At 43.0% G+C, this 1,153,433-nt stretch overlaps 3 protein-coding genes and 1 long non-coding RNA gene across 8 annotated transcripts; 2 read left to right on the forward strand and 2 right to left on the reverse strand.

Moving 5' to 3' along the window:
* Positions 1-62,823: 62,823 nt before the first annotated feature.
* On the reverse strand, positions 62,824-103,797 carry ANAPC16 (anaphase promoting complex subunit 16). Of its 4 annotated transcripts, none has more exons than XM_077454417.1 (4): positions 103,659-103,797; positions 95,902-96,053; positions 72,095-72,169; positions 62,824-63,468 (listed from the first exon to the last, which is right to left on the reverse strand). In XM_077454417.1, the coding sequence occupies exons 2-4, from the start codon at positions 96,041-96,043 to the stop codon at positions 63,332-63,334; spliced, it is 354 nt and encodes a 117-aa protein (XP_077310543.1). In that variant the 5' UTR covers positions 96,044-96,053; positions 103,659-103,797; the 3' UTR covers positions 62,824-63,331. The 4 variants fall into 4 exon arrangements, with proteins under 4 accessions (XP_077310543.1, XP_077310545.1, XP_077310544.1 ...); XM_077454419.1 differs by lacking the exon at positions 103,659-103,797 and adding an exon at positions 103,597-103,625; XM_077454418.1 differs by lacking the exon at positions 103,659-103,797 and adding an exon at positions 103,487-103,510.
* A 91-nt stretch (positions 103,798-103,888) lies between these two features.
* ASCC1 (activating signal cointegrator 1 complex subunit 1) lies at positions 103,889-565,991 on the forward strand. 2 transcript variants are annotated; one of them, XM_077454415.1, is made up of 10 exons: positions 103,889-104,116; positions 109,415-109,538; positions 109,648-109,747; positions 122,491-122,588; positions 155,348-155,526; positions 216,453-216,589; positions 232,324-232,443; positions 314,357-314,481; positions 318,366-318,445; positions 565,973-565,991. In XM_077454415.1, the coding sequence occupies exons 2-10, from the start codon at positions 109,427-109,429 to the stop codon at positions 565,973-565,975; spliced, it is 954 nt and encodes a 317-aa protein (XP_077310541.1). In that variant the 5' UTR covers positions 103,889-104,116; positions 109,415-109,426; the 3' UTR covers positions 565,976-565,991. The 2 variants fall into 2 exon arrangements, with proteins under 2 accessions (XP_077310541.1, XP_077310540.1); XM_077454414.1 differs by lacking the exon at positions 565,973-565,991 and adding an exon at positions 504,043-504,314.
* Positions 565,992-750,468: 184,477 nt separating this feature from the next.
* On the forward strand, positions 750,469-1,003,987 carry SPOCK2 (SPARC (osteonectin), cwcv and kazal like domains proteoglycan 2). Its single transcript, XM_077454420.1, has 10 exons — positions 750,469-750,793; positions 938,442-938,487; positions 948,307-948,421; positions 949,558-949,672; positions 953,531-953,663; positions 959,346-959,468; positions 962,759-962,977; positions 965,044-965,106; positions 969,013-969,150; positions 997,525-1,003,987. The coding sequence occupies exons 1-10, from the start codon at positions 750,617-750,619 to the stop codon at positions 997,668-997,670; spliced, it is 1,275 nt and encodes a 424-aa protein (XP_077310546.1). The 5' UTR covers positions 750,469-750,616; the 3' UTR covers positions 997,671-1,003,987.
* A 129,153-nt stretch (positions 1,003,988-1,133,140) lies between these two features.
* Positions 1,133,141-1,139,135, reverse strand: LOC143930265 (uncharacterized). The gene is made up of 3 exons (XR_013262743.1): positions 1,137,968-1,139,135; positions 1,135,937-1,136,138; positions 1,133,141-1,135,411 (listed from the first exon to the last, which is right to left on the reverse strand). It is a non-coding gene; the product is annotated as an uncharacterized LOC143930265 (long non-coding RNA).
* Positions 1,139,136-1,153,433: the final 14,298 nt, after the last annotated feature.

Genomic DNA, 1,153,433 nt, shown 5'->3' on the forward strand with positions numbered 1-1,153,433 from the left:
GTAGTTCCTGCACTACTTTTGGCAACTTTGGAGGTGATTTCAATAGATATCTGTGCATGAACCTGCACAGATGTCTGCCAAATCGCCCCCGAACTCGCACTGAAATGCGGGTTTGAAATTGTGCAAGTTCAGCTGAACTCACACGATTTCAAACCCACCCTCAGTGAGAACGCGGGCTTAGTTAGAGAGCTGGAGGAAAGGTAAATGGACTACAAGTTCGTTGAGCACCACACTTGTGTTCCATTAAGAACTACAAATATGCCTGTACGAATACCCGAACAGCTGCACTGATTTCAAATCGGGTGGCTTCTGCAGGAGAGAAAAACCCTAAATATGGGTGTAACATGTAGCAAGGTCCCAGGCCTCCTTTAGTCTAATGAGAACCTCCAGGGCCAAGAACTGCCGACATCCTTCTGTGTAGAGTGGGTTGCAAGGCACAGTGGCTGTAATGCAAGATAGATTCATGGGCGCCAGACACTTCTTGAATGCAAAGAGATTTTATTTCTTTTGAACAGAACTGTGGGAGAGAGGGTTTAGGCCAGGACACCCTTAGGTAGTTGCAATGTTAATTAGCAGACTCTGAGACTTCTATAGGCATATCATTCTATAGCCATACAGGGAAAGACATCCAGCAAGACACCACATCTGCATTTGTAGGAGTGCTTTCTCCTATGGCAACAGTCTTATAACAGTTCCTAACACAAGTTGTAACGTACGTCTTTACTTTCCTACAATCACCTTTTGTAGGTTCTCACTCCACTGGGATCCCAGTCTCTCTCACTAGACTTGCCGATTCACTGCCAATGAATCCTATGAGCTCTTCCAATCTTCGGTGTAGTATCTTCCTCAAGTGTCAACCTGCTTCTCTGCTGGGTCCCTAGCTTGGCACTCCAGATACAGTGGTGTGAAAAAGTGTTTGCCCCCTTCCTCATTTCCTGTTCCTTTGCATGTTTGTCACACTTATGTGTTTAGGAACATCAAACCAATTTAAACAATAAAGTGAAAAATCAACCAGCGCTAAGAAACACAACAAATACAGTGAAAAGAAATATAAAATTGCAGCTAGAATACTGTAGGTCAAATTACCAAATCCCACATTTCAAAATTCAAAAAATATATCAGTACAGCGCAAATACAAAATAATACAGTAAATATCATAAAGTGAAAAAAATATATAAGTAAAAAGTCCATATAGTGAAAGAGATATTCAGAAAGAGTCCACTTGTGTAATGTATCCTCAATCAATAAATCAAGTGACGATGTGATCCCTTCACCATTGAGCAAATTGAACTCTCACCTCAACAAGTGGACCTCTGATAAATCAGATAGGTCAAAAACGCATGTTCCCATCAAGGGTAGATCATAAGATTACAGCAGACCAAGCAGAAGCATTTCCAGGTAAGGTTCTCCTCCGTGTCATCAGATCAATGTGATATCATATAAAAAAGAACAGGCAAATCTAGTGCTCTCCGTTGATGTAAATTTATTAAACAAATAAGTAAAAACAAATACCACTCACATTTAAAGGCACTGATCTCCAGTGCTGAGTGCTCAGATAAAAAGTACCATGCATGGATCAGTGTGTCAGCTGGCGGATGACGTCACGACGCAGGTCACGTGGTCCGTACGCGTTGCGTCCCAGAAAGTAGGCGGGACTTCATCAGCAGTTATCATGGAACATCAGCCAAGAACGGATGGTGTTTCTTGATCTTGAGATCGTTAAAGCGAATGATGGGCTAGTATTAAAAAATCATTTTAAGCCAACCGATCGGAATTCGTACATTCCCCTGGGGAGCTGCCACCATAAGTCTTGGTTATGCAATATCCCCAGGGGACAGTATGTAAGATTAAGGCGGAACTGCTCCAGCATGGATGATTTCGTGCACCAAGCCCATACCCTATCCTTTAAATTCCAGGAAAAGGGATATGATCGTTCTGTTCTTGAACATGAAATCTCTTTGGTCCAACAGATGGATAGATCCCTTTTGGTTAGAGATAAGATAAAAGAATCAGGAGTGGAAGGGGTTAACTTTAGAATGGTTCTTGATTATAACGTACAGTATAAGAAATTTGAAAAGGTTGTTGCCAAAAATTGGTTTATATTGAAACAGGATCGAGTGTTGGGCCCTCTGTTGCCTGCACGGCCCTCTTTCATATATAAGAAGGCTCCATCAATACGTGACCAAATAGCACCAAGTGTTATCGATCCCCCTGTACAAACTGAAAGCAGACTTTGCCTGTTCTTTTTTATATGATATCACATTGATCTGATGACACGGAGGAGAACCTTACCTGGAAATGCTTCTGCTTGGTCTGCTGTAATCCTATGATCTACCCTTGATGGGAACATGCGTTTTTGACCTATCTGATTTATCAGAGGTCCACTTGTTGAGGTGAGAGTTCAATTTGCTCAATGGTGAAGGGATCACATCGTCACTTGATTTATTGATTGAAGATACATTACACAAGTGGACTCTTTCTGAATATCTCTTTCACTATATGGACTTTTTACTTATATATTTTTTTCACTTTATGATATTTACTGTATTATTTTGTATTTGCGCTGTACTGATATATTTTTCAATTTAAACAATAGTCAAGGACAACACAAGTAAACACAAAATGCAATTTGTAAATTAAGGTGTTTATTATTAAAGGTGAAAAAAAATCCAAACCATCATGGCCCTGTGTGAAAAAGTGATTGCCCCCTAAAACTAATAACTGGTTGGGCCACCCTTAGCAGCAACAACTGCAACCAAGCGTTTGCGATAACGTGCAATGAGGCTTTTACAGCGTCCTGGAGGAATTTTGGCCCACTCATCTTTGCAGAATTGTCCTAATTCAGTTACATTAGAGGGTTTTCGAGCATGAACGGCCTTTTTAAGGTCATACCACAACATCTCAATAGGATTCAGGTCAGGACTTTGGCTAGGCCACTCCAAAGTCTTCATTTTGTTTTTCTTCAGCCATTCGGTGGTGGACTTGCTGGTGTGTTTAGGATCATTGTCCTGCTGCAGAACCCAAGTTCGTTTCAGCTTGAGTACACGAACAGATGGTCGGACATTCTCCTTCAGGATCTCTTGGTAGACAGCAGAATTCATAGTTCCTTTTATCACGGCAAGTCTTCCAGGTCCTGAAGCAGCAAAACAGCCCCAGACCATCACACTACCACCACCATATTTTACTGTTGGTATAATGTTCTTTTTATGAAATGCAGTGTTCCTTCTACACCAGATATACTTGGACACACACCTTCCAAAGAGTTCCACTTTTGTCTCATCGGTCCACAGAATGTTGTCCCAAAAGTCTTGGGGATCATCAAGATGTGTTGTGGAGAAATTGAGACGAGCTTTGATGTTCTTTTTGCTCAGCAGTGGTTTTCTCCTTGGAACTCTGCCATGCAGGCCATTTTTGCCCAGTCTTTTCCTGATGGTGGAGGCATGAACGCTGACCTTAACTGAGGCAAGTGAGGCCTGCAGTTCCTTGGACGTTGTTGTGGGGTCTTTTGTGACCTCTTGGATGAGTCGTCGCTGCGCTCTTGGGGTAATTTTGGGCGGCCGGCCACTCCTGGGAAGGTTCACCACTGTTCCATGTCTTCGCCATTTGTGTATAATGGCTCTCACTGTGGTTCGCTGGATTCCCAAAGCTTTGGAAATGGCTTTATAACCCTTTCCAGACTGATAGATCTCAATTACTTTCTTTCTCAATTGTTCCTGAATTTCTTTGGGTCTCGGCATGATGTGTAGCTTTTAAGGATCTTCTGGTGGACCTTACTGTGTCAAGCAGCTCCTATTTAAGTGATGCCTTGATTGTGAACAGGTGTGGCAATAATCAGGCCTGGGTGTGGCTAGAGAAATTGAACTCAGGTGTGGACAACCACAGTTAAAGTATGTTTTTAACAAGGGGGGCAATCACTATTTCACACAGGGCTATGATGGTTTGGATTTTTTTTCACCTTTAATAATAAACACCTTCATTTACAAATTGCATTTTGTGTTTACTTGTGTTGTCCTTGACTATTGTTTAAATTGGTTTGATGTTCCGAAACACTTAAGTGTGACAAACATGCAAAGGAACAGGAAATGAGGAAGGGGGCAAACACTTTTTCACACCACTGTACTTCTCAAGCTTCACCCCACTTGCCTACTCGGTCCCTGGCTTGACACACAAGGCTGCTTTGCAAGCGTCACCTCTGCTGGCTGGGTCCTGGGCTTGACACCTGCTGAAGATTCCCAATTCTTCACCATCCCCAGTTAGTGAGAATACTACTCTGGTACTTGCTTCAGCTACTCACTGTGGTCCCTGGTAATAAGGTCGTTGGTCCCTTAGTGAAGACAGCTTCCCCTTATCCTCCGACCACGACAGGTTCTCCACCCGGCAGAACCGTCACTTCTGGTTGGACTGCAAGCCGCAATCCCAACCCTACCCTTCTCTCTTGCTTCTGGATAGACCCACAGACAGCCTAGCAGCCAGATATGCCCGGGATAAGCCCAATCCCCAGCTTAGCAGCCCGGACAGCGCAACACACGTCCACCCAGACCAGGTGGCACAGAACAGTGATCACCCGACTTCACTCAAATATATAGGTTCTCCTAGCAGTCCAAGAAAACCCCTGCCCATTGGCTGAGATACCCCATATACTCCTAATATAGGTTCTCCCAGCAGGCCAAGGGGGTCCAAGAAAACCCCTGCCCATTGGCTGAGATACCCCATATACTAATCTGTACTTGCTTTGCCTGTGTCTTATCCAACGTCACCAAGTACCTGGCCACCTAGCGGCAAAAGAGAAAAGTGCAGCAATTTCAGACTTAAGGTGAAAACAATTGATCCCTAACAATGAGCCATGGTAACTACACCGGGCAGATACATTTAGGAGCACCCCTGCCTAAACACCAGGGTGCAACACATGTTACAGTCTTAAAGGCAGAGTTAGCCTTTAAAGCAAATGGAGATGGTTGGGGAAGATTTAAAAAAGATCTAAGCCATCAGTGGTAGTTGAACCAGGGGATATTGAATTGCTTCCTGGGGATCAGGAAGGATTTTTTCACCAGTTGGAACAAATTAGATCTGGTAATTAAGACATTTTAATTGTTTTTTGGAATCCATTTATTGATAAAGTAAGCTCCGGTAAGGGTGGTTTGTGTTCCATTGTGAGATTCCTGCTGGTTAACACTAGTGCTACAGCCGCATCCGGCTTTTGGAATGCAGACTTGTTTCCGGTTTCCTTAACATATAATAGCGTGCTGCCGTCCTACAGCTACGCCAATTGTGAAAAAACACATAAGATGGGACCGATGATGTCAGCACGCTTGATGTGCCGTGGCCATCTTTTTGATTGGAAACAAGAGCTTGTACTGTTATTTACATGCGAGTGTATTATGTATCAATAAATTACCTGTTTTTAAACGATATTACGTTATGGAGGCTTCTATATTCTTATAAGGAATTATATATAAGGTTATATCTACTTCATGTGTGTTGGTGCCAGCTATGCAGTGATTGTTTATATCCCTGGTATCTTGGATAAATTGTGTCATTCGCTTGTTACATCCATGAGGGTGTTTGACCACTCTATAATCTGAGGGTCCTAGCTTTCTAATAAGCAGTTTGGCTTATTACACTTGGGTGTCAAGTGGTGATACATCATCGCCTCTGAAGCTGGTGTCTGTTTCTTTTTTATCTGGCATTTGGATTCACACATTGGAAATGTATCCCGGCATGCTGTATATGGACCTTTTTGTTTTCTTTTTTAGCGCTGCATAACTACTTTTGTCTATATTTTTAGATCAAATAAACTGGATCATGCTTTATAGTTTTTTTTTTTTGCCTTCCTGTGGATCAACTGCGGGTATAGGATTGTGTATATCATATGGAGGTTTTCTATTTTTTTCCCTCCTATTGGTTAAACTATTATAATAATAATTATTATTATTATTATACAGGATATATATATAGTGCCAACAGTTTGCTCAGTGCTTTACAATGTAGAGAGGGGATAGTAGAATTACACTAGATGGACTTGTGTATTTTTTCCACCTAGCTACATAACTATATACAATAAAAACCTTTTGTAAAAACAATATTTTTCTGGCATCATAAAATGTACATGCATATATCTTTAGGATTAGGCTTAAGTCGGCCATACATGGATTGAAATTCAGCCTGTCTCTGCTGATCCAGCCCAATGTCAATCTCTGTATGGGTAGTAAGGTTGTACAGAAGTTGGTCTACCGATCGACTTCTGCACAGATTTTACAGAAGTCGATCCACTGATTGACTTACGTACAACCACCCTGTTGGATTTTTCTTATTAGATCAGTGCTGCAGGCTATAGCCAGCAACATTGATCAACGTATTCTGGGGAGTCTCCCCTCATCTCCATCGTGCGTGCGGAATGCTGAATCAAGTCATATTTATTTACATTCAACTCAATGGCTGAATGAAAAACCTGACTCATCTATGGATTGCCTTAGTACATATTGGCAGTTGGGGGGTGGTAAAAACATACACCCCCCCCCAAGTTGCAAAGAGACAGCCATACAAGGGTATACACACGCTGCAGAGTTTGGTGGGCAGTACTGCCTGTTGAAGGTGCCCATTCAAGTGAATGGGGTTGCACTGTAACCATGTGTAATGGACACAGTTGCAGCAGGGTGGTACAGGCTTTTAGGGGTTAAAGCATGTGGTGAGGAGGCAAAATATCACCCTCTGAAAAGCAGTCCTCAGCAAATTACCCTTTAGAAGACAATGCAAATTACTCTTTAGAAGACAATGTGCAAACAGACCCTGTGTACAGTGATTTCTTCTATGCATAGGTAGGTGTTATGAAACACATACCTAGCCATCAGATATATAAAAAAACGAATAAATAAGGTATAAGAGAGAGAAAGCCAGCAGTTTCCTTCTACATGTGTTTACAGAGGAGTGTAGTAAGGGGGAGGGCCTGACCTGTGGGAAGTCTGAGCGCTGCTGAATACAGTTCTTTAATTGTGAACAAATGGGGACAGAGTGTTCTAGAGGACTGAAGAACAAAACAGGCAGAAAAAGAATCAGACAGGACTTTCTAGTAATTTCAAGAGCCCTGGCATCTGCCTATACACAGATGACTTGTAGACGTCGGAGATGCACCCCTCCCCGGTCATGGGCCAGTTAACTGTTGTTACAAATACTTGTTTACACTAGCTACATCGGAACAGGTTTTATGTCTTTGCTCGGGTTAATGTTTTATCACACAGAAAGAAGGAAAATATAGATCACTGTGAAATCAAATCTAAAATCAAGTAGCTGGGTGTTTTTTAGGAGATTTTGAAGGGTGTTTTTTTTTTTACACGGTTTTTAGGACACATAGTTGTGTGTTTTGCAAACATTTTGGCACATGTATGTAAGCTCCGGTGTTTTCGTTTGGTGGAATGGAAAGCAGTATACCATGTGACGTCATATGTAGTTGTTTTCCTGTATCTTCTTCCTTTGCTGTAGTGTTGCCTTCTGCTCTCTGAGCTCTTGAGCCATGGATGCTTTTCCATCTGGGGAATTCAATAAAGCAGTGGTCTCCAAACTGCGGCCCTTTGCTTGCTTTTATTTCCTCTCACTGACACCGGTGATGGAACACGGTTCCCTTCACTGACACCAATGAAGGGGCACTATTCCTTTCACTGACACCAATGAAGGGGCACTATTCCTTTCACTGAGACCAATGAAGGGGCACTATTCCTTTCACTGACACCAATGAAGGGGCACTATTCCTTTCACTGAGACCAATGAAGGGGCACTATTCCTTTCACTGACACCAATGAAGGGGCACTATTCCTTTCACTGAGACCAATGAAGGGGCACTATTCCTTTCACTGACACCGGTGATGGAACACGGTTCCCTTCACTGACACCAATGAAGGGGCACTATTCCTTCCACTGACACCAAGGATGGAGCATTAGTCTTCCCACCAATGCCAATGATGGGGCATTGTTTACTCCCATTGATGCCAGTGCATTTTCTACTTACATTGGCCACAGTCCGGCCCCCTCAAAGTAAACTTGACCTTTGTTTAGAAAGTTTGGAGACCCCTGCAATAAAGCATTAAAGCTGTTCTAAAGGCAGAAAGGTTTTAGAAGTATGGGTTTGGTGTTTTACCCCACCATACATGCCTAGATGGATGCAGCATTGGTTGGATGTTGCATCTGTCCCCAGCACCTGTACACTGAGCGGTCAAACATCACCGATGGCTTGGTTCTCTCACTTTCCCGAGCAGAGAGCTGCTGGCTGTCAATCAGCATCTCTCTGCTCTGCTACTCCATGCTCGCTGGAGCGCTGAGCTGTGGAGGGGCAGGGAGAGGCTGTCTCAGGCTCTCAGTGACTCGCTGAGAGGCCGAGACGGGTGTCAGTCCACCTGGTGGATCACGACTTCTATTGTCGCAATGACGTGGTGCCTGGACTGATTCCTGTGATGTCAGCAGAGAGCGGACTTCAGACGGCTCTCTGCTGAAAACGGGTAACAGGAGTGTGAATTGCACTCCTGTGAGCCACTTCTCCTTTAATGCATTCTATGCATTAGGGTTAAAAAAAAACTTTGGCAAGCAACTCCCCCTAGGCCTCCACCCCTAAATATTTACCTGAGCCCGATCTCAATCCAGCGATGGGCATGAGAGCAGAGGCCATTGGCTCCTGCTGCTGTCCATCACAACTAATGAGGAGGGTGCAGGGCTTGGGATCGAGCATGCCCAATTACTTCCATAGCAATTGGCCTGCTATGGGTGCACACGGCAAGGGGGAGGTTTCAGGAGCGTCGGCAAGGTACCCGAGAAGAGGAGGCTCTGAGCTGCTCTGTGCAAAACCATTACACAGAACAGGTAAGTATGACATGTTTGTTATTTAAAAAAAATCTAAAAATCTTTGCCTTTACAATGGCTTTAACATTACTTTGTGGCTTTCTGGCTGTAGTTTCCTTTAGAACTACCTGCACCTAATTCAGGCAAGCATTTTCCCCAGTTTTGGTAACATTACCGACATATGCTTAAAATTCAGTTAGTCCTAACTAAGAACGTTAAGAATCATCTTAAAGGGGATTGTCTTAACAAAAAAAAAATCTACTGATTCAGCGCTGTCCTCATACGGGCCGGTTCTTTCCCTGTGCTGGCATGTTTACCAAGGGAAGCCAGCTGTGACTCCTTGTGGCTTCTCACTATATGCACTTTGTTAATGTCCCCGCAGCTCCCTGGGACCTGTAATGTGTCAAAGAAAATTGCAGGTGGGGGGGACCGAGGGAGGCAGAAGGGCCAGAACTTGTGCTCCAAAAGCCTAGGCCCTAGGCGGTCAGAGTAGAAGTGTGAGTGGGCACCTTCTGAAACTAGGTACCCCCCCCAAAAAATAGGGTAAAAAATAAAAAATTATCCAAAAAAAAGAAGCACATATACCATTTTAAGCTTCAAGCGACTGAGAATAGACATGTGAACAGCCAAATTGGAAAAGAATGGGATTTTGATGTTGAGCTTTTTGGGGTGTAGTGAAAAAATATGCAAAAGGTGTGAATGGGAGCTTAATATTCTTTCTACAAGTATTTGTATAACAGATGTGTACAATTTTTTTTTCACGTAACCTCCAAAAACAAAGACAAAAATACTTTCTTTGAAAGTGGAAGCTCCACTTATCTGCCTGCTCATTTGGCACCTTTGGGGGGGCGGGGGGGAGCGGGTACCTGGTGGGTAACCTCTCATACTTCCGGCTGAGTTCACAAATTTAGCCGGATGTTCGGCCCCCTTCTCCTTCCCCCGCAGCTGGCAAACAGCTGGATTCCTGGACAGGTAAGTGTCCTATGATATATTTATTTTTTCTGCAGGAGCCGAGAGCGCCTCCTTTAACTTAAAGCAGACCTTGCAGTAAAATGACAGCCCCACTATTAGATGCAAGCAGCTACTGTCCTTTAAATAATTGCTGCCTGCTGGGAATGCCCAATAGGCCTTGTTTTGTAACCTATTCCATAAATCTATGTCTCAAAAAAAAAAAAAGTAAAAAAAAAAAAAAATTACTGGCTGTCACATTTATCCATGGTACATTGAGACCCGCTATTGTTGTGCCTTCATATTTATCTAAAAAAATAAGTGAAATAATCATTAAAAAATAAAATTTCCAAGACCGTTCATATTCAAACACATCATATATTATGGCCAAACCCTCCCAGCAAATGATATGTGACAGTGTAAGAATGTCTTTATGAGTTGCAGATGTGTTGTAGTCTGTGTAAGGTAAAAGTAAGATTGATCACATAGAATATTTATAGCGTTGTATGTATAACTCGGTCCATCTGCGTCTTACTGTCTTCGAACAACAGAATGCAAACTGACCTTGTCACTGCAATTATAAGTGCTACACTGTTTACAATACAGACTCAGTTTCAGATGTATAAAATCTGTTTTCTTGACATCCTAATAACTGTAATAGACAGCCTATGAAAAAAAAATTGCTCAAATATGCATTCTGCCATTTTTGAGCTCAAAATAATAATGAAACATACAACAAGCAGGCTGAACAAAAAAAAGGCTAAAGCTTTGTTTACACATGCAACCAGGGGGGGAGTAGTGTATGCGGGGGTAGTAAAAGCAGGTTGTTCAGCCATGGTTTTATTGCCCCCTGACCCCCTGCCTGAACACTAACATGCAGCTGCTCATGGTTTTACACGACTCAACTGTGGCAAACAGTAAACAGCATGTCACTTTCGGCGGGTGTTGCCCCCACCAAGTGCAGTTAATACAGGTTCCTGAGGCAGCACCACAACCACTGCAGTAGTGTGGCATTTATAGGGTTAAATCTGTGGTGGATGACATCCCATCCCCGGGGGAGGAAGAATGGGAGGACTGTGTCTGATTTCCGCCAGAGATCGTTTTGTTCAGTTAAAGTTTTTACATAGGGCATATTACACCGCGCAGAGACTAGCTGGTATCTATTCCACTCTCAGCTCGCTGTGTACAAGATGCACACTTGAACCAGGGACACTTTTTCATATGGTCTGGTCCTGTCCCAAACTCCCTCCATACTGGCGGCGGTGGCGGACACTTTAACGGAGATATGTGGAATTGACATACCGACGGATCCTTTGATCCTACTAATGAGCTATCTGGAGGACATAGAGTGGGAACAATGTACCAAACTATGCATCACTTTCGCCCTATTCTATTATACTACAAGTTTCGCTTCCAGGCATCAGGGGGTAATTCAGCCTTAGGGTAGCCTCGCTGCTTATAATCCTACTTTAACTCTTCTTTTTCATGTTTTGTACCCTTTATTCAATGCTCTATCATTTGTACAAAATAATGTATTTGATGCGATCATTTCATTCTCGTGCTATTACCGTGACATGTACTGTCATGCAAAGCTTCCATATAATGTATTGTTTATGTTTTGTATTGTTTTTTACATGTCCAATAAACTCTACTGTTAAAAAAAAAATCTGTGGTGGATCGCTTTTCACAGGGCGGTTGACAGGCAGCTGGGAGGCGATAAGCCTGTTTTAACTCTGAAAAGTCTGAACAACCATGCTGCAACAACATGCATACTGTTGCAGGATGGTTGTAGTGCAACCCCATTCACCTACAGGGGGTGTCATTTTTGTAAGGAAACAAAGCATCATGCCCATGGCATGTGTACTGCCCTACATGGCTATATATCCTTGTTTGGGTGGGCAGTCAAGGGCAGTAAAACAGTCTCAACCACCTGCTTTGCCACCCCCCTGGCCACCTATGTTATTGAGCCCTTAGAAATGTGTTACTGGCTGGATTACCAGGTAAAGATAAAAGGAAAAAAAGTAGAAGAAAGAAATCTACTGCAACTTCCACATGTAAGGACTGGTAAGCTGATATAAATGTAGTGGTGCCCTCAGAGGAGGTGCTGAGTGTAGTGGTCCACCTGTCACCTTGCCCATCCCAGCATTCACTTCCCAGTCATCTTAAGACAATGAACAGTCCATGTGCTTGTTTTTGTTTATATTATTGAGGGAATTTAACTTGGATAGGGTAAGGAAAATATGGGATGCCTGGTGAATTGTGTATCAATCAATTGGTAAATTGTATATTAATCAATTGGCGGATTGTATATCAGTCAATTGGGACAACTATATACACTTCTCTGTACAAGTTACCATGTCAGTCTCCTCCAGCACTTTCCTTGCTTGCAGACTATTTCTCTTCCTTCCTCCTGTACAACTCTTAACTCCCAAGAGCAGCTTGCACATTTAAAGTTAGGCCTGACACTGGCTTAGCCAGGCCATAGCAATTACCTCTTGCAGGCAGGGACCGAGGGCCCCTATGGTGTAGAAAGAAATGAAAAAAGTCTTTAGTGCTAGCTGTCATACTGGTGGACTACTGCTACCAGTCAACCCTCTTCAGGCCCTGCCAACTCTCTTAGCTGCAGCTGCCCGACTCCAATGCCCATGACATTACTGTCCTGCCCCCTGCCAATCCAGGTTGGGGATTAGTGAGTCACCAGCTGCTAAATTCTGAGCCACTCCCAGCCCACACAAAACAAAACAAACAGGTCTGACTGCCAGCCAGGCCTGCCTAAATCTTCCTACTCTCACAAAAAGAATCCTAATCTAGCACCTACCTATGTAGAGGGTGCTACATACACTGAATATAAAATGACTACACACAAAAATGAGACAAAGATAAAGTAACAAAAATAAATAAAAATAATGTGGTTGCATAAGTGTGCACACCCTCTTATAACTGGGGATGTAGCTGTGTTCAGAATTAAGCAATCACATTCAAACACATGTTAAATAGGAGTCAGTACACACCTGTCATCATTTAAAAAGCACAAGATACAAAAACAGAACATTCCATAGCTCAACTCACCAACCAGTCTGCTGACCAACTAGATTGAACTGTCCAACAGTCTGCATTAATAATAGGGGTTTAGTTAGAACGCATTTGCAAAAGCATGCGTAAGCTGCAAGGCCTCTTCCCGGCACCCTGTCTATGCTTGCAGTCCTAAACATTACTGAATTTATGAGCGTCTCCACAATGGGAGCACATGCATTCATGTGCTCCAATTCGGACACACTGGGCACCTTCGCTGCCACTGTGCTATTGCTGGGTGTCCAGTGTGCTCTTGTTCCTTTAAGGGGGATTGGGTTGTCTCCAGGCCTACCTGCCCCTCATCTATCCATTGAATGCATGTGCTCCCATTGAGGTGCTCCTTGCTGTGAAGGCCATATATAGATGGGGGCAGGGGCCATTCATTTTTTTATAATTTAAAGTGCCTCTGATTACCGTATATACTCGAGTATAAGCCGAGATTTTCAGCCCCTTTTTTTAGGCTGAAAGTGCCCCCCTCGGCTTATACTCGGGTCACCGCTGTCCGCCTACCTGATCAGCGTGTTGTGCAGACAGACGGCGGCCATTCCACTGTTCAAAAGCCACGCCTCCCTGTCTGTGATAGGCGGAACACTCAATTTCCCAGCAGTCAGTGTTCCGCCTATCACGGACATCCGCTCATCCTCATACTACGGACGAGGATGAGAGGATGTCCGTGATAGGCGGAACACTGACTGCTGGGAAATTGAGTGTTCCGCCTATCACAGACAGGGAGGCGCGGCTTTTGAACAGTGGAATGGCCGCCGTCTGTCACAGATGAGGAGGAGAATTGCGGCTTTTGAATCCTGGCATGTTTTTATGACATGCTGATCGGTGCAAAATGGCACACAATGGCACACGGAGCTGCAGAAGGACACAGAGCTGCAGAAGGACACAGAGGCTGCAGAAGGACACAGAGGCTGCAGAAGGACACAGAGGCTGCAGAAGGACACAGAGGCTGCAGATTGGCACACGGAGGCATGCACAGGACACAGGTAGGCTGCAATGGACACAGGGAGGTACACAGGGAGGTATGCAGCTGCAGATGGGCATTGTTGACCCTCTTTTCCACTCTTTTAAGCTGTAACAGTAGCTGCTGCATGTCTCATCTTCGGCTTATACACGAGTCAATATGTTTTCCCAGTTTTTTTGTGGTAAATTAGGGGCCTCGGCTTATATTCGGATCGACCTATACTCGAGGATATATGGTAACCCCAAATTAAGTTCAGCTGTTCTAGTATGTCTTTCCTGACATTTTGCTAGTCACATCCTACAGCAAAAGCCATGGTCTGTAGAGAGCTTCCAAAGCATCAGAGGGAACTTATTGTTAAACGTTATCAATCAGGAGAAGGGTACAAAAGAATTTCCACGGCATTAGATATACCATGGAACACAGTGAAGACAGTCATCATCCATTGGAGAAATAATGGCACAACGGTGACATTACCAAAAACTGGACATCCCTCCAAAATTCATGAAAAGACAAGAAGAAAACTGGTCAGAGAGGCTGCCAAGAGGCCTACAGCAACATTAAAGGAGCTGCAGGAATATCTGGCAAATACTGGCTGTGTGGTACATGTGACAACAATCTCCCATTATCTTCATATGTCCGGGCTATGGGGTAGAGTTTCTTACGAAGAAAAACATCCAAGCCCAGGTAAATTTTGCAAAAACACATCTGAAGTCTCCCAAAAGCATGTGGGAAAATATGTTCTGGTCTGATGAAACCAAGGTTGAAGTTTTTGACCATAATTTCAAAAGATATGTTTGGTGCACAAACACTGCACATCACCAAAAGAACACCATACCCACAGTGAAGCATGGTACCCAAAACATACATCCAAATCAACAAAGGAATGGCTTCACCAGAAGAAGATTAAAGTTTTGGAATGGCCCAGCCAAAGCCCAGACCTGCATCTGACTGAAAATCTGCAGGGTGATCTGAAGAGGGCTGTGCCCAGGAGATGCCCTCACAATCTGACAGATTTGGAGTGTTTTTGCAAAGAAGAGTGGGCTAATATTGCCAAGTCAAGATGTGCAATGCTGATAGACTCATAAAGACTGTGCTGTAATAAAATCAAAAGGTGCTTCAACAAACTATTAGTTTAAGGGTGTGCACACTTATGCAACCATATTATTATTATTATTATTTTTTTTTTTTACTTCCCTCCATCTAAAAGATTTCCGTTTGTTGTTCACTTGAGTTGTACAGTTTATACGTCCTGTTAAAGGTGGAAAAAGTTCTGAAATGATTTATCTTTGTCTCATTTTTTTACATCCCAGAAACCTGACATTTTAACAGGGAGACTATTTATATACACTGTAAACATTTTTTTTTTTTAGATTTGGAAACGCATTAATAAAAGGGCAATAGTCAGCGGTCACATAATAATTATTATTATTGTTATTATTATACAGGATTTATATAGCACCAACAGTTTGCCCAGCGCTTTGCAACATGAGGGCAGACAGTACAGTTACAATACAATTCAATACAGGAGGAATTAGAGGGCCCTGCTCGTTAGAGCTCACAATCTAGGAGGGAGGGTCAAGTGACACAAAAAAGTAATAACAGTGGGGGATGAGCTGATGGAGAAAATTAAAATACAGTTGTTAGGTGAATGCAGGATAGGCTTCTCTGGAGAGGAGGGTTTTCAGGGATCGTCTAAAACAGGGGTCTCAAACTGACGGCCCTCCAGCTGTTGCGAAACTACAAGTCCCATGAGGCATTGCAAGGCTGACAGTTACATGCATGACTCACACAGGCAGAGGCATGATGGGACTTATAGTTTCGCAACAGTTGTAGGGCCACCAGTTTGAGACCCCTGTTCTAAAAGCAAACAGAGAAGGATATAATCAGACAGATTGGGGTAGAGAGTTCCATAGGGTGGAAGAGGCCCGGAAAAAGTCTTGGAGGCGAGCATGAGAGGAGGTGACGAGGGAGCTAGAGAGCAGGAGGTCTTGGGGGGAAGGAAGAGAACAATTTGGTTAGTATTTTGAGACTGGTTAGTGGTGTAGCTGGGGGCCGAGTTGTGGATGGCTTTGTATGTTGCTGTTCGTATATAATTTGTTGGGTGTGTGGAAGTCAGTGGAGGGATTGGCAGAGAGGAGTAGCAGACACTGAACTGTTGGTAAGATGGATGAGTCTGGCAGCAGCAGTTGTTGCGGAGGTTGAGGCGGCAAGATTTGGACAGTGATTGGATGTGGGGACAAAAGGATAGTTCAGAGTCCAGGATTACACCTAAAACCTTGGCATGCAGGGGACAGGTTGATGGTTGTGCCATTAATCTTGACAGAGAAATCAGGGGAAGAGGCACGTGGGGGACGATGAGCTTGAGTTTGGATAGATTGAGTTTTAGGAAGAGGTGTGACATCGAGGCTATATGCCTGTTAGTGAATTAAAGATACATGAGGAGACTGAAGGAGTGAGCTGAGGGGTAGAGAAATACATTTGGGTATCGTCAGCATAGAGATGGTATTGGAAACCATTGAGAATAAGACAGGTCCAAGTACAGAACCTTGGGGGACCCTGACAGAGAAAGGAGGATGTAGAATTTTAAGTAGTCATGGACGTGGAGACTTTTGAGAAGGAGGGGGTGGTCAACCGTGTCAAACCTAATACAAAATAACAACCAACCAAAAATTAAAATTTTAAACATACTCTCTAAGCAACCAAAATCTCAATGCTGCCTGTTTGCCAGAGGTTACTAACCAAAACCAAACCTTGAGGTCCTGTTAAGATTGTTGAAACAAGCAGAGACCTCCACATCGAGACAGCACAAAGGAACAAAGCTGAGGCTGTCAATGAGCTAGAGCTCCATTCCCTGTCACCATTTTCTCTTGGTGTCAGAAAAACTTGTCAGAAGTGATTCATGCTGATAGTAGAGGAATGAAGCAGCAGCCATAAATGACACTTAGTGCTCTTAACTGAGACACTATAGAGGGATATGCTGTGTTCAGATTTAATGTCTGAGGTTTACAACCACTCTAAATCATAAAAAAAAAAAAATATATAAAACTTGATTGAGACTCAACTAACCACTATAATACACCATCAGTAAACATGAAAACTGCTTGTAGCACTGTCTATATGCAAATTATGGTACATACAAGGGTATATACATGAAATTCCCCGGCCATGTTTTTATGTATATACTTATGTATAGTATGTGCAGTTTTCCTGTTAATTTTTGGTGTATTTCTGACACTTGATACTATATAGTGGTTAGTTAAGTCTCAACCAGGTTTTATCTTTTGTATTTTTACTTGTTCATTAGTTAAACTGAAAAACAAAACTTTTCATACCATTAAACTGATCATTTTAGTTGATAAACTAAAAAAATAAAAAATAAAACAGGAAGAAGTCTTAGTCCCCACTTCAGACGTAACTGCAGCTAATTGTTTTCTTACAGGTTTTCCATTTTTAAGAGGGTTTATATTGGATTGAACAGGAAGAGAAGAAAAAAAAGAAAGCATTAGGTTTTGAAAAGAATGAAGCCTGTAACAAGAGGATGTGTTTTCATTTGTATATTGAACAAAAGCCTTCATGTCTCTAACAGGAAACGCGGCTCCTGGTCCCATTCAGCAGGTGGAACTGATACTGTAGTGGCTGCCCCCCCCACCACTGTCCAGCGGGTTCACAGCGATTAGTATACAAGGGCAACATTGGTGCATTAAAGGTTATTGACTTATCTGCCAAATGGCTTGGCTTTCCATGAACGGTCACACTTTAGAATGGATTGTTCTTAGGAATTTTTCAAATGGAATAATTGCAATTCTTTGGATGACCTTTATTGCATACAATATCTTTAACCTGTGCTTGTAGGTAGGCATTGAAAATATGGCAGAGTTTTCATTATCATTATATACGTTGTTGCAGCTAATGAAAATGCACAATGAATCCTCACATTTATGGATAAGTTGAAAAAATTAACATGTCAGTGTGTATGCCTGTGAAATGCTATGCCCGAGATAGACACTTGTCCTGATTAGAGATGAGCTCAGGCATCCTCAGAACTCATCTCTAACCTGAACTCCAAACTCCTGAGTTTTGGTACTCCAGTGAGCTACAGGCTGGGTCCTTTGCCAAGTTGCAGCTAATGTAAGCTGTCTGGTGTGGCCAACTGTGGCAATTCTTCAGGCTCAACAGCCCCTTTACAATGACAGTCCTTGACTCTGGCTTAGACTTGGCATACCTCAATAGTAATGGTCTGGATGAGGAATCGGCACCATCTTGCCTCTCATCCTGGTCTCTCCCATCTGGGGGATTGATTTCCACTCGGTCAATTCGTATCGACCACCCCAGATTCCAATTCTACTTGATGGAGAGGAAGGTATTCCATAGTGGTGATCTGGACGAGTTCCGGTGTGGCTTGGGGACATATAGGAAGTCCCAGACAGCTTCATCACACCAGGCATCCCTCTTGCTCTCAATCTTCTCCATGATCTTTCTCGGGGCATATGGATAGTCAGATCCATACTCCATGGCCACCTTCCTCTGTATAAGCCATTGGAATCAGGAGAACCTGGGGAGTTTCTGCCTATCAACTCTCCCAGGTGGGGCATACGGGGTCTCCACTTTGGTGATCAGTCTCTCATAGGTGTCACTCTATGCTCGGGCCCAAGCATAGGTGTGGGGTTGGGATAGGTCTGGGACCCTTGTGGCGTAGGCCTCACAGAACCCCATATTCCTTGCACACCCAATACGAATGACTGCTGCCTCTGTCTCTTCACTAAGTGAACCGGGACTTGGGGAGTTTCTTCTTCCCTCAGTCCCCCAATCCCACCCAGTCTCTGCCTCTGATCCCCAATCACAGATTCCCTCTTCCAGGGACCCAAATCGGTGCTCGAACCAGGGCGACCCCACATCAATGATCCCTGCCTCCTCTTCACTGGATGAACTGGAGGACATCCACTTCTGGATCCATTGAAGCCCCTCTACCTCTTTAAGAGCTGGGCTTTTGGTTGCTGCGACTGTCACTGATGCACCCTGTGGCCATGACTCGGCCTTCATGACTTGCAGACATTGCACCTCTTATACATCTCCCTGGTCTGGGAGCTGGTGGTGTGGGTGTGCAGCACTGGTCCTGGCCCCAGCGGTGTTCTTAGCACTCCCTGTTCTCTCCCAAATGGAATAGCCACTATGGGTGTCAGTATCTCTGAAGTAGTTCCTACTTTCCAGTTCACATACAGCCTTCTGGACTGGCAATCACTCCGCTCTAGTCGTAGCAACCTGTCCCCGCAGTGCCTATATTGACTCCATGCCTGCAGCCTCACAGGTACATTCAGGCAATTGCTACATACCAACCCAAGATACTCTGTCTCCGGCTCACTCTGGTACCCGCCCTCTTGCTACTCCTCGCACGTGTCTTCTCTACAGCTACACATGCATTTTCTGTTCTTGCAATCTACTATTTAGAACTCCTGAACACTGGGTACTAAATATGTCGCTTTTAAGGGCATTTTTTTCTGCCTCTAAGGGCCCCTCTATGTGCCTATTAGCCTATGTGTCCATGCACACATATGTGTTAATAGGCATTTAGAGGGCAGTAAAAAAAGGAGGAGCTATTGAGCAAACAAAACTAAAAAAACACACCTGAACACTAGGCATGGTTAGTGCTTGAATGTTCATTATTTCAATGGTTGCATTGAATGCCAAAATGCTTGACGCGCCTAAACGCATTTGCAATGCATGGCTTTAGGCAGTTTTTTATGCTACTTTTCTCCTACCAGGAGAATGGGTATTTACCCAGCTCTTCTAAATACCTAAGTGCACAAGGCCTTACAAGTTAGCTTGACACACTGCAGCTCATGTATGAAAAGTGTAAAAGGATGAGAATCTGGTGAAATTAAAATGGTTATATAGGCAATTTTTTTTTTCTAAAATGAAAAGAGGCTTATGCATTGCACAGAGTGGTCACAGACTATCTCTTCTGGGGTACCCTGCCAGTGCCATCTGCTCTTCCGCTTATGGGAGTGCCCTATAGCAAGCTGGCTGCTATGGGGGCACTCATGCTCCCGAGTTGGGCTGTGTGCATTTATAGACAGACGCTAAAGTGGCTTGGTTCCGCCCCCCACTCCCTCCTCACAGGATTTGATTGGCAGCAGCAGGAGCCAATGTGCTGCCTCTGAGTCCTGTGAGAACAGGGAGATCGCCACTGCAGATGGGCACAGCACTGGATCGCGAAAAAGAACGGTGAAGGACAATACAGGTACTGGGACATTTTTTACCTTAAAGGGGTAGTAAACCCTCATGTTTTGTGTTACTCCTATGCATTAAGGTGAAAAAACTTCTGGCAGTCACCGGCTTCCCAGCCCTCCGTTTTACTTACCTGAGCCCCGTAATTCCCACGTCCTCTCTGCATGCGATTCTGGCTCTTGATTGGATAGATTGAGAGCAGCGCAGCCATTGGCTCCCGCTGCTGTCAATCAAATCCAATGACGTGAGGGCCGGGGGCCGAGTACGGCATTCCTGTCTATGGACGCAAATGCTGGACTTGGGAGTGTGCCCACAAGGTAACCCTCAGGACAGCACTTCACCTAGAGGGTTATCTGAAGTGAGGAGGAGCCGCAAGAGACCCCAGAAGTCGAGGATCGGGGCCACTCTGTGCAAAACGAGCTGCATAGTGGAGGTATGACATGTTTCTTATTTAAAAACAAAAACAAAAAAACAAGTGCATGAAGGTAAAACATTTCTTGCCTTTACACCCACTTTAGGCCAGACATAGGGGGGCTGCAAGTGTTACCTAGAAAACGAAATTTCAGGAACCAGCTGTCAAACGGTGTTTGGCCAACTTTAAATGATATCAATAAGACGTCTGTTAAAAAAAATAAAAAAAGGATTTGATGGTTGGATTGCGCCACAGAATGAACTGACATCCTATGCCCACAACTGCATAGCGTACAACAATTATTGTACAGATTAAAGCAGAGTTTTCAAAACTGGTTGTCTGCAATAAAAGAAACCTACCTGCCTCTTCACAGTATGCTTTGGAATGTACACTAAGCTGGGAAAGCACAGCTCAGTTCACATTTTAGCACAGGGCCTATGTGCCAGGATGACGTATGCAAAGGATTGACGTCAGCCCGCTTTGCCCAATAAAGGTGGCTTCAGCCCAGCACTCAGTAGAGGATGCCGTCATCAGTGAGGGACGTCAGACTGTTGAAGGAGAGTTAAACCTAGTACACACAGGCCAAATTTTGGGGCGACATCAGAGTCGGTCCAACAGAAGCTTCTGTTGAAGGGGCATGACCAAAAAAGGTCTGCCGATTAGCGTCCCCCTGTCAGAACACAATAGCACAGCAGGGGAGATCGCTGTACTAACATCAGATAGTTAGTACATCAGCTCCTACTGAGCTGTCAGTTTTCTTTTTCGTTCTGGTTTGAACGAAAGAAAAAAAAAAGCTGATGGTGTGTACGAGGCTTTATTGTGGAGTTAACCCTGCTTTAAAAAATGTACAGTTGTGGCCAAAAATTGAGAATGACACAAATATTAATTTTCACAAAGTCTGCTGCCTCAGTTTTTATAATGGCAATTTGCATATACTCCAGAATGTTATGAAGAGTGAACAGATGAATTGCAATTAATTGCAAAGTCCCGTTTGGCCATTAAAATGAACTTAATCCCATAAAAAAAAAAAGTTCCACTGCATTTGTGAAAAAGGCTTCAGGACACCCAAGAAAGTTCAGCAAGCAGCAGGACCGCTTCCTACACTTGATTCAGCTGTGGAAATCGGGCACCACCAGTGCATAGCTTTCTTAGGAATGGCAGCAGGCAGGTGTGAGTACATCGGCACGCACAGTGAGGCAAAGAATTTTGGAGGATGGCCTGGTGTCAAAAAGGACAGCACAGAAGCCACTTCTCTCCAGGAAAAACATCAGGGACAGACTGATAGTCTGCAAAAGGTACAGGGATTGGACTGCTGAGGACTGATGAATCCCCTCTCCGATTGTTTGGGGCATCCGCAAAAAAACCTTGCTCAGAGAAGAAAAGACAAGCTCTACCATCAGTCCTGTATCATGCTAACAAAAAAAACATCCTGAGACCATTCATGTGTGGGGTTGCTTCTCAGCCAAGGTAGTGGGCTCACTCACAATTTTGCCTATGAACACAGCCATGAATAAAGAATGGTACAAAAACATCCTCCAAAAGCAACTTCTCCCAACCATCCAAGAAGTTTGGTGAATGCTTTTTCCAGCATGATGGAGCACCTTGCCAGGCAAAAGTGATAACTAAGTGGCTTAGCGAACAAATCATCGAAAGTTTGTGTCCATGGCCAGGAAACTCCTTAGACCTTAATCCCATTGAGAACTTGTGTTCTCCTCAAGAAGTAGGTAAACAAATAAAAACCCCACAGATTCTGACAAACTCCAAGCATTGATTATGGAAGAATGGACTGCCATCAGACAGGATGTGGCCCAGAACTTGATTGACAGCATGCCAGGGCGAATTGCTGAGTCCTGATGAAGCTACACATGCACGTAGTGAAACACGTTCACATTACAGCACACGTCACAGATCCGTGAGATGTCTTGCCCCACTTCCAGTTGATTGGGAAGAAGAAACTCCATTCTACACTTTTGGCACAAGAGGGCGCACAGGGTGTATGGGCTGCACGCAGTAGGAAGTCCCTTCCTTTACTGACATGAGACAGCAATCATAGAGTCGGCTGGTCAGCAACGCCAATGGCCACTGTATGCATCCCACCAGCAGTCGTTACGGACCAACATGCCCCCACAACCTCCCTGGATAGTACATCTGTCAATCCCAAACAGTGCAGATCGAAGACAGCCATCTGAAAGGCATGAACCTGCTCACATTGGTGAGGTGACTGTCACATTATTAGATCTGCATCTATCGGCCAGTAAAGGACGGATTTACATTAGGTGAGATGTGACTGCTGTTTATTATCTGCAATTCTAGGTGCCCTTCACCGGACATCTCTACTCGTTTGCATAAGGAGGTATACACACGGGTGTATTTGATGCACACTGCAGTCCCCCTTATAGTGTGGAATTGAGACCCGACTAATGATCACTGGCAGCAAGTAGGACTATACCATATAACCTTGTCTTCCTGCTGTGTATATGCAACTGTGCCATTCACAGGCTCGTTTGAGCCACTACGTAGAGGCCAGTAGCCAATAGCTTTCGTCTCCAAATTTTTTCTGAGCATGCGATTGGATTTTGTTGTCGGAAAATTTTTGATCCAGCTCTCAAACTTTTTCCGTCGGAATTTCTGACGGAAAAAGTCTGATAGAGCCCACACACGACTGGATTTTCCAACAACATAATCCGATCAGACTTTTTCCGTCGGAATTTCCGACCATGTGTATGGGGCATAAGAAGCATCGTGCCTCTTTTATTATTAAAATCTTTTTTAATAAAACACAAGATTTTTTACTACCCATCTAGCCTTGTCTGCTTAAATAACTGCTTGGATGCTTGTTGTTGGGAGTTCTTTCCCACACTGCACCCCTTTCCGCTTCTTTTTGCCAATTGCAGAGGTCTTAAAAAAGAAGGGACAACACTGCAAATATTGACTCTTTGCATAAACTTAATGTAATTGTCAATAAAAGCCTATCAGGAGTACTGACTTTGCTATGACTTTACTTAACGCATGCTGATACTGGGAAAGTATTGAAGCTGGAGACAATCAAGTATACAGCATTTTCAGGCGATAATCAACAGTAGCTTTTCTATATATATTTGCATGAGATGTGGAAAAATAAAAACTGCCACTGGGTACAGCATAGGCCCCCCAATGTACATTTCTAGAGTTTTTAGAGAATGAGACCAGGTTCCCGATGCATTTGAGTGTCATATAATTCTTAGTAAGCAGCTTGGGAATCTGGGATAACGCAGTACGTCACTTGATCCCCATCCAGAGCTGTAGTGTAATCTGCAACATCTGTTCTCACACAAATAGGGACACACAATTACACTGGCAGTGGAGGAGGCAGAGAATGAAATCATCCGCTGAATATCTAAAGCACCCATGCCAATATCAACACATCTATTAACACATATCTGTCAGAGCCCAGCACATGACACTCAGCAGCGTGCAGGCCAACCATATCAGAAACAGCAGCGACCCGCTGATTGCCTTGTGTAAGATTTAAAAGATGTGAGCGTTAGGTAATGGAGATCTTGTGAGCAGTTGTATAAAATGTTCTCGATATTTTAGTGATAACAAAAAGTTGTTCTGTGGAGGTCAGCCGAGATACCACAGGAAGAGATAATCAGGTCACCCAGTCATATCTACAAACCCTACTGCTGTGCAACAAGTTGGAGTTAAAGTTGAATGCAGAGTAAAAAAACATTAAGGCCTCGTTTACACTCCAGATGCAGGAGCAGTCGAGACGGATGGAATAGGGGAGGGCGGGAGGTGCCATTTACTAGGCTATATGCCTAATCGCTACCTGTGAAAACACAAAGAACTCAGAGGGGGCTGCCGACTGAGACCTCCGCCACCTTAGGCCCTGCACAGGGGTGTCACCGAGGTCCCACACAGGGGACGTCAGCCAAGGCTCCTCACAGGGGGCACTGGCCAAGACCTCACACAGGGCACTGGCTGAGTGCCAGTACAGGGGGCGCCTACGGATACCCTGCACAGGGGGCACTGGCTGAGACCCCGCCCAGGGGGCACCTACGAAGACCCCACTCACGGGGCACTACTGGACCCCTCAAAGGGGACACTAGCTGTTACCCCGCACAGGGGCGCCTACGGATGAACCGCACAGGGGGCACCACTGGACCCTTCACAAGCGGTACTGGTTGAGGCCCCGCACAGGGGGAGCCTGTGGAGGGCCCACTTAAAGAACCCCTAAAGGGGGCCACCCTCAGAGCCCCCAAAGCACCATCCAGCATGGCCATGCGGACTAGCAGGCCTCGGCTTAGTAGTTTGCAAAATCCACGGCCTCCCCCCACGAATGCACAGTTCCGTGGGGGGACTGGACCAAGCAGAGCTGAGGAATGGAGGGCGGACGCCCCGAATGGAAAGTCCCACATGTCGCCTGTGAAAACACAAAGAACTCAGAGGGGGCCACCGACTGAGACCTCCACCACCTTAGGCCTCGCACAGCGGACATCAGCCGAGGCTCCTCACAGGGGGCACCGGCCGAGACCCCACACAGGGCACTGGCTGAGCGCCAGTACAGGGGGCGCCTACGGATACCCTGCACAGGGGGCACTGGCTGAGACCCTGCCGAGGGGGCACCTACGGAGACCCCACACAGGGGGCACTACTGACCCCTCAAAGGGGACACTAGCTGTTACCCCACACAGGGGCGCCTACGGATGAACCGCACAGGGGGCACCACTGGACCCTTCACAAGCAGTACTGGTTGAGGCCCCGCACAGGGGGAGCCTGTGGAGGGCCCACTTAAAGAACCCCTAAAGGGGGCCACCCTCAGAGCCCCCAAAGCACCATCCAGCATGGCCGTGCGGACTAGCAGGCCTCGACTTAGTAGTTTGCAAAATCCATGGCCTCCCCCCACAAATGCACAGTTCTGTGGGGGGACCGGACCAAGCAGAGCTGAGGAATGGAGGGCGGACGCACCCAATGGAAAGTCCCACACGTCGCCTGTGAAAACACAAAGAACTCAGAGGGGGCTGCCGACTGAGACCACCTTAGGCCTTGCACAGCGGACATCAGCTGAGGCTCCTCACAGGGGGCACCGGCCGAGACCCCGCACTAGGCGCACCATTGGATCCCTAACAGGGGCACTGGCTGAGCCCAGTACAGGGGGCACCTACGGATACCCCGCACATGGGGTACCACTGGACCCCTCACAGGGGGCACTGGCTGAGACCCTGCAAAGGGGGCAATGGCTAAGACCCTGCACAGAGGGCGTCTACAGATACCCCGCATGGGGGGGGGTGTCTGCCCCCCATCAGCATAGACACTACCCCAGTGCAGACCCCCCTCCATCAGCATAGATCCCCCTCAGTGCAGACCCCTCCACCAGCATAGACCGCCCTCAGTGCAGACCCCTCCATCACCATAGACCCTCTCAGTGCAGACCTCCATCATCATAGATACCCCCCAGTGCAGACGCCCCCTCCATCAGTATTGACCCCCTCATCAGCATAGACCCCCCCTCAGTGCAGACCCCGCCTGCCATCAGCATAGATCCCCCTCAGTGCAGACCCCTCTATCAGCATAGACCCCCTCAGTGCAGACCCCCATCATCATAGACACCACCCAAGTACAGATGCCCCCTCCATCAGCATAGACCCCCCTCAGTGCAGACCCCTCCCTCCATCAGCATAGACCCCCCTCAGTGCAGACCCCCCATCATCATAGTCACCCCCCCAGTGCAGACCCCCCATCAGCCAAGACACCTGCCAGTGCATACCCCCGTCATCAGCATAGACCCCCCTGAGTGTAGACCGCCCATCAGCATAGACCCCCTCAGTACAGACGCCCTCATCAGCATAGACACCCCCCAGTGCAGACCCCCCTCTGTCAGCACAGACTCCTCTCAATGCAGACCCCCCCATCAACATAGACCTCCTCATCAGCATATACCCCCTCAGTGCAGGCCCCCCTCCATCAGCATAGACCCCTCCATCAGCATAGACACCCCAGTGCAGACCCCTCCATCAGCATAGACACCCCAGTGCAGATCCCTCCATCAGCATAGACACCCCCCCAGTGCAGACCCCTCCATCAGCATAGACACCCCCCAGTGCAGACTCCCCCCCTTCATCAGCATAGATCCCCCTCAGTACAGACCCCTCTATCAGCATAGACCCCCTCAGTGCAGACCCCCATCATCATAGACACCCCCCAAGTACAGATGCCCCCTCCATCAGCATAGACCCCTTCATCAGCATAGACCCCCTCAGTGCAGACCCCTCCCTCCATCAGCATAGACCCCCCTCAGTGCAGAACCCCATCATCATAGACACCCCCCCAGTGCAGACCCCCCATCAGCATAGACCCCCCCCTCAGTGTAGACCGCCCATCAACATAGACACCCCCCAGTGCATACCCCCGTCATCAGCATAGACCCCCCCTCAGTGTAGACCGCCCATCAGCATAGACCCCCCTCAGTACAGACGCCCTCATCAGCATAGACACCCCCCAGTGCAGACCCCCCATCAGCATAGATCCCCCCTCAGTGTAGACCGCCCATCAACATAGACACCCCCCAGTGCATACCCCCGTCATCAGCATAGACCCCCCCTCAGTGTAGACCGCCCATCAGCATAGACCCCCCTCAGTACAGACGCCCTCATCAGCATAGACACCCCCCAGTGCAGACCCCCCTCCGTCAGTACAGACTCCTCTCAGTGCAGACCCCCCCCATCAACATAGACCTCCTCATCAGCATAGACCCCCTCAATGCAGGCCCCCCTCCATCAGCATAGACCCCTCCATCAGCAAAGACACCCCAGTGCAGACCCCTCCCTCCATCAGCATAGACCCCCCTCAGTGCAGAACCCCATCATCATAGACACCCCCCCAGTGCAGACCCCCCATCAGCATAGACCCCCCCTCAGTGTAGACCGCCCATCAACATAGACACCCCCCAGTGCATACCCCCGTCATCAGCATAGACCCCCCCTCAGTGTAGACCGCCCATCAGCATAGACCCCCCTCAGTACAGACGCCCTCATCAGCATAGACACCCCCCAGTGCAGACCCCCCTCCGTCAGCACAGACTCCTCTCAGTGCAGACCCCCCCATCAACATAGACCTCCTCATCAGCATAGACCCCCTCAATGCAGGCCCCCCTCCATCAGCATAGACCCCTCCATCAGCAAAGACACCCCAGTGCAGACCCCTCCATCAGCATAGACACCCCCCAGTGCAGACCCCTCCATCAGCATAGACACCCCCCAGTGCAGACCCCTCCATCAGCATAGACACCCCCCAGTGCAGACTCCCCCCCTTCATCAGCATAGAATCCCCTTAGTGCAGACCCCCCATCAGCATAGACTCCTCTTAGTGCAGACCCCCATCATAGATCCCCATCAGCATAGACACTCTCTGTGCAGACCCCCCTCCATCAGCATAGACACCCCCAATTGCAGACCCCCCATCAGCATTGACACCCCTCAGTGCAGACCCCTCTCCATCAGCATAGGCCCCCCAGTGCAGAACCCACCATCAGTATAGACCACCCTCGGTGCAGACCCCTCCCCATCAGTATAGACCCCCTCAGCGCAGACCCCTCCCCATCAGTATAGACCCCCTCAGTGCAGACCCCTCCCCATCAGCATAGACCCCCCATCAACATACACCCCCCCTCCATCAGCATAGACACCCCCCCAGTGCAGACCCCTCCATCAGCATAGACACCCCCCAGTGCAGACTCCCCCCCTTCATCAGCATAGAATCCCCTTAGTGCAGACCCCCCATCAGCATAGACTCCTCTTAGTGCAGACCCCCATCATAGATCCCCATCAGCATAGACACTCTCTGTGCAGACCCCCCTCCATCAGCATAGACACCCCCAATTGCAGACCCCCCATCAGCATTGACACCCATCAGTGCAGACCCCCCTCCATCAGCATAGGCCCCCCAGTGCAGAACCCACCATCAGTATAGACCCCCTCAGCGCAGACCCCTCCCCATCAGTATAGACCCCCTCAGTGCAGACCCCTCCCCATCAGCATAGACCCCCCATCAACATACACCCCCCCTCCATCAGCATAGACCCCACCTCAGTGCAGACCCCCCATCAGCATAGACACTGCCCCAGTGCAGAGCCCCCTCCATCAACATAAATCCCCCTTAAGTGCAGACCCCTCCATCAGCGTAGACCACCCTTAGTGCAGACCCCTCCATCAGCATAGACCCCCCTCAGTGCAGACCCCCATCATCATAGACACCCCCCCAGTGCAGATGCCCCCTCCATCAGCATAGGCCCCCCTCAGTGCAGACCCCCCATCATCATAGTCACCCCCCCGGTGCAGACCCCCCATCAGCAGACACCCCCAGTGCATACCCCCGTCATCAGCATAGACCCCCCTCAGTGTAGACCCCCCATCAGCATAGACCCCCCTCAGTGCAGACGCCCTCATTAGCATAGACACCCCCCAGTGCAGACCCCCCATCAGCATAGACTCCTCTTAGTGCAGACCCCCATCATAGATCCCCATCAGCATAGACACCCTCTGTGCAGACCCCCCTCCATCAGCATAGACACCCCCAATTGCAGACCCCCCATCAGCATAGACACCCCTCAGTGCAGACCCCCCTCCATCAGCATAGGCCCCCTCAGTACAGAACCCACCATCAGTATAGACCACCCTCGGTGCAGACCCCTCCCCATCAGTATAGACCCCCTCAGCGCAGACCCCTCCCCATCAGTATAGACCCCCCAACAACATAGACTCCGGCTCCATTAGCATAGACCCCCCTCATTGCAGACCCCCCATCAGCATAGACACCCCCCAGTGCAGACCCCCCTCCATCAGCATAGACCCCACCTCAGTGCAGACCCCCCATCAGCATAGACACTCCCCCAGTGCAGACCCCCCTCCATCAACATAGATCCCCCTCAGTGCAGACCCCTCCAACAGCATAGACCACCCTCAGTGCAGACCCCTCCCCCTCCATCAGCATAGACCCTCTCAGTGCAGATCCCCCATCATCATAGACACCCCCAGTGCAGATGCCCCCTCCATCAGCATAGACCCCCCTCAGTGCAGACCCCCCATCATCATAGTCACCCCCCGGTGCAGACCCCCCCATCAGCAAACACCCAACAGTGCATACCCCCCGTCATCAGCATAGACTCCCCTCAGTGTAGAACCCCCATCAGCATAGACCCCCCTCAGTGCAGATGTCCTCATCAGCATAGACACCCCCCAGTGCAGACCCCCCTTCGTCAGCACAGACTCCTTTCAGTGCAGACCCCCCATCAGCATAGACTCGCCTCAGTGCAGACCCCCCCATCAACATAGACCCCCTCAGTGCAGACCCCCCATCAGTGAAGGCCCCCTCCATCAGCACAGACCCCCCCCCCAGTGCAGACTCCCCATCAGCATAGACACCCCCCATTGAAGACCCCCCTCCATCACCATACCCTCCCCTTAGTGCAGACCCCCCATCAGCATAGACTCCCCATGCAGACCCCCCCTCCATCAGCATAGACTCCCCTTAGTGCAGGCCCCCCATCATAGACCCCCCTCAGTGCAGACCCCCATCAGCATAGACACCCTCCATGCAGAACCCCCTCTATCAGCATAGACACCCCCCAGTGCAGACCCCCATCAACATAGACCCCTCCCCATCAGCATAGACTCCCCCTCCATTAGCATAGACCCCCCTCATTGCAGACCCCCCCATCAGCATAGACACCCCCCAGTGCAGACCCCACCTCCATCAGCATAGACCCCACCTCAGTGCAGACCCCCATCAGCATAGACACTCCCCCAGTGCAGACCCCCCTCCATCAACATAGATCCCCCTCAGTGCAGACCCCTCCATCAGCATAGACCACCCTCAGTGCAGACCCCTCCATCAGCATAGACCACCTCAGTGCAGACCCCCCATCATCATAGACACCCCCAGTGCAGATGCCCTCCCAATCAGCATAGACCCCCCTCAGTGCAGACCCCTCCCTCCATCAGCATAGACCCCCCTCAGTGCAGACCCCTCATCATCATAGTCACCCCCCCCAGTGCAGACCCACCAGGGCATACCCCCGTCATCAGCATAGACCCCCCTCAGTGTAGACCCCCCTCAGTGCAGACGCCCTCATCAGCATAGACACCCCCAGTGCAGACCCCCCTTCGTCAGCACAGACTCCTCTCAGTGCAGACCCCCCCATCAGCATAGACCCGCCTCAGTGCAGACCCCCCATCAACATAGACCCCCTCATCAGCATAGACCCCATCAGTGCAGGCCCCCCTACATCAGCATAGACCCCCCAGTGCAGACTCCCCATCAGCATAGACACCCCCCAGTGCAGACCCCTCTCAGTGCAGACCCCCCATCATCATAGCCACCCCCCCCAGTGCAGACCCCCCATCAGCAAAGACACCCCCAGTGCATACCCCCGTCATCAGCATAGACAACCCTCAGTGTAGACCCCCCCATCAGCATAGACACCCCCAGTGCAGACCCCCCTCCATCAGCACAGACTCCTCTCAGTGCAGACCACCCCTCCATCAGCATAGACACCCCCTCAGTGCATAACCCCCATCAGCTTAAACCTCCCTCAGTGCAGACCCCCCTATTAGCATAGACCCCCTCAGTGCAGACCCCTCATCAGCATAGACCCCCCATCAGAATCGACCCCCTTAAGTGCAGACCCCCATCAACATAGACACCCCTCAGTGCAGACCCCCCTCTCTACTTGTGCTCTCTCCCTTCCCATAGCGCCCCCAGCACCTGCCCATCTACAGATACAGTACATTATTCAGACCTCAGAACAGCACGGGATATGCGCAGCGGTGACTCCCTCCTGTGTAAATGTAAAGAAAGGAGGAGGGAGGAGATGGCTTCGGTCTGCTCCACTGAAAGAGACACAGATCAGTGGGGTGTGCGGACCATGCAATCACCCGGGTGCAGCCCACACCCCCCCCCCCCCCCGAGACGCCACTGCATCCTACAGTAGAATGCTACAGGATTCTGGAAGATGTGAGATGGTGTCCCTATGCAGACCTCATATGAATTAGGGTGGGAGAACCCTTACATGGTTTTTATGTTAGGAGAGACTGGCCAAATTTGATCAGTGTGTGGCTGTCCCTGCTTGACAGAAGTCAATTGTTTTACCTTTGTTGGAGGGACAAGCTGAAAAACTTTTCTTGATCAGTGACTGTAGACGCTGATCAGTGTATTGTCACAGCGGCAGATCCTGCTGCAAGAATACAATGTTCCAGTGGGGGATTTCTCCATTCACCTAGTTTGTGTGATTCAGGGTATCTGTTCTTGTCCCGCTGACTCAGTGGTCTCCAAATTGCGGCCCATGGGCTGGATGTGGCCCTTTGTTTGCCTTTTATCTGGCCCTTGGGGAACCATGCCATCCACTGAACCCAATGATGGGGAACCATTCCTCCCACAGACACCAATAATGGGGCATCATTCCTACCCTGAATACCAACAGTGGAGTGCCATTCCATCCACTGATACCAACAACAGGACACTATTCCTTCCACTAAAACCAATGATGGGGCACGGTTTGCCCTCACCAACACCATGGCATTTTTCTAATCCTGGGCCCTTTTTTCGAAAGTTTGGCTATCCCTGCGGCTGGCTGAACAACAAAAAAAATAACCATCTACGGCGAGCTTCATCACAGGTAAAAAAAGAAATATAAAAGTAACAGTAAACAGAAAAAAAGTTACTTTGTACATGAATGCTTTTATGAACTGGGGTTGAGGCTGGGTTCATATATGTGCGAATTGGATGCGAGTTTCATTGCATCCAATTTGCATGACATGGGTGTGTGTCCCTCTCGCAATGAAGCCGGTTCACACAGGTCCAGGGCGGCCGCGGTCCGCATTCCAAAAGGGTTCTGTGCGTCTTTGGGTCCGGTTCAGGTGCGAATTCAGGCAAAAATTTGGACCTGAACTGATGAACGGGACGCACCGGACCCCATGCTGTGAACCTCGACCGCACATATGTGAACCTGGCCTCAGTGTAAGATTTCATTCCACCAAGTAGAGACAAGTGTGTCTTTATAACTAGGTCTTAAATATAAGATGCACATTGAAGGGCTTTGCACTAAGTGAACCACAATACTACAATTTCCCAGCAGGCAAAAAATAAATATATACCGTCTAGCAACTAAAACAGCCTAAAACCTGCACAAGGTTTTCAAATATACTATATGTGATACCTATGCCCCTTTAGTATTTAGTGGTCATTTTTCACACTCTTTTCCCCATTTCCTTTCATGATGTTTTTTTTTAACCCACATCCTTACTGAGGCTATAGGCCCATTCATTATATCACACTCATATCCTTTATACCAGGGGTGTCCAAACTACGGCCCTCCAGCTGTTGCAGAACTACACATCCCATGAGGCATTGTAAAACTCTGACATTCAAAGACATGACTAGGCATGATGGGGATTGTAGTTCCTGAACAACTGGAGGGCCGTAGTTTGGACACCCCTGCTTTATACTGAGGTAGTCTGGGACCATGTACAATTGTATACTATATATACAGGGCAAGGCCTGTCCTGGTTTGTTTGCCTCTTAATGTAGGCTTCTTTGATACATCCTGTTCAGTCAATGCATGACAATCCTCGGTCAGAGATGGAGCCTATTCAGTCTGCTGTGATCTGGATCTGTGCATCTGTGTTTTGTTGTCATTACCTGGGAGTTGCGATGCCAGTGAGAGTGCCCCCCCTCCTTTTCCCCCTCATCCGCATATGCTGTTGCAGGGGACTGGACAGGCTGGTCTCTCCTGGCATTGGCGCCACACCTTCACACCATGCGCATAATGTCATTTGGCATCCTGGCACTGGTGTTTGTGCGTCAACACACGGCGGGAGTATGACTAGCTGGATGGGCGGCAGTCGCCCCTATGGCAGGTATGATCCCTTTTCTAATTGTTGCACCTGTGTAAAGCTGGGAGGAGCCCGCTGATCACTCTGTGCACATATAGTGTTCCCATTCACTGCCCTTTTCACCAGTCACCAGCATTTCCTGTCTCTCACTGCACTTCCATGGACTACATACAAAAATATTTCTTACCACTACATCGGGTAATTATCTGCAAACCTTTTTGATACCTATGCCCCTTTAGTATGTAGTTGTAATTTTTTCACACTCATATTTTTTCCCCATTTCCTTCATGATGGTTTTTAACCCACATCCTTACTGAGGCTATAGTCCCTCTAGCCCATTCATTATTTCCCACTCATATCCTTTATATGGATTTGTGGGTTTCTATTATATTATATTTCATTAGTGGTACACTATAACACATATTTACAATGCACCTATTGTAATTAATTTCTAGAATTTGAACCTATACCTACCACCAATTGGTTATGTGTTTTTCATCTTTGTTGGGATCATGGTATGCGCCCAGTCTTTTCAATACCGGGTTCTGACCTCAGCTCCCGGGAATGATACTGGCAGCCCTCCCTGTCTGGACTCAAACTCTACAGGCTTGTAAGTATCTATAGGGATGAGTTTACATCTCTCTCCCTATATGTATATACTTCTCCCACATATGGTTTCAACCATAGTACATATTTCTTTAGTCATGTTTTAAGGTAGACCCAAGTGCACCTGCCCCTGAAGAGGCTAACTGTATATACACAAAACGTCAGCCCTACTGGATGCACCTATTCTGTGGATGATCTATTGATTTCAATATATTGTATGTGCTAGATTTCTGTGATCTTATTTTGTTTACACATTTACCATACTATGGGTCTGCCATGCTGCATTACTGTTTTCACCATACATGGTTTTTAACATGTGATTGCATATTTATCAAATAAAAAAAAAAGACCCGTTTTGCATTGTTAGTTCTTGTATGCAGCTTTGCTACAAAAATCATATAGAACCTGATTTTTGTAAGACTTATTGCCTAACTCAGGCAGTAAATAATTACTATAAAAAATGAAAGTTTAAGTCTGATCCATTGTTTTTTTTTTTTTTTTTTTTTAAAGACATTTTATTGAAGATGCAATTCACAATACAGAAAGTATGAACAGTGCAAAATCAACAGGAATCAATAAAGAACAAAAAAAAGAAGAAAAAACAATTGAATCAATGGCATTTGTTACAATTTGTAAGCGAACTCAAGCGCCTTAAATGAAAGACAGGATATAATAGTAGACAACAAAACGTTCTGTGTGATTGTAAAGGGGTGTATTAGCAAATAAAAATATACCATGTGACATATATAAGGTAACTAGCTTGCTTCCTGTAGATCATAGGTGTTTAATCGAGTCTCTGAGGATGTTAAGTGTGATTTGAGCATCCCTGCCAAGGCAGATTAATCGTTAAGAATATAGACAGAGGAATAAAGTGATTCATGCGAATAACTATTGGAAAGTGTGTGTATAATATATCAACATGAATATTTAGCAAAATACATAAGGGGTTTTGTAGACTTCTGAATCCTGGGAGTCTAAGAGGTTATATGCTGTATTACAATAAGTAATTTCATTTCCAGGGGTTAAATTCCTATGAGAGAGGTCCTGGCCTCATTCCTAGCTCTCAAGTCTGCATAAGACTTTTGTATTTGTCAGAGGTCTGAAAGTGAATCCAACAGGCCCATGTAGTTGTGAACTTTGCAGGGGTATCATTGGCCTGGTGTATTAAGTCCTCCATAGTCATTACATTGTTAATACATTGAAGCCAATCCTTGAGTAGGGGGGTGTCAGGGGAGCGCCATTTCCGTGGAATGCAAGCCCTGGCAGCATTGACCATGTGCATGGCTAGAGATTTAAGGTAGGAACTATTTGAGTGGTCTGAGTGATGCAGCAAAAATTGTGCCGGAGTGTATTCTAAATGGTAAGTCGTGACTTCCTCTATTGTTTTATGTATTTCCGACCAATAAGTCTGTATGGCCGGGCATGACCACCAAATATGCAAAAAGGTTCCAGTATCCGTGTTGCATCTCCAACATTTCTGGGAGATGGAGGGGTCAATTATGTGAAGTTTGTGTGGCGTAAGGTACCACCTGGAAGCTATTTTAAAGGCAGTCTCTTGCGTGTTGGCATTAACCGAACCCTTATGGACACATCTATATATACGATCCCAATCATTTTCAGAAATTTCTATTTGAAGGTCAGTGGACCATTTTTGCTGTATATGGAGGTTGTGCTTCGAGCTGTCTTGAAACAGCAGTGAATATGTGTGCGAGATTAAGTGGCGTTGGGGTTCTTCCTGATTGCATAATTCTTCAAAGGCAGTCAAAGCTCTGGACCATTGTGGTCTGATTGTATGATTAAGTAGAAAATGGTGGATCTGTAGATATGCCCATAATGGAAAGGTTTCTTGCTCTACGAGAGATGCCAAATCCTCCCTGGAGAGGATAACATTATCGTGGAAGAAATGTGTCGCTCTGACCGTCTTATATGGCCACCTTAGTGTAGGGAAGGATGGGAGGTTACCTGGTGGGAAATCTGGATTGCCGCGAAGAGGGGTCATTGGACCTTTTGTAGAAGAGATGTGGTGGTGGGTGTTCGCCCAGTGGAAAGAGTGTAGTGTTGGAGCTATCAAAGGGTGGGACTTAAATGTTCGCTTTTGATAGGTATGATCTAGCCATGGGAGAGAGGTTAATGGGTTAGGGGACATAGCCTGTTCGAGACGAACCCAATCCTTGAACGGGGCATGTATATGCCAATCGATAATCCTGGTAAGGTGGCAGGCCACCTGGTATTTGTGAATATCTGGGAGGCCTGTACCCCCCTTCAATTTAGGTAAAGTAAGTTTGGGGAAATTTAGGCGTGAACGATGTTTGTTCCAGACAAATTGTGTACATAACTTGCGATATGTGGAGAAGAATGTAGAAGGAAGTTTTATAGGGATAGTCTGCAATAAGTATAAAATTCGTGGGAGAATGTTCATTTTGATTATTGCTATTCTACCGAACCAAGAAAATTTTTCCGGGGACCACTTCTGAAGATCTGCCCCGATCTTCTGTATCAACGGGGTATAATTTAAGGAGTATAGGTTTGATAGAGAGGCTGGGAGTTGGATTCCCAAGTAAGTAATTGCAGTTTCTTTCCATTTGAACGAAAAGTTAGTACGGCATATCGAACACAGCGAGGCAGGCAATGATATATTCAAGGCGCTAGATTTGTCAAAGTTGATCTGTAAGTTAGAAAGCGTTTTAAAGTCCGAGAAGTCTTGTAACAAGTTGGGGATGGACGTCAGTGGGGCGGAGAGGAAGAGGAGAATATCGTCCGCAAACGCTGCGACCTTGTATGTGTGATTTTTAATGTCGATTCCTCTAATGTCTGTGTTAGCTCTGAGCCGTCGTAATAGGGGTTCTAGTGTTAAGACAAACATCAAGGGGGATAGAGGGCATCCCTGACGTGTACCATTCGATATGGAGAAGGCGTCCGACAGATGGCCATTTACTTTCACCTTTGCTGTGGGGACAGAGTAAAGAGCTAGAATTGAATTCAATAAGCGAGGCGGGATATGTATAGCCTTCAGTACCTCAGACATATAGTCCCAGGCCACTCTGTCGAACGCCTTCTCCGCATCCAGCGATAGCATGAACCCAGGTGTCTTAGAAATTGATAGCCAGTGACCTACATTCAGGGCTTTAAGGGTGTTATCCCTAGCTTCTCTTCCCGGAATAAATCCGACTTGATCTGGACTAATGAGTTGGGGTAGAAGTGGTAAAAGTCTATTAGCTAGGGCTTTGGCGTACCATTTAAGGTCTACATTCAGTAGAGAGATTGGTCTATAGTTCGTTACTGTCAGGGGGTCCTTTCCCGGTTTCGGTATAACCGCTATATGTGCTTGTAAAAATTCAACAGGGGGAGGGATAGGCTCAGCAAGTGAGCGGAAAGCCTTTAGAAAATGTGGTAACAGGATGTCAGTAAACGTTTTATAATAGGCTACTGTTAACCCGTCAGGGCCTGGGCTCTTCCCTGGTTTGAGCTGTTTGAGAGCTATAATGATTTCTTCTGACGTTAAAGGAGAGTCTAAATCTCTAGCTGTGTCATCTGAGACGGGGTCGGGACTGTAGCGAAGTAAAAAGTCTTTGATTTTTCCTTGTCGTAAAGTCGATTGATCTTCCGTCTGTGTCGGGGGGGTTAGATTGTAAAGCTTTGTATAATACTTAACGAACTGATTAGCTATTTCTTCAGATTTGTGCATCTTTCTGCCATTGACATCGGACAGAGAATGAATGGTATTGGCGGCTCTTCTAATTTGAAGTGCTCTGGCCAATAGCTTGCTAGTTTTGTTGCCATATTCGTAAAAAGATTTTTTGTAAAGAACATATTTGCGTTTGGTTTGTGTGTCTAACAGTTCTAGGAGTTTTGCTCTAGCTTCCGTAAGTTCCGTAAGTGTAGCTACTGCTTGGGAATGTTTGTGGGCCGCTTCTAGTCTCTTAATTTGAGTGGTGAGGTCTAAATATATCTTCTTTTTTTCGCGGTTGCGTTTGGCTTTAAGAGCAATCATTATTCCCCTAATTACACTCTTATGTGCCGCCCAATTATTTAAAGGGGAAGTATCTTCAGCTTTGTTTTCGGTAAAGAAGTGTTTCAAGTGGGTATTGAGTTCTGCCTGAATGGATGCGTCGGTGAGTAGGGATGAGTCAAGTCTCCAACTTGGGGTCAGCGATTTGGCTATCGGGAATTGTAGGGTGATCGAAATTGGGTGGTGATCCGATATGACCATTGGGTCTATGGAAGCTTTTCGTAGTAGCGGTAAGTCTTTTTGTGTTAAGAATAGAAAGTCAATACGTGAATATCTGTCATGGGGGGCTGAATAATAGGTATAGTCTCTACAGTCAGGGTTCAAAGTACGCCAAGTATCATGGAGTAACAGTGTAGTCAGGGATGAGTTGATAGCCTTCAAGGCTCTATATGGAAGAGAGGACGTGCCGGTGGATGTGTCAAGGATGGGTACAAGGGGAGCGTTAAAGTCTCCTCCCAGGATCACAAGTCCTTCCTGGAAGGAGATTAGTAAGGTCGTTATCTTCTTGAAAAAAGCCACCTGTTGAGTGTTTGGGGCATATAAGTTGACTAAGGTAATTGTTGTGCCAGCATATTGACCTTTGAGGAAGATAAACCTGCCGTGTTCATCTATTAATTGATCAGTGAGTTGAAAGGGGCTATTTTTGTGAAACAATATTGAGACTCCTTTCGACTTTGTGAGAGGGGAAGTAGCGTGGAAGGCTGTAGGGTATTTATCATCCCGAAGTTTTGGGGTTGCGTTTGTCTTAAAATGTGTTTCTTGCAGAAAAATGATGTCTGCTTTATCCCTGTGCATAGTGAGGAGGAGTTTGGATCTTTTCTCCGGGATATTCAGACCCTTAACATTAAGTGAAATTATTTTAGCTGTGAGGGGGACTGATGGATTCAGGGTAGAAGACATGTTGGGATATTCCTCTGTCTATGTGGAGAGAGGGGATGCAGTGAGAGCCGAGTCGACTCTAGGTGAGGGAAGAGGTTGAGTAACCGGAGTTTACCCAACCAAGGTTTAACTGGCGTGGTAAAGTCCTTGGAAATCCTCAAAGGGACACCCGGACTATGTATATATAGTCGCCAGATAGGGTCAGCGGTGTTGTAGGGTAAGTGTTATTGTATATCTGAAAGGTACCGCTGTAGTGGGGTTGACTCAACCCAGGACGAAGATGGAGCGCCTATAGAGTTGAAATTCTATCAAAATTGGTATTGTGACAAAAGGTCAACTTTTTCCGTTGGTTTGTACCAAAGAACTGAAAATTATACCTAAATCGGTACGGTATCCAAATCAATTGTGATCCGTCTAGCCTGCGGCCGGATCAGCAATTGATAAAAAAAGATTACCATCAGCTAGTGTAGGGGATGTCATGTAAACCTCTGCTAGCCCAGCTAATTATGCCTAAGGTCGTTATAGGATAGAATCCTCGACTTGAAACAGTAATGGGCTATCAGTGGAATAGATTACCTCCGCTCAGTTAGTTTAATTCTTGAGTATGTCGCTATGAGCGATGTTAGTGACATAGATTATCTAGGCCATAGATCACATCAATGTGTGAAAGACCTGGCCCGTAGACTTGTTATCAGCTACTTAGTGAAGCAATAGCTTGAAAAATAAGGTGTAAAACATAAACCAGAACCAATGTCTAACTAAAATATGAACAAACAATATCAAAATCCCAAAAGGACTGTTGCACTCTCATGCGTTAACATCATCGTATAATCCCCCTTGTCTTTGAGATAATAACTCGGTTAAAAGAACGAAAGAAAAAAATATGAAAACACTGAAGGTCAGACGTCAAATATCACAGTGAAGAGGGCAGCTCTATCATTATGAGAAATATTGTCACCTCCGGGAAGGCCCCCACAGAGCGTCATGGAGGAGCCCGGAAATGTCAGTGGGTGGCGATGAGCCTGTCACCCTTGTTGCTCCTGTGCGACTACCAAGCCCAGGCTTACATGAGGTCTGTTGCGTCCAACCCCTTGGGAAGGAATAAAATTATCACTACCTCGTACCTCTCTAGCGTGGCTAATAGAGGATGGACACAGCAGAGCCCGCCGGTAAAAACCACATATGCTGTCTAGATCACTAGTCTCAATAAAGCAGGATGAAGCTCCATTTACAAAGCGTTACCGTAATTCTGGAAATGAGCCCTTCAGTGCGAGGACATGAGCACAGTCCTATCCCTTTCGGCATATCTTCGAGTTTAGATGCAGTCCACGTTGCTGAATAAGGATCCTGCTGTTTCCATGTATAATGAAGTCGGTCGTGCTGGAAGGGTGTGAACGCCCATGTAAGGTATGGAGAGCAAAAGTTCGGATTAACGTTCAAGTCGTAACGACCTCCTTCGGTCGGAGGTGTAGAGTTCCGTGCATACATCCGTACGTGAGTACGTTCGCAGGTGAAGGTTCTAAAGTGTAGCCTTCCGATCAAGTCAGTGGAAAGCTGTCCGAAAGCAGCACCGACGGTGTATGATGGTCGTAGCGTCCGATCGAGTTTCTTAGTGAAAAGGGACGTGTTCGATCTTGATCCGAGGGAACCCAGTTGAGAAAAGAGGTTCAAGGAGACGTGCTTGCGTCTTTCAGTGGGAGTAGCTTGGCAAAGTGAGCTGGTTAGTAACATTAAGATCGGATCAAAGACAACCATGTACATAGATAGTAGCGTACAACGGAGGGTATATACGAGAGTTTTAAAGCGGAACCATAGTGGTGTAACGACAGTCTATAACTGGGGAAACAACAGTGTTAGACATGGGTTGCTCCAAAGGATGATATGTAGACCAGCTTACCGATCCCTTCGTGCCCTTCTCGGTAGCGGTGCCGCAGAGGGGCTCGGTGGCGGGTGCCTGACGCTGGAACCTCCTCCTGCCCTGCTCAAAGAAGGGGATCTGCGTCTCCGTGGATTCGATGTTTGAAAGTCCATGCGTTCATGGTCTGGGTAGCCACGCACCGGGATTTGAAAATCCGCATACCAATTCGGGAGGTCTATGTACGGGATGTCCAGCACACGGCAAAACGAATCCAGCTCCTCCGGGACCCTTAGGGTGGCGGTGCGGCCAAGGTGTGTGGCTTGTAAAGCGAACGGGAACCGCCAACGATAACGTATGTCCCTGTTCCTCAAGACATCCAATAACGGGCGTAAATCTCGTCGGTGCCTCAATGTTATCGCCGATAAGTCTTGAAAGATATTAATAGGGTTGTCCTCATATGTTAATCCTGGTCGGTCTCGGGCCTGTTTGAGAATCTCTTCCTTAATTGCAAACTCATCGATGTGACAGATTACATCCCTTGGTGGGTCCGCTTCTTTGCCCTTGGGCCTCAGTGCCCTGTGTATACGCTCCATAGCGATAGCAGTCTGTTGAGGCCTATCCAGGAGTTGATTAAATACAGAAGTCACAGCCGGGATCAATTGTTCTTGGTCGATGGATTCAGGCAGGCCGCGCACCCTGAGATTATGCCTGCGGCCTCTATTATCAATATCCTCGACGTGGCGTTGAAGATCACGGAGCTGCATGGTGTGGGTATCAACACGACGGTCGGTTCTGTGTATGGCCTGTTGGTGCTGTGAGGCCTGAGTTTCCACCGCGTGTACGCGACCTGCGATGTCATGGAGTTCTCGGCGGAGGTCGGAGATCGCAGCTGTAAGTGTGTCTTTTATGTCCGCCGCTACCGCCCTCAGGTCTTGTAGGCTGGGGTGTTGGTGGAGCGGAGGGTGAGCGGGTCCTGGCGCCAGCGGTGTGTCCGTTGGGGTAAGTGTGATGCCGACATGGCCACGGGCGGGAGAGTTCAGCGCCATGTTTGCTCCTTGGGTCCGGAAAAGTTCCGGGATAGTAGGGGCTGAGCGAGTGCTAAGGTCTCTTGGAGAGCGGGAGCGGGATGTCGAACGACTCCGGGAAGAGGTGCCCATTGTTTGAGCGGAGTGTGCTGGTGGAATTCCCCGGTAATCAGGTTATAGGCCACAGGCTAGACGGAGCTAAGGAGTCAAGCAGCCATCTTCATCCCAAGGCAAGCCACGCCCCCCTGATCCATTGTTAAAACTGCTTGGCATATGGTTGGATGGAACTCTACTTACAGTTTAGCTTTTTTTTTTTAAAGAACTGTTATATCAACTGAATCCTTATTCCCTTTAGCAACAATACTGAACAGATGGCTGCCAGCAGCACAATAGGAACAGGTAACAATCACAAATGGCTTAAAAAAACATGTATGGCTTTTCCAACATTTCGTGACCTCAGCCGCATAGGAGGGTGGGAGAACACTGTAAAAATAGAGGAACTTCCTCACTTTCATCACTTTGAACGCACGTAGTTATTCAAACATCATTAGCGCAGTTCATTCTGTACTGAGGCATTAATTCATGTCACGTCCTATGCCTAGAGAAGATTTGAATGATATTGTTAGTGTATTGTACTTGCCATCTTCGTGCCACATGCTCACAATTCTCTGACAGAACTCATTACAGGAAAACTGATAACAGCTGTAGTAAAGGAAGGTGAGAAAATTCAGAAAATAAAATACTGATTAATAATCTGACACTCTTGGTTTTATTATGTGTTAGTGCAAATGTCAGAGATGTTCAGGAACCAACAGTAACCAATTCAAAAAAGCTTCTATTTGTTTGACTTTTCAAGACTGATGGTATTTGCTGCAGCCAAAGTCAAGGGATTCTATTTTCTGTTAGATTTCTTTATTTTATTATTATCCACTTGAAGACCAAGCCTTTTCTTGCACTTTTTGTTTACAAGTTAAAATATTTTTTTTGCTAGAAAATTACTTAGAACCTCCAAACATTATATATATATATATATATATATATATATATATATATATATATATATAGGGGATGCACCAAAATTTCGTCTGCCGAAACATATTGGCCGAAAATTGTGTTTTTGGCACTTTAAAGAAAGAGAAAACACACCAATAATAGAGCCCCGCCCCTGGTGCCAACCAGTACAGGGGTGTCGTTCTGGAGCACCCCTGTCCAGTCCTCTACTCTCTCTTCTCCTCCCTCCCTCCTTGATGAGGCGGCTGAAAGCATAACAGTGCTCTATGAAGGAAATTGGTCAGCACACCATAAGGAGTGGCTTGTCAGTATGATCAGCGGAAGGAGCATTATCAGTGTGCGGCACTGCGGGGGTTAACAGGGCAGGCCTTGTTGTTTGACATGCTGTTAGAAACAGTGAGCCCGCTCGGTGAAGCTTACGTTGCCGTAAGCTTCACAGAGTGTGCTCACTGTCTCTAACAGCATATTAAACAACAAGTCCTGCACTCTTAACCCTCCACAGCGCTGCACACCGATAATGCTCCTCCCACTGATCATACCGACAGGCCGTTACTTAACACGGTGTGCTGACAGCTTTCCTCCATAGATAGAGCACTGTTCTTGGCTTTGCCTTGATAACACTGCCCTGTCCTGATCCTGACTGACATACTAAGGCAGGCTGCATGATGGGCACTTGTAGACTGCTGGGCACTGGTGAAGCACAGGCAGGCTGCAAATGATGGGCACTGGTAGGCTGTTGGGCACTGGCAGGCTGCATTTGATGGAAACTGGTGAGGCTGCATTGATCTCCTGTACCACGTCTGCAGTCTCTGACCATCTCCTGTACCACATCTGCAGTCTCTGACCATCTCCTGTACCACAGCTGCAGTCTCTGACTGTCTCATGTAGCCTGTCTGCAGTCTCTGATCATCTCCTGTATTATGTCTGCAGTCTCTGATCATCTCCTGTACTATGTCTGCAGTCTCTGACCATCTCCTGTTGTATGTCTGCAGTCTCTGATCATCTCCTGTACTATGTCTGCAGTCTCTGACCATCTCCTGTATCATATCTGCTAGAGGGGCACCTCATGGAAATTTTGCTAATACTATTAGCAATGTGTTATATAAAAGTGTATATGTTTTATTTAACCACTTAACAACCGCCCATTGCCGATTAACGGCTTCAGGGCGGTTGTTTAAAGCGGGATTCCACTCTTTTTTTATTTTTTTCTTACCTGTCTCACTGGTGGGCGAGTGCTACCTTCGATTGGCATCCACGTCCGGCGTTTATTTGACCCCCGGCGCGACGAATCTTTTCCTCAGGATGACTTATAAAAACCTGCTCTGGCGTTTTCCATTTTAACTGTGGGCGTCTGAAGCCCACAGGCATTTACTTCCTGGTATATGATGACGTCTGGCTCCCAGCATGCTCCGCTCCATCTTGCACATGCTCAGTGAGAGCAGTGACAAGGAAGGAAAAACTTTCATTGTCCCCCATGGATTCTTGGGAAATTTCCCAGGGACCATTGCGAGGACGATAGCCACGCCTACTCCCACGGGAGGACAACCCGGAAGTCAGCTGAAACATCAGAAATAAAAGGTAAGTAAATAATATTTTTTTTTTTCAGGGTTCGTTTAGGTAAGTATGCTATCTGTTGATTTTAATAACATGAACTTTCATTTTTAGGTACCAAACCACTTTAACTCTGAGAGGCCGTTAATTAACGGCCTCCCAGAATTCTGCTCTCGTGCGCCCCCTGTGGCGCGCACACGAGAGCATCTGTGACCGCTGGGTCCAGTGGACCCGGCGCATCACGAATCATGGTAAACGGGCGCTCATCGCGGCCGTTTACCACGTGATCGCTCCGTCAAATGACGGAGTGATCACTTGTAAACAAGCCGGCGTCATAACATGGTTCCTCCCTCCCCCTCTCTGTACCGATCGGTACAGCGGAGGGGGAAGAGATCGGTGTCAGCAGCGATGTGGGCTGCATCTGCAGTGCCCACATCGCTGCTCACCGAAAATTAACCCCTCGATTCCCTGCATTACTCTGCAATACCCTGCCATTACTCTGCATTACTCTGCAATGCCCTGCATTACTCTGCAATGCCCTGCAACACTCTGCAATGCCCTGCAACACTCTGCAATGCCCTGCAACACTCTGCAATGCCCTGCAACACTCTGCAATGCCCTGCAACACTCTGCAATGCCCTGCAACACTCTGCAATGCCCTGCAACACTCTGCAATGCCCTGCAACACTCCGCAATGCCCTGCAACACTCCGCAATGCCCTGCAACACTCCGCAATGCCCTGCAACACTCCGCAATGCCCTGCAACACTCCGCAATGCCCTGTAACACTCCGCAATGCCCTGCAACACTCCGCAATGCCCTGCAACACTCCGCAACGCCCTGAAACACCCCGCAACACCTTGCAACACCTTGCAACACTCTGCAACACTCTGCAACACTCTGCAACACTCTGCAACACTCTGCAACACTCTGCAACACTCCGCAACGCCCTGCAACACCCCGCAACACCTTGCAACACTCTGCAACACTCTGCAACACTCTGCAACACTCCGCAACACTCTGCAACACCCGCCAATACCCTGCAACACTCTGCAATGCTCTGCAACACCCGCCAATACCCTGCAACACTCTGCAACACCCGCCAATACCCTGCAACGCCATACTCGGAGATACCCAGCCATACTCTGAGATACCCAGCCATAGTCGGTGATACCCTGCAATACCCAGCCATAGACATCCCCCCCCCCTCCCGCCGCCCTCCGGTGCTTCTACCGAATCGCTAATACGATCAAAGCCAGAATCTTTTTTTTTTTTCAGGCTTCCCAGCTTAGAGGTGAGATGCGGGGTCTTATTGACCCCACATCTCACTGTAAAGAGGACCTGTCATGCCATATTCCTATTACAAGGGATGTTTACATTCCTTGTAATAGGAATAAAAGTGATCAAAAAAATTATTTTTGGGGAAAAAAATGTCAAACTAAAATAAATAAAGTAAAATGAACAATAAAAAAAAATGTTTTTTTTTAAAGCGCCCCTGTCCCCATGTGCTCGCATGCAGAAGCGAACGCATACGTAAGTCCCGCCCACATATGAAAACGGTGTTCAAACCACACATGTGAGGTATCGCTGCGAACGTTAGAGCGAGAGCAATAATTCTAGCCCTAGACCTCCTCTGTAACTCAAAACATATAACCAGTAAAAAAAAATTAAATCGTCGCCTATGGGGATTTTTAAGTAGCGACGTTTGGCGCCATTCCACGAGCGTGTGCAATTTTGAAGAGTGACATATTAGGTATCTATTTACTCAGCGTAACTTCATCTTTCACATTATGCAAAAATTGGGCTAACTTTACTGTGTTTTTTTTTTTTTTTTTAAGCACAAATCTGTTTTTTTTTCCAAAAAAAAGCATTCGAAAAATTACTGCGCAAATACCGTGCGAGATAAAAAGTTGCAAAGACCACCATTGTATTCCCCAGGGTGTTTGCTAAAAAAACATATATAATGTTTTGGAGTTCTATGTAATTTTCTAGCAAATAAATGATGATTTTTACATGTAGGAGAGAAATGTCAGAATTGTCCTGGGTGCTCCAGAACACATGATGGCGCTCCCTGCATGTTTGGCCTCTGTATGTGGCCACACTGTGTAAAAGTCTCACACATGTGGTATCGCCATACTCGGGAGTAATAGCAGAATGTGTTTTGGGGTGTAATTTGTGGTATGCATATGCTGTGTGTGAGAAATAACCTGATAATATGACAATTTTGTGAAAAAAAAAAAAAAGTAAAAAGAATCTTGATTTTGCAAAGAATTGTGGGAAAAAATGACAACTTCAAAAAACTCATCATGCCTCTTACTAAATACCTTGGAATGTCTTCTTTCCAAAAAGGGGTCATTTGGGGGTATTTGTACTTTTCTGGCATGTTAGGGTCTCAAGAATTGAAATAGGCCGTCAGTACTTCAGGTGTGATCAATTTTCAGATATTGGCACCATAGCTTGTGGACTCTAACTTTCACAAAGACCAAATAATATCCACCAATTTGTACTTATTTTTACCAAAGATATGTAGTGGTATAAATTTTGGCCAAAATTTATGAAGAAAAAATTACTAATCTGCTAAATTTTCTAACAGAAACAAAGAAAAATTCATTTTTTTACAGAATTTTCGGTATTTTTTCTTTTATAGCACAAAAAATAAAAAACCCAGTGGTGATTAAATACCACCAAAAGAAAGCTCTATTTGTGTGAAAAAAAGGACAAAAATTTCATATAGGTCCAGTGTTGCATGACTGAGTAATTGTCATTCAAAATGCGAGAGCACCGAAAGCTGAAAATTGGTCTGGTTATTAAGGGTGTTTAAGTGCCCAGTGGTCAAGTGGTTAAAATCTAAAAATACATTTGTATATAAAAATATGTTTTAAAAACACTCATTTTTTTCAGTTTCTGTCATTTTCGGTATCGGTTTTCAGTCTAGTGTATTTTTCATTTTCGGTAGTGGTTTTAGCACCAAAAAACCCATTCGGGGCACCCCTAATATATATATATATATATATATATATATATAATGGAGATTTTTTTATGTCACATGGTATTATCCCAATTTAGCTGTAAAAGTGTAAATACACTACTTGCCACCCACCCATAGGACATCACATGACGTCCTAGAGTTTCGGTGGGTCTCAAAATTTTCAGCTGGTGTAGTTTTTCCTTCAAACAATTCTTGCTCTTGGGGGAGCTGACGGACTCTATGTCAGAGGCGGTGGTGGTGTTGGTGCTGAAACTGGACAGAAACCCTGTGGACTGCTCCTCATATAGGCCAAAAACGTCTTAACGTAGATGCAAAAATCTTGGCAAAGGTATTGGCAAACTGGTTAGCTGGAGTCCTGGAAGATAAAATTCATGTTGATCAAACTGGCTTCATACTGGGCAAAGGCACCGACATCAACTTCCGCCGCCTCTTTCTGAACCTCTCCATCCCTCATACTAACAATGGGAGTAGAGTCATAGCCTCTCTCGATGCCGAGAAGGCTTTCGACTCGATAGAGTGGAGATACCTATGGCAGGTGTTGGACAGGTTTGGCTTCGCCCCTCATTTCCTCCACTGGCTTAAGATGTTGTACAGCTCCTCCAGAGCTAGAATCTGCACCAACGATAAGTTGTCCGAGTCCTTTCCACTGCAGAGGGGTACCAGACAGGGATGTCCGCTATCTCCCTCCCTGTTCTCCCTGGCTCTGGAGCCATTGGCGGTACTTATCTGACTTGGTTAAGGGACTGAAGGTGGGGCCGCTGGAGAAGCTCTCCTTATACGATGATGATGTGCTGCTCTATCTGCAAGATGGAGATGGTTCTCTGACGGCGGCCCTGAACCTATTTAATGAATTTGGTCACTACTCGGGGTGCGTATTAACTTGGATAAGGCCATTATTTTCCCCCTTGACCCTAAAGCATGCGATAGATACCCAGTTGGTGTGTTTGGAGCAGTTTAAATACTTGGGTATCCAGGTCAGGAGGGAAACGACTAGCTACTCCGAACTCAACATACTCCCGATACTAACCCAACTTAAGGAGAGGCGTACAGCGTGGTCCTCGCTACCTCTGAATCTTATGGGAAGAATTAACCTCCTGAAAATGATCTTCCTCCCTAAGTTTCTCTATGTCTTCCGCAACTGCCCGACCTGGATGCCCAACCTGTTCTTCAAAGAGGTGGAGAAATGTATGAGTAGCTTCATATGGGTGGGGCCTTCCTAGAATGGCTAGCTCTACCCTGACCCTCCCAGTGCATTGTGGAGGGCTATACTTCTGGGCTGCCGTGCTAGTTACTGTCCACTAGTGGTTTCTAAGCTCGCGGGCAAATGCTGCGGTTTGTCTTGAGGCAGCTAGTTTGGGATCTCTCCAGGAACTAGGGAATTTGATCTATCGGGGACCCTGAGCCTATACTGCTTTACCTTATCCAACTAGGACTACGCTCAGGGTTTGGACTATCGCTAGGACAGGATTTACCTGCCCCAATAGGTGGTTTCCCTTCACCCCATTGTAATCCCAATCTTTCACATCTTCGCTCCATCCCTGACCCCCAGCTCTGGGCCAGATATGGGATTAAGATCCTGGGAGATGTTCTGACAGCTGGCAGACTGCTCTCGCTGACAGAACTGAGAACCCAATTCCGTTTATACAGGTGGATGATATTCAGATACTTCTCGCTGCACCACGATATGCAAGCTCAGTTCTCCAATATCCCAAAACTAGCTATGGACCCTATAGAAGAAAAGGCTGGCCCAAGAATGTTTATCCAAACCTTTATCTGCCCTGTACTTTGACTTACTGCCAGTTAACTCTCCCAAAATGTAACGTCTTTGAAGGCTGACATACCAGACCTGGACAGGGAAGACTGGGATGACTGCCTTGGGGAAAGTGCCCAGGTGCTGATTTCCTCTAGGGCTAGACTGATTCAGGTCAAATTTTTTACATAGGGTATACTTTACACCCCAGAGGTTGCATAATATCTACCCTAAGAGATCTGATCTGTGGGAGTAATGTTGGCATATACACACACATATTCTGGAGCTGCCCAGAGTGGCTCGTTTCTGTACAGAGGTGGTTGAGCTCATAAACTTCTGCCTCCAACTGACCATCCCAACTATCTCCTTTTTATTAGACTATCCTAGAAGAGAGATCATACTAAGGTGGAATTCCTGATCCCCTCCCTCCATAGGTTCTTGGGAAAAATCTATTAACTCAGCTCTTCCTATGTACAAACTGACATATGTAAGCAGAAACTGCCCTAAGAAATATGAGAGAGTTTGGCAACCCTGGACCGTATAGATGGGGTATTTCCCCCGAAACATCTCTTCTTGACAGGCTGGGAGCCAAGATCTCACGTGTTAATCCCAATTTTTCTCTCCCATGGGGTACCCTGTTTTGTGTGCTATGACTGCACTCTACTGATCTGTTGAATATGACTCAACTGCTGTAAGACAACTGTCATGTACCTTTAGCTAATTCCATGTTGTACTTCATAAACTGTACTATGCCTATATCTCAATAAAAGGAACATTCATGTTAAAAGTGTATTTTTCCCCCCAAAAAAAAAAAAATATATTCTCTAGGGTCTCTGCTAAAAACAATATATATATATATATATATATATATATATATATATATATATATATATATATATATATATATATATATGTTTGGGGTTCCAAGTAATTTTCTAAGAAAAAAAATTTTTTTTTACACATATGAGAGAATTGTCCGAATTAGCCCGGGGGTAAAGTGGTTAAACTGGTCATCCAAATTATAGGTTAACAGAATACAGCAGGATCTGGAGTTCGCAGTGCGAAGGATCGTCCGGGTCACACCACTGAGCATTGCAACTGCTCTCGCAGCAGGACCAGTTATTTTCTCTGCAAGCTTTCAGGCCAGGTTGTCTGATCCCCAATAAGGGAGCTCAGCAATATCACTGATCTGAGTACTGTATATTGTTGTATTTTACCTTCTCTTCATACATTGTATTGAGCTATTTGTAAATTACTGCACTATTAGGCTCTGTTCACACTGCCCTAAATTGTGCGACCTCAATTTGCATGACATGTGAAATCCCATGTTAGTCAATGAGAGCTGTCTAAATTAGCACTACTGAAGTCACTCCGACTTTAGAAAAGGTTCCTGTATTACTTCAGGGCAACTGCGATCCGACTTGTGCCCATAGGACTTTAATGGAAGTCACCTCAAAGTCGGATCCTCATCTATATTGATGTGATTTGGATCCGACATTACAGGAAGATTACCCAGGCATTCCCTGTGGTGTAGCCCCTCTCTCACTTCAAAGTTGCATTAAGTTGTATCAAAGTAGTACTCAAGTTGCCAGAAAATCACCAGGAAGCTGCCTGTCGACTTTCAGGTCACAGTATTATGAACTGAGCCTAAGGGTCTGTCCTGCGGCCACGGTCTTTGTTCTTTTTCTCTTCTCTCCATATTCTGGGAGATGTACCGTATGTCAAAGGAACTGAATTTCTGAAGTCTGCATACATTAGCAGACCAATATTTTTGGGGCCCGTTGCCTTTATCAGTGCCTATTGTGCCAGGTCATTTTCCTAATGGCCCTAATCTAAAGACAATGGGCTACCATGGAATACCTCTGATGCTATTAATGTATTGACTGAGAATTCTCAACTCTTTTAGTAAATCAACCTCAGTGTGATTTGTGTCAAGATTTGATAAAGCTATGCCTATAATCTGCTATGCACATACATAATACACACGCATACACATGAATAAAATGGTCTTCTGTCATGGATCAGCACTTAAAATAGCGAACAGCCATGGATTTTTATTAGAATGCAACCACTTTGAGTATTTTCTGTATATATTACCTGCTATGATAGTTTCAATCACATACAGTATAGCAAACAATTATTGCCTGGTGGTATCAAAGATGTTGAACTCTGGGGTGGTTATTGAAGAGTAACAATTACAAAAGTGTATTTCACTGAAATGGGTCTCTGAAACTTATTGGTTAAGAGCATCAAATACAGCCAATGCGTTTCAGCGAAAGCCCCCCCCCCCCCCCCAACCTTCAAAGCTTCAACAGTGGATGTTATTAGAATCCAGATGAGATGCAACAGAAGACCTATGTAAGAGCTTGATAAAGGCCATCATCTCTCAATAGCACTAGGAGTTTATCAATTGCTGAGCACTCAGAGAGGTAGCAGTTTAGGACCGTAAAAAGGTCTACATACATTACACCATGTGTCAAACACAAGGCCCGCAGGCCGAATCCAGCTCGCCAGGACATTTCATATGGCCTTCGCCCCTCTCCTGCAGGCTACGGCTCCTCCCTCCTCTCTGTCTCCACCTTGTCTCTGCAGTCGGTAGCAGAGAGGAGGAGAGAACTCCTCTGCCAGATGCTTATCTTCGCTGTGGAGAAACTCGTCTCTGCCCCCCTCCATCTCAGCAGTTGGCAGAAGAGAAGTGAACTCCTCCTACAGATCCTGCACTTTCTGTGCAGCCGCAGCATCCCCTCGTCTCCTCCTCCCCTGGTCTCAGACTCTGTCAGCTGACTGCAGCCCCTCTCTGGTCCTCCTCGCTCTTCCCAACAGCAGTACAAAATAAAAGGGGTGCACTGTGAAGTATGGGGGGGGGGGCTTTTGACATCTGATGTAAGGAGGGGTGGGGTGCTCTGGACATCTACTTTTACAGTTACAACCGGCCTTTTGATTGCAACCATAATGCTGATGTGGCCCATGATGAAATCGAGTTTGAGGCTCATGCATTATATCATCATCACAGATCCTTTGACGGAAGAAACACACCACTGTATAGCCATCAAAACCAAGTCTCACTTCTATTGGTCCAGCGCTAGAACACACAACAAAGAAATTGAACGGGGGAAAAAAAAACATCTATGCAACAAAGTGAAAGAAAATATAATGCAGAAACTAGTACAAATGTTCCTTATAAATAAACATGACACATACAAAAAAATTCTAATTCATGGAAACATGACTAGTACGTAAGCAAGCTTCTGAACACAAGATGTTTAACATATTAGTAAATATGTGTTAGCATTGGCACGCATGGATAGGTTTCATTTTTAGTAATAAACAACTACGGTAAATATGGACAATTTAATTCACATCCCCCTCATGTGCTGATCCAGAGCTACCACCACCTCCCACAGACAGATGCCTCTGTAACCTCTCTCTTCTGTCTCTGTATTATTTTCCAAAATAAGCCTGTATGGGAAAGTGTCTATTTCAGATCAGCTCTTTAATGAACTAAAAATATGGCTGATTTTGTGGCCAAGAAAAAAAAAAAAATATGTGCTATATTTAATGAAATATCCCACAAAATAATGATTAAGCAAGAAGCAGAAGGGATAACTTGGACTTATGTCATGCATCCAATCTGCTGCTGGTGTGACTGTATGAAGTCCTTGCTATTCTCCAAAACAGTAATACATAACACTTTCCAGAGCGAGGAATCCAGAACACATTCCATATCACCCAGCATATGGCAACACTAAAATATAGTTTATACAAAAAAAAACTTCTTCACGTTATGTGCATTGCCTGACTAACATGAAGCCTGCATTCACATGTAGTAAGCATTTATACAGGCATTTTTAGCGGTTTTGCATAAGTACATGCATTTTGTTTGTGCCAGCATTTGTGCATGTGTATGCAAACGCCTGGGTGGGAGGAGAGGAGGAAGAGAGCATAGAACAGTTGTTTAGGTGCAAAAACAAGTTCCATTGATGTCTGTGGGGCCAAAAACATGTGCTTTAAAATACAACTCATGTAGCTTTTCAAGCTTTGCACAACTGAGCGTAGAGATGTGACCAGCCTGTATTGAAAAGAATGGGATTCCTATTGCTGAGCAATGTTGAAGCAGTTATATATCGCTGGACGTTTTTTTTCCCCCCTGCATGGTAAAGTCATAATGTGCTAGTATGCATCGCCCACATGGCTCCTGAATAATTTGACCCTAATTCGTATGTGTGCATGTGAGTTAGGCCGGCCTTACACAGTGCAAATTTCTTTCCTGCAACCATGGGTTGCAGGAAAGAAATTTGCACGATTCCCCCATCAACACAGACAGTGCTGATAGGGGAGTTTGCAATTGTCCTCTCCTGGCAGGGGAGCAGGGGCAGGAGGGGGAAGCCGTCCCTGCCAGGAGAAGACAGTGATTATCGCTAGCGGCTAATCGCAAGAGAATTCGGCAGGCTGGTTGTACCCAGGTTGATCGATCAATCAACTTGGTACATTTATGTTGCCCATTAACAATTCCATCTGTATTGCCAGCCTTAGGGACCTGAGATTGTAAGCTCCTTGAGGGCAGAGACTGACGTGAATGCACAATATGTAAAGTGCTACGTAAATTGTGGGCACTATATCAAAACATAAATAATAATCCAGTTTATTTTAACAGGTTTAAAAAAAAAAACCTTCCTGATCCCCCATCATATTCTCCCTCGATCAACAACGTACAGAGTTATTTAATATGAATACCAGTTATGAAAATACAACCAAGGGAAGTTTGAGATTTTGCATGTACCTTCTTGGGTTCAATAACATAATTTTTCACATATCTTTATTTAAAGTACTATACAGTCTCTTAAAAAGGGGCTTTGTTCTTTTTAAAAACAAGTGGCATGTGTGGTACCACTGGCAAGACTACCAGGGGTACTGGGAAACATACCACACTTGACACATGCCATGTCATTTGAAAATACAGAAATTCTAGTGAAGCTGCCAAATGTACATAATAACAAGGACCTTCTACATTTTGTCCTTAACCATCATTGAGACAAGTGTACATTTAATCTAGACTCCACAGATTGATGGCATCATCCATTCTCGGGTGTGAATTATTTCTTTAGAGGGTTTGAAGATATTCCCCCTGGGCTCACCAGGCTACCTGTTGGCAGCTTTGATGAAAAAGCACAGTATACAACAGGATTTGTGGCCCAGACGAAGCCCCCAAAATGCGTTGACCCAAAATCAGCTCTCAAGCCCAGGATAACAGCCCAATAGTCCCCTGGACAAACCAGTTTGTTAACTTGTTTTTAAAAGAACAAACCACATTTTTAAACATACTGTATAGTACTTTAAATAAAGATATGTGAAAAATTATTTTAATACGGTTTGTCAAGTGGTTATTGAACCCAAGGAGGTGCATACAAAGTCCCAAACTCCCCTTTGTTGTATTTTCATAACTGTTTTTCTAGGGATGGTACCTACTTAAAGCAGAACTCTAGGATCAGCAACAAAAATTCTCCATTAGTACACCCCCCCACAAAACATTACATTGTTATTACATTTGTGAAATTCCTTACCATTGAAGAGAAAAGTCTAATTGAATTTCCAGGAAGTCAGCTCTATAATTCAAAAAATGCAGCATGTATTCTGCCAAGAAAGTGCTGTTAGAACAGCGATTACATCATATCCTCTCCCCTCTCTTCACTATCAAACTACATTTCCCATCATGCTTTGCATATTGCACTGAATGTGGGAGGTACACTAGGCCTCTACATGTAAATGTGAACAAGCACACTTCAACATAAATCACACCCCTCAATCTGCACCACACTACTCAGTAACACACAGCGGGATAGATAGGTTACAGTCTTATAAATGCAAAGCATGTTTGTACTCTCCGCCTCCAGACACAACACGAGATAAACATATTGCCCTTACTTGCTTTATGTAATCATTACTGAACTGTAGACACATCTCATAATTATATATTATACACAGTGTACTTTGCGGTAATTCAGTATTAGAAATATTCCTCCTCCTGCTGTAGCTTTGATATTTTTCTAACAGCAATTAACATAACAAGCAATCTAACATACAAGCGATTGCTTGTATGGTGTATGAGAACATCCCTAGCTGCAATACAGAAAGAAAGAGCCAGGCCATGCTGTTTTACAGCAGCATGTGACACAAGTAAATGTTGGCATGAGAAAAAAAAAAAAAAAGTGCTGCGCTAACTTACTAATCAATAACACAATAATGGTGAAAGCCTCTAATGTATAGCAATCTCAATAAACTTCACCATTACCACAATAACAGTCTCTGTGATGTGTATTATATGTGACATTACATATCAAACTGAAAATAAGACAAAAATGACTGCAAACTTTGCAGCGATTGTGGAAATCCCTCCTACAGATATTTGGCAACGGACAGTGTCATTAAAGCAGTAGACAGCGTCCACTGCTTATCAGTGCCCATTAGTGTGGTCTCATCAGTTCCCACCAGTGCAGCTCATCAGTGCCCATAAGGCCCCTTTCACACTGGGGCGGTGCGGCCATCGGCGGTAAAGCGCCGCTATTTCTAGCGGTGCTCTGCCATCATATTAGCGACAGTCTGCGGGCGCTAGCGGGGTGATTTTAACCCCCGCAGGAGGCCGAAAAAGGGTTAAAACCACCCACAAAGCGCCGCTGCAGCGGCGCTTTGCCGACGGTATAGCCGCACTGTCCCATTGATTTCAATGGGTAGAAGTGGTTTAGAAGCAGTGAATACACCGCTCCTTCACCTCTCCAAAGATGCGGCTAGCAGGACTTTTTTTACCGTCCTGCTAGCGCACCGCTCCAGAGTGAAAGCCCTCGGGCTTTTACACTTGAGTGAAAGGGGCCGTTTTTTTTCAGGCGCTACACAGGCGCTATTGCGCCTGAAAACCGCCCCAGTGTGAAAGGGGTCTAAGCGTGGTCTCATCAGTTCCCACCAGTGCAGTCTCATCAGTGTTGCTTATTAGTGCGCTTCCATCAGTTCCCACCAGTGCAGCTCATCAGTGCGGTCTCATCCATGCCCTTTAGTGCAAAGTGGGGATAAATTACAGAAATCCTCCACATGACAGAGCGGAGATCTCAGGCTGTGACAAGTGTTGTATCTAAAAACACTGATCTTTGTAACTTCCTGCCTCCCGTACCGGCATTGTGACAGAAGGCACAGAGCGCACTGTTCCAATGCCAGTACGGGAGGCGGGAAGTGCCCGAGATCTCCGCTCTCATATAGAGATGATTTCTGTCATCAAGAGATGGCGGGCGGGCGGGACGGGGGGGCAGTGCTGGCAGGGAGGAGGACACCACCTACATGGAATAGAGAGACGGGGGGGGGGGGGGGTGCAAGACCCCCTCAGTCCACTACAGTGAGCAGGGAGGAAATAAAAGTCGCTGCTCGCTTTACAGAGCTACTTGTGGGAAGTGACAAGACCACTGGCTGAGGATACAGGAGGAATATCAGCCAGCGGTCTTACAGACAGGATATCACAGGGCAGTAACAGGTTTTCAGCAAGATCAGCAGGCTATTGCAGAGGAACTACAGAGCTCAGAAGAAGGATGGCATAGTTGGTGAAGGTAGGGGATCAGCAACAAGGACATGGAAAAAAAAATTTTCCCCAGAGTTCTGCTTTAAGGGTTTTTTTATTAACCGGTTCCCGACCGGAACACGTCGATGTACGTCGGTAGAATGGCACAGCTGGGCAAATGGGCGTACCTGTAGGTCCCTTTAAGATTACCGCTGTGCCATCGAATGCGTGCCGGTCGGGACCTCCATGAGTAGGGTCGCGGGTCCCACTGACTCGATCGCCGTGGGGATACCCGCGATCGTCTCACGGGGAGATGCTAATGTAATCTCCCCATTCTGCCTAGTGACAGTGTCACTTATCTCTGCTCCCTGTGATTGGGAGCAAAGATCAGTGACGTGTCACACATAGCTACGCCCCCCCCACAGATAGAAACACACACCAGGACACACATAACCCTTACGCTGCCCCCTAGTGGTTAACCCCTTCACTGTCAGTGTCATTTACACAGGAATCAGTGCATTTGTATAGCACAGATTGCTGTATAAATAACAAAGGTCCCAAAAATGTGTCAAAAATTTCCAATGTGTCCGCCATAATGTCGCAGTCATGATAAAAAAAAAAAATCGCTGATCGCCGCCATTACTAGTAAAAAAAAAAAAAAGAAAAAAAAAAATGAATAAAAATGCCATAAAACTATCCCCTAATTTGTAAACGCTATAACTTTTGCGCAAACCAATCAAATGCTTACTGCGAATTTTTTTTAACCAATAATATGTAGAAAAATACATATCGGCCTAAACTGATGAAAATTTTTTTATATATATATATATATATATATATATATATATATATATATTTTTTTTTTTTTTGGGGGGGCTATTTATTATAGCAAAATGTAAAAAATAATGAATTTTTTTCAAAATTGTTGCCCTTTTTTTGTTTATAGCGCAAAAAATAAAAAACGCTGTGATCAAATACCACCATTTGTGGGACGTCAATTTTGTTTGGGAGCCACGTCGCAGGACCGCGCAATTGTCAGTTAAAGCGACGCAGTGCTGAATTGCAAAAAGTGCTCTGGTCAGGAAGGGGCTAAAATCTTCTGGGGCTGAAGCAGTTAATTCACACTCTGCCCCCCCCCCCCCCCCACACACACACAAAAATGTTCATATAAATATCAATAGCTAGTTATATTTTCTGCAAATAGTTATAGTATCTCACGAAGGTGAATACACCCCTCACATTTTTGTAAATATTTTCATGTGACAACACTGAAGAAATGACACTTTGCTACAATGTAAAGTAGTGAGTGTACAGCTTGTATAACAGTGTAAATTTGCTGTCCCCTCAAAATAACTCAACACACGGTCGGACTTGTACAAACTTTTCCGTGGACTTTTGTACAAAGGGCGTGGTCCACAAGTTTGTATTGCATACACACGGTCGGACTTTTTGACAACAAACACGAACGTAATGACGTCACAACGTACTGACGCCGCTTCAAAAGAGGACGTTCAATGACTCCAGCGCCACCTTTGGTCAACTTCTGTATTGTAGTCTGATCTTTTGCATTGGTTCTGAGCATGCGTGTTTGTACCTTGTACAAAAGTCCGATGCTTTTGCATACACACGGTTGGACTTTGCTCCATCGGACTTTTGTTGCCAGAAAGTTTGTCCGTTCGCACAGCCAACAAAAGTCTGATGAAAACAGAAAAAGTTTGTCCGATGGAGCGAACACACAGTCGCATGTTGCTCCAAAACAGCTAATTTGCATATTTGTTGTCAAAAAGTCCGACTGTGTGTACGGGCCTTTAAGCAAGGCAGTGGACATCTTGGAGGTGTGCTGGGGTTGTTATGTTGGAATACTGCCCTGCGGCCCAGTCTCTGAAAGGAGGGGATCATGCTCTGTTTCAGTATGTCACAGTACATGTTGGCATTCATGGTTCCCTCAATGAACTGTAGCTCTCCAGTGCTGGCAGCACTCATGCAGCCCCAGAGCATGACCCCCCTACCACCATGCTTGACAGAAGGTTAGACCCACTTGTTTTTGTACTCCTCACCTGATTGATGCCATCTGAATCAAATAAATGTATCTTGGTCTCATCAGACCACAGAACATGGCTCCAGTAATCCATGTCCTTAGTCTGCCTGTCTTCAGCAAACTGTGGGCTTTCTTGTGCATCATCTTTAGAAGAGGCTTCCTTTTGGGATGACAGCCATGCAAACCAAGTTGATGCCGTGTGTGGTGTATGATCTGAGCACTAACAGGCTGATCCCCCCCACCCCTTCAACCTCTGCAGCAATGCTGGCAGTACTCATACCTCGATTTCCCAAAGACAACCTCTGGATAGGACGCTGAGCATGTGCACTCAACTTCTTTGGTCGACCATGCCGAAGGCCTGTTCTGAGTGGAATCTGTCCTGTTAAACCACTGTATGGTCTTTGCAACCGTGCTGCAGCTCAATTTCAGGGTTTTGGGAATCTTCTTGTAGTCTAGTCCATCTTTATGTAGAGCAACAATTATTTTTTTTTCAGATCCTCAGAGAGTTCTTTGCCATGAAGTGCTATGTTGAACTTCCAGTGACCAGGATGACAGAGTGAGAGGGGTAACACCAAACTGAACACATCTGCTCCCCATTCACACCTGAGACCTTGTAACACTAACAAGTCACATGACACAGGGGAGGGAAAATGGCTAATTGGGCTCAATTCGGACATTTTCATTTAGGGGTGTACTCACTTTTGTTGCCAGCAGTTTGCTGTGTGTTGAGTTATTTTGAGGGGACAGAAAATTTGCAAAGCTATACAAGCTGTACACTCACTTTACATTGTAGCAAAGTGTAATATCTTCAGTATTGTCACATGAAAAGATATAATAAAATATTTACAAAAATGTGAGGGGTGTACTCACTATTGTGAGATACTGTACATGTACAGCCTTTCTAATGGAGAAAGGCTCAGTTCAAACTGCCGCGATGGCAACGTCATATGACTTTGCCTACAACTTCCTTCCAACTTAATCCAACTTGGATGCCATTTAGGAGCCTCACAAGAGCTGAAATCACACCCAAGTCTTGCTAAAAATGAAGAAACCTTTTTTTGAAGTTGGAACAATTTGTGCAGCATCAGTTAAGACAGCTCTCAAAGGGAAACATTGAATTTGACTCACAAGTTGGATCCCATGTTGCAGCAGTGTGAACTGAGCCTAGAAATGCGGTATGCAATGTCTTGTAAACTATAAGAACAGTTGCAGCAAGAGAGACAAAATTTGACAAGCAGTGAAAATACAGTATCTCACAAAAGTGAGTAAAGCCCTTACATTTTTGTAAATATTTTATATCTTTTCATGTGACAACACTGAAGAAATGACACTTTGCTACAATGTAAAGTAGAGTGTACAGCTTGTATAACAGTGTAAATTTGCTGTCCCCTCAAAATAACTCAACACACAGTCATTTATGTCTAAACCGCTGGCACCAAAAGTGAGTATGCACCTAAATGAAAATGTCCAAATTAGGCCAAATTAGCCATTTCCCCTCCCCAGTATCATGTGACTTATCGTTACAAGGTCTTAGATGTGAATGTGGGGCAGGTGTGTTCAATTTTGGTGTCACTCTCTCATACTGGTCACTGGAAGTTCAACATAGCACTTCATGGCAAAGAACTCTCTGAGGATCTGAAAAAAATAATGGTTGCTCTACATAAAGATGGCCTAGGTTATAAGAAGATTGCCAAGACTCTGAAACTGAGCTGCAGCACATTGGCCAAGACCATACAGTGGTTTAACATCACAGGTTTCACTCAGAACAGGCCTTGCCATGGTCCAAAGAAGTTGAGTGCACGTGCTCAGTGTCATATCCAGGAGGTTGTCTTTGGGAAATATATGTAGGAGTGCTGTCACCAGCGTTGCTGCAGAGGTTGAAAGGGGGGGGGGGGGGTGTCAGCCTGTTAGTGCTCAGACCATACGATGCACACTGCATCAAATTAGTCTGCATGCTTGTCGTTCCAGAAGGAAGCCTCTTCTAAAGATGATACACAAGAAAGCCCACAAACAGTTCGCAGAAGACAAGCAGACCAAGAAGTACTGGAACCATGTTCTGTGGTCTGATGAGACCAAGATAAAACTTATTTGGTTCAGATGGCGTCAAGCGTGTGGCGGCAACCATGTGAGGAGTACAAAGACAAGTGTGTCTTGCCTACAATCAAGCATGGTGGTGGGAGCATCATGATCTGGGGCTGCATGAGTGCTGCCAGCACTGGGGAGACACAGTTCACTGAGGGAACCATGAATGTCAACATGTACTGTGACATACTGAAGCAGAGCATGATCCCCCTTCCTCCAGAGACTGGGCCACAGGGCAGTATTCCAACATGACAACAACCCCAAACACACCTCCAAGATGACCACTGCCTTGCTAAAGAAGCGGAGGGTAAAGGTGATGGACTGGCCAAGCATGTCTCCAGACCTAAACCCTATTGAGCATCCGTGGGGCATCCTCAAATGGGAGGTGGAGGATCGCAAGGTCTCCAACATCCACCAGCTCCGCAATGTCGTTATGGAGGAGTGGAGGAGGACTCCAGTGGCAACCTGTGAAGCTATGGTGAACTGCATGCCCAAGAGGGTTAAGGCTGGAAAATAATGGTGGCCACACAAAATATTGACACTTTGGGCCCAATTTGGACATTTTCACTTAGGGGTGTACTCACTTTTGTTGCCAGCAATTTAGACATTAATGGCTGTGTGTTGAGTTATTTTGAGGATACAGCAAATTTACAATGTTATACAAGCTGTACACTCACTACTTTACATTGTAGCAAAGTGTTATTTCTTCGGTGTTGTCAATTGAAAATATATAATAATATATTTACAGAAATGTGGGGGGGGGGTACTCACATTTGTGAGATACTGTATGTGCAGCAGCACATATGTAATTATTAGAAGTTATGGCGAGGACGGCCAGGTGGCGCAGCATGACATCCTCCCAGAACGACTGCTCTTGCACGCCCCTGGTGGCGATCAGTGGTGCGGTTTGTCAGACACCGCTACACAGATCTCGGTATAGAGCCTATGATGGAGGCTCTTTACCACGTGATCAGCCACGTCCAATCACGGCTGACCACAATGTAAAAAGGAAGAGCCGTTGATCGGCTTTTCCTCACTCGCGTCTGACAGACTGTGCTGGTTGTTTATCAGCACAGCCCCCCCCTCAGGTGCTCACCCAGAACCACCAGGTATGCCACCCTAGACCACCAGGGAAATGCCTATCAGTGCCCATCCCAAATGCCTGCCAGTGCAATCAGTAATGCCTATTAGTGCCACCCATAAGTACCCATCAGCGCTGCATATCAGTGCCCCCTCATCAGTGCCCATCAGTTAAGGAGAAAACAATTATTTACAACATTTTATAACCGAAACAAGGAGAAAACATACCTTATTTACAAAATGTTATAACCGAAACAAGGAGAAAACATACCTTATTTACAAAATTTTATAACAGAAAATTTTAGGCCTTTTTTTTTTATTTGTTTAGCAAAAAATAAAAACCTCAGGAGGTGATAAAATACAAAATACAACCAAAAGAAAGCTCTGTTTGGATATAGCGTAGCCTGACTGCGCAATTGTCATTTAAACATCGTCAGCACTGAAAGCTTGGGCTGGAAGGGGGTGTAAGTGCACTACTGTATTGAGGTGGTTAAAGCACAACTTTAGGCAAAACTTGTTTTTCTTTACATGTTGGATAGAATGGACAGGGATCAATATACCGGTCAGCTTTTATTGCGGTCTGCGCTCCCGTTAGAGAGATGCACCCTCTCTATTTGTCATGTTTCATTGTTATTCTAACCAAAAGTGAAAGTAAAAAAAAAAAAAAAAAAAATTTTGGGTTGTCCCCAGAACAGCAATAGAGGAGAAATCTTCCAATGGAGATACTTGTTCTGGTAACTACTAAGGCTTCCCTAACTTTGGAGAGATTTTTTCTGACTTTCTGTTTTGGCTAGGTGTGCAGAATACCAGCTCTGAACGCACAATGCATCGAACCTTGAAGCACCTTGTTGAATCTATGCCACGAATAATTAAGGCAGTTCTGAAGGCAAACGTGGGTCCAACCCGGTACCAGAAAGGTGTACCTCATAAAGTGGTGTGTATATATATATATATATATATATATATATATATATATATATATATATATATATATATATATATATATAAGTTACTGTGTGAAGGTAGTCTTTAGAAGGGATTCTCCTGAGCAAATACTTAAAATGAGTGTCTATAGAAAAACACATTCCAGTTCTCATAGCATTAAACTTTATTTGATAAAAACAAAATGCAACAAAACAGAAAAGGACAAAATCTAAACAAGGCTAAACAATATATAAAAAGTTAAAGTACCCACATGGCACTATGCCACTGTAAAGAACTTTGCCAAATTAGATGGCACCCAAATCTGAAGTCTGATAAAATCTCCATCATGGATGTCAAATATGGAATTATAGAAGACATATATTCTGTCCTGGATGTTCTTAGTGAAGACAAACAAGTGAGAGTTGTGTATGTGCTCATTCTCTTACAGAACCTAATAGTTAGTTCTACAACGGCATTAGATGGGACTGGCCAAATACAACCCAACAGTTTTAAAGATTTCAAAAGGATTGTAAAGACACTTTGCTTACAGGAAAAATGCCGTCATCTGCATCCTTTGTCAAAGCAGCACAGAATAAACGTTTTCTTACAACCCTTTCCAAAAGAAGTCTTAATTGTCACCCTTTGGTGTTTCAGTAGTTCCATCATATGGTCAGTCACTTTCCTCCTGAAGATGGGGTGAAGCCCAGGAGCTGCTCTATAGGTGTGTATCTCCATTCATCTGCCTCCAGTTCTTCTACTAACCCAGCCAGCTTCTCCATTCGACTCACTTGCTGATCTGAAAAGATTAGACCTAAACAAATGTTACTGCAATTAGAACAGGATTTACCCTGTCTTTCAAGGTCCCTCTATGATCATAGCTCCTTTCTGCAGTGGTTCATAATGAACCATGGCTTTCAGATTTCCCATAACTTATTCATGTGTGGCCACTCCAGCTCAACGGAAATCAATCTAAAAATCGACTTGTCAGAAAAAAAATTGGGATCAGCGGGTGCTGATCAGTTTTTTCTGACAGTAGAAAGTCCCCGCTGTCAGAATATGTCTCAGTAGGGAGGATTATAATATCATCTTGCACTCTAGGGATGGAGGGGGGGAAAAAACCCCAAGAAAACGATCCATCTATGTTCTTCACAATTTCTATGAATAAAGGTCCAATTTAGTCTAAGAAATCTAAACATCCCACAAAATGTGTAGGTGGAAACTGGTACACAATACCCAATACTTGTCACTCTAGTATCTGCATTATATACACAGCTTGTTCTGGTATTTGCCTTATTAGATGTTCTCTAATTCTAATAACTATACTTAGTGGATGAATGTATAATAGACAAATCTAGAAAAATACTGATCATGCATTTCAGGTGCTTGAAAAAAGGTGATGCTAATTCTTTTCCTTTGATATCCTTTGCAATCTTCATAAGAATACCCTTAGTGCACAACAAATTGTGCCTTATCCTGTAGGGTGGCATTCTAAAGTCTCAAAAGACTTATGAATCATGAACGACTAGTAGAGTGAAGTACATACAGTAAAGCATACATAATGGAATGGTCTGTACAAAAATGAAATGGTTTGAAGTGTACAATATGCAGTACAGTAGGACATACCGAGTGTGGATGTTCAGAAAATGTAATGTGCAGTGCCTCTAATATCACACATGTGCACCCAGCGCTCTACCCAGGGAATCATTGTAATGGCAAAAAAAGGATTCCCCTGGCTAGAGAATCGAGTGCACAGGCACTATCAATCTCTCACATTCGCACCTAGCACTCTCAAAGTTGCCTGTAGACTTCTGGGATATGGAATGTTCACATTCCAAGCCTCTACAGGCAGTGGGAGAGTACCAGTGGTATAATTCTCACTTCAAAGTAGAGAGAGGGAAGCTTAGAAAAGGTATTGAGTAAAAGGAATTGAACATTCTCAAAAGAAAGGTGTGTAAAATAAAATTAGAGAATTGAAGGTGAAAGTCTGCTTTATGTATCGTTTGTACCACTCCCATCTAATCAAGGAGAGGAAGGGTCTGTGTGGGCATATGTGTGCCAACATTAAGACCTTCTCTCCCTGGTCTGCAAGAGGTAATTATATGATAGTTTGCATATGGATTGCAAATGAAAAAATATATACAGTTTCTCACAAAAGTGAGTACACTCCTCACATTTTTGTAAATATTTTATTATCTCTTTTCATGTGACAACACTGAAGAAATGACACTTTGCTACAATGTAAAGTTGTAAAGTAGTGAAAGTGCACAGCTTGTATAACAGTGTAAATCATGTAATAATGTCTAAACCGCTGGCAGCAAATGTGAGTACACCCCCAAGTGCAAATGTCCAAATTAGGCCCAATTAGCCATTTTCTCTCCCCGGTTTCATGTAACTCATTAGTGTTACAAGGTCTCAGGTGTGAATGGGGAGCAGGTGTGTTAAATTTGGTGTTATCACTCTCAATCTCTCACTGGAAGTTCAACATGACACCTCATGGCAAAGAGCTCTGAGGATCTGAAAAAAAAAAGTGGTTGCTCCACATAAAGATGGCCTAGGCTATAATAAGTTTGCCAAGACCCTGAAACTGAGCTGCAGCATGGTGGCCAAGACCAAACAGCGGTTTAACAGGACAGATTCCACTCAGAACAGGCCTCGCCATGGTCGACCAAAGAGGTTGAGTGCACATGCTCAGTGCCATATCCAGGAGGTTATCTTTGGGAAATAGACGTACGAGTGCTACTAGTGTTATTGCAGACGTTGAAAGGGTGGGGGGTTCAGCCTGTCAGTGCTAAGACCATACGCCACACACTGCTGACACCTCATGGAAAAGAACTCTGAGGATCTTAAAAAAAAAAAAAAAGTTGCTCTACATAAAGATGGCTGATCTTGGCACCCCAGATGTGTTGGAACTACATTTCCCATGATGCTCAATTACACTACAGAGTGCATAAGCATCATGGGAATTGAATTTTCATAACATCTGGGGTGCCAAGATTTTCGCCATCACTCGCCTAGGCTATAAGAAGATTACCAAGATTGTGAAACTGAGCTGCAGCATGGTGGCCAAGACCATACAGCGGTTTAACAGGACAGATTCCACTCAGAACAGGCTTCGCCATGGTCGACCAGTTTAGTGCACATGCTCAGCGTCATATCCAGAGGTTGTGTTTGGGAAATAGATGTATGAGTGCTGCCAGCATTGCTGCAGAGGTTGAAGGGGTGGGGGGTCAGCATGTCAGTGCTTAGAACATACGCCACACCCGGCATCAAATTGGTCAGCATAGCTGCCGTCCCAGAAGGAAGCCCCTTCTAAAGATGATGCACAAGAAAGCCTGCAAACAGTTTGCTGAAGACAAGCAGACTAAGGACATGGATTACTGGAACCATGTCCTGTGGTCTGATGAGACCAAGATAAACGTATTTGGTTCAGATGGTGTGTGGCAGAAACCAGGCAAAGAGTGCAAAAGACAAGTGTGTCTTGCCTACAATCAAGCATGGTAGTGGGATTGTCATGGTCTGAGGCTGAGTGCTGCTGGCACTGGGGAGCTACAGTTCATTGAGGGAACCATGAATGCCAACATGTGCTGTGACATACTGAAGCAGAGCATGACCCCCTTCCTTCGACCACACAAAATAGACACTTTGGGTCCAATTGGACATTTTCACTTAGGGGTGTACTCACTTTTGTTGCCAGAGGTTCAGACAATAATGGCTGTGTGTCAAGTTATTTTGAGAGGACAGCAAATTTACACTGTTATACAAGCTGTACACTCACTACTTTACATTGTAGCAAAGTGTCATTTCTTCAGTTTTCTCACATAAAAAGATAAAATATTTAGAAAGATGTGAGGGGTGTACTCATTTTTGTGAGATAGTGTGTGTGAGAGAGATTATATATATATATATTTGAACCTTGGACACCAAAAAAACAGAAGGAAACAGTGTAAAGTTTGACAAAAGCTGGCATAAAAGGAAAGGAGCGCTAGCTAGAACCTTTTCTGATGTGTAAATGTCTGGTCGTTACATAAGATTTCAGCAGTGGACAAGGAAGTCAGAAACATCATTTGAAGGTCCTTTTGTGTTATTATTGCTTATGTACTACATTCAGGAGCAAAGAAAGGCATAAAATAATCACAATGCTTTGATTTACAATGAAGGTAACAGGGCCAATAAAATGTATATGAGATTTTCTGTTATATGCCCACTCATTATACAGAATGGAGCTTTTCTCCATAAGCCTCTGCACATACAGCGAAGAAAACCACAACACACAATAAGCCTGTCTAACATTTTTATCTAGCATTTCATTTAACAAGTAATTATTACAAGTGTGGGGGTAACGGATACTGCCTTTTTGAATATGTTCACCAATGTAAAAGTGCAGAGGTAAGCTTTTATGTATCTTTTATTTGCAAATCTTTGTTATAAAAGAATAAAAAGTCTTTATTCAGCACAGATTACATCGAAACATGCGAAAAATAAACCATTTCAGAAAAAAGATCAATCTTTCTATAAACCTATAAAAACTGTTCCTGGTGTAGCTAGAGCCATGTTTGTCAGTGTGGGGGCCACCAATGCGGACCCTGACGTCACTGAGGGGGTGTATACAATATCCAGAAGGCTACAGAACACTGTAAAATGTATTATAAGAAATAGTCAAAAAAACTGCAATTGTTAGGGACTGAAGGAACAACAAGACAGTAAGACCCCTTTCACAAGCAGATCTCTCCACTGATCCCCACTGAGCAGGCAGGTGACAGGTTAGTGTCCGCTCTGATATGCAGAGTGGACACGGACACAGCCCACTGTTCTCTATGGGGCGGTCGGATGGAAGTGGCCTGCCTGTCCGTTTCCATCTGACTGTCATTCAATCCGATCTACCAAATAGATGGGGAACGTGTCCCCATTCGCACAACGAGTTTCGGAAAATCTCCAAAGATGAACGGCGCCTGCGCCGTGAGTCGAGGTGCAAGCCCCACCATCCAAGTGGACATAGGGCTGCACTTATTAGAGGGCCCCTCGCGGGCTCGCTTCGCTCACCACTCTTCGGGCACAGCTTCGCTTGGCTCTTTTTATTCTAACTCTATGTCCACTTGGTGGGGCTTGAACCTGGACTCACGCGCAGGCGCTGTTCATCTTCGGATATTTTCGGAATCTGCTTGTCCTGTGTACTGCACATGCGCAGTACACAGTGGACACTATTTGACATGACACTGGCAGGTGTCAGCAGACACACATCCATTGCCCTATAGAGAAGAATGGAGGTTCTGATCGGGTCCGCTTGAAAAAAAAACTGACCTGATGGAATGTCCGGATGAAAGGGGCCTAAGGAAACTGGGAAAATGTTACAAAGGGTTCCTAGAGACCACTACCATTACAACCCCACTTACAAATGAATGCTTACACTCTCACTGCTGCCTGTTGGGGCCTAAAATTTCTGTGTAGCTACCTCTCAGCACATCACAGCCAAACAAATCTGAAGAAGGGAAACATTGTGAAAGGGATCTTCCTTGCAGTAAATCAGCAGGAGCTGAACAGTCCGTCAGCATGACAGAGCAAAGGGATGAAGCACTATAAAAGCGGTATTGTTAACTGGTGTAGTTGGGGATTTCATCATCTTGGTATTTAAAAAAAATTTTTTAATCACAAATCAAATGTTATACCGCTTCTTCTAAATAAAGAGTTAAAAAAAAAAAATCTAAAATCAACATTTTTAAATTCGTTTTTTTATTTTTTTTTATTTAGAGGGACAGTGCACCCAGAAGACCTCTCATCACCACTGCACCAACATACAGAACTCTGTATCATTGCGACGCATAAGACCTCACTTACAAGTATAAAATATGGGGCTGCACTTACCCTATATGTGATAAAACTGATTCAGTTCTAAATGCTGATGAGTTCTCTAAAAGTGCTAAAAATCAGCAATTGAATCAGTTTTATCACATTTAGGATAAGCACGGCACCATTTTTTTCTGCTTTTAACTTTCAGTGTGTGTGTGTGTGTGTGTGTGTGTGTGTGTGTGTGTGTGTGTGTGTGTGTGTGTGTGTGTGTGTGTGTGTGTGTGTGTGTGTGTGTGTGTGTGTGTGTGTGTGTGTGTGTGTGTATTTGAAGGCAGCTGCTACCTGCAGAATTTACTTTGGCTTTTTGCTAACCTTGTACAGTATACTGATTGTATTTTGACAGTTTGCATGTGTGTTTATAAGGTTCTCAATTACACTTCACATTCACACGTGAGCAGAGCATGTTCCAGATGATTTTGAAGTGGCGTATTACAGGTGTTTTTGCACATGTATCAGCTTCAGGAGCTTGTTTCCTGGGCTGGGCAAAAGGAGGAGATCAGTTCTACAGGAGAGGAATTCTTCAGGCGTGAAAAACACAAGCAAAAAAGCCTGTAACACGCATAAACAGATGTCCCTATTGAAGACTATGGGACTTAAAAAAAGAATATGCTAAAAAAAAAAAAAAAAGACTGAGCAAAAAAGTGTTAACAGCAACAATTAGAAAGAATGGGAATGTGTAGTCAGGCATAGGGAAACTAGAAGATAAAACCCTTAAGGTCACTTTCACAATGAAGACTGCCCCACGCTCGTGGTAAAGTGCAGCTCGATTTAGTGGTACTTTACCAGCGCTGTACGGGCAGTAGCAGGGTGCTTTTAACCCCAAAGAAGGGGTTAAAAGTGCCCAAAAAGCACTGCTGCTGAAGCACTTTGCAGGCGATTCAGCAGCACTGCCTATTTATGTCAATGGGCAAGGCGTTTTGGGAGTGGTGTATATACCACTCCCACACCACCTCAAAGATGCTGCTTGCAGTATTTTTTTTCCCGTCCTGCAAGCGCACCACTCCAGTGTGAAAGCACTCGGGCTTTCACACTGGGTTGGCTTTCTGAGGCGCTTTACAGGTGCTATTTTTAGGGCTAAAACGCCTGAAAAGCGCCTCATTGTGAAAGGGGGCTTAGACACAGACTCCCACTTCTGTACTCGATGCCACTGCACCAACGCGCACCTATTGGAGACTACTGCACCCATGTGCACTTGCATTCAATTGCCATCACTACCCGATGTGGACTGAATTTATGTTCAATTCAACAACAGACATACTAGTCCCACTTTAAAGTAAAATAAACATTAAAAGATTATAGTTTCTTATGTCTTAAGGACAAGCTTCAAGCCTATTTTTGTGTTTTTTTTTCCTTTATTTAAAATATTTGGGAAACACGCCAAACTAGTTTCTAAAAACACAAAACAAGCCAATTACACTCATCTCTTTTATAGGGAACAAAATACCTCTGGTTAACACATGGGCAAAGTTTTTTTTTTTTAAATTTATCTACAAGATCTGGTGGGGGGTAATGCAAGGAAAGTGCACTCAGACTACAGGAACAAAATACAGTAAAACGGGAGCAGAAATATAGGGCACCAAGTTTTGTTTTTAATTTATGGTGCAAATAGAAAATCTAGCGACTAAAAGGAAAAAGGTTACATTTAAAACAAAGCAAATTGTGACAAGATTTGTGGCTTGTGTTCTTCAGATCTTTTTGCCTCAGGTATTAAAGAAGAAAGCTTTACAAGCCTCTGCTAAAAGACAAGATCTAGGCTCTGCCCATTTAATTAAACCTCTCAGGGGTGGGAGTGTGAAATTATGCCGCCCTTAAGGAAAAAAAAAAAGAAATCAGAGCAGCAGGGATGCAGTCATTTCCTGAGCGGCCTTTTACATTAAAAGAAAAATGAAGAGATAAAGTGCACTATAGACATGAATAAAGTCTGGTACACACAATGAGTTAATCGGATGAATTATCGTCTTTTTTTTGCATGCTAGTCTCCATATCGAAAATGAAGAGGTTACTAAAGTTACGAAAATTCTCGTACAATTTGGAATTCGCAAGTGATTTAATGTATTTTGGGATGATAACTGTGCTGATTAAATGAAAGTTATACATCTGGTATCGTACAAGATGAATATTTGTGTTTGTCCCTTCGGATAATTTCGGACGAAAGCTGTGTAATAATGATCAGATTATCATACGATCACTTTGAAAGCTGTATTTTTTCATGTGATTTTTTGATCGTGTGTACGGGCCTTCAGCATAAGCCAATCTGATCCTGGAGTGCAAGGAAGAATACAGCAGTTACCAACTGTCAGTAAATTCAGGGATGGTTTATAAAATCCGTGATTTTTACATCTGTCTGTGAATGTCTGTTGCATTTTTCTTGAGCTTTTCTTGCGCTAAAGGTGCCAATAAATTCATGATATTAATTGAAAAGTCAAATATAAAAAAATTATATATAAAAATACATATATTTTTTAAAAACTGTCACTTTCGGCCAAGTGTATCCTGCATTTTTGGCACCAAAATTTCCATTCGGCGCACCTCTAGCGCTTATGATAATTTGATTACATAGCTTTTGAGAGCCGATCACCACATTTCATCTGATATTATCGGATGGGACAAGCATGAAAAGGCTTCTTGTGTGATGCCAGATTGTACGATTTTTGTTTATTCAGTACAGTTGTCATTCGAAAATACAATACAAATACACTACAACACATTACATCACTTCCAATTTTTTTTCTGTCGTATGAGAGTTTATCACTTTAGTAAACTCTTCCTTTTCTAAATAACATTAGCATGTAAAAAAACAAAACCAAAAAACGGACGATCATACACTCTAATACACTCATCATTTGTACCAGGCATTACTTATAAAGCTGGGTACACATTATACGTTTTTTGTTTGTTCAACCTAGCAGGCTGATGAAAAAAAGAAAAAAAAAAAAAAAAAAAAAAAAAGAAGAAGAAGAAGAGCAGCAGCTTGAGAGGAGCTGGCTGTACAGACTATCCGATGTTAGTACAGCGATCTTCCCGTTGAGCTGAACACACAGGTCAGCATTCGCAGCCACTCGCTGGGAGCACTGACTGGATGCCAACTGGCAGATTTTTTTGGTCATGCCCCCTCCACAGGTTGCTGTACACATGAGCTGATTTGTGCTTGGTTTCTGTGGAACCTGCCAATACTCGGCCCATGTATACAAGGCTTTAGCCTCTTGGTGGACACCTTCCCCCCCTTAGTTGAATAAACATATATGCCTTAGGTCATTGGTTGATATACCAATTGTGTTTTTTTTTTTGTATGTATTTAGCTGTCTATTGTCTTTTTCTTTTTTAAGCCTGGGTATGCCCAATAGGGTTTGTTTTGTATAACTATTAAAAAAAAATAATAATAAAAAAAAAAAAAAGGCCGGGGGGGGCGGGGGGTATGGGGTGTTGTTGGGGTTGGGTGCCTTTAATACTGTTTTATCGAGGCCTAATATGGCGTGTCCATGCATTAATCCTGCTTTAAAGCCTGGCACATTGATTTTGTTACCCTGTCCATCAATGAAACCTATTTAAAGGCATGCTCTATAGCAGAAAGCGGTTTCTAGTTATCTACTTACCATGCTTCACCTGCTTTAAAGTTGATGCAACTTGATAGCTGAATACTGACTCGCATAGGAATCTTTCCGAGCCATCTGCGAAGAAAAACGGTGCACAGCCATAAAAATTAGGAGCAATAATATCCCTTCCCAACAAGATGTTCCAGTGTGTTTTAGTTCAGAAAACTGTTTTCTGTACAGAAGGTCCAGCTTCTTCTGCTAGGCATGCAATTTAGTGACAGCAGTTTGCAGTCATCCATAGTACACAAATCCACATTTGTACAGGCATAAAACATTAACATAAGTGCAAGTAAAAAGATGAATGCAAGCAAAATGTCCCAGTGGGCGCAAAGAACATGCCAACAGCCTACACAGGAAAAACCTAAACTACAAGAGACGTTTTACGATGCCACTTACAAAAATATGGGTAGAGGTGGGACTACACAGAGATTAAACAAGTTGCCTGGTTTAGGATGTGACCAGATTCAAGAGGTGGAAATATAAACTTCTCCACCAAAAAAACTTCACTATAAAATACAAGGTTCTACAAGAAAACTTTTTTGTTTGAAGCTGAGAAAACTTGTGGCTTTCTGGAAACCAATGTTGGAAGCTCAAACCTGCCAGATGTGCAAAAGATCTTCTTGGGAATGATATGTTCCAAAGTCCAAGCATACCAGCCCCCCTCCCCGGGAACAATACCATCTCAGCACACCGGGCACATAGGATAATATATCCAGGAAGCAAGAAGGATGTAATATGAACACTTCAGCAAGGGGGATATAAAATAATGGTGCTCAGGAGGGGAAACAGGGAGGCGTGTTTATTAGCAATTTACCTTTCCTGTTGAGGACAGTTAAAGGTTTATTCTAAATTCAGATACAATTATTTTTGTACTGGAACTAAACCTTTTAAAAAATTGCCACAATATACAAAATGTATTTAGGCAAATGTTTATGCACAATGGGTATGGAAAGTAAACCTGCGTATCCGCACACCATAATACCCCTCCACCAAACTTTACACTTGGCACAATACTAGGCAAGTATCGTTCTCCTGGCAATTGCCAAACCCAGACATGGCCATCGGATTACCAGAGAGGCGCGATACGTCACTCCAGAAAACAAGTCTCCACTGCTCTAGAGTCCAGCAGTGGCCTGCTTTACACCACTGCATCCGACATTTTGCATTGTACTTGGTGATGTAAGGCTTGGATGTAGCTGCTCAGCCATGGAAACCCCTTCCATAAAGCTCTCTGTGTACCGTTGTGGCAATCTGAAGGTCACACAGTTTGGAGGTTTGTAGCTATTGACTCTGCAAACATTTGCCAATTTCTGCGCATTGTGTGCTTCAGCATGCGCTGACCCCCCCTATCATTTTACATAGCCTACCACTTCATGGCTGAGCTGCTGTTCCCAGTTGCTTCCACTTTGTTACAATACCACTAACATTTGACCATGGAATATTTAGTAGCAAGGAAATTTCACAGATGGACTGAGTCTGATACCTAGCCCCACCTCAGGATCAATACCCTGATCAGGATCATCATCTTAGGCCCATAGTACCATCAACAGCATCCACAAACAATGTGCTACTTCAAATACTCAGCTGAAGTTCTGCACAGACTAAGGAACTTCAACACCACATTGCCATCTTCCATACAAAAAATACTTCAAAAGAGAACAACTATTAAAAACCGGACGACAACCAGCTCCCAACCACAGGAAGACATCTACTCGACCACTACAATTAGATTGCGCCTTGATTAACGCCAGGTCTGCAGTCAAACATAGACTGGAAGTACACGACTTCATCATCGAGAACAATGTAGACTGCCTCTTCATCACCGAAAGCTGGTTAACCTCTGACTGCAACACCATCCTCACCGAATTGGTGCCGGAAAACTACAGGATCATAACCGAACACCGGATAGGGAAAAAAGGAGGAGGCCTAGCAGTGATCTTTAAAGGTCACCTTGATCTCACTAAACCATCAGCTCAGAACCCAGTGTCTTTTATGGAAACCCTGACGCTACATTTTCAACCAACACCCCATGACACCACTCATATTCTACTGTGCTACAGACCACTGGGACCAAAGTCCAATCTTCTTTCACCCCTCACGGAATCCTTTGCAATGCACACCCTAAAATTCAAAAATTTCCTGGCACTCGGAGATTTCAACCTTTGGGCAAACGAGCCTAAAGACCCCATCGCGACTGCCTGCATCAATCAACTAGAAGAACTGGGTCTACAGCAACTGATAAAGACTCCCACGCATGGGTCAGGACACACCCTGGACCTCATTTTCAAACAGAACATCGACGTCAACATACTCGACAACATAACTCTGCCATGGACGGATCACCACGCTATCAAATTCAAAATCGCTACCAACATCACCAACGCAAAACGGAAACCTGTAACAACGCACTGGACCAGATCGCATAAAAAACTGTACTCCGAAGCCTTCAAAACCACTCTGTCCAAAAAAATATCTACAATAACCTTAAACCACTCTACGGAGGAAACATTCAACTCCCTGAACAAGGCATTACTGCAATCAGCAGACTCGGTAGCACCAAAACGCAGGGCTCTCATCAGGAAGAAAAATGCTGGATGGTTTAATAGCTCCCTCTCCGTACTAAAGCAAGAACGCAGAAGAGCGGAAAGAACATGGAGAAGAAATCCCACCGAGGAAAACCTATTTAACTACAAAGGTCTGACAGAGAATTATCGGAAAGCAATCTTCAAAGCCAAAAAGGACCACTTCTCATATACAATCTCAACGGCCGCAAACCAACCACGGGAACTGTTTAAACTGGTTAATCAATCAATGAATCCGGTGTGCCTAGAACCCCCAGAAAGCGAATCCCAGGATTACTGTGACAAACTGTCGGATTTTTTCATCGATAAAGTCAAAACCATCAGGGAAACAATTTGTCAGAAGAAAACATCCAACCTCAGCCAGCAAATACATAAAGAGGATGTCCGCACCAACATACCGCAACCGCCAAAATTTTCACTATCCCCAATTACCGTAGACACTGCAAAAAACATCATTAATAAACTGCGTGACAGTACCTCACCTATTGACATCATCCCCACAAAACTACTGAAAGAATGCTCCGACATCGTGGCTCCAACCATAACCCACCTCATAAACCGATCATTCCACGAAGGGATTGTTCCCAGCATCCTCAAACAAGGCATTGTCAAACCTCTACTCAAGAAACCAAACCTGGACCCTCAGGATCCAAACAACCGTAGGCCGATTACAAGCCTCAACACCATTTCTAAGATCATGGAGAAAGCTGTAGTACATCAGCTACAACTTCACCTGGATACTCACAAACTCCTGGACCCGCTGCAATCAGGCTTCCGCCCGGGTCATGGAACAGAAACAGCTCTCCTCAAGATTTGGGATGACGCCCTCGAAGCAGCAGATGACGGAGAGCTGTGTCTCCTCGTACTGCTAGACCTAAGTGCAGCGTTTGATACAGTAGATCACAATACTCTACTCGTCCGCCTCACAGAAGTAGCCGGAGTCCAAGACATAGATCTCCATTGGTTCGCGTCCTTCCTAGGAAATCGGTCACAGACAGTGAAACTAGGAAAATTCCTCTCCGAAACTCGGGCAGTCACCTGCGGAGTCCCTCAAGGCTCTCCATTGTCACCCGTTCTCTTCAACATTTACATTCGCCCACTCCTTCAAATCATCAGATCTCTGCTTCCACTCTTACGCTGACGACACGCAACTTTATTTCCGGATCAATGGAAAAAAAGATCACCAACAACAACTTGAAAACTGCCTCAAATCAATAGAGGACTGGATGACCACCAACTCCCTCCAGCTGAACCAATCAAAGACAGAGCTTCTTATCTTACACCCAAATCATAAGCCCGCAACCAAAACCTCCTGGTCTCCACCAACCGTCTTTGGGCAGACTATCTCCCCAAAGACCAAAGCGAAGAGTCTCGGGGTTATTTTAGACGCACAAATGTCAATGGATGCGCAAATAGGATCTGTAGTCAGTCGATCTCACCATCTACTGCGCATGCTTCGCAGACTCATCCCTTTTATCCCAAAGAATGACAAAGCAGTGGTAGTTGGAACAATCATTAATTCAGGACTGGACTACGCAAACTCGCTTTACATAGGATTACCACAATATCAACTTGCGCGATTACAACTGATCCAAAACACGGCGGCAAGGCTGATAACAGGAAAAAAACCCTGGGAATCCATTTCTCCTTCACTGAGGAGCTTACATTGGCTAACCGTAAAAAATCGGATCACGTTCAAGACCCTTTGCCTCACCCACAAATGCGTGCATAGAGAAGCTCCGCAATACCTAATGGAGAAAATAAATCATTACACACCAAACCGCAGTCTTCGATCAGCCAACAAAAACCTCCTCCTCGTGCCCAAAGCCCGGTATAAATCCAAGGGTGATCGGAGATTCGCTGTCCAAGGGCCTCTGCTATGGAATGCTCTACCAATCAACATCCGCCTGGAAGAAAATCACCTGGCTTTTAGGAAAAAACTCAAGACCTTCCTCTTTTAGCAGATGATCAAAGCTCGCCACAGCGCCTAGAGGCGATTCAGTTCGCATTGTGCGCTATATAAGTATTTCATTCATTCATGGACTATTGCACAGGTGGCAGCCTATCACACTTTACATTCACAAATTCATATAAAATAATTTTATATATATTATATATATTTTTTTTTTTTATTGTACATTCACATCAGTCCCTGCCCTCAAGGAGCATACAATCCTGGGCCCCTAACTCACATTCATATATACAGTACACATACAGTGGATATAACAAGTATACACACCCCTGTTAAAATGTCAGGTTGCTGTGATGTGTATAAAAAATAAAAAAAATAAAGGAGAAAAAGATAAGTCATTTCTTTCCACCTTTTTTCCCCCGCATGTCAGTCAGACTTCGGGGGGGGGGGGGGGGTTTCAGAGACATCTGTGCGGGATCATGTACACTACTTTCATATGTCAAATCGCATCAATGTGACCTATAAACTGTACAACAAACAAATCTTTTAGGCGGAGGGAAGTTAAAAAAAAAAAAAAAAAAAACGAAAATAAATGTGGTTGCATAAGTGTGCACACCCTTAAAACGAATACTTTGTGGAAGCACTTTTTGATTTTATTAAAGCACTCAGTCTTTTTTTTGGGTATGAGAAAAAAAATGTGAACATATTTTATATAAATTTAATGTGTAGCACTCACTGATTAATTATCGTGGGGTGTAATCAATAACAGTACATTCAAAGCAAAAAATAAAAAAAATGATAATATACACACACCCTAAAAGAGTAAAACTACATAATTTTATTAGCTATAATAGCAAATTACAAAATAGTGATCTAAAATCCCCTAATCCCTTACAAAATAAAACAAGGGAAGTTGCAAAGATAATAAATGACTTCCACTAGTTTTATATCCTCCCCCAAAAAACATTTAAACCAAACCATCTATATAATCCATCCTATCCACAATGGAGATGGAGATATGCATTCAGTGAATTCCTCCCTCCCCAAAACACCCATTGTTAACCCTAGTTACCTAAAGCAAGGACTGAACTGTGAATTTTCCTGTAAAGAGCAATGTAATACTGTTATACAGAGTTATTTACACTGCTAAATACGGAATGATACAATTAAAGCAGTCTATAACCTGTGCACAGATAAATAACCAGAATGTCAGAGGTCAGTCACAAAGTATCAAAAGAACCGTCATAAAAAAAAAAAAAAAGATGAAAAAAAAGAAACATCCAAAGTACTGTAAACATTCAGTAAATTTTTTATGAAAAGAGGGAGATACTTTTCTCTCAATGTAACATAGGATGGATTATATAGATGGTCTGGTTTAAATGTTTTTTTGGGGGAGGATATAAAACTAGTGGAAGTCATTTATTATCTTTGCAACTTCTCTCGTTTTATTTTGTAAGGGATTAGGGGATTTTAGATAACCATTTTGTAACTTGCTATATATAGCTAATAAAATTAATGTAGTTTTACTCTTTAGTGTGTGTATATATTATCATATTTTTTTTTTTTTTTGCTTTGAATGTGTTTTTTGGGTACGAGTCTATCAGCATGGCACATCTTGACTTGGCAATATTTGCCCGCTCTTCTTTGCAAAAAAACACCAAATCTGTCAGATTGCGAGGGCATGTCCTGTGCACAGCCCTCTTCAGATTTCCCCACAGATTTTCAATTGGATTCAGGTCTGGGCTCTGGCTGGGCCATTCCAAAACTTTAATCTTCTTCTGGTGAAGCCATTCTTTTGTTGATTTGGATGTAAGCTTTGGGTCGTTGCCATGCTGAACGATGACATTCCTCTTCATTTTCAACTCTCTAGCAGAAGCCTGAAGGCTTTGCTTCACCATACCCACAGTGAAGCATGGTGGCGGCAGAATCCTGCTTTGGGGCTGTTTTTCTTAAGCTGGAACTTTTCATAATTTCCTCTACTTTGACTAAGGACATCTAATTCGCATAGGTGTAAACGGGAGCTAAAATTTTGTGCTTCCTGTGATAAGACAGGGCCATCTTAACTGTTGTCTTCCGTGTCCTTAGTATAATATACTTCTGCCCTTTCAGCTGAAAACTTGCACATGGACACGGGGTATATGAGAGTATGAATGAGACTGTAGTCTTGCAATATCTCGATACACTGCCACGGGGAGCCGATATGACAGATATGGTGTTTTAACACTTATAAATGGGAGAAGAGTGCCGTGAATTGTGGGGAGAGATGCACATGCATGGCCAACGTCACTACAAAGAGCAATACAGATTACATGCCAATGGAGCAAGTAAGGTGACATTTACATACAGTGTCAAGGAGTGCTTTTAATGATGTGCAAAAGTTATGGGAGAGGGTTTACAACCACTTTAAATATGTCAAAAAGACCCCAGATCTCATATTTACACTAAAATGCAATAATAAAAAAAAAAAAATTGTCCTTTGAAAAAAAAAAAAAAAAAAAATGTATTTTAGAGGTATGGGCGGAAGTGACATTTTGATGTCACTTCTGCCCTGCAATGGTATGGAGATGGGTGGGGGGTCACCTTCCCCTCACACACCTCCATACCACAGACATGACAGGACCTGATTGCCCCTAAGCGTGCTGGGAGGGGGCCCTCTCCCCTCACTGATAAAAGTGATCTGGCAGCAAATCCACCGCAGGGACCACTTTTATCTGAAAGCGGACCGTTCGCTGAAGAGGATACCGAGGTTATGACAGCTAACTGCTGCTATAACAACGATATCCCTTTTCAAAGTACCAACGTATAACGACAGCAGGTGGTTAACATGAGATAAAACAATAATATATTGTATACAATTGCGATACAAATCATACTGTAATTGAATGTTTTCAATCTGCAGCCGCTGTAATTTTCTGTCAATGCCGTGCAATATGGCTACCTGGAGTTGCTCTGTACACAGAATGTGTACTGACCACTCCACTGCTCTTTAATTCGGAATACAGCTACATCCCCAGTTATAAGAGTTTTTCTTCTCCTCAGCTTGTTTTTCAATTGAGTTGTACAGATAATAGGTCACATTAAAAAGGCGGGAAAAATTCTGAAATTATTTATCTTTGTCTCTTTTTTTTTTTTACATCACAGAAACCTGACATTTTAACATGATGTGTAGACTTTTTATATCCACTGAACACATACTAGGGCCAATTTAGTCAGGAGCCAATTAACCTACCAGCTTGTCATTGGAGTACCTAAAATGAAAAAAGATGCAGATGTTGCACAGAGTGTCCCTTTACCTCCTCTTCTGGGGTTCCCTGCAGAACATGCCCGCAAGCTGTGTACTATGGGGGGACCCGCGTAGGCATGCTCCTGAGCCAGATTGTGTGTATCCAGTGGCCGCAAGGAAGCCCACTGACTTCAATCACTTAAAGTTGAAGTATGGGCAAAAAACGTTTTATTTTTTATTTTTTTATATTTGCACACTAAAAATAAGTTACCTCCAATGAAGTGTGCCCCATCTCTGGCAGCTGCATCATTTGCTAAGACTTTTTTCAGCCCGCATGCCTGTGTTGGCATTGAACAGTTGCCACTGAGACTTGTAGTTCCAATAATACAGATATCTGAGGAGACCTCTTCTATTCATAGAAATCCTTGCACTTTTTTCACTGAATGCAAGGCGTGGTGTGAATAGAGGAGGTGCAGATGGAGGTTTGCGATCTCCTCTCCTCCAATCACAGAACACTTTACATTCAGTAAAAGTAATTGCCAACCTTTTCATATCCGCAGCTTTAATTAAAGCCCCCCACCTTAAGATTCCTGTAACACTGGCAACAACTGAGTAGGAAAAAAAAAAAAGAAGAGAAAAAAAGCGTGTGCAGAATTGGTTACAAAAGATTTGTATCAAATTTAAACATTTGTAGAAAATAATTTCCTTACCTGCGCAAAGGTTATTAGATTTGTTGTTATATTATTTATAGGGGCTGCCCGTTGTAAAAAGGTAATACTTTCTGTGTGTGTGTAATTTGCGATAAACCGCGCACCCTATGTACAACCAACTTGTAGAGCAAAATTCAATACAATATCGTGAACGACCACTAGATGTCTCCAGTGGATAAACATAACATTGTTTTTACCATATTAAAACGTGCAAATACATACTTTGTAGTGCAAGCAGATGAATAATTGTGACTGCCCCCAAAACAGCATTCAAATTAAAGTGCAGTATCCAAAGAAAAAAAAAAATCATATAGATTATTGTCCATAGACTTCCATCAAATGGCTTCCAGAAATGCATGAAGTTGCCTTAACCCAGCAAAAAAGTGACTATGGATATTCCTCCACCAACACCTGTCACTAGCCTACTCACCAAAACTATATGACTCCCATTACAGGCATCACATACAGCAAATTCTCTCCCAATGGTCGCTGCAGCAAAGCATTGTAAGGAACTTCCATACAACGCTTTGTTGATGATCGGACATCTGAAGGCCTGAGTCTATTGGCCTTTGGGAACTTCCTACGCCAAATCACTGCAGTGACCATTGGGAGAGAATTTGCTGTATGCGACTCCTGTAATGGGAGTCAAAGAGATACGGTGCGTTGGACCTAGGGGTCCATCACGATATTGTACTGAATTTTGCACTATAAGTTGGTTCTACACAGGGTGCGCGATTTATCACAAATTACACAAACAATTAAAACCTGTAAATGTTCGTTTACACTTGGTGCAGACCTTGCTGCTCTTCTGAAATCAATGCACTGCAGTTGACGAGCGCCTGGGATGCGTTATGTCGTCTCCTCACAGTCTGCTTAAACCTGGAAAAGCCTGCACCACTTCGGTTTTCACTACATGCAAATGCAGCACAGTCCCATTCACTTACATGGGTCGCATTTAGCAGCAGTACTGCTCACCGAATGTACAGCTGCAAAGCAAAGCGGTCATGGCATGTGTACAGCCCTGAGCGGCTGCATGTTCTCCTCTCCTTTAAGCTTGTGGATAGGGGGCAGTAAAACTGTGTGAACAAAGGTCCAATGTTTTTTTTTTTTTTTATACAGGTATTCATCAGTGATATATAAAAAACAAAAACAAAAAAAACATTACTTTTGGAAAACTGCCAAAAAGAAATTCAGTATAAATAGTGCACCGTTTTGAGACCTAAAGTGAGCTTTGCAAGAATAGAAATACTGCAGACACCATTCCCAACTTGTTTTTAAGGGTTCAGGCTTCAGAGCTGCCATCCTAATCCTTGGTTCCCCGGGAAGTCACTGATGTGAAAAAACACGCAGGGCAAAAAGGCTTTTTTTGGCCTTTACTGGCTACACGCTTGTAGAGATAGATCATGATGATCAGTTCTATTAAAAAAGGAATTAGCAAAGACAGATCCTTGTTATTCTCCGAGGTCTGTGTATTTTTCGAATTAATGCTTTGTATGGGATTTCTAAAAGGAGAGTGGCGCCCTCTGCTGTTACCTTAGGTGTCCAACCAAATTTGCTCACTGAGATGTTCTTACCATTAGCTGGTTAAATGCCTTCTAAATTGACCATTCATATTAATTATGGGGGGCATACTGAGCTTACTGTTCACAAGTCAACACAACAAAAATCACATCTAACAAATGCTTAACCAGTCCAGCCAAAAAGCACTACAGTATTTGATCCCCTGCTGATTTTGTACATTTGCTCACTGACAAAGGAATTATCAGTCTATCATGTTAATGGTAGGTTTATTTTAGCAGTGAGAGACCAGAGAACAAAAAAAAGTTATACAGTAAAACTTTTGATTGCGAGCAGAATTTGTTCCCGGAAACAGCACTTGTATATTAAAAAGTGAATTTCCTCATAAGAAATAACGGAAACTCAGATGATTCGTTCCACAACCATTTATTCATAGGCCTTCCAGTTTATAGTCCATATAAAAAGATTATAGCAATGTGATTGTTGTTTGGTTGTGTAACCATAAAATTCCATTCACAAATGAAAGCCCCCACTAGGAGTTTAGAAGCAAAATCCAGCAGGAGCTAGAGAGTATAAATGAGAAGAGAGGCGCCTCCAAGTGTAGCAACTCACATGGTTGATGATTAAAAGAAGCACATCTAAGTATGCAAGAATCAGGGGTGGCCAAGATTCCCATGTGTAGTTCTGGGCCGATTCCTCACCGTTCTCATGATCATTGAAACTCCACGAGGTGAGATCTTGCATGGAGCCCCAGACCGAAGGGGATTGACAGTTATTTTGTGTTTCTTTCATTTGCAAATAATCTCACCAACTGTTGTCACCCTCTTATCAAGCCGCTTGGTGATGGTCTTGTAGCCCATTCCAGCCTTGTGTAAGTCTACAATCTTGTCCCTGACATCCTTGGACAGCTCTCTTTGGTCTTGGCCAGGGTGGAGACTCTGGAATCTGATTGATTGGTTCTGTGGACAGGTGTCTTGAATACAGGCAACAAGCTCTTTAACCACTTCCCACCCGGCCAATGTACATATACGGCCGGGTGGGAGCCCTCTACTTCTGATAGGACGTTCAGGAACGTCCTTCAGAAGGAGGGGGATCGTGCCCGTGCAGCGGCGCGATCCCGATATGCTCGTGTCACCCAGACATGGCGCATCTCGGATCGGCAGGAGGGCTCTGTGATTGGCCCTCCTGATCACATGACGGCCGTGTCCAATCACGGCCGTCATGTGATGTAAACAAACAGCCGGTTGCTAGGCAATCGGCTCCTCCTCTCCTCACACAGAAGTCATCGCTGCAGCCGGCTGGTGATCAGTGAGTATGAGCTGTTTTTACAGCTTTTTACTAACTGATCACCAGTCTAGTGTAATACACAGTGTAAACACACATGTCACCACACATGTCCCCAAAACACACATGTCCCCAAATAATAAAAAGACATGTCCCCAAATAAAAAAAAAACACATGTCCCCCTAAAATCACATGTTCCAATGATTATCTGCACACATATGTATGTGATCACCTGCACACATCTGTACATGATCATTTGCGTACATATGTCCGTGATCACACGAACCAATTATTATACAGTGGTGTGAAAAAGTGTTTGCCCCCTTCCTCATTTCCTGTTCCTTTGCATGTTTGTCACACTTAAGTGTTTCGGAACATCAAACCAATTTAAACAATAGTCAAGGACAACACAAGTAAACACAAAATGCAATTTGTAAATGAAGGTGTTTATTATTAAAGGTGAAAAAAAATCCAAACCATCATGGCCCTGTGCGAAAAAGTGATTGCCCCCCTTGTTAAAACATACTATAACTGTGGTTGTCCACACCTGAGTTCAATTTCTCTAGCCACACCCAGGCCTGATTATTGCCACACCTGTTCACAATCAAGGCATCACTTAAATAGGAGCTGCTTGACACAGTAAGGTCCACCAGAAGATCCTTAAAAGCTACACATCATGCCGAGACCCAAAGAAATTCAGGAACAATTAAGAAAGTAATTGAGATCTATCAGTCTGGAAAGGGTTATAAAGCCATTTCCAAAGCTTTGGGAATCCAGCGAACCACAGTGAGAGCCATTATCCACAAATGGCGAAGACATGGAACAGTGGTGAACCTTCCCAGGAGTGGCCGGCCGCCCAAAATTACCCCAAGAGCGCAGCGACGACTCATCCAAGAGGTCACAAAAGACCCCACAACAACGTCCAAGGAACTGCAGGCCTCACTTGCCTCAGTTAAGGTCAGCGTTCATGCCTCCACCATCAGGAAAAGACTGGGCAAAAATGGCCTGCATGGCAGAGTTCCAAGGAGAAAACCACTGCTGAGCAAAAAGAACATCGAAGCTCGTCTCAATTTCTCCACAACACATCTTGATGATCCCCAAGACTTTTGGGACAACATTCTGTGGACCGATGAGACAAAAGTGGAACTCTTTGGAAGGTGTGTGTCCAAGTATATCTGGCGTAGAAGGAACACTGCATTTCATAAAAAGAACATTATACCAACAGTAAAATATGGTGGTGGTAGTGTGATGGTCTGGGGCTGTTTTGCTGCTTCAGGACCTGGAAGACTTGCCGTGATAAAAGGAACTATGAATTCTGCTGTCTACCAAGAGATCCTGAAGGAGAATGTCCGACCATCTGTTCGTGTACTCAAGCTGAAACGAACTTGGGTTCTGCAGCAGGACAATGATCCTAAACACACCAGCAAGTCCACCACCGAATGGCTGAAGAAAAACAAAATGAAGACTTTGGAGTGGCCTAGCCAAAGTCCTGACCTGAATCCTATTGAGATGTTGTGGTATGACCTTAAAAAGGCCGTTCATGCTCGAAAACCCTCTAATGTAACTGAATTAGGACAATTCTGCAAAGATGAGTGGGCCAAAATTCCTCCAGGATGCTGTAAAAGCCTCATTGCACGTTATCGCAAACGCTTGGTTGCAGTTGTTGCTACTAAGGGTGGCCCAACCAGTTATTAGGTTTAGGGGGCAATCACTTTTTCACACAGGGTCATGATGGTTTGGATTTTTTTTCACCTTTAATAATAAACACCTTCATTTACAAATTGCATTTTGTGTTTACTTGTGTTGTCCTTGACTATTGTTTAAATTGGTTTGATGTTCCGAAACACTTAAGTGTGACAAACATGCAAAGGAACAGGAAATGAGGAAGGGGCAAACACTTTTTCACACCACTGTACACTTAACGTAATTTTTTTTACCAAAAACATGTAGCAGAATACATTTTGGCTTAAATTTATGCCAAAATTTGATTTTATTGGATTTCTTTTAAAATAGAAAAAAGAAAATATTGTTTTTTTTCCAAATTTCCGCTTTTTTTGGCGCTTATATCGCAAAAAATAAAAAAACGGAGTCGTGAATAAATACCACCAAAATAAAGCTCTATTTGTGCGAACAAAACGATAAAAATTTCATTTGGGTACAGTGTAGCATGACTGCGCAAATGTCATTGAAAGTGCGAGAGTGATGAAAGCTGAAAATTGGGCTGGGAAGGAAGGGGGCAAAAGTGCCCTGTATTGTAGTGGTTAAGAGAGTGCTCCTAATCTCAGCTTGTGACCTGTATAGAAGACACCTGGGAGCCAGAAATCTGATTGATAGGGCATCAAATTCTTATTCCACTCATTAAAATGCAAATCAATTTATAACGTTTTAGAAATGTGCTTTTCTGGATATTTTTGTTATTCTGTCTCTCACTGTTAAAATAAACCTACCATTAAAATTATAGACTGACCATTTTTTTGTCGGTGGGCAAACATACAAAATCAACAGGGGATCGAATACTTTTTTCCCCCCTCACTGTATTACCAACATTAAATATTAAGAAAAAAAAAAAAAAAGAAGAAATGTCTTTTTTTTAATGTCTTTCTTATTTTTTTTTCCTTTTAGCAGCCAAGTAGATGCCCCCTACTTATGTTTATGTGGTAGAACAGTGTTCATTTTGGACGTCAAATTAAGATTTTGTTTTAGTAGTCTTTTGACAAAAATGCCATTTTTGTTGTATTTAAGTCATCTGAATTGTTTTATTAGACTAAAATGATGTTAATTTAGTTGACGAAATTAACACATCTTCTGTTAACCTGAAAATCAGGTGCAGAGAGAGACAAATGAATGATGGAACAGGGTTCCATGGAGGTGAACATACCTTCCAGAAAATACCACAAATTCAATTAAAAACAAAAACACTTTATTACAAAGTTTAAAAGCATCATAAAAAGATAAAGAGAGCGTATTCATGCCAGTTTCTCACCAAAAAAAGTAACACATCACATTACAGCTTGAAGGTGTTACAGCTTCGTCAGAATTCAATGAACATCCGGACACGTCATTTCCCATCTGTGAATAGTAAGATCTTCATGCTTGTCGAACCCTATGCAATTGTTTGTTTATTTTGGATTGAAGACTGGTGCCCTCTTTGTGCTTTGCATAGAAGTTTCTGTCTTTTGCATGGGGTGGTCTTGATAGAAATAATTGTCAATGTAGTAACAATAAGGCCTGAAATATATCTATGGTTGAGAGGCAATACATGAAGGTGTGAAGATCACTTTTTTTTTTTTTTGGCATTGTACAGTCACATTAAAGTGGTAGTAAAACGCATCAAAAAAAAAAAATTTGCATACTAGCACATTATGACAGACTTACCCGATAACAAAGCTCTCTAGCAGCGGGCTGTCACCGCTGAAGGAGCTTCCATCTTCACCCGGTATTTTTTCCAGGTTCGCAGGCTTCAGCTCTGTGATTGGCTGAGCCGGCGAGGACATCACTCCCGCGCATGCGTGTGAGAGTCGCTGTTTGTGGCACGGCTCTGAAAGAAGAGTGAGCACAATTATGCCGTTTCTTCAGAGCGCATGTGCCAGTGATGTCACCAGCTGCATCTAAAAATAAAAAATCTAGGTAAGCCTTATTATACGCAAAAATCATGCACGGGCGTTTACTCCCACTTTGGAGGTTATTGGATCCTGATGAAGCTATATCTTTGATGAAATGCTTAGATTCATGATTATAAGATATGAAGCTATAACACCTTCCAGCTGTAATGTGATAGGTGTTGCTTTTTTCCTTATGAGAAACTGGCATGAATACATTCTCTATCTTTTATGCTTTTAAACTTGTGATAAGTAGACATGTGCAGAGTGAAATATTTTATTTTGGAATTTTGTCCGAAAAATACATTTATTTAGTTACTCCCAAAATTCGTTTTTATTTATTTCGTTTTCATTCAAAAATTGCATTCGTCCGAAAATCCACATGAATTACGGTCAAATCTGTCTTTGAAGGCTTATGTTGTCTGTCGAATGTATGAAGAAGATTCGACGGAGCTGCTAAACTCTATATAGCCTATAGGCGGAGCATTTGACTCAGGAAATGTACAATTGCAGCGTCATACAGTTTCGATGCTCCGTCGAATATTATTATAAACGTGTGTGTTTTTCGTTGCTTTGTCGAATCTCCGTCGTTCATGTTGAATGAATGGTCTAAGTCTCACAGTGTCAGGTATTGAGTGACTGATGATAACGAATATGGCGGCAGCCCATTGTGAGAGCGACATGGAGGCATTAGAGGACGTTTCCTGGGCTATCTACAAGTGTTTTTGTGTATATATTATATACTTGTTCAAACAGAAACTGGTGGACTGGTGATAGCGATCACTGATCAGACAGGTAACAAGATTCAATAATAATAAATCCCCCCCACAACACAGGCAGCCTCTGAGGCTATCACAACAACACTAGTATCACTATAAGGTTCTCACACTAACACAATAGCAGCAGATTATTAGGAAAAAGCTAAGCTGAACTATAGCTTGCTTCACTATTGTTCTGCTGCTGTGCTTATGCTTAATAATAATTTTCGGTTCTCTGACAAGTGACAATTCAAATGGAGCACCTAAGATTGACTGTCTTCTGAAATGATTCAGTGTCTGTGTCTCTCTCTGCTATCAATCGTAAGTGAAAGTAAGTTGGCTGTACGTGTGTACTTAGTTCTAGTTATTTTACTGCTCCTCCTCTTTGGTTACAATCAGCCAATAACATTCATCATCATTATTTTTATTTTACTTCCCCCACCCAATTCCAGAATCTTTTCTCTATGTCGAATATTTTCTCTATATAATCTTGGACTAATAGAGGTAAGGTTAGGCACATTCGACCACAGGTTCAATAGACACAGATTGTTATTGTCAGAGTCATGTCGAATCTCCTATTTTAAATCGAACTGTTGTAACAACGAAAATGATAATAAAGCACTTATTTATGTCGGATCTTTCATTTTTCGGATTCTGGGCTTTCTTTATTGTTTGTCAAAACTAAAACGAAAATACCTGAAATTCGGTCGAAAACGAACGCACATGTCTAGTAATAAGGGGTTTTTGTTTTAAATTTAAAAAAGTTTAAAGTCCCATCATTTATGTCTCTCTCTGCACCTGGTGTTCAGGTTGACAGAAGATAGACAGTTGTATAAATTGCTTAGAAAAGTCACCTTAAAAATGTGGTTTAAACATTTGTTCTAAAAGAAGAAAAATAACTAGTTATACACCTGCTTAAATACAGTTAACTGGAGTTGGCCTTAAAGTTCATTTAAAAACTATGCTGTATGTAACGTGACAACTGCAGAAAGTCAGTTGTCAAAAGAAATGGAAACTAACAGGATCAAAAGGTTATAAATAGTATGTTACAGTGGGAACAACCTACCGAGTGCTGTGTTACTGCTACTGACAGGCTACACAATAGGTCTTTTTTTCCCCCCTACAGGTCTGTTTTAGACCCCTTTCACACTGGCACTGCACCGCGTTAGTGGTAAAGCTTTTAACCCCTGCTAGCAGCTGAAGAAAAGGTTAAATGCACCCGAAAAGCGTTGCTGCTTTGCAGGCGATTCGGCAGTGGTACCCATTCATTTCAATGGGCAGGTGCGGTGGAGGAACGTGTATTTAGCGCTCCTAAACCACTCCAAAGACGCTGCTTGCGGGACTTTTTCTAACGTCCTGCAAGCGCACCGCTCCAGTGTGAAAGCCCTCAGCTCTCACACTGGGGCTGCAGGGGGAAGCGTTTTTCAGGCACTTTAACCACTTAAGGACTAGCCTCGTTTTGAGATTTTGGTGTTTACATGTTTAAAACAGGTTTTTTTTGCTAGAAAATTACTTAGAACCCCCAAACATTATATTATTATTTTTTTTTCTAACACACACGTGTGGTCTTACAAGCGCACTCTTTTTTGTAAAAAATTTACTTTTTTGAATAAAAAAATAAAATAAGACAAGAGTAAAGTTAGTCCAATTTTTATATTGTGAAAGATAATGTTATGCCAAGTAAATTGACACCCAACATGTCACGCTTCAAAATTGCGCCCGTTTGTGGAATAGCTTCAAATGTTTACCTCAAAAATCTCCATAGGCGTAGTTTAAAAAATTCTACAGGTTGCATGTTTTACTGCTCTCGCTCTACCGATCGTGGTGACCTCACGTGTGGTTTGACCGCCATTTTCGTATGCGGGTGTTACTCACGTATGCGTTTGCTTCTACACGCTCGTTGGGGCGGAGAGCTTTAAAACAAATTTTTTTTCCTTATTTTACTTGATTTTATTTATTTTTTCACCGTTTTTTTTTTTTTTTTTAATTGGGTTATTATTCCTATTACAAGGAATGTAAACACCCCTTGTAATAGAAAAAAAAGCATGACAGGACCTCTTAAATATGAGATCTGGGGTCAAAAAGTCCTCAGATCTCATATTTGGACTTAAATTCAAAAAAATAAAATAAAATTTGTCATTTGAAAAAAAACGACAACAGAAAAAAGTGCCTCGTTAAGTAGTATGGGCGGAAATGAAGTTTTGATGTCGCTTCCGCCCTACTATGGTATAGAGATGGGTGAGGGCCATCTTAGCCTCACTCGTCTCCATACCCAGCAACATGAAGGACCCGATCGCCTCCGCCGATACCGATGGCTCCAGTAAGCGGCAGAGGGCGTGGGAGGGCAGTAGAGCTGCAACTAACGATTAATTTGTCTGTCGACTAATCTATCGATTATTTTTTCGATTAGTCAACGACTATCCGATTATTTTTTTTATTTTTTAATGAATATAGTGTTTTTTTTTTCGATTAGCTAATTAATCCTTTGGATAACCTTGAGAGTATTGTATTGTAGAGTATTGTAGAGTAGTGTATTGTAGAGTATTGGCGGGCAGTGTATTGTAGAGTATTGGCGGGCAGTGTATTGTACTGCATTGGCTGGCAGAGTATTGGCTGGCAGACTATTGCATTGGCAGGCAGAGTATTGTATTGCAGAGTATTGCATTGGCTGGCAGAGTATTGGCGGGCAGAGTATTGTATGGCAGAGTATTATATTGGCGGGCAGAGTATTGCATTGGCTGGCAGAGTATTGGCGGGCAGAGTATTGCATTGGCTGGCAGAGTATTGCATTGGTTGGCAGAGTATTGGTGGGCAGAGTATCGGGCTGGGTATGGAGGGATGGCTGCTTCCATCCGACCTCTCCCCTCCACTGCACAGATCAGTACAGAGAGGGGAGAGAGAAACCAGCGTCATGTGATGACGCCGGTTTGTTTACAAGTGATCGCTCCATCGGAGCGATCACATTGTAAACGCCTGGGTGTAGAAAGATGGCTGCCGCTTCGGAGCTAGGCCGAAGCCGTGGCCTCTCCTAAGGCCAAGACCGCGGAGCGCGGCATGTGCGCTCAGATCACGGATCGGTGACGATCCGTTGCACCCCTAGGGACGGCGGCACGGAAGGGGAGAAGAGAGGGGGACGGCGGCACGGAGGGGGAGAAGAGAGGGGGACGGCGGCATGGAGGGCAGTGGTAAATACTAAGCACTGCCCCCACTGACGCATCGACGACCTGCACGCACGTCGACGTAGTCGATTACGTCGACGCGTCGTGGCAGCTCTAGAGGGCAGCCACCGAACCCGCCGCAGAGACCACCATTACCGTAAACGGAACCGCCGGCTCTAAAGATGGATACCTTGGCTGTGGCAGCAGCTGCTGCCATTACCGAGATATCCATCTTTAAACTGCCGCCGTATATCTACATGAGCCTGACGGTAAGTGGTTAAATGCGCTATTTTTAGCCCTTTAGCGCCTGAAAAACATCTCCAGTGTTAAAAGGGTCTTAATGTTTTTTTAATGGGGTCTGACTTTTTAGGATCCAATAGGCTCCATACTGACACAGGGATATATTTGGCAGCATGTCAGGCACCAGATGACAAAATGTCTTAATAGACGTTATTTTCATCCATTCAAGATTAGTCTGGCTTCACACCAGGGTGGATTTGATTTAAATCAAGTCAAATTAAATCACGATTTAAATCACTAGTAAAAAGGCTCGATTTAAATCATGATTTTTAAAGAGCAACTGTCATCTCTGTACCGCAGCAGCTCCTCCTCTGACCCACTGTTAACTCACCAACAGTCCCACTCAGTTTAATGAGACGGCTGGTGATATGGCAGTGACACAACAAGGTGAGGGATGTGGTGGCAGCAGGAGAGTGCTTGCCCGCTAACAGGCACTGCAATAATATATCGGAAATGACAGGCGCTCTTTAAACGTAAGGACTTGTTCTTGATGGTAGTTAGAATCCTTAAAGTTTGTAAACAAAGAGAAATTTCCTATTTAGAATAAGCTGTTAGGCTATTAAAACAGCGATATCAGAACCGATTCAATCATACACAGTTTGTAGTGTACATAGATTTGCAAAACCTGATGACATATTAATTAGGAAAGGTATGTTGAGGCGCTTCCAGTCACATCACTTCCGGATCCCAGCTTCTGGTTTTCTCCCATGCACGAGTGGAACGCACGCCAGCTTTAGACGACGAGAGCTCAGCGGCAAGTGGCTTCCAAAATAATTTTTGCAGGCTATCCTCAGTGCCAAGCTAAGGCACTCACAGATGTAATCAGACATCCCTCTTGTTTATTTATGCTTTTAAATAAAATACAGTATTGTGTTATGTAGTGTCCCTTTGTTTTTCCATATGGGATAACTGGTGGAGAGGAGAGCAAACTACAGAAGATCCATTTGTTAACCTTGGGTATCCAATCCAGGATTTCCCAATAGCGCTTTGGTCTTCTTTTTAAAGTAGAGGTCACATCCATCTTGGTGAGCAGTTTTCAATTCTAAGCACATTGGGTGGATTTAATTATATATGGTGAAGGGATTCCCTTTTGTTTTTATGTGTGGGTCTACTAATCAAGACACAACGTTGGATATTATGGACTTATTTTTTACTAATGAACTTTTTGATCACTTTTTTCATATCACATATAATTCATTTATATATTTATATACTTCTGCAGGGGAGGACTGGCACTTACCGGGCTGTGGAAAGGGTTGTCCTGTTCCACTCACCCTCACAGTGCGGGCAGCAGTGGCAGCGGAGGTGTCCGCTCCTCATGCTTCCTCCACTTGTCAAAGTGCCGCTAGGCCTCCAATAGGATCGCCTGCCGCTTTGGCCAATCAGGAAACAGGTCTAACTGACCTGCCTCTTTGGCGGGGAGGCACTATAGTGTGAAAATAGCGAAAGGTAATTCGCTATGGTTACACAATTGGGGGGAGCCCACCCTTTTTTGAAGCCTCTGGCTCTAATCAGGTGCTTTAAAAACAAAACAAAAACCCTGCCATAGGAATCCATGCACCTGGCGTCCCGAAAGGGGCCAGGTGCATGGATGGGGCGGCAGCTACAGGGATGGGGGGCCGGCGCCTGTGCACCCTTAGTGCACAGCTGCCACTGGCCGTTACCATGTTTTACCGACGACGTTGTGTGCTTTGGATGATGAGCTGTTCCAAGCCTTTTCCAAACTTTTTCTTTCCGTCATTCTGGTACAGATCAATCTTATGCCGCGTACACACGATCGGACATTCCGACAACAAAATCCATGGGATTTTTTCCAACGGATATTGGCTCAAACTTGTCTTGCGTACACATGGTCACACAATGTTGTTAGAAATTCGGAACGTCAAGAACAAGGTGACATACGACAAGGCAAGAAAATTGAAGTTCAATAGCCAGTGCGGCTCTTCTGCTCGATTCCGAGCATGCGTAGAACTTTGTGCGTCGGAATTGTGTACACAGAATCGGAATTTCCGACAACGGATTTTGTTGTTGGAAAATTTGAGATCCAGATCTCAAATTTTGTAGGTCGGAAATTCAGATGGAAAATGTCCGATGGAGCTTACACACGGTCAGAATTTCCGACAAATAGCTCCCATCGAACATTTTCCAGCGGAAAATCCAACCTTGTGTACGCGGCATTAGTTTCATCCATCCAAAGAATGCTTTTCCAGAACTTGTCTAGCTTTTTTAGATTTTTTTTTTTGGCAAAATCTGATCTGGCCTTTCTATTCTTCAATTGGTACTAAACGGGATAAAAAGAAAACTGCTTGACAATGGCATAATGTGCTAGTATGCATTGCATACTAGCACATTATGAAATACCTTAGAATGAAGCTCCTGCAGCCCATCCGGTCAGGGGGCTGACATGTTGCTGCTGTGAGTGGCCGGAGCCGCAATGAAGTCACTCCCGCACATGGGCGTGGGAGTCCTCCGTTCCGGCACAATATGCCAGACCTTCACTGTGCATGCACCACTGACGTCAGCGACTGCATGCAGGGTGAATATCTCCTAAACCGTGTAGGTTTAGGAGATATTAATTTTACCTACAGGTAAGCTATATTATAAGCTTACCTCTAGGTAGAAATGTCAAAGAGTATGAGTATACAGGCGCTTCCAGGCTTATGAATGGTTAAATCCTCTGTATTTGCTCTTGTGGAGTCTTCTCTTGATTGTAGACTTTGACTATGATACGCCCACCTCCTGGAGAGTGGCCTTCACTTGTCTGGATGGTGTGAATGGGTTTTTCTTTACCATAAAGAGGACCCTGTGATCATCCACCACTGTTGTCTTCCATTGACGTCCAGGCCTTTTTATGTTGCTGAGCTCACCAGTGCATTCTTCTTTCCTCCGAATGTTACCAAACTGTTGATTTGGCCACTCCTAATGTTGTTGCTATCTCTATGATGGATTTGTTTCGGGTTTGAAGCCTTGAAATGGCCTGTTTCACTTGCATGGACAGCTCCCTTGAACACATGATGTAGGTTCACAGCAATAGATTCCAAATACAAATACCAAACTTATGCTGGCCATATATTATACAATTTTCTTCTATAGATTTCCTTTAGATTTACTAAAACCATATAATATGAGGTCAAATCTAAACACTTTCAATTTGTGTGCAATCAGACAGGCCCTTGTACAACACAGTTGAAGGTAAATCTAAAGGAAATTGAATAAGAAAATTGTATGGTGTATGGCCAGCTTTAGAATTAACTCCAGACCTTTCACCTGCTTAATTGATGAAGAAATAACGAAGGAGTAGCCCACACCTGGCCACAAAACAGCTTTGAAGATTGAATTGTCCTAATAATTTTGGTCTCTTGAAAAAAAAAAAGAAAAAAAAAAAAAAAAAAAAAGGGAGGTAATTTTGGATGTACATACCCTCAAATTAAACCTGAGAGTGTGCACTTTCAGCCCATGTCCATTATACAACTCTAGCTTGAATATGTTTTGGTACATTAAAGTGAAGTGGTGAATCTCTAGCACTTACCTAGTGTTAATGACTAAAGTGAAGCTAAAGTAAATAATATAAATAAAGGCTGAGATCGCAGCTCAAATCTAAAGTGTACAAGTGCACCCGAAAATGAATGGGTAAATCGTTATGAGCGCAACCTCAAAATGATGTGATAATCACTGACAATAATACCAGTAAATGATGATAAATACAAGTGATGAATAAATCACGTGATAATGGATGATCCAAATAAATAAATGTGAAAAAAGCTCAAAGTATTGAAATTAAACGTGATCAATCAAAAAAAAAAAAAAGGAAAAAATATTGTGTATAGTTCAAACAAAAGAATCCTACATGTACAAAAAAAGCTTCTTATAAAGTGCCTCTTGTAAAGTGCTTCTTGCAAAATGCTTTTCATTAAATTCTCCAGCATCGGCAGCTGAAAAAAGCATAAAACAAACTCCTGGGCGTTCAGACATCCAGATACGACCGTCCGGTCAGCCCTCCATCCGATCTGTGGCTCGAGTGATGGTCTGCGGGGTAAGCAGCAATGGCAATGATAATCAGTCAAAATATAGGTGGCACTGCGTCTGTAGTCTGACCAGTCCTTGGTTATGTAGTAAATGTCCTTCCAAACGCAAACACTTTGTATCCAAAGTTAGAGAAAACAAGCAGCCATGCTCCTAGTTGCCTCCTCACATGAAGACACACACTCACTCGTATCTGGATATCTGACCGCCCGGGAGTTCGTTTTATGCTTTTTTGAGCTGCTGATGAGGTAAGCGCTCTGTGAGCTCATTATTTAAGGAGGATTTCATGAGAAGCATTTTACAAGAGGCACTTTATAAGAAGCTTTTTATGTGAACTGCAAGTTTTAGTGTACATGTAGGATTCTTTTGTTTGAACTATACACAATATTTTTTCCTTTTTTTTTGATTGATCACGTTTAATTTTAATACTTTGAGCTTCTTTCACATTTCTTTATTTGGATCATCCATTATCATTTATTCATCACTTGTATTCATCATCATTTACTGGTATTATTGTCAGTGATTATCACATCATTTTGAGGTTGCGCTCATCACTATTTACCCATTCATGTTTTGGTACATACCGGAAAAAATAAAAAATAAAATAAAAAATACAATTGTGCCCGTGTCCAAATATATATGGACCTAACTGTATGCTTTAATAAATGTGCGTGTAGAAATAAATATATATTATATAATATATATATATATACCCCTACTAAAATGAAATAATGAATTACCTTCTAGCATGTCTCCAGCTGCTTTGGGGCAAGTGAAAAGTGCTTTCCGTGGGGGTGCCAAGTCTGAAACACTAAATCCGGACCCAGTTACTGAACTTCCACTCACTCCGCCAGCTGATGAAGAAGACGATGAGGCAGCCATTACCAACAGCCTTTAAAAAGGAATAGAATACATAAGCAAAATACAATTATAAAACATGACTTAGTTTAAAAGGAAAAAATTAAGCAATATATATTACTGGACATAATGAGTTTATTGTTACATAGTGAATTTTTACAGCTCCAACTGGAGAACTTTTTGAAAGTGACCCTTTCAGATCCACTATAAAACTACCAGAGGTAACAGGAATCACCCAAGACACGTGGTATTATCTCAGTTAGCCAGAAAACCCTACTCTGTATACAGGGCATCTGGAAAGTATTTACAGTGCTTCGCTTTTTTCACATTTTGTCATGTTACAGCCTTATTTCAAAATGGAATAAATTCATAATTTTCCTCAAAACTCTACAAATAAATACCCCACAATAAGTATTCAAAGCCTTTGTTCAAAACTTTGTTGAAACACCTTTGGCATCAATTGAAGCCTTAAAAAGGAGAAGTCCAGCTTGGGCTCATTTGGTTGAGCTTCTCCTAAGGGTCACAGGAGTGCAATTCGTTTTGCACAACTGTAACCTGTTTTCAGCAGAGAGTGGTCTGAAGGCCGCTCTCTGCTGATGTCACCAAGTTCAGTCCAGGCACCGAGTCATCCCGACTTTGGAGGTCTGGATCCGCCAGGTACCTGGACTGATGGCAGTCTCAGTGAGCCGCCGAGACAGCCGCCCTCTGCCCCTCCACAGCCCAGCTCAGTCCAGTGAGTGTGGAGGAGCAGAGAGCTGCCCATTGACAGTCAACAGTTCTCCTCTCGGGGAGCCAAGAGAACCGAGCCATCGGCGATGTTCAATTGCTCGGTTGTCAGTGAAAAGATACCGGGGGACCGATGCCTGCATCCACCTAGGCAATAGGATTAGGGAAAAAAAACCAAATCCATACTTCTCCTTTAAAGTGAGAGTGTAAAGGCAGGTTTTTTTTTTTTTTATCTTAATGCATTCTATGCTTTAAAGTCCAACCTATGTGTGTGATTATATGTCAGTATTACATTGTATATCCCTGTATGTTGCAGTCGTTCTGGTGCTTATCTAACCATTTTTTGAAACTATCGATGCTCCCCGCTGAGACCACCGCCTGTGGAAGGGAATTCCATATCCTTGCCGCTCTTACAGTAAAGAACCCTCTACGTCGTTTTTAAACCTCTTTTCGTCTAATTTTAATGAGTGACCACGAGTCTTGTTAACCCTTTCCCGCCGAGCGTACGCACATCTGCGTACTCGGCTTCCGGGGGTTATACCGGGATGATGCCCGTACCTGCAGGCATCATCCCGGTACCGTTTTTTACAGCAGGCGATTGGCTATCCAGGCATAACAACCGATGCGGCTAAAAGCCGCTCGGCTGTTATGCCGGAGGAGCGGGAGGGGACGACCCCCCCTCCCGCCGCCTCTCGCCGCTGTTACCGGTGCTCCCGTTCGATCGGGAGCACCGATTAGAGATCCGTCGGCTCTGGCTGCTGGGGAGGAACTGGAACGAAGCCGTAATCGGCTTCGTTCCAGTCTCCTCATCGTAAACACGGAAGCGACGTCATGACGTCACTTCCCGTTTACTCGGCTGCCAATGGCGCCGGTTTTAAAAAAATATCCGGTATTCAGAATCGCCGTTTTCGGCGATCTGAATACATTGAAGTGTAAAGGAGGGGTGGGGGGTCTTTTAGACCCCCGATCCCTCCATAAAGAGTACCTGTCACTACCTATTACTGTCACAAGGGATGTTTACATTCCTTGTGACAGCAATAAAAGTGATCAAATTTTTTATTTTTTTAAACAATTTAGTCATTTAAAAATAAATAAAATAAATTAAAAAAAAAAAAAAAAATTTTTCAAAGCGCCCGCCGTCCCCGCGAGCTCGCGAAGCAAAGAAAACGCATACGGAAGTCGCGCCCGCGTATGTAAACGGTGTTCAAATCACACATGTGAGGTATCGCCGCGATCGTCAGAGCGAGAGCAATAATTCTAGCAGTAGACCTCCTCTGTAACGCTAACCTGGTAACCGTAAAAAAAATTTAAAGCGTCGCCTATTGAGATTTTTAGGTACCGTACTTTGTCGTCAATCTACAAGTGCGCGCAATTATAAAGTGTGACATGTTTGGTATCTATTTACTCGGCGTAACATTATCTTTCACATTTCGCAAAAAAATTGGGCTAATTTTACTGTTTTGTTTTTTTTTTATTCATGAAAGTGTCCCTTTTCCCAAAAAGTTGCGTTTAAAACACCACTGCGCAAATACCGTGTGACATAAAATATTGCAACAATCGCCGTTTTATTCTCTAGAGCCTCTGCTAAAAAAATATATATAATGTTTGGGGGTTCCAAGTAATTTTCTAGCAAAAAATATGGATTTTAACTTGTAAACACCAAATTCCAAAAATAGGCTTAGTCATGAAAGGGTTAAACTCCCTTTTGAGAAAAAGTTGTATCGCTATTGTGGGGTCACCAGTATCGTATTTATAAATTGAAATCATATCCCCTCTCAAGCGTCTCTTCTCCAGAGAGCCTAGAATAAGGCTTACCTATAGGTAGCGGAAATATCTCCTAAACGTGCGCCGTTTAGGCGATATTTCGCTTGTAGTGTGCCAATGATGTCATGCATGTGAGGAAACGGACCTCTGTGCTGTTTCTTCCCCAGTGTGTGCCATGACTGACGGCTCCCATGCGCATGCGTAGGAGTGATGTCACGAGGCTCCAGCCAGTCACAGATCCGGAGTCTGCGGCCCTGGAAAGAAGAGGGCCGAAGATAGACGCGGCCTGCACAGGGGACAGCGCGAGATTCGTTTGCAGGCAAGTGTCACATAATGGGCTAGTATGCGATGCATACTAGCCCATTACGCTTTCAATTTGCAGGGAACAAAAGAGGAAGTAAAACCCATCAGGGTTTACTTCATCTTTAAGATAAAAAACCTTTTGTGTGCAACAGCCCCCCTATTACTTACCTGAGCCCCATCTCGATACAGTGATGTTATAGGAGTGTCTCGGCTGCCTGGAACTGCCCTCTTCATTGGCTGAGACAGCAAAACAGCGCCATTGACTCCTGCTGTCAAAGTCGGTCAGCCAATGAGAGGAAGGGGCGGGGCCAGGCCATGGCTCCATGTCTGAATAGACACAGGGAGCTGTGGCTCGGCTTGGATGCTCCCATACCAAACTGCTTGGTGTGGGGTCACTCAATAGGAGGGAGGGGTCAGGAGCACCAAAGAGGGACCCGAGAAGAGGATCTAGGCTTTAGTATCACCAAGTCTTTTTGAGTATAATGCTACAAGCTTGGCCCACCTACATATGGGCAGTTTCTTCCATTCTTCTGTGCAAAACCTCTCAGGCCCAATCAGATAGGATGGGGAGCTGCGGTGCACTGCCATTTTCAGATCTCCCCAGAGATGTTCAAACGGGTTCAAGTCTGGGCTCTCGCTAGGCCACTCAAGGACATTCACAGAGTTGTCCCGTAGCCACTACTTTGTTATGCTGGCCGTGTACTTAGAGTCGTTGTCCTGTTGGAAATAGAACCTTTGCCGCAGAGCACTCTGGAGCAGGTTTTCATCAAGCTGTACATTGCTGCATTTATCTTTCCCAGAGTCTCCCAGTTCCTGCTGCTGAAAAACTTCCACACAGCATAATGCTCTCACCACCATGCTTCACTGCAGGGATGGTATTGGCCAGGTGATGAGCGGTGCCTGGTTTCCTTCAGATATGACACTTGCCATTCAGGCCAAAAAGTTCAATCTTTTTTTCATCAGACCAGGGAATTTTGTTTCTTATGGTTTGAGAGCCCTTCAGATGCCTTTTGACAAACTCCAGGCGGGCCGTCATGTGCCTTTTTACTGAGGAGTGGCTTTGGTCTGACCACTCTACATGCAGGCCTGTTTGGTGGAGTGCTGCAGAGATGGTTGCTCTTCTGGAAGGTTCTCCTCTCTCCACAGAGAAACGCTGGAGCTCTGTCAGAGTGAGCACTGGGTTCTTGGTCACCTCCCTGACTAAGGCCACTCTCCTCTGATCGCTCAGTTTGGCCAGATGGCCCGCTCTAGGAAGAGTATAAACTTAGAAAATTTGGACAAAGATGTCACCAAGAAGGGTAAAAAAAATAGAAGGGTCAACCACAGTATAATTGAGCAAAATTCATCCTGACGAAGTGCGCGGTTAAGTGCACGAAACACTTTGACATAGCTGACACTAGCTCACCCCCGCACTCCGCTATGGCTCCCAATCCAGGGATGTAAGGTGTACTCTTTTTGACATATAGGGACTCAGCGGTGATCTACTTCTGCAATCCTCACTGAGCCATTCCGGCCACCGTAGTTCTAGTTGTTGATCCGGAAGTCTTGTGGAAACCTCTCCGCAATCACCTGTAAGCCATCCAGGCCACTACAGTGTGCTATTCCGGACGCCGAAAAGTGAAGCCTTGAGGTAATACCCGATTAAACAAACAGTCATTTGCAATAGCACACAAAAGGATGGACTTAAGCAAACGGCACCAAAGACACCTCCCATGATTTCACGGCCAGAGGTCATCTCCAGTGAAATATTATCGCGGCCAGGATAACATGGCAAAAAGAAGGGCAAGCACCCGTTCAGGGTGAACACTTTCTGCATATTTCTTCCTATAAATTAAATATTACAGCAATAATTCACGCACATATTGAAAAAACTGTGTTGATTGCCTTACTTCTCACGCTACCGATACAGGTTTCTGTCAGTTCCCTACACCAATGAACACAGTTGTGTAGGTGAATACTGCTTTTTAGTTCAAAGACTTTGCATTTATTTCCTACCGTATACAGTAAAAATTGGTAGCTATTTGACTGTTTGTTTGAATGGTAGAACCAGTCTATCAGTGGAAGCAAGAAATGATAACATGACTGTCCACCCTTCCCTCTTACAATATGAGCCATTGTTGATATATATAGAAACTGTCCTTACGGACATTAGATATCATCAGTTTATTGGGAGCAATATAAGAGGAGACTGTGGTTACATGCAGGACAATTTCAAATAATAACACCACTTTTTTTTTTATCCCTCCCTGGAGACAGGATTCCAGGAATGGAGTCTGTGGGGGGTTCTCTGAGTTTAGTGTCTTTTAATGACAATATTGTCAATTTTCTACAGTGACTTTTTATCTATTAACTGGTACATAGGAGGAATGTGGTTCATCCGAAGTGGTTATTGTGCCACTCTCATTGAACTTTTTGTTGATATTATGCGTTTCATTAATAAAGTCTTATTTATTTTTGCTCAATTATACCGTGGTTGACCCTCCTCTTATTTTACCCTTCTTGGAGACATCTTGTTCCAATTTTCTAAGATTTTACAGTTAAAGTGGTTGTAAAGCCTCCCCCACAACTTTGTCCCATGTAAATCAGCATAAAAATCTCATGAACACTGCTTGTAGATATCTCCTTACTTGCTTAGTATTGTTGTAATCCTTATTGTTCTTTAGAATGATGTCACTGAGCATGCCCAGATCTCCCCTGATTTACTGCACACTCTCTATGTGCTTATCTGTTATCAGAACTTCCTACGGCACAACACTGAACTCCCAGGAGGCTGCAGAATCACTCAGAGCTTCCTCCTACACACCATGTGACCTCAAAATGTAGTGTAAAGCAGGGCATGGGACAGCATTACTGCAGCCTTATCAGCTGAAGCTGATAGGACTCACACAGGCAAACAATAGGTAATCAGCACAAGTAAATACTATGAAATAAAACAAGTCAGCTATGAACAGGGAAGCAGGGTTGCCATAGATACGTTGGATAGAGGCAGCTTGGTTAACAGTACAGGAAGTGCTCAATGTAAGGGTGGAAAGACACTCCACTGTGGACTCAGAAAACAATACTTAAGATGGCGCTGCCTAACCCCTGGAAACAAGTTATTTAAAAGTTTCTTTAGACAGTAAGTAATATGCGATTTGGGCTCGATTACAGTGGCTATAGTTTGATAATTACTTATTATAATGGACTAAATGAAAAGAAGCATCAGAGTGGGAGAGTTTACTTCCCAGTTTTAACTGTTGGTATCCCATCTGTATGACGAATCGGTCATTGCTTAAATATAATCTTTTTTGAGAGGTATGGATTCATTGATTTTTTTTAATACTGTCAATTTATACCGCTCTAGGAAGAGTCCTGGTGGTTCCAAACTAATTCCATTTACAGATGATGGAGGCTTGAGATAGGTGAGCTGCCATATATAATATAAAAAAAACATTGTGTTTTTACCATTTTTACCTCTTTCTGATCACTTATAGTAGTATTAAGCCGAAAAGCAAACATTTCTTATATGGCAGCTTACCAATTCCTAGATTTGGTGGTTGCATTTGTTTTTTTTTCTTCCATTTTCATCTGGTGATCTGGCCAGTAAGTCTGCTATTTTTCAAAAGGACATGATCTCTTCCAGTTAAAGAGATGAGACAAACAATTTAGCACTGACAGGGGTGCTCAAAATGATCAGCTTTTATTTATCCATGTAAAACCATTATCTCAAAACAGAAAAAAAAAAAAGATTATAAAGTTTGAACAGGAGTTTGGCTTCAATTTGTTAGTGTATTTAAATCTGCTTGTACATCTAACGCTACCCTTCCCAGACTGACAATGCTGCTCTCTGCTGTGCCTCTTGTGGTCTTTCAGCCAGAGTTGTGTCTCACTAATACAGGAGATGCGTTACTGACCAAATCATTAGGTAAAAACAGGGGGGGGGGTTGAAAAGCCTGAAAAAAAAAAAAAGAAAACATTGAATGATTGGTTAGCTGCATTATATTAAATTTTTTGTTTTGGGTTTAATACATACAAGTGATTGGCAGAAAGGTGGGCTTTAACACCCAGCTGGCACACATGTCCACAGCAGCCCGTCGTGTGCTGTGAGGAAACTGCCACAGACAACTCTTGGTTAAGGTGTCACGCTGCATTCGGCTACCCATCACATTTTGCTACCCACTGGAGGGCGCATGCACGACGCGGCCAAATGCGTTCCAACACTGTTGTAAGACCACGTTGCCACAGGGCCCCTCACGGCATAATTATAATCTAACTATATGTCCACTTAGATGGTGGAGCTTGAACCTGGACTCAGTGGCGTGGCCACAAAATTCTGCACGACCGCAGATCACTGCAGTGTTGGAAAGCATATGGCGGCGACACGCATGTGCAGTCCACTGGGTAGCCAAATGTGATGGGTAGCCGAATGTGACGTAACAAAGGACTCCAATCAGGAGCTAGTGGTGGGAATCCTGATCATGTGATCACCGATCACATGATACAGAAGCTGCACTCTTAAAGAGAACCTGTCCTGACAATAACACTGAGACATCCTTACCAACTTCCTTCTAAAAACAAACAAAATCAAATCCTGACCGTCTCTGGGTTAAATTCTGAGCTCCCGATCTGTATACATGTTCCAGGTCAGAGCAACGAAGCCAGACAGCATGACAGGCAGGAAACTGGTATATTTACCAGTGCAGGCCCACAATGACAGCCTTGTCACTTGTTCGGTGCAGGCTTCTCTGCTGCCTATAGCTGCAGTGACACACGAAGCTCAGAGTGAATAATACAAAATGTGCGACCTGTATATTCAATTCTATGCCCTCCTTTCATCAGTATAAGAAGAGCACACAATTTACATTACCTTTTCTATAACAGCCTTCTCATTACACACTTCCGGCCGCTCCCCCTCTACACACTTCTCACACATCCGGGTCCGGCAGCGTGACGCCTTTCTTCCAATCAGTATCCTCGCTCTGTGCCCAGTCTGCGCTCTCTTGGGCTTCGTCTGTTTAAATTCTATATACTATTTTACAGCTATAAACGAGACAGTAGAAGAAGCAGCTGTCCCATCCCCACACTGCAATTATACAAACGTTCGCACCTTTTTACTGCCACAGTCTTAGTGTCGCGCCTCCATTTTGTTGTAGACCATGTTCAATATATAATTATATACTCTAGAAGAGAAACTCACACGCCGCACTTTTGACGATATTAAGGTGTGCTGCAATAACCCTTCCCCCAGGAACTCTGACCGGGAACTTGTGTTCTGTTAATCCATCATTGCAGATATTGGTTTCCTGTATTGGCTCTGTCATCCAGGTAGGGCAATTACTCAGGACTCTTCTTATTTGTTCTCAATCGTTTCTGTGTCTGACATTCTGCTTTGCACTCTGTACCCATTTCTGTGCTGTCTTCTCTACAACACTGAGCACTTCAGAGTATGTCATGTACATTACAGTGTATAGAGTGCAGAGTTTAGGAGTATGTAATGCACAGTACAGTGTACAGAGTGCAGAGCTCAGGAGTATGTAATGTACAGTACAGTGTATAGAGCGCAGAGCTCAGGAGCATGTAATGTACAGTACAGTGTGCAGAGCTCAGGAGTATGTACTGTACAGTACAATGTATAGAGTGCAGATCTCAGGAGTATGTAATGTACAGTACAATGTATAAAGCGCAGAGCTCTGGAGTATGTAATGTTCAGTGCATAGAGCTCAGAAGTATGTAATGTACAGTACAATGTATAGAGCGCAGAGCTCAGGAGTATGTAATGTACAGTGTGTAGAGCGCAGAGCTCAGGAGTATGTAATGTATAGTACAGTGTATAGAGCTCAGGACCTACAGTAACCCAAAATCCATTCTCAGATGTGTTGCTTAAATATTGGGGGACTGTCCTTATTCAAAATCTCCTGGATCAATCCATTCTACTTCCACTGTCTGGTGTCTACCACACGCCTCGCTGACCTCCTCAGACTGGGGTAGTCCAAACACACTATGACGGCTTTCACACTGCCGCGGCCATAGCGCCGGCGGTAAAATGCCGCAATTTTTAGCAGCGTTTTACCGTCGGATTTGCTGCGCATTTCGGCTGCTAGCAGGCGCTTTTACCCCCACTTGCAGCCGAGAAAGGGTTAAAACCACCCGCAATACGCTGCAAGAGCGGCGTTTTGCCGGCGGTATAGCCTCGCTGCCCCATTTATTTCAATGGGGAGCAGCGGTGGAGGAGCAGTAAATACACCGCTCCTTCACCGCTCCAAATAAGCTGCTGGCAGGACTTTTCCTGACGTCCTGCCAGCGCACCGCTCCAATGTGAAAGTCCTCGGGCTTCCACACTGGAGACAATGGTGCAGCAGTTTGAGGGCAGATTGCAGGCGCTATTTATAACGCTATAGCACCTGCAAAACGCCCTGGTGTGAAAGGGGTCTAAATGTAAAAAACAGAGAACTTAGTGCATTACTTTTAAAGGAAAAGTCCAGCCTGGGCTCGTTTGGCTGTACTTCTCCTATGGATCACAGGAGTGCAGTTCATTTTGCACTCCTGTAACCCAAGCGGGCTGAAGTCTGCTCTCTGCTGATGTCACAGAAATCAGTCCAGGTACCACGTCATCCCGACAATAAAGTCTGGATCCGCGAGTTGCTGAGAGCCTGAGCTAGCTGCCCCCTTCACAGCTCAGCGCTCCAATGAGCAATGAAGGGGAAGAGCAGAGAGCTGTGACTGACAATCAGCAGCTCTCTGCTCACGAAGCTCTGAAAACTGAGCGATTGGCGATGTTTGCTCTGTTCTCAGGGAAGAGGTGCCCGGGGACAGATGCAGCATCGGTCCACCTAGGGACGTATGAATCTGGAAAAAAAAAACCTTCACTTCTCTTTTAAACACTGTTTATAAAGAGGAAAATAGGTTATCATACTCACAAACTAATGGAAAGGATATGCTCATATGCTCAAGGGTATGGCTCATGACCATACAAAGAACCACCAGATCTGCTATGCATGCTTTTTGTATGCTGGGAAGATGCCACACAAGGCTGTAAGTACTGACGCGTTTCGAGGGGGTTCTCTCTTCATCAGAGCTGCAGCTGGCTTATTGGTTAGCTTTAAATTTCATCAGCTTTATGCTTTTTACAAAGTATTTTCAAGTTTTTTGTCTCTTCGGGTTATTAACCTGATAAACAAACATCTTGTGTACTCATCTGCATCAGTAAGATTGCTAGAAAAAAAGTAGCTGTTTTATTGTCCTTTGACTGAGTCCAAGACATTGTCTTCATAGTTTACAGACAAAGCTTACAGTCTTCATGACAATTAAAAGAAGGGGGTTTGTTAATACTTAATCCAGGCATGTCCAAAATCTGGCCCGCAGGCCAATTGTGGCCAATGTTCTGGTTTCATACAACCGCACTGGTAATTTGGATATATATATATATATATATATATATATATATATATATCTATATCTATCTATATATATATATATCTTTTGTGGGACCCCAACAAATCTTTGAGCGCCATGATAGATATATACCACATTTATCGTTCCTCGGAGGGGACAGGGAGGGGGGCAGGACGAGTGCCGTCAGATTACATACAGGAGAATCTCCTGTTTACTCAGCAGACTCTGTAATAGGAAGTCTTGTCTCCCCCGGCTGGCATTGGACAACTGTTCTGTATATGATAGTAGGCGGGACTTTGTATTAAAGAGGCTGCTGAGTAGACAGGGCATCGATCAGGCTGCACTGATGACACTTGTGAGGCTGCATTCGTGGCAATGGGGAGACTGCATTCAGAGGCCGAATTCATGTCAGTGGTGAGGCTGCATTCAGAGGCCGAATTCATGTCAGTGGTGAGGCTGCATTTAGAGGCTGCATTCATGGTAATGGTGAGGCTGCAGATGGGCACTGATTAGGCTGCATTGATGGGCACTGACCCTTATTTTTCTTCACAGTTCTTTATTTAAAATTAAAAAAATTTCCTGAAACTTCCCTCTTATGCCCCATACACACGGTCGGACAATCCAACCACAAAAGCCGACGGATTTTGGCCAAAACTTGTGTTGCATACACATGTTGTCGGAAAATCCGATCGTTCAGAATGAGGTGACGTACAAAACGTACGATGGGACTACGTAGAGGCCAGTAGCCAATAGTTTTCCTCTCCAGATTTTTTCTGCGCATGAATGGCATTTTGTGCGTCGGAATTCTCTACACACGATCGGAAAAATTCCAATCGCATTTTGTTGTTGGAAAATTTTAGATCCAGCTCTCAAACCGATAGTGCCCACACATGATCAGATTTTCTGACTTATTCCATCGGAATTTCAGACCGTGTGTATGGGGCATTAAAGTGAAGATGCGTGTTTATATGCCGATAAATACGGTATATCCAAATAACACAACCGAGCTCATCCTTAGACTCTTCTCCACACAAAGCCACAAAGGCAAGAGAATTCTTGTTGGGCAGTGTATTAGTTAATTTGCATTTCATTTTAATGGTTCAAAGAATGTCAGGCAAAATTGTTGGCCCTCACGCATGTTCGCTTCATCATATCTAGCCCTCTTTGAAAAAAGTTTGGACACCCCTGACTTAATCCATTTAATCTCAGCTCCTAAACCTTTTGTCCCATCAGTATTTATTGTTTTCAGCAGCAGCTGTTCTGTCCACAAATAGCTGCCCTGTCAGGAGTCATGATAAAAACAATATATGTGGCATCCTGTGGTCACACGTGTGTCTAGGTTGCTAGGGCTGAAACGATTAATCGATAATGAATACGATCTGCGGAGCAGCCCGTAGCCGCGGCCTTAGAAAAGGCTTCGACCTAGCTCCGGAGCGGGCGGCCATCTTGGTACACCCGGCGGCAGCGAGCTGCACGCTGACATCACCCCCAGCCTGTGTCAGCCCAAGTGAAAGAATTCTGGCAAAAGGTGGTTCTACAAAGTATTGACTCAGGGGGGCTGAAAAAAAATGCACACCACACTTTTCACATGTATATTTGTAAAAAAATGCAAAAAACATTTATCATTTTCCTACTTTGTGTTGGTCTGTCACATAAAATCCCAATAAAATACATTTATACTTTTGGATGTAACCTGACAAAATGTGGAAAATTTCAAGGGGTATGAATACTTTTTAAGGCACTGTAGATGTTCATTGGCATGGCTGTACATGTGCCTTCTTTAGGAAAGGGACTCGCCCTGTCTGGAGGAAGAAAAATGATTTCTTTGTAAGTGGGCAAACTTACAAAATCTGCAGGGGATCAAATAATTATTTTCCCCACTCTATGTATTCTTAACTAAAAATACCTTCTGTTGCTTTCATCCTCTTCCATGTATCCAATTTGCTTTTTTACCTGCTGTGATCCGACTTCCTGTTAGAGCATGACTATGTTCATTCTTCACCGTCCTGCTGTATGTAAGAATGTAGCCCCTCTCTTACATTGTACAAATACTATAGCAGGGACGTAGAAATGAAATTATGAATATGAAGGCTATTATCTATCTAGCTTATAGCTCTAGGTCTGGGTGATGTTAGTTGTATGTTTACACACAAGCTTGTATTCTTGTACACATAAAGAATGGTACCAGTTGTAAGATTAATAAACTTTTCTCTTCCATTCATTGAAGGACACAGCCAGGCAAGTAATCTTGACCTTAGGGTAGGGCTTGACAAACCCCAGGTGCCAGGTCACCATGGTGACTGGAAATTGCATCCTAGCGCCTGGCCTACACTGCAGCAGCGGCCGGGATTTGGTCTCCACATGTGGCCCCCCGTGGGTGCATGGACTAAGCGGTCAGGCTGGCCCGTGATTATGGCCACAGCTTTGTGGTCTGCTAGAGCGGGATACAGCCTTCATTGTTGGAACCAGTGTTTTGTCCTCACGTTTGCAAGCTACAGTTTGAAGTCTTTTTGTTTTGTGGTTGTACCTACTGGTGTTTTCCCACCCCTCAATGGTCACTGCTTTGAGACGCCCCTATTATCCTACTCCTGAAAGAGAGAGTACTCACCGGAGTACACACTTGTTCATTAATAAAAATAAAAAGGTAAATAGAAAAAGCATAGCCACAGTCCAGTAACCAGATTGGGTAGTCAGCCAGGCCAGAAGTCAGGGATCCAAGTAGAGCAACAGCAAGCAGGATAAGGAGCCAGAATGGATGTCAGCAAGCCAGTCTTTAAACAAACCACAGGAGATGGTTTCTAGTGATATGACCAAGGCAAAGGCAGAGGTGAAGTGAGCTGGAAGGCTTTAAGTAGGCAGGTCAGACGAGCTTCATCAGGAACAGCTGGTAACTGTGGAGAGAGAAGAGAGCTGGCAATTAGCCGACAGCTGAGCAGCCTGCCCAGAGAAGGAAGGGCTAAGCCAGCCCTGACACAGTGTCCTTCAATGAACTCAGAGAAAAGGATTTTATGGTGAGTACAAAAGATCAAATTTTCCTAATGTTAATGACATATTTCAAAACTGAAACCTTTTTCCAAGAGTCTTTTGATAAAGACCAAGTACTCCTTAGGGTTATCAAACAGACGATTCTGCTACTGATGGCCCAGCGCCAGCAGCAGAATCAATTATTCATTTCCCTCCCCATGGGTTTATATGCTAAAAATGTTCATGTCTTTATCTCTTGTATCTTAGTCTCCTTGAGCCATGGAAGTGTTGCGTCCCACCTTGATCACTGTTGGCGGACGTATATACAGAAAGAACGATGTGCGAGAGACAACTTACCAGCATGAGGAGGAGGAGGAGGATTTTTACATAGGTAGTCATTTTTTTTTTTTTTTTTTGGAGTTATTGACTTGTAGAATGAAAAAGTCTTTGTTCTAGTAGACCCATTCAAAATTCACAATGATTGTATTTTTTCTTTACAGAATCTGAGCAATGTATAGATGAGCCCTGTGATGATTACTCCATTGAGGAAACTGAGAAGGGATACCAGTGTTCCATTGATCTACCTAGCCAACTATTTAAGTATGTTTAACATTTTATTAGATCACATCCCTCTGTTTAGGTTTGCGAGTGATTGTTTTTTTTTTTTTTTTTTATAGTTGCTAATATCAACATGTTGTAAAATCTCTCAGACCAGTCGTAATATTCCCTCAGTCCAGAGAAATCAGAACGATGACAAAAAAGATACAAGTTTTTTCCTCTGAACAAAGTTCAGTTGACCTTAACGTGGACCTTCCTTCACCTTTCTCATCCAATTAACATCATTTTATTTTTCCCCCAATACTTTTTTTTTTCTGCGGGGGGGGGCACCTCACCTATCACAGTAAAAAAAAATGCCTCCCTCACATGGAGCCTCCTGGGATACCCCTCCCATGAGGCGTCATGTTACTCTACTGCACATGCGTTGATGTGCATCATCAGGAAGCCATCTGGAACTTCCTGGTTTTTGCAGCTGGTTGACCGATGACCACTGTGCATTTGCATCATCAGCAAGAACCTGGAAAAGGCCCCAGCCTACTGATGACATAGCGAAGGAAGATAGCAACGTGGGACCCAGCTTGTGGCAGACGATTGGCAGATTGCAACAGGACAATGCTGGATCTGCTGAACCTGTGAGTATGCACTCTGGGGATAACCCACCAAAGGTGATAAAAGAAAAAAATGCACTGCAGGGGTGAACTTCCTCCTTAACCACTTCCGGACCAGCCACTGCAGTTTTACTGTGGCAGGCTGTATCTCCTGCGCGAAATCACGTTACTGTACGTGATCTCGCGAGGTCTGGATAGCAGGCGCGAGCCGGCTGCACAGCGGGGGTGCCGATGCTCGTGGCCGGCGGTCATCGCGATCGTGACCAGGAGACACAGAACAGGGACGAGTGTGTATAAACACACACTTCCCTGTTCTGTTCTGACAGTAATGACAGATCATGTGTTACTAGTAGCTAGGAATCACGATCTGTCACTTCCTGTAGTTAGTCCCTCCCCCTTCAGTTAGAAACATCTCCCAGGGAACACAGTTAACCCCTTCACCGCCCCCTAGTGTTAACCCCTTCACTGCCAGTGAAATTTTTACAGTAATCAATGCACTTTTAATAGCACTGATCGCTGTATTAATGCCAATGGTTCCAAAAATGTGTCAAAATTGTCTGATGTGTCCGCCATAATGTCGCAGTCATGATAAAAATCTCAGATCGCCGCCATTACAAGTATAAAAAAAAAAAAATACTATAAATCTATCCCCTGTTTTGTAGACACTATAACGTTTTGCGCAAACCAGTCTATAAACGCTTATTGCAAGTTTTTTTTTTTTTTTTTTTTACCAAAAATATGTAGAAGAATACATATCGGCCTAAACGGAGGAAAAAAATATTTTTTTAAATAATTTTGGGGTATATTTATTATAGCAAAAAGTAAAAAAGAATGCGTTTTTTTTCAAAATTGTCACTTTTTTTTGTTTATAGTGCAAAATAAAAACCACAGAGGCGATCAAATATCACCAAAAGAAAGCTCTATATGTGGGAAAAAAAGGACGTCAATATTGTTTGGGTACAACATCACACGACCGCACAATTGCCAGTTAAAGCGAAGCAGTGCCGAATCTCAAAAAGTGCTCTGGTCGGGAAGGGGGTAAAATCTTCCGGGGCTGAAGCGGTTATAGAGCGTGCAAGCTTTAAAGGAGAAGTAGAACCAAAGCTTGTTTGGCTGTATTTCTCCTGTGAGTCACAGGAGTGCAGTTCGTTCTGCAATCTTGTGACCTGTTTTCAGCAAACAGCGGGCTGAAGCCTGCTGTCGGCTGGCATCACAGAGCCCGTCCAGGCTGGGGAAAGATTTAGACCAAATGGTCGGGATGCATCCAGGAGCCTGGGCTAGCACCTGGCTCAGCCTCTCGGCGAGCTGCTCAAGTGCCCTTGACAGCCCAGCGTTTCAGTGAGCACAGGGAGGGGCAGCTCACCGCTCACTGAGAACTGAGCGATCAGCTGTGTTTAATCGCTCAGTTCTCTATTTTAGAGCCAGTGGGGGAGAGATGCGACATTCACCTAGGTAAGTATGATTTTAACCACTTCCGGACCACCGCATGCCTATATACATTTTAACTTTGAAGAGGGATATCTTTGTTATGGCAGCAGCTAGCTGTGAAAACCCTGGTATCCTCTTCTTCGGTAGGTTGTCCGATTTCCGATAATAGTGGTCTCTGTGGCGGATTTGTCGCAAAATCACTTTTATCGGTGGCGGGAGAGAGGCATTTTGCATTTTAGTGTAAATATGAGATGGGTATTTTTGACCGCAGGTCCTGTCATGCTTTTTTTTCTATTACAAATGATGTTTACATTTTTTTTTTAAAGTGTAAAAATAAAAGGTAAAATCAATAAGAAAAAAACTTTTTTTTTAATGCGTCCTGTCCCACCAAACTCGCGTGCAGAAGCAAACGCATATGTGAGTAGTGCCCGCATATGAAAACGGTGTTCAAACCACACGTGGGGTATCACCATGATTGGTAGAGCGAGAGCAATAATTCTAGCTGTAGACCTTTTCTCTGTAACTCAAAAAATGCAACCTGTAGAATTTTTTTAAACATCGCCTATGGAGATTTTTAAGGGTAAAAGTTTGTCGCCATTCCATTTCGCAATTTTGAAGCGTGACATGTTGGGTATCAATTTACTCGGCACAACATTACCTTTCACAATATAGTGTATTTTTTCCCCCCAAAAAGGGTGCATGTAAGACCTCTGCACAAATACAGTGTGACAGAAAGTATTGCAACGACCGCCATTTTATTCTCTAGGGTGTTAGAAATTTTTTTTTATAATGTTTTGGGGTTATAAAAAAAATGTTTTTTATCTTGTAAACAACAACATCTCAGAAAGAGGTTTGATCCTTAAGTGGTTAAAAAAACAACTCATGCTTCTCTTTTAACAATATACTGTACAATTGAAAGCATTTTATTACATCTATTCAAAAATTCAAAAAATACTTGTTAATACTGCTAGAAATAACTTTCTTTTTCCTATAAACAGAACTCCATTACCTCTATTATGAAAAAGATGAGAGGGGTTGCTGTTTGTAGTCCTGTACTATGGTGGCAATGGTACTTCTCTGTAGATTCAGTATGGTGAGTAAGTACTGTCAACCTAGAACAGGAAGTGCTGGGCAGGATCACCAGGACAAAATAAAGGGAAAAAAACAATGCAGGCATCAAATCTAGACTTGTAAGCTGCAATCTATTACATTTTATTGTTGGATTTACATAAACTTAAAAAGGTAAAAGGATCCAGCTGTACAGTATTATGTGTTCATACAGTGACTACAATTACAAACTCATTTTTTTTTTACAGTATGACTGTGTTTAATTGACTGCCTAGCTCTTTATTATTTAATGGTTGTTGGTCCGTTATTGATTACCTGAAGAATACTACCTTAGTCATTCAGTTGTTCTTTTCACCATATTTCTTTTAAATTAGGTATTTTTTATTGAGCTTTTCAAAAGTTTTTCTTTTTAACAAAATACAAACCATTCAAACATGCAAACCAAAAAGCCCATTAATAGTGAGATATGGCCCAATAACAAACATCTACAGAATACAAAAAGAGTAGATATCAACTGAAATTTGCATATACAGTATATCACAAATGAGCACACCCCTCACGTTTTATGTAAGTATTTTATTATATCTTTTCATGTGACAACAATGAAGAAATGACACTTTGCTACAATGTAAAGTAGTGAGTGTACAGCTTGCATAACAGTGTACAATTTGCTGTCCCCTCAAAATAACTCAATACACAGCCATTAATGACTTAACCGCTGGCAACAAAAGTTAGCATACCCCTAAGTGAAAATGTCCAAATTGGGCCCAATTAGCCATTTTCCCTTCCCAGTGTCGTGTGAGTTGTTATGCCACGTACACACGATCGGACTATCCGCCCGTGTGTGGGCTCCGGCGGTCTTTTTCTTTCCAAAAGTCCTTAGAGGTTTTGACTCAAAATTGGCCGGTGGACAATCCGCACGTCTGTGTGTTAGTCCGCCGGACTTTTGAAATGAACGGACTTGCCTACACAGAGAAAAGTCTGTTCAATTTGAACGTGGCTCCAGGTAGACAGGACTAGCGAAGGAAGTCAATGACACCGCCTCCATCAGCGAGATTGACACCTTGCTAGCCCCGTCAGCTGGTATGGATTTAAGGTTGAACATATATTTTATTATCACAAAATCAGTGCAAATAAGGAGTACAAAATGGTAGTACATTTCCGGAAATACACAAATAGTAAGGTACAGGTGTAAAAGCAAAAAACTGCGAGAATAACAGAGCTGATTAATACCAGTTGAAACAAAGAAAGGAATCAGTAGGTGGGGGAGAGGGGAGGGGGGGTGTAAGAGAGGGGGGGAGGGGACAGGGGACGGCAAGGGAGAGGGAGAGAGGGAGACAGGAACCCCGAAACCGAAATCACTATGAGTAATTCTACAGCCTCCAGGGGAGACCAGGGATGAGGACCTAATGCCCGACATGGGTCGTCACATGGGGGGAGAGGGAAGACAAACGGGGACCCGCAGGGAGAGGGCGCACATAGGGAAACGAGAACACAGGCTTGTGAGCCGTGCGACCCCCAGGGAGGTGCCCTAGGTAAACATTTAAAATACAGGACAGGTCAATGTCCTATCGGAGTCCACTAAGGAAGCCCGGTGAGGCAGAGTGATGGCGCCAGATAGACCACAGGGCAGTGAACTTGTCGTATCTGTCGTCCACCTTCGCCTGCAACTCCTCCATGACCATCATCTCATTAAGAATTTCAACCCATCCAACCGCCGATGGGACCCGGTCTGTCTTCCAATAAAGGGTGATGTTATGGCGGGCAGCAGACAGGAGGAATCTAAGGAGGCAAGCTTTGTGCCTTTTAATGGAGCCCGGTATAATGGACAATAAAGCAACCAAGGGTGAGGGGGACATGGTATCCTGATACATAGCATTATACGTTTCAAAGACCTTATCCCAGAAAGGGTGAACCTTAGAACAATCCCACCAGACATGAAGCAATGTACCTGTCGCTCCGTGGCACCGCCAGCACACATCCGTTGAGCCGGGGAACATCCTGCGTACCGAGACTGGAACTCTGTACCATCGTGACAGTAATTTGTAATTCTTTTCTTGAGTAAATCCTGACCTAGAGGATTGGTGGGTAAGGATAAAGGAGGTATGCCAATGCGATGGGGTAATTTCGGTCTCAACGTCAGCGGACCACTTGTCCGTATATGTAGGAAGTGAGGTGTAAGTAAGAGATTGGAGTTCCTTGTAGAGAAGAGATAGCGTGTGTTTCGGGGTGCGGGGAAGAGTGCAAAGTTCCTCAAATAGGGTGAGCGGTCTATGAGTATTACCGGATAGGAAGAGCGAATTGCAAAATTGGTTGATGAATCGCTCAGAGAGCCAATCCAAACCCGGTAAAAGTGACGATGTCGCCAGGTCTCTTAAGCGACCAGTGGAAGGGTGGACAAATTGAGTAGCCGTGGGCCAGTCTTCCCTGCGGTATGCCCCAACATGGTTAGCCGAGAGGAGAGTGGGAAGGAGTGGGTTGTCAAAAAGGGAGAAGAGAGGGCTAGGATCCGTGGACAGGCCTGTTGTACTGGATATGGTATACCATTTGGTCAGAACTGCGACCGTCAGAGGGGAGACCCCACGAAGCGAGCGGAACGTAGCGTGATGTCCCCATAGAAGGGCCCTAAGGTCCCTAGGGGTCATATCTTGTTCGATAGTCACTGAGAGTTTAGTTAGGGGTCTCGGGAACCATTCCAACAGTCTGGATAATAGAGATGCTGTGTGATACAGTTGAAAGTCAGGCAGGCCAGTCCCCCCGCGGAGCTTAGGGGCACAGAGGACCTTATGTTTCAGTCGAGGAGGGTGGCGTAGCCATACAAATTTGATGATCTCAGAGCGGAGGGAGAGGAAGAACGCCCGAGGGAGGAGTATGGGGAGGGTTTGGAACAGATACAGGATCTTGGGCAGTATGTCCATTTTAATGACGTTCATCCTCCCCCACCAAGTAAGTTTCAAATTATACCAGGAGTCAAGGGAGCGTTTAATGTTAGTCAACAAGGGGCTATAGTTCAAGGAGTAAATGTCCTGCAGATCTCTCGGGATTGCAGTCCCTAGATATTTAATAGAGCGTGGTTGCCACCAGAACGGGTAGTTCCTTTGCAGGGCCGCCAGGTCCCGCTCGGGCAGAGAAATGTTCAGGGCTTCAGTTTTTGCTATGTTAAGTTTAAAATTACTATAGGTACCGAAGCGGTCCAATTCCGCGAGAATATGCGGTAGTCTAGTGCGGGGGTTTGTGACATACAAAAGTAAGTCATCAGCGTAGAGTGACAGCTTGCGGGGAGCCGAGGGGGTGGGAATACCGTGAATAGAGGCATTGTTGCGTATAGCTTGTGCCAGGTGCTCCACTGTGATTGCGAACAGCAAGGGCAAAAGAGGGCAGCCCTGCCTGGTACCATTACTAATTCGGAATGGCGTGGATGATTCCCCATTAGCTGAGACCCGAGCTGTAGGGCGAGAGTAGAGGGCCATAATCTTTGAAAGTAAGTTGGGACCTAAGCCTATTTGTTGCAGGGATGCCCGAAGGAACTGCCAGCTCACCCTGTCGAATGCCTTCTCGGCATCGCAGGCCAAGAGGCAGGTGGGGATGTTGTGTGCCTTGGCGTAGGAGATCAGATGTAGTGTTTTCGTGGTGTTGTCTCTGGCCTCACGGCCAGGGACAAACCCCACTTGGTCCCTGAATCAGAGAGGGAAGGAGGGGGGCTAGGCGCGTGGCAAGAATTTTGGCATAAAGTTTCAGGTCAACATTCAGTAAGGAGATTGGGCGGTAATTACCGCAGAGTGTAGGACAGTGATGGCGAACCTTGGCACCCCAGATGTTTTGGAACTACATTTCCCATGATGCTCGACTACACTGCAGAGTGCATGAGCATCATGGGAAATGTAGTTCCAAAACATCTGGGGTGCCAAGGTTCGCCATCACTGGTGTAGGATCTCTCCCAGGTTTGGGGATCACCCCTATTTGAGCTTGCAGGAGTTCGGCAGAGAGCGGATGGTCGTCGCCAACCTCCTCAAATGCCCGCGCCATCAATGGGGCCAATTGTTGGGCATATTGCTTGAAAAATAGAGGCGTATAGCCATCGGGGCCTGGACTCTTGCCCTGCTTAAGCCCCTTAATGGCAGTCAAAAAGTCTGAAGTGGTCAACGGGCGTTCCAGGTCTGACACAGCGTCCAGGGGTAGTTGAGGTAAAGAGGTGTCCCGTACATATTGTAAGAGGTCGAGGTGCGAAGAGGGGGCGGGTGCCTGAGCTACCGGAAGGTTATACAAGGAAGAGTAAAAGTCTCGGAAATCAGAAACAATCTCCGAGTTTTTAGTGCGTTTGACGTGAGTAGAGGACATGAGGTGGGAGATATTTTGTCTACGTTGTTGGGGGTGAATTGTGTGAGCAAGGTGTCTCCCACATTTGTTCGCGTGGGCGTAGTGAGTATGTCTGCCCCTAGCACAGGCAATCACAGAGCGTTCGGTAAAAATCTGTTGGAGATCCCGACGAGCGTTAGACAGTTCTACCAGTATCCCAGGATCGGGAGAACGCTTGTGGGAATCCTCAAGGGTAGAGATCAGTGCAAATAGCCGGGAAATTTCAGCAGTACGGGCCTTTTTCAACCTGGAGCCATGCTGAATTAAAATGCCTCGGAGGACACATTTAAGTGCCTCCCATTTGGTCAGGCTAGAGGTGTTGTCGTCAACATGGACCAGGTTAAACTCTGTGATTGCCGCAGTTATCGCTGCATTGCAGACGGTGTCACGCAGGAGGTTATCGTTAAGTCGCCAGGATTTGTGGGCGCAGATGTGTGGGGGTCTCCCCAGCGACAAATGCACCGGAGCGTGATCAGACCAGATTCGCAGTCCGATTTCGCATGTAGGATCACAGTCCAGCAATGCTTGGGAGACCAGTATGTAGTCGAGTCGGCTGTAGGAGTTATGTGCAGGGGAGTAATAGGTATAGTCCCGCGCAGAGGGGTAAAGTACCCGCCAGGGGTCTACTAAGGAGAGGTCTTTCAAAACGGAGCGTATACTGGTCAGTGAGGAAGGAGGTACGGTTGACTTACCAGTGGATGAGTCCAGTCTCGGCACTAATGGTACGTTCAGGTCACCACCCAGGATCAAGTTATGAGTACCGAAAACACGGAGGCGGGATGCCACGGAGGAGAGGAATCGGTGCTGGTTCTGGTTAGGGAAATAAACATTAACAATGGTTAAAACCGTTTGTTGAACCTGCAGCTTCAAAAATACATATCTGCCATTAGGGTCTATCTCCTGGTCGAGAATGGTCGGGGTAAAAGAGGCATGAAAGGCCACAGAGGCCCCCCGTGTCTTGGCGTCCGGGTTGGTGCTATGAAACCAACATGGGTATCGCTTGTCGGAGATAGTAGGGAGCTTGTCAGTCCTGAAATGGGTTTCCTGCAATAGTAAAATGTGCGTTTTGGCTTTGTGAAAGTGATGCAGGAGCTGTCTACGTTTCTCCGGGGTATTAAACCCTCTACAGTTAAGAGAAGAGATTTTAATGCCTAGGGAGGGCACACCCAGCGGGGGGGACGTGGGGGGTGCGTCAGGGTTCCTGTCATGGGTGCCAGAGGAGGTAGTCTCCAGCTGGGGGAACAAGAGGTCAGCAAATGGATCGTAGGGTTAGGGAGAGAGAGAGGGCGTCAAACTAAACAACCAGTCAATCCCCGGAGCAGAGGGGATAGGTAGTGGCGGACAGAAAATACTCAAGGGGCGATGGGAGCTCCGGGAGGGCTCAAAGAACCCGAGTGGGTGGGTCAAGGTAAGGTGCCCTCAGGTAGGACGGGTAGGGAGCAGTCAAGCTCCACCCACTAGTGTTCAGGGGGGAAAAGGGAGGTGAACACTACACAGGTTTCCTAAAAAATAACAGAAAACAGAGGCAGTAAAGACTCTGCACACCCTAACGTGGGGAACGTGGAAGGGGCGAAACTCAGGGGCTCCGCCCCAACATGACAAAACAGACAGTAATAAAGAAAAAGTGCTTATCTAAAGCGCACAGCACAGCACGTGCGGAGCAATAAAACAGTAATAAAACAGTGTAAAGTCAGTAGCATAGTAGCAAAAATACAATCCAGGCCACTGTCCGGGGTCTGCGATCAACCATGATATGAGTGGTGCACAAAAGGGCCCAGGTAAGGATCAAATCAAAAACAGAGTGACAAAAATAAGAAGTATCAGCGGACAGTCTTGTAGAAAAGGGAGAGCATCACAGGCTGGTACTCGTCATCAGAGCCGGATGACCAAGTCAAAAACCACCTAGAGGGGGATAAAGGAACAATGCATAACAGAGAGTCAAGCCTGTAAGCCAGCAGGTGGCAAGGAAAAAATACAAAAGTATAAAAATAAAAGAAAAATCAGCCAGGTGGGGATTTAGATGTGCGGGATCTAGATCTCTTCTTCCTGGATTGCTTCTCCCATCGAGGTGTTTTAGGGAACCCGGGAGTAGCCGCCTCCAATGGCCAGTCCGGAATCCGAATCTGCGGCAGTTCAAACACTCCGAGGAAATTAGGGAGATCACCCAGGGTGCGAAACGTGGCCGATTTACCCTCATGGGATGCAAACAGGTGGAAAGGGAAGCCCCAGCGGTATTTGATTTGCTTGGAGTGAAGTGTGTCCGTGAGCGGTTTCAGAGCTTTCCGCATGAGAAGGGTCTGCCTGGAGAGGTCCGTCAGAAGCATGACGGGGGATCTGTTAAAAAGGATGGAGTCCTGATTCCGGGCGGCCTGCATAATATCAGACTTGGTATGGAAGAAATGAATGCGGCAGATAATGTCCCTAGGGTAAGCAGGATTGGGATTGCGGGGGCCCAGGGATCTGTGAATCCTGTCAATTTCCAGGTGCTCTTCCTTAGGCTTGTTCAATAACTGATTAAACATCAAGATGGCAGCTTTGGCAAGATCTTTGTTTTCAACTGATTCAGGCACCCCGCGGATGCGAATATTATTGCGACGACTTCTGTTCTCCTGGTCATCGAGACCGTAAAACAGTTGTTGGATCTGATTAGTGTGTTCCTGAAGGATGTGATCATGTTCAATAATTCTGGTCACAGATTCCTCCACCGTCGCTTCAATATCATCAAAGCGCTGTCCAATATCATGGCGTAGGTCTGTGATCTCACGTTTATAGGAGCGCTCAAGCCTGCTGATATAGGCCTCAATATCCCCTTTAGTGGGGAGGGCCTTGAGGTAGCTTTCCATGTCCCAAGCCACTGGCTGAGAGTGTGGCTGGGGCGGAGGGCTTCCGGGACATGCAGGGTAGCGGGGGCTCCGGGTGCCCGAACCGGGGGATTGCGGTGAGGGAGGCGAGGGCTCCGGGAGCGGTGAAGGTACCTGAGAGGCGGTGAGGGGCGCCAGTGCTGCCGCCGAGCGGGTCGCCACCATCTTGGAAGCCGGCGTGGTCCGGCCTGCGGATCCCTTCGCGGGGTAATAGCTGCCGATTTCCTTAGATTTGAGATCCCCCGAGGGTCGGGGGGTGTCTCCGGTCCCTCTCCTACTCATGAGGGAAGAAAGCGAGGATGCAGTCGGCCGTGCTGTGCGCCGTTCGATGTGGTGGAGCGGGAGCCGAGGTCTCAGGCAGCCGTCTCCTCCATGCGCCAAGCCACGCCCCCAGCTGGTATGGATTTAAAGGGGAAGCCCTAAGCCGAAAAAACGCTGTGGGGGTCCCCCCAAAGTCCATAGCAGACCCTTATCCGAGCACCCAGCCCGGCCGGTCAGGAAAGGGGGTGGGGACGAGTGAGAACCCCCCCTCCTGAGCCATACCAGGCCGTGTGCCCTCAACATGGGGGGGTGCTTTGAGGAAGGGGGGCCTTGCGGCCCCGCTACCCCAAAGCACCTTGTCCCCATGTTGATGAGGACAAGGGCCTCTTCCCGACAACCCTGGCCATTGGTTGTCGGGGTCTGCGGGCGAGGGGCTTATCGGAATCCGGGAGCCCCCTTTAATAAGCCGGCCCCCCACCCTATGTGAATGAGTATGGGGTATGATGTACCCCTACCCATTCACTCACCTGGTGAAAAAAGTGTAAAAAAAAAAAACACATCACAAGTTTTTAAAATAATTTATTAGACAGCTCCGGTGGTCTTCTCTTCTTCCGTCTTGGGGGTCTTCTCGCCGGACTCCTCCGCTATCTTCTGCTTTTTTACTAGCAGAGGAGCCTGGCTTCCTTCTTCAACCCCGCTGTCTGGAGGTCTTCTTCCGACTTCTGGGTCTTGTCCCTCTCTTCGGTTCTTCTTGCCGGGCCTCCGCTATCTTCTTATAACCCGTTTACTAGCGTTGGCCCGGGCCTTCTGTCGCCAACGCCTTCTTCTCTTCTTCTTCCTTGCGATGTTGACACAATGCTCTCTCTGGCCGCACCCCCTTTCCTGACCGGCCAGGCGCCATGCTCGGATAAGGGTCTGCTATGAACTTTGGGGGGACCCCATGCCGTTTTTTTCAGCGTAGGGCTTCCCCTTTAAATCCATACCACGTGACGTGGCTAGCGAGGTGTCAATCTCGCCGATGGAGGCCGCGACATTGACTTCCTTCGCTAGTCCTACCTGGAGCCACATTGAAAATGTAAGGACTTTACTCTATGTGTGGGCAAGTCCGTTTCAAAAGTCCAGTGGACTCCCGCCATGGTCCGGCAGATTGTCCGCCGGACCTAGTCCGCCGGAAAAGTCCGGTCGTGTGTGGGCAGGTCCGCTCGTTCGTAAAGTCTGGCAGACCTCCACTGCAAAGTCCGGTGGGTTGTCTGCTGGACTAATGCCGCATACACACGACCGGACTTTTCGAAGGACTAGGTCCGATGATCTTTCCGACGGACTTGCGGCTGAGTTCTGACGGACTTTCCAAATGAATGGACTTGGCCACACACAATCACACCAAAGTCCGACGGATTCGAACATGATGACGTACGACCGGACTAGAATAAGGAAGTTCATAGCCAGTAGCCAATAGCTGCCCTAGCGTCAGTTTTTGTCCGTCGGACTAGCATACACACAAATGGATTTCTCGGTCCCACGGAGTTCTGGTGGAAAAATTTAAAACATGTTCTATTTCTAAAGTCTGCCGGATTTTTGGCAAGCAAAGGTCCGATGGAGCCCACACACGATCGAATTGTCCAACGGACTCGTTCCGTCGGACCTTTGCTGTCAAAAAGTCCGGTCGCCTGTACGTGGCATAAGTCCGCCGGATAGTCCGATCGTGTGTACACGGCATAAGTGTTACAAGGTCTCAGGTGTGAATGGGGAGCAGGTGTGTAAAATTTATAATACACAACAAAAAGAAAGGCTTGCATAAAGTCCCATTTCGAATGTATATCATGTAATAGGTCAACATACTTATTAGCTTTTTTAGCCTTGGCCATTTGAATGATTCATCATTTATTAAAATCCATTTAGGCATGAGATGTTAATCTAATGTCTTTGTGCCTGCTGACATTAATTGATTTGATAATAATAGTCAGAAAACCTTGTTCAATCACTATCATTCTTCCACTAGCCACACTTGTACCTTTTTCCTTGGAATAAGCACAATCTTAATGCATGTCACATCACACATTACATTGAATAAAATCTGTGTTGCTAATGATGTTAGGTATGGTGCTTTCACTGTATATGCATACACATTAATTTGCAATTCATGAATGTAATCGCTTGTCCAGAGGCTTTATTCTTATGTTGTTCTTCTGCTGTTGTGCTTTAGGTACATTATAGGTAAGAAAGGAGAGACTAAGAGAAACCTTGAATCAGACACACGCACATCTATTAGCATTCCAAGGCAAGGAATGGAAGGAGAAATTGGTAAGATTAAATTTAAAATTCAATTCTGAACGCCATTTGTTGTTTTTGAACTTTAATCTGCTTCTATTTTTTTTTTTTTTTTTTGCATTTTCTACTTCCATCCCCCCTTCCCCCCAATCCCCGTTGACATTCAAATTAAATTGTTAATATAAAACCTTTTTTGTTTTTATGGCTTGCTTTCATTTCGTGGTTAATTGGAGGGGCTGATGAGGTGCTGAACATTATTTTCTGAAAACATCGTAGCACCCTGCCTCTGTACTCATCCCAGGAGTCTATAGTCCTGATGCAAACAGCATGCTGACTTTGGGAGGAGTTATTCCAATAGAAAAATGCCTTGATGGGTGTCAGTCTGGACGACTGCCCTGGGTAATTGCCCATTGCATTCTGGGCATTCATCTCTGGCTGCATACTGTCCTAAATGTACATACGACTAGGTACACTGTCCAGCCACCTCCAGCCTTAGCAGCTGTCAGGGACTCATAAAGTTTGACAGGGGTTGGGCTATGCAATGGTAATGGACAGCGAACCTGTGTCCTCCACCCAAAGCTAAATGCCAGAGCCCCATGCATCGGGGCTAAACGCTTAGGATGCATAGGGCCTAATTGAGAAATGTGACTTGGCAACATTTCTGTTATATTCCTATTTATTCTGTTGTGGTTTTGAAATAAATGCGTTTTAATCTAACAAATAGTTTGTGGGATTGTACAATGTACCATGGGCAAAACAGAAAGTGAGAGACATTGAAGGAAGACGTGACACTAGAACTACAATAGTGTCCCCATTGGAAGATTTCCCCTCTATTCTTGTTCCAATGTCAACCTAAAATTTGGGATTTTATTTTACTTTCACTTTTGATAATAATGGTGAACAGCACAAATGGAGAGGGTGAAGCTCCCCTAATAGGGGCACAGACAACAATAAAAACTTGACAGGTATTCTAATCCCTCTCCACTCTATCCAAATCTAAAAAAAAAAAAAATCCTTTCTAACTTCTTTGTCTCCTTCTCCCATTAGCTATTTTTTTTTTTTCATTTCATTGCTTGTCTTTAAATTGTCATAAAATTGTGCAAAATTTAACAAAATGCCTTTATTTTGTTAATAACTTTGCCGTTCTTTGTACCAGAATCCTAAATTTTAAAGTGATTGTATAGGTATTTAAAAAATAAAAATAAACAAGTCATACTCGCCTGCTCTGTGCAGTGGTTTTGCACATAGCAGCCCCGTTCCTCTTCTTCTGGGGTCCCCCGCTAGAGCTCCTGGCTCCTACATCTATTGGGGAACTTGTATGGGCTCGATCCCAAGCTGGGCTCTGTGTGTCCATTAACATAGACGGCGTGAATCGGAACAGCCCCCTGTTCTCTATTTGTTGGCTGTGATTTGCTGTTTGCTCCCGCTGTTGCCTCCATGTCCATTAAGAGAGGGAGAGGAGAGAGGCTCTCCTCGGGCACAGCTCTGTATCAAAATTGGGCTTCAATAAATATTTTGTTGAGAAAAAACATTCTGGGTGATCTATGTACATTGCAAGAATTTTAACAAACTTTCTTGCAGATTCCTACCCTTTGTTATTCTGAAGAAATCCCTGTGTTTGCGTCCATGTAGAAAGTTTATCTAATGGGAGTGGTTTCATAATTATCAATTAGCTTCGGCACCTGCAGAGCTCTAATGAGGAAAATCACAGGGTCTGCATCCCCTTAGATATGATTTATATCTATTGGGAGTATCTCACTAAAAATGACTTTTTTTTTGCGGGGGATGCCTGAAATTTCACTTGTATCTTAGTGCAGACTTCTGGGTAAATCATTAAACCAATCACACAAGCATAAAATTACATTTCTGGGGGGCGTTCTGTACACATTCTGTGTACAGAACACCTTTAGGTAGCCATATTGCATTGTATGTTACAGAAAATTACAGAGCTGCAGATTGAAAAGGAAAGGTAATTTTTAATAACATTCAATTACAATAAGACTTGAGTCGCAATTGTATACGCTATATTATTATTTTTTTTATTTGCTATTTTTTCCCCCAACAAAAGAGGAAGTTACCCCTTTTAAGTGGTAGTAAAGGCAAAACCTAACTAACTCTAAGCCACATTCTAAGCCTAATCTGTCTAGCCCTGTAAAGAAAAGCTACTTACTATGGAGCTTCCATTGTCGGCTGACTCTCCTACATACTAAAGCCACTGCTGACAGCTAGTCCTGGAACCGGAAAGGAGTGGCTGCAAACCAGGTAAGTATAATGATTTTCTTCTTTACAGGGCTAGATAGATTAGGCTTAGAATGTACCTGAGAGTAGTGTGACGGGAGGGCCCATAGAACCTGGAATTCTTTGGAGAGGTTGGGAAACCCTTGTTTCAGCTCCCAATGCACCCCCTATGTCTAAGTGACCCTGTGTCCATTAGGGGCACAGGGTGACTGAGAAAATGTGGCTTGGATTACTTAAAATGGGACACTAATATTTATCCACAACATTGCTCAGAATATATATAAAGACTATTCTTGGTTTGTTTGATTCTGGACTCGACATGTTAATTGAAAGATCTGGTCACATTGGCCTCTGTACAATGTAGGAGGTGGTCCGTCTGCTACTGAAAGCTTCTGCTATTGGGAGAAGGTATAAGGTATCCTGTGTTTATAGTTATGATAATGTATAATCTACTGTGTGAAGCTCGGTGACAGCAAGTCTGACCTTTAGTAAAATCCTGATTAATCACAGCACTGGCCAGGTGGTTACAGTTTGTATTGCTAGAGAGATGTCCTGCTGGTGTATATATGGGGGTGAGTTTGTTCAAGTAAACATTCCATATTCAAGCTGTGTACCTGAGCTAGTCTCGCCTAGTTCTTAAAGTATCTGATATCTGAAGTTCTAGACCGGAGGAAGCAGTGTGCTGATGGAAGCACTCAAGCGGAGTGCGGGACCTTCCATTACAAGTAGTTTTTAGAGTTAGCTAGGTTTTGCCTTTATTTTCACTTTAATGTAGAGAATGCATTAAGGTAAATAACTTTCTGCCTTTACAACCACTCTAATGGATTAAAACAGGACAAATGATAAAATAAATTGTATGCCTTTTTGCCACAGTAACAATAAGCGTGTATTCATAAAACATTTGCAGAGCTCTTTATCCTGTGACAAAAAAGACATTAAAAAAAACCTTTTTTTCCATTCAACCAGCGTTCATTTAAAAAAAAAAATTAGGGGTGTATTTATAAAATAATTTGCAAAGGTTTTCATCTTTTGAAACTGCATGTACATTCATTCTGTGTGAATGCGGGCAAAATTAAATATTATGTGTGTAGCGCCAGCTCCTGAAGAGCACGCGCTATGTGTTTTGTCATTTAACTATTCCTGGAAACACAGTTTTCAATAAATTTTGTCATCCGTACTAGTATGGCTGGATTGCATGGTGTTCTGCCTGACCATAGGTGGTGCTGTCATCTCTGGCAGGGTTTAGAACACAGTCTAGTTGGGTGCATTGGGTGTTTATTCTCTCTGGGAACCAGCCCAGTAGGAGTGTTCTCTTGTTGTGCATGGTGGGAGAGGGTACTTGAGGTGCGTCACGTCACGTGCTTCAGGGTTCCGGTCCAGAAGATCTTTCTGTCTGTTTGGTCCTGGTCCTCCTGACCAGCCCCCAGGGCTCTTATGGCCTGAGGTGCGGATCCACCCGACTCCAAGTCTCGGGGCTGGCTAGCCCGAGGCAAAGTAACTGAAGGGATGATTTGAAGGTGGTCTGGTTAGTTGAGAGGCCCAGCAACTGTAGAAGCATCCAGGGGAGGACTCTTCGCTGGAAGGCCACAAAAGGGTTGGCTTGTCGGAAGGAGCCTGGAGGCTAAGTTGAAAGACCCCAAGCGAATCTGATCTCATGCGGTATCGCCGGACCGGATGCAAGATACTGGTGCTGTACAAGGGTTCTCTAAGCTGCTATATCCTTTCAGTTATTCAAATGTTCTACATCAAGTCTGTGGTAGAGACTTTGCATTGTTGCTATAAGCACCCTATTGGCTGCTAGGCCTGGTGAGAGAAGGACTATCCGATAAGTGTGAGGATCCAGCTGTGAATGGCTATACTCTGGATTTTCTAATGTGGGAGATTTTTTTCCTACTTTGACTTAGTACTAAGAGTACCTGGACTTTCCTACTTAAACTCTCTAACCCTACGTCGAGAGACTGTGTTTTTGTTTATCCTTTTGCAAATAAAAATCCCTTAAGTGGATCTGGCATCAGTCTCTTCAGTTCTTGGGCCATCTACCTCGGAAAACCCCTAGACGCGCACAAGGTAAAGAAGGTAACGGTAAGCCCAATTAAATCAGCCACTCCTTTGGGGGTCAGTGCTACATGTGGCTGTTTTATCTCAAGTCTAATTTAAATTCTTTCCTAAGTCTCATTTACACCTGCACATTCCATGAAACCTCTGCAGAAACTTCTTTACTTCTTAATGGCATTACAAATACGTCTAGCAGACACGTGGTAATAAAAAAAAAAAAACACACACAAAGCTTACGGCTTAAAAAAGTTGATGGAGCTCCTTTGCGTGTAGGTATATGCATATTACGCAAAAGAGAGAGAGTTCCCGCTACGCCTAGTGTAAATAGGGCCTAAAGAACATTCCACATGGAGGGAAAATGGCTTAATAACATTCAATTTTGCCCTATTTGCACACAATACATATACATTCAGTTTCAAAGGATAAATAGCCCTGCAAGTTCTTTTAAAAATACACCCCTAATTGTTTTAAAACACTGGTTCATTGAGGAAAAGACACGTTGTTAAAATCTCTTTATGCCTTGTAGATTACATAATTAATACAATTATTTTTGCAAGACAGATGGGTTGATTTACTAAAGCTGGAGAGTGCAAAATCGTGCTCACTTCTGCATAGAAACCAATCAGCTTCCAGGTTTTAGTGGCAAAGCTTATTTGAACAAGCTGAGGTTAGAAGCTGATTGGTTACCATGCACGGCTGCACCAGATTCCGAGTGCACCAGTTTTAGTAAATCTACCCCAATATCATCAAAAGAAAGTTGTTGTAGAATTAAAAGGCCTGTAGCAGAAATGTATAAAATGCTCTGGTCCATAAGGGGTATACAGATGCAGCTGAACTGGTTAAATTAGTGCAGACTGTTTCGGTTTCCTAAAACAGAACTCGTGTTAGGAAAGCAGCAGAAGAAAATGCTATAATGAACTATGAACAGAATACTTGCAGCTTATGGCAAACTTGAGTTTACCTTCCTCCAGCACTGATAGTACTCCTTTGCAAATCTGCACCACCCACGTTAGCCATTGGGCATCCAATGCAGCTCCCCCACATGCATGCTGGAGTTGCTTTATCCCAATTAATTTGTAAAATCACTGTTCTCCTCTCAGTTGTTATCTAATCAGAATCCTACCACTTACAATTTCTATTTGTATCTGCTCCTTCTCTAAGCAGCTAGAGAAAGTCTTGACTCATTCCATTTTACCCATCCCCTTACCAACTCCCAAGCTGATTTGAGAGGTATGCTGCTCTACTACACCTCCTATTTGCCATTAGCTTTTCTGTCAATATAAGCAACCTACCAGCAACAGGACTACTAAATGGTGCATTACTTGCTGTTCTGTGGTGCAGTGACAAAGCGACATCTCTGTGGTTTAGTCGGTGAGAGTGCAGTGCCAATGGAACACCAAGCTGGTTCAGCAAGTGAAGGCGGGGTACTGTGGGTATCGCAGTTTTCTCTGCTTTTTTTTAAGTCATCCTGATGATGGTGAGTTGCTGCAGGTCACTAGATCACTAGTGTGGCTTCTCTTTAAAACTTGTAACCCAATTTATACACTCTTATCCCCGACTTCTGTTCCTCTGATCAGTGCCCTTTGATATGTTTTCTTAGTATACAGTAAGTATACACACAATTTTTCTAAAGCCCAATGAAACATGGTTGACTTCCTGTGATATATTGAGCAGAGATCTATAATCTATAATGAGCCATACACACAGCCCTGGTAACAAGCAAGTTAATAGATTTGACATCCTCCCAGCTTAAAGCGGGATTCCACCCTAAAGTGGAACCTCCGCTGATCGGATCCCTCCCCCCCTCCGGTGTCACAATTGACACCTTTCAGGGGGGAGGGGGGTGGAGATACCTGTCAAAGACAGGTATTTTCACCCACTTCCGGGCATAGACTCCCGTGGGAGTCTACGCCATTTCCTGCCCTGCCGCGCTGTCTGCTGGGACACACACGGTTCCCAGTGACAGCGCGGAGATTTCCTATTGCGTGGCGCGGCTCGCGCATGCGCAGTAGGGAACCGGGAAGTGAAGCCGATTCGCTTCACTTCCTGATTCCCTCACCTAGAATGGTGACTACAGCAGCCGAGAGCCGAGCGATCAATCGGCCTCGGCTGCCGGCATTGCTGGAACCCGGGACAGGTGAGTGTCCATTTATTAAAAGTCAGCAGCTGTAGTATTTATAGCTGCTGGCTTTTAATATTTTTTTTTTGGTGGAATCCCTCTTTAAGGTTGTTCTTTTTATCCAGTCATTCCCTCCCTTCCTTAAGCTCCACTTTTTGTCTCACTTTTATTGTTAGATTTGCAGTAATCTGTTGTCCTTCTGAACCCAAACCAGCTATCCATATAAATTCTCCATTTCCTTTGTACTGTATCCTTGCTAATATGGCTGATTTCAGTATCACCATTGAAACAAACCATGCTTCTACGACACCACTCTACGCAGAGACACACCATCTTCAAACTTCTAACATATACTATAACTGGTTTGTGTGTGATAGCACTGGACAAGAAGAAGTGAAAATTGGTTCTAAAATATATAAATTGTGCCGTTTTTTTGATGAAAGTATAGTTTATGTGAATCTTCTTCTGGTCCTAGGTCACTACATCTCTGATCGTGACAAAAGGATCTCTCAGTAGACTATAAACTTTTGGTTGGGTCCTGAGAAGTGACTAGTACCAAAGTTAAAATCACTTAGGCTACTTTCACGCTAGGGCGGTGATGGCAATACCGGTAAAGCGCTTCTCATTTAAGTGGCGCTGCAACGCTTTGTCGCTGCTTTTTGGGTGGTGGGGGCACTTTTAACCCCCATGTGCTAGCATGCCATGTGCTCTTAATGGGTTTAATTACCCTGCAAACCATGTGTGAGAGACGAGAAAGATTTTGTTACAGTCTTAAGATGGGTCAATCCCAATTCCTTCAGAGTAAAGGTGATAAGCAAACCCTGACAGAGTGCAAATAACCCATGCCAGACTTCCAGTAAAGGCCTCAACTAGATGTTTACAGCTCTGGCAAATACCTGTTAATTATTGCTGAGTAATGGTCAACAGACTAATTACTTTGAACTGTCCAGACCCTTAACAAAATGACTAAGGCTGGCCATACATTATACAATTTTCTTGTAAAACTTTACTTTATATTTACCAAAACCATAAACTATGAGGTCAAACCTAAACACTTGCATTGTGTATGCAATCAGGCAAGCCCCTGCATGACACGTTGAAGGTAAATCTAAATGAAAATTAAACAAGAAAATTGTATAATGTATGGCCAACTTTTAGGGACACACTATTTTGAGATTATAGCTAGTTATGAAAGGGGAGTCAAAGCTGCTATGTATCTCCCATTGTTACAAAATGTCATACTATAGCTGGCTTCAGTGTTACTAAACCCAAAACAGTAAAATCAGTCTGTATATGCAGTAAAAAGCATACTTGTTATACTCGCTGTGGAACCTAAGGTGTTAATCATCTACATTGTGTAAAAAGGCTGTCTGATCCTGTCTTTTCTGATCCTCCCTTCTTCCACAGTCCCCAATCCATCTGCTAATAGTACAGAGCCTTGGGAGCACTCTACACATGCTCAGTTTGGTGTGTATTGTTAGAGAATTATTATTCTTTTTTTTGGGAGGGTGCATGTGATCAGCCCAGGGCAAATTGGCACTGTCCAGACAGAGGGTCAGGGGTCATGCAGCCTCATAGAACAGTCAGAGGAGAATGAAAACTTCTCCTGCAAGCTTTAACCAGTGTTTGGCTAGACACTGATAGAAGATGCCCACAGGTAAGTAAGTCCCACTGAACTCCAGTGATGGAGATAATGTAAAATTCCCACTCATGGGGCATTAATGATGGAGCACCATTCAGACCACTGGGTCATTTTTTTTTTTTTTTACTCACTGATGTCGGGGCATTTTATTTATTGTTTTTTTTGCTCCCAACAGATGAAGGGGCATTTATTACTCCGACTAAGGCTGGGTTCACATATAAGCCACATGCGCCTCACAGCAGGAGTCTGGTGCCTCTCCATTCAAATTTTGGGCTGAATTCGGACCTGAAACGGACCAAAGATGCACAGTGCTCCTGTGCAGATCACACTGGCGCCGCTGCGGAGATGTGTGAATCAGCTCCATAGAGAGCTGGTCACAATCTCCTGCTATGCTAAGCATCCAATTCGCATAGGTGGGAACCCAGCCTAATACCGGGGCTTTTTTAATTTTTTTTTACCTCTGACGCTGTAGCATTTTCAATTTTTTTTTTTTAACTCATACTTGCCACAGTTTGACCTGTAAACAGTCTAATAGAGAGTGAAAAGACCCTTTGTTTAAAAGTTTTGGTTGACCCATGCTGTAGAATATAAACTTTTACGGGCAGGGTCCTCTTGCCTATTGTTTCTTGCTACATTTTGCTAAATGACTGTATGTACTAACCTTTGCCACATTTGTGTTGTATTATCTGTACTATCCTTCTAGTTATATCTGTTATAGTGTGAAGTGTCAACGACAAAGGATGGTGCTACATAGTATTTATAATACTTATAATATCTATTAGATTGTAAGCTCATAGGAGCAGATCCCTCCTAACCCTCTTGTATTGAATTGTATTGTTGCTGTATTGTCTCCCTTCATATTGTAGAGCGCTGCCCAACTGTTTACACTATATTACTCCTGTATTATAATAATAATAATAATAATATATGTGTAATGTGAATTGATTTGATTTTTGAGCAGAAAAAATGTATTATTTTGTTTTACCAGCAGATGGCGTACTGCAATCAAACGTTGCTCTGTCTGCTGTTAACTCCTTTTTTCTGCTATTAAATCTTGGTTCTGCCTTGGTATTTCTGCAATTTATTAACACCCTTTTTTAAATTATGTTTATAAACTAATTTCTGGGGTGTGTAGAACTGCAGAAAATGAAAATGAACTGCAGGATATATTGCAAATGCCTAAAATCCTACATTTTTATGACGGAGGAAAATGTAAATATAAGGGGGGTGGGGATTTTTAAACTACATGCTAATAATGAAACTATGCAGATTGTCTAAAAGGAAAGACAAGATTGCCCTTTTAACATTGTGTTAGTTAAGAAAGCATTATTATATTTTTCTTTCACACCTCACTGGTTGTAGAGCTTATATTGTTGCCAAGAGACTCTGCGTTTGGTTAGGCTTTGATAACGTACCATACTGTTTCTCACACAGGCGGGAATTAAATAAAGAATGAGTTTAATAAAAGAAGAAGAAGAATCAGAGCTAAAAGAGCTCCTAGCTTTGTCCCAGCTATGTTTACAATAGTAGGCAATTCTCCAGTGCTTGCAGTATCTATAGCAACATATATTGCAGCATGGGTGTTAATCACTTAAAAGAGATAGTCAACCTGTCAACATTCACTCAAAACTGACCTATCAGCTTCTAACAGCACCAAAGCTTTGTTCATGCGGGCTTCAGCTGGTGTAAGAGAAGGGAGTACAGTAAGCTTTGTAAAATCATTAGCAGAGCTTTTGGCAAACTTTCTTGAAGCTTTTAAAGCGCAATTCAGCTCCAGTTTGGGAATAGGGGTGAGCCGAACCCCCCCCCCCCCCCCCAGTTCGGTTGGCAGCAGAACATGCAAACAGGCAAAAAATTAGTTCGAACACGTGAACATCGTTAAAGTCTATGGGACACGAACATGAAAAATCAAGTGCTAATTTTAAAGGCTTATATGCAAGTTATTGTCATAAAAAGTGTATGAATGCAAAAAAAAGTTTTAAGACGTTTTTTAAGTAGCAGAGATTTTAATAATGCTTAAAGTGAAACAATAAAAGTGAAATATTCATTTAAATTTCATACCTGGGGGGTGTCTATAGTATGCCTGTAAAGTGGCACATGTTTCCCGTGTTTAGAACAGTCCGAGAGAAAAATTAAATTTCTAAAGGAAAAAAAGTAATTTAAAAGTACTTGCGGCTATAATGAGTTGTCGGTCCCGGCAATACACATAAAAGTCATTGAAAAAAAACTGCATGGGATTCCCCCACAGTCAATTACCAGACCCTTCAGGTCTGGTATGAACATTAAGGGGAACCCTGAACCAAAATGTAAAAAGAAATTGTGTGGGGGTCCCCCAAATTCCATACCAGGCCCTTCAGGTCTGGTATGAATGTTAAGGGGAATGTTAAGGGGAACAATCTGCCAAAATTTTAAATTAAAATGGCGGGGGGGGGGATCCCCCCCAAAATCCATACTAGACCCTTATCCGAGCACGCAACTTGGCAGGCCGCAGGCTTATCGGAATCTGGAACAAGGGGACCCCCAGATCCTGGCCTCCCCCCATGTGAAATGGTAACGGGGTACAAATGTAGCCCTACCATTTCACAAAAGAAGTGTAAAAATGACAATACACTTGGGGACAAGTCCTTTATTAAAATATAAAACTGTCCCACAAAGTCGTCTTCTTCATCTTCTCCGCCGTCGGACCGAAAACAAAAAAAACGCGACCAACCTTCCTCCATGGGAGGCACCCGCTGTAATGACCGTCCTCTCAGATGACAGCTCTTTTATAACAGAGGGTGGGGCCACGCGGTGACATCGCTGGGTGACCCCACCCCCTTCTGACACATGGGAACATCCCTATACAAATATACAAATGTACCCCTGCCATTTCACAAAAAAGTTCGCCAGATAGCCCCAATCCCATGAGTAAGTCAGACTGATGATGAAACATGTCAGGGCTTGGCTATCTGGCGAACGTATTGTATTACTAATCTAGAGCATTGGGCTGTATGTGGTTACTGGTGGACGAAGGGAGTGAAGGGAAGTACACAGGGCGCTCCAACCGCTACTGGACTGTTGAAACAGAGTGAGTGCGGCAAATAAGGAGGGGTGAGAAGCAATTCGATCACTTGTGTAACCCGGGGTCCGCCGTGACCATCAATGCCCCAGCATAGAAGTTTAAAAAGAAGTTCAAGTGTGATGTGGAGTTTTATGTGATTTGGCTAATTTTTCATGAGGTTCATGTGAGTGCACTGGAATTGGTTTTATTTGATTAAAGAGTTTGCTGAAACTGTATTACGCTATTGGAGGCTTCTTTTCTTTTACAAGGTTATATACACACTGTTTACCATCAAGGAGGGGCTAATGTGTGCGGGTTTCGCAAGTTTGATGATCCTGCAGTTATAACTCTGTTTAGAGGGTTAAAAGCCTTATTAGCCAGGCACGAAAGTGTTTGGCTTAAGGCTGGGTTCACACTGCTGCGGGGGGAGATCCGGATGTGATTCGCACAGCAAATCACATCCGATCTCCGTAGCACTGCGAGTTCAGCCATACAGATAGTATGGCTGAACTCGCAGCTGTCCCGCAGCAAACTCGCACAGGACCCTTTTTTGGGTCCGCAACGGAATCGGATCGCATGGGGGTTCACACCATGCGATCCGATTCCTGTGCGAGTCGGCAGATCGCACTGCGATATGCCGACGGATCTGGGGGTGTCATTAACATAACATTGACACCCCCAGCCGTCCGCATAGGGCAGTGTGAACTGCCGGCGGGAGGTATGCGATGCGGGAAAACGCCGCGGATTCGCGGCGTTCCCGCATCGCAATAGTGTGAACCTAGCCTTATAGCTGGTGAGTGCATTCACATTGGGGGATTCACGGTCACTGAAGGTGTGGTGAAGGATTAAATGTTTATTTGGACACTAATCATCATTTTATACGTGGATTACCACTGTTGGACTTTTATAGTCATTATTTAATATTTTCATTTTTTTAATTCTTTCACTTTATATTTTCACTCAAATTAATGTTATTTTACCTGATTAAGTTTGAGTATATGCGCATGTGTTTTACTATATATTGTTTTGCACATTTAGCACTTTATAGGTGTATGTAAGTGTATTCATGTATGCTCAGTTCGGTATATGTTTCATGTGAGATAAGTTATAATTAGGTTTGTGCTGTGAGTTAATTGCACATATGAGCGCTACATGCTTTTTTGAATCTATCATTTGAGGAAAGGATTATTGCACCAATATTAAAATATAAATTATATGTGCTCAAATAATAATAAATTACCTTGCAGCAATATTATAAGTAAAAAAAACACAAATAACACAATGTGCAAATATTAGTGACAATGTTCCCAATAAAGACAGTGCTATATAACATTGAATATAAAGAGGCAGGTGCAGTGCTGCAGGTAACACTTCAAAGCACTGGGGGTTGCGTCATGAAAACTGGAAAGTGTAAAAATGTAAAATCTGGTACAGTTCTGAATAGAAACCAATCTGCATCCAGGGTTGTTTTTTTTTTTTTTTGTCAAAGCTTACTTGACCTCCAGAAGATTTACCTCCCTTCATGACCAGGCCTTTTTTTTTTCTATACAGAACTGTGTTACTTTATCTGAAAATTATGCTGTCATGCAACGCTGTCCATAAATGAAATTTATGTAATTTTTTTCCCCCACAAACAGAACTTTCTTTTGGTGGTATTTGATGACTATTGCGTTTTTTTATATTTTGTGCTATAAACAAAAAAATACCAACAAATTTGAAAATAAACAAATATTTTTTTACTTTCTGCTTCAAAACATATTCAATTAATTTTTTTTTTTTAAATCTAATTTCTTCATAAATTTAGACCAATATATATTCTGCTACATATTTTTGGTAAAGAAAATACCAATATGCTTATATTGATTGGTTTGCACAAAAGTTATAGCGTCTACAAACTATGGGATTATTACTGGAATTTATTTTTTACTAGTAATGGCGGCGATCAGCAACTTATAGTGGCACTGCGATATTGGGGCAGACATTCTGACACTCACTGACACTTTTCACTTATTTTGGGAACCAGTGACACTAATGCTGTGTACACACAACCGGACTTTCCGGCAGACTAGGTCTGAAGGGATTAGTCCATCAGACAATCCGATCGTGTGTGGGCTAGTCCGATCGTTTCTCAAAAAAAAATAAAAAATCAGACGGACCTAGAAATAGAACATGTTTCAAATCTATCCTATGGACTAAAATCGGGAAAACCGTTCGTCTGTCTGCTGGTCCGACGGACCAAACAAGACGCAAGGGAAGCTATTGGCTACTGGCTATTGAACTTCCTTGTTTAGTCCCTCTTATGTCATCACGTTCAAGTGTAAAGGGTGGTGTGTGTGTGTGTGTGTGTGTGTGTGTGTGTGTGTGTGTGTGTGTGTGTGTATATATAGTTAAGCCAAAAGGAGTGGCAAAGAAATGTTTTAAGAGTCCAGAAGTATCTTATTGGTTCCGCAAGTGATAACAGGAAAAACAAGATGGCAATTTGGGGGGCCAAACAGTGCTCTTTAATAGGGCTTTAACAGTTTTTAAAGTGTTTTTTGAACTCAGAGCAAAGCTTGCGGGTATATCAATCAGAGCCAAGAGAGTAGACAGTGATTAAATGCCTGTGTCAGCGACAGAGCAGCACGCACACACAGACGCAGTGCAAAAGTCATAGTATGTCAGTAATGGGGAAAAGATTAGCTGCAGGGAGACCGCAGGCAATACTGGTCACTAGTTCTTTGCTTTTTATGATTTCCTTTTTTGAGCACGACTTTCAGATGTTTCACATTTGGAAAATACGTTAGGCAAGCACAAAAGGGTAAGCGATGATGCAAAGAACTTTCTGTGTTTAGAAGAGTGGGGCCACCTATAGCCATTCACTTGGCAGGCTGTACGTGGCACATGTGGCAACCGGGTGCAGAAAAGCGCTGGGAAATCATGTAAGCAGTGTGTGCATGAACCCTTAAAGTGATTTGAAAAGGTTTGTTTGTTTGTTTTTTCTTGTTTTTTTTTAAAATAACAGACATGTTATACTTACCTGCTCTGTGCAAGGGTTTTGCACAGGGCGGCCCGATCCTTCTTTTCTGTGGTCTCGCGTTGGCGCTCCTGGCTCCTCTTCTTCATCAAGTGCCCCCATGGAGAGCTGCTTTCCATAATGGGCACTTGTGTGGGCAAGCTCCCTAGTCCTGCTGCTGCATCCATTGACGCAGACAGCAGGACACGGCTCTGCCTCCCAGCTCCCTTGTCACTGGATTTGATTCACAGCAGCGGGAGTCAATGGCTCCTGCTGCTATTAATCTATCCAATGAGAACCCTAGACAGAGGCTGGAGCTGCTCTGCTCGTACCTGTCTCTGAACGATCGTGCTCGGGTAAGAAAAAAGGGGGCTCTGGAGGCAGCTGCAGCGTAGAAAGTTATTCACCTTAATGAATAGAATACTTTAAGGGGAAAAACCATGAGGGTTTTTCACCTTAAAGGGTACTAAATACACACGGTTTAATTTACATTGTCCCTTCTATTTATGTGGATGACAGCACTGTAATTATTTTAATAAAAAAAAAAAAAAAAAAAAAAGCATCCAAATTCCTTTTACCTAATCTATATACAGCTGTCACATGACCCAGCTCTTTCCCAGCCTCTCTCCAGGGAAACATGCAAGAGGAGCTTCTTTCTAGTCCTCTGCTAATGGTCACATGTTCAACATAAAAAAATACAACCTTTGGAATACAGAGTAAAAACAAATAAACAATATCAATAAACTCTAAGAAAAAGTGGGGTGAATGGCACTACCCTAAAATCGAGAGGGCTATACCACTCTCTAAACCTTGACAGATAGTGTAATCCAAAAAACGAATAAATGGGCTCTAAATGTGATAAATTCATATAAACCACTTAGTAGAAAAAGTGCAATACCGCATACACCATAAACTCTACTTAAGACGTCAATTACAAAATGAATCCACAGTATCCAGTGGTATAGCCCTCTCGATTTTAGGGTAGCGCAATTCACCCCACTTTTTCTTAATGTTTATCCTTAGCCCCCTTGGGGAGTCTATAGGGTAGGCTGCACACCCATGTTTGGTCTTAAGCGTGGAGCCTCTTTTATTTATTTTTTTGAATATCAATAAGCTGTTTTAAATTGGCATACAACATATATTTGAAATAAAATCTTTATTATTTTGTGGTAATAACATGATGTGGCTGGATTTCTGCCAGTCACAAGCTGTGTCGCACCTCTCCAGCCTGTGTCTTGGAGCAAGAGAGAGGTGAAGCCTCCATTAATCTGTAATATTCCGCCCCCATTGTCTTTAGCTGGCTAGTGGACATGGAGGAAGAGGAAGGGAGTGGGCTGTCATTTAACACCATGTATACGCCCACGTGTGTGACTATAGTCACATGGGTTGCTCAGATGTGATAGGGAGAAAATGCTCAGCATAGAATCTCACTGAAAACTGAGCATGTGCAGATAAGAAGCAGCAGCATCAACCCATTTTTTTGGGCAAAATACAGAAAACTAATCTCATCGTGACTGAGTATAAACAGCATGTAATACACCATGTCTTAATTGTTTTATGTGCATTTAGTGACACTTTAAAGTTATAATTAAGTACAAGAATAAATGATTTGATAAATATTTTGCGGACAGGGTCTACTAAAATCAGTGACGACCTTAATGTTGGCAAAAGTAAATTGCAGAGAAAACCATTAAAATGAAAAGTTGTAAATGAATGTCCGTGACCGACTATTTTTTAAATTGGTTTAAAATAGTAGTTTAAATTCTGATTAAGCTGTTGAAGTATAAAACACAAGCGGAAAGGTTCCACGTTTAATCATGGGGAAAAAAAATGATTCAATTAAGAGGCAATCTCCCATCCACTATTATTTTTAATAAATGAATTCATTGGGTTCTTTTGTTCCAGCATTTGCTGTGCAGTAAAAGGCAACACACCAGAGAAAATATTTTCCACTGGCTCTTTTTTTAAATCCATTTCTGTAACGCAACATTGGCTGGTCAAAGCATAATCACAATTTCTTTGTTTTGAAGAAACTATTTTTCTGCAGTCAGCACTAAAAGTATAATTATCTTTGCTCTCCCACTGTCATAACTTCACTGCTAATTAGACATTAATTACATTTCATTGTGCAGTTTGCATACCTATTTGAATGAGCACAGCAAGAAGAACCATTTGGGATGCCTTTTGCTTTTTTAACTCCTTTTGGTTACCATTAGTACAGGTCCTAAAAATGGCCATAAATCGATGTCTGGTACATCTATGTATTGTGAATTCATTTTATGTCTAGCTGGTCTCAATGGAATATCCCTACTAAATAGTAGATGTGCTCATTGAATGAGTGTTGGCTGGTTACATGTTATTCAAACCATGTCACATGGCCCCACAGTGTTGTCCTGGATGGGACCAATGAACATTGAGTTTGGTGGTCTTGAACTTTTTTATAGTTTGCCCCCTGTCACAATGAAAATGCTGAATGGAAACAGTCTGCCACACCTAAGACCAAATTGTATTTGCTGTCATGGTAACAAAGAAATAATATGGCAATTTGTATATAACGACTGAAACGTGGTACTTCCAAGACTAAAACCATGTTCCCTGCAGAAACTAAAACAGAGCCTACGCTCCCGTATCTTACTTCTTTACAGATTTATGTTAAATAATAAGCTAGAGCTTTTTATTAAATTGGCTCATAAAAAAAAATCTAGAAATTGGGTCCTAAGAGCTTTATACCATAATGTATTAGTATGCACTGTATATCATGGCAGACTTGCCCTTATCAGCGATCACTTCCAGCACTATGGTATCAGTTCTATTGGCTGTCACATGCTTCCTTCCGGTTTCAGACTTTTCAGCTGCTTAATTGGCTGGGCCATGATCATGTCATGATTATGTGCACAGGAGTCATATCATCGTGCAAGAGAAGTGCTATAAATTTACTGTGAGCTGCACATGCGTGCGATGAAGCAGTTATACCAAAAGAGATTATTAGCCTCTCTTGTATCAAAAAATCCAACCTGTCAATTAGGTATGGAGCGAACGGTTCGGCCCGAGCATAAGTTCAGGGCAAATTCAAAAGCCGCCGGAACACCGTTAAAGTCTATGGGACATTAACATGAAAAATCAAAAGTGTTCATTTTAAAGGATAATATGCTAGTTATTGTCATAAAAAGTGTTTGGTGACCCGGGTCCTGCCCCAGGTGACATGTATCAATGCAAAAAAGTTTTAAAAACTTCAGTTTTTTCAGAAGCAATGATTTTAGTAATGCTTAAAGTGAAACAATAAAAGTGAAATATTCCTTTAAATTTCGTACCTGTGGGGTGTCTATAGTATGCATGTAAAGTGACACATTTTCCCCATGTTTAGAACAGTCCCCGCACAAAATGAAATTTCTAAAGGAAAAAAGGTCATTTAAAAGTACTCGCGGCTATAATGAGGTTAGTCAGTTAAGAAAGAACTGTCACCGGCAAGGATGTGTCATACCGCAAGTGCCTCCCATGGAGGCGGGTTGGTCATGGCTTTGTTTTTTTGTTTTTGTCGGTCTGTCGGCGAAGTGAGAAGATGAATGGACTTTGTGGGACATTTTTATTTACATTTTTTTTTAATAAAAGACTTGTCCAAAGTTGTGTCTTGTTTCTTGTACCATTTTGACACTTTTTTCGGAAATGGTAGGGGTACATTTGTACCCCATTATGATTTCACACAGGGGGAGACTGGGATCTGGGGGTCCCCTTGTTAAGGGGGGCTTCCAGATTCCGATAAGCTCACCGCCCACAGACCCCCACAACCACCGGGCAAGGGTTGTGGGGATGAGGCCCTTGTCCCCATCAACAAAGTGCACCCTCCCCATGTTGAGGGCATGTGGCCTAGTACGGTTCAGGAGGGGGGGTGCTCTCTCCTCCCCCCTCTTTTCCTGCGGCCTGCCAGGTTGAGTGCTTGAAAAATGGTCTGGTATGGATTTTGGGGGGACCCCCACGCCATTATTTATTTTTTTGGCGCAGGGTTCCCCTTAAAATCAGGTCTGGTGTGGATTTTGAGGGAGACCCCACGCAATTTTTTTTTTTTACATTTTGGTTTGGGGTAGTGATGCACCGAAATTTCGGCCGCCGAAACATATCGGCCCGAAAATGCCCTTTTTCGGCAATTTGCTGAAAGAGAAAAATGGCCGATAATGGAGCCGAAAATGGGGCGTGGCTCCACCCCCACCCCTGGTGACGGTCATCATGGGGGGTGTATAGCGCAGGAGAGCCGCCTCCGCCGCCTGTTTGATCACAGCGCCGGGAACATCACAGCTTTCATTTCAATAGCTGTGTGTTCCCGGCCGCGCGCCGTCACACACAGCCCCTCCCCCTTGTCCGGGCACTTAGATAGGCAGATCATCCGCAGGATTGGACGGATGATCTGTCTATCAAAGTGCCCGGACAAGGGGGAGGGGCTGTGTGTGACGGCGTGCGGCCGGGAACACATAGCTATTGAAATGAAAGCTGTGATGTTCCCAGCGCTGTGATCAAACAGACGGCGGAGGCGACTCTCTTCCCTGCACAGGCTGGCTGCAAAATGACACACAGGCTGCAATGGGACACGCTGGCTGCAATGGGACACACTGGCTGCAATGGGACACACTGGCTGCAATGAGGCACACTGGCTGCAATGAGGCACACTGGCTGCAATGGGGCACACTGGCTGCAATGGGGCACAGGCACACTGGCTGCAATGGGGGACACTGGCCTGCAATGGGGGATGCCTCCTGTACCACGTCCTCTGTCTCTGACCATCTCCTGTACCACGTCCTCTGTCTCTGACCATCTCCTGTACCATGTCCCCAGTCTGACCATCTTCTGTACCATGTCCCCAGTCCCTAGTCCCTGACCATCTCCTGTACCACGTCCTCTGTCTCTGACCATCTCCTATACCGTGTCCCCAGTCTGACCATCTCCTGTACCGTGTCCCCAGTCTCTGACCACCTCCTGTACCATGCATGCAGTCTCTGACCACCTCCTGTACCATGTCGCCAGTCTCTGACCACCTCCTGTACCATGTCGCCAGTCTCTGACCACCTCCTGTACCATGTCGCCAGTCTCTGACCACCTCCTGTACCATGTCCCCAGTTTCTGACCACCTCCTGTACCATGTCCCCAGTCTCTGACCACCTCCTGTACCATGTCCCCAGTCTCTGACCACCTCCTGTACCATGTCCCCAGTCTCTGTCCACCTCCTGTACCATGTCCCCAGTCTCTGTCCACCTCCTGTACCATGTCCCCAGTCTCTGACCACCTCCTGTACCATGTCCCCAGTCTCTGACCACCTCCTGTACCATGTCCCCAGTCTCTGACCACCTCCTGTACCATGTCCCCAGTCTCTGACCACCTCCTGTACCATGTCCCCAGTCTCTGACCACCTCCTGTATAAAAATATTTTTTAAAAACAGTCATTTTCGGTATCGGTGCTGTTTCGGTATCGGTTTTAGTTTTCGGCCTAGTGTATTTTTCATTTTCGGTATCGGTTTCGGCATCAAAAAACCCATTCGGTGCATCCCTAGTTTGGGGTTCCCCTTAATATTCATACCAGACCCAAAGGGGCTGGTAATGGTCACGGGAAATGCCATGCCGTTTTTTCCAATGAGTTTTATCTGTATTGCCAGGACCGACAATTCATTATAGCCGCGAGTATTTATTATTAAAATCACTGCTCCCGAAAAAACTGCCATTTTTAAAACTTTTTTTTTGCATTGATACATGTCCCCTGGGGCAGGACCCAGGTCCCTCAACACTTTTTATGACAATAACTTGCATATAAGCCTTTAAAATGAGCTCTTTTGATTATTCATGTTCATGTCCCATAGACTTTAACAGTGTTTTTGTGTTCTGCCAAATTTTTTACCTGTTCGGTATGTTCTGGTGCCGGGGGCGTTTGGCCCATCCCTACTGTCAACATTTTTTTTTTGTGTAATTCCACTTTAAGAGCTCTTTCACACTATCTTTGATGACCTGCATTTTTCTGCACAGGATAAAAGCAGGTCACCACTAGGGCACATAGATTACCATTGTTTTCTATGTGTTCTTTTCAAACCACAATGCTGTTATGTGTGGTGTATTTACACAAAATGCAGTATGTCTACATTTTTAGGCACGTACTGGATGGCTTTGCATGTCATCACACTGTTGTGCAGTGACATGAATGAAGTGTCACTATGGACACTTCAAATAAAGTTAAAGACTAACTCCACTTTTGTTGCTCAAAAACATTCCCCTCTAGGTGATCTATGTACATTACAATGATTTTAACAAACTTTGTTGCAGATTCCTACCTTTTTGTTATTCTGAATAAATCACTGTGTTCTGTGTCCATGTGCATCTGTATTGGTTTCCTAATTATCAATCAGCCGGTGCACTGGCAGGACTCTGAGGAAAATTGCAGGGTCTGCATCCCTTTAGACGTTATTTCCTAGTGGGAGTAGCTCACCAAAAATGACATTTTTGTTGCAGGGGATGCCTGAAATCTTACTTGTTTCTTAGTACAGACTTCTGGGAAAATCAGTGAACCAATCACTCAAGCAAAAAATTATGTTTCTGGGGGGATGTTCTACTTCAGGTCGCTATATTGCATTGCATATAACAGAAAATTACAGAGCTGCCGATTGAAAAGGAAAGGTCATTTTTAATAACATTAAATTATAATATTACTTTTTTTTTTTTTTTGTCATTTTTGACAAATAAATACACTCCACGAAAGTGGAGTTACCCTTTAATGAAAAAAACTGTGGTAGCACTGATCTTCCTCCAGAGGTATGACACACCCCTTGCTGAGTCGGCTCTATAGCTCTGCAATCAGCAAAATTCATGCTTCTTACCGAGAGCTCTGGCTATAAATTAGCAAAGGGAGAGTTAGACATATGTAAAGTGGATATCACTTCCCAACAGAGAGCAAGGGTCTCACTCTACAGTATGTTGGCAGGGGACAGGCTTTTCTTCTCAGACTGTGGCTGATTTTTAGGCTACTTTCACACTGAGGCACTTTACACTGTATACACCACGCCTAAAGCGTCTCTGTCCATTGAAATCAATGGGCAGTGATGCCGAAGTGCTGGAAAAACACTGCTGCAGCAGTGCTTTGCGGGTGCTTTTAACCATTTTTCGGCGGGGGTTAAAAGTGCCCCGTTAGTGGTTAAAAAGCACCACTAAAATTACGGTAAAGCGCTGCTTTACCACCGACGCTGCAGCACCTCATTGTGAAAGTACCCTTAAAGACAACAATCTGTAGGACTTTTCACACTTTTAGTTTAGATGCACCTGGAATGTAGCTGATTAACCTCTAGCTGCCCTCCCACAGTACATTTACTGTGGGCGACACGGGCAGGCTGAACATGTTCATCATCCAGCCCGTTCTGGTTTAGGGGGACCCACACAGCACAATGTCAATAAAGCTGTTATGAATGAATTTCATAGATAACAGCCATGTTTCCTATATGTTCGATATTTGATGGTGTGATTGGCCCACAGCCATAACATTATACCTGGGCCAATCACAGCACCCTGTACCATTGGAGTAGCTGTGGCCAATCACAGATCTCTAGAAATCACAGCTGTTATGAAGGTAACCCATTCATGACAGTTGAAAACATTGCTTTTGCGGTGATCTCCATTGTAACAGCAATCAAAGTAGTAAAAAAAATACACCCCTCCAAATAGTATAAAAAATAAAAAATAAAAAAAAAGTAAAATTAAAAAAAAAAATGGTAAAGAATGTTAAAATTGTTTGTCTTAACATGCTGTTACCAGTCAGTATCCCTAATCACCACCACGCCAGTTATATGATGTTGCAGTACTGCACTGGTGACAGTATGTAAGAAAAAAAAATTACATTATATTTACCTTCCAAAAAGGGGTAATTTAAAGTGGTTTTAAAGCCACTTTGTTTACTTAAAGGAAGTTTAGCCTGAGCTTGTTTTGCTGGACTTCTAAGGGTCACAGGAGTGCAATTCGTTTTACACTCCTGTGACCTGTTTTCAGCAGAGATCGGTCTGAAGTCTGCTCTCTGCTGATGTCACACAGATCAGTCTAGGCACCATGTCATCCCGACTCTGGGAGTCTGGATCCACCAGGTGCCTGGACTGATAGCTGTCTCAGACGCTGAGGCGGCCCCTCCCCTCCCCACCACTCCACAGCTCAGCTCTCCAGTGAGCATGGAGGAGCAGAGCAGGAGAGCTGCTGATTTGACAGGCAGCAGCTCTCTGCTCGGGAAGCTGAGAGAACCAAGCCATCGGCTGTGTTCGATGGCTCAGTTCTCAGTGCAGAGACACCGGGGGGAAAAAAAAAATTCCCATACTTTTCTTTTAATAGAATCTCTCATCTTCTGTTGTGCCCAGTGTATGTCCTATATATAAAAAAAATGTTGCTGCATACCTTATTTCTGAGCCTCGCTTAGCACTCACGTGACTGCTCACGGCTCTCCTGCCCCGTTCTGATACCTACAGTGGGAGGTGCTGAGAATCCCCCACTGATGTCAGCCTGGAGACGAGGAGGAGAGTGGCGGGTGGTTATGTGAGCTCTCAAATAAGGTATACAGCAGCATATTTTTTCTATAGAACATACACTGGAGCACATAACTTAATGGATCATAGGGGATTCTATTAATAAAACACAGTCATTTTAGCAGTAGGAGGGGAGGGGCGAGGGAGGGAGGGGAAGAGAGGACAGAGGAGACACAGTGGGATGATGGAGAAGCCATGATAAATGTGGTCAGTTTACAGAGGGGGAAGGGCAGCACCTGACAGGATCAGCCAGGTATTGTAGATTATAGAAAGGGACAAATTACACAGCACAAGCACTGTTCTGTTATTCATGCTTTAAAGGAACAGGATCCTTTATTTTTTTAATTTTTTTAAGGGTTACACCAGGGCAATTTTTACTGTCCTGGCATATTAAGGGCCCCAAGAAATTAGATTGGCCATCGGTACATCAGGATTGATCAATCTTTTAAGCATACTGTATATACTATAGTTTGTAGACGCGTTAACTTCAACATAAACCAATTAATATACACTTGTTGGGATTTTTTTTACCAAAGACATGTAGCAGAATACATTTTGGCCTAAATTTATGAAGAAATTTGATTTAATTGGAAATTTTTTTTAATGACAAATGCAAAATGTATTATTATTTTATTTAATTTTTTTTTCAAATTTTCTTTTTTTTATTTATATACCAAAAAAATTAAGTTAAAGTAGCATAGTGCTGACTAGGAAAACATGACCTGGTCATGAAGGGGATAATACCTTCCGGTCAAGTGTTTAAGATCCTCTTCACACCAGCAAGCTGTGCTGATTGCTGTTTACATTTTTTATACAGAACTTTATTGAAATGTCTTCTATTCACTGCATTGTTATGTGATGGTTTACCTTGCAACCTGATTTGCATTACAGCAACACAATGCAGTGCATCTTTTGTAGAATTGATCAATCGGTGAAGATTGGTGAACACGGGGCACTGTGTTTTTAATATTTGATGGTCAGGGTAGATATAAAGGACAGCCCATGGTTAGAGATAGGTGGAAAAGTGATGCCACAAATGAATATATGAATTAAAATATACAAAGAAGCTGCAAACGTATGTAAATCTTTATGGAGTAAAATTAGAATTCCCTACCTTGCTTATTTAAATTTCGCTTAAGAGGCCGTAGCAGAAAATTGTATGTAAATGAATAAAAGGATGGAAATTAGTTCAGAAATCATTTTGCTGTGTACTGTTGAAAACTAATTTACATTTTATCTGTCTGTTGCCGTTTTACATTTGTTCTAAAATGCTTCAATATCAGTTCATTAACCTGTGTAGCTACCATGCTAAGACTAGGAGCATGTGAAAATGTTAGATTCTCTTGCAGCTAGGAGATTTAACCACTTGCTGGCAGTCCCTTTGCTTCTGAAATGCATGTGCTGCTAATTGAACAGTTGCTAACAAGTGGTTAAATCCCTCATTAGCATGAGATTTAAAACATCCTGTGTAGCCCTAGCCTGAGGGTCCATTCACACAGGGGCAACTCAGATCCGACTTCAAGTCGCCCAACATGTAGAAATCAATGTAAGTGAATGAGAGCCGTCTTAATGCACACTACTGAAGTCGCTCCGACTTCAGAAAAGGTTCCTGTACTACTTCAATCCGACTTGCAGGCGACTGGTACCCATTGATTTCAATGGAGGTCGCCTCCAAGTCAGATCTCCGTCTATAAGGAGGCGACTTGCACAGAATTATCAGCTCTCAAAAGGGAACTCCACGCCAAATTTATTAAAAAAAATTGGTGTGGGTTCCCCCTCCGAGAGCATACCAGGCCCTTAGGTCTGGTATGGATTCTATGGGTAACCCCCTACGCCAAAAAACGGTGTGGGGGGCCCCCCCCAGATCCATACCAGACCCTTATCCGAGCACGCTACCCGGCCGGCCAGGAAAGGGGGTGGGGACGAGCGAGCGCCCCCCCTCCTGAGCCGTACCAGGCCGCTTGCCCTCAACATGGGGGGGTGCCTTGGGGAAGGGGGGGCCGCGCGGCCCCCCACCCCAAAGCATCTTGTCCCCATGTTGATGAGGACAAGGGCCTCTTCCCGACAACCCTGGCCGTTGGTTGTCGGGGTCTGCTTATCGGAATCCTTGAGCCCCCTTGAATAAGGGGGCCCCTGGATCCCGGCCCCCCACCCTATATGAATGAGTATGGGGTACAATGTACCCCTACCCATTCACCTGTGAAAAAAATGTGCAAAAAAAACCACACAACACACAAGGGTTAAAATAGTTTATTGCACAGCTCCGGGGGTCTTCCGTCTTCGTGGGTCTTCTCGCCGGACTCCTCCCCTATCTTCTGCTAGCTCTTTTACTAGCGGAGGAGCCCGACATTCTTCTTCGCTTGTAAAAGATCTAGAAGAAGGCGCGGTGGCCCGGCAAGAAGAACCGAAGAGGGGGACAAGACCCCCGAAGTTAGAAGAAGAAGGTGGCGACGGCGAAGAAGAATGCCGGGAAGACCCCCGGAGCTGTGCAATAAACTATTTAACCCTTGTGTGTTGTGTCTTTATTTTTTTTGCAAATTTTTTTCACAGGTGAATGGGTAGGGGTACATACTCATTCACATAGGGTGGGGGGCCCCCTTATTAAAGGGGGCTCACGGATTCCGATAAGCCCCCCGCAGACCCTGACAACCAATGGCCAGGGTTGTCGGGAAGAGGCCCTTGTCCTCATCAGCATGGGGACAAGGTGTTTTGGGGTGGGGGGCCCCCCATGTTGAGGGCACGCGGCCTGGTACGGCTCAGGAGGGGGGGCGCTCGCTCGTCCCCACTTCCTTTCCTGGCCGGCCGGGTAACGTGCTTGGATAAGGGTCTGGCATGGATTTTTCGTTTTTTTGGCGTAGGGGGTTCCCCTTAGAATCCATACCAGACCTAAGGGCCTGGTATGCTCTCGGAGGGGGAACCCACGCCAAATTTTTTAAATAAATTTGGTGTGGAGTTCCCCCTTGAGAGCTCATTCTCTGATTGGCCACGGCAAAAGTCGCCTGGCCTGGGTCGACTTAAAGTCATGTTGTAAGTCGCCCCAAGTCGTGTGCAAGTCGCGTTGAAGTCGTGTCCAAGTTGCCTCCAAAAGTGGTGTTGAAAGTCGTGTTGCCCCTGTGTGAAACGACCCTTAAAGACCACTGGGTTTGTATATTCATACTTAAAGTAGTATTAAACCCAAAAAGCAATTTTTTTCTTTTATTTTATTACAGCTTAACAATGTTTCGGTGTCATGGCTGCATTCATTTTCTTTTTTTACACTTTGTTTTTTCTATTTTCACCTGGCGATCCAGCCTGTAGCTCTGTTGTTTTTCAAAAGAACAAGAAATGTGAAAAACCATTTAACACTAGCAGGGATGCTTATAATGATCAACTATTTTATTTTAAAAAAACTGTTGCTGTAACTGCTTATAAAGTTTTATATACACCATGAAACTGAAACTAAACTCCAGCTAACACTTCCCTCCCTCCAGACTGACAATACTGCTGCCTCCTGTGCTCATTCATCCAGAGTGGGGGCACTCTAATAGAGGATGTGTTTTTACTGGCCAGATCACCAGGTGAAAACAGAGGGGAAAAAAGAAATGCAGTCTTCACATCTAATTAGCTGCAATATATTACATTTTAGTTTTTTTGGTTTAATACCACTTTAAAGTTAATTATAGGTGAAATATAAAAAAAATACAATGTCTCTTCTGCAAAAAAAAAAAAAAAAAAGGCACTTACCTATCTGTTTGCAGTCCTCTGCAGAATGTACACTGAGCTGCGAATGTGTAAAAAATACCCCTTTTGGCCATTAGATGGAGCAAAGTATCATGAATTGTTTATAATGCTTACCTCGCCTGCAAGCTCCTCCTGATATCCCAAGAATGATTGGTGCGGTGGGGAAGAACTGTGACCACAGATCTCCCTGTATAGATTTTTAGCTAACAGCCGCTTCTCCTTCTCTCCCTCCCATGGCTGTCAGCTAAAAATCTATACAGGGAGAGCTGTGTTCACAGCTGTTTCCCACTGCATTAACCATTCCCCGCTGTTCCCTGTGTGCTGCTCCTCTGGTCCCCTGTTCTCTGGCCCCTCCTGTGTTCTTCTCCGCCCCCCGTGTTCTCCTCTGCCCCCCTCCGTGTTCTCCTCCGGGCCCCATCCGCGTTCTCCTCTGGGCTCCGATCCGCATCCTCCTCTGGGCTCCCATCCGCGTCCTCCTCTGGCCTCCTTCCGCTTTCTCCTCTGGGCTCCCATCTGCGTCCTCCTCTGGGCTCCTTCCGTGTTCTCCTCTGGGCTCCTTCCGTGTTCTCCTCCGGGCCCCATCCGCGTTCTCCTCTGGGCTCCGATCCGCATCCTCCTCTGGGCTCCCATCCGCGTCCTCCTCTGGCCTCCTTCCGCTTTCTCCTCTGGGCTCCCATCTGCGTCCTCCTCTGGGCTCCTTCCGTGTTCTCCTCTGGGCTCCTTCCGTGTTCTCCTCTGGGCTCCCATCCGCGTTCTCCTCTGGGCTCCCATCCGCGTTCTCCTCTGGGCTCCCATCCGCGTTCTCCTCTGGGCTCCCATCCGTGTTCTCCTCTGGGCTCCCATCCGCGTTCTCCTCTGGGCTCCCATCCGCGTTCTCCTCTGGGCTCCCATCCGCGTTCTCCTCTGGGCTCCCATCCGCGTTCTCCTCTGGGCTCCCATCCGCGTTCTCCTCTGGGCTCCCATCCGCGTTCTCCTCTGGGCTCCCATCCGCGTTCTCCTCTGGGCTCCCATCCGCGTTCTCCTCTGGGCTCCCATCCGCGTTCTCCTCTGGGCTCCCATCCGCGTTCTCCTCTGGGCTCCCATCCGCGTTCTCCTCTGGGCTCCCTCCGCGTTCTCCTCTGGGCTCCCTCCGCGTTCTCCTCTGGGCTCCCTCCGCGTTCTCCTCTGGGCTCCCTCCGCGTTCTCCTCTGGGCTCCCTCCGCGTTCTCCTCTGGGCTCCCTCCGCGTTCTCCTCCGGGCCCCCTCCGTGTTCTCCGCCGGGCCCCCTCCGTGTTCTCCGCCAAACTCCAAATTCTCCTCCGCCCCCTCATCTCCTGCAGCCAGCTTCCCTCCTCTCCTTTCCCACCAGCTGAGGGGGATAGAGAGTAGAGGAAAGCAAGCATATATGTGAGTCACACCCACATATGTAAATCGAGTTCAGTCCACACATGTGGAGTATGGCTGCGTATGTTGGAGTGAGCGCAACAATTCTATTTCAAGAACTCCTCTGTAACTCTAAACATGTACCCTGTAAAAAAAACATGTAATCGTTGCCTATGGAGATTAAGTACCAAAGTTTGGTGCCATTCCAAGAGTGTGCGTAACTTTAAAGCATGACATGTTATGTATCTATTTACTTGATGTAACATCATCTTTCACATAATGCAAAAAAACTGGAGTAACATTAGTGTTTTTTTTTTTTTTTAAATTCATGAAACTGTTAAAAAAAAAATGCTTGAACAATTGCTGCGCAAATACCGTGTGACATAAAAAGTTGCAATGACCACCATTTTATTCCCTAGGCTAAAAAAAACATATATAATGTTTTTGGGGTTCTGAGCAATTTTCTAGCAAAAAATTTATGATCTTTGGATGTAGGAGCAAAATGCCAGAATTGGACTGGATGGCAAGTGGTTAAAATCAAAGATTTACATTTGAACCACATATGATATAGCTCAGCCTTTTTCAACCAGGATGCCTTCAGGTTTCTTCAGGGGTGCCTTGAAAAAATGCCTAAAAATAGCCTAAAATGTGTATACAGGCAGTTGGATTAAGTCTGCTTTTTAGTTACATTATTACAACCTTCCAGAAACAAACAATTATGTCACTGATTAATAAGGAGGAAGACGGGTGCCTGTGTCACGTCCCATTTGGCTACCCATCACATTTTGCCGCCAGCTGGAGTGCGCATGTGCGTCACCGCCATATGCTTTCCAACACTGTTGTAAGACGACTTTGCCACAGGGCCCCTCGTGGGCTCACTTGGCTCACCACGCTTCGGGCACAACCTCAATTCGCTTGGCATAATTAGAATTGAACTCTACAGTGGTGTGAAAAAGTGTTTGCCCCCTTCCTCATTTCCTGTTCCTTTGCATGTTTGTCACACTTAAGTGTTTCGGAACATCAAACCAATTTAAACAATAGTCAAGGACAACACAAGTAAACACAAAATGCAATTTGTAAATTAAGGTGTTTATTATTAAAGGTGAAAAAAAATCCAAACCATCATGGCCCTGTGTGAAAAAGTGATTGCCCCCCTTGTTAAAACATACTATAACTGTGGTTGTCCACACCTGAGTTCAATTTCTCTAGCCACACCCAGGCCTGATTATTGCCACACCTGTTCACAATCAAGGCATCACTTAAATAGGAGCTGCTTGGTCCACCAGAAGATCCTTAAAAGCTACACATCATGCCGAGACCCAAAGAAATTCAGGAACAATTGAGAAAGAAAGTAATTGAGATCTATCAGTCTGGAAAGGGTTATAAAGCCATTTCCAAAGCTTTGGGAATCCAGCGAACCACAGTGAGAGCCATTATCCACAAATGGCGAAGACATGGAACAGTGGTGAACCTTCCCAGGAGTGGCCGGCCGCCCAAAATTACCCCAAAAGCGCAGCGACGACTCATCCAAGAGGTCCCAAAAGACCCCACAACAACGTCCAAGGAACTGCAGGCCTCACTTGCCTCAGTTAAGGTCAGCGTTCATGCCTCCACCATCAGGAAAAGACTGGGCAAAAATGGCCTGCATGGCAGAGTTCCAAGGAGAAAACCACTGCTGAGCAAAAAGAACATCAAAGCTCATCTCAATTTCTCCACAACACATCTTGATGATCCCCAAGACTTTTGGGACAACATTCTGTGGACCGATGAGACAAAAGTGGAACTCTTTGGAAGGTGTGTGTCCAAGTATATCTGGCGTAGAAGGAACACTGCATTTCATAAAAAGAACATAATACCAACAGTAAAATATGGTGGTGGTAGTGTGATGGTCTGGGGCTGTTTTGCTGCTTCAGGACCTGGAAGACTTGCCGTGATAAAAGGAACTATGAATTCTGCTGTCTACCAAGAGATCCTGAAGGAGAATGTCCGACCATCTGTTCGTGTACTCAAGCTGAAACGAACTTGGGTTCTGCAGCAGGACAATGATCCTAAACACACCAGCAAGTCCACCACCGAATGGCTGAAGAAAAACAAAATGAAGACTTTGGAGTGGCCTAGCCAAAGTCCTGACCTGAATCCTATTGAGATGTTGTGGTATGACCTTAAAAAGGCCGTTCATGCTCGAAAACCCTCTAATGTAACTGAATTAGGACAAGTCTGCAAAGATGAGTGGGCCAAAATTCCTCCAGGACGCTGTAAAAGCCTCATTGCACGTTATCGCAAACGCTTGGTTGCAGTTGTTGCTGCTAAGGGTGGCCCAACCAGTTATTAGGTTTAGGGGGCAATCACTTTTTGACACAGGGCCATGATGGTTTGGATTTTTTTTCACCTTTAATAATAAACACCTTCATTTACAAATTGCATTTTGTGTTTACTTGTGTTGTCCTTGACTATTGTTTAAATTGGTTTGATGTTCCGAAACACTTAAGTGTGACAAACATGCAAAGGAACAGGAAATGAGGAAGGGGGCAAACACTTTTTCACACCACTGTATGTCCACTTGGATGGTGGGGCTTGAACCTGGACTCAGGGGTGTGGCCACAAAATTCTGCGCAAGCGCAGATCGCCATGCGCAGACCAGTGGGTAGCCAAATGTGATGGGTAGCCGAATGTGACATGACACCTGCACAGCATCCTTGTTTGCCCCTCTATTTCCTCTCTTAGTACTGGGGTCACCTTAGCTGAGTGAAACTGAGGGAGAAGAGGAAGATTGGAATACTAGTCAGTTCCAGTGTGCAAAGGGGTATTTGCTTTGGAAGAAAAAAATCAACTATAATGTTGGGTTTCCTACCTGTGTGGATGTCTCTGCATTATGTAAAACTATTAGTTTACTTTTTTACATTTTAGAATGGGATGCCACGAGAATGTCAATAATTTTAAAGGGTGCCTTGACTGAAATAAGGTTTAAAAGACACTGATATAGCCTATTTACAGTCGTTTTTTTTAACCTATTCACAGATTAATCCTACATGCACTTTCATTGGGTGAATGGCTATGCAAATTCTTTATAATTCCCTTTGTCTGCACTCGCTTCTCCATGGTATCTGTAATATTAAACCTTATTTGCCATTTAATTGCCCACCCCATTAATTTGTTTAGGTCTTCTTCTAAGGTTTCCACATCCTGTGTAGAAGGTATTGCCCTGCTTAACCACTACAATACCGGACACTTTCGCCCCCTTCCTTCCCAGCCCAATTTTCAGCTTTCATCGCTCTAGAGCTTTCAGTGACAATTGCGCAGTCATGCTACACTGTACCCAAATGAAATTTTTATCATTTTGTTCGCACAAATAGAGCTTTATTTTGGTGTTATTTATTCACGACTTAATTTTTGCGATATAAGCGCAAAAAAGCGGAAATTTGGAAACAAAAACAATATTTTCTTTTTTTCTATTTTAAAAGAAATCCAATAAAATCAAATTTTGTCATAAATTTAAGCCAAAATGTATTCTGCTACATGTTTTTTGTAAACAAAATTCCGTTAAGTGTATAATAATTGGTTTGTGTGATCACGGACATATGTACGCAAATGATCATGTACATATGTGTGCAGGTGATCACGTACATATGTGTGCAGATAATCATTGGGACATGTGATTTTAGTGGGACATATGTGGGGGACATGTTTTTATTATTAGGGACATGTGTTTTTATTATTTGGGGACATGTATGTTTTGGGGACATTGTGTTTTATACTGTGTGGTGTGTTGTGTGTTCACACTAGACTGATGATCAGTGAGTAAAAAGCTGTAAAAAGCAGCTCATACTCACTGATCATCAGCCAGCTGCAGCGATCTGCTCTCCTCTCCTCAGCGATGACTTCTGTGTGAGGAGAGGAGGAGCCGATTGCCTAGCAACCGGCTGTTTGTTTACATCACATGATGGCCGTGATTGGACACGGCCGTCATGTGATCAGGAGGGCCAATCACAGAGCCCTCCTGCCGATCTAAGATGCGCCATGTCCGGGTGACACGAGCACATCGGGATCACGCCGCTGCGCGGGCACGCGATCCCGCTCCTTCTGAAGGACGTTCCTGAACGTCCTATCAGAAGTAGACGGCTCCCACCCGGCCGTATATGTGCATTGGCTGGGTGGGAAGTGGTTAACTTTGTATCCTCTGCAAATACTGAGATTAAGCTGTTTATCCCATCCTGCAGATCATTTATGGATAAATTAAATAGGATTGGTCCCAGGACAGAACCCTGGGGGACCCCACTTTCCACACCAGACCATTTTGAGTACTCCTCATTTATCAACACCCTTTGAATGGGGAAACGTTACTTTCTAGATGTGCAAAGCTGGTAGAGACATGCCCAAAAAGACTTGCAGCTGTAATTGCAGTGAAAGGGGGGTTCTACAAAGTATTGACTCTGGGGGGCTGAATACAAATGCGTGCCACACTTTTCACATATGTATTTGTAAAATACAAATTTTACACTGTTGTACATGCTTAATATTGATAATAGAGGGACAGTGTCTGAGGCTTGGCAGTTGATATGCATTAGCTGTCAGACTTCAGATGAACTCAATTCCCTGGAGCTTAAAGCTGAATTAAACTCTCCTATTCTTCACAACCAACAAGGCTGCCATCTTGGCCTATGTTTGATCTGCAGGTGCCATGGTACTGCTCATGTGATTAGTTAAGACACCAGCCTTTTGGTGGCTTCACAGTTTGGTTGAGAGCACAAGCAACTGTGACAGTTCTCGTTCTTGCCATGCTTAGGATGTAATTGTTTTTAGGAATGGTTAAATCAGTGGGTTTAGTTCTGCTTTAAGTTGGGTTGAAGTTTTGTTTGGAGGTACTGGGTTCTGACAAACTTTGCGCAGCTAATAAGACACAAGTTTAAAGTTTTTATAAGTAAGATGTTTCTGATTGTGGCCAATAGAGTAGTAAACGTAAGTAAGATGTATCTGGCTGTGGCCAACTGGGTAAAAGGCATATCAGAAGAAGGTAGATGAACAAAGATGATACAGCACAAATTGCATTACGTAAATTCTATTTTGTGATCTTACAATTTCTAATCATTTTATTTCAGTAATTACTGGGCAACATCGCAATGGTGTGAATTCTGCACGGACGCGCATTGAATTGTTAGCAGAGACATTCCGGAGGAAGCAGCCTTTCACCCACTTTCTGTCATTTGCACTTAATCAGCCAGAGATTCAGGAGAGGTTCCTTCAGTTCAAAGAAGAGGTCCTGGCTAAGTGCTCAAAGGTAAAACATTAATGTGTAAGTTCATTAATGTGCAAGTTCTAATACTTCTAAATACTAGTATCACTGGTATAAAACCAAATGCATAACAACCGATACATCTACCTGTCATGTGTACTGTCATCTGTTAAATTACTCTTTCCCCCATACTTGGGAATAAAAGCCATTGCTTATTTGTACTTGCTGTATGGAATGGAAAACCCAACATACTGCACTGCATGTAGTCTATATGTGTATATCTAGAGGCTGCAGTGTTTGCTGGTAGTTTATAATGATTCTGTGGGGTTGATTTACTAAAACTGAACACTCAGAATCTGGTGCAACTGTGCATAGTAGCCAATCAGCTTTTAATTTCAGCTTGTTCAATTGGGCTTTGACAATAAAACCTGGAAGCTGATTGGTTTCTATGCAGAGCTGCACCAGATTTTGCACTCTCCAGTTTTAGTAGTTACCCCATATATCTTATTTTTTTTTTATATTATATGATGACTAAATATTATAGTTTGCAAGTTAATATATTTGTATCTCTTTTTTTTATCTTCCTGATTTTTTCTTATAATGAAATTATATAGGGTAGGTGATTGGCATTGAATGTTCCAGGAGTCGGACACATTGACATGTTCTCTTTGTTTCACTAATCTCCAGTAAAGTAACCATGGAGTTGGACCTTGTCTGCTAACCAAATTGTTTAAAAAAGCACGCTGCCCAGACCTCAGACAGCACTCTGCAATCTGACCTGATTTAAAAATGGAGAGGTTTGGAAGCTACAGTGTTTATAAAGAGTTTTCACTCCCTTGTATGTTTTTTGAAGCAACGTGGATTCACTTTTTACACCTGAATTACAGAAATATATATGCTTAAAAGTAGAGTAAAGAGGAATTAGAACCCCTGTCAGGTTTTTATTGCTGTCTGTGGCCCTGTTAGGGAGAGTCACCCTCTCTTTGTTCTGTTTACCATTCTAATAGAGAATAAAAGTTAAAGTGTTACTAAACCCAGGACGCTGAATTATAAACATATATCCGGTCTCCCTTAGTACACAGAAAATAGAAATGCAATTATTTTAGTAACTACAGTATAAACTGCTAAATACCTTTTCTCATCAGCAGTATATAGCAGTCTTCTGACTTCTATTAGTGTCTGGTTAAAACGTGTAGGAGGAGTTTTCATTCTGCTCTGACTGTCCTATAAGGCTGCAGGACCCCTGACCCTCTGTCTGGACAGTGCTGACTGGCTCTGTGCTGATCACATGCACCCTCTGCCCCCCCCCCCCCCAATACAGCAATACACACCAAACTGAGCATGTGCAGAGTGGCTCCAAAGGGTCTGTCTTATCAGGAGATAGATTGGGGGCAGTGGAAGAAGGGGAGGATCAGAGAAGACAGGATCAAATAGCCTTTTTACACAGAGAATTAACCCCTTGGGTTCCACAGTGAGTATAACCAGGATGCTTTACTGTATATACAGACTGAATTTACTGTTGTGGGTTTAGTAACACTTTAAATAAAATCCCGCATTTTGGGTTGTCCCCAGAAGAGGGGAAATCTTTCAACGGCGACACTTGTTCTAGGGACCCAGGTGACAACCAGGGATTCCCTCATATTGGAGGAATTTTCTCTCACTTCCTGTTTTGGCCAGGAACGAAAGGTAAAGCTCGTCAATGGGATATGGATGGCAAAAAAAAAAAAAACTGACTAGATTTAATCTTGAACTCTGTAAACATGAGGCTTTTGGCTGCAGGTAGTAAAGAGACAAAGGAAAACAAACAAAAAAAAGGATCATAGAGCTCCACCTGTTGGCTGGCTGGAAAACAACATCATTTTAAAATTCTATATTTTATATTTACTCGATTGAAAAACATGTTTGAAATGTTTTCTTTAGTCCTGGCTATAATAAAGAAAATAATAGTACAAACAAAACCACTATACATTCCTTTTAACTGAGAATTGGTCATCATTGAACTTAGACGCTGTCACTATTATGGAGTAAAACAACAATTGCATTTTCTGTTCTCAGGGCTGGAATGTAATGAGTTGTACTTGATGGGCAAAATAATGCAATGGGAGCAAACAGATTTAAATGATATTTAAGGAATAATATTGCAGGAAGACATATGTCGCATATCGTGTTTTGTGAGGGGAAATGGCAGATGGATACATGGCAGAGAGAGCAAGAAAGAGTCATTTTGTCTATAGCTTGCTGCAAAACAGTTTAGCCACATCAATTATCATCACCAGCATATGTCCTTAGCTTGTTTATCTTCTAGATATGGCAAAAGATCAGGATTATGTTTCCTCTGATTTAGTATATTTTTTGGATTTTCAGTAAAAAGCTAGCTGCAAAATGTTTTGTTAAATACTTCTTGGTAAAGGATAGAGTTTTTTTTTAGTTAATCATTTTTTTCTCCAATCACTTTAATTTGAGATGAGGGCAAATTTCTAGTTTTGTAATCATCTTTACGGAATTTTACTAAGACAGTAATTCGTAACTTGCACCAAACACTGCTCACCTAGCCACTTTCACGTGTGATTAGAAAAACATATAAAACTTGAATGAGGAATTTAAGAACAATCAGAACAAGCTGAACATGTAACAGGTGGATTGGAGATGGATTGTGCTTGTTGTGGTATTTGCTGCTATTAACCACTTCCCGACCGGCGCACGACAATGTACGTCGGGAGAATGGCACAGGCAGGCAAATTGGCATACAGGTACATCCATTTGTAATTGCTGCCCTGCCACCGCGTGCATGCCGCCGGTGACGCACGTGTGTGCCGGTCGGGACCCCCGTAAATCCGGTCGCGGGTGCCGTGGGGATACCCGCGAAAATCTCACGGGGAGGCTGAATGGGGAGCTGCCGATGTAAACAGCATTTCCCTGTTCTGCCTAGCAACAAGTGACACTGATCTCTACTCCCTGTGATTGGAGCAGAGATCAGTGTTCACTAACACACAGCCCAGCCCCCCACAGTTAATAACACGCCCCTAGGACACACTTAACCCCTACACTGCCACCCCCTGGTTAACCCCTTTACTGCCAGTGCCATTTACACAGGAATCAGTGCATTTGTATAGCACTGATTGCTGTATAAATGACAATGGTCCCAAAAATGTGTCAAAAATGTCCAATGTGTCCGCCATAATGTTGCAGTCACAATAAAAATTGCTGATCACCGCTCGTACTCGTAAAAAATAAAAATTATTAATAAAAATGCCATAAAACGATCCCCTATTTTGTAAACGCTATAAATTTTGCGCAAACCAATCAATAATCACTTATTGTGATTTTTTTTTTTACCAAAAATATGTAGAAGAATACGTATCGGCCTAAACTGACGAAAAATTATTTTTTTTAAATATATTTTTGGGGGATATTTATTATAGCAAAAAGTAAAAAATAATGCGTTTTTTTTCAAAATTGTCGCTCTTTTTATTTATAGCGCAAAAAATAAAAACTGCAGGGGTGATCAAATACCACCAAAAGAAAGCTCTATTTGTGGGAAAAAAAGGACGTAAATTTTGTTAGGGAGCCACGTCGCACGACCGTGCAATTGTCAGTTAAAGCGACATCGGTACATCGGAAGCTTTCTCTTGACCTAACCCGTTTTGTGCCTGCAAACTGTAGCTTAACGTTCCCTTGCATGATGCAGCATGCAGATGGAACCCCAGTCTATGTTCCAATTTTGAAAAAGCCCATTCTGTGCTTGTACTGATACTGACAGCAACACAGGCAGACTAGCGATCAGGAATCAATTGGCTTCATTTTTAGTGATGTGATCTCCATATCAGCTTTGACATAGTGATCACATGGCTTTGTTTGTAAACAGCTGATTGTGAAAGCTGACGGTATATTTCTCTCTGTATGCACTCACTGTGCACATAGAAATACTTTTCTTAAAACGTTTAGCGTAAAGAGCACACCGTGGTCAGTTGACTAGCTATGCTGGGAACTCAGCCTGCTCTCCTCTAATGATTAGACTTATCCCGACACGCCCCTCTCTACACAGCTATTCACTGTGAAGATCAGTGTCCTGCTGCTTCTCCTCCCCCAGCTCTTATGCAGCTGAGAACAGAGGAAACGTGATCACTTATAAAAAAAATTTAATCTGTACACAAATGTTTTGCCTCATTTCTATTTCAAACTGAGTGGGTTGTTTTACAAGGTGATCATTTACAACCACTTCAATACCTGGCCACTTCTGACACTTCTCACATACATGCAAAAATCTCCTTTTTTTGCTAGAAAATTACTTAGAACCCCCAAACCATCGCCAGAGGAATGGCGCCAAAATACAGTACTTAAAATTCTCCATAGGCGACGCTTTAAACAGGTTATCAGTTTAGAGATACACAGGTGGTCTGGTGCTAGTATTATTGCTCTCACCCTGACATCTGTGACAATACCTCACAAGTGTGGTGCGATCACCCTTGACATATGCATGCGAAACTTGCGTTTGCGTTTGTATTTGCACATAAGCATGGGCGGACATGGATGCTTTCAAAAAAATATGTATTTTTATTATTTATTTTTTCAAACCTTTATTTCACATTGTCTCTTTTTTTGTAATAACTTTATTGCTATCACAAGGAATGAACAGCATCACTTGTTACAGCATGGGCCGTGACAAGGCTTCTTTATGGAGAGATCTTAGACCCCAGATCTCTCCTCTGGCCTCAAATGCAGTCGATTAGACACAGATCAAGCTGATCGGCTGCTTTCCTGGCCACTAACGGCACCACTGAAATCGGAAGTGATGAAATTCTCGTTGCTTCCGGTTTCTGGGAACACATAGAGGGAGGAGCAGCATCAGTTCCTGTCTCTCTGTTTAGTGCCTCTTGATTGGACGACAGAGCCCAGGAAAGGCGGTGGTGGGAGGGGCCTTAGAGGGAATCACCAGCTGCAAATTTTGATACTGGGAGGATGCCTGCAGCTGCAGACATCAGCCTGGTAAAACCACTTCAACCTAAAGACATCTATGGACATCCTAACATCTTGAAGTGGTTAAAGAAGATAATACAGTATTTATGTCCTAAAAAAATGAATTAAAAATTAAATAGGTATTGTGGAGTTATATGACACATACTGATGCTGCTAAACTGAACTGCACATCTAGGAATCAATGACCTCTGGTCATGAAAGGGTTAAAGGCACATCTTTATACAACCCAAAAATTTCAGTTTTGGACAGATGCCAGCAAGTATCCATGAGCATCATTTTTCACTGGAGGACTCTGATGTTGAGATTGGCGGCTTTTATCTTTCCAGATCTTTCTTCCTGCCTCTGCCAGTACTAGGAGGTCTACAAGTAGGATATTCATGTATTTTCCATTAAAGAAAATTCAGTAGGAGAATTGAAACGGCATGGAGTAGACTGGATCACAGGCTCACACAGCTGATTTAGGGTGGTGAGGCGTCAATCCAGTGCATGAATCAGGCCACTAGAGCCTATCTTAAAAGGAATATCTGTTTTGGGTAGATTGACTCTTTACCAGTGTTTAAGATCATAAGAAACCTCTAGATGACCCTTAGAAGTTATGAAGTTGGCAGCCTGCAATCTCAGATTTTACCTGATGTGTAACCTGCAGGTCAAATCTAGATCACATCTATTCACATAATGGACCTTTATAACGGCTATAATTTCTCATGATTTCTATTACATAATTTCCCTTAAGTGTTTATGGCCATAAATACGGTATGCTCTTTTACAAATAGGGGTATGTGATATGACACTGTGGTTATAATGCACACCACTGGTACATTTCATTGCCTGTAATTATATGGCTTTGTCCTTTTTATGCTTTCCATATCACCTTTTTAATGGTATTCAAGACATTAGTATTTTACATGCTGATTGTGACTTGCTTGGTCTATACTTTGAGCTTGTGGCATTGTCAAAGCTGTTTAAATTAGCTATATGCTTAAAGGTGAATTTGTACGCTTAAAGGGGAGATTAAGTTATATACTTACAGATGAAAAGTGCATCTAACCATATGTAAACCCATTTACACTTCCTCAGCTAATGTGTAAGCAATAAGATTCCCATCATTGTGTATATGACTGTACAATCAAACCTATCTGGTTTGCTCGCATTAACTAAGCCCCCAGGTTTGAGGTACTTGAGATTGTGAATATGTTTTAGATTTTACCCAAATTTTCACAACCTAAAACAGTATCAACCTCAAAAGCAAACATTTATTATCTTGCAGAGTACCAATTCTTAAGCCCCATACACACTATCAGATTTTCTACTGATTTCTTTTCCTTCATATTTACCAAAACCATATAATATGAAGTCAAACCTTAGGAGTTTCAATGTGTATGCAACCACATGGTTTTGGTAAATCTGAAGGAAAAAATCAGCAGAAAATCTGATAGTGTGTATGGGGCTTTAGATGTGATGGCTGCATTTGTTTTCTTTTTTAGGCTTTTCTTTTCTTAAATTTATTTTTATATATATATATATATATATATATATATATATAGTTGTGCTCATAAGTTTACATACCCTGGCAGAATTTATGATTTCCTGGCCATTCTTCTCAGAATATGAACGATAAAACAAACTTTTCTTTCACTCATGGTTAAAGCCATTTGTTATCAATTAACTGTGTTTACTCTTTTTAAATCATAATCACAACAGAAACTACCCAAATGACCCTGATCAAAAGTTTACATACCCTGGTGATTTTGTCCTGATAACATGCACACAAGTTGACACAAAGGGATTTGAATGGTTTTTAAAGGTAACCATCCTCACCTGTGAGCGGTTTGCTTGTAATTAGTGTGTAATGAGTTTCTGGACTCCTGACAGACCCTTGCATATTTTATCCAGTGCTACACTGAGGTTTCTGGATTCTGAGTCATGGGGAAAGCAAAAGGATTGTCAAAGGATCTGCGGGAAAAGGTAGTTGAACTGTATAAAACAGGAAAGGGATATAAAAAGATCTCTAAGAAATTGGGAATGCCAATCTGCAGTGTTCAAACTCTAATCAAGAAGTGGAAAATGAGGGGGTTCTGTTGAAACCAAACCACGGCCAGGTAGACCAAATAAAACTTCAGCCACAACTGCCAGGAAAATTATTTGTGATGTAAAGAAATGAAATGCTTCATTTGGAGAGGAGTCAACGAGGCCTATGATGAAAGGTACATCATTCCTACTGTGAAACACTGAAGTGGATCACTGATGTTACTGGAAAAAAAAAAACAATACTGGAGGAACATTTGCATTCATCAGCCAGGAAGCTGCGCATGGGACGTACTTGGACATTCCAATGATCTAAAACACAAGGCCAAGTCGACCTGTCATTGGCTACAGCAGAATAAAGTGAAGGTTCGGGAGTGGCCACATCAGTCTCCTGACCTGAATATCATTGAGACACGCTGGGGAGATCTCAAACGTGCAGTTCATGCAAGACAGCCCAAGAATTTACAGGCTTTTTGCCAAGAGGAATGGGCAGCTTTACCATCTGAGAAGATAGAGCCTCATCCACAAATAGAGACTTCACAAAAGTCTTCAAGCTGTCATTGATGTTAAAGGGGGAAATACACTGTATTAACCCCCCCTAGCGGTAATCCTGAGTCTGGCTCGGGTTAGGAATTTACTGATAGGAGCGGTAACCCCGAGCCAGACTCGGGATCACATCGCTGGATGCAGGGGAGGACACAGTGAGACTTACTTGCCTTGTCCCCTGGATCCAGCGATGTCTTCCGCGCTGTATGAGCGCGCTGTCCTCCGCTCGATTCACAGTGCCGAATGACGCCGAGCTCCGTTCCCTGCGGCGTTACGGCGCACGGGAGCGGAGAACGGCGGCAAATTCAAAAAAGTAAAAGTACACAAAACACACACAGTATTACAAAATTACACACCCCCTTTGTCGCTAGTGGTCTGTGCAATGCCCTGCATGCACTTTTATATTATAAATACTGTTTTTTTCTGCCTGGAATTTTGAGATTGTCCATAGCAACCAAAAACTGTCCCTTTTTCAGTGTTTTAGGATTTGATTACATTATTGAATATTTTTTATTATTCTTTATTATATTATAAACTTATCATACCCAGGATGTCTGCTAGACTCTGGTTTGAACATATTTAACCACTTTCAGACCGGACCATTTTGCTGGTAAATGACCAGAGGTCTTTTTACACTTTGGCACTGCGCTGCTTTAACTGGTAATTGCGCGGTCATGCAATGTTGTACCCAAACAAAATTTGCGTCCTTTTCTTCCCACAAATAGAGCTTTCTTTTGATGGTATTTGATTGCCTCTGCGATTTTTATTTTTTGCGATATAAACGTAAAAAGACCGCAAATTTTGAAAAAAAATGATATTTTCTACTTTTTGTTATTAGAAAAATCCAATAAACTCAATTTTAGTCATACATTTAGGCCAAAATGTATTCAGCCACATGTCTTTGGTAAAAAAAAAGTCAATAATTGTATATTTATTGGTTTGCGCAAAAGTTGTCACATCTACAAACTAAGGTACGTTTTCTGGAATTTACGCAGCTTTTAGTTTACGACTGCCTATCTCATTTCTTGAGGTGCTAAAATGGCAGGGCAGTACAAAACCCCCCCAAATGACCCCATTTTGGAAAGTAGACCCCCTAAGGAAATTGATAAGAGGCATGTTGAGCCCATTGAATATTTTATTTTTTTGCCTCAAGCGATTGAATAATGACAAAAAAAAAATTTTTTTTTTTTTTTTACACAAAGTTGTCACTAAATGATATATTGCTCACACATGCTATGGGCGTATGTGAAATGACACCCCAAAATAAATTCTGCTGCTTCTCCTGAGTACGGGGATACCACATATGTGGGACTTTTTGGGAGCCTAGCCGCGTACGGGGCCCCGAAAACCAAGCACCGCCTTCAGGCTTTCTAAGGGCGTAAATTTTTGAGTTCACTTCTCACTACCTATTACAGTTTTGAAGGCCATAAAATGCCAAGATGGCACAAAACCCCCACAAATGACCCCATTTTAGAAAGTAGACACCCCAAGCTATTTGCTGAGAGGCATGTTGAGTTCATGGAATATTTTATATTTTGCCACAAGTTGCGGGAAAATTACAAACTTTTTTTTTTTTTTTTTTTTTTCACAAAGTTGTCACTAAATGATATATTGCTCACACATGCCATGGGCATATGTGAAATGACACCCCAAAATAAATTCTGCTGCTTCTCCTGAGTACGGGGATACCACATATGTGGGACTTTTTGGGAGCCTAGCCGCGTACGGGGCCCCGAAAACCAAGCACCGCCTTCAGGCTTTCTAAGGGCGTAAATATTTGACTTCACTCCTCACTACCTATTACAGTTTTGAAGGCCATAAAATGCCAAGATGGCACAAAACCCCCACAAATGACCCCATTTTAGAAAGTAGACACCCCAAGCTATTTGCTGAGAGGCATGTTGAGTCCATGGAATATTTTATATTTTGCCACAAGTTGCGGGAAAATTACAAACTTTTTTTTTTTTTTTCACAAAGTTGTCACTAAATGATATATTGCTCACGCATGCCATGGGCATATGTGAAATGACACCCCAAAATAAATTCTGCTGCTTCTCCTGAGTACGGGGATACCACATATGTGGGACTTTTTGGGAGCCTAGCCGCGTACGGGGCCCCGAAAACCAAGCACCGCCTTCAGGCTTTCTAAGGGCGTTACAGTTTTGAAGGCCATAAAATGCCAAGATGGCACAACCCCCCCCCAAATGACCCCATTTTGGAAAGTAGACACCCCTAAATTTACGGGTACACTAGTGAGACTAGGTAATAAATGGCGGGTGCCCTGAAACTATAAAAAAATAACTAACCAACCAGCGTCACCTGTAACAGTTATATGGTGATCACTGGTGAAAGGGTTAACTAGGGGGCAATCAGGGGGCTTTATGCGGTAGTATATGGGGGTCCCTGGCGCTATAAAAAGCTGCGGCGAACCTAAATACCTACCTGCCTAACTAGCGTCACCTGTGACACTAATACAGCGATCAGAAAAACGATCGCTTATTAGGCTGGGTTCACACTGGAGCGATGCGGGAACGCCACGAATGCGCGGCGGGTTCCCGCATCGCATGCCTCCCGGCGGCAGTTCACACTGCCCTATGCGAACTGCTGGGAGTGTCAGTGAAATGTTACTGACACCCCCAGATCAGTTCGCATATCGCAGTGCGATCTGCAAACTCGGATCGCATGGTGTGAACACCCATGCGATCCGATTCTGCTGCGGGCCAAAAAAAGGGTCCCGTGCGAATTTGCGGCGGGTGCGGCGGGTGTGGCGGGTGCGGCGAATGGCTGAACTCGAATCGCACAGAGATCGGATGTGATTTGCACTGCAGTGCGGTGCGAATCACATCCGTTCTCAAACCGCTGCAATCTGAACCCAGCCTTAGTGACACTGGCGACGGGGGGTGATCACGGGGTTAAACCTTTATTGGGGGGGTTAGGGGGGTACCTTAGAACTAAAGGGGGCTAACCCTAACTGCCCTAACAGTTATTAGTCACAAATGACACCCGCCGGGTGATCAGGGGGTTAAACCTTTATTAGGTAATAAATGGCGGGTGCCCTGAAACTATAAAAAATAACTAACCAACCAGCGTCACCTGTAACAGTTATATGGTGATCACTGGTGAAAGGGTTAACTAGGGGGCAATCAGGGGGCTTTATGCGGTAGTATATGGGGGTCCCTGGCGCTATAAAAAGCTGCGGCGAACCTAAATACCTACCTGCCTAACTAGCGTCACCTGTGACACTAATACGGCGATCAGAAAAATGATCGCTTATTAGGCTGGGTTCACACTGGAGCGATGCGGAAACGCCGCGAATCCGCGGCGGGTTCCCGCATCGCATGCCTCCCGGCGGCAGTTCACACTGCCCTATGCGAACTGCTGGGAGTGTCAGTGAAATGTTACTGACACCCCCAGATCAGTTCGCATATTGCAGTGCGATCTGCAAACTCGGATCGCATGGTGTGAACACCCATGCGATCCGATTCTGCTGCGGGCCAAAAAAAGGGTCCCGTGCGAATTTGCGGCGGGTGCGGCGGGTGTGGCGGGTGCGGCGGGTGCGGCGAATGGCTGAACTCGAATCGCACAGAGATCGGATGTGATTTGCACTGCAGTGCGGTGCGAATCACATTCGTTCTCATAAACCGCTGCAATGTGAACCCAGCCTTAGTGACACTGGCGACGGGGGGTGATCACGGGGTTAAACCTTTATTGGGGGGGTTAGGGGGGTACATTAGAACTAAAGGGGGCTAACTCTAACTGCCCTAACAGTTATTACAGTCACAAATGACACCAATGCAAAAAAAAAAAAAAAAAAAAAAAAAAATGACATTGGTGTCACTGTGACTGGGGGGCAGGGGTAATTGGGGGGGTGATCGGGGGGTAAAGGGGGGGTGTGAGTGTGCCTGGCATGTTCTACTGTGTGTGTAGAGTGTTGGTGCAACTCACCGATCCGCTCTCCTCCGTGTCGGAACGGAAAATACCGACACGGAGGAGAGAATACATCACTTCCTCTCCTGTGTTTACATTACAGGAGAGGAAGTGATGTCACGGGGGATTTCCATTCGTCGAGAGCGATCGCGAGGGGGTGGCCATGAATGAATGGCCGCCCCCTCATCCCGGATCGCTCTCGAAGAAATGCCGACCGCCGCAGGCACCGGGGGGGGGCCCGATCGGGCCCCCCACCCGCGGGCAGGCAGGGACTTATATATACGCCCATATGCCTGCCCGTGCCATTCTGCCGACGTATATCGTCGTGCGGCGGTCGGCAAGTGGTTAAGAGAGTTATTCCCAAGAATTACAGGACTACAATATAAGATGCCAAATTTCAATGCAAAATAATAGTACCGCTTTCAGCACCTAAATCCAGGCTGAATCATACCGCCAGGGAGGTTAAAGCGGGAGTCCGCCGTTTTTTTTTTAAAAAGCCAGCAGCTACAAATACTGCAGCTGCTGACTTTTAAAATAGGGACACTTACCCGCCCAGTGCACCCGCGATGTCGGCACCCGAAGCCGATCTCTCGATCGTCTCTCGGGTGCTGCCGCCGCCATCTTGGGTATGGGAATCAAGAAGTGGAGCCTTTCGGCTTCATTTCCCGGTTCCCTACTGCGCATGCGCGAGTCGCGCTGTGCAATAAGGATGGTCCTCGCTGTCTCTGGGATCCGTGTGTTTCCCAGCAGGCAGCGGGGGGACCTTTGGAAAGGGGCGTAGATTCTGCGGAAAGGGGCGTACCTTCTGCACAATCTACGCCGGAAGTGGGTGCAGATACCTGTACTGTACAGGTACCTGCACCCCCTCCCCCCTGAAAGGTGCCAATTGTGGCGCCGGAGGGGGGGAGGGTTCCAATGAGCGGAAGGTCCACTTTAGGGTGGACCTCCGCTTTAAGAACTGGGGTATGTAAACTTTTGATCAGGGTCATTTGGGTAGTTTCTGTTTTGATTATGATTTAAAAGAGTAAGCATAGTCGATTGATAATAAATGACTTCAGCCAAACACTAACCACGAGTGAAAAAAGTTTTTTTGTGTTATCGTTCATATTCTCTGAAAAATGGCCAGGAAATCATAAATTCTGGCAGGGTATGTAAACTTATGAGCACAACTATATAAAATAGATATAAATATTCTACTTTCTGTTGTAAAGCAAATCCAATCAAATTGAATTTCTTCATAAATGTATGCCAAACTATATTGCTATGTCATTGGTTAAAAAAAAATCCCAATAAGTGCATACTAATTGGTTTGTGTGAAAGTTATAGTGTCTACAAACTGTGGTTTATATATTTGAAAATTGATCAATCCTGATGTACTGACAGCCTATCTCATTTCTTGAGGCCCTTAAAATGCCAGGACAGTACAAATACTCCCCAAATCACCAATTTTTGCAATGTAGACGGTCTGAGGTATTTAGTAAGAGGCATAGCGAGTTGTCTTTTTTTTGTCAATTTTTTTAACTGCACACAATCAACCTATGGATACAGAACTACTTATCTCTGCTATTCAAGAGGGCCTTAGTGCTATTCCTAGTGACCCCTTCCTATCTGATCATACCCTTCTGGTAATAGAGAGATGTAAAAAAAATCTAAAAATGTTTATCCTGTTCACAATTGAACTAAAGGAACAATCAATGAAGATTGGTGCAATCCAGGAAAGATTTCTCTCCTTCAAAAATTATAGTTTTAGTTTATTGTTCATCAATCACACACAATTTTGATAAATATGTTGAACAATGCTATACCTGAATCAAGCTGGGCTGCTCCACATCTTCTTCCTGGGTGGAAGGTCCAGGTTGGACGTTGAAAGCCTCAGCTGGGGTGGAAGGAAGAGTTCAGAATGATGGTCTGATTTCAGTCTGGTCTGACGAGAAATCGCAGTCTGTCGTAGTACCACAGCCTGGGAACATAAACGTCATCTGCTGCTGCTCCTGATCTCATGGAATCCTGGACCTTCTTGCATTTCCTATTATAAGTGCTCCTCAGGCCACCAATTTTGCACTTCAAATAGTTAAGGCCTGCCATGGGGTTCTGCGGCTTCACAAATTTCAGCAATTTATCTAGTGCTGCCTTCCTCTTTAGTCGATTTGTATAAAAGGGGTGTTTTGTCTGGCACAGACAGGGCAGCTCTCTGTGCAAATCAGTGAATTGGGGGAGGAAATCATGATTGTTGAATTGATCCATTTTATCTGCAAGACACATCACAAGACAAACCCTAATGTCAGGCTAAACTCGCATAATCTTGTCCCAATATAGGCCTCAATCTATAAGCAGTATAGGCCACTGATGCCCCAAGTTAAAATTGTGCCTTCATTAAAATGATCGGCGCTTCCGCTACTCCTTCCTCCACTCACAGATCGTATGTACGACGCACACGTGTTCCGCTTTATATACACTGTGCATGCGTTAAACTTCGCCCGCCCTTGACCTTCTTTGTAGTATATTCCCCGCCCCTTCTCTTTTGGCGCATTGGGAGAGCACATGGAGGAGAAAGAACAAGTGCATGAAGACAGCAGCTACAACGACGAAAGCCCGGAGCCAAAAACGTCCCGATCCCGGAGGAGATTTAAGGCCTCAAATATGTCCTTTGCAGAGATGGTGGAAATCTTGAAGAGGGCCGACTATGATGGGAAGCATGGACCTTACCTAAACCCAAATGTGAGAGAGGCCAAGATCATGGCTAAATTTGTGAAAAGTCTGCACAGGAATTTTGGGGTACGGCGATCCAAGGATCAACTGAGGAAATGATGGTCAGGCCTCAAATTGAGGGAGCAGGATCAGTACAGGAGAATCAAGAGTGCTGCAAAAAAGTAAGTATTTTGTCGTGTGTTCCTATTATTTCCATTTGCTTTTCTTTACTGTTGTACAGTTTAAAATGGCAAGTTTCAAGGTCGCGGGCACAGTAATCGTTCGTAGTAAACATTGTGCGTTCGCCCACTAATACGATGTTTTTGGCAGATGCAGGTTAATTACATTTGTTCAGGCCTATTTGTATTCAAAGAAGTTTAGTACATTGTTGTCTAGATGGGTTTGTAACTAGAATGAAATGCAAACTTAATTCAGTGTAAGGAGAGGACACTCAGCAGCTGTTTACACATCTGGACGCAGGAGCACTAGTGTGGGACACCAGAACAAACTTTTTAGGGTGTCCCACACAGGTGCTCCAGTGGATACAAGGGGCGTCTCCATCTGTGAAACGTTACCAAAACAGATAAGTATTCCAGCTTTTGTAAGGGAAAAAAATCATGTCTTCAGCTTGGAACTCTGCCAAAACAAACAATTGTACGTCACTTCCAAGCAATGTTTCATATTCCTATTTCTGCCCTCAAATATCTGTGTGCTAAGTACCGTATATACTCGAGTATAAGCCGAGATTTTCAGCCTCTTTTTTGAGGCTGAAAGTGCCCCCCTCGGCTTATACTCGAGTCATCGCCGTCTGACTGCTCGATCAGCGTATCGAGCAGACAGACGGCGGACATACTACAATTCGAAAGCCGCGCCTCCGCCTCCGCCTGTGATAGGCGGAACACTCAATTTCCCAGCAGTCAGTGTTCCGCCTATCACGGACATCCGCTCATCCTCGTACTACGGACGAGGATGAGACGATGTCCGTGATAGGCGGAACACAGGCTGCTGGGAAATTGAGTGTTCCGCCTATCACAGGCGAAGGCGGAGGCGCGGCTTTTGAATTTTAGAATGGCCGCCGAGGCGCCGACGAAGAGCGGCGATCCTGGCAAGGCACGGGACGGAGGCAAGGCAAGGCAAGGCACGGCACGGGACGGGACGGGACGGAGGCAAGGCACGACACGGGACGGAGGCAAGGCACGGCACGGGACGGAGGCAAGGAGGCAAGGCACGGCACGGGACGGAGGCAAGGAGGCAAGGCACGGGACGGGGGCTCGGGACACAGGTAGGCTGGACACACACACACACACACACACGGACACACACACACATGGATGGATGGATGGAGACACACACACACAGGGATGGATGGATACACACACACACAGGGATGGATGGATGGAGACACACACACACAGGGATGGATGGATGGATGGAGACACACACACACAGGGATGGATGGATGGATGGACACACACACACACAGGGATGGATGGATGGATGGATGGACACACACACACACACAGGAATAGATGGATGGATGGACACACACACACACAGGGATGGATGGACGGACACACAGGGATGGACGGACACACAGGGATGGACGGACACACAGGGATGGACGGACACACACACAGGGATGGACAGGCATGTCTCACCCTCGGCTTATACACGAGTCAATAAGTTTGCCAGTTTTTTTGGGGGTAAATTGGGGGCCTCGGCTTATATTCGGGTCGGCCTATACTCGAGTATATACGGTATACCTTTTTTTTTATTCACGTAGGGGAGAAAAGACTTGTGACGTCAGAGGACATCAGGGACCCATAACCTCCTAAAGAAGGGAAAATCCCAAAGCCACAACCTCAAGATGTGGAGAAAGGAGAGGTTTATGATTTGGGCAAAATGGTGACCATAACAGTGTCTGATACCACAGCTTCAGGTAATTGATGTTTCCTGCATATTTATAATACATTGTGTGTTTTTTTTTAATTTTAGGTGATGTGGATGTTGGGGTAGAAGAAACACATTTCACAAGTGCACACGTCCTCATCAGGGAGATCATAGTGTGCAATCGTGATTTACAGAAGATCAAGGAAGACATTAATGATGTGAAAAAAAGACTCAAAAGCATCATTTATGTTTTAGGCAGAATCTAAAACACACCAAAATTTTTGTAATTGTTTTTATTTTTCTAACTTTTCTAAAAAAAAATGTTGAAAAACAAATTTTGAAGATGCACACAGTGTGTCAACATGTGCCATCTGCCATCACGAAATGTCAATCTACACGGTTTGTGGGTGCAACCCCTTCCTCGCAACTAAAGTAGCTGAGAGGAAGGGGTTGCACCCCCGAAACACGTCCATTGATTCCCATGATGGGAGCTAGCACTTGTTAACCTTAGGCATGGGATCAGGAGGGAAATCACTATTTTGACTCACAATTTGTGTGCATCTTCAAAATTTGGCTTTCACAGGGCTGACATCACCTCATCTGATGAAGGCAATATCAACACAGTTTTGACATAATAATGTCTGATATTGCCTTCAATTTATTCAAGTTGAACTGTGTAAGTTCCTGAGTTGTGTATTGTTTTATGGTTTTAAAAACATGCCTGTTTACCACAAAAAAGGATATTTCTACTGTTCAAAAAAAAAATTTTTGTATTTCAAAAATGTGTTGGTTTGTTTAAAAACCCTTTTCTAAACGCACATGTGAATGTGCACAGAAGAGTAAAAAATGTTCTACTCAACAATGTGTGGCTTCTTCTTTCAATGCTCAATAGCAGTTTTTTGCTTAAGTTGGTGTTTACAGTGACAATGGGGGTTATTTACTAAAGGCAAATCCACTTTGCAATACAAGTGCACTTTCAGTGCACTTGTAGTGCAAAGTGGATTTTTCTTTAGTAAATAACACCTACAGTGCTTTATAATTTTGCATCAATAAGGTCATTTTTGTCACTCCAAAAAAATAAATTAGTGGTGCTGAAAATTATGAATATTTTTTATCATTAATGCATTTACATACATTAACAACAAAAACAAGGTGTGTGTGTGTGTAGCAGACCCACAACATAGTTAGCTGAAGAAGAGATTGTCACCTCATGTATCAAAGAAATTATGTTTGCACCGTTGAAGAAAATGGCCAAAAAAAAAGGCCATTGGATAACCTAGGAGACATCTAAAAGAAACACAAGCAGTAAATCAAAGGAAATATTTTTCAGTTTAAAATACAAATTTTATTTAAAAAATACAATTATATAAATACATATAATGTGATGTTAAAGGAGAAATCTTACCTTAATATAGTTCTTCTGCAGGACCTGAATGATGGCAGAACAGGTCTCTGGAATAATGATTCCCAGAGCCTGGGGGGAGATGCCTGTAGAGAACTTGATGTCCTGCTGACTTTTCCCCGTCGCCAGGTACCGCAAGGTGGCGACGAGCCTCTGCTTAGGAGTGATGGCTTGCCGCATGCAGGTGTCCATCATCCAGAGATAATTCTGGAAATCATCAGGATTATTCTCACAGATTTCCCGCAACAAAGGCATGTGTGAGAATTGGTCACACTGGAGCAACAAATTCTTCGTCCGTGAACTCCTCCTCCCCCTGTTCATGGACTGTGCTTGGGTCAAAGTAAGAACCCCAACACCAAGCCCCTGCACAGCACAAACTCTACGATGAGTACGTACCCGCAACATGGCTTCAAAACAGTTGGCTGGTCGGAATGAACTAACAGAATGCACTGAAAATCAGAAAGGCCTGAGAAGAGCAAGCTGAAATTCAGAAACGAGCGGACAAGAACGCACTGAGAATCAAATATGTAATATAAAAATACGCACTGAAAAACAGATACGAACGGACTACACGCACTGAAAACCAGATACAAACCCACAAGCACAAACTGAAGAGCAGTAATGATCTGAAAAGCGCAAATCATCTCTCACCAAACTTCTACTAACACAAGATAAACACGAGATTAGCAGAAGGAGCCCAAAGGGAGGTGCACTGGCTATTGAACCTCCTCTTAATAGTGCCGTTGTTCATCAGCGTGTTCTTGACGATCGGAATTTCCGACAACATGTGTGCGACCATGTGTATGCAAGTTTGAGCCAACATCCGTCGGAAATAAATCCCAGGATTTCGTTGTCTGATCGTGTGTATGAGGCATTTTTACACTTTATCTCTCTGTGGACCTTGTTATGACAATAAAAAACATTCATACACATTGGACTAGTTCCTATACCTGGAGTAACCTCTTTAGACAGTATCGTCACTCTTTTTAAAAACTCATACAAGTTTTTTGATGCAGGTAGAATTTTAAAAAAAGGCTACTTGGACAGATAAAGCTTGTGTAGGTACCTCCCAAGGTCTCATTGTTACCCACCCTGTCTGTAAATACTTGGGCTTAATCCTTGGGTTTATCCTTACTCATACCTCAAAAAGTCAGATTTTTTTTAGTGAGATTCTGCTTTTTCTTTACCAAGGAATATTTATATCTTCCTTACCCACTTCCCGCCCAAGGTACGTTATATGACAACATGGACTTAGAGTGGTGATATCTAAAAGATAACAAAAAGAAGTAAAACCGCGCTGAGACCCAAAAAAAGAAAAACATTTTTTTTTCCTTATTCACTAAAATAAGAAAAATGCTTTTTTAGATGAAAATATAAAATCAATCTAAAAAACTAAATACAGAAAAATATTTTGAAAAAAAATAACAAATAAATGTTCAAATAATGTAAGGCTGCTGCTCCACTGTGGGATACACACACATAAACATAGACATAAAATAAGAAAAAAGAGCTGCGCCAAACAAACTTGCAAGAAACAAATCACAAAGTCCATAAAAAGTTTGTGTTATTGAGGAAAAGGAGCCGATCGCACCACAGTGATTCCACACTTCCTTATCACTACTGTGCCCAGCCACCGAAAAATAAATGCACTTACCAGATGGTAAAGCATAAGGAGCGTTTATGATCTCAAGCTATTGATAGCTCCCCGCCTCCACCGAATGCTTTGCCAATCAGGGACAAAAGATCCATATATTGTGGATTCTTATGACACTCCGAAATTTTCATTGGTACCCGGTATACATGTTCAAAATGTAGAAATAAAGAAGCTTCCCATAGTGTAAAAAACTTTAGTACTCGTTTAATTGCAAATAGAAATACACTTACATAAAACCTGAATGATCGCACATGAAAAACAAGCCAGCCGGCAAAACGAGAGCCCGTCCTCCTCTCGCAACACGTGGTGATATCACAGCGTGCCCTCCCATACGCGTTTCGTCATACGTGACGTTTTCAATGGGGGGCATTGAAAACGTCACGTATGACGAAACCCGGGCCAGTGGAAGTAAACAAAACCGAGACGTGGCTGGAAAGGCTGAGCGAGTTTTTTTCTATCTCGGCCTTTCCAGCCTGGAGGGGAGATGTGGGGTCTTATTGATCGCACATCTCTCCATAAAGAGGACCTGTTACGCACTATTCCTATTACAAGGGATGTTTACATCCCTTTTAATAGGAATAAAAGTAATAAAAAAAAGTGTAAAGAGAAAGTGTAAAAATAAAAGTAAAATAAAATAAAGAATACAAATTTTTTTTAAGCACCCCTGTCCCCACGTGCTCACGCACAGAAGTGAACGCATACGTAAGTCGTGCCCACATATGTAAATGGCGTTCAAATCACACCTGTGCGGTATCGCCGTGTGCATTAGAGCAAAAGCAACAATTCTAGCCAAGACCTAAACATGTACTCGGTAAAAAAAATTAAAGCGTCGTCTATGGAGATTTTCAAGTACCGAAGTTTGGTGCCATTGCACGAGTGTGCACACTTTTAAAGCGTGACATGCTGGGTATCTATTTACTCGGCGTAACATCATCTTTCACATTATACAAAAAAATTGGGCTAACTTTACTTTAAAAAAAAAATAAAATAAATAAAGTTTTCAAAAACCACTGTGCAAATACTGTGTGTTTCAGGCGCTTCACAGGTGCTATTATTGGCACTAAAACCCCTGAAAAGCACCCCAGTGTGAAAGGGGTCTAAAGCATTTGTTTTGTGTAGAGTGAAATATACCTGGTGGATCCAACCTTCCGTTTGTCCCTCTAATCTTCTCTGTGTTCTCAATGCAGGCTGAGATTGCGTAGTCCAGGGGTCGGCAACCCGTAGAATGTGGGCTACCTGTCTATCGCCAGCAGGGGACAGGTAGACCATGTCCCTGCCTTGCCAACCCCCGGTCTGCACTGCTCCTGTCTCCTGTGAAATTCTTCACCCTCTGACATTGCGCCGGCGCCCGACCTCCTCTCTGTCTTCTCAGGAACCAGTGCATGCGCAGAGGGTGAAGAATTTCACAGCAGGCGGAAGAGCAGCAGAAGTATTGCGCACAAAGTTAAGGTAACTATGCTGGGCAAGATTAGAGGCACAGGGGTACACAATGTGATGGGTGGGATTGTGAACTGCATCCAGTGTAAGAGCCGAGCAGAGACAAAGACATGTCATTACTTAAGCCAGAGGCAATCTCTCGGATATACACAGAAGAACACACGATTCCAAGGGCAGGCTGTATGAGGAGGGGTATGCTGAGTTGAGTGACCGCACACATATTTAACCCCGCAGATGCTAGGCAGAGAGCCAAGTGGGTGGCTCACAATTAACCCCTGTCTTGCCAGCACCTCGGTCCTACTGACACCGTCCACTGCCCTACTGACACCATCTTCTGCCCCACTGACACTGTCTTCTGCTTTACTGACCTCTGTAATCTGCTCTTCAAACTGCTGACACCTGTACACTACCTCACATACTACTGACCCCTGTAATTGTTAGCCCTTGCAATGCCTCGTGGCACTTGTAGTTTCGCAACAGCTTTGACACCTGTGCTTTAAGGGTTAAGTGGAAGTGAACCTAGTGCACAAATGCTCACCTTCGCTCCAGCTGTTTGATGTCCACAATCTCCCTTGCCAGCACCAACCTCGTCGCCAGGTATTCTTCTGGGTTCAGGATCTTCAGCTGTCTTAATTGGCTGAGCCAGGATGATGTAACTCCCATGCATGTGCACAAAAGTTAGTTCTCCTTGTCATCCGGTAGATGCTGGCATTGTAAAGTGAGCTGAACATGTGCACTTTAGTGTACAATGTAAAGAATCTTGAAAACAGGAAGGTAAGAATCCTTTGTTGCAGAAGAGATAATATTTTCTTCTGCAGTAGCAAACACAAATTCCTGCGATCTTTGCTCACACTACTCTAACCATTTCATTACATAGTGAAAATCGTTTAAATGTGGAGGATGAGGCTGGTCACATAACAGCTTTTGAATGCAAAGTGCAGTTATAATTTTAAGAAATTCAGTTTATATGATTTTGGTTTTAAACAAAACAAGAAGTGACAAAATGACCACTTTGTAATGTATGTGGTGAATGAACGACACTTCCACTGTATTGTATATACTTATTGTAATACCCATTAGGCTAATTTGTAAAAAGTGTCCCTGACTGCTGCCATCCAAACCATCTCCTTTGTCTGATTGCACAGGTTATTTGGCTACTTCAAACCTCTCCAGTATTGATTAATGGGTGTTTGGTAAGAGATGACTTCAAATATGTGATACCTTTCTGCTGTCTAAAGTGGTTGTAAATTATTATTTTTATTATTCTACATGATTTATATACTTGAGGGTAGACAGTACAACTGCAATACACTTTAATACAATAGGAATCAGAGAGCCCTGCTCATTAGAGCTTGCAATCTAAGAGGGAGGATCAAGAGATACATAACTGTGGGGGGATGTGCTGATGGAGAAAATAAATGTATAGTTGTTAGGTTGGGGCCAGATAGGCTTCTCTGAAGAGATGTGTTTTCAGGGATCATCTGAAAGTGGACAAAGTAGGAGATAGTTGGAGAGATTGGGGTAGGGCATTCCAGAAGTCCTGGAGGTGAGCATGAGATGAGGTGACAAGGGAGCTAGAGAGCAGGAGGTCTTGGGACGAGTGAAGAGAATGATTTGCTTTGAGATCAGGTTAGTGATGTAGCTGGGGTCCAAGTAATGCATTACTTTGTAGGTTATGGTTAGTATCTTGAATTTAATTGGTTGAGTGGCAGCCAGTGAAGGGATTGGCAAAGAGGGGTAGCAGACGCCAAGCGGTTTGTAAGGTGGGTGAGCCTGGCAGCAGCATTCATGATGGACTGAAGGGGGATAGCCTATTTAACCACTTCAATACCAGGCACTTAGACACCCTCCTGCTCAAGCTATTTTTCAGCTTTCAGCCCTGTCTCAATTTGAATGACAATTGTGCGGTCAGGCTACTCTGTACCCAAACATACATTTTTATAATTTTTTTACCGCCATATTGTCATAGGCCATACAACATAGTATGGCGGCCATATTCTTGAGGATCCACCACCGATCAGCTCTCTTCTACTCGCGTCTGTCAGACGTGCATGAGGAAAAGCCGATCACCGGCTCTTCTTGTTTACATTGTGATGAGCCGTGATTGGACACGGCTGATCACGTGGTAAAGAGCATGCGTCAGAGGCTCTTTACCGAGATCGGTGTATCGGTGGGTCAGACTGACACACCGCACCACCGATTGCCACGATGCGTGCCCCCACAGGCGCGCGGCAGCTATTATCCTGAAGGACATCATATGATGCCCAGTCAGGATAACGTAGCCACTGCCCAGCCATCATTCTGCTATAGGCTTCAGTGTGCAGCTCCCCCCTCAGCCTCCCCTAATACTTATCTAAGCCCAATCTCTAACCAGTGATGTACACGAGACCCGAGGCTCTTCCGGGATTCTCCCTCCTGATTGGCTGAGATCCAGCAGCAGGAACCATTGGCTCCTGCTGCTGTCAATCACAGCCAGTGGGGCTGTGCCAAGCTCTGTGTCTTATGGATGCAGAGAGCCGACTCGGGAGTGGGCATGCAAGAGGGAGGGACCCAGAACACTGGCGGGGGGACCCGAGAAGAGGAGGATCGGGGCTGCTCTGTGAAAAACCACTGCACCGATCGGGTATGACATGCTTTTTTTTTTTTTTTTTTAATACAATTGTTTCCTTTACAATCACTTTAAGTCTAGTAAATGCAGTGAGATCATCAGAAGAATGATTGTCTGTTTATTTATTTATTTATTTTTTTACATTCTAGTCTCCATATAGAAAACGTAGAGATGACTAAAGTACACAAATTCTCATATGATAGAATAAAAATTTGGAAGTAATATAATGTATTTGTATTGTATTTTTGGACAAAGACTGTACCGATTAAACGAAAATTGTACAATCTGGCGTCGAACGAAAAAAGTTTCCGTGTTTGTCCCTTCGGATAATTTCAGACAAAAGCTGTGTAATAACAATCAGATTATCATACGATCACTTCGAAAACTGTATTTTTTGTACAATTTTCTGATTGTGTGTATGCAGTTTAGGAGATATTCACTCTGCATGCAGCCACTGATGTCTGCGGCGCATGCGCAGTGAAGGTCCGACGAAGGTGCGGCGTATCTCGCTGGAACGGATGACTCTCGCGTGCATGTGCGGGAGTGACATCATTGCAGTTTCCGCCACTCACAGCGCTGGAGCCAGCGACCCCGAAAGAAACGGCAAGGCAACATTCTAAGGTAAGTATTCCGTAATTTGCTAGTATGCGATGCATACTAGCACATTATGCCATTGTCTTGCAGGTTTTTTTTTTCCTCAGCGGTTTACTATCATTTTAATTAAAGAAAAAGGAGTGTCCTTCCAATTACCAACAGGTGCCCCATGGCCTGTATACGCATCAGTGAGTATTCACCTCTTACTTTGGGTATATGCCGGCTTTGCTGTTCAGCCTGTTTAAGGGACGCAAGTGATGCATATATTGGTCTTTAAGGATCATGCGATATGCCAAATTGAAGAGGAAACAAACTCATTGCGCAGCGTTAGTTTAAAAGCACAAAAGTTTAATAACAGAATCTTACAGCAGTGAGTTATTGCACAGCAAAAAGCATTTGTCAAACACCCTCCACGAGTGCCCCAACGTCACCACCATTCCTTGCCTTGCCTAACGTACGTTTTGTCAAATAGAACATCTTCTGTGAGGCAGTAGGGGAAAGCGGTGCTCACATCACTTCCATAAATAGAGTAATGGTAATTGCCACTGGAGGGCAGTGCGACTCTCATGATGTTGCTCAAACCATCCTGACACGCACCGCCATATTGTCATAGACCATACAACATAGTATGGTGGCCATATTCTTGAGGATCTGCTATGCTCCAGTGAATGGCAAAGCATTATGATTTTCATAATGCTGGAACCACTGTACATATATTCTACAGATTATAAATAAATATATTTATACCATAAAGATTATACATAAAATAAACATCTTAATACCAATCTATAACTCATAGCATCCCTGAATGAATTAAGAAACCAATCCCATTAGACTCACTTATGAACATGGGCACAGACAAACACACAGGGTATTCTTATTCTTAAACAAACGTGTTTCACTGTCACATATGTGATAAAATGCTTCCTCAATATATTGATAACGGAAGGGAGGAAGAGGAACTGCAGCCTGCTCGCATCATTTGTAAAAAAAAAACCTCTTTGCCATTCTGAAGCTTCCCTCCAACCACGTTGCATATTATTTTATATATACTGTGATTCTGTACTTGCCAAATATGCTGTATAAATCTCCCTCCACTGCCTTTGGCTGCATCCATTTTAACTGTGGGCAGCAGAAGCTTCTATCTGTGCATTTCCTGGATTTACACAGACACACACCTCCAGCTCTGTAGCTCTCATTAGCCCTCTTATGACTCCCCCCCCCCCCCCCTGTCAATAGGTGCGTGAACATTTCTTTTAATAAAGCTGTACAAAGAGCACAGTGCTGTAACTTATCAGAAATCTTGTTTTAGCTTGACTTGTTACAGTAAGCTGTCTGTATGTGTTTTTTCTTTCTGCACTTTGCATGTCAACATTGCTCTGTGTGTTACCTGATTGAAAAACTCTAATGCCGGGTACACACGACCGGACTTGGGTCCGACAGACTTTCGACAGAGTTCTGACGGAGTTCTGACAGAGTTCTGACGGACTTTATGAATGAACGGGCTTGGCCACACACAATCACACCAAAGTCCGACGGATTCAAACGTGATGACGTACGACTGGACTAGAAGAAGGAAGTTCATAGCCAGTAGCCAATAGCTGCCATCGCTTCGGTTTTTGTCCGTCGTACTAGCACACACACAAGCGGATTTCTCAGTAGGAACTGGGTCCGGTGGAGTTCTGTGGGAAAAATTTGAAACATGTTCCATTTCTAAAGTCTGTCAGACTTTTGCAAATCAAAAGTCCGCTGCAGCCCACACACGATCAAATGGTCTGCCGGAATCATTCCGTTGGACTTTTGATGTTGAAAGGTCTGGTCGTGTGTACGCGGCATAAGTCAAAACCCTTATTTGTTTCTGACACATTGCTGTCAATCAGGATACATGAGCAATTCCACATCTGAATATAAAGCATGCTGAGCGCTGGTGAGCAGCATAAACCGAGATCTCGTTACTGTCAGCGAGTTGTATGGACCTCTGCAAATGATCATACATGACTGGTATATGTATGGGATGGCTCATTGTACATGTTTGTTGTTCAGTACACATATTTAGATTTGGATGAACAGTTGTGCATTTTCTTTGGAATTTAGACCTATGATTGGTTTTGGGAATAAGGCAATGGGATGTGTTTTATGTGGTGAGAGCACCTAGGAATCCTAGAGCTTTGATACAAGAAAGCAATGATTACGTCTCCTTGTGCACATACAAGTCTTACTGTCCCTGTATGCTGCACTCGGGCAAATTTCAATTCTACAGATGTAGTGTGTGTACTGAGCCCTCTCTAAATCTAATCACTGTTGTGTGTCCAATTACATTTTGAGTTGCCTGAAAAGATTAGACTTCATCTGCATCTTGACACGGTAAAAGCCAATGTGTTATTTAGGCCCCAGAACTCTGACCAGCCATAACATCTATTTAATTCCTCCATTACAATACCTAGCAATTAAAACAGTGTGCTGGGAGGCTCTCACTTTGTTTGTTCTGTACGGTAGTCCCTTGGCAGCTGTTGTAGGTTTAATATTCTGCAGAGTAATCATTCTCAGTGTTAGGAATGGCTTCTTGGGACTGAGCTGGAAGGTAAGTGTGAAGCTGCCGTTGTAAAGCAGAGGTAATCAGTGATCAGCATCTCCCTGAGAGGTTAGCAAGCATTCTTGCAGCAGTAATATATTGTTTTATTTTAATCATATACATGTGTGGAATGCACACCAAAATCACCTTACAACTTATAGAATATCACACATATCTCTCATCTTTGTATACCAGTGATGTGAGGATCACAATGACACACAAAGGACAACTAGAAATTGCTTCTCTTCAGACTTTTTTGACAGTCTTCTGTTCTTGTCTCCAACTCATCACCATCACACTAGGAAATAATTTGATTTTCTGACACATGCATATTGAAAAGAAAACGTGGACTGACCCCTACAAGCTTTTCTGCGTATTATTGAAGACTGGCCACACTTGAATGGTTTGGTAGCCTAAAACTATTGTATTGGGTGCTGACATTTTGAATTGCTTTATGTGTGTGGGGAAGTGAAACTGGCGAATGCAAAAAATCTGGCTGCCCCAATTATTCAGGCAGTAGATCTGTCATTCTGGAGAGTTTAGACATTATGGGGTTGATTTACTAAAGGCAAATAGGCTGTTCACTTTGCAAGGGAATTTTCCCCAGAGCGTAGGAAATGTGGTGAAATTTACAGTTTCTGTAACTTTGCAAAGAATGCCGATTATATCCAAGGAGAATAGAAAAGTAGCAAAAAGAAAAGTCTATTTTCCTACAGTAAATCAATCCTTGTATGTAGAGGTCGACCGATATGGGTTTTTCTCTGGCCGATGCCGATACCGATATTTAGAAATTGCCACGGCCGATGGCCGATATATGATGCCGATTTTTTTTTTGGGCCAATATGTTAGGCCGATTATTTATTTTTTCCCCTTCATCTCATAAAATCTAACAGTTAGACACCTTTCCCACTTGGGCATTTTTCAGGCGCTTTAAAATAGTGCCTGTAAAGTGCCTGCAAAACGGCTCCCCTGCAGTCTGTGTGGAAGCCCCGAGTGTGAAGGAGCGGTGTGTTTACCGCTCCTCCACCGCTGCTCCCGCTGAAATCAATGGGGCAGCGCTGTAATACCGCTGGCAAAATGCCGGCGGGTTTAACCCTTTCGCGGCCGCTAGCGGGGGGGAAAAGGGCCCCGCTAGTGCCCGAAATGCCCCGCAAATCCGGCGGTAAAACGCCGCTAAAAATAGCGGCGTTTTACCGCCCACGCTATCGGCGGTGTGGTGTGAAAGGGGTCTTAGTGATACAGAAAATTTCTTACATTTATTAAACAAAACAAACATCCAAACAGTTCACGTGTATGTATAATTTAGAATGAAATATATATATATATATATATATATATATATATATATATATATATATATATATATATATATATATATTTTTTTTTTTTTTTTTTTATATATATATATATTACACAAAAACAGGTAATCAAAACTTTTGGATGAAAAAAAAAATGGGCTAACTTACTTTACTGTTTTTATTTTATTTTTTTAAATCTGTGTATTTTTTCCAAAAAAAAAGTGAGTTTGAAAGACGGCTGCGCAAATACCGTGTGACATAAAATATTGCAACAACCGCTATTTTATTCCCTACGATCTCTGCTAAAAAAAATATATATAAGTTTTGGGGGTTCTAAGTGAATTTCTAGCAGAAAATACAGGATTTTTATTTGTAAGCATCAAGTGTCAAAAAAGATTTAGTCTTTAAATGGTTAAACTGAGAACTCTACACACCGAGTTGAGTTCATTCATTCAAGTGTAAACATTGTATCTTTTTGATCTTTTCTTGGCAGACTGCCCAGAGAGGAGACAAGTCGCTTCACTCAAGTCTCCAGGCAACTTACACTGACTTCTTTTACTGAAGTCATTTGCAAGTCGCACTGAATATATCATCGGCCTTTTTTAACAGCACAATCGGCCGATGCCGATTAATTAAAAAACGACAAATATCAGCCGATATATCGGCCGGCCGATATATCGGTCGACCTCTACTTGTATGTGGTTGAGCAGTTGGCAGTGCATACTCCAGGCGTACAAAGTTCCCGCATGAAGCATTATTTTAGGCAGTTGAAGTGGACTTTAACTCAAAGAATAAATATTTGCTATGTTATGAAATATCTAACACCTGCAAAACAAAATTTCAGGTCACCTCGAGTCGAGGTGACAGATGCACACCGTAGGGATCAGGAGTGCACCGCAAGGTTGTGGACCCTACGGCTGACTGCAGCAGACGGAAGACAGGTCCCACCGGGGTTAGAGCGTAAGATTCCCTGGGGCGCGGAGTCTAAGAGCCAGCAGGTGTTCACCAGAGCCTCGAGTGGTGAGGATGGACTTGGCTGCAACTGGCTCCAGGTCGCGACCCCCAGGGTCCCCCAGCTCACACCCACAGTAGGCAACAGGAGGATAGGGATGGTGAGGGACAAAGCCAAGGTCGGGGCCACAAGCAGACAGGAATAGTCAGGGACACGCCAAAAGGTCAGGATCACAGGCAAACAGGGATAGTCAAAGACATGTCAAAGTCGGTAACGGAACAACAGAAGAGCACACGGCAGGTAACAGGAAGCTAAACACACAAAGGAATACACAATGGTTGATCAGCACTGTTGGTTTGCAGTGCACAGGTTAATATAAGGTTCCCTGATAGGGCCTGGGGTGGAGCCATGCTTAGAGGAGAGGTTATGAAAAACCACCAGGTGGAAGTGGCTGGCCTCTTAGTCTGAACACATGAGGGGAGGTAAGCAAACAGGAAGATCACTGCATAACCATGACACAAAAGCATAATCAGCTAGTATGCATGTGCGTGTTGTTGCTTCAGTTTGTGTCAGTGTGCATGTGCCGATGATGTCGGCACATGCAAATACAGGGGATATCTCCTAAACCGTGCGGGTTGAGGAGATATCCTGGGTAGCTACAGGTAAGCCTTATTATAGGCTTACCTGTAGCTCAAAGTGGTCTGTAAGGGTTAACAACCACTTTAAACCTGTGTTTCTAAATGCATGTAATGATTTTTTTCAGTGTTGCCATTCGCACTGTGTGTTTATCTGCTTTGATATTTGGGGTGATTTGCTCAGTGGTAGCAATTTTAGTGAGTCCATGCCAGTCCCAACTGGTGGCTTACGACTTGGTTGCCCACTTTTATTAGAGGAAAGCAAAATTCAACAAACATATTTGCATTCCATCGTACAACACAGTTTTCTCCTAAAAAAGAACTTAAACACCCTGAGAGTATATTCCGGATCTTATCCAGACTACTATTAGATAATCAACTTAGGATCGTTTCTTATTATGTTTTAACAAAAACCCATTGTAATTTCTTTCCCATTTGTTTTGAGCTGTTGAATCACATAAACAAGGTACCCTCATAATTGGTGGTGACTCAAACCAAATATTATATCCATTCCTTGACTAATCCCCTACCCCAACTGCCACCCCTAAACTTTCCTACTAACGACTCCTACACCAATACTCTCTTCTTGACACACACTATTCCCATTCCCACAAACAATTTCCCCGCATAGACCATCTTTTTGTTACTGTTAGCACCTCAGCACTTATTCTACACTCACATATTATACCATGCACCTGATCGGACCATAACATCGTTGTAACAACTATTTCCTCCTTGGTTCCAAGATCCAATCATTGTACTTGGTACATTAGTGATAGTCTGTTGGCAAATCCTACATTTCAACAAGAATTAGAAAAGGCCATAAAAGATTATCTTATACTCAACAATGCCACTGATACGGACCCCCTCACCCGTTGGGAAGCTCTCAAACCTTATGTCAGAGGGGTTTGTATCAGCCAAGCATCTTGCCACCATAAGAAAAAACAACAACTTCATAAACACCTGGAAGCTTCAGAAATTTTTCAGATCACACCCTCTACGTCAAAGTTATTCATGATAAAACACGCCTAGAAATTGACCTATTTTTGATGGAGTTTGCTGAAAACACTCTTCGTAAATCTAAACATACTTTTTACATGAAAGCTAATAAACCAGACACTTTCCTGGCCTTAGCATCAAGAAAGACCAATTATACCCCAAAACCCATCCGCTTAAAACTTGCCAAAGATACCTATGCTAAAAACCCACTAAAAAGCCAAAAAGCCTTAACGAGTTTCATAGAAAACTAACTGAATTATACAAAGATGCTAATATATTCGACCAATCTCGTCTGTCCACACTTTTATCTACAATTCTCCTCTCCTCTCTCTCCCAATCCCACCAAGAAATTCTCGATCAACCTATCAATGATTTACAAACCGCTATAAAGTCACTTACTTAAACGCCTGGGCATAGATGGCCTTTCAGCCACTTTCTACAAACATTTTACATCACTATTATCACAACTCATGGTTGATGTCTTTAGCTCTTTCCTTAATGGTCACTATTTTCGTGCAGAATCACTCACTGCCTCCATTTCCATGATTCCTAAACCCAACACAGACATATCTTGGTCTAACTAGAGACCGATAGCCATCCTTAACATTGATATTAAGAAATTGGCCAAAATTCTCTCCTCCAGACTTGACCCCATTATAGGCTTCCTAATCCATAAAGACCAAACTGGATGTATCCCCTCAAGACAAGCAGGTGACAATATACGCCAAGCTACACTCCTATTCCATGTAGCTCATTCTCCCCGTATCCCTACATGTTTCCTCTCGTTTAAACATACGTAAGGTATTTGACTCATTATCGTGGCCTTAGCTACACTCTATCCTTAATCATTGGGGATTCCGACCACATTTCTTGAGATGACCTTACACCCAAAAGCATATATTTCCTATTCAGGATTTAAATCCGTTTCCCCTCTCCTTTTTACTCTGGCAATTGAACCCCTGGCCCAACTCATTCGATCCAATCCGAATATCAGAGGACTAGAACTTGGTGGTTATCGCCATAAATTCTGTATATTTGCAGACGATGTCCTAATGTTCCTTACTTCATCCATAAAAATCTGAATTGTGCGAGGTATAAATTAAGATCCGCTTAATAGTAGCCAACATCCCAACATGAAATACTATAGAAGTTTTCCCCTTAAAGAAGGCGCGACTTTTTAGGCATAGACTGTGACACCAATTGATTTGGTAAAAATATATATAAAATTTTTTTTTTATTTCAACATAGAAAGAAAAAACAAAGAATAATATATTAACATACATTTCCGAACAGGAGAAAGGGACACATTACTTCCTCCATGTGCATATATTTATAGAACCAGAAAACATTTGCTTCCTACATCTTATTCCAAAGGAACAGACTTCTATGACATTGTATATAGGCGTATTCAAAGCATTCTACAAACAAGGTCAAATTGCGTTAATATTGTGCATCCAATGTAACCTACGCGTTACGGAGTTATCTTACTCCTTCTTCAGGGATGATCCATTTTAGCACACTTAAATTTACAAAATAGTAGAATCTATAAAAACATAAGAAATTATATATATATATATATATATATATATATATATATATATATATATATATATATACATACATACAATTTAAAAAAAAAAAAAAAAAAAAAAAAAAACACAACGCACCACTAAAACGCATCACCTATATATACGATCTTCACTCCAAGATGCAGGTCTAGGCTCATAATAAGGGGGGGATGTTTGACCACCTTTTTGGATGGGAACCGGGACCGCAGTGATAGGCGGACTGTAAGGGAGGAGGTGTACAAGTAAAGTAAATGCATGTCAAATTTTCACATGCCTAGATTTTAAATAAGTTTTGCATGTATTTTACTACAGCGCCAATAATGGCAGATAAAGGTTCTATATGTTAACCCTCTTGTATGACTTCCGTCATTACATTTGTACTAAGAGGGAAACACCCCTAAAGAAAGGGGGGAACTTTATCTAAAAAAGGCTATCTCATAGTGATCATTCTAAAAGATAATAATATTGCAAAATCTTTTAAAAAAATCTTACCCAAAAGCGTTTCATAGAGTAGTTTGCTGTGTCCCGAAGGGAAAACACCTGAGATTCCTATGTTAGAATTGTTAAAATGAGATGCCCAAATGTTGCAACTCTTTTAAATGTTTAAGGCAATCTATTTGGCTTAAAGTCGCCGCAATCTCTTTGTAGTCCAAGGATTTTGGTGCTATGGGAGAAAAAGATTCCCCCCAGAGATAGACGTGTCAGGTCCAGCCTAAAATGGGAAGGGGAAGGACAGTTATATCCGTTAATTCCCCTTCATTTTTCAATAAGGCTGCATACAGACCGACATAAAAAAGTATATATATTTCCTTACCTTGAATTGTATCTCTCAGCAAGTCACCTCCTCCATGGCCATTGCAGACTGATAACAGACTGCTCCTGGCCCATTAAAGTATCTCTCCGCCCCACCTCCTTCCCTCCCCTTCCAGGTGAAGTAAATATTACTCACCTGTGAGTCCTATCACCTAAGCGCGGTCCCCCGGGTGTGCGGCGCACGACGTCGCCCCATTGAAATTGTACGTATATATATATATATATATATATATATATATATATATATATATATATATATATATATATATATATATATATATATATAAAATTATTTCTTATGTTTTTATAGATTCTACTATTTTGTAAATTTAAGTGTGCTAAAATGGATCATCCCTGAAGAAGGAGTAAGATAACTCCGTAACGCGTAGGTTACATTGGATGCACAATATTAACGCAATTTGACATTGTTTGTAGAATGCTTTGAATACGCCTATATACAATGTGATAGAAGTCTGTTCCTTTGGAATAAGATGTAGGAAGCAAATGTTTTCTGGTTCTATAAATATATGCACATGGAGGAAGTAATGTGTCCCTTTCTCCTGTTCGGAAATGTATGTTAATATATTATTCTTTGTTTTTTCTTTCTATTTTGAAATAAAATTATTTTTTTTATATATTTTTACCAAATCAATTGGTGTCACAGTCTATGCCTAAAAAGTCCCGCCTTCTATAACGGGAAAACTTCTATAGTATTACTTCATCCATAGTATCAGCACCTATTCTTCTAGATATCCTCTCCAAATGCAAACAAATATCGGGCCTCTCAATAAATCCTCACAAATCTAAATATATATTTCATTGCCACCTGTTCTCCAAACCCAACTACTTAATTCCCTACCATTTTCCCGGTCAATATTTATCTCCTACTTAGGTATTCACTTTACAGCTAACCTTTATGGCGCTTTATGAAAACAATTACCCACCGATGCTATCACAACTTAATACATTTCTCACAAATTGGTCAACCCTACCATTGTCAAGGATGGGTAGAATTACAGTGATAAAAATGTCTATCCTCCCAAAAATCCTGTATCTTTTTAGAGTGCTTCCTATCACAATCCCATCACATTTCTTATGCATCTTACAACGTAAGACCTTGCTATTTATCTGGGGCAAAACGAAACTCCCAGAATTTGAGGAGGTCTCGGCGTGCCAGATTTTACCAAATATTATGCAGCCCAATTGTCACAGTTACTCAAATCGCTTGCTAAGACTGAAACCGCACTATGGGTAGCATTGGAGTCGATTGACTGTGACCCTCTTTCCACTGCAAATCTTTTATGGCTAACTCCTACACAACGTCGGACAATTAGAAACGCTGTTACCAAACATGGCCTATCCATTTGGGACAGATTAAAAAACAGATTTTGGTCTACAATCTTGACACAATCCTCTTCTTTCCTTTCTCCATAACCCTTCATTTTACCCATCCTGGTCCTCCCAAATCTCCTTCTTACCTTGGTCGAAAGCACGATTAACATGTGCACATCATTTCTACAAATCTACAACCATCACACCATTTCCAACCCTACGTGAAACTTATGATCTTCCACCCTCAGAAACCTTCATATGCTGTCAAATGAAAAAAAAGTTTGATCAATAATGCACCCTCATTGAACACCCCAAGTTTCACTATATTTGAACAAGACTGTAAATCTGACCCTCACAAATGTGGACACATTTCCGACTTATAGGCCCAACTACTTTCACACATCTCTTCTTCTCCCCCAACCTATACCAACAAATGGGAAATTGACCTTCAAATATAATCAGACATAAATTGGACCCAAACCTGGCAAATTACCAAATCCGCCGCACCGAATATAGTGGCTCTTGAAACCAACTACAAGGTACTCACCAGATGGTACTTGGTCCCTGCCAGAATATCTAAATTCTCTCCACAATACCCCTCCCACTGCTTCTGAGGCTGCTCTGCTCTGGGAACACTGGTCTGGGTAGATATATGGTGGGAATGCAATATAGTCAGATCCTTTTGGAAATACCCTCAAATTAAAGCTGAAAGTCTGCAGTTAAAGCATATCTTGTTTGTTTCATTTCAAATCCATTGTGGTGGTGTATAGACCTAAAAAGATTAGAATTGTGTTGATGTCCCAATATTTATGGACCTAACTTTTAGACCCTTCAACCGGCTAGAATTTCTGCCAATGGGGTTAAAAAGAAAATACCTTTGAATGCTTTATTTCCTCATGTATTTTTGAACATCAATAAATGTCTCAAATTTACAAAAAAAAAAAAATGCACAGGGGAAAATTTGAATCCTTTACTGAGTGTAACCATCTCAGATCCAGCCAATTATATCCTACTAAGATTATAAATACCTGTACAACCTAGTACTTTTGCCACTGCTACCTCCTAATTCCTCTGTACCATCTCTTCTTCCTTTTCCTCTGCTCTGATTTTTGTATGAAAAATTAGTATTTTCCTCCAAAGGGAACTCTTTTAGGTAACATCCTCTCTTCATAAAGATTAGTGGAGGTGGGAGCATACCCATGATCAAATAGTCACTCATCATAATCATCACTCTCCTCATACACGGGTGCAGAACATTTACTCAAAGGAACAGATTCACTCCCTCTAGGGTTTGGAGGTCTACTGAAACCTTTTGTTTGGTCCACTGAATTACTTCTCACAGGGGATTAATAATGATTCTCGCTACCTCACTGACCCCTCGGTCACATAGGACTTGATCTTAAATTCTGTTTTCTCAGGGAAAATCCAACCCCTATGCTTCAGCTTTCAGAAATAGATGCATTTTTTTCCCACCGGCGAGGCAGTAATTCTTATGCCGCATACACAAGATCGGACATTCTGACAACAAAATCCATGGGATTTTTTCTGATGGGTGTTGGCTCAAACTTGTCTTGCATACACATGGTCACACAATGTTGTCAGAAATTCTGAATGTCAAGAACGCAGTGACGTACAACGAGCTGGGAAATTTGAAGTTCAATAGCCAGTGTGGCTCTTCTGCTTGATACTGAGCATGCGTAGCAGCAGAATTGTGTACACTTGATCGGAATTTCCAACAACGGATTTTGTTGTCGGAAAATTTGAGATCCAGATCTCAAATTTTGTGTGTTGGAAATTCCGATGGAAAATGTCCGATGGAGCCTACACACAGTCAGAATTTCCATCAAAAAGCTCCCATCGAACATTTTCCATCGGAAAATCTGACCATGTGTATGCAGCATTAGCGAGATTTTTTTCTATGTGAAACCTAGAAGTCAATGTTTAATCCCTGGGAATTAAACATCGACTGGGTCATCAAATGCTTTGTTAGTAACAGTTAATTTTTTTTGGTTTATTCTATTTTTATTGTAAACAGTTGGGATAAGGAATCTCAGGCTCTGTTACTTTGTTGAATAATGTTTATGGTGGTGTTAATAATAGTGTGTATATGGGTGAGATCTCTTTTATTTTCACTAGGAGGTGTACAGTAAGCTGTACCCCAGTGTTATTTTAATGTTATACAATCTATTTTATATTTTAATTTTAAATATTGGTTTCATACACCTACACCTGATGTTTAGACGGTCTCTGGTTGCATTTGCACTTTATTGCAGAGTGCTTAGATCCTTCTTTCGCAATTGATATATCAACTATGCTTTAGACGTCGCTGGCCAACCTCCTTCCCTGATGAAGTCTGTGCAGAAGAAACGTGTTCAGTGGAGCTTGGTTTGTGATGTCAGACTTTTACAAATACATTTTAAAGAGGAAGTAAACCCTGATGAGTTTACTTCCTCTTTTTTTCCCTGCAAAGGTAAAGCATAATGGACTACTATGCATTGCATAGTAGCCCATTATGTGTCACTTACCTGACACAGGAGCCAGCGAAGTCGCGCTGTCCCCTGTAGTCCGCCGCATCCATCTTGCTGGTGGCGTCTCGCAGCTCCGCCGCTATCATTCGGCGAAGCCGCGATGACGTCACTCCCGCGCATGCTCACGGGAATCGACAAATGCGGCAGCTCCATTTTTGGAACTGCCGCGTTCAGTGAGCCTGCGCGCCGCTGTCTACGGCGCATGCGCCGTAGACAGCGGTGCCCGTTTTCGGGCAAATATCTCCTAAACCATATAGGTTTAGGAGATATTGTTTGGACCTACAGGTAAGCCTTAATCTAGGCTTACCTGTAGGTCAAAGTGGTTTGTAAGGGTTTACAACCACTTTAATTTATTTTTTGATATTACATTATGACATTTGCCCTTTGCTCCATTGCTTTGCTAAAACTGTGTAACAGCCAGGCCCACCTGATCTTGGTTTTCTGAGATCAAAATATCTGGTACGAAGCTTTGCAGCACTGGTGGCACACTTGTGGAGCACAATTTAGTTTGCAGTGGTTCACCGCTGACAATGTATTCTTTTCACTTGTATATAAGGTTTGTCTTTTTGCACTGCTTTTTTCATTTTGAGATTCATGTCGAATTGTTTGATTAAATATGATAGAGCACTGATTTTTATTTATCATGGTTTGTTACCTGGCTGGAATATGGATGTGTACAGTATGCACCCTAACATCCTTAGATTCCTGTCCTCTTCACAGAGGGTTTTCCTGTGGAATGTAATGACTTGGGGGGGCAGTGTGCGTGTTGGGTGGTGCTTCAAAAGAAAACATGCTCTGTGTTCTTATTCTTTATACATGAGGTCTACACAGACATGGAATGTGTTCTGTGATCATTGGTTGAGTTTTTTGAAATAAATAAAGATTTTTGTGGTCTGGAATCTCATACTGCTTTGGGATCCTTGACAGTCTCGTGTGCCTATGTATTATTACAAATGCCTTATGCATGTTGTCACAATTGTCAGTTTGTTGCCCCCAACTAGTTTAGTTATCATTACTTGTTTGTTTCCTTCATGTAGTCACAATTGCCTTGTTACCTGGGTATAGTCCTGTTTTTATATTGTTACCTACATATTACGTACAATGGTTGATTGATTGCTGCTTGTGTATTATATACATTTGCTCATATGGGGGCCCATGCAATAACAGGATATCCATTTTGTTCTTATGAGTTTTAAGCTACAGCTGTTTAGAGGATCATATTACTATAATTTAGTCCCTTGTAGGTCTGTCCCTATCAATGCATGCTGCTTTTATCCCCATGTTTCTCCATGGTGCACCAGGTGCACTTCTATTAAAGCCTCAATTTTATTTCATTTAGCACGCCATTATTATTCCTATGTTTCACTGCGGTGCACTACATGCATCGCTGTTAAAACCTTGTATTATACTTTATTCTGCATGCAGATAATTTCACCTTTTTTCACAGTGGTATGCCACTATTAAACCTTCAATTGTATTATGTTTTTTTACCAACATGACTATGTATGAAAACTTAAGATAAAGAAAATCTTTACTGTCTCTAGTTTTGATCTGCCCATTATTAGTATCCATTTAATTTTATAAATACTATTAAAAATTAATTGCAATGTATAAAGGAGCATGGGGGGAGGGGGTGATTAAAAATTTTTTTCCCTCTTGGTGTCAAATATGCAATGATTTAGGCATTGGAACAGGTGTGAATGGCTCTACAATATGTACTCTTTAGGCTGCATTCACACCTGAGCGTAGCTTTTCAAGCGTTTTTTGCAGCAGTTTTTACCGCGATTTGCAGCGTTTTTACCGCGATTCGCTGCAGTTTTTAGCGCGTTTTTTACCGCGATTTGCCGCAAATTTGTGAAGGGCAAAAGGTCACCAATGTTAAAAGAAGAAAAACGCCCAAATCAGCCTCAATTGTTTGAGCTTCAGACGTAGGGCTTCAGGCGACTTGGAGTGGAGATGTGAACCATCTCCATTGAGAATAATGGATTTTTTCCACTCCAGCGTTTTGTAGCTTCAGGCGTCAAGCTACAAAACGCTCAGGTGTGAATGGGGTCTTAGAGTGCTGTAGAAAAGCATTGGTAATATATAAATGAGAAAAATGAAATCTGTATACAAGAGAGAAGTATTAATGGAATGTGGAAATACATGTACAGTAGTATCCATCAGTAGTATCCATCAGTAGGCATACAAGGCTATTTTATTTCCTTTTAGAGAAACATGCTAAGAAAAGGATAGGATGTTTTATCATTAAGGATAATGCAGTGTGGAATAGAGTACTGCGTTATACCGAGTTTATATATCCCTTGGATATGTATTCTCATATTTTTGTTTTTGTAGCTTATCAATGGCCTAATTGAAGTGTTTGAATACACTGTATCACATGTTTAGACATTTATATTGGGTTTTTGAAGTCTTATAATAGTCTGGAACAGCAAAGCGGTTCTTGCAGTGAGCCAAACTTAAAGCCCTGCCCAGGAGCAGACATCATAATATGCCTTTTATGACCTCCATTGGCTTGGGAAAACTATTTTGTGCAACTGATTTAGTTTGAATTTGATGCTAGAAGTGTGTCTTCTGACATCAGGGGTACATCCAGCTTGAATGCAATGTCCTTATCTGGTGAGGACATTATACTGGCATTTTACAGTAGTTTTATTAAGCAGGGGGCAGAGGGTTGGGTGGAGCTTAGAACAGTAGTCAGGGAAGTCAAGCCTTTGATAACAAACTCAAACTAAATTAGAAACAAAATTTAGTGTACTTAAAACCAAAGACTGAAATTTAGTATATTGCAGCTTTCCAATCTCTGGGTATGGTGGCTGCATTAATTTTCGTTTCGTAGGGTTTTTCCTTTTTTTTTCACCTAGTGATGTGGCCAGTAACACACTTCTTGTCTTGGGGTGGCTACACTTACTGTCTTTATAGATGAGAAACGTAGCCACTTTTCAACAGCAGCACTGTCATCCAGTGTAGAGGATACTGCTAGATGGACTAATGGAATTTTGCAGTAAATGGACTTTGCAGAAGTGACTTATGCCGTGTACACACGGCCGGACTTTTCGTCAGCAAAGGTCCAACGGAACAAATCCGTGGGACAATTCGACCATGTGTGGGCTTCATCGGACCTTTGCTATCGAAAAATCAGACAGACTTTAGATTTAGAACATGTTTCAAATCTTTCTGATGGGCTCGAGTCCGGTCGAAAAATCTGTTCGTCTGTATGCTAGTCCGGCGGACAAACACCGACGCTAGGGCAGCTATTAGCTACTGGCTATGAAATTCCTTATTCTAGTCCGGTCGTACGTCATCACATTCTAATCCATCGGACTTTGGTGTGATTGTGTGTGACCAAGTCCGCTCGTTTGGAAAGTCTGTGGGAAATCTGCTGAAAGTCCGTCGGGAAGACCGACGGACCTAGTCTATCGAAAAGTCCAGTCGTGTGTACACGGCATAACAAATTTAAAGCCTAGCTTCAGCTAATGTTTTTGTGGATAAGGGGAACATATGAATAAAAGCTGACCATTATGATAACCCCTGTCAGGCTAAAATGGTTTGTCCGCAACTTTTACTGGGAAGTTGGTCTAGTTTAAGTTGAAAAATAGAAGACTTACAGTATTAATAGGTAATAAAACTATGTTGAAAGGGAGTAAAAATACAAAGACTGCTGTGTTAATGCTATCCACAGACTGCATCACATTTGTCATTTTTGATTTTGCTGGTATGCTTACTGACTTTCCTGGCTTCAGGGGTAAACCCTACCCAAATGCCATCTTCTTGTCTGGAAATATTAAATATTAACTACATACAGTACATGTATATGCCAGTGGGTATGTAAAGCAGTTATTGACACCATGTCCAAATTAAAATTAAATTATCTAATTTATTGAGCCAAATTTTGCTTATCCATGTCTTTATGGACCTTGCTTTGTGCACTGGTGTAAATCATTTGGTGGAGGGGAGATTACGGTGTGGAGTTGTTTTTCAAGGGTTGGCCTTGGTCTCTTGGTTCCAGTGAAAGAAACTCTTAAGATGTCAGAATACCAAGACATTTTGGACAATGTCATGCTTCCAACTTTGTGGGAACAGTTTACGGATGGCCCCTTCCTGTTACAACATGACTGCGCACTAGTGCACAAAGCAAGGTCCATAAAGACATTGATGAGGGAATTTGGAGTGGAGGAACTTAACTGGCCTGCACAGAGTCCTGACCTCGACACGATAGAACACCTTTGGGGTGAATTAGAGTGGAGACTGAGAGCCAGGCCTTCTCGTCCAACATCAGTGCCTGACCTCACAAATGTGCTTCTGAAAGAATGGTCAAAGATTTCCATAGACACGCTCATAAACCTTGTGGACATCCTTCCCAGAGGAGTTGAAGCTGTTATAGCTGCAAAGGATGGGCCAACTCAATATTGAACCCTATACTTTTGGCAATCTAGTTTGTGTGTGTGTGTGTATATATGTGTTCCATCCAAGTAGAATTAGAAAGGGCCATCTTGGACATGCATAAGTCAAATGAGTATGCATGGTAAAGAGAAGCAATCATGACTGGTCTTTGGCAAAAATCTGAAGCATGCCATGTTTAAATTAAAATTATATATATATATATATATATAAAATATATTAGGGCTGTTACTGATAAAAATTTTCATGTTCATGTTTTTTTTTTAATCGATCAACTAATTTCGATTAATTATAATGCACATACAGATCCAACTACTTTTAGCTGATCTCCTTGCATTGCAACTCTGACTTAACTTCACAGTTCACAGAAATATGCTTTAAATTCAAACTGTAGCACTAACATAAGTCTTTTTTTTTTTCCACAGTAGCGTGACAATCCCTCCACCTCCGGTCTAACTAATCACTCTCACCTCATGGCATGGACCCCTGTGCAAATAGGTGGTCATGCAAACGGGGATCAAAAGGGTTAACACGGACCATAAACTTCTCTCACGTCTCCTTAGATCTCAGCAAGGACGCCAGGTCATGGGTAGAAAGAAAAGATCGAAGTGCTTAAGTATAAGATTTAATTTTTGTGTTCAAAAATCCCCCGTACGCACTACTCACATAAAGATGATAAAAACACAGCATGTAAAGCCGACAATCGTGTTAGCTCAGTAGGGCAGCAACGGGTGACGTCATGCATAGCTCCTCCCCCGTACACATTACGTTCAATCAGAACTTCAGCATCACTGGACTCCTTCCCCTTTCCCTTCGTTAGCAGACGGAGGCACTTGGGAAAGGGGGGAGGAGTCCAGTAACGTCGATGTCTGTGACGCCACCGGATCTCTGATGGAACTCCTTGAAGACCCGGAAGCCGGCGGAGAGGTGAGTACATATATATACTGTGTGTGTGTGTGTGTATATATATATATATATATATATATATATATATATATAATATCTCTGACATTTGCTGCCTTTCATCACACGCTGGATTCTCAGAAGCAGTGAAATAGTGGGAAGGGTCAGGAAGTTGATAGGCAGCAATTGAAAGATGTAAGGTGATCTTGGAAGTGTTAGTCACAGAGCATACCTAAAAAAAAAAAGGGAGCCCGTAAAAATGTTTCAGATGTAAGCCTGCACAAATGCAATTAATTAAAATATAAAGTTCTGATTCTTGCAAAAGGCTACTTAGTACAGGTTCACTTAAAAAACATCTTTTATTATTTCCAAATGTGTTAAGTTTGCCACTTGGGACCCTTTAGCTTACATATTTGTATGGACAAGAAATGCTAGTAGATTGGGTCTAGGTGATCATATGGGTTTGCCGAATAGGTGAATCTGATGCATGTTTTTGACCAAGTTGTCAATTTTAAATAAGGTGAAGGTGTGTAAATTCTAATTTTTGTGTGATATATTGTAAATTTATAAAATGATTCCTCAATAAGTACATTTAATATGTTTTATGGTTACGCTGCATGATTCGTTATAGTAACCTCTATTTTCAGTAGGTTTCCTTTAACCTCTGTCATTTCCTTTTGATATAGTATTTTTGGTTACAAGACCTGCACAATTATTGCTTGGTGAGCTACTGAACCCTAATAATTTTCCAATCGGAGTTTGCAATTTGAGTGTCTCCAGTGTTCACAGAAATGAAAATCTTTGTATGTTTTGGGATTTTGCTAGCCCACTGACAGATGAAACATTTAGCCTCCTTGCCCAGCATAAAGTGTCACCACATTTATCTATTTACATTGTAGTGTATGGGGTATCTTCGATGCTGCAAAGTGTCTCACTGCACCCATTAAGCAGCTATGATACATTACAGACTTATCGTATGTGCCAACCAATAGAGGAGAATAAATCATCTAGCCAGTTTTCATCCAGGCTAGTCATAGGTGAACAGCAGATTCAGCGGATATGGATAAGATTAAATTCTCATCAGCAAGTGTTCTCTGAGAAATACAGTAGGCCAGAATACCCGTCTGTTTTGCTTTTCTTTTAAATTGGCTTCAGTATCTGTCCCAGATTAGATAGACTTAAGAAATCAACAGACAGGCAGTCACTTTCTTTTGAAGAGAACTGGCCCTTCTGTTTGCTTCTTTTTGGAAACTCATTTCTCTATCATTTATTGTCATGGAATTGGTAGATTTCTCCAATTTCCATATTAATAGAAGATAAAAGATATCCAAGACCACAGTGCAGCTTTCATCTGCTTTGAATATTGTTGATGGGAAAGCCAATCAAAGTGGAAACAAAAGGAGAAAGCTGCAATACAACAATTTAATATACTTTGAAGGCCGATCGCCTTAAAAATAGAGCCTTGCCGTGCTCAGTGGCGGCTTCACAGATACATTATCTATTGTAATTGGGGTCAAACATCTGAGGCTCTTCATTGGAAAATCTGCTGTACACAGCCCCATCAAGTCCAAAGACATAAAATGATTTGGATGTGCAGTGTTTATGCTGGGAACATTTCCTGTAAAGTTGTTGTATTGGAATTGTGGGGTCTATGGCTTTCAAAGTTTAAACTTCCGTCCTCCTTGTAACAGGAATCTAATAATAATTGCTGAGAAATATGTGTTACCTGGCTTATGATCCCACTGCCTATAGCAGCTCCTTGTATTATTTACTGAAATAATTAGATTGGACATATTCTATACTGTAATCTTATTGTCGTGTTTTTTTGTGTTCATTACTATGCCATGAGCATCTTCCTCTCTATATGCATCGAAAACTCTCTAATTCAAATGTACTGAAACAGAAACGTGCCTATAAAATCTAGTATTACTTTTTAGGGAAAATAACTTTGACCAGACATGATTGTCTAATAACTCTGGGCAATCCTCAAAATCATTGGCACTGAGTAATCACATGGTACTGTTGTATTGTACAGTAGTGCAGTTTATACAGTATCTTTCATAATTCAGTTCACCAAATTAAGCTCTCAAATTTGTTCAACTAAAACCTTTAAAGTGATATTGACCCCTTCATGCCGACCTTATGCAAATATGCAGTCCCTCTGCACTGGGCTTTTTTCCATGGGGCTGGATGTTTGAGTATCTCTCTTTGTACTGGGAGCATGCCATACAGCGCGCTCCCAGCACAGAGACTGGGGTCTCGCCAAGAGCCCCGGGCCCTGTTCTAATGATTGCACCCGAACTGGCCAATTCTGTGTCAACTGATCGCTGTGATAGCCTCTGATTGGCTATCACAGTGATCGCTACTCTGAAGCCTGCCACTGTGTTTCCTGTTTCTGTGAATGGACAAGAAAGATGCATTGCAGAGATGGGGGGGGGGGGGGGGGGGAGAGAAGTGTGTGACGAAAAAAATAATTAAATTAAATTAAAAAAAAAAACAACCTAGATCAAGGTTTGATTTATGTCAGTGCCAGGGTTAGTGTTTGGGTCTAGGTCAGGGTCAAAGGTCAGGATTTTTTTTGGACAGTATTTTATTTATTAAAGGAGTTTTAAAGGCAGACTTTTGTGTGTAGCAGCTATCCTAGCACCCCCTACTACCTCTGTCCAGCAATGTCCATGAGTCTTTCGGCTGTCCGGGACTCTCCCTCCTGATTACCTGAGCCCCTTCTCCATCCAGTGATGTGCATGAGCGCCTCAGCTCTCTGGGGAATCTCCCTCATTGGCTGAGACAGCATTGGGAGCCATTTGCTCCTGTTGCTGTCAGTCAAAGCCAATGAGGAGAAAGAGAGGGGGGGACCAAGTCGTGGCTGTGTGTGTAAATGGACACAGAGCAGAAGCTCAGAGTGAGTCTGCTTGGTTGCTCTCATTGCAAGCTGCCTGCTCTGGGGCACTCATTTTGAAAGAGGGGCCAGGAGCGCTCACGGGGGACCTGAGAAGAGGAGGATAGGGGCTGCTCTGTGCAAAACCACTGCACAGACCAGGTAAGTATGACATGTTTGTTATTTTTAAAAGAAAAAAAATTGCCTTTAATATCACTTTAAAGCTGAGTTCCAGCTAAAACTTTTTAAGCAGTTATAGCAACAGTTTTTTTTTCCTTTTTGGGATAAAATTTTTACATGACTAATTGTAAACACCCCTGTCAGTGGTAAATGGTTTGTCTCAACCCTCTAACTTCCACTTCTGCTGGACAACTTGGTTTGTTAAAGTAAGTTGAAAACTGATGGACTTACTGGATAGATCAGTAAGGAAATAAAGGAAAATACCTAAAAAATAGAACCAATGCAGCCACCACATCTAAGAATGTAATTCTTTTTAATTACATGTATTTATATAGCACCATCAATTTACACAGCGCTTCACATACTGTTTATATTATTCATTCACATCAGTCCACTAGGGCCAGTTAACCTACCAGCATGTCTTTGGAGTGTGGGAGGAAGCTGGCGTACCCGGAGAAAACCCACACAGCACAGGGAGAACATGCAACGTGCAAACTCCAGGCAGGTAGTGCTGTGGCTGGGATTTGCATCAGCTACCCTGATTTTTTCTAGGGGGAAGAGCTAACCACTTAGCTACTGAACTAAGTGACTCAGTGAGCTGCAATATATTACATTTTTGCTTTTGGTTTAGTACAGCTTCAAACTTAAATCAGTAGTATCCAGCTTTGAAACTCTATTCTCCATTATTGGACTGTCTGTTGTTTTTTCTTTTATTGCTTGTACTTTTTTCTTCACTTTTTCCAATGATTTGGGAGCTAAAAGGTTGTGAAACTGATAATAGGTAAGCAAGTCTTTCTCTGCATTAATAGAACCACTGGGAGCTGTAACAGACTGTTTTTTTTTTGGTCTGGATTTATTATACTCCGTACATTAATAAATAAGCTCTTAAGCTTTTATGTTGCTACTTATGTTGTATCACTGAATGTTAACAGACTTCCATCAATCAAACCTCTGCTGCGAGTGATACATCTGTCTGTATTCCTGGACCATCTGATTGTCTAAGGCAGTTGCTGTAGATGGTATGAGATATAGCTAATACCAATTCTCTGCTACTTTCATTAGTAGAAAAATGGGTATGCTTTGCTTAAAGCGGAACTGTAGGCAGATTTCTAAAAACACAGCTATGTTCTGATCTCACTTTTTTCACTTTTTTCTACTTCAGTTTCAGCAATGCAGCTTTTAGTTGGATTATGAGAAAAGAGCAACATACAGATGAGGGCATCTAAGTGCTTTTCCCTTCTCATTTCCAGCCCCCTGTTCAATGTAATATTCAGCTTAAAGTTCTTCTCTTCCTCAGAAAACTGCTGGAGGCTAATAAAAAGACAGATGGCTGTACTAAATAAAATACATTTAAGGATATTTTTATTGATTCTATAACTGGCTTAGAGTAGAAGTATTATTTGCATCTAAACTGACCACATGAATAACCCAAATGCAGCTTAAAGTAAGTGTCCCTTCAGAGTAGAAGTACCACAGATGTAATCCTAAGTGGTGTGGCAGATACCAAAGGGTGCCACATCCTACCTTAACAATGCCCACTCACCTCTCTGAAACACCACTGATGCTCATAATCCTCCTATGCAAAGTTAAAGTGATATTAAAGGCAACATTTTTTTTTTTAAATAAAAAACAAATCTTACCTGCTCTGTGCAGTGGTTTTGCACCGAGCAGCCCCAATCCTCCTCTTCACGGGTGCCCGGCCAGCACTCCTGGCCTCCCCCTCCTGCCAAGTGCCCCCAGAGCAAGCAGCTTGCAAAGGGTGTTATTTATAAAAGGCAAATCCACTTTGCACTACAAGTGCACTGCAAGTGCACCTGGAAGTGCAGTCGCTATAAATCTAAGGGGTAGATCTGAAATGAGTGGAAGCTCTGCTGATTTTATCATCCAATCATGTACAAGCAAAAAATCCTGTTTTTTATTTTCCTTCCATGTCCCTCTCAGAACTACAGCAACTGCACTTCCAAACGCACTTGCAGTGCAAAGTGGATTTGCCTTTAGTAAATAACCCCCAATGGGGGCATCAAAGCAGGTGCGCTTCCGAGCCGCTGCTCTGCATGTCCTTTCAGACATGGAGCTATGGCTCAGCCCCACCCCTCTTTCTCCTCATTGGCTGTCTGGCCGTGATTGACGACAGCAGGAGTCAATGTCTCACCCAATGCAGAGGGAGAGTCCCTGAGAGCCAATGCTCTTGTGCGTATCGCTGCACGCAGAAGGTTTTTACCTTCATGCATATAACCTAAAAACCTTTGGAAAACAGCGCTGTCCAAAAAGTAACTTAATTCATCAAAACAAGGCCTAAGCCAGTGAAGCAAACTCTAAATGTGATAATATAAATAATAACAGTATAAATTCTTGCTGCAGCCCAATGTGAGATACCCACACTAAACCCAAACCAAAAAATATAAAGCTGCGCTAAAACTTATACATTACAATAATAACATTGTGACATGTTAAATTCAAGTATTAAATACTAGACAGTGTGTACTATCAAAAATTGTGTAGAAAATCCTCAAACTTAAAACACATAAAAAGTCCAAAAGGAGGGAAGCCCAAAGATATGATTTTAGTCCATTGAAGTGACTCTTTACAAACACCCTTCAGATGTATAGCAGGTGCGCCCAAAGAGAAAGTTCTATCCACCACCTATTTCAATGAGGCTTACCAGCTGCCAAGATCTCTTTTTAGGGAGATCATACAAGCATGAAGAAAAACGATCGTTCCTGGTCTCTCCAATGGGTTCTGCTGGCGTCTCCACCTCTTAAGGCTCTCAGGGACACGTTACTCCCTCAGTTCCTATGAAACAATACCACTTCATAGCTGTGTCAGGGCTGGGCTCAGCTGTCAGTTAATTGCCAGTACTCTTCATTCAACAGTGAATCACCTGGTCTTTTTTTCCCACAAATAGAGCTTTTTGCTGGTATTTGATCGCCTCTGCCACGGAACGTGCGTAGAGCTATCATATGCCGTGCTTCTTTTGAATACATTCAGATTCTGACGTTACTATACATTACCCTAATTGGTGCACAAAGACCTTGGTCCTGCAGGCATTATGCTACATATGCTTTTATTCAATCCTGCTGTGGTGAACTTTGGAGTGAACTTTGGAGTTTTATTATGATACTTTGTGATATTCATGTTATTATCATGTTGTACTATTATTATCATTATTACCATTATTATGTATTGTTTATTACTTTGTTTATCATTGTATTTATCTCTTGTAAATCCAACTGCAACGATTAATAAAATTCCTATTAGTTCACCTTGTACTCTCTTGCTACCACATACTTCATGTAAAGTCCCAATATCCCCCTTGTACCCCTTGTTCCCCCCCCTTTTTTTGAATACAATAAGGATGGAAACGCATGACCTTACCAGGCCATGGTTTCATTTAAAGTCCCGTGGGATGGAAACACATGACCTTACCAGGCCATAGCTTCGTTAAAAGTCCCAATTAATGTCCATTATGCATCACATGAATTCAGGGATGGAAGTATGTGGTAATGCTCTATCAGCTTAAGTATCAGTATTTGTCTGCTACTATTGACCTTGGCCAGCCCCTTTCATTTATATTTAATTATTTTATTTACCCTTTGTATCAATTTTCTTTTTGTTTATTACCATATTTATAGTTTCAAATCATGTGCAATATATATTCCATTTTGGACCTGCCAGTCCTGTCTGCCGCTCTGCTGGTGCCTTGTGTAGATGTGCTGCTATGCCGTCCGGCGTCCATCTCCACTTCCGGGAGCCGTGACGCACACTACTAGTCTCCTCCCATCCTTTGCGTCATTGGAAGCCTGATGGGTGGATGCGTTCTCACTGTGCGTCGACATCACGCAATTCACGCAGGATGTGCAGCGTCCTTTTATTGCTGCTACGTCCTTGCAGTTGAGTTTTACACACTGCTGGCATCATGGGTGTAGTTCGGAGCCGCCAGACCGGAGATGCATACTATCCGGCTGACGGAAGCCCTTCTCCCCTCACCCTGCCATGCGGCGTGATGGTGGTGGGACGACTTGTGGTGATACTCATGGGGGTGGCTCTACGGGGGGTGTGGTCATTTGAGGCTTTTTATACACCAGATCACATGCAGTCTTTTCATTCAATCTCTCACTCCTTCACTGCATTCCTATTGCTAATAGGCACCACCACACTTCCATTTACCGGCTTCATTGTTTTTTTTACTTTCACCTAGTGTATGTTTACGGTGGTTCACTTATTATTCTACCCCTATATTCACAGCTATGTTTGGTCCCCTCACTTTTTTGCTCGGTGAGCCCTCACTTTTATATCTTTCTTTTCTTCTTAACATTCAGCTCCCTTAATTATTTTTCTTAATCCTTCACTCTCTTCACATCTTGCAAATCTCCTAATGGTTCTAATTTTTCACTCTCTCTATAGAAGTGCCTCGTGGTGACTCCATGCCCGCTTGTGTTGCGGCCTTTGTGGCTATCTCCATTGAGTTACCCACCACGGCTCCCGTTTGGGGGTGTATATTGGACGGCTTGCGGCACCCACCTACTAGACCACTAGTGCAATCACCTAAATGAGTAAGCATGTATTAGGTGTGGGTGGCTTGTTTATCTCACCCTTTTTCATGCGTTTTTATTATTATTTTTATTTTTCATTTACCTTATTTCTGAATATCATATTACTCTTTATTATAGATTGAACACGTGCTCTGCTCCCGATGAGTGGTAAAAAGGCCGCGAAACGTGCGTAGAGCTATCATATGCCATGCTTCTTTTGAATACATTCAGATTCTGACGTTACTATACATAACCCTAATTGGTGCACAAAGACCTTGGTCCTGCGGGCATTATGCTACATATGCTTTTATTCAATCCTGCTGTGGTGAACTTTGGAGTTTTATTATGATACTTTGTGATATTCATGTTATTATCATGTTGTACTATTATTATCATTATTACCATTATTATGTATTGTTTATTACTTTGTTTATCATTGTAGTTATCTCTTGTAAATCCAACTGCAACGATTAATAAAAATTTGTATTAGTTCACCTTGTACTCTCTTGCTACCACATACTTCATGTAAAGTCCCGATGTCCCCCTTGTTCCCCTTGTTCCCCCCCTTTTTTGAATACAATAGGGATGGAAACGCATGACCTTACCAGGCCATGGTTTCATTTAAAGTCCCGTGGGATGGAAACACATGACCTTTCTCGTCCCAATATCCTGCTTCCTGTCAGCACATGTGCTGATTGGTTCCTTGTGCTGTTACTTCCTCTCAGTTATGCTATACTGTACAGGGACTGCAAGAGGCTATTACCAGGTCCTTTCACTTCTTGCGTTTAGAAAATAAATTTGGATACAGAGCTGCATTCAGTTGTGTCTATTATATCTGCCCTTCTAACATAGTTGTATTTGGAGGTGCACCAAATGGAAATTTTGGTGCCGAAACCAAAAATGCAGGATGCAACTGAAACGGAAAATGACAGGTTTTTAACAAAAAAAAAAAAAAAAAAAAAAAAAATATATATATATATATATATATATATATATATATATATATATAATTGTATTATATAGAGGTCGACCGATATGGGTTTTTCTCTGGCCGATGCCGATACCGATATTTAGAAATCGCCACGGCCGATGGCTGATATATGATGCCGATTTTTTTTGGGCCGATATGTTAGGCCGATTATTTATTTTTTCCCCTTCATCTCATAAAATCTAACAGACACCTTTCCCACTGGGGCGTTTTTCAGGTACTTTAAAATAGCGCCTGTAAAGTGTCTGCAAAACGGCCCCCCTGCAGTCTGTGTGGAAGCCCCGAGTGCTTTCACACTGAGGAGATGCGCTGGCAGGACGTTAAGAAAAAAGTCCTGCAAGCAGCATCTTTCGAGTGGTGTATACCGCTCCTCCACCACTTCTGCCCATTGAAATGAATGGGCACCGCTGCCGAAGCACCTGCAATGTGATTTGGCAGCGGCCCTTCACGGGCACATTTAACCCCTTCCTGGGCCGCTAGCTGGATTATAAGTGCCCCGCTAAAATGACGGTAAAGCGCCGCTAAAACTGGCAGCGTTTTACCGTCAACGCCTGCTCGCTCCAGTGTGAAAGCAGCCTTAAGTGATACAGAAAATTTCTTACATTTATTAAACAAAACAAACATCCAAACAGTTCACTTGTATGTATAATTTAGAATGAAATATATATATATATATATATATATATATATATATATATATATATATATATATATATATATATATATAAATATATATATATAATTTTTTCTTTTTTATATATATATTACACAAAAACAGGTAATCAAAACTCTTGGATGAAAAAAAAAATGGGCTACTGTTTTTTTTTTTTTTTAAATCTGTGTATTTTTTCCCAAAAAAATTGAGTTTGAAAGACAGCTGCGCAAATACCGTGTGACATAAAATATTGCAACAACCGCTATTTTATTCCCTAGGATCTCTGCTAAAAAAATATATATACGTTTTGGGGGTTCTAAGTGAATTTCTAGCAGAAAATACAGGATTTTTATTTGTAAGCATCAAGTGTCAAAAAAGATTTAGTCTTTAAATGGTTAAACTAAGAACTCTACACACCAAGTTGAGTTCATTCATTCAAGTGTAAACATTGTATCTTTTTGATCTTTTCTTGGCAGACTGCCCAGAGAGGAGACAAGTGGCTTCTCTCAAGTCTCCAGGCAACTTGCACTGACTTCTATTACTGAAGTCATTTGCAAGTCCCGCTGAATATATCATCGGCCTTTTTTAACAGCACAATCGGCCGATGCCGATTAATTAAAAAACGCCAAATATCGGCCGATATATCGGTCGACCTCTAGTATTATATTCAACTTTTTAATTAATATCATAAATTTAATTGAACATGAATTTATTGTCGGCTACTTTTAGCGCAAGAACAGCTCAAGAAAAATGTAGCCCTTTAAATTCTGTGTATGTCTTCACACTGGTCCATTGCGCTTCTATTGTGGTGTGAAAAATCCTGCTTGCTGCATTATTAGTCAGTTAAAAAAAAACGCACCTCTCTGTTGAAATGCATTAAAAACGAAGCAAGAACGCATTAAAAAAGGCACCTGTGTTATGTTTTCGATGTGTTTTTTTGAGTCACCATTAGCACAGTATAATTGTGGCAAAACGACAGTGAAAATGTGGCAAAATTGCATGTGTTTTCTGTGTCATTATGGCACCTTTTTCTCTTATTGGCAAAATGCCGATAACACAATTTTCGCCCGATATGTTTCGGCAGCTAAAATTTCGGTGCATTTCTAGTTGTTTCTAGTTTAGTCATAGTTATAGCTTATAACCTATAGTTTCAAAAATAAACTGCTGCTGTAATTGCTTACAAGTGTTAGCTGAGGTTAAAGCGATTGTAAAAGCAGAAGGTTTTTTTATCTTAATGTATTCTATGTATTAAGATAAAAAGCCTTTTGTGTGCAGCAGCCCCCCTAATACTTACCTGAGCCCATCAAGATACAGCGATGTTGTAGGATCATCTCGGCTGCCCGGGACTCCCCTCCTCATTGGCTGAGACAGCAGCGGGGCACCATTGGCTCCTACTGATGTCAATCAAAGTCAGTCAGCCAATGAGGAGAGAGAAGGGGTGGGGCCGGGCCACAGATCCATGTCTGAATGGACACAGGAAGCTTCGGACTCAGCTCGGATGCCCCCACAGCGAGCTGCTTGCTGTGGGGGCACTTGTCAGCTAGGAGAACCGAAGAGAGACCAGAGAAGAGTAAGGTGGCTCCGCTGCTCCACCATAGATACAGTGGAGGAGTGAGTGTAACCATCCTAAGACAGGAGGTATGTTACTGGACAGATCACTAGGTGAAAATAAAGGACAGCCAACAAATCTAAGAACCGATTAACTGCAATATATAAAATTTTTATTCTGGGGTTTAGGTAGCCTTTGGGTCTTGTTTTTAGTGAGCTTAGTGTTACTACGTTTTCATGTATATTTTCAAAGTTTAAAAAGATTCTTTTTAAAAGTATAGTCAATATTGTCTGCTGTCTCAATATAGTGTGCTTTGTTGACCTTGATATTTTTTCTTGGCCTGTTTGATCGTTGTTTACTTGGGAACCTCAGATTAGAGTGATAGGACACTGTGATAATCAATGGAAACGCATCACCTCATTCAGAGCAATAGTTCTCCCTGAATGTTTAGCTCTGCAGTTTCTCTGTGCACAGGCGTGTAGAATTGATTTTTCATATATTTCCAGGTATTTTGATGAAGGATGCAGCATTCTGAAAGATCAACACAATTTTGAAACCATAATACTGTAGCATAATAATTGAGGCAATTTAAGCAGCTGTAGGCTAGTGAAATGTCAGAAAATTGATGTGGAGCACCACATGCGAACGGGCACTGAAAATTATTTTGGGTGAGATCTTCGTAGTCTGAGATGTAAGTGGTGCTTCATGCTGCACCATGGAAAGCTCCAGATCCAGATTGCACCACATATTACGAGATTTAACAACATTTTGTAGTGTTAAATGTACAGGAAAGACACACACAGCCTTTTGGAACTTTTCCCAGTTTGGTGCTAAACTGAGTGTGCACAACAAAAAGTACAGCGCACACATAGCAAATGTGAAATTACTTCTCATTATCAGTATTTTCACTGCGGGTCAAGGCTGCTGTAAGACCTACTTTAAGGAGTTGCTATAAAAATGGGCTCCCAATTGTTTAAAGAGGCATACTGTGTGGAAGAGTATTTTGTTGTATTTTCTCAGCAGAACCTAGTGCTTGTAGAAATATTTTTGCTGCATGAAACAAACAATCCTGGTGGACCAGTGACCAGGTATTGCCATTTTCTATGTGTCCTCAGTCTACAATTAAACAGCATAGTAATTCAGGTGCTGCAGAATAATGCTCTTAATATTGAACATCTTCATGCCAGCTCTCAAAATCCATAGGCTACGCTATCAGCTAAATTCTTTGTTTTCATTTTTGAAGATGGATAACTGTTGCAATGTGGTGGATTATTCATGGCATTTTTAACATGAAGGCAGGGCTCGACAAACCCCGGGCGCCAGATCGCATTGGCGACTAGAATTTGTGATCTGGCGCCTGGGGCAGCACAGCGGGGGTATCCTGTCTCCTTCCACCCCCCCCCTGGCGTGATCGTGTCGGGCCGCGCCGCCGCCGGCCGGTAATTGAGGCCGCGGCTTTGAGGCCTTCTGTGGTCCTATGTTTAGTTCTGTAATCTGGCGCCATCTAGTGGTGGCTGTTGGTATGACAGCCAGCGATGCTAATGAAGCTTTCACTGCCCACCCATCTCACCTTTACTTAGAATAAAAAAAAAAAAAAATGTGTGTGTGTATATATGTATGTGTATATATATATATATATATATATATATATATATATATATATATATATATATATATATATATATATATATATATATATGTATATATGTGTGTGTGTGTTTAGGAGTTCTAACAACCTAGAGAATAAAATGGTGGTCGTTGCAATACTGTCTGTCACACCGTATTTGTGCAGCGGACTTACAAGCGCATTTTCGGGGAAAAAGTCTTATTTTTTTAATTAAATATAACAGTAAAGTTGGCCCAATTTTTTTATATTGTGAAAAATAATGTTACACCGAATAAATTGATACCCAACATGTCATGCTTCAAAATTGCATCCGCTCATGGAATGGCGACAAACTTTTAGCCTTTAAAATCTCCATAGGCGACGTTTAAAAAATTCTACAGGTTGCACGTTTTGGGTTACAGAGGAGGTCTAGGGCTAGAATTATTGCTCTCGCTCTACCGAACGCAGCGATACCTCATGTGTGGTTTGAACACCGCTTTCCTATGCGGGCGCTACTCACGTATGCGTTCGCTTCTGCACGCAAGCTTGGCAGGACAGGGCGCATTTAAAACATTTTTTTTTTTCTTATTTTAACTTTTTTTATTTTTTCACGGTGCTTTTAAAAAAAAAAAATTGTCACTTTTATTCCTATTACAAGGAATGTAAAAATCCCTTGTAATTGAAAAAAACAGGACAGGTCCTCTTAAATATATGAGATCTGGGGTCAGAGAGACCTCAGATCTCAAATTTACACTAAAATGCAATAAAAAAAAAAAAAAAAAAAAAAATGTCCCTCTAAGAGCTATGGGCAATGACATGGAGACAGGTGGGGGGGCCGCGCTATCCTCCCCTCACTCGTCTCCATGTCAGGCCAGGGACAGGTCTGGATTGCCGTTACCGACCTGGCTCCTAACTTTTTTAGCTGGCTCCTAGATTCCAAGCAAATTTGTCAAGCCCTGCATGAAGGTAAGTAAAAGGAAGTAATTTGAGGCTGGGTTTACACTTATGCAAATTAGATTCGGTTTCCCCGCATCCAATTCGCATAAGAGGAGAGTGTGACCGCCTCTCAATAAAAAAGGTTTACACATCTCTGGGGCGGCCGTGGAGTGCACACAGCAAAAGTGTCCTGTGCATCTGGCTCCGTTTCAGGTCCCAATTCAGGCAAAAATTCGGACCTAATTTGGACCTGGAATGGTGAATGAGAATGCATTGGACCCCCTGCTTTGCCCCACACCACACATAGTGTGAATCCAACCTAAAGCAATACTGCTTTCCAAGTGTGATGTGCAGATACAGTATTTTAACCACTTCCCACCCGGCCAATGCATATATACGGCCGGGTGGGAGCCGTCTACTCCTGATAGGACGTTCAGGAACGTCCTTCAGGAGTAGCGGGATCGCGCGCGCGTGCGCCCGCGCAGCGGCGCGATCCCGATGTGCTCGTGTCACCCGGACACGGCACATCTCAGATCGGCAGGAGGCCTCTGTGATTGGCCCTCCTGATCACATGACGGCCGTGTCCAATCACGGCCGTCATGTGATGTAAACAAACAGCCGGTTGCTAGGCAATCGGCTCTCCTCTCCTCACACGGAAGTCACCGCTGAGGAGAGGAGAGCAGAACGCTGCAGCCGACTGATGATCAGTGAGTATGGGCTGCTTTTTACAGCTTTTTACTCACTGATCATCAGTGTAGTGTAAACACACAACACACCACACAGTACAAACACAGTCCCCACATATGTCCCCAAAAACATGTAGCAGAATACATTTTGGCTTAAATTTATGACAAAATGTGATTTTATTGGATTTCTTTTCAAATAGAAAAAAGAAAATATTGTTTTTTCTCCAAACTTCCGCTATTTTTGCGCTTATATCGCAAAAAAAAAAACGGAGTCGTGAATAAATAACACCAAAATAAAGCTCTATTTGTGCGAACAAAATGATAACAATTTCATTTGGGTACAATGTAGCATGACCGCGCAATTGTCACTGAAAGCGCTAGAGCGCTGAAAGCTGAAAATTGGGCTGGGAAGGAAGGGGATGAAAGTGCCCTGTATTGTAGTGGTTAAAGGACATTCATTAAAGGGCAATTTTAGTTTCCCCTTTTGATTCCTTTTCTTAGCACATGTGCATTGTGCCTCTATTTGTTCCTGTGTGTGAGCCATGGTCTCGCCATAGATGGTTGGAATAAGGCCCACCACAAAGGGATGAATGGGGTCATGGTCCATGTGTGCATTAGGGGGAGTTGGTTGGGATGATTTTGGATAGTATAGATTGCTGAATTGAGGAGGAAGGTCAAAGCAATTTCTTCCTTTGGTCTGTGAAATTCTGCCACAAGACCAAGTTATTTTCCCATTTGGTGCTGCTGTTTTGCCTCTTGCACAGCATGAAGTAGGTGAAACCTGGCTGTCAGAGCCTGTATGTCATGGACACCTCTGCTCCTCAGGAAGAGTAATGAGAGATGTTGAAGAGTGCTTGATTTTGACTAATGACTAAAGTCTAAATCTGTATATTGGTAAAAGACATGTTTAGGCTGCTCAGGCTTTGTGTTTGGGGAAAGGTAGAAAGTGTCTGGAACTATTTTATACAGCAGATTCTGAAGATGCTGTACTACTAAGTTTACATGCTTGCGGAATAAGATGGCTCCGTTCAGTGGATTTCTGTTGATGATGCAGAGAGATTATAACACATAGTGGGTAGACAAGAATTCCAGGTCTCATGTTATAGATGGACATAATGCTAATCCCATAAAGAGAATTATTTCCATGTTTGTCTTATCAGTAATTAAAGATTTCAGCAAGATGGACCTTTAAATAGTATATCAGTGAATATAGGACAGGCCAAGGGGTTGATTTACTAAAACTGGAGAGTGCAAAATCCGGTGCAGCTGTGCATGGTAGCCAATCAGCTTCTAACTTCAGCTTTTTCAATTAAAGTCTTTCTAAACCCGGGATCTTGCATTCACTAAATACCTTTTTATCATCAGCAGTATATAGCAGTCTTGTGACTTCTATCAGTGTCCAGGCTGAGCACTGTTTAAAGCTTGTAGGAGGAGTTTTTATGCTCACCTGGCTGTCCTATGAGGCTGCATGACCCCTAACTTTCTGTCTGGAGATTGCTGATTGGCCCTGTGCCCAGCACATGCACCCTCCCCAAAAAAAAAAAAAAACTCTGTAGCAATATACACCAAACTGAGCATGTGCAAAATGGCTCTGTTCTATCAGCAGATGGATTGGGGACAGTAAAAGAAGTGGAGGATCAGACAAGACAGGCTCAAACAGCCTTTTTACACAATGCAGAGGATTAACCCCTTAGGTTTCACAGTAAATATCACAAGCATGCTTTATTGCATATACAGACTGATTTTACTGTTGTGGGTTTAGTAACACTTTAAGCTTTGACAGAAAAACCTGGAGCCTGATTGATTTCTATGCAGAACTGCACCAGATTTTGCACTTTTTGGGTTTAGTAAATCAACCCCCAAGTATATTAAAGAGCAGATTCTATTTTTCCATTAACCTCTTCAGCCCCGGACCATTTTGCTGGTAAAAGACCAGACCACTTTTTGCGATTCGGCACTGTGTCGCTTTAACTGACAATTGCGTGGTCGCGCGACGTGGCTCCCAAAAAAAATTGATGTCCTTTTTTTCCCACAAATAGAGCTTTCTTTTGGTGGCATTTGATCACACCTGTGGTTTTTATTTTTTGCGCTATGAACAAAAGTAGAGCGACAATTTTGAAAAAAACGCATTATTTTTTACTTTTTGTTATAAATATCCCCCAAAAATATATATAAAAATTTTTTTTCGCTCAGTTTAAGGCGATACGTATTCTTCTACATATTTTTGATAAAAAGAATTGCAATAAGCGATTGATTGGTTTGCGCAAAAGTTATAGCGTTTACAAAATAGGGGATTTTTTTTGGTATTTATATTAATATTTTTTTTTTTACTGGTAATGGCCGGTGGCACGCTCGCCATGGCAGGGCGGCAAATTTAAAGGGACGTAAAGGTACGCCCATTTGCCTGCCCGTGCATACATCGGCGTGCGCTGGTCGGGAACCGGATAATTAGGCTTGATTTATCTTGAATGTTACAAATTTTAGTTGTAGTGTTTCTGCATTCAATGAATCATGATTCTTGTGACGTATTATACTGTATATATATCTCGCTGTGATTGGAAACAAAATTGAGTTTTATGACTTGTGAAAGGACATGTTAACATTTGTTTTTATTATAGCTAATTTTTTGTATTTTGGAATCCAGAAATATAACCAAATACATGAACAAAATATTTTTATTTTTATTGCCTCTCCATTATAAAGTCTTGCAGCCAGTTGTGTCCAGCCCAGCAAAGCAGTAATGTTCACGCTTGCCACAATACAATAAGCATGACATTACAGAAGGCTGATATTAGGGAAGATTCAGGTTGTTATACTAGTTGTACAAATTAATTTTAAAATAATATGTAACTGGATTAAATGACAGACTTTATCTTATAGGGAGAATGCTGGTCAGTAAGTAAGGTAGCAGCTTTGTTTCCTCTACAACTTTTGAAAAGGATTGCAATGGGCACAGAGAATACACCCCATTTGCATTTTCTGTTTTGATGTTTCCTTATCGGACGCCAACTGCATTCCACTGCATCATTCCTTTTAAAGTGAAAGGCGGGTGTACAGCTTTGAACAATAATGTTATGGTCCACGTTTACTTCAAAATTCTAAAGATTGTAGTCTAGCCCCCTGGGCATCCACCATAACCTAGGTATATGCTTGGTTTGAGTTCAGTTTGGAGTTCAGTTTTAATTAAATTTTCAGGGAAATCCTTGTTTATGATGGTTGTGTGTTTTGTAATGGAGCCTCTGTAACCACTCTTGCATGCCTCCTCCTGGGAGATATGATGGACAGTAAATATACCAGGAGCGCGCAGGACCAGGTACACATACGTCTGGCCTTGGACAGAATGAAGATGTTGGAGATGGGCAAAAAAATCAAAATTATTATAATCTGAAAAAAAACCCACACAATTCTGCCTGGGGGGTGTTTAATTTAAAGCATTAGTGCAGCCGAAAATCAAACACAGAAAAATCAGCACAAGGGACACGTCCCTTGTGATGATTTCTCTGCTATTAATAGTGATTCTCCTCTGTCCTGTTCCTTGCCACCCTCACCATCATGATCTTCCAGTGCAGTGGGGTTTAATACAAACAAAAGGGCTGTCACAGGCTTTCATCAAGTGAGCATAACTATGCTTGCCCTTCCCATCCTGCTCCACCATTTATAGAAGCTGTATTATGGAATTTATTATTGAAACATGATCTGTGAATGGAGGACGAAGAGCTATCAATCTCTCACCCGTCCTACATTTCTAGATCCTATTACAGCCCCTTAGTGGTATTAAACTGTCAGGTCACCTTGAGGCGAGGTGACAGATGCACACCATAGGGATCAGGAGTGCACCGCAAGGTTGTGGACCCTACAGCTGACTGCTGCAGACGGGAGACAGATCCCACTGGGGTTAGAGCGTAAGATTCCCTGGGGCGCGGAGTCTAAGAGCCAACAGGTGTTCACCAGAGCCTCTAGTGGTGAGGATGGACTTGGCTGCAACTGGCTCCAGGTCGCGACCCCCAGGGTCCCCCAGCTCACACCCACAGTAGCTAACAGGAGGATAGGGATAGTGAGGGATGAAGCCAAGGTCGGGGCCACAAGCAGACAGGAATAGTCAGGGACACGCCAAAAGGTCAGGATCACAGGCAAACAGGGATAGTCAAGGACACGCCAAAGTCGGTAACGAAATAACAGAAGAGCACACGGCAGGTAACAGGAAGCTAACACACAAAGGTTGATCAGCAGGGTTGGCCTGCAGTGCACAGGTTAATATAGAGCTCCCTGATAGGAGCTAGGGTGGAGCCATGCCAGAGGATGGATTACAAAAGCAGACAGGTGAGGGTTGGCTGGTCTCTAGTGATGAACACATGGAAACAGGTAAGCAGACAAACCATTGCATAACCATGACATAAACCCCGGCAATCTGGAATATTGTGGTCGTGGGGCAGGATGGAGGAGAATTAAGAAACTGCAGAAAAATCAACACAAGGGAGACATCCTACTGACTGTAAATTATGTCACTTCTGCTGATTTTTCTGTTTTTGATTTTGGCTGCACTTAGGCTTTATTAAATGGATCTTACTCCCTTTTGGGAGTTAATTTATGCTTTAAGGCTCCCAAAATTTGCAATTCCCTCTGAAAGCTGGATGCTCTCTCATCTCTCAAATTTATGGTTTTCCAAAATGAACAACTTCCAATATATGGAAGATTTGATGGTCTCTCTGAAGCACCAAAAGGTGACATTTCAAAATAAATAGTTCTACTTGATAGACTATACTTATTCACGAGGAATACAAAAATCCTTTCTTCCCGATACCTAACTAATCTTTGGAGGATCACCAGGATTGAGGCCTGAGGCTCCTCCTTCACCTAGAGATATGGAGTGTGATGGCGGACACAAATACAGAGTACCTCTCCCCCTCATTCTTTTTATTTTTCCTTTTTATATCCTTTTTTTCATCTTTCACGTTCCTCCTTATCCTTCCCCTGCTATAAAAATAAATAAAAAGGAAACACTGTTGCAAACCTCAAGATTGTAATCGTAAAGGAGACTGTTATTCAGCACATGATTTTGTATGTTAAGATTCTTTGGAATGTGCACTTGTTTTGCAATTTGTGTCATTTTGCTTGAAGTTTATAAAAACTCTCTCAACTGTATTTCAACCCTGTTGAAGAAAATAATTTACAAAAAGTGTGTTTTGATTTCTGTTATTTTTCTTTTTCACAGGATCGTGGGGTGGAAAGCACCATTTTCCAGAACCCATCAAAACTCCACCTGACAATAGGAACACTGGTTTTGCTGAATGAAAATGAAGTGGATCAGGCATGCCAGCTGTTACAGAAGTGCAAAGGGGAATTTCTGGAGTGAGTGTATTATCTTTTATTATACCCATGACATAAAATTGCAAAGGACTTTCTGAGGTGATTTTGTGATTCTGTCAACTTGTTCTCTGTAATGCCATTTCTGCAGTGTTTGTAAGGAATACTAACGTTTCTTATAGCCAGCATATAGCAGAGATACAAAAAGTCACCTTGAAGTTTTGTCTCTAACGAGTACAAGCTCTCTGCTTATGACCTTTAGACTTTCTATGGTAATAGAATATTACTGTAAGTTTTCATATAATTGGACATTACACTTTTTAAAGTCTCTTTGAGTCATATATATGACAAAATTATCCCCAGTACACAACTTCTTTGAAAAAATGCTGTCATGGCATTTTATGTACCGTGTCCACCTTTTGTAGGTGAGACCACATTGGCTCTATATTTTCAAACAAAATTATGAGAGAAAGACTAAGGGACTTTTAAGATATTTAAAAAGTCATAACGTACATACAGTATCAAAAAAGTTGATAATATTTATTTGAACAGTGTTAAAATTGAACCTAATACAACAAGATGCACACGTAACAAAGCATCCAAAAGCTACACCACCATGTTCATTTTCATCATGTTGCCTGTCTATTTTCCTGAATAATGAGATCACCATTTTCTAAAAGTACATTTATAGCAACAATATTGGAGAAACAAGCAAAGGTATTTGGAGTTCATCCTTATTCTGCATTTAAGGGCACAAGACATAAACAGTCTCGGCTACCTAGACTATCTATTGCTAATAGACTAGTCGGTGTTCAGAGAAAGGTGTATGCAATAAAACCAGTTACCCTTTAAAAGTCTGCGTTGCATTCTCAGCCTAGTGAAGTCTTCCTTAAAACCGCTAAAAATGCTGGAGTATTTGGGTCTGATCATAGATACAGCCCAGAAAAAGGGTGTTCTTGCCAAAAAAAAAAACACTCCATAAGAGAGTTGGTGCGGATGGTCAGGTCAGAAGGAGATCCCTCCATTCGACTTTGTATGAGGTTATTAGAAAGGATGGTGGTTCGTTCGCAGCAGTTCTCCTGCCCAGTTCCATTTGAGACTGTTGCAAAACAGTATTCTATCTAACAAGACGATCCAAGCTTTGGACTTGCCAATGCGGCTGTCCCCAAGGGCGTCCCAAAGCCTCAAATGGTGGTTACTAGCCAGAAGCTGCTGAAAGGAAGATCCTTCAGATCTCTTATCTGGAAAGTGGTAAAGACAGATGCCAGCCTTTCAGGCTGGGGAGCAATACTAAAGAAGGCAACTGTCCAAGGATAGTGGTCAAGAACCGAAAGAGCCTTGACCATCAACAACCTAGAGATTCGGGCAGTGCTTCTGGCTCTGACAATGCCATGGCTGTGGCCTATATCAATCACCAAGGGGGCACCAAGAGTCTCTCAGCACAGCGAGAGTTGAACCATATTCTAACTTGGGCAGAAAGAAATTTTCCATGCGTATCAGCAGTCCTCATTCCGGGAATATAGAATTGGCAGGTGAACTACTTAAATCGCCAAAACAAAAGGAAAAGGGGGATAGGGACACACAATGGCGTATCCAATATAGTTCAGATTGCAGTGGTTTGATTACCTGGCATAGATAAACACCTTCCCAACTACTTAGACAATCTGTTATTACCGTCACCCGAAGGTTTTAAAACAAATTAAGTTCAAACCGTTTGAGATGGTAGTCCTCTGAGTACAACAGCATACAAAAAAAAATAGGGAAAGATTCCCAAAGGTACTCTTCTGAAAGGAAAGACCGGTATACTTAACTAAATATCTTTATTGATTAACCACATATAAATATAAAAAGTTTTTATAAATACACCCAGTTTGACACAGATAATAAAAATTAAGACAAATAAGTCTTAATTGAACAAAAGTGGCCACCACACCCTATCGTACAACACTCTTATACACCATAGACACATAGATCTCACGAACGACCAATTTCAATATATATTCAGCGCTCAGAAAAATTTCCGTTCCAAAAAATTCATTTTTAAAGATTATGTATAAAAAAAAAAGTTCAAAATTGATTTAAAAAATCATATGAATAGAGACTAATTTTGCATTATCAATTAATTCATATTATTTTTTCAATCAATTTTGAACTTTTTTAGATAGCGTGTTTAGCGGGGCAGTCACTTAATCGGTATAAGATGTTACAAATGGGCTATTATCAGTAGAGGTCGACCGATATGGGTTTTTCTCTGGCCGATGCCGATGCCGATATTTAGAAATCATGGCGGCCAATAGCCGATATATGATGCCGATTTTTTTGGGCCGATATGTTAGGCCGATTTTATTTATTTTTAATCCCCCTTGATCTAACACACCTTTCCCACTGGGGCGTTTTAAGGCGCTTTTGGGCTAAAAATAGCGCCTGTAAAGTGCCTGCGAAAACGGCTCCCCTGCAGTCTGTGTGAAAGACAGAGTGCTTTCACACTGAGGCGATGCGCTGGCAGGATCTTAAAAAGAAGTCCTGCAAGCAGCACGTTTGGAGTGGTGTACACCGCTCCTCCACCACTCCTGCCCATTGATATGAATGGGCATCACTGCCGGAGTGCATGCAATGCGATTTGGCAGCGGTGCTTCATGGGCTCATTTAACCTCTTCCTTGGCCGCTAGCTGGGTTATATGTGCCCCACTAGCAGCCAAATAGCACCGCTAAAATGATGGTAAAGAGCCGCTAAAACTTGCGTTTTACCATCAACGCCTGGCCGCTCCAGTGTGAAAGCAACTTCATACGTGATACAGAAAATTTCTTACACTTAAACATTTATTAAACAAAACAAACCTCCAATCAGTTTACTTGTATGTATGATTTAGATAAAAAAAAAATATATATATATATATATATATATATATATATATATATATATATATTAAATAAAAACAGGTAGTCAAAACTTTTGGACAAAAAAAAAATGGGCTAACTTTACTGTTTTTATTTTATTTTTATTTTTTAAATGGTGTATTTTTTTCCCAAAAAAATGCATTTGAAAGACCTCTGTGCAAATGCCGTGTGACATAAAATATTGCAACAACCGCTATTTTATTCCCTAGGATCTCTGCTAAAAAAATATATATCATTTTTGCGGGGTCTAAGTGATTTTCTGGCAGAAAACACAGGATTTTTACTTGTAAGCAACAAGTGTCAGAAAAGATTTTGTCTTTAAATGGTTAAACTGAGAACTTCTACACACAGAGATGACCTAATTCATTCAAGTGTAAACATTGTATCATTTAGTTCTTTTCTTGGCAGCCTGCCCAGAGTGGAGGAAAGGGTTGCTATGACGACTCAGTCAACTTTGAAATGACTTCTGTATAGAAGACAGTCTAAGTCCCGCTGTAGTTCTAAATCGGCTTTTTATCAGCACAAATCGGCCGATGCCGATTATTTAAAAAACGGCAAATATCGGCCGATATATCGGCCGGCCGATATATCGGTCGACCTCTAATTATCAGCGGGTCACTTTGTTTTCCTCAAATGATCTCATTAGCTTTTAAAGTTCAGACATCCCAAAGAATGTATCATTTCATAAGCTATTTTTGACATAAATTGTATTGGATCTGAAGAAGTATCAAGTTCAAATACTGCTGGTAAAATAATATTTTTCAACCAGGGAGAGGAATCTACAAACAAATTGAATTATCACATATCTTTCACCGGCGTCTCATGTATCTGAAATTAAATCCTCAGTCCCATATAATGTGACAATCTGTAGCTCTTAAAGACCACCTTGTATTTGACTCATCTCACATGCAGCAGTTCAGTTTGTAAAAATATTATACTACATTACCACTTCCTGATGGGGCGTTGATCACTTGATGGCAATTCAGCAAATTAGAAGCCGTGGATAGATAATACTCACTGTTTGTTCAAACTTCTAGAGGACAGGATAAATATCCAACACTGGACTTCTTAATCCATCTGTTGATCAACATACCAGAGTGTGCTGATAGATTTTGCTTGGCCGATGTCAACATACAGTGATGGTGTGATGATACGCCGATCGCTCTTCTTAGCACCTTACTACATCCCCATTCAGTTGGCAATGTCCTCCGCTGTAACAAAGCTCATCAACATCACACAATTCAGCGGGGTATTGACTCACTGCAAGTTGTTTTTCATAGAGTCCATTAGAGTTCCATGATGCTGCCATAAACACCCACTCTCCACGCTAATGGTAACACTACAGGTGCCGTCTGTATTACGTTAACGCGTTTCGCAACGGCATCTTGCGTAGCTTCAACTGGACGCGCTAAACACGCTATCTAAAATTATTTTTTTATCAAGTTACTATGGGTAACTACTTGCACACTGAATTTGTAGTTATGATACAAACTATTTTGATTTTCGATTAAATGGAAAATTTATTCCAGTAAGGAATTCAGTGTGTGAGTGCTTGTCAGTGTTGTCTGTTAAATATGTGTGTCTATTTTTTGTCTAAGCCCTTGTACACACGGTCGGAGATTCCGACGGAATGTGTCCGATCGGACCGTTTTGTCGGATATTCCGACTGTGTGTGGTCTACATCGGACTGTTCCCGTCGGAGTATCCGACCAAGTTTTCCAACTTGTTGGTAACATTTTCTGACAAAATGCTCCGATCGGACATACTCCGATCATGTGTAGAGAATTCCGATCGGACAAAGTGCCACGCATGCTCAGATCAAATTCCTACATCAAAGCTATTGGCTACTAGCGTGAACGTAGTCCCGTTGTAACGAAATAACATCATCATGTCGGATTTTCCGACAACTTTGTCCGACCGTGTGTATGCAACAGTTTCGGACAAAATCCGTCGGACAAAATCCAACAGATTTGGTTGTCGGAATCTCCGACCGTGTGCACAAGGGCTAAGTGTATGTTGTTTCCTGGTTGTAGAACACACTAGGAGTGCATTCATAGTTCTCCTTTGTGTGAAGCTAGCTGAAGTCCAGCAGGGTCGGATGTAATCTGGTCATAGGACAATGTAATTTTATACAGTTGTAGGATTTTGGTAAAAATAAGTAGTAGTTGTATGTGCCTTTAGGGTATAGCGAATCTTTAGCTGTACGTGCAAGGTATTTTCTTTTTGTGTATGTTTAATTTTCCAGCAGCTGCATTAGGACATGGGGTGTCTATAATGCAGAGTATAATTATATTAGAGATATAATTTTTTGAGGTGCTTTCCTATATTGTATACATTGCTCTAAAGTGATGCGTTGTTTGACCAGATGAATGCTTACACCTGTTCAACTCAGAAACAGATTGCTTACCCTAGATAAGATCCGTCCAGTGGCAAACACTTGGTTCACTTATATCGCTTATATAGAATTAGTAATGTTTTTGATTTTATGATTTGTTTCCCATTTTAACTTGGTAATGTACATAATAAGGGATACCGTGCTGAAGACATTAATTTAGAAAGATTTAGTTTATTTTGAAAAATTTGTGAAACATGGCAACCTCCCTTGCCATTCATGTGTTTGGCCTCTCCTTCTGTACAGATATTAGAAAGTCTTCCCTCCCTTGTAGATAAAGTGCACAGTTTCTGGAGACTTGTCATCCCATAACTTGACAAGTTAGATTGGGAGGAAGCCACAGATCATTTATTTCCTTCTGTAGTAAGTGATAGAGACAGGCTAATAGAATGAGGTCTGGCTGAATGGACAGCAGAACATAAGGACTGAAGGTCTGTTAGGCTGCCATTAATAAAGAAATGGATATTCTCAGCCTAGATTGAATCTGTCCTCATATTGCAAGTCATTTCTGTAACAATAAACAAAGAAGTCCATTTCTTTCTTGAAATTGGGCTTTCATTTTGTGGCTCAATGCTGTGTTTACTTGTGAGACCGAACTACTACTACTACATGCATTCAAACACCTCTGATGTGGGCTATGGGTGAACTAGAACTACAGTATGTAACTACCTTGCATTCTGCTAGTTCTTATTCATGTATAGGTCTGACCATCTCTGCCACATCCAGTTATGTGTTTGAATAACTAGTTACAAGTACTAAACTAGGAGGAGACTCTTCTATGGTCTTGTATTTATGCCAGCTAGTGCTTCTGCATTTATGAGCTTATACTGAGAAAATTACAGAGTTGTATTAATGTTTAGAGGAAATGAATCAATGAATATACTGGATTTTGCTTACTGCATTGCTGTTTTTCTTGACTTTGGAAATCCCACGTCTAACAGAGGACTACAAGATTTGAAACGTGGCATCATTTTGTTGTAGTGAGGCCCCTATGAATGTCAAACAGTATGTACCGGTAGATAGATTAACAAACTCTGTTGTCATACCCCTAATTTACACATTTGAAAGAACAACATTTGATTTCTTCCCTGCTTTCCATACCCTAGTATGCCCTTGCTCCTATCCCTCCCCTCTCCTATACTGCTACTCTTTTCTCTAGTACTCCTTTTCTCTGCTTGTACCTAGTCTTGTTATTGCCAATATATACAGTACTTGAGTACAGTTCATTAAGGTTGGCTTTGTGACGCATTTGCTTTTCACCTCACTCACCTTATAGTCTTTACCAGGGATGCAGCTTGTACTTACTAGTTTGTGTGTTATGTATGTACAGCTGAAGATTGCCCTTTATTGTCCCTAACCTTTTACCATGTTACTTATGTATGTGAGAACCCAATACAAATACTTTTGAAAATAAAAAATAAAAATAAAGATTTTTAACTACACAAACGCGGACGCATTTAAAACATCAAACTAGTCTGCAGAGGCACCTGATTTGTCTCCAGTCAGTTTCATTTAGTAGTTTGTGAATATATATGCAGCTTGAAAGGCTGAATAATTAACTGTCCATTTGATACAGACTTCAATAACATAAAATTAATGTTTTGATCCAAATGAAGGCATCATCTCTTAATTACTTGTATTAAATTTGCTTATTCTGGTCCAAATGAAAGCATCATCTCTTACTTACTCTTACTTATTAAATCTGCTTATTTCAAATCAATTTGAATTGTAGTAATTTGTCCTAGGTACTATGGGGTCAATTCACTAAGAAATAAGTAACGGCAATAAAATGCAGTAAAATAACGCATGCGTTAATCAGTTGTGAAAGTGCAATTCGCTAAGAATTTTGCGTTTAAATACCAAATGCAGTATTTGTTTGATTTAGCGGTAATTACCGCATTATTTAATGCAGTAATTTATGACATTTTTTTTTTTTTTTTTTTAATTATTAATCTTTATTAAATTTTCACATTTATACAGACCACATTTTAAAATAACATTGCCAGGATTCAAATACATCTTTCTTCCATTCCGAAGTCTGAGTTTTAGAGTTCTAGGAAGGGAAGGGGGACATGAAGATACATCCATACATCACATATAATTAACAAGCAAAAGAAAACAATATCTAAACAATACCATATCCCCCCTTATCCTTCCACAACTATTTTTGCAATTCCTACATTTTCCCTACTGATATAACCCCTCCCCTCCCTCCCACCCTTTCTATCAACCCCACCCCCCCTCCCCTCCCCTCCTATATATATATTGGTGCTTTTATCCTACAGTATAGCATAAATGTGTTATGATTCCCGTACCTTTAATGTACACTACCCTACTCCTTCCCATTACCCATCCCCCCTCCCCCTCCCCTCTTCCCTTTCCTATCATGGTTTAAACTGGGGTATGCATCACTTCTATCCACTCTCGCCAGTTCCTATTAAACTCTTTTAGGTTATTTCGTTTTGCGTATACTGCCCTCTCCTTACATAGATATTCATTTACCGCCCTTATCCAATCCTCTACTGTGGGGGCTAGCTTGGATTGCCATCTCCTAGCTATCATCCTTCTAGCTTGAAATAAACATTTTAGGATTACCGTTGTTATTCCCTTCCTCTCTACTTCCTCCTTTCTATAACCTAAAATACACACTATGGGATTTAATTCTATTACCGTCCCCAAGGCCCTACTTATTATCTTTACCACTCCTTCCCAGTATGTTGCCCCACACCTGGGGCAACAGTCATCTGTTCTCTTACCAAATTTAAATAATTTCTGGGGAGTATAGTATGCTCTATTAATTACCATCAAGTGGGAAATCCTCTGAGGAGGAGAGACCGAGACCTTTGGGCATGCCGCTAGGATATTTTTCCACTGTACTCGTGTTATATTACCTAGGTCTTGCTCCCATTTCTCCTTCTCAACCCTCCCTTTCCTCTCACTATTAATCTGTTCACCGAACTGGGCATAGAATTTAGATATTAATCCTTTAGTGGGTCCTGCTTGTGCTACTGGGTATAGCAAGGGCAGTTCCTCCCATGTTAGTAACAGGTTTCCAAACTGGGTCCTTAACGCGTGCCTCACTTGTATATAGGCATAAAATGAGTTTTGTGATATCTTAAATTCTCTTTGCAGCTGGTCGAAAGATTTAATACCCCTGCCGCCATATAGATGGCTAAGCCTTACAATGCCACATTTTTCCCAATCTACAATTTTTCCAACCCGCCATATTTCCTGTAGCTTCTTATTGTTCCATAGAGGCGTATACTTTGTTATTTCACTATATCCCATTTTTTTTTTAACTGTACCCCATAACTTTAACATCATTTTTACTGTAGGGCATCTACACTGGAATGAGTCCGCTTCCAGGGTCTCAATCAGGGTGCTATGTGGGGAGCCTGTTAATACTAATCTCCCATTTGGGGTTCCTCCGTTCTTCTCATCGATCCCCCCTAGCTGTTGTAATTGGGACGCCCAAAAATAGCACTCCGGATAAGGGACCGCGAATCCTCCTTCCTCTCCCGGTAGCTGAAGCATCCGCAATCTCAATCTGGCCTGTCCTCCCCTCCATATTAACTCCCTAAACAACATCTCGATTTTATTAAACCAGCTTCTGTTAATCCATATTGGGGCATTATGTAATATGTATAAAAGTTGGGGCATCCATATCATTTTTATCAGATTGCATCTGCCAGCGACCGAGAGAGGCATTCGTTTCCATATAGCAATTTTTTGTTTAAACTTAGCCAATAATGGGACTAAGTTATGACTTATATATTGCTTAGGATCCCTTGACAAGGTTACTCCCAGATATTTCAACTTATCCACTATTGGCATTTGGGGGGTTCCCAGGGCCGTTTGCTGACCAATTGGGTCCAACGGAAGACATTCCGATTTTTCCCAATTTATCTCCAGCCCTGTGAAGCCTCCAAACCCTTGCACCAGTCCCATTGCCCTTGGTAGTGAGTATCTCATATCCCCTAAAAACAATAGGATATCGTCTGCATAAAGTGAGATTTTTTCCTCTCCAGTTTTTCTTACAAAACCGACAATATCCCGGTTTGCTCTAATTGCACATGCCAAGGGCTCTATAGCCAATGCAAAGAGCAGGGGTGATAATGGGCACCCCTGCCTCGTCCCTCTCCCCAACTCTATTTTCCCGGATAACTCATTATTAATTTTTAGTCTCGCACTAGGTTTGTCATATAGCATCCTAATCCATCCTATGAAGGAAGGACCCAGGCCAAATTTCTCCAAAACTTTCCATATATATCCCCATTCTACGCTATCAAATGCTTTCCTTACATCCAATGCCACCACTGCACCCGGAGTATCGTTATCCATTGGGACCTGCAAATTCAAAAAGGCTCTTCTAATATTTATACTCGTTGACCTGTTGGCTATAAACCCTGTTTGGTCCATATGGACCAATCTTGCTATGACTCGATTAAGCCTAATCGCTAATACCTTGGCCAGTATCTTTGTATCGGTACACAGGAGAGAGATTGGCCTATACGCTGCAACATCTAAGGCGTCCTTCCCTTCTTTGTACAACAGGGTTATAACCGCCTCCATCATTGATGGAGGCAATTTACCCTCCCCATGTGCTCCTCTTAACATCTCCAGGAGTTCAGGAAGCAGTATCTCGCCAAAATTTTTATAGACTTCAATCGGTAGTCCATCCGGCCCAGGCGATTTCTGATTTGGCATACTCGCAACTGCTTCCTGAAGTTCTTTCAAAGTTATTGGGGCTTCCAGTTCCTCTCTTTCTTCTTGTTTCAAACATGGTACCTCTAATTGACCTAAGAATGTTTCCATTTGCTCATCCATCCCCACTTTCTGTGCAGTATATAGGTTTTTATAATATCCTTCAAATGCTTGGCAAATACTCCCAGTTTCTGTTATAACCTTTCCCTCAGACATCCTAATCGCCGAAATTGAGGAAGGACCCGAGTTATTCTTCACCAGTTGTGCCAACATTTTTCCCACGCTTTCCCCTTCCGCGAAGGAGGCTTGGCGTTGGAACATATGCTGAATCTCTGCTTTCTTTAGAGTTAATAGCCTAAGTTCTTCTTGTTTATCTAACCAGATTTTTTCTTTGCCCTGCGTGGGGTCGCTAATAAAATCTCTTTCAGCCTCTAACACTTCTCTCCCTATTTGTACCTCCTGTTCCCTAGACTTTCTGTTTATTTTTGCTATTGATTGGATCATAAGGCCCCTTAAAAAAGCTTTCAGAGTATCCCACAGGATCCCTGATGTTACTGTACCCCGGTTATTTTTTAGAAATTCTTTTAATTCCCACTGAATTCTCTCAGGGCGTTCTTCTGTCTCTTTTTTTATCAGTTCTAACCAGAGCGGGTTCACTTTCCACAACCTCTGTACCTTACGTTCTCTCATTTTTAATACTGCTGTCACCGGGGAATGATCTGAAATCCCACTGGGCTGATATTCAACCTTTTCCACCATTTGTAAGGCCAGGTCATTCCCCAGTATCATATCAATCCTGGATAACGTAGTATGCGTGGACGAGTAACAACTATACTGCCGAGCTCCCGGGTTCCCAGTTCTCCATAAATCCCGTAATCCTACTTCTTCCAGGTACTGTCCCAACCTCCCCTGCCAAGCTGGTTCCGCCAGCGTTTTTTCTGGGAATCTATCAATTTTAATATCCAATACCGTGTTGAAATCCCCTACTATTATTATAGGAACACCATCTATCCCCACTAAAAATTCCTGTAATTTAAAAAGCACTTCCATTTTAAATGGTGGAGGGATGTAGATGTTTGCCAGCATACATTCTCTATTTTCGATTAGGCACTGTAAGAAAATGTATCTGCCTTTTTCATCCAGGCTAACCCGTTTACATACAAAATTCACCCCCGTTTTTACCAAGACACTCACCCCTCTGCTATATGTCGAATAAACAGAATGATATTGAAATTGATATTTTCTGCTCTGCAACCGGTATATTGTATCTCTATTTAAATGGGTCTCCTGTATGCAGAGCAGCTCTACTCCACATCCCTCCAACAAGGATAGCACAGCTTTTTGTTTCAGCTGCGTCCCCAGACCCCTCACATTCCAGGAGCCTATCTTAATTTTACCGTCCTGCATAGCCATAAACAAATAAAGAGGAGAAAGAAAAAAAAAGAAAAACCTAAGGTAGGAAAGAGAGAGAGCGAAATAACCAGTCTACTGAGGACACTATTGAGAACCATTTGTCTCCCAGTACCCACCGACTCCCCTCTAAGTTCTTTTATTACCTTATACCGCACTCCCCAAGTATTACTCCCTTGTATAATAACAAATTTATTAGGCGTCACCATTAACTCGTATATTATGTGTCTTTGGATATAAATTATACTATATAATTGTTTATTACCATTTTCCCCCTTGTGACCAATATATTTTCCTTGTTTTTTACCACCCCAAGTTTTACCACCCCCCAGTTTGTGTCCTTTTTTGATTTGAGTTATTTCCTGTACTCCATTTATTAGTGCATACATATATATTTTTTTTTTCCCCTTCAACCTCCCCCCTATTTTCCCTACTACACCCACCCCCTCTCCCCCCTTTCTACCTCCCTCCCGCCCCTCCCCCACCTTCCTAGGTGTTACCCTAGGGGCTATTAGTGACCTTATACCACTCTCTTCACAACCTATTTACCACCCTCACCTAGTGCGCTCGCCGTGTATTACCTCCCTCCCAACCCCCCTCCCATACAGACACAGACAGCACACACAAAAAAAAAAAAAAAAAAAAACCAAGAACACACATACTTCATCCCCCCTTCTCTTTCTATCTTCCCATCCCACTCAGTACTAGAAACCCCAACAACTATAACTTTTCTTTATTTTCTTCTATCCATTTTTCCACTTCCATTGGGGAACAAAAAACCTGAGTGTGCCCTAGTGCATTAATCCGTAGCTTTGCAGGATAAAGAAGAGCATACGGCACCCTGAGCTTCTGTAACCTGCGTTTCACCTGGAGGAACTCTACCCTTTTTCTCTGAAGTTCTGGGGAAAAATCAGAATATAATGAAATTCTAACACCCTTATACAATACATTCCCCATTTCCCTTGCCTTCCGTAATAATACCACTTTATCTTTATAATTCAGTAATTTCATTAATAATGGCCTAGGACGGCCCCCCTCCAATGGTGCTCTAAAGGGGTACCCTATGCGCCCTCTCTATTGAGAACGCTGTTGAAAAAACATCCCTCCCAAACAGTTCAACCAGAAGATGCTCCATAAATTCAGCAGGGTTTACACCCTCACTTTTTTCCGGAAGCCCCACTACTCGCACATTGTCCCTCCTGAGCCTATTTTCCATTTCGTCCATTCTTGTTCTATATCCGCCGAACTGCTCCTTCAAGCTTTCTATTTCTTTAATTAGGAATGTTGTATCGTCTTCTAATCTGCTAGTCCTTAACTCAAGTTCTGTCGTCCTTTCCACCACTTTCTGTAGGTCTTGCCTTACCACCATTAGATCTTCCTTCACTCCCTTCATTTGATTACAGAGTTCTTTCAGTGAGATGTTACATGCGTTTACGGCCAATAACACGTCCTTAATTGTTGGCTCTTTTTCTAACGGAGGAGAGTCACCCGTTGTGATCTCCATATTCTGTTCCCCTGCACCCGCTTTTTTATTAACTGAACATTTGGCCACTGCTCCAGCCTTTCAGACATTTCTCCATGCTGCCCCTTTGTCTGCCCTTTTTTTGGAGGGGTCTGCGATGACTGTGCAGGGTTATGAGCAAATTGTTCTAATTTAGCTGCTGTGGTAGACTGTTGCGAACTTTTTTCCCCTCTTTCCTTTGCAGAACGCAGGTGCTGCATCTTACTTTCCTTTTCTCGCCCCTTTCCACAGAACAGTCCTGGATATATATCGTATTTTAATATATTTTTAACTTTTTAACCCAGCCGCCCATCGCTCAGTTGATCGCTTAGTGCAATATTAGCCGTATCTTATAACCAGTTCTCCAGTATTCACTTCATGTATCACCAAAACTTCCTGTTTTAATGCTTCACAGCAGACATTTATTTGCACGCACTTAGTTCAAATACCGTTCAACCAGTTGATTTTTAGAGCAGCCACCATCCCTCAGTTACCGTATATACTCGAGTATAGGCCGACCCGAATATAAGCCGAGGCCCCCAATTTACCCCCAAAAAAACTGGCAAACTTATTGACTCGTGTATAAGCCGAGGGTAAGACATGCCTGTCCATCCCTGTGTGTGTGTCCGTCCATCCCTGTGTGTCCGTCCATCCCTGTGTGTCCGTCCATCCCTGTGTGTCCGTCCATCCCTGTGTGTGTGTGTCTCCATCCATCCATCCATCCCTGTGTGTGTGTGTGTATCCGTGTGTGTGTGTGTGTGTGTGTGTGTGTGTGTGTGTGTGTGTGTGTGTGTGTGTGTCCAGCCTACCTGTGTCCTGAGCCTTTGTCCCGAGCCTCCGTCCCGTGCCGAGCCTCCTTGCCTCCGTGCCTCGCCGCCGTGCCTCGCCGCCGTGCCTCGCCGCCGTGCCTTGCCTCCGGTCCCGTCCCGTCCCGTCCCGTGCCGTGCCGTCCTGTGCCTTGCCTCCGTCCCGTGCCCTCTTCGTTCGTCGGCGGCCATTGTAAAATTCAAAAGCTGCGCCGCCGCCTTCGCCTGTGATAGGCGGAACACTGAATTTCCCAGCAGCCTGTGTTCCGCCTATCACAGACGTCGTATCATCCTCGTCCGTAGTACGAGGATGATACGAAGTCCGTGATAGGCGGAACACAGGCTGCTGGGAAATTCAGTGTTCCGCCTATCACAGGCGAAGGGGGAGCCGGAGGCGCGGCTTTTGAATCAGAATGGCCGCTGTCTGTCTGCTCGACACGCTGATCGAGCGGGCAGACAGCGATGACTCGAGTATAAGCCGAGGGGGGCACTTTCAGCCTCAAAAAAGAGGCTGAAAATCTCGGCTTATACTCGAGTATATACGGTAATCAATTAATGCGATACTGATCTTGTCTTATAGCCAGTCAGTCCACAAGCACTCAATTCAAATATCACAGACTTCCTGGTTCGCTGCTTACAGACGTTCGTTTTTACAGCAGGTACTTTGCATATACTACCTGGGTTATCATTCATTCGTCTTAGAGCACAAAACGAAGCAATGAGTTCCAAAGAACAAGAGCTATAAGTCCTTCTCACCCCCGGCCAGCGCCCTCTTGTTTACTTATTACCAGTTCTCAGGCATCGCTATGTCCACAACTTGCTCTGCCAGACCTCCGCCTGCTATGCCCCTCACACCTCCGACTTCTTCCCCCCCCCCGCAATCCTGCCGCTTACCTCCTTCCTCCTATCGCGGCTTACTGGAGAGCGGGAGGGCCTCTTGGTGTCCACTGTGTGCGGCGTCTCTCGGCAGGGTTCAAAAGCGTTCGGCTTGGTCGGGGGTACTCGTGCTTCTTCGGCCGTGTTCGCTGGGGTTCGGGACCCGGAAGTAAGCGTGAATCTCCGAGGGCTCGGCACGATAGTACAGTGATGCGCTGTCACTCCTCCTCCCGTCCAGCTTCAATGAACAGCTCCAGCCCACCTCACGCTGCGTCCGGCCGTAGCACTAAGCGCTCCACGCTCTCGTCATGGGGGTCTGGGAGAAAGTCACACACGGCGTCTCACATCTCTCACTCACTCCATCTTGCACATCCGGTCACGCCCCTTTCCTTTTCAATTTGCAGCCCCGTAATTTATGACATTGAGCTTGTTTCTTAAGGAGCAGGCTGGGAAGCCAGTCCCTGCACCCTTAACAATGGATGATTCACCAGCTGAATGTAAATAAAAAATGCAGACAATTTAAAATGATTTAAAAAAACAGCGCGGGGACCCTCTCCCCCCCAAAATCCATACCAGTCTCAGTATGCAGCCTGGCAGGTTAGGAAAAGGGGGGATGACGAGCGAGCGCCCCCCTCCCCCCAAACCATACCAGGCCACATGCCCTCAACATGTGGGGGTGGGTGCTTTGGGTGGGTGCTTTGGGGCAGAGGGCATGCGGCTTGGTATGGCCTTGCTTGCCCCCCCTCTTTCCTGACCTGCCAGGCTGCATACTTGGATAAGGGTCTGTTGTGGATTTTGGGGGGCACCCCACGTCATGTGTTTTTTTTTTTTTTTTTCTTTAATTGTGGCGTTTTCCTTAAAATCCATACCACACATGAAGGGCTTGGTATGCATTGGGGGTGGATCGGAGGCCCCACGTTTTTTCATTTTTAATTGTCGGCATTTTTTTTTTTTTTTTCCATTCAGCTGTCATCGGGGAACCCCAACCCCATGCTGTTTTACCGCATGCAATAATTTATGCAAATGAGTCACGTGACCATGTTATCACATGCGGTAAACGTTAATGAATTGATCCCTATATGTTTTTTTTAAAGAATGTTTATAATCAATAAACTGTGAATATGTGTTGCTAATTCAGCTTCTATCAGTGTTGTACCAGGTTCTATCAGTTTTATATTCTCTTATATTTTAGTAAAATTGCAGCTGGCAAACCAATGCAAGTGAAAATGTCTGGAATTGAATACATGAATGATGACCCAGCAATGGTGGATGTCCTTTATGCAAAAGTCGAAATGAAGGATCGATCAGAAAGGTTAGTATTGCAAAGTTTAATTTGAATCTCATGTTACTTTTACTGTTGCATGCCTGAAAATAAAAGTTAATTTTACAAATATTTGTCAACAGTTATGATATCAACATAGAAAAGTTGCTTTAGCCTGTGAGCCAGGTATAGCCTAGAATGCCTCCAATATTCTTCCCCATTGTGTTGATTGTCTGCATCAGTGTTTTTCTTAGACCATTTTGCTGGATTCTCCAACTGGGTGATTCTGATGTGACACCCAACAGCCCCTGTATTCATAGCACATGTAGTTCTTTGGAGCTTCTAGGGATATTTTGGTGGACATCTGTGAGGTGAGCGCCAAGCTACACCTTCCTTTCACCTGCTTCCTGTTTTCACAACCACAGCTTACTTTTACAGGTACAGGATGAAGGTTAGGCTCTGAAACAGATGTTCCCCAATATGGCGGTTAAGATGTAAACTGGTTGAGTGGTGAAGTGGTGAATATGCAAGGACTAGTGTATGTGTATGCATGTGGCAGGTAAAGAACTGTTTTGTTTTTTTAGATTGTTTGCTCTCAGATCTCTGAATTTATATCCAACCCTTTCTTTGTTTAGACAGAAAACATATACAGTGTCTTGAAAAAAAATTCATACCCCCTGAAATTTTCCACATTTCCCCAGTTATGTTACAGCCAAAAATGTAAATTGATTTTATGTGGTAGACCAGCACAAAGTGGCACATAATTGTGAAGAGGAAGGAAAATGATAAATGGTTTTCAACATTTTTTACAAATAAATATCTGAAAAGTGTGGCATGCATTTCTATTCAGACACCTTTACTCTGATACCCCTACCTAAAAACGAGTGGAGCCAATTGCCTTCAGAAGTCACCTAATTAGTAAATAGAAGCCACCTGTGTGTAATTTTAGTCTCAGTATAAATACAGCTGTTCTGTGAAGCCCTCGGAGGTTTGTTAGAGAACCTTAGTGAACAAAAATCATAATGAAGGCCAAGGAACACACCAGACAGGTCAGGGATTAAGTTGTGGAGAAGTTTAAAGTAGGTTTAGCTTATATAAAAAAATATCCCAAGCTTTGAACATTTCACAGAGCACTGTTCAATCCATCATCTGAAAATGGAAAGAGTATGGCACAACTGAAAACCTACCAACGCATAGCTGTCCACCTAAACTGACAGGTTGGGCAAGGAGAGCATTAATCAGAGAAGCGGCCAAGAGGACCATGGTAACTCTGGAGGAGCTGCAGAGATCCACAGCTCAGGTTGGAGAATCTGTCCACAGAACTATTAGTTGTGCACTCCACAAATCTGGCCTTTATGGAAGAGTGACAAGAAGAAAGCATTGATGAAAGAAAACCATAAGAAGTTCCGTTTGCGAGAAGCCATGTGGGGAACACAGTAAACACGTGGAAGAAGGTGCTCTGGTCAGATAAGACCAAAATTTAACTTTTTGGCCTAAAAGCAAAACGCTATGTGTGGTGAAAAACTAACACTGCACACACCATCCCCACCGTGAAACCTGGTGGTGGCATCATCATGTTGTGTGAATGCTTTTCTTTAGCAGGGACAGGGAAGCAGGTAAGAGTTGATGGGAAGATGGATGGATCCAAATACAAGGCAATCTTATGAGAAAACCTGTTAGTCTGCAAAGGACTTGAGACTGTGGCGGAGGTTCACTTTCCAGCAGGACAATGACCCTAAACATACAACCAGAACTACAATAGAATGTTTTAGATCAGTGGTTCTCAACCTGGGGGTCAAATTACGATTTTCCAGGGGTCACTGAATCCTGGGCTATTCCTGAAGCCCACACCACTCTCCCAGCCTTTTTGCTGCTGCCCAGCAGGGCTGCCCCTGGAGCCTGTGGCCACCCACTCAGCCTCTTTTCAGCCGTCCATTCAGTTCACGGCATGGTTGGGGGGGGGGGGGGGGCTAGATACTAGAGGTCAGCTGACTGCTGAGGAATGTGAAGTGAGAGGGGCTGGAGGAGACCCTATCTCCTGATTTCAGCATAGGTGTCAAGAGCTGGAGTCACAATGAATCTGGAAACATAGTGAGTAACACGACCTGTGATCAGAGTTGCTATTAAAAGTCCCCACTACAGTTCTTAGTTCAGCAGATGACCTTGATAAAGAACACCTAAGTTGGCTGATCAGAACTCCCCCAGCACTGCCACTCATCCCAACTACCCGCCAGCACTGCCACTCATCCCAACTACCCGCCAGCACTGCCACTCATCCCATCCCCCCCCACCCACCAAGGAGTAAAAGAACAAAAGAAAAAAATAAAATACATATAAGGGAGAGGGAAAGAGGGGGAGGAACAAAGAAAAAGGCAGAGAAAGAATAAGATAAAGAAAAAGAAAGGTGGCTAGAGAGAGGGATGGGGGAAAAAAAACAAGAAATTGGGAAACTCATGCTATGAAAATTTTACTGTTGGGGGTCCCCACAACTTGGGAAATTTTATCAAGGGATCACGGCAGTAGAAAGGTTGAGAACCACTGGTTTAGATCAAAGCATATTCATGTGCTAGTTTAAGTCCAGACCTAAATCCAATTGTGAATCTGTGGCAAGACTTGAAAATTGCTGTTCAGACGCTCTCCATCCATTCTGACAGAGCTTGAGCTATTTTGCAAAGTAGAATGGGCAAAAATGTCCTTCTCTAGATGTGCAAAGCTGGTAGAGACATTCCCAAAAAGAGTTGCAGTTGTAATTGCAGCAAAAGGTGGTTCTACAACGTATTGAATCAAGGTGGGCTGATTACAAATGCACGCCACACTTTTTAGATATTTATTTGTAAACAATTTTGAATACCATTTTCATTTTCCTTCCACTTCACAATTATGTGCCACTTTGTGTTGGTCTTACACATACAATCACAATAAAATACATTTACGTTTTTGGTTGTAACATGCCAAAATGTGGAAAATCTGAAGGGGTATGAATACTTTTTCAAGGCACTGTAGGCACAATGTTTTTTATAAAATTACAGACGTGTCATGGTTATGCAATAGAGTTCGTCTGCTTACCTGTCTCCATGTGTTTATTCTAGAGACCAGCCGAGCCTCACCTGTCTGCTTTTATAATCCATCCTCTGGCATGGCTCCACCCTAGCTCCTATCAGACTACTCTATATTAACCTGTGCACTGCTAGCCAATCCTGCTGATCAACCTTTGTGTGTTAGCTTCCTGTTTCCTGCCGTGTGCTCTGCTACTGTTTTCCGTTACCAACTTTGGCGTGTCTTGACTATCCCTGTTTGCCTGTGATCCTGACCTTTTGGCGTGTACCCGACTATTCTTGTCTGCTTGTGGCCCCGACCTTGGCTTTGTCCCTCACCATCCCTATCCTCCTGTTGCCTACTTTGGGTGTGAGCTGGAGGACCCTGGGGGTCGCGACCTGGAGCCAGTTGCAGCCAAGTCCATCCTCAGCACCAGAGGCGCTGGTGAACACAACAAGGGTCCACAACCTTGCGGTGCACTCCTAAGCCCTACGGTGTGCATCTGTCACCTGGGCTCTAGGTGACCTGACAGTATGATCAGCCATGGACCCGGCTGACGTGCCGCTCCCTGCAGTCGATCCATTGCAGGGCATAGTGCGGAGACTCGAGACCCAGGAATCTAATCAGACTCAGGTGATGCGATTCCTTCAGGATCTGGCTTCCCGCTTTGAGCAGCTACAGGCTTCCTTGGGAACCCCAAACCTGCAGCCTCAAGTATAGTCTGCGACTGCACCTGTCGCACCAGTCACATCCACGCATTCATTATTACTGCCAGCTCCGTCCCGTTTCTCTGGGGACTCCAAGGCCTGCAGGGGCTTCCTCAGCCAATGCACCATTCATTTTGAGCTCCAGTTTTTAAAACTTTCTGTCTGATCGGGCAAAGGTAGCCTATATAATTCCCCTCTCCAGTGAAGCTTTAGCCTGGGCTGCTCCCCTGTGGGAGAAAGATGATCCAGTAGTTTCCAGCCTGTCCCACTTCTTGAAGCTCTTTCGTAACATCTTCGAGGAGCCAGCTCGGGTTTCTTCTGCGGCTAGTGCCCTTTTACGCCTTCGCCAAGAATCTTGTTCAGTGGGCCAATATGCACTTCAGTTCCGTATCCTTACAGCGGAATTGAGCTGGAACAATGAGGCCCTGGTCACAACCTTTTTACATGGCCTCTCTGACCGAGTGAAGGACGAATTAGCAGGAAGAGCTATCCCCGCCGGTCTGGACGATGTAATTTCCTTATGTAATCAGATTGACATTCGTTTCCAGGAGAGGTCCTAGTCAGCCTGAGCTTTTTCCCCGTCTCCCTGTGGAGCATCCTCTGTCTGCTGAGGAACCCATGCAGCTGGGCTGGACCAGACTAACCCCCGAAGAACGTGCTAGACGCAGAACTCTGGGCTTGTGTCTTTATTGTGGGGGTAAGGGTCAATTTCGTGACTCCTGCTTGCTCCGTCTGGGTCTAATACATTTGGAAGGTGGAGTATTGGACCCAGAGACATCACCTTCTCGTCTCCTTCTTCCGGTGTTCCTCCATGTAGGCACTTCTCCCCAATCGGTCCTAGCATATCTGGACTCCGGGGCTGCCGGCAATTTTATGGACTGGAGAACTGATTCTTCTATGAAGCTTACCCTTTCTCCCCTCGCTACTCCACTGGTAGTCTCGGCTATTGATGGCACTGTGCTCCCAGGGGGCCCTATCCGTTTCCAGACGCTACCTATTAGGATGTCGGTAGGGATACTCCACCAGGAGTGGATCTCCTTCCTCATCCTACCCAAGGCCTCTACCCCCATTGTATTGGGCCTTCCTTGGCTACAGCTCCACTCGCCACATGTGGACTGGGTCTCTGGGCAGATCCTGGCCTGGGGTCCTTCGTGTTTCTCGTCCTGTCTTCCCAAGGTGACCCCCAAGAGGAAACTTCCCATTGCTACCACATCTGTATTGTCGGATCTTCCCGCGGCATACAGCGATTTCCGGGATGTGTTCTGAAAGAAGTCTGCTGAGGTGCTTCCTCCCCACAGATCTTTTGACTGTGCTATTGACCTTGTCCCTGGAGAAACCCTGCCCAGGGGTCGTACCTACCCTTTGTCCATTCCAGAGACCCAGGCCATGTCTGAGTATGTCGCCGAGAATCTGGAGAGAGGTTTCATCCGGAAATCCTCATCGCCTGCAGGAGCAGGGTTCTTTTTCGTTGCCAAAAAGGATGGTACCCTCAGACCCTGCATCAACTGTAGAGGTTTAAACGCAGTGACTATTAAAAACCGATACCCCTTACCTCTTATTTACCGAGCTATTTGACAGGTTGAAGGGGGCTTCCATTTTCACTAAGTTGGATCTCAGAGGTGCATACAATCTCATTTGAATACGGAAAGGTGACGAATGGAAGACCGCGTTCAACACTAGGGACGGGCATTACGAATACCTGGTTATGCCTTTTGGTTTGTGTAATGCTCCAGCTGTGTTCCAGAACTTTGTCAATGAAATATTCAGGGATCTACTGTACCAGTTTGTTGTCATCTATCTGGATGATATTCTCATCTTTTCCGAAAATCTGCCTGCTCACAGAAACCATGTACGCACCGTACTTCAGCGCCTTAGAGAGAACAATCTCTATGCCAAGATGGAGAAATGTTCCTTTGAATGTTCCGAGGTCCTGTTTCTGGGATCTTTTGTTTCTAGTGCGGGTATTTGCATGGATCCCGGAAAGGTCTCAGCCATTTCCAACTGGCCCCTTCCCGCTAGCCTCAAGGCCACACAGCGCTTTCTTGGCTTCACAAATTATTATAGGCAGTTCATAAGGAATTACTCTTCCATTGCTGCTCCTATTATCGCTTTGACCAAGAAGGGTGCGAATGCCAAAGACTGGCCTTCCGAGGCTGTCTCTGCGTTTCACGATCTGAAACAGGCCTTTGTCTCTGGACCCCTCTTGAGGAGACCAAATCCTGAGGACCCATTTTTTATTGAAGTAGATGCTTCTTCGATGGGGGTGGGAGCTGTGCTTCTTCAGGACTTTGAGAAGAAACGTCAACCATGTGCGTTCTTCTCCAAAAAAAATTCTCAGGCACAGAGAAATTATGCCTTTGGTGATCGGGAACTTCTCGCAATTAAATTCGCTTTTTATGAGTGGCGTCATCTCTTGGAAGGTTCCCCTCACTCCATAACGATCTTTACTGATCATAAGAATCTACAGTACCTACAGAATGCTAAACGTCTGAACCCCAGACAGGCCAGGTGGAGTCTCTTCTTTTCTCGTTTTAAATTCATGATTACGTACAAACCTGCAACGGTCAAGCTGATGCGCTCTCTAGGTCATTTGACACTTTGGACGAGGAGTCCAACCCTGATCCTGAGCCGATCATTCCTACCTCATGCATTGTTGCCCATTCTACCACCCTGGAATCAAAAATTCCTCCTGGTAAGACCTTTGTTCCCACGGAGCTAAGAACTAAGATCCTTCATTGGGGACATGATTGCAAGGTGGCAGGTCATGCTGGGTTCCTCTGATCCTTCCTGCTCATCAGTCGTCACTACTGGTGGCCTAATCTCCGCTTGGATGTTAAAGACTATGTTAAGGCTTGTCACGTCTGTGCTCAGTCTAAATCTTCCACTCAAGCCCCTGCTGGTCTTCTCATGCCCTTGCCCATTCCTAAGGAGCCCTGGTCTCATATCACCATGGATTTTATCACTGATCTTCCACTGTCGGAGAATAATACGGCCATTTGGGTAGTAATCGATCGGTTCTCCAAGATGGCTCATTTTGTTCCTCTTCCTGGTCTCCCTTCTGCCCCTGCCTTGGTCCCCATTTTTGTACGAGAGATTTTCCGCCTTCATGGTGTTCATTCTCATGTCGTTTCGGACAGGGGTGTGCAGTTTACTTCTCGTTTTTGGAGAGCCTTTTGCAAATCCCTCGACATTACCTTGGATTTTACCTCTTCTTATCCCCAATTCAATGGCCAGACTGAGAGAGTTAATCAGGAGTTGGAGGTCTTTCTCCGTACCTTGGTCTCTGCCCATCATGATGATTGGGCATCACTATTACCGTGGGCTGAGTTCTCCCACAATAATCATGTTAACGTTAGTTCTCAGAAAACACCCTTTGTCGCTGTTTATGGAAGACATCCTCAGCTTCCTCTTCCTATGACTTGTTCTTCTGACATTCCAGCTTTGGCTTTGTTCAGGAATCATTCAATTCCATGTGGGCTGACGTTCATGATTCCCTCCAGAAAGCTGCCAACAAATTCAAGAGTTTTGCTGACCGTCGCAGGCGTAAGCCACCTTCTCTTCAGCCAGGGGACAAAGTCTGGCTCTCCACCAGGAACATCAAACTCTGGGTTCCTTCCCTCAAATTTGCCCCAAGATTCATTGGTCCATACACCATAATTTGTAAACTGAATCCGGTTTGTTTCAAGCTCCAGATTCCCAAAAGCCTCAAAATCTCGAACTCCTTCCATGTTGCCCTTCTGAAGCCTTTAGTCCTCAATAAGTTTTCTCGTCCTCTCTCTACCGTAGCACCGGTTTCTGAGGATGATCAGGAGTACGAGGTTAGCCAAATTTTGGATTCCCAACTCTGTAGAGGCATTCTCCAGTACCTCGTGCACTGGAAAAGTTTTGGTCCTGAGGAGAGGTCGTGGATTTCGGCTTCCGAGGTCTTTGCACCTCGTCTGTTGAGGAAGTTTCATTTGAAGTTCCCCTCTAAACCTGGTCCCAGGCGGGGAAGGGGGAAGCCTCGTAAGAGGGGGGGTACTGTCATGGTTATGCAATAGAGTTCGTCTGCTTACCTGTCTCCATGTGTTCATTCTAGAGACCAGCCGAGCCTCACCTGTCTGCTTTTATAATCCATCCTCTGGCATGGCTCCACCCTAGCTCCTATCAGACTACTCTATATTAACATGTGCACTGCTAGCCAATCCTGCTGATCAACCTTTGTGTGTTAGCTTCCTGTTTCCTGCCGTGTGCTCTGCTACTGTTTTCCATTACCGACTTTGGCGTGTCTTGACTATCCCTGTATCTTCCACACTTGAACAGGAAACAGAAAAACAAAGAAAAGGCGCCTCTAAGTGTAGAATTAAAAGCTGTTTAATTTCCCAAAAAGGGTTAAAAACACTTAAAAGATATGTAGACTGGCAGAGCATATAATTAATATCCATGTAGGTGGTCCGTCATGAATGCAGTGGTCACTGGCATATACAAGTTCTTTAGGCTGTGTGTGTCCAGTAGCAGGGAGGTCCAGGGGATGCCAACAGGAAAAACAGCAGGGAGCTCCAAGAGAACTGACAGGCCAGCCCGCAATCACAGTCTCATAACACAAGGATCCCGGAAGTGACGTCAGCGGCAGGAGACAATAACCAGCAACCAGTGTGGACCACGAACAGGAAGCAAAACAGGAAGCAGTCATCAAAGAGGATGAGACCACTGCATTCATGCCGGACCACCTACATGGATATTAATGATATGCTCTGCCAGTCTACATATCTTGTAAGTGTTTTTAACACTTTTTGGGAAATTAAACAGCTTTTAATTCTACACTTAGAGGCGCCTTTTCCTTGTGTGAAGTTTGGGGATACTAGCTCCGTGGGATTAAGTGCATAAAACGTTGTCAGGTGAAACCAAAATATATTTATTTATAATTAAATCAAAAATAAAGCTTTTCTTCAGCATATAAAAACCGTAAATTAAAGTCCACTTATCTTCAGCACAAAATAATACAAAAAGAAAAGCACCTACAGTTCTGTAGACTGGTCTTCACCAAAAAGAGTCCTTGCGGAGATCTTTTTGCAGCCTCCAAAACAGCAAACAGCAAATACAACAACACAGCCGGACAGCTCCTCAGACAGGTGTTCATCTCCTTCTCCTCCTCACCACCACCTCTCTACTACTTCCTGTCTGTCTTCCTGGAGGCCGTTAACCCCCTGTGGTCAGGGAGGGAGGCTCTTTCCCACCTAAATGTCACTTTAGAGCCTCACAAATTCCGGGTCCCAACTATCTCTCTTAAAATATAGAGAGGACCGTGAATCAGTCTTCTCCCGAAAACTATACCCGGAATCTGTCACCCATTTTTGGGTGACCCCCTGAGGCCTACCATGATTCCCTTAAAGGGACCACATCCAGAATATAGGCGCCACATAGTACCCATCCAGGACCCAACCTTGGCGTCCTGTACATTTGTTTTTCTATCTAAAATACCTGGTGAATATTGTATTGTATCACAGTTATCTGTACAGAGTAGACGTCCACAGGATACTAACTTTTGGGAATACTCAAAACCTATATGGCTTTTTAGAGAAATTAACATGACGGTTAATGAGATCTGTTTCAGCTAACCTGGGACTTTAAGCAAGAGAAATGTAATCCCAGAACCTCAGATTAGACTGTTGTACTTCTAAAAAGCTGGCATCTGTCTTGGCCAGACAATCATGGCTATAGGTCTTATTTTAACTTAAGATCATGTTCGTGGAAAGAATAAAGTCCTTTCAGGGAAGACCATCGATTGCAATTTTTTTTAGATGTTTTGAGTAAAGGCTTTTCTTGTTTGTATATATACTCTTTGAACTTGCATTAAACTACTTAAGACATTCAGCACATTATATGTTCGATATTTAAAAGCGCTAATGATATTGATTTTATTTTATTTTATAATGCTTATAAAATTTTTCACCCCTTGGACATTTTCGTGTTTATTGTCATAGATCATTGAATTACAGTGGATCTGTTATAAATGAATTAAAGTTTACACAGAACAACAGAAATAGAATCTTTCCTGTTAGTAGAGTGCAAAAAAGTAGGAACCCTTATAAAGTACCTGTATTTATTGGTGTATAACATGCACAGGCATGTAACACGCACCTTCATTTTAAGAGGGAAGTTTTAGGGAAAAAACTTTTTTTAAATAAACCACTTTGAATTAAAATAAGGGTCAGTGGCCATCTGCAGCCTCCCCATCGCCCATCTGCAGCCTCAATGCTGCCTGATCAATGCCAATCTGCAGTATTAATGCAGCCTGATCAATTCCCATCTGCAGCCTCAATGCAGTCTGATCAATGCCCATCTGCAGCCCATCTTCCATCAATGCAGCCTGATTAATGCCCATTTTTAGCCTCAATGCTCATGTGCAGCCTCACTTTCTCTCATAAATGCAGCCTGAACAGTACAGGAAAATCACAGAGCCTTCATCTCCTGTTTGCTCGGCTCTCAGTGGTTAGTCACACACACAGCCCCGCCTCTGCCTTTGACATTGGACCAGCTCCTGTGATAGGCATTGGACCATTGCTGTTGGCGGAGGTGTGACTGTGTGTGTGGGATGAGAGCTGAGTGAGAGTAAACAGGAGATGATGGCTCAGTGAATTCTGGCAGCACTCGTCCCCCTCCTTCCCCTCCGAGGTACACTATCAGCATATAACACACACCCACGATTTGCCCCCTTTTTTCAGGGGGAAAAGGTGCGTGTTATACGCGGATAAATATGGTACTCATTTCCCAACTGGGAACATGGCAGTAAAAGTGTTTAAGCTTTTTCGATGGGGCTTGGCTAACCGCCAAACGAGATGGACATCTGATCTCTCAGCTCCAGCACCGACCAGACGAATCACACAGCATCACTACCATCCAGGCAGCTCCCTGCGACAGACAAACATACTGGAGGACAGGCACACACATCCAGCATGTCCGGCCAGACCTGCAAATGGAAAGAATACCATCAGCTGAAGAAACTGACGGATTTCTTCACACAGCTGCTGGACACAAAGCTCCAAGATGGCACCTGCGGCCATACACACCGATCCACATCAGCCTATACAGACCTTCCAGACGAGGAAGGACAAGAAATACCTCCACAAAATCATTCCCTGGATGCCTTTCCCATCTCCATATCGTCATCGGCCAGCAATAGCCCAGTAAAATCACGAATGTAATTGGATTCTGATCTGAACGGTGAGCCCTGCATTTATGCTTATTACAACACAGTCATCCCCTATAGTGGCCTTCCCTACCACTAACCAGCCTGTTTTAGACACGACCACGAAAGAGATGCTCATCTCTCACAGAGCACTGTTCAGTCATCCAATAATGGAAAGAGTATGGCACAACTGAAAACCTACCAACACATGTCTGTCCACCTAAACTGACCATTTTGGGCAAGGAGAGCATTAATCAGAGAAGTGGCCAAGAGGCCCATGGTAACTCTGGAGGAGCTGCAGAGATCCACAGCTCAGGTGGGAGAATCTGTCCACAGAACTATTAGTTGTGCACTGCACAAATCTGGCCTTTATGGAAGAGTGACAAGAAGAAAGCCATTGTTGAAAGAAAGCCATATGAAGTCCTGTTTGCGAGAAGGCATGTGGGGGACACAGTAAACACGTGGAAGAAGGTGCTCTGGTCAGATAAGACCAAATTTGAACTGAGGAGGCAACTGGACACCATTACCAAGCCACTAAATAATCACAAAATCCCATATCAATGGGGTTTTCCTGCCAAAATCATAGTCACCAAAAATGGTGTCAAACATAATATCTCCACAGTGGAAGAAGGCCTCAAACTCCTAAACTTGTGGGGCATTATCCCTGACCAGCCTGGGGTGGCTCAACCCCACCTCAGAGAGATCGCCCATCCTCCCAAACCGAATCTCCATACTGGCAAACACTGACTTATGTCTGAATGGTGACCTACCAGCAAAAGCCACTTGAACATTAATTCCGGTCGGATGCCTTGCTTGTTGCAATTAGCTCCACAAACTTTCACCCCATAGTTTCACAGCAGCCTAGTTACGATCAGCTGTTGCCAGTTATCGATCAGTTACTACTTACTTAATACTACTGAACTGTATTTCTCATCTTCAACTTTTTGTTTTTTTCTTTTACCTTCATTTTGTATTTCCCATCCCTGAGAGCTACAGAAAAATAAGGAACAAAGAACTTCAATCTTCGGACCGTATTGAGTAGCGAATGACCTACACATATTCGTGAGTAAATTCCTACTTTACTTAATTCTGCACAACACGAGCCAAGATGTCTAAATTCCTATTGCTCAACGCCAAAGGGCTAAACCATCCAGCAAAGAAAACCTCCCTATGGCGCACAGCCCAGGAATCTAAGTGTGACGTACTATGTGTACAAGAGACACACTTTAAAAATTCAATGGAACTTCACTGCACTAACAAACATTTTTCTCACATCTTTCAAGCACCCGGCCCCAACAAGAAAAATTACATTTTGATCGCAATCAAAAACACAATTGCCTTCACACTCCACAACAGCATGATTGATGTAGAAGGCCGATATATAGCCCTAGACTGTACCCTGGACAAAACCAGATACACCATTGTGAACATGTACACACCCAACACTAGGCAAATAAAGTTCCCCTCTAAATTGATGAAGCAAATTACCACATTTCACCAAGGTCACCTTATTGTCTGCAGAGGCTTTAACATAGTACTGGATAACTCCATTGGCGCGTCATCCCGCAATACCAGACTCGCTTCACCCATGGGGTCATTCAGAAGGAAGAACAACCTCTACGACGTCTGGAGATGTCACCACACCACCAAACGTGACTATTCTTTTTGCATAGACAACTCATACACCAGGATTTATTTATTTTTGGTGGAAAACAAAGAAGATACCAAATAGATATCAACAGGTCTTACTTTTAAGGCATGGAAGCAAATAGGAAAGCAGAAAATATTTATTTTATTGAAAAATACAATATCATAACAGTGTTCAAAACAATATAAAAATCATATGAAATGATATAATTTGTACATTGAGCCCTTGTCTATGCGTTTCGCAGTAAAGGCTTCCTCAGAACACAGAAAAGGTTCAAAACAAAGCATAGATACATAAACTTTGCGTTGTATGTCACATTTATAAAGCATGTGCTCAACTATCCAGAAAGCAGGGAGGCAAGCATAATCAAAAACGATGGAGAAAAAAAAAGACATTTCAAGTGTGCATGTGCACCAAAACCACCAAGGGAACAACGGGCTAAGCCATCAGACGCGCACGCATCGGCGCGTCATAATATCCAAGCTACATTGTGGGGGTTTTGGGGATTGTGGATCTAACTTATGCGTACGCACAGACATAAGATGCCTATAACAGACAAGGTGCAATCTGCACATAGCAGCACAATACAACGCCGACACATCCCGGCACCATATAAAGCTCAAAGGGGCCACGATTGCTGCGAATATCACAGTAGCCAGATGATTAGTTGGCGCATGCCCGCACATATATAGGTAAACAAAGAAAGAAGAAACAAACAGTCTCACATCAAGACTGAAAAGCATACACACCCTACAATCCTTGTGAATAGAGAGCACATGCTAGCCAAATAAAAATACACATGAACACTTAGAAAAATAGATACATAAACATGAAGAGAATTTTTTTTTTTTTTACACATTTATAATTAAAGCTTCCATTAGTGAGAGATCCAATATTGATTGCTAGATCCTGATTGATTGCTAGATATATTATGCCACATACTCACACAGCAGTCCCCTTAACAAAGTAGAAGTGTTGTCCTGCATCACTGGTACGAGCAAACAGGAAGGGAGGGGAGGGGGAGGAGACCAGTGGAGACACAGGAGACAGCCATACTGCAGATGATGGAATCACATAAACTGACCACATGGTCAGTGCTCAGTGGCCATGATATTCCATGGTCACTTTGCAGAGGGCATAGCCAGGCAGGATCAGACAGGTTTTTTAGGTGTTACAGGTGTGCCAATTGACACAACACAAGCACTGTGCTGTATAACATGCTTTAAGGGAACAGGATCTGTTTTTTGTTTTCTTTGGGGGGGGGGGGGGGGGTTAACAAACCCTTTAACTCAGTAGAGCAAACTAGCTCATTCGGATTGCTAATCACAAAACATACCAGCTGTCTTCTCACCCATGCTGACCAGTGCATGTACAGACATTCCTAGTAATGTTAATAGCAAGCAAACTTCAGCTCAGCCAAGTACAAGTTCTTTTTCACGTTGTAACCACGGGCTTTCCTTCTCTTTGCTGCCTTAGGCATGTCATTATTTCCTCTATGCGATCCTCCTTCACTCCTCTGTTCTCTGCCACTGCTTATCAGTGTATCTCTCCACTTGGCCAGCTCTGCTGTCATGCATGAACACCTCCGATCACTGCTTCGCTTTCCCTTCAGCTACAGCTGCACTATGTGCCAGGGAGAGATTGTTAGAATGTCGGACCCCACAACAATGACAGGGCCCAGGGCAGCTGCCCCGTTTGCCCCGCCTTAAAGAGGGCCCTGATTGTAAGTGAATATTTTCATGTTCAACTGCTAATTTTCTATTGGATTACCATCTAGACTATGATTTGGCCATTCCAGGACATTAACATTATTGTTGATACAGCCAGATGTTAGGCTCCAAACTCCTTCAGGGTTGCCACAGATGTCTTGGCCTTCCTAACTAGTGTCTCTGCATGTTTACTCAGTTTTGGTGCACAGCTAGGTCTTGCCAATGTACAGCTATGCTATACTCTTTAAAAAATAAAAAAACAGCGCAACAAAGAGACTTGTGATATGGTGTAAGAAAACACATAAAAAACATTTATTAAATATGAAGAAAACAATGGCAAAGACATCTGATCCTCCTGGGATCTTAAAAGCATAAAAATCATCAGTCATCAATCATAAAAAGATATATAAACTGACAGATGTTTTGTGACGAATCACCCCTGGAGTCTTTTGTTTGTGACTTTAAGATGATAGAAAACCTGCACTGCCACCAATCAGCTGGAATATGGGGACTTGGTAATTGTGAACAATCCTCCAGAAAGGGGAGAGGAAAAAGTTAATGAAGTGCAGGTAAATGGAACTATGTTCCTGGAGTCACTCACTGTTAGTGGATGGACTGCGGCGCCGCCGCTCTGAGCCTTTGTAGTGGAGGGGAGATGTACAATCCTGCTCCGTGTGTTGATGCAGACTCTGGGACGGAGGTGCGGTGCACGCTGAGTGGTGTAAACTAAAGTTGGGCGCGAGGTGGCGTCCGCCTGGCGTGACAGAAGACCTGGAGCGCAATGCACAGGTCTGACGTGTCGTGCCGTCTGTCCGAACGGCTGGGTGTCACGTGGAGAGCTCCGTAGTGAGGAAGGTTGCCATGCCGACTGCCTGCTTACATATTTCGCGCACATGCACTTTTTCAAAGCTAGCTAGCTTTGAAAAAGCGCATGCGCGCGAAACATATAAGCAAGCAGTCGGCATGGCAACCTTCCTCACTACGGAGCTCTCCACGTGACACCCAGCCGTTCGGATAGACGGCACGACACGTCAGACCTGTGCATTGCGCTCCAGGTCTTCTGTCACGCCAGGCGGACGCCACCTCGGGCCCAACTTTAGTTTACACCACTCAGCGTATCTTAATACATGGATAACTGTTCTGAATAAAGGAAATATTTGTTTGTGCGCCAATGACTCTTTTTTGTTGTTTATGTTATGCTATACTCTTTCCATTTCTTAGTTCTTGATTTTACTGAACCCCAAAGGAATATTTGGTGTCTTGGAAATTGGAATGCATCCATGCCCTGACTTGCACTTTTCTATCTCCTTTTCATGGTGTTGCTTGAGGTGTTCTTTTGTCCTTATGGTACCGGTTATGCTATGATACTGGATCATAAGAATTTAGACCTTCCAGAAACATATGTGTTTTTTTTTACAATGACTACAAACCCCTTGACCACACATAACGCAACACCCTACTATGTGCTAAACAATGGCCGTACAAGTGTGAAGGTGCCCTTAAATGTTTCTGGTTATTCTTCTTTTTTAATTTATAGGACTCAGAATACAGGGGTTAACTCTTATATGCTAACAAAAAGAATGAACCCTATGGAAGGAAGATCAAGATACCTGCAAAGTTATTTATGTGAGCAAGTCTACTCGGTTTACTTCTAATCTTAAGTTTAAGTAAATAATTGCAGCGAGGTTCCTCCAGGTTTATGCTTAAGGTGGGACACCAGACCAGTTAGAATGTCAAGATTCTGAAAACAGTATTTCAGAGTTAGGCGGTAACAGCAAGCAACATAAGACTATCGGGGGAACAGCCATTTAGCACAGAGGATTTGTCTTCCTCTTACTAACAGTGTTGTCGGACAGCTGTAGAGGGAGAAGTAGTGCCCTGTCTGACCTCGCAGCTAACCTTAAACAGGACCTAGGAAGATGGAACAAAGTACTACATGTACAGAAAAATCTTGGTTTGAGAGTAACTTGGTTTGAGAGCGTTTTAATAAATTTTGACTTGATATACAAGCGATGTCTTGATATACAAGTAGCGTCGTGTCACAACTGAGTATACAAGAGAAGAGAGGCGCCTCTAAGTGTAGCAATACAGTTACATTTAATAAAGGTACAACATTTAGAAACTCACATGGTTGATGATTAAAACAGGCACATCTAAGTATGCAGGTATCTGGGGTAAAGCTGTCCACCATCCTCCTCACTGCCATTGACATTGTCCCTTCCACGCTGCGCTCCATGAGCTCCATGATCGGTTCAAGAGTCGCTTTCAGATCGCTCTACTGCAGGGTAGTCTTCCCGGTCACAATTGCAGACTGACAGTGGTGAGAGGCGGTGCGGGGGATGGTCTGCGTGGACTGCTTTACCCCGGATGCTTGCATACTTAGATGTGCCTCTTTTAATCATCAACTATGTGAGTTGCTAAATGTTGTACCTTCATTAACCAGTTGCCGACCGCCGCACGCCGATGTACGTCGGTAGAATGGCACGGGCAGGCATAAGGACATACATGTACGTCCCTTGCCTCCCGCGGGTCGGGGGCCCGATCGGGCCCCCGCCTGGTGCCTGCGGCGGTCGGTTTTCGTCCGGGAGCGATCCGGGACGAGGGGGCGGCCATTCATTCATGGCCACCCCCTCGCGATCGCTCCCGACGAATAGAAATCCCCGGTGACATCACTTCCTCTCCTGTAATGTAAACACAGGAGAGGAAGTGATGTATTCTCTCCTCCGTGTCGGTATTTTTCGTTCCGACACGGAGGAGAGCGGATCGGTGAGTTGCACCAACACTCTACACACACAGTAGAACATGCCAGGCACACTCACACCCCCCCTTTACCCCCCGATCACCCCCCCAATTACCCCTGCCCCCCAGTCACAGTGACACCAATGTCATTTTTTTTTTTTTTTTTTTGCATTGGTGTCATTTGTGACTGTAATAACTGTTAGGGCAGTTAGGGTTAGCCCCCTTTAGTTCTAATGTACCCCCTAACCCCCCCAATAAAGGTTTAACCCCGTGATCACCCCCCGTCGCCAGTGTCACTAAGGCTGGGTTCACATTGCAGCGGTTTATGAGAACGAATGTGATTCGCACCGCACTGCAGTGCAAATCACATCCGATCTCTGTGCGATTCGAGTTCAGCCATTCGCCGCACCCGCCGCACCCGCCACACCCGCCGCACCCGCCGCAAATTCGCACGGGACCCTTTTTTTGGCCCGCAGCAGAATCGGATCGCATGGGTGTTCACACCATGCGATCCGAGTTTGCAGATCGCACTGCGATATGCGAACTGATCTGGGGGTGTCAGTAACATTTCACTGACACTCCCAGCAGTTCGCATAGGGCAGTGTGAACTGCCGCCGGGAGGCATGCGATGCGGGAACCCGCCGCGGATTCGCGGCGTTTCCGCATCGCTCCAGTGTGAACCCAGCCTAATAAGCGATCATTTTTCTGATCGCCGTATTAGTGTCACAGGTGACGCTAGTTAGGCAGGTAGGTATTTAGGTTCGCCGCAGCTTTTTATAGCGCCAGGGACCCCCATATACTACCGCATAAAGCCCCCTGATTGCCCCCTAGTTAACCCTTTCACCAGTGATCACCATATAACTGTTACAGGTGACGCTGGTTGGTTAGTTATTTTTTTATAGTTTCAGGGCACCCGCCATTTATTACCTAATAAAGGTTTAACCCCCTGATCACCCGGCGGGTGTCATTTGTGACTAATAACTGTTAGGGCAGTTAGGGTTAGCCCCCTTTAGTTCTAAGGTACCCCCCTAACCCCCCCAATAAAGGTTTAACCCCGTGATCACCCCCCGTCGCCAGTGTCACTAAGGCTGGGTTCACATTGCAGCGGTTTATGAGACTGGATGTGATTCGCACCGCACTGCAGTGCAAATCACATCCGATCTCTGTGCGATTCGAGTTCAGCCATTCGCCGCACCCGCCGCAAATTCGCACGGGACCCTTTTTTTGGCCCGCAGCAGAATCGGATCGCATGGGTGTTCACACCATGCGATCCGAGTTTGCAGATCGCACTGCGATATGCAAACTGATCTGGGGGTGTCAGTAACATTTCACTGACACTCCCAGCAGTTCGCATAGGGCAGTGTGAACTGCCGCCGGGAGGCATGCGATGCGGGAACCCGCCGCGCATTCGTGGCGTTCCCGCATCGCTCCAGTGTGAACCCAGCCTAATAAGCGATCGTTTTTCTGATCGCTGTATTAGTGTCACAGGTGACGCTAGTTAGGCAGGTAGGTATTTAGGTTCGCTGCAGCTTTTTATAGCGCCAGGGACCCCCATATACTACCGCATAAAGCCCCCTGATTGCCCCCTAGTTAACCCTTTCACCAGTGATCACCATATAACTGTTACAGGTGACGCTGGTTGGTTAGTTATTTTTTTATAGTTTCAGGGCACCCGCCATTTATTACCTAGTCTCACTAGTGTACCCCTAAATTTAGGGGTGTCTACTTTCCAAAATGGGGTCATTTGGGGGGGGTTTGTGCCATCTTGGCATTTTATGGCCTTCAAAACTGTAACGCCCTTAGAAAGCCTGAAGGCGGTGCTTGGTTTTCGGGGCCCCGTACGCGGCTAGGCTCCCAAAAAGTCCGACATATGTGGTATCCCCGTACTCAGGAGAAGCAGCAGAATTTATTTTGGGGTGTCATTTCACATATGCCCATGGCATGCGTGAGCAATATATCATTTAGTGACAACTTTGTGGAAAAAAAAAAAAAAGTTTGTAATTTTCCCGCAACTTGTGGCAAAATATAAAATATTCCATGGACTCAACATGCCTCTCAGCAAATAGCTTGGGGTGTCTACTTTCTAAAATGGGGTCATTTGTGGGGGTTTTGTGCCATCTTGGCATTTTATGGCCTTCAAAACTGTAATAGGTAGTGAGAAGTGAACTCAAAAATGTACGCCCTTAGAAAGCCTGAAGGCGGTGCTTGATTTTCGGGGCCCCGTACGCGGCTAGGCTCCCAAAAAGTCCCACATATGTGGTATCCCCGTACTCAGGAGAAGCAGCAGAATTTATTTTGGGGTGTCATTTCACATATGCCCATGGCATGCATGAGCAATATATCATTTAGTGACAACTTTGTTAACAAAAAAAAAAAAAAAAAAAAGTTTGTAATTTTCCCGCAACTTGTGGCGAAATATAAAATATTCCATGAACTCAACATGCCTCTCAGCAAATAGCTTGGGGTGTCTACTTTCTAAAATGGGGTCATTTGTGGGGGTTTTGTGCCATCTTGGCATTTTATGGCCTTCAAAACTGTAATAGGTAGTGAGAAGTGAACTCAAAAATTTACGCCCTTAGAAAGCCTGAAGGCGGTGCTTGGTTTTCGGGGCCCCGTACGCGGCTAGGCTCCCAAAAAGTCCCACATATGTGGTATCCCCGTACTCAGGAGAAGCAGCAGAATTTATTTTGGGGTGTCATTTCACATATGCCCATAGCATGTGTGAGCAATATATCATTTAGTGACAACTTTGTGTAAAAAAAAAAAAAATTTTTTTTTTTGTCATTATTCAATCGCTTGAGGCAAAAAAATAAAATATTCAATGGGCTCAACATGCCTCTTATCAATTTCCTTAGGGGGTCTACTTTCCAAAATGGGGTCATTTGGGGGGGTTTTGTACTGCCCTGCCATTTTAGCACCTCAAGAAATGAGATAGGCAGTCGTAAACTAAAAGCTGCGTAAATTCCAGAAAACGTACCTTAGTTTGTAGATGTGACAACTTTTGCGCAAACCAATAAATATACAATTATTGACTTTTTTTTTACCAAAGACATGTGGCTGAATACATTTTGGCCTAAATGTATGACTAAAATTGAGTTTATTGGATTTTTCTAATAACAAAAAGTAGAAAATATCATTTTTTTTTCAAAATTTGCGGTCTTTTTACGTTTATATCGCAAAAAATAAAAATCGCAGAGGCAATCAAATACCATCAAAAGAAAGCTCTATTTGTGGGAAGAAAAGGACGCAAATTTTGTTTGGGTACAACATTGCATGACCGCGCAATTACCAGTTAAAGCAGCGCAGTGCCAAAGTGTAAAAAGACCTCTGGTCATTTACCAGCAAAATGGTCCGGTCTGAAAGTGGTTAAATTTAACCATATTACTACACTTAGAGGTGCTTCTCTTCTCTTTTATATTCTGTAGCTCCTGCTGGATTTTGCTTCTAATCTTGTGGAGGCTTCTATTTGTGAATGGACATTTTATGATTACACAACCTATCACATTGCTATAATCTTTTTTTATATGGACTATAAACTGAAGGACTTATAAATAAATGGTTGTAGAACGGATCATTTAAGTTTCCATTATTCCTTATAGGGAAATTCACTTTGATATACAAGTGCTTTGGATTACAATCATGCTTCTGGATCTAAATGTGCTCACAATCCAGGGTTTCACTTTATTTTTTCCCTGAGGAACCTAATACAAAATTAATAAAACTGAAGTGAGATTTCTTCTTTAACCACTTCCCGACCAGCGCACGACGATGTACGTCGACAGAATGGCACGGGCAGGCATATTGGCGTACATGTACGTCCAAAATTCGTTGCCGCGCTGGTCGGGACCCCCGTGAGTCCGGTCGCGGGACCCGCGGACTCGATCGCCGCGGGCATCCCCGCGATCGTCTCACGGAGCGGCCGAATGGAGGAAATGCTGTATAAACAACATTTTTCCATTCTGCCTAGCAACTAGTGACGCTGATCTCTGCTCCATGTGATTGGAGCAGAGATCAGTGTACACTAAATGAAAGCCCAACCCCCCCACAGTTAGTAACACACCCCTAGGAACACTTAACCCCTACACTGCCACCCACTGGTTAACCCTTTCACTGCCAGTGTCATTTACACAGGAATCACTGCATTTATATAGCAGTGATTACTGTATAAATGACAATGGTCCCAAAAATGTGTCAAAAATGTCCGATGGGTCCCCCACAATGTCGCAGTCACAATAAAAATCGCAGATCGCCGCCATTACTAGTAAAAAAATAAATAATAAAAAATTATTAATAAAAATGCTATAAAACTATCCCTATTTTGTAAACGCTATAACTTTTGCGCAAACCAATCAATAATCGCTTATTGCGATTTTTTTTACCAAAAATATGTAGAAGAATACGTATCGGCCTAAACTGAGGGCAAAATTTTTTTTTTTAGATATTTTTGGGGGATATTTATTATTACAAAAAGTAAAAAATAATGCGTTTTTTTCAAAATTATCGCTCTATTTTTGTTTATAGCGCAAAAAATAAAAACCGCAGGGGTGATCAAATACCACCAAAAGAAAGCTCTATTTGTGGGAAAAAAAGGACGTTAATTTTGTTTGGGAGCCACGTCGCACGACCGCGCAATTGTCAGTTAAAGCGACGCAGTGCCGAATCGCAAAAAGTGGTCTGGTCTTTGACCAGCAAATTGGTCCGGTCTGAAAGTGGTTAAAGGGAATATATCGGTTTATTTTTATTAAGCAGTGCACTAAAAATAACTTTTTTTTTTTCAGAACCATACACCTGATATACTGCAGAAAAAAGTAAATGGATTGATGGGTGCACGTTTAATATTCTAAGACTGGGGGTGCTTTTATAAAACTATTTAGAAAGGCAAAAATACAGGTACTGATAGGTGAATAAGGCACCAAATCCCTATAGAACATAGAACCACTTTATGGTGCTGGATATCTCAGAAATAAGACAATGGTGAAAGTTTAAAAAAAGTTATTTTATTGGATTACAAGGTAAAAAGGCATTTTGATAAAGCCCTGAAAAGTTAAAAACAATAGGTATATCTTTTGTCAGGCACAAATCTGTCTTTAACCCACTTGACATAACGTATCGAGAATAATGCATGACTGATGGTTTACAGATCCATAATAAGACAAGTGAGTCAAGGTAAATTTAAATTTACTTGCGTTTTACTGGTGCAGCTTCACTAGGAGAATTTTATGTGTCCAAACATATACCACTAGAGGGAGCCTCCATAACCACCGAAGAAAAGGGGGGACTCCAACTGATCCAAACAGATGGCACCAATTGCAGGTCACATATTCACATACTGTACATAAAGAGGGTAGAACTTCTCCCAGGACAAGAATCAGTCTCGCATAGTCTCGAGGTACAGCAGGGATGTAAAAAAATGTAATACACCGATCCCCAACTTGCCTGAGACTGCTGAATCCCAAATCACATAGCCAGACTGTCTCCCTGTCAACAGTATCACTACTTCTGGAATGTGTGGTGTTATAATTTAGCAGTTTTCTGAACCATACACCTGATATACTGCAGAGTAAATAGGTTGATGGATGTAATGTTAACATTTTAGGACTGAGGGTGGTTTTAGAAAACTATTCGAAAACAATAAAAACAAACAAAAAAAAAAAAACTGTCAAACTTTTAAGGCACCAGAACACAATTACTGTATATATCTATGATATGAAATGTATTCTATAATATTAACATTTAAAAAAAAAACACTTTTATCAAATTAATAGCATTAAGTTTATCAATTTCTACATATTTGTGGCGACGTCCGGACCAAGTCCCATAAGTCTATTTATGGAAAAATACTGTTCCCTGTTCTACGAGTAGTCAATAGTTTTGTATGAGGTGATGGCTAAAGATAAAAGAAGATACTCGGGTTGGCCTCTTTCACTTCACTAGAACAAGGAAATAATACATGTGGATTTTTCTTCTTCTTTTTAAGGCATCTACAACATTTTTTTTCTAAACATAAGTATCCTCTGGCATCCTTGTCATAGGCTTTTAAGGCAGGGTGAATGGTCTTTTTCCTCTAGAATGACTGCACATCCCTTATATAATGCATGACATGTTATCCTTTCAAGACAGACTACCCTGTGGCTGCAGATTCCTGTTTTGTCCTGTCTACAGCTTTCAAATTCCAGTGGAATGAACCAAATTGGGTGGGCAGGCAGCAATTGATGCAGGCTATACTCATTTTTGCATTGGGAAAACTGTTACTTTCATAATTCTTTTATCACACACAAGTGATAAAATCAGCCCTGTCTGAGTGCTGTGATGCATTTTCACAACGTTCACCTATTTCTGCCACATCTACTGCTAAGGCTTCATGCACACGAGACGCAGATGCAAACTCTGCTGGACACATGTTTTTAAAAGCTGAAACCGGCGTTTAGAAACGCGCGTTTTGCAGCGATTTAGCTGTGTTTTACCGCGTTTGCGTCTAGAAGCGTTTAGTTAAGCTAACATCATAGACCCCCCCCAGCTCAAAAAACAGTATTATTAACTATTTCAGCAATTTTTGTGAGACCAGAGTGAGTAGCAGCAGCTGTGAGAGCTGCAGTGTACTTGTATTTAACGTGTCACTTGCCACGGCACCTGCCACAAGTTGTGGATTGTCCACTTGCCACGTGACTTTCCATGTCACTTGCCACGTCATCTCCCACAAGTTGTGGATTGTCCAACTGCCACGTCACCTGCCACAAGTTGTGGATTGTCCACTTGCCACGTGACTTGCCACATCACCTGCCACTTCACTTGCCACGTCACCTGCCACAAGTTTTGGATTGTCCACTTGCCACGTCACTTGCCATGTCACTTGCCACAAGTTGGGGATTGTCCACTTGCCACATCACCTGCCACGTCACCTGCCACAAGTTGTGGATTGTCCACTTGCCACGTCACTTGCCACATCACCTGCCACGTCACTTGCCACAAGATGTGGATTGTCCACTTTCCACGTCACCTGCCATGCCACCTGCCACAAGTTGTGGATTGTCCACTTGCCACATCACCAGCCACATCACCTGCCACAAGTTGTGGATTGTCCACTTGACACACCACTTTCCACGTCGCCTGCCACATCACCTGCCACAAGTTGTGGATTGTCCACTTGCCACGTCACCTGCCACGTCACCTGCCACAAGTTGTGGATGGTCCACTTGCCACGTCACTTGCCACATCCCCTGCCACGTCACCTGCCACAAGTGGATTGTCCACTTGCCACATCACTTGCCACATCACCTGCCACAAGTTGTGGATTGTCCACTTGCCACATCACTTGCCACGTCACCTGACACAAGTTGTGGATTGTCCACTTGCCACGTCACTTGCCACGTCACCTGCCACAAGTTGTGGATTGTCCACTTGCCACGTCACTTGCCACATCACCTGCCACGTCACTTGCCACAAGATGTGGATTGTCCACTTTCCATGTCACCTGCCATGCCACCTGCCACAAGTTGTGGATTGTCCACTTGCTACGTCACTTGCCACGTCACCTGACACAAGTTGTGGATTGTCCACTTGCCACGTCACTTGCCACGTCACCTGCCACAAGTTGTGGATTGTCCACTTGCCACGTCACTTGCCACATCACCTGCCACGTCACTTGCCACAAGATGTGGATTGTCCACTTTCCATGTCACCTGCCATGCCACCTGCCACAAGTTGTGGATTGTCCACTTGCTACGTCACCAGCCACATCACCTGCCACAAGTTGTGGATTTCCACTTGCCACGTGACTTGCCACATCACCTGCCACGTCACTTGCCACAAGATGTGGATTGTCCACTTGTCACATCACCTGCCACGTCACTTGCCACATCACCTGCCACGTCACCTGCCACAAATTGTGGATTGTCCACTTGCCACGTCACTTGCCACATCACCTACCACGTCACTTGCCACAAGATGTGGATTGTCCACTTTCCACGTCACCTGCCATGCCACCTGCCACAAGTTGTGGATTGTCCACTTGCCACGTCACCAGCCACATCACCTGCCACAAGTTGTGGATTGTCCACTTGCCACACCACTTTCCACGTCACCTGCCACATCACCTGCCACAAGTTGTGGATTGTCCACTTGCCACGTCACTAGCCACATCACCTGCCACAAGTTGGGGATTGTCCACTTGCCACATCACTTTCCACATCACCTGCCACGTCACCTGCCACAAGTTGTGGATTGTCCACTTGCCACGTCACTTGCCACTTCCCCTGCCACGTCACCTGCCACAAGTGGATTGTCCACTTGCCACATCACTTGCCACATCACCTGCCACAAGTTGTGGATTGTCCACTTGCCACGTCACTTGCCACGCCACCTGACACAAGTTGTGGATTGTCCACTTGCCACGTCACTTGCCACGTCCCCTGCCACAAGTGGATTGTCCACTTGCCACGTCACTTGCCACGTCCCCTGCCACAAGTGGATTGTCCACTTGCCACATCACTTGCCACGTCACCTGCCACAAGTTATGGATTGTCCACTTGCCACGTCACATGCCAGTCACCTGCCACAAGTTGTGGATTTTCCACTTGCCACGTCACCTGCCAGGTCACTTGCCGTGTCACCTGCCAGGTCACTTGCCACGTCACCTGCCACAAGTTGTGGATTGTCCACTTTCCACGTCACTTGCCACTTCACCTGCCACGTCACTTGCCACAAGTTGTGGATTGTCCACTTGCCACATCACTTGCCACCTGCCATGTCACTTGCCACAAGTTGTGGATTGTCCGCTTGCCACGTCACTTGCCACTTCCCCTGCCACGTCACCTGCCACAAGTGGATTGCCCACTTGCTACATCACTTGCCACATCACCTGCCACAAGTTGTGGATTGTCCACTTGCCACGTCACTTGCCACGCCACCTGACACAAATTGTGGATTGTCCACTTGCCACGTCACTTGCCACGTCCCCTGCCACAAGTGGATTGTCCACTTGCCACGTCACTTGCCACGTCCCCTGCCACAAGTGGATTGTCCACTTGCCACATCACTTGCCACATCACCTGCCACAAGTTATGGATTGTCCACTTGCCACGTCACATGCCAGTCACCTGCCACAAGTTGTGGATTTTCCACTTGCCACGTCACCTGCCAGGTCACTTGCCGTGTCACCTGCCAGGTCACTTGCCACGTCACCTGCCACAAGTTGTGGATTGTCCACTTGCCACGTCACTTGCCACTTCACCTGCCACGGCACTTGCCACAAGTAGTGGATTGTCCACTTGCCACATCACTTGCCACCTGCCATGTCACTTGCCACAAGTTGTGGATTGTCCACTTGCCACGTCACTTGCCACCTGCCATGTCACTTGCCACAAGTTGTGTATTGTCCACTTGCAATTGCAATTGTTTAAAATATTTTTCTAATGGTTTTTCATCATTTGCAATCATTTTTGAGATTTTTAATGTAAAAAAAAAAGGTCACCTTTAAAAACGCTTATAAACGAAAACGCGGCAAAACGCGGTAGCGGCGTTTTGCCGCGTTTTACCACATTTTGCGTCTGAAACGTGGAAACTTTTGTGTCTGAACCCATTTTTTTGCTTCTGGAAAAACGAGGTTAAACGCAACTGCATAAAAACGGCAAAAAACGAGACTGTGTGCATGGATACATAGGATAACATTGAATGAGTTCAGGAGCAGTTGAAAAAAGTGTCCAACTGCCTCTGAACACGCGTTTAACTGCGTCTCGTGTGCATGAGGCCTAATGGTAAAAAATCTGATTTAAAGACATTCCACCATTTATGAGGGTATTGTTGTTCCTCAGACATAACTGATCATGAAGTAATCAGCATGGCGTTAGAGCCTGTAAATATTTTGTACTATGTGGAGCAGAACATTTATATTTGTGCCTTTTTTACAGGCGTTGTCTATTCTAATTTGCCTGGCATCTACAGTATTGACTGGTCATGTTTACTACAATGTGTAGTTTCAATCAGTGCATTAATGGTAAAGTTTGCTACTTGATTGCAGTCTTTTGTCTTTAGGTAAGCAACAGTTTCCAACAATGATGCCGAAATAGTACAGTTGTCACTGTTTGGATCACATGGACTTTGTAAATGATTTATTTTTACATAAATGAAGACCTAGAAGTGTAGGCATAATCTGCCATGCTCTATATGAGTGTTTTTCAGAGCAGGTGGTAATACATAAATTGGAAGTAAAGGCTAAAAAACTGGCCAGAGGATACATTAACCAAAAGGCCTCTGAGGTTGTATACACTAAGCAAGATTTTCAGTGTTCTGAGATAATTGGATGTGAACAGACCTGCACACAAACATCTATAAACTGCTGGTTTCCTTGTGACTCTTTTGGCAGTCTTCTGAGCCTTATACCCTGTGAGATTGTTGAATGATTGTACCAGTAGTTTTGATAGCCTCATCCATGCCAAATTCCTTCAGTGGCAAAATGTTTCTGTGTTTCCTTGAATGAGATGCCTGTTTCTAAGTTCCACAGCAAAATTTCAATGGAAATCAAATTGAGACTTTGACTAGGGCAGTCCATAACGCTATAATTGAACCTTCTGAGCTATTCCTCATTGGATTTGCTAGTGCACTTTGAATAATTATTGCTTTAAAAGACAAATTTTCAGTTGACTTTTAGACAGATGGCCCCACATCTTCCTCAAGCAGACTTTGATATGATGTAAAATGTGCAGTGTGGTTGACTCTATGACTGCAAGCTGTTCAGGCCCTGAAGCAGCAAAGCAACCCCAAATCATAATATTTTCAACACCATGCTCACTGCCAACTATGATCTTGTTGTTTTTTCTTATCCTTAACACACGCCTGCCATGCAAGCTGAACTGGTGCAATGTCTTTCTGATTGTAAATGCATGCTTTTTGACCCTAGCTGTGTCAAGAGTTACCTAAACACCCTTGGGTTGAATTATTTGGGCCCGCCAGTCCTGGTCAAATTGGCAGTGGTTTCAATTGTACTCCATTTGTAGATTATTTTCGTTATGGTGGAATGATTGATTTCAAATTGTTTGGGTGTCTTTTTAAATCCCTTGCCAGACTTATTTATAGGCCTCTAAAACTTTCTTTCTGAATACCTTAGAGCAGTGATGGCGAACCTTTGCACCCCAGATGTTTTGGAACTACATTTCCCATGAGGCTTATGCACTCTGCAGTGTAGTTGAGCATCATGGGAAATGTAGTTCCAAAACATCTGGGGTACCAAGGTTTGCCAGACCCTAAGTGTCTGATATTTTCCCACTTCAGCTCTGGAAGATTTTACCCCTTTCATGACCGGGTGTTTTTTACTATACCGCGTTGCGCTACTTTAACTGGTTATTGTGCGGTCGCTGCGCATGCGTCGCTGTACCCAATTACATTTGTATAATTTTTTTTCACACAAATAGAGCTTTCTTTTGATAGTATTTGATCACCACTGGGTTTTTAATTTTTTCCGCTATAAATGAAAAATAACGAAATAAAAAAAAAACTCTATTTTTTTACTTTATGCTATAAAACATATACAATAAATAAAAAAAATACATTTCTTCATAGATTAAAAAAAAAGTGTATTGATTGGTTTGAGTGAAAGGTATGGCGCCTACAAACTATAATATACAGTGCATCCAGAAAGTATTCACAGCACTTCACCTTTTCCAAATTTTCCAAAAGTGAAAGACGCTTGTTTGAAATCTTTGCAAATTTATTAAAAATAAAAAGCGAAAAAAAAATCACATGTGCATAAGTATTATGAGTTATAAGTATAAGGGTTGAATCCAAAGAGTACAAATGGGAAACATAAATAATAAAAAAACTTGTTTTTTTGCACTGTAGGCCAATCAAGCAAGGACTACAAGGAGGCTTAAACTTAATGGGCGTGTATGACACGAAAAATTAAAAATATTAAAAAAGCAAACAGTACCACTAGTGACTTCTGGGTGGAGAAGGGGGTTAACATGATCAGTCTTGCTGGTCAAACATGGAGAGGGAGTACCATAGGCCATGTTGGGACTGGTGGAAGTCTGATGGAGGAAACTGCAACCCTCTGCCAGAAGAGTGAAGATAAGGTTGGTCCTGTATCCAGGCATGGTGGAGTCACGTAATGCAGGAAGAACACAGCTGACCTCTGTGAATTTCCTGGTTGGTTACAGGAGAAAGACAAACTGTGCTGCGAGTGGCAAGGAAGATAATAGCCATCATGAGGGTGGTGTGATCACAAACTGCAGAAGACACTAACTGTTGCAGGAAGTGACTAGGCTGATGGCAGAAAAAAGCAGGGCTGTGCTGCAGGTGGCGAGGGATGGCGAGAGGAGTGTAACAGCCATGAAACCAGAAGAGTTGAGCAGAGCCAGAGGGATCAGGCATGCTGAGTGACTTTACCGCCCATGCCGGAAGCAAGGGAAACAGTAAATCTGTAGTTCACTGTGGATTTTGTTGTTATTATTTTTGATTATTATATTATTATTATACAGTTTGCGCAGTGCTTTACAACATGAGGGCAGACATTACAGCTACATTACAATTTTGTACAAGAGCAATCAGAGGGCTGTAACTGTTAGTATTCACAGACTTTGCTCAATACTTTGGGTTGAAGCGCCTTTGGCACCAATTACAGCCTCAAGTCTTTTTGAGTATTATGCTACAAGCTTGGCATACCCATTTTATACTTTCTCAAGCTCCATCGGGTTGGATGGGGAGCGTCAGTGCACAGCCATTTTCAGATCTCTCCAGAGACATTCAATCTGGTTCAAGTCTGGGCTCTGGCTGGACCACTCACAGAGACATTCACAGAGTTGTCCCGTAGCCACTCCTTTGTTATATTGGCTGTGTGCTTAGGGGCGTTGTCCTGTTGGAAGATAAACCTTTGCCCCAGTTTGAGGTCCAGAGCGCTCTGGAGCAGGTTTTCTTCAAGGATGTCTTTGTATATTGCTGCATTCATCTTTCCCTCAATCCTGACCAATCTCCCAGTTCCTGCCACTGAAAAACATCTCCACAGAATGATGCTGCCACCACCATACTTTACTGTGGGGATGGTATTGGTCAAGTGATGAGCGGTGCCTGGTTTCCTCCAGATATGACATTATGACATTTGCCATTCAGGCCAAAGAGTTAAATGTTTGTTTCATCCGAAAATTTAGTTTCTCATGGACTGAGAGTCCTTCAGGTGCCCTTTGGAAAACTCCAGATAGGCTGTCTTGTGCCATTTACTGAGGAGTGGCTTCCGTCTTGCCACGCTACCATACAGGTCTGATTGATGGAGTGCTGCAGAGATGGTTTTTCTTCTGGAAGGTTCTCCTCTCTCCACATAGAAACGCTGGAGCTCTGTCAGAGTAATCATCAGGTTCTTGGTCACTTCCCTGACCCCTCCCCCAATCACTCATTTTGGCCAGGCGGTCCGCTCTAGGAAGAGTTCCAGTGGTTCCAAACTTCTTCTATTTACGGATTATTTAGGCCACTGTGCTCATTGAGACCTTCAATGCTGCAGAAATTTCTTCTGTGCCCTTTCCCAGATCTGTGCCTCGATAAAATCCTGTCTCAGAGGTCTACAGTTGATTCCTTGGACTTCATGGCTTGGTTTGTGCTCTGACGTGCTTTGTTAACTGTGGGACCTTATATAGACAGGTGTGTGCCTTTCCAATTCATGTCCAATCAACTGAATTTACCAAAGGCTGGACTCCAATCAAGTTGTAGAATCTCAAGGGTGATCAGTGGAACCAGGATGCACCTGAGCTAAATTTTGCATGTCATGGCAAAGGCTGCGAATACTTATGTACATGTGTTTTATTTTTAACAGATTTGCAAAGATTTCAAACTTTTTCACGTTGTCGTTATAGGGAATTGTTTGTAGAATTTTGAGGAAAATAATGAATTTAATCAATTTTGGAAAAGGGCTGTAACATAACAAAATGTGGGAAAAATTAAGCACTTGTGAATACTTTCTGGATGTACTGAACGAGTATATACTGGAATTTGTATTTATTTTTTATACTTTTTTTTATTTTATACTACTAATGGTGATGATCACCGACATATTACGGGACTACGATAGTGCGGCAGGTAATCTGACGCTGACTGACACTGAGAGGGAACTGACTAACTGCCAAATAAAAATCCTTCTGTGTGTAGCAGGCCCCTCTGCACCCCCTAATACTTACCTGATTTCCTTCTGTGTCCAGCGATGTCCACGAGTCCCTCGACCATCCGGGACTCTCCCCCTGATTGCTAAGACACAGCAGCAGTGCCATTGGCTCCGGCGGCTGTCAATCAAAGTCATCAGGGGAGTATTGACGGGGAGGCGCGAGAGTTGGCGACCACTACGGTCCCCATTGCCTGGGTGCAGGAATTTAAATACTTGGGGGTGAGAGTTTCACCAAGAGTGGGCGACTTTATGTCTCTGAATCTCCTCCCCTTGCTGGCCAGGGTTAAGGTGCAGCTGGAAGCTTGGAAGCATCTGCCGCTGTCCCTCATTGGTAGGGTTAACCTGCTCAAAATGAAGGTTCTGCCTGTATTCCTTTTACCTTTTACGTAATTGAAGTAACTGATCAATTCAATCTAGTACTACTATTATCAGTTATGTATTCCTTTGTCTAGTCCCTATAGTTTAGCTAGTCTATTACGCCAAGCACATGTTATTGTTAATACCACAATGCTACCACCCTTGGCTATGAAATCAATACACGGTCTAATGTCAATTAAATCTCATTTATTTCCCAAGGAAATAAGAAAAATGTGCATCAAGTATCAATAGAAGTTACAATAATACATAGCATACAATCAAAGTACAATATAAGCCATACTTATCCGACCTTCGCAGCTACGCCTCATGATGGAATAAAGAGGGACAGAGGGAGACCTCATGGTTGCAAACCTTTTTGTTAAACATACCTCAGCCATACCACACCCTACTGCCCGTCCCATTTGGTTTGGACCTATCAGTGTTCACATGACAGCCCTCCTAATATTACTGACTGCCCTGCCATACTTGGCTTTTGTGGCCAGTATGCATCTGATGTGCCCTGGGCCGTCTTCGTCATCAATCTCTTTGAAGCTTTGCGTACACCAGGTGGGCTTGAAGATAACTCCTTTGCTATGCAGATTCTGTCACATTCCTTGCTTTTAAACATGTGAAACTGCCTGGCATCAATAGTGCTGAGTTCGGCTGTACAAACAGCTGTGTAGATGTATAATAATAATTCCTGTCTGATTCCAACATATCCCGCTTTGCGCCTAAAAGGCGCATACCACCCTTCTTCAGACACGGCTCCTTTTGAACAGTCCATAACTGTCTTAACGTGTGTGGTTCCCCAACATGTGCTTCCGAACCAGTACCTGTGGCACAGTCCTTAGCTTGTGTAACGCGTGGTTGTTTCCAACGAGCGCTCCAGAGACATCTCTTATGGAACAGTACACAAGTGTCTTACCACGCTGTGTTTTCAACGTGTGCAGAAACAGGTCCTATGGAGCAGTCCATAGTTGTTTTACCATGTGATGTTTCCCAACACGTGCCGCTTTGCCACTGAGTGACACATCTCCACCACTCTTAAGCGACAGCTTCCATGTCACCATTCTGCATCTTGGGTATCTTCAGGACGGCAGTACAGGCAAGGGGTGCCCATTCATTCACCATTCACCAGTACCCATTCAGAGCAACATATCACCCAGCTTTCAGACCCAGATTCTTGAGGAGGGCCTTTACTAGCCTACAATACCCATAGGTCACATTCTACCGCAAACATAAATCAACTTATTACCATAATATGTATACATATATATATGTATTACGCACCCCGCTCCCAACCTCCTATAACCTTTTACTGTAACTACGGGTCGGGATTAGGCAGGCTTGCTCGCAGCGGCGTTGCAGGGCTCTGACTTGGCAGCAACGTCTCCAATTTGTACACAGAGAGCTCACCGTCAAATCGTCCCTCAACTTGCATAGACAACTGGGAGACCCTTCTAGATAAATATCGCTTAACTACACATATACGTTTACAACAATTACCAAACCCACACAATTCCACCCCTGTGCCTGGATTTCAGAGATCATGCCCATTGTATACCATGCACCTCTACCTACGGTTAGGTTCAAGGAACCCTCTAGTCCCTTGACTAACACTACACCGGTATTCTTTAGGACAAAGAAACAAAACTCGCCTATGTCCTAAATAATACCTGGGTGCCTTCTTCCCAGCAATGACCTCTCCATCCAGAATACAGAGAGAAATAACTTCCCAACATTATTCGTTCCTCCCCATGTATTGACCTGGCCTACAAAGGACATCATGGTCATGCTTCCGACAAAGGGAAATATCAACCTGCCTCCAGCATTCATCTTCTCTGATCACATGTGTGATATAGCCTCAAATGCAACAAGCTAGAGTCCCCAGTCAGTAAGCCCATTGATGCCACCAAATATACAGACCAAGTCTGCACTTCTGTATATGAGAACATACAGCATAACACCTTTCACAATCCAACTTAGTACCACCCATACAGGCATTCGACCACTATTTTGGATTAGTGTAAGCAACGTGTTTTGGCAAAATCTTACTGAGCGGTGACGCTAACTCATCAGGCTACTGCCCCTCATACAGAGACAGTACAATCAGCTTGATGTTGGCTGATATTTCCACCTGCCACAGAGTGCGCGCCAGAGCCAATGACAGGTTTCTGTCCTCCCTACCAACCTCTCAACATGGTTGACAAAATCCGGAGCCACTCTGACCTGAGTGTTTCTGTGACTTCATTGAATGTTATCAAGGATGCCACCAATCTCCCAGGGTAACAAAGTCACGCTCCTTCTCTGAAGCTATGGCTGTGAGTTTGTTCCTCAGGAGGCCGATGTCCCCTCCATTAATAACACCCATCCCAGCTATTGTTCCCCCCCAATATACAGTGGTGTGAAAAAGTGTTTGCCCCCTTCCTCATTTCCTGTTCCTTTGCATGTTTGTCACACTTAAGTGTTTCGGAACATCAAACCAATTTAAACAATAGTCAAGGACAACACAAGTAAACACAAAATGCAATTTGTAAATGAAGGTGTTTATTATTAAAGGTGAAAAAAAATCCAAACCATCATGGCCCTGTGTGAAAAAGTGATTGCCCCCTAAACCTAATAACTGGTTGGGCCACCCTTAGCAGCAACAACTGTAACCAAGCGTTTGCGATAACGTGCAATGAGGCTTTTACAGCGTCCTGGAGGAATTTTGGCCCACTCATCTTTGCAGAATTGTCCTAATTCAGTTACATTAGAGGGTTTTCGAGCATGAACGGCCTTTTTAAGGTCATACCACAACATCTCAATAGGATTCAGGTCAGGACTTTGGCTAGGCCACTCCAAAGTCTTCATTTTGTTTTTCTTCAGCCATTCGGTGGTGGACTTGCTGGTGTGTTTAGGATCATTGTCCTGCTGCAGAACCCAAGTTCGTTTCAGCTTGAGTACACGAACAGATGGTCGGACATTCTCCTTCAGGATCTCTTGGTAGACAGCAGAATTCATAGTTCCTTTTATCACGGCAAGTCTTCCAGGTCCTGAAGCAGCAAAACAGCCCCAGACCATCACACTACCACCACCATATTTTACTGTTGGTATAATGTTCTTTTATGAAATGCAGTGTTCCTTCTACGCCAGATATACTTGGACACACACCTTCCAAAGAGTTCCACTTTTGTCTCATCGGTCCACAGAATGTTGTCCCAAAAGTCTTGGGGATCATCAAGATGTGTTGTGGAGAAATTGAGACGAGCTTTGATGTTCTTTTTGCTCAGCAGTGGTTTTCTCCTTGGAACTCTGCCATGCAGGCCATTTTTGCCCAGTCTTTTCCTGATGGTGGAGGCATGAACGCTGACCTTAACTGAGGCAAGTGAGGCCTGCAGTTCCTTGGACGTTGTTGTGGGGTCTTTTGTGACCTCTTGGATGAGTCGTCGCTGCGCTCTTGGGGTAATTTTGGGCGGCCGGCCACTCCTGGGAAGGTTCACCACTGTTCCATGTCTTCGCCATTTGTGGATAATGGCTCTCACTGTGGTTCGCTGGATTCCCAAAGCTTTGGAAATGGCTTTATAACCCTTTCCAGACTGATAGATCTCAATTACTTTCTTTCTCAATTGTTCCTGAATTTCTTTGGGTCTCGGCATGATGTGTAGCTTTTAAGGATCTTCTGGTGGACCTTACTGTGTCAAGCAGCTCCTATTTAAGTGATGCCTTGATTGTGAACAGGTGTGGCAATAATCAGGCCTGGGTGTGGCTATAGAAATTGAACTCAGGTGTGGACAACCACAGTTATAGTATGTTTTAACAAGGGGGCAATCACTTTTTCACACAGGGCCATGATGGTTTTGATTTTTTTTCACCTTTAATAATAAACACCTTCATTTACAAATTGCATTTTGTGTTTACTTGTGTTGTCCTTGACTATTGTTTAAATTGGTTTGATGTTCCAAAACACTTAAGTGTGACAAACATGCAAAGGAACAGGAAATGAGGAAGGGGGCAAACACTTTTTCACACCACTGTAGTGCTGAATACATCCCTCCTCTTTCGGGTTACTCCTCAGAAATAAGCATCCTGCATGGACTTCATTCTCATCTCTGGGAGTAAGTCACTGGTACAATAACCGCACCTGATTCAGTGTATACTCAGCACATATAGGGTGATAGGTTTTTGTCAACCACCATGAGATGTTGCAGCACCATGTGGTGAAGTCCTACTGTACCCTGGTAGCCAGCGTTTGTTCCCTTTATTTTAACGGAGCATGCTCCTGTGTGTATTTACTGGCATTATCTGTGCAGGGTTTCAACCTCTCAGGTGAGACACCAACCGGGCGTATCTTCCTCATGTCTAGTTCTGGTGTCCCGCATGTCCTGTAACCGAAAGCTTCTCTCTAGGACCGCTAGGATTGAGACACCACCCCTACGAGGAAGTTTTCCCCCATTGATGTGTCACCTGGCACCCTTTAGTCTGATCCACAGCTACCTTATTATGCATAAGCGCCAGTATGCCTCCTGGGTACCTGCACCATATTAACTCCGTTACACCAATACATGTAATACATTAAAACCTTTCTTCTTTCAATTCCTCCTTCCAACAAAAAACCACATATTTTACATTTTCATGTTTTGACGGATTGGATGTGTCATAACTCTTCCCCAACCTCCAACCCATTGCACATGTATAAATGTATAAATAACATGTTTGCATTCATCAGGAGAGACTTCAGCAAAAATATTTCACAAGTTCTCTTGCTAGGCACAGTCTTTCAGATTCAGCATTAGCACCAAATTGTCCATACCAAAAAAAAACAAGTATAATCTGAATCTTTCAAGTTTTTCCTTTTTTCCTCTCCTGATGTTTATCAGAACAAATTTGTGGTATGGTGTGGCACAGACAAACTGCCAACCAGATGATCATCTGTCATCCATCTTCCAGAAGCCTCTCCAATTCTCGCTCCACTTGGATTCTGGAAGTGAAAAACAAGAGCAGTATCAACTTCTTATCCACAATATCTGCTCGCTTACCATGTTTACTTATAGTTCCCTCCTTGGAGCCCAGGACCTCAGTATTCCTGGCTTCTGCAACTCTGACCAAACTATCCAAAGAACCATGACCTCTTTAGGCTACACCCACTGTAAAATGGATCCCCATGGTATGATCAAAAAACGTTTAAAACTGAACGTCAGTGTTGCTTCTCAAAAACTTCAAATTTTACAAACTAAAAAAAAACAATGCATCTATCTGTATCTTTACGATGTATGCACTACCCCTTTTCAGGTGACTGGTTCTAACTGAGGGCATTGTCAATTCCCCCCCTTTCAGGTGGATTAGACCTACTACTTTTCCACCTGAATAAAAATATAACTAACATAGAGGACTAAACCAATATCAAAAAAAAAATTTTTTTTAGAAGAAAAAATAAAATAAAAAAAATAAATAAAACAAAATAAAATAAAATAAAAAAAAAAATGTAAAAAAAACTTAAAAATCTGGCCATGATCACACAAATAACATGACAAGACAACCATCATACAACAATGACAAACACTCAACTTTTAGTTGACAACATCCATGGACTTTTCTCCTGCAAAGAGTGCTTATTCCAATCTGAAATACAATTAGTTAATGGGGAAAACGAAAAACAAAACAAAGCATATGTATCATCACAACATTTTAGCTTCATTTGTAACTCTTTTTAGTACTATTTATTTTTCATTGTTTGCAAACAATTACTAACTAATGAGCTCATGGTACCATGTGATAATCGATTATGCATTTACAATAACCTAACCCATGTTCATATATTTTACCACTGTTGTTCTCACTTTGACAGACCTGCAAACAAATGCAAATGTCCGTATACGAACCAGATTAACTTCTTCCTGGTCTCTGGAAAAAGGAACACACAAGTGATTACACACAATTCTTATGTTAATCAGCAGTATTGGATATTACTCAGGAAAAGTTTACAAAGACTGACAATAAGAGAAGAGTAAAGAAACACAAGATTAAAAAAAACTCATAACAGAAACATCTTTTAACCACACAAAAGAAAAACCACAATACCAATTCAGGGGTTTATCCCTAAAAGTACAAAACAAAAAAAATGTATATCTATATCCAGGTCCTCTATCATATTCTGAACTTGAAACTTACATCAAACCTTTTTCATAGCCGGGAAACATTGACCAGAATATTCTTACCATGCTTGCAGCTCACTAAGTTCTGCTAACATTGTTTCCCCCAGTGCTATATTTGAGTAACCATGCGTCTATCTCCATTTTGACTCTAAGCAACTGTCCTACATATTGCTTTTTAGTTTCTAGACCCCGCATTTGCGTTTTACACGGGAAATGGGTTTGATTACTATTGGTTCCGTGCTGTGGATGGCTACCCCACCTGGCTGAATAACACACATGATGCCTTGGGGTCGTTTTCGGGTATAATTTCCTTTCGATATCATTATTCGCCGCCCGACAATATTTTGAAATGTGACCCCCCCTTTTACACAAACAACATTTTAGTTCTGGTTTCCCTGCATAGGCCATTTTTTTAGCATATGGCGCTGGAAACCCACATTGCTGGATAATATTACTGCGATTGGAATGCACAGACTTTACACTTTTGTTGTCTGAGGAGTCATCCGAAGTGTCAACTCCTGAGTCAATTTCAAGTGCAGTTATCCCACCTTTATTTGCTTCTTCCACATCGATTCCCATCACAGTACTATCATTTGCAGTGATAATAGCATACGGGTTTTCTTCATATTTCACTTCTAGCTTTTCTATACACTGAGCATGTGTGGAGGGTACCTCCACTATTGCACACTTGGAGGATAACTCCATTATGGCTGCTTGTGCCTTAAGCCTTGTGATAACCTGCAAATTCTCAGCCTCCCTTTGATTCAAAGAGGCAATGCAACTTTCTTTTAATTTACACGTTTGTTCTAATTCATCTAATCTCTGTTGCAATACACATTTCTCAGCCACTAATTGTTTAATCCGACTACAAGCATCCGCATCAGCCTTTTCAATCCTCATTGATATATCACTTACCTGTTCCATCACTTTTTCTCTATCAGCAAACCATTCTAATTCTTTTTGTTCCGCAATTTCTTTCATTCTCATTAACATGCATAAGGCATTGGCCATTCTCTGTTTCCTGCCTTTTTTTGATTTATTAAATATGCGACTGTTATGTGTATTACATTGTTTTAAAAGTTCCTTAAACTGATATGTTAATTTACTTTCGTGAGTAACTTGAAATCTAATCCCACCATGCTTGCTAATGAAACCTTCAATGGCTTCCATTGATATGCTAATTAGCCTATCCACACCAGGTTGTTCCACCAGTTGCTTATACAATAGACAAACAACTATATAACCCCCACAAAGACAGATTCCTACCAACAAACGAACAAAAAAAAAAAAAAATTGATACGAACCGTTTAAATTTCCAGTGACTTGTGGTTCTACAGCATACAAGACACAAGGCACACTCTTAATCAATGCCTTGGTTTTATTGGACCAGAGCTATTTCACTCTCACGTGTGTAGAAATAAAAACCTATATTTCCCCCACTTTTTCCTCAAAGATGTATGGTAATTCCTGCCACTCTCTAACCAACACTGTGCATTAGCAATACACTAAACAATCAGATACCAAACACACAAAGACACAGAGGAAGCTGTTTAGAAGCTAGCTTTGACCTGTAGTCCCACTGCAAATACAGAAAACAAAAAAAAACAAAAAAACAAATACAAATCCGTTTACCCACGAATTTCTTTAGGAGAACACACTCTTATTCAATGCCTTCCTATACGATAGCAGGTCATAGGGAATTTCTATTGGGACAGAGTTTTTTTCACAATCACGTGGATATTTCCACTTTTCCCTCAAAATTGTATGATTTATCCTGTCAATCTGCGGTTATATCACATAACCAGGGATGATCAGTCCCTTATCTCGCCAGTGCGCCAATTTGCCCTCTGGTTACAAGTTTGCAAACACAACAATACGTACATATATATATATATCAGTCACAGTTCTCACCAGGTTTTACGCGTGCGTTTATACCAGTGAAATATCTCACAGAATTTTCCTGCTCATCCAAGCGTGGTTTCAGAATTCGCGAGCCAGCGCTAATCTTGTCCACACTAGGGATGACTTTCAGTTCTGGGTGTCTTTGAGGATCGTCGCGACTTACAGGGACTCAGAAACAAAAATACATTAGATTTTCGTGGATTCTGTGTAAAAATACGTATTACACGCCTTCTGGGGTGCCAAATGAAGTAACTGATCAATTCAATCTAGTACTACTATTATCAGTTATGTATTCCTTTGTCTAGTCCCTATAGTTTAGCTAGTCTATTACGCCAAGCACATGTTATTGTTAATACCACAATGCTACCACCCTTGGCTATGAAATCAATACACGGTCTAATGTCAATTAAATCTCATTTATTTCCCAAGGAAATAAGAAAAATGTGCATCAAGTATCAATAGAAGTTACAATAATACATAGCATACAATCAAAGTACAATATAAGCCATACTTATCCGACCTTCGCAGCTACGCCTCATGATGGAATAAAGAGGGACAGAGGGAGACCTCATGGTTGCAAACCTTTTTGTTAAACATACCTCAGCCATACCACACCCTACTGCCCGTCCCATTTGGTTTGGACCAATCAGTGTTCACATGACAGCCCTCCTAATATTACTGACTGCCCTGCCATACTTGGCTTTTGTGGCCAGTATGCATCTGATGTGCCCTGGGCCGTCTTCGTCATCAATCTCTTTGAAGCTTTGCGTACACCAGGTGGGCTTGAAGATAACTCCTTTGCTATGCAGATTCTGTCACATTCCTTGCTTTTAAACATGTGAAACTGCCTGGCATCAATAGTGCTGAGTTCGGCTGTACAAACAGCTGTGTAGATGTATAATAATAATTCCTGTCTGATTCCAACAGTAATTCTCCTATTTGGATTCCCTGCTCATTTTTTCGGAGGGTTAATAGTCTCTTTGGATCCTTTTTATGGGCCGCCACGCACCCCCGCATAAGTCTCAGGGTTTTGCAGGAGCCATGGGGTCAAGGTGGCTTGGCATTGCCGGATCTTTTTAAATATTATCTAGCTGGGCAAATGGTGGTCGCCGGACGGTGGCTAACACGGGAGGACGGGGATTCAGCAAATGTACTGGAGGCGGCCCTTTTGGGCTCATATGAGAGCCTGTCCTATTTGGTGTATAGAGGTTCAGGGGCTTTACCAGCTCTGACGGCCTCTATGTGGGCAACGATACGGGCCTGGGAAAAAGCGCAGACCTTGATGAAACAGCCAGAGGGGAGTTGGTCTCCTGATACTCCTCTATGGTTCAATCCTAAATTGCCACATTTTGGGGGCATACCAGATCCGGTGATATGGGCCAGGGTAGGCATTAAACAACTGAAGCATGTGGTGGGAGGGGGGAAGCTCTTGACGTTTGATCAGCTTAAGGTAAATCATGATCTTCCAAATTGGTATTTTTTTCGATACCTACAGTTGCGGCACGCTTTTCTCTCTCAGTTCGGTCCTGGGGCTCTGCAGTTGGGAGCTTCGCCTCTGGAAAATGTGCTGCGGACAGAGGACCTGAAAAAGCATCTCTCCGTTGTGTACAGAATGTTGTTCCCGGAGAGGCCGAAGCCAGTCCAAAAATGTAGAGATGTTTGGAGTGCTTTAGTACCAGACTTTGGAGGGGAGGATTGGGACGACATGTGGGGACACCCGTTTCAGGCCCTAGTATCGGCTAGAGACAGACTTATCCAGTTTAAAATCCTGCATAGAGTATACTACACCCCAGCCAGACTGGCTAGAATTTAAGGTACGGGTGCGGGGGGATGCTGGCGCTGCACAGCTGACCGAGCTGAACTTGACCATGTGTTTTGGCAGTGCCCGCGGATTGAGGAGTTCTGGAAGGGAGTGACACAAGTTATACAATCTGTCCTTTCGGTGCCGATTTCAGTCACAGTTGCGGTATGTTTGCTCGGACTGGTGGAGGAGTTGGTACCTCGAAAGGCGCAGAGGACTCTGATCTCTCTGGCGCTGTTTTATGCACGCAAAGCTATCCTGCTGTGTTGGAAGAAACCCGAACCTCCTACGGTTTCTTATTGGAAAGGTTTAATTAATAAAGCTTTACCGTTATACAAAGCCACCTATCTTAGCAGAGGTGTCCTAACAAATTTGAGAGGGTGTGGCAGTGTTGGCTTGATGCCGCAGATACTGTGAATTAATCACTAGGCGGGTGGTGTACTCCTTGAGTGTCGGGTGAGGGGTGGGGCAGGGAGGTGCTATCCCTTGGGTTGGCTTACATCCCCATTTCAGGTAGTTAAATACTCAGCTACGGTACAAGCTATGTGTTTCTTATATGTGTGGTACTGTCGGTGTTCATAGACTGAGCTCAAGAGGAAGAATGGAGGGCTGCACAGGAGGGAGTTTTGTTGGGTGGGGGGAGGGAGAGGGTGGGAAGGGCGGGGGGGGGTCTGGGGGTTTTTGAGACCATTTTGTATGTTTGTATGTTATTAATGTGTTGAAAACTTTCAATAAAAATACATTTCTAAAAAGTCATCAGGGAAGAGAGGGGGCAGGTCTGAATGGCAGCTCCGTGTCTGATGGGACACACAGGTCTGCAGCTCTACTCGGGTGCCCCCATAGCAAGCTGCTGGCTCTGGGGGCACTCAAAGGGAGGGAGGGGCCAGGAGCAGTGAAAAGGCATGTGAGAAGAGGAGGATCCAGGCTGGCCGTTCAAAACCACTGCAACAGGTCAGTTTTTTTTTTAAACGAGACTTTGAAATCTCTTTAATACAGTAATTAAAATACTATACACTGTACTAGGGACACTGGCTGGGAAAGTGTTAACACCAAGGGCGATGAAGGGGTTAAATGTATGCCTATGTGTAATGTTACTATTAGATCTCCAAGTTTCTCATCCCTGCAAAACATAGAGATAGTTCCCTATGTACAGAGCTGTGTTGAATGCCAACACAAAGCTCTGGGATGTGTCTGTACACAGCTGATCAGCAGGTCCCAGCTTTGAATCAGTGGCTGGGACTTGCTGACAGGCTCCCTCTGTGTACAATCACCAGCTGGGGGCGAACATGTGCGTGACTGATACCCGAAAGTAGGCAGCAATGTACAGGTACGTCACTTTGACTACAGCGGCCATCTATTTGCATTACATTGTGAGAGGACAGTTGTTACGTGGTTAACTAACAATTTTCCCGTATAACAAATATGCATTTTTGCCAATTTAGATTCTGAAAATGAAAATATATGCTTAAATATATCACCTTTTAATAGGCACTATTTGAATCCTGAACACGATCTCTGCCTGTTAGGTCAAATAGGTTAAAAAGACAACATTTTCCATGGGGTTTACATACTTTTTCAGATGGCTGTATATGTACTCTAGGTGGCTAAGTTTGTTAATTTATACACATTAGGTTTATATGGATGGGGAGTATAGCTACTCTGTCATGAGAATCCAGCCATCTGGCCCAGATCTTGTGGATTTTTTTTTTAGACACCCCCTGGATTTGTATGTAACCTTATAGTAAGGTAGGGCCTTATTTATCAGTGCTTGCCATTCAGAAAGTTTAGGTGTTTTCCACTGTATTGCTATTAGCTTCCCTACATAGTAGAGGAGAAGCTGGAGGACAGTTTGGAGTACACTGTCCTGTTTAAACATTAAGGGACAGTAGATTTTCTTGGTGCCAAACTCAGACAAACTCAGAACGTTGTTAAAAAGCCCTAATTATTACAAAATCATATGATTAAAACTTCACTCAAACTGTTGTGCCCCAATTCCAAAAAAGTTTGCACACAGTGTAAAATCTACATAAAAACATAATGCAATGATTTACAAATCTCAGAAACCCATATTTTAGTCACAATAGAAAACAGAAAACATATAAAATGTTTAAAAATTGAGAAAATGTATTATTTTAAGAAAAAAATAAGGTCATTTTGAAATTGGCAACAACACATCTCAAAAAGGTTGGAACAGGGCAACAAAAAGCCGTCAAAGTAAGCGATAGTAACAAGGAAGAGCTGGAAGAACATTTTGCAACTAATTCGATTAATTGGCAACAGGTCAGTAACATGACTGGGTATAAAAAGAGCATCTTCGAGAGTCAGTGTCTCAGAAGTAAAAATGGCCAGGGGTTCACCAATCTGTGAAAAAGCGTCTAAAAGTTGTTGAACAATTTCAGAATAATGTTCATGAACATAAAATTGCAAAGACTTTAATCATATAATCATCTGCAGTATATAATATAACATAAAGATTCTGAGAATCTGGAGCGATCTTTGTGGCCAAGGGATAAGGCCAAAACGCAATATTGGATACCTGTGATCTTTTGGCCCTCAAACGGCACTGCAATAATAACAGGCATGATTGTGTGATGGATATCACTGCATGGGCTCAGGAATACTTTCAAAAACCACTATCTGTGAGCACAGCTTGCGGTGCCATCCAAAAGTGGAAGTTAAAGCTGTATCATGCAAAGAAGAAGCTTTATCTAAACATGATCCAGAAACGCCACTATCTTCTCTAGCCAAAGTTCATTTAAAATGGTGTGTTGCTAAATGCTCTGTGGTCAGATGAATTGAAATTTGACATTATTTTTGGCAACCATGGGTGCTGCATCCTCCAGACTAAAGAGGAGAGGAACCTTCCAGCTTGTTATCAGTGCTCAGTTCAAAAGCCTGCATCTCTGATGTTATGGGGGTGCATTGATGCTTATGGAATGGGCAGCTTGCACATCTGGAAAGGCACCTTAAATTCTGAATGTTATTTTCAGGTTTTAGAGCAGCATTTGCTCCCATCCAGACAAAGAAGACCCAGGATTGTTGATCTGTTATAATCCTATACCAGGCAAGAATGGGACAACATTCTTCTCCCAAAACTCAAACAACTGGTCTTCTCAGTTCCCAGATGTTTACAGAGTGTTGTTAAAAGAAGAGGGGATATCACACCATGGTAAACATGGCCCTGTCCCAACTTTTTTGAGATGTGTTGCTGCCATCGATTACAAAATTACCTGATTTAAACTCTTAGATTCTTAAAATGGTACATTTTCTCAGTTAAAACATTTGATGTGTTTTCTATTTAATTTTGTGAATAAAATATGGGTTTATGAGATTTGCAAATCATTGCATTCTGTTTTTATGTAGATTTTACACAGCGTCCCAACTTATATTTACTGTCATTTTAGGACAGTGAAGGTCACAGTAAAGAATAGAAGCGTTTATTAATTATAACTGAGGTTTTAATTACAGATTCATTATTAATAATTTGGGTAGATACGATCATTAGCATCTAGGTTTAGGAAAGTAAAATGTATGCAATAGCCTTTGATGTATAAATAATTAGGCACTTCCAATTTAGTGCATATAGGGTTCTTTAATCATATTTTGTAGTCCTGCAGCATGGGCAAACAAAACATCTCTATACTGCAGTTAATATTTCTTATTGTCTAAATTAGAGTTTATAACTTTATAAAATGTCATTCTCACTTAATACATCAGGTCTAATGCGGTACGACAATAATTTAATTACATTTCTCTCATTCATCTCCCCTTCTTTCTTCTTTGGTAATTTTAAAAACCACTGATGTAAAACAAGAAGGATTATGGAAAACATACGCTAATGTCTGTAGCAAAAAACTTGAATTGTATGAGTGTGCGTGCTGAGCAAGCTCTTTGCCATCTCAAACAATTGGGTATTGAAAGTAATTAAGCACTAAATCATCATTGTGAAAGTCTTTCTATATTTTTAAAACAATGCATCAACTACCGACCTTTGGCTTTTCCTGTAGAGTAGACACTCTCTGAAAATAGTCTGTGATTCATGGATTGTCCTGGTTGAAAAACTGTTCAACTTCCTAAGCACAAAGACTTTAGTGCTTGCAGTGATGTGACTGCAAGGGATTGAGAGACCGCATTGCACTCAAATGCATAAACTATGCATGTGAGTGCAATGTGGTCCCTCAATGCCTTGGCCAGTTTGGTTGTCACTTATAAACATGTGTCCTGTTAACCATAATGCTTACACACCCTTAGGCCAGGTTTACACTGTTGCGACAAATGCTCCGACATTGGGAGCTCATGTCGCATTACGTGTGAAAATCAATGTTTCCCTATGGAAGCCGGCTTAACTGGCACGAAACAAGTCGGTCCAACTTTGAAAATGCTCCCTGTACTTCTTTGGTCCAATTTTGATCAGCCCATTGAATATCATTGAAGTCGGATGAAAGTCGGATCACCGTCTTTCCTGATCCGACTTTGGCATGCAACTTGTGCTCTGATGATCTTGAGGGGGAACTCCATGCCAAATTTTAAATAAATATGGGTTCCCCCTCCAAGAGCATACCAGGCCCTTATATGAGCACGCAGCCTGGCCGGTCAGGAAAGGGGGTGGGGACGAGCGAGTGCTCCCTCCTGAACCATACCAGGCCACATGCCTTCATGGGGATGGGTGCTTTGGGGCCAGGGGGCGCACTGCAGCCCCCCCACCCCAAAGCACCTTGTCCCCATGTTGATGAGGACAAGGTCCTCTTCCCCACAACCCTGGCCGTTGGTTGTCGGGTTTGCGGGCAGGGGCTTAATGGAATCCGGGAGCCGCCTTTAATAAGGGGTCCCCCAGATCCCAGCCCCCCACCCTATGTGAATGAGTATGGGGTACATCGTACCCCTACCTATTCACCTGGGAAAAAAAGTGTCAATAAAAAAAAAACAGTATACAGGTTTTTAAAGTAATTTATTAGGCAGCTCTGGGGGTCTCTTTGGATTTCTCTGCTCTCTCTGGCCTCTTCTCCGGCCTCTTCTCTGCGCTCTCAGGCCTCTTCTCCTGCTCTCTGGCCTCTTTTTCCACTCTCCGGTGTCCTCTGCCGGGCTCCTCCTCTATCTTATGCCCTTTTGCTAGCATTGGCCAGGTCTTCTCCATCGTCTTCTTCCCTCTTCTCTTCTTCCGATGTTGGCACGGCACTCCCGCTGCAATGCCATGTGTGTGGTGCGCAATGACTTATATAGCCATGGGGCGTGGTCGCTAGGTGATATATCTGGTGACCCCGTCCCTTATGTCACTGCCCATGGCATGATGGGGTGGTGACGTAATAAGGGGCAGGGTCACCGGATGACATCACCTGGTGACCAAGCCCCATGCCTATATAAGTCATTGCGCATCGCTCACACGGCATTGCTGCGGGAGAGAGCCCCGCGTCAACATTGGAAGAAGAGAAGAGGGAAGAAGATGACGGAGAAGACCGGGCCAACGCTAGCAAAAGAGCAGAAAATAGCGGAGGAGCCCGCCAGAAGACACCAGAGAGTGGGAGATGAGGCTGGAGAGAGCGGAGAAGTCGGAAGAGAGCCCCCCGGAGCTGCCTTATAAATTACTTTAACCACTTGAGATCCGCGCTATAGTAAAAAGACGTGTATAGCGCGGATCTCAATTTCCGGGACTACGTCTATTGACGTAGTCCCCTTTAAGAGTTCCCCGCGCGCTCCCGGGAGCGCGCATCGGGGAAAATCTGTGTTGGCCGTGTCCGCTGGACACAGCCAATCACAGATCGCTGTAAACGGCCAATCACAGCGGCCGTTTACAGCGCGATCGCCTCCTCCAATGGGTGATGATCTCAAATGTAAACAAATGAGATCATCACCCATTGCCGAACGTGTCTCCTCACACAGCGATAGCGTGTGAGGAGACCGAAGGTGTCTGTGAGTTGAAAAGTTACAGTAAACTGATAAAAAACCCACCTGTGCCCAGATCTACCCTGCCAGTGCCCAGATCTACCCTGCCAGTGCCCTGCCAGTGCCCAGATCTACCCTGCCAGTGCCCACCTGTGCCCACCTGTGCCCACCTGTGCCCACCTGTGCCCACCTGTGCACCGCCAGTGCCCACCTGTGCACCGCCAGTACTCCATCTGTGCACCACCAGTGCCCGCCAGTGCCCCGCCAGTGCCCGCCAGTGCCCGCCAGTGCCCGCCAGTGCCAGCCAGTGCCCGCCAGTGCCAGCCAGTGCCAATCGGTGCCCATCTGTACCAATCGGTGCCCATCTGTGCCTCAGCAGTGCCCATCTGTGCCGCCTAAGCAGTGCCCATCTGTGCCGCCTCAGCAGTGCCCATCTGTGCCGCCTAAGCAGTGCCCATCTGTGCCGCCTAAGCAGTGCCCATCTGTGCCCATCTGCTGCCTTATCAGTGCACATCCGTGCAATAAATCAGTGCATATCTGTGCCGACCTATCAGTGCCCATCTGCCGACTCAGCAGTGCCCATCTGTGCCAATTCAGCAGTGCCCATCTCTGCCGCCTCAGGAGTGCCCATCTGCCGCCTCAGCAGTGCCCATCTGCCGCCTCAGCAGTGCCCATCTGCCACCTCAGCAGTGCACATCCGTGCAATAAATCAGTGCACATCCGTGCAATAAATCAGTGCACATCTGTGCCGACCCATCAGTGCCCATCTGCCGCCTCAGCAGTGCCCATCTGTGCCGCCTCAGCAGTGCCCATCTGTGCCGCCTCAGCAGTGCCCATCTGTGCCGCCTCAGCAGTGCCCATCTGCCGCCTCAGCAGTGCCCATCTGCCGCCTCATCAGTGCACATCCGTGCAACAAATCTGCACATCTGTGCAATAAATCAGTGCACATCTGTGCCGACCCATCAGTGTCCATTTGTGCCACCTCAAAAGCGCCCATCTGTGCCACCTCAAAAACGCCCATCTTAGCCACCTCATCAGTGCCCATCAGTGCTACAATGGCTAAACGCGTCTTTTCCGCTGAGGAGGCGTACCAAATTATTTCCGCGGCCGACGAGAGCAACGGGGAGCTCTCCTCTTCCGATTCCTTTTCGGATTCGGATTCTGAAGACGCAACTTATGAGCCAGTCCTCAGCAGTGAAACACTGACTGATGAATCCGAGGAGGAAGATATCCGGCCCATCAAGCGAAGGCGTTCTAGTGAGGCAGTGCCGTCCACCAGCACCGCAGTGCCGTCCACCAGCACCGCAATGCCGTCCACCAGCACCGCAGTGCCCCAGCAAGAAAGGCCAAGTACCAGTGGGGTGTCATCTCAGCCCCAAAGGGTTAGGAGCCATGCTGGCCTTCCCTATGCCCTTCAGAACCCCTTGTGGCTTCCTCCTAATTCAGGAGAGGCCAATGTTCCCCCTTTCACCGCCCAGCCAGGAGTCCAGGTGGACACGGAGAATTTTAGCCCCATCGATTTTTTTAATTTAATTTTTACGGAGGACATGTTGGCGTCAATTGTGGCCCAGTGCAACCTGTATGCACAACAATTTATTTTTCAAAATCCGACCTCCTATTATGCCCGTCCCTACGAATGGAGAGACCTAACGGTGGAGGAGTTCAAGCTTTTTTTAGGCCTCACATTTAATATGGGACTCAACAAAAAAAACCAATTACGTACCTACTGGTCAACCCACCCCCTCCACCACTCACCGCTCTTCTCCGCGGTAATGCCCAGAACCAGGTATCAGATGATCCTGAGGTTCTTACATTTCAGTGACAATTCCCAATGCCTTCCACGAAATGATCCAAATTATGACCGCCTTTACAAAATTCGACCAATACTAAATTATTTTTCTGAAATATTCCCCAAATTGTTTACCCCGGACCAACACATATGTGTGGATGAGTCCCTTATTAAATTTAGTGGCAGGCTTAGGATGAAGCAATTTATGCCCAGCAAAAGGGCCCGCTATGGGGTGAAGGTCTACAAATTATGTGACCGAGCCACAGGGTACACATATTCCTTCAAGGTGTACGAAGGGAAGGACACCCAGCTACAGCCCCCTAATTGTCCGGATTATTTGGGATCCAGCGGAAAAATTGTTTGGGACCTCATATACCCCCTACTGGATAAAGGCTACCACCTCTATGTAGACAACTTCTACACATCTCTGCCCCTGTTCCACAACCTTCACCGGAAGAAGACGCCAGCATGTGGCACTGTAAAAAAGAACCGGAAGGGCTTTCCTCAAAGTCTGGTGAACAAGAAGCTGCGGAAAGGAGAAACCGCAAGTCTAAGAAACAAGGAGGTTCTGGCAGTGAAGTGGAGGGACAGAAGAGATGTGTACATGTTATCTTCTATCCACAACGATACCTTCGTAGAAATCCCCAGAAGGAATGGCCCCGTAAAGAAACCCAAATGTATTTCAGAGTATAATTTGTTCATGGGAGGAGTCGACTTCAACGACCAAATGATGGAACCATATCTGGTCTCAAGACGGACATATCATTGGTACAAAAAAGTAGTAATTTATTTTTTTCAATTGGCCATTTACAATTCATATGTAATTTACAGCAACGCCACCCAAAACCCCAAACGTTTCTTTGGCTACCAGGAGGAAGTTTTCACAGCCCTTTTATTCCCAAACGGCCCACCAGAAAATATCCGATCAGACGTTGTAAGTCGACTCTCCGAGCGCCACTTTCCGGATAAAATTCCCCCCACACCAGCAGGCAAAAGACGCCAAAAAAGATGTAAGGCGTGTACCAAAGCAGGAGTCAGAAAAGACACATCTTATTATTGTGCACAATGTCCTTCCCAACCAGGCCTCTGTATAGGCGACTGTTTTCGGCGTTACCATACTTCAATAAATTTTTAGTGAAGTATGGTAAACATAATCCTCAGTTCCTGCCTTCATACACCTTCACACCCCTTATGCCACTGCCTGCTCTGTAACGGACCCTGGCTTGTTATTTGACCACTCTTATGCCTGCCGATTCTGTACATACCGCTGCCTGATCTGGAACTGACCCTGGACTGTTATTCGACCACGCTTCTGCCTAACGATTCTGTACATACCTCTGCCTCATCTGGAACTGACCCTGGACTGTTATTCGACCATGCTTCTGTCTAACGATTCTGTATATATCTCTGCCTGATCTGGAACTGACCTTGGACTGTTTGACCACGATATTTGCCTGCCTCTTGGACTGATCTTGTATTCTGCAACTGGACTAGTGGGATTCAACACGGGGTCTCACATATGTGAGGGGCTCCAGTATAGTTTTTCTGGAAGAAGAAAACAATTTTCTTTGTTTTCTTATTCCTAGATTAGGGTCTGGAGACTCGGAGGCTTCAAAGAGATTTGGGAGGGAGAAGCCTCTACCCCTATCCCCATTCTGTCCTGAACGAGGCTCTACTTTTGTCTGCTGCCTGTAGGACTTACTGCCATCATGCCGCACTGACCACACCACAAGGACCTGCCTACTACCAGGACCAATATTTTTGGCACTGCTGACATCTCTGCACTAACCCTGGACTGTAATATGGACAGTATCCCTGCCTGCTGCCTGAAAAACTGTGTTCGCTGTTGCTGACCAAGTCCCTGCCTGCTGCCTGGACCAGTGATATCCTCCTGTGGACAACTGCGCTTCTAAAACCACAGGTAATCTTTTCTTTACCCTTTGCTCAGCATAATGTATTTGGGGGTGTAATTCTTGGTATGTGCAGGCTATGTGTCCCTGGAACGCCGACGGTGTTTCTTGCATGTTGCGCCTCTGTATTTGGTCAGGCTGTGTAAAAGTCTCACACATGTGGTATCGTTATACTCAGGAGGAGTAGTAGAACGTATTTTGGGGTGTTATTTTTGCTATGTAAATGCTATGCGTTGGAAATATCTTATAAACGGACAACTTTGTGTAAAAAAAAATGCGTTTTCATTTTTTTCCACATTTTCCGAAAACTTCTGGAAAAAAATGAACCATTGAAAAGACTCATTATGCCTCATAGATTATACGTTGGGGTGTTAGCTTTCCAAAATGGGGTCATTTTCTGGACGTTTCCATTGCCCTGGTGTTCCAGGGCCTTCAAAACTGTAATAGGTGGTTGAGAAATGAAATGTGTAATTTATGCTCCTAGAATGCCTGAAGGTGCTACTTCAAAATTAGGCCTCTGTATGTGGTCAGGCTGTGTAAAAGTCTCACACATTTGGTATCGTTATACTCAGGAGGAGTAGTAGAACGTATTTTGGGGTGTTATTTTTGCTATGTAAATGCTATGCGTTGGAAATATCTTATAAACGGACAACTTTGTGTAAAAAAAAATGCGTTTTCATTTTTTTCCACATTTTCCGAAAACTTCTGGAAAAAAATGAACCATTGAAAAGACTCATTATGCCTCATAGATTATACGTTGGGGTGTTAGCTTTCCAAAATGGGGTCATTTTCTGGACGTTTCCATTGCCCTGGTGTTCCAGGGCCTTCAAAACTGTAATAGGTGGTTGAGAAATGAAATGTGTAATTTATGCTCCTAGAATGCCTGAAGGTGCTACTTCAAAATTAGGCCTCTGTATGTGGTCAGGCTGTGTAAAAGTCTCACACATGTGGTATCGTTATACTCAGGAGGAGTAGTAGAACGTATTTTGGGGTGTTATTTTTGCTATGTAAATGCTATGCGTTGGAAATATCTTATAAACGGACAACTTTGTGTAAAAAAAAATGCGTTTTCATTTTTTTCCACATTTTCCGTAAACTTCTGGAAAAAAATGAACCATTGAAAAGACTCATTATGCCTCATAGATTATACGTTGGGGTGTTAGCTTTCCAAAATGGGGTCATTTTCTGGACGTTTCCATTGCCCTGGTGTTCCAGGGCCTTCAAAACTGTAATAGGTGATTGAGAAATGAAATGTGTAATTTATGCTCTTAGAATGCCTGAAGGTGCTACTTCAAAATTAGGCCTCTGTATGTGGTCAGGCTGTGTAAAAGTCTCACACATTTGGTATCGTTATACTCAGGAGGAGTAGTAGAACGTATTTTGGGGTGTTATTTTTGCTATGTAAATGCTATGCGTTGGAAATATCTTATAAACTGACAACTTTGTGTAAAAAAAAATGCGTTTTCATTTTTTTCCACATTTTCCGAAAACTTCTGGAAAAAAATGAACCATTGAAAAGACTCATTATGCCTCATAGATTATACGTTGGGGTGTTAGCTTTCCAAAATGGGGTCATTTTCTGGACGTTTCCATTGCCCTGGTGTTCCAGGGCCTTCAAAACTGTAATAGGTGGTTGAGAAATGAAATGTGTAATTTATGCTCCTAGAATGCCTGAAGGTGCTACTTCAAAATTAGGCCTCTGTATGTGGTCAGGCTGTGTAAAAGTCTCACACATTTGGTATCGTTATACTCAGGAGGAGTAGTAGAACGTATTTTGGGGTGTTATTTGTGGTATGCACATTCCGTGTGGGAGAAATAAGCTATTACAATGAAAATTTTGTGAAAAAAAAAAAAAAAAAAAAAAAAATCGTAATTTTGCAAAGAATTATGGGAAAAAATGACAACTTAAAATAACTAACCATGCCTCTTACTAAATACATTGGAATGTCTACTTTCCAAAAAGGGGTCATTTGGGGGGCATTTGTACTTTCCTGGCTTGTTAGGGTCTCAAGAATGGAGATAGGCCTTAGTACATCAGATGTGATCTTTTTTTGCAAATCTTTATGATTTGCACCATAGCTTGTAGACTCTATAAATTTCACACAGATCATATAATATGCAAAAATTTGGGTTATTTTTACCAAAGATGTGTAGTAGTATAAATTGTGGCCAAAATTTATGAAGAAAAATTGCTAATTTGCTAAATTTTGTCACAGAAACGAAGAAAAATTCATTTTTTTTCAAAATTTTCGGTCTTTTTTCATTTATAGCGCAGAAAATAAAAAACCGAGAGGTGATCAAATACCACCAAAAGAAAGCTCTATTGGTATGAAGAAAAGGACGAAAAAATCATTTGGTTACAGTGTTGCATGACTGAGTAATTGTCATTCAAAATGTGAGAGCACTGAAAGCTGAAAATTGGTCTGGGACTGAGGGGGGTTTAAGTGCCCAGTAAGCAAGTGGTTAAAAACCTGTCTAGTATGTTTTTTTTTATTGACACTTTTTTTCCCCCAGGTGGTGCAGGTTCCATGGGCCTATTTTATAAACTCTGATCTTTAGTTCTTCCCATAGATTTTCTATTGGATTTAATCAGTGATTGGCTGGGCCATTCATAGCTTTATTTTCTTTCTTTGAAACCAATTGACAGTTTCCTTGGCTTTGTGTTTGGGATCAATTGTCTTGCTGAAATGTCCAACCTCGTTTCATCTTCATCATCCTGGTAGATTGCATCAGATTTTTATCAGGAATGTCTTGGTACATTTTTCCATTCATCCTTCCTTCAGTGATATGAAGTTTGCCAGTACCGTATGCTGAAAAACAGCCCCACACCTGGGGAAATTACCACCTCTAAACTTTACTGTTGGTACGCAGCTGTTTTTGGGGTCATGTGCAGTTCCATTTGACCTCCAAACATGGTTAGTATTATGGCATCCAAAGAGTTCTATTTTGGTCTCATCTAACTAGATTCCAGGTCTTTCTAAAGCTCTCCACAAGTGGTGCTTGGCTCTTGGACAACTCTTCTGATAATTATTTTCACTCCTCTGTCAGAAATCTTGAGAGGAGCACCTGATTGTGGCCGGTTTATAGTGAAATTATGTTCTTTCCACTTCTGGATCATGGCCCCAACTGTGCACACTGAACATTCAGAAGTTTGGAGATCCTTCTGTAACCAATGCCATAAGTATGTTTTGCAACAATAAGGTTGCAAAGGTCTTGAGAGAGCTTTTTGCTTTTACCCATAATGAGAAGTTTCTTGTGTGACACCTTGGTAATGAGACACCTTTTTATAGGCCATCAGTTGAGACTGAACCAGCTGATAACAATTTGCACTGACAAGGGGCGGGATTGCTTTTTAATTACTGATAGATTTCAGCTGGTGTCTTGGCTTTCCATGCCTTTTGGCACCTGCCTTTCTTCATGTGTTCAATACTTTTTCCCTTTGTCATTCACATTTATTACACTTAACTTAATTTCTGAATTTATTTGTTTTGATTTCTTTGTATGTATGGATTGCGTGGATTGCTACCGACATGGGGTGAAAATTTTATTTCATTATTACCTTTAGAAATACACTGCTCAAAAAAATTAAACACACATTAGATCTCAATGGGGAAAAAATCATGGTGGATATCTATACTGATATAGACTGAGTAATGTGTTAAGAACTAAAGGATGCCACGTTGTTTGATGGAAATGAAAATTATGAACCTACAGAGGGCTGAATTCAAAGACACCCAAAAAAAATCAAAGTGAAAAAATGATGCAGCAGGCCAGTCTATTCTGCTGAAATTGAATTGCAGCAACTCAAAATGGGACTCAGTAGGTTGTATGACCCCTATGTGCTTGTATGCATGCCTGACAACGTCAGGGTATGCGCCTAATTAGAGGTCGACCGATATGGGTTTTTCTCTGGCCGATGCCGATATTTAGAAATCATGGAGGCCGATAGCCGATATATGATGCCGATTTTTTTGGGCCGATATGTTAGGCCGATTTTATTTTATTTATTTATTTTTTTCCTTTTTTATTATAATATTATTTTTTTTAATCCCCCTTGATCTAACACACCTTTCCCACTGGGGCGTTTTTCAGGCGCTTTTGGGCTAAAAATAGCGCCTGTAAAGTGCCTGCAAAATGGCTCCCCTGCAGTCTGTGTGAAAGAGAGAGTGCTTTCACACTGAGGCGATGCGCTGGCAGGATCTTAAAAAAAAAAGTCCTGCAAGCAGCACATTTGGAGTGGTGTATACCGCTCCTACACCACTCCTGCCCATTGATATGAATGGGCACCACTGCCGAAGCGCATGCAATGCGATTTGGCAGCAGTGCTTCATGGACGCATTTAACCTCTTCCTTGGCCGCTAGCTGGGTTAGATGTGCCCCACTAGCAGCCAAATAGCACCGCTAAAATGATGGTAAAGAGCCGCTAAAACTTGCGTTTTACCATCAATGCCTGCCCGCTCCAGTGTGAAAGCAGCCTTCATAAGTGATACAGAAAATTTCTTACATTTAAACATTAAACAAAACAAAACCTCCAATCAGTTTACTTGTATGTATGATTTAGATTTAAAAAAAAAAAAAACCTATATATTAAATAAAAACAGGTAGTCAAAACTTTTGGACAAAAAAAAAAAAAAGTGGGCTAACTTTACTGTTTTTATTTTATTTTTATTTTTTAAATAGTGTATTTTTTTCCCAAAAAAATGCATTTGAAAGACCTCTGTGCAAATGCCGTGTGGCATAAAATATTGCAACAACCGCTATTTTATTCCCTAGGATCTCTGCTAAAAAAATATATATAATTTTTGGGGGGTCTAAGTGATTTTCTGGCAGAAAATACAGGATTTTTACTTGTAAGCAACAAGTGTCAGAAAAGATTTAGTCTTTAAATGGTTAAACTGAGAACTTCTACACACAGAGATAACTTCATTCATTCAAGTGTAAACATTGTATCTTTCTGTTCTTTTCTTGGCAGCCTGCCCAGAGAGGAGGAAAGTGTTTCTATGACGACTCAGGCAACTTACACTGACTTCTATACAGAAGTCATTTCAAAGTCCCGCTGCAGTTCTAAATCGGCTTTTTATCAGCACAATCGGCCGATGCCGATTATTTAAAAAACGGCAAATATCGGCCGATATATCGGCCAGCCGATATATCGGTCGACCTCTACTCCTAATGAGACGACATATGGTGTTTTGGGGTATTTCCTCCCAGATCTTGACCAGGGCATCACTGAGTTCCTGAACAGACTGAGGTGCAAGCTGGCAGCGTCAGATGGACCGAAACATAATATCCCAGAGGTGTTCTATTTGATTTAGGTCAGGCGAGCAAGGGGGCCATTCAACTAGGGCATCACTGAGCTCCTGAACAGACTGAGGTACAGGCTGGCAGCGTCAGATGGACCAAAACATAATATCCCAGAGGTGTTCTATTTGATTTAGGTCAGGCAAGCAAGGGGGCCATTCAATAGTATAAATTCCTTCATCCTCCAGGAACTGGCTGCATACTCTTGCCACATGAGACCGGGCATTGTTGTGCACCAGGAGGAACCCAGGACCCACTGCACCAGCTTAAGGTCTGACAATGGGTCCAAGGATTTCATCCTGACACCTAATGCCAGTCAGGGTGCCATTGTCTAGCCTGTAGAGGTCCCTCCATGGATATGCCTTCCCAGACCATCACTGACCCACCACCAAACCAGTCATGCTGAACACACGTTACAGGCAGCATAACGTTCTCTCTGGCTTCTCCAGACCCTTTCACCTCTGTCACATGTGCTCAGGGTGAACCTGCTCTCATCTGTGAAAAGCACAGGACACCAGTGGCAGACATGACAATTTTGACGTTTGATGGCAAATACCAATAAAGCTCCACGGTGCCGGACAGTGAGAACAGGGCCCACTAGAGAATGGCGGGCCCTCAAGCCACCCTCATGAAGTCTGTCTCTGATTGGTCAGAGATATTCATACCAATAGCCTGCTGGAGGTCATTTTATAGAGCTCTGGCAGTGCTCTTTGCACAAAGCAGCAGATACCGGTCCTGCTGATGGGTTAAGGACCTTTTGCGGCCCTGTCCAGCTCTTTTTTTTTTCTTCCCATTCTCACAGCATAAAGAAAAGGTGCAAGTACGATCTTAGTCACAAATTTGGTGTGAGAAATCAACAATCCCTATGTAAAAGTGATTTTTCCATATGTTACCAAGGTTGAATCTATGTCTATACATCCTGTAAAATGAAAGATCTACAGCAGTTGATGTTCTTGTGATCTGTTGTGAGTTGTACAGATACTGTAAGGTGTTTTTATGTATTTATATAGATTGGAATCTATTTATGAATGTTTCACCCAAAATTTACATTTTTTTTTTCTAATTGGATATGATTGAAAAAATTGTGTGAATCCAAGGTCTATTTATGAAATTGTAAATAGACCTACATGCAAATATGTATGTAACTACACCCAAATAAAAAAGTTAGGGTAATTGGATTCCTAGTAAAAAATTTTAGCCTGTGTGAAAATAGTAGAGACATTAGATTGTTGGTTATGTTAAAAGCCAACACTAATGTGGTATAATGTACCCTGTAAATTACTGCTTTTTATGTCAGCGTTACAAACACAGGAAATTATTTCTCTATGAAACTGCACTTATTCTGTAGACTTGTGCATGTGCATCATGCTCACCAATTCCCCTAGCATATGCTAATAGCAGGGAGTATATATAAGTCATGTACAATATTCATGTTCATTTAATTAATATTTGATATTTCTTCTATAGTATAACAGCCCTTTGCAAAAATGTTATACCACGTTTCTTCTAAAACACATAAATACCCATCCTGGTAAGATGACTCCATGTCTTGACTGACCTGCACTGTAATCTTCATTTGACAGCAGCGGAGAAAGTCTTATTGAATTCTAGGCTATTGAAAAAGCATTACTGTGGGACTGACTCACTATTTCACTATTTCATGTCTTGCAAAGAGCAGATAAATTGAAATGATTCTTTAGAGAAAGAAGAGGATTTATAATGGTCGGTTTGAGCAGCCAGCCCTCATCCGCTTGTAGCACTGTTATTGTGCAATTGAACATTGAATTGTTAGTTGATATAAGTCTTACAACCTGGTTGATATAGTTAATATTGTCAAGAGCTTGTATTTCTAACAACCCTCATCTTTCAAATAAGAAGGTTATCACTGAAATGAAACATCGAGTTTTGTATAAGCTCCAGGGAGACTGAAATAACTTTGCTTTTGGAAACACTAAACTCCTTGAACTTCACATACACCTTCTGCAGAAAACTAAACTTAATATAGTTAGAATACCCTTACCAACTGCCTACACTGCCTGGCCTGCCTAGGGTCAGCACATATTTATTTTGTCCTTCAGTACTCCTAGCATGCTTTGAAATCCAGCATATGGTATGCATCACAAAATGACAAATGGCTATCTCCAGAGCATGTGATGAACTAAACATTGAAAATGTACACTGTTTTGTTTATCTCCCAGCACATCAAAACTTATTGGGAGCGCTAATGGACTAGAACCTTGTTGCAAGGCCTTTGCATGGTGAGAAAGAAAAATTTGGGAATGGATGCCCTGGGGTACAATTGGAAAATGTAATTGATTGGCAATGACTAATTAGAGGCAAATATCCAATTTACATACATTGGTTTTGTAATGTTTTGCCTGGGATTGAACTCAGGAATTGCTGGTTTTGTTCCATTTACCCATTGACCAGTCTGAGGGGTTTACAGCCAAGTCACTGTTTCTCTTGCTCAGTGTTTACTCTTATGCCCTGTACACGCGATCGGACATTCTGACGACAAAATCCATCTAATTTTTTCAGACGGATTTTGGCCAAAACTTGTCTTGCATCCACACGGTTGCACAAAGTTGTCGGAAAATCCGATCGTTCAGAACAAGGTGATGTAAACCACATACAACGTGACTATAAAGAGGGCAGTAGCCAATAGCTTTCGTCTCATAATTTATTCTGAGCATGCGTGGCACTTTGTCTGTCGGAATTGTCTACACACGATTGGAAATTAAAAGGATCGGATTTTGTTGTTGGAAAATTTCAGATTCAGCTCTCAAACAAAGAATAAGCTTTTGCTTATTCGTTTTACCAGCGGCTTCTGTCAGTTTATTTCACACCCCATTTTTCTGTTTAGTTAAACCTACTTAGGGTACTGTTGGCTCTAAATCGTTTGCCCCTCCAGTGTCCGTTTGTATTTTGTTGCATAGCCTGGATCCTACTTCTCCTTCTCCGCTTCCTTTATACTTGTCCCCTTCTGCTGCTTTCTGTGTTTCAGTCCCCTGCCCTTTGTGACATAAGCCTGCCTCTCCCACTCAGCCAATCAGAAGAAGCTTTGTATTCATTCACAGAATACAAAACTGCCTATGAATGGCTAAATGCTGCTTTTTGTTCTGGGTGTCTCACAGCTGGGACCCAGCACTGTGTACTGTGTGTAGCTGAAGCTACATGCAGTATATACAGTGCTTAGAGATACAGCAGAACTTAGTATAGAAAATAGTTTGTTTGGACCAGCTTGGTCCAAACAAACTATTTAAAAGGACATGAAACATGGACATCGGATTTAAATGAATTTGTAATTACTACCTTATACCACAGCTTAAAGTGTTTGTTACCCCAACGCTTCATATTCCTGATATGTGCCTGCTGTACCATATACTTGTATGAGAATGTATCCTATTCTCTTTGTATTACTTCCTTCATGTGAAATCCTTGGAGATCCTGCTAGTCCCCTTGCTTTCCTATTAAAAACTGACCGCACTAAGCTTGAGAGCACACCATGCTTAGGTCTACCTATGCTTGGAACTCTGTGTACTCTCCTCCAATGTTTAGACTTTTTCTGACACACTCCTGCTGAATAGCCACTCTTAGCCCTTGTACACACGGTCAGAAATTCTGACAGAAAATGTCCGATCGGACCATGTTGTCGGATAATCCGACCGTGTGTGGGCTTCATCTGACTTTTTCCGTCGGAGTGTCCGACTAACAAAGTTTGAGAGCTGGATATACAAAAAATGTAAAATGTAAAAATGTGCCGGCAACATGATCCGATCGGACTTTGTCCGATTGTTTGTAGAGAATTCTGATCGGACAAAGTGCCACGCATGCTCAGATCAAATTCCTAGACCAAAGCTATTGGCTACTAGCCTGAATGTAGTCCCGTCGTAACTAAATAACGTCATCCCGTTACGAACCATTGGATTTTCCGACAACTTTGTCCGACCGTGTGTATGCAACACCAGTTTTGGACAAAATCCGACAGATTTTGTTGTCGGAATGTCCGACCGTGTGTACAAGGGCTTAGGCTTCATGTACAGTGCTGCTGGTAAACGGATGTTCAGGAGCAGTTGGGCGTTTTTTCAGCTGCCCCTGAACTCTCCTCTATTTTAGCTTATCACAGGGTCGTTTATAGTAATTTCTAGGCAGTTGAGTTTAGAAGCATTTTTTGGAAAGCAGAAAAATGCGTTCAGGATGGATGTTCAGAGGCATTTGAAATTCCAAATGCCTGTAACAGCTTGTAAAACGCTGTAACTCACGTTTAGCCACATTTCGTTTACAGTCGTTTTTATGGAGCTACATTTTTCACTATAAAAAAAAAAAGCTTCTAAATGCAAACGTGGCTAAACGCAGCATGTAAACGCGTCAAAACTGACAATTTTAAACATCTGTTACTATCTGTCAAGTTAAATCATTCAGAAGAAGGTTTTAAAATGTCCCGTGTACATTACTCCTTATGCAGCCGAGAACAGAGGGAGTGTGATCACTTATATAAAAAAAAAAGGGGGAAAAAGGGTATTTATAGTTTATTTTTATTTTTTTATATCTATATACAAATGTGTTGCCTTTGATTTTTATTTTAAACTGAATGGGTTCTTTTACAAGTTGACGGTTTACAATCACTTTAATTTTGAACTCCAGGCAAAACGGTAAATACACAGCATAACCACTTCAGCCCTGGAAGGATTTACCCCTTTCCTGACGAGAGCACTTTTTGTGATTAGGCACTGCATCGCTTTAACTGACAATTGCGCGGTCATGCGACCTTACACCAAAACAAAATTGACATCCTTTTTTCCCCCCACAAATAGAGCTTTCTTTTGGTGGTATTTGATCACCTCTGTGGTTTTTATTTTGTGCGCTATAAACAAAAAAAGAGCAACAATATTGAAAAAAAATTGAAAATTTATATCAAATACTTACCGTAATTTTCCTTTCCTGATGGGCTCCATGGCAGCATACGTGTGGGTTAGCCCCGCCTCCATAATTACCCAATAGGACCTCTACTCCCATAAATCTTTGCTCCAAGCTGCTATCCATGTTCCGTAACTAGCCTACTCCAACATTTGGGAGGGAACTCCTGCTGCCATGGAGCCCATCAGGAAAGGAAAATTACGGTAAGTATTTGATATAAATTTTCCATTTTCCTGACAGGCTCCATGGCAGCATACATGTGGGAAATAACTCGCCAAACACACCCGGGTGGGCTAAAAATGTTGAGCAAAGAAACTAGAATTTTATTTTTCATTGTCCACTGACAATACTTGTAAACCAAAATTAACAGAAGAAAGCGCAGCTGGCTCTACACAATAATGGGAAACAAAGGTATTAATTGAAGACCAGGAAGCTGCTCTACAGATAACTTCTGGTGCGACATGTCGAACTGCTGCCCAAGAGGTCGAGATGCCCCGAGTTGAATGAGCCATCACTGCCTCAGGAGGAACCATGCCCTTTGCCTTGTATGCCCTTTGAATCGTTTGGACCACCCAAGATGAGATTGATCTTACTGATGCTCGCATCCCTTTATTTTTGCCATGAAGAAGGACAAAAAGAAAGTCTGTTCGTCTGAACGAGGCTGTAGCGTCCAGATATTGTTTCAAGGTGCGACCAACATCCAGGGGATGAATCTCTTGGTTGTCTGACATTCTAAACGTAGGTAGCACGATCTCCTGATTTTCGTGAAATACTGATGTGACTTTTGGATTTGACCCAAGCATAGGGATCAGGACCACTCTGTCCGGAAAGAAAGTTAGAAATGGTTCAACAGACCCAAGATTCCTAATTTCCGACACTCTTTTGGCTGAAGTTATTGCCACCAGAAACACTGTCTTGATAGTGAGATCTCCTAAAGACAGGGGAGCATCCAAACCTTTCCCAAGATCAGAAAGAAAGTCCAATACTAACGGAAGGTCCCATTTGGGAAACCTGGGCCTCTTTTGAGGCCTAAGCCTGATGGCTCCTTTAAAGAATTGTTGAATTAAGGTATGATTCGCCCACGAAACTCCTGTAAAGGCTGAAATGGCTGAAACTTGTACTCTAAGAGAACTAACTGCCAGAGACAAGTCTAACCCTGACTGAAGGAAAGACAAGATATCTTGAACTGCCGGAGAATTATATGAATTTGACCTAGAAGACATGTGGCCCATAAACCTGGCCCATATACGTTCGTACACTTTATTGGTACTCTTCCGTCTGGCACTAAGAAGGGTTGGAATCGCTTCTTCTGGGCAACCTAGAGCTTCTAGCCTTCCCCTCTCAAGAACCATGCCCTGAGGTGTAGACAGGATGGGCACGGGTGTAACAGTGTGCCTTGAGACAGTAGATCTGGCCTGAGAGGCAGGGGAACTGGGTCCTGATAGCTGAGGAGCAACAGCAGAGGAAACCAAGGCCTGTTGGGCCAGAATGGTATTATCGCAATGATTTCCACCTTCTCCCCTCTGAGCCTCCGAAGGAACTGTAGGATTACAGGAACTGGAGGGAAGGCGTAGGCTCTCTGGAACTTCCAACAATCCGTGAGAGCATCTATCCCGAACGCCTGAGGATCCCTGAACCTCGAGTAGTATCTGTGCATCTTGCGATTGTACGGCGAAGCGAACAGATCGACCTCTGGAGATACTCCCAGAGTCAGAAGCCACTCGAAGACATCCCTGTGAAGTGACCACTCGTTGTTGTCTATTTTGACCCTTGACAGAAAATCTGCTTGAACATTCTGGACCCCTGGGATGTATACAGCAGAAATGTTGACCACATTCTTCTGAGCCCAGTTCATTATCGGTTCTACTTCTCGTAATAGAGACCAACTGCCAGTCCCTCCTTGTTTCTTTATATAGGCCACCGCAGTTGTGTTGTCCAGTCTTAACATTACTGACGACCCTGCCACCAGATGGCAAAATGCTATGAGTGCTTGAAAGGCTGCTCTCAACTCCAGGATGTTGGAGACCACACACAGCGACGGGAACGACCACCTTCCTTGAGCTACTTCCGTAAGGCAATGAGCGCCCCAACATTTGTTGCTGGCATCTGAGGTTACTATTACCCAGGAAATGGGGACTATCGAATGATGGTTGCGTAGATTCTTCCCTTGAAGCCACCAGAGGAGAGACATCCTCATCGCTGGTGTAAGGAGTATGCGCTGTGTTTGATTGGACGAGTTCCACTGTTGCAGAAACCCTTTCTGGAAGGGACGAGTGTGCCACTGGACCCACTTCACCATAGGGATGGTGGCCGTCATTGTGCCGATCACTTTCAAGCATTGTAGAGCCGAAAGATGAGATGATTCCCAAGCCTTGTGAATCCTGTCCCGGATCACACTGATTTTTTCCTCCGGCAGAGAGATAGTGCCTTTTAATGTGTCGAACTGAGCCCCTAGAAACACGATCACTTGAGTTGGAACCAGATGGCTCTTCTCTAGGTTCAGGAGCCAACCAAACGTCTGTAGAGTGGAGATGACTAAACTCTTGTGTTCCAGAATTTGATCTCTGTCCTGAGATAATAGGAGCAAATCGTCTAGATAATGATGGAGACGAACTCCTTTGACTCGTAAAAGAGCTACTATCGCTAGGAGTACCTTGGAGAAGACCCGAGGAGATGTTGTCAACCCGAATGGGAGACAGGTAAACTGGAGGTGTTGATCGCCAACTGCGAAACGGAGAAATTGCTGGAAATCCCTTGCTACTGGCACGTGAAAGTATGCGTCCTTCAAATCGATTGAGATTAACCAATCCCCTAGCTGCACCGACTGTTGGATTGTAAGAAGAGACTCCATTTTGAACTTTTCCTTGCGAATGAAGGAATTGAGGATGGACAAATCTATCACCGGCCTCCATGCGCCATTTCTTTTCTGAACCATAAACAGAGGAGAATACATGCCTTCGCCACGTTCGTCTTCTGGCACGGGCACGGCTGCGCCTTGATCCAGCAAACAACTTACGTAGGTCAATAGGACCTGTTTCTTTTCCTCTGAGCCTGGAATTGTTGTGGGAATGAACCTTAATCTCGGAGTGTTGATGAAAGTCCACTTGTGACCCGAGGAAACCGTCTTGACGGTCCAATAATCTTGAATTGAGGCCGCCCAAACATGTCGGTAGTGAAGAAGGCGAGCCCCCACCTGACATGTTTGAGCGGGCCCAATTTCAAAAAGATTTGGTAGAATCTTGATTACCTGCGGAAGCCCCCTTTGAGGTTTTCTTAAGGGAGGATTGTCTGGACCTCCAAGATCTAGAGAACTCCCTGCCGGGTCTATAACTGCGCGCTTCTCTAGCGCGATCCGAGGTCTGCCTTCTTGGAAAAATACGTTTTTGGTTTTGAAGACGTCTGTCTTGAGGGAGGAACCCAGACCTCCCACCTGTGGCCCGGGATATGGCGCTATCTAGTTTATTACCAAACAAGGAGGTTCCCTCAAATGGTATACGACACCATGCCTGCTTAGATGTTGGATCCGCCAACCAGGGACGGAGCCACAAAGCACGGCGTGCCGAGACTGCTGCCAACATAGCCCGAGACAGAAGGCGGGTAATGTCAATAGATGCCTCCCCCAAAAAGGCTGATGCCATTCTGATCTCCTGAATAGGAGAGTCTTTAGCCGTATTCACTGAGATACCTCTCAAGAACTCTTCAACATTGTCGGCCCATGTTTCAATAGCCTTTGAGACTGCGGCTAAAGCCAAAGTTGGTTTACAAGCCATCCCTGAAGTTAGATAAATTCTTTTCAGATCTGAGTCAATTCTTCTCTCTAACGGATCTTTGAAAGATACTGTGTCTTCCAAAGGGAGAGTCAGGTATTTGACTAAACGCATAAGTGCTGCGTCTACCAGAGGAGCTGATTCAAGGTGCTTCACATCATCCTCCTTAAAGGGGTACAATTTAGACACCTTTGATTGCATGGAGCTGTTCCTATCAATCTTGCTCCACTCTTCAGTAATGATTTCTCCCAATTCAGATAGGAAAGGAAAATGTTGCCGTTCCTTTTTAAGTTGTTTGAAAAACTTTCTTTGTTTGGGGAGGGGAGAAGTAGTGGGTTCTTCCCATTTTAAAGCTTCTTTCACTGCCTTGACAAGAGCAGGTACTAAAGCATAATCAAATCCTACTCCTGGATCCTCTGGATCCGATTCGCTGTCAGACAAGAGCACAGAGTGGTGGCTTGGTTGAGAAGATTCCCCAGTCTCTTGTAAGAGCCCTTCACCTCCTGAAGGACATAATGGGTCTGAGGGGGATTCCATAGCGTGATGAGCTTCCCTCTGCTGCAGGGATTCCTTTACCACTCTTCTCACCATAGATTCCAAGCGTTGATCCGCACCATCTCTTTCATCTGCGACTTTAGAGAAGCAATGATCACAGAGCGATTTGTCTGATGGGATGGGCATCTTACAGCCCCAACATGAATTATCTGGTCCTCTGCTTGAGTGCGAGTAACCACGGCGTTGTTCAGATCTGGAAGACCTACGGTAACCAGACTTTGACGATGATTTGCGGTGGTGCGATTTTGACGATCCACTGCGACTATGCGCACTGTAATGCGGTTCAGACCTAGAAGGGCTATAAGGAAATATACAAGAAAGAGAGAGAGATACAGACCAGGCTGGTATCAAATGCTAAGGAATACTCCACATATACACAGCAATCCAGCCATGCACATACCTGTTACAAGCGGGCAGGTCACTAGTAGGCAGTGAGGCATCCATGACTAAGAACGCTGACTGTAACAACAATAGACCCTCATAAGCAGCCATACAAAACACAGGAGCAACAATACATCAGAGCAGATCATAACCTACCTTACACCAACCAGAGAATGGCCCCGGGAAGTCGCTGAATTTCCTGCAATCATTCCCAAATTCTGACATCTCTCACTGTGTTTTAAATATGGCGCCCATGACGTCATCAGCGGCGTCAGACGCGAGATGCCCGCGCGCATGCGCGGGAACCAAGCCTCGCTTTGGATTTGGGTCCGCGCATGCGCAGAACGCAGCGCTGGACCCGGAAACAGGGGGAGAAAGGCTGCTGGAACGCGGAAGCGTCAGCGCCTATACACAAGAACCAGCTGGCATATGAAAAAGACACAGGTAGAAAAAAGAAAACACATAAACACTGCTGCCATGAAAAACTGAATTTTTACAGCTCACCACTCCACCAACGATCATCTGGCCGAACAGGTTCAAGCACACACCACCGATCCACCGGGCAGATAATGGCCACCTTACATAGCAGGTAATAAGCCGTGCGCACTTATCTTCGGACAAACCAAGCCTTCAGCGCTACTCTGCCATACACTCCATACCCATGCTTAACAGACAGGGCCTATCGGAGGAACAAAAGCTTGATAGTCGGCCGACTTGATCGTAGTGAAGATCTCTTCAGATAGGAAACACCTGTCCTATGGAGGAGGACAAAAAAGGAACACGGATAGCAGCTTGGAGCAAAGATTTATGGGAGTAGAGGTCCTATTGGGTAATTATGGAGGCGGGGCTAACCCACACGTATGCTGCCATGGAGCCTGTCAGGAAAGCAATATTTTTTACTTTTTGCTCAAATAACCCCAAAAAAATATAAAAAAAATGTTTTTCTCGGTTTTTTAGGCCATTATGTATTCTATATATTTTTGGTAAAAAAAAAATTGCAATAATCGTATATTGATTGGTTTGCGCAAAACTTATAGCGTCTACAAAATAGAGGATAGATTTATGGCATTTTTATTGTTTTTTACTAGTAATGGTGGCGATCTGCGATTTTTATCATAACTGCGACATTGTGGCGGACACATCGGACACTTTTGACACTATTTTGGGACCATTGTCATTTATACAGCAATCAGTATTATAAAAATGCACTGATTACTGTGTAAATGACACTGGCAGGGAAGGGGTTAAACACTAGGAGGAGCTCAAGGGGTTAAATGTGTCCTAGGGAGTGATTCTAATTGTAGGGGGGTGGTCTCACTACAACATGACAGAGATCACTGCTCCCGATGACAGGGAACAGTAGATCTGTCACAGGGAAATGCCTTGTTTACATAGGCATCTCCCGGTCTACGGCTCCGTGACACGATCACGGGACATTGAGTCCACCGGACCCGTGTGCACGGTGACACAGTGGGCACGCGTGCACCCACTAGCCCTCAAATTAAAGGGGACGTACGCCCATTTGCCCACCGCTGCCATTGTGCCGACGTATATCGTGTGAGGCAGATCTAGGAATCGTTTTACCTGTGTTTCTGCCCATGCTGGCAATGCCCCTTTCACACTTTGCCACAATTCTGAGGCCGCGATTTTGATGTGATTTTTGCAGCGATTTCAGGGAATGCTTGTGTAACTCACATCCAAAGTAGCGCAGGGACTACTTTGAAGTCGGCACAACCTTGAAGTTGTACTAATATGAATGGTAATCATTGGAAATCGTGGGAAACGACTCGTCATACGACTTTGCAGTCCCAAGTCGTAGGAAAAGTCATAGAAGTGTGAAAGGGACCTTACAGGCCTTGTCATCGCCCCCCCCCCCCCCCCCCAGCCTGTGACCGGACAGTGAAAAAAAGAAGCAGCAGCATACTATGACTGTACTCTGCACTGCAGTACAACTGACTCTGACTGTGCTTCTCCCATCTCCTGGTCTGAGCACTTCTAAACAGGGGCTGCAAGAGACTAATACCAAGTCAAATTCAGGTACTAGTCTGTTTATATATATATATATATATATATATATATATATATATATATATATATATATATATAAAAAGTTCCAATAATCAATTAAGAGATCCATTAATCAGTGTCTTTTATAGCTGCCTGAGGTTCAAATTTAAAGTTTTTCTAAAGCCTTGTTTGTTTTTTCTTTAAAATAATAAATATATCATACTTTCCAGCAGCCCTGATCCCCGTCTTTTTGGGTCTCCCACCAGTGCTTCTGGCCCCTCTACCTTTCCGAGTGCCCCCCCCCAGAACAAACTGCTTGCTCTGGGAGCACTCTTGCTTGCACGCTACTGATCCTAAACCTCCTCTGTGTGTCTATGGGACACACAGAGCATGGCTCAGTCCCACCACTGCTCCCTCCTCACTGGCTGTGTCTTAACCAATCAGGAGTGAGTGTCCCAGGAGAGCCACGGATCTCGTGCACATTGCTGGATCAGGATTGGGCTTAGGTAAGTATTGGTGGGGAGCTTCTCCCTGAAAGTGTTTTGTTTTCATGCATTGAAAAAACTTTAGAAACACTTTAACAACAGCCACTGCTAAAACAGTTAAACACACACAGTTGAATTCAAGGGTGTAACTATAGCCAAATTAGACCATGCAATGTATATGAGGCCAAGAGCTGTCTGGCTACATACAATAGATAGTAGTAACATATGGTTCAATACGAAGTCTATATTGTTGGAACCACCTATAAGTTTGCCAGGAATGCAATTAGTATTCTGTATCACAAGAAGAATTGCCTTTGCTAGAGAGATTAAAGAGCTGCGAAGGAGGAGGTTTAACGATGTTGGTGTGGGGTCCAATCATACATAGTTACAGCCCTGGTTTAAAACTTCCTGTGAGTGTATATTGTTTCACATGGCAACATATTTGTAATTCAGTTTGGCTATTAATGTGATGTATACATAACTAAAATGACCGCTGTTCATATATGCACAGAGTTGTGCTTTAAATTTAACTTGTATCTATGGTAAACATCTAAAATCATACAGTACTGTGCAAAAGTTTTAGGCAGGCATGGAGAAAAGCTCTAAAGTAAGAATGCTTTCAAAACTATATTTTTAATTGTTTATTTTTTATCAAGTCACAAAACGCAAAGTGAGCAGAAATAAAATCTAAATCAAATCAACATTTGGTGTGACTACCCTTTGGCTTCAAATCAGCATCAATTCTTTCACTTGCACACTTACACACTTGCACAAAGTCAGATATTTTGTAGGAGTAGATTGATAGCAGCATGAGCCATTGGCTCCCACTGCTGTCAATCAAATCCAATGATGTGGGAGCCGGGGGACAGGACCGAGTCTGTGCTGTCTGTGTCAATAGACGCAGCAGCAGGACTCAGGAGGACTCATAAATCTAAACTAATAACACTTCTATTTCTGAAAGCATTATTAATTTACAAAAAAAAAAATGTCACACCTGCCTAAAACTTTTGCACAGTAGTGTATATTAATTTCTATATTGCATTTCATTAATGCTAGCCTACTCCTATCATTCTGAGTGATTTTGATGTTTGTAAACTCATTTGAAGATCCCCGCATATTTACATCTTTGAATTCTGTGACTTGCATTTACAATGCCCTGTTGATAGGCACTGCTTTGTCACACATTTCACAGAGCCTGCCTCATTAGTATGGAATTTGCACCAAAAAAATTTGTGCATGCTTGTAAATGAAAGCATACAATACATAATTTCTGAAGTTGTATTCTGTCTAGTAAAATTTTTTGTAACTTTAGTAACCTATTTGTTTTTCTATAAGACTAGCATAGAAAAACAAAATGTCTAATATTCTCATTGTATGTGTGGGCCTTTATTTCGAAGAGCAGAGGATTAAGGTAAAAAACACTTAAACTGGCATACATGCATAGTTTTTTTCATTCAGCCGGTGGGCTGAATTAAAAAAAAGCACTAAGGCTGGGTTCACACCAGTGCGAATTTGATGTGGGTTTCCCCACATCCAATTCACATATCAGGAGATTGTGGCCGACTCTCTATGGAGCCGGTTCACATATCTCTGGGACGGCTGCGGAGCAAATTGCACAGGAGTCCTGTGTGTCTTCTGGTCCATTTCAGGTCCAAATTCATTCAAAAATGTGGACCAAAATTGGACTTGAAACGGAGAACCTGACCCCCTGCTGTGAGTCGCTCCTCAAAGTAGTGTGAACCCAGCATAACATATTCATTCATCCACACGAGAGATGAATGCATGGTGCCATGTTGAACTTCCATTGACCAGTATGCAAGAGTGAGAGCGATAAAGCCAAATTTAACACACCTGATCCCCATTCACACCCGAGACCTTGAAACACTAACGAGTCACATGACACCGGGGAGGGAAAATTACTAATTGTACCCAATTTGGACATTTTCACTTAGGAGTGTACTCACTTTTGCTGCCAGTGGTTTCGACATGATGGCTGGCTGTCGAGTTATTTGGAGGGGACAGCAAATTTACATTTTTATACAAGCTGTACACACGCTACTTTACATTGTAGCAAAGTGTCATTTCTTCAGTGTTGTCACATGAAAAGATAGAATAAAATATTTACAAAAATGTGAGGGGTGTACTCACTTTTGTCAGATACTGTAATATGAGATCAAACATAAACATATTCAATTAGTATGCAATCAGGCAGACCCTTGCAATACCAAGTTGAAGGCAAATCTCAAGGAAATTGAACAAGAAAATTGTATAATTCATGGTATAATTACTATGAAACTATGAGACTGCCCCTTTATCAGAGCTAGAGCTCTATAATCAGCAGGCAGATGCACCTGATGATGGCGGGCAGATGCGCCTGATGATGGCGGGCAGATAAGCCTGATGATGGCGGGCAGATGCGCCTGATGATGGTGGGCAGATGCGCCTGATGATGGCAGGTGGCTGATGTGTCAGATGGCAGAAGGCTGATGTGCTCGCTGTTAATAAAAAGGGGGCTGCACAGTGGTGTAGTGGTTAGCACTCTCACCTCGCTGGTTCCAATACCAACCACGACACTACCTGCCTGGAGTTTGCCTGTTCTCCCTGTGCCTGCGTGGGTTTCCTCCTGGTACTCCGGTTTCCTTCCACAATCCAAAGACATGCAGGTAGGTTAATTGACCTCTGTCCAAAACTGTCCCATGTATATGAATGGGGACCTTGGATTGTGGGCTCCTTGACGGTAGGGACCGATGTGAGTGTGCAATGTACAGGGATAGGGACAATTGTAGACACTCACTCAGGTTGGACTGGTGTCTTTATTCAACCTTACTAACTATGAAACTATGGCTAGCTTTAATACATAAAGAATGCTCTAAGAATTGTAGTGAGAGTCCAACAAGTTGGATATATCACTGTGGGTTATAATGAGTGTGTGTGTCTGTGTCTATTGGAAATTCTTGTTATTGTTCCCTTGAGTAATCATTGAAACCTGTGTTGTATGAAGAATTGCATCGGAGTAGGAGTCGGGCTATTTGTTTCTTCAACAACTATCGTTAAAATGTACACTTTGAAATGTGATCTAAATATATATTTTTAGATTGTAAGCTCTAATGAGCAGGGCCCTCTGATTCCTCTTGTACCAAATTGTAATGTGGCTGTAATGTCTGCCCTCATGTTGTAAAGCGCTGAGCAAACTGTTGGCGCTATATAAAACCTGAATAATAATAATAATTATATATATTCCTAAACAATATATATACTGTATCTTAGAAATAAGGCCTACAATATCTAGAATGGCAACAGAGGGGAAAGAGACAATCGGGGTCAGCCCCTGGGTCTTTAAAACATGTCTTAATTGCATATATTGGTAAAACCACCTCTGGTCCAGGCTATAACCAGAGTAAAGTTGTTGATAATGTTTTCAGAACCTCTCCAGAAAATTTATTTTTTTCAGGGTGGTGATCCTTGTGCGTTCATACCTAGTACATCCCTCCAATCTCAGGATTTCAAGAAATGCCCTGTTGGTCCAAAGAGGAGTATATCTGGTATTCCCTGAAATGCCCAATAGTCTTAGTGGACTGCCAAGACCGTATATATCACATAAAATGTGGGATAGGTGAATTGACTAAAGAGTGGAATGGTACACTCTAGGGCTAACAAAGACTATGATTATGCTATAGAAAAATAAATATATCTTAAGAAGATATTTGTGGGCCTCTAATTTCCCAACTTGTAAGATGTTGAACTTGGGCTGCCAGAAAATATACCTAGGGATTCTTTTGGATAATTCATATTTTTCATATATCTGGTGGGCTTATTACACCATATCAAATTCAAACAAAATTGGGAATTAAAACATTTTTTTTTGAGAATTCCAGGAGGGCAAGTTGTGTAAAATAGAATCCATATAATTTTTAAAATGTTGGTGTGACCAGCCACAGAAAGAGGCAGTTTACACCACACATTAATCTGGGATCTAAATCTCAAGAGTAAAGGTAGCAAATTATGAGAAATATATTACCGAGGTTTAGCGGAGACCAGTACCACAAGATATTTAAGTTGTACATCCACCTTAACCTGTGACAATACAGAGGACCCTGAGGAGGATCCAATGGAAGTAATATGGACTTATCCCAGTTTTTGGTAAAACCAGAAAAAACACCAACAATCTTAACCACTTCAATACAGGGCACTTTCACCCCCTTCCTTCCCAGCCCAATTTTCAGCTTTCAGCGCTCTAGCGCTTTCAGTGACAATTGCGCGGTCATGCTACACTGTACCCAAATGAAATTGTTATCATTTTGTTCGCACAAATAGAGCTTTATTTTGGTGTTATTTATTCACGACTCCGTTTTTTTTTTTTTCCGATATAAGCGCAAAAAAAGCGGAAATTTGGGAAAAAAACAATATTTTCTTTTTTCTATTTGAAAAGAAATCCAATAAAATCAAATTTTGTCATAAATTTAAGCCAAAATGTATTCTGCTACATGTTTTTGGTAAAAAAAATTCCGTTAAGTGTATAATAATTGGTTTGTGTGATCACGGACATATGTACGCAAATGATCATGTACATATGTGTGCAGGTGATCACGTACATATGTGTGCAGATAATCATTGGGACATGTGATTTTAGTGGGACATATGTGGGGGACATGTTTTTATTATTAGGGACATGTGTTTTTATTATTTGGGGGCATGTATGTTTTGGGGACATGTGTGTTTTGGGGACATATGTGGGGACTGTGTTTTCACTGTGTGGTGTGTTGTGTGTTTACACTACACTGATGATCAGTGAGTAAAAAGCTGTGAAAAGCAGCCCATACTCACTGATCATCAGCCGGCTGCAGCGTTCTGCTCTCCTCTTCTCAGCGGTGACTTCCGTGTGAGGAGAGGAGAGCCGATTGCCTAGCAACCGGCTGTTTGTTTACATCACATGACGGCCGTGATTGGACACGGCCGTCATGTGATCAGGAGGGCCAATCACAGAGCCCTCCTGCCGATCTGAGATGTGCCGTGTCCGGGTGACACGAGCACATCGGGATCGCGCCGCTGCGCGGGCGCGCGCGCGCGCGATCCCGCTGCTCCTGAATGACGTTCCTGAACGTCCTATCAGGAGCAGGCGGCTCCCACCCGGCCGTATATATACATTGGCCGGGTGGGAAGTGGTTAAACCACTTGCTGACCAGGTCTTTTCTGGAATTTAAAATTTAGTATTTTTTGATGGAAAATTACTTAGAACTAGAGAATAAAATGGAGATCATTGCAATATTTTATGTCACGCTATATTTGCGCAGTGGTCTTTCAAACACACTTTTTTTTGGAAAGAAAACACTTTTTTGATTTAAAAAAACAAAACAAAACACTAAAGTTAGCCCAATTTTTTGTATAATTTGAAAGATGATGTTACGCCGAGTAAATATATACATAACGTGATGCTTTAAAATTGCACACGGTCATGGAATGACGACAAACTACAGTACCTAAAAATCTCCATAGGCGACAGTATAGCAATTTTTACAGGTTACTTGTTTAGAGTTACAAGGGAGGTCTAGTTCTAGAATTATTGCTCTCGCTCTAACGATCGTGGCAATAGTTCACATGTGTGGTTTGTACATCCTTTACATACGAGGGCACTACTTATGTGTTTGCTTCTGCATGCGAACACAGAGGGATGTGGTGCTTTAAAAAAAAAAATCGTATTTATTTTACTTTTTATTTTTACATTTGTCCCTTTTATTAATCTACCTGTAAAAGTGATCCTGAGATGAATCTGCTGCTGGGACCACTTTTATCCTGTAGAGATTCTCCCACAGTAAGTAACGATACTGAAAGTAAAAAAAAAAAATTGTGAAAATAATGATTGGATAAGTGTGCATACCCTTAACCGCTTCCCGCCGGCCTATAGCAAAATGACGGCCGGGTGGTGGTTCAGTTATCCTGACTGGGCGTCATATGATGTCCTTCAGTATAACAGCCGCTTTGTGCCCCTGGGGGTGCGCATGGCGGCGATTGGTGGTGCGATGTGTCAGTATGATCAGCCGTCCAATCACGGCCGATCACAATGTAAATAGGAAGAGCCGGTGATCGGCTTTTCCTCACTCGCGTCTGAAAGACGTGAGTAGAGGAGAGCCGATTGGCAACTCTCCTCACAGGGGGGTCTGCGCTGATTGTTTATCAGCACAACCCCCCCTCAGATCACCACACTGGACCACCAGGGATACCACTAGGACCACCAGGGAAGGGGGTAACATATGGATGGACAGGTATATACCCCATTGCCATCCACATGTTCAAATGAATGCCCAATCAGTGCCCACAAATGGGCACTGATTGGCACCAGTATGTAATAAAAGAGAACAGTGATGCCCAGCAATGCCACCTATCAGTGCCCATCCATGCCCATCAGTGCCCACCTAACAGTGCCCATCCATGTCACCTATCAGTGCCACCCATAAGTACCCATCAGTGCAGCCTACGAGTGCCCATCAGTACTGCATACGAGTGCTGCCTATCAGTGCCCATCAGTGCCACCTCATCTGTGACCATTAGTGCCCGTCAGTGCAGCCATATCGGTGCCCATCATTGAAGGAGAAAACGTATTTACAAAAAAAAATTACAGAAACAAAGAAACTTGTGTTTTTTTTTTCTGTCTTTTTTTATTTGTTGCGCAAAAAAAATTAAAATCGCAGAGGTGATCAAATACCACCAAAAGAAAGCTCTATTTGTGGGAACAAAATGATAAAAAATTTGTTTGGGTACAATGTCAGATGACCACACAATTGTCCTTCAAATTGCGACAGCGCTGAAAGCTGAAAATTGGCTTGCCTGGTATTGAAGTAGTTAAACGAATACATTGTTGAGGCGCCTTTTTAATTTTATTTGCCCACTCTTTGCAAAAACACTCCACATCTGTCAGATTGCAAGGGCATCTCCTGTGCACAGTACTCTTCAGATCATCCCAAAGATTTTCAATCGGATTCAGGTCTAGGCTCTGGCTCTTTGGGTCATTGTCATGCTGAAAGATGAAGTTCTTCTTCATGTTCATCGACTGATATGTGAAACTGTTCATAATTCCCTCTACCTTGACTAAGGTCCCCTGTTCTAGCTGAAGAAAAATAGCCTCAAAGCATGATGCTGCCACCACCATGCTTCACTGTGGGTATGGTGTCCTTTTGGTGATGTGCATGAGTTGTTTTTGCGCCAAACATTTCTTTTGGAATCATGGCAAAAAAATTCAATCTTTGTTTCATCAGACCATAACCCATTTTCCCACATGCTTTTGGGAGACCTGAGATGTGTTTTTGCAAAATTTTGCCAGGCTTGGATGTTATTCTTGGTAAGAAAAGGCTTCCGTCTTGCCACTCTTCCCCATAGCCCAGACATATGAAGAATACGGGAGATTGTTGTCACATGTAGCACACAGCCAATACTTGCTAGTTATTTCTTTTGCTCCTTAACTACTTGCTGACCAGCCGTTATACAGCGGCAGGATGGCTCCCCTGTGCGAATTGCTGTAGCTGTACAGCGGCCACTTTAAGGGCTATAGGGAGTGTGCACAGCCCTGGAGCCAATGCGTGTGGCTTCCAGCCACCCGCAATTTCTCCTCATAGAGCCAGAACGGAGATCTGTCAATGTAAACAGACAGATCCCCATTCTAATAGGGGAGCAGAGAGAGATCTGCTGTTCCTAGTGATCAGGAACATCAATCTCTCTCCTCTTCTAGTCAGTACGCTGCCCCCACAGTTAGAAATGCCTCCTAGGGCACTCATTTAACCCATTGATTGCCCCTAGTGTTAACCAAAAAAGTGTCAAAAGTGCCCGTTCTATCCCCCGCAATGTCGCAGTCCTGTTAAAAATTGCTGATCACCACCACCAACACAAATCATAAAAATTTTGTAGATGTTCTAACTTTTGCGCAAACCAATTAATGTACACTTATTGCAATTTTTTTTACCAAAAATATGTAGAAGAATACATATTGGCCTAAGCTGATGAAAAAAAATATTATTTTGTTTATATTTATTATAGCAAAATATGGGCACAAGGAAACACACATGGATTAATATAGCAGTGAGACCAAAGGATTAGGGAGTAATAAATGGTAAACGTAGCCTGTTTATGTAATGAGAAAACTTACCACCCTTTGCACAGTAATTAGGGAAGTTTCATTAAATAGATTTTTATCTTAAAGTGGTAAACCTCAGACATGAAATTTGAACAAAGCATATCCCTCAATAGTGTGTTCTTGTCTCAATCTAGAGTACTAAATGTAATTTCTGTCTGCTTCCTCATTCCTCTGCTATATGTATGAGCCACTCCTGATGAGTTTCCCTCACACCAAGAGAAAAATGGTGACAGGGTGTGTGATTAACAGCCTCAGCTCTGTTCCTGTGTGTAGTGTGAAGGGCAGGTGTGTCTCTCCCCCCCCCCCCTCCCCAATCAGATCACAGCATAGGTCTCAATACAGTATACAGGTACAATTGATGTAGGAGGATTTGTTTCATCTCTGTGTATCACCTGAGGCCAGTCACTTCACTGGGTATATGTAAGGCCTGATTCACACCTATGCATTTTTAGTGCTTTTTGCATTTTGCAGATTTGCACTACATTCCATTTAACATGGTTTCCTATGGAACACATTCTGTAGTACAAATCTGCAAAATGCAAAAAGTACAAAAAATGCATAGGTGTGAACCACGCCTAAGGGTTTACAACCACTTAAACTGTAAAGCAACTGTAACTGTAAAACAAAAAAAACGTGACCGATCATCGTACCTCCACAAGCAATGTTGGAACAGTGATCTCCCCCGCTGTGCTATTTTATTTTTGTATTTTGACAGGGGAACAGGGTTCGTTAGACCGGCTTCTGTCAGACAATCTGCTGTACATAGATGTAGACAATCATCTAATTTAATTACTGTGCGATTCCTGTGGGAATCACATTCAGTGTGGCTTTACACCAATGTAAACCTAGGCTCACTATTCAAACACAGGCTGGGTGCGATTACATGACATTCTGGGCTCAGAGTAACAGGGTTGCTAAATGTCCAAGCCATCTTGTGGAGGAAAAAAAGTACTGCAGGTGCCAGCTCTGTATTTTGGGTAAGTATTGCAGTTAAAGCTGTTTTTTTTATTTAATCTTTTATTAAGATAATACTGTTTTTTATTTTTATTTTCTTACCTCTACTGAATATTTGCTTTAGGATTGAGATGAAGGAAGAGAGTAGGAGGACAGGTAGGAGGGAGAAAAAGATATGACTTTTTCAGTTTTATTCATTTGTTTTTGTTAATATTTATTATGATGCTAATGTCTACAGCTATGTAATAAACTTGTAAAATCATTCATTTAAATTCATAACGTATAAAACATTCACAGTCTTATGATGCAATATTACCAGCTGCCAGCTGGAAGGAGGCTGGGTACAGGGTGTAATTTTGTAATGGTTCAGTCCCCAATGTAGAGGTACTAAGTCTTTTGAATTAAATAGCTGTATTGCTTTTAGCAAGGTAAACACCTCTATAGAAAAATAGCTAATTTCTCTGTAGTGGTTTTTATAAACTGCTTTCTGAATTCTGTTTATGTATCTTACTTCTGTGCAGTTACAGCATGCTATTAAATTATCAATATGTAAATGGGATGTTTTGTATGATAACTGTCTCTTGAAGTTCTGTGATGTGTGAGCTGATGATGCCTTACATTATTTTTGTGCTACTCTATCCATGCCCCCTTGCAGCTCTGTTATGAGTGTGAGAATTGTCATCGTCCTATGACAGGCCAAATTAGAAGTGAAAAAAAGTAGACTTACCGTATATACTCGAGTATAAGCCGAGATTTTCAGCCTCTTTTTTGAGGCTGAAAGTGCCCCCCTCGGCTTATACTCGAGTCATCGCTGTCTGCCCGCTCGATCAGCGTGTCGAGCAGACAGACAGCGGCCATTCTATAATTCAAAAGCCGCGCCTCCGGCTCCGCCTTCGCCTGTGATAGGCGGAACACTGAATTTCCCAGCAGCCTGTGTTCCGCCTATCACGGACATCGTATCATCCTCGTACTACGGACGAGGATGATACGATGTCCGTGATAGGCGGAACACAGGCTGCTGGGAAATTCAGTGTTCCGCCTATCACAGGCGAAGGCGGAGGCGCGGCTTTTGAATTTTACAATGGCCGCCGAGGCGCCGACGAAGAGGGCACGGGACGGAGGCAAGGCAAGGCACGGCACGGGACGGGACGGAGGCAAGGCACGGCACGACACGGGACGGAGGCAAGGCACGGCACGGGACGGAGGCAAGGAGGCAAGGCACGGGACGGAGGCTCGGGACAAAGGCTCGGGACACAGGTAGGCTGGACACACACACACACACACACACACACACACACACACACACACACACACACACACACACACACACACACACGGATGGATGGAGACACACACACACACAGGGATGGATGGATACACACACACACAGGGATGGATGGATGGATGGAGACACACACACACAGGGATGGATGGATGGAGACACACACACACACACAGGGATGGATGGATGGATGGATGGAGACACACACACACAGGGATGGATGGATGGATGGACACACACACGCACAGGGATGGATGGACGGACACACAGGGATGGACGGACACACAGGGATGGACGGACACACAGGGATGGACGGACACACACACAGGGATGGACAGGCATGTCTCACCCTCGGCTTATACACGAGTCAATAAGTTTGCCAGTTTTTTTGGGGGTAAATTGGGGGCCTCGGCTTATATTCGGGTCGGCCTATACTCGAGTATATACGGTATGTAAAAGCAGCTAGACATCTCTTTCTTAATCTGTCTAGAAATAAAACCTATATATTTCCTGACTAACTCCATGGCAGCATACATATGGGTTAACCCCGCCTCTACTCCTCCCCTGTAGGACCCCAATCTCATAAATATTTGCTCTGAGCCCGAGGCCGCATTCCTTTTTTGTCCTCCTCCTAAAGGCCGATTTGGTTATTCGACTACCTGAAGTTTTTCCTGTTTGCGATCAAGAGCTGCCAACGGCGACCACTGGGAAAACAGGTCACGATACTCCGATAAGCCTTAGCTATTAGTATGGTATGGGGTGGGCAAACTGAAGAGGCGCTGGAAGAGCTAAAGCCTGGCCATTAGCAAGCAAGTGGTGCAATGGCCAGATAGCCCAGCTATTAACTATCTGCCCCAAGTACGAGATCAGCCTACCTAGCCCGGTTTGATCGTGGAAGCAGGATTAAATTGCAGATTTGTGTTCATGCCATGTGCAGTGATTTATACTTTTATATTACATATTCCATGGCAGCAGTTTGTGTGTTTTTCTGTGTCTGTTTTCTTCCCTGGCTATATTGTCTTTCAGTCTATGGCAGCTGGAGCGCATTGATGTTCCAAGCCACTGCTTTCTCCTGCCCAGAGGTTCAGCTCATGTGCACTGTGGACGACGATGGTATAACTTCAGTGGAGAAATTCAATTAGCAGTCAGTACTGTTGATATTGTGATTTCTCTGTGGGCAACTTGCAGCCATTTCCCTAAATGCTTTGTGCAATCATCACAGGTATATGCTCTGCATTAACACCCTCTGTGTGATTCTGCTATGATTTGATCACCTGTGCAGGGGTTTGTCTTATTTGTTTTTTTTTTTTTATATTTGCTTTCTACCCTACTTTTGCTTTTTTTTTTTTTGTCCTTCTAGGTCAGTTTGACAGGAGATGATAAAGACCACATTAGGTCACAACATTCTTCTTCCAGATGTATTTGCCATAGGCCACCATCAAGGTCCAGCCTTCATAGCAGAAGCTCTAAATCCTCCTTTACGCACCCACTGCTATGTCAGCCACTCTGAGGAAGGATCCTGCTGGGGATGCAGGACTTTGGTCCCAGAGGGCAAGTCTAAGTGTGAGCTATGCTAAGCCCAGGCAGTTGGGAAAGGAAGTGGTTATTTCCAGCAAATGGAATCACTGGTGAGGCACGTGGTGCAAGAATCCCTTAAAGAGGGAGATACAAGTCACACGCAAAGTTCAACCGCCATTGCGGCGTGTTCTACCACTAAGATGACCAGGAAGAACTGGAACTGTCCCAACCAAGCTATCCATCTATGAAGACCTCAGACAGTGAGGCAAAGGGAAATGGGTCTCTTTACCCTTGTAATGCCTTTTGGTCAAGGCAATGATGGGTGCATTTATATGAACAAAACCTGTAGAGTCTCCTTTAAAGCAAGAGAAAGTTCTGTAAGCATCTTGTGCTCTGTTTAACTCTACTGTGACTTGTCATGCGACTTTGGACACATAGGATCACACGACGAGTCACAGCCCATCAATTTCAATGTCACCCATTCCAATTAATGCGACTTATAATAATGATAATAAAAAGGTAAACAGAGTAAACTTAGCCAAAACATAGCCAGAGTTCAGGAACCGGAACGGATAGTCAGACAATTTTTGCTGTGTACATGGTATGTGTTAGAAAAATCTTATAAATGGACAACCTGTGGAAAAAAATGTTTAGAAGACTCATTATGCCTCGTAGAGTATACGTTGGGGTGTTTACTTTCAAAACGGGGCTTTTTGGGCATTTCCATTGTCCGGGTGCTCCAGGACTTTCAAAAGTGTAAGAGGTAGTCTAGCAATTATATATGTAATTTATGCTCCTAGAAAGCCTGAGGGTGCTACTTCAATATTGGGCCTCGGTATGTGGCCACCCTGTGTAAAAGTCTCACACATGTGGTATCGCCATACTCAAAAGGAGTAGCAGAATGTGTTTTGTGGTGTAATTTGTGGTATGCATATGCTGTGTGAGAGAAATAACCTTTTAATATGACAATTTTGTGAAAGAAAAATCTTCATTTTGCAAAGAATTTTGTGAAAAAATTACAGCTTCAAAAAATTTACCATGCCTCTTACTAAATATCTTGGAATGGGTCATAGGGGGGGGGGGGGGTATTTGTACTTTCCTGGCTTGTTAGTGTCTCAAGAAATTAGAAATGAGGCCGGCTGTACGCCAGGTGCGATCAATGACCACATATATCACACTGCAGGAGTGGTTTGCTGCAGGACTAGGCAGGCATGAAAATATATGGGAGTTCTGTTGGGTAGATAATGCTAGAAGAAAGTATTATGATAACAGATGGATAACATAATCAAGACATTAGATGATCCCCATCAGGATCAGAAAATAATTATTTGGCTGTGGGCAGTCTGCCACCCCTGCATTCACTCCCTAATCAACCAACCTTGGAAGAAGAATCGATTTTGAAAGACGGTTGTCCCAGCCTGTTTATTTTGCCAGGAAAAAAATATTTTCTTTTGCACCATGTATAAATGACAAAGTAATTTCACATTAAGATCATGTTAGTTTGTAGGATATTTCTAATAATGTACAGAAATGACATCTCCGCAGTCTTGCTAAATGTAGTAAAACGAAGTTGCCAAATGCCCTGGCAGGCACTCACGTTGTATCTCAGGGGACTCCACTTGTCTTGTTCTGATGGCTTGTACTTTACTCTGTTGCTGTAATTAGGATGCTCGCACCTTTTTTTCAGTCAAGCTACACTTTGTAAATGGTAGACTGAGCTGACATAAAATAATATGTATTCTATCTCTCCCTGCACAGGTTGCAGCTCATAGCGGATCGTCTTATGCAGAGATTTCTGGGCTCGGGGCTGATGTTAAAAGAATGGGACAGGGTAAAACTTCATGCAACAGTTATGAATACACTGTTCCGGAGAGACCCCCTAGGCAAGTGCATATGTCTTACAAGTATTGATATCAAGAAGAGAATCTGTGTATTGTTCATATGATCAACAATCCCTGTCTGCCTGGTTTGGTTATTGTGTGCTGTAATACAGTTTATACTAGAGTGTATTGAGGAGGAACAGTTCTAGCAAGAAATATTTTTATTATTTTTACATTTAAATAAAGACTCTGTAAAATAATGAATGTGACACATAAGGGAATCATAACTGCGGCTTAAATATTTGTTTACTTAACAAGTATACAAAGTCCAGAAAGAATGTAACCGCTTAAACTGTGGATAAAGATTTCCTCATGAGTACTGGCCCCGGCTCACCACTGTCAATAGTACCTAAAGAAAGGGAAAATTGGTTGCACACCATGGTAGGAGGAAATACTATAGAATAGTTATTTTATTGCCAAAGGACATAGACAGGGCGTTACAGGAACATGGGTAGACCGGTTTCACACGGATAACTCGTGCTTGTTTTTGGGCCTCTTGGTAGCCTTTGCTCAGTTCTATCCAAGACTCTTGCAATTCAACATTCCCATGATGTGGGACAAGCAGATCTTTTTTCTGGATCACCCACTACTGCTATCCAGCCAGGAAAATGTCTCTCTTGTACGGAGGTAATGATGGACACAGTTCTGACGGGCTGGGGTGGGCTCTATAAATCCTTAACTGTGTCGCACAAACCAACCATACACAGTGACAATCAGAAGTGACATTATACAGTCCAAGGTCTATACACATAAAAGCTCAATACTGTGACTGTGATTAACCGTGTATCAAATATCCATCTTCATGTGTAATCCAGCAAGTGCCACTCCACCTCCACTTCCACATAAATGCTTTCCAGAGTAAGTGTGACCCCAAAAATATAATAATTCAAACCAGCACTCAATGTAAACACCCCGCTCCGCAGTTGGTGCAGGGTAACATTTCATCTCTCCTTCAGCCCAATTGTGCTTAGCAATAATTCATATTAAGAGGAAAAAAGAGCACCAGGTTCAATAGTATGAAATCCATGATAAAAAATTTACTAAGTTGGTTAAAAATGCTTACATAGACGAGCATTCCCAAACAAAACTAAATTTCCCCAAATTCCACCAGTAATTGCACGCATGTTGACATCATGACTTTTGGCTTTTTAATACGCGTTTCATCAGAACTGCCATCATCGGTTCTCAGAAGTGCTGCAAGTCCCCAGATTTAAATAGTCCATGATTGTTAAGGGTGGGGAGGAACTCAGCACAAAGATAAGAAATAATGTCCAATAGGCATTAATGGACATAATGTCATCTAGTGATGGAAACACAACATTATGCTAAAACTATTTCTCCAAATAGATAGCCATATACACCTACAAAGTACAAATTATATATCACAAAAATTCTACCTAACCTAACCTAGTGGTGAGAGATGCAAAAGGCCTATGCCGTGTACACACGAGCGGAATGTCCGACAGAAAAAGTCAGACGGGAGCTTTTCTTCGTATATTCCGATCATATGTATGCCCCATCAGACTTTTTACGTCAAAAATTCTGACGGACCTAGAAATGGAACATATTCTAAATATTTCCGATGGAGCCAATTCCTATCGGGAAAACCACTCGTCTGTATGCTGTTCCGACGTACCAAAAACGACGCATGCTCTGAAGCAAGTATGAGATGGAAGCACTCGGTGTGGTAAAACGAGCGTTCATAATGGATATAGCACATTCCTCACACAGCAAATTCTGTGATCTTTTAATGCAACACATTCTTTTCTTCTTTAATGTTAGAATAATGAAGTTGTTTTGCTGCTTGTATTCAAACAGAGTTCTCACAAACTTATTTCTTGATTATTTATTTCTCCTGATCTCATGAATAATCTGTTCATTTTTAAAAGCCCGATCTCCATAATAATGTTTAGAATACATTTTTATAGTCTTTTTTTATTTTTTATTTCATCAAGATCTGCTTTTTTGGATTATTGAAAAATTATTTTCTAGTTATCTCCATATATAATTAAATTTTTTGTGTGTCAAGTTACCACAATAACATTATTATGTTGTATTTTTTATTAACCTCAAGGAGGTTGGTGTCCCTTGTTAATTTGACATTGTCTTTTTAAAAAAGGAACCTGCCTACTCACAAACTATCCTTTTTGTAGAAATACATATAGGCAAGTCTTTTCTGAAAATAAAATCTCCATTTATTCTGGCTGAAGGAAGGCACTGCTGGAGACATTTTTGGAATTTGTAAAGCCCTTTGGCCCCCAGGGCACACATCAAGTCTGTGGAAAATAAAATTGGTAGATTGAGGAGTCCATATAATATGGAGCACAATCTTGTCCAGGAATCCTAGAGATTAGGACCAACAGAAGATGACATATCTGTCCCCAGGCTGTGGTACTACACCATCCTGCGTCTTCTGTCTGACCAGACGGAAGCCAGGTCATCACTTTCTTCACTGCAGCCTTCACTCCATGCTTCCCTGCAGCCTTCCTTGGAGACTGTGCCTCTGGTGGTGGACTTGTGGCAGGAGGAGGAGGCACCAATAATTCCCTCACAGAGGAGACAATGGCCCTCCTCCAATTTCAGAAATCTTGTGGCTAGATAGCAGCCATAGGCCTCTTCAGCGTTGGGGGGACTTCTGAGGACATCACTTGGTTTCCTAATGAGGCCCAGTGCTGCCTCCTCCGTCACTGTCCCTTTCCTAGGTCTTTTTGTTGTAAGGCGGAGGGGAGGCACCTGGGATTAGGTAAGGCTCCTACTGAGCCTGCCCACCTCCTGGTTGACACTGGGCCTGGCCTCCTCCTGGCTGACACTGGGCCTGGCCTCCTCCTGGCTGACACTGGGCCTGGCCTCCTCCTGGCTGACACTGGGCCTGGCCTCCTGGCTGACACTGGGCCTGGCCTCCTCCTTGCTAACACTGGGCCTGGCTGACACTGGGCCTGGCCTCCTCCTGGCTGACACTGGGCCCGGCCTCCTGGCTGACACTGGGCATGGCCTCCTCCTGGCTGACACTGGGCCTGGCTGACACTGGACCTGGCCTCCTCCTGGCTGACATTGGGCCCGGCCTCCTGGCTGACACTGGGCATGGCCTCCTCCTGGCTGAGCTCATCCTGTGTATAAAAAAGGGACATAGTTTTACGTTTTGCTTCATCAATAACACACAATTTTCTACAGCTCCTATTCCCACTTCATGAGAAATGGATTTTATTCCCCCCTTCCCTCTAATCACAGTTTAGTTACTGAAAGTTGCACATATCCCATTGTTTATGTGCCAAATTTTATTATCCAGAGGGTTTCATTTTACATTGTATGTTGTGTAGGTATTTTCCTCAGTTTTTTTTTTTTTTTTTTTCTGTTGGCGCCGGTTCATTTACTCTCTTTTCTATATTTTGTGCTAGCAGCTTTCCTATTATATATTTTTATTATTTATTTGACCAAATAGCGCAGTCACAATTTTTATTTAAATTAAGCTCAAGCTTAAGTCCCTGGGTCAGGAGTGCATAGCACATGAGCAGTGTGTAACCACGAACAAGGCAGGGTTCGCCTCTAACCCATGGTAGACCCAAACTTAAACCTCACCCTACTGAAGACATTCTCTGTGCATGCAACTCTGTACTCTAAATAGCCTGAATTATTTTTTTAATGTAAAGTTATCTGGAAATGCAGTAATATGAGTGTAATATGTTCGTGAAGGTATGATTGATATACCTTCAAGAATAAAACACTCAGCAGAGCATTTGGTGGGAGTGTTTTATTAACTTTATATATAAACTGCTTTAGCATTTCTACCCTCCTTTTATGGACTTTTTTTTAACAGAGGGCACTCTAGTTTTATTTATTCTATCTCACAAAGGCAAATTAAATAACTGGTAATGTTTTCCCCATTATAGCTGAAGAAAGAAGTACTGTATCTCCTGGAAGGCCTGGCCAAAGAGAAAGAGAATCATTTGATGCTAGAAATGTACTGAAGGTTAGTGAGAAATACTTTAGATACATATGCTGCTTTATGATTGTTCTAATTATATTTATACATAAACCAATAAAACATCCGTTAAGCTTGTCAATATTTATAAAAACTAGAGCATGACTACTCTCCTACAGGTGACATATCCTTTAGGTCTGTGATCCAGGCACAGCTTATTGATCTGGCAGCAAAACACCATTTGTCTGAGTTTCTGGTGGCTGTCTGGCTTAATAAAATAGTAGATGTCACTGGAATTTACAGTCATGTAAAAAGAACTAAACGAAGAACTAAAAGAACTAAAGAAGTAAACACCATCAAAACTGTTGACTTTTTCAACATATTTGAACTGGCAAACATTGGATAATGAAAGACACCCACACTCTGATGAAATCACAAAGCTTACCAGTTTATTCCACAGAGAATCACAACAAATACTGTCTGCCCAGAGACCGCCTTCTCTAATGTGTTTCGCCCAATAGAGCTTAGTTCTACAGAAAGGAGGTAATCAGGAAGAACATTCTTTTATATACACTAGACCAGTGATGGCGAATCTTGGCCCCCCAGATATTTTGGAACTACATTTCCCATGATGCTCATGCATTCTGCATTGTGGTTGAGCTTTATGGGAAATGTAGTTCCAAAACATCTGGGGTGCCAAGGTTCGCCATCACTGCACTAGACTAAAGCTGGGTATACTTTTGTAAAATTTAGTTTGACATTTTTTGTTTTAAGAACATTAATTTGATTTTCTAATTGTTAATAAGGTCACATCGACATTCATTTTCGACCATAGTAATGAGAAAATTCAAAGGAGCAGGATGGAAAAAATTTTCTCATACGAATTTCTAAGTGTATGCAGTTTTAATTCCGAAAAGTCCATTCACTACAAAATCAAATGTAAAAAACAAATTAAATAGTAAAACTGCTTGTACAAATGATTGTAAAAATATTTGTACACATTTTTGTTAAAATATCTAATGGTGTATAGCCAGCTTAATACTGGACGTCTCTTACAGGAGAATCTATATAATAGACTGTAAGCCCACGTACACACGGTCGGAGAATCCGTCGGAATGCGTCTTATCGGACCGTGTTGTCAGATAATCCGACTGTGTGTGGTATGCATCGGACTGATTCCGTCCGAATCTCCGTCGGACCCAATTTTCCAACATGTTGGAAATATTTCCTGACCAACTGGGCCGGTCGGACGTAATCCGATCATGTGTAGAGAATTTTGATCGGACCAAGTGCCACGCATGCTCAGATCAAATTCCTACATCAAAGCTATTGGCTACTAGCCTGAATGTAGTCCCATCGTAACGAAATTACGTCATCACGTTCTGAAAGATCGGATTTTTCGCCAACTTGGCCCGACCTTGTGTATGCAACAGTTTCGGACACAATCCGTCGGACTAAATCCGACGGACAAAATCTGACGGATTTGGTTGGCAAAATCTCCGACCGTGTGTACGTGGGCTTAGACATATGTACATATAATTAAACACATTACAAATTCTAGGCGGGGTGGAATGTTGGGTGTAGAGAGGAAGAAGGAAGAAAAAAAAACAAGGGCAAGAAGAAACACACACACAAACAGGAGGTACTTTTACATGGAAGAGAGAGGTTACTTTTCTTAAATTTTAAATTCTTTCTCCCCCACTAATGGGTTTATCTACCCTCTCTATAAATTCTATCTTAAATGAGGTTAAATCTCCTTGATGACAATCTACAAAATGTCTCATTATGTTTGTATCCCTATGCATTCTGAAATTGGAGTATGACCTGATAAAATGAGAATCTCCCAAATAGGCACAACTTGAGTAATAATAGTGTCCACATCTGTACATGCCTGGGGCACTCACCTATGTGCCTGAGCTATTTTTAGAGAGAGATAGTAGAAGTAGTAGAAGTTATGCTTTCTATGGTAGGTGCTTTTCTAGCTACGAATAGGACTCCTGAGGATAAAACCTCTCTTGAACCCTTGCTACCATGTAATATGGGTAAATATCTATGAATAATATGTGTTATCTCATTAAATTGTAACCTATAACCAGAGGCGGCTCTAGACTTTCTGAGACCTTAGGCAAAACTTAGACATGAGGCCCCACTCACGCCCATAATGGGAAAAATATTATAAAAATGATAAAAATTAACTGTATGAATGCATATATTAACTTAATTCCTATGAACTATGAATTCACCGTTTCTATAAATTTCTCTAGCCAATTATTCTTTAATCAAATATCATTAAACATAGGGTGGGTGGGTATATATGTTACACGCACACAGATATAGATCAAATTGTGCAGCTGCCTACTCATTATCCTTTGTGCTGTCTCATAAATGTGAAATTAATTTGTCAACAAAGTATAAAACAAAAAAAAAAGTAATTTTACAACATATTCTAAAACATAACCTGTTTAATGCAACAAGTCCAATCCAGCTAAGGAGCAGTCCCAGCTGAGGGATATAGTCATAGTCCAACCCAGCTGATAGACATAGTCCGACCCATCCAATCCAGCTAAGGGACAGTCCCAGATAAGAGACAGCCCAGCTAAGAGACAGTCCAATCCAGCTAAAGGACAGTCACCGACCTCACATCCATGATACAAGAGATGGTCAGAGACTGTGTACGGGCAATAATACAGGAGATGGTCAGAGACTGTGTGTGGACAATGATACAGGAGATGGTCAGAGACTGTGTGTGGACAATGATACAGGAGATGGTCAGAGTCTATGCAGACAATTATACAGGAGACGGTCAGAGACTGTGCAGACAATGATACAGGCAAGGGTCAGAGACTGTGGACAATGATACAGGAGATGGTTTTATTATGGTAATGACAAGCAAACTCTTACCTGGCTAACATGGTATCAAACGTTGGAGCCACTGACAGGGTGCTGACAGACAATCATGCAGGAGATGGTCATAGACTGCGGAAAATTATACAGGAGATGGTCAGAGACTGTGTGTGGACAATGAATCAGGAGATGGTCAGAGACTGTGTGTGGACAATGAATCAGGAGATGGTCAGAGACTGTGTGTGGACAATGAATAAGGAGATGGCCAGAGACTGTGTGTGGACAATGATACAGGAGACGGTCAGAGACTGTGTGTGGACAATGATACAGGAGACGGTCAGAGACTGTGTGTGGACAAGGATACAGGAGACGGTCAGAGACTGTGTGTGGACAAGGATACAGGAGACGGTCAGAGACTTGCAGAGACAATGATACAGGAGACGGTTTTATTATGGTAATAACAAGCAAACTCTTACCTGGCTAACACGGTATGAAAAGTTGGAGCCACTGACAGGGTGCTGACAGACAATCATGCCACAAAGATGCAGGAGATGGTCAGATACTGTGCGCAGATAATGATACAGGAAATGGTCAGAGACTGTGGGCGGACAATGATACAGGAGCCACTGTGCCATCAAAAGCAGCCACCGTGCCAGTAATCGCAGCCACTGTGTCATCAAACACAGCCACTGTGTCATCAAACGCAGCCACTGTGCCCTCAAACGCAGCCACTGTGCCAAAACGCAGCCACTGTGCCCATCAATTGCAGCCACTGTGCCCATCAAACTCAGCCACTGTGCCCATCAAACTCAGCCACTGTGCCCATCAAATGCAGCCACTGCGCCATCAAACGCAGCCACTGTGCCATCAAACGCAACCACTGTGCCATCAAACGCAGCCACTGTGCCCTCAAACGCAGCCACTGTGCCCTCAAACGCAGCGACTGTGCCCTCAAACGCAGCCACTGTGCTCATCAATTGCAGCCACTGTGCCCATCAAATGCAGCCACTGCGCCATCAAACACAGCCACTGTGCCATCAAACGCATCCACTGTGCCATCAAACGCAGCCACTGTGCCCATCAAACGCAGCCACTGCGACATCAAACGCAGCCACCGTGCCAACAAAAGCAGCCACCGTGCCATCAAACACAGCCACTGTGCCCATCAATTGCAGCCACTGTGCCATCAAACTCAGCCACTGTGCCCATCAAATGCAGCCACTGCACCATCAATTGCAACCACCATGCCATCAAACTCAGCCACTGTGCCCATCAAATGCAGCCACTGCGCCATCAAATGCAGCCACTGTGCCATCAAATGCAGCCACTGTGCCCTCAAACGCAGCCACTGTGCCCTCAAACGCAGCCACTGTGCCCTCAAACGCAGCCACTGTGCCCATCAATTGCAGCCACTGCGCCATCAAACACAGCCACTGTGCCATCAAACGCAGCCACTGTGCCCATCAAACGCAGCCACTGTGCCCATCAAACGCAGCCACTGCGACATCAAACGCAGCCACCGTGCCAACAAAAGCAGCCACCGTGCCATCAAACACAGCCACTGTGCCCATCAATTGCAGCCACTGTGCCATCAAACTCAGCCACTGTGCCCATCAAATGCAGCCACCGTGCCCATCAAATGCAGCCACTGCGCCATCAATTGCAGCCACCGTGCCATCAAACTCAGCCACTGTGCCCATCAAATGCAGTCACTGCGCCATCAAACGTAGCCACTGTGCCCATCAAACGCAGCCACTGTGCCATCAAATGCAGCCACTGTGCCATCAAACGCAGCCACTGTGCCATCAAACACAGCCACCGTGCCCATCAAATGCAGCCACTGTGCCCATCAATTGCAGCCACCGTGCCCATCAATTGCAGCCACCGTGCCATCAAACTCAGCCACTGTGCCCATCAATTGCAGCCACCGTGCCATCAAACTCAGCCACTGTGCCCATCAATTGCAGCCACCGTGCCATCAAACTCAGCCACTGTACCCATCAAATGCAGTCATTGCGCCATCAAACGCAGCCACTGTGCCATCAAACGCCGCCACTGTGCCATCAAACGCAGCCACTGTGCCCATCAATTGCAGCCACTGTGCCATCAAACACAGCCACCGTGCCCATCAAATGCAGCCACCGTGTCATCAAACTCAGCCACTGTGCCCATCAAATGCAGCCACTGTGCCATCAATTGCAGCCACCGTGCCATCAAACTCAGCCACTGTGCCCATCAAATGCAGTCACTGCGCCATCAAATGCAGCCACTGTGCCAGCAAACGCAGCCACTGTGCCCATCAAACGCAGCCACTGTGCCATCAAACGCAGCCACTGTGCCCATCAAACTCAGCCACTGTGCCATCAAACGCAGCCACTGTGCCATCAAACACAGCCACCGTGCCCATCAAATGCAGCCACTGTGCCATCAAACGCAGCCACTGTGCTCAATAATTGCAGCCACTGTGCCATTAAACCCAGCCACTGTGCCATCAATTGCAGCCACCATGCCATCAAACACAGCCACTGTAAAGCATCCTCAGTAAAGCAGATGAAAAGTTATTTTTAGAATGTGTGAAAATAAAACTGTCTTGTCAATGCAGAGTTAATATGGCCTTTGGACTCTTAGATTTGGTGGGGGTGCATTGTTGTTAGGTTTTTCATATATATATATATATATATATATATATATATATATATATATATATATATATATATGAAAAACCTATATATAAACTGTACCTGATGATCCTGCTCCTCGCCTTGGTGACAAATTGGTAAAGGCAGCAGGACTCAGTTGGAGAAGCAACACATGATGTTCTAGCTCTGCCCTGCAGTGCAATCTGGGAGTTGTAGTCTCTGCAGAGCACAGGCACCAGACGGCCATGTTAAAGTCTATGTGCCTGTGCTCTGTGGGAGAACTACAATTCCCGGCATGCAATGGGGCCGCCGTTAGGGGAAGGAAGGGCTAGGACTCGGAGGACAGCGCTGCTGCTATTGGACACACAGGCAGCCTAAGCCATGCATATTAGACAGTCGGACATACTCTTATCACCCCCCTCATCCACCGCCGCGGAGCTCACTCTGTCTGCAGCTGTGTGCAGCGCGCCCGCCGCTCGCTCACCCCGCCGTTTGAGAGACACTCCACACAGCAGCAGACAGTGCAGCACAACACCTCAGAGACAAATTAGGCAATCGCTCGATGGCGAGGCCCTTCCTGTGGGCGAGGCCTAAGGCAATCGCCTAATTTGCCTAATTAAAGAGCCGCCTCTGCCTATAACGAATGGAGAATATAATCATTGGTAACTCTTTTTATCCTTTTCTTTCTTTCCATCTTGTTTTACATTCTCTTTTAAATGTGTTTCTCATTGGGTATGTCTGGCATTGGCATATGGTTTTCTTTTAGTTGGTAGGAACTAGCCACACTCCAGGATTCTCTCCTGCACTACAGAGGCCTACTTATAAATCCATCCAAAGTGGAGCAATTCCTTTGGGCTTTGATAAACTGGCACCCTAAAGTGGCTGTAAATGCTTAAGGTACAACTAAAGGCAAAATTGTTTAATTTTGGATAAAAAGGGGAGGGATCTAACCCCTGTAAGGTTTTTTTGCCATCGGTGTCCCCCTTGGGGAGATTTCCCCTCACTTTCTGCCCCATAGCCAGGGCAGGAAGTAAGATAAAATGTCTGCAAATTAAGGAAATCTCCTAGGGACTCCCCGATTACCAGAACTAGTGTCCCCATTGGAATATTTCCCCTCTATTACTTTTCTGCAGACAACCCAAAATTTGCGATTTTCTTTTCTTTTACTCTCACTTTCAATGGTAACAGTAAACAGGCCAGAAACTGATTGGTTACTATGCGCAACTGCACTCAATTCTGTGTGCACCAGTTTTAGTAAATCACCCCCTTACTGTCCAAAAATAGGCACTACTAAAGTGTATTTGATGGACCCAATTGGGACTAATGTCCTCTAAGCCCTTGTTCACACGGTCGGACATTCCGATGGACAATGTCCGATAGGACCGTGTTGTCAGATAATCCGACAGTGTGTGGGCTTCATCGGACTGTTTCCGTCGGAGTATCCGACGGACCAAGTTTTTCAGCTGGGCTATAAATTTTTCCGACAACATGATCCGATCGGACTTTGTGTGATCATGTGTAGAGAATTCTGATCGGACAAAGTGCCACGCATGCTCAGATCAAATTCCTAGACCAAAGCTATTGGCTACTAGCCTGAACGTAGTCCTGTCCTAACGAAATAACGTCATTACGTTAAGTACGATCTGATTTTCTGACAACTTTGTCCGACTGTGTGTATGCAACAGTTTCGGACAAAATCCGTCAGACAAAATCCGACGGATTTGGTTATCAAAATGTCCGACCGCGTGTACAAAGGCTAAGAAATCTCTGTGGACTTAAATAGATTTGCGCTTATCCTTCCCACAAAAGAACCAAAGTGGGGCTTTAAATCGCATCTATTTCAAAAAGAAGTTTTACAGGAGAATACTTGCATTTTCCCTTGCTGGTTTCAGTGCTCATCCAAACTATATTTATAACAGGAAATGCTGCTACTGTGTGTCAGTTACAACCAGAAAGTATGCAGATTGCTACACTTTTAGGCCCATTTACATCTCACAATTTGGGGTTGAGAGCTGGGCAGAATCACTTCGCTTCTGCCTGTGATCCCAAATCGCATGAAAGGATTGTGTGGCAATCGCAGCAAACCGCGCCTTCACAAATCTTGTTAAGCTTCTTTTCTGATCGCTTCTCTGCCTTTTTGCTAAGATCAAGTGAAGCTTCTTTTCTGGTGACAAACATGCATTGCAGCCCATTCAAGTGAATGAACTGGCCTATGTGACACACTGAATTGCATGAAAATCACATGTCAAAATTGCATAGCGGAAATGCTCGCTCCCTCTATGTGATAATGAGAATTAAGCCTTAGTCCAGTGATGTGCAGGGCTGGCACGACTTTCATTATCATCGTGTTTGCATTCCAAGGTGGTCTAGTTATAAAGACCTGGGGCATAGCCAAAATTGTTGGTGAAAACTACTTCGATTGAAGTAGCAATGTGTTCAATCACAATAAGAGCAATATATAAACTATTAACAATTTAGTTTTTTGGAGAAGTTTGTATAATTTTAATTGCCTATTCTTGAATGGATAATAAAAATTAAAGGTGGAGATCTGCAATATATATTATGATAATATGATTATATTATACAGCAGAAGAAATGTATACGTGTCAGCCCTTTGTTAGGTTTCACTTTGATATATGTTAAAGTAAACCTTTCAGGTAGCTTGTTTGTCCAAACTAACAGTGCTATCTTAGAGCAAACAGTTTTGTACTTTTAATAATCCTAATTTCTGTGCTGCTAGGGGTATTTTTCTTCATAGGCTCACATAGCACAGAGGTTTTTTTCAACATAACGCTAATTCCCACTGTGCAGCAGCCCAGTGCTAGGCCCTCAGTGGATAGTAGAGATCCCAAAAGTAGACTTTTAAATAGAGTGGCTGAGACTTACCTCTTACATTTCCCCGATTCTTCACCTTAAAATGGGTGCTTTACCTATCTTTAGCCCAGATCCAGCAATCTTTGCTGAACCATACAACATTTTTTATCAAAAATTCCCTCTTTGTATAGCGCATGCTCAGCCCCATTCATTGTTATGGGAAAGTCATACTCCAAGCAACTGCTTAAGGCCTCTGTGAGTTTCTCATAGAAACAAATAGTGATGCAGTGCGCATTTGCGGTGCAAAGTGGTCAATTTATGAGGAATGGCTGTATGGCTCAGAGTGGAGCTGTACAGCGAAGATTGCTAAATCAGGGCTGAAAGTATTAGAGGGGAGTTTGGGCATGTGCTGAGGAGCAGCGAATGACCTACCCTGAAGCTGGTTGGATTAAAAAAAAGATAGAAGTTCGGATAGAGATGAGTTCAGAGGACACTCAAGCTCATCTCTAGTACATATAAAACCATGATAGTGGGGGGCAGCTCTCATTTGGGGTAGGGACATCTAAGTGAAAAAAAATTAAAGATGTATTTTAGGTAAGTCAGAAGACCATTCTGTCTGCATATTTTACACATTGGATCATCCAAGGTTCACTGGGACACAGAAATTGAATAGAGAATTAACAAAGGTACTAGTATCCACCATAAGGTGCCTGCACTTTAGCAGTTTTGTTTGTTTAAAGTCACCAATGTGCTTTTTAAGTTTGTTTTTACATACTGTAAGAAGTCCATACTTAGTCTAGCTTTACATTGCTGCAACTCCTTTAGATTTAGCCATACAAACAAGTATCACCCTTTGACTATATGACCACATTTAACTAAGAGGAATTATTATGACGGCCATGGTCAGTTTTGCTTTACTGGTCAATCCAGGTCACATTTGAAAAGGTAATAGGTGAAACACTTTTTAAGTGCTACACTGCAGTTTTGGAAGCCTTACACCTTGAATGGCAGCAGTTACAGTATGTGTATAGATGGCATTTAATTATACTTATATTTTAAAAGGGACCCTCCTTAAAGGAATTCGTAAAAGTAAAATTTTGTAAATCATTGCAATGCAAAGAAACAGTGGGGTTGATTTACTAAATTGGATGCAGCTCTGCATGGAAATCAGCTTTCAGGTTTTTTTTTTGTCAAAGCTTAATTGAATAAGCTGATCGGCTACCATGCACAGCTGTACCAGATTTTGCACTCTCCAGTTTAAGTAAATCAACCCCACTGTCTAATTTCTGTTGAGAATTTTCCCATTTTTTTTTTATGATGGAGAACATGTCCCATATTTTACACAGCGTGCAGTACACATCATTTTGCATGTTCTGCTCATTTCTTATTTTGTTGAATTCACTCCCATTGTGAACCCAATCAGTATCATCACATTATATTTATCTGCTTGCTAGCTCTGTGGTGCATTCAAATCTGGTTTCGTCCCAGCAGGTAGTAAAACATACACCTGTTAATCAGATCAAGGTTTCGTAATGTAAATAATACATTTCATTTTGTCTACTCCTTTATCATTGTTGGGGAAAAATGGCAATGTGTTACAGTGTAAAAAAAAACGAAATTTTGTTTTGCGTATCTAGCCAATATCACTGTGCAGTTCTGAATATTTTAATTCACAGCAGCCCAGCAGATTTCCAATACAAGTTCAGTTTTCATTTTCTAAATGACTGAGGCTTCTGGGCAAACAGTGCTGGTGTCATTTGAACTTTCTCGCATATGATTTATATATCGTGCTTGGAAATAAATTAATGGTGAGTCGAGATTGCCCAGCACATCTTTGACTGTAGTTTGACAATTGAAAGTGATTGCGGAGAATGAATAGTTGAAGTGTGTGAACTAATGGAAGTTAAAATTTACAGGGTCTTTTTTTTTACATGTATTGCTTGTCAAATGCATGCCACTATTTTGAGTAATTACTAGCTACATAGATTATAAATATGAATAACCATGATCTTTTTTATACTGTGTAGCCCTGCTGACTAAACAAAGCACAGAGTCCCAATCTTGGCTAAATTTACTATAGCATGCATACTGTATATAAAAGAATAGTAGCTTGTGTTCATGCATCATCCTGAAGCTGCCTATATGCTCTTACATTATTGATAGTTTAATAAGGAATCTACAAAGGACGTGCTGTTCTGACACCTTGTCTTGGCTTTCATATAGCAGAACAAGAACATTGAAAATGAATTTGCTTAAACTGCTTAAATTATATGTAGCGCACCCCATAAGGAGCCGCAAGTAGAAAGGGATTCCCCTCCCTGCACAGCCAGGCACACCACATCTTCACAGCACACTTTAAGTCAGAAGAACAGTCCAGTGCTTTGTTTTTATTATTTTTTTATTATTATAGATAAAACTCATGGATATGTTGTATAATAATCTGATTAGTAAATTGTAGAAAAATGTTTTCCCTTTTATTGATGGTAAGTGGAAAATGCTCTTATACAATGAGGAAAAAAAGTATTTGATCCCCTGCTGATTTTGTACATTTGCCCACTGACAAAGAAATGATCAGTCTCTAATTTTAATGGTAAGTTTATTTTAACAGTGAGAGAAAGAATAACAAAAAAAATCCAGAAAAATGCATTTCAAAAAAGTTATAAATTAATTTGCATTTTAACATCTTGACGTCTGCACTATAGCCAAATGACAGCCACAGTGCAGACCTGAACTTTTGCGAGGTCATCATATGATGGCCTCCCCTATGCACGCCCTGCAGGGCGTGCAGGGAGCTCGCTGTGATCACTGAGTCACTGAGACTCAGGTGATCACCAATCCAAGTATGATATTATTATTGGTAAGGTCTAATTACACCAGAATACAGTACTACTGTGCATCTTAAAGTGGAGTTTTTACTCACCTCTAAATGCCTGTTGCTAGGGGGTCCCTTGTAGTCTGCCTCCTTCGGCGCCTGGGGTCCTGATGTCACTTCCCTCTAGGCAGGAAGGGAGATTTTCTCTCCCCCTCCCTCTTCTCAATCATCTGGGACACGTGACCAGTCCCAGATGATTGCGCCGCCAGTGAGAGCGTGCCTGCGCGGCTCGTGCATGCACAGTGGGTGCCCGGCTGTGAAGCCACAGCCGGGCACCCACAGTTAAAATGCCGGCGCTGCCAAGCGGAGGGTGGAACGAGCGGGGCTTCGATCCCCCGCATCTCTGGACCCTGGGACAGGTAAGTGTCTGATTATTTATAGTCAGCAGCTGCAATATTTGTAGCTGCTGACTTTTAATATATTTTTTTTAAGTGGGAACCCTGCTTTAATAAGATACCAAGTGTAGTTTTTCTTCCTGTCTTGCCTATGAAATTACAGCACAAGTAAAGTTAAAGGATCATTCCCTTTTTTGGTGTGAAAAGTAAGTACAAACACTTTCACATGATAATAAATGATTGTGTGGCCAATTTATTATAATTGAACCTGTTGCACTGATTTCAAATTTCAAGCAATATATAGCCACCCTTCAAGAACAAGATTGACAAGTAACATACGTGTAAACATTATAGTATATAGTTTTGCTCAGGAATGTCAGTATATATATATATATATATATATATATATATATATATATATAGTAGAGGAAAACATTTCCCTCATACTCTGTGTATTATTTTTACTAGTTTATCCAAAGCTATGGTCTCACTAGAGAACTCTACTGTTATTCACAGTCTAGAGGTACTTTTCTCCAGAGCATTGATTCAAATATCACCATTTTTACTACTTTTTGATGTATTTGTGTTCTGCAGGTAGCTACCATTTTTTGACACTTACAGTTAGATCATTTCCTTTGGAAATGTGTCTTCAGGGATTGTGTGCAGTAATTTATTGCCATACTCAGAAATCTTTTAGTTGTAGACGGTAATCTTGGTGTGCATGATAAAAACTGGATTTTGTGCTTATCTGTAAAATCTATTTCTCGGAGAACATCACAGGACCCAGAACAGGCTTAAAGTGATTGTAAAGTCGTGTTTTAAAAAGTAAAATAAAAATAACAAACATGTTATACTTAGTTGGTTTTGCACAGAAAAGCCTGGCTCCTCCTTTTCTAATGTCCCTCTTCACTGCTCCTGGCTGCTCCCTCCTGTCAAGTGCCCCCACAGCAAACAACTTGCTATGGGGGCACCCGAGCCAAGTCACAGCCCCTGTGTCCATTAAGACACGGATAAAAAAACACACTGTGCAGCGCTAATAATGTAAATATAAATCCAATAAACTATATATAGAAAAGATATCTAGAACATAACACCATGCATTAAAGGAATATATAAAACAAAAGTGCCCGTGCTACTTGATATTGCACTGTGTCCTCAATGAGGATAATATAAAACTAAACGACAAAAGTCCATATAAAAAATAAAGTGCTCGTGCTCCGTAAATATCAATCCTCGATGAAATATTTAAAGCAAGTAGCAAAAGTCCATAGTAACATCAATCATGTGATATTGGTGTCTTCATGCGTGGTGCACACACAACCCCCACCGGGTGTTCCCTCACCTTAGGGGCTTAAATAATAAGCTTGTAATAGATAACTGTAGCCTGCAGAGATCCTCCTTTGCTTCCTTTATCCTATGCAGGTTTGTGGAACACTAATATGGAACATAAGACACCTGCTCCTTCTGATATTAACCCAGCTCAGAGGTCTCCATTTTCTCCTAGCATGTTCAGAAAATCTTCTCATACATCACATGCAGGAAATGACAGAGGCATGTAATAGCGTGATACCATTTAAAAAGTTTTTTTTAATTGCACATAAAACTCCACATATATAGAACTCACATTTCAAATAAATAAAAATGCCTTTGTGCTATAGTGCTGAGGGGTGATAGTCACCTGTGGTCCGGCTCTGCAGCCCCAGTTTTCATGGCGTCACTCCTGTCCTATGTCGGCTCTCCTGCACTTTCTGGTACATCTCTCGTCAGCCGATCAAGCTCCTCCTACCAGTGTCGTCACTCTCGTGACTTCCAGAGGAATTTAGATTTACATTATTAACGCTGCACAGTGTATTATTTATATATATATATATATATATATATATATATATATATATATATATATATATATATATATATATATATATATATATACTGTGTATATATATATATATATGTATTGGGGAAGTTTGGGGAAGTGTGGGTAGTGCAGGCAGCTGATTATATTATAATTATTTATAATAATTTTATAAATATAAAATATTATATTATTATATTATAATATTATAAATATAATAATTTATAAATATTATATTATTTTTTGTGTTTATTCAGGATACTTAGGTTTAGGGTGGCAGCTCACAAGGTTTCACCTATTACATTCAGACATGTAGCCCCGGCCTGGCCCCGCCCCTTTCTCCCCTGATTTGCTAACTGACTTTGATTGGAGCCAATGGCTTCTGTGTCTCAGCCAATCAGGAGGGAGAGTCCTGGATTGCTAAGGCACTCGTGGACATTGCTGGAGAGAAACAGGGCTGAGGTACCGTATATACTCGAGTATAAGCCGAGATTTTCAGCCTCTTTTTTGAGGCTGAAAGTGCCCCCCTCGGCTTATACTCGAGTCATCGCTGTCTGCCTGCTCGATCAGCGTGTCGAGCAGACAGACAGCGGACATTCTACCATTCAAACGCCGCGCCTCCGCCTCCGCCTTCGCCTGTGATAGGCGGAACACTGAATTTCCCAGCAGCCTGTGTTCCGCCTATCACGGACATCGTCTCATCCTCGTACTACGGACGAGGATGAGACGATGTCCGTGATAGGCGGAACACAGGCTGCTGGGAAATTCAGTGTTCCGCCTATCACAGGCGAAGGCGGAGGCGCGGCGTTTGAATGGTAGAATGTCCGCCGAGGCGCCGACGAAGAGCGGCGATCCTGGCACGGGACGGAGGCAAGGCACGGCACGGGACGGGACGGAGGCAAGGCACGACACGGGACGGAGGCAAGGCACGGCACGGGACAGAGGCAAGGAGGCAAGGCACGGGACGGAGGCAAGGAGGCAAGGCACGGGACACAGGCTCGGGACACAGGTAGGCTGGACACACACACACACACACACACACACACACACACACACACACACACACATGGACACACACACACAGGGATGGATGGATACACACACACACAGGGATGGATGGATGGATGGAGACACACACACACAGGGATGGATGGATGGAGACACACACACACAGGGATGGATGGATGGATGGAGACACACACACACAGGGATGGATGGATGGATGGACACACACACACACAGGGATGGATGGATGGATGGACACACACACACACAGGGATGGATGGACGGACACACAGGGATGGACGGACACACAGGGATGGACGGACACACACACAGGGATGGACGGACACACAGGGATGGACGGACACACAGGGATGGACGGACACACAGGGATGGACGGACACACACACAGGGATGGACAGGCATGTCTCACCCTCGGCTTATACACGAGTCAATAAGTTTGCCAGTTTTTTTGGGGGTAAATTGGGGGCCTCGGCTTATATTCGGGTCGGCCTATACTCGAGTATATACGGTAAGTAATTAGGGGCCCCTTTTAGGGGGTGCCGATGCGCTTGGCCGGCGGTTGTGGGCATGAGAGCCAGACCAGGAATGTAAACACATAAATCCCTGTTCTGTGAGGAGAGGAGAAATCTATCATGTGTTCCTACTAGCTAGGAACAAAGATCTGTCGTCTCCTCTAGTCAGTCCCATCTCGTACAGTTAGAACACACACAAGGGAACACAGTTAACCTCTTTATCACCCCCTAGTATACACTGCTCCTTTACTTCCCCAAAGACGCTGCTTACAGGACTCTTTTTTTTCGGGCCTGCAAACGCACGGCCCCTGTGTGAAAGCACCTGGGCTTTCACACTGGGGAGGCTTGAGGGACCTTTTTCAGGTGCTTTACAGGTGCTGTTTTTAGACCTAAAACACCTCAGTGTGAAAGGCGTCTTACCATCTAAGGTCCCTAACTCACATTCATACATGAAAAGACAAAACTACTTTTGGTAAAAAAAAGATGGAAGAGAATGCAGCACTACCTTGTCTTTATGGAGTATCAGAAATGGCTCCCTACAAAAAATAGCTGCCAATTCTGATACCCTCCTTGCCGAAGTAATACTGATCAGAAAGACAACTTTCTGATGTATACCAGGGCCAATTTTAGACAGGAGCTAATTAACTTACCAGCATGTCTTTAGAGTGTGGGAGGAACCGGAGTACCCAGAGGAAATGCAAGCAGGCACAGGGATTGTTGGATATAGTTATTCTTTAAGAAAATTGTATACATTGAGACATGGAAATTCTGGATTTTTTTACACTTTGAAGACTAATACAGGTACTGTGGTTCCTGAACTGTATCACTGAGATTACTTAAAAATGTTTTAGGCCAGGAAAACTTCTTTATTACAAAAAAAAATTTAAAAATACTTTTTTAAGTAAACAACTAAAACAGTGTGAATACTGAAAATATGGAACCATGTTCTTTTAGAGCATAGTTACAATTAGATTTTCTCAGATTCTGTATATAACTCCCCCAGGGTTATAGTATCATGAAGCATTTGCTCAGAATTCATCTATGCTTAGACATACAAGGATGATGACATTTACTGAATATTGCAGCCATGTCATTATTCACTTCCCGTTAGGAACTCCAGCAAGTCAAATGTTCAATTTACATATATACAAAGTGCTGAATATTGTTTTTAAAGCCTATTAAGTAAGAAATATGGCTTTGCAATCAATCATCTGTCTTGTATTAAATATCATTGCAATAAAACTGTGTGATGTTTCTATATTAAGAGATAGATCAGCATGTCAGGATCAACACATTTTAATTTTGGGGTAGAGGAGTAAGCTTATTGCCAAGGGGCAGGGTAATAATTCACTGTCAGTAGCTGCTGGTTATCATTGCAAACACGGTGGCACAATCTCTTGTGATCCATAGCTACAAGCATTAAAATAGTCTTTTGCTGTATGACAATGGTAATATCACTCCCTAAAGAAACCTTTTCCCTACAAAATGAACTAATTGGTAGCATTCCTCACCTTTTTCTACCAGTGTTCTCAAGATAGTGATGCTCAAAGAATTTTAGCATTCTAAACATGTATTTTTAATGCATATTATTTTGTTCTAGCCAATTAGCTTGTTTAATTACAAAGAACAGAAACAATAAGCTACAATTTACAAGACAGAAGAATAGCAGAAAACGTAAACTGATCCACAATATTTCAATCAAGGTGAAATTAGGTAATGAAAATAAACAGATAATGATGATCCCAAAACACTTGGCAGAATTCTCATTCATGAGAACCAGGATAGCAACCATGCAATTAAAAACAGCTTGAGGAGTTATTAACCAATGAAGCTTAAAGTTTAAAAAATAAATGTGCCGATGCTATTGGAATTTTATATTCATTTAGAGTATTGTCTTATTGTGTATCCTGTTTTAAAGAAGTTTTTTTTCTCTGCTGTGATTAGCATTAATGAACTATGGATAATAACTATAAGTGCCAGTTCACACAGGGGCAACCCGACTTACTGCATGACTTTAGCAAGGCGATTTGGAGGCGACTTCAGCGCAACTTTGAGCAACTTACAACGTGACTTAAAGTCGCCTCCAGGATAGGATAATCAGCTCCGTGGGAGGGAGGGGGTTGCCTGGGTAAACGTGGGGAGTACCTGGGTAAACTCTTTTCTTTTTCCTGTAAAGTCGCTTCAATGTAGATGGAGATCCGACTTGGAGGCAACTTCCATTGAACTCTATGGGTACAAGTTGCCTAGAATTCGCCTTGAAGTAGTACAGGAACCTTTTCTGAAGTCGGAGCGACTTCAGTAGTGTGCATTAACCACTTTAAGACCTGGCCTCTTTTTTAGATGTGGTGTTTACAAGTTAAAAACAGGTTGTTTTTTTTGGCTAGAAAATTACTTAGAACCCCCAAACATTATACGTATTTCTTCCTAACATCCTAGAGAATAAAATGCCGGTCGTTGCAATACTTTTTGTCACACTATATTTGGGCAGCGGTCTTAGAAGCGCACTTTTTTTTTTTTTAATACACTTTTTTAAATTAAAAAATAAATCAACAGTAAAGTTCGCCCAATTGTTTTTATATTGTGAAGGATAATATTACGCCAAGTGAATTGATACCCAACATGTCACGCTTCAAAAGGCAGCTGGATGGGAATGTACCCATGCCAAGGCTGGGATGCTTTGCTTTGTGGGCATGTCAAAAATGATACCCTATGTTGAATTCGGCTGGCAGTACCGCTGCCGAATCTGATCCATTCAAGTGATGATGCAGTTCACGTGGTTTTGGTACAGGCTTTGCAGGTCACTGAGGAGGTGACATATTGCCTCCACAGTGCCTGTCAAATGCCTCTGAAAAGTGATCCACTGTGGATTGAATGAATGAATGAAATACTTGTATAGCGCACAATGCGAACTGAATCGTCTCTAGGCGCTGTGGCGAGCTTTGATCGTCTGCTTTTCAGATGGGAGGCGAGGTCTGTCGCTTGTGTAAACTTGGCCGTAAATACACTTACACTTCCCTATATTAGTCTTCACACAGATCAGAAAAGTTGACATATTCGTAGCATCTATGGGGGCCACATTTTAGTCACACTTAATTTACAGGAGATGGGTGTCTCCTGTGCATCTGCATGGTCGCTTTGTGTGACTTTCTGACAGGTGGGCTTGAAAATATTTAACCACTTAAGGACCGCCGCATGCCAATGTATGTCATCAGAATGGCATGTACAGGCACAAGCACGTACATGTACGTGCTTGCCTTCCAGCAGGTGGGGGGTCCGATTGGACCCCCTCCCGCTGGATGTGGCGGTCCGTTTCACTTCAGGAGCGATTCGGGATGAGGGGATGGCTGTTTGTTTCTGGCCATCCCCTCTCGATCGCTCCTGGCGAATGAGAAGCTTCCCCCGTTGTGTATAGTAAACACAGGCAGGGAGGAAGTGATGTCATTCTCCTCGGGGGTAGTCTTTTTGACCGGACTACGAGGAGAAGAGTGAAAGTAAGTATGCACCAACACTACACTGACATGTAGGCACACATAGGCACACAACCCCCCCCCCCCCCGATTTGCCAGTGTCACTAAGCGATCATTTTTCTGATCGCTGCATTAGTGTCACTAGTGCCGCTAGGTAGCTAGTTATTTTTTTAGGTTCACCGCCAGGTTGTTATAGCGCTAAGTACCCCCATATACTACCCAATAATGGTTTTAACTCCCTGATTGCCCCTAGTTAACCCTTTCATCAGCGATCACCGTATAAGTGCCACTGGTGACGCTGGTTAGCCAGTTAGTTATTTATGTTCCCTGTCAGGTTTTTATATAGCGCCAGGGACCCCCATTCACTACCTAATAAAGATTTTAACCCCCTGATTGCCCCTAGTTAACCCTTTCACCAGCTATCACCGTATAAGTGTTACAGGTGACTCTGGTTAGTTTGCTTTTTATAGCATCAGGGCACCCACCATTTATTACCCAATAAAGGTTTAACCCCCTGATCACCCGGCGGGTGATATCAATTAGGTTTTAGGGTCAGGGTCTGCGTCGCCCCAGGCAGCGCTAGGTTAATGCCAGTACCGCTAACACCCACGCGCAAAGCATAAACCTCCCGTAGTGGTATAGAATCTGAACAGATCAATATCTGATCTGATCAGATCTATACTAGCGTCCCCAGCAGTTTAGGGTTCCAAAAAAACGCATTGTTAGCGGGATCAGCCCAGATACCTGCTGGCAACTGCGTTTTGCCCCTCCGCCCAGCCCACCTAAGTGCAGTATCGATCAATCACTGTCACTTACAAAACACTAAACACATAACTGCAGCGATTGCAGAGTCAGGCCTGATCCCTGCGATCGCTAACAGTTTTTTTATAGCATTTTATATTTAAATCCTAAAGGCGGTGCTTGGTTTTCGGGGTCCCGTACGTGGCTAGACTCCCAAAAAGTGGTATCCCCGTACTCGGGAGAAGCATCAGAATTTATTTTGGGGTGTAATTTCACTTATGCCCTTAGCATGTGTGAGCAATATATCATTTAGTGACAACTTTGTGCAAAATTTTTTTTAATATTCCTGCAACTTGTGTCAAAATATAAAATATTTCATGGGCTCAACATGCCTCTCAGTAAATAACTTGGGGTGTCTTTCCAAAATGGGGTCATTTGGGGGGGTTTTGTGCTATTTTGGCATTTTATGGCCTTCGAAACTGTGATAGGTAGTGAAATCAAAAATTTGCACCCTTAGAAATCCTGAAGGCAGTGATTGGTTTTTGGGGTGCCGTACGCGGTTAGACTCCCAAAAAGTCCCACATATGTGGTATCCCCGTACACAGGAGAAGCAGCAGAATATATTTTGGGGTGCAATTCCACATATAACTATGGCATGTGTGAGCAATATATCATTTAGTGACAACTTTTTGTAAACTTTTTTTTTTTTGTGTCATTATTCAATCACTTGGGACAAAAAAAATATTCAATGGGCTCAACATGCCCCTCAGCAATTTCCTTGGGGTATCTACTTTCCAAAATGGGGTCATTTGGGGGGGGGGGTTTGTACTGCCCTGCCATTTTAGCACCTCAAGAAATGAGATGGGCAGTCATAAATTAAAAGCTGTGTAAATTCCAGAAAATGTACTCTAGTTTGTAGACGCTATAACTTTTGCGCAAACCAATAAATATACGCTTATTGACATTTTTTTTTACTAAAGACATGTGGCTGAATACATTTTGCCTTAAATGTATGACTAAAATCGAGTTTATTCGATTTTTCTTATAACAAAAAGTAGAAAATACCTTTTTTTTTTTCTCAAATTTACGGTCTTTTTCCATTTATATCGCAAAAAGTTAAAATCGCAGAGGCAATCAAATACCATCAAAAGAAAGCTCTATTTGTGGGAAGAAAAGGACGCAAATTTCGTTTGGATACAACATTGCATGACCGTGCAATTACCAGTTAAAGCAGTGCAGTGCGAAATTGTAAAAAGACCTCTGGTCCTTAGGCTGTCAATTGGTCCGGGGCTAAAGTGGTTAAACACAGTGATTATTTTTATTTAAGCTGGCTACATTCACATATACTGTATATCTTAGCAAAAAGAAAGTCATCAGAGAGCAGGTATTGTAAGTGATGATTTATAACTTATTATGGCTTTGTATCGACCAGCCCTAAAGTTCCGGTTTATTTTATTTATTTATTTGTTTGTGTCTAAGAGCGGCTTTTTGTTCTCAGCCACAAGTCATTTTGTTATATCTGCCTAATTTGCAGTCAAAGAGCAGTGTGTAGCTTGAGATGTAGACAGTGCATCACTGTGTTAAAGTTGCTTTAGAGTTTTGTTTCTTTGCCTGTAATGCTTCTGCTGAAAAATAAAACAGGCAGCGTATTATGTTTGAGGCCTCATGTTTATGTATTTTTTTTGTGACAGTTGTATTTGCATCTGGAGGATAAAACTGGAAAAGGAGATAACGAAGTAAAAAAATGAATGGTTGGCTAGTGCCAGTGGCTTAAACATTCTACTGGTTATTCTTAATCATCTGTGTATGTCTCTTTTAATGAGCTTGTGTAGTTTCTATATGATTCATGTTCACAGTAACTTGAGATTATATTACATCCAAGTTTTGGGCATATAGATTAGTGGGGACCCTGGGTTCTTCTTCCCTCCCCCTCCCTATGTGCTACTGCTTTATGGAGGGGTAGTGTGTATAATATTTATTTTATGAAGGGAAGATACATTGTTATAGCATAGATGTCAATAGCCCCTTCCATTTGGGATGTTCATTACAGACAGGGACATGGAATTTTATGTGTAATTTGATGTTTATTACCTACAGTTGGGTAGCCATGTAAAGGGATCCTGGCTTTCAGGTCCTGTAGGATATAAAGTGCCATCTAGGGTATTGGATGGAGAGATAACGTTTCTAGTTGATTCCCTCTTTCTTTTCCCCCCTGTCACGGTCAGGGGTCAGGCTCAAAGACTAGTTGCTATAGAATTAGTGGGACTACCACCGACCAGCAGGATAGGTACACAGGCAGTCACCCTGGCGGATGGTGCAGGCTCACCTGAGGTGTGGAGTCTAAGTACCAACCAGTGTTCACCAGAGCTGGTGGTGGAGATGGAATTTGCTGCATGTTGGTACCAGGTCACAGTCCTCAGGATCGCCCCACCAGGAGGTGAGTAAGCTGGAGTCCAGTAGCAGCTAATCTGGTAGGAATTAAACAGAAGCTTAGTCAGTAAACAAGCCAAAGGTCAGTAGTGAGTGTTTGCTCCTGTAACGGCAGCCAGCTTTTCTGGTGAGTGTCCCATTTCACAGGGGTGTGGTGGATGATTCTAGAGCACTGTACTGAATCACCTCTTTACTTTTCAAGTCACCACCCATTTTTTGTGCACATCTTTGCACTGAACTATTGTGTTTTTACCAATACCTTTATATTGCTGAATCTATCATGGGACTGTGCATTTAAATGTATATTTTTCACTACATTGGTTTTTTTATTGTTGATTTCCATCCGCAAGATTTTGTTTGTATATATATTTTTTTACTTTAGCATTTCTTCACTTTAGCATTTCTTCACTTTAACACTTTTTTGGCCTTTATTTCAATGCGCTGTTCATTTATAACACAGTATTCTTATCTCATCGCTGTTCATTTACTATTGGCGCTACACACTTTTTCATAAGTGAGTAGTTGCAGGTTAGGATCAGGCAGAAGCATAATCAAGGAACAAGCCAATGGTTGATAACAAGTTGTAGCAAAATAGGATGGCAGCAGGGAAGACTAGAGTGAGATACTGCCTGAAGAGAGCTCTCTAATCTGGCAAAAAGGAAGTGCAGAGACATGGCTTATTTTAGGAAGTTCATGGGAGGAGCAAAGAGTTCAAGATTCAGCAGAAGTCAAGGCACAAGGCAGGTTTGTCCAATTGCCCCCACCCCCATTGAGCTGTAACCAGGCACTTGCCTGGTGGGCCGCGGCCACCGGGGCCACCAGGCTGCAAGTCCTTAGCTTGCGCCGTTCATCCAGCCTCTCCTCAGCCGCCCGGCTGCTTAGCCGGGCGGCCGGGGGGAGCAGCTAGATGAGACTCCTTCGGCCTCTGCACGGCCGCCTGTATAGGTCAGCTGTCGGTGCGGGAGGAGGAGCCAGAGCAGACACCTTGGAGCCGGTGTAGTAAAATTTTCTGCGACGTGCCGGAAAAGAAAATGTGAGTTCAGCCCCCCCCTGTAAAGTGCATAGGAGGAGCAGTGGGGGCGGCTGCATATAGAAGAATAATTCTCTCCATCTTCCTCCTGCAGTAGCGGAATGCCTGTGAGACGTAGAGGAGAAGCAGGCATTCAGAGACTGCAGGAGGAGGATGGGAGAATTCTTCTATATGCAGCCGCCCCCCACCCCTCCTCCTATCCTGCTTCTCTCTGCTGCTCCCCCTGGGCTCTCCACGGCACCCATACTCTCTGCCATCCCCCCATGCTCTCTGCCACCCCCCATGCTCTCTGCCACCCCCCATACTCTCCACCTCCCCCCATGCTCTCCGCCTCCCCCCATGCTCTCCGCCACCCCCCCATGCTCTCCGCCTCCCCCCATGCTCTCTGCCTCCCCCCATGCTCTCCGCCTCCACCCATGCTCTCCGCCACCCCCCCATGCTCTCCGCCACCGCCCCATGCACTCTGCCATCTCCCCATACTCTCCACATCCCCCCATGCTCTCCACCTCCCCCCGGGCTCTCCGCCACCCCCCCGTGCTCTCCGCCACCACCCCGTACTCTTCGCCACCCCCCGTGCTCTCCGCCACCCTCCCTTTGCTCTCCACCTCCCCACATGCTCTCCAATGCCCCCCTGTGCTCTCCACCTCCCCCTATGCTCTCCTCTTCCTCCCTGTGTTCTCTGCCTCTCCCCTGTGCTCTCGCCCCACCCCATGTTCTCGAGGTTTGTTCCCTGTGCCCTCCAGCCCCCCATGCTCTTTCCTGGTCCCACCTCACCCCCTCCCCCTCTCAGGGGATCTGTCAGGGAGGAGAGTGGGGAAGGGGCCAGTTAACATATCATGGGCTGCTCAATGCAAAATGCCGGGCCTATTTTTTGTCCCAGTCCGGGCCTGGCTGTAACTATATAGTTTGTAATCAGTAGTGAATTTATAGGATTATGTGCCTGTATAGTAACAGGACTGTTAAGTCTCACTTGGCATTTTGTTATATTGAGGTTTCTAGGTTAGTGCACATTGTGGATCTGGTGACCCCTATGTCCGCCTGAGAGTCTCTTTTTTTTTTTTTTGTATGGTCACTACATTGCCCCAACATGTGAGCATGTCAGCACTCTTTGTCATGTTGATATGCAAAAAGTTTTGAAAGTAAATTTGATTATAACAGTTGGTTTTATATTAATGTCTAGCATACCTTCTTACCACTGCCTTTGTCCTGCAGAAATGGTATTCTCCATGAAACGTATTGCCGTAGTAAATGGCTGTCTATATATTCATTTAGCAGGGATCCAATCCCATTTCTGGATGGTGTCTACATATTATCAATTTTTTTTTCATGTTTTTTTATATGGTTTTGTATATTTGCTTTAAAGAATATATTATTAAAACTTTATTGTTTTTATAATGATATGTTCGCCCCAATAATGTACCTGTAAAGTCAGACTTTTTGTGGAGCAGCAGTTAAATGTGGTCTCTGCTGCTTTTTGTGAATATATATGTGTATGATGTGGTACAGTGGAAGTTTGTAAAATGTGTATCCTTGTAGGAGATTTGTCACCTGTTGTAGATTTTTGTCTATTTTTTTTTTTTTACAGCTCCTGCTAACTGCACAGTAGATCATCATAAATATGTTTAGTTTACTAAAGGTACACATGGGGCATTAAGATAACCTCTGTCTAGTTCTAAAAATGTTGTTGTAATTGGTAGTGATGGGTTTACCCTAGATGTTAGTCATCTACAGATGACAAAAGTAAAATAGGGGGTTGATTGTGTTGGATCTCAGAAGGTAGACTGTTATCTGCCATGAAAAAACTGCCACTGGGGTCTCTTTCTGTGGATCTTCATGGGATACAATTGTACCCATTTTTGTGTTAGTCCATCTACTGTGTATAATAAGATTTACTCAAGGCTTTATAATCGGTCATATTTATGAATTTACAGTTTGATTATTTACATGAGGAACATGTGCCTACAGTTTCTATTAAAGTGGTTCTGCACCTAAAAAAAAAATATTTAAAGCCAGCAGCTACTAATATTGCAGCTGCTGACTTCTAATAAAATCACACTTACCTGTCCCAGGGTCCAGCGATGTCGGCGGCAGATGACGAGCGATCGCTCGTCTCGCTGCTGCCCCCGCTGCCATCCTCTGTCAGGGAATCGGGAAGTGAAGCATCGCGGCTTCACTGCCCGGTTCCCTACTGCGCATGCGCGATTTGCGCTGCGCGTCTCTTCTGGTCCCCCGCTGTGTCCTGGGAACTGTGTGTTTCCCAGAACACAACGGGGGGCGGGGCGTCTGCAGCGGTCTGCCCAGAAGTGGGTGCAGATACCTGGATTATCCAGGTAACTGCACCCCCCTCCCCCCTGAAAGATGCCCATTGTGGCACCGGAGGGGGGGAGGGATCAGATTAGCGGAACTTCCCCTTTAGGGTGAAGAACCGCTTTAAGTTTGTGATGTTATTACATGTTTTGATTAACAAGCTCATTATATAATTTAAAGCTGAGGTTTAGTTAAAACATTCTTTTTTGAGGGACAACTTTGGTCACATAATTTACTTGTAATGTATTGTATCCCATGTCCTGCTGGCTTTCTTCCCATTGTAGAAATCTCCTTTTCAGTAAAGCCAGGTTCTCTTCACAAGGCTGTACTGCCGCCACAGCATGGGTTAACTGCCACAGGTCGAAAGTTGGCCATAGATAAATTAATTTTTTTTCCTGCAACCACTGACTGTGTTGATGGGTGAATCCCCCTCCTGTGGAGCCATTGTGTTCACCTGACAGGGGTGGAAGATGGTGCAAAGCTGTCTCCACCGGGAGAACACAGTGATTATTTCTAGCAGTTATAACAGCCACTAGCAATAATCGCATTTAAAATCCAACAGGTTGGTTGTGCCTACGTTGATCGATCAATAAACTTGGGTACATTCAGCTTGAATTGAATCTCAGCTGGATCCTGCTGAACCTGTTTAGATTCAAATTGTCAATGGCCGACTTTACATTGTAAAATGTCCTGACAGCTGTCCAATGTCCAATCGTTTAATCCCTAAACACATAGCACCATAAAGATGAGTACCACTTGAGCTGCAGCCTGCTATAGACTTTGACAGGTGGCAGGTAGCAGGGCTAAAAGTCACACCTGTCCCTCCTGGGTGCACTAAAATGCTGGGAGAGACGCACAGCAGCTATACATGCTATCTACAAGGGGCCTAACTATTAACTATCAAAAGTGTACATGCTGGGCAGATTAAAGTGGCACTAAACCCACATCATAAAAAACTATCAATAAATGGTGTATTACATGCTGTTCATACTCAGTCAATATGAAATCAGTTTACTGTATTCTGCAAAATACCTGGTTAATCTTGTTTCTCTCTGTCTCCACCTTCTATTCATATACCCAATTCAGCTAGGGCTTTTGCAACAGTTTAAACAGTTTATTGATAGGCAGTGCTGTCAATCCAGAAAGCAGTGGGCAGGACTAGGTGTGACCAGGTGCTGATTGACAAGCTAAAGGTTTGAGAATCAGTAGTGACAATGCTGGTAGCATGTTTCTTGAAACTGTTTTTTTTTTCACTACTTGAAGGTGGCAACTGGATTAACCACTTTGGCTCAGAATGTTTGCACTCATGTAAAATTCAGCATTTTTTGCCCTTTAATGACCCATTATATATTTTCTGAAAGCAGAGGCCTTGTAGACCAAAAGATAGTAGTTGCAATTTTTTTATGTTGCACAATATTTATGCACCGGTTTATCAAATATTTCAGGAAAAAATTGAATAAAATTAATTTTAGTGCATGCAAACACAATATAATAAATGGAATTATTCTCTGTGCACAACTGCTAGTAAAGACTTGACCTCTGTTAAGTTGTTCCTACTTGCCCTATAATGTGTTCCCACATCAATATGAATAAAATAAAAAAAGTGCTGCATGACACCTATGTGTCTTAAAGTTATTACCCCTACTTGGCTATTGTGAGTATTCAAAAAATAAATTAAATAAAAAGTAAATAACACTACTATAAATCGACAAAATCGACAAAAATGCTCAAAGCATCCAATCTCACTGTTGCATTCATCAAATCATCACCATTATCCTTACAGTGACAAAAATAATACAGATCACATAAACACGTCCTTCACATAAGGTCCCTTCAATTGTGCCTTCTCCAAAGTGATGAAAAATATTTATTTTTTAATCCTTCACATGCATCAACAGCAGAAGTATGTCCCAACATCATTCATCATGTGCGCTTAAACTTTTGGACCTATTAGTGTAAACAATAGGTCACATGCACGTTGCCCTTTATGGGGTCTATTCCCTGGGTTTCACCACGCTCTCCCTCCTAAGGATCTCTCCACTGGCTCATGTGTAAAGGACTACCAATATGCAGCCTCCAAAAATAAAGAATAACCTAGCGCTTTACTGTTATTACACAAAATCCCTTTATCAAAAATCTTAAAATATGTGCAATCACAAGATAGGTGCACTCAGACAACAGTGCACCAGTTTAAACGCACAATATCTTGGTACAATGTCCCCTTAAGGCTAAGCCTCAGCATCACCTATTTCCAGCAATCCTGCTGCACTTGGTAGACGCAATGACGTCATAGGCCCTGCCCTGACATGTTTCACCACCCCCCTGTGACTTTTAACCTTTGATAAAGTCACAAGAGTGTGACGAAACTTGTCAGGAGTAGATGAAATTATGTCATAGGCCCCCCCCTGACAAGTTTTTCGATTAGAGAGATCTGCTTGGTTACACGACGGCTCTGAAACCAGAAGTGATGCAGAAACGAGGCACAAGCTATATACAAATGTACAGTCAGAGTATACAAAGAATAGTAAACTGGTGAGTATGCTACCACTTAACACAGTCTGTCCAGAGAACTACAAATCAATACAATATCAATCTTCAAGGGATTCTCTGAAGTTAGAGTCATTAATATGCTGCTTTTTTTTTCTTTTTCTTTTTTTGTTAATTTTATTCACAACTACTAGTTTCCTGTATCATATGTCTTCCGAGTGTAACCTTCTGAAAAGTGACACTTCTGGACATGCTGCCGTGTTTATAAAATCTTTGACTGTCAGATGTTCTGAGTGAGCTGGAGGCTTTGTTGCTTCTAGACAGCATGGTCACCCAACTGTCAGTCTCAAAAGAGTGTTGTTTAATTCCCAACAACACGCTGCTCTTAAACTGCAGATTATGCAGGTATAATAAATTTCAATGTGGCGGAGGTCTAAATGCTGTTTTTTAGAGACAGAAATAAGTAGGTTACGGTAGTATTGAACCCAAAAGTAAACAATTATTATATTCCAGTTTACCAGTTCTTAGGCCGCGTACACACGCGGGGACTGTTCGCTCAACTTTGTCCGCTGAACAGTGTTTCGGCGGACAGTCCGCTCGTGTGTGGGCTTCAGCGGACAGTCTGACGAACAAAGTTTTTCGGAAATTCAGAAAAACTGTCCGCTGAAACTTGGTTTGAGCGGACAGTCCGCCCGTGTGTAGGCTTGTTCGTCAAACTAAGTCTCGCGCATGCTCAGAAAGAATTTACACGCCGAAGGTTGCATTGCAGTGTATAGGACGTCGTTTTCTAGTCCCGTCGTACGTGCCGTTCACGTCATCGCGCACGGTTTCAGCGGACTGTTCGTTCGTCGTGTGTGGGCAAGTCCGTCCATGCTAATTTTGAGCGGACTGTCCGCTGAAACTGTTTGACGAACAAAGTTGAGCGAACAGTCCCCGCGTGTGTACGCGGCCTTAGATGTGGTAACTACATTCATTTTCTTTCTTTCTTTTATTTTCGGACGTACATGTATCAAAATTCAGCTGGTTCAGCAGTGACCGGCTGAATTTTGATCCATGTATGGGCAGGGAGGTTGTACAGAAGTCAATCTACCAAAGTCTACCGATTTGGATTCTGCACAACCGCCCTGTAGAATTTTTCCCTCTCACCTCATCGGTGTATTCTGATGGTGAGGAAGTCTCCTGCTTGTGAGAATATAATAACTAAGTTGAGAGAATTCCCCCTTCCACATCAAGTGTGTAGATGGGAAAATCGAGTCGGCCTACTAGTTGAACAAAAAAAAACAGACTCATCTATGATCTGCCTTAGGCCGCGTACACACGGGCGGATTGTCTGCCCAACTAAGTTCGTCAGACAATCCGACAGACAGTCCGTTCAACTTTTGAATGAACGGACTTGACCACACACGATGAGCAGACAGTCCGCCGAAAGCTTGGGCGATGACGTGTACGGCACGTACGACGGGACTAGAAATTCGACGTCCAATACACTGCAATGCAACCTTCTGCGTGTAAATCCTTTCTGAGCATGCGCCATACTTAGTCCGTCCAACTTGCCTACACACGAGCGGACTGTCCGCTGAAACCAAGTTTGGACGGACAAAATTACGGAAATTCCGAAAGACTAAGTCCGTCAGACTGTCCGCTGAAAAAGTCCGCTGAAGCCCACACACGAGCGGATTGTCCGCTGAAACACGTTTCAGCGGACTAAGTTGGGCAGACAATCCGCCCGTGTGTACGCGGCCTGAGTCTGTTTTTCAAAAGAACAAGCTCACTTGCAGATGTAGCCGTTAGAGGGACGAGACAAACTATTCACCACTGACAGGGGTGCTTACAATGATGAGATTTCATATATTAATGTGAAACCTTTATTCCAAAAGGAAAAACACACACACACACATAAACAATGCTGCTGTCCAAACGTGATCCTGTGCTTCTTCATCTAGAACAGGAGCACTCTAATACAGGAGGAGTGTTGCTGGCCAGTTCACCAGGTGAAAATCGAGGGAAGAAAAGCAAAAAAAAAATTAAAATAATACAGGCACCACATCTAATGATTGGTAAGTTGCAATTTGTTGCAGTTTTGGTTTTAATACCACTTTAAATCAAACCCTGGAATCCTAAATCAGTCCAAAAGGCAGAATATACCTAGGGATTTTTTGCACACTTATGCCGTGTACACACGACTGGACTTTCCGGCAGACTAGGTCCGACTGTCTTCCCGAAGGACTTTTGGCAGAGTTATGACAGACTTAACGAACGGACTTGGCCACACAAAAACGGACTAAGCCCTTGTACACACGATCGGAGATTCCGACGGAATGTGTCCGATCGGAGCGTTTTGTCGGATATTCCAACTTTGTGTGGTATACATCGGACTGTTTCCATCAGAATATCCATCGGACCAAATTTTCCAACTTGCCGGAAATATTTTCTGACAAAATGCTCCGATCGGACATACTCCGATTATGTGTCGAGAATTCCGATCGGACAAAGTGCCACGCATGCTCAGATCAAATTCCTACATCAAAGCTATTGGCTACTAGCCTGAACGTAGTCCCGTCGTAACGAAATAATGTCATCACGTTGGATTTTCAGACAACTTCATCCGACCGTGTGTATACAACAGTTTCGGCCAAAATCCGACGGACAAAATCCGACGGATTTGGTTGTCGGAATCTCCGACCGTGTGTACAAGGGCTAAGTCAGTTCGAAAGTCTGTTTGTTTTATGTTTATATATATATATATACTGTGTATATAGACACAGTATCTCTCAAAAGTGAGTACACCCCTCACATTTATGTAAATATTTTATTATATCTTTTCTTGTGAGTCCTCTTCCACTCCTCCGTGACGACATCACAGAGCTGGTGGATGTTAGAGTCCTTGTGCTCCTCCACCTTCCCTAGGCAGTGGTCGTCTTGGAGGTGTGTTGGGGTCGTTATCATGTTGGAATACTGCCCTGCAGCCCAGTTTCTGAAGGGAGGGAATCATGCTCTGCTTCAGTATGTCACAGTACATGTTGACATTCATGGTTCCCTCAATGAACTGTAGCTCCCCAATGTTGGCAGCACTCATGCAGCCCCAGACCATGACACTCCCATCACCATGCATGACTGTAGGCAAGACACATTTTTTCTTTTTGTACTCCTCACCTGGTTGCCACCACACACACTTGACACCATCTGAACCAAATAAGCTTATCTTGGTCTCATCAGACCACAGGACATGGTTCCAGTAATCCTGCCTACGTGACTGTGAGCGGAGCCGAGACTAGCCGAGTGTACTCGGCTTTGTGTATGTCACCAGTGCTCGCTCTGTTCCGCACAGTGACTGTGAACGGAGCGGAGCGAGCTCCGCCGACATACACAAAGCCGAGTACACTCAGCTAGTCTCGGTTCCACTCACAGTCATGTGGGCGGGACTGCGAGAGGAGCCGAGACTAGCCGAGTGTACTCGGCTTTGTGTATGTCAGCGGCACTTGCTCCGCTCACAATCTGTGGGGATCGGCTTTCCCCTGATTTTAAGGGGAAAAAAGTGTGTGCTATACGCTGATAAATACGGTGTGTGTGTGTGTATATATATATATATATATATATATAATCTCAAGGACATCCACAATGAAGGGATTGGCGTTCCACAGAGTCCACTAACCCTGAACCCAGTGTTGGTTCTACTGCATATTTTGACCAAACATAGGTGTGCGGTCAAAATCTTTGCAGGGGAGCACAGACGCACAGGGGAGGAGCATGTTTGTGGAATCACTGAAAGTCACTAAAAATTTCCAACTGTGAAGTACAGTCAGGCTGCGTACACACAGGCGGACTGTTCGCCCAACTTTGTCCGCTGAACAGTGTTTGGGCGGACAGTCCGCTCGTGTGTGGGCTTTCAGCGGACAGTTTCAGCGGACAGTTTGACGAACAAGGTTTTTCGGAATTTCCGAAAAACTGTCCGCTGAAACCTTGTTTCAGCGAACAGTCCGCTCGTGTGTAGGCTTGTTCGTCAAACAAAGTTGCGCGCATGCTCAGAAAGGATTTTCACGCCGAAAGTTATAATGCAGTGTATAGGACGTCGTATTTTTCGTCCCGTCGTACGTGCCGTTCACGTCATCGCGCACGGTTTCAGCAAACTGTTCGTCCGTCGTGTGTGGCCATGTCCGTCCATGCTAATTTTGAGCGGACTGTTTGCCGAAACTGTTTGACGGACAAAGTTGGGCGAACAGTCCCCGCGTGTGTACGCGGCCTCAGAAGTCACTGTGGATTTCGTTTTGGAGCACTGGATAATATCAGCACTAGTTATAGTCAATTTATTTAATTATGGTTGATGTATCACTATATAGGTATCTTCAATTAGCATCTATATTGTAGATTTTGTTTTGTATTGTAGTGCACAGAATATTGTATCAGATCGTTTGATGTGTACCAATACTTGAAATATTTGTAATATATTCAATCATTTATATATATAGATGCAGAGGCACCTGTTTGGTTTAGCATTTGCACTTTTGATAACATATTGTATGTTATAGAGAGATCTCTATATAGTGACAACACAGAATGTACATTTATTGACACTTTACTTTGATTTGTATCATCACTGGCATTTGCACTTTATGTATTGGCACATTGGATAATAGTACTTATACAGAGGTACACATAGAGCAGCACAAGTTTATTTTATTTACACATTACATAGTATTAGACATACAGTTAACCCCCTGATTGCCCCTCGATGTTAACCCCTTCCCAGCCAGTGTCATTAGTACAGTGACCGTGTATAGTATTAGCACTGATTCCTGTATTGGTGTCACTGGTGATTTCAGTGTAAGATTGTCTGCCACCCTATCACAGTCCAGTACTCTAAGTCGCAGATTACTGATATTACTAGTATAAAAAAAAAAAATCCATTACCATTGTTTTATAGACGCTATTACTTTCACACAAACCAGTCAATATACACTTGTTGTTTTTTATTTACCAAAGACATGTAGCAGAATACATTTTGGCCTAAATTTATGAAGAAATTAGATTTTTTTAATAATTTTTTATTGTATTGGATATGTTTTATAGCAGAAAGTTTTCTTTTTCTATGTTTCTTTTTTTTATTTCTTTCAAATAAAAAACAGTGGTGATCATATACCACCCAAAGAAAGCTCTATTTGAAAAAATTGACATTAATTTAATTTGTGTTCAGTGTTGTATGACCGCACAATTACCATTTAAAATAGCGCAAAGCTGAATATCAAAAAATGCACTAATCATGAAGGGGTGAAACCTTTCGGAGCTCAAGTGGTTAAACCAGGTAAAACAAGATGAGAGGGCTGCATGTGGCCCAGGGACAGCAGTTTTGACATGCCTGTCCCGAATTCTTTGCCTTGCTACCAATTACCACAACAATTTAAATCCAGCCTTTAAAGCCAGAAGATTGAATGCAAGAGGAATCTGTACCTAGATGTCAAAGCTCTTTTAATATATTTTCTCAGGCAGAGGTATTGTACGAGTCTGGTAAAGGTTAGTCCTGGAATTATATCTGTGATTGAAGAAATACAGTTTTCCATAGTTTTTAACTTTGAAGAAAACCTTTCTCAAGGTTATAGCTGCAGCAACAGAAAATGTATACTTCAGTAATGCCAATGGCAGTCAGAGCAAACAAAATCATTAACATACCATTTGCCATTGTATCTATATTGTTTTGTAAGGTGAAATGTGCATCAGGGGTATCTGAACAGCTCCATTGTTTGCTCTTTATTATATATACAGATGCTTACATGTTTTTTCATTTGAGAAATCTGTGAGCACAAAATGCTTCCAGCCAGTCCATGAATAAAACAAAACCAGTCGATGACAGAATCTTTATGCTTTATTTTGCTCTTATCCTGCCATGCTTACTGCTTCCTTTTATAACATGATAATAAAAGAACACTACCTATTGCTTTACTATTTAATACCAATGAATGGCATTGTATAATCCTATACACATTTCTCCCTCTGTTGTCCTGCTGTAGACCTTGGTATTTACTTTTATTTTTACTAACTGGGTAAGTAAAGTAAATTATTTCATGGTTCGGTACTTACCTGCTCATGAAAGCATTGTAATTTTAATGTCTGAAGTCATTGCATTCAATACATGCTTTGTTATATCCTGTGTGATAGAACAGAGCACATGAATGGATTTGAAATTGCACATACAAATCTATTGAAAGGTCAGTCTACCTTTTAGTTTTGGTTATGTCTGGATCCTAGAGTAGTGGTCCTCATCCTCAGTCCTCAAGTACCCGCAACGGGCCATGTTTTGGGAACTTCCCTTATATAAAATAGCTCTTATCAATACCATGTCATTGATATTGATTTAAAGCAGCTGTGCAAAGTAAAGGAAAACCTGAAAACATGGCCAGTTGAAGGTACTTGAGGACTTGGGTTGAGAACCACCATCCCAAAGGAGGGCCTAATCATCCATTGCTTTTCTATACATTTTGGCAATGCCAGCAGTCTGAACGCTCTGCCAGAGGTCCAGCTCTGCCTGTTTTCCCGTTACAACAGAGAAAGCTGACTACTCAGAAATGTAGAATTACCCAACACAGTACGTAAAGCTCCTGTCCAATGATTCAGCCAGCAGGTATCTCTATGAAGTTGCAAATATTAGGTTTTAGTAGACTGACTCTTTTGGAGAAAAAATGTTGGTAAGATGCTAAATTGGTTTTCTTGGTTTTGCTTTTAGTCCTGTACAATAGGTGATATGGTAATTATTTTATGGCCAAATATTTCAGAAAAAAGTCAGAATTCCTATCTTTATTATCACTTTTGACACAAATGGCTCAACCTACACATTATTGGCGATGATGGTGAAAAGAAGGGCTTCCTTAGGGAGCAATTTATTATTATTATTATTATTTTTGAGCCTGTAAAGCATTGCACCAGCGATCAGCAGATCGCTGGTGCAATGCAGGTCTTCTACAGATCTGTCAGTGTATCTTTTGTCCCCGTACATGCCGTATGGGCAAGCAGGTACACTGACAGGAATAATCAATGAACTACCACTGTGCTCCACAGAGCCATGGTAGTTCATTGAGAACTACAAGCCAACAGCCACAAATGATGTTGGGGCTTGTAATTAATTTACACACAGCTGTGTGAATGAATGATGTAGCTGTGTGGGTGGAAAAAAGTGACGGCTAGTACGGGGAACTTCTCCCCATACTGGTGTCACAAGGAGAGTGAGGGGGTTGGGGGATCAGTTATTGGGTGAAGCATTGGGAACATGTTACATGTTCCACCCTAAAATCCCAAAGATGAACTGATCTTTTAAAGTGTTCATAAGGCTGAAGTGTAACTAAAAAGCTAGCTCTATAGCATTGGTGACCTAACTTGTGCGGGCAGCTGGATTTTGGAGAAGTCTTCACTGCAGGGATGCTAGTCCTCTTCCTAGCTCTGAACCTCTGACATTGCAGTGGTAAATAGCTTCAGGTTTCCAAGCTGAATTCAATAGAAATAGCTCTTTCATTGCTTTCACTGCATGTAACACAATCACTGAAAATATGATCACTGAATAGAGGAGAGAACTCTGTCATTCATCTGACTCTCCCCCAATCTCTGATTGTACTATATGCATAGTGTAAGCAATGAAAGAACTTTTGTCAATGGGGGGGGGGGGGGATTGTTCTCTTATTGGGAGTATACAGTGGTGTGAAAAAGTGTTTGCCCCCTTCCTCATTTCCTGTTCCTTTGCATGTTTGTCACACTTAAGTGTTTCGGAACATCAAACCAATTTAAACAATAGTCAAGGACAACACAAGTAAACACAAAATGCAATTTGTAAATGAAGGTGTTTATTATTAAAGGTGAAAAAAAAATCCAAACCATCATGGCCCTGTGTGAAAAAGTGATTGCCCCCCTTGTTAAAACATACTATAACTGTGGTTGTCCACACCTGAGTTCAATTTCTCTAGCCACACCCAGGCCTGATTATTGCCACACCTGTTCACAATCAAGGCATCACTTAAATAGGAGCTGCTTGACACAGTAAGGTCCACCAGAAGATCCTTAAAAGCTACACATCATGCCGAGACCCAAAGAAATTCAGGAACAATTGAGAAAGAAAGTAATTGAGATCTATCAGTCTGGAAAGGGTTATAAAGCCATTTGCAAAGCTTTGGGAATCCAGCGAACCACAGTGAGAGCCATTATCCACAAATGGCGAAGACATGGAACAGTGGTGAACCTTCCCAGGAGTGGCCGGCCGCCCAAAATTACCCCAAGAGCGCAGCGACGACTCATCCAAGAGGTCACAAAAGACCCCACAACAACGTCCAAGGAACTGCAGGCCTCACTTGCCTCAGTTAAGGTCAGCGTTCATGCCTCCACCATCAGGAAAAGACTGGGCAAAAATGGCCTGCATGGCAGAGTTCCAAGGAGAAAACCACTGCTGAGCAAAAAGAACATCAAAGCTCGTCTCAATTTCTCCACAACACATCTTGATGATCCCCAAGACTTTTGGGACAACATTCTGTGGACCGATGAGACAAAAGTGGAACTCTTTTGAAGGTGTGTGTCCAAGTATTGGCGTAGAAGGAACACTGCATTTCATAAAAAGAACATTATACCAACAGTAAAATATGGTGGTGGTAGTGTGATGGTCTGGGGCTGTTTTGCTGCTTCAGGACCAGGAAGACTTGCTGTGATAAAAGGAACTATGAATTCTGCTGTCTACCAAGAGATCCTGAAGGAGAATGTCCGACCATCTGTTCGTGTACTCAAGCTGAAACGAACTTGGGTTCTGCAGCAGGACAATGATCCTAAACACACCAGCAAGTCCATCACCGAATGGCTGAAGAAAAACAAAATTAAGACTTTGGAGTGGCCTAGCCAAAGTCCTGACCTGAATCCTATTGAGATGTTGTGGTATGACCTTAAAAAGGCCGTTCATGCTCGAAAACCCTCTAATGTAACTGAATTAGGACAATTCTGCAAAGATGAGTGGGCCAAAATTCCTCCAGGACGCTGTAAAAGCCTCATTGCGCGTTATCGCAAACGCTTGGTTGCAGTTGTTGCTGCTAAGGGTGGCCCAACCAGTTATTAGGTTTAGGGGGCAATCACTTTTTCACACAGGGCCATGATGGTTTGGATTTTTTTTCACCTTTAATAATAAACACCTTAATTTACAAATTGCATTTTGTGTTTACTTGTGTTGTCCTTGACTATTGTTTAAATTGGTTTGATGTTCCGAAACACTTAAGTGTGACAAACATGCAAAGGAACAGGAAATGAGGAAGGGGGCAAACACTTTTTCACACCACTGTATGCTATTTAAATTAGCCTGAAGCTATTAACCATTGCAGTGCATGACAAGGCTCCAATTGGCTTCAAACAAGAGTGGGCTCTGCGCCCCGAACCCACCCATTTGTGTGACAATAGCGGATTTATATTTGCTATTTTCTTCCTGATTCTGCTTCTGGCCACTGAGGAAGCAGTTCTGAGGCCCCTCATCCAATTGGCTGAGGAGGAGGGAGGAGATGCAGGGGAAGCCACCATGAAGTCCAGGAGAAGGAGATGCAGGGTGAAGCCGCTGCCCGGAGGAAGCGCTGCCCACGACCTAGATGAGCTAAGTGCAGGGTTGTGACCAACTGACCGACCTGGGGGGGGGGGGGGGGGGTGGCGGCAGGTGGATTTTTTGCCCCCCCCCCAAAAAAAAACACCGGCCACCACTGTTTTCCAGATTGCTTTTTATATGGATACAGGGGAATGAAGTGCATTTACCCATCAGGTAAGATGAGAGAGCTCCAAATATGTGATGCCCTGACAGTGGAAACACTTTCCGAATCATCTACAGCAACTGTGAAGATAGCTTTCTTGAATCCTGGCTTCATTGTAATCATGTTTACATTTGCAGCTCAAGTCTGGCCCATGTCTCTTGCTGTGTTTTTAGGGTATTTGTATCTGAAATTATTGTATTTATTCAAAAGATGTGCAAACCAAATTTGCTGTAATATGCTTTTAAAAACTGAGTGTAAGACATGATTTTACAGTAAGTTTATTGAAATGTAAGTGCTGTATCCCTTGAGCTGTTAAACAAGACATTCAGACAGTACAAAACTTCATAAAGCTGTATCTGCCTTCTGTTGAGAGAACTTCTAAACATAAAGATGTGTTTAGCATTGTACATGTACTGCAAGCCAGTGGCATGCCTCATGTATTTGACACCCAGGACAGATTCTTTTTTGTTTTACTCCCCACCACAAACCCATTTACTTCTGTATGTTAAAATTATTTTCAGAAATAAACATGCAATAAATAATGGTTAGAAAAACCATGAAGAATTATCTAAATGTATATAATTATGGTGGGTAGCAAAAAAAATTACATTCAAGAATTCACTACTGTTGTAAAAAATACTTGGGTATAATAGTGGCAAGCTAAATACAAAATCCAAGCGTTTAATAACCTGGGTATAAAAAAGTCTGGCAGACAGCGAAGCTTTTGCTGGGGTATAAGGGGGTATCAGAATATGTTCCTTTATGGAACAATAATAAACTGCCAGAACTAAGTAATATAGAGAAATCAGCAGAATGGGAATGGCAGGGCATTAGACGCTTACGACAGCTATATGACGGCAGTACCTTGAAAGCTTTTTCAGATTTAAAACAAGAATTCAACATATCAAATAGTACCTTTTATAAGTACTTACAACTTAGGCACGCGATCCAAACCCAGTTCAGGTCACAAATAATCGAATGGACTCAGCTTTCGATTTTGACCAGTATAATTAATTCAGATGTATCTAAAGGCCTAATCTCTAAAATATATACTAGTTTGGAAGCTAGAACAATAAGCAGAATAGGACTTTCTAAGAGTAGAGCTAAATGGGAAAGAGACATAGGGGCAATAACAACAGAGGATTGGGGAGAAATCCTGCAAAGAGGAAGGTTGGTCTCAATCTCTCCCTCACAGAAGGTGTCGCACCTATTTCTGCTCCATAGGGTATACTATACTCCAGCAAAAATGTTTAGTTTTGGATGGAAACAAGATGATCATTGCCCTAGATGCGGAGCATCAGGGGATTTTATCCACATGCTTTGGAGATGCCCAAAGCTATTTAAGTATTGGATTGAAGTAGTAGACAGTATAAATAAAATCTTTAACGCTACCCTGGAGCCAACAGCTAAGATCTGCTTACTGGGAAGTGTGGAGAGGGGCAGAGCCCCGATAGAAACTCTGGAGCCAGTTTTGAGATGCCTTTTCCAGGCAAGAAAAATTATTACACAGAAATGGCAGGCACATACCCCCCCGCTGCTGCAGAGTTGGGTTGATACAGTCAATTTAGTAGTGGGAAATGAGAGAGTGATGTATACTCGACAGGGTAATTATGGGAAATTTATTAGAATGTGGAAGTCCTGGCTAGATGAGAGGGGGTATCCCCCTTAAGGGGGGATTGGGACATATTTATATTTTTCCCTGTCTTTCTTTTTTCTTTTTTTTTTCTTTTCTTCTTTATTTATTTATTTTTTTCTCTTTTTCTCCCTTCTTTTGTACATTTTTTTTCTTTTTTCGTATAATTAGTGGATATAAGTACACTTATATGGTGCAGGGATGAGGGGAAGCTAGGAAGAGGGTGGGAGGGTTTGGGTAGCTGAGGAAATAGTATTGTTATCTGATATAATTTAGAATATTGTAACATTTATGTTGTGAAGAAAGTATTTTTCATAATTGCTATTTTTTTATACTGTAATTTCTGTTATTGCTATGTTCTTGGTGTTAAATTATTATATAAATTAATAAAAAAAATTATTAAGTTAAAAAAAAAAATACAAAATCCAAGCGTTTAATAACCTGGGTATAGTAGTACTGTGCTTTGATAGACAGAACTACAGGGGACTAAATTTGTTAATACAGCGACTTGACAATATGTAGACAAAAATACCAATCCTTACACTATATGGGCCACAAATGGGCAAATCGCATTAAACTGCCAAATGTGACAAAGTGCGAGAAACAAAGAATCAAATGTGACAGCATGCAGTGAAAATGGTCAAGCTTGACAACATAGAGGCAATTGTTACAATATGCAGACAACAAAAGGGGAATTGTGACAACAGGTGGACAACAAAAAAACAATTGTGGCAATATGCTAGCATCAAATGGGCAGTCATTAAAGTACCTGGGCAACAGATGGGCAACTTTGACTACATGTGGGTGTCAAATGGTTAAACGGTACAAAATGTGAAAGACAAATTGGCAATTGTGACTGTAAAGCTGGATACACACTATACAACTTTTGCTTGATTTCTTTTAGATTTACCTTCAACTATGTAGTGCAAGGGCCTGCCTGATTGCATACAAATTGGAAGTGTTTAGGTTGTCCTCTTATTATATGTTTTTGGTAAATCTAAAGGAAAAAATCTAAAGAAAATTGTATAGTATGTATCCAGCTACAATGGGCAAAAAAATTCCCCCTCTCTTAAGCCCGATTTTGCAGCAGTCGTACAATAATCTGCTCATTAGTACAGAGCTTTCGAGAGGCGATCAGGACAGTTCATTCAATATTATTTGATTGGACATGCACAAAAGATTTTTTCAGATGATACCAGATCGGTTAGACAGACCATTCATTTCACCAGTTCAGTCACCTCCAAACGGATGAAGTATTCAACAGTTTTTAATTTGTGCTCATCAGTTTTTTAGAAAAAAAGTGGCTGAACTGGACTTCGATCACTGTATACAGCTGGTTGCTAAGAAGGCGGCCAGAAAGCTGGCCAACGTGTCCTGAACAACCCATGAATCATCAGCTGTATGTAAAAAAAAAAAAAAAAAAAAATTGCCGGCAAAAAAAAAATCGCAAAAAAAATGCCATGCGCCCCCCCCCAAATACATACCAGACCCTTATCTGAGCATGCAGCCCGATAGGTCAGAAAAGGGAGGGGACTAGCAAGTGCCCCCCCCTCCTGAACCATACCAGGCCACATGCCCTCAACATGGGGTGGATTGGTGCTGTCTTCTCCCGCTGCTGTCTTCTTGTGCTGTCTTCTTCCTTGCCGTCTGTTACCAAAAAGGCCGCTGTTGTCCTGTCCTCAGATGGCAAGGAAAAAGACTGCCATGGGAGAAGACGGCACCAGGAGAAGCAGAGCTTCCGATAAGCCCCCCTCTCTACAGACCCTGACAACCACCAGCCAGGGTTGTTGGGAAGAGGCCCTTGTCCCATTAAAGCGGGAGTCCACCGGGACTCCGCGTTTTTTTTTTTTTTTTTAAAAGCCAGCAGCTACAAATACTGCAGCTGCTGACTTTTAAAATAGTGACACTTACCTGTCCAGCGCGCCCGCGATGTCGGCACCCCGAAGCCGATCTGTAGATCGTTTCTCGGGTCCTGCCGCCGCCATCTTGGGTATGGCTATCAGGAAATGGAGCCTTTCGGCTTCATTTCCCGGTTCCCTACTGCGCATGCGCGAGCCGCGCTGCGCAATAAGGACGGTCCCCGCTGCCTCTGGGATCTGTGTGTTTTCCCAGCAGGCAGCGGGGCACTTGCGGAAAGGGGCAGGACTTGCGGAAAGGGGCGTAATATACGCCCCTTTCCGCAGAGAGCTATCCCGGAAGTGGGTGCAGATACCTGTACTGTACAGGTATCTGCACCCCCCTCCCCCCTGAAAGGTGCCAATTGTGGCGCCGGAGGGGGGGAGGGTTCCGATGAGCGGAAGGTCCACTTTAGGGTGGATCTCCGCTTTAACATCGAGGCAAGGTGCTTTGGGGGGGCACCCATGTTGAGGACATGCAGCCTGGTATGGTTCGAGGGGGGCTCTCTCATTCGCTCCCTTTCCTGACCTTCCGGGCTGCTTGCTCGGATAAGGGTCTGATATGGATTTTGAAGGACCCCATGCCATTTTTTTTCCATACCATTTTTTACATTCAGCGGGTCAGCGGGGAACCCCACTGACAGCTGATGACTCATCAGTTGTTAAGGTCATGGCGGCCGGCTTCCTGGCCCCCTTCTTAGCAACCAGCTATATACAGTGTGTTTAAAGAGAGGGAAAAAGGGTTTAAAAACAGATGTCAGCGGATCGTATTTAACCACTTGCTTACTGGGCACTTAAACACCCTTCTGCCCAGACCAATTTTCAGCTTTCGGTGCTCTCACACTTTGAATGACAATTACTCAGTCATGCAACACTGTACCCAAATGAATTTTTTGTCCTTTTTTTCCCACAAATAGAGCTTTCTTTTGGTGGTATTTTATCACCTCTGGGGTTTTTATTTTTTGCGCTATAAATGAAAAAAGACCGAAAATTTTGAAAAAAAACGCATATTTCTTTGTTTCTGTGACAGAATTATGCAAATTATTAATTTTTCTTCATAAATTTTGGCCACAATTTATACTGCTACATATCTTTGGTAAAAATAACCCAAATTAGTGGATATTATTTGGTCTTTGTGAAAGTTAGAGAGTCTACAAGCTGTGGTGCGAATCGCACAAAATTGATCACATCTGATGTACTGGTGGACTATCTCGCTTCTTGTGACCCAAACAAGTCAGGAAAGTACAAATACCCCCCAAATGACCCCTTTTTGGAAAGTAGACATTCCAAGGTATTTAGTAAGAGGCATGGTGAGCTTTTTGATGTTGTCATTTTTTTCCCACAGTTCTTTGCAAAATTAAGATTTTTCATTTATTTATTTTTTTCTCCACAAATTTGTTATTGTAATAGGTTATTTCTCTCACATGGCACGTGTATACCACAAATTACACCCCCAAAAAATTCTGCTACTCCTCCTGAGTATTACAATACCACATGTGTGGGACTTTTTCACAGCCTGGCCACATAGAGAGGCCCAACATGCAGGTAGCGCCATCATGTGTTCTAGGAACATAAATTACACATCTAACTTGTTGACTATTTATTACACTTTTGAAGCACCAGGACAATGACACGTGACACTGATGACAGATGGCACTGATACGTGGCAATGATGACACGTGGCACTGATGACAGATGGCACTAATATGTGGCACTGATGACAGATGGCACTAATATGTGGCACTGATGACACGTGGCACTTATACGTGGCACTGATGACACGTGGCACTAATACGTGGCACTGAAGACACGTGGCACTAATACGTGGCACCGATGACAGATGGCACTAATACGTGGCACTAATACGTGCCACCGATGACAGATGGCACTAATACATGGCACCGATGACGCGTGACACTGATGACAGATGGCACTGATAAGTGGCATTGATGACACGTGACACTGACAACAGATGGCACGTGACACTGACAGGTGGCACTGATGACAAATGGCACTGATACGTGGCACTGATGACAGATGGCACTAATACGTGGCACTGATGACAGATGGCACTATGTGGCACTGATGACACGTGGCACTGATGACGGATGGCACTTATACGTGGCACTGATGACAGATGGCACTGGTGACAAATGGCACTGACAACGGGTGGCACTGGGGGCAGGTAGCACTGGGGTGGATGGCACTGGGGGCAGGTAGCACTGGGATGGATGGCACTTATACGTGGCACTGATGACAGATGGCACTGGTGACAAATGGCACTGACAACGGGTGGCACTGGGGGCAGGTAGCACTGGGGTGGATGGCACTGGGGGCAGGTAGCACTGGGATGGATGGCACTGGGGGCAGGTAGCACTGGGGTGGATGGCACTGGGGGTGGATGGCACTGGGGCTGCAGCCGTTCATCTCTCCCCTCTCACTCTCTGTGTGAGAAGGGAGAGCGGCGCTGAGAGATGATCTCATATGTTTACATATGAGATCATCTCCCATTGGACACGCCGATCACGCTGTAAACGGCCGCTGTGATTGGCCGTTTACAGCGATCTGTGTTTGCCTGTCCCCGGGGGACACGGCGAACACAGAACTTCCGCGATGCGCGCCCGCGGCGGCGCGCATTGTGGAAGTAAACAATAGGACGTTCAGGGACGGCCACCCGGACGAACGCGCCTGCTCTACGGCCGTCATTCGGCTATAGGGCGGGCGCGAGGGGGTTAAGCGGATGTCATCCACTAACATCCGATTTTCATCCATTCTGTTTTTTGGTTGGATGAAAAATAGGGCTTTCATTTGTTCAAAAAAACAGATGTTGACGGAAGTGGATGAAAATGGATGCAAATGAATTATCATCTGTTGTCATCCGTTTCTCCATAGAAATGCATTGATGTCTGTTTTTTATCCATCAACGGATCGATGAAAAATGGAGGAATGTTCCGTATGTGTAAAAGGGGTCTGATAGCTCTCCCCTCATACCCCTCCTTTGTCCTGCAGCCAAAATCCCCAGATTCTCCCCCAGCAAAAGTTCCCCATTCATCTATTCATCAGACTGCAAATACAGCAATGCCCAGCAGAGTAAGAAGAGGTCCTCCCGGGTTTAACTTTGTCATATTAGACATATTAACTTTGTCACACATTAGAGCCAAGAGCCAACCATGCGGTTGCTTTTACATAGCTCCAGGTGGGACTATTCACGGCTTTGAAGGGACCCTGCATACAAGGTGATACCCTTGACACCCCCCCCCCCCCAAATACACCACAGCTGTAAGATTCTTTGTGTTAAATAATATGGTTGCCAACATTATAACATTTTATAATACTTTTCACAGACATTTTTACTGTTTACTGACTAGATGCATCTAAGTTATACTCAATATCATCTCATGAATACAGGACATGTTATCAGGTTTGAATACCGCGTCTAGACTCTAGGTACTGCGTTTAGGCAGCCCTTTGAAGTACACAAGTTGCACAGATGCTTTTCCTAATGTGAGCAGTCCGAAATACACACTATCTACACGTGGGGACTATTTAAGTTTAGATTCAATCTAGCAGGACTCGCTAGATTTATAACATTACATACTAGATACCCTAATTACTCTCCATCCCCAATAAAATTGGGTAGCTTTCTTATTTTGACAACGTTGCATTGTTATCTCAAAACGTGTCAAGCCAACACGCTCATATGTCACTTCCGGCTTGAGATTGGAATGCACACTGAAACACACACAGAACATACAGCATCCATCTCTTACACTAGGTAAGATGTTAGAGATGACGCTAGTCCTGTCAGATTGACAGTTTTTTTTTATCTTTGTAAGTTTTAAATAAAGCAAGGGATTTTATTCTATGAGAAGCCTTTCTCTCAGTATTTGCCCGCTGCACACAATCTGCATTTGAGAACCAGAGGACATCATTGGAGGTAATCCACCATAGAGATTCCACCTGGAGTAGGCTGTTGAGATTGCACTGTGATAGAGAATTAACCTGGAAGAGATTGCATTGGGATAGGTCCCCCATAGTGACCTACAAGCACGATTGACTCCATTAGCCATAAGGCAAGGGAGTCCAACCTATCTGGTGAGTGCAAACCTGTTACCATTGCACTCTAGAGGTGGAAGCACGGACACCATTGGGACACGGAGCACTATAGCAATTTGGGCACTTAAATAGACATTCAATTGCACCATTGTCAATTTATAGCACTAACCATTTGTCACTTTATAGTACCTTCTACTATGTATTGTTTGCACATTGACATATATGCATTTAATATTGTTTATAAGTCACAATATTTTTATATCTAAATCAAGATACACATGCACATAGGACTACATCAGTAATTTGGTGGAGCTAGGGCAGTCCATTTTTTACTCAGTTCCTTTGCCACCGTAGGAGATAATACTAGACAGCAGCAGCTCTAATTCTAGCCATATAATACCAAGGTGTGAGTGTTCCACATAATCAGCTTTCTTATTTAAGCTAGATGTGTTTGTGGTATGGACAGGTCTGAATGACTAGTATTTTTGTACTAGTACTGTCTAGAACATTGTAAAACAAACATTATGTTTTCTATGTGCCCTAACATTGAGCATGCATTGATCTGTGCCGATCAACGAAGCTGAACACAGATGATGTGAACAAAACCATGAAGCCATGATGGATCAATTTTAAGCAAATAATTATTTTTATTGGCAGCCAATAACATCATGTTATATAGTCATACAACAATAGCATCTTTCATCCAAAATATAGGCTAAAAGATCATGTCACAATAGTTTTTTTTGTAATGTTGACTGATTAGACAACTTAGTATGTGACATTGTCAGTCAATTTGAAGTAAACCTGTGGGATCATCTTACATTTGTACAATGGCCCCAGCATTCTCATATTATCTTCAAAGCATCAAAATCCTCAAAACCTGAGGTGCAATATAGCACAAATGATAACCACAAAGTCAGCTGTGAAGTTTAGATCCACCTCAAGCCAGTGCTTGACCATGAGAGCTGAGGTCAGTGTATGTCTAACCAAGCCGTTCTCAGGTTCACAGGGTGCTTTGAAGATGATCAGAATATATATATATATATATATATATATATATATATATATATATATATATATATATATATATATATATATATATATTATATATATATATATATTTATTTTCTAGTACTGTCGTCATCAAAATGGATTTTCTTCCTGTGGCGTTTAACGACCAGTAACTGACATGGAAATGTTGATCAGCTTTTATTTTCTGCCCAGACACTCTGAGAATTAGGCAACCTAAATGACCTAACAAGTTTTGTAATTTACAAACACTTTAGATTGTGGCAAAGCTAATGACTTAGCAGAAGTCTACTCATTAAGAGCCTTTTTAAGAACACTAAAATGCAGGATTTCAGCCCAAATATAGTTTTTACTTCCACTGTGACATATGCTTCATGTTTTTATGTGCATCCTTCTGTTTCCATAAGCATTTTCCTGACTTAGGGTCATTAACACTCTCCCATTTTTCTGCAGTAGAACCAATACTTTTTACTCAAAGTAAATCCTAACTGAAAAACCTTTAGTTTGCTAAAGTACTTTCAAAGCATTTATATCACTTTTCTGGCAGTAGTTCCCTTTAAAAACTATCTGCACCTAATTCAGATAAGCATTTGTGCCAGTTTGAGTAACATTACCAACATGTGCAACAAATTCACTTTGTTGTTATTACCGACACTTTTAGAACCTGTCCTTCTTAAAGATTCTCAAATAGTTTGCAGATTAGGAAACTGGTGGTAATTAAATGCCAGTGCTCAGAGTGGGGTCATGTCTGTTAGGATGCGGTCATGAATGTCACCACTTTCCACACAGGGCTGTATCTTTGTAGATTCCTTGGCCAATGGCTAAATGTAAACATAGGGGCCAGAGATACCCAGATAGGCAATGGCCATGTTTGAGAAATGACAAGCTCACAGGAGAGGCAGACCTGATAATGAACTTATTGCCTCTTGGGTGGACAGGGCCTTATTGGCAACTAACAGACTAGTTCTGAGTAGGTCAGCTTTTGATTGACAGCAGATGGCAGTGGATGGATTGAGACTGAATAGTGGCTATTGATCTTCCCACTGTTGTGCACCGTTAGTCAAAAGCAAGGCAGACCTGATGGGGAACTAGTCTCTCGTTTCCCCATCAGGTTCCGCCCATTCCACTACAAAACAACTGTGTGATGCAGTGTTAATTTTGTCAACAAAAATGTTTTCGTCAGCTAAATTAACACAATTTTAGTCGACTAAAATATGACTAAAACAGTTCAGACTACTTAAATACAACTAAAGCTAAAATGACATTTAAGTCAAAAGACTATAACTAAAACTAAATTGAAATTTAATGTAAAAAATAATACTGGTGTGATGGCTGCAGTTGCCAGGGAGTAAGTAGTGTCCAGTATGGGCATTCCAACTTTAGTGCCAGCCTCATACAGATTTGTGCACCTGTTTCTGACAAGTGCATGAATCTGGTGCAAACACTGACAATTTTGATGCAGCGGCTCAACAGAATTCATTCTGCGACACCCTTTATGAATTCCTGCCTGTGTATCATAAATATTTGCAATTTTTACAAAATATTAGTTTTCCCTTCTTTTCTTCCTTTGTTGCATTTTTGTGCTACTGCCGCATACATTTCTGGTGTGACCATGATGGTTATTGCATTGCGCAACTGGTGGATTCGATGTTTGTTTCTAATTGTGTGTCAGAACCTGAAAAAATAACCCTGAGGTCTACTTGCAAGGAAAGATTTTAGCAGTGTCAAAATATGCTTTGCCATGCCATGGTCATGTATGAACATACAGTACATTTAAATATTTTATGTTGATAGCATTTTAGTTGTAGATTTGAAAACAAATTTCTACAGTTTTCTCTGTGTACACCAGTTGCAGGAAGCTTGATGAGGAGATGCAATTGCTGCCTTTGGGTAGCCATTTAGTATATAAGAGTTTTGTCTTCAACAGCCAGTGAAAACATTGCTGGTTGGGTCAAGGAGCAGATTGTGAATGTCTAGACTCTCTGTCCCTGGTCCTAATCACCAAGAATTGCTGTGATCTTTTCAAGATTCTGCTGATGTTTAAATACAGTGAAATTTTTTTTTTACATTTTTTATTTTATATAAATAGCAGCATCATACAGATATCTTTCATTTTAGTTGGAAAGTGCATCATTCTTCTCTAACCCCTACATGACCTTATGGTCACCTGGTCATCCTACACGATGCCTGCATAGGAGATATAACTTCTACTATGTGCTAGGTGACATAAGTTCGCCTTTTGGAGCATATTTAGGTATTGAGGGTGTAATCTGTAACATGCTCCAGCACCTGTTATAGTTACATAGCTGGTAAGGTTGAAAAAAGACACAAGTCCATTTTTGAAATTATCGATGCTCCCTGCTGAAGTTTTATCCCTATTCTCGGGTCACCAGTACGGTATTTGTAAGTTGAAATCATATCCCCTCTCACGCGTCTCTTCTCCAGAGAGAATAAGTTCAGTGCTTGAAATCTTTCCTCATAACTAATATCTTCCAGTCCCTTTACTAGCTTTGTTGCCCTTCTCTGAACTCTCTCCATTTCCTGCACATCCTTCCTGAGGACTGGTGCCCAGAACTGGATGGCATACTCCAGGTGTGGCTGGACCGGAGTCTTGTAGAGTGGAAGAGTTTTTGTTTTATCTCTGGAGTTAATTCTCTTTTTAATGCCTGCTAATATTCTATTGGCTTTGCTTGCAGCAGCTTGGCATTGCTTGCTGTTGCTTCTGCTAGAAGAATGGTCAAACATTCCCATAAGCAGCGCCACACCCACTCTATAATCCCTACCCTAAGGGTGTGTCCATGACAGCCTGGTCTTATGGGAAATTGGTGGAATGATGCTGGCTATCACTCCACTCGGATAAGGAGTGATGTGGGATCTTGGACAGGAGCTACATTTATTTAATGCACTACATGTTAAAAACACAACTGGAGCTCCATTTTAAGTATAAACAAATACATCAGTGTTCACCATGCTTTGGAAGGTATCTATCTATGAGCAGACCAAACTGATCATTTCATTACACTGCACTCATTGGCAAGTTCTAGAGCAGTTGGAGTTTTTCAAGGAGGACATGAGTTATTTTTTTTCAAATCTGCTGATTATGCAGAGTTTCTCATTTGAAAAGGCTTTTTTTTTTTCTTTTTAGTTTGTCTTTTATAAACTATAAACTTATGAGTCTGTGTCTATAGAATGGGCCATTTCAATATTTTATAATCCTCCCATTATCATGTAAAGCTTTTATGAGAATTCATGAATGTATAATAGAATTAAGTAATAATAATATAGCCTATTCCTGTAATCTACATTTAGCCCATGCATTTGGAATCGGCACATTGATTTGAAAATAAATATCCAGTGAAGGATAAATCTTTCTCTGGCCATTTTAGGCGGCAGTGTAGGTGGCACTGAATGGGTGAGCATGCACTTCATTTAACTTGATTGCATTTCCTATTTACTTTATTCAGCAACTTAGTACCTTGAAGGAGTTCACCATCTGGCAGGATGAGTGTTATAAAAATGAAATGCATCTTAAATGTAATAAATGTCAGAAGCAAAGACACAGTTGGGCTAAATAAAGATTTGGTATTGAATTGCAGTTGAGAAATGTTGAACTAGCTCTTACCAACTTGTATTATAAGTACAAAATCATTAGGTATGCAGACGGATATCAAGGAAAGGTTGAATTTTAAAGCCTTCTTTTTTTCTTTTACCGTTTAGCTGAACGTGGATCTCAGGTGTATAATTTTTCAATGGGATTGTCTGCTAATATTTAGTCTTATAAACAGTGACTAGTAAATTGAGAAAGCTCACTGCATTCATCATGTGTATTATGGTTAAGGTAACAGTAGGCCTATAAATTTTTTGAAAAGGTCATCTGAGGTATCTGCTTGATGTAGCTTGAAAAGCCCAGTGTATACGAAAAATGGAAAGCCAACTTAGTGAACATATTTGTTTTTATATTTAAATATTAACTGCAAATTAATAATTTATTTTTAGTTATTGCAGGTACTTATATAGCGCTGCCAATTTACCAGCGCTTGATAATAATCCAAATAAGCACTGCAATTTTAAAGGTGTTAAAATGTCTTGTGACATAACTCCTACATTTTCACTTTCTTGACTCTGGTAATGCTGATTATATTCACCTCAATGTTTTCCGAAACAGGCCCCTTCACCCTTTGTGTGTAATGAAAAGGATAAAATCTAAAAATTACAATTACAATACTTTCCCTGTCACCTGCGTTTTTCAGTTTTTTTTTTATTCTTTTACAAATCCAGTTATACACACTTTTTTTTACGTTTACATAGCTTCTTGTGTTTAATTTTTTTAATTATTATTATTATTCATTTTTTCTTTTTTTTGACATTAACTTTGCTTGGTTTTCCATCAGTAACACATTTGAGCATTTCTGTGATTTTTGCACATGTGACTACAATTTAGATTGTTTTGCTTCCCTGATCACTTTGTATCAGAGGTGTTATTCCATCCCTAGTTTTCCTTCCACCCATAACGCTGTCAGTCTGTCTTGTTGCCCCCACCCCATGCTTTGGAGTTTGTGGGGGTCTATTTAAATGAGAGTGGGTATCCCATGGGGGTTAGCTGAAGAAGAGGAGAGTCCTTGAAACGCGCCCTACTTTTACAGGGGACTATCATCTACTGAGAGCCGTCCTTGGGATTGAGCAAGCCGAGCAGGAGCAACAGAGATTTCTGACATCTGGCCCAGCTCTTCACCTGTGAGCTGGCCACACAGTGATCCAGACACTGTGGCTGCTCATCCATCCTTTCCTTGTGTTGTGTGTTAAGTGGGCTCTTTCTTGTGGATTATATGCGCTCTTTCGCATTTTATTTTGTGAGTACATAATATGTTGTTTTTAATAAAGCCCTTTCATCCTTTTAGTACACCAGAGGTCTGCACTGTTTTCTCCCTTCCCTTGCTTTAGTCTTCACAGGTGGAGTTCCCTCTTCCTGATTACAGCAGCAGCAGTAGTTGCATATCTGGGTGTTGGTCTACCTGTGCAGTAGTTCACATTATTTTTTGATTGCTGTATTTATATTTACATTTATAATTTGAGGTCATATTTATGTCATACATAGCTTCTTTTTTTTTTTTTTTTCATGTTCAATTCAGGGAGAGTGTAGCGCTGTAAGCCGACAACCCTCCCGGTGTAATGTTTTTTTTACGGTTTTTGGCATTGATACTGAAATGCAAAAGTCTTGATAGCTAGCAGGTTGGAAAATCTCTCCATGGCAAATGAAATGCACCTGAAATGTCCAATATCATTCTTTCTAACAGTTCAGTAATTGATTAGCAATTGACAGCCTTAAAGTGATTGTAAAGTTTTTTTTTTTAAATTAAAATAATAAACGTGTTATACTTATCTGCTGTGTGAAATGGTATTGCAGAGAGCGGCTCTGAACTTCCTCTTCTGGGGTCCTCTGCCTGCATTGTCTGCTCCTCCTCTTCTAGTGCCACCATAGCAAACCACTTGCTATTCGGGCACTTGTGCAGGTGCGCTCCCGAGCTGGGTTATGTGTGTCCATAGAAACACACAGTGCGCCTTGGCCCTGCCCCCTGCTTACTCCTTACAGGATTCGACTGACAGTAGCCATTGGCCCCCACTGCTCTCAGTAAAGCCTGTGAATGCAGGAAGAGAACAGAGCAGGTATTCTGGCAGGGACCATGCTGGATCGAGAATGGTGTCGGCTAAGTGTTTGGGAGGGGACAGCAGGAAAGTGAAAAACTTCTACCTTTAGAACCGCTTTAATTCATCTCCCTACCCTTGATGGTGTGCTGGGTTTCCTGTTTGATATAGGGTCTTGTGTTCCTGAGACTCCCAAAAATGTTATTTCTTTTCAGACACCTGAGGAGATTCTGGAAATATTCTCAAGACATCGGTAGTAGGTATTGAGTCTACTCCAGGCATTTCTTTTTTTGTGCATTTTTTTATGATTAAATACATTAGTGACCTGCATTCATCAGTATGCTATAAGATTTGTGTGTCCAAAACCTTTGTAAATGCTAACCAGGTACAACATAGAGACCACCAGAAAATAATTTCCACATTTTAGAGTTACATTACCTTTTTTTATGTACCTTTTTTTCAAATTTATGTTTTCCCTCGGTTTTGGACTATGCTTCTCTGCTTTCCGTCTTATGCCTTTTAATTTAATGAATCTTGGGGCAATCCTCTATTGGATCTGTTGTATGCATTGTGCGTATCTTAGAGTATATAGCCAGCATATGTTAATTGCATCTTGGTTATTTAGATTCCATTAAGCTGGGAAGAACTCTTCAAAATATAACTTGGTGAATTGGATAGGAATTAAATTCATGCAGGTCTGTAAAGAAGAGCACAACTATTCAAAGCAATACCTAGATGAAGGCAGGTAATTTGTAAATGCGGACCAAATGAATAGTTATGTATTTAATGCTTCCATAATGACTATGTGGAATACAAATTGAAAGCCTTGCTGCTTGTCCCTTCCAATTAAGATCATAACTCATAAATATTAGTGTATAATAAGCCAAGCAGAGCTTCACTTGGGCACAGCTGTGTAACTCTGTACAGCCAAAAAACACATCATCCTTTCACTGCATTAAAAAAAGTGTTACTTTTAACAAGAGGAAAGGTTCAATTGAAAGATAACCTGTTCATTAGAGGGAGCTATTTTACTATATATTAAATCTGCCCTGCATGAAATACCTGCATGGCCATGGAGCATTTCCTTCAGAGGTTGTTTCTCTACTTGGTTACCGAAGCAGGACAAATGGACAAGAGTTCTTATCTCACTGTTTGCATACCTGATCCCAGGTGGCTAGGTTTCTACATACAATGTGACCATGGAGAGCAGTAGTAGCCACCCGCTAACAGGAAGTCAGAACACAGCAGTAAAAAAAATGGAAGATTTTAAGCAGGTTGAGAGCAACAAAAAGTATGTTTTTTAGTTTAGAAAACAGGAATAGAATTTTGTTTTTAAACACTTGAACTTATGTCAAGCTCATATGAAACTAGTGGGAGGATTTGGGGGGGCGTATAGGAGGGGAGTAATTTGAAATTCAGCCTGCATTTTTTTTTTTTGTGAATAATGTTTCTAAGAGAACTGGATGGAAGCATAAAAGCAAAGATGAGCCTTTAATATAAATAGAAAGTTATAAATTGGGGCAGCATGAAGTAAATGTGTGTAAGGCAAGCTTTTTTTTTTCCTCTAATATTTTGTTTTATGTGGCATTTTTTATATGGACTAGGTTACAACAGAATTAGATCCTTTTGGTTTGAGCTGGCCTTAGCTATTATAAAAAAATGGAGAAATGGAAAGGCAACAGCAGTGCAATCAATGTTACAAAACTAATGTGTTACAGACAACAGGTAACTGTCCTATTTTCATTTGTCAGTCAGCCAAAACAGATATCCATAATCCAAAATATTGCATAGAGGATGTTAGAAGTGGCCATATAGGAACCTCATACTTGGTAAAGGTGGTCTTTGTGTGACAGTTAAAAACAAAAAAACAGCGCACTAAGGGAACCTTTTGCATAATGAAAAAAGTAATTTATTAAATGTTAAAAAAACACATTGACAAGAAGAAAGTCCAGCTTAAGAACTTAATCACAGATGTCTATATGAAAACTAAAATCCATATTGTGGTTATCAAACCTTGTGTAAATTACAACACTTGAACATAGATTGGATACGATACCACCAGGAAGCCAGATCACGTGAGCGCCTAAAGACTTGTTTTATGTATTACCGTTTGTGTGGCAGTTACCATCCTTGTAATTGGACCTCAGTAGTTGTTGATCTGCTATTGACTGACTACACCTAAGGTTTTCTTATCATATGTTAGGTCTAAAATATCCTTGCCTACCTTGTTTACTGACTTGTGTGGACATCTTCACTACCTTGTGTTTGATTTTGGAGTAAAATTTGTATGCTTGACTTGTTACATTTAACATTGAGATAGAGATAACATCTGTCATTTTGGTGGTACTTAATGAAAAAAGCTATGCATGAAAAGTCATTTTCTACTGACGTGACATTTCTGAGTTGCCTGTGACCTTTTAAAACATCCAGGAGACATGAGTAATTGCTACATCTCACTAAGTACAGAATGATAAAGCTGATGATTTCCACCTGCCCTGGCAGCTCTTTCACAGTTTTCATGTACTAATTTGTACCCAATCAGTAAAAATTTTCAACAAGTCTAAAATATTTTATTGGTTGAACTATAATGGCAATAGACTTCTTTACAGAACTACAGTGAATTGTCAGGTAGTACACATTTAAGTTATTTGGGTAACATATTCCTGAAAGCAATTTCTCTGTTTCAGACATTTTTATTGATAAAAGTTTTGCACCAAAACATTCAGAGAAAATGTCTTAAACTTAAAAAGAGAAAAGAAAACATTGCAAGACTAGATACATGATTGCAGTAAAATCTTTGTATGATGTCTACTGCCAGAACAAAACTGAGTTGGGCTGGGTGCTTCTCAGCCATTCAGAGGAAGCCTTGTACTTTTAATAAGGAATGCAAGGCTTCCTCTGATTGACTGATGTGAAGATCATGACGTCATCCACCTACGTCACCAACTTAGCCAATCAGAGGAAGCATTGTATTTATTGATAAAAATACAAGGCTTCCTGTGGGTGGCTGAGCAATGCTCAGATTGACTCAATTTTATTTCAGCATCAGATGGGAAGTCCTTGTACCCTGTATGCTTAACCACTTCAGCCCCGGAAGGATTTACCCCCTTCCTCACCAGAGCGTTTTTTTGCGATTTAGCACTGCGTCGATTTAACTGACAATTGCGTGGTCGTGCGACGTGACTCCATAACAAAATTGCCTTCCTTTTTTTCCCACAAATAGAGCTTTTTTTTGGTGGTATTTGATCACCTCTGCAGTTTTTTATTTTTTGCGCTATAAACAAAAAAAGAGCAACAATTTTAAAAAGCATTATTTTTTACATTTTGCTATAATAAATATCCCACAAAAATATATATATATAAAAAAAAAAATTCCCTCAGTTTAGGCCGATACGTATTCTTCTGCATATTTTTCATAAAAAAATCGCAATAAGCGTTTATTGATTGGTTTGCGCAAAAGTTATAGTGTCTACGAAATAGGGGATAGTTTTATGGCATTTTTATGATTTTTTTTTTACTAGTAATGACGGCGATCAGCGATTTTTTTATCGGGACTGCAACATTTTGGTAGACACATCAGACATTTTGACACATTTTTGGGACCATTGGCATTAATGCAGTGATCTATGCTATAAAATTTGCCTTGATTATTGTAAAAATGTCACTGGCAGTGAAGGGGTTAACCACTAGGTGGCAGTGTAGAGTTTAAGTGTTCCTAGGGGCGTGTTTCTAACTGTATGGGGGTGTGGCTGTGTGTGACACCACACTGATCGCTGCTCATGATGACATGGAGCAGACGATCAGTGTGCTGTCACTAGGCAGAATGGGGAGATGCTTGTTTACATTCCCGCAGCGATCGAGTCTGCGGGACCTGTGACCGTGGTCACGGAGCTCTCGGCAGGCGCGCTCACGCCGCCGGCGGGTGATTCAAAGTAACGTACGGTATGTTACTTTGCCCAGCCGTGCCATTCTGATGACATATATGTGCAGCAGCCAGTCGGTAATCGGTTAAAGCGGAGGTCCACCCGCCCCTTTAAAAATTAAAAGTCAGCAGCTACACATACTTGGGAAAAAACAAAGAGAAGCACATCTCTCCAGGCAAAATCAGGTGTAGGATGGATCACAGGTGCAGACTTCAGCTCATCACCGTGGAAGACGAACAAAACAAGGAATTGGTCGCACACTGGAACTCCACTGTGGTGAAACGTCTACCATTGCCTGTATTTGTCTGACCCTTTTGACAACAAAGATGACATTGAGATAATTTGGAGTTCCAGTGTGTGAACAATTCCTTGTTTTGAGCTACACATACTTACCTGTCCTGGAGTCCAGCGATGTCGGCACCACAGCTGATGTTTCCATCAGCTGTCAGGTGCTGCTGCTGCCATTGCCGGTAAGGGAACTCGGCAGTGTAGCCTTTGGGCTTCATGACTGTGTCCCTACTGTGCATGCACGACGCAAGCTGCGCTCTCTCACTGGCCCGGGAGAAGAGGAGGGAGGAGGAGTGGGACTGAGCTGTGACATACTTCGCCACAGCCCAGTCTCCCAGAAGTGAGGACAGAATACCTGCCAAAGATAGGTATCCTCTCCTTCCTCCCCCTAAGCATAAGTTCTTTTGGGTGGAACTCCACTTTAATAGAGTTAATAGAGCACTGATAGCAGGTCCATTAGTTAGTAAAGTAATAGATAAAATTAAAAATAAACAGCACTATTGTTACAAATGATCCAAAAAAATAGCTGCAAACACACTATGAGATAATTATCATAGCTACACTAATACATAAAAATAATTTATGAGAAAAATAGTAATATAAAGCCCACTAGTCCACTCGTGTAAAAAGTCCGCTTTGGTGAACAAGTTAGATAAATAGATCAACATGTCCCAAAGAATAAAATCTCTGAGCTCAGCATGCTCAAAATTCAAATAGTAGACCAACACCGAAAATAATTTCCACCACCACAGGGCATAAATGCAGGCTTCCAGAAATCTATGACTCTCTAATACAGAGAAGTCATAGAAAGCATGTGGCAACAATGGTCATACATTAGCTGAATCTTTAACACACTCTCCTAGGTATGCGGATTGGCCCAAGATATCAATGTCACTGTATATTCTCCGCCAGTCTCTAACCTTCCTAGCACACTCAAAGGAATAAACACTCCACATGTGAGCAAGTGTGAAATCCAATGTACATTTTTAAATAAAACGTTAAAATGCACGTACATCCATAAATTACAGTATTGTGCAATAAAAAGGAATCCTAGCTGTCAAAATAAAGGATTTATTTTTTTAATTTAACTGTATATTTCTTGCTATTACTATACCCCAGCACCAAAAAACAACCTAAAATAAATTCTCTTACTTCTTGCGTTCCTCCTGACTCCTGATCATTAGTGCAAGACCCGAGCATTTCGTGACAGCTTTGTCCTGGCATTGGGAGCGCACTATGCCGTGTGCTTCCTGCATAAGCACAGGTACACACATATTTGGCCCTACGAAAAAAGGCCCACTTCTGTGAGGCTGGGTTCACACTTATGAAAATTGGATGTGGATTTGTGATAGTTCCAGTGCCTCTAATCTACTTAATTTTATAACTAATAAATATTAGTTATTTATATTGGTAGTGATGCTAGGCATACATTTATCTATGAACACATACTTCATTCATGTGCCATGATCATATAGATTTTTAGCTGCTGGTATAGGAAGGACTAGATATACGTATGTATGAACATGTGCTGCAATACAAACTGAACCTTATCTGTAGTTTCCACAACAACTGGATTTCATTAGTGACCCACTTTTCTCCACATAATTGAAAGTAAATCTGATTGACTGTCCAGATCTTCTCCTGCTTGTCTGTGTTCTTTTATAAGTCTCTGATGTGCAATTAAGACTGCTGCATGTCTTCTCTTCGAAAAAGAAAATTGTCTTTAAGCTATTTAAATAAGACTAGCATTTATTAATAAACATCAGCTTTCCACCAACAGCAAAAAGACAAGAAAATTGTACCTGATGCATATTTTGTGGTGCATTTGGTTTATTTATTCATACAGTTAAATACCAGCAACATATTTGTCATGTAAATGTTGTGGTGACTGATTGGCAAATAATGCATATTGTCTTGAGAATTCTCGCTAATTATAATCAGTCACTTGAAATCTTTTCATTGCACATTGCTGTACCTACATCAGGTATTGTTTCTGGGTGGTACCTACCTCAAATAAAGTGTGCCTTTATTATTGTAGTTAACCAAATGTCTTCCTTCAGTATCCCATACACAGAAAATAGTGAAAATAGCGAAGACCCACTAAAAAACAATTTAATTATTTTCTCTGAGATATTGGTAATAGATTTTATTCCTTCTGGAATATACTGTAACTAATAAAAATAATTGGAAAGAAAATTTAATTAACAATAATATAGTTTTCTGAGAATTCCTCTTGCAAAGCCATATGAATGTCCAGGTTAATTATGCTCAATCCCAGCGAGAGTACAACTGTATAACAGTGTAAATTTGCTGTCCCCTCAAAATAACTCAACACACAGCCATTAATGTCTAAAATGCTGCCAACAAAAGTGAGTACACCCCTAAGTGAAAATGTCCAAATTGGGCCCAATTAACTATTTTCCTTCCCCGGTGTCATGTGACTCACTAGTGTTACAAGATCTTAGGTGTGAATGGCGAGCAGATGTGTTAAATTTGGTGATATCGCTTTCACTCTCTCATACTGGTCACTGGAAGTTCAACATGGCACCTCATGGCAAAGAACTCTCTGAGGATCTGAAAAAAAGAATTGTTGCTCACATAAAGATGGCCTAGGCTATAAGAAGATTGCCAAAGCTCTGAAACTGAGCTGCAGCACAGTGGCCAAGACCATACATCGGTTTAACAGGACTGGTTCCACATGGAACAGGCCTCGTCATGGTCAACCAAAGGGGTTGAGTGCACATGCTCAGTGTCCTATCCAGAAAGTTGTCTTTGGGAAATAGACGTATGAGTGCTGCCAGCATTGCTGCAAAGGTTGAAGGGGTGGGGGGGTCAGCCTCTCAGTGCTCAGACCATACGCCACACACTGCATTAAATTGGTCTGCATGGCTGTCATCCCTTAAGGAAGCCTCTTCTAAAGATAATGCACAAGAAAGGCCGCAAACCATTTGCTGAAGAAAAGCAGACTGAGGACATGGATTACTGGAACCATGTCCTGTGGTCTGATGAAACCAAGATAAACTTATTTGGTTCATATGATGTCAAGTGTGTGTGGCATCAACCTGGTGAGGAGTACAAAAACAAGTGCATCTTGCCTACAGTAAAGCATGGTGGGGGGAGTGTAATGGTGTGGGGCTGCATGAGTGCTGCCGGCATTGGGGAGCTACAGTTCATTGAGGGAACAACGAATGCCGACATGTACTGTGACCTACTAAAGAAGAGCATGATCCCCTCCCTTCGGATGACTGGGCCGCAGGACAGTATTCCAACATGTTAATGATCCCAAACACACCTCCAAGACGACCACTGCCTTGCTAAAGAAGCTGAGGGTAAAGGTGATGGACTGGCCAAGCATTTCTCCAGACCTAAACCCAATTGAGCATCTGTGGAGCATCCTCAAACGGAAGGTGGAGGAGCGCAAGGTCTCTAACATCCACCAGCTCTGTGATGTTGTCATGGAGAAGTGGAAGAGGACTCCAGTGACAACCTGTGAAGCTCTGGTGAACTGCATGCCCAAGGGGGTTAAGGCAGTGCTGGAAAATAGTGGTGGCCACACAAAATATTGACACTTTGGGCCCAATTTAAACATTTTCTCTTAGGGGTGTACCCACTTTTGCTGCCAGTGGTTTAGACATTAATGGCTGTGTGTTGAGGTATTTTAAAGGGACAGCAAATTTACACTGTTATACAAGCTGTACACTCACTACTTTACATTGTATCAAAGTGTCATTTATTCAGTGTTGTCACATGAAAAGGTATAATAAAATATTTACAACAATGTGAGGGGTGGACTCACTTTTGTGAGATACTGTATGCTCCTTGCTGTTTCTCACAGGGAGATATGCGAGGTTGCCTGGTGCAGAATCCCATGAGTAGAAGCCACAGGCCAGTTAGAAGCACAACTAGAATTTTCATGGAATCTGACTATTTCATAGCCTGCAAGTGAGATAAAGGTAAAAGCAGAATATCTGATTTCTGCAGTTGCACTGCTGTTATTAGCAGATCAATGGTTAAATTTAATTTATTGTCTGGAATTTGTCTTTAATTCTCTGCAAAATAATTGCTTGGCTATAAATTTCAAAAAGGAAAATTCCCTCCAGCAATTTGGGGCCTATTATATGCACTTCAGATTTCCTTGAAGAAGATTGTAAACCTATATTTTTGAAATGCGTTGGGTATTTCTTCTTCAGTTTGTCGGATGTCTAAGGTCTTGGCAGCCTTATGTGTGAGCTGCCAATTTACACTTGTATACAAGCCAAACTCTCTTTTTAAACAATGTTTTTTATACTGATATACAATAACATTTATACTGTTTTAAAATTTTTGTTTCTAGAGCTTTCCTTGTCTGAAGTGCCTATAATAGTCCCCAAATTGCTGAAGGATATTTCCTTTTTGTTTAGTTTGATGGCACTCTCACAGTTCCTCACCATACATGCTTGGTGGCTATACAGTAAATTTAATTTGCTATGTTGGAGCTGGTAATCTCATTGGTATGAATTATGCCTTTGTGTTGAATTGGAAAGCAAAACATAATGTATGAGCAGTCTGTTTGTTCATGAGTTTACTAAAATCAGCTGAACTATGTTCTGGTCTCATGTCTATAGTGCAGCCATGGCCAAAAGTTTTGAGAATGACAAATAATTATTTTCACAAAGTCTGCTGCTTCAGTGTGTTCCAATCTTCATGTCAGATGTTACTATGGTATACTGAAGTATAATTACAAGCATTCCATAAGTGTCAAAGGCTTTTATTGACAATTACATTAAGTTCATGCATAGTCAATATTTGCAGCGTTGACCCTTATTTTTCAAGACCTCCACAGTTAGCCCTGGCATGCTGTCAATCAACTTCTGGGCCATATCCTGACTGATGGCAGCCCACTCTTGCATAATCAATGCTTGGAGTTTGTCAGAAATTGGAGGGGTGGGGGGGGGGGGGTGGGGGGGTTGACCACAAGTTCTCAATGGGATTAAGGTCTGGGGAGTTTCCTGGCCATGGACCCAAAAATTTGATGTTTTTGTTCCTCGGGCTACTTAAGCTGCGTACACACGGGCGGATTGTATGGCCTACTTAGTCCGTCATACAATCCGACGGACAGTCCGTCATACTTTCGAATGAACGGACTTGACCACACACGGATGCACAAACAGTCTGTCGAAAGCTTGCGCGATGACGTGTACAGCACGTACGACGGGACTAGAAATAGGAAGTCCAATACACAGCAATGCAACCTTTTGCCGTGTAAATCCTTTCTGAGCATGCGCCATTCTTAGTCCGTCGAACTAGCCTACTGACGAGCGGATTGTCCGCTGAAACCAAAGTATGACGGACAGTATTACGGAAATTCCGAAATACTTAGCTGTTTTCTTTGCAAAATTGTGAATGAGCCCAGTCCCTTGGCTGAGAAGCAACCTCACACATGAGTGGTCTTGGGATGCTTTATTGTTGGTATGACACAGGACTGATGGTAGCACTCACCTTTTCTTCTCCAAACAAGGTTTTATCTTGATGCCCCAAACAATCAGAAAATCTGAGAAAAGGACTTTACCCTAGTCCTCAGCAGTCTAATACCTGTACCTTTTGAAGAATATCAGTCTGCCTCTGATGTTTTTCCTGGAGAGAGAAGTGGCTTCTTTGCCGCCCTTCTTGACACCTGACCATCCTCCAAAAGTCTTCTCACTGTGCATGCAGATGCACTCACACCTGCCTGCTGCTATTCTCGAGCAAGTGCTGCACAGATGGTGCCCCGATCCCGCAGCTAAATCAAGTGTAGGAGACGGTTCTGGTGCTTGCTGGTATTTCTTGGGTGACCTGAAGCCTTCTTTACAAATGCAGTGGAAATGTTTTTTTTATGGAATTAGGTTCATTTTCATGGCAAAGAGGGAATTAATTGCAATTCATTTGATCACTCTTCATAAAATTCTGGAGCTTATGCAAATTGACATCATAAAGACTGGGACAGCAGACTTTGTGAAAATTAATATTTGTGTACTTCTCAAATTTTTTGCCCACGGCTGCACAAGGAATCACATGTGGGCAACCATTATCTATGAGATCAGTTGATTGGACATTTTTGAAATCTTTGTCTAGTCATTGTTGCTCCCCTACAGATAAATTAGTGCCATCGGCCTTCTTCTTTTTTCCATGGACAAAATGTCTGAGTGATCTTAGTGTATATGTACAGTAGTTGCCCACATCCGGTCAGTACCATTTCTTCCAAAGGAAAAACTTTTGCTGTACATCCGTCTCTTATCTGAGGGCTATAGCTTGACTAAGGGTTTTGCCCCCGAAGATTTACCAACGCAAAATCTATTCATTCTGAATATTTGTTGACAGAGTCTATGATTTTTAAACCATGAGAAATGTTAAAAAGAGATACATTCACTATTTTTTAATACTTATGCAGAAAGCATTAGAGCATAGCTGAACAAATCCCAGGAGGCAGACAGCTGTACCCCTGCTGGTAATAAATGTATTTATGTGTTTTGATAGAAGCAGAAGCATTCCATATCTGCATAAAAACCCATCTGGCTCCCTGTAGTCAATGAATGGCTTGTGAATTGTGCGTGATTTGCCTACCCCTGCCTAAAGTGATTGTAAACTCTCACTATACTCAGTGAAGTGACTGGCCTCAGATGATACACAGAGATGAAACAAATCCTCCTACATAAGTTTTACCTGTTTATCAGCAGTCTTCTGTTCCCTACACCCCTTCCAAAGGGCAGAATTGGGTTAAAATCCCGCTCTATCTGTGAGAATCACAGAGGGTGGGACAGAGAGCTGCAGTTAGTGTGTGAAAGATGATTGGAGGAAAGCTGCTCCCCCCCCCTTTGCCCCAGCACACAGGAGTGAAGGAAGGATACAGAGCTGTGTTGCTGTGTTTTGAATAGACAAAATGTGTACCAAGCTCCCTCCCCCATTACAAATGTATCTCATGTGTCGGGAAAGCTTCTCAGGGGTGACTCATGCTGATAGCAGAAGAACAAAGCACCATAGAGAATGACACTTAGAGCTTTGGAGAGAGATAAGTAAACACTACAGATATACAATTTGTGCTTTGTTCAGATTTAATGACTGAGGTTTACAACCAATTTAAATCAAATCTGTGGTCTCTGTTCACCTGATAAAATTGCCTTAAGTGGTATGACAGGCACCTTCTGGGGATATTCCCAGTCCCAGCTTTGCTAGAGGAATGAGAGAGAGTGGAAACTTTCAATTTTGTCCAATTGAGGGTGATGTATTTAGGGTCATTTAGTTTGTATAATTTAGTGGTCTATTTATAAATATTTTCACAAGATTCACGCAAATTTTAGCCATGTTTCACCCAAGTTCTAATTGTATCAATTCAAAGATGTTTTTTTGTTCATGTGATAGTTTTGCCCTGTGCTGCCTAGTTGTACATACCCTTGAGAATAAAGAAGCAGAATTATGTCTGCTTGTAAAAGCAAAGGCCAGTCTTTTTCAACTGGGGTTCTGAGAAACACTAGGGCTTCTTTAGAGGATGGTGAGGGCTTAATGATCAGTGAACAAATCCTGCCGTCAATTACCTTTTTTATTTCCAAAATGGGAGAAGACTTTCCACTACTCAACAATTTAACAGGGTCCTTCTACAACAGATCACTAATATTAGTGGATCCGTCTCCAACTGACCACCAAAGTAAGGGACCACTACAAAGATCATCAGTTTAATTGGTCACTTTTTCCCACTGACCACCAACATAAGGGGAAATTTCCACATTGCATACCAATGTGAGGGGGTGCTACAGTTTTTGCTGGCCAGGTTTCTTTTCTAGCCATTATTTATTGTAATGATTATTCTTGAAAATAATTTTGACTTCTAGAACAGAAAAAAGTGTTAAAAAAATTATCTCCTCTGGGTGTAAAATAAGTTAGGTATGACATGTTTTCTGCATTTTGTATTTGTTATATCTAGAACTCACTGATGCACTGTGATCGTAGTAACTAAGCAGAGGTTCCCTAAGTGTAGGTTCACACCTATGCGGCTGCGTTTGATGCGTTTTTCAGTGCATTTTGAGTTTTTAAACCAGCATTTTTGTATGCGTTTTTGCATGCAGTTCTCATGCATTTTGCGATTTTTTTTTCTCTTTAAACCCACTGTAAAACCCACTGTATAAAGCTAGTTGCTTAGGAGGGGGCCCGGGAAGCTGGCAGCCGCATCCTTGGCAACCAATGAGTCATCAGCAGTCGGCGGGGTTCCCGCTGAAAGCTGAATGAAAAAAGTGTGAAAAAAATGGCGTGAGGTCCCCCCAGGTCCATACAGGGTCCTTCGTGTCCAATATGGATTCTAGTGGCCATCCAATGAGGTCGCCCAGGCGCAGAGCCCCCCCTGCCCTAAAGCACCCATACCCCCATGTTGAGGGCATGCAGTCTCGTATGGTTCAGGAGGGGGGGGCACCTGCCCGTCCCCCTCCCTTTCCTGACCTGCTGGGCGGCATGTTCGGATAAGGGTCTGGTATAGATTTTGGGGGGGAACACCACGCCGTTTTTTTTTTTGGTGTATTTGTTTGCTGCCAATTTTCTTTTACATTCAGCTTTCAGCGGGGAACCCCGCTGACTGCTGATGACTCATCGGTTGCCAAGGATGCGATGGCTGGCTTCCTGGCCCCCTGCTTAGCAACCAGCTATATACAGTGGTAAAATAAGAAACGCAAAACACATCAAAAATGCACCACTTGCGTTTCTGGTGCAGCTCCGTTGGAATTTGTTAGCCGCAAATCGTGGGAAAAAAAGTCCTCGACTCTTTCCAAAAATGCCCCAGCCACAAAACGCGTAGATGTGAATTAGTACCATAGGAAACCATGTTAAATGGACTGTAGGGTGTTTCTGCAAACTGCAAAACGCAGCAAAAAAGCATAGGTGTGAATATAGCGTGAGACAATTATTATTTCAAGCGTTGTTCTGTGTCAGAATCATTAAGAAATGCTGGGATAGACTGTTGTTGATGTAACTTTCTTTCTGTAGTTCTGCTGCTTAGCTGCTCAACATTCCAACATATAGTGGGACATTTAGCCTCTTTCTTTTTTTTTTTTCTTCTTTATATTAAGTATTTATTTATTGTGGTGTCATTTTAAAGTTGCCATGTCTCTACTACTTAAAACACATGATTAACCTATCCTGGTTCTATATTAAATCTGTGAATTGTATTCTTTTTCATACCACTGAAACAATATGATTGCTGCCACTGGTAAAAAAAAAAGTAAATGTGCAGGAAACTTGAATATTTCTTCCTAGCATTTTACTGAGTATTTTTGTGGTTTTAGCGCACTTGGCAACATGAACTTTGTGGGGGGGTTTCTGAGTTTGTGCTTGTGCAGGAAAATGCCCATGCTTTAATATTAAATTGCCTGGTTCATTAATTTCCTCTCTCCATATGCTTGTACTCTGAACAGACTGGCAGTTAGACAGAAGCGATCTGGGAAAGCGTTTTAGAAAGTGTTGGTAATTGTGCTGTTTCTGCAGGGTTGATAGGCCACAGGCTAATGACATGATAATTTATCTGTCCTGCTTCAATGTGCTAGTCACTAGGGTCTGTTTTGTACTTGTTAATCTCTGAGGTCTGTTCCCCATGGCTGTTTTTTTTTTATTTATTTTTTTTCTTATTTCTGATGTCAAAAAGACTGCTGAGTCAGATCGCTTTTAAGGTAACGCTTTCAAATATGAGTTATGTTAGGAAGGGAAGGGAAAGCAAAATAATTGAGATACCTATGCTCCTCTCTGCATACATTTTTGTTCTCTTATAGATTTCATTGACAGCTTGAGGTGTTGTCTTTTTAGTGTCTCCTTTGACTTTTAAACAGGTAGGTTATCCCCCTCGGACCGAATGTTCATTATAACTACAACACTGTGGGACGCTATACTTTTGACTAGTAACAAGGGCAGAGCCTCAAGGCATAAACTGTTTTTGAAAATGTAATATACATTTGCAAATTGGAGATGTTCCAGGAAATGTGAAATCAGTAGGTGAACTTTTCCTGAGAATGTTACACCTGTGCTTGAAGTGACTCTGGCTATTCCTTTTTCTATCTCTTTTTTTTTTTTTTATCCCTTCTAGCAGTACCTGTGCATAGAGGCTGTTGTAAGCCCCTTTTTGTTTATTCTTTGTTCTTACAACTCTTTAGCACCCCCTGGATAGCAGTTATGAAACTCCGTATACCGTGTTTCCCAGAAATGAAGACCTACTCTGAAAATAAGACATACTGTGATTTTTCCAGGATGACTGCAGTATAACCCCAACCCTGAAAATAAGCCCTAGTGGTTGTAAAATCCTATAATCTACCGTATTTATCGGCGTATAACACGCACTTTTTCCCCTTAAAAGCAGGGGAAAATCATGGGTGCATGTTATACGCCGATCCCCCGACATTCTGAGCCTCTGGGCGGCTTTCAGCCGCCTTCAGCTCTTCAAGGCGACTTTCGGCCGTTCTCGGAAGCTTTCGGCCGCCTTTGGCCGTTCTCGGAAGCTTTCGGCCGCCTTCGGCTCTTCTCGGCGGCCGAAAGCTTCCGAGAACGGCCGAAGGCAGCCGAAAGCTTCCGAGAAGAGCCGAAAGGCCAGCCGAGAACTACCGCACGCCGCCGAGATACACATCCGGCTCTGTATCTCGGCGGCTGCATTTAAAAAAAATTTAATAGACACGGCTGCAATGGGGGACAAGAGTGCATAAGGCTGCAATGGGGGACACGACTGCACTGGTGGACTAGGCTGCATAAGGCTGCAATGGTGGACAAGGCTGCATAAGGCTGCAATGGTGGACAAGGCTGCAATGGTGGACAAGGCTGCATAAGACTGCAATGGTGGACAAGGCTGCAATGGTGGACAAGGCTGCAGATGACACTGATGGGCATATAAATGTAAGTTTTTTTTTTTCCCTTAAACTTCCCTCCTAAAAGTTTTTTTCCTTAAAATTCCCTCCTAAACTTGGGGTGCGTGTTATACGCCGATAAATACGGTACTCTATTATAGTATTATATAATGTACAATGTGTGTTTATGTAATAATAATGTGACAAATACCTTTGTTACAGCACCCCTCGGCGCTTACCTGACCTCCTGCTGCTCTCCTCCTATTTTCCCCGTCCCTCTGCAGTTCTCGGAGCGCGGAAGAGAGCTCCGGTGGCTCATATACAGTAAGCACCCAGTGACGCTATAACAAAGGTGTTTGAAACAATAATATTACAGAAACACACACATTGTACATTATATAATACTGTAATAGAGTGGATTTTAGGAGTTTACAACCACTTTAACTCTGTTCACACTGGTGCTTCCTAAATTCATAATGCTAAATACCAATGACTCCTGAGCTGACAGGGAGGGAGAAAGGGAGAGAAGTCAGGGGGCACAGGAACTGGCAAATACACATTACATGATAAGATCTACCCTAAAAATAAGCCCTACTGTGTCTTTCGTTGGCAAAATTAATATAAGCCCCGGTCTAATTTTCTGAAACCATGGTAATAATCATTTTACTCTTGTTATGTTCACAGCAGCAGTGTGTGCCTGTGTAGTATGTTTGTCCAAATACAGTGACTTATTCCTCCTTTCCAACATAACTGTAATTTTTTTTTTTTTTTTTATTAGCTTACAGTTTTTTAGTTTACAGCTCATTTTATAGCACAGTGAGCTGTCATAAAATATTGCAGCCAGCCTGGAAAGCAAGGATAATATCATTGCATCTAGGCAGGCTTGTGAAAGTAAAGTTAATTTTTATACGGGCTTTCACAGCTGCTGTCTAGGGATTGCTAGCAAAGAGTGACCTGAGATAGGAAGGAAAAAAGAGCTTAAAACAGCCTTTATGGACAGGTCCTATTACAGAGGACTATATTAGGAAAAGAAAGCATCACTTTAAAGTGAACATTTGTTCAGACTACTACTACTAATAAGTATGTACATACAATGCCATGAAAAAGTATTCGCCCCCTTGTATTTTTTACCTATTTTGTTACATTACAGCCTTTAGTTCAATGTTTTTTTTTTATCTAAATTATGTGACTGATCAGAACACAATAGTCTTAAGTTGGTGAAGTAAAATTAGAAAAACATATACATAAAACTATTTTTCAGAAAAAAAAATGATAATTGGCATGTGCGCATGTATTCACCCCTGTGTTAGGAAGCCCATAAAAAAGCTATGGTGCAACCAATTACCTTCAGAGTCACATAATTTGTGAAATGATGTCCACCTGTGTGCAATCTAAGTGTCACATGATCTGTCACTACATACACACCTTTTTGAAAAGCCCCAGTGGCTGCAACACCTAAGCAGAGGCACCACTAACCAAACACTGCCATGAAGACCAAGGAACTCTCCAAACAAGTAAAGGACAATGTTGTTGAGAAGTACAAGTCAGGGTTTGGTTATAAAAAAATATCCAAATCCTTGATGAGCCCTAGGAGCACCATCAAATCTATCATAACCAAATGGAAAGAACATAGCACAACAGCAAACCTGCCAAGAGATGGCCGCACACCAAAACTCAGGTACTGGGTAAGGAGGACATTAATCAGAGAAGCAGCACAGAGACCTAAGGCAACCCTGGAGGAGCTGCAGAGTTTGACAGCAGAGATAAGTAACTGTGCATAGGACGACAATAAGCCGTACGCTCCATAGAGTTGGGCTTTATGGCAGAGTGGCCAGAAGAAAGCCATTACTTTCAGCAAAAAACAAAATGGCACGTTTTGAGTTTGTGAAAAGGCATGTGGGAGACTCCCAAAATGTATGGAGGAAGGTGCTCTGGTCTGATGAGACTAAAATGTAACTTTTTGGCCATCAAAGAAAACACTATGTCTGGCGCAAATCCAACACATCACATCACCCAAAGAACACCATCCAGTGAAACATGGTGGTGGCAGCATCATGCTGTGGGGATGTTTTTCAGCAGTAGAAACTGGTCAGAGTTGACGGAAAGATGGATGGTGCTAATTACAGGGATATTCTTCAGCAAAACCTGTACCACTCTGTGTGTGATTTGAGACTAGGATGGAGGTTCACCTTGCAACAGGACAATGACCCCAAACACACTGCTAGTCAAAGCCCAGACCTCAATCCAATAGAAAATTTGTGGTCAGACTTAAAGATTGCTGTTCACAAGCGCAAACCATCCAACTTGAAGGAGCTGGAGCAGTTTTGCAAGGAGGAACAAAAATCCCAGGGGTAAGATGTGGAAAGCTCATAGAGACTTATCCAAAGGGACTTGGAGCTGTGATAGCCGCAAAAGGTGGCTCTACAAAGTATTGACTTTAGGGGAGTGAATAGTTATGCACATTGACTTTTTCTGTTATTTTGTCCTATTTTTTGTTTGCTTCACAATAAAAAAAAGAAACATCTTCAAAGTTGTGGGCATGTTCTGTAAATTAAATGATGCAAATCCTCAAACAATCCATGTTAATTCCAGGTTGTGAGGCAACAAAACATGAAAAATGCCAAGGGGGGTGAATACTTTTATAAGGCACTGTATCCTGGGCAAGCAATAAAAGAACTTTAAATATTATGTGATTCCACAGCCCTGCTGGTTCGCTTCCTGCATCCTGCTAGCACTGTTACAATAGGGTATAGAAAATAATCACAGTTTGTTGCTTTGCAGCCTTAAATGAAGACAGACAGTTTTTGTTTTATCCAGCTGTATTTACTCAGTGCAGCTTATAACATCCAAGTGAAAGCTATAACACCAGTATCTCTCTACGATCTGTAAATTCCTCTGTAATCTTACATATTCCTTTTTCAAACGCCATTTGAGGACAGTGAAGTTTGGTCTTCCTGCATGAGATGCCAGAGGAGCTAAGGGTGGACCTGCTTGAGAAAGTTGGAGATTTCTTCTCCTCTCCTCTCCATCATAGGGGGAATGCGAGATGCTTTTGCCTCAGTGAATCAATGGTGTATAAGAATGGTACAATGTTTCATCCCTGAAGAAGATTATATTGTCTGAAATATCGAAACGCGTTGAATGATCTGCTTATTCCATTTACACTAGCTTCTGGAGTTCCAACAATTAAACACCGTTTAATTGTTTTTAGATACTATGTGGAATATGCAGTGCTTGTTCTATTATTCTATTTTTCTTCCTCTTTGTTATGTACATTTTTGACTATGTGAATACATTTATATGTTTTATAATTTTTTCTTCTTTTATATTGTTGCCTTTATAATCCCACTCAATAGAGGTTTTTTCGAATTTGTGTAAAACTTAGTGCCATTAAAAGGTCCACTGATATTTAAATACAATGTGACGCATGCTTCTCTTTCCCTCATATATTTTCTGGTCTTAAAAACCACTCCAACTCTTCCTTCACCTGGTGTCACACACCACCCAAGGTGTGCTCCCACCCCAACTCCACTGACTTTATATTAAAAAAACAGCCTCGTCGCCTCTGGGGTATATAGCACTCTTTCCAACTTTCCACTTAATGGTCTTCTTATATCCAGGTAATCTAACTCAAGGCAAAAAACATGCAATATCCTAATAGTGTTTTCTATTAATTTTGCATTTATTAAACTAGGCTAAAATAATAAAATTCACATTTCAGCCATCACCATCACTCATGTGCTAAGGGAACAGGCAAGTACAGGATAACGTTAAGGTCACAGACTGCTCAATTCCAAGTAATGATGTATACAAGATTAATAATTATTGGTAGCTGTGTGTATAAGGTAAGAAGGATGTGTAGTGGTACACTTAAAGCAGAGGTTCACACATAAATTTAACCTCCGCTTTTCGGAACCCTCCCCCCATCCGGTGTCACATTTGACACCATTCAGGGGGGAGGGGGTGCAGATACCTGTCTAAGACAGGTATTTGCACCCACTTCCGGGCATAGACCCATTGTTGGGACACACACGGGTCCCAGAGACAGCGCGGACCATTCTCATTACGCTGCGTGACTCTCGCATGCGCATTTGGGAACCAGGAGGCAAAGCCGCAACGCTTCACTTCCTGATTCCCTCACTGAGAATGGCGCTGGCAGCAGCCGCTTAGGCTACTGACATCACTGGACTCCAGGAAAGGTAAGTGTCCATTTATTAAAAGTCAGCAGCTGCAGTATTTGTAGCTGCTAGCTTTCAATATTTAAAAGATACATGAAATATAGATAAGCCCTCACTCACCTTTGTAGCTATAGGCATTTTGGAAAAATGTATCTTCAAAGTTCGCAAAAGCGGTACCGAGATCTTATTTTTCCTATTACTTTCTGTTACACCAGAATATTGGCAGCCTCTCATCTCTCTAATGTGAAAAAAAAAAACGTACATGTTTCAAAGCTACTTGAAAATGGACCAAACCCGACTTATCTGTGGTCAAAATTTAAATTCATTTATTTGTTTCCAATTTGTATTTCCATTATCTCTATTCTACTCCTATTAATCTGAACAATCTTACTTATGAAGATCCGCACACATTTACTTCCTTGAATTCTGTGGCATGTAGTCACTATGCTCAGTGACTAGGCATTGCTGTGTCACAGAAATCACAGAACCTGCCTTCTTACCTAAAGAGGCACTGAGAGGAGGAGTTTCAGGAGGCAGAGTCAGTGCTGGACTCGCTACTTGCAGGCAGCAAGGTACCAATGGGATTTATAGTCCTTAGAAGTTGAAAGTAAATCAAAGAAATATGTATAACCGAAGCTGCAAAGCATGTAGAAAATTCAGAAATTTGTGAAAAGAGTCAGCTAGCAGCACTCACAACATGAAAAGATATTTTTAAAGCTTATATTGTATTGTCAAATATAACTGTTGTTTGTTTTGCAATTACATTGCTGATGTTGTAAAATTAAATAGAATTCTGTGACCATGAGGGCCGGTTCACACAGCGGGCGATGCAAGGCGACACGACTCGCCTCGCCTCGCTCCCGCAAGTCGCCCCCGTTCTGTACAATGGAACCGTTCTGAGAGGAGCGACTCGAGTCGCTCCGACTCAGAAAAAAGGTTCCTGTACTACTTTTGGGCGACCTCGGGGCGACTTGCATTGACTTCTATACAGAAGTCATCTGCAAGTCGCCGCTGAGGTCGCGGCGAGGCAAGTCGGAGACGCCTCGCCTCGCCTGCTGTGTGAACCGGCCCTAAAAATCCTTTAAACCGTAGTTCCGCCAATTTTTTTTTTTTTTTAAAGTTAGCAGCTACAAATACTGCAGCTGCTGACTTTTAAAATATGGACACTTACCTGTCCAGTGTGCCCGCGATGCCGGCACCCGAAGCCGATCTGTCCCCCAGCTCTTGGGTGGAGGCACCGCCATCTTCAGTAAGGGAATCGAAGATGGTGGCGTCACAGTCTGGTTCTCTACTGTGCATGCGCGAGTTGGGCTGCACGGTCCCACAGGTCCCTGTTGTCTTCTGGGACCTGTGTGTCTCCCAGAAGATAGCGGTGGGGGGATAAACGAGGCGCCGGACATGGCGTAGATATCCACGGATACTGCGGCTATCTAACCCCAGAAGTGGATGCAAATACCTGGATTAGACAGGTATCTGCTCCAACCTGAAAGGTGCCAAATGTGACACCGGATTCCAAAAAACAGAAGTTCCATTTTTGGGTGGAACTCCGTTTTAAGGATCTCTTAGAATACTTTTCTGCACAGTACCAGCTATAAGGGTCAGGGGTGGCTTGTTTTAAAGCTCTTATGCTGCTTGTTAAGGAAATGAAAGAAAAAAAAATCAATGCCTGTAGTCTAAGCACAGTTTCCCCGGTTGTCAGACAGGTTACTTAGCGGGTTATTTATGAAAGGCAAATCCACTTTGCACTGAAAGTGCACTTGGAAGTGCAGCCGCTGTAAATCTGAGGTGTAGATATGAAATGAGGGGAAGCTCTGCTGATTTTATTATCCAATCATGTGCAAGCTAAAATGCTGCTTTTTTATTTTCCTTGCATGTCCCCCTCAGATAGACAGCAAATGCACTTCCACTTATAGTTTGCACTTGTAGTGCAAATTGGATTTGCCTTTAGTAAATAACCCCCCCTAGTATCACTTTAAATGTCATGTAAGCCAGTGGAAATAGACTCCACAGAACACTGTATGGGCCTATGTGGATGGGTAAATGTAGCTTGCATTTGGGACCAGTCTGTCACATTTCTGGGATTGATCCATGAGTTCTTCACAGGTGCGTTTATACAGCATTTTATCTTATAAGTTGCATAAAGCTTCTTTTGCATTCCCTTTGACTTGTACAGTATGTGGATAAAAGGAGTTCTTACACAAGCAAAAATGTGTGCATAGGCTTTGCTTGATATATCAATCTGATTCAAACTTCTCAACAGGTTTTTTTTTTGTTACCGGTAGCTGTAAGAAGCTTGTTCTTAAAATAAAAAAGAAGTATCTTAGTGCTGACTCATTAATACCCCTGGATTTCTATATCTGAGTAATAGCATGAGAGTCTGCAGTAGGTGTTTTTGCGATTACTCTCTTGAATCACAAATACATAAGCTTAGGAGTTCTCAAAATAACCAGATTGCCAGTACAAAGATATGGAATGCTCAGTGGCAGTTTGTGGATGAAAATCTGAATTATGATTGGAGTACACATTCGGAATATTGGGATAAAACCATAAAGAATGATTGGGATTGGTATATATGTGGTACCAAACATCCATGTTAAATCTGGTTTGAAGAGGATGTCATCACAGATACGTGCAGATGACTGTACACTAGACACAATGATCCTTTATAAATACATTCCAGGTAAATTTGGCTGTGCCTGTGTTTAGAACCCCCCCCCCGACCCCCCCCCCCCCGACCCTTTCCCATAAAACATACTTGCTGAGCAAATTTTCATCCTGACAGTTCTCTTCAATGCCCGTTAACCTTGATGCTCTCTCATCTACTGCATCCCTTGAATCTGAGCCTGTGAAAATGCAGGCCAGAGTTATTTGATTCCAGCAATGCCCTCATTTTTTTTTTTAGTCCATTACAATTTTGCCCAGTTATTCTTGAGCTTAGGAGCAGAGTTGCAATTCACAGACCCGTTTAAGAACTCTGCAGGGCAAAATAACAGGTCCTCTTCATAACTCACTTTCTTTGCTATTATTAATTACCTCCACCGCGATTTGCTACTGTCCATTTGGTCAGGTGCATCGATCAACTTGGGTATCAGGTAGCATGTGACCTTCTCCCCTTCCTCTCGTACAGCGCACAGAGCTAGAACAACCAATTCCAGGCCTCAATAGTTTACATGGGGGCAGAAACAACATCCTTTTTCCCATGTAAGCTCTGATAAAGTATGTGCAGCAAAGTTATTGATAGCAGTCCACAAACTTTCACCTTTTAAAGTACAGCTATAAGCAAAATATAAAAAAGTGTCATATCACACTAAATAAATCTTTTGGCTGTGTGTATATAAATACATATTCGAACCTGCCAATTGCAATGGTGAATTCCATGCAGTAGGTTTACTGCATTGCTGTAGATCAGGGGTGTCCAACCTTTTGACTTTTCTGGACTACATTGGAAGAAGAGGAATTGTCTTAGCCCTTGTACACACGGTCGGAGATTCCGACAACCAAATCCGTCGGATTTTGTCTGACGGATCTTGTCCGAAACTGTTGCATACACACGGTCGGACAAAGTTGTCGGAAAATCCGATCGTTCAGAACATGATGACGTAATTTCGTTACGATGGGACTACGTTCAGGCTAGTAGCCAATAGCTTTGATGTAGGAATTTGATCTGAGCATGCGTGGCATGTGGGGTCCGATCGGAATTCTCTACACATGATCGGGGTATGTCCGATCGGACCAGTTTGTCGGGAAATATTTCCAGCAAGTTGGAAAATTTGGTCCGACGGATATTCCGATGGAAACAGTCCGATGCATACCACACACAGTAGGATTATCCGACAAAATGGTCCGATAGGACACATTCCGACGGATTCTCCGACCGTGTGTACAAGGGCTTAGGCTGCACATAAAGTACACTAACAATAAGGATAGCCGATGAGCAAAAACAGTTGGGCAGATCACAGGTTACAAACACTGACATAGATAATGTACCTGAGTAATAAAACTTCATTTTTATTTTATTTATTTTTTTATTATAAAAGTAAAAGAGGGCAACACAAAACCAGTGCAAAAGTTGACATTGTTTTTGATAAACTAACTCATCAATATCTGGTTGGATGGATGTAGTGGCAATTCTCAATGAATTCTCAAGGTGCTCATCGGATATTTTGGTTCCAATTATGCCCGTCGTGTGCTTCATCCTAATCGCTCACAAATATAGGTGCTCCCGAAAACTGATGACCTGAATAATGCGTGATTGTGAAGAGTGGGATATTTTTCTTTGATAGAAGATAAAACGTATAAAAGTCTAGTAAGAGACGCTGTCAAATATTTCTCTCTTTTGTTCGCGAAGTGTAAATGCATTTTTACTAAAAATTCCCCCCAAATTTTTTTTTAAAGTAAGTTTACGATTTTTTATATGGCCATATTCACAACCATCTGGGGTTGCATGCGGCCCGAGGGCCACAGGTTGGACACCCCTGCTGTAGATGCAGGGGTTTATTAGTATTGTCACTGTTGAAAACCCTACTCCCTACTACCACTCATGCTCACAGCACTGCTGGCCTCAGTGTTTGAGGGACGTGTAGTCTACAGTATCCTACATCTGACAGGTGATATGCAAGACATTTTCACTTAATCCCTCCTACTGGTGATAACCGAAAATTATGCTAAACTAAGAGAAAATTCCCTTGCAAAGTGAACACCCTATTTGTGTTTAGTAAATCAACCCCAAAGAGGGTAAATCTTCTGAAAACTAAAGGGAAAAAGCTAAAGGTTGAAATTTGCTAAATGGCAACTTGCAGAAATGCATAGAGAAAATCAGTAGCGTGGAATACAATGCTGCAGACTTTTTTTTTTTTTTGCTGTATCTGTGTAGTTTGATTTCTTAGTTAACCAAAGAAGTAGAAATGTGCTTGTAAAAGCAAGGCAAGTCTCTTTTGTAACATCCAGGGCAGCATTTCACTGATAAATGGACACAAGGAAAGGAATAAAGGAAGCTCTTAATACATTAATCCAATTCTCTTCCATTCTCTGTGACAATTGCTTCCATAGGTCTATGTTAATGCAAGCCATTCCATCACAACTACTCACAATATGTGGTCCATTTGCTAAAAGCTTTCAGTGTTAACCTATCCGGTTTTATTGTAAATAATGCGATTTTAGGACCAGAGAGCCTACTTTCCTGGGAATCCTCGGTATGGAACAGAGTTCTGGCAAGCATGCAATAATTTTGATAGAATGAGTCAGTGATTAATTAATGAGCACAGGGAGAGGAAAATTGCTGCCTTCCAGTTCTTGCACCTTAATTGTCAATATATAGGAGACTGTCAGCATACTGATACTCTCTAATCAGGTTTTATTTTGGGAATGATTGGAGTGAATTACACATGTTGTAAATTGCTGAAACGCCACTGCATGTAGCATGCAATCTTTCAGAGCCTAATTTTATATGATCAGCTTTCATGTGTAAAATTGAATGTAATACAGTTAAGCACCTCTAGGTAAAAATACTGTGGAAGCCTAACTGTAGCAATACCTTTGCCACCCACTTCACCCAAGGTGTTTACCTATATTGGGTGAATTGTTCTTCATGTTTGCGGAGAGTTAGGTTGTTTTCTTTTTATTTAAAGAGCAGGCAAAATACAGTATGATGCTGCTAGCTAGAATCAATAGAATCCTTGATACCTGCTTATGAATGATTTTCCTGTTTTATCAGGAACTTATAAATGAGTTATGGAAACTGGGAATATGAGACTGATAAGTGGATTACTGCCATGTAGAAGCTCAGGGGCAAATGCAGTGCCTACCAGCAAAGTGAAATTACAGTAACCACAAATCACATATATGATGAGAAGATTAAATAAACAAATACGCAATTTGAAACACATCTCAAACTAATAATAATAAAAAAAAAACAGTCTCATAAATTTAATAAGTCCATAATCGGTTCATAATGTAAATCCATCCAGATGGAGCAAATATTCCACCAAAGAAAGTAAAACAAAACACCATGATATCTAAAACCTTGCAAGGGCCAGATGTGGAACTCAACACCAAGTGGTTTTTAACTGCATCCAATTCACATAACATGTGAATGTGACTGGCTTTCAATGCAGCCGGTTCACACATGTGCTGGGCGCCCACAGTGCCATTTCAAAAAGGGTCCAGTGCGTTTTTGGGTCCAGTTTGTGTGCGAATTCGGGGAAAAATGTGCACCTGAACCGGTGAACAGAAACGCCCCAGATTTTAGACTGCAAACCATAGCCGCATATATGTAAACCCAGCCTCAGTGTTTAAGCTTACCAAAATGTTACCCTCAAGAGAAGAGGTGAACCGTGCATGGAATATCCCCAGGCTGAATGGATTTTTCCTTGCTCTGTTTACACTCCAGCTGAAGCCAAGACAGCTCTCTCCCAGCAATCCTTGGACACCCCTGGATGGATCTCGCCCTGCTCCAAATACACCACAGCAGAATCCTAGGCAGCTCTCACACTGCGATCCCTTGGTTGCCTCCTCGTCTCACTGGTAATATGCCACTCAATAGCACAGCAGACATGCAGGATAATGAGAGGCTCTCATAGTGTAGTATTAAAACATTTATTATAAAAACATATACATAAAAAATAAAATACACATACCAGCTGGAAAACTTAGAGATTCTGCTGTCTGACCTGGACAGCAGTGTGTGACATCAGCATGCACAAACTCCGCCACGGAGCTTTATAAACTGATTATGAATGTATTTTATTTATGACATGTTTCATGTTTTTTTGGGGGGGGGGGGGGGGTTTTATTTTATTTTCCTATTAGTTTGACATTTGTTACATATTGCTTGTTTATTTAAAGTGACTGTAAAGCTGTTTTCACCCCAAGGCGTTGGCAGTAAAGCGCCATTTTTGCAAAGGCTTTCAGTCGCTAGCGGGGCACTTTTAACCCCTGCTAGCGGCCCGAAAAAGGGTTAAAGCGACCTGAAAAGCACCACTGCAGCGCCAGTTCAGCTGTGCTGCCCATTCATTTCAATGGGCGGGAGGAGGGGAGGGGGGCGCTTTATATACACCACTCCTTCAATGCTCCAAGGAGGAGTTTTTTTTTAAGGTCCTGCCAGCGCATCGCTTCAGTGTGAAAGCATTCGGGCTTTCACACTGAGACTGCAGGGGAGCCTCAGTGTGAAAGGGGTCTAAATGTAAAATTATTAAAAAAATAAATAACAAACAAGTTTATATTTACCTGCTCTGTGCAATGGAATTGCACAGAGCAGCCTCGAACCTCCCCTTCTTGGGTACCCCCACAGGTGCTCCTGGCTCTTCCTCTTCTTTTCGTGCCCCTATAGAAAGTCGCTTTCTATGGGGGCACTCTTTCAAGCCTCACTGTCTGCATCTGTAGACCGAGAAAACAGGGGTCAGCGCCCCCCCCCCCTACTCTGCTCCCTTGTCCAATGGCTCCGGTTGCCTCAGCAAAGCCAGTGAGACCAGGAAGTGAGGGGCGAGAAGAGCTGCAGATGTGCACAGTGCTGGATCGAACAAGGGCTCAGTTAAGTAATAGGGGGGTGAGAGGGGATACTGATGGCTAAAAACTGTTTACCTTAGTAAAAGGAATGCATTATGATAAAACGTGTTTAGGTTTTAGAACCACTTTAATCTTCTCATCATATATATGTGATTTGTGTTCACTCTAATTTCACTTTATTGGTAGGCACTGCCAAGGCCCCTGATCTGTTAGGAATTTACATATATTGATTCCTTGCTGGCTGCCTGATTGCCTATTAGCACAGACTGTGTTTTATTTGTTTCATGTAGAAGCTATTTTAGGCTTTATTGAGTTTTCTTATAAGACATCCTTTTTTTCTAGTTAGTCTGTGTCCCAGTTACATCTGGCTTAAGCTGTACCTTAACCCTTTCATGACTAAGCCTATTTCTGACATTTTGTATTTACAAGTAAAAATCTGTATTTTGTTGCTAGAAAATTACAATGAACCCACAAACATTATGTATATTTTTTTTAGCAGAGAATCTAGAGAATAAAATTGTGATTGTTAGAATATTTTATGTCACACGGTGCAGTGGTCTTTTAAACTGAACTTTTTGGGGAACAATACACTTTCGTTAATTAAAAAAAAACTAAACAGTAAAGTTAGCCCAATTTTATATATAATGTGAAAGATGATGTTACACTGAGTAAATAGATACCAAACATGTCATGCTTTGAAATTGCACACACTCGTGGAATGGCGACAAACTACGGTACCTAAAAATCTCCATAGGCTACATTTTAAAAAGAGTTACAGAGGAGGTCTAGTGATAGAATTTGACGATCGCGGCAATACCTCACATGTGTGATTTGAACACCATTTACATATGTGGGCGTGGTTTCCGTATGCGATTTCTTTCCTGCGCAAGCTCGCGGGGTGCTTTAAAAAAGGTTTTATTTTTATTTCATTTTTTTTTTTTACAATGTGTTTAAAAAAATAAAACAAAAATGTTGATGACTTTTATTGCCATCACAAGGAATGTAAACATCCCTTGTGACAGTAATAGGTGGTGACAGGTACTCTTTATGGAGGGATCAGGGGTCAAGACCCCAAATCCCTCCTTTGCACTTCAGAGTATTCAGATCGCCGAAAGCGGCGATTCTGAATACTGTATATTTTTTAAAAACCGGGGCCATTGGCAGCCAAGTAAACCCAAGTGATGTTGTGACATCACTCCCGTGTATACAGAGAGAAGACTGGAACAAAGCCATTTTCAGCTTCATGCCAGTCTGTCTCTACCTGCCGGAAGTGGCAGGTTGAGGATCGGGTATCGGTGGGATGGGAGGTCTGGTAAGAGCGGTGGAAGGCGGCGGGAAGGGGGGATGTCCCCTCCTGCTCCTCCGGGATAAAAACCGAGTGGCTTTTAGCCCCATTGGTTGCTATCTATGGAAAGCCAACTGCCCGCTCTAAAAAAGGGTACCAGGATGATGCCTGCAGCTGCAGGCATCATCCTGGTATAACACCCTAAAGCCGAGGCCGCATATATGCGTACGCTCGGCGGGAAGGGGTTCAAGTCTAGGTTCAGATTGCAGCGATTTGAATTACCAAAATCTGCAGCTATTGCCGGCAGTGGCACTGTCTGAATCTGTGCAACGCTGACTTTGCAGCACTGCACCGATTCCCGAAAATAGTTTCAGTACTACTTTTGGCAACTTTGGGGTGCAATTTGTATAGATATCTGTGCAGCAAGCTGCACAGTTCAGCTAAACTCGCACACTTTCAATCCCGCTGTCAGTGTGAACCTGGGAAAAAACGTACACTTTTGTCTTAAATTCCACCTGAAAATTTGTAGTGTACTTCACAATAAGTGATTGAGCCTACACACATGTGAATTGAGCCTCAAATCTGTACATCTGCAGTATGAGATCATCCAAGCACTGTGCCTCTTACTGCTAGTTTCATTTGATTTGGACTTCTGTACTGCTCGCTGTTCTCCTTACTGAAGAGGAAGCTGTACCCAAGGACCTCCATTCTTTTGCTTTTTGTGCAAAAATTCATCACAGAATTCCTGCTGTTTCTTGCATCATCCCCCCATCAGTCATCAGATCACCAATCATCAGGGGGCAGTTCTGATATGAGAGAAAAAACCCTGATTCTTTACCACGATAACAGTCTCAATAATCAGTGCAAAGAAAAGCCCCGTACACACAGGGTGAAAATCATTTCTATTGAACCGGCTGACATTTGGCCCGTGTGTATAACAGCCAGGCTGACAGAAGCCAGCCAAACGTCTGGCTTCTGTTGAAGGGGTATGACAGAAAATGGTCTGCCAATCAGCATGGCTGAGAGTGCTGATGGTGTGTTCTGGCGGAGGAGGGGGCGTGTCCCCTTGTCAGAACGCATTAGCTTGGGGAAGATCGATGTACTTACATTGGATAGTTAGTATAGTTGCTCCTCTTGAGCGTTTCAATTTTTTTTCATTCAGGCCACACAGTGTGATTTCCTATGCACCTGGGAGCTGACAAGGGATACAGGTACTACTAGCTGGACAGCGCAGAACCAGTCAGGGTGGTGAGTCCTGTGGGAAAGAACCCCTCAGCCAGCAGTAGTTAGGAGGGTGGGACCATCACTGGCCTAAGTCCCCAACAAGTGACGGACAGGGTAGGGTCAGCATGGCTTCAGAAACTGGTGTTTCTTCCCCACGAAATCCAGGCAATTGCAACCGGTTTGCCTGCAGATTGTGCAGTGCCTCTGGACGCTTTGTCGGCGGTCCTCAATTTGTTCGGTGCCAAGATGAAGGCGGTATGTGGGCGCAAAGGTGCTAAAAAGCGGCCCCTGACCCCCCGTCCTCTGGGGAGAGCTCTGACGCAGGCTCGGGCCCTGCTGAGGCTGGTGACCTCTGCTCTGTCGTTTCAGATGACGCTGACCAGAACCATTCGGACAGTGAGGATGAGTCCCCATCCAGGTTCGTGCACAACAAATCGCTTGTTGGAGCACTTATCACAGCTGTATATGATACCCTGAATATTCAGGAGCCAGCGGATCCCTCTGCTGATGTAGCGGTCCCTTTTGGGTCTCGTAAGATAGCCCGTTCACCTAAGGTGTTCCCATATCTGACTTATTTTGATAAGTTAATTTACAAGGAATGGGGTCGACCGCAACTGACCTTTTTGTTCCCCAAATATATGGTGGTGTGCTATCCCTTTGAGGAGAGCCTTCTCAAAAAATGGTCGGCTCCTCCGGTTGTGGACCCCCCAGTATCCAGGTTAAACAAAGTAGCCACGATCCCGGTAGAGGGGACTCCTGGACAGGAAGGCCGAGGCAGTGGCTCGTTCCTTGTTTATGGTTGTGGGGTCAACCAGTACTGGCATCCGCACTTGTGTTGCAGACACTAACTGAGTGGGCAAAACTGTTGCACCGCGAATTGGGAGAACAGGCTTTTCCTGTCTGCATGGAACTAGCAGACCAACTAGTGCAAGGCCTAAAGTATATTTGTGACGCGGCCCTGGATAATCTCCCTCTGTTATCTAGGGCTTCAGTGTCAGCAGTCGTGCTGAGGCGCCTGATTTGGTTAAAATGCTGGTCTGCCAACCAGGCATCCAAAAAAGCCCTGACAGATCTTCCCTCCCTTGACGACCGGCTCTTTGGATTACATTATTAAAAATGCCACAGGTGGTAAGAGTACTCTACCCCCATAGGCCAGGAAGGCTAAGGAGCCACGCTTTAGGCAAAGGCCCTCATTTTCCACTCACAAACGGCTTTTTCGTCTGCCTAGAGCTTCGACCAAGCGTCCCCAGCCCGACAGGACGACCGTTGAAGGACCAAAGCGTCCCTGGAACCACAAGCCTAACATGCCTGCGAGCAAAAGTGAACCGCGTGAAGGTTTGCACCCACCCCAACTTGGGTGGGGGGTCGCCTTCGGAAGTTTGCAGCCCGGTGGACCTCTCAGTTGTCCGACCAATGGGTCTGCGATCTGATTTCCTTAGGCTACAAGATAGAGTTCCTCTCTTGGCCACAAAACAGATTCTTACCCTCCAGCATACCCGTACTCCCGGCTCGCCGGGAGGCCCTTTTGGGGGCGGTAAGGGACCTGCTGAGTCGTGGGGTTTTAGTACCTGTTTCGGAATCGGAACATTTCCATGGGTTCTACTCAAACCTGTTTGTAGTCCCCAAGAAGGAAAGGGTATGTCCAATCTTGGATCTAAAAGCCCTCAATTACTTTGTGAAAGTACAGAGGTTCAGAATGGAATCAGTCCTCCCAGTAGTTGCTTCACTCCATCAAGGGGACTCCCCGGCGTCCTTAGTCATCCAGGATCCGTACCTGCACATACCTATATGCCTCCGTCATCAGAAGTTTCTGCGATTTGCAGTTGAGGAAGCCCACTACCAGTTTGTGGCTCTCCCTTTTGGTTTGGCATCCTGCCCCCCGAGTCTTTACCAAGGTATTGGCTCCTGTTTTGGCATTGCTACGGGAACGCGATCGTGGGATACCTAGACAATCTCCTCCTGAGAGCATCTTCCGCCTCAGAGTTAGAGGAGGATGTGGCAATCACCATGTAGACCCTGCAGGAATTTGGGTGGCTGTTGAACCTAAAGAAGTCGGTGATCATACCGACTCAGCGTTTGGAGTACCTAGGCTTACTGCTGGACTCCATGGAAGCGAGAGTGTTTCTCCCTTCAGACAAGCTGCAGACTCTCAGAGCCACAGTGAAACTGCTGATGAACCGCAAGTGGTCGTTGCTACGCTTCTGCTTGCATGTCCTGGGACTCATGGTGGCCTCTTTCGAGGCATTACCATATGCCCAGTTCCACACCAGAGTCCTGCAGAAGGAGATTTTGACAAAATGGGACAAATCTCCCTGGATCGGCAGATTCAGGTGAGCCAGTTAGTCAGGGATTCCCTGCTCTGGTGGGTGAGGTCCCCGGCACTTCAGTCCAGGAAGTCGTTCCTACTTCTGAAATGGACAGTGATCGCAACAGACGCCAGCCTATCAGGCTGGGGTGGAGTAATGGGAGTTCAGTCAACCCAGGGCCTCTGGTCGGCGGGGGAATCCAAGTTGCCGATCAATCTGCTCGAACTGAGACCGATCAGGCTATCCCTCCTACATGGTCAATAAGACTGTGAGGGCGTCCAATCAGGATCCAGTCAGACAACACCATGGCTGTGGCATACATCAATCACCAAGGAGGAACAAGAAGCTCGGCCGCCGCATGGGAGGTCGCTCACATACTTCGGTGGGCAGAGCGACATGTACCGGCCCTGTCGGCCATTTACATCCCGGGAGTGGAGAACTAGCAGGCGGACTATCTAAGGCTGTTCAGGCTACTGTGCCTGTGGTGGGGCACACCAGACGTGGATCTTCTGGCCTCCCGTCTCAATCAGAAAAGGTGCAGAGATTTGTGTCCAGGACAAGAGATCCGTGGGCAGACGCGTCAGTCGCGCTTGTGGCTCCGTGGGATCAGTACCAACTGATCTATGCCTTTCCTCCACTTCGCAGAGTAGTGGCCGAGGGGATCCCAGTAATACTGATTGCCCCAGATTGGCCTCAGCGTCCCTGTTACGCAGACCTAGTGCGCCTGGTGGCAGATGCTCCTTGGTGACTGCCGTTATGAGAAGACCTTCTGTCTCAAGGTCCGATTCTCCATCCTGCTTTACCATCGCTGGTTTTAGCAGCATGGCTATTGAGAGCCAGGTGTGGAGGAACCAGGGTCTTTCAGACTTGGTGATCCCAACTATGCTGAGGGCACGGAAATCTTCTTCTCAGAAGATATATCATCGTACCTGGAAGGCCTACATCTCCATGTGTGAGGAGAAAGGATGGCATCCGCACTCCTTTTCTATATCCAGGGTCCTGCTGTTTCTTCAGCAAGGAGTAGACCAGAAGTTGGCTTTGAGCACCATCAAAGGACAAATATCAGCTTTGGCTGTCTTTTTTCAGCGACCCCTGGCATCTCTCTCTCTAGTGAGCACTTTTGTTCAAGGGATGTGACATGCGTCCACCATTACACCCATGGGATCTGAATCTGGTGTTATCAAACCGCCATTTGAAAATATCAGAGAGATCCCTCTGTTGACTCTTTCCCAGAAAGTGGTCTTTCTAGTGGCCATTACATCGGCCAGGAGGGTTTCAGAACTGCCGGCCTTGTCCTGCAAGTTGCCCTACCGGGTTACCCACAAGGATAAGGTGGTATTGAGTCCGCAACCTTCTTTCCTGCCAAAGGTGGTTTCGGCGTTTCACATCAATAAAGACATTGTGTTACCATCTCTGTGTCTTAAGCCGACACATCCTAAGGAGGTGGCCCTACATTCCCTGGACGTGGTTCGGGCTCTGAGGGTGTATTTGTCTGCCATGGCTCCCTTCCGTAAGTCAGACTCCTTGTTTGTTTCAGTGGCTGGTCCAAAGAAAGGCATGGCGGTCTCGTCGGCCACCATTTCCAGGTGGATCAGACAGATTGTAGTACAGGCCTACGCCTTGAAGGGGCAGGTGTCACCCTTTCCGGTCACGGCCCACTCCACAAGGGCAATCGGAACGTCTTGGGCCTTCCGTCATCAAGCATCTATTGCTCAAGTGTGTAAAGTGGCGACCTAGCCGTCTGTTCGTACCTTTACAAAATTCTACAAGGTAGATGTCAGTGCATCGGCTGATGTCTGTTTTGGCCACAAAGTTTTGCAGGCAGCTGTATAATTGAAATTGCACATAAAATTTTTTCCTGTTTTTTTAGTTAAAAACGCAGTATCTTTTAAGTTAATGCACCGTTGCATTTGTTACCGCAGTTTTTGTGCAGTTTGAGAGTAGTATCTCTCTGTTGAGGAGCACCCTGTTTTTTGTGGTGGTTATTCCACATATTGTCATTTTTATGGGTAAAGTTTATACTACTTCCCACATGCCATGGTGGATGAAGTTTTTATGCTGTTTTCCCACCCCTCGTTTTGGCACTGCTTGGGGACGTCCCAATGGCTAAGAGAGGCGCTGCATCAGTCGGAAAATCCTTTTCTCTGTAATTCACCGTCTGACACAGCACCCGCGCCTCCTATTTTTTTTAACGTTATACTGCTTGTTGACGTACTGAGGCTGCATGGCAGGCTGGGGGGCTGTTACCTAAGGGACCGCCCCTTGGGCGAAACTAAAAGTTCTGTGTTTTTCATAACATGTTATGCCTAGTCCTCTCCTAAAGGTGGCATAACAATTCAATGGCTAAGAGAGGAGCTGTGCCAGTCGGTGAATTACAGAGAAAAGCATTTTACGGTGAGTACAAAAAATCCTATTTTTCCTTGAAAGGAGTCAGTTTGGAAATTCAATTAAGAGGTATCAGGTAAGTTGGTTTTAAAATCCCATACAGATACCCCCAGGAGGCTTCATTTGGAGAAGATTTCATACTAAGGCTGACCCAAGCATTCAAAAAAAATTATACTGCATTTCCCAGCTGCTCTGAGATGTACTGTGGATCCCCTAGGATCATTTTGAGTCCTTGTTAGACAAAGGGGAATTGGAGCATATCTGTCTGGCTTGCTGCTGTTTTTTTCCTAATAAGCCCTGTAGGAAATGCAAAGAAAAAATAAAAGCCAACATTGGATAAAATTCTGTTAATTCATTAATCTGAAATATTTTTTGATTGCATGTAATGGCCTATACAATTACATATAAACTCACCCTCTCACCAGAAACCTATTTTAAGTCCAAAAAAAAAAGTGTTGTCTGTGGCCCATATGGTAATACATCCTTGGAGTGTCTTTAAATTTAGACATAGGAATATGATATAAAAACTTCATCAGACACTTTTTTCTGTTTTGGTGTTATTTACTGGCACAATGAATAGAGAAGAGTGATGCTAAAATAAACCTGAGAACATTACACATTGATTAAAACTTAGATATTCTTGTTTCTGACCTTTAACTGTTTTCAGTGTTATGTCAAATGCTGAAACTCTCTACAGTGAAGAGAGAGAAATGTTTTTCTATCTTTGAGGAAACATAAAAGGAAGAGGACTGGCAATCAATCTCATAAAGAATCAGAATGTGGATCATTTACCAGGGCAATGAAAAGGTCAATGAAATCTTGTTCTCTCTCTATATATACATTTTTTTTACACAGAGCAGAAAAAAGTAAACAATTAACTGGTGTTCAGAATTGGATGAAAAGACCTAAGATACATTTCATGAGTTTGACTGTAAAAAAATAAAGCATTAAGAAACACCAAAGAAAAAATGTATTACAGTGCAGCTTACAAATCCTTAAATGTAATGGCTGCATTAGTTTTTTTTTTTAGTTTTTCCCTTTTATTTCCACCTGGTATTGTGACCAGTAACACAAACACAATTCCTGTCTTAGCCCTTGTACACACGGTTGGACGTTCCGATCACCAAATCCGTTGGATAATTTCCGACGGATTTAGTCCGGAACTGGTGTTGCATACACATGGTCGGACAAAGTTGTCTGCATTTCCGGTTGACAAGAACGCGGTGACGTAAACCGCGTACGACAGACTAGAAGAGGGAAGTTCAGCACCACGTACGGCACCCTTTGGGCTCCTTCTGCTGATCTCGTGTTTATCCCGTGTTAGTAGAAGTTTGGTTAGAGACGATTTGCGCTTTTCAGATTTGTGCTTCAGATTGTTACTGCTCTACAATTTGTGCTTGTGGGTGCGTATCTGCTTATCAGTGCGTGTAGTCAGTTCGCATTTGTTGGTCATTGCGGACTATATCTTGGTATAGTACGCTTTGATTTTCAGTGCTTATTGTCCTCTCGTTTCTTGTTTTCAGTTTGTTCTTTCAGGCCTTGCTGTTTATCAGTGCTTTCTGTTGTCCGTTCTGACCAGCCGACCGTTTTGAAGCCATGTTTCTTGTACGTACTCGTCGTAGAGTTCGTGCTGTGCAGGGGCTTGGTGTTGGGCTTTTAGCTTTGACACAAGCCCAGTCCACGAACAGGGTGAGGAGGAGTTCATGGAGCAAGAATTTTTTGATCCAGCGTGACCAGTTCTCGCACATGCCTTTGCTTCGTGAGATCTGGGAGAATAATCATTATGATTTCAGGAATTAACTCTGGATCTGCCAGTAGAGAGGAGACAAATTTCCTGTTCATACTGATTATGAACAGCGATTGGTCTCTTCCTCCAGTCAGTCTCATCCTCCCACAGTTAGAACACACACTGAGGGAACACATTTAACCCCTTGATCGCCCCCTAGTGTTAACCCCTTCCCTTGCCAGTGACATTTATACAGTAATCAGTGGCTATTTTTAGCTCTGATGGTTGTATAAATGTCAATGGTCCCAAAAAAGTGTCCGATCTGTCTGCCGCAATGTTGCAGTCCTGCTATAAATCGCAGATCGCCACCATTACTAGTAAAAAAAATTATAAAAATGTACTAAATCTATCCCCTGTTTGGTAGAAGCTATAACTTTTGCGCAAACCAATCAATATATACTTGTTGATTATTTTTATTTTTTTATAAAAGTAATGACAGTGACAATTCTGCAACTGAGCAAATTTCTGTGTTTTTGATTTGATTACATTATTGAATAATTTTTTTTGTATTATTATATTATTATTTGGTATTATTATTTATAATTATTTATTTTATTATAATTTATGATTTAATTTTTCAAACTTTATCATACCCGGGATGTCTACTAGACTCTTGTTTGGACAGATTTAAGTGAGTTATTCCTAAGAATTACAGGACTACAATATAAAACACCAAATTTCCATGCAAAATAATGGTACCGCTTTCAGCCCCTAAAATCTGAAATAATCATACCGCCAGGGAGGTTATGTTGTAATTTTTTCCCACAATTCTTTGCAAAATGAAAAAAATTTTTTTAGTTTTTTTACAAAATTGTCACATTATCAGGTTATTTCTCTCACACAGCATATGCCTACAACAAATTACACCCCAAAATACATTCTGCTACTCTTTCCGAGTATGGCGATACCACATGTGTGAGACTTTTACACAGCCTGGCCACATACAAAGGCCCAACATTGAAGTAGCACCTTCATATTTTCTACGAGCATAAATGACACATCTCATTTCTCAACCACTTATTACACTTTTGAAGGCCCTGGAATACCAGCACAATGGAATTACCCACAAAATGACCCCATTTTGGATAGAAAACACCTCAACGTATATTCTATGAGGCATGGGCTGCGGATAGGTACTCTGGTACTCTGATGGCCTGCAGATAGGTACTCCGGTACTCTGCTGGGCTGGTGACAGGTACTCGGGTACTCTGATGGGCTGGTGACAGGTACTTGGGTACTCTGATGAGCTACAGATAGGTACTCGGGTACTCTGATGGGCTGGCGACTGGTATTTGGGTACTCTGAAGGGTGGTGACAGGTAATAGGTACTCAGAACCTGGTAACATCATGTTACTGCTCTGTGTTTACATTTAGTGATCGGTAGACATGTGCAGACTAGAATATTTCGTTTCGTTTTTTCGTTTTCGTCCGTAAATTTTATTTATTTAGTTACTCCCGAAATTCGTTTTTATTTATTTCGTTTTTCGTGCAAAAATTGCATTCGTCCGAAAATCCACATGAATTACGGTCGAATCTGTCTTGGAAGGCTTATGGTATCTGTCGAATGGATAAAGAAGATTCGATGGAGCTGCTAAACTATATAGCCTATAGGCGGAGCATTCGATTGCCGAAATGTACGATTGCAGTGTCGTATAGTTGCGACGATCCCGTCGAATATTATTATAAACGTGCAACGATCCCGTCGAATATTATTATAAACGTGCAACGATCCCGTCGAATATTATTATAAACGTGCAACGATCCCGTCGAATATTATCATTTTTTTTTTATTTACTTCCCCCACCCAATTCCAGTATCGTTTCTCTCTGTCGATTCTGTTCTCTCTATGTCGAATATTTACTCTCTGTCGAAGCTTTTCTATATAATAGGACTAATAGAGGTAAACGAAACTTAGGCACATTCGACCACAGGTTCAATAGACATATGGAGTCACGTCGAATCTCCTATTCTATATCGAACGGTCACTTCGAATCTCCTATTCTATATCGAACTGTTGTAACAACGAAAACGAAAAAAAGCATTTATTTATGTCGGATCTTTCGTTTTTCGGAATCTGCACTTTCGTTATCGTTTGTCAAAACGAAAACGAAAATACCTGAAATTCGGACGAAAATGCATTCGGACGAAAACGAATGCACATGTCTAGTGATCGGCTGTAAAAGGATCACAGCCGATCACGTGGTAAACAGCCACCAGCCAATGGCTGTTTACCAGCGTCGTGATGAGCAGTTTTCTTGGGAACATGCCACGTGCAAAGTGGGGCGGTACCATCTGTGATCGCCCGTGACTTCATTATGGCTGATCACATGGTAAACAGCCATGCCCAATGGCTGTTCACCCACCTCGGTGGCAAGTGGTGTCTCTGCCACACGCCACCACTGAAGTTACAGGGCTGCACGCACACGATCGCGTGCATGCCCTGTTTAAATGGACGGACGTCATATGACGCCCGCCCAGAATAAGAGCCATGCTGCCTGGCCGACATATGAAGGCCGGCGGGCGACAAGTGATTAAGGGGAACTCAACGCCACAATTTGAGGGAAAAATGGCGTGAGGTCCCCCCAAAATCCATACTAGACCCTTATCTGAGCAGGCCAGGAAAGGGGGGGACGAGCAAGTGCCCCCCCTCCTGAACCATACCAGGCCGCTTGTCCTCAACATAGGGGTGATTGTCGGGCTCTGCTCCCCCCAGATCTCGGCCCCTTCCTATGGGAATGGGTATTGGTTACATCGTACCCCTACCCATTCACCAAAAAAGTGTCAAAAAGTAAAAACCACAAGAGACAGTTTTTGACAAATCCTTTATTAAAAAAGAGGAAAAAAAATGAGTGTCCCGCGATGTCAATCCACCATCAGTCACGACGCCCAACAGACCCTAAAAATAGCAAAAAATGAAACCGCCCCGCCTCCCTGGGAGGCCCCCCACCGACTGCTCTCTCCTTGCTTTGACAGCCCAGGGTCGTAACCAGGTGACCCGTCCCCTTCTGGAATCATGTGATGTCTTGTATGGATTCTGGGGGGTCCCACGCCATTTTTTTTAAATGTTGGTGTGTTTTTTTTTTTAATTTTTTCCATCTATATTGCCGGGAGACAGCATTACATTACAGCCGCAAGCAATTTTAAATTACATTTTTCCTGCGGCGTGTTCTATACATCTCACAGTTATGCCACTTTACAGGCAGACCAAGGGGATCCCCAGGCACGATATTTAAAGGAATATTTCATTTTTTGTTTCACTTTAACCACTTTCAGACCGGACCAATTTGCTGGTCAAAGACCAGACTACTTTTTGCGATTCGGCACTGCGTCGCTTTAATTGACAATTGCGCGGTCGTGCGACGTGGCTCCCAAACAAAATTGACGTCCTTTTTTCCCACAAATAGAGCTTTCTTTTGGTGGTATTTGATCACCCCTGCGGTTTTTATTTTTTGCGCTATAAACAAAAATAGAGCGACAATTTTGAAAAAAACGCATTATTTTTTACTTTTTGTTATAATAAATATCCCCCAAAAATATATAAAAAAAAATTTTCCCTCAGTTTAGGCCGATACATATTTTTGGTAAAAAAAATCGCAATAAGCGATTATTGATTGGTTTGCGCAAAAGTTATAGCGTTTACAAAATAGGGATAGTTTTATAGCATTTTTATTAATAATTTTTTATTATTTTTTTTTTTACTAGTAATGGCGGCGATCTGCGATTTTTATTGTGACTGCGACATTGTCGGGGACCCATCGGACATTTTTGACACATTTTTGGGACCATTGTCATTTATACAGTAATCACTGGGCTTTCATTTAGTGTACACTGATCTCTGCTCCAATCACATGGAGCAGAGATCAGCGTCACTAGTTGCTAGGCAGAATGGAAAAATGTTGTTTACACAGCATTTCCTCCATTCGGCCGCTCCGTGAGACGATCGCGGGGATGCCCGCGGCGATCGAGTCCGCGGGTCCCGCGACCGGACTCACGGGGGTCCCGACCAGCGCGGGAGCGCGCCGCCGGCGGCCCGCACCCGATGGCAGGGCGGCATCGAATATTGGACATACCTGTATGCCAATATGCCTGCCCGTGCCATTCTGTCGATGTACATCGTCGTGCGCTGGTCGGGAAGTGGTTAAGCATCATTAAAATCACTGCTCCTTTAAAAACAGTAGTTTAAACACTTTTTTTGCATTGATACGTCTCCTACGGTGGTACCCGGTTTCCCATACACTTTTTATGGCAATAACTTGTATATATGCCTTTAAAATTAGGACTTTGGATTTTTCATGTTCGTGTCCCATAGACTTTATTAGAGTTTGCATGTTTGCTAGAACTTTTGCCTGTTCAAGATGTTCTGGTGCCAACCGAATCGGAGAGTGTTCGGCTCATCTCTATTGTTGATTAAGGAACTGGGAATAAGGACTATCCTATTAAGGACTTGCGTATGGATTTTGCAGTTGCACATGAGCACGGGCAGGTGGAGGCACTTTTACATTTACATGTATTTTATTTAAAACTTTTTTTTTTCAAATGTTTTGGGAAAGCAAGGCAGTTTCCACGTTATACATGTGACCATACACACAAAGATGGAAAAAAGAAAAAAAACTGAGCCATAATTAAAACTCTTTTTACATTGTTCCTTTATTATTTCTATCAACTTTATTGCTATCACAAGGAACAAACAGCTGCTTGCTGTAGGAGCACTCAACAGGAGGGATGGGCCAGAAGCACCAAAGAGGGAAACGAGAGAAGGAGGATCAGGCTGCTCTGTGCAAAACCACTTCACAGAGCAGGTAAGTAGTAACATGTTTGTTATTTTTCTGCTTACGTTAATCGTTTTTATTATTAGTATTTTGAAAAGGGGAAACGGTAAGTGACTACTTTACAGAGCAGCAAACATTCCTTGTATGCTCTGAATCACACTAGAAGAAACGGTACATAAGTGGGGGGAGACAATAAAACACCACAAGAAGATCTTGGTAAACGGGTTAGGTTTGCCATAAGGCCACGAGTGAACACATGGACATCAGAAGTAAACAAAGAAAATAAGAATGGAGCTATGATCATAGTACTGTATAATACAGGAACATTGTTAACACTGGGAAATAGATGTCCAGATGACTGCCCTTTAAGTCAGAATAAGAACCAATGAGTCATACAGATCTGGAGGTCGAGACCTCACTAAAGTGTAATCACTGTGAATAAGCCTTCAAAATGGAAAAGGCTTAGTCCAGTGATTATAGCTTCCTAAGTATTTCCCATTACCAGGCAATAGATGGTCCCCCATAGGGGTTCCAATCCCCCAACTATAAACATAAGTTGTTTGAGTAGGAAAAGAAAAAAAAAAAGGTGGGGGGTGAACAGTTAGAGCATGGTGTCAAACCTGTCTACAATCAGGGGAACATTAGAAGGGGTAAAGAGAGAGGGAGGAAATGGAAGTGAATCCGTCTGGGGTTCCTTCAGTCATTATCGGCCCCGCTCTCCTGGGACCTGCAGATAAGCCAGACAAGGGGACCATATTTTGTCAAAGGTGGATTGTTTATCTTGTAGGATACTCGCGATTTTTTCATTCAACATGATCCACGTAAGTTTCTGTTTCACTCAGGCAATATCTATAACAGGGCTTTTCCATGCTGTTGCTATAGCGATTTTAGCCGCTAAGATCATAATGTGGATCAAGGTCTGGGTATATCGTGGGATATTTTTAACAGGCTTATTTAGTAGGGCTATACTCGCATCTTTAGTGATATTAACCATCATAACTAAGAAAATAAATGAGTGAACCCTTATCCAAAAGCAAAGAACCTTAGGGCATGTCCACCATATGTACAGTGGTGTACCTATCTGGCCACAACCCTTAAAACCCTTTAACCCTGAGGTGCCTGGATACATTTTTGACAAACACTACGGTACCAAGTACCATCTGGCGTGGATATTATAGAAAAGCAAATAATTGAGAAAGTGGAATATTTGTTGCCAGTGGAAGCTCTCAGTGGGGGGCATCTCCAAAATTTCCATTAAATATGAAGAGGGATGTATGCCTCTGTAGTTGAAATAGTTGCCTATACGGTACAGTCCCTTATTGAGCCACCAGCCATACCTGCCAGGTTGTACACCTGGTGGGAATAGGGGGTTGCCAAAATAGGGGAGCGACTGGGGTATGTGTCGAAAGCAGAGGATATCTTCTGCAACTTGTGTCCCATACCTGAAGTGAGTGAGAGAGCTTGGGCTCAGCATAGCCCTACGATGCTTCATTGTAATCCAAAGGATGAGATTCATTGTGAGTGGAAAACACGCCTGGGCCTCTATGGAAACCCAATCTGGTTGGTAGTTCTTACTATGAAGTTGTCATAGTTGGGCAAACTGTGCTGCCACGTACTATTTCCTAAAGTCGGGCACACCTAGTCCACCTATATACTTAGGAGCATACATCATGACCCGTGCTATTCTGGGGCCTTTGGTACCCCAGATTAAAAGGAAAACGTTGGATTGAAACCATCGGTTGGCATTAACAGGGACCTGGATCAGCAAAGTGTGAACAAAAATATAGTAGCCTAGGCAGGACTGTCACTTTCACAGAGGCAATCCTACCCATTCATGACAAACTCCTGTCTGACTATGGCTGTACGTCTTCTAATAACAGCCAGATTCCTAAATAGGAGAGGGATGTCTGCTGCCACTGAAATAATTATTGAGACTAGATACTCTGTAGAGTCAAGGTTGGCAAATTAACATTCAACGCCTCTTGACTATGAGCCCCGAAGTGACAGTAAGTTTCACAGAGTAGTTTGGGGAGAGATGATGAACATCATCAGATCATCTGCGAATAAAGCACACCAATGGCTCTTCCCCCCACTCTCCATCCCCAAAATGTCTGGGTTCTGACGTATTGCTATTGCAAGAGATTTGATGACTATGACAAACAGTATGGGAGATAACGGACAACCTTGCTAAGTGCCCAACAAGATGGGTATCGGGTCCGATCTGTGGCCCCGTAGAATTATCTGAGCTGTGGGTGAGCTATGTACGGTAATAATTGCAGTGAGGCCAAGAACTTGGGACCGAAGTTCCATCTCAACAACACCTGGAAAAGAAAGGGCCACGAGAGGGAATCAAAAGCTTTATGGATGTCAAGGGACAGCAGAATCCCAGTCCTATTCATTCTTCCAACGTGTATGTTATTTTTAACTACAAAAAGATTAGTCTTTAATATAATTTTAAATTACTCTTAATTTGCCTTTATAGTGCAATAAATTCCCACCTTTCTCCATCACATCAGCTGAAATTACAGATCAGGCTCACAGTTGCAGCTTCTGCACTGTCTACTAATATAAGAAGAAATAGAGCAAGGGTGGCGAACACAAAATCCTATCTACATATTTTTTTTATGCATTGGATGGGGGATATTTAAGCCAGCACTAAGTTGAGGGTGAAGTAACTGCAGAAAAATAAGAGTGTCAACTGACTTCATAGCATGGTGAATACTAATTGAATTGAGTGCTGGAAGCACAGAAGGAGAAGCTAGTACAATAGACAGTTACCTTTTTTTTATGCCTAGGTTCTTTAATATCATTCATTTATTTATTTATTTTAACTAATCTGTATATCATTTATCCAGTTCCCTATTTTTGATATTCTGTTTTAGATTGAGGGAATTCCTTCTCAGTCTCCTAGGCTAATAAATAAGCTTTTGTGACAGGGTAAACATGCTCTATTTATGACAGCAAAGAACTTGCTTGTCAGTATACTACTCAAACTGTGCAATCCTGTCAGTGAGGACGTAAGGCTGCTGCTTTATGAAGCTTGTGTTTATTGCTTGTTGTGTGATAACATTGATGAGGTTGGTTGCCTCTGATGAAACGTCTGGTTTCTCTCATCAACTGGTGCTGAAAATGGCTTCCTGTTTCATGCTGAGGATCACGTATGTTTACAGTGGGTATAGAAAAGAATCACTCCCCTTTAAAATAATCAAATTTTGTTGCTTTGCAGCCTTAAATGAAGATGGACACAATTTTGGCTTATCCAGCTGTATTTACTCCAAGTGAAAGATATAACACCAACATGTCAGAAAAAAAATAAAACAGATTCATAAACAGAATCACTGAGTTGGAAAAAGCATCACCCCCTTGTGTCAGTATTTTGTTGCGCAAACTTTTTGTTTTAATTAAAGCCTTTCGTTTATTTGGATTTGTCTCTACTAACTTTACACATCTAGACTTTGCAATATTTGCCCACCCTTCTTTGCAGAACTGCTGAAGTTCAGTTAAATTTGATGGTGATCGTTTATGAGCTGCGGTCTTCAAGTCATTCCACAGATTTGCAATGTGATTTAAGTCTGAGCTCTGGCTAAGCTTTGCAAGTACATTCATCTTTTTCTCCTTCAACCACTGTGTGGTAATTTTTGCTGTGTGCTTTGGGTCATTGTCATGTTGAAAGGTAAACCTTCTTCCCATTGACAACTTTCTGGCAGAGGGCAGCAGATTTTCCTCAATAATTTGATGGTATTTTGCCCCATTCATTCTTCCTTCTATCTTGACAAGTGCTTTAGTCCCTGCTTCAGAGAAATGCCCATATAACAGGATAATACCACCTCCATGCTTTACTGTAGGAATGGTGTTATGTGGGTGCGGAGCTTTATTGGATTTCCTCCCGACATATTGTTTGGGGTTGAGGCCAAATAATTAAATTTTAGTCTCATTGACCATAACCTTTTTCCATCTGGTCTCAGAATCCTCAAGGTACGTTTTTGCAAAGGCCGTGACTGCATGTGGCCTTTCTTGAGGAGTGGATTTTTTATTGCAACTCTCCCATACAAGCCACATTTGTGGAGAATTTGTGATATTGTTGTCACATGCAAACCATGTCTACTCTTTGTCATAAATTCCGGAAACTGCTTCAGAGTTTCTGTAGGCCTCTTGGTAGCCTCTCTGACTAGTATCCTCCTGGCTCTTTCATCCAGTTTGGAGAGACCACCTGATCTAGGGAGGGTGTGTGTTGTATCATATACCTCCCCATTTCTAATATCAGACTTCACTGTGCTTCTAGGCATTGATAAAGCCTTTGATTTTTTTTTTTGTATCCATCTCCTGATTTGTGCCTGTCCACAACTTTATCCCACAGATCTTTTGACAGTGCCTTGCCACCTATAGTTGATTGTTTGCTTCAGTTGCACTACCAGGGACTGAAATGCTCCAGGAAAGCTCTTTTCATGCTGAGCTAAACAAAATGACCACAGGTGATCACAGTTGAAAGTCAAATAGCTTTATGTGCCATTGAGAAGGTGATTAACTATACCTGGTTGAGTTTATAAGTCGTTTTTTTGAGGGTGGTATCCTTTTTCCAACTCAGTGATTGTTTTTTTAATTTTTTTTTCTTTCTGACATTTTGGTTTTATATGCTTCACTTGAATGTTATAAGTCGCACTGAGTAAATATAGATGAATAAAACACAAATGGTGTCTGTCTTCATTTCATTATTTTAAAGGGGATGATTCTTTTATATACCCACTGTACATTATTTCAATGTACAGTGGTGTGAAAAAGTGTTTGCCCCCTTCCTCATTTCCTGTTCCTTTGCATGTTTGTCACACTTAAGTGTTTCGGAACATCAAACCAATTTAAACAATAGTCAAGGACAACACAAGTAAACACAAAATGCAATTTGTAAATGAAGGTGTTTATTATTAAAGGTGAAAAAAAATCCAAACCATCATGGCCCTGTGTGAAAAAAGTGATTGCCCCCCTTGTTAAAACATACTATAACTGTGGTTGTCCACACCTGAGTTCAATTTCTCTAGCCACACCCAGGCCTGATTATTGCCACACCTGTTCACAATCAAGGCATCACTTAAATAGGAGCTGCTTGACACAGTAAGGTCCACCAGAAGATCCTTAAAAGCTACACATCATGCCGAGACCCAAAGAAATTCAGGAACAATTGAGAAAGAAAGTAATTGAGATCTATCAGTCTGGAAAGGGTTATAAAGCCATTTCCAAAGCTTTGGGAATCCAGCGAACCACAGTGAGAGCCATTATCCACAAATGGCGAAGACATGGAACAGTGGTGAACCTTCCCAGGAGTGGCCGGCCGCCCAAAATTACCCCAAGAGTGCAGCGATGACTCATCCAAGAGGTCACAAAAGACCCCACAACAACGTCCAAGGAACTGCAGGCCTCACTTGCCTCAGTTAAGGTCAGCGTTCATGCCTCCACCATCAGGAAAAGACTGGGCAAAAATGGCCTGCATGGCAGAGTTCCAAGGAGAAAATCACTGCTGAGCAAAAAGAACATCAAAGCTCGTCTCAATTTCTCCACAACACATCTTGATGATCCCCAAGACTTTTGGGACAACATTCTGTGGACCGATGAGACAAAAGTGGAACTCTTTGGAAGGTGTGTGTCCAAGTATATCTGGCGTAGAAGGAACACTGCATTTCATAAAAAGAACATTATACCAACAGTAAAATATGGTGGTGGTAGTGTGATGGTCTGGGGCTGTTTTGCTGCTTCAGGACCTGGAAGACTTGCCGTGATAAAAGGAACTATGAATTTTGCTGTCTACCAAGAGATCCTGAAGGAGAATGTCCGACCATCTGTTCATGTACTCAAGCTGAAACGAACTTGGGTTCTGCAGCAGGACAATGATCCTAAACACACCAGCAAGTCCACCACCGAATGGCTGAAGAAAAACAAAATGAAGACTTTGGAGTGGCCTAGCCAAAGTCCTGACCTGAATCCTATTGAGATGTTGTGGTATGACCTTAAAAAGGCCGTTCATGCTCGAAAACCCTCTAATGTAACTGAATTAGGACAATTCTGCAAAGATGAGTGGGCCAAAATTCCTCCAGGACGCTGTAAAAGCCTCATTGCACGTTATCGCAAAGGCTTGGTTGCAGTTGTTGCTGCTAAGGGTGGCCCAACCAGTTATTAGGTTTAGGGGGCAATCACTTTTTCAAACAGGGCCATGATGGTTTGGATTTTTTTTCACCTTTAATAATAAACACCTTCATTTACAAATTGCATTTTGTGTTTACTTGTGTTGTCCTTGACTATTGTTTAAATTGGTTTGATGTTCCGAAACACTTAAGTGTGACAAACATGCAAAGGAACAGGAAATGAGGAAGGGGGCAAACACTTTTTCACACCACTGTAGATATACCTGTGGTATTAATGCATTTTACCTTAAAATAGTGTTTTCACACAAAGCATGTTTTTTAAAGCAAGTAATTATGACTGTAATAAAATGTGTAGTGTGATGAATGTGCTATCTCCATTACGAACGCTAATTTTACCAGATCGAGTGCTTCCGTCTTGTACTTGATTCAGAGCATGCATGGAATTTTGTGTGTCGGAATTTTGTACACACGCTTGGAATTTTGGACAACAGATTTTGTTGTCGGAAAATTTGAGATCCAGCTCTCAAATTTTTGTTGTTGGAAATTCCTACAAAAATGTCTGATGGAGCCTACACATGGTCAGAATTTCCAACAACAAGCTCCCATCGAACATTTGTTGACGGAAAATCCGATTGTGTGTATGCAACATATGTATGAAGGATATTAAAGCAGGAAAATGTGTCCAAACAAGAAGTATTTATTATATCTAACGTTTCATTGATGTACAGTCCATCTGTGTCACTGCGCTCCATCGAAACGTTGGATATAATAAACACTTCTTATTTGGACTTGAAATGCTGTGTGTCTATTGGCACTTACAGTGTGGCTTGACCCTGCCCCCTGCTCACAGGATTTAAATGACAGCAGCAGGTACCAATGGCTCCAGACTTTGCAAGGTATTTAGTAAGAGGCATGGGGAGTTTTTTCACATTTTAATTTTTTACCCACAATTCTTTGAAAAATTAAGATTTTATTTATTTTTTTTCCCCCAAAATTGTCATATTAACAGGTTATTTCTCTCACACAGTTTTTGGAGAATGTGGAAAGAAAATTAAATTGCATTTTTCTATACATTTTTATGGCACCGACGGATGCTGATGAGGATCAGATGATAGGGTGGCACTGAGGAGCACTTTCTGGTGGGCACTGATGGAGCACATATGTGCACTGATTCTCCGGATGGAGGAACTGACCGCCACCCTTCACAAAAAGGAAAAGTTCTGTGAGAAGTGGAGACCCTGGAGGTACTTCACTGGCACTCACACATACCTGCACGAGGTTGCAACTGCGACCGACCTGGCACCCGCCTGATGCCTATGTTGGCGCGTTAATCTGGGAAGCTGGAAGCGGGCCCTTGGCCATCTCCCATGGATGGATCTGGAGTCCCCCTGTGTGGTCCCTTTTGTTGCCTACACCTACCCCTCTCCCTCCCCCCCCTTTTTTTTTTTTCTTCTCCTCTTCTCCTCTCTCTTTCTCTTTCCCTTTTCTCCTCTGCTACTCTGTATCTATCTCTTCTTTCTTGGCCCGCCAGGCCACGGCCATGTGGGCCCGCGGTGCTGGTACGGACCTGCATGGACCGACTAGCTATGGAACAGCCGATCTATAATGTTACTCTCTAGGGGGGCGTCACTAGGATGCTGGAGACCCCCTGGTAGCTAGCTCTTTTGCCACAGATAGCACGGTACGTCCATGCAGATCAGCAGATGTGTACATTGTATAGGCGACTAAACATTTTCCACATACGATTTCATATCTTTTACTGCTTGTACGTTGCACTGAAGTGTATGGCAGAGCCAAAAGTGTTTTTCGGAATGTATTGTTTACTCTGTACAACTGGCTCTAAAACTCAATAAACGAATTAAAAAAAAAAGATGTGCACTGATGGGGCACTGATGTGGCACTGTAGAGCACTGATGGCGGATAGATGTGGCACCACTACTGGGGCACTGTAAAGCACTGCCAGCCACAGTTGTGGTACTGATGGGGCACAGATGTGCACTGCTGGGTACTTGCAATACATTAAAAAAATATCAAGCGGCCACCAAGTCCCTTTGTCACTACCAGAAACAGTAGTGTCATAGTGACTGGTGGATGGAACCACGGCACATAGCAGTGGAACGCGGGCATCCTACAGTCCCCAAATTGTTGAATGTGAAGATCCTTCAGGCAGTTATTACTTTTGAACAGTACAAAGATTGGAAGTACGGGTATTAGGACAGGGAAATATTAAAGGTTCTTTTTTGCAATTTTTTTTTTTTTCATAAAAAGAATTAGGGTATTTTAATAGCATGTTGATAATAGCATATACACACATGCCTCTAACCACATTGAAAACTTGCAAGCCTCAAAGCCTTTTGTAGTTGACAGACACATACAGTGGGGCAAAAAAGTATTTAGCCAGCCACCAATTGTGCAAGTTCTCCCACTTAAAAAGTTGAGAGAGGCCTGTAATTGTCATCATAGGTATAACTCAACTATGAGAGACAAAATGGGAAAACAAATCCAGACAATCACATTGTCTGATTTGGAAAGAATTTATTTTAAAGTTATGGTGAAAAATAAGTATTTTGTCAATATCAAAAGTTAATCTCAATACTTTGTTTATATATTCTTTGTTGGCAATGACAGAGGTCAAACGTTTTCTGTAAGTCTTCACAAGGTTGTCACACACTGTTGCTGGTATGTTGGTCCATTCCTCCATGCAAATCTCCTCTAGAGCAGTGATGTTTTGGGACTGCCGCTGGGCAACACAGACTTTCAACTCCCTCCAAAGGTTTTCTATGGGGTTGGGAGCTGGAGACTGGCTAGGCCACTCTAGGACCTTGAAATGCTTCTTACAAAGCCACTCCTTCATTGCCCGGGCGGTGTGTTTGGGATCATTGTCATGCTGAAAGACCCAGCCACGTTTTCATCTTCAATGCCCTTGCTGATGGGAGGAGCTTTGCACTCAAAATCTCACGATACATGGCCCCAATCATTCTTTCATGTACACGGATCAGTCGTCCTGTTCCCTTTGCAGAGAAACGGCCCCAAAGCATGATGTTGCCACCCCCATGCTTCACAGTAGGTATGGTATTCTTTGTTTGCGACTCTGAATTCTCTCTCCTCCAAACACGACGTGTTGTGTTTCTACCAAACAGTTCTACTTTGGTTTCATCTGACAATATGACATTCTCTCAATCCTCTTCTGGATCATCCAAATGCTCTCTAGCAAACCGTTTGGCAGCTAGTTATATCTTTACTACCGATGTCGGTACACCACTGCTCTTCAAAATGGATAAAAATCATAAACAGAAATGTCAGTCTTCCTAGTTGGGTTTATACAACTACAGAAAGATACAGTAGCCATGGACTTTTGTGTACAGCTTTAGTTCCTTCAGTTCTAATTGTGGCAATACAACCACAACGTGTTTGTTATACAAAACACCATTTATTTCTGGATAACAGTGCAATGACAGACTACACTAGTCAATTAGACCGGACTGTTTTGGTAGGGAAATGGTTAAACAGCATTCCTCAGTCCATTCAGATCTAGATTAGTATTTACCTACTTTAGCCTTGGTGAAAATATTTAGAAATTCAGTTAAAGTTATTCTAAGACAGCCTAAGAATACATTTAACTCCTTTACGCCGGACGTAACACAAATACCTAACGCCTTTGTTCAACGTACATTACCCCTTTGGCTCAAGGGGTTGTACTTGCAGCTTCAGGCATCACCCTGGTACATCCGTTGGCTGGCCGGAGACCCGAACAATGCCAGAATCGCCTTTGATCAGGTCTTGGATCTAGCAATCCAGAAGCAATGTCATAACATCACTCCTGGTTAACTGAAGCCTGAAAGGCTGCAGATTTTAAAAAAATGGCTCTATTCAAAACACCCAAACTCGGTGTTCTGAATATTTTGCAAAGGATGTATTTGCAAAGGATGTATTTGTGGTCTTATATACCCCAGATCCCTCCATAAAGAGTACCTGTCACTGCCTATTACTGTCACAGGGGATGTTTACATTCCTTGTGATAGCAATAAAAGTGATCAAAAAAAGGATAATTTAAGGGACAGTGTAAAATTAATAATAATTTTTAAAAAAATTAACGCACCCCGCCCCGCCCCACCCCGCCCCGCCCTGCCGAGCTTGCACGCAGTAGCGTATGCATATGTAAGTATGTAAACAGTGTTTAAACCACACATGTGAGATATTTCCGTGATCGTTAGAGCGAGAGCAATAATTCTAGCACTAGAATTTCTCTGTAACTCTAAACTGGTAATCGTTAACAATTTTTACAGCGCAGCATATGGAGATTTTTAACTAACATAATTTGTTGCCATTCCACGAGCATGTGCAGTTTTAACGCATGACATGTTAGGTATCTATTTACTCGGTGTAACATCATCTTTCACATTATAGAAAAAAATTGAAGAAATTTTCTTTTCTTTTAATTCATTAAGTGTATTACTTTGAGAAAAATTGCATTTGAAAGACAGCTGCGCAAATACAGTGTAACATAAAATATTGCAATGATCGCCATTTTATTCTAGGGTCTCTGCTAAGTAATAAGTCATTTTCTAGCAAAAAATACTGATTTTCACTTGTAAGCAGCATGAAGGGGTATCTAAGCACTTCTGGACTTAAGCAAAATTCCTAGGGCATATACAGTTTCCAGCATCCTCCTTATCCCACCATAATGTCCTGCCAGCTATTGCCAATAAATGTATCACAGGAGCTGATGTAGCTGTTTCTGTGCAAAATGTAGCTGTAGTAAGATTTTATTCAATATAACAACACTATAGGGTCTGAGTATCAATGTTTTGTTGATGTCTTAAGCATTCCCACAGACTCCACAAATGATCACTGTATTGTTTGTAATACGGTTATCTCCTATGATTGTCAGCTTCATCCAGTGGCCATAATGCAGCATTCTGTTTTGATTGAGGTATTTTAGGAAAATACTGCATTATGGCCAGTAGATGAGGAGAATGATTATTGGAGAAAATCATTTTACAAACAATACTTGAATACGTGAATGTTTAACCACTTCCCACCCGGCCAATGCACATATACGGCCGGGTGGGAGTCGTCTACTTCTGATAGGACGTTCAGGAACGTCCATCAGAAGGAGCGGGATCGCGCGCGCACGTGCCCGCGCAGCGGCGCGATCCCGATGTGCCCGTGTCACCCAGACACGGCGCATCTCAGATCGGCAGGAGGGCTCTGTGATTGGCCCTCCTGATCACATGACGGCCGTGTCCAATCACGGCAGTCATGTGATGTAAACAAACAGCCGGTTGCTAGGCAATCGGCTCCTCCTCTCCTCACACAGAAGTCATCGCTGAGGAGAGCAGATCGCTGCAGCCGGCTGATGATCAGTGAGTATGAGCTGTTTTTACAGCTTTTTACTCACTGATAACCAATCTAGTGTAAACACAAATCACCACACAGTGTAAACACACCACACAGTATAAACACAATGTCCCCACACATGTCCCCAAAACATACATGTCCCCAAATAATAAATACACATGTCCCTAATAATAAAAACATGTCCCCCACATATGTCCCACTAAAATCACATGTCCCAATAGTTATCTGCACACATATGTACGTGATCACCTGCACACATATGTACATGATCATTTGCGTACATATGTCCGTGATCACACAAACCAATTATTATACACTTAACGGAATTTTTTTTACCAAAAACATGTAGCAGAATAAATTTTGGCTTAAATTTATGACAAAATTTGATTTTATTGGATTTCTTTTAAAATAGAAAAAAGAAAATATAGTTTTTTTTCCAAATTTCCGCTTTTTTTGCGCTTCTATCGCAAAAAATAAAAAATGGAGTCGTGAATAAATACCACCAAAATAAAGCTCTATTTGTGCGAACAAAATGATAAAAATTTCATTTGGGTACAGTGTAGCATGACCGCGCAATTGTCACTGAAATCGCTAGAGCGATGAAAGCTGAAAATTGGTCTGGGAAGGAAGGGGGCGAAAGTGCCCTGTATTGAAGTGGTTAAGACATCTGCATGGCAATTTGTTTTTTATACATAGACCCCTAAATGTTTCATTCATATGTACAGTATATCTAAAGGATGACCTTTAATCTGCATATGACATCAGTTAAAGCAACCTTTTATAAAATTATGTACGATGGCTTTACATCAGCAATCATACCAAAAACCCAATGAGAAATGCTAGGAAAACACAAAAAGCATTACAAATTACTGTTTCATATCGCAAAAGCAGTTGTTCAGGAAACCGTTGCCTAACTCACAACAAACTCTTCTTGAAGGATCGTGATTAAGATGTCCATCTCTAGATGCACATTTTGAAAGTCGTAGGTAAAGAAAATAGCATTTTCATAAGAGCACAGATTCCTTTCAGCGGCTGCCCTGTATTGCAGTCTGGGAGTATCACTGCCATCAATCAATAGAATTGTCTGGAAGTCCTCATTGTTTCTTAATGACCTCAATATTCCACCTCGTCATGGGCAGCAGTGTAATGTCGTATAGTATGATAGTGGAACTGATGCGTTTTGAATGGCCTGAATGAACTGCGTGTTTGTTTTTTTTCTTTTTCAAACCCATGAGTATTTTGGTCTCAAGAGACTTGGTTCTTTCCATGTGAAAAGAGAAATTAGCTATACTTGCAGTGGAAAAAAGCTTTATTACGTTTAAAGTGCATCAGCTACATTACCGCAAGATCAATAGTGCTCAGCATAATTCTCAGTAACATAAATAAATAAGGGTTTATTTGTAGGATGTGTTTTGCAATCACTTTTGCAGTGAGCAAAGTCTTTGCTCATTATTTTCACTGAATACGATGGATTGTCAAACATGAATGCATTTAGAAGACAGACAAAGAATAATGATTATGAAATGTATTCAGGCACTGTCTTTTCCTACTGATAACATACATGAACTGCTTTAAAAGTGCCTTTATGTATAAAAAAATTATACTACCGCAGGCGCGGTTGTTGGTGGCAATTATGTGTTCCTTTAAAAGAAAGGGAAAAAAATCACTGCTGTTAAATATATCCTATGTAAATAATTTACTTCTATTGGTTTTCTATTTTTAATGCACTGAAAAAGAAAAAAAAAATTATGTTTTTTCCAATTCTATTTTTATTTTCAATTATTATAAAGCATTACATACAATTAAACAATATTCAAACATATGTATTAATTACATGCATAATAATCACATTTATTATTTTATTTCCTCTACCCTCCCTCCCCCTCCCTCCCCAGGAGAAAAAAAAAAAAAAAAAAAAAAAAAAAAAGAACACCAACAAAGATGAGGAAAGGGGGATATTGTATATCTAACCTCTCCCCCTCCCCCACTTCTCTCTCCTCCACGGACCCCTCCTTCCCCCCTCCCAGTTCCTTAATCTTTTACCAATTTCCTATGTTGTCTCCATGGAGTCCAAACCAAGAGGCACCTTTCATATGTATCTAATTCTTGTGCTAAGAGTATCTCCATTCTCTCTATATTATCCATTTCTAGAGCCCATTCATTTATCGTAGGCGACTGGATTGATCGCCAGTGCCGCGGTATCACAGTTCTTGCCGCCGTCAACCAGTATCCTAGTAGATTCTTTTTAACATTTTTATATGTTCTTGGTAACATAGAGAGGAGGGTGATTTGTGGTGTATTCGGGATTGCCTCCCCAGTGACTGTTGTAAATAATTGCATAAGCTTTTCCCAAAATCTAAAAATTAGGGGGCATTCCCACCATATGTGGAGCAATGTGCCCTTTTCTCTATGGCACCGCCAACATATATCCGATTTTTCTCGGTATATACGGTGAAGTGTCACTGGGCTCCAGTACCATCTTGAGAGCAGTTTGTAATTCGTCTCTTGTGCTTTAATCGACGGTGATAGACAGTGAGAAAAATTAAATGCCTTCTCCCATTCCCCAACCTCAATTTGAGCGTTGATCTCATTAACCCATTTACTTATGTATTCTGGGGGCTCCGGGTGATTTTTAATAATAAACATCTTATACAGTACTGATATAACATGATTTGGTTTTTGATCTTGTGTCAGGATAGTTTCAAGTTGTGTTAAATCTCTACCCAGAGATTTACTTGATCGTATTGTACACCAAAATGACCGCAACTGCCAAAACTCCAACATTTGCATAGGTGTTGGTCGCTGAGTAGGGAATAAATTTAATAAAGACGGAATAGTCCCCTGACATAAAATATTACTCAGTCTATAATGGGATTCCCTATTCCATATAAGAAAACTTGTCCTATTTAATGCCGGTGGAAATAAAGGGTTGCCAAATAGAGATGTCATAGGTCCTACATAAGAAGAAAGTTCCAATTTTATAGCTGTTTTGCCCCATACATTCAACACATGAGATGTGAGAGAAGGCATAGATTCTAACAGCTCACGATTTAAATTGCTATCAGACAAGTCTAACCATGGCAATGCCTTTAGATCCAATTGATTCAACCCTTGTTCTATTTTTACCCATTGTTTGGTTTCCAAACAATAAAACCAGTCCACCAGTCTAGTCAGAACAGCCGAAGCATAGTAGTAGTATAGATCAGGTGCACCCGCACCTCCTTTCGTTTTTGGTAATGATAATAATTTCTTTTGTAATCTTGGTTTTTTATGTCCCCAAATAAATTTTGTAAAAGCCGATTGTAAAGTGGAAAAAAAAGATCTGGGGACACCAATTGGGATAGTTTGAAAAAAATACAAAAACCGCGGTATTATATCCATTTTTAATATATTAATTCTCCCAAACCATGAATATTGCTTAACATCATATTTTTTTAGATCTTGTAGGGTACGTTGCAGGAGAGGAACATAGTTCATTGAGTATAAATGGTTTGAGTCTGGGGTGATTTTAACACCTAAATATTTTACAGCTGTAGAGCAAATCCTAAACTTAAAATTAGCTCTCAACATTTTAACCTGTTCGGGTACGAGCGACACATTAAGGATTTCTGATTTTGATATATTTACTTTGAAATTACTCAGTTTCCCAAACCGCTGGAATTCAGACAAAACAGAAGGAATTGCAATGTGTGGATTAGTGATATAAAGTAATAGATCATCAGCAAACAAAGCCATTTTTATTTCCCTCTGTTCTATCTGAACTCCAGAAATGGAAGAGTTCTGTCTAATAGCCGTCGCTAAATATTCCATTACTATAACATAGAGTAAAGGGGATAACGGGCATCCCTGACGAGTACCATTTTGTATATTAAAACTTGTTGTTAATGAACCATTAATTTTTATTCTAGCTACCGGTTTAGTATATAATGCCATGATCTTATGGAATATATTTGACCCCAGTCCTATTTGCATTAAAGAATGTTTTAGGAAGGGCCATCCCACCCGATCAAATGCCTTTTCTGCATCAACTGAGAGAAGGCATACTGGAATTTTAGCCCTTTGTGCATAGTTCATCAACAAAAAAGTTTTAATCGTGTTATCACGTGCTTCTCTACTTTGAATAAATCCTACCTGATCTGTATGTATTAAGCTTGGAAGCAATGGTTGAAGACGGAGTGCAATCAGTTTAGCATATATCTTTAAATCTATCCCCATCAATGATATGGGTCGGAAACTAGAACAAAGTGTCAAATCCTTTTCTGGTTTGGGAATCAGAGTTATATGAGATTCCAGAGTCTGTGTTGAAAATTGGTTCGTAAAGGAAATAGAGTTAAACACTTGAAGCATAAACGGAGCTATATGTTCTTTAAACGTCTTATAGAATTTTGATGTAAACCCGTCAGGGCCTGGACTCTTATTTGTTGGAGTATTGGCAATTACTTCTAGTAGCTCTTCAAGTGTAAATGGAGAGTCCAAAGATTCCCCAGTAGCACTATCTATTGTCGGAATAGCATTCTCCCTTACATATTCCCCCATAATATTGTCTCCAACTCCCTCATCCTCCCCTAGTGATGATGGGGTCAAATTATAGAGGGCTGAGAAGTATTCCCTAAAAGTTTGTTGAAGCTCACATGGGTCAGATGTCAATTCCCCTGATGATTTTTTTATACTTGGTATAAAGGTCTGTGGTTGACGTGGGTGTAACATATCAGCCAACATTTTCCCACACTTATTCTCAGATCTATATCTTCCCACTGCACGTCTTTGTTGGTATGAGCTCTGAGATGATTTGAATAACTGTAGTAAAGATATCCTCGTAGAGAAAATATTGGCTGATATATCTGGAGAACAGTGGGTTTTATGTCGAGTTTCCAAAGAATGGAGCTTCAATAACGTATTTTCGATAATTTTTGATTTTTCTTTTTTAAGACGAGAACCATGTTGAATAAACACCCCTCGTATTACTGCCTTTAAAGCCTCCCATTTCAAGGGTAAGGCAGTTTCATCCTGTTCATGGTCGGAGATAAAATTATCAATCGCCTCTGTAATTGCTTTATGACAGATTTGATCTTGCATAAGTGTATCATTCAAACGCCACGACCAATTAGTACCCTGAGTCTGAGGGGGTACTATTGTTAAGAATACAGGTGAATGGTCGGACCAAATAAATGACCCGATTTCTACAGAGGGGTTCCATTCCAATAACTTAGGACCAGTTAAAAAAAAGTCTATTCTACTATATGTTTTATGCGCTGAAGAAAAATATGTATAGTTACGATCTTTAGGATTTAAGGTTCGCCAGAGATCCATCAACCTATGTTCAAAAAGTTTGTTTTTAAGTGCCCGCAAACGAGAATATGAAATATTTGATCGTTGAGCTGACGTATCTAGTGAAGGGTCCAGTACTAAGTTAAAATCTCCTCCCACGATAACCGTACCTTCTGCAAAATCTGCTAGAAGGCCTAGATAACTCACAATTGCCTTAGTTTGATCACAATTTGGAATATAAAAATTTGCAATCGTGAAAATTTTATCCCACAGTCGGATTTTAAGAAACAGATATCTTCCATTTAAATCAGCTCTATGTTCCAAATTCTGAACTGGTAAGCGCTTGTGAAAAGCAATAGAGACCCCTCTTGATTTTGAACTCGACATAGTGCTATGGAACCATTGCGAGTAGTGTTTACGAGAACACACAGGAATATTGTCACTTCGAAAGTGGGTCTCTTGAAAGAGTATAATATCTACCTTAGCTTTATGCAAACTATATAAAATCTGACCTCTTTTTGATTTATTAAGACCTTTAATATTGTAGGTACATAATTTTAGTGATACTGGCGAGGAAAAAATCGCTGCCATATCAAATTCTGAGTGGACTAAAGAAAGAAGGAAGAAGGATGGAAAAAGAAACAGGAGGGAAGAGAGAGAGATAAAAAAAGAGAAAAAGACCCCCACACCCCCGGCGCAAGAGTTACAGAGTTGTGCTCTCTAAAATTGGAGAAGCTCCTTCTCCCCGATCCCTAAGTTACCCAGGGGAACGTTAACTAAATTACCAAAAAAAAAAAAAAAAAAAAAACCCCCACCCAATATGGGATCTATCCCAAAAAAAACACCAAACCCTACCTGAGGGACGGTGATTCCTATAAGGGGAAAGAGCTATGGAGCACTTAGGGAGGCTCTGTACAGTAACAATGGGCATCCATAAACAAATATAATAATAATCCAAGAAAAGACAATTCTCAATTCATTGTTAGATTAAATAGCTATTACTCAAATAACACTTGAATTCGCCAGCTGTTTTACTCTGCCTAATTAGATTTTGGGTTTTCTGATTGATTGTTTCTATTGTCCTCCCGGGGTTCCGGTCTTCTAAACTGTGTATAAGTCTTGGGCCAAGTTATTAATGGAAGATCATGTAAACCCAAGGCAGTTTGTATAGCGGGAATATCAGAGGGATCACGTAAATTTAGCCACCTGCCATCTTTCTTAATTTGTAGCTGAAAAGGGAAATTCCACCTATATACAATGTTACGATCTTGCAGCATTATTAATAGAGGCCTTAACGCCTTCCTCTTCTCCAAAGTAAATTGACATAGATCTTGTAACAATTGTATATTTGCTCCATTAACATTAATTCGTCCCCTCTCTCTTGCCCTTCTCATAATCTCCTCCTTATCCTTATAGAAATGTACTCGACATATTATGTCCCTTGGTTTATCTGGATCTAGTTTACGTGGTCCCACTGTCCGATGTACTCTATCAAGTTCCAAATTTGATTCCTCTGGTTTCCCCAGCAGTGAGGTAAAAATGTGGTTAACTGTTATAGCAAGCTCTTCATTTCTAACTGATTCTGGCAGTCCCCTAATCCTAATATTATTTCTTCTATTACGATTGTCTTGGTCCTCCCATAATTGAAATAGTGTATGAATATGAGACTCCTGGGTATCTATACGCTGTTCATGAGATTGTACATGCTCCCCTAATTTGTCTACAGAACGTTCAACTTCTGTTATTTTCTCCCCAGTTGCCTGTAGCTCTTTATGTACAGATTGAATCTCCTTGTGGAAACCATGTTCTAGACGCTGGATAAAGGCTTCCATTTCATGGCGAGTGGGCAGTGCTCTTAAGTAGGTCCGAACATCCCCCACTTCTGATCCCAACTCATCACCCATTATGTCACCTTTTGGGTTCCCATCTATATTCTCATTATTCACTATATTTACTGGAGTATATCCCCCTAACAACGGGGGGGATGGGGTTGAGTATTGAAGGCCATCCTCGAGTCCTCCCACATTCATATGCATATCTAATGCGCCTATACCTGAGGTGTTAGGCACTTTGTTTATAACTACCGATTCTACAAACTCAATCGGTTCTTGTGACTCCAAAGCCGATTCCCACATGTTTTTTATGGCATCCGCACTATCCTTTTTTGATATCTGTAGATTTTTTCCTGCCCCAGTACTTAAAGAGCCCAATGGCCCTACAGATGACACTGATGGTTTCATTATTGATACCACTGGTGTTAATATAGTATTTTCTGCTTGTAATAATTGTATATGTGTATCCTGCATAACAACAGAAGCTGACATTCCCCTGTTGCTATCTATTGTTGTCTTCGATGTACGTGATCGTGTCCGGCCCCCTACCGGAAAAAACTCTGCTATCCCTTGTTGAGCGTTAGAGGAACCTATTAATGAATGGTTAGATGTATTCCCTAGTGTACCCTTATTGCATAACACCGGACTTGCCGGTTTACATACTGTATTATACTCTCCTCTCCTCTTCCTTATGTTTTTTAATGTTATGCCAAAGGTTTGGCCATCAGGAAGCCAATGCCATCAATGACGCTGCGTTTTCTGTGTGAATTGTGACCTAAAGTAGACATTAAACACCGCAGTGGACATTTAGAAGATATGCGAGGGCAGTTTTTACACCTTTGTTAAAACTATACAATGTCGCTGAATATTTTCACACAGAAAGGAAAAACCTATAAATGGCTTGTTAAAAATAATATGAACATGCAAAAAAACTAATTAACGTTGTGAAATTATAAACAGTGCTTTCAAATTTTCTGAAGTAAGATTGTGAAAGGTTTAATAATTTCACTGTGTTCTTTGTGCAAAAAAGGCTAATCTGATCCTAAGGGCCTAGGTACAGGTCTCCGCTGTGGTGCATTGCGGGAACACTTGTGCTACCACCACACACATGGGAAGCCAATCATTTTCATTATAGAATGCATTGATTGGACATCTCAACCCTGGCAAATATTATTTTATTATTTTAAAGATGTGTTCAAATGTCAGGTGAATAGATGAGGAAAGTTAAATCAGAAAAAAAAGTAACAGTGAGAACCTTTTGCTATGCAAGAACAAATGTTAGCAAACTTCACACTGAGGTGCTTTACAGGTGCTTTACAAGCGCTATAGAGAGGACTTTCACACTGACGCTTTGAGCTTGGGGACGTTAAAAAAAGTCCTGCAAGCAGCATCTTTGAGGTGATTTAGGAGCAGTGTATATACCGCTAAAGCGCCCCTTGGGCAGCGGCGCTTTGTGGGTGCTTTTAACCCGATGCTAAAACTACGGTAAAGCGTCGCTATAAATAGCAGCGCTTTTCCGCCAATGCCCCCAACACCCCAGTGTGAAAGTGCTCTTAATGTTTTTCTCACCAGGAAGATTTTAAGTGAATTTACATGGAAAAGTGCTTTATAAATAGAGTGATGTTTGTTAGGTGAGTGTACAGCAGATGTCCTGTGAAATCCTTTATAAGTGTACCGTATGGTGTTGGAAGGGTGAGAACTGCCTACAACATGGCCAAATACTGCTAGGAAGGAGTGCTGTGTGAAAAAACCCTAACTTTAACCTCAGTGTGCTTCTGCTGCCATACAAATATGACATTGTGGTGGGACATTTTATCTGCACCTCTGCAGGACTTTTCTAATGTGGACAAGGAATTGCTGCAGCACTATTGAACTAGGCAACACTTCAGCTATGTACCAGTGTTGCGCAAAGCTATCCCCCTATTACCCCTTTTTCTTTATTTAGGCATTCTGCTACAAATATCCAAGTCTACCCTGTGACAGCATCAGAATGTGCAAGTGCAGAAACTGGCACTTATACCAGTAGTAGGTACACATTCCGGTTCATAAATGTGTTCCATTATAATCCAATCTGAAGTTTACTATGGGCATATGATTTGGTAAATTGATGTAAATCTTATCAACTAAAATACTGTGACATTTTTACAATTGTATGTAATTGTAGCCTATACACTAACATACAGGCACCAGAGCTATTGACTATGAGAACACAGATCTTTTGTATGCAGTTTTTCTGCAACACAATGCACAAGTGTGACTGGGGCTTTGCAGGAAACCTGTCACCTATGGACATTTGTAAAAATCTCCACCCTTGAATTGTTATATTACTGCAACATTATCTTTCCACAAATACTCGATTTTTAACTATTTGCTTCTCCTGCCAGAGTTATGATGAGTGTCAGACTGTAGGGCTGTTATATCTCCTGCCTAAACTCAGTGCTGTTAACAGACTCTCAAAATCAAATATTATCTATCAGGAGTAACTGAAAGATAGCTTAAAGTTTTACTAAACCCACAACAGTAAAGTCAGTCTGTATATGCAGTAAAGCATGCTTCTTATACTCACTGTGGAACCTAAGGAGTTAATTCTCTGCATTGTGTAAAAAGGCTGTTTGATTCTGTCTTCTCTCTTCCTCGCCTTCTTCCACTGTCCCCAATCTATCTGCTGATAGAACAGAGGCTAGGGGACAAGCTCCACATGCTCAGTTTGGTGTGTATTGCTAGAGAGTTTTTTTTTTTTCTTAGGATGGTGTATGTGATCAGCACTGTCCAGACAGAGTGTCAGGGGTCCTGCAACCTTATAGGACAGTCACAGCAGAATGAAAACGCCTCCTACAAGTTTTAACTAGACACAGATAGAAGTCACAAGGCTGCTCTAACTACTTATGAGAAAAGCTTTTAGCAGTTTATATTAACTAAAACTATTGCCTTTCCTTGTTCTGTGTACTGTGGGAGGCCAGATGCAGGGTCCAGGGTTTAGTAATACTTTAAGGCTTTGTTAATGGACAGTTTTTACCCTGTTCTAGCAGTTTAGAGAGTGTCAGCCCCTGTAGCTGATTCACAACCTAATGCTGTTCTTACAGGGATTGAACACTTTAAAATAACAGAAACAGATGATTACACTGTTAAACCAACTTAATTTAGATTCTTACAAATACCTGTTCTTGCCTTGTTCTGTTTAAAGCGCCATGTTTTTGGTTACCAGATTTTGCCCTGATTATCTTTCTTCAAAAGCCTTAGTGCATCCAGATGCAGTTACAAGTGTGCATTTTAGTTTTTTCCATGCCGCTGTTATTATTTATTTATAACTGTCTTCAATAGCCTTTCAGGGTTTTATAGCTTCCATTACGCTGTCATTTCCTTTTTATGAAAGTGTGTCAAATATCCACAATAACTATATTTGGGCTGGCCCTTGATGTGTTGGCTGTGGTTGTAATGGTTAAAGGGGCACTGTAGCCTTTACAAATACAGTTAGGTCGATATATATTTGGACACAAAGCACACAATTTTCATGCACACTAATTTTTGGCTCTGTATGCCACCAGAATAAAATTAAAACGAAACAATCAAAATGAATTTGAAGTGCTGACTTTCAGCTTTAATTCAAGGGGTTGAACATAAATGTCAAGTACAAATTTACCATTTATACACATTTTCAGGGGCTCAAATGTAATTTGATAAATTAATATAATCATAAATAAAATGTTAATTTTTTATATTTTGTAGAGAATACTTTACTGGCAATGACTGCCTGAACTCTGGAACCCATGGACATTACCAAAGTCTGGGTTTCCTCCTTTCTGATGCTTTGCCAGGCTCTAACTGCTGTTCTTTGTGGGTCTTTCTGCCTTTAGTTTTGCCTTCAGCAAATTAAATGCATGCTTAATTAGATTGAGATTAGGTGATTGACTCGGCCATTGCAGAATATTCCACTTCTTTTCCTTCAAAAGCTCCTGGGTTGCTTTTGCAGTGTGTTTTGGATCATTGTCCATCTGTACTGTAAAGCGCTGTCCAATCAACTTTGCTGCATTTTGCTGAATCTGGGCTGACAGTATATCTCTAAACACTGTAGAATTTATCCAGCTGCATCTGTCTTCTGTCGCATCACGAATAAACACCAATGACCCAGTGCCACTGGAAGCCATGCATGCCCATGTCATCACACTGCCTCCACCATGTTTTACAGATGACGTTGTATGCTTTGGATACTCAGCTGTTCCAAGCCCTCTCAATGCTTTTTTCTTCCCGTCATTCTGGTACAGATTAATCTTAGTTTCAGCCATCCAAAGAATGCTTTTCCAGAACCCGTTTGGCTTTTTTCAGTTTTTCCGTTTTTTTTGTTGCAAAGTCTAATCTGGCTTTTCTATTATTCAGGCTTATGAGTTGTTTGCACCTTGTGGTGAATCCTCTGTATTTGCTCTCCTGAAGTATATTCTTGATTGTAGACTTTGACAATGATACGCCCACCTCTTGGTGTCCTTCACTTGTCTGGATGTTGTGAATAGGGTTTTCTTTACCATAGAGAGAATACTGTGATCATCCACCACTGTTGTCTTTCATGGACGTCCAGGACGTTTTATGTTGCTCAGCTCACCAGTGTGTTCTTTTTTTCATCAGAATGTACCAAACTGTTGATTTGGCCACTCCTAATGTTTCTGCTATCTCTCTAATGGATTTGTTTCATTTTTGAAGCCTTACAATGGCCTGTTTCAATTGCATGAACAGCTCCTTTAAATGCATAATGTAGGTTCACAGCAGTAGATTCCAAATGCAAATACCACACTTACAATCAACTCCAGACGTTGTACCTGCTTAATTGATGAATAAATTATGAAGGAGCAGTCCATACCTGGCCATGAAACAGCTTTTGATTCAATTGTCCAATTACTTTTGGTCCATTCAAAAAGAGGATGGCTGTAATTCCTAGACCCTTCCTCCGATTTGGATGTACATACCCTCAAATTAAACCTGAGAGTGTGCACTTTCAGTCAATGCCCACTATATAACTATAGCTTTGTGCCTGTGTCCAAATATACTGTATATGGAACTTACTGTAACTGTGCGGTGTTTATGCAGTTTGTTTATTGTAGACATGCATATAAATATCAGGCCTCATACACACTGAGCATTAAAAATGCTGCTTATAGGGATGTCTGGCCTATTATTATTTTTTTATGCCGCTAAATGCTCCTCCATGTTAGCCTATGTCTCCATGCACACATATGCATTTAGAGGCAGGTACTTTTAGAGGCAGATGAAAAAACACACTGCAAGTCCATCTGAGAGCACCAGAGTTTTGGCAGAAAAAACGCTTGACATGTCTAAACTCATCTAAACATGCATTAGCCCTAGGAGCATCAAGTGTTTGAGCATTAATTAATTTCAATGGCCAGAATCAATTATTATTCTGATCAATAAAATTAATGAATGCCCAAGCGAGTGACACGCCTAAACACAGCTAGACAGCACCTAAACACATTTACACTCATCCCAAAAGCTATCCTTAAGCTTCAGTGGCAAACAGGATTGTACACATGCCATGGGCGCAATACTTCATGGCTACAGCAAATTTTATACCAAATGTCACATTTGACTGACAGCATTGCCACCAAACACTTAATTCAAGTGAATTGGGTCAAATTGCTCCTGGCCTACAACGTAGCTCAGTGGTGTGGGCTTTTCAGGGTTAAAACAAGTGGCAATAAGGCAACATATCTCTCTCATCTGATTGTTAACCTTCACAAATCGCTTTTCAAGAGGGCAGCAAGGGCTTCTGCAAATGTGAACAACCCCTTTCACTAAATGGGCTATTTCAATAGTTAGATGCTAATCACATTTCATGATATACATATGATCACCAGATGGAGCATTATAAATAGATATTTAATTCATCACCTGCAGTCTATATAATGTTCCTTGGCGCTATGCTATGTGTTGGGGATACATGAATAAATGTCTTCCTACCTTTGAGAGCTGTAGCAAGGTGACCCCATGTTACTCGGTAAAATGGTGGTTTTCGCCAGATTATTAGAGAAGCTGGCACACTGATGGCTCAGATGTGTGCTGGCTTCATAATAGAATCAGAGTTAGAGCTCAGAGCCCCACCATCCTGAGGAAGTTCAGTGTGTCTGAGGGGAGCCACGTGAGATGCTGCTCTACATCAAGGTGTTCAGGTTGGGACAGAGGACAGCCCAAGCCTGAGACGAAGTCCATGTGGGACGGTAGCAGCCAGAAGGCTGTAGAGAGAGTCCAGGAGGGACAAGCGCAGCTAGAGAGCTGCAAGGAAAAACTCAGCGCTAATGTTAAGTCTCTGTGCACACTGCAGGTATATGTTTGATGGTCGGGAAGTCCAAAAGGTGTTTTATAGTCAGGAAGACCCTGTAGAGGTACTCAGAGCAGTAAAGCTGCCACAAGAAAGTCAGGAAGCTGAACGGTATGTTTTCACAGTATTTATGAGAACCACCTGCGTGAGAAGACTTGTCTGTATAAACTTTGACATGCTTTTAAATAAAACTGGGCTGCCATGCCTTAAAATACTGTTTGGACTGGCTCATTGTAAATGCACCTACCACTTGAGTTTACTCACCCCAATCTCACAGAGCCCACTATGGAACAAAAACTACTACTACAAATGTAGTTACGATAATGTGAGAAATGTGTCTGCTGTGACATATTAGTGCAGTAATCACATTCAGGCACGAGGCTTCATTGACAAACTAAGCCTTCAGACTGCATTCTTAAAGTGGCAGTGTACATATTTTTTAGTACTGTAATTGTCATGCACAATGAAAGTATTAAAAATAAAAATAACATTACTGCTGTCACTGCTTGAGTGTGCTGTGGGAACAGAAGCAGCAGAATCAGCTGAATGGCAGAGTGGGAGATTGAGCTGTCACAAGGAAATCACTGGACTGCTGTGTAGCAGCCTTTTGAATGAGTGGAGAGTGGCTGAATCACTGGCGTGCTGTGATTGAAAAGTGGCTGAAACAGTGTACGGGAATCCACAGAGCTGCTGGGTTAAGAAGTGGCCGGTGTGTGCAGTTAAGATTCCGGAGGCTGCGTTCACTTCAACAGTGCAAGGAACTGTAAGAGCAGATGCTGGAACATCCTGAGCTGTGTAGGCTGCTGTGGGAGTGCTGTGTGGGAAATTGCTGTAAGAAACTGCTGGACATTGTGAGTACTGAGGGGCACTGTGAATACCAAGGACTACTGAGGGCACTGTGAGTACTGTGGAGTACTGTGACTGTTGAGGGTGCTGTGAGTAATGAGGGATCTCTGAGAGTATTGAAGAGCATTGTGAGTACTGAGGAGTAACTATGAGTACGGAGACTACTGAAAAGCACTGGGAGTACCAAGCAGTACTGATTGGTCACTGTGCGTACTGAGCACTAAAGAGCACTGGTAGTACCATGGAGTCACTGTGAATACTGGGTACTGAAGAGTACTGGGAAGTACCAAGGAGTACTAATGGGTGACTGTGAGTATTGAGTACTGAAGAGCACTGTGAGTACCAAGGAGTACTGAGGGGGTCATCGTGTGTAAATCAAGTGGCACCGTGTGTAACCATTTTGGCACATGGGAGTACTGAGGGGTTCTTGTTACATTCTCAAATAGTGCTCAGAATAAAATGTTAAAAGAAATATAAAAAATTAATCAAATAAAATAAAATAAAGTTTTTTTTTTTAGTATCCCCATTACGCCAGTGAGTAACATTTCCTACAGGAGTAGTGATGCGACCCAGTGCACATCTTGCTCCATGTATACATTCCTTGAACAACTGTTCAAGGGAAAATTCAGCAATGCGAGTGTAAGCAAGTTGTTTGGAAGCCCAGATCCTGGTGACACTGCAGAGCAACAGCAACCTGTCAGAAAGATCTGAACAGTAAGTTGTTTTCTGGGAGCGCTTGGGTTTGATACATTGCAGACCAGATGGACATAATGTTGAGTGGACTTGGCAGATGGAGCATTCATTTCAGGGACTTAGGTGCTATATTAAAGATAAGTACCTGTATCACACCAGTAAGACAAGAGCTGAGGAACTAGTGTAGGAAGGAGGGTTTTGGTTTCATATTGAGTTTGGTGGACTTTGCAGTCAGTTAATGGTCCTATAGCAGAGACATGCTGCACCTAAATGGGGAGGGTGCAGCTCTGTTGGGGAGAGAAGATGACCAGAGGGTTTGAGGAACTTTTAAACTAGGATGTGGGGAAAGGGATCAGTGAGGGGTATAAAGTGCAGTGAGCAATGGTCCAAGTTTACGGATGAGGGGGAAGTTGCTGGCTGGTTTGACAGCTTACATGACTAGCTTGCAACTCTCCAGGGGTACTTCCTATATTGGAGGGACAGGATAGGTAGGATAGGGGGGAAGGGTGTACCTATTTGTAAAGAGCGATTTGATGGTGAATAAGAGGGATGACATTGCTAATGGGGCTTGTGAAGTTTTCGCGGCTAGAGCTATAAAAAGATGAAAAAAAGTTTAAAGTTTAATGAAGCAGTGTTTTTGAATAGCTATGAAGAGTGAAGTAAACCCGTGTAGAATTAATGGAAAGCTGTTTTAATTTTCCAAATAAGTACATTAATGCTATATTGGTACATAGGGGAGCTGTAATTTAGCAAAAATAAAAGTGAACAAATGCGAATTTGCTCAGGCGGCAAAGTGTTCAGATGAAATCAAATGTTAAAATAATGCCACATGCATATAATTATTTGTGACCCAAAGACATTAGATTTTAGTACAGAGGGTTTATTTATTTTATTTATTTGACATTGTAGTGTATTGTATGATTTTGTGGAAAATTCAAAGTAGAACTCCTGCTGAAAATAAAATAAAAATCAATATTTTATTAAAAGATCAAATATGCACTTTTAATCCAGCATTTTACCTCCACAGTACATTTTGCTCTTAAGTCTGGTGGCCAGCATTAAAAAATGGAAAGTGCAGCGCTAAAATTTTCAGTGAACAAGGATGATTGAATAAATCTCACCAATAATAAATACAAGCGATGTGAAGCGATGTAATGGGATAAATGTTAGTGATTCTATATAAAAAAAAATCAACCAGAAAACAAATAAACAATGAGTCCATAGATGGAGTGAAAAACGTGATGAATCTGGATAGCCCTTACAAGGACATGCGCCAAGTGTTCATAGGGACAGGCTCCACTGCCGCCATACACATTTCTTAAGCGCTGTATACTCTTCTCAAAAATGTGAGTTTTTTAACTTTATTAAATTTCTAATTTTCATACAGAATTGCGCTATGTGGCCCTTTTTTGTTCTCCTTTCCTCTATATTTATATGAACGCATAGGAGAAACCAACCATTTTTCTTATGAAATACCCTCTATGGAGACTACCAACCCACTGACCGTGTGAAGATCTGGCTTCTGGTTTCGAGATCGGATGTCTCCAATTTTGGCATTTGCTAATACAAGCCTTTTTGACTCATAGGACGTATATCTTTTTGAGTTCAAGCCATCTAGTAAGCCTTCATCCTAGCGGTGGTGAACTAGCTTCACATATTGTTTTATCATTCATTCACCATTTTCGGATGTCTTAAAGATGTTATGAACACTTGGATGTGGTTCCTGTAAGGGCCAACCAGATTTTTTAATATTAAATCACTGAGCATTTATCGCATTAGAGCTTCACATCGCTTGTATTTATTATTTGTGAGATTTATTCAATCATCCTTGTTTACTCAAGATTTTCTTGAGTACATTTTAACATTTGAATCCTGAGTAACATGCGTCTCCTGAAGAAATACAATTTCAGCCTTACTCCTTTCTAATTCCCATAGGACTATATGTCTCTTGCCTGGTGAGTTTAGTCCACGGATGTTATAGGTCAAAATTTTTATACTACTTGTATCCTCCATTTCCATTCCATTCCCGGTGTGTTCCCTCGGTCGACCTCCCCCCATCCCCCAATGAGGGGTATGAGTTGGGATCGTCGGAGGCGACACACAGGGTCTTCATACATTTGATCGAAACAATGAGATCTATATGTTTCCCTAAAACACACCTTTTCCCCCCTTGTGCCCACCTCTACCCCCTCCTCTCACCTCCCCTCTCCCCCCTCCCGCACCCCAACTTTTCCCTCCATACCCCTTTCCCTTCCCCCCACCCCTCTTTTGTTGTTGTTGTGACCTCATGGTCTTTAGAGCAGATTAATACTTTATTTTCAGGGGCACCTCCTTGTCCCACCTGCTCTTCCTTTCCAGAGGTGGAAATCTATTGGTGCACCAGACCCGCCCGGTCTATTCCCAGATGGATGGGCCTTGTGCACACCATGCATCCTCATCTCCCCTCCCTGCCCACACTAAATTTCCTACCCTTCCCCACATCTCATCCCCCATCCCTGCCCCTCCACCACCACCGCCCCGCCCTTAACTTTTGAGAACCAAAATTTTCTCTCTTTTTTTTTTTTTTTTTTTCCTTTTTTAAACCTGTAGATCTAATTTCTTGAGACCAATTGCCATTGTGCTTCGTCTTGTGTCCTCATTGATTCCTGTTTAGAGGATAAGTCTCTGAGGTTTTCTGGTATTGTGATTTCAAATTTTTTGCAAAAATCAGGTATTTCTTCCATGAATCTCAGTCTCGCAGCTTTTTCCTGGCTATCAAACTTGCAGGGAAACCCCAGTTATATTGGATTTCCCGTTCTTGTAAAATTTTCAATAGAGGTTTCAACATCCTTCTTCTTCTCAAGGTTTCTTGCCATAAATCCTGGAAGAGTTGTATCGGTTTTTCCCCATATTTAATTTGTGGCTTTTTCTTCATATTTCTCCAGATTTGTTTTTTTTCTTCCCAGTCTTTAAATCTGACAACTATATCCCTCAGAATTTCCGTTGAAAGCCCTTGTGGTCTTCTTACTCTATGCACTCTTTCAATTTTTATTAGGTTTCCTCCTTTTCCAGGATGGGGTTAAACATCTTCGTTATTATTTCTGGTAGATTTTCTTCCTGAGTAGATTCCGATAAACCCCGGTTCCTCAAGTTTTTCCTTCGGGCCCTATTTTCTTGGTCTTCCATTCTATATGCTTGTTCTTGTTGTTCCCTTTTTAATGAATTTATTTCTCCCCACGGCTCTTTTATTATTTTTGCATGGGACTCTACTTTTGCCTCTGCTTCTTCAACCCTTACAAGCATATGGCCCAAATCTTTATGGATTGTTGCCATTTCTGTCTTTAAAGAAGTTTTCAGCGCTGCACACATTTTTTTCATGTCAGATTTTGTTGGTAGTTGGACAGCTTGTTGTTCCTCCAGCCTTCTAGCTCCTCCATATGCTGCTTCTTCTAGATCTTGCCCTATTCTGGATTCTGATAATGTACTGGTTTCCACTGTTGTTTTCTTCTGACCTTTTTTTTCCTTTTTCTCCTTCTTTTTTTCCTTGGTTTCAGTTTGTCGCACCTTTACACTCAGTTGTCTTTCTCCCTCTACATCTCCTTGTGTTAAATACTTGTTCATGGGGCCAGGGCTCAAACTAGGTCGCTGTGATTTAACAACGGTCCCACCACTTCTTACCATTTTACCGCGCGTTGAGAAGGGAACAAGAGAAAAAAATCACACAGGAACTCTGTAGCTGGCTGTTCAATTTTGATCTGTCCCTGGGAAAGGGCTACGGCTTAATAGATTTTATCAAGGGAATATATTGGTCAAATATGCAAATATTTCACCACTATCTGCAAACAACGTTTTTTTTTTCGTTTTTTTCCTTGTATCACAGTTTTTCCTCTCTTCTCCTTTCTTTTCCCCTTCTTCCCCTTTCCCTTCTCTTCCCTCAGTTCCCAGAGTATACAACCCGTTTTAATCTAATGCACTTTTCTATTGATCCGATCGGTCATATCAGAGCCACCACCATTTTCTCCTTTTTTTTCCCTCTTTGCTTCCTCTCACTTCTTTACCACATTTTGTTCCAGTATATTCACATCTATCACCTTTAATTTGCCACTTAGAAAATCCTGTAATTTTATTTATTAATCCTCTTATTTTCCTTTTCCTCACTTTCCACACAAACTTATTCCTCTGATAAGTGACACCGTCCTGTTTATCTTTCACTCAGCACTATACAGTCTCTTTACATTCTTTCACTCTTCCACCTCCACTAATGTTTATATGTTTAGTATTTCAAGAGTCAATAACAGGTTTACTTATCTCAAAGCTCAGGCGGGGGGTAGGAAGCGTCCCCTCTCCTCGGTCCCGCTGGTCCTGTTGAGCAAGCAAATCGGGTCTGATCAATACTGCTCAAGCCTCTTCATCCCATCCTGAGGGCTCAGTCCTCTCTCCACCAGCCCCTCTCTGCTTCCACCTAGTGGCTGCGTATAGCGACTATTCAGCTGTTTCGTCTAGAAGCCGCTCGTCGGTAAGCCGCACTGAGCCGAGGAGGAAGGCTCCCTCAGCCTCCGTCCGACCTCCACCTATTCACACGCTCCCAGCGTGGAGCGTCCACTCATTCACCCTTACTCCCCTGAAGGAAGGGGGGATCGACAGCCGGAGGGTAATGGCAAAGGTACGGGGATGGAGAGTTAACAGAACCCGAGGGGAAGGGCGGTCAGCATCAGCATCTGCGAGCTTCTCCGTCCATCCTACAGGTGGGGAGAGAGACCAGGGACTCCTCACGGCGTGCAACCTGACGGTGCCATGATTAGACTCCTCCCTCCCAATAGGTAATACCGGTTCAAACACTATAAGCCTTCCATTCACATTTCTCTTGCAAACCTTCTCCTCGGATATATATTACAGTCACTTTTATCCTTTATTGACTTCACTTCTTATTCATTTCTCAGCTCAGCACAGTCACTTTTAGTCTTACTTTATTGAGCGATTTAGTGAAAGTTTTACTTATCTGCGAGGCCGGGGGGGGGGGGGGGGCAGGGAGGAGCATCTCCCAGCTTCTCTTTAAACAAGCACCTTCGTTGGTCTACTCGGCTCAGTTCGGGACCGCTCGTTCCCATTCGTCTCATCCCACAATCTCTATCTGCTTTCCAACATCCGCCCTCCGCTTCCTCCTAGCGGCCGCACACTGAGCGCAGCTCGAGCAGCAGGCAGCCCTCCAATCCACCAAGCTGAGACAGGGGAAGAGACTCCGCTCACCCCCTCTCATTATCCACGGACATACAGATCAACAGAGGGGGGACCATCGGCAAGAGAGTGGAGGTGAGGTGATACAGAGAGCGGAGGGGGCCATATCGGCATTAGTAGCTTTGCATTTCCTTAAGGCAGGGGGAGAGATCGGGGACTCCTCGCGGCGTGCAACCTGGCAGCGTCATTGTTAGACCCCTCCCTCTCGGCAGCCTTCACTCAAGATTTAAGCGCTGCACTTTCCATTTTTTATTAGTATTGCAATTGTCTGTTTGCTGTGTCAGCTGTTTTTCCAGCGTGCAGCGTGGTACAATACTTGCACTTTTCATTTTGGTGGCCAGCATTATTCAACCCTGAACCCAGGTCACCTGGACCTAGCCCAGCCTGTAACTGGACAGCGAAAGGGGAAGCAGCAGAGTGAGTTGACCTCTCTGTCACTCTGATCTCTCTTTCTATTTACATGCTCCTTGTAAGCACACAAACAGATTCTCTGCTTGTACTGCCTCTTTTCCTCACGCTTGATGTAAAGGGGTTGCAAGAGGTTAATACCAGGTCAAATTCAGGTACTTAAGGAAAATTACCCTTAAAAAAAAAAAAAAAAAAAAAAAGAATTAATTAGGTATTGATAATTAAAGCTACAATAATGTTGTGTCTTTTAAACCTACCTAATTTTCAGCTCTAAATGCAAATTTTTCTAATGGTAGGTCTCCATTAAGAGCTCAAACACATCTGTGTTGAATATGTAATTTTTGCATTGTAAGGAATAATACAAAGCAACAGAGTGTATATAAATATAAGCCTGCTCATCAAAGCTTACAAATTCAAACTGCAGTGTAAACATTTAAACTTATTCATGTGTTCCATTCCATGAAATTAGGGGGAAAAGTTCTACTTGATATGTCACTAACATAATATGGAAAAGTAAAAGGGTCAAAAACAAAAGCAGAACATTAATTAGAGATTGTGTCTAATGTCCTAATAAAATAGAAAACTGCAGAATCTGCAGTTAGTAGTAATTAGGAATAGTGGCCAAACCATCATTAAAAGTAGCAAGACTTTGCTTGATTTTTAGGCATTGCAAGTAGTATATTTTTAATCTATTAGTAAACCAATATTGCCTAGAAATTATTTCATAGGTAATTTTCCCATACATAACAACGGCCATATTAAAAAAAAAAAAAAAATGGAGAGGGTAGAAGAATGTAAGAGCTATACATGCACATTAAGCAAACAATATTAGACTTGGCTACAGCTCTAGCTATCAGAACAGAGAAACTGCTGTTTATTGAGACCTATGTTTCAGTAGGGCATAGTCCAACTTTTTCAAGGCTATAGACAACACACCAATATATGATAGATTTATATACTGAAAGAAAACCACTACCCACTTAATAAACCTGCTCACCCTAGCCTGTGATAGAACATAGGTGCTTACCCACTGTGATAAAACAATTGAGCAGCAGGCGTTCCAGTTGTAGAGATTTTATTCTTGCTGATCCGCCCCGTGGATATCCGCTTGCGGTGATTCCCGCTGAGCAGGAAGATGACAGGTCCGTCTCTGCACACTGCGCAGGGATGGACCTGTCACAGCGCCGCTCTCCCCTATGGGAGATCGTGTGACGATGGACCGCAGTGTCCGTCGTCGCCCGATCCGATGACGGATGGAAAAATAGCTTTTTCCTCCGTCACACTTTTTTTTTTTTTGTCACCGCTGACATCCGACGCTACATAGACCTCTATGGAGCATCCGTTCAGGTCCATCTGAAAAACTGACAGGCGGACCTGAGCGGATCGTCCGTGTAAAAGGGGCCTTATTTTACTGCAAGCCTGTTGATAGAGTCCTGTCAGTAGACTTTAAAACTGCCCTTCCTTATTTTTCAATATGGATGCTGTATGCTCTTTTACATACATTTACATGTATTGATACTCTAGAGAGAAAAATTATTTTGAAGAAGCGTGTATTAAAAAAAACATGTAGACAGCCATTGCTGAGCTCCTTCTGTTTCAAATTTCTTTTTATTTATATTCTACAAAGCAAAAAATACTTACAAAACCCATTATACAACATCCATTATCACAAACATTTGTCTCAACATAAATACATCAATAAAAGAGTCTAAATGGTTATCTAATGTAACACTTATTAATTCTCCTCTTCCCATCCTCTACTTTCTTCACCCACCATTCACACAAAAATAAATAAATACATTTTGATTAACCCAAAATTTTCTCTCCCATTTCCCCCCTCTATTCCTCCCCTATCCCCTCTATCTCTCTCAGGGACTAGTTGTTCCCATCTGTTTATAAATATTCTATTATTCTTGATGAGGACCAAAATTCTACCCACTTTTGCCATATTAATGGCATTTGATTTTTTATATAACCCTCTTCTCTTATCTGCTTTTCCATATGATATATTTCGTTCATTTCACGTATCCATTCTGATATTGTTGGGCTACTTGTTTTCTCCATTTTCTTGCTATCACGGTTCTAGCAGCCGATGTCATATGGTGTAGAATACCTACTTTTATGACCTTTATTGAATCTAATGTAAATTAAAATAATGTGATTTTTATACTTGGGTAAATTTCTGCTCCGGCCACACTCTGATAGATCTCAAATATCTTATTTCAAAAATTTCTCACCTTATAACATCCATACTATATGTGGTCCATTGTCCCCCTTTCTTCTTTACATCTCCAACATTTCTCTGTATTCTCCTTATTTATTGTATTCAAAGCTACTGGACTCCAGTAGAATCTCATTACTATTTTATAATTTCTCTCTTGGTATTTAGTCGCTGTGGATGAACTGAGCTCCTTCTGAAAATGCTCATTGCCTGACTGTGTCTAGGCGTAACAAACCTGCAGCATGTATGGAGCCTGTTAAGTCAGAGCTCCAGATCTGCACACTTGTTTCTGGAAATATTGGACCCAGAGAGAGCCAGACCGGCACTTTTAGGATAACATCCCAGAACTGTCAGGTGGCATAAAGGTAAAATTCACAATTCAGAATGACTGATTGAAATTAATTGATCATTTCTTTTACAAATAACAGTGAACTTAAACAACAAGGTGCTTAATCACAAGTAGCGCTGTGAAACTATTTATCCACATAATTTAAATAAACAAAATCATTGAATTAATAGGTAAATAGATGAATGCACAAGTGTCCTTAAATGCTCCAAGTGTTTTATAAGGTGAATAACTCCCAGTGTCTTTAAAGATAGGTAAGTATGTGTAACCAGTACAGAAAACTGTTTAAAAATTAAGTGACAATTACACTCATGTATCCTCGTCCACTGAACTACAATACCGCTGTGGATCCAGTAATCACCACTCCTTCACCCCAATCTAGTGTAACTCATCAGATTGAATTGTCATCAGATTGAATTGTCATATTTAAAATAAAATGCAGTAATGTCATTAGAACAGAATAGTGCAGTAAAACTCAAGATAGATTTTATTCCATAAGAAAAAGCTCACCAAACAATATCTTGTAATGTAGCATATCATACAGAACATATAGACCATGGCTACTAATGTAAGGCCTGACACCACACTCATAAAACCGCCTGGAAAACGGCCTGGTTCTCACCACCACGCCCAGCCAAAAGTTTGACATCACTTCCGGTCACAATATTTCAGAAGAATATATAATATATATAGTAGCTTCTAGGTTTCTCCTGGTAAGTCCAGAAAAATCATAACTAGCCAGACAAGATGTGATACATTTTGATTTATTATTGCAACCTACTTGTCAGACAAGACTTTATTTTGCAAGTAGCTGGCTTTGTCTCAATATTTTCAAAGTTTTAGCATCCATTCTTTTCTTAGCTTAGACCCTGACATATGACAGAGAATCTTGGAAATATAACTGAATTGTCAAGGGAAGTAGAGGAGATTGTTAGAAAAGCAAACGTAAAAGAAAGAGCACAACATAAAAAAAGAATAACTAGACTCTTTTATTTTTTTCCAGAGAATTGTACATATTACAATGTAAAACACAGTCCCAAATGTGTCCATGGACTAACACAAATGTTTTTATCTCAATACTGAATCATGTTCTACATGAAGCTTAGTTACTCCTAGTGGAGAAAGACATAGTGGTGCACAGAAAACTGAAGCTGCCTGTACTGTTCTGTCTGTAATGACCAGTTCTCATTCAGTTTAGGAAACTCAAAGAAAACATTTGCTCAAATTCATCTCAATTCTTTATTCTATCTCAAATTTGTACAGAAATATTAGCAGTCTCCTTGAAACCTGGTCCATTAAAGGGACAACCATTAAATGCTTTTGCCCTGTCCATTGTAAATAGGTATAGAAAATTTACAGTAATGTTCTCCACGTTTAATTATATAAATTAGGCTATTAAAAGTCCTTTTTGTGAAGCATTTCCTCCTCCAGGTTGTAGAATTTATTGCTGTCTTGCCATGATTTACAGTGCCTTGAAACAGTATTCATACCCCTTGAAATTTTCCACATTTTATTGATTTTATGTGATAGACTAATACAATGTGGCACATAATAGTGAAGTGGAAGAAAAATGATAAATCGTATTCAAAATTTTGTACAAATATCTGAAAAGTGTGGCGTGCATTCGTATTCAGCCCCCCTGATTCAATACTTTGTAGAACCGCCTTTCACTGCAATTGCCACTGCAAGTCTTTTTGGATATGTCTCTACCACCTTTGCACATCTAGAGAGTGAAATTGTTGCCCATTCTTTTTTGCAAATTCGCTCAAGCTCTGTCAGATAGGATGGAGAGCCTCTGTGAATAGCTATTTTCAAGTCTTGCCACAGATTCTCAATTGGATTTAAGTCTGGACTTGGACTGGGCCAATCTAACACATGCATATGCTTTGATCTAAACCATTCCATTGTAGCTCTGGCTGTATGGTAAGTGTTGTTGTCCTGCTGGAAGGTGAACCTCCACCCCAGTCTCAAGTCTTTTGCAGACTCTAACAGGTTTCCTTCTAAGATTGTGCAAAAAATAGAAACCATCAACTCACTATTATATGTGCGCTGCACCATCAAATTGATGTGCATAATGGGTACAGAGTCCCTTGAAATGCAAGCTCACCAGTTAAGTTGTGGTCTCTGGGACTTAAAATTCTAACAGATGTAATAGTACAGGGGGAAAGAGGGCCCCCCCCCCCCCGAAAAAGGAAGTCACAGGCTGACCAAGCTGCTTATAAATGGAATTTCTATTGCACAATTAACCTCCCTGGCGGTATGATTATTTCAGATTTTAGGTGCTGAAAGCGGTACAATTATTTTGCATGAAAATTTGGCATTTTATATTGTAGTCCTGTAATTCTTAGGAATAACGCACTTAAAGCTGTCCAAACAAGAGTCTAGCAGACATCCCGGGTATGATAAAGTTTGAAAAATGAAATCATAAATTATAATATAATAAATAACTATAAATAATTATACCAAATAATAATAATAATAAAAATTATTCAATAATGTAATCAAATCAAAAACACTGAAATTTGCTCAGTTGCAGAATTGTCACTGTCATTACTTTTCAGTGTTTGATGACGGATTTCCCCACAAATCACTATCACTCAATTCTGCGAGTGATTCTAATTTATTATCGCTGTTTTCTAGCTGTCTAAAATCACTTTTGATGTAAAGGGACAGTTTTGGTTGCTATGGACAATCTCCAGTTTCCAGGCAGAAAGAACAGTTTTTATAATATAAAACTGCATGCAGGGCACTGGAGAAATCACTAGGGACAAAGGGGATGTAAAATAATAACATACAGCAATGTAATCTGTAATATTACATAATACTGTCTGTAATATGTGCGTTTTAGTTTTTGAATTTGTAGCCGTTCCCCATCGTCGTGGGTCGGAATTCCTCACAGGGAACGGAGCCCTAGCGATGTGATGAATCAGGCGGAGGACGAGCAGCTCACAGTGCGGGGAGACATCGCTGGATCCAGGGGACAAGGTAAGTAAACTCATCCTGGATCCAGCGATGCGATCCTGAGTCTGGCTCGGGGTTTCCGCTAATGGTACTGAATTTTCACCCCGAGCCAGAAATCGGGAATACCGCCAGGGGGGTTATTAAGGACAAAATCACAAAAACTAGGTACCCACCACCAACACCTAGACTAATGTTAAAATAAGACAATGTTGTCTATATAAAAGCAGCTTTGTCATGTATACATCAAACACACACCATGTACACCCAAATGAATGTAAGGTACAGAGAGTGTCATTTAAATAGTCAAATAAATCCTGATGACTAACACCATTACTAGACATGCATATCCCATCACTGTTGACCATCAGCCCCCCATCTGGGGATACAGTGGTATTATATTGGAAGTCCACACATTTGAAAAATAAACCCTCTAAAAAGCAATCCCACTGGGTTAACTGAATTGACTCAACTGGTGATATACACTATATAGAGGGTGGCATATAGCCACTGGCAGTCAATAATGCATTTAGATCTTCAGCTTTAGGCCAAGCCATATTAGCAGGTGTAACCCAGTGTGGGGTTTATTTAGCTAGGACAGTGGATTAAGCTCATCTGCAGGTCAGGACAGAGGTAGTTGTGCAAGAGTATAGATAGTCAAAGGACCAATGGTCTGCTCACCCGACCGTTAAGGACAAGAGTCTCTGATATCTGACAGTTGTCCCAGGTATCTCCGTAAGGTTCTGTCCTGTGTGCGCGATTGCCACACGGAAATTCCGGGGAGATTCACAGTATAGATCCGCTCATAGCACTATCAAGGAAAACCCACGTGACTGGGTGGAACATGTCAGCAAAGACACCATGGCAGTGACGCTTTATATGTCACGGATAATGCACTGCACACTATACACCATGAGGATAGTGGGAGCCATCTCCAGCTGAGATATCAGGACGGTGTACCTAGATGGCCTCACAATGCTATAGCGCTGTCAGCGGATCTATACTGTGAAGCTCCCCAAATTTCCGTGTGGCAATCAAGCACATAGGATGGAACCTTATGGAGATACCTGGTACAACTGTCAAATATCAGAGAATCTTGTCCATAATGGTCGGGTGAGCGGACCATTGGTCCTTTGACTGTCTATACTCTTGCACAACTACCTCTGTCCTGACCTGCAGATAAGCTTTACCCACTGTCCTAGCTAAATAAACCCCACACTGGGTTACCCCTGCTAATACAGCTTGGCCTGAAGCTGACAATATGAACCTTGACCGCCAGTGGCTATATGCCACCCTCTATATAGTGTATATCACCAGTTGAATAAGAGTCAATTCAGTTACCTTCAATTCAGTATTGATTTTTACAGGGTTTATTTCCCTAATCGTCTTTCAGGACAGCCATTATGAGAGATAGACTCCTCCTCTTCCTCTGGAAACACTGCGCCAGCCCATAAATTCTTACTTCCCCTGCCGGACCTCAGTTATTAGTGTTTCCTCCGGCGGGGAGACACTGTGCTAGGAACCAGGCCGATCAGTCGGGGAGGCTGTGGCCGTTTTGTCATTAAAGAACCCGGTTGAAAGAAGCAGGGGCTTCGTTTGGAGAAAGCTGGGTTCAAACCGTTCGAAACCAACGTCCACGTGTCGGACGGGTCGAACGGTTTACTTACCTCACCAGGTACTGCCACCCCTTCCGAGTCGAGCGCGGCTTCAGGTCGTGGGGGACTCCTATTGCGTCTACAGGGACGCAGCTGGCAAGCCGTTCGGAAGATTTCCCTGTACAAGGGTACAGTCCGCCCCCTTTTTTTCTTTAAACCGAGCGGGCCGAACGACGGGCGACGTCGTATCCGGCGGAAACGAAGGCTTGACCTCGAATACGATCGACTTCCGGTTCCGGGTCGTGGAGCTGATAGGAGGGCCGGGCACAAGCTGGAGATGAGTTCAGAACGCGCACAGCAGCGTGGAACTCTGTAGTAAGCAGCCACCTGCAGTCATGTCGGAAGCTGAGGCTCAAACGACAGACTCTATCTCCAGCATTCCTAAGGTAAGAGCACCCTGGGGAGGGGTACTCTCTATCTAGGATCCCCCCACCCCAGTGTATGGTTCTATCATGGGGGGGGGGGGCAGACCCCCTGGGTGGCCAGGGGGGAGGGGAGGCTCAGATCCCTTCGTTTAAAGAAGGGTCTAGTGCACTCCCAGGGTTGTATCCCGAGCTTTTGATTGACTTTGTCTTTTTCTGTTTTTTCTTTTTTCCTTTTTTTTTAGAAAGCTACGGAAAAAACTAGGTCTACGCATAGCTCTAAAAAGAAGTGTGCCTCCTGTAGGGACATTTTAGGGGAATCTTGGACCAAAGTGTTGTGCAAAGGCTGTATTGACTCCCTCGTTAGGGAAAGGGAATCTGAACAGGAGTCAGGACTAGCAGCTTCAGTCAAAGAGCTCTCGTCCACCTTCTCTTCTTTTAGGTCCCTTTTTGAAAAATTTCAGCTTCCCACGGGTCCATCTCACCAGGATACAACCCCACCTCTAGCACAGAGTTCTGCTCCGGTCCAACCTGCTAGTACAGGGGGGACAGAGGTTGCAGGCCCTTCAGGGACAGGTAGGGAACTTCCAGACAGTTCCTCTTCCGATTCCCAGGAGGGTTCCGAGGGGGAGGACCAGGACGGGTCCAGGAAAGCCTCCAGATATAAATTATCCCTTGATGAGGTAGAGGACCTCTTAAAGGCAATTTATGCAACCCTCGGTATCCAGACGGACAAAAAGCCCCTAACCCTGCATGACCAAATGTATTCAGGTTTGGGGGAGCCAAAAAGAAGGGTGTTTCCAGTGCACAAAGTTTTAATGGAAACAGTTAAAAAGGAGTGGCAGGATCCGGAGAGAAAACCCTTTTTATCTAGATCCCTCAAAAGAAGGTTCCCATTTTCAGAGGACCCGGTATGCCTTTGGAATAAAAATCCCAAATTGGATGCCGCTTTCTCCCAGGTCTCCAGACACACAGATTTGGCGTTTGAAGACATGGGGGCCTTGGCAGATGTCATGGACAAAAGGATTGACTCTCTGCTTAAAAAGACGTGGGACTCGGCTATCGGCAATCTAAAGCCTGAAATGGCAGTTACAGTTGTGGCTCGCAATTTAGAGCACTGGCTCTCACAGATCCAACAACATATTGAGGCAGGCACAGATAAGGAAACCATTCTGTCATCCTTCCCTACTATGCTGCGAGGGATCACTTACATAGCAGATGCCTCTGCTGAGTCCGTCCGCATGTCGGGCGGAATGGCGGCTCTAGCCAATTCGGCCAGAAGGGCCCTCTGGTTAAAAACATGGCCAGGGGATAATGCCTCCAAGATAAAGCTATGTGGGATACCCCTGACGGGGGACCTTCTTTTTGGCCCAGGGCTAGAGACTGTTCTAGACCGGACAGCGGACAGGAAAAAATCCTTTCCTCTTAAACGAAAAACCCCCGTACCAACAAAAAAGGGGTTTCGTCCACAGGGGCGTAGGGAAACCTCTAAACCAGAGGGGAAAAAGAAAACCTGGCCCCAAAAAGGCAGGGGCAGAGGAGGGGCGATTTTTCGCCCTCCTGTCCAGCCCCGTAAAACCCAGTGACATTCCAGCTACAGTGGGAGGAAGACTGGGGGCCTTTCTACCACAGTGGGAGACAATATCCCCCAATCAATTTATTTTAGGGGTAATAAGAAGGGGGTACCTCTTGGAATTCTTAAGACCACCCCCTCAAAGGCTCCTTGTCACGCATCTACCCAGGTGCATGGTAAAGGCCGAGGCCTTGCTAGAAGCTCTGAGGGAATTGGAGAATCAGGATGTTATTCTCAGGGTCCCAAAAGCAGAAGAGGGAAGGGGGTTTTATTCTCACATCTTCGTAGTGAAAAAACCCTCAGGGAAGTTCAGGTTGATTCTGAACTTAAAGCCCCTGAATGCTTCAGTGACATACAAAAGATTCCGCATGGAATCGATCTTTTCAGTAAAGGCGCTTCTGCCCCGCAACTGTTTCATGGTATCTCTGGACCTAAGGGACGCGTATTTACACATCCCTATAGCGGAAGCCTCGCAGAGTTTTCTATGCCTTGCCATAGATTTAGGGGGAGAAACAGTACACTTTCAGTTTCAGGCCCTGCCATTCGGGCTATCCTCTGCACCCCGCATTTTTACCAAGGTCCTGGCAGAAGCCATGGCCTTTCTTTGGCTCCAGGGGATATGTATAATAGCCTACCTGGACGACCTGCTTTTATTTGCAGCATCCCCAACACAGTTGGTCAAGGATCTCGATCTAACCAAAGGGGTCCTTACAGACCTGGGGTGGCTTCTGAACTTTGAAAAGTCCAGCCTGATCCCCTCACAACAGATCTCCTATCTAGGTTTCCTGTTGGACTCAACACTGTTGAGAGTTTTTCTACCAAGAAAAAAGGTACAAAAACTGGACAGAGCGGTGGCCTCTCTTCAGAGCAACCAGCTGGTTTCCATAAGGGTTCTGATGTCAGTACTGGGTCTCCTTACATCTACCCTCCCAGCAGTGCAGTGGGCAGGGCTACATTTTCGTCCCCTACAGACCTTCATCCTAGGGGTGTGGGACCACAGTCAGGAGGCTCTAGACACCCTAGTACATATTCCACACCAGGTAAAGAGATCCCTCTGGTGGTGGAAAATGACAAATCTGTCGCAAGGGCATCTGTGGCTCATCCCGGTTTCTCGGGTAGTACCCACAGATGCAAGTGGAAAAGGTTGGGGGCACATTTGGGTTCCCTTCTAGCCCAGGGCACTTGGGAGGACGGCGAGTTAACTCGATCGTCCAACTGGAAAGAATTAAGGGCAGTGGGACTAGCCCTCAGATTCTTCAAAAAAGAGCTCCGGGGTCACCACATTCAGGTGCGGCCGGACAACTCTTCCGTAGTGGCCTATTTAAACAAACAGGGTGGCACGAGAAGCGGAGCCCTGTTGTCTTTGGCGACAGAGATCCTGTCCTGGCCGAAGCCTACACCCTTTCGCTTTCAGCAGTTTTCCTGAGGGGAGAGAAAAACATGGTAGCAGACTTTCTCAGCCGAAAGAGGCTGAGGGAGGGCGATTGGGTTCTCAACCAGGAGGTCTTCAATCTCATAATAAAGAGATGGGGGTCTCCAGAGGTGGACCTGTTCGCGTCCAAAAACAATGCAAAAGCCCCCTGTCTTTTCTCCCTAAAAAGGGGAGAGGGAGCCTTAGGAGTGGACGCTTTGAGCCAGAATTGGCACTTCAGAACTTGCTATGCCTTCCCACCTCCAGCGTTGTTGCCAGCAGTTCTGAGAAAGTTTCAGATGGAAAGCACATCTCTGATTCTGGTGGCTCCACATTGGCCCAAGAGAGCATGGTTCTCAATGCTAAAGCAGTTGGCGGTAGAACCTCCCCTACTCTTGCCCCCTCGGGACGATCTCCTCTCTCAGGGGCCAGTCCTCTGCCCACAGGTACGCCAGTGGAAGTTAGCGGCCTGGCTACTGAGGAGGCTTTATTAAAATCTAAAGGATTTTCAGAAAGACTAGTTTCTACCCTCCTGGACAGTAGGAAGAAGGAAACTCGCCAGATCTATGAAAAGGTCTGGTTGCGTTTCAACAAGTGGTGCGCAGAGAGCTCTTTCCCAGTACGGAGCTCCTCCGCAGTGTTGGAATTTTTACAATGTGGGGCAGATAAGGGCTTATCCATTAGTACCCTTAGGGGTCAAGTATCAGCCCTCAGTGTTTATTTAGAAGATCATTTGGCTGCCAACCCATGGGTAGTCAGGTTCTTTAGGGCCCTGTCCAGACAGAGACCGGTCCAGGGTCTGTCCTTTCCCAGATGGGATTTATCTTTAGTTTTGCAGAGCTTAACTGGACCCCCCTTTGAGCCTTTAAAGGAGTGTTTTCTGAGAGAGCTTACTCTGAAGACAGTGTTTCTGGTAGCAGTAACAACTGCCAGGAGGGTCAGTGAGATGGAGGCCTTATCAGTCAGGGCTCCCTTTTGCGTTATTTTTCCGGATCGGATAGTTTTAAAGACCGATCCAGCCTTTTTGCCGAAAGTGGCATCCAGCTTTCATAGAAGCCAGGAAATAGTTTTGCCCTCTTTTTGTCCCAATCCCTCCGGTGAGAAGGAACTAAAATTTCATTATTTGGATGTTAGGAGATGTATCCTACACTATCTGGAACTGACCAAGACATTCAGAAGGTCAGATTCCTTATTTGTTTTGTTTTCCGGGGCCAGAAAAGGTTGTAAGCGTCCCGGCGCACTATTGCTAGGTGGCTCAGAGTAGCCATCGAGCAGGCTTATTTAGTTGCAGGGAAAGAAATCCCAGTGGGTATTAAAGCACACTCCACTAGAGCTATGGCAGCCTCCCAGGCAGAAAGAGCGGGAGCAACGCCAGAGCAGATTTGCAGAGCAGCAACATGGTCCAGCTATTCCACTTTCGTAAAACAGTACAGAGTGGATCTGGTTTCTGCAGGTGAGCAGACCTTTGGGTGAAAGGTTTTGCAAGCTGTAGTCCCACCCTAACTGGTAAGTGCTCGCTTATCCTCTCATAGTGGCTGTCCTGAAAGACGATTAGGGAAAATTAGAGTTACGCTTACCGGTAACGTCTTATCCAGTAGTCTTTCAGGACAGCCCTAGTTCCCACCCGAAAATTGGGGGGAGTGTTACAAAAGACCAGAGCGCAACAAGATAATGGTATTTGATAAATATGTTATTAATGTGTTCTTGTGTCTCCCCAGCTGGCCGGAGGTATTCTCGATATAAACTGAGGTCCGGCAGGGGAAGTAAGAATTTATGGGCTGGCGCAGTGTTTCCAGAGGAAGAGGAGGAGTCTATCTCTCATAGTGGCTGTCCTGAAAGACTACTGGATAAGACGTTACCGGTAAGCGTAACTCTAATTTTTTCAAATGTGTGGACTCCCAATATAATACCCCTGCATCCCCCAGATGGGGGCCTGATGGTCAATAGTGACAGGATATCCACATCTAGTAATGGTGTTGGTCACCAGGATTTACGTGCCTATTTAACCGTCACTCTCTGTACCTTACATTTATTTGGGTGTACATGGTGTGTGCTTGATGTATATGTGACACAACTGCTTTTATATAGACAACATTGTCTTATTTTAACATTATTCTAGGTGTTGGTGGTGGGTACCTTGTTTTTGCTATTTTGTCCTTATTAATTGTGCAATACAAATTCCCTTTTATAAGTAGCTTGGTCTGCCTGTGACTTCCTTTTCCAGGGGGGCCCTCTTTCCCCCTGTATTATTATTTCTTCTAAGATTGCCCTGCATTTGGCTCCATCTGTATTGCCATCAACTCTGACCAGCTTCCTTGCCCCTGCTGAAGAAAAGCATCCCCACAACATAATGCTGCCACCACCATGTTTTACTGTGTGGGTGGTGTATTCAGGGTGATGTGCAACATTAGTTTTCTGACACTGATAACATTTTGCTTTTAGGCCAAAAAGTTAAATTTTGGTCCCATCTGACCAGAGCACCTTCTTCCACATGTTTGCTGTGTCCCCTACATGGCTTCTCGCAAACTGCACTTGGGACTTCTTATGACTTTCTTTCAACAATGACTTTCTTCTTGCCACTCTTCCATAAAGGCCAAATTTGTGGGGTGCACGACTAATAGTTGTCCTGTGGACAGATTCTTCCACCTGAGCTGTGGATCTCTAAATCTCCTCCAGAGTTACCATGGGCCTCTTGGCTGCCTCTCTTATTAATTCTTTCCTTGCTTGACCTGTCAGTTTAGGTGGACGGCCATGTCTTGGTAGGTTTGCAGTTGTGCCATACCCTTTCCATTTTCGGATGATAAATTGAACAGTGCTCCATGGGATGTTCAAAGCTTGGCATATTTTTTTTTTATAACCTATCCCTGCTTTAAACTTCTCCACAAATGTATCCCTAATTTGTCTGGTGTGTTCCTTGGCCTTCATGATGCTGATTGTTCACTAAGGTTCTCTAACAAACCTTTGAGGGCTTCACAGAACAGCTGTATTTATACTGAGATTAAATTACACACAAGTGGCCTCTTTTTACTAATTAGGTAACTTCTGAAGGCAATTGGTTCCATTGGATTTTAGTTGGGGGTATCACAGTAAAGTGGGCTGAATAAAAATGCATGCCACACTTTTCAGATATTTATTTGTAAAAAAAATTTGAAGACCAGTTATTTTCTCTACACTCCTCAATTATGTTCCATTTTGTGTTGGTCTATCATATAAAATCCCAATAGAATACATTTACGTGTTTGGTTGTAACATGACAAAATGTTGAAAATTTCAAGGTGTCATTTCAAGCCACTGCAAGGACAGCTGTAATATGCACAGATACTGATTGTGTAGTAGGTGATATATTCATGACATATAAGGTCCAATAAAATACAAATCTTGACTTCCACTACTGCTTAAAAGGCCTGACATTATAGTGCTGTAACACATGCTCTTTCCCAAATAATAGGGACAAGGAATGAGACATAAGTGTCTGTAAAGAGGTGTTTGTCATTGGGTGCTGACTATTATGGGTGATGCTTATAGAACAGGTTTCTAAAAGGCTTAAGTAGCTCTTCTGTAGGTACTCCAGGCCAGTTGCTAGGGAAATAATAGATGTATTGGTCGGAAGAGATGAGCAGCAGACGTTTTGTATTGTTTATTTTAGTTTGTGAGACGTACTAGCAGGGCACAGTCCGGTCTGATAAGATACATTTCACAATATAACATTTATTTTCATGATACCCAGAATCTTTTGTTATCAGGCACCTAGCAGTTTAACTGGCTGAGCAGTGAGCTATGAATAATGCATCTTGCACTATTTTATTGCTGGGAATCACAATTCCTCACTTGAGTGAACTGTCAGCTACACAACAAAAAAAAAAAGGAACCATGCAGCAGAGCTAACAGTGTTCAGAACAGACCAAGTGCTTCAGGCTAAGGATAATCAAGGTTTAATCCCAAGTGAGCAGATAATCTATCCTCTAAAGAGCTTGTAATCATTTTTAAAAAAGGGATAGAATACAGATAAATTCATATTGTTACCAATTAATGTGTCCTTTTGCAGTGTTATACAGTAAAATCCAGTACATTCAATTTTATCACCGTATGCCAAAAAATTCTTCTCTGTTTAAAAGAATAAATGATGGCAAGATTAGTGTGGAATGGTTTTTGTTGAAAATTTTGGTGTAAAGTATGATTTATTTATTATTTTTACCTCTCTTAGCCCTTGTACACACGGTCGGACATTCCGACAACAAAATCCGTCAGATTTTGTCCGAAACTTGTGTTGCATACACACGGTCGGACAAAGTTGTCGGAAAATCCGATCGTACGTAACGTGACGATGTTATTTCGTTACGACGGGACTATGTTCAGGCTAGTAGCCACTAGCTTTGGTCTAGGAATTTGATCTGAGCATGCGTGGCACTTTGTTCAATCGGAATTCTCTACACACAATCGGACAAAGTCCGATCGGATCATGTTGTCGGAAAGTTTTATAGTCCAGCTCTAAAACTTTGTCCGTCTGATATTCCGACGGAAACAGTCCGATGGAGCCCACACACAGTCAGATTATCCGACAACACTGTCCAATCGGACATTTTCCGTCAGAATGTCCGACCGTGTGTATAAGGGTTTACAATTTGACGAAAATTTGTTGTTAAAGTAGATCATTACAATCTCATACAATCCTTATCATGTTTAACATGTTGATGTAAAAGGAGCACAGCATGTTCAGTGCAGTGAGACAAAGTGAATGTACACTTTGCAAAGAATACCCAATCATGGGCAAGTAAAATAAAAATAAAAATCTTTCACGTGATTGGAATATTGATGTCCACACAAACTCACTTTATTCACTAAGCTAATTGCATTTTCTGTTTGCAAAGTTAATGTGTACTTGGCTTAGGCAGGCTGTAAACGGTGCAGATTTCTTTCCTGCAACCATGGGTTGCAGTAAACAAATTTGCATGATTCCCCTATTAACACAGATAAGGGAATCCCACCTGTTGAGACACTGTATTCTCCCTGCAGGGGGGGGGGGGGGGGAGCCATCCCCACCAGGAGAAGACAGTGATTATTGCTAGCAGCTATAGCCGCTGCTAATGATAATTGGAATTAAAATCTGACAGGCTGGTTGAGTTCCTGATCACATGACAAATGGGACTGGTTGTCTCAATGGTCACATGATCAGGAGCCCATGCCGCTGACTCCCGATCATAACTAGAGACCAGGACCTGTCAATTCAGTCACTGTATTTGAAGCATGCAGCAAGGGCACTTTCAGCCCAGAAAACACAGCTGATATGAACGCATATGTACAAATCCATTTCAATCAGTGAATTTCTTCTATTATTTTCCTCTAAAATAAATAGAGGTCAATATGTTCTATATGTTCCATACAACAAAGTCAGCATGAAACACATTCAAACATGTGCTGCAACCAATCCACATTTCCTGAAATGAATGGAAGGGAGGTAAAACTGCTTATCACAGTTCAGTCACTCTCTGCCAGCTTCTGCTATGCATCACCAGGCACCCACCATCCGTTCCATAATCCTTTAATGACACTCTCATTTTTCCAAGTAAACCCTTGACATTGTATTATTGAACACACATTATTGTTTTAGGCCAGTTTATTTTTTGCATACTTTTTTTTTGATGATTAGAAGACATTGTTATTTGTTGCATTTGGTCTTCTCAATGTTTATCACATTAATTTTGTAAATAAACTTCCTACTTTTAAATGACATAATCCCAATTTTTTAACAACATGTTGTCGTGAGGCATATTACCTACAGCAGCCAGTCATATCTTTTTGTAGTTTGGTATGGCTGCAGCAATGCAAGATTATTTTTCATTGGATGTGCTGGGTTACAGCATTATGCACTTTGCTCTTTCTCATTGAAGTGATCGTAATTCTTGCATTACAGTCTATGCATTAAGATAAAAAGCCTGTTGTGCCCCCCTCAGCCCCCTAATACTTACCTGAGCCCCATCTAGATTCAGCGATGTTGTAGGAATGTCTTGGCTGCCTGGGCCTCCCCTCCTCATTTGCTGAGACAGCAGTGCGTTGTCATTGGCCCACCCACTGCAGTCAGTCAGCCAATGAGAAGAGAAAGGGGACGGGCCAGGGCTCCATGTCTGAGTGGACACAGGGAACTGTGACTTGGCTCAGGTGCCCCCCATAGCAAGTTGCTTGCTGTGGGGGCACTCAACAGGAGGGAGGTGCTAGCAGCAGCGAAAAGGGACCCGAAAAGTGGAGGATCCAGGCTGCTCTGTTCAAATATACAGCACAGGGCAGGGAAGTGTAAAAAAAAAAAAAAAAAGAAGAGACTTTACAATCACTTTAAACAAAGACTGACATGATAAGTGGTGGACATCGTAGCAACTGTGGTGTTCATACCTAGCTACAAAAGGGCCAACAGACCTGCAACAGCTAAAAAAGCAAATTAGATAAAAGACTGTAAATATTTTATTAACCAGTAGTTTTAGGATCTAGATGGACCTAGATCTAGATGGCCCATTATTAATCACCCCTTTATATCCCTACTAAGATTGGCATGTGCTTCTGCTTAAGCAGTAGTAGAAGACACTTGGAACTAATTTACTAAAGCTATCACGACTGCACCAAAACTACGTCATGTCACTAATGCGCAAATTATCATAAAAAATATATATACATATTTTTGATCTCCTATGACAAAAGGGATCAACAAGCACTCAATTTGTATGTGCCTGTAAGAGCCAGCTGTGTGTGCCACTGCGATTCTCCATCCAGAAACTAAAGGGTTAATAGCATGGCATATGCAATGCATTTATCCTCCAAAAGGAACCAATGGAACCAGCATAGTGTTACAATACAACACAGGTTCTTTTATTTCACAAATCCACAATATAGAGGTGCTTACACAATCAAGGAGAAAGAGTATACATACTGAGAATGCCACACCCTCTGAACATGGCAGATGTAATAACATCACCGGCTAGTCCCCACCCAACATGTTTCACTAACAATTTTATTTTACATTTATTGATTGGTTGGTTTATGGCCCATATATGCACTAGCACTTTCAGAATTTGCACAATTCAATTATTAGTATTTATTTATGTATTTATTTATTTTATATATATATATATATATATATATATATATATATATTGAGTTGTTTGATATAGTCTTCACATGTATTTTCAGTTTAAATAAAAAATCAAATAGTGCAGCTCAAGGTTATAATATAAATATCCTTTTAAAAGTCCAAAGCCCAAATGCCAGGAATAGTAGAAAAGTCCATTAGGCAATACAATTTCTGTGCAAGGATAAAAAAGTTCACAATGACCCAGGGTGACAACTCCCACTACTGACAGATAGGCTGCTACCCTCAGGAAATTGACCCCTGAACTAACAGGATTTTCATAAACGCTTGTCCCACCACGGGGTGGGCATATAAAGAAGTGTCAGATCCCGGTATGGATGATGAAATCCAGGTTACATATGAAAGAGTAAGGGAGACTAATGCTGTTTACACGCGACCGGACTTTCCGGCAGACTAGGTCCGACTAAATCAGTCCGTCGGACATTCCGATCGTGTGCAGGCTAATCCGATCGTTTTTCATAAAAAAAAAAATCAGACGGACCTAGAAATAGAGCATGTTTCAAATCTGTCTGACGGACTCAATTCCTATCGGGGAAAACCGTTCGTCTGTATGTTGGTCCGACGGACCAAATACGACTCAAGAGAAGCTATTAGCTACTGGCTATTGAACTTCCTTTTTTTTTTTGTCCTGTCTTACGTCATCATGTTCAAAACAAATGGACTTTCGAACAGTCCATTCGTGTGTGGGCAAGTCCTTTCATTCGGAAGTTCATCGGAACTCTGCCGAAAGTCTGTCGGGAAGACCGTCAAACCTTTTCTGCCGGAAAGTCGGGTCGTGTGTACGTGGCATAATAGTGCTCTCTGCTTAACCACTTAAGGACCAAGCCTATTTTTCAAACTTGTTGTTTACAAGTTAAAATAAATTTTTTTTTGCTCATTATATATTTAATTTTCTAGCACCCCAGAGAATAACATGGCGGTCGTTGCATAACTTTTGGTCACACCATATTTGCACAGTGGTCTTACAAGTGCACTTTTTTGGGGGAAAAATCACTTTTTTGAATTAAAAAATAAGACAACAGTAAAGTTAGCCCAATTTTTTTTATACTGTGAAAGATGATGTTACGCAGAGTAAATTGATACCCAACATGTCATGCTTCAAAGCTGTGCCCACTCGTGGAATGGCGACAAACTTTTACCCTTAAAAATCTCCATAATCAGTGATTAAAAAATTCTACAGATTGCATGTTTTGCATTAAAGAGGAGGTCTAGGGCTAGCATTGTTGCTCTCGCTCTAACAATAGTGGTGATACCTCAAATGTGTAATTTGAACACGGTTTTCACTGCTATGTGGGGCTACTCACATATGTGTTCCCTTCTGCACGCGAGGTCAGCGGGACGGGGCGCATTTAATTATTATTTTTTTTTTCTTATTCATTTTACCTTTTATTTTTACACTGTTCTTTAAAAAAAATTGCTACTTTTATTCCTATTACAAAGATCCTTTGTAATAGAAAAAAAGCATGACAGGACCTCTTAAATTAGATCTGGGGTCAAAAAGATATTTACACTAAAATGCAATAAAAAAATTTAAATAAATTAAATGTCATTTGAAAAATAAATAAAATAAAAATTTTGCCTAAAGAAGAGGATACTGAAGAGGATAACAACAATATCCCTCTTCAAACAGCTGACGTATAGCAACGGTGGGCCGTCCGGAAGTGCTTGAAATGGTATTTTAATAATAACATATGTAAAACCACTCAAAATTTTTATGCTTGGCTGTAAGCAAAATAATAATATAACAGTCTCGCTCTTGCCCGAGCCAGGATAGCAGCAGTTGATGCCACAATTTGTACCTCCACCTCCCGGAGAAGGAACTACACTTTGTGACATCATCTGGGTGATTGTGAACTTTTTTATCCTTGCGCAGAAATTTTATGGCTTAATGGACTTTTCTACTATTCTTGGCTTTTGGGCTTTGGACTTTAAAAAGGATATTTTAGATCATAAGGTTGCGCTGCAGTGTTTTGATTTTTTTATCCTGATTGAAGGTACTGTGAAATATTCTTCTAGAGTTCAGCTTGCAACACTGTTCATTTATTTATATAGGTTTTAAGTTTGCGCTGATTGAATTCATTTTGATATTTGCGCTTTATTTGCTAGTGTTTGGCAAATCTTAAGTAGTAGGAAGCGCACCTTTATTTGCTAGTGTTTGGCAAATCTTTGCTTTCTGGTATTTATCATACTTTACATGACTGTCCATAATCCAATAGAATCAGTGGGAACAGTAATACCTGATTTGAAATAGTGATTCGGAGTGTGCCTATGGCATTTGAGGATCCATCAGCTATGTAGTGACGAAGCACATTTTAAAATTAATTTAGGTATGCAGGCCCATGCTTAAAAGATGTGTAAGTTTCAATTGGCCCAACTTGGAAAAGCATAAATGAAATCATCAGTGAAGAAAATACGAAAACCTACCTGGATCTAAAGGCGTGTTTGCCAAATGGAATAAGGATATCGGCTACATACAGGCCCAGTAGCTGACTTAAAAATATTCTATCATATTTTGCCTTACCAGAGCAACGCAAGTTTACACCCATACCCCACCCACAACATATCTGCATTTTACCAAAGTGCATTGAATGCCACTGCACTGGATGTCTCTACACTGCAGGACATGAGTGAAAAAAAAAAGTAGTAGGCAGTGTGATGCGCAGAAATGTGTGTTGCATTGCTTTCTGCTGGAACGCATGCTGACCGCTGCCCTGTTTTACCATATGAGTCGGAGTGAACTGGACATAAAATTAGAGGTTACTCTTAAAAACACCCTCTTATTTTGTATGTGTGTAGCGCCGGTACTCCTGAAGAGTAGGGCTGCAATTAACGATTATTTTCATGATCGATTAGTTAGTCGATTATCGTTTCGATTAATCGGTTAATAACCTAAAAAAAAAAAAGTGGGTCAAATTGACGTTCATTTTCAACCACAGTGACGGGAAAATTTGGAAATAATAGAAAACTGCTTGGTCAAAGGAATTTTCAGACAGTACTAAGTTGTTTTCATTCATAAATTACATTAATTTTAAAAACAGAACGTTAAAAACAAGTGAACATTTCAAACAAAATTCTTTCATTCAGCGAATGTACAAAGTATTTTCGTCTGAATATTCTCATCTTAAAATTGATCTGTGTGGCCAGCATAAGGCTCGGTACACAATTATGCAGTTTGCTTTTTATCTGTTTCTGCAGTGCTTTTTGCTGTGCGTTTTTGATTTCTGCACACGTGATTTTACTGCAATTTTCGGTTTTGCTTTTTTTTTGGGCAGATTAAAAAACAAAAATTGATTCAAAAACGCATTACATGCATTTCTGCAGCTGCACCGTTTTGACCCTTTCCAAATACGCAGCGGCTTAAAAAAAGTACAGATATGAACGTGTCCAATAGGAAATCATGTAAATGAACTGTAGTGCGTTTCTGCAAAAAGCACCAATAAACATATAGATGTGAACAAGGCCTAAAACATTTAGTAACATAATGGGGTTAAAAAGACTAAAATTAGCCCTTTATAGTAAAAAAAGCAGATAATCACTACTTTAACCACTTGAGGACCGCCGTATTGCCAATGTACGTCAGCACAATGGCACAGGCAGGCACAATCACGTACATCTACGTGATTGCCTTCCAGCGGGTGGGGGGTCCGATCGGACCCCCTCCCGCTGGTTACGGCGGTCCGATTCGGTCCAGGAGCGCTCCGTGATGAGGGGATGGCCGTTGGTTTTCGGCCACCCCCTCTGGATCGCTCCTGAGAAGCTTCCTCCCCTGTGTATTGTTTACACAGGAAGGAGGAAGTGATGTCATTCTCCTCGGGGCGGTCTTTTTGACCGGACTACGAGGAGAAGAGTAAAAGTAAGTGTGCACCAACACTACACTGACATGTAGGTACACACAGGCACACAAACCCCCCCCCGATCCCCCCCGCCCCCCCCCCCCCCCCCCAGTCACAGTGTCACTGATTGCATTGATCATTTCTTTACTGATCAATGCATTCAGTGTCGGTTGTGACAGTAAAAACTGTCAGGACAGTTAGTGTTAGGTCCAGGGTAGCCCCCTATCACCCCCCAATAAAGATTTAACCCCCTGATTGCCCCTAGAGTTAACCCTTTCACCCCCTTTTGCCAGTGTCACTAAGCGATCATTTTTCTGATCGCTGCATGTGTCGCTAGGTAGCTAGTTATTTTTTTAGGTTCACCGCCAGGTTTTTATATCGCTAGGTACCCCGATATACTACCCAATAATGGGTTTAACCCCCTGATTGCCGCTAGTTAACCCTTTCACCCCCTTTTGCCAGTGTCACTAAGCGATCGTTTTTCTGATCGCTGCATTAGTGTCGCTACAGTCGCTAGGTAGCTAGTTATTTTTTTAGGTTCACCGCCAGGTTTTTATAGCGCTAGGTACCCCGATATACTACCCAATAATGGTTTTAACCCCCTGATTTCCGCTAGTTAACCCTTTCACCCCCTTTTGCCAGTGTCACTAAGCGATAATTTTTCTGAACGCTGCATCAGTGTCGCTAGGTAGCTAGTTATTTTTTTAGGTTCACCGCCAGGTTTTTATAGCGCTAGGTACCCCGATATACTACCCAATAATGGTTTTAACCCCCTGATTGCTGCTAGTTAACCCTTTCACCCCCTTTCACCAGCGATCACAGTATAAGTGTCACTGGTGACGCTGGTTAGCCAGTTAGTTATTTAGGTTCCCCGTCAGGTTTTTATATAGCGCCAGGGACCCCCATATACTACCTAATAAAAATTTGAACCCCCTGATTGCTCCTAGTTAACCCTTTCACCACTGATCACCGTATAAGTGTTACGGGTGACTCTGGTTAGTTTGTTTTTTATAGCATCAGGGCACCCACCATTTATTACCCAATAAAGGTTTAACCCCCTGATCACCCGGCGGGTGATATCAATTAGGTTTTAGGGTCAGGGTCTGCGTCACCCCAGGCAGCGCTAGGTTAGTGCCAGTACCGCTAACACCCACACGCAAAGCATACACCTCCCGTAGTGGTATAGAATCTGAACAGATCAATATCTGATCTGATCAGATCTATACTAGCGTCCCCAGCAGTTTAGGGTTCCAAAAAAACGCATTGTTAGCGGGATCAGCCCAAATACCTGCTGGCACCTGCGTTTTGCCCCTCTGCCCAGCCCACCCAAGTGCAGTATCAATCGATCACTGTCACTTACAAAACACTAAACACATAACTGCAGCGATCGCAGAGTCAGGCCTGATCCCTGCCATCGCTAACAGGTTTTTTGGTAGCATTTTATATTCAAATCCGGAAGGCAGTGCTTGGTTTCGGGGTCCCGTACGTGGCTAGGCTCCCAAAAAGTCCCCCACATGTGGTATCCCCGTACTCGGGAGAAGCAGCAGAATTTATTTTGGGGTGTAATTTGACTTCTGCCCATAGCATGTGTGAGCAATATATCATTTAGTGACAACTTTGTGCAAAAAAAAAAAAAAGTTTGTAATATTCCCGCAACTTTTGGCAAAATATAAAATATTCCATGGACTCAACATGCCTCTCAGTAAATAGCTTGGGGTGTCTACTTTCCAAAATGGGGTCATTTGGGGGGGTTTTGTGCTATTTTGGCATTTTATGGACTTCGAAACTGTGATAGGTAGTGAGGAGTTAAATCAAAAATTTGCACCCTTAGAAATCCTGAAGGTGGTGATTGGTTTTCGGGGTGCCGTGCGCGACTAGACTCCCAAAAAGTCCCACACATGTGGTATCCCCGTACTCAGGAGAAGCAGCAGAATGTATTTTGGGGTGTCATTTCACATATGCCCATAGCATGTGTGAGCAATATATCATTTAGTGACAACTTGGTGCAAAAAAAAAAAAGTTTGTAATATTCCCGCAACTTGTGGCAAAATATAAAATATTCCATGGACTCAACATGCCTCTCAGTAAATAGCTTGGGGTGTCTACTTTCCAAAATGGGGTCATTTTGGGGGGTTTTGTGCTATTTTGGCATTTTATGGCCTTCGAAACTGTGATAGGTAGTGAGGAGTTAAATCAAAAATTTGCACCCTTAGAAATCTTGAAGGTGGTGATTGGTTTTCGGGGTGCCGTGCGCGACTAGACTCCCAAAAAGTCCCACACATGTGGTATCCCCATACTCGGGAGAAGTAGCGGAATATATTTTGGGGTGCAATTCCACATATAACCATGGCATGTGTGAGCAATATATCATTTAGTGACAACTTTTTGTAAAAAAAAATATTTTTTTTTTTTTTGTCATTATTCAATCCCTTAGGACAAAAAAAATAAATATTCAATGGGCTCAACATACCCATCAGCAATTTCCTTGGGGTGTCTACTTTCCAAAATGGGGTCATTTGGGGGGGATTTGTACTGCCCTGCCATTTTAGCACCTCAAGAAATGAGATCGGCAGTCATAAATTAAAAGCTGTGTAAATTCCAGAAAATGTACTCTAGTTTGTAGACGCTATAACTTTTGCGCAAACCAAAAAATATATGCTTATTGACATTTTTTTTACTAAAGACATGTGGCTGAATAAATTTTGCCCTCAATGTATGACTAAAATTTAGTTTATTCGATTTTTCTTATAACAAAAAGAAGAAAATATCTTTTTTTTTCAAAATTTTCGCTCTTTTTCCATTTATATCGCAAAAAAAAAAAATCGCAGAGGCAATCAAATACCATCAAAAGAAAGCTCTATTTGTGGGAAGAAAAGGACGCAAATTTCGTTTGGGTGCAATATTGCATGACCGCGCAATTACCAGTTAAAGCAGCGCAGTGCGAAATTGCAAAAAGACCTCTGGTCCTTAAGGTATTTATTGGTCCGGAGCTGAAGTGGTTAAGGAGTTCATTTTTTTACTGTAGAACTGTGAAAGTAATATTTACAGTAGCGATTATTTGCTATTTTTGTACTATAAAGGGCTCATTTTAGTTTTTTTTTAACCCCATTATGTTACTGGCCGATTAATCGATTATGAAAATAGTAATCGATTAATTTCATAATCGATTCGTTGCCGATTAATCGATTCGTTGTTTCAGCCCTACTGAAGAGTATGCGCTATGTTTGTAAATTTAGTTTTTTTTACTAAGACTATAGTTGAGTCTTGGGGTTTATTGCACTAAATTGTGGTTTTGGCATCAGTTTGGCTGGGCTGTATTGTGTTCTGCCTGGTCATAGGTGAGGGTAGCACCTTTGACAGGCATTGGAACGCAGTCTGGTTGGAAGCATTGGGTACCAGTCTCTCTCTCAGAGCCAATCAGTGGGTGCGTTGTCTCGCTGTGTATTCCGAGAGAGGGTACTTAAGGTGCTGAGGTTATGTGTTTCTGGGTTCTGGTCCAGAAGTATGTTCTGACTCCATGGTCCTGGTCCTCCTGACCAGCCCCCAGAGGCCCTCATGGCCTAGGGTGCGGATCCATCCATTTACGAGTCTCGGAACTGGCTAGTTCAAGGCACAGTAACTGGAAGGAGGATTCTAAAGTGGTCCAGTGCAGTCTCGGGTTTTGGAGAGGCCCAGTAACTCAACATGCAACCAGGGGAGGACTCTTCAGAAGAGGGCCATGCACGAGGCTGACTGCTCGGTAAGAGCCTGGAGGCTGAGCTGTATGGACAATAATTGAATCCGCATTTCTTACAGTATCGCCGGACCAGTTGCAAGATACTGGTACTGTAAGAAAGTTCCTAATTTCATCCTTCGGTTACAACTAAGTTCCTGTGAGAGACTTTCTGTGTTCGTCAAAATTTTTACAACCAAGTCTGTGGCAGAGGCTTTGTTAAGTTTGAATCATTTGCTGGCTGCTAAATCCATAAACCAGAATTTATCCGACAGTTGAAATATCCAGTTGCAAGTGGCTATTCCCTGGATTACCTAAAGAGAGACATTAATTAGGTGTCAGCAGTTTCCAAAGTGCCTGAGCTTCCTATCTATACCCTCTATTCCCAACTGAGGGACTGTGTTTCTGTTCAACGTTTTATGCAAATAAAAATTCCTAAAGGAATTCAAGTGTCGGTCTCTGCAGTTATTGGGCTATCAACCTCGGGGACCCCTAGACAAGAACGTTGAGCTACAAAGTGGAGAAGGTAAACAGTAAGCCCAAGAAAACCAGCCGCTCCTTCGGGGGTCAGTGCTACACGTGTGGGCTCGTAGTCTGGGATTTATCGTTATCTCTTGCAACGGAGAAGAACTGTACATGTGAGTGTATGGAATAGAGGGTGGAAGTTTTTTTTTTTTTGGACTGCGCCATTTTGAGTAAGGAAAAAGATATTCACTGTTGGTGCGTAAGCATGGGAGGAGCCCTGGAGAAAAGCCTGCGAAATTGAGCAACCAGAGGAACCAGTGGAAGGAGTCTACGCCTGTTTCGTCTTCCTGTATGAGGCACCGCATGAGTGTGTCTTAAAAGGAGAGTGAAGCTAGTTGTGTTTCACTGTGCTGAAGAGCAAAAGTTTCTGGAAGGTAAATGTTCCGTATTCCGGGGGCATCATCTGTTCCAGGACCCAGGATGCCATCGGTCAGAGGTTCCACAAGTATGCAGATACCCAGTACCGTGTTGACCGGCATGGGAATCCGCCTGCTGCCACAGGGGGCGGTTTGTTCTCTACACCGCCGGGGACGTTGAGGCCCTCGGCATGCTATGTGGAGGATGTAAGAGTTTGATCGCAAGCCCTCGGACATTTGCCCAGTGTCGGAGATGCGGGGAGTACATCTTTAAGGTGGAGCAGCCTACCGAATCGCCTTGGGCTTACCATATGGACTGGGCCACGGGCGTAGCCACCGAGGAGTCTATCATTTATGCTCTGACTGTGAGGCCTACAGCTTTGGCATCGTCCACCGTTGCCGGCACCTTGGAGAAGGACATTGCTTCCTCTCGGGTCAGAGAATCTACTCCTGAGGTCATAGACACGGCTTCGTCCACTACTATTGCTACTACCATGCCTGCTTTGGGGAGAGTAGAGTGTGTAAAGTCTTCCCGTGACCACAGAAAAGGACCACCCCCCAGTCCGGTTGTATTTCATCGGAAGTAGGCGATCGCCCTGGAAAAGCCAACACAATCCACTGGTGAGAAATCTGGGGAAACTGTGGGGAAGGGGACTGTAAAAAAGTTATGTAACTATATTATTATCTTCCTCTTCTGATATTGGGGATGTTGATGAACTGTTTGACACAATGTCCCAAGAACTGTTATGGGGCTATGGGGATGATGTGGCCTCTACCTGTGCTGACATTTCGGGTTGGCTAGTTCTTCAGGGAGCGAAATGCCACGGGCGGAAACCCCAGCCACTACTAATATGACTTTGCCAAAACCCGTAAACTTACCAATGCTTAAAAGAGACACTACTGCTTTGGTGCACAAATCCCCAAATTTGTGTATACCCCCTGGGGATGGGACTGCCTGAAACCTGCGGAGACTTGCAAGGTCTCAGAGACTCTTGAACAAACGGGTGGCAACAGAGTATGGACTAGAGTTTCCGTATGTGCCCAAGGAGATAATGGACATTATTGAGGAAAATCGTGAGAAGTGGTATGCAGAAGATGTCTGGGGCTACCTTAAAGTTCCAAAGCCACTTTGTAAGAAGGCATTCTGTCCGGAGATGTATGAACGATTTCTGGGGTATCTACAGCATTGGAGCTATGGTTGTCATATCTACGCGGATAAAGTTGTAATTTGCAGGCTAGATAAAGACAGTGCAGTGTACTTTATTACAACTGTGGATGAGCATGGAAGAGACTTGGTTTTGCCCGATCCCCGATTCTACTGGTGAACCAATTTTTAACGCGAGTTTTCCTTTTTTCTGCTTTTTCTTGAAAGTACAAGGACTGTGGGTAGATAGACAGGTTAGTTGCTAGAGAGCTACGTGTCAAAACTACCGCATGGGTCGCAGTACTTTCAGGGAAGGACTTGCAGTTACAGTGACTCTGGCCACTAGGTGGCATGGGTCAGCGCAAAACAAAGTGGTTTTATTGTTTAAAAAAAAAAACATAAGTCGTTTTAGAAGAGAAAAAGCGTTTTAGATTTAGAGGAGAGAACTTTATTGAGATTGGGATATAGTTCTGCCTTCTAAAAATATGTAATATATGTTTGTATTGCTGTTGTGTTTTCTTTTCAGGATGTATCGAGATTGTCTGTCAAGCCGCCGGAGAGTGGGTGGTGTAGATAAATTGGAATGGGGGGTATGTGTATAGACTGTTGATGCAACTGTTTTATGTAACAAATCTTAAATGCGTTTGTTATTTCCTTCCCTTCTCCTTTTCCAAAACCCCAAAAGCTCAGGTACTTAAACATTTTTTGTAGTGTTAAGGTTTTTTTTAGCTAGACGATGAGGACATTGTCTAAATCACCTGGGGGAGTGTGTAGCGCTGGTACTCCTGAAGAGTTTGCGCTATGTTTGTAAATTTAGTTTTTTCTTAAGACTATAGTTGAGTCTTGGGGTTTATTGCACAAAATGTTGGTTTTGGCATCAGTTTGGCTGGGCTATACTGTGTTCTGCCTGGTCATAGGTGAGGGTAGCACCTTTGACAGGCATTGGAACGCAGTCTGGTTGGACGCATTGGGTACCAGTCTCTCTCTCTCTCTCTGAGCCAATCAGTGGGTGCGTTGTCTCGCTGTGTATTCCGGGAGAGGGTACTTATGGTGCTGAGGTCACGTGGTTCTGGGTTCCAGTCCTTCACCGCTCCAAAGATGCTGCTAGCAGAACTTTTTTTTACTGTCCTCCTAGCGCACAGCTCCAGTGTGAAAGCCCTCCGGCTTTCACACTGGAGTGAAAGGAGGCGCTTTTTTCAGGCGCTTTTTCAGGCGCTATACAGGCGCTATTTTAGCGCTGTAGCACCTGAAAAACATCACTGTGTAAAAGGGGCCTAAGAGTTACTCGTCACCAGTTACCACGCCCCTAATCCCGTCCCTAAATGCCCTCGTAAATTATCATATCTTATCCAGATCATACACGGGTATGCCATGATTGCAAATGCCCCCCGGTTCTCTCACCTCTCACAAATGCCCCGGCTCTCACCAATGCCGCCCTCCTAACTCACTCACTAATGCCCCAAGCTCTCTGACTAATGCTACCTACTAGCTCTCTCACTAGTGCTACCACCCAGCTCTCTCACTAATGCCCCTCAGCTCTCTCACTAACGCTTCCCCACCAGCTCTCACTAATGCTTCCCCACCAGCTCTCTCACTAACGCTTCCCCATTAGCTCTCTCACTAATACCCCCCAACTCTCACCAATACTACCCCTCAACTCTCACACCAATGCTGCCCCCCAGCTCTCTCACCAATGCTGCCCCATCTCTCTCACCAATGCTGCCCCAAGCTCTCTCACCAATACCCCCCAGCTCTCTTACCAATACCCCCCAGCTCTCTTACCAATACCCCCCAGCTCTCTTACCAATACCCCCAGCTCTCTTACCAATACCCCCCAGCTCTCTCATTAATACCCCCCAGCTCTCTCATTAATACCCCCCAGCTCTCTCATTAATACCCCCAGCTCTCTCATTAATACCCCCCAGCTCTCTCACAAATCCCCCCCCAGCAGCTCAGTCACCACTTGGAAATATAGAATGTAGCTGGCACCATGCTGTTTGGTATTTTTTTTTCATCAGCACATAGAAGGTGACAGACCTCTGACTGTCGGGACTGTAGCACAGAGCCGAGGAGAAGTTTCACAGCACTTCACTCGGCTCCCTGATACATTCCTGACAGTCAGAGAAAGGCGGTTCCTCAGACTGGAACAAAAGCAATGTGGGCGGGTGTGGGACACCCACCAGCAAATGTGGGGCATATGCCCAGAGTGCCTGGCGCTCACACAAAAAAGCTGTCTCTCCAAATGAAAACATGACGTGGCTGCAGGATTCCTTACCAGGGGAGCCGCTGAGACCAAGGCAGACAGCGGTCATGGGAGCGGAAGGTGGAGGGTGGAGCTGGCCTGAAAATTGTGCGATCGGTGTCTGCATTGAGGAGGGGGGAGCAGAGATTGCCAGCAAGCCAGGATGGTTGGGAGTTATCCCCTCAGTATCCACCAGGCGCCTCTTCTCCTCCCTCAACAACATCCAGGGGCGGATCCAGAGTCTAGTCTCGGGAGGGGCATTGACAGAAAATAAGGTGTACCTGTATGCCATTTTGTGCAGTAGCCAGCAAAGGCACATGTGCTGATTGGCCAGAGGGGGAGCCAATCAGCGGATCCGGCAGAAGTGATGTCCGCCGGCCACCTGCAATCGCTCCCCACAGAGAAGGAACAGCGGTCTGCTGATGTAAACAAGGCAGATCGCCGCTCTGTCAGAGATGAACAGAGTGACCTTGTGTTCCTGCTAACCAGGAGCACGGATCACTCTGTTCATCTAGTGAGTCCAGCCCCACACAGTTAGCAAGAACCCCCTAGGGACACAGTTAACTGTTTGATCACCCCTGATGTTAACTCTTCCAGCCAGTGTCATTAGTACAGTGACAGTGCATATTTTTAGCACTGATCACTGTATTCGTGTCACTGGTCCCCAAAAAGTGTACGATCTGTCCGCCAAAATGTTGTTGTCCTGCTAAAAAAATCACTGATTGCCACCATTACTATAAAAATAAAAATGGCATAAATCTATCCCCTATTTTGTAGATGCGATAACTTTTGTTTAAAACAATCAATATACATTTATTGGGATTTTTTACCAAAAATATGTAGCAGAATACATATTGGCCTAAATTGAGGAAGACTTTTTTTTTATAGCAAAAAGTTAAAAATATTGCTTATTTTTTCAATATTGTCGCTATGTTTATACTGCAAAAAAAAAAATTTTACCAAAAGAAAGTGCTATTAGTGGAAAAAAATGGACATCAATTTTACTTGGTTACAGCATTGCACGACCGCACAATTGTCAGTCAGTTACAGTAACGCAACACAGTATCGTAAAAAAAATGGCTTGTTCATGGGGGGGGGGGGGGGTAAAACTTTCCTGGAGCTGAAGGGTTTTAGATTGAACAAGACTAAAAGGGCAGCATTTGTTTTCCATAAATAATGACAGTATGGCACACAAGATTTTGCAATTTTACACATTCACATTCATTCATTCTTTTAATCACTTTTATATAATATTTTGGTGCTCTGGTGGGGGGGAAGGGGCTCCCATGCAGGAGCAATGCAGAAGCAATGCAGATGAGCGGGATCCGTTAATTGCACTGTCTGCAGGTGCAGCCGGCAGCATCAGATGACAGTGACACACAGTCACTGCTTCTTCCTGTGTTCCCGCCGTGCTGTGGAGAAGATGGAGGAAAGAGGTGGGTGGAGCCAACGCTCTCACTCAGGGGCGGAGAACAAAGAAGGCTCCACTATGAATGCTGGGGTTCTCCTCCTCCTCAGCAGCGGCTCCAGCCTCCGGCTTGACTGACGTCACTGGTTGCTACATGCCAGGCGGCACAGGTGTTAGCAACCAGTGCAGGGAACACTAGCCAGCGGCGCAGCTCCACACACCTCCTCCCTCCATCTTATCTTCTTGTGACCACAAACACAGAGTCTCTCTCTCTCTCAGCGCCGCCGATTGGCTGATTATACTGATGTGAGAGAGAGACTCGGTGGGGACTGCAATCAGTGATATTTTCGGAGGGGGCAATTCCCCCGTTGCCCCCCCCCCCCTGGATCCGCCCCTGGCAGCATCCTGGCTGCTTCTGCCTGCTCTACTCGCCCTACCTAAATATCCACTTGCCAAATGTGAGCAGGTAAGTGTAATTTTTGAGGGCTGGTTTTGTATCACTTTCTATGGAAAATGTAATACATATTATTGAAAAAGAATAGACATTGCAAGATGTTTTGTGGTTACCTTTGTTAGCTAGAGAAGCTTCCTCTGCTATCTTTGATTTTTTTTTTTTCGGCAGCTGTGACATTGCTAAATCAAGTTGCTGTTTGGACATTTGTTTTTCATTTTGAAGCTTGTACTAGAAAAATGGTGGTTGGTAGTTGCATGGTTTTAATCGGAAAGATATTTGACAGCTGTGGTATTTTGTATTCTACACATTCTACTGTTTCTAAATACCATAGTGCTGGACATACATTTCTTGCTGTCCTAAAGAACGTTGATCTATGCAGTAAAAGGGAGTGCCTCAAATTATTTTTCAGTAATATGTCAATATTCCAAGCGAATAAGAAATCTCAAGATAGAACAAAACTTCTCACAGCTTCAGTCCTAATATGACTTAGCTGGAAACTCTTTTTTCCTGTTGTGCTTTCACTTTTATGAAAATCAACAGCAGGATGTATCTGAAAACACAACAGTCAAAACATATCATTTTTATTCAAGCTGCTACATATATGAAAGCGAAAAAATATCCTGAAAATCTTATGCATTAAATAGGCACACTACATGCAAAATAAGTTAAATGGAATAGGTAAAGAAAATAGTGTGATTTTAATAAAGTTTGTTGAAAAATAATGCAGGAACATTACAGCTAAGATATTAGTAGAACACTCAACGGTATCATTAACTACACATGTGTGGGTTCATATAGTTTTAGGATTATGAATGTATAGCTAAATATTTTTGCTGTTTCTTACACTTTTTTTTTTACAAACTCTAAAAAAGTTATCATAGCTACTGAAGTAGTGGCCTCTGGCCATAACTCATAGAAGAGTCTGCTCTAATAAACCTTAATGTATCCATGGTCCAACAAAGTCCTTGGTTAAAGGAAAGTGTCGTTTACAAAGCAAACAATTGCAGCCTGTTTTCTCTACAAATGGCCCCCCCCCTGCTAGTCGTCTCTTCACACACAGACACACTCTCTCTCAGAGCTAGGATCACCTGCCTTAATCAAGACCTAGGCAGAAAACATCAAAATGCGGTCCACGGATTTGAGAGTCTGTCTCTCCCAGAGCTCTATCAGACTCCCAGGAAAACCAGCCCCAGGCTTTACTACCACAGGGAGGATAAAGAACTCTCCTTCTTTATCATGAAATCCTTGCTGACATTACTTTAGATTGCAAATCTAAGAATCCATGGAGGAACATACTGTAGATCTCATAGCTAACTATTCCTGCCACTCCAACCGTTTTCACAGGCACCCCGATACAATAATTGTTAGGGTGTGCAAGAAATCCTGAATGTCCATCCTGTGAAGTTAAAGTGGTTGTAAACCCTTTGCAACCACTTTAATCTAGGCTTACCTGTAGGTGCTTTAAATATCTCGCAGACTTGCGAGGTCTAGGAGATATTTGCAAATCGCCGTATGGCGATTTCTTCTTCACATGCGCCGGAGTTAGGGCATGCTGTGTCGTTTCTAGCTCGGGTCATACCGTTAAAGGCGGCTCCCACGTGCCTATGACGACTCTGGCCAGTCAGAGAGCTGGAGTTCACTTCCCCAGAAGGAAGAGGGTGAAGAATGGCACTCGCTACAAGCGAGGAAGATGGAGACCACGCGGGCTTCTCCTGCAGGTAAGTGTCATATGCTTTATCTTTTGCAGGGAAACAAACAGGAAGTAACACCCATCAAGGTTTACTTCCTCTTTAACATAGCAAGCTAAAGCAGACATCAGATTATCACCATCCCTTTATTTCATTTTAACCAGTTTCTCCTCTGGATACTCTCCTCCCCCACCTCAAATCACACATTGCGCTCTATATGCATCTTTGTAAAATGTATGAAATAGGAAAGAAGTGTTCAAGACATTTGTACATGGATTGAAAACTGGCTACAAGAGCGAGTTCAGACGGTGGTGATAAATGGGGAGTACTCGGAATGGTCAGGGGTGTGTAGTGGGGTCCCCCAGGGTTTTGTGCTGGGACCAATCCTATTTAATTTGTTCATAAACGACCAGGAGGATAGGGTAAACAGTTCAATCTCTGTATTTGTGGACGATACTAAGCTAAGCAGGGCAATAACTTCTCCGCAGGATGTGGAAACCTTGCAAAAAGATCTGAACAAATTAATGGGGTGGGCAACTAAAGTTCAATGTAGAAAAATTTAAAATAATGCATCTGGGTGGCAAAAATAGGAATGCAATCTATACACTGGGGAGGACCTCTGGAGAAATCTAGGATGGAAAAGGACCTGGGGGTCCTAGTAGATCAGCCATTCTCAACTAGGGTTCCGTGGAACCCTGGGGTTCCTTCAGAGGTTGCTAGGGGTTCCTTGAGCTGTGGCTGATGAACCACTTATTTGATGATGCCTACAGAGTTCAAGGCTCAGCACCACTTGGCAAAGCCAGCAACATGACACCAAATCTCTTTTTAGCTTTCTTTAAGGGTGGCTTTCTAAACATGGGGACAGTCTTCCTATTGACCGCCAATGTAAGGAGCATTGTTCCTATTGAGCTCTAAAGATTGGGTTTTAGTAAGGGTTCCTTGAGACATGAAAATTACTTTTAGGGTTCCTCTGGGTTAAAAGGTTGAGAAAGCCTGTAGTAGATGATAGGCTCAGCAATGGCATGCAATGCCAAGCTGCTGCTAATAAAGCAAACAGAATATTGGCATGCATTAAAAAGGGGATTATATCCAGAGATAAAATAATTCTCCCGCTCTACAAGACTCTGGTCTGGCCACACCTGGAATATGCTGTCCAGTTCTGGGCACCAGTCCTCAGGAAGGATGTACTGGAAATGGAGTGAGTACAAAGGGCAACAAAGCTGATAAAGGGTCTGGAGGATATTAGTTATGAGGGAAGGTTGCGAGCACTGAACTTTTCTCTGGAGAAGAGACGCTTGAGAGGGGATATGATTTCAATATACAAATACCATACTGTGACCCCACAATAATACTTTTTCACAAAAGGGAGTTTAACAAGACTTGTGGCCACTCATTAAAATTAGAAGTAAAGAGGTTTAACCTTAAACTACGTAGAGGGTTCTTTACTGTAAGAGCAGCAAGGATGTAGAATTCCCTTCCACAGTGGGTGGTCTCAACGAGGAGCATTGATAGTTTTAAGAAACTATTAGATAAGCACCTGAAAGGCCATAACATACAGGGATATACAATATAATACTGACACATAGGTTGGACTTGATGGACTTTTGTCTTTTTTTTTCAACCTCACCTACTATGTAACTATGTAACTTAGAAGAAAAAAAATGACATAGTCCAATGTAATAGAACAGTCAATGACGTGTGAGCACTATGAAAGATCTGTGGAGGTAGCAACTGCCATGACAATCAAAACAAAACAAATAATGATGATGGAACCAGACGTAACCCTGGTGTGAGTAAAATGCAACTCAGGGAGATACCCGGAGGGTAGAGTTTAATAATGACAGAGGCAGCTGCCACGGCAAGGAGCATCTGTTGTCTAGTGTGAGGCGCACTCTTACCACAGGTGTTTAGGAAAGAAAAACTTTCAATATGTGCTCAAACAGGTAAAATAAGTACTCCAATAGATAGTAATTCATGTCCTTTTAATCAGCAGTAAAATCCATTATTTATGTGGGCATCAACTTACAAGAGAACACTAGACTAATCTGGTCTGGGAGGCCCTCATTAGCATGACCAGTTTTTGGACGTAAGTAAGGGAATGTTTCTCGTCATCGAAAAAAACATTTTGGATACTCCAACAGATTTTGTTTATCTTCTGCATCCACCTGCAGGTTCATGATCTTAAATTTTTTGCCAACATACATTATTTTTAGCTGCCTGTGAATAAATGTATTTTAAAACATGTATGAATATGTTTTAGGCCTTAGTGGGTTCTTTGCGAAAAAAATTGACACACAGCTCTCTTGTGATTACCCGCATAGTATCCTGTAATTAATTTGGTTCTGTATAGTCATTATTTTTTGGCATGTGTATATAGGTAGTGGCTGCAGAAGATAAGAAGTTCTGAAATGCATCCATGGGTGGAAAAAAAATATGCCAGTAGTTTATGAAACATGGTGATTTTGGATAGAGTAGTAGTTTTTTGTTTTTCTGTGTGTTTCTCAGTGGGGAGATTTTCCTAGAAACAACAAGAAATAATAAGAGATTTCTCCAGAGTGATAAAAAGTCCCTTGCATCGGTTTTTGTCCGTCGGACTAGCATACAGACGAACAGATTTTTCAACCGGACTCAAATCCATCAGAAAGATTTGAAACATATTCCAAATCTAACGTCCGTCTGATTTTTAGACAGCAGAGGCCTGATGAAGCTCACACATGATCGAATTGTCCGGCGGATTCGTTCCGTCGGACCTTTGCTGTCAAAAAGTCTGGTTGTGTGTACACGGCATTAGACAGTTGTCACTGGACCAAATGTTCCAACTGGAAGTTTTCTCTCTCTTTTTGTTTAGATTAAAGAGTTCCAGTTTAACCTGAAGCTGCCCTTTAGCCTAATCCTGACATATAACTTCACCCACATGATCCAATAGGTGTAATTTTACCCCCCTGCCCCAAGTCATGTCAAACGTAAAATAAAAAAAGAGAACCCCTAAATGAGGCTTGTCTTGGCCTACAGATTGAGTCCCATTACCACACTAGTGTGCATTGACCAGACTGTGTGAGATCCCAGCCCGATTCCTTCCCTGCAATGTAGCCATAATTGTATTTTTTTCTACAACTCCATCTGTTATACCTTGGAGCTCTTAGGCTCATCCTATCCCCTAGATTCTGTAGACCACTTATTTGAACTATCTTTAGGATCTGGTATAGAAAAACAAGACTATGGTTCACCGCCGGTAACACTCTTTCCTTAGCAGGGTTTTAAAGTCCCTGCCTGTTCCAGGGGTCCAGAAAGTTTGCCAGAGCTTAGCAAGGTCTCAGCTGATCAACAGCCCATAGTCCTCTCACAGCTGTGTGCTGTTCCACACGACACCTGCTGGCTGCTTCCTGTCCTTCTTCAGCCTTCCCTCAATGGTGGGTTTACCCCATACAGGACCACAGTACTATTAGTTTGGGTTAGAGGCATCCGAGTTTGGGGGCCCATATAAGGACTTAACAATTCTTCAAATCAGTTCCTTCCTTTTTTATCGAATCACCATGGTAACCCTCTGCCCTGCATAGGTGAGAAACCCTGAGTATTTCATCTTGCTACTTGTCACCCACTTAAAGGAACCACAACCCAAACAAAGGGGATACCAGAAATCATCCAGAAATTATCCCTGGCAACCTGTACATTAGTTACATAGACTGAATAAATTTAAAAAAAGGGGGGTGTGTGCGCTTACTTATTAAACCCCAAAATAAGAGAAAAAGACAATCTTATAAACACAATCTTATAAAATGACCAAGTGTAAATCAATGTGAGAATATGTGAAACATCAAAAGTGGTCAATAAAAAAGTGGATCAACTCAAACAATTGAAAATTGTGGGTATGTGCAAGAACTAATTAAGATTGCTACATGCAATAAAAAAAGTGCATAAAACCTGTGCATATAATACTCGAAACAAAACAGTGAATCACAGCAGTAAAATTTAAATAAAATACAATATGATGTAAACCATATATGTGAGGCACAATCGTGTTAGTATATCAAACTAAAGTGTCCCAAATAGCATCCAATAAAGACATGCCACTAAAGATTAAAAAATCGCAGCACAGCAAAAAAGCGTCAATCGGGTTGAAGTGCAAAGTGCCAAACGTGAAACGATCCTCTTGTGGTGATCCGTGCCAGTGGTTGTGCTATCACTAGGTAATTACCTCCCTGCTGCGGGATTAAGCAGCAAGACAGACACACGGGGCAATCAGGAAACAGAGGATGATCCAGGTGATGGCTGTACAATGGAATCTTGGAGATGACACAAATATATCCAGTTTCCTTGTGTATGGTCACCAGGCTCAAAAGGATAAACCAAGAGATACCGCCATAGTGTAGTATTTTAAAAACAATTTTATTAAAAGTAAAAATAACTACTCACAAGAGGATGGACATGTAAAGCACAGCAGACCGCCGAGCAACTAGCCCGGATGTAAACGTCACTTCCGGCTCCTACGCGTTACGTCAACAATAGGACTTCAACTGGGATAGCAAGATGGTGACAGGAAGTGATTTTTAAGAGCTTTGGGCGGAGAACTTCCGCCCATAGTTCGTATGGTGTTAATGAGTATCAGGGCTGATGTGTATATGGGCGGACAAATAGGAGCGGGTGGGCGTGTCAAGACAACGTTCGCCTCACCCTATCATGTGTCATGCTAAGAGAAACAAGGAAATTGTATAAGGGGACGGACCAATCAGGGTGGGTATACTCCTCACTTGGTCGAGCTCACACCGCAAATGCTGTGTGCAGCATGTCAGACACTTGCATAAAGACAAAGAAAAACGAAAAAGGACGGCGGAGCAAGGGGAAAAAGACAATATATGTCTATAAAACTATATGGCCGTCAGCCCAAAACAGATACTATTATATCTGAACCGCAATGCTGTAAAAATCATTTATTAGAAAGTAGTTTCACAAAAACTAGACTAAAATACAGCTGGGGAATATTATGTAGATGTATAGAACTGGATAGACTGCCGGTAGCCATATTACTGTAGCCTACATTGCAAAGAGGCAGATAAATTAGCATATCCTTATAGTGAGCCAGCAATATGGCACTCGGTAAACTAGTCTCTACAAATACAAATGGAATAATGGGTAAAAAAAGGAACGGCCATAAAAAATAATCTTAAAATTGATAACCATAAAATGTCCTGCACCAAGGATAAAAAATGGAAATAAAATCGACTAAAAATAGACCAGGACAGACCATAGAAGGGGAGAGAGACAAATGTCAAATGGTATATTAAAACATTAAAAATATCTTAAAAAAGGTTATAAAAAGACGGTTATGTCTAAAATATCATTAAAATATTTCAAACCACAGTATAAGGGGCAGGACCCAGAAATGACGTATACATTACACAAAATAGCAGATAAAAATAGCAGATAAAATGTTACGTTGTTTACAATAATCAATTGCCGAAATGTGGAAAAAAAAGCCTAGTGTGGTCAGATCACAATAAATAATAGATACTAAAAACGTCTACCAAAATTAAAAATCGCTAATAAAGCAGTTTAAATCAAATTCAACGTTTAATCCCCTGGGGGTGAAAGTGTCTAAAGAAAAAATCCACTTAGACTCAATTTGACTTAGAGTCCTCACTTTATGTCCCCCTCTCCAATGTTTAGCGTAGGGGACAATACCCCAAAATTTTAAATGTTTGGGGTCTCTGTTATGGTGGATGGCAAAGTGTTTGGAAACGTTATGTTTATCGTATCCCTTCTGGATGTTCTGTATATGTTCCTTGAGTCTGGTCTTTAAAGGTCTTTTAGTGCGGCCCACATATTGTAGGCCGCAACTACACTCAAGGACATAGACAGCTCCTACTGTGTTACAGCAAATAAAATCTTTAATTTTGTGTGTATTGCCAGTGCTAGTGGATTGAAATTGGAAGACTTTATTCGGTGTACTGGCACGTACACATGCAACACACCTTTTACAGGGGTAGAATCCTTTCCCCGTGAAAAACGTGAAGTTGTTCACGGGGGGGTCGGGTATGCTTTTTACTAGAGTATCTCTAAGGCTGGGGGCACGTCTATAGATGAATATAGGTTTAGATGGTAATACCTCATGGAAATCTTTATCGTTCAGAAGAATGTGCCAGTGTCTTTTAATTATATTTTCAACACTTTTATATTGATTATTGTAGTCGAGAACTAAAGCCCCTTCTTTAAAGCCCCTCCGCCCAAAGCTCTTAAAAATCACTTCCTGTCTTTAAAGCCCCTCCGCCCAAAGCTCTTAAAAATCACTTCCTGTCACCATCTTGCTATCCCAGTTGAAGTCCTATTGTTGACGTAACGCGTAGGAGCCGGAAGTGACGTTTACATCCGGGCTAGTTGCTCGGCGGTCTGCTGTGCTTTACATGTCCATCCTCTTGTGAGTAGTTATTTTTACTTTTAATAAAATTGTTTTTAAAATACTACACTATGGCGGTATCTCTTGGTTTATCCTTTTGAGCCTGGTGACCATACACAAGGAAACTGGATATATTTGTGTCATCTCCAAGATTCCATTGTACAGCCATCACCTGGATCATCCTCTGTTTCCTGATTGCCCCGTGTGTCTGTCTTGCTGCTTAATCCCGCAGCAGGGAGGTAATTACCTAGTGATAGCACAACCACTGGCACGGATCACCACCAGAGGATCGTTTCACGTTTGGCACTTTGCACTTCAACCCGATTGACGCTTTTTTGCTGTGCTGCGATTTTTTAATCTTTAGTGGCATGTCTTTATTGGATGCTATTTGGGACACTTTAGTTTGATATACTAACACGATTGTGCCTCACATATATGGTTTACATCATATTGTATTTTATTTAAATTTTACTGCTGTGATTCACTGTTTTGTTTCGAGTATTATATGCACAGGTTTTATGCACTTTTTTTATTGCATGTAGCAATCTTAATTAGTTCTTGCACATACCCACAATTTTCAATTGTTTGAGTTGATCCACTTTTTTATTGACCACTTTTGATGTTTCACATATTCTCACATTGATTTACACTTGGTCATTTTATAAGATTGTGTTTATAAGATTGTCTTTTTCTCTTATTTTGGGGTTTAATAAGTAAGCGCACACACCCCCCTTTTTTTAAATTTTTACACATTGAGAGTCCACTCATATAGTGATTGCTGCTGCTTTTTGTTTTTACCTCCCCCCATTTTACATAGAGCGCGGAAGCCTACAGATATACATTTCCTATTTTAAACCATTTTACTTCTGCTGCAAATATGGAGGTTTTTTCTTTTTTAGAAAAAAGACAAATCAATTTGGAGGAGGTATTTAATGCCACTAATATAGAGAGCAAAAATAAGAATAACAATGTAGAATATCTTATAAAAAAACTCAGATATAACATGGAAAAAAGGGTGAGCCTATGGTGGGACATCACCACCTTTGAACAATACCTGAAAGATGGTTTAGTTCCAAGACGGTTGAGGTGGGATGTCCCACCAAATGATGGCCTTATGGACCAAGAATCATTAGATGAATGGTACAGTTTCTTTAATGAAAAGGGAATAGAACTATTACATTTTTTAATAAAACGAAAACAGAGGAAAATTAAAATAGTAGAACGTAATATTGAACAGATCAAAAGCGATTTGGAGATACACAAAGAGTCTGCGGAGTTTCTTACGCTGACTACACAGCTAAATAAAGACCTAATTAAAAAAGATAAGGAAGTCCAAACTAGGAAGAGTAAAAAATATACTAGAGATATGGGTGATTTTAAAAATGAGCAGGTCTTCAGATGGCAGAGCCAATTGGGACGTTTAGATCCCATTTCAGCCTATTCAACACCCGAGAGACCTGTACGAATGGAGACTACTGCACCTTTAACTAACCACGCCGCAGTGTCACATATATTACCCTCCACGAGTGGACAAATAAGGAATGAGTCCCCAAGGTCAAATAAACCGAATGGAGGACACAATTATCTAAAACAAGCAACACCACAGTATCCAGATAGAAGGCCCTCACAAAATTCACATACACCAAAAAAGGGCTGGAAAAAACCACACTGGAAGAAAACGCATAATAAGAAGGGGAACCATGGGGATTATCGGCAACATCCCCCATATGAACAACCACGTGGCCCCCATTATCCTCCGTATGCAAGGAATCCTGCTCCGTATCATGAGTATAACCGTAGAGAAAGAGAGGACTGGGGACCACCGCAAAATTACCAACGTCCATACGATCAGTACTCAGTCCCTATTTATAATCAGTACTTAGAGACTACCGAGAAGATGAAAGGGATGAACAGTATTACCAGACCTATTATCCTGACCCTTATGAAAATAGAGCTTTTTTAGGAAGAGGCCAGGATCATCATCCTCCAAGGGGGAGAGATGTACAGAGAGAAAGGGAACAAAGTCCAAAAAGAAGAGAGGCAGAAGAGCGGGAGCGCGACAACAAGCGAAAAAGAGAATAAAAGGAGAGGGAGTGTTTAACCTGAGTGGCATCCCTCTTACTACAGAAGAAACAGCTGTACTGGACAAAGGTCTGAAGTTTGCCCCCAAAAAGAATTTAGACAAATTCCAGACATACGTAAATATCCAGAAATACATAAGAGGTTTGAACATGAAGAAATATTTTATGAATAACCCCAGGAGCACTCACATTCCCGTGCCCAATGGTATTACACATAGCACTTTACGCAACAAATCAGTTTTTAATCCTCAAATTAACAATAATAAATTTGTTGACGTTTTTAAAAAAATTGTTACGGAAGATTTAAGAAATTTAGATACCAAAAAACAAAGTGAACCGAATTACATGAAATGTGGAATTAAACGCCTAAAGGAGCGCAAAGATATAGTGGTCCGCCCAGCGGACAAAGGAGGGGGTATTGTGATATTGTCCAAGACCCAATATAACGATAATATGAGTAAATTATTAAATGATAAGGACACTTACCGACTATTACCAAAAAATCCGGTTTTTAGAGGAAGAAAAGAATTGGAATTGATAGTACATTTAGGTTTAAAGAAATCGATCCTAAACAAAAAAGAAGCTCAATTCCTTATACCAGAGTCAGTAAGGACGCCTATTATTTATTATCTTCCAAAAATCCATAAGGACAAAACCAACCCACCTCCGAGGCCGATAGTGAACGGCATAGATTCACTCTCTTCAAGGATAGGATCCTATATAGATAATTTCTTACAGCCGACAGTGCAGAAAACAAAAGCTTATCTGCGAGATACCAAACATATTTTACAGATATTGGAAGAGTTTACATTCGAAGGGCCGTTTATCCTCGCAACAGCCGACGTTACCTCATTATATACCATTATACCTCATCATGAGGCGTGTGAGGCCGTCAAGTGGGGTTTGAGGGAATACTCTCAACTAGTTTGTTCACAAAGGAAATTTTTAGTCAAGTGTCTCGATTTTTGTTTAAAAAACAATTACTTTTGGTTTAACCGTTCTTTTTACCACCAAACAACGGGTGTGGCAATGGGGGCTAAATTTGCCCCTAGCGTTGCTGGATTATTCATGGCTAAGTGGGAGGACGAAGCCGTTTTTTTAGACGCTCCCAAAGAATTAATACTGTACAGGCGATATATTGACGATATCATAATTCTGTGGAAAGGATGTCGGACTAGCCTTAACCAGTTCCAACAGAGGTTGAATGTGAATGACAAGAACATCACATTAACATGGAATACCGATGACAAGGAGATTGTCTTTCTGGATCTGGTAATCATGCAAGAAGATGGAAAATTGAATACTAAAACACATTTCAAGAGCGTAGATAAAAATAGTTACCTCCCACTAACTAGTTGCCATCATCAAAACTGGCTCTTTAATATTCCTAAGGGTCAATTTATGCGACTGCGGAGAAACTGCAGCAAAAAGGAAACTTTTCTCGAGCAAGCAAGCTCAATAGGAGACAGATTTCACGAGAAAGGATATGGTATGAATTTAATCCAAGAAAAAATAGTTGAAGTAGAAAGAATGGATCGTCGAGACCTCCTTAAGGATAAAGATATACAGCCGAACGGAATAGTCAAGAATAAGTTTAAAGAAGGGGCTTTAGTTCTCGACTACAATAATCAATATAAAAGTGTTGAAAATATAATTAAAAGACACTGGCACATTCTTCTGAACGATAAAGATTTCCATGAGGTATTACCATCTAAACCTATATTCATCTATAGACGTGCCCCCAGCCTTAGAGATACTCTAGTAAAAAGCATACCCGACCCCCCCCGTGAACAACTTCACGTTTTTCACGGGGAAAGGATTCTACCCCTGTAAAAGGTGTGTTGCATGTGTACGTGCCAGTACACCGAATAAAGTCTTCCAATTTCAATCCACTAGCACTGGCAATACACACAAAATTAAAGATTTTATTTGCTGTAACACAGTAGGAGCTGTCTATGTCCTTGAGTGTAGTTGCGGCCTACAATATGTGGGCCGCACTAAAAGACCTTTAAAGACCAGACTCAAGGAACATATACAGAACATCCAGAAGGGATACGATAAACATAACGTTTCCAAACACTTTGCCATCCACCATAACAGAGACCCCAAACATTTAAAATTTTGGGGTATTGTCCCCTACGCTAAACATTGGAGAGGGGGACATAAAGTGAGGACTCTAAGTCAAATTGAGTCTAAGTGGATTTTTTCTTTAGACACTTTCACCCCCACGGGATTAAACGTTGAATTTGATTTAAACTGCTTTATTAGCGATTTTTAATTTTGGTAGACGTTTTTAGTATCTATTATTTATTGTGATCTGACCACACTAGGCTTTTTTTTCCACATTTCGGCAATTGATTATTGTAAACAACGTAACATTTTATCTGCTATTTTTATCTGCTATTTTGTGTAATGTATACGTCATTTCTGGGTCCTGCCCCTTATACTGTGGTTTGAAATATTTTAATGATATTTTAGACATAACCGTCTTTTTATAACCTTTTTTAAGATATTTTTAATGTTTTAATATACCATTTGACATTTGTCTCTCTCCCCTTCTATGGTCTGTCCTGGTCTATTTTTAGTCGATTTTATTTCCATTTTTTATCCTTGGTGCAGGACATTTTATGGTTATCAATTTTAAGATTATTTTTTATGGCCGTTCCTTTTTTTACCCATTATTCCATTTGTATTTGTAGAGACTAGTTTACCGAGTGCCATATTGCTGGCTCACTATAAGGATATGCTAATTTATCTGCCTCTTTGCAATGTAGGCTACAGTAATATGGCTACCGGCAGTCTATCCAGTTCTATACATCTACATAATATTCCCCAGCTGTATTTTAGTCTAGTTTTTGTGAAACTACTTTCTAATAAATGATTTTTACAGCATTGCGGTTCAGATATAATAGTATCTGTTTTGGGCTGACGGCCATATAGTTTTATAGACATATATTGTCTTTTTCCCCTTGCTCCGCCGTCCTTTTTCGTTTTTCTTTGTCTTTATGCAAGTGTCTGACATGCTGCACACAGCATTTGCGGTGTGAGCTCGACCAAGTGAGGAGTATACCCACCCTGATTGGTCCGTCCCCTTATACAATTTCCTTGTTTCTCTTAGCATGACACATGATAGGGTGAGGCGAACGTTGTCTTGACACGCCCACCCGCTCCTATTTGTCCGCCCATATACACATCAGCCCTGATACTCATTAACACCATACGAACTATGGGCGGAAGTTCTCCGCCCAAAGCTCTTAAAAATCACTTCCTGTCACCATCTTGCTATCCCAGTTGAAGTCCTATTGTTGACGTAACGCGTAGGAGCCGGAAGTGACGTTTACATCCGGGCTAGTTGCTCGGCGGTCTGCTGTGCTTTACATGTCCATCCTCTTGTGAGTAGTTATTTTTACTTTTAATAAAATTGTTTTTAAAATACTACACTATGGCGGTATCTCTTGGTTTATCCTTTTGAGCCTGGTGACCATACACAAGGAAACTGGATATATTTGTGTCATCTCCAAGATTCCATTGTACAGCCATCACCTGGATCATCCTCTGTTTCCTGATTGCCCCGTGTGTCTGTCTTGCTGCTTAATCCCGCAGCAGGGAGGTAATTACCTAGTGATAGCACAACCACTGGCACGGATCACCACCAGAGGATCGTTTCACGTTTGGCACTTTGCACTTCAACCCGATTGACGCTTTTTTGCTGTGCTGCGATTTTTTAATCTTTAGTGGCATGTCTTTATTGGATGCTATTTGGGACACTTTAGTTTGATATACTAACACGATTGTGCCTCACATATATGGTTTACATCATATTGTATTTTATTTAAATTTTACTGCTGTGATTCACTGTTTTGTTTCGAGTATTATATGCACAGGTTTTATGCACTTTTTTTATTGCATGTAGCAATCTTAATTAGTTCTTGCACATACCCACAATTTTCAATTGTTTGAGTTGATCCACTTTTTTATTGACCACTTTTGATGTTTCACATATTCTCACATTGATTTACACTTGGTCATTTTATAAGATTGTGTTTATAAGATTGTCTTTTTCTCTTATTTTGGGGTTTAATAAGTAAGCGCACACACCCCCCTTTTTTTAAATTTTTACACATTGAGAGTCCACTCATATAGTGATTGCTGCTGCTTTTTGTTTTTACCTCCCCCCATTTTACATAGAGCGCGGAAGCCTACAGATATACATAGACTGAATAAAAACACCTGTTTATCCAGTTCAACTTGAGTGGGTATGTTTATGTCACTGCCATTTTCAATATCCCTGTAGATTATAGTTCAAAGAAAATCATCTGAAAGTTTGTTTAGAAGAGAGGAGGAAAAGAAGAATTGCAATGGCACTCAATCCAGCTCAGCTAAAGCTCACATGCGTAATGTGTGATCAGAACCCAATTATGGTAATAGATAAAAATAAGCAACTATGAAGAGTAAACAATGTAATCAAATGTAAAGTATTCCCGAATTTTAACTTTGCATAAGGCGCTAGGTAAACTGGGGCTAGGTTGCCTCCTCAAGACAGGCTGCCTAACCTGGAATCTTCAAAAACACACAAAGGAAGGAGAGAGAGGCACCAAGCACCATATAGTTTAGTATTACATTTTATTGATTCAGTAAGTAAAAACAAATATATTACACTCATAAGTGTGGATGGATGAAATGCATGTCTGACACTGTAAGTCCTCAGTGGTAATGGCTGGAGCAGGTGAATTATTCAATCCTGTGAGAAGTTCAGCCACCAGTGTTTTTACTACAGCCGCCAAGGACAAGAGCCGCCGCTAAAGCCAAAACTGGAGAATCACAGGACCGCCACTTAAGCAACACTGTGACAATGTGGGAACATCTACCAGTGCAAAGACACCTGTGATATGCGGTTTGGGAGCTTTTACATGCCTCTTCCTCAGACTGAAGCCACTTCTTCTTTAGTGCCCCAAGATTAAATCATTTTCTCCCAATGATACAGTCAATATTTAAAGATTTAGATATTGCAATCAAAGCCCCTCTTCAGTGTCTCTTCTCCAAGAGTGAATTTAATGTTTGTAGTTGTTCCTCATAACTGAGTTTCTCCAGCCCTTAGTTTTATTGCCCTTCCCTAGTCTCTCTCCAGTTCAGGGACATCCTTCCTGAGGATTTGTTTCCAAAACTTGACTGCATACTAAAGATGTGGTAGAACCACTGTTTTGTAAAGTGGTAGAATTATAGTTTTTGTTATATTTTTTCATAAGAAATTAAAGAAATGAAACACTGTCCAGGAAACCAAAAACATACGACCACACAAGATAAATTGCACAGTGAACAATATGTAAGACGGTAATGCATTATATTAGCCTGCTAGCCTTGCTTGCTTCAGCTTTGCATAGAATTCTTTTACTGAATCTGTCAACTCCTCGGACCCCTGATCTGATACCCCCAGATGTTCTCCCTCTAGCAAGTAACATGCATGCATAAAATTATATAAAAAAGCTTCTCACGCAAACCACTTAAAAGTGAACACCAATAACAGCTAAACTCAAGCTGCCAGCACAATAAAGTGTTTCACAATCTAAATATATATATATAAAAAATGTGCAGGGCTGCTTACAATGTAAACTAATTAAAGGATCACTAAAGGCAAAATAAAAAAAATAACAAACATATTATACTTACCTCCACTGTGCAGTTCGTTTTGCACAGAGTGGCCCCGAACCTGCTCTTCTGGGGTCCCTCGGCGGCTGTCTCGGCTCCCTCCCGCAAGGACTCTACAACTTCATGCAAGCTCCCTCTTATAGTGTGGAGTGCTTGCAGGCACACTCCCGTGATACAGCTAGAATGCATTAAGGTGAAAACACGTTTACGTTTACAACGCCTTTAAGTGAATCATACACATAAATTACCATCATCAGAATACATAAATCAGTCCAAATCATAAATTATATACAAATGTAGTCTAAAAGTCCACACGGTACTCAGGTGGATCTGTAACTCAAATTAATTTAGGAACTGCAACCATTTTTGTACACAGCCATCCATTTTCAGGGGCTTCCGTTGAGCAATGTGCTCAAAGCAAACCTGCAAATCCTCCACCCAGTGCCAGGCCAAGCGCTAACATCCTCTGTAGACCTCCTAGTATTATAGGAGGTCTAACAGCACATTATTGAGGTCCCCAGCAATGTTTTATCTTCCTATGCTTGCATCATGTACATCAGCACATCCAGGGCTAAACAGGAGAAGTCCTTGTGCATTTCCCACTTTACATGTAATAATTAACTACTTTCCAAAGCCAAAATACGGTTACAGCGGTATCTATTGATGTCCTCCCAGAACCCTGCCCCCCGCATGCCTTCAGGGTAATTGCTGTGTGCATCAGACACAGCTGATCACAGACTGAGTTAAAGAACCAATCACAGTGTCCCTTTACCATGTAATCAGTGTCCAATCACAGCTCATCACATGTAAACAAATGCCAGGTATCAGCATTTCCTTTCCTCTGCACTGTCTGTGTGTGAAGAAAGAAAAGACGATAACTGTCTCTCCTGTGACAAGGACGTTTACACTGATAATCAGTGCAGCATATCAGTGCTGCTTAACATTGCAGCCTCATCAGTGCCTCCTGATCAGTGACCATCAGTGCAGCTTATTAGTGCCACCTCATCAGTGCAGCCTCACCAATGACCTTCATTATTTTTTCATCAATTAAGCAGGTAAAAGGTCTGGAGTTGATTCTAAGTGTGGTATTTGCAATTGTAATCTATTGCTGTGAACCTACATCATGCATTCAAAGGAGATGTCCATGCAAGTGAAACAAGCTATTGTAAGGCTTCAAAAATTAAGAAAATCCATCAGAGAAATAACAGCAACATTAGGAGTGGCCAAATCAACAGTTTGGTACATTCTGAGGAAAGAACGCACTGGTGAGCTCAGCAACATAAAACGGCCTGGGCGTCTACAGAAGACATCAGTTGTGGATGGCCACATGTTTCTCTCTATGGTAAAGAAAAACCCATTCACAACATCTTGACACGTGAAGGGCACGCTCCAGGAGGTGGATGTGTCATTGTCAAAGTCTACAATCAAGAGAAGACTTCACGAGAGCAAATACAGAGGGTTCACCCCAAGGTGCAAATCATTCATAAACCTGAAGAATAGAAAAGCTAGATTAGACTTTGCCAAAAGACATCTAAAAAAGCCAGACCAGTTATGGAAAAAGCATTTTTTGGACGGATGAAAGATTAATCTGTACCAGAAAGGAAGAAAAAAGTGTGGAGAAGGCTTGGACAGCTCATGATCCAAAGAGCACAAAATCATCTGTAAAACATGGTGGAGGCAGTGTGATGGTATGGGCATGCATGGCTTCCTGTGACACTGGGTCATTGGTGTTTATTGATATGACAGAAGCAGCCAGGTGAATTCTGCAGTGTTTAGCGATATACTGTCAGCCCAGATTCAGCCAAATGCAGTAAAGTTGATTGGACGGCGCTCCACAGTACAGATGGACAATGATCCAAAACACACTGCAAAAGCAACCCAGGAGCATTTGAAGGAAAAGAAGTGGAATATTCTGCAATGGCCGAGTCAATCGCCTGATCTCAATCCCAATTGAGCACTAATTTCACTTGCTGAAGGCAAAACTAAATGCAGAAAGACCCACAATCAAAGAACAACTGAAGACAGCTGCAGTTAGAGCCTGACAAAGCATCAGAAAGGAGGAAACCCAGTCTTTGGTAATGTCCATGGGTTCCAGACTTTAGGCAGTCATTGCCAGTAAAGGATTCTCAACAAAAAATTTAAAAATTAACATTTTATTTATGATTATATTCATTTGTCCAATTACATTTGAACCCCTGAAAATGGGGTGACTGTGTATAAAAATGGTTGCAGTTCCTAAAATTTGTACTTGATATTTATGTTCAACCCCTTGAATTAACCACTTCAGCCCCAAAAGGATTTACCCCCTTAATGACCAGGCAATTTTTTGTGATACGGCACTACGTAGCTTTAACTGACAATTGCACGATCATGCACCGTTGTACCCAAACAAAATTGTTGTCCTTTATTTCCACAAATAGAGCTTTCTTTTGATCACCTCTGCGATTTTTATTTTTTGTGCTATAAACAAAAAATCACAGACAATTAAAAAAAAAAAAAACAATATTTTTATACTTTACACTGTAATAAATATCTCCAAAAAAATAAAAATGTCTTCATCATTTTAGGCCAGTATGTATTCTGCTACATATTTTTGGTAAAAAAAATTGCAATAAGCATATATAGATCAGTTTGTGCAAAAGTTATAGCATCTACATGGGGGATGGATTTATGGCATTTTTATTATTATTTTTTTTTACTAGTAATGGCAGTGATCAGTGATTTTTAGTGGGCAGATCGGAACACTTTTGACACTTTTTTGGGACCAGTAACATTTATGCAGTGATCAGTGCTATAAAAATGCACTGATTACTGTATAAATGACACTGGCAGGGAGGGGGTTAACACTAGGGGGCGCTCAAGGGGTTAAGTGTGCCATAGTAGGGTGTTTCTATCTGTGGGGGGAGAGGACTGACTGGGAGTACAGAGAGATCGCTGTTCCTGATCACTAGGAACAGACGATCACACTGTTCCTCATGCTGACAGGATGGTGATATGATTTGTTTATAAAGTCAGATCCCCATTCTGCTCCTCCATGGAACTATCATGGGTGGCCGGCGGACATTGCGTCCATGCACATTGGCTCAGGTGCTGCTCGCGCCCACTATATCTTTTAAACAAAGTGCTGTACCAGCACGCCGCTTCGCGCAATAGAGCAGCCCTGCTGGTGGGCAAGTGGTTAAAGCTGAAAGTCTGCAATTCAAATTAATTTTGATTGTTGTGTTTTAATTTTATTCTGGTGGCATACAGAGCCAAAAGTATGAAAGTTGTACCTGTGTCCAAATATATATGGACCTAACTGTATGTCCATAGGGCTTCCTCTATCCATATTATAGTTTATTTCCTTATAGAATGCTAAAAGGCTGATCTGGCAAGATACAGTCTTTCATAAATCCATGTTGGTTACTACTAATGACTATTTTCAGCAGCAAATTCATGAATATGGTCCTTTATCCTTTCATATTGCCTAAATATGTAATGTATCACAGCAACTGATTCCTGTGTACACCGAAATCCAGGTAAAAAAAAGTTTGCAACCAAAAATTTGTGATGAAAACAAATAAAGCAATTTAGAATGCTATCTGTTAGCAGTATAAGAACTCTGGGGGCCAAATATAAAATGTAAAACTCAGCTATAGATTTTTGTATGTACGTTTTTAGACCTTAGAAATTAATTGCAGGCTTATAACAACAAACCATCTTTGGAAATTCAAACCTGTTGAGTTTTAGGTAATTCAATGTTATTAGTTACTCTTACGCTACATCTGTTTATTTCCCTTGTTATATTGCTTTGTTTTTTTCTTTTTTTTGGTGTGGAAATGATGACTCAAAAACCCTGAGAGTATATTATGTTTTTCCTCTTGTTTGAGGTTGCTGTCATTCAGCGATTTGACATTGTTTATTACACTTGACAGGTGATTTTAGCTGTTGGAGCTATTTTGCTGTTTTATTTTGCTATCTAGAATATGAATGAAGACAAACAAAGCAGCATAGTCAAGTAGGGCCATTGTCATAATTGTATGTTCTTTTTTGTTCATTAGTGAAAGCTTTTTGCAGTTTGATTTTCATTGCAAAGCATTATGCAAGTCACAGTAATATTTCACTAAATTCTTAGTGGGAAATTCATTAGGAAACTGGCAGACATTGATTTGAGTGCTGTTAGAGAATTGAAAAGCATAAAACACTACACAAGCATCATAAAGCCTATGAAAATGTATCTTTTGAAAGCAGTGGTAGATGCTTGTGACTACCATTTGACAGATTTAATAAAGAGCAATTAAACCGTAGATTTGGCAGTTAAAGGTATGTTATATTTTAAAAGAAACCCCTAGCTTACTTTGTGCTTTTTTGATACGTTCATGTTGAATCTACCAATTTTCATGTATGTGTTATAAAGTAAACAAAGATGCAATGATGATTATAAAAATAATTATATATAAAGGTGTCAGTATGTACAGTATTGTTACCTATAGAATTAGACGTATACTTGGTTTTATACTGTTCAGAACTACCCCACAGGACGCATCCTAATCTGAAGGCATGAGATATTTTATAGCTCTAAAATGAGTCAATTGTCCCAGTATTGATTGATTTCTACTCTACAGCGGTCCAGACTCCGAGAAGCTGTATTTAGAAATGTGCTTTACTCATTTTTTGAGAAATGCAGAAAAAGATTGGGCTAATTTTAAGATGAAAACATGAAATCCTGAATCCATCAGGAATCAAAACCTCTATCTTTTAAAGGAGCGCTTCATAAGTGATAGCTAGAAAAGGCAGTAGAATTGAATGTTAAGTGTTTGTTACACTTTCCTGGGGCCTCCATGAAACAGGCAACAGTGAAGCATGGGGGAGATTCCTTGTAAGTGTGGGGCTGCATTTCTGCAAATGAATTTGGAGATTTGGTCAGGAGCAGTGGTGTCCCCAATGCTGAGAAAAACAGACAGATACTTATCCGTCATGCCATACTATCAGGGAGGCATATGACTGGCCCCAAATGTATTCTGCAGCAGGACAACAACCCCAAACATACAGCCAATGTCATTAAGAACTATCTACAGCATAAAGAAGAACAAGGAGTCCTGAAAGTGATGGTTTGGCACCCACACAGCCCTGATCTCAACACTAAAGCCCCATACACACTATCAGATTGTCTGCTGATTTTTTCCATCAGATTTACCAAAACCATATAATATAAGGTCAAACCTTAGGGGTTTCAATGTGTATGCAATCAGGCAGGCCCTTCTACTACATGGTTTTGGTAAATCTGAAGGAAAAAATCAGCAGCCAATCTGATAGTGTGTATGGGGCTTTAGTGTTTCTGGGATTACATGAAACGACAGAAGGATTTGAGGCAGCCTACATCCACAGAAGAGCTGTGGTTAGTTCTCCAAGATGTTTTTGACCAACCTACCTGCCATGTTCATTCAAAAATGGTGTGCAAGTGTACTTAGGAGAATTATTGCTGTTTTGAAGGCAAAGGGAGGTCACAACAAATATTGATTTTATTTAGATTTCTCTTCTGTTCATTTACTTTCCACGTTGTTAATTGATAAAAATCAACTAACACTTCTGTTTCTAAAAGCATTTTTACTTTACAGCATTTTTTCACAAATGCCTAAAACTTTTGCCCAGTAATATATATATATATATATATACAGTATCTCACAAAAGTGAGTACACCCCTCACATTTTTGTAAATATTTTATTATATCTTTTCATGTGACAACACTTAAGAAATTACACTTTGCTACAATGTAAAGTAGTAAGTGTACAGCTTGTATAACAGCATACATTTGCTGTCCTCTTAAAATAACTTAACACACAGCCATTAATGTCTAAACCGCTGGCAACAAAAGTACACCCTTAAGTGAAAATGTCAAAATTGGGCCCAATTAGCCATTTTCCTTCTCTGGTGTCATGTGACTCATTGGTGTTACAAGGTCTCAGTTATGAATGGGGTGCAGGTGTGTTAAATTTGGTGTTATCGCTCTCACTCTCTGAGTGGTCACTGGAAGCTCAACATGGCACCTCATGGCAAAGAACTCTCGGAGGAACTGAAAAAAAGAATTATTGCTCTACATAACGATGCCCTACGCTATAAGAAGATTGCCAAGACCCCGAAACTGAGCTGCAGCACATTGGTCAATACCATACAGTGATTTAACAGGACAGGTTCCACTCAGAACAGGCCTCGCCATGGTCAACCAAAGAAATTCAGTGCATGTGCTCAGCGTCATCTCCAGAGGTTGTCTTTGGGGAATACATGTATGAGTGATGCCAGCATTGCTGCAGAGGTTGAAGTGGTGAAGGATCAGCCTGTCAGTACTCAGACCATACATTGCACACTGCATCAAATTGGTCTGCATGGCTGTCATCCCAGAAGGAAGCCTCTTCTAAAAATGATGCACAAGAAACACCACAAACAGTTTGCCTAAGATAAACAGACTAAGGACTTGGATTACTGGAACCATGTCCTGTGGTCCGATGAGCCCAAGATAAACTTATTTGGTTCAGATAGTGGGAAGCATGTGTGACGGCAACCAGGTGAGGGGTACAAAGACAAGTGTGTCTTACCTACAGTCAAGCATGGTGGTGGGAGTGTCATGATCTGGGGGTGCATGAGTGCTGCTGACACTGGGGAGCTACAGTTCACTGAGGGAACCATGAATGCCAAAATGTACTGTGACATACTGAAGCAAACCGTTATCCCCTCAGTTCGTAGACTGGGCCGCAGGACAGTATTCCAACATAACGACCCCAAACACACCTCCAAGAGTGCAAGGAGTCTAACATTCACCAGCTCCATGATGTCGTCATTGAGGAGTGGAAGAGGACTCCAGTGGCAAACTGTGAAGCTCTGGTGAACTCCATGCCCAAGAGGGTTAAGGCAGTGCTGGAAAATAATGGTTGCCACACAAAATATTGCCACTTTGGGCCCAATTTGGCCATTTTTACTTAGAGGTGTACTCACTTTTGTTGCCAGCGGTTTAGACATTAATGGCTGGGAGTTATTTTGAGGGGACAGCAAATTTATACTGTTATACAAGCTGTATCATTGTGTAATTTCTTCAGTGTTGTCTCATGAAAAGATAGAATAAAATATTTACAAAAATGTGAGGGGCATACTCACTTTTGTGAGATACTTTATATCCAGTACCTTGAAAATTTATTCATACCCCTTGAAATTTTCCACATTTTGTCATGTTACAAGCCAAATGTAAATGTATTTTATTGTGATTTTATGTGATAGATCAACACAAAGTGGCACGTAATTGTGAAGTGGAAGGTAAATGATAAATGGTTTTCAAAATATTTTACAAATAAATATGTGAAAAGTGTGGTGTGCATTTGTATTTAACCACCCTGTGTCAATACTACTAACCAATTACAGCTGCAAGTCTTTTTGGGTATGTCTCTACCAGCTTTGCACATATAGAGAGTGACATTTTTGCTCATTCTTCCTTGCTCAATCTCAAGCTCTGTCAGATTGGATGTGAACAGCAATTTTCAAGTCTTGCCACAGATTCTCAATTGGATTTTGGTCTAAACATTTGAAAAAATGAATATGCTTAGAATGTTTAGACAATTATTATACTATTGTAGCTCTGGCTGTACATTTAGGGTCGTGGTCTTGCTGGAAGGTGAACCTCTGCCCCAGCCTCTAGCCTTTTGCAGACTCTAATGCCCCGTACACACGGTCGGACATTCCGACCACAAAATCCGTTGGATTTTTTCCGACGGATTTTGTCCAAAACTGTTGTTGCATACACATGGTCGGACAAAGTTGTCAGAAAATCCTATCGTTCGGAACGTGATGACGTTCATTCGTTTCGATGGGACTATGTTGAGGCTAGTAGCCAATAGCTTTGGTCTCGTAATTTGATCTGAGCATGCGTGGCACATTGTCCGATCGGAATTCTCTACAAACGATCGGAAAAAGTCTGATCTGATTTTTTTTTGCCGGAAAATTTGAGATCCTGCTCTCAAATTTTTTCTGTCGGAATTTCCGACAGAAAAAGTCCGATAGAGCCCACACACAATCAGATTTTCCGACAATATAATCCGATCGGATCTTTTCCGTCAGAATTTCCAACCATGTGTACGGGCATAACAGGTTTTCTTCTAAGATTGCCCTGTATTTGGCTCCATCCATCCATCCAGCTTCCCTGTCCTTGTTAAAGAAAAGCATCACCTCAACATGATGCTGCCACCACCATGTTTCACAGTGGGAATGATGTGTTCAGGGAGATGTGCAGTGTTAGTTTTCCACCACACATAGCGTTTTGCTTTTAGGCCAAAAAGTTCAATTTTGGTCTCATCTGACCAGAGCACCTTCTTCTACATGTTTGTTGTGTCCCCACATTGCTTCTTGCAAACTGGAAATGGGACGACTTATGGCTTTTCTTCAACAATGGCTTTCTACTTGCCACTCTTCAATATATGTGGCGTGGACAGATTCTCCCACCTGAGCTGTGGATCTCTGAAGCTCCTCCAGAGTTATCATGGGCTTCTTGGCTGCTTCTCGGATAAATGCTCTCCTTGCCCGGCCTGTCAGTTTAGGTGGATGGCCATGTCTTGTTACATTTGCAGTTGTGCTATACTCTTTCAATTTTTAGATGATGGATTGAACAGTGCTCCGTGAGATGTTCAAAGCTTGGGATATTTTTTTATAACCTAACCCTGCTTTAAACTTCTCAACAACATTATCCCTCACCTGTCTGGTTTGTTGATTGGCCTTCATGATGCTGTGTGTTCACTAAAGCCTCGCACACACAATCGGATTTGGGGCAGGGAATTGTGTGATGACAGACTGTTTGCCTAAAATCTGACTGTTAGTATGATCCTTCAGACAATTGTTGTCCAACTTTTGACCAACAAATGTTGGATAGCAGGCTAGAAATTTTTTGGTGGACAACGGTCTGTTGTCAGATTTTCATATTGTCTGTACAACTCCATCACACAAGTCCAAATCACAAACACGCATGCTTGGAATCAATGCTCACCAAACATGAAATTAGCAGAAGGTGCCCAAAGGGTGGCGCTCAAGAGCTGAAATTCCACATAGTACGTCACTACATTCATGTTTGTTGGTTGACAATTGTGTACCGTTTCTATGCAAGACAAGTTCCAGGCACACGCCCTTTAGACAAAAGTCTGACACTCTGTTGGCCAACAATCGGATCATGTGTACAAGGCTTAAGGTTCTCTAACAAACCTGAGGGCTATATATATTTCACAGTGGGGACAGAAAGTATTCAGACCCCCTTACATTTTTCACTCTTTGTTATATTGCAGCCATTTGATAAAATCATTTAAGTTCATTTGTTTCCCCATTAATGTACACACAGCACCCCGTATTGACAGAAAAACACAGAATTTTTTATATTTTTGCAGATTTATTAAAAAAGAAAAACTGAAATATCGCATGGTCCTAAGTATTCAGACCCTTTGCTCAGTATTTCGTAGAAGCACCCTTTTGATCTAATACAGCCATGAGTCTTTTTGGGAAAGATGCAACAAGTTTTTCACACCTGGATTTGGGGATCCTCTGCCATTCCTTCTTGCAGATCCTCTCCAGTTCTGTCAGGTTGGAAGGTAAACGTTGGTGGACAGCCATTTTTAGGTCTCTCCAGAGATGCTCAGTTGGGTTTAAGTCAGGGCTGGGCCATTCAAGAACAGTCACGGAGTTGTTGTGAAGCCATTCCTTTGTTATTTTAGCTGTGTGCTTAGGGTCATTGTCCCTGCAGCTGAAAAACACCCCCACAGCATGATGATGCCACCACCATGCTTCACTGTTGGGACTGTATTGGACAGGTGATAAGCAGTGCCTGGTTTTCTCCACCCATACCACTTAGAATTAAGGCCAAAAAGTTCTATCTTGGTCTCATCAGACCAAAGAATCTTATTTCTCACCATCTTGGAGTCCTTTAGGTGTTTTTTTTTTTTTAGCAAACTCCATGCAGGTGTTCTTGTGTCTTGCACTGAGGAGAGGCTTCCGTCGGGCCACTCTGCTGCAGTGATGGTTGACTTTCTACAACTTTCTCTCCCGACTGCATCTCTGGAGCTCAGCCACAGGGATCTTTGGGTTCTTCTTTACCTCTCTCACCAAGGCTCTTCTCCCCTGATAGCTCAGTTTGGCCAGACGGTCAGCTCTAGGAAGGGTTCTGGTCATCCCAAACATCTTCCATTTAAGGATTATGGAGGCCACTGTGCTCTTAGGAACCTTAAGTGCAGCAGAATTTTTTTGTAACCTTGGCCAGATCTGTGCCTTGCCACAATTCTGTCTCTGAGCTTTTCAGGCAGTTCCTTTGACCTCATGATTCTCATTTGCTCTGACATACACTGTGAGCTGTAAGGTCTCATATAGGCAGGTGTGTGGCTTTCCTAATCAAGTCCAATTAGTATAATCAAACACAGCTGGACTCAAATGAAGGTGTAGAACCATCTCAAGGATGATCAGAAGAAATGGACAGTTAAATATATGAGTGCCACAGCAAAGTGTCAAAATACTTAGGACCATGTGATATTTCAGTTTTTCTTTTTTTAATAAATCTGCACAAATTTCAACAATTCTGTGTTTCCTGTCAATATGGGGTGCTGTGTGTACATTAATGAGGAAAAAAATTAACTTGAAAATGATTTTAGCAAATGGCTGCAATATAACAAAGAGTGACAAATTTAAGGGGGTCTGAATACTTTCCGTCCCCACTGTATATATCCTTTTTTTTGTATTTTTTTTTGTTATCGTTTCCCTTTTTTGTAGTTATGCTCTTTTATAATGCCGCATACACACGATCGGAATTTTCATCGGAAAAAGCTCTGATGGTTTTCCCGTCGGAATTCCACTCAAACTGTCTTGCCTACACACGGTCACACCAAATTCCGACTGACAAGAACGCAATGACGTACAACACATACCGCGGGAATAGAAAAAGGAAGTTCAATAACTAGTAGCCAATAGCTTCCATCTCGTAGTTGAATCTGAGCATGCGTGAGTTTTGCGCATTGGAATTGCATGCACACGATCTGAATTTCAGAAGTTTTTACATTGGGAAAATTGAGAACATGCTATTAAATTTTTGCTGGCGGGAATTCGGCCAGCTAAATTCTGATGGAGCATACACACAGTCGCATTTTCCGATAAAAAGGTCTCATCTGTCTTTTGCTGGCCGAAATTCCGATTGTGTGTATACGGCATTAGAGTTATATAACTCTGATAATTTGATAGTGACAATAATAATAATAAAAGTACTGTCAGTGATAAGAGAAGCACATGTTTTATTTCATTACACAGAAAGGAAAATTTCTACTAAGTACACACTGCAAATAGAGCCAATTGATGTTACAAAGTACCGTATATACTCGAGTATAAGCCGAGATTTTCAGCCTCTTTTTTGAGGCTGAAAGTGCCCCCCCTCGGCTTATACTCGAGTCATCGCTGTCTGCCCGCTCGATCAGCGTGTCGAGCAGACAGACAGCGGCCATTCTATGATTCAAAAGCCGCGCCTCCGGCTCCGCCTTCGCCTGTGATAGGCGGAACACTGAATTTCCCAGCAGCCTGTGTTCCGCCTATCACGGGCATCGTCTCATCCTCGTACTACGGACGAGGATGATACGACGTCCGTGATAGGCGGAACACAGGCTGCTGGGAAATTCAGTGTTCCGCCTATCACAGGCGAAGGAGGAGGCGCGGCTTTTGAATTTTACAATGGCCGCCGACGAAGAGGGCACGGGACGGAGGCAAGGCACGGCACGGGACAGGACGGGACGGGACGGGACGGGACGAAGGCAAGGCACGGCACGACACGGGACGGAGGCTCAGGACAAAGGCTCGGGACACAGGTAGGCTGGACACACACACACACACACACACACACACACACACACACACACACACACACACACACACACGGATGGAGACACACACGGATGGATGGATGGATGGAGACACACACACACACAGGGATGGATGGATACACACACACACAGGGATGGATGGATGGATGGAGACACACACACACAGGGATGGATGGATGGATGGAGACACACACACACAGGGATGGATGGATGGATGGATGGATGGAGACACACACACACAGGGATGGATGGATGGATGGACACACACACACACAGGGATGGATGGACGGACACACAGGGATGGACGGACACACAGGGATGGACGGACACACAGGGATGGACGGACACACACACAGGGATGGACAGGCATGTCTCACCCTCGGCTTATACACGAGTCAATAAGTTTGCCAGTTTTTTTGGGGGTAAATTGGGGGCCTCGGCTTATATTCGGGTCGGCCTATACTCGAGTATATACGGTAATTAATGCTATAAGAGCAAAATTGATATGTTACATAAGTTTATCCTCAAGTTCTGTATCATGGCTGAACTCCAGTAATGGGAGAGAGAGAAAATTATCTGACTTAACATTTCATAATGCACACGCATCCCAAGTACCATCCATATGTATATATTTTGAATTATGCAGCAATTATCAATATCCTCCAGCAAATGGCATCCGTAAACTGTGAGCAAATTCCCTGACCCAGGACGATATTTAGGCCACAGCTTTCCCTTTGATCTCTTACACATCTACTTCGCAGTGGCCCTATAATCTATTTTGAATAACAATCCTCTCCATGTATGCACATTTACAGCTCTGAGCGCAGGCATTTCTAGTTCCAGATTCCACTAAAATCTGGCATTGCAATGGGTCAGTAAATTGCAACAGACTTTTTACTTTTTCTTTTTTAAATGCTGAAGTTTTATTTAGACTTTAAACTTTGATTATTATTTTTCTCGGCTTTATGGTCAAAAATATTGCAGTGGAACATGCTGTGTAAAATTTTATGGCAAGCCACATTTGAGTTTAACAAGACTCATGGCCACTCATTAAAATTAGAAGAGAAGAGGTTTAACCTTAAACTACGTAGAGGGTTCTTTACTGTAAGAGCGGCAAGGATGTGGAATTCCTTTCCACAGGCAGTGGTCTCTGCAGGGAGCATCAATAGTTTCAAGAAACTATTAAATAAGCATCTGAACGACCGCAACATACAGGGATATACAACATATAATCACACACATGGATTGGACTTGATGGACTTTTTCAACCTCACCCACTATGTAACTATCTACTTTAAAAATAACAATAGTTTAAATATTTATGGGGCTAACTGTGCCATTCACCTGCCCCATCCAATGTGTAGTACCCACTATGGACCTCAGATCAGCTGGTGTTGACCGCCATGGGCCACAGCCTATGCCAGATAAGACAGCTCATCAGTCCTCTAAACTGTGCTGGTGGAATGTAGTGTGCTGCTCATCAGTAGCCTTTTCTCCTTTAAAATCCCACAATAGGCTACTTATTTTCAGGTTTGCAAGTCGACAGCTTCTCTGTTGGAGTCTATGAAGAAAAGGCCTTGCATGTGCATTATACCATAGCTCACTGACTCATTGGAAAATATGAAGAAGACACCCTAACTGATGTTGGCCACGGCCTGGGAAGAGGGGTTGTCAACTGATCTAAGCGGTGGGAAGTTAGCCTACAATTATTTAAACTCTTATTTCTTAGAGCTGTTCATACCATCTTAGTGTAACCTTGCCCACTGGAACTATAGGAAATGGGTTTAACTGAGATTCACTGGCAGGCCAGACTGGTGTGACTGGCAAACGGTATCTTGGACAAAAAAGTCTGGTTCCTGGTGTAGTGATCCTCACAAATAAAAAATAAACAGCAATAGGTAGCAAACTTATTTGACTAGATGGCTTTGCATGTTCTTATACTACCAAGGCCTTAATAATGGATTGATAGAGACAGGGTATGCAGTCAGGGGAGGTCTCAGGTGGCATGCTTCATTAGATGATATGTCATCCTTGAAAAAGGATCAACAAATCCTAAAAGCTTGATGTTACATAGTTTTAGAAATACCAATTGACAGATTTCACATATCTTTTTCTGTTTTTCTCAATAAAAACTAAATATGTTCATCTCTCCCGTAACAGCTTCCTAAAAATGCCACCTTAGGCAAGATACTTGCCTTTCCCTGTGGCAGATGTGATCATTGACTAACCATACCTTAATTCAAGCACTAATAGCTTATATCTTCATCCAAATGTATCTGAAAACCATCTCATAATTGAAGCTGGAAGCACCATGGTGATTAACATGCAAATAGCCAATTAGTATTTAAAGTATCTAAATTTTCCCACAGGAACATAATTCCCAGAATCCTCTGTATACCGAAAACTAGAAGCCGTGGTGAAAAACAGGCATCTTAGCTAAATCTACTTTCAGGCTAGAAGTCTTCTGGCAGTGAAGGAGTTGTGGAAATATTTTGATGCCTTTCACATGTTTGGTCTCCTGATGTAAGTGAATTTTGAATGAGCACAGACCTAAAATAAGCCCCTGGGAAGTCTTCATGCTGAATCCTGTGTAACCTCGACAGCAGTGCGAGATGGAAATCTTGTTTGACAGAAGAGCACCGTGGCCTATTGAAAATAATGAAATAAAGTGATATTATTGAGCTTTTGCCCTGTAACTAATCTATCCCCAGTGACTGCTTACATGGAATATTTTTGTCTTTGCAGATTTTTGACAAATTCTGTTTTGGAGAAGTGGAGCTGGACATGGTTTACCTTTCTCAGAGGTTTTCTACAGATAGCTCTGGCTACTACACATCTGCTGGACAAATCCAAATCTCCTGAGGATCAAGCTTGCAAACAACTCATTTAATCCTCTGCTGGAGGCTTCCAAGAGATTATTTGATATATGGTGACTTTATAGGAAATAATTTCATTTTTTTTCTGGTTGCTCAGCATTGGGATGCGTAAACCAAATAAATAAACAAGTCTGAAACATGGTTTACCCAGCATTTTATATTTGTGTGTCAGAAAGGTATAAAATGATCTTAATATTAGAAGGGTCCCTAAATGCTATTAAAAACTATATTTAAAATTCTATATATTAGCATTGATTAGTTAAAGCAAAATTTAATGTCTGTGCACGCATGGAGGATCCCTGTGCAGGCTTTTTTTGGTGCCATCAGTTTGAGATAGTCTTTAACCACTTTCAGACCGGACCATTTTGCTGGTAAATGACCAGAGGTCTTTTTACAATTTGGCACTGCGCTGCTTTAACTGGTAATTGCGCGGTCATGCAATGTTGTACCCAAACAAAATTTGCGTCCTTTTCTTCCCACAAATAGAGCTTTATTTTGATGGTATTTGATTGCCTCTGCGATTTTTATTTTTTGCGATATAAATGGAAAAAGACCGCAAATTTTGAAAAAAAATGATATTTTCTACTTTTTGTTATTAGAAAAATTCAATAAACTCAATTTTAGTCATACGTTTAGGCCAAAATGTATTCAGCCACATGTCTTTGGTAAAAAAAAAGTCAATAACTGTATATTTATTGGTTTGCGCAAAAGTTGTCACATCTACAATCTAAGGTACGTTTTCTGGAATTTACACAGCTTTTAGTTTACGACTGCCTATCTCATTTCTTGAGGTGCTAAAATGGCAGGGCAGTACAAAACCCCCCCAAATGACCCCATTTTGGAAAGTAGACCCCCTAAGGAAATTGATAAGAGGCATGTTGAGCCCATTGAATATTTTATTTTTTTGCCTCAAGCGATTGAATAATGACAAAAAAAAAATTTTTTTTTTTTTTTTTTCACAAAGTTGTCACTAAATGATATATTGCTCACACATGCCATGGGCATATGTGAAATGACACCCCAAAATAAATCCTGCTGCTTCTCCTGAGTACGGGGATACCACATGTGTGGGATTTTTTGGGAGTCTAGCCGCGTACGGGGCCCCGAAAGCCAAGAACCGCCTTCAGGTTTTCTAAGGGCGTAAATATTTGACTTCACTCCTCACTACCTATTACAGTTTTGAAGGCCATAAAATGCCAAGATGGCACAAAACCCCCACAAATTACCCCATTTTAGAAAGTAGACACCCCAAGCTATTTGCTGAGAGGCATGTTGAGTCCATGGAATATTTTATATTTTGCCACAAGTTGCGGGAAAATTACAAACTTTTTTATTTTATTTATTTTTTTCACAAAGTTGTCACTAAATGATATATTGCTCACGCATGCCATGGGCATATGTGAAATGACACCCCAAAATAAATTCTGCTGCTTCTCCTGAGTACAGGGATACCACATATGTGGGACTTTTTGGGAGCCTAGCCGCGTACGGGGCTCCGAAATCCAAGCACCGCCTTCAGGCTTTCTAAGGGCGTTACAGTTTTGAAGGCCATAAAATGCCAAGATGGCACAAACGCCCCCCAAATGACCCCATTTTGGAAAGTAGACACCCCTAAATTTAGGGGTACACTAGTGAGACTAGGTAATAAATGGCGGGTGCCCTGAAACTATAAAAAAATAACTAACCAACCAGCGTCACCTGTAACCGTTATATGGTGATCACTGGTGAAAGGGTTAACTAGGGGGCAATCAGGGGGCTTTATGCGGTAGTATATGGGGGTCCCTGGCGCTATAAAAAGCTGCGGCGAACCTAAATACCTACCTGCCTAACTAGCGTCACCTGTGACACTAATACAGCGATCAGAAAAACGATCGCTTATTAGGCTGGGTTCACACTGGAGCGATGCAGGAACGCCACAAATCCGCGGCGGGTTCCCGCATCGCATGCCTCCCGGCGGCAGTTCACACTGCCCTATGCGAACTGCTGGGAGTGTCAGTGAAATGTTAATGACACCCCCAGATCAGTTCACATATCGCAGTGCGATCTGCAAACTCGGATCGCATGGTGTGAACACCCATGCGATCCGATTCTGCTGCGGACCAAAAAAAGGGTCCCGTGCGAGTTTGCGGCGGGTGCGGCGGGTGCGACACGAATTCAGCCATACTATCTGTATGGCTGAACTCGAATCGCACAGAGATCGGATGTGATTTGCACTGCAGTGCGGTGCGAATCACATCCGTTCTCAAACCGCTGCAATGTGAACCCAGCCTTAGTGACACTGGCGACGGGGGGTGATCACGGGGGTTAAACCTTTATTGGGGGGGTTAGGGGGGTACCTTAGAACTAAAGGGGGCTAACCCTAACTGCCCTAACAGTTATTACAGTCACAAATGACACCCGCCGGGTGATCAGGGGGTTAAACCTTTATTAGGTAATAAATGGCGGGTGCCCTGAAACTATAAAAAAATAACTAACCAACCAGCGTCACCTGTAACAGTTATATGGTGATCACTGGTGAAAGGGTTAACTAGGGGGCAATCAGGGGGCTTTATGCGGTAGTATATGGGGGTCCCTGGCGCTATAAAAAGTTGCGGCGAACCTAAATACCTACCTGCCTAACTAGCGTCACCTGTGACACTAATACAGCGATCAGAAAAATTATCGCTTATTAGGCTGGGTTCACACTGGAGCGATGCGGGAACGCCACGAATCCGCGGCGGGTTCCCGCATCGCATGCCTCCCGGCGGCAGTTCACACTGCCCTATGCGAACTGCTGGGAGTGTCAGTGAAATGTTAATGACACCCCCAGATCAGTTCGCATATCGCAGTGCGATCTGCAAACTCGGATCGCATGGTGTGAACACCCATGCGATCCGATTCTGCTGCGGATCAAAAAAGGGTCCCGTGCGAATTTGCGGCGGGTGCGGCGCGAATTCAGCCATACTATCTGTATGGCTGAACTCGAATCGCACAGAGATCGGATGTGATTTGCACTGCAGTGCGGTGCGAATCACATTCGTTCTCATAAACTGCTGCAATGTGAACCCAGCCTTAGTGACACTGGCGACGGGGGGTGATCACGGGGTTAAACCTTTATTGGGGGGGTTAGGGGGGCACATTAGAACTAAAGGGGGCTAACCCTAACTGCCCTAACAGTTATTACAGTCACAAATGACACCAATGCAAAAAAAAAAAAAAAATGCAATTGGTGTTACTGTGACTGGGGGGGGCAGGGGTAATTGGGGGGGTGATCGGGGGGTAAAGGGGGGGTGTGAGTGTGCCTGGCATGTTCTACTGTACGTGTGGTGTGTTGGTGCAACTCACCGATCCTCTCTCCTCGGTGCCGGAACGAAAAATACCGACACGGAGGAGAGATTACATCACTTCCTCTCCTGTGTTTACATTACAGGAGAGGAAGTGATGTCACGGAGCATTTCTATTCGTCGGGAGCGATCGCGAGGGGGTGGCCATGAATGAATGGCCGCCCCCTCATCCCGGATCGCTCCCGAACGAATACCGACCGCCGCAGGCACCGGGGGGGGGGCCCGATCGGCCCCCACCCGCGGGAAGGCAGGAACTTATATATACGCCCATATGCCTGCCCGTACCATTCTGCCGACGTATATCGTCGTGCGGCGGTCGGCAAGTGGTTAATGGGAAAGCACATCTTATATGGTGCAAACAAAAGTCCATCAACAAAGGCCCCAATACTCACCTCTTCCACTGACTGCAATGCCAATCTCTGCAGGAGAGAAAAGAAAACCATCAGCTGAAGATCCTGCAGAATCCAACACGTGTTATAGTCTGGATATTGTGGTACTCCGCCGCACATTGTGGTCCTTTCCACCAACCCCTATGTCACTACAGAACACAGTAGTGAAGTTAGGATAGACTAGGATTGGTTAGGTTAAGAAATCAGCAGTGCTTGCATAAATATCTTCTTTGCTTGGAGCACCTTATTTTGTGCATTTACTGCATTTACTGTAAGTTGCTTTAGCGTATGTTGCAGTGAAGGCCTAGAGGTCACAGCACCATCTGATTTTGTAATAAGCTTGGTCCAACACTATGTAAGATCCCTGTACAGATTATTCCACCAATATTAATTGTATCCCCTTCTGTATATTATGTCTATTGATAGAATTATTTAAAAGTTGAACCTGAGCCCAAACCTTTTTTCTAGTTTTGGATAGGGTTAGAATCTCTCTGAGGTTTTATCTGCCGTGTGTCATGGAGTGATTACATTTCACTTCCTCCCCAAGTGACAACATTCGCACCAGCATAGAATGCTAAGGAAAGTCTCTCCAGCCATGACAAACATCAGTAAAACCACAGCTTTTTTGGAATTGAATAAGGCTATAATCTCCACCAAGTTTTTATTGCTGTCTGTGCCTTTGGTTGAAATTCACCCTATCTTCCTGTCTTAGGCACTGCATTGTTACCAAAGCAGGAAGTGAGGGTTAATCTACCACTGACGGTAACACAGACCTGAAAGAGAATCCAATCCTACAAAATAAATAAATACATAGTTGGAGTTATACTTTAAAGTGGTTGTAAACCCTTACAACACACTTTGACCTGCAGGTAAGCCTAGATTAAGGCTTACCTGTAGGTCCAAGAAATATCTCCTAAACCTACACGGTTTTATTAGATATTTGCCGAAAGACAGGCACCGCTGTCTATGGCGCATGTGCCGTAGACATCGGCACACAGGCGCACTGAGCGCGCCGCCATCAACGACGATATGCCGCGTGTGGTGGCTCCCGTGCGCATGCACGGGAGTGACGTCATCGCGGCTTCGCTGAATGATAGCGGCGGAGCAGAGAGACCCACCGAGAAGATGGATGCGCTGGACTACAGGGGACAGCGGTGACTTCGCTGGCTCCTGTGTCAGGTAATTGACACATAATGGACTACTATGCGATGCATAGTAGTCCATTATGCTTTACCTTTGCAGGGAATGAAAAAGGAAGTAAACTCATCAGGGTTTACTTCCTCTTTAAGTATTTGAACTAAAACTTTGCCAAATACAAATTGTATTACTTATTATGAATCTCTATACATTGATCACTTAGTCTCATCATTAGTTATTCAGTCATTAACCACTTTCAGACCGGACCAATTTGCTGGTCAAAGACCAGACCACTTTTTGCGATTCGGCACTGCGTCGCTTTAACTGACAATTGCGCGGTCGTGCGACGTGGCTCCCAAACAAAATTGACGTCCTTTTTTTCCCACAAATAGAGCTTTCTTTTGGTGGTATTTGATCACCCCTGCGGTTTTTATTTTTTGCGCTATAAACAAAAATAGAGCGACAATTTTGAAAAAAACGCATTATTTTTTACTTTTTGTTATAATAAATATCCCCCAAAAATATATAAAAAAACATTTTTTTCCCTGAGTTTATGCCGATACGTATTCTTCTACATATTTTTGGTAAAAAAAATCGCAATAAGCGATTATTGATTGGTTTGCGCAAAAGTTATAGCGTTTACAAAATAGGGATAGTTTTATAGCATTTTTATGAATAATTTTTTATTATTTTTTTTTTACTAGTAATGGCGGCGATCTGCGATTTTTATTGTGACTGCGACATTGTCGGGGACCCATCGGACATTTTTGACACATTTTTGGGACCATTGTCATTTATACAGTAATCACTGCTATATAAATGCAGTGATTCCTGTGTAAATGACACTGGCAGTGAAAGGGTTAACCAGTGGGTGGCAGTGTAGGGGTTAAGTGTTCCTAGGGGTGTGTTACTAACTGTGGGGGGGTTGGGCTTTCATTTAGTGTACACTGATCTCTGCTCCAATCACATGGAGCAGAGATCAGCGTCACTAGTTGCTAGGCAGAATGGAAAAATGTTGTTTACACAGCATTTCCTCCATTCGGCCGCTCCGTGAGACGATCGCGGGGATGCCCGCGGCGATCGAGTCCGCGGGTCCCGCGACCGGACTCACGGGGGTCCCGACCAGCGCGGGAGTGCGCCGCCGGCGGCGCGCTCCCGATGGCAGGGCGGCATCGAATATTGGACGTACCTGTACGCCAATATGCCTGCCCGTGCCATTCTGTCGACGTACATCGTCGTGCGCTGGTCGGGAAGTGGTTAATAAAGATTGCCATGTATTGCTGCCTAGGTGTACGTTCTAAAGCTTCACTTTCTCATTTTAGCATTTTATAACCAGGTAAACATGTATTTTGTAGTTCCACTGCAGATATTCATTTGTTATCTAAATCAATGAGTCATTTGTCTTTGTTGGAGGGAAAGAGAGCATTTTCATTTATTTCCTTTTTTTTGCTTCCTTACACACTGGCACATCCATTGCCACCAGCACAAAATATTTTTGTTCCTGTCATTTTCGCACAAGTCACCTTAAAAGTTTATGGCATATTTTTTACCACCCCGTAAGTGTCACAGAATCTCTGCTTTCAGGGAAAAATATCAAAATAGATTAAGGGACGACACAGAAATGTAGGACGCATGATTTGCATAGCACTGTAGGCTGCAAACAACATTAACTTCAAACCACCCCTTAGAAGCTTGGACTGATCTTATGGTTTGTTGTAATGATTAGCACATACTGTGCTATGCAAAGCAGAGCAAGGTGTACATCATCAGCCTGTGTTCTCCTGAGGTGGTCGTTTACTCTTACCTCAGGTAACCTGGTAATGAGCTTCTCAAGGCCACAAAAACTCACATATATTCCTGAAAATGTGTGTTATTTAATTATCTCCAGCTATTCCTTTCTCTTTATTTTTTTCCTTTAATTCAGAAAAATAAATTAATTGCTGTTGAGGCTAGGCAGAAATGAAAGGAGGCTAAAGTTAAATTGATATGTTCGTGTACAGCTCATTATCCTGTTCTCTGGTACACATTATTACCACATGAGGCCTGCTCATCTTTTGCAACTTTTTGTAATTTCTTGTGATGGTATGGTAATGGTAGGAGATGCTCCACATCTTTCAGTATGTGCTCTATGCCAGCTATTTATAGTGCCTTGCAAAAGTATTCACCCCCCATTGGCTTTTTTCCCTTTTTTGTTACATTACAGCCTTTAGTTCAATGTTTTTTTAATCGGAATTATATGTGATGGATCAGGACACAATGGTCTAAGTTGGTGAAGTAAAATTAAAAAAATATATACATAAAACTATTTTTCAGAAATAAAAAAGTGATAATTGGCATGTGCAGATGTATTCACCCCCTTTGTTATGAAGCCCCTAAAAAGCTCTGGTGCAACCAGTTACCTTCAGAAGTCACATAATTAGTGAAATGATGTCCACATGTGTGCAATCTAAGTGTCACATGATCTGTCATTACATATACACACCTTTTTGAAAGGCCCCAGAGGCTACAACACCTAAGCAAGAGGCACCACTAACCAAACACTGCCATGAAGACCAAAGAACTCTCCAAACAAGTAAGGGACAATGTTGTTGAGAAGTACAAGTCAGGGTTAGGTTATAAAAAAATATGCAAATCTTTGATGATCCCTAGGAGCACCATCAAATCTATCATAACCAAATGGAAAGAACATGGAACAACAGCAAACCTGCCAAGATATGGCCGCATACCAAAACTCACGAACCGGGCAAGGAGGGCATTAATCAGAGACCTAAGGTAACCCTGGAGGAGCTGCAGAGTTCGACAGCAGAGACTGGAGTATCTGTACATAGGGTGACAATAAGCCGTACGCTCCATAGAGTTGGGCTTTATGGCAGAGTGGCCAGAAGAAATCCATTGCTTTCAGGAAAAAACTATTTTGAGTTTGCGAAAAGGCATGTGGGAGACTCCCAAAATGTATGGAGGAAGGTGCTCTGGTCTGATGAGACTAAAATCAAACTTTTTGCCCATCAAAGAAAACACTCTGGCGCAAACCCAACACATCACATCACCCAAAGAACACCAACCCCACAGTGAAACTTGGTGGTGGCAGCATCATGCTGTGGGGATGTTTTTCAGCAGTCGGGACTGGGAAACTTGCCAGAGTTGAGCGAAATATGGATGGCTCTAAATACAGGGATATTCTTGAGCAAAACCTGTACCACTCTGTGTGTGATTTGAGGCTAGGACAGAGACCTTACAGCAGTACAATGACCCCAAACACACTGCTAAAGCAACACTTATGTGGTTTAAGGGGAAACATGTAAATGTGTTGGAATGGTCTAGTCAAAGCCCAGATCTCAATCCAATAGAAAATTTGTGGTCAGACTTAAAGATTGCTGTTCACAAGCGCAAACCATCCAACTTGTAGGAGCTGGAGCAGTTTTGCAAGGAGGAATGGGCAAAAATCCCAGGGGTAAGATGCGGAAAGCTCATAGAGACTTATCCAAAGGGACTTGGAGCTGTGATACCTGCAAAAGGTAGCTCTACAAAGTATTGACTTTAGGGGAGTGAATAGTTATGCACATTGACTTTTTCTGTTATTTTGTCCTATTTGTTGTTTGCTTCACAATACAAAAAAATCTTTAAAGTTGTGGGCATGTTCTGTAAATTAAATGATGCAAATCCTCAAACAATCCATGTTCCAGGTTGTGAGGCAACAAAACACAAAAAATGCCATGGGAGGTGAATACTTTTGCAAGGTGCTGTATTATGGCCTGCCCAAACATACATGAGACCCTAAGACATATACAGAATAAGGTAGCTAAAAATTACCCAAAATCCAAATGATGGTATTTGAAAAGTTTATTAAAGGATCCTTTTTCAGCATGTGGTCTGAATATCCACATGCAAATTATTGACCGGGGAAGGCTATTCTAGGCCTCCTCTGCTGGTCAGTACAAACAATTTGCATTAAAAACAGAGGTTTTAGTCGCATACCTTTGCAAATATATGTGGAAGCTGCTCTACCTCACCAAAGCTCCTCTGTAAAGTGTGCTCCTAACTGTATAATTTGAGATTCTCCAAGTTGGGACATATAGAACAGTGAATAAATCAAGGGCAGGTATGCCCTTAATTTATATAAAATTAAGGTATAAATTAAGGGCAGTAGCCCAATCCTTCTTAATTCAATCTTATTTTTATTGAGATAAGAAAAAGACATGGTAGAAAAAAAAGGAGTACAGAATAATCCAACATATTTGTTTCACATTGATACATAGACAGATAAACAGAAAAATCCAACTCTGCTACAATGGGGTCAAACCATCTCTAGGTTAATAGGAGTTCTTGGGGTTTGGTTTGTGTAGTATGATGTAAGAACCTGTACGCCCACAGTGTCTATTCCAAGGTAAAGTGAGTATGTGCGCACCACTATCCTCTCAACGAGTGATGCCCACTCATTACAGTTAGGCTAGGGCTGTTGTTCCTATTCTGTCCAGGTCTCCTCTTGGGGGGAGCACTGTATGTGCCACCATCCCGGTCTAATGAGACTGGAGGTCTTGAATTAAATAATCAGGTGTTGTTGCCCCATGCATAAGGGAGGGAAGAAAGGGGGGAAGAGGTTAAGGGAAGAGGGGTCAGGACAGGAAAGAGCTTTAGGGTTCAAGAAATAGCCCAATCCTTCTTAAAGGCACAGGGACACATTAGAACCCCAGCAAACGCACAATGGTAGCTGAAGGCATCCAATGTGTCACCACTCCAAATCCACCAAGCAAGCTATACAAGAATGGCAACCACTTTAATTTATAACTAGCTTTTGAAGTAAGGTGCACATGAAAGGGCAATGCACAATAGACAGACAATTTCGAAGCACGTTTATTTGCTAGCCTTGATGGCGGAATGGGCTCCTCTGCTGGTCATCAGGCACTGTATCCTCTGCCATTTACTTAGGCCAACAGATATACTGTACATTCAAGGTTGGGCGGCACAGTGGTGTAGTGGTTAGCAGTCCCACCTAGCAGTAAGAAGGGTCGTTGGTTCAAATCCCAACCACGACACCAGGTACTCTGGTTTCCTCCCACAATCCAAAGACATGCAGGTAGGTTAATTGTCTTCTGCCCAAAAATTGGCCCTAGTATATGAATGGGGACCTTGAATTGTGGGCTCCTTGAGGGTAGGGTCCAATGTGTGTGTGCAATGTACAGGGTTAGGGACAATTGTAAGCACTCACTCAGGTTGAACTGGATGGACTGGTGTCTTTATTCAACCTTACTAACTTTGAAACTAGGAGAATGGGCAGCACAGAATATACATATAAGGGTTGTAGTGATGCTTCTAAAGAGGGGAGGACTATAAACAACTTGCCTGGGGACAAACATCAACTGGCCCTTGATGGTAGGGGATGCCTGTGGGCTAAAGTAAGTGCATCACGCAAAGTTTTCTTATTTTCAAGTTGCAATGTTCCAAGATTAACCCCGGCCTCTGAACCTGGCTCTGTTCATCGTTAACGCTGACTTCTGGAATCCCTGACTATGGATTCACCTCGATAATCCTTTGGTAAATTCCCTGTCAAGCCCCCATGCACAGATTCACAGCTCAGGTAGCCTTTTTCCTTGTTACCGTGGGCTGTGTGTATTTGCAAGGTGAGCATACATCTCTGCATTAGGGACTCCAACCAAGGTAAGCCCTTACAATAAAAAGGAGGAGGATGGAGCGCTGGTGGGAGCTGCTAGTGAACAGTCATAACATGGTTGATAAAAAATGGGGATGAGAAAAGGCTGGGGGGGTTTTGTGTGGCAATTCAGAACAGTTTTTACAGTTCAGACTTATGGTAATAAGTTCTGGTGAATGTTGTGAGTGGCAGCCAGCTCCAGAGAGCAGAAGAGACTCTGTAACATAGGAGAAAAGAGAGGTAGAGCAGCGCCGCTCTGAGAGTAGTATGCCTATTAAAACATGGCTTTATTTATCATTTAAAAGATGTGCACTTACATTTGAGTAGATAAAAACAGACATAATAGATCTCCGTGGCCGTCCTCAGCTATCATCCAGTGTGTCTTGCTAGGCTGTAGTAGGGAATCAAACCCCGGTTGCTTCCGGTGGCGTCTGTCACTCCGGGGTGTTTGCGTCCTACAATGAGCACGTCAGCAGGTGGAGAACGTCAGCAGGTGGAGAACGTTAGCCGCTTGAGATCAGGGGGCGTAGTTACAGCGCTCGCGTTCGGAGCATGCGTGCTCCTTCATCATGCATTGGCTAATGCCTGATGAAGGAGCACGCATGTTCCGAACGTGAGCTCTGTAGCTATGCCCCCCAATCTCAAGCGGCTGACGTTTTCCACCTGCTAACATTCTCCACCTGCTGACGTGCTCATTGTAGGACGCAAACACCCCGGAGCGACAGACGCCACTGGGCTGCCGCCCAGTGTGACTCTAGCAGTCATCTTGTTTCAAGGCAGGCTTTGGCTCCCAGACTTGGCATGCATTTCTCATGTGGGTAGAGTAGGCACAGGTTACCCTTCTGACAGGGACAATGATTAGTGGCAAGGAGATGTTCCATACGAGTAGGGAAAGGATAGGAACATGCCATTCTTCCTGGATACTTCCACATTTGGCCATGGACTGGGTAGGCCGCATTCTGCACCTCAAGACAAATACTATCGACACACCAAAGACCTGCTCTGCTACACATCATTGTTGCATTCTCTGAGTGTTCCCGGATGGGCGCCTTCTCGTCGGGCTTATTGTGTATTGTGTACAAGTTGTGTTCTCTGCAACTGGGCTCTGAGTGGTTACTGCCGCCACACCACGCTGCACCCCCCCCCCCACACACACACACACACACTTTACCACAGGTTGGACTGGTGTCTTTATTCAACCTTACCAACTATGTAACGATAGGAATTGTTCCTGTTGAAGTCAAGCAATACTGAAATGTGTTGAGTGGAGCTACACAATATGTTAAAGCTAAACTCCAGTCAAACAGTTAAAAACAGAAAGAAACTCATATAAAGGAACAATTTTACATGCCAGAGTATTTCTATTTCTATTTCAGTTCCAAGGTTCAGATAGGGCTGACAGACTCTAGCAGGGCAGGGGGCCTAATTTTTTTCAGCTATGCTTAAGTAACACACAGGTCTTGTCATTCCCCCTGCCTGTGACTGTATATTCAAAGGAGAAGCAGCAGACTGATGAGCTAATCTCTGTCAATTTGCTCTCGCATCCTGCACATTGACACTGACTCCTTGTGCTGATTCTCTCTTTTCCAGTCTGAGCTCTGCTGTACGGTGGATTAGAAGCAGCTGATATTAAATCCAAATGGAGGTAATTCCTCTTCATTTAATGATGTATTCATGAAAACAATGCTGCTTTAACCACTTCAGGACCGCCGTATTGCCAATGTACGTCAACACAATGGCACAGGCAGGCACAATCACGTAGATGTACGTGATTGCCTTCCAGCGGGTGGGGGGTCCGATCGGACCCCCTCCCGCTGGTTACGGCGGTCCGGTTCGCTCCAGGAGCGCTCCGTGATGAGGGGATGGCCGTTCGTTTTCGGCCACCCCCTCTGGATCGCTCCTGGCCAATGAGAAGCTTCCTCCCACTGTGTATTGTTTACACAGGAAGGAGGAAGTGATGTCATTCTCCTCGGGGCGGTCTTTTTGACCGGACTACGAGGAGAAGACTAATAGTAAGTGTGCACCAACACTACACTGACATGTAGGTACACACAGTCTTTACTGATCAATGCATTCAGTGTCAGTTGTGACAGTAAAAACTGTCAGGACAGTTAGTGTTAGGTCCAGGGTAGCCCCCTATCACCCCCCAATAAAGATTTAACCCCCTGATTGCCCCTAGAGTTAACCCTTTCACCCCCTTTTGCCAGTGTCACTAAGCGATCATTTTTCTGATCGCTGCATGTGTCGCTAGGTAGCTAGTTATTTTTTTAGGTTCACCGCCAGGTTTTTATATCGCTAGGTACCCCGATATACTACCCAATAATGGTTTTAACCCCCTGATTGCCCCTAGTTAACCCTTTCACCCCCTTTTGCCAGTGTCACTAAGCGATCATTTTTCTGATCGCTGCATGTGTCGCTAGGTAGCTAGTTATTTTTTTAGGTTCACCGCCAGGTTTTTATATCGCTAGGTACCCCGATATACTACCCAATAATGGTTTTAACCCCCTGATTGCCGCTAGTTAACCCTTTCACCCCCTTTTGCCAGTGTCACTAAGCGATCGTTTTTCTGATCGCTGCATTAGTGTCGCTACAGTCGCTAGGTAGCTAGTTATTTTTTTAGGTTCACCGCCAGGTTTTTATAGCGCTAGGTACCCTGATATACTACCCAATAATGGTTTTAACCCCCTGATTTCCGCTAGTTAACCCTTTCACCCCCTTTTGCCAGTGTCACTAAGCGATAATTTTTCTGAACGCTGCATCAGTGTCGCTAGTGTCGCTAGGTAGCTAGTTATTTTTTTAGGTTCACCGCCAGGTTTTTATAGCGCTAGGTACCCCGATATACTACCCAATAATGGTTTTAACCCCCTGATTGCTGCTAGTTAACCCTTTCACCCCCTTTCACCAGCGATCACAGTATAAGTGTCACTGGTGACGCTGGTTAGCTAGTTAGTTATTTAGGTTCCCGTCAGGTTTTTATATAGCGCCAGGGACCCCCATATACTACCTAATAAAAATTTGAACCCCCTGATTGCCCCTAGTTAACCCTTTCACCACTGATCACCGTATAAGTGTTACGGGTGACTCTGGTTAGTTTGTTTTTTATAGCATCAGGGCACCCACCATTTATTACCCAATAAAGGTTTAACCCCCTGATCACCCGGCGGGTGATATCAATTAGGTTTTAGGGTCAGGGTCTGCGTCGCCCCAGGCAGCGCTAGGTTAGTGCCAGTACCGCTAACACCCACACGCAAAGCATACACCTCCCGTAGTGGTATAGAATCTGAACAGATCAATATCTGATCTGATCAGATCTATACTAGCGTCCCCAGCAGTTTAGGGTTCCAAAAAAACGCATTGTTAGCGGGATCAGCCCAAATACCTGCTAGCACCTGCGTTTTGCCCCTCTGCCCAGCCCACCCAAGTGCAGTATCGATCGATCACTGTGACTTACAAAACACTAAACACATAACTGCAGCGATCGCAGAGTCAGGCCTGATCCCTGCCATCGCTAACAGGTTTTTTGGTAGCATTTTATATTCAAATCCGGAAGGCAGTGCTTGGTTTTCGGGGTCCCGTACGTGGCTAGGCTCCCAAAAAGTCCCCCACTCGGGAGAAGCAGCAGAATTTATTTTGGGGTGTAATTTGACTTCTGCCCATAGCATGTGTGAGCAATATATCATTTAGTGACAACTTTGTGCAAAAAAAAAAAAGTTTGTAATATTCCCGCAACTTTTGGCAAAATATAAAATATTCCATGGACTCAACATGCCTCTCAGTAAATAGCTTGGGGTGTCTACTTTCCAAAATGGGGTCATTTGGGGGGGTTTTGTGCTATTTTGGCATTTTATGGCCTTCGAAACTGTGATATGTAATGTTTTTGGACTTTTGTGTGTAGCTGCACCCACTGCCATACACTGAGAAAGGATAAGTTTGTTTTTTCAATACATTGCACAGCATACAATGGGGACATTTGCAAGTTCAGGGACTACAGGTATGCTTGGAGTTCAGGGATCCCTATCTTGAAATTTGTTTCAGATGGAATTTCATAATTGCTTATGTTTATTTCCCTATATCACATTGCTTGAAGTGGACTTCTTAAACAGGTCAAAAATGTTTTGATTTTGTTGCATTACTGCTGCAGTACCTTCTTGTGTGGCATTTATTCCATGGACCAAAGTGAACACAGCTCTTGGTGCCCTCAGTACTACTGTCAACAAAACCCTAAAAAAAAAAAAATTATCTTGAGTATTTTTTTCATTGCTGTCAGTATTAAAATGCCTACACCTTAAGCACCCTTTTATCTAATATTATATTTTATATAATCTTCCTTTCCTAATATAAACATGAAATTGAATTTTTTTTTTCTATAAGTGCAAACAGCATATGTAGTTATTCAGACTATAATATTAAATGATAACATAAAAATCAGTAACAATCAATCTAATTATTAGCGATTTAGTGACAAGTTCACATTATAAAAGATTAAGAGCTCAACTGAAAAACACTTCGATAATTTAGCCAACATCAAACAAACTGACCTAATCGATAAATCATGACCAAATCAAATCAATAATTACAAACAGAGCCTAATGAATGAATCAGTTACTAGATGAAGTAATTCATTATTGGATTATTTCAATTAGACCATAGTGGCAATGATATATAGCGGCAACATAGATGTTGTCTGGACACAACATTTTTTTCCCCCAAAAAATGCAGCAAGTGCCCTTGCTTTACTAATACGCTGCTTCTTCAAGCTGTTGTGCAGTGGGATGGGGACGGTTTAGGAGAAAATATACTTCCTAAAATATAGGCATGAAATAAATAATAAGGCCCCTTTCACACTGGGGCGGTGGGTCCGTTGGTGGTAAAGCGTCGCTATTTTTAGCGGTGCTTTACCGGCGTATTTGCGGGGGTATTTAACCCCCGCTAGCGGCCGAAAAAGGGTTGAAACCACCCGCAAAGCTCTTTGCTGGCCGTATAGCCATGATGCCCCATTGATTTCAATGGGGAGGAGCGGTATACACACCACTCCTTCACCGCTCCAAAGATGCTGCTAGCAGGACTTATTTTTTACCGTCCTGCCAGCGCACCGCTGAATGGAGCGGCTCTTTCAGGGTGCTTTGCAGGCGCTGTTTTTAGCGCTGTAGCGCCTGCAAAGCTCCCCAGTGTGAAAGGGGTCTTAGGATAAGGTAACACTCCTATATAATCAGGACCTAATGTATTAAATTATACACTATGAACCAATTAGCCTATTATGAACACTAACCCACTTCAAACATTACTTTCTTTTATGTTGATGATTATGGCTTACAGCTAGTGAAAACTCAAAATTCAGTATCTCAGAAAATCTGACTATTGTGAAAAAGTTCAATATTGTAGATTCATTGTGTCACACTCTAATCGGCTAATTAGAGAGTTTTGGGGCCAGGACACCCTATAAGTAGATGCAGTGTTAATTGGCAGACTGAGACAGACTTCTATAGGCAGACAGCCATGTAGGGAAAAGTATCTAGCCAGACACCACATCTGCATGAGTAAAAATGCTGTTCCCTATGGCAACAGCCTTTTAACAGTTTTTAACAAAGATTGCAATGAACGCCTTCACTTTTCCTACAATCTCCTATTGTAGAACTTCCCGCTGCTGATCTCCCAGTCTTTCATTAGACTAAAGCCCCATACACATTATCAGATTTTCTGCTGATTTTTTCCATCAGATTTACTAAAACCATATAATATGAGGTCAAACCTTAGGGGTTTCAATGTGTATGCAATCAGGCAGGCCCTTGTACTACATGGTTTTGGTAAATCTGAAGGAAAAAATCAGCAGACAATCTGATAGTGTGTATTGGGCTTAACAGATCCACTCACCACTGGATCTTCTGAGCTCTTCCAATCTTTTCACTCAGTATCTTCCTCAAACATCATCCCTGCATCCCTGCTGGGTCCCTAGCTTGGCGCTCACAGATACTCCTCAAGCATCACCCCACTGGCCTGCTCGTTCCCTGGCTTGGCACACAATGATGCTCTGCAAGTGTCACCCCCACTGGCTGGGTCCCTGGCTTGGCACCTGCTGAAGTTTCCCAATTCTTCACCATTCTCGGCTGGTGAGAATACTGCTCAGGTACTTGCTTCAGCTACTCACAGTGGTCTCTGGTAGTAAGGTGGATGATCCCTTAGTGGTGACATCTTCCCTTCTACCTCTGACCACAGCTGGTTCTCCCGCCGGCAGAACCATTGCTTCTGATTCAACTGCAAGCCGCAGTCCCAACCTTACGATACTCTCTGGATAGACTCTCAGACAGCTTAGCAGCCAGATGTCCCCGGGATAGACTCAAGGCTTATGGCCTAGCAGCCCAGGGCAAAACACGTCCACCCAGACAGCTGTCCAGGTGGCAGAGAACACCAATCACCTGATTCCACCCAAATAAATAGGCTTTCCCAGCAGGACAAGGGACCCAAGAAAATCCCTGACCATTGGCTGAGATACCCCATTCATTCCTAATCTGAACTTGCAATGTCCTTGTCTTATCTAATGCAACCAGTTACCTGGCCACCTAGTGGCAGAAGAGAGAAGTACAGCAATTCCAGAATTAGGGTCAAATCAATTGACCTCCTATCAATCAGCCAAGGCAACTATCACTTGGTAAATAAATTGCAACCCTGCCTAAACATCAGGGTGCTACATCCTCCCCCGGCCTACGTCTTGGAGTTTGCAGAAAAAGAATTTGAGCTCTCATGCCCCTAGAGCGAATGTCCTGGCAAAAACTGGAATGGGTCGGGAAACAGGAGAGGAATAATAATAACAAACAATACACATTGCGTACTATATGGAGTAAACATGTATAACATACACATGACCAAATGGCAGTTCACACAGGGCAGATAAATATTAGACGTTATATACAATTTATGTGTGGCGTACTACCCAAACTGTTGAGTGAAAAATATAAACAATAGCCTTATATCCTAACTATCCATGTCAGATCACTGTCTCTCCTTGTCCAAGGAAGATGCAATGGTGCAGGAACACCTGAAATAGAAAATAAACAGCAGTGCAGATGTATCCTATCCCTATGATAATATAGTGTAATATGTACATAAGTGAACCTTAAGAAGTTATTAATTGTCCTCAGTCGAGAACAGCATAGCAGTGTAAATACACCCTATAATATGTCTAAGCTACACACATATAAATGAAAGTGGGCCCCATCCCCATCTGAAAATGCCACCCCCTTCCACAACTAGTCTACAGAAAGTTTCCTTAGCATGTTCTATCAGATATACTCATAATATGAATCAAGGCTCACTCAGGTTGGCACCACTCTCGCCACCTGGTGACCAGCATAGGAAACAATCCTGGTACATTGAACAGTCCATCATTCAAAGGTAAGGTGAGAATTTGCCCCTTCGCCACAGCTCATTCTACCTAATGAGCTAAGCACCCCAGTGTCCTTGACGTTTCACTGTCCATCGATATTTCCACTCAGGGTGAAACAACTTTTTCCAGCAGTTTCCCTTCTCTGTAGGGATAACCCCGGGAACAGGAGGCAAGGCTGCATTCAGGCAACAGGCAGCCAGGACATGATGCAAGGGACCGCCCTTCTGAACACAGGTCCCCTTGCAATGGTAATCTCAGTCTGTCCTCATAACAGCCGGGACTGAGAAATATTTCCTCATTGGTTATAGAACAAACCTACCGAACGTCACATCAACAGTTAGCTTTTCAGCGGTAGGCACGCTGGCAGTTTCAAACACCAGCCAGCATTAATCAAGTGGGCACTCCCTGTATCTGCCAGCAGCATTCAGTCCACCACAGTCTCAGCAATACAGCCAACAGGAATGTTCTCCACTAGCATCAATTTTCTGTACAAAAGTGGAGTAGCTTCCAGCATAGCATCTTATCTTCACAAGGTACACATTTTGTAATCCACATGGTGTCAGTGAAACACAATTCGATATCGTCAACCAGTACTATCCGGGATCAGGTAACTTCAAAGGCTATCCAGGGGCAGACTGACAACTCATGGGGCCCCCAGGCAATAGGAGATTATGGGGCCTCAGGGCAATGGAAGATTTTGGGGCCCTGGGCAATAGGAGATTATGGGGCCACACAGTATACACAGACACACAGTATACACACAGAATACACATACACACACTGAAAAGGTACTAGAGAGGCGGAGCAGCTATAATCTTGGGATATAAAAAAAAACACTGATTTTTACATACTGTCCCTGGTTTTATTAAGGCTGGCAACCCTGATGGGGCCCCTTAGTGGCTTGGGGCCCTCGGGCAGTGTCCGAGTGCCCCAATGGTCAGTCCACCTCTGGGCCTATCCTTTTGCATTTACCGTGGTAATGAAATCTTTAATGTCCTTCTTGCCTGGCCTGCGAATGATCACACAATCTAAGTTGAGTTTTCAACCATAACCCCAGATATGCAACACTGAAACATATTTCTCAGCTATCTTGGGTGACAGCTTTGGAAAGTCCACCCGCAAAGGGATTCCAAAGGAAACTACACACAGCTTCCTCTACCCATTGCGTTTCTTTATCCAGAATTTCTTCTTCTAGATGAGCCAGTATGTAAGGATACAGCTATCCGTAATTCCTCAGCCACTTTCTTAATGATAATTGGCTGTACCTTGGACAGCCTGGGCAGGGTCTTAGGGTCTGTCGTATGTCTGGAGCATGCCGAACCGGGTACCCCACAACAGTATCGGGCTTGCAATCAAACTTCGTTGCTTCTATCGGTTTGGTAGGAATAATTTAGAGACCCAATGTTCCCAGCAATCCTCCTTGAAGGATTTAGTAACACACACAGTTGGGGCAGTGTTAGTAGACAGTTCAATCTTAACACTTGTATTGGGCCCAGGGGAACCTCATCCTCCTCCAAATCACACAACTGCTCCTCTTCACTCTCATTCCCCTTTCCAGTCCAGGACAAAGTGTCTGAAAAGGGGAGGGGATGTCCGAATCGGAAACAGTGGAGCATTATTTGGCTGAGAGATTCATGCAGAGTGTCAGAAGTTGTGATGAGCTGGGGTGGGTGAGACTGCTAGAAGGCAGCTGGTTAACAGTCTGGAGAAACAACCAGCTCCATAATGGGAAATTGTATTGCAATATGGTGGAGTTGTGGCAAGCAGGAAGAGTTTCCCACCATCAGAATCCAATGATAAGTGTTGCTGGCTATAGCCGGCAGCTCTGATCAGAAAACAAAACGACAGGCTGGTTGTACAAAATTCGATCAAGAGATCAACTTCTGTACAACCAGCCCGCCTATAGATGTATCAAAATCCACCTGGTCCCTGCTAACCCAGCAAAATTCTGACCTATCTATAGCTGACTTTAGGTAGGTACAGTGCCTTGCAAAATTATTCATATCCCTTGAAATGTTCCACATTTTGTCATGTTACAACCAAAAATGTAAATGTATTTTATTGGGCATTTATGTGATAGACCAACACAAAGTGGTACATAAATGTGGCATGCATTTGTATTCAGCCCACCTGAGTCAATACTTTGTAGAAGCACCACCTTTCGCTGCAATCACAGCTGCAAGTCTTTTTGGGGATGTCTCTACCAGCTTTGCACATCTAGAGAATAACATTTTTGTCCATTCTTCTTTGCAAAATAGCTCAAGCTCTGTCCTATTGGATGGAGAGTGTCTGCGAACAGCAAGTTTCAAGTCTTGCCAAAGATTCTCAATTGGATTTAGGTCTGGGCTTTGACTAAGCCATTATAACACATGAATATGCTTGATCTATACATTTCAATGTAGCTCTGGCTGTATGTTTATGGTTGTTGTCCTGCTGAAAGGTATGTTTATGGTCGTTGTCCTTCTGGAAGACTCCAACAGGTTTTCCTCTAAGATTGCCCTGTATTTGGCTCCATCCATCTTCCCATGAACTCTGACCAGCTTCCCTGTCCCTGCTGAAGGAAAGCATCCCCACAACATGATGCTTTCCCCACCATGTTTCATGGTGGGGATGATGTGTTCAGGGCGATGTGCAGTGTTAGTTTTCCACCACACATAACGTTTTGCTTTTAGGCCAAAAAGCTCAACTTTTGTCCATCTGACCAGAGCACCTTCTCTCACGATTGCTGTGTCCCTACATGGCTTGTCGCAAACTGAAAACGGGCCTTCTTTGGCTTTCTTTTAACAATGGCTTTCTTCTTGCCACTCTTCCATAAAGGCCAGATTTGTGGAGTGCACAACTAATAGTTGTCCTGTGGACAGATTCTCCCACCTGAGCTGTGGATCTCTGCAGCTACTCCAGAGTTACCATGGGCCTGTTGGCTGCTTCTTTGATTAATGCTCTCCTTGCCCAGGCTGTCAGTTTAGGTGGACGGCCATGTCTTGGTAGGTTTGCAGTTGTGCCATACTCTTTCCATTTTTGGATGATGGATTGAACGGTGCTCCATGAGATGTTCAAAGCTTGGAATATTTTTAAACAACCTAAGTCTGCTTAAAACTTCTCTACAACTTGATCGCTGACCTGTATGGTGCGTTCCTTGACCTTTATGATGCTGTTTGTTTACTAGGGGTCTCTAACAAACCTCTGAGGGATTCACAGAACAGCTGTATTTATACTGAGATTAAATTACACACAGGTGGACTATATTTACTAATTAGGTGACTTCTGAAGGCAATTGATTCCATTCAATTTTAGTTAGGGGTATCAGATTAAAGGGGGCTGAATACAAATTCACGCTACACTTTTCAGTTATTTATTCATAGAAAAATTTGAAAACCATTTATCATTTCCTTCCGCTTCCCAACTATGTACCACTTTGTGTTGGTCTATCACATAAAATCCAAATAAAATACATTTACGTTTTTGGTTGTAACATGACAAAATGCGGAAAATTTCAAGGGGTGTGAATACTTTTTCAAGGCACTGTAAATGGCCTACACCTATATCAAGGACATTATTCAAATTTAGTTAAAGCTGCACAAATAATTTTTATCTATAGATGTCCCTTATCGCCAGTTTTTTGGTAAAGGTAACTAACCCTTTAAGCAAAAATAACATCAAACATTGAAAAGACACTTGAATAAGTCAGTGGCACAAAGTAAGTGTTATGCCCTGTACACCCTCTAGGATTTTCCGACAACAAAATCCATGTTTTTTTCCCGATGGATGTTGGCTCAAACTTGTCACACAAAGTTGGTCGGAAATTCTGAACGTCAAGAATGCGGTGATGTACAACACATACACGTGATGGAAATTCCAATGGAAAATGTCCGATGGAGCCTAAACACGGTCAGAATTTACGACAACAAGCGCCTATCAAACATTTTCCGTCGGAAAATCCTATCGTGTGTACGGGGCATTACTGAGCAATTAAATAAGTGGATTGCCTTCCCTGGATCTTTTGTGATTAATATTAAAAAATGATTAGACTTCTGGAAAGAGCAATTCCAGTTCTTTTACTGGGGATGATAATTGTGGCTTGTGAGTTTGTAGGATAATGTATACAAGTTCTCTGTTAATCATTTTATTAAAAAACCCAGATACATAAGCCTTTATTTTTTGCATTGTTTCATTATAATAATCCTATAATTCTACTTGGTTTTATATTTTCATATTGTCATATGTTTGGTGGTGGCCTTTTTGTTATACAATTGACACATGACTCATTTTACAATTATTGTTTGCAGTCAGTCTGGCCGATTGGCATGCACTGACAAAGTCATTGTCAGCCATCATCATCTAACCATTCAATGCCTGCATGTGTAATAAAGAAATCTAGCTTCCCTGTGTACATTTGTAATTAACCTCTTCCCGCCCAAGGTACGTCATATGACCTCCTTGACTTTGAGTGGTGATATCTGAATGATGTCTGTAGCTTCAGGCTTATTTTTTTTTAAGTGTCAAACTTAAAAAAGCAAAGTAAAATTAACAATAAAACATTTTTTTTTAAAGTGCCCCTGTCCTCATGTGTGTTTGCACGCAGAAAACATTACAGCGAGAGAAATAATTCTAGCCCTATATCTCCTCTGTAATTCAAAACATGTAACCAGTAAAAAAATGTAAAGCGTCGTCTATGGGGATTATTAAGTACCAAAGTTTGGCGCCATTCCACGAGTGTGTGCAATTTTTTAGCGTGACATGTTAGTTATCTATGTTTTTTTTTTTTTTTTTTAAAGTATGAAACATTTTTACCCCCCCAAAAAATGTTCGAAAAATTGCTGCGCAAATACTGTGCGAGATAAAAAGTTGCAATGACCGCCATTGTATTTTCTAGGGTCTTTGCTAAAAAAAAAAAATATATAATGTTTGGAGGTTCTATGTAATTTTCTAGCAAAAACTGATGCATTTTACATGTAGAAGAGCCTGGATTGGTTAAAAACTGTAAATAGAAACTGTAAACAGATTTTGAAAAATTTCAGAACAAGTTCATAATGATTATTACATTAACAACTTCAGCTCCGGAGGGATTTGCCCCCGGAAGGATTTGCCCCCTTCGTGACCAGGTCATTTTTGTGATACGGCACTGCGTTGCTTTAACTGACAACTGCACTGTCGTGTGACGTTGTAGCAAAACAAAGCTTGTCCTTTTTTTCCCCACACATAGAGCTTTCTTTTGGTGGCATTTGATCACCTTTGCAGTTTTTATTTTTTGCGCTATAAACAAATTTTGAAAAAAAAAAAAAAAAACACAATCTTTTATCGTTTTTGCTATAATAAATATCCCAATTAAAAAAAAAAATCCTCAGTTTAGGCCAATATGTATTCTTCTACATATTTTTGAATTGCAATAAGTGTATATTGATTGGTTTGCGCAAAAGTTATAGCATCTACAAAAGAGGGTATAGATTTGTCATTTTTATTATTATTATTATTATTATTATTATTTTTACTAGTAATGGCGGCAATCTGCGATTTTTATCAGGACTGCGACATTGCAACAGACAGATTAGACACTTTTGACACTATTTTGGGACCATTCACATTTATACAGCGATCAGAGCTAAAAATTGATTACTGAATAAATGTCACTGGAAGGAAAGGGCTTAACACTAGGGGATGATCAATGGGTTAACTGTGTTCTAACTGTAGGGGGGCTGGGACTGACTATGGGAGGAGAGAGATCAGTGTTCATACTTAGTAGGAACACACAATTTGTTTCCTCTCCCTTGAGAGAAATCGGGATTTGTGTGTTTACACATACAGATCCCGGTTCTCGCTCTGTCTCAAGCGACTGCGGGTGCTCGGCTGTCATCGCACCCACCGGGCATGCCCATCAGCCAGCTGTGACGTCATAAAGAAGCGATATACCGCTATGGCGATTTTCACAGCCGTGCCAACCTGCCGAAGTATAACTGCAGCAGCTGATCAGTTGGCGGTTAAATTGATTATCCACATATAAAGAGTTTATTGGCTGCAAATAAAGATGCAAGCTTTTTGGGATGTATCGGATTCCTTCTGCGGGCTTACAGTATATATTTCTCGAAAAAGGGTATCCAAAAAGGGTATAATATAAACTTCTAACTTTCTGCATTAATTCTTGGCTGTCACAATACAATATTCTAACATTGCTATGATGGATTATTCACATAAATGTAGCCAGGAGCTGACTAAATTGCCTGCAGTGACAGAGGACACTTCCCAGCATTTGTCACAGGGAGACCATTCCCCATGGTGTCCAGCACAGACTCTGTTGCAACATCCTGAATGCAGAGCAAGTGAGGACTTGAAAGAGAAGGGCAAGGGCTCTTGGGACATGTAGTCGGGAAAGCCGAGTTTACATGGGAGCTGGACCGTTGTGGAACACTAGTTCCAACCGGCTGGAGAGAGAACACAGAATGCTGGGAGAGGAGATAAATAGTCTTAGGATAGGAGGGGTTGGTCTCATGAGGCTATAGCCTTCATCTGTGAGCAGTGATGCAGAAAGTCGGGGGGAGCGCTGTCATGCTGTGGCCTAGGCAGCAGGATGGAGTTTGGGCGCATCCATTGTAGGCAGTATACAGTTGTCGGCTGGTAGTTGGGAAGCCACTCTTATCACCTGCATCCCAGATCAAGTTGAGCTGTGGCGCTGAGAGGCGTGGGGTTGAGAGCGCCTTCCTGTAGTGCCTTGCTACAAGCCACTTCCAGTGGCTTGTAGCAGGATCTTCATATCATCCCTCCTGAGCTTGGTATCGTCTGGATTATTAAGCGGGTGCCCACCCATCCTCTTTACACCCAAGGACACTGCATGCAGACACCTTTGCTTTGTTCCCTTCCTAAAGTTCAACCAGGAGACACTCACAATCACTATTGCACTGATTGAATGCTATACTCATCAAACTCATCAAATCATACTGGACCCATTCAACTGAACTAGCTGACGACACAAGATTTATATCTTCCCATCCCCCTTTCCACAAGAGATAGGAACACTGAGAATATATCTAGCCCCATATCACCAAGGAACTCTTTTGTTTAGAGACCAAGGTCAAAGACTCTAGATACATACATAGGTCACGTAGGCATGACCTACATATGCAAGCACCACTGCGCACAAGCATGGGGGGACGGGGGTGCTTAAAAATGTTGTTTTTGATTACAGTGGGGATCGAAAGTTTGGGCACCCCAGGTAAAAATGTGTATTAATGTGCATAACGAAGCCAAGGAAAGATGGAAAAATTTCCAAATGGCATCAAATTACAGATTAGACATTCTTATAATATGTCAAAAAAAGTTAGATTTTATTTCCATCGTTTACACTTCAAAAATTACAGAAAACAAAAAAATGGCGCATGCAAAAGTTTGGGCACCCTGCAGAGTTAATATCTTGTACTGCCCCCTTTGGCAAGTATCACAGATTGTAAACGCTTTTTGTAGCCAGCCAAGAGTCTTTCAATTCTTGTTTGAGGTATCTTTGCTCATTCTTCCTTACAAAAGTGTTCCAGTTCTTTGAGATTTCTGGGCTGTCTGTCACGCACTGCTCTTTTAAGGTATATCCATAGATTTTCAATAATGTTGAGGTCAGGAGATTGTGAAGGCCATGGCAAAACCTTCAGTTTACGCCTCTTGATGTAATCCCCGTGGATTTTGAGGTGTGTTTAGGATCATTATCCATTTGTAGAAACCATCCTCTCTTTAACTTCAGCTTTTTCACGGATGGCATCAAGTTACCATGCAAAATTTGCTGAAATGTTATTGAATCCATTTTTCCTTCTACTCGTGAAATGTTCCCTGTGCCACTAGCTGCAATACAACCCCAAAGCATGATTGATCCACCCCCATGCTTAACAGTTGGACAGAGGTTCTTTTCATTAAATTCTGTGCCCTTTCTTCTCCAAACGTACCTTTGCTCATTCCGGCCAAAAAGTTCTATTTTAACCTCATCGGTCCACAGAACTTGTTTCCAAAATGCCTCAGGCTTGTCTATATGTTCATTTGCAAAGTTCAAACACTGATTTTTGTGGTGAGGACGTAGAAGAGGTTTTCTTCTGATGACTCTTCCATGAAGACCATATTTGTACAAGTATCTCTTTATAGTGGAATAGTGTACCACAACCTCAGTGTCTGCCAGATCTTTCTGGAGGGATCGTGCAGTCAAACATGGGTTTTGAATTGCTTTTCTCACCATCCTGCGAGCTGTTCTGTCTGATATTTTTCTTGGTCTTCCAGATCTTGCTTTAACTTCCACTGTTCCCGATGACTGCCATTTCTTATTTACATTGCGAACAGAGGATATTGACATCTGAAAACGCTTTGCTATCTTCTTATAGCCTTCTCCAGCTTTGTGAGCTTCAACTATTTTCAGTTTCAGTTTTCTAGACAACTGCTTAGAAGAACCCATGGTGCTGATTGTTGGGGCAAGGTCAGATGAGTCTGGCCATTTAAAACCTTTGAGATTGACATCACCTGGTCTTCCCAGATGATGATTGAGAACAATCCATGACACTGGCAGGTCTCAGCTTTGCAAAGGGAGCAGTGCATGCTATAAATTCTGCAGGGTGCCCAAACTTTTGCAGACGCCATTTTTTTGTTTTCTGTAATTTTGAAAGTGTAAATGATGGAATAAAATCTAACTTTTTTTTGACATATTATAAGAATGTCTAATCTGTAATTTGATGCCATTTGGAGATTTTTCCATCTTTCCTTGGCTTCGTTATGCACATTAATACACATTTTTACCTGTGGTGCCCAAACTTTCGATCCCCACTGTATTATTTAGTTTATTTTATTTTTTATTTTTTCCCTTTAAAAAATGTTTTCTTTTATCACTTTTTTCCAATCACTTGTGATAGAAATAAGCAATGACAGGTCCTCTTTATCTACAATGTAAAGCTTAAATAAAAAACTTCGATCTAGTGCTTAAAAAAAAATGTCATTGTTTACATTGTGCCAGAACCAGGAGTGACGTCTTGAAGTTGCTTCAGAGAGATGAGCAGAGGCCTTTTTCCTCCACTCATCTCTGTGTCCAGTTGCAGCCAACGGATGAGTTCCCAGAACTACCGATCGGCCAAATCGTACCCCAGTTCCGCCCCTTCTAAAAGTGATCCAGCGGCAAATGCGCCACTAGAACCACTTTTATCGGTTAGAGAATCGCCGGCTGAAAAAAAACAATACCAGGGTTATGGCATATTGCTGCAGCCATAACCCCGGTATTCCCCTACCAATCAAGGACATCTTTTGACTATGGCCCAGTTGTCAAGTGGTTAAGCAGGATAACTGTCATGAACTCTGCTCACTGGTAAGATCTACACTGAACTAAATACCCCCAAACATTATAACACATTATTTGGCAAATGAGACATCAGTCCCCTTTTTTGGTGTAAGAATGCTAATTTTTTCATACATTCTGTTTGCTAAATATACTGTCTTTTAGGGAATCCTTTGAGTAACCCCTTGGGCACACCTCTGTTGCCTCTTTTTGGGTGGGGACCTATCACATGACATACAGTGGTTTTATTGATTGGCTGACATAATCTATAAACCAGTATTTTTGTTTATGCTTACGTTACCCTCTGAGAAAGGATGCATCAAAATGCGCTGGATTATTTTCAAAGACAATGCCATGTGTCTTGTGACAATCTTTATGACATTTGGTGGATTGGAGAGTGTGTAACTTTATCCTTTTGTATGAGGAATAAAAATATAATTGTCAACCTTGATCTTATGTGTAGGTTATTTTAAGAAAAAAAAGTTTTTGGTAAAATAAAATGTTTTAATGATTCTATTCACATACAGCGTGTATCAGAAATGTTAGTACATAATAGTGCCTAAAAAGTCCCACCACAAATAATGTAGTTTCAAAAGATTGATGTTAATTAGGATGTTGACACAAATTCCTCCACGCTTTTGTTGTTTTGATAGAGCGTATTGAACTAAATCACATGGACTGCTAAATGTAGTGCATTGCTAACGGGATTAAACAGTCTTATTGTTCTTAGTGGATAATTATGGGATATTTTCTTTATTTTTTTCATGATTGAAAATATTTTTTTACTTTGTAAATTTTTTTTAGTTAATATGAAATATTTCTTATAAATATTTCATTTTTTCTTCTTGCAAACAGCAGACGATGAGCTCTAGGCAAGAGCCCTGGCTTTATTGAAGCCGATTTACTACTTTATTCTGAATATTTCTAATATCATGTGTTTTAAGTTGATCTGAATAGCAAGAGATAAGATTATACACAGCTAAATAGCTCAGAGCACAGGCGGCCCCTCTCCATCTCACCTAGCTGCCAACTATGATGCACGCTGCACTGCTGGTCTTTCTAATAACATGCTTTGAGTGGCATTGATGCAACCTGTATTAAAGAGGACCAAACTATGAAAGCTATGCTCTAAAAATGTAAGGAGAGGACAATTGTCTAGTAACCTGTATTGCTTGTAGCCCTTCTGAGGTGATCTTGTGTCAAGCCATTTTAAATCTAGCAAAGAAAAATAAAATAACCCCAAAAATCTTGAAAGTATCTGTCAGAGAGTTGCCCGGCACGTGCATCTGTACGCGTTGGCGCCAATCGGCCTACTTAAGTGTTCCCCCGCGGTGTGCTCGGTGCTGTCCGATCTGCAGCTTCCTGTGCCCTGTTACCTGTGACTTTGCTTGTGTTCTTGACCTCCTGTTTACCCGGCTTGTCCCTTGGATTATCCTGTCTGCTGCCTGCCTTTGACCTCAGCCTATCTCTGACCTTGCATCTGCCCGCTCCTTTGTACCACGCTGCCCGCCTGTTGCCTACCCTGCTTGTGATCCGGACTTGAACTTGCTCATCCCTATTCTGCACCGTCTGCCTGCTGTCATCTGTGCCTGTGGCTGGACCTGCTCACCATCTCCTGTTTGCATCTGCTCCTGCATCCAGCTGTGAGAGTCTATCTACCTGTCCGAACCCAGCCGTTGAATCTCTTCTCCAGCATTTAACCCGCCAGGCTCTCATACCCGTCTGCGCTCCCGTGCCACCTGTCCATCCTAGCAGGGGCCGTGAACCAGACCCGTAAGGGAGACCTTCCCCTGCTATCTCGGGCTCACCTGTCAGGTACGTAGGTTTGACAGTATCGGACAGCCATGTCTGAGCCCGAGCAGGAAGCCTCCCCCATGGAGGAATTGTGCAGACACCTGGCGGGTCTCACACAAGCCGTGAAGAGTCTGCAAGAAGGCTACACCAGACTGGAAGGCCAAATCCAGGTACTGTCATCTCCTGCACACCAATCAGGAGTTTCTGCTGCCGGACCAGCATCAGCACCCTCCGTAGTAATGCTGCCTCCCGAACCCAGGGTACCAACCCCTGAGAGATTCTCTGGTGACCGCAGTAGGTACCGGTCCTTCCGCAACGCTTGCGAGCTTTACTTTGCTTTACAACCTCGCACCTTCTCCCTGGAAGTGACTAAAGTGGGCTTCGTGATTTCACTTCTGTCTGGTGAACCCCAGTCCTGGGCCCATCGCCTCCTAGAGAGGAAGTCGCCCTCCCTTGACAGTCTGGATACCTTTTTTGCAACTATGTCCCAGCTCTATGAGGATCCCCAGCTGAGAGCAACTGCGGAGGCACGCCCTACAGCAGGGGCGCAGGGCGGTAGAAGAGTATGTGGTGGACTTCAGACGTTGGAGTTCTGATACAGAATGGAATGATGCCGCACTGCGCTACCAGTTCCGCATGGGTTTGTCTGATTCACTCAAGAACGAACTGGCACGGGTCGGTGTCCCTCAGTCTCTGGAAGAGCTCATCAACCTCTCCATCCAAATCAATCGACGCCTTAGGGAACGTCGTTCTGAGAGGACCTGAACCCCCTGAACCCATGCAGCTGGGTCTCATCCGTCCATCCCTCACTTTGGAGGAACGGCAACGCCGAAGAGCCAGTAACAGTAACCTGTGTATGTACTGTGGAGTACCAAGTCACTACGTGAGATCTTGTCCTAACAAGACACGTAAGTCTCTTCCGATTCCTTTCAAGCATGCTCCTACTCTGCCTAAGTCTACTTCTCACCTTGCTCTCTCTGTCGTTCTACAGCTTCCCAACAAGGATATCCCAGTTCCAGTCATAATTGATTCCGGAGCCTGTAGTTGCTTTATTGACCAGACATTTGCTGCCAATCATCGCATTCCCCTCCGACCGAAGTCCCAAAGCCTGGCGGTGTACCTTGCCGATGGCTCCATCCTAAGTTCTGGTCCTGTCACCCAGGAAACCATCCCCTTGCTGACCACCATGGGTCCTAACCACCGTGAACTCCTATGCTTGGACGCCATCTCTTCCCCTCTTTTCCCCATTATCTTGGGAATGCCTTGGCTACAAGCCCACAACCCCAACATCGACTGGGCCACAGGGAGGGTCGAGTTCCTTTCCGGCTACTGCCAACAGCACTGCTTTCTTGAAGTCCCTTCCACATCCACTCAGCTCCTCAGTCTGGACTCTGACCCTGAGTCACCTCAAGCAATTCCTGCGCCCTATCGGGATTTTGCGGATGTGTTTAGCAAGAAAGGAGCAGAAACCCTACCCCTGCACAGATCTTACGACTGCCTGAGCTTCTACCTGGAACCGAGGTCCCTTTTGGAAGAATTTTCCCGTTAACCAAGCAAGAGCTGGAAACTCTAAAGGGCTATTTAGACGAAAACCTCAAGAAAGGCTTAATTCGCCCATCTACTTCCCCAGCTGGGGCCAGCATCTTTTTTGTCGAAAAAAAAGACCACTCTCTACGACCCTGTATCGATTATCGGGAGCTAAATAAGATTACCATCAAAAATTGCTACCCGCTACCCTTAGTGCCCGAACTCTTCCAAAGACTGGGGTCCGCTGTTGTGTTCACCAAGTTAGATCTCTGCGGTGTCTACAACTTGATCCGCATTCATGAGGGGGACGAGTGGAAGACTGCTTTCCGCACGCGGGTCGGGCACTTCGAATATCTTGTTATGCCCTTTGGTCTGTGTAATGCACCCGCCACTTTCCAACACTTTATAAACAACGTCTTCCGTGACCTGTTAGATTTATATGTTATTGTTACATGGATGACATCCTAATCTTCTCTTCCTCAGTCTCTGACCATCGCAGGCACGTCCAAAATGTGTTGACTCGCCTTAGGCAGCATAGACTTTACGACAAGTTGGAAAAGTGCGAATTTGAGCTCCAATGCATACAGTTCCTTGGCCTGGTTATCTCTGTCGATGGTATCAAGATGGATCCTCGGAAGGTGTCCGCTATTCTGGATTGGCCTGCTCCTACCGATAAAAAGGGTGTCCAGCGTTTTATTGGCTTCGCCAATTTTTACTGGAAGTTCATTAAGGACTTCTCTGCAATAATCGCCCCCATCACTGAACTCACCAAGCAAGGAAACCATTTCTGTTGGTCCCCCAAGGCCCAAGTTGCTTTCCAGAAACTGAAGGAACTTTTTACTTCTGCTTCCATCCTAAAGCACCCGGATCCTGCCCTGCCCTTTGTCCTTGAGGTGGACGCTTCGGAAATTGCGGTAGGGGCAGTGCTCTCCCAGCGACAAGGTGCCAAGGCCCTTCTCTTCCCAGTGGCCTTTTACTCTCCACAGCGGAAAGAAACTACAAAGTGGGGGACCGGGAACTACTGGCTATAAATGCAGCTTTGGAGGAGTGGCGTTACTTACTGGAGGGTGCTGCACATCCAATCCTGGTCTATACCGACCATAAGAATTTGGAGTATCTGAGAACGGCTAAGAGATTGAAACCACGGCAGGCGAGGTGGGCACTGTTCTTCTCCAGATTCCACTTCCACATCACGTACAGACCCAGCTCCAAGAACATCAAACCAGATGCTCTCTCCTGTATGTTTCATAACTCCCAGGATACCTTACTTCCAGATACCATCCTCTCTGCTGGAAATTTCTTGCTTATCCAGGGGGACCTCCTGTCCCGGATTAGACAAGCTTCTGTGGGGTGGTCCCCATCGGTTGAGAATGTTGTAAGGTCGCAAGATGGCATGTTCCGGTACAAGGACAAAATTCTGGTTCCGGAGGATGTGAGGGTGGCTGTTCTGGAGCTCTGCCATGACCACAAACTTGCCGGTAACTTTGGCACTTTGAAGACGGCGGACTTGGTGCAGAGTGCATTCTGGTGGCCGCAGCTAAGTAGTGATTGCAAGAATTACGTAGAGCCCTGCACCACCTGTGTCCGGAGCAAGGCTAGCCGGACAAGATCCTGGGGTCTACTAAGACCCTTGCCAGTTCCAGAAAGACCTTGGAAGATGATTTCAATGGATTTCATCGTGGAGTTGCCCCTGGCGGAAGGCTTCTCTACCATCTGTGTGGTGGTCGACAGACTGTCTAAAATGGCCCATTTTCTGCCTATGAAAGGCACACCTTCGGCCTTTGAAACTGCAAAGGTGTTCATTAAAGAAGTGGTGAGGTTGCATGGAGTTCCTTCAAGCATTGTATCTGACCGGGGTGTCCAATTTACCTCCAAGTTTTGGAAGGCCCTGTGCAGTTCCCTTGAAATTGAGTTAGCATTTCCTTCTGCCTATCATCCCCAGACGAATGGGCAGACGGAGAGAACTAATCAGAACGTGGAACAATACCTCCGCTGTGTCTGTGCCTTTTCACAAGACGACTGGGTCTCTCTTCTGCCTCTAGCCGAATTTGCCTATAACAACTCACTGCATTCTGCTATCAAACAGACGCCTTTCTTCGCAAATTATGGTTACCATCCATCCTTCTTGCCCAGTTCGGTTCTTGAGTGTGCCATTCCTGCAGTTTCAGAGACAACTGACTTCTTCTTGACCAACAACAAATTGCTACAGGAGGCTATGGCCAAAACCCAGGATTATAACAAAAGGATGTTTGATAGGAAGAAGCGGGGAGAACTCATCCTTGTACCGGGCAATCAGGTTTGGCTCTCTACGGCTAATCTGAAGATGGCTTGTCCCTCAAGGAAGCTGGGTCCTAAGTTTTTGGGTCCCTTCACAGTCAGGAGGAAAATTAATGATGTTACTTATGAGTTGGACTTAGCCGGTTCCCTAAAGATTCATCCAGTCTTCCATGTATCTTTGTTAAAACCTGTTACTCCTAATCCTTTCACTGGCCGGAACTCGGGCCCACCTAAACCCGTAATTGTTAATAATGAAGAGGAATTCGAAGTGGAAGCGATACTGGACTGTAGAAAGGGGGGTAACCAAATTCAGTACTTAATCAAGTGGAAGGGGTACGGTCTGGAAGATAACTCCTAGGAACCTGAAAGCAATTTACATGCGGAGGAACTGCTCAGTGCTTTTAAAAGTGCCCACTTGGATAGATTGGCCCGGATGGGCATCCGGAGGCTGCCCTTGAGGAGGGGGCACTGTCAGAGAGTTGCCCGTAGTGGAGGTGTCACTGGGCACGCTGCGTGGCGTCGGTGTGTGCTGGTGCGCTCTGGTGCTCCTGCGCACACGGCTGTGCAGGCGCACGCTGGTGCACGTGCGACGGTGCGCGTTGGCGCCAATTGGCCTACTTAAGTGTTCCCCCGCGGTGTGCTCGGTACTGTCCAATCTGCAGCTTCCTGTGCCCTGTTACCTGTGACTTTGCTTGTGTTCCTGACCTCCTGTTTACCCGGTTTGTCCCTTAGATTATCCTGTCTGCTGCCTGCCTTTGACCTCGGCCTGTCTCTGACCTCGCATCTGCCCGCTCCTTTGTACCACGCTGCCCGCCTGTTGCCTACCCTGCTCGTGATCCGGACTTGAACTTGCTCATCCCTATTCTGCACCATCTGCCTTCTGTCATCTGTGCCTGTGGCTGGACCTGCTCACCATCTCCTGCTTGCATCTGCTCCTGCATCCAGCTGTGAGAGTCTATCTACCTGTCCGAACCCAGCCGTTGGATCTCTTCTCCAGCATCTAACCCGCCAGGCTCCCATACCCGTCTGCGCTCCCATGCCACCTGTCCATCCTAGCAGGGGCCGTGAACCAGACCCGTAAGGGAGACCTTCCCCTGCTATCTCGGGCTCACCTGTCAGGTACGTAGGTCTGACAGTATCCCTGTATTATTAATATAATAAAAATACTCTGGTAACAGAAAATAGGATTAGGACAGTGGTTATACTAACATGGAATATATATGGAGTATTTTCTTAAAAAATACTGAAATATATTGTAATATTACATATCAACTTTTTATAGCATTTGTATAGATCATTTTTAATTCACTAGCAATGTAAATGGAATAGAGGGGTTTTGGGAGCCTGGTCCCCACCCAGGACTCACCAAGGGAGAGGATAGGGGGCAAAAGGACTATCTTGGTACAATGCAAAGAAGGATAAAATTATCCTAGGATAACAAGTATATAAACAATCATATAAAAAAATGGGAAAAGTTTATTGATACATAATAGATGACAAAGGATGTCAGTAGTAGATTAAAAACATAGTGACTTTGTCATGGACAGTATTTCACCTAGTTTTGTGGACTGAGCCATTTCATCAGGAAAAAATCTGTAATTTAATCGACACAAGATCAATGACAATGTAGCCAATCATATACAGTGAAAATACAATTCAACAATGTGTACATGTTATAAAGGGGAAAAAAAGGGGAGAGGGATGCAAGGCCACTTACCCAAATCCTGGTGTACATACGACACAAGGCGTCACCAGTATGGGTGTCTCCCGTGGCGACTAGGGGAAACTAAGAAGTAAGAGAACTGGAGTCTAGGTGAAATAAAATGCATAAAGGGGAAGCAAAGAAAGGTAGTGATGTAGTGGCTGAGTGGTTAAGTGAAATTAGGTGATACGTAGTGGTGGGAAGTTGCCAGGTGGGAAGGAAATGGTGATAAGGATGTGTGGAAATTCAAACCATAAATTGATGTGGAAAAAAAACATGAAAAAATGTGTGCATCACTGTGAGCACTGTGTGGGGGAGATTTGAAAAAGGGAAGCAAGAAAGAGGGAAAACGAGGGGAGGAGGGGAAAAGGGGGAGGGGGGAAGGGCAGGGGAAGAAGAGGGGAGAAGGGGAGAGGAGAGAAAGGAAGGGGGGAGAAGAGAGGAAGACAGGGGAAGAAGAGGGGACAAGGGAAGAGGAAATAAAGGAGGACAAGAGGGGGAGGGGAAAAAAGGGGGGGAAACAGGTAAGGGGAGGAGTGAGGTAATATAGAGGGAAAGAAGGCATGGGGAAGGGGGAGGAGGAAGATGGGAAGAGGGGGAAGGGAAAAGGAAAAAGAAGAAAAAGAGAGAGGTAACAGAAGAATAGAAGAAAGAAAAAAGGGATTGCAAGTTTAAACCAAACAGGTGGGGTGATGATGTGTCACATTAAATGTGTGAGATCAGTATACATGGTATATACCTAGATTGTAAATTGCAATAGATAAATAAAGGAACCCGGAGGAAGATGTCCCACTGGTGGGGGATACCAGGAGGTACAGATGGAAGGGGTACTTTAAGAAAGTGGTGAAAGGTGGCAGTGCTGAAGGCACAGATACACCAATCTCACCCTCCCGCCCTGTAAGAGGAGATAAGATGTCCAGGTTAATACATGGGTAATGGGTCCAATGTTAATAGCCCTCCAATACAGAGGGCTATGCAGAGGTCACTGGGAGCCTATAGTTGAAAATTCAAGTGTAAGAGACTTAAAATTTAGGTGGAACGAAGAAAGGGCTCCTTCCGCACTCCAGCCTGTGAATAAGCAGGCTGCTGCCTGCTACTTGTAGTCCCCGACCCTATGATGTTTGCCCGATGCCGGCTGTAGCCGGCATGTGGTGTCACAAGGTCCCACAAAGTATTGCGCTTGTGCCTGCGCACACGCCCTATGGCCAAGGTGCAGGGCCCAGGCCAGGACGTGTGCAAGTTGGAGGACGGACCATCCCCAAAAGAGAGGCCGCCTCACCACCAGAGAGCCTACCGAGTCACTGCAAGGAGACATGAATCTGGGACATCAAAGCACCGCTGCAAGACATCAGGAAGAGGAGAAGAGGCAGTCACATCTAATAACATAGTAATACAAAAACAGAGTATATGGGTGTACAAATATATAAGCTTAATATAGTCAAGAAATAACATTTAAAATTTAGCAAGATATAGAGAGTCATCTTATTTACAGGAATGGTCTGTAATGCCGTGTACACGCGACCAGACTTTCCGGCAGAAAAAGTCTGACGGTCTTCCCGACTTTCAACGGAGTTACGACAGATTTCTGAATGGACGGACTTGCATACACACGAACGGTCTAAAGTCCATTTGAAAGTCCATTCGTTTTGAACGTGATGACGTAAGACGGGACTAAAAAAGGAAGTTCAATAGCCATTAGCCAATAGCTGCCCTTGCGTCGTATTTGGACCAACATACAGACGAACGGTTTTCCCAATAGGAATTGAGTTCATCGAACAGATTTGAAACATGTTCTATTTCTAGGTCCGTTTGAATTTTTTAAAGAAAAACAATCGGACTATCCCACACACAATCAGACTATGCGATGGAATGATTCCGTCAGACATTAAGCCTCTCAATCCAGAGGGTTTCATACTGTAAGAGTTTCCATCACAGTCCCCCCCAATATCTGGGGGCACCACTTCCCAGGCCAAATTTGACGACTTCAGGATTGAATTTGTGATGGAGGCCTATATGTTGGCCAACAGTAGTAAGTTTGCCATTGATTGAGTGATATACACGATCTCCGATTCTCTGCCTGAGTTCCCTAATAGTCTTGGTATAAAACCCCAGTGGTACCGCAATGGGCTGAAGTGTGGGGGGTGAAAATGTCTCCATTAGGGAGTGTAAAGGTGGTGCCTGTGAGAATCCAGTGACACTGTAAATAATGCCCACATGAAAAGGTGCCCCTCGGTCTCAGAGGACAGCTGATGCTGGATCGATAGTGGCTGCTAATTAAGAAATCTTTAAGGGAGTTGGCCCTATGGAAGACTAGTTCAGGGGTATTCTGGAGGTGCTGATTTAGAATGTGGTGATCTGTTAAAAGGTGCCAGTGCTTGGAGAGGATATCCCTAAGTTTGCCATGATGTGCTGAAAATTTTGTAATGATCTTGACAGTGTTAGTGCAGATTGTAGGGGGGGTATAAAAAAGAAGTTCTAGTATGAGTTAGTGCCTTGTTGAAGGCCTTTCTCAGATTAGTCCAAGAGTAACCCCTCAGAAGTAGTTGCTCCCATAAAGCAGCCACCTGAATATAAGTCTTCCTCTCGTGCGCAGTTCCTGTGCAGTCGCAGGTACTGCACATAAGGCATACTGCACACGACAGGCTTGGGGTGGGTACTGAAGGCATGCAGCAGGGTGTTACCTGCTTTTGGCTTCCGATAGAGATCCATGCCCAAAGTTCTGTCTAGCTTCTTGATGATCAACAGATCCAAAAATGGGAACTGTGTATCATCAGAAGTAACTGTGAAGTGTAGATTCATAGACTTGACATTTAAGAGTTGAATAAATGTAAATGGGTTAGGCTGTGACAGAATCTTACACAAGGTTATCTTATCAGGGCCTGCATCTCAGATCATGATGACCAGAAAAGCAGGCAAAGAGGACAGTGCACAGCCCGACCTCCAACATGGTGTGGCTGCTCTCTCCCAGCGTGGCCCACATGACGCTGACAAAATCAAGTCCCTTAAGACAGTGGGAAAGGACCCCCCTAAAGATATGCTATATTATGCACAGAAGCTTGCGGTCTCATCTGGGCAGGTCCTGGGGAAGACTTTAATGCCACACCAGCTATTTTCCACCCTGGGACAGCAGATGCAGAGCAGGCCCTAGCTATCAGTACAGACCATCTCCTCACAGATACCAAGGAGGGTGAAGAGGGAAGGAGAGCAGACTACCCTATCTGAAATACTCAGAGCTGTGAATAAGTGCACTGCATTGGTCAATACCCTAAAAGAGCACTTTGGAGTAGGTGGGATTAATAAGAAAGGATTTACAAAAGATGAGAAAGCACACAACAGCAGTTGAAAGCAGGATAAGTGATGTGGAAGACAAGCTGGCCCCACTTGTTAGAGACACCCAATCCATTGCACGGTTGCCTAGGGCCACAGAGCAGAGAGCAGAGGATATGGAGGACTGTCTAAGACGCAATAACGTGTGAATTGTAGGGCTCCCAGAGAAGGTGGAGGGAAGGGACCCCACTGAATTTGTAGAACAATGGCTCCTAGAGGTGTTTGGTAAAGAGTCCTTCACCCCTCTATATTCGGTGAAAAGAGCACATTGAGTGCCGCCAAGACTGCTCCCTCCAGGATGCCCACCATGCACTATCCTGGCTCCGTTGTTAAAGTATAAAGGTAAAGAAATCATCGTTTGTAAAGAGACAGAAATGCAATATCCAGTATATTGGAGTTAGGATATCCTTTTAACCGGACTTTTCCACTGATGTCCAAAGAAGTAGGGCCCACTTCATGGATGTTAAACAGAGACTCCAACGTCTCCAAGTGACATGTGCTATGCTCTTTCTGGCCAGGCTCCGTATTACTGCCAGAGGACAAACACAGTTTTTTTTATTCTACAATGGATATGTCAGAGTGACTGGATGCTAATGAAAACACCCTACGTCAGGCAAGGAGAGATGCGGCAGAAGATGGTTGATGCCCCTCTCTGCTTTTAAGTAATGGAGGTCCAACTTCAAGTTTTAGTCGAACAGGCCATTGCGGCTGGGAGAATGCATTATCTTATTCCCATAGCAAGCTGGTAAAAGGCCTGCAACTATAACAGAACTTTCATTAATGTGTTTTAACCACTACAGCCCCGGACCAATAAACACCTTAAGGACCAGAGGTCTTTTTCCAATTTCGCACTGCGCTGCTTTAACTGGTAATTGCGCGGTCATGCAATATTGCACCCAAACGAAATTTGCGTCCTTTTCTTCCCACAAATAGAGCTTTCTTTTGATGGTATTTGATTGCCTCTGCGATTTTTATTTTTTGCGATATAAATGGAAAAAGAGCGAAAATCTTGAAAAAAAAATATATTTTCTTCTTTTTATTATAAGAAAAATCAAATAAACTAAATTTTAGTCATACATTGAGGGCAAAATGTATTCAGCCACATGTCTTTAGTAAAAAAAATGTCAATAAGCGTATATTTTTTTGGTTTGCGCAAAAGTTATAGCGTCTACAAACTAGAGTACATTTTCTGGAATTTACACAGCTTTTAATTTATGACTGCCTATCTCATTTCTTGAGGTGCTAAAATGGCAGGGCAGTACAACCCCCCCCCCCCCAAATGACCCCATTTTGGAAAGTAGACACCCCAAGGAAATTGCTGATGGGTATGTTGAGCCCATTGAATATTTATTTTTTTTGTCCTAAGGGATTGAATAATGAAAAAAAAATAAAAATTTTTTACAAAAAGTTGTCACTAAATGATATATTGCTCACACATGCCATAGTTATATGTGGAATTTCACCCCAAAATATATTCCGCTACTTCTCCTGAGTATGGGGATACCACATGTGTGGGACTTTTTGGGAGTCTAGTCGCGCACGGCACCCCGAAAACCAATCACCACCTTCAGGATTTCTAAGGGTGCAAATTTTTGATTTCACTCCTCACTACCTATCACAGTTTCGAAGGCCATAAAATGCCAAAATAGCACAAAACCCCCCAAAATGACCCCATTTTGGAAAGTAGACACCCCAAGCTATTTACTGAGAGGCATGTTGAGTCCATGGAATATTTTATATTTTGCCACAAGTTGCAGGAATATTACAAACTTTTTTTTTTTTGCACAAAGTTGTCACTAAATGATATATTGCTCACACATGCTATGGGCATATGTGAAATGACACCCCAAAATACATTCTGCTGCTTCTCCTGAGTACAGGGATACCACATGTGTAGGACTTTTTGGGAGCCTAGCCACGTACGGGACCCCGAAATCCAAGCACCGCCTTCCGGATTTCTAAGGGCATACATTTTTTATTTTACTCCTCACTACCTATCACTACCTATCACAGTTTTGAAGGCTAAAAATGCCAAGATGGCACAAAACCCCCCCAAATGACCCCATTTTGGAAAGTAGACACCCCAAGCTATTTGCTGAGGGCCATGTTGAGACCATTGAATATTTTTTTTTTGTCCCAAGGGATTGAATAATGACAAAAAATAAAAATTTTTTTTTTTTTTTACAAAAAGTTGTCACTAAATGATATATTGCTCACACATGCCATGGTTATATGTGAAATTGCACCCCAAAATATATTCCGCTACTTCTCCCGAGTATGGGGATACCACATGTGTGGGACTTTTTGGGAGTCTAGTCGCGCACGGCACCCCGAAAACCAATCACCACCTTCAGAATTTCTAAGGGTGCAAATTTTTGATTTCACTCTTCACTACCTATCACAGTTTCGAAGGCCATAAAATGCCAAGATAGCACAAAACCCCCCAAAATGACCCCATTTTGGAAAGTAGACACCCCAAGCTATTTACTGAGAGGCATGTTGAGTCCATGGAATATTTTATATTTTGCCACAAGTTGCGGGAATATTACAAACTTTTTTTTTTTGCACAAAGTTGTCACTAAATGATATATTGCTCACACATGCTATGGGCATAAGTCAAATTACACCCCAAAATAAATTCTGCTTCTCCCGAGTACGGGGATACCACATGTGGGGGACTTTTTGGGAGCCTAGCCACGTACGCGACCCCGAAAACCAAGCACTGCCTTCCGGATTTAAATATAAAATGCTACCAAAAAAACTGTTAGCGATCGCAGGGATCAGGCCTGACTCTGCGATTGCTGCAGTTATGTGTTTAGTGTTTTGTAAGTGACAGTGATCGATCGATACTGCACTTGGGTGGGCTGGGCAGAGGGGCAAAACGCAGGTGCTAGCAGGTATCTGGGCTGATCCCGCTAACAATGCGTTTTTTTGGAACCCTGAACTGCTGGGGACGCTAGTATAGATCTGATCAGATCAGATATTGATCTGTTCAGATTATATACCACTACAGGAGGTTTATGCTTTGCGTGTGGGTGTTAGCGGTACTGGCACTAACCTAGCGCTGCCTGGGGCGACACAGACCCTGACCCTAAAACCTAATTGATATCACCCGCCGGGTGATCAGGGGGTTAAACCTTTATTGGGTAATAAATGGTGGGTGCCCTGATGCTATAAAAAGCAAACTAACCAGAGTCACTCGTAACACTTATACGGTGATCAATGGTGAAAGGGTTAACTAGGGGCAATCAGGGGGTTCAAATTTTTATTAGGTAGTATATGGGGGTCCCTGGCGCTATATAAAAACCTGACGGGGAACCTAAATAACTAACTGGCTAACCAGCGTCACCAGTGACACTTATACTGTGATCGCTGGTGAAAGGGTTAACTAGGGGCAATCAGGGGGTTAAAACCATTATTGGGTAGTATATGGGGGTACCTAACGCTATAAAAACCTGGCGGTGAACCTAAAAAAATAACTAGCTACCTAACGACACTAGTGACACTAATGCAGCGATCAGAAAAACGATCGCTTAGCGACACTGGCAAAAGGGGGTGAAAGGGTTAACTAGGGGCAATCAGGGGGTTAAAACCATTATTGGGTAGTATATCGGGGTACCTAGCGCTATAAAAACCTGGCGGTGAACCTAAAAAAATAACTAGCTACCTAGCGACACTAGCGACACTAATGCAGCGATCAGAAAAATTATCGCTTAGTGACAGTGGCAAAAGGGGGTGAAAGGGTTAACTAGGGGCAATCAGGGGGTTAAAACAATTATTGGGTAGTATATCGGGGTACCTAGCGCTCTAAAAACCTGGCGGTGAACCTAAAAAAATAACTAGCTACCTAGCGACAGTAGCGACACTAATGCAGCGATCAGAAAAATGATCGCTTAGTGACACTGGCAAAAGGGGGTGAAAGGGTTAACTAGGGGCAATCAGGGGGTTAAAACCATTATTGGGTAGTATATCGGGGTACCTGGCGCTATAAAAACCAGGCGGTGAACCTAAAAAAATAACTAGCTACCAAGCGACAGTAACGACACTAATGCAGCGATCAGAAAAATGATCGCTTAGTGACACTGGCAAAAGGGGGTGAAAGGGTTAACTAGGGGCAATCAGGGGGTTAAAACCATTATTGGGTAGTATATCGGGGTACCTAGCGATATAAAAACCTGCCGGTGAACCTAAAAAAATAACTAGCTACCTAGCGACAGTAGCGACACTAATGCAGCGATCAGAAAAACTATCGCTTAGTGACACTGGCAAAAGGGGGTGAAAGGGTTAACTAGGGGCAATCAGGGGGTTAAACCATTATTGGGTAGTATATCGGGGTACCTAGCGCTATAAAAACCTGGCGGTGAACCTAAAAAAAAAAATAGCTACCTAGCGACACTAGCGACACTAATGCAGCGATCAGAAAAATGATCGCTTAGTGACACTGGCAAAAGGGGGTGAAAGGGTTAACTAGGGGCAATCAGGGGGTTAAAACCATTATTGGGTAGAATATCGGGGTACCTAGCGCTATAAAAACCTGGCGGTGAACCTAAAAAAATAACTAGCTACCTAGCGACACTAGCGACACTAATGCAGCGATCAGAAAAATTATCGCTTAGTGACAGTGGCAAAAGGGGGTGAAAGGGTTAACTAGGGGCAATCAGGGGGTTAAAACAATTATTGGGTAGTATATCGGGGTACCTAGCGCTATAAAAACCAGGCGGTGAACCTAAAAAAATAACTAGCTACCTAGCGACAGTAACGACACTAATGCAGCGATCAGAAAAATGATCGCTTAGTGACACTGGCAAAAGGGGGTGAAAGGGTTAACTAGGGTCAATCAGGGGGTTAAAACCATTATTGGGTAGTATATCGGGGTACCTAGCGATATAAAAACCTTCCGGTGAACCTAAAAAAATAACTAGCTACCTAGCGATAGTAGCGACACTAATGCAGCGATCAGAAAAATGATCGCTTAGTGACACTGGCAAAAGGGGGTGAAAGGGTTAACTAGGGGCAATCAGGGGATTAAAACCATTATTGGGTAGTATATCGGGGTACCTAGCGCTATAAAAACCAGGCGGTGAACCTAAAAAAATAACTAGCTACCTAGCGACAGTAACGACACTAATGCAGCGATCAGAAAAATGATCGCTTAGTGACACTGGCAAAAGGGGGTGAAAGGGTTAACTAGGGGCAATCAGGGGGTTAAAACCATTATTGGGTAGTATATCGGGGTACCTAGCGATATAAAAACCTGCCGGTGAACCTAAAAAAATAACTAGCTACCTAGCGACAGTAGCTGGCAAAAGGGGGTGAAAGGGTTAACTCTAGGGGCAATCAGGGGGTTAAATCTTTATTGGGGGTGATAGGGGGCTACTCTGGACCTAACACTAACTGCCCTGACAGTTTTAACTGTTACAACTGACACTGAATGCAGTGATCAGTAAAGAAATGATCAATGCAATCAGTGACACTGTGACTGGGGGGGAGGGGGGGCGGGGGGGGATCGGGGGGGGGGTTTGTGTACCTATGTGTACCTATGTGTCAGTGTAGTGTTTTGGTGCACTTACTTTTAGACTTCTCCTCGTAGTTCGGTCAAAAAGACCGCCCCGAGGAGAATGACATCACTTCCTCCTTCCTGTGTAAACAATACACAGTGGGAGGAAGCTTGTCATTGGCCAGGAGCGATCCAGAGGGGGTGGCCAGAAACCAACGGCCATCCCCTCATCATGGATCGCTCCTGGAGCGAACCGGACCGCCGTATCCATCGGGAGGGGGTCCGATCGGACCCCCCACCCGCTGGAAGGCAGGCATGTACATCTACGTGCTTGTGCCTGCCTGTGCCATTGTGATGACGTACAATGGCAATACGGCGGTCCTTAAGTGGTTAAACTGGCCTGGCTGGCTTCTTGCCAGGGGCTTTTTGCATGGAGAGACCTGTTGTCCTCCCTAGTTATGATTCAGGTTACTCTGTTTCTGATTCATGGTGTGACTACCTCATTTATAACCTGGATTGAGACCTGGGCTTTCCATACAATGCCATTCGTGCCTCAGAGGCCTCTGTGGAGCGACATTACATAGTTACATAGTTAGTCAGGTTGAAAAAAAGACAAAAGTCCATCTAGTTCAACCATAAAAAAAATATAAAAATATCGTACAATCCAATATACCCAATTCTATACCCACAGTTGAAAAAAACCCCAGCAGAGCATGCTCCAATTTTCTACAAAAGGGGAAAAAATTCCTTCCTGATCCCCCAAGAGGCAATCGAATTTTCCTTGGATCAACTTTACCTATAAATGTTAGTACCCCGTTATATTATGTACATTTAGGAAAGTATCCAGGCCTTTCTTAAAGCAATCTACTGAGCTAGCAAGAACCACCTCTGGAGGGAGTCTATACTACATTTTCACAGCTCTTACTGTGAAGAAACCTTTCTGTATTTGGAGAGGAAATCTCTTTTCCTCTAAACATAAAGAGTGCCCCCTTGTCCTCTGTGTTGACCCTAAAGTGAATAACACAACACCAAGTTCACTATATGGACCCCTTATATATTTGAACATGTTGATCCTATCCCCCCGTATTCTCCTCTTCTCAAGAGTGAATAAATTCAGTTCCTCTAATCTTTCCTCATAGCTGAGTTCCTCCATGCCTCTTATCAGTTTGGTTGCCCTTCTCTGCACTCTCTCCAGTTCCCTGATATCCTTTTTGAGAACGGGTGCCCAAAACTGAACTGCATATTTCAGATGAGGTCTTACTAATGATTTGAACAGGGGAAACTCTCTCTCTCTGGAGTCCATACCTCTTTTAATACAAGAAAGGACTTTGCTCGCTTTGGAAACCGCAGCTTGGCATTGCATGCTATTATTGAGCTTATAATCTACCAAAATCAGATCCTTCTCCACTACTTTTATTTGATTCTATCTCCCAGTGGAGATATGGGGCCTGCAGACCTAGTTAGGCCCTTTCTTCACGCTTTATTGAACCATTACCCATTCCCACAGGATGGCTGCTGTGCCCATTATCTCATGGAATATTAGAGGACTTCACAACCCTCTTAAGCGTTCTATGGTATTTTCAAATAATACGGAAACATTTACCTGCTATATGTGTTCTTCAGGAGACTCATCTCAGCTTGGACACACTGTCGTTCCTGGGTTACTCCTGGGTTAGGTGGGCTTTTCACTCCACCTCTTAGTCACAGGAGGTGAGTGTGATGGTCCACCACACACTGGACTTCCGGGTATACAATAAGAAAGTGCATACATAGGGCCAATATGCAATTGTACTTTGTCATATTTTTCATGTCAAATGTATTTTAGCATGTGTGTATTTACCACCTCCGTTTAACTCTGCACTATTAAGGGTTATATTGACTTATAAGCTGGGTAACCCTGAGATCCCCTATTTATAGTCAGAGACCTTAACTGCTACTTGGATCGGAGACTATATATACACCCCCCCAGCATGTCCTGGGAGTGGTGGGTGCTTACTGTACAGCACTTTTGAAATTTGCTGATGAGGTAGGATGGTTAGACCCCTGGTGTAGTAGGAACCCCGGACAGAGGGAATTCTCTCGCTTTTCTAAAACTCATTGTTCATTGTCACAGATTGATCTCTGTTTTTGTACCCTACCGGCCTCATATCTAATACAGGATGTAACATATGCCCCGAGAGGTGTCTCAGACCACTCCCTTTTAAGAGTCAGACCCCATACATCTCTGCCAAAAGCTCCTTGGAAGCTTAATGCTTTTTGGTTGCACCTTATCCCCTCCCCTGCCTCTATAGCCTCTCAAATATCTGAGTTCAGGTGCATTCATGCTGATCACCAGAACCCCCTTATTGCATGGGATGTCTTTAAGGCCTTCCTACGAGGTGTGTTTATCTCAGAGATTGCAAACATTAAACAGGCCACTAATTTACATAAAGAACAGGCAGCACAGCTGGTAAGTTGATTGGAGGGTGAGTTTATTGCTGATCCCTCTGACTCATCTAGAAGGGCATAGATCTCTGCACAAGATGCTATGGTCCGCATTATTAAGTCAGGGGTGGAGAGAAAATGATATTTTAGCAAACTGGCCTTCTATGAGGAGGGTGAGCAGACTGGTTTATCGATCCTACTGGCTAGGATTGTCCAATCCCACAAAATGTCCCCATCTATAGATGCCATATGCACACAGAGCTGGTCTGTGGTTAACTCTCTGGATCAAATCTTGACCGAACTAGTGGAGTTTTACTCCGATCTATATCAGTCCAAACAACAATACTCCCCGGACAATTTGTGCAATTTTCTACAGAGGGTAGATTTACCCTGATTTACCCTGTCTGTCAGATACCCATAAACGCTTTCTGGATGCCCCTTTAACTTTGAAAGAGCTGCAGCTGGTGACCAGTCTTCGTTCCCATTCAGGTATATAAATAGTATAGGGAGTATATTCTTTCTTGCCTTCTCAAAGTGTTTAATGCAGCCAGACAGAAACAGTGTCTCCCTGGGTCCATGACTAAAGTGAATATTATCCTATTATTAAAGCCTGGGAAAAACCCTCTAGTCCCGAGGTCCTATAGGCCTATCTCTCTCCTGAAGTTCAACATAACAATTCTAGCTAAGGTGTTGTCCCTGTGATTAAATACGGTTATCTCAACTATCATTCACTCTGACCAGCTAGGTTTCATCCCTCAAAAACCAAGGGCAATTAACTTGCGTAGGCTATTCCTTAACCTTCAGTTCAAGGCAGATAATGTGGGGGATAAGGCCCTACTGTCACTTGATACCCATAAATCCTTCGACAGTATAGAGTGGAGATACCTATGGGCCACCATGGAGAAATTCGGTTTTGGTGAGACATTTTTGTTGTGGGTTCACTTGCTATACGACTCTCCCCAAGCAGCAATCAGAGTAGCGGATCAGCTCTTGCCTACTTTCTCCCTTAGTAGGGGTACTTGACAGGGGTGTCTGCTGTCCCCGCTCCTCTTTGCCATAGCCATAGAGCCCTTAGCAGCTATGATTCGTTCCAACCCCTCTATCCAGGGCTTTCAGTATGGGGAAAGGCAAGATAAGATTATACTTTACGCAGATGACACTATGCTTTTTTCTGGGGGGACACCAACACATCCTTACAAGAAGCCATATCTTTTATAACTAGTTTTGGGAATTACTCTGGTCTTCATATAAATTGGTGAAAATCTGCCATTGTGCTCGGGTGACTCAGGACCTGCCCTCCATAACATTCCGGTAGCTTTGAAATTCAAATACCTAGGCATTAACGTTACCCCAAGACCCCTTGATTATGTATTCCTAAACCTGTCACCTCATCTTATACGTATGCGGAAAAGGTCAAAGTATGGACCAAAATTAAGTTGTCGGTGGTAGGGAGAACTAACCTTATAAAGATGATCTTTATGCCACAGCTACTCTACATACTGCATAACTCTCCAATGGTTATTCCCCTTAAGATGTTTTGAGTTATCAACTCTGCCTTCCGTGCTGTTATTTGGTACACTAAACCCAGAGAATCAAGTTAGAACAACTTCAGAGGTCGGGGGGGGGGGGGGGGGTGGGTGGTGGTCTGGCATTGCCCAACCCTTGGCTACATTACGTGGCAGCCCAGCTACAGCGTATTGCTAGAGCCATGCCCCCAGCCAACAGCAGCCCTGAGGCAACTATTCATATTTTACACCATGTGACAGGGGTGGAGGATGTAGCAATGGGACTGGAGGCTCTGTTGTAATGCAAACCTAATAAGCTTTTCCCCATTTATGCTCTCATGCAGAAGATCTGGAATAAAGTGAAGCAAATGCAAAGGTTACAGGTTTTACCACATACTGTATAGCCCGATATGAGATTATTACTATGAGGAGCTGAAATTGTTGCAATATGGGGCCAGATGGCGACTCTATGATATTACGCATCTATCACATATCTTTGAAAATGGTAAATTGTGTCCTTTCCCTATGCTGCAATCCAAATTACAGCTCCTACAGAATATGTATTTTTATTATATCCAGCTGTGGCATGCGATTAAAGTGCAAAATGGCTCTGAACCATAGGTACTGTCCTTGACACCAATTTTTAATTATATGCCTGAGGTGGAGGTCTATAAGGGCTTCACATCTCGATCCTACGATATGCTGTTGCTAATTTTTTTTAGGGATTTTCCTTCAAAGGCTGAGGCTAGATGGGAGCGTGATGTGGAGGCATTTGAGGAGTAACATTGGGAGGAGACACTACAGGGCGTTCAAATGTGCTCACTTAACATTACTCAATGATTATCACAATTGTACATCCTTCTCCGGGCTCACCTTATCCCAGCTAGACTCTTTAAAATGGGGATGAGAGAGGATTCTATTTGTGCTAGATATTCAAGGGACCACGGCGACCTCATCCATTTACTGTGGAGATGTCCCAAACTGCACATCTATTGGGGGAAAGTCCTGGATAGTCCCTAAATAGGGTATTCCAGGTCACTACTAAATGAGACCCTAAACCCTTTCTTTTGGGAATCTTGGCTGATCTGCAGGTAGAGGACGTCACAAAACAGATGCTGACTCTGGCTTTTTTCCAGGCCAAGAAACAAATTCTCTGACACTGAAAGTCAGCTGACGCTCCCTCTTGAAAAGAATGGGTGGCAGCAATTGGGGATACATTACATCTACAAAGATATCTTTTCCAGCATAGGGGATGCCCGCACAAATTCTAGGTCGTGTGGTCACCCTGGTTGGACGCGCCTGGTTTATCACCTGTTGATCTAATTTTAGATAGAATCTTGTGAATGCAATTTCATGTGGGTTGTAGATACGAGTGTGCTATTGGCTGGGCAGGGGTATATGTTGATAATAAAAATTTACTGTGTAGGTGATTGGGCACAGTAGGGATAATGTTGGGATATTGCATCGCCATACTGTAATGTACTGTATGTGGTACTCTTCTGATGTGAATACCTTCTGTATCTTTATATGTTGTTTCAATAAAAGACTTCTTTTAGTTTAAAAAAGGTTATTTTATCATTATACTAGACATGAAAATACTATTATTTTGTTTGCATACAGTTATATAAAAATGTGCATATATGACATATAGTTTATATACTGTATATAGATTGGAGTAGCAAGAATAGAAAATAAACAATCTGAAATACATGGCCACAATGGCAATACAAGGTTAGATTTGCATAAAACATACAGCAAAGAGAAACACAGCAATCTTTTCAGCTAATGTTCAGAGCATGTAATCTCTGTACCACATCCAGGGAATTTTATAAGGACTTTTATAACATGAAATAAAATGAATGTAATGGAAGATTTTTTTTTCTGATAATGTATTTGTAGGAGCTTATCATGGGCATTCCAGAGAAGACTTAAAACTGGCTATACACTAGTAGAATTGGGTTTTAGATTTTAAGAACATTTGTTCAATTTTGAAATTATTACTGGGACTAAATTAAAGTGATGGAAAAGGTGGTGAAAAAATTTTGAAGGAGAAACTTTTTCTTTTGCGAATCAATTTCTAACTGTGTGTGGTTTTTGTTCAGGAAAGTCCATTCACTCCAAAATCGAATGTTAAAAGCAAACAAAATTCTGGAGCACTTTCAAACGACATTTGTCAAGTCATCAAATGTACTTAGACTATATGGCCAGCAGCAGGAACATTTCATCTATGAAAGTTTAAAGTCTAATCCCAAATGTTTAAATTAATATCATTATATATCATTGGTGTGGGAAAACAGAGCAGTGTCTAGCTGCAACAGGGTGTTATTTCATTTATTTAGAAATAACTTTGACCTTTTGTTGTTTTAGGTACATCTGAACATGCAGTAGCACAGAAAATTCTTTATTTTCACTTTAACCACTTCAATACCAGGTGCTTTCACCCCTTCCTGCCCAGGCCAATCAGCTTTGGGCGCTATCACATTTTGAATGACAATTGCACAGTCATGCAACACTGTACCCATATGACATTTTTATCATTTCTTTCACACAAATAGAGCTTTCTTTTGGTGGTATTTAATCACGACTGGATTTTTATTTTTTGATAAACAAACAAAAAAAGACTGATAATTTTGAAAAAAACTAAATTTTTTCATAGTTTGTTATTAAATTTCACAAACGGGTAATTTTTCTCCTTCACTGATGTGCGCTGATGAGGCTGCACTGATGAGACGGAGCTGATAGGCTGCACTGATGAGGTGGCACTAATAGATGGCACTGATGAGGCGGCACCGGTGGGCACTGATGAGGAGGCACTGATCAGGCTGCACTGTTAGGTGGCACTGGTAGGCAGCACTGATAGTTGAAAATGATGAGGAGGCACTGATTGGCAGCACTGATAGGCAGCATTGATAGGTGACACTGATGAGGAGGCACTGATTGGAAACACTGGTGGGCACTGATTGGCAGCACTGGGGGGCGCTGTTGGGACTGTACTGATAATCAGGACACTGATAATTAATGCCCTGATTATCAGTGTAGATGTCCCTTTAACACAAGCCAGTTATCGCCTCTCCTTTATTCACGCTATCAGTTTGAAGAAAGGAATGCCGATAACCTCCTTGTGTTTACATCAAGATCAGGTTTCATTGGACACAAAAGAGGGGGGAGAGAAAGGAACCAGACAGACATAATGTAGCACAGTTTATTGGAACTGTGGCTCCCACTGGACGGACACCTTGCTCTGCAGGTTTCCCCAGGACAGCTGTTACATTCTCCTCTCCCAGATACAGACCGAGGCTCCTGCTGCACTGTCGCGGTGTCTCCCATCTGTGGCCGCCCACTGTCGCCCCAACCACCATTTGAGTGCCATCAAAGTTTTTTAGTAATTTTTCCAATAAACTGTGCTACATTATGCCTGCCTTTATTATGCCTTTCTCACCCCCCCCCCCACCTCTTTTATTACAGATTGTGGGTCCTCAGTCCACAGTAAATAAGGCAGCCTCGCACGCAATGACATTGTCAGCCAGTTATTCACTTATTGAGTCTTTATTCTAACCTACGGGAATATACTCTTTTTGAGATACAAATATACGGCTCTTTTATTAATGGTATTGACTTAGAGTTAGCGCTGTTTTATATGTGTTTTTTTTCTATATGTCTTTTGACACAGCTGATCATGTGGTAAAGGGCCGCTGTGATTGGCCCTTTACCCCCAGCGATCACAGGGCGATCACAGAAGGATGTCCATGGACGCTCTCCTGGCAAATTAAGCCCACGCTGTAGCCGTCTTTCGTCTATAGCTTGGTTGGGAACTGGTTAAACTAAATATGTTGTTAAACATGAACCTGTAAATTCCAATGTATTGCTTTCAATTAAAATGTACAGTACCAGCAAGGTGAATCCATAGATGCTTCTCGTCCTGGGGTGACAATGCTTACTCAGTTCACCAGCAATCACAATTACTGCACACCCTGAGTTGGAATACAAGCAGCTGTGCCAAAAGTTCACTGGAACATTCAGCACAGGTTCACACTAGCGCAATCTCAGAGATCGCATGTGATTCTTACCCGCACTGCAGTTAACAAACTAAGGGGCAAAACAGTATTTTTGTAATTGCAAAATAATGCAATCTTTTTTAATTACAGTAATTTTCTTATTGTTAAAGTTTTTTTTGTTAAAGTTTAGACATATTTTAATTGATTCGGCACTGCTGGAAATGGCTGTGGAAACATTAAAGGCTAAGTTTGCCTTCTGAACATGTTACACCCATATTTAGCGTGTGACATGTAACATGTTCAGCAACCTGCACCCTCTGTCACATTTTAAAATCAGCTGCGCCTGAACAGCCACATCATTCATTCACATGAATCTGTAAATGAGAAAACTACAAGTCCCGTCTTCCAGATGGACTTGTAGTTGGAATGGGCTGCGAGTGTGCTGATCAGCACGCTTATAATCCATTCACACGCACTCCAGCTTGCAAACTGACAGTCCGTACAGAGGTACAGGCTGAAAACTGAAGGGAGAGTTAGCAGGAGCCTGAAGTTGCACCCACGATTCCTTGATTGAAGGTGCAAGACTTTGCAGGCCCCTTTTTTTAAAAATGCACATGTTTTAACCTGCAAAATAATTTTTTTTGTAAAATGCTAATTTATCCTTTATCCAGTGGTGTATCATCATGTGTGCAATTGCTTGCAGAGCACACGGGCCCTGAGGCAAGGGGGCCCATTGTGCACTCCCACACATTGCACATCAGGAGTATTCCATCCTATTTTGCCAGCAGTGCTGGACCTGTTGTTCCACGTAGGTGTTCCATGCATCCCCATGCAGGCAGTCTAATTAATGTCAATTTGACATCTGTATGGGTGTAGGTGCATGCCTCTGAACTCACACTGTCACTGTGTTCAAGACTATGCACCCACATGTATGTCAGATTGGGAGCAGCGGCTGTGTCCATGTAGCCACATGCATGGAACACCTGTGCATTCTTGTGAGGACAAGCACTTCCTTGCACCGTCATACACTTTAGTGCATCTCATGTAAATGAGGCGTTTATAGAAATTTAGCAGGAATTTTGTATGTTTTGTTGTGTATGTGTCTGCTAATAATGATTTTAGTTTTTTTTTTTTTAGCAAAAATATTGTTTTGATAAACATTTGCGCAAATATATCTCAGGGCCTATAAAATGAATAGCATCTTCTTCAGCAGGGCCTGGCCAAATTTCGGTCCATCTCTGGCTGTTTACATCGACTTATGTTGAGCAGAAATGTTGGAAAGCTTTTGTTGATTTCTGTTGATCAGTGTATTCTGACAGAGGAGGAGACTCGTTTTTGTTTTTAGCCCACTGGCTAAAAAAAAAGGGTTCATCTATGGGAATCTATGCGCGTCTTTACTCCTGACTCCTTCACTCTATATACAGTAGCTCACATAAGTGAGTGCACCCCTTGCATTTTTTTAAATATTTTATTATATCTTTTCATGAGAGGACACTGAAGAAATGACACTGCTACAATGTAAAGTAGTGAGTGTACAGCTTGTATAATGCCGCGTACACACGTTCAAACAATCCGGTGGAAAAGTCCGGCAAACTCAAGTCCGCCAAACAATCCCCCCGTGTGTAGCCTCCGGCATACTTTTTTGACCCGAAAGTACGGCGGACTTAGAATGCCGTGTTGCACACCAATCTTCCCGCCGGACTCGCATTTTGGCGGACAATCCGGCCGTGTGTGTGCCAGTCCGCCGTACTTTTGAAATGAGCAGACTTTTCCCGCCCGGAGAAAAGTCTGCTCATTTCGAGCGGGTCTCCAGGTAGGCGGGGCCCGCGAAGGAGACGTCGCTGGCCCCGCCGCCTGGTATGGACTTAAAGGGGAACCCCAACGCCAAAAAAAAATCGGCGTGGGGTCCCCCCCAAGTCCACAACAGACCCTTGTCTGAGCACGCTACCCGGCCGGCCAGGAAAGGGGGGGCGAGCGAGCGAGCGCCCCCCTCCTGAGCCGTACCCTGGCCGTTGGTTGTCGGGGTCTGCGGGCGGGGGGCTTATCGGAATCCGGGAGCCCCCTTTAATAAGGGGGCCCCCGGATACCGGCCCCCCACCCTATGTGAATGAGTATGGGGTACAATGTACCCCTACCCATTCACCTGTAAAATAAAAGTACAAAAAAAACACAACACACGAGATAAAATACTTTATTGCACAGCTCCGGGGGTCTTCCGTCTTCGGGGGTCTTCTCGCTGGACTCCTCCGCTATCTTCTTGTAGCTCTTTTACTAGCGGAGGAGTCCGGCTTTCCTCCTCGCCGCCGGCCTCTTCTTCAGACTTCGGGGGTCTTGTCCCCCTCTTCGGTGCTTCTGCCGGGCCACCACGCCTTCTTATAGCTCTTTTACAGGCGGCAGCCCGGTCTTCTGTCGCCGCCGCCGCCTTCCGTTCTTCTTCTTCTTCTCCTTCTTCTCCAGGAGATGTTGACTCGACGATCTCTCCGGCCGCAATGCCAGGGACGTGCTGCGCGGCCACTTATATAGGGACACATGGGTTGGTGTCACATGGTGACCCCGCCCCTTACGATGTCACAGTCCCCATGTGACATCAACCCATGTGACCAACCCATGTGACATAAAGCCATGTGACACCGCCCCTTGTCCCTATATAAGTGGCAGCGCAGCGCGTCCCTGGCATTGCGGCCGGAGAGATCGTTGAGTCAACATCTCCTGGAGAAGAAGGAAAAGAAGAAGAAGAACGGAAGGCGGCGGCGGCGACAGAAGACCGGGCCACCGCCTGTAAAAGAGCTATAAGAAGGCGCGGTGGCCTGGCAGAAGAACCGAAGAGGGGGACAAGACCCCCGAAGTCAGAAGAAGAGGCCGGCGGCGAGGAAGAAAGCCGGACTCCTCCGCTAGCAAAAGAGCTACAAGAAGATAGCGGAGGAGTCCGGCGAGAAGACCCCCGAAGACGGAAGACCCCCGGAGCTGTGCAATAAAGTATTTTATCTCGTGTGTTGTGTTTTTTTTGTACTTTTATTTTACAGGTGAATGGGTAGGGGCTCATTGTACCCCATACTCATTCACATAGGGTGGGGGGCCGGTATCCGGGGGCCCCCTTATTAAAGGGGGCTCCTGGATTCCGATAAGCCCCCCGCCCGCAGACCCCGACAACCAACGGCCAGGGTTGTCGGGAAGAGGCCCTTGTCCTCATCAACATGGGGACAAGGTGCTTTGGGGTGGGGGGGCCGCGCGGCCCCCCCTTCCCCAAGGCACCCCCATGTTGAGAGCACGCGGCCTGGTACGGCTCAGGAGGGGGGGGGCGCTCGCTCGCTCGCCCCCCTTTCCTGGTCGGCCGGGTAGCGTGCTCAGACAAGGGTCTTTTGTGGACTTGGGGGGAACCCCCACGCCGATTTTTTTCGGCGTTGGGGTTCCCCTTTAAGTCCATACCAGGCGGCGGGGCCAGCGACGTCTCCTTCGCGGGCCCCGCCTACCTGGAGACGCGCTCGAAATGAGCGGACTTTCCTCTACGTGTGTGGGAGAGTCCGTTCATTTCAAAAGTAGGGCGGATAGTACGGCGGACTTAGTACGCCGTATTAGTCCGCTCAAAAAGTGCCGTGTGTGGGCAAGTAGCCCGTTCGGGAAGTCCGACGGACAGTCTGGCGGAAGGTCCGCCAGACTAAGTACGTCGGACATACCGCTACATGTGTACGCGGCTTAACAGTGTAAATTTGCTGTCCCCTCAAAATAACTCAACACACAGCCATTAATGTCTAAACCGCTGGTGACAAAAGTGAGTACATGCCTAAGTGAAAATGTCCAAATTGGGCCCAAAGTGTCAATATTTTGTGTGGCCACCATTATTTTCCAGCACTGCCTCAACTCTCTTGGGCATGAAGTTCACCAGAGATTCACAGGTTGCCACATGATGAGATCACAGAGCTGGTGGATGTTAGAGACCTTGCGCTCCTCCACCTTTCATTTGAGGATGCCCCACAGATGCTCAATAGAGTTTAGGTCTGGAGACATGCTTGGCCAGTCTTTCACTTTTACTCTCAGCTTCTTTAGCAAGGCAGTGGTCATCTTGAAAGTGTGTTTGGGGTCCTTATCATTTTGGAACACTCCCCTACGGCCCAGAAGGGAGGGGATAATGCTTTGCCTCATTATGTCACAGTACATGTTGGCATTGATGGTTCCCTCAATGAGCTGTAGCTCCCCAGTGCTGGCAGCACTCATGCAGCCCTAGACCATGACACTTGACTGTAGGCAATACACACTTGTCTTTGTACTCCTCACCTGGTTGCTGCCACACACGCTTGACACTATCTGAACCAAATAAATGTATCTTAGTCTCATCAGACCACAGTTTGCGGGCTTTCTTGTGCATCATCTTTAGAAGAGGCTTCTTTCTGAGACAAAAGCCATGCAGACGCATTGTTCATGCAGCGTGCGGCATATAGTCTGAGCACTGACAGGCTGACCCCCCACTCCTTCAATCTCTGCAGTAATGCTGGCAGCACTGATACATCTATTTCCCAAAGACAACCTCTGGATATGATGCTCAGCATGTGCACTCAGCTTCTATGGTTGACCATGGCGAGTCCTGTTCTGAGTGGAACCTGTCCTGTTAAACTGCTGTATGGTCTTGGCCACTGTGCTGCAGCTCAGTTTCAGGGTCTTGGCAATCTTCTCATAGCTTAGGTCATCTTTATGTAGAGCACCAATTTTTTTTTCAGATTCTCAGAGAGTTCTTTCTCCCGAAGGTAGGGAAAGACCCTCAGTGCTGTGCCAGCTACCGACCCATCTTACTCCTTAACTCTGACACTAAGCTCCTAGATAAAATTCTGGCCCTAAGGTTACAAGAACATATAGTCAAATTGATTCACCCATATCAAACAAGGTTTATTAAGAGCCAAGAGGCTAGAGATAATAATATTCGTGCCCTGCAGGTATTGCATTGGATGCATAATGGACCAATCCAGACCCCGAATAATTTCAATGGATGCTGAAAAAGCATTCCATAAGGTGGGATGGGAGTTTATGGTCGGAGTTTTGAGGGAGATGGGTCTGAGAGAGAGGATGATGGGATGGTTGAGTGCACTGTATGCAGATCCTAGAGCATGGGGTTAAAGTTAATGGTAGACTATCAGATTATTTTGAGATACGAAATGGGACTAGGCAGGGATGCCCACTGTCCACATTGTTATTTGCTATGGTGCTGGAGCTCTTTTTGTGCACGATTAGGGGAAATAGGAAGATGAAGGGGATTTGTATTGGATCAACAGAACATAAGATCTCAGCTTACGCAGATGATCTACTGTTGCACCTGTCCTCTCCTCAAGAGTCTTTGATGGAACTGATGTTGGAAATAGACAGGTTTGGCCTCATATCTAATTTTAAAATAAATATTGAGAAATCGGTGTTGATGCCGAGCCATGTGCCTTTGAGGATGAAGATGAAGGCCTTGATTCTATATTCTATTTAGGGATTCATATGTTTTCAGATATAAAGCGACTATATGATCTAAACTATTGATCCTTGATGGTATCCATAATAAAAGATTTGCAAAAGTGGAGAAGTCATACTCTGACATGGTCTGGCAGGTGGCGGCACAGTTTTGTAGCGGGTAGCACTCTCGCTTAGCAGTAAAAAGGGTCGTTGGTTCGAATCCCAACCGTGACACTACGTGCCTGCGTGGGTTTCCTCCGGGTACTCTGGTTTCCTCCCACACTCCAAAGACATGCTGGTAGGTTAATTGGCTTCTGTTCAAAATTGGCCCTAGTATATGAATGGGGTCCTTGAATTGTGGGCTCCTTGAGGGTAGAGACCGATGTGAGTGTGCGATGTACAATGTACAGGGATGCGGACAATTGTAGACACTCACACACTCAGGATGAACTGGTGTCTTTATTCAACCTTACTAATCATGTAACGCGCTTAAAGTGAGTGTAATTCCCAGGCTTATTTACGCTTTACATACCGTATCCATAACACTCCCACAGATATTTGTTAAACAAATAAAAAGGGCTTTTATGACCTTCGTGTGGGGAGATAAACATCCCAGGTTGGCACATGAGATTTTGAGGAGACCAAAACGGAAGGGGGGGGGGTGGGACTCCCGGACATATCGTTTTAATACAGAGCCATGGCCCTGGGTCGTATAATAAACTGGTGCCATGACTCTGCTGGTAAAATTTGGGTGCCCTTGGAGAAAACATTAGAAGGTAGGAACTTGGCCAGAGCCCCCTTTCTTATAGGGAGTTGTCAGAATATGAATCACCGTTGACGAAGACAACACTATCCATCTGAGATAGAATGAGTAGTACGGGAAAGTTCCCCCCCCCCCCAATATCCCCTATAACACCATTGGAAGGATTTCCCTGGTTTTCTCTGGGGGAAGAGAAAGGGAGTTTAGATCGCTGGGGAATGGATGGGAAGGGTAATTGTGCTGCTTACTATTTTTGAGGAATGGTGTGACCTTTATCGTCAGCTGCAGTCACAGATACTACATTTCATATAACTTTCTCCTCGCCCTCATCTGAAGTTAACAGTCCTTACTAAACCTAAACCAACAGGGGAACTCTATCACAGAGCATCACTACTTAATTGAGTGGTTGACTGGTTTCATCATAGAAGAGACAAGCGGGAGAAGCAACTCAAACAAGACCTATCCCCACTTGACCTTCGATCCTTTCCCTGGATACCTCCTTACTATCACCCACTTTCTACCTTCCTCTTCTTTTTGACAGTACTCCATTTCCTCATATGGGGCAGAGCCATAGTCCCGTGAGCCCTGAGTCACAGAACTCATCTTTGACAACCCCCTCTTTGGCCCGGAGGGTCATGCAACCACAGTTGCAGGCCTGTCTCGTATTGATTGGCCCCAAGTAAGCTTCTCTTGTAGGATACTGTCCCTGAACTACCTGTCTACATTGTATAGCATGTTGAGAGATGGGACTTCCACCATGGATTCTCCCTTTGCTGCTAAGTGGAAGACCTACCTAGGTTCTGCGTTTTCAGAAGACAATTGGAAAAATTGTTTTCTCTTTAAACAAAAAAGAGGAAGTAGGACGGGACTTTGGAGGCACCAGAGGACACTTAGGAATGGAGGCAATGGTATTAAGTTTAAGAATTTTATTGGTAGAGGATCGGGCTGATCTTTGCAAACAATTGCATAGAGCAGGTAAGTATAGGCATGTTTGCTATTTTTATTTAAAAAAGATTTACAACCACTTTATTTATTTCAATTAATCAGGTGAAAATAGAGGTGTTATTTTGAAGGTGCCCTTCCAGTAAAAAAGAAAGAAGACCTGTTCATGTGAAAAATCAAAATGTATCCACTACCCAAGATTCGTAAGTCAAAAAAGAATCCCCTGGGCAGACCTATTATTTCTGGCAATTCAAAGCTCACAGAAAATGCCAGCAAGTGGGTCGACACTTTTCTGCAACCATTTGTTATAAGTTTGTCATCGTATGCCAAAGACACAATCCATTTTTTTCAGCTAATTGAGGATCTGAATGTTCCGTCTAGTGCCTTATTGATAACCATTGATGTGTAAAGTCTTTATTGTTCTATTCCACATTCCAATGTTGCACGTGTTGTAAAAACCTTTTTGATCAGAGCATTTAACACCCCAAAGCTCTGTTTGATTTGGTATTGCACATCCTGGATTTTATTTTGAGACGTATTATGTTTGTCTTTAATAGCTCCAACTTCCGCCAGGTGCAAGGCATAGCGATGGGGACTTGTTGTGCCCCATCCTACGACAACCTATTTGTCCTGTATTTGTCCTGTATCTTTACTTGACGACATTTCTTTGGTCTGGGATGGTCCTGTGGACCTGTTACTTGAATGCCTTACAAATATGAACATCAATAATCTTATCCTTACCATGTCCTATGATTGCCATAAGGTCACTTTTTTTGGATGTGTTGGTTGAGATTGATGACAATCGATCAATCGATCTTTAACCACTTCAGATCCGCGCTATTGCCAAATGACGGCATTAACGCGGACCTACATTTCCAGGACTACGTCTATTGACGTCGTCCTGGTTACGAGCGGCCTGCGCGCCCCCTGAGGGGCGCGCGCGGCGCGCTCTGTGATCGGCGAGTCCGTGAGACTCGCCTGATCACCGATCCGTGTAAGGGGTCGATCCTGACCCCTTATCACGTGATCAGCTGTCAGCCAATGACAGCTGATCATGTGATAGAACGGAGCCGGTAATCGGCTATTGTTCCTCCTCGCGCTGACAGCGCGAGGAGAGAAAAAAAAAGCCGATCACCGGCGGCCGTGATCGGGACATCAGTCCCGATCACGGCCATCAATACAAGGGACCACCTGCCACCTGCCTGTGCCCACCTGCCTCCCGCAGTGCCATCCTGAAGTAAAATAAAAGAAAAAGTAAGTGCCCCCCGTCAGTGCCCCCTGTCAGTGCCCATAGTGCCCACAGTGCCACCCACAGTGCCACCCACAGTGCCACCCCACAGTGCCACCCACAGTGCCACCCAATCTGCCTCAAAGGTGCTGCACCCCAGTGCCGCCCATCAATGCCCAGCAGTGCCGCCCATCAGTGCCCAGCAGTGCCACCTATCAGAGCCACCTATCAGTGCCACCTATCAGTGCCCATCAGTCCCATCTATCTGTGGTACCTATCAGTGCCCATCCGTGCCACCCATCCGTGCCACTTATCCGTGCCACCCATCCGTGCCATCTTATCTGTGCCCATCTTTGCCCATCAGTGCCGCCTTATCTGTGCCCATCGGTGCCGCCTTATCTGTGCCTATTAGTGCCGCCTTAACTATGCCTATCAGTGCCCACCAATGCAGCCCATCAGTGCCCACCAATGCAGCCCATCAGTGCCCACCAATGCAGCCTATCAGTGCCGCCTAATCAGCGCACTTCAATGAAGGAGAAAAATGACCCGTTTGCAAAATTTTATAACAAACTATTAAAACATGATTTTTTTTTTTTTGCATCTTTTTTTGTTTGTTTAGCAAAAAATAAAACTCCGAGCTAACTAAATACCACCAAAAGAAAGCTCTATTTGTGGGAAAAAAATGATAAAAATTTAATTTGGGTACAGTGTTGTATGACCGCGTAATTGTCACTCAAAGTGCATCAGCGCTGAAAGCTGAAAATTGGTCTGGGACTGAGGGGGGTTTAAGTGCCCAGTAAGCAAGTGGTTAAAGAGCAATTTATACAGAAAACCAACAGCTAGGAATACAATCTTGCAGGCCCAGAGTTTCAATCAGAGACCTTTAACCCTTTTTGGAAGGTTTTATTTCGGGCAAGACTGATGGAGTATTTCTAGACTTGGCACTCTTCTTCTCCCTTACTCCCCTCCCCCCCCCACTTTTTTGGTTACGTTGATGTGTATATATGTGTATATATTTTTTGTATTTATTATACATAATTCATTTCTATTTTTAAACTTGTTTTTCATATAATTTTTGCGTTTGTAATTTGTGGAAAACAAATTAGTTCCTTCAATCTGGATCATAGGACGATTTCTGACACGGGTAGCCCCCACACAGTTTACCTGGAGTGGGAGACCATTTCTTTTCCTTGGTTAGCTGCGGTTCCATCTGAATCCACCTTTGGTTCAGAACTATGTCTTGGGGTATTCTTGTGATCTCCATTTCTGGTGTCACATCCTGTGTCGTCGGATGTGTGGATCATGTTCGACGTGCTGGAATCACTGCATTAACATCATACAAACATGCCGGATGTGACGTTTCATCCCACCACAAATGACGCGCTATCACATGGTGTGTGATTGGGGGAAGGCCATGGCTTCTGGACCACATGCCATGCATGGTTAATGGCAGGACATTTCCCTGCAAACCAGAATCCACATGAAGGCTTGGCTATCCCAGCTGTTTATGCTCAGACAACGATTGGAGACAATTAGTGCTAATTCAGCATATATAAACAGGATGAGATCTACCACTTGTTCAGCGGACATTCACCCTGTTACCTATGAAGGATGGTCACTATCTAATAGGAGAATTTTATATCTGGTAAGTCAAAAAAGATGGATTTCTGTATTTAGCACCTTTTTAAGGTACCTGTTTCCATTTAGGCCACATTCTAAAAGGTACTCCCTGGTTTCTTTCCGGGGGGTGGTTTTATCTTATACAGTTTTTTTTTTTTGCCAAACCAAGATCTTTTTGTGGGTCAACCAAATCCCTATACTCCTATTTGAATGTACCCAGTTAGTGAATTCTGACCATTGGACCTACGAAGTTCCCTCTACTCTACTCTATCCATTATGTTTTTGGTCTTGTTAGATTTGTGTGGATCAATGGGTAAGTAATTTCTTTAATGGATTCATCTATACATTTCTTGATATTTTTTCTCCCCACCTATTTTGGACTTTGTGCTCCCTATAGGGGTGTGATTATATATGAGGTATTGATTTAATTTTTACATACTAGGCTGCCTTCTCTTGAATAGCCTCCTGATTCCTGGATGTTTTGGAGCTAAAATTGTTGTCCACATATGATTCTTCCACCTGTATTGTATAAAATATACTCACATTTTCAATGTTTGATGTACATGTTTGAACATGACTTTTTCAAAATGTGTTTCTGATTGACATTTGTCTTTCAGTGACTATTCAATGAACTCCTCAACAAAGAATTCCCCGAAGAAGGCTGTTATAGTTGAAACGCGTAGGGGTATTGTTGTGTTGCAGTATTGCTTTCTTGAGGAATGAGATCATATGCAATTGTTTGACCTTGATATGTATGACTTACTTTCTTGTATGCAACATGTTTTAATTTTACATGAATTTTAAATATTTGTACCAATAAAATTCTTAAACTTAATACCTTTGTTTCCAGTCCTAAGTGTCCTCTGGTGCCTCTGAAGTCCTGTCCTACTTCCTCTTTTTTGTTCCAATATTCATTGGGAAGTGGCACTTCCTTGACACTTGTATATTTTAGGCCTCTCTGATAAAAAATGTCTCTTGTTTCCTCTTTACTCATAAACTTTCTACATATTCCCTTTTCCAAGAAAAAAAGCTATAAGATGCTGTCTTTATGGTACAGGACCCCGGATGTCCTTCATGGCACATATCCAACCATCTCAAATGTCTGTTGGCTGTGTTTTGAGGAGAGGAAGCTGGCAACTATCTTCACATATGGTGGAGTTGCCGCCTGCTTATACAGTTCTGGGAGAAAGTTTTTACTGCATGCAAATCTAAGTGCATTTTGGATGTTCAGGCTGTCACTGAAATTGCCCCTTTGTCTTTATTTCCCAGACCCGTATCCAAAATAAATAAAAAAAGTACTCTACAACACTTCCTATTGGTGGCTTGAGTTGGTATCTCCTGTCACTGGAAGACTGCCTCTTCCCACTCCCTCTTGGAATTGGCCTAGGTTCTTAATGACATAATGCCAATAGAGATGTTGGTAGTGGGGGATAGTGCAAAACCTGATAAAGTTTTCACTACCTGGAGTTGCTGGCAGGCATATAGTGATTGTGCAAACTTCCAGGATCTGCTCAATTAATCTTTAACCTGAACTTATTTGACTATAAACAGTCCAGGTCCTTGCTAAGATAATTGGACTTAAAGTGGTTCTAAAGCCTCAATGTTTCTAACCTTAAAGCGGAGTTCCACCCTCAAGTGGAACTTCCGCTCATCGGAACCCCCCCCCCCTCTGGTGCCACAATTGGCACCTTTCAGGTGGGAGGGGGGTGCAGATACTTTTATAATCCAGGTATCTGCACCCACTTCCGGTAATAGCTAGCCGCAGCTAACCGCAGATGCTCCGCCCCCCCCCATTGTGTTCTGGGAAACACACAGTTCCCAGGACACAGCGGGAGCAGTCTCATTGCGCTGCACGACTCATGCATGCGCAGTAGGGAACGGGGCAGTGAAGGTGCAGTGCTTCACTTCCCAATTCCCTGACAGAGGATGGCGGCGGGGGCAGCCAAGAGAGGAGCGATTGCTCGTCATCTGCTGCCGACATCGGTGGACCCTGGAACAGGTAAGTGTCCATTTATTAAAAGTCAGCAGCTGCAGTATTTGTAGCTGCTGACTTTTAATATTTTTTTTGCAGGTGGCATTCCTCTTTAATGCATTCTAGGATAAAAATCATTAAGGTGAAAAACCTTCTGTGTTGCAGCTCCCCCCCCCAGACTCCCTTTTCTTACCTGAGCCCGATCCGAAGTAGTGATGTGCACAAGCTCAGTGTCTCAAGTCACTGTCTCTCTCCTCATTGGACAGATTGATAGCAGCAGGAGTCATTGGCTCCTGCTTCTATCAATGAAATCCTGTGACACAGGACCAGGGGGCGAGTTTCCCTGTCTGTGTCAATGAATGCAGCAACAAGACTAAGGAGTGAGCCCGCATGGTTGAGCCCAGGGAAAGCAGCTTTCCGTGAGGGCACCCGATGAAGAGGAGGGTTGGCGGGGGACCCCAGAAGAAGAGGACCGGGGCTGATCTGTGCAAAACTATTGCATAGAGCAGGTAAGTATAGGCACATTTGCTATTTTTATTTAAAAAAGATTTACATCCAATTTAATTATTTCAATTAATCAGAAAAAAGAAAGAAGACCTGTTCATGTGACGCATAACCCGAATCAAAATGAGCATATAAGACAATATCTGAATTGTTGACAAAAAATGTTTCCCTAATCGGAAGGAAAATTTTACCACATGCCTGCACTAAACATCATCTTTTGAAGCATGGTGTAGGGGACATTATGGATTGGGAACATCTTGCTGATTTAGGGCCTGGATAGTTATAAAGGAAATAATAAATACCATTACCCTTGCCTTAATCGAACATAATGGCTGAAGTGGAATAACGGAAATTTTTTATCGGTACTCACTGTAATTTTCCTTTCCTGGTCCGTCGTCACGTCAGCACGCTGCAGGTTAACCCCTCACCTTTAACCTCCAGGACTACCTTCTTCCAGCTCAATAAAGTTAGGTCCTCCCTTCCCCCTCTTATTATATCGTGTAGCGGTGACAGGCCACCTAGGGAGGGAAGTAAAACTGTGCTGACATGAGGACGGACCAGGAAATGAAAATTATGATGAGTATTGATAAAAAAATTCCGCTTTACTGGTCATCCTCCCGTCAGCACACTAGGGGATATACCCTAGCCAATATAGGGTGGGAAAGAAAAGACAAATACCCCAGATTGTATGCTTCACCACACTTTAATTAACTTAACAAAGAAGCGGATACCCCCACCGTTCCAAATAAAGAAGAGCTAGCTAGCGTCCAATTTATACTGACAAGCAAAAGTCTAGAAGGAACTCCAGCTAGCGGTTTTGCATATGTCTTCATCAGGTATTTTTGTCACAGATGCCCACCAGGCTTCCATCCCTCTAGTTGAATGAGCTCTTATACTCTGTGGAGGAGCAAGGTCCTGTTGTTTGTAGCCAGGATTTTTAACAACGAGGCCTCCCCTTTCTAAGTTCCCCAGGGAGGATAAATAGATTCTCGGACTTGCCTATCTGCTGAGCCCACCTGAAGCTGACAGGAAGTTTAGGGATGGCAGGGAGGCTGAACTGCAGTAGAAAGATTCTAAGGAAGCCTGGCTGCAAGGAGAAGGTAGGATGAGAGAGGAGGCATGAGACACATGAGACAAAAGAGGGAGGGAGGGTGGCCACCTGGCGGGATACTATCGCTGCCCGGTGGGATATCTTATCGGCAAGGAAGGAATATAAGTCACGGCATACAGTGCCGCTGCAGCCGCAGCTTCTGGTTTTTAAGCTTTCCGGTTGCTCTGCAATGCACGTACTGCAGAGTCTTGTCTCTCCTCCAGAAGTAATCTGACCATGCCAGAAAACTGGGAAACCCTATGAAAGGAGAGCGTCTTCAGCCCGCCGCAGCCAGAGATGATTAGTGGTATCTAACGACTCAGTGCCTGCAGCCCTGGCACCCAGTGTGTCCAGTGAGCTAAGAGGGTTTACTTCTATCTTCTCTGGACCTTCCACCCCCCAGAAGGGGGGAGGGGCAAGGTTCAGTGAGGGGTAAAGCTGGATTCCCTTGTCTGGTGGCCTGGTCGACCAAAGAAAAAAATAACAAGAGGGAGGGGAGGACCTAACTTTAATGAGCTGAAAGAAGGTGGTCCTGGGAGTTAAAGGAGAGAGGTTAACCCATAGTGTGTTGACAGGAGGACGGCCAGGAAAAATTGTTTATTATGAAATGGCCATGGCAAAGTCTAGACCTCAGCCAAATTAATATGCTATGACCTGAAAGGGTCATTCATGAAAAAAAACATTAAAATATTGGTGAACTAAGAATTAGAATACAATTCAAACTATTGTGTAAGTCTGATCAAAATCTTCAAAAATTTGTTGGAGATCATTGCTGATTAAAGAGGTTCTACCAGTCCACAAACTTTTTCTTGAATGATTTGTAAATGTTTAAACAGTGTTTCATGTGACGTGATTGACTATTCTATGATTTATGTTTTATTAGTTAAAATCAGAAAGTTTACCTATTGGTATGGCTTAATTGAAAGTCAGACCACATTTTGGGGTCCATTCACGCAGAAATCCAGATAGTTTCACATATTTTTTAATCTTTGTTGATTTTCTAATCTGAGCTGGGAGACCATAATAAATACACCCCCTCCTTAAGCCCCCATCCACACCTATGCAAATTAGATTCGGCTTACACCGCATCCAATTCACAAGACATTTTAAAATACATTCATTTGAATGTATCTGGTTCACACATGTGCGTTGCATTCACACTGCGCATTGCACAAAAAAGTGTGCGCTTTCTGGGCATTGCAGTGTCAATTACAAGCCCATTATCTTCTATATGAATGCATCTGATTCGCAGATGCATTCCGTTCTGAACACAAATTCTCTCCTTCTCCTCACTACATCTCCCCCTCACCACCCCCTCCCTGCTCACTGATCCGCAGCTAAAATGGAGAGGAACCTCTAAACAACTGATTTTTATCTTTGCAGTGAAACCGGAGCTTCAATTCGCAACGCACATGTGTGAACCCGGGCTTAAATAGGACAAGACAAAATATACCCAAAGAGCACAGAATTGGAATTTAAAGGTGCAGATAAATCAATCAAAAGCAAAATTTACAAAAAATAGATTTTTTTTTATTACATATGTAGCGCCGGTTCCTGAAGAGCACGCACTATATGTTTTTTTGAAATTTAATGTTACCCTTAAACCGCAGTTTGGTTTGGGTTTGATTACTCTAAATTTTGACCTCAGCATCAGTCTGACTGGACTGAAGGGTGTTCTGCCTGGCCATAGAGGGCGCTGTCACTTCTGGCAGGTATGGAAACACAGTCTAGTTGAGTGCTTTAAGGTTACTTTCTCTTTGAACCAGCCAAGTGGGAGTGTCACTCTTGCTGTGTCTTCTGGGAGGGGGTACTTAAAATGCGGATGTCACGTGTTTTCGGATTCCGGTCCAGAAGTATGTTCTGACTGCATGGTCCTGGTCTTCCTGACCAGCCCCCAGGACTTCTATGGCCTGGGGTGCGGATACACCCGACTTTACGTCTCGGGGCTGGCTAGCCTGAGGCGAGGAAACTGAAAAAAGTATTGGAAGGTGGTCCTATGCCGTCTCGGTTAGTGGAGAGGCCCAGCAACTGTGAAGTTATCTAGGGGAGGACTCTTTGGGAGAAGGCCACGCAAAAGTTGCTTTCTCAACAAGAGCCTGGACAAGCTGAAGAACCCAAGTGAATCCAATCTCGTGTGGTATTGCCAGACCGGCTGAAAGATACAGGTACCCCACGAGTGTTCTACAAGTTTCAAGTTTCCTTTACATGTTCTATAACAAAGTCTGTGGCAGAGACTTATTCCTAACTCAAGTACCCTGTTGGCTGCTAGGCCTGGTGAGAGAAGGAATATCCAATTAGGGTGAGGATCCAGCTGTGAATGGCTAGTCTCTGGATTTATTCAAAGTAAGAGAGTTATTTTTCATTCTGACTTTGATACTAAGGCCGCGTACACACGGGCGGACTGTCTGACGGACTTGGTCCGCTGAAACGTGTTTCAGCGGACAGTCCGCTCGTGTGTGGGCTTCAGCGGACTTTTTCAGTGGACAGTCTGGCGGACTAAGTCTTTCGGAATTTCCGTAATATTGTCCGTCCAACTTTGGTTTCAGCGGACAGTCCGCTCGTGAGTAGGCAAGTTGGACGGACTAAGTATGGCGCATGCTCAGAAAGGATTTACACGGCCGAAGGTTGCATTGGAGTGTATTGGACGTCGTATTTCTAGTCCCGTCGTACGTGCTGTACACGTCATCGCGCAAGCGTTCAGCGGACTGTCTGTTCATCGTGTGTGGTCAAGTCCGTTCATTCAAAAGTAGGACGGACTGTCTGTCGGATTGTCTGACGGACTTAGTTGGCCAGACAGTCCGCCCGTGTGTACGCGGCCTAAGAGTACCTGGACTTTTCACCTAAACCCTCTGATCCTATACTGAGAGACTGTCTGTTTAACTAATTTTTGCAAATAAAAATACCTTCAAATGGATCTGTCATCAGTCTCTGCAGTTTTTGGGCCATCTACTTGTGAAACCCCTAGACGTATATGAGGTGAAGAAGGTAACGGTAAGCCCAATTTATAAAATTTAGGCCATAATGACCCAGTGATCAAGGTACAAAATGGTAGATGGTTAAACCAATTTTGTCCACCATCTTAAATCAGAAGGCACTATACCAGTGGGAAGTAAGGACTTCTCCCAAAAAAGTAAACCTTCTCCTTTTACATACTAGTAAAGGATTAGTCCTGGTCTGGGCGGATACGAAAAGAGTAGCAGTGGATATAAAATTATTTTGTTAGGGACATCTAATATCGGAACCTTAATAGGTATGCATGCAAATAAAGACATTCTGGGCAAGAGGCAACATTTCCTTGTGTGTAATTACTACTAATAAAACAACTGTGTAATTTTCCCAAATGACAATCCAAAATTATTTACACATTGCACAGAAAACAGAGGGCCGGGAGTGCATTTCTGTTGTCTAAATTATTTGAAAAATGTCCTCCTTTAGATAGTATTTTTTACTTAAAGGTCAAGGGCCGGAGGCCAGGTCTAATGACAAGTAAGATATGACTTCCGGTATGAGGGTTTGCCATCTGTTATTTGTTGACTTTAAGTGAATTATTTCTTACTGTGATCGAAGTGTGATAGAATTTCTTCGTCCATCAATCAGACTTTCTGCAGAGGCAGCCTACTCTTTACTGGTTGCTTGACTCAAATTGACTTACAGTACTTCTAGACTGTATAGCTAATCTTATGCTACTTGACAAATGGTATACAGTAAAGCTGGCTATATGCTATGCATTTTTCACAAGTCATGAAATGGATGTTAGTATCATTTGAAAGAATCCGGTAATGTGTGGTCTAAGGAACAAATGTAAAAACAACAACAAAAAAGATGTTTAAAAGCTATGTATTTAAACATTTTATAACTTCTTCAGTTTGGAAGGTAATTTTTGTTTTGCAATTGAATTTTCCCTGAATTTGGTGAATGAGGTAAAACTCAGCTGATTTGCATCATTCATTCATATGCAGGCAAAATACAGCTTTTTTTGTTCTTGCACATGATTGCATATTCTTTGCAAATTGAATTTTCACTGCATTCGCTAAGTTAAAGGAAAATTCCCTTGCAAATAGAACAGACAGTTTGCCTTTAGTAAATGAACCCCAATGTCTCAAAGGAATCTATCAACAGGATGAAGGTTTTTTTTATTATTATTATTTGTTATTTTAAGGACTACTGCGCTAATATGCTGTCTGACCCAGAATAAGTATTCAGATAGGAATTTTTGTCTTCAATAGCTTCTTGGTTTGGGTTAGTGACTAAGAAACTATGTAGCCAGGGAAAGGGAAAGGCAAGCAATAACAATACCCCCTTTCATCCCAGAATTGGTGGTCAATGGTTGTCTGAAACAACACAATAACCCTCTCAGCATTGGTGATTACTTCCCTAAGCAGACCCTTCCACGCTGTTACTTCTTACCCCCCCCCCCAGTCTGACTACACTTATACTGTATTATGAGTCTACTGTTTGGTAAAGATCACCTTATCTGACAGTTCCAGCTTCATTCAGTACCTGTCACACTGCTTCTTCTCTGCAAGTAACTGAAGGCCGCAACATGGCACCCTTCAAATCATGGTACCTGATGTGGACTGCAAGTCGTGCCCCCCCCAGGAATGCTACTGTATACATACTGTACCCACAGTTCTTTTTACATATAAAGATACAGATTGTGTGCGTTTTCACACAGCATTTTTCGCAGACAGTGGGGAGAGAATGGAGAATGATTGCTTCTTTCAGCAATCTCCTGTCAAAATAGGTCTGCTCTACTGTATTAGACATAGACAAGTGTAACTGTCTAAGCTCTGTGCACAAGCACACTAAATTCCATGGACTGGCTGACATCTGCTTGACAAACACATCTGACAAATCCTCTGTTATTCTGCTCTTGGGTGATAATAATTTTCAATGTAGATAGTAGATGTAGACAGAGTAATCTACGACACATGGCTCTTCTTCTAAATGTAAGCCATTTGTCTGTTTATCTGCTCACTGCCCTGTCTGTGGCTGTGCTATTACTGCTTTATGTGGGGGTTTTTTTTCAGTCTATCAATTTATTGTACATGTATTAAATGTTCATTAGATGATCTAATTACCTTATCCTAATGTCCAAATACTATATCAGCTGGAAATTCCTAAATAGCTGCATAACCTTTAGGTCTCATAACATACGGTATCTCACAAAAATGAGTACACCCCTCACATTTTTGTAAATATTTTATTCTATCTTTTCATGTGACAACACTGAAGAATTTACACTTTGCTACAATGTAAAGTAGTAAGTGTACAGCTTGTATAACAATGTTAATTTACTGTCCCCTCAAAATAACTCAACATACAGCCATTAATGTTTAAACCGCTGTCCACAAACATGAGAACACCTCTAAGTGAAAATGTCCAAATTGGGACCAAAGTGTGAATATTTTGTGTGCCCACCATTATTTTCCAGCACTGCCTTAACCCTCTTGAGCATGGTGTTCACCAGAGCTTCAGAAGTTGCCACTGGAGTCCTCTTCCACTCCTCCATGATGACATCACGGGGTGGTGGATGTTAGAGACCTTCTATTTGAGGATGCCCCACAGATGCTCAATAGACAATATATGCGGGAGGCAATGGTTCTACAATTTTTTGTGCCACATCCAAAGTTAGATCAAAATCTTGGAATACCCCTAAAGGTGGACTTTTAAGGCACTTTAAATCAATATCAGATTTTTGAAAATACAAAAGTTTTTTATTGAAACAATTAAAAAATTACTACATAAAACAAAGAATACATGAATATACTAATGATTTATTCAGGACTGGTTGCTTTGCCCCAGTGTGTCTCTCGGGTTGGGAGCTTTTTTGCTCTTACCGGCCTATATACGCAGGGTACCTGGTCCCATTATAACATCTTGCGGGCTATCTTGGCCTCTATTGTCGGAGTGATCGCATCTAAAGGCTTCAAGGGGGCAAGACACCCATCGGCAATAATAGTCTTCCTGACCTCCTGTCATGTTTTTAATCATATATTCTGATGGAATGTGTACCTAACCCACTGTTATAAATATATTATTCACTATCAATGCATATACACCCTGAAGAAGGAGAATTTGTCTCCGAAACACATAGGGTATTGTGAATAACATGTATATGTACGGATCATCAGTATATTCATGTATTCTTTGTTTTATGTAGTAATTTTTTAATTGTTTCAATAAAAAACTTTTGTATTTTCAAAAATCTGATATTGATTTAAAGTGCCTTAAAAATCCACCTTTAGGGGTATTCCAAGATACAGATGCTCAATAAGGTTTAGGTCTGGAGACATGCTTGGCAAGTCCATCACCTTTACCCTCAGCTACTTTAGCAAGGCAGTGCTCGTCTTGGAGGTGTGTTTGGGGTCATTATCATGTAGAATACAGCCCTGCGGCCCAGTCTCCGAAGGGAGAGGATCATGCTCTGCTTCAGTATGTCACAGTACATGTTGGCATATATGGCTCCCTCAATGAACTGTAGCTCTCCAGTGCCAGCAGCACTCTTGCAGCTCAAGACCATGACACTCCCACCACCACACTTGTATTTATACGCCTCACCTGGTTGCCACCACAAATGCTTGACACCATGTGAACCAAATAATTTTATCTTGGTCTCATCAGACCACATGACATGGTTTCAGTAATCCATGTCCTTAGTCTGCTTGTCCTCAGCAAACTGTTTGTGGGCTTTCTTGTGCATCATCTTTAGAAGAGGCTTCCTTTTGGGATGACAACCATGCAGACCAATTTGATGAAGTATGCGGCGTATGGTCTGAGCACTGACAGCCTGACCTCCCATCCCTTCAACCTCTGCAGCAATGCTGGCAGCACTCATATGTCTGTTTTCCAAAGACAACCTCTGGATATGATGGTGAGCATGTGCACTCAACTTCTTTGGTCGACCATGGCGAGGCCTGTTCTGAGTGGAACCTGTTCTGTTAAACTGCTGTATGGTCTTGGCCATCTTGCTGCAGCTCAGTTTCAGGGTCGTAGCAATCTTCTTATAGCCTTGGTCATCTTTATGTAGAGCAATAATTCTTTTTTTCAGTTCCTCAGAGATTTCTTTGCCATGAGGTGCCATGTTGAACTTCCAGTGACCAGTATGAGCGAGTGAGAGCGATAACACCAAATTTAGCACACCCGCTCCCCAATTAACACCTGAGACCCTATAACACTAATGAGTCACATAACACTGGGGAGTAAAAATGGCTAATTGGGCCCAATTTGGACATTTTCACTTAGGGGTGTACTTGCTTTTGTTGCCAGTGGTTTAGACATTAATGGCTATGTGTTGAGTTATTTTGAGGGGACAGCAAATGTACACTTTTATACAAGCTGTACACTCCCTACTTTACATTGTAGCAAAGTGTAATGTCAAAAATCAGTAAAATCAGTGAGCCAATCACACAAGCAGGAAATGACTTATTTTGCTGGCTTTCTGTACACATTCTGTTCTGTTCATATTGCATTGCATTTTCAGAAAATTTCAGCAGCTGCAATTTGAAAAGGAAAGGTCATTTTTTAAATAACATTCAATTACAATATGACTTGTGTAGCAATTGTATACGCTATACAATTTTTTCTTTATTTGCAATTTTTTCTTTATTTGCAATTTTTTCCCCCCACAAAAGTGGAGTTACCCTTTAAGGTGCACTCAGTTTAGCTATATTCAGGGAACATCAAATTCTGTTCATCTGGGTGATCTGTACGTATCTAAACACATGTAAATGTGTGCAAATGCATGTAAACACAAGTACATTTGGACGTAAGAGAATTTGATCTGGAATGAACATAATGTTTGTCTATAGTTCCCAGATAATTTCTCTATTTAAATAAGCTAAACATAGGAGGACAAGTGCAGTCCTATTGTTGTCTCTGAATTTAAAGAGGATCTCCAGTACCTTCCAAGCACATTTGTTATTACTGGTGGAAATGAAAGGTAAAGTTGCACCCATACTGACATAACAGATCTAACACTGTAATCATTTTATTATAGTGGACCTCAGTAAGTTTGCATGAATACCTTTGTGAAATGTTGCAATATATGTTTTCATTATATAAAAGCAGACCTTGAGCTCCAGTCTAGGCTGAAATGATGCCATCACTTTTCTGCAGGTAGAAGAAAGCATATCCACGAACCCGTCTCCCCTAGTGCAACATTGTAGCTTTTGAAGCAAGCCACAAGGTGAAAAGTTGCAGCAGGGGCTGATCTAACTTAAAGTGGAAGTAAACCCACTTTTTTAACTTTTACCTACAGGAAAGCCTATAATAAGGCTTACCTGTAGGTAAAAAAAATATCTCCTAAACCTGTACGGTTTAGGAGATATTCCCCTCGGTATGCGCCGCTGACTGCAGCGGCGCATGCGCACAAGGGGGTTCTCTCCGCGAAAATCCGGCAGCGCTCGTCCGGCCGGATTTAAATCTCCCGCGCGCATGCGCGGGAGTGACGATATCGCGGCTCCGGCCACTCACAGCGCCGGAGCCGCGATACCCGGAAGAGACGCCGAGGGAGCATGTCGGCTTCCTCGGCGTGGATCGGGCGAGATGTCGGGGCCTCGTTCTAAGGTAAGTATTTCATAATGAGCTAGTATGCGGTGCATACTAGCTCATTATGCCTTTTGCTTTGCAGGTTTTAAAAAACAAAAAAAAAAAAAATGCGGGTTTACTACCGCTTTAAACCCCATACACACTATTAGATTTTCTGCAGATCCTTTACTTCAGATTTACTAAAACTATATAATATCAGGTCAAACCTTAATGCCGTGTACACACGATCAGAATTTTGGTCGGAAAAAGCTCTGATGGTTTTCCCGACGGAATTCTGATGGGATTCTGCTCAAGCTGTCTTGCATACACACGGTCACACCAAATTCCGACCGTCAAGAACGCGGTGATGTACAACATCTTCAATGGGGCTAGAAAAAGGAAGTTCAATAGCCAGTAGCCAATAGTTTCCATTTCATAGTTGAATCTGAGCATGAGTGAGCTTTTGCGCGTTAGAATTGCATACACACAATCGGAATTTCCATCTAAAAAAATTAAAACCTGCTCTCAATCCTTTGCTGGTGGAAATTCGGCCAGCAAAATTCCAATGGTTGCATTTTCCAACAAAAAGCTCTCATCGGTCTTTTGCTGGCCGAAATTCCAACCATGTGTACGCGGCATTAGAGTTTCAATTTGTATGCAACCAGGCAGGCCCTTGCACTACATGGTTTTGGTAAATCTGAAGACAAAAATCTTCAGAAAACCTAATAGTGTGTATAGGGATTTAGACAGCCCATAAACTGTGCAAATGTATTTCCTGTAACCATGGGTTGGTACATGTACAATCAACTTGGTACATTCAGCCTGAGCTTCCCAAGCCTATTTTTACATGTTTCTCCTACATGTAAAATGTATCTTTTTTACTAGAAACTTACTTAAACCCCTAAAACAATATATATTTATATATATATATATATATATATATATATATATATATTCGTTTTTTTTTTTAAAGGCCCTAGAGAATAAGGGGAAAAAATACACATTAATGGATTTTAGTGAACACAAACGCAATATATAAAAACTAAGTTCCTCAAAAGGTGGGACTTTAATGGACCAGAAACACTCAAGGAGTAAGGGATTTTTATAAAATTTTTACAACGTATCAACTAAATTAATACAATTGATACACATGATAATGATGAGGACAAATATGGAAAACAAACAATGAGGAATAAAGCCCAAATCAACTGTTGAAAAGACAGAAGAAATCCAACGCGTTTCAACAAATGAGGTAGAGGTCTTCCTCAGGGTAAATGGGCTGAGCCTTTCCAGATCAATACATACAATCTATAATATCAATAAACACATATTTACAAGCACAAATCAAAATTCAGAATGTAACATAACCTGTGTCATAAAGGTTGTAACAAAAATTAAAAGAACGAAGTGTGCATGCAAGTATCCATACTGACCTCATGTGTCATAACATGTAGGGTATGATCACTGTTTACATATGCTGGTGGGACCGACGTGTGTGTTTGCCACTCTGCGTGAGCACGGTAAGACGTTAAAAAAAAAGAAAACATTTTTAATCACTTATATTCCTGTTGAAAGGAATGTAAACATCCCTTCTGACAGCAATAGCAGACTGCCCATCTCTCCTTTGGTCTCCACTGCAGCCTATCAGACACCGATCAGTCTGCTTCACTGGTCACTATGCGGCCAGTAAACAAAGAGCCGGAATTGGAAGTGACAAAATAATCATCGCTTCCAGGTTCTGACGTCAAAGTGGGAGGAACAACTTCAGTTCCTCTCACTGTGAGTCCAGAGCTGGATGCCGTCGGCCGCATCATTACTGGGCTTCCTGGTCGCTCGGATTACTTTTACATGAAAGGGAATCGTTGGCACTAAAAACTGATAACGAGATCAAAGTTGTAGCCTCAACCATGATCCTGGAGTAACCCCAATGTATATATACTGTGGCCGGTAGGGAAGCAGTTAATGGTCTAAATCTTAGCTAGTTCCTGCTGAACTGGCCTAGATTTGAACCGTGCCTGGCCTAAGGCAATTCTGTGCATTATTTATGCATTTCCATATTTCATGCTCTTTTTTGCATTTGAATACATTTACATATTGAAGTCCATGGGGCCAAAAATGCATTAGGTTGCACTAAAAGAAGTGCCTGCAACTTTTTTGAAGTCACATACAAGCGCTTTGCATAAGTGTGAAGGGCCCCATAGAAAATAATGAGATTGCTCCTGTCATGCATTGTCGTATAGGTGTAAATAAGGGCCATACACAGGCAACATAATTGATATGCCTCTGTTATTGTTCAGCTAGCATCTTGGTTCAGGAAGAGGATCCTGATCCTTGATGGTGCCTGAACAAAGATGGCTCCATCATTGTTGGGGACATGCTGTGATCTCTGTGAGAGATATACATACTTAGAAGTGTTATACTTGACACTTACTTAGCATGCAAGCACATAAGATAAGAAATATATAGTATGGTAGGTCCACAGTCACTTATTAAGTCTGATCATTTGGTCTGCTTAACCTCTACAGCAATAAAAGTTGTGGTCATCTTTGCTTAATAGACCATGACAGTTTATCTTTCTGGTCTTTTTTTCACAGTAGCATGTAAGAAGCCAGAACTTGGAATTTCGAGAGGAAGACGTACACCACAAAAGGGCAATAGTGCCCTCAAGCACAATTTCTGATTATGATATCTTAGTATTAATTCAAATAACACAGCAAGACAGTGGAGCAACTACAGTTCAATACTTGGAATAATATCAACCCACACTGGAAGCTTGCAATGCGTGTAATTGTGCCGAGAACAATGTCTATATTGCTTTGTAGTATGTACTAAATACCAGTATACTAAATACATTTTCAGTTAATTAACCTAAGTGTATTTATTTTTAAAAGTTACCTTTTTATGACATTGTTTTGGTCTGTACCTTTAGAACTCTTATGATCTTTGCACTGGATAGCCACTGGGTAAGAGCTTTGATTTTGATTTCCCATTCTTGGGATCTGTTACAGGGATATTAAAAGTTATTGCTTCGCTTCCTTGAAAGCCCCTAAGCAGGAAATGAGTGCGTCTCTATTATACCATCTACTCTACTGTGCTAAATAGGATACAGAACTAACATTGCAGCTTCCCACCAGACAAAAAAATTGAATATGATTCTGGGAAGATCACAGAACAGGATGCAATTACCAGAAACACACAACAATGCTGAAGCTGCTGATCAGAGAACTGGGGGCATGGAGGTGAATGCGATCAATACATTGCAATCACCATCCCCCCATACGTACTTTGTATTCCCTGTGGAAATACTATCTGTCCGGTGACTACACTAATTTATTCGGCTGCAGTTCTTGGTTGTCCTGTTTGGCAATTTGTAGTAAGTAAACATTGCTTCCTCTAGCTGCCAGTCTTGTAACTATTTGCATAGATGTAATGAGAGCCTTAGCAGGCCCAACAGCTACCATGGTGCCCAGCTGCACAGGGAGACCAGCGCCTAAAGAAAATCATGTCTCAAAGTCACTCACAGTCTGAATTCTGTTATATGTAGGTATTTCTATAAAAAAATGTATTATTGTTTTAGAATGATGCTGATCTTTGTAGTTAAAATTGAACATGGAAGGTCACAGGGTCTCATATCTACACTATATAACCGAAAATATTGGAACGCCTGCCTTTACACGCACATGAACTATAACGGCATCCTAATCTTAGTCCGTAAGGTTCAATGTTGGGTTGGCCAACTCTTTGCAGCTATAACAGCTTCAACTCTTCTGGGAAGGCTGTCTACAAGGTTTAGGAGTGTGTTTATTGGAGGTGCAGGCCTGTTAAGGTGTGGGGTTGAGGTGCAGGCCAGTCAAGTTCCTCCACCCCAAATTCGCTCATCCATGTCTTTATGGATCTTACATTGTGCACTGGTGCGCAGTCATGTTTGAACAGGAAGAGGCCATACCCAAACTGTTCCCACAAAATTGGGAGTATGAAATTGTCCAAAATGTCTTGGTATGCTGATGCCTTAAGAGTTCCCTTCACCTGAACTAAGGGGCAAGCCCAACCCCTGAAAAACAACCCCCCACCATAATCCCCCCTTCAAGAAATAATTTGGACCAGTGCACAAAGCAAGGTCCATAAAAACATGGATGAGCGAGTTTGGAGGGCAGGGACTTGACTGGCCTGCACCAGTCCTAACCTCAACCCGCTAGAACACCTTTGGGATTAATTAGAGTGGAGACTGCAAGCCAGGCCTTCTCGTCCAACATCAGTGCCTGACCTCACAAATGCACCTCTGGAAGAATGGTCAAACATTCCCATAGACACACTCCTATAGGCGTGGACAGCCTTTCCAGAAGAGTTTAATCTGTTATAGCTGCAAAGGGTGGGACAACGCAATATTGAACCCTACGGACGAAGACTGGGTTGCCGTAAAGTTCATGTTCGTGTAAAGGCAGACGTCCCAACACTTTTGGTAATATAGTGTATTTTGCATGCTGAATTCTACACAGATACAAAAGACACAAAGTAATGCAATTCTGTATATAGTAATACATTAATAAACTATTTATTTATTTATTTTATGCAAGCATTGTCTGTACCTGAATTTGAGCCTGTTGCAGACCCTTTACAGCAGAGCTCAGAGTGGTAGAGGAGGAAGGAGCACAAAGAGCCCATAATTTCATGTGCTGATAGTAAGATAAAGCAGAGTGACAGAGCCTGTGCTGCTTCTCCTTCACCATACAGTCTCAGACTAGAAGCAGACCCATGACAGTCTGGGATCACAAGAAGGTGAATGAATGATGCTGGCTGCCATTTAGCCCGGGCAAATTAATAGTGGAAAATAAGTACTGCAGACAACTCCTTAATAAGCTTAGTATTTTTTTTCTTTCTTTAAATCCTATTCATTTTAATCAAAATATTTATTCAGACGTCTGCTTTACCATTAAATTGCAGACAGGCCTCCCATATTTTCATCTTTAAAGAGTAACTCCACTTTTGTTGAGAAAAAGGCATTCCCCTCTGGGTAAACTATGTACATTGCAGGGATTTTAACAAACTTTGTTGAAGATTCCTACCTTTTGTTATTTGGAGGAAATCCCTGTGTGTTTGTCTGTGTCCATGTGGTAAATGATTCTAATGGGAGTGTTTTTTTTAATTATCAATCAGCTGCTGCACCTGCAGGGCTCTAATGAGGAAAACTGCAGGATCTTCATCCTTTTAGACATGATTTCCTATTGGGAGAATCTCACCAAAAATTTAATTTTTGTTGCAGGGAATGCCTGATATCTGACTTTTATCTTAGTGCAGACTTCTGAGAAAACCAGTAAGCCAATCACACAAGTAGGAAATTATGTTTCTGGGGGGCGTCCTGTAAACATGGGAATGCAAGTCACACCTATTCCCTCTCCCGAATACTAGCTGAAAGTCTAAATATATACTGTGAATTAAAACACAGACACACGTGATGGCAAAAAGTTTAGCCACGGCACGTTTATTAGTGTAAAGAAATATCAATAAATACTAGGGCTGTGGAAATTAAAGATTAATTCCTCGATTAATAGATAAATTTTTTTGATCGATCAAAATTCTTTTGATCGATACTCACCTGTCCACCGGCTTCCTGGGTCTTCATGGAGTTCCATCGGGGATCCGGTGATGTCATGGACATTGACATCACTGGACTCCTCCCCCCCTTCCCTTCGTTAGCAGACGGAGGCACTTGGGGAAGGGGGGAGGAGTCCAGTGATGTCAATGTCCGTGACATCACCGGATCCCGATCCACTAGTGTGGAGTCTGGCGATTGAATGTAACACGTACGGGGGAGGAGCTAAGCATGACGTCACCCGCTGCTGCCCTACGGAACTAACACGACTGTCAGCTTTACATGCTGTGTTTTTATCATCTTTATGTGAGTAGTTTGTGTTTGAACACAAAAACGAAATATTATTAGGGATGGCCTTGTGGTTCGTGGTGAATTTTGCGTGTTCGCGATTTGCCAAACCGGACTTCTGGCGCTGTTCGCGCGGCGGACATATGCGTTTACATTGTGAAAGAACTTTGACCCATGATGACACATCCATCATGGGGTACAGGACAGCCAATTGAGACATTTCAGCACATGGACAATTGGACATTCCCCCACCTTATAAATAGACCTGATCTAGCGGCCATTTTACATTCTGTCTTTTGTCAGTGTAGGGAGAGGTTGCTGTGTGGAGCACGGACAGACTGTAGTTACACAAATCACTAGCTATTAGGTCCACAAAAGTCCTTTTAAGGACTGGTATAGGTCTACAGTATATAGGGTTCTGGTGCACTGCTGCTGACTGCTGTGCTGCTGATTGCTGAGTGCACTGCTGACCGATTCTGCAACTGTCTTTTGTCAGTGTCGCTGTGTTGCGCAGGGACAGTCAGTTTAATCCCTAGCTATTACTATTAGGTCCACAAAGGTCCTTTTAAGGACTGGTATAGGTGTACAGTATATAGGGTTGTACACGTATAATATACTTTCTTTCAAATACAGAAAGCCTATTATACTTGACTGCTGAGCTGAGTGCTGACCGATTCTGCAGCTGTCTTTTATCAGTGTAGGGACTGAGGGACAGTCTGCAAATCACTAGCTACTAGGTCCACAAAGGTCCTTTTAAGGACTGGTATAGGTGTACTATTTGGTGTGCAGTATATAGGGGTGTAATACACGTATAAAATACTTGCACATATAGAAAGCATAGTATAGTGCATTTCCACTGTGCAGCATTGTGACTGCTGAGCGGTTCTGCAGCAATACTACAAAGAGTGACAAACGCAATTAAAAAAAAGTCTTATAACTGGTGTGATAGACCAGTGGCCCACAAAAACAACAGACTGAAGCGGGGTGTTATATACCTTCTTCCACATACATACTGAACTTCTCTAGAGACTTTTGTCACAGGGTCATTTAAAAAATGACAGGCAGAGGAAGAGGCAGACCCTTCCGCAGGGGTGGTAGGGGTAGGGCAGGAGCAACAGGCTTGAGCCAAAGTGGCAAATTGAAGAAGGTGCGATTACATAAAAGGACACACCAGACTTGGTTGAGCCTTACTTTTCTGCACCCTCCTCATCCTCTCGATCTGCACCTTCTTCACTCTCTGCTGTGTGCACCCCCAAAGACACTACCACCAACAGTGCTCTCTATCACGGTGCTGGTGTCAGTGCTCTCTATCACGGTGCTGGTATCAGTGCTCTCTATCACGGTGCTGGTGTGGTGTCAGTGCTCTCTATCTCGGTGCTGGTGTCAGTGCTCTTTATCATGGTGCTGGTGTCAGTGCTCTCTATCTCGGTGCTGGTGTCAGTGCTCTCTATCTCGGTGCTGGTGTCAGTGCTCTCTATCACAGTGCTGGTGTCAATTCTCTCTATCACAGTGCTGGTGTGGTGTCAGTGTTCTCTATCTCGGTGCTGGTATCAGTGCTCTCTAGCTCGGGGCTGGTGTCAGTGCTCTCTATCACGGTGCTGGTGTCAGTGCTCTCTATCACGGTGCTGGTGTCAGTGCTCTCTATCTCGGTGCTGGTGTCAGTGCTCTCTATCATGGTGCTGATGTCAGTGCTCTCTATTATGGTGCTGGTGTCAGTGCTTTCTATTACGGTGCTGGGGTGGTGTCAGTGCTCTCTATCTTGGTGCTGGTGTCAGTGCTCTCTATCTCGGTGCTGGTGTCAGTGCTCTCTTTCACGGTGCTGGTGTCAGTGCTCTCTATCACGGTGCTGGTGTGGTGTCAGTGCTCTCTATCTCGGTGCTGGTGTCAGTGCTCTCTATCATGGTGCTGGTGTCAGTGCTCTCTATCACTGTGCTGGTGTCAGTGCTCTCTATCTCAGTGCTGGTGTCAGTGCTCTCTATCACGGTGCTGGTGTCAGTGCTCTCTATCACGGTGCTGGTGTGGTGCCAGTGCTCTCTATCTCAGTGCTGGTGTCAGTGCTCTTCATCACGGTGCTGGTGTCAGTGCTCTCTATCTCAGTGCTGGTGTCAGTGCTCTCTATCACGGTGCTGGTGCCAGTGCTCTCTATCTCGGTGCTGGTGTCAGTGCTCTCTATCACAGTGCTGGTGTCAATGCTCTCTATCACAGTGTTGGTGTGGTGTCAGTGCTCTCTATCTCGGTGCTGGTATCAGTGCTCTCTAGCTCTGTGCTGGTGTCAGTGCTCTCTATCTTGGTGCTGGTGTCAGTGCTCTCTATCACGGTGCTGGTGTCAGTGCTCTCTATCTCGGCGCTGGTGTCAGTGCTCTCTATCATGGTGCTGGTGTCAGTGCTTTCTATCACGGTGCTGGTGTGGTGTCAGTGCTCTCTATCTCGGTGCTGGTGTCAGTGCTCTCTATCTCGGTGCTGGTGTCAGTGCTCTCTTTCATGGTGCTGGTGTCAGTGCTCTCTATCTCAGTGCTGGTGTCAGTGCTCTCTATCTTGGTGCTGATGTCAGTGCTCTCTATCTCGGTGCCTATCACGGTGCTGGGGTCAGTGCTCTCTATCATGGTACTGGTGTCAGTGCTCTCTATCACGGTGCTGGTGTGGTGTCAGTGCTCTCTCTCTCTCGGTGCTGGTGTCAGTGCTCTCTATCTCGGTGCTGGTGACAGTGCTCTCTATCACGGTGCTGGTGTCAGTGCTCTCTATCTCGGTGCTGGTGTCAGTGCTCTCTATCACAGTGCTGATATCAGTGCTCTCTGTCTCGGTGCTGGTGTCAGTGCTCTCTATCTCAGTGCTGGTGTCAGTGCTCTCTATCATGGTGCTCGTGTCAGTGCTCAGTCTCTATCGCGGTGCTGGTTTCAGACAGTGAGGGAGATAGCAGCGGAGAAGCCAATCAGCAGGCAGTGTCAGCACCATGGCTAAGGATCAGCACTGGACTGGCACCTCCGGACCACCGCAGTGGAGCCCTGCATAGGTGGGGGTAAGGGCCGGGCAGAGGGAGGGGCTCAAGCACAGGTTGGCACACTGGGACACTGGCACAGGACTGCACTGCCCTGACTGTGGCATTGATCATCTCCTGCACCCCCTTCATAGCCTGCCCTGACCTTGCCTCTCCTCCATGGCCTTCATGGCCCCTGAATTGTCAAAATTTCACAGATAAAAAAAGAATGCTTGTCGTTGTCGATCCCAGATTCACTTAATACTTTTGTTATTTTAGTGTCCATGTTGTGGGACTATGTGTGCACAACTAGTAAGTATTTTGTGGCTGAAAATATGAACTGTAGGCTTTTAAGTTTTGCCTGCCATTAAAGTCAATGGGGTCTGCCGCGAACTTTGCGGTTCGCAAACTTTTGGCCGCGTTTGCGGTTTGCGTTCGCGAAACGTCCCGTCGGAAGTTCGTCCATCACTAAATATTATACTTAAGGGGTGAGCACTTCGATCTTTTCTTTCTACCCATGACCTGGCGTCCTTGCTGAGATCTAAGGAGACAAGAGAGAAGTTTATGGTCCAAGTTAACCCTTTTGATACCCGCTTGCATGACGACCTGTTTGCACAGGGGTCCATGCCATAAGGTGAGAGTGATTCGTTAGACCGGAGGTGGAGGGATTGTCACGCTACTGTGGAAAATAAAATTACTTACGTCAGAGCTACAGTTTGAATTTAAAACGTATTTGTGTGAACTGTGAAGTTAAGTCATGGATTGTGGAAACTAACTAGTGTCAGGTGATTGTATATAGTGTATACCACATTTACCACTGGAATAATAATAAAGGAGATCAGCTAAAGTATTTGGATCTGTATGTGCTTTATAATAATCGAAATTAGTCGATTAATCGATAAAAAAAAATTGATTAATTGAACACAAAAATTTAAATCGGTAACATCCCTAATAAATACCAAGATCATACTGATGATCATTTATTAATAATTAAACTTTTATTAACTGCAAATCCAAATTTGCTCAGTCATAAAGGACTCAAGCACAAATAGCATAAATCATAATGACCAGTCCCCCATTTCAATAAAAAAGTTGACAAACCACATAATGTGATTTGCGATAAGGGGGAGTGGGGAGCTCGCCACCCCGACACAGATATAAATATATAAATAGATGAGATAGCGGTCTCATTTTCTCAATTTAAAAATAAATAAAAAAATAAGTGAAACTGAAACTGCCCTGCTTTCCCAGCTTTAGCCCAGGACACAGTAAAGCCCCATACACACTGTCAGATTTTATGCTGATTTTTGTCTTCAGATTTACTAAAACCATGTAGTGCAAGGGTCTGATTGCATACAAATTTAAACTCCTAAGGTTTAACCTCATATTATATGGTTTTGGTAAATCTGAAGAAAAAAATCTGCAGAAAATCTGATAGTGTGTATGAGGCTTTAGACAGGACCGCATGCCAGGCCTGTGCACTAAGTGCCATTGGAAGGAAACATTCTGAGGGTGTTTAGTGCGTATCCTGATAACCATTTAGTGAATAAACCCCACATCACCATTTAACAAATAACCCCCCCCCCCCCACATTATTTGGTGAACAAACCCCATATCACTATTTAGTAAATAAACCCCCACATTATTTAGTGAATAAACCTCCACAGCGTAGCCGAGTGCTGTGAGATGCAAAATGTCATCTTCTTCTTCAGCCAATTGGCTTACGCTTAAAAACCCTGTGCTTCAGGATGCAGGCAGTCAATCAGATCCCCCCAGACAAATAAACATCTGGTGAAAGGAATCTATTGGACAGCAGATTTTTATTTTTTATTTCTGCATTCTGTAACAGCCCTGTAAATGCTGGAATTTCACTGGCCAATGGCAGGGCTGTTATACAACGCGGAAATAAAAAATAAAAATTACACTGTGCTCTATAGAGCTACTAACAGTCCTGATTTTATTAAAACAAGTCCTTATGTGGGTTAAATTAGTAAACTGTGAGAACTAATGAAAGTGCCATATATAATCTATATAATAAAAGAATAGAACCTGAACCATTCTCTGATTATATAGATTATATATAGCACCTTCATTAGTTCTCATAGTTTACTAACTTAACCAACATAAGGACTTGTTTTAGCATATATAAACGGCATTCAAACCACACATGTGAGGTATCGACACAAATGTTAGAGTGAGAACAATAATTCTAGCACTACACCTTCTCTGTAACTCTGATCATGTAACCTGTAAAAAATGTTAAAGCATCACTACCAAATCACAAATCTATGGAGATTTTTAAGTACTGAAGTTTGGCGCCGTTCCACAAGTGTGTGCAATTTTAAAGCGTGACATGTTAGGTATCTGTTTACTCAGCGTAACATCATCTTTCACATTATACAAAAAATCGGGCTAAATTTGTGGGGGGTTTTTTATTCATCAAACTGTTTTTTTTTCCCAAAAAATTGCTGCGCAAATACAGTGTAGCATAAAAAGTTGTAACGGCCACCATTTTATTCCCTAGGGCAGTGATGGCAAACCTTGGCACCCCAGATGTTTTAGAACTACATTTCCCATGATGCTCAACTACACTGCAGAGTGCATGAGCATCATGGGAAATGTAGTTCCAAAACATCTGGGGTGCCAAGGTTCGCCATCACTGCCCTAGGGTGTCTGCTAAAAAATATATATATTATGTTTGGGGCTTCTGAGTCATTTTCTAGCAAAAAAAATGGTAGTTTTTACATGTAGGAGAGAAGTGTCAGAATTGGCCTGGGTGACAAGTGGTTAATTACCATAAGTAAGTAATATATAGGGCTGTTACTGATTAAAATTTTTCGCATTAGATTAACCGATTTTTAAAAATCGATTAATTGCCTAATTTCGATTAATTATAACGCACACACATGCTGGGAGTTGTAGTCCCCCTCCTCCATCCTGGGAGTTGTAGTCCCCCCTCCCTCCTCCTCCATCCTGGAAGTTGTAGTCCCCTCCTCCATCCTGGGAGTTGTAGTCCCCCCGCCTCCATCCTGGGAGTTGTAGTCCCCCCTCCTCCGTCCTGGGATTGTAGTCCCATTCCTCCTCAGCAAAAGCAGATTCTCTCTCTTAACTGTGTGAGAAAAATATGGCATTATGGGTAAAAGTTATACCCATAAACCCATGTTTTTTTCCTTGCAGTTAAGAGGGCTGGGCTTCTATGACACTGCAGTGAGAGTAGAGCCTCCACTGCAGCATTTTAATTGGACAGCTTGGACCAATTTTGCTTTACCATTGGTCCAAGGCACCAAGCATTCCTTTGAGCTTAGTGCCTCTGACAAAAAGAGAGGAGAGGCACTGTGAGCTCACCCTCCCAGTCTGCTGCAAACAGTGTGTGCCAGCTTGTATTTAACTGACCACACTGTATGTATTGTAGCTTCTGACAGGCTGCGCAAGGAGCCCCGTATCTCCAGAACCATAGGTCTCTGACCCCAGTTGGCAGAGCTACAACCCTGAAAGCTTGATCGTTTTTTGTTTTGTTTTTTATGTTCATTGCTCTGCCTCACCTGCCTCCCCTGATTGCACGACCCTGGTACCTTTATTTTGGAGGATTTTTTTTTTTAAATGAGGGAGGGGCGACCGCATGCCATGGTGTGGGCTCAAATGTTTGTGCACTCCTTTTTCATTCTGTGTACAGAACACCTTCAGGTAGCCATAATGTATTGCATTTTATAGAAAATTACAGATCTGCAGATTGAAAAGGAAAGGTCATTTTTAATAACATTCGATTACAATATGACTTGAGTCGCAATTGTATATGCTATATTATTATTTTTTATTTGCTATTTGTTCCCAATAAAGGGGAGTTACCCTTTAAAACAACAAACCTGACTAGGGAGACAATAGCAACAATAGGTTTTGTGTATCAAGACTATCTGCAATTACTGAGATGCAAAAGCTTTCTTTTGAGGGTACTTGTGCCAGTTTGAAGTTGTCTAAATCATGTTATCGGGCTAAGATATTTTTAAGTACATTTTTAATTGATGGGTTACCGAGGCATGCTCTTTCTCTCATTCTCCTATATAATAGCAAAGCTGTTGTTCAAAGGAAACCTTCTCCCTAGTCTAACACATAACCAGTGACCAGAAAGATTGCTTTTTTCATGTTGTATAGACTACGGATCAACCAAAATCAATAAACAGTAAACTGGATGAACCATAGAATGATTGTTAGGGGAAAGTGTAACATATGAAAAATTGCTGAATCCCGGGAATTGTCACTCAATAGTGATCAGCAGTTCTGTTCAGTTCTTGTTACAAAGAGGTCAGAGGAGACTTTTTAACCTTCTCATTGAAACAAAGTTCACAACTTCTCAAATAGCCATTCATTTCAGGAAATGTGTTCAAGCCGGTATCTCTAAATGCACAGGTGGTCAAACTTTAAAGAAGGAAGGGCTGAAGAAACAGAAAACCAACAGGATTCGAATTCTGTCTGCTAAGAGTAGAAAAACGAGGCTATCGTGAGTATGGGATGGAAACTATTTTGGGCTAGGGAATCTCAGTTGATTTAACTTGCAGATAGCATGAGCACTTTAGGATGAGAGGGAATGGAAGATATGCAGAATAAATACTGTATGTTGTTCAAAAATGCGCAGGAACTCTATCTTGACTCTGTATGGACTTCAAGTGGTTGTAAAAAATAAATTCTACCTTAATGCATTCTCTTATCTGAGTCCAATCTCAATCCAGTGCAGTGGCTCTCTCCTCGCTCTCTCCTCACTGGACATTAAGGCAACCTCCATTGGCTCCTGCTGCTAATCAATCACAGCCTGTCAGGGGAGAGTGGGGGCAGGGCTGAGCTGCACTGTCTGGCTATGGACACACAGAGCCCCGACTTGGGATCAAGCCCACAGCGATGCCCCATAGCAAGCGACTTGCTTAGGGAGCACTCGGCAGGGAGAGGTAGCTAAAAGAGGAAGAGCTTTTTCTGTGCAAAACCACTGCACAAACCAAATAAGTATGACATTATTAAAAAAAAATACCTTTACAATCAATTTAAATGCTTAATGAACAATTTATATGGCTTGCTAACCCCATGTCATGGATAATTAGTGCTGATCAAAATGCAATTAAGTTGCCACTGTGTGTAAATCAGTTTTGTTATGGAAAAACTGTATCTATTAGTAGCGGATGACATTTTAGATCAAATGTCATATGCATGTAAATTTAGTTTTTTGCCTCAGAACAATAAAGATTCTGAGGGTTAATTGTGTAGGTAGGCCTTAACACCAGTCTGGCCAGGCTGTGTTTGGAAGTTCTGCCTGGTCATGTGAATGGTGAGGTGCACATGACAGGCCAGAACCAGGTCTGGTTGGATGTTTAGGTATCAGCCTTCTCGGAGCCAATCAGTGGGAGTACCAGAGCCTGCTGAGGAGTCTGGGAAGGGGTACTTAAAGGGGTGTGGGCCACATGTTCGGGGTTCTGGAGTTGTTCGAGAGACCCGTGTGGTCTGGTCTGGTTCCAGAGCTGGGGTGGCCCCGTGAGGGGTCCTGGTCACGGGGTGTTCGATACCCCGCAACATGTTCCTGTCAGTGGCCCCTGATGGACCTGTTTGGTCTGGGGTAGGGATCCGTCCATTCCCAAGTCTCGGAACCTGCTGGTCCGAGGCGCAGTAACTGAGGGAGGATTCAAAGTGTCCGGGTATGCTCTCGGCTTGGAGGGACACCGCAGCTCATGGAAGTGACCGGGTAGGACTCTTCAGAGGAGGGCCGACAAGTGGCATCCTGAGAAGTGCCTGGTTACTGAGTTGAGAAGGACATTGACGAATTCACACTTTTCCAGTACCATTGAGGAGACAGGAGACGTTCCAGGTACGGAGGAAAAAGGTTCCTGTTCACCCTTAGTTGATTGTTCAAGTTTGAGTCAACGTGCTGACTGCCATGATCTCTGGCTAGAGATCTGTTCAGCCGTGAAGTGCCCAGCTACGAGTGGCTACTCTCTGGGTGGAAATAGAGACTTTACTAGACCTGCAGTTCAAGGTGCCTGAGTTCTTCACCCGTGCCCTCTGTTCCCTAAGAGACTGTGTTAATTGAGAGTTCTTACTGCAAAATAAAACCTTTTAAAGAGGACTTCATCTGTGTCAGTGTTCAAGTCGTTGGGTATCAACCCTGAGAAGCCCTAGAAGTGGAAGAGCAGGCCAAGAGAAGGTAACTGGTAAGCCCATAAAGTCAAGGCCGCCCTGCAACAGGTTATGGCTGCTACATATTTAAAGTGGACCTGCTATTAAAACTCACATTTCTAATGAAAGAATAGGGTGCAAATTCACATTACCAAATTCTATTATTATTTTAAGTAAAAAAAAATATATAGACCCTCTACCTTACCTGAATAAAAAAAATAAATGCTGATCCTGTGGCCTAGGAAGCCTAGAACTTATAGTGTTACTAAACCCAGTAATATGAAAATAGTTCAAGCAAAACTATTCCAAACTGAGCATGTGCAGCTTTACTACCCTCACCGTGTCTTATCTGGCCTGCCAGGAGTGGGAGGATCTGTTCATACAGGATCAAAAAGCCTTTTTACACAACCCATTAAGTTCCACTATGAGTATTTCAAGCATGATATTTGAATATACAGACTGATTTTACTGTTGTGAGTTTAGTAACATGTTAAAGCGGAGTTCCACCCAAAAATTGAACTTTCGCTTTAAGGGAAGGTGACCCCCTGACGTGCCACATTCGGCATGTCAGTTTTTTTGGGGGGGGGGGCAGAAACCCTCTTTTTAGAGCATTCCAGCTCCCACTTCGTCCTGGCGCACCCGCAGCACCGGTAGTAAGATAACCTCTCCCCCCACCCCTCGGCAATCATCTGGGACACGTCACAGGTCCCAGATGATTGCCCGGCTAGTCACATCGCGCAGCGTGGCTCGTGCATGTGCAGTGCGTGCCCAGCTGTGAAGCCACAGCTGGGCACCCACAGTGACAATGCCGGTGCCACAGAGAGAAGGGGGAGACGAGCGGGGCTTCATCGCCAGGCCCTGGGACAGGTAAGTGTCTGATTATTATAAGTCAGCAGCTGCAGTATTTGTAGCTGCTGACGTCTATTTTTTTTTTTTAATTGGAACTCTGCTTTAAGATCTCTTGCTACCAATTATTACTGCATAGAATATGTTTTTTTTTTTTAGTCTGCACAGAGATAGAATGATCAAAAAGGCTGTTCCTATCTACTCTGTTAATTGTGAGCTATACATATAAATTATTTCTTATATATTAACCTCTTCCTGACAGCTGCACACATATATGCAGCCTCTTGGCAGGTGGGCTTTAGTGCAGAGAGGCCGCAAATATGCAGTCCTTTGTAAACCAGAAACTGCTGAGAATGCGCCCTGCGCACTCCCAGCACAGTCATTGGTGGTGACCTGAAAGCTCCTGGTGCATACTTGCGTTCGGGAGATTTCTGATCATGTGACCACTGTGACAGCTAATCACAGCATTCACATGACCCGAATACCCACCTCCCAGCACCTAGGAGTTCTTAAAGGGCCATGAGGCAGCGATGGGAAGGGGTTCACACGCACTAAGTTAACCTTTTATAAATAGATTAAACATACTATAATTTGTATGTATACATGTGTAAACAATGTATATGCGTGCCATATGGATTTTTCACCTACACATGGTAGGTAGGTAGCCCCAGGATTTGTGCCTGTTATGGAGATGACAAATGGCGGGAGATGTAGAACAGGAAATCATACCAGATGTCATCATAGGAACTTGTGAATACAGAAGACAGAACTGTGGTCTGGTAGTTATGTGGAAAAAGCGGAAGCTGGAAGCAAACAGGCAGGGGAGGTGCAGATGCAAGAAACAAATGCATAAACAGAAGCCAAGCCAGAGTCAGTATCACAGGGGCAGGAAACAGTTCCCATACAATAAACAAGATGTCCTGCTGGAAGGTGAACCTCTGCCCCAGTCTTTTGCTGACTCTAAAGCTGCGTACACACAATCAGAATTTCCGACCGTGTGTAGGCTCCATCGGACATTTTCTTTCGGAATTTCCGACAACAAAAATTTTAGAGCTGGATCTCAAATTTTCCGACACCAAAATCTGTTGTCCTAAATTCCGAGCGTGTGTAGACAATTTCAACACACAAAATTCCACACATGCTCTGAATCAATTATGAGACGGAAGAACTCGGTCTGGTAAAAAAAAGCGTTCCTAATGGAGATAGCACATTCGTCACGCTGCAAAGTTTTAATTCTAATTCTTTAGAATGCTAGAATAATGAAGTTGTTTTTCTGCTGACAGGCATGTACTGGCCATCGGGACTATCAGGAGTTTCCCGGTGGGCCGATGGCTCAGTGGGCCACTCTGATATAAGGGGGCTGGTGATAGGACACTCTGATGTAAGGGGGTGCTGATGGGACACTCTGATGTAAGGGGGTGCTGATGGGACACTCTGATGTAAGGGGTGCTGATGGGACACTCTGATGTAAGGGGGTGCTGATGGGACACTCTGATGTAAGAGGGTGCTGATGGGACACTCTGATGTAAGGGGGGTGGTGATGGGACACTCTGATGTAAGAGGGTGCTGATGGGACACTCTGATGTAAGGGGGTGCTGATGGGACACTCTGATGTAAGGGGGTGCTGATGGGACACTCTGATGTAATGGGGGGGGGTGATGGGACACTCTGATGTAAGAGGGTGCTGATGGGACACTCTGATGTAAGGGGGCTACTGATGGGACACTCTGATGTAAGGGGGCTGCCGATGGGACACTCTGATGTAAGGGGACTGCCGATGGGACACTCTGATGTAAGGGGCTGCTGATGGGAGACTCTGATGTAAGGGGACTGCCGATGGGACACTCTGATGTAAGGGGGCTGCCGATGGGACACTCTGATGTAAGGGGACTGCCGATGGGACACTCTGATGTAAAGGGACTGCTGATGGGACACTCTGATGTAACGGGGGATGGGACACTCTGATTTAAGGGAGCTGATAATGGGACACTCTGATGTAAGGGGGTGCTGATGGGACACTCAAAATGTAAGTGGGCCGGTCTGGATGAAGTCCAAGGCCAAATTTCTGTCCCAGTCCAGCCCTGCCTGCTGATATTCATACAGAGTTCTGACAGACTGATTTCTTTATTATTTCTTGTGATCTCCTGAATAATCTTTTTTTTTGTCACCAGATCTCCATAATAATAATATAATATTTTTTCTCGTTTTGTGTGTTACTACAACACCATTATTATCTTGTATTTTTTAACCTCAAGGAGATCGGTTGGTGTTGGTGTCCCTTGTTAATTTGACATTGTATTTTTGAAATATACCTGCCTATTCACAAACAAACTGACCTTTTTGAACTAAAACACATTGCCAAATTTGTGCTAAAAAAATTGACATTTATTAGGGGTCATAACAAAATAAAGAGGAAGGCAACGCTGGATAAACTGGTGAGATTGGCAAAGCCTTTGTACCCCAGGGCATACATCAACTATTTGACAGGCAAAATTGGTAGCCTGAGGAGTCGATTTAATAGGGAGCACAATCTGGTCCAGGACTCAGAGAGATCATGAACAGCAGCAAATGACATATATGTCCCAAGGCTGTGGTCTTACAACAGTCTGCGTCTTTAGTCAGACCAGACTGAACCCAGGCCATCACTTTCTTGTCTTCCTTCCACGCTTGCTTCCAGGCTGTGGCTCTGGTGTTGGAGTTGTGACAGGAGGTGTAGGAGGAGGAGGATGGTCTAACTCACACAGGTGGGTTTTGCTTGTGAGTTCGCCCCTCGACCCCTTATTTAGGGCCAGATAGATCACTTCCTCACAAATGAGGCATTGGCCCACCTCCATTTCCTGCATTTTGCTGGCTACCATGGAGGCATAGGCCTCTTGAATATTCAGGGTCGTTCTGAGGGCTGCAGTAGTCACCCGAATCAAAGAAAGCGCTGACTCCTCCACATTCTTCTCCTTCCTGATACTTTTTGTTGGAAGGCAGAGGGGAGGAACCTGTGATTCGGCCAGGCTACTGGGCACGGCCACCTCTTGGCTGCCGAATTACCCCCGCCTCCTCCTGGCTGAGACTTTCCTGTGTATGAAAAAGGAACGTAGTTTTAGTTTTTTGGTCATCAATCACACACAATTTTGAGCTCATGACTGTTGCAAATTCAATGTTAACAAATAGAAAAGACTATTATTCTGACTCCAGCATTTTTTTTCTTGTCCTATGCATTTTTGGCTACTATTGTCTATTGATATGTAAACCACTTTGTTAATTTCAAAATCAGTGATCAATACTAACATCTAGTTAACGTCATTTAATTTTTGGACAAGAAATATGTTGAACAATGGTATACCTGGGTCAAGCTGGGCTCCTCCATTTCTTCCTGGGTGAGTGGAAAGAAGGGTTGAGAGTGATGGCCTGATTTTGGTCTGCCTGACAAAAACTGCAGTCTATCATAGTACCAGAGCCTGGTATTAGCCTGGTACTAGATCCTGGACCTTTCTGCTCCCTATTTTATGTGCTTCTCCGGCCACCAATTTTGCACTTCAAGTAGGGGATGGTGGCCATGGGAATCACCGGCTTCACCAATTCCAGCAATTGATCCAGTGCTGCCTTCTTGTTTATTTTATTATTATAAAAAGGGTGTTTCACCTGCCACAGACAGGGCAGCTCCCTGTATTTATCAATGAAGTTGGGAAGGACATCATGATCATTGAATCTATCCATTTTATCTGAAAGACACAACACAAGACAAACCCTAATGTCAGGCTAAACTCTCCTAATCTTGTCCCAATATATGCCTCAATCTCTAAGCAGTATAGGCCACTGATGCTCCAAGTTAAAATGTTACCTTTGTTAGCACGATTGGCGCTTACGCAACTCCATCCTCTGCTCACAGACCATACGTTCAACGCACGTGTCTTACGCTTTATATACACTGCACATGCCTGAAACTCCGCCCACCCCTGACCTTCTTTCTAGTATACTTCCAGCCCCTTCTCTTTCGGCACAGGGGGAGAGCACATGGCGAAGAAAGAGAGGAGAGCATGCCTCCATGCAGAGGAGAGCAGCAATGAGGAGGACAATGAAAGCCCGGAACCACAAATATCCCGAGGAGATTTAAGGCCTCAAATATGTCCTTTGTAGAGATGGTAGGCATATTGAAGAGGGCTGACTATGATGGGAAGCATAGACCTTAACCAAACCCAAATGTGAGAAAGGTCAAGATCATGGCTACAGCTGTGAAAAGTCTGCAGAAGAATTTTGGGGTACGGCGATCCAAGGATCAACTGAGGAAACGATGGACAGACCTCAAATTGAGGGAGCAGGATCAGCACAGAGGAATCAAGAGAGTGCTGCAAAAAAGTAAGTATTTTGTCATGTGTTCCTATTATTATTATTACTTTAGTGCTGCTCCATGTGCTTTCTTTACTGTTGTACAGTTTAAAATGGCATTTAAAATGTCAATTTTCAGGTTCGTAGGCACAGTAAAGCCCCACACACACTATCAGATTTTCTGATGATTTTTTTCCTTCAGATTTACTAAAACCATGCAAGGGCCAGCCTGATTGCATACCAATTGAAACTCCTAAGGTTTGATCTCATATTATATGGTTTTGGTAAATCTGAAGGAAAAAAATCATCAGAAAATCAAATTAAATATTATTTCAGTTTAAAATAAAACAAATAAAGAAAAATTTTAATTGGCATATCAATTGCCCCCCAAAGTATTCCAGATATTTTTGACAGACTTCACGGGCGCTTTGGGGGGGCAAGCCAGGATAACCAGCTGCAAGTGCCATCAGGGTTGACTGATCTGGCAATCCTGTCTCAGGCCCAACTGAGGCCACATAGTTTGAAGCATTTCTCCTTAGAAAGTTGTGCATAAAGCAAGTACGATATGGTTTATTTTGTATTCCACCATGTGAATTGGCATCAGGAATAGGCGGAACCGGCTGGCCATTATGCCAAAAGCATTCTCCACCACTCTGCTGGCTCTGACCAGCCGGTAGTTAAAAATCCTCTTGTCTGGGATGAGGGTCCTCATGGGGAATGGCCGCATCAGGTGTTCACCAAGCCCAAACGCTTCATCAGTGACAAAGATGAGCGGTAGACCAGCCACGTTGTCTTCTGTAGGTGGCAATCCCAAGCTACCACTCTGGAGCCCTTGGTAGAACTCAGTCTGGGTAATGAATCCAACATCCAACCATTCTTCCCCAAGTCCACATAGAGAAACTCATATGTCGCCGACACCACCGCCAACATCACTATACTATTAAACCCCTTATAGTTGTAATAGTATGACCCCCAATTGGGGGGGGCACGATGGGGACGTGTTTCCCATCAATTGCCCCTCCGCAGTTGGGAAAGTCCCACCGCTGGGCAAAGTGGGAATGCCACAGTGTGCCATTCCTGTGGCACTGACGGAAATTGTGGAGTCAAACAAGAAAAAAAGAGTACTTTTGCACATAACATTGCAAGCAGATTAGACACAAACATTCTTGGACAACATCAGTATAACTTTTTTTTTAAAGGAGTATTTAAAGACAAAAATATACGGTCCACTTATCAGATTCCTCCCACCTTCTTATGGCCCATTTAAAATTTTTAGGGGGGGGGGATGTTTTGGACAGGTAACTCTCTCCACTTCATTGAGAGCTGAATTCATAAAAAATGTGTGCTACTTTGGCCAGGCCCTCCTTACTTACACTATTGGCAGCCCATTGGACAGGTAAGAAGTGTAATAATACAAAAATATAAATACACACTGTACATATTGAAGCACAATTTTACATCCTGCAATTACCTATCAAGATGATAGGAGAACAAAAATGTAAACAGTACTATTTGAATGTATTCAGGCAGGCACTTGCACTACATGCTTTGGTGAATTCATCCATAAATATGACCACAAAAGAGGTAGGTACAGTGCGTATGGGTTTGGCAGATAGAGGATTGGTATCGGTTGACTTAGCGGTTGGGTGGAGGGAGGGTTCCAAATGAGTTTAGGACCCCAAAAACCCCCCTGGGGTGTTTAGGGTAAAGCACTACAATGAAGCTGACAAATATGCATGAAGGACAAAAAAGAGGACATTCACAGCATATTACAATCATGGTAATTAGGGAATGATGAACGAAATACAATACATCAGCAAAGATTAAATACATAGAATGTGATGTTAAAGGAGAAAACTTACCTTAATATAGTCTTTCTGCAGGACCTGAATGATGGCAGAGCAGGTCTCTGGAATAATGATCCCCAGAGCCTGAGGGGAGATGCCTGTCGAGAACTTAATGTCCTGCAGACTTCTCCCTGTCGCCAAGTGCTGCAAGGTGGCGACTAGCCTCTGCTCTCGATTGATGGCTTGCCACATGGAGGTGTCCTGCTTGGTAATATAAGGGGACAGCAAAGCCAAGAAATGGTGAAAAACGGGGTCTGTCACCTGGAGATAATTCCTGACATCATCAAGATTATTCTCACGGATCTGCCTCAGTAAAGGCATGTGCGAGAATTGGTTACGTTGGAGTTACCAATTCTTCGTCCACGAACTCCTCCTCACCCTGTTCATGGACTGAGCTTAGTTCAAGATAAGAACCCCAACACCAAGCCCCCGCATAGCACGAACTCTACTATGAGTACGTACTCGCAACATGGCTAGAAAAAGTTCGGCTGGTCAGAACGAACTAACAGAATGCAATGAAAATCAGAAATGCCTGAGAAGAGCGACCTGAAAATCAGAAACAAGCGGACAAGAACGCACTGAAAAACAGATCCGAACTATAAAAGAAAGCAAACAGATACGAACTAACTACACACACTGAAAAACAGATTTGAACCCACAAACACAGATATGAACCCACAAACACAAACAGTAATGATCTGAAAAGCACAAGGCTGAAAAAGCGCAAATCGTCTCTCACCAAACTTCTACTAACACTAGATTAGCAGCAGGAGCCCAAAGGCTATTGAACTTCTTTTTTCTAGATCTGTCATACGTGTTGTACTTCAGCGCATTCTTATCGATCGGAATTTCCGAAAACATATGTGCGACCGTGTGTATGCAAGACAAGTTTCAGCCAACATCCTTCAGAAATAAATCCACGGTTTGGTTGTTGGAAATTGCGATCATCTGTATGCGCTATAACAGGTTTTCTTCTAAGATTGCCCTGTAGGTGCCCTTTAAAGGCAATTGGTTAGACTAGATTTTAGTTAGGGGTATCAGAGTAAAGGGGGCTGAATATAAATGCATGCCACACTTTTCAGACATTTATTTGTCAAAAATAATGAAAACCATTTATAATTTTCCTTCCACTTCACAATTATGTGCCACTTTGTGTTAGTCTATCATATAAAATCCCAATAAAATACATTTACGTTTTTTGATTGTAACGTGACAAAATGTGAAAAATGTCAAGGGGTATGAATACTTTTTCAAGGCACTGTATATATATATATATATATATATATATACTGTATATATATATATATATAGATACACACACATACTGTGTATAAACTGAGTTTATACTAAATATATAAATATATATATAAATATATATATATATATATATATATATATATATATACACACACACAGGTTCCTTTAACCACTTGCCGCCCGCCATATAGCAGAATGACGGCAACAAAGTGGTTTCAATACCCTGACTGGGTGTCATATGACGTCCTCAGGATATTAAGCCGATTCGCCCATCACGGCGATCGTTGTTGCGGTGAGACAGTCTGACACCTCGCAACACCGATCTAGGTAAAGAGTCTCTGACTGAGACGCTTTACCACGTAATAAGCCGTGTCCAATCATGGCTGATCACAATGTAAATAGGAAGAGCCGGTGATTGGGTTTTCCTCACTCGCGTCTGACAGACGCAAGTAGAGGAGAGCCGATCGCCGGCTCTTCTGACAGGGGGAGTCTGTGCTGATTGTTTATCAGTGCAGTCCCCCTCGGATCCTGCCCAGGGCCACCGGTGATGCCACCACCCAGACCCCCAGGGAAATGCACATCTGTGCCCAGGCATCTGACAATCAATGCCCAGGCAGCGGCCAATCATTTCTCCACTGAGGATTCCTACCACTGCCAGTGCCACCAGGGATGCCTATCAGTGTCTCATATAAGTGCCGTGTATCAGTGCCCATGAGTGCCCACCAGTGACGCCTATCAATGCCACCCATCAGTGCCGCCTACCAGTGCCCATTGTCGGTGCCCGTCAGTGCCGGCTCATTGGTGCCACCTCATCAGTGCCACCTTATCTGTGCCCGTCAGTGCCGCCTTATCAGTGGCCATCAGTGAAAGAGAAAACGTACTTATTTACAAAATTTTATAAACAAAACCAAAACTTTAATTTTTTTCAAAATCTTTGGTCTTTTTTTATTTGTTTAGCAAAAAATAAAAACCGCAGAGGTGATTAAATACCTCCAAAAGAAAGCTCTATTTGTGGGAACAAAATTATAAAAATTCTGTTTGGGTACAGTGTAGCATGACCGCGCAATTGTCATTCAAATTGCAACAGCGCTGAAAGCTCAAAATTGTCCTGGGCAGGAAGGTGTATAAGTGCCCGGTATTGAAGTGGTTAAGCAAACATTTGTGCAGTGATCGTGCTAGAATTGTGCTGTTATAAATCACAAGCTAAGCATGGATATAGTTTGCTATGTCACTAAGGTACCATAGTGACTGCTGGGTACTCTTACTCTTATGTTTAAATTATTACCCTCAAAGTGCAATCATGCATATGTAACTGACAATATGAGAATAACATTAGAAGTGCATGTGATGTACACAGCAAACACAGTGATGTTATTTTCATTAAAAATAAATCCATATACATTTATAGCTCAGTTCTGGCTGGTGTGTCCAGGCAGCTATGGTTTATAGGGTCTTTGCAATGCCGTCATGTAAGATTAGAAATGTTTATTATCTTTCTGAAGTTTGTAATCCTGTTAGTATATTGTAGCATTGGTGCTGTAGAGATTAATTATATCTGTTTATAAACCATTACATACCGGAGTGCAAAGGGGATCAAGGGAATACATTTTAGTGTTCAGTGCTAATTACAGTTACAGGGGCAATCACCCACAGGACCAGAGTTAGTGTGCAGACATTTTTCAATTTTAAAAGGTTGTATCTTGGTGATTGGAATCATCATATGTTTAAGAACAAAGCTCCAATTTAGATTAAATTATGTTCTAATCATAGAATTTGGAAGTTAATATTTCTATGAGCGAAATAATGTTGTGTGGTATCATTAGGATGGCCATGGACAGGCAGATGTGTCGCAGAGAATAACCTGCTGGGACCCACTGTTCTGTGGCTTGCAGCTCGGTCTATGAATAGAAGCAGTTCATTCAATTCTTGTCTTTTTTTCTTACTCAAAAAGGATCCAATTAGTACAAAGATTTTCTAATAGGTCAATTTAAACATAGCTTCAATGGCACAAGCCATTTGGGTAATGATACCTAAATAGACAGTGTAAATCCTCTTTAAGGGATAGTAAATGGAAACGCAAAGTTACAGTTTATGCACAAAAGTAGCCTCAATGGACATGAAGGTGGTTCAATATACATCCTCTGCACATACTAAATTTCATGTACATCTGTGGCCAAAAGTTTTGAGAATGACATAAATATTAATTTCCACAAAGTCTGCTGCTTCAGTCTTTTTAGATAGTTTTGTCAGATCTTACTATGGTATACTGAAGTATAATTACAAGCATTTCAAAGTGTCAAAGGCTTTTATTGACAATTACATAAGTGTATGCAGAGACATTTGCAGTGTTGACCCTTCTTTTTAAAGACCTTGGAATTCGCCCAGGCATGTTGTCAATCAACATCTGGGCCACATCCTGACTGATGGCAACCCATTCTTGCATAATCAACGCTTGAAGTTTGTCAGAATTTGTGTGTGTGTGTGTGTGTGTGTGTGTGTGTGTGTGGGGGGGGGGGGTTTATTCACCCGCCTCTTGAGGATTGACAAGTTCTCAATGGGATTAAGGTCCGGGGAGTTTTCTGGCCATGGATCCAAAATTTTGATGTTTTTGTCCCCAAGCCACTTCCCCAAGCAGGAAAAGGCATTGCTCATCACCAAACTGTTCTTGGATGGTTGGAAGAAGTTGCTCTCGTGAGGATGTTTTTGTACCATTCTTTATTCATCGCTGTGTTTTTAGACAAAACTGTGAGTGAGCCCGCACTCTTGCCTGAGAAGCAACCCCACACATGAATGGTCTCAGGATGCTTTACTGTTGGCATGACACAGGACTGATGGTAGCACTCACTCATTTTTCCAGATGCCCCAAATAGAAAATTACTTTACCCCAGTCCTCAGCAGTCCAATCTCTGTATCTTTTTCAGAATATCAGTCTGTCCCTGATGTTTTTCCTGGAGAGAAGTGGCTTGCACTCACACCTGCCTGCTGCCATTCCTGAGCAAGCTCAGCACTGGTGGTGCCTCGATCTCGAGCTGAATTAACTGTAGGAGACGGTACTGGTGCTTGCTAGACTTTCTTGGGCATCCTGAAGCTTTCTTCCCAAGCCTTGAAACTCTCTCATTGAAGCTCTTGATGATCCGATAAATGGTTGATTAAGGTGCAATCTTAGTATCAGCAATATCCTTGCCTGTGAATCCCTTTTTGTGCAAAGCAATGATGACTGCACTTGTTTCCTTGCAGATAACCATGATTAGCAGAGAAAGAACAATGATTTCAAGCACCACTCTCCTTTTAAAGCTTCCAGCCTGTTATTCTAAAGGCCTGTACACACAATACGAAAATCAGATGGGAAAATTTGTAAGATGAGTCTGCGGATTTTTGGATCGTTAGTACGGTGCTTTCCACAGCCAATTTCCCTTTTTTGTCAGACAAAAGCTGGATGTCCGGGCTATAAAATTTTTGTCTGATGTGAACTTAACGTCTGATTTTTGGATGGTCAGTACAAAAATCATCACACAAAAGTTGAAAGTACAAACACGCATGATCGGAATCAAGGAACAACCGGGAACAGTTCGGTCTTGTAAACCACTGTTCGTAATCTAGAATTAACATTCGTGATGGGGCAATTGATGAAATGTCAAAATGTAGCACACATTCTCATCTTCTTTAATGGGATAATAATGAAGCTGCTTTGCTGGTAATACTGATGTAGTTATGTCAAAAGTATTTTAAAAGGCATTTTTTTGTAGTGATATATATGATATTAATATTATGGTTGTTGTTGATTTTTTGGGGAAGTTACCACAATACCATTATCCCTGAATTTTTAAGATCAAAGATACAACTCTGTTGGTGCCCCTTGTTAATTTTCCATTGTGTTGTTTTTAATTTAACTGTTAAGGTACTTTTCATGGCAAAGAGGGACTTTGCAATGAATCATCTAATCACTCTTCATAACATTCTGGAGTATATGCGAATTGCCATCATAATAATGGAGGCAGCAGATTTTGTGAAAATGTATATTTGTGTCACTCTCAAAACTGAAACCGTATGATTGGTGTTGGGCTTTATTAATTGAGTTCCGTTTTGAGGTTTTAACAAGGCTCTTACAGCCTGTTTTACTTGCGTCTATTTAGCAAGGTTACTCTGTGGTATAACGAGGAAGCTGAGACTTCTGCAGTGGGTAAATGTGCTTTTACTATACAAAGATGCTGTACATACAAAACTATTACAATATTAGGAATACAATACAATACAAAAGTCTGACAGATATCTTTAATAAGCAAAATTCCTAGAAAAAGAACAGCCTATGGTCTATAACTACAAATACATTTAAAGGTTACTTATCTTCTGTTACTGTATGTTCGTGATCTCCATTGGCAATGATTCTTCTTGGAGACCAGGCTCGGTTCTTCTATCATGAGTGGCTTCTTCTGATCTTCCAAAGCATGATGATGATGTCTAGCTTATGCCTGAATCCCCCTTTTATGTTTACCATAGTTACCCAAACAGCAGAAAACATACTTATTTACTGTAGCCGTAGAAACAATGGACTGTTGAAAACTGTCAATTGAATACAACAATGATATCTACCCATTGTCTACTCAAACCAAACCTGACAGTGATCATACAGTTGTTCTTTCAGTTTGAGAGCTGAAAGAATCTCAAACAAGTAATGTCTTACTTGTTTACTGTAGCTATAGAGACAATAGCCTGTTGAAAACTGTCAGTTTAATACAGCAATGGTATCTAACACCGTTGTATGAAAACAGCATTTGTTTGTGAAATCTACTCAAGCCAAAAGAACTGCCAGTAATCTGACCAACTCACTATTGTAATATTGTCCCATGTATCCTATGTCTGATTAATATAAAAAAAACATATTTTTAACAAACGCAGCACACAGCCACTGAGATTTAGAAGAATACATACATTCAGCATAGATACAGTATGTGTTTGTCTCTTCCTCTTCTATACCTCATTGATGCTGGGTGAGTCCTAAACAGAAATGCATAGAGCAATAGTAGGGATGTCAGATTTTATGTCTGTCTTTCTGCAACTACCCAGAGAAAAACGTATCATTCTGGTTGAACTAAATCTTTTGATTTAGCCCTCGTTCACACTGAACATGGCTTTGAAATGATCTGAGTTCAGATGATTTCAAAGCCACATTTCAGTCCGACTTTGTGGGTGACTTGAAAGACATCTGTGTGGGTTCATACACAGATGTCTATTGAAATAGCCCCTGAAGTCACCAAAAGTAGTGAAGGCTACTTTAGGAAATGGGTGCGGCTGGAACACTCCTATTGCCGGCAATAAACTCCAATTTGACATGCGATTTCACCTGTCAAATCGCATGTCTAATCGCGCCAATGTGAACAGGGGCTAAGAGTTGAGATTCCATCTGACTCCGTTTTTTGCATGCTGGTTTAGGATCAGTGACTTGGAAAGTATTGAAGTTATTGGACCAACATGACAGTCCAAAAACGAGCATGTTTAGAAGGAGGTCAGAAATAGCAGCCTGTACGCTTTGCCCACTACAGTTTTCCTTTATAAAGATAGATAGATTTAATAAATTAAATTGTCATTTATCAAAGCCTTTAGATCTTTGCACTGTTTTTTCTGAAATCACCTAATTCTATTATTACCAGATCATCACATTTTTAGGTCCATAGACCTCAAGAATACACAAGCATTGCTTCAAGTCACGTCAAAAAATTCCAATAAAAAAATTGCGCAATTTTGGGGACGCAATAGTGGAAACATAGCCTTATAGATACCATTTCTGCAAATAACTCTGATGATCATAACTCACAAAGCAGAACTATACGTGTTTCTGTTTTTACTGTTCAAACCTAAAAGAAAATGTTTAGCAACATGGCCAAAATGTGCCACGTGGAGTGACTTTTGTTTCAGGGGGGAGCACCTTGGGCAGCTTTGTTTTTACCTTTTTTTCTCCGATAGCCACAGGACCTAGGTGTTGACAGATAAAGCCATTAAGTAGGTTGCAGGGTGCAACAGCATTTGCCTATGCTTAGTTTCAACTGTGGAGCACAAGTTTGTCCCCTGCAGTCCCACTGACCAATGAGGCAGCTCAAGACAAAAAGATAGGTGCTTTATTGAAATGTGGAATGGCAGAGTGTGTAGTCATTTATAATTTGAAGTATAATAAAGTGATTTTTGGCTTAGTTTAGAGCATCCAGACCATGCCATCTGTTCAACTGAAGGAATGAGTGAGTATTCCATAATGATTTGCATTTAGATGACACAAAAACATAGTGGACTGGTGGCTCTACAATGAATTGGAACTGCCACTAGTGGCTTAGAATGGAGTATATATCAATTACATAGGAACCTGAGATGCAGAAAGGGAGGCTTGTTAATGCTTACATCGCTGTAAAGTTGGCTCTGTACCAACAATCGATCCCTCTTCTGCCAATCACTGAGCTTAAAGCTTAACTCAGTACTAAAATCTCCCTGCCATATGGAGCAATTGTACCCTTTCCAGAAGGTGAGTATAACAGTTGGGGAGGGGGCTTTTTTGTTTTTAAATCTTAACTCTGGCTAAAACTTATTTTTCTTCATTTGCACTTTAAAAAGTCAATGACTACTAATGCACTCTGTCCTATGTATGGCTGCTGCTTTGTTGCTTAAAAATATTATGTTCATTAAACCTGCAACGAGCTGTAAACACCACATATCCAGGGTGAGACTTACAGTCCCACTGTACCCAGAGTACCAAAATGACTGCATGTTGCTAGCTCCGCATCCCTGCTATTTACAAATCACGTTGCAGTCTATTCGATGAATTCAAGGAAATTCATGATTGGAGGAGATGTGAATGAAGATAACAATCTATCCTCCAATAAAACAGCATATTTATTTTATTGAAAAGAATGGAAGTCATTTTGTGAATGGTGGGGATACTGATTGAGGGACCTGCAGTGATCTCAGTACTCCCAGTAGGACTGTAATGAGGGCCATAGAAGGTGCAATTTTCTTTCCTGCAACCATGGATTGACCATGGCTAGCAGCTATAGCCTCTGGCAATAATCGCATGAAAAATCAGGCTGGTTGTGCCCAAGTTAATTGATCGATCAACTTGAGTACAATCAGCTTTCCAATACGTGGTTGGAATCTCAGCCAGTCCGTGTTGAACCAGCCGAAATTCAAACCATCTATGTCTGTCTTTAGTTTCAGCACCAGAAATTCAACAATTACAGCTCTGTACGGGGTTAATAAAAGTACATTTAAACAACAAAGCAAGAGCGAGACATAGGACAGACTGCATTAGTGGTCATTTATTTTGGCTTTTGGCCAGAATTCAGCTTTAACTGCTGACGGGAAATAATCAAACGTTAATCTTTTTACTCAAACCAGAGTTGGGTTTTAAAACTGTCTTTAGAAAAGCCACCCGCCGCAGGCAGCTCGTTTATCTTTTTTCTTCCTCCAATCCAAAGTTTAGGTTAAAGATCCTTCCCTGCATTATATAACCAATCATTCATGGCTTCCAATTGGTCCATGATGCCATCCAATTGAGCAACACATATGTGACTACACATGTCACAGATTAAAATATAGGATGCAGACCACTCTGTCCCTCATCATATAGCCCTGATATCTGGAAGTGTTTCCAAAAGCCCAGATTCATCAGCGTTTCATGTTTTTACTATTAATCCTTATTCAGGCAGCATTGTTTTGTTGTTTTTCCCAAGCCATTCTAAATGTTTCTTTCATTTATGTAGTCAGTGTAGCTGTACACCATGTACTTGGTGGGAATACAGATTTATTTCATGTTCGGTTTGATGCTGCACAGTAGAACTCATTTAGCAAATTGTGGAAATGAGAACTGTTTGCAGTTTCCATAACAACCGGTCAGTTTAAAACTGTCATTTTTCAGTTTAGCTATGGAGCAGAAACCATTTTCATTTCAGAAACAAACCACTTTGAGTTGTGAACTTTGTTAAGTGGCCTTGGATTTTTGATTTCTATATTCACCCAAGGGGTTGTGTAACAGCTGAACCATAAACGTCTTATCTTTAACAACGTGTTTATTAAAAAAAAACACATGTTGGCAGGTGCCAACTGTTGTCACTGTATTTTATGTGTATATTAATGCCTGGTAACTGTGCGGTTAACTGTGTGCATGGGCACATTAGCTGGAGGCTAGGTCACTTCCTGTCAAAATGGTAAAGGAGAGGAAGTAGATCTGGGGTTGTTTGGAAGTCATGGGAAGCAGGAGAGCAGGACAAAGGCCACAAATGCTATTATGTAAATAGTAACATTGGGTTTAGATTACACAAAATGGAAGTTGCAAAATCCAGAGGTGCACAAAGTTTGTTAATCAAGTAAATGGGAAGCATCACAGCTAAAGGTATGCAGACTACTGCCACAGCTGGCCACAGCCTAAGCCTTATTATCAAGTACTTACTGTATATTACCTCTGCAAGGTATTGTTATTGTAAAGTTACAATGCAAGAATTGCATAGTTACATAGTTGGTAAGGTTGAATAAAGACACTGGTCCATCCAGTTCAACCTGTGTGCGTGTGTGTGTTCATGTCAAATACCATTTCCCATATCCCTGTATACTATGTTTGCTGAGATGCCTATCTAAGAGTATTCCTCTAATAATGGACTGTGTTGATGATGCATTGTTTAATGTGTCAAGAGATGGTCCTCAGTAAAGAAGCTCAGCTTATTCAAACGCATCTGGTCACTTAATTGAGAAAAGTATTGGTTACTCTAACAGTGTATGCTATAAAGGTGAACAGAATGTAAGCGAGTGAAATGAACAAATGAGAAAAGCCCCATACACACTATCAGATTTTCTTCAGATTTTTTCCTTCCGATTTACCAAAACCATGTAGTGCAAAGGCCTGCCTGATTGCATACAAATTGAAACGCCTAAGGTTTGACCTCATATTGTATGGTTTTGGTAAATCTGAAGGAAAAAATCAGCAGAAAATCTGATAGTGTGTATGGGGCTTTAGAGTGTGAAATCTACATATAGAAGGAGGAACAGCCAGTTTTGGATGGGGATAGTGGTGGCCAGTGATGGAAGGATCCAGTCAGAAGGTTGGTTTGGTGCTTGACTAAATTTGCCCATCCTAAAAGTTTTCCTAATCCTAGGGCCTCTGTGGTATAGCCTGGCCTGGACCGTGGAAGAAGCGAAGCCTTGCAAGTGAATGGAGTCCCCTTCCATATCAAGGGGTGGGAGCAAGACAAATGTGCTGTGCTGAAGTACTGGTGAAGGATAGCTGGTGTTCTGCTCTGTTAACCTCAAAATGTCTCTGTAGTTTAGTATAAGGGCTGATAGGCATAAAGCAATGTCACTGGCTGAAAAGAAAACACTTCTGTTGTGAGGCCTCATGAAGGAATATGGACTTTGGCTGCAAGATGGCGTTAAAGGGTTTGTAAAGACTCGTGGTTTTTCACCTTATCGCATTATATGCATGTCATAAACAGGTGTGACCAGAACTGTATGGACTGCGACAGAGTTAACCAAAACATATGTAAGGTGAAAAGGTAATGTAATTTATTAAGACAAGGGAACACAGATATGAACGCACCTCCAATACCAAACAGTGTAAAAAAAATCAACAACCAAACAGTGGCCCACAAATAACAACAATATAAACTAGTATATACAGCAAAAAGGGACTATTGTAATCTTAGCCAGGCCAGGGTCATAAATGGGAGATCAGCAGATGGGGGCAAGGAGCAAGACAGGACAGGGAGAGGGTGGAACAGTCAGGCTGCAGGGCAAGGGTACAGGATAACAGGATCACAGGAGGAACGGAAATAGGTACAAATACAGTGCCTTGCGAAAGTATTCGACACCCTTAAACTTTTCAACCTTTTGCCACATTTCAGGCTTCAAACATAAAGATATAACATTTTTCTTTTTTGTGAAGAATCACCAACAAGTGGGACACAATTGTGAAGTGTAACGAAATCTATTGGATTTTTGAAACTTTTTTAACTAATAAAAAAATGAAAAGTGGGGCGTGCAAAATTATTCGGCCCCCTTGCGTTAATACTTTGTAGAGCCACCTTTTGCTGTGATTACAGCTGCAAGTCGCTTGGGTTATGTCTCTATCAGTTTTGCACATCAAGAGACTGAAATTCTTGCCCATTCTTCCTTGCAAAACAGCTCGAGCTCAGTGAGGTTGGATGGAGAGCATTTGTGAACATCAGTTTTCAGCTCTTTCCACAGATTCTCGATTGGATTCAGGTCTGGACTTTGACTTGGCCATTCTAACACCTGGATACGTTTATTTGTGAACCATTCCTTAGTAGATTTTGCTGTATGTTTGGGATCATTGTCTTGTTGGAAGATAAATCTCTGTCCCAGTTTCAGGTCTTTTGCAGACTCCAACAGGTTTTCATCCAGAATGGTCCTGTATTTGGCTGTATCCACCTTCCCCTCAATTTTAACCATCTTCCCTGTCCCTGCTGAAGAAAAGCAGGCCCAAACCATGATGCTGCCACCACCATGTTTTACAGTGGGGATGGTGTGTTGAGGGTGATGAGCTGTGTTGCTTTTACGCCAAACATATCGTTTTGCATTGTGGGCAAAAAGTTAGATTTTTGTTTCATCTGACCAGAGCACCTTCTTCCACATGTTTGCTGGCTTGTGGCAAACTTTAGATGAGACTTTTTATGGATATCTTTGAGAAATGGCTTTCTTCTTGCCACTCTTCCATAAAGGCCAGATTTGTGCAGTGTACGACTGATTGTTGTCCTATGGACAGACTCTCCCACCTCAGCTGTAGTTCTCTGCAGTTCATCCAGAGCTGCATCTCTGATCAGTCTTCTCCTTGTCTGAGCTGAAAGTTTAGAGGGACGGCCAGGTCTTGGTAGATTTGCAGTGGTCTGATACTCCTTCCATTTCAAAATGATCGCTTGCACAGTGCTCCTTGGGATGTTTAAAGCTTGGGACATTTTTTTGTATCCAAATCCGGCTTTAAACTTCTCCACAATAGTATTACGGACCTGCCTGGTGTGTTCCTTGGTCTTCATGATGCTCTCTGCGCTTTCAACAGAACCCTGAGACTATCACAGAGCAGGTGCATTTATACAGAGACTTGATTACACACAGGTGGATTCTATTTATCACCATCAGTCATTTAGGACAACATTGGATCATTCAGAGATCCTCGCTGAACTTCTGGAGTGAGTTTGCTGCACTGAAAGTAAAGGGGCCGAATAATTTTACACGCACCACTTTTCAGTTTTTTATTTGCTAAAAAAGTTTAAAATATCCAATAGATTTCGTTCCACTTCACAATTGTGTCCCACTTGTTGGTGATTCTTCACAAAAAATAAAAATGTTATATCTTTATGTTTGAAGCCTGTAATGTGTCAAAAGGTTGAAAAGTTCAAGGGGGCCGAATACTTTCGCAAGGCACTGTACAAGTTCAGGTTAAGTTCCACAGGATTACAGGTCAGGGCTCAAGGACAATACCAAGGCAAGTGTGTAAGTTCTTGCCGGGTATAAATATACATCTCCTGCAATTATTCTCAGGTGACTCATGATTGCAGGAGATGATGTTGGCTCCAGATTGCTAGGAGACACCAGGAAGCCGTGCAGTGGGCAGAGGCATATCAAGCTGAGCATGTAAAAAGTCCATGGCATCAAGCCAGACAGTGGGCAGAGGCATATTAAGCTGAGCATGTAAAAAGTCCATGGCATCAAGCCGGGCAGTGGGCAGAGGCACATCAACTTGGGCATGTAAAAGGTCCAAGGCATCAAGCCAGGCATGTAAAAATTCCATGACATTAGACCGGGCAACAGGCAGAGGCACATCAAGCTGGGCAGTGGGCAGCAGTACATCAAGCTGGGCAGCGGGCACATCAAGCTGGGCAGCAGCACATCAAGCTGGGCAGCGGGTACAGGCACATCAAGCTAGGAAGCAGGTAGCGGCACATCAAGCTGGGCAGCGGGCACAGGCACATCAAGCTGGGAAGCAGGCACAAGCACATCAAGCTGGGCAGCGGGCACAGGCACATCAAGCTGGGCAGCAGGTAGCAGCACATCAAGCTGTGCAGCAGGCAGAGGCACAAAAAGCTGGGCAGCAGGAACAGGCACATTAGGCTTGGCAGCAGGCACATCAGGCTGGGCAGCTGACAGAGGCACATCAGGCTGGGCAGCGGACAGAGGTACATCAGGCTGGGCAGCAGACGGAGGCACATCAGGCTGTGCAGCGGACAGAGGTACATTAGGCTGGGCAGTGGACAGAGACACATCAGGCTGGGCAGCAGGAACAGGTCTAGCAGGCACCATGTCATCTGGCTGGGCAGCAGGGTCTGGGTAATCTGGCTGGGCAGCGGGCTCTGGGTCATCTGACTGGGCAGCGGGCTCCAGGTCATTTGGCTAGGCAGCAGGCTCCGAGTCATCAGTCTGGGCAGCAGGCTCCAGGTCATCAGTCTGGACAGCAGGCTCCGGGTCATTAGGCTGGGCAGCAGGCTCTGGGTCATCTGTCTGGGCAGCAGCAAGTTGGTTGTCAGGAACCAATTCAGCAAGTACCGTATCAGCCAGGTAATGGCACCAGCGCAGTATGCTGGGTAACGGGCACCAGCCCGACAGGCTGGGACACGGGCAGCAGCCCAACAGGCTGGGACATGGCACCGGCCCAACAGGCTGGGACATGGGCACTGGCCCAACAGGCTGGGACATGGGCACCGGAACTTCTGGCTGGGACACGGGCACCAGAACTTTAGGCTGGACCGTGGGCACCGGAACTTCAGGCTGGACCGTGGGCACTGGAACTTCAGGCTGGACTGTGGGCACCGGAACTTCAGGTTGGACAGCGAATATTAGAATGTCAGGCCAGACCACAGGCAGAAAGTTAGCAGGGTTAGATGGGTCTTCAGGTTCAGGATCATCAGAGGCTAGCCTGACCTCATTGGCAATCATAGAGGCAGACTGGAGTGGATCAGCTGGCATGGAAACAGACCAGATCAGCTTGGCTGGCATGGAGGCAGACTGGTGTAGCTCGGTTGGCATGGAGGAAGACTGGAGCAAATTGGCTGGTTTAGAGGCAGGTTGGGATACTGACAGGATCGTATGGGTCGGGAAAAAATTATTTTTTCTTCGGTTTAGCCACCGAAGTTCTGTAGGTGACTTTAGAACTGTAAGTAAGGGGTGTAGCAGATTGAAGAGAAGTGCTGGAATATGGTAAGGAAGAGGGAACAGTGGCTAGGGGGAGTTTTTGTGGGGTTGTTGCAGGCAGATGGATTAAAGGCAGGATAGGTGCAGCAAGTGGAAACACGGTACTGATATTTGGTTGGAAGCGGAATATATTGGGCTGAGACTGAGGTTGCCGTGGGTGATGGGGAGAGAGACATTTGGGTAGGCCGGTGTCTGGTAGCAGGAATGGGTTGTTGTGAGCAGACTGAAGCTGAGTGCAATATATCAGACCATGCTTGGAATAATGGCTGAACAAAATTAGGTTTACATGCTGCCTAACTAGAGATAACACACTCTGATAACACCTGCTGAGAACATAAGGAATAATGCTCAAAGAAAAAAACCGAGTGATCCTCTAATAACCACACCAGAGACTCAATCTGATCAAAACTGAAGGGGGGAGAAAAATCATAAATGCCTCTTGGAGTAATGGACAAGGCTAGCTCTGTACACACCTGAATCAGAGGCTGAACATCCCCAAACAGCATATGGCCCTGGTCAGCTTGGGAATGAGCCAGTCGGATACACTCTAGTAGCTGGTCACTGGCCCACTCTTTCAATATCTGGCGGCAGTATTCACAATTCTCTGTCACCAGCAGAGAATAATAAGTAACTTCCTCTGGATGTATGTTAGCAAAAACAGAACCACGGTGGCTCCTCTGTGCAGACACTTCTGGTCAGGAATGGCCTTGGTATTCTGTCATAAACAGGTGTGACCAGAACTGTGCTGGGCAGGGTGTTCCAGAAGCCCAGAGGTTTGTGAGATGAGTTACTGTGTGAGGACCACATGCTGTGGTGCTGTGCTCCAGGTAGGGTGAGGGCTACAGATTGACCATGATGCTGGTGCTGGGTTGTGTGCTATCCAGAAACTGACTGCAGAAATCTTTGGTGACAGAGCAATATAGGGCAGAATCACAAGTCCAGCATCTGAAAGGAGATGCAGACTTGAGAGGAAGGACCTTAGTCTAACGGACTGGCTTTTGCCAGACTTCACTCAAATCCTGTCCATAGGATGATCTAAAGAGTAACCATATGTGCCCAGAGGGACATCATCATGCCATCCATGGTCATCCTGCCAGTAACACATGTCCTGCTCCAGGGTGGCAATGCTGTCACTGTACTGCATCTATGGAAGAGCAACATTGTCATTGTCCCAGTCCTGCTGATAGGCTTACCATTTACTCTGTTCGAGTAGTGGGTGGATCTATCCCCTGGCTGCAGTCAATCAGAATCTGCCTGCACTATTGCCAAGGGCGGGCTTCTGTCCTTGGCTATAGTGGCAGCCAACCAAGTTCTTCCAGTGTCCTCCCCACTCCCTGTGATCTGTCACTGACAGGAAAGGGAAATTTTCTGTGTCCACCAGAGAGAAATGATCTGCTAGGTAGTGGCACATGTTGGCCAGTCCCATGCGTAAAATGTTTGCTCTTGGGTTTAGATATGCTGTAATTGTAAAACTTTTCATCTATTCATTGATAAGAAGCAGTAAGAGCTTGAGCATAGCCAAACCAGTTTACAAGCTGTGTTTGTGAGTCCTTGGTTCTTGGCAGATTGATAGCTGTACACTGTGCATAGGTTATTGTCGTTCTTTGAAAGAGATGTAATGAAGACATTATTTTCCTAAGGAATCCAACCATACAACAACTTCAAATGTTTATAAAAATGACTAAAAAATTGCCTTACACTTCAAAAATTTCCCTTTAGAATAAGCCATTAGTCATTTCTTGGCAAAAGAAACCCAAATATTTTAGTAGGCATGGTTTATTTTATTAGCACTGTTATCATGAATGTTTTATACTGCTGCACACTGGGACAACAGCAGAGTGACATACAGAATACAATAACAAACACATCAATAGAGTAAGTGTCGAGAGCTCAGCACACCATCCTGCTCCTTATATTATGTTTATTCTCCCAGGCATGTTTGCTTCATAGAAAGTTGGGATTTATGCTGCTTGTTTTGTTGGCTCTGCAATTATTCCTGCTTGCTTTCAGAACACGAGACTTGAAATATGATAACTTCAAAGGCCACACAACATTCCCGACAGATGCTGTGACAGCTTACTTTGGGAATGATGCAGCGATGAATCTCAGAAAATGGAACCTGCATATATAACCGTAAAGAGCCTGTAGATTACAGATTGTGCATCCAGTATTTCAGATGGCTCTGCTTTCTTTGCTAGAAATACTAAACAGAACTACTTCATCTGTAAAACCATTAGATAACACCAGCTGAAATGTTGATGAATGACATCTCTATGTATACCCTTCTAAGGAATGCATTGCAAAATGGAACTACCATGGTCCTACCATGAAAAGGCCTTTATAGATCAGAGCATTCACCGAACTACACTAGATAACAAAATACCTGTGATATTTTGAATAATTAACAAGCTGTAATCCAAACTTATCGCATCACTGGGGTTCCAGACACTTATCAATGAGTTCAGGAAGGGGGGGGTTAAGTTATTGCACTTTTATTGTGTAGACAGAAAAAAAATCAGTGTAGGGTGCTTCGTGTGACTCAGAAGTAGAGATGATAGGGATGAGCCGAACACCCCCCAGTTCGGTTCGCAACAGAACCTGCGAACGGACCGAAAGTTTGAGCAAACTTTAGAACCCCATTAAAGTCTATGGGACTCGAATGTTAGAAATCAAAAGTGCTAATTTTAAAGGCTAATATGCAAGTTATTGTACTAAAAAGGGTTTGGGGACCCAGGTCCTGCCCCAGGGGACATGTATCAATGCAATTTTTCTTTAAAACTGCAGTTTTTCGGGAGCAATTATTTTAATGATGCTTAACCACTTTCAGACCGGACCAATTTGCTGGTCAAAGACCAGACCACTTTTTGCGATTCGGCACTGCGTCGCTTTAACTGACAATTGCGTGGTCGTGCGACGTGGCTCCCAAACAAAATTGACGTCCTTTTTTTCCCACAAATAGAGCTTTCTTTTGGTGGTATTTAATCACCCCTGCGGTTTTTATCTTTTGCGCTATAAACAAAAATAGAGCGACAATTTTGAAAAAAACGCATTATTTTTTACTTTTTGTTATAATAAATATCCCCAAAAATATATAAAAAAACATTTTTTTCCCTCAGTTTAGGCCGATAACGTATTCTTCTACATATTTTTGATTAAAAAAATCGCAATAAGCGATTATTGATTGGTTTGCGCAAAAGTCATAGCGTTTACAAAATAGGGATAGTTTTATAGCATTTTTATTAATAATTTTTTATTATTTTTTTTTTTACTAGTAATGGCGGCGATCTGCGATTTTTATTGTGACTGCGACATTGTCGGGGACCCATCGGACATTTGTGACACATTTTTGGGACCATTGTCATTTATACAGTAATCACTGCTATATAAATGCAGTGATTCCTGTGTAAATGACACTGGCAGTGAAAGGGTTAACCAGTGGGTGGCAGTGTAGGGGTTAAGTGTTCCTAGGGGTGTGTTACTAACTGTGGGGGGGTTGGGCTTTCATTTAGTGTACACTGATCTCTGCTCCAATCACATGGAGCAGAGATCAGCGTCACTAGTTGCTAGGCAGAATGGAAAAATGTTGTTTACACAGCATTTCCTCCATTCGGCCGCTCCGTGAGACGATCGCGGGGATGCCCATGGCGATCGAGTCCGCGGGTCCGCGACCGGACTCACGGGGGTCCCGACCAGCGCAGGAGCGCGCCGCCGGCGGCACGCTCCCGATGGCAGGGCGGCATCGAATATTGGACGTACCTGTATGCCAATATGCCTGCCCGTGCCATTCTGTCGACGTACATCGTCGTGCACTGGTCGGGAAGTGGTTAAAGTGAAAAAAAGTTGAATTGTAAAGTGAAATATTCCATTAAATATCATACCTCGGGGTGTCTAACACTGTGATATAGTATGCCTGTAAAGTGGCACATGTTTTCCCCTGGTTAGAACAGTCTCTGCACAAAATAACATTTTTAAAGAAATAAAAGTCATTTAAAACTGCTTGCGGCTTTAATGTAATGTCTAGTCTGGCAATATGGATGAAAATCAGTCAGAAAAACGGCATGGGTACCTCCCCAGTCCGTTACCAGGCCCTTTGGGTCTTGTATGGATATTAAGGGGAACCCCTATATACTCTGAACAGCAGTATACAAGCGGTGCAAACAAGACAGGGAATGTAGGTTTGTTGTTATGCAGATTCTGTTTGTAATTTTGAACTGGTACATTTTTAAAGTGTAGCTCCAGCCAAGAAATCTATTTTTAAGCTTTTTGGAAAACATGGGGAAGGGTTATCACCCCTGTAACATTTTTTTTGCTGTCTGTGCACCTCTTCAGAAGATTTCACCTTACTTTCTGTCCCAATGACAAATGTTTTGAGAAAATTTGGGGTCTCCTTCCGTTTGCAAGTAGGAGTTGTTTGTAAGTTGGATGTTTGAAAGTAGGGGCCTGCCCTATATGCTCTGCAGAAATTTGGGCCTATAGTGTTGGTTTTGCCACAACACCGTAAGCCCTCACAGTTACTCTTGGTGGGTGCTGGAACGCCCTGTTGTGAACAATTATATCAAGAATTGTAATTACATGCCATTGTTGAACAGGGACAGAAAAATTGGGCCTTTGGTGGTGGGGGTGGTGTTGCCACAACACTGTAAGTCCTCACAGTTACTCTTGGTGGGCGCAGGAATGGGCCCTGCTGTGAAATATTAGATCAAGAATTGTAATTACATGTCCCTGTTGAACAGGGGCAGAAAAATTAGGCCTTAGGCACTGGTGCCACAACACTGCAACACCTTTACAGAAACTCTAGTTGGAGAGCAGGAATGAGCCCTGCTGCAAAGTATTACATCAAAAATTGTAATTACATGCCCCTGTTAAACAGGGGCTGAAAAATTGGGCCTTAGGCACTGGTGCCACAACACTGCAACCCCTCACAGATAGAGATAGATGAACTTCCGATGGGACGTTTCGCGAACGCGGCCAAAAGTTTGCAAACCACAAAGTTTGCGGCGGGCCCCATTGACTTTAATGGCAGGCGAACCTTAAAAACCTACAGGTCATATTTTCAGCCACAAAATACTTACTAGCTGTGCACACATAGTCCCACCACATGGACACTGACATAACAAAAGTATGAAGTGAATCTGGGATTGACACCGACAAGCATTCTTTTTTTATCTGTGAAATTTTGACAATTCAGGACTCAGGAGCGCATGAAGGCCATGGAGGACAGGAAAGGTCAGGGCAGGCTATGAATAGGGTGCAGGGGATGATCACCAGCACCGTGATAGAGAGCACTGACACCAGCACTGTGATAGAGAGCATTGACACCAGCACCGTGACAGAGCACTGACACCAGCACCGTGATAGAGAGCACTGACACCAGCACCGATATAGAGAGCACTGACACCAGCACCGTGATAGAGTGCACTGACAGCAGCACCGTGATAGAATGCACTGACACCAGCACCATGATATAGAGCACTGACACCAGCATCGTGATAGAGAGCACTGAGCGGAGGGTGCAGAAGAGTAAGGCTGAGTGAGCTGAGGCTGAGGAGTCTGGTGCGTCCTTTGACGTAATCGGGCGGCACAGTGGTTTAGTGGTTAGCACTCTCGCCTAGCAGTAAGAAGGGTCACTGGTTCGAATCCCAACCATGACACTACCTGCCTGGAGTTTGCATGTTCTCCCTGTGCCTGCGTGGGTTTCCTCCGGGTACTCCGGTTTCCTCCCACAATCCTAAGACATGCAGGTAGGTTAATTGGCTTCTGTCCAAAATTGGCCCTAGTATATGAATGGGGACCTTGGATTGTGGGCTCCTTGAGGGTAGGAATGGATGTGAGTGTGCAATGTACAGGGATAGGGACCATTTTAGACACTCTCTCAGGTTGAACTGGATGGACTGGTGTCTTTATTCAACCTTACTAACTATGTAATCGCACGCACCTTCTGCAATTTGTCACTTTGGCTCAAGCCTGTTGCTCCTGCCCTACCCCTACCACCCCTGCGGAAGGGTCTGCCTCTTCCTCTGCCTGTCATTTTTTAAATGACCCTGTGACAAAAGTCTCTAGATAAGTGCAGTATGTATGTGGAAGAAGGTATATAACACCCCGCTTCAATCTGTCATTTTTGGGGGCCACTGGTCTATCACACCAGTTATAATACTTTTTTTTTAATTGTGTCACTCTTTGTAGTATTGCTGCAGAACCGCTCAGCAGTCACAATGCTGCACAGTGGAAATGCACTATACTATGATTTCTATATGTGCAAGTATTTTATACATGTATTACACCCCTATATACTGCACAACAAATAGTACACCTATAAAAGGACCTTTGTGGACCTAGTAGCTAGTGATTTGCAGACTGTCCCTCAGTCCCTACACTGATAAAAAGACAGCTGCAGAATCGGGCAGCAGTCAGCAGCAGTGCACCACAACCATATATACTGTACACCTATACCAAAGGACCTTTGTGGATCTAATAGTAATAGCTAGTGATTAAACTGACTGTCCCTGCTCCACACAGTGTCCTGTCCCTACACTGACAAAAGACAGCTGCACAATCAGTCATCAGTGCACTCAGCAATCACCAGCACAGCAGTGCACCGAACCCTATAGACTGTACTACACCTATACCAGTCCTTAAAAGGACTTTTGTGGACCCAATAGCTAGTGATTTGTGTCACTACAGTCTCTCCCTGCTCCACACAGCGTCCTGTCCCTACACTGACATAAGACAGAATGTAAAATGGCCGCCAGATCAGGTCTATATATAAGGTAGGGGGTATGTCCAATTGTCCATGTGCTGAAATGTCTCAATTGGCTGTCCTGTACCCCATGATGGATGTGTCATCATGGGTCAAAGTTCTTTCACAATGTAAACGCATATGTCCGCCGAGCGAACAGCGGCAAAAGTCCGCCGGTTTGGTGAATCGCGAACACGCAAAATTCGCCACGAACTGACCGCCGGTGACCCGCAAGGCCATCTCTACACAGATACTCTAGTTGGAGTGCAGGAATGAGCCCTGCTGCAAAGTATTGTATCAAAAATTGTAATTACAGGGGCTGAAAAATTGGGCCTTAGGCACTGGTGCCACAACACTGCAACCCCTCACAGATATTGTAGTTGAGCGCAGCAACGAACCCTCCTGCAAAATATTGCATACATTTTTTTTAATTACACGCCCCTGTTAAACAGGTTTTGAGAAATTGGGCCTTAGTCACTGGGGGCGGCACACAGAACCAAAAATGTTCTTACAAGCTATCAGCATGATCATTGAGGAGGAAGAGGATAGTCAATTAGCAACAGCATAGGCAGTCTTGAAGGGATCTGACATTTAAAAAAAAATTATTCGTTACATCAGCATCAGGTGCTTGGTAGCTGGTGGTGATCCAAGACTGATTCATTTTTATGAAGGTCAGTCGATCAACCGAGTCGGTGGACAGGCGCACCCTGTGATCGGTTACAAAGCCTCCAGCAGCACTGCATGTGCATTCCGAAAGAACGTTGGACGCAGGACAGGCCAATAGCTTAATTGCATACTGTGCAAGCTCTGGCCAGTGATCCACTCTCAAGACCCAGTAAGACAGAGGATTTTCGGTGGGAAAGGTGTCCAAGTCTGATCTTGCCCCTAGGTATTCCTGCACCACGTAAATCAGACGCTGGCGATGGTTGCTGTAACCGTTCATACCTACTATCAGGCAGCCACGTGGAGTCAGTGACCTATTCATCCCCTCCCTCCTAATCACTGGAGCAAACCTGGCAGTATGCTGCAGCTGGTGGAATATGACTGCCAGATTGCTGTCCTTCATGGGCACCTCCTCTCTCTGGGCTCACCTTACTGCCTTCCTCTAGCTGGGTACCATCATCAGAGCCTTCAAAACACTGGGCATCCTCCTGGAGCACGTACCCAACACTGTGCTCAAACAGTTCGGGGGACTCCTCAGGAGGACATGGTGGGGCTAGGGAAGGAGTAACTGATGCCATTGAGCCAAGGGAAGAGGCCACATTGGCAGCTTCTTTGCCAGACAAAGTACCCTGAGCCTGGGTGAGAGAGGATGAGGATGAGGACAGCTTGGTCATTCACTCTACCAAGTCTTCGGCATGTTGCGGCTCAACACGGCCAGCTGCTGAAAAAAAGGACAAGCGTGTCCCATGGCCACGTATTGATGAGGATGCACTGTGTGAACGACGGGCACTGTTGCCTCTAGACACAGAGACTCTTTGCCCTCTTTTTTTATTTTTCCTTGAAAAATTTATTTAATTTTGCTTTAATAATAGAAACTTTGGAATACATACATGAAAACATACATGGTCTCAGAATAGCCACCTTGTTTACAGTAAAACAAGTACAATCCCAGGTTACAGATTAGTACCACCATCTAGGGACTAATGACCAGGAGCGAAGTTGCATGTACACTCTGGCAGCTGAGGGCGTGGGATCTCTATTTCAATTTCACCCCCCCTCACCATAAACTGACTGCTATACAAGGTGGCGTGAGCCTTCGTTCCGGGTCCTAGACCCGGGCATCTCATAAACTAAGGAAGCGTATTTGGTGGCAGCCAAGGGTGCCCAGGGTGGATTGCTTGCCCTCTTTTATTGGCTCGTGACTGTCTGCCTCTCCTTGTTGGCCTTCCAGACATACTAATGGCCTGCAGGAAGATGTAGCTGCACAAAGCTGGGATGTGTATATATATACTGATTATACTGCAGCTAGCAGAATCAACTGCCTGCCTGTAGTATTATCAGTATGAGAACACCGGCAATTGCATTCAGGTAAGCTTTAGGTGCACACTGTGCAAAGGACACTAAAACAAAATACTGCAGCTCCCTGCCTGTATTTGTATGAGAACACCGGCAATTGTATTCAGGTAAAGCTTTATGTGCACACTGTGCAAAGGACACTAAAACAAAATACTGCAGCTCCCTGCCTTTATTTGTATGAGAACTCCGGCAATTGTATTCAGGTAAAGCTTTAGGTGCACACTGTGCAAAGGACACTAAAACAAAATACTGCAGCTCCCTGCCTGTATTTGTATGAGAACGCCGGCAATTGTATTTAGGTAAAGCTTTAGGTGCACACTGTGCAAAGGACACAGTACACTAAGTGAAAATGATGCAGCTCCCTGCCTGTCAGTATATTATGAAGAGAATAACAGGAACGGATCTAGCTAAACTGAATACAGTGTATAAATATATATATACAACACACCTGGGATGCATATATATCCTCTACACACTGTAACTGAAGCTAAATGACTTGCCTGCCTACTCTATCTAACTCAAACTAAATGACACTATCTCTCTCTCTCTGTCTGTCTTCAACCACCACCGCAACACACTACACAAGGCCACCACGCCTGAGACATAATTGGCCAAAGCCAGGGTGGCTTTGGCCAATCATGGCTTGCTGTTTTTTCTGCGCTGTGATTGGCCAAAGCGTGCGGGTCATAGTGTATGCTTGGCCAATCAGCAGCCAGCAATGCACTGCGATACCGCAGTGAATTATGGGCCGTGACGTGCCACTCGAATTTGCCATGAACGGCCCATAATGTTCGAAATTCGGCGAACGGCTGAACAGACGATGTTCGAGTCGAGCATGGTTTCGACTCGAACATGAAGCTCGTCCCTACTCAAAAGTGCTTTAGTTATTAGGACAGATGGAGCAGCTATGATAGGTATGGCTAAAGTCAAAAAGGGTAGTGGATAGGCAGGGTTTCATCCACACACTCTAGATTAGCCTTTCTCAACCTGGGTTGCATGAAACTCTAGGGTTCCCCTTACTACCAATATAAGCAATCATGTCTACGCTTCTAATGTAAAGGGGCATGTCTTGGGTGTAAAATACACTAGGTAGCCCATATCCTTTTATTTTAGTGATTATACTAATGTACCATGAGCTGTTGTTTAATAACATCTTGTAGGGGTTCTCCGAGACTTGAAACTTTTTTAAAGGTTCCTCTGACAAGGTTGAGAAAGGCTGCTGTAAGTGATATCTTTCTTTCCAAATACCTTGGCATAATGGCATTGTGAAGCAGGTGGCCAAAGTATTGAACTGAGGTACCCTGGGCCTGTGCCATAGCTAAACATGGGAATGGCTTAAGTCTGAATTGGTGGGGTTACATATGCATGGTTTAACATCAATGGCTAAGTCTTGGTATAGAATGGGAGGACCAATTTGTAAAAAAAAATATTTCTGATCAAGAAAGCTACCATTCATTTTTTCAGTAGCATCAATCCTCAACGGCAATCTCGTTTTACTGCTTACATGCAAAACACTGTCAAAAACTGTTCACATGTATGAAGTCTGACTGAAAGAAACTGCTGACATGTATGGAAAGACAGTCATAGATTGACCGCTTCCTAACAAAAGACTGTCAGACTACTGACAGGTTAATGCACACAATAGCCCATTCAGTGTCATAGAAAGTGTTCTGTAGGCACCTCCCTTCACCAGGGGGATTCATATTGGACACTATCTGACAGGAGCTCTGTTTGTAACCATAGATACCACATGGAGCAACACAGTGGTTAGCACTTTCGCCCAGCAGCACCAAAGTTGCCCGTTTAGATCCCAACCACGACACTACTTGCCTGGAGTTTGCATGTTCTCCTTGTGCCTGCGTGGGTTTCCTCTGGGTACTTTGGTTTCATCTCACACTCCAAATACATGCTGATAGGTTCATTGGTTCCTGACTAAATTGACACTAGTATTTTTATGTATGAATGTGAGTTAGGGATTTTAAGCTTCTTGGGGGCAGGGCATGTAAATGTACAATATGCAGTATCTCACAAAAGTGAGTACACCCCTCACATTTTTGTAAATATTTTATTATATTTTTTCATGTGACAACACTGAAGAAATGACACTTTGCTAAATGTAAAGTAGCGAGTGTCCAGCTTGTATAACAGTGTAAATTTGCTGTCCCCTCAAAATAGCTCAACACACAGCCGTTAATGTCTAAACCGCTGGCAACAAAAGTGAGTACACCCCTAAGTGAAAATGTCCAAATTGGGTCCAATTAGCCATTTTCCCTCCCCGGTGTCATGTGACTCACTAGTGTTACAAGGTCTCAGGTGTCAATGGGGAGCAGGTGTGTTACATTTGGTATTATCGTTTTTACTCTCTCATACTGGACACTGGAAGTTCAACATAGCACCTCATGGCAAAGAACGATCTGAGGATCTGAAAAAAAGAATTGTTGCTCTACATAAAGATGGCCTAGGCTATAAGAAGATTGCCAAGACCCTGAAACTGAGCTGTAGCATGGTGGCCAAGACCATACAGCAGATTAACCAGACAGGTTCCACTCAGAACAGGCCTCGTCATGGTCGAACAAAGAAGTTGAGTGCACATGCTCAGCATCATATTCAGAGGTTGTCTTTGGGAAATAGACATTTGAGTTCTGCCAGCATGCTGCAGAGTAGGGATGAGCTTCGTGCTCGAGTCGAACATACGTTCGACTCAAACATCGGCTGTTCGCCCGTTCGGCGAATTCCGAACGTTAAAGGCCGTTCGCACCAAATTCGTGTGGCGCTCACGGCCCAAAATGCACTGCGATGGCGCAGTGCATTGCTGGCTCATGATTGGCCAAGCATGCACTGTGACCCCGCATGCTTGGCCAATCACAGCGCCGGCAGCGAGGAGAGCCATGATTGGCCACAGGCAGGATGCCTGTGGCCAATCATAGCTCAGGCTGTGTAGTACACGCCCCACACTATATAAGGCCGCCAGCGCGGCGGCCTTGTGTAGTGTGTTGGCATCTGTAGCAGTTAATGGGTGTTCTGTGTACCTTCAACACAGTATACACAGATCGTTATCGGCCGATTTTTCGTTCTTGCTCTTCTGTAGTGGTTGTTGTCTGCGTGCCCTGACCGCAGTATACAATGCTATATTCACCTATATATCTAGCGATATATCTATCTTTTATAATAGAGCTGTCAGTCAGTGTTAGGAGATTGTGCGTGCTGTCTGCGTGCTCTGAACGCAGTATACACCGCTATATCCACCTATCTAGCTAAATATCTTGCTCATTTTAAATAGAGCTCTCAGTCAGTGTTAGGAGATTGTGCATGCTGTCTGCATGCTCTGAACACAGTATACACCGCTATATCCACCTATCTAGCTAAATATCTTGCTCGTTTTAAATAGAGCTCTCAGTCAGTGTTATGAGATTGTGCATGCTGTTTGCGTGCTCTGAACGCAGTATACACCGCTATATCCACCTATCTAGCTAAATATCTTGCTCGTTTTAAATAGAGCTCTCAGTCAGTGTTAGGAGATTGTGCGTGCTGTCTGCGTGCTCTGAAAAAGACGGACAGCAAAACAAATTATACAGGGGTGATAACCCTTCCCTATGTTTTCCAAAAAGCTTAAAAATTGTTTTTTTGACTGGAGCTACACTTTAAAAATGTACCAGTTGAAAATTACAAACCGATTCAACTTAACACAACAAACCTACACCGCACCACCTGTATACTGCTGTTCTGAGTATATAGGGCCTGGGGGCCACACGTATTTCCTTTTTTTAATATGGGTACGAGGTTCCCCTTAATATGTGTACAAGACCCAAAGGGGCTGGTAATGGGCAGGGAGGGCTACCCATGCCATTTTTCTCAATGATTTTCAACCATATTGCAGGAACCAGATATAACATTAAAACCGCAAGCAGCTTTAAATGACGTTATTTCCGTTAAATGTCATTTTGTGCAGGGACTGTTCTAAACACCGGAAACACATGGCACTTCACAGGCATACTACAGACACCCCCCAGGCACCATATTTAAAGGAATATTTCACTTTTTTTTTTCATTTTAATCGTCATTAAAATCAGTGCTCCCGCCAAAACGGACGTTTTTAAAAGTTTTTTTTGCAGTGACCCATGTCCCCTGGGGCAGGAGCTAGGTCCCCAAACCCTTTTTAGGACAGTATCTTGCATATTAGCTGTTAAAATTAACACTTTTAATTTCGAACGTTCGAGTCCCATAGACTTCAATGGGGTTCTAACGTTCGTACGAATTTGGGGTCCGTTCGAAAGTTCTGATGCGAACCGAACCGGGGGTGTTCGGCTCATCCCTACTGCAGAGGTTGAAGAGGTGGGGGGTTAGCCTGTCAGTGCTCAGACCATACGCCACACACTGCATCAAATTGGTCTGCATGGCTGTCGTCTCAGAAGGAAGCCTCTTCTAAGGCTGATGTACAAGAAAGCCTGCAAACCCATTGCGGAAGACAAGCAGACTAAGGATATGGATTACTGGAACTATGTCCTGTGGTCTGATGAGACCAAGATAAACTTATTTGGTTCAGATGGTGTCAAGAGTTTGTGGCTGCAACCAGGTGAGGAGTACAAGTGTGTGTGGCCTACAATCAAGCATGGTGGTGGGAGTGTCATAGTCTGGGGCTGCATGAGTGCTGCCGACACTGGGGAGCTACAGTTCATTGAGGGAACCATGAATGCCAACATGTACTGTGACATAATGAAGCAGAGCATAATCCCTCCCTTCGGAGACTGGGACGCAGGGCAGTATTCCAACATGATAACGACCCCTAATGCATTTCAAAGATGACCACTGCCTTTCTAAAGAAGCTGGGCGTAAAGGTGATGGACTGGCCAAGCATATCTCCAGACCTAACACATATTAAACATCTGTGGGGCATCCTCAAATGGAAGGTGGAGGAGCGCAAGGTCTCTAATGTCCCTCAGCTTCGTAATGTCATCATGGAGGGGTGGAAGAGGATTTCACTGGCAACCTGTGAAGCTCTGGTGAACTCCATGCCCAAGAGGGTTAAGGCAGTGCTGGAAAATAATGGTGACAACACAAAATATTGACACTTTGGGACCAATTTGGACATTTTCACTTAGGGGTGTACTCACTTTTGTTGCCAGCGGTTTAGACATTAATGGCTGTGTGTTGAGTTATTTTGAGGGGACAGCAAATTTACACTGTAATACAAGCAGTACAAACACTACTTTACATTGTAGCAAAGTGTAATTTCTTCATTGTTGTGACATGAAAAGATATGATAAAATGTTTACAAAAATGTAAGGAGTGTACTCACTTTTGTGAGATATTGTATATGCGAAGTGTTACATAAATTGACAGCACTATATAAGTATCTGTAATAAATAAATAAACATGGATTAAGGGGTACTGCTGTGCATCTGTGTAGACATTGCCTTCTAAGGCCTCCCCATGATGCAAAAAGGGGGTTTGGTGTGGGGGTATTGGGACAGCTGTCCACAATTTGTGGATGATGGTACTAGTTAAATTTGTAAAATTATGTTTATTTAAGGCGTTACATTTCCCCATGATGCAGACACTGCTATTACAACAACCTGTAAGCTGTATGCCTGTAAATCTGTTGCTCTCATTAGTATAGCACTGTTATCTGAAACAATTGTCACCCTGCCCAGATAAGATTAAGTTTAGTATCTGTTCTTATCAGTGATCTAGCGGAGGTTCTGTGCTGTCAGTCTGACCAGATCCAAGGTTGGAGTGGTGGCTATGAATCTTTGCTAGAGTGATGGGGGCTTGGTAGGTTAGTACCGGCTGGGACAGAAACCGGGGCACCCACAGGCAATTGGGGAATGGGATTAATTCCACTGGGAAATCCGGAAGAGCCCATTACCTCCTGGTTTGAATGAATGAATGAATGAATGAATGAATGGATGACTTGTATAGTACTGAAATTACGAACTGAATCGCCTCAAGTTGCTTGATCCGATCTGCCTTGATTCCTTCTTAAAAGAGGTGGGTTTGAACATTCCACCTTGTCTGGCCATGGGCTGGGAAGGCAGAAGGTCCATGGTGTCTGTGCCCCCCGGGAGTGGTCATCCTAAGGGTGCTCTTAGTAACACTTGGGTGTAGGGCCCTAAGGTGTGAACACAACACATGGTCACAGCCACCAAATTTGCTTTCCTTTTGCACTGCGCCTTTTAGGACTAGGCCTTTTGGCTAAGCCTGAGGGCAATTTTTGTGTACCAGGCCTCAGGGCTTAGCCAGCGTACAATTGCATGGCCACTTTTTTATTCTCTATATATTTTCTCCCAAGTTTGTCATTGTTTTCACTTTTGTGTGTGTTTTTCTCACAGGATAAAGGGTGTGAGTCCTCAGGCTTGCCCTGACATCTAGGGGGAGGATGTGTGGCCTTCAGGTTCCTTCCTCCCCTGTCCCTGAGGGTTCTCTCTTTGGGAGAGCCCCTTGACTAAGTATTCGATGGTCGCTTCGGCAGACCTAGAAGAGCAGGGGGCTGCCAGGCCTTCTGGTTAGGCAGACCATTGGAAAGTTTAGTCCCTGTCAGGAGCCTTGCACCCCGGGGGATCAGTGTAGAGGTCCTACTCCTTTAGGGGGTGGACTAAAAGCACACCCTTAAGTGCACTTTTTAGCGTGTGCTTCACATGCATGTTTTTTGTTCACTTACAGGTTTTTTTCTGTTTACATTTTTTGCACCACCACTGACAAGAAAAATAATTGTCACCCTGCCCTGCTTATTCTGTGACCTAGCATTTTGCACCCATTCCAGACAAAACATTACCACTTGGCTTTGTTGCACCATTGGAGATTTAATTTAAAGTGAAAAATAAGTAAACCTTTCAGAAACCTGTCACAAACTTGGACAATGCATACAAAATAACTTCTGTAACAACCAACATTTGCCCTGCCTCTCCCACATTATGAACCTCCATTTCATGCAGCAAAGCTGCCCATTCACATTAATTTACAGGAAGGGAGGTTCAGCGCTGTTACAGAAAAATGTGAGGTTTCTATGTAATACAACAGATTATATCTAGGAATAAATTCTTTTTTAAAACATTTTTACAGAAGGCAACATCTACTTATGCATTTTTGTTCTCATATACTCAGTTTAAATTGCTCAGGTATGGGGCAGGTTTTGTTTAATGTACTTTCTGTGGGTTTTAGTACATTTTAAACCCATAATGCATATTAGAAAGAGTAGAGGTTTCTGTTTTATCAGAGATCCCATAGTTTAACTTCAAATAAATCTTAGCATAATATGTACCTGGTTATTAGTCGGACTGATTTCAGTTAAAGCACAATAGAAACTAATTGAAAAATGTGCAGCTTTCTTCACCGTTGAACATAATTTTAGTCTACAATATTTGTTTGAGTTTGAATGGTATATTCAGGACAACAATCCTTACATTTTGTTGAATGGAAATTTTAACTATATATTATGCTGTTTGTTATTATTATAAGTATTGTAATTACATGTTTATTTCTTTTGTGTGACGTGCTTTGAAAGGATAATGGATAGTGTTAAAAAAACATTTCTATAACCTGCCCCATCATGGTACAAATTACATGTAGCACTTTGTCCCTTTTTTTCTATGAAGTCTGGCTGCAGAGCCAGCAAGGTCTTCTGTGCATCCACCTGCTCCTTTTTTTTACCATGCTGCTTTCAAGGAGATGAATAGGTAATAAGTTTGGATTGAAAGCACGTAGCACCAGGCATTTGCCAGAATCAAGCACCATCACTAGTTTTTTTCGGGGAGGGGGTGTCTCAGCTTGATGGCCAGGATACAGGAAGGTCACCAGAAAAAGATTGTGCCATCACTACTACTGTGGTGTACTGCTTCATTTAGTTTGCTGCCCTAAATCTATGTTGATGATGTTGGCATACTCAATATGCACAGTCACAGCAGAGAGTGCGGGAGTAACAGAGCTCTGTTTTTGCTAACATGAGTGCCCACAAATTGGGCTACTGACAAGGGAGGAGCTGACAGGTAGCATTCAGGGAGAAAAAGAATGAATTTTCTTTAGAATTCCACAAAGTTTGTTTATACCACCAAGTACTGCTAACAGAAGATAAGATTTAATTGCTCATAAGACGTCTTATTTAACTCTAAGGGAAAAGCTAGGGTGTCAAAAAGGCACAGAAAGGAGGTTGGATGTGAAAGTATGATTCAACTGACATGGCACTTTGGTCTTGTATTGCACTCAAACTGCCTTTCCACATGTGTATGACTTTCAGATGTATGGAAGCACCTTAAAAGTTCTTAGTGAAATTCTTCTTTGAAAGTAATAGGGATGTAACAATGTGATTTCACATCCATAAACATAATGTTGAGCTCCCCCAAAACAAAGTATTACAATTACTCTAGTAATTACTCTAGTACAAGCGTCTACATTACTTGAAATTGTATCTTATCTCTTGTCAGTTTTTTTAGGTATCCTAATTTGGCTTATGTCCTCCTAAATTATTCTTCTTATCCACTCACTAGTTCTTTTTAACTAGAAGAACTTTGTTTTTTCAGAATATATTTCTAACTACCCAAAACATGTCATTAATGTCACTTTATATTTCAAATCATTTCTCATTCCATATTCTGAAAGCATGTATAATTCAACAATAAACATCTACAAAACGCATAAAGCATTAAAATCTCTAAACATTTGTTTCTTGTTAACTTGATTTTCCTAGGAAATAAAGAACTGCAATGTGAAGTATTGAACATAAAAAGAAATGAGAGGGTTACAGCGATTGGAAGACTGCAGGAAAATAGTCATTAGCTGTTAATGCATGTGTTTTTGGATATACAGGTTGACAACAAAGGTAATGACCCATATACATTTTTAGCTTATTGCTAACCCCAAATTCTGCTTCAATAAAGTAGATATATACCATTACAATGCAAAAGCACTTTGTATAATAAACAGTAGAATTTTTTTAATAAAATGCTTGCTTTTCCTTTTTCATCTTTTGTTGCATCTCAGCACTGCTAGCCTCATGCACTTCATGTCTACATGCTTGCACTCCACTGGTGGCTGTATAGCATTTCTCATTCCACTATCCTCTTTATTCTTCTGGCTTAGCTGCTGTGAATTCCACTTCTGTGATGATAGGGAGTCCCTCACTCTTCAATGCCTCCATTCAGAAAACATCTTGTATTCTTTTTACTACATACCAGGCCTTTTCTGAATGGAGAAAATTAAATTCCCCCTCCTCCACTTACCTTGTCCACTCAGAAAAAGTCTTGTATTCAGTGAAAAGAGTACATTTTATGAATGGAGTAGTTAAAGAGTGAGAAACTCACTATCATAACAGCAGGGAAATTTGCAGCAGCTGAACCATCACCCACCATCACCCACCTGATTCAGCCTGCACACATTCAGGATCTGCCCACTGTTCCACCCTGCTCTATATCATTGGATCCGCTGACAGCTGGGCATGCCCACCGGCCCACCTGCCTACTGTGCTCTCTCTTGGTGACAGCAGCCTACTAAACAGTCTACTAAACAGTAAGCAAATAAAAACTAACTTTTTTAGTTTACGTTTGCCTGCTGGTGACAGGTAATTTTCCCCCCCCCAAGGTGGCTGCCTAAGCTGCTTTATGCTGGCATCACGTGGTATTTTTATATATTGTGCCCATATCTTCCTCATCACTGTGTGCAGGCCAATAATCATATGATAATTTGAATTAAGAGGAAATTAACTCTTGTGAAAGCAGCATACAGTCTAATTCGTCTTTTAAAAGTGGGAAAGGGGCATTAAGCATTTTAATTGGTTCTATTTGTACAAAAGTGCCTCCAAAATTACAGACCAACTCAGTAATTCTGATGTATCAGGTTGCCCTCTTAATGACCTGCCCATTTTTTACGATATGGCACTGCGTCGGTTTAACTGACAATTGCGAAGTCGTGCGACGCTGTACCCAAACAAAATTGACGTCCTTTTTTCCCACACAACTAGAGCTTTGTTTTGGTGGTATTTGATCACCTCTGTGGTTTTTATTTTTTGCACTATAAACAAAAAAGGCTGACAATTTTTTATATTTTTATAATAAATATCCCAAAAAATAAATTTACTTCATCAGTTTAGGCCAATATGTATTCTGCTACATATTTTTGGTAAAAGAAAATCACAATAAGCGTATATTGATTGGTTTGCGCAAAAGTTATAGCGTCTACAAAATAGGAGATATATTTATGGCATTTTTATTATCATTTTTTTTTTTACTAGTAATTGCAGCGATCTGCAATTTCTAGCGGGACTGCGACATTGCAGCAGACAGATCGGACACTTTTGACATATTTTTGGGACCAGTGACATTTATACAGCGATCAGTGCTATAAAATGCACCGATTACTGTATAAATTACACTGGCAGGCAAGGGGTTAACACTAGGGGGTAATCAAGGGGTTAAGTGTTCCCCGGGGAGGTGTTTCTAAAGCCTCATACACACGGTCGGACTTTGTACAAACTTTTCCGTGGACTTTTGTACAAAGGGCGTGGTCCACAAGTTTGTATTGCATACACACGGTCGGACTTTTTGACAACAAACACGAACGTAGTGACGTCACAACGTACTGACGCCACTTCAAAAGAGGACGTTCAATTACTCCAGCGCCATCTTTGGTCAACTTCTGTATTGTAGTCTGATCTTTTGCATTGGTTCTGAGCATGCGTGTTTGTACCTTGTACAAAAGTCTGATGCTTTTGCGTACACACGGTCGGACTTTGCTCCATCTGACTTTTGTTGCCAGAAAGTTTGTCCGTTCGCACAGCCAACAAAAGTCAGATGAAAACAGAAAAAGTTTGTCCGATGGAGCGTACACACAGTCGGATGTTGCTCCAAAACAGCTAATTTGCATGTTTGTTGTCAAAAAGTCCGACCGTGTGTACGGGCCTTAACTGTGGGGGGAGTGGACAGACTGGGAGTACAGAGAGATTGCTGTTCCTAATCACAAGTAACAGACGATCATTCTGTACTCCCCTGACAGGATGGGGATCTGTTTTTTTACATTGACAGATCCCTTTTCTGGCTCTCTGTGGAGCTATCATGGGTGGCCGGCAGACATCGCAGCCGCCGGCCACGTGCATTAGCTCCCCCGCCATGCAGCACCTGCTATAGCTGTTAAAAGGACTGAGGTACAGCTATGACAAATTGTGGGATCGAGCCAACCTGCCGCAGTATAATGACGGTGGCTGGTCGGGAAGCGCTTAATAACTCTCACAAAATCCTTGCAAGACGTAATTTCAGGGCATAGCTCTAAATACATTGCCATATAACTAACCTGACATTGAGAAAACATCAAATTCAACAAAGCGATCCTGTATGTTTGCAAAAAACAGACAAGCTCTGCCAATGCCTTCATAATTACATTGTATGTCAGTATGATCCTTGACTGGACACTGTGTAATCAGCAGCAGGAGGAGTACTGCACTCAGCATCTTTGGACGCTTTCACAGGAAGGATTGTTCACTTTGATTATATTCTAGCTGATGCCACCTTGGCACAGGATACTAATTTGTGAGATTAATTGTGAATAAAAAGTCTAGTTTACGCTACAGGTAATGCCTACACAATGACCTGTCAGATATTTCTTTAGGATATGCAGGAAATACATTGTGTTACACTTGCAGGTGAAAAGACATATAGGGTTATTTAAAAAGATAGAGCAGATTTCAATTTTATTTCAAACAAGCTGTAAGGGATCGAGGCACATTCCACAAATCACTTGATAGAAGAAGGTTTAAAGTTAAAAGCCCACCTAGAAGTTCTATTGAATGCCACAGAGCAGCGCTGTTTCTTGTTTACATGAAAATGGCAAGGCTACAGGAGGAGTCGTTTTATGTGCTGCAGTTTGCAAAGTGAGAATACATTATTCAAGTGAATTATGCCGTCGGTTCAACAAACAGCCGCCTTGTCATAAGCAAATTTACTAATTTCTGGTAAGGTTAATCGCTGCAATATTAGAATTTGGGGGGAGTAAAAATCCTTGCATAGTTCTCAAACATGAAAGCGTCTCTCTGAAGCTAAATGTGTTGTGCGCAATTTCTGTAAGCAAAGTTTATGGACCTTTCTTTTTTGTCCAGCAAGCTGTGACAAGATCATATTATATCATATCTGGACATGCTACAAAACTGTTTATTTCCTCAACTTCAAGAAGATTCAAATGACTTAATTTTCATGCACGATGGTGTCCCGCCTCACTTCCACTTGGTGGTAGTAAAAGAAGGGGTGTTTGTTCCACCTATGCTTTCTACTCTTCAAGATCTGAGAAAATAAATGGTTGAAGCTGTGAATTCAATAGCTAGAGGGCAGCTGATTTGTGTGTGGCAAGAAATAAATCGCTTACCATTTTGATGTTTGACGTGCAACACATGGTGCTCATATTAAGTGCTTACAACCTCCAGGACCAAAAAACGTTGAACCTTTCCCCATCAGTGATGTGCAGAATGTCCTTCTAACCCTTATGCCCCGTACACACGATTGTAAACTCCGCCAGCAAAAGTCCAATGAGAGCTTTTGGTCGGAAAATGCGATCGCGTGTATGCTCCATCAGACTTTTGCTGGAGGAATTTCGGCCAGCAAAAGATTGAGAGCAGGTTCTCAATTTTTCGGTCAGAAAAAGTTCAGATCGGAAATTCTTCGTTCGTCTGTACAAATTCTGATGCGCAAACTTCCTACGCATGCTTGGAAACAATTTGATGCATGCTCGGAAGCATTGAACTTCATTTTCTTGCCTCATTGTAATGTTGTACGTCACTGTGTTCTTGACGGTCAAAAGTTCAGAGAACTTTTGTGTGACCGTATGTATTCAAGACAGCTTGAGCAGAGTTCTGTCGGAAAAATCATCAGAGCTTTTTCTGACCAAAATTCCGATCGCGTGTACGCGGCATTACAGTTTGAAATAAAACGTAAAAATCTGCTCCATCTTTTTCAATAACCCTATATTCAGGCTTGGCTTCCAATGATCATGTAGTGCATTGGCCAATAAATTACTGATGTCCACAATGAAACAAAGAAAATTTGCTGGGAGAAGTTGCATAGTAAAGTGAAAGTCTAAAGTCCAGGAATTAGGGGGGCGTGGCTTGGCGCATGGAGAGGAAGGCAGCCTGAGACCTCGGCTCCCGCTCCACCATACCGAACGGCGCACAGCACGGCCGACAGCATCCTCGTTTTTCTCCCCCATGAGCAGGAGGGGGACCGGAGACACCCCCCGACCCTCGGGGGATCTCAAATCTAAAGAAATAGGCAGCTACTTCCCCGCGAAGGGATCCGCGGGCCGGACCACGCCGGCTTCCAAGATGGCGGCGACCCGCTCGGCGGCGGCGCAGGCGGCCCTCGCCGCCTCTCAGGTACCCTCTTCGCTCCCGGAGGCCTCTCCTCCCTCATCGCACTCACCCGGTTCGGACACCCGGAGCCCCCACTACCCTGCATGTCCCGGGAGCCCTCCGCCCCAGCCGCACTCTCAGCCAGTACCCTGGGACATGGAAACCTACCTCAAGGCCCTCCCCACCAAAGGGGATATTGAGGCCTATATCAGCAGGCTTGAGCGCTCCTATAAGCGTGAGATCACAGACCTACGCCATGATATAGGCCAGCGCTTTGACGATATTGAAGCGACGGTGGAGGAATCTGTGACCAGGATTATTGAACATGATCACATTCTTCAGCAACACACTAATCAGATCCAACAACTGTTTTACGGTCTCGATGACCAGGAGAACAGAAGTAGACGCAATAATATTCGCATCCGCGGGGTTCCTGAGTCGGTTGAAAACAAGGATCTGGCCAAAGCAGCCATTTTGATGTTTAATCAGCTATTGAACAAGCCCCAGGATGAGCACCTGGAAATTGACAGGATTCACAGATCCCTGGGCCCCCGCAATCCCAACCCTGCTTACCCAAGGGACATTATTTGCCGCATCCATTTTTTCCATACCAAGTCTGACATCATGCAGGCCGCTCGGTCTCGGGACTCCATCCTTTTTAACGGATCCCCCGTCATGCTTTTGACGGACCTCTCCAGGCAGACCCTTCTCATGCGGAAATCTCTGAAGCCACTCACAGACGCACTTCACTCTAAGCAAATCAAATATCGATGGGGCTTCCCTTTCCACCTGTTTGCATCTCATGAGGGTAAATCGGCCACGTTTCGCACCCTGGGTGATCTCCCTAACTTTCTTGGAGTGTTTGAACTGCCACAGATCCGGATCCCGGATTGGCCCTTGGAGGCGGCCACTCCGGGGTTCCCTAAAGCGCCTCGCTGGGAGAAGCAATCTAGGAAGAAGAGATCCAGATCCCGCACCTCCAAATCTCCACCTGGCTGAATTTATTCCTTATAACCTGTTTTTTTTTTTCCTCTTCCTTTTTATATACTTCGTGGTTTTCCCTTGACGCCTGCTGGCTTCCAGATCTGCCTATATGCTCTGTTTTACCTCTTTCTCCCCCTCTAGGTGACTTTTGAATTGATCACTGAGCATGGACGCTGAATTCCTACCTATGAAGTCCTACTTTTTCAACCACACTGTTCGCTGACGTTTTCTATTTTTGTCATTTTATTTTTGTTTCGACTCTTACATGAGTCCCCTTGTGCTCCTTTTCTACTACGGTTGCTCGCAGGCCTTAGACCGTAACTTGGACTGTATTTTTGCTACTATGCTGTTGACTTTCAACTGTTACATTGCTGTTCTGTCGCCCCGCACGTGCTGTGCTGTGCGCTTTAGATAAGCACTTTATCTTTATTATTGTTTATTTTGCTATGTTGGGGCGGAGCCCCTGAGTTTTGCCCTTCCACGTTCCCCACGTTAGGGTGTGCAGAGTCTTCATTGCCTCTGTTTTCTGTTGTTTTTCTAGGTACCTGTGTAGTGTTCACCTCCCTTTTTCCCCCCTGAACACTAGTGGGTGGGATCTGACTCCTCCCTTCCCGCCCTACCTGGGGGCATTACATCCTGACCCACCCCCCTGGGTTCTGTTGAGCGCTTTTCAGAGTTATTTAGCTTGACGCCCTCCCCCCCTCTGACCTTAGGACCCATTTGCTAACCCTTTATCTCCTCAACTGGAGACTACCTCCTCTAGTTCCCATGACAGGAACCCTACCGCACCCCTTCCGTCCCCCCCGCTTGACGTGCCCACTTTAGGTATTAAAATCTCTTCCCTTAATTGTAGGGGGTTTAATACCCCAGAGAAGCGTAGACAGCTCCTGCATCACTTTCACAAATCCAAAACTCATATCCTACTCTTGCAGGAAACCCACTTCCGGACAGACAAACTCCCTAATATCTCTGACAAACGATACCCATGTTGGTTTCATAGTACCAACCCGGATGCCAAGACGCGGGGGACCTCTGTGGCCTTCCATGCCTCTTTTAACCCGACTGTTCTCGACCAGGAGATAGACCCCAATGGTAGATATGTGTTTTTGAAGTTGCAGGTTCAACAAGCAGTTTTAACCATTGTTAATGTTTATTTCCCTAACCAGAACCAGCATCGATTCCTCTCCTCCGTGGCATCCCGCCTACGCGCTTTTGGCACTCATAACTTGATCCTGGGTGGTGATCTGAACGTACCATTAGTACCGAGACTGGACTCGTCCACTGGTAAGTCACACATCCCTCCTTCCTCCCTGACCAGTATACGCTCCATTTTGCAGGACCTCTCCTTAGTTGATCCCTGGCGGGTGCTTTACCCTTCGGCGCGTGACTATACTTACTACTCCCCTGCACACAACTCATATAGTCGACTCGACTACATACTGATCTCCCAAGCTTTGCTAGACTGTGATCCTACCTGTGACATCGGACTGAGAATCTGGTCTGATCATGCCCCGGTGCATCTGTCCCTGGGGAGACCCCCAAACAATCGCGCCCACAAATCCTGGCGACTTAACGATAACCTCCTCCGTGACTCAGTCTGCAATGCAGCACTTACCACAGCAATCACAGAGTTTAACCTGGTCCATGCTGAAGACAACACCTCTAACCTGACCAAATGGGAGACGCTTAAATGTGTCCTCCGAGGCATTTTGATTCAGCATGGCTCCAGGCTAAAGAAGGCCCGTACTGCCGAAATTTCCAAGCTATTTGCACTGATCTCTGCCCTTGAGGCCTCCCATAAACACTCTCCCGATCCTAAGATACTCGCAGAACTTTCTAATGCACGTCGGGACCTCCAACGGATCTTTACCGAACGCTCTGTGATTGCCTGTGCTAAGGGTAGACATATTCACTACGCCCATGCGAACAAATGTGGGAGACACCTTGCTCGCGCAATTCACCCCCAGCAACGCAGACAACATATCTCCCACCTCATGTCCTCCACTCACGTTAAACGCACTAAAAACTCGGAGATTGTTTCTGACTTTCGAGACTTTTACTCTACCTTGTATAATCTTCCAGTAACTCCAACACCCGCCCCGTCCTCGCACTTAGACCTCTTACAATATATACGGGATACCTCCTTACCGCATCTACCCTCTGACGCTGTGTCGGACTTGGAGCGTCCGCTGACTACCTCTGACTTTTTGACTGCCATTAAAGAGCTCAAGCAGGGCAAGAGCCCGGGTCCCGATGGTTACACGCCTTTATTCTTTAAGCAATATGCCCACCAATTAGCTCCACTGATGGCACGAGCATTTGAGGAGGTTGGCGACGACCATCCGCTCTCTACCGAACTCCTGCAAGCTCAAATTGTAGTGATACCCAAACCTGGGAGGGACCCTACACTCTGCAGTAATTACCGCCCCATCTCCCTATTGAATGTTGATCTGAAACTCTACGCCAAGGTCCTTGCCACGCGCCTGGCCCCCCTCCTTCCCTCTTTGATCCATGGGGACCAAGTGGGGTTTGTCCCTGACCGTGAAGCCAGGGACAACACCACGAAAACGCTACATTTGATCGCCTACACCAAGACACACAATATCCCTGCCTGCCTTTTGGCCTGTGATGCCGAGAAGGCATTTGACAGGGTGAGCTGGCAGTTTCTTCGTGCGTCCCTGCAACAAATAGGCTTAGGCCCTAACTTACTTTCCAAGATTATGGCTCTCTATTCTCACCCTACTGCTCGGGTCTCAGCTAACGGGGAATCGTCCACGCCATTTCGAATAAGTAATGGTACCAGACAGGGCTGTCCTCTTTCGCCCTTGCTGTTCGCAATCACAGTGGAACACCTGGCACAGGCTATACGTAACAATGCCTCTATACACGGTATTCCTACCCCATCGGCTCCCCGCAAGCTGTCACTCTATGCCGACGACTTACTTCTATATGTCACAAACCCCCGCATTAGTCTACCACATATTCTCGAGGAACTGGACCGCTTCGGTACCCATAGTAATTTTAAACTTAATATAGCCAAAACCGAAGCCCTGAATATCTCTCTGCCGGAGCGGGACCTGACGGCCCTGAAAAGGGACTATCCTTTCCGATGGCAATCACGCTCTATTAAATATTTAGGGACTGCAGTTCCTAGAGATTTACAGGACATCTACTCCCTTAACTATAGCCCCTTGTTTACCAACATTAAACGTTCCCTCGACTCCTGGTATAATTTGAAACTTACTTGGTGGGGGAGGATGAACGTCATTAAAATGGACATACTGCCCAAGGTTCTATATCTGTTCCAAACCCTTCCTATACTTCTTCCTCGGACGTTCTTCCTCTCCCTCCGATCTGAGATAATTAAATTTGTATGGCTCCGCCACCCCCCTCGACTGAAACATAGGATCCTATGCGCCCCCAAGCTTCGCGGGGGGACTGGACTACCTGACTTTCAACTATATCACACTGCATCCTTGCTGTCTAGACTGTTAGAATGGTTCCCGAGACCCCTACCCAAACTTACAGTGACTATTGAACAAGATATGGCCCTTAGAGACCTTAGGGCCCTGTTATGGGGACATCACGCCGTGTTCCGCTCGCTTTGTGGGGTCTCCCCCCTGACGATCGCAGCTCTGACCAAATGGTACGCCGTCTCCGGTACGACAGGCCTGTCCACGGATCCTGGCCCTCTTTCCTCCCTTTTTGACAACCCACTTCTCCCCACTCTCCTCTCGGCTACTCACATTGGGGCATACCGCAGGGAGGATTGGCCCACAGCCAATCAATTTGTCCACCCCTCCACTGGTCGCTTGCGAGCTCTGGCGACATCGTCTCCCCTACCGGACCTGGATTGGCTCTCTGAGCGGTCCATCAATCAATTTTGCAACTCACTCTTCCTATCCGGTAAAATTCATAGGACCCTCACCTTATTTGAAGAACTTTGTACTCTACCTCACACACCGAGGCACACGTTATCTCTTCTTTACAAAGAACTCCAATCTCTTACTTACACCTCACTTCCCACTTATACTGATAAATGGTCTGCTGACGTCGGAACCGAAATCTCCCCATCACAATGGCATACCTCCTTTATCCTTACTCACCAATCCTCTAGATCAGGGTTCACTCAGGAAAAAAACTATAAATTGTTATCACGCTGGTACAGAGTTCCAGTCTCGGTACGCAGAATGTTCCCCGGTTCAACGGATGTGTGCTGGCGGTGCCATGGTGCGACAGGTACGTTCTTTCATGTCTGGTGGGAGTGTTCTATGGTTCGCCCCTTTTGGGATAAAGTTTTTGAAACGTATAATGCTATGTATCAAGCTTCCTTATCCCCCTCGCCCTTGGTTGCCTTACTGTCCATTATACCGGGCTCCGTTAAACGGCACAAGTCTTGCCTTCTTAGATTCCTCCTCTCTGCTGCCCGTCATAACATCACCCTCTCCTGGAAGACAGATCGGGTCCCGTCGGTAGTTCGATGGATTGAACTTCTTAACGATATGATGGTCATGGAGGAGCTGCAGGCGAAGGTGGATGACAGATATGACAAGTTTACTGCTTTGTGGTCTATCTGGCGCCATCACTCGGCCTCATCGGGCTTCCTTAATGGCCTTCGATAGGACAATGTTATGTCCTGTATTTTTGTTGTTCGCCTGTGATACTCCTTTGGGGTTGCACAGCTAATGGGCCTGTGCTCTTACTTCCCTCTGTACACCACCTTCCTGCTGGCCCCCATCTGTCTTCCCTCCCCCCCATGTGGCGATATAGGTTGGGCGTTGGGCCACCGACCTGGATCCATGCTGACGGCTGCAATACGGCCCAGTATGACTTCAGTTTTTGAGGTTCCTGTCTTCCCCCTTTCCTCTCCCTCGCCTTCCCCTGTCCCTTCCCCCCTCCCCCCTTCTCCCCCCCTCCCCTTCCCTCCACCTGTTGATTGCTTTCTTTATTTTCATTTCTACTGGTATTAATCAGCTATGTCATTTGCGCAGTTTTTTATGCTTTTACACTTGTACCTCGCTGTTTGTGTATCTTTGGAAATGTACTGCCATTTTGTACTCCTTGTTTGCACTGATCTTATGACAATAATAAAAACTATGTTCAACCTTAAAGTCCAGGAATTACATTGAAACAAATGAAGGAAATCACACCTCATTTCTTCATCCAGTTTTCTCACACCACATCCATCTTTCTTCCAACAAGCAAAACTGAAGCAGGACATAATGGAGAGAATAGGGTGGGTTTAATTCAAGCTTCAAAAATATTAAACCAGCAACATGTCCACAATTCTTGAACCCAGTACTTAGAAACACTGAGGCAGATAAAGTGTTAGGTCTTGCAACCTGCTTGTTTACTACTAAGAAATTAAATTGTAATTGTGTAATCTATGTAATCGTGATTCTTATTAAGTACTACCTGATTAATGCAAGAAGAGGTGCAGTTATGCCTTTTATGCCACAAGAACTTATAACAACTTTGCTTGTTGAAATAAAAGATGGATCTGGTGTGCGAAATGAAGACAAATATGATTTCTGTTAAGATGGAATTTATCCTTGTGTGCTTACAACAGAATTAAGGTCAGACTACATTGTCTCTTTTTTGTTTTAACGTATTCCCTGCAGTAAGCCTGACATAATGCAAAGAGTGAGTGTGCAATTATTTAATGATAACCTGTCTCTAAATAGTAAAAAAGGAAGGGGGGAAATGGAACTTTAAGCCTATGTTCACATTGGAGCAATTTGGCATGTGTTTTGACATGTCAAATCGCATGCCAAATCTGTGACAATGGCACCGTCCGAATCGGTGTGACGCTGCATTAGTGGCACCGCACTGATTCCCAAAAGTAGTTTCTGTACTACTTTTGGTGAGTTTGCGGTGCGATTTCCATAGACATCTGTGCAGCAACCAGCACAGTTATCTTTGTAATCGCCCCCCGAAGTCGAGACTGACATGCAGAAGTGAAATTGTGCGAGTTCAGCTGAACTCGCACGATTTCATTCCCGCTGTTAGTGGGAACCTGTGCTAAATCAAGCACATGCAGTCATGCATCTCCATTCCTATATCTATAAAAAGAGTGAATGGTTTGGGACTTTATGTTTCAATAATTTTTATTAAAGTTTTCAGAATACAAATCACACAGTTCTCGACATTTCTTTGGGTATTACACAATGGTTATTACATTGTATACATACACCTGCATAGGAAATCTGTCTAAAGTGTCAACAATCACCAGTTTTGCTTTCATTTTCCACTCTTTGGTAGTGTACAACCACAGTTTTTAAACGTGCAGTAAGGTAAGCATATTTAACTTTATGTGCCCTTCGTTGCCATACCCGTCTTTGCCTAGCCTCTTAGCTGAGACAGGCTCCATCCTATAATTCTATGATATTCAAGGCCCCCCCCCTGACCCGTGACGCCGGCCTTACCCCCTAAGAGTGGGGGCTACTGGCTCCCAGGCCGCAGGTGTGAGGTCCCCCCAGTCATTGACAACTTCAACTTGTCGAAAACAGGGAAGTTATTGGTCATTAACTAAGTGAAGAGAGGGGGAGAGTAGAAATAGTAAAAAAGAAGTTGGGAATAAAGAAGGGGGAAAATAAGGGGGGGAGGGCTCCACATTGCATAGTTCGTTTAAGAAGGGTCCTCGGTTGGTAGGGTCCAAGGGTCGTTTGTCAAATATCTGATCCATGGGTCCCATACTTTATTAAACATTTTAATTTTATCCTGAACTATTGCCGTAAGTCTTTCATTTAGCATAATCCATGATAGTTTATGTTTAAGTTGATCAAATGGTAGGACCGCAGACCTCCAATTTCTGGCTATCGTGATTTTAGCTGATATAAATATGGAGGTGAGAAGCCTTCCTCTGTGTTTGGGGGCCTCGGCTATCTTGCCACCCAGGAGTGCGTGTTTTGCGGATTTTGGCAGGTTAATCCGGGTGAGGGTGTAAATAAAGTTGTAGACCCTGATCCAGAATCTCCTGACCTTGGGGCACGTCCACCAAATATGGTAAGCTGTCCCCCGCTGTCCACATCCTCCAAACCAATCCGGGGTGGCTCCAGGCACAAAAGTGGCCAATCTGTACCATATACCATCTTAACAAAACCTTATAGTTGGCCTCAATAATCGAGATATTGATAAGGGAGCAAGATGCTGCTGTTGTTATCAAATGCCATTCTTTGAGATCTAAGGTCTCTTGGAAATCCTGTTCCCATAAAGTCATATAACTCAATTTAACATTAACCACTTCAGCCCCGGACCATTTTGCTGGTCAAAGACCAGACCACTTTTTGCGATTCGGCACTGCGTCGCTTTAACTGACAATTGCGTGGTCCCAAACAAAATTGGCGTCCTTTTTTCCCCACAAATAGAGCTTTCTTTTGGTGGTATTTGATCACCCCTGCGGTTTTTATTTTTTGCGCTATAAACAAAAATAGATACTTTTTGTTATAATAAATATCCCCCAAAAATATATATAAAAAAAAATGTTCCCTCAGTTTAGGCCGATACATATTCTTCTACATATTTTTGGTAAAAAAAAAATCGCAATAAGCGATTATTGATTGGTTTGCGCAAAAGTTATAGCGTTTACAAAATAGGGGATAGTTTTATGGCATTTTTATTAATAATTTTTTTTTTACTAGTAATGGCGGCGATCAGCAATTTTTATTGTGACTGCAACATTATGGCGGACACATCGGACATTTTTGATAAATTTTTGGGACCATTGTCATTTATACAGCAATCACTGCTATATAAATGCAGTGATTCCTGTGTAAATGACACTGGCAGTGAAGGGTTTAACCAGTGGGTGGCAGTGTAGGGGTTAAGTGTTCCTAGGGGTGTGTTACTAACTGTTGGGGGCTGGGCTTTCATTTAGTGAACACTGATCTCTGCTCCAATCACATGGAGCAGAGATCAGCGTCACTAGTTGCTAGGCAGAATGGGGAAATGCTGTTTACAACGGCATTTCTCCGTTCAGCCGCCCCGTGAGACGATCGCGGGTATGCCCGCGGCGATCGAGTCCGTGGGACCCGCGACCGGACTCACGGGGGTCCCGACTGGCACGCGAGCGCACCACCGGCGGCGCGCTCGCGATGGCAGGGCGGCATTAAAGATTGGACGTACCTGTACGCCAATATGCCTGCCTGTGCCATTCTGCCGACATACATCGGCGTGCGCCGGTCGGGAACCGGTTAATATATGTTAATACCATATATATAGCAGATATATGACCTCTGAGCTTATAATACTGTCTACACATATTTTCCATGTGGGTCATTGTTGCTAAGTCACCCTTTTGTGCCAATGTTCGTATAAAATGGTGTATTTGGGTTAATCTATAATGCTCGGTAGGTGGCATTTGATATTTATCTATCAAAGTCCTTTATGGTTTGGGACTTTAAATGAGGCAAAAGATAGAGACTAAGTAGAAAATATCTTGACACTTTTATTAACATAAACATGTATCATGCCACATTGCAGTAGATATGCATATGTGGAAATAATATAATATATATACAGGTCATCAAATGTTACAGTTCATATACTGTATATCCACTAGCCGTCTAGTGCACAATGATATACGCCGGCACAATGGCACGGCTGGGCAAATTGGCGTACCGGTAGGTCCCCTTTAAATCGTGGCATTGTGGGCACACTTGCGCCGCCTCCGTGACCGTGGGTCACGTGGACTCGATGTCCGCCAAGGGCCCACAATTGTGTCATGGAGTGAAAGAACAGGGAGATGCCTATGTAAACAAGGCATTTCCCCATTCTGCCTAGTGACATGACAGAGATCTACTTCACCCTGTCATCGGAAGCAGTGATTGCTGTCATGTCAGTGGAAGCCCACCCCCCCCCACAGTTAGAACACCTCCCTAGGACACGATTAACCCCTTGATCGCCCCCGAGTGTTTAACCCCTTTCCTGCCATTGTCATTTACACAGTAATCAGTGCATTTTTATAGCACTGATCGCTGTACAAATGACAATGGTCCCAAAATGGTGTCAAAAGTGTCCACCATAATGTCGCAGTTATGATAAAAATCGCAGATCGCTGCAATTACTAATAGAAAAAAATTGATTAAAAAAATGCTATAAATCTACCCCCTATTTTGTAGACGCTATAACTTTTGTGCAAACCAAACAATATACGCTTATAGCAATTTTTTGTACCAAAAATATGTAGAAAAGTAAATATCGGCCTAAACTGAGAAGAAAATTTGGTCAGGAAGGGGGTAATTCCTTCCGGGGCTCAAGTGGATATACATATATGGATGAGAAGCATGTTGTATATACATAGAGGGATAAGCGGCACATAGCAGTAACCAGTATTCATATGTATACATAGATACATAGATAAACAACACGTTGCAGTAACCAGTGGGCAGGGTAATTTTACTCCATATAATATGATTGGTAAAAATGATAAAATAATTTAGGATATAGTGTAGATGAAAGTACAAGTTTATATATTAAAACATGGCATCATCCAAATGCTTGATGTGTTTCGTGGGTAAAACAACTTCTTCAGGAGAAGATGTGTCCAAATGCCTGCAAAAAATCCTGTCAGGAAAGAAATATGGAAGTTTCCCTTGCTGATCTAGCTCTTGAGATTTTTTTCTCATTTTGACATGCTTACTTGTGAAGCACAGGCTCTTAGCAAGGATAAAAATGTCTAGCTTCTGGTTGTTCTCTTGTTAGGGACTTAGAGAAAAGTCCTGGAACTATAACTTTCAAGCCTGCAATGGCCAAAAAATATAAATGTATAAAATATTCTAAAATGTATAAGGTGAAGCTGCTGTACACAAGGTGCTATTCACTTGGCAAATAAAATAAGATATGAACTACAGCGCTAGCAAACACAGCATCAATGAATATAATGAAAAACAATAAAAAGTGAATGTCCATACAAGTGACTGATGTGCTCCAATCCCAAAAAAGCGCAAAGTGCTCCAGAGTTTTCAAGGTGCGCCAAACACACCCTCCTGTGTACCCACCCACCGAATGTCATGGACCCCTAGCCTTTCATTCTAGGGATCACTTCAGGCTTATAATGGTGGCCAGGGATGGCAGCTTTAATACCAAATCTCACTTGTTATAGATACTCAGCCAAGATATTAGTACCCAAAAATGAAATGAAAGGAAGGGACTATAGTGAAGTACCGTTTGGCAATGGATGTATTGCGCATAAAAAGAGAAATGCTTACAAGAAGCAAGATAAAATCGGGCATAAAAAGTCAGAGCATTGAGTTCCACCAATACCGGACGTGACGTCAGAAGAACTCGGAACCAAAAATTACGTCTACACGTTTCACCCTCCCACAGGGCATCATCAAGAACCTAATTTACGGTTAACGAAGGCCATCTATAAATACAGAGGGGGAGACACCTCCCCCTTTAGTCACCAATCAAATTATGTATGGCAGCCATTTTGTTGGTAGGACAAGAAATGTCGCCTCTATGGCCAGAGCAACAGCCATAGATGGGACTGACGGCCATATAAATGGTTAGTTATAAAAATTTGTTGTAATTAATATGAGACTACAAAATTGACGTCAATCCAGGTTGTAACATTATAAGACATGAAACATAAAACAAAAAAGGCTTACAACTCTAAAAAAATTATTTTTAATAATACATACTAAAAATGTTGGCACTAACAAACAAATATAAATGATAAAGAAAAAAAATGAAGAAAAAATATAAAATAAATAAAAATAAAAATATATAAATAAAAATAAATATAAATATAAAAATAAATAAAAATAAACAGAAGTAACTGGCACCCTAGGAGCATCAGGCACAGGGTGTCTTGCTTCCTTTTTGGTGACAATATCTTCATCTTGTGCATTTTTAACTAATCGTATCAACTTAGCTTTAAATTTATTGTTTGGGTTACCTCTCAATTTTTCATATGTTTCAACATCATAGACTAGTCTGTTTTTATTCTGCTAAATAGTCTGATTTATTGAGGATGACCAGTCTCAGCCCCTCTAATAACAATCTGTTTGTTTGTTTTCCAAAGATTTAATACCCCCTCCCTATTTCATTTTTACGTCTACTGGGTTAAATTTGTAAGTTCTCCAAATCTTGCTGCACTAAAGTTCTAAAAACCTCAGAAAAATGGTTATTTAATTTTTTGGGATTAAAAGTAAAAGTTATCAACCCTGTCTTCAGGGCCCACTAACAGACCAGGTTTGCAAGATAACTGAAATACATCACTGCTGATATTATTTGCTGCTCAGTGATTGCAGTATTGTAGTCTGCATCTCCCCAAGGTAATACATAAAACCTGGCCTGTTAGTGGGCCCTGAAGACGGGGTTGATGACCACTTCTCTAGCACATGAGGGATGAGGGCAACCCAAAAGTCTCTAATATATCTCATAGCAGGCTGTACTCCAGGGACAGTTGGTTGCTTCCTTGCAACTTCCAAGTGACATTTTTCTGCAGTGATACCAGCCTAGACCTTCAACAGACAGCCAACCAGTCAGCTCTCTGTAAATTCAGCATTCAGGTCCTCAGGTCACCCACCTGAGGCCTCACAAACAGCAAGCACATGGCAGTGTTGCCATGGAAGGCAACAGCCCAACAAGCTGGACTGATCCACTGCAGGAAAATAACCATAAACCCAGTCTCTCACAGTATTTATGGAGTTTTCCAGCAGCCTTCAGGGCCCTGCTCCCTGGGATTGGACAGGGCTGCAAAAAATATTAATGCTGCCATCTGCAAAGCTCCACACCTATGTTTCCAGAGAATTTTCACAGCTCTCTGGAAAGTAGAGGGAGCTATGAGACTGGCAGCAGATGAGAACACTGAACTGACCTTATTAATCAGCTGCACTGGCCGCAGTGAGCACAACTCAATTTTCCTAACACAATATATACAGTCACACTACTTACAGTGATTCAAGCTAAATTTACCTAGCAAAAACACACTCATCTTCACTGAACAGAAGTGAGCCAACACTAAATCTAACAAATCCTAGCACCTATCTAAAAGGCACACACATTATTGCTTGGCTTATATGCAGCAGCAGCAGCGTCCCAATCTGGTTATTTACAACTTGAAATAAAATACTTTTCCATGGCAGCATACGTGTGGGTAGCCCCGCCTCCACGATTATCCAATAGACCCAACTCCCATAAATCTTTGCTCCTGGCTACTATCAGTGTTCCTTTTTTGTCCTCCCCAGTAGGACCAGATGGTTTCTTTCCTGGAAACAAAACTTCACGACGATCGATTGGCTGAGAATTTTTCCTCCGATAGGCCCTGACTGTTAAGCAGGGTATGGAGTGTATTTGCAGAGTAGCGCTGAAGAAAGGATTTTCTACCTGAGTGCGCACGGTCTGTGTCCCGTTGCTATGGGTGACCATTATCTGCTTGGAGGTGCGGCGTGTGTCTTAGTCCGTTCGGCCAGGTGATCGTTGGTGGAGTGGTGAGCCTTTTGTCTATCCATGGCAGCAATGTATTTGTGTGTATTTTCTCTTTTTCTGTTTGTCTAGCGGTCTCCTCTATGCTGTTTGCGGACACTTCTGCGTTCCAGCAAACCTCTCTCTCCTACTTCTGGGTTACGTAGGCGTTCATGCGCATGTGCGAACCCAGTGTGAAACCGAGGCTTGGTTCCTGCGCATGCGCGCGAAACGCCTGGCGTCTGACGTCGGCAATGACGTCACGGCACCACTTTTAAAAATCTTTGGAAGCTGTCAGAACCCTGGGAATGTTTGCAGTGGTCGCAGCGACTTCCCGGGGCTGACAGTTCGGCGGTTTAAGGTAAGAGCATGCCCCTTAGGCTAGGGAAATGCTTACTCTTAAAAAAAAAAAAATGCATTTTATTTTCTCTTTGGTTTGCAGTATTTCTTAATCTGTTGGTTTGTTTGGAATATGGACGCCTTACTGCCTCCTAGTGGCCAGCCCGCTCATGTTAGGTAGGTTGCTAGCATTCATGTTTTTTATATAATGGAGAGAGTTTTGCATAGGTAGGATTGACTGTGTGTCTTTTTCTCTCTCTGTCTGTTTTCTCTTTACAACCCTTCTGGGTCTGATCCACAGCTTAATGCCTCTAGGCGCAGTGGATCATCAAGATCACACCACCATAAATCCTCCTCAAGGTCTAGCCAGCATAGGTCAAGGTCTGAACAGCGTGACAAGAATTATTCTCACCCCCCAGCAGGCATCCGGAAAAATCATGCTGGGGGTGCAGGATGCCTGTTCCATCAGACAAATCCCTATGGGATCACTGCTTCTCCAAAGCTGCAGATGAAAGGGATGGTGCAGACCAGCGTTTGGAGTCATTGGTAAGACGGGTTGTGAGGGAATCCTTGCAGGAGAGGGATGCTCTACAGTTGTGTGAATCCCCGTCAGATTTATTGACTCCTCCAACCGGAGAGAACCCATTGCAGGAGACATGGGAATCCTCTCAACCAAGTCGCCTATCTGCTCCCATTTCAGACAGTGAATCTGACTGTGAGGATCCTGGTTTAGGATTTGACTATGGGCTGGTGCCTTCATTGGTCAAAGCAGTGAGAGAAGCTCTGAAGTGGGAAAACCCTATTACTTCCCCACCAAAGCAGAGAAAATTCTTTAAACAGCTCAATAAGGAGCGACAATATTTTCCTTTCCTTTCAGAGTTGGGTGACTTTATCACAGAGGAATGGAGCAAGATGGATAAAAAGTGTTCCATGCAGTCAAAAATCCTGAAGTTATACCCTTTTAAAGAAGAGGATGTGAAACACCTGGAGTCAGCTCCACTGGTGGATGCAGCGCTCATGCGTTTGGTAAGATATGTAACCCTACCTTTAGAAGATACGGTATCTTTTAAAGATCCTTTGGAAAGGCGGATCGACTCAGACCTAAAAAGGATTCCTGACTTCTGGAATGGCTTGCAAACCAGTGCTTACAGTGGCAGCAGTATCTGAGGCCATAGAATCCTCGGCTGATTCCGTAGAAGAATTCCTGAGGAGTATTTCTATCGAAACAGCCAAAGACTCCCCTATTCAAGAAATCAGGATGGCGTCTGCCTTTTTGGGGGAGGCATCTATTGATGTTATTTGCCTGATATCTCGGGATATGTTAGCAGCGGTCTCAGCATGCCATGCGTTATGGCTCCGTCCATGGTTGGCGGATCCAGCATCCAAACAGGCCTGGTGCCGTATTCCTTTTGAGGGGACATCTTTGTTTGGTAACAAGCTGGATACTGACATATCCCGGGCTACAGGTGGGAAATCTGGGTTTCTTCCCCAGGACAGACGTCTTCAAAATCAAAAGCGTCCATTTCCTAGAAGACAAGGCCCTGATCGTGCCAGGGAGGCGCGGAGCTTTAGACCTGGTTGAGAATTCTCAAGGTCATGGAGATCCAGGCAGTCTTCTTTCAAAAATACCTCAAAAGGGGGTTCGTCTGGCAAGCAGGATTCCGCGAAATCCTTTTGAAATTGGACCCGCTCAAACTTGTCAGGTGGGGGCTCGTCTTTTCCACTTCAGGCATGTTTGGGCGTCCTCAATTCGGGATTTTTGGACAGTAAAAACAGTTTCCTCAGGTCACAAGTGGGGTTTTATCAGCACCCCAAGGCTAAGATTCATTCCCACAAATCTTCCAGAATCAGAAGAGAAGAAACAAGTCCTTTTGACCTACGTGAACTCTTTACTGGATCAAGGTGCAGCCGTTCCCGTTCCAGAAGAAGAACGTGGAGAGGGCATGTATTCCCCTCTGTTTATGGTTCAAAAGAAAAACGGCACATGGAGGCCGGTAATAGATTTGACCCTATCAATTCCTTCATTTACAAAGAGAAGTTCAAGATGGAATCTCTGCTTACCATCCAGCAGTCAGTGCATCTGGGGGACTGGATGATATCAGTCGACTTGAAGGATGCTTACATCCATGTACCCGTGGCAAAGGAGTTTCAACAGTACCTCCGCTTTGCGGTAGGCAATCAACATCTTCAATTTACATGTCTTCCCTTTGGGTTAACAACGTCCCCACGGGTCTTCTCCAAAGTTCTTTTGGCAGTTGTGGCCTTTCTCAGAGTCAAAGGTGTTCGTCTCCACCACTATCTCGACAACCTACTTCTGCTATCTCATTCCCATCTCATGGGTCACGGTAACTTCAGATGCCAGCAACCGAGGATGGGGTGCTCACTGCCTTTCGGATGTCGCTCAGGGCAGGTGGACATTTCCATCACAAAGAGTCGTCTCCAATGTTCTGGAGTTGAGGGCGGCATTCCAGGCGCCTCGGTCATTCCACCATCTGATAGTGAATGCTTCGGTCATGCTAAGGTTGGACAACACAACCGCGGTGGCTTACGTAAAGAAGCAAGGGGGAACTCGCAGCTGGTCTCTGTTACAGGAGGTGGAGCCGATAATGAATTGGGCTCAGAAGAATTTGTCCAACTTTTCTGCTGTCTACATCCCAGGGGTGCAGAATGTTCAGGCGGACTCCCTATCACGTGTCGAGTTGGACAACAACGAATGGTCCCTACACAGGGAAGTGTTCGATTGGCTCCTGACCTTAGGATTGTCCCTGGAGGTCGACTTGTTCGCTTCCCAGTGCAATCGGAAGCTTCCAAAATATTACTCAAGGTTCAGGGATCCACAGGCATATGCGATAGATGCCCTCACAGAACATTGGAAGTTTCAGACAGCTTATGCCTTCCCTCCAGTTCCGGTGATCCTGAAGTCCTTCGGAGGCTCAAGACAGAGAAGGTGGAGATTCTCGCAGTGATTCCTTTCTGGCCCAACAGGCCTTGGTTCCCTCTACTGCTGCTCCTCAGTTATCAAGAGCCAGTTCCGCTGCCTCTCAGGCCAGATTTGCTATCTCAAGGCACAAGGTTACATCCATGCCCATCATGTCTGCACCTCAGGGTATGGTTTTTGAGAGGGAAAGGCTAAAAGCTCTTGGTTGTCCAGAAGAAGCTATTCCAACCCTTCTCAATTCCAGACGAGGGAGTACTAACAGGGTATATGAGCGCATATGGTCCAAGTTTTCAGCCCATATGTCCTCCAGAGAAAATTCTTGTAGTTCTCCAACAGTACAAGACATACTAAGCTTTCTCCAAACAGGCCTCGATTTACCTTTAGCTATCAGTTCATTGAGAGTCCAAGTGTCGGCTATTTCAGCCTTTACGAGTATTTCCTGGGCAAATCATGCACTGGTACGACAATTCTTCAAGGGAGCTATCAGGCTCAGACCCCAAAGAAAACCAAGGTTTCCTAAATGGGACCTCCCTTTAGTGCTGGATTTTCTTTCGAACCTTGGAAAGGATCCTGCAGAGCCTCTGTCAATAAGGGATCTCATTCGCAAGACCATCTTCTTGGTAGCTATAACCTCAGCCAAGAGAGTTTCTGAAATTAGGAATCTAGGTTCGGAGGAACCTTTTCTGACTTTTTTTCCAGACAGGGCAGTATTGATTCCCATGTTGGGATCGAATCCCAAAGTAACCTCGGTCTTCCATGAGAATCAGGAAATTGTGCTTCCCACTTTCAAAAACTCAGAGAGTCAGGATGTTCATCCTCTGGACGTAGGACATGCACTAAAGCAATATTTGGAAGTCACAGCTCCTTTTAGGCAAACAAAATTTCTTTTTGTTCTCCCTCATGGCAAGAATAAAGGATTGCGAGCTTCGGCTAGATCTATCTCTACCTGGATCGTTCAGATCATTCAGAGGGCATACAGAGCAAAGGGCTTGGCTCCTCCTGAGGCATTAGCGGCTCATTCAACACGGAGTATCTCAACATCGTGGGCAGCTTCTCGACATGTTGCGCCTGAAGTTATTTTCAGAGCGGCCTCTTGGTCTTCCATTAATACTTTTGTTTCTCATTATTGTGTAGAGCCAGCGGCTCTGCCTTCTGTTAATTTTGGTTTGCAAGTTTTGTCGGTTGACAATGCTAAATTAACTTTTGTTCTTTGCTCGACATTTTGCCCACCCGGGTGTGTTTGGCGAGTTATTTCCCACACGTATGCTGCCATGGAGCCTTTCAGGAAAACGGAACATTTATATCAAATACTTACCGTAATTTTCCTTTCCTGATAGGCTCCATGGCAGCAGGAGTTCCCTCCCAAATGTCTGGAGTAGGCTAGTTACGGAACACTGATAGTAGCCAGGAGCAAAGATTTATGGGAGTTGGGTCCTATTGGGTAATCGTGGAGGTGGGGCTACCCACACGTATGCTGCCATGGAGCCTATCAGGAAAGGAAAATTATGGTAAGTATTTGATATCAATTTTCAGTTTTTTAGGCTGTTTTAGCAGCAACATGTGTTTTTTATCCAGTGGTAATAGGCCTGAAATAAATGGTGGAAGTAGGTACCACAACAAATCTAAACGTTTTAAAGATACAAAAAAGATACAAAAAAATACAAAAAAAGATTACTCTAATGCCACGTACACACGACCAGACTTTTCAACATCAAAAGTCCGACGGAATGATTCCGGCAGACCATTCGATCGTGTGTGGGCTGCAGCGGACTTTTGATTTGCAAAAGTCTGACAGATTTTAGAAATGGAACATGTTTCAAATTTTTCCGCCAGAACTCCGCCGGACCCAGTTCCTACCTAGAAATCCGTTCGTGTGTATGCTAGTCCGACGGACAAAAACCGACGCGAGGGCAGCTATTGGCTACTGGCTATGAACTTCCTTATTATAGTCCAGTCGTATGTCATCACGTTCGAATCAGTAGGACTTTGGTGTGATTGTGTGTGGCCAAGTCCGTTCATTCGGAAAGTCCGTCAGAACTCTGTCAGAACTCCGTCAGAACTCCGTCAGAACTCCGTCGAAAGTCTGTCGGACCTAGTCCCTCGAAAAGTCCGGTCGTGTGTACGTGGCATTAAACAAAATTAAACTAGAACACTCAAATCTGAACAAATTGGCCAGTGGCACAGCAATGGAATAGTATCAAATTTGGATCTTAACAGTACCACATTGCAAAAACACAAAACAGTTCAAAACCACACCTGAACCTTCAATCCCCAAACCCAAACCATCCCCAATTATTTAACCACTTGGCGCCCATACTACGTCTATTGACGTCTTGGGCTTTCGGTGGTTATATCTGAATGATGCCTGAGGCCACAGACATCATTCAGATATCGGCGTTTTCAGCCGGCGATTCCCTGCACCATAAGAATGATCATAGCGGCTGTTCCGCTGCTTGATTGTTCTTACGGGCTGCGGGAGGGGACGCCCCCCCTCCCGCCGCCCTCCGGTGCTTGTACCAACTCACCGCTTCCATCGGTGAGTCGGTCACAGGATCCGCCGGCCCCCGCAAGTTACCATAGAGATTTCCGGAGGACCAGATCGTCCCCAGAGTCTCTATGATCGTTCAGAGGCTGGGCGCGATGTTATGTCGTCACGCCCGGCCTCTGCATTCAAATTAATGGCGCTGATCTGGCTAGGAAGACAGGATCGTTTTTTTTTTTTTTTATTCTTCCAAGCATAGAGGTGAGATATGGGGTCTTATTGACCCCATATCTGACTATAAATATGTCCGATCATGCCATATTCCTATTACAAGGGATGTTTACATTCCTTGTAATAGGAATAAAAGTCATCAATTTTTTTTATTTTTTTTTAAGTGTCAAACTAAAAAAATAAAAATAAAATTAACAATAAAAAAAAAATTAAATAAAATGTAAAGCGCCCCTGTCCCCGTGAGCTCGTACACAGAAGCGAACGCATACATAAGTCCCACCCACATATGAAAACGGTGTTCAAACCACACATGTGAATAATTCTAACTCTAGACCTCCTCTGTAACCCAAAACATGTAACCAGTAAAAAAAAATTAAAGCGTCACCTATGGGAATTTTTAAATACCAAAGTTTGGCGCCATTCCACGAGCGCGTGCAATTTTGAAGCATGACATGTTTGGTATCTATTTACTCAGCATATCCTCCTCTTTCACATTATGCAAATAAATTTGGCTAAGTTTACTGTTTTTTTTTTTAAGCATGAAACTGTTTTTTTTTCGGAAAAAAACGTGTTAGAAAAATTGCTGCACAAATACTGTGCGAGATAAAAAGTTGCAACATCCGCCATTGTATTCTCTAGGGTCTTTGCTAAAAAAACATATATAATGTTTGGGGGTTCTATGTAATTTTCTAGCAAAAAAATTAGGAATTTTACATGTAGGAGAGAAATGTCAGAATTGGCCTGGGCGCGAAGTGCTTAAGACGATGTAACCCATATAAATGCAAGTAAAGGAGCACCAATATGTGTTATCACTCCTCATCAGAGTCATATAAAGCTGTGTATATCAATATAATTACAAGAAAAGGAGTGCGCGGGTCATATACTCTTTACTATCATCCCCAATTATTCTCACAATAACAAGGACTGCTAATGCCCTTTTTTCATCCTCCTCAAGGGCACATACTGGCCATTTTTTGGAAGAACAGTAATGGACCAATTTCCACCTCCTCTTCTTCTGCTAATTCTACCCTAAGGGAGAGAGTCGGGGTGCTTGCGGTGAGGAGGAGGGTTATCCTGCTGGCATTCAGGAAGAGGAGTATATCAAAAATATAAATAATGCCTTCCCTTCCATAGTACAGGGGGAATAGCAGGCAGCAGCAAAAATAAGTGTTATAGTCTGCTGTCTGCTGTTTCTCAAATCTTTGTGGGAATGAAACAAATGATAGAGTTATGCCGGCCATACACGGTTCGAATTTCGAAAGAATTTTCTTTCGAAAATCGTATCTAAGAATTTTCGTATGAATTTCGCACCATTAGTGAGCTGCAGCAACAGCCGATTTTCGTGCGGAAATAAAATTTGAGGAATCGGACATGTTGGAAATTTTTAGAAAAACTAACGATTTTCTAATCAATGATGGGAGAATCGTGCGAGAAACGTAATAAGAAAAGAAAATGTACGGAGATAAACGAAAATTTACGGAGAGAAAAGAAGATTCCCAGCCAAGAAAATTATTTTCTGTAGCAACATGAGGTGAAATTGAAGGCTTGGTCGGCCGAATTTCGAAAATCAATGGTGGCATCATCGGATCACAAAAAAAAAGAATTTTCTGATTTTGAAAAGAAAATTTGTTCGAAATTCGACCGTGTATGGCCTGCATTAGTCTGTATTGTCACACCAGCTGTCATAGACTGGAGGTTGTGCATGTTTTGTTTGTGGCTATTTTATATAAATCTTTTACATGTGTTATTACATTAGTTTTTTTTTTCATTTAATTTTTTTTTTTTTTTTCAATTTTAATGCCATCCCTTCTCTGTTAAAGCACAATCAGGGAAGGATGGCAATGCAACCTGACTTCTCCCATAATAAATGCAGAAAGTCGTAGGTTTACATACCACCTTGTCCCAATGCAAATATAAAAAAGGCTACCTACCTTTCCACAATGCAGATGGATAGGCAGACAGCAACAAACAGAGGGGGGAATTTCTGCAGTCAGGTGGAAGGACAAGCAGTAGCAAAACGCAAAGCATTGATTCCTACAGCCCTAGGGTGCCAGCCCTTCCTAACATCTTCCTTTTTTGGTTGCACATATCAAAAAAACATGTGGAGAGGCTCTGGGGAGCTGTTTTTTCACCCTACCAGTGGTGAATGGTGCAGAAGGGAGTAAAGCGGTGACCAACCATTTTTAATCCTCCCAGAAGCAGTGCATCTACTTGAATTAAAGTGCTGCTAATGTGCCCTTTTCCCTCATTGTCATGCTCCTCAAGGCTGCAGGCCAGCCATTTATTTTGACTCCTAATGCAGTCTTTTTCTCCTCCTCCTCAAGGGTGCATAGCAGCCATGTTTTAGTGTGGTGACACTTAGGAGGAGTGTTAAGGAAGTGTTGAGGAAGCTTCAAGGAGGACAATTTACCCAGGCATGATACAAGGGGAACAATCTTGAGGCTCTACTGCCACCATCCAAAACTGGGCCCAAAATGACTGACTCTTAGGATTTTGCGCAGGGTCTCTCACACTGTAAGCATAGCTGCAGGGGGAAACCTAAGGACATAGGCAGCCAGCCTTTGCAGAAGACACTTTTGGTTGACACAGGCAAAGCTGGCCCTTTGTTTGCAACATGTTCCTACATACTTATGTGGTACATTTGTGTGTACCAAAGCACCACATCTCCCCTCCAATTGTCAAAAAATCCCCTTTATTAAGAAACAACAGGGTTTTTTTTTTCTGGCGGAAGGCATTGGAATTGCTTTCCGCCACCTATTTTAGGCATTCTGTCCATAAAACTCTAATCTGTATAGCCTGCGCCCTGCCTCCTGCGGAGGGAACACAAATAAACTTCTGTACAGTTGTGTAGTCCTGTGCTGGCTCCTCCTCCTGCTGCACACTGCCCCGAGGGATGGAACAGAGCTTGTGGAGGGCGGAGTGATCTGTACTCCATGGCTCTGCCCCACCCCTAAGTGCTGTGCAGGAGATTGGTTTGGCGCCGTGTGTCGGATGTGGATAGTGGCGGTAAGTAGCCTGTCAGGCGGTCTTCCTTCACCTCCTCACTAGCCCCAGTTGTGGTGTAAAAAAAAAATCATGCTCAATGGGGTTGTGCTGTTTGGTCTCCTGACTGGGTTGGGCACTCTCTTTCCCTGGGCACTGTTTTCTGGACACTCTCTTTCTCTGGGCACTCTTTGCTGGACACTCTCTTTCCCTGGGCACTGTTTTCTGGGCACTCTCTTTCCCTCTGCACTCTTTGCTGGGCACTCTCTTTCCCTGGGCACTGTTTGCTGGGCAGTCTCTTTCCCTGGGCACTGTTTGCTGGGCAGTCTCTTTCCTGGGCAGTCTCTTTCCTGGGTGGTCTCTTTGTTGGGCAGTCTCTTTCCGGAGTGGTCTCTTTGTTGGGCAGAATCTTTCCTTGACAGTCTTTTGCTGGACTAATCTGGATGGTCTCTTTGCTGGACAGTCTCTTTGCTGGACTAATCTGGGCGGTCTCTTTGCTGGGCAGTCTTTTTGCTGGACTAATCCAGGCGGTCTCTTTGCTGGGTAGTCTCTTTACTGGGCAGTCTTTTTGCTGGCCTAAGTTTGGTGGTCTCTTTGCTGGACCAATGTGGGCGGTCTCTTTGCTGAACTAATCTGGGCGGTCTGTATTCTGGGCTAGGCAGTCTCTTTGCTGGGTGGTCTCTTTGCAGGGTGGTCTCTGTGGTGGGCAGTCCTTTTGCTGGGCAGTCTTTTTGCTGGACTAATCTGGGCAGTCTCTTTGCTGTTCTAAGTTGGCTGTCTTTTTGCTGACAGTCTCTTTGCTGGGCTTGGCGGACTCTTTGCTGGACTATGCTGGGTGGCCTTTTTGCTGGCGGTCTCTTTGCTGGACTAAGCTGGGTGGTCTCTTTGCTGGGAATGTCTCTCTGCTGCACATTTGAAAATGTCTCTTTGGTCAATATATGGGGGTGCATGCTTTGGTCCATGTGAGTCACAGGCCTAAGCTGGACAGTCTCTTTACTGGGCAGTCTTTTTTTGCTTTTTCCTAATTCTCCAATATTTTCCTCCGATATCCAGTACAAATCAAGCACCTTGTACTGGATATCGGAGGAAAATATTGGAGAATTAAGGGAGGAGCCTGAAGACTTTTTTCTGATATATTCTGGATATACAAATTTTTTTAAGCACCTGGGAATTTTTGTACTGGTTATTCTTAGTTCTGGTTTATATGAACTTATGGTCACTGTCATTGCACCATATTTTTATAGTTTGTTCTGCATTTATCACGTTTACTTATATTTAATAGACATCACTCCCTTAGAGGAGGCAGCACATTTTATGTACTTTATGTATGTAGCACGGATATCACTTTAATTATGGGAATTTAATCTCATTATATTGCACTTTATTGTTGGCAGGGTTTGTTAATAAGTGTTATACCTATACATAATACCTACACCTGTGGAAACACACCACATAAAGAGCGATCTGGGTCTTTCACTTTTTTAGTATATAGGTAGCGCCAAATACCCCATTCTTTCTGTTATTATTCATTTCTTAGCCCCTATTAGGGGACTTAGTAGGGGAGGCTGCAAACCTATTGCCTTGTCCTAACACGGATCTAGGATCTATACCTGTTTTATTAATTTTGTAAAACACACAATATTTTTAACTTTTTGCTAGAATAAATATCCCAAAATTAAAAAATAAATAAAAATGTTTTCCTCAGTTTAGGCTGATATGTAATCTCCTACATACAGTATTTTTGGTAAAAAAATCAGAATAAGCTTATATAAATTGGTTTGTGCAAAAGTTATAGCACCTACAAAATAGGTTATTGATTTATGGCATTTTTACAATTTTTTTTTTTACTAGTAATGGCAGTGTTCTGCGATTTTTATCACGAATGCAACATTGCACCGGACAGATCAGACACTTTTGACACTTTTTTAAAACCACTGACATTTATACAAGGATCAGTGTTATGAATAGCCACTGATTACTGTATAAATGTCACTGCCAGGGAAGGGGTTAACACTAGGGGGTGATCAAGGGGTTAAATGTGTTCCCTCACTGTATGTTCTAACTGAGGGGGGATGGGACTGACTGGGGGAGGCAACCAATCGGTGTTCCTATATACTAGGAACACATGATCTGTCTCCTTTCCCCTGACAGGACATGGATTTGTGTGTTTACACACACAGATCCACATTCCTGCTCTGTCACAAGCAATCGCGGGTGCCCGGTGGACATTACGGCCACCGAGCACACGCATCAGCTCCACAGTGGCGCCACCCTATACCCCTTAAAGCAGCCGCTGTACAGCGACGGAAATTTGCACAGGGGAGCCATTCTGTCACCTCAAACGAAGGTGGGCGGCATGTGGTTAAGAAAAAAGTTCTAGGCCTAAACACCACCCTTTTCTTTATGTTTTCTTTATGGTGAACGCCCCTGACAAAACTAAGGGTGTGGCGATTTTCTTCTCTAAGCGAATCTCCTTCACTCTTCAACAGAAAATTTGGGATCCTGCGGGCAGATTTCTTTTGATGAAGGGCCTTTTGAGTGAACAACTTTGTACCTTCATATCTTATTATGCCCCCAACTTGGAATAGGCTACATTTTTAACGGCTTTACTTCGCACCCTGACTCCATACCTGGAGGATACTATCATTTATGGGAGGGACACCAATTTAGCCCTAGAACTCAAATGACCCACTAAGGCAAGTACTCAGGTGGCCAAAGTGCTAAATTCTTTTAATTTAGTTGATGCGTGGCAGGAAAATAATCACTCAACTCGTTATTATCATTATTATACTTATTCGTGTATAGATCATGTATTTATGTACCTTGGTGCCCTCGGTCCTCAGGGCTACGATAAAAGCCACAGCCTAGTCCGACCACTCACTGGTATCCTATTCTTTCCTGGTGCTTTCTCCGCTACAATGTTTCTCTCACTGGCACGTAAATTAATTGCTATCGGACCCTTGCTGGTGTGAGGACATTTGGCTTAGCCTATATAAATATTTTATTGAAAATGTCACAGAGGATTTCTCTTCTGTGTCTATTTGGGCAGTGCATAAACCAACAGTGAGAGGCAAGATTATTCAGTTATCCTCCCAACTCAATAAGAAGTGAAAGTCCACAATACAGATGCTTGAGCTCGAGCTCCAACCTCTCCTCCGGTTGCATAAGCGTCGCCCAGACCCCTCTACTCTTAAGCTAATTGAGCAGACTAGGTTGGCGCTTAATTTGACACTTACAATAAGGGCAGAAAAGAGTCTGCACTGGGTGTCCACTAAATTTTATATACATAAAGATAAGATTGGCTCCTTTTTAGCTCGCAAGTTGAACCCCAAAGCCCGTAGTTCCACTATACCGAAGTTGCACTGCTCAGATGGCTTACTCCCAAAATACCCACAAAGTGTTGCAGACCTTTCAGACATTTTACACCTTTCTTTATAAGGCCTAGACCAGGTGGATCTTCTTAAGTGCGCTCTCAATTTGGAGGGTATTTTTGCGCTATTCTTTATCTGCTGAACATAGAAACGAAATAGAGGAACCTATTGCAGATTGGGAGGTCATTACGCTGACAGAGTCCGTGCCGCGGCTGGATGGTTTTCCAGACCTCTACTACTGCAAGTCTCAAGATCTTCTAGTTCCTCATATGTCGTGTTTTTTTCAACACTTTACAGGAAAGGACCCCACGGAATACTTTTTTGGTACCTAAGTCTAATAAGGATCCAGGAGAAGTAGGCAATTATTGACCCATCTCCTTACTCAACAACAACCATAAGTCGTTTACAAAAAGCCTTGCTAACAGACTATCTTCTTTTATAGGTCAGTATAAGGACCAGATGGGATTCATCCAGGGAAGACAGGTGACAAATCAAATTCAGCAGGCGATAGATGTCATCTCCCTTTTGCGATCTAGCTGTGATGGTGATCGTGACCAGGAGGGTTTAATTCTATCAGTTGACTTACAAAAGGCATTCAACTGAGTGTTGTAGACTTACATGTTTCAGGCCTAAGAGGCTAGGGGTTTTGTATTCCTGACACCAGGCCAGGGTTAAATTGTTAGGTCATTATTCAATCCCATTGAGATCATGAGGGGAATGTGTCAGGGTGTCCCTTATCCCTGTTGATCTTCACTATTGCAATAGAAACGGTAGCATTAGCCATTCATAGAAACACAGATATTAAGGGGGTCTTGTGTGGGGCTCGGGAACGTAATTGTGCGTTCTTCACAGATAACATGCTGCTTTTTGTTACCTCCTCTTACTTCTATTTCTAATATCCTTCAGACATCGCATGATTTTGGATCTTTTTCAGGGCTTTGGGTGAATGAGACATGGCTCTTAACATTAATATCCCTCCAGCTATGTGGGAGTCTTTTTCATTTTTGTGGCAGGATATGGTGGCGTTACCATATGTTGGGATAAGTCTCTCGTCCTCGTACTCTGATCCCTATGGGGTCAATTATTCCCCATTGTTCCGTCATTTGGGGGACCTTCATTCAGTATGATCCCTCTTTGACCTTTCATGGGTCTGTAAAATTCATGCAGTCAAGATGATGGTACAGGCATGGGCGGAAGCAGGACGTGAGATGGAGTGTCCGCCCGAGGGGAGGGGCTAGCCAAAGCATACCGTGGCGGGTATGCGAGTAGGGCATTCCCGGCCGGCCATACCCCCCCTCTTCTTATGCTTCCCCCCTCCCTCCTGCAGTGAAGAGACAGACGGAATCCCGGTGAGACTGCAAGAAGCGGCTGAACAAGGGCGAATACGCTGAAGAAGGGTAATAATTATCTGTTAAATGCTTAGGCTACAATACCTTGACTGCTGTATTGGGACTATTTCAGCCATGCATATAGAAATCCTCTAGCAGGAAAGAAGCGCTGGTGTATCTAATGTGCGGCTGGAGAGTATCCCTAACAGGAAAATAATATATTTTGACAGTGAACATCATTGCCTGAAAAGTTGTTAAGGGTAGGCTGCACTGGAAACTGTTTGGTAATATTTGCAAGAGTTAAATTAGACAGTCTTGACACCTGGGTGAAATACACTGGGGAAAATCCACAGACAGATCTATGAGGACCAAATCTTGCTTGCAATACCTACCCATACAACTATAGGTGTTATTCAAGGCATTAATATAGGAATGGCTGAGTGCTGTAACTGTTTAATGTGCTTATCAGTCCTGTTGGATGGGAATTGTTTTGTCCTATTTCCATAGGGTAATTCTCTTGCTAATCTTCGTCAAAAAGTGGTGCATTTAAATACCATTTCTAGCTGATAATCAATACGGGAATGAATTCCGCCAGTGAAATATATAAAAAAAAAAAAGTAAGGCACCTGCAAAGTTCACAAAGTAGGATGGTATAGGCATCTACTTTGCATAAATGTAAAGGGCTCGCATAGGTCTCTTAAAGGGCTGTACGTGTGTAACATCAAGTAACTCCTATATATGGCTACATCATACTGGAATAATCAAACATATAGGAGCCCTTTTATAGGAGATTTGGGATGAGATAGTTTCGCCTTAGATTGGTACCACCAGGAAAGGGCTGCACTGTATGACAGGAAGACACCCATAGATTTGTCCCTAATGTGTGTGTGCTGCCGGATCGAATGGTAATAGACTTACCCTTCTAGGAGTGGTGACTGAAATAAACCTCTAATAGTCGTGGTGCTGGGGATTACCTATTTAGTGTGAAGAAGCCCCAAGACGGAGAGTGGGGGTGGGCTTACAAATTAATTTGAGGAAGAAATAGGGAAAAAAAAACTGGGGAGACATAAAAAACGTCATGGAAAGAACATCATGAGTAAATCAACAAATAAAACCACTAAAAGTGGGGCCCCAAAAAATCTGAAAGAGAAAGTAACAGATAGTACGATCCAACAATATATGACACAAGGAGTAAGCCCTAAAAATCCCGGAGTAGGGAAAAAACATCAGCCAGCACTGGAAAAGAAAAAAGGCTCGGATAGCTATAAAGAGGGGGTGGCCCACCAATCTAGTGCTGATATAACAACAGACAGCGAGATGGAAAATAGTAAAATAGATGAAACAAGGATGGAAGATCTCCCTCCCACAAAAGGAGAAATGTTAGCGATGTTGCAGAGACTGGAAAATGCGATTAAAACAGATATTAAGGGGGTGCGGGACGATCTGGTTGACCTGTTAGTGAGAGTTGAGGTCACCGAAAATCGCATGGACCAACAGGCCAAGGATTTATGCAATGTTAAACAACAATTAAAAGCAATTCAGCGAACGCAGAGGGAAATTATGTACAAATCAGAAGACCAGGAGAACCAGAATAGAAGAAAAAATCTAAGGATCAAGTTGGTACCCGAGGTTAAAGGTGAAGATCTCAGAAACATTTTTTAAACTATATTTTCTCAGTACTGGTGCGAGGAGACAGAAGAAGGCCCAAAAATCGACAGGATACACAGAATAGGTAAAGCAAGACCCCCAGGCACAGAAAGGCCACGAGATATAATTGTGAGATTCACCTTTTATGGAGTAAAAGCTGCGTTATGGAAAAAGCTAAGGGGGAAAAATCCTCTACAGTACAACGGAATAGAGGTGAAAATCTTCTCTGACATATCGGCCGAGACGTTAGCTAGGAGGCGACTACTACAACCGCTGCTGATGGAGATGAGAGCCCAGAATGTGAAATATAATTGGGGATTCCCAGCTTGTCTATTAGGGGCTAAAGACGGCAGAACGGCGAGGCTGAGATTCCAGGAAGATCTAGTGGATTTTTGTAATAAGCTGGACTTGTGTATACCGGTTCTTCCAGGTTGGACTAGCAAAGAAGGAGAGTAATACAGTTAGTAGAGGGTGGGCTTGGGCGGGGGGGGGAAGGGGGGGTGGCAGCTGGAGGGAAATGGGAGATCGCAGGGGAGATGGGATAAGTGTTCACTATCCCCACTTCGGGGGAAATGAGTAGAGGCGTTGGTGTAGTAGCTCAGGACCCCAAAACAAATAGATTGGGAGGATGGTATGGGAATACAAAACCTTTACCCAATCAAGGGTCGAGTTTGGACCACAGGGGGGTGGGGGGTGAGGGGGGTGAGGGGGATAAAGGGAGGGAGAGGAAGGAGTTAAAGGGATTACTTGTAGACCACATTAATAATTTAGGAAAGTACCTGGATGTGAGAGGAAACTGCCTTAGCCGAGTAGGGTACAAAAAAAGCTAAATGACAGAGACCATTTTAATTACATACAATGTAAAAGGATTGAATACGCCAACAAAAAGGCACAAGATCCTTGTGGAGTTAAAAAGATACGATGCAGATGCTGTTGCATTGCAAGAGACACATATCTCCCTGGCATCGAATATTAGATTATACTCTAAGAACTTTCCGACCTGGTATTATAGCGATACGATATCTACAAGAAGTAGAGGGGTAGCAATAGGATTTTCGAAAAAAACTAGGTTCCAATTAGTAGATAGAATGAGTGATGCAGAAGGGTATCTGTTTCTAAAAGGTAAACTGGATGAGATGGATTGTACAATGGCTAATATTTATGCCCCCAACAGTAATCCCATCGGTTACCTAAATGAAATATTAAAAAATTTGATGGAGTTCAAAAATGGATACGTGATTATGATGGGAGATATACATTTCTGCCTGAACCCGAGAGTGGACAGTACATCTGGGGCACAGAGGGTTAGAAATGAACAGCTGAAAAAATTTGAGAAAAAATTATACGTTAGCCAACTGATGGACGGTTGGAGGATTGTGAACCCAAAGGCCCTAGACTACTCGTTCTACTCTACAGTTCATGGAACATACTCATGTATCGATTATATTTTTATAGACCACGGAATACTGGATTGTGTGGTGGAAGCTGCTATAGGAGTGATCATCCTTTCGGATCATGCCCCAGTTAAAATGAAAATAAAAATTCTGGGGAGCAGGATTAGACTGGTGCCGTGGCGGATCAATGAAGATTTGATCCGAGACGACGAAAGCAAGGCCAAAATAGGTAGAGAAATCGATCAGAACTTTGCAACAAACGAAACGACGGGGATAGCAGGGCATACATTATGGGATGCACATAAAGCTTATATTAGGGGAATTTTGATTTCCTTAGGGGCAAAAATAAAAAAAGCGCGGGCCGAGAACATTAAAGTATTAATGGAGAAGATCCATAAACTAGAACAAGAACATAAAAAAGACCAGAATCAAAAAGAGGCGCTATATAAAAAACTAGTGGAAAAGAGGGAAGAACTGAAGGGCTTGCTGGAACAGGAAACTAATAGGGTTTTTAAAGGGGTGGCTCGGGAGCGATACCGATGGGGGGATAAGTCGAGAAAATTCTTAGCTAAGATACTTCGAAAAAACAAAACAAAAAATGTTATTGGAAAAATGTTAAATAAGGAAGGAACTATTGTCTATACAACACAAGAAATAGCAGAGACTTTTAGGAAATACTTTAACCACTTGCTTACTGGGCACTTAAACCCCCCTCAGTCCCAGACCAATTTTCAGCTTTCAGCGCTGATGCACTTTGAGTGACAATTACGCGGTCATACAACACTGTACCCAAATGAAATTTTTATCATTTTTTTCCCACAAATAGAGCTTTCTTTTGGTGGTATTTAGTTACAGCTCGGAGTTTTATTTTTTGCTAAACAAACAAAAAAAGATGCAAAAAAAAAAAAAAAAAAATCATGTTTTAATAGTTTGTTATAAAATTTTGCAAACGGGTCATTTTTCTCCTTCATTGAAGTGCGCTGATTAGGCGGCACTGATAGGCTGCATTGGTGGGCACTGATGGGCTGCATTGGTGGGCACTGATGGGCTGCATTGGTGGGCACTGATAGGCTGCACTGGTGGGCACTGATAGGCATAGTTAAGGCGGCACTAATAGGCACAGATAAGGCGGCACCGATGGGCACAGATAAGGCGGCACTGATGGGCAAAGATGGGCACAGATAAGATGGCACGGATGGGTGGCACGGATAAGTGGCACGGATGGGTGGCACGGATGGGCACTGATAGGTACCACAGATAGATGGGACTGATGGGCACTGATAGGTGGCACTGATAGGTGGCTCTGATAGGTGGCACTGATGGGCGGCACTGCTGGGCACTGATGGGCGGCACTGCTGGGCACTGATGGGCGGCACTGGGGTGCAGCACCTTTGAGGCAGATTTTGGGTGGCACCGTGGGTGGCACTGCTGGGTGGCACTGTGGGTGGCACTGTGGGCACTGCTGGGTGGCACTGTGGGCACTATGGGCACTGCTGGGTGGCACTGACAGGGGGCACTTACTTTATTTCAGGATGGCACTGCGGGTGGCAGGTGGGCACTGGCAGGGGGCAGGTGTCCGCTTGAATTGCTGGCCGTGATCGGGACTGATGTCCCGAACACGGCCGCCGGCGATCGGCTTTTTTTTTTTCTCCTCGCGCTGTCAGCGCGAGGAGGAATACTAGCCGATTACCGGCTTCGTTTTATCACATGATCAGCTGTCATTGGCTGACAGCTGATCATGTGATAAGGGGTCGGGATCGACCCCTTACACGGATCGGTGATCAGGCGAGTCTCACGGACTCGCCGATCACAGAGCGCGCCGCGCGCGCCCCTCAGGGGGCGCGCAGGCCGCTCGTAACCGGGACGACGTCAATAGACGTAGTCCCGGAAATGTAGGTCCGCGCTAATGCCGTCATTTGGCAATAGCGCGGATCTGAAGTGGTTAAGGGAATTTATGCAAATAGACCCCCAGGGATACAAGATGAATTTAGAGAAAAGAACATCTGTACCTTCCTAAAAAAAGCCAGACTTCCCAAAATAAGTATCCAAGATAGGGAGACTCTCGAGCAACTTACAACGGAAGAAGAAATTAATAGGGCACTGCTTGCATCAGCTCCGGGAAAATCTCCCGGTCCAGATGGATTTACAATGTTCTACTATAAAAGATTTAAAGAAAGCTTGATCCCAAAAATGTGTCGATACATGAACGGGCTGGGGGAAAAGTATAAAATGAGCAGGGAAGCCTTACTAGCTACAATTACCCTAATCCAGAAAGAGGGGAAAGATCCAACACAATGCTTGAGTTTCAGGCCGATCTCCCTGCTTAATGTAGATACAAAACTCTATGCAAAGGTCTTAGCTGGGCGAATGAGGGACCTGATGACGACTCTGATTCATCCAGACCAGGTAGGATTTGTCCCAGGCAGGGAAGGAAGAGATAATGGGTTAAGAACACTTTTTTTACTCCAGAGGATGCGGGGGGAGGGGACTCCCAGTCTGCTCTTGTCGACAGATGCTGAAAAGGCCTTCGACAGAGTAGACTGGGGGTTCATGTTTAAGACAATAGAGAGTATGGGAATAGGCCCGAAAATGTTGCAGAGGATGAAAATCCTATATCAACAACCAATGGCACAGATAAAAGTTAATGGGTTGGAATCAACCTATTTCGAATTGAAAAGGGGAACAAGACAGGGGTGTCCGTTGTCACCCCTCTTGTTCGTACTGTCGCTGGAACCTCTCCTCGCATCTATCCGGGAAAATCCAGACATATTGGGGGTAAAAACTGGGACGGAGGAACACAAACTTGCAGCATTTGCGGACGATATATTATTTTATATTAGTAACCCAAAGAACAGTATGCCCAGTTTAGTAAAGATACTAGAACAGTATGGCGACCTTTCAAATTAAAAAATAAATCAAATCCAAGATATTAAATATAAACATCAGTAAAGTTGAGGAGCAAATGCTTAAGAGGAAATGGAAGTTCCCCTGGCGGAAAGAGCTTAAGCATTTGGGTATTAAATTGGCCAAATCTGAGAAGAAATTGTATAGAATCAATTATATACCACTACTACATGATATCTAAGCGGAATGCAAAAGATGTGGAAATAGACCTCTATCGTGGCTAGAATGCATAAATACAGTAAAGATGATAATATTCCCGAAAATCTTGTATAGGTTTTAGATGTTGCCGATAGCACTCCCGCAGGTCTACCTTGCGAAATTGAAATCGATATTAACGAAATTTATATGGAAGAATAAAAAACCTAGATTAGCACTAGCCACTATGCGACAACCAAAAATAATGGGTGGGTTGGCGTTGCCAGACGTTCAATTATATTATAATGCAGACGACTGAATGGACTAAAAGGGATAACACGGAAAAAAGGTGGGTAAATTTAGAACACGTTAGTTGTAAGGCACATTTAGGAAAACAAATTTGGAATCCCCCCCACAAGAGGACAGTGGTCCTAGATGGAAATAATATAACACGTAATACAATTAGAATATGGGATAAGGTATACAGGCAAATAAATGGGAAATATAATTCTCCTCTTATAGCACTAAAGGAAAATGAATACTTTTTAATAGGTTGTAAGGAGATAGGAGGAAATTGGGAGAAGACAGAAGCACAGTTAAAGAGGAAGTAAACCCTGATGAATTTACTTCCTCTTTCATTCCCTGCAAAGGCAAAGCATAATGGACTACTATGCATCGCATAGTAGTCCATTATGTGTCACTTACCTGACACAGGAGCCAGCGATGTCACCGCTGTCCCCTGTAGTCCGGCACATCCATCTTCTCGGTGGGGTCTCGCTGCTCCGCCGCTGTCATTCGGTGAAGCCGCCATGACGTCACTCCCACGCATGCACACAGAAGCCAACACGCGCAGCATCTTCGTCGTTGACGATGCCGCGCTCAGTGCGCCTGCGCCCCGCTGTCTATGGCGCATGCGCCTTTATACAGCGGTGCCTGTCTTTCGGCAAATATCTCCTAAACCGTGTAGGTTTAGGAGATATTTCTTGGACCTACAGGTAAGCCTTAATCTAGGCTTACCTGTAGGTCAAAGTGTGTTGTAAGGGTTTACAACCACCTTAAAAGACGTAATTACCGATGTAGTTTTAGCACCACTGCACGAATTAGAACAAAAAACAGACATGATGGTGATTGACGGGTGGAGATACAGCTATCCCTCTTTGTAAAAAAATTACCACAGCCGATCCAAACGGGGGGAGAATTAACACCCCTAGAACAGCTATGTACAACAAAAAATTCTAAGGGGATCGTCTCAAGGTGGTATAAGTTGTTGTTGTCGGGGGAGGGGCTGGGTGTCCCACCATTCGTCAAAAGATGGGAAAGGGAATTGGGTACACACAAAGATAATTTAATGTTAGGTAAAATGTTCAAATTGGTCCATGGGTCGGCTGTAGATTCCAAGACGGCAGAGAAGAATTACACATGGATGGCAAGGTGGTATTATATGCCTGATTGAAAGCGTAAAATCCACCCAGATAGCGCAGGGGAGTGCTGGCGTGGTTGTAAGGAGGCGGGTACTATGGCCCATCTGTGGTGGGGATGCCCGAAGATTAAAAAGCATTAAAGAGATAACTAATATTGAGGTGGCTGCAGATCCCTGGGTAGTACTGTTTCATGGTATACAGGGTAGAGTTAAACAGTATAAGGCGTCATTAGTCCCGCATTTATTAAATGCCGGAAAAAAAATAATTCCTAGAAACTGGCAGGAGACAGAAGCACCCACAATATGGGAATGGGTGGATGCTGTTGAAGAGACGTATAGGATGGAGTGTCTAGGTTGTAGGTTGGAGGAGAGGAATAATAACCATATTACGCAAAAATGGAAGAGTTGGCTAGAATTTAAAATAAAATGGTATATTGCCGAAAGGCTAAAGGTATAAGTCCCATTCAGGTATTTATATAGTTTAGAGTGGAAAAATCTAGAGATGGTCTACGGGGTTAAATGGGGGGAGGGAGTTGGGTAGGGTAGATGTCTGGAGGGGGTGAGTTAAAGCGGTAGTAAACCCGCATTTTTTTTTTTTTTTTTTTAAAAACCTGCAAAGCAAAAGGCATAATGAGCTAGTATGCACCGCATACTAGCTCATTATGAAATACTTACCTTAGAACGAGGCCCCGACATCTCGCCCGATCCACGCCGAGGAAGCCGACATGCTCCCTCGGCGTCTCTTCCGGGTATCGCGGCTCCGGCGCTGTGAGTGGCCGGAGCCACGATATCGTCACTCCCGCGCATGCGCGCGGGAGATTTAAATCCGGCCGGACGAGCGCTGCCGGATTTTCGCGGAGAGAACCCCCTTGTGCGCATGCGCCGCTGCAGTCAGCGGCGCATACCGAGGGGAATATTTCCTAAACCGTACAGGTTTAGGAGATATTTTTTTTACCTACAGGTAAGCCTTATTATAGGCTTTCCTGTAGGTAAAAGTTAAAAAAGTGGGTTTACTTCCACTTTAATTGGGGACGGAAGAAATTAAGTGGAAATGAATAAATAGATATAAGAGACAATGTATTCGAATAATATATGATACAATATAGAAAACACTATTAAGTATATGTATCTATTATGTATTAAGGGGGGGGGGGAACGCCATAATGATGTGAAGATGTATCAGAGGGATTCTGAGCGCAAAGCTGATTTGGGTCCTTTGGTAAGAATTGAATTCACTGATGTGGTAAAAAAAAAAAAAAAAAGATGATGGTACTACCTAAAGCCCTGTATTATTTTTGCTCCTTGATGACGTCGGTCAGTCAGATAGATCTGCTTCACTTCCAGTCTAGGGTCCTTCAGTTCATCTGGGGTACGAAGGGCCATATGTTAGCGAAGACTGCTTTATGTATATCTAAGACCCGGGGTGGGCTTGGTGTCACTGACTTCTAGAATTGCTTATAGAATGGCACAAGCGAAAAATCAGAGTGTATATGGAGAGGCAGGCTATTCACCCATTTACTATTGATCATATACTATGGCATACACCTAAAGATAGGCTCCCTATTATGGCATGACCCTGTCTCATTATTTTTTGCTTTGGGATTGTTTGAAACTATATGTCTTGCTGGTGTCAGATTTTTATCCCCCTTGCTCATTTATTTTGCAACCCTCTTTTCCCACCAGGCATGAACATTAGGGTGTTTAGGTGGTGAATTGATAAGAAGCTATATCATATTGGCCATTTCTTCACCCGTAGAGGTCCCTTCACCATTGAACATTGCATAATTGCTCTAAAGATGCTGCAGGTTCAGTTTTTATCAAATGTCCCACTTTTTTGCATTTTCTTCAGCCCTGAACACCCAATCCTCCCTCCTTGATGGTATATAAACAGTACTCGGGACCAGAGTTGCGGGGAGGTATCTCTGATATATGGACTGTTGCTTGCCTCTGCCCATAAATTACTGCATATGTTGGCATGGGAGAGGGATTTTGGTCTGGATCTTGAGCTGGACTCTTCTTTTGGCATTCTCAATTGTGAGCCTCCTTCGGGGGGATTTTGAATGTCTCCTTTATAGGAGCTAAACCCCAAGGTCCTGGCAAGATTGTATTTGGTCCCTTCTCGCCTTGCTAAGATGTACCCAAATGCCTCTTCAGACTGCTTCTGAGGATGCTTTTTGCAGGGCTCTATGCTTCACATATGTAGAGAATGTCCAGAGATTAGGGGATATTGGAACTACCTCAAATAGCATTGCTGAATAAATTACTAACATTAACTCTCCTCTCTGCTCAGATGCTAATGTTCTTTATCCTTTTAGCTGTTAAAATCATGATAGCGGGAGCATGGAAATGATTTTCCATCTCATTGCAAAGGTTGTGTCATGTAACACCTGGGACTTTAAAACGCCATGTGTAGTGGATCAGTAGGGAGGACTAAACAGGTGTGCCAGGGTATGAATCCTGGAAAGTGAAAGAGCAGTGTGACCGTACGCAAATGGGGGTGTGTCAGAGTTGCCAGATCTAAGACTCTTCACCAGAGTCATTGCAGGTGTAGATGTTGCGCTGCAAGGCACCCATGCGGGCACCATGTCAGCAGATAGCCACAGGATACAAGGACCAATGGAAAGACTATGGCAGCTAGCAAGAAGAGATACTAGAGGGAGGATTCAGGGAACAAGTGTAAAGCTGGGCAATGGCATAGAGAGAGATAGACGGAGCAAGCAGGAATGAGGGGCAAAGCAAAATGACAAAAAACAAGGCAGTGGAGAGCACAACAAAGAGACAGACGGACAAAAACTGAAGGAAAAACAAGAGTGCAGCAAGAGGAAAAACTCTGAGAACAGCTATAAGACCTAACAAACACAGAATACAGGAGTACTGAAGGAACAGCAAATGCCAGAGCTCCTGATGAAGTGTCCTGACGAAGTTCCGGTATACGGGAACAAAACATGTAGCTGATGTTGGGACATGCCCCCCCCCCCATTGGCTCAGCCACCATGAACTCCAGGGACTCTAACCCTATGCTTGCACTTTTTGGCTTGTAATTCCATCTGCCTACCATTTGGACTCGAGAGATCAGCCGCCTCTGATTGTACCAGATTGCACCAGCTGATTAACACATACATGTGCACTCTAGCGGAGAATATCGCCGTCAGGAGAGCTGTATCTATCAGGACTCGGTGGAGTGGCTCGCATATCCATCCATCTGTGAGGGATTGTGAACGGAGACCTGCGATTTCTGTGAGTACTCTTGATAACATCTGATATACCTGATACAATCACACTGGAGCCTTAATGTACACAGTTATGCCCCAGACACACGGTCCGAAATTCCGACCACAAAATCCGTCTGATTTTTTCCGACGGATTTTGTCCGAAACTTGTCTTTTATACACATGGTTGCACAAAGTTGTCGGAAAATCTGATCGTTTGGAACGAGGTGACGTTATACACGAATGACGTGACTACTTAAAGGCCAGTAGCCAAAAGCTTTTGTCTCCAATTTTTTTTTGAGCATGCCTGACACTTTGTGAGTCGGAATTCGCTACACACGATCGGAAAAGGTCTGATCAGATTTTGTTGTCGGAAAATTTTAGATCCAGCTTTCAAACTTTTTCTATCAGAAATTCCGACAGAAAAATTCCAGAGCCCACACACGATCGGATTTACTGACAACATAATCCGATTGGACTTTTTCCGTCAGAATTTTCCGACTGTGTGTATAACACTTGTGACAGGTTGAGATTACCTGCATGCTGCAGGAATCTCCATGCCCTGAAACATGTCTCTACATTAGGGATGAGCTTCGTGTTCGAGTCGAATATACGTTTGTCGGCGAATTCCGAACGTTATGGGCCGTTGCGCCAAATTCGTGTGGTGCTCACGGCCCACAATGCACTGCGATGGCGCAGTGCATTGCTGGCTCATGATTGGCCAAGCATGCACTGTGACCCCACATGCTTGGCCAATCACAGCGCCGGCAGCGAGGAGAGCCATGATTGGCCACAGGCAGGATGCCTGTGGCCAATCATAGCTCAGGCTGTGTAGTACACACCCCACACTATATAAGGCCGCCAGCGCGGCGGCCTTGTGTAGTGTGTTGGCGTCTGAAGCAGTTAGTGGGTGTTCTGTGTACCTTCAACACAGTATACACTGATCGTTATCGGCCGTTTTTTTCGATCTTGCTCTTCTGTAGTGGTTGTTGTCTGCGTGCCCTGACCGCAGTATACACCGCTATATTCACCTATATAGCTAGCGATATATCTATCTTTTATAATAGAGCTTGCAGTCAGTGTTAGGAGCTTGTGCGTGCTGTCTGCGTGCTCTGTACCCAGTAAAAACCGCTATATCCACCTACATAGCTCTTCTCTATTTGAGCCATCTGCCATCTGCAGGAGTTATTGGAAGTTGTGTGTGCCTCCAGCAGAGCACAGTATACATCTGTATTTACCCTTTATTGCTGGTGTTCTATAATAAAGGCATCTGCAGGAGTTAGTGGGTGTTGTGTGCCTCCAGCACAATATACACCTGTATCTACCCTTTATTGCTGTTCTCTAATAGAGCCATCTGCAGGGCTTAGTGGGTGTTGTGTGCCTCCAGTACAGTATACCCCTTTATCTACCCTTTATTGCTGGTGTTCTATAATAAAGGTATCTGCAGGAGTTAGTGGGTGTTGTGTGCCTCCAGCACAATATACACTACCCAATTGCTGTTTTACCCAACTCCCTTCAGGCCATTACCATGTCTGGAAGGCCAGCAAGGAGAGGCAGACAGGAGCGAGCCGATAAAAGAGGGCAAGCAGGCTCTGTGTCTAGAGACAACAGTGCTGGTCGTGGACGCGGTGCATCGTCATCATCAGCACGTGGCCATGGGACACGCTTGCCCTTCTTTTCGGCAGCTGGACATGTTGAGCCGCAACATGCCAACGACTCGGTAGAGTGGATGACCAAGCCCTCTTCATCCTCCTCATCCTCTCTCACCCAGTCTCAGGGTACTAGCAAAGCAGCTGACAACGCATCGTCTTCCCTCGTCTCAATGTCATCATCAGTGACTCCTTCCCTAGACCAGCCACGTCCTCCTGAGGAGTCTCCTGAACTCTTTGAGCACAGTGTTGGGTACATGCTCCAGGAGGATGCCCAGTGTTTTGTAGGCTCTGATGATGATACTCAGCTAGAGGAAGGCAGTAGCGTGAATGCAGAGAGAGGGGATGCTCAAGAAGGACAGCAATCTGGCAGTCATGTTCCACAAGCTGCAGCATACTGCCAGGTTTGCTACAGCGATGAAGAGGGAGGGGATGATGAGGGCACTGACTCCACGTGGGTGCCTGGTAGGAGAGAGGAGGAGGAGGCACATGTCCAACGAGGCAGGATGCCCTCCGGGGGCCAGCTTAGGGGCAGCACACTGACTGAATCACACCGCAGAGCTCCGCCTGTGCAGGGCGCTGCCTCTGCGCGTTATTCTAAAAGTTCTTTGGTTCTTTTTTTGAGACGAGTGCATCAGATCGCACTGCTGCTATTTGCAACATATGTCTCAAGCGTATCTCGCGTGGCCAAAACATCAGCCGCTTGGGCACCACATGCTTGACCAGACATATGTTGACCTGCCATGAAGCTCGTTGGCAAGCACCTCAAAGACCCACACCAAAGAACAAAGCGGACCTCTCCTTGCTCCTCATCAGCTGGCATCTCCAACCCCACTAGACCTTCAGTCCTCTCTGAAACCTGCTCTGAGAGGAATGAAGGTGTAGAATTAGGTGTGTCACAGCCAAGTGCTTCCGGGCACTCTGCTAGCAGTACACCCACGTCCGATTATAGCAGGCAAATGTCCCTGCCCCAGCTGCTGGACCGGCGAAAGAAGTTCACTCCCAGCCATCCACATGCCCAGCGATTGAATGCTAGCTTTGCTAAATTGCTAGCACTTCAACTGCTGCCTTTTCAGTTGGTAGACTTGGCCCCCTTCCGTGAGTTTGTACAATGTGCGGTTCCTCAGTGGCAGGTCCCCAAACGCCACTTTTTCTCACGGAAGGCGATTCCGGCTCTCTACCGGCATGTGGAAGGCAATGTCCTTGCCTCGCTGGACAGGGCGGTCAGCGGTAAGGTGCATATTACCGCTGACTCATGGTCCAGCAGGCATGGACAGGGACGTTACCTGTCTTTCACGGCCCATTGGGTCACTCTTCTGGCAGCTGGGAAGGATGCAGGACAAGGTGCAGTAGTGTTGGAGGTTGTTCCACCACCACGCCTCCAAAATGCTACTATTGGTTGTGGCACACCTCTCTCCTCCACCCCCTCCTCTTCTTCTTCCTCCATGGCCTCTTCCAGTGCTCTGTCCTCAGAACCAGCGGTGCTCCGTAGGCGTTCCAGGGGCTACGCAAGTACGCAGGAAAAACGATGCCATGCCGTGCTTGCGCTGGTTTGTTTGGGGGACAGGAGCCACACTGGGGCGGATGTTTTGTCAGCTCTGCAGGGGCAGGCCGAGAGGTGGTTGACACCACGCCAGCTTAAGCCAGGAATGGTGGTTTGCGGCAATGGCACCAACCTCCTCTCCACCCTCCGACAGGGACAACTGACCCATGTGCCCTGTGTAGCTCACGTCCTTTACCTGGTGGTGCAGCGGTTCTTGGGCAGGTACCCGGGCTTACAGGATGTCCTTAAGCAGGCCAGGAAAGTCTGTGTGCATTTCCGCCGATCATTTAATGCCTGTGCTCGGCTGGCTGAGCTCCAAAAGGAGTTGAACCTGCCCAAGAACCGCCTTATATGTGACATGCCCACCAGGTGGAACTCAACGTTGGCCATGCTGCAGCGGCTGCACACGCAGCAGAGGGCCATCAATGAGTACCTGTGCGACTACGGCACCAGGACAGGGTCAGGGGAGCTCGGTTTTTTCTCACCACGCCAGTGGGGCATGATCAGGGATGCATGCACTGTCCTGTCACCGTTTGAGGAGGCCACAAGGATGGTGAGCAGTGACAGTGCATGCATCAGTGACACTATACCTCTTGTCCACATCTTGGAGCATACGCTGCGTGGAATAATGGACAGGGCACTTGAGGCAGAACAGAGGCAGGAAGAGGAGGACTTCCTTGCCTCTCAAGGCCCCCTTTATCCAGACAGTGTTCCTGCTGTGCCACCCATCACACAGGAAGAGGATGAGGAGGAGGAAGAGGAGGAGGAGGATGATTGTGTCAGCATGGAGGTGGAGGCTGGTACTCAGCATCGGCAGCAGCAGCAGTCTTGTAGGGATGATTTACAGTCCCAAGAAACCTGTGGACTTGTACGTGGCTGGAAGGAGGTAGCTGCGGATCATGTTGTCCTTAGTGACCCAGAGGACTCCGGACCGAATGCCTCTGCTAACCTACGTTGCATGGCCTCCCTGATCCTGCAAAGCCTGCGGAAGGATCCTCGTAGTTCTTCGGATCAAGGAGAGGGACCATTACTGGCTGCCACTCTCCTTGATCCACGGTACAAGGGTAAGGTTGCCCACCTTATCTTGCCATCGCAGAGGATGAGACATTTCCTGGAGGCCTTGCAAAAAGGTCTGCAACGCGTTCCCAGAGACTGGGAGGTTACAAACTCCTGGTCCTGGACAACGTGTTGCTGAGGCATCGGTCAGAAGGAGCGGTGGAGAAGGTGGCCGTCTGACTGATGCTTTCAGACAATTTTTTAGTCCGCAGCCCCAAGGTATGATCGGTTCCAGCAACCATCGCCAGCGTCTGATTTACATGGTGCAGGAATACCTAGGGGCAAGGTCAGACTTGGACACCTTTCCCACCGAAAATCCTCTGGCTTACTGGGTCTTGAGGATGGATCACTGGCCAGAGCTTGCACAGTATGCAATTGAGCTACTGGCCTGTCCTGCATCCAGCGTTCTTTCGGAACGCACCTTCAGTGCTGCTGGTGGCTTTGTTACCGATCACAGGGTACGCTTGTCCACCGAATCAGTTGATCGACTGACCTTCATCAAGATGAATCAGTCTTGGATAACCCACAGCTACCAAGCACCTGAAGCTGATGTAACCGAATAATTTTTTTGAAATATCACATCCCTTCAAGACTGCCTATGCTGATGCTGAGTGACTTTCCTGTTATGTTGATTGTCTATCCTCTTCCTCCTCCACTGATATGTTGGAAGAACATTTCTGGTTCTGGGTGATGCCATCAGCCCAATTTTTCTGCCCCTGTTTAACAGGGGCGTTTAATTAAAATTTTTGATGCAATGCTTTGCAGCAGGGCTAATTCCTGCAATAAAACTAGAGTATATGGGAGAGGTTGCAGTGGGGTGGCACCAGCACCAGTGCCTAAGGCCCAATTTTTCTGCCCCTGTTTAACAGGGGCATTTAATTACAATTTTTGATGCAATGCTTTGCAGCAGGGCTAATTCCTGCAATAAAACTAGAGTATATGGGAGAGGTTGCAGTGTCGTGGCACCAGCACCAGTGCCTAAGGCCCAATTTTTCTGCCCCTGTTTAACAGGGACATGTAATTACAATTCTTGATATAATATTTCTCAGAAGGGCTCGTTCCTGTGCCCACCCAGAGTAACTGTGAGGACTTATAGTGTTGTGGCACCAGCGCCACAACCACCAAAGGTCAATTTTTCTACCACTGTTCAACAATGGCATGTAATTACAATTCTTGATATAATCGTTCACAGCAGGGCGCTCCAGCGCCCACCAAGAGTCACTTTGAGGGCTTACAATGTTGTGGCAAAACCAACACCTTGTTCCGCCATTTCTGCAGAGCATATAGGGCAGGCCCCTACTTTCAAACATCCAACTTACAAACATCTCCTACTTGCAAACGGAAGGAGACAACAGCAAGTGAGATGAAAAAAGATGGACGACAAAACAAATTATACAGGGGTGATAACCCTTCCCTATGTTTTCCAAAAAGCTTAAAAATCGTTTTTTTGACTGGAGCTACACTTTAAAAATGTACCAGTTGAAAATGACAAACAGATTCAACTTAACACAACAAACCTACACAGTCCCTGTCTTGTTTGCACAGCCTGTATACTGCTGTTCTGAGTATATAGGGCCTGGGGGCCACACACATTTCCTTTTTTTAATATGGGTACGGGGTTCCCCTTAATATGCGTACAAGACCCAAAGGGGCTGGTAATGGGCAGGGAGGGCTACCCATGCCATTTTTCTCAATGATTTTCAACCATATTGCAGGAACCAGATATAACATTAAAACCGCAAGCAGTTTTAAATGATGTTATTTCAGTTTAATGTCATTTTGTGCAGGGACTGTTTTAAACACGGGAAACACGTGGCACTTCACAGGCATACTACAGACACCCCCCAGGCACGATATTTAAAGGAATATTTCACTTTTTTTCCCTTTAATCGTCATTAAAATCAGTGCTCCCGCCAAAACGGCCATTTTTAAAAACATTTTAGGCATTGACCCATGTCCCCTGGGGCAGGAGCCAGGTCCCCAAACCCTTTTTAGGACAGCATCTTGCATATTAGCCTTCAAATTAGCACTTTTAATTTCGAACATTCAAGTCCCATAGACTTCAATGGGGTTCTAAAGTTCATACGAATTTGGGGTCCGTTCGAAAGTTAATTGTGTGAGTGGCAGTTTCTTCGGTGTTGTGTACAGAGATCCCGTTTATACGCAGCAGCCAATCTTCAAGTTCACATATCACACATCATCGCTATCTCTCCTTTATTTCCATATGGACAGCCTGCATTAGGTCCCAGCAGTCGGGATTGTTCATTCATATGGCTGATTTATTCATCTGTGCAAACAGTGCTCATTAGTCAGACATCGGAGGACACCAGAGCCTATTTGGATATCAGGGCGCTTATTATAGCCACTGACTACTTTGCTCTGCTCTGACTGACTGACCTATGCAGGTGTCTTTATGGGTTTAGTAGGTTGCACGGTCCATGTGGTTTATTGTACCCTTGTTCCATCATGAGGCAGTGGATCACAAGCCCATTGTGGCTTTAAGGTGAAGCACTGCACCCATAAAGAACTGGTTTAACTTGGTCCCTGGCTGGTTGGCATAGAGACAATTTTTAGGGGGGTGTTTGCAATGGAGAGGGTGGGCTTGGCTCCCTGTTGGGACTGCATCCCCCACCCCTCGCTTGGTTTAGGAGGGGTGGTGCTTTTTGTCCCTTAGGGCGAGGTATTTGGGTGAGTTAGGTGGGGGTCTCTATGGGAGGTTACGGGGAGTGTAGGGGTATCTGCTTTTTGCTAGTGCATTTTGTATAATATTATGTAATAAACATGTAGTTAACTCAGTTGGGAGTGTAGAGTCTCAGTGTTTTGTTTTTTGGTCAATAGTATATATTGATTACACCCACCCTTATATATGGACACTCTTTTACTAGGTGGGATTCCCATATTACTTTTCTTTTGATTAAAAATGCCAGAGAAACAGGGAGGTCCAGCTTCAGTGTCGAGATAGGTTGATCGAACACTAACCTACAGATGCAAGCACTTAATAATAGGTTCAGGGCAGATTGGCAGGAACCCGAGCAGCTCAGATAGGGGGTAAAGCCTGGCACCAAATCAATGTACACGGAACCATGACAGAGGGAAGCATAAAACCTCCTTGATCATGCTCCATGAGAAAATTGTGAGCATTATCAATGATAAACAGTGTCAGTTTGAGCAAATCTGGGAGCCGTGGGCTGTTTATATACTGCAGATGTCCATTACATCTCCTCAGGTGACAATTTCACCTTGCAATTGAGGGCCTAGGGTTTCTTCTCTTTTCTGCCTGCTTTCTTACCTTTCTCTTCTTTGCTTCTTTCTCACCTATTCATGTTTATAAAGAAAAAGACAAAAAGCAGGGCCTTCTAAGTGCAACAATTCAGTAGTTTTAATAAATTGGTATGTGGTAATAACAGATGCACTTACAAACAAACGATGGGGAAAGGCATGTAACATAGAGATCATCCGCACTTGTCCAGAAGGAGCAGACTGTAGTCCGGTGTGAACCGTGGAGTTGTCCCTTGTAGCAATTACGGTGGTGGAACCCAGCGCTATCGATATCCGAGGAAGGGGATCTGCAGACACTGCAACGCAGTGCTGTGATGTCGTAATTTCTGGGTGCAAGGTCAGCGGGAGGGTGCACGCATTCGAAGCATGCGTGCTTCTTCCTCAGGCTCTAGTAGGGGCCATCTTTGAGAGGGTTTGCAATATACTAAGCTCAGTGCCACCTGATTGGTTAAATGGGTAACACTGGATACCGCTGGAAACCAAAACCAAATGTATCACAATGGAAAGCTAACACTAATGGCGCGTACACACGACCGGACTTTTCGAGGGACTAGGTCCAACTGACTTTCGGCGGAGTTCTGATGGAGTTCTGACGGACTTTCCGAATGAACGGACTTGGCCACACACAATCACACCAAAGTCCGACGGATTCGAATGTGATGACGTATGACCGGACTAGAATAAGGAAGTTCATAGCCAATAGCCAATAGCTGCCCTCGCGTCGGTTTTTGTCCGTCGGACTAGCACACACACGAGCGGATTTCTCGGTAGGAACTGGGTCCGGCGGAAAATTTTGAAACATGTTCCATTTCTAAAGTCTGTCAGATTTTTGCAAATCAAACGTCCGCTGCAGCCCACACACGATCGAATGGTCCACCGGAATCGTTCCGTCGGACCATTGATGTCGAAAAGTCCGGTCGTGTGTATGCGGCATAACAGACTGTTAAAAGTTTACTAAAATCACACAAAGTGTTAAAAGTAGTTGTTTTTTAGGTGACAAATTAATATAGAGATGTTACAGAAAAGTATAAAGGTAAGATAGAAGAGCGTTAGCTGACAGAATAAAGGGAAGGAAAAGAGGAGGGGCAAAGGTTAATATGTTTCAGATCCACTTCTCTCTGCAAGCTGGCAGCCTTCTCAGATATTAGTTTATGTACTTTTCATATGGACTAATTGCTATGAATCCTTTTAACATGTCTGCCTTTTGAAAATATCGCACCCCTACCCAGAGTGTGCTCAATTTACCAAATTTTGTTTGCCTTTTCGTGTTTATACCTTACTTGTATGATTACTGCTGATTGCTGGGCATCTGATGATTTTTTTTCTGTTGTGTTTTACGCTGTTCTGTTTTTGGGTACTAACCCTGTGTATAACAAAGCTTTGAAGTCTTGGTTTGGTGTACCTATATGTTTGAGACCCATGGCGCTAGAGAGCTATATCAGAGCCACACACAGAGAGCCGAGCAGATCAGGATTGTGCCGTGTCCTGGCAATGCGGCGCTGCCGCGATTGCCACGCTGCGTGCCCCCACAGGCACGCGAGAGTGGCTGTTCTGGGACGACGTCAAATGACGGCGTCCTAGAACGAGAGCCGCACTGCCCCGCCGTCATTTGACGATGGGTGGGCGGCAAGCAGTTACAGAACATACAGGTACACCTCATACAATTAGAATATCTTTAAAAAGGTTATTTATTTCAGTAAATCAATTCAAAAAGTGAAACTAATTTATTTTAAATACAGTAGATACATCACACACAGAGTGATATATTTCAAGCATTTCTTTCTTTTAATTTTGAGGATTAATGCTTACAGTGAAAACCCAACAGTCTGTATCTCAGACAATTAAAATATTACATAAGACTAATAAAAAAAGAAGGATTTTTAATACAGAAATATTGGCTTACTGAAAGGTATGTCCATGTACAGTATAGTGTCCACTCAATACTTGGTTGGGGCTCCTTTTGCATGAATTACTGCATCAATGTGGTATGGCATGGAGGTGATCAGCCCGTGGCACTGCTGGGGTGTTATGGAAGCCCAGGTTGCTTTGATAGCAGCCTTTAGCTCATCTGCATTGCTGAGTCTGGTGTCTCTCATGTTCCTCTGACAGATTCTCTATGGGGTTTAGGTCAGGCTAGTATGTTGGACATTCAAGCACAGTGATGCCCTAATCATTAAACCAGGTATTGGTATTTTTGGCTGTGTGGGCAGGTGCCAAGTCCTGCTGGAAAATTAATTCAGCATCTCCATAACGCTGGTCAGCAGAGGAAAGCATGAAGTGCTCTAGAACAGTGTTTCTCAACTCCAGGCCTCAAGGCGCCCCAACAGATCATGTTTTCAGGATTTCCATTACTTTGCACAGGTGATTTGATCAGTTTCACTGCCTTAGTAATTACAACAGCCATTTCATCTGAGGGAAATCCTGAAAACATGACCTGTTGGGGCGCCTTGAGGACTGGAGTTGAGAAACACTGCTCTAGAATTTCCTGATAGAGGGCTGCGCTGACTTTGGACTTGATAAAACACAGTGGACACACATCAGCAGATAACATGGCTCCCCAAACATGGACTGTGGAAAATGTTGCATTTCATTTGGAAATCAAGGTCCCAGAATTTAGAGGAACAATGAAGAGGCACAGAATCCAAGTTGAATGAGGTCCAGTGTGAAGTTTCCACACTCAGTGATGATTTGGGGAGCCATGTCATCTGCTGGTGTTGGTCCACTGTGTTTTTATCAAGTCCAAAGTCAGCGCAGCCCTCAAACAGTGTCTGTTACCACTCTCTCTTTACATAGGACAGGTTCTTTGGAAGCCTGGCAGTCTCTATGGCACAGTATTTCTATTTGGGGCAGTCTCTCTGTACTGTGGGTAGTCTTTGACATTAAGACTTCACACTGAAGCGCCTTGCAGATGCTATAGCGCTAAAAATGGCGCCTGTAAAGCGACTGTAAATCACCTCTCCTGTTCACTCCAGTGTGAGAGCCCTGGAAAGTCCTGCAAGCAGCATTTTTGAGGCACTGTAGGAGTAGTGTACACACCGCTCCCAAAATGCCCCTGCCCATTGAAATCAATTGTCAGTGCTACTGAAGCACCACCAAAGCACTTTTAACCCTTTTTCTGCCGCTAGTGAGGGTTAAAAGCGCCCCCCTAGCTGCTGAAATGTGTTGCCACAATGACGGTAAAGCGCTGCTTTACCACCGATGCCCCAGCGCCTCAGTGTGAAAGTGCCCTAACAGTTTCTCCATAACTTGGGCATTGATTTGCAGTAGATCTGTAAATGACACAGTAGTTCGTTCTTCTTCTACAGTATGTGTTGAGTTGCTGATACTGAGTTGTCAATTTCAGATACAGATAGATTGAAATTGTAGTTGCAGGTAAGCTTCTCAGGCTGCATGAGTTAGTTGTAGATCTGTAGAACCAGACTTGTAGATTTTAAAATGACAGCTGTTGCATTTACTATTTAAGGAGGGCTAAAATGTATTATAGGCAATTCATTTTCTCAGGAGCAGATGAAGACTATTTTGCTTTAATAAAGTACTGCCATTTATTATATTACTATTAATGAAAGACTACAATCTGCATAGAGTATTCCATGTATATTTGGCATAATATGTAAGGACCCATACTAATAAGTGACTGTTACAATAACAGTTACCTACATCTTTCTTTTTGTCCTAAAAATCTAATTTAGTAGATTTAGTATGACAGCAGCTTATCATTTTATTTTCCAAAACATTGAAACAATTTAAAATACATTTGGAGAAAGCAGAACAGGGCAGACAGATACAGCGTACACAATACATCATTTTTCATGCTGTGCTTGTGAGCCAAGTAATTTAATGGATTTATAATTAGTGAAGTGAATAGACATAAAGAGAACTGAGTGGAATGATATTCTCATTAGTAAAACCCATCATGCACAGTGCTTGGTCTCCACGTCTCCAGCAGCATTGTGTATAATAAGATATATTTTTCTGCTGTACTCATGCATTACAAGGGATGCATAGGAAATATAATACATGTCAGTGGAATTATTGGGGAAACTATTACCAATATTTCAGTGGTGTTCTGGATAAGTAACAGTTATTAGAACATTCTGTGACTTTTGCTATGAAATATTATACATAATAATTAGAGCAAAGCAGCAAGCATATCATTAAAAATGTGCAAATAGCAATATTCTTGGATGTCAGGGAGGTCAACTCCCAAAGGTTATCTGCAATGCAAATAACACACTGGGTACCAGGAGGTTCTTGAAAGTCAATTGTTTGAATCATTGCATAAAATATGATAAACTGGATAGTAGCATTTGAAGTCCTCACTTTTCATTTTGGGTTAGAAATTCTTTAAGGTTTTCAACTTTAAGCTTTTAGCTTTAGGGTCAACATGACAAAGTCAAAAATTATAAATGTAAACATTGAAATTAACATTTGGACATATTGAGGTTGATTTACTAAAAGTGGAGAGTGCAAAAACTGATGCACACTGCACAGCTTCACCAGATCCTACACTCTTCAATTTTAGTAAATCAACCCCTAAGTGTTAAAACGTTTTCAAATGTTCCAATAAGTTTCAGTTGCTTTATCATTTTTTAATCAATTTTAGCACCTAGTTAAAACCAAACACTGGGTTATTATTATTATTATTATTATTTTTAAGTCATAAAGCAAATTGAAAAAAATACAGCTCTTGGTGCACTAATTACCCCCTCTTCAGTGCTGTCTCCAACAGTAGCCAAAAGATGGGTTCTGGCTTGAATGATACCCATGGTTTCTGAAGATGATGCAGAGAGCAGCACTGTTGTCATCACATCAACACCCCTCTTTATATCATTAGGGTCATCCTTGAGGAAGAGAGCCCTTTGTATCATATAACCAGCCTTAAGATATCTGTAAAAACAAAAGGAAGAATAAAGCATAAAGCATACACTGGGGCAGGGAGATAAAGGGGAGTGTATTTAGGTGGGAGGATAAGCCTATACCAAAATATGTTTGAAAGGAGTAGAGAAGAACATTTTAAAACAGGAAATGAAAGAAAATCTCTAGCATTTCCTGTCTTGGTAACAATTGTTACCAGGACTAATAGAGATGTTGAATCTGTACAGAAGGGATTTACACAGCAATACAAAACTGACGGAAGTTTTAAGAAATCCACAATTAATCCAAAAACTAAAAATAAACTGACTTTAATTTACTGCTCAAACATCAGAGTGTAATAAAGAACATAAGCAATATCGTGACCTTTATTTTTAGTAAAAATCAACATTAAAAATGATAACGCCTACCTATTCAAATGTCTAATACCATTTCTTTAATAAAACAATTTTAAAGGTTTATTTAGCCAGAGACAACATTCAAATAAGCTTGAAATAGTTAAACATCTAAAAATCAGAGGAATCACATTTTGAATTAGCTTGTTTTCTATCTAAAATTTAAGGTGATAATGGCTTTTAAGTTGCTATACTGGCACATTGAAAACGATGAAAAATAATGATCTTAATTAAATTAGAAACAAAACTTTAGGAAACCCCAACCTAAGAAGAAATACATATATTAAAAAAATACTCTATGTACTTTAAAATGTCAAGCTTTTAGAACCAAGAAAGATTTCCTCTAATACTTTCAAAAGAAAAATAATGTCTGTGACCAACTAGCACTGGCCTCCTCTTGTAGTAATTTTAGCCAATAGTTTGAATTATTACTGTAAAATGAACCTTAAATGCATTTTTATGTGACTAACTATTATGAGCTTGCTTTTATGTATTGTTTATATTGTATACAGTAAATTATGGAGATTTGTATCTTAAATTTAATCTGTGCTCCATTTAATGTATAAGTTCTGAAAATATGACTGCTGTCACATTTATTACCTTGAAAAGATTACTTTGGGCCCCTCTGCCAGAATACCCAAACTGCAGCTGCATCTGATATGATGCAGCCACTCTTCGTCTGCCATTTTTATGTTCTGCTCCTTCAGTTTTTCAATTTGTATGGCCAGTTTAATTCTGTGAAGGGCATGGAAGAGTTTTGTCTGAAGTAGGATGTGTACTAAAATTTTAAAACTCTCAGTGGCTTACTGGAATTATTATATCTCTCTCTTTATTGTTGAGATAATATTTCAGCCAAATAGGGTGGCGCATTATATTAAATTAGCTGGTCAACTCATAGACTTGCACTGTATGAAAAAACTATAAAACTAACATGGTGCAGTGCAATACAGCTGGCCATAGATAGTTTAAAATTGGCCGGTGCAGCAAGGATCAGCTGAATTTCAATCCGTCTATGGTTGTTCCCACTCAAGAGAAGTTGATCTAATGAATGGTTTCCCTTGAACAGGAATGTTGGAAATGTTTCATTCAGAAAATTGTCTGCAGTGCTGATCAGTTTATTCTGATAGTGGAGGAGTCCCAGCTGTCAGAATACAATAGCACAGTGAGGAGGATTCCTTCATCCACCTCGGTTGTTTGGATGGGGTAATCTGTTAAGCCTTTTTTGATCAGCCCACTGACTGATCATAGATATATCTTTATAATATTGTGAATTTCAATTTCTTGTATGTTATATACTTGATGTTATATACTTGATCCATGTCTCATGGCTTGCTTGACCAGCGTAGAATAATGCCCCATACACACGATCGGACATTCCGACCACAAAATCCGTTGGATTTTTTCCGATGGATTTTGGCCGAAACTTGTCTTGCATACACACAGTCGGTCAAAGTTGATGGAAAATCTGATTGTTCGAAACGAGGTAACATAAACATTGTACGACGGGACTACGTAAAGGCCAGTAGCCAATAGCTTTTGTCTCCAAATTTTTTCTGAGCATGCGTGGCACTTTGTGCGGCGGAATTCTCTACACACGATCAGAAAAAGTCTGATATGATTTTGTTGTCGGAAAATTTTAGATCCTGTTCTCAAACTTTTTCCATTGGAAATTCCGATGGAAGCCCACACATGATCGGATTTTCCGACAACATAATCCGATCGGGCTTTTTCCGTTGGAAATTCCGACCGTGTGTATGGGGCATAAGTCGCAAGGACATTTTATTACAGTGCTAACAAATTGTGAGTGACGAAAACAGGGGTCCTAATTTAAATACCTTTGTGAGGCTTTATATGTAATCACAATCATTTTAAAGTGGAGATCAGGAGCAAGGAGATTTTTTGTAAGTTCTGATTTGTAAAGAAATCTTACCTCTTCTTAGTTAGCACAAAATGGCAGGATCACTTCACAATTCTTTAAAATAAATATTTTTTTTAGCACTCACTGAACTTCTTGCCTGTTCCAGATATGAGCCACTGGTCCCATACACTGCAGTGCTAGTGTTGTTTTTCCACCCCTAACCCCCCCCCCCCCCCACCCCCACCTGTTCATTCACAAATGCCATGTTTTCTGAAAATGGAAGGTCCGCTCTGTAAAAAGCCCCCTACTCCTTTAAGTCAAATTGCCTGCAATTTTAAATAAAAAAAAAAATATTTTTTTTTACAACTTTCAACACTTCTGGGAGTTGTGTGTGACACCGTGTCTGCCTCCCTTGACAGCTGGGTGCTAGAAATCCAATAAGAATACAGGGGCCTATTCCACGCCAGCAAAAACCTGAGATAGAAAGGAGACAGTGGGGTTGATGTTGGCAAATGCTGCTTTGAGTTTCAAGACATCACTCTGGAGAAGGGCAGGTAGCACATGGCCATAGGATTATTTTTATTTTTTAAGCCTAGAATATTGGCTATGCTCTGGGTGCTTGGGGACTACTTTTTCCAAAGAGTCAGAGGACAAGGCCAGTCAGGAGGAGGGATTACAGGAGACCATGTTGTCATCATCAGACAAGGCATGTGATAGTATTGCCCGTTTTACTGGTGTGTCCCATCCCGAATCCTTCCAAGCCTGCCAGAAGATTAACCCAGTGTACCGTGTAGGAAATTTAGCATTCCTGACCATGCTTACTGGCTCAAATGTCACTAGTTTTGTTTACCTTTCCACTAAAAGTGTGGTCCAATGACACATCACATTCCACATGCTGCTGGTGACCAGAGATCTCTTTCTGAGTAAAATAATGGCACCTGCCAATGTGGTGTATCACAAGGCCATAAATTCGCAGAAGGGGACTGATTTTATTAGGGCTTTCACACTACAGCGGTGCGCTGGCAGGACGTCAGAAAAAAGTCCTTCCAGCAGCTTCTTTGGAGCAGTGAAGGAGCGGTGTGTTTACCGCTCCTCCACCGCTGCTCCCCATTGAAATCAATAGGGCAGCGCTGTAATGCCGCCGGCAAAACGCCGGTATTGCGGCGTATTGCCGGCGATTTTAACCCTTTCGCGGCCGCTAGCAGGGGGTAAAAGCGCCCCACTAGCGGCCGAAATGCGCCGCATATCCGGCGGTAAAACGCAGCTAAAAATAGCAGCGTTTTACCACCGATGCTATCAGCGGTGTGGTGTGAAAGGGGTCCTAAAGACTTGCTTGGCTGACATCCCTTCTGGCTCGAGATCCTGCTTGCTGTTTTACTACGCTCATCTCTGGCTCCCTGACGTTTTGGCTTGTCTGACTATCCATTCTGGTTCCTGCTCTCTGGCTATGTTTTTACTACGTTTTGTTCTATTTACTTTTATTATTAACCACTTCAGCACCGGAAAAATTTACCCCCTTCCTGACTAGAGCACTTTTTGCAATTCGGCACTGCATTGCTTTAACTGACAATTGCGTGGTAATGCGATGTTGTACCCCAACAAAATTGACATCCTTTTTTCGCCTCTGCAGTTTTTATTTTTTGCGCTATAAAAAAAAAGAGCAACAATTTTGAAAAAAACTAATTTTTTTTCACTTTTTGCTGTAGTAAATATCCCCCAAATATATATAAAAAACAATTTTTTTGCTCAGTTTAGGCCGATATGTATTCTTCTACATATTTTTGGTAAAAGAAAAAATCGCAATAAGCACATATTGATTGGTTTTCGCAAAAGTTATAGCGTCTACAAAATAGGGGATAGTTTTATAGAATTTTTATTATTATTTTTTTTTTTTACTAGTAATGGCGACGATCTGCGATTTTTATTGTTACGGACACATCGGACAATTTTGACACATTTTTGGGAGTATAGTTTTTATTTTTTGCAGTATAGTAAGCTTCAGCTGCTGGAACATCATTGTCTCTTGCTGCACCCTGCTTAATGTTCCTCGACTGTTGAGTGACTGTACCCTCCTCTCCCTCTATAGTCATGGCACTATCTTGCTCTGCCTCAATATCTGAAAGGAGGAATGCCTGCACTTGACCAGGATCATCTGCTTTTAGCAAGTCAGTGATTGTGTAATCAAATCTTTCCATCAACCCCTCATGGCTGGTTCAATGGGATTAGCAGAAGAGGAGGAAGAGACATAAAAGACAAGAGGAAAACATACATACGCCATACAGATACTGTCCCAAGTGGGAAGTAACCCGGGTCTGCAACACTACAGGGTGGCAGCTTGGCACTGTGATACCTATTATTTAACACAAAGTAGCACTTAGTATAGTTACATTGTTAAGCAGAGCAGAGCATGTTCTACTGTGGTACTTTTTTAAATGTTATATATGGTACGTTTAAAAGCATAGGAAAGCAAGATTAATTTTTTATGTTCCAAATTCCAAGTTAATGCTGAAAATTATAAAAAAAAGGAAACCATTTCTAGAAGACGTCAAGAGACAACTCATACTAGGTAATATTAATACAAGGTGGAAGATTGTTTTTTTAAATACATTAACTGATTTGCTCTCTGAGTGTTTTTCTCACTCCTGGCATATTAAAAAGTCTTTATAAGCAGCATTTTGAAAAATTGGCAGCAGTGTGCTTTTCCGAAGCTACACACTGACTGTACTGGATAAAATAAGAAGGAAGAGAAATAAAACCAAAGAGGGAAGATTGATCAAGCAAAAGGGAAAATCAAATCGAGCAAGAGACAAATGTACACAAGATCTCCTTATTTTTGTGTGGCTATGGCATCCTGCTTGATCTTCTCTGGAATTACAGCCTTGTTTTTTTGTTTTTTTAACCATTTGCAGACAATAGCCATGCACTATATGTGGGGACATTAAAGAACAAAAAAATCCAAAATTTAGAATTTTAGGTGGCTGTATAATGAGTGTTTATTGATTGGTTAATCTTGGCTTGGTGGATCAGAACTTTATAAAGCGATTACACACATATTAATGCTGACATCTTTTTTTTTCATGTCCCCTCTGCTCCCAAGTTTACCAACTTTATTACAGAAATGTGTTAATATGGCTAGCATGCTATATAATTTATATCCAGGCATGCTGCAGGGCCGAACTCCACTAATTTACATTATGGCAACATGTTACTTGAGTCTTTTATCTGCTCTGCATCCTATTCCCTTCATTTCTGGTACTGGATTTAGACCCAGGGCTCCAGATGTGGCCTGGCAAAGCTGAAATGAAAAAGTAACACAAGAATTGTAAAATCTTCACTCTAGTTCAATTGCCTTTTATTATGTTGAATCAACACTGATACACACGTGTTTTATGATAAAAAAAAGCCCTGTCCTGTTGTAGTTTACTCCCAAAGCTGATATGTTTTTAGGCTGGATGTATGTAACAGCAGGTGGTATGCCTTATGAACTTGTTGCCCAGAAGTAGAACAGAGAGTTTCTTAGAGAAAGCTGAGAATGTCACCTTGTTATTACCACACCAAAACCACCATAGCCTTGTTACTGCTAAGTTACTGTTTTCTCTGTCACTACTTCTACTTTAGATGTGTGGATACCTACTTAGAAGAACATTTTATTATGCAACAGAAGTATATTGAAAAAAAACATCAAATGCTGATATGACAAAGATGCCCGTGATTGAATACTGTAATATTAATGAAGGTGGTCAGAGTTTTTGTAATTTAAGTAATGGACAATCAGATTTATTTAAATACATCCAAAAACGTGTTTTTCGGCTCATCTGCCACTTTCTCCATTTTACAGGGTGTCATAAAAAGTTCCACACTTCCTGGGCCTATTTCCACCTCCCCTTCCTGGACCACTGATGTCCCTAAATAATAACCCCGTCTGGCTTAGACGCTACATCACTATTTAAATCAGCTAACACCCCTCTACTTGCATTGCACTGTGTGAGCAGTAGGTGCATTCTGTCCTATGAAAGGATACTAAGGGCCTCAAGGCTGGGTTCACACTATTGTGAATTGGATGCGGGTTTCCAATCCGCATGTCAGGAGCCGGTGACCGGCTCTTAATGGAGCCAGTTGACACAGCTCTGGGACGGCTATAGAGCGAATTGCACAAGAGTCCTGTTTGTCTTCTGCTCTGTTTCAGATCTGAATTCAGGCAAACATTGAGATCGAAATCGGACCTGAAATAGTGAACAGGGATGCACTGGTCCCCTGCTGTGAGCCACTCTTCATGGAGGTGTAAATCCAGCCTCAAGCCCGCTGTATGTACGCTTGGTCTTATAGATAAATACACAACTTCCTTTCTTCGCACCTACAAAAGTATGATTTTCTTAGACCTCTAACATCCTTTGAATCTTTATGTCAGAAAGGGGAGGCCATAGAGAAAACTACTTCTCTGATGTATTCCTGGCTACAAAAATCTGACTCAACTGACACGGACAGGTTCAAAGCTCTGTGGGAAACTGCTTTACATACCAATTTTTCTGACTCACAATGGGAAAATGCATGCATTCTTAAACAAAATTGCTCTATTAGCACTTGTCTACAAGAGACTTGCTACAAACTGTTAACCCAGTGGTATGCAATGCCTTTCAAGCTCCGGAAATGGTTTCCACAAACCTCTGACCAATGCTGGCGATGTTACCAAGCAATGGGAGATACATATCTGGTGGGATTGGGGTCTAATTGCCCCCTTCTGGAGTAAGACATGATAATTGATTTTAACAGATACAAATTAAGTAGTAAGCTTGCTGCCTACTACACATCTCTGACTATCCCTTGGGTAGATACAAACGTGCTTTGACTAAACACCTCCTAAATGCCTGATGCCGAAACACTGGAAATCCGACCACATCCTGACAATCAGAGAATGGCTGCGCTCAGTCGAAGTGATTCATGATCTAGTGGAAACCTTGGCTATCACCAAAGACCTGATCGAAACATTTCACAACACATAGAATGCATGGTATATATTTAAATATTTTCAGAGGATTACCATAAATTAGCCACGGGTTAAAAGATCATCTTTGGGAGAAATCCTTCAGTTTTTTCTATTTCTATTTCTCTGGATACCCAGGGTCTGTTCCTATGTTCCTATATACTGTACCTACTGAATTATGACTGGTGACTAATGTTAGTTATTACATCCCTTTCCGTTATATTTTCCTCATAATTTTTTCTTTCTATCCACTTGAACTGGGATCTATATCCATGTTTCCTGAATGCTAAGAGTGGACTACTTCATTGGAACATTGTTGGGCAACAATACGGCCCGATTCCTGTACAACAGTTTTTCAGACTGTACTCTTAACTAGTTTTTTCATGAAGCTTATTCATATACTAAACCTTTAATACCATATATTGGCCTATAAACCTCTGTTATACGTGCAGTTGGCACTTCAATACGATAGTTACATGTTTATCAATGATGCTCTTTATTGCGATGTTGATTAAACTGTTTTCTTTTTTTTTCTTTATGCTGATTTTTTTTACCTTTTATGTATACTGATCCTGAACTGTGTATGTTATTTTATTTAAACAACATACCTTAATACAAATCTTATTGTTCAAAACACTTCCCGGTTGCTCAACAATCACCAATATGCATGTTTTAAGAAATGTAATTCCATGCTTTGTATAATGTACATGTAAACTCAAATGCTAACATTGTGGAAATAGCTTCCATTTGTTTTTTAAATATAACTGTGCAAAATGTTTTCATATTGGTGCCAGTAAATCTTTCATAAATACCTGTTGATTCTGCCAGTTACTTCTCCCTGAGTTTTTTTTTTTTTTAAATATTGTGACCACTTACTCATTATTCTGCATGGTAGTGGTCTCCATGTGCTTTCATCCAATTCACAGCAGTCAATGCCCCCTGTTGGTTGATTGCCAGGTGCTGTGACCATTTACCAGCTCAGACAGGAGCTGCCTGCAAAGTGAACTTTTACTGGACAGCTTGGCCTGTTACAATAAGTTGGTGAAAAAACAATGGCTATACTGGCAGGATCAACAGGTATTAACAATATGTAAGAGGGAGGACTTAAAGCAAAAGTTCACTTTTTAGAAAAAAATAATAAATGCAAATTTTTCTGCAGGTAAAATAATGTGCATTTATGTATTTATTTTTTTGGAGCCTGTAAAGCATTGTACCATCAGTCAGTGTATCTGTGTGCCCATAGATCCTGTGCGGCCAAGCAGATACAATCTGACAAGAAGAATCAATGAACAGTGCTCCATAGCGCTATGGTAGTTCATTGAGAACTACAAGCCCACACAGAACTTGTAGTTCATTCAAACACAGAGCTGTGTGAATGAATTACGTGGCTGTGTGGGCGGAGCACTGATTTTAAAAAGTGACAGCTAGTATGGGGAACTTCTCCCTGTACTGCTGTCACAGGGAGGGGAAGGATCGGGCAGTGGCTGCAGCATTGGGAAAATGTGAGGAACATGTAACATGTTCCCAAAGGTGAACTTATCCTTTAAAGCTGACATACACCACTTGCATTTTGGCTGATTGCTGCTGAAATTGCCAAAATTCCAGAGGGGCTTGACAAATGTCAACTGTTCAATATACTCTTGTCTAAGAAGCCCGGTGGAAAATTGTCAGCTGAACAATGTCTACATCCAATCAGAGGCAGCCACTATTTGGGTAGTCTGACAGCTGCAGGTGCCACTTCTCACTTCTTGTCTATTTACTAGATATCAGAGAGAGCGAGCCAGAGAGAGAGGAATTCTCTACCTAGAAAACCAGGGGTGGCTCCAGACAATTTTTTTGGGGGGTGTTGGGATAAAAAGTGGGGGAGCTCAAGTGGCGCCCTCAGTGCACTGCAATTCCGTGGCCAAAAGGGGCACCGCATTCCAGTGGCATGGCCAAAAGTCATTAAAGTTAAGTGTTTCTGAAAAGTGGGTGTTTTTTCACAGTTTTTTCCCTTTATATAGACAAAATAGGGCCAGATAATCCCTAGAACATGTCAGGGCCAGCCATAACACCCAGCGCAGCATAACAACTAACCCCCGGCTCAGAACAAAAACAATCCCCCAGTGCAGCACAAGCATGGCGCAATAATGAACTGCAAAGCATGGCACAATAACGAACCACAAAGCATGGCACAATATTAAACCACAAGCATGGCACACAAATCAATCCCTTAGCATGGAAAAATTAAATACCAGCATGGCACAATAATGAACGGCAAGCATGGCACAATAATAAACCTCCAGAATTGCACAATAATTAGCCCCTTAGCATGGCAGAACAATGAAATCCCAGCATGACACAATAATGAACCACATCACAGTAATAAGCCCAAGTTATGTGCATTATTAACTACCAGAACTGCACAATAATTAACCCCCAGCACTGTACAATAATTAACCTCCAGGATTATAGCAGTCAGTGGGCCCCCTTCATTCTGAAACATACAACAGAGAATATACATAGAAGAGGTCAGCACTGTGTGTGTGAGGTCACCTGAATGGTTGGTCAGTGTGGCCCCTGTGCAATGCATACAGTGGGGGAGGGTGGTCAGTGAGCAGAATTCAGTGGGTGGACAGTGAGCAGCAAATAACTGGGGGGATCAGGAATGACCCTTTAAATTGCTCAGATTAGGGGTGATTCCTTAAGAGTGACGAGATAAGGATTGCCCAGGCTAGGAGAGCCCAGAGCAGAAGTGACCCTTTAAATCACACTGCCCATATAGATCAGAGTTTCTCCTTAGAATTCCCAGAGCAGGAGTGCCCCCCTCAGTGTGTCCAGAGCAGGAGAGGGGCCCTTCAGAGTGCCCAGAGCAGGAGTGACCCATGAGAGAGTGTCCTTAGCAAGAGTGACCTTTTACAATACCCAGAGCAGCAGTGACCCCTTATGCCAAGTACACACGACCGGACTTTTCGATGGACTAGGTCCAACAGACTAGGTCTGACGGTCTTCCCAAAGGACTTTCGGCAGAGGTCCGACAGACTTTCCAAATGAGCGGAGTTGCGCGCACCTGAACAGACTTTCTGGCAGACTAGGTCTGACGGACTTCCCGCCGGACTTTCAAAAATGAATGGACTTGCCCACACATGGACTAAAGTCCGTTCATTTTGAACATGACTCCAGGTACCATACCAGGCCCCATGCCCTCAACATGGGGGGGTGGGTGCTTAGGGGAAGGGTGGCGCCCTGTGGCCCCCCCACCCCACCTTGTCCCCATGTTGATGAGGACAAGGGCCTCTTCCCGACAACCCTGGCCATTGGTTGTTGGGGTCTGCAGGTGGAGGGCTTATCGGAATCTGGAAGCCCCCTTTACCACCCTATGTGAATAAGTATGGGGTACATCGTACCCCTACCCATTCACCTGGGGAAAAAGTGTCAATAAAAAAACACACTACACAGGTTTTTAAAGTAGTTTATTAGGCAGCTCTGGGGTCTTTTCTGACTTCAGGGGTCTCTTCCGACTTCTCCATGCTTTCCGGTTCTTCTCCCGCTCTCCGGCCTCTTCTCCCATTCTCCGGTTCTTCTGCAGCTCTCCGGTTCTTCTGCCAGTCTCCTTCGCTATCTTCTGCTCTTTTGCCGCTCTTTTGCTAACTGTGGCCCGGCTTTCTCCTTTTCGCCATCGTCGCCATCTTCTTCTTCTTCTGTTCTTCCAACGTAATGCCGTGGACACGGTGCCTGACGACTTATATAGGCATAAGGGGTGGGGTCACCTGGTGATGTAGGAGCATAATCCCTTAGTGTGCCCAGAGCAAGAGAAAAACCCTTTAGTATGTCCCGAGCAGAAAAATTTCCCCTTAGTGTGCCCAGAGAAGAACAGTACCCCTTTAGTGTGCCCAGAGCAGAAGCGTACTCCCTTAGTGTGCCCAGAGCAGAAGAGTACCCCCTAGTGTGCCCAGAGCAAAAAGAACGCCCCCTCAGTGCCCAGAGCAGAAGACTGTCCCCTTAGTGTGCCCAGAGCAGATGAGTGCCCCCCTAGTGTGCCCAGAGCAGATGAGAGCCCCTTAGTGTGCCCAGAGCAGATGAGTGTCCCCTTAGTGTGTCAAGAGCAGATGATTGCCCCCTTAGTGTGTCAAGAGCAGATGAGTGCCCCCTTAGTGTGCCTAGAGCAGGAGAATAAACCCTTAGTGTGCAGAACAGATGAGTGTGCCCAGAGCAGGTGAAAACCCCCTTAGAGTGTTCAGAGCAGAAGAGTGCCCCTTAGTGTGCCCAGAGCAGACGAGTACCCCCTTAGTGTGCCCAGAGCAGAAGAGTACCCCCTTAGTGTGCCCAGAGCTGAAGAGTACCCCCTTAGTGTGCCCAGAGCAAGAAGAGTGCCCCCTTAGTGTGTTCAGATCAGAAGAGTGCCCCCTTAGTGTGCCCAGAGCAGACAAGTACCCCCTTAGTGTGCCCAGAGCTTAAGAGTACCCCCTCAGTGTGCCCAGAGCAAGAAGAGTACCCCCTTAGTGTTCCCAGAGCAAGAAGAGTGCCCCCTTAGTGTGCCCAGAGCAGGAGAATAATCACTTAGTGTGCCCAGAGCAGGTGAAAACCCCCTTAGTGTGCCCAGAGCAGAAGAATGCCCCCTTAGTGTGCCCAGAGCAGGTGAAAACCCCCTTAGTGTGCCCAGAGCAGAAGAATGCCCCCTTAGTGTGCCCAGAGCAGGTGAAAACCCCCTTAGTGTGCCCAGAGCAGAAGAATGCCCCCTTAGTGTGCCCAGAGCAGACGAGTACCCCCTTAGTGTGCCCAGAGCTGAAGAGTACCCACTTAGTGTGCCCAGAACAGAAGAGTACCCCCTTAGTGTGCTCAAAGCAGAAGAGTACCCCCTTAGTGTGCCCAGAGCTGAAGAGTACCCCCTTAGTGTGCCCAGAGCTGAAGAGTACCCCCTTAGTGTGCCCAGGGCAAGAAGAGTGCCCCCTAAGTGTGCTCAGAGCAGGAGAATATCCCCTTAGTGTGCCCAGAGCAGGAAAATAGCCCCCCAGCGTGCCCAGAGCAGATGAGTGCCCACTAGTGTGCCCAGAGCAGATGAGTGCCTCCCTAGTGTTCCCAGAGCAGATGAGTGCCCTCTTAGTGTGCCCAGAGCAGAAGAGTACTGTTATACCTAAAGGGTTTCACATGTACTGCCACTTTAAGGCTGGCTCCACCCAGGAGTGATGCCAAGGGTCAAGGGGTATAGTAGCCATCTTGGACACATGGAAGAGCCTAATAAGATGTACTGTCCTGAGATGCATGTTGCAGTGTACAGTGAGTACTGGAAATAAACTTCCATTGTTCCAGACCAGAGTCTTGTGTCTCTCACAACACAGAGGATATAACAGTGGCGACGAGGATGGGATTTACAAAGTGTCTATCAGTCTGAGAGAGAGACAAAGACATTGTGGATTGTTACCTGGATAAAAGCAATTACAGATCCCAGCAGGAAAATGTCATTGATCGGGACTTTAAGTGAATTTGGTGGAGAACAGACATCCTGGAGTTCCTGGGTGGAGAGACTGGAACAGTATTTCAGTGCAAATGGCATCCCAGGTGAAAGGCAAGTAGCAGTATTTCTGACAGTGGTCGGTGCTCAGACATATGACACTCTCAGGGATCTCCTTTCCCCTGTAAAACCAGCAACTAAGACATTGGCAGAGCTCCTGACACTGTTAGAGGGTCACTTCCAGCCTAAACCACTAGAGATTGCAGAAAGATTTCGTTTTTATCAGAGGCAGCAGCAGCCAGGTGAAGAAATGAAAGCTTATGTGCTCGCCCTTCGCAGACTAGCCTCTACCTGTTCTTTTGGGGAGTACCTACCTACTGCACTGAGAGATAAGTTTGTCATGGGACTGAATTGTGACTCTAGCCAAAAGAGACTGTTAACAGAGAAAGACCTTACCCTTGCAAAGGCAATTGATATAGCTTCAATGATGGAAATGGCTGTGAAAGATACAGAAGAATTGAACCCCCAGGGCAGAAGAGAAGAGGTGAAACAAGAAGTTTTCAGAACAGCAGTCAAGCCCACAGTTGCAAACTGGAAATACAGACCTCCACCAAGCCGGGGGTCAGCTTGCTACCGTTGTGGAAATACAGACCATGATCACAAAGTCTGCAGGTTTAAGGATCAGACCTGTCATAACTGTGGTAAAACAGGACATCTGAAACGAGTTTGCCGGAGCAAGAAGGTGCGAGATAAACAACCTCTGAACCCCAAGATAAAGACCTATATGGTGGGAAGATATACATCACCATCTGAGTCAGAGGATGAGGAAGTGCTCCACAGTTTAGACATACATCATATGCATTCAGCACCCTCTGCAATGACTGTAGAGGTAACCATTGAGGGAAAGAAACTAAAGATGGATGTAGACACAGGAGCAGCAGTTTCAGTTATCACTCAGAAACAATGGAGACAACTTCAGACCCGAACAACTGTCCGCCCAACGCCAATCAAACTGCAGACATACTCAAAGCAGATACTCCACCCACTGGGTTATGCAAAAGTGCAGGTATTGTACAAGGGTCAGACAAAGAGACTGCCATTATATATACTAGAAAATGGGGGACCCCCTCTCTTTGGGAGAGACTGGATTGCTCACTTTGGTATGCCAGACATCGCCATAAATCCCTGTAACACTGTGACAATTCCATTAGGAGATAATGAGGGATGGGTGGTGTCCCTGAAGCAGCGGTTCCCAAAGATCTTTGATGACCAGTTGGGGAAAATAAAGCATGACTGTGTGAGACTCAAGCTGAAACCCAACGCCCAGCCTAAGTTCTTCAAAGCTCGCACAGTACCTTTCGCACTCCAAGCAGGAGTGGAAGCAGAACTAAGTCGGCTGGAGGAACAAGGTGTCATCTCAAAGGTAGAGCACAGCGAGTGGGCATCACCTTTTGTACCAGTGAAGAAAGCGAATGGGGACTTGCGCATTTGTGGCGATTTCCGCATGGCACTGAACTCCCAACTGGAAATAGACCAGTATCCTCTACCCAGAGTAGATGACATTTTTGCCTCTCTTGCAGGGGGTCAAAAGTTCACCAAGCTTGATCTCAAACAAGCATATTTACAGTTTGAGGTCCATCCTTCTTCCCGCAAGTTTCTGACCATCAACACCCACAAGGGACTGTATGAGTACAATCGGATGGTGTTTGGTGTAGCCTCTGCCCCAGCCATTTGGCAACGGAAGATGGATGAGATTTTGGCGGACATTCCTTTCACTCAGTGCCTGTTAGATGACATGCTCATCACGGGACGAACGGACCAGGAACACAAGCAAAACGTGGAGCTTGTGTTGGAAAGACTCCAAGAGCAGGGTCTGAAAGTGAACTTAGCAAAATGCCAATTCATGGTGCCTAAATTGGAGTTTTGTGGCCACCTTGTGGATGCAGACGGTATACACACCACAGAAGCCAAGGTTGATGCCTTAGTCAAAGCTCCTGCCCCAACCAATGTCCAGCAGCTGCGATCATACCTTGGCTTGCTGAACTATTACCACAAATTTCTGCCAGATCTGGCACACACCTTGTTTCCGTTGAACAAGCTTTTGGAGAAGCACTCCAGATGGGACTGGTCGGCTGCATGCCAACGCGCTTTTGAAGTCTCTAAGCGGAAGCTGTTGGCGTCACGCATGCTTGTTCACTATGACCTCCAGAAGCCTCTGACCTTGGCTTGTGATGCCTCACCCTATGGTCTGGGGGCGGTACTGTCTCACATCTTACCTGATGGGTCAGAAAAACCAGTGGCATTTGCCTCCAGGTCTTTGACAAAAGCAGAAAGCAATTACTCTCACATTGACAAAGAGGCTCTTGCGCTGATATGGGCAATTAAGAAGTTTCATCTTTACCTGTATGGTAGGGAATTCACCATACTGACAGACCATAAACCACCCCTTCAGATCTTTAGCCCTGACAAAGGCATCTCTCAGACTACTGCGGCCCGCCTCCAACGCTATGCCCTGTTCTTGGGAGCGTACAGTTATAAAATCCAGTATCGCGGTCATGATGCCAATGCTAATGCGGACGCAATGTCCCGACTGACAGGGAGGTCAATGGACTCCTCTCCACCGGTCAAGAGTTGTCGTTACACCAGCCTGTCCTTCTTGTCTTCTGGGGAGATAGCAGCCCATACAGCCAAGGATACCTTTCTGAAAACAATACACTCCTGGGTACGGTCCGGTTGGCCTGCAACCGTCACACAGGATTATGAACCTTATTTCCGTAGGCGTATGGAATTAACTGTGGCTGGTAACTGTGTTTTATGGGGAGACCGAGTGATCATTCCACAGACCCTCCGGAGACACATTCTGGACTTGCTACATACTGGTCATCCCGGGGGCACACGTATGAAACAAAAGGCCCGAGGCTATGTGTGGTGGCCAAACTTAGACTCGGATATCACAACATATGTGAATGCTTGTGCTGGATGTGCACAAACGGCAAGAGACCCTCCTCGAGGGTGCGTCCAGCCCTGGACTTGGCCCACGGTTCCTTGGTTTCGACTACACTTGGACTTTGCAGGTCCGATCAGAGGACACACCTTCTTGATCATAGTGGACGCCCATTCAAAGTGGCCTGAGGTCATTCCTGTTACTCAGCCAACAACTAAGGCAACAGTTTCCATACTGTTACATCTCGCTGCTACATTTGGATACCCCAGAGAAATCGTCACAGACAACGGTGCACAATTCACCAGTCAGGAGTTTCAGCGTTTCTTGACTGCCCACAACATCAAGCACAAGTTGACCGCACCTTACCACCCAGCTACAAATGGTCAAGCAGAGCGGTTTGTGCAGACTTTTAAACGCTATTTCAAAGCTACAGTGGCTACAAGTAAACAGCAGTCCCTGTCACCCCAGCAGCTGGACTCCTTCCTTTCTGCTTACAGAAACACACCACATGCAACCACCGGGAAAACTCCAGCAGAACTCCTTCTGGGTCGGCAGCCATGGACTGTTTTGGACATGCTCCGCCCACAAACAGTCCAGGAACATGTACTGCAGTCCCAAGACAAGATGGTCAAACACCATGAGATCCCCCGATTCACAGCCCAACAAAAGGTATGGGCCCGATCTTATGGGGCTTCCAACACCCGTTGGCTTCCTGCTGTCATTGCAGAGACTTTGGGACCCAAGATGTATAGGGTCTGCCTGGAAGATGGTTCCATTTGCAGAAGGCATGTAGACCAACTGCGTCCTCGTTTTCAACTGCATGAATCCCTGACGCCGGCTGAACCACCAGTGTTGCAAGGAACTGCTCCCAGCGGATCAGGATGCATTGGAACTGATGATTGGGGGGACTCTGATCTTTTGAACTCAGCTCCAACAGAGCCCTCCAGCCCTGGTCCGGAGGTTGGTTCACCCACTGAACTGGGGGATCCCTTCTTGGCACCGCCAGTGCCCATTCCAGTCGACCCTGTTTCCTCCGATCCCGAGTCGATGGGTGCCCGCCCTCAACGACACTGTCGCCCTCCTGACCGGTTTCAGCTTCAAGACCGGTTACGAGACTTTCGACGGGGCCGCCGAAAGGGATCCAATGACATTGTATCCCCGCAACTGTCCCTGGAATCTTCCTCTCACATCTGGATGCAGGAAAAGTCCTGTGCATCTCCTGTGTTTGGAGGACTGTTATTGGACAGTTATTAGTTAATGTTTTGTGCCTTTTCTCGTTTTGTTTTTGTTTTGTTTTTTTTTGTTTTTTTTTAGGGATGGATGGAAGGTGTTATACCTAAAGGGTTTCACATGTACTGCCACTTTAAGGCTGGCTCCACCCAGGAGTGATGCCAAGGGTCAAGGGGTATAGTAGCCATCTTGGACACATGGAAGAGCCTAATAAGATGTACTGTCCTGAGATGCATGTTGCAGTGTACAGTGAGTACTGGAAATAAACTTCCATTGTTCCAGACCAGAGTCTTGTGTCTCTCACAACACAGAGGATATAACAAGTACCCCCTTAGTGTGCCCATAGCAGAAGAGTGTCCCCTTAGTGTGCCCAGAGCAGAAGAGTACCCCCTTAGTGTGCCCAGAGCAAGAAGCGTGCCCCCTTAGTGTGTTCAGAGCAGAAGAGTGCCCCCTTAGTGTGCCCAGAGCAGACAAGTACCCCCTTAGTGTGCCCAGAGCTGAAGAGTACCCCCTCAGTGTGCCCAGAGCAAGAAGAGTACCCCCTTAGTGTGCCCAGAACAAGAAGAGTGCCCCCTTAGTGTGCCCAGAGCAGGAGAATAACCCCTTGGTGTGCCCAGAGCAGATGAGTGCCCCCTTATTGTGCCCAGAGCAGGAGAATAATCACTTAGTGTGCCCAGAGCAGGTGAAAAACCCCTTAGTGTGCCCAGAGCAGAAGAATGCCCCCTTAGTGTGCCCAGAGCAGACGAGTACCCCCTTAGTGTGCCCAGAGCTGAAGAGTACCCACTTAGTGTGCCCAGAACAGAAGAGTACCCCCTTAGTGTGCTCATAGCAGAAGAGTACCCCCTTAGTGTGCCCAGAGCTGAAGAGTACCCCCTTAGTGTGCCCAGGGCAAGAAGAGTGCCCCCTTAGTGTGCCCAGAGCAGGAGAATAACCCCTTAGTGTGCCCAGAGCAGAAGCGTGCCCGCTAAGTGTGCTCAGAGCAGGAGAATATCCCCTTAGTGTGCCCAGAGCAGGAAAATAGCCCCCCAGCGTGCCCAGAGCAGATGAGTGCCCACTAGTGTGCCCAGAGCAGATGAGTGCCTACCTAGTGTTCCCAGAGCAGATGAGTGCCCTCTTAGTGTGCCCAGAGCAGAAGAGTACCCCCTTAGTGTGCCCATAGCAGAAGAGTGCCCCCTTAGTGTGCCCAGAGCAGAAGAGTACCCCCTTAGTGTGCCCAGAGCAAGAAGCGTGCCCTCTTAGTGTGCCCAGAGCAGGAGAAAAACACCTTAGTGTGTCTGGAGCAGAAGAGTGTCCCCTTAGGATGCCCAGAACAAAAGAGTGCCCCCTTAGTGTGCCCAGAGCAAAAGAGTGACCCCTTAGTGTGCCCAGAGCAAAATAGTGTCCCCTTAGTGTGCCCAGAGCAAAATAGTGCCCAATTAGTGTGCCCAGAGCAGGAGAATAGCCCCTTTGTGTGCCCAGAGCAGAAGAGTGCCCCCTAAGTGTGCCCAGAGCAGGGGCATAACCCCTTAGTGTGCCCAGAGCAGAAAAATAGCCCCTTAGTATGCCCAGAGCATATGAGTGCCCTCCTACTGTGCCCAGAGCAGATGAATGCCCCCCTAGTGTGCCCAGAGCAGGTGAGTGCCCCCTTAGTGTGCCCTGAGCAGGAGAATAACCCCTTAGTGTGTCCAGAGCAGAAGAGTGTCTCCTTAGTGTGCCCAGAGCAGAAGAGTACCCCCTTAGTGTGCCCAGGGAAGAAGATTACCCCCTTAGTGTGCCCAGAGCAGAAGAGTACACCCTTAGTGTGCAGAACAGATGAGTGTGCCCAGAGCAGGTGAAAACCCCCTTAAAGTGTTCAGAGCAGAAGAGTGCCCCTTAGTGTGCCCAGAGCAGACGAGTACCCCCTTAGTGTGCCCAGAGCAGAAGAGTACCCCCTTAGTGTGCCCAGAGCTGAAGAGTACCCCCTTAGTGTGCCCAGAGCAAGAAGAGTGCCCCTTAGTGTGTTCAGAGCAGAAGAGTGCCCCCTTAGTGTGCCCAGAGCAGACGAGTACCCCCTTAGTGTGCCCAGAGCTGAAGAGTACCCCCTCCGTGTGCCCAGAGCAAGAAGAGTACCCCCTTAGTGTGCCCAGAGCAAGAAGAGTGCCCCCTTAGTGTGCCCAGAGCACGAGAATAACCCCTTGGTGTGCCCAGAGCAGATGAGTGCCCCCTTAGTGTGCCCAGAGCAGTAGAATAATCACTTAGTGTGCCCAGAGCAGGTGAAAACCCCCTTAGTGTGCCCAGAGCAGAAGAATACCCCCTTAGTGTGCCCAGAGCAGACGAGTACCCCCTTAGTGTGCCCAGAGCAGACGAGTACCCACTTAGTGTGCCCAGAACAGAAGAGTACCCCCTTAGTGTGCTCAGAGCAGAAGAGTACCCCCTTAGTGTGCCCAGAGCAGAAGAGTACACCCTTAGTGTGTAGAACAGATGAGTGTGCCCAGAGCAGGTGAAAACCCCCTTAAAGTGTTCAGAGCAGAAGAGTGCCCCTTAGTGTGCCCAGAGCAGACGAGTACCCCCTTAGTGTGCCCAGAGCAGAAGAGTACCCCCTTAGTGTGCCCAGAGCTGAAGAGTACCCCCTTAGTGTGCCCAGAGCAAGAAGAGTGCCCCTTAGTGTGTTCAGAGCAGAAGAGTGCCCCCTTAGTGTGCCCAGAGCAGACGAGTACCCCCTTAGTGTGCCCAGAGCTGAAGAGTACCCCCTCCGTGTGCCCAGAGCAAGAAGAGTACCCCCTTAGTGTGCCCAGAGCAAGAAGAGTGCCCCCTTAGTGTGCCCAGAGCAGGAGAATAACCCCTTGGTGTGCCCAGAGCAGATGAGTGCCCCCTTAGTGTGCCCAGAGCAGGAGAATAATCACTTAGTGTGCCCAGAGCAGGTGAAAACCCCCTTAGTGTGCCCAGAGCAGAAGAATGCCCCCTTAGTGTGCCCAGAGCAGACGAGTACCCCCTTAGTGTGCCCAGAGCAGACGAGTACCCACTTAGTGTGCCCAGAACAGAAGAGTACCCCCTTAGTGTGCTCAGAGCAGAAGAGTACCCCCTTAGTGTGCCCAGAGCTGAAGAGTACCCCCTTAGTGTGCCCAGGGCAAGAAGAGTGCCCCCTTAGTGTGCCCAGAGCAGGAGAATAACCCCTTAGTGTGCCCAGAGCAGAAGCGTGCCCCCTAAGTGTGCTCAGAGCAGGAGAATATCCCCTTAGTGTGCCCAGAGCAGGAAAATAGCCCCCCAGCGTGCCCAGAGCAGATGAGTGCCCACTAGTGTGCCCAGAGCAGATAAGTGCCTCCCTAGTGTTCCCAGAGCAGATGAATGCCCTCTTAGTGTGCCCAGAGCAGAAGAGTACCCCCTTAGTGTGCCCATAGCAGAAGAGTGCCCCCTTAGTGTGCCCAGAGCAGAAGAGTACCCCCTTAGTGTGCCCAGAGCAAGAAGCGTGCCCTCTTAGTGTGCCCAGAGCAGGAGAAAAACCCCTTAGTGTGTCTGGAGCAGAAGAGTGTCCCCTTAGTGTGCCCAGAACAAAAGAGTGCCCCCTTAGTGTGCCCAGAGCAAAAGAGTGACCCCTTAGTGTGCCCAGAGCAAAATAGTGTCCCCTTAGTGTGCCCAGAGCAAAATAGTGCCCAATTAGTGTGCCCAGAGCAGGAGAATAGCCCCTTTGTGTGCCCAGAGCAGAAGAGTGCCCCCTAAGTGTGCCCAGAGCAGGGGCATAACCCCTTAGTGTGCCCAGAGCAGAAAAATAGCCCCTTAGTATGCCCAGAGCATATGAGTGCCCTCCTACTGTGCCCAGAGCAGATGAATGCCCCCCTAGTGTGCCCAGAGCAGGTGAGTGCCCCCTTAGTGTGCCCTGAGCAGGAGAATAACCCCTTAGTGTGTCCAGAGCAGAAGAGTGCCTCCTTGGTGTGCCCAGAGCAGAAGAGTACCCCCTTCGTGTGCCCAGGGAAGAAGATTACCCCCTTAGTGTGCCCAGAGCAGAAGAGTACACCCTTAGTGTGCCCAGAGCAGAAGAGTACCCACTTAGTGTGCCCAGAGCAAGAAGAGTACCCCCTTAGTGTGCCCAGAACAGAAGGATGCCCCCTTAGTGTGCCCAGAGCAGAAGAGTACTCCCTTAGTGTGTCCAGAGCAAGAAGCGTGCCCCCTTAGTGTGCCCAGAGCAGGAAAAAAAAACCTTAGTGTGTCCGGAGCAGAAGAGTGCCCCCTTAGTGTGCCCAGAGCAAAAGAGTGACCCCTTAGTGTGCCCAGAGCAAAAGAGTGACCCCTTAGTGTGCCCAGAGCAAAATACTGACCCCTTAGTGTGCCCATAGCAAAAGAGTGTCCCCTTAGTGTGCCCAGAGCAAAATAGTGCCCAATTAGTGTGCCCAGAGCAGGAGAATAGCCCCTTTGTATGCCCAGAGCAGAAGAGTGCCCCCTTAGTGTGCCCAGAGCATGACAATAGCCCCTTAGTATGCCCAGAGCATATGAGTGCCCCCCTAGTGTGCCCAGAGCAGATGAATGCCCCCTAGTGTGCTCAGAGAAGATGAGTACCCCCTTAGTGTGCCCCAAGCAGGAGAATAACCCCTTAGTGTGTCCAGAGCAGAAGAGTGCCCTCTCAGTGTGCCCAGAGCAGAAGAGTACCCCTTAGTGTGCCCAGGGAAGAATATTACCCCTTTAGTGTGCCCAGAGAAGAAGAGTACCCCCTTAGTGTGCCCAGAGCAGAAGAGTACACCCTTAGTGTGCCCAGAGCAGAAGAGTACGCCCTTAGTGTGCCCAGAGCAAGAAGAGTGTTCTCCTTAGTGTACTCAGAGCCGGAGAATAACCCCTTAGTGTGCCCTGAGCAGAAGAGTGCCCCCTAAGTGTGCCCAGAGCAGGAGAATAACCTCTTAGTGTGCCCAGAGCCGGATAGTGCCCCCTAAGTGTGCCCAGAGCAGAAGAGTACCCCTTTAGTGTGCCCATAACAGGAAAATAACCCTTTAGTATGCGTAGATCACAGGATTCCTCTTATCCAGATCAGTGCCTGCCACAACCATCCTTAGTGTGCCCAGAGCAGACGAGTGCCCCCTACATGTGCCCAGAGTAGGAGAATAACTCCTTAGTGTGCCCAGGGCAGAAGAGTGCCCCCTTAGTTTGCCCAGAGCAGGACAATAACCCCTTAGTGTGCCCAGAGCAGATGAGTGCCCCCTTAGTGTGCCCAGAGCAGGAGAGTGCCCCCTGAGTGTGCCCAGAGCAGGATAGTGTGCCCAGAGCAGAAGAGGGCCCCTTTAGTGTGCCCATAACAGGAGAATAACCCCTTAATATGCGTAGATCACAGGATTCCTCTTATCCAGATCAGTGCCTGCCACAACCATAGACCAGGACTGGAGTCACAATTCTTATCCTTGCTCCATTGATAAGGACTGAAGTCCCTGTCCCTCCCCCCTCAGCAGACAGCAGCTCCATAATAAGAATCAGGGCCATACAGGTGATGGTGAGGGGGTGGGTGCAGCCTACCAGCATTTTCAGAAGTAATCCATCCTCCTCTGGGGCTGGGACAGGAAACTCTCCTCTTGTCCTAATCCTGACTTATCCCACAGCAGCTCCATGGAAGCGCACACGGCTCCTGTCTGCCTGGTGGTGACCAGGAGGAGGGCTGGGTATTGCTGTAACGCAGAGAGAGAGCAAGCTTCTCCATCCTCCATAGTACGGCCGGTGTTCTGACCAGATAGGTCCCCCATCGGATAGTGTCTGCCCTGTACTGCGTAGGCGCAGAGATTGCGCAGTACAGAAGACAAAGGAGACGCCAAAAGTCTCCGAAGATGAACAGCTGTTCATGAGCTCTACACGGCATGTGCGCAATTAATACTACATTCTGTCACACGCTCCCGCACGCTCCCGATGCTTGTGGGGGTGGATTTGTCAAACGGCCTATGTTTGCAGGGCGTGTTTACAGAACTAAAGGGTGGCTTTAGCAATGTTGATGGTCGGGTTTGGTGCACTGAACTACACGCCCTTATCACCGCCCCATCTCTGGCCATTGTGTGGGCACACCGCCCCTTGCAGAGTTGTACGATCATCGGAGCCGTTGGCAGCAGTGGAGACGATCCAATCCTTTCCCCTCAGAATCTGGAAGTCAAGTAAAGGAATGATGGCCCCCACTCGACACAATGACATTGGATGGAGGAAGTGATGGCAAACGTCACTTCCACCCAATGGCCTTAAAGGGACATTTTGTTTTTTTATTTAAAGAAAAAATACTTTTTTTTTATTGCATTTAAGTGTAAATGTGAGATCTGAGGTCTTTTTGATCTCACATTAAAGAGGTCCTGTCATGCTTTTTTTCTATTGCAAGGAATGTTGACATTGAAAATGATCCAAAAGGGAAAGTGTAAAAAAATAAAATAAAAAGTAAAATAAATAAGAAAAAAAAAACTGAAAGTGGCCCATCCCGCCGTGCTCACACGCATAAGCCAATGCATACGTAAGTCATGCCCGCATATGTAAACAGTGTTCAAACCACACATGTGAGGTATTGCTGTGATCATTAGAGCAATAGCAATAATTAGAGCAAAAGACCTTTGTAACTAAAAACTGATAACCTGTAGCAATTTTGTTTCTTGCCATTCCACGAGCGGGCGCAATTTTGAAGCATGACATGTTGGGTATCAATTTACTCAGCATAACATTATTTTTTTTACATTATAAAAAAAATTGGGCTAACTTTACTGTTTTTTTAAGTTGTAATTTAAAAAAAGTGTATTTTTTCGCAAAACATTGCGTGCGTAAGACCGCTGCGCAAATACGGTGTGACATAAAGTATTGCAACAACCGCCATTTTTTTCTCTAGGGTGTCTGAAAAAAAATATATAATGTTTGGGGGTTCTAAGTAATTTTCTAGCAAAAAAAACAAAACTGATTTCATCTTAACAAGTTTGAAAAATAGACCTAGTCTTTAAGTGGTTAACATGCACAAAATCCTAACACATCAGAAGTATTACAACATGCATAGCTAGTATTGTATTTGGTTTAGTAAATTCCTGAAAACATTTATCAGATTCAAATATTAAGCATGATTCAGCACATGGGATTTGACAGTAGGAATTAAGTCATGTATCTAAACCCAGTTACTGAAGCATGACACCGTTTTTTGCCATCTCTCCCAATCCTTCCAGCTTTTATTTAAACACATATCGTAACAATCAGCAGGAGGGTGGCACTAACATACGCTCTATCTCCTACTTAGCAGGCACTCATGTGTGACTGCCCCAACACTGCAAACTGATTGATTGGAAACGCTACAATTTCAGGATCCTGGCACATGGATGTCAGCTAGCGGCTTGTCATTCTCATTGCTCTTGTACTGTTATGCTTCGTAATCAGCTGACATTATGGAGCTCCATAGACAAGTTGTATTATTTAGTTCACATTTACAAAGAGCTGTCAAGTTTGAAGAGGCAAGCCAGTCTAAAAGAATACATATTTTCCAGCAGTTCTACAGGGCCTTGCCTTGCTTATAATATTTGTTTTTCTCTGTCAATGAAAGATGGCTTCTTTGTGATGTAGTCTGGGATGCCCACCTATTGAAGCAGAAAAAAAAGCTCTCCTATCCTTTGCAGCTAAGTTTGCTGCCATCCAGGGGTGGACTGACCATTCGGCCACTCGGGCACTGCCCGAGGACCCTGGGCCACTAGGGGGCCCCATCAGGGTTGCCAGCCTCAGTAAAACCAGGGACAGTGTGTAAAAATCTGTGTTTTATTTACATCTGTCTTTGAAATGTCCCTTACTGACATCCTTTTGGTCTAAAAAGCCCAAGATTATAGCTGCCCCACCTCTCCAGTACCTTCTCAGCCAATAGAAACATGTCTGTGTATACTGTGTGATTGTATACTGTGTGGCCCCATAATCTCTGATTGCCTGGGGCCCCATAATCTCCTATTGTCCGGGGTTCCCATGAGTTGTCAGTCCACCCCTGCTGCCATCTTAGCCTTTGTTTGATTTGCCATGGTGCGGCACATGTGATTAGGTATTACACCAGCCATTTGATGGCTTGACAGTTCAGTTAACCACTTCCCGACAGGTGCACAACGATGTACGTCGGCAGAATGGCACGGACAGGCAAATGGGCGTACAGGTACGTCCCTTTACAATTGTTGCCATGCCATCGCGTGCATGCGCCGGCGGCGCAAGCGCGTCCCGGTCGGGACCCCTGTGAGTCCGACTAAGGGTCCTGCGGACTCGATCGCCGTGGGGATACCCGCGATCGTCTCACGGGGAGGAAGAACGGGGAGATGGAGATGTAAACAGCAACAAGTGACACCGATCTCTGCTCCCTGTGATTGGAGCAGAGATCAGTGATCTGCAAAACACAGCCATGCCCCCTACAGTTAGAAAAACGCCCCTAGGACACACCTAACCCCTGCACTGCCACCTCCTGGTTAACTCCTTCACTGCCAGTGTCATTTACACAGGAATCAGTGCATTTGTATAGCACTGATTGCTGTATAAATGACAATGGTCCCAAAAATGTGTCAAAAATGTCCGATGTGTCTGCCATAATGTTGCAGTCACAATAAAAATCGCTGATCGCGGCCATTACTAGTAAATAAAAAAAATATTAATAAAAATGGCATAAAACTATCCCCTATTTTGTAAACGCTATAACTTTTGCGGCAACCAATCAATAATCGCTTATTGTGATTTTTTTTTACCAAAAATATGTAGAAGAATACGTATCGGCCGAAACTGAGGAAAAATTTTTTTTTTATATATATATAAGAGAAAGCTCTATTTGTAGGAAAAAAAGGATGTCAATTTTGTTTGGGAGCCACGTTGCACGACTGTGCAATTGTCAGTTAAAGCGACGCAGTGCCGAATCGCAAAAAGTGCTCTGGTCTTATGCCAGCAAAATGGTCTGGGGCTTAAGTGGTTAAAGAATATGTGACCACAACATTTCATATTCTTGATACATGCCTGTTGTAGCATATACTTCTGTGAAAAAGTATCCTGTTTTCTTTGCATTGCTTCCTTTGTGTGAAATACCTGGTGTTCCTGGCAGTCCTGTTTCAAACTGACCACTCTATGTATGAGAGCACATCCATCTCAGCGTGGTCAGTTTTCTGGTTGTGCTAGGAGAAGAGTCTACCTGTCCTACAATAATCAGACTTGTGCTGACATGGCCCCCTGCACAGCCATTCACTGGGATGAGTACAGAGTACTGCTGCTTCTCTACCTTTAAAAAAAAAAAAAAAACACTTTTAAAGTGGTTGTAAACCTCAGACATGAAATATGGACAAAGCACATCCTTCTATACTGTGTACTTTCCTCTACCAAAGCACTGAGTTTGACTTCTCTCTGCTGTCTAGGTCCTCTGCTCTCTCCGCGAGTTATTTCTGACAGGTTTTCCTGACACCAAGAGATAGAGAGGGATTGGGGTGGAGCCCTCCAGCACACAGCCTGTGATTCATATCCTCAGCTGTATGTTCGTTCTTGTGTGCTATGTGGAGGTCTTTCTTCTCTGAGTTGTGCAGTGTGTGGCATTAGATCCCCACTCCCAGCCTTCTGAAGCTCAAAAAAGCTGTATAAGTTCCGGACTTTGAAGGGCTGTAGAGAGGAGATGACTGCAGGTAAACAGGAACAACTTATGTAGGATTGCTTCATTTCTGTGTATCACCTGAGGACAGTCACTTCACTGGGTACATGTAAGGGTTTACAACCACTTTAAAGCTAAACTTCAAATAAAATAGATGCACATTAATCCAGTTCTGTATTAAAGTATATGTTAACCTTTACCTTGTGAAACAACCATTCCACTTAACCCTTCAATACCGGGCCATGGTCAAATGACGCCCACAGATGGGATCTCCCATCCTGGGTGGACATCATATGACGTCCTCGATATATCGCCGCTCCTGGGGGCCCGCAGCGCGGTGATCGTGGATGAGGTGTGTCCCTTGGACACAGCCCATCCCCAATCCGTGTGATTGGCATCCCCGATCCACTCCCGATACACGTGACAGGCCGTGTCCAATCACAGCCGGTCACATGTACAGTCACGGCGCTCGTGCACGGCCCTAGGGCACGTGCAGAGCAGCGACCGGGGATGCGGCTTGTCACCCTGACACAGCCCAACCCCAATCGCAGTAAAGAGCCAATGAAATTGGCTCTTTACCACGTGACCAGCTGTGTCCAATCACAGCCGGTCACAGAATGTAAACAAACCATGGTAACGAGATGTTACCGGGTTCTCCTCCTCCCACACGATCGTGTGTGAGAAGGAGATTGCGGTAACATCTCACTACCACCTAGTGTACACTGATCACACTGATTACCCCCCCCCAATAAAGAGGACCTGTCACCAGCCATCAAAGTACCTGTCATCACCCATCAAAGTACCTGTCATCACCCATCACAGCCCACCTGAGTACCCGAGTATCTGTCCCAGCCCATCTGAGTACCTGTCACAGTCCATCTGAGTATCCGAGTACCTGAGTACATGTCAGCCTATCTGAGTACCTGAGTACCTGTCACAGTCCATCTGAGTATCCGAGTACCTGTCACAGTCCATTTGAGTATCCGAGTACCTGAGTACCTGTCACAGTCCATCTGAGTATCCGAGTACCTGAGTACCTGTCACAGTCCATCTGAGTATCCGAGTACCTGAGTACCTGTCACAGTCCATCTGAGTATCCGAGTACCTGAGTACCTGTCACAGTCCATCTGAGCATCCGAGTACCTGAGTACCTGTCACAGTCCATCTGAGTATCCGAGTACCTGAGTACCTGTCACAGTCCATCTTAGTATCCGAGTACCTGTCACAGTCCATCTGAGTATCCGAGTACCTGAGTACCTGTGAGCCCATCTGAGTACCTGAGTATCTGTCATAGCCCATCTGAGTACCTGAATATCTGTCACAGCCCATCTGAGTACCCAAGTACCTAAGTACCTGTCACAGCCCATCTGAGTACCCAAGTACCTGAGTACCTGTCGCAGCCCATCTGAGTACCCGAGTACCTGAGTACCTGTCACAGCCCATCTGAGTACCTGTCCCAGCCCATCTGAGCCCCTGAGTACCTGTCATAGCCCATCTGAGTACCCAAATACCTAAGTACCTGTCACAGTCCATCTGAGTACCTGTCGCAGTCCATCTGAGTACCCGAGTACCTGAGTACCTGTCACAGCCCATCTGAGTACCTGAGTACCTGTCACAGTTCATCTGAGTACCTGAGTACCTGTCACAGTCCATCTGAGTACCTGTCACAGTTCATCTGAGCACCCAGTACCTATCCAAGCCCATCTGAGTACCCGAGTACCTGAGTACCTGTCACAGTTCATCTGAGTACCCGAGTAACTGTCACTAGCCCATCGGAGTACCCGAGTACCTGTCACCAGCCCGTCAGAGTAACGCAGTACCTGTCTCCAGCCCATCAGAGTACCCGAGTACCTATTTGCAGCCCATGCCTCATAGAATACACGTTGAGGTGTTTGCTTTACAAAATTGGGTCATTTTGGGGGTAATTCCATTGTCCTGGTGCTCCAGGACCTTCAAAAGTGTGATAGGTAGGAATGAAATGAGATGTGTAATTTATGCTCCTAGAACGCCTGAAGGTACCACTTCAATGTTGGGCCTCTGTATATGGCCAGGTTGTGTAAAAGTCTCACACATGTGGTATCACCATACTCAAGAGGAGTAGCAGAATGTATTTTGGGGTGTAATTTTTGCTATATACATGCTATGTGTTAGAAATTAGTGATGGACGAACTTCCGACGGGACGTTTCGCGAACGCGAAATGCGAACGGACCCAAACGTTCGCGAAACCGAACGTTCGCCGCGGGCCCCATTGACTTCAATGGGAGGCGAACTTTGCAAACCTTCATGTCGAATTTGCGGCCACGTGGTAATTATTAGGGGGTAAAACGTAGTCCCACCATCTGGACAATGACATAATACATGTATGAGGTGAATTTGGGATCGATAACTACAAGCATTTTTATTTTATTTGGGAAATTGTTCTAACAATTCAGGACTATGGAGCTAATGAAGGCAATGGAGGAGAGGGAAGGTCAGGGACCAGGGTAGGCAAAGAAGAGGGTGCAGGAGATGATCACCAGCAGCGTGACATACCGGAATGACACATGCACCGTGATAGAGGCATCTGACAGCAGCACCGTAATACAGAGCACTGACAGCAGCACCGTGACATACAGCGCTGACAGCAGCACCGTGACATACAGCGCTGACAGCAGCACCGTGACATACAGCGCTGACAGCAGCACCGTGACATACAGCGCTGACAGCAGCACCGTGACATACAGCGCTGACAGCAGCACCGTGACATACAGCGCTGACAGCAGCACCGTGACATACAGCGCTGACAGCAGCACCGTGACATACAGCGCTGACAGCAGCACCGTGACATACAGCGCTGACAGCAGCACCGTGACATACAGCGCTGACAGCAGCACCGTGACATACAGCACTGACAGCAGCACCGTAAGCAGCCCCAGGAGGAAGTCAGCACAGCACAGGGATGGTGTGATCCCCTCATAATAAGAACCCCCAGGAGGAAGTCAGCACAGCACAGGGATAGTGTGATCCCTTCATAATAAGAACCCCCAGGAGGAAGTCAGCACAGCACAGGGATATCATAAGCAGCCCCAGTAGAAATATGACACCGCTCAACCTCTTCAAAGAGGAGGGTAGGGGCATATAGTACGGTGTGCTTTTTTGGGTCAAGGAAGTGAGCCAAATGAATTAAGAAGGTCTGTGTGCTTGATTAAAAAAATAGTTTATAGACATATACATGGTCTACTGGTCACATGTGTTGAATTCCTCCGAGATCCATGCCTCATTCATTTTTAGAAATGTGAGGTAGTTAACACTGTGGTGAGCTAGGCGAGTACGCTTATCGGTCACAATCCCCCCTGCTGCGCTGAACGTCCTTTCGGACAGGACACTGGATGAGGGGCAAGCCAACAGTTCGATTGCAAATTGGGCAAGCTCTGGCCAGAGGTCAAGCCTGCCCACCCAGTAGTCTAGGGGTTCATCACTCCTCAGAGCGTCCACATCGGCCGTTAACCCAATGTAGTCGGACACCTGACGGTCTAGGCGTTCCCTGATGCTGGATCCGGATGACACCTGTCGATGGGTCGGCTGAAAGAATGACCTCATATCCGAAGTCACCAACACATCTTCAAACCGGCCTCTTCTTGCAGGCGCTGTTGGATTGGTACCCGCAAATCCTTCTCTGGGAGTGGGAATTGCTCCTCTGCCAGCGCACGCAAAAGCAGAATGCAGCATTTCTCGAAGCAAGGCCTGGAAGTGCTGCATTCTGACAGCCCTCTGCGACGGCGGTAACATTTCCGCCATTTTGTGTTTGTACCGGGGGTCTAAGTACGTTGCCACCCAGTACTGGTCCTTGACCCTCATGCTTTTTATACGGGGGTCCCTATTAAAACACTGGAGCATGAAGGCCCCCATTTGCACTAAAGTGGAAGCGGTGTGGTGGCCTGGCTCCTGCTCATCATCCAGGATAATGTCGTCCTCTTCATTCTCCTCTCCCCATCCTCGCACAACAGGGATCCCAGAAAGGTTTAAAGCATGCTCTTCTTGCTCCTGCTCATCCGCCCCGGCACCATCCTCCTCTGACTCCTCATCAGACTCCTGTTGTTGACTTGTCTCAGATAGAGTAGCCCCCCCTGGGAATTCATCCAGCATTGCGACTTCCTCATCTTCCCGCTCCTGCTCCTCCACAGCCTGATCAATGACACGACGCAATGCACGCTCCAGAAAGAAGGCATAAGGTACCATGTCACTGATGGCGCCATGGCTGCGACTGACCAGTTTGGTGATCTCCTCAAATGGCCGCAGAAGTCTGCATGTGTCGCGCATGAGCAGCCACTGGCGCGGTGAAAAAAAACCCAGCTCCCCAGAACCGTTTCTTTCGCAGAGTTCATACAGGTAGACGTTAACTGCACGTTTCTGCTGGAGCAGCCTATCAAGCATATAGAAGGTTGAGTTCCATCGCGTCGGGCAATCGCAAATAAGACGTCTGACCGGCAGATGGTGTCGCCGCTGAATGTCAGCAAGGCGAGCCATGGCCGTGTAAGATCTTCTGAAATGGGCCGAGATTTTCCTTGCCTGCCGCAAGATGTCCTGGACCCCAGGGTATTTGACAAGGAATCGCTGCACGACCAAGTTTAAGACGTGTGCCATGCACGGCACGTGCGTGATTTTGCCCTGTTTCAATGCGCTAAGCAGATTGGCACCGTTGTCACACACCACTTTACCAACTGTCAAATTGAGCGGTGTTAGCCACTCATCTGCCTGTGAACGCAAAGCTGAAAGGAGTGCCGGGCCAGTGTGGCTCTTTGCTTCCAGGCACAACAGACGCAGCACGGCATGGCAACGTCTCACCTGGCATGTGGAATAGGTTCTGGGGAGCTTGGGCGGTGCAGTGGAAGAGACGCTAGCAGCGGAAAAGGAGGAGGCAGCTGAGGAGGAGAGGGAGGAGGATGGAGTAGGAGGAGGAGAAGAAGAGTCAGGCCTGCATGCAATCCGTGGCGGTAAAACCAAATCTACACGGGTGCCACGGGTTACATGCTTGACGGCCGTCAGAAGGTTCACCCAGTGGGCAGTAAAACTGATATACCTTCCCTGCCCGTGTTTGCTAGACCACGTGTCTGTGGTCAGATGTATCTTGGCACCGACACTGTGTGCCAGAGATACATTCACTTGCCGCTGAACATGGCCATATAGCTCTGGGATGCCCTTCTCTGAGAAATACTTCCTTCCTGGGACCTTCCATTGTGGTGTTCCAATGGCCACAAATTTGCGAAAGGCCTCCGAGTCCACCAGTTTATATGGCAGTAGTTGGCGGGCTATGAGTTCTGACAAGCCAGCCGCCAACCGTTGGGCAAGAGGGTTATCCGGCATCATCATTTTTTTACGCTCAAACATTAGGCCCACGGAAGCCTGCCTTTTTGCAGAAAAATGTGAGCTTGGCGTGATGGAAGGTGGAGTGGAGGACAATTGTGAGGAGAGAGGAGAAGGAGAAGTAGAAGACGAGGCTGGACGGTGAGAGCCTGCAGTGTGGCTTTGTGTGTTCCGTTGCTCCCACTGGGCTCGGTGATGGCTGCTCATGTGCCTTCTTAAGGCGGTCGTCCCTAGGTGAGTATTGGGCTTACCGCGACTAACGCGTTGACTGCAAAGATTGCAGATGGCAACGCTATTGTCAGCAGCGGACACGTTAAAAAAAGCCCACACTGCGGAGCCATGTGCCGGTGTCCTGGGAGCGCCAGATGTGACCGTACATGGTCGATGACTCGCTCCTGATACATTTGCAGTCTGCTTTGTCCCTGCTGTGCAATGTAAGTCATTGCTGCTTCTCCTCCCTATCTGCTGGTCCATATCTCCCTCTGAACTCCCCTCCTCTTCCTCTCTTGTGGGCACCCACGTGACATCACTAGACACGTCATCATCAACGTCACCTTCCCCACCGCTATAAGTAGAGATCTCGGAGTAGGCAGCAACACCGGGGACCAACCTCCTCCTTGGGCTGATCTGGGTACTGGCGTCAGACTGCTGAGTAGCGCTTGTTGCTACCTCCTCTTCCTGATCCAATACCAAGAGTGGCTGCGCATCAGAAATGTCCTCTTGATATGGATCGGAAAATAATTCCAGTGACTCAAGCGGAAGGTATGTGGTGGTGGTGGTGGTGGTCGTGTTGTTGGTGGTAGTGTCTTTGGGGGTGCACATAGCAGAGAGTGAAGAAGAGGGTGCAGATCGAGAGGATGAGGAGGGTGCAGAAGAGTAAGGCTGAGCGAGCCACTCAACCAAGTCTGGTGCATCCTTTAAAGTAATTGAACGCACCTTCTGCAACTTCCCACTTTGGCTCAAGCCTGTTGCTCCTGCCCTACCCCTACCACCCCTGCGGAAGGGCCTGCCTCTTCCTCTGCATGTCATTTTTTAAATGACCCTGTGACAAAACTCTTAGTCCCTATACCGCTGAAGGACTGCTGCAGTATAGGTGAGCGGTCAGCAGTGGTGCACGTCAACCCTATCTATTGTGGACCTATAGCGGTCCTTACAGAACAGCAGACTGTACCGCACTCAAGCCTATGTACCGTAGCACCCTATACCAAGTTACCAGTCCTTATAAGAACTTTTGTGGACCAAGCAGGTTGTGTATTAGTGTTTAGCAGACTGTACGTCAGTCCCTATACCGCTGAAGGACTGCTGCAGTATAGGGCAGCGGTCAGCAGTGGTGCACGTCAACCCTATCTATTGTGGACCGATAGCGGTCCTTACAGAACAGCAGACTGTACCGCACTCAAGCCTATGTACCGTAGCACCCTATACCAAGTTACCAGTCCTTATAAGAACTTTTGTGGAACAAGCAGGTTGTGTGTTAGTGATTAGCAGACTGTACGTCAGTCCCTATACCGCTGAAGGACTGCTGCAGTATAGGTGAGCGGTCAGCAGTGGTGCACGTCAACCCTATCTATTGTGGACCGATAGCGGTCCTTACAGAACAGCAGACTGTACCGCACTCAAGCCTATGTACCGTAGCACCCTATACCAAGTTACCAGTCCTTATAAGAACTTTTGTGGAACAAGCAGGTTGTGTGTTAGTGATTAGCAGACTGTACGTCAGTCCCTATACCGCTGAAGGACTGCTGCAGTATAGGTGAGCGGTCAGCAGTGGTGCACGTCAACCCTATCTATTGTGGACCGATAGCGGTCCTTACAGAACAGCAGACTGTACCGCACTCAAGCCTATGTACCGTAGCACCCTATACCAAGTTACCAGTCCTTATAAGAACTTTTGTGGACCAAGCAGGTTGTGTATTAGTGTTTAGCAGACTGTACGTCAGTCCCTATACCGCTGAAGGACTGCTGCAGTATAGGGCAGCGGTCAGCAGTGGTGCACGTCAACCCTATCTATTGTGGACCGATAGCGGTCCTTACAGAACAGCAGACTGTACCGCACTCAAGCCTATGTACCGTAGCACCCTATACCAAGTTACCAGTCCTTATAAGAACTTTTGTGGAACAAGCAGGTTGTGTGTTAGTGATTAGCAGACTGTACGTCAGTCCCTATACCGCTGAAGGACTGCTGCAGTATAGGTGAGCGGTCAGCAGTGGTGCACGTCAACCCTATCTATTGTGGACCGATAGCGGTCCTTACAGAACAGCAGACTGTACCGCACTCAAGCCTATGTACCGTAGCACCCTATACCAAGTTACCAGTCCTTATAAGAACTTTTGTGGACCAAGCAGGTTGTGTATTAGTGTTTAGCAGACTGTACGTCAGTCCCTATACCGCTGAAGGACTGCTGCAGTATAGGGCAGCGGTCAGCAGTGGTGCACGTCAACCCTATCTATTGTGGACCGATAGCGGTCCTTACAGAACAGCAGACTGTACCGCACTCAAGCCTATGTACCGTAGCACCCTATACCAAGTTACCAGTCCTTATAAGAACTTTTGTGGACCAAGCAGGTTGTGTATTAGTGTTTAGCAGACTGTACGTCAGTCCCTATACCGCTGAAGGACTGCTGCAGTATAGGGCAGCGGTCAGCAGTGGTGCACGTCAACCCTATCTATTGTGGACCGATAGCGGTCCTTACAGAACAGCAGACTGTACCGCACTCAAGCCTATGTACCGTAGCACCCTATACCAAGTTACCAGTCCTTATAAGAACTTTTGTGGAACAAGTGAGTTGTGAATGTTTAGCAGACTGCAGCAGAAGGGCAGCAGTCAAGTATAATATCCTTTCTATATTTGGAAGAAAGAATATTATACATGTACAAGCCTATTACTGTACCACTGATACCAGTCCTGAAAAGAACCTTTGTGGAACTAATAATAACAGCAAGTCTTTAAAATTACCCTCACTGCCTGACAACACTGCTTCCTTCCTGTCCCTATACAAATTGGCAAAAAAAGAGAACGATTAGTGGTTACTGGAACAGCTCTTTTGTGGACCTTGATAGTAACAGCTAATGATGATGATGATGATGATGATGATGAAAGACTAATCTGGCTGTCCCTGTAGCATACACCGTCCTTTCCCTTTCTCTAAACTAACAAAAGACACTCAGGCTGCTGCAAGAATCAGCAGCACAGCAAACCTATCAACACCTAACACCTATACCAGTCCTGAAAAGAACTTTTGTGTACCAAATAGCTAGTGGTTTATCTCTCCCTACTCCACACAGGAACCTGTCCCTATCTTAACAGAAGAAAGAATGTAAAATGGCCACCGGATCGGGTGTATTTATAGGTTAGGGGGAATGTACAAGTGTCCATGTGCTGTCATGTCTCAATTGGCTGTCCTGTATCACATGATAAACGTGTCACCAAAGGTTAAAGTTCTTGTATACATTAAACACGTAAGTCCGCCGCGGCGAACGACGGAAAAAGGCGTTCGAACGTGCGGACCGCGAATGTCGGAAATTCGCCGCGAAACGACCGCCGGGCGAACCGTTCGGCCATCACTATTAGAAATATCTTATAAATGGACAACTTTGTGTAAAAAAAAAAAGATTTTCATTTTCTTTCCATGTTTTCTGAAGACTTGTGTAAAAAAAAAAATAACCTTTCAAATACTCATAATGCTTCATAGAATATACTTTGGGGTGTTTGTTTTCCAAAATGGGGTCATTTTGTGGGTAATTCCATTGTCCTGGTGCTCCAGGGCCTTCACAAATGTAATAGGTCGTTAGGAAATTAGATGTGTCATTTATGCTCCTAGAACTCCTGACGGTGCTCCCTGCATGTTGGGCCTTTGTATGTAGCCAGGCTGTATAAAAGTCACACACATGTGGTATCGCCATGCTCAAGATGAGTAGCAAAATGTATTTTGGGGTGTCATTTTTTTCTATGCACATGCTTTGAGTTAGAAATATCTTATAAACTGATCACTTTGTGTAAAAAAAAAAAGTTTTCATTTTCTTTCCACGTTTTCCGAAGACTTGTGGAAAAAAATTAACTGTTCAAAAGACTCATTATGCCTCATAGAATAGACGTTTGGGTGTTTGTTTTCCAAAATGGGGTAATTTTGTGGGTAATTCCATTGTCCTAGTGCTCCAGGGCCTTCACAAATGTAATGGGAAATTAGAGGTGTCATTTATGCTACTAGAACTCCTGACGGTGCTCCCTACATGCTGGACCTCTCTGTGTGGCCAGCCTGTGTAAAAGTCCCACACATGTGGTATTGCCATACTCAGGAAGAGTTGCAGAATGTATTTTGGGGTGTATTTTGAAGTATGCATATGCTGTGTATGAGAAATAACTTGTTGTTGTGACAATTTTGTAAAAAACAAAAAAAAACAAAAAAAAAACAAACATTCTTCTTTTTCCCAAGAATTGTGGGAAAAAATTACAACTTCAAAAAACTCACCATGCCTCTTACTAAATACCTTGGACTGTCTACTTTTCAAAAACTTTTCAGAGCCCCAAGAAATGAGATAGGCCGTCAGTGCATCAGGTGTGATCAGATGTGATCAATTTTCAATGCTTTGCACCATAGCTTGTAGACTCTTTCAAAGAAACTAAATAATATCCACTAATTTGGGTTATTTTTTACCAAACAGATGTAGCGGTATAAATTTTGTCCCAAATTTATGAACAAAAATTACTTATTTGCAAAATGTTATCATAGAAACAAAAAAGTGTTTTATTTTCAAACTTTTCGCTCTTTTTTTCATGTCAGCAGAAGCAGAAAAACAGCAGTAAACTGATCTACCCAGAGGAGTGTGTGTGTCAGAAGTTTGACCACTGGAGAACAGGCAGACTGTGCTCCCACATAGAATGCAAAGAAGAAAACGGACCACTCTGAGATAGATGTGAATCCATGCCCTGACATAGTCACTTTGAAACAGGAAATCAGGGGGACTGGCAGGACCCATCAGTATTTCACACCCAGAACACCATTCAAACAGAACAGGATACATTTTAAAATATCTACATGGTATTACAGACACATATCAGAAATTTAAAATGATGGGGTAACATACACTTTAAAGTGACATTAAAGGCTCATTAAAAAAAATAAAAAAATAAAATGTACTCATTATGCATTATGCGTCCATTGTCTCCTGCTACTGTCAAACACAGCCAGCAGCAGGAGCCAATGGCCCCCACTGCTGTCTCAGCCAGTATGGAATGAGTGACCCAGGAGAAGCTCAGCTCTCATGCACATCCCTGGATCCTTGAGCCTTTAAAACCACATTAACTGCATTATTTTAAAGTGGTTGTAAAGGCAGAAGTTTTTTTTTTTTTTTTTTATCTTAATGCGATCTATGCATTAGGGTAAAAAGCATTCTGTGTGCAGCAGACCCCCTCAACCCCACTAATATTTACCTGAGCACCACCTCAATCCAGCGATGTTGCACGAGAGATCAGTGGGGGCTGCTGCACCATTTTTTATGGGAGGTGACAAAAAACCCTCCAACCCCCTCATTCACCCACTTGCTCACCCACCAGCCACGCATTTACCCCATCCAGGTCATGGGCGGCTTCCGCGGAACAAAATAGCGAATGTTGATTCGCTAATGTCACCAGTGGGTGGGCTCGGGGTGCAGTGCCCACCCTTTTTTGAAGCCAATTAGAGTCAAAGGCACCCTGCTTGGAGGTTAGGTGCATAGAGATGAGGGGGGAATCGCTCCTGCGCCCCTTTATGGACTGGCCACCGCTGCAAGAGACTCGGCTGTCTGGGTCTCTCCCTCCTCTGAATGGACACATGGAGCTGTGGCTCAGCCCGGGTGCCCCATAGCAAGCTGCTTGCTGTGGGGGCACTCAACAGAACGGAGGGGCCAGGAGCACCGAAGAGGGACCTGAGAAGATGAGGATCTGGGCTGCTCTGTGCAAAACCACTGCACAGAGCAGGTAAGTATAACATAATAACATAACAAAGTTTGTTATTTTTAACAAAAAAAAAGTGAGACTTTAGTGTCACTTTAAGTGCAACTAGTGGAAGTACCTAAAACTCCAATACAGCAGAACTCAAACTGGAAGATGGATTTTCAGGACTGAAAGCCAATCATGTAGGCTTCAAGCAGGCGGGCTGATAGGAGGAGAGAACAGAGTAAGCAGACGGATGGCCTCATCAGTCTGCTGCTGCTGCACTTTCACTTTCCAGCCAGAAAAACAGGGATGGAGACCAAACACAATTGTCTGACTGTAATTGGTGTCATCCACATGACTGTGGCAAACTCTGATGAGAGTGAGAGAGAGAGAGCTGTTCATAATGCCATAAACCTAGGCTAATGACTAGACAAGAAACAGGAAGTAGACTGCATGAGGTATTTACTGGCAGTTTTTCTATTGAAAGTTACAACACAAGGGCAGAAGATTTAATAGATGGAAAGTTGAAAAAATGACTGAAGGTCTGTTTTAAAGATCACTTTCCATACCCTCAATGGATATAAAGCATTTTCTGATTGGATAAGTTGGGGTTCTTTGTGTAGCAGCTGTAAAGTCTTTATGGCTCTTTCACGCGGGAAGGATCAGTGATGATCTGCCCCGTGGATATCCACTTGCTCAGCAGGGATCGCTCTGTCGATCCCCGCTGAGCAGGAAGATGACAGGTCCGTCTCTGCACTCTGTGGAGGGACGGACCTGTCAGAGTGCCGCTCTCCCCTATGTCAGATCGGATGACGACAGACCGCACAGTCCGTCGTCACCTGATCCGATGACGAATGGAAAAGTAGGATTTTCCTCCATCACACTTTTTTGGATCGGAGCGGGTCGGATGTCAGCAGACATGTCACCGCTGACATCCGATGCTCCATAGAACTCTATGGAGCATCCGTTCAGGTTCACCTGGAAAACTGACAGGCGGGCCTGAACGGATCGGCCATGTGAAAGAGGCCTTAGTCCTAACTCTTCAGCTGGCTAAAATCAAGGCTTAGTTGTACTGTTGGTGCACACGAGAATAGTCTCAGTCAAGCATGCATGCAGCAATAAGGCTATTAGATGGCTGTATGGTCAGTTCCTAAAGGGCTCAGTCTCTCTAGCAGAAAATAGTAAACCCCTACAGCAGCAGCTCACCAGTCCAATAGATATTGTAGCTCACCATCTGGTCACACACAGTGATAGATCCACTCTCTGCATTGCATCCAGGTGACTCTGTCTCTTGGCACACCTGGACTCAGCAACTTGGATCCTGCTCAGGCCGCCTTTAGGCAACACTGGACAGTGATGTGCACTCTCCGGGCTCCCTCATGGCAAGAGGAAACTGTGTCCTGTGCAGCCTTGGAAAATGCAGCTCTTTCCCCTCCCCTGGCAATCTCTCTCTGAGAAATGCGGTTCCAAAGCTCTTAATTAGTGATGGACGAACGTTTCGCCCGGCGGTCGTTTCGCGGCGAATTTCCGACATTCGCGGTCCGCACGTTCGAACGCCTTTTTCCGTCGTTCGCCGCGGCGGACTTACGTGTTTAATGTATACAAGAACTTTAACCTTTGGTGACACGTTTATCATGTGATACAGGACAGCCAATTGAGACATGACAGCACATGGACACTTGTACATTCCCCCTAACCTATAAATACACCCGATCCGGTGGCCATTTTACATTCTTTCTTCTGTTACGATAGGGACAGGTTCCTGTGTGGAGTAGGGAGAGATAAACCACTAGCTATTTGGTACACAAAAGTTCTTTTCAGGACTGGTATAGGTGTTAGGTGTTGATAGGTTTGCTGTGCTGCTGATTCTTGCAGCAGCCTGAGTGTCTTTTGTTAGTTTAGAGAAAGGGAAAGGACGGTGTATGCTACAGGGACAGCCAGATTAGTCTTTCATCATCATCATCATCATCATCATCATTAGCTGTTACTATCAAGGTCCACAAAAGAGCTGTTCCAGTAACCACTAATCGTTCTCTTTTTTTGCCAATTTGTATAGGGACAGGAAGGAAGCAGTGTTGTCAGGCAGTGAGGGTAATTTTAAAGACTTGCTGTTATTATTAGTTCCACAAAGGTTCTTTTCAGGACTGGTATCAGTGGTACAGTAATAGGCTTGTACATGTATAATATTCTTTCTTCCAAATATAGAAAGGATATTATACTTGACTGCTGCCCTTCTGCTGCAGTCTGCTAAACATTCACAACTCACTTGTTCCACAAAAGTTCTTATAAGGACTGGTAACTTGGTATAGGGTGCTACGGTACATAGGCTTGAGTGCGGTACAGTCTGCTGTTCTGTAAGGACCGCTATCGGTCCACAATAGATAGGGTTGACGTGCACCACTGCTGACCGCTGCCCTATACTGCAGCAGTCCTTCAGCGGTATAGGGACTGACGTACAGTCTGCTAATCACTAACACACAACCTGCTTGTTCCACAAAAGTTCTTATAAGGACTGGTAACTTGGTATAGGGTGCTACGGTACATAGGCTTGAGTGCGGTACAGTCTGCTGTTCTGTAAGGACCGCTATCGGTCCACAATAGATAGGGTTGACGTGCACCACTGCTGACCGCTGCCCTATACTGCAGCAGTCCTTCAGCGGTATAGGGACTGACGTACAGTCTGCTAAACACTAATACACAACCTGCTTGGTCCACAAAAGTTCTTATAAGGACTGGTAACTTGGTATAGGGTGCTACGGTACATAGGCTTGAGTGCGGTACAGTCTGCTGTTCTGTAAGGACCGCTATCGGTCCACAATAGATAGGGTTGACGTGCACCACTGCTGACCGCTGCCCTATACTGCAGCAGTCCTTCAGCGGTATAGGGACTGACGTACAGTCTGCTAAACACTAATACACAACCTGCTTGGTCCACAAAAGTTCTTATAAGGACTGGTAACTTGGTATAGGGTGCTACGGTACATAGGCTTGAGTGCGGTACAGTCTGCTGTTCTGTAAGGACCGCTATCGGTCCACAATAGATAGGGTTGACGTGCACCACTGCTGACCGCTGCCCTATACTGCAGCAGTCCTTCAGCGGTATAGGGACTGACGTACAGTCTGCTAAACACTAATACACAACCTGCTTGGTCCACAAAAGTTCTTATAAGGACTGGTAACTTGGTATAGGGTGCTACGGTACATAGGCTTGAGTGCGGTACAGTCTGCTGTTCTGTAAGGACCGCTATCGGTCCACAATAGATAGGGTTGACGTGCACCACTGCTGACCGCTGCCCTATACTGCAGCAGTCCTTCAGCGGTATAGGGACTGACGTACAGTCTGCTAATCACTAACACACAACCTGCTTGTTCCACAAAAGTTCTTATAAGGACTGGTAACTTGGTATAGGGTGCTACGGTACATAGGCTTGAGTGCGGTACAGTCTGCTGTTCTGTAAGGACCGCTATCGGTCCACAATAGATAGGGTTGACGTGCACCACTGCTGACCGCTGCCCTATACTGCAGCAGTCCTTCAGCGGTATAGGGACTGACGTACAGTCTGCTAAACACTAATACACAACCTGCTTGGTCCACAAAAGTTCTTATAAGGACTGGTAACTTGGTATAGGGTGCTACGGTACATAGGCTTGAGTGCGGTACAGTCTGCTGTTCTGTAAGGACCGCTATAGGTCCACAATAGATAGGGTTGACGTGCACCACTGCTGACCGCTCACCTATACTGCAGCAGTCCTTCAGCGGTATAGGGACTGACGTACAGTCTGCTAATCACTAACACACAACCTGCTTGTTCCACAAAAGTTCTTATAAGGACTGGTAACTTGGTATAGGGTGCTACGGTACATAGGCTTGAGTGCGGTACAGTCTGCTGTTCTGTAAGGACCGCTATCGGTCCACAATAGATAGGGTTGACGTGCACCACTGCTGACCGCTGCCCTATACTGCAGCAGTCCTTCAGCGGTATAGGGACTGACGTACAGTCTGCTAAACACTAATACACAACCTGCTTGGTCCACAAAAGTTCTTATAAGGACTGGTAACTTGGTATAGGGTGCTACGGTACATAGGCTTGAGTGCGGTACAGTCTGCTGTTCTGTAAGGACCGCTATCGGTCCACAATAGATAGGGTTGACGTGCACCACTGCTGACCGCTGCCCTATACTGCAGCAGTCCTTCAGCGGTATAGGGACTGACGTACAGTCTGCTAATCACTAACACACAACCTGCTTGTTCCACAAAAGTTCTTATAAGGACTGGTAACTTGGTATAGGGTGCTACGGTACATAGGCTTGAGTGCGGTACAGTCTGCTGTTCTGTAAGGACCGCTATCGGTCCACAATAGATAGGGTTGACGTGCACCACTGCTGACCGCTGCCCTATACTGCAGCAGTCCTTCAGCGGTATAGGGACTGACGTACAGTCTGCTAAACACTAATACACAACCTGCTTGGTCCACAAAAGTTCTTATAAGGACTGGTAACTTGGTATAGGGTGCTACGGTACATAGGCTTGAGTGCGGTACAGTCTGCTGTTCTGTAAGGACCGCTATCGGTCCACAATAGATAGGGTTGACGTGCACCACTGCTGACCGCTGCCCTATACTGCAGCAGTCCTTCATCGGTATAGGGACTAAGAGTTTTGTCACAGGGTCATTTAAAAAATGACAGGCAGAGGAAGAGGCAGGCCCTTCCGCAGGGGTGGTAGGGGTAGGGCAGGAGCAACAGGCTTGAGCCAAAGTGGGAAGTTGCAGAAGGTGCGTTCAATTACTTTAAAGGATGCACCAGACTTGGTTGAGTGGCTCGCTCAGCCTTACTCTTCTGCACCCTCCTCATCCTCTCGATCTGCACCCTCTTCTTCACTCTCTGCTATGTGCACCCCCAAAGACACTACCACCAACAACACGACCACCACCACCACCACCACATACCTTCCGCTTGAGTCACTGGAATTATTTTCCGATCCATATCAAGAGGACATTTCTGATGCGCAGCCACTCTTGGTATTGGATCAGGAAGAGGAGGTAGCAACAAGCGCTACTCAGCAGTCTGACGCCAGTACCCAGATCAGCCCAAGGAGGAGGTTGGTCCCCGGTGTTGCTGCCTACTCCGAGATCTCTACTTATAGCGGTGGGGAAGGTGACGTTGATGATGACGTGTCTAGTGATGTCACGTGGGTGCCCACAAGAGAGGAAGAGGAGGGGAGTTCAGAGGGAGATATGGACCAGCAGATAGGGAGGAGAAGCAGCAATGACTTACATTGCACAGCAGGGACAAAGCAGACTGCAAATGTATCAGGAGCGAGTCATCGACCATGTACGGTCACATCTGGCGCTCCCAGGACACCGGCACATGGCTCCGCAGTGTGGGCTTTTTTTAACGTGTCCGCTGCTGACAATAGCGTTGCCATCTGCAATCTTTGCAGTCAACGCGTTAGTCGCGGTAAGCCCAATACTCACCTAGGGACGACCGCCTTAAGAAGGCACATGAGCAGCCATCACCGAGCCCAGTGGGAGCAACGGAACACACAAAGCCACACTGCAGGCTCTCACCGTCCAGCCTCGTCTTCTACTTCTCCTTCTCCTCTCTCCTCACAATTGTCCTCCACTCCACCTTCCATCACGCCAAGCTCACATTTTTCTGCAAAAAGGCAGGCTTCCGTGGGCCTAATGTTTGAGCGTAAAAAAATGATGACGCCGGATAACCCTCTTGCCCAACGGTTGGCGGCTGGCTTGTCAGAACTCATAGCCCGCCAACTACTGCCATATAAACTGGTGGACTCGGAGGCCTTTCGCAAATTTGTGGCCATTGGAACACCACAATGGAAGGTCCCAGGAAGGAAGTATTTCTCAGAGAAGGGCATCCCAGAGCTATATGGCCATGTTCAGCGGCAAGTGAATGTATCTCTGGCACACAGTGTCGGTGCCAAGATACATCTGACCACAGACACGTGGTCTAGCAAACACGGGCAGGGAAGGTATATCAGTTTTACTGCCCACTGGGTGAACCTTCTGACGGCCGTCAAGCATGTAACCCGTGGCACCCGTGTAGATTTGGTTTTACCGCCACGGATTGCATGCAGGCCTGACTCTTCTTCTCCTCCTCCTACTCCATCCTCCTCCCTCTCCTCCTCAGCTGCCTCCTCCTTTTCCGCTGCTAGCGTCTCTTCCACTGCACCGCCCAAGCTCCCCAGAACCTATTCCACATGCCAGGTGAGACGTTGCCATGCCGTGCTGCGTCTGTTGTGCCTGGAAGCAAAGAGCCACACTGGCCCGGCACTCCTTTCAGCTTTGCGTTCACAGGCAGATGAGTGGCTAACACCGCTCAATTTGACAGTTGGTAAAGTGGTGTGTGACAACGGTGCCAATCTGCTTAGCGCATTGAAACAGGGCAAAATCACGCACGTGCCGTGCATGGCACACGTCTTAAACTTGGTCGTGCAGCGATTCCTTGTCAAATACCCTGGGGTCCAGGACATCTTGCGGCAGGCAAGGAAAATCTCGGCCCATTTCAGAAGATCTTACACGGCCATGGCTCGCCTTGCTGACATTCAGCGGCGACACCATCTGCCGGTCAGACGTCTTATTTGCGATTGCCCGACGCGATGGAACTCAACCTTCTATATGCTTGATAGGCTGCTCCAGCAGAAACGTGCAGTTAACGTCTACCTGTATGAACTCTGCGAAAGAAACGGTTCTGGGGAGCTGGGTTTTTTTTCACCGCGCCAGTGGCTGCTCATGCGCGACACATGCAGACTTCTGCGGCCATTTGAGGAGATCACCAAACTGGTCAGTCGCAGCCATGGCGCCATCAGTGACATGGTACCTTATGCCTTCTTTCTGGAGCGTGCATTGCGTCGTGTCATTGATCAGGCTGTGGAGGAGCAGGAGCGGGAAGATGAGGAAGTCGCAATGCTGGATGAATTCCCAGGGGGGGCTACTCTATCTGAGACAAGTCAACAACAGGAGTCTGATGAGGAGTCAGAGGAGGATGGTGCCGGGGCGGATGAGCAGGAGCAAGAAGAGCATGCTTTAAACCTTTCTGGGATCCCTGTTGTGCGAGGATGGGGAGAGGAGAATGAAGAGGACGACATTATCCTGGATGATGAGCAGGAGCCAGGCCACCACACCGCTTCCACTTTAGTGCAAATGGGGGCCTTCATGCTCCAGTGTTTTAATAGGGACCCCCGTATAAAAAGCATGACGGTCAAGGACCAGTACTGGGTGGCAACGTACTTAGACCCCCGGTACAAACACAAAATGGCGGAAATGTTACCGCCGTCGCAGAGGGCTGTCAGAATGCAGCACTTCCAGGCCTTGCTTCGAGAAATGCTGCATTCTGCTTTTGCGTGCGCTGGCAGAGGAGCAATTCCCACTCCCAGAGAAGGATTTGCGGGTACCAATCCAACAGCGCCTGCAAGAAGAGGCCGGTTTGAAGATGTGTTGGTGACTTCGGATATGAGGTCATTCTTTCAGCCGACCCATCGACAGGTGTCATCCGGATCCAGCATCAGGGAACGCCTAGACCGTCAGGTGTCCGACTACATTGGGTTAACGGCCGATGTGGACGCTCTGAGGAGTGATGAACCCCTAGACTACTGGGTGGGCAGGCTTGACCTCTGGCCAGAGCTTGCCCAATTTGCAATCGAACTGTTGGCTTGCCCCTCATCCAGTGTCCTGTCCGAAAGGACGTTCAGCGCAGCAGGGGGGATTGTGACCGATAAGCGTACTCGCCTAGCTCACCACAGTGTTAACTACCTCACATTTCTAAAAATGAATGAGGCATGGATCTCGGAGGAATTCAACACATGTGACCAGTAGACCATGTATATGTCTATAAACTATTTTTTTAATCAAGCACACAGACCTTCTTAATTCATTTGGCTCACTTCCTTGACCCAAAAAAGCACACCGTACTATATGCCCCTACCCTCCTCTTTGAAGAGGTTGAGCGGTGTCATATTTCTACTGGGGCTGCTTATGATATCCCTGTGCTGTGCTGACTTCCTCCTGGGGGTTCTTATTATGAAGGGATCACACTATCCCTGTGCTGTGCTGACTTCCTCCTGGGGGTTCTTATTATGAGGGGATCACACCATCCCTGTGCTGTGCTGACTTCCTCCTGGGGCTGCTTACGGTGCTGCTGTCAGTGCTGTATGTCACGGTGCTGCTGTCAGCGCTGTATGTCACGGTGCTGCTGTCAGCGCTGTATGTCACGGTGCTGCTGTCAGCGCTGTATGTCACGGTGCTGCTGTCAGCGCTGTATGTCACGGTGCTGCTGTCAGCGCTGTATGTCACGGTGCTGCTGTCAGCGCTGTATGTCACGGTGCTGCTGTCAGCGCTGTATGTCACGGTGCTGCTGTCAGCGCTGTATGTCACGGTGCTGCTGTCAGCGCTGTATGTCACGGTGCTGCTGTCAGCGCTGTATGTCACGGTGCTGCTGTCAGCGCTGTATGTCACGGTGCTGCTGTCAGCGCTGTATGTCACGGTGCTGCTGTCAGTGCTCTGTATTACGGTGCTGCTGTCAGATGCCTCTATCACGGTGCATGTGTCATTCCGGTATGTCACGCTGCTGGTGATCATCTCCTGCACCCTCTTCTTTGCCTACCCTGGTCCCTGACCTTCCCTCTCCTCCATTGCCTTCATTAGCTCCATAGTCCTGAATTGTTAGAACAATTTCCCAAATAAAATAAAAATGCTTGTAGTTATCGATCCCAAATTCACCTCATACATGTATTATGTCATTGTCCAGATGGTGGGACTACGTTTTACCCCCTAATAATTACCACGTGGCCGCAAATTCGACATGAAGGTTTGCAAAGTTCGCCTCCCATTGAAGTCAATGGGGCCCGCGGCGAACGTTCGGTTTCGCGAACGTTTGGGTCCGTTCGCATTTCGCTTTCGCGAAACGTCCCGTCGGAAGTTCGTCCATCACTACTCTTAATTACAGTAGAGTTTCTCTCCTCTGGACTACAGTTCCCACAGTTCAGTGCTGCCTGACTCAGTCTATTGAACTCTTCCTGCTCAGCAGCACCCTCCTCTTGCTGATATAGCTGTTAACGAGTTCAGCTCCCCACGACAGCTACAGAGTGCAGCTGCACCAGTGTTTCTCTCAATCTCTATTCTCAGCCAAGCACCTGGCTTCATATGTATGGTATATTTCATCCCTTTACTAGGAGTTCAGCTATCAAGAGTGCTGCATAAAGTGTCTCATTTGTTTCCCATAGGCACTTAGGCCTCAAACATTTATAACAGCCCTTTTATTAAAACACATTCAATTCCTCAAACTGGCATGTTTGTTACCACTCTTCCTTAAAAATTTGATGTCCAGAGTTTGACATGTGTTAGGGTATATATAATGCAGCAAATTCAGTTACATGGGTTTATTTTATTTTTTTAAATGGTGCAAAGACTATAGAAATGTTCAGTAACCTGTCATAATACTGGTTTCATCCTTTTCTTACATCTCCATGCTGCTGATTTCCTCCAGCCTTTTTCAGTTACTTCATATCTACAGTATATGCATTCAATCCTGCATTGGCAGCACATCATTGCTCTGGACCAGCTTCCTGGTAGAGACAATGGTGGACCATGGTTGAGCCATGTATGTTTGACATGGCAAATTCTAGTCTCAACCAAGGGTGCATGTGACATGGTAACAACCCAAGAGCACAATTGGGAAATAGTTGTCATTCCATATATAAAATACCCAAATAGGGATGTTGATGGCAGGATCACAAAGTATTATTTTAAATCTGAACTCCAGGTACTAATATTTTTATCACGGAATTAATATTTTGTTGGCCCACCTTGGAACTATGCATAAATAGCCTATGAGACCCCTCTAGAAGATGGATATCACTGTAGTAGACACCGCTACTTGAATGATTTCTACTGGTTTTCTACTGGTTTTGGGACCTGTGCTGCACAGCTGTCCTGCTGCATTTTGAAAAGTGGAAGACAGCCACTCGGCACAGGAGCTATTTAAAGAGGAACTGCAGATTTCTCACATAATTTGTAATAAAAACATCTTTGCCATTCTAAAGCTTCCCTCCAACCACTTTGCATATTATTTTATATATAATGTGATTCTGTACTTGCCAAATATGCAGCAGAAATCTCCCTCCCTCAGTCTGGCTGCATCCATTTTAACTGTGGGCAGCTGTAGCTGCTGCCTGTTCACTTCCTGGATTTACACAGACACACAGAGGCACACCTCCAGCTCTGCAGGCCTGCAGCTCTCATTGGCCCTCTTATGACTCATCCCCCTCTCTTCCTGGCAAACTCTCATGAGAGTGAGAGAGAGAACTGTTCGTGATGTCATAAGCCTAGGCTAATGACCAGACAAGAGACAGGAAGTGGGCTGTATAAGGTATTTACTGGCAGAAAGTATCATACACACTCCTGTCACCTCTCTCCCTTATCACGCTCAACCCCCAGTCTCAAGGCTGGTACCTCCCCTCACACACTTCCTCCAACTTTTTTTTTTTCCAGTGTCATATGTCTCTCCACGTTCAGAAAGGAAAGGTCAACCTCTCCCTTTTGCCATCTTGTGGCCATAAGGGGAAATTGCATAACAAACAAACAGTTTTACATATAACATATAATCTATGAGTGTCTTTTATGTCTTGCTAACAACATACATGTTACACGTGTAAATTAAGCAATTATACCAAGCAGATGCTAATAATCATCATTTTTTTATGTAGACTGAAACAAAGCAATTAACTGAAATGGAAACAGCTGTGTAGGAGGCTTAAAACTGGGTGAGGAACAGCCAAACTCTGCTATTAGGGTGAGGTTGTGGAAGACAATTTTACGTCACAGGTCATATACATCATGGCAAGACTGAGCACAGCAACAAGACACAAAATATTTATACTGCATCAGAAAGGTCTCTCCCAGGCAAAGATTTCAAAGCAGACTGGGGTTTCAAAATGTGGTGTTCAAGCTCTTTTGTAGAAGCACAAAGAAATGGGCAGCACTGAGGACTGTAGGCGCAGTGGTCAGCCAAGGAAACTTAAAGCAGCAGATGAAAGACAGATCATGCTTACTTTCCTTCAACAATGAAAGATGTACAGCAGTGCCATCAACACAGAACTGGTGGAAACCAGCGGGACCCAGCTACACCCATCTACTGTCTGGAAAAGTCTGGCCAGAAGTGGTCTTCATGGAAGAATTGCTACCAAAAAGCAATTCTTGATGTGGAAAAACACGACGTGGAAAGAAGGCTAAGCAACTCAACTATATGAAAACATAGGAACTGGGGTGCAGAAAAATGGCAGCAGGTGCTCTGGACTGATAAGTCAAAAATATTTGGCTGTAGCAGGAGGCAGTGTTTTACTGAAGGGTTAGAGAGAGTGGTACAATAATGAGTATTTGCAGGCAACAGTGAAGCATGGTGGAGGTTTCTTGCAAGTTTGGGGCTGTAAATGGAGTTGGAGATTTGAGTCAATGTTGTCTTCAATGCTGAAAAATACAGTTAGAAACTATCCAGTAGGGATGAGCTTCGTGTTCGAGTCGAACATCGGCTGTTCGCCCGTTCGGCGAATTCCGAACGTTATGGGCCGTTCGCACCAAATTCGTGTGGCGCTCATGGCCCACAATGCACTGCGATGGCGCAGTGCATTGCTGGCTCATGATTGGCCAAGCATGCACTGTGACCCCACATGCTTGGCCAATCACAGCGCCAGCAGCGAGGAGAGCCATGATTGGCCACAGGCAGGATGCCTGTGGCCAATCATAGCTCAGGCTGTGTAGTACACGCCCCACACTATATAAGGCCGCCAGCGCGGTGGCCTTGTGTAGTGTGTTGGCATCTGTAGCAGTTAGTGGGTGTTCTGTGTACCTTCAACACAGTATACACCGATCGTTATCGGCCGATTTTTCATTCTTGCTCTTCTGTAGTGGTTGTTGTCTGCGTGCCCTGACCGCAGTATACACCGCTATATTCACCTATATATCTAGCGATATATCTATCTTTTATAATAGAGCTGTCAGTCAGTGTTAGGAGATTGTGCATGCTGTCTGCGTGCTCTGAACACAGTATACACCGCTATATCCACCTATATAGCTAAATATCTTGCTCGTTTTAAATAGAGCTTTCAGTCAGTGTTAGGAGATTGTGCGTGCTGTCTGCGTGCTCTGAACGTAGTATACACCGCTATATCCACCTATATAGCTAAATATCTTGCTCGTTTTAAATAGAGCTTTCAGTCAGTGTTAGGAGATTGTGCATGCTGTCTGCGTGCTCTGAACACAGTATACACCGCTATATCCACCTATATAGCTAAATATCTTGCTCGTTTTAAATAGAGCTTGCAGTCAGCGGTAGGAGATTGTGCGTGCTGTCTGCATGCTCTGAAAAAGACGGACGGCAAAACAAATTATACAGGGGTGATAACCCTTCCCTATGTTTTCCAAAAAGCTTAAAAATAGTTTTTTTTGACTGGAGCTACACTTTAAAAATGTACCGGTTGAAAATTACAAACAGATTCAACTTAACACAACAAACCTACACAGTCCCTGTCTTGTTTGCACCTTAATATGCGTACAAGACCCAAAGGGGCTGGTAATGGGCAGGGAGGGCTACCCATGCCATTTTTCTCAATGATTTTCAACCATATTGCAGGAACCAGATATAAAATTAAAACCGCAGGCAGCTTTAAATGATGTTATTTCCATTAAATGTCATTTTGTGCAGGGACTGTTCTAAACACGGGAAACACGTGGCACTTCACATGCATACTACAGACACCCCCCAGGCACGATATTTAAAGGAATATTTCACTTTTTTTTTTCACTTTAATTGTCATTAAAATCAGTGCTCCCGCCAAAACGGACGTTTTTAAAAGTTTTTTTTGCATTGACCCATGTCCCCTGGGGCAGGAGCCAGGTCCCCAAACCCTTTTTTAGGACAGTATCTTGCATATTAGCCGTTAAAATTAACACTTTTCATTTCGAACGTTCGAGTCCCATAGACTTCAATGGGGTTCTAACGTTCGTACGAATTTGGGGTCCGTTCAAAAGTTCTGGTGCAAACCGAACCGGGGGGTGTTCGGCTCATCCCTACTATCCAGCAAGCCATACCATCAGGGAGGCGTGTGATTGGCCCCAAATGTATTCTGCAGCAGGACAATGACCTCAAACATACAGCCAATGTCCTGAAGAGCTAACTTCAGCGTAAAGACAATTGAGGAGTTCTGTAAGTAATAGTTTGGCCCCCACAGAGCCCTGATCTCAACATCACTAAGTCTCTCTGGGAATACATGAAGAGACAGAAGGATCTGTGGTTAGTTCACTGAGATGATTGGAACAACCTGCCCTGTCCTTGGCTTTTGAGTTCCTTCAAAAACCAAAACTGTGTGCAAGTGTATCCAGAAGAATTGGTGCTGTTTTGAAGCAAAATACTGGTCACACCAAATATTGATTTGATTTGGATTTTTCTTCTGTTCGCTCACTTTGCATTTTGTTAATTCATAAAAAGAATTAACTATTAACACTTCTATTTCTGAAAGCATTTTTAATTTACAGCATTTTCAAACCTGCCTAAAATGTTTGCATTGAAGTGTATACACAGATGTTTTGCCTTGCATTCTATTTTAAACTTACAGTGGTGTGAAAAAGTGTTTGCCCCCTTCCTCATTTCCTGTTCCTTTGCATGTTTGTCACACTTAAGTGTTTCGGAACATCAAACCAATTTAAACAATAGTCAAGGACAACACAAGTAAACACAAAATGCAATTTGTAAAAGAAGGTGTTTATTATTAAAGGTGAAAAAAAATCCAAACCATCATGGCCCTGTGTGAAAAAGTGATTGCCCCCCCCTTGTTAAAACATACTATAACTGTGGTTGTCCACACCTGAGTTCAATTTCTCTAGCCACACCCAGGCCTGATTATTGCCACACCTGTTCACAATCAAGGCATCACTTAAATAGGAGCTGCTTGACACAGTAAGGTCCACCAGAAGATCCTTAAAAGCTACACATCATGCCGAGACCCAAAGAAATTCAGGAACAATTGAGAAAGAAAGTAATTGAGATCTATCAATCTGGAAAGGGTTATAAAGCCATTTCCAAAGCTTTGGGAATCCAGCGAACCACAGTGAGAGCCATTATCCACAAATGGCGAAGACATGGAACAGTGGTGAACCTTCCCAGGAGTGGCCGGCCGCCCAAAATTACCCCAAGAGCGCAGCGACGACTCATCCAAGAGGTCAAAAAAGACCCCACAACAACGTCCAAGGAACTGCAGGCCTCACTTGCCTCAGTTAAGGTCAGCGTTCATGCCTCCACCATCAGGAAAAGACTGGGCAAAAATGGCCTGCATGGCAGAGTTCCAAGGAGAAAACCACTGCTGAGCAAAAAGAACATCAAAGCTCTTCTCAATTTCTCCACAACACATCTTGATGATCCCCAAGACTTTTGGGACAACATTCTGTGGACCGATGAGACAAAAGTGGAACTCTTTGAAAGGTGTGTGTCCAAGTATATCTGGCGTAGAAGGAACACTGCATTTCATAAAAAGAACATTATACCAACAGTAAAATATGGTGGTGGTAGTGTGATGGTCTGGGGCTGTTTTGCTGCTTCAGGACCTGGAAGACTTGCCGTGATAAAAGGAACTATGAATTCTGCTGTCTACCAAGAGATCCTGAAGGAGAATGTCCGACCATCTGTTCGTGTACTCAAGCTGAAACGAACTTGGGTTCTGCAGCAGGACAATGATCCTAAACACACCAGCAAGTCCACCACCGAATGGCTGAAGAAAAACAAAATGAAGACTTTGGAGTGGCCTAGCCAAAGTCCTGACCTGAATCCTATTGAGATGTTGTGGTATGACCTTAAAAAGGCCGTTCATGCTCGAAAACCCTCTAATGTAACTGAATTAGGACAATTCTGCAAAGATGAGTGGGACAAAATTCCTCCAGGACGCTGTAAAAGCCTCATTGCACGTTATCGCAAATGCTTGGTTGCAGTTGTTGCTGCTAAGGGTGGCCCAACCAGTTATTAGGTTTAGGGGGCAATCACTTTTTCACACAGGGCCATGATGGTTTGGATTTTTTTTCACCTTTAATAATAAACACCTTCATTTACAAATTGCATTTTGTGTTTACTTGTGTTGTCCTTGACTATTGTTTAAATTGGTTTGATGTTCCGAAACACTTAAGTGTGACAAACATGCAAAGGAACAGGAAATGAGGAAGGGGGCAAACACTTTTTCACACCACTGTAATAGGTTGTTCTACCAGACAAGTAGGGATGAGCTTCGTGTTCGAGTCGAACGTATGTTCGACTCGAACATTGGCTGTTCGGGCGTTCGGCGAAATCCGAACTCTTGGTCCGTTCGCGTCAAAATTCGTATGGCGCGCGCGGACCACAATGCACTGCGATGGCGCAGTGCATTGCTGGCTCATGATTGGCCAAGCATGCACTGTGACCCCGCATGCTTGGCCAATCGCAGCGCCAGCAGCGAGGAGAGCCATGATTGGCCACAGGCATCCTGCCTGTGGCCAATCATAGCTCAGGCTGTGTAGTGCACGCCCCACACTATATAAGGCCACCTTTGAGGCGGCCTCGTGTAGTGTGTTGGCATCTGAAGCAGTGGGTGTTCTGTGTACCTTCAACACAGTTACACACCAATCGTTTTTGGCTGATTTCCTATCTTGCTCTTGTGTAGTGGTTATTGTCTGTGCCCTGACCGCAGTATACACCACTACACTATATTCACCTCACCTATATAGCTAGCTAGTGATCTATCTTTAACCACTTAACAACCGCCCATTGCCGATTAACGGCTTCAGGGCGGTTGTTTAACTCTGAGAGGCCGTTAATTAACGGCCTCCCAGAATTACGCTCTCACTCAAGAGCATCCGTGACCCCGGCGCATCACGGATCACGGTAAACGGCCGCTCGTCGCGGCCGTTTACCACGTGATCGCTCCGTCAAATGACGGAGTGATCACTTGTAAACAAACCGGCGTCATGTTATGACGCCGGTTCCTCCCTCCCCTCTCTGTACCGATCGGTACAGCGGAGGGGAAAGAGATCGGTGTCAGCAGCGATGTGGGCTGCATCTGCAGTGCCCACATCGCTGCTCACCGAATTTAACCCCTCAATTCCCTGCCAATACTCTGCAATACCAGTGCATACTCTGCAGTACCCTGCCATTACTCTGCAGTACCCCCCATTACTCTGCAGTACCCTGCCTTTACTCTGCAGTACCCCCCATTACTCTGCAGTAACCCCCATTACTCTGCAGTACCCTGCCATTACTCTGCAGTACCCCCAATACTCTGCAGTACCCGCCATTACTCTGCAGTACCCCACCATTACTCTGCAGTGCAGTACCCTGCCATTACTCTGCAGTACCCCGCCATTACTCTGCAGTGCAGTACCCTGCCATTACTCTGCAGTACCCTGCCTTTACTCTGCAGTACCCTGCCATTACTCTGTAGTACTCCCCAATACTCTGCAGTACCCTGCTATTACTCTGTAGTACCCCGCCAATACCCCGCCAATACTCTGCAATACCAGTGCATACTCTACAGTACCCTGCCATTACTCTGCAGTACCCCCCATTACTCTGCAGTACCCTGCCTTTACTCTGCAGTACCCTGCCATTACTCTGTAGTACTCCCCAATACTCTGCAGTACCCTGCCATTACTCTGTAGTACTCCCCAATACTCTGCAGTACCCTGCTATTACTCTGTAGTACCCCGCCAATACCCCGCCAATACTCTGCAATACCCTGCCATAAATTGCCATACCCAGCCATACTCGGAGATACCCAGCCATACTCGGTGATACCCTGAAATACGCAGCCATAGACGCCCCCCACCCCTCACCGCCCTCCGATGCTTCTACCAACTCGCCAGTACGATCAAAGCCAGAATCTTTTTTTTATTTTTTATTTCAGGCTTCCCAGCCTAGAGGTGAGATGTGGGGTCATATTGACCCCCATATTTCACTGTAAAGAGGACCTGTCACCCCATATTCCTATTACAAGGGATGTTTACATTCCTTGTAATAGGAATAAAAGTGATCAAAAATATATTTTTGGGGAAAAAAATGTCAAACTAAAATAAATAAAGTAAAATGAACAATAAAAAAAAAAAAAAAAATTAAAGCGCCCATGTCCCCATGTGCTCGCATGCAGAAGCGAACGCATGCGTAAGCCCCTCCCACATATGAAAACGGTGTTCAAACCACACATGTGAGGTATCGCCGAGAACATTACAGCGAGAGCAATAATTCTAGTCCTAGACCTCCTCTGCAACTCAAAACATGTAACCAGTAAAAAAAAATTTATGAAGTAAAAATTACTAATCTGCTAAATTTTATAACAGAAACAAAGAAAAATTCATTTTTTCGCAGAATTTCCGGTCTTTTTTCTTTTATAGCACAAAAAATAAAAAAAACTGAGAGGTGATTAAATACCACCAAAAGAAAGCTCTATTTGTGTGAAAAAAAGGACAAACATTTCATATAGGTCCAGTGTTGCATGACTGAGTAATTGTCATTCAAAATGTGAGAGCACCAAAAGCTGAAAATTGGTCTGGTTATTAAGGGTGTTTAAGTGCCCAGTGGTCAAGTGGTTAATAATAGAGCTTGCAGTCAGTAGCGTTAGGAGATAGTGCGTGCTGTCTGCGTGCTCTGTACCCAGTACATACCGCTATAATATAGGGCAGGCCCCTACTTTCAAACATCCAACTTACAAACATCTCCTACTTGCAAACGCAAGGAGACAGCAGCAAGTGAGATGAAAAAAGACGGATGGCAAAACAAATTATACAGGGGTGATAACCCTTCCCTATGTTTTCCAAAAAGCTTAAAAATAGTTTTTTTGACTGGAGCTACACTTTAAAAATGTACCAGTTGAAAATTACAAACAGATTCAACTTAACACAACAAACCTACACAGTCCCTGTCTTGTTTGCACCGTCTGTATACTGCTGTTCTGAGTATATAGGGCCTGGGGGCCACACGCATTTCCTTTTTTTAATATGGGTACAGGGTTCCCCTTAATATGCGTACAAGACCCAAATAGGCTGGTAATGGGCAGGGAGGGCTACCCATGCCATTTTTCTGAATGATTTTCAACCATATTGCAGGAACCAGATATAACATTAAAACCGCAAGCAGTTTTAAATGGTGTTATTTCCGTTAAATGTCATTTTGTGCAGGGACTGTTCTAAACACGGGAAACACGTGGCACTTCACAGGCATACTACAGACACCCCCCAGGCACCATATTTAAAGGAATATTTCACTTTTTTTTTCACTTTAATCGTCATTAAAATCAGTGCTCCCGCCAAAACGGCCGTTTTTAAAACTTTTTTTTGCAGTGACCCATGTCCCCTGAGGCAGGAGTCAGGTCCCCAAACCCTTTTTAGGACAGTATCTTGCATATTAGCCGTTAAAATTAGCACTTTCCATTTCGAACGTTCGAGTCCCATAGACTTCAATGGGGTTCTAACGTTCGTAACGAACGTGGGGGCCGTTCGCAAGTTCTGGTGCGAACCGAACCAGGGGGTGTTCGGCTCATCCCTACAGACAAGAGTTCACATATACGTTAAACTTTCTTTCCCTACCATCTTAAATTTTTGACAAAGAAAAACCATTTGTATATCAAGGCTCCCAACATGTTGCTGGTGCTTATCCCAAAGATGACTACTCCATAGCCTGCATCTTTACAACCAGCAAACAATGGCAGCTCCCAATATGACCATTTCCTTTAGGCGCCTTTAAATGATATAAATGGTATCCAATGTTGTTCTTTTAAGCTTTAGATTATACAAATGTGCATACACAAGTCACTATCTTTCATTAACCTAACTTACAACAATTTCTGACTACAAGGACCTCTTACAATACCTTTACCTGTACACCACACCCCTGTGTAGCACTCTGCAACTCTGTCATCATAGCTGAAGCTATTCCAGAGTTACAAACAAACCCAAGGATAAACCGAGAAAACAACCAAGCTTTACTTACCACCAGCCCACAGAAGACCAAATAACCTCAGGGAAGCGCAGGGGGCGCCGGTCACGGAGCATTATCACTTTATCCAATTGAAGCACTGGATTGTAGCATTGCGCCACACGTCCACCTATCCCTTCCAAAAAACTTTTTTTTAACATACATGCCATCACTCCCCAGGGTCCCCGGGCCTCATCTCGGCCATTTATGCCTCCCTGAATGGTCGCCCGCCATCGGCACCCCTCTCTTATATGACTCAATGGGAAAAGGACCTTCAGGCCCCAGTAGACCAAGAGGATTGGAACAGAGCCTGGCACACTGTCGCCAAATGCTCGTTCAACACAAATACCCTAGAGGCCGCATATAAAGTAATGTTCCGATGGTATTGGGTACCTGCCCGCACGGCTCGGGCATTCCCTGGGAGTACTGACAGATGCTTCCGCAACTGTGGACAGCGAGGTGATGTCATGCACACATGGTGGGCTTGCCCAAGGTTGGTGGGGTTCTGGTCTAGGATCTTTGGTTTACTGCAGACACTCTTTCATCTAACGATTCGAAGGGACGCTAGGCTAGCTCTCCTACATTGCCCAGTTCCTGGCCTGCGCGGCCCTCAACAGAAGCTGGCTACCTATCTGTTTATAGCGGCCAAGCGGACCATTGCCCAAGCCTGGAAGTCACAACGGGTAGATTTTCAAGGGGTTAAGACACGCATGACTGCTATGTTACTTCAGGAACGTATGTCCAGTATTGTCCATGATTCTCATGCTAAATTTCTAAAGATCTGGGAGGCGTGGATCTCTTATGAGTTCCACACGCTCCAAGCGGCATGCCTGGGCTTGGTCTAAATTCCCCTAGCGGGGCGTCCGAGCCCGAGCTTTCCCCCTTCCTTTCCTCCCCCTTTTCTTTTCTCCTTACCCTTCTTTCTTCTGTTCTCTGTCTCTCTTCTCTCTCCTTAGTAATCTCTCCCATTACTAATAAAAACTGCTACCTCCCATGGACGGGGGTAGCAGGAACAGGGCTTACTCGCAGAACATGATTCAGGAACGAGTTGTTTGGCACTGAACCAGGCTAGATTCCATCTCTTGCTCATCTCCCTTCCTTATCCTGAGTTTATTAGAAATATATTGTGATGGTTAGCCCTTTGGATTTATATTCATGATTAGTGGCCCCTGCGAGGGCTCACAAGGAGTTGATTGTAATCTCTTGTTTATTACTGTTTATTCAAAAATTCTCAATAAATATATTGAAACAGAAAACCAAATAACCTGTCTAACAGCATGCGTTAAAAGCAGGGGTTTAGTCTGCACAAATTTGCAAATGCATGCGTAACCCACAGAGCCCCCCGTCAAGGCACCCCGGTATCTGTGGTACCTAACACTAACTTATAAGTGTCATCACAATGGAGGCATGTGCGTTCTGATGGATAGGTGAGAGCAGGTGGACTGAAGGGGTGCCACCCCTTCTTAGAGGTGCAGGAGCACACTGAGCACCCAGCACAATGGCAGTGTCAGTGAGATGCCTGACCAAAAAACAGGACAGTGAAACAAATTTGATCCAGGGTACCTACCATTTTTCAGTTGAATTCTGTACCAGTAGAAGATAAGGGTGAAGAAAAGAGGAGCTATTGAGAAACAGGGTTACCTCTGTGTCCCAGGTAAGAATTATACGGCTTTGTTTACACAAAGTTGGCGGGGTGAAATAACTGGTTGGTCAGTTGTGTTTTTTGCCCCCTCCCCAATCACCCTAAAGTTGGGGGTGAGATAACTGGCTGGTCAGTTGTGTTTATATTGCCCCCTCCTCAATCACCTCCAAGTTGGATGGTGAGATAGCTGGTTGCTCAGTTGTGTTTATATTGCCCCCTCCTCAATCACCTCAGTACTAAGCTGCAAATGCATTGCCATGCTGCAAAAACTACCCCCCCCCCCCCCATCCCATTCAGTAAGCAGTACCACCAGCTTAAGGCAACCCATTCAAGTGAATAGTGTTGCACCACAACCGCCCTGCAACTATGTGCAATGCACTCAGTAGCAGCCTGGTGATGCAGGCTTTTACGGATTCAAACAGGGGGGTAAGGAGGAGCCATAACACTTCCTGATTGCCTGAAATGCCCTCTGAAAATGGAAAATTTGGAAGATCTGGAAATCTTGGAGTACCATTTCATGCTAATTTTAAGGCTTGGCATGTTGGGTATCTATTTACTCACTGCCACCTCGTGTTTTATATTTTACAAAAAAAAAACGGGTAATATGTTGAATTTGTTTCCCCTAAAATGAACTTTGTGTATTTTTACAGAAAATTAGCTTTTGCTAAACCATAGCACAAATATTGTAAGCCCTTGTACACTTGTACGGTCGGACATTCTGACAACAAAATCCATTGGATTTTGGCCGACGGATTTTGTCCGAAACTGGTGTTGCATACACACGGTTGGACAAAGTTGTCAGACAATCCGATCGTTCAGAACGCGATGACGTAATTTAGTTACGATGGGGCTACGTTCAGGCTAGTAGCCAATAGCTTTGGTCTCCTAATTTGATCTGAGCATGCGTGGCACTTTGTCGGATCGGAATTCTCTACACACAATTGGACAAAGTCTGATCGGATCATGTTGTCGGAAAATTTTATAGCCCAGCTCTAAAACTTTGTCGGTCGGATATACTGACGGAAACAGTCCGGTCGGATTATCCGACAACACGGTCCGATCGGACATTTTCCGTTGGAATGTCCAACCGTGTGTACAAGTGCTAGGACATAACAAATTTGAACTACCACTGTTTTATTTTCCAGAGTTCCTGTTTTCAGAAACGTATAATATTTGGAGGTTTAACCTCTTAAGGACCGGTATATTTTCCCCTTTAATGATCAGGCCATTTTTTGTGATACGGCACTGCGTTGCTTTAACTGACAATTGCGCGGTCGTACGACAATGTACCCCTCGTACGATTAACGCTGACAGCAATGGGTTAAACCACACCCTATATTCAGCCATATGAAGCCATGCTTGCTTTTATATATCATATTGAACCTTCTCCAGACTATCCCTTTTTGTAAAAGTCTAAACTTGGAAGGTGAGTGAGTACATGCAATCACTGAAACCAATGCATGGGGGTTATTGCTGTAGAATCTAATTTGCTGCACCACAATTTACTAACAAAATATTCTTCTTTTTGATTGAGAATGTGAAGCAGATATTTTGTTTGATGTGTCTGGCATTCTCATGTTTTTACTAACTTTTTTTGTGCTACACTATACTCAACATGGTGCCTGTCCCTAATCCACACAAACTAGTTTATTTCATTCCTTCATAGAATGATACATGTTAGCCTTAAAAAGACACATCAACCTGCAAGTATCTGTCATTGATACATTGTTAGTGGTTACTGTTGTAACAATTAAATACAGCAAGAGGACAGCTGTTTCTTATGGGATTGAGCAGATCCTTGTAGTCCTTCAGAATAGCTAAGGTCCCATCCACACTATGGCCCCATTTACACTGATGCGGTGCGGTTTGACTGCACCGTGGTTGCAGAGCAGTGTATCCACGGGTTTGGTGTGGGTTTCAGAAAGCACACCAAAACCACGGGACATAATAGAACTTTATGTCACAGCTAACCCACACCAAACCCACGTGTACACTGTACTACACAAATAGTATGGTCAAACCACACTGCATCAGTGAACAGGGTCTATATCACATAAAACAAGGCATCGTGCACATGTTACATTTTCATTTCAATGTGCTGCCATATGTGCGAACGCGGCAAAGTAGCACATGCACCCTTTTGAGCTTTGCATGTTTTTTAACTGCATGTTTTTCCACCTTTATGATTGCAGCCTAATACAGCACCTATCAGAATTCTTTCAATAATTAAGTTTCCCTAAACTCCTAAATCATTGATACATAGATATAGGGAAAAAAATTGGAAAATAAATATCATAAAGATGAAAGATGAAAAATTGATGTGAAACTAACAAACGGTGCACCCAAAGAATGCGATAGGAGAAAGATGACTTCCACCGCAAAACACACTGCCGTTTACTGACTTCCAATGATCTCCTATTATGGAAGATCACAAGCGCTTTTGGCTTAATATCCAGCCCGGGCCTTTGGTAAACACAGCGATGGTCACAGCGTCTTCCTGGATTACACCACTCAAAGGGACTTATTGCCACACGATCCCCATAAAGAAATAAAGGCTTTCTATAGTGTAAAATCTTTATGGTAATTTCATAGGTAAAAAAGTATTGCACTTATTGCACTCTGGGACCTACGTGAACGCGGTGAAGTCAGCACGTCATTCCTGCCTACGTGTTTCGTCAAAACTTTCGTCGTGAACTGGAATCTGATTGGACGCTACACGTTATACCATGCACAGCTGCACAAGATCTTGCACTCTCCAGTTTTAGTAAATCAACCCCAATCTGACACTGGGGCAGACTGACACTGACATCACCAGTGACACTAATACAGTGATCAATGCACTGTCACTGTACTAATGATTTTGTGTGGGAGGTGGTTAACATTTAGGAGCAATCAAGGGGTTAACTGTGTGCCTAACCATGTTTACTATGTGTTGTATGTGCTGCTTTTACTAAGTGATGTGCCAAACAGACACTTTGCTGCTGTCTGTAATAAGGCCTTTGTTGTTTACCAACACAGTACTCTCTTCTGTCATTTGCTCAGCCAATAAGCTAGTTCTGGACATAAATCATTGTCCAGGACCCATCGATTAGCTTGTGCTGGAGTGAATTACAGCATGGTTGTCTGGTTGCACGCGTATGCGGACCTAGAAGAAAGCCCTGATGTAAGGTTACATTGCAGTGCCTGTATGAGCCGCCCTGCTGCAGAATATGTACTGCAGCGGGATGGTAAGAACACATGGTTAAACACATAGGCTTCTGTGCTTTGTGTGGTCAGTTTAGATCAGGGATCTGCAAACTTTTTGAGCAAAGGGACAGTTTATTGTCCTTCAGGCTTTGGGGGGGGGGGGGGGGGGGGGCAGACTGTGGCCAGTGGGAGCAAAAAATAAGATTTTTATAACACCTTACCTGTAAAATCCTTTTCTTGGAGTACATCATGGGACACAGAGCCTTAGGTAATTACTTAATGGGTTATGGGCCACCTTCAGGTGATGGACACTGGTATACCCAATCCAGGAAGTTAATTACCTATATAACCCCACCTCCTTCCAGGAGCACATCAGTTTTTTCTCCAGAAATTCTCCAAAAAATGGAAAGTACCAGCAGTTAACACTGCGATTTCCAGTGTGAATAAAGGTCTAACTTGTCCAGTAGACAATGCACAAATGCTTAAGGATCCAATAGATAAAAAGTTGGAATCCCTGTTAAAATCGACTTTTTCCATGGCAGGTGTCGTTACTCAGCCTGCAGTCGCTGCAATAGGCGTCTGTCAATCACTAAAGGCCCATACACACGATCAGACTTTTTGACAACAAACATGCAAATGAGCTGTTTTGGAGCAACATCCGACTGTGTGTACGCTCCATCGGACAAACTTTTTTGGTTTTCATCGGACTTTTGTTGGCTGTGGGAACGGACAAACTTTCTGGCAACAAAAGTCAGATGGAGCAAAGTCTGATCATGTGTACAGAAAACCGTAGGACTTTTGTACAAAGTACAAACAGGCATGCTCAGAACCAATGCAAAAGATCAGACAACAATGCAGAAGTTGACCAAAGGTGGCGCTAAAGAGCAGAAAAACCACATGATTTGGTGAAAGTTGTCTGAAAAAGTCCTGCTGTGTGTATGCAATACAAGTTCAGGGCCGACGCCCTTTGTACAAAAATCCAAGGGAAAGTTTGTACAAAGTCCTATCGTGTGTATGAGGCTTAAAGGACCAATTTAAACAGGCCCTTAAAGAGGTTCCTGCACAACAAGCCCAGGAATTGGCTGAACTACCAAAGGCATTATGCTTTGCCATAGATGCCATTAAAGATTCTATTCACCAGGCTTCCCGCCTTATGCGTATGCTTGTACATATGCGTAGAATCTTGTGGTTAAAAAATTGGTCAGCCGATGCACCATGTGCAAAACCTCCTAACTGGGCTCCCTTTTCATGGGGAGCGACTTTTTTTAGAACATTTGGACAAATATATCCAAACAATTTCTAGCAGGAAAAGTACTCTTTGCCAGTCAAAAGAAAGTATAAACACACTTCATTTAAACAGGCTCTTTCCCCTGCGCCAGGGGCTTCTGCTTCTAGGCAGTGGCGATGGCCTTCGCAGTCAGACTCTATAGGATTTGGTATACCAGTGTCCATCACCTGAAGGTGGCCTACAACCCATTAAGTAATCACTGTGTCCCATGATGTATGATATAGAAAATTCCTTGCATCAGTGAATGAAAACAATGCCTCATCATTGGTGTCAGTTTAAGGATTAGTATCCCAGTAGTACCCCAAGGGCCGGTTAAAGGCAAGCAATGGGCCACATCCGGCCCTCGAGCCACCGTTTGTGGACCCCAGGTTTAGAACAAGGAAGAAGGGTGACTGGCAGGCTCCACCAGGTTGTTCAGAGGAAAGAAGTACATGAAAATGATAAAGACTACCGGTATGATTTATAAAGTACCGCTTTGTGAAAACACACATAGAAAAGAAAATATTTAGAAAATATTTATTTTTCGAAAATATTTATTTTAGTGCAACTTTGAAGGCATCTGTGCAGCTTCATGCACAGATGTCACACCCGAAATCGCCAAAAGTAGTACAGTAATAGTACTTTTTCATATTGATGCACCACAAAGTCGGTGCTGCATTGATTTAAAGCGGAGTTCCGCTTAAACATTTTTTTTTTTAAAGTCAGCAGCTACCAATACTGCAGCTTCTGACTTTTAAAATAAGGACACTTACTGTACCTGTCCAGGGTGCCAGCGCTGTCCTCACCTGAAGCCGACCCGTCCCTCTAGCTCTGGGTGGAGGAGCCGGCATCTTAAGTAAGGGAATCAGGAAGTGAAGCCTTGAGGTTTCACAGCCTGTTTCCCTACTGCGCATGAGCGAGTCGCGCTGCACGTTCTGACTGGTCCCTGCTGTCTTCTGGGACCTGTGTGTCTCCCAGAAGACAAGGGGGGGGGGGAGTGGCTGGACGTGGCGTAGATCGCTGTGGATACTGCTGGAAGTGGGAGCAAATAGCTAGTAGGTAAATAGGTGGCAAATGTGACGCCAAAGGGGGGGGGGACCGGATAAGCGGAAGTTCCATTTTTGCGTGGAACTCCGCTTTAAACATGGCCATTGTCGACAATAGGGTGTGACTTGTCATGCGATTTGACCTGTCAAATCGCATGACAAGTCCCTTCAATGTGAACGGGTGCTGAGGGGCATATTTATAAGGCAGTGGTTGCCACTTTTCCTCAAATAATCTCAAAACAAATTCAGCTTGATGATTCACCTGCAGTGAATGTTTGTTGATTGTCCATTATTAGGGTTTACTGTAACCATGAAATGACAAACCCTCTCATGTTCTGCTACCTGATTGGTCAGTTTAGCAGAAATGAAGGTTAGTAAATACACAGGACATATAGGAATGGCACATCACTGCCATGATAAAGTGTCGGTGAGCCCCGGGCATGTCCCTGTACAGACAGAGGAGGGGACATGACCTGATCGCCATGGTTCACCTTTCCCAGTACCATGCTGTCATGTAGAGCAGGTGTGGTGTCACCCCTCCTCCCCTCCTCCTCCTTCCTCTGATGCTGTGGCGCAGGCTCTCTGCTCTCCCCCTCCAGTCTGCTCTCCTCTCCTGTTCTCTGCTCTCCTCTCCTCTGCTCTGGGGCTCTCTCCTAGACAGCCAGTGACATCTCCATCCCCATCACCCAGCCAGGACCAAGCTGATCACGATGAGGAACCCGGCGGGCACCTGCCTCTTCCTCCTGCCCTTGCTGCTGCCCATCGCCTGGACCCAGGGAGACGGCAAAGAGGTGGAGAACACCGGCAATTTCATGGAGGATGAGCAATGGCTGTCCTCCATCAACCAGTACAGCGGCAAGATCAAACACTGGAACCGATTCCGAGATGTAAGTCCTCATCCAGGGGAATAGGGGGTCCCATACTGGAAAGGTGACATAGAGGTAACTGGGGAGGAGGGGGAGGGGTGCAATGTCCACGACTGTCACACCAGCCGCTGTCATGGACTATAGAGAGAGGAGGAGAGGGGACATGGAGGGACAATGCCATGGAATGATGCTGATGATGTAGAGGTGACCAGGAACGCAGGAGGATGTATGATGATGAGGATGGGAGATTGTATGATCATCATCATCACCAATCACTGTGCACATGGGGGATCTATATACAGTATATACTCTGTGTAATCCAAGAGGATCGTATGCCGATGGGTCATAGAGATCACACAGATGGGTCATAAGAAATGCAGGCTACAATATAGGATCACCCATGTAATAGGGATCAGGGCTGAGATCCCTGTATGACAATGCATGCAAGTAAATAGCAAGCTGTGAGTGCATGCTGGACACTTTGTAACGTAATAAAGGAGAACATATTACAGCATAAAATGCAGGAGTTGTAAATGGCATATATATATATATATATATATATATATATATATATATATATATATATATATATATATATATAGATATATATATATATATATATATATATATATATATATATATATATATATATGTGTATGTGTGTGTGATCTGTTGACAGGTTCTCTTTGGTAGGTTATCTATTATCTCTCTTCCCCCCTCTCCCCCCCTCTCTCCCTCTGTCCCCCTTCTCTCTCTCTGCCCCCCCTCTCTCTGTCCCCCCTCTCTCTCTCTGTCTCCCCCTTTTTCTCTCTGTCTTCCCCTCTCTCTCTGTCTCCCCCTCTCTCTCTGCCTCCCCTCTCCCTCCCCCTTTCTCTCTCTGTCTCCCCCCTCTCTCTCCATGCCTCCCCTCTCTCTGCCCCCCTCTCTCTCTGCCTCCCCTCTCCCTCCCCCCTCTCTCTCTGTCCCCCCCCTCTCTCTCTGTCTCCCCCTCTCCCTTTCCCCCCTCTCTCTTTCTCTGTCTCCCCCCTCTCCCTCTCTCCCTCTGTCTCCCCCCTCTCCCCCCTCTCTCTCTGTCTCCCCCTCTACATTTCCCCCTCTCTCTTTCTCTGTCTCCCCCTCTCTCTCTCTGCCTCCCCTCTCTCTCTCTCTCTGCCTCCCGACTCCCTCTCTCTGTCTGTCTCCCCCCTCTCCCCCCCTCTCTGTCTGTCTCCCCCTCTCCCTTTCCCCCTCTCTCTCTTTCTCTGTCTCCCCCCTCTCCCATTCTCTTTCTCTCTCTCCTCTCTCTCTCTCCTTGTCTCTCTCTCTGTCTCCCCCCCCCCCCCTCTTTCTATATATCTGATGCATAGACAAGTTCTCTTTAGCAGATGCATGCATATGTATATATAATATTGACAGGTTCTCTTTGATAGGTTGTCTTCTCTCTCGCTCCCCCCTCTCCCCTCTCTCTCTCTCTCTCCCTCCCCCTCTCGCTCCTCCCTCCCCCTCCCTCCTCTCTCCCCCTCTCTCTCCTTCCCCCTCTCCCTCTCTCCACTTTCCCCCTCTCTCTTTCCCTTCCCCTCCCCCCTTCTCTCTCTCTCTCTCTCTCTCTCTCTCTTTCTATCTTTTGCACTGACAAGTTCTCTTTAGCAGATGCATCTTGCAATGCATTGAATTATTCTCTTTGCTGGATTTTGTGTAATATATATATATATATCAGAATACATTGAATAGTTTTCTTTGATAGGTTGGCATTAGTGTGTGTGTATATACAGTATATATATATATATATATATATATATATACATACATAGATATATATAGTTATATACATTGGTTATTGGTTGAACTAGATGGTTTTGTGTCTTTTCTCAACCAAACTAACTGTAAATACTATATATATATATATATATATATATATATATATATATATATATATATATATATATATATATATATATATATATACATACACCTCAGAATTCATTGAGTGGTTCTCTTTGTTAGGGGCTGCCATTTGTGTATCAATATGTTTATATACAGTATATTTTTATGTATGCTAGAATGCATTGACAGGTTCTCTTAGGTAGCCTGTCATTTGTATGTACTGTAGCACAATCGAATCAGAGAAATCAGTTGCAGAAGCAGACCCACTAAGGGCTTAAAGGGTCAGTGCACCAAATTGATATTAAGGTTTTCTTTAGATGCTGGAAAGTAGAATCACCCGCTGCTTCTTCTTATATCTCCAGGACTTTTGATGCTGAGATCTCTATGACTGAGTTGGCACGCCTGCTTTAAAGGATAGAACTCTTCTAGGAGGGAGAGGGGCTTCTCGCCATTACATTTTTTCTTTTTTTCCATATTTTGAAGATTTGAGCATAAAAAGTGGGACTTTACAAAGTCTCCAGGAGATGCAGGAGTTTCAGCTCAAACTTGTCCATCTCTAAGTATTGAATGAAATGACCCTCTTAAATATATAATGGATCTGATCACAAAAGTGGCAGAAACAGGATATGTGATTGATAAATGTGGTAAAGGAGCTGAACTATCACATCACGGCGTAGAAAGGACGAGCGCTGTATAATAGAAGCTTTTGATGTACTCTGCTCATAGCACTGATGCTACTGATGGGAATGGATTTTAGCCTCAATCATAGCCCGCTAGCTGTTGTATGTATAGAAAAATAAGGCAGAATATCAGCTTATAGAGTATGACCCCATCACATCCCCACTTCTCAGCAGCCAGCATGGAGAAACATTACCTAGCATTATTGTTTATGCATTATACTGTGATTGCGTATAAATACATGTACATTGTTATGTTGTGCATGGAGGTAAACATAGCCTATGTTGTTATATTTTTCACTATTGTTTCCTTTGAATACAGCTCACTGTTATTTATATTGTTTTATATTTCTATCAGGAAAACATCAGAAATAGAAAAGTATTTACGGTGCAGATCTTGTGAAAGACACAACTAGAAAAGGAATGAATGGCTAATATATATATATATATATATATATATATATATATATATATATATATATATATATATATACATATATATATATATATATACACAGATGATGAGCTATATTATCCAGGAAAGAATAAGTAAAGGAAGGAGAGAATGGGGACAATTAATGCAATACATGGGGGGGCTGCAACCCTGCTGACTTAATTGGATGTCCAAGTCAGGAGCCAACTAGGCTGGCTAAGACTTCTCCTGTCAATCTGAGCCCATTGTGCTAATGGCGGTTGTTATTGAGATATATATTAGTTTCTAATACATCCTGCTGCTAATTCATTAGCGAAGAATAAAAAAAGAAAATGCTTTTGTATGGAAAATGGCACTTAAAATGTGTTAAAAAAAAATCCCATGTGTGTATATAAATTAACAATAATTAAAAAATGTATATGGTCTCTTGTCCACGCGGTTACCAGCGCTGTGTACGTGTGCGAGTGATTCTACACACCTAGATGGGAAATTGCATAATGAAATGTCTTACACATTTGCAGTTCCAGTAGGCTGGGTAGCTGAGCTTTTCCAGAACACTGCTGACCTGCTTCTCCATCGAGGAGTTAATGTGTAAAACCAACACTCCATTCAGTAAACATCAGCACTAATGAGAGAACAGGAAAAGAAGCAGATTTGTTAGTAAAAGGATCTGAAGGAGGTCAAACAGCAGGTTGAACGTGAAACAATTCCTCAGCATATGCCTCCTCCAACCTTTCTCGAGTCAGCCTCAATGGTCTGTCCACCCTTCATGTACTGTGGATGAGCCGCTGACGTGAACTTCTGTGCCCGAGCGTTTTTTTCACCGGTATTTTCTACACGATGGGTGACAGATTTCAACCGAGACGTGTGAACGTCTAGCTATCGGGTATCTTTGTGATCCTACGCATAGATTTCTGCCTCTTTTTATTGACAGCCTTTCTGAATATAAAACGCTAGCAGCTATTCCCAGGAGACGTTTGATTTCAGTCTAAACAGCTGGCGCTGCATCATCACATATCATTATAATATTACATTGTTTCTCATAATTTTCACGCTGCATGCAAAGATAAAATAGAGCGCAAGATAGAGTGCAGAATCATTGAGGCCTGCAGCAATGCTTGTAGTAAAGGTTTGCCTGCTGACTTCCAAAAAGTAAGCTTAGAAAAAAAAAATATATATATATACATACTACATGTACTATATATATATTTATAAAACAATGTCTGCTGCATTAGCTTTTGGCTCCATCTGCTTGCTTGTAAATTAGCCTAGTAGATCAGCCGTATGTAGGAGTTTGGTAGATGAGATGGTGGGGGGAGTAGCAGCGTCGGCAATTGATACCGCCACACATCAGCAGTACTGGGAGAGGCTCATTAGCTGGAAAACCTCTGCATATTGTATGAGGGTCTTAGGCTGTTTAAATAAGCCAATAAATTGGTCCTTCTGTTTCCTCTGCAATTCCAGGACTGCAGTACAGCTGATTCACCCCTCCCTACAGATATCTATATATGCTGCCCTGTAGAATAAAGGAGATTTCCTTTTACCTACTTTACTGAGCTGCACAATTAAGAGAGAGAGAGAGCTCAATAAATCCAAAGGAAGAGCATCTGCATGCTATACAGTTTTTGCACATGTCTTGATAACCGGGGACCTGAGCACTGGGGGATCAGCTGTTTGCTTAGCCAGTGTTTGCAAGTAATGGGCTGTATACTAGGACCTGTCATGGGCCTATTTACTATAATGGACTCAGGTGCTAGCGCCTAGGGCAGGAGCAATATGGAGCAGCACTAAAGTACAACATTAATCACTCTTGTATTTTTTATTACTATTATATATAACCCTTGTCTGGGTTCCTTCAGGCAAATACAGCAGAAAAACTAATACGATGCAATCGCAATGTTCTTTGTAAATGAATGTAAATCTCCAACCAAAACAATTTTGTTAAAATCCATCAGTTTTTACTGTTCTCTTCTGACTCACGTGGGAGATTTACCATCATTTCCTGCACTTTATCATCAAGACAGATGATGGGTAATTGCCAAAAGAGTAAGGTAATAATAATAATAATAATAATAATATTTCAAAGGGAGAATTAGAAACGGGCGTTTTACACCCCTTTCACACTGGGGCACTTTTCAGGCATTTTAGTGCTAAAAATAGTGGCTGAAAAGCGCCTCTCAAGCCAGCCCAGTGTGAAAGCCTAAGTGCTTTCACACTGGGGAAGTGCGCTTGCAGGATGGGAAAAAAAGTCCTGCAAGCAGCATCTTTGGGAAGGTGCAGGAGCAGTGTATACACCACTCCCAAAACACCCTGCCTATTGAAATGAATGGGCAGTGCTGCCGAAGCACCTGCAAAGCACTTCGGCAGCCCTGTAACACAGGCGCTATTAACCCCTTCTTCGGCCGCTAGCAGGAGTTAAAAGCACCTCACTAATGGCCAAATTAGCGCCTCCATAACAGCGGTAAAGTGCTGCTAAAACCAACAACGCTTTACTGCTAAAGCTCACACCACCCCAGTGTGAAAGGGGTCTAAAGGTGCATATTAATTAGGTTGAAAACAAATAGAAATGTATACATTTTATTTACAAATAGAAATGTATACATTTTATGTACAAATAGAAATGTATACATTTTATTTAATAGACATTGATTTTAAATATTGTATAAAAACCAACACAAATAAGTTCATACGGTCGTTGTACAAATGTTTTTCAACTCTACGTGTTTCGCCTTAATAATGGCTTCTTCAGGAGATTTTGCAAGACTTTATGTACAGTGTCACTATAAATAAACAAATGCGTATTTTAAATAGACAAGAAATATATATATATATATATATATATATATATATATATATATATATATATATATATATATATATATATATATATATACATCAAAGGTTCATAATATACATAGAGACCACATATGGTCTCAAAGTATTTAATTCCTTAATATATTACATTACAGAAAAAAATTAAAAAAAAATATATATGTATATGTCTGTGTGTCATTTGATGAAAAGTACTCTCACCCCATATGTAAATACAGCTCCAGAGGACTAGCAAGATCCACAGGCAACCCAGCAAAGTATCAGTGTGTCCTAGAGGGGGTAAAACCCTTAATTTAAGCCTGCAAAAACATAAAATCAATTATACTTGGACACTAATAATAATGTTCAATTAGGCATATAAAAGTTGCCTGTCTGGTCCATTATACCTACCCTGTTCAAGCATATGGTCAGAGAAAGGGAGTTTCAAAAAATAATCCTGTCACTAATGAGGACAGGAATACTTCAACAACTAGTATGCAACTTGCTAGAAGAAGACGCTGTTTTGTCTAGAGAAACATATGAAACATGAGCCAAAAGAATCTGTCTCATAGTCTCAATAGTCCCCATAACCAAGGACACAATTACATTGTTGTCTGATAAGCTAGACAAAAAGATTCAAGATAATACCTCACTAATAATAATAATAATAATAATGATAATCGTTTTTTAAGTAGCATAGGGAAAGACTTGAGCCTCCTCCGGGTCCACGTTGGGAGAATTTTCCCTCTCAGTTTGTCATATAACAGAAAGTAAGGTGAAATCCAGCATTTTAAAAATTGTCACCAGAAAAATAGTTGAGGGGAAATCTTTCAATAGAGATGCTTTTTAGGTGACAGTTATCTAAGAGGAGAATTCTCCTCAATTTGTGTTGATTTCTTCTAATTTCCCATTGCATCTTTGGGGAGGGAAGCAAAGGCAAAACATTTCTCTAGTTTTCGGACAGAGTGGAAAGGGATTTGAATCTGTTGTGTTTTTATTGCTGTCTGTACCCCTGTTGTCTTATGGGGCAGAGAGTGAAGGGAAATCTTTCCATTGGGATGCAGATGTAAAAAACAAATAAACTTCTAGGGTGGCCAATAGCAACAGTTGCCAAGCATAAAAGCTGAATGAGTTCCTTCTATTGGCTAAGCAAAAAAATCTTTTAGTTGAATACAGTAACAAAAATCATGAATGTACATGGCATTTAAAATGTGAAAAGTGCATCATAATACTTTTAGGTAAACAGTGAAATAATTACGCCAAAATATTTCCTTAATTGAAAAACGCTATACTTTCATTTTAATTTACCATTGTGATTCCTTTCAATGACACCAACATGGTGGCAGTATTCCTCCCACTGATATCAAGAATGGGGCACTATTTCTCCCACTGATACCAAAGATGGGGCATTATTATTCCCACTGACACTAATAAAGGGGCAATATTCCTCCCACTGATGCCAACAATGGAACACTATGCCTCCCCCAATACTAAAGATAGGACATTGTTAACGCCCACTGTGCACAGTCTAGCCCAGCCTTTCTCAACCTTTTTTCCCAGGGAAACCCTTAAAATATTTTCATGTGTCGGGGAACCCCTGATAAAACCCATTGGGGGTCAGTGGGAACAATGTCCCTTACTTTGGTGTTCAGTGAGAAGAATGCCCTTTTTTACAGTGGAGGTAAGAATGGCCCCCTTACCGAGAGTTATAAAGATCATTGGTGTCATACCACTGGCTCCTTCACATGGTATTTGCTCAGATCTATGTAGGTACCATCACACAAGAGGTAAATCAGCCACAGCTCAAGGAACCCCTAGCCACCTCTGAAGGAACCCTGGTTGAGAATGGCTGGTCTAGCCCCTCTAAAGTCTGAAGGACAGTAAACTGGCCCTTTGGTTAGAAAGTTTGGAGACTCCTGGTATAGAAAGTAGCAGTAACCACAGTTGACACTGTTATGTGTCAATTGAGACTGTTTGTTAGAAGGACAGTGGCCTTAATCTGGCCATATATATGGCAGTTTGATAAATTGTTCAAAAGTTCAAATCCATTAGTTGTCATAATCTGAAAGCAATCAAATGCATGAAATGGTGGTTTGGATTGACTGCAGAGAAGAGATCCAAATTTCCCCTATGAAACATGGTGAAAATCCGATCACCTTCCTTTAAACTACCGTAGTTTGTGGCCGTTACAATTTTAGTTCAGTGCAATCTTTCATTAAACTGTTTTGACAGTGTTAATTTTTTGACCAGTTTTGATTTCACAATGGACCACAGTTTGGTGGTCCATCAAACTGGCGGTTCTTGCTTGCTAGTGGTTTAGATTGACTGAAAATTGCCACGTGCAGCTTTAGAAGAGTTGTTTCTGCGTGCCATGGCCCTTAATCCTAGGTTCACACCGATTCCTTTGCTTGGGCACGGCAGCCCACTCAAATGAATGGACTGCCATGCCTGCGTTTCCACAAACAAAGGTACATACACCTTTTCAAAAACGTGGCCACAGGGAAATCGCATGTTTTTTCGACCATGTGACTTCCCTGAGTTTTTCCGCACATGCACTGCAATTTTACATGTGTGGGGGTGACATTCAGAATGAATGGCAGTCCAGCATGTTTTGGCAGAGCAGTATGTTTTCACTGCAGATGGGTGAGGGTGCAGGAATTTCTGCGATTCCTGCAATTGCAGCCACACACAGAAGTGTGAACCTAGCCTTATGGGCTGTAGCACCCAGGAGTAAAGTATTTACTGATTGTTTGCAATCAAAGAATTACTACATAGTAAATATCATAAAATGTAATATCTTCTCTTTATATTATGACTTATGTATTCAGGGATCATCCATGTAAGCTATATCTATATTCCTACTTCCAGAAATAAATTTAAATAACTGAATCAGTTAAATGTATCATTCTTACAGATGGTAGGGATAGACCCAACTGAAGGCCATTTACTTCTCCCCAGTGCCGGTTTTCCGCCCCCTAAGGACATGGCTGTGCATAATAAGGAATATCTGATATAGACAAGACTAATGGTGGAGTCACGCTATAATGCCCGTTTGTGTTGCCTGGCTGAAAATTAGAATAAAGGGAAGGATTTTACCACAAGTGTGGAGAATATTTTTATTCGATTTAGCAATTGTTTTGTTCAGTCATGTGAGAGTTTCAGACCTCAATGCTGAAAGTACCAGTCATTTTAGCCAAAAAAGCAATCTTAATGGCTTAGTGAATTGTGGCTCCTACCATTAATTCAGTAAAGATTGCTAATAGATTGCTAATTTGTTTTTTCCAGCAGCCAGTCAGAATCTTGTTCTGATCTAACATCAGCAGAGTGAATTCTAAATGGTGTATATGGATTACAGCAATTAAAATCTAGCACTCTTTCTTGAAAAAGGTGAAGTATAGTCTACTACGTACATCAATTTCCCACTCTTATCAGCATGTGTGCACCAGTCTTCTGAGCCGGTGTTATTTTTGTTACTGCAATTTAGCAAGTTAGCCATGCGCCAGTAGCAGACTTATCCATGCTTAGTTGGACAAAAATCCAAGACAACGCCATGGAATTGGAGTTCATGTGTCAGTCTCAGTCTTGACTCACATCATTCAGTTTATATGCCTCTCATTTTTGATTGTGATTATGCCTAATTGTTAAGAATTCATTTAAATTTCGATTTTAAATCACATTTTCCACATTTATCGCATTCTGTGGAATTCGGTACACATAGAAATTACAATAATGTTGTCCACTGTCTGCAGTTATAGAATGGTCAGATGGTAATTCAAGGGTATGTACACCATTTGTTTATACAGCATGTTTTTTTTTAACTAATTGTATGTTTATGTTGTTGGTCCACTTGTTGCCCTGATGAAAGGGGAGGGGGGTCCCTTAGAACCCCCAAAACGCATTGGCTTACTTCTTTAGATATACAATAAAGACATAGAAATATTCAGACACTCTACCATTAGTGTGGAGCGTCTTTGTTTGGCGTGTCATAAGAATTAAAAAAAAAATTATATAGTGGTTGGATTTTTTCCTAAAGCCTTACCAGCATGTAATGTATGTTTCCAAAACTGATTTCATTGGTAATTTACTGTTGTTGATAAGTTTGGAAAACCACATTTGAATTTAGAATTATCCCTAAAATAAAGCATTAAAAAATGTTTGTGATTTCCATGGACCTTGGTAGTTTATGAATCTTGGCAGTTTTTCTGGAAAAAAAAACAAATGCAAGAACCAAATAATCATAGAGTACTGACCAGTATTATTAGTATAAAAATTAGGAGATTTGTGCGCTTAATATCTGTAACTGCTTTGATAGTTCTTCTGCCTTTTATTCTCTTGCACCAATCCTTGGCTCGCGATTACAGTATTCTTGTTTGTCCTATACCCCAAATCATCTGAATTTCTGTTGCATAGCGCAATTTTGTAAACATGCTTTTGTTTAAAAACCTTCACAAACACTTCAACAGTATCCTGGTTAGTCAATAAAGTACAAAGAGAAATGCTTTCTGTGGTCAAGGGATTTTATATTTCTGTAACAGCTCATCTTTTTTTTGGTGTTCAGTAATGGGTTATGGATTTGCTAGGTGCTTGAGAAGTAAGCGGTGCAGGTTATACATTGATTGGGATTTGAAATTACATGCTACTCATCCTCAGGTGTGTATTCCTCTTGAGAAAAAAAAAAACATCCTTTTACGTAAATTGATTAAAATATTGTATTCATAATAGTAAAGTTACCTCTCCGAATCCACCTAAGATACAAACTCTGCTTAGCCTTTTCTGGAACAACTATGCATTTTGTACGCAAATAGAACATTGGTTCTTCTTACCTACGTAGATCTTGACCTGAAACCTTTTCACTAGAACTAGACAATCTGAAGCTCAATAAGTCAATGTCCAGAGAAAATAATTTGGGGCGAAATTAAATATCTGGATTAAAGGGTTGCAATAGGTGATGAGATTTATGTAATCTAGTCTTGGTGTTATGATTAGGGTACAACTAAACCCTCCTATCCTTTACTGCCAAGGAAGCTGCCATCTTAGCCTTTGATCTGCAGTTACCACAGGGCTGCATGTGATCTTGTGTGCCATCAGCCATTTGATTGCTCGACAGTTCAGTTGGGAGCACAAGTTCCTGTGACAGTTATTATTCACTGCATGCTATGAATGTACCTGTTTTGGGAAACAGTCAAATCCATGGGTGTATTTCTGCTTTAAGGGGTCTTAGCCCTTGTACACATGGTTGGACATTCCAACGGAAAATGTCAGATCGGACCATGTTGTCGGATAATCCGACTGTGTGTGGGCTTCATCGGACTGTTTCCGTCTGAATATCCGACAGACAAAGTTTTAGAGCTGGGCTATAAATCTTCCGACAACATGATCTGTTCGGACTTTGTCCGATTGTGTGTAGAGAATTCCGATTTGACAAAGTGCCACGCATGCTCAGATCAAATTCCTAGACCAAAGCTATTGGCTACTAGCCTGAACGTAGTCCCGTCGTAACGAAATAACGTCATCACGTTACGTATGATCGGATTTTCCGACAACTTTGTCCGACCGTGTGCATGCAACACAAGTTTCGGACAAAATTTGACGGATTTTGTTGTCGGAATGTCTGACCGTGTGTACAAGGGCTTACTCTTTCTGTAGGATTTGTTGTTTCTTGAACACTATGGTGAGTACATTAAAATTGAGAAACTAACATTGGCATTGGGAGGAGTGATGTCCCTACAGAGCTCAAGGGGAGTAGAGTTGGGGTGGCATGGTGGGAGTTTTATACTTCTATACACAATTGTCTTTCTACATAAGAAAATTGCCAAGAGCCATGTATTTACCTTTTTTGCCTTGACATCTTAGATACAACAATAGACTGCACAACAAAGCTATATAAACATGAAATATTATATGTTTAGTACTAATATGGAAATATTTTAGTAGCTTTTTCAAATATTGCAAATAATGTTTTTTGGCAGGGCTTGTAGGTCTTTATCTGTGCATACTCCTTCAGTAGACTCCTTGCTTCCGATTACAGCTAGAATGGTTGCAGTAAGGCTGGGACAGGACTAGCAGATAGAAAGGAGAGACAATTATCTCAGCTGCAAGTAAGAACAGATATTTGAACATTGCAGTAGTGTACCAATTTCAATCTGAAGCTATTAAACATTTTGAGGTTCTGCACTCTCAGAGTTTGCTTTTAAGCAATGATTTCCTGCTGTTCCCTGAAACAGGCTCCCCCCACGTTCTTTCCATTGCAGGCATGGATAATTTGATCTGAACGGATGGTGATTCTGAGATCTTGACTTCAAATCATTTCTCTGTGCAAAATTGCAGGTGACACTCTTTTAAAGTTAACTGTCATTCAGGAAGTCCCAAATGCCGCCATCAAACATAATGCTTTCGGCCATCTATAAGGGTAGGCCTTGCTAAATTAAAACTGCTGCCTTTCTAATTTTATGATTCACAAATATTTTTTTCTTGGCTGTGTGATGTGTAGTACCGGACTACTTTATGCAACCCTGGAAAAAGAAAAATACACATATTGCCAGTATAAACACCATTACTAGGTGTTTGCTTTAATTTTTTTAACCTGCACTAGAAAAATAACCACTGAAGTATCATTTCATAAACAGTATCTCACAAAAGTGAGTACACACCTCACATTTTTGTAAATATTTTATTATATCTTTTCATGTGACAACACTGAAGAAATGACACTTTGCTACAATGTAAAGTAGTGAGTGTACAGCTTGTATAGTAGTGTAAATTTGCTGTCCCCTCAAACTAACTCAGCACACAGCCATTAATGTCTAAACCACTGACACCAAAAGTGAGTACACCACTAAGTGAAAATGTCCAAATTGGGCACAATTAGCCACCCCCCGTGTCATGTGACTTGTTCATGTTACAAGGTCTCAGGTGTGAATAGGGAGCAGGTGTGTTAAATTTGGTGTTATCACTCTCACTCTCTCATACTGGTCACTGGAAGGTCAGCATGGCACCTCATGGCAAAGAACTCTCTGAGGATCTGAAAAAAAGAATTGTTGCTCTACATAAAGATGGCCTAGGCTATAAAAAGATTGCCAAGACCCTGAAACTGAGCTGCAGCACAGTGGCCAAGACCATACAGCAGTTTAACAGGACAGGTTTCACACAGAACAGATTTCGCCATGGTTGATCAAAGAAGTTGAGTGTGCGTGCCGAGTGTCATATCCAGAGGTTGTCTTTGGGAAATAGATGTATGAGTGCTGCCAGCATTGCTGTGGAGGTTGAAGGGGTGGGGGGTTAGCTTGTCAGTGCTCAGACCATACGCCACACACTGCATCAAACTGGTCTGCATGTCTGTCATTCCAGAAGGAAGCCTCTTTTATACACAAGAAATTCTGCAAACAGTTTGCTGAAGATAAGCAGACTAAGGACATGGATTACTGGAATCATGTTCTGTGGTCTGATGAGACCAAGATAAACGTAATTGGTGTGGATGGTGTCAAGCATGAGTGGCGGCACCAGATGAAGAGTACAAAGACAAGTGTGTCTTGCCTACAGTCAAGCATGGTGGGGGAAGTGACATGGTCTGGGACTGTATGAGTGCTGCTGGCATGGAGAGCTACATTTCATTGAGGGAACCATGAATGCCAACATGTACTGTGACACACTGAAGCAGAGCATGATCCCCTCCCTTCAGAGACTGGGTTGCAGGGCAGTATTCCAACATGATAACGACCTGAAACACACCTCCATGACAACCACTGCCTTGCTAAAGAAGCTGAGGGTAAAGGTGATAGACTGGCCAAGCCTGTCTCCAGACTTAATCCCTATCTAGCATCTGTGGGGCATCCTCAAATGGGAGGTGGAGGAGCGCAAGGTATCTAACATCCACCAGCTCCGTAATGTCATCAGGGAGGAGTGGAAGAGGACTCCAGTGCATGGGCGTCCGCAGCAGGGGGCAAGGGGGGTCAAGTGCCCCCCCCTGAAATCCCCAAGGTGTTGCCACTGCCGCCGCCGCCGCCATGCTGCACTATTTTTTTTTTCTGAGTCCGCTCTCTCCTGTGTATCACAGCGCTGGATGGCTGTGTTCGGCGGCCGCTCTGTAACACAGTCCCGCCCCCCCCAGACCATCTCGTGTGATAGTAGAGAGAATCAACGCTCCGCCTATCACATGAGCCGGTCTGGGGGGGGCGGGACTGTGTTACAGAGCGGCCGCCGAACACAGCCATCCAGCGCTGTGATACACAGGAGTAGATGCCCATCCGTGCTACAGTGCCTGGATAGGAGGATCGAGGGGGGAGGGGGGCTGCAGTGCTCTCCTCCACCACCGCACTCTCCTGACCCCCGTGCTCTCCTCCACCACCACACTCTCCTGCCCCCCCAGTGCTCTCCTCCACCACCGCACTCTCCTGCCCCCCCCCAGTGCTCTCCTCCACCACCGCACTCTCCTGCCCCCCCGTGCTCTCTTCCACACCGCACTCTCCTGCCCCCCCCGTGCTCTCTTCCATCACTGCACTCTCCTGCCCCCCCTAGTGCTCTCCTCCACCACCGCACTCTCCTGCCCCCCCAGTGCTCTCCTCCACCACCGCACTCTCCTGACCCCCCCCCCAGTGCTCTCTTCCACCACTGCACTCTCCTGCCCCCCCAGTGCTCTCCTCCACCACTGCACTCTCCTGCCCCCCCCAGTGCTCTCCTCCACCACCGCACTCTCCTGCCCCCCCGTGCTCTCCTCCACCACCGCACTCTCCTGCCCCCCCAGTGCTCTCCTCCACCACCGCACTCTCCTGCCCCCCCCAGTGCTCTCCTCCACCACCGCACTCTCCTGCCCCCCCAGTGCTCCTCTCCTCCACCACCGCACTCTCCTGCCCCCCGTGCTCTCCTCCACCACCACACTCTCCTGCCCCCCCCCGTGCTCTCTTCCACCACCGCACTCTCCTGCCCCCCCCAGAGCTCTCCTCCACCACCGCACTCTCCTGCCCCCCGTGCTCTCTTCCACCACCGCACTCTCCTGCCCCCCCAGTGCTCTCCTCCACCACCGCACTCTCCTGCCCCCCCCAGTGCTCTCCTCCACCACCGCACTCTCCTGCCCCCCCCCAGTGCTCTCCTCCACCACCGCACTCTCCTGCCCCCCCCAGTGCTCTCCTCCACCACCGCACTCTCCTGCCCCCCCGTGCTCTCTTCCACCACCGCACTCTCCTGCCCCCCCCGTGCTCTCTTCCATCACTGCACTCTCCTGCCCCCCCTAGTGCTCTCCTCCACCACCGCACTCTCCTGCCCCCCCCCCCCAGTGCTCTCCTCCACCACCGCACTCTCCTGCCCCCCCCAGTGCTCTCCTCCACCACCGCACTCTCCTGAGCCCCCCCCAGTGCTCTCTTCCACCACCGCACTCTCCTGCCCCCCCCAGTGCTCTCCTCCACCACCGCACTCTCCTACCCCCCCAGTACTCTCCTCCACCACCGCACTCTCCTGCCCCCCAGTGCTCTCCTCCACCACCGCACTCTCCTGCCCCCCCCCCCAGTGCTCTCCTCCACCACCACACTCTCCTGCCCCCCCCAGTGCTCCTCTCCTCCACCACCGCACTCTCCTGCTCCCCGTGCTCTCCTCCACCACCACACTCTCCTGCCCCCCCCGTGCTCTCTTCCACCACCGCACTCTCCTGCCCCCCCCAGAGCTCTCCTCCACCACCGCACTCTCCTGCCCCCCTGTGCTCTCTTCCACCACCGCACTCTCCTGCCCCCCCCAGTGCTCTCTTCCACCACTGCACTCTCCTGCCCCCCCCAGTGCTCTCCTCCACCACCGCACTCTCCTGACCCCCCCAGTGCTCTCTTCCACCACTGCACTCTCCTGCCCCCCCCAGTGCTCTCCTCCACCACCGCACTCTCCTGACCCCCCCCAGTGCTCTCTTCCACCACTGCACTCTCCTGCCCTCCCCAGTGCTCCTCTCCTCCACCACCGCACTCTCCTGCCCCCCGTGCTCTCCTCCACCACCACACTCTCCTGCCCCCCCCAGAGCTCTCCTCCACCACCGCACTCTCCTGCCCCTCCCCCCCGTGCTCTCTTCCACCACCGCACTCTCCTGCCCCCCCAGTGCTCTCTTCCACCACTGCCCTCTCCTGCCCCCCCCCAGTGCTCTCCTCCACCACCGCACTCTCCTGACCCCCCCAGTGCTCTCTTCCACCACTGCACTCTCCTGCCCCCCCCAGTGCTCTCCTCCACCACCGCACTCTCCTGACCCCCCCCAGTGCTCTCTTCCACCACTGCACTCTCCTGCCCTCCCCAGTGCTCTCCTCCACCACCACACTCTCCTGCCCCCCCCCAGTGCTCTCCTCCACCACCGCACTCTCCTGCCCCCCCCAGTGCTCTTCTCTTCCACCACCGCACACTCCTGCCCCCCCAGTGCTCTCCTCCACCACTGCACTCTCCTTCCCCCCCCCCAGTGCTCTTCTCTTCCACCACCGCACTCTCCTGCCCCCCCAATGCTCTCATCCACCACCGCACTCTCCTGCCCCCCCCAGTGCTCTCCTCCACCACCGCACTCTCCTGCCCCCCATGCTCTCTTCCACCACTGTGCTCTCCTCCACCACCACACTCTCCTGCCCCCCCCAGTGGTCTCCTCTACCACCACACTCTCTTGCCACCCCCTCCAGTGCTCTCCTCCACCACCACACTCTCCTGCCACCCCCTCCAGTGCACTCCTCCACCACCACACTCTCCTGCCACCCCCTCCAGTGCTCTTCTCCACCGCCACACTCTCCTGCCCCCCCAGTGGTCTCCATCACCACCACACTCTCCTGCCACCCCCTCCAGTGCTCTCCTCCACCACCACACTCTCCTGCCCCCCCCCCCACAGTGCTCTCCTCCACCACCACCACACTCTCCTGCCCCCCCCCAGTTTTCTCCTCCCCTGTTCTTGCTGCTCTCCAGCTCTCCCCATCCTTCTCTAGCCACCATCCCAGTGCTTTCCCCCCCAGTGCTCTCCGCCCCTGTTCCCCCCAGTGCTCTCCCCCCCCCCCCCCGTGCCCTCCACTCCCCCCAGTGCTCTCCTCTCTCTCCCTGTTCTTTCCCCTCCAGTGCTCTCCCCTCAGTGCTCTCCCCTCCCCCCAATGCTCCCCCCCTGTTCTTCCCCCCCCAGTGCTCTTCAGCTCTCCCCATCACTCTCTAGCCCCCACCCCAGTGCTCTCCAGCCCTCCTTACTACCCACCCCTGTTCTATCTGCCCCCCTGGTGCTCTCCAGCCCCCCCCCAGTGCTCTCTACCCTCCGTGCTCTCCACCCCTGTTCTTTTTGGCTCCCCCTTAGCACCCTCCACTCCCCACCCCTGTACTCTCCTCTCCCCCTGCATTTTGCGCCCACCCATGTGCTCTCCACCCCCCATAGTGCTCTCCAGTCCCCCGTGCTTTCCACCCCTGTTCTTTCTGGCCCCCACTGGTGCTCTCAAGCTCCCCCTCCATTGCTCTCCACTCACCCCTGCTCTTTGTGCCCCCCCAGTGCTCTTCACCACCCCACACTCTTAGCCCCCCCAGTGCTCTCAGCCTACCGTGCTCTCTACCCCTGTTCTTGTTGGCCCCCCCAGTGCTCTCAAGTTCCCCCCAAGTGCTCTCCGCTCCCCACCCCTGTGATCTCCACTCCCCCTCACTCTTTGCCCCCACCCATGTGTTCTCCAACCCCGCCAGTACTCTTTGCTCCCCCTTCTCTCCAACTCCCACTCAGTGCTCTCCACCTCCCCAGGACCAGAGGGCAGGCTGACTGGGGCCAGAAAATGAGGACGGCTGAAGGTGCAGGTGGCCAGGGACCACTCCATCTCACAGCAGACAAATCCTCTGGAAGGAGCACCGTCCCCATCCAAAACGAGAACAGACCCTGCCTGCTGCTGGCCGTCATGGATATCCTGCTGGCATGCAAGGTACTGTACCGAGCATAAACAACACACCTTCCCACAGACAGGGGCTGCAGACTGGGACATGGGGCACAGGAGGGGCTGCAATGATGTGCACAGTGAGACTGCATTCACGGCACAGTAAAGCTGCATTTGATGGACACAGTGAGGCTGAATTTGATGGACACAGTGAGGCTGCATTTGATGGACACAGTGAGGCTGAATTTGATGGACACAGTGAGGCTGCATTTGAAGGGCACAGTGAGGCTGCATTTGAAGGGCACAGTGAGGCTGCATTTGGTGGGCACAGTGAGGCTGCATTTGTTGGGCACAGTGAGGCTGCATTTGATGGGCACAGTGAGGCTGCATTTGGTTGGCACAGTGAGGCTGCATTGGTGGGCACAGTGAGGCTGAATTTGATGGGCACAGTGAGGCTGAATTTGATGGGCACTGGTGAGGCTGCATTGAGCTCTTGCATCAAGTCTGCAGTCTCTGTCCATCTCCTGTAGCATGTCTGAAGTCTCTGAGGGAGTCTGGAGAGGAGTCAAAAGTGGGAGCACCGCCGGGATGGGGGTCATGGGAGAAGTCAGACTTGTGTGGACTGTGGATAGGAGACTATAGGATAAAACCTCCAAGCTGGAGCCGACTGACTGAGCCCTGCACAGTGCACCTGAGAGGAGGTCAGTGAAAGCACCGCCAGGCCAGTCGGGGGTCACTGATGTAAGGGGGGAGTGAATACGATAATGTAAGGGGCACTGACATAAAGGGTTTCCTCCTTATATTAGTAACCCACCCCCCTTACCTTTGAGTATTCTTTCTGAAGAAGGTGGTTCCCCCCCACGTTCTGAGTTTCTGGGGTCCCCCTTGATGATTGATCACTTACCACTATTAACTGGAATTTGAATATATATATATATATATATATATATATATAAAGCCCTATGTGATTTCATATCTATATCTAATACTCTCTTCATCAAAGGTGCTTTAAAATGTATGGTTTTTCCCTTTCATGAACCAGAAAATAATGACGTTATGCTGTTGGGCTGGTATAATAATGCTGTTGGGCTGGTATAATAATGCTGTGAGGCTGGTATGAAATTTTTTCCAGGGCTGGTATTTGAAAGCATGGGCGTCCGCAAGGTTCCTCAGGTGGCTGCGTACCATGCCCATATAGCCTAGAGAATGTACATCTTTTTACATTGCAATACATCTGTTGTTGCCATATTTTTATCTTGATGACAGTATGAGATCAAAATATGGCCACAACAGATGTATTGCAATGTAAAAAGATGTAGATTCTCTAGGCTATATGGGCCTGGAACACAGTCAGAGTAACTTCCAATACAAAGTGAAGATGAATTATCTGTTATATAACACAAATGTATTACCAGTGTGGCCTTGAAATGATGCCCCCCCTTGGAAAAAGTTCTGCGGACGCCCATGCTCCAGTGGCAACTTGTGAAGCTCTGGTGAACTCCATGCCCAAGAGCGTTAAGGAAGAGCTGGAAAATAATGGTGGCCACACAAAATATTACACTTTGGGCCCAATTTGGACATTTTCATTTAGGGGTGTACTCACTTTTGTTGCCTGCGGTTTAGACATTAATGACTGTGTATTGAGTTATTTTGAGGGGATAGCAAATGTACACTGTTATACAAGCTGTACACTCACTGCTTTACATTGTAGCAAAGTGTTATTTCTTCAGTGTTGTCACATGAAAAGATAAAATATTTACAAAAATGTGAGGGGTGTACTCACTTCTGTGAGATACTGTAGATTAATGTCGTTTGTTTTGATCAACTTTTTATCTACTTTTTTGAGTGAAAAAGTCCTGCAAGTACAACAAAGATCAAGGTATAGCAGGCCTTGAATAAACGTATATTTTAACCCCCACTTAAATGAATGAAACCATATGTCGCTATGCATACATGGTGCCAATGGAGTGATAATGAACACCCCTCCTAGGGAAAGGAAGCCTTGTCGAATGGAAGCATGGGTCATGTGGACATTGACATAAAACAAAATTAAGTGACTCCATCAGAATTGGATGTAAAAATGTGGGGTGATGAGGCATAGTTTGAACGCTACAAAAAGGCTATGCTTAGGTCTGGCCTACTAGCACTGATGGTATGGTCAGGCCTCTTAGACTATGACAGGTTATTGTTTACATGTGCTTACAGTATAACTGTGCCAGTGCTGGTTATTTGTTATGTTCATTCATTAATGTTTACAATGTTGACTCTCATGCATCCCACCTCTTCTGGTATCTGCTAAAATGATCAGATTGCCAGTCCATGCCTTGATACAGCCACTTTCAGGCCCATAACAATGCAGTTGTAGGCTGTACCTGTGTTAGTGAGTCTAAATATAGTATGCCAGTGCAATCTTAATATTCTCATGGCTCCCTGTGCACCAGAATAATGTGTATATGACATTCTTATACGTTAAGACAACATCATGTGACTCAATTTGATGGAAGTCGTTCCAGGACCTGTACTTGTAAATACCGGTACTTATTCTCCAAACTGTCCCAGTTGTTTTTACTCCATCGATGAGTTTCTCCAATACAAACTCTAGTAAGACCTTTTTCTTGCACATGCCGCAATTATACATTTTCCAGCTATACATCTAGGGTGCTATGATGAGTTTTCATTCTGTCCCTTTTGAATTAGTTATGCAGCTGTTTATACAGTACATCTCCAGCGAGAGACCTATTCCATTTTATGTAACTATCTGCCAGCGCTTGAATTGCAAATGTCTAGATCCTGTCGTGCAGACATGCAAATAAGATTTCCTGCCATCTTCTTTCCATAAAAGTATTAGCAGAATATTACCATTTCCACTTTAAAACGAATTTACAGGAACTAATTGTGCTGTAATGAGTTTAAAAATCTTGAAACTGAATGCTTGAATAGATTACTTACTCAGGAACTCCATGCCACATGCTGCTGTAGGTTGCAGATTAAAGCACTATGGGAATTTCTTGTAAAATATTCAGTTCACGAATTATATATGTGTCTTTGAATTACAAAGTTTTAAGATCTGCTAGGTAGTAAAACTTTCCCTATTCATTTTTTTTTTCATACCTGTCATTCCTGCCTAAAAGATATATATATATATATATATATATATATATATATATATATATATATTGTGAAGTTTGGGGATACTAGTTCCGTGGGATTAAAGCTTTTCTTCAGCATATAAAAAAGCGTAAATTAAAGTCTGCTTATCTTCAGCACAAATAATATGAAAAGAAAAGCACCTACAGTTCTGTAGACAGGTCTTCACCAAAAAGTTACTTTAGAGTCCTTGCAGAGATCTTTTTGCAGCCTCCAAAACAGCAAAACAGCAAATACAACAACACAGCCAGACAGCTCCTCAGACAGGTGTTCATCTCCTTCTCCTCCTCACCACCACCTCTCTACTGCTTCCTGTCTTATAGGCTGTCTGTCTTCCTGGAGGCCGTTAACCCCCTGTGGGCCGAATCCCTGTGGTCAGGGAGGGAGGCTCTTTCCCACCCAAATGTCACTTCAGAGCCTCCCAAATTCCGGGCCCCAACTATCTCTCTTAAAATATAGAGAGGACCGCGAGTCAGTCTCCTCCCGAAACTATCCCCGGAATTTGTCACCCATTTTTGGGTGACCCCCTGAGGCCTACCATGATTCCCTTAAAGGGACCACATCCCGAATATAGGCGCCACATAGCACCCGTCCAGGACCCTCCTTCTCCTCCTCACCACCACCTCTCTACTGCTTCCTGTCTTATAGGCTGTCTGTCTTCCTGGAGGCCGTTAACCCCCTGTGGGCCGAATCCCTGTGGTCTGGGAAGGAGGCTCTTTCCCACCCAAATGTCACTTCAGAGCCTCCCAAATTCCGTGTCCCAACTATCTCTCTTAAAATATAGAGAGGACCGCGAGTCAGTCTCCTCCCGAAACTATCCCCGGAATTTGTCACCCATTTTTGGGTGACCCCCTGAGGCCTACCATGATTCCCTTAAAGGGACCACATCCCGAATATAGGCGCCACATAGCACCCGTCCAGGACCCAACCTTGGCGTCCTGTACAATATATGTGTGTGTGTGTGTGTGTGTGTGTGTGTGTGTGTGTCTTTTTACATTTTTTGGAATAAACATGTAACAGGATTGTTTGGATGTTTTTGAAAAAATGCTTGATTACAAATGTTGGTATGAATATAGGCAATTATGGCCAAAACTCACATGACTGTAGAAATTCTATATTCCATAAATGTTGTAAAACCAAATGTTCCATGATTTGTTAGATTGCATGTAAAATAAATTAGCTTGATGTACTGTAAATAATGTTGTTGATGTGAGTAAATGCTGTATGCATGGTTAAAAAATTGTAAGTGCAGTTTTCAAAGAAAATTGCATGTCAAAATAAAATCTAGATACAGAAAATCTTAACCTTTTAAAATGAAGCTTACCCTGGCACTTTTTACCTCCTGAGTTTTTTACTGAATCTTCAATGTGATAGATAGCCCTAAGGAACAGTAAGAAGACCAGGTAAGTGGTCTGCTTATGAATGTTTTAATCACATGCTCAATTTGTGCAAAGTTTGTCTAAAAGACATTTTAAAGTGTTATTAAACCCAGTAATATGAAAATATTCCCTCTGCCCACCAGTGCCCACAGCTTATAAATCTTCTTTTTACATAAAATACTGCCACTATATATTTTTTTGCTGATCTGTATACCACGGTCACATGATAAGCTGCACAGTATAATTTTATTAATTTTTTTTTTTTTTTGGTTGATTACACAACCCAAAATGTATCACGGATTAACATTAACGGGATTAACCTTTGATGGGCCTTCATTCAGAAGTGAACTTCACCATGACTAGAAGCTGTTTTTCTTTTTTATGTGGTGTTCTCATAATTAACAATGAGATTTCTACTACACTACTGAGCTGGTTTGGTCAACTGTATGGCAAAATGCTGATACAGTATATGTCAATATGATAACCTACTAGGGAAAAGCTATTGTATTTTGTGGACCAGCTACAATTTCAGTGCTGATTTCATGGCCATTAGCTGTTTTTGCCTAGATGTTAGGGAGAAGGGGGTAGCCTTCTTTAGGCCCCCTTTTGTCCATGGGACCATGGCAGTAAAATTGTGATAGGCCAATTGAGGCCACATGATCATGAATGTTCTGAAAGGTTAGTAGGTTAGTCAGGGATATGTTAGTCAGGGTCATATGACCTCTCAGAACATTCCAGAAGGGTCTTATGGTCCTATTTAAAGAGCCTGTCACAGGTTTTTTTTGGCAGCTGGCCGAGAGGTTCACCGGGAGAAGCTCTCCTCTTAAATCCACCCCCCCCCCCCCCCCCACCGTCATGGACTGTTTATGTGGTAGGTGAATAAAAGTTATATTGTTTAAAAAATGGACTTTAATGGACAATAAACCAAGTCTATTTTAATCCACTAATAGTGTTAGTTTGGTTTCTATGCATGTTTGGCTATTCAGAACATGCATTGCCTGCCATTGGCTGAGAGTGCTGATTGGGAGTTGGTCAGCTGCTGGTTTTCCAGCATACGCGTCTGACAGAAGCCGGCTGAATGGACAGAACAACATACACATGGCCAGAATGTCAGCCATTTTTCTCCCGACATTCTGCCCGTGTATATTGGGCTTCTTTTTCTTTTAGGCAGCAGACTCACCCAGCTGATTGATGCAGCTGCTGATTGAGAAAATGTTTGCATCATGTCCCTTTAACAGAAGGTGATGAAATTATTGAATTCTGTTGAGCCAGTCAAATTTTGATTGTATGGCCAGCTTTAGGCTACGTTCACACTGAGGCTCTTTACAGGTGCTATAGCGCTAAAAATAGCGCCAGTAAAGAGCCTCTCCTGTCAATACATGGAGCGGTGCGCTGGCAGCACACTAAAATAAAGTCCAGCAAGCAGCATCTTTGAGGTGCTTTAGGAGCGGTGTAAACACCGTTTCTAAAGCGCCCCTGCCCATTGAAATCAATGGGCAGCACCACCAAAGCACCAGCAAAGCTCCGCTGCAGTGGCCAATTTAACCCGTAAAGTGCCGCTAAAACTGCGGTAAAAATACTTTACCACCGACGCCCCAGTGCCTCAGTGTGAAAGTGCCCTAAGAGCTGCATCTGGTAACCGACAGCAAGTTATTGGCCAATAGCTTACTTGCAGTTGATTGTACATCCAGGCTAAAGTGTCAGGTTTCGCTGTATATTCTGTAAGAGGAAACAAGGAATCGGATTGGTCACTATTGGCAAAAACTGTAATTTTGTTCTTAATTTCTCTTTAGCAGGTTTTAAATATAGGCCCTCTAGCCATGTTGCTGAGACATAAGGTTTAGAACAGTTACAAATGATATACAATGTAATTGACAGATGATGTGCTGAATCATTTCTTTTTCTCTGCATTTTCCTTAGCAGATTTACAAAAGAAATATAAGATGATTTACCTTCTATCTAATTTTGCACAAAAGCTGTGAATGCAGCTAACAAGAAAGGATACCGTGCAGAAACCAAAATATTTCCTATTCAAGATTCACTTAATTAAATCTGACAGCCTAGTTTGAAATGTTAACATGATTGTTAAAAAATTGACCTGTTTTATTAATGTCATATTTTTACTGTCTCTCACAAAATGACCCTCTGCCTTGAAATCCTTCTGAAGAACAGTAGCATGTATGCTGCTATGTGAGGGTACCTGGGACATTCAGTGATGTCCCTAATGTTCTGCTCACGGTTCTGGCTTTGACATGGGGAAGCAAAGCCCTGCCTCTACTGAGATGGTCACTTCTTGACAGGGGGACAGTACTGAACAAGGCAAGGTACATTAAGTCAGCACAAGGGAAAGGATCTGCTTTAATACTGAACTATCCTGACCTTGGATCCAGCGATGCGACATCCCGGAGCTCCCCACCGGCCACTGACATCTTTGGGCGGCCGGCTAGTGGGCCTCGATCGCCAGCTGCCTTCATTGGTTAGACGGGTGATGTCACTCCCACGCATGCTCTATGTGTTCCCAATAACATAGCAATACTTCACTTTTTGAGTTCACTTTAAGACTTAGTTTACACTTGTGGTTTGGAGGTGGTAAAAACAGGCGCTTAAGACCATGCTTGTTGTTCCCGTCCCCCATTTACCCCTTTTCAGCTGCAAAGGTAGCTGGACGAAGGTGTACACATAGCATTCACAAAAAGGTTTGTATCATAGCATGGCAAAAATTATCCTCCCGTCACATTCCGTGGCAATACCACCGTCATACACAAAATACTCAAGTGAATGGGGCTGTGTTGCCTAGTGCCTGGCTCGCAGTTTATCCACGGTATCGGCTTTCCAACAGCCACCTCGACTGTAACAAAAAAGAAAAATGTCATTCAGAAGACAGCAGTATCTCCTCCTGAATATCTGTCACCCATGTCTGCACTGCTCTGTAAAAAGCTATCCACCATGGATCGCTCTTCACAGAGTGACGCATTTGTGAACGAGCCCTAAATGAAGAATAGTTACAGTATATATGATATAGACCATTACCAATATTTATCGCTCAGTATGCACATGTTCCATTTCTAATTTTTAATGCATTATTCTCGAAATAGCATGCAATGGTACATATAAGTCGGGGGTTACAATAATTAATGCAGGGGACCCACAAGATGATCAAACTGTGCTTGATAGGCAAACAAATCATTAAACATGTAAAAACATGCATCTGTTTATTTCCAGATTTTTCGGGTGGCAATGTGCCAATGTTCTGTTTATTTTAAGTTGTGGTTTCATGCTAGATTCACACTTCTGCGATAAGATGTTTATCCGATTTTAGTGTGGTGCTACTTGGATGCAACTTTAATAAGGTTTGTAAGTAGTACAGGAACCTTTTCCAAAATCACTCCATGCTGCGTTGCATTGATATGAACGGCCACCGTTAAAAACAATGTGATTTCCTTTGCTGTGCGGCTGAAGTCACATCTATGAATGCACTAGTGTGAAACAACCCTCCAGGTTAAAACATTAAATTGCAGGTTCCTTTACAGCTAGATTTAAAAATTTTGCCTGAAAAAGCTGTCTTCAAATATATTCTGATGTAATCTTTTATAAATCTTATAAATTAAATATGACTTGATTTGAGATCAAACCATATAGTAAAACTAACAGCAATATGCTAAGTGGAAATGTAAACAATTATTGGTAGATGGGGTAAAAAAAAGAAAGGACTTGTGCACCTTATTGCTAGCCAATGCCCCAAAAGGATTACCATTGCTGTTTAACATTTTGGTAGTGTTACAATTGTTGTCAGTAGAATTGTATATAATTTGTTCATGCCAGTTAAAAGTAAGTACGGTATGTCATATAGTAAAGCATATACACTGATAACATGGAAATTTAAAAGAGAAGTGTTTGAAATGTTTTTGTTGTAGATTCATTCTTACCTAGTTGGATGCTGCATCTGTCCCCCACCGGCTCAAATACTGAGAACGGAGCGATTGGTTCTCACAGCTCACCGAACAGAGAACTGGTGACTGTCAGTCACCGCTGTCTACTCTGCCCCTCTGCACTCACTGGAATGTTGGGCTGTGCAGGGGGTGGGAGTGGCCGGCTCAGGTTCTCAGCGGCTTGCTGGCACAGTGGCAGCATTTGATGGCACAGTGGCTGCAATTGATTGCACAGTGGCAGCATTTGAAGACCCCGCTTATCGCTGTCACCTGCTGCCCCACCAAGACAGGGTAAGTGCCAAGCAGACGGTGAGAGGGCATTGGTCACACTGGGGGTATTCAAGGGCACACTGGGAGCATTTAATGGGCACACTGGCAGCATTTGATGGCACACTGGCAGCGTTTGATGGCACAATGACAGAGTTTGATGGGCGCAGTGGTAACGTTTGGCACAGTGGCTGCAATTGATGGCACAGTGGCTGCAATTGATGGCACAGTGTCAGCATTTGATGGACACAGTGGCAGCATTTGGCACAGTGGCAGCATTTTATGTACACAGTGGCAGCATTTGGCACAGTGGCTGCGTTTGATGGGCACAGTGGCAGCATTTGATGGCACAGTGGCAGCGTTTAATGGTACAGTGGCAGAGTTTGATGGGCACAGTGGCAGCATTTGATGGCACAGTGGCTGCAATTGATGATTTTTTTTCAACATCTTTTTGCGCCAGCTGCCACTGAGGGTGCCCATCTACCCACTATGCTTAAATGTAGATGCAGGTCCTTTTATCTCCTTTTTCCAAAACTCCCTGGTTCCTGGACACATCCAGAGAAGATTATTTAATGAGAAAAAGGTAAATGGGAAAGTGATCTGCAGCAAGATAAAAAAGCCTCCACTGTCAGAACCAGCGTGGGAGCAGCCAGGCATGCGCCTAATAGCAAACAGCTTCTCCAAAAGACCAAATTACTGTAGGGGTGATCTCCTAAATTGCTACAATAGTACTCTCAGTACACTTAGGTCCAGTTGGGTTCTCCCCCTCTCCCCCATGTTCTCAGACCTGTGATTTCTCCAGTTGTTTCTGCAGCTTTCAAAATCAGTTTTGTATTATTCTGCAGTGCATGAATGCTTTTTTGCCAGGGGGTGGGAGCAGCCAGCTCAGGCTCTTGTAGGCTCAGAACAAACTGCACTCCTGTGAACCATAGGAGAACTACAGCCATTAGAACTATTTTAACTGTATACTTGGAGTTCAAAGGTTAACTAAGATGATTTGAGTATATTTACCCTTATGCATGTCTACAGTATCTCACAAAAGTGAGTACAACCCTCACATTTTTGAAAATATTTTTTTATATTTTTTCATGTGACAAAACTTAAGAAATTTGACTTTGCTACAATGTAAAGTAGTGAGTGTGCAGCTTGTATAACAGTGTAAATTTGCTGTTCCCTCAAAATAACTCAACACACAGCCATTAATGTCTAAACCGCTGGCAGGTTTAAGGTTGTCACCTTATGGTCCATGTGAAACTGAGCATGGTTCCTGATGCACAGAGCGGGACCTTGCTGTGAAACTGCCAAGCCCCATAAAAAATTGTACGGGAGATTGGTTCTCGCTGTGTAGTCTCCAAGCACGGCATGTCTTTAGCCCCAATTGTGACTTCACCCACCTGCCATGCCCAAGGCAGGTGCAATTCCTGGCGATTAGTTGGCCTGGCCCTGCTCAAGTGTCTAAAGCTATCTTTATGAATGTTAGTTAAGGCAATATGCAATAAACTCTACATTATTAAAATATTTTATTATTTTGTCCTTCTTTTTTGCCAGATTACATTTTCTGGAAATTTTGAGTTGGACTTTTACTTTCTGGCTTCCTTAAGTGTTGGTGCAGTGTCTCAGTTTGTATTTTGAGCAGATTAGGCTGCTTGATTACTTTTACTAGAGCAGTCACACAGAGGGGTTTTATTCCTGTTTATTTAGTCAACTTGCCAGTCGCGTCCTCTATTCCCTCTTCTTTCTTTGCCAGTCTCAGAAGACTAGGTTGGCAGGAAGGCTTGAAATCCCTCATAACAAGTGGGGATGGAGAGAAAGCATCTGGTGTATGTATCAGTGCATATTGTGTGATTTATGCAGAATGAAAATGAAGAAATTATTTAAAATATTGAATAGTAGATGGCTTCACAGGCCTCTGTCAGAATTAGGTTAGCATACCGCCAGGCCTCATTCATTTTATAGTCTGTGACAAATAGAGGATAGAGCATAAGCTGATGAAAATTTATGGCTGTGTTTTGCATAACAACATTCCCTGTCCATACTTATGTTTACAACAGTGTTACAGAACAAAACACCTTCCATGCTTTGCAAGGTTCGACCTTTCCTATTGGACAGCTAGTAGTAATGGTACAATAGCTTACTAAAATGAAGAATGAGAATTAAATACTGCATTAAAACGTTATAAAACAAAAACTATATATTGTATATATAATAACAAATCTTCCGTCAGTTAAGGAGAGTTTTGTTTTTATCAGTCTGGGCAGCAATGGCAAAAAAACAAAAAACTATTGTACGACAGTTATTGACAAATAAACATAGAGCGAGTCCAGCATTGTATCCTGCAATCAATTTTAGGGTAGATTAAAGGTATTTGCATCTTTGCAGGGTGGTACTGTGGATGCTGGTACAAGTAGCAGAGTGCTAAATAATTGTATGTATAGAATTTTTTTAACAAAACCATGGACTTTACAGGTATCAGATACAACAACTTCTTCAAAAATCATACATTTTATCACAAATATTTCTAAAATGTTGAAAAACATTTAAAATCACACAATAAACCTTCTAGCCATGGTAAGCCAATATCATCAACTAAACACCAAAGAACCCCATCCTAATCCATAGTTAACTGCCAATGGTACGGCTGCCAATAGCCTGGTGGCATGATGTAGGTTTATGTGGCTTATTCAAGCTCTATGTATTTCACATTCTCACGCTTCCTCAGGAGCTTAAGCAAGTATTAATTTATGATAGCAGACTGCAGCACTATAGTAGTAGATAAAAAGCCATCTGGAGGAGCGGTAGGTGCTGAAACAGCCACCCAAATGTCTCAGAGGTTCCAAAAGAAATGGCAGTATTATATAACAGAGTATTACTTCAGTTTTACTATGAAGTAGAGGCTGCTTAAGACAATATACAATTGCATAACGCAGGAGATGGTTTCTTGTGATGTAACCAGGGCAAAGGCAGAGATGAAGTGAGCTGGACAGCTTTAAGTAGGCAGGTCAGACGAGAAAGATCAGGAACTTTGGAGAGAGATGATAGCTGCCAATTAGCCGACAGCTGAGCATCCAGCTCTCATCTCTATCCATAGTTACCCAGCTGTTCCTTATCATGCTCGTCTGACCTGCCTACTTAAAGCTGTCCAGCTCACTTCATGTCTGCCTTCGCCTTGGTCACATCACAAGAAACCATCTCCTGCGTAAAGACTGGCTTGCTGACATCCCTTCTGGCTCCTTATCCTGTTTGCTGTTGCTCCACTTGGATCCCTGACTTCTGGCCTGGCTGATTACCCGTTCTGGTTATTGAACTCTGGACTGGCTGGCTACTCGATCTGGTTACTGGACTCTGGCTATGCTTTGACTACGCTTACTCTATTTACCTTTTTATTTTTTTATTAATAAACAAGTGTGATTTAATTGTACTTCTGTCTAGGTCTGATTCATGGTTTCTGACAGTAGACGAAGGCCATGAATTCAGAAGATACAGTCAATCCACTTGTTGGTAATGTTTTTCCCAGATTGGATGAGTAAGATCGGGAACAGCTGGTAACTGTGGAGAGAGATGAGAGCTGGCAATTAGCCGACAGCTGAGCAGCCAGCCCAGAGAAGGAAGGGCTAAGCCAGCCCTGACACTAGCAAGTTTATTGTGGGATTTGAAATGTTTTTCTATGTTTTTGGAATATTTGTAATAAAATGTATGATTTGTTTTAAAGAAATCGTTGTATTCTGGTGCCTGTAAAGCCCATGGTTTTGGTAAAAAAAAAAGTCTATACATAAAATTTTAGGGCAGACCCTTCTTATAAATATTGTATTCTCGCAGTAGAATTTACAATGGTCACATAAATTGTAAAGTTACGTTGTCTACACACTGTATGAAATTCGACCAGATGTCCCTCTCCTGACATTCACTGCAAGAGAAAGGGAAAAATCAAAGGAGTTGGGCAGACATTTTTCAGCTGAGCAGCAGCTGTAACCAACAAATGCAGACACTAGCCAGATATTTTGACATCCACCAGGGATGGCTGGTAAAATATGGTAGCCACTGTGGGATATTCATCTAGCTGTGCTGTAAAGCATGAATGGAGGAATCTGTTCAACTTTTTTTCATTCAGCCGGGAGGCTGAGCAAAAAAAATTCTGTATGTGATTGGCCAGCTTTTTTGTAGTATATAAAAAAAAACTAGCATGATGATTGTGTTGTAAGAGCCTATTCTTGCATACCGCAAGCTTATGATTCGGTCTGGCACTTGGTGAAGCAAAGAACTCAGTAATCTCTTCTTCCCTAATGGGGCTTTATCACAGATCTCTGTCTGCAGTCTTGTGAAAGTTCAAAGTCAGGGAGGTTACAAAAGAAAAAAAGACGCTCTCTTTCGCGGCTTGAGAAAAGGGCACCCAGTGGAACTACTAACTTCCGTATATAGTTTTATTAGGCTAAAATTGGATAATATTTAGAGATAATGTTTTTTATCTCATCAAAACTAAAACATTCTTTCCAGCTGTGGAGAACATATTCTCCACTTGAAAACAATGGAAAGAGCACAAAGGTTAGGTGCCAGCAGCAGATTATTTTTTTTTATGCATAATGACTACTTTGCCCCTGCAATTTATCAACCCTTGATGCTGGGTTTAACAGGCCATTGTCAAGACACTCCCATAGCAGTTTCAGAGGTTTTTCAACATTCTCACTCCTGCTTGTAAAAAATGATATTTGTTTGCATGTTGAAAGGTGACTTTGGAAGAAGAAATATTATTGTAATACATGATAAATGTACAATATTGTCTCATATATTGTCTTGAAAATGTCTGTAAAAAAAAAAGGACAATCTCAATAAATTCCTCATACATCAGTATAAAGCAACTGTGACAACAGGCAAGTAAAATCACCTGGTTGCATCCAGGATGGAAAATATGTATGCCCTAGATTCAGGCTTTATGCCGACTTATACCACTAGAGGGAGTGCTGGGAGTCCTACAGGGGAAGAGTTAATGAGTCCAGCTGAAGTAAGTGGGCTCATTAAGACCTCTACAAAAAAAAACAGCATGCTTAGGGAGATGCTCCATCCTGGAACCAGTTCTGTATTTGTGTAGACTGGGGAGTGTGGCAACTGTTCTATACAGTGAGTTAACACCTGTGTGGCAAACTTCTAAAAACAGGGAGATAGGGACTGGGGTAGCACAAGGCTGCACCTAGTTGTTAGATAGGGAATCTACGTGTGTAGTAAGCGGTCAAGCTGACCAGGATTTCTTTTCATGTTTCTTTTTGTTTTGCTGTTATATTTTTCTCTGCATAAAGTAGAAATAAACCGCACCTTTGTTTTTTTTCACCTACAACTCTGCTGTGCCTGATTTTGTGTGGTGAACCCATCCAGGGGGTCACACACACCCGCTGCCGAGCTAACCTCCTCACAGTTGTTGGATAAGCAGGGCTGTTTTTTTTAAGGCCAGCATGGAGGAGATATTGAGACAGCTGGCTCTAGCAAATGCAAATCTTGCTGCCGAGCCAAACCCCTCACACAACATAATCACTTTTAAGAATATCAGTAAATAATACACAAAATCATTGCTTCAGCTTCAGGCAAGTGACAGTGCCAAGAAATGTAATCTAAGCCCTTGCACACAGGGTCGGAGATTCCGATGGAATGTGTCCGATCGGAACGTTTTGTCGGATATTCCGACTGTGTGTGGTCTACATCGGACTGTTTCCATCGGAGTATCCGACGGACCAAGTTTTCCAACTTGTTGGTAACATTTTCCGACAAAAACCTTTTTGAATCAAATTTCTTAATTGGGATGCTGCATAAAATTTCATTATTATTATTATATTTTTTTTCCTTTTTTGATTACTTTTTCGCTTTTTTGATCTAATCACAGATAACCTCCCGATGAAGCGGTATAAGTCCGCGAAACTAGTCGAGGAAACTGATATCTGTGATCAACAGTTGTATTGTGACTACTCACTGATGATATACATGTGTACTGCACTCATGTTTTTAATATGTAAATGATGATTTGTTTTCTGGCATCAATAAAATCATCTGTATCTTTCATTATTATTACCTTGTTATATTATTCATTGTATTGTTCTTATTGTACTGCAATAGTCCAAACTGCCTCCATTTTTGGTAACCTGGTTGGGGATCAGGCTACCAATCCTTACACTATTTGATTTCTGGATGATGGTACAAATTCTATACTTTTATTTTTATTTTCTAGTATTAGAGGTCACATTTAATGTTTCTCATAAATGTGATAAATGAAAAGTGTCTATATCTGACATGAATTAATTAGATGCACATTCAAAGATTGTCCCAAAAGTCCCAAAATCCAAGATGGAAAAATACCTTTAAGTATAAAGATGAATATGTCCCTTCTTCCTAAAAATGGTGGCAGTTATGTCCAACCATCACCTGAATTGTAGCAAGACATCAAATTACCAAATATCAATGGCCCTCTAATAAAAGAGTGGTCATAGATAGCATAGCATAACTGGTACAATCAGGCATCAATGGTGTCCGTCCATCTGTTCCATGAAACCATCAGCCGCAGCATTCCCCACGCAGTCACGTCTGGTTATCAGCAGCATGAGCAAAGGGAAAAACAGGCATACTCATAGTGTAAAATATCATTAGGTACCTTTTATTTATAAAGATTTTGCACTCTCATCTATTAAAAAAGTATTGCACAGTACAAAATACCATAACCAATGAACAACAGTAAATTCCGGGTTACTTCCGATATGTGATGATGTCAGCAAAGGCTCTGCCCCATGTGTTTCGTCATATAGGATATCTTGCGAAGCATGCTGTTTGCTAGTTATGATGATTTTTAAATAAGCACCACATTTTTTAATAAATAAAGGTACCTGATGATATTTTGCATTATGAAGATCGCTTGTATGTCTGTTTTTTCACGCTGCTTATAACCAGAAGCAATTGTGTGGGGATTGCTTTGGCTGATGGTTCCATGGAACACATGGACAGACGTCATTGATGCCTGATTTGTACCAGCTATTCTATGTTATCTATATCCACTCTTAAATTAGGGGGCCATTGATATTTGTTAAGCATGTTATCCTGCCACAATCCAGGTGATGGTTGATGGATGGATGCTCACTCCTGGTGATGGTTGATGGATGAAGACTCCTGCTCTAGAGCCAGGACACCTACTAACTATCTGCTCTGGGGTTCTTTCAAAATCATAAATACAATCATTGCCTTTAAACATTGCCTGATATATTAGAAATTAAAGCGAACCTTGAAGTTAAAAATCAAGGTCCACTTAATATATTAGAGTTCCCCTCCCCTTTTCTAAGGAGCACCATGAATATAAAAACACCGTAGGTAGAAAAGATATTAAAATACTTACAATACTTCAGCTTCCCTACTGCAGGGCGTGACATCTCCATTCTTCAGATGATATTTCGCAGAACGCCAAGAGCTTTAAATCTTGTCAGATGATGCCAGGCACGAACATCTTCTTGTGAGATTTTGGTAATTAACATTTACCTGGGTTCTTGGATAGTCATGTCACCATCACTCAGCTCCACATATAGAAGCCGAGGTAAGTTAAGTATATTCATTTAATCTTTTTCTCTATAGGTGTTCTTTTTTATTCAAGCTGATATTTAGTATGGGACTCTAATATATTAAGTGGACCTTCATTTTTTTATGCAACATCCACTTTGATTGGTATGCATCTTAGAACGTACGTTAAGTTTTCTTAAGTTAAACTGTGCTCTGTATCGCTGACAGTTTTCCTTCTAAGCACCTTTGGGCTTCTGTTATGTGCTGGCATAAAAATTCTTTAAAATGTACATATTTATATTTATATCTTGGCAGGAGCTAGGTTTTGTTTATGAAACGTCCCCCCAAGGCAGCCGACTACAGATCAGAATTTCTGATTGATGCCTTCAATAGATGCACCTTGACAGCAAGTGTTTACTTAACATTCCAGTTTCTCAAATCTTATTCTCTATGGAGTTGTTCATCCCCAGTCTTCAAGGAGAAGTGGCATGGTTTAGAGGCCTCGCTATTGATTAATATAGGCAATGAGGAGAAAGGAAAAAGCATCCTTAAGAAGTTACAAACAGCTTTCTTTTAGGCAATCAGTTATATTATACCAACTCTATTTCTGTAGTTGTTGCTGTATGCAGTTTAACCTTTCCGATAGAAATGAGACCAATAGGGATTGGAGGAAAATAATGCATGATTGTACATAGATGTATACATCCTGCCACGATGTTCAGACAGTAAATGCAAACAGCATATAACTATGGGTACAATGCAGATGGCAGTGCAACAGAACAGTGTGTTAAGATTGGCATACCCTTTTCCTAAAAACATGACATACAATAATCGTTTTATGTATCAACAAAGACTATCTCTTCACATGTAAAATATTCTTGAATGTTTTGTGTCATAACCAAAGTTGTATTATGCCCAGAATTTTTGGGTACACTTTATTTTAATACATTATTACCAAGGCCAGCCTTCTTGCCATTTCATACTGTAACCAAAAAGAGAGGGATTGTAGAAATCCCCTACTAGGCAAACATGTTGGGGGGGGGGGTTCTCCCAAACCAAGCTGAAGCCATTTTTTACTAAGAGGGGCTCACTATATGCCATCAGTCATCATTTTGTTGTACTTGTAGAAATGAGGCTTAGTTTTCAATGGATGCACAGTGTAAGTGGATTAAAGTGGGAATTATTATAAATGGGTGTGGAATCAAGCAACTGTGGGATTTAGGTGTAGCCGGGATAAGACTTTTCTGTTTCTTTTTCTGTTTTATACTTTGCAGCATGCAACATTTTGTGCTGTTTATACATTTTAAATGGTGATAGTTCAAAACACATTGGGGTGGTGGTGGGGTTATTATATTTGGGGTAGAATACAGCAATATATTGTATTATGTCATACTTAAATATAGGAGTGTATGCCTCCTTTGTCCAGCCTAAGGCAGGTAGCTGAACTGTTGCGTGTATAGGGATAGTGCCACCATGCTTTACCCCCTGAAGCTACTTTATGAGGTCTGTTTTTAGTGAGCACAAAAAAGGGCCAAAAGCCCCAATTTATAGAGGCTGCAGATATGTGAGCCCTTGTTCATCAATAAAGATCTGGGAATAGTTGTCGGCAACTAAATTATGGGTTTCTCCGTAGTAATGTATAACAAAATGTTTGTAGTTTTGCTTTTAGACTTAGCTGTCATGTAGAGCTTTTTACTGTACCATGTAGTATCAAGTCACATCTCATGAAGTCTTCATAATACTTCCAGCAGTTATGTCTGAAGGATGCATCTATAAGCAATCGTAGTGTTCACAGTAACAGAAAATAACATAAAAACTACTGTGTAAAAGTAATAATTTTATGGAAATAAAACAGCATTTTCTGAAATGAAAACAGAATTGAATTTTACTATATGTGTGATTAAAAATGTTAAAATTATTCAGCATTAATTCAGAACCAGTAATTGTTACATAAAAAGACTAAATATGACATAATTGATATATTTCTTTCTAATGGAACTCACGACAGATATGAATCAGCAGAAGTGCAACCAATGTTTATAATTCCACTTCATTACCTTGATTTTGAAAATGTAATTTCTTTTAACTGTGCTCATTATTCATGGCACAGAATAAGAAGTCAATGGATGTTCCTTGGTTCCTTAGACCAGGTAATTTAACATACGTGACGATGTGCTGTTTAAGTAGAACTAGCTATGCCAATCTAGTTTTTAGGCAGTGTCAACTAAGAAAATAATGAGTTTAAGTAATGAACAACTCACCTGTGGTACAACTCAGAGTGAGAAGGTTGTTCTCAGTTTCAGATTCGACCCAAACAGGCATGATTCACATCTATGCATTTTTGTAACTGCGTTTTGAGTTTTGCAATTTGTGTGTTTTTATTTTACATTCACTGTATATGGCTGGTTGCTAAGGAGCAGGTTCAGAAGCTGTCCGCCGCGTCCTTAACAACCGATGAGTCATCTGTCAGTGGGCTTCCCCTTTGAGAGCTGAATGTAAAAAAAAATTCACAAAAACAGCGGGGACCCTCAGATCTTGCTCCCCCCCATGTGATTGGATATCAGGTACATCATACATCACACAAGCCATGATCCATGCCAAAGTTGAAGCAATCATCTCTGATAGAGTAGCCAAATATGAAGCCCTTTGGTTCCCGTGGGTGGCACATTTCCTTCCACCCAATTTTGACGAATCTCTCTTACTTCCATGATTGGTGTTGTTGTCTTATGCCTTAGTGGTATTCCCCACTAGGTTCACTCTACCTGGGACTCCCTCCTCTCTTGCTCTTCTCTCTTTTTTTTCCTCCTACCGCATTCTTGGCTTTTCCCCCTACTACCTTGTATTCTTAAGGCTTTCCTTCTTGGGCAGCCAACACTCCAGTATTCACCATTGCACTACAGTGAGCTCCCATGCAAACGCTCATTGGTTACCCTGTGTCATACACTTTGTTAGTTAGAGAGAATCCTAATGTAATTTAGGCACTCTTCACACGTTCTAGACTTTAGCCTGTGCCACTAAATACCGTTATGCAACTTATGTCTAAACATATGCATCACCCCTCATGTGATAATTATCTTAGTTACTGTTGTGTTATTTACTTATTTTTTCATTTTTGCTGACATAATGAGCCAATATCTGTTTGTACCGCTATTCTCTTTCCTGACGAATACAATTTTTAAACAAGAAAGAGAGCTGAGAACATTGCCATCTGACAAGAGTGTAATGCAGGACGTTAACAGCCCACAAGATTTCTGAAAGGACCAATTGGTATTGTTTGCACTTACTGAACAGATATAACAAAGCTTTTTAATGTTTATTTAACAAATTAAAAAGGTAGTGAATAAGAAATGTTTATTGCTAGGGTTTACATGCACTTAAGAGCCCAAGCTGACTTCTTCTCTTGAAACCTTCTTCTCCAACACTATAATTGCCAACTGTTGTCAAGAGTAGATGTATGTTCCTTTTACCAATGTATATTTTCTGTCTAGTAAACTATATATTTTTCTACTTAAGCGTGGGTTATTGTAAAGAAAGAGTTCATGACATCTCCATGGGAGTGCTGGCCCATGTGTACTACCGGTAGACACTTGCTCTTCAGCTATTTGCCTTCTGTGATATCTGTTATTAATATGTGTTCCTGTGTCCTGATTGTAAAGCCTCAGTTGTCTTATGCCGCGTACACATGATTGGAATTCTCACCGGAAAAAGCCCCGATGGTTTTCCTGATGGAATTCCGACAGAACTCCGCTCAAGCTGTCTTGCCTACACACGGTCACATCAAATTCTGATCGTTTATAATGTGGTGACGTACAATACGTACGATGGGACTAGAAAAGGGAAGTTCAATAGCCAGTAGCCAATAGCTTCTGTCTCGTAGTTGAATCTGAGCATGCGTGATTTTTGGCATGTCGGAATTGCATAAACACGATCGTAATTTCCGATAGAAAGTTTTTCCGTCCGGAAAATTGAGAACATGCTATCAATTTTTGGCTGCCGGGAATTCGGACAGCTAAATTCTGATGGAGCATACACATGGTCGCATTTTCCGATGAAAAGCTCTCATTGGTCTTTTTCTGGCCAGAATTCCGATCGTGTGTACGCGGCATTACAGTACAATAGTAGTTTAGATTTGTTGTTTGGTCATTTTTGTTAAGAAGTGATATTGCTAAGCATTTGAGTCTGAGGGCAGATCTTATGTGTCTACTCATGTAAATGTTCTAGAGAAACATATATTAAACCTAACGGTGAAAGCAGTTTAATTTACACCTAAATTTATGAGAAATTTATACTGACTGTGTACATTTTGCCAATTGTGATGCAATTTTAGGTGCTAGAAAAGACATGCAAACAAGCTATTTGATTGCACTATTTCAGCTTGGTAAGCATTTCCATTTCCAGCTCAGCAGGCACAAGTTTATCTAGTTATCAGGCAGAAGATCCATTGTGGTGAACAAATTCCTCCTTCCAGTGCTTTCCACTTTATAAGGAAAGAGATGTACACTCTTGGACTGTCTACACCAAATGAGAGACAGAGATATTAATAGAAAAAAATAGCCTGCCAGCTTCTATTTCATTTTATGAATTCCTGTCTGCACCTGATCCATAGGTACGTTTTTGCAATTTAATTGCTTATCTTGGACACTTTTGTTGAGCCTTCTTGTCAGGCCGCTAGCCTGAATATATCAAGATTCTAAACTAGTACATCAGCGAGGTTTAAAAAGTGTAGATAAAATATAATTTGGACAGCTTGAATGCACAGGGTTTGTGCTAGTTACTCTGTATTGCAAATAAGTCACTCTATGCCTGTTGGATGATGATATGATATTTTATATTGTTTATTATGAGGAAAGGTTGACTTCCAACTTAACTAACTAACTAACAAAGCCTAAACTAAGCCTAAACCTAAAGCTAACTAAGCATAAAGGAGCTTCTGCTCTGCTCATTCCTTTACTTCCTTTTTGAATTCCAAGGACTACATATCCCATGGTAACATTGATGCCTGCAAGCAGTGATTCCTGTACTGAGTCCACCTCTTGAAACTCCTCTTCTCACCACCTCTGTAGTTCAGTGCCTACCCATAGAACATAGTGAATATGTGTCACAGAATTTAAAGTGGAGTTCCACCCAAAAGTGGAAGTTCCATTTTAAGCACTCCTTACCCCCTCACATGCCATATATTTTTTTTGTGGGAGGGGGGGGGGAGGTACCTAGTTTTGACAGATTCCTGCTCCCACTCCTGCTCGGGCCGCCTAGACGGCTCAAACTAAAGTTCTCTTCTCCCCCTCCCTCCCTACAATCTTCTGGGACGCGTCACAGGTTCCCTGAAGATTGCCCGGTCATTAAGGAGGCGCAGTGCGACTCACGAATGCACAGTGCGCACCCCGACAGTGAAACCGCAAGCTGTCACAGCGAGGTACCCACACTTGCAATGCCAGCACCAGGGAAAGAGACGAGGGAGAGAGACGAGGGTTCTGGCGGCTGCCCTCAGCTCTCTCCCTCACCTGGACCCTGGGACAGGTGAGTGTCTGTTTATTAAAAGTCAGCAGCTACACTTTTTGTAGCTGCTGACTTTTAATAAAAACAAAAAATGTCTGCAATGAGTCGGATTCTGCAAAAAGTATGTGTAAAAACTTGAAGAGTGTTCAGATTAATAGTAGTAGGTTGGGAATTATTAAAACACAATGTGGAAATGAATATATGTGTACTTTTAACAACACAGCTGAGTACTATAATAATTATATAATAAATATAATACATTTATATTACATCTATATATTATATTATATTATTATTATATTATAATATATTATATTATATTGTTTTATTATTATTATATTCAATTCTAATAATAATAATTATTTTAAATTGCACTAGCAGTTATATTCAGACAACCCCTCGCCCTAAAATTTAGACCCCCTCCACTCATCCTAAAACTGTAACTAATTCAGCTCTTGAAAGCTGGTCCGGAAATGTAACTGTTCGTGCAAATAAAAAGAGGATTACAGTACTCCACTACAAAGGAATCCAGTAAATGTAATCCGATGCGCACTGAAAAATAGAAGTAATAACACAATAGAGAATGAAACTGAAGTTTATACCATATGAAAGTAGAAGAAATTTGGTATTTTGATTAAACTAAACCTTAGAAAGGACAAGACACCTTGGATTGTACTGTCTTTTTACAAGATCTTTTAGTTTGTATATACAGATAGTCAGGAAGCATGGAAAGTGGGGGTCTAGAGAATTAAAGAAGTAATAAACCCAAAACCAAAAAATTGTATATGTTGCAGCTTACCAACCCTTGGATGTGGTGGCTGCATTATTTTTTTCCATCTGTTTTTACCTGGCTATTTGGCCAGTAACAGGCCTCCTGTATTAGAATGCCTCAACTTTGGATGAAGGAGCACAGAAGGCACATCAGACAGCAGCATTGAGTGTGCGATGTACTAGCAGATTTAGATACCATATGCTAAAGCTAATGCTTTATAAGCAATAACAGTTTTGCACCTTTTGAGATATAGGTTTCATATAAAAAATAAAAGCTAATCTTTAGCATAGTCTTTCCCCAGTGAAAGGGTAGTTTTGGTTGTATTATTCAAAACTCCAAAAATATGCTGCACTCAAAGTGCAATTTATTTCAAATATTTTTTTATTTGAGTATAAGAAATACAGTAACAGGAAAATTCATTCAGGATATGTTTTGACTTATATCAACTTATGGTTACAGAGGTATTATTAGTGCATAATATCTTTTTCACATATATGTATCATATATCATACAGGTATAGTGGTCTTTTGTAAATTCTACACAGGGAAACTACCTATTGAACATTGTAGAGGTTAGTGTATTATAAATGAAGTGTAACAAGTGAAGAACGGGGTAAAGATAAACTGGGGGAAAGAAAGGGGAAGAAAGATCCTGACACCCAATTGCTTCAGCCTGCAATCCCTGGTCCGTGCTTTTTGGAACCTATAAAGTATGATGATTTGGTTTATGCTTCTCTGTGAAATTCTCGCCATGTATGCCATTGCTCATATAATTTAGAAAGACATCCCTGTTTGTATGGCATTATTTGCGCTAAGGCATATGATTCTAAAACAAGATTTATTACCTCGCCAACATTTGGGATGAAATTGGACTTCCATTTTCGCATGATTATCAAACGTGCCGCACTCAGTATGTGCATGACCACACTTTTAAAGTCACGCAGATAGATTTTCTATTTCAGTATTTAGGATAGCCATCTTAATATTGGGTCTACTTATAAACCCTGTCAATTTTGATATGTCTGAATATTGCATTCCAGTAACTGCATATGCTAGGGAAAAACCACAGCATGAGGGGTAGTGTCCCCACCAGGCCGCAGCCTCTCCAGCACTGGTTAGATTGTGCTGATTTGAATTTGGCCAGCAAGTACGGCGTGTAGTACCATCTGAGGTGGATCTTTTGCACCATTTCCCAATAGGCAGTGCATTTTGAAGCGATCATGTTGTTTGTAATTGCTTAATTCCACTGACATTCTGTAATGGTAGCATTGAGTTAATTTGACCATTTAAGAAGTGGGTTGGATATTCTAAAAGTACATTTATCATGGAGGCAATTATAGAACAGGGAAATGCCCTTCCGTTTTGGGTTGGGAGACGTCCAGTTTTGCCAAACTTCCTGAGAAATATCTATTGCCGAGACCTGAGTGATATTGTAGATTTTAATTGAGCATAGGTTAGGAAGTAGGGTGGAAGTGGAGAGTGCTGGGTGGAGAGCACTGAGGGTAGAGAGCACTGGGGAACTGGAGAGCACCAGGGGGGCAGAAAGAACAGGGGTGGGGAGAATGGGGGGCTGGAGAGCACTGGGGTGGGGGCTGGAGAGTGATGGGGAGAGCTGAAGAGCACTGGGGGGGAGAAAGAACAGGGGGGAGAGCACTGGGGGAGTGGAGAGCACTGGGGGGGAAAGAACAGGGGGAGAGCACTGGGGGGAGAGGAGAGCACTGGGGGGGAGAGCACTGGGGGGAGTGGAGGGCACTGGGGGGGAACAGGGGGAGAGCACTGGAGGGAGTGGAGAGCACTGGGGGGGAAAGAACAGGGGGGAGAGCACTGGGGGGAGAGCACTGGGGAGGAGAACGAGGGGAGAGCACGGAGGGGAGAGGACTGGGGGGAGTGGAGATCACTGTGGTGGGGAGAACGGGGGGGAGCACTGGAATGGTGGCTAGAGAAGGATGGGGAGAGCTGGAGAGCAGGGGGGGCAGCAAGAACAGGGGAGAAGAAAACTGTGGGGGGAGGAGAGTGTGGTGGAGGAGAGCACTAGGGGGGACAAGGGGGAGAGCACTTGGGGGGAGTGGAGAGCACTGTGGGGGGGGGAGTGGAGAGCACTGTGGGGGAGTGGAGAGCACTGGGGGGGAGAAAGAACAGTGGGGGAGAGCACTGGGGGGAGTGGAGTGCACTGGGGGGGAACAGGGGGGAGAGCACTGGAGGGAGTGGAGAGCACTGGGGGGGAAAGAACAGGGGGGAGAGAACAGGGGGGAGAGCACTGGGGAGGAGAACGAGGGGAGAGCACGGAGGGGAGAGGACTGGGGGGAGTGGAGATCACTGTGGTGGGGAGAACAGGGGGGGAGCACTGGGCGGAGTGGAGAGCACTGGGGGGAACGGGGGGAGAGCACTGGGGGGGGACGGGGGGAGAGCACTGGGATGGTGGCTAGAGAAGGATGGGGAGAGCTGGAGAGCAGGGGGGCAGCAAGAACAGGGGAGGAGAAAACTGTGGGGGGGCAGGAGAGTGTGGTGAAGGAGAGCACTAGGGGGGGCAAGGGGGAGAGCACTTGGGTGGAGTGGAGAGCACTGTGGGAGGGAGTGGAGAGCACTGTGGGGGGGAGAACAGGGGGAGAGCACTGGGGGGAGTGGAGAGCACTTGGGGGAGAGGCGAGCACTGTGGGGGGGAGAACAGGGGGAGAGCACTGGGGGGAGTGGAGAGCACTTGGGGGGAGAGGCGAGCACTGTGGGGGGGAGAACAGGGGGAGAGCACTGGGGGGAGTGGAGAGCACTTGGAGGGAGAGGCGAGCACTGTGGGGGGGAGAACAGGGGGAGAGCACTGGGGGGAGTGGAGAGCACTGGGGGGAGAATAGGGGGGAAACACTGGGGGGTGAACGGGGGGAGGGGAGAGCACTGGGATCATGCTAACTGATGTTACCTGTGGTTTCTTGCTGTTCTTGTTGCCTAGGCATGCACAGGCACAGCACAGCAGGTAGCAGAATATACAGTAACTGGGCTGGGCGGCTCACAGACTGCCAGTGTCAGGCCAGTATATCACTCGGCTCGTCGGCAGCTTGAGTGGGCGGATCCACAATAACACGATGTGAGTGAGAGTGACACACCTACACTACACAGGCAGCCAATCAATGAAGAGGATGAGTGGAAAGGCTGACCTGCGGAGCGGTGTACACTGGACAGTGAAAACAGCAGAGAGCAGCCAGCAGAGAAACAGTGACAGTCTCAGATGTAGGAAAAAAGTCTGTGGCGGACGCGATTGCAGCGCGGCCGCGGCGGACATTAAACACAACACACAGCCAGGTGACACGGTCAAGTAGCCAACAACACCTAATGATTCCGGGGGGGGCAGCTGCCCCACCTTGCCCATATTTGCGGATGCCCATGCTTGTGGCATCTGGGGCTTGACAGCCTGGTACAAATCCCACCTGATCTGGCTTTCAAGATTAGGTAGAAAGGTCTGGAGTCTAGTAGAGATAATTTTTGCATAAATCTTAAGTCTACATTTAAGAGTGATATAGGCCTAAAGTTTTGTACATATGCATAGTCTTTCCCCAGTTTTGTTAATGTAATAACATTTGCCGTTAACATTTCTGCTGGGAAGGAAGCTCTGGACACAGCAGCGCTGAACCTTGTATTTAGATAAGGTACATTGGAATAATTGATAGTATTCGGATGAAAATCCACCTGGACCAGGTGCCTTGTCATGGGGGAGTGTTTGAATAGCTTTTAGAATATCTTTTTGTGTAAAAGGTTGATTAAGGCTTGACCTGACATCTGTGGATAAAGAAGGCAGGGATATTGAATTCAAAAATTCATCTATTAGCTCTAGAGTGGGTTGATGGTTTTTTTCCTGGCTCTGTAGATTATATAGGGAGTTACAGTGCCTTGCGAAAGTATTCGGCCACCTTGAACTTTTCAACCTTTTGCCACATTTCAGGCTTCAAACATAAAGATATAAAATTTTAATTTTAATTTTTTGTGAAGAATCACCAACTTATATTAAACTTTTTTAGCAAATAAAAAACTGAAAAGTGGTGCGTGCAAAATTATTCAGCCCCTTTACTTTCAGTGCAGCAAACTCACTCCAGAAGTTCAGCGAGGATCTCTGAATGATCCAATGTTGTTCTAAATGATGATGATAAATAGAATCCACCTGTGTGTAATCAAGTCTCTGTATAAATGCACCTGCTCTGTGATAGTCTCAGGGTTCTGTTGAAAGTGCAGAGAGCATCATGAAGACTAATGAACACACCAGGCAGGTCCGTAATACTGTTGTGGAGAAGTTTAAAGCCAGATTTGGATACAAAAAGATTTCCCAAGCTTTAAACATCCCAAGGAGCACTGTGCAAGTGATCATTTTGAAATGGAAGGAGTATCAGACCACTGCAAATCTACCAAGACCTGGCTGTCCCTCTAAACTTTCAGCTCAGACAAGGAGAAGACTGATCAGAGATGCAGCCAAGAGGCCCATGATCACTCTGGATGAAATGCAGAGAACTACAGCTGAGGTGGGAGAGTCTGTCCATAGGACAACAATCAGGTGTACACTGCACAAATCTGGCCTTTATGGAAGAGTGGCAAGAAGAAATCCATTTCTCAAAGATATCCATAAAAAGTCTCGTCTAAAGTTTGCCACAAGCCACCTGGGAGACACACCAAACATGTGGAAGAAGGTGCTCTGGTCAGATGAAACCAAAATCAAACTTTTTGCCCACAATGCAAAACGATATGTTTGGCGTAAAAGCAACACAGCTCATCACCCTCAACACACCATCCCCACTGTCAAACATGGTGGTGGCAGCATCATGGTTTGGGCCTGCTTTTCTTCAGCAGGGACAGGGAAGATGGTTAAAATTGAGGGGAAGATGGATACAGCCAAATACAGGACCATTCTGGATGGAAACCTGTTGGAGCCTGCAAAAGACCTGAAACTGGGACGGAGATTTATCTTCCAACAAGACAATGATCCCAAGCATACAGCAAAATCTGCAAAGGAATGGTTCACAAATAAACGTATCCAGGTGTTAGAATGGCCAAGTCAAAGTCCAGACCTGAATCCAGTCGAGAATCTGTGGAAAGAGCTGAAAACTGCTGTTCACAAATGCTCTCCATCCAACCTGACTGAGCTCCAGCTGTTTTGCAAGGAAGAATGGGCAAGAATTTCAGTCTCTCGAAGTGCAAAACTGATAGAGACATACCCCAAGCGACTTGCAGCTGTAATCGCAGCAAAAGGTGGCTCTACAAAGTATTAACGCAAGGGGGGCCAAATAATTTTGCACGCCCCACTTTTCATTTTTTTATTAGTTTAAAAAGTTTCAAAAATACAATAGATTTCGTTCCACTTCACAATAGTACACAATAGTACATGCTTAAAGCGTCCACCATATCTTGGGGGTTTAGTAATTTCTCATCTGTTTGTGGGTGAAATAGGTAGATGAAGGGTAAAAGAGATAGAAGCTGAAGAGTGTGCAGGAAAAATATCTTTAGTACACCCCCACTGTTCACCAGCCACTGAATCAATGCAACACTACTGCTTGCCAAACAGTTAGACCTCAAAAGATATAAGGTCTAATAGCGCTTATGGGAGACACCCCAGACCCAGATGGGTGGATGGTGGATACTCACTTTCACAGATCAGCCTATCATCTATGTGTCCGCGCTCCAATTGGAGCACATCACAGGCACCTAGGTAGCCAGAAAGTAACCATATAATAAAAGAGGAAGGAGAATCGCCCATAGTGCAAAACCTTACTTAAAAACCTTTATTTAAAATAGGCAGGTACTAGCGGAGTGCTTCCGATCTTTCTATGAAGCCCTTTATAACTTACACCCCCGGGACACAGGGGACGCTCCCCAGGCAAGCACGACGGCCATTGACGAATACCTAGCTTCGGCAAACCTCCCGTCACTGACTCAGGAAGAGATGGAGCTTCTCTCGCAACCAATCTCACCGGAGGAATTGTCGGCAGCGTTAAAAGACTCTCCCAAGGGCAAGGCACCAGGCCCGGATGGGTTTACGGTCCCTTACTATAGGGCCTTCCTCTCTCTGTTGTCTGCGCCGTTTGTGTCAGCTTTTAACGCCCTATTGGAGGGCCAGACCTTCCCGCCAGAGCTGTTACAGGCCAGCATATCGGTCATACCCAAACCGGAGAAGGATCCTCTTCTCTGCGCAAACTACAGGCCCATTTCCTTATTGAACTGCGACCTCAAGCTCTTCACTAAGATATTGGCGGAGCGGTTGGCGCCCATTCTCCAACGTCTGATACCTCTGGACCAGGTGGGGTTTGTCCGCAACAGGGAAGCCCGTGACAACACGACCAGGACAATCAATGTTATAGAACGCGCCAGACGCCTTAAACTGCCAATTATGCTGCTCTCTGTGGACGCCGAAAAGGCGTTCGACAGGGTGAGCTGGCCTTTTTTGCTAGCCACCCTGCGAAGTCTGGGTGTGCCTCCCCCCATGCTTTCATGGATTACAGCCCTCTACTCGTCTCCGACGGCGGTGGTTAGGGTCAATGGATTTGCCTCGTCGCGTTTCACTATTGGCAATGGAACGAGGCAGGGGTGCCCGTTGTCCCCCCTTTTGTTTGTCCTGTCGCTTGAACCCTTACTAAATCATATCAGACAGAACACAGACATCAAGGGATTGGACACACCCTCACATCACCACAAGGTCGCAGCTTTTGCTGATGACCTCTTGTTTTATGTCTCAGAGCCTCACATTACATTGCCGAATCTTTTAGCGGAAATAAGACGGTATGGCACCCTGTCAAATTTTAAAATTAACTTACAGAAATCGGAGGCACTCAATGTCTCCCTGTCTACGGACGCCCAGACGCGTTTAAGCTCTAACTTTCCCTTTCGTTGGGCTACCGAAGCCATACAATATCTAGGTACCAAGATTCCCCCGGATCCACATCGGATTTTTCAGTTGAATTTTCAGCCGCTCCAAAAAAAATTTGCCATAGATCTAGAGAGGTGGTCAAAGTTGGCGACCTCCTGGTTTGGGAGATGTAACGTGCTCAAAATGAATGTAATGCCCAGACTCTTGTACCTATTACAAGCCCTACCGATAAAAATCCCCCAATCATTTTTTAAAGCAATGCGCACCGTCTTTATTCGCTACGTATGGCAGGGCAGGCCTCCGAGACTCAGCAGAACTTTACTGCTTAGACCAAAAGACAAGGGAGGGATTGGCCTCCCAGACCCGGCGTGGTATTATACGGCGGTGCACATGAACAGAGTAGTCGACTGGTGCAGACATCTGAAGGATAAGCTATGGGTTCGACTGGAACGTGAATCTGTACCATTTCCACTTGAGGGTCTGCCCTGGAGTGGTCCGAGCTGGTCGGGAGCAGCACGAGCGCACCCTCTCATTGAGCCAACACTACAAGAGTTGGACAGATACTTTAAGCTGACGGGCGTACCCAGTTTCCCTTCGCCCATGACCCCCATTATTGGACACCCACGCTTTGAACCAGGCATGACAGAAAAATCGTTCCGCCTCGATCTTGGCCAGGACTTGGTGCGGGCCTCTTCTTTTCTTGGCCCTGGGACGTGGACAGCAGTCTCCACTATGTACGAAGTGTTAGCAACCACGGCCCTGGGACAGTGGAAACTTGCCCAACTCTCCCACTTCTTGAAATCCCTGCCGAGCAGTGGTGAATTCCGCAGACCCCTAACATCGTTTGAGGAGCTGTGCTCGGGGGAGGGACCGACCCGAGGGTCCCTTTCCCTGTCATATCGCATCCTACTGGATCAACTCTCCCAGGGGACTCTGGTTTTCTTGGACAAATGGGAGCGGGACCTTCGTATCCGGCTTTCGCCAGACCAGAGGTGTCGCGCACTTCTATTTGCGCACCAATCATCCCTATGTAGTAAATACCAGGAAATAGCTTATAAGATTCTGACCCGATGGTACAGGACCCCCACTGTCCTGGCAGCTATGTTTCCCGGTCACAGCCCTTTGTGCTGGAGATGCGGTGAACAGACTGGCACGTTACTACATATCTTTTGGGAATGCTCACAACTGACCAATTTCTGGAGACAGGTTCTCGCTATCATTTTTGACCTCACAGCTGTCGATCTTCAGAACAACCCAGCGGCAATTTTCCTCAATCTGACCCCACTCTCGAGCAGGAGGTACCACAAGTCTCTCTTAAAACATCTTCTGAGTGCAGCCAGGGCATGCATACCTAGCGTGTGGAAGCAGCAAGCCGCTCCAATGGTGTCTCACTGGTTTGCGAGAGTTTGCGACATCTGCCGTATGGAACAGCTCACTTCGGCACTGGGCGATAGGGAGGAAGAACACACTGCTCGATGGTTGCCCTGGAGCATGTTCAGGTTTTCCGACGCTTACAGATCCTATCTGTAGGCTCTGGCACGTATACTATACGGGGGGGGGGGGGCGGCCGTGGGAGTCCATCGGAGTCCTCCTTCTTTCTATCCCTTCTCGTACTCCACTCTGATTCACTTTCTCCTATCTGATCCGTAGCACTCTTAACCCCCCATAACTTTCACTCTTTCTACCCCCATCCTCTTCTCCTCACTTCTTGCTCCCCCCCCTTTTTTTCCCTTTTTTTTTTTTCCCTGTCCCCTAATTCCCCCATATAGTTAAAATACCAGGTGATTGCACGAACCTGCCCTTTTTGTTTCCTCGGTTTCCCAGCCAGGAGTTGGTGACCCTCGGTGGGGTCCCGGCTGAGTTTTTTATTTTTTGTTTTTTGCCGGACAAACTGGAAGGGACTGATGTCAGAAGCCCCTCGGCCTGGGCCTGGAGGGGCATCGCCCCAGGGTTTGCCCTGATTTCTAAGTGGTCACTGGAGTGCCAGAACATTTGACTAAGTAGACGTGATGGTTTAGCCACGGCTGGGGCCACGGCTGTCGCAAGCTGATAGGTTTCCCCTGACCCCCCTCAAAGTGTTGGTTGACTATGTACGTTTGTTAAACTGGAAAACTGAGTGATCTATGTCTTTTATAGTTTATCTTTGTATTACCTGCAATCCGTAAATAAAGAATAAAAAAAAAAAAAAATAGGCAGGTACTCACATCAAAGCAAACAATATACAGCATGTCAGAAACCTTGGTCATGCACCCTGGTGGGCATGATGATGTCACCATAATTGCTCCATCCTATGTACGTTTCATCCGAAAGGATGTCTTCATAGGGACTCACAGACATTTTTCTAACAGCAACACAAACAGAAGTGATAATGGTTTGTTTTGAGTTACCAAAGGGATTGCTTCTGTGAGCTTTTTATTTTTCTATGTTTCCTTGTTTCAGATTTTCCCTCACTTCCTCAAGTAAAAGCTTAACCCCAGAACAGAAAGTGAGGATAAATCTGTCCAACAGAGTCTTGAATAGTAGGAAAACCTGACAGGGGCTCTAACCTTTCCTGTTCTAAAAAAGTTTTGGGTATAGAAACAGTTTTCCATTTTCATTCTATGCATAACTTTACTCATTCTAAAGTTGAGAGAATTCTAGGGATTTGTAGTATGTAGGTATTAGGTAAGTAGCTGTCTTATCACCATAGGAGAATATCTAAAGTGTGAGGTAACCTGGGTTCATGGAGGTATTTAAAGAAGAAGTAAACCCATCAGGGTTTACTTCCTCTTTGATTCCCTGCAAAGGTAAAGCATAATGGACTACTATGCATCACATAGTAGTCCATTATGTGTCACTTACCTGACACAGGAGCCAGCGAAGTCACCGATGTCCCCTGTAGTTCCGAGCGTCCATCTTCTTGGTGGGTCTCGCTGCTCCGGCGCTGTGATTTGCCGGAGCAGCGATGACGTCACTCCCGCGCATGCGCACAGGAGCCGACACTCGCGGCATATCGCCGCGATCCGCAGCTTGCCCAGTGTGCCTGCGCGCCGCTGTCTGCGGCGCATGCACCGTAGACAGTGGTGGCTGTCTTCAGGTAAATATCTCCTAAACCGTATAGGTTTAGGAGATATTTCTTGAACCTACAGGTAAGCCTTAATCTAGGCTTACTTGTAGGTCAAAGTGGTTTGTAAGGGTTTACAACCACTTTAACAGGTTAGGCCTCCTAAAGCACCTAAAAACATGCCTGTTCTACAAGTGTTTTACTTTTTATTCTGCCCCTTAATAACACACACACACACACACACACGTGCAAATTTAAAGCGATAGTAAACCCACTGAATTTTTTTTCATACCTGTAAGGGAAAAGGCATAATGAGCTAGCATGCACCGCATACTAGCTCATTATGAAATACTTACCTTAGAACGAGGCCCCGACATAACACCGATACACGCCGAGGGAGCTGACATGTTCCCTCACCGTGTCTTCCGAATATCGCAGCTCCGGCGCTGTGAGTGGCCGGAGCAGCGATATCATCACTCCCGTGCATGCGCGTGGGAGATTTCTTTCTGGCAGGGTCCGGCGTCTGCTGGGCTTCCAGCTGAGAAACCCCTGTGCGCATGCGCCGCTGCAGTCAGGGGCTCATTGCCTGGGGAATATCCCCTAAACCATACAGGTTTAGGAGATATTTTTTCTACCTACAGGTAAGCCTTATTATAGGCTTACCTGTAGGTAAAAGTTAAAAAATAGACTATACAACCGCTTTAAAGGCAGGAACATATAGGGGCAGTAATCTGAACGCATTAAAATCAGTCAGGAGAAGATCATTTGGTCAGAAAAAATGCCTGACACGCCTACACGCGTGTAACTACGCCTTAACACTCGGTAAATTTAGCATTTGAGTGTTCATTCATTTCAATGGCCAGAATTAATTACTTTTCTACCAATTAAATAATTGAACACCCAAACGCTTGACGTGCCTGATTGCATCTAATTGCACCTAAATGCTTTTAACCACTTGCTTACTGGGCACTTAAACCCCCCTCAGTCCCAGACCAATTTTCAGCTTTCAGCGCTGATGCACTTTGAATGAAAATTGCGCGGGCATACAACACTGTACCCAAATGAAATTTTTATCATTTTTTTCCCACAAATAGAGCTTTCTTTTGGTGGTATTTAGTTACAGCTCGGAGTTTTATTTTTTGCTAAACAAACAAAAAAAGATGCAAAAAAAAAAAAAATCATGTTTTAATAGTTTGTTATACAATTTTGCAAACGGGTCATTTTTCTCCTTCATTGAAGTGCGCTGATTAGGCGGCACTGATGGCTGCATTGGTGGGCACTGATGGGCTGCATTGGTGGGCACTGATAGGCTGCACTGGTGGGCACTGATAGGCATAGTTAAGGCGGCACTAATAGGCACAGATAAGGCGGCACCGATCGGCACAGATAAGGCGGCACTGATGGGCAAAGATGGGCACAGATAAGATGGCATGGATGGGTGGCACAGATAAGTGGCACGGATGGGTGGCACGGATGGGCACTGATAGGTACCACTGATAGATGGGACTGATGGGCACTGATAGGTGGCACTGATAGGTGGCTCTGATAGGTGGCACTGCTGGGCACTGATGGGCGGCACTGCTGGGCACTGATGGGCGGCACTGCTGGGCACTGATGGGCGGCACTGGGGTGCAGCACCTTTAAGGAAGATTGTGGGCACTGTGGGTGGCACTGTTGGTGGCACTGCTGGATGGCACTGTGGGTGGCATTGTGGGTGGCACTGTGGGTGGCACTGTGGGTGGCGCTGTGGGCACTATGGGCACTGCTGGGTGGCACTGATGGGGGGCACTTACTTTCATTCAGGATGGCACTGCGGTGGGCAGGTGGGCACTGGCAGGAGGCAGGTGGTCAGCTGTATTGCTGGCCGTGATCAGGACTGATGTCCCGATCACGGCCGCCGGTGATCGGCTTTTTTTTTCTCTCCTCGCGCTGTCAGCGCGAGGAGGAATAATAGCCGATTACCGGCTCCGTTCTGTCACATGATCAGCTGTCATTGGCTGACAGCTGATCACGTGATAAGGGGTCGGGATCGACCCCTTGCACGGATCGGTGATCAGGCGAGTCTCGTGGACTCGCCGATCACAGAGCGCGCCGCGCGCGCCCCTCAGGGGGCGCGCAGGCCGCTCGTAACCGGGACGACGTCAATAGACGTAGTCCCGGAAAAGTAGATCCACGCTAATGCCGTCATTTGGCAATAGCGCGGATCTCAAGTGGTTAAAAAGGGTGGCTTTAGGCGTGTATTTAAGGCTGCTTTTCCTCGGACAGGAGAAAGGCATTTAGAAAAGTTGTGTGGGCATGAGGTCTGAACAGAGGAGCTTGGGTCAGAGGCATCTCCACCAAATATATAGGTAGGAACAGTTCATTAGGGAGCATCACCATCATAATTTAGATTGTGTTTGGTAACATCCATAAAGGATTTTAACCCCTTGGCACCATCCGTATGCAAAAAATGCGGCCTCTCAGTGCTTGTTTCTTAGTGCAGAGGAACCACATATTTGTGTGAATTGCTGTCAATACACCTGTGCTGAGAGGGTGCGCGTCACGCCCTCCCGACACAGTTACCGTTGACCGAAAGCTTTTCAGATCACGTGACCGCCATTCACGGCGTTCTTGTGATCTTAAGCCGTGCCCCACCTCCTGGCATCGTAAACCTCTTAAAGGGCCAGAGGCATTTTACTTGACATCTATTGCATTAACTTTTCTCTGTTTTTTAGGAAGGTGGGGAGGATCCCTAGTGGGAACATTGTAGTGCATGGATCGTTTTGTTTAGATTATGAAGCTAGTTGAATAGATCTAAATGAGGCTTTTAACCTTCCAGGACTCCCCCTCTCTCCATCCCTGTCATTTCTATAGCTGAAATTCAGGAAGGTTTGGACAGATTTTCTGTGCAATTTTCCTGCTGTTTATTTTTCCTTTCATCAGCAATTATGAGTCATTTTACATGGTGCTTTGCACAGTTTCCTTTTGTTTTTGTGCTTATTTTTTAATTTAGTTGGTTCGATTCTGGTCCGGTGAGTTTTACGTTTTTTTTTTTTTTTTTTTTTAATGAATGTGTAAATGTAAAATGTGCCTGGGGGTATTTTTAGATTATATAAATGTCCTGTTATGAAGGTGATTGCATCAGATACACTAAAAACTTTATACAGAAGGGTTAGCAAACCGATTTGGATATATTTTGTTCAGACAAAGACAATGCTAACCAGGCTTGTGAAAGATCTTTCTATAATCAGTAAGGCCGCGTACACACGGGCGGACTGTTCGCCCAACTTTGTCCGTCCAACAGTTTCGGCAAACAGTCCACTCAAAATTAGCATGGACGGACATGGCCACACACGACGAACGAACAGTTTGCTGAAACCGTGCGCGATGACGTGAACGGCACGTACGACGGGACGAAAAATACGACGTCCTATACACTGCATTATAGCTTTCGGCGTGAAAATCCTTTCTGAGCATGCGCGCAACTTTGTTTGACGAACAAGCCTACACACGAGCGGACTGTTCGCTGAAACAAGGTTTCAGCGGACAGTTTTTCGGAAATTCCGAAAAACCTTGTCCGTCCAACTGTCCGCTGAAACTGTCCGCTGAAAGCCCACACACGAGCGGACTGTCCGCCCAAACACTGTTCAGCGGACAAAGTTGGGCGAACAGTCCGCCCGTGTGTACGCGGCCTAACAGTCTTATTTACCTGAAAAATTGTCCACAAACTCAGTGGCGTAGTGTGGGTTGTCAGCACACAGGGAAAGGTAATTTGCGCCCCCTAACCTGCGGACTTTTAGCACTCCCCGAGTTCCTTCAAATACAATAGTACTGACCTACCTGATTCCTATACTGACCACCACACTAACCTACTTGATTTCAACACTGACCATTACACTATACTGCCCACTACACCGAGAACTACACTGACCACTATACTGATCACTATACTGTCCACTATACTAACCACTGCACTGAGAAATACACTGTCCACTACACTATACTGTCCACTACACTACACTGACCACTATAATATACTGACCACTACACACTACACTGACCACCATACTACACTACATTACACTGACCACTATACTACACTACACTACATTGACCTTCTCCCCCCCGGGGCCAGTAACACCGACTCTCACGAGGGAGTCTCACTCTCACTCACCCTCTTGTCTGGCTGGCCTGCATCAGTCCGGAGGATAGGAGAAGACAGCGAAGGCTCACATTGCTTCCCTCCCCCCGCGTTCTAGTTGCCATGTTCACTGTCTGGTGCAGTGCACTATGATTGGGCATATGGGGGGTCATGTGCGGAGGTGGGACTTCAGGAGGGATCTCAGACAGGCCAGCCCTATGCCTCACATGACCCCCAAACGCCCGATCACAGGGTGCCAGATACTGAACATGGCGGCCGGAGCACGGAGGAGGAAGATTAGGAGGAGGCAGCCAGTAGTGACACATACTGGCGCACCCCTAAATGTTACATTAGGTGTATTAATGGCTACAGAACTGCATTTTTGTGTTTTTATATCTGCTTTTAAAAAAGATATGTGAAAATATTGTTCCTCTGATGAAAAACAGCCACAAAATTGCAACCCACACAGGTTGATTTTCCTGGCAACACTCATCGATAAAAAGATATTTTATATAAACAATCTTTCCATAATCTTTCTAGATGGACAAGGGTTTGAGACAAACTGTCCTTTTTGTTCAGGGCACTGTGTTGTGTCTATGGGTACACCTATTATCATTTTATATATATATATCTTTGCCTTCCCTGACATACAATTAGATCACAATACTGTGATGTTGATTCTGTTACATTATTAAAGTGGTTCTGCACTCAAAATACAACATTTGCCCATTCTGTTGCCTACAGTTAATATATCTCATAATGCCACCTGTTTTTTTTTTTTGATTCACCTACCTTTTGTAATCTTCAGTACTTTATTTCAAACCCCTGCGGCGATGGGCGGTCTCTTGCGGCGATGGGCGGTCTCTTGCGGGGATCAGCGTAATTTCCTGTTGGAGATCACAGGAGACAGTGCGGCTAATGCACCCGACATCTCGCGAGATTTCGGGTGCTACAGCCGACATCTCGCGAGATTTCGGGTGCTACAGACAACATCTCGCGTGATTTTGGTAATTACAGCCGAGATCTCGCGAGATCTCGGCTGTAATTACCAAAATCACGCGAGATGTTGGCTGTAGCACCCGAAATCTCGCGAGATGTCGGCTGTAGCACCCGAAATCTCGCGAGATGTCGGGTGCATTAGCCGCACTGTCTCCTGTGATCTCCAACAGGAAATTACGCTGATCCCCGCAAGAGACCGCCCATCGCCGCAGGGGTTTGAAATAAAGTACTGAAGATTACAAAAGGTAGGTGAATCAAAAAAAAAAACAGGTGGCATTATGAGATATATTAACTATAGGCAACAGAATGGGCAAATGTTGTATTTTGAGTGCAGAACCACTTTAATGTTCTGCTTCAGTTTACAGAATTGCAACTCTGCTGTAAAAACAATGGTGTGTTATCGGAGTGTAGGAATTCAGATAAAACACAAGGCCCTCTGTTAATGGGCTTTGGGCTTTGGGCTTTGATACACTTCAAATTTTTTTTGCGTTACCATGCAAGTCTATAGGAATGCAAAAACCACCTGAAGTAGGTCGAAGGCATGTCAGGAAGAGGTTAAAGGTAAAGTGCAGAAAGTGAAAAAAATAAAAAACATACAAAGTCTATATAACTACGGCACCGGCTTTAACCACTTTTAACCACAACCGGTTTCAGAGCTGTCACTTTTTAAATGACAATTGTGTGGTCATGCTACACTGTACCCAAACTAAATTTTTATCATTTTGTTCCCAGATATAGGGCTTTCTTTTGGTGGTATTTGATCACCTCTGTGGTTTTTATTTTTTGTTAAACGGATAAAAAAAAATAGTTTTTCTTTGTAAAAAAGCAACTTTTCTCCTTCACTGATAAGCTGCACTGATGGGTACTGATAAGGTGGCACAGATGAGATGGCACCAATGAGATCGCACTGATGAGGTGGCACTGATGGGCACTAACGATGGGCACTGATAAGCAGAACTAATAGGTGGCACTGATATACAACACTGATGGGCATTGATAGGTGGCACTGATGGGCACTGAAAGGCTGCACTGATGGGTACTTATGGATGGCACTGATAGGTGGTACTGAAAGGTGGCAATGATGGGCACTGATTGCTGCCACTGATTGCACTGATAGGCATGACTGTTAATGGGCACTGATTGGCATCTGCCCTGCCACTGATTTGCATATCCCTGGTGGTCTAGGGTGGCATACCTGGTGGGCATCCTTTATTGCCATCCCTGGTAAATCTGGCGGTCCAGTGTGGGCATCCACGGGGGGCTGCATTGAAAAAAATTGCAGTGCAGTGCAGACCCCCCCCCCCCCCCCCATCAGGAGAGCAGCCGATCGGCTCTCCTCTACCTGCGTCTGTCAGATTTGAAGGAGAAAAAGCCGATAAACTACTCTTCCTGTTTATATCGTGATCAGCCATAATTGGACGTGGCTGATCACGTGGTAAAGTGCCTCCATCAGGATAACACCAATCGCCCACGGGTGCACACCGGCAGTTATCCTGCTGGACGTCATATAATCCCCATCAGGAAAACAGAGCCACCGCCCGCCCATTATTCTGCTATAGGCTGGGCGGGAATTGGTTAAAAGGAGAAGTACAGCCAAAGCTTGTTAGGCTGTACTTCTCCTGTGGATCACAGGAGTGCAGTTCGTTCACCGTTTTTAGCAGATAGCAAGCTGAAGCTGAACAAAGTTTGAGAGCTGGATATAAAATTTTACGACAACATGATCCGATCGGACTTTGTCCGATTGTTTGTAGGGAATTCCGATCGGACAAAGTGCCACGCATGCTCAGATCAAATTACGATACCAAACCTATTGGTTACTAGCCTGAACGTAGTCCCGTCGTAAGGAACGAACGTCATCACGTTATGAACGATCGGATTTCCCAACAACTTTGTCCGACCATGTGTATGCAACACCAGTTTCAGACAAAATTTGTGGTCGGAATTTCCAACCGTGTGTACGGGGGCTAACAGCCAGTCAGCGAGCAGTAATCATACACTGTAACCTCTGGCAACCAATCGCAATTGCTGCCTGATCTGATTCAGTAAACTGATTTTGAGTCTAGCTGCTATTTATTGTATGTCTCGAAGCATGCGGAGAGTGAAATTGCATGGAAGAGGGGGCCCAAGAAAATGTTTTCCCAGGGTCCAGTCAATATTAAAGATGGCCCTGCCTGTAGGACTGCGGTGCTCTTTCCCCCCAGTGATTTATTAGTCTGAATATATTCTGTCTATGTATGTTCTCAAACACATTGGAATCAGAGAAAAAGAATCGGCACACAAAACAGCTACTGTTAAAATTAGTGGTCTCATTTTATATGCTACCATATTTTCTCTTTAGAGCAACATTTAGGTGATTCATCGGTGTTACAAGATTTGTAATATTTTGTGATTACTTTTAAATGGTCTGCAGTAAAGCGATGTTATCATGTATTAAAAAAGCCTTTGAAATCCCACGGTTCTTTTTTTATGAGAATTCAGGAAACTGCAACAAGTGGGTTTTGTATTGTAGACACCATTATACTCAATAAAATATAGCCCTGCAGGCCAATTGCAGCATCATTTAGATTGCACCATATTACGCTTTTAATGGTAGGATCCTGTTAGCAGATTATAAAATGGACTGTGTGTGCTACCATTTAGAATGAAATGCAGGTCTGCTGTTCTATGCCTGACTATTCTGGAGTCATTTGCTCCCTTTAGGATATCCATTTGTTTTCTTCTGTAATAAATGGACTTTTCAGCCTCAGCGAATCTTTGCACCGGGTCCTATGTGTCACATTTTCTGCTCTTGCGTGCAACACACCTATAGATTTTTGTACCCATTACAACTCGTATCTTAAACAAAACCCATGCTAACCTACCTGCCTTAGGTCCTATGAACTAATATACACTAAACGTCCTCATCTAGATAGTTACTTGCACAACCATGGCCCACTCTGAATTTCACAGCTTCTCTGGCAGACATCCTGTTCAGACTGATTGTTGTGTAGGGGCAGTTATTTGCTTTATTACAATGGAAGGCAGTTTACCTTTTCATTCTTTTTATTTTTTTAACTTTAGTGAAGTGTCCCCAAATGTAAGTATTTGCATCACAGCGCATAGACGCACTGTGTTGTGCGGTGACATGCAGTGTGCTGAGGTGCACCACAACTATTGTTCCCAACCTCCCGCAGCATTTTTTACTGACAAAACTTTGAAAATTTAATGACAAAGCACATTTTTTACTGACAACCTGAAAATGACAGCATTTCTATTAAAAACGAAAACCCCATACACGCTATTAGATTTTCTGCAGATTTTTGTCTTCAGATTTATTAAAACCATGTAGTGCATTCGGCCATGAGTGCAAATGATAGTGCCATCGTGCAATGACTGATAAATCGTTCAGTGGACATGAATGCATTTTTTGTTTGTTTTTTTACATATACCTAGTGCAGACAGTTTGGATGTAAAACATTAACCTTTCAATTTATCGTTCGTTCTGCAGAAAATTTCCAAACTCGTCCTTCGTTTTTTTTCGGCTCAAAAACATCCCAATGATAATCGATTTTGTGCCCATTAACTGGCCGAAAAACAAACGAACTGTCTAAATGACCTAATTTTGGACGATTTTTTTCTATAGTATATGGCAAGCATAAAACAACTAATATTTAACTACTTCAATACTGGGCACTTACACCTCCTTCCTGCCCAAGCCAATTTTCAGCTTTCAGTGCTGTCGCTGTTTAAAGGACAATTGCGCGGTCATGCTACACTGTACCCAAACAGAATTTGTATCACTTTGTTCCCACAAATAGAGCTTTCTTTTGGTGGTATTTGATCACCTCTGCGGTTTTTATTTTTTGCTAAACAAATAAAAAAAAGAAATAAAATTTTGAAAAAAAAGTTTTTCTTTTGTTTCTGTTATAAAATGTTGTAAATAAGTAAGTTTTCTCCTTCACTGATGGGCACTGATAAAGCGGCACCGATGAGGTGGCACTGACATTGGGCACTCATGGGTGGCACTGATAGGCGACACTGATGAGCACTTATGGATGGCACTGATAGGCGGCACTGCTGGACACTGATAGGCAGCACTGCTGGGCACTCATGGCATTAATAGGCAGCACCGATGGCACTGGCAGGCATTAGGGATGGGCAATGATTGGCAGCTGCCTGGGCACTGACTGGCAGCTGCTTGGGCACTAATTGGCATTTCCCTTTGCATTTAGTGTGGCATATCTGATGGTCCAGTGTGGTGGCAATCACTTGTGGTCCTGGTGGTCCAGGGTGGGCATCCGAGGGGGTGCTGTGCTGATCAGCACAGACCCCCTTGTCAGGAGAGCAGCCGATCAGCTCTCCTCTACTCACGTTTGTCAGACATGAGTGAGGAAAAGCTGATCAAAGGCTCTTCCTGTTTACATCGTGATCAGCCATAATTGGACACGGCTGATCACATGGTAAAGAGCCTCCGTCAGAGGCTCTTTACTGAGATCCATGTAGCGGTGTGTCAGACTGACACACCACACGCGCACGTGAGAGCGGTCATTATGGAGGGCCATCATATGATGTCCACCCAGAATGAGAGCCACGCGAAATGGTTAAACAGTATAAACACAATATGGAAAGGCTGACAATACCCACAACAAGTCATTTGCCTGATTTACAATTAAGAAGTTAACACAAAGGGACAAATTATCAGCCTCTGATATTTACACAAAGTTGTAAAAAAAATCACAGATTTTTACAAACTGTAAATTTACTGATGGTTGGCAATCCTGACCTCAACCTACCTCAATGCAGTGTTGTGAAACAGGCACATAGAACACATTTTCTTTTTACAAGTCCTTGTGTTGAGCCTGCATTGATCTATGCAGATTAACTCAAAAGACATATGTACGTTTATCAAACAGAGATAATTCATATTACTTCAGTTCTCAGAGAAAAGTCTTCTCCGCTTGCACCCTGTTTATGAAGCGGGGAACATGTGTTCTCAGAAGGAGAAGAGAACACCAGAGATCTGTGTAGAAGATGGAGGGATTCCTGAGGTAACTGTGTGATTACAGAGCAGTTGAGTTTTAAGTGATAGCAAAAGTTAAAAAGACAGTGCAATTACATGAAAATAATAAGCACTGATCACTGGTGTTTTTTTTAAAACTCACAGTTTTTTTTACACGTTTTGACACATTCTTTAACCATTTGCCAACCAGCCGCTGTCATACTGCAACAGGTCGCCATGTTCCCGCAAGCCACCCTAGCTATAGGTCGGCTCCTTTAAGCGGGATAGCAGGCATGCACGTGCCCACTGCGGGAGTGCCGATGCTCGTGACCGGCGGTCGCTGAGGAAAAAAAATGGGGATATTTATTATAGCAAAGGGTATAAAATATTGTGATTTTTTTCAAAAACGTTGCTATTTTTTTGTTTATAGCGCAAAAAAATAAAAACCACAGAGATGATTAAATACCACCAAAGGAAAGCTCTATTTGTGGGAAAAAAGGACGTCAATTTTGTTTGGGTACAGTGTTGAACCACTGTGCAATTGTCAGTTAAAGCGACGCAGTGCTGTATCACAAAAAAATGCTCTGGTCATTGAGCAGCCAAATCTTCTGGGGCTAAAGTGGTTAGATGTGTATTTTGGCCCTTTTTATTGCTAATTTGGGCATTATGTACACCCATTTTGCAGTTTTTTTAACGCGCCGTCTGAACATGGCTTTTTTTTTATTGTACATTTTGGCACAGGTTATTTTAACACACATTTTGGTGTGGTTTGTATTGCACATTTTGCCACTTCTTTTAATGTGCATTTTGATTTGGCTTTTATGTGAATTTTGGCACACAGTACATTTGTATGCCACTTTTGGGGTGCCATTAACAATTAATGGCACTGCAAGCATATCATGCATTTTGCATGTTTCCAGAATGCACACAAAAATGCAGGTAAAAAATAGCCAAAAATACATGTTGAAAAAGCACCAAAATGCCCATACAAATGTGTTAAAATGCGTTTTAAAAAACATGACAATGTGTGTGTTAAAAAAAGCAGCAAAAAGTGCATAAAAAAAGTACCAAAATGCACACAAAAAAGGCCCAAAAAGCCAAATTGAACTTTTTTTGGGCATGGAGCGTTGTAGATTTTTTCAATTCGTGTTTTGGCACGTTAGTAGTGTATTTGTCAGATGACAAAATGTGTGGCAAAATGCTAACTGCATTTGGGGTGCCATTAACAATGAATGGCACCAAAAGTGCATTGTGTATATTGACACATTTTTACAGCAATTTGGAATCGCAGCAAGAATTGCACAACTCTGCATTGCTCAGATGTGAATGGGTCCTAATGAAAACACATTATAACTATACTGTGTGTGTATTTGCACTGTTTGTGTATATATAAAACACATATATATACGCACATAAACATATATAGTTATTACCTATATCAATCTTTAAACTTGCTGTTGCTGATATTAAGAAGAAAGAAGCCTTCTTCCTTACATCACAGCAGCTTCTCACCCAGATTCTACACCTCTGAGCTGGAGAATCTGGGACGGAGATATTTTACAGAGATGGCCAGTGAGGTCTTCAGATCTCACCTTCATAAACTGGCCATCTGTGTAAAAGTGAATGATATAAGAGTGTGTCCTGGGATGAGAAGTGAAGAAAATGTTCTCCACTCCTCATCTCAGCTTCATAAACTGGCACACCTGAGAGATCAGCCGTGATCATCAAGATTTCGGCTCTTCCCTGTTTCATAAATGTACACCATAGGGGTTGATTTACTAAAACTGGAGAGTGCACAATCTGGTGCAGCTGTGCATGGTAGCCAATCAGCTTCTAACTTCAGCTTGTACAATTAGGCTTTGAGAATAAAACCTGGAAGCTGATTGATTTCTACGCACAGCTGCACCAGATTTTGTACTCTCTAGTTTTAGTAAACCAAGCCCATAGTGTGAACGAGGCACACCTGTGCTTGTATAGGCATTTATTCTGACAATCTCAAGTTAGCTGAAATGGATTTGGGGGCTGCACATGACCTAAGAATTTTAAGAGAACCGAGGGCTAGCATTTTTCTTGGAGAGTTGCTAGATTTCCAGGGATCTTGCTATGCCGCCAAAATTGAGGGGAAGTTGATGCTAGTGACATTGCGGCATATCCGTTCACTAGTACAATGCTGTAATCTTATGCTGAATTTACTACATAGCTTTGATTATACAGCATGAAAAAGTCTTGTTAAAATCATTCAGTGGCTGCTAACAATGTAGTATTACCCCTAGCCTATGCCACTAACATTGCTTCATATCCTGGGCTTTGTGCAGCCTTAGGCCAGAGATGTACCTAGCTTGATGGTAGGCAAAGCACTGTCTAGTAAACATTGCAGAACATTAAGTGTTTTGCAACTCAATAAAAAATACATTCCATGAAGCACATATCGGATTTAATAGCTGACTTGGCAAATGTACAGTTATTGAAGAAATTTAACTACTATTGTGTATAGTAGGTAACATCTGGGATAATAGTATTGCTTTGATCAGCTGATACCACTTAGCTCTCTGCAATTAGCCTGGCATAAAACCAAGGCCAACCGAGAATGCGGAAATGATGTCACTCTTGGCAGTAGACATGACAAAAGGCCATTTCTCTTCTAAACAGAAAAGTAGATAAACTGCTTCTGCAGTGTAGACCCACACTTGCATTCAATTTTATTATGGTTATTAAAGAGGGATTCCACCTACAACAAAATATTAAAAGCCAGAAGCTATAAATACTACAGCTGCTGACTTTTAATAAATGGACACTCACCTGTCCCAGGATCCAGCGATGTCGGCAGCTGAGACCGATCGATCGCTCGGCTGCTGCCGCCGCCATTCTCAGTGAGGGAATCAGGAAGCGAAGCGTTGCAGCTTCACTTCCCGGTCCCCTACTGGGAATGGTCCTGCTGTCTCTTGGACCCGTGTGTGTCCCAGCAGACAGCTCGATGGGACAGGAAGAGGCATAGACTCTTGTGGGAGTCTATGCCCGGAAGTGGGTGCAAATACCTGTCTTAGACAGGTATGTGCATCCCCCCTCCCCCCTGAAAGGTGTCAACTGTGACACCGGAGGGGGGGAGGGTTCCTATGAGCGGAAGTTCCACTTTAGGGTGGAACCCCGCTTTAATATATAGGATTTATATAGTGCCAACAGCTTGCACAGTAGTTTAAAAAAAAAACAGGGAGGGCAGTACATTTACAATACTGTCCAATACAAGAGGGTTCATAGGGTCCTGCTTATGATAGGCAATCTAAAAGGGAGGGTCAAGTGATGCAAAAAGTAATAACTATCAGGGGTGAACTGATGGAGAAAGTAATATTGCAGTTTATTAGATAGAAGTGGGATAGGCTGTGGATGTCTGGAAAAATGAAATCTCGTCCAGTCATTCAAATTCTAACTACATGAACATATTGGTAGACTTATGGCATAAAATGCATTGGTGGAAGGGTGCATTGACTCATCAGCCTTGATCAGTTGTGAGATGTACTAAAGTCTGTCTGGTTGACTTGAACGCTGGAATACTGCAGACCCATTGTGGGGTCACTGCCATAAGCTATGACAGCTGTTATCAGGGGCAGAGATGGTCCATCATAGTACTGAGCAGGTGTTTTTATTTTTCTGACCATCAAAAATATGTTTAGTACTTACAGGGATTCTTTAGTAATATACAGTATATGCTCTGCTAAGAACCAGTATTTAATGCTTACTGCACACCCTGCGTATTATAAGTGCAAGCTAGACATATTGCTTTTAGTTTCCCAGCAGTCTGCATGAAATCTTTTACATTCATACAGAATTACTATATCCAGGATTAAGGGAGATGAGTGAAGCTAAGTTTTAAATATGAATTGAACGGGGGGGGGGGATTGGTATTATTTCATTAAGTGAATGCACTTTTAGTAAGCTTTAGGTACTGGCATTAAAAAAAAAAAAAACACGAAATAGACAGCTGTTATTATTATGAATGTGTTTTCATCCTGTTTTTCTTGGCAGGGTACCATAGTATAATACACACTGTACATATAATGATAATGGAAGGAGGCTTTTATCTGCTAACAGAATGTCTTCTGGAGTCATAGATGCGTTTTGCAATAGATTCCCCAATCCCCTAAAAAAAAAATTAACTTGTGTTTTGCTTTGGAGAGCTGACAGTCTAACCTAAGCAGGTGAATGTGATTTCTGCCGACTCTGCTGTTATCTTAACCAGACTAATTGCTATAGTGGTAGTAAGAGAACCCTCTAGGCTGCATCTGGCATATTCTCTAAGGAAGGCTATATCTGTTATAGTCAGGGTGACTGAATGCTTACTACTGGATACAAAGAAATGCTTTGATAGCAATGCAAACACATAGCTGAAAATAATATTTTATTGTTACAGGGAGCTCTATTATAGGCATTGTTCTTATTGCATAATATGTTGCTAATGCATGCCATTTGTAAGTATTGTATTTACATTACCCTAGGGTTTTATGAAGTGGACTCAATTTTCAAGTATGAGGGTTATGTAAGATGCAAATGAAGGGGGAAATCATAGATGTAGTTATGCATGTAAACAAGATCTGATTAATGTGAAAAAGAGTGGCTGACAACACAGCAACTATTAAACCCCGCGCCACTAAAATTAGTAATAAAAAATATATGAAAAATTAAACAATCAAATAATCAATGAATCAAAATATGTGCTAAATGAAACACTAATAGCTGCTCCCTAGAAAAACAAGAAAAAACCTGTAGTGCTATAAATATACTCATAAAAGGGGCGCTAGACCAAATATCAAACAATAAAAAATGTGAGACTAGTGATCATACAATATCTAAAATGGTACATAACATATCACAAAAAACTGCAATATACCAAAAAAAAGTTGCAAACAAAATAAAGTGAACAACAATAATAGGTGAAGTCCCAATTGGGTGCTAACACCAAACAAAGGAAATACAGATAAATAAATAAGTATAAATCCAAAAGTCCAAAGCAGTGGTTTTTTTTTCCCAGTGAGATCTGATTAATGATCAGATCCCAAGATCTGATTAATGACATTTATTAGTGTGTATTAAGTTATTAACCCTGTTTTGGGGTATAATATATTCAATATTGTGTTCTGTGTATTCCGAGCCTCCTATTTCACTTCCAGATGGGGCCTTTTCTATTGGATACATTATATTTTGAAGTATATATTGATTGTTATACAGAGATCATGTGATCTAGGCTGCTTGCGCTTGGAGATTAGGAGAATCACTCATTTGCTTATGGACTTCTTGCCTTAAATGAATAATGTAGAAATGCTGTCACACACTATTAATTTATGGGAGATTAATAAATAGTTTGACTATGGGTCCTTCATTTGGGCCTGTGTATTGTTCTCAATAAAGTTTTCCTTTTAAAGTAATATTAAAGGCATTTTTTTTTAAATAGCAGATGTGTTATAATGTACAAGACACACAGGAACAAATTGATTACAACTACCAAGACACATGGATACTCATAAGCGGATAAAAGCGATATGCATATTGGTCACAAAAACTCTAGCAGAATGCGATTTGTCTGACACACGATTGGATGGCTGATGCATTTCGGGGGACAGCCCCCCTTCCTCAGAGCTTGTCTGTTCCCTAAAACGCAGCAGGCATCCAATCGAGTGTGGTCCATTGACGGGCACATCGTGTTCTGTTGGAGTTTTTATATATGCATATTGAGTTATCCATATGTGAGTATCCATTTGTCTTGGTATTTGTAATCAATTTGTTAATGGTAATGCACAAGGTGTTTGTACCCTTGTGTCTTTTACAGTGTATTGAAGATTCTGAGGAGGGCTGCACCTAATGAGACTTGGCTTAGTGAAGGGAATAAAATCCCCTGGATCTAGTGCTGGGGTGTTTTTGGAGAACAAACATGCTATACTTACCTGCTCTGTGCAGTAGTTTTTCGCAGAACAGCCCTAAACCGCCTCCTCTTGCCCTCCCGCCTGCTTGGGTGCCCCCAGAGCAAGCAGCTTTCTCTGGGGGCACCCAAGTAGGCTTGCTCCTGATCCGTTGTTTGCATAGAATGCATGAAGGTAAAAAACCTTGAGCCTTCAGAACCACTTTAGGATTATGAAATTATCACATGCAAAGTATTTTTTATGCTCCCTGTATCTGGAATCATTGTTGTCTACCATCATCAAATGAATAATTTGTAAAAAGTATACCTCTGCATGATATCCAATTTAAATATTAAAGAGGAAGTAAACTCAGGATTTTTTTTTTCTTCCCTGCAAAGTAAAGGCACAGTGTGCTAGTATGCATCACATATTACCACAATATGTGACCCTTACCTGCAAACGAAGCCCCCGTCATCCTTGATGCAGGCCGCATCCATCTTCGTCCGTCTTCCGGGGCCACAGACTCCGCCTTCGTAACTGGCCAGAGCCAGGGCCGTCTTTAAGGCACGGCAAAAGGGGCAGCTGCCCAGGGCCCTGTCATTGTTGTGGGGCCCAAAGCAGCTGCTTCATACTTGCCAACTATCCCAGTTTACATTCCCTTGTCCCTTGAACTTTTAGTCCTGTGCTGCTACTAATGCTGCCCAGCTCTGCCCTATTGTTGTGTACAGATGACTTACCTGCAGACCTGTGTTTACATGTAAATACTGGCATTCATATGTAAATAGCAGTCACATGATATGTAAATAAAGGCAGCATTCATAGGTATATCATGCCCCCCCTGCAGTGAGGAGATGTGCTGTAACCTATCGCAAGCAGTGAGCAGTATTACTGTACAGTAATCTCTAGCAGCCAATCAACAAGCAGAAATGTGCTGTAACCTCTAGCAACTAATCAGTGAGCCTTAAGGAGTGCTGTAACCTCTAGCAACCAGTCAGTAAGCAGTAATGATATGCTGTAACCTCTGGCAACCAATCGCAATTGCTGCCTGATCTGATACAGTAAACTGATTTTAAGTCTAGCTGCTATTTATTGTATGTCTCAGAGAAAGTGGAGAGCGAAACTGCATGGGGGGAGGGGGCCTAAGAAAATTTTTGCCCAGGGTCCAATCAATATTAAAGACGGCCCTGGCCAGAGCCATGTGACATCACTCCAGCACATGGGCGCGGGACCCGCTGGTCACGGCACACATTCCTGAAGAAACTGCATGGGCGGCCGTTCCTTCTGAGCGCATGCATTTGGCGCAGTGTACAGTAAATATCTCCTAAATGGCACAGGCTTAGGAGACATTTACAGTACCTCTAGGTAAGCCTTATTTTAGACTTACCTATAGGTACAAATCATACATGAGGGACCTCTTTAAAGTGGCATTAAATCAAAAAAACAAAATGGTATTATAGTACAGCTTACCAACTCTTATGCCGCATACACACAATCGGAATTCCGGCCAGAAAAAGACCGATGAGAGCTTTTTATTGGAGCATACACACAGTCACATTTTCCATCTGAATTTAGCTATCCGAATTTCCGCCAGCCAAAAATTGATAGCATGTTCTCAATTTTCCAGACGGAAAAACTTTCGGAAATTCCGATCGTGTGCATGCAATTCTGACACGCCAAAAATCACGCATTCTCAGATTCAACTACGAGACAGAAGCTATTGGCTACTGGCTATTGAACTTCCTTGTTCTAGTCCCGTCGTACGTTGTATGGCACCGCGTTATAAACAATCGGAATTTGGTGTGAGCGTGTGTAAGCAAGACAGCTTGAGCCGAATTCCGTCAGAATTCCGTCGGGAAAACCATCAGAGCTTTTTCCGACGAGAATTCCAATCGTGTGTACGTAGCATTAGGCCTGATTCACGCCTATGCATTTTTAGTGCATTTTGCAGATTTGCTCTGCAGAACATGTTCCATAGGAATGTTAAATGGACTGTAGTGCAAAATGCACTAAAAATGCATAGGTGTGAATAAAGCCTTAGGGGAAGTGGCTGCAGTAGTTTTTCTTTTTTTTTTTTAAGCCATTATCCCTTTATTTTTAGCTGGTGATCTGGTCAGTAAGTCTGTTATTTTTCATCCTCATTAATAGACCAAGCTGTCCAGCAAACATACAGGGTTGGGACAAACCTTTTTAACAATGACAAGCGTGCTTACAATCATCAAAGAATTGTCCTTTGTTATCCTGTTGCTTTTAATTTTACCTAAGCTAAAGAATATAGCAAAATAAAATATTGCCTTTTAAGGAATTATATATACTAATTGGTGATATATGTAGCAGCCGGTTGTTGTTTTTTTCTTCTTCTCTTATTCAGACTTCTGTATATGTGTACATTCTAAGGCTAAAACATTATTTTGCTCTCTCTGTGGTACGGCAGCTTCTTTTTTTTTTTTTTTGATCCCCAGCATGTGAATGGTGGTGACCAGAATAATATTAGAAAATCTGTGCTTTGTTTTCATAGCTCGGAAGATGTCTGTGCAAACAAAACTTCCTTGTGTATTTGTACCAGACTCCAAAGGAGCCTTTATAGTTCTCATCTGGTCCTCTCCTCTCTTTTGCCGCATCTTTCATCGTCACTCTTCTTTTTCTCTTTGGTTCTATCTCTTTTATCTAGGCATTAAAATTATCACTTGCAGCATTTTTTTTCTGTGCTTTGTGATGGCTCCTTTAGAAGAAAATGATAAATTGTTCTAAAGGCAGCCTGAATTAGGCAGAGACCAGAAATATGCTACTCCCGTGCTCCAGGCATACTAAATTTACGGGATGCTAGTTTAGCCTCTTTTTGTAATGGTCGGACGTACCATAATAAACTACTTTAGAGTAAACCCATTTTGCCAAAGGACACACTAGCCTAAAAACAGGCTGTAACAGTCACAAATACATTGTCAACTTTATAAGTTATATGTAGTCAAGCTAATATTTGTTATTTAATCATGATTGCACGTTCTATTAACACAGGTACTATTATAATTGTAGTGTGACTGTATTTCAGACTGTCCTAATAATGTCTTAATGCCTTAAAATGTCTGGATGTCTTTTTTTGTGAACAACAACATTTTTATATATATATATATATATATATATATATATATATATATATATATATAATTTTTTTTTTTTTTTTATATGAACCATCTGGTGGTATGTGTTGGTTGCTGTGTAAAAGTCCTGATAAAGGGATTTTTTTTAAAAATTATATTGGATTTTTTTTTATACTATTACAAGGACAATGGCAACCTCTGCCCAACACTCACAGTGAACTCATAGCTCCCAGCTCTCCCTGATTTTGAGGGACTATCCCTGATTTGGAACAAAATCCCGCTGTCCCTCTTCCATCCTCATTTGTCCCTCATTTTGGTCTGATCTATATAGCTGTATATTAAAATGCACTTTTTTATATTTCAAAAAGTGTTTTTCAGTACTAAACCTTTCATCCAAAAGCCGCGTACACACGGGCGGATTGTATGGCCAACTTAGTCCGTCGAAACACATTTCAGCAGACAGTCCGCTCGTGTGTGGGCTTCCGCTGACTTTTTCAGCGTGCAGTCTGGCGTACTAAGTATTTCGGAATTTCCGTAATACTGTCCGTCATACTTTGGTTTCAGCGGACAATCCGCTCGTCAGTAGGCTAGTTCGACGGACTAAGAATGGCGCATGCTCAGAAAGGATTTACACGGCGAAAGGTTGCATTGCTGTGTATTGGACTTCCTATTTCTAGTCCCGTCGTACGTGCTGTACACGTCATCGCGCAAGCTTTCGACGGACTGTTTGTGCATCCGTGTGTGGTCAAGTCCGTTCATTCGAAAGTATGACGGACTGTCTGTCGGATTGTATGACGGACTAAGTAGGCCATACAATCCGCCCGTGTGTACGCGGCTTAATTTGCCGCATTTGTAAATTTCAAAATATAAAGAAATAGTAGTGGAAAAAATGCACTTGTGGGTTTAACTAATCATTTTTTTGTATATTTTTCCTTTAAGACCCCTTTTACACCACACCGCCCATTGCGTCGGCGATAAAACGCCGTTATCTTTTTTTGCGGGGCATTTCGGCCGCTAGTGGGACGCTTTTACCCCCGCTAGCGGCCGCAAAAGGGTTAAAACCACCGGCAATACGCCGTAATAGCGGCGTTTTGCCGGCGGGATTACAGCACTGCCCCGTTGATTTCAATGGGGAGCAGCGGTGGAGGAGTGGTAAACACACCGCTCCTTCACCGCACCAAAGAAGCTGCTGGCAGGACTTTTTTCTGAAGTCCTGCCAGCGCACCGCTGTGGTGTGAAAGCCCTCGGGGCTTTCACACTACACACAATGGTGCAGCTTCTTTAGGGCGGATTGCAGGCGCTATTTCTGACGCTATAGCGCCTTCAAAATGCCCTGGTGTGAAAGGGGTGTAAGGGGGCATGGCAGGGAATGTTTCCTATGCCTACATACTTTTGCTAATGAGTGTCCCTTGTTCTCATCTCAAAAAGTTGAGAGGGTATGGTCAACTTCTTTGTAGTGTGACTTGGACCTTTTGATTTTAAGGATTCCTTGTAAAATAAGTGTGTTACCCCAGCATTTAATATTCCTGATATGTATATGTTGTACCTGGCACTTGTGTTAAATGTATCCCACTATACTCTCACATGAATTTTCAATAAAGGAAGATTATTTTTGGATGCTATCCAGAGTGCTGACCATCCCTCCTGTGACCCATGTGTTATAAAGGTGTCCGCAGCCTCAGAGTCGGAGCACTGGGCGGAGCGGTTATGCATGAAGGTGGAAGCGCCCATACACCTGTTATTACCTGGGGATCCTGCCATTTCCCGTGCTTTCCCTATTTCGAACACAAAAACGTTTCTTTCACTTTGATAATAAATGGCTTCAACCAAACATAGAACAATCAACTGTGTTCACTCTTATTAAATTATGACAACAGAAACTAGCCAAAAGCTTACCCCACTTAATACTGTGTATTGCCCCCTTTAACATCAATGACAGCTTGAAGTCTTTTGTGAATGAGGCTCTTTATCTTCTCAGATGGTAATGCTGCCCATTCCAGTTGCTGTAAATTCTTGGGCTGTCTTGCAGCATGAACTGCACATATGAGATCTCCCCAGAGTGGCTCAATGATTTTGAGGTCAGGAGACTGAGACGGCCACTCCAGAACCTTGACTTTATTCTGCTGCTGCCAATGACAGGTCAACTTGGCCTTGTGTTCTGGATCATTGTCATGTTGTAATGTCCAAGTACGTCACATTCGGAGTTTCCTGGCTGATGAATGCAAATGTTCCTCCAGTATTCTTTGATAACATCCTGCATTCATCTTGCTAACAATTTTGACCAAATTTCCTGTGCCTTTATAGTTCACACATTCCCAAAACATCAGTGATCCACCTCCGTGTTTCACAGTAGGAATGGTGTATCTTTCATCATAGGCCTTGTTGACTCCTCTCCAAATGTTGTGGCCAAAAAGCTACATTTTGGTCTCAATACTCCAAATGACTTTGTGCCATTAGATTTTATGCTCTTCTCTGTGCTGTTTGGTGTATTGTAAGCAGGATACTTTGTGTAGTAATGGCTTCCTTCTGACGACTCGACCATGCAGCCCACCTTTCTTGAAGTGCCTCCCTACTGTGCATCTTGAAACAGCCACACCACATGTTTTCAGAGAGTCCTGTTTTTCATCTCAAGTTATTTGTGGGTTTTTCTTTGCATCCCGAACAATTTTCCTGACAGTTGTGGCTGAAATTGTAGTCTACCTAAGCGTGGTTTGGTTTCAACAGAACCCCTCATTTCCCACTTCGTTATTAGAGTTTGAACACTGCTGATTGGCATTCTCAATTCCTTGGATATCTTTTTATATTCCTTTCCTGTTTTATACAGTTCAACTACCTTTTCCCAGCAGATCCTGACAATTCTTTTACTTTCCCCATGACTCAGAATCGTCAGTGCAAAACTAGATGAAAGATGCAAGGGTCTGTCAGGAGTCCAGAAACATATTGACCTTTTATACACACACACTAATTACAAGCAAACAGATCACAGATGAGGATGGCTAACATTTAATAGCCATTCAAACTCCTTTGTGTCAACTTGTGCGCATGTCAGCAGGCCAAAATTACCAGGGTATGTAAACTTTTGATCAGGGTAATTTGGGTAGTTTCTGTTGCCATTATGATTTAAAAAGAGTAAACACAGTTGATTGATAATAAATGGCTTTAGCCAAACACTAACCATGAGTAAAAAATGTTATCATTCATATTCTCTGAAAAATGGCCAAGAAATCGTGACTTCTGCATATATACAAATGTTTTGCCTTGCATTTCTATTTTAAACTGAATGGGTTATTTTACAAGATGAGAGTTCACATATACTGTAATCTCTTCATAATAAATGTGACAGGCATACCTTACACCAGCCATTCTGTGAAACCCTACAGCTCCTTCAGAAGTTGCTAGGAGTTCCTTGAGTTGTGGCTGATCGCTTTCCCATCTGATAGTGCCTAGATAGTTCCATGTCTAATGCCACTTGGCAATGATCTCTTTATCTGTCAGTATGGGTGGCATTGTCACCACCACTGAAAAGCTAGCCTCCAAACAATTGCTCATATAAACATTCACATTAAAATTCTGATCAGTACATTTGATGACTTGATGCAAGTCCTCCAAAAGTACTTTGAAGTTTAATATTTTACTTTTTGATGAGTAGATGTTAAAAATTTGCTTTGGAAATCATCCTACGTCTTCAAATTGTGCCATCACTGCAGTCAAGAGTAAATAAGAGTTTTGTGCACAAGATTTCTGGCAGGGTCAGTAGATATTTTTTGCACTTATTGAGCAGGTCTAACAAAATTCTTTTTATTGATATATTTAATGTACCAAAAGGAAGAAAATAAAAGAAGTGTATAGTTAAGTTTTACATACACTTTAATGTAAAATGGAACTAAACCCTCCTATCCTTTAGAGCCAAGGAAGCTGCCATCTTAGCCTCTGTTTGATCTATATTTGCCATGATGGTGTACAGGTGATCAGTTACTGTATGACAGCAGCTATTTTATGGCTTGAGAGTTTAGTTGAGGGCATAAGCAACCATTAGGCCGCGTACACACGCGGGGACTGTTCGCTCAACTTTGTCCGTCAAACAGTTTCAGCGGACAGTCCGCTCAAAATTAGCATGGACGGACTTGCCCACACACGACGAACGAACAGTCCGCTGAAACCGTGCGCGATGACGTGAACGGCACGTACGACGGGACTAGAAAACGACGTCCTATACACTGCAATGCAACCTTCGGCGTGTAAATTCTTTCTGAGCATGCGCGAGACTTAGTTTGACGAATAAGCCTACACACGGGCGGACTGTCCGCTCAAACCAAGTTTCAGCGGACAGTTTTTCGGAATTTCCGAAAAACTTTGTTCGTCAGACTGTCCGCTGAAACTGTCCGCTGAAAGCCCACACACGAGCGGACTGTCCGCCAAAACACTGTTCAGCGGACAAAGTTGAGCGAACAGTCCCCGCGTGTGTACGCGGCCTTACAGTCATTCACAGTCTGCCTTTAATGTACCTGTTTTGGGAAACAGATTTAGTTTTGAGTAAAGCAGAGCGAGGTCATCTACATGCCTATGTTCTCTGGCAACAGAGCCTGGATCACAAGGCTGGCTAAACAAAGACACAAATACATTTCTAGGTAAGACAGTTCATACATATGTACTTCAGCTTTAATTGTATCTGTTTGCCTACAGTCACCCAATAAATACAAATGTCCTTCAGAAGCCCTTAAGCAAATACTGCACTCTCACTTTGACTGGGAGTAATGCTGCCATCACTACTTCTGCCAACCAGAGATTGAACCCAACAAGCCTGAGGCCCAGCAATTGTAGTGATTTGCCAGGGTCTCCAGACATGAAAACGGATGAATCCCAGCTGTGCATATTCACTAGAACAGAATATTCTGACTGCCAGTCAACTCATGGTCAGTGCACGTCAGGGCACATCCTGGAAGCTGTGTCAAGAATGTAGCAAACTAGAATTATGACAGTAGCAGTATATAGCAATACATAATTTATTTTTCAAATATTTCATTTAAAAATGAACATTTGCCTCCTTTAGCTCTGCCTCTCTCTAGTCCAGTTTTACTGAACACAATAATGGCCAGTTGTGCCAAATATTTACTGCTCCCACCCCTTTAAGCTGCAAAGGCAGGTGGATAGAAGTATATACATAACGCAGCAACGGTTATCCCCCAATTGAGTTCAGCAGGCAGTATTGCCTCAGAGTGGGGCCATGCCACAACTGCATGCATTGCAACCACATGCAGAGCACGCAGTGGGAACAAGGGGGGGGGGGGCGGAATTTACAAGGTTAAAACAGGCAGTATATTGTTACTCCTGACTTCTTACAAAATAGGAGCCAAGAATTTGAATTGTAAGAGAGATTTCTTCTTGGCTTGTTGTTCATTTTGGCTATAATTAGATTAAAGTGTTACAGAGCCTAGGTTCACACTGACAGCGGGAATGAAATGCCGCAAGTTCTGCTGAACTTGCACCATTTCATTCCTGCATGTCAGTCCTGACATCGGGGGCGATTTCAGAGAAACCTATGTTTCTGCACAGATGTCTATTAAAATCGCACCCCAAAGTCGCCAAAAGTAGTACAGAAACTACATTTGGGAACCAGATGGTGCCATTGCCAGCAATAGCCACCGATTTTGGCATGCGATTTGACATGTCAAGTCGCTGCAATGTGAACTAGGGCTAAAGCCACAACAGTAAAATCAGTGTGTATATGCAATAAATGATGCTTGTTATACTCACTGCGGAATCTCAGGAGTTAATCCTCTGCATTATATAAAAAGGCTATTTGATCCTGTCTTCTCTGTTCCTCCCCTTTTTCCACAGTCCTCACACCATCTCCTGTTAATACAGAGGCTAGGGGACAAGCTGCACATGCTCATTTTGGGGTGTTTTTGGAGAGTGCATGTGATCAGCACAGGGCCAATCAGCACTGTCCAGACAGAGTGTCAGGAGTCCTGCAGCCTCATAGGGCGATCACAGGGGAATGAAAACTCCTCCTACAAGCTTTAACCAGACACTGATAGAAGTCACAAGACTGCTTTAAACTGCTGATGACATTTTTTTATTTAGCAGTTTATATTTACTATAATAATTGCATTTCCATGTTCTGTGTACTGTGGGAGACCAGATATAGTGAATGCAGGGTCCTGGGTTTAGTAACCTCTTAACAGAGTCTACACTAACAGTTGTAAACAGTGACTGGTAGATGTTAGTGACAGTGCAGTCACAGTGCTGGGGGCACTGAGTGAGTGCAACCACAGCAGAAAACAGTGGTACTGGCTGTACACATATATTGTATGTGCAACATGACATTAATGCCCCCTGCCATACTGCCAAATCATAGTTGCCAATATTGTAAAAAAAATGTATAGGGACACTTTTTTGGGCTGTGGGCGGGGTCGTATTATAATTAGGGCGCGGGGACATGCGTTTGTAGGTGTGGCATAACAAAAAAGAAAAATGCAGCATGTTGCGCATGCCACGCCAACAAATAGGTGTGGTTTATGTGGAACAGTGGGCGTGGCTTAAATGGGTGTGATTCAAATGGGATGTGGTTAGAGTCTGAGATGATTGAGAGATGGGGAAAGAGGGAGGAAGAGAAAAGAAGGAGAGAGAAGTAAGGAAAGAGGGATGGAGGGACAGCAGGCCTAGATCCCACAGCACAATAGAAATGTGTATTCCAGAGTTTAACAAATCAGCAGATAAAGATACTCCAAACACCTGGTGTTAGTGCTTCAATCATCCCAGCACCATGGTTGTTGTGGTGTCAGGATGATTGAAGCGCATTATTACTATCATTACATTGTAATATAGAATGAAATCATTCAACTCACCAGAATCCAGAATCAGTGGGACCTCTGAGTGTCTCACCTGCCACCCGATGCCGTCAGGTGCCTCCAGCGGAGTCCATCCTTGCATCAGGTGCCCCCCAGCGGAGTCTGTCTTTACATCAGGTGCCCCCAGCAGAGTCCGTCTTTACATCAGGTGTCCCCAGCAGAGCCCCTCCATACATCTGGTTTTCCCAGCGGAGCCCCTCCTTACATCTGGTGTGCCTGCAGTGGAGTTTTCGCCGCCATTACCGTACATTATTAGTAACAGGCCAAGGTAATCAAGATAGAGGCAGAGTCGGTCGAATGGCATCAATAGAAATTTGAGCTGCGGCTCCGTCCACCCTACCGAAACAAACAGACGGCAGCGGGGCGGGGGGTGGGTGGTGCCGCAGCTCAATTTCTATTGTCAGCCACCCAGACATTTCCCGGGAAATGCTATAGTTGGGAAAAAGATCCAAATCCTGGGAAATTCGGGACAGTTGGTAAGTATGCCAGATATGTGTATGCCCAGTGGCAACCATTTATATCAACATTGTTTGTATTTTTATTTATTTTTTCTATTTGAACTGAACATTAACAAATAACTTTTTTGTAGGTCTCTTTGCCAGAGACAAGCATTCAGCTCTTGATATCGGACTTTTTTGTAGCAATTGCAAAAAATATTTCTTATTTTAAAACGCCAATAATCAGCATTAGATTGAAATCTTAGACAGTAACCACAAATTTTGTCTTCTCATCTCAGTCTGTCCTATAGCGTCTTTCTGCAAGCGTTGCAAGCATTTAAAAATGATGCAGAGCAGGCAATCTGCTGCATCAACAAATTTTAGGCTCTTGATTTATGGTTGTGTATTGTTCCTAGTGTTTATTAATAGATCTAAACAGCTCAGGTGCTGCCAGCAAGCCACTTTTAACTGAGCAAGATGGATACCCCCCATATCCTCATATTCGTTCAAATTCTGCTCAAACTGCCAAGTGTCACATTCAAATGTCACACCTTGCTTAACACATTGGTGCGATGGATTATATACCTCTACTCCACTGTGAATACTAAATTAGAGGCCATTTTAAAGTGGGAAAAGGTGTGCAACATGACCTGGTATTTGTCAGTTATTACATGTGCCCAATAATGAAGACGGTACCCTTTACATTTTATAAAAATGTTGCTGAAATGGGGCAATGATACGACACATTTAGAACATAACATTAGTACAGCCTTTTAAGGAGACTCTATACTGATGCAAATACTTGTTTTAAAAGTATTTATTAGTCAAAACCATTATCTGTCTTCAATTCCTCATGCTGCTTCCTAGTTGCACCTATCCAGTGATGTCAATGCCCTGGTACTGTGGTTTGGGAGTTGAACAATGAATCAGAAGCTTCACGGGGCTGAATTATGACCCCTCCAAAATAGTGCATGCATAGCGCCTGTAAAGAGCCACTTCTGTCTTTCCAGTGTGAAAGCCTGAGTGCTTTCACACTGGAGCGGTGTGCTTGCAGGACATTAAAAAAACTCCTGCAAGCAGCATCTTTGGTGCGGGGTGAAGGAGTGGTGTATACATCGCCCCTAAACCACTCCTGCCCATTGAAATCAGTGGGGCAGCACGACTATACCGCTGGCATAGCACTGCTGCAGCAGCGTTTTGCGGTGGTTTTAACCCTTTCTCGGCCGCTGGCAGGGCGCTTGATGCCGCAAAATTGACGGTAAAGGCGGTAAAAACTGACGCACTCACCGCCCCAGTGTGAAAGGGGCCTAAAGTTCTGTGCCAGATAAAAACATCATAAGAGAAATACAGAGTCTGCCACTGCTGACCCTAGGCAGGCAAGCAGTAAAAGAGCTTTGAAAAAAGCTATCACTTATCTCTGTAGCTGCATGTACTGAAAAGTAATTGAATCTCAAATATCACCAAAGATCACAACAGAAACTCTGATATCAGGTTTCAGTTGGTTTCTAATAGATAAGGAGGCAGAACGTTTTCATTTTTTTTATTCTTTGTAGACCTGAATGTACTCGGAGGGAATTGAATGTAAACGGACACAAACCTATTTACCTGCATCTGCCCAAAGGCTAATATGAAATTTCCAATCAGGTCAACCTGAAAACTTTAAAAGGGGTCTTAGAAACTCCTGTTTACTTTCTGTGGAGAGAAATATCTTTTTCAGTTTGTTAGTTTTCTAAAATAAAGAGGAAATGAGCTCAGATTTCAATGTCTCTACTTTGAGCTTTTTCACCTTTGGGAAGGCTTTGCCCATCCAGCTGTGCCATTCATTCACAGAGTTCTGTGAATGGGAAACTACTAGTACCAGCAGCCTTTGTGGCTGTTGGTTTGTAGTTCACAATGAACTACCATGGTGCTGCTGAGTGCTCTGGAGTTCCATTGATTCTTCCTGTCAGTGTGTATCTGCCTGCCCACACGAGGTACGAGCAGACAGATACACTGACAAGTCTGCAGGAGGCCTGCATGGCACCCACAATCTGCTGATCGTGGCTCAATGCTTTTCAGGCTCCTAGTAAAAAAAATAACAAATGCATATTTTTTAACCTGCAAAAAGATATGCATTATTTTTTTTTAAAAGGTGAACTTATCCTTTAAAGATTCATTTCTCCACAATTCTCTTTAGCTACAAAGGTGAAATAAGATTTGTTTTAAAGTTTTTACTGCTTGTTTAGAATATGGGTCTGATTCTGTCAGTTTGCAGTTCCAGATGCAAGCTGAAATGGGCGTGTCCTTAACATTGTATTGACACTCCCCGCAGTTTGCATATGACAGTGTGAATTGCCTTGCGAGTCAGGTGCGACGCGGGAACCCACATTGGATTTGGGTTCCGACATCAAACAAGTCTGAACCGACACTAAAGCGACAGGGGACTGAAAATACAAAGCACATTGTTTACAATTATTTTATTATATTATCTGTAATATCGCCATAATGATATTTCATTTTTCAAATCTAAAAAGTTTAGATTTAAAAACTAAAGCTAAATTTCCAAATTCTGGGGCCTCCTTTTTATAAAGATACAGTACTTATCCTACTGTTCATCTAAAGTTGACCATACACTGTTTGAATTTCAGCCAGTTCCTGATGAACCAACTGAAAATTGCTCAGTGGGTGGTTCTGTTGGCCACATCCGGCCTGGCATCCCTCAACTGACAAATTGGGTAGAAAATTGTAGTTCAAACGGCAGGTTGGATATAACGAAGAAGAGAAGAATGCCCCGAGGGATTGTATGGGTGGGGTTTAAAAATAAATCAATCAAATAGAAAAAAAAATATTAAGAAAAACTAGATAACACCTTTTATTCATAAATTACAGTGCATCATAATAACAAAATAATACATGCAGTTACTCTTCCAGAGTGTAAGAAGGGAAACTCTACAGTATAAGAGCATCGTCCGATACACTCCAAATATCCAACATGTTTCGGATTAATATTTACGTATATAACTCCTCCTTCACGGATTTCAAAGAGAGACTGCGATGTTTGACATAGAGACAAATGATGATGCATAAATACCATAATATTTATAATACGCATAATATTAGCAAAGTCATACAAAGCATACGGCAAGAGATCAAACAGGAAATTCAAAGAAAGCTCAAACAAACTTACTGAGAAATTTTAAGACAAGGCACTATTGATTAAAAACAGGTGATATTCCAACACTTCGGTCTCCATGCTGATGCAAATAGATTACTTCAGGTAGATAGCTATCGCTTAATTCAGGAGTAATTGTAGGCTCCAAATTATATCTAATGATGTTGAAACGATAGGGGGCCAGTAAGGACCCCAACAGAATAGGAGAAATTTGTGCGATAAACAGCCCAAGGCGAGGCAACCATCACTTTAAACCAAGACAAAAGGAGATGGGTGCAGTAGGTCGCTATATCCTCAAGGAGCAGTTGGATGCAAGTGAAACCCCCTAAATATAAATAATAGCATATATAACACACTTCATTATAGCGAATGCATCCAGATTAAACTAGCTAGTAAAACTGTAAATAATAGGGGAAAGAGAGACCCCAAGGTGGCCAAGAGCTGGTCAGTAAACAGAAGTGACTGCTGGGTATAGATAAAACATAGGATAGAATCAAAAGCTAAAAAGGGACCGATATAATTCCAAATTATTGGGGCTGAAACAAAAGCACATATATGGCTAAGTCCATAATAGCCAGGCTATCCACCGAAAGATAACACCAAAATAACTTAAAATGTATATTGGTCAAAGGTTTCAATATGTAAGGATGGTATCAACAAAAGGATAATAGTGCTAAAAAGTATACAGTCCCACTTCAAAGTACATATAACTCACCAAGAAAATGGATACATCGCACAACCTTTGCTACAATGTATGGAGGTAATGCTGGCAGCAGATGCATAATGCTAATCAAGTATTTAAATAGGCATTATAAAATTAAGACACCGCCCAAGAAAGGGCATGTACTAAGTAATCTTAATGGCAAAGAAGGGAGGAAGACTTCCAGAGAAGGCATGCCCCTGCTACCTCCAAACGACAAAAGTGTCAGCAGTGGCGTCAGCCGGAACCACTGCTCCCCCGGCGGGGCGGTGTCCAATGTCACCGCATCATGGGTGCGATGACGTCAGAGCACTGCCGACACGGGGGTGCGGAGCCACAATAATGTCACTCCCTCGCATGCGTGGGAGCTACCACTTCCAGCACGGGGTCTGAAGGTCTGGCACTGTAAGCCAGGCCTTCAGAGCGCATGTGCCGATGATGTCATTGTCTGCATGCACTCTGAATATCTCCTAAACTGTGCAAGTTTAGGAGACATTCACAGTACCTTCAGGTAAGCCTTATTATAGGCTTACCTGTAGGTACACATGGTGTAACAAAGTTTACAACCACTTTAACTCTTTTTTAGATTTTTGACTTGATAATTAAGTTTGGGTTTATTAGGAGCCACACTGCATAATTTATTCAACTTCAAGCTAAATAGATCCAAAGTGCCTTATTACTGCTGTTACATAGTAAGGACTACATTTCTACTTTTTTCGCACCCTACTTCTAATGAACATATATTACCATTGATGCTTGTCCATCTGTAGCTTTTTCTTCCCTTTACATTTTAATAGTACATACAGGGTCCTTGTGTAGAATGTGTGTGTATATATATATATATATTATATATTATCCTTTCAACCTTGATCAGTAATTGCCTGATAAAAGAGCCTATGGCTCCAAAAAGGTTTATTTTGTCACTAAAAGGTTTAACTTTGGCAATATGTTTGCTTATTTACGTAAATATATTTTCTAAACTGCATTATTTTCATTTTGTGTGAATTTTTGAAAGCAATGAAAGCGACACCATCTCTAATTGAATCATTATATTTTCAGCTTTTTCATTCAAGCTTATCATCTGGAATGCTGCCATGTGTTATTGCTTCCAATTTCCACCAGTAAGATTTTTTCGTAAGATATGTTTCTGCAACACCTGTCACTACAGTACTGATCTCTCAGTAATTAGAATCATCAGCAGAACTACAGAGAGAAACTAGGATCTGGAGGTGTGAGCAGACTTGTTGTTTATGTAGGCTTACATCCGCTGCAGATTTGTAAAGGTGCATGTATTTGAGTTATATATTTTATAAAATATATTCAATTTATTACTTTCTTAGATAGGGAAATTTTCAAAACACATTGTTTTATGTGGTACCTCTTTATTTTAAATCCCTGTACTGTAAATATAATTTTTAGACTTAATATCATTATTCTTGTAGCAATGCAGATTTAAGATAAAAGGCAAGTCGACTTTAGTTATCAAAGGATTACAGGGGGATACATGCTATAGGTTCTCTAAGTGTTTTTTCATGGTTTATTTTTAAAAGAGTGGGGCTGAGAGATGACTAGGACTGCACTTTTAGAGTCCCTTAAAAGACCATGTTCATACCTCCCAAGTTTTTGAGATAGGAAAGAGGGATACTTTTAGCACAAAGTATGAAGACCTACTCTTTACCGCTCTAAGTAACAAGGACCATGAAGAATTTATATGCCAAAATTAGTTAAACTCACTGCTTTTTCCACCACCAATTTTCCTTTATTCTGAGTTTTCTAAATAATAAATGCTATAATTTAGAGGTTTGGTGAAAAGTGTATTGCAGTATAACACTTTGGTAGTTGCCATGCCTTTTTATATAGACCAAAATGAAAGAGAACTGAAGACAAAAACAAAAGAGTTTGGTTCCAGAAGAGGAACGGTCCCTCTAAACTATGGATATTTTGGAAGCGATTTATATTTTCTCACATTTTTTTTAAGGTAAAAAGATACTGACATTTATTTTTTTAAAGGCAGATACAGGCATACCCCACTTTTAAGTACACAATGGGGTTTATTTACTAAAGCTGAAAAGTGCAAAATCTGGCTCACTTCTGCATAGAAACCAATGAGCTTCTAACCCCAGCTTGTTCAATTAAGCTTTTGTAATAAAACATGGAAGCTCATTGGTTTTATGCAGAAGTTAGCCTGATTTTGCACTTTTCAGCTTTAGTAAGTAAACCCCATTGTGTACTTAAAAGTAGGGTATGCCTGTAGGTTGTTCACTTTGCAAGGGAAGTTATACTTTGCAAGGGAATTCTCTGCAGAGCTTAGTGAATGTGGTCAAATTTGACTTGCACGTGATTGTGTAATGGAAGCCAGCAGAAGGTCACCTCATTCACTAAGCTAATATGCTAGTTCTATATCTTTTTGGCACTGTTTTTTTTTTTTTTTTATCAATATTTGCAGGCGCTTACTGTCTCAAACAGATTTTTTTTTAAAACAGGAATGTTATCATGACATTATACTGCATGGAATTATTTATTCTTGCTGGACACTAAGTTAGGCATATTGATTAATATTGGTTGTGTAAGGTTTTATCAGAGAAAAGCTTTGGAATTGTGGCCAGTCATTCTTGTGATTCGTATGCTTATGCAGGTCTATGCCTCCTACTATAGGTTCTTTCTTATTGGGCAAAAGTGATGATGCTGATTCAGTGTCCATTGACCAGGCTGGAGGCAGGGAGTCATTTTGGATAGCTGTGCTGCTAAACCTAGAATACGTTTGTTACCTGACAGTTTTTGTTTTATGGAAGTGATACTTAAAGCCCTATAGCAGGGGTGTCCAAACTTTTTTCAAAGAGGGCCGGATATGATGAAGTGAACATGCATGAGGGCCGACCATTTTGCCTGACATTCTTTGAACCATTGAAAATTCGGTGTAAGTGTGTCCATCCGAGCGCTAATACACGGCCCAACAAGAATTCTCTTGCCTTTGTCGCACTCGTTCCCAACACCCAGACGAATGCTCTGCACTTTAGGGGGTACCGTTAATTCTTAATGGTACCCCACACATTGGAAAATGTAGGGGGCTTTTGGTGCAGTGCAATTTAAAAAAAAAAAAAATTGGGAACTTCTTTCCCTGCATTTTTGTGAGTAGGGAAGTCCATTGAAATTAATGGGCTGCCCTACACACAGTACACAGCCACACAGATGTTGCATTTACAGGCTTAAAACAGGTGGTGAGGAGGCAACATAATGCCTCTTTACCGCCATTCAAATGCCTCTGAAAAGAGATCTGTGCATGGATTGCTTTTCAGAGGAGCAGCAGTACTGGCTAATATCACACACAAGCCCTACAAAAGCAGTTTTGATGGTATAAGAATGGGGGGGGGGTCCCGGATTAAAAGTAACATACACACAGACACATGCACACACATGCAGACACACATACAGACAAATGCACCCCACACACACATACAGACACATGCATACACATACATACAGACATACATGCACACACATACAGACATACATACAAACACACACACATACAGACATACATACAGACACATGCATACACATACACATACTTACAGACATATACAAACATACATACAGACACATGCGCACACACACACACACACATACATACAGACTCATGCATACAGACATACATACAGACACTTGTGCACACACAGATACAGACATACATGCACACACATACAGACACATGTGCACACACACACATACACATACATGCACACACACACAGACATACATACAGACACATGTGCACACACACACATACACATACATGCACACACACACAGACATACATACAGACACATGTGCACACACACACATACAGACATGAATGCACACACATACATACAGACATACATACAGACACATGTGCACACACATACATACAGACACATGTGCACACATACACATACAGACACATGTGCACACACACAGACACATGTGCACACACATGTGCACACAGACAGACACATGCACACACACATACAGACAAGTGCACACACACATACAGACACATGTACAGACACACACATACAGACATACATGCACACATACATACATACATACACATACACACATACAGACACATGCATACACATACATACATACACACACACATGAATAAAGACATTTTTAACACTAATTTAGCTTGCAGCATAGTACAGTACCTTTGCAGCTTCCTCATTCAGCCGGGTACTGCACTGTAGGGGGAGGCAGAGAGCACAGCACACTTCCCTGCACTTTACTTTCACTTTTGAAGCTCACGGAGCTTCTCACAGTGCCGGGGATAGGCTCATCTGACAGCCCTGATCCCATGGCACACAAAATTGAGAAAGACCAGGCGGGCCGTTCAAAACCGGCCCGCGGGCCGCAATTGGCCCCCGGGCCCGGCTTTTGACATGCCTGCCCTATAGTATAGTTATTAAAACTAATCACATTATACAGTTTTTGCCTAACTATGGCAAGCCAGCCACAAAAGGTAAACTTTTTTCATGGTTGACACCATCATTGATGACTTCATTATGACCTAAGGCACAACAAGGGATTTTGCCTAGGTGTGTATAATAGAGTAATAGCCCTCTGAATTGTTGGATAGGCTTTGAGACTTTGAGTATGATTACTATTCTTATTCTCTGTCCACATACACTTTTTTTTATTTGTTATACTTTAAAAACTATTGAAAAGGCCAGTTCAATCCTCCTTTCTTCATTAAAATAACTCACAGTAATCTGCATTACAGTATTCAGTGAAATTGCTCCAAGTAAAATTTGATTTTGACCAGGTCATAAAATTACACATACTTCATGAGGTACTTTTAAAAATACAAAAAAAATCGTTCCTCTTGCTCATGACTGGCTGATTACATGGTTTGGTTAAGGGCCGGTTCACACTGCAGGCGCGGCGAGGCGTCTCCGACTTGCCTCGCCGCGACCTGCGGCGACCTCAGCGGCGACTTGCAGATGACTTCTGTATAGAAGTCAATGCAAGTCGCCCCCGAAGTCGCCCAGAAGTAGTACAGGAACCTTTTTTCTGAGTCGGAGCGACTCGAGTCGCTCCTCTCAGAACGGTTCCATTGTACAGAACGGGGGCGACTTGCGGGAGCGAGGCGAGGCGAGTCGTGTCGCCTCGCATCGCCCGCTGTGTGAACCGGCCCTAAATGTATTGCAGTTTACTTAAGAGCTGATGATGTTTTTCAATATTTAGACTGCTTCACAGTTCATTGTTCATAAAAACATTAGAGTCTACAGTGTTTTTTTGCCAAATATTCATGGCACGTACTGGAATAACACCTGATTTGTTTATTATCTCTTTTTATATAAATCTCTTTGGCTTTTAAATTCTGTATATTCAGCTACATAACTACAATTTTCCCAAGACTGTTCAGCATGTGCAGATTCTCACGAGTCTATACCTTCCCTAGATAATCCAAGGAGCTACTGTATGTTCCCACTCATATTCATTTTTTAAATCTTACCAAGGGTGTCACAGGGCATAGTGATCAGAAGCACATTAGGGTTTACCAGTAATTCCCATTTCAGCAGTGGCGGTGCGTCCATTAAGAGCGCACGGGCGCCGCCCCCTCTCTCCTTTCCACCCCCTCTATGAATATTTGATAGATTCATGCATTGCACAAATCTATCCATGGCTGCCACTGTCACCCCCTATTCAGGCGTCTGGCCCCTTTTTGGAATACCAGCGGCAGAGTTTTTTTTATTAGGCACCCAATTAGAGCCATAGGCTCTAATAGGCTACAAAAAAGGTGGACTCGTGGCACAGAGCATTGCGTTCGCAGTCCACCCAGATGTGTTAGAAAAGCAAATTAATATTTGCTTTTCTAACACTAAAACCCCTCTCTGCCAATCAAGTAGTGAGAGTCTGATACCTGTCACCTGATTGGCTGAAGAAACAGGTGCCCCCCATTGGATGCCTAGCAGAACGAGAAGAGACACATGGAGGACAGCATGGAGGACACAGGAGCTGTCCCACAGCTCGCAGCTGTCACCCACTGCCTGACTTGCCACTTAGGTGGGGTAAGTGCCGGGCAGACAGCGGGCAGGCGGGGGCCACAAGTGGCAACATTTAGGCACAAGTGGCGGCATTTGGGCACACGTGGCTGCATATGATGGGCACAAGTGACTGCATTTGATGGGCACAAGGGCTGTATTTGATGGCACAGTGGCTGCATTTATTGGCACAGGTGCGGCATTTGATGGGCACAGGTGCTGCATTTGATGGGCACAGGTGGCTGGATTTGATGGCACAGGTGGCTGGATTTGATGTGCACACGTGGCTGGATTTGATGTGCACACGTGGCTGCATTTGATGGGTACAGTGGCTGCATTTGATTGACACAGTGGCTGCATTTGATTGGCACAGTGGCTGCATTTGATTGGCACAGTGGCTGCATTTGATTGGCACAGTGGCTGCATGTGATGGGCACAGTGGCTGCAATTGATGGCACAGTGGCTGCATTCGATGGGCACAGTGAGGCTGCAATTGCTGCTTTTTTTTTTCAGTTTGTGCACCCCCCAAAATTTTGAGCACCAGCCGCCACTGCTGTTCAGATATCTTCACTGATGACAATCCAGGGTAATCCTCCTTCCCGTTATATATCGCTGAGCTGTTTTGTTGACCTGTGCCTTGTTCTGAGGAAGTGTTATAAGTGGGGATTTTAAAGTTTCTACATTTTGTCTAGTTGAGTAAGATAAATATTATTTCAGGTTAAAGCTGAACACCAGGCAGACTGCTAAATAAACAGTGGCAATGTAGCATACTTATATCACGTCATGTGCCTTTTCAGCTGCAACAATCCCTCATTGATGACCGGGGCAGATACATCTTTTTGCTTTGTAAACTGGCAGGTTTAAACTGTATCATTGCTAACATTTATGTCCCTCCACCCTTCTCGTTTGAAACCCTGACTTGCCTGGCAAGATTTCTAGCAGTGCACCCTAACCTACCGGTGTGGGCACTGGGAGATTACAATAATGTTATGGACAAACATATACACAAATTTAACGCTGGGTCCGGAGGTAACCCCCCACGGGAGGGTGGCCCCACCCCCTTTGCTAGGTTTCTAGTGGAGATTGGTTTACGAGATGTGTGGAGGGACCTTAACCCTGCGACTCAATGTTATTCCTGTTACTCAGTATCCTATAAATGCTTATCTAGAATTGATCTATGTTTGGGTAATGACCTGGCACACTCTCTCACCACCTCGGTGGTGTATGCCCCACGCAACATTTCAGACCATTCTCTCTTATGTGCTCGTATCAACGCTATCCCTAGCCCCAAATTCAAGCTGTGGAAGGTGAGCCCGTTTTGGCTTGCTCTCTTCCCAGAGCCTAATTTGTCTCCGGGAGATTAATCGGGGATCGGCAACATCTATGGTTGTATGGGATGCTTTGAAGGCCCATCTGAGAGGACTGATCATTAGACAGATCACCCTCATTAAAACAAATACCAAAGAATGGGAGAACATAGTGATGCAGGAGGCTGCCAAGGCGGAGGAAACATATATTTCTGATGCCTGCCCTGCCTCAGAGCGTAAATGGCAGGAGGCACAGGTACTCTATAGACAGGTCTCCTTATCAGCCGCGGAGAATAAAAGTTTTTTTCTCCAACAAAAATATTTTAATGAAGGGGAGAATACTGGTCATTTGCTTGCAATGATTGCTAGAGCCCAACAGGACAGCACACACATTGAGTATATACGGAATACAGTAGGAGACGTGATCACAGATCAAAGTCGCATTCCCAAGGTATTTTCTAACTTTTTCAGGGATTTATACTTGGTCGCTTCGCCAATAACTGGCACAAGTCCGCTCTATTGCCATTAGATGCCTTACCAGGGCCATTGGCGGCGGATCTTTCACATATACCTGTAGTTACCACTTTCAAATATTTGGGCATAATGGTGACGGGAAGCACAGGGCAGGCAGTCTGACTTTTGCTTGGACGACTCTGCGTTTTTGAATTCTATATTTGTTGAATCAGAGAAAAAAGGGGCTATTTTCAGATTTTATACCCAGCTACTTTCGCACATACAAGCTCCTGACCTTCTGCCATGTAGAGAAAAGTGGGAGAGAGATATTGGCCCTATTGATGGCGAACAGTGGGAACAGATCCTGGAGGTGGGACTGGTGGCGTCTGTTTCTGCAGTTCAGAGGCTGTCTCATTTGTTTATATTACACCGTGTATACCGCACACCTGAGCAGCTACATAAGTGGGGAAGAAGAGACACTCCCATTTGTCCAAAATGTCAGGCCCACATGGGGGACCTAATCCACATGCTATGGAGATGCCCTAAATTAGTAAGGTACTGGACTGCTGTTGTGGCCAAAATTAATAATGTTTTCCAGGTGCAATTGTCAGTAGACCCATTGACATGCCTCTTGGGTAGTCTCGATGAGGTCCTGTATATACCCCCTTGGTGTACATCGCGCTCACGAGGCTCCTTTATTTGGCTAGAAAATTGATTGGCCTTCTCTGGCTCTAGGCCAATGTACCTGGGGTTACACAATGGATCCAGCAGGTTAACAACACCCTTGTGAGGGAAAAACATACTTATCAACACAGGAAGTCGCCCAATAAATTCTACGGTATATGGCAGTGTTGGTTGGGATCGCCAAATGTGGCACCCCCACAACTGGCATTGGATAGATTGCTAATGGGATGATTGGCTTTGAGCGTGGTGCAGTAGAAAGATGATGGAGCACTGAGCGGGATACACCTGATGGTACACACTATGATATAAGCACCTTTCTCAATGGTGGGAGTGGCTATATGACTAGAGAGAGCTTCTTTTTTTGTATTAGTTTACTTTATATTCTATGTTTGGGGTTTGTTTATTTTTTCTACCCCAATGTATGGGGTGGAGGTTAATGGTCACACACTGTTAAAAACTCTGTAACCTACTAGAAATGTAACAAATATTACTGGTCATTGATTGTTTATCTCTGTAATTACTTTCTGTGGTACCTAATATTAACATCAATAAAATATTTGTTGATTAAAAACAGTGGCAATGTATATATGTGATCTATTTTAATCGCCAAATGATTTGTCATTTCATGCATCCAGGTTTAAGATCCAGGTACCAATGCCAGACAGCACATCCACATCTTTAACTTTCACTGGTGCATCTGCACAACATGATTAGGGAAAACAGCTCAAAAGACACTCTAAATTGATGACTGGATAGTTAAAGGTCACCTTGATGAGCTTATCTAATTCTCTAACTAATTTTACTTTATATATGCAAGGTGGCAATGCTACACTCAAAGGACGTTTAAGCACCATCACTTTTTTAAAGTCATGAATGAGGCTGTACCAAAACATCAAATAATCTATGCTGGTAAGAACTGTCCCAAATGTGGAAGATTGGGCGACCACAGTTAAAGTGGTTGTAAAACCTCAAGGTTTTCACCTTAATGTCTTTAATGCATAAGGTGAAAAGCCTTCTGGGCTACAGTCCCCGCCCCCCCAGACCCCCCTTTTTTCTTACCTGAGCTCGATCTAACCCAGCAATGCGCACAAGCTCAGTGGCTCTAATCACTGTCAATCAAATCCAGTGACATGGGAGCGGGCAGTAGGGCCGAGTCCTGCTGTCTGTGTCAATGGACACAGCAATGTGACTCAGGTGTGAGCCCGCACAGGTGCCCCCATCAAAAGTGGCTTTCCATGGGGGTGCCCAATGAAGAGTAGGGGCCTGGAGCGCCAGTGTGGCACCACAAAAGAAGAGGATCGGGGCTGCTCTGTGCAAAACGATGCACAGAGCAGGTAAGGACAGGCATGTTTGTTATTTATATTTTAAAACTTCTTTAAACCTAATGAATTGCAACTATGTTTGTTACAAAAAAAGTACCATTGTTAGATTGACCCAAGCACAGTAGTGCTATTAACGTGTTATATTTTACTCCATTTGTGGAAGAGGGAAGATGTGACCTGAGCATATGTGTGTGCTAATAAACTCATAGAGAATAGCATTTTCTTTTATATTTAGGTGGTTGTTTGTTGGAGGTTGCTTTGTCAACCTTCCCTTTTTTACTGCCTGGCACACACAATTTTTTTTTATTTTTATTTTTTTTTGTTCCTACTCAGCTGCAAAATAAAGAAAAGCTGAGGCGCTCGGGAAGAGCTCGCTGTACCTGTACCTCCAAGAGAACACATCAGTCATCGCTCACAGTCATTGGCTGCCAACGCAGATCGGATGCTTGTTCAACAGAAGCTGGCCATACACAGGCTGGTGTACACACGAGCTGAATGTCGGACGGTTTCTGTTGAATCGTCCAATATTTGGCCCTGATGTACCAAGTTAGCTATTACATACATCAAGCTCTTTGATTTACAAAAAACAATAATAAAAAAGACAATAGATTTGACTTAAAATTTTCCAAAAAAAGATAACTATGCGTATGTTCAAAATTGCCATTTAAATTGCTAAATGGAAGAACATTTTACCTGCTATATACATATTATGTGCTAAGTAAAAGTAAATTTCACTTTTTACTTACAGCCAAAAGCAGTTCTTTTTAGCTCAAGGATGGTTATTTACGACAGGCAAATCCACTTTGCACTACAAGTGCAAAATGGACTTGAAACTGCACTGAAAGTGCACTTGGAAGTGCAGTCACTGTAAATCTGAGGGGTAGATCTGAAATGAGGGGAAGCTCTGCTGATTTTATTATCCAATCATGTGCAAGCTAAAATGCTGTTTTTTATTTTCCTTGCATATCCCCCTCAGGTCTACAGTGACTACACTTCCAAGTGCACTTTCAGTGCAACTTCAAGTGCACTTTGCACTTGTAGTTTGCACTTGTAGTGCAAAATGGATTTGCCTTTAGTAAATAACCCCCAATATAATATTACATGGCTCAAAAGTCTCCTTTTCACCTGAGCAAATGTCAGGGTAGTTTGCACCAACCTTCAAAGCGACTTGGTTTTAATGTGAAATCTCCATCCAGCCATCAAAAAAACATGAATCAAACATGATGAAATGCTCAGGATTCATTGATCTGAGGAGCACGATGAGTAATAAGAACAAAATCAGAACAAACACAGTAAACTTTGATTTTCTTCCTGACATTTTTATCTGGAGCTCTTCCCGAAATGAGACATCAAGGTCAGAAAAGAAAAGAAAACACATTTAATTGCTTGATAGCACCAGGCAGTGTCACTGTAGAAGAGTAAGCAGTGGAGGAGGAAATCTTGTTTCTGATCCCTCTTTCACTGCACTCCTGAGAAAGAATTTGGCTTTTCGGGGTTTTTTAAAGGTGTATGATCCAAAGGATACTGTACATGATACCATACTGTACAAGAAATGTCTGCTGTAATTATTCCATTGATATTAAGGAGCATCGAATGTACTATATATATATATATATATATATATATATAATATATATATATATATATATATATATATATATATATGCAGCAATGTATGGCCCAACAGAAGTGTACATTTGAGGATATAGTAAATGTTCTGTATCTTGTGCCTACTAATTTGCATTCATGACTGATTTTGTGCTTGTGACACTGAGGGTTATTAATTGAGTTTGTGTAACTCTACTTACTTAGGAAATGGAAAGTTTGGCTTTCATAAAAACACTATAAGATTATAGGCATGGAGGTGAAAGTACTAATTATTTTAGCTAAGCTAATTATGCTTTTAGGTGGGGTTGGTGTAATGGTTGATAAGCACTGTCATTTGCCTGTCAATGTAATAAAAAACTGTTAATGCAAGGGGTGAAATATAATAAAAATGTCTCAGATCCCATGATTACTCTTTGAAGGAAAACTCAACTGAGGGGATTGTTAAATGACAAATTAATTTTAAAGAAAAATGCATTCCCATCTTTCCCCAATCCAGTGCTTTCCGATTCACTGGCCAGCTTATGCAGCATTAGCACAATGCTGTCATATCTGGTGCTCTTTCTTCTCAAAGAATAAGACACCAAGCTGAGGATGGCTAACAGCAGTTGATGGATGCGATTGATATGGTAACAGTGCAATGGCCTCAGGCAGTAAAATGGAGGTATATGATGTCGGGGTAAAAGGTCACAGTAAATTATTATTTTTTTTGCTGGGAGGGGGTTAGCAGTAAGACACTTGCGATGCATTAGTGCTTTAGAGCCTGGCCATTACCCTTGGCTGAATAACCTCTGGGGCAATATCAGTTTGCTGTTACAATGAGTTCAAAGTAAATCTGTTTTTTCCATGGCAGGAGCAAAATTTAATATTGTTGGTGCTTCCCGATTGGTTGTCAGGTTTTTAAGCACTGTCACATAGAAGTGGGGAGAGAGTTACATGGGACCAACGCTCCTTGCTCCTGGCAGATGAATTGAGTTTTAGGACACAATGGAAAGGTAAATTTCACAACTTAAAGGTATACAAAAGGTTTACGAAATGTAGCTACATTAGCAAACAAACTGGATTGTTAATTGAAAGTAGTTTGAGGGAATTCAAAGAATGGACACCAGGATAAATAGCCCAATTATAGGACCAAAATGAGACGTAAATACAAATTTCTGAATGTTTAGAATCTATCCTTAGTTTAGAAACGAGGAAATAGGTAGAAGAATTTAAGGAAAGCTCTTAAATAATGGATGCAATTTGGGCATGCTTGAAATCACAAAGCAATATTGTAGTAAAATTGTACTACTAATAGTAAATGAACAATGTGAGAAATCATAATCGGGGGTGTAAGTAGTATAATATGAGATTGGTAGAGAAAACACTCCATTCTCTTTTATTGAATTAGAGATGTTGATGTTGTTTGGGGTATCGAACGTTGAGTTCAAAACGAGGTAGAAAGCTTATTTTGTGATGTATCATCCTGTATGATGTCAGTTTTATCCGCAACAGAGTAGACAATCTCTTAGATATTAAAGCGGTGTTGTACCCAAATATTTCAGTCAATCTTAGCCCATTCAGTTACTTTCATTGATGCTCAAATGCCCCTTTAAAAAATTAAACTCGCCGTAATTACTTTTTTATTTTAATTATTAGGTGTACTTCCGGTCTCTCTTCCCATGGGAGTAGGCGTGTTTTTTGCCTTTCCCCTGCTCCACAAAGTCCCTTGGGAGCTTCTTCTGAGCCTTCTCAAGATTCTGTGCGGATCGTCGTCTGGCGAAAATCTCATGAGATCTCATGAGAGCTAGTTTGTATATGTTTGGTTGCCATCATGACGGGGCAGGAACTTCCGACGACGCCGGCCATTGTGATGGCAACCCTGAATTTTACGGCACTGCTCGCTGTTATACAATGAGCATGCGCGGGATCCCAGCATTCACTGCTCCCGGAAATAAATGCTTGTGGGCTTCAAATGCACACAAGCAAAATGAAAACCGCCAGGATACATTTATATAACATCATATTGCTGACGAAATCGGAAAGCGGGACAAAAATTCAACACAGCAAGTGAGAGTACTACCTGTGCATTACAAAAGTAGTTCAATGACCCAGAAAAAAAAAATGATTGGTCCAGAAGCAAAACATAAAATAATTTATGGAACCATATTCTGGAAATGTTTAGTAATTTTTCAGTATAGTGTGTCTACTATAACATGGTCATATATGGCACCAGTTGCAGTGTTTTGCTGGACAAATTTGATACGTATGAAAACAGGCATTATAGTAGCTGAAAATCAGGCACTTTCATAAAGTCCCAATGGCAGTATTACAGGTGCTTATATAGCGCGTCAATTTACACAGCGCTTCACACATATACTGCACATTCACATTAGTCCCTGCCCTCCAAGGAGCTTATGGTCTAAGGTCCCTAACTCACATGCATATATGGGTCAATTTAAACAAGATCCAATTAACCTCCCTGGCGGTAATCCTGAGTGTGGCTCTGGGTTCATTTTCAGTATCAAAAGCGATAACCCCAAGCCATGCTCAGGGTTACACTCTAATATCCCTGTAGTGTCACTTACCTTGTCCCTATGATCCCCAAAACATGACACACCCAAAATACATTGTAATACAATGTAATCTGTTGGGATTACATTACTGTATCAAACCATTTGACCTCAGTTTTGTCCCTAGTGAGTTGTCCTGTGCCTTGTCTGCACGTTGCCTGTTCTTTCTGCCTGGAAACTTGAGAACGGCATGCAAAAAGCATCCCTTTAGGTTAAAAGTGGTTTTACATCAGCAAGAAAATAGCAATTAGTGAATCAGAATCACTTGCAGAATTGAGCGATAGTGATTCGTGGGGAAATTCTTCATCACTGAAAGTGACGACAGCGACGATTCTGCGACTGTGGTACGGATCAGGCAGTTGCCCCTAAGATTCCCATTTACTGAGGCATCTGGTATGAAGGTAGATGTTGAACACAACAGCCCCTTGGCATACTTACAATTATTTCTGACCGATGAGGTTATTGAAAAAATTGTTACTGAGACAAAACCAACAATTGGCTACTCTGCATCGGAAGTTTCCAAGAAGCAGAAAGTGGGAACCAGTGACCAAAGATGACATGTGGAAATTTCTGGGCCTAATAATACTTCGGGGAGTGGTGGGGAAACCCCTGCAGAAGTGATATTGGACAACTAATAAATTACTTGCCACTCCATTCTTTGCCACAGTCATGTCAGAGTACAGATTTTCCCTGATCATGACATATTTACACCTCGAAAACAACAAAGAATTTGATGAAACTATTCATCCTGCACCAAAACTAAATAAAATTTGGAAAGTATCTCAAACTCTAAAGAATTTCCAATGGAGCTATGTGCCAGAAAGGGATATCAGCAGGGACGGCCCATCCATAAAGGGTGCACAGGCGTTGCCCCTCTCTCCAGCCACCCCCTCCATGAATAATGGATAGATTCATGCATTTGATGGCACAGGGGCAGCATTTGATGGGCACAGTGGTGGCATTTGAATGGCAAAGTGGCTACATTTGATGGGCACAGTTCCTGCAATTGTTGGCACAGTGGCTGCATTTGATGGACACAGTATGGCTGCAATCTATGTTTTTGTGTTTTTTTTTAGAATTTTTCAGTTTGTTTGAGCCCCCCCAAAAAATTTTTGAGCACCAGCCGCCACTGGATATCAGCATAGATGAAAGTCTAATGGTCTACAAGGGAAGGCTCAGCTGAATGCAATAAACTGCATCAAAGAGAGCACGGTTTGGGGTAAAATGCTACATGTTATGCGAATTGTCATCTGGCTACATTTTGAATTCAGTCATATACACTGGAAAAGGAACAAAATTCAATCCAAAATACAGCAACTATGGAATGGCAACATCTTCCCTTCTTTCACTCATTGAGCCATTGCTAAATCAGGGCTTGCGTAACAACTGACAACTTTTATACATCTCCTGTACTTTGAGTTTCTTCTGCAACACAAAACAGATGCACTATGGAACTGTAAGCCCTTGTACACACGGTCGGAGATTCCGTCGGATTTTGTCCGAAACTGTTGCATACACACGGTCGGACAAAGTTGTCGGAAAATCCGACGTGATTGCGCTATTTCGTTATGACGGGACTACGTTCACGCTAGTAGCCAATAGCTTTGGTGTAGGAATTTGATCTGAGCATGTGTGGCACTTTGTCCAATCGGAATTCTCTACACATGATCAGAGTATGTCTGATCGGAGCATTTTGTCTGAAAATTTTACCAACAAGTTGGAAAACTTGGTCCATCGGATACTCCGACGGAAACAGTCCGATGTAGACCACACACAGTCAGAATATCTGACAAAACGGTCCGATCGGACACATTCCGTCGGAATCTCCAACCGTGTGTACAAGGGCTTAGGGATAACCGGCACTGTGATGGCGTGACAAGAAAGATGTGTGCCTAATGAGTACATTTCATAATACCACCATTGTTATGGTATGCACGAAAGGTGGGAAAGAAATTATGAAGTCACAAGTAGCGATAGACTACAATACCACCATGGGAGGTGTTGGCAGAGCCAACCAAGCAATGACATTCCACCTGGCAATGAGGAAACAGCAAAAGAAGTACTACAAAAAAGATCTTCAGGCATCTTCTTGTGGAATGCCTACGTTCTGCTAAAAAAGCAGTCAAAATTGTCATTCTCACTTAATTTGGAAAGTTGCCGAATGTATCTGTGAACCACCAAACACCATCACTGGCTGTGAATAAAGCTGGACATCGTGCTATTGGCGTTGTCAACCCAGAATGCCTGACTGGTCGTCACTTCATGGACTACATCTCACCAGCCGAGAAAAAGTCAGCATTTACAGGGATGTATGTGGTTTGTTGCTCAAAGCGAGATGACAGTGGAAAGAAAATCAGAATGTAAACCAGGTCCATTGTCCTGATTTGTGATGTCGGACTTCATGCAGTCCCATGTTTTAAAATTTTTCATAAAAGGGATGTTTACTAAACCAATATGCAGTGTCTAGTATTAGTGATTAGTAATATTGCACCCTTGTTTGGACAAATGTCAGTGTTTTTGGTTTGGTTACATTATTGAATTACATGTATTATTATATTATTATTTTTTATGATTTATGTTTTTTACTTTATCATACCCGGGATGTCTACTAGACTCTTGTTTGGACTGATTTAAGTGAGTTATTCCCAAGAATTAAAGGCCTACAATATAAAACAACACATTTCCATGCAATACAATATACAGCTTTGACAATCAAAAATGATGACACAATCAGACTGCCAGGGAGGTTAACCTACTAGCATGTCTTTGAAGTGTGGAAGGAAACCGGAGTACCTGGAGGAAACCCACACAGGGAACATGCAAACTCCAGGCAGGTAGTGTCATGGCTGGGATTCCAACTGGAGACGCTAGTGCTGCTGGGCAGAAGTGCCAACCACTTAGCCAGTGCCCTTGGAGTATATAATAAAGTATTGGGAACCTGAATTTTAAAGTAATGATTTAAAAAATTGCACTAAGCAAATTATCTTGAAAGCTTTCTGCATTACCCCCGCTGATAGAAATCATGGGGCCCAGTACAGCTTACCTGGCGGGGCCCCCTTCACAGCCCCAGTCCCACCTTGAAACAAAATGCAGAAACAGGCTGTATGAAGTACATATGTGTGATCTAGCCTGCCCGTGCCACCCTGCTGCAGTAAATGTACTGAGGGTGGGCAGCAAGCAGTTAAAGGGAAAAGGTTGGGGGTGGGTTCACATGACAGGTCTGATCAGGTACGCCTGTCCATTTTTCAGGTGGAACTGATCTGATCCTCCTATCACTACTATAGAGCGATGGATCTAAATGGACCTGTGTCCATTTACATCCGCCTACCTCCAATCCGATCCGCTAAACAAAACGGAAAGGGATCCATTCCCCTCCATCTAGCGGATCCAGTTGGAGGGCAATTGGGTGTAAACGGACAGCTGGTTTGTTTACACCAGCCTCCTTTAGAGCAGAGTGGTCTGTGTCTCTCATGGGCGAACTATTGACTGAGTGGGGAGCTGAGCGGAGGAAGATCACTCTGCCAGGGAAGGAAACAAGCAACCGCAGTGGCAGGCAGGCGGCTGATACTTTAAGCAGCGGAGCAGGTGCGGGGTGCAGTGAGCATGCGCCCAAAACTGAGAAAAAAGTCCCTTCACTCATACATTGGGGAGAAGGGGCCCAGAAGATCATAGCAATAATACACCCCCCTAAGATAGTAGGAGCGGTTGAGCGGGCGTTTAATTCAGAAAGCTGTTTTTTTTTTTGTTCTGTTTATTCTGCGCTGTCTGTGAGGCTGCCTGCTCCCCCTTTGCTGAGCTGAGGAGGCCGGGCCCGGTACAACAAGGCCGGTTGTACTGGCCTATCAACGGCCCTGCATTACCCCATAGGGGTTTTATTTGTTTATGTGCAGTAGTTCAAAAAGTCAACATATGGTGGCCCCTTACTTGTCAGATGTACAATAAACATACAAAATGAACAGTCATATTAGCACTTTAGTCCCTCATCTACTACTACTGAATGCCACTGAGTGGGGATTACATAGAATCACGTTTTAAATCGCAATTTGTCCATTTACATTTCTGCACTTGGGTACAGTCAGTATTTATCTGTTCAAAGCTGGTAAAACAAACAAATAATGAAGATAATATATGTAAGTAATTATGTAAAGTGCACTTCACATTTCCTGCTATTCTTTGCTTGTCAAGGGCTGTTGTGGATGACATTTTCTTTCTAGTCTCAGAGCAGGTGAACTTAATGCAGATCCATCAATTAGCCGTAATTATCTAATCAGAACTGCATGGAAACACAAAGGCTTGAAAATGAAAATATTAATTGGGGCACACAGCATTTCCTGCATAGCATTATGTATTTGCACGTACCTTCCTGGAGGGTCCTGTGAGAATAAATGTTGGAATTGTCTTCCTAAATTCCAGCTGAACATGATGGCAATTCCTTGCATCTCCCATCATTAGCATAGTGGCATCTGACAGCAGTCAGAGCTACAAGGTTTACAAAAAGGCATCACAAGTGAAGATGTCTAAATAATTTGTTTTATACACATGTTTTAATAAATGTTAAGAATTCGGAAGCAATTGGCAAAACAAAACAAGGTTAAAGTGCATCTGTCATTCATACTAATGTCAAGATCGGCATCTCAGAAAATTCTTCCTTGTGGTGGACTGTGAGGCACTTCTATTTTATAAGCCAATATATGGATGATATCACTAGATATGTTTGACAGATGTCATTTTGAAGCTGAATTCCTGGCAGAAATAACATACACAAAATAATGCTTCTCTGTATTCTATGTTTATTTTTACCGCAAGCAAGTGTTATGCCGCGTACACACGATCGGAATTCTCGTCGGAAAAAGCTCTGATGGTTTTCCCGATGGAATTCCGATGGAATTCAGCTCAAGCTGTCTTGCCTACACACGGTCACATCAAATTCCGATCATTTATAACGCGGTGACGTACAACACGTACGACGGGACTAGAAAAAGGAAGTTCAATGGCCAGTAGCCAATAGCTTCTGTCTCGTAGTTGAATCTGAGCATGCGTGATTTTTGGCGTATCGGAATTGCATACACACCATCGGAATTACCGATAGAAAGTTTTTCCTCCTGGAAAATTGAGAATGTGCTATCAATTTTTGGCTGGCGGAAATTCGGACAGCTAAATTCCGATGGAGCAGACCCACGATCGCATTTTCCAATGAAAAGCTCTCATCAGTCTTTTTCTGGCCGGAATTCCGATCGTGTGTAAGCGGCATAAGCACCTGCATTTGGGGTATTAGCCTCCTGCAGTCCCTGTACAAGAGCAGAGCTCAGACTGGGTGATGGAAACGCATCACAGTAGTGCTGCACATCAAAGAACCTGCTGAGGCTTGGGCTCACACTTATGCGGGTTTCCCTGCATCCAATTCGCATGAAAGGAGAGTGTGACCAGCTCTCAGTAGAGCCGGTTCACACATCTCCAGGGCTGCTGCGGAGCGCACAGCAGAAGGGTCCTGTGTGTCTTTGGCTCCGTTTCAGGTCCGAATCCAGGCAAAATTTGCTCCTGAAACGGTGGATGGGCCCCTGCTGTGAGCCGTTCCGCACATAGTGTGAACCCAGCTTGAAGGAGAGAGCAGAGTGACAGAGTGCTCATCTGTCAGCTGCTTCTTCTTTTACTGTCCAGTACTGGGTGGGAAGGATACTTATTAGTGCTCATGAACTACATCAGAGAAAAATCAGGTCTTCTGCCCTGCCAGAATTGTTCTGCGTGGAAGAGCTGTGTATATATAAGTACTAGTTAGAAAGAAATACAAATCCTTTGGCAAATGAAGCAGATCCCTTGTATGTATTTCATCTGTATATTTAGCTGTTTTTCCTTAAAAACAGCTGTCATCTCTCTAGAGAAAACATGCTACACAAAACAGGGTCAGCGGAAGGCAAGCCATAATTACATTTTTTTTTTTTGTGAAATCTTTGGAACGATAATGCCTTGTGAAGGATGAAACAGTAGATAAATAGATGTGAAAGAAGGTGACATTCTTATTTACTGAGAACAGAAATAATGTGAGCACTCAAAGTTGGGGGAACAACAGGTTGTGCTTGGCCTCCAAAACCTCGTGAACAGTGACAGATATTATTTTTGTTGCTTTTATTATAGAATTAAAATGTGGTTTTCAAAATATACTGAATGGTTGCTCTTAATTAAATTTAAAGGTGTTGAAGCTAGAGGTCCAATCCTTAAAGGAGAAGTACAGCAAAAGCTTGTTTGGCTGTACTTTTCCTGTGGATCACAGGAGTGCAGTTCGTTCTGCCCTTCACCGACCCATTTTCAGCAGACGGCAGGCTGAAGCCCGCTGTCGGCTGACGTCACAGAGCCAGTCCAGGCTTGGGCAAGATTATGACAATGAAGTTGGGATCTGCCCATATGCCTGGACTGGTACCCGGCTCAGCCTCCTAATGAGCTGCTGAGAGCCTGAGCCAGCCCACTCTTATCCCCTCCACAGCTCAGCACTCCGAGCTCTGAGAACCAAGCAATTGGTGGTGTTTGATCTGGTGGGGGAAGATGCAGCATTGGTTGCTGCATGCAACTAAGTATGTTTGTGAAAAATAAATAGATCCCATACTTATTTTTTAAAGCTAAGCTCTAGACATAATTAAAGTTCACCTTTTTAGGCCTCATGTTTGACATTTTTTTTTTCAGCCTGTAGAAGCAACTCTGTTAGGGCATTGACTCTATGTGTCAATGCCCATTTTGGTGTTTACAGGTTGCAAGTGCATTTTCAAGAGGAGCTTTCGGGCAGAAAAAACTTTTGATGTGTCTAATTGCAGCATTTAGGCACTTCAAGCATTTTTAAATAAGCATTTTTCCAGAGTTTTGGGAAAAAACGCTTTGAAATGCAAAACCACCTTAACGTGTGTACAATATGCTCCATAGGAACATTTTTTTTATGCTGCTCTTTTTGCCTGAAGTTCTGAGATTTTTTCTGCTGCCTAGTGTGCACGAACCCTTAACCACTTGCCGACCAGCCGCTGCAGTTGCTCCAGTTATACTGCAGCTGAATGGCTCAGCTAGGCGAATCAACGTTATGTAACGCTGCTTCACCCTGTGGCCACTAGGGGCACGCTCGCAGCCGATGCGAGTGCACGGCAGTCGCGATCACCACTGGGCTTCTTGCGATTGCTCGGGGCACACGGAGAACCGGTATCTGTCTGTGTAGACATATACTTTCTAGTTCTCTGAGGGGAGAAGTGACAGATTGTCTGTTCATACAGAGTATGAACAGCGATCTATCTCTTCCCCTACACAGTCCACTCCCCCCTTCAGTTAGAACACAATCTAGGGAACAAATTAACCCCATTGATCCCTACACAGTCCACTCCCCCCTTCAGTTAGAACACAATCTAGGGAACAAATTAACCCCATTGACCCCTTCCCTACCAGTGACATTTTTTACAGTAATCAATGCATTTTTATAGCAATGATCTCTGTAAAAATGCCAATGGTCCAAAAAGTGTATCAAAATTGTCCGATGTGTTCGCCATAATGTCGCAGTCCTGATAAAAATTGCAAATCACCGAATGAAATGAAATGAAAAATGCCATAGAAATATCCCCTATTTTGTAGACGCTACAACTTTTGGCCAACCAATCAATATACGCTTATTGCGATTTTTTTTTTCTTATATTTTTGTTAAAAAAAAAAAAAAAAATGTAGAAGAATACATATCGGCCTAAACTGAGGAAAAAAATCGTTTTATTATTATTGTGTTTTTTTTCAAAATCATTGCTCATTTTTTGTTTATAGCGCAAAAAAATTAAAACCGCAGAGGTGATCAAATACCACCAAAAGAAAGCTCTATTTGTGGGGAAAAAAAGGATGTCAATTTTGTTTGGGTGCAACGTCGCATGACCGCTCAATTGTCAGTTAAAGCGTCGCAGTGCCGAATCACAAAAAGTGCTCTGTCAGGAAGGAGGTAAAATCTTCCGGGGGCTGAAGCGGTTAATCAGGTTGGGTATCAAAAAAATATTTAGAGCCTAACTTGGGGCAAAATGTTTTGTTATATTACAAAAAGCATGCCCCATTAGACTTTTTTCACATTGAAAAAAAAAAGTTTATTCAACCAAATAACAAGTATATCTTAAAACACAACTAGGTTTATACATAATGTCTATATGAGACAATACAAGTCGTAAGTGAAAAATTGTTGTCTAAGTTAAATCAAGAGGAATAATGCAACCAAAACACAGTAAAATAGAATTGAATACAGTGCAATATTGATTAGGATAATAAATGAAAATAAAATATGGGGGGTCATCAAAAGTTTCAGTTTTTATATTTAACAGAGTTTAAAAAAGTGCAAAAACTTTTTGAAGAACCCTGGTAGAACGAAGACAGCAATCCAAATATCACCACCCAGTTGGTGGTTGTAGTGCGCTATTATCAGCCCCAACACGTATCTTTAAACATTTGGTATTTGGTGGGGCAGCCCCTGTGTTTATAAATAAACTTCTTGAGCAGAAGAGTGTTGTTAATCTCTTGCATCCACAACTCAAAGTGGGGGGCTTGGATCTATGTGCGTTCTGTCAGTTTACATGCTGTAAATAGAGTCTCAAGAAAACTGTAGTGAATTTATCAATTTCAGAATCTGTAAAGTGACACAACAGACATTGCTTGGAGTTTAGGGATATAGGGAAGCCCATTTTATCATGTAGAAATTGAACTATTTGCTTCCAATAACCTTGAATCATAGGGCAGTCCCACAGAGCATGGCAAAAAGTATCAGGCTAGTGGTTGTGATCAGGATGCACAATTGACAGCCCAAGAAAAGTTAAGCAGGACCTATGCAAAATGTATATAGCTTCACAAGTCTATCGGACAATTTAAGGGAGGCCTATTTGCAAGAGTCTAATACCTTCCCTTTGTCTAAACTCCCCATATCGGCCTCCCAGCTTGTTTTGGGCTGAAAAGCAGCAGATGGAGTTGGAATCAGGGAATAGAATGTGAAGATTAATTTCATGGGGGTGTCAGTATAAATTACCTCTACCTAGGGAATCTGTTCAATGGTCGCAGTTTCCATGAGGAAGTAAGGTCTACGTGCATGTCATAGTTTTAAAAAAAAAGGAAAGAACACAGTATTGGGCAACATAAACTCTTCCTGTGACATATGAAAGGATTTAATACACCCCTCATCTACCATGTGGTCTAAGATGGGTATATACAGTACCACATGAGATCAATTGACTGAGGCCCCAGTAGCCTTTTCAAATGAAAAAAGAAGCTCAAACTGCAATACTCATCTTTCGGATGCCATCTCAGCAGTAATTAATTTTCCTGGCTAAATGTTCTCAGTCTTCCAGGTTGAATGACACCCCATTCAAGCAGGAAGGCTGAGAACATCTTGTAACTGTAGAGAGTCATAAGACTGCCCTGAGGGGGCATCCCTACAGTACCCTCTCTTCACGTTAAAGCGTGAGCATGGCTATCTGCATCATTGAGAATTGCCCACCGCTGAAGAAGATCCAAAGAGGACCTTGCATGTCAAGACATATGTAAAAAGTAAAGAACAAAAGCAAGATTCAGCCAGAGTGGCCTCCTGGCGAGAATGATAGGAAAAGGGTAGACAGTTTCAATTCCCCCTTTTCCTCATGGGATAGTGGCAGGAAGAGCAGTTCCAAGTCTCCCCTGAGAGCTTGTGGCTCTCGGTGGAGGCTTCTAGAAGGTAACATGGCTTGGCAGGGGTCAAGTGACCTCTGCTTGGTCTTGTGATTTTTGAAAATTGGAGAGTACTAGAACCCCAAAGGGGGCTACATAAAGGGGGTTCTGTCGAAGCAGGCTCAGTCGCCTCACAAGACAGAGCTATGTTTTCCCCCTTCCTCCCCTTTTATGTCACGGCTGTTATGTGGTGGTGTCACCTTTATCAAGTGCAAAGAGGGACAGATATATGTTTGCAAAATAAATTATAAAGCTGTATGGATAAATAAAAATGAATGATAATTGTTGAAGTGCTGCATTTCTTGTTATGGGGAGTTATTGATTCTTGAATATATTTTATACAGCTTGAGTCATAATGGCTAGGTTGTTTTAGATTTATATAAGTGAGTTTTATTTGTTATGAATTAATCTATTGTTTTTAAAACCGATAATAAATGACCGTAGCCTTATTAATTCCAACACTTGTCTGCGTGTTATTGTTTACATTTTAAGATTTGTTGTGTATATTGGTTCCTGCCTGCTGTCCCATTATGATGGCTGAGTCACTATATGTGGCAGTGGAAAGTTCACAACTTATAGAATCCAGTGTAAAAGGTGCAGAAATGCTGAAAAATAAGTAAAAATTGGAAACTTTATAATAGTAAAAATATTGAAATTTTAAGCTTTTGGTGTACAATGGGGATTAATTAAGTACATTTGTGTAGAATGGTTGGTCCTGCTGTATATTTAACTTGCTAACTGTAACAATAAACAGGCCTTGTCAATGTTCTTGAGCCTGTCGCCATCTCTTAACATGCTGCTGCCAAACTTGTCATGTGCATCCCTCCTGTTTCTCTTGCAGCTTTTTTCACTGGTCTTGCCTCGTCAGGTTTTATATATCTGTGAAGGACAGCTACATTAGCTTGTAATCCCAGACAAGCTTCTGACATTTACCATACCAAAATACTCATCCATTGTGGTTCAAGTGACATTTCTACTCACTTGCCTTCATGCTATCCTCTTCCTCCATTGTTAATTGGAAGCTAGATAAGTTAAAGCAGTGTGTGCAAGGGCTGACATAGACTTGAAAAACCTATCTTCTGTAAACTGACCTGTCTCTTATGCCGCATACACACGTTGGATTTTCCAAAGGGAAATTTGCGATGGGACCTTTTTGCCGGAATTTCCGACCATGTGCAGGCTCCATCGGACATTTTCCCTCGTAATTTCCGACACACAAAATTGAGATCTGGATATCAAATATTCCGCACTGGCTATTGAACTTGAATTTTCTCGGCTCGTTGTACATCACCACGTTCTTGACGTTCGGAATTTCCGACAACATTGTGTGACCGTGTGTATGCAAGACAAGTTTGAGCCAAGATCCGTCGGAGAAAAATTCCACGGATTTTGTTGTCGGAATGTGCGATCGTGTGTACGCGGCAAGAATTAGATGTCACATTTGTGCTTTTTATTAAGCAAGCCAGTTTGGCGTTCCAGTAAATTGGACAAATTACTGTTGCTGTCTGCTAAAAAACCTATAAATTAAATCCTGTATGTAAAACTGGGCAACATATTGTTTTTACATATTACTAAACTTAAAGACTAAACCTTCTAGGTAAAAATTGGAAGCTTAATGTTGTTTACATATCATTACCCTTAAAACAGGAGTTACCCCAAAAACCCAACCCAAAACAGTGACCACGCTTGTGGGAAGAATATTAATGTAAGCTGCTAGCACACTATGAGATACTCTTTACAGCAAGCAATATATAAACTCAGTGCTGCGCTATTCATACATCAAAAGGTGAACAAAAAAAAATGTCCAAATTAAAGTCCTTATTAGAGTGTTGTCACAGAAATTCACACTTCAGTGTGAACACCACTCCATGGGAATCATCACCAGAAAAAAGAAGACTCAAATCTGCTTACCAGATAAATATGACTCTCAAAATAAAACGAGTTTTTTTAAGATTGTTACAGAGTCACACTCCTGGGCACCAAACATCTTTCACTGCAAAGATGGTCCTCCTTCATGGATATGGAGTGGATATCATTACAGGTCTCACTTCCCAGTCAAGGATACATGCGTGCAGATCAGTACCATTTAAAGATAAGATCAAGAGCTTTACATAGTGTGAACATGAATTACCTTTTATTAAAATCATTAAAATTGTACTTACAGATAAAACAAAATGAATGGGGCAGTAAGTAAATCCCTGTTCTCATGAAAACTCAGAATTTCCAGTTCACTTATGGTAAAGCACAATGCTGTAGCAACAGGCTCTGTCATACATGTTTTGTTATGTGATGTCTTTTGGGGCATGGATCCTTGACTAGGAGGCAAGACCTGTGTTGATATCCACAGGAGGACCACCTTTTCAGTGGGAGACGCTTGGAGACCGGGAGTGTGGATCTGTATGAAATCGCTATATGACTCTTTCTTTTATTTTGAGAGTCATATTTATCTAAAAAAACAGATTTTAGTCTTCTTTTTTCTGGGGATGGTTCACATGGATTGGTGTTTATCCTACATGACCCAGCCTTTCTTAAACTTTTTAATTAAAATGAACCATTCAAATTACTTTCTGGTCTCAAGGAACCCTTGCTAATAACTACATTTAATTACTGATTATGATACATTAGTTGTCATTGGGAAGAATGCTACCATACATTGGTGGCTATTTGGAACCCCCTTCCCCTTACTAAAAAGATAATCAGGGTCAGTAAATAGAAGGAACCCTAGCACCCTCTGGATGAACTCTAGGGTTGAGAAAATGATGTAACTAGTTCAGATAATTCTTTGTTTTTCTTTAACCTGTACAAAATTGACAGTCTACAGTTTTATTCCTGTTGTAGGTCAGTATGTGATGAAGAGAGGTAACTACAAGTATTGCTGGACAGATCAGTGTGTTCCTAAAACTACCTCTGCAATAATCCCAACTTTATCTCTCATCCTCAGTTCTGAACATTCCTTAACGGCTTAAGGACCGCCTCCTGCACATATACGTCAGCAGAATGGTGCGGCTGGGCACAATCATGTACCTGTACGTGGCTCTTAAAGTGCCCAGCCGTGGGTGAGCTCCCGACCCGGTCATGAGCTCCGTGACCGTGTCCACGGGACCAGCAGACCCGATCGCCACTGGTGTCCCGCAATCGGGTCACAGAGCTGAAGAACGAGGAAAGGTCTGTGTAAACAAACCTCTCCCTGTGCTTCCTACTAAGCCTGTCACTGATCGTCTGTTCCCTGTTATAGGGTAAGACGATCAGTGACATCAGACGCCAAGCCACGCCCCCTACAGAAAAAAAACCCACACACACTTAACCCCTCCCTGCACCCTAGTGGTTAACCCCTTCACTGCCAGTGTCATTTACACAGGAATCAGTGCATTTAAATAGAACTGATTTCTGTATAAATGACAATGGTCCCAAAAATGTCCGATGTGTCTGCCATAATGTCACAGTCGCAATAAAAATCGCTGATCGCCGCCATTACTAGTAAAAAAAAATGTATAAAAATGCTATAAAACTATCCCTTATTTTGTAAACGCTATAACTTTTGCGCAAACCAATCAATAATCGCTAATTGCATTTTTTTTTTAACCAAAAATATGTAGAAGAATATGTATCGGGCTAAACTGAGGAAAAAAAATGTTTTTTTAATATATATTTTTGGGGATATTTATTATAGCAAAAAGTAAAAAATATTGCATTTTTTTCAAAATTGTCGCTCTATTTTTGTTTATAGCGCACAAAATAAAAACATCAGAGGTGATCAAATACCACCAATAGAAAGCTCTATTTGTGGGGGAAAAAAAGAGGCTAATTTTGTTTGGGAGCCACATCGCACAACCGTGCAATTGTCAGTTAAAGCAACGCAGTGCCAAAACGCAAAAAGGGGCCTGGTCCTTTGGCTGCAAATTGGTCCTGGGCTTAAGTGGTTAAAAAAGTTAACATGCAAATTTCTAACTGTACCTAATAACTTATAGATTATTTGTCCTTTAAGGAGGTAGGTATAGTTTTTATTGAAGCCAAAGGTTGTATCCACTTTTTTTCTTGTATCATACAGTGGGCCGTAGCTTTGATATCTCTGTACCATTTCACTGTATAATGATATCATCACAACAGACTAATCTGTTCACTTTATTCCCATGTTTCCCATGTGAAAGACAAACACAGCGCCTAAATACACCCAAAGTGCTGCTCTCTGTTTTGTATCTCTTATACAAACAGAGCATTTTCTTGTGAATGATTTTTACTAATTAATCAATATAATTAGTTGGCAGCCTAAAACCATTGTTCTATGCAAAACAAGTTGCATTTTTGTCTGCTTCAGTCTGGTAATTTTCAATGTGAATAGACTATTGAATGTAAACAAAAACTGTCAGAATAGTCCAGTACTTATGATCACGTTTATCTTATGTTTAATTCCAAGAGAAGGGAACTAGAAGTGAACTGCAAGTGAAAGCTGGTTATTGCAAGATTTAATCAGGATATAAAAAAAAATGTAATTAACCACTTGCTTACTGGGCACTTAAACCCCCCTCATGCCCAGACCAATTTTCAGCTTTCAGCACTGATGCACTTTGAATGACAATTGCGCGGGTATACAACACTGTACCCAAATGAAATTTTTATCATTTTTTTCCCACAAATAGAGCTTTCTTTTGGTGGTATTTAATTACAGCTGGGAGTTTTATTTTTTGCTAAACAAACAAAAAAAGATGCAAAATAAAAAAAATTAAAAAATCATGTTTAATAGTTTGTTATAAAATTTTGCAAACAGGTCATTTTTCTCCTTCATTGAGGTGCGCTGATGAGGCGGCACTGATAGGCTGCACTGGTGGGCACTGATAGGCTGCACTGGTGGGCACTGATAGGCATAGTTAAGGTGGCACCAATAGGCATAGTTAAGGTGGCACCGATAGGCACAGATAAGGTAGTACTGATGGGCACAGATAAGGTGGCACTGATGCGCACAGATGGGCACAGATAAGATGGCACGGATGGGTGGCACGAATGGGTGGCACAGATGGGTGGCACTAAGGGGCACTGATAGGTACCACTGATAGATGGGACTGATGGGCACTGATAGGTGGCACTGATAGGTGGCTCTGATAGGTGGCACTGATGGGCACTAGTAGATGACACTGATGGGCACGGATATGTGGCACTGGGGTGCAGCACCGTTGTTGAGGCATATTGCGGGCACTGATGGGTGGCACTGAGGGCACTGCTGGGTGGCACTGTGGGCACTGCTGGGTGGTACTGACGGGGGGCACTTATTTATTGATGGGTGGCACTGGCAGGGGGCAGGTGGGCACTGGCAGGGCTGGCCGTGATCGGGACTGATGTCCCGATCACGGCCGCCGGTGATCGGCTCTTTTTTTTTTTCGAATAATAGCCGATTACCGGCTCCGTTGTATCACATGATCAGCTGTCATTGGCTGACAGCTGATCATGTGGTAAGGGGTCGGGATCGACCCCTTGCTCGGATCTGTGATCAGGCGAGTCTCATATACTCGCCGATCACGGAGCGTGCCACGCAGGCCGCTCGTGCACGGGACGACATCAATAGACGTAGTGCTGGCAAAGGAGGTCCGCGCTGTAGCCGTCATTTGGCTATAGCGCGGATCTCAACTGGTTAAAGAGTATGTAAACCCAACATTTCATATTCCTGATATGTGATTGCTGTACCAAGTACTGAAAATGATGTATGAAAAAGTATCTTGTTCTCTTTGTATTTTCCTTTGTGTGAAATCATTGGTGTTCCTGCCAGTCACTCTGCTTTCCTATTAAAAACTGACCGTACTAAGCAGGAAAACTCACAGTGGTCAGTTCTCTAGCTACTCAGATAGCAAGCAATTAAGCTGCAAGTATGAAAATGACTTGCTAAACTATAGCTAGATTTGCCAGGCTTCACAAGTTTGTTGCACAATTGCAGCAAGTCTGCATTGCATGGCTCCAGATCAACTTTCTTTGCAAACACTCTGCAAGTCTGCTGCAAGTTCTGGTTCAGATATGTTGTGCAATAGTCATCCCACCACAGGGGGTCACTGTGGCTGAATTTGTAAAAGTGTCAACTAGAATCAAGTGCTCTACAAGTGCACAACTTTCCAGTGAAAATGTGCAGCAAGTTAACAGACTAAGCCCTTGTACACACGGTCGGACATTCTGACAACAAAATCCGTCAGATTTTTTTCCGAAACTGGTGTTGCATACACACGGTCGGACAAAGTTGTTGGAAAATCCAATCGTTCGTAACGTGATGAAGTTTTTTAGTTACAACGGGACTACGTTCAGGCTAGTAGTCAATAGCTTTGGTCTAGGAATTTGATCTGAGCATGCGTGGCACTTTGTTCAATTGGAATTCTCTACAAGCGATCGGAAAAAGTCAGATCGGATCATGTTGTTGGAAAATTTTATATCCGGTTCTCAAACTTTGTTGGTCGGACATTCCGACGGAAAAAGTCAGATAAAGCCCACACACGGTCGGATTATCCGACAACACGGTCCGATCGGACATTTTCAGTCGGAATGTCCGACCATGTGTACAAGGGCTTACAATTCAACACTACCACAAATTTGTGGCAAGTTATCCTTGCTATCTGGGCATGCTGGGAACTCAGCCTTCTCTCCTCCAATGAGTGGTCTTGTATGCCCCCCACACAGCCATTTACTGGGAAGCTCAGTGTACTGCGTTTCTCCTCCCTCAGATCTTATGCAGCTGAGAACAGAGGGAATGTTATCACATAAAAAAGAGGAAAAAATTGTATTTGTTTTTTAAAACTATACAAACATATTTGTCTTTCATTTCTATGTTAAATTGAATGGGTTTATTTACAAGGTGAAGGTTTACATATACTTTAGCTATTAGATCAGGTCATGTATTGCTAGAATTAGGGCCTACAGCTATGAAATCCCCCAAGTGTCATTTCATTAGAAAATCACATCATCATTGAAGCTGTCCTGGTCAGTTTGTCTATTCTAAATGTATTCAGTCTTTGCCTTGTGACAGATATAGCTAAGTTCTTTACATCCTATATATTTATTTTATTTCATATTTGCTGATATCTCTTTTAGTCTAGCTATTTAAGAGGCACTCAGCATAACCGTAGTAATGGCTTTCCTATTCTCTCCAGTAAAGTGTGACAGTGCATCTCACAAAGGCCCTCCTTATAAAATGCCAGCACCAGTCAAACTTGAAATTACATCAGCTCTGGGTATCCAGTGTGTTCCCAGCCCATGCTGCCCTGTGCAATATTAATTTGATGCACTATGTACCTTTTATGATGCTAGGATTGTAATAGTCCCTGCAGCAGTTTAGATTTGTTTGTTGTGTCATGCTCACCTAGGCATTCCAAATTAAATGTGCTAACTTGAGTGATATGGGCATGCTGAGGCACTTGTCGGCTAAGAAACCAATGAAGCTTACAGAGTTCTCTTGGGGTTTCCGAGGCCATTTCTGGCTATTATTTTTAGAATTTTTATTGTCATCTCAATCACTACACATACTTCATCATTTACCAGTGTTAACGCAGAAAGCTGGAAAAATACAATGGCTGTATTTTCTGTCTCTATTGCCCCACGTGTGCCAGAAAATGGCTTTTTGGGGTCCAAAAACTTTAATCTTATCTCTCGCTTCTGGAGCCTCTTTTCTCTTTGAAACTCCTTGAGCTGATGCATCAACATGCAATGTTAGGTTTCTCCATTTGTTGTTTTTCATTGTACTTGATTTGATTGTAGCCGTATTAGTGCAGTTGTGACAGAGAAAATTGAGTACTGTTCGTGATAGTTTTTTTATTTACACTAACATAGAATTTTTCAGGACAAGCTTTCAGGGTATGCCCCCTTCTTCAAGGTCCAAGCAGTACCGAATCACAATTTTTTTTAAAATTTGTGAATCAGTACTGCTTGGACGTTGAGGAAGGAGACATACCCCGAAAGCTTGTCCTGAAAAATTGTATGTTAGTGCAGATAAAAAAAGTATCACGAACAGTACTCAATTTCCTCTTGTTTTTCAATGGAAATTTTAATGCGTTTGGAGGTAGCAAGACAAATAAGATGCTCATATATCAGTTCAACTGGGTAATCAATCCCTATAGGGTTTACTGATCATGGTTATTAGCTGTCAGCTGTCAGATATATTTATATATTTGTATGTGTGTGTGTGTATGTGTGTGTGTGTATGTGTATATTAGACATGTGCATTCGTTTTCGTCCGAATGCATTTTCGTCCGAATTTCAGCTATTTTCGTTTTCGTTTTGACAAACGATAACGAAAGCACAAAAAATCCGAAAAACGAAAGATCCGACATAAATAAATGCTTTATTTTCGTTTTCATTGTTACAACAGTTCGATATAGAATAGGAGATTCGACATGACTCTGACGATAACAATCTGTCTATAGAACCTGTGGTCGAATGTGCTTAACCTTACCTCTATTAGTCCAAGATTATATAGAGAAAATATTCGACAGAGAAAAAAGATTTGACAGAGAGAAAAGATTCTGCAAGTTACTGTCCTAAAAAGTGTTTGGGGACCCGGGTCCTGCCCCAGGGGACATGTATCAATGCAAAAAAAAGTTTTAAAAACGGCCGTTTTTTCGGGAGCAGTGATTTTAATAATGATTAAAGTGAAACAATAAAAGTGTAATATTCCTTTAAATTTCGTAGGGGGGGGTTGTCTATAGTATGCCTGTGAAGGGGCGCATGTTTCCCGTGCTTAGAATTGTCCCTGCACAAAGTGTCATTTATGCAGGAAAAAAAGTCCTTTAAAATCACTCGCAGCTATAATGAATTGTCGGCTCCCGTAATACAGAGAACACTCATTGAAAGTCATTGATAAAAAAATAAATAAATAAATAAAAAAAAAAGCGTGGGGGTCCCCCAAATTCAATTTCCAGGCCCTTCAGGTCTGGTATGGATATTAAGGGGAACCCTGCCTCAAATTTAAGAAAAAATTTGACGTGGGGTTCCCCCTAAATATCCATAACCAGACCCTTCAGGTCTGGTATGGATATTAAGGGGAACCCCGCGTCAAATTTAAAAAAAATTTGACATGGGGTTCCCCCTAAAAATCCATACCAGACCCTTTATCCGAGCACGAAACCTGGCAGGCCGCAGGAAAAGAGGGGGGGACGAGAGAGCGGCCCCCCCTCCCTCCTGAACCGTACCAGGCCACATGCCCTCAACATTGGGAGGATGCTTTGGGGGTCCGTGACCCCTCAAAGCACCTTGTCCCCATGTTGATGAGGACAAGGGCCTCATCCCCACAACCCTGGCCGGTGGTTGTGGAGGTCTGCGGGCGGGGGGCTTATCAGAATCTGGAAGCCCCCTTTAACAAGGGGACCCCCAGATCCCGGCCCCCCCCCTGTTTGAAATGGTAAGGGGGTACAAAAGTACCCCTACCATTTCACAAAGAAAGTGTAAAAAATGGTTAAATAAAACAAACACACTTTTGAAAAATTCCTTTATTAAAAAAAAAAAAAGATTCCAGCGGCTGTAATCCACTCTTGCTATCCAGCGACGGACGGTCAGCTCTCCATCGATGTCTAATGTCATCCAGCGCAGCGCAGCATCCTTCTTCTGTCTCCGTGGAGGAGACACTACAGACATTCCGGCGGCTTGACGTTTCTTATATAGGGTGGGCGGGGCCACCCGTCACCTGACCCCGCCCCCCTCTGACGCAAGGGGAAACCCGGGGTTCCCTGTGACGTAGGGGTGACCCGCACCCCTCTGATGTAACACAGGCAGGTTTCCGTTACATCAGAGGGGGGCGGGGTCACCCATACGTCACGGGGAACCCCGGGTTTCCCCTTGCGTCAGAGGGGGGCGGGGTCAGGTGACGGGTGGCCCCGCCCTCCGTATATAAGAAACGTCAGCGCCGGAATGCCTCCAGTGTCTCCGTGGAGGAGACAGAAGAAGGATGCTGCGCTGCGCTGGATGACATTAGACATCGATGGAGAGCTGACCGTCCGTCGCTGGATAGCAAGAGTGGATTACCGCCGCTGGAATCTTTTTTTATTTTTAATAAAGGAATTTTTAAAAAGTGTGTTTGTTTTATTTAAACATTTTTTACACTTTCTTTGTGAAATGGTAGGGGTACTTTTGTACCCCCTTACCATTTCAAACAGGGGGGGGGCCGGGATCTGGGGGTCCCCTTGTTAAAGGGGGCTTCCAGATTCTGATAAGCCCCCCGCCCGCAGACCTCCACAACCACCGGCCAGGGTTGTGGGGATGAGGCCCTTGTCCTCATCAACATGGGGACAAGGTGCTTTGAGGGGTCACGGACCCCCAAAGCATCCTCCCAATGTTGAGGGCATGTGGCCTGGTACGGTTCAGGAGGGAGGGGGGGCCGCTTTCTCGTCCCCCCCTCTTTTCCTGCGGCCTGCCAGGTTGCGTGCTCGGATAAAGGGTCTGGTATGGATTTTTAGGGGGAACCCCACGTCAATTTTTTTTTTAATTTGACGCGGGGTTCCCCTTAATATCCATACCAGACCTGAAGGGTCTGGTTATGGATATTTAGGGGGAACCCCACGTCAAATTTTTTCTTAAATTTGAGGCAGGGTTCTCCTTAATATCCATACCAGACCTGAAGGGCCTGGTAATTGAATTTGGGGGACCCCCACGCTTTTTTTTTTATTTATTTATTTATTTATTTTTTTATCAATGACTTTCAATGAGTGTTCTCTGTATTACGGGAGCCGACAATTCATTATAGCTGCGAGTGATTTTAAAGGACTTTTTTTCCTGCATAAATGACACTTTGTGCAGGGACAATTCTAAGCACGGGAAACATGCGCCCCTTCACAGGCATACTATAGACAACCCCCCCTACGAAATTTAAAGGAATATTACACTTTTATTGTTTCACTTTAATCATTATTAAAATCACTGCTCCCGAAAAAACGGCCGTTTTTAAAACTTTTTTTTGCATTGATACATGTCCCCTGGGGCAGGACCCGGGTCCCCAAACACTTTTTAGGACAGTAACTTGCAAATTAGCCTTTAAAATTAGCACTTTAGATTTTGAACGTTGGAGTCCCATAGACTTTAATAGGGTTCTAAAGTATGCTATATAGTTAGCTCCGTCGAATCTTCTTTATACATTCGACAGACACCATAAGCCTTCGAAGACAGATTCGACCGTAATTCATGTGGATTTTCGGACGAATGCAATTTTTGAACGAAAAACGAAATAAATAAAAACGAATTTCGGGAGTAACTAAATAAATTAAGTTTTCAGACGAAAACGAAATTCCGAAACGAAATATTTTACTCTGCACATGTCTAGTGTATATGTGTATATATATATATATATATATATATATATATATATATATATATATATATATATATATATATATATATACATACATAATTGTATATTAGGTGTCACTATACGGAAAATATTAACATCTGCCTGTAAAATTGTGCATACTCTAATAAAAGCTTTTTTCTAATGTTATAAAGAATATAATAATAATGCGTAATAGAGAAATAAAAAAAATTATAATTTATTAAATAAAACACTTTTCATCAGTAATAAGCAAAAAGGTACAAGATTTATTAAAAATTTATATTTTTATTCATACAGCATAGAGGAATAGAGGCATATGTAGACCTAGAGCAACATAGTAAACTGTAAACTATTTTGTACTATTTTGAACCAACCATTTTTACTGAATATTAGCCAGCAGGTGCTCTCCTGCTCTGTGCTGAACAAGTATGAAATGGTGGGTGTCCTATACACGGGGAGCCTGTGATGTCAGATCCCTATTGCTTTGAGACACAATGGGAAGCCATTCTTGGACTGCATTTTGGCTGCATTAGAAACAAAGATAGGTGCAGATATCCATGTAGAGATTATGCGGGGTGGTTTTATCCACCACTGTAAATAACTGGGGGATTTTGGTTGAATCCAAAGAATTATTTCCACTTTATTTGAGCGCAGAAGACATATTCACATACAGGCATACTCCACTTTTAAGTACACAATGGGGTTTATTTATTAAAGTTGGAAAGTGCAAAATCGGGATCACTTCTGCATAGAAACCAATGTTAGTCCCACAGTCCCAGTGGAGTAATCCTTGTGCTGCGGCTCCACCAATTAAACTAAAGTTACAGCCCCCTCGTCTATACTACACCACTGGGGCTTTGAAATTGCCTGGGATTGCAACACAAAGATTACTCCGCTAGGACTATTTGATGATTTTCAGGCAGAGGAGGAGTAATCCTCTGTGCTGTGCCTCTTGGCAATTTCAAAGCCCCGGTGGAGTGGTATAGAAGTGGGGGCCAGGACTTTAGTTTAATTGAGCTGCAACATGAGGCTTACTCCACCAGGATTATTTGATTTTAAGGCAGAGAAGAATTCTTGTTCTGCGGGTCCAGGCAATTCCAAAGCCCTGGCAGAATGGTATAGAATAGAAGGTCAGGACTCAACTTAAGTCTTAACCACTGCACAAGGAGTCTGCTGGTGCCCTGAATAGTGAAGAAAATTACAAGAGGTAAGGGCTTGAGCCCAGTGGCCAAATAGTCCAACTTCTTCCCCCAGCTCACAGCTGAGCAGAAGTACTTTTGCAATTGCTGCAGACAGGAGGTTAGCAGTGCCCCAAAGTAAGCATTATAGTCCTATTTCTGCCCCCAGTTCCCTGCTTATTTGTCAGAAAATACAGGAATGCCTGAACATCCTTAGGGCTTATATACACACGTGATGCCCTCTGAAGAGCAATCCACAGTCAGATTGCTCTTTAGAGGGAATTTACCAGGCAGTGAGGTGTTATATCACCTAATCACTTGAAAGGGCCAGATCAACACACCTCTAATTTTTACTGTCCCCCTCTACTGACCACATCCCCTGCCCTGCTGACACCGTCCCCTGCCCTGCTGACACCGTCCTCTGCTCTGATGACACCGTCCACTGCCCTACTGATTTGACAGGTAAAAGCGCAAAACTTGAAGAATTTATCCCACAAATCTATCAAACAGTCTAAAAAGTCCATAAATAATTGGGGGTGGAGAAAGTCCAAACACTCAGGGCTGCTGTCATATGGGAACAGAAACCAGGTCCTCCTTCCTCGCAATTCTACCATCTGCGCTCCAAGCCTTGCTTTAAGTTTCCTCCACCGCAGCTGGCTTTTCACATAGCAGTGTTTACAGTGAGCACAGCGTTCTCCCATACGATGGAGTACAAGGACTGGTTCGTCTGCCGATGAACCCCTTCCCTTGCTGGGACCATACTTTGATGTGCCTAATTTTACTTCTCAAATGTCAGTTGCCATGCTGATTGGCTGCAACCTCCGTTCAATGGAAAATTTTACAATGTATTCCTTCAACAAAGGTTGATTTTAAGAATTTACTTATGTTGAGTGCAGGAGCCCACACATTGATCAAAATGTAAAGTTTGATCTGTGTATGGGTAGCTTAATAGAGTGCTAATGGCATCCCAAGCAGTGGTCAGACATCCTGGTGGGCCGGAAGGGGGAAGGGAGCAGTGAGCACCATTGGGAAGTGTCAGAAGTTAAAGAAAACTACATTGCTATTACTGACAAAAAGAATATTGAATTACTATGAAAGAGCGGCATTATTAAAGTGGTATTAAATCCAAAATAAAACATTTATTTTCATTTTTAAGCTTTCTTTCTTCTATTTTCATCTGGTGAGCTGGCCAGTAAGTCTGTTTTCAAAAGAACAAGCTCTCCAGCTGAATGTATCCGTTACATAGCTGAGATAAAAATTTAACATTTGCAGGGGTGTTTACAATGGCCAGCTTTTATTTATTTATGTATAATCTTTATCTCAACTCTGTAACTAATAAAGTATTAGCTGGAGTTTGGCTTTAATTTTTTAGTTTAATTAAATCTGCTAGTACATCTAACACCCCCTTCTCCCAGACTGGCAATGCTGCTGTCCACTGATGCCCCTGAGCTCACTTATCCAGAGAGGGGGCACTCTAATACATAAGGTGTGGTACTGGCCATATCACCAGGTGGAAACAGAGGGGAAAAGCCTAAGAAAAGAAAACTGGTGCAGCCACCACGTCTAAGGACTGGTAAGCTGCGATATATTTTAGTTTTAAAGGATATGTAAAGCTTCATGCTTTGCTTTTAAAATAACAGACATGTTATACTTCCCTTCACTCGGCGGCTCTTCTGGCTCTTCCTCTTCTCGAGTGCCCCATTGGAGAGTTGCTCTCCCTCTGGGCACTCGTGCGGGTGCACTACCATGTCCTGCTGCTCTGTCTATTGACACAGACAGCAGGACCCGGCCCCCGCGACATTGGATTGACAGTAGCAGGAGCCAATGGCTGCACTGCTATCAATCTATCCAATCAGGACCTGAGACACCAGCTGGAGCTGGTGTGTTTGTCCCCGCCCGTGGAAAGACGGAAAGGAGGTCTCTGGGGGGGCTGCTGCATGACAGGAGGTTTGTCACCTTAATGCATATAATGCATTAAGGTGAAAAACCTTGAGGGTTTACAAACCCTTTAATACCGATTTAATTGTGAACATTTTGCTTATGTGAACAACCTGAAAAGTGTTTCTAAATGACAGTGGAATTAATGTTTATAGCCTGGTCACGGAGTCACTTTAAAATCAACATGTTATCATAAATTTAAACGCTAACAGCAGAAGGGCATAGAAGGCATTTATAGGTGCATGCCATATCTGAAGACGTTTCTTGAGCACCCCATGAGTCTTTTAACCTGGACTCCTCTATAATGTAAACTTTGACTTCAGACTGTCACCTCGTTTCGAACCTTACTATTGGTCTCATATTGACCAACAGTGAGATGTGGGTGGGTGGAAGCCTGAGCTTTAAAGTTAACAGTTTTCCAAAACATTTAAATCATGCCGCGAATAGATTATTTTTTTTCCCAAAAGCTGTTGAATACAAATATATTAAAACATTCAGCCTTAATAAAAATGAGATTCATACAGGGTCTAGACATATGCCAACATTAACCTTTAAAGGAAAGTTACTGTGTTCAATTCTTTTATTTCATTGAGCTGAAAGTCAAGCAGTGCAGAAATGTTATTAAAGCCTTATCATTTCATTTAGTAGATGAAGCTGCAATTTTGGCTGCACATCTATGAAATCACCCAGACTGAGTGTAATTTCAATAGAATAAATTAGAAGTCACTCTCTGGCCTGTCTGTTGTCATGGGGATTCGACGGATCCTGGAATTTCTCTTCTCAATGCAGACTCTACAATATTCTCTCATATCCTGTACTCTGCAGTTGGACTTGAAGGCCTGAGGCATAGCCGGTGGCGTTTTCAGTCTGTGTGTCAGGGTGGGCATATGACTGTGGCACTCCAAATGTTAGCAGCTACTAAGTTTCTACATGCAGCATCTGTGTTCAAGTCTCTTGACAAAAATAAATGATGGTCTAGCAGTTTTGCTGTCAGAGAGGTGCTACACATTATTTATGTAAAGATTTCAGCTGGTGTATTTAGTAAAACTCAGTAAGAGATTTATTAGTGAGTGCAAAGTTTGAATACGAGTGGGGAGCTACTACCAGGTCAGGTACGATACTTGCGTCAGCTCCTCACAGTCTCTTATACATGCCTTACCAAGGTTTTTTAACAGATGATATAAACTAGGTTGCCATCACTGTTGTATGAATAACAACAATTCTCATGTAGTCAAAGCTTCTTTTTTTTTAAATATAATTTTTATTGAACTCCAATAAAGGGGTGAAACCTAATCATTACAACAATAACATACAAATAATTGAGACTGTAATCACATATCTCAGATCATAATAAACCGGTATACATAGGATATAATCACAGTATACATTGGAAAATGTCATGAAAGAATTTGCAGTTGGATTACTCATTAGTATCATATAGCATAATATTGACTACAACGTGGTTACAAAGGAATAATAGGGTCACCCAAACTTCATTTCCACTTTTCTTAAATAGTGACATAGAAAAAGAGAAAAAAAAGTAGAGTGGGGGGAGGGGGGAAGAGGGAGGGGGATGGGGGAGGAGAAGGAGAAAGAGATAGGTAAGGGGACAACGATGGCTCAGGTCAACAGAGACAGATAGCTACCTAAGTCTTTTGAGAGACCTATGTTCCAAAGAGGTTCTTCCCCTCCTCGTAGAGAGTAAACATGTTCCAGAGACTCCAGGTCTTTGTGTATTTCTTACATTTATGTTTTACTGTGAAAATGAAGTCTTCCATCCTGTTTATATTCTCCACTTTCCGCAGCTAACTCCCAGTGGTCAGTGGGCATTGTTATTTGCAGTAAAGAGGGATGCAGGACTTAGCGGCATTTAATAATGTTGTACAATAGACTTTTTATAGTTTTTAGCAGGATTATTTGATACATGTAACAGAAAAAATGCTGGGTGATCAGGTCTCTTGCATTCTGTGAATTTCTGAGTGATGGCACAGACATCTATCCAGAAATTTGTCCGTTTAGGGCAGGAACAAAAGATATGCAGCAGTGTCCCCCTGTCCCCCCTGGCATCGCCAACAACGGTCCAAGGTAGCAGGAGAGAATTTATTCAGTCTAAGCCCCTGTACACACGGTCGGAGAATCTGTCGGAATGCGTCTTATTGGACCGTGTCGTCAGATAATCCGACTGTGTGTGGTATGCATCGGACTGATTCCGTCCGAATCTCCGTCCGACCCAATTTTCCAACATGTTGGAAATATTTCATGACCAACTGGGCCGGTCGGACCTAATCCGATCATGTGTATAGCATTTTGATCGGACCAAGTGCCACGCATGCTCAGATCAAATTCCTACATCAAAGCTATTGGCTACTAGCCTGAATGTAGTCCCATCATAACAAAATTACGTCATCACGTTCTGAAAGATCGGATTTTTTTCGCCAACTTGGCCCGACTGTGTGTATGCAACAGTTTCGGACACAATCCGTCGGACTAAATCTGACGGACAAAATCCGACGGATTTGGTTGGCAAAATTTCAGACCGTGTGTACAGGGGCTTAGGGGTGTGAGGTACCATCTGGTCAGTATTTTGAAATTAGTTTCTTGTATTTTGGTACATAGAGATGATTTGAGGGAAAATTTGACAATATTTTGTTTTTGGGCTACAGTGAAAGTGCGGTGTAGATCGGTCTCCCAGCTATCCAGGCAGGGTAGGTGTGGTTGTTCCGAGGGCATGTTCAGTAGGGAATATGTTTTGGAGAGGATCTGCGGTAGAGGATCAGTCCCAGAGCAGTACTCCCCAATAATAGATAGCAGGAGATGGTGTAATTCCACCGCACTTCAGAATGGAAGTTGATAGGGACCCGAGTTTTTCATCAACTCCATTATGGAAGGCCACTGCCCCGCTTTTACGATCCAGCGGATTATTAGACTTTATCTGGCGTCCTGTTAGGCCCCTTTCACACATGTGGACTATTAGTTTCATCACTTCAGTCAGTTTTTTACATCCACTAGCTAGAGTGCTTAACTACTTGAGTCGCAGAGCCATTTTTTCATGCAAAAACAGACCGTTTGTCCATTTACATCTGTTTTTATCCGGAAGAAAAATAGTGCTTTGATCCATTCCAAAAACAGATGTTGATGTAAGTGAATGTAAATGAATGATCATCCATTTACATCCAATTTTTCCATAGAGATGCACTGATGTCCATTTTCATCCATTCATCGACAGATGGATGAAAAACGTACGAACGGTCCGAATGTGTGAAAAGTGCCTATAACAGTAAAGTAAAAATTAAAGTTGACATGTTAGGTGTCCTAGCATGTTGTCTCTTAAAACATAATTTTTAATCAGAGAATGTAATAGCAAATGTTACCCACTCAGTCCACTCAAAACTAATATGGATATACTGTACACTGGTAATCTATAATATCCTCTTGCTTCTTATACAGTAGATCCTGATGAATCCAATAGCTAAATCACCACACAGAAATTCCCTACTCTGCACTTCCTACCTTGGAGTGCCATGCAGCATTTTAGGTTGTCACCAGAACAGGAATACAGTGGAAGTCTATCAATAGGAAAAATAAATTCCCCCCATAACAACTGTCTAACAGAGGATTTTTGTTACTTTGGACAAATTTCCTCCCACCACTTATTATGACTTAATATATGTGAAAGCCTTGAAAGCTACCATGTGTGTTCACTATGCCTTATTGCAATGTACAGACAAAACAAATCTATAAATCCAGCTGCTGACGCTGTCCACAGTCCCATAAACATGTGCCAAAATATATTCAAAATAACATAAGGAGCCACACTGTCCCTTCACCCAAGTGTTTCCTGTATAATATATTCAATTAACACTTTAAATAGATGATAATTGTGAAAAACAGAAATAAAGTGAAAATAAACATTCAAAATAAATATCCTCTTCAGTGCCTAACAAACCAGAAGTCCATCAATGTGTATCCTTTGTGAACTTCTTAATAATGATTACTCATGAGTGCAATAGAGCTCCACATATGATCAAAGTGCCACCACTCTCATGCTCTCCCCCCCTCCCCATGGTATTATTATCCTCACCTCAGAGTGTGTGACCTCACAACTAAGTTTGGTCAATCTGAGCTGGTGAGCCACCCCTTGGCTCAATAGGAAAGGAATCTCCGGGGTCCTTTGCTGATCCTTAGATCAGTTTCCTCCGTACGTGTAGATGGAAAATAACCTGCATACAGTAGTGCTTATAACATTTGATGCTTCCAGTGCACCAATCTCTAACATACAGTCTGTTATTATGCTGTTGTCTGTCTCAGCTCCTCTTCATGAGGCTGCTGCTGCCTACACCGTTCCTCTCCCCTCCCCTACCCGCGTTGACACAGGAATCACATGTCTTCCTCAGGGGGATTGCTATTGTACAGGAGACTCCGATATTTTATATATAGAGTTTGGTGGCGGGCATTTTCTTGTGGATCAGACCAGCGCCATTTTGTTGTAGTATAAATCTTCATCTCCTAAGGTGTACATCGCAACAAAGCGGTATTAGCACTATTGCACGATATCTTACTATTTTGAATGCGACTTATTAATACCTTTAATGTTCGCATGCCTTAGATACGTGAACTCTTCCTCAGATACAATAAACTCATTAAAGGTTGTGTGTGACATGGTTGTGCGCCTCCATAGGTTTACAATTACTATATACAATCAAATGCATAATTTTATAACCAAATACCCTATACATATATTGGGCATAGGATAATGCACTTATGTTATGTGTATATGTATATAAATTAAATTAATTACTACTAAACAATTAATTAAAAATGGTTAATTAAAACGTATATAGTGTAATGGAAATTTGTAGGTTCTGTATATAATTGTATTCTATTTTATATGTATTGCACAATGCCCTCACTGTGCACACGGCACTAATAATGTTTTCAGTACATGTTTTGCATTCTTTCGAGTTCTGATTAGAATAAGCCTGCCTATGTAACGCCCCTTGTTACCATAAACGTACAATTGTAATATTAATGTGATACCTACGTAATCATGTGTATAAAAACCTTCACATGCGCCATAATAAAGGAGAACGGTTATTTGGAAAGATGCTGAGCGTATCTTTTGTGTCTGTTCCCTACTGCAGTAGTTATTAATTTGGAACCACTAATCAATATGAGGATAGGAGTTGCCTATCATCAAAATATCCATTTCAATAGTGAATGTAATTAGTCATAATTAAAAAATATAATTATTTATATAAAACTAAAAGGCGAGCCCCTAATTTATTTATTAATTTAGTTTTCTGTTTTACACAATTATCATTTATTTAAAGTGTTTATTGAATATATTATACAGGAGAAGCTTGGATGTAGGGACAGCACGGCACTTATTATGACTTGATGCAGGAAATGAAGAAACATATCTTCAGTGAGAGACAAACAGTAAAAAAGTGCCAGGGCTTTTAAACATGACATCATTTTCCAAAACTAATAACGTTGGCTTTATTTATACAGCAAGCATTATAAGCATGCAATATGACCGATTGTGCACTGCTTTCAGTGGTGTTATAAAGAAAGGAATTCAGATGTTTTAAAAAAAAGACATTTTTCAGCATAAAAATCTTTTTTTGTGGCAGATAGCTGAGAGTGGGGGAAAAAAAGGCAGCTTTCGTCCCATAAATATCCTTCCTATCTATCTCTGGAAGAAGATCCTGGATTGTGGCAGTACACAACCCATTCTAGAGCAGGCAAATGTCTAACTTTCTGTTGTTCTATCTGGCCACCCATTTGTATCACAAAAAGTGTTACCTTTAATGCAGCACAGGTGATCCTCGCCTTACAATTGGGTAATGCAAAGTAGCTGTTGTGGGCATTGAGTGATTTTCTGTTTTCTTTCTGGGACTCAGTTCCATACATGCATGATTGCAATTATTTTTATACCCCATGAGTGACTTTGAAGAAACAAGGTCTTATACATTACCTAATCTGTGTATTTTGTCAAATTCCTCATTAAAACAGGCTTTATATGTGGCAGTCTGTCACCTATTAAAAAATCATCTCTTGCTGTAGGTATGAGGCATCTTTACACATTAGCCTTTTGCTATGTATGACCACCTTTACCCGTATAATGATTCTAAGCATTCTCTAGCTGTTATTATTATTGCTGTGGAGTCACCGGTGCAGTCTACCGCTAATTATTGATGCAAGAGAAGTGCTGAATTTGTGACATCCAATTAACTTTGTTTACATCTACAGGAGACCTTGTTCTGCAGAGAAGTAAACCGGTGAGCTCTGAAAGTGTTCTTTATCTTAAAACAATAAGCATAGAGGTAGGAATGTTATACAAGCACTTTACATGCTGCATTGCTGAGGGCACAAGTAGGTATGTCCTTCCGTATGAGGAAATATGCAGGTGACAATTGCCTGTATAACAGCCACACATTCAACAAGCATACATTTCCACACTGTGATTCCATGTAAAAAGAGTAAACATTGCAGAAGGTATGGTTGCTATGGCACTCATTGTTCTACAAAGCCGGCACAATCCAATAATTGTCCCCCACTCTCTATTTACTCAAGGATCTAACCTTCCTTCACAAGTTTGCTCTGCTTATATCAGGGTCTCCAAAGTATGGCCCTCCAGTTGTTAAGGAACTACAATTCCCATCATGCTTAATTGTGAATGTCAGAGTTTAACAATGCCTCATGGGATGTGTAGTTGCAACAGCTGGAGGGCCGTAGTTTGGAGACCCCTAGCTTATATTATCGTATGTATGTATTACAGGTTTCAGGAATGTAGAGGTGTGACCATTTGATACTTAAAACACAATGAAGCCCAACAATATATAGGAAAAAGGCATTGCTGATGTACAATACGTTTAAAATGAAAATATACAGCGTGTGTGTATATGTGTATATATATACATATATATATATATATATATATATATATATATATATATATATATATATATATATATATATATGTATGTGTGTGTGTGTGTGTGTGTGTGTGTGTGTGTGACAGAGAAAAAATATATCTTGGGACGTTAATTAACCAGGGAACCATCACAAAAAAATGTCCATATCAATATTATCATCTCTAACACAATATGGATATCTCAGGATTATATGCATGAAGGACTTCAGGGGTTTTATACTAAAACATCATAATATTTTCCATATAAACAACACATTAGAATGACCTCCTAATGTGTGTCTTTAGGCAAAGGTATCGTGCATTGCAATTCCATCTCCCACTTCATCATGTATAAATTATAATTGTAAGATCACATGACAAGCATTTTGCAGGAGCTTATATATTAAATCAAATTTAATTGAAAAGTCCTTTAATCAGTGGCGGCCCGTCCATAGGGGGGCACTGTCGCTCCACACCCACCCAGCAGTCCTAAAAAAAGAAAAAAGAAATATTTTTTTAAAAAGGTCACTTAAAAAAAAAAAAGAAAAAATAGGAAAAGCGCACTTTGTTTGGGCTCAGAGACTCACAAGATTACAGACAAGGCACTTAATTTGCAGGCTTTTGACCAATCCAAAGCGCTGAACACCTTTTGTTGTTCAAGTGAATAGGTTAGTTCCAGTTTCCCTGTTTTAGGGAAACCGGACGTTATGTCGGCAGCTCTGTGGAATGCACTGCGTGAGCGGAGCTGCCTGTAAGGTAAGTGAGGCTCCGGGCTGCATTCGATCGGGCCCAGTGAGGTTGCATTAGATGGGGCACACTGAGGCTGCATAGGTGGCAATTGATGGGCACAGTGGGTGCGTTTGATGGGGCACAGTGGCTGCATTAGATGGGGCACAGTGAGGCTGCATTTGATGGGGCACAGTGAGGCTGCATTTGATGGGGCACAGTGAGGCTGCATTTGATGGGGCACAGTGAGGCTGCATTTGATGCGGCACAGTGGCTGCATTCGATGCTGCACAGTGGCTGCATTCGATGCTGCACAGTGGCTGCATTTGATGGGGCACAGTGGCTGCATTTGATGGGGCACAGTGGCTGCATTTGATAGGACACAGTGACTGCATAAGATGGGCACAGTAGCTGTATTTGATGGGGCGCAGTAGCTGTATTTGATGGGACAGAGTGCCAGCATTTGATATGGCACAGTGGGAGCATTTGATATGGCACAGTGGTTGCGTTTGAGGGCACAGTGGCTGCATTTGAGGGCACAGTGGCTGCATTTGAGGGCACAGTGGCTGCATTTGATGGGCACAGTGGCTGTGTTTGATGGCACAGTGGCTGCTTTTAATGGGCACAGTGGCTGTGTTTTTGGCACAGTGAGGCTGCAATTAATTGGGCTTTTTTTCAGAATTTTGCAACCCCCAAAATGTTTTAGGCACCAGCCGCCACTGCCTTTAATACATAAATATTCAAATAGCGTGGGTTGAGGAAATGCAAGAGGGGGGTAGTATAGATATATAATTTTTATGTTGTAAATAAGAATAAAACATACAAGTAGGTAATTTTTTGTGTACCCTTAATTCTTAAAAAGTTAGAAGTTTGCAGTAGGTTGAATAGAAGATGTTAAAGTTGGAATATGCAAGCTTGGATCCAAGGACTCATTTGAGTCTTATGCTGCGTACACACGACCGAACTTTCCGGCATAAAAGGTCCGACGGTCTTCCTGACTGAGTTCTGACCAAACGGACTTGCCCACACATGAACGGATCAAAGTTCGTTAATTTTGAACGTGGTGACGTATGATGGGACTAGAAAGGGTAGTTCAATAGCCAGTAGCCTATAGCTGCCCTTGAATCGTGGGGCCTGCATACAGAGGAACAGTTTTCCTGATAGAAATTGAGTCCGTCGGACAGATTTGAAACATGTTCTATTTCTAGGTCCATCAGAATTTTTGAAGAAAAAAGTCTGATGAAGCCCACACATGATCGTAATTACGTTTGTAATTCGTTAATTAAGAGGAAGCCTGGAGATACAAGGGAAGAGAATGAGCTTTTAATAGAAATGTATATGGGTTTTGCATGCATCTTCTTTACCTTTGTAAAGAAAAGACTAAAAATATGCATTTTTAAATATTATTTTTCTCTTAGGTAATATCAAAATATAGAATATGAATATTTTGTATTTTAATTTCACATATTTTCCAAGCCATCTTTATTTTATTTTATTTTATTTATTTGTTATAAAAAAGCTTGTAAAAAGATACATGTTAACATAACCTAAAATTTAGACACATGACTAATGAGAGAGAGAGAGAGAGAGAGAGAGAGAGAGAGAGAGAGAGAGAGAGAGAGAGAGAGAGAGAGAGAGATTACTGCTGTGGTTATTAAAGAGTAAAAACCCACAAGCCTCTGTGAGTCCTGCATCATGGGTGCTACATGTATTACATTTTCATTTTTAAAACAATGTGCGTGTCTATCTACAGTATATATCATGTAAATATAAATATATAATATATTTATAACAAAAATATTAAAAAAATATTAAAAAAAGAAATAAAAACAAAAGTTTGCCAATTTTTTTTTTATAAACATTTATCTCTTTAAAGTGATTGTAATTGCTAGACTTTTTTTTCTAAAAATAACAAACATGTCATACTTACTTGCTCTGTGTAAAAAGCTTTGCACAGATCAGCCATGATTCTCCTCTTCTTGGGCAAGCTTCTTGCTATGGGGGCACTTGTGTATGCTTGCTCCTGAGCCGTGTTCTGTGTATCCATAAGATACACTAAGCAGCGATTGGCTCTGTTCCTACTCCTTCCTCACTGGCACTCACTGGTTTGACAGCAGCAAGAACTTTCTTCCGCTGCTGTATGAGTCAGTGGGAAGGGAGGGAGTCGAAAGAGCCTCTGCTCTTGTGCACATTGCTGTATTGAGATTCGACTCGGGTAAGGATGGGGGGCGGGGGGGGGTTGTATGCAGAAGGTTTTTTACCTATTCTTGCAGAGAATGCATTAAGGTAAAATCGTTTAGCCTTTACAGACACTTTAAGCTGTAGAGAAGGTTTCGAAGTATACAGTATACTTATGTGTCACTCAGCAGTTACTGACTGTGGAATTCTAATCTATCTATAAGCAATGCGAGAATCTTGAACAGGGAAGATTCCTTTGAGAAATGTAGACTTTAGTATTTTGCATCTAGAATCACTGCAGTTCCAAGATCTCAAAGGTGTCTCATTGATTGAAAATGAAATAAAATCGTTCGCCATAAAGCTTGCAGTTTCTTTATATTACAGGGTAATTTTTGACAAGTTCAAAGGATTAACAAGTTGATCGTGGAAGATGTTATTTCGGCCCGATTGTTAACCATCCTCATGACTCATGAGGAAGGCACAATTAGCTTAATGGTTTTAGAATGACTACTACAAAGGGTCTTTGTAAAGCAGTATGAGAGAGAGGAGGAAAAAATGGCATAGAAGCTATTCCAATTTAATAAGAAATTCTAATATTTTTTTATGAATAGAAAATACTTAGAATCTGAAGATCAGTGGGTCTGAAATTTTTTTTTTTTTATGCTGCGATATTACTTGAAAGGAAAAAAAATCTTATTTCTAAGCTGTATAGACAAATGTAGTTCCAAGTGAAAATACATTTTCAAAAAGAATACTTTGAAAGTAATCACTAATGTTTTATATTGTGTGTGATGCGGGCTGTGTTCTGTGGAATCGAAGTCAGAAGTACCAAAATGTCCCTAAATTTGTTTCCTCGTACTAACCTGAGCACATCGTCACCTTGGTTACATCAGTTAGTTAGCGGTGATCCTGAATTTGGTAAGCCTGTCACAAATAACTTACAATGTGCATCCCTGCTTTTTGGAATCCATTGTTGCTGGCTTTATATTATACAGACCAAAATGAAAGAAAACAAATGGAGCAAAATGTATTTCCAGCTTGGACACTTGAATTGTGAATCTCAGGCTGTTACATGGTCTTGGGCCATCCACTTCTGTAAAATAAGAATAAGAAAGCAATGGTGCACCTTATCCAGGATGAGAATGAGACTGGGAAGTAGTCCTGGAGAAGAACACACAATAGACCAGTGATGGCGAACCCCATGATGCTCAACTATACTGCAGAGTGCATGAGCATCATGGGAAATGTAGTTCCAAAACATCTGGAGTGCCAAGGTTCACCATCCCTGCAATAGACCATATCTGTATATCTGACTACAGCTTGGTAGGCCAAATGAAGAAATAATGCTGCCACTGTCGACCCAATACACTGCTATGGGCCAAATACCGAGACTGGGGTACCTTCTGTTACTTTAGTGAATCAAAAGTAAAGTTGGCCATGCACTGTTCTTTTTTTTTTTTTGTTCAGTCAAACAAAGTGACTGGAGGAATAGAGGACATTGTATTCCGGCAGTGGGACCCACCACTGCCAGAATACACTGATCAGTGGCTGTAGCCACTGATCAGCAAAAGTATTCCAACATGCATCTTTGACAGAAGTTGATCAACTGATGAGCAGGGGTGGCCGCATACAAATCAAAATTTGGCTGGTCCCTGCTGAACTGGCTGAATTGTGATCGTTGGTAGATTGCCAAATCCAATCAGAAACCTCTCCTGAGAGAACTGTGGTTCTGTCATTGTCGATCTTCTTTTTAAAATAGAAGTTACCTGACTGCCTCTGGCTCTCTTACTGGAAATCAAACTACAGGCCCCTCAAAATCTTCATATGTGTTTTGGGTCTATGCCATATTGTTGAAGCCACTGGATCTGCATGACAACAATAAGACCGGGAATTGTCTTTTCATAATTGTTTGCACACATAAGAATGCGTTGTAATTTTTGTTTTAAAAAATATATATATTTTTTGGCATTCAACCAATTTAACCAAGTTTAAAGTCTGCTTTAATGTGACAGGCAAGAGCATATATTGAGGAACGGGTGGGATGCAGTTTTTTTAGGCAGATCAGTTGAAAAATACTATATCTGATAAGCATGCTTGTTTTAGATAGCAAAATGAAAAAAAAGATGAATGCCACTAACATTTTTTGAAATTATCAGTTACGTAACTTGAATTAAAGTGCCTAAAGATGAGTAAATGAAGTGAATGCACTAAGTGCTTCTGGCTTCAGGCTCAATATATGAAAGGCGCAAGAATATGAAAGGATATGAATGGTTATCAGGCTCCCAGACGGGGCCTCTGAACAGACTTATGACTGATGACTCTGCCTTATTTAACCTCACACACTTTATACTTCATATGACAAGCCCGAAGGGCAAATCTTGTAAAATATTAATTATATGTGACCTAACGGTAACATTTCTTTACAAGTATATGAGGCATAATATTCTGTCATTGCATGATTGGATCTACAGAAGTATAATATGATATTCTGTTCTTTGTGAAAAACATTACATAAAACATGTAGCATGTAATGATTATAAAATAATGAGTCTATAAGGCAGAATGGAATAGTGTTTAATTGAAAGTTTTTACACTGATAGGATTCAATGAAGTTAACAAAATATGAATGTGATATGTTGTAACTGCATATTTGGGATTTCATGGGTTTTGTGAAGTGGATTTATAATGTGTTTGTCATGCATTTATCATATGAAGGAATAAAGGCAAAGCACATACTGATCTCAAATGGACCTTGACACTTCAAATGCTGGGTTACATTAGCCTTAAAAAGGTTGAACTATGAAATATGAATATATCATTTCAATTAGGTCTGGTTTATACCAAAGAAAGCAGCCAGTGGTGTGTGCTGTGTCGGCAGCGGTGCAGGTTCTTTTCCTAAACTTTGTTGAATTTTCACAAAGTGATATTTAATCCAGTACTATTCATTGCAGCTGCATTGGACTGTAGAGCATTGCTCTATAGGGACTTTGTATTGAACACTGAACTGTACAGTACAGAGTATGGTGTCGCAAAATGCTGCAATGAAAAAACAGCAGGGTGATGTGAACCGATTAATTGTAATAAAGGAAAATTGCCTTGTCAGTGCATTGAGATTGCTCTGGGAAAGGCTGCCCAATGCAGCCCAATGCACCTGCTGTGATCAGGACCTGAATTAGTGGAGGTTTGTCACCAATTGCCTCCTCATATCTCTTGGAAACTGTAGTGATGAGACATTTGCACATCATTTCCTAGTTCTAAACACTTGCTCCGGTCATTAAATAGAGGGTCACACTGTCAATGTAGGATTTTTACATATCACAGAAAATGCAACTGAGGAAGCTGAACTGCCACAAAATGGATGGGAGCACCTAAATGGTTCAGGGTTGGTGGGAACAGAGCCAGGAACCTCTAATTGGCAGATTTTTTAAGTGGACTCAAGCAGAAATAAGAAACCAGTCCACCCAATGCTGATACTTCATTGTAGGATGGTAATGAACAGTTACATCACCTTAACAATTTCTTATATCTTTTGTTTCCATGTCTGTCCACCAGCTCTACACATTACTAGGGGACTCAGACTGTCCTTGTTGGACTTTTTTGATTGTTGGATATATTTTGGGGAATAGAACAGGAAAGCTGGAAGACCCTAAAATGTATGTAAACCCCTAAAAATTCTAGGTTGGAATGAACAGAGTCAGGAACACTGGGAGGGAGATTTTGCAGCTGAAGTCCCTAGGAGAATTAGGAAGCCAATGGGTGACCAGTCAGGAACCACCTGTAGCTAAAATATGATGTCCAGTTGGACTAATACTTTAAAGGAGTACTAAAGTCAAATGCATTACATTCTTGTTTTTTTTTTTTATAGTATTTGACTCTTAATAAAACCTAGTGTGATAATCCGCTTGTTGCTGATTGCAAAAGTGAAAGAACACATCCCTGGACAAATTTTTGATGAGCATGTTCCAGGGAAGAAGCTGTTGTAACCTTTAGCTATGCAGTCTGGCCATCAGTTTCTTGGCTACATTCTTTCAGACCTGCTTCTGGAACAGTAATCAGCAATGTGCAGCTAAAGTCTGCACCACCCAGTAGAGAGCAGATGGGAACATATACATGTAGGGTTGCTCGGAAAATGTTCTCCCACTCAGGCTTATCACTCATCATTACTTACACCCTCTGCTCTCAGATCATCTGAATGGGTGGTAGGTAGATATTGAGAGAGAAGAGGGGATTGCAGACACAGGCATAAAGGAAACACATGAGGGGGATCTCTGGAATGATTCTAAGGTATTTATGGGGACTAAATGTACACAGAACTTTAAAGAAACAAGATGATATAATTGAGGCTTGAAACTTGAAGTATATTTGTACCTTTTTTGTTTTTTGGCTCCAGTTACACTTTAATATTGATTGCTTGTTTATAGATTGTGTTGCTCAATTTATCTGTTAGAATGTGTGCCTATTGGAACTTTCAGTTGGTATCAGTTGATCTATATGTAAGTTGTTATTCAGAAATGAAACTGCATGGGTTAGATGATGCTTTGAATTTGTCTATGTCTCTATGAACATGGTGTTTAATCCATGATGATTTACCAAAAATCCAGCACTCCAACCAAAACACAACATTTAAAAAAATGCTCCATAATGATTTTGATGTTCAGTAAGCAACCAAACCCTAGACAACTTTTTCTTCTGTTGGTTCTGGACAATATGGAAGCAATTGCAGCTTGGAGGTTGTATTATTCCCCCCATGGATTTCTACTTATAAGTGAAGTGGTAAAGGATTCCTTTGTGCATTCAGCAATGATGAGTAAGGACATTCACTATGGAAGGAATTTGAACGGGAGGGAGGAAACCCAGCATACTTTGAAGTCAACCGATAACAAAAAAAAGGATTCCCTTTACCTGTTCAGTAAGCAGATTGACCAGATTTACTCTGAATAAAAGCTGAAGCAAACTGGTTCCCTGACCCTTAATTCCATATCAATTTGATCACTAATTACAATAAATTTTTACTCAATCCCCTTGTAAAGCTAGGTATACACAACCAGAAGCTTGGTGGTGATTTTTACCCTTGCTGAAGTTCTCATATAAACTAAAGACTGAAAGAATCTGCAAGCTCAAGTATGTAGATGAATACTTCTGCTTTTGATTGTATAAAATTGAAAGTAGAACTGAAGGCAAGGCTTTTTTATCCATTTTAGGTGTCAGGGCTGGGCTCAGCCCTTCTTTCTCAAAGCTGGCTGCTCAGCTGTTGGCTAATTGCCAGCTCCTATCTCTCCACAGTGACTCACCTGTTTATGTTATCCTGCTTGTCAGTCCTGCCTTTTTAAGCTGTCCAGTCCAGATGATCTCTGCCTTCGCCTTGATCACATCTCTAGAGATGCTCTCCTGTGTTCCTGTTAAAGACTTGCTTGGCTAACATTCCTTCCGGCTCTAATTCCTGTTTGCTGTTCTACTATGCTCATTTTTGGCTCCCTGACATTTTGGCTTTTCTGACTATCCGTTCCGGTTCCTGAACTCTGGCTATGTTTTTACAACATTTATCTGTTTATCTTATTTTTATTATTATTAAACAAGTGTGATTTAACTGTACTTCTGTTTCAGTCTGATTCGTGGTTTCTGACATTGGCTACAGTAAGGGAGGTTTATAACTCCTGTTCTTTATTTTTGCCATCTAATGCCGCATACACATGACCAGACTTTTCAAAGGACTAGGTCTGACAGTCTTCCTGGAGGACTTTCGGCAGAGTTCCGATGGACTTTCCAAACAAACAGACTTGGCCACACACAAGCACACCAAAGTCTGACAGATTCGAACGTGATGAGGTACGACCGGACTAGAATAAGGAAGTTCATATCCAGTAGCCAATAGCTGCCCTAGCTTCGGTTTTTGTCCATCGAACTAGCATACAAACAAACTGATTTTTAGACTGGACTGGACTCGAGTCCACCAGAAAGATTTAAAGCATGTTTTCTAGGTCCATCAGACTTTTGGGGGAAAAAAAGTCTGCTGGAGCGCATACACGATTGTAATATCCGGCAGATTAATTCCGTCTAACCTAGTCCGTCAAAGTCCGGTCGTGTGTACGTGGCATAAGTCCCCTTTAAGGAGATTTCCCTTTACTTCCAGTTCCATATTCAAAACAGGAAATGGGGGAGTCCCTGATTAGCCCCAGAACTAGTCTCCACTTTATTACTATTTTGGGGACAACCTATAATTTGGGATTTTCTTTCACTTTCAGTGATGGTAAACATAACAAATAGAGGGGATGGCTCTCCCTAATGAGAGCACAGCCACCAATAAATACCTGACAGGTGTTCCAAGCCTTTTCCACTCTATTTGTAACTAAAACAAAATGTCTTTAGGTTTACTTTAAATTAAGTGACACAAACAATGAAACTGAATAAAACCCAATTGATCATGTGCAGCTAGGCTTTTTATCAAGGACCCTTGACAGAAGTGAAATGTTTTCTGGCATCTATTTGTGTGTGTGTTAAAGGGCACCCGCTATACTAAATGCTGCAATTGCAAGACCTACTCTTTTATATTTGATTGCCAGTATTACTAATTAAGTCTTATTTTAGAAACAATACAAGGGAAGACCTTTCTAAGACAACTAATAGCAATCACATTCAAACTTTCATCCTCTAAAAGTAATTTTTTTGTTGCTGCTTGCAACCTGATTGCTGTTTAAATAACACTTTGTTCTAGGCGTTCTATTGACTAATAACAAAGTACAAACCGTTTCTTCATTTGGGATAAAGAGCACAACCTTATACTCACCAAAACTTTTAATTTTTTATGCTGATAATTTGTTATAACTTGAGTTAACTTTGAGTACATGTGAATCTGACTTTTTACAAAAATGTATTTTTAAAGAAAAAAGTAATTGGAGAATGGGATTTAAAGCAGCCCCATTACATTCTAATCTGTATCCTTTCATTATTTCACAGCTCTGTCCATTGCATATTAATTAATTGGACATATCTGCCAAATGTTTACTTAGCATGCATTTTTTTTAAATTAGTTTTTGTTTTATTACTGGCTCAGCCTAATTGTTTCTGTTTTGCATTTAAATGTGAGTGGACAATGTGCTTAATTGTCAGAAAACAGATATAAGGAAACTGGTAATGAGATCAAAGTGCGTAGCCTGCCATCATTGACCTTCTGAAAATGCTGTTTGACTGCTTTTCAATACCCTTAAAAGCATTGACTTAGAGGATATTTTCAAACACAGCCTGGAGGTCCTTGTATTCATTTTTTAATTTTTTATTTTTTTGGCCAAGTGAGCTAGCCATTAATGATCAGACCATAAATCTGTCAAACTACTTTATGGTTATCATGTTAAAGTGGGCCTAGATGAAAAAAAATGTGTAATTCTTACACTTCCAGGTATTCATTACCCCTCATAGAGATCAAAGTACTCCCATCACAGAAATAAAAGTACTCCCAATGGCTACATTTGCTTTTCTCTCCAGAGGGATGGAGCCACCCTTTGTTCAAACATCATCCAGGGTCACAGTCTACATCCTAGACTGAGATGCCGTCTCAGAGATTACTTTATAATTATGGCAATTCTGGTGTCTATGCAGTTCTTGCCTCAATGTCTGACACAGATACAGTAAGTCCCCTTCTTATAGCCTCTCACCTTGTGACTTAAAAAGTCACTATGTTGATCACTGTAGAAAGAGAGACTGAGAAATTGCATCCTCTGACCTGCAGCATGTTAGTGTCACAATCTAAGCCTAGGCAAAGTTTTTTTGAAAAATACTACTGTTACTGTATATTGACCAATGTCAGGACTGCATTCTTGCAGACTTGTGAAGATACTGAAAGGTCCATATTTAAAAATTGAGTTTTCTTCATGTAAACTACTATTAATATTAAAACATAAAAGCATTTGTTTAGCAAAATATATTCTTCCTTTTTTGGATAGAGTTGGGATGAATTAGAATCTCTATTGAGCCTTTGCTCCTAGTTGGGGCCCCCTTAGATAAGTTTCATGACAGATTTATCATTAGGTTACCATACCCCCTTTAGACAGGAAGTGAGGGAAAATCTGCATTGACAGGGATATTAGCCTTCCCTTTACTATGCTAAACTTATTTTATTTCTGTCCTTGTTGGAGAGTTCTTCTCACTTCCTGTTCGGTGAAACTATTGTCAAGGAGACAGTAATTGGAGCACTGGATAGCAGTAAAAACCTGATATGGGTTTAAAGCTAGCCAAAAAAATAAATAAATAAATAAAAACAGATGGATTCCCTCTTGCACTCATTTGAGGTGGATGAAGAAATCCTCCCCACTACACTATTGTTTTGACAGCAGGACTATCAGAATACACCGATTAGCGCTGCAGCTGATTGAATGAAATATTTTGAACATTCCCATTCAAGAGCAGCTGATCAATAGATCGTCCACTCTCTAGCGGGAAATGCCATAGATGGCCCGAAATTCAGCTGGTTCCTGCTGCACTGGCTAAATTTCGATCCATCTATGACCTGTTTAAATCCTCCCCCACTCTACCCAAAATAAAATAAAAAGTTTTGACTGGATATACACATTTAAACGTATTCAGCTATAGATGGCTAAACTGTGCAGAAATTTCAGCTTGAAGATATATATAAAATTCAGATTTTTTTTGGCTGACATTGACAAAAATGTATTGTTTTTGTTCTAGAAATACATTAATACAATTGTATTTGTCATATGGCATATAATACATCATGCATTGTCTTGGGAAGCTAAGTAGTAGACCTATCATATTTTTTTTTTTTTTTTTTTAGGAAAACATTTTTTGTCTTGTGAGAAAACAAAATTTTTCTTTATTACTTTAATCATGGTAAAATAATCTTTTCATTCACCAGTGCTTCAAAAGAAATATTTTTTAAATTCCCTGCAAGATTCAGAACGGCATCTTCTATCTATTATTCCATCAGGTCTACTTCATCCAGCCATTTGCGCTAAAGAATTCATGAGCGACTATGCATCAGTTTTCACTAAGTGATAAGTGACCTTTCAAGTTTCAGCAAGATGTAAGAAAATATATTTACCTTTAACAAAATTGCTTTGACACCAGAAATTATAGCTATCTGTAGAGATGAAAAGGTAGATGTAAAGCAATTTTTCTGAAAGCATTTTCAAAAGAGGCAAGTCGCTAGTGAATTTAATGTATATGTGTGCTGATTTCTGTCATATTCCAAATGAGCTATTAACATGACATTGTTCAATGTTGGAAAAACATGTTAGGAAACGCATTAAAATTTAATTGCTTTTGCATAAATGATGGTTCTCCAAAATTTTGTTTATCTTTCCATAAAGCCAGATTGTAGATACAGTATAACAGTATAAACTAATCTAAAACTTGTTTGTTTTTTTGATACAGTAGGGAATTTTTTTTTTTTTTGAGCTTTTAATTTCTTTTCCTGTCCCATTGGAAGATTTCACCTCTCATCCTATTCCAGTGACAGCTGTAAAAATGTGGATTTTCTATCACTTTCTAGTCTGTTTATAAATGTTTTCACACACAATTCACCCGACTTTCACACGTTTTTCTAATAAGGTTAGAAAATTATTAATGTTGAATGTTGGGTGAAAGCTTTGGTAAGCTTGTGTAAAAACCTTTATAAACAGAATCCCTTATGTCCAGGTGACAGTGGTCTCCCAGACAGCTTAAGAGGGTACATCTCTTCAGGGAACCTTGGACAACAATAAAACCAGACAGAGATTCTAACATTAAATTTAAAGTTTAAAAGTGGTTTTGTCTCTTTTAGACTAGACATATTTGCCTGGGTCTCTTTAGGTTAGTCAGATACTGTACCGTTGTTTTGAAACAGTGCCAAACATTCCCAGTTGGATTGAGATCCAAACTTTGACTGGACGACACTGATGGTTATGCATGATTTTGTTCTTTCTCCAGTCTGGCCTAGATTGTTTATGGACTAAAAGAGTGCTTTTACCCAATCTTCCTTTTTTGTAGGGAAAAACTTGTAGTTCCCTGCATTTTGTTTAATTTCTTCTTTCTTAAAATTGAACGAAACACTTCCCTGCTGATAAAAAGCAACCACAGAGATTATCACTGCTGCCACCATGCTTTATAGTAGGTATGGTGTATTTTTAACTGTAGGCCCTTTGGACTTTGCCCCAAAAAAGCCTATTTTGGTCTCACCTGACCACAAAACCTTTTCACTTGCCACAGCAAGATGATGTATGTTTTTCAGCAACTCCAGATGTGCTTTCATATGGTCCCAGCAAAGGTTTTTATTTGTCCAGTCTCCAGTGTAGGACAGTGTTAGGCAAAGTTTTTGATGCTTTGTCTTCTCTCCAAAGTAATGTTGTTTTCATGAATTATTATTGTAAGGCAACTGTAAAGCTGGCCAAAGATGGATAGGATGTCAAATGAAAATTCTTAAGAAAAATCTTAGGAAAAACTACATAAATTCTCAGAATGTTCTAATCGCAAATTGTGACCAACTTAATTACCAATATCTGCAGGTGAAAGACAGATGCCGTGTACACACGATCGGAATTCCGGCCAGAAAAAGACCGTAGAGAACTTTTCATCAGAAAATGCGACCGTGTGTATGCTCCATCGTAATTTAGCTGTCCGAATTTCTGCCAGCCAAAAATGTATAGTATGTTCTCAATTTTCCCAACGGAAAAACTTCAGATCGTGTGCTCAAATTCAACTACGGGACGGAAGCTATTGGCTACTGGCTATTGAAGTCCCGTCGTACGTGTTGTACGTCACTGTGTTCTAAGCGATCGGAATTTGGTGTGACCACGTGTAGGCAAGACAGCTTGAGTGGAATTCCGTCGGGAAAACCATCAGAGCTTTTTTCAAAAAATTCCGATCGTGTGTATGCGGCAATACAGTATATCATGTAAGATACTTAAACAATATGTACTACTTAATTGTGTTGCTGTATGTATTTGTCCACTGTAAGACCTTGTTATTGTCTTTCATGGAAACCCCCCACTTCCTCCACACCTAATGTATGTGATGAAACCTTTTCACAAATAAAGAATGGAAAAAAATGGATCAGTATACAGTATAAACCAGGGATATGCAATTAGCGGACCTCCAGCTGTTGCAGAACTACAAATCCCATGAGGCATAGCAAGACTCTGACAACCACAAGCATGACACCCACAGGCAGAGGCATGATGGGACTTGTAGTTTTGCAACAGCTGGAGGTCCGCTAATTGCAGATCCCTGGTATAAACAAATACAATTCTAACATGGTTTTATTTTATAATTGAACACTTGCAAAGCAGTGAAATGTGATAAGAAATTAAGAAATAACGGTAAATAAGCAAGGCCATTTTGCTAATCTGTGGCTGACCTTTGAAATATGCAAAGAAGACTCTGAGGAAGTCGAGCTATTTAAGGACAAAAAGTAGTTGAGGTAATGTGGCTCTTGGTAGCAGAGTGCTCGGTTTATATTTACTGCAAAAGGCAATTCTAGAAATGAAGATGTATGCAAATGTTACATTTGAGTTAGAGACATTCAATAGAACAGCCATATAAATTATGTGTATTATTTATATTCATTGTGGGATTCATTATATAAGTATACCTGATTATAAAATGTTTCTATTTTGAATAGAGTAGGTGATGATAAACCAGTGTCCCATTTTTGCCATTTAGGGAGATTTCCATTTATTTTTTTGTCCTGTAAACACAACAAATAACAAGAGGAAATATTTCCAAAGTGGAGAAGATCCCGTCTAAGCCCTTGTACACACGGTCGGAGAAGCCGTCAGAATGTGTCCTATCGGACCGTGTCGTCGGATAATCCGACTGTGTGTGGTATGCATCGGACTGATTCCGTCGGACCCAATTTTCCAACATGTTGGAAATATTTCCCGACCAACTGGGCCGATCGGACATACTCCGATCATGTGTAGAGAATTTTGGTCGGACCAAGTGCCACGCATGCTCAGATCAAATTCCTACATTAAAGCTATTGGCTACTAGCCTGAATGTAGTCCCATCGTAACGAAATTACGTCATCACGTTCTGAAAGATCAGATTTTTCACCAACTTTGTCCGACCGTGTGTATGCAACAGTTTTGGACAAGATCCGACGGACTAAATCCGAAGGGCAAAATCCGACGGATTTGGTTGTGGAAATCTCCGACCGTGTGTACAGGGGCTTAGACGTTTTTCACCAGTGCAAGTTATCCCATTGGAATCCTGTTCTGGTGACGAATCAAAACTCTGTATTTTCCCCTCACTTTTAGTGACTGGTCACCAGGACAAATGGAGAGAATACATCTCCAGAATGGGGACATAGACATCAATAAAAAGCCTTCTCTACATTATTTGAAAAAAAAAAAAAAAGTTTAAAAGCACTAAAAACACCTAAAGCATGTACGGTGTTGAAATAGCACCTCTTACTTCTCCTAGCTAAGCATTAATTTGGGTTGAATACTAAGTAAAATTAGATTTACCTGCTTTTCCTGATTTCCCACTTACCCGCCCTCAAATGTACAAAAACGAAAACCTAATGTCTCCTTAGCCTTTCAAAAATGAAAAACCAACCATTCTGTAAGAATGTACTGCATAACAGAAATACAGTACACGTTAAAATGATTATAGCTAATCAGACAAAAGACGTAACTGGAAGTGATGGCAGTTTATATCTAACAATGTACAGATGGTTTGGTAATATGTGCATGACAGCACATTTTGTCAGTTATTAATGTAATGATTTCAGCATAACTCTGGCCGATGAGTTTATTGCATGCTTATTATATGTGCTGCACAAATAAATAGCACCCCAGAATCCCTTGAGGAAGCGAGCCATTGTTCCTGGGCAACCACTTCTGCAGGGCTTCTGTAGGTCATTAATGTCTTTCTGCCTCTATCTCTTTCACCAGAAGGACAAGGCGGACAGAATTCTGTCCTTTACTGTCAGAACATTCCTTGTGGCATTTTTCATTTTTGTAGACAATTATTTTATGTGTATGTTTTTCCACTTCACCTCTGTAATAACCACTTGCATAATCTTTCGTCCTCTATAATATTTGCTTAGCTGTTCAAGCAAAGATTTAAATTGGTTTTATGAACTGCTGTCAGTGACACATAGATGTAAAATGTGAGGCAAATAAAAATAATTACTTAATTCTAATTTTATTAAGTGAAACTCCATTACTCTGTGTGTGCCCACCGGTGCATGCTGGGAGTCTGTTTGGACAGGCTGTCGTGAGGAAGAATCATTACTCTTTGCTGCATTTTAGAAAGGTATAAATTAATTCCACCTTTCTTCTTCCAGCACTTCAAAACTCATGCATCATCTGTTAATTAATACTGTATCCTATTTGCAGTTGTAGATGGACTGTTTTCAATTGCATCTAATTACCTGGTAATCCAATAATAAATAAAGATACATATTATATTTATATTTGTGGGTTTAATAAAAAATATTTAAACCTGATTTAATTATTAAGTCTATTCTCTAATTGTCTTTAAGTGTGACAAATCATTTGCTAAATGACTGTGTATACCAAAAAGACATTATTTATTTTATTTATAAAATATTGTTTTCACCTTTTTTAATCTTTCTTTTTTTTTTTTTTATCTCATTGCTGCTGAGGTCCTCTCTTGGGGTCTTCCTATATGCATGTACTCACTCCAGTGTCAGCTGCACATCTTTGTTGTGGATTGACTTACTAATGGTGACAATGTTTTACAATGTGCATCAGCATGGCTGCTTGTAGTCTCCTTCACAGGCACATGGGACAGGGTGACAATGCAGGTAGCAATTAAAACTCAACTCTTGAAGTTCCTGAAGAGAAATATTTGTGATGGGAGTACAGAGAATTATTTTAATAAAAGCTGCAGATATATGGTATAGTTACATTTGGTTGAAAAAAAGAAAGTCCCTCTAGTCAAACCAATAGAAAAAAATAAATAAACAAGCAGAATAAGTAAATCGAAAAATCTCCATTTACAGAACCCTCTACCCACAGATCCAGAGACAAAAAAAAACCTATAAGCCCTTGTACACACGGTCGGACATTCCGACAACCAAATCCGACGGATTTTGCCCGACGGATTTTGTCCAAAACAGTTGCATACACACGGTCAGACAAAGTTGTCGGAAAATCCGATCGTTCAGAACATGATGACGTTATTTCGTTACGACGGGACTACGTTCAGGCTAGTAGCCAATAGCTTTGGTGTAGGAATTTGATCTGAGCATTTGTGGCACTTTGTCCGATCGGAATTCTCTACACATGATCGGCCAAGGTCCGATCGGATCATGTTGTCAGAAAATTTTACCGACAAGTTGGAAAACAGTCCGATGGAGACCACACACTGTTTTTATCCGACAAAACAGTCCGATCGGACACATTCCGTCGGAATCTTCGACAGTGTGTACAAGGGCTGAAACGTGGTCCAATTTGCTCCAGCAGGGGAAAAATAAATCCCTTTCTCGTCCCCTAGAAGGCAATCAGATATTCCCCGGGTCAATTATCCCTTGTGTTATTACTTATAAATGTTAATAAACAGTTATAGTTTTTTTTTTTAGGAATGTCTTTTAAAACAATCTACAGAGCTGGCCAGAACTAGTTCTTGAGGGAGCCTATTCCACATTTTCACAGCTACTTGTGTTTGTGGAGGTTAAATCTCTTCTCCAGATGTAAAGAGTGCCTTCTTATCCTTTGTAATGACTTTAATAAATCTGAAATTAATAATTGAATATTACTATTATTGAATTGGTGTCAATAAATCTACACCAAGTCCACTATATGGACAACTTATGTATTTATACATGGTGATTATATCCCCCTAAAATATCCTCTTCTTAAGAGAGAATAAATTCAGCTCCGCAAATATTTCCTCATAGCTGAGCTCCTCCATGTCACTTATCAGTTTGGTTGCCCTTCTCTGCACTTCCTCTAGTTTTCTGATACCTTTTTTGTGAACTGGTGCCGAAAATTGAACTGCATATTTCAGATGAAGTCTTACTAATGCTTTGTACATGGGCAAAATGATGTCTCACTCTCTGAAATCTAAATCTCTATCTCTTTTAATACAAGAAAAAAAAAACATTTCTTGCTTTAGAAACTGCAGCGTGGATTTGCATGCTATTAGGTCTATAAGCTACCAGAATACCAAGATCCTTCTTGACCAGTGACTCCTCTAGTTGTTTTCCTCCTAGTATGTACAGTATGATACATGCATGTTTTTAGCTCCCAAGTGCATAACTTTACATTTATCAACAATAAACCCAATGTGCCATAAAGTTACCAAATCAGACAGTGCATTAGGATATGCTTGTAAGTTGGAGATATCTTGCTTTTAAGGACATTATTCAACTACACATCTTGGTGTCATCATCAAACATAACAAGGGTACTTTTAATCTCAAACTTTATATCATTTACGAAAAGGTTAAAAAGTAAGGGTCCCAATACTGAACCTTGGGGTACACCACCAATAACCTTAGACCATTCAGAGTATGAATCATTAATCGCTACTGAATATGGTGCTTTAGCCAGTTTTCTATTGATTTACAAACTGCATTTTCTGAACACATTAGCTGTGTGAGGGCAACTGTGTCAAATGCATTTGCAAAGTCAAAGTATAGTATATCCACAGCCACTTCTTTGTCTAAGTTTTTGCTTACTTCCTTATAAAAAGAAAGCAGATTTGTTTGACAATTATGGTCTTTTGCTTAAAATTGTCTATTGCTTATGGTGGTTAGAAAGGCAAAAGTTAAAAGGAAAGATAAAGGTTAAAAACCTTTTAGAAACTTCTCCCCAGCCTCCCTAAACACTCACCTGAACTCTATCTCAATCCAGCACTGTGTCCATCTGCACCAGCTCTTTTTCCCTCTCTCTCTTCTCACAGGAGACTCAGCAGCAGTGGGATCCATTGGCTTATGCTGCTGTCAGTTAAATCCAGTGAGGAGGGAGCGGGGCCAAGCTGTGCTGTGTGTGTCTATAGATTCACACAGCCTGGCTTGGAATAAAGTCTGCATGAGTAATTCATAGCAAGCAGCTTGCTATGGGGGCACTTGGAGAAGAGGAGGTGTCAAGATTGCAGGCAGGGGACCCCAAAAGAGGAGGATTGGAGGCGCTCTGTGCAAAAACATTGCACAAAGCAGGTAAGTATGAGGTTTTTTATTTTCAGGAAAAAAAAGATGCTTTGCAGCCACTTTAAATCATTGTGCTCTAGTAAAAGCCATTTAACCACTTCCCACCTGGCCTATAACAGAATGACGGCTGGTAAGTGGTTCTGTTATCCTAACTGTGCATCATATGATGTCCAGCAGGATAACATGCTGGCTTCTTACCACATAAACAGCTGTGACCAATCACAGCTGATCATCGTGAGAACCAGGAAGTGCCGGTAAATGGCATTCCTCGGTTTGCACTGACAGGGAGAGCTGATCGGCAGCTCTCCCTGTCAGAGGGGGGAATCTGTGCTGATAATCAGCACATTGGTTATCAGCACAGCCCCCATCAAATGTACCCATAAGCTGCCAATGGGTGCCCGGTCAGTGCCCCATCATAACCCCCGCCAATGCCCAATAAAGTGCCAATCTGTGTCTATCACAGTGCCAATCAGTGGCCAGCATTAACACCTGTCAGTACTTGCCCAATCAGTGCTGCCCATCAGTGCCATCTATTAATGTCCATCAATGCCACCTGCCAGTGCCAATCAGTGCCACCTGTCAGTGCCCATCAATGCCACCTGTCATTGCCCATCAGTGCCGCCTGTCAGTGTCCATCAATGCTGCATATCAGTGCCACCTATCGGTACCCATCAGTTCTGCATATTAGTGCTCATCAATTCTACATATCAGTGCCTTCTCAGTGCCAACTCATCAGTGCCCATCAGTGCCAACTCATCAGTGCCCGTCAGTGAAGGAGAAAACAAAATTTTATAACAGAAACAAAGAAAGTTTTTTTTTTCTAAATGTCTGTCTTTTTTAGTTTGTTTAGGTGATCAAATACCACCAAAAGAAAGCTCTATTTGTGGGAAGAAAAGAATAAAAATTTAGTTTGGGTACAGTGTTGTATGACCGCACAATTGTCATTCAAAGTGCAACAGTGCTGAAAAATCAAAATTGTCCTGGGCAGGAAGGAATGGGGGGAGTGCCCAGCATTGAAGTGGTTAAACAAACTCTCAAGTATCTTACTGACTATAAAAGTTAAAATAACAGGTCTGTAGGCACTAGGAAAAGAGTTTGATACCTTTTTAAATATAGGCACCAATCTTGCCAGTCATTAAAAAGTCTCTAAAAATGTATAGAAATGGCTTTGAAATAACAGAACTCAACTGTTTGAGGATCTGCGGGTGTAAGCCATCTGGTCTGGGTGCTTTAGCCACCTTTGTTTTGTACTTGGGTTCTTCTGGGGCTCTGTTAACATTATCCCCATTATGGACTTAAGCTCCCCCATTTTTCTTTGTATGCGCTAAAGCTGGAGAAGGTATTTAATTATAAGAAGAAGGTATATTTAAAAATAAGAAGAAAGTATGCCTTCTCTTTGTCCCCAGTCACCAACTTAAAATGATCCTGTACAGGGCCAACATGCTCAGACCTGACTTTTTTTACTATTAATATATTTGAAGAATTTTGAGGGGTTGTCCTAATCTCTTTTGCAACCTGTTGTTTGTTTTTATTTTTTGTAGCTATGATTTCCTTGATATGATAAGATAGAAAAAAAAATCTTTGGAATTATATTAACATAGTAACAGTTTTATAATATTTTAGAATGTTTACACACTAGCATAGTGTTAATGTTTAGCCACGTAGTGACCACCCTATAGCAGTTTTACTGCTATAGGGTGGCAGCTGTGTGCAGGATCGTGTGTGTGTGTGTGTATATGTATATATATATGTGTATATATATATATATATATATATGTGTATATATATATATATATATGTGTGTATATATATATATATATATATATATATATATATACGTGATAATGCACTTCTGGGTAGAGGGCATGAGTGCATGCCGGCGGCGGCTCGCTCCTGCTGTGATTATACACACAGAAGCTGGTACCGCAGACTCAATGTCCACCAGCACCCGCCGATCATCAGCCAGAGAGACAGGACAGCAATCTGCAGATTGCCATTCTGGCAGAAGAAATGGCATGGGTCCTGTGTCTCTGCAAAGCAGAGATTAGGATCCATGTCTTCCCCTAGTAAAACCACCTTACACAGTTTTGTAAAACACTGGCTAGGCACACGGTTAACCCCTTGATCGCCCCTGATGTTAACCCCTTTCCAGCAAGTGTCATTAGTACAGTGACAGTGCATATTTTTCAGCAATGATCACTGTATTAGTGTCACTGGTCGTCAAAAGTGTTAGTGTCCCAATCTGCTCCACAATATCACAGTCCTGCTATGTCACAGATCCCCACCATAACTAGTAAAAAATGAATTAAAAAAAATAAAAATATGCCATATTTTGTAGACGCTTTAACTTTTGTGCAAAGCAATCAATATACGCATATTGGGATTTTTTTTATTTTTTACTAAAAATATGTTGCAGAATACGTATTCGCCTGAATTGATGAAAAAATTAGATTTTTTTTCCAATTCTTTTATTGGATATGTTTTATAGCAGAAAGTAAAAAAAAAAAAAAAATTCTAAGTTGTTGGTCTTTTTTTGTTTTTTAGTGCAAAAAATAAAAAAAATGCAGAGGTGATGAAATACCACCAAAAGAAAGCTCTATTTGTAGAAAAAACAGTATTGCACGACCACACAATTGTCAGTTAATATAACGCTGTGCTGTATCCCAAAAAAAATGGCTTGGTCATGAAGGGGTGTAAATCTTTCATAGCTCAGGTAGTTAAAGCAGAAATCCAGCCAAAATAATAAAATATATTGTAATATAAAATACCAAAACCGGCACCACGCAGTCCTTTTTTTCTGCCAGTGAATTTCCTGATGGCCAACATTAATTAACCCATTCCTCTATGTCCCTGTCATCCTGGACCCGCCCTAGTCTGTGACTGAACAGTGAAAAGATAAGTAGCACAGAGATGAGCTCATCTCTTTGCCGCTATGTTTTCTTTTCCTATTAGCATACTCCTTGTCAGCACACAACTGATTGGCTCCTTGTACTGCTCTTGCTTCTCCTTCTTCAGTCCTGCTGTGCATAGACTCCAAAAGGCCGATACCAAGTGTAATTTAGGGTTTACATTGCTTGTATCTACAAGAATACATTTATTGATGGTTTTAATATTTACAGAACTGCAATAATTTGTGTATTTTATATCTGCCCTGACCTTCCAAACCTTTGCTGGCATTGCTATAGCTCTGATCTTTACTTATTCAGATTTATCAAGAAGCATGGCTATTTTCATTTCATGGTAATAGTCACCATTAACAGAGGCACAAGGCCCTGTCTTTGCCATGTATTTGCAGAGGGTTGATTGGACTTTTTGACATATTTCTTTTTTTTTTATTTAACTGCAAGCCAACTTTTTCAAGTTCTTTTTTTTGCCTTTAGCTATACGATCTGCAGATCTTCTTCATTTTCAGCCATCTGAAGGGTGTCAAGAACCAAGAGTTATTAGTGTTGTAATGTGGTTGTGAACTGTCCATTAATAGGGAATTTTTTGTCCAATATGATGTGTTTGATAGACTTAGTTGTCAATTTTACTTAGTCATACCAAGACTGACCAAAGCAGCCTACCACTCGAATAAAAATGTTGATGCAGTGGTGACAGATACAAGAAATCCATATTTAACTATGTCCGCTATTAATATAACGCTTCTGTAAATGCATTTTAGGTAGCATCAAAGTCTGCCTTTATGAGTCTCCTGCAATTCCAACTGAGACGTTTTCAGATTGGGACAGGGAAGGATGCAGCACTAAGCCAGTCGGGCTTTATTACATTGCACAGTGCACAGGGAGCTGATTGGCAGTAGGCAAAAGTGCAAGGTTGACTTCATTAGTATGTTGCCTTTCCTTCACTATCTAACCACAGGCTGGGGTGGTCCTTGACTTGCTTTAAAGCGGAGTTCCACCCAAAAATGGAACTTCCGCTTTAAGCACTTCTCGCCCCCTTACATGCCACATTTGGCATGTAATTGTTTTGGGGGGGTCGTTAGGAGGGGGACTTCCTGTCCCACTTCCTCCTTCCACACAGGGACTGCCAAGGCGACTCCTCCTTTCGCCTTAGGTGGCCCCTCCTTCTAGGTGATCTCCTGGGACTCGTGACAGGTCCCAGGAGATCGCCTGTCCACTCCGGGAGTGCAGCACGACTTGCTCATGTGCCGTGCATGCCCGGCCATCAAGCCAAAAGCTGTCAAGGCTGGGTGCCCAGAGTGGCAATGGAGGTGCTGGCGGAGAGGAGGGGGAAGAAGCGACCCTCCATTCGGCCGATTAACAGGACCATGGAACAGGTAAGTGTCTTTATTAAAAGCCAGCAACTACACTTTTTTTAGCTGCTGACTTTTAATGTAAAAAGCCTGGAACTCAGCTTTAACTTTAAGAGAAAAGTAAGATTGTAACTTGGCTGACAAGGATATCCAGATTAAAAAACTGGCTGAGCAGCAATGCAATTTTTGGCAGGTAGGACAGCTTGCACGCAAAGGGGTTGATTTACTAAAGGCAAATAGACTGTTCACTTTGCAAGGGATTTAGTGAATGAGATAAAGCTCTGCTGACTTCCATCATTCAATCCTGTGCAAGCAAAAAATGCTTGTTTTAATTTTCCTTGCACACGATTGGCTATTCTTTACAAAAAGTGACATTTCACCACATTCACAAAGCTTTCCCTTAAAGTGAACAGCCTATTTGACTTTAGTAAATCAACCTGAGTATAGTTTAACTATTAATTTAGCTTCAGGTCTATATGCCCACTTTTAGATGAGGAAGATTACTTTAACAAAGCATACAGATGAGATATCTTGGGACAAAACATTTCACAGTTATGTCAGTAACATGATTGCACTATAATATTCTATAGTCCCTTGGTTAGCCCTAACAAGTTTACTGGGCATAATATGTTCTATTTGAAAGTAGAATTTTTAGCAGAATGCCTGTTGTGGACTCTAGTTATACATATCTGACTCCTAAAAGCATTATGTTTCCTATAAACTCAATTATGGCTGTGATAACAGAAATGGAGCTTTAAGTCCCTTGTGATCTCTGATGGTATAAAACAACTTAGAATGTTTCTTGTTTAAGACTGCAGAACTGTGTGCTTGCATGCATTTTGATATGAAAAAACAAAAGTTAAAACAAGAAAAATATTGGGCTTCAAGGATAAGTTCACATAAATTTGGGCTTCATGCTATTACCAGCATTTTTTAAGCTAAAAAAACGCTGGTTTTAGTAGTGTCTAGGAGCGTTCACGTTTTTATTAGTGTTTTTGCAGTAAAGAGAAAAAAAAAAGCAAAAGGAAAAAAAAAATGATATTAGTAGCATTTAGGAGCGTTTCTGGTGGGAAAACGCTCCAAGAAACTCTACAAAAACATTTTTTTTCTGCTCCTAGCTGCTGAAGCTCAAAAAATGCTAATAGCGTGCATGGACCCATGGAATAACACTAATTAGCTTCTAGGAGCAGTAAAAAAATGTTAGTAACAGGTAACAGCTTCTAGGATCTTAAAATAAATGCTAGTGTGCATGGAGCCTTAAAAAAGATAATTGCACATTTTTTTGCAAGTAAAATATTTGTTTATTTTTTTGTAAGAGCCTGGAAAGCCTTGCACCCATGATCAGCAAATCATGGGTGCCATGCAGAACCCCTATAGACTGTCAGTGTACAGACACTGACAGGAAGACTCGGTGAACTACTCAGCAGCGCCCTGGTAGTTCATTAAGCAATACAAGCCGACAGCTGCAAAGGCTTGTAGTTCATTGATTGACATGGATCTGTGAATCAATGATGCGGTTGTGTTAGCAGAGCTGTGCAGGGCCACGCTCTTTCTAAATAGTGACAGCAGGTATGGGGAGAAGATCCCTGACCTGCTGTCACAAGGAGTGTGGCAATTGTGGAGCGGCTGCAGGATCGGAAACATGTACAGTAACATGTTCTCGAAGGTGAACTTATCCTTTAAAGCAGGGGTCTCCAAATTATGGCCCTCAGGTTGTTTACAAACTACAATTCCCATCATGCCTAGTCATGTATGTGAGTGTCAGCGTTTTACAGTGCCTCATGGGAAATGTAGTTCTGCAACAGCTGGAGGGTCGTAGTTTGGAGATCCTTGCTTTAAAGCACAGAGACCTATAGCAGCTAAACAGATACAATCTTGCTCTGGAGGTGTAAAGTTCTACATACATGAGTTTGATTTAAAAACATACGAGTAAATGATTTCCTAAAGCAACCAATTATGTCCTGGAGGACAGAGGTTTAAAAATACAAGCAGAAACCTACTAGGTTGCTATGGGCAGTCTTCCAAGTGTTCCATTAACCTCATTGCCAGTTAGAATCTGATTAGCCACTAAAGCAAACACATCTACTTTGCCATGTAATTATGTTTAAAATTGGTATGGATATGTTTTATGTGGAGATTGATCAAATTCCAATATGTTAAAGTAACTCCAGAAACAGAAACTAAGAGTAGAGGGGGCTGTGTGTACCTTTTATTGTCTTCTTAAGAATCCTGGGACCCCCTAATCCAGGGCAACCCAATAGATATACAAATATTGATTTTGGGAAGTTGATAGCTGGCCAACCCTATCTGGTTTTCGGTGCCTCTCTGCCTGTTGGTTATGGGGTCTACCCATTGTGGTTAAGGTCCAGTGGTTTCATTTGTGAGGCTAGATGATTGGGCCAGTCTTTGACTTTGCTTACTAAATTTAGGATTTGCATACCAGAGCTTTCCAATGTTAAGTGTTAGGGGTGTTACAGTAGAACTATAGGCAAAGTAGAGTAAGGAAGGGTTATAATCCTTGAAAGGTTTATTTTTGCCATCATTATTCCTTAATTGCCTATACCATAGCTAAACAGGACGTGAGAGGAAATCCCTGCAAATTAGGGGAATCTCTTGGGGACCTCCAAGGCACCAGAACTAGTATTCCTATTGAAATATTTCAACCCAAAATGTGGGATTGTCTTTTACTTTTACTTTCAGTGATAATGTTAAAGAGGACAAAACAGAGAGGGTGAATCTCCTTAACAGGGACACAGACAGCAATAAAATCTGCCAGGTATTCTAATCCATTTCCCTTCTATCCAAATTGAAAAAAAAAATAGTTTTACCTTTAGTTTACTTTGAGGACTTAGGTAAGGGAAGGGTTAACTTTTAATGGTTATTTCTCTTTAGGACACTTTGGATTTTAGGTGTACTTAGGGAGAGTTATTTAGGGTTTTTTTTCAGTTTAAAAAGTCCCATGGAAAAATATATTACTTAACACATCTGTTCATGCCTTGTAAGCCTGTAAATACATAGGCATTGTGAAAATCCTCTACATTGTGTAAAAAGTCTGTTTGCTCCTGTAGAGTATGCACAGATCCTCCCTTCTTCCACTGCCCCCAATCCATCTGCTTATACAACAGAGGCCAGGGGACAAGCTGCACATGTTCAGTTTGGTGTGTATTGCTAAAGAGTTTTAGACAGAGGGGCAGGGGTCATACAGTTTCATAGGACAGTCAGAATAGAATGAAAACTCCTTCTGCAAGCTTTAACCAGACACTGATAGAAGTCACAAGACTGCTATATACTGCTGAAGAGAAAAGGTAGCAGCTTATATTTACTCACAAAATTGCATTTCCATGTTATGTTCTGTGTATTATAGGAGACCAGATATAGTGAATGCAGGGTCCTGGGTTTAGTAAGACTTTAACTTGGTGAATAGGGCACAGTTCTGCTAACTCTCATCATCCAATCATATGCAAGAAAAAATACTGTTTTTTTATTTTCACTTTACTGAGTATTCTTTGCAAACTGAATTTTCACCACATTCACTAGGGAAAATTCTCTTGCAAAGTAAATTTTTTTCTGTGCAAAGTGAACAGCCTATTTGCCTTGAGAAAATCAACCCCTACATTTATGATTCTGGTACAAAGCAGTTCAAAGCGCATTATTTTAACCACTTGTTCAGGTCAATTTTGAAATTTATCATAAACATGTTAAAAAAGCATTTTTTTGCTAGAAAATTGCGCCGCTGTTTGTTAACCACTTTTCAACAGTATAACTTACATATATGGGGCAAAGTGGCATGACTGCACCGGATCATGTACCTAGTACGTGATCCGACACTTCTGGGTCCGGGGCACGCATGTGCGCCGCTGGTGGCTCACTCCCGCTGTGATCACACATAGTGGAAACCCAGGGGTGGGTACCGAAGACTTGATGTCTGCTGGCACCTGCCGATTGTTCAGTACACAGGTAGAATGGCAATCTGTCTATGTAAACAAGGCAGATCACTGTTCTGTCAACAGTAAAGGCATTGATCCTGTGTTCCTGCAAAGCAGGAACATGGATCTATGCCTTCCATTAGTAAAGGCACATCCTCCACAGTACACAAGCACTGGCTAAGAACACATTTAACCCTTTGATTGCCCCTGTTGTAAACCCCTTCCCAGCCAGTGTCATTAGTACAGTGGCAATGAATATTCTGTAGCACTGATCGCTGTATTGGTGTCACTGATCCCCAAAAAGTGTCAGTTAGTGTCTGATTTGTCCACCACAATATCGCAGTCCCGCTATAAGTTGCTAATCGCCGCCATTACTAGTATAAATAAATAAATAATATCCCATCGTTTGTAGATGCTATAACTTTTGCGCAGACCAATACTTAAATGCATTTTAATGCACATAAACACACAGTATACTACCACAGATTCAAAATTTCACATGCCCTTGAAATGGTGACAATCTGTTTTACCTAAATATCTCTAAAGGGTGGTGCTTTAAAAGCCTTTAGAGGTCACTCTTTCAGAATTAAAATGTTTGTTACCCCAAAACTTCATATTCCTAATAAGTGCTTGCTGTACCATGTACTTGTATGAGAAAGTATCCTGTTCCCTTTGTATTGCTTCCATTATGTGAAATCCCTGGTGTTCCTGCTAATCCATCTGCTCTCCTATTAAAAACAGACCACACTGAGCAGGAGAGCACACCAAAGTTAGCTCTAGCTATGCTGGGAACTTAGCCTCCTCCCCCCCAGTGACAGACTTGTCCTGACACTCCTCCGCTGTACAGCCATTCACTGGGAAGCTCAGTGTACTGCTGCTTCTCCTCCCCCCAGCTCTTATGCAGCTGAGAACAGAGGGAATGTGACCACTTGTTCACTTGATCACAAAAGGGAAAAAAAGGTATTTATAATGTTTCTAATATCTATACACAAATGTTTTGCCTTTCAATTCTATTTTAAACTGAATGGGTTGAATTACAAGGTGATCATTTACAATGACTTTAAACATGAACTCTGGCACTAGAAATAATGCACTCACTCATTCACGACTGGGTACTAACATTTATTAACTGGGTACTAACATTTATATACTGGGTACTAACATTTATGGAAAATCCGATTACCTCTCGGGGGATCAGGAAGGAATTTCTTCCCCTGCTTTAGCAAATTGGATCATGCTCTGCTGGGGTTTTTTGCTTTCCTCTGGATCAACTGTGGGTATAGAATTGGGTATATAGGAATGTATGATATTATTATTAATTTTTTGGTTGAACTAGATGGACTTGAACCTGACTAACTATGTAAAGACAATATCTCACATATGTGGTGCAATCACCGCTTACATATGGATGCAGGGCCTAGATGCACAATGCCATTTGCACATGAGCACAAGGGGGCAGGTGGCAGTTTACATTTTTTTATTTATTTAAGATATTTAAATGTATTTTATACTATACTCTTATTTTTATACTATGCAGCCTCATGATATGTTTTCAGCAATGCTAAGCAGTTTTCAAGCCATTTTATTTTTATGAATACTCATTTCTATATAGTGGATTACAGAAGTATTCTGGTGGATAAACGCCTTCCTGACAGCTTTCCATAATCAGCAATGATTGATTCACTTGGTAATCGTCGTTTGTCACTGAATATTATTCTGCTGTCACTGTGATTATCTACTCACTTGTAGTAGGAATATGCAAAACCTGAATACAATTTAAACAACATTTGATTGCCTTATTATGCTGATATTTCTGAAGGTCTACTTACCTGAGGTGGGAATTTGCAGTAATAATCTACATATCATTTGATTGCAGCACTAAAATACATCAGTGCCCTTTATACATGGATGGCGAACATCCACAATATTGGATAATACTTAATTGTCTCGATATATATCCTCTCTTTATTAATAATTGTATCCACAAGTGAATTCAAGGATGACATCTTAAAAATAAATAATTTTTTTTCCCATGGACTATTGTGATACCTTAAGCTTTCCTTGTATAAGCAGTCCTGTGTTAAAGTGGAGTTCCACCCTAATTTACAACAATATCTGCAATTATTGCTGACCCCATCCCCATGCATTAACAGATAGTTTTTTCTTTAATCTTCTACCTTTTTTTGTTGAGGGAAAAGACTGCACTTCTGTCCATTCTCATACGTCATTTCCCTTATCCCATTGGCTCCTTCGATAGCAGTGACATCAATCCCAGGGGTCAATGGGCATCCCCTACTGCTAGCACCGCATTATTTCACAACCACAAATGATGCAATGCTAGGCGGAGGTAGGCACCTGCTGAACCTAATCTTGGAAGAGAGTCCCAGCAGGTTTCAGATGCTTGGTTTATCAAGACTTCCAAACAAGTCCTAAGATTTGTACAAAGGCAAAAAGTCTATAATAAACAGCACATGGTGATTTTTAATGCACAAGCGGAGACTGTCGAGGGCTTATTAAAAAAAAAAATAAAATAAAAAAATAAACGTCCGGAACTCCGCTTTAATATGGTTTTCATTGCTGTTTGGCAGCTCAAAATATTCGATATTACTGGAAACATTGGTGATCAGGACAGTTAGAGAAAGTACATCTCCCTAATGTACTTTAACTGTCCTGATCACCAACGTCACCAGTAATATCCATAAGTTTGAGTTGCCACCAGAACAGGAATAGAGGGGAAACTTTTCAATGAGGGTCCTTGTTCCCATGACAACTGTCTTCGAAGAGATTTCTCTCACATTGAAAAGATACCTTCCCACTTCCTGTTCAGTCTACAGGACAGGAAGTGATGGGAAAACTTTCTCACTATAGCCAAAAAATAACTGACAGGTGTTTTAACCCTTCTCTACTCTATTCAAAATAATGTTGTTGTCCTTAGGTATACTTTAACCACCTAAATACCACCATACACACATGTACAGCTTTGTATTAAAGTGGTTTTACTGGGATCATGGTTGATGCGACAACCATAATCCTGGTACCATTTTTTTCTGCTGGCAATTCTCTTTCTAGTTAAACTGATCCAAGTCACTTTACAGCTGCTTGATCACTTTTACATGCAGCAAAAAGGGGGTAACCCCCATCACCACAACCTTTCCCGGGCTCTTCCATCCCATCGGGGAGACGAGCACTGATCCGAGAAAAAGGAACTGACATTGTCCGTCCCCTCTGTGAGATCAGTAATCAGAAGCAATGAGGATTTCTTCACTTCCAGTTCCTGCCCTTCCGTTTGGTATCTATTTACTCAGAATAACATAATTTTTATATTTTACAAAAACAAAAATTGGATATTTTATTGGGTTTGGTTTCACTAAAATTCATTAAAATGTATTTTTGCCAAAAAATATGATTTGAAAAACTGCTGTGCAAATATTATGTGACAAAAAAAATTGCAAAACCCACCATTTTATTAAAATACTTAAAAAATATATACTGTTTAGGGGTTCTAAGTAATTTTCTAGCAAAACAAAAATGCTGATTTTTACGTGTGTGTGTGAGAGAAATGTCAGAATTAGCCTGTGGTAAAGTGGTTAAAATCCAATCAAACTTTCTGTTTTAAATCCATGAAATACATTTCAGGTGCATAAAACACAACGTTTACAAAACCTTCAATAGTAGCAATAGGCTAAGTAGAAAAAATTGTCGCCTGTCCACTGCCAGCCTACTGCAGAGAAGGATCCTTCCTCCCTTCCTCACTATGTGGAAGCAGTAACCTCTCTGCAGACATCCAACACACACCTTGCTGAGTCAAGGTTGGTCTCTGTACTTAATCGGGGCCTGAGTTTTACTGACTGGAGAGTGCTAGCTCTAACTCAGCAGGGGGAGTGTTGAACATCAGTAGAGATAATCCTCACAGAGAACAAGGGTTTTTCTTGGCAACAGGATGGTAGAGGACAGGTTTTTCTACTAAGCCTGTGGCTGATTTTTGAAGAAAACAGGCTCTAAGACTTTGTACACTATTTGTCCTGATGAACCTGGATTCTTGTGATCTGATTGAAAATAAAATACAGTTGGGCTTTCTAATCCACTCCCTGGTCATCTCTCACCTCGACCACTGTAACTCCCTCCTCATTGGCTTACCTTTTAAATAGGCTATCCCCCCTTCAGTCCACCATGAATGCTGCTGCCAAACTCACCCACCTTACAAACTGCTCAGTGTCTGCTACCCCTCTCTGCCAATTCCTCCATTAGCTGCCACTCAACCAATGAAATCAATTCAAGATACTAACAATAACTTACAAAGCCATCCACATCGTGGCCCCCAGCTACATCACTAATCTAGTCTCAAAATACCAGCCAAATCGTTCTCTTCACTCCTCCCAAGACCTTCTGCTCTTTAGCTCCCTTGCCACCTCCTCCCTTGCTTGCCTCAAGGACTTCTCCCAAGCCTCCCCCATCCTCTGGAATGCTCTGCCCCAATCTATCCAACTATCTCCTACTTTTTCCACTTTCAGATGATCCCTGAAAACAAATCTCTTTAGATAAGCCTGTCCTACCCACACCTAACAATTGTACATTTATTTTATCCATCAGCACATCCCTCACAGTTACCTCTTGTATCCCTTTACCCTCCTCCTTAGATTGTAAGCTCTAACGAGCAGGACTCTTTGATTCCTACTGTATTAACGTGTATTGCAGATATACTGTCTACCCTCAAGTTGTAAAGTGCTGGGTAAACTCCCAGCGCTATATAAATCCTGTATAATAATAATAAAGAACTTTTGCGTTATTTTATAATAATCATTGTCCAAGCCAGGGTCTCTACCTTAGGAAGGCTTTTAATGAGCCTCTATATGAATCCCTACCCTTAGCATGCTAATGTATTTCTGGGTAAGGAGAGGTAAATTCAGGAAAAAAGGAACATGGGACCTATTTCTAAACCAGGTGCAGGTAGCAATGACCACTCTGATCAGACTGTGGCACTGCTGTGTCCTTCAGTGTTGTCTCCATTGCTGGGCATCAAAACTAAAAATGTATGTGGATTGATAAGGTGCCTCTAAATATATTATGCATTTTGTCTTAGTTATGTATTTCCTTCGTAAACAGCATTCACTATCATTTGCTTACAGTGTAAACCTATGTTGTGGCAAGGAGAACAGAAAACTGTCAAGTTATTTGACTCAAATTCTGATTATACTATAATAGCTTGTGTGCAATGTATTTCATAAATTGGGACAATTTTTGTGCATCACAAGTTTTTAATTACTTCTGCCTGTGGAGTGCAGGCTCTTTAACTGAAGTGTTAAAGTTCCCCTTCATTTTCTTGCCAGCATCAAATTTGACGCAGAGCCATTGGTGTGATCTGTGCTTCTGCAGAGTATCTGGACACAATGTGGGAAATGTCGATAAGGGCTTAATGCATCGACTTGAATAACCACAGGCGTTTTGTATGCAGAGCAGCAGAATGTGAAGCTCTGGTCACAATTTGCAGATTGCCAAAGTAAAAAAAAAAAGTCAAAGCTGAATTAAATTAACAGATTCCCATTTCACAAGGTGAAAAGTTACATGTGAAGCCAGGAATATTAACTTACCTGAATGCTAATATTATTAAAGGTGGTACAGAATCCAGCATTTGTCTTTTCGAGGACCTTGGGTTTTTTAACTACTGCTAAATCTTACTTGCTTAGCCCACTATTGTAGAGGAGCTACAGTATGTGCTGTTAAATTGTAGTTTCCAAAGTGCTGCAACTTTAAACTTTTGGAAACTTGTATTGGCCAAATATACGGCATAGCACCAGCTGACAGGTGGTCACAAAGTTGGTGGCATTGCTCACCTATCCAGTAGACCATGAGCAGAACATTGTAAACAACAGCAGGGAATTGATGACATTGGATTGTGCATGCTGCCCTGAGTGTGGGCGTTCTGGCTAAAGGATTACTGTTTACGTGTTCTTAAATGATTTAGTGATTATCACATCTAGGAATACAATAAGAAAGGTACACTGACACATTCTTCACTCGCTTGACTTTCAGGGCTGAAATGTAATTTGTAGATTTCATCGGATTTTTTGCATTATGCTCTAAGCCATTTATTAATTCTCATTATTTTATTGACTAAAGATACAAGAAATAAAATGCCTAACCATGGAAAAAACACATTATTTGTGAGAGGATGAGCAAACACAGAAAAAACCTAATGGATACGGTACCCTTTGTTTGTAGTCATAGTACATTCTAAGTAAGTTTCTTCTTTCTTTCCCATTAATTGTATACCCTAAGACCTCTTTCACACTGGGGCTGCCTGTGCATTAGCTATAAAGCTGTATAAGCGGTGCTTTTCGTCCGCTAGCGGGGTGCTTTCAACCCCAAAGAAGGGGTTAAAAATGCACGTGTTGTGGCGCTTTGGAAGCGCTGCCCATTAATTTCAATGGGCAGGGCATTTTAGAAACGATGTATACAGCTCTTCCAAACCGCCCCAAAGATGCTGCTTGCAGGACTTTTTCTAATGTCCCGCAAGTGTTCTGCCCCAGTGTGAAAGCACTCTGGCTTTCATACTCGGACAGCATGGGAAGCAGTTTTTAGGTGCTTTAGAGGTGCTATTTCTAGCGCTAAAACGTCTCTGTATGAAACTGCCTCAGTGTGAAAGGGGTGTAACAGACTGGTAGCATAGTACAAGTGCATAACTTTTACCCTAGCAGACTATATGATTACCCACTTGACCCTTGACCTTGAAGATTTATCCCCCCGCCCCTTCCTGACCAGGCCATTTTTTGCGATACGGCCCTGCACTAATTTAACTGACAATTGTGCAGTCGTATGATACTCCACCCAAATAAAATGTATGTCCTTTTTTTCCCACAAATGAAGCATGGGAATGCAGGCCGCACCTACCCTCCCCGAATACCAAAACTTATCTAGCCTATTTAAATAATACTCAACACACTTATTGGCAAAGAATTGGCCGCTGCACATTTATTGGTATATTCAAATCAATAAATAAATAATAACCATATTCTGATAATTTTATTGCATCATAAAATTCTTATATTTCAAACGATCAACTTCAAAACAGCTCAGTCTTAAAGGACTCGAGCATACATAAATCTTTTAACCAAAGTCCCCCCTACATCACGTAGGGTGACAGACCACATAAACGTGCTTAGCGACAAGGGAAGGGGGGGTGGGAAGCTTGTTGCACCTTCACTGCTTGGCTGGGAACAGGTGTGAGTGCACCTGTGAGAGATTCCTATATATAATAAGCCCTTTTCCAGAACATTCCCCATGGGTCACATGACCATTTCGGATATCACCAATAGCCTTGCAACCCTTAACCCCGCCCCCAGCCCAATTTGCCATTCTCTTAAAGGGACATTAACCCAAATACATTAACCTGTATATAGCCCTAAATATTTACACTATTGCTTCTATTCTCTTATTAATAAAGGGAGGGGCGACCGCATTCCCATGCTGTCGGGCTCAAAGCCTTAAGCCCTCCTATTTCATTCTTTTGGTGGTAATTGATCACCTCTGTGGTTTTTATTTTTTGCGTTATAAACAAAAAGAGACTGACAATTTTGACTTTCTTTTTTCACTTTCTGCTATAAAAAACATCCAAGAAAAAAATGTAAATGTTCAAATTTACTCATCAATTTAGGCCAATATACTGTATATATTGCTACATATTTTTGGTAAATATTGATTGGTTTGTGCAAAAGCTATAGCGTCTACAACTTATGGGATATATGTATATATTTTTTTTGTAGAAATGGCGGCGATCAGCGACGTATAGCGGGACTGCAATATTGCAGTGGACACCCTGCCTCAGTGTATGTGTGGTGGGTGGTCAGGACGTGGTTACTATGGGGCGGAACTGCACAGACATAGTACTTTTGGCTTTGAAATAATCCATTAATATAGCAATAATCTTTTTTAAACAATTTGTATAAAATGATTATACTACAATGCAGGCACCTATGTCGGACTGTTGGAAAAGCAGTTAGAATGCTGCAATAGTAAGTCTTATCTAGAATTACATAATTTTCAGTAATTGTATTTCCTTTAAGGTTAAAGTGGAAATAAACCCTCCTCTTCTTTACAGCCAAAATGCTGCCATCTTAAGCCTCATACACACTACTAGTTGGGTTGAATGAAACAAAAATCCCCTGCTGTGCCATTGATTGAGAGCGGGAGCCTTTTCAGTTTTTCTGCCTTTGACAGAAGCCGGCTGAATGTCCGGACCAACTCCAGTACACGCGGGCAGAATGAAGGCCAGTTTCTATTGAACCACCTGACATTCGGCACGTATGTACAAGGCTTTAGCCTCTGTTTGGTCTGCAGTAGCCATGTTGCTGCACATGTGATACACCAGCCTTTTGATGACTTGACAGGTCAGTTGAGAGCTAACATAAGCATACTAGGAACTGTAATGCCTCATACACAAGATAAGATTTTCTGACAAGTGTTGGATGTGAGCTTGTTGGCTGAAAGCCGTATGTATACTACATCGAACATTTTTTGTCAGATTTTCTGCCAACAAATGTTGGCTAGCAGGTTCTCAAATTTTCCAGCAACAAAACTTTGTTGTTGGAATTTACGATCGTGTGTAGACAAGTCCGATGCACAAAAGTTCATGCATGCTCGGAATCAAGCAGAAGGAGCCGCACTGGCTATTAACTTCCTTTTTCTCGGCTCGTTGTATGCCACCACGTTCCCACATTTGTATTTGTTAGCAAACATTTGTGTGACCATGTGTATGCAAGACAATTTGGAGCCAACAACTTTCGAACAAAATGACACGGTTTTGTTGTCAGAAAGTCCGATTGTGTGTACGGGGCATAACAGTTATCATCTTATCATCTTGTACACACGGTCGGACATTCCGATGACAAAATCTGTTGAATTTTTTTTACGGATTTTGGCCCAAACTTGTCTTGCATACACATGGTTGCACAAAGTTGATGGGAAATCCAATCGTTCAGAACGAGTTGATGTACGACAGGACTTTAAAGAGGGCAGTAGCCAATAGCTTTTGTTTCGTAATTTATTCTGAGTTTACACACGCTCGGAATTTAAACAATCGGATTTTGTTGTGGGAAAATTTTAGATCCAGCTCTCAAACTTTGTGTGTCGGAAATTCTGACTACAAAAGTCCGATGGAGCCCACACATGATCGGATTTTCCGACAACACGATTCGATCGCACATTTTCTATCAGAAAGTCTGGCCGTGTGTACAGGGCATAAGACATGCCACTCTTTTGGGAAACATTTTAAAGTGATTTCAAACCCTTGATTTTTTTTAAAATGAACAAACATGTTATACTTAGATGTTGCACAGAGCACCCAAATCCTCCTCATCTGGGGTCCCCTGCTGGTGCTCCTGGCTCCTGTCCCACGCAGAGTGCCACCCTAAATTAACAAACATGTTATACTTAGATGTTGCACAGAGCACGCCAATCCTCCTCATCTGGGGTCCCCTGCTGGTGCTCTTGGCTCATATCCAATGCACTCATGCAGGCTTGCTCCTGAGCCAGCTCTGTGTGTCTCCCGCTGCTGTGTCTGAGCCTCTGGAGATGGAGAGAGTGAAGAGAGCTGCAGCTCTCAGGCACAGCACTGGATCGAGCTCGAGCTCAGGTAATTATGAGGTAGGGGGGCTGGGGCAAAGTGTACTCAGAAGGTTGTTTAACTTAATGCAGAGAATGCATTAGGGGTACAAAACCCTTCAGCCTTTCGAACCACTTTAAACCAATGGATTTAGCTCTGCTACAATAATGGAGAGGCAATGGGCTCCACAATGATTTAGATGTTAAAAAAAAAAAAAGTGTTTAAACCTGAAATATGAAAGTAGAATCTGGCTGCCAGACATAAAGCAAGCCTGTACTTTTCCTATTCAGATGTTGTTGTGTTCGGCTGCTGATAGCAACTGAACAGAGCAGCGGGGGAGCAAAGAAAAAGTCAAACTATCCTCTGGGCAGGGCTAAGTTAAACTGAACTTCATTGCTTTTCTCTGCATGGGCAAAGTACATGTTTATTTTAAAGTAGAGTTTTACAAACCTGAGCATATGCTAAAAAATGCATATACAGAACTGCAAACATGGAATGTGAAAACAATGAGCAGATGCAGAGATGTACTATAGGCTGCTGAGGTTATATGCAAACCTGAAGTTTTCCTGTAGAAGTCAACTTGATTCCACCCCCTTCGTAGGACCTACTATTGTTTGAGGCTGTCCATCACTAGATCAATAGAAAACTGGGTGTGGACAGGGTTAAAATAGATTTTATTGGAAAAGGATATACATTTACCTATAATTTCAAGTGTGTTTATCTTTGAAAGTATTGAACTTCTGCTATACTTTAAATTCTTCTCATAAGCGCAGTTCAGATTTTCCAGGTTCGTGAACGGTTTACTTCAACACTGATCCTTTTTACAAAACTATCATTGCCTAGTTTTACTTATGTAGCATATCTGAAAACATATCCTAGCACATTTTATGACAGAGGCAGTAATATTCACAGACTATTTTTATTCCAAATGCATGTACTAAACTACAAAACATTATGAGAGAAAAATGTTTATATCCATACAATTATTAAACTCAAATCCCCATGGAAATGTGGTGCATGCATAATAAATTTCATGTTTACACTTGGCGAATGCTTGTCTCTTTCCTTAGTAATGGCAATCCTGTTTGTACATGCCTCTGCCAACCTTTGTATAGAAAGCTTTCTAGGCAAGTATTTGAACTGTTTGTCATACACTGTTAAAAAGGTTTACCCTTACCCGAGCCAGGCCAAATTAAGTGTCAGCATGCCTTGGAAAACTTGACAATATTTGTTTGCATACTGTTATATTTTTAAGGACATGTAAGGCTTCTATTTGTATTGTAACACTATTTTAATGAAATCCCCATCTGTTTTTTTTTTTATTCTTACGCTGACATATGCACAAGAATGTAAAAAGACATAATTACATTTTTGTATTTTTTAAAATTTTTAAATACTGTAATTGTTTCTGACAGTTACAAGTATTAAATAGATTGTACATCAGATACCACTGCTACCTTAATATAGAAATAGTTATCTGTAGGGGGTCTTTATTTTTCCAATGAAGCCGCCAGTCTTCATGTCTTGCTGGACACATGATTGGAAACTCCTGTGGTTGGGTCTCAATCAGTGGTTGGGTCTCAATCATCAGTACAGACCTCAGCCTCAAAATTGTTGGCTGGTGGCTATCAAAGGGGAGACATTTATAAATGTATCCCTAGCACAGGGCATCATGATGGTTAATGTTATTACAAATGTTAATGTTATTTTGGAAGGAATTAAAAAAAACTATAATGTATATGAGACAGTTTTAGATTAATTATATTTTTTAAGTTTATACATTCATTGTTTAATATATTTACACTGTATGTGTACAAATTTTGTTATGAAAATGTGCATTTAATCTATGACAAAGAATTCCCAGAGCACTATGGGTTTTGTAAAGATCCTGCACTGCAATATTGGTGTCATCTCATGCAGGTGGGCTCTACAACTGTTGTGCAACCTGACACGACGTCGCATTACAAGTCAAAATCCATGTATTTCAATGGTCCCCTTTCTAATTGGTGCGACTCAAGTCACAGCTACTCCCAAAAAAGGTTTTTGTACTATATTCTGACTTCAGTGCAACTTGTTCTCCCATGTTTCTCACCAGTCGCATGACATTGCATCTAAAATTGCATTGTAAAGTCGCACTGTAAATTGCACGACTTTAGGGCCTCAATAGTGGAAATAGTGGAGCCTTACTGTTACTAGTTTGGGTTATTCCTTTCCATATTTGCATGTTCTAGCATTTGTTTCATTCTTACAATATTACTTTAGAGCCCTGTTTGTGCACTGCAGCACAGGTGCCAGGTAGAAAATTGGATGAAAAAAAAAATCTGCTCAAAAAAGCTGGCCAATGTAAGTGGGTCTGCGTTTGCATCTAAGCTCTATTTATGGGTATAATGGATAGGAAGGGGTGGGAGAATTCCTACACATTAAAAATATCTTTACTAAAGAAGCAGAGGATATCCTTTGTCGGTCATTACCAAAAAACAGTTAAGAACTGTACAGTCTATAGTTATTTATGTTATACTAACTATACATTTTTCTCAACTTAAACAGATCATTTCTTAAGAGATATTTACCATGATAGTTTAATATACAACAGTTGGTTTATCTTGTGCTTACAATATGAGTTCAGTTATTTTATAAAGATGATTACCGTGGCAGTTTAACAGAAAAAAGGTTTATCTTGTACGTACAATAGGAGTTCAGTTCAACTAGCACTTGAAGGAAGCCCTTACTTAGCATAACACAGTCAACAGAGCTAAGGAGTACGATATGGAGCTGACATTTGTGTTAGTTGGGATCCAGCACATTTATTATTCATTATTATATCATTTATCACATATACATATATGATATTTTTTCTTCTTTTTTTGTTTCAATTTTTAAAAATGGTTATATTTATTTATATTTTATGGTTTTATATGTATTGTCATGGTCAATTGGTATTTATTTTTTATTGCCTGTTGGTATTTATTTGCATATGGGCGTTTTCATGTTGGTAGGGGGTGATACGTTTTTATTGATGTGTCTTTGACATTTTAAGTTGAATCTTTTTTTTTTGCCTATTTTCAAATAAAAGTAGATAATGTGTGTAATTCCCCCCCCCCCCCCCCCAATCTGGTTTTGAACGTACAGCTCTATATGTAATGGGACATGTGGTCTGTCTCCTGAAACCCACCTACACCTGTGGACACGGGTGTGGGGGGGAGGGGGTGTCAGTAGCACACCTCAAAGTGATGAGTAAGCACAGTGTAGCTGTGCGAAACTAGTCCACCTCTGTTCCGACTACTGCAACCGTGGTGTGTGTCATTGTTTGTATAGAACATTCAATAAATAGCCTTCAAGAATGTCGCTGTGCAGCCAATTTCTTTCCTTGTTCTGTCCTCTATGGCGGGCAAGCCAGGGCTTGCACCCATGTGATTAGTCTCACACTATTCATTGTGCTTGGAGTTTCTCACCTGGAGTGGTTGATTTTTCTCTGAATGAATGAATACTTTTTCAAGGCACTTCATGTACATATAGATTAATGTGCCAACAGGCTGAGATGTATACATACATGTTTTATAATGTGTGTGTATATATATATATTTGTTATAATGCATAATAAGACTGTAACAAAGCATTAAAACTAACAATTATCTTTCTTTGTTTTTTCTTTCCATATTTTTTCAATCCTGTCTTCTCCAAGGAGGTTGAGGTTAGTACCAATTTTCCCTACATTTCTTGTGTTTTATTTATCATATAATTTTAAAGGCATAGCTTTTTACACTATACTGGAAGAATGGTGGAATGAATAGTTTGCTATGGGCAACACAACAGGATAATCTGCAGGCTACTTTTCTAAGCAGAGCTGGGTTTTCCATTGAGAAGAGGCACCTGTATTCCCATAGCCTAGGACAATTGTTAAAGGATAAGTTCACTTTTTGGAACATGTTAAGCCCCATACATACTATCAGATTTTCTGCTGAGTTTTTCCTTCAGATTTACCATAACCATGTATTGCAAGGGCCTGCCTGATTGCATACACATTTAAACTCCTAAGATTTAACCTCATATTTTATGTTTTTGGTAAATCTGAAGGAAAAACTCAGCAGAAAATCTGATAGTGTGTATGGGGCTTAACATGTCCTACCTGCATTGGGGTGGAACATGTTCCATCATTGCAGCTTCCCCACCCCCCTTACCTGTGACAGCGAGCAGGGAACGTGGCTGGTTCATGGCTCTGCCCACACGGCCGCATCATTCATTCACTCCTGTTTGGAATTGAACTACTTTGCGGCTGATGACTTGCAGTTCTGAATGGACTACGAGGTCTCTGGCAGCCTCGTAGTTCACTCATAAGCACTGCAGCTTGTAAACAGTCAGCCCATATGCAGGTACGGGCTGAAAGCTGCAGGGCTTGTTTGCAGGAGTTTGGCCTTGCACCCCTGATCACAGTAGCAAAGCTTTCTAACAATAAATGCTGATTCTATTTTCCTGCAAAAATATGTCCATTTGTTATTTTTTCCCAAAAGGTGAACTTATCCTTTACATCCTCAGTTTCTCTCATGAATGCTTGTCTTGTAAATTTAAAGTGTGCCCATGTGTACTTTGTATTTGATGTGACTATGTTGTTATCAAAGCTAAAAGTCACAATGCAGATGCTGGGAACCAAGCATATTCACTCCAAGATGTCACCTGACAAAGCAGTGTGGGCAAAAAGACTGCTTTACCATATACTTAGGTCTATGTTCTTCCCTCATTTACATTCAAGTCCCACAGAGATATACCTTATTACACTCTCTCTGAGCACTTTTTACCTATTCATATAATGGAAATGTAAGAAAAGAACTAATCACTCAATCAGCACAAACTACCCAATCCATTATCAAAGAAATATTTTCTGCTAATTCACTTTAACTTCATGGGTGATAAATATTTAAATGCAGATGCAATAAGGCAATAGGCCTGCTTTACTTTACCAAACAAACCTTGCATTTTTAGTTTACAGAAAGTGTAATGAGCTAGTAGGATCAACTTCAGCAAAAGCATTGATCTTCTAACACCGTTCCTGTGTCTATTGTCCAGACAGATACAGTAGATCAAGGGTCATTGGTAGATGAATCCGAATGACTGACACACTGATTAATCTATCTGTGTTTCAATGAAACATGGGCTGTCTGTGTAAAAAGCAAAAAAAGATGGAAAACCACATTCCATTCATGTTTATAAAATGATTATAAATTGAGGTTTGACATCTGTGACCATGCATGGGAAATATTGCATTGATCAATATATACAGACCTGACTTTCCTTGTCTTCTGTAATAAGACTATACTGACAGGACATCTTTCATAATAACTCATGCTGGTATGACTATATTATAGTTATAGCCCCTGGAAAGCACTGTTGCAATACTAACTGTAAAAGCGTGTGCGGAGCTGTCCATTCAGCACCATATGTAGTGTTGTGTATTGGCATATACTGAATTCATTTGCCAGGTAATCTGCTCAACAGTGATTCCCAAGCGATGGCTTTAAACACATGTGGACGTTGGATAACATTAGAGAAAAGCCACAAAAAAGATTTTGTTGCAACTGAGAATGTTAGATAACATAAGCTGCATTGTCTGGAAGAATACCTTCTTGTCTGATACTATTTCAGGCCTGCAGTCATAGACTGGGAAACATCTTCTGTGACGCTGAATTATTGAATGGTGCTTATTTCCGCCTCTCAGGAAATTTTAGCTTTAGCTATTGCACTCAGTGAAAAAAAGGCTTTTCTTAGCAAAGCAGCTAAGATCAGCCTGGTAAATGTAATGAAACCTAGAGCTCCATGTGCTAGCTGAAAATGTAAACATTAAATATTGGAGGCTATTTACGAAAGGCACATCCACTTTGCACTACAAGTGCAAACTACAAGTGCAAAGTGCACTTGAAATTGCACCGAAAGTGCACTTGGAAGTGCAGTCGCTGTAGATCTGAGGGGGATAAAAAACAGCATTTTAGCTTGCACATGATTGGATGATAAAATCAGCAGAGCTTCCCCTCATTTCAGAACTACCCATCAGATTTACAGCGACTGCACTTTCAGTGCAATTTCAAGTGCACTTTGCACTTGTAGTGCAAAGTGGATTTAGCTTTCATAAATAACCCCCTCTGTCTCTGAAAAATAACATTAAATACTATTTTAAAATATTTATGTAAAAATAGTAAAATTTACTTTTCATTTCTGTATTTAAAAAGAAAGAAAAAAAAATAACTTTTTGTATTTTCTTTAAGCTTTAACATTACATGAAAATATAGAGTGGGCATGAAATTAGTTCTCTGATTACAATTTAATTCATGTGTAATGTGTGGTTCCCTTACTTGTTTATGGCTTCAGCTACCTTTTTAAAACAAAGCTTGAGGACTGCTTGTATTAGTATGGGTCTATAATTGATATAAATGACTTGAAATACACTATTATAGCTATATATGTAGTATTCTCAGCCCAGATCCTGAGTATTGTGCATAGAATGGAGATAACAATCTGCTCTAAATTCCAGTGCAGCTGGAAAAGCATGCTGCACAGATTACATTTTATGTTAATGCTCTGTGCTATTTAAAAGCCAGCCTACATCTATAGAAAATAATGTTTTTATCACATGCAGATTACCATATACCCCTGCTGTCTGTGTGAGAATTTCTTTTTATAAAGTAAAAGCAATTTTGCTGGATCTTTATCATTACTATGTACGAACAAACCTATCTCTAGGTGTTCCATAAAGTAACATGGGTTTTTATATAGCTAATTATTATATAAAATCCTAACTCATCTATTCATAAATGTGTGCGGAATCCATTTTTTTTCACCCAGTGCTTTGTAGTAATCAATTTGGATTATTGTCTGGATATATATCAATAGTCTACTTTATATTCAGTTCTATCTGGGTACCAGATCACTGTTGTTCCCAATAAATACAGATTTTTGATTATCAAAATCCTTTTCTGAAATAAGTGGACTTATAAATAAAAACAAATTATCTGGTGGAGGGAATCAGAGTGCCATATTGGTGTGCGAAAGTGTCTGATATTTAAACTCCAGAACTCCAGTCATTAACTCCTCCCCCCCCAATCTACGATATTTACTGTGTTATTTTAACTACCTTAATACCAGACACTTTCACCCCCTTTCCTGGCCAGGTCAGCTTTCAGCGCTGTCACACTGTCAGTTACTCAGTCATGCAACACTGTACCCAAATTCATTTTTATCTTTTTTTTTTAGGCAGATAGAACTTTTTTTTAGGTGGTATTTAATCACCACTGTCTTTTAAATTATATTATTTCTTGTTAAATAAACAAAAAAAAGACTGAACATTTTGAAAAGTTTTTCTTTGTTTTTGTTATAAGATCTTGCAAATTATCTTTCTTCATAAATGTAGGCCAAATGTAATCTGCTACATTTCTTTGTTAAAAATAACCCAAATCAGTGTATACTATTTAGTCTGTAGGAAAGTTATAGAGTCCAGAAAATATTGAATATATATTTGAAAATCGATCAATCTTGATGTACTGACTCTCATTTCTTGAGGCCCTAAAATGCCAGAACAGTACAATACCCCCCAAATTACAATGTTTTGGAAACTAGACAGTCCAAGGTATTTAGTAAGAGGCAGTTTTTTGAAGTTTTAATTTTTTGTCACAATTTTTTAGAAAATGAAGTAATTAAAAAAAAATGTATGTGTCGTCATATAACTGGTGGGGTGATGACCAGGGACACTGTTGGTCACAGTATGTAAACAAAAAAATATTTTATGGGGAGGGAATCAGGATTTTTTTTTACACACTCAAATTGCTTATAACAGTGATAATAACTGTTATAAACAATTATTTTTTATGAATGGCATCCATTCATCCAGTGTGTGCTATCGTGAAGCTGTGATTGACCATCACATGGTACAGATGCACTATGATTGGCCCTGTCTGTATACCATGTGATCACTGTGACCAATAATAGCCATTCATTGTGTACAACTGTCATATAATCTGCTGTGATTGGCCACAGCAATCACATGGTACCGGCAATGGCCTGGTACAATGATTTGTCATCTGCTGGTCTGGTGGACACAGCAGGTGACAGATCGCAGCACAGCCCATGGGGTGCATGAGAGACACAATCCTGGGAAGAATTCATATGATATACACCCAGCGCTCCTGCTCGATCATCATTGTACTATAGGCTTGGTGGAAAGCGGTTAGAAAAATCCAATTTTACTAACCAAACCTGGCCAAACCTGACTCACTGGGGCCCTAATCTTCACTGCAAAGGAGGATCCCTTTTCAGGTATTAGTGTTGCATGCCTAGGTGATGTAGACATTTTCTATTAGCTGTACAGGGTGAGATGTCTCTGAAGGCTGCACAGTATAAAGACATCCCAAAGATACCATGCCTAAAGCAGCAACAACAAGGGATGTCGATGGTGGGCTTACGTGAGTAAAGAACTGCTGAAGAATTTTTGGATCCTATTGCATAGATACATTGGTCCAGCTTGGACTAATGGTAAGTATGCCAATGCCATTCCTGTGGGACCACTGTAGAAGCATAGTAACCACAGGGGGTCACTTGCTCCTCAGGGTGCCATTCAGAGAAGGCCTTAAACATTTTCAGAAAATGTAAAGCTGATTGGGCAAGTGAGAGATTGTGGCATTGCTGCCCTGCCTCTCCACCCTATCCAATCAAAGATCACCTTGCTAAACAGTGAGTGATTAGCATGTGCATATCAAATATTAGGATGCTTAGTATTCATGCACTTGTTCTGGGCCAGTCAAATCCTGGACTCAGGATTTTTCAGGCTTTTCCCTTTTGTTTTCACCTGGTGATCCAGCCACTAAAAATGCCTCCTGTATTAGCGTGCCCCCCACTCTGAATGAAGTAGCACATTTGGACAGCAGCATTGTCAGTCTAAAGCAGGGGTCTCCAAACTTTGTAAACAAATGGCCAGTTTACTGTCCTTTAGACTTCAGGTGGGCCAGACTATGGCCTCTGGGAGTAAACCATGCCCCATTCAGTGAGAAGTATGGTGCCCCATTGATGGGGGGACATAAACAAAAATCATACAGGAGGGCCCCGCAATCGGGGTACAAGAAAACAAGAAGAGGACAGAAATGAGGGAACAAAGGCGGCAATCAATATCCTCTTCGCACCCAGAACCGCAGGAGTTAACAGGTACCAATAACGTGTTAAACCTCTCTAGTAGAGTATTAACCGTTGGAGAGACTTCCTTACTTTCCAAGGGTATGAACTTTTGTCCATTGAAACATTTTAATATTTTTGAAACAATTGTGGACATTAACAAGTTCATTAAAAATGTAGAAATAAAGAAACATTATTTAAATGCAGATACAGATTCACAATGTGACATGGGTGTGACCCCTCCAATGAATGAAGTAGGCAGTGACCATTTACAACAAAGCTTTAGAGAATGTTATGCCCTGGATGAATTGGAGGATCTCTCTTGGGAGGGAGGAGCTGTTGCTACTATCAATATTGATCTTAATCTTGACTCCATTAAGTCTTTAAAAAACCCAGTCTGACTTTTACCCTGTCAAGCCTCTATGTCCTGAGAAGCAGAAATTGGTAGAAAGAGATCATACCCTGCTGGTGTCTCATTGACCAACTGGCTTGAGTATTGTACAGGATAATCTATCTATAAGTGATAGAGAAGTTCTTAAAAGAGGTAGTTGTTATGGAGGCAGATGCATATAAACAAGAAGCTGACAGGCAGTTGTCTGACACTCACACTTACATAAAACTCAAAAGTGATCCCACTAAGGAATAGAAAGTATTTTTAACAACTTTGATCAATGAGGGGATTCATTTAGGTGTGTTTGACAGCAAGTCCGGCAACTGTCTTATACCTGAACATCCAGTGATGTCAATTTTTCATCACCTTCTCAAGACCCACAAAGGTTTCGATTCATTGCAGGGGAGGCCCATCATCTCCAGGATTGGCTCTCTCAATGAGAGACTGGGCCAATGGCTGGATGGTGTTATGCAACTTCTGGTTAGCACACTCCCTAGTCACTTGAAGAATACTAATCACCTTTTAAACATTGCACGTGATACCCAGTGGGATGCGCATGCTATGTGGATCCCCTGCAATGTATCCAGTCTGTATTTGTCAATTCCACATGGATTGGCCTTTGAAGCATTTGGATTTTACTTGGAACATCATACCAATCTTACTATTAAGGTTTGTTTATATGTGTTGGAAGCTCTGGAGTATCTTTTAACACATAACTTGTTCATGTTTTATGAGGAATACTTTCTCCAGAGGTTCAGAGCAGCAATGGGAGCTAAATTTTCACGCTTACTTGCCAAGTTGCCTATGGGTTGGTGGGAGCACCATTTCATTTATGGCAGCACCAACTCTTTCAGATCCCACAATAGAATGTTAAAACATTACATAGATGATCTTATATTTATCATGAATAACGCTTTTGACACTTTGGAGAATTTTCTCAAATATCTGAATAATAATGACAGAAATCTTCAGTTTACAGACCAGTCAAACAACACGGACATCTGTTTTTTAGATGTCCATCTGTGTGGCCATGATTCTGGTGTGCAGGCCTCCCTGTATAGAAAACCCCTCTCAGGGAATATGCTGCTGATGGCAGTATCAGGACACCCTCGCCATACAATCAAAGGCATTACAGAAGGTCAATTTTGGAGGGTTGGCCATATATGGAGTGACCAACGGGTTTGAGGTTTGAGGAGTAAGCTCAGGCTCTTTACTTACATTTTATACAGAGGGGTTATCCGAGATGGATGCTAGATAGAGCTATTTAATTGCGAGATTCAAAGATAGAAACGATTTACTCAGTGGAAATAAACACAAAGATTCTAGGAGCAACAAGAAGGGATTCAGTAAAGAGCGACTCACGCTCAGTACATCTTTCAGCTTGAAGTTTGAGGATATAAGAAGGATTGTATACAGGTATCTTCCCAACTTTCTGAGGATGCCTCTATTGAAGGATGGTATCAATATGGTTTCAAGGAGAGCTCCGTCCCTGGTAATTCCTTATCACCCAGTTTATTTACCACCAACAAAACAGTCTACAACATGGTGCCACCTCAGAGGCAATTTCAGCTGTGGTGTATACAAATGTCCTTGTTGTAGGCATATTATCAAAGGGGAGGTTGTGCGTTCTTATTCTACTGTGAAAGAACAGAGACTGCGGTCATTCTATAATTGCAATACCAAACATGCTGTAAATATCATCACATGCAGACTCTGCAATGTACAGTACATTGGACGCACAATCAGACATCTCATGGATAGATTAATTGAGCATTTATCCAATATTGAGAAAAACGATTCTACCAATGTTGCTTGCCACTTTAATTAATACCATAATGGTGACACCTCAGCAATAGGAATACAGATCCTTGAGAAAGTCAGCCTGCCTAAAAGGGGAGGGGATGTGTTTAGATCTCCATGTAAACTAGAGTTTTTATTGGATCTTTCATTTCAAAACTTGTATACCATACGGTTTAAATGGGATATCATACATTTTAATGACTATATTCGATCGTTTTCATGTTCTCATTTGTGAACTAGTGATTTATAGTTTTTGGAATTTTTTTTCATTTTGAGTTTTTGCACAGATATTTGTTGTCATGCCGGACAGTTTTCCAGGATTTACAGTCATGTCATTCTTTTGTTATCTTTAAGTATTCATATATTATTGGTTTCCACAAGGTTGTCATAATATTTTATCAATCATGATACTTGGATGGTTTTAGATTGCTTTCTTGTTTCCTAGGATGTATATTGCTTTAATGTATCATTTGTGAATATTGGATATCCATTGCTGCATTTTTATTGAGTACACTATTTCTGCTTCTTGCAATTGTTTTTGTATGGTTGTTTGGTCTCATACTTTTCCAAACACTCTTATATATTTCCATGTGTACTTTTAAATATATTCAGATAAATGTTTATAGGAGTTCAAAAGAGGACTTTTTTCTGTTGTTGGATTAGTGATCTGATTGTATACACGTGTATACATTTATATATGGTTTTTATTTTGTTATGTAATAATTTTTCTATGTGTAATTTTTTTTCTCCTGTAATCGATATATATATGTTCATCGCTTTGAGATTCAGTGGTTGCTTCTTGTGTTCTCTGTTCTGGTTTAACTAACCAACCAATGTATATTATTTTATATTCATTTTGTTTATTCTTGAATTTTTCTAGGTACTTTTTGGGGGGTTTATTATGTATATATATTTATGTATATATGTTATGTATATTTCTCCTCATGCTGTACTCTTCGTTCTATCTTCATTAGGTCAGGTTTTTCAAGTCTATTTTTTACACACTTTGATTTATTGATTTTATCTGGTGTGTGTAATTGCTATACATGCTGGTCAGCCAATTAAACTGGGCTTTTTTTGTTGCATCACTTTTGGGTGGAGCATTTAAATAGCTCAGGTTTGGGACTACATTTTTCTCGTTAAAGATTTTTATTAAAGTTTTCATGAACATGACACTAAGTTTACAAACTTTCAATGGGATAAGTACAGCATCAACAGTAATGATATGAGGATCTTGTACAATCGGTTGGATTTGAGTAAAGCAATCAACATTTTTGAATGTATTTGGAGCTTAAAGGGGATATAAGAGATAAAGGGACTCGAACTGATGGAATATGGTTGTCCCTAAGGAATGTCGGATGTACCTTCTTTCTGTCTGCCCACCCCTAATGGGAACAATCTGTGGACAGATGGGGGCACATCCGACAAGTCATAATGGAGCACTAATTCTAGGATGAAAGTGTGGCATCTGGGGTATTGGATGCACTGGTAGGAAACCGTGCCACAAGTACTACAGTCAATCATTACATATCAGCTATGGGTGTAGAAGTATTGGCGCTACATTTTTGTTGTGAACAAGCACCAGTTATCCATGTGAAACTGGTCTACCAATGTTCCTGTACTGTCCTGTCTATATTCTTTGGCATCTTGACAATACAGTAACTATTCTACAGAAGTTCTTCCTTCCATGGTGTGCGACCAATCTTCTTTTTCTTCAGCCCCATCGATGGTGTCAGTGGGAAGGAATGGTGCCCAAAGGGCTGGATAAAGGCAAGCAAAGGGCCACATCTGATCCTTGGGCCTCAGTGTGGAGACCACTGGTCTAGAGGGAAGGGGAGTGTTAAATGTACGTTTTACTTGCACATTTAGATACACTGATAAACTGAAGCCAAACTCCAGTTAACACTTAATACGCAGTTACTGCAACAGTTTTGTTCCTTTTTAGGATCGAGGTATTACATAAATAAATAAATAAATGATGATCATTGTAAAAACCTCTGTCAGTGGTAAATAGTTTTTCTCAACCCTGTGACTGCTCCATCTGCAGTAGAGTTTTTTTTGTTGAAAAATACCAGACTTACTGGATAGACCCCCAGGTGAATTTAAAGGAAATAAAGCCTTAAAAGGAAAACTAATCCAGCCATCACATCTTGGAATTGGTACGCTACAATAGAATGAATGTTTGCATTTGAGTTTAATATTACTTTAATGCTTTGGGTATCTGCCAGTGGCTAGAGGGGGTGGGGGTGAGGGTATCTGTGTCATTTTGTATTGGTCTCTGTGGACTGGTTGGTTAGTTCTTGTCATGATGACAGCATTTCACCAGTACAGGAAATGAGGGGAAATCACATGAAGAACACAGACAGCAATTTTATTGCTTTCTGTGTCCCCATTGAATATGTTTGCTCAGTTCCTGTCCCTGGTGACAATTGTGCCACTGGCACAGCACAGCTGTTGAAAAAAAACCAGGAATTTACTTCCTTATTCTATTCATAAATAAGGGAAGGCTTTTTTTTTTCTTTTTTTTAGATAAACAGTACAACCTTTATCAATATAACCTATATACATACAGTATCTCACAAAAGTGAGTACACCCCTCACATTTTTGTAAATATTTTATTACATCTTTTCATGTGACAACACTGAAGAAATGACACTTTGCTTCAATGTAAAGTGGTAAGTATACAGCCTGTATAACAGTGTAAATTTGCTGTCCCCTCAAAATAACTCAACACACAGCCATTAATGTCTCAAACCGCGGGCAACAAAAGTGAGTACACCCCTAAGTGAAAATGTCCAAATTGGGCCCAAAGTGTCAATATTTTGTTTTGCCATCTTTATTTTCCAGCACTACCTTAAACCTCTTGGGCATGGAGTTCACCAGAGCTTCACAGGTTGCCATTGGAGTCCTCTTCCACTCCTCCATGACCACATCAAGGATCTGGTAGATGTTAGAGACCTTGCATTCCTCCACCTTCCGTTTGAGGATGCCCCACAGATGCTCAATAGGGTTTCGGTCTGGAGACATGCTTGGACAGTCCATCACCTTTACACTCAGCTTCTTTAGCAAGAGGGTGATCGTCTTGGAAGTGTGTTTGGGGTTATGTTGGAATACTGCCCTCCTGCCCAGTCTCTGAAAGAAGGGGTTAATCCTCTGCTTCAGTATGTCCCAGTACATGTTGGCATTCATAGTTCCCTCCAGGAACTGTAGTTACCCAGTGCCGGCAGCCTCAGACCATGACACTCCCACCTACATGCTTGACTGTAGGCAAGACACACTTGTCTTTATGCTCCTCACCTGGTTGCCGACACACACCCTTGACATCATCTGAACCAAATAGGTTTATCTTGGTCCCTTCAGACCACAGAACGTGATTCCAGTAACCCATGTCCTTAGTCTGCTTGTCTTCAGAAAATTGTTTGCAGGCTTTCTTGTGCACCATCTTTAGAAGAGGCTTCTTTCTGGGATGACAGCCATGCAGACTAATTTGATGCAGTGTGCACTAACAGGCTGACCCCCCACCCCTTCTACCTCTGCAGCAATGCTGGCAGCACTCATACGTCTATTTCCCAGACAACCTCTGGATATGATTCTGTGAACGTGCTCTCAACTTCTTTGGTCGACCATGATGAGGCCTGTTCTGAGTGGAACCTGTCCTGTTAAACCACTGTATGGTCTTGGCCACCGTGCTGCAACTTAGTTTCAGGTTTTTTGCAATCTTCTTATGGCCTCTGCCATCTTTATGTAGAGCAACAATTCTTTTTTACAGCTCCTCTGAGAGTTCTTTGCATTGAGGTGCCACGTTGAACTTCCAGTGACCTGTATGAGAGAGAGAGAGCGAAAACACCAAATTCAACACACCTGAATGGACATTTTCACTAAGAGGTGTAGTCACTTTTGTTGCCAGCGGTTTAGACATTAATGGCTGTGTATTGAGTTATTTTGAGTGGACAGCAAATTTACACTGTTATTCAAGCTGTACACTCACTACTTTACATTGTAGCAAAGTGTCATTTGAGATACTGTATATATACACTCATTTGCATGTCTGTCTTTCCTCTCTTAGGTCAGTTGAGTGTCAGCAAACTGGTGTTCCAATGCTGATTCCAGACGTTCCCTGGCCCCCCCATGCCTGACCCCACTCAGCTTTTTCAGGTGAATAAGTTGGGGTGGCCTGTCCAGTCGCGGAGCTAGCACAGATCTGAAGCAATTATAACTATGCTACCTGTATATATAGCTAAGGCGGTGTGCTCCACATCTGCATCATCTGCCACAAAGCAAATCTCAAGGCCGCATGCACCCTCAAACACCCCAATGCTCAATGACTAAACTGAGTGGACATAAAGTGGTTGGAGTTCAACCTCTCCCCTCACCCATGTCCCTCACTTGAACTCTTCTTGATGTGCAAATTCACCTTTGGGTTCCACACCGGGCTCATCACCGCACTGCCCTGAGGCGATTCAGTTCATATAGGTAGCACTATACAAGTGATTCATTCATTCATTCAATCTTCCATCAGCTTCCACCGATGAGCAAACCATAGACACTCTGCTACACACTGAACCGGACCAGGGGTTCATCATCGGCACCTTTCTGGGTCACCATTCAGCACATGGACAGTCAGCTCTATTGAGCTTGTTAAGGCCAAGTTCTCCAATAAATTTACTAGGTTTGCGATTTGTCCGCACCTCATTCTTCCTACATTCCTAGGTTAAACTCCTTTCCCTCTGAAGACTTCTCACTTAAGTATGCATCTGTTGACGTAGTCATACAGGCCATCATTAGCATGCACAGGTGTGTGGCTGCCCAAGGCGGACATTTTGGATGCCTTCAAACCATTACCCATTGAGCCGTTCTTGTGGATGACATGGCATCTCACTCTCGACACCTGCTCCATGCAGGCCAGCTTACCTCCCAACAAATTGGCCCCGATCAGGAAGGTCATTCATGCCTTCACCCCTTTCACAAGATTGTACCAAGAGACAGCTACAGTCCCTGTTAGGGGTGCTTAATGCTCAGAGTCATATCCAGAGGCTGTCTTTGGGAAATAGACGTTTGAGTGCTGTCAACATTGCTACAGAGGTTGAAGGAGTGGGGGGGGTCAGCCTGTCAGTGCTCAGACCATACGCTGCACACTGCATCAAATTGGTCTTCCCAGATGGAAGGTGATGTACAAGAAAGCCTGCACACTGTTTGCCGAAGACAAGCAGACTAAGGACATGGATTACTGGAACCATGTCCTGTGGTCTGATGAGTGCCAACATGTACTGTGACATACTGAAGCAGAGAATAATCCCCGCCTTGGGAGACTGGGCCACAGGTCAGTTTTCTGACATAACAACCCCAAACACACCTCCAAGATGACCACTGCTTTGCTAAAGAAGCTGAGGGTGAAGCTGATGGACTGACCAAGCATGTCTCCAGATCTAAACCCTATTGAGCATCTGTGGGGCATCCTTAAACAGAAGGTGAAGGAGTGGAAGAAGTCTCTAACATCAACCAGCTCCATGATTTCATCATGGAGGAGTGGAAGAGGACTCCATTAGCTATCTGTGAAGCTCTGGTGAACTCTATGCCTAAGAGAGTTAAAGCAGTGCTGGAAAATAATGGTGTCCACACTAAATATTGACACTTTGGGCCCAATTTGGAAATTTTTACTTAGGGGTGTAATCACTTTTGTTGCCAGCGGTTTAGACATTAACTGCTTCACGACCAACCGCCACAGTTATACTGCGGCAGGTTGGCTCCCCTGTGCGAGCTGTTGTAGCTATATGTAGGCTCTCGGGGTCAGGTTAGCAGGCATGCGCCCGCTGCACAGCGGGGGGTGCCGATGCTCATGGCCGACGGTCGCGATGACCGCCAGCCACGAGCGATCGAGATCAGGAGACACAGAACAGGGATTAGTGTATGTAAACACAATGAACCGTCACTTCCTCTAGTCAGTCCCCTCCCCCTTCAGTTAGAATCACCTCCCAGGGAACACAGTTAACCCCTAGAGAGCTCCCTAGTGTTAACCTCTTCAATTCCGGTGACATTTTTACAGTAATCAATGCATTTTTATAGCATTGATCTCTGTAATAATGCCAATGGTCCCAAAAATGTGTCAAAATTGTCCGATGTGTCCGCCATAATGCCACAGTCATGATAAAAATCACAGATCGCCGTCATTACTAGTATAAAAAAAAAAAAAAAAGCTATAAATCTATCCCCTATTTTGTAGACGATATAACTTTTGCTCAAACCAATTAATATACGCTTATTGCGATTTTTTATTTTTTTTTTACTAAAAATATGTAGAAGAATACATATTGGCCTCAACTGAGAAAAAATTTGCTTTTTTTTTAAAATGGGACTATTTATTATAGCAAAAAGTACAAAATAATGCATTTTTTTTCAAAATTTACACTCTATTTTTTGTTTATAGTGCAAACAATTCAAACTGCAGAGGTGATCAAATACCACCAAAAGAAAGCTCTATTTGTGGGGAAAAAAAAGAACATCAATTTTGTTTGGGTGCGAACGTTGCATGACCGCGCAATTGTCAGTTAAAGCAAATTGCAAAAAGTGCTCTGGTCAGGAAGGGGGTAAATTCTTCCGGGCCTGAAGTGGTTAATGGCTGTGTGTTGAGTTATTTTGAGGGGACAGCAAATTTACACTGTTATACAAGCTGTACACTCCCTACTTTACATTGTAGCAAAGTGTCATTTCTTCAGTATTGTCACATGAAAAGATATAATAAAATATTTACAAAAATGTGAGAGGTGTACTCACTTTTGCGAGATAATATATATATAAATTAATATTTTATCATTGCAGGAATATTTTTTGCTTCCTGCTAAGTAGTACACATCTACTGTGCTTTACTGATCCTCTTAGCTGATGGTGGCATCAAGTATGCATTTGCCTGTACCACATAGCCAGATGTTGGCCCTGACCTATAATTGCAGGAACATGAAACTATAAAGCCAATGACCAGTAGCATCCATTGATGACTATAGGCACACTGGTTAATACTTCAAGAGTCTCACGAGGCTGCCAAAAAGATTACATCACTTATGTTTGACCGTCAGAACTGCAACCCAGCCAACAGTACTAAAATTACATTCAACTAGCTTCCAGTATTGGAGTTTGGAGATATGTCACATAACAACTGCAAGCAGGATTGCCCAAAATGATCTATGAGAGGGCAGTATACAAAAAATAGACTTGAATATTGTGAAGATGGTATGTGAAACCACTGCAGGTATTCATAATAATATAATGTACATCCCAAGGCAGATGTAGAAGAAGAAAGAACCAGTGAGTACATAATGGAGAGCTTAGATAAATGTGATAATTTTTTTTTTCTAGTGCAATTGCACGTGGACAGATTAACATGCGCTTCACTGCCACTACTGGTTATAGTGAGAGTTTTCCAGCCACCGAATGACTATAAAAACAATTTTTTTTTTGTTTTTGTTTTTTTATTATCCAACAGTTTATGTCTATAACAGAGCAGATAAAAAGAGCTTTTTAAACATAAAACACATATAAGAAGACTGGAAACGAATCAGAATTCACAGTGCAGTTGTTATAACCTGACTAGAAGGTATAAAAAGCTCAAAACATGCACTATATTGTGTTTCATTTGCTAAATAAAATTCAGTGTGTACTTATAGATCTCTAGAGGGTGAGCAATATTTTATGGATGAGTGGGCTGACATTGTAACAGCTGTTCTGCGGCCAATCAATAGTCTATCTTGCTAGAAAGCTATGACCTTACTGGTGTTTAACTATGTAGCTAGTGCAGTAACAAGATTGGGCACGTGTTAAAATGCTACATTGACTGTTATTAAAAGAATAGCATTATGGAGAGTGACAAACAGACGTAGGCCTCGCGCACACTGGACAATTTGCCATCTCTCCTAGACTCCTTTCCTCCTGGCAGAAGCATTTTGGCAGAAAAAATGCTTGACACTTGTAAACACATGTAAAGAATTTAGGCACATCAAGTGCTTGGAAATTAATTAATTTCAATGGCCAAAATAATAATTTATTCAGGCCATTAAAATTAATTAACATTGGAGAGCTAAATGTGCCTAGCTTTTTCGCATGTTTAGACATGTTTACACACGTAAAGCATTTTTTCTGCCAAATCGCCCCTGCTGCTGGATGCCCTGGCAGTGTTTTTTTTTTTTCCCCTGCCCCTGTCTCTAAACTCCTTTTAAATGCCTATGTGTGCATAGATAAATAGGCTAACATGCAGTGTAGTGTTCTGCCTCTAAACTCCACATCAGAACGCAGTATGGGAAAGGAACATTCTGTGCGCATTTCCTGCACCACTTGTGAATGCAATGCGCTGGCTAATGTATTAACAGTACAAGAAATGTAAATTGCAAACACAGTGCATTTATGATCACCAGATCCCATGGTACTGCAATGCCATGTAGTTTGGTGCGGCACGTTTTTAAAAGTAGGCCATGCAATACTTTTTACCACATTCCGTTGCAATTTCCAGCCAATTCAAATGAATGGGCTGCAAAAGTGCACTGCACAAGAACTCATGAGAATCGCACAAGAATGCCGCATGTGCAATGTACAATTCTGGTGTGAACAGCCCTTAATAAAGGCGAATATACTGTGAACCGCAAGTGCACTTGCTCCAGAGCTTGATAAATGAGCTAAAGCTTCAAGTTGCAAAGAATACTCAATCATATGCAAGGAAAAAACCCAACAAAAAAAAGCAGCATTTTTGCTTGCACATGATTGGATGATAGAAATCAGCAGAGTTTCCCTTCAGATCCAACTGCACTTGCAGTGCACGGTATATTTTCCTTTAGTAAATCAACCTCACTGTGTCAGATATTGTCTTCACTTAGTATACATTTTAAGATATGTGCAGGAAACGTAACAGATTCACTTTATTCAGCAAAATATGTAAATATTTAAATATATGCAGCATATCCATAAGTAGCTGAGGTTTCTCCTCAATCTGGGCAGCAAATGGGTAGGTAGGGGTGGTGGGAAGGCTTTAATTTACAGGTAGGGGACAGGCATTATAGGAAGCCTGTTGCTTTGTTCTTTATCAGAGAAAGCATATATTGAGTTTATAGTAACTTTCAATATAGCTTTTAGATTTTTAGTTGCTTCATATTTTGATATTGTCTAAAAAATACAGACTTGTAAATCCTTTATTTGATAGTCATCTTAACTTTGGGGGATGTAAATGGCATCCTTGCTTAATGACTATTTGGATGAGCTTAGTTAGCCTTAAAGCAGAGGTCTGCCAAAAAAAAAATATTAAAAGCCAGCAGCTACAAATACTGCAGCTGCTGACTTTTAATATAAGGACTCTTACCTGTCCAGGGAGCCCGCGATGTTGGCAGCCGAAGTCGATCTGTCCGTCGGCTCTGGGCTGCTGCCGCTGGCATCCTCGGTGAGGGAATCAGAAAGTGAAGCCGCGCAGCTTCACTTCCTTGCATAGACACAGGCAATGAGCCTCCATATGTAATGGACAAATACGGCTTGAAAATATATTTACATATTATACACAAAAACAGTAAAAACCCATTCACATCTTTGCACTGATATAACTGTATCATGCCAACCACAGTGCATTGATAGCGAAGAAAAATGCCAAATTATGAGTTATCATCAGAACAGGAATAGAGGGAAAACCCTGAATAATCCTAATTTTGAAGGATCTTGGAGAACAGTAAGGGATTTTTGCTTCTGAGATTTCAATGGGATACTTCATTGGTGTGCTTTTTCATTGTCTTTTAAGATTCTTGCTCTGGCAAAAATTTTTGGAATCTCTGCATCTGGCTTGTTGAAATCTACTTGATAAGAAGTTTGTGCACCTCAATCTTTAGTCGTGCAGTTGTCCATCTGTGACCTTAGAGATGGCTGTCTCTAGTTTCTTCCCAAACAAAGATTTTATTTTAGCCACAGTGCCCTTTTGGCAGTGATTTGAGTAGGGCATCGCCTGTGCAATGCATCGGGTGGTTTTAATTGTCACCGCTCCAATGAAGCTCGTTGTAATTTTCAATTCACTGAGAGGTTGAATGATGTCTTCTTTGGGTATGTCTTGATTAATTGCATTTTCAATATTTTGGGTCCAGACACGAATAGCGTTGGCTTCTGAGGTAAGGGTGATAGCTGGCTTGCATGCTTTACCCGCTGCCTGGAAAGATTTCTTGAGGTCAAGGTCAACTGTTCTATCAAGTGCATCCTTAAAACAGGCTGAATCTTCCATGACATTTTTGGCAGGCACACTACTGCAACATAGAGAGGCAACATTAGCTTCAAAAAGAGGATGATTTAGCTAGTACCTAATTTCTGCTTTTTGCCACTTGTCTTTAAAAAGATCCTTATATTCTTCCATAGAAGGGGAAAAAATATGGGTGTTTTTGGATAAGAGGAACATTCCCTTGTTTCTTTGGGATCTCTTCCCACTTCCTCCCAGCTTATGGCCTGCTAGACTGTTTGAATGTAAGGCTGTACAAGTGCGCAACTGAAACCTGAGGTCTCTGACCCTTCATCTGATGAGGATCTAGGATTAACAGCTCCCATGAGTGTGGTGCACAGGAACAGAGATGAGAAGGATGGTCCATAGATGAGCCCGAGATGAGGAGACTGAGAGGGTACTACTGCCGGAAGCAAACGCAAAAACTGATTCTCACACTACTTAAGACAAGATGCAACCTACTGAGTTTCCCAATCAAGTTCAATATAGAGCTCTCCTAGGCATTCCCTACAAACCAGTTTGTTTGCCATGGGTGTTGCCCCACAGGCCCAACACGTTTTCCCACTACAGCATTGAGAGCGTTTTGAGGACGATAAAGTGACAATGCCTCACAGATATCTTTCTGCCTTATGAACAATGCCTGGAGAGAGACAGGTGTGGTCTTGACTGAGGGCTGTTGTCAGACTCTTCAGAATTATTTGAAGGTACTGTGGACTTCTTAGAGCGTGACCAGGCATACCATGAACAGAAATTGAACCAGTGTCGGGCACTCTTTCTGTACCTTTGGACACTTACCTGACTATAGCTTCCTTACCTGGAGGTCATTTAAGGATCTGATAGCAATGGTGGCAAAGTAAGCTGTTTGGGAGAATACAGAGATATGGGTAAGGAAAGGTAATCCACAGGAAAGAAAAAAGGACCTACAAGCAAGCAGACACCTAGCAGCATACCAACCCCCCAACAAAGGCCTGACAGGTTATGGTGCTGTACATTTAAGGACTGTGAAAAAGGGAAAGAACAAACATAACTAAACGGGTATAGAAGGAAAATGAAATAAACTAGGACATATGGCAAACTCCCTGCTCACTTTGTGCCCAGCCAAAGCAATCTGCATAGCCAAGCAGATCTTGCCCCTAGATAGGAGACACTGCATGCCCTAAAAGACCCAAAGAAGGAACTCCCAGTCTTTAGCAGTCTAATTTCTCTTGCACATGGACATCATAATATACTCATGTTGATACTCAGAATCTTGTTGACAGAAAGATCCTCAGTAAAATGTAAAGACCTTGTGCATACACTTATACAGGCTTGCGCATGTGTATACAATGCTTTTTTATCCTATTCTATGCGCCAATGTTTTGAATTATACATGTACATACATGTGTATTACTGTACTCAAATGTAAAATTTTCAGTTTTTTTATTTTACGGCTCTGTAGTCATTGATGTAATACTGATCCATACACATTGTTCCAACAACGAACCTGTGTTCAGATCACTAAAAAAATTGGCGTTTTTTGCTCCTGTGTTCAAGAGGCCTGAGAACTGGGCTACACCTGGGAGAGGCTGAACCCAGGCAGGTGCTGCACTGAAGGGGAGGTAGCAATGTACTTCAACTTAGTGGCAGCATGGGGTATGAGGAATCTTTTGTGCTATACTGGTTCTGAGGGTGGGATTATAGGTGGAGCTCTATCACTCATATGCTGCCATGTGGACACCGGGAAAACAGTTTGGGATCTACAAATACAACACAAATTCTAAATACTGTAATATAATTTTGCTCTTATAAATATGTAGCAAAACTGTAAAAAGACAGGAGTTTGCCTTTATGCCTTCATATTTTAAACAGCTATGGGGGCCTGGGACTGACTAGTAAAGAGTAGATGAAATAGAGCCGAGCTGTTGGTTATCACAGCCTATTTAGAATGTTTGTGCCACTGTGTGGATTACTGATCATATATTCCATTTCATCGCAGACATTTTCTACCTGTTCTCTTAGAAATACATATGAAATAAAGTTGAATTGCATACAGCATAACCAATCAAAGTGAGACTTGGAATATATAGAAGCAGATGTAAAGTCACCAGTGATCTGCTGAAAAAATGTAATGAGCAGTGTACTGTTATTTAGGTACAATGTCAGTTCCATCTGCTGCACCCCGGTGTGATAGTGCTATTACATTTATTGTATATTTATATGTAGACATTTTGTCACCCCTTGCTTCTATCACAGATCCTATTTTCTCATGTTCTAGCCTTTCATCATAATTCCTCACAGAGCTAAACAATTTTTTATTGAACATCTGACATTTATTAAAAGTCACTTCTTACTGAGGACACAAATGAGCACAGGTCTGAATAGATGACCAATCAAAGTTGGCAAAGGAAGCAGCAAAAGAAAAAGCTAAATAACGGGATAAAGGATGAACATTTCATACCAAGTTGATATTGTTTATCTTTGTGTTTGAGTACTGTCTTCTGCATAACATTTGTAAAGAACCAGACATTACTTCCCTTGGGAGATTACTTTGCAATATATGGTAGATAAGAGGGATGCAGTTAGGTCACCAGGAAGAAGGGTATGAGGACACAAGAGGTCTCTAGACTTAAATATCAGAATAAGGGCTCAATAAATGAACAGTACAAGTGGACACAGGCAAAATAATAATTCTATGAAATCCTAAACATACATTTGGTAAAACAAGACAAGAATTTAGGCTGCATTTAGGATTACCTTAAATTGATTAAGGAGTTATAAACCGCGGAAAGTTGTTGGCAAGATGGTATGTAACACCAACAGGGACCCATAGGCTCCATCCAGAAATATACATTTGCACATATATGGTATAACTGTCCAGAATATAACATAACCAGAATACAGAATAAAAAATATTTAGAAAATAACAGGAATGAGCAGGCCCATGGAACCATGGACATGCCTATTCCATAACATAGATATTTTGGTGGCACGGTATGGGAAATTATTATCCCTAATTTACTTAAGGCAGTGAAAGGGCTTCTGAAACTTTGGCATCCACAGGATATTCCTACTATGAAAGAAATGATCACAAGGGTAGACTATTCATGTTTGACAGAACAATTATTGGACTTTCACAAAGATTCTGCTGATGTACAGTATTTATGTATTTTTTGGAACAATATATGGTGGAATTTTATTAGGTCTGAGGCTTATGTAGATTTGATGAGAAAAATTTTAAAATGTAGGATACTATTAGGAATGTGGAGGGTGGGGTTGTGTTGATATGGAGGGTGGGATGTAATGTTATAAGATATCTGTGTATAATATATTGTGGAAAATGATAAAGAATAAATAAAAAATAAACCATGGAAATGTCAGTTGGGGACAGAGTGGCCCTTTTCAAGATACAACTCTCATAGAAGCATGCAAGATCTGCAGAAAATATTTAATTTGTCCATTGTTGAGGCGCATGTGGCAGATTGCTATGCAGTTACTTTTTTACTGTGTTTGTTATTGTTTATTCCCAAACATCCAAGTCTGTGCATGGAGATCAATATGATGAGCTATTGAGGCAATAAACACTTACATACAGCAGCACTGTACACAGCAATCAGCATGAAAAACCATACAACGGCATTTTGGTGCAGCCAACTGCACTGGGACATATTTAAATATGTGTAGTTAAAGTGTATGTTCACCTTTTCCAAAAACATAACAGCTCTCCACAATCCCCAACCATGCCCCCTCTCAAGTCACTCCTGCACTTATCTCAGTGGGTGATACAGTTTCATCATCTACACAGCCTGGTGCACCTGTTTTGGGGCTTGAAACTGTGCTGTTCTTCCTCTTTCCTTGGGATGCCAAAAGAGTAGAACAGTTTTGACTGGCCATCACCATTATGACTGTGCTGATCAATCAGAACTGCTGAAGTAGGAGAGCAGGTACCTTAGGTTTATTTAAATTTTCACTATTTCAAGTTATATTTATATTTAATGCTTCACTGCTTAAAATGGACCAGATATAAATAGTGGCATTACCTTTAGAATACAGGGACAAAAATATAACTCGTCAAAACAAAATATCTTCTATCTGTAAATCAAATTACAAGTAACCATAATTTTATAACCACTAACTTCAATCCACTATTTTCTTTTTTTGTTAGGATGACTACATTAAGAGCTGGGAGGACAACCAAGCAGGAGATGAAGGTAATATAAATGCCACAAAACATCACAATCAACAGGTATATGAGAAATCCCTTTGATGGTGACAATGTAAAGCAGCCAGATCACTGTTTGTTCACCCCATTTTTATTTTATTTTTATTTATATCTTATATATATATATATATATATATATATATATATATCAGCCTGGATGTCACATCACTTCTTCAAACTCAACCTATCCAAATCCGAGCACATGCTATTTACTCCCCCATGTGCCACTTCCCCTAATTTCTCTGTCAAAATCAACAGGTCAATTATCAACCCGTCCCCCATGCCAAGGTTCTAGATGTAATCCTGGACTCTGAAGTATCCTTTCGGCCCCGCATTCAATCGCTGTCCAAAGCTTGCCGCCTCAGCCTCCACAACAGCTCCAAAATATGCCACTTCCTAACCAATGTCACCCCAAAACTTCTAATCCACTCCCTGGTCATCTCTCACCTCAACTATTGCAACTCCCTCCTCATTGGCTTACCTCTAAATAGGCTATCCCATTTTAGTCCATCATGAATGCTGCTGCAAGGCTCATCCACCTTACAAACTGCTACCGCTCTCTGCCAATTCCTCCGTTGGCTGCCACTCAACCAATTAATTAAATTCAAGATACAGTAGCTTACAAAGCCATCCACAACCTGGCCCCCAGCTAGATCTCTAACCTGGTCTCAAAATACCAACAAATCGTCCTCTTCGCTCCTCTGAAGACCTCCTGCTCTCTAGCTCCCTTGTCACCTCATCTTGTGCTCACCTCCAGGATTTTTTCTGAACCTCTCCCATCCTCTGAAATGCTCTACCCCAATCTCTCCTACTTTGTCTACTTTCAGATGATCCCTGAAAATTCATCTCTTCAGAGAAGCCTATTCTACCCACACCTAACAAATGTACATGTATTTAATCCTTCAGCACATACTCCACAGTTATTACCCCTTGTATCTCTTGACCCTCCCTCTTAGATTGTAAGTTTTAATGAGCAGGGCCCTCTGATTCCTGCTGAATTAAAGTGTATTATATTTGTACTGTCTACCCTCAAGTTGTAAAGTGCTGTGTAAACTGTCAACACTATATAAATCCTGTATAATAATAATAATAAAATACATACAATACAGTATATGTGTATTGTTGCACCAGGCTTCATCATTTTATTCAGCCATTCCTTTTGTCCTGGACCACTGCTGTCTACACTGCAGTTAAATGTAAGTTCACCTTTATCAACTTTTTACAAAAAGCCAATTATTCTACTCAAAGGCCCCTGAATATTAAATACCAGTGCCCCTGCTTTCCATTATATATGCAAGTTTTGGAGATCTGGGCCTCTGAAATAAAAAACTGCTGGCCCCTTGACCCCCCTTCATCCTGCCATTTGCAAGACAGGCTGAACACTACAAGTGTGCATCCCCTTGTGGCTGCTCTGACCCATTCAGTCTCAGTCACTAGAGAAGGAAAGAGCTCACTGTGTGTGTGCGCAATTTGATATGTCAATTGTTCTTAAAAGGAATGTGAAAACTGCCTTGATAACTCATTCTGCTAAAACTCATGGCCTGGTTGCCATGCTGACTCTTTTATTTAAATACTTTGAGCCAATAACCCAGAACATTTCATTGTATTTCATCTTATTTTTTCATACATAACCGGATTAATTAGTATTTTATATCTGCCTGGAGTTCAATTTTTTTTCTCTTTTTTTTTCTTTCTATCATGCTTTAAGCAGTGGTCAGTTTGGCTGTGTGTGAATGCCTGAATATGTTTTCATCAAAGCTAGTATAGTGTACAAATATAGTACTTGTTCCTGGGGTGATTCTGGGAGCAAGCTCCAGTCCAAAGCTGAATGAGGCAGTAATGACTGTAGAGGATGGCTTTGGAAATTTAGGTGACAGATCTTATTAAGTAATGAACTTAATTTTGCACACACTAATGGGCTGCAATCTGTCCAGTAGCTTGTGTGTGACTGCTTGTTGTATGCAGATGGGATCGTAGCTAAACTTGCAAATTGTCTTTGCAATACCTCCCAACATAAGAATTTGAGAAAGAGGGACACCCAGGAGGGCATAAATGTGAGGCGTGTATAATGTGCCTTGGCAAAAATTGGAAATGGCTACATCATGCAGAATTGTGGGCATGGCTTTAAGAGGGATGATTAATTAGAATCTGAGTTTACTTATAGTATACAGTACACGTATTTGCCACAGTCCTTGTATCCTGAAAATATAATTACTATGCTACGAGTGAGAGTCTCAGCAATGCACATAAACCTAAAAAAAAATATAGATGGAGATCTAACACTTTCTGAGCAGTTCTTAAAGAATTACTTAATTAAAACAGATGGAAATTAATAAATAGCAATTGCTGAGACAAACACATTGGTCAGAGACATGTAACATATAACACAGCTTACAGAATAAATGGGGGTAGCACTATGTTATCTATAATATCATACATAGAGTACAGCAGTCAGGACAATGTAACATAAAACATATGTATGGGAAGAAATCAGGATTATGTGTCATAGTGGCACTTAAAGAGGAAGTAAACCCTGATGGTTTTACTTCCTCTTTCATTCCCTGCAAAGGTAAAGCATAATGGACTACTATGCATCGCATAATAGTCCATTATGTGTCACTTACCTGACACAGGAGCCAGCGAAGTCACCGCTGTCCCCTGTAGTCCGGTGCATCCATCTTCTCGGTGGGTCTCGCTGCTCCTCCACTGTCACTCAGCGAAGCCGCGCATTACGTCACTCCCGCGCATGCGCACGGAGCCGCCACTCGCAGCATATCGCCGTTGACCATGGCGCGCTCAGTGCCTGTCTTTCGGGAAATATCTCCTAAACTGTGTAGGTTTAGGAGATATTTCTTGGACCTACAGGTAAGCCTTATTCTAGGCTTACCTGAAGGGTCAAAGTGTGTTGTAAGGCTTTACAACCACTTTAAATTGCTGGTCAACGGGAAAAAAAGCCCTGGGGTCAGCAGGACAAACAAAATGGCTAAATGTCACTAGGAGAAAGAAATAACCCAGTGTTAGTGGTCCGTAGGAGGAAAAATATGCCCCAGTTCCAGAAATGGGCTTAATGAAGGCAAAAAAGCATTGGTGTTGGAGGTGGATGTGTCGGTATCGGGTAAAGAGTCCAGAATTTCCATACGTCATCTTGCTAGATACTAATGAAAGCAGAAAATCCATGGTTTTCCAGAATGACAGTGCCAGGCTTGTCAAACATAAGACATAATAGATGTATACACTGCTGACACTGCTATTAAGTTTTGTGATGACATTTGACACTGACACCACTTCCCATGCATCCATTGCATAGAAGTGCCTGGCCTTCTGCTAATGCTTCCAATTAAGGCCCATTGGTAATAAGCTAGATCTATTGTCATTCCCTTGCTTTATACGTAGGAAGATAAATATGGGGAATGGATTATATTATAAAAATATACTGCATTTTCCGCTCCATAAGATGCACCTAGGTTTTAGAGGAGGAAAACAAGAAAAAAAATATTCTGAACCAAATTGTGTACTTAAATATTTACCATATTTACCAGTGCCCATGAAATGCAGCCTTTCCAGTCCCATAAATGCAGCCTGACCTGTGCCAAAGAAATGTAGTCTTACCAGTCCCAAAAAAATGCAGCCTTACCAGTCCCATAAATGCAGCCTGACCTGATCTCATCACATCCGCCTGACAGAAGACAGAGCAGCCCGAGCGGCCGTACTCCATTCGGACGCTCGGGCTGCTCTGTCTTCTGTCTGAGTGAAAGGCCCAGCCGGGATATTGCCCGGCACTTACAGGGGCTTGAGATGTCAGTCCTTCGCTCTCCTGCCTCTCTTCTGTCGGTACTAGCATGGTGATGCTATGTGTGTTCCATAAGACACAGAGACTATTTCTCCCATATTTTTGGGAGAAAAAAGTGCGTCTTATGGAGCAAAATATGAATTATTATATATTATTCTACTTTAGGAAATAGATGCAGAAAAAAGAACCTCTATAAATTTAAAATGCAATACAGAAATAAAATATGACATTTTTCATCAAAACTAAAGATTAATGACCTGTACAGACCCCAGATCAGCACCCTTCCTTACCCCCTGTACAACCCTTTCAGACCTCAGAACAGCTTGACCGCTGAGGGAGACTATTTCCAGCCTTCCCTTGTGCCTCCGTATTGTTTGAGACTTTGCCACATTACCAGAAAAACTAAGCATTGATAGATTCTCCCCACTCTCCAGTGCAGGCATTGCTCTGGTCTGAGGTCTGATACCGGCTGGGTTTGCAGGACCCTGGGTTTTAATTTAGGTCCTGTAGAAATTGAAGTGGTTGGGAGGTATGGTCTATGTATTAATGGTATTAAAAGATGATTTGGATAAGGCATTGGGCTTAACTATTGCTGCATTCTTCTACAATAAGTTGTAGCTTTTTTTGCTTTCAGCTAATTTGCTTGTGGAAAGAATAACATGACCTCCTATATTTCATTGGTTCCTATGTGCTCCCAACCATAGAGTTGTATGATTGTTTGTCTTAGCTGCCTGATCACACAGAGCAAGAAAGAAAGAAATACTCTTAATATTTGCTCCATGGAAATGGCTGTCAAGGGACAACTTACATTTGTTCCAAAGTCGACTTAAATGGGGAAAAAATAAATCTGCAGATCAGTAAGGAAATGTTTTTACCTTAGTCTCCCTGGTGATACAAGAACTATGAAGTTTTACTGGCAGGCTTCCTAACAGTATAGCTTGCTCAATGTAGATTGCGTTGTGGTTGACAGCATCAGGTATCTGTCAAGTAAATATAAGATCTTTTTATGCTTCCCTAATTAATGTTGATTATGTCTACCCGGCATCGTTTTTAATAGCATACTGTAAATAGCATCCTCATAAATGTAATCTCTAAATAGCAGAAGAGGACAGAGAAGGGACAGTGTTGCAGGTCTATCCGTTTGGGTATGAACACAAAAGCCAGGCATTATCTAAAGGACTAATTAGTAATTCACAGCAGGAGGATGTGGGCCTTGTGAAGAACTGCTAACATTGAAAGACAGCTCTGCTTTGTATAAATTGTGTTCAATTGCCCAGTCTTTGCTAAACAAACACAGCTCTGGGAGGCCTCTCTAAACTCACATTATTTTGAAATGAGCTGTTTCAAAAGATGATTAAAGACAGCACGATGTAGAAAACCCAGAATAAGTATTATGCTTCTTTGACTAAAGAGCTCATCCACTGAGATAAGCTCCTGAAATGTTATAAGTATATTCACAGCACCCTATACTTTGTACCACAGGCACCTACCTAGTCCAGATGCCCACCCATCCTACTCCCATTATTATTATTCTTATATACAGTAATAATATTTGTCAGATTACTCTAAAGTCAACACAAAACAGAGTGTAATTTTCTTATGGAGGTCATTGGTTCTGTCTGTGGACAGCATAACACATCTAATTTTATGGAGAAAAGGAGAAGCAAAGGTGTTCTGCAGTCTTAACACACTTCCAATCCTAGGATGAAAACCCTCCATAAATAATGTACAGTTAGTGATCTTTGTCACACTAAATCAGGAAGTGTGTTACTGGCAGGATCACCAGGCAAATATCCAGGGTAAATAGATAAATACTGCAGCCACAAATTATATAAATTGGCAAGCTGCAATATATCACATACATCGGTGCATCTAAAAAAAAAAAAAAGTTAAAGCGGGAGTCCGCGTTTTTTTTTTTTTTTAAAAGCCAGCAGCTACAAATACTGCAGCTGCTGACTTTTAAAATAGTGACACTTACCTGTCCAGCGCGCCCGCAATGTCGGCACCCTCTCTCGATCGTCTCTCGGGTGCTGCCGCCGCCATCTTGGGTATGGGAATCAGGAAGTGGAGCCTTTCGGCTTCATTTCCCGGTTCCCTACTGCGCATGCGCGAGTCACGCTGCGCAATAAGGATGGACCCGCTGCCTCTGGGATCTGTGTGTTTCCCAGCAGGCAGCGGGGGACTTTCGGAAAGGGGCGTAATCTACGCCCCTTTCCGCAGAGAGCTATCCCGGAAGTGGGTGCAGATACCTGTACTGTACAGGTACCTGCACCCCCCTCCCCCCTGAAAGGTGCCAATTGTGGTGCCGGAGGGGGGGAGGAATCCAATGAGCGGAAGGTCCACTTTAGGGTGGACCTCCGCTTTAATTTATTTCAGTAATTTAATTCAAAAAGTGAAACTCATATAATATAGATTCATTACACACAGAGTGATATATTTAAAGCATTTCTTTTTTTTATTTTATTTGAGGATTGTGGCTTACAGCTAGTGAAAACCCAAAAATTCAGTATCTCAGAAAATTAGAATATTATGAAAAAGTTCAATATTGTAGACTCATTGGGGGTTATTTATGAAAGGCAAATCCACTTTGCACTGCAAGTGCACTTGAAAGTGCACTTGGAAGTGCAGTCGCTCTAGATCTAAGGGGTAGATCTGAAATTAGTGGAAGCTCTGCTGATTTTATCATCTAATCATGTGCAAGCTAAAATGCTCTTTTTTATTTTCCTTGTATGTCCCCCTCAGATATACAGCGACTTTACTTCAAAGGACACATTCAGTGCACTTTCAAGTGCACTTGCAGTGCAAAGTGGATTTTCCTTTCGTAAATAATCCCCATTGTGTCACGCTCTAATCAGCTAATTAACCCAAAACACCTGTAAAGGTTTCCTGAGCCTTTAAATGGTCTCCCAGTCTGGTTCAGTAGGTTACACAATCATGGGGAAGACTGCTGACTTGACAGTTGTCCAGAAGAAGGTCATTGTCACCCTCCACAAGGAGAGTAAGTCTCAAAAAGTTATTGTTAAAGAAGCTGGCGGTTCACAGAGTGCTGTATCCAAGCATATTAATGGTGAGTTCAGTGGAAGGAAAAAGTGTGATAGAAAAAGGTGCACAAGCAGGGATAACCACACAACCTTAAAGAGGATTGTGAAACAAAGGCCATTCAAGTATTTGGGAGAGATTCACAAGGGGTGGACTACGGCTGGTGTCAGTGCTTCAAGAGCCACCACACACAGATGTATCCAGGACATGGGTTACAACTGTCACATTACTTATGTCAAGCCACTCCTGAACCAGAGACAATGTCAGAAGTGTCTTACCTGGGCTAAAGAAAAAAAGGACTGGACTGTTGCTTAGTGGTCCAAAGTCCTCTTTTCTGATAAAAGTAAATTTAGCATTTCATTTGGAAATCAAGGTTCCAGAGTCTGGAGGAAGAGTGGAGAGGCACAGAATCCAAGTTGCATGAGGTCCAGTGTGAAGTTACAACAGCCAGTAATGATTTGGGGAGCCATGCCATCTACTTGTGTTGGTCCACTGTGTTTTATCAAGTCCGAAGTCAGTGCAGCCCTCTTGCAGGAAATTCTAGAACACTTCATGCTTCCCTCTGCTGACCAGCTTTATGGAGATGCTGATTTAATTTTCCAGCAGGACATGGCACCTGCCCACACTGCCAAAAGTACCAAAACCTGGTTTGATGATCATGGTATCACTGTGCTTGATTGGTCAGCAACCTCACTTGACCTAAACCCCATTGAGAATCTGTAGGGCAGGGGTCCTCAAACTTTTTAAACAGGGGGCCAGTTCACTGTCCCTCAGACCATTAGAGGGCCGGACTATATAGTTTAAAAAAAAAAAATATGAACAAATTCCTATGCACACTGCACATATCTTATTTTGAAGTGAAAAAACAAAACGAGAACAAATACAATATTTAAAATGAAGAACAAGTAAAGTTAAATCAACAAAAGTACCAGTATTTCAATGGTAACTATGGGCCTGCTTTTGGCTAATGAGATGGTCAATGTCGCAGCCCAATCAGTGCCCCCCTCACCATCAGTGCAAGCCCCCCTCACCATCAGTGCAAGCACCCCCTCACCATCATTGCAAGCCCCCCCCCCCCCCTTCAACGCCTTACTGTAACAAACAATGTCAATGTCTCACCAGTCAGTGTGTGTGTGCACATCAGGCATCTCCTGCTGCTGTGTCACAGCTCACTGTGAAATACTGAATTATGGGTTATCACAAGCTGTAATCCTCAAAATTAAAAGAAAGAAATGCTTGAAATGTATCACTCCATGTGTAATGAATCTATATAATATGAGTTACACTTTTTTAATTAAATTACTGAAATAAATTAACTTTTTGATGATATTCAAATTTTTTGAGATGCACTTGTATCTTTTCTTGGCTAAAGGTAGTAGTTGGTGGTTAAAAAGATAAATGGCTTCCTGTGGTGTAACCAACACAAGTGTAATGTAGTAGATGTAAAGCTTGCATGATCACATAATGCTTTAGTTATGTCTGATTGATCACTACAACATTCTACCAAATGTTGCTTATGCAGCTTACACCATAGGAAGATATTTGTTCCATATTTTTAGTGATCGTTAACTTCTCTTAATGTTTACTCACTAGTGATTCTTGTTATTTGATGTATTTTCTAGTCATTTGTTACAGTATGTTAGATTTTGTTTCTTAACTTTAGATATTTAACAGTTGGATTATTTATAAGAACAAGTGGCTCCTTTTGCATTCTTCTTAATGTATAATAAATTGGGCAAAGCCTTAATAATGGCCAAAGTAGGTAGTAGGGCTTACAAATCTCAATGCTGGAATTGCAGATTGAGTTAGGGTAGTAAATATTAACCTAAACTATTTAGGCATAATTCTGTAGATCAACCAGCCATTTCATGACAAACTGGAATCTAAACAGCTTCAGAATAGTCACAGTGCATTCCTGGTAAGAGTATGGGCTCACATATAATCTTGTACTTTTTTTTGAGTTAAAAAATGAGTAAGGTAACAGGCTCATTTATAGCAGGCCTTGAGTGCTGTCATGTGAAGGCAGGAGGCAGTCATAGTTCTCCTGAAAGCTTTAACTTCTTTGAAAGTGTCTGGGGACTTTCACAGTAGCCTGGGGTGGAAGGGAAGTGTAGGTAGGATGAGAATATTATGCCTATAAACTCAGAAGTCGCATTACATGTATCTGTTTAAAAAAAATGCATAACTTTGAGCAATGATTTGATGATCCTGTAGCTGAGCTTCTAAATTAACTAGCTAATAGCCAAAATAGTCATCTCACCATTGTAAATACATTTAAGTGAGCCAGTTTTGTTTTGTATTCTGGTATGGCACCTGAATTGGGTAAAAGCTACATTATTGACTCCCTGAAAAAAATAGTGTGTGTGTTACTCTAGAATCACTAGAATTTTTTTTTTTACGTATAATGTGTATTAAATTAATACTATTGATACATTTTGCCATTTTCATAACTGGTATACGCCTTCACGGGATGTCATTTTGCTGGTTGTATAGCTTTATAGAATAAAAAAACTGCAAATATTATACTTTGCACATAATAAAATATAACGCATACAGAAAATGTAACATGTATAATTAAAACTGTATACTACCATGGATGGTCCACAGAAGTTGCATGCCTGTTATGGTCTAAAGCTCAATGAACTTAAGGGAATTAACAAATCTACATATATATTGTATTTTGTGGCAGTCTATAGGTTTCTGCCAATACCATCATGGGGAAACAGAATAAGGTAGCCTATTCTGAAATCCAATAAATGAGCGTATTCGTTAATAAATCCTGTGAAATCTGTTTTATTTATGTGAGATTTATATTCATAATATATTACAGATAATATAAGATGTCAACTTACATTTCAGAGCAGACTATTGGATTACCTTTTAGAATAAGCCACTGCTCCATATTAATATTTATAAAGCCCTAGTAATATACATCATTATTGCTTTAATATTATTAAACTAGTATTTTCCTTATCCTAGCCCTGGATACCACAAAGGACCCTTGCCAGAAAGTGAAATGCAGTCGACATAAGGTTTGCATAGCCCACGGCTACCAGAAAGCTATGTGTATAAGTCGCAAGAAGTTGGAACACAGGTGATTAATAAATATATTTTAACAATATAATGTTAATAAATCTTACCAAACATTCATCAGATTTTGTCCACTTTATTAACTTTAAGTTTTTTAAATGGGCCTTGCAAATTTCTAACAGTCAACCCAACACTGCCCATTCAAGTAGCAAATGTTTTTAAGAACACTAACTGTATAATAAACTGATGTAAAGCGTCTCACCCCACCTGCCCATTTTGTTATTTGCAATCTGGTATTGAGACAGTGGCAAAGTGGTATGATGGTCCAGATGATGTGGTCTTTATTTCAGTTGAGATTAGCAATCTCCATCTCTTAACCCTTTGATGCCAGAGCCATTTTTCTCATACATGTTAAAGTAATTATTATGTGTCCAGAAGATTAGTTAAATCCCCAAACGGTATATTTTCTGGTAGCAGAGACCCTGAAGAATAAAATGGTCCAATCCAATTTTTTATGTCACATGGTATAGCTCACTGGTTTATTAGAAGCAAATGAAAAAAAATACACTAAACTTAAGTTTATTGTAGCATATTATCCATATTTTGGTAAAATATAAAGATGAGGTCAAGTCCTAAAATTGCCTGCGGGTTCGACAAACTTTGGTGCCCAAAAGGTGATGCTTTAAAACCTTATACAGGCCATGCGTTAACAGTAAATAATGGCCCAGGAATTATTTCTCAGACTCTGGTGTGCATAATAAGCTCAATCAGACCACTGCAGGCTTTGATGTTTGTCTACAACCTGGCTGCACCTGCACATTACAGCCCCCAGACTTCCATGGGCCTCTCTGTCCTTATTTGCGGTTTAAAGAGTCAGCCTTGTAGAAATCTATAGGGCTGTAATGCGTAGGCTTGGCCAAGATGTAGAGAATTGCAGCGCTGGAAATAAACAAATACCGGGGGCCATGGCCTTCGGTAAACATACACCTGTGGAGGGGGAGGGTGGGTTCAATTAAGTCAGTGTAAATGAACCAAAGGGATAAGTGCTCAAACCTTATAAACAAAACACACCATTCCAAGTGAGCTGTTCAAGGAACAGGGCACACTTGGTTAGTAAATAATTAAACTGATGAGTTTAGTCATCTGAAACGGTTCTAGGTTATTAATTTTTTAAATATTTGTCTGTATTTTTCCTTGCAGAATTAAGCAACCCACCTTGAAACTCCATGGGAGCAAAGACAATCTCTGTAAACCCTGTCACGTGACTCAGATTGCATCAGTGTGTGGTTCTGATGGCCACACGTACACCTCTGTGGTAAGAAGTAGTTGTTGTTATAATGGCTAATACAGAGTCAGTAAAATACTAAAAATGGGTGGGACTTGTGCTGAGTGATCCCATAAGGTGTCGGCTTAACAGATCAGTTATATGGGTGTATTACTATTGTTGGAATGCAGAACTGCCTCAAGAAACCTGTCTGGGGATTTGCTATTGCTGACTTGTTTTTAAAGGTGATTGGTCTGGAGCTGCCATGCTTATCTTTCTTTCATTGATTGGTGTGCTACTGACCTGGAGCAAGCGTGTACATATCAGGTGTTAAGACTAGTCACGGTCAGTGAATCACTAAGGAGTGTGTTTTATATAACGTTTGCAGAGCTATTTTGTACATTTTGTGTGATGTTATTAGGCTGTTTTCTCTCCAGGTCGATTGTTTTTCATTCATGCATTAACCCTTCTGCTGTCAGGACCCAACAGCGGAGGGTTTTACACACATACCCAGACTCCTGCCTGTCAGATGGAAGCATTCTGCTGCCCGATTGCTTCCACACCCCTCCCAGTAATGGTGCACCCCCCGCCCGCCTTTGTCATGTATCCCAGTCTCTGCTTGCCCATCTGCGGACAGGGGACCAACATAGTGGATTCTGCCAGATAGAGGGGAGGGAGCAGAGTGGACACAAGTCAACTCTCCTCCCCTTCTTGTTGCTGACCCTGAAAGTGATGTGTTTGATGTCACTTCTGGGTCCGCCTCTCGGTGTCCCCAGCCAGCATCAGTACAGTGTCACATTAAAGAGAACCTGTCACCAAGAAATCACTTTTTGTCCCTTATGCGATGAAAAAAAAGTTAGGTAAAAAAAAAAATTTTAAATTGTGAAAAAATTAAATACACCTAAGCATATAAAATCTGCCCCCAAAAATTTCTGAGTCCTGTACCTCCCAGTATACACACGTATGAACGAAAGCGTACACGTCAAGGGTGCCTACACATGAAAACGCAGATTGTGATACGCATATTACATATTGCTGCACACACCAAAGTGAGAGCAATATTTCTAGTACCAGACCTAAAACACTAAACTGATGACCTATAGGGGGCTTTAAAGGGTCTCCTATGGAAAATATAGGGTACTGAAGATTGTCACCATTTCACGGGTGCACTCACATTTAAGGTTTGACATGTTGGGTATCTATTTACTTAGTGCAACCTCATTTTTTATATGCTACCAAAAAATTGGGTAATTTATTGCGTTTGTGTTTCCTAAAATTAACTGTATTTTTGTACTGAAATTTTGCATTTCCTAGAGCTTTGTGAGACATAAAAAAATAAAAAATTGGAACTACCACTATTTTATTCTCTAGGGTATCTGCTTTTAGAAAATATATAATATTGGGGGGGAGGGGGGTATTGTAATCTTCAGGTCTAAAATAATTTTTTAGGCTGGTGTGCAAAAAATGCAAAGACAGCTCTGGCAGCAAAAGGATTTAAGTGCAAATCAGAAAAATACCACAGTATGGCCACTAGGTAAAGCTGATTATCATAGTAATATAATATTGATTTGCTATGATCATCAGCTCTTGGCGATAAAAAACGTTTTCCCTGATTCACTGTTCTGTATGAATGAATTTTACCTAGAGAGAAAATGGCCTAATAATGCTTATTTTGCCCCCCATTTGCACAAAAAGAAATGTACAAGACAAATAGCTCTGCAATTTTTTTTTTATAAATACACCCCTAGTTAATAAATTAACTATATACTGTTAAAAGCAGCGTTCCCCCACTTCTCTGCAAACATGCAGTAACAGAAGGTCCGCTGATGTGTACATAACAGAACATCCACTGATGTCAGAATCCCTTCCAGAGAAGCTCTGAAGCATGGTGATTTTCAAGAAGTCAGTAGTGGCAGCTCATATATAGTAACTCTATCCTTACTTATTGCCTTTTAAGGAAACCTTTCATGAAAGGCTGCCATTGGTGAACTCCTCCTAAAATACTGGTGGTAGTTTCATGCTGTACACTTGGATTCAGCCTGTTTCAGACTGGCTTCAGCTTGCTTAACTGCAGTGTGAACAGCAAGCTTTGATAAGGCATTTGTAGCACTTTCAGTAAGATTTATTGAAGCTTTTAAAGTACCCTTCAGCCCACATTGGTAAATGTTGAAAACCAATGCTAATGGGAATGCTGATTGCCACTTTAAGCAAGCCACTAGCAGGCTTCAGCAGACGTTCAACAAGCTTCAAGTAGCACTGAAGCCTGCTAGCAGCTTGTTTAAAGTGGCAATAAGCACTCTCATTAGGATCTGTGTTCCACATTCACAAACTGGAAATTAAACTTCAAATAAAGGTTGCTGATAGCTCTGCAAATGCTTTATCAAAACGTTCTATTCACACTGCACTTATACAAACTGAAGACTGTGTGAAACAGGCCTTTCTGAGATACTGACAAGGAATAGATAAGACGTAAGTATAGTCAGAATTTTCAGTTCCCTTGACTTAGAAAATATTGACACTTTAGAGCAGGGGTAGGCAACCTTGGCCCTCCAGCTGTGGTGAAACTACAAATTTCATCATTCCTCTGCCTCTAGGAGTCATGCCTGTGATTGTCAGAGTCCTGCAATGTCTCATGGAACTTGTAGTTTCACCACAGCTGGAGGGCCGAGGTTGCCTACCCCTGCTTTAGAGTAATCGTGGCAGCCAAACAGCCAGCATTTTCAGAGTGAAGTCACCAATTACAAGTTTCCTTTATTGGCTTTATACATCTTGTAAAAAATTGATATTTCAAATATCACACAGGTCACATTAGGTCACAAACACTGAGATCAGAACAGAGTGTGGTCATTGGAGACAACGGCATTTGATATATTCATAAGAAATACTTTGTACCCCTGTGCACATAGTTCCCAATTGTCCCTAATTTCAGGGGTACAGTCTCTGATGTAGAACAAAAGTCCCTCTGTCTCTCCTTCCTCCTCATTTGTCCCTCATTTTGGTCTGATCTATATAGTTGTATATCAAATGTATTATTTACCATTTACAAAGTGTTTCCCAGTGGTAAACCTTTCATCCAATTTCTACATGGCTGCATTTGTAAATTTCAGTAGTCAGTATAAAGAAATAGCAGTGGTAAAAAAAAAAACACTGGTGTCTCTTGTTCCCATCTCAAAAAGTTTGGAGGTATGCCTGCGCAGCACATACCTGCTCTTGGAGGCATCAATAGTTGCCAAATGGACACAGGTTAGCATTGTTTAGATTTGTAGCTGAATGTAGGGGAAGAGCCGTAAACATAATAAAGTCCTAGTTATTGAAGTCCAAAGTGCAGCTCACTACACTAACTTCTATGCAGTAAGGTGTATCTGTGCTTGATCTGCAAGAAAGGGCTGCTCTGGCTCAGAATAATGGAAGTGAGAAGGGAGTGATTGCTGCCTTCCTGCGAAGTTCACACAAAGGTTTTCCTTGAGAAACGATTTATCTGTTGCCATATTACCACACTCCTTCCTACTTTCCTAAATGTGTATTTGATTATTGCAATAATTTATACTAAAAGAGAAAGTTTTCATTCCCAGTGTTTCACAGAACACAAGAAAATATCACATCTGTCAACCCAACTGCTAAATAACATCTTAAAATGAGTTTAGTGCCAAAGTCATGCTGGCATTTCTGCAATCCTCCCTCTACGTCTACTCTTAGCAGTGTGTTAGATAACATCTGTGATAGAAAGTGCTACTATTCTGTAGGTCTGAGCAGCTTGGGAAGAGCAAAAAGTGTTTGCAATTGCAGGTTCTGAAACAACAGAGGGTGTCACACATTAGCTTACGTGAGAGTTACTGCCATCACGTACGCGTAGCTGTGTGCCAGGAATTAGCAAAGCAATGCTCAGATCTTCCTTCTTTCATTTATTAGTGTAAACTGGAGCAGCAGGGATGCCTGAGCAGCAAACAGCTGACTGTGAAGTGCCAAGGTTCTTGTCCATGTCCAACAGAGAACTCTCCTACCACGACCCCCACCACCACCACTACAGATGCCAACAAACAGGGTAAGCTTTAAAACCGTTTAATTCAATTAAAGCCAAGAATTACAAAAAAATTAACCTTGCAGTAGGACTCCTGCACACTGCATGAGTTAAATGCTCTAGGGCAGGGGTCTCCAAACTGCGGCCCAAGGGCCAGATGCGGTCCTTTTTTAGCCTTTATCTGGCCCTTGGGGCACTATTCCTGCCAATGATATGAGACAATATTCCTCCCTCTGACACCAACAATGGCGGACTATTTCTTCTACTGATACTGATGATGAGGTACTATTACGCCTACTAATACCAACAATGGGGCACTACTCTTCCTTCTACATACCTCAAACCCTGAAACCATGTTGATTCTCACAGATACTGGGCCCGGGACATTTTCTACCCTTTACATCCTTACTGGCCACAATCCAGCCCCCCTGAAGTCTTAAGGACCATAAACTGGCCCTTTGTTTAAAAAATTGGGAGACCCCTGCTCTAGGGGATGAGGAAGTGAATGCGGAAGTAGAACCTCCTGCAGGTTCTGAAGCTTTCCTCTGCTCCGGTACCCAGCCATCCTTGGGACAAACATTTATACTCAGACAATAAAGTTAATGAAAAAAAACCCACAAAAAAAATAAATAAAAATGGGTAGAATTGATGGACTACTCTGTCTTTTTCTACCATCACTTTTTTATGTTTCTATGTTTCATTCGATTTTTTATAATTATACGTTTTTAAACTGATATATTTTTATTGATATAAAATCTTTGTTTTACAAATAAATATGTAATCCAGGGAGCACCAATGACACAAGATTCAAAGCACACTTTGTTTTTTTTTTAAAGAAAAAGTACAGCGAGAGCTGTTTGCATTTAGACTCCCCCTGTCTGATGGGAAATTCACAAGGAGCACCCTTGGGAGAGGGATTGTGGGGGAGGAGTCACTTCTCATTTAGCTGTGTATGTAAATTTTAGCATGACCTATTAATTAATCTCTATAAAAAGGCTTTTTTGACCAAAAGAGAAAAGGGATACCAGAAAATATGGGAAAGCTCCAGCTGCTGGCAGAAAATAAAAATACAAACTATTTGTATGCAATAGTTCACAGTTACTTGACTAAACACTAGAAATTGTTATGGCAATTACCACTTCTGTTAAAGCTTAGTAAACTGAACCAATTATGTAGAATTGCTCAATCAGAACTATATGATTTACAGTTTTTTAAATTCCCAACTCATTTTCATGCAGCCTCTTGTAGTTTTTTCAACTCTATAGCTAACCTTAAGTGATCCCAATTACAGTGAGATTTCTATGCTATGCAGTGTAAATTTGGCACATTATACAGTCCAGTTTTAATGTAAGCAGTCAGCTTTAGATAATGAAAAATACATTATTAAAATATTTACAGCTTTTAAAAAGTTAGGATAACAAAAAGTAGCTCCGGGTGTAGGACAAGCATGGTTTGCGGTTAAACTTGTTCTTGGTTTGTGGACCAAACTAATGTGGCCATTTGCTGCCATAGCAATCAACTCCCAATAATACACTTCCTGGCCTCTAAACTTAGGTCTGGTTGGATAAAATGGGCAATAATGGGGGCTATACTATGTGCCAATCCCTCACTATAAAAAGGCATGGTTACTAGCAGACATATTGAAAATGTGCATAACTGAGAAAGCATAGGGAGTGCTGCTGGTGAATTGTATAGGAATAGATTAGTGTGATGGTTGTGTGCTGACATGTGACCTGCAACTTCCTTACAGCCTCTTCACATGCACTGTCTACAATCTTACCAGTTTGCATGTGTTATTTTATTTTATTACATATCTTTTTGCTGCCTGCATTTTTTTCACAGGATGTCCCTGAGCCCACATGCATTTCACTGCTAAGGGGCTGCATGTGTATTTTCACAGGACAAGTTTGCAGTGTAAATTTGGCACATTATACAGTCCAGTTTTAATGTAGGCAGTCAGCTTTAGATACTGAAAAATACGTTATTAAAATATTTACAGCTTTTAAAAAGTTAGGATAACAAAAAGTAGCTCAGATTATGGGTGAGCTATGGGTGCAGGACAAGCATGGTTTGCGGTTAAACTTGTTCTTGGTTTGTGGACCAAACTAATGTGGCCATTTGCTGCCATAGCAATGAACCCCCAATAATACACTTCTTGGCCTCTAAACTTAGGTCTGGTTGGATAAAATGGGCAATAATGGGGGCTATACTATGTGCCAATCCCTCACTATAAAAAGGCATGGTTACTAGCAGACATATTGAAAATGTGCATAACTGAGAAAGCATAGGGAGTGCTGCTGGTGAATTGTATAGGAATAGATTAGTGTGATGGTTGTGTGCTGACATGTGTCCTGCAACTTCATTACAGCCTCTTCACGTGCACTGTCTACAATCTTACCAGTTTGCATGTGTTATTTTATTTTATTACATATCTTTTTGCTGCCTGCATTTTTTTCACAGGATGTCCCTGAGCCCACATGCATTTCACTGCTAAGGGGCTGCATGTGTATTTTCACAGGAAAGTTTGCTAGTTATTGCTGGCTGCAATCTTTTTAAAGTATCTTTTTGTAAAAAAAAAAAAAAAAAAAGGGGGGGGGGTGGGGGTAGGATTCTGGGACAATGTTGATCAGCATAAACTTGCTCTTTTCCTTTGGGAAAGCATGTTACAGGGTGCTTTGCAGGAAGGAGATTGTAGGAGACAGGGGCAGAGAATTGTCACCCCATAACACAAAGTGCCCATCACTATCAACAGCTATTAAAGCTTATATGGGATTTTTGTGTTTGGCTTTACATCTACTATAACAAACAATGACCCAAATAAATGGCTGTCATGCATTCTTGAAGTAGAAGAAGAGAAAGGGGGCCAGGAAATTTTCATGAGGTTATATTTGAGATGTTGCAGCAAAAATAACTTGGCCAAATAAAAAAAAGTAGGAGGATGAGGAAATGAGCACAGCAAGCCCAACAAAAATGACTGCTAAGTGTGCTTGAGGAAGAGGAAAAATGGGAAGGGTGCATTAGTAGCACTATAAAAGAAAGGGTGCCACAGAGGAGGAGTAATGTGTGCTTTTTGACAACTTGTTTCATTGCGGTGCTCTCACACTTTTACCACAGCTAATATGCTTCAGGCCACAACAATGCTGTTGTTCATTTTTGCCCATATTCAATTCCTTGACCTTAGCCAGTTTCTACCAAACACAAACCTGAATTTTATTTTTTAAACATTTTGAGAATAATTGGGGATATGGGAGGGGGCTTGGGTTATGTGAGGTTGCTGCTTTGAAGTGTTTTTGTGCACTGTTTTAAGGTTTTAGACTTTATGCAGCAAAATACTGCAAAAAAAGTTCACAATACTGTTCAACAATACTATTAAACTGTTGTGTTGCTGGCTAATGTTTACACATTGAGAACTTTAGCTTTATTTTTTGTAAAACTTTTTTAAACTTCCTTATAGCTTTCAGATCTGTTGTTGCTGCTACTTCCACTGGTCCATTCACATCTATTAGCCCTGAATAAATAATAATCTATTACATATGTGACGTCAGAATATGGTGTCACTGATGCTGTTCGTGAGAATTGTACTTTTCTGTAACACCACATATAGGTTAAAGGCATCTGCTGAACATGTAATTATAAGGATTGGTGTCTTTCTAATGTCGTCCTTGAAGTTGCATAAAAAGGGGAACCTTGTCCTCGCTGTATAGTATTTTTCACTTTTTTCGCATTGGTGCCTTTTCTCTATGCCAGTGCCCAGCTCCCCATGCCCATTGTTTGACAATCTGATTCCTATTCGCGTTGGAAATGCTTAGAATATATTTTCAAGATTTGTCCTCCCTATAGACCTAAATGGGGTTTGCAATTTCAGACTTTATGATGGTTTCAATGAACGTCCCTGAAATCAACCCCAGGCAGCCGTTAATTTGAGTTTTCATATTTTCTGAATGTTTTCTGCTATGTGTATACAAACCCCTGGGTATGCTGCATAAAGAACATTATAGAGGAAGAAGTCACATACCTATACAAGGGTCTAGAAACAATCATAAACAAGTATAATTTTAACTACATATGAATGGTAGTGAAATGCATATTAATAGTATGTTTTTAAAAAGTCATGCACTACTTTTTTCACACCACAGCTTGCTTCCTGGTAAGCCACTTTCTGGTCGTGGAACGCACTTGTCACGTCCGGTCTTCGCAAGGTCCCGCTCTGACTAGTTTTGTCGTTATGACTTCCTCCATGACCCAGAAGTGACTTACCGGCATGCAAGAGGTAGACGCTGCTTCCTATAGAATGTGAGTTATAACATTCACTGTGCTGTGAGGAACACCCATCAACCTTGCCTTTATAGTTTTAAGCTGTTCTAGCCAATGATTTTGTGTGAAAATTTTTATTGAATTAACGAAAAGCGGAATTACATTATTGGAGCCTTTTTTCTGTCTGACAAACCAATGGAATCCACATGATAAGCTGTGATGCCTGCCTTGATACTGAGGTCAGCTGTGGTATATCTTTCCATGCCTGATAAATCCATCCCTCTGGTGAGTGTGAACCCCAAAGGGGAGTGTGATACACAGACTTCGGTGTGAGGAGACTTACTGTGTGACATAGCAAGATTATCATATGAGGTTTCTGGGGCTTTTCTTACACCAACTGTCAACTGCTTTTCACTCTGTGTGTTGTATACATATGAAAGCTAATCATAGACTTTATGATAGCAGCGCTGCTATAACAATTATAGACACTAGAGTTGATCTTAATTTTACTATTGTTATAATAACTATTATGTTATGAGTTTGCATTTAAAGCGGCTGCTAAGGTGTTATTGGTATGCAGTGGTAGCATTTATTACTGCAACTGTGAAGTAACTGATAAATGCAATCTATTATTATTATCAGTTATGTATTACGATAGTTCTTTTATGAAATCTGACATATCTATAGTGCTGAGATAGTGGAAGGAGGCCTAGAATTCTCTGTAATTTTTTGATATTGCTTTTAATTATTACTCCATTCTGTGATGTCCTTTTAATTCTCCATTAAGTAAAACGTGGTCCCCCTATTAATAAACCCAATACATTTTCAGTTTCTGAGTTTTTGTGGGAGGTGGGGGTTAGTATTACACTGTACAAGAGGGATTAAAGTGGTTCTACAGGCTGAAGGTTTTACCTTAATTAATTTTCTATACTTATTTGAACCCGATCTCAATCCAGTGATGGGCTTGAGAGCAGCGGCTCCCTTATTTCCTCATTAGTTCAGAGACAGCAGCAGGAGTCATGGGCTCCCACTGCTGTCAATCACAGCCAGTGAGGGAGCTGGGGTGGGGGTGAGCCATGGACAATGAGCCAGCATGAGTGCCTCCATAGCAAGAGGTTTGCTATGGTGAGCACTTGATGGGGGGGGGGGGGGTGGAAGAGCCAGGAGTGCCTGCAGGGGATCCCAGAAGAGGATGATTGGGCTGCTCTGTGCAAAACCATTGCACAGAGTGGGTAAGTATAACATGTTTGTTATAAAAAAAAGTTTACAATCACTTTAAGTGCTTGGACCCTAGATTCTCTAAGAGACAATGCAGAAACTAGACTGAAAGCCTAGTTGGCACAAAGTATATTAGAAAGTAAGCATTGTAAATAGATGCATTGCCGTAGTAGAATAATAGCTCTAATTGACCACTTGGTTACCTTTTATATATTGATATTATTCTTATTATAGGAGAGACATGTACTGGTCAGGACCTGGCAGACCTTGGAGACCGTTTACGGGATTGGTTTCAGCTACTTCATGAGAACTCCAAGCAGAACAGTACAGCAACTACAGGAGTGAAACAAGTGAATGGTAATGTACTTACCCTAAAAAGCTTATTTTATTTAATTTATAATTACTATAGAGAACATTTGAAATTAGTCTATTTCACAATGGTCCACGAGCCCACACACACATATATATATATATATATATATATATATATATATATATATATATATATATATATATATATATATATATAATCTCTTGTGTGTATATATACAGTAACACTATGTCATTGTAGTTCAGCTGTATAAAATGAATGGTTTTTCATTACAAAGGTTGCTGGATGAGCAGATTCGATAGCATCTGTGTGTTTATTGTTAAAATGCCTGTGCAAAACATACCTTCTCAATGAGTGGTATTTGAACAAACTATATTTTTGACAGGTTCAAGGGATAATTCTATCTGATAAAATGGTTAATAAAGGTGTATAGCTGTACTCCAGGCAAGATATAAGAAAAAATACAATTTAATGCAGTTGTTCATTCCTTTCAAAAATAATTAAATTAGTTGTATACACAAGATCTGAGGGTGTCATTATATCAGAAATTTATCCCTACTAGTAATGGAAAGACGGACAGCACCAGAAGCTAATCAGGCTGTCATGCTACATATTTGTTGACAGGGAACCCAGACAGTACGAACCCAGACAGTAGAAGAGAACAGATTTGATGACATGTAAGTGTGTTACTTCTGTATTGCTCAATGAGCAGGCAGTGGGCAGGGAAGTGACACCACATGTTCCTTATTTTTAAAGGAGAAATTGGTGTCACACTCTTAGCACAGGCGTACTAATCACAAACGTGACTGGACACAAATTACAAATCCTTTGGTAGATAAGACAGTTTACAAATGTGTTTTTGTGCTGTTTGCCTAGAATTCAGGTCCAAATTTTTTCCAAATCATGAAATGTATGTAAAACAATTACTAAAAATAAATATGAAATAAAAGTTGCAAGAAATCTATCTTAATATAGATTTCAGAATACTGAGAAAATGCATTTGGCCAGCAACACAGATTTTTCCAGTAAAAAAAAAATTTGTCATTTGTTCCCAGCATCAGGGGAAGGGGTGGGCAGGAGGGGAGGCTGCCCTGGGCACTGTGGTGTCATGTGAGTGCCTACCTACAAGCTGACAGGAGTACTGGGAGCGAGGGCATTTTTGTTTGCCGAGAATTTGGGTTTGCAAAGGAAATTTATGCTTGGTGGTAAACATGCAGATTAGTGCTCAAACTTATTTTAGAGGGGACCTCTGCTGACACATAATGCTTATACGTTCTGTGGAGGGGAGGGGGGTGCCGTTTGGCATCTTTGCCATCGGTGCTAGATGACCTTGTTCCGGCACTGCTTATCATTATCTGTGAAGATTATCAAAACAAGTAGTGAGGAAATATATTGGCAAATTACAGATTGCAGATTGAGTAACATGATTATTTTTGACTCCAAACTGTATAAAATTAAATACTATGATTTTGGCATAAGGATTGGGAAGATCCCAATAATTGTTTGATGTTCTATGGATTGTGTATGTATGCAAATACCATGGCAGTATTACTAAAAGATATACAAATAATATTACAGTGCCAACGCTGATACCAATGACTGCTTTGTACTTCCACCATAGAACAGCAAAGTTATTTTAACTGGGTGCCATAATGTTCTATTAGAGTCAAGCAGTGCATGGCAATTACACTCACAAATGCATTCTATGTAATGCCAGCCAAGTGATTATACCAGTTTCTTGGATGATATGATATATAGCCTTTATGTCTTCATAGAGACAACGATACAGTGTTCCAGTCTCCATTAATGAACACGGAGCAGGCACGTGTATTAGCAATCCAAAGATTCAGATGAAGCATCTGGTCATGAATCTAGGAGCAGTTTGAAAGAGACTTGGGCCAATAATTTATTGAAGCACTTCACATTCCAAAAGAGCTTGATCGGTACTTTGGAGAAATGATTCATTGCTTAATTAGCATCTCGTTAGTAAAGCAAAACATTTTAGAAGTTAATTATCAGAATCTCTTGGCATGACATAGGGACAATAGTACCACCGAGTGATGTTGATAAACAGTTTGACATGGGGCTGACCAGAAATTAAGCACACGTCTGCTCCATCAAAATGGGGCATTCCACAGATGTTGTGAGAATCGGCAAGTGTCGGTAGAACTGCTAAGCCCTGGAAATATGATAATCTTTTGAAGATTGGGGCCATTCAGTAAACAGAACAATGAGTACTTTGTCATTTCATTTTATGTAATACGTATACTCATTTGACCCCTCTTACCTTAAGCACAAGGTAATGTACTCTGCTGGAAATAAAATAGCCCTCTTTTGAATCAGATCTTAGTATAAGTGGATTTAGCCTGAAGTGATTAATCAGAATGAATGCTCATTAGGCACAAGTAGCTAAACCTAGAATACATTTTGATTCCCTGTAAGTGTATTGGATTGTACACAGTACATGTTGAACTGTTTTGTTTTATTCATAATAAACCAGTTAAATACCTTCTCAGGCTGTTTTTGGTCTGATCCTTGTTTGTCAAACCCTTTACCAAGGCCATTTTTCAGAGAAATATAAATTATATAATGGATTGAAAAAATAGTTTGGTTTAAAGAGCTGTAGAAAAGCCTTAGCTGTGTGACTGTGAGGCTGTTACAAGAGTTGCTTACCTTGAACAAGTGTAGAAATAAGAAGTTTGACTTTTGCTTGATTCTGATTTGCTGCACGTATTTACTGATTTTGAAGTGTGGAAACCAGACGCAGTCTACCATTTTCAGAAGGAAGTCAGGAAAGGTATGCCCATATTTATTTAATGGAAAGGAATATATAATAAAGATGACACCTGTAAAACTAGTGTACACTTAAAAAAAAAAAAAAACATAACCGATAATATCTTTACTTTGAAACATATTCCCCCACAACTCCAGCTAGTGCAATAAACAGAATAGTCATATAACTGCACTTGTCACTAAAATAATGGTCCACCCAAGAGGTTTTAAGCTCTGACTTTTCTATTTCCCTATAGTGAAGATAGTGCAGTGCAGCTGGTGAAAAATGAATAGCCAAGAATCACTTCCAAGTTGCTAGCAAAGGAGATGACATCAGAGCAGAAGAAAATAAGGGCTGCAACCATTACCAAAGCTTAGAATGACTGACTTAAAAAAAAAACACATACAAGTAGGCAAAAGTATACACATAAACTCTGTACAAAACCTCTTCTTGAAAGGCCTACAATTTATTTTATAATAAAAGAGTTGATAGGTCCACATGTTGTTTAGAAAATGCTAGTAACTACGGATGTTATTTATACAGTGTTAGACAAAACCTTAGTTGCCAGCTGCAAAGACTCAATAGGATGGATGTTCTCCAAGTTGGACTCCAACAATGACCTCTTTTTGGACCAAGCTGAGCTGGCAGCCATCAACCTCGACAAGTATGAGATCTGCATCCGGCCCTTCTTCAACTCCTGTGACACTTACAAAGATGGGCGGGTGTCCACTGCTGAGTGGTGCTTCTGTTTCTGGAGAGAAAGTAAGTAGTTGGATTATTACATCACTGGAATTCTGTAATACTAAACAGAGGAGTCTTAATTACCATAATTCACATAAATCATATACAGTATATCAAGCCACTGTAATTTGTTTATTTTCTTTTTAATCCTCTGAGTCCCTTATTCCTGCAGCACTGTTGTTTGGTCACATGATATTTCCTTGTTCTTTGGCATCTGCAAGGAATGATCTTTGGAAGGGGCTTCTATTACTCTGCTGATGTATGTTCTCTACCGTGTAAGTCTGTGTCTGGCCAGCCCTGATTGGTGCTGTACCAATCACCTAAGAAAAAAAAAAGGTATCTGCATCCAAGGCACATTTTTTTGCCTTAAGAGAAAACAGTTGCTGGCGGAAACACAAAGTTATTATGGACACCCAAAACCTACAAATGGGCACATGTAAAAACAAGCCATAGATAATAGTCTTTAAAATGCTAAAACTGTGGTAAGTCCATACATCAAGTGGTAGGCAATTGGTGGCAGCTGTCCTCAGAAAAAAGCCAGCTCTGTGGGGTAGGAAGAAGGAAGAGAAGGCAGGACACACCACAAAATAAAAATCAATATAATGCTCAGCTGATGTGTGCAGGGGCCACTTGAATCCATCCTGCAGCCTTCATGCTGGGATGCTGAAGATGGAGAGATGCTGTATGGTGTCCTGTAGTCACAGGGAACCCAGAAGAATCACAGTGGAATGCAGAGTGGATGTGACTTCACCGGAGGTGGAGAGAGGGCCATGAGACACACAGGAAGAGACAGGCTGTGCGCTCAGAGCTTCAGCTCCTTCTCCTGGCCTTTTCTACTCTGGGCCAGTAGAAGGAACTGAAGCTCTGAGTGCATAGCCTGTTTAGAGCCTTTTGCAAGCATTCAGGCTATACTGTCACCACCTGAATGAGTTTTTTTCTTTCAATTCCCTGAGGATTTTAAATTGAACTATTGCACCACCATTGCCATAGCCCAACTGACTTCAGTGGGTGGTTTTGACAGGCAGCCTTTCAAGCTTGTCAAGCTGAGTTAAAATTGCTGCACTCTGAAGTAGGGCTGAAACAACTAATCGATTATGAAATTAATCGATTATTATTTTCACAATCGATTAATCGGCCAGTAACATAATGGGGTTAAAAAAAACTAAAATTAGCCCTTTATAGTACAAAAAGAGCAAATCGCTACTGTAAATATTACTTTCAGTGTCTCATATTAAAAAATGAACCCCTTACAGTAGTAATTATTTGCTCTTTTTGTACTAATTTTAGTTTTTTTAACCCCATTATGTTACTAAACATCTCAGGCCTGGGTCACACCTCTGTGTTTTTGGTGCTATTTGCAGAAACACACTACAGTTCATTTACATTGTTTCCTATGGGACACGTTCATATCCATGATTTTTTTCAGCTGCTTGGAAAAGACAAGTACTTTCTTTTTTTTTTTTTTAACACAAAACAGTGCTATTTTGTTTTTTTGGTTCAATATACTTCAATGGAGAAGCTGCAGAAAAGCATGTAATAATACATTTTTGCGGAAATTTGTGTTTTTGAATCTGCCCAACAACAAATTGGCCAAAAAAAATGTAAAAATACAAATCGCAGCAAAATTACTTTTTTCCTTTTTTTAAGGTTTTTAACCGATTAATCGATTAATCGAAACAATAATCGGCCAACTAATCGATTATGAAAATAATCGTTAGTTGCAGCCCTACTCTGAAGCATCATGGCTGTTGCAACAGACCTGGCAGCAAACATGACAGCCATGTCTGCTTGTAGGTGGACTTTTAGGGGCACTAAAAATGTGTACCAACTGCATGTTTTTACTAACCCTCCTTCCCCAGCTGCTTATGTAAACTTAATTTTAATCATAACTTTAGGCGATGAGGAAATTAATTCATAATTCAGGCAAATTAGTAACTTGCACATACAGTTATTTTCCTCAGTTGTTCTCAATTATTAGAATTGATATGATACTTTTATGATGTTAGGTCTTGTTTGATTCATGCCTGAGCAATAACATAGTGGTTGTGAACATGGATTCTTAACATTGACAATGTCTCTCTTTTTAGAGCCTCCATGTCTTGCGGAACTTGAGAAAGTGCAGATCCAAGAGGCTGCTAAGAAAAAACCTGGTGAGTCTACAAAGATCCTAAGCTTGGCATTTGGCTTTACTATTCTACAGTACTCTTGAGACACATCAAAGGACAAGGTCCTCTGGCACTCAAGACAAAGGTGCCAAAGCCCATCCCTGAGCTGAACACAGAGATCATTTGGTCCACTGAAAAAAGAATGGGAAAGGGAAAGGGAGATAGTTAAGTCAGTGTGATTTAGTCATTATGAGCATGTTAGAATTATCATAACCTAAAGTTGGTCTTCTGAGAACTAGGGTGGCTTATAACTCATGGAGGTGCAAAATCTTTTTAAAATTGCCCTTTTTGTAAAGGTACTATATTTATTTTTTGTGTACAAAACATTTGAATACAGTGCTACAAAAAGGATAAGACCAAATTTAGAGAGTTTACATATGCTTGCTAAAAAAATACAAAGCAACAAATGACTCAGGAAAGAAATAGTCAAAGCTCGGCTTTGATAATTACATTGGAAAAATGGCTTCCTCAGTGTTATTAGTGGATCTTTGCTGTCACTTTGACTTCCATTCAGTGTTCTTTGTGGATTGAGAATGCATTGTCAGCGCTAATACAGGGTTGGTCCATCTGTGATGCTGACAGCCAGACCCTGCTGACTTTCTTGGAAGAGCCACTCTCTGCACAGTGCAACTGGGATAATGTAAGATCAAGAAAGGATCCCACCCAACCTGTACCCCAGGTGACAACGTTCCTTGGCCTGGTCCTGCCTTTTAGTCCTTTCAGGGCCAGTGTTTTCTTGGGTTAGCACAATAGGTAGTTACAATATATTATATTAAATCATATTTAATTCAATAATTGTGTAAATATTAAAAAGACCAAAAACATTTTATTCCACAGATGTGCAAATTTGCCATTACAAACAAATCTCTATTCTACAAAACATATTTAACTGCTTGTGAGCAGTAACTTAAATATTAAATATCTCAGTAGCAGGAAGAATAATTGCTCATGTAACCCTGGGTGTAAGCAAAACAAATGCAATTAGTTATATCAGCATGCACCACATATTGAAGGTCAAAACACACACAAAGCAGTTCTTTGCAGTAATACATGCTACCGCAATGCATGGTAATCTGTGCTATATGCATTAGGGAATTCCATTTCCATTAATTTTGAATGGCACCCCAACACACTAAGGTAAAATAGCTCAGAGTGACATGTTGCAGTACACCTCACTGCAAAAAAATGCAGTAACCCTGCATCGGAAAAAACACTGCATGTCCGTTCTTGTACACGGTTAGGCCATTCAAAATGAAGTGCCACAATGGGGTTTATTTACTAAAATTATAGAGTGCAAAATCAGGCTCACTTCTGCATCGAAACCAATCGGCTTCCAGGTTTTATTGCCAAAGCTTAATTGAACAAGCTGAGGTTAGAAGCTGATTGGCTACCTAGCACAGCTACTCCAGATTCTGAGTGCTCCAGTTTTAGTAAATCAACCCAATGTGCGTTAACACACAAAAAAAAAAAACTGTGAATGGACTGAGCTTAGTAGTGTCAGGCAGTTTAGAACAAACATTTGTCTTGTTGCCTCTGCTCATTTCTGCATACCCAGGTTATAGAAAAGAATCAAAGAACAGTCTTCTGGTAGTGTCTAATCTGTGCATCAACAGTGTTTTTATTTCAAGATCAATTTGAGTGGCTTTGTACTGAGCATGTGTGGAGATCAAAAAAAGAATGGAAAGACTATCTGCCTGAGGGGCTATGTACCATGTGCACTATAACAGACATCACCAGCATGATTTCTAATCATTGAACAAGCTGGGCAGTAGTGTCTGCGATGCTATTTAATTTTTTGATGTGGAGTTCTTGGGGAGAGGGTGTTGAACCTTTGCCCAGTTTTTTTCTTTAAGCTACCCTTTAAAGCAACCAGAAAATTGAATATATATATATATATATATATATATATATATATATATATATATATATATATATATATATACAGTATCTTACAAAAGTGAGTACACCCCTCACATTTTTGTAAATATTTTATTGTATATTTTCATGTGACAACAATGAAGAGATGACACTTTGCTACAATGTAAAGTAGTGAGTGTACAGCTGGTATAACTGTGTCAATTTGCTGTCCCCTCAAAATAACTCAACACACAGCCATTAATGTCTAAACTGCTGGCAACAAAAGGGAGTACACCCCTAAGTGAAAATGTCCAGATTGGGCCCAAATATTTTGTTTGGCCACCATTATTTTCCAGCACTGCCTTAACCCTCTTGGGCATGGCGTTCACCAGAGCTTCACAGGTTGCCACTGGACTCCTCTTCCACTTCTCCATGACGATATCACGGAGCTACCCTGTGTCCCCGAAAATAAGACCTAGCGTGATTGTCGGTGATGGCTGCAATATAAGCCCTACCCCCTAAATAAGCCCTACCCCCCAAATAAGCCCTACCCTGTTTCCCCGAAAATAAGCCCTACCCTGAAAATAATACCTCCAAGGACTTTAACTAGGGCTTATTTGGGGGGTAGGGCTTATATTGCAGCCATCACCGATAATCACGCTAGGTCTTATTTTTGGGGAAACAGGGTAGTGGATGTTTGAGACCTTGCGCTTCTCCACCTTTCATTTGAGAATGCCCCACAGATGCTCAATAGGGTTTAGGTCTGGAGACATGCTTGGCCAGTCCATCACCTTTACCCTCAGCTTCTTTAACAAGGCAGTGCTCATCTTGGAGGTATGTGTTTGGGGTCATTATCATGTTGGAATCCTGCCCTGCAGCCCAGTCTCTGAAGGGAGGGGATCATGCTCTGCTTCAGTATGTCACAGTACATGTTGGCATTTATGGTTCCCTCAATGAACTATAGTTCTCCAGTGCCGGCAGCACTCACATAGCCCTAGACCATGACACTCCCACCACCATACTTGACTGTAGGCAAGACAAACTTGTCTTTTTACTCCTTGCCCGGTTTCCGCCAAACACGCTTGACACCATCTGAACAAAATACCTTTATCTTGGTCTCTTCTGACCAAAGGACACGGTTCCAGTAATCCATGTCCTGAGTCTGCTTGTCTTCAGCAAACTGTTTGCTGGTTTTCTTGTGCATTATCTTTAGCAGACCAATTTGATGCAGTGTACAGCGTATGGACTGAGCACTGACAGGCTGACCCCCCACCCCTTAAACCTCTGCAACAATGCTGGCAGCACTCATAAATCTATTTCCCAAAGACAACCTCTGGATATGACGCTGAGCACATGCACTCAACTTCTTTGGTCAACCATGGTGAGACCTGTTCTGAGTGGAACCTGGCCTATTAAACCGGTGTTTGTTCTGGGACATCGTGCTGAAGATCAGTTTCAGGGTCTTGGCAATCTTCTTATAGTCTAGGCCATCTTCATGTAGAGTAACAATTATTTTTGTTCAGATCCTCAGAGAGTTCTTTGTCATGAGCATGTTAAACCTTCAGTGACTAGTATGAGAAAGTGAGAGCGATAACACAAAATTTTACACACCTGCTCCCCATTCACACCTGAGACCTTGTAGCAATAATGAGTCATAGGGAGGGAGAGGAGGGGAAATGGCTAATTGGGCCCAATTTGGACATTTTCACTTAGGGGTGTACTCACTTTTGTTGACAGCAGTTTAGACATTAATGGCTGTGTATTGAGTTATTTTGAGGGGGCAGCAAATCTACACCATTATACAAGCTGTACTCTCACTACTTTACATTGTAGCAAAGTGTCATTTCTTCAGTGTTGTTATAATTTATTATTGTTCTGAACCTAGCCAGGATATAAGCACCATGCAAGGGTAGAAACATAGGATTTTGGTTTCCCTACCTAGTGACCTGTATGTTGACCTGAAACAAATAGGCATTTATGTTTACCTTTGGCATTCCTCTACAAATGATAATTAAACAATCACATATCTTGTAGGGGTTTTCATTCCCAGCTGTGATGAAGATGGTTACTACAGGAAAATGCAGTGTGAGCAGTCCAGTGGGGAGTGCTGGTGCGTAGATCAGCATGGATCTGAGCTAACTAGCACAAGGATACATGGAAATCCAGATTGTGGTAAGATTTGTAAATAATGATACTTAGACATAGAGTATATGGTTAAATGCAGTATCACTTTTAAAAAAACTTCAGGTAAAATTTTTAGTAAATGCTACTTATGGCTATTGCACATTGCAACTAATTCAAGTACAATATAAATATATTTTATTCAAGAAAATACATATATAAATACATAAATAATTTCAACAATATTCAACCCAATAAAAGCAATGATAATAGTGTTGGTAGATTCTCATATATATCCGGACAGACCGACGTTTTTTCGGGATCAGTTGTATCCCTTCGTCAGGGGTACTTGTCGGGAAGAGGATCATACCATAGCACACGTTACGGATGTTAACTGTCAGACCAATGGCGAGGTAACGACCATGAACAGACCAGGCCACAATGGGTAGGCCCCCACTTATCCACACAATTCCTCCAAATAGCACCAATATAAGGGAACAAAGACATTCTCTAGATTGATGATGGTGGTTTGTCGATAGTCCTATAAAGACTCCTCGAACACCGATCTCTGCCTGAACTTTAACCAAAAAAGGCAAGCACAGAGAAATGAATGCTTGTATGTGTCAGCGGAATGCATGTCCGTCTGTCCAGTAACTGTCCAGACGGTGGAGATGGACTTGCATCCCACTGACACATACACGCAATCATTCCTCTGTGCAAGATTTACCTGTAGATTGGTGCCTCTTGCTTGCTTTTTGGCTGCGACCTGCTGTCTTATATCTTGCCTTTTTTGGTTAAAGTTCAGGCAGAGATCGGTTTTCGAAGAGATACAACTGGTCTTGAAACGCGTCGCACTGTCCGGATATATATGAGAATCTGCCAATGCTATTATCATTGCTTTTATCGGGTTGAATATTGTTGAAATTATTTAAGTATTTATATATGTATTTTCTTGAATAAAATATATTTTTATTATTTATTATAACTGTATATTGTTGCCCTTAAAGTCCCATCCCAACTTTAGAACATGAGAAAGTGGAACAACGGGTGGGGGGGAAGAGTTAACATGTTTACATTTATTTGCCAATTCCCTTTAGCGTTCTCTAGAACTTTGTTGTTACAAAGACATGTTTTCTAATCTCCTCTGTTCCATCTAGTGGCCATAATACAGTACAGGCAGTCCTTGGGTTACAAACAAGATAGGTTCTGTAGGTTTATTCAAGTTGAATTTGTATGTAAGTTGAAACGAGTACTTTTCTAATGCCCCATACACATGATCGGAAATTCGGTCAGCAAAAGACTTTTGCTGGCTGAATTCCCACCAGTAAATGATTGAGAGCAGGTTCTCAATTTTTCAGTCGGAAAAAGTTCCGATCGGAAATTCCAATCGTTCTGACGCGCAAAATTCCTACGCATGCTCGGAAGCATTGAACTTAATTTTCTCGGTTCATCGTAGTGTTGTACGTCACAGCGTTCTTGCTGGTCAAAACTTCAGCGTGTGTATGCAAGCCAAGCTTGAGCAAAATTCCGTTGGAAAACCATCCAAGTTTTTTCCGACGGAAAATCCACTTGTGTGTACGGGACATAAGTGTATACTCCTTGTAAAGTTTTGTTTGCTGTCTGTGCCTTTGTTCAGAAAATGTCACCTCACTTTTAGTTCCAATGACAGTTGGATTTTGAAAATGTTGTGTGGTTGTGGAAACAAGGATTGGTGATAAAGCTTCAGTGGAGACACCTTTGTCCACTGATAATTCTTACAGGAGTAAATTTCCCTTCCATGGGGTAGATTTCCTCTCACTTCCTGTTGTCTCCTTCTGTAAGTATGAGTTGTTTGTAACTCGGGGACTGCATGTATTTTATTACTGCCCAAAAAAAGAACATTGCTAAGAAAAAATAGCCTAAAAAACATTTGTTTTTGCCCAGTTTGCATTTGCTGGACAAATAGCTTTGCAAATTTTTACAAGGAAATCCCCAAGTTAACACTTCCTTTTGCAAAATCTTCCTCATTGCCTATGTGTATTACATTATTGGTAGACTTATTATCAATGTTTACTGCACCTTCTGGATAATTGAGATTGTAGGAAATAACGCCCACGCCACCCAAGCAGCACTTTTATCTGCCCAGCAAATTGGACGGTAACAATGTCTGTTCACTATAACTGACTGCTGCTTTGTACCTAAATGCAGCACTAGAAGTTAACCTTCAAATGTACAGAAAGAACATCTGTGAGCACATCATGTCCTGTTTTGGAACACCAATCTATGTATCGCTCTTGGACATTTCATTGTTATATTCATTCTTGTAGCACGCTAGATATAACACTTTGAGCAAGGTCTGCTGCACTTTGCAAAGAGATATGCATTAATAATAAAATACTTGCTGAAAGGAAGAGAAAAGGTTCACTCAGGTCTTTCGCTACATATAAATGGTCTGTGATATATTTCTCATAAAAATGACTATCAGCTGACTTAATTTAATTTAAAGAAGTATCACCAGCAGAGAAAAATACTTTTTAAATCCCTCAAGGGACACTGTGCAGCATTGGTCACCATTCAAATAAATGTTGTGGATTTTAAATGATTATTTTATTTCTGTTGGTGCTGGCTTTAGCTCCATGTCCCTGAAGGCAAAAATATGGTTGTTCCTAAAGCCACGTACACACGGGGCGGACTGTCTGGCCAACTTAGTCCGTCAGACAATCCGACGGACAGTCCGTCATACTTTCGAATGAACGGACTTGCCCACACACGGCACTTTTTGAGCGGACTAATACGGCGTACTAAGTCCGCCATACTATCCACCCTACTTTTGAAATGAACGGACTCGCCCACACACGCGGAGGAAAGTACGCTCATTTCGAGCGCGTCTCCAGGTAGGCGGGGCCCGCGAAGGAGACGTCGCTGACCCCGCCGCCTGGAATGGACTTAAAGGGGAACCCCAACGCCGAAAAAAATCAGCGTGGGGGTCCCCCCCAAGTCCACAACAGACCCTTGTCCGAGCACGCTACCCGGCCGGCCAGGAAAGGGGGGCGAGCGAGTGCCCCCCCTCCTGAGCCGTACCAGGCCGCGTGCCCTCAACATGGGGGGGTGCCTTGGGGAAGGGGGGGCCGCGCGGCCCCCCCACCCCAAAGCACCTTGTCCCCATGTTGATGAGGACAAGGGCCTCTTCCCTCTTCTGGCCGTTGGTTGTCGGGGTCTGCGGGCGGGGGGCTTATCGGAATCCGGGAGCCCCCTTTAATAAAGGGGCCCCCAGATACCAGCCTCCCACCCTATGTGAATGAGTATGGGGTACAATGTACCCCTACCCATTCACCTGTAAAATAAAAGTACAAAAAAAAACACAACACACGAGATAAAATACTTTATTGCACAGCTCCGGGGGTCTTCTATCTTCGGGGGTCTTCTCGCCGGACTCCTCTGCTATCTTCTTGTAGCTCTTTTGCTAGCAGAGGAGTCCGGCTTTCTTCCTCACCGCCGGCCTCTTCTCCCGACTTCGGGGGTCTTGTCCCCCTCTTCGGTTCTTCTGCCGGGCCACCGCGCCTTCTTATAGCTCTTTTACAGGCGGTGGCCCGGTCTTCTGTCGCCGCCGTCGTCGCCGCCTTCCGTTCTTCTTCTTCTTCTTCCTTCTTTCTTCTTCTTCTTCCTTCTTCTTCCTTCTTCTTCTTCTTCTTCTTCTTCTTCTCCAGGAGATGTTGCCTCGACGATCTCTCCGGCCGGAATGCCAGGGACGCACTGCGCGGCCACTTATATAGGGACAATGGGGCGGTGTCACATGGCTTTATGTCACATGGGTTGGTGTCACATGGTGACCCCGCCCCCTTACGATGTCATAGTCCCCATTTGACATCAACCCATGTGACCAACCCATGTGACATAAAGCCATGTGACACCGCCCCATTGTCCCTATATAAGTGGCCGCGCAGTGCGTCCCTGGCATTCCGGCCGGAGAGATCGTCGAGGCAACATCTCCTGGAGAAGAAGAAGAAGAAGAAGAAGAACGGAAGGCGGCGACGGCGGCGACAGAAGACCGGGCCACCGCCTGTAAAAGAGCTATAAGAAGGCGCGGTGGCCCGGCAGAAGAACCGAAGAGGGGGACAAGACCCCCGAAGTCGGGAGAAGAGGCCGGCGGCGAGGAAGAAAGCCGGACTCCTCCGCTAGCAAAAGAGCTACAAGAAGATAGCGGAGGAGTCCGGCGAGAAGACCCCCGAAGACGGAAGACCCCCGGAGCTGTGCAATAACGTATTTTATCTCGTGTGTTGTGTTTTTTTTTGTACTTTTATTTTACAGGTGAATGGGTAGGGGTACATTGTACCCCATACTCATTCACATAGGGTGGGGGGCCGGTATCCGGGGGCCCCCTTATTAAAGGGGGCTCCCGGATTCCGATAAGCCCCCCGCCCGCAGACCCCGACAACCAACGGCCAGGGTTGTCGGGAAGAGGCCCTTGTCCTCATCAACATGGGGACAAGGTGCTTTGGGGTGGGGGGGCCGCGCGGCCCCCCCTTCCCCAAGGCACCCCCCCATGTTGAGGGCACGCGGCCTGGTACGGTTTAGGAGGGGGGGGGGCGCTCGCTCGCCCCCCTTTCCTGGCCGGCCGGGTAGCGTGCTCGGACAAGGGTCTGTTGTGGACTTGGGGGGGACCCCCACGCCGATTTTTTTCGGCGTTGGGGTTCCCCTTTAAGTCCATACCAGGCGGCGGGGCCAGCGACATCTCCTTCGCGGGCCCCGCCTACCTGGATACCCGCTCGAAATGAGCGGACTTTTCTCCGGGCGGGAAAAGTCCGCTCATTTCAAAAGTACGGCGGACTGGCACACACACGGGCGGATTGTCCGCCGAAATGCGAGTCCGACGGACAGTATTATGGAAATTCCGAAATACTTAGTCCGCCAGACTGTACGCTGAAAAAGTCCGCCGAAGCCCACACACGAGCGGACTGTCCGCTGAAATGTGTTTCGGCGGACTAAGTAGGCCAGACAGTCTGCCCGTGTGTACGCGGCTTAAGGAACAGCCAGCACTGAGTCCCACTCCTCTATAAAAAAAAATTAATTTAATTGTTTTTTATTGAAAAAGAGATTTGGTTTGTACATACATAAAACATGATTTTCAACACATAAAGCAGGTGTACGTTTCAACCAAAAATACAAATTTTTACTTCAAAAATATTACTTAGCGCCGAAGGCGCAACCATACCTAACAATCTAGTTATCCCTAACACACCTACAAAACTATCCCCCCCCCTTAACCCTGTTCTTCGAACACGCGCTGCTAAATCCAGTCAAGCCTATTCGGCTAGCCGGTAACGGAGTGGCAAATCCCTTCAGGAACAGAAATAAGGAGCTTCCAGGGGACTCCTAGACCACACCAGGCCTGAGCCGAATGGGTGCACCCTAAATCCTCTCCTCCGCTATCTCTTCTAGAGGGTAACCAATGTCTCTCAACCATGGATTCCATAGCAACTTGAATTTTTTAAGTTATTTTGTCTAATATACATTGCCCGTTCGCACCAAATTATAGAATTTATGGCATTTATCCATGCTTGCAGTACTGGAGGGTTTTTTGCCTGCCAGTTCATCGCGATTAGGCATCTGGCCTGATACAGGCATCTTAATATAGATATTTTTATTACAGCAGAGATTCTACCCCTTTCCATAATCCCTAATAGACAAGTCCTAGCTTCAGGTTCCAAGGTGGTATTAAAGATCCTATTAATTCTATGTACAATTTCTATCCAGTACCGGTATAATTTTGGGCATTTCCATACCATATGAAGCAGATCCCCTGGTGCTCCACATCTAGGGCACTCACCGTTAGACTTTCTACTTATCCTCCACATTTTTTTAGGGGTGTAATATGCCCTATATAGAAAGAGCTTGTGGGACATGCGCTGCGATGGGGAGATGGACACCAGGTTCCCCTGTGCTAGGATCTCATCCCATTGTTCCTGCTCAATTAATCCCAGGTCATCCTCCCATCCCCTCCTGCTCTTATCCGGTCCCTCTCCATTCAGAACTTTGTCTTTAAGTTTTATATATAAACTAGAAATCTGGCCCTTTGTTTGTCTTTGCTCGAGGAGTCCCTGAAACGGGGGGTTCTTCGTCCTCTCGATAACGAGTGTGCCGTACTGTGCCTGTATCCCATGCCTCACTTGCAAATATATATAAAATGTTTTATTGGAAATACCGAACTCCTGGCGAAGATCTTCAAAAGATTTCATAGTGTTCCCCTGGTAGAGATGCACCAGTCTCCTAATCCCCCTCCTCTCCCACTCCAGGGACCGATCTATACTATTTAATTCGGCCAATTCTCCATTGTTCCATAGGGGGGTGTACTCAGTTACCCCCTCATAGCCCAAGAGTTGCTTAGCTATCTGCCATACTTTCCTCGCCAAAACATTAGTGGGGCATTTATAAGCAAATGAGTTGGCCTCCAGAACTTCAGCTAGGGTTTTATGGTATGCATTATTAATCATCAATTTGTGATTCGGGCAACCACCCCCCTCCAGTCCAGCCCCAGTTAAATGCTGGAGCTGGGCTGATAAAAAGTATGTTCTTGGATGTGGTATCGCTACTCCTCCCTTTTCCACAGGGAGCTGCAGCGTCCGCAGCCGAATCCGGGGCTGTCTCTTTCTCCATATTAATTCTCGAATTAATCCCTCCAGTCTGTTAAACCATTTCTGGTTAATCCAGACTGGGAAGTTGTGGAGGATGTATAAGATCTGTGGCTGCCAAATCATTTTTACTAAATTGCAACGACCCGCCACAGACAGGGGAAGGCGACACCAGCTATTAACCTTCTGCTTCAGCTTTGCCAGTAATGGTACCAGATTCTCCTCGACATACCGGTCTACATCTCTAGGAATCCAGACACCCAAGTATTTCAGCTTAGGTACCACTTCTAGTCCCACAACTATAGGCGATGTTTGATCTTCAGACTCCGACAGTGGCATAAGGGCTGATTTACTCCAATTAATGACCAAACCTGATTGTTGCCCAAATTCCTCCATCAGCCGTACTACACTGTTCAGAGTGGAGCGCACATCGCCAATAAAAAACAAGACATCGTCTGCGAATAAAGCCAACTTCTCCTCCTCCAGTCCGCGCCGGAATCCCTGGATGTCCGAGCGTGATCTCGCCATCACAGCCAGGGGTTCCATAGCCAGCACGAACAAGAGGGGAGACAGCGGGCATCCCTGCCTCGTACCCCTTTCTAGATAAAACATATCAGAAAATAGGGTCCCCATTTTAATCTTGGCCCTGGGTCCCCTATATAGTAGTTTTACCCACTGGATAAATCGGGGGCCAAAACTGAAGCGTTCCAGTACGCCCCAGAGATAGTCCCACTCCAGGCTGTCGAAAGCCTTAGTAGCATCTAAAGCTAATATGGCACCTGGGTTGTCATTATCTCTAGGTATTTGTAAATTTAGAAAGACCCTACTAATATTAGTATTAGTTGTTCTGCCCGGGATAAACCCGGACTGGTCTGGCTGTATTAATTTGTGAATGTAGCTATTTAACCGAATTGCTAGGGCCTTGGCTAGGATTTTTATATCTGAACATAACAGAGATATCGGTCGATACGATGAGACCTCTTGTTGGTCCTTCCCTTCTTTAAGAATTAAAATGATATTAGCCTCCAGCATTGAAGCGGGGAGCTCCCCCGCCTCCAGTGCATGGTTTAGCGTTTCCAGTAGTGCCGGCATCAGCTGTTCGCTGTATCGTTTATAAATTTCCACTGGGAGCCCATCGGGGGCCAGGAGATTTATAATTGGGCATACTGTTCATCGCGCATTTTAGTTCTTCCAAAGTAAGTGGTAAGTCTAGATTCAATTTATCCTGGTCTGAAAGCACAGGAATAGCTGTTTGATGCAAAAAATTAGTGGTCAAGCCTTCGCAATTCTGTATAGTTGATTTATATAAGGTTCTGTAATAATCACCCAGTACCTTCATAACCTCGGGGGGCCTAGAGACAAGGTCGCCCTTCTGTGTTTTAATTGCCTGTATTCCTATGGGGGGGCCATTGGTTTGAACCAGTAAGGAAAGAACTCGACCCACCTTCTCCCCTTCCCCAAAATAATATTGACGTTGGAAAATACGTTGGTTTTCTACCCTTTTTAGAAGTGCCATTTTGTATATCTGTTGGTTATCCTCCCAAATCTGTTGTTTCCCCGGCGATGGATCTTCCACAAACTCTCTCTCAGCCTGGATAACATCCTTTCGAATTTTCCCCTCTTGGTCTCGAGATTCCCGTTTTGTTATTGCAATTTTCTGTATGAGTATTCCTCTAAGAAAGGCTTTTAGGGAATCCCAAACCATTCCAGGTGCCGCTGTCCCTCTGTTAGTCTGGAGAAATTCCCCTATTTGATCCCCTAAGAGGTTAGGTCTATCAATCAGTTCCAACCAAGCGAGGTTTATTCTCCACTCTCTCAGTGGGACGCACTCTCCCGTGTTCAAAGTTATAACCAAAGGTGAATGGTCTGAGATCCCACGCACCCCGTATTCTATATCTACCACCACTCCAACTGCCTCATTGTTCCCTAAACCCATATCTATTCTCGATAGCGTCTGGTGGGTACTAGAAAAACAGGAATACTGCCTATCCTGAGGATGTCGCATGCGCCAGATATCTCTTAAACCAACTTCCAGTAGAAGTTCATATAATCGGCCTGTTCTATTCCCAGTTGGACAAGGGAATCTATCCAAGCGCTTATCTATAATTTCATTAAAATCACCGGCAATTATCCACGGGACGCCCATTTTACCCAAACTGAACATGAGAAATTTATCCATAACCTCTAATTTAAAAGGAGGGGGTATATAGATATTCGCTAGAACGTATTCTTGCCCAGCCACCAGGCAGTGCAAGAAAACAAATCTCCCCTCCTCATCTATCTGGGACTCTTTACATAGAAATTCTGTACCCTTCCATACTAACACACTCACGCCGCGGGAATACAATGAGTAAAAGGAATGATAATATGCCTGAAATTTCCGGTCATGAAGCAGAGGGGCCGTGGTTGGGGTTAGATGGGTTTCCTGCAAAAAAAGAAGACCGGGTCCCCTTCCTTCCATCTCCAACATCACAGACCCCCGCTTCTTAGGGTCTCCCAAACCCCTCATGTTCCACGAAGTTATATTCCACCTACCCATCGGCTCCGATAATATTCCTCCTACCCATCAGCTCCAATGATTGATATACCCATGGAGGGGAGAGGATAAGGGGGAGGGAACCGCTTCCTCTCCCCGTCGCCTCTCCCCATCTCAACCTGTCCCCCATTACCGCCCCGTTACTCGCAGCACGTGTTCGAAGACTCCGCTCCCTCCCTCCCCCCACGCGGCCCTGCCCATCAGAGCCACCCTTGGGGGTCTCAATTGTAACCGGTGTAATCATACCCCATTCAAAAAGTGTCCGAGCTCGCCATCCCCCCACATGATCTTGTCGCACCCCTTCAATATACTTCTAAGGTGGGATCATAATCCCTCCATAGCACCAATCATGCCCTACAAAAACAACACAAAAAAAAAAAAAGGAAAAGAGGGGGGGGGAGGGGAAATGCCTCTGTGGCTTCACAAACTCAGCAGTCACAGTGTTATTGTTATACAACGTTGCTTACCTTCAGAAAAAAGGTATATACAGTGGTGTGAAAAAGTGTTTGCCCCCTTCCTCATTTCCTGTTCCTTTGCATGTTTGTCACACTTAAGTGTTTTGGAACATCAAACCAATTTAAACAATAGTCAAGGACAACACAAGTAAACACAAAATGCAATTTGTAAATGAAGGTGTTTATTATTAAAGGTGAAAAAAAATCCAAACCATCATGGCCCTGTGTGAAAAAGTGATTGCCCCCCTTGTTAAAACATACTATAACTGTGGTTGTCCACACCTGAGTTCAATTTCTCTAGCCACACCCAGGCCTGATTATTGCCACACCTGTTCACAATCAAGGCATCACTTAAATAGGAGCTGCTTGACACAGTAAGGTCCACCAGAAGATCCTTAAAAGCTACACATCATGCCGAGACCCAAAGAAATTCAGGAACAATTGAGAAAGAAAGTAATTGAGATCTATCAGTCTGGAAAGGGTTATAAAGCCATTTCCAAAGCTTTGGGAATCCAGCGAACCACAGTGAGAGCCATTATCCACAAATGGCGAAGACATGGAACAGTGGTGAACCTTCCCAGGAGTGGCCGGCCGCCCAAAATTACCCCAAGAGCGCAGCAACGACTCATCCAAGAGGTCACAAAAGACCCCACAACAACGTCCAAGGAACTGCAGGCCTCACTTGCCTCAGTTAAGGTCAGCGTTCATGCCTCCACCATCAGGAAAAGACTGGGCAAAAATGGCCTGCATGGCAGAGTTCCAAGGAGAAAACCACTGCTGAGCAAAAAGAACATCAAAGCTCGTCTCAATTTCTCCACAACACATCTTGATGATCCCCAAGACTTTTGGGACAACATTCTGTGGACCGATGAGACAAAAGTGGAACTCTTTGGAAGGTGTGTGTCCAAGTATATCTGGCGTAGAAGGAACACTGCATTTCATAAAAAGAACATTATACCAACAGTAAAATATGGTGGTGGTAGTGTGATGGTCTGGGGCTGTTTTGCTGCTTCAGGACCTGGAAGACTTGCCGTGATAAAAGGAACTATGAATTCTGCTGTCTACCAAGAGATCCTGAAGGAGAATGTCCGACCATCTGTTCGTGTACTCAAGCTGAAACGAACTTGGGTTCTGCAGCAGGACAATGATCCTAAACACACCAGCAAGTCCACCACCGAATGGCTGAAGAAAAACAAAATGAAGACTTTGGAGTGGCCTAGCCAAAGTCCTGACCTGAATCCTATTGAGATGTTGTGGTATGACCTTAAAAAGGCCGTTCATGCTCGAAAACCCTCTAATGTAACTGAATTAGGACAATTCTGCAAAGATGAGTGGGCCAAAATTCCTCCAGGACGCTGTAAAAGCCTCATTGCACGTTATCGCAAACGCTTGGTTGCAGTTGTTGATGCTAAGGGTGGCCCAACCAGTTATTAGGTTTAGGGGGCAATCACTTTTTCACACAGGGCCATGATGGTTTGGATTTTTTTTCACCTTTAATAATAAACACCTTCATTTACAAATTGCATTTTGTGTTTACTTGTGTTGTCCTTGACTATTGTTTAAATTGGTTTGATGTTCCGAAACACTTAAGTGTGACAAACATGCAAAGGAACAGGAAATGAGGAAGGGGGCAAACACTTTTTCACACCACTGTATATGTTTATATATATATATATCCCCTCCCCCCGACCCTCCCCCCCAAATCCCACTCACCCAACTCAACTAAAAAACCTCATTACCACTTCTAGTGTGTGGACTATTTTTTCGCCATATGGCATCGCAGTGTTCTGTGGTCTATAATACTATACCCCAACTTCAGTCAATTTATTATATCATTTTACCCACCTCGCCCAAGCAGCGAGCAGCAACATTATAACTCCCCATTTCTTCACCAAGATGGGTTCACAAATAAAATTATTTCCGATAATATACATACACGAGTTTACATTCTCCCATACAACCCCCCCCCCCCAACCCCCTCACCCCCACCTTCCCACCGCTCCTATAACCATATCTTGTTCACAGTATAGGTCACCCTATAGTGTTCAATTACTCATAGTGCATTAACCCTAATCACTAGTCTAATCGTTGTATCCCTCTACCACAAAAAAAAAAAGAAAAAAAAAAAAAAAAAAAAAAAAAAAAAGGTTTTATAAAGTCCCTCCCTCAAGTCCCATCCTCCCAACTCATCCATAAAACCTCATTTACCACTTCTAATGTGAAATTGTATAGACTATTAATTCACCTTGGGATATCACAGTACTCTATAATCCCTCGTGTTTTACCCCATTCCTAATCAATTTATTGTATCATTTTTCCCGTCTCACCCAAGCAACGAACTGTAACATTAGGGCTCCCCAGTCCTTCACCGAGATAAATACATAAGCAAAGTTATTTCCAGTAATATGCATGCAAAGGTTTACATTCCCCCTTACAACCCCCCCTACCCCCACACCCCCATCTTCCCGCCTCTCCTATAGGTATATGTTAATACACAATATAAATCCCCCCATAGTGTTCAGTTACCCGTGATACATTTACCCCAATCATAGACTATGCATTGTAACCATCTACGTCTACCCCCCTATTAAAGATTAATAACACACACAAAAAAAAAAAAAAAAAAAAGGGCTAGTACAGGCCGACTCTAGGCATCATTAAAGGGCCTCCTTGTGATCCTCCAACCAATTCAGGACCTCCTGTGGGGAGTTAAAAAAAATTGTTGAGCCCAAAGCAGACACTCGGAGTCGGGCTGGATACAATAGGGCATACATTATCTTATGCTTTTGCAGGGTGCGTTTGACAGGAATAAACTCCGCTCTCTGTTTCTGCAAGTCCGGTGAAAAATCTGGATAAAATGACACCCTAATCCCCTTGTAGAAGATGTCTCCCAATCCCCTGACCCTCCGCATCAAAATCATACGATCATTACAATTGATAAATTTCAATATCATTGGCCTGCAGCGTCCCTCTGATAAGTGAGATCTAGGAGGAACTCTGTAGGCTCTTTCGATGCTAGAGGGCGAGGAGAAGGAGACATCTCCCAATAATTCCTTGAACCAGTTTTCCAAAAAAATTATGGGGTCAGGACCCTCGCTTCCCTCTGGCAGGCCAATTAGTCGCACATTATTCCTGCGGTTCTTGTTGTCCATGTCATCAATTTTGGATGCCTGTGCGACAATTTGTTTCTGAAGTGTAGCTATTTTTTCCTGCAGGGGGGATACTTCGTCTTCCACCGTACTTAACCTTCCCTCTAGAGCGTCTATTCTATCAATGGTGTTACTTAATAGTTGGCTCATAGCATACAGTTCATTTTGAATATTTCTCAATTGGCTGTCCAGCCCAGAAATAGAATTCTTGCAATCATTAACCGCCAGCAGTATCTCTCGTAAAGTCGGTTCACCCCCCCCCCCCGGGTTTTTGTGCCGTCCTGCTTTCCTCCTGGGATAACTCACCCACCCCACCTCCTGGCAATGGGGTACCAGGATCCAATGGAGGGTGACCTGCACTCCTTCTGTCCCCCAATGACCCCTGCATCTTGGATTGGCCTGGTGGATGGTGTTGGACTTTCCTAACTGGGGAGGTTGCATGTGCAAAACGCTCAAGTTTCGAAGCCACTAAGGCTTGATTTAATTTTTCTTTGGCAGCACGCGTTTTTTGATTCCCTTCTCCATGGGATATGTCCTCTACCGCTCTTTTGCTAAGCATAGTAAAGTCCACGTGGAAAAGTCACTAAGCCAACAGAGGATGGTAATATAGCAGTTTATATCCCTTAAATCAAATCTCCCCAACAAAAGACCCAGTTTTTGATTCAAAAGAGCCTGGAGGGGGGGCAGCCAATTCACCAGACACACAGTGCGAGAGTCCCACGTTAATTGTGTTTGTGGGGTGGGCTCGCTTCAGCCAGCGGTTATCAAAAGCAAAGCAGATAGGGAGAAGCAAACATTCCAACCAAGCAGGGATAACCAGTACACCTCTCCACTGTCTATTGCCAATCAAGCCACAGTCTCCACCACACAGGTTCTATCTTCCGTCCCGCTAGATTATATAGCGTTTCTCACCACACCACGACCAGGATTTATCCTCAATGAAGCAGGCAAATGTCTCCGGTAGGTTTGCGTCCGTCCGAAGCGATCGCAGGGCTCTCTCCGCGTGTCCTCGTGCGGCGTCCGAGGGTTCGTCTATCTTCGGATCTCCGACCGGGTTCTCGCGATAGCGAAGCCTTCCGCGGAGCCCTCCTCGGATACTTTCGGCAGTCTCCGTCAGTGCTGGGCGGCAATCGTGGGAGTGCACGCTCTGGGTCGGGCGTTCGTTACGGAGCTCCGATAGAGGGAGTCAGGGAACAGCAGCTGTAGCCATCAGCAGATTACATTCCTCTCATCGCAGGGCAGAGGCAGGGAGCTCGGACACACTCACACTCCTTCTCACTCGCTCACGCCCATCACAATCCAGCCACACCCCCCTCAATCCCAGTCATTATATCCCCACTCCTCTATAAATGCTTCTTAGTGTAGACTCAGACCCAACCCAGCAGCTATACAGCAGCTTTACAGGGCAGAGAGAATGGAAATTGTCAGCTTGTGCTGTTGTGAATGATTGTGGCAAGAGAAGAGTGCCTTCCTGCACAAAAACACAAGCTTACAACAGCACAAGCCAGGTACTACACTTGTCCAAGAGAAACTAGTGCTGTAGCTCATGTGTGCAGTTTTCAGCTTGTGTTTTTTTTAATACAAGTGGTCTTCTCCAGCCTCAATCATTCACAGGCTGACATATCCACACTCTCCATATTCTGATAAGCTGGCTGCAGGTCTGGGTAGAGTCTGCATAAAGAGACTGGGAGGCAGAGGGCTTCACAGTAGAGCAGTATATTCTGTCTGCCATGTTAGAAGGAGGGGGGTGGGAGTTATGCAGGCTCTGTGTGCACTGCCTGTCAGGCCCCCTTTCCTTCTTCGTTGTCAGTCATAAGTTCTTCTCCATTGTTTAGTACTGTGAAATAGCGGTGTCGGGAGGCAGGGTCAGTCATCTGACAATGCTGCTTAGCAACCCCCTGCACAAACTTAAGTACTGAATGCACAGGATCTGTGAAAATAGAAAAAGAAAAGAGGGCACACTGGCCTAGTGCATTATCCAACATATTTATTAAAAGATATATGAATAAAATCATAAAGATGTCTACTCACAAACATAAGTTAAAAACACGCTCATTAGGCCATGAGTGGCAATCTCTCATTGGCTCGAATCACTGAACCTGGGGGTCCTAGATAAGACCCCTCAGGCTGATGTGTTTTGAAGGACTAGCCTTCTTCTTCAGAGCCTTGAATGCTCAGGGTCCCAAGGGGTATTTAAAATGCTTTTTTGCCTTCTGGTGAGACTTTTTCTTTAAGGGCCAGTTCACACCAGACGCAGTTCCGTTCAGTTCCGTGCACTTTTTTTCTGCACTAAAAATGCATGCACAATGTTTTTCATGTATTCCAATGGCTCTAGTTCACACCATGCAGTCAGTTTCTGGTCAGTTTCCAGTCAGTTTCTGGTGCAGAAACTGACCGTAACTGACTGTATTGGTGCAGAAAAAAACGGAACCACACGGAACTGCATGGAACTGCATCTGGTGTGAACTGGCCGTAAGAAGATTTAGCTTCACATTTATTTGGTGTAGCTACAGTGGGTATAGAAAAGAATCACCCCCACATTTTCTTGCTTTGCAGCCTGAAATGAAAACAGACACAGTTTTTGTTTTATCCAGCAGTATTTATTCAACTTATATCATCCACATGAAATATATAACACCAACAGATTTTTTTTTAAATTAAAAAACAATCACTAACTTGGAAAAAGGATCACCCCCTTGTGTCAGTATTCTGTTGAACCATGTTTTACTTTAATTACAGCCTTTAGTCTGTTGGGATATGTCTTCTTTACTAACTTTGAAATATTTGCCCACTCTTCTTTGCAGAACTGTTCAAGTTAAATTTGATACTTAGTGACCATTTGTAGACTGCAGTCTTCAAGTCATTCCACTAGGCCATGCAAGGACAACTTTCAGGCAGAGGGCAACAGATTTTCTGAAAGAATTTGACAAGATTTTGCCCCACCCATTTTACCTTCTATGCTGACAAGTGCTCCAGTCCCTGCTGCATAGAAGCAACAGGATATTACACGCTTTACTGTAAGAACAGTGTTATTTGGATGGTGAGCTGTGTTGAATTTCCATCAGGCATATTGTTTGGTGTTGCGGCCAAATAATTCAATTTTTGTCTCATCTGGCTGTACCACCTTTTTGCATGTGGCCTCAGAATCTTCAAGGTGCATTTTAGCAAAGCTCTGTTGTGACTGCATGTGGCCTTTCTTGAGGAGTGTTTTTTTTTTTTTAACCCTGCCCCATACAAGCCACATTTGTGGAGAATTTGTGATATTATTGTCACATGCACACAATGACCACTCTTTGTCATAAATTCCTGCAATTGCTTTAGAGTTCCTGTAGGCCTCTTGGTAGCCTCTTTGACCAGTTTCCTCAAGGCTCTTTCATCCAGTTTGGAGCAATATCCTGATCCACAGAGGGTCTGCGTTGTACTAAATACCTTCCAATTTCTAAAAATAGGGTTCACTTTGCCTTTGGGCATTGATAAGGGCTTTGGATTTTTTTTGTATTCATCTCCTGACTTGTACCTGTCCACAACTATATCCTAGCGATCTTTTGACAGTGCCTTTCCACCCATAGGTGATTTTTTGCTTCAGTTAGGCCTCATGCACACGAGACGCAGTTAAACGCGCGTTCAGATGCAGTTGGACAGTTTTTTCAACTGCACCTGAACTCATTCAATGTTATCCTATGTGTCCATGCACACAGTCTCGTTTTTTTGCGTTTATATGCAGTTGCGTTTAATCACGTTTTTCCAGAAGCAAAAAAATGCGTTCAGAGACAAAAATTTCTGCGTTTCAGACGCAAAACGGGGCTAAACGCGGCTAAACGCGGCTGAACGCGGCAACCGCGTTTAGCCGCGTTTGCGTTTATATGCGTTTTTAAAGGTGACCTTTTTTTTTACATTAAAAATCTCAAAAATGATTGCAAATGATGAAAAACCATTAGAAAAATATTTTAAACAATTGCAATTGCAAGTGGACAATCCACAACTTGTGGCAAGTGACGTGGCAAGTGGACAATCCACAACTTGTGGCAAGTGACATGGCAGGTGGCAAGTGATGTGGCAAGTGGACAATCCACAACTTGTGGCAAGTGACGTGGCAGGTGAAGTGGCAAGTGACGTGGAAAGTGGACAATAGACAACTTGTGGCAGGTGACGTGGCAAGTGACCTGGCAGGTGACGTGGCAAGTGGAAAATCAACAACTTGTGGCAGGTGACTGGCATGTGACGTGGCAAGTGGACAATCCATAACTTGTGGCAGGTGACGTGGCAAGTGACGTGGCAAGTGGACAATCCACTTGTGGCAGGTGACGTGGCAGGGGACGTGGCAAGGGACGTGGCAAGTGGACGATCCACAACTTGTGGCAGGTGATGTGGCTGGTGACGTGGCAAGTGGACAATCCACATCTTGTGTCAGGTGACGTGGCAGGTGACGTGGAAAGTGGTGTGGCAAGTGGACAATCCACAACTTGTGGCAGGTGATGTGGCTGGTGACGTGGTAAGTGGACAATCCACAACTTGTGGCAGATGGCATGGCAGGTGACGTGGAAAGTGGACAATCCACATCTTGTGGCAAGTGACGTGGCAAGTGGACAATCCACAACTTGTGGCAGGTGATGTGGCAAGTGATGTGGCAGGTGATGTGACAAGTGGACAATCCACATCTTGTGGCTAGTGACGTGGCAGCTGACGTGGCAAGTGACGTGGCAGGTGACGTGGCAAGTGACATGGCAAGTGGACAATCCACATCTCGTGGCAAGTGACGTGGCAGGTGATGTGGCAAGTGGACAATCCACAACTTGTGGCAGGTGACGTGGCAGGTGATGTGGCAAGTGACGTGGCAGCTGACGTGGCAAGTGGACAATCCAAAACTTGTGGCAGGTGACGTGGCAAGTGACGTGGCAGGTGACGTGGCAAGTGATGTGGCAAGTGGACAATCCACAGCTTGTGGCAAGTGACGTGGCAAGTGGACAATCCACAACTTGTGGCAGGTGATGTGGCAGGTGATGTGGCAAGTGAACAATCCACAACTTGTGGCAGGTGACGTGGCAAGTGACGTGACAGGTGAAGTGGCAAGTGACGCGGCAAGTAGACAATCCACAACTTGTGGCAGGTGATGTGGCAAGTGACGTGGCAGGTGATGTGGCAAGTCACGTGGCAAGTGGACAATCCACAACTTGTGGCAGGTGATGTGGCTGGTGACGTGTCAAGTGGACAATCCACAGCTTGTGGCAGGTGGCATGGCAGATGACGTGGAAAGTGGACAATCCACATCTCGTGGCAAGTGACGTGGCAGCTGACGTGGCAAGTGACATGGCAAGTGGACAATCCAAAACTTGTGGCAGGTGACGTGGCAGGTGACGTGGCAAGTGACGTGGCAGGTGACGTGGCAAGTGATGTGGCAAGTGGACAATCCACAGCTTGTGGCAAGTGACGTGGCAAGTGGACAATCCACAACTTGTGGCAGGTGACGTGGCAGGTGACGTGGCAAGTGAACAATCCACAACTTGTGGCAGGTGATGTGGCAAGTGACGTGGCAGGTGATGTGGCAAGTGACGCGGCAAGTAGACAATCCACAACTTGTGGCAGGTGATGTGGCTGGTGACGTGGCAAGTGGACAATCCACAGCTTGTGGCAGGTGGCATGGCAGATGACGTGGAAAGTGGACAATCCACATCTCGTGGCAAGTGACGTGGCAGGTGATGTGGCAAGTGACGTGGCAAGTGGACAATCCACAATTTGTGGCAGGTGACGTGGCAGGTGATGTGGCAAGTGGACAATCCCCAACTTGTGGCAAGTGACGTGGCAAGTGGACAATCCACAACTTGTGGCAGGTGCCGTGGCAAGTGACACGGCAAATGCAAGTGTACAACTGCTCTCTATGCTGCTGCTGCTCACTCTGATCAAAATAGCAGAAATAGTTAAAAAAAATGCTTTGAGAGCTTGGGGAGGGTCTACATGATGTTATCTTTATAAACGCGTCTAAACGCAAACGCGTCTAAACGCGTCTAAACGCGTCTAAACGCGACATGCAAACGCGGCAAAACGCGCGTTTCTAAACGCGCGTTTCAGCTTTTTTTTGACAGAGGTTTCATCTGCGTCTCGTGTGCATGAGGCCTTACACTACCAGAGACTGAAATGTTCCAGAAAGCTCTATTCATGCTGAGCTAATCAAAATGACCACAGCTGATGACAGTTAAAGTCAAATAGCTTTTTGAGCCACTGAGAAGGTGATTAGCTACACCTGATTGAGTTGATTGATTGTTCATTTGTAGGGGGGGGGGGGGTCCTTTTTCCAGCTCTGTGATTCTGTTTTTGAATTTTTTTTCTGACAAGTTGGTGTTATATTACTCACTTTGTCTGTCTTCATTTCAGGCTGCAAAGCAACAAAATGTGATTTCAATCATTTTAAAGGGGGTGGTTCTTTTCTATACCCACTATATATATTGTATTGTGTTTTTTATCCAAAATAGGACATTCTAGTTTTCCCTTTACAAGCACGAAAAAAGTAAAAGATTTCCACTTCTTGTGTGTATGGACCATGTGTAGAGAAAGTAAAGGATTTACCCAAAGCAACAAGATTTCTGAAATCCTATGTCTACAGAAGCTCATAAGTTGAGGAAAGTGTAAAAATAGCATTGGATTTGTAGGGTTAACTCACTGGTTTTGCTATCTAAAAGTATCAATGCTGATGCAAATGATCTGGTTCTCAAGCAGGCAGCTTCTACACCACAGAGAATCTACAGGGTCACCTTGGCTTGTAGTGTATTGTAACAAAATTGGAAACAAAGCACCACACCTTTGCGTAAAGGTCCAGATACAACTTTATTCCAATAACAGTGTCAGATACCATGAATCATACTGAGACAAAAGTACAGTAAAATCACACTTGTTTAATAATGATAAAAAAAAAAGGAAAACGTAGTCAAAACATAAATGTGAAAAAAAGTAGCTGATACACAGCAACTAGTAAACTCCGCGCCAAAAAAATAATAAAAAAGATATCAAATTGACCAATAGTCAGTGAATCAAATATGTTGAATCAAACAACTAATAGCTGCTCCCTAAAAGAACAAGGAAAAAAAACTTGTCATGCTGAAGATATACCGTATATACTCGAGTATAAGCCGAGATTTTCAGCCTCTTTTTTGAGGCTGAAAGTGCCCCCCTCGGCTTATACTCGAGTCATCGCCGTCTGCCTGCTCGATCAGCGTGTCGAGCAGACAGACGGCGGCCATTCTACTATTCAAAAGCCGCGCCTCCGTCTGTGATAGGCGGAACACTCAATTTCCCAGGAGTCAGTGGTCCGCCTATCACGGACATCCGCTCATCCTCATACTACGGACGAGGATGAGAGGATGTCCGTGATAGGCAGAACACAGACTGCTGGGAAATTGAGTGTTCCGCCTATCACAGACGGAGGCGGGGCTTTTTGAACAGTGGAATGGCCGTCGAGGCGCCGACGAAGAGCGGCGATCCTGGCATGGCAGAAGGACGGAGGCTCGGGACGGGACGGAACGGAGGCTCGGCTCGGGACGGGACGGAGGCTCGGGACACAGGTAGGCTGGACACACAAGGCTGCACGGACACACAAGGCTGCACAGACACACACGGCTGCACGGACACACACACAGGCATGGATGGACACACACACAGGCATGGATGGACACACAGGCATGGATGGACACACACACAGGCATGGATGGACACACACACAGGCATGGATGGACACACACACAGGCATGGATGGACACACACACAGGGATGGACGGACACACACACAGGGATGGACGGACACACACACAGGGATGGACGGACACACACACAGGGATGGACGGACACACAGGGATGGACGGACACACAGGGATGGACGGACACACAGGGATGGACAGGCATGTCTCACCCTCGGCTTATACACGAGTCAATAAGTTTCCCAGTTTTTTGGGGGTAAATTGGGGGCCTCGGCTTATATTCGGGTCGGCCTATACTCGAGTATATACGGTACTAATGATAGGGGCGCTAGAGCAAATACAAATATCAAAAAAATATGTGAAAATTTGATAATCAAATGGTATCTAAAATAATACACACCATATTACAAAACTGCAATAAACAAAAAATTACAACCAAAATATAGTAAAAAATAAAACGATAATAGATAAAGTCCCAGTTGGGTGATGACACCAAAAGGAAACAAAAAGACTTAAATAAATATAACTCCAAAGTCCAAAAACAGTGATTTTTTCAGTGACAAGCTCCTTCTAAATCCATCTTTATCTTCACAAGTGGGGTGTTGTTTCTATGTCCATAAGTTTTTTGGTGAAGGGACGTTTCATTACGTTATAGAAGATTCCAGCAGTCCTTTGATTTATGGATTTAGAAGGAGCTTGTCACTGAAAAAATCACTGTTTTTGGACTTTGGAGTTATATTTATTTAAGTCTTTTTGTTTCCTTTTGGTGTCATCACCCAACTGGGACTTTATCTATTATCGTTTTTCACTATATTTTGGTTGTAATTTTTTGTTTATTGCAGTTTTGTAATATGGTGTGTATTATTTTAGATACCATTTGGTAGTCAAAACATAGCCAGAGTTCAGGAACCGGAACGGATAGTCAGACAAGCCAAAATATCAGGAAGTCAGAGATGAGCGTAGTAGAACAGCAAGCAGGATCTGGAGCCAGAAGGAATGTCAGCCAAGCAAGTCTTTAACAGGAACACAGGAGAGCGTCTCTAGAGATGTGACCAAGGCAAAGGAAAAGATCATCTGGACTGGACGGTTTAAGTAGGCAGGACTGATGGGCAGGATATCATCAACAGGTGAGTCACTGTGGAGAGATAGGAGCTGGCAATTAGCCGACAGCTGAGCGGCCAGCTTCTAGAAGGAAGGGCTGAGCCCAGCCCTGGTAGTACCCCCTCCTCAATGACCCCTCCTCCTCGTAGGACCACCAGGCTTGAGGGGAAAATGTCTATGGAAATCACGGAGGAGGACAGGGGCATGTACATCCGAGGATGAGACCCAAGAGCGTTCCTCCGGACTGCACCCTTTCCAATGTACCAGGTACTGCATGCACCCACAGAAGCTACGGGAGTCAACAATGGACTGTACTTCACACTCCTCATGGTTCTCAACCGTGCAGGTTTTAATAAGGAGACATGAAATACATTTGAGATACGCATATTAGAAGGAAGGTCTAATGCGTAAGCCACTGGGTTAATCCTGTGAAGAATACAGAAAGGCCTAATAAACCTAGGTGCCAACTTCAGAGAGGGAACACAAAGTCGGAGGTTGCGAGATTACAGCCAGGCCCTGTCCCCAACCTGGTAGGAAGGCGCAGGCAGGTGTCTGCGGTCAGCATGGAGTCTGTACCTATCATTAGCATGTCGCAAAGCCTCCTGGACTTGTGCCAAAGTGGAAGAAAGACCAGGGAGAAGCTCCTCTATCGCAGAAATACTCTGCGGAACACACGAGTCATGCAACATGGAAGGTTGGAAACCATAGTTCACCATAAACGGGGACAATCGGGAAGCAGAATTCAAGGCACTATTGTGAGCAAACTCTGCCCACAGTTAGAGGTCTGACCAGTTGTTATGATGGTCAGAAATATAGCAATGTAGGAATTGCTCCAAGGACTGATTGGCTCGTTCTGTGGCCCCATTAGACTGCGGATGATATGCAGAGTAGAAAGCAAGCTGAATTCCCAATTGTGCACAAAAAGTCACCAGAACCAGGACACAAACTGACTACCCCTGTCAGAGACAATCACTTTGGGTAGCCCATGTAAGCGAAAAATCTCCCAAGCAAAAATGGAAGCCAGTGCCTTAGAAGTGGGACATTTTTTAAGTGCAATACAATGGGACATTTTCAAGAACTGGTCAACCATAAGGATAATTGTGTTGCCCTGGAAGTTGGGTAACTCCACAATGAAATCCCTAGACAGGTGGGTCCAGGGCCTGTCTCCATGGGGTATGGGTTGTAGGAGGCCCACTGGAAGGTGTTGTGGAGTCTTACTCTGAGCACACACGGAACAGGCAGCTACGAAGGTGGTTACATTAGCAAGTAGACTAGGCTACCAGAATTGTTGGAAAATCGCCCAAAAGAGTTGATTCTTCCCAGGGTGGCCAGCAGCCTTGTAAGAATGGTAAGTCTGGAGCACGGCAGTTCAAAGACTCTCTGGGACAAAGAAGCGGTCGGAAGGTTTCTCAGGAGGAGAATGGACCTAAGTAGCAAGAATTTTGTCACCTTAAGGAGAAGTGAGACTGGTGCGAACCGTAGCCAGAATACGATCAGGAGGAATCACAGGAACCGGAACCGACTTCATGTTGGAAGTGGGGGAAATTTGTTATGACAAAGTGTCAGCCCTTTCATTCTTAGTAAGAATGAGACAATGTAGTTGAAACTAGACAAGAAAAGAGGCCATTGTGCCTTTCTGGGAGAGAAGTGTTTAGCCTTAGACAAGATTGTGAGATTCTTATGGTCAGTAAGAATGAGAACCGGCACAGTGGTACCTTCGAGGAGACGTCTCCATTCTTTCAGGGCTAAAATGATCACAAACGCTCTCTGTCACCAATCTCGTAATTGCACTCAGCAGGTGACAATTTCTTGGAAAAGTAGCCACAAGGATGCATAGCACTCTCAGAGGTAGGACGTTGAGACAGAAGGGTGCCAACACCAGTCTCAGAAGCATCAACTTCAAGCATAAAAGGTAATGTAGGATCAGGATTTGCCAACACAGGAGCAGAAACAAAGGCAGCCTTGAGACTCTCAAAGGCCTTAATGGATTCCAGAGACCAACTCTGTGGGTTACCATCCTTTTTTCTGGTCATATCAGACAAGGGCTTGACCAGAGATGAGAAGTTATGAATAAACTTCTGATAATAGTTGGCAAAGCCAAGAAACCACTGCAGAGGATGTAAACTCACGGTTCAGGGCCACTGTAGGACTGCTGAAAGTTTCTCTGGGTCCATCAAAAAAACAGCAGTGGAAATGACATAACCCAGGTATTTAAACTGTTCACAATGGAATTCGCACTTCTCCAATTTACAATAGAGATTGTTCTCTCTTAGTTTCTAAAGCGCACGACATACATCTGTGTGGTGGCTCTCCAGGGACTTGGAAAATATGAGGATATCATTGAGATAAACCACCACATATAACTGCAACAAATAAATTCCTGGAAAATTGCCAAAAGGCATTACGAAATACTCATAATGGCCTGTTGTGGTATTAAGTAGTTTTTTTACGCAGTTTTCCATTCGCCGCCCTCCTTAATCCTCACGAGAGTGTATGCCCCATTCAAATCAAGCTTTGTGAAAACTGTTGCTCCTTTGAGGTGGTCAAATAACTCTGTAATCAATGGAATCAGATAGGAATTCTTAATTGTGAAATGATTGAGACCCCTATAATCAATACAAGGTCCCAGTCCACCACTCTTCTTCACAAAGAAGAAACCAGCACCAGCAGAAGAAGCCTCAAGAAAATGCGTCTGCAACATACTCCTCCATGGCCTTATCTTCCAAAACTGACAAAGGGTAAACCCGGGCACAAAGGGGTATGGCACCAGGTTGAAGGTCAATTGTGCAATCATACGACCAGTGTGGAAGCAAACTACTGGCTTGACCTTTGTCAAAGACATTGTTAAAATTGCAGTACTCCTCCAGCAGGAAGGAGAGTGAAGAGGTGCACAGGACATTGGCTACCTTCTAGAAGCATGTCTTACTGCATTGTGGCGACCAAGAGAGAACCTCAGCACAGAGCCAATCCAAAGAGGGGTTGTGCCTCTGTAACCAAGGATAATAACCAGTGGAAACTTAGGTGAGGAAATAACATGGAATTTGATTATCTTATGGTGAAGAGCCCCTATGGCCATGGACAATGGAACAGTCTCATGAGTCACATGGGCAGGCTGTAGAGGTCTCACATCAAGAGCCTCAATGGCAAGTGGAGTGTCACACAGCTGTAGCAGAATCGAGAGCTTCGATACAAAGGTGACATCAATGAACAGGCCTGCAGCCCCAGCGTCGATTAGAGCCTTTATCTTGACGGATGACTCAGCCTAAGAAAGGGTAACCATAACCAGGGGCTTATCCTTCTGGATAAATGGGGACGAAACAACGCCACCTAAGGTCTGGACGGGTGGGACAAGACTTCAAAAAGTGACCTGCCTGGCCACAATAAAGCCACAATCTCTCCATCCTCCTAAGGGTTCTCTCATCCGCAGAGAGACATGTAAAGCCCAAGTGCATGGGTTCATCTTCACTGACCAACCCAGTCCAGGAGGCATGGGAGATGAGGGAGGCAAGGGTGGGACTACAAAGCTCAGAGACAAATGTACAGGAGGCTTCCACAAGTGCTCCTTAAAAGAGAGACTTTCTCTAAGTCTGGAGTCAATGAGGATGGCAGACGTGACCAACTTCTCCAGCTCAGTGGGTATATCTCAGGCTGCTATCTCATCCTTGATTGTATCCAAGAGACTATGAGGAAAAGCAGCCATGAGGGCCTCATTGTTACAAGCAACCTCTGCTGCCAGAGTACAGAATTCAATGGCGTAGTCGGCAACAGTTCTCGTACTCTGATGGGCATGAGGCACTTGGTAGCAGAAGCGGAGATTGCAGGAACATCAAATACCCTTTTAAAAGAAGCCACAAACTCAGGGTGACTCAAGACAACAGGCTTTTGCATCTCCCATAGAGGGTTTGCCCAGGCCAAGGCTCTCTCAGAAAGCAAAGATATCACAAAACCTACTTTGCTTCTGTCCGTGGGAAACGCCTGGGGCAGCATCTCAAAGTATATCTCAACCTGGTTGAGAAACCCAGCAGCAGGGATGGTCTGCAACAGAGGTTGTACCGGAGCAGCCACAGTGGGAGATTCCAGGTGAGCCGTGTGACTCAGGAGCGTTTGTAACGCCACGGCAAACTGATCCATGCGGTGATCCTGCTCATCCAATCGGGAAAAACTATTACCAACAAGTGGATTGACTGCATCTTATGAATTCATGGCCTTCGCCTACTGTCAGAAACCATGAATCAGACTGAGACAAAAGTACAGTAAAATCACAAAAATACAGTAAAATCACACTCACATTCAGGAACCAGAGCTGATAGTCAGACAAGCCAAAACGTCAGGAAGCCAGAGATGAGCATAGTAGAAAAGCAAGCAGAATCTGGAGCCAGAAGGAATGTCAGCCAAGCAAGTCTTTAACAGGAACACAGGAGAGCGTCTCTAGAGATGTGAACAAGGCATAGGCAGAGATCGTCTGGGCTGGACGGCTTAGGTAGGCAGGACTGACGAGCAGGATATCATCAACAGGTGAGTCACTGTGGAGAGATAGGAGCTGGCAATTAGCCGACAGCTGAGCAGCCAGCTTAGAGAAGGAAGGGCTGAGCCCAGTCCTGACAAACAGTCAAGGGGACAATCCAAAAAGTGGCCAGCCCGTTTTGGGGTTCAAAAGAATCCCCTTCATCAGGGCTTGATTGACAACGTGAACAGGCTAGAAGTGAACTGGACCTTTAATGTTATTTTTTCAGTCTGATTACAAGCACAGACCTTATCAGTAGCTGCCAAACCCTGAAATGCATTGGTTACTATTTGTATTGTTCCCTTGACTTTTATCAGAATAAAATTGTATTTTGTATCAGTGGTGTGGCACTTCAATTTCAGTAAAAATTGTATTTCTTTTTCTCAACAAAAGGTTCTTACAACTGACTACAACACATCAAGTGATAACAAATGCTCTAAAGCATTTTTTGTAGTCCGTTTCCACACACCATGATGCACTGTGTTGCCTGCCACAAAAAATGGACCATTGGCCTAGGGCATTTTTAACCACATCTTTTCCAGAACTGGAAAGCCACCATCCGGCCGTCATTTTGCTATAGGCCGAGAAATGGCATTCCAGTTCTGACTGGATGTCATGTGATGTCCTTCAAAACATGCCGCTCGTATGTGCCTCCAGGAACACATCACATTTCCAATCACGGTCAATGATGCCTGTCAGTGCCTCCTCATCAGTGCTGCCTATCAGTGCCCATCATTGCCGACCATCAGTGCCCATAAAGGCTTCACATCAGTGCCCATGCATACCCATCAGTGCTGCATATCAGTGCCACCTATCAATGCTGCATATTAGTGCCTCCTCATTGGTGCCACCTCATCAGTGCAGCCTTGTCAGCGCACATCAGTGAAGGAGAAAAATTACTTACAAACTTTTATGAAATATATGGAATTGCCTCAAACTAAGTAATTAAAAGAATAAGGGCGGGTACCATCATCCTTACTATTAGGATAGTGGAAAAGGGATGTGTCAGGGGCTACTCCACAATATTGCCCCACAACAACGAGAATGTTGAGGACTATCTCGGTACCCAGGGATTCAGACAAGGTAAATATAAAAAATAGAAATTTATTGAGAAATAGGACGTAGATAAAAAACATTAAGTACAAAATTACATATAATAGTTATTGCATATAGTTACACGTAGTTCAAAAGAGAACAATTAAACCACAAAGGTATATGGGGAATACAGATGTAGGTCCTGGCGTAATCCTGTACATGTTTCGTGACTGAGTCGCTTCTTCAGGAGTAATCGACCATATACATCTACAGAAAAATACAATCTCATAATTACATAATCACAGCACAATTAGAAGCACCCAAAATGGGTATTCCCCCCACGGCGAACACGGGAGACACTGGAAGGTGCAAAAACTGGAATCAAAATATATATATAGGGTATTCTAGTATGGGTCTAAATAATCTGTGGACAGGAATACAGAAGCAAAGGGGGGAAGGGAGGAAGGGGGGGATGACAGAGGGGGGAAGGGGGAAGGGGAGGAAAAGGGAGGAGAGAGAACAAAGGGGAAAGGAAAGGGGAGGTGAAAACCGGGGGGGAAGGGGAAAAATGGGGGGTTTGGCACCAAAAGGGGATTGAAAGGGAAGGGGAATGACACTGAAACCAATCCAGTCTAAGAATTAACCCACCCAATAGATAGTTTATAGGTAGTATAGCACCTGGGGATCAAAGGAAGCACTCAAAAAGCAGCGATTATCCAAGGGTAAAGGCAGGTAGCTTGCTTGTGAAAAACAGTAGCCAGTGATCAAACGTAGCCAGCTAACAGGTCCCCTAAAGCCAAGAGGCTAAAGAAAAATGGTGCAGTGAGTACATGTAAACGTGTGGACCATTGGTTTTTATCTACGTCCTTATTTCTCAATAAATTTATATTTTTTATATATTTTTTCTGAATCCCTGGGTACCGAGATAGTCCTCAACGTTCTCGTTGTTGAGGGGCAATATTTTGGAGTAGCCCCTGATACATACCTTTTCCACTTAGACATTTTTATAACAGAAACAAAGAAAAACTTTTTTTTTTTCAAAAAAAGTAAACTTTTTTTCATTTGTTTAGCAAAAACTAAAAACTCAGTGGTGATTACCACCAAAAGAAAGCTCTAGCTATCTTAAAATAAATGATGTCAGTCAAAGTGTGTCAGTGCTGAAAATTGACCTGGGAAGGAAAGAGGGGTGCCCTGTATTGAAGTGGTTAAACCAAAATATTGTTTAACTCTTTCAACACTTCCTTGTGAGTTAAAAGCTTACTACTGTAAGTTGCTTGCATAATCTGTAACCTACATATATAATATTTATTTAAAAAAAATGGATATGTAATCTTGTTGACTTTGTCTAATAGATGATGTGGTTGGATTCTCGGGGGATTTTGGCAGTGGTGTCGGTTGGGAAGATGAAGAAGAGAAAGAGACTGAAGATGCTGGGGAAGAGGCTGAAGAAGAAGAGGGTGAAACGGGAGAGGCAGATGACGGAGGATACATATGGTAGAACCTCAGCAGCACAGTCCTGTCTGGGCCTTGCAGCCAAGTTTGGAAGACTGCAGTAAATAGTAAAGAGATGCCACAGTGATCAGGAAACACAGCTGAATGTACATTATAAATCAACAGAAATTGTGTGTGTGCGCATGCAAGTGTGCCTGTCGACTGACTGCTTTGAGATTGCAGCTCATTTCCTCCCCATAATATAGAGGAGCTTTTCTACTGCAGACAAAAGAAAACCATTTCTTCATTTTATTTAAAGTCATGAGGATGTTTGCATATACTCTAGCACTGGACCATTCCATTCTTTATTTGTAAATCAAGCACACATGTCTGGGACACACTTTATCTCTCCTGGTGATGAGCTACTTCTAGCCACAAAATAAAACGCCATATATACACATTAATAGTAAAACACGCTGTGAACATGTTAACAGTGTTTATATTACAATCCAGAATGGGTGGAGTTATGTAGATGATTAATGGTTCTTTTTGGCTGTAAAAACACATATCGAACCTATATCTTGTCATTAACATATCAGGCTGGCTTAGAGTACATGCCTCCTTGCATACAAATTAGGGAGATCAAACATATTAGTCTTTGTGTGACAACTGTGCATGATCAGTGTGCCAGCTGAAATGTGTACTTTTGTGTAACTATTATTATTTTGTCACATAATCTGGCCATTATATCATGCCTGAATACTGCCGCAGTGAAGACATCTTTCACAAATGGCGAGGTATGCATTACCCCCATGTAAATGGGCCAACTTGATCTGAATTTGGTAAAAAAACAGTAACTGTATTTCCACCTCCCTGAGTATTGCTGAGTGACTGCAACCTTCCTTCACTGTATGGCTGATGCTCTGCTGCTAGCTGGTGTAGTGTTAGATGACATTCTGCTCCCACACAACACTTTACACCTCCATGTGCAGCATGTGCTCAGCGTTATGGAGTTCTTCATGTAGATATATTGTAAGAGTCTGACATTCTCTAGTTTAAGTCGAAATGGCAAATAATTAATATATGTTTTTCTTTCCCAATTACATCCTTTAAAGTATATAAACTGGGAAGTATTGTGGTATTTGTTTTTGAGAACAAAAGACATTTGAAACTTGTATCTTTGAAATTTTCTCTGAAATTTTTTTTAAAAATAAGAAACAGCTTAAACAAGAGATGTGCGTTATAAGACTTTGTGCAGGATATGGACAGGTCAGTTATGTTTACATGTTGCAAGCCGCAGGTCTGTCTAGTCTGTGTACTATAATTTACTTGTATGTGTTTGGGATAATACATATTAATAAATTATATCAAAAATGTATATCTAATGCATTTTAATAAACCCCTCTCTCTTCTTGGTGAAGGTATTACATAAGCTACTAGTTCTTGTGAAAATAGTTATTTACATTCATGCCATTATGGTTTAGGATCTGAGGTTGTAAAATTGAACAAGTGCATTTCTTCTACACACTGGCAATGCTGCTTTTTTTTTTTTTTGTCCTGCCTGTAATAGGTTTCCTCTAATAGACCTATCTGTAAGGCATCCCCTAGATACATTAGTGAGAGCAGGATATCCATTGCTGGAGGTCTGCCTGTAAAGGGCTTCTTAAAATGGCAACCCCTATGCTATACATTGCAAAGGCCACTTGACAAACTTCAGCATTCAATTGTCACTGGCCATTAATGATTTGTATATCAAATGTACACAGCCTGGAAAATAGCTTGTCTCTCTCAAGATCACACAATAAGTTTTAGAGACATGGAAAAAAAATGAACCAAATGCATCAATATTCCCGTCTATATCCATGCTATTGCAGAGTGTTGCTTCTACTGAATAATCTTTGTTTTATAGGATGCAGTTACATGGTGTTTTACACAAAATATGTATTCCTACAGTTAAAAGACAAGCCAGCGTATGAAAAGTCTCATCAAAATAGAGCGTATTTTATCATAGTCTATGAACTAGAGCAAACTCTGGGGATAATCTGTATATAAATTGATTTCTTTGGGACTTCTTTTCTATAATTACCATTTAGACATTTTAACAAAAGGATCTGTTTAGACTTGTGACTTCATACTGTCATCTAATTTATGTTAGCGCCTAGCAGGGAGTCTCCAAAAATATTTCCTTAAGAAAGAATTTTGGAAAGATATGGGATTGATGCTTTGCATATCCATATTCTTTGTGGACAAAATAACTTTGCCCCACACAGACTCGCAATGTTGCACAGTGGTTCAAGAAATTAGCTACTAAAGGATTCTCAATAACTAGAGCATATAGCTCTGTATATACACTACAAACATACAACTACGCAAATGATCACAGTGGTTTGGTCTAAGCTTCTCAAAAGTGTTATGGTTTGTTCAGGTCAAGTGCATTGAGCTGCACAAATCAAAGCAGGATCAGCACAAGGATACTGAGAAAAAAAATGTTTCTGCCCTTTTCAAACCATACAAATGCGTTGGCTTCTGGTGCAAACAAAATGAAGAATGTCTGTGTTTTTACGCAATGTAACAAACAAAAACATGTTGCAGCATATATCAGTGCATCTCAATGCACTGTTTTGCATAGAATTGAATGAAGAATCTTTTTAATTTTTTTATTTAAACACTATAATGTGTTGTAGTAAAGCACCAGCACATGTGTATTATGTGCACATAGAGTGCTCACTGATGTGACTGGATCTTTAAGTGCAAGTTAGCCCATGATGTTTTGGTCTATCTATCCACTGGCAGACTGAACACTGTTCATCAGGCACTTTCTTAAATGGTTATTGTTGCTTAATGCTTGAAATGTGTCTCTTTTCCTTTAAAGAATTTAAATATTTATGTAAATTTAAATATGGGGACAGCTTTTACAATGGTCTGAAATATACATGTATTTAGAAACTCTTATGCCGCGTACACACAACTGGTTTTCCCATCGGAATAAACTCGGAAGGTTTTTTCAATAGAGTTCCGCTGAAACTGTCTTGCCTACACACGATCCCACCAAAGTCTGATCGTCAAGAACGCAGTGACGTACAGCGCATACGATGGAAACAGAAAAAGTAAGTTTAATAGCCAGTAGCCAATAGCTTCCGTCTTGTACTTGCTTCAGAGCATGCGTCGTTTTTGGTCCGATCAGAACAGAAAAGAGATGAGTAGTTTTCCTGAAAGGAATTGGTTCCGTCAGAAATATTTAAGACATGTTCTATTTCTAGCTCTGTCAGAATTAAAAAAAAAAAAAAGTCGAGGCACACACACGATTGGAATATATGATAAAAAGATTCCGTCTGACTTTTTCTGTTGGATATTCCGCTTGTGTGTACGTGGCATTAAAGGTTAGATCACCAAAAATATAGCATTTCTTTTCTACACCAAATTTAGGATGCTGCAGGTTGCTATCACAGAAAGATCTAATGTTCTGGGAACTAACCAAAAAAATAAATTGATGCTTATTTAATAGGACACAATACATATTGTCTAAAGCAAGAACCAGCCAACTGAACATTAGCATAGATACCCCTAAGTATTAAAGCGGTAGTAAACCCGCAATTTTTTTTTTTTAAACCGGAAAAGCAAAAGGCATAATGAGCTAGTATGCACCGCATACTAGCTCATTATGAAATACTTACCTTCGAAACTAGGCCCCGACATATGGCCCGATCCACGCTGAGGGAGCTGACATGCTCCCTCTACATTTCTTCCGGGTATCGCGGCTCCGGCGCTGTGAGTGGCCGGAGCCGCGATATCGTCACTCCCGCGCATGCGCGCGGGAGATTTCATTCCGGCCGGTCGGCCACTGCCGGATTTTCAGGCCGAGAATCCCCTTGTGCGCATGCGCCGCTGCAGTCAGCGGCGCATACCGAGGGGAATATCTCCTAAACCGTACAGGTTTAGGAGATATTTTTTTTACCTACAGGTAAGCCTTATTATAGGCTTTCCTGTAGGTAAAAGTTAAAAAAATTTGTTTACAACCACTTTAATATTTGTCTTTAGCGGTCAAACAGTACAATGTGTTTGCTCTAACCTAAACATCTGGTTCATTCTGATCACACAAGACAGCTTGTATAGAGGGTGGAGGTGCAGGATATGTTTTTAAAGTGTATGTCCAGCCAAAATGGATTTCTAGTTTTCGGTATAATGAGCAAAGATTATAAATTCTATTGGGTTTTTACTGCATGGGTTCCCCTCTCTTCCTGGCTTGCTGACAATGGTTTCACCAGAGGAGATATCTTCAACAAGGACACAGACAGAAATGTAATGAGGGTTCCAGCCTTTCCCATCTCTACTAAAGGAAAGCATTTTTATTTTTGTCTGTGTTGCTGCTGGATAGTTCCCCACACTTCCGGGCTGGTAAGACGTTGTCAGCAGGACAGGAAGTAAGGGAAAGCCTTTCTAACAGGGGCCTAGATTGTCTTAAAAACTGACATGGGTTCTAATGTTTCCCCACTCCATCCAAAAACTAGGAAAAAAGTTTTGGCTGAACCTATACTTTAACTTCTCATCAATTGTAATGTACTTATGGTTGTGAACCAACTCATATACCCAGTGAAGTGACTGGCTTTAGATTATACACAGAGATGCAACAAATCCTCCTATGTAGGTTTATCTAAAGTTTTCTCTTCCCTATCCCCTTCCAAAGGGCAGAATGGTGTTAAAATCCTTCTCCATCTGTTAGTATCACAAAGGATGGGGTGGAGAGCTGCAGTTAGTGTGTGTGTGAGTGTGTGTGAGACAGCTGATTGGAAGAAAGACACACTCCCCTTCCCACAGCACACAAGAGGATACAGAGCTGTATTCTGAATAGACAAACTGTGTGCTGAGCTCCCTCCCCCATCACAAATTTATCTCATGTGTCTGGAAAACTTCTCAGAAGTGACACATGCTGATAACAGAGGAATGAAGCACCAGAAAGAAACAACACTTAGAGCTTTGGCGAGAGATAAGTAAACACTATAGATATATGTGCTTTGTTCCGATTTCATGATTGAGGTTTACGACTACTTTAAAGTGGAATTTAACCCATAACAACTTGATAAAAAATAATGCTCTTTAGCAAGAAACATACATTCCACATTAATAATTATGCTGCCAAAAATAGTGTGTGCTGTAAATTGCATCCAGCATTGCTCCTGTTTCTTCTTGCAGGAGGCTTCCATTTTGCTGAAGCCCAGGGCCCGAGCAGTAGAACATCTTTAAGTTGTCAGCAGATTGATCTCTAGATTTTTAGCACAGTGCTGAAAAATAGAGAGCAATTGAGCATTTCTAGAGGAGTATGAGACAATGTATTATTGGATTGTAAACAGTATAGGCACTTATCTTTAATCTTTTACATAGCAATATCTGCAAAAGGGGCCAGCCTTTTGTGATCTAGCAGGACTTAATTTTCTGACTAAAGTTCCACTTTAATGACAGTGAGTAATAAACCTCTTTGAGGGCAAATCAATTTTTTTTATAATAGCCTGGCATGATTTACTGTAAGTACCAACTTGATTGGTTATTGCGCCTACCAATGTTCCCTTTTTATTTAAAGTTTAGAAATTCCATTTGTCAAAGAATGTATTTAAATTGCATTGAATATGGTGCATCATATTTCTCCTAGTTAAATGATATGGGTCTGTCAGTGGTATGCAAAGAGCAGGGATGTGCAGTTAGCAGGTATCACACTATTGGAAGTAGGCCTTTGCCCAGAACTGCTCTGGCATATTAATATTAAATCAATCCCTACTCTATTAAGATGCATCAATGATTTGCTTTACAAAAACAAATGTCCAATACGGTTATCATGTGTGCTTGATCCTCCATATTTCAATGTACTGACCTGTTGGCATAGAAGGTATGTCATAAGGGTTGCAGAACAATCACATGCATGTATCCATATAAGCCTTTAATATACATGTGTATCTTGAAGGTGTTAATTTTTTTTTCTTAAAGTCTGTGCTTATAAATCAAGTCTTGAAAGGTAATAAAAACACAAACTGCTAACTGCTAGTCTAAAAAACATAATGTCTTCTCATGTGCAATACCTTTTTAAATTAGATGACAAACCACGTGCAAGTGCTAGAACTTCAGTTTGTATATTTATTACGTGCTGACATTGTATCTCTCGGTAACTTTAGATGTAAAAAAAAAAAACAGTGTTAGAATGTAAATGTACTAATAGGGCGCTAAGTTCAAATGTTTAATGATTGGTGCTCACCAATATATTTCATCTCAGTCTGGGTGACCCTCACAGTGTCTATAACTGCCTATTACTTATGATTAAGTGAAACAAATATACACACGCAAAAGGTTGAAACATATTTTTAAAAAATAATTAAAAAATAATTTTAAAAAGGCTAAGTGTGTTTTGGTTATTTGTTTATTTTTTTTTTAATTTTTTTTTTTTACTTGAGTAAAAAATAAATGAACATTAAGAGTCCATTCATACTTGTGTGAATGAAAAATTGTGAGATTTCCATTGCATCTTTACTCTGCAACTTGATGCGACTTTGGATGAGTACAACTTTGTACAAAGTCGTTAAAGAAACCAAACCAAACGAAACACATTTTTCTGTTCTGCACATTTCTAAACAATTCCAAATTTTCAGAATGATTCAAATACGAATCGGTCGAAAATGTATCGACCAATTCAAATTCTGTGCTGGTTGTTAGGATGTGGGCTGGGAAGCTGGCTGTCACATCCTAAACAACCAAAGAGTCACCAGCTGCCAGTAGGTTTCCCCAATGACAGCTGAATGTAAAAAAAAGAATGCAATGAAAAAAATTTTGAAAAATGGTGTGGGGGCCCCCCTTCAATGCATAACAGGATTTTGAGGGGAACCCCACCTCAAAATGAAACCCCCCCCAAAATCCATACCAGACCCTTATCCGAGCAGGTAGCCCCCTTGTGTGATGTCACTGACCCAGCATGCTCACAGTTAGTGATATCACAATGGGCAGTGCTGCCTTGTGACGTCACCAGATGGCCCCACCCCTTAGCTTAAGAGCTGTTTTTTTTCTTCTTTTTTCAGGGCAGCAGTGGCAGTGGGCAGTGTGATGATGGATCTACACATTTTTTAATTTTTTAATAAAGGACTTGTCAAAACTTGTGCCTTTACCCACTTTTTTAACTTTTTTGGTGAATTGGTAGGGGTACGATACTAATTTACCCCATACTCATTTACATGGGGGGCAGGATCTGGGGGCCCTCTTATTAAAGGGGACTTTCACATTCTGATAAGCCCCCTGCCCACAGACACTCACAACCACTAGCCAGGGTTGCAGGAAAGAGGCCTTTGTCCCTATCAACATGGGGAAAAGGTGCTTTGGGTGGGCAGAGCCCCCCTGCCCTAAAGCACCCTCCATGTTGAGGGCATGTGGTCTGATGTGGTTCAGAAGGCCACTCACTCATCCCCCCCTTTCCTGACCTGCTGGCTGCATGTTTGGATAAGGGTCTGGTATGAATTTTGGGGGGATCCCATGCCATTTCTTTAGCCTAGTATTCCCCTCAAAATCCATATTGAGGGGGGCCCCATGCTGTTTTTTTCATTGCTGACATTCACAAGTCTCAATAAAATCACATTGGTATCATGCAGGTAGGACTTTCCTGCATTTACATTGAGGTCTATGGACCTCAAGTCACATGAAAGTCAGGGCAAAGTAGTACACTTGAAGTCGCACAGATATGAATGGTTCGTATTGGGAAACATGGGGTGTGACTTGTCATGCGACTTTGAGGTCCAAAGTTGCACGACACCATGTACAAGTGTGAATGGGGCTTAAAAATATAACTACAGTATATACAAAAAAAAAAGGATGCCGACGGTCACTAGGCATAAGACAGCAGTGTTTAGTTGGCCATACACATAGATAATTTTTTTTGTTTAGCCTGCAGGACTAACAGAGTCCTCCATCCACAGTAAACACGGCAAAAGGACGAATTGCCCCCTGCAACTATTGTATTCCCGAACAGTGGTTGCATCAGTTGCTGTTTGGTTGCCAATTTTCCACCAAGATCCTTTGACTTTTCAATGGAAGGATGTTAAGAAGGTGCTAACAGGGCCACCTACACTGTGAATTTCACCATGAACTGGCCGAAATTTGCTCTGCGTAAGGCCAGCTTTTATTTTTCTGAATTCCCCCAGCAACATACTTTTAATAGCCATTGATCATTCCAGTAGTTCAGCTTTTTTCCACAAACTTTAACAGGCTGAGCTGTCCATCAAAAAGAACAGTTACATTTGTTGTAGCTGCTAAATCATCTGAGCAGCTGTCAGTCTAGCAGACAGGGTTTGGATGAAAGCACAGGGAGACCACCATCCTGTAGATTTGGGAGCTGGTGGTTATCCTATTAAAAAAGCCCCAGAGGGAGAACAAAATCTGTCAGCATCAACACATATTCATGAAACATTTTCTCTCACCATAAAAAAAAAAAAAACTTTGCACAACATTTACAAAACAAAAAAACTGCAACTTGTATTTAAATACAACAGTTCTGTCTTCTGAAATGAAAAAACATTTAATTATTTGGAGCCCATACCCATGATGGCCAGCTACAATTTGTGGGCTGCTCAACAATAAATTAAGATATTTACATGATGTTTAATGAACGTTATCCTGTATTGTATACTTTGATGAAACAGATGATTCATTAAACTACATAATTGAGGAAAATTGTATTTTAGGTAACAAAGACAATACTTGAATGCACAGTTGAGCCATTCCTAAATCCCTCAGGGACTGTATACTGCTATGTAACTTTCCCTACAATACACTGAGCTGGTATAAGCTGACAGATATAACACTGGGTCCTGTTTGAAAACATGCTGAAAATAAAACCTAGTCTATTTGTCCATACCACCCATGTTTTATCTCCAAGTGCAGAAGGAATGGGAAAACCTGGTTGGTTCATATGCATAAGAATAACAACCAAACAAATAATTTAAATAAAAAGTATTCATACCCCTTTAAATTTTCCACATTTTGTCATATTACAACCAAAAACATAAATGTATTTTATTGGAATTTTATGTATTAGACCAACACAAAGTAGCACATAATTGTGAAGTGGAGGGAAAATTATAAATGGTTTTCAAAATAATAAAAGTGTGGCGTGCATTTGTATTCAGCCCCCTTGAGTCAATACTTTGTAGAACCACCTTTTGCTGCAATTACAGCTGCAAATCTTTTTGGGGATGTCTCTACCAGCTTTGCACATCTACAGAGTGGATTTTTTCCCCATTCTTCTTTGCAAAACAGCTCAAGCTCTGCCAGATTGGATGGAAAATGTCTGTGAACAGCAATTATCAAGTTTTGCAACAGATTCTCAATTGGATTTAGGTCTGGACTTTGGGCCATTCTAACACATGAATATGATTTGATCGAAACCATTCCATTGTAGGTCTTTTTTTATTTTTATTTTCTTTATTGTTTATCTCTTTATTTGACATATTTCAATATAGCAGATCAAGTTATAACAGACCAAGTTACAGCATCAGTATATATATTTTCCTATTTATTTTGATTGATCCGTGCAAAACATCTTTTTATATTTTTCTCTTTTTCTTACTTGCCACTATCATATATACTTCCTAACCATCCTTTAGACACAAGTATTTACAAACATATACACACAGACATACACACAAGAAAAAAAAAAAAAACACCTACTCACCAGGCGACAAATCCATAGCGTAGTTTCCATAGTGAGTTATATACCACAAGCTGACAAAGGAGAAGATTGTTTCTACCCACATCTTTTATCGTTACAATTTTTTATTTTTATTTTTTTTTCCTGCCCTCTGGTATAACTCTCTACCCCGTTTTCCTTTGAATACCGTGTTTACTGTCCCACTCAACAGAAGAACAAAATGGTACTAACCACTCAATACAGACTCCCCCATTACTAGTGAAGGTGGAGCTAACCGTGGATCCGATATCCATCGTTTCCATATTTTAATCCAGTTATTGGATTCTCCCCTATTGCAATCAATTTGTTGTTCTTTCAAGATGTTTTCATTTACCTGAAGACGCCAGTCCTCAAGTAAAGGTGCATTCGAAGATATCCACCTTAGAGCAATTAACTTACGTGCAATAAACAATAGTCTAGTAACTAATATCACCTCCCTGGGAAAGAAGCCTTCCTCGTCAAAATATCCCAGTAGACATGTCATAGGGGTCTTGTCAATATGTGTATTACATGTAGCATTGATTGTATTAACCACCTCTCACCAATATCTAGCCAATTTTGGACAATTCCACATCATGTGTATTAAATCAGCTGGAGACTTTTGACATCTAGGGCACTCCAGAGAATCGCATCTGCCCCACTTAAATAATTTAACTGGTGTTCTGTATACCCTATATATTATAAATAGTTGCGTCAGGCATTGAGCCGGTGATAATGATACTAGGGGTACCCTTCTCAAGATAATTTGCCAGTTTTCATCTGAGATGTCCCCTATGTCTCTCTCCCAGCCTGTTCTACCCGGGCTGACAACTTTATCCTGATATAGTCTCATCAGTTGACCATATAAAGACGAGATCAAGCCCTTTTTTTCCTCCCCCCTTGCTAATGATGTTATACGTGGGGTAGGTTTTATCACTATCTTTTCCCTTCTAAACTGAGTTTGAATCGCATGCTGTAATTGTAAATATTTATAGAAGTGACTAGAAGGCAGTTGAAAGGATTCTTGCAGGTCCTGAAAGGAGCGCAGAACATTATGTGTAAACATCTGTTCTATATATTGGAGCCCCTTAGAGAGCCAATTTATATAATTCTTTGTATTGCTTATTCCCCCAAAGCGGGCAGTATTTTTAAAACTCCTTCAAATTTCATTATACTCCTCATTTCCTTCCAGACTCTATTCATAAGTGTCATTGTTAGACCCCTACAGGTGTTACCCAGGGCTTCGGATTCCAACTGAGCCACAAGATTATATAGAAAACTGTTATTTAACAATAAAACTTGTATGGGGTCTTCCCAATTCCTTTCTCCCCAGCCTGCAAAATGCTGAAGCTGGGAGGCTATGAAGTAGAGTCTTGGCTGTGGTACCGCTAATCCACCCCAATCCCTTGCCCTCTGGAGAATTGATAACTTAATTCTCGGGGTTTTCCTTTCCATAATAGTCTACGAAATATTGATTCTGTTTTTTTGAACTATTTTAAAGTTATCCATATCGGTGAATTATGGAGTATATATAACAATTGAGGGGTCCAGATCATTTTTATGAGATTTGCATTGCCTACCACCGATAATGGCAATTTGGTCCACGCCATGCTCTTAAGCTGGAATTTGTTAAGAATAGGTGACAAGTTATCCATTAAATAGTTTTCTATTCTAGAGTTTATCATTATTCCCAAGTATTTAAATGATGACACTATTTTAACTGGGGGGCCTCTCTTAACCTGGCAAGACTAGGATTGTCTAAGGGAAGTAGTACGGATTTATCCCAATTAATAATGTATCCAGAAAACGATCCAAATTTTTTTATTAGTGACATTAAGGAGCTTAAAGAACCTTCTGTATCCTCAAGAATCAGTAATGCATCATCAGCATACAAGGAGATTTTTTCAATCCTCGTTCCTCTAATAAATCGGCCAGTGGTTCAAGGGCCAATGCGAATAGTAAAGGAGACTGGGGACACCCCTGTCTTGTTCCTCTGTATAGTGGGAAGAATTCTGAAACCATGCCATTTATTTGCATACATGCCCTCAGAGTGGCATACAGCATCCTGATCCACCTTATAAACTTGTCCCCCAGGCCAAACAAACCCAACACCTCCCACAGGTATGTCCACTCGACACTGTCAAAAGCTTTCGCAGCGTCGAGTGACAAAATCGCTCTTGTCCCAATATTATCAGTTGGTATTTGCATATTCAAATAAAGCCTCCTTATATTAATAGCTGTAGACCTTGTTGGGATAAAGCCACATTGGTCACGATGAATCAATCCCTGCATATGTCTACTTAGTCTTTTAGCCAGGACCCTGGCTAGAATCTTAGCGTCCGAGTTCAACAATAATATCGGGAGGTAGGATTCCGGAGCCAAAGGGTCCTTTCCCGGCTTTAGTAATACAATAATACAAGCATCCCTCACAGATTCAGGAAACCTGAATGATTCCAAAGCCTGGTTAAGGACCTTCAATAATTCTGGAAGCAAATCCTCACCATATTGTTTATATACTCCTGAAGGTAACCCGTCAATACCCGGGGCTTTATCATTTGGACTTTCTTCCACTGCCTTAATCAACTCCTCCAATGTCAGAGGAGCTCCCAGTTCTTGTTTATCGTTTTCAGAAAGAGAGGGGAGTTTTAAAGGTTCTAAAAATTCTCTAAGTCTTGTCTCAGAACAATTAATTTTATTTTGATATAAATTACTATAAAAATGAACAAAGGATCGCATTATTTCCTTCTGGTCATAAGTAATATCTCCCTCCACTGTATGAATAGCGGAAATAATTTTACTATCTTCTTGGGATTTGGCTATTACTGATAGCATTCTACCTGATTTTTCTCCTTCTTCAAAACTGCGACATCTAGACAAAGTCAGACCACGCAGCCTTTTTCATAGAAGTCTGTTTATATAATAATTGTGCATCCTTCCACACCCTATGATTAGAGGTAGTAGGACTCTGAATAAACTTCTTTCTGCTGCACCCCTACTGCTAACAGTGATTCCCGTTCTCTACATGCTTTTTTGTAGACGCTTATGGCCTTAACCAATAATCCTCTCAAAAATGCCTTCATGGTGTCCCATACTACCTGAGGTGATGTTGAGTTATTATTAATTTGAAAAAATTCAACTAAGGCCAAACTCATTGCATCCCCCTGATGAGGAACTTTAAACCAGAAAGCAGGAACTCTCCAGTTAGACCTAATTTTAGGCTTTATTTTATCTAGTGTTACTACTAACGGTGAATGATCTGATAAATCCCTCCTTAAGTAATAAACATCAGAAACCCAAACAATAGCTGAGTCTGTTCCCAAGAACATATCTAACCTTGATAGGGTCTGATAAGTACCAGAGCAACAAGAATATTTTAGAAGATGGATTCCTAAGCCGCCATATGTCATACAGTCCAAGCTCCTGAATATGATTGTAGAATGTAGTATTCACATTAGGGCCTGCTGGATATCTATCCATGCTGGGATTGCATACATTATTGAAGTCCCCCATAATAAACATGGGGTCCCTGGATTATCAGCCAATATCAACCCTATCTGTCGCATTACTTCGCTGTTATATGGAGGAGGGATATAAATAGACCCCAAAATACATTGCGTAGAAAATAGTGTACATACCAGCAAGACAAACCTACCCTGTGAATCTATCCTTGCTTGCGTGCAGGAAAACTGGACCTTTGAGGAAATTAATATACTTGTTCCTCTTGCGTAAGCTGAATATACTGAATGGTATTGAGTGGTGTACTTTTTATTCTGTAATAAGCTAACCTTATCTTTAGTTAAGTGTGTTTCCTGCAAGCAAACAATCAACGGGTCATGTTGGACCAGTCTATTGAACATAGCACGCTTTTTAATAGGGTTCTTAATCCCTCTAATATTCCATGACCATATTCTGATCTTATTAGCCATTATTAATTATATATACACATGACCTAGTGCCCATATTGTCCACATGATCCCCAAAATACAGCAAATCATACAACAGTAAGTCATTATACCATCTTCCTCCATTTAAAGAGTTACAGACCTGACCAGCCCAACATTCAGTTGATCTCTTAAGCATGTCATATTGTAACAGGCATAAACAAAATAGTACAACAACATCAAGCAGTAACATGTAGATTGTCACACACACACACACACACACACACACACACACACACACACAAACACAAAAAAAAATAGCAAATAAAAAAACAAAAACAAAAAAAAAACAAGCATTGTCTCCCGCAGGAAGGTCTATAAAGGGGAGAAGGAAAAAATCCATCCAGGCTTGAGCCCTAATGAGGAGGAGTTCTTGTACTATTGCTAGTACAAAAGCAAAAGCAGGGGCTCCCGACAATATAAAAAAATATATATATAAAAGGGGAGGGATAAGGGAAGGAAGAAAAAAAAAAGTTGTAGGTCTGGCTGTATGTGTATCGTCGTTGTCCTGCTGGAAGGTGAACCTCCACCCCAATCTCAAGTCTTTTGCAGACTCTGAACTGAACTGAACTGCCAACCTTCTGTTTTATTTTCCTAGTTAAAAGAGTGTTATTTCGAAATTATTGTTTTTATTACTTTGAAAAAGCTTTTTGGCATTTCTATCGGGAGCATTTAAAATGTATACATTATTTTTGGTAAGATCACCATTTTTAGTACATTTATCCTCCCTATCCATGAGATTGGTCTCCTCAATGTGTTTTTTATCTCTATTTTAACTTCATTAAGTAATGGAATATAATTGGCCTGATATAGCTTCTGTTATTTTGATTCCTAGGTATGTTAATTCTTCTCTCTCCCAAGTGAAAGGGAATTCCTATTGTGATACTTTTTTCCTCTTTTTTTATCTACTCCTAGATTTAATATTAATGTTTTTTATGGGATTAATCTTGAAATTCGTAAGCTCATCATATTCTTTCAGTTCTTTTATTAGGGTGGGTAGCAACAGCCTTGGTTTGGTCATATATAGAAGTATGTCGTCTTACCTACATACACTCTAACCCCTCCTATGTCCACATTATTCCGTATTTTTGCTAATAATGGTTCTAATTCAATTATGTACAGGACTGGCAAGAGTGGGTATCCTTGTCTTGTTCCATTGAACATCTCAAAAGCAGACAACATACTTCCATTAACCTTAACCCTGGCCATAGGATGTTTATATAAATTATTAATCCATCTCATAATTCTTGGTCCTAGACCTATACGCAGGAGTGCATCCATCATAAATCCCCAATCTACTCGATCGAATGCTTTCTTAGCAATGATTGAAATGAGCAGCATTGGGGATTTCCTCTACTTATCCTTATTCATTATTAACAGTGTTCTTATGCTATTGTTCCTTCCCTCCCTTCTGGGTACAAAGCCTGCTTGAGCTACATTTATCAACTCTGGCATAAGGTTTTTTAGTCTGGATGCCAGGATTTTTGCATATAGCTTTGTATCTGCATTTAACAATGCTATAGGCCAATAATTAGAACAGACAGTTCTATCGTTCCCTGCTTTTGGTATTATTCAAATATTGGCAAGGAGAGATTCTCTTCTTATTTCTTAATTTCCCCTTATTTTGCTAAGAGTTACACAATACTGGAACTAATTGTTCTTTGAATTTTTTATAATATTTAATTTTAAACTCATCCAGGCCTGGGCTTTTTCCCCGTGGTGTTTCCTTTAGGGCTTTATAAATTTCCTCCTGGGTGATTGGTTCATCTAGTAACTCTGCACTTCCTGGTGATATTTTTGGTAAATTGGCTTCCACTGGGTACTCCTGTATTTTAGATTTTCTTCTCTCCTCCTGTCATGTCTCTTTATTTTTAATTACATATAATATGCTATAGTATTGTAGCGCTGGCTCCTGATGAGCAGGCACTATGTGTTTTTTTCTAAAGTTAATTTGCCTGAAACCACAGTTGGGTTTCAGGACTATTCTCTAAATTTCTGGTTTCAGTACCAGTCCAGCTGGGTTACAGTGGTTTCTCCTTGACCGCAGGTGTCGCTGTCACAGCCGGCAAGAGTAGAAACGCAGTTTAGCTGGGTGTATTGAATGGCACTGTTCTCTCGGAACCAGCCCAGTGGGAGTGTTCTCCTGCTGTGCATTCTGGGGGGTGGTATTTATGGTACCGACGCCAAGTGGTTCGGGGGTTCCAGCTTTGATTTTCTGTCTGTTCAGTTCTGGTGGTCCTCCTGACCCAGCCCCATGGCCCTCCTGGCCTGGGGTGCAGAGCCATGCATTCCAAGTCTCGGGGCTGGCTGGCCCGAGGCAATGCAACTGCAGGGACAGGCCCGAGTCTATTTCGGGGCCTATTGATTCAAGGGTGGTCTGGTGCCATCTCATCTGAAGGGAGAGGCCCGGCAACTGAAGAACCCCAGGGGAGGACTCTTCAGGAGATAGCCGTACGCAAGGCTGGCTCTCTGTAGGAGCCTGGAGGCTTAGTTGAAGGACGCAACCGGGATCTACACTCATACGGTATCACCGGGTCGGCTGAAAGAACCTGGTACTGTATGATAGCTCTTAAAATTTATCTACGTCCCTCAGTAACGCTCAAGTGTACATCACGAGTCTGTGCCAGAGACTTTGTCGAGCACCCTACCAGCTGCTAGGCCTGGTGAGAGGAGGTCTATCCGGGTGTTATAAAATCCAGCTGTGAAACGGTCTTTATTCTCTGGATTTATTATAAGGACTGCCTTTATTTTTTGCAACCTAAGTACCTGAACTTACTCCTAACCCTCTACCCTTTATTGAAAGACTCTGTTTCTGTTACAAATAAATAACCCAAAAGAAGATTCAGTGTCATTTTCTACATTCTTTGGGCCATCTACCACGGGAATCCCTAGATGGAGAAGTAATCAAGAAGGTAACGGTAAGCCCAATAAAACCAGCAGCTCCTTCGGGGGTCAGTGCTACAGTATGTTTTGAAGGCCTTTGCATTTCACCTTTCTAATTTTTTATTTTTTCTATATAATTTAAAGTGGTTGTAAAACCTCCAAAACAACTTTATCTCTTATTAATCTACATAGCACAGGCAGCTGATCGATGCCTGTGAAAGTGTACTCACTGTGATCGTTTGCATAGAAATCGCCATACAATCAAAAGTGACGCCAGGCGCAATTGTGCAGTAGGTATTTTCATTGATGGCCCACTATCTATCTACCCTGCATGCCGTGACATTAGGATTGACAAGCTTCCTCTCAGAACAGCACAGAGGGAAGTCTCGCGATGCTGCTCTGAATATCTCATTCCTGCTTCTCCCCCTTGTCACTGAATAGAGGTCACACGGGGAGGAAACCAGAGCAACACAGAGTGTGATTTGCTGTGATAAATGACTTAGCTCAGTTGCCGTAGCAACGGCAATCGAGATAGAGGCTTGGTTTAGACTTGGATAGGAAAACAAAGTAAGGGCGGAAATAACGCCCACAAAAGATTTATTAACCACTTGCCGCCCGCCATATAGGCAATTGACGGTGGCAAAGTGGTTGCATAATCCTGATCGGACGTCATATGACGTGATCAGGATTATGAACCGCTGCATGCCCCCGGGGGCGCGCATCGCGGCGATCGTTGTTGCGGGGTGTCAGTCTGACACCCTGCAACTACGATCTCGGTAAAGAGTCTCCGACGGAGACTCTTTACCACGTGATCAACCGTGTCCAATCACGGCTGATCACAGTGTAAATAGGAAGAGCCGGTGATTGGCTTTTCCTCACTCGCGTCTGTCAGACGCGAGTAGAGGAGAGCCGATCGGCTGCTCCTCTGACGGGGGGTCTGTGCTGATCGATTATCAGAACAGCCCCCCCAAGGATGCCCACACTGGACCACTAGGGACGCCACCAGACCACCAGGGATGCCCAGCAAAAGGTAATCCTCCCTAGACCACCAGGGATGCCAGTCAGTGCCACAATGGATGCCAATCAGTGCCCATAATAGATGCCAATCAGTGCCCACAATGGGCATCACTGATTGGCATGCATTGTTTGGCACTGATTGGCATCCATTAGTACAGTATAACACCAATGCCGCCTATGAGTGCCCACTTGTGCCGCCTATGAGTGCCCACCTGTGCCGCCTATCAGTGCCCACCTGTGCCGCCTATCAGTGCCCATCCGTGCCACCTATCAGTGCCCACCCATGCCCATCTGTGCCGCCTATCCATGCCCATCTGTGCCGCCTATCCATGCCCATCTGTGCCACCCATCCATGCCAATCCGTGCCAGCTATCAGTGCCAATTTGTGCCACCTATCAGTGCCCCTCCGTGTCGCCAATCAGTGCCACCCATCAGTGCCGCCAATCAGTGCCCATCAGTGCCACCTATCAGTGCCACATATCAGTGTCCATCAATGCCACCTCATCAGTGCCACTTCATTGGTGCCACATCATTGGTGCCCATCAGTGCCGCCTTATCAGTGCATATTAGTGTCCCCATCAGTGAAGGAGAAAACGTACTTATTTACAAAGTTTTGAAACTGAAACAAAAAAAACTTTTTTTTTTTTCAAAATTTTCGGTATTTTTTTATTTGTAGCGCAAAAAATAAAAACCGTAGAGGTGATCAAATACCACCAAAAGAAAGCTCTATATGTGGGGAAAAAATTATAAAAATTTCATTTGGGTACAGTGTAGCATGACCGCGCAATTGTCATTCAAAGTGCGACAGCGCAGAAAGCTCAAAATTGGTCTGGGCAGGAAGGTGTTTAAGTGCCCTGTATTGAAGTGGTTAAGCATTAGTTAAGATGGCACGGCCAATACCAGGAAGAAACTAATTTTAAAAAAAGGGAAATAAGGTATTTTAAAACTTTGTTTTTGTCATATTTACTGTAAATGTGTATGGCTTACTAATACATTGCAGGATCATTATATTAAAAGAATAAGAAAAAACGTACAGGGTTTACTTCCTCTTTAAAGTTTTTTTTTCCTTTGATATTTTAGTTAAGTATTTCCCAGGCTTATTACCCTACTTGTATCTTTCTTTTGCAACATTTTTAAATACTTCTAGTTTCCAAAAGGAAAAAAGGAAGGGAAAAAAAGTTTGCTTCTTCTTCTTTCTACTTTTTCCTTCAGGAAGTTTTCTTTTGGGTCAATATTAATTACTCTGTCCTTATGTAGCATTTCCCTGTCTTAACCTTTTCTCTAGTCTTCTGGTTTTGGAATCTCCAGTTTTTTTCAAAATTCTGAGGTCTCTTCAATAAATCTCAATCTGGTTGTATGCCCATTTTTCCTGCCAGTCAAGCAGGGAAGCCCCAATTATATTGAACTTCATATTCCTGTAGGATCGCCAACAGAGGCTTTAATTTTCTCCTTCTTTTAAAATATTTATTTATAAATATTATTTTATAAATTATTATATTATATTTGAATATTATTTCCTTCGAACTTTATTGGCGACTTTCCCATCAGGTTTCTCCAAAGTTGATTTTTTTGTTCACAATTTTCAAATTGCACTATGATGTCTCTTGGATTCTCCTGCAGGATTTCTTTCGGTCTTAATCTGTGTGCTCTCTTGATTTTTATTGGGTTTGTTATTTCTTTGTCCATCAGTGGCTTGCAGATCTTCATATTTCTGTCCCTGTTCTCTTGGTCCACTATTTTATAAGCTTGTTCTTGTTTTACCCTTTTAATGGATTTAATTTCTTCTTCTTCTAGTTTTCTTATACTAGTACTATTGGTTTCCATTTTTTTTCCCACTTCCTTGACTCGTTCAAGGATATGGCCAAGGTTTCTGTGTATTCTCTCCATTTCAGATTTTAGCGATTTTTTTCCAAGGCCACAAACATGGATTACATTTCAATTTTTGTCGGTAAAGGGACTTTATTTTGGTGATCCTCTTCCCCCCTTGGTTCACGCTCTGTGTCTGACTCTTGTTCTATTCTACATTCTGATAATGTATCAGTCCCTATAGCTATTATATTTTGAGCCTTTTTCTTTTCTTTCTTCTTCTCCTTACTCTCCATCTGACTGCCTTTAGTAGCTTGTTGTTTTTCCATTAATTGCTTCTCTGCATTTGCTCCTTGAGTGACTTATTTATTCATTGGGCCCGGGCTAGGTGTCAGATTTAGACGTGGTGATTTAGGGATCGGTCCTCCTCTTGCTGCCTTACCCCTCATGTTTTCCCCAATTAATTATCTTCTTCTTCCTTGCTTTTAACTTATTGACCTCTGTTGGTTATCAGTTAACTTATAAAGGTATGCAGTCTCTTAGTATACTTTAGTGTGGTGGTGAGTTTTTCGTTTTACTTTATTTATGTCATTGTATGTAAATAGATAGCTAGTTGGGGGTCCCTATGGCTCTTATCCTTGTCCCCTCTGGGAATTTTTAGCATGTATTCCTCTACTGAGCCCAGTCATCTTTGCAATTTTAACAGTCTATGCATATTTAGGGGTATTTCGCATGGTCCTGTAGTCTCTGGGTTTTTATCAGTTTAGGCCAACGGTTATCCCCACCTTCTATTTATAATTCATAGTAATGTCTCTTTTTTTATATGTTTTGCTCAGCCTGAAAACCTATAATAACAAGAATTTTCTTGCATACAGCATATATATTGTCAGTTTTATATTTTTGCAGTACGTGCCACACCTCACCCACATACATTGTTGGTTCAGTTCAATTCAAGTGTCCAATTGGGTTTCTTTGGTTTACTTATCACTGTAAGTTATGTTGCCTTTAAGGACAATTATTTTCCTGGGTAATCCTGCTTTCTGAAGCAATGAAGCTGTGAAGCAGTGCAGTAGAGAAAGAAAAAAAAGAAGGAACGGGAGGCCACCTCAGAGTATCCCCCTGTCTCCTCCTTCCGCCGAGCGGACACCGGGGGTCCTCTCAGCTCTCCCCACAAGCTCAGGACTCCCCCAGTGTTCCCAGAGTAGTCTTGTATCTTCGGGGCTCTCCGAAACTCTCCTCTTTTGACAGTGTTTTCCTCCACCGCTACTCCACCACTACTTGGCTGCCTGGCGGGATGTTGTTTGGAGGAGGTGGGAGGTCCATCTCTCTCGATGCAATGAACACACACTGTTCCAGCCCCTACACCTCTGTGAAGGGGGGTAGTCGATCAGTGTGCTGATAGAATAAAACTTCCAGCTGGGATCCTCGAGGTCCAATCCCCTATCACGCTGCATGGGGAAAGGGTCCCACAATTTGAAAATTTCAGCGTGTGAGCTCCGGCTTCGGTCGACGTGCTTGGGATGGATCCAGTGTAGCGGGAGGGGGTGGTGCGAGGCAGGAGGCCAATCAGGTGGGTTAGGCGGTTTTTAGTCTGTTCATGGAACTGGGTTGGAGACCAGGTTCTCCCACTACATGCTCTGGATCAGAAACAGCACCATTACTAGACTCCTCCCTCGCCTCGACTTCTGTTGGCTGTGTGCTTAAGGTTGTTCTCCTGTTGGAACTTGAACCTTCACCCCAGTCTGAGGTCCAGAGTGCTCTGGAGCAGGTTTTCATCAAGGATGTCTCTTTACATTGTTGCATTCATATTTCCCTTGATCTTGACTAGTCTCCCAGTTCCTGCTGCTGAAAAACATCCCCACCGCAGAATGCTGCCACCACCATTCTTCACTGTAGGGATGGTATTGGGCAGGTTATGAGTGGTGTCTGGTGTCCTCCGGACATGATGTTTGCCATTCAGGCCAAAGAGTTCAATCTTTGTTTCATCAGACCAGATTTTTTTTCTCATGGTCTGAGGGTCCTTCAGGTACCTTATGGCAAACTCTAGGCCTGCCATGTGCCTTTTGCTAAGGAGTGGCTTCCGTCTGGCCACTCTACTATAGAGGCCTGATTGGTGGAGTGATGCAGAGATGGTTGTTCTTCTCTAAGTTTCTCCTCTCCACAGAGAAATGCTGGTGCTCTGTCAAAGTGACCATCAGGTTCTTGGTCCCCTCCCTGACTAAGGCCCTTCTCCCCTGATAGCCCAGTTTGGCTGGGCAGCCCGCTCTAGGAAGAGTCCTGGTGGTTTCAAACCTCTTCCATTTACTGATGATGAAAGCCACTGGTCTCATTGGGACTTTCAATGATGCAGACATCTTTCTGTGCCCTTCCTCAGGACAATTCCTTGGACATCACGGCTTGGTTTGTGCTCTGACATGCACTTTTAACTGTTGGATCTTATATAGACAGGTGTGTGCCTTTCCAAATCATATAAAATCGACTGAATTTACCACAGGTGGACTCCTATCAAGTTGTAGAAACATCTCAAGGATGATCAGTGGAAACAGGATGCACCTGAGCTCAATTTTGAGTGTCATGGCAAAGGCAGTGAATACTTCTGTACATGTGATTTTTTTTACCTTCATGTTTTATTTTTAATACATTTGCAATGATTTCAAACAAACTTCTTTCACGTTGTCATTATGGGGTATTGTTTGTAGAATTTTGAGGAAAATAATGAATTTTATCCATTTTGGAATAAGGCTGTAACATAACAAAATGTGGAAAAGGTGAAGCACCATGAATACTTTTCGATTGCACTACTGTTTAATATGCTTATATTTAAAGCCGATGTTTAATATGTTTAGATTTTGCCTACTCTGGTCCCCCCCCCCCAACCCCAAAATCATATCATATTAGTGAAATTTTAAGATAAAACCTTTCTGTATTTAATACACACAGTACCTTATTTTAGAAGCAATGACATCATCACTGGATCTATGTGTTTGCCTATAGAATTCTGACAGGCTATGCCTAGTTGAAGGGGCAAGCTGTACATAGTTTTCTGAATTCATCACAGCATGTTCTCTTGACACTGCTCTCAAGAGCCCTCGGGCCTGATGCAACTATTGCCCCTGGGAGGTGTTATGTAAATATCAAAATACTTGATGGGTGGATGTCAGTCTGTGATGCTGAGCCTCCATGATTGAAAGAACTAAAATCCAATAATTGAAAGGGGTAGAGCGGGAACCTGGCAAGCCTGGGAAGCCTGGGAAAGACATAAGCTAGATGACACTGAACCTCCTCCAGCCAGCAAATGAGTCAATCTCCATCTAACCTGTTTACTTTCTAATAGACACTGTGTAAAGCTCACAGTGTGCAATGAAATCAGAAAAAGCTATTTCAGTACAGAAGTGGAGCCTGTGAAATTGTGCAATTTAGAAGGTAAGTCCAGCTTTAAGTACAGCACACACACTGCGGCAAAATAAAGACCCCTACTATCAAAATTCACGTTTCAGTTACAACCACATCCCACTTTAGCTATCGTTTTATTACATGTATTAATTTGGCTTCTCCTTGCACCAAAAAATGTTAAGCATTTGGGCTATAAAAGAAGAAAAATACAGTATAACTAAAAACACAATGTTAATATTGAACACACATATTGAATATTTCAGTCCAGCAATTCATTAACACAGTATGCTGCATTCTGGAAAATTGACATTTTCCACATTTTGTCATGTTACAACCAAAAATGTAAATGTATTTTATTGGGATTTTATGTGACAGACCAACACAAAGTGGCACATAATTGTGAAGTGGAGGGGAAATGATAAATGGTTTTCAAATGTTTTACAAAAATATAAATATGTGAAAAGTGTGGTGTGCATTTGTATTCAGCCCCCCTGAGTCAATACTTTGTAGAACCATCTTTCACTGCAATTACAGTTGCAAGTCTTTTTGGGGATGCCTCTACCAGGTTTTCCCATCTAGAGTGAAAGTTTTGCCCATTCATCTTTGCAAAATAGAGCAAGCTCTGTCAGATTGGATGGAGAGCATCTGTGAACAGCAATTTTCAAGTCTTGCCAAAGATTTCTCAATTGGATTTAAGTCTGGAATTTGACTGGGCCTGTCAGACATCCACGTACTTGACCGATGACCCAATAGAGCAGAGGAAGGTCTCCCTTACGTGTCTGACTCGTGGCCCCTGGTAGTATAGACAGGAGGCATGGGAGTGCAGAGTGGTATGAGAGCCTGGTGGGTGATAGCAGAAGAGATGGCTTTGGATCCATGTGCAGTAGGTTTGGTGGTCACTTGACAGCAGGCTGGCAGACCGGTACACTGGCAGCAGATGCGGAGCAAGCAGGTTGGATCACAGGCAGGGTTTGCAACAGGTGGGCAACGAAGTACAGAGGGACAGGCAGGTTCAGAGTCAAGACAGGCCGAAATCAGATGCAGGCAGAAGACAAGGATAATCCAAGGGGCAAGCCGGGTAGTCAGGAGATCAAGCGTTCAAAGCGAGTATCAGGAGCAAGGACATAGGGAGCTGCAGATCAGACAGCACAGAGCAGAGTGCACTGACAACTTAAATAGGCCGATTTGGCATTTAGCGCACAACAGCACGCACAAGAACGCAAGCACCGGCGCGCACCAGAGCGCCCAGCACTGTGTCCATTATGGAGGCTTCTCTGACAGGACCATTCTAACACATGAATATGCTTTGATCTAAACCGTTCCATTGTAACTCTGGCTATATGTTTAGGGTCATTGACCTGCTGAAAGGGGAACTTCCACTCCAGTCTCAAGTCTTTTGCAGACTCTAAAGCCCCATACACACTATCAGATTTTCTGCTGATTTTTGTCTTCAGATTTACCAAACCATGTAGTGCAAGGGCCTGTCTAATTGCATGCAAATTGAAACTCCTAAGGTGTGACCTCATATGGTTTTGGTAAATCTGAAGGAAAAAAATGTGCAGAAAATCTGATAGTGTGTATGGGGCTTAACAGGTTTTCTTCTAAGATTGCCCTGTATTTGCCTCCATTCATCTTCCTATAAACTCTGACTAGCTTCCCTGTCCCTGCTGAAGAAAAGGATGGTGTGTTCAGAGTGATGTGCAGTGTTAGTTTTCTGCCACACATAGCGTTTTGCTTTTAGGCCAAAAAGTTACATTTTGGTCTCATTAGACCAGAGCACCTTCTTCCACAAATTTGCTGTGTCCTTCACATGGCCTCTCGCAAACTGCACACAGGGCTTCTTATGGCTTTCTTTTAACAATGGCTTTCTTCTTACCACTCCTCCATAAAGGCCAGATTTGTGGAGTGCATGACTAGTAGTTGTCCTGTGGGCAGATTCTCCTACCTGAGCTGTGGATCTCTGCAGATCCTCTAGAGATACCCTAGGCCTCTTGGCTGCATCTTGTATGGCCTGTTAGTTTTTAGGTGGACGGCCATGTCTTGGTAGGTTTGCAGTTGTGCCATACTATTTCCTTTTTTGGATGATGGATTGAACAGTGCTCCATGAGATGTTCAAAGCTTGGGATATTTTTTTTTATAACTTAACCCTGCTTCGTTGGGTGTATTCCTTATCCTTCATGATGCTGTTTGGTCACTGAGGTTCTCTAAAAAAAACTCAGTGCTTCACAGAACAGCTGGATTTATACTGGGAATAGATTACACACAAGTGGACTCTATGTACTAATTAGGTGACTTCTAGAGGCAATTGGTTCTACCACATTTTAGGCCCCTTTCACACATGCAGACATTATGTCCGTATTTCATCCATCCGTTTGCGGATGAAATACGGACATACATGCATTCCTATGGGATAGCGGGTGTCTGCGGATTAACATCCGCAGACACCCGCTATCGTCCGCCTCCGCTATTGTCCGATTCTGCAGACGGAGGAAAATCCTATTTTTCTATCCGTCTGCAGAGCGGATCGGATGAACACAGACAGACGGTCCATGTTCATCTGATCCCCCATAGAGGAGAATGGAGAGCTGACAGGGTGGTCCCTGCACAGTGTGCAGGGACCGCCCTGTTATCCGCCGGCTCAGCGGGGACAAAGGAGTGCTCATATGACGTCCTCCCAGAATTCCGCTCTCGCGCGCCCCCTGGGGCGCGCACTCAAGAGCATCCGTGACGCGCCGGGTTCTGTGGACCCAGTGCATCACGGATCACAGTAAAGGGCCGCTCATCGCGGCTGTTTACCACGTGATCGCTCCGTCAAATGACGGAGTAATCACTTGTAAACAAACATAACATGACGCCGGTTCCTCCCTCCCCTCTCTGTACAGCGGAGGAGGAAGAGATCGGTGTCAACAGCGCTGTGAGCTGCATCTGCAGTGCCCACATCGCTGCTCACCGAATTTAACCCCTCAATTCCCTGCCAATACTCTGCAATACCAGCCAATACTCTGCAATACCCGCCAATACTCTGCAATACCAGCCAATACTCTGCAATACCAGCCAATACTCTGCAATACCAGCCAATACTCTGCAATACCAGCCAATACTCTGCAAAACCAGCCAATACTCTGCAATACCCCCCAATACTCTGCAATACCCCCCAATACTCTGCAATACCCGCCAATACTCTGCAATACCCTGCCAATACTCTGCAATACCCTGCCAATACTCTGCCATAAATTGCCATACCCAGCCATACTCAGAGATACCCAGCCATACTTGGAGATACTCTGCAATACTCAGCCATACTCGGTGATACCCTGCAATACCCAGCCATAGACGTCCCCCCGCCCTCCGGTGCTTCTACCGACTCGCCAATACGATCAAAGACAGAATATTTTTTTTTTATTTATTTCAGGCTTCCCAGCCTAGAGGTGAGATGTGGGGTCTTATTGACCCCATATCTCACTGTAAAGAGGACCTGTCATGCCATATTCCTATTACAAGGGATGTTTACATTCCTTGTAATAGGAATAAAAGTGATCAAAAAAAATATTTTTGGGGAAAAAAATGTCAAACTAAAATAAATAAAGTAAAATGAACAATAAAAAAAATGTTTTTTTAAAGCGCCCCTGTCCCCATGTGCTCGCATGCAGAAGCGAACGCATACGTAAGTCCACATATGAAAACGGTGTTCAAACCACACATGTGGGGTATCACTGCGAACGAGCAATAATTCTAGCCCTAGACCTCCTCTGTAACTCAAAACATGTAACCAGTAAAAAAAATTAAAGCGTCGCCTATGGGGATTTTTAAGTAGCGATGTTTGGCGCCATAACACGGGCGTGTGCAATTTTGAAGAGTGACATGTTAGGTATCTATTTACTCAGCATAACTTCATCTTTCACATTATGCAAAAATTGGGCTAACTTCACTGGGTTTTTTTTAAGCACAAAACATGTTTTTTTTCCCAAAAAAATGCGTTCGAAAAATTGCTGCGCAAATACCATGAGTGATAAAAAGTTGCAACGACCACCATTGTATTCTCTAGGGTCTTTGCTAAAAAAACGTATATAATGTTTTGGGGTTTCTATGTAATTTTATAGCAAATAAATGATGATTTTTACATGTAGGAGAGAAATGTCAGAATTGTCCTGGGTGTTCGAGAACGCCTGATGGTGCCCCCTGCATGGGTGGCCTCTGTATGTGGCCACGCTGTGTAAAAGTCTCACACATGTGGTATTGCCATACTCGGGAGTAATAGCAGAATGTGTTTTGGGGTGTAATTTGTGGTATGCATATGCTGTGTGTGAGAAATAAACTGATAATATGACAATTTTGGAAAAAAAAAAGGAAAAAAAATCTTGATTTTTCAAAGAATTGTGGGAAAAAATGACAACTTCAAAAACCTCATCATGCCTCTTACTAAATACCTTGGAATGTCTTCTTTCCAAAAAAGGGGCATTTGGGGGGTATTTGTACTTTTCTGGCATGTTAGGGTCTCAAGAATTGAAATAGGCCGTCAGTACTTCAGGTGTGATCAATTTTCAGATATTGGCACCATAGCTTGTGGACTCTATAACTTTCACAAAGACCAAATAATATCCACCAATTTGTACTTATTTTTACCAAAGATATGTAGTGGTATAAATTTTGGCCAAAATTTATGAAGAAAAATTAATAATCTGCTAAATTTTATAACAAAAACTAAGAAAAATTCATTTTTTTACAGAATTTTCGGTCTTTTTTCTTTTATAGCACAAAAAATAAAAAACCCAGCAGTGATTAAATACCACCAAAAGAAAGCTCTTTTTGTGTGGAAAAAAAGGACAAAAATTTCATATGGGTACAGTGTTGCATGACTGAGTAATTGTCATTCAAAATGTGAGATCACCAAAATCTGAAAAGTTATTAAGGGTGTTTAAGTGCCCAGTGGTCAAGTGGTTAATGGGTTATAGGCTACCTTCAGATGTTGACACTGTTAAACCCAATCAAGGAAGTTTACTTCCTATATAACCCCTCCTCCTTCCAGGAGCACATCAGTTTTTTCGCCAGTGTCTAAAGGTGTTGGTCACGAGTGAAGATGTGCTCTGAGGAACTCCAGGAGGGATCCATGCTGGATTTAAATAGCCTCCATAGACCAGATCCATCCAAAGTGCCATTGAGGCCTAAAGGGATGGTACCTGGGGCCTCGTATCTGAAGCACGAGGTTTTGCCTGTAATGCCTCTCTTTGTGCGGCTGGACCCCAGGAACCCAGGGCTTAGGTCTTGCTACATTAGCTAAACTTCCTGATGGGGTGCTTTACAGGTCCAGGGTAGTTGGAACCCCACTTTAGGGACCCAGTCCCTGAAGGTTTGTTACACAGCCCGCCGTGATGGGTGAAGGTTGGATTGTTTGTTAATTCAGCAAATCCTGTGGTGAGGATAAGGTAAGGGAAGAAACTGGGACCAGAGGGTTAGGGGGACAGCAGCGCTCTACCCACCTTACATTTTCCCCTCCCTGCGGGGGGGGGGGGGTTTGAAGACCCTGCTAATACCGCTTATTGTTTTAACTGTGGCTAATTTTACTGTTGTTTGAGCCTGCTGCTGGATGGGTCCCTGCTCCCCTCCCCCCTCGGGTCGGTGGACCCAAAAACGTCATGGACCAGTGCAGGAAATTTTTTTTAGTAAAAAAGGGGTGGGTTTTTTTTGGGGGGGGGCAGGGCTTAAGTGCAATGCCGTGAACATCCACAAGGACACACGGCAGGCTAAAAACAAATACAACAAAGCTGTGACAGTCTCTCCTTAGCTGACAAGGAGAAAACAAGCAGCCTGCAACACAAGGACACAAGAGCTGCTGGACATGTGAGGGTTGCAAACTGGCATTCCTGATACAGGAACACTTTTTTCCCAGCACTAGGCTGAATTTTATAGTGGCTTTAAATGCCATGGCTATTTTCAATGATTAAGTGCAAATTGTATAGTGCCTCTGTTTTTGAACTTAGGGCTACGCCTACCAAAAAGACACCATATAAAGGTTTCACCCCCAGGCATTAGGATCCCAAGTTGCATTTCCATGCGGTCATCCTCGCCTGAATTACCAGTTATGGCAAGCCGGGGTAAGCCATTTGGAACAAATTAATGGTGCAACTGCTGCTCACATCTCAGCCCCTGTATACATGACTGAAGATATCCTTTCCTCCTCCCTTCAGGGTCTGGAAGAAGGATTAGCGGCTTTAATCGCATCCTCCATTCAAATGGATAGGAAGCTTGCTAGATCCATGAGGTGTTACCTTCAGTTGGTCAGGAGGAAAAACCAATAATGATTCCTCTGCGGAGGAAACAACGGTAGATGAGCCTTTTTCAGCCCCTAAAATCTGAGGTATTGCTGACACAATCTCTTACGGAGATCGTTCTTCTACTTTCATGCTACCCTTAACGGAGTCTCCTAAAAGTTATTTTTTTTCCTTGGGTTCCTTAAAACCCTCTCAACCTTTGCATGCATTACTAGAACAGCTTATTATTATTTTTTTTGCTGAATGGGATCACCAGGATAAGCATTTTCTCGCTCCTAAGAAAATTGCAATTCTCCATCCCCTGGAGGAGAAATTCTCCAAAAGATGGAAAATACCAGCAGTTGATGCTGCAATTTCCAATGTGAATAAAGGCCTAACTTGTCCAGTAGACAATGCATAGATGCTTAAAGGATCCAACAGATAAGGAGTTGAAATCCCTGTTAAGATCTACTTTTTCCATGGCAGGTGCTACAATAAGCATATGTTAATCCCTAAGAGACCAATTTAAACAGGCCCTTAGAGAGCTTCCTGCACGACCAGCTCGGGATTTGGCTGAACTACCAAAAGCATTAGGATTTGCCATAGATGCTATTAAAGATTCTATTCACCAGGCGTCCCACCTTACGTTTATGCTTGGGCATATGCGTAGAATCCTGTGGTTAAAAAATGTTGGCAGCTGAAGCATCATGTAAAGATCTCCTAACTGGGCTCCCTTTTTATGGGGGAGCGGCTATTTGGAGAAAATTTGGACAAATATATCCAAACAATTTCTAGTGGGGAAAAGTACTATTTTGCCAGTCAAAAGAAAGTATAAATGCCCTTCATTTAAATGGGCTCTTTCCCCTACTCCAGGGGTTTCCGCCTCTAGGCAGGGGCGACGGCCTCTGCCGTCACACTCTAGAGGAAGATCTCAGACCCAGGCTCCAAAAGAAGTCCTGGGGTCGGAAACCTGCAAGCCTAAATCCTAAAGCCTCATTATAAAGAGGCAACCCCCCCTCACCAAGGTGGGGGGAAGACTTTTGCAGTTTTCAGAAGTCTGAAAAGATCAGGACAGATGGGTTATCTCTACGGTAACGCTGGTACCGTCAAGCTTCCTGAGGTCAAGCATTTCCAAAGATCCAGAGAAAGGACAATCTCTGTTTCTAGCACTAGCCCGATTAATATCGCAAAGAGTGATCATACAGATCCCCACAAAGGAGGAGGTCTGGTGTTTTTATTCAAATCTTTTCATGGTACCAAAACCGAATGCAGACCCATTCTAGATCTAAGAAATCTAAATCAGTTCCTGAAGATCTACTCCTTTTGCATGGAGACAATCAGGTCAGTCGTTTCTATTCTTCCAGGAGGAGAACTTCTGGTATCAATCGACATCAGGGATGCATATCTGCATGTCCCTATAGTTCCCGCTCATCAAAGGTTTCTGTGGTTTGAGTTACAACAGCAGCATTTCCCGTTTGTAGCCCTGCCCTTTGAGCTAGCCACAGCACCCCGCATGTTCACCAAAGTGCTGGCCCCAGCTCTAGCCAGGTTAAGGGCACAGGGCATAACAGTTGTAGCGTACCTAGACAATCTATTGCTAATAGATCAGTCGGTGGCTTTTTTGGAGCAAAGCGTACTCACTACAACCAACTATCTGAAAAGTTGGGTTGGATTCTCAACTTAGAGAAATCTTTCTTAATACCGTTAAAAAAGCTGGAGTACTTGGGTCTGATCATAGACACAGTCCAGGAAAGGGTGTTCTTGCTTCAGGCAAAAATCAACTCCATAAGAGAGTTGGTACAGATGGTCAGGTCAAATGGCGATCCCTCCATTTGGCTTTGCATGAGGCTGCTAAGAACTATGGTGGCTTAAATCGAAGCAGTTCACTGTGCCCAGTTTCATTTAAGACTGTTGCAAAACAGTATCCTGTTTGCTTGGAACAAAACAATTCAAACTTTAGTCTTGCCAAAGCAGCTGTTCCCAAGAGTGTCCCTGTCAGAAACCATGAACCAGACCGAGACAGAAGTATAATTAAATCACACTTGTTTATTAATAAAAAGCTAAATAGAGTAAGCGTAGTCAGAGCATAGCCAGAGTCCAGTAACCAGATCATGTAGTCAGCCAGGACAGAGTTCAGTAACCAAATCGGGTAATCAGCCAGGCCAGAAGTCAGGGATCCAAGCAGAGGAACAGCAAGCAGGATAAGGAGCTAAAAGGGATGTCATCAAGCCAGAACGCAGGAGATGGTTTCTTGTGATGTGACCAAGTCGAAGGCAGAGATGAAGTGAGCTGGACAGCTTTAAGTAGGAAGGTCAGACGAGCAGGATCAGGAACAGCTGGGTAAATGTGGAGAGAGATGAGAGCTGGCAATTAGCTGACAGCTGAGCAGCCAGCCCAGAGAAGGAAGGGCTAAGCCAGCCCCGACAGTGCCAAAGCCTCACTTAATGGTTACTAACCCAGAATCTGCTGAAAGGAAAAATCCTTCAGACCAGTCATCTGGAAAGTGGTAACGACAGATGCCAGCTTTTCAGGCTGGGGAGCAGTACTAGAAAAGACAACTGTCCAGCGACAATGGTCAAGAACCGAAAAGAACCTTATCACTCAATATCCTAGCGATTCGAGCAGTACGTCTGGCTCTAAAGACCTGGCATTTCAGGTTACAGGATTTTCCTGTCAGGATTTAATCTGACAATGCCACAGCTGTGGCATACATCAATTACCAAGGGGGCACTGAAGGTCTCTCAGCACAGAGAGAGGTGAACCCTATTCTAACTTGGACAGAAAGGAATGTTCCGTGCCTATCGGCAGTCTTCATTCCGGGAGTAGAGAATTGGCAGGCGGACTACTTGAGTCACCAGCAGTTATTCTCAGCGGTATGGTCTCTTCACCTTGACATATTTCGAGCAGTTTGCCAAAGATGGGGGACTCTGAACATTTGTGACCAGAATAAGGGATCCATTCGCATACTGTACTGATGCTTTGGTGACCCCATGGGATCAGTTCTCATTGATCTATGCGTTCCTTCCTATTCAGTTGCTGCCTCAACTTCTTTGTACCATCAAGCTGGAAAGAAAGCTGGGAATTCTGGTGGCACCAGCATGGCCCAGAAGGTCATGGTATGCAGAAATCATAAAGATTGCAGTGGAGGGCCCATGGTCTCTCCCACTAAGGCCAGATCTGCTCTCTCAGGGACCAATATTCCATTCTATCTTACAGTCTCTAAATTTAACGGCCTGGCTATTAAAACCACATTCTGAAGAAACGTGGGCTTTCCGGGTCAGTTATCTCTACCCCGATTAGTGCAAGGAAACCAACTTCCAGAACTATAGAGTCTGGAGGGCTTATGTTTCCTTGTGTAAATCCAAGGGTTGGCACTCTCGGAGATATATCATAGGCAGAATTCTTGCCTTTCTACAATTAGGGGGTAGAAATTAAATTGGCCTTGAGTACTATTAAAGGCCAAGTTTTATCGGTTTATCAGCCTAATTTCAAAAGACCACTCTCTACTTATTCTATAGTCCAGTGTTTTATACAGGGGGTGGCGTGGCTTATTACACCCGTCAAACCTCCCTTGAACACTTGGGACTTGAACTTAGTTTTGTCTGTGTTACAAAAAACAGCCATTTGAACCAATACAACCTATTCCCCTAGTCCTTCTGACAAGGAAGTTGGTATTTTTGGTTGCTATATCTTCAGCCAGGAGGGTTTCGGAATTGGCTGCTCTTTCTTGTAAATAGCCATATTTGATTTGTCATGGGGACAGAGTGGTGTTACGCCCTCAACCAGACTTTTTTTTTTATCAAAAGTGGTTTCAAATTTCACCTGAACCAAGATATTGTCCTGCCATTGTTTTTTCCAAAACCATGTTCCAGGGAAGAAGAGTCATTACATTGTCTTAATGTGGTGAGAGCAGTGAAAATCTATTTTTAGACAACTTCTCAGATTCGTAAGCCTGATATCTGTCTTATTTATTCTGCCAGAGGGTCCTAGCAAAAGGACAGGCAGAGTCAAAATCCACTGTCGCTAAGTGGATTCGACAAGTGATAATTCAAACTTATGATTTAAGGGGTAAGATTCCCCCGTTTCAAGTTAAGGGGCACTCTACCAGGTCGGTTAGTGCTTCTTGGGCAGTGTATCACCAGGCCTCCATGGCTCAGATCTGTAAGGTCGCAACTTGGTCTTCAGAGCATACATTCACAAGATTTTATGAGGTGGATGTTGGGAGGTAGGATATTGCCTTCGGGCACAGTGTACTGCAGGCAGCAGTATAAATCCTTAAGTCTGCGGGTACCCTGTGGGTTGTTTCTCCCTTCCCTCAAGTAGCATTGCTATGGGACGTCCCATTAAGTAATTACTTAAGGCTCTGTGTCCTGTGATATACGATAAAGAAAATAGGATTTTTATTACAGCTTACCTGTAAAAAGCCCCTATTTTGGGATTAAGTATATTGCTTTGCTACAAAAAACTGGAAGGAGGAGGGGTTATATAGGGAGTAAACTTCCTTGATTGGGTTTACCAGTCTCAACACCTGAAGGTAGCCTATAATCCATTAAGTAATTACTTAAGGCTCTGTGTCCCATGATGTACCCCAAGAAAAAATAATTTTACAGGTAAGCTGTAATAAAAATCCTATTTTTTGATTGTAACATGACAAAATGTGCAAAATGTCAAGGGGTATGAATACTTTTTCAAGGCACTGTAAGTGTATTCAACTTCAGGAACAAAAAATATTGATAAGATTTATATTATAATATTTATATGTATCACAATACTGAAGAGAGATTGTCTTAGGGTATGGAACCCCAGTTGGAGGTAGAAGAACTATTCTATGTATCACTTCCCTTCACTTGTCCTATTTTTGTGTGGTTTTGTCTTATAGTTTATGTTTATGGTTTTGTCTTATGTTGGGATGGTTTTGCAGCTGCTGGAGGACTACTATCTTTTAGCTGTGGGTGCCCTGTAAAGATCTGTTGGAGTAATATGGCCACAACTTTTATTAAACAACAAGATAATAACACGATTTAGACACCAGTTTTTTAAAAACATGCCTGAATTCTGATAGAATCTTTAACTGGTTGCTGACCAGCCATCGTCATTTTACTGCGGCAGGTCGGCACGATCCCGCGAACCGTCATAGCTACACTTCGGCTCGCAGGATCGGGATAGCAGATGCACGCACATGCTGGCTGCACAGTGGGGTTGCCAAAGCTAATGGCCACCAGTCGCGATGACCATCGGCCACGAGCGATCGCGAGCACGAGAGATGGAACAGGGACGAGTGTGTGTAAACACACACTTCCCTGTTCTGTTCTGAGAGGAATGACAGATCGTGTGTTCCTATTAGCTAAGAATCACAATCTGTCACTTTCTCTAGTCAGTCCCCTCCCCCTCCAATTAGAAACACTAACTAGGGAACATATTTACCCCTTGATCGCCCCCTATTGTTAACCCCTTCCCTGCCAGTGAAATTTTTACAGTAATCAGTGCATTTTTATAGCAATGATCGCTATATAAATGCCAATGGTCCCAAAAATGTGTCAAAAGTTTCCGATGTGTCAGCCATAATGTCGCAGTCCCAATAAAAATCGCAGATCGCCGCCATTGCTAGTAAAAAAAAAAATTATAAAAATGCTATAAATTTATCCCCTATTTTGTAGACGCTATAACTTTGACGCAAACCAATCAATATACGCTTATTGCAATTTTTTTTTACCAAAAATATGTAGAAGAATACATATTGGCCTAAACTCAGAAAAAATAGCTTTTAAAAAAAAAAAAAAATGGGGATATTTATTATAGCAAAAAGTACAAAATCTTGTTGTTTATTCAAAATTGGCACTTTATTTTTGGTTATAGTGCCAAAAATAAAAACTGCAGAGGCAATCAAATACCACCAAAAGAAAGCTTTATTTGTGGGGAAAAAAAGATATCAATCTTGTTTGGGTGCAGCGTCGCACGACAGTGCAATTGTCAGTTAAAGCGACGCAGTGCCGAATCGCAAAAAATGACCTGGTCATTCAGTAGCCAAATCTTCTGGGGCTGAAGTGTTTAAAGGTAGGTCCTTGACAGTGCCACCCAATAACATGTTCCTTCCCGGCCACCAGCCATCTACAACCATCTTGGTGGGTGCACACCTTTAAGAAACCATGAATCAGTCCGAGACAGAAGTGCAGTAAAATTACACTAGTTTAATAATAATAGTAAAAGGTAAACAGAGCAAATGTAGTCAAAACATAGCCAGAGTTCAGTAACCACAAAGGATAGTCAGACAAGCCAGGATGTCAGGGAGCCAGGGATCAGCGTATTTCAGGACAAGCCAGGAAATCAGGAAACCAGAAGGGACATCAGAGTCTTTCACAGGTAGACAGGAGAGAGTCTCTGATGTTGACGAGGCAAAGGCAGAGAGAATCTGGACTGAACAGTTTAGGTAGCCAGCAGGACTGACGAGCAGGATATCATCACCAGGTTAGTCACTGTGGAAAGATTAGAGCTGTCAATTACCTGAGCGGCCTGCTCTAAAAAGGAAGGGCTGAGCCCAGCCCTGACCTAACCCACTCCTTAACGACCCCTCCCCCTCAGAGGACCACCAGGTTTGAGGAGAAAACATCTTTGGAAAGCACAGAGGAGGACAGGGGCATGTACATCTGAGGAAGAGACCCAAGAGTGTTCCTCTGGACCGTACCCTTTTCCAATGAACCAGGTACTGTATGTGCCCACGAAACCTATGGGAGCCAACAATGGATTGTACTTCATACTCCTCATGGTTCTCAACCTGCATTGGGTGAGGATGTGGCACCGAGGTGGTGAAGTGGTTGCAGACCAAAGGTTTTAATAAGGAGGTGGGAAATACATTTGGGATACGCATATTCGAAGGAAAGTCTAAAGCGTAAGCCACTGGGTTAATCCTGCGGAGAATACAGAAAGGCCCAATAAACTGAGATGCCAACTTCAGTGAGGGAACACGGAGTCAGAGGTTGCAAGATGACAGCCAGACCCTGTCCCTAACCTGGTAGGAAGGCGCAGGAAGGTGTCTGCGGTCAGCATGGAGTCTGTATCTATTAATGGCATGTCACAAGGACTCCTGGACTTGTACCCAAGTGGAACAAAGACCACAGAGATGCTCCTCTAATGCAGGAATGCTGTGAGGAGCAAATAAGTCAGGCAACATGGATGGTTGGAAACCATAGTTTGTCATAAATAGGGACAATCAGGAAGCAGAATTCATGGCACTATGGTGAGCAAACTCCGCCCAAAATAAGAGGTCTGACCAGTTGTTATGATGGACATAAATATAGCAATATGCTCCAAGGACTGGTTGGCTCATTCTGTGACCCCCTTAGATTGCAGGTGATAAGCAGAGGAGAAAGCAAGCTGAATTCCCAACTGTGCACAGAATGCTTGCCGGAATCGGGACACAATTTGACTGCCCCTGTCCAAGACAATCACCTTTGGTAGCCCATGTAAGCGAAAAATCTGCCGACCAAAAATGGAAGCCAGTTCCTTAGATGTGGGCAACTTCTTAAGTGGAATGCACTGAGACATTTTCGAGCACCGATCAACCACCATAAGGATAACTGTGTTGCCCTGAAAGTTGGGTAACTCTACAATGAAATCCATGGATAGGTTGGGTCCCAGGCCTCTCTCCATTGGGTATGGGTTGTAGGAGGCCCACTGGAAGATGTCCTGGTGTCCTACTCTAAGCACACATGGAACAGGCAGCTACAAAGATGGCTACATATGCACGTAGACTAGGCCCCCAGAATTGTTGAGAAATGGCCCAAAAGAGTTGATTCTTCTCTGGGTGTCCAGCAGCCTTAGTAAGTCTGGAGCACGGCAATACGGAGACTCTCTAGGACAAAGCATCAGTCAAGGATTCTCAGGAGGAGCATGGATCTCAGCGGCAAGAATCTTGTCACCCAAAGGAGAAGTGAGACTGGTGGGAACCTTAGCCAAAAAATGATCAGGAGGAACCAATGGAACAAGAAAAGATTCCAACTTGGAAGTGGAGGAAAATTGTTGCGACAAAGCATCGACCCTTGCATTCTTAGTACCGGGTAAGAACGAGACTATGTAATTGAAGCTTGACAAGAAAAGAGCACATCGCACCCTTCTGGGAGAGAGGCGTTTAGCCTCAGACAAGAATGTGAGATTCTTATGGTCAGTAAGAATGAGAACCGGCACTGTGGTATCTTCGAGGAGATGCCTCCATTCCTTAAGGGCTAAAATGATCGCCAACAACTCTCTGTCCCCAATCTCGTAATTGAATTCCGCAGGTGACAACTTCTTGGAAAACTAGCTACAAGAGGTAGGACGTTGAGACAGAAGAGCACCAACTACAGTCTCAGAAGCATCAACCTCAAGGATAAAGGGTAATGTAGGATCAGGATGTGCCCACACAGGAGCAGAAACAAATGCAGCCTTGAGACTCTCAAAGGCCTTAACGGAGTCAAGAGACCAACTCTGTGGGTTACCGTCCTTTCTGGTCATATCAGTCAGGGGTTTGAACAGAGATGGGAAGTTACGAATAAACTTCTGATAATAATTGGCAAAGCCAAGAAAAAGTTGTAGAGGACACATACCCATAGGTCGGGGCCACTGTAGGACTGCAGAAAGTTTCTCTGGGTCCATCGAAAAACCAGCAGAGGAAATAACATAACCCAGGAATTTAACCTGTTCGCAAAGGAACTCACACTTCTCCAATTTACAATAGAGATTGTTTTCTCTCAGCTTCTAAAGAATGCGACAGACATCTGCTTGTTGGCTCTCTTGGGACTTGGAAAATATGAGGATATCATCAAGATAAACCATCACACATAGCTGCAACAAATCTCAGAGCACATCGTTGATAAATTCCTGGAAAACTGCTGGAGCGTTGCAAAGGCCAAATGGCATTACGAAGTACTCATAATGGCCTGTTCTGGTATTAAACACAGTTTTCCATTTCTTGCACTCCTTGATCCTCACAAGATTGTATGCTCCTCTGTAATCAAGCTTTGTGAAAACTGTTACTCCCTTGAGGCGGTCAAATAACTCCATAATCAACAATATTGGATAAGCATTCTTGATCGTGAAATGAATGAGACCTCTATAATCAAGGTCTCAGTTCACCACTCTTCTTCTTCACAAAGAAGAAACCAACACCAGCAGGAGAAGAGGATTTGCAGATGAGTCCTGCTAAAATCGTGGTACTCCTCCGGCAGGAAGAAGAGTGAAGAGGTGCATAGGACCTTTAGCCACCCTCTGAAAACATGTCTTGCTGCATTGTGGCGACCAGAAAAGAACCTCAGCACCAAGCCAATTAAAAGAAGGGTTTGCCTCTGTAACCAAGGATAACTAATAACCACTGGAAACTTAAGTGAGGAAATTACTTGAAATTGGATTATCTCATGGTAAAGAGCCCCTACGGTCATGGACAATGGAACAGTCTCATGAGTCACACTGGCAGGTTGTAGAGGTCTCCCATTGGGAGCCTCAATGGCAAGTGGAGTGGCATGTCTTAGATACAAAAGGCAACATCAACGAACAGGCCTGCAGCCCCAGAGTTGATTAGAGCCTGCATCTCGATGGATGACTCACACCAAGAATGGATAACTGGGACCAGGGGCTTATCCTTCTGGACAACTGGGGACAAAACAACACCACCTAAGGTCTGTCATCTACAGGACCTCAAGGTTCGGGCGTTACCAGGACGGGTAGGACAAGACTTCAAAAAGTGACCAGCCTGGTGACAATAAAGGTATAATCTCTCCCTCCTCCTAAAGGTTCTCTCATCCGCAAAGAGACGTGTGAAGCCCAAGTGCATGCATTCAACGTCAAGGACCGACTCAGTTCCAGGAGGAATGAGAGGTGAGGGAGGCAAGGGTGGGACTACAAGGCTTGGAGACAAATGTAATGGAGGCTTCCGCAAGCGCTCATTAGTCTTTCTCTGAGTATGGAGTCTATGAGGATGGCAAACGTGATCAACTTCTCCAGCTCAGTGGGTATATCTCCAAGAGACCATGAGAAAAAGCAGCCATGAGAGCCTTATTGTTCCATGCAATATATGCTGCCAGAGTACGGAATTCAATGGCATAATCGGCAACAGTTCTTGTACTCTGTTTGATGGACATGAGGCACTTGGCAGCAGAAGCGGAGAATGCAGGAACACCAAATACCCTTTTAGAGGGTTTGCCTAGGCCAAGGCTCTCTCACAAAGCAAAGATATCACTAAACCTACTTTGCTTCTGTCCATGGGAAACACCCGGGGCAGCATCTCAAAGTATATCTCAACCTGGTTGAGAAACCCTCTGCATTGGACTGGATCACCCCCAAATCGCTGGGTAAGCGGAGTGGAACCAAACATACTGCTTATAGAGGTAATACTTGAGGCGGGTGCCTGCACAGAGACTGGAGTAGCAAAAGGGACAGCCTGAAACACAGAAACCACAGTGGGAGATTCCAGGTGAGCTGTGCGATTCACGCCATGGCATGATCCATGCGGTGATCCTGCACATCCAACCTGGAAAAAATATTAACAACAAGTGGATTGACTGCAGCTTCTGAATTTATGGCCTTCACCTACTGTCAGAAACCATGAATCAGACTGAGACAGAAGTGCAGTAAAAATCAAACTAGTTTAATAATAATAGTAAAAGGTAAACAGAGCAAACGTAGTCAAAACATTGTCAGAGTTTGGTAACCAGAATAGATAGTCAGACAAGCCAGGACGTCAGGGGGCCAGGGATCAGCGTACTTCAGGACAAGCCAGGAAATCAGGAAACTGGAGAATCAGTGTAGTGGAACAGCAAGCAGGATTAGGAACCAGAAGGGACATCAGCCAAGCAAGTCTTTCACAGGTACACAGGAGAAAGTCTCTGATATGCTGATGAGGCAAAGGCAGGGAGGATATGGACTGAACAGCTTAAGTAGCCAGCAGGACTGACAAGTAGGATATCATCACCATGTGAGTCTCTTTGGAAATATTAGAGCTGGCAATTAATCGACAGCTTAAGGGCCTGCTCTGAGAAGGAAGGGCTGAGCAACACCCATACTTTTTTACACCATTATTCATCTGGAATATCCTGTTCTGTGGTAAATCCATACCAGCCAGTGGTGACCCTTTAAGTGTGTGCGGGACACCAGACACACAGAGGTATGGGAAGCATGACATGTTTGCAATCATATGTCCGATTAGTAAAAGTCAGCAGCTGTAGTATTTGTAGCTACTGACTTTTTTAAAAAAATTAGAAATTTAAGTAGAAATCATTCAATAGGAGCACCTGCTCCACTGCCAACTTGAGATTTCCCCTAACTTTGCAGAGACTTTCTTTCTGTTCTGATGGAGGGAATGAAAGGAAATTTCCCCTACTAAACATAGACAGAACCCCCCCCCCCCAAAAAAAAAACAAAAAAACATGAACCACCAAAAAAGACCAAGAAACACAAAAGCCGCGTACACACGGGCGGACTGTATGGCCTACTTAGTCCGTCGAAACACATTTCAGCGGACAGTCCGCTCGTGTGTGGGCTTCAGCTGACTTTTTCAGCGTGCAGTCTGGCGTACTAAGTATTTCGGAATTTTCGAAATTCTGTCCGTCATACTTTGGTTTCAGCGGACAATCCGCTCGTCAGTAGGCTAGTTCGACGGACTAAGAATGGCGCATGCTCAGAAAGGATTTACACAGCGGAAGGTTGCATTGCTGTGTATTGGACTTCCTATTTCTAGTCCTGTCGTACGTGCTGTACACGTCATCGCGCAAGCTTTCGACGGACTGTTTGGCTATCCGTGTGTGGTCAAGTCCGTTCATTCGAAAGTAGGACGGACTGTCCGTCGGATTGTATGACGGACTAAGTAGGCCATACAGTCCGCCCGTGTGTACGCGGCTAAAAGCACACAAATCTGTGGCAAAATTGAGAGAACCCTCTCTGAACTGAAGAGCCAAACTAAGCCAACAGATTTAAAAAAAATAGCTCCTGCTCCCTGACCAGCACTAGGGGAATGGGACTGGAACAAGCTGGAATTGAGAAAGGGGTTAACATTGCTATGTCCACCAATGCGGGGGGTGGGGGAGGCGGTGATAGTGAAATGTAACCCTCCCACATGCATTGTTTTTTTTTTTTTTTTTAAATAGATTTTATTAAAGCAAAGGTGGTACACGTAATCATTGAACATGGTACATAAACAGATCCCCTTGTTAGTCAGGGTGATGTACACATGCCAACAGTCAAGGCATTTAGAAAAATAACAAAAAAACGATGTGTACATGAAACTAAGATACGTACAGAAAAAAGGTAGCTCAGAATATAACTGCCATGTCACCAAACTGGATGGATCTAGAGTAAAGATCCTTGGAGGCTACAGGCGGTACCATAAAAGGGAAATAAAACCAAAGTAAAATAAAATAAAGTATACGGGGGGGGGGAGGGTAAGTATTGTTCCAAATTCTTTGAAGACACAAGTGTGAAGGGGTCAATGGTGAAACCGCTTTTCTTGCGTTCAGGTTAGGAGACCACAATAGAGACAGGGACAGAGACAGACTTGGGTCGCTTTGCCAAATGTATATATGAAAGGCTCCTGCGCTCTATGGCCAAAAGATGGTAAGAAAGCAAAGATCTATTCTAATGGGAGCAGCAAACACTCTATGAGTTGACTCTCAATAATAAACAGAAAAAAAAAAGGGGGGGAGGTTGTTGTGTTGCGCTTCCCAAATACCAACAAAACTAATACAATGAATAAAAATTAATAATAAATGATGAATTAACGAATGTCAAAAAAAAGTGCAATAGTGCTTAAAAGCTACAACAACACTTAAAAATCAAAAAAAGTGCATCTGTGCATTACATAAACAATTGATATAAAGTGCTCCTGTGCATCATTCAAGTGTCAAAAAGTACACAATAATGTGCATTAAAACCCAAAAAAAACATATAATAAAGATTTCGGTATATATAAAAATATATAAAATAGAAGTATGTGATAAAAGCACAAAAAAAGAAAACTGTTCTATAACCACAGAAAAAAAGTGATCTAGACACAGGAAACAACAATGCAAGAAAACAAAAAAGTAGTAGTTAAATTCCAAACGGGAAAAGATTTTTTTTTTTAAAACTCAATAGCAGCAAATTAACAGATTTCAATAGAGTGTCCCATACACAGTCCAATCGTGCAACATTGGATACAATATCAAAAACACAAATAAAGTGCAATGTGCCAGGTTAACTCCCTTCCAAAGGTGCTCCGTGCCAGTGCAGGTTATATTAAATAATTACCTCACGGCTGCGAGGTATGCAGCAAAACAGCTAATATGCAGGGGGTACTTGGACGAGGCAGGGGGGTTGCAGAGTGGACTTTTGACGGTGCCACTTTCCTTGTAGTTGTTATCAACGAACGTGCTCAAAACAACAGATAAGAGACATCCTCCATAGTGTAGTATTTAAAAACGAACGTTTTATTTAAATGACTTAAGCTTACTCACAAGAGGGAACGAATAGACAGGCACACAGCTAACAGATCGGTGAGCGACTTGCTCGGGTGTAGACGTCACTTCCGGTTTCCTACGCATTACGTCACGTATGGACTTCAACTGGGATGTTTCTAAGGGGACCGGAAGCGCTATTTGAGAGTACTGGGTGGACATGGTCCGCCCTCTATTTGCATAACTGAGACATATGCTGACAAGGCAAGCCAATTAGATTTGCGGGTGTGTCCCGCTTTATGCCAAATGTACCATTGAAGCTGATGAGTTTGACAGAGGTGAGACAGGGCAAGTGAGTTGAGGGAGGGCTTGGGCCTCGGAGGCGGCTAGATCCACAGTGGGAGGGTCGAGGATTGGGTCTTCAGCTTCCTCAGGAGGATGGGTAGTGGGAGCATAGTATGCGAAAGAGAAGTTTTCGAAGATGGAAGTTTCTGCACTGGATAGGTTCAAACGCATGAAAGCCCACCATTTGGAATAGAAACGTTGTCTGGTTTTCGCATGTTTGAAGTCTGTGTTGAGTTTTTCCGTGTGGAGTAGATGCAGGAGTTCCCTTTTGAGATAAGATACCAGTGGGAGGCTAGGGGATGTCCAGTGTTTTAAGATCAACCACTGGGCTATTAAAAGTGCAGTCAAGGCCCATGCTTTCTTACCGTGGGGGGATGATGGGGACCACGGCAGCAGATGGTAATCCTAGTAGCCGAAGATGAGTAGAAGAGGGTCCTTGGGTAATGTCTGTAGCGTTACCTCGAAGATGAATTCAATGACCTGGTCCCAGAAGGCAGAGATAAAGATGCAGCCCCAGAAACAGTGGGATAGAGAAGGCTTCAGCTGGTGACACATGGGGCAGGTAGAGGCGGTCATCTCTGCAGGAGTCCCTTAAGAAACTGATACATTGGGCATGGTGGAACGCATGAAATGGAGGGAGGGAGAAGGTTTCTGCAACCACTGAGAAGGAAAGGGGGCGACCTGATTCCAAGTTGCACAGAGAGGAGAAATTTCGTAGGTCTTTTTGCCGCCATTCAAAGAACTATTTATGTTCCATCCCTGGCAGGAAGCTAGGGTGACCTTGTATCGGGAGATATTTGGATATGAAGGGAGACAATTTGAGTCTTTTCCGCGCTTCTCTCCAAGCAATGGCTGTGTCTCTGAGGAGCAGATTGTGTTGCAAGGGGGGGAATAGATTTCCATTTTCAGTGGAGGAGGGCCACCAGGGAGTAGGGGTGAACCATTGACGATTCCAAAGAGTGATTTGAGTAGTGGGAGAGTTGTGAGATCCAGTCCAGGCTAATTCGCAATAGGCAAGAGAGGTTAAAAGGCTCTAATATTCGGTAGGCCAATCCCTCCCTCGCTCCGGGGAAGAAACAATTTAGCAAGAGCAATGCGTGATCTTTTGTTTTGCCAAAGAAATTTTGAGATGGCTTTAATTAAGAGTAAAGTATCTTTGTGTTTCAAAAGCAGAGGAATCGTTTGGAGCGGGTACAGTAATCGAGCAAAACTGACCATCTTTACCAAGTGACATCTTCCCAGAAGCGAGAGAGGTAGATACATCCAGTTGCTTAATTCCTGCGTGTTTTTGTTATCAAAGGGGGGTAGTTTAAGTGATATATAGATGAGGGCAGTTTCCCTATAGTAATGCCTAGGTAAGTTATATGGGAGTTGGCCACAGAGAAAGGTGAGAGGTGAAGCTATGGAGGAGGAGATAAAGTGCCTATAGGCAGGATTTCGCTTTTGCTGTAGTTTATGCGGAGGCCTGAACAGAATCTGAATACATCGAAGATAGTTTTAATGGTATGCATGTCAGATGTTGGGTCGGTTGTAAAGATCAGAATGTCATCTGCGAAGAGGGATGTGCGAAGTTCCTGTGAGCCTAATTTGATTCCGTGGAGGGGGGCCTTTTGGATGAGATAATGGGAGAGTGGTTCCAGCGCAATTTTAAAGACAAGGGGGATGAGAGGGCAACCCTGTTTTGTACCTTTATAAAGACGGAATTCATCCGAGAGGAGGCCAGCCACCACCAACCTGGCCGCAGGAGACGCGTACATGGCTTGCACGAGGTGAGTGAAAGGGCCTGAGAAGCCCATTGTAGAAAGTGCCAAAGAGAGCCAGTCGAAGCTGACGTTATCAAAAGCTTTTTCTGCGTCCAAGGTGATGATGGCATGACCTCCCCCCAAATTTTTTGCATGTTCTAGGGCTGTCATAACCTTGCGTATGTTCATGGTGGCCGTTCTGCCCTTAACAAAGCCGGATTCGGCTGGATGTATCAGGGAGGGGATGATGTCTGCTAGTCTGGAGGCTACGATTTTCGAAAGTAGTTTTACATCTAAGTTTAAGAGGGAGATGGGTCTGTAAGAGCCAGGTTCTTGGGGATCTTTGCCTTTTTTTGAAAGTAATTTAATGATGGCCTGATTACCAGTTGGAAGATAAGGACCCCCAGCCCAGATACTATTATAGACAGCATAAAGAGCCGGTTCAGTAATGGAGGATAGGGTCTTGTAGAATTCCCCCGTGAACCCGTCCAGGCCTGGGGCTTTAGAGGGAGCCAGACATCTAATGGCTGTCGAAATTTTGGATAGGGAGATGGGAGCGTTGTGAGCATCTAGTTGGGCGGGGGGATATTTTAGGGATGGATAGTCCGTCCATAAAGGAGGCAGCTACGTTTCTGTCGATGGGCTCAGCAGCGTAGAGCGAGGAATAATAGTCGAACATGACTTTGTTGATATCCCCTTGGGAGGATTTTATGTTGCCCAAGGAGTCTTTCAAGGAGGTGATATGCGTCGGACCAAAGGGGCCTTTGCACAGTCTGGCCAATAGTTTGCCGGCTTTGTTCCCAAATTTATGGAGGGTGGCGTCCAAGCGAGACCTATATGTGCGCTCGAGAGCATCTGCCCAAGTGTCAAAGGACCGTTTCGCTACCTGCCATTTTAGTCTGTTTTCATGGGAGTCCATGGCGCAAAGGGAGCGCTGCGCAATGCGTAGGTCTTCACTAGCGGTCTTGTAATTTGACAAGGCGTTCCTCCTAAGGGAGGCAGCATAAGAGATAACGCGTCCTCTAAGGAAGGCCTTGCCTGCTTCCCAGAAAAGATTTGGGTTTTCCATATGGACAGAGTTGGCCACAGAGTATTCCGACCAAGCTGCCTCCATATACTTCTGAAAGTCAGCATTGTTGTGAAGATAGGAGGGGAAGCGCCAAATGTGGGGAGAGGAACGCAGGTCAGGAGTGTCCAGTGATGTGGTTATGGGCGCGTGGTCTGAGATAGCAATATCATGAATATCAGCATCTGAGATCAGTGGTAAAAGGCTGTCGGTGCAAAATAGGTAGTCAATTCTAGTGAAGATGTTGTGAGGATTGGAGTAGAAAGTAAATTTTCGGTTAGTTGGGTGATGGATTCTCCAAACATCATGAAGGGAAAGAGAATCCATAGTGTGTGCAAAATGGGTATGCTCGAATGGGGTAGACGGTGACAGCTGTCGTTTGGGGTGGGATCTGTCTTCCAAGGGATGCATAATTGTGTTAAAGTCTCCTCCCACTATATGCGGTAGGTGAGGGGCGCGGAGCAGCCTGGTGGACAGCTCATTGAGAAATTGTTTACCGGGGTTGTTTGGGGCATAGATATCGGACAATATCAATTCTCTAGTCCCTATTTTTATTTGGATGGAGATAAAATGACCCTCTGTGTCCATGTCAACCTTCAACACTTCACAGGGTAGATTCTTGTGGATTAGAACAAGGACTCCAGCTTTGAGGTGAATCGCACCGGAGCCCAGGACAGTGCCTACCCAAAGTTTTTTCATGCGATGGAAATCGGGGGGGTGAGGTGGGTTTCCTGGAGTAATGCAATGTCAGTTTTAAGTCTCTTCAGGTGGCGGAGAATTTTTAGTCGCTTGACAGGGGACCTAAGCCCTTTGACATTCCAGGAGGTGATTTTTATAGTGGCAGTTTCGCACGAGTGAGATGTGGGGGTTTGGGACACGCCTGTAGAGGGGACCCGAGGAGGAGAATGGAAATAGCTGCTTGAGGCAGGGTGAGCTGTCTGTCAAAGAGCGACGAGACCCGAGCGTCTGGTATTCGAAGTCTGTTGTGGTTGGGGGGGGGGAATAAAGAAGGGGAGCAAAAGGGGGAAAGGAGATAAAAAAAACACAACAAATACACAATAGCAAATGAACTTCACTTTTTTCCGCATAGAGTCTCTGCGCAAACCAGCTCACCCCAACGATCCAGACACAGGGGCAAGTGCGAGCCCTATTTAAACAGTGTCATCGGCCGTGACGGGTGCCGCCATAGGTAGAGGATTGGGAGGGAGTGGTGTACCCAGAGAAGCTATAGGTGATATATCAACCCCTGGCGGGGAGGGAAATAGACTAAAACAGGTATAAACATTATTGTAAACAAATGGTAAAGAACAAGAGGAGCGCCACCTAAGAGGGTCAAATACCTGAGATAGTGTCCGCAGTAGGCAAATGTGCTGCTAGTCTGCCATATCACTATGAATCGAGTGAGAGGCTCGGCGAGCCAGAATAGTCCGTATCAGTGAGGGAAGTTCTGGTGCACAGGGCCAGATGATCTGAAACGCTTAGGGGAATCTTTCCTCTGGCTCCTTTGTTCCAGTTGGCGGTTGGTCGGAGAGGCTTTGTGAGGAGATTCCGTGTACTCGGCAGAGCGCATTTAGCGCAGGAAAGCTTCTGCTTCCGAGGCGTCTTGAAAGGCCAGCTGATCCCCATTGGGGGCTTTAAGACGGAGAGTCGCCTGGAAGGCCAGCGTAAATTTTATCTGACGCTGAAATAGTTCAGTACAGACTTTTTGGAAGGCTTTCCTCTTTTTTGAGACCTCCAGGGAATAGTCAGCGAATATCAGAATTTTGATACCGTCAATTTGAAGAGATCTGGTGTTCCTGAACTGTTGCAGGATGGTGGATTTGTCATCGTATTTGAGGTACTTCGCAATGATCGGGCGAGGTGATTTGCGGTCGGGGGCGGCGGCTCCCATGCGGTGAGCTCTTTCAACCTTGCAAGGTCCAGGGAGGCCCAGCGCTTCTGGAACGCGTCTGGCGCAGAAGTCCATTAGGTCGGGTAATTGTAAAGATTCTGGCACCCCCACAAATCTTAGATTGTTCCGTCTGGACCTATTTTCCAAATCGTCGAGCTTTTGGAGTATATATTGGTTTGTTTTGTCTTGAGCCTGTTCGGTGGCTTGCGCCTGGTATACGTCTTCTTCCAGATTGGAGAGGCGATGTTCAACTTCATCTAATCTCGTGGAGTGCTCCCCTAGTGCTCCCCCGCTGTGGTGATGTGAGAGGCCTTTACGGGGGTCTCGAGTATAGGTTGGACTGGGGAGTGTAGATGCAGTCGTGTGGGTACCCGGACCGGTCTTTTCCACAAAACGGTCCATGGATGTAAGAAAGAAAAAAAAGGGGGTTGGTCCCCAGGTGGTGCAATATGATGGAGGGCGAGTGACCACGTTCCAGCAGGCCCTTTGGTTCTGCTGGGTTGTTAGGCTGAAAGAACCCTGAAGTCACTAGAGGTCCAGGAGGGAGCAATGTGGCCGGTCTCAGGGGTAAGCCAGAGATCGGAGGAGCAGGCCATACGCTCAAGTCCAGCGTGGGGTGTCAGAAGGGGCTGTGGGGGTCTAGGTGAGACCGAAATGTATGTGGGCCGTACCTGAGTGCAAGGAGCCAACCAACAAGGCCGTTACCAGGGGCTGGGATATAGAACGGATCCGCTGACCGATATTCAACAATATTCTGCACAGTGGTGCTGCTGTAGGGTCCCGACAGTAGGCTGATGGGTGCCTGGTGGGGAGGCTGGCAGGAGGGACACCTCCTCAGTGTTTCCATTCCGTGGGTGCTCCTGGCGGGGTCTGGGAAGGCCGCAACCGGGGCCTCGCTTACTTGGACAGGCTGGCCGGGTGATTAGGGCGATCTGCCCGGTAATGCAGAGGGTGCCGGGCCTGGTGCGGAAGGTAGCAGTGTGCACGATGCCCTTGATGGGGCAGCAGGCAGTAGTAGAGGGCTGCAGGGAAGATTGCAGGCCTGAGACCTGGTGCCCCGTAGTGTGTAGGCCGCGACCGGGGCCTCGATTTTCCAGGCAGGCCATCCGGGTGGATAGGCCGGTCTGCTCGGCAGTGCGGTGTAGTTAATGCTGAATGCGGCAGCCCGGTAGTCGGCGGATAGTGGCAGGGGGGTCCAGGGGACACGAGCAGGCCTCCGGGCTGATTGCGCGGATCGTGTAGGCCGCGACCGGGGCCTCGATTTTGCAGCAGGCCGGCCGCGGAGGGTGGAAGATCATGCGCCCATGCAGGGGTCCAGTAAGCAGGTCCGTGGGTAGGGGATGATCCGGGGGGGTACCCTGCAACATTCCGGTGGCAAGAGAGGGGCGGGCTAGCTTTTATAAGCAGGTTTGTGGATCGGCTTGTGGGAGCTGAGAGGAGACCCAGCTACTCCATGCGGCGCATGACCGGAAGCTGCATTGGTCTTAATGGCAGTGAATATTAACCCCCTCATCCCCCACCTTGGATTGGTCCTCATGGCAGTGAAATTGTAATTCCCCTTCTGCATTTGTGGTAATGTCAGTGAAAGATAACCCAGTCCCCCCACATTGGGGGTCATGGGAGGGGTTACATTTCAATGCCACTGACCACCAATGTGAGGTAGGGGGTTAATAATACTGACACCTGTGCTAGTGTTTATTAATACGCCCACTGACATCAATGCTGAGAATTATTAATGCGTCCACTGACTTCATAGCTGGGAGTTACTATACTGCATTATATTTATAATTCTTTTCCCTGCATTCTGTCATTTTTAATATGGGAAGTGAAGCCACTGTCTCCTAATCTACTGAGCTGTGTTATTGCCATGGCCATATTTGTAATGAAGGCATCCGTTGAGCAGAACTTTATGCGGCAGCAGGTTTGAGAAGTCAGAACCCTGGTTGGGACACTTTTTATGTAATTTTTCTGCTTGCCTTCTCCTTATTTGTGTAGTGGATGACATTTGGGATCATGTAAATTTAGTTTTTGGCCTCAGAATACTAAAGGTTCTTAGGGTTAATTGTGTAGGTAGGCCTTAACACCAGTCTGACCAGGCTGTGGTTGGAAGTTCTGCCGGGTCATGTGAATGGTGAGATGCACATGACAGGCCAGAACCATGTCTGGTTGGATGTTTAGGTATCGGACTTCTCAGAGCCAATACGTGGGAGTGCCGGGGCCTGCTGAGGAGTCTGGGAAGGGGTACTTAAGGGGGTGTGGGTCACGTTTTTGAGGTTCCGGAGTTGTTCGGGAGACCCGTGTGGTCTGGTTCCTGGACCGGGGTAGCCCCATGAGGGGTCCCGGTCATGGGGTGTTCGACACCCCACAACATGTTCCTGTCAGTGGCCCCTGATAGACTTGTCTGGTCTGGGTAGGGATCCGTCTGTTCCCGAGTCATATACATATTTAGGAATTCCCCACAATGGCTAACTAAAACCTTCTTTACTTCTCTTAAACAACTCTTCCTCTCCTTTATTTGGGGGTCTAAATCCCTAGATTCAAATACACCACTATGACCAGGCCCCTTGGACAGTGGGGGTTTGGCTCTCCCTGATTGCCACACATATTTTTTGGCCACTTAGCTTACAACCACCCATTGGAGGGACATTGACGAATCCACGCTTTGTCCAGTACTACCAAGGAGACAGAGAACGTTCCAGGTACTGAGGAAAAAGGTTTCTGTTCACTTTCAGTTACAACTTGTTCAATGTCAGAGATTTTACAAGTTCTGAATCAAAGCGCTGACTGCCATAATCTCTGGCTAGAGATTTGTTCAGCCTTGAAGGGCCCAGCTGCGAGTGGCTACTCTCTGGGTGGTACTAGAGACTTTGTTATGTCTGCAGTTCAAAGTGTCTGAGTTCTTCACCCTTGCCCTCTGTTCCTATACGAGACTATGTTGTTGGATGTTACCCCTGCAAAATAAAACCTTTCAAAAGGACTTTATTGGTGTCAGCGTCCAAGTTGTTGGGTATCAACCCTGGGAACCCCTAGACGTGGAAGAACCAGCCAAGCGGAGGTAGCCGGTAAGCCCAATAAGTCAAGGCCGCCCTACAAAGGGTTATGGCTGCTACATATATATATATATATATAGACACATACATACAAAGTGGCCTTGCTGAGTACCTCTAGATACCATTATATTATTTTTGATAACTACAATTAAAATATTATTGAGAGTTGACAGCACTGAGATATAAATATATACTGTATATATCTCACTCCCTTGCCCTGAGTCGGAATCAAACATAAAATAAAACAACATCACTACAAGTCTAATATGACCTAGTCTGTTAATAGTCCTAAGTTCTGGTGGCCTTACACCAATCAAGTTAGTAGATACAAGATGCTGTCATAAGAAATTCAGTGCTGCCTTTGCCAGATATTTATACACTGTAATTTTCTGAGCCATTTCTTTAATTACATTCAGAGATGGAAAAGCAGCCAGCCCTGCTGGGTACTACTGACATCTCTCTAAGAAGCTATGGTGAAATAAAGCCTGTTCATATTAGCTAGAGAGGAGAAGAAACATGATTTAATCACTCTTACAAAGTGGCTTCTAAATATAAATTTATTAACACTTCTAGCAAATGCAGCCTATGCAGTAAGTTACTATAAGAAAGAAAAGTATTTTTACTGCTCATAGCAATCAATTACATTAGGTTTAACATTCCATTATTCTAGAACACATTAGAAAATTAATCTTAACATGTGAGTGCTGTAAGTATGACTGTTTATATATGCAACAATAGATATTACATATCGGTAATTATTAGGTTTAGAATGAAATGTGGTAGCCCTGAAAATACTGGAAAAGTTACATATAAATTCACTAACAAACCGGTACCTATTGACACAGCTTTCTTCCACCTTCACCACAGAACATCATAAAAAAGAAACCCAATTCTGGCACAGATCTCCACCCTCCCTTGATGTACATAGCACATTGTACAATGGCCACACTTTGTGTGAAACTCAGAAACTTTCTTGTACTTTTCACTGTCAATTTAAATTCCAATTTAAAGTCCATTATAAAGGACATAATACAGGATCTTGGCGCCACTTTTAATGATTTACTCTTGGAGGATTAAGATTTGAGCCTTGTAGACCTCTCTAGAGAACAGAGGGTCACCCACAGCGGTAAGCACGCATTTTTACAATTGAAGGTGGCGGTTTTGCACAAGGATGGGAAACGGTGATGAATACTCACTATATTTATGTATTTTTTAACGACACACAGATAATCACATTTTTATAATTTATTGTACTGTGTCAAGTATCTCACGGTTAAGTTTCTGCTTTGGCACAGTGTTGATTGTTTATATATAAACACAAGCACAGTTTAATTACACAATTTCCAATTATAGCAATCCCCACAGGCACAATTTCGCTAACAGAATACGGGGACTATCAGCATCCTTCAGGTGACTTTCAGAGGCCAATGTATTCCTTTACTAATTGGCCATCTTGACCTTATCAACGTGATCTAGACTACCTTTGCCACCCTGTGCCCCACCTACTGCTACCTGTTTTTTTCTTTACTTCCTTACCTTTTTCCCACATACAGTAACTCCTTCCCCCTTTGTTTTCTTTTTCCCTTCCTCCCCTATTTTCTTCTCACCTTTAGCTCTGATCACTCCCAATCCACCTTAACCTGACCCCTATTCCATCTACTTCTCTTTCTAACGTTTATTATTAAAGTGTTGCTGACACCTTGTTGCTGCAATCCACTAGAAAATAATCAAGAAGTGAAGTTGTTCCAAGTCACAACAACCCTTAACCCATCCATAACCGACTGTGGCTTGGATGGCATAGACCTTCAAAGGCCATTGTTGCAAGGTCACAGTCCTTTTTAAAAATATATATGTAAAGAACGATAGCAAGATAGACTCCATTTTGTTCAAGATTTTATGTTTTACAGGAAAACTCTTAGGCCGCGTACACACGGGCGGACTGTTCGTCCAACTTTGTTTCAGCGGACAGTCTGACGAACAAAGTTTTTCGGAATTTCCGTAAGACTGTCCACTGAAACTTGGTTTGAGCGAACAGTCCGCTCGTGTGTAGGCTTGTTCGGCAAACTAAGTCTCGCGCATGCTCAGAAAGAATTTACACGGCGAAGGTTGCATTGCAGTGTATCGGACGCCGAATTTCTCGTCCCGTCGTACGTGCCGTTCACGTCATCGCGCACGTTTTCAGCGGACTGTTCGTTCGTCGTGTGTGGTCAAGTCCGCTCATGCAAATTTTGAACGGACTGTTTGTCAAACTGTTTGACGAACCTAGTTGGGCGGACAGTCCGCCCGTGTGTACGCAGCCTTAAATTCAAATATGAGTTTAAGTTGAAACTCACACATGTTTAAACTGTTATCTATAGAAATGTTCTCTTGGTTATTTTTACATATATATTAAGACTGTGGAGTTTGACCTAGCTCAGGCTTGCGTTTGTTTTAGATAAGATAATAACATCTGTTCAAGAATACATATATTTTGTAGTAAAAATGATGTGAATTTTGTCTTATGGCACCAGCTAATAAGTAAAATATTGACTGAAGCTATTTCTTCTGTATACGTGTAAAACTTCAGAAACTCCTCCCTTGTTATCCCTAGACTGCATATATGTGCAACTTTCGCCTTGTGTAAGCAGATATCTTTAAAGTGAAGGATTGCAAACCTGTCTCCTGTGTCACATTATTGATATCTCCGGGCCTGGGGGTCTTCGAAAGTCTTCCTGCATTACCTGAACCTACCTGGGTGGTCTTAGAAGCTGAATTTCCCTACAACGGCTCTTCCGGGAAAAGAAAAATAAGCAAAAAAAGTCACCTGAGGGTAAGTTTTATTTGTCTTTATTGACAAAATATTCCTTGCCCCAGCTCTGATTTAAAGCTTTTTTAGACACCATAAATTAGTAGGGGATAGGATCACGCCAGAGGTTAATATTGGAGGGTTTTTGGGAAATCCACAAAGATAAGCAGTACTGCATACACATATATAGATACATTTCTTTTGGAAAGAAATATGAGGAGGTTAATGAGGAAATAGACTCCGGTGACCCCAAAATCTTTTTCTTTTTCTTTCTGTCGCTTAGAAGTTATAAGATAATCTGTTGTGTGGATCAGAAGGCTGCGTGGTAAAACAATCGGCTACCACTGTCAATATGGGTCAGAAACAAGGTAAAGAAGATCCTCCCCCTCTTTCCAACCCAGGAGAAACATGTAAAGATTTTGTAGCCAGAATTTGTGGTACTAATTATGAATTTATAGTCCCATGGGTTTCAAATTTAGTGGGATGTACCGAAACCATACACAGTGTAGACCCCTTTTCCCGGAATGGTAACAACGATAATTTTCATATGGACATGATTAAAGGATTATGTTTAGCAGATAAGATTACTTTCCCTTGGTACCCTGGGGATCCTCAATGGGATATGGATTATATGGAAAAGGGAGGGGAGAACTGGTTAAAATATGCCCCATATTGGTTTCAGAGGGAAAATAAGAAACAGAAAAAGCCCACCAAATCTCTAAGTAAGGAAGATTATGACCAGAAACATAGAGAAGAAGCCGATAAAAGAGAGTTGTCCCTGACCCAACAGTCCCATCCCTGCCAATAGTCAGTCATCCTCCACCCGCATATGTACATGTCTATCCAAGTTTAGCAAAGGAAGATATTGATCTTCTGGCTGGACATTATGCAACTAGACAACGGCAGGTCCCTCCCGCTCCACAACCACAACAGCAGATCTTTCCCGCTCCACAACAAGATAGACAGCACCCACAGAGGAGAGAAGTGGGAGCCCAAGTCGAGGTAGCTGAACCAGAAGATCAAGGAGCTATAGGAGAGGTAGTTTCACCACCTGCCCAAGAGCAGGAGGAAGAACATGAGAACGCTGATAGGGATAAAATATTCAGTCCCCCTAAAACAAAGAGTGGAGCTGTATATTGTAACCCTAATCTTCAAGCGCCTTTCATGACCATTGGAAATGAAATGTTGAAAAAGGTAATAGACATTGAGGACATTGACAGGATAGTAAAACATTGCCCCAAACCCACCGCCTCTGCAGGAGGTACTTTAACTTACTTAAAAAGGCCTGTAAGGGTAGAAATTACACACAGGAAGATATGCGTCTTATCATTGATGGCATCATAGGACACACCAGTTCCTGGAACTGGGCAAATGTTGCAACTATAAACACTATTGACACTAAAAATGCGGGAACATATGGGTTAAACACAGTACCAGGTAGGAACACCATGTGGACGGAATTGGAGACTGAAATGATGAGAGTATTTAAAAATAAAAGTTCCCTCCCTACTGCCATAGCATGCAAACAAAAGTCCGGAGAGACTGTAGTTGAGTTCTGGAAAAGGTTTCATGAAAATTGGACAACAGAAGCTGGATTAGCTACAACTACTGATGTGGGAGCTTTGTTTATTCAAACTTATATGAATAATCTAAAACCCCAGTTCGCCTTGGTGGTCAAACAGATGATATCGGAATGGACCACACAGACGATTGACCAATTTCAGGAAACTTTAATACAGAAACAAGCATCAGGGTGTTTCGATGTAATAAAAGAGAAAGCAGTGAGTACCCATTATCAGGGTGGAGTGCAAGCCCAGCCTCTCCAAGTTAATGGTGGACAATGGGACAGTGGAAATAGAGGTAGAGGCAGAGGAAGAGGAAGAATAAGAGGGAAAGAGCATGGTTTTTCCAGACCCCCCCCCCCCCCCAGCAGTCCCGCACATGTTGATTTAACTGTTAACAGGAGGGGCACTGGAGAAATCAATGTCCTTATGAATGTAATAACCCAAATACTCAAGATCAAGATCAAATGCATACATAGGGACCCCAATCTAGCCAACAGAATCAAGTTGCCCCAAAACAACAGGGTCCCCGATTCCTTATACAGTGGAATCAACAACAACTGAAATGAAGTTGCCCAGAAGGTAGTATCCCAGCATTTCCCTTGATTTCACACTCTTACAATGAGCAACCAATTGTGACCTTGTATGTTAAATATAGGCCTGTTCCGTTTTTAACCGATTCAGGAGTGACTCGGAGCACCCTCAGTGAGGACTACTACAGAGGTGAGACCAAAATTGCTGAACCTTCTATGGGAATTAATGGGATACTTACCAAAACATACAAAACACCGCCTTTACCAGTAAGTGATGTTGAAGGGGGAGGTGCAACAGTCTTGCATCATTGTTTCAGGATTATACCAAAATGTCACGTGAACCTCTTGGGAAGAGATTTGATGGGAAGATTGGGTATAACACTGAAAATTACCTATAGAAATGTTCTCTTGGTTATTTTTACATATATATTAAGACTGTGGAGTTTGACCTAGCTCAGGCTTGCGTTTGTTTTAGATAAGATAATGACATCTGTTCAAGAATACATATATTTTGTAGTAAAAATGATGTGAATTTTGTCTTATGGCACCAGCTAATAAGTAAAATATTGACTGAAGCTATTTCTTCTGTATACGTGTAAAACTTCAGAAACTCCTCCCTTGTTATCCCTAGACTGCATATATGTGCAACTTTCGCCTTGTGTAAGCAGATATCTTTAAAGTGAAGGATTGCAAACCTGTCTCCTGTGTCACATTATTGATATCTCTGGGCCTGGGGGTCTACGGAAGTCTTCCTGCATTACCTGAACCTACCTGGGTGGTCCTAGAAGCTGAATTTCCCTACAATATATTGTGGTAATTTGTATTGCTATGTAATACACACCATTGGGGGTTATTTACGAAAGGCAAATCCACTTTGCACTATACCGTATATACTCGAGTATAAGCCGAGATTTTCAGCCTCTTTTTTGAGGCTGAAAGTGCCCCCCTCGGCTTATACTCGAGTCATCGCCGTCTGCCTGCCCGATCAGCGTGTCGAGCAGACAGACGGCGGCCATTCTACTATTCAAAACCGTGCCTCCCTGTCTGTGATAGGCGGAACACTCAATTTCCCACCAGTCAGTGGTCCGCCTATCACGGACATCCGCTCATCCTCATACTACGGACGAGGATGAGAGGATGTCTGTGATAGGCGGAACACAGACTGCTGGGAAATTGAGTGTTCCGCCTATCACAGACGGAGGCGCGGCTTTTGAACAGTGGAATGGCCGCCGAGGCACCGACGCCGTCTGTCAGACGAGAAGAGCGGCGATCCTGGCATGGCAGAAGCACACAGGCTCGGAACACAGGCTCAGGACGCAGGCTCGGGACGCAGGCTCGGGACGCAGGTAGGCTGGACACACAAGGCTGCACACACAGGGATGGACGGACACACAGGGATGGACGGACACACAGGGATGGACGGACACACAGGGATGGACAGGCATGTCTCACCCTCGGCTTATACACGAGTCAATACGTTTCCCAGTTTTTTTGTGGTAAATTGGGGGCCTCGGCTTATATTCGGGTCGGCCTATACTCGAGTATATACGGTAAGTGCACTTGGAAGTGCAGGCGCTGTAGATCTGAGGGGAAGATCTGAAATGAGGGGAAGCTCTGCTGATTTTACCATCCAAATGTGTGCAAGCTAAAATTATGTTTTTTATTTTCCATGCATGTCCCCCTTAGATCTACAGTGACTGCACTCCCAAGTGCACTTGTAGTGCAAAGTGGATTTGCCTTTAGTAAATCAACCCCTTATGTGATAACTGAAATCCAAAAAGCCAGCAGGCACCCTCCAGAGGTGTGACCAGGTTGCTGAAGTCTCTTCTCTAAGAAACTAATGGTAGCAGTCACATACAGTGCAGGGTTAATTGCCCTCCACTGTATACGATGACTCAGGGAGACCACTCACAGACCGGAGTTTAGGAGAAAAAAAGACAGCACCGGGGAAAGGATAAGTATCACTCCTTCTTCACCTAGACATAACTAGTATTTAGCCCTGCCACTCTGCAAGGGTAGACTGACTACTTCCTAGAGCAGTGATGGCAAACCTTGGCACCCCAGATGTTTTGGAACTACATTTCCCATGATGCTCATGCACTCTGAAGTGTATTTGAGCATCATGGTAAATGTAGTTCCATAACATCTGGGGTACCAAGGTTCACCATCACTGTCCTAGAGGTATCCATCAGAGTCAACAATAACATTGTGCCAGTACAGGAGGTTTTTGCTCTGTCCTACCACAAGACTATTTACACGTGATGTACTTCAGGCAGCACAAAAGGAAGTGAGAAGTAAAGGTCTAACAGCATATTGACAAATCAAGTAAGAAGAAGAAATAGAGTAAACATAATTCATATATTAAGCAAATTACACTATAAAGGAGATATAAGATATGTCATAAACCAGTGATTCAAAGTCAAACCAAGTATATTATTGTAGGAGCCCTTTTGAGACTCTAAAGCCTCGTACACACGATTGGACTTCCATCAGACTTTTCTGTGAATTTTTGTCCGAATGGGCGTTGGCCGTGAACTTGTTCTGCATACACACAGCAGAACATTTTTGGCCAACTTTCACCAAATCATGTGGTTTTTCAGCTCTTTACCGCCACCCTTTGGGCAGCTATGGTTGGCTGATGTTTAGCATTGGTTCTGAGCATGCGTGTTTGTACTTTGGCTTTAGTACGATGGATTTGTGTACATGCAATCAGATTATCCTCCATCAAACATTTGTTGTCGAAAAGTTTGAGAGCATGCACAGCAAACATTTGTCTGTTGAAAAAGCAGCCACAATTGTCCAATAGAGCATACAGACAGTCAGATTGTTCAGATAAAACCGTTGTTGTCAAAAAGTCAGATCGTGTGTATGGGCCTTAAGATTTACACACACAGCCTACTTACCATCAGTATAAGTGGAGTTCAGTAACGTTCCTGATCTTTATCTTTTGATTGTCAGAAGGTTTGGATGATTGGATACATCTGTACAGGTAAAATGGAGAACCGATTGATATTTAAAGTAGATGTAAATCATATATTAAAATGGAAGTTTAGTCAAAACCTAACTAACTTTAAACCTACTCTCTGCCACATTCTAAGCCTAATCTGTCTAACCCTGTAAAGAAAAAAAAATTGCTATACTTACCTGTTCTGTAGCTGCTCAGGTCCGTTCCCAGGCTGAGCTGGTTTAGAGTTAGCCTTCAGACACAGCTGATCATAGATCGGGGTAAAGAGTCAATCACAACAGCTCTTTACCATGTGATCAGCTGTGTCAAATTACAGCTGATCTCGATGTAAACACACTTGTCAGTTATTGCCATTCCTTTCCTGTGATAGTGTGAGGAGAAGAGACAGCCGGTAACTGACTAGTGTGAAAGTGGACATCTACACTGATAATCATCATCCATCAACCATCAGTTCAGCCTATCATTGGCAATCACTGCTGCCAATAAGTGCCCATCAGTGCTGCCAATCAGTGCTCAACAGTGCTGCCTATTAGTGCCCATCAGTGCTGCCTAAAAGTGCCTCCTCTTCAGTGCTCACCAGTGCCGCCTCATCAGTGCCATCTATTAGTGCTCATCAGTGCTGAATATCGGTACAGCCCCACCAGTGCCCATCAGTGCCGCATCATCAGCACACATCAGTGAAGAAGAAGAATTACCTGTTTGCAAAATTTTATACCAGAAAGAACAACTTTTTTTTACATTTTTGGTCTTTTTTTAATTTGTTGAGCATACATTAAAAAACCCAGTGGTAATTAAATACACCAAAAGAAAGCTATATTTGTGTGAAAAAAGTGATAAAAAATGTCATATGGGTACAATGCTGCGCAATTGTCATTCAAAGTGCGACAGTGCTGAAAGCTTCAAATTGGCCTGGGCAGGAAGGGGGTAAAAGTGCTGAGTAGGCAAATGATTAAAGTCACATATACATTTTTACATTTAAATGTAATTTCAAAAGTACCGTAATGGTCATTATTTTTCAATCTGCAGCTCTCTTTAGAATACCTGGTGATCCTGCCATGAAGGTCTCTAAGCAGGTACTTCCTGTTATAAGGTTATTGCCCTCTGTCCATGTTTTTAAAGAAGTTGTATACTGCTGGACTTTTTTTTTTCTTCTTCCTGCAAGGTTAAGTCATAATGTGCTAGTATGCATTGCATACTAGCACATTATGTGAAACTTGCCTTGAAACAAAGCAGTTCCAGTGCTGCAATGTCAGTGCTGCAGCCGTATTAATTTTCATCGTCTTTTTTTCTAGGTTCGTGGGCTCCGACTCTGTGACTGGCCAGAGCCGCGATGATGTCACTTTCACAAATGCGTGCTGGAGCTGCCATCCACAGCACAGGGCTCGGAAGGAATGGCACCAGTGGCCGTTCCTTCAGAGTGCATGAAACCAGTGATGTCACTGGCTGCATGTAATGTAAATATCTTCTAAATGGTACATGTTTTAGAGATATTTACACTACCTATAGGTAAGCCTTATTATAGGCTTGTCTATAGGTAAATGTCAGCAGAGGAAGTTTACTTCCTCTTTAAGAGTCCATTCACACAGGGGCAACTTTGGATCCGACTTGAAGTTGCCTCAAGTCACGCAACATGATAAAATCAATGTAAGTGAATGAGAGCCGTCTTATTGTACACTACTGACGTCGCTCCAACTTCAGAAAAGGTTCCTGTATTACATCAATCCAACGTCTAGGCAACTTGTACCCATTGATTTCAATGGAAGTTGCCTCCAAGTCTGATCCCCTGTCTTAACTGAAGCAACTTTCCAGGAAGTAAAAATAGTTTTCTAGGCAAACCCCTCCCTCCCACAGAGGTGATTATTATGTGATTGGCCATTAGCAAAGTCCCCTGTCCTGGAGGCAACTTCAAGTTGTAAGTTGCCTCATGTCACGTTGTGATTCATACTCAAGTCGTGTCCAAGTTGCCTCCCAAAGTCTCGCTGGAAGTTGTGTTGCCCCTGTGTGAATGGACTCTCAGTGTCCAAACAGTTGAGTAATGTTGACTGCACTTCAGGATATAGAGGATAAAAAGTATTAGGCCTCTTTCACACGGGGCGGATCAGTAAAGATCCGCCCCGTGATGATCCGCTCGCTCAGCTGGGATCGCTCCGTTGTCCCCGCTGAGCCGGCTGCGGACAGGGCGGTCTCCGCACACTGTGCGGGGACCGCCCTGTCAGCTCTCCGCTCTCCTCTATGGGGATCGGACGAGCACGGACCGTGTGTCCGTGTTCATCCGATCCGCTCTGCAGACGGACAGAAAAATAGGATTTTCCTCCGTCTGCAGAATCGGACTGTTGCGGAGGCGGACAATAGCGGGTGTCTGCGGATGCTCATCCGCAGACACCCGCTATCCCATAGGGATGAATGGATGTCCGTATTTCATCCGCAAACGGATGGATGAAATACGAACATACCATCAGCATGTGTGAAAGGGGCCTTACTTTATTCTAAATGTAAACAAGCCATGACAACGCCGATACAGACAAGCAACAGCAGGGGTTGACGCTTCTCACAAATTAGTTTCATTTAGTCATAAACTAAAGTGCACCACTAAATGTAACGTTTAAATAGTACAAACTCAGCTGAACATAATGGGTGTTTAACCAGTTGCCGACCGCCGCACGACGATGTACGTCGACAGCATGGCACGGGCAGGCATATGGGCGTACCTGTACGTCCCTGCCTTCCCGCGGGTCGGGGGCCCGATCGGGCCCCCGCCCGGTGCCTGCGGCGGTCGGTTTTCGTCCGGGAGCGATCCGGGACGAGGGGGCGGCCATTCATTCATGGCCACCCCCTCGCGATCGCTCCCGACGAATAGAAATCCCCCGTGACATCACTTCCTCTCCTGTAATGTAAACACAGGAGAGGAAGTGATGTATTCTCTCCTCCGTGTCGGTATTTTTCGTTCCGACACAGAGGAGAGCGGATCGGTGAGTTGCACCAACACGACACTACACAGTAGAACATGCCAGGCACACTCACACCCCCCCGATCACCCCCCCAATTACCCCTGCCCCCAGTCACAGTGACACCAATGTCATTTTTTTTTTTTTTTTGCATTGGTGTCATTTGTGACTGTAATAACTGTTAGGGCAGTTAGGGTTAGCCCCCTTTAGTTCTAATGTACCCCCCTAACCCCCCCAATAAAGGTTTAACCCCGTGATCACCCCCCGTCGCCAGTGTCACTAAGGCTGGGTTCACATTGCAGCGGTTTATGAGAACGAATGTGATTCGCACCGCACTGCAGTGCAAATCACATCCGATCTCTGTGCGATTCGAGTTCAACCATTCGCCGCACCCGCCACACCCGCCGCACCCGCCGCAAATTCGCTCGGGACCCTTTTTTTGGCCCGCAGCAGAATCGGATCGCATGGGTGTTCACACCATGCGATCCGAGTTTGCAGATCGCACTGCGATATGCGAACTGATCTGAGGGTGTCAGTAACATTTCACTGACACTCCCAGCAGTTCGCATAGGGCAGTGTGAACTGCCGCCGGGAGGCATGCGATGCGGGAACCCGCCGCGGATTCGTGGCGTTTCCGCATCGCTCCAGTGTGAACCCAGCCTAATAAGCGATCATTTTTCTGATCGCCGTATTAGTGTCACAGGTGACGCTAGTTAGGCAGGTAGGTATTTAGGTTCGCCGCAGCTTTTTATAGCGCCAGGGACCCCCATATACTACCGCATAAAGCCCCCTGATTGCCCCCTAGTTAACCCTTTCACCAGTGATCACCATATAACTGTTACAGGTGACGCTGGTTGGTTAGTTATTTTTTTATAGTTTCAGGGCACCCGCCATTTATTACCTAATAAAGGTTTAACCCCCTGATCACCCGGCGGGTGTCATTTGTGACTAATAACTGTTAGGGCAGTTAGGGTTAGCCCCCTTTAGTTCTAAGGTACCCCCTAACCCCCCCAATAAAGGTTTAACCCCGTGATCACCCCCCGTCGCCAGTGTCACTAAGGCTGGGTTCACATTGCAGCGGTTTATGAGAACGGATGTGATTCGCACCGCACTGCAGTGCAAATCACATCCGATCTCTGTGCGATTCGAGTTCAGCTATACAGATAGTATGGCTGAATTCGTGTCGCACCCGCCGCACCCGCCGCAAACTCGCACGGGACCCTTTTTTTGGTCCGCAGCAGAATCGGATCGCATGGGTGTTCACACCATGCGATCCGAGTTTGCAGATCGCACTGCGATATGCGAACTGATCTGGGGGTGTCATTAACATTTCACTGACACTCCCAGCAGTTCGCATAGGGCAGTGTGAACTGCCGCCGGGAGGCATGCGATGCGGGAACCCGCCGCGCATTCGTGGCGTTCCCGCATCGCTCCAGTGTGAACCCAGCCTAATAAGCGATCGTTTTTCTGATCGCTGTATTAGTGTCACAGGTGACGCTAGTTAGGCAGGTAGGTATTTAGGTTCGCCGCAGCTTTTTATAGCGCCAGGGACCCCCATATACTACCGCATAAAGCCCCCTGATTGCCCCCTAGTTAACCCTTTCACCAGTGATCACCATATAACTGTTACAGGTGACGCTGGTTGGTTAGTTATTTTTTTATAGTTTCAGGGCACCCGCCATTTATTACCTAGTCTCACTAGTGTACCCCTAAATTTAGGGGTGTCTACTTTCCAAAATGGGGTCATTTGGGGGGGGTTTGTGCCATCTTGGCATTTTATGGCCTTCAAAACTGTAACGCCCTTAGAAAGCCTGAAGGCGGTGCTTGGTTTTCGGGGCCCCGTACGCGGCTAGGCTCCCAAAAAGTCCCACATATGTGGTATCCTCGTACTCAGGAGAAGCAGCAGAATTTATTTTGGGGTGTTATTTCACATATGCCCATGGCATGCGTGAGCAATATATCATTTAGTGACAACTTTGTGAAAAAAAAAAAAAAAAAGTTTGTAATTTTCCCGCAACTTGTGGCAAAATATAAAATATTCCATGGACTAAACATGCCTCTCAGCAAATAGCTTGGGGTGTCTACTTTCTAAAATGGGGTCATTTGTGGGGGTTTTATGCCATCTTGGCATTTTATGGCCTTCAAAACTGTAATAGGTAGTGAGAAGTGAACTCAAAAATTTACGCCCTTAGAAAGCCTGAAGGCGGTGCTTGGTTTTCGGGGCCCCGTACGTGGCTAGGCTCCCAAAAAGTCCCACATATGTGGTATCCCCGTACTCAGGAGAAGCAGCAGAATTTATTTTGGGGTGTCATTTCACATATGCCCATGGCATGCATGAGCAATATATCATTTAGTGACAACTTTGTGAAAAAAAAAAAAAAGAAAAAAAAAGTTTGTAATTTTCCCGCAACTTGTGGCAAAATATAAAATATTCCATGAACTCAACATGCCTCTCAGCAAATAGCTTGGGGTGTCTACTTTCTAAAATGGGGTCATTTGTGGGGGTTTTGTGCCATCTTGGCATTTTATGGCCTTCAAAACTGTAATAGGTAGTGAGAAGTGAACTCAAAAATTTACGCCCTTAGAAAGCCTGAAGGCGGTGCTTGGTTTTCGGGGCCCCGTACGCGGCTAGGCTCCCAAAAAGTCCCACATATGTGGTATCCCCGTACTCAGGAGAAGCAGCAGAATTTATTTTGGGGTGTCATTTCACATATGCCCATAGCATGTGTGAGCAATATATCATTTAGTGACCACTTTGTGTAAAAAAAATATATATATATTTTTTTGTCATTATTCAATCGCTTGAGGCAAAAAAATAAAATATTCAATGGGCTCAACATGCCTCTTATCAATTTCCTTAGGGGGTCTACTTTCCAAAATGGGGTCATTTGGGGGGGTTTTGTACTGCCCTGCCAATTTAGCACCTCAAGAAATGAGATAGGCAGTCGTAAACTAAAAGCTGCGTAAATTCCAGAAAACGTACCTTAGTTTGTAGATGTGACAACTTTTGCGCAAACCAATAAATATACAATTATTGACTTTTTTTTTACCAAAGACATGTGGCTGAATACATTTTGGCCTAAATGTATGACTAAAATTGAGTTTATTGGATTTTTCTAATAACAAAAAGTAGAAAATATCATTTTTTTTCAAAATTTGCGGTCTTTTTACGTTTATATCGCAAAAAATAAAAATCGCAGAGGCAATCAAATACCATCAAAAGAAAGCTCTATTTGTGGGAAGAAAAGGACGCAAATTTTGTTTGGGTACAACATTGCATGACCGCGCAATTACCAGTTAAAACAGCGCAGTGCCAAAGTGTAAAAAGACCTCTGGTCATTTACCAGCAAAATGGTCCGGTCTGAAGGTGGTTAATAATACTGTTTAACACATTCATCAGGTCCCAGCAGTCAATCAAAGACGCACCAAATGACCAAAATAAAACACAATAAATACATTAAGAACAATATGTATATATACAAAATAGGGGAACCTTCATTTATTTATCAGTGGTATACTGGCATTAATATAAGTCAAAACACACATTCAGAGAGAATTATATCAATCGCACAAGAAAATTGTAAATACATACAGTATCTCACAAAAGTGAGTACACCCCTAAGTAAAAATGCCCAAATTGGGCCCAATTAGCCCTTTTCCCTCCCGGTGTCATGTGACTCATTAGTGTTACAAGGTCTTAGGTGTGTTTAATTTGGTGTTATCGCTCTCACTTTCTCATACTGGTCACTGAAACTTCAACATGCCACCTCATGGCAAAGAACTCTCTGTGGATCTGAAAAAAAGAAATGTTGCTCTACATAAATATGGCCTAGGATGTAAGAAGATTGCCAAGACCCTGAAACTGAGCTGCAGCATGGTGGCCAAACCCATACAGCAATTTAACAGTACAGGTTCCTCTCGACACAGCTCTCGCCACGGTCAACCAAAGAAGTTGAGTGCACGTGCTCAGCGTCATATACAGAGGTTCTCTTGAGAAAGACGTATGAGTGATGCCAGCATTGCTGCACAGGGTTGGAGGGGTGGGGGGTCATCCTGTCAGTGCTCAGACCATATGCTGCACACTGCATCAAATTGGTCTGCATGGTTGTCGTCCCAGAAGGAAGTCTCTTCTAAAGATGATGCACAAGAAAGCCTGCAAACGGTTTGCTGAAGACAAGCAGACTAAGGACACGGACTACTGGAACCATGTCCTGCGGTCTGATGAGACCAAGATAAATGTATTTGCTTCAGATGGTGTCAAGAGTGTGTGGCGACAACCAGATGAGTACAAAGACAAGTGTGTCTTGCCTACAGTCAAGCATGGGGGCGGGAGTGCCATGGTCTGGGGCTACATGAGTTCTGCCGACAATGGGGAGCTACAGTTCATTGAGGGAACCATGAATGCCAACATGTACTGTGTCATGCTGAAGCATAGCATGATCCCCTCCCTTCGGAGACTGGGCTGCGGGGCAATATTCCAACATGATAAGGACCCCAAACACACCTCCAAGATGACCACTGCCTTGCTAAAGAAGCTAAAGGTAAAGGTAATGGACTGGCCAAGCAAGTCTCCAGACCTAAACCCTTTTGAGCATCTGTGGGGAATCCTCAAACAAACAAAACGTGGAGGAGCTCAAGGTCTCTAACATCCACCAGCTCTGTGATGTCGTCATGAAGAAGTGGAAGAGGACTCCAGTGGCAACCTATAAAGCTCTGGTGAACTCCATGCCCAAGAGGATTAAGGAAGTGCTAGAAAATAATGGTGGCCACACAAAATATTGACACTTTGGGCCCAATTTGCACATTTTCAGTTAGGGATATACTCACTTTTGTTGCCAGCGGTTTAGACATTAACCGCTTCCCAAACAGCCGCTGCAGTTATACTGTGGCAGGTTGGCTCTCCTGCATGAGCCATCATAGCTATATGTCAGCTCGCGGGGTCGGGATAGCAGACGCGAGCCAATGCTCATGGCCGACGGTTGGGGTGACCGCCGGCCACGAGCGATCGTGAGCAGGAGACCCAGAACAGGGACGAGTGTGTGTAAACACACACTTTCCTGTTCTGTTCTGACAGGAATGACAGATTGTGTGTCCCTATTAGCTAGGAACCACGATCTGTCACTTCCACTAGTCAGTCCCCTCCCCCTTCAGTTAGAATCATCTCCCAGGAAACACAGTTAACCCCTAGATCGCCCCCTAGTGTTAACTCCTTCACTGCCAGTGACATTTTTACAGTAATCAATGCATTTTTATCGCTGTATTAATACCAATGGTCCCAAAAATGTGTCAAAATTGTCCGATGTGTCCACCATAATGTAGTTGTCATGATAAAAATTGCAGATCGCCGTCATTAGTAGTAAAAAAAAAAAATAATAAAAATGCTATAAATCTATCCCCTATTTTGTAGACGCAAACCAATAAATATATGCTTATTGTGATTTTTTTTTACCAAAAATATGTAGAAGAATATATATTGGCCTAAACTGTGACAAAAATAGCTTTAAAAAAAAAAAAAAAAAAAAATGGGGATATTTATTATAGCAAAAAGTACAAAATATTGTGTTTATTTCAAAATTGTCGCTCTTTTTTGTTTATAGCGCAAAAAATAAAAACCGCAGAGACAATTAAATACCACCAAAAGAAAGCTCTATTTGTGGGTAAAAAGGACGATAATTTTGTTTGGGTGCAACATTGCATGACCGCGTAGTTGTCAGTTAAATTGACGCAGTGCTGAATCGCAAAAAGTGCTCTGGTCAGAAAGGGGGTAAATTCTTCTGGGGCTGAAGTGGTTAATGGCTGTGTATTGAGTTATTTTGAGGGGACAGCAAATTCACACTGTTATACAAGCTGTACACTCACTACTTTACATTGTAGCTAAGTGTCATTTCATAAGTGTTGTCACATAAAAAGATATAACAAAATATTTAGAAAAAATTGAGGGGTGTACTCACTTATGTGAGATACTGTATACAAGTACTAAAGGTAAGTCGAACAAATGCTTGACATATAAATTGTTTCAACTAAAGCTGATAACTACCTCTTCTTAACCATGCCATGGCTTGTCACAGCCTAGGATGGTCGTAAATGTTGTAGGCAATGAATCAGTTTAAAGAGGAAGTAAACCCTGATGAGTTTACTTCCTCTTTCATTCCCTGCAAAGGCAAAGCATAATGGACTACTATGCATTGCATAGTAGTCCATTATGTGTCACTTACCTGACACAGGAGCCAGCGAAGTCGCCGATGTCCCCTGTAGTCCGCCGCATCCATCTTGTTGGTGGGGTCTCGCAGCTCCGCCGCTGTCATTCGCCGAAGCCGCGATGACGTCACTCCCGCGCATGCGCACGGGAGTCGACACGCGCGGCAGCTCCATTCTTGGAAATGCCGCGCTCAGTGCGCCTGCGCGCCGCTGTCTACGGCGCATGCGCCGTAGACAGCGGTGCCCGTTTTCGGGCAAATATCTCCTAAACCATATAGGTTTAGGAGATATTGCTTGGACCTACAGGTAAGCCTTAATCTAGGCTTACCTGTAGGTCAAAGTGGTTTGTAAGGGTTTACAACCACTTTAAATACACTGTGCACATACGTGTTTAATGCAAGGAGAAAATGTTCAAATGTGAAGAAGACTAGTAAACATATATGAACATGGTGTACAAATAAGGAAATTTCAACACATAAAATGCAGGTTTGTTCCACTGTTGTCTCTATCAAGAAGCCAGCTTAGCAAATGCCATGCAGTCGTCGCTCGAGTTGATTCAGAGGTGATTCAGTTCACATTGTGCGCTATACAAGTATTTCATTCATTCATTCATTCATTCATGTAGACAGAAAGTGGTTACAAAGAGGCCAAAGATGATCATTAGTGCTGAGATGCAAAAAAACATAAAATAGGTGAAAGGGGTATTTTTTTTTTTTAAATAACCTTGACATTTGTTTATGATACACGTTGGTTTCTATTGTTAAATGTTTTCACACAAGATTCCCACAACTTTTACCTATTTTTCTGATGGGATTCCATTGGGAAAATGTATCAATCCTGGGTGAAGGAATCTATTTTAAAGTGGTTGTAAACCCTTACATATACTAATTGAAGTGATAGCCTTGGGTGATACACCAGGGCAAGGCCCACTTCTTCACTGATCCTAAAGAAGCAGCACACTGGGAAGACATACTAGGACCCTTGGAACAGAGGAACCAGCAACACAGATCCCCTCCTCGCTGACTAGCACAGTACCCTATTAAATGCATGTCAACTGAACTTTTCCTTTCTTGACATCCTGACTCCACTACCTGTTGGTGATGACAGGAGGGACTAGGGGTCAACACATGGAATCCAACATGCCCACATTTACACTTCTCCATCTACAGGAAGGTTGAGACACTTGATGATCCAAAGCACTACCACTATCTTTTCTGGCTGACTATCCCCATCACCGCCATGCCAGCTCAAGTTATGAATATCCTCCAGCCACTCTGGAAAATAATGTGTCATGGCCGGGCTATTATCTATCCAGTCCAGTAAGCTTACAAGGACGGTAGCTTACATCCATAGTCTCCCCCTTTATTACTATTTATACCTTTATTTGCTGGCCACGGGACTACTTTGAAACCCCCCCTGCTTCGCAGGTCTAGTTCAGGGAACAAAGCTCTCATGTGTTTGGGTATGGTAGCCGGGTGGGTTAGGGTGGCTTGGGAGGGTCGCGGAATTTTCCCTATTCTGCTGTTGTTGTTACATGACTGTTATTTTATATCAATTGTTTACAGGTTCACAGGTCAGACAGGCCATCGGGGTACTCAGGTTGTATTATTGCACAGAAGCACAATGTTCTCTTATATGTATTTGTCAGGATTCACCCCCCCTTTCGAGAGGCACAGAACTCCAAGGTTTGGTTGGCTCTGGAGCATCGCATGGACGCTCGTATCTTTGACCAGCACTCACACATGGCTAAATTACACCTGATTTCGTGGATAGTTAGGGGGCTTAATTCTAAAGTGAAACACTCCATAATGTTTGACTATTTGGCACGGTACAAACTGCATGTAATCCTTCTCCAGGAAACCCATCTCCAGGGCTCCAGAGTTCTGGCCCTTAAAAGAGCTAAAATAGCTTACGCTCTTCACTCCACATATTACACGTATGCGCGAGGGACGTCTATCCTTATTGCCAAATCAGCATCAATCTCAATTCAACATATTAAACTTGACCCTAATGGATGCTTTGTAGACTTGGTGCTGGAACTCCTGGGTAAACCTTATACAGTGACGAATATATATGTCCTACCCTCCCTTCACCAAGAAATTTTTTGAGAAGGTGATAGGCACGATACTGGAGATTGCTGAAGGCCCATTAATAATAGCTGGGGACTACAACACAGTTCTAGACAATTCTATGGATAGATTTAAATGCTATACGCTACCCCCTACACCCCTAAGATCCTACCTAAATGAACTGCAAACCCTACCTCTGAAGCACACACTACATGGCGACACAGGGCCAGAGAATTAGAGCTGGTACTTTTGGAATGCACACAAAAAAAAACTACTATATCAGAATCAACGAATATTTGAATTCGGGGATAAAAATAGCCACCTACTGGCCTATTTAGCCAGGCCTGATTACCAGCCATGTAATATCCCTAGAATAACAAATTCAGCAGGCATAATAGTTGAGCAAAATGATGACATTATGAAAGCATTTGTCGCTTTCTATTCCACGCTCTATGCTACTAGAGCTCACAATACAATAGTGGAACTAGATGACTATCTTTCAGATATTTCACTCCCGAATCTAACCTTCAGGTCTCCGGACTTGATGCTCCATTGACGACGGAAGAAATAAGGGAGGCAATACAGTCGTCGCTAGACATAAAACTCCAGGCCTAGACGGATTTCCCATTGAGTGGTACATGCAATTTCGGGACCTGTCGATCTCACACTTGCTGCGGATGTACAATTTTGCCCTCAAAACGGGACAGTTACTGCCTTCCATGTCAGAAGCACTGATAGTACTGATTCCCAAACCTCATAAGGATCACCTCCTCTGTGAATCATACAGACCGATTTCGCTTATTAACTCAGATGTTAAAAATCTGGCCAAGGTGCATGCCCAACAATTAAATACAGTAATTACAACCATTGTAGGGGCGGACCAAACTGGATTTATACCTGGATGATCGACCTCTAATAATTTACGAAGACTCTTTACCAATATGCAAGCGGTTCATGACACGACCGGCTCTCGAGCTGTACTATCTTTAGATGCACACAAGACCTTCGACTCAGTCGAGTTGCCATATCTTTTTGAAGTCCTGGCTAAATTCGGATTTGGCACTACCTTTATAAAGTGGGTACAACTCCTATACTACAAACCCATCACTAGACTAAGGGTTAATGCGTCCATATCGGATGCCTTCCTGATAAAGAGAGGTACCATGCACTGGAAATAGTCCACACCGACTATAAAGTTCTGGCTTACCATTATCAACCAAGCAATACCACTTTATAAGTTAACATACGAAGCTAGAGGATGCCCAAAAATGTTTTCCAAAATATGGAACTCTTGGGTCAACTCAGAAAGTACCATACCACCTCCCCCCTAGGTTACAGCAATTAGAAAATACCAGGGACTAAGCCCTGACTATAGTAAATTGTGTTGAGTGATGACATTTTCTGTATATTAATTTCTCATAATGTTTACCTAATGTTTACCTGATCAATGTATTGCACTATGAGTGAAGCAATGTTTGCTATGATTATACACCTGTGTAGCTATTATTTGTTATGTTTATAAAAATAAAAAAAGTTAACCTTTAAAAAAAAAATTGATGTAATTCAATACAGCAAAATTTGGAGACCAATACAAATATATTTTCATCTGAGCTTAGCCGAAGGCATTTACATACAAAGAAGTCCTCTGACATTTTCTGGGCTGCATAAAAATGGAATGGCTCATTTACCTGGCCGGTTAGTGTTTGCAGTTCCTCAAGTATCTTTCTACAAAGGCCACAGGGACATTGTTAGTGAGTGTTTGATGAATGACTAACCTCCCAAGAAGCAAAACTTCAAGAAAAGAGATTGGAACAAGAAGAAATTGCAAATAAGGTCAAAAGAAAGAATAAAGAATAATGAGAACTGCTGAAGAAGAACTATTATCACCAGGAGTGAAGGGAGCATACTAATAAGTAGGTTATTCTATGTAGAGACATCTAATAAGACAATTGCATATTAAATTATCTTGGTGTATTAAAAATTCACTATGCCCATAATATCTAAAGTCTAATGCTAAAAAATAAATAAACTGTATAGAAAAGGAATATGGGTTCCACTTCCCCCCTATACATGTACAAATATGCAGTATGTACACTGCTCAAAAAAAATTAAGGAACACTTTTTAATCAGAGTGTAGCATCAAGTTAATTAAACTCCTGGGATATTGATCTGGTCAGTTAAGTAGCAGAGGGGGTTGTTAATCAGTTTCAGCTGCTTTGGTGTTAATGAAATTAACAACAGGTGCGCTAGATGGGCAACAATGAGGCGACCTGAACAGAGCTGGACAGGTCAGTAGAAGGTCCTTAACCCATCAGTAGGACCAGTATATGCTCCTTTGTGCAAGAAGGAACAGGATGAGCACTGCCAGAGCCCTACAAAATTACCTCCAGCCAGCCACTGCTGTGAATGTCTCTGACCAATCAGACACAGACTTCATGAGGGTGGCCCGAGGGCCCTATATCCTCTAGTGGGCCATGTGCTCACTGCACCTTAGAGCTCAAATGGCTTTTGCCAGTGAACACCAGAATTGGCAGGTCCACCACTGGTAACCTGTGCTTTTCACAGATGAGATCAGGTTCACCCTGAGCACATGTGACAGACGTAAAAAGGTCTGGAGAAGCTGTGGAGAGCGTTACACTGCCTGTAACATCATTCAGCATGACCGATTTGGTGGTGGGTCAGTGATAGTCTGGGAAGCCATATCCATGGAGGGAGACACAGATCTCTACAGGCTAGACAATGGCACCCTGACACCCTCATGTGGTGAGAGTATGCAGCCAGTTCCTGGAGGATGAAGGAATTGATACAATTGAATTTCTTCTACACTCTCTTGACCTAAATCCAATAGATTTGGGGCATTATGTCTCGGTCCATCCGACACTGCCAGGTTGCACCTCAGTCTGTTCAGGAGCTCAGTGATGCCCTGGTCGAGATAATACCCCAGGACACCATCCGTCGTCTTATTGGGTGCATGCCCCGACGTTGTCAGGCAAGCACGTACATACAAACTACTGAGTACCATTTTGAGTTGCTGCAATGAAATTTCAGCAAAATGGACTAGCCTGCTGCAGTCTTGGAGTACATCAGGAATAGTCTTTTATTTGAGATCTCTCACAAATGTATACAGCAGGATGACTAAAACCTAACCTAATTAGCATGAGCTAATTATCTAATCATTGACCCAGACTAGTTGTCTGAGAGATAAGACTTTTCAGGGAAAGACTTTATGTCTCCTAGCTCACTGACTGACTATTCAATGCACATTACCATAAACATCAACACAGGGTTAATTAGCACAAAGAACAATGTGTGGAATACTCTTACAAGCCAGACTAGACTCATTTACACAACAGACAGGTGGCTGGAGTTGATGACATTAGCATCTAATGCCGTGTACACACGACCGGACTTTTTGACAGCAAAGGTCCGATGGAACGTGTTCGTCGGACAATTCGATCTTGTGTGGGCTCCATCGGACCATTGCTTGCCAAAAATCCGGCAGACTTTAGAAATAGAACATGTTTTACATTTTTCCACCGGAACTCCGCCGGACCGAGAAATCCAATCGTGTGTATGCTAGTCCGAGGGACAAAAACCAAAGCTAGGGCAGCTATTGGCTACTGGCTATGAACTTCCTTATTCTAGTCCAGTTGTACGTCATCACGTTCGAATCCGCCGGACTTTGGTATGTGTGTGGCCAAGTCCGTTCATTCGGAAAGTTCATCGGAACTCCGCCAAAAGTCAGTCGGAAAGACCGTCGGACCTAGTCCCTCGAAAAGTCCGGTCGTGTGTATGCGGCATTACAGTTTGTGTCCCAACAGTATGATTCAGTCACTAAATCTAATATGGAATATACATATCCAGAGTCTGTGTGTCTTGGGGGGGAGACACCTGTACCACCTGTATGCCTGGGGACCACCTCAGGGGTCCCCAGGCATACAGCTCAAAAAGAGCACTGTTCCTCCAAAAAATGCCAGGGCCCATAATCGGTGGGCAAGAGGCTCGCATTCAAGCCCCTCCAAAGCCTTGGTCCCGGCTAGGTCTGTCATATTTCTCTCCTTTCGGCAGGAGACTAACACAGGAGGAGACCCCAGACGGGTTGACTCCGAAGTTAGTCAGTAGTCCCAGTCCTCTAATGCTGTTATCCACACAGTACCCCAAACAAATTGTTCCAAACAGAGTATTCCTCACCCAGCCAACCTCTGCCTCTCTCAGAGAACATATCCACCACTGGGGAGAGGCCTGGACTGGCCCTTCTCCCTGGAATCTTTTCAGCCGCTGGAGAGAAGACAGGGTGATTGGACTCACTCCATCAAACTTTTGGGGATCTGGGCCGACCGCCCAGCATCCCTGGGGTATACAAGAGGAGACTGAAGTTCCATCCACTGATATCAGCTCAAGCTGCAGTTGTGTGTAGGGGCCAGTAGCATTCTGCCCTGTTAGCACTTCAGCTGAGGACCCCACATCATCCACTCCAGCTGACTGTTGGGGAGTGAGGTCGACCGCCCCAGCTCCCTGGAACTCTGCAGCCGTTACCAGTGCTGAGCAGAGGTTGGTAACACTCTGCCCGGTTGCCAGCGATTCAGCTGGGTTGGTGTCATCATTCTGGGGCGCCGTCTGCTGTTGGAACTCCCTTTCACTGGTATTGTCTCCCAGGTGCATGAACCCTTGTTGGGGAGGGAAAATGGCTGCTTCTCCTCCCTGCATCTCTGAAATCCACTGGGAGAGAGGAACCATCACATTCTCACCATGGGCCTCTGAAACTGCCATGGGTGTGGAGCAGGGGTCTGCAGTACTCTGTCCTGCTGCAAGTACTTGAGCAGGTGATGCATAATCTATAATATCCTCTGATGAACAGTCCATTAAGACCATACATTCTGTAATCTGTGGCTGGAGAGATGAGCCGACTGCCCCAGCTCCCTGGAACTCCACAGTTGCTGCTGGTGCTGGGCAGAGTTTGATAGCACTCTGCCCTGTTGCCAGCACTTCTGCTGGGAACTCCACATACTCCTCTCTGGTTAACCGTTGGGGCAGGAGGCTGGATTCCTCCATTCCCAAACTTTGTAGCTGCCATTGGGGAGGTGAGCTGGCTGCTTGCCTTTCTGTTCCCTCATCTGGCTGCTGGGATGACATGTCTACGGTACTGTCTCCCAGGTGCATGGATCTTTGCTGGGGAGGAAAGACCGCTTTCTCCACAGATACCGCTGTTGGTGCTGGGCAGAGCACAGCGAAGTTTGGCCCTAATACCAGCTCTTCTGCTGGGGACTCAACAGATTGTTTTTCCTCAGCAGAAAAGTCTATCAAATCCCCTGTCTCTGCAACTGGTGTCTGGGGATAGAGGTTCACCATCTCCTGTCCATGAAACCCAGAAGATGCTATCAGTGCTGGGCAGAGGTTAGCAGAGCGCTTCCATGTTGTCAGCACTCCAGCTTCAGATTTTACACTGCAGATTCTCTGCCATGCTGCTGGACAGGCACATTCCTCCATCCAAGATCATCCCATGCAGAAACAGGATCATCAAGGTCAGTCAGCACTTGCTGCACCCGCCATAAGACCTCCACATCTATAGCTGCGGGGGCAGGTTGGCAAACACACTGTTACTCTGCCACATTGCAGACTCTTCAGCCAGGATTTCAGAGTTGTCCACTTTTATTTCCTTATAGTCCCAGGCAAAGGGAGCCCAGCCCTGGCACTGAGCATAGTCTAGCAGCCGTCTGTAGGTGATCTCCAGCTTCCATTTCTGAATGGCCAGAAACTCTAAATCTTCCAGTGCCCAGTGCACTTCTGGGACGTTCAGTAGCCCTTTTCTGAAATCCATGATTTTGTCCAACCGCCACTCCAAATCACTCCCAAAGTTAGAGTCCCCTGACAGCTTCACGTACAACAGTCCCAGGCCGCTGTAGCTTAAGCCTTCTGTTGGGCTGTCATCCGCTATCCAGGGACATGCTTGGGATAAATGCCCCCGGAGGGCTCTGTAACTCTCATCCAGCTTCATCTCTGCCCAGACCAGCCTGCTTAATTCAGCAGTCTGCTCCTTGTGCCGTTTTTCTCTCAAAAACGGCACCTGCAATCCATACTGCGACCAGTACCTTTCCTGGTTGGAGGGGAGAACTTTTCCCTGGTGACACTGCTCACGGGCTAGCGCTTCCTTCCAGAATTTGCAGCGAACAGAATCAAACAATCCCACCAGGACCTGCTCTGATACTGGTTCTCTGTGCGGTAGCTGCATCTTTCGCAACCTCCTTCTGAATTCCTATTCCATGGCGATGGTATCTGTACCTCTCCTCTCCTGCTATCCGGACCTTGGATCCAGGTGGAGGTTTGGATGTCCCAGACTGCAGGAAGCATCCCACTGCTTGCCACCAATGTGACGGATCCTATCCCCCACACTCCGCTTGAGTGTTTCCATCAGTATACTGTTTCCTAAGTCCTGGAACAATGGATCTGGCTATAGGAACCCCCAAGAACTAGACAACACCAGTCTTGGAGTACATCAGGAATAGTCTTTTATTTGAGATCTCACACAAATATATACAGCAGGATGACTAAAACCTAACCTAATTTGCATGAGCTAATTATCTAATCATTGACCCAGACTAGTTGTCTGAGAGATAAGACTTTTCAGGATAAGACTTTACATCTCCTAGCTCACTAACTGACTATTAAATACACATTACCATAAACATCAAGACAGGGTTAATTAGCACAAACAACAATGTGCGGAATACTCTTACAAGCCAGACTAGACTCATTTACACAACAGACAGGTGGCTGGAGTTGATGACATTAGCATCTAACAGTTTTTGTCCCAACAGTATGATTCAGTCACTATTGCTAATATGGCATATACATATCCAGAGTCTGTGTGTCTTGGGGGGGAGAAACTGACCTAAATCCAAGTAACACCACCTCAGGGGTCCCGAGGCATACAGCTCACAAAGAGCACTGTTCCCCCGAATGCCAGGTCCCATTATCGATGGGCAAGAGGCTCGCATTCAGTCCTCTCCAAAAAAGTGAGCTGCGCTAAAAGAACAAAACAAAAAAATCCTAAACAGAAAAAATAAATCTAATCACAAAAATTCATCAATAATCGTGAAAAAAAGGTTATGTGACCAAAAAATGCAAATAATTGAATTATATAAGTGAATAATAACTTTTCATCATATGAGTGAATAAATTGTTTTGAATCAGAACCAATAATAACATAAATTATATACCCCTTATATATAAATCGCATACATTAAAGATAATAAACCGACACACCAGTAAATTAATTATAGTGAATAAACAGAAAAGACTGGCAAAAAATTATATATTAAATAATAAAATAGAAAAACAAAATGTCCAAAGAGTAGTGATGATTCTTCCAAGGTGAGAATATGAAGTGGACACCCACAAATTTCTGTGTTAAAGAAAATCCAAAAAATCCTCCACCAGTGAGAAGAGGGTCCGCTTACCAGAATCATATAAGAAATCAAAAAGGCACTCGCATAGCGTAAAACCACTTAGTTTAATAGAATTAAAATGTAAAATATTACACTCACATGTGCATAGAAGAAAACGATCGAATAATAAGAAAAACGAGCCGGCCGGGACTCGTATGCCGCCCGCACTTCCTAGTTGGGCATAGAACGCGGAGACGTCAGAACGCCTACCTCTGACGTCTCCGCATTCTACGCCCAACTAGGAAGTGCGGGCGGCATACGAGTCCCAGCAGGCACGTTTTTCTTATTATTCGATCGTTTTCTTCTATGCACATGTGAGTGTAATATTTTACATTTTAATTCTATTAAACTAAGTGGTTTTACGCAATTTTGATTTCTTATATGATCCACGATACCCTCGTTCCTTGTCTGGAGGCTTCGTATCAGAGATAAAGGTTGTGTGGCGCCTGTGATGGTTCATCCAGAACTTCTGTGCTGTTGCCCTGTTGATCTCATTGACACTGAGATCTATAATTCTGGTAAGCGGCCCCTCTTCTCACTGGTGGAGGATTGTTTGGATTTTCTTTAACACAGAAATTTGTGGGTGTCCACTTCATATTCTCACCTTGGAAGAATCATCACTACTCTTTGGACATTTTGTTTTTCTATTTTATTATTTAATATATAATTTTTTGCCAGTCTTTTCTGTTTATTCACTATAATTAATTTACTGGTGTGTCGGTTTATTATCTTTAATGTATGCGATTTATATATAAGGGGTATATAATTTATGTTATTATTGGTTCTGATTCAAAACAATTTTTTCACTCATATGATGAAAAGTTATTATTCACTTATATAATTCAATTATTTGCATTTTTTGGTCACATAACTTTTTTTTCACGATTATTGATGAATTTTTGTGATTAGATTTATTTTTTCTGTTTAGGATTTTTTTGTTTTGTTCTTTTAGCGCAGCTCACTTTTTTCACTTATCTAGTTTGGTATCGGAGTATTACGATTAGGGTTGCTGCTTGTAGGGAATTTATTTATTTGTTTATATTTTATTTTTTATAGTCTTTATCTTGTTTGAATAGCGCGGTTTACTCTTTATACCGTGTTTGTGAGTCCTCTCCAAAAGCCTTGGTCCCAGCTAGGTCTGTCACAGGGGTGTCTTTGAATTCAGCCCTCTGTAGGTTGATCATTTTCATTTCCAGCAAACGATGTGGCATCTTTTCATTGTAACACAGTACCCAATGATATTTATCCCCACTGAGATCTGATGTGTTTTCAAAGTGTTCCTTAAATTTTTTTTTAAGTAGTGATTATGGGCACATGTGTATGCAATGTTCCCAACCCTTTCAGTCATGACACTCTTTAAAAGTAAGAAAATGTCTATGCACTCTGTATAAAATGTAAAAAACCTACATGCTAAAAATGCTAAAATGCTGGGAAATCTAAATCTGGGACAATGCACACAACTGATCTAAATAGGGCTTCTGATATGAAGTTAATTTCATCAGAGGTCCCCGCTATACAGGAAGCTTCCTTCACATCAGAGTGCTCTCCATCGCCTCAGAGTCCCACCATCACAAATCCCCCCAATCACGCAGTCTCCTCTTCTCATCAGAGCCCTACCTTTTGGAAGAGGGTGGGAAGTGGAGAAGATCTGGTGGAAGTGGCCTTTCATCCTCTCCAAAATGCTGGGGGTGGCCTTACAAGGTGCCTGTGTCATGTGTTGCCATGGTGCAGGTGGGTTGGCTACCAACACCATAGGAACAAATGACATTGTGCGTTGTGCACAGTGAGGCTGCATATGATGGGGCACAGTGAGGCTGCATTTGATGGGGCACAGTGAGGCTGCATATCATGGGGCACAGTGAGGCTGTATATGATGTGGCAAAGTGAGGCTGCATTTGATGGGGCAGAGTGGCTGCATAAGATGGGCATAGTGGCTGAAAAAATGGGCACAGTAGCTGTATTTGATGGGGCACAGTGGCAGCATTTGATGGCACTGTGGGAGCATTTGGTGGCACAGTGGGAGCATTTGAAATGGCACAGTGGCTACTTTTGATGGGCACAGTGGCTGCGTTTGATGGCACAGTGGTGGCAACTGATGAGCACAGTGGCTGCATTTTAAGCCACAGTGACTGTGTTTGATGGTACAGTGGTGGCAATTGATGGGCACAGTGGCTGCGTTTGATGGCACAGTGGCTCGTTTGATGGTACAGTGGCTGTGTTTGATGGTACAGTGGCGGCAATTGATAGGCAAAGTGGCTGCGTTTGATGGCACAGTGGCTGTGATTGATGGTACAGTGAGGCTGCAATTGACTGGGTTACTTTTCAGAATTTTTCAGTTTGTTTGCACCCCCCAAAAAAATTTAAGCACCAGCCACCACTGCATACAGAGGATTCCTCCTATGTCCAGTTTGCACGGATGTCCTGACTCTAAAGTTATCCCAGTGTTTCAAAGTTGAGATTAGATGACAAGTTCTAAAAAATAACATCCTACTTGAAGAAAACCGCAAAAACAATGGCTGAAATAGGAGTAGAGGGGAGACAGTACAGTCATGTCCTGTTTCCATAACCAGAAAGGTAAAGAAGGACTAAGCTACACTGGAAGTTTTAGTAGCTAGTTTGCTCTAAACAGACTGAAATGAACTGAAGCAAAACAGCAATCAGATAACCAAAGGGACAAATGGCTCTCTGAGGTGTAACGTACATTGGTGCACGCCATGTAGTCAAGTGCGATTAAACAGAATTACAAGCTACTGTGCAGCTTACACCTTAGGAAGTCATTATTCAATCAATCAATCATTCACTACTCTCCTGCAGTAAATCATAACAGGTTTTCAGCATTAATGGACATTTTGAACCACTAAAAAATAAATCACCCTTGTAGTTTAGGCTTAAGATTGCAGGGATTGTACATATTTCCTCAGCTCTAAAAGCAAAGCTGGATCAAACTGTAGTACCTCTGACAAAATAGGGCCTATGCACACATAAACCTGCATTAAAATGCATGTTTGAAAGATGGATGTGCTTTGCCTTCCATTGACATTTCATTTTATGTGCTTTGACTTGCATTTTAACACATTTTTCCCACTATGGGGGTTTTTTACTAAAGGAAAATCCACTTTGCACCGCAAGAGCAATTGAAAGTGCACTGAAAGTGCACTTGGAAGTAAAGTCGCTGTAGATCCGATGGGGAACATGCAAGGAAAATAAAAAAACAGCATTTTAGCTTGCACACGATTGGATGATAAAATCAGCAGAGCTTCCACTCATTTCAGAGCTACCCCTTATGCCGCGTACACACGTAGCGTAGGGTGGGGGGCCGGTATCCGGGGGCCCCCTTATTAAAGGGAGCTCCCGGATTCCGATAAGCCCCCTGCCCGCAGACCCCGACAACCAACGGCCAGGGTTGTCGGAAAGAGGCCCTTGTCCTCATCAACATGGGGACAAGGTGCTTTGGGGTGGGGGGTGCTGTGCGGCCTGTTACGGCTCAGGAGGGGGGGGCGCTCGCTCGTCCCCCCCTTTCCCAGCCGGCCGGGTAGCGTGCTCGGATAAGGGTCTGATGTGGACCTAGGGGGGACCCCATGCCGATTTAGTCCATACCAGGTGGCGGGGCCAGCGACGCCTCCTTCGCAGGCCCCGCCTACCTGGAGACACGCTCAAAATGAGCGGACTTTTCTCCGGGGGGGAAAAGTCTGTTAATTTCAAAAGTACGGCAGACTGGCATACGCACGGCCGGATTGTCCGCCGAAATGCGAGTCCGGCAGGAAGATTGGAGTGCAAAACTAATTTCTAAGTCCGCCGTACTTTTGGGTAAAAAAAAGTCCGCAGGAGGCTACACACTGGGGGATTGTCCTGCGGACTTGAGTTTTCCGGATTTTTCCACTGGATTGTTTGATCGTGTGTACGCGGCATTAGATTTAGAGCGACTGCACTTCCAAGTGCACTTTCAGTGCAAAGCGGATTTGCCTTTCGTAAAAAACCCCTTATGTGTCCTTGTAAAGGACACAATACTAGAAAGCTTTGTTTTTCTTTTCAATAGATGTGCATTGTGTTTATATGCATTTTGTTGGGTTAAAACACACTACACATGACACCAGCATTGTGGTGTGAACAGGACACCTAGAAAACAATTGTTTTTTATGTGTCCTTGCAGTGACTTGCATTCTTTTGGTGCAGTAAAATGCAGGTCACTGCAGTATGTGTGAACTGGGCCTTATGGCCCATACACACAATTGGAAATTCCGCCAGCAAAAGTCCGATATGAGCTTTTGGTTGGAAATTGCGACAGTGTGTATGCTCCATCTGACTTTTGCTGGCGGAATTTACGCCATCAAAAGATTGAGAGCAGGTTCTCCATTTTTCCGACGGAAAAAGTTGTGATTGGAAATTCCAATCATCTGTAGCATTTCCAACACGCAAAATTTCCTATGCATGCTTGGAAACAATTCAACGCATGCTTGGAAGTATTGAACTTCATTTTCTACTGCTCGTCATAGTGTTGTACGTCACAGCGTTCTTGACGGTTGAAAGTTCCGAGAATTTTTGTGTGACCGTGTGTATGCAAGCCAAGCTTGAGTGGAATTCCTTCGGAAAAACCATCAAAGATTTTTCCGACGGAAATTCCACTCGTGTGTATGGGGCATTAGCTTTATTACTGAAGCTTTGTTGAAGCTGGGTTAAATTTCATAGAATGTTCATTTTATTTATCCTCCAAGTTCCTCATCTGTAATAAATGGGGAAGTTTAATAGTAGCTTATCCAGACATCCAAAATAAGTCATAAATAAAAAGTAGGAAGTTTGGGCTTCTTTTAGTGTCCAATGTTGTATTCTAACCAACTGATTTAATGCAAATATTTTTACCTTAGGGGACCTTCAGTCACTTTATGCTGCTTACCAAAACAAGTTGATCAAGAAAAAGGAAATCATTGGCCAATTATTATTCAATTTTATTACTTGGATAGTGGGTTTTGTATTTTTTAGATTATAAGTATTTCAAAAGCCATTTTCATTATTTTTACATGTGTCGGACTACTTTGCCAGGTCCCTTCATACAATACACAACTTTGTAGGGATACATTGCATATTTTTTCGCATTGAGGTTGAGCTAAGTCTGGTTTTTCATTTTTGCTTCTTTTGACAAACAAGTGTGGAATACCATAAAATATTCAATACAATAGAAATCTTACCAAGGTAATAACTCTCCAAGCTACCTCCCAACCAGATTAATGATACATTAGCAGGTTGGATTTTCATGCCTATCAAATGGAATAATATGGAAAAATTAAGTCTCCTAACTAACATTGTGGGGTAATGAACACTGGGTATAAGCTATATCTCTATTCCTCAATGCAACATAAAAACTATAAGGTGTTTTGCTCCCTATGTTTTGACTGTTATTTAGAAAATATGATCTTTGAAAATAGGAGCTTTAAGCCCTTGTACACACGGTCGGAGATTCCGACAGAATGTGTCCGATCGGACCGTTTTGTCGGATATTCCGACTGTGTGTGGTCCCCATCTGACTGTTTCCGTCGGAGTATCCGACGGACCAAGTTTTCCAACTTGTTGGTAAAATTTTCAGACAAAATGTTCCGATCGGACATACTCTGATCATGTGTAGAGAATTCCGATCGGACAAAGTGCCACGCATGCTCAGATCAAATTCCTACATCAAAGCTATTGGCTACTAGCCTGAACGTAGTCCCGTTGTAATGAAAAAACTTCATCACGTTCTGAACAATCGGATTTTCCAACAACTTTGTCCGACCGTGTGTATGCAACAGTTTCGGACAAAATCCGATGGACAAAATCTGAAGGATTTGGTTGTCAGAATGTCCGACCGTGTGTACAAGGGCTTAGTCCCTACTGTTATGGTGTTTACAAGACACCTTCCACTACTGGCAATAATGTGTTAAAAGACAGAACTGCATTGGAATCTATGTGAATTTGTACAGTGGACATGTTTTATTCTCCCAGTTTTTTTTGTATCACACTTTTTTGTATGTTGTATTAAAGTTTCAATGTCAAATAAGAGATTTACACAAAAATGGCCTTGAGAGTTGCATAACTGAAAAACAGCCTTGCTCGCTGTCATGACTAACCCAGGCATTTAAGGGATCAGCTTTGTATGCTTATTCTTTTATTAAAAAACATATTTTTTTGCAGGAGAGAGCGTCACGGGGTATATTATTGCACTGAACACAAAGTAGGTAATAAAGACGATGTGTTGGTTTTATAACCACAATTTCTCTTAAAGCAGATGTAAACCCAATCACTAAGATCTCATATAACATGTTGATTAATTTTCTGAAGTTATTTTCAAACTTTTTAAATCTGCAGCTTTTAAAAAAAGCATATCTATTGTCACAAAGGTTCCCTGGGAACGCTCTGTCCCTGCTTTCTAACTGTTCAACTATGTTGTCACACAGGCTTCCTAACTGGACTACAAGTAGTTATTTTTACATACAATATGCAAGTAGGGTCCACTGTTGTTACCATTAAGAAACCCACCCTGAGAGATGCCATGCAGCCATCCTGTTAGGGCTGGGCTCTGCCCTTCCTTCTCTGAGCTGGCAGTTCAGCTGTCGGGAAGTGCCAGCTCATATCTCTCCACAGTGACTCACCTGTTGATGATATCCTGCTTGTTAGTCCTGCCTACTTAAGTCGTCCAGCCCAGATGATGGTTCTCAAAAATGTCTCATTGTATTCCGATTAAGAAGTTGCCCACTTCTAAGGAACTGGCTTCCATTTTTGCTCAGGAGATCTTTCGCTTACATGGGCTACCCAAGGTGATTGTCTCGGACAGGGGTAGTTAGTTTGTGTCCCAGTTCTGGCAAGCAAGCTTTTGTGCACAGTTGGGAATTCAGCTTGCTTTCTCCTCTGCGTGTCACCCGCAGTGTAATGGGGCCACAGAACGAGCCAATAATTTTTTTGTTGCAATTCCTACGTTGCTATATTTCTGACCATAATAACAACTGGTCAGACCTCTTACTGTGAACGGAGTTTGCTCATAATAGTGCCTTGAATTCTGCTCCCCGATTGTCCCCGTTTATGGTGAATTATGGTTTCCAACCTTCCATGTTGCCTGACTCTTTTGTTCCACAGAGGAGCATCTCTGTGGCCTTTGTTCCACTTCGGCACAAGTCCAGGAAGCTTTGCGACATGCTAATGATAGGTACAGGCTCCATGTTGACCACAGATGCCTGCCTGCGCCACCTACCATGTTGGGAATAGGGTATGGCTGTTATCTTGCAACTGCCGATTTCATGTTCCCTCTCTGAAGTTTGCACCCCAGTTTATTGGGCCTCTCCTACCAGGTTGGGGACAGGGTCTGGCTGTCATCTTGCAACTACCAATTTTATGTTCCCTCTCTGAAGTTCGCACCCCGGTTTATTGGGCCTTTCTGTATTTTTTCACAGGATTAACCCAGTGGCATACATGTTAGACCTTCCTTCTAATATTATTATCTCAAATGTATTTCATGTCTCCTTATTAAAACCTTTACCAACTCGGCACCACGTCCTCACCCTGTACAGGTTGAGAATCATGAGGAGTGTGAAGTACAGTTTGGTAATAAATAAGCGCACCTGTTAGTCTATGAAACGTGTCTACCATTTGAACTGCTTGTAACACTTGACATGTTCGTTTATTAAACAAGAATCTTGATGGCTCTTGGAGTGCAGCCATTTCTTCAGTAATGAAGTACAGTCCATTGATGACTCCCGTAGGTTCTGTGGGCACATACAATACCTGGTGCATTGGAAAGGGTATGGTCCAGAGGAACGCTCTTGGGTCTCATCCTCGACTGTACATGCCTCTGGCCTCTTCCGTGATTTCCATAGATCTTCTCCCCTCAAACCTGGTGGTCCTCTGAAAGGGAGGGGTCGTTGAGGAGGGGGTACTGTCAGGGCTGGGCTCAGCCCTTCCTTCTCTGAACTGGCAGGTCAGCTGTCAGCTAATTTCCAGCTCCTATCTATCCACAGTGACTCACCTTTTGATGATATCCTGCTCATCAGTCCTGCCTACATAAGCCGTCCAGCCCAGATGATCTCTGCCTTTGCCTTGGTCAACATCACAGAGATTATCTCCTCTCGTTTCTGTTAAAGACATACTTGGCTGACATTCTTTCTGGCTCCAGATCCTGCTTGCTGCTCCACTACGCTGATCTCTGGCTTCCTGACTTTCTGGCTTCTCTATCAGTTCTGGTTACCAATCTTTGGCTATGTTTTGACTATGTTTGTTCAATTTAATTTTATTATTAAACAGGTGTGATTTAACTGTACTTCTGTCTCAGTCTGATTCATGGTTTCTGACACATCACTGGTACCTATATACATACTCTCCAGTTCAAATGTTTGTATAAAAATAGATTTGTTTTCCTCTGTTTCATCCTGTATTGGGTTGTTAGTTGTCTATGTTTTATGTCACCTGTTATATTTCACGGTATCTGATGGCAGTGTACTTTGATGTATTTCTCTTGTGTCTGCTCATATCTAACTTCAGAATTTGGGTTCCTAACAGCTGCAGTACATGCATAGAAAAGGTGAAGATAAGTATTTTATTTTTAAGGCAATTGTTTATGATACACAGTGCTTTAGAAAACTAGATGCCATTCAGTTTGGTGGTTTTACATCTACTTTAAAGACTTACTCCAGCCTGCCACCTGCCTTGCCCTCCAGGGATGGGCTGGGACAACAATTTGGACCTGGACTTCATCCAGACTGGTCCACTTTCATTTTGCAAACAAGCAGAAAAACAATTGAAGTGGGGGGGGGGGGGGGGGGGCTAAAGTCATGCAGGAACATTGCTACAGCCTCATTGGCCAGGTTAGGTGGTATACAGAGCCAGGTTAGGTGATATGAAGAGCCACATTAGGTGGTATATAGAACCAGCTTAGGTTGTGTACAGTGCCAGGTTAGGTGGTATGCAGAGCCAGGTTAGGTGGTATGCAGTGCCAGGTTAGGTGGTATACAGAGCCAGGTTAGGTGGTATACAGAGCCAGAATAGGTGGTATACAGAGCCAGATTAGGTGGTATATAGTGCCAGGTTAGGTGGTATACAGAGCCAGGTTAGGTGATATATAGTGCCAGGTAGTGATGGACGAAATTCCGACGGGACGTTTCGCGAACGCGGACCGCTAACGCGGCCGATAGTTCGCGAACCGTAACGTTCGCGGCGGGCCCCATTGACTTCAATGGGAGGCGAACTTCGCAAACCTACAGGTCAAATTTGCAGCCACAAAATAATTAATAGCTGTGCAAACATAGTCCCACCACATGGCCAATGACATAACACATGTATGAGGTGAATCTGGGATCGACAACTACAAGCATTCTTTTTTTATATGGGAAATTGTTGTGACAATTCAGGACTGTGGAGCGCATTAAGGCAATGGAGGAGAGGCAAGGTCAGGGACCAGGGTAGGCAAAGAAGAGGGTGCAGGAGATGATCACCAGCAGCGTGACATACAACAATGACACCTGCACCGTGATAAAGTCATCTGACAACAGCACCATGATAAAGAGCACTGACATCAGCAGCGTGACATAAAGCACTAACACCAGCACCGTGAAATGCAGCACTGACAGCAACACCATGATAGAGAGCACTGACATCAGCAGCGTGACATACAGCAATGACACCTGCACCGTGATAGAGTCATCTGACAACAGCACCGTGATAGAGAGCACTGACATCAGCAGCGTGACATAAAGCACTAACACCAGCACCGTGATATACAGCACTGACAGCAGCACCGTGATAGAGAGTACTGACATCAGCACCGTGATATACAGCACTGACACCTGCACCGTAAGCAGCCCCAGGAGGAAGTCAGCATAGCACAGGGATGGTGGGAGCCCCTCATAATGAGCATAGCACAGGGATGGTGGGAGCCCCTCATAATGAGCATAGCACAGGGATGGTGGGAGCCCCTCATAATGAGCATAGCACAGGGATGGTGGGAGCCCCTTTATAATAAGCAGCCCCAGGAGGAAGTCAGCACAGCACAGGGATGGTGGGAGCCCCTCATAATGAGCATAGCACAGGGATGGTGGGAGCCCCTCATAATGAGCATAGCACAGGGATGGTGGGAGCCCCTCATAATAAGCAGCCCCAGGAGGAAGTCAACACAGCACAGGGATGGTGGGAGCCCCTCATAATAAGCAGCCCCAGGAGGATGTCAGCATAGCACAGGGATGGTGGGAGTCCCTCATAATAAGCAGCCCCAGGAGGAAGTCAGCACAGCACAGGGATGGTGGGAGCCCCTCATAATAAGCAGCCCCAGGAGGAAGTCAGCACAGCACAGGGATGGTGGGAGCCCCTCATAATAAGCAGCCCCAGTAGAAATATGACACCACTCAACCTCTTCAAACAGGAGGGTACGGGCATATAGTACGGTGTGCTTTTTTTGGACAAGGAAGTGAGCCAAATGAAGAAAGAAGGTCTCTGTGCTCGATTAAAAAAATTGTTTATAGACATATACATGGTCTACTGGCCACATGTGTTGAATTCCTCCGAGATCCATGCCTCATTCATTTTTAGAAATGTGAGGTAGTTAACACTGTCGTGAGCTAGGCGAGTACGCTTATCGGTCACGATCCCCCCTGCTGCGCTGAACGTCCTTTCGGACAGGACACTGGATGAGGGGCAAGCCAACAGTTTGATTGCAAATTGGGCAAGCTCTGGCCAGAGGTCATGCCTACCCACCCAGTGGTCCAGGGGTTCATCACTCCTCAGAGCGTCCACATCGGCCGTTAACCCGATGTAGTCGGACACCTGGCGGTCTAGGCCAGTGATGGCGAACCTTGGCACCCCAGATGTTTTGGAACTACATTTCCCATGATGCTCCACTACACCGCAGAGTGCATGAGCATCATGGGAAATGTAGTTCCAAAACATCTGGAGTGCCAAGGTTCGCCATCACTGGTCTAGGCGTTCCCTGATGCTGGATCCGGATGACACCTGTCGATAGGTCGGCTGAAAGAATGACCTCATATCCGAAGTCACCAACACATCTTCAAACCGGCCTCTTCTTGCAGGCGCTGTTGGATTGGTACCCGCAACTCCTTCTCTGGGAGTGGGAATTGCTCCTCTGCCAGCGCACGCAAAAGCAGAATGCAGCATTTCTCGAAGCAAGGCCTGGAAGTGCTCCATTCTGCCAGCCCTCTGTGACGGCGGTAACATTTCCGCCATTTTGTGTTTGTACCACGGGTCTAAGTACGTTGCCACCCAGTACTGGTCCTTGACCCTTATGCTTTTTATACGGGGGTCCCTATTAATACACTGGAGCATGAAGGCCCCCATTTGCACTAAAGTGGTGGCCTGGCTTCTGCTCATCATCCAGGATAATGTCGTCCTCTTCATTCTCCTCTCCCCATCCACGCACAACAGGGATCCCAGAAAGGTTTAAAGCATGCTCTTCTTGCTCCTCCTCATCCGCCCCGGCACCATCCTCCTCTGACTCCTCTTCAGACTCCTGTTGTTGACTTGTCTCAGATAGAGTAGCCCCCCTGGGAATTCATCCAGCATTGCGACTTCCTCATCTTCCCGCTCCTGCTCCTCCACAGCTTGATCAATGACACGACGCAATGCATGCTCCATAAAGAAGGCATAAGGTACCATGTCACTGATGGCGCCATGGCTGCGACTGACCAGTTTGGTGATCTCCTCAAATGGGCGCAGAAGTCTGCATGCGTCACGCATGAGCAGCCACTGGCGCGGTGAAAAAAACCCAGCTCCCCAGAACCTGTTCTGCCGCAGAGTTCATACAGGTAGACGTTAACTGCACGTTTCTGCTGGAGCAGCCTATCAAGCATATAGAAGGTTGAGTTCCATCGCGTCGGGCAATCGCAAATAAGATGTCTGACCGGCAGATTGTGTCGCCGATGAAAGTCAGCAAGGCGAGTCATGGCCGTGTAAGATCTTCTGAAATGGGCCGAGATTTTCCTTGCCTGCCGCAAGATGTCCTGGACCCCAGGGTATTTGACAAGGAATCGCTGCACGACCAAGTTTAAGACGCGTGCCGAGCATGGCACGTGCGTGATTTTGCCCTGTTTCAATGCGCTAAGCAGATTGGCACCGTTGTCACACACCACTTTACCAACTGTCAAATTGAGCGGTGTTAGCCACTGATCTGCCTGTGAACGCAAAGCTGAAAGGAGTGTCGGGCCAGTGTGGCTCTTGGCTTCTAGGCACAACAGACGCAGCACGGCATGGCAACGTCTCACCTGGCATGTCGAATAGGTTCTGGGGAGCTTGGGCAGCGCAGCGGAAGAGACGCTAGCAGCGGAAAAGGAGGAGTCAGCTGAGGAGGAGAGGGAGGAGGATGGAGTAGGAGGAGAAGAAGAGTCAGGCCTGCATGCAATCCGTGGCGGTAAAACCAAATCGGGTGCCACGGGTTACATGCTTGACGGCCGTCAGAAGGTTCACCCAGTGGGCAGTAAAAGTGATATACCTTCCCTGCCCGTGTTTGCTAGACCATGTGTCTGTGGTCAGATGTATCTTGGCACCGACTTGCCGCTGAACATGGCCATATAGCTCTGGGATGCCCTTCTGTGAGAAATACTTCCTTCCTGGGACCTTCCATTGGTTCCAATTGCCACAAATTTGCGAAAGGCCTCCGAGTCCACCAGTTTATATGGCAGTAGTTGGCGGGCTATCAGTTCTGACAAGCCAGCCGTCAACCGTTGGGCAAGAGGGTTATCCGGCGTCATCATCTTTTTTACGCTCGAACATTAGGCCCACGGAAGCCTGCCTTTTTGCAGAAAAACGTGAGCTTGGCGTAATGGAAGGTGGAGTGGAGGACAATTGTGAGTAGAGAGGAGAAGGAGAAGTAGAAGACGAGGCTGGACGGTGAGAGCCTGGAGTGTGGCTTTGTGTGTTCCGTTGCTCCCACTGGGCTCGGTGATGGCTGCTCTTGTGCCTTCTTAAGGCGGTCGTCCCTAGGTGAGTGTTGGGCTTACCGCGACTAATGCGTTGACTGCAAAGATTGCAGATGGCAACGCTATTGTCAGCAGCGGACACGTTAAAAAAAGCCCACACTGCGGAGCCATGTGTCGGTGTCCTGGGAGCGCCAGATGTGACTGTACATGGTCGATGACTCGCTCCTGATACATTTGCAGTCTGCTTTGTCCCTCCTGTGCAATGTAAGTTATTCCTGCTTCTCCTCCCTATCTGCTGGTCCATATCTCCCACTGAACTCCCCTCCTCTTCCTCTCTTGTGGGCACCCACGTGACATCACTAGACACGTCATCATCGACGTCACCTTCCCCACCGCTATAAGTAGAGATCTCGGAGTAGGCAGCAACACCGGGGACCAACCGCCTCCTTGGGCTGATCTGGGTACTGTCGTCAGACTGCTGAGTAGCGGTTGTTGCTACCTCCTCTTCCTGATCCAATACCAAGAGTGGCTGCGCATCAGAAATGTCTTGATATGGATCGGAAAATAATTCCTGTGACTCAAGCGGAAGGTATGTGGTGTTGTTGGTGTTGTTGGTGGTAGTGTCTTTGGGGGTGCACATAGCAGAGAGTGAAGAAGAGGGTGCAGATCGAGAGGATGAGGAGGGTGCAGAAGAGTAAGGCTGAGTGAGCCACTCAACCAAGTCTGGTGCGTCCTTTAAAGTAATTGAACGCACCTACTGCAACTTCCCACTTTGGCTCAAGCCTGTTGCTCCTGCCCTACCCCTACCACCCCTGCGGAAGGGCCTGCCTCTTCCTCTGCCTGTCATTTTTTAAATGACCCTGTGACAAAACTCTCAGCCCCTATACCGATGAAGGACTGCTGCAGTATAGGGCAGCGGTCAGCAGTAGTGCACCTCAACCCTATGTATTGTGGACCTATACCAGTCCTTATAGAATGGCAGACTGTACCTCACTCAACCCTATGTACTGTAGAACCCTAGACAGACCACGTTACCAGTCCTTATAAGAACCTTTGTGGAACAAGTAGGTTGTGTGTGACTGATTAGCAGACTGTACGTCAGTCCCTATACCGATGAAGGACTGCTGCAGTATAGGGCAGCGGTCAGCAGTAGTGCACCTCAACCCTATGTATTGTGGACCTATACCAGTCCTTATAGAATGGCAGACTGTACCTCACTCAACCCTATGTACTGTAGAACCCTAGACAGACCAAGTTACCAGTCCTTATAAGGACCTTTGTGGAACAAGTAGGTTGTGTGTGACTGATTAGCAGACTGTACGTCAGTCCCTATACCGATGAAGGACTGCTGCAATATAGGGCAGCGGTCAGCAGTAGTGCACCTCAACCCTATGTATTGTGGACCTATACTAGTCCTTATAGAATGGCAGACTGTACCTCACTCAACCCTATGTACTGTAGAACCCTAGACAGACCAAGTTACCAGTCCTTATAAGGACCTTTGTGGAACAAGTAGGTTGTGTGTGACTGATTAGCAGACTGTACGTCAGTCCCTATACCGATGAAGGACTGCTGCAGTATAGGGCAGCGGTCAGCAGTAGTGCACCTCAACCCTATGTATTGTGGACCTATACCAGTCCTTATAGAATGGCAGACTGTACCTCACTCAACCCTATGTACTGTAGTACCCTATACCTTACCAGTCCTTATAATGACCTTTGTGGAACAAGTAGGTTGTGACTGATTAGCAGACTGTACGTCAGTCCCTATACCGATGAAGGACTGCTGCAGTATAGGGCAGCGGTCAGCAGTAGTGCACCTCAACTCTATGTATTGTGGACCTATACCAGTCCTTATAGAATAGCAGACTGTACCTCACTCAACCCTATGTACTATCGCACCCTACACCAGGTTATTACCAGTCCTTATAATGACCTTTGTGGAACAAGTAGGTTGTGAATGATTAGCAGACTGCAGCAGAAGGGCAGCAGTCAAGTATAATATTCTTCCTATATTTGGAAGAAAGAATATTATATGTGTACAAGCCTATTACCATACCACTGATACCAGTCCTGAAAAGAACCTTTGTGGACCTAATATAGTAACAGCTACTGATTAAACTGACCCTCACTGCCTCACACACTGCTTCCTGCCTGTCCCTATATAAACTGACAAAACAGAGGCTACTGGAACAATAACTGGAATAGCACTTTTGTGGACCTGATAGTAACAACTAATGACTAAACTGACTGTCCCTACAGCAGACACACCGTCCTGTCCCTTTCTCTAAACTGACAAAAGACACTCAGGCTGCTGAAACAATCAGTAGCACAGCAAACCTATATACACCTAACACCTATACCAGTCCTGAAAAGAACTTTTGTGTACCAAATAGCTAGCGATTTGGGTCACTGCAATCTCTCCCTGCTCCACACAGCAACCTCTCCCTATAGTGACAGAAGAAAGAATGTAAAATGGCCGCCGGATCGGGTGTATTTATAAGTTAGGGGGAATGTCCAAGTGTCCATGTCCTGTAATGTCTCAATTGGCTGTCCTGTACCCCATGATGGATGTGTCATTATAGGTCAAAGTTTTTTTACACAGTAAACACGGAAGTCCGCCAGGCGAACGGCAGCAATAGTCCGCCGATCGGGCGAATCGCGAACAGCCGAAATTCGCCGCAAAACGACCGCTGGGCGAATCGTTCGGCCATCATTAGTGCCAGGTTAGGTGGTATACAGAGCCAGAGTAAGTACATGACAATGTGAATAGATAATACTGGTCCCGTTCCCCTCTTCCTCCATCACCTGCACTAAAAGTATTAACACTGGCTGTACCTGCTGCTGCAGAACCTCCTTATCCCCCTCTCTCAAGTTAACAAAGAAAAAACTTACATGGGAGTTAGCACACTGAGGACTGATTTTGGCTTTTTCCTGGAACACTGAAGTCAAAATGTGGTGGGTGGGAAGGGAAGAGGGGGTGGCTGCAGCATGGACAAAGCATTATTGGCTAACACTGAGATGAGATGCAAATATCTCCCCTCCCCCCTTTGATGGACTAGAACGGGACACTGAAATATCATCATCCAGCCCTGCATCTAATTGTTGTGTGCCCTCCTCCACACATTACAGGTTGGAGATGTATTTTGCAGAGGGGCAGGTTTAGAGATGGAAGTGCTGCTGCTCAAGCTAGCTCTGCCTGCTTGTCATTATGACACGCAGGAGACCCGGACTGCAGAGGGAGAGACACACAGAGCAAACTGGCCCACTGGGACACTCCCTGTAGTCCCGATGGCCAGTACATGCCTGCTGCCCCCATTCCTTCTCCCCATTATCTACTGTTGCTTCCAAAAGAGAGAAAGAGGGGAGGTCATTCTTTGGGTGCCCCATGGTCACCCATGGTCACCCTGGCTGTACAAGGAAGGGGTTCTCTCAGGATCAAACATAGGAGTCTCAGTAGTAATTTTGATGTAAAAATATGGGCACTGCAAGGGACTGGTGGACAGGGAACTTCTTCTACTCTTGATTACTGGTTCCCCACTCCTATAACTGGTGCCTGCGAGATACCCAGAAGACAAGACAAGTACAGGTGAGTAATACGTATTTTCACAAGAAATTTAACAATATAAGAAATATGGGAACGGGGTTCAGATTTTCCAGCCTTTAATGGATAAAAATGTAATCAAGGTAAGCTTAGTAAAGACAAGTATTTAAAAGAGAAGTATGGCCAAAGCTTTTTTGGTCATACCTCTGATGTGGGTCACAGGAGTGCTCTTACTTTTGCTCTCCTATTACCCAGAGTCATCTATAGCAGGCTATTGTCTGCTATCAATTGAACTGGTAAAGCAGCTCCAGGCTCTGGAAGGACTCCGGCCATATTGTCAAGATCCACCTAGCTGCTTTATTGACAGCTGGCTCCAGCTCTCAGTGCGCAGCTAAGAACTGAAGTTAGCTGTACCCACCCCATCCACAGCCCAGTATTTCAGTGACCATTGGAGGGACAGAGTGAAGAGCGGTTACTGACAGTCAAGAACCAAGAACCGAGTGAGCAGCGGTCATGTGATTGCTCAGTGTCGACAGTCGACAGTGTCGGCTCAGGGTCGATGTTAACCACAAACTTCGCCTTTAAGAGATTTTGTTGTAAATGTAAAAGTAAAATGTACACCACAAGGTAACTAGGTTATCCTGCAAGCACGAGCTGACACAACTTTATGTCATTATATAAAGTACAAAGAACAATTGCTTTCTTTTGCAGTAATCAACTTGTGACACTACTTGCAAGTATTGACAATCCAGAAAATGTGGTGAAATGGAAGAAAATATGTACCCTATTAAGAGGCATCTCTCATCAAGCTTTGGCCATACAAATGAAAGTGGATTTATCTGATAGGATTTCTGCTGATACAATTCACAACACACAGCAGTCCTGACACTGACGCTGCAGGGGGTTCATAAATCAAGTTTGATTCAGGTGCATTAGCCAAGCTGGGCGGAGGTTTTAGAACTTGAATAAAACCACAGGAACACCTCAGTGAAGAATAAGATGAATTGGATGAACTATGTGTGAGTAAAGCGCTCACACTGTCTGTCAGCATTAAGCCACAGGAAACTGGCTTCTTCCAGGAGTAGAAGATTGATCAAAAGATATTCCTGCTATCATGCAAAGTAAGGTGAAAACCTTGGACAACAGCTGAATGGAATTTAATCATTGCTAAGCTCATCTACTCAGCAGAGTGTGGTAAGTGCTCTGGGCTCTCGATATTTCTTTATAATTTTCTTTATCAAACCTGTTTTTGGTGGCTGATATGCTGCAAACAATTTGCATGAAGTTCCTAAGATTGTAATTAGGCTACCATATCTTTTACTTTCTGTACTATGCTACCCATTGACAATACTTGTATCTGATTTCTCAGACAGTCTTTTTATTAAAAGTTCAGATCCATAGAGAGTTGAGGTGGAACTAAACTGTATCTGGACACCCCAAACTGAAAACGCTATTTCATTAATTCTAAACAAACTCACCCATCCATCCATGTCCATCTTGAGTAAGGGCAGATGATTCATGTAGCATTTACTGCCTGTAATCCATCTGCCCTTAGCTCAGGCATGCAGGCTGAGGGGTGTGCTCAGCTGAAAAAGTCCCTATGCCCTCCCTCCAGCTGAAATAAAAAATGCCCATGAAGACTCCTGGGATGCATGACTTAATTTTGGCCTAGGCCAGAAACCAGGGAACAACTGAAGAAATGTAAAAAAATAAAGAAGTTAAAACAAGAAAATATGATATACCTTCCTATCTTTTTACTAATGCTAGCAGCAGAAGGATTAAAAATAGGAATTATTGATTGAGAGAGTTTATGTCCGCTTTAAGTTTTCATTTAGGCCCCTTTCACACTGGGGCAGTGCGAGCGTCTGCGGTAAAGACGCTTGCACTATTTTTAGCGCCGCTTTACGGTCGTTTTAGCGGCGCTATTCACCCGCTAGCGGGGAGGTTTTAACCCCCACTAGCGGCCGAAAAAGGGTTAAAACCCCCCGCAAAGCGCCGCTGCAGTGGCGCTTTGCCGGCGGTATAGCCACGCTGCCCCATTGATTTCAATGGGTAGGAGCGATGAAGGAGCCGTGAATACACTGCTCCTTCACCTCTCCAAAGAAGCTGCTAGCAGGACTTTTTTTACCGTCCTGCTAGCGTACCGCTCTAGTGTGAAAGCCCTCCAGCTTTGCCACTGGAGTCAAAGGAGCCGTTATTTTCAGGCGCTGTAAAGGCGTTATTTTTAGTGCTGTAGCGCCTGAAAAACGCCTCAGTGTGAAAGGGACCTTACTGATAAATTAGCACAATAACAAAATACACCTAGAATGGTGCCTGACAATATTAAAGCAGATCTCCAGACAAAAAACAAAATTAAAATGAATAGCCCAATAAAGGATAAAATAAATCCATATTTTTCTGCAATATTCACCTTCATTCATAGATGACCCCTGCAGTATTTTTTTCTATCGACAGTCTGATTGTCAGTGTTAAGGCCCATACAGACGATACGAAAATCAGATGGGAAAAGTTGTAAGACGAGCTGTCTGCGGATTTTCAGATCGTGAGTACGGTGTTTTCAACAGACGATTTCACTTTTTTATCAGAAAAAAGCTGGATGGGCAGGCTAGAATTTTTTTTCGAATGGTCAGTACAGAAATCCGTCACACAAAAGTCGAAAGTACAAACACACATGATCGGAATCAAGGAACGACCGGGAAGAGTTTGATCTTGTAAACTACCGTCTGTAATCTAGAATTAACATTCGTGAATCGGCAATCGATGAAATGTCGAAATGCAGTGCACATTCTCATTTTCTTTAATGGGATAATAATGAAGCTGGTTATGCTGGTGTAGTTATGCCAAACATATTTTTAAAGGCATTTGTTTTGTAGTGATATAAATAATATTAATATTATGTTTGTTGTTAGATTTTTTGGGGATGTTACCACAACACCATTATCCCTGAGTTTTAAGATCTATGTTGGTGTCCCCTTGTTAATTTTCCATTGTGTTGTTTTTAATGTAACTGCCTACTCCCAAACTGTAATTTATAGAAAAACACATAGCCAAGTATTATTCTACACAATTATTTTATTGTGCAGAAAGAAAACAACAGAAATTGAATTAGAAATGCTATCTGCCATCCAAACAAAAATAACTTAACAAAAAAGTGCGAATCAACGCTCACCAAATTTCTACTAACATGAAATTAGCTTTCTGGGCCCAAAGGGAGGTGCTTGAAAAATTAACTTCCTCTTCATATTCTCATAGTACGTCACTACGTACATGTTTGTCAAAACAAAGACAAATTCCTGCACTCGCGCTTTTGACAAAATTCAGACGATCGATCGGACAACAATTGAACCGTGTGTACGAGGCTAAATTCACCCCACTTCCTCTGCTTACATTTAAAGAACACTTTTATTGCTTGGTCACACTGTGCGCAGTGACCTGTGTTTTTACATACTGCCAGGGCTGGACTGGGACAAAAATTTGGCCCTGGACTTAACCCAGACCAGCCCACTTAAATTTTTCAAACAAGCACAAAAACAGTATATAAAACTATACGCAATTGTGCAAACAAAAAAACATAAGTAGCACAACATAAGGAGTCCTCACTAACCCCTTTTATTATTTCACTTATTCTCCTCTGTATTTTTCTCATCTTTCTCACATCACTGCGTGAAGTTGAGGGCGAGCCGCGCAGCCATTACTTTGTCACTGAAACCGGCCCACTAAGCCATCGGCCCACCGGGAAACTCCCTGTAGTCCCAATGGCCAGTACATGCCTGCACACTGGAAAAATGCAGGCCACCCCTCAGGCACGGAAAACAATGGTGGCTTGAATGGAAAATTGCAGCACTCGGTTCCAGCAAAACTCTACACAATAAGTTGGCATGAACTAAACCTGTTGTGAGCAAATGATCTTTACATGTCCATGTCATTTGTATGTGGTGGCAGAGATGGTTAATACTGAAGAACAGACACCCTTCTCGGAATTGGTACATTTTTGTACCTTAGCATCAATCAGGACCCTAAAGCCTGAATGTTTTTCTACATGCACAAAATATAACTGGATATTAAAATATAAAAAAAAACTGACACTACTATTGATCCAGGTACCTTCTGATTACCTTAGGGGATCAAGAAGATCTTTTGTTTTTCTTGAAGCTAATTTGACCATGTTTTACAAACGTAACTATTTAAGGGGGTAACGTAAGTTCTGTTATTATGCAATTTAAGATGCAATCAGAGCTAATTGGTCAATGTAATAGCAGGATATCATGGGAAAGAACATACGTTGTAAATGATCTACTTCTTCGCCTTTGCATGCTTCAGCCCTTGTGAGATTTAGATTAGGCTTTCCAGCTTGTAGACCATGTAATTTGCTCCACATTTGGCATTGTATGGCCATAACAAAGAAACAAGAACACAAAGAAACCAATTACCACAATATACAGAAAAGGATGACTTAAAAACCAAAAAAAGACTAATTGTATAGGCTATGGTTGGTATCTTTGTCAAATTAAATGTCTTGCACTGTATTATACTGGAGGAATTACAACTGCCAGTTTCATCATTTCCCAATTCTAAAGCCCCTGGCAGTGATGGGTTTACCAAACCTTCAGGGAGGCACTTCTCCCATAATTACTTACAGTAACAAGGTGTTAGTGGTTAAGGAGCAGGATTCCCTCCCACAGTCAATGTATGAAGCAATTATAGTGGTATTTCTGAATACAAACCCAAGCAGAGTCCTATCACCCCATCTCTTTACTAACAACTGATTTAAAGATCTTGACTAAAGTTTTGGATACCTCTCTTTTCAAGGTCATAGTAAAACTCATCCACCCAGACCAATCGGGATTAATTTCCGCTATCAATCTCTGTAGGTTATACTTAAACTCACAGCTATCAACCTCCAATATGAGAGTTAGAGCTATCCTCTAGATCAGGGGACCCCAAACTTTTCAAACCAAGGGCCAGTTTATTGTCCTTCAGACTTTAGGGCCGTATTGTGGCCAGCGGGGCAGAAAATGTCCTGGGCCCAGCATCAGTGAGAATAAATATGGTCTTAAAGGTTGGTGGTCAGTAGAAGGAGGAGTAGTTCCCCTATTTGTAGGAGGAATAGTATCCCATCATTGGTATAAGTGGAAGAAATAGTGCCCCCTTGTTGGTGTCAGTGGAAGAAATGGTGCCCCCTTGTTGGTGTCAGTGGGAGGAATAGTGCCCCAAGGGCCGGATAAAATAGAAGTACCCCCAAAGATGGGACTTTAACGGCAACAGAGTAAAATATATTATGATTTATTCAAAAAACAATATACAAAATACAATATTCAAACCAATAAAACAATGGTGTTGATGGTAATGATTTCCATGAAGTGTCCAGGCGGCCCAACATGTTTCGGGACGAAGACTGTCCCTTCGTCAGGGGTCCACACTCATCCACACTGATCCACCACAGTGACACCACCAGAGACCCACACACAGGATGTCAACCTTCAATATTTCCCACAATCTCTTCCTTAATATGCAATCTATTTAGGAGATATAGGGGACATTATATTTCTCAATTCCAATTAGATTACACCAAGTCTGAAAGAGATTTCATGGTTCAGTGTGAAGATAAAAAAATGCAGGAACAGATCCTTATTTGTCTGTGCCTAAAAGTCCTACCTTCATAAGATCCACTTCAGAGGTGAGACAGGTACTGGCAGCATACAAAGGGGTGCATATAGATATTCAATTCAAACCTTCCTTCTAGATCACTTGAGATGTGGTCTATATTGGGACAAAGAGAATATCCAATAATGTCCACATCAAAAAGTAAATGACACAGCTCATGTCCACAGGGATCTAACCCTGCATAGATGTGGGCTGTGGTATAAAGCAAAGAGGGCAGGGGAGGAGAGGTCACTTGTAACAGCGGCTCATAGAGCCAGTACATACCTAAATGCGATCTAATTCTTGTATAGTGGTTCCAGGCAAAGTATACCTCCGATTGATAATCCGGATTCGTTGCCATCTGATTCAGTGATGGCACAGCAGCATCTGACACTGTTATATATATGATTCCGGCAATAGGGGGCAAGGGCCGGATACAGGCTAGCAAAGGTTCATATCTGGCCCTCGGGCCGCAGTTTGGAGATCCCTGCTCTAGATGCTGCCAAGGCTTTTGATAGCATTGAATTGTCATATCTCTGGCATGTTCTTAATAAATTTAAACTGGGGGGGGGTGGGGTGAATTCATCTCATAGATCAAACCTCTATACCGTGCCCCAACTGCAAGCCTAAAGATTTTCAGATGGAAAATGTTCGATAGGAGCTTATTGACAGAAATTCCGATCGTGTTTAGGCTCCATTGGACATTTTCCATCAGAATTTCCGACACACAAAATTTGAGATCTGGATCTCAATTTTTCAAAACACAAAGTTCCACACATGCTCAGAATTAAGCAGAAGAGCCATACTGGCTATTGAATTTCAATTTTCTCGGCTTGGCGTACGTCACCGCATTCTTGACGTCAGAATTTTGACAACATTGTGTGACCATGTGTATGCAAGACAAGTTTGAGCCAACATCCGTCAGAAAAAATCCCATGGATTTTGTTGTCGAAATGTGCGATCTTGTGTACGCGGCATTAGAGTCAATAATGCCCTATCTGAACCATTTGCTTTTGGTAGAGGAACAAGGCAGGGCTTTCCACTTTCCCCACTCCTATTCGCACTAGCTATAGAGCCCTGGATGGCAGTCATATGGGGGGGACTAGGGACTTTCATCAGCTCCATGATAAACTGGACCTTCTTTATGCTTTACACAATGCCTTGAACTGGATTCCTCTACATACCTTTCAAAAGCTTGATGCTGTGTTCCACATGCTCATTTGTAGGAAGCGCAATCCCCATATTAGGATAAACACACTCCAAGAAGCTATCTTCAATGCCCCCCTTGCCCGGTCTGTGAGTTTTGGTGTGGGGCTGTCTCTTGGCAGGTTTGCTGTTGTGCCATGTTCTTTCCATTTGGTTATGATAGATTTGATGGTGCACCTAGGGATCATCAAAGATTTGTATATTTTTGTATAACCTAACCCTGACTTGTACTTCTCAACAACATTGTCCCTTACAGGGGAGGGCTGGCAGCCTTAGGCCTGGGGGGCAAATCCAGTCAAGTGGCCCACTGAACCCCCGAATCAGCTCACCATCCGTCTACACCACATTACTCGTACAGAGAGGGAGGGAGACTGCTCCACATTGCCCGAGAGAGAGAGATTGCTTGACATTGCCTGCACAGAGAGAGTGACTGCTTCACACTGATGGTCACTCTCTGTGCAGGCAGTGTGAAGCGGTCAATCTCTCTCCCTGTGGGCAGTGTGAAGCGGTCACTCTCTGTGCGGGCAGTGTGAAGCGGTCACTCTCTGTGCGGGCAGTGTAAAGCGGTCACTCTCTGCCGCTACACTAAGCCCCTGTACACACGGTCGGAGATTTCCACAACCAAATCCGTCGGATTTTGCCCGTCGGATTTTGTCCGTCGGATCTTGTCCGAAACTGTTGCATACACACGGTCGGACAAAGTTGGCGAAAAATCCGATCTTTCAGAACGTGATGGCGTAATTTCGTTACGATGGGACTACATTCAGGCTAGTAGCCAATAGCTTTGATGTAGGAATTTGATCTGAGCATGCGTGGCACTTGGTCCGATCAAAATTCTCTACACATGATCGGAGTATGTCCGATCGGCCCAGTTGGTCGGTAAATATTTCCAACATGTTGGAAAATTGGGTCCGACGGATATTCCGACGGAATCAGTCAGATGCATACCACACACAGTCGGATTATCTGATGACACGGTCCGATAGGACACATTCTGACGGATTCTCCGACCGTGTGTACAAGGGCTAAGTGCTACCTGTGGAGTCTGGAGCTTCTCTGGTGAGTGTGCACCACACCACTGGGCAAGCCAAGCCAGCAGAGTAGCCAAGAGTCACAGCGAGTTCAGCAGGCTAAACACTCAAGTCCTGCTTTCTCCCTGGCATGACCACCAGATTCACCAGGGTGCAGGCTCCTCTTGTGTCAATTGCGGGTAGTGAGAAAAGCACATGCAGGTGCACACCGGAGCACCAGCCAGATTAAGGGCATCGTGGGCCTGGTGCTGCAGAGGAGCAGGTTTAGGAGTGCCAGGAATATGAGGCAAGTAATGTCATATCCCAGCTGTCCTCTTACTGGCCACCCTCACATGTTTCCAGGAGCCTGTGCTAGCTTATGCCCAGACTTGGTCGCAGTCACACAGGTGTAATGATAAGGAAGCCTGGCACTTGATTTACTAAGCATCCATAAGAGCCGTGTGTGGGTGTGTGCTCTGAGGTGAAAGAAGTTTTCAAGCCATCAGAATACAGTGATCGCTGCCGGCAGCTTAGCAGCCAGCAGTGATTGCAAATAAATAAATAAAGACACGCTGGTTGTATTGTCAGTTGATAGATCGAATTCTGTACAACCAGTCTGCACATAGATTGATTGAAATTTCTGCTGAACAGGCAGAATTTCAATCTGTCTATGGTGGCCTGAGTCCACAGTCTCTGTTTAATAATATCCTCAAATCTTCTGAAAGGGGCGCTCCACTAAGGTGTAGAAATTCACTTTGAACTCCACATTATTTACAGAACTCTTTTTAGGGTCCTTTCACACTGAAGGCGCTTTACAGGCGTTTTATTGCTAAAAATAGCGCCTATAAACTGCCTCTCATGCCACCCCAGTGTGAAAGCCCCCGAGTGCTCTCAGAATGGGGCGGTGCGCTTGCAGGACATTCTGAAAAGTCCTGCAAGCAGCATTATTGGGGCGGTTTGGGAGAGGTGCCCTGCCCACTGAAATGAGCAACACAGGCGGTTTTAACCCTTTCTTGAGCTGCTAGCTGGGGTTAAAAGGGCGCCACTAAAATGAGCAGCGCTTTACCACTACTGCCCACACTGCCCTAGTGTGAAAGTACCCTTGGATATTAGATGTGCAAACAATAAGGTGAGAGCACATCTAATGTCTACAGAGAGCAATGGAAATGAAGTGGAGTTCAAAGTGAACCGTATCATTACCTGCAGGGATTGGCATTTAGAGGGTTAAAACAGGCAGGGATGAAATGTAATATCAACTCCTCACTGCCTGTCAAATGCCTCTGAAAAGTGACCTCAGCATGGATCACTTTTTAGAGGAGTGGCTGCTGCAAGTGAATACAAGCCTTTAGTGTGCTGCAGTGCGGGTGTACAGGCAGCTTTCACAGCCCCTAAGACTTCTTTTAGGTTGCACATTTTTGCTGCATTTTCTGGAATTGCACCAAAGATGCAGCATGCAGGGCGTTTTGTGCACTTTCAGAACATGCAGTAAAAATGTGCAGCCTCTATGGGACCAGGGGCAACATGCAGGAAGACTGCCAGGACACCAGCACTGCAGCCAAACCGCAGCATGCCAGTGTAAGCCCACATCATACCACCATACTGCTCAGGCTGCTAGAAAAAAAAACTCTTTGGCTGCAGAGAAGAGGAGGGAGGAGCTCACTTACTTGGATGGTCTCAGCCTCCCAGGAGCCTCACTGGATTCCAGCTGACTGCTCAGATTGAACTTTCCAGCCCCACACATCCTCTTCACAGACAGCACACGGGCGTGTGGGTCAGGGAAAGAAAGAGCAGGTCCAGCCTCTGCCAGCCAATGGTGTGGAGGAGGGAGGGGCTGGGCGGGGCTGTGCTGTGTAACACAGACTGTCAGCCCTGACATGAAGACATCTCTGGATCACAGTACTGGACTCGGCCAGCTCAAGATCTGCTTATGTGTGCTCTTGAGCTGACGGCACAGCAGCCTTTGCCATAGCATATCAGAGCAGCCCAGGGGGCAATTGCATCCCTGCCCCCCAGCCCAGCCCTCCCCTGGTCCCTTATATATTTGGAGAGTTCCTTGGCCTTCATGGCAGTGTTTGGTTAGTGGTACCTCTTGCTTAGGTGTTGTAGCCTCTGGGGCCTTTCAAAAAGGTGTGTATATGTAAAGACAGATCATTTGACACTTATATTGCACACAGGTGAACATCATTTCACTAATTATGTGACTTCTGAAGGTAATTGCTTGGAGCTTTTTATTGGCTTCATAACAAAGGGGGTGAATACATACGCACATAGTTTTATGTATATATTTTTCTAATTTTACTTCACCAACTTAGACTATTATTGTTCTGATACTTTTTGAAGACACTGTATGCTGTAGAACTGTCCAAAACTTGTTCGGTATTGCACACCATTAAGGGAGTGTATGACTCTAATGCTGCGTACATGCGGTTGGATTTTCTGATGGAAAATGTTCGATGGGAACTATTTGTCAGAAATTCTGACCATGTGTAGACTCCATCGGACATTTTCCATCGGAATTTCCAACACACAAAATTTGAGATCTGGATCTCAAATTTTCTGACAACAATTCCGACACACAAAGTTCTACGCATGTTCGGAAGCAGAAGAGCCGCACTGGCTATTGAGCTTCAATTTTCTCGGCTTGTCATACGTCAACGCGTTCTTGACATTCTTAATTGCCAAAAACATTGTGTGACCATGTGTATGCAAGACAAGTCTGAGCCAACATCCGTCAATAAAAAATCCCATGGATTTTGTTGTCGGAATGTCCGATCGCGTGTACGCAGCATCAGACATATTTATTGGGTTGGATGATAAGCTTTTTACCGCACATACACATACTGCAATTATCCGTTTGCTGTTTGTTGAGCAGAAACATATTACACAGAGATGGATATCCCTGACCCCGTCGACTCATGCCCCGTGGGTGAAAGCATTCAATGATGTTTTCATTTGTAGACCTCTTGTCTCAACATAATGGTTGCCCTGCCAGATTCATTAAAATCTGGGATAACTGGCTGGGCACCCATGGCTTAGCTCCTTTCCAACTTGTCATGGCAGGCTTTTAAGCAGAAAAAATGTATCTTCTAGTGTGACTCCGCCTTCTCTTTCACTTGACGCTTCCACACTTCATTGTAAATAATCACACAGACGTGAGGTTATTGTTATGACAATACTTTAGGACTAATGATCACTTTCATTACACTGTTTTTTTCCTAATAAAAATTATCTGATTAAAAAAATTGCCTTGCAACTAAGTAAGCACTGCCAAGCTTCAACTACATACTCCGAGCTGTAAATATGCTCATCGAAATGTGGGAATTTAGCAGAAAAAATCAGCTTGTCACAGCTTCTGCCTCCCTGAAGCACTGATAGCTTGTCAGATTCGAAAATCTTTGCACACATGATATGAGCACAAACGCTCACTGCTGTTTGCCTGGTGCTTGCCATGAAAAGACTAAACTGTGACAGCCAGAAAAAAAAAAGAGTAGGTCAGGCAACCGATAGGCAAGGACTGAACACCATTCTATCAAAAGGATTGTCATATACATCAGGACACCATTCTATATTACACATAAGCCTCCAATAATTATTTAAATAATCCCAGTGACAGAAGAACAAGTGACCGATTCTATAAAAAAAGTGTTCCTTATTGTCAGTGTGCTGCCAAGGATATTAAACATAGTACATGAATACCCTTAAGTAATAAAAATAAGTATTTTTTTTTGTGTGCTGTGCCATTTTATTTTCCTCACAACTTAGGTCACCCAAGCAAGCACCCAACAAAAAAAAGAGATGTAACAGGTTCCACAACATTTTGTATTGGAGGTTTATAAGATAATTGCAAAAATTTCCAAAGGTTTTTTCTGTTAATAAAAAAAAAATGGTGTCAGCGCTTAATGGTATATAGCTGCAAGCAATTAGTGTAGATATACAAAACACTGTGATAACAATGACCAAGAAAAAAGGAGTCCAACATTGAATCTATTCAAAAGAAACCACACATAGAATAGTTCTTATGAAGAAGTATACACGTGATCTCCCTCCTCAATCACCCAGTGTGACCTCCACCAATGTCAGAAAAACGCACTCACCAGATATAGTTTCTGCCTAGTGAATAGAACAGCAAAAATCGCATATGATAAGATTCAGGTCATCAGAGGTATTTAGTTATCATTAACTCGCATTTATCCCCTCTATCTGAATCACAGGACCCTCTTCAGAGTGTATCCAAGTGCATGGATGATGACCAGGGCATACCCCATCCGTAGGCACCAATGACAAAGAAGAAAAAAAATCTCATGGTACAGTATTGGTAAACTAGCATAAAAACAAACATATAAAACAATTGTGCCTATAGCACGTCGCCAATCCAGCCAAGGATAATGGCAGCAGGACCTCAAATGCAAAACATCACGTGTGAAATAGCAAGCTTGCACTTACATGAAGCACTACCAATCTGAAACAGAGTGGCAGCCAGGACCCCAGGCGATGTATAGTAATAAACCTCTACAGCTATTTTGCGTACACAAGCATCACCTGGAGTATAAAAAGGTAATCGGCACGTAGAGTCGCGTTAACTGTGAATAAATAATATAACTGTGAACTAAGCCAATAAGAGGAGAAAAAAGAAACTTATATACAGACAATTATGAAAACAATGATAACACAGCACTGGTAGCACGTGTCCATTAATGTAAATAACCGGTCCCGTCACCGCTCACCACAGCAAACTGTGTGGGTGGTTCCACCTGGGTCTCCCACCCGTCTATATTAAAGCTAGACATAGCACTCCTATGTCTAAAAAAAATGGAAGGGGGAGGTAAATTGGCAGGCCTGCCCAATAAACTCTTTCTTGAGGACTATACATGTTCTTTATGAAAGAGGTGGTAAATTATGAATGCCTGCTATCCTACAGAGCTTTAAATAGTCCTGTAAGCCAAATATATAATTATTGCAGTGTGTCAAATTTGGGATACACAGCCCACACACTAAATGGCTCTGATCTTAATCTAGCTAGTATTTTCCTGTCAATATCACTGTATCTGTGTCTGCAAAAAAGTAGGGCAGTTTTTCTCTGGTTCTGAGTACCACCCAATCCGTAAAGTTTATGGTAGCCTCTACCCAAATGCAATTGACCAGGAGATTGAGGCTTCAAAGCAAACACGTGATGAGTCCTGTACAGAATCTAAAAGGCTGCTGACATCCTTGGAAGAACCCGGGCATCTAGAGCATGTAGAACCGAGCACCCAGTGACCACATCAGGCTTATGGTCTGGTTTAGCGTTGGGCATGGGCATGCTAGGGCAGACTTTGGGGACCCATTGAGCCCCGCGGTCTTCCTAATGGACCTGCCAATGCTGATCAGTGGAGCTGCACTGGCTGACAGCGTAATTTGCACACTACCGGTAGTAGTAGCAGGTGTTTCATCCTCCTGCACATTGCTTATTGGCTCTTCATCACTCTCACCCCACTTTCCCCTTTGTAAGACAACCTGTCAGAAAATAGTTCTGATAGACCGTCAGATAGAATGTCTGAATTGGAAATAGTAGAGCACTCTTCAGCCCAGATGTAGTTGCGCTTAGCACATGCCCCAACTGACACTATGGCATCCCCCTTGATGGCCACAGGCATTACCTCCCCCACAGGCACACCACTCTCACTTCTCGCAGGCTTACAAAGCTCTGGTACTAATTTATACATACCCACCTCTGTACAAGCTGCTATTTATTTTACACCTACAAAAGTAAAAAAAATTATTTCTTGCCAGCTGGTCAATTTCATTTAGTTGTATGCTTGTTACTGAAAATAGTTAATGATAATAAGGCAGTCATAACTGCTTGCCCGTACAAGGCGCGGTTAAGGAGGTAGGTTACTGAGCATCCTGGCCAGTCTGTAGTGTGCTATCAGCTATGCTGAGTGACAGAATGGCAGTTGGGTGGCATGTGACGTTGACATGATTCTGAATATCCCTCTGCACATTGAAATGCTTCAGAAATAATTTTTAGATCAACATGTGACAAAAAAGGGGAATACATGCAGTGGGTTCCTTTAACACCTAATTTAGAAACAAAACTCTAATCAGGTAGACCATCTATCCTGCAAGGGTGGAAAAAGAAGTGCTGCTTGTATAGTCAAAATACCAGACATTTGGTCTCATGATATCTGCAGAAGGGGGGATCAGTTAAAGCGGAGTTCCGGCTGAAATATGACTTTTAAGATAAAAATACCCCTAGAATACTCATGCCTTGTGCAATGTAACCTGTAACCTGCTGTAAACTATGCCCAGTTTTCTATTTGTGCAGCATCTTTTTCTTACTTTGTGAAGTTCCTGTTCAGTGTGGGAATCTGAAGCCACAGGGGGTAATTTACTAAGATGAATGCGCTGCGCCGGTTCATACCTTAATTTGTGCGCCAGATATATTATTAAGTGAGCGTATGAACCGGAACAGATAATATGCCGGCGCACGCCATTTAATATGCCATTGATAATAGCGCACGCCATATCATTAACAGTCCATTCACACAGGGGCAACACGACTTCCAGCACGACTTTGGGAGGCAACTTGGACATGACTTGAGCATGAATCACAGCGCGACTTGGGGCGACTTACAACACGACTTTAAGTCACCCCCAGACCAGGCGACTTTAATTAAAAATAAAAAACGGCATGGGTTCCCCTCCAAGAGCATACCAGGCCCTTCAGGTCTGGTATGGATATTAAGGCGAACCCCGCACCAAAAAAAAAATGGTGTGGGGTCCCCCTCAAAATCCATACCAGGCCCTTCAGGTCTGGCATGGATTTTAAAGGGAATACCATGGCAAAAAAAATATGGCATGGGGTCCCCCTCAAAATCCATACCAGACCCTTATCCGAGTATGCAACCTGGCAGGTCGCAGGAAAAGAGGGGGGACAAGACAGCGCCCCCCCTCCTGAACCATACCAGGCCACATGCCCTCAACATTGGGAGAGTGCTTTGGGGTACCCCCCAAAGCACCTTGTCCCCATGTTGATGAGGACAAGGGCCTCATCCCCACCACCCTGGCTGTGGGGGTCTGCGGGCAGGGGCCTTATTGGAATCTGGAAGCCACCTTTAACAAGGGGACCCCCAAATCCCGGCCTCTCCCCCGTGTGAAATGGTACGGGGGTACTTTACCCTACCATTTCACCCAAAAAAGTGACAAAAGTGTTAAAAATGACAAGGTCTTCTTCCTTCTTCTCGTGTTCTCGTCCGGCATCTTCCTCCACGGCGTCTCTTTTTCCTCGCCTCACACAGCGGGAGCCTCCAATTGCACAGAGTGACCCGAGAGCGAATCGGGGAAGAAGAGACGTCGTGGAGGAAGATGCCGGATGAGAAGACCGGAGCAAGAAGCAGAGGATCGGAGGAAGAAGAAGATGGAGGAAGAAGAAGATGAAGGAAGAAACTGAAGGATGAAGGAAAGAAGAAGGAAGAAGACCAGAAGAAAGAAGATGGAAAGAAGAAGACTTTAATAAAGGAATTGCCAAAAACTGTCTCTTGTCATTTTTAACACTTTTGTCACTTTTTTGGTGAAATGGTAGGGGTACTTTTGTACACTCTTACCATTTCACACAGGGGGGAGGCTGGGATCTGGGGTCCCCTTGTTAAAGTGGCTTCCAGATTCCAATAAGCCCCCCGCCCACAGACCCCCACAACCACTGGGCAAGGGTTGTGGGGATGAGGCCCTTCTCCCCATCAACATGGGGACAAGGTGCTTTGGGGGCTACCCCAAAGCACCCTCCCAATGTTGAGGGCATGTGGCCTGGTATGGTTCAGGAGGGGGGGGCGCTGTCTCATCCCCCCTCTTTTCCTGCAGTCTGCCAGGTTGCGTGCTCGGATAAGGGTCTGGTATGGATTTTGAGGGGGACCCCCACGCCATTTTTTTTATTTTGGCGTGGGGTTCCCCTTAATATACATACAAGACCTGAAGGGCCTGGTATGTAATTTCGGGGGAACCCTACGCATTTTTTTTCTTAATTTTTTTTTCTTAATGTTAACATGACCTGTGTGCAAATAGCCTTAAAAAAACCATAAAAGTGAACCAGCACAAAAAATGTCAAGTTGAGAGGTGCACCTGTTTAACTTATGCAAATGCATCTACTTGGCTTGACATTTACTAAGATTTTGCCGGCACAGTGAACCAAAGCACTTGAACGTGCGCAAATGCCGCCTGCGCATGCGCAGTGCATAAATTGACCTTGCGCAGTTCGAAGTGTATTTTCAGGCGCAGCAGGCTTGCTCAGAGAAAGTTACTTTTCCATTCTATTTTGGGCATATTTGTTACTTGGACAGTTAGAACTATACTTCCTCACATCACCCCCATAATATTGGCACTTCCTGCTTCTTTTAATTCTGAGGTGAATAATGCGTGTGTCGTGTCTATAGCGGCGCACCGATCGCCGTGTCCCATGCGCCGGCATGTTAATAGTAAATGGAGAATTGCGCTATGTTACAGGCGCAAATGCTTTGTGAATAGGAAAACTGCGATTGCGCATCGGCGTGCGCCGCAACTCATGGCGCAAACCGTTTGTAAATCAGCACATGCCAAGCTGACCAAGATTTTCCATAGACGCCAATGTTAAATGTTACTGGAGCCGTGCCATGCTAAGCTGACCAATAATTTCCATAGAAGCCGATGTTAAATGTTACAGGAGCAGTGCCATGCCAGGCTGACCAAGATCTCCCAGGCGCCAATGCAAAAACCGAAATGACGTACGGCGCCACAGTCCCTAAAGGAGGAAGTGAAATGAGATATAGGCATAAATCAGGTAAGTGGAAAGAAAAAAAATAATAACTTGCCAATTCATTTTAAGAATGCACATTAGTGCTGCATGGTGAGGAGGGAAAAATGTGGGTGGAGCTCAGCTTTAATCTGTACTCTAATGCTTCTCTAAACCCTTTGGTGGACTGGGCAGCACGTGTGAAGTTTGGAACATCAGAAACAGTATGCATTTTTTACTCTATTTATCAATTATACTGTATATCTAAGCATGGTCCACGTATAAAGGATTTTTAATCAAGAAACTCAACTTTCACCCAAGATTTAAAAACACACATTCACTATATCATAGTGATGTCACCCATTTTCCAAAAGGATTTGTCGCTTATAAGCAATATTCATCCAGGTTCATCCACATTTGTTCTTTAACCACTTCAGCCCCAGAAGATTTTATCCCCTTCCTAACCAGAGCACTTTTTACAATTTGGCACTGCGTCGCTTTAACTGACAAGTGCGCGTTCGTTCTACGCTCTGTACCCAAACTAAATTTGCGTCCTTTATTTCCCACAAATAGATATTTCTTTTGGTGGTATTTGATCACCTCTGTGGTTTTTATTTTTTTTGCGCAATAAACAAAAAAAGAGCCACAATTTTGAAAAAAAAATAGTATTTTTTACTTTTTGCTATAATAAATATCCCCCCAATTTAAATAAAATAAAAAAATTCTTCATCAGTTTGGGCCAATATATATTCTTCTACATATTTTTGGTAAAAAAAAATCACAATAAGCATATATTGATTGGTTTGCGCAAAAGTTATAGTGTCTGCGAACTATGGCAAAGATTTATGACATTTTTATGGAATTTTATTTATTTATTTATTTATTTATTACAAGTAATGTGATCTGCGATTTTTAGCGGTACTGCGACATTGCAATGGACAGACTTCTGACACATTTTTGGGACCATTGGCATTTATACAGTGATCAGTGCTATAAAAATGCACTGAATACTGTGTAAATATCACTGGCAGAGAAGGGGTTAACACTAGGGGGTGATCGCGTGTTCCCTCACTGTGTTTTAACTGTATGGGGATAGAATTGACTAGGAGAGGAGCCATATCGTTTTTTCTACTTAGTAGGAACAAACGATATGGCTTCTCTCCTCTGACAGCACAAGGATTTGTGTGTTTACACACAAAATCCTCGTGCTGGTGCTCGTGCCTGCGATCGCGCATTGGCCGGCAGCGATTGCGCATGGCCGGCAGCTGTCGTGCCCGCCAGCCACTCACATGGGGTCCCCCGCCGTGCAGCGCGTGGCCTCTGGTGGCCGAAAAAGGGTAGGATGTGCCTGTATGGGATTTCACCCAGGAGAGCCATTGGGCCGCAGTATATCTGTGTGACATGGTTGGCAAGTGATTAAACAAAAGTGTTTGATTATGCTTTTGATACTCTTTATAACTCAGTGAATGTAGATTTATTCTGAATGACCACTTTTAACCTTGCACAATATTTAAACTATTCCCTGGTTTGGCATGGGTAACTGTATATTTTTGTTACTAAGGCAGCGTACACACGGGCGGATTGTCTGCCCAACTTAGTCCGCTGAAACGTGTTTCAGCGGACAATCCGCTCGTGTGTGGGCTTCAGCGGACTTTTTCAGCGGACTGTCTGACGAACAAAGTCTTACGGAATTTCCGTAATACAGTCCGTTTAAACTTGGTTTTGTCCGTCCAAACTTGGTTTCAGCGGACAGTCCGCTCGTGTGTATGCAAGTTGGACGAACTAAGTATGGCGCATGCTCAGAAAGGATTTACACAGCCGAAGGTTGCATTGCAGTGTATAGGACGTCGTTTTCTAGTCCCGTCGTACGTGCTGTACACGTCATCACGCACGCTTTCAGCGGACTGTCTGCTCATCGTGTGTGGTCAAGTCCGTTCATTCAAAATTTGGACGGACTGTCTGTCGGATTGTCTGACGAACTTAGTTGGGCAGACAATCCGCCCGTGTGTACGCGGCCTTACTTTGGGAATGGAGATTTCCTTTTTTTATATCTGGGTTACAATCTCCAATCTACAATCTGGGTCCCAATCTCCTGCTATGCGAATTGGATGTGGGGAAACTCAAATCCAATTTGCAATAGTGTGGACCCAGCCTTAAACAAAAAATTGAAAAATGACAAATACGAAAAAAAAAACACGTCCTTCTAGCAATTGTTATCCATGGTGCTAATTGCATATATGCATAATTTCAGGCCCATAGACAGTAACAACAGCAGAAGAGTGAAATGATTCTCATTATTGCAAGATTCCCACAAAGATTTCACCAGAAATCTGAAAATTGGTTCTCACAAAGCCAGCAGTAATGGATTCTATAATCTCATGTTTAGTTATACCCATTCTGACACCAGGAATTTTTCACAGCATAATACTGACAAATACTAAGCTAAATGCAAATCCATCAGTAACTATAATATTTTGCTTGTTTTTCAGCATTTTATACTATTTTTGTTCAAAGTGTGTTTTCATTTCTAATTTTGTAACATATTCAGTTATTTTAGGCATCATGTAATTATAGTTGACAAAGGGGCCTCAGTGCTCCACAAAATCTCTGCTACTATGGCTACTTTTTCTACTCTAAAGGTGTCATTATAAACATTTCCTGTTGGTAAATGCAGTACTGTGACATTATTTGATTGTATGAAGTCAGTTCTGTATTGTTTGCCACATTAAATATAGACAACCAAATATGTAGTATATGAGTTGCAAATACCTTGTAAATTGCAAAGGTTATTTAACCACTTCAGCCACGGACCATTTTGCTGGTCAAAGACCAGACCACTTTTTGCGATTCGGCACTGCGTCGCTTTAACTGACAATTGCGCGGTCGTGCTACGTGGCTCCAAAACAAAATTGATGTCCTTTTTTTCCCACAAATAGAGCTTTCTTTTGGTGGTATTTGATCACCCCTGCGGTTTTTATTTTTGCGCTATAAATAAAAATAGAGCGAAAATGTAAAAAAAAATGCATTATTTTTTACTTTTTGTCATAATAAATATCCTCCAAAAATATATAAAAAAACATTTTTTTCCCTCAGTTTAGGCCGATACGTATTCTTCTACATATTTTTGGTTAAAAAAAAACGCAATAAGCGATTATTGATTGGTTTGCGCAAAAGTTATAGCGTTTACAAAATAGGGGATAGTTTTATGGCATTTTTATTAATAATTTTTTTTTTTACTAGTAACGGCGGCCATCATCGATTTTTATTGTGACTGCGACATTATGGCGGTCACATCGGACATTTTTTACACATTTTTGGGACCACTGTCATTTATACAGCAATCACTGCTATATAAATGCAGTGATTCCTGTGTAAATGACACAGGCAGTGAAGGGGTTAACCAGTGGGTGGCAGTGTAGGGGTTAAGTGTTCCCAGGGGTGTGTTACTAACTGTGGGGGGCTGGGCTTTCATTTAGTGAACACTGATTTCTGCTCCAATCACATGGAGCAGATATCAGTGTCACTAGTTGCTAGGCAGAATGGGGAAATGCTGTTTACAACAGCATTTCTCTGTTCAGCCTCCCCGTGAGACGATCGGAGTCACGGGGGTCCCGACCGGCACGGGCGGCAATACTGATTGAACGCACCTGTACATGCCATTCTGCTGATGTACATCGGCGTGCGCCGGTCGGGAACCGGTTAATATCACTCCAACTGCCAGCCTGTCACAGTGCTCTGTCGTTGTCCCCCCCACCCCCGCCACTGTACTCTGTCCTGCCCACTGCGGAGTGACAGCAGGATAAGCAGTAGAGCACTGAGCAGGCTAGCGTATCTGTGCGGCTCTCCCCCCAGCCTGCCACAGTGCTACATGATGGTGTCACCTGGGTGTGGTCCGCACCCCCATAGCGACACCACTGAATAGTGTTACCAGTAATGCCTGGTGTATCTAGTAAAATGATTTCACTATGTTTTTAAGATTAACAATGCTTGCAATGGCAAGCACTCACTGGTCACTAAGACCACATGATCATGCTAATCAATGAAAAGCACTTCTTTCATTCGGGACACTGTTGCCTTGTGAGTTTATGTGAAATCTCCATTAATCGTTGTAAAAATGAATATCTTTAATTTAGCTTTGTATCAATATGGGTGTGTTAGATAGCGTTCCAGAAGGCTCTGTTAGACAGACAATTTGGTGCCTAGGCTTGTATATCTAAACAATGGGTGCCAAACCTCTTTGTTCTACAAATATTCATTTCAAAGGACCCCTTGGTTAGATATTCAGTGAGGGCCATGGCCAGCCCATCATGAATACTTAATTTCGCTGAAAATGTAATCTACTTACAAAGTTAAGTTTCCTGCTAAAAATAGTCTGGGCCAAGGATTTGCATTAAAAGGGGCTGAGCTATGCTAACTCTAGGGATTGGAGATTTAGCCAATCCTTAATAGGGAGGCCAACCAATCAGAGCCACGCCATGACAACCAATGAGGCATCAGCCTGTAATGATATACACAGACTAGATGGCTAGATCTAATCTGTGTATATCATTGCAGGCTGATGCCTCATTGGTCCTCCACTGTCTACCCAGAAGTGATTGCGGTATCTGCAAGGAAACGCTCACTCCATCCAGGACAGCTGAGTATGGTGATAGCGCCCTCTGGGTCACATATACTTCTAGTGATTTTTAACTTGATGTACGCAGTTTTTACTAAGGGGTTTTGTCTATAAATAAATGAGATTAAGCAATGTGCCGATTCTCTTGTGTTTTATGACATAACTTTGGAACCCCTGCACTAGTGGATCTTGATGATGATAAAGACTTAGGATCTGAGTGGCTGTTGTTTATTCTACCTGAATACTGGCTCATTAAGAAGTTTTTGGTGAGTGTGCTGCACAAGGTGGATTTTGTTCACTACTTCTGGTGAAAGGTGCTATTCTGGACTATTTTGATTCAAAAATCTTCTTTTGAACTGTCCTATTTACCATCCACTGCTCGTAGACTTTGATTTGTGGGGAAGAACACAGACTGTGATATCGCACCTAATATCATGTTTAATTATAACGCTGTTTTAGTATTTTAATTATCCAGTGTTCTGACTGTTTATTTTTGTACTACTGTTTGGTATTTTTCCTGTCCTTTTAACAGCTGCTTAGTACCTTTTAAATATTGTGACAATTATATTTTTAAGGATTTCATTTATCTCTGCTTATAGTTTTGTGGGATTGATCTGGCGCTGAGTGGGTGCTCTTTTCAGGCCTTTTTGTACACCTCTTTTTTTATATTTTTGTTAATGTGTTAAAGCTTTCACTCATGGTCAAAGAACTCTCATTTAACCCAAATCATATCTGAGAGATATTAAATCTCAAATATAGTAAACGGGTAACATAATTGGCAACCACAAAGGGACCAGGACTGAAAGTATTTAATATAATAATGAGATTTGTGTAATGCCGATTAAGGTTATTGGGGTGAATTTAAACAATTTTTCTTGTAGTTAAGAGGTCACAGTAAGTTTATCTAGGGAAAAATAAAGGTAAATGTTTTTGTTCTATTAGTGGGTATTACAAGAACTCAAAAAAGGAAAGAAGATGCAACTCATATTGGAGGTTATTTACTAAAGGAAAATCCACTTTGCCCTGCAAGTGCATTTAAAAGTGCACTTGGAAGTGCAGCCGCTGTAGATCCGAGGGGGACATGTAAGGAAAATAAAAGACAGAATTTTAGCTTTCACATGACTGGATGATAAAATCAGCAGAGCTTCCACTCATTTGAGATCTACCCTTTAGATTTAGAGCGTCTGCACTTCCAAGTGCATTTTCGGTGCAATTTCAAGTGCACTTGCAGTGCAAAGTGGATTTGCCTTTCGTAAATAACCCCCATCGTGTTTAGATTAATATGCCGTAATTATAGTTGAAAAAAATATATATTGGATGAACCATTAAAAACCTGTCACTTTAACCACTTCAGCCCCAGCAGATTTGGCTGCTTAATAACTAGGCCATTTTTTGCGACACGGCACTGTGTCATAATTAATTATGTTACCCGTTTACTATATTTGAGATTTAATATCTCTCAGATATGATTTAGGTTGAATAAGAGTTCTTTGACCATGAGTGAAAGATTTAACACAATAACAAAAATGTATTGGTTCATAGTGAATATTTGTAGAACAAAGAGGTTTGGGTCCCATTGTTTAGATACACAAGCTTATGCACTGAATTGTCTGTCTAACAGAGCCTTCTGGGAAGCTAACACACCCATATTGATACAAAGCTAAATAAAATATATTCATATTTACAATTTTACAAATATTAATGGAAATTTCACATAAACTCAAAAGCCAACAGATGCCCACTTGTGGCCCGTTGAGTGTATGAGACTTGGCCACACTTAAAATAATGGTTTATGTGTAATCTCCTTTAATATTTGGAACTTTTGGCTTTGCTTAAGAGAAATAACACCAAAAAAAACAAGGAAAAAAAATGAGGATCCTTGTTCTCAACAGTCCAATAATAATAGTGCGAAAGCCCATAATGCCAATCTGGTCCTGTTGCCCCTGCTTCTGGGACAGCCTTCCTTGGTGATTCCAATGGAATAAAGCATACAGTAATGGCCTTTGGACCAGCTTTCCTGGCTTCCTGAGATTATACTTTATTAATGTGGACAAAGGTAGAGAAAGAAAAACACAAGTACTTTTAAGACATATGCATTCAAATGAATGCTTATCTGTTAAGTATGAGCAGTAAGGACCTTTAATTAGAATTGCCATAGATATACTGTGACATAATAATGAAACCCTTTCCCACTGAAACGTTCAACAATTTGAATGGTTACACCCTTCAGCCAGGTTGTCTGATTTTCATCCCCCAATCTTTCTTTCTCCATTGTCATGTGCCTGCAAGTAACTCTGCCCCACCTCCTGCTGAATACCACTTGGTCGTGTATGACCCTTCAAGTGTCCAGGGGGATCCTGTTACCATTGCAACTCACCACTAACTCATTTTTACTGACACTGTGTTCAGTCGTACCAACCCTGATGGCTGGTGCCAAACTTTTGTGCACTTAGCTCCGTCCTTGGCTAGCATCGGTAGCTACTGTACAAGTCCTGCCTTTAGCAGGCTATGGAAGAGGTCATAACTTTAGGAGGTCTCAGTGCAGATTAGGCAGTGTCAACTAAGCAGACATAAATAAATTGATTTCAGAATACAGATAAGTGTGATGTCACCAGTTACTTGTGGCTTCAGGAATAATCAAACTAAATTACTCTTAAGTACAATTGCACTATATATCTTTGCTATTTTCCAATCACTATGAGTCTCACAAGTCCCTGTATATCTTCTATATGATATTCAAGCAATGCTATTTGAACTTAGTTATGGCACAAAAAAAACTGACCAAAAAAAAAGATTGATCAATGACCACATATGATGACTGCCACATATTAGGGCTGTAGAGAGGACTGTGTGTCACATATACAAAGAAAATAGACACATGGCTATTGCTAAACCCTGGTGTTACTGTTACAGTTGGTAATAGCTACAATGACATAAATTTATATAAAACAATCATCCAATGTCGAAAAGAGAAAAAAAAGAAAAATAACTGTTGGAACTTGGGCCAACCCCAAAATGTTATAGGGAAGCTTTAATATTCTATATCAACATTTTTATTTGTTTTAAATGTTCTCCAGATAATATTCCCCTGACTCCCCTCCTTTTTTTTATTTCAGAATCACCAAAAAGGTGATATAGAAAAGAAAGAAAAATAGGTAACATTAAAATAAAAATAAAAGTACAGATTCAATGCTAAAAAGTATAACCGCGCTCTCCCACAAAATAGTTATTCCTAGCAAATACTCTAACCCAGAAACTCCAAATAAATTCAGCCACTATAAGTCTGATGTGACTGTTAAAAAATGATAAATAAACTAATAGAAAACAAAATCAATGATAACATATATATGAAATTAATACAAATATAGTGCTTAACAGTTTCACTGAAAATATCAAATAAAAAAATATTAAATATCAGATAAATGCATAAGCAAATTCATTGTGAAAATATCAGATAAATAAATAAATAGATAAATAAATAAATAAGAACGGTGAAGAACTCATATAGTGCTTAAAAAGAGAAACGTGCAACCATCAATAAAAGTAAAATAAATAAACAAATGTGCCCAAAAAAGTGTTCTCAAAAAAGAGAAATAGGTAAGTGCAACAGTCCGCTGGATTAAAGATATTCCTCTAGCAATATTCTGTATAGAGTATAGGCTTCCTTCACCACCACTGTGCTGATTAGCAATCTGAATGCACGCTTACCAGACCAAAAAGGAATCTCAGCACATATCATTGGAATTCCCAAGGGACCATCGGATTAGGACAGCAACAAACTCATTTATTTATTTATCTGATATTTTCACAATGAATTTGCTTATGTATTTATCTGATTTAATATTTGATATTTTCAGTGAAACTGTTAAGCACTATATTTGTATTAATTTCATATATATGTTATCATTGATTTTGTTTTCTATTAGTTTATTTATCATTTTTTAACAGTCACATCAGACTTATAGTGTGTCATGGTTATGCAATAGTTTGTCTGCTTACCTGTTTCCATGTGTTCATCTACAGACCAGCCGACCCTCATCTGTCTGCTTTTGTAATCCATCCTCTGGCATGGCTAAACCCTAGCTCCTATCAGGGAGCTATATATTAACCTGTGCACTGCAGGCCAACGCTGCTGATCAACCATTGTGTGTTAGCTTCCTGTTACCTGCCGTGTGCTCTTCTGTTGTTCCGTTACCGACTTTGGCGTGTCCTTGACTATCCCTGTTTGCCTGTGATCCTGACCTTTTGCCGTGTCCCTGACTATTCCTGTCTGCTTGTGGCCCCGACCTTGGCTTTGTCCCTCACTATCCCTATCCTCCTGTTGCCTACTGTGGGTCGCGACCTGGAGCCAGTTGCAGCCAAGTCCATCCTCACCACTAGAGGTGCTGGTGAACACCTGCTGGCTCTTAGACTCCACGCCCCAGGGAATCTTACGCTCTAACCCCAGTGGGATCTGTCTCCCGTCCGCAGCAGTCAGCCGTAGGGTCCACAACCTTGCGGTGCACTCCTGATCCCTACGGTGTGCACCTGTCATCTCGCCTCAAGGTGACCTGACATAGTGGCTGAATTTATTTGTAGTTTCTGGGTTTGAATATTTGCCAGGAATAACTATTTTGTGGGAGAGCGCGGTTATACTTTTTATTATGTGCATTGTGGGTGTGTATCACATAATAATCGCTGCCCCTAAATATTTGAATAATTTTTTTCTGTGTGGTTGGGTTTCTAGGCTAGCACAGTATTCCCTTTTGTTTTTACAGATTCAATGCTGCCTCAACATAAAGCCGCGTACACACGGGCGGATTGTATGGCCTACTTAGTCCGTCATACAATCCGACGGACAGTCCGTCATACTTTCCACTGAACGGACTTGACCACACACGGATAGCCAAACAGTCCGACGAAAGCTTGCGCGATGACGTACAGCACGTACGACGGGACTAGAAATAGGAAGTCCAAGACACAGCAAAGCACCCTTTGGGCTCCTGCAGTCTACCTGTGAGGTTTGTATCTGTCTTTCAGTACGCGTGGATCAGTTGGTACCTGTTGTTAGGCGCTCCTGGTCCGCTCGTTTCTGGGTTTCAGGTCGTTCTTCATAGGTCTGGCTGTTCTTCAGTGCGTTCAGTTAAGCTTGTTTGACCAGCCGACCGTTTCAAAGCCATGGAGAGTGGACGTACTCGGGAACGAGTTCGTGCTATATTGGGGCTTGGTGTTGGGGTTAATACTTTGACCCGAGCCCAGTCTGTGAACAGGGTGAGGAGGAGTTCATGGACAAAGAATTGGTTGCGCCAGCGTGACCAATTCTCGCATATGCCTTTACTCCGTGAGATCCGTGAGAATAATCCTGATGATTTCAGGAATTATCTCAGAATGACGGACCCCGTTTTTCACCGTCTGCTGGCTTTGCTGACCCCTTATATCAGCAGGCAGGATACCTGCATGCGGCAAGCCATCACTCCGGAGCAGAGGCTCATCGCCACGTTGCGCTACTTGGCGACAGGGAGAAGCCTTCAGGACCTCAAATTCTCTACAGGCATCTCCCCCCAGGCTCTGGGGATCATTATTCCAGAGACCTGTTCTGCCATTATTCGGGTCCTGCAGAAGGAATATATGAAGGTAAGTTTGTTCTTTTAATATTGCATTATATGCACTGTATGTTTGTATTAATTTCATCATGACTTTTAATATCCATGACCGGAATATGCTGTGAATGTCCCCTTTATATGAATGGATGCAATTTTTTTTTTTTTTTTATGTATTTTTTTTTTTTTTGTGTGTCTTTTTTTTATAGCTTTTACCTTTTTGTGTCCCACGTGCATATTTGCTTTCACTAACGTCCCCAGCATGCAATCCTGGGCCCCTATACACCCACAGCCGAGACTGTTTTTCTCTAATTCATATTGTCAGCTCCATTGTACTGTTTTACTGCCCCCCACCCTTTGTATACTCTTTGTATACACCCTTTGTGTGTGTATATATATATATATATATATATATATATATATAGGGATTGTATACTCATTAATTAGGCCCCCACCCCACTCAAATTGGTTGCAGGGATTGTATACTCATTAATTAGGCCCCCACCCCACTCAAATTGATTGCAGGGATTGTATACTCATTAATTAGGCCCCCACCCCACTCAAATTGATTGCAGGGATTATATACTCATTAATTAGGCCCCCACCCCACTCAAATTGGTTGCAGGGATTGTATACTCATTAATTAGGCCCCCACCCCACTCAAATTGGTTGCAGGGATTGTATACTCATTAATTAGGCCCCCACCCCACTCAAATTGGTTGCAGGGATTGTATACTCATTAATTAGTCCCCCACCCCACTCAAATTGGTTGCAGGGATTGTATACTCATTAATTAGTCCCCCACCCCACTCAAATTGGTTGCAGGGATTGTATACTCATTAATTAGTCCCCCACCCCACTCAAATTGGTTGCAGGGATTGTATACTCATTAATTAGTCCCCCACCCCACTCAAATTGGTTGCAGGGATTGTATACTCATTAATTAGTCCCCCACCCCACTCAAATTGGTTGCAGGGATTGTATACTCATTAATTAGTCCCTCACCCCACTCAAATTGGTTGCAGGGATTGTATACTCATTAATTAGGCCCCCACCCCACTCACCCACCTAACTTATGTCCCCTGGTCCATCAGAGGGCTGAGTAATCTGTGAATTGGGCCGTCTATTTTTTATTTTTTTGCAGAATTTTTTTTTCAATATTTCTGTTTAACTGTTGTTCCAAAATGTTTTTGAGTTTTATTTGTTATGAATTGTTTTGATTTAATGAATAATTATTTTTTTTTCCCCCAGTTTCCTTCCACGCCACAGGAATGGCAGACTGTGGCTTCCCAATTCGCTGCCCGTTGGGACTTTCCCAACTGTGGAGGGGCGATCGACGGGAAACATGTGAGGATTGTGCCCCCACCCCATTCGGGGTCCTACTATTGAAATTATAAGGGGTTCCATAGTGTGGTGTTAATGGCCGTGGTGTCAGCACAATGTGACTTTCTGTATGTGGATGTGGGGAAGAACGGCCGGATGTCTGACGGAGGAGTGTTTAGGCAGACCGAGTTCTGCCACCGTCTCATCACTGGTGGCCTGGACTTGCCACCAGATGCCGATAATGTGGAGGGTCTACCTTTTGTTTTTATTGCTGATGAAGCGTTCGGTCTCAGTGACCATTTGATGAAACCCTTCCCCCAAAGGACCCTCACCCCGGAGAGGAGTGTTTTTAATTACCGGCTGGCTAGAGCAAGAAGGGTTGTGGAGAATGCCTTTGGTATTATGGCCAGCCGGTTCCGTCTGTTGATGACAGCAATAAACTTGGCAGAGTACAAACTGAACTATGTAATTCTTTGCTGCTGCATTTTGCACAATTTTTTACGCAAACTTTCTGGAAACCAGTACCTGCAACCAATTGGGCCTGAGGCCGGACTAATATTACCTGAACTCACAGGGCTGGATCATGCCCATCCTGGCTTAGCCCCCCAAACAGCACGTGAGGTGCGTGACCGGTATGTCACCTATTTTAATGGTAGGGGGGCTATTCCAATGCCAGCTGACCAATAAAAATTTATTTTTGTTTAAATATGTATTGTCTGATCAAATTTTTAAGTTTGGTTCTTGTTTGCTTTTCACGGTGCTTGTCTCCAACATTCTCCTAATTCAGGGATATGCATCTTCAAAATTTGGCCTCTAAAAACAATGTTATAAAAACATTAAAAACTTTTTTACAAGGAAATGAAGAACATGATCTTTTGTTTTAGGGAAAAGGGGCTTAGATTCTCCCTAAAACATTGATCATGTTCTTCATTTCCTGCCTCATAGTGTCCAGTTCTCGTTGCATGTTTTGCATCTTGTTCTGCATTTCATCAATCTTGCCATTCCAGGCCATGATCTGACCAATGAGTCTCTGGGCACTGTCAGAGGAAAATGGCTCCGCGGCTTGTCCCTCCACAACCAGATCATCACCTAAAAACATGTGTAGATAAAAAAAATTGTTAAAATATACAGCCATTAATTGTTTACCTTAAGCTGGGTTGTAAGACACTCACTTTGTGGGGTGCGTATCTCCACCACCTCTTCCTCCTCCACATCTAGCCCTGGGCTGGGCTGCTCCATCTCTGACACTGGGCTGGGCTGCTCCATCTCGGACACTGGGCTGGGCTGCTCCAGCTCGGACACTGGGCTTGGGCTAACTGCCCAATCAGGCTGGTGAGGTCGGGGGGTCCTGGGCTGCTCCGCCTCTTGTCTGAGTCTTTGTTCCCCTATGAGAATGAAAAAAACAAAAACAAAAGGTATACTTTTAAGCATAGTGATATTTGAGTTCAGAAATTGGAATATGAAACATTGGTTTGAAGTGGTGTACAATTATTAGCTGGTTATTACAAGATCCTAGTTTAATACATCATTAAAATGACATTTTTTTAGTTAGGCTGTGTTCAGACTGCTGCGATGTGCGAACGCTGCAAATCTACTGTGGTTTCACGCATCGCATGCCTCCCGGAGGCAGTTCACACTGCCCTATGTGACCTGCTGGGAGTGTCAGTGTAAAGTTTTATTGACACCTCCAAATTAGTTCTCATATCACATAGTGATCATATAGTGCAATCTTTAAACTCGGACAGGAATCGGACCACATGGTGTGAACACCCATGTGATCCGATTCTGCTGTGGACTAAAAAAAGGGCCATGTACAAGTTTGGGCCGGATGCGATGCGAATTCAGCCATACTATATGTATGGCTGAAATCGCATCAAACAGAGATCACATGTGATTTGCACTGCAGTGCGGTGCAAATCACATTCGATCTCGTACATTGCAGCAATGTGAACCTAGCCTTTAACCAAACTGCGATACTTTATATCTTTTGTCCAAGTTTCACAGACGGACACACTCGAATCATCCCCTGGAGTACCTGTGTGTGATTATGTCAAAAAATGTTCTATGATGTCCCAAACTACACTAAATGATTCCCAGTCCAGATGTTGAACCAGCATTTTATCTATCTATCTATCTATCTATCTATCTATCTATCTATCTATCTGTCTAGCTCTTTTTTTTATTTAGACTACATTACACTGAATAAATTTATGAAACAGCTGCAGCTATAAAGACATGTACACAAAGATATCCTAAACTGAGTGTGACAATTCAGTTTATCATGAACAATACAAAAAAAATTAATAACTAATTAAAATCTAATCCAACACCAGATAAATTTACACCATACACAAATTCATGCTATTTACGTCCACATATACGAACGAGCATATTCGCTCATTACATGGACTATCAACCACACGAACGATCAAATTCGCCAGATTTACAAATATATCGTATACCTATACGAACGATTATGTCCAACCGTCACGATAAGCGCAGAGTACTCACTTTTTTTCAGGGCCTTTTGATTCTCCTGTATTGGTCCGGCTCCCTGGATTTGATGTCGGACCATCGTTTCCGGAGCTGATCTTTGGCTCTTCGGACCCCAAATTTGCTTTCCAAAGTGCTCACAACTATATTCATGATGCCATTTTTCTTGTTATTGGGTTTGGGATACGGGTCATTTTCCCCATCGTAATCCTCCCTTCTCAGTATATCCACCATCTCCACCATCTCTTCAAAGGCCATGTTTGTGGCCTTATACCTCTTCCTTGCTCCGGAAGCATGGGGTTCAGGGCTTTCCTCCGCGCTGCTCACTGAAATTCCGTCCGCCATTTTCATCTATCAATCTCCCACAGCGGAACGAGGGTAAAAGGGGCGGGGAAATACGGTCTCACGGAACATCAGGGGCGGGCAACGTGGGCGACGCAGGCGGAGCTTGAACGCATGTGCTGTATATAAAGCGTTACCGCGAGGCCGTACGTTTGTCCGAACGGAAGCAGCGAGTGATACACGCGACGGTAAGATGGTTATCTTTTTATTTCTAGGGTTTTAGGCCTGCGTTAGGAATGTATATAGTGGGATTTCACCTTGTGGATGGTTAGTTGATTTTTATGTGGGTTGGTGGTTGAGTGGGGTTGGTGTTTTGTGTGGAGGTGGGGGTGGGTGTATGGGGGGGTAGTGTGTGTGGTAGTGTGTGTGGGGGTGGGTGTATGGGGGGGTAGTGTGTGTGGGGGGGTAGTGTGTGTGGGGGTGGGTGTATGGGGGGGTAGTGTGTGTGTGGGGGGGTAGTGTGTGTGGTAGTGTGTGTGTGGGGGTAGTGTGGGTGTAGTGCGTGTCTCGCCTACATTGTCACAATATAAATAGTGTGCATTTGGTCTGACATTAGTATTTATGTTTTTTTTTTTTTCAGAAATCAAAATGCAAAAGTACACTCCAGACCCCTTTAAGGAGGAGGCCTTCCTCTCCACATTTATAGATATGTTAGAGATGCACAGGAGCCTGTGGAATTCCAAGCACCCACTATATTCCAGCCGTCCTGGCCGGAGGAAGACACTGGGGACAATTTTGATTTTTGTGAAAACCCGACTCCCCCAGGCAGACCTTAACTTTGTGAGCTCCAAAATTCAGAACCTGCGTAACATGTATAGGCGGGAGCGCAAAAAGGTCCTAGACTCCCAAACATCAGGAGCAGCAGCAGATGAGATATATGTACCTAAGCTGTGGTATTACGACAGGCTGCGTTTTCTGGATGACACGTCAGAAGCCAGGCAGTCACTTTCCACTCTTCCGTCTACCCTTCCCTCCACCCTTCCCTCCACCTCAGGTGAGCCACCCCAGGAAGATCCAGACCCTTCCTTGCTGGACGAAGTTGATGCGCCCAACTGGAGCCAGGTATATTTTAGTTTCTAAAGTTAGGATTGCTCAAATATTAATGATGTAAAGTTCAATGTTTGAATTGCTTCCAAATCTAGGATTTCATCACAAATTAAATTAGATATAAGGATACAGTAGTTTCCACAAATGTGGCTCAAATCTTGGTGAACTGATGGAAAAATGATGGTGTCAAAATGATAGCCTTTTGTATTTCAAGACAAATGTATTTGCAAGTGAGAACTGTAAAATTGTCAGTGATTGATGATTTCAAAATATAGACATATTTTATTTATTTATTTATTTTTTACACAGGATGAGCTCACCCAGGAGGAGGCCGGGACCAGTGGTATGGAGGAGGAGGCCGGGACCAGCCACACGCAGGAGCTAGCTGGGCCCAGCAGGAGTCGGACCGAAAGTCAGGTCCCTCCCCTCCGCCTAGCCAGCAAAAGGCCCAGGAGGATGACGCAGACAGAGGAGGAGTCATTGGCGCTTATACGCCAAGCCACCCAAGTGCTGAGTAAACCCCCCAATCCTGAGGAGGCCTACGCTACATATTTGGCAAGCAAGTTGCTTGAAATGGAGAAGGGACAGCGCAACTTGTGCGAAGCCATTTTTTTTTACACTATTCAACGGGGTCTGAAGGGTGAGCTAACACCAACCACCAGACTGTACAACACAGACCCTACTGCTCCTCCTCCTCCTCCTCCTCCTACCACAAGTCCACCACCAGAGGCACAGCCTCCAGCGAAGCGTGGAGGGAAGGCTACACGGAAGAGTCGGAAGTGACTGCCTGGCTTCAGTCTGCTCTGACAGAAGACGCAGGCTGTTGTAGTACCACAGTCTGGGGACATAGATCTCACCTGCTGCTGTTCCTGGTCTGTGGGATTCTAGGACCATGTTGTGCTCCCTATTTTCATGTTACACAGGTTCTGAATTTTGGTGGCCACTCACTTGATGTGTGCCTGGGGGACAAAAGGCTTCACAAACTTCAAAATTGTCTCCAGTGTTGCCTCCCTCTTGATTTTGTTTTGTACAGACTAAAAATAAATATTTATTATTTCCAAAAATATTGTATTTTTTTATTTATTTTGGCTTAAAAAAACAGAGTTTATTTGTGAGTAGGCAGGTACATGTCAAAAGACTATGGGGGTTATTTACAAAACACACGTTCATGTTAATATAAATATGCTAACTTCAAGTGCAATTTTTAAAGCACTGCAAGTGCACTTGAAAGTGCAGTCGCTGTAAATTTGAGGCTAACATTTGAAATGAGGGGAAGCTCTGCTGATTTTGAACATTCAATCATGTGTAAGCTAAAATGCTGGTTTGGGTATCTATCTATCTATCTATCTATCTATCTATCTCTACTTACATAGTCTGCTTGGCCAAAAAAAACGCAAGTCCATCTTGTTTAAACACCACCCCCCCCCCCCCCCCCCCACAAAAAAAATAAAAAAATAAACTGACAATAGTAGTTCCAAAAATATATAGTAATAGATAAATTATACAATTATATATATATATATATATTTTTTTTTTTTTTCTCAAATTGGAATATTAATCATAGGATGAGGATGAATAAAAACATTTGTGATAACTCTGTGTGAATATAAGCAGCAAAGCTACTTCACTTTTCTTGCATTATGAAGAAGAAAAGAATGGGCTATATTAAAAAAAACACAAAATTAGCAGCATGACGAATATGCTAGCTTCAATACGAACACTAGTTTTACAAGACCGAGTGCTTCTGCCCTGTAAATCCTTTCTAGGCATGCGTCATTCTTAGTCCGTCCGACTAGCCTACTGACGAGCGGATTGTCCGCTGAAACCAAAGTATGACGGACCGAATTTCGAAAATTCCGAAATACTTAGTCCGCCAGACTGCACACTGAAAAAGTCCGCTGAAGCCCACACACGAGCGGACTGTCCGCTGAAATGTGTTTCGACGGACTAAGTAGGCCATACAATCCGCCCGTGTGTACGCGGCTTAAGATTTGTGATACCCCTGGCTCTTTAAATTTTTAAAGAGCATTAAATCTGTATTTAGTTAAACAAAAAAACACATTTGAAATAGCTTCCAAACATTGCATCTATACAAAAGGCAACGCCCTCTCTCGGTGGTGATTAACATATTAATTGATCTTCATTGAAGCCCAATTTGCAAGTCAAGCAGGCAACAAAATGTTGTATTAGAGAGAGGACAGAAACTCTGTTTAATCAAAAAATAATAATTATATATATATATATATATATATATATGTATTTATTTATATTTATATTTTAGATATTAGAATTTAGTTAGGCCTGACTGCAATTAATTCCATTGAAGGCTTCTCTTTAAAACAAACATAAAAACTATGCTTTAAGGTCCTCTATGTTTCAAAGTAATTTGGGTCCGCTCTGGATTATCCTTCCATGTTTGTGTATTTACCCTAAAATTCAAAACTCAAAAACCTTTAATAACACCTCACTCTACCTCTCTGAGATATTCCTAATGGGCTAAACTACTAGTGGATGCTTGGAACAGACTTCCAGCAGAGGTATTGAGTCCATTAACAGTAAGTACAGTCAAAAATGTACAGACACACCCACATATATATACTCTGACAAACAAAAAAAATTATAGGAAAACTTGGTGGGTATGTATGTACTTAAAATCTAAGAAGACAACATGTAGACATATAACCTTCATACATATTAACAGGACATTAGTCGATTTGGAAGGAAAAACAAAACACAACACATACTGAATCCATAAGATGCCATAAGTTGCAAAATAATGTATTATCATTTACTTTCCCAGTGTCAGAGTGAATGAAACTCCAAGCCCCAGGAAAGGAAAAAGAAAAAACAAAATCCCTACAGTTTCTCAGAGTTATAGGGATCGAGATCTCATATCTGTGCACAGGAGTATTCAAGAATAAATATAAACTTGTAAAAAAAAGGTATAAATGTAAACTGGAACCAGTACTGAGCTCATAACCAATGGAAACAAAAAATACAAAGCATGCATGTTACTGTGATCACATTTCTTTTTGATAGCCATCCAACAATAGTGTGTACACCTCTGAGAAAAAAAAATCTTTGTTTACACATAGTTCATACACATCCATTACATCTCCCACACACACACATTCATTTAGATTGAATCCCATACATTCTGGATATATAGAGCTTTGGTAACTGCAACTGAATTGCTAGGCGTTTCTGGCAACTGGAAAATACAAAAGAAAAAAAAAAACAATGGAATATTATACTTTACCTTCTGTTAGGCGTGTGTATTTATGCATATGTGCAGCTATCTACATACAGCTGCTTTATATGTAAATATACTTTCAGGAACTCACTTAACCTGAAAAAAGATACTCTATCTCCCCCCCTTTTTTTTTTCATGAACCTACTTAAAGCAAACAATACAACATTCTTAGGTGTACATTGGTAAATTGTCAATGACATTCCCACTTTGATCTAGTGAAACTAAAATGCCATAGACCTCTAAAAAATAACTTATATCTTCTATTTCATCCCCGGGTTTTAGTGTACTGGTTTGGTTCCCGATGGACAAGTCACTCCCTCCAGTTTTCCAATTCAAGGATTCAATAACGTTTCTTTTAAAGGATTGAAATTCTTTCACAAATGTATCCCTTTCCTGTTTCATTTGCCTAATCTCATACTGTAAAGCCTCATTCTCGGCCTTAATAGTTGAGGAAGGGATGTATGATTTCGTATTATCATATTTATTACGCCTAAGCCCTTCTCCCCAGTGTGCTACACTTCTACGCCATGCCTCTTTGTTGTATATTGATTCTGTTTCAATATAATTTCACCCTAAGACAAACAAAATTGGTAAATGTGCCCGAATAAGCCACAGGTGTAACATTTTATTTTTGTAAAGTATTAAAGCGTCTCTTAACCACCGGTTTGGTTTTAGGCTGAGAATATTCAATGGCTAAAACCTGATTAACAACTTTTCCTGTCTGTTTATGATATATAGGGACACTTTCAGAAGAGCTCTCACCTTTCAATGAGTTGTTGAAACTAGCACATACTCCAGATGGAGATAATTTCCGTTTGCATCTAGAAATACTCAAACTGGGTGCATTACAATCTATGGTATGTGGAGATTGCACAAGCTGCCTTGGGCTCGAAGATGTAGATAATTGTTTACATTTACTCTCTGGTTCCTTCAGCCCATGTGCCAGCTGATCAACCTCTCCCTGCTTGTTTTGGTTGTCTATTGTTGGTTGCTAGTGGCTAGCATTCAAATTTGCCATAGAAACTTTTAGAGTACTGATATTACTTTTGGCTATTTCTAGATCCTCCTTGAGAGATATGTTTTGCAACAATAATTGTTTGTAATTATTAGCCAACCAGCAAGCTGCAAAAATTAGTGCAGTCTTACCCTCACGTTTGCTGTATTTTTTCTATGTAAGCTTTATATTTACATACTCTTGTGCCTGGTGCCATGGGCTTTTAGATTCATTCATTGTTCTTATTATTTCAAAGCTATTTTTAACTTTAGCAATTCTGGCCATCAATTTCTCCATGATGTACAAGTTCAGAGACGATACAACAATACCCCAAAGAACAGACTTCTGATACAGTAGTCTACCACTTAGCATATGCACAAGAGTAAAGAAACAAACATTACAATAACACTAGTATCTTCACAGAATAAAGTTTATACCCAAGAAACAAAAGATAGGGGAGACATGCTAAACAATAGAGATCTCCACCTCTATTAAAAGAACTATACAACAAATTGAGCTTATCAAATTATTGGTAGGATTTCTCCTAACAAAAAAAAAAACGATTTCAAGGTGCATAGTAAATGTACCTTATTTTACACTCAATTATTCTCAGCTATTCGTTTCAGTAACTAGACTTCCATAATTTGGTACTTTAACTGACAACAATGAGAATATTACTGCTTAGAAATTCCCACAAAAAAATTAATAATAATTTAAAAAAAACAACCGCCGAAAAAAAGCCAATTAAAACCTAGTTCAGTTTCAATGTCCTAAACAAATGCTATTCCTTTGGTGGACACACAATTTAAATTATAACCAAAAACCTGTTTCAACCCAAACACAAAAGAAAACAAGCACGTCACATTTTTGTGTCTTAAAAATACAAATAATGCATAAAAACTAAACCAGGAAAAGAGAGAGAAAAAACATACAACCAAAAAAATAAATTGCAAAATGTTTTCAGAAAACCACAAGGACCAAACTATTTCAGTGTCTTTCCAATAAAACCTATAACTATTAACCATAAAGCAAGCTCCAACGATGATTACAGAGAAAGAATGCTTGGTAAACACAAATGAAAGCAAATATTCCTGCTCAATATATCCTCGCCATTAACCCCTTCCTGACCAGCCACCCCAGTTGTACTGCGGCAGGTTGGCTCCCCTGGGTGAGCCGAAGTAACTCTATGTCAGTTTGCCTTTTGACCACTAAGGGGGGCGCGTGCATGCTGCCAGAGGCACACGCCTGTGGCGCAATGCCGGAGCCTGTGCACCCGCGATTATGCCACACAGAGACAGAACAGAGATCTGTCAATGTAAACAGACAGATCTCTGTGCTGTCAAGGGTGAGGAGAGTGATCTGTTAATCATACTAATTATGAACAGCGATTGCTCTCCTCACCCAGTCACAGCTAGAATCACTCCCTAGGGAGCAGTTAACTCTTTGATCGCCCACCTAGTGTTAACCACTTCCCTGCCAGTGACATTTACACAGTAATCAGGGCATTTTTATAGCTGTAGAAATGCCAATGGTCCCAAAATGTGTCAAAAGTGTCTGATCTGTCCACCATAATGTTGCAGTCCTGATAAAAAATGCTGATCACCACCATTACTAGTGGAAAAAAAATAATAATAAAAATGCCATAAATCTTTCCCCTATTTTGTAGATGTTATAACTTTTGTGAAAACCAATCAATATATGCTTATTGCGATTTTTAGTACCAAAAATCCCATCTAGTCTGTGTATATCATTACAGGTCAATGCCTCATTGGTTGGCATGGCATGGCATGGCTCTGACTGGTGGGTCTCCCTATTAAGGATTGGCTAGATCTCCAATACCTTAGCATAGCTCAGCCCCTAAAAATCCTTAGCGCAGTCTATTTTGAGCAGAAAACTTACCCTGTAAGTAGATTACATTTGCAGGGAAATTAAGTATTCATGACAGGCTGACCCCAGCCCTCACCCTCACTGCTAAAGCCTTTTTCATTTTTGTAGTGGATCTATGGACATCTCAGCTTTGCAATGTTCTGCACTGCAATAAACCCTCTACAAGCAGTACTATAGCTTTGATTTGCTGAGGACGCATTCCTATAAAGTGCTGCTGAAAAAAAATAGATCTCAATAAATCAGCCAAAGCCTAAAATGTAGTGTTTCTTTAGAAGGTTACAGATTAATACATTCTGTCAGCTCAAACGATCCTGCAGCCCAATTCCTGCATAATCAACACTTTTTCTTGGTCAAGGTATTTATCCCTAGCTGTGTGTGTATGTTTGTATGTGTGTGTGTACTTATTTTGTAAATGTTGAAGATGTTTCACCACTCATCCAAGTGGTTTCTTCATCTCAGATAAGTGTCAGAAACACACATCAGCATTTATAACCACATGGGCAACTTAGCCACTTTATTCCAAGCGTCATGGAATGTGTAAATATTGAATGTATAAGAACATGATGAGAGGAGAGAACAACAAAATAAAATGCATGCTCAGCTCAAACGATCCTGCAGCCCAATTCCTGCATAATCAACACTTTTTCTTGGTCAAGGTATTTATCCCTAGCTGTGTGTATGTGTGTGTGTGTGTGTGTGTACTTATTTTGTAAATGTTGAAGATGTTTCACCACTCATCCAAGTGGTTTCTTCATCTCAGATAAGTGTCAGAAACACACACCAGCATTTATAACCACATGGGTAACTTAGCTACTTTATTCCAAGCGTCATAGAATGTGTAAATATTGAATGTATAAGAACATGATGAGAGGAGAGAATAACAAAATAAAATGCGTGCTATCACCTGTCTACATGGAGTTAATATGTTTCTTCCGGGTTTGCATGGGTTCCCTGAAAACTTTCAATCTCCTACATCACAAAACATACTGACAGGTTACCTGATGTTAGACCAAGCTAGCATTACAGTGTGTGTATATCTGCCACTAGAGTGTGGGATGTGTCTGTATATAAATATATATATATATATATATATATATATATATATATATACACACACACACACATACATAGTGTACGTATTTGAAGGATCAATTTTTAGGATTTTTTTAATGAATTCTTCATTTAAAGGAAATGGCAATGGAGTATCACAAGTTCAGCCATAAAACCACAGAAAGTGGCAAATAAGGACATAGCATGGTTTAATATGACATCAACAGGCAAGTGTCACATCATTATATATTATATAACATCAAGACCCTCAAAAAACAAAAAAAACAAAGCTTCACTGCAGACAGGAACTTTATTATACAGAGAAAAGTGTTTACCAGTTTACCATAGATAGAGCAACTACAAACTTATAAACACTGTCATCTACTGGCTGATGTAGTTGTTGCACAAAGTACATGAAAAATGTATTCAAACACCTCCACTCAACAACTACTCCTTATATTAGTCCCATTTCAGATCTCAGTTTCTCAGAAATATATTTCTTATAAGTGGTTTTGTAAAAGCATCTGATCAACCTTTGTTTCTCATGGGTTGGAGGTCTTTGTATCTCATCCCATGAATCTGGCTCTTATTTTAAAACTACATGCGGAACATGGGACACTGGGCTGCATATTTGTGCCACACAGTGAGTTCCCAGTACAGAGATTGGGGTCTCTCTGAGAGCCCCAGGCTCTGTATTAATGATCAGGACACAGAACACCTGATTCTGGATAACCTGATCGCTGTGGTAGCCTCTGTTGGGCTACCACAGTGATCAGTCACTTTGAAGCCTGCCCCTGTGTTTCTCTCTCTATGAATGGAGAGCAAAGATACACTGTAAAAAGTGTGAGTAAAAAAAATACATAAAACAATAAAAACTATCAAGGTTTGATCTAGGTCAGTGCCAGAGTTAGTGTTTGGGTCAGTGTGTTTTAAGTAAGAAAAAAAAGCAAAATGCTCTCTATTGTTTCTGGGCTGTACTATGGGTACAAACAACTAACATACACATATTATTGTGCTGGTATCGTCAGGAGCAGAATTTATTTTAGGCTGTTCTTTGGTGGTAGGTTATAGTGGTACCAAGAAATATACAGCTACATTTAAAAATATATTTTTTTTTATTAACGTTACTATTTTGGGTCAGTTTTTTGACAAAAAAAAACCCGGAGATATCCAAAACCATTCACCACCAAATGAAAGACTAATTTATCCTGAAAAACACACGGTATAATCCACCTGGATACACAAAGTAGTTGTGATATGTACGGTTTTATAACACATGTCAAAGTTGCAAAGTTGTGCTTATGCATTAAGGTTTGTTTTACCCTTAGGCGTGAAGGGATTAAAGTGGCTGTAAAGTCGGAAGGTTTTTCGTCTTAATGCATTCTATGCATTAAGATAAAAAGCCTTCTGTGTGCAGCAGCCCCCCCCCCCAGCTCCTCCTTGTACTTACCTGAGCCGTCTCTCTATCCAGTGATGTCCACGTGTGCCTCGGCCATCCAGGACTCTCCCTCTTGATTGGCTGAGACACAACAGTGGCTCCATTGGCTCCCTCTGCAGTCAATCAAATTCAGTTAGCCAATTGGGAGAGAGGGGGAAAGTCCGAAATGCAACTTTGTGTCTGAATGAATACACAGAGCTGCAGCTCGGCTTGGGTACCCCAACAGCAAGCTGCTTTCTGTGTGGGCACTCAACAGGAGGAAGAGGCCAGGAGCTCCAGCCAGGGACCTGAGAAGAAGAGAATCTACGCTGATCTGTGCAAAACCACTGCACAGAGCAGGTAAGTATAACATGTTTGTTATTGTAATAGAAAAAATAACTGAGACTTTTGAATCACTTTAAGGTAATTTGAAGCAGTGGCTTGGCACAAATATAGTACATTTCAAACAAAAAAGACATTGGGTGGTGCTTCAGGCTCCTGTTGGTCCAAGTCTGGTGAACAGCCACTGGGGAATGCAGGCTTGGAAGGGGCTCATATCAGGTCAATGTATTTAAACAACGAGAAGAAACATTCCAGGTGCCGCACAGAAGACCCATCGGTAGTGATGGTAAGAGCAACCTTAGCACAGACTTCATCCAGGCCATGTCCCGACTTGTTTCACCCTGCCTACGGGGCTTAGTCTAGGAGGTCCTCCAAGACTAAAGTCAGTGGGCTGGGCGCAATGCAATAGAGGGGAATTGGCCTGGATGAAGTCTGAGCTAAGGCAGCTCTTACCATAACTACCTATGGGCTTTGCTGAATGTGCAGCACCTGGAATGACCCTTCTCCTTATTTGCATATTTCAGAGGAAATTGAGATATCCACATATTTATTTCCTTTGTTAGTCAGTCTATTTCTTGGCCTACTCCTCTGTCTTTCTGCCTTTCATCTTTTTTCTTGCACAGTTTGCACTTCATTGAGAGTCACAGATCATCCCCGTCTATTCTGATTTTCATGGCATCCGTTCTTTATTTTTTTACCTTATTATCCTCCTTTTACCTTTATACTTCTCTTGGTACTACCAGCCCCTCCTGAGCTCTCAGCTCCTGTTCAGAGTGGAATGGCCCACAGAGCGAAGAGTAATGACCTCCTTCTTTTTGCTTGATGTCCATCCTCTGAGGCTTATACAACAGAGGCCTTGTCATATATTTGATGTTTTTTGACAACAGAAAGATGTATAATTAATATATATATATATATATATATATATATATATATATATATATATATATAAAAAAATATCGATATCATGTATTAAGATAGTCTTTACAAGAATGAAAGCTACTCCAAATTTTTCTTTTATATAATTGTATTTTTTTTATCATTTGTAGTTTTTATTAAAGTTTTATTTAAAAACAGTATACTAAACCAGACAACTTACACCAGTTACTTGTTTTACAAAATGTCTTTTGTATTAAAGTTTTGTGAAAAAAAGTATACAAAAACAGGACAACTACCCCAGTTTTTTTTTTATATTTCGCAGTTTTTATTACAGCTTTTTTTATTACTATAAAAATTGTATACAAAACCAGACAACTACACCAGTTTTTTGTTTTATAAATGTCATTTTTTTTTAAGTTTTATCTAAAGAAAGTATACAAAATAGCACTGCAACTTCAGTTTATAACTAGCTTTTGAAGTAAGGTGCACATGGAAGGGCTTGGCACAGAACAAAAACAAAAGATTTCCCAGCACATTTACCAGCTAGCCTGCAAATAAAACAAAACGGAACAATCCAACAGATTACATAAAAAAACAGAGGTCTTAGTTTCATCCATTTGCAAATGGGGAAGCCAAGGCTCCTCTATAAAGTGCAGTCCTAAGACCTCGTTTACACAAGGTGTATGAATCCGCACTCCATGTGAGAGCGGTGGGTACAGGCGCTCTATGCATCCCCATGCAGGCAGTCACATTGCACACATTTGCAAATGTATATGGAAGCTGCACTGCCCCGTCAAGGTTCCTCTGTAGAGTGCAACTTTATTTTTTTTGTATGATTATCCAGACCCCACAATTGATCCAGAGGAAGGTGAAAAAAAAAACCCTGATGAAGCATGGTGTAATTTGCTCCAACAGGGAAAAAATTAATTCCTGACCCCTCCGAAGGCGATCGGATTACTCCCTGGATTATACATTTGTGGGGGACAAAGACTAATAAATGCAAAGCAGATAATCAGACTTTTTATAGGTACTCAAAACAAAAAAATTCTATAGACAAACATAGCCATGGGTCCTAATTTGACAGGTGTGCAGGCTTGGGTGAGTGCCCCTGAATGCACACAAATTAGGACCTGTGGCTGTGTTCCCCAGCTGCCCAGTCCCCATAGTGTAACATAGGCTGACAGCACACAGCTGCAGGCTGGGTGGATATCACAATATTTTTTGATGGTTTTCAGTTTAAAACTGCTTGTTTTATGAAAACCAAGAAGTAATGTCCAAATATAAGGGATCTTTGTTCATCTGGATCTTCTCAAGAGGATGTCAATGTCTTTACAGATTAACTGTCCTCTCCAAATTTCTCATGAATATTTCAATGTATCTATGTCCAATCCAGGTATTAAGTCAAATCAAGAAGTATTGTCCAAATATGAGGAATCTTCAACCTCATTTGTGTACCTACTGGGCCTACTGAGAAAGGAGGCTGTCCTTTCCCTTTTTCCAGAAACTTCCAATCGATGTGACTCGTGAACGGATGGTGTCTTATGTCTCTGCCCACTCCAAGCCTCTTGTTTGGACGTTCGCATAGCAAGTATAAAAAAAGAAATTAAGAGTTATTCGGCGTTCGTTTTGCAGTTTTTAGAAGAAAAAAGAAAACTCTGTCTACAGTGCGTCTTCTCCTGGGCATTTCACCCATTGGAGGATCTTAGCATAGGAAGACACACAGATAGCCAAGTACAGGTACTGTATGTCTGTATGCTGAAGTGTAGATCAGATGAGTGATTGCACATGGATGGAATTCATATTATATTCCAGCAAAACAAATGAGTACACATTATGCTGTACCGCCATTTGATCACTTCTACCTTTCTGAGCTCTTTAGATTGGTGATGACACTTAAAGTAGAATTACAGCCACAAAAAGGGAGGAGATTAAATTTTTTAAAGATCCTTTTTCTTCTCATTAGCATAATTTATAAGCGCAGGGTGATAAAAGAAGTTTGATAAATGAAGTTAGAAAGGGTTAGAACCTCTCTGTTAGGTTGTGTTTGCTATATGTGTCCCTCCTTGGTGAGATTTCCATGTACCCAGGACAGAATATGAAATAAAATGTCCACAACAGGGATACAGAAAACATTAAAATATTGGCAGAAGTTCAGCTTTAATAACCTCATACAATGTGCACATCAGTGATTGACCCCATGTTGCATCTTCTGAGCCCTCAGCCTCAGGATGAAGTATTACCATTGGATCTTCACCATGAGATGAAGAAGCCAAACTACTCAATAGCCCAGCTGGCAACCAGACTTGGCAACACTTGGCAACACCCACACATTATACCCCTAAAGCATCAGCAGTAGGCCTAGAAACCTTCCCTGTGCCTCTTCAAAGTTATAAAATGTCTTCTAATTATTCTTTCTATGAAGTCCTTCAGGTATGAGTCCATGTCCGGGGGGCAAACAGGATTTTTGAGACTCATAGTCCTCCTGCATACCTGTGTGGTATGATTACTGAACGGCACAGTACATGTGTCATCATGTTTATCACAACACCCACTGAAAACCAGTCGGGATTCAAACTGGTAGAACTCGCCATTTATAACCTGCCAGGGAAGACAAATCAGTCACTTAGTTCCTACAAACTTACATTAATTTACATACAATTCCTTTTATAGGTTAAAGAATAATATATATTCATTGAACATGCACTCTAAGGGAGGCATTTACAAAGCAGCAGTATGTCCCTACTATGGCTACTTCAAAAACAAATGACATTGATAAAGCACAGCAGTGGAACTGGGACTTTGAGTGCTATTACAGGGAATGGGTGTAAACATAAAAAAAAAAACTTGGAGCGCCTAGTCATGTGACTAATCAAATCGGAGCTCTCTCTGTTATGTTAAGTATACAGAATTTGGTAGGATACCACAGGCTCTACACAGTGGCATGCATTTTATGAATGGGCTGTAATTCATAAAGAGCTTAATGTTTAACAGTCAGGTGATTTACACTGCAGTGTTCTGTATGCAATCTAACATGTTCATATTGCAATTATCAGAGGGATAGTGAATGGATTGTGATATACTGAATAGATGAGGTCTATGATGGATAAACAAAGTACGACTTACTTCTGGGGCCATGTATCCAATTGTTCTGTCTAAACCCGTCATCTTCGTATCACCATACACATCCATTACTGCCACTCTATAGTCTGAAAAGTGGACATGACCTTTGTTGTCCAGTAGGATGTTGTTTCCGTTGATGTCCCTATGAACGATGCCACGCTTGTGGAGGAACGTCAATCCGCAGGATATTTCCACCGCAGTGAATCTATAAAAGAGAAAGAAATTAGATTCTGAAGGAATTACATTTTATAGCCATTGGACTTAATTAGAAGCCTTATGCATTGGCAGGGTTAGAATGTAAGATTTTGGGAGTGGGGGAAGACCCCTCCTGCTACTCATAAAACTAATCCAGTGGCTAGACCACCACCTCTGAAAAACAGTGCCAGATGATGTACCGGTACATCACTGGTCCAGAAGTGTTGTTAACCCCTTGGTGCGAGCAGGATGCATATATGCGACCTCTAGGATGGGTGGGCCATAACGCTGTGAGGCTGCATATATGTGTATCAAAATGTAAACAAAGCTGTCCTGGGAGCGTGCTCCCGGCAGAGTTACCGATGGCTAAAGGAAAGCTCCCAATCTTTACATGCAATCGGGAGCTTTCTGATCATGTGACCACTGTGACAGCCAATCATGGTGGTCACATGATCAGAATGTGAATGTTGAGGCTGACACAGTGAGGTTGCAATGGGGGCACAGTGAGGCTGCAATGTTGGGCACAGTAAAACTGCAATGTTGGGCACAGTGAGGCTGCAATGGGAACAGTGAGGCTGCAATGGTGCCAATGGGGGCAAAGTGAGGCTGCAATGAGGGGAACAGTGAGGCTGAAATGAGGGGAATGGTGAGGCTGCAATGGGGCCAATTGGGGCACAGTGAGGCTGCAATGTGGGTACAGTGAGGCTGCAATGTTGGGCAGGGTGAGGCTGCAATGGTGGACACGGTGAGGCTGCAATGGTGGGCATGGTGAGGCTGCAATGGTGGGCATGGTGAGGCTGCAATGGGAACTGATAAAGTTGTTGTTAATATTTATTTTTGTAACTTAATTCTGCATAAAACATTTAAGTGTCATTTCATGATTTATGATAGCGTGATTAGGAGAAGAATTAGGGGCGGGCCAGGTAGGGTTGGGTGGGGTACCTGGGGTGTGCAACCCTTGAGGCCTGGCTAGTAGCTCAGGACTTGAAATTTTGAGCCCTGCTCTAGCTGGTTTACCCACCCAAATAAATGTCAGGAATCTAGTATGCAGGCCATGTAGAAAACCATGAGGGAGTTTAATTAGTAGGGCTTGTAATAAATACAAAATTTATGGCGTCACATTAATTTTGATGATGATAGTACGCCCAAACCATGTGAATATTTCGTTATCTGATCAGTTTTAGGATTTGAAGGATCCTTGAGCTCTAAATAACATTGAGGGAACTCAAAGAAGAGTCTTTATGGCAAGGATGAAAAAAGATGGTTGGATGCAGAGAAGTAGTTGGGTTTAGATGAATACAAGAGAAATACAAGGAAATGTAAAATGGTGTCAGGCAGGGGAGATTGTTATAAGTTAGAAATAGAATTTTGAATTGTACTGTGTAATTGTCAGTCACTATAGGACAGCCTTAGGGGAAGCAACATTTTGGAAATGACACAGATGAATGAATTGAGCTCCAGGTAAATTCGTGGTAGATATTGATTGCAGCACTTATTTTCCTTCAATGTGAGAGTTTAGCAGCTGAAATGTCTCTTTGGTCATTATCTCTAAGACATAAGAAATAAATCAGTATTATAAGATTACATGAGTGGGTTTTATAGCTTTCAAATCAGTTCAGTTCAATGGACAAAGAGATCAGATTATAGTATAGGGATGTAAATGGCTCTCTGGTATATGGCACATCTTGTATATCTTTTTACAATATCATTTGCTCAAAAGCTCATTGCAAAGTAGAAGTTTAGGCACTTCTTTGTTTTAAAGTAAAGTGATAATGAGAGAAATACAGGGGCTACCACTGATGATCCCCTTAATGCTAGTTAACAGGCTGCTATACTGACCTCAGCAAAACAAACAAATACTCTTGCGCACAAGTGTGTTGATCAGGTGATCTAGAGTTCAATATGGCTAATGTCTCAGGCCTTGCTGCCCTTCAGGATAGGGATATCCTAGCTGTCAAATAGGAAAAAAGAAAGAGAGGGCGCACCAGCCTTGTGCATTATCCTTTGATAAGTTTAATAAAATAATGAATTAAAAACTACTCACAAACATGTGAAGGAAAACTGCAATGTAAAAGTCTTAATCGGTCTGGTATCAAGAGTCTCCAGGTGATAAAGGAGAGGACACGAGAACCACTGCTGGTTGACGCATTTCAAAGGAAAACTTCCTCAGTGCCTGGCAGTGCTGCCTCCTTCAGCTAATTAAATATACATGTGCATCCATAGATCCCATCCCAGAGAGGCTCCAAAGCCCCACCCATTAATCATGGGCGGTCCAGTGGGGAGGGGCAGAACTAGAGTGACAGCTCTGAATTGTGCTTATATGTATAGACATAATGCCAAATTTCCACTTTATAGTGCAGATATATGGGCTCACAGAGTGACATAGCAAATCCCCATAGCCAGTGTGAGAGCCGATCCAGTGATATATACATATAGAGATGCCTAATAAGCAAACAGCAATAGATGTAATACTATATGGGTCTAAGTCTTACCATACAGATGTATCACTATGTTGATGCATACAAATAAGAAACTAGACCACCACTGTATGTGGTGGCTACCACACCAGTGGAGCATTTATAACAACCTGGAGGTCAGTATTGGCATCTGGAATGCACGTAACTTTGTTTACTTCCAGGGAAACTGGAAGTGTGGTCCAGACGTCACTTCCTACTTGCCCGCAGTCATGTCAGAATTATGTCAGCTGCCGTAAATTGCATCCACCATTTTGATGTAGACATCATATAGAGGACGAAGCAGACAATTCTGACATTACTCTATGTGAAAACATAATGGGCATAGAGAAAAGTGCAAGTGAATCTAATACACATTGTCCAACCCACCCTTCAGTATTGAAATATACCAAGGGGAATCTGATCCCCTCTAGAACCTGATTTCAGTCTATAACAGGCTATCTATGAAAACAACTGGTGAGGGTGAAATACATACGTATCGGTCTATATATATATAATGGGAGATAGTAATACACACATATATACAATATAGAACGATGCACATATACTAAGCTTTGACCATCTCTGACCATAACTGAAGGGGCAGAATTGCGTATATATATATATATATATATATATATATAAAAAAAATGTGTGTTTATGTATATATATATATATATATATATATATATATATATATATATATATATATAAGAGAGAGAGAGATAGACAGATAGATACTATAGATATATATACAAACAGTTGTGCTCAAAAGCTTGCATACCCTGGCAGAAATAGTTTTTTTGGCATTAATATTGAAAATATGACTAATCATGCCAGAAAACTGTCTTTTATTCATGGATAGTGATTACTCAAACCCATTTATTATCACATCGGTTTTTGGCTCCTTTTAAAATCATAACAGAAATTACCCAAATTGGCCTTGATGAAAAGTTTACATACCCTGGAAAGTTTGGCCTTGGTACAGACACAGAAGGTGGTAATACAGGTTAAAATGGCTATTAAAGGTTAATTTCTCACATTTGTGGCTTTTTTTACTACAATTAGTGTCTGCGTATAAATAGTCAATGAGTTTGTTAGCTCTCACTTGGACACCCTAAGCAGGCTAGACACTGAGCCATGAGGAGGTTGAAAAGAACAGTCAAAAGACCTCCGTAACAAAGTAATGGCACTTTATAAAGATGGAAAAGGATATAAAAAGATACTCAAAGCCTTTATTATGCCAGTCAATACTGTTTAATCCCTAATTAACCACTTCAGTCCCGGAAGATTTGGCTGCTGAATGACCAGGCTGTTTTTTGCCATTCGGCACTGCATCACTTTAACTGACAATTGTGTGGTCGTGCAATGCTGCATCCAAACAAAATTGATGTCCTTTTTTTCCCACAAATAGAGCTTTTCTTTGGTGGTATTTGATTGCCTCTGCGTTTTTTTTTTTTTACGCTAGAAGCAAAAAAAAGAGCGACAATTTTGAAAAAAAACACAATATTTTGTACTTTTTGCTATAATAAACTTCTAAATTTTTTTTCAAAAAAAGCTATTTTTTCCTCAGTTTAGACCGATATGTATTCTTCTACATATTTTTTGGTAAAAAAAAAAAAAAAAATCGCAATAAGAGCATATTTATTGGTTTGCGCAAAAGTTATAGCGTCTACAAAATAGAGGGTAGATTTATAACTTTTTTTTTACTAGTAATGGCGGGAATCTGCAATTTTTATTGGGACTGCGACATTATGGCGGACATATCGGACACTTTTGACACATTTTTTGGCATTTATACAGCGATCCGTGCTATAAAAATGCACTGATTACTGTAAAATGTCACTGGCAGGGAAGGGGTTAACACTAGGGGGCGATCAAGGGGTTAACTGTGTTCCCTGCTACGTGTTTCTAACTGAAGAGGGAGGGGACTGACTAGAGGAAATGATGGATCGTGGGAAGTGTGTGTTCTGTCTCTCGTGTCATCGCAACCGGCCATCTTCCCCTCACTCGTCTCTATACCTAACAGGACCCGATTGCCTCCGCTGCTACCTACGGCTGCTACCTATGGCTGCAGGTGTGGGAATTGCTTCTGTTCCCCCACCCGCAGCCAAATCACGCATCCCAGCACGCTGTGAGTATGCGGGTGTGGGAACCGCAGGGAAATTGCATGGTAATGCGAAAAAGTTAAAGTAAGATGGATTCTAAGAAGTAAATGCTATATAAATCATTTGCCCTTATGCAAGATGGCCACAGCCAGAAATGCTAGGGGGTGTTTTTCAAAGTGATTTCTCAGCAAAAGAAAGCATGGAAACATGGAAATGGGGGAGTTTGCTTTATTATTAATTTATTAGAATTTTTCGTTTGTGGTGATCAGATGCAGTGCAATTCCACTTTAAGCACATGCATGCTAAGTAATGTGAAGGGAAACAACTGTATTTATTACCTCTCACAGAAATCACAATACACTCCCCTGATAACTGTGGTTTTCTTTACTATCTACCCCAAAAGACCAGCTGCATCTTTGATTAGACATCATTCTGTAAAACCATATACTCCATAGAATACTAAAACGTAGACAATGCTAGGAAACAAGGAACATCACTTTCTAGAAAAGGATATTTTCTAAAAGACATGAAGTCATTTTTGGGCAGAGAGGATAATTTCTGTAACTATACTTTCTAAAGATGTACATTGTTATACGTTTTTATGGAGATCTACTACTTGCACTTTGCAGCCTTTTAGTGTTGGCATCAGATTCGAACACATCATCTTGCAAACATCTTTGCTGAGTGCTAACATGGCCGATGACACCTCTTTCAGTTATCTGAAACCACCCAGACAGTCTGTCTCACTGGCCCATTAAAGTGAGATCAAGTGTGAAGACCTTTGATAACTGACAAATGTTGTTAGCTCATATTCAACTGCAGTGATTTGAGAACATGTCCTAAGAACGTATCCCTCTAAGCTCACTGTCCGGGGGAAAAAAGAACACTTATTTGCTAAACAAATAATTTTGAAGCAACTGTGCGAAAATTTCTCAATGTGAGGGGCACTTATATATAGTGCATCTGGAAAGTATTCACAGCGCTTCACTTTTTTCCACATTTTGTTATGTTACAGCCTTATGCCTAAATAGATTAAGTTCATTATTTTCCTAAAAATTCTACAAAAAAATACCACATAATGAAAACGTGAAAGAAGTTTGTTTGAAATCTTGCAAATTTATAGAAAAAAAAAAAATCAAAAAATAAATCACATGTACAGAAGTATTCACAGCTTTTGCTCAATACTTTGTTGAAGCACCTTTGGCACAAATTACAGCCTCAAGTATTTTTGGGTATGATGCTACAGGCTTGGCAAACCTATTTTTGGGCAGTTTCTCCCATTCTTCTTTCCAGGACCTCTCAAGCTCCATCAGGTTGGATGGGGAGCGGCGGTGCACAGCCACTTTCAGATCTCTCCAGAGATGTTCAACTGGTTTCAACTCCGGGTGCTGGCTAGGCCATTTAAGGACATTCACAGAGCTGTCCTGTAGTCACTTCTCTGTTATCTTGGCTTTGTGCTTAGGGTCATTATCCTGTTGGAAGATGAACCTTCACCCCAGTCTGAGGTCCAAAGTGCTCTGGAGCAGGTTTTCCTCAAGGATGTCTCTGAAGATTACTGCATTCATCTTTTCCTCGATCCTGACTAGTCTCTCAGTTCCTGCAGCTGAAAAAAATCCCTACAGCATGATGCCACTATCACCATGCTTCATTGTAGGGATGGTATTGGTCAGGTGATGAGCAGTGCCTGGTTTCCTCCAGACATTACAATTGCCATTCAGGCCAAAGAGTTCAATCTTTGTTTTATCAGATCAGAGAAATTTGTTTCTCATGGTCTGAGAGTCCTTCAGGTGCCTTTTGGCAAGCTCCAGGTGGGCAGGCATGTGCGTTTTACTGAGGAGTGGCTTCAGTCTGGCCACTCTACCAAACAGGCCTGATTGGTGGAGTGCTGGAGAGATGGTTGTTCTTCTGGAAGGCTCTCCTCTCTCCACAGAGAAATGCTGGAGCTCTGTCAGAGAGGACATAGGGTTCTTGGTCACCTCCCTGACTAAGGCTCTTTTCTTATGATCACTCAGTTTGGCCGGGCGGCTCACTCTAGGAAGAGTTATGCCCCGTACACACGAGCGGACTTTTCGACATCCAAACTCCGACGGACTGAGTCCGGCGGACTATCCGATCGTGTGTGGGCTGCAACGGACTTTAGCGAAGCTAAAGTCTGACGGACTTTAGAAATGAAGCATGCTTTATGCCCCGTACACACGAGCGGACTTTTCGACATCCAAACTCCGACGGACTGAGTCCGGCGGACTATCCGATCGTGTGTGGGCTGCAACGGACTTTAGCGAAGCTAAAGTCTGACGGACTTTAGAAATGAAGCATGCTTTAAATTTTCCCGACGGAACTCCGCCGGACCCGGTCCCCTTTGAAAAATCCGCTCGTGTGTGTGCTACTCCGACGGACTAAAACCGACGCTAGGGCAGCTATTGGCTACTGTCTAGGAACTTCCTACGTCGAATCCAGTCGTACGTCATCACGTTCGACTCCGTCGGAGTTTGGTGTGATGGTGTGTGGTCAAGTCCGTTCGGTCGAAAAGTCCGCCAGAACTCCGTCGGAACTCCGTCGGAACTCCGGCGGAACTCCTTTGGAGGTCTGTCAGACTTAATCCCTCTCGTGTGTACGGGGCATTAAATTTTCCCGACGGAACTCCGCCGGACCCGGTCCCCTTTGAAAAATCCGCTCGTGTGTGTGCTACTCCGACGGACTAAAACCGACGCTAGGGCAGCTATTGGCTACTGTCTAGGAACTTCCTACGTCGAATCCAGTCGTACGTCATCACGTTCGACTCCGTCGGAGTTTGGTGTGATGGTGTGTGGTCAAGTCCGTTCGGTCGAAAAGTCCGCCAGAACTCCGTCGGAACTCCGGCGGAACTCCGGCGGAACTCCTTTGGAGGTCTGTCAGACTTAATCCCTCTCGTGTGTACGGGGCATTATAGTAGTTCCAAACTTCTTCAATTTATGGATGATGGTGGCCACTGTGCTAATTGTGACCTTCAACGATGCAGAAATGTTTCTATTCCCTTTGCCAGAGCTGTGCCTCGATACAATCCTGTCTCGGAGGTCTACAGACAATTCCTGGAACTTCGTGGCATGGTTTGTGCTCTGACATGCACTGTTAACTGTGGGACCTTATATAGGCATGTGTGTGCCTTTCCAAATCATGCCCAATCAACTGAATTTATCACAGGTGGACTCCAATCAAGTTGTGAAAACATCTAAAGGATGATCAGTTGAAACAGGATGCACCTGAGCTAAATTTTGAGTGTCATGGCAAAGGCTATGAATACTTATATACATGTTTTTTTTTATATATATATATATATATATATATATATATATATATATTTATGGTCTGGAGCCCTCTGACCGATACGTATAAGGATGACAAACAAGGTTAACATAAACTCCCTTCCCAGAAATAGACCTGAAAGTGTGCCCTGGTCTAACGTACGGTATACCAAAATAAGGGGGCATACCCTAGATAGAGAAATGGGTATAAATGAGATAAATATAAAATGGAGTGAAATGAGTACTCTCATGAGGAGTATAATGCCTGAGAACTGCCCTAAAAAGGGGATGGGTGGGTGGGTATCGCGCACCGGAACCGACGAGGAAGGCAGGCGAACGGGCTAGTTATATACCCCACCGGGCTCCTCCCATAATTCCAGGCCACCATACTGGTCTTTCTATTTATGGTCTGGAGCCCTCTGACCGATACGTATAAGGATGACAAACAAGGTTAACATAAACTCCCTTCCCAGAAATAGACCTGAAAGTGTGCCCTGGTCTAACGTACGGTATACCAAAATAAGGGGGCAAAAACATTCAGGTAGGGGTTATATTTATTGTTTCAAGTTTGAGACTGGGTGAGCTTAACAAAGGCCTGGGCCATCTCCACTTGCGGGTTGGGTATGTAACGGGCGAAACAGGTGGACTTCCATCTGCCCAACTTCTTGATAACATGGTCCGGGACCCCTTGGCGGGAGGCGGTTGAAGCTGCTCCGATACGGAAAGAATGTCCGGAGTAGTGATTAGGATTGAGGTGAAGGATGCCCAGAAGTATCCTGACATGTTCCATAAACTGGGCAGCGTTCAGTGGTTTAGTGTGAAATGGCAGAAGCGGGCCAGACCCTGGTTGACCGTCCAGAAGGTTTAACAAGCGGGTGAGAATGGCGACCGGGCACCAGCGGTTGTTGGTCTTATAGAAATGTATGTCAGTACCCGAGCCAAGCTGCTGCGTCTTGGAGACTGCTAAGTGTAGAATATAATGATCTTCGTATCGGATCAGGTGGTGCTTGCACAGCATGCGTGCTGAGGGGCCGTTACAAGTAAACTCGCCTGGCCGTAAGAAGCCGTAGAAGGCCAGGTGTATGGCTGCTTGCAAGACGATACTTATGCGGAGACCAAAAGGTGAAGTGGCCAGAATATCTGACATATCTCTAAAAACGTCTCCTGTAATAGGCAGCCGTTTGGTGCGGGCCACTGGCTGGCGCTTCTGGATGCCGCGCATAAGAGCCCGTACGGCGTGATAAGAAAATAAGGAAGGTTCGGTAGGGTCCTGGAGGGACGAGAAATGTTGTACACCGGCCAGATATAGCCGGATTGTGTTAAAGGACAACGCCAACTTCGAGTGGCAGTGGGAAATGAAGCCTAGGACTTGCTTGACACGGGACGTCTCTGTGCTGTGACACGTCATGAAGCGATTAAAGGCCCTCCAGGCCGATTGATAGGCTTTGAGGGTATTGCGTGAGAGGGAGTGCTCGATGAGTTGGGTCGCCACTAGGAGGTGTGGTGCTAATCCAGGGTCAGCTGAGACCAGTCCGGGATAGCTGCTGATGTTGGTCCAGCTCCGGGTACCTGATCAAAAAAAGAAACAAAGTTAAAGCGGGAGAGGGCGTCCGCTGCCTGATTGAATTTACCTGGGATGAAGGAACAATGGATATTGAACTGAAATGATAAAGAAAGCTGGACCAGTCGGCGAAGGAAGGACATAATTGCTAGAGAGTTGGATCTGCCTTTATTAATGATCTCCGCAGTGGCTAAATTATCTGTAGAAAAGGTCACCGTTTGCCCCGACCAACTGCGGCCCCATGTGTGAGCTGCAGCTACGATAGGGTACAACTCAAAGAGGGAGGACGTCTCGGTGAAGCCAGGAATAGCCAGTATCTGGGGAGGCCAGGGAGCTGCGAGCCACAGATGGCCAAAAATAGCCGCAAAGCCTGTGGAGGCCGCTGCGTCGGTCACCACCTGGGGTGAGAGAGAAGACACAGAGGGAATGAACAGGGACACGCCATTCCAAGAGGATAGGAACTCCTCCCACATAGCAAGGTCTGCTATTGCCGCGGGATCCAGGCTGAGGACTTGCTCCGGGTCCTGTGAGAGGGATAGTAAGACTAATAGGCGTGACACGAATGCGCGACCCTGAGGGATGATGCGCATAGCGAAATTCAGCATGCCGAGTAGGGACTGTAGCTGTCTTTTGGTGCAAGTTCTGGCACGGGTGAAGTCCCTCAGGACCATCCTGATGCGGGCCAGTTTATCCAGGGGGAGGCTGGCCTGCATAGTGTTGGTGTCTAGGCTGACCCCGAGAAAGGTGATGGTCTGCGTCAGACCGTCCACCTTGTGCTCGGCAATGGGGACGTTGAGGTTGCTGAAGACCGCCCTCAACTTATGCAGATCTCCTGGAGGTGAGCCGGGTGGCTCGATCAGCAGGAAGTCATCCAGATAGTGTATGACTCCCCGACACTGGGCTACGTGTAGCAGGATCCACGTGAGAGTCTGAGCGAAAGTATCGAAGAGCCAGGGGCTGCTCTTGGACCCGAATGTAAGTTTGGTGGCAAAATAGTACCGCTCCTTTCACTTGATGCCATGCCAGCACCAGAGAGATGGGTGGATGGGAAGGAGCTTGAAGGCGTCCGAGATGTCGGCCTTGGAGAGCCAGGTTCCTGTGCCTGTTTTGAGAATGGCCTGGATGGCCGTGTCTACAGATGTATACTTGAGGGAGAACTCCTCTGAGGGGATAAGGGAATTAAGACTGGGGACAGAAGAGGAATGAGGCGCTGACAAATCGTACACCAATCTGAGTTTATTAGAGAACTTGCCCTTGACAAGCCCAATAGGGCTGACTCTCCAGGTGTTGAATGGGGGCTGTGTGAAAGGGCCTATGATGAAGTCTCGGTCTAACTCTGACTGTAGTAGTTGGTCAACGGCTCGTTCGTCCAAAGCTGCTGACCGCAGGTTCTGGCATTCGTGCGTGAGGTGAGGGAGAGAAATGAGTCCAGTGTGAAAGCCTTGAGTGAAGCCCTGAACAAGGTAGACGGATAGTGAGGGGGTAGGATGATCGGTGAGGTAGATGCTGAGCCACGAGACGTTGACCCGGCCTAGTCAAAATTTCTTAACCGGTTTGACCTCACACATGATCCTGGGATGAGCCCTATGACACTGTGTGCATACGTGGAGCAGCCTGCACTGACTGAAATTGCATGAGCCGCTATTGAAATTGTTGCAGATTGCTGCGCCCCCCATGGTCTTGATCGGGCGCCCAAATTTATCCGTCTGCGGCAGGCGTGCCGGCGCTTGTGAGCCCTGAGCGGTACCTGAGGTAGAAGGAACGTCTGAGGGCGGGGCTGCCACTGAGCTAGCGCATCAAGTCGCGGTGTGAGTAGCCGATTGGCAAATCGCACAAAGAGGAGACCGTAGCCCCGCAAAGTGGCGGCAGAATAGTCCTGTATCCATGACGCTCCAATCAGTAGGCGTCTGGAACTGGACAAGCCTGGCGGCCGCTTTGGCGGAAAAGGAGCGGTGGTAGTCGTAAAATGAAAACCCGCCGTATTTATAACCTAGATCTACTACCACATGGAGGTAGCGATCCAGCTCCTCCCTCCTGCCAGGGGAGACTGAGCAGATGATGTCCCTCATCATGCCGAAGGCCAGTGTAAATTCGGTGACAGAAAGCTTCCTGTCCAGCCTGGGGTCTTTGGTCTTGAGGACCACCGACACGTCCCCCCATGTATAAGCCTTGTTTTCTGCCAGTTCATGAATGGAGATGAGAAGCGAAGCCAGATTGACGTCCTTGCCCTCTAAGATGTCCTTCCTGATGCTAGCTGATACCAGATGAGAGGGGTACACCACTGATGTACGCTCGGTGTTACCTGCGAGAGGGTTAGTCACTGCCTGGGATGCTGGTACTGGAGGAGACACGGGCGGGCGGGTCTCGAGGAGGGCCACCCGATTCTGGACCTCTGACATAGAGGTCGTCAGGGAAGACACCAAGGTATGGAGCTGCGAAATAGAAGAGGCGATAGAGCCCAGTGAGGCCTGCTGGGTACTAGCCTCAGCCGCCGCCGGGGGAGGAAAGAGGAGCCTGAACAGCTCGGCTTTCCTGGCTGTTGCCGGAAAGGGTACGCCTCTGCGCCTAAGCTCAGCTGTCATCCTAGGAATGGTCCATGCTCTGAGGGACCGTTGGCTACCACTCTCTGAGACTAGAGACGGAGACAATGGGGCAGTGAGGTCCTCGCTGTCAGCCCGAGACATGGTGGCGTAATCCAGGCCTGGCGAGTCTTATTGGTCCTTGGGTTCGGGTTTTCTCCTACGCGGAACCTAAGGAGGCACCGTCCCACCAGGTGCAGGGTGGACCTACTGAAAACTCGACTGACCTGAGGAGATGAAGGTGAAGTTTGAGAGTTCTATACCTGAACAGAAATGCTAGCCAAAATAGTGATTTCATGGAGGTGAGATTTTTTTTTTTTTTTTTTTGGCAGGTATGAACCTTTGAAGCAATTTATAGTGAAATGAGGTCGGTGAGGCAGGCCCCCGGTAGGAATCCAAAGCTTGAAAAATCAACTGGACTTGAACCGGGAAGCGATATGACCGTGAAATGAGTGAATCCGCCATGACAGATGTCCGGATCGCCATGCCGCCATCTTGCGACCGAGCACGAAACGGATTCTGGAGCATGTACTGAAAATGAGGCCTGTCCTAGGGCACGCCGAGACGAATTTGGTGCACGGATGTGACTTATTCGTACCGGAGCGTGATAGGTGAGATGAAATGATACCCATGACAAAGACAAGAATCAGAGGATGTGCCCATGAATGAAACAAACGAATCCTGTCTTTGGAGCATGTACTGAAATGAGGCGTGACAGCTGGGCACACCGGAACAAATCGGTGCATCAATAAATGCAACAGGATTTGAATCGGAGCGTGATAAGTGACAGAAAATTATATGCCATGACAGAGACAAGAATCAACGACTGGACAAATGGTTACAACAAAGAATCCTTCTCTGGAGCATGTACTGAAATGAGGCGTAGCAGCTGGGCACGCCGGAACGAATCGGTGCATTAATGCATGCGACGGGATTCGAATCGGAGCGTAATAAGTGACAGAAATGGTATGCCATGACAAAGACTAGAATCAGAGATTGTGCCTGAACCTGCGAGTGACTCAGTCTCTGGAGCATGTACAGAAATGAGGCCGAATAACTAGGCACTCCGAAGTGAATCGGTGCATCGGGGATGCGACAGGATTCGCACCGGAGCGTGGTGAGTGACAGAAATTAAATGAATCGATCTGATATCAAAAAGATTGAAATGATGCGAAGTGACATGAAATGATCGAAATAATTCGAACGGAATGAAATGATCGAAATGACTCAATATGTATGAAATGAAACGTATTTGGAACGGTCGGACCGGTTTACCATTTGAAAGGACACGACATTCGAAATGATCCGGACTGCTAGAATTAACGTAACGAGCAGTCGGCTGCGGTATCGGAGTGCTTTCGACCGATTTGAATATTTAAGTAATGATTGGGAAGTCGTTCGGCTCGACCTGACGTGCCTACGAAATGAAGTGCCCGATGTGGCACGACCGACGCGTCTCGAAAGGAAATAACAACTTTCCTTCGCAATAAACAGGAGTAGTGACATGAGGTAACGAGTACGAGTGACACGGTTTAAAACATTCGTGAAATGAAAGGTGAGAGGTTCGTGAGTTCAGGATATCGTGTTTGAGTGACATTGTAACACATGAAATGAGAATATGGGTGCCGAAGCCCTACCTGCGACAGCCGGCCCAGACGCGTTGTACGACAACGGCAATTTCTTTGAGTATTGCGACACTCGGACGGAAAACACACGAACGCCAACGATAAGACGACTGACAACACGGACACAATCAAGACAAACACGGGGACTCACGAACACAACTCGCTACGTTTGGTCTCAACAGTCGGCCCTTGATTTCTGACGTATCAGATATCGCGCACCGGAACCGACGAGGAAGGCAGGCGAACGGGCTAGTTATATACCCCACCGGGCTCCTCCCATAATTCCAGGCCACCATACTGGCCTTTCTATATATATATATATATATATATATATATATATATATATATATATATATATATATATATATTGCAAAGATTTCAAACAAAATTCTTTCACGTTGTCATTATAGGGTATTGTTTGTAGCATTTTGAGGAAAATAATTAATTTTATCCATTTTGGAATAAGGCTGTTATATAACAAAATGTGGAAAAAGTGAATACTTTCCGAATGCACTGTAATAGAGAATGCTGATAGAACTGCAACTGGAAATCCTCTGTGATTGTGCTTTACCCTAGGTTCACACTTTCCCATTTTGTGCGGGCCCATTTAAATGAATGGGCTGCTGTACTATGCAGGCAGGAGGGTGTGCTTAGCTAAGACCCCCCCCCCCCTTTAACTCCTGAAAACTGGGATGTATGACATAATTTGCCTAGGCCCGGAAAGCAGGAAATAACTCAAGAAATAAAAAAAAAATGTTTAAAACAAGTAAATATGACTTTCCTATTTACTAAGGCTAGCAGCATAAGGGCTCATGCACACTGCAGCTCCAAAAAAAAGCTGATTTTACAGGCATTTGAGATTTTATTTCTCTGACTAAAAGCTTGAAGAAGCTTGTACTTTTTTTTGTGCTCTTTTGAGCATTTTTATTGAGCTTGTTCAAGCTTTTTTGAGCATAAGCATTTTTTTCACAAACCCTCTCCTTGGCTCATTTTATCTTTTTTGTGCATGTTCGAGCATCTTTGAGCTTTTACACAGTTTTTTGTGTATTTTTGTCTCACTTAAGCCCCATACACACTATCAGTTTTTCCTTCAGGTTTACCAAAACCATGTAGTAGAAGGGCCTGCCTGATTGCATACACAGAAAATTTATTTTGTGGTCTCTATAATGAATTTTTTTGGTAGATATGAGTAAACTTGTACCTTCATCCAGAGTTTCTTGGACTAAAAAGATGGAGACCTGGTCCCCAACCAGGTCACCACAAAGGACATGTGGGCAATGTGGATTATCACGGTACAGTAACATAATTAGATAAAGAATCAATAGCAGGTATACAGTTAAAAAAATTATTTAATAATACAAAAAATTACACATAACAATAATTCATAGGGACAATTCATCACAGAATACAGCTCAACTAGTTTCGCGGATCATTGCCGCTTCATCAGGAAAGTATCTGCAGATCAATAAATAAAAAGACAATATAACCATAAAACAAAAGGAAGATTATATCATGGTGTTTAAACAAATAATACATCCATGGGAGGGGGAAAGAAAAGGGGGCAGGACTGCTTACCCTCGTCCCAACATGACCCGATCGCAGGGTATAACCACCAAAGAGGGGGCCTCCCACGGTGACTCGGGGGAGCTACAAAACATAATGGACCCAAGTCTACGGAGATAAAATGTAAGTGAGAGATAAATATCATATGGACCTTCAAAACCATAGCATAGTGAACCAGTGAGAGGTGATCAATTGTGAAAAAAGTGAAGAAGGTGAAACAAACCGTGAAATGGGAATAAATAGAAGAAAATGGGAAGATATTCCATTGACCAAGAAAAACCGTGAGTGAACTGGTGTTAAAATGATTGTGGCAAAAAGTAAAGATATAAAAAATTCAAAAATCAGTGAAGGTCATAATGATACCTGGTGATAAACATGTATCAAGTTTAAGGATACCAAAGGAGGTTGCGCAGCTGAGGAAAAACTATCAGCCTGCGCCCACAAAGTGCTATGTCGCGGTCAGGTGGCAAGTAAGTGGTGGAGGTCTAGATGAACCAGACCACCCATGCCATAGTCACCTAAAGGGGAAGGAACAGGTAATATCAAAGATTAAAATATTATATAGTCAGTAACCAAAAAGGAAACGGGTGCTGTAACAAGACACTGATAATAGGATAAATTCCCTAGGGTGACTTACTATGTACTGGCCGCTGCATGCAATCAAGGTATCTATGGTCCAGAGCTTAGCTCAACAGGCAGCCTGCCTGTCATTTGTATCTCCCAACCCAGCGACGCCACGGCGTGTGACGTCACGGGGTCAGGGCTCCCACACTGCGCATGCGTAAGCAACCACTCCGCACGCAGGAACACTCAGCGTGCATGCGACAGAGCGGAATCATCCCCGCGCATGCCCATGTCTGTGCACTAGCCTGATGTCCGGGATATATGGTTCCCAGCCCGATTCAGTGCGGGAGGAGAGGGTGACCCCGAATCGAGGCCAGCCTCTCCGCCAGGGAGTCCACCAAGCCGCCGCGAGATTACACACAAATGGGGCGCCCTGCACCGGCGTCTGTCATTAGGGACCATAAAGGGAGGGTAAGCAGTGAAGCCCGCTGTATAAGGGTTACAAAAGAGTTTGTTGATCAATTAAAAAGTTTGTTTAGGTAGTGAAGAAATAAAAGGAGAATAAGTAAATAATATAACATAATATTAGTCTACAGGGATAGGGTAAGTACCCTGTATAGCTACAACAACCAGAGTTCTGATTGCATACACATTGAAACTCCTAAGGTTTGACCTCATATTATATGGTTTTGGTAAATCTGAAGGAAAAACTCAGCAGAAAAACTGATAGTGTGATAGGCTTTAGACATCTTTTTTGCTTGAAAGCTCCTTTCTAAGGCAGAATTCACACCTATGGATTTTTGTCTGCCTGTGAGAGCATATGCCTGTAAATGCCTGAATAAGCCATAATGTGCATGGACACATTGGTTAACATGGAGGGGAGTTTCCAGGCAGGAAAAAATGAGAGCTCAGAAAAGCTCGAAAGCCTGTAGGAGCAGCTTCTTTGAGATGCAGTGTGCATGAGCCCGAAGGATTAAAAATAGTCAATGTTGATTAACATATTGTATGACTTATACACACTGTATGATATAATACACTTATTTTATGCTTTATCGTTGTTCTCCAGCGCTACACTGCATTTCACATTTCCTTTTAAATTTTGTCTATTTTGTGTTAGCGCAGTAATTTCACCCACATCTTCAATGTTGATTAACCACTTAACAACCGGCCCATAGCCGAATGATGGCTACAGGGCGGTTGCTTAACTCTGGGAGGACGTACATTGACGTCCTCCCAGAATTCCGCACACGCACGCCCCCTGGGAGCGGAGCGATCACTTGTAAACAAACCAGCGTCATCTCATGACACCGGTTTCTCCCTCCCCTCTCTGTACCGATCGGTACAGTGAGAGGGGAGAGATTGGTGTCAGCAGCGCTGTGGGCCGGATCTGTAGTGCCCACGGCGCTGCTCACCGACAATTAACCCCACAATGCCCTGCCAATACTTTGCAATACCCAGCAATGCCCTGCCAATACTCTGCAATACCCTGTCAATACTCTGTAATATCCAGCAATACCCAGCCAATAATCTGCAATACCCAGCAATGCCCTGCAAATACTCTCCCATAAACT

The sequence above is a fragment of the Lithobates pipiens genome, unplaced genomic scaffold (assembly GCF_037356315.1).
Source record: "Lithobates pipiens isolate NorthernLeopardFrog02 unplaced genomic scaffold, aLitPip1_a1.2 Scaffold_25, whole genome shotgun sequence".
NCBI lineage: Eukaryota > Metazoa > Chordata > Amphibia > Anura > Ranidae > Lithobates > Lithobates pipiens.

Bases quoted from the DNA above. Each gene is read 5' to 3' on its own strand.
- ANAPC16 (XM_077454417.1), bottom strand. From the start codon at position 96,043: ATGGCTGCCTCATCGTCTTCTTCATCAGCTGGCGGAGTGAGTGGAAGT. The intron at 72,170-95,901 runs GTAATTCATTAT...TTTTCTTCGCAG, and splicing joins AGCTGGAGACATGCTAGAAG to ATGGCTCGGAAAGATTCCTA. The intron at 63,469-72,094 runs GTAAGTAGATAA...ACATTTGTTTAG, and splicing joins TTTAAAGCAGGTGAAGCATG to GTCTAATCTTTTCAGATCAG.
- ASCC1 (XM_077454414.1), top strand. From the start codon at position 109,427: ATGGAAGTGTTGCGTCCCACCTTGATCACTGTTGGCGGACGTATATAC. The intron at 109,748-122,490 runs GTATGTTTAACA...GTTGTGCTTTAG, and splicing joins CTACCTAGCCAACTATTTAA to GTACATTATAGGTAAGAAAG. The intron at 122,589-155,347 runs GTAAGATTAAAT...ATTTTATTTCAG, and splicing joins AGGAATGGAAGGAGAAATTG to TAATTACTGGGCAACATCGC.
- SPOCK2 (XM_077454420.1), top strand. From the start codon at position 750,617: ATGAGGAACCCGGCGGGCACCTGCCTCTTCCTCCTGCCCTTGCTGCTG. The intron at 953,664-959,345 runs GTAAGCTTTAAA...TTCTTATTATAG, and splicing joins TACAGATGCCAACAAACAGG to GAGAGACATGTACTGGTCAG. The intron at 959,469-962,758 runs GTAATGTACTTA...TTATTTATACAG, and splicing joins AGGAGTGAAACAAGTGAATG to TGTTAGACAAAACCTTAGTT.